At 36.8% G+C, this 1030756-nt stretch overlaps 4 protein-coding genes, 2 long non-coding RNA genes, 1 other non-coding gene and 1 pseudogene across 13 annotated transcripts; 3 read left to right on the top strand and 5 right to left on the bottom strand.

The window, feature by feature from the left end:
* The first annotated feature begins 25865 nt into the window (after positions 1-25865).
* RNF20 (ring finger protein 20) lies at positions 25866-126638 on the top strand. Of its 5 annotated transcripts, XM_045373540.2 has the most exons (21): positions 98150-98199; positions 98428-98583; positions 99671-99825; positions 104462-104629; positions 104749-104896; positions 105051-105233; positions 108356-108474; positions 110437-110583; positions 110754-110831; positions 111016-111135; positions 113264-113443; positions 114405-114540; positions 114854-114975; positions 115096-115466; positions 116733-116850; positions 117437-117586; positions 120383-120595; positions 124085-124210; positions 124374-124514; positions 125201-125302; positions 125537-126638. In XM_045373540.2, exons 3-21 carry the CDS (start codon positions 99697-99699, stop codon positions 125711-125713), a joined length of 2928 nt encoding a protein of 975 aa, XP_045229475.1. In that variant the 5' UTR covers positions 98150-98199; positions 98428-98583; positions 99671-99696; the 3' UTR covers positions 125714-126638. The 5 variants fall into 5 exon arrangements, with proteins under 5 accessions (XP_065386350.1, XP_045229475.1, XP_005581219.1 ...); XM_065530278.1 differs by lacking the exons at positions 98150-98199; positions 98428-98583 and adding an exon at positions 25866-26158; XM_005581162.5 differs by lacking the exon at positions 98428-98583 and having other exon boundaries at positions 105100-105233.
* PGAP4 (post-GPI attachment to proteins GalNAc transferase 4) lies at positions 29714-43618 on the bottom strand. Of its 2 annotated transcripts, none has more exons than XM_005581163.4 (2): positions 43456-43618; positions 29714-33703 (listed from the first exon to the last, which is right to left on the bottom strand). In XM_005581163.4, the coding sequence occupies exon 2, from the start codon at positions 33624-33626 to the stop codon at positions 32415-32417; it is 1212 nt and encodes a 403-aa protein (XP_005581220.1). In that variant the 5' UTR covers positions 33627-33703; positions 43456-43618; the 3' UTR covers positions 29714-32414. The 2 variants fall into 2 exon arrangements, with proteins under 2 accessions (XP_005581220.1, XP_005581221.1); XM_005581164.4 differs by lacking the exon at positions 43456-43618 and adding an exon at positions 42484-42634.
* On the bottom strand, positions 66034-66417 carry LOC135967554 (cytochrome c oxidase subunit NDUFA4 pseudogene; annotated as a pseudogene).
* On the bottom strand, positions 90141-92890 carry LOC141408624 (uncharacterized). Its single transcript, XR_012424503.1, has 2 exons — positions 92760-92890; positions 90141-91762 (listed from the first exon to the last, which is right to left on the bottom strand). It is a non-coding gene; the product is annotated as an uncharacterized lncRNA (long non-coding RNA).
* Positions 126639-133207: 6569 nt separating the features above from the next.
* Positions 133208-299175, bottom strand: GRIN3A (glutamate ionotropic receptor NMDA type subunit 3A). Of its 2 annotated transcripts, XM_005581158.5 has the most exons (9): positions 297802-299175; positions 248580-249184; positions 232735-233782; positions 191278-191423; positions 187056-187171; positions 177749-177900; positions 143243-143407; positions 141822-141898; positions 133208-137478 (listed from the first exon to the last, which is right to left on the bottom strand). In XM_005581158.5, exons 1-9 carry the CDS (start codon positions 298498-298500, stop codon positions 137139-137141), a joined length of 3348 nt encoding a protein of 1115 aa, XP_005581215.3. In that variant the 5' UTR covers positions 298501-299175; the 3' UTR covers positions 133208-137138. The 2 variants fall into 2 exon arrangements, with proteins under 2 accessions (XP_005581215.3, XP_073873056.1); XM_074016955.1 differs by lacking the exon at positions 248580-249184.
* Positions 158458-159766, bottom strand: PPP3R2 (protein phosphatase 3 regulatory subunit B, beta). The gene has a single exon (XM_074016956.1). The coding sequence runs from the start codon at positions 159452-159454 to the stop codon at positions 158933-158935; it is 522 nt and encodes a 173-aa protein (XP_073873057.1). The 5' UTR covers positions 159455-159766; the 3' UTR covers positions 158458-158932.
* Positions 297804-801260, top strand: LOC135967401 (uncharacterized). Its single transcript, XR_010581490.2, has 4 exons — positions 297804-297940; positions 443255-443347; positions 732314-732406; positions 801108-801260. It is a non-coding gene; the product is annotated as an uncharacterized lncRNA (long non-coding RNA).
* An 18132-nt stretch (positions 801261-819392) lies between these two features.
* On the top strand, positions 819393-819497 carry LOC123569327 (U6 spliceosomal RNA). Its single transcript, XR_006692954.1, has one exon. It is a non-coding gene; the product is annotated as a U6 spliceosomal RNA (small nuclear RNA).
* Positions 819498-1030756: the final 211259 nt, after the last annotated feature.

The raw sequence follows: 1030756 nt of genomic DNA, 5'->3' as shown, positions 1-1030756 counted from the left end.
ACAAAAACTCACATATTGCATGATTCCATTTATATACAATATCTAAAATATACAAATCCACAGAGGCAAAAAATATATTAGTATTGCCTAGATCCGTTAGGGCACAGGAAATGGGGAGTAACCGCTAATGTACCCTGGGTTTCTTTTGGAATGACAACATTTTTCTAAAATTAGATAGTGGAGATGCTTGCTCAACTTTGTAAATCTGCTGAAGACCATTGGATTTTGCACTTTAAATAGATGAATTTTATGATACGGCAATTATGTCTTATACAGCTGTTAAATAAATGAATAAGTGAAAATACAATAATTATATCCTGGGATGTTGTAGTCAGAGGAAACAAGCAGCTACCTCTTGCTCACAGTGTGTGACGCTGAATTTGCCAGTCATTTCTCCAGTGCCCTCTCCCCTCCTCCAAGCCCAAAGGCATGGTCTCTGACATCTTCTTTCTCAAGATGCATGTACTCCCTTATCCATCCTGGACCTAGGAGGGAAGCTGCCTATAGAGATTCTGCAAAAGTGAGGGTCCCTTTTGACTCAGGTGTAATAGGGAAGAGAAGGCAGGATCACACACAGGTATGTATAGCTCAGATCTCAGCTGGGTTCTCCTTGCCTTTTTAGATCCAGAAAGGGCTGGCTCCAATCTTCATTCTACAACTTCCAGAAAGTTCAATGCCTTCCCCTAATTTGGGGGAACTTCCCAAGAGAGTTATGATATTAAAGTCACTTTGGCTCAGAGCTTCTCATTTCACTGACTCAGTTCAGTCAAGTACCTGGCTCATCACAGCAGGCCCTTGTACCAGCCCTGCCAGTGCCATGATGGGAAACTTGGTTCCCTTTATTTGATTTCCATAAAACCTCAAAACAAACAAACAAACAAACAAACAAATTTCACTTTCAATAAGCCTTTATGTAGACATAACTAAAAGTTTACAAAGAGAAATGGGAATTACATGGTGGCAATAGATCCATTTAAAATTGAGCCTTAATCCTGTCAACTGATCACAGGAAGAGAAAAAGAAGAAAGAAAATAAATAAAATTGAGCATTAGTCATCCTTATTTGTAGAAGTCCTTTGAAATACCCCACCATATATGAGACACCATGTATGGTGTGTTTCATTCACTGCTTCAAACTCTGCTTCTCTTCTCTCCTTTCTCATCTCTCCTCCTCACCTATTTCACTCAGAGATCTGAGTTACTTCTTCTCCCCTGGGCAGCAGTCTTCAACTCATCTTTATACTTTATATTTCCAAACAGATCAATGTACTGGCCTATCGGACAGGGCTATCTGTTCTGCTAGCAACAAGTTGACTCACAAAAACATTTTTCTTCCTTTAACACATTCCATATTCCTTAAAAGGCACTTTTGGTACTGCATCACAATTTTAGTTTCTCTTTTAAGTATATTCCAAAGTTGTGTTGTGAGGCTACAGGAGAGGCAAAAGGGAGTGCTACAAATGAGTTCAGAGAAAAGGCAGTCTCTTTTCCTCTGAGACTGCAGGAAAGAATCAAAATAAGGAAACTGCAAACAGGTTGGGAATGTGTAGAGGGTTTCCGCTCCGAGATAGAACTCACAGGTGTGTTTGTTGGTAAGAAATGGAGGATGGAGTTGGATGCTGAGCTGTGATGAGGAGCAGTCCTTCTATGTATCTGTTTTCTCCCCTGCCCCTTTGCTCTGTGACTGTGGGGATGAAATAGACAAGAAAACACCAGAGAAGAATTAACAAAGGACAAGCGTTCCTTTATACCCAGATGATGTAATTTCATTTTCTTGAGCTAGACATAACCAGAACAGACACTGGCCTTGTTAGCTAATCATTGCCAGGAAGAAAGGCAAGGGAAGACACAGGTGATTTAGAACCTGAAGCCATGTTTTAAATAGACATCCACCCTCTTTAAACTGGGTTGTAAAACTCAAAGTCCACACAAGAAAAGACACACATTTGCTTGCTAAAACCAAGAATAACACTGCATAAAATTAGGTATGTATCAATGTTTTTATCGTAGGCATGTAGGAAATCTAGCCAAGACTAGAGCTACTTGGTTAGTAATATACAGACAATAAATATCTGGTGTTTTAGGCACTCATTTGAAATAAAGTAAAGACAATTTTTGAAATGGAGTAAACTTGTATCGGCTTCCACACGTGTGTGGTTATCTGCTGAGTAGAGGCTGAATGGTCTGGCTCCTTAACTTTCATCAGACCAATGCTAGGGGAGAGTCTGAGCTTCACATTCAAGAAAGCTTTGTGTTAATCTGTTTGGGTTGTCTATTAGTCTGTTCTCACGCTGTTAATAAAGACGCACCCAAGACTGGGTAATTTATAAAGAAAAGAGGTTTAATTGACTTAGAGTTCAGCATGGCTGAGGAGGCCTCAGGAAACTTACAATCATGGCAGAAGGAAGAGCAAACACGTCCTTCTTCACATGGCGGCAGCAAGGACAAGTGCCAAGCATAAGGGAGAAAAGCTCCTTATAAAACCATCAGATCTCATGGGAATGCACTCACTACCATGAGAACATCAGCATGGGGGTAACCACCATCAATTGCCTCCCACCAGGTCCCTCCCATGACACGTGGGGATTATGGGAACTACAGTTCAAGATGAGATTTGGGTGGGGACACAGCTAAAAGGGATTGCTACAAAGGAATATCTGAGACTGGCTAATTTATAAAGAAAAGAGGTTTATTTCAGCTGACGGTTCTGCAGGCTGTACAGGCATGGCACCAACATCAGCTCAGCTTCTGGTGAAGGCCTCAGGAAGCTTTTTAGTCATAATAGAAGGCAAAGTGGGAGCCAGCATATCACATGTCAAGAGGGAGCAAGAGAGAGCAGAGGGAGGTCCCAGACTGAAATAACCAGATCTTGAGGGAACTAACCAAAAGAGAACTTACTCATTACCAAGGGAGTGGTGCTAAGCTATTCATGAGGGATCTACCCCATGATTTAATATGTCCCACCTGGCCCCACCTTCAGCATCGCAGATCACATTTCAACATGAAATTTGGAGGGGTCACACATCCAAATCATATCAGGCCTAAAATTCATTTTGGATGTTATCATCAAATGAGTGTTACACACAGTTATTGCTTTATGCATGGATTTAAAGCATTACTTTACTAAATGTGTAAATCCAATTTATACCACAAGTTTCGGTAACTGTGGTTTTGCCATTTCTTCGCTTTTATTATATTTGCTGGAAACTTAAAAGTATGGAAGTAGCCTGTGTGTCCCTTGGTCTTTGAAAGGACCTGTCTTTCACCTATCTTGATTGTTTATATACATATGTATCTTATATATGAATCACACATATATATAGGTATATACACATGTATCTTTATTCCACAGCAAAGGATTATAAACTTGGCCTCCAGTTCCCTAATGATTTAGCAAACAATCACTGCAAAGAAATATTAGGGGAGGATTGCTTGAAGAAGATGCAGTCCATCTAGTTTGAATGATCTCAGAGGTATCAAGAATGAGAACCTTGTATACTTGTGCCTACACTTTTCCTACTGGAATAACTTTGAAGGAACAGCACTTGTGTGCTTTTGGTATGACACCATCTGATTTGTCTGAAGGTCATCATCAGAAAAAGGTCTATTCAACTTACTCTCGGGCTATTGTCCAATAATCTCTATAGGCTATGCTCTTTATGAAGTGCTCAGAGATCCCCATCTGATTGGAAAATTAGGAATAGTTGTGCTATTCTTAACACTGTTTTATTGATTGTAGCTTTATGATGCATTTAGACATCTGAAAGAATAGATTCCTCACAATCTCCTTCCAACATTTATTGCTCTCACTACCTCTTAATTTTCTAAACACAGTTCAGAATGATTTCATGAAGTTCCCAATTTGATATTTTGATTGAAATTATGCTAAACTTATAAACAAATTAGGAAACAATTGATATGTTAGTGAAACTTACCATCAAGAAAAATAATATGCTTCTCTATTCACATCTTAATTTTTATAATTCATTAAATGTTTCTAGTTCTTTTGACAAGTGGCCCTGTGCACGTCTTAAGTTTGTTTTAAAAAGATTTATGTTATGTTAAACTGGACATTTTCTTATTATATTTTTAATCTATTAATGCTGTTGGAAAATCTATTTTTTTTTTATTATAGGAAAGCTTGAGCCTAGAAGTTTGAGACAAGTCTGGGCAATATGATGAAACCCTATCTCTACTGCAAATGCAAAAATTAGCCAGGCGTGGTGGCACATGCCTGTAGCCCCAGCTACTCGGAGGCTGAGGCAGGAGAATCGCTTGAGCCTGGGAGGTGTGGCTGCAGTGAGCTGGGCTCACGCCACTGCACTCCAGTCTAGGCAATGGAGTGAGACTCTGTCTCAAAACAAACAGAGAGAGAAAGAGGAAAGAACCAAAAAAGAAAGAAAGAAAACAGAGAGGAAGGAAGGAAGGAAGGAGAGAGGGAGGGAGAGAAAGAAAGGGCAAGCAAAGAATAAAGAAAGAGAGAAAAAAAGAAAGAAAGGAAGTAAGGAAGGGAAGAGAGAAAGAAAGGAGAAAGAAAGTTGAAAGAAAGAAAGTAAAACGGGAAGGAAGGAAGGAAAGAAAGAGGAAGGGAGGGAGGAAGGAAGACAGGAAGGAAGGAAGGAAAAAAGAAAAAGAAAGAAAGAGAAAGAAAGAAAAGCAAGAAAAGCAAGAAAGGAAGAAAGAACGAAAGAAAGAGAAAGAAGAGAGAAAGAAAGAGAGAAAGGAAGAGAGAAAGAAAGAAAGAAAGAAAGAAAGAAAGAAAGAAAGAAAGAAAGAAAGAAAGAAAAGAAGAAAGAAAGAAAAGAAGAAAGAAAGAAAAGAAGAAAGAAAGAAAACGAAAGAAAGAAACAGGAAAGAAAGAAAGGGGGCGGGCAGGCAGGCAGGCAGGCAGGCAGGCGGGCAGGCGACTGACAATCTTAATCATTAATAACAGCAGAACCGCTGCGTAGGCAGCCGCTCCGGCCGGTGCGAGGCAGCGGCGCCGGGCTCCTGCAGGAGGTGCTGGCGGTCCAGGTTGGAGGCGGGGACACCGTCAGAGCCGGGTCGGTCATGCAGGGCGGAGGTGGGCTGTCTATTTAGGGCTGGAGGTGCAGGGCTAGGGCGGGGATCCTATCCCGACCAGGTCTCTCTCGTGGAAAGACGGCGGCCGCTGTGTCCGGCTGTCAGGAACAAGCGGCTGCGAAGGAGAAACAAAGCGCTCAGAACCGAGAGCTCCACAGGGAGCGGACTGACCCTTTTCTAGTCCCGGACGCCGCACTAAACCCGTCACAAGGCGGCGCACAGGTACCTGGTGGATGAAGAGGCAGCGATGTCCAGTGAGTTGGGTCCTGGAGGCGGCGGGAGCCAACAGTTGCTGCACATCAGTGAGCAGAGCTACAGTCAAATCCATGTGACCTTCCAAGAGCAAGCACAATTGTCCTGTGCAAATCCCAGGCGGATGTTCCAGAAAAGAGAAATAGCAACATAAAAACCATATGTCTCCAGGCAGCTTACTAAAAAGTATAGTTCATAAGTAACCATAATTCTGGGCAACAGCACAGTCTGCTGAACTAACCTTACAAGTACGATAAAATGTGTCACCTTAGTGTATTAAAGCAACATATTACCAGGCAAAGAACAGGTGCTCAGACATATATAAATATCTCCAACGACAAACGGAAAATGTATCTTTATAAAAATCATTTCCAAAATCATCAAACAGCATAAAATATTTAGACATAAACCTGGCAAATAGGTAAGATCTCTATGGAGAAAATTAGACAACCATTTTAATTTTAAAACTTAAATATAATTTAAAAATGTGTACCGTATTCACTCTAATCTCATTTCAAGTACTTACTAGCCATGTGTTGCCAGTGGCAAGAGTGTTGAACTGTGCAGTGTTAGACCTCTAAGGTTATAGAAAACTAAGGAAGTTTTCTAGTTTGTTGCAGAGAAGTATGATATGTTTATCAATAAAACTTCCAAGCCTAAAAATATATTACATTTATATAAAGTTCTGTGAGGGATGTGGAACCGAATAATGTAAATGTTTTGAACTTTAACATGTAATTTTCTTTAATGGGTATTTAATCATTATCTTGTTTAAGATTCCATGATTTGTACTTAAAAGGGTGACCATTGTTAAAACATACTGGATATGACATCCTTTGGAATTATTTACATTTGTAATGAAACATAGATACTCATTTAAAATGCAAAAGTGTATATAGTCTCTCAAAATTATTTTTGAAAAGAATGCAGGTTGTAGGTTTTTATTTTTATTTTTATTTTTTTAGAGATGGAGGCTTTCTATGTTGCCCAGGTTGGAGTGCAGTGGCTATTCACAGACACATTAATTGTGCACTACAGCCCCAAACTCCTGGGCTCAGGAGTGATCCTGAGTGTTCCTCTTGCGTCAGGCTCGGGAGTAGCTAAGACTACAGGCTTGGGCCACCACTCCCAGCTTGAATGGATATATATCTTAAATGTTTCATCTGTCAAAAAGAAAAAAAAAAAAGAATAGATGTTGAGTATTATCAAAGTCTTTGGGGCCATTACAAATAATTTTTTTTGTTTTTTTTACTGTTAATATTAAGATTTTGATATCATTAATTACTTTATATCATTTGTATCCTTGGAATATTACTTGATTATAAACCAAAGTCCCATGGAATTCAGTCCTGCCATGAACACATGTAATCAGAAGTAATGAAAAAATAATTTAAAAGTATATTCGTGTTTCTCAAGGGACGTTAACAAAGATCAGATTCATAAGCACAGTAACACTTCTTTATACCCACTTTTCTTTGATTTTTCACTCCATAAATACTCCAGAGTCTCTCACTATCTCACACCCTCCCTTTCCTCTCTTCCAAAGGTCTCCCAGACAAGTCTTTAGAACAGATTAATTTCGGTACTCCTTCCTTGGGCCACACCACATCTCTTCTCCACAGGAGATGGAAGCCAACACTAGTATTTCTGCTCACCAGCTGCACCAGGAGTCCTGAAAACAGCTGGAGGGCATAGAAGCTCTATGCCTCCATTTGTCTGTAATTCTTTACAGAGAGAAGTTAAGACCCTCTAAGAAATGTAGTTGTTGTCTCACTCTGGCTGCTTTTCTCAAAAAACCCTCTCGGATAATTCCTTAAGAATAAAACCGTCTATCTTTTTGTGTGACTGAAATTTCCTTGGCCATGCTGTATTATCATCTCTCTATATTTATATCATATATATGGGATGATATATATAATTATATATACATAGATATGCACACACACACACACACAGATAGGGTTTGGCTGTGTCCCCACCCAAATCTCCTCTTGAATTCCCACATGTGGGAAGGACCTGGTGGGAGGTAATTGAACCAAGGGGACAGGTGTTTCCCATACTGTTCTCATAGTAGTGAATAAGTCTCATGATATCTGACGGTTATCTAACAGGGAGTTTTCCTGCACAAGCTCTTTCTTTGCCTTCTGCCATCCATGTAAGATGTGACTTGCTCCTCCTTGCCTTCTGCCATGATTGTGAGGCCTCTCCAGCCACATGGAACTGTAAGTCTATTAAACCTCTTTCTTGTATAAATTACCCACTCTTGGGTATGTCTTTCTCAGCAGTGTGAAAATGGACTAATACAGCAAATTGATACCAGTAGAGTGGGATGCTGCTGAAAACATACCCAAAAATGTGAAAATGACTTTGGAACTGGGTAACAGGCAGACATTGGAACACTTTGGAGGGCTCAGAAGAAGACAGGAAAATGTGGGAAAGTGTGGAACTCCCTAGAGACTTGTTGAATGGCTTTGACAAAAATGCTGGTAATGATATGGATAATGAAATCCAGGCTAAGTTGGTCTCAGATGGAGATGAAGAACTTTTTGAGCACTGGAGCAAAGGTGACTCTTGTTATGTTTTAGCAAAGTGACCAGCGGCATTTTGCCCCTGCCCTAGAGATTTGTGGAACTTTGAACTTGAGAGAGATGATTTAGGGTATCTGGCAGAAGAAATTTATAAGCAGCAAAGCATTCAAGAGGTGACTTGGGTAATGTTAAAGGCATTCAGTTTTAAAAGGGAAACAGAGCATAGAAGTTCAGAAAATTTGTAGCCTGATGATGTGATAGAAAAGAAAATCCCATTTTCTGAGGAGAAATTCAAGTCAGCTGCAGAAATTTGCATAAGTAAAGAGGAGCCAAATGTTAATCACCAAGACAAAGGGAAAATGTCTCCAGGGCATGTCAGAGGTCTTCATGGCAGCCCCTCCCATCACAGGTCAGGAGGCCTAGGAAGAAAAGATGGTTTCATGGGCTGGGTCCAGCGCCCTCCTGCCCTGTGCAGCCTAGGGACTTGGTACCCTGCATTCTAGCCACTCCATCCATGGTTAAAAGGGGCCAATGTACAGCTTGGGTTGTTGCCTCAGACTGTGGAAGCCACAAGCCTTGGCAGCTTCCATGTGGTGTTGAGCCTGCAGGTGCACAGAAGTGAAGAATTGGGGTTTGGGAACCTCTGCCTAGATTTCAAAAGATGTATAGAAATGCCTGGATTCCTAGGCAGAAGTTTGCTGCAGGGGTGGGGCCCTCATGGAAAACTTCTGCTAGGGCAGTGCAGAAGGGAAATGTGGGGGTCAGAGTCTCTAACCAGAGTCCCTACTGGGGCGCCACCTAGTGGAGCTGTGAGAAAGATGGCCACCGTCCTCCAGACCCCAGAATTGTAGATCACTGACAGCTTGCACAGTGTGCCTGGAAAAGCTGCAGACATTCAATACCAGCCCATGAAGGCAGCCGGGAGGGAGCCTGTACCCTGCAAAGCTACAGGGCCAGAGCTGCCCAAGACCATAGGAACCCATCTCTTACATTAGTGTGACCCAGATGTGAGACATGATGTCAAAGGAGATCATTTTGGAACTTTAAGATTTGACTGACCTGCTGGATTTTGGACTTGCATGGGGCCTGTAGCCCCATTGTTTTGGCCAATTTGGAATGGCTATATTTACCCAATGCCTGTACCCCCATTGTGTCTAGGAAGTAACTAACTTGGTTTTGATTTTACAGGCTCATAGGCAGAAGGGACTCACCTTGTTTCAGATGAGACTTTGAACTGTGGACTTTCGAGTTAATGCTGAAGTGAGTTAAGACTTTGTGGGACTGTTAGGAAGGCATGATTGGTTTTGAAATGTGAGGACATGAGATTTGGGAGGGGCCATGGTGGAATGATATGGTTTGGCTGCATCCCCACCCAAGTCTCATGTTGAATTCCCATGTGTTGTGGGAAGGACCTGGTAGGAGGTAATTGAATCATGGGGGCAAGTCTTTCCTATGCTGTTCTTGTGATAGTGAATAAGTCTCACAAGATCTGATGGTTTTAAAAAGGGGAATTTCCCTGCACAAGTTCTCTCTTCTCTTGTCTGCTGCCATGTGAGACGTCCTTTTACCTTCTGCCATAATTGTGAGGCCTCCCCAGCCATGTGGAAATATAAGTCCAATAATCTTCTTTCTTCTGTAAATTTCCCAGTTTGGGGTATGTCTTTATCAGCAGTGTGAAAATGGACTAATACACACACACACATATACACACACACACACACACAGTTTATGTCACTATTACACCTTATTGTAAATGAATAACTAGTCTTCTGGATCTATGTTTTTATCTTATGATCCTGGTTAAGATGTTCACTTTGAGAAATGTATCTGTTCTGAGCCTATAAATAAAATCCAGCTTCTGATGCTGCAGGGCTATAGTTCAAACCATATGCCATGAGAAATTTACCCTGTGAGGCCTGTAGTCTTGTCCTTTTGATCCCTGGATAAACCCAGACACCACCCCCATAGTTGAAAAAGTGCCACTAAATTGCATTATATGTAGGGTTTTGCATTCTGCTTTTTCATATTCCATTACATCTTGAGCATTTTCCTATGACATAATCACAGAAAAACCGTCTCTGAGAATGTAATTTTTAATAGGTCTATAATATTCTAAGATATAGATATGCCTTTATTTATTTGACTGGTAGTGTGACAAGCCCCCACCAGGTTACTTGAGGGTATATGTCTGCTGCCTGAACCCTGAAGGCTGGGCAGTGACTCACAGTCATGATGCTCAGCAGAGAACCAAATAAGTGTTCCTGAAAACCCAAATACCCTGGAGAGTATCTGAGAACCTACCAAGAAAAACAGTCTCATTGCTCAAACACAGCAGGCAAAGAGCCAGAAATTAGCTTAAAAGTGGTGTAGAGATGGGAGGTGGTGCGGATCTCTAGAGCTGTCCTGTCACCATCCAGGAGTGCCCTGTGCATAAGTCCTAATAAACTCAGCTACTCGTTAAGCTGGACTTGTTCAAGTCATTCTTTGGTGTCTTCGTTCCTTCTCAGTTTGGAGGGGACATTAAAGTCCCAAGTTTTTCTTGTAACAAACCAACTTCTGTTATTGGAAGTCTGCTTATTTCTAATTGTTTGCTGTTATTATACATAAAGATGCAATGAATAACCTTATAGGTAAAGCTTTTTATACACCACTGCTTTTCTCATTCATACACTTCAAAGACTAGAAATATTAGATCAAATTGAATTAATTCTGTGGCCAACTGCAAATTGTTCCCCAATATCCATTTTCCCCTTCTAAAGTAGAGTTTTAGCTGGGTCTATAGCTACTTCATTAATGATATTTCTATATAGCCAGCCTGGCAACTAGATGTGCCTGTGTGACTGAAGTCTGGTTAGTGAGATGTGAGTGTAATGATGTGGGCCCATTAAAGAATTATGCTTTGCCAGGCACAGTGGCTCACACCTGTAATCCCAGCACTTTGGGAGGCCGAGGTGGGAGGATCACGAGGTCAGGAGTTCAAGACCAGCCTGAACAACATGGTGAAACCTCGCCTCTCCTAAAAATACAAAAATTAGCCCGGTGTGATGGTGCGCACCTATAATCCCAGCTACTCAGGAGGCTAAGGCAGGAGAATCACTTGAACCCAGGAGACGAGGTTGCAGTGAGTAGAGATCGTGCCACTGCACTCCAGCCTGGGCGACAGAGCAAGACTCTGTCTCAAAAAACAAAAACAAACAAACAAACAGAAAGAATTATGCTTCAATTGCCTGTCATTGTTGTTTTTTCCCCGCTCTTTACTGGTGAGAAGATAGCAAAAGCTGAAGCAGACACAGAACCCACAAGTGGAAAATATAGCAGGGCTGGCTACATAATTTGTGGGGCTCAGTGCAATATGGAAATATAAGCCCTCTTGTTCAAAAAAGAGGGGGAAGTGCCATTAAAGGTAATAAAATACGAAGTTTATCTTTCTTCCAAGTTCTTTTCATTTCTTACAGGATTTTTGTTACTTTTTAATGTCATTTTAAGTAAAGAAAACTAAAAGTTTGAATCAGTATAAATTTTCATTTTTATATTGTGCCACACCCATTTTAAATGCAGATATAAGAACATTTAACTCATGTAGAATCATAAAAATTGTAATTTGTATTTTGTGGTTCATACATGAATATGTAGTTCATTCTTACCAGAAGAATAGGAACAATGCACACACAAAAAATTCAACTGTTTCTATTTCACTGCTTGATAAAATACATTATATCAACATTCTCTGCCTTCCACCTACTGATGAGTAAGGAAGGACTGACAGGAAAAGGAACTACAGGTTACCCTATTGTTCCCTTTCTGTGTCATCATTTTCAAAGAAGTGGCTGGCTGATACAGGCAAGTAGCACAAGTAGTAAAGGATGTGATGGAGTTTCTTGGTTGTTCATGTTTTTTACAATGCCATTGCTTTCTTTCTGGAACAGAAGCAAGTCTAGTTTGAATGGAAAGCTTGGCCTTTTGGGATCTGTCAGTACTCTCTCCCAGATCCTTCTTTAGTCATAGACATAACACACTTAACTTGTGCTCACTTGGAGTCTCCCTAAACTCCCATGCATCGTGGATCCACTGGGATTCTGCGGTCAGAGAGCATCGCCGTTACTACATTCAAACATGGTGGCATGACATGATATACCTACTGTGAATGACAGGTGTCACACAAAGGAAGGACAGGTGCACCTAGTGTGTATTCCTCTGTTTATGTTCATGCTTCATTGTCCCATTGGATTTGACTTACAAAATACAAATTCAAAGAAGAAATTATGAAGAATTTCAAGATGGCAGCAGCAGAGCATCAAGCTACACGTCAGACCCTTCTGATTGTAGGGCTCTGTGTGACTACACAAGAGAAACCCTCATAAAGTCAGCTCTGGATGGCGGAAGCCCTGGACTGCCTGTCTACTGGATGTTAAATGAGATTGAAATAAATTTTGACCTAGTTTAAGCTGTGGTATTTTGGGGTCCCTTTTATATACTTTGTATCCTGACTAACGAAAACACTTTTAGTTCTCAAAACGTACTGCTAATTGTATAACAAAGAGAGTATGTCACCATGTTTAGTTAACACCCTCATGAGCAGTATATGACCACAAATGTTTCCCTCTGCTCTTGCTATTGTCTCTATTTTGATATTTCAACAGCATGTTCAATTCAAAATGCCCCAAACCAAACTCATCTCCCCTCCAATATCAAACACAGACACAAATCCAACTAATATTTATTTAGCTTTTAACATGTACCTAGCATTTTGCAGGCTTATTTCATTTATTAGGTATCATCATTCATTGTGCACATTTTCCAGATGAGGAAACGGAGGCTCATGCAACTTACTGAAGGTAATACTGAAATGAGATATGATTTCAGTATTTATGGCTCCAAAGCCTATGAGCATAATCACTTCTCTCTCCTTTTCTATGATGGCAAGATAACTCCTAAAACAACGCTGGTGTGATTCGGAAAAGAAATGTTTTTCTTTACATCTTTCAGCAAATCAATGTCTACAATAAATTCAGAATTCTAGTATCCTGTCAGATCACTCTGTTCCTATCATTTCTACCATTGCCAACACATCCCGAAAACTAGTGTGTTCACCTGGGAGAGTTTGCTCAGAGAAGCAGAGGGTTTTGTTAATCCCCCTAGTGACCTCTTGTGGCTGATGAACACCCTGCTGAGACCCTGCCTCTCGAATATATACCTGGTGTGCTGCTGCTGCTGCTGCTGCTGCTGCTGCTGCTGCTGCTGCTGCTTCTTCTTCTTCTTCTTCTTCTTCTTCTTCTTCTTCTTCTTCTTCTTCTTCTTCTTCTTCTTCTTCTTCTTCTTCTTCTTCTTTTTTTATACTTTAAGTTCTAGGGTACATGTGCACAAAGTGCAGGTTTGTTACATATGTATACTTGTGCCATGTTGGTGTGCTGCATCCATCAACTCATCAGCACCCATCAACTCATCAGCACCCATCAACTCATCATTTACATCAGGTATAAATCCCAATGCCATCCCTCCCCCCTCCCCCCTCCCCATAATAGGCCCCAGTGTGTGATGTTCCCCTTCCAGAGTCCAAGTGATCTCATTGTTCAGTTCCCACCTATGAGTGAGAACATGCGGTGTTTGGTTTTCTGTTCTTGCGATAGTTTGCTGAGAATGATGGTTTCCAGCTGCATCCATGTCCCTACAAAGGACACAAACTCATCCTTTTTTATGGTGTGCTGCTTCTTGTTCACCCCTCCCTGGGCTACAGAAAAAGGGCTCCAAGGAAATCAGGGTTGGGAAATGGGTCGTCCCTGGTTTCAAACAAAGGGCATAATTCTAATATGTGTCCAAAATAAGCCCAGAAAATATGTAAGAGAGATGGGTTTTCTGTTTCCTGGACTTGCCTTTCATATCTTTTTTTTTTTTTCCTCCTTGCATCCTCTCTCACTTTTCTTAATTTATTGGTGAGGACAAAATGTTGTAATAACTTGTAAATCAGATTAGATAAATAATGATGCTATAACAAGCCTGGTGGCTTAATAGTATATACAAAGGGTGTTTACTGAAGTAATTATTTTAACAGAAAATCTATCTATCATCTATCTATATATCTGGAGGAGATTTTAAGTGATTGTATTACCTTTATACAGTGAAATACTATAAGGCCATTAAAGTGTACATATAAGTACGCACTACAGACATACAGACATACACACACATACAGGTGAGGAGAAGGGTGCAGGTAAAGAAACTAAGTTACAAAACCACATGTATGTTATCCCTGTTTTGTAACACTGGATGTATGCTTCTATGCAAAGAGAAGAGAAATTACCAAAATATTAACTATAGTGGTCAGCATCTCAGAGTGGTGGAATTATATATATATATATATTTTTTTTTTTTTTTGAGACTGAGTCTTGCTCTATTGCCCAGGCTGGAATGCAGTGGCATGATCTCGGCTCACTGCAACCTCCGTCTCCTGGGTTCAAGCAATTCTCCTGCCTCAGCCTCCTGAGCAGCTGGGATTACAGGCGCGCGCTACCACGCCCAGCTAATTTTTGTATTTTTTAGTAGAGACAGGGTTTTACGATGTTGGCTGGGCTGGTCTTGAACTCCTGACCTCAAGTGATCCACTGGCCTCGGCCTCCCAAAGTGCTGGAATTACAGGCATGAGCCACTGTGCCTGGCCAAGGAATTACAGATTTAAAAAAAAAATTATTTACAGTTTTCTGTATTGCAGTGGTTCTCAACTTAGTACATTAACAACATATGAAAAATCTGAATGCTTAGCCCACTCTAGACTAATTAGGTCAGAACTACTGGAAGTGAACCCAGGTTCTAGTAATTTTTAAAATCACCCAGATGATTCAATGTGCAATCAAGCTTGAGAATGAGTATATTGTTTGAATGCTTTACAATCAGTGATCGTTTTATAAAAGCAGGAAGAAGGGAGAGCCAGAAGTTGTTATCTTCATTTCGCTAATTTATGTGCAGTGTGCCTGTGCGTATAGTGTGTATGCAGTGTGCATGTGTGGCTGCTGCAGACAAACTAAGGCTAAAGCTGGTAAAAATCCAAAGGAACACAGTAAAGTCACCTAGTCGATCATGAAATCTGGTCAGAAAAACCTGGCTTTGTTTCTTTGTTCTAATACTTCCTGGCTATGTGACCTTAAGCAGCTCACTTCATCTGTTTGAGTATCAATTTTCTTTCTTAGTAAGGGCAAAAGGGAAATTCTATTCCCATAGAATTGCAGGATTCAGTGTCATATTGCATGAACAAGGGCTATGTAAGTTGCTAGTTATAATATGTGATGGAGTAAAGAAGTAGAAAAGACAGCAGGAGAAATAACTGAGCACTGAAAGATAAAATATTAACATTCCAGGAATGCTAATATTTTTTGTTTCTTGTGAATGCTTTCATTTCCCTAACAAACACAGTTGCTGAGGGCCCGCTTTGCACCAGACACCATTTTAAGAGATAGACGAGAAAACCTAATGACAGTCTGATTGCCGTCAAGAGGTTCACATGTGTAAGGGAATGATGAGCTGTAACAAATAACACAGCGCGGTAAGTGCTGTAAAGAGGTGTTCCCAAGGCAGTAAGAGGGGCGCCCGTGCCTCTTCCAGAGAAGGGGAGGCAAGACTTGTGAAGCCTACAGAGAGCTCGGATCGGGAAATACTGACTACATGCTTCGTCCTCTAGGGGGAGCTCAAGGCTTTCTGCTTTGGTATCTCAATGAAGTCAGTACTTCCAGTGAGAAGGGTGTAGATACAGATGTAGAACCGGGTTAGGATAAATGCTTCAGTGCCACTTGGTCTTGGAGTTCTCTCTTTTTAGGTATGTCTTTTCTATTGAATGGCTTCTTCCTTTGCTCCCGTGAAGCTGGTGCTATGGAAAGACATTGGGTTATCCCTCCCAGTTAAAAACTTTGCTCTCACCACTTAGAGGACTAAGGAAGAACCAGAGTGAAGGAAGCCCCATGGGCAGGAAGAGGACTCATTTGGGCTCAAGACATTCAGTCCAGCCTAGCTCACAAGGATAGATGAGATCATGATTCGGGACCATAACTTGTCACTTGTGCACATACTCTCAACGGTGGCATTTTTCAAGGTATTGAAAGGAGGTGGCAGGATAGGATTAAGAAATTTGACCCAGACAGGCTTATCATACTCACTACAACCAACAGATGGTTCTAGATTTTTTTTTTTAATTAATGTTTCATGACTATGTACTCTCGATTTGAAGTTTTGAGGTCCTCTTGAAGTTTGTTTTTTGTTTTTTTAGACAAGGTCTTGCTCTGTCACCCAGTGCAGTGGTGTGATCATGGCTCACTGCAGCCTCTTACTCCTGGGCTCAAGCGATCCTCCAACTTCAGCCTCCCAAAGCATTGGGATTACAAGCATGAGCCACACACCTGGCTCAAAGTCCTCTTGAATCTGGCAAAAACACTTGATTTGGAATTTTCTAAAATTTCTCTTGTTGTAGCAACTGTATTTCATGGGAAGATATTTCTCTGATAGATCGATGCTCTTCTTTTTTATCTCTGTATCACCTATAAATGCTCCCATTTGCACACTCTTAAAGAAGTAAGCTTAGGATAGTTTCTGATTGCCTCACATGGAAAGTTACAATGTAATCTCTCAGAGTTTTTGTGATGTCTAAATGAAAGATATATAGACAATTTTGATTTTTAAGTTGTTTTTCTTTGCTACTTTGGGCATCAAACTGGGGATAGTGTGGAAACCACCAGTTCCTGAGGTACTTGTGGCTAGGAAATTCACTTGTATACTAAAGAGCTTCATTTTTTGTTTGCTGTGTTATTAGAAAGTAGCTGGGTCTATGCCTTTATTCTTTGCATAGCAAGGTTTGCCTTGTTAGATACCAGCCAAGGTAGCACCCTGGATATTTGCCAGTCATATTTATCCTTGTTGAAGGCAAGTTGGCAGTAAATAACACTGAAGAATCCTGCTTGGTATGACTTCCGGTATCAAGTAAACTGTTCCAGAGTTGTTGGGGGGATCCAGATATACCCCGAGATCATCTCTTGCTTCACCCTCATCTCTGACCCTAGCCCCTGAGTAAACAGGTGAGTTCTGCTAGGGTCCACTTCTTGGTTAGCTGTTCCTTCTTGTGACTGTGTTGTAATAGATAGAACTGGCCATTTTTTTCAAACTAATCCCATTTGTATTGCATCCTGCAAAAATTCCTGTCTGTAGCATGTGACTGATCCTTTTCATTGATTTCTAGCACGGTATAGTGTTCTTTGTACTTTTATCTTTTGTGGTCAATAGAGGGAATCTAACGGCTTGCAGTAGAGGAGATTAGATAAGACTACTGATGTCAATATTGTGCTCAGAAGATGTTTCTTCTGCATCTCAGTGGGGGGTTCAGAAACTTGTCACCTCTCCAATAACTTCCCATCACACTGAGAATAAAATGCCAGCTCCTGTGACCTAAAAGAGCTTCCTTCTCCCACTTCATCTCTGATCACTCCCTCTTTCTCTTTGTACCCCAGCCATACTGACCTTATTGCTCCTTAAACAGGCCAAGCTATGTCCACCTCAGGAACTTATGCTACTTGCTGTGCTTTCTGCCTGGAATGCTACACTCGATTTTTACATAGTTTACTCATTCATATCCCTGCCTAAATGTCATTTCACAGAAGTCTTTATAACATCTTATCAGAAATAACCCACACAACTTCTACATCCTTAAGCAGCTTTGCTTTTCCTTATAGCATTTATCACAATCTGAAATCATGTTGTGTTTTTTGTTTTGGTTTTGTTTGAGGTGGAGTCTCACTCTGTCGCCTACACTGGAGAACAATGGCAAGGTCTCAGATTACTGCAACCTCCACTTCCTGGGTTCAAGTGATTCTCCTGCCTCAGTCTCCCAAGTAGCTGGGATTACAGGTGGTTGCCACCATGCCCAGCTAATTTTTGTATTTTTAGTACAGACAGGGTTTCACCATGTTGGATGGGCTGGTCTCGAACTCCTGACCTCAGGTGATCCACCTGCCTTTGCCTTCCAAAGTGCTGGGATTATAGGCGTGAGCCACCATGCCCAACACATATTGTGGTTTTTTTGTATACTTTTTAAACATTTGTTTTCTTGCTAGAATATAAGTTCTATGGGGTCAGGGACTCTCATCTGTCTTGTTTCTTACTCTGTCCCCAGACTCTAGAATAGTGCCAGGTGCCCAATAAGTTTTTGTTGATTGAATAAATAAATGAATGAAAATTAGCTTAAATTTTTAAGAGTTAAGCGGGATTTTGGCTATAACCTCACCATCTACAAAGCCTGGGAACAGAAACAACAACAACAACAACAACAACAACAACAAAACAAAAACTAGTGCTGAACACATTGTTTAGGGTTGTAGTGTATTGCTTCTTCTTTAAAGGAAGGAGACGGTGCCTGAGACTAGCCCAGGTGCTGAGACCACAACTCAGGCAATTTAAGTTTATGAAGGCCAATCCCACCCACCCCTTTCCAAAACTCTAGGACTACTTGCTGGAATGTGTGTCCTAAAACCATACTTCTGAACATTTTTGAAATTGAAGTGCATCTCATAATAAGTATACTCTTATTTATTTTGCTTTTCTCCCCTAAAAAGCTGTTAAGGAAAGGGATATGGTGTGTCTTTTATAATTGAAGGCATCTTCGGTTAAAGAAGATAGTATTTTACAAAATTCCTTATTTATAGAATCTTAGATTGATAAAAGGTTACAGCTAGCGGGCATTAAAGATCCAGTGAATTTTAAAGACTTTCCTTTTTTTTTTTTCTTAACCTGGTCTTTTTGGAAAGAAATCTTTAGAGAAACTATAAACAAACCAGTGGATAAAACACAGTGGGGTGATAGGTGACTCAGCATGCTCACCCCTCCTCTGTGCTGACCTACACTTTCAAGGGAGCTTCCAGAGAGTAATTTGAAACTTAATGGAAAGATACAAGCCAGTTCCTTCATCTTTGGCTGGTGCAAAAACCACTGTTAAAAGTCTTTTACTGCTGGGTGCGGTGGCTCACGTCTGTAACCCAGCACTTTGGGAGGCCGAGGCGGGCGGATCACGAGGTCAGGAGATGGAGACCATCCTGGCTAACACAGTGAAACCCCGTCTCTACTAAAAATACAAAAAAAAAAAAAAAAAAAAAAAGAATTAACTGGGCATGCTGGTGGTGCCTGTAGTCCCAGATAGTGGGGAGGCTGAGGCAGGAGAATGGTGTGAACCAGAGAGGCGGAGCTTGCAGTGAGCTGAGATTGCGCCACTGCACTCCAGCCTGGGTGACAGAGCCAGCCTCCGTCTCAAAAAAAAAAAAAAAGTCCTTTGTTAAACAACAACTTTATGAGATATAATTGACATAATAAAGTGCATATGTGTAAAGTATAACATTTGATAAGTTTCAACATGTGTATACACTCACGCAGCCATCACTGCAATCAAGACATTGAACATATTCATCATCCTTAAAAGTTTTTTTATGCACTTTTGTAAATTCTTCCTCCCTACCTCACCTCACCTCATACCCATCTCCAGGCCACCCTTATTTGCTTCATGTCACTATAATGATTAGTTTGCATTTTCTACAATTTTACATGAATTACATTATACACACTTTTTTTTTTTGATCTGGCTTCTTTCAATCGGCATAATTATTTTGAGATTTATCCATATTGCTGCACATATCAATAGTTTTCATTGCTGAGTAGTATTCCATGGTATGGATATTCTCAGTCTGTTTCTCCATTTGCTGCAGATGGACATTTGAATGGTTTCCAGTTTTGGGCTATTACAAATGAAGCTCTATGAATATTCCTGTACGAGTCTTAATATGGACACATGTTTTCTTTATTGTTTTTGTGTTAATACCTAGACGTTGAATGGCTGGATCTGATCAAATGGTAGGTGTATGTTTAACTTTTCAAGGAACTGCCTACTTGTCTTTCAAAGTGGCTGTACTGTACAATAGTTTCAGTGGCTACATAACCTCACCAACACTCAGCATGTTCAGTTTCCTAAAAGTTTAGCCATTCTAATGAATGTGTGGTAGTATCTCATTGTGGTTTTAATTTTCATTTCCCTTATGACTAATGACGTTAAGCATCCTTTAATGTACTTATTTGCCATTGTTACTGAGCAAAAGAGGCTTGTTTCCCAATGTGCTAGAAGCCAATGCTATGATACTGGGTTTTTGAGAAAAGAATAACTTTTTTTTTTTTTTTTTTGAGACAGAGTTTCGCTCTTACAACCCAGACTGGAGTGCAATGGTACGATCTCGGCTCACTGCAACCTCCGCCTCCCGGGTTCAAGCGATTCTCCTGCCTCAGCCTCCCTAGTGGCTGGGATTACAAGCATCCACTACCACGGCCAGCTAATTTTTTGCATTTTTAGTAGAGACGGGGTTTCACTATATTGGCCAGGCTGGTCTCAAACTCCTAGCCTCAGGTGATCCACCCGCCTCAGTCTCTCAAAGTACAGGGATTACAGTACTTTGTAATTCTTAGCCACCATGCCTGGCTAAGAATAACTTCCAATTGCAGGTCGACCAACAAGGAGGCAGGAGTCCAACTCAAATCTATTGCCACATGCTGGCTATAAGGCAATACTTTTATTAAGGTTTAGGGGATGGATTCTGGGATTTACTCCTGATTGGTAGAAGGAAAGGGGAGGTCTGGAAAGTCCTGTGTCATGCACGGTTATCTCTTCATGCTACCTCATGGAATACATGTGCAAATTTGGGGCAAGTGAGTACGAAACATGCAGTGGAAATTCAGGCTGTGATGTCAGCAAGCTTGTTGTGTGCAGATTCCAGTTGGCCATAATGATTCCAACTGATTTCAGCCAGTTGTTATCCCACAAGCAGCGAGAGTTTTCATGTTTCAGCAAGTTGTTCTGTTGTTCCTTTTCTTATCTACCATCCTGAAAACTGAAGAATTTCCGTGTCATTTCTTTCTTTAATCATTGGGGCACTGTTCCACAATCTTCTCTGGTGGCATGTTTGTAATCACTACTTATGTTTTTTAATTGCCCCCATTTTTGTTTTCGTTTTTAAGATTCTGCAGTAATGACAATATTTTTGAAGCACTGTCTACACTATTTGTCTATTCTGAAATTTTGTTGACAGAACTACTAAATAAATAGTACTGTTAATGGGAAACAAAGGAGAACTGTGTTAATCTAACAGAGAACTATCACAATAGGTTGATATTTATGGCACAGAGACTGTTTACACTTATTCAGGCTGGCAGAAGTGACGATGAATGGGGGAAATGATGGCATATAATTGGGAGGCAATGGGAGATAGTGAAAGAAGCCAGAAAGGGGAATATTGATTTTTGCCCCAACCAAAGTCTCCCCTCCCACACTGTCTATATCATGCCATAGTTTTTCCCTGTCTCCCCAAATTTTTCATTATTATGGATTTTTTTTTTTTATTTTATAGCAAATATGTTAAGGAGATGAAGACTAGCTCAGCAGCAGAATCTAGCAATTGGCTCTTCACTGTGATAAGCTTGCCAAGAATTTTTAATAGTGGGCCACATGACCAGAAATCCGTGTGTTGGCAAAAGAAAGTTTTTTTTTTTTTGAGACAGAGTCTTGCTTTGTCGCCCAGGCTGGAGTGCAGTGGTGCATCTCGGCTCACTGCAAGCTCCGCCTCCCGGGTTCACACCATTCTCCTGCCTCAGCCTCCCAATAGCTGGGACTACAGGCGCCCGCCACCACGCCCGGCTAATTTTTTGTATTTTTAGTAGAAACAGAGTTTCACCGTGTTAGCCAGGATGGTCTCGATCCCCTGACCTCGTGATCTGCCCGCCTCGGCCTCCCAAAGTGCTGGGATCAAAAGAAAGTTTATATTGATTTCAGTATTAGTGCATAGCAAGTTTTATATTAAAAATAAGAAGAACTTTATACAAAAGTGCAGTTATAAACCTTGAGTTTGAACTTGTCTCTCTAGGAAGCACGTAGTAGAGTGAGGACGCTGACCTAGATTGGGGACAAAACTGTCATTTTGTCATGGAGTAGAATGAATGTGATCCTGGGGAAAGGAGAAGGGCGTGGGCAAAGGAGAAATGAAGATTACATTCAAGATGTATAAGAAGAGCAGAAGCCAGCTCTCCTCCCATTTCCACTTTGGTCTAGAGAGGAAGAGGCGTTTCTGCCACCCCCATCCCCTCTGTCTTCCTTACTTTTTAGCTTCTTCCAGAGGGAGGAAGAATTACTCAAGTACTCAAAGCACAAGGCAATTACCAAACCACATTTCATTAGAGAGCACGGTCTTTAAGCTGATGTTCCCTTAAGCTGATGCCCCAATAAGGGGCAGTTACAGGCCCCTTATTGCAGCACACTGGGAAAGGACATGGCCGTTCTCTGTCCTGTGCGTAGGTACTATGTGCATAAAGTGTATCTGGTCTGTTCCAGACCTTTTCATCATCCAGGGTGGAAGTGATGGAAAACTTCCTTAGGTTTGCAAACCTACATGGTATAATCGGATTTGGTTTAACAAAGATCTCTGCCCTGGGAGAGAAGTGGGCGCTTAGTTAATAAAAAGGTATTTTATTTTTTATTTGGTATTATTCTCATGTGGATATTCCTTAATTAGGAATCCCTGAATGGTAGAATTTCAGCTCCTAAACTGAACCCCTGACACTAACATAATTAATGTTAAACAAAATTTCTATCCAAAGGGAGCCCCCAAAAGAGGCAAAAATTGTATCTAAGCCAGAAGGACTACAACTAGGGTCAAGGTAACAGGACAAGTTCATAGGGTAGACAGTGAAACCAGGTTCCCTTTGTTGCATCATCTATGGATAGAGAGGACTATCATTTATCCATTCACCCACTCATCAACCAATCCTTCCTTTCATCCATTCAGTCGTTAACACATTTCTGAATTCCAAGCACTGGTCTGACTTCATAATACAGTAATAAACAAGTTGGTTATTGTTTGAAGGAGGATGGGAAAAAATGCGAAAAGAGGGTGTATGTAAATTTGTCATGAAATATATGTATATATATATGTATATATGAGTCAGAAGGAATGGCTCATGGCTCATACATATATATATATATTATATATAATGACTCATATAATCTCTCTCTCACACACACACACACACACTCGAGTCAGAGAGAATGGGAAAGATGGCATAGCATTTTCTTCCACCCTTGACCTATGTTGAAGCCTACAATAGAGTGTACTCATGAGAAAGTTTTTGAGATTCTGGACATAAGCCGTACTGATTGGAAGATCAAGTGACAAAACAAAGCAACAGTTAGAAAGAGGGTCATTGTTTCCACTTTCCCCCAGGACCAAGTACTGACCCGTAAAGTAGATATCACTAGTATTCACCAAAATCTGTTCTCCTCCCTTTTCATATACATGAAGCTCTCTGCACTTTTTAGCCCTCTTGCAGTTAAAGTAGAGCCATATTGATTAGTTCCAGCATTTGCAGCCTGAAGCAAAGAGCTAGTGAGTAACCACGATTAAGTTATCAATTTAAACCTGCTTAGTTGACCAGGGAGGCTTTATGGAAAACAGCTGCCCTAAAGAGTTGCCCAGATCTCAGTTAGATTTTGTGTCAGCGAGAAACAAACTTTTGTCCTGGCAAGCCACTGAGAAGACACTGGGTCTTGCTGCACCAGTCTACCCTAGCCTGGAGAACTGATATTTGGGGAAGCATTAAAAAAAAGTACTCCTGGCACAGGCACTGGTGGTTTCAAAATAGCCACTATAAGCGAAGGTAAAAGGCCTTTCCAGTTACTTTGCAAGGCAGTGTGGAGCCAGAACTGGAAAGGAAAGATAAAGTAGATGCTCTGTGATGATTGTAGCTAGAAGACTTTTTTGTGAGTACATACATGTAAGGTACCTTTTTGCAGACTCCCAGAAATATTTAGTAGGACTTTTGGGGCTTGAGAAAGAGCGTTATCAACAAAGGAAATTGCATTATTTAATCTTAACATGACTGCTTACATCCAAAGACTGGTGACACATGATGTCTTTAGGTGCTAACTGAGCTGTGGGATCTGTTAGGGAGAGGTCACAATTCTGTTTCTGGTTGGTAGGAATGACTTTAGTTCCTATCTTCATCCTTACTCCTTTCTTGAAGAGTAAAGTGTCATACATTGCTCAAATCTCTAGGAATTTCAGGATCTCCTGGGATTCATGTCAGACTCCTCTATATCTTTTCTGGGATACTGTGTTTTTTTGGAGAACATAATTTAATTTCATTATCGTAGTTTTTTTTTCTTGAAACTGAATACAGACAGGAAAATACTTTCTGACACAGATGTATTAATATTTGCATGACAAAAAGAGCTTCAGAAATTTACAGCATGATTTATACTACACCTCAAAATCCATATGACTACTTTCTGAAATTGTGAATTTATTTTCAAAAAAATAAAAGGCTCTTCATGGGCCCCAAATCAACAATTCAAAACAATTCCACAATAGTTGAAAATAAGCACAAGCTTACATTGCCATCTGGTCAATCCCATGTCCAATTTGAATTTGATTATCTGTACTTCCTTGAAAGTAGCAACAATGATCTTATTGTTTCCATGATGTTTCATGTTCAATTGTTCAGATGTCCTATCATATGAGAAAGAAAATGCAATCTTATGGGCCACCAGGAATCTAAGAAGCTATGCCTCTCAAAGTGCTTTGATATCTTCAATTAATCTTGTAGCAGCTAGAATATGTTTTCAATGATGTGCCTAACTTAACCGTATGACCATATTAAAATAAATTTCCATGTTACTTCAATTTCTAAATAAAATGGCATGAGCAGAAAGGATATTAAAAGTCTTGATCACTTCCCCCAGCAACAGGGCAGTTACCGTTCACATTTTACCAAAGAGCTATCCATGTGCCTCTTCTTCCTGGCCAGAAAAAAGTCCCATCTTGTTTAGGTGGTGGGTAGGGAGCCACTGAGATCATAGAAGATGGGCCCCTATCCAAACCCCAAGGGAATGAATTGCAACTGGGCTTGTCCTGTTTTCCTTTGCCTGTGATTGGTCTAGGAGTGGGCATGTGGCCTATTTCTGGCCCTATGAAGCAAAAGGAGAGGTCTGCTGGGAGACTTCTTGAAATTGCTCTTCCTGGAAGGAGGAAAATAAACAAAACAACCACCAAAGGACTTTACAAGAGGAAGCTTTTTATCGCAGCCCCTTCCTACTCTCATTGAATGCAGCTCTGTGAGGACATGATATTTGAAGCTGCAGAAGCTGATGTGGCAAAAGATGGCAGAACAGAAAAGTAGCCAGAATCTGAGTCCTAGATGACATCACTGCACTGCTGCAACTGCCTTCTCCAGACCTCTTGCCAGGTGAGAAAATTAAATGTCATTATTGCTTAAGCCCCTGGGAGACTAGATTCTGTTACTTGCCAGTGAACGCATCCTAATGCTGCGACCATCTCTTGCACTGAAGTCAACTTGCAAAATTTACAGCACAAACTCTGCCCATGTATGAAGAGAATGTAAAAAAGCATTCCAAACATCTCTTTTGGGAAAATAAATGGATAACACCATTTTTTCTTTTCATTTGAGTTGTCCTGTCTTTGGCAAGTGAAAGCTGAAAAGCAGAATTTTCACATATAAATCAAATTTCTCCATCTCCCTCCTGGCAAGGGATAAGAAACTCTTAGCTCATACATGCTTTCTAATTAGTTAAGAATTGGATTTCAAGCCCTACTTTTACTGTTCGGTTTATTCTGCTTAGTTCATTCAGATGAGCGAATCCTTGAAGGTAAGGTTTAGGGTGTTTAGGGTAGTCAAATGGTTATGAACAATGGTTGTGAATGATGACATATTCCAGCATTTTGGAGCAGCAGCTTAGTCAGCTATCCTCAGAGCCAGTCTGAGGACTCTGGCCAATACAAGTGTGGGTTGTCTAAACCAATTAATTTTTAAAAGTAAGAATGTGTCTTTTCAGGTCTCTGGGTCCCTATGGAAACACTGACAAGAACAGGTGGAAGAAATATGTGGTCATTGGTTAAAAACTCTGCAGGGTTCAAAGAAGGGCACTCTTACATCATGTGATGGGTGAGCTGTAGTCATTCTGTGAGGGGAACTCCAGGAGACCGGATCCAACTCACAACCAGCTACAGTGAAGTTATGATATGAGAAGCACTGACTTGGCACAAGACTTGGGAAAGGCAATGAGGCAGCAGGCAAGCTTTACGGGATGACACTTACCTTGAGGGAGCAAGGACAAGTTGTGACCTTCCCAGTTCTCTCTCCATTTGCAGATCAGCAAGCTTCTGTCAGAAAGGAGGGGTGGACAATGAAACTCTTTGGGTTCAGCTTGATTGTTTTTTGAGACAGGTGTGGCAAGGGACTGCCAACAAGGTAAGTCATCTTTGGACAAGCCAAGTGCTTTGGGAGACAACCGTTTCTGAAAATAAGTGTTTGTGTCAAACATTCTCTTTGTCGGTAGGAGACTTTTTTGTTGGATCATGTCATCCTCAGAAAAGAGGTTGCAGAGAAGTTAAGGGAGATGGGATGACTTAGAGTCTCAGTGCTTTGGGGCAATTTATAGACAGCACCGTGTGATCCTGCCATCTCAGGACTTACCCCACGTTGCTAACTCCCTCACTGGGGCCAAGGTTCTGAAAGGAAGAAGGCATGTCTTATTCACTCACCTTTGAGTCTCCAGCACTGATCACAGCACCTGTCACTCAGTAGGCACTCAATAACTGTAAATTGATATGAAACATGACACGAGGTGCCTTTCACAGAACAAAAATTAATTTGTCCTAAAGGCCTCCTGGGATGCAATTTTGAATTTTAGTATGTGTCTACGTTGGGGTTAAGGTTAACGTTTAAGTGTGACAAGAAGGGGTTAGTTTGGCTGAAATAGTTCTTCCTGTGGTGTTAACTGGTAAAATGAAATATAATGTTATTCTAATCTCTTCCAAGCCTTTCCTGATTCAAACACGGAAATGTGTTTCTGCAGATTGCGGCATTTCAGCTAAAAGTTCAACGAGATTAAAAAGGAGAAAGCTTGAGTCATTTGAGTGAATATCGCAAACAGGATTTAGGTATTCATTAAGATAAGGATAAACTGCTAAATTTAGGTTTACTCATGATTAATTTGTTTGATGTATTTCCTTGCAGAATAGTACATGAACTAGATTTTGAATGTGATACAGACACACACCATTTTTTACATACATAGCTTTTAAAATTTAGATGTATTCTATGTGTACAATCCAGAAAGGAGATGAAAGCCTGCCTCCTCTTTTATAAACTTATTTGGAGGGGGAGCTACATGGAAGCCAAACTTTTGCTGAACTCCAGTTGGAAATGGATTCTGGATACACTAGGGCTGGAGAAGGTTAGGGTTGAGAAGGACTAGAGGCATTGCACAAACACATTCCTGGAAATAAATCTACACAGACTGGTTGACTTGAAAACTGGTTAACCAGAAATTTTGCCCTGTTTGGGGTAAAGCTAGAAACATTGAATCCCAAAATCTGTGAATAACATGCCTAATAGGAAAACTGAAAATTCTGTGTATTTCTTTTCCAAAATTAAATGGCAGCCAATGTTTGCAGGTAAAAAACCAAAACAAACAAACAAAAAACCACAACGGGGAATTAGATTACAGCTGTTTGCTTAAAAATTGTTAACTGATTTTGTTGTTTGTTTAATGGAAACATTTGCATTGTGCATTCCTGTTATTTGAAGAAAAATGGTGAGAATATCACAGTGCAAATGAAGAATACAAGTTTGATAGAACTAATCTAATCTACCTTAGATACACTCCTCATTTGGGAGAACTTATTTAACTGGTAATTTAATTTAGGTGGAGAGGCACTTTAATTGGAGTTGATTACTGTGGGATTTTTATATACTGTACGATGCACTGTTGAGTTACAGCACCACATGACGTAAAGTTGGGTAATTTTAAGTCACTGGATATTTTTATCCCAACTATAATAGAATTTGCTGAAAAATGCTTATTAACTGAAACTGTTTTCTAGGTTGGATACTATTTGGAAAATCTTTGGGACTATGTCAAAGATGATTGGAAATTTAATAGAGCTAGCAGACCAAAAAACAAAACAAAACAAAACAAAAAGACTTAATTTATTAGGACTGCAGTGGTGATGTGCTGTCACTTCAGGACACCCCATTGCCTGAATCGCAGCAGTGTTGCGAATCATCACTCTGCAGTGAATGGGAATTTTTGGTTTAGAATTTAACAGATTTTCCTGGTCTTTCTCCTAGCGACCGACACAGAAATATGAAAGAATATAATGATTTCAAAAAAAGCACTTACGTTAACCATTTGGGGGTGAAAATGATGAAAATGTAAAGGCAAATGATGAATTTATCAGAGAATGAAGGAACAGATAGCATATGTATGTAGGAACACAGTAGCTTTAAAATATCAGAAAGATGAGGAAAAGGACAGAGATGCCAAGTGAAGCAGAGGGTTTCTACATTTGTCATCGGCTCTTGCATGTCCCACGTTCCCTTATGTAATAGATCTTTAATGGATGCCCTACTGTCACAGAACCTTTGTAAGACCAGCCTATGCAGAATGCAAAGGAACTAAATAATGGACAGTTAATGTTCTGGCAAAGCAATTTATTATCTTGCTAGGAGCTGGTTTCTCATTGCATTTAGAATAAACTTTAAACAGCTATATCACCTTCCAGGCCTGATATGATCTGGCCCCTGCAAACTTACCTTCATGTCTTCCCACTCCCATCCTCCTTCTTCAAGCTCTAGCTACACTGGCTTTCTTTCATCCTTGGACTTTTAACACTGGTTCTTTCTGCAAGGCCTTTGCACTGCCGTGCTCTCTCTCTCTGGAATGCTTTTCCTTTGGCTGAATTTTTCCATGTAATTCAGGTCTTAGTTCAATTTTAATATCCCCCAACAGATTTCCCATGCTATCTAAAGCAGTCCATGCCCTTCCCTATCCCTAGGTCCTGCTATCACATTACCTAGTTAGATTTCCTTGAAACCTCTTGAAATTCCCTTATTTATTCTTTTGAGTTTTTTTCCCCTTCACCTTCCCCATAGAACATGAGCTCCTCAGTGTCACGGATCTTCTGTTTCGTTCATTGCTATATCCCCAACACCTAGAATAGAACATGACACATAGTGAGCAATGAATGAATGAGAAAGAGTATAAGACTCACAGTGGAACTGCCTATGAACAAAAGGAACACTGGACACAAAGAAATGGTCTAGGGAAGAAAATCAGGAAGAAGAGGAACAAAGAATGGGGTCTAGGGACTGAGAATTGGTTATAGTGCACAATTTTAGCCCCTATACAATGTTTTTTACATGCATTCCAAGCAGAGGGAATGGCACGTGCTAAGAGGAGGTCTTTCCATCATCACACACAGCTGTTTTTTACTTTGTTGTTGCTAGTGGTTTTGTTTTCAGTGTGTGTTGGGAGTTGGGGGAGGACGGGTGTGAGGGATCCCTGTGTGTTTCTCTCAGGGGAAGGCTGGGTTTTTTCTTTCAGGCTATAGGTGTTGCTGCATGTTCTTGGGTTTGTCAATGGAGCACAGACAGGAATACCACACATGGCAGCTCTGCAACTTATTCTAAGACTTTTAGACCAAGAGGCAGGAAAGAGTGAAGGAATGATCACCACATTGTACCAGGGGTATACTGGTGAGGGGTAAGATGATTTGGGTGGCAGGGGTGACCACCAATTTTTTTAACCCAGAAAAAGATGGATAAATGCTCTGACATTGCTGTGATCCAGGGATCTGTGGCCACGGTTGCTTGTGCAGGCAGCAGCCAATACTTCTGAATGGCCCTCTTGGGACTACAAAATTGTGTGGTGGGGCAGGGAGCCCATACTATTTGCTACATCAGAAAAATCCATTCATGAAAAAGAAAGACAGAGAAGAATAAAAGTCTTCTCAGAAAGCCTTAGTAAAATGGGTGCTTTTATTTTCACAGACATGTCTATGCAAATACACTCAGTCACAAGAGAGAGCTTCTTAAGCCTGATCATAATTTAAACTCTGAAAGGTGAGTGAGCCTGTTAAGAGACCTCCACCCTTCTAGTAACCTATGCCCCTTGATATGGGAGGGATATCTTAGTTCTCTCTAGCCCCTTGCTTAGGATTAAATGAGAGACTTCAGCTTTGGTGTAAAGCTGTCAGCTGCCCTAATCAAGGACAATACACAAAAATTAGACTCCTTATAAGAATAAGGGATTAAATGGAGGAAGATTTAGAAGTGGGTAGGAACAAAAGAGCAGAACTAAGCCTGCATCTGCAGAAAATGTCCAAGGACAGCTGACAGAGTTCAGCTCCATGGGGAAAGGCATGTTAGTGTGTAGGTAGAGAAACTGGACAAGTAAGGATGGCCTTAGCCTTCCATAATGGAGAAGTCAAGGGAAGGGATGACTGCATGCAATAGACAACTGAATTAGAAAGAGCAGAAATGTAAACCAGCAGTGCTTCCCTATCTTGGGCCTGGCTAGCTTAAAGTGGCTCCACTGTCATTGGTCAAAAAACTTTCATGAGGAGATCCAATCACTAATGCAACAAACTCTAATGAGTTCTAAGTTGGAGATGGTTCAGTTCTAAAGCTTGGGGGTACACAGGTCACTGGGAGAGAAGGAATGAAGGAGTGGGATCTGAACATTATAATAAGTCATCTAGTAGCTCTGATCACTTTGGACATTGCTGGGGGATACATAACAGCTCACTATAACATTACAACACATACTTATATCTGTTTGTTCCCCCAAACTAACATGACAATGTATTTCTGCCATCTTAGCTTACAGAGACATGATTTAGTCCAGGTTATACTCAGATTTTACAAAAGAGACTTTGACCACATACATATTCATAAAATTAATCTGGTTAAGAAAAAAGTGCAGGGGCTTGAAGTCAGAAGAGCTCTGTTCCCATTCTGGCTATGCTGCTGTCAGGTTTGTGAACTGGAGAGCAGTTTAGCATCTCTGGGTCTCAAATTGTTCATCTGTAGAGTGTGGGTGATCAACCTTTATGTAATCCCTCTGTGTTGAGTGGGTCTCCAGATGCGAGTTCCCTGTGGGAATTTAAAAGCAAACTGTGGCATCGAAACAAACTGGACAATTGCTTGAACTCTTTGTCATCATCCATCCTCATAAAGAAACTTGTTGGTCACTAGTCTGATAGTACTGTTAAAATACCTTTATTTGTAACTTTGGAGAAAAGTAATTTTCAGACTCTGATCTTAGAATAAGCTCATGAGGAGTCTCATTTCCAAGCTGGAGATCATTTCCAGTTTGAATGAACAATTCTTCTTTTTGGCTTGGCTGAAGGTGGCACTAGGTGAAAGCTGAGCTGCACATCCTTCAGAGGTCACAATGAAAAGTCAGTCTTTATTCTAGCATGGCTTGGTCTGGAATAGCTGGTACATAGGTGGCAGCCCCGTGCCCTATCTCATACTTTAAACAACATCACCAATATCTTTTTCTGAAATAAGCTTGAGTTGTATATGTTTATTATAGGAGAGAAAAGTTTGCCAAATGTCTTCTGTGGACTAAGCACTTGCTAGGCGTTTTACATATATTCTGCCATTTAATCCTCAAGGCAACTTTAACAGGTAAGTATTACTGCCCTCATTTTACAGGTGAAGAAATTGAGACCCAGAGTGACTATATGACCTGCCCAAGGTGGTCACATCATTAGGGCATGGCAGAGATCTGAAATAAAAGTTCAGGTCTTCTGACTTCAGTCCATGCTTTTTTTTTTTCCTATAACATCATGCTACCTAGAAGAAAAAGAAATGAGGGTAAGCAGTCAGCCAGCAAAGTCAGGAAAAATGATATGCCACTTGTAAAGAGCTCATCCACACTATATCATTCTGAAATGTCCAGTTTTCAAAGAGTCAGAGTAGTACAGAAATGTTCAATGTTAAATCACTACTCAACATAAGCAATCTGACTGTGATGGTTCAGAAGCTCTTCCAGATTTTGTCGTGCCTTAAAGTTCTCATTAACAATATCAACTATCAGTGCACTACAGATATATAGGAAATGAAAATGCCAGGTAACAGAAAAGCCAGATCACCTGCCTCCAAGATGCTGGGTACTGCACGGCTTTTATCAGTTTTTATTATACCAGGTCAAGGAAACAAATGGAATCTATCTACATGGTCCTGCCTCGTGAGGCATATATTCTAAATATACATCCATTTTCATACCCAATGAGAAAGAACTCAATTCCAAAGGATCTCACCTTTCATAAAATCCTACCCTTAAGATCCTAAAACAGTCATATCATTGTGCACAAGATTTTTGGCAGTCACAAGCTCTATCACAAAGCAGAGCTTAAAAACAGATGGAGAATATAACCAGGGTTCAAATGCACCCTCACTGGGTGGGTCAGACTGCATGAGGCAGTGTGGCTGTGTGGAGGGAGAGGTCCGGACCTGTGGCAAATTGCTGCTCCTGCCAGGAGGCTACCAAAGCCAACGCTCTTGACTTATTCATGTTCCTCAGCTGCCCCAGTGCCTATATCTCTAACAACAGCAAACAGTGAAATACCTGCAGGCAACCACGTCTAAATAAAGAGATCAATATTTGAATCTTCAAGAAGTGGCCAACTTCAGAAAGGCATTTCTTGGCACCCTAGAGGAGACTGGGATGAAAGTTGTACCGGAGACTGGAGAAGAGCCCAATGTGTTTCACGAGGTTCGGCTCCACTACATAGGCCCTCTCTCCCTTGGCCCTCAACAGCGAGTACAGTGCCATGTCCTTGCCAAAGCCCTTGTGGCAGTACACTTGGGACAGGTAGGTGAGGGTCCGGCGGGCCGCAGGTGCAGGGAAGAGCATGGCTGGGGTGCAACACTGAGAGGCAGGAACCACGCTGTACAGGGAAGGACTCAGCCGCCGCAGTTCCAGGAAATAGTGCCGACCCACCAGCTCCACCAGACCCATGCTATACAGGGAGAAGAAGAGCATTACAGGCCAGCTAAACCCTGGGCGGCTGGCAAACCTCATGTATATCCAGGTTAGTAAGGGCCCCAGCAACATGCCTACACCAACCCACTCCAGGATCCGCATGGGCTCTGGGTTGATGTAGTGCTGGAGCCTCTCGGGGTGATAGAGCTTGAGATAAAGGGCATCTCTGAGATGTGGCTCAGAGAAGCGAGCCCGCAGAAGATGCTCCAAGACTGGGAAGATCTGCTCTTCTGGAACAGCATCGTCTTCCACCATCAGGACGTAGTCTGGGTTGTAGGTCTGCAGGGATGACTCCAGGCAATAGACATAGTCCTGCTTCTCTTTCTCAAATGAGTTGGTTGAAGGGTCATCACCATAATCATCCTCAGTGCCCTCATAGCGATTGGCCACAGGGACGTACTTGGAGAGCAACTTGGCATCAAAATGGCTCACACTGCGCTCCACGTTGCACAGGAAGAGCTGGTGCCCCTCGCACTGGGGGCCACATTGCTGAAGAAGCCGGTGGAACTGGGACACCACCTGCAGGACGTAGTGGAAGCCAGGCTGTCTGTCCACGGTGATGATGGTGATCACCAGCCAGGGCCGGGGGGTGGCCTGCCAGACAATGGGCACTGAGCCATTGGCAGAGGGAAGCTCCTCAAAATAGTGGAGGGCAGCCTCGCCCTCTTTCAAGCTTTGCTGCAGGAACTCTTGGCTCATTTGGTTCAGATGCCAATGGCGCAGATAGAAGTAAGAGTGTAGAAGTCGGTGACAGGCCAGGGGGGCCAGCAGGCCAAATGTCACCACTGTTAGGATGAAGAGCTGGACAGCGGTGCTGCCCCAGGAGAGTCGCCGCAGCCTCCGGAGGAGCATGGCAGCTGGAGAGGTTGAAGTGCTCATGAGGTCAACTTTTGTTCATGTCTGGTCCCAAGAAAAAACCATTCTGGAACTCAGGCCAGAGTCATCAGAAATCAAACCTAAAGAGAGAGGAAGTAGGGAATGGTAAGGGTAAGCATTTTTTTTTTTAAACAAAAAACAAACAAACAAAAAAAACAAAGGGCCAAGAACTGAACTCAGCACATATCAAATCAGAAATTATAATTCAGGGCTCTGTGGCTTCTAGAGACTTTAAAGTATTTTCTGCAGTAAACCATTCTTTGGTCGTGTCTGCTAACAGCCTCTGGGATGTGTTTATTATTTCTATGAGTAACAAGATCTCAGTGCATCCAACCAAGTCTCCATGCCTAAAGATACTTAGTTAGGTTTACAATGTGCCAGAAAAATCTCCAGGTAGGCTGTTAGGATCATTATTCACCAGGTACACAGACAACAGGTTCTTAAAACAGGGGCAAAAAAGCAAGGCTTGGCACAAAGGAAATATACAGATTTAGAGCAAGTTCCAGCATAAGGACCCAGAAAATACTTGTTGATTAACTGTGCATATAGCAATTTCCAAAAAAAAAAAAAACTTGTCCAACAAGAGAAGGACTACTTAGGATTCTCTGAAATATCTTTGTTATTTAATGTCATTTTCCATTCATGTGTTTCTAATCTCACGCAACTATACTTAACATTGCATATTAATTTAATCCTGATTGTTCTCCCATTTTATTTTTGTAGATCATGGGAACTGATGAGAGGAAGTATCTCCCATAAGCAAGCAAACTCTAGAGCCCTAGGCTTGGGGAGGGAGGAAACATCTGGAGGAAGATCCATGAGTAGCTGTTCAATGAAGGGGGATTGGGGTAGGGAAAGGCAGAGGTGAATATGGAAGAGGCAGTTGCCCTCAGTTTGGTCCAGGAAAAAATGCTGTGTGATGTAATGATTCAGAGCATGGGCCCGAGGCCAGGCTCATGTTGGTATGAATCCTAGCTCTACCTCTCACTTGTTGGGAAGTCAGTTTACCTCTCTATATCTTATATTTCTCAGCTCTAAAATGGAAATAATAATATCTGTCTCTTAGGGTTACTGTGAATATAAAATACGTTAGAAAGCAAAATAATGCAGAGTAAAAATGCCATTAAAATCTATCCATATGTTCAAACTCATAATAATATTTCAGAAGTAAGCAGGTCTAATGTTCTGATGGAAAACAGACTACTGCCAAAAAACAGAATTAAAAGGACAAAGCCAGTCCTTTGCTAGTAGGGTCAATGCAAAACTAAATGGTGTCTGCAGTACAGAAAGTAAATCTCTTGCCTCAGAAGCATAATAAGGTTTATACACATTTGGAGGAAAACTGTGTAGTTTGTGAGTTATTGCAAAGGGAGGATTGCCCAGGAATCATATGAGGTTGCTATGGAGCAGACTCAGCCAGTGCTCTCATATCCATGTTCTCCCCTTGGGCACACAGAAAGACCTCATTTCCTAGCTTTCCTTCTCCAGGTGGAGTCACGTGACTAGGGCTTATCAGCAAAGTGACAGGGGTGACACCTGGGACAAGGTAGTTGAGAACAGATGTGCCATTTCAACTTTCTCTTTCCCTGTCTGCCAGCTGAATGGAGAGCCCTGGTGGATCTAGAGGAGGGTACAGTCACCAGATGGCAGAAGCCTGGGTCCTTGAATCCTGTACATACATATCCCAGTTTTGGGACTGCATGGAACAGATGTCCCTCCCACTGCCCATCTCCCAGTACCCTCCCAAACTAGAGTGGACTGTGTTGTGAGCAATACATAAACCACTGTGTCTAGACACCAATAATTTTTGGACTTTATTACAGCAGTTAGCCTCTACAGTTGTGTAGAATATCAAATGTCTATAGTACAGTGACATGGTAATTTCTCAAGTAGAGAAACAAGTTTCATTTCAGCCACAGAAGCAGATTGTACTATGGGACTCAAAGGTAAGACAGACAATCCTAGTACTAAGAGATCAGGATAGTACCCAAAGAGGGAACAAAGCAAAGAGAGGTTTGAATAGTATGCAACCCCAGTCTTGCTGGTTTGTGAACGTCCAGTATATTGCAGACTGGTTGCTTCTTCCTCTGCTCTGCTCAGGGCAATGGAGTTAACAAATCATGTGGTTGCACATCCACGTGGTCTCACCAGTTCCACATCACTACTAATGGAAGCCAATACAAGAATTGGGCTGAGCTCACACTCCTGCAGTATTGGCTTTGGAAAAGGAGGCATTCAAGTGGCTTTCTGCTCAGACTATTTATTATCCCTGCCTTTGCTATTACCACAAGGGAGCTGGATCAATCTAGAGGAGGGAACTAGAGACAATGAGATAGGGCAGGCAGTTTGGAAAATGCCAGGCACATAGTAAGGACTATCACTTACTATGATATGTCACAGAGGAAAGAAATGGGAACACCTAGTACTAACATCAAGATAACCTTGGGTCCCAGGGAATTTATGCTACTGGGGACAATAAAATCATTAACATCTCACATAGTCCTTCACTTTAAAATTATGTCTGTGAGACTGCTGTTCCACTGACAATAAGGAAAAGAGAGGGATTCGGTTCAGAGGACACATGGTCCCTGCCTATATTAATCAGCTTTGCTGGGGTGATTAACAGTGTCAAATCTTCATAACTTAAAGTAATAACATGTATTTCTTGCATACGGGTTTGTGGATAGCTGTGGCTCAGTTGGGGTCAGCTCCAGAATGTAGGTCAGAATTAGTTCATGCCACATGCCCCTCCTTCTAGATTTAGCTGCAGAAGAAACAGTCACCTGGGGTGTGTTCCTGTGTTGCCTGGAAGCTGCACAAGAGGCCAAGTCAAAACATGCAGGTACATTTACATCCTGGTTTCAGTGTGTCACAAATCAAGTCTACTCATCATCCATTGGCCAAAACAATGGGACAGGAAGATTTACTCCTCCCACAGAGCAGAAGGAGGGGAAAGTGAAGATTCAATAGAAAAAAAAAGCAACAGGCCGATTTCTAAATCCTGAGGAGAAAAGAAAGCATCTAGCAATCTGCTCAGAGAGTATGGAAATTTTTTTAGAATGCTCACAGGGCTTAAGACCCAGCCCCCAACCCCAATCATTACACACTGCACGAATAAGGACAGGCTTCAGTAATGATCCCAAAAATCTCAGTGGGTTATAAGAACGAGGATTTAATTCTTGCTCATATTACTTGTCCTTTATAGGTCAATTGTGCCTCTGTTGCCTGCTGTTTGTACTCTAGGACCCAGGCAGATAGAACTGTTTTTTTTGTTTTGTTTTGTTTTAACATTGCTGGTTTTGTGGTAGAGAGAAAAAAGGGGAATAGTGCACCACAAGCGGGCTCTCAAAGCTACTTCTCAAAAGTGACACAGATCACTTCCACCCACATTTCACTGACTGGAACAAGTCACATAATAACTTAAGTTCAACAGAGCAGTTATGTCATTTTCCTGCAAGAAGGGAGTGCCAAAAGATACATGGCCACACCTGAAGCCAATGACTGGAGAAATCTATGTATTCCAGGGAGAGGCAGAAAATCTACTCCAGGGAGGGGCATTTTGAACAATAATGCAATCTACCACACCCACCTAGGACACAGGAGCTGGGATCAGATCCTTTATTCAAGATTAGATGACTGCTTTGCTGAAAATCCAACCACATTGAGTTATAGAGTCATTCAGGAGTATGTTCTTGTTTATTTTTTTAAAATATTTTCTTAGAAGATTTAACCAATTGTTGCACAGTAGGCTGTGGTGTCCAATGGCACCTATAATGTATTTCACCTTACTGATCTGGTTTTAAGAAGAATGAATAGCTGGATGTGGTGGCTCAAGCCTGTAATCCCAGCACTTTAGGAGGCTGAGGCAGGTGGATGGCTTGAACCTAGGAGATTCAGACCAGCCTGGGCAACATGGCCAAACCCAGTCTCAACAAAAGATACAAAAATCAGCCAGGCATGGTAGCATGTTCCTGTAGTCCTAGCTACTCAGGAGGCTGAGGCAGAAGGATTGCCTGAGCCCCAGCAGGTTGAGGCTACAGTGAGCCACGATCGTACGACTGCACTCCAGCCTGGGTGACAGAGAAAAACCCTGTCTCAAACAAAGCAAACAAACAAACAAACAAAAAGATAAAAGATAAATAGCCTTAGGGGAACAGATATAAAAACATAGGACTTTTCACTGCTAGTTTGGGGAAGGAGTTTTTTTTTTTTTACTCCCAGCCCAGTCATAAGGGTGAGACAAGAGGGCTATGTCTATGTTACCACTCTGATTGTCTTTTTCCGGAATTCCAGTTGCCCATGATGTCACAGGCTGAGGCCCACGCTCTAGAGACACTGTGGACTGATGGCACCTCTGAGCTGACCTAATAATGACTGCACTATTACAGCTCTGATTCTACAGAACAATACATACCCAGTTCTTACCTATGCTTTGCATGTGCTCTTTGAAACACAGCCCTTCCCTAAACAGAATTCTTTACCTGTTACCATGTCTAGAGTGTAGGGCTCAGAGAAGACAGTAAAGGACACAGACTCTGAGAAATGAACATGAAGTAGGGCTTAGATGAATAAATGGAGCAACAACAACAGTTACATTCTAGTGCAACTTCTGAAAATTAAACTAAAGGATCCACGGGTGTGGGAGACACAATACCAGGGTGTGAGTCAGGGGGTAAGTGCTCAAGAATGTTCTATGTTTCCCAAATCCACTATATGAATGGCACCACCACTTTCCCAGGCAACTTAGTCTAAAACACTAGTTAGTTCTAACTTCTCACCTCCATGCACTCACTTCCTAATCCCACCTCTACAGCCTCTTTTATTATGCCTCTCTTTTCCCTTCCCCTTCCCCTTGTCAAGCCTTCCTGCCTGCCACACTCTACTTCCTCCTCAGCACCTCCAAGCCAGCTGATTGCAATAGGCTCCTAACACAGCTTCTGACCTCCAGAATGAGCAACACAAGCCAAAATATCTGGGTCCAGTTCTCGTCCTAACGCTCACTAATTCGATCAATTTGTATTAAAAAAAATCATTTATCTCTCTGAGCCTATTTTATTTCTCTGTGAAATAGGAAAATAAAAGATACTTCAGCTGGGCACAGTGGCTCACGCTGGTAATCCCAGCACTTTGGGAGGCCGATGCGGGCGGATCATGAGGTCAGGTGATTGTGACCATCCTGGCCAACATGGTGAAACCCCGTCTCTACTAAAAATACAAAAATTAGCTGGGCGTGGTGGCACGTGCCTGTAATCCCAGCTACTCAGGAGACTGAGGCAGAAGAATTGCTTGAACCAGGCAGTCAGAGGTTGCAGTGAGCCGAGATTGTGCTACTGCATTCCAGCTTGGCAACACAGTGAGACTGTGTCTCAAAAAAAAAAAAAAAAAAAAGCCATTGTGACGATGAAGAGACAATAGCTATGATAGCCCTTCGTCAGCGTAGGACACTGTGCAGATGATGGTGATGTTTTACCTGATCAGCATCCATCTGATACTCTGAAGCATAAGTCAGAACATGGCACTCTTTTCTGTAAAACTATTCAATGATTCCCCCATGACTATAGAATAAAGTTCAAATTATTTGCCAACATTCTTCACAATCCAGTTCCAACTTATCTTTCCAGCTGCATTTCTGCTCCTCACACTGTCTAACTCAACCAAGAATCAGCTCAAAAGGTACCTCTTCCAAAAGCCAACCCTGACCTCTCCAACCAGAAAGAATCTCTTTTTTCCCCTTAAGTACTGGGGCCCTTTCTATGAACTTTTCCTCCAGGGCATTCATTTGTCACTTTCTACTTCAGACTCATCTATTTATAGCTACCGCTTATTAAGGCCATACTACATATAGCATGGAATTAATCCCATTTAGTTGAAAAAACTGATGCTACCGAGTTGCAAGCAGGAAATTCAAGCACAAGGATAAATTTCAAAGCTCATGTTTTTCCATGATGCCTGTTGTCTTCCATGGCCTTGTTTATGGCCCTTGACTTATGATCTGATTGGACTTTTAAATCTCTTTTGAGTAGATTTAGGCTGATTTATCTTTGGTATCCCTCACAGACCCAGCATAGAACTATGCATAAAAGACACTTAATGCTTGTTGAGCAAATAAATAGCCTCTTTGACCTCTATGGGTCTCAGGTCCTCAGCTATAAAATTGGTAGTATCAAAGAGCTGGTCATATACTGTGTAGAGATGGACTTATTTGTAAATGTTTGTGGAGCACTTACGTGCCAGGCACTGTTCTAAGCATTTCATCTATCGATCCTCATAAAAAGCCTATGAGAAGTATGACTACTAAGCCCATTTTATACTTTAAAAAACTAAGCTTTTAAGCAGGTGGCAAAACTTGAACCCAGGCAGACTGTGTCCGGAACCCATGTTCTCAACCAATATGCACGACTGCCTGCACAAATTTGGAGCCCAGGAAAATCAACTGAAAAACCATTAGAAATGGCAATAGACTTTCAAAACATGGTTGGTACCAGAATTAATATGTAAAAATAATATATAATATACATAGCAAGTATATATACACAGGTACTATATATATGCATTACATGTTCATATCTGTACCTATATTATAATAATTGCTTTCATGTAAACAATCACCAGTGAACTAAAGGAATAAAAAATCCCAATCAAAAGGGAAAAAATAACCCAAATACCTAGAAATAAATTTCAGAAATATGCAGAATATATACATATACTACAAAATTCTACCAAAGGGTATTTAAAAAGTCATTACTAAACAGAAAAATAATGCTCAGGTGAAAAGACTTGGTACTAGAGATCCCTTTCTCCATAATTAATCTCTATATTTAACATCTGAATTTAATTTACTTCAAGAGGGAGTGGCACAGTTCAACAACTAGGCACTTTCATATAAATTGGTGCAGTTTTTGGAGGAAATGTTGGGGTGTTGGGGCAGTATCTATAAACATTTTATATGTACATCCCCTTTGACATAACGATCCTACTTCTAGGAATCTACTCAGCAGAAATGCCAACACATGCTACCAAAGATGGATGAGAAATGTTCATTGCTGTTTTGTTTGTAGTATAAAGAAAAAGACAGAAAGAGGGGGAGAGGAATGGAGGGAGAAAGGGAAGAAAGGAAGGAAGGAAGAGAAAGGAAAGAAAGAAAGAGAGAGAGAGAGAGTGAGGAAGAGGGTGGGAGGGAGAAAGGAAGAAAGGAAGAACTGCAGGCAAATGAAATACCTAGCAAAGGGAACAGATTTTTAGAGAATCATAAAAGGGTATGCTGTGAACATGTTAAGAAGAACGAGAAAGGTTTAAATATGTTGACATAAAAGAAATCCTAGCTAGGGTTGTGCTTTGGACTGAAAGTTTGTCCTCCTCCTCCCCAGCCACAATCCGTGTTATAAATCCTAATCTCCAATGTGATGGTATTCAAAGACAGGGTCTTTGGAAGGTAATCAGGTCATAAGGGTGCAGACCTCAGTAATGCATGCTCTTTATTAGTGCCCTTATAAGAAAAGACAGGAGAGATCACTTCTTTTCTCTGCTCTCTCACATGTAAACCAGGAAGAGGGCCCTCACCAAAACTTGACCACACTGGCACCCTGATCTGGAACTTCCAGCTTCCAGAAGTTTGAGAAATAAATGTGTCTGTTGTTTAAGCCACCTACTCTTTGAGAATGTGTTACAGCAGCTCAAGTAGACTAAGACCAGAAGGGAGAAATGCGAACTATATCAGTGCAAATTACAGAAAAATGTGCAGAGATATGACCATTTTATTTTTAATGTGGAGTATAATTTAGTGAAGGAGAAACGAAGGGTATGGGGACGGCAATTTCCTGTTTTGATATCTACACTTCTGCAAAGAGCATTACTTTTATAATCATAATTAAGCATTCCATTGAACACTGAGTCTTGTGTTAGACACTGGGAAGGTGAACATGACAGGGCACCTGTTAAGTCCATTTTTTTATTCGTGATTTAAATTGCTATAGCTATAACAAATTAAATTACATATGTATATCTGTTTGTGGATTTTGGCAGCTGTCTCTCCCTGCATTGTGGTGCCAGTGCCATGTCATTTTCATTATGAAAGCTTTATAACAGGTTTTACTATCTGACTAGGCAGATTCTCTCTCATTACCCAGCATCATAATTTTCTAGGCCTTTACAAATTAATTTTATTGAGGTACAGTTTACATACAATACAAGGCACCGCTTAAATATATATTTTGATGAGTTTTGTCAAATTTATATTCCCCTATAACCATCAAAATAAAAAATAGACCAAAATATCCAAAAGATCATTTGGAATTAGAACTAGTAAAAATTAACAGAAAATACTCCCTATAGTGCAACATGTGACAAAGAATTACTACTTTAATATGTAATACACATAAAGTGCTTAAAAACCAGGAAGAGAAAGATACTCCAACTGAAAAATGGGAAGAATTAACAATCAACTCACCTACAGAAATGCAAAAGGCTACTACACAGAGGAAAAAGTGTTAATTCCTACCGGTAATCAAAGACGTGCAAATTAAGACAAGATACCATTTCTTGGTCCACACTTTTGATTCAAAACTTCAAATGTGTATACATAGAGAAAATTTTAAGATATGCAGAAAATCTAAACCATCTAGAAGTTGAAGTTTTAAGTTATTTTTATTTTGTTTCTCCTTTGGAGTTTTGTTTCCAGGATGTTTTCTAATAAGGGTATCCTTACAACATTCTGATAATTCTAATAATGTTAATTTTCTCTTCTCACCTCATAAAGTACCTAGTGCAGTGCATTCTAGAAATTCAACCCTAAAGAAAAGCTATTTCCCCTTAAAAGGATTAGTTTTCTTGGAGAAACACACACAAGCACGCGCACACACACCTGCATGTATTGCTAATGGTCCGCATGGTGAGATCATCATTGGAGCCGCCCTGCGGTCCCCCGGAGAGAGCGTGGGTCCAGCAGGGGATGCGGGTCACAACGACCCTGCAGGAGCTCATGCCCCAAGACACCGTGAGCGCAGTGCGACACTGGCGACGCCCGAGCCAAGGGCCAAAAAGAGGGTGAGACACGCCCAGGTGGACCTAATTAACCCTCCCTCTTGGAAAAAGAATGGGGGACGATGTCCAGGGCACTGGATCTAGTGTCTGTCGCTGACCTTGGGCAGTCCCCGCCACGCTTAAGCCTCAGTTTCCCACCCGTAGGCCGAGCTGACGGTCTCCATCGCTGCGCTTCTTCCCTTCTGCTGTTTTTTCCCGGTGCTGGGAAGGACGCCTTCCTCTGCCCAGTCGCCCTCCCCCAGCCCTTGGCTGCGAGGTCGCCCGCAGAAACCCAACACTGCCGCCGCGCTCTCGGCGCGCCAGGCGAACCTAAGGTGTGGACGCGCTGCGAGGGTCCTCTGCTTGCGGGCGGCCATTAGGCGCCAGGCCCCTTGGCGCTTCGGCCCTGCTAGGCTCGGCGAGGGTCTTACCCAGACTGGCACGCGCCCCGCTCGCGTCCTTCTGTTGGCCTGTTGGCGCAGCTGGTGCAGGCGAGGGCCAGGGAGGCGCCCCTGCTGCACTCAACCATCCCCGCACTGACGCGGGCGCCTGCCGCGCGAGGGACCCTGCGGGACCTCGCAATCCTCCGGCAGGAAGCGGTCGGAGCTCCCGGCAGGGCCGCTAGGCAACCCGCCTGCCCGAGGCGCACTGCCAGGGGCACAGGCCCTCTGCGACGCCTCTCCCCAACCCCCAGCTGCCCTGCTTGTGCCAGCTGTGGCCACCCCTAATCCTTGTCCCCGCGCTCTGGTGTCTCTCCAGGGCTCCGACCACCGCGCCAAAAGGGCTGAGCAGATCGTGCGCAACAGAAACCTACCGGGTTGGGGCGATCAGTTCGGTCCCCTGCGCGCGCCGAGGGCCGCCTCTGGTATCGCCCAGGCTGGCTAGCTCATCCCGGTGGAGGCGCCATCGCCGGGGCCCGGAAGGAGCGGGCGCAGCGCGGTTTGGGTGTGCGCCCGAGCCTCACCTCCTCCCGCCTCGCAGCTCGGGCGCAGGGCTCCCCTTGCTCAGGCGGGCCATGTGACCCGCGAGCTGCGGAGCGATCGCGGCCCCCAAAGCCGGCTTGGGGAAAAAGGACGGCAAAAGGCGCCAACTGATGGGCAGCCAGGGAAAAGCAGGAGTCGCCCCCAAGTCACGCAAACAGGAAGCCTGTTTCTTTTGTGAGGGAACTAGAAGCCAGCATTATATTTCATCAGGTGGGTACACAGAGACTTATTCACACCAATGGAACGACATCTCTCAATGCGTGAGAAAGCTATTACTTTGGGTCTTGAATTTTTTTAGTCTTCTCAAAACCCTCAACTTAAACACAAATGGCCACGAGAGACAAAACGCCTGAGGTATGGGAAGGTATGCACATTGAGAACAATCCCGGCAAAGCAAACAGGAAAAAGATATAGAATGATCCGGGGGAGGAAAAATGTGGAGGACAAAAGAAAACGAACAGCTTCCTGCATTCCACCCTGGACTTTCCCTTCTGAATGGGTTTTCACCACACAGCTGTACGGCCTTACCCAGTGCTTCTAATCTTAGGTTTGCCTGTCTAGGCCACAGGTTAGCAACTGCAGCTTGCTGCCTGTTCTTGTACAGCCCACAAGCTAAGAATGTTTTTTTGTGACATTTCAGGGTTAAAAATGGAAGAATATTTCAGAGATATGAAAATTATATGAATTCAAAATTTGGTGATCATAAACAAAGTTTTATTGCAACATGGTCATCATTTACATATTGTCTATGGCTGCTACCATGCAAGAACAGCAGAGCTGGACAGTTGTGACAGAGACCTTATGACCCACAAAGCCTAAAATATTTACTGCCTCATTTGCCAACACTTGTTCTAAAAGGTCTGTTCAGTGGTCACAAGATAAAGCATTAAAGCCAGTAAATGCTCATATGATTTCTTCTTGTGTGAGTAAAATTGATACTAGATATTAACTTCCTTTAGAACCTTACAAACATCCACCTGAGCATCCATTCGTCTTCTACTCTTTCAGCCAGCATTTACTGAAGAATGGTTCTGACATAGTGCCAACACTATAGATGACAATGAAGTAAGAATGAGGTGTGGATCCTGCACTCAAGGAATTTGTCATTAGGAATGTCAGAAAGTCTATATGTGAGGCTGGGTAGTATGAGAGCTGGATATAGCACAGGGAAGGTAGTTTCATTTCCTGAGAGAAAAACTGGGAGTCTGATACTCCGAAATTGGAGAATTGTAACCAACCTGAGTCGAATTCAATTCATGTCATTAATTCAATTCATGTCATTGGCTCAGTTCTGGAATCTAATCTATTTACTGGCTCTGACAAATTAACTCCTCTGTGCCTCAATGTTCTCATCTATGTATTGGGAACAGTAATATTTCCCTCATAGGTTTGTTGAGAGGTTTGCATGACATAATGTATATAAAGTGCTTAGCATTCTACCTGCCAAAATATCTAGCTTTCTCTAAATGGTTGGTAGTTATTCACTTGTTTAACAAAAATTCGTTGAGTACCTATTATAATGTTCCAGGCAATGTCTGTGCTGTCCAATCTCATGGTCACTAGTCACATATAACTACTTAAATTTTAATTAATTAAAAATTAAATAAAATGTAACAATCAGTCCCTCAGTAGCACTAGCCACATTTGAAATGCTCAATATCTACATGTGGTTAGTGCTACTGTATTGTAGTACAGCTATAGAACATCCCATCATCACCGAAAGTTCTATGAGATAGTGCCTTTCTAGAGAGTAGGGATTCAGCTATGAATAAAATGAAATCTCTGCCTTTAGGGAGCTTACATTTGGGTGGACAATAGATAATAAACAAATAAATGCATACTGTATCAGGTATTGATAAATATTTTAAATAGTAAAATCAAACACTTTTGTAGTACTTTCTATGGCTGATACTGTCCTGAGTGCTTTTTATTAACTCTTAATCACTGCAATAACCCCATGAGACAGGTAAGCTAAGTAACTTACCCAAAGTCAAACTGCTAGATAGAGGAAAAGCCAAAATCCAAACCCATGAAATCTGGCTTCAGAGTTCCTTCTCTTAATCAACATATTATATTTCTTCTCAAAGCAAAGCAAAAATAGAAAAAAAAAAAAAAAGAAGAAAATAAGAGGTTAGAGACTAGTAAAGGGCACTATTACAATTATTATAGTAAACATCTTAACCTCCATGCAAGTAGGGTGTTTTATCGGTTAGGCTTGGGTCAGAAATAACACACTACAACAGGATAATGAAAAAAATCTATTCTCAAAGGTGTGGGTGAAATCAAAGAAAACCAATAAGGCACAGTGCAGTGCATACCCTAGGCTTGATACCAAGGAACTATTAGGAATCCTGGGTCTGATAAGCAAAGTAAGGAAACAGTTATTAAAACAACAAAAGAATAATTGTGAAAAGGGAGACATCCTATGGGACCTGTCACTAATAGAATGAGGCAGTGAACCTATGGTGACCCATCAGGGAAGGAGCCAGGAGAATAAATAACATAACTCTACTTTCTTCCTGCCATCTTATCTCCTGCTAGTGTCTTCCATTGGCTGAACCCAACCAGAAATCAGAGGGCAAGAGAGTCCTTGATGTAATCCATATAGCTCAAATTCACAGGACACAGAGCTGATTGGATGATCAGGAGGCATAAACAGAAGATATGCAGTAAAGTCTATTCCTTCTTGCTCTGAACATCTTCTCTTGTACTTTTTTTCATATAAAAATTGAACACACCTTTTGGGACACACAAAAAGTTCCAGTAACTGTGGTATTGAACATATCCCTGAGACGTAAAATATTAATCATTACTATTACCCTTCCTAATGGGAAGAGTGGGGATGGAGGACAAACAATATGAAATGTAACTGTTAGAATCCCTACTTCTATGGTTGGTCATGAAATTTAAGTTGGGAATCATGGCTTTCTTCTTCCACTACCCATTGCGTGTTCCCTTTCTCTCTGCCAGCACTTCACTGTATGAGCCTCTTTACAGAGTGACCCAAACTTTTTTATTTTATTTTATTATTTCTTTTTTGAGACACAGTCTCAGTCTTTCACCCAGGCTGGAGTGCAGTGACTCAATCTCAGCTCACTGCAACCTTCGCCTCCCAAGTTCCAGCAATTCTCCTGCCTCAGCCTCCCCAGTAGCTGAGATTACAGGCACGTACCACCACGCCCAGTTAATTTTTGTTTGTTTGTTTGTTTGTTTTTGAGACGGAGTCTCGCTCTGTCGCCCAGGCTGGAGTGCAGTGGCCGGATCTCGGCTCACTGCAAGCTCTGCCTCCCGGGTTCACGGCATTCTCCTGCCTCAGCCTCCCGAGTAACTGGGACTACAGGCGCCCGCCACCTCGCCCGGCTAGTTTTTTTGTATTTTTTAGTAGAGACGGGGTTTCACCATTTTGGCCAGGCTGGTCTCAAACTCCTGACCCCAAGTGAACTGCCCGCCTCAGCCTCCCAAAGTGCTGGGATTACAGGCGTGAGCCACCGCGCTCGGACCAAACTTTTGATCTTACAAGATTTAGGTTCTTGGTGCACCTCTGGTTACTGAGTTGCCTCGGTTTTCCACTGATCAGGACCATCGGGTATGAGTGTACTCACATGGACTTGTTAATGAACTTCTAGGTTCTAGATACAGTCCTCCTCGACTTGAGTGTTTAGGAGCAACCGATTTCCCATTGGTATGGTAATCAATTACCTAGGGCTGTACAGTGGTGCCTTTCTTTTCTTGTTCCAATTTCCAGCTCAACAGGCTGTGAATTCTCTGGTGGAAGTACTTCTTCTTTGGATATTAGAGTTTCCAAGTCTACTAAGTTTGTGGGGCTTGGAAGAAGAAAAATATCCCTGTGGTAAGTTTTTTTGCTGTAATAGTGAGAGGAATATGTCTTTGCTTTCTGGACGTCTGAATTCTGGCTATAGGCAAATTATGCCACACATTGGCTATTGGTTTAAGGAATATATTGCATTCTTGAGGATAGCATCTCAACCTCTCATGGTGTTGTCTCACAACTGGTGTCATAACTGAGCCTTCAGGAGACCATTAAACCATTTAGTAATACCAGCTTCTTCTGTTTAATGGGATCCATGGTAAGATCACTGAATTCCAAAGATATTAGTTAATTGTCATACTTCCTTTGCTGTAAAATGGGTCCCCTGGGCAAAGGTAATATGTGGTAGAGCAAGGCAATAGTACAGTTATTCTGTAAGTCCATGAGTAGTGGTATTAGCAGAAGTGCTGTGGCCTGGGAAGGAAAATTCATACCCAGAAATCTCTACAGAGGACAAATGGTTATTCCCCCCATGATAACAGATGTGCCATATAACCAACTTGGCACCAGATAGCCAGTTGGTTCTTCTAGGAAATAATGCCATATCACAGAACCAGTATTTGATCATTGCTGTTGACAGTTTGAGCACTTAACATGAACGGTAGCAAAATCAGCATATTACTGAAATTGATCAGTATAATTATTGAAATCATTCAGAATCTGTTCCTACTGACATGGCCATTTTGCACATAGGCCCATTAAACAAGCACTACTTGACTAAAGAAGCTGATTAACATCTACAAGACAGGTCATATTGACTACCTGATTCAGATAAAAATATTTTCAATTTTTCCTTGTAATTTATTCTTTATGCATGTTACCCAGACATGTATTTTTAAATTTTCAAATACTTGGGGCTTCTCTAGATATTTTTGTTGATTTCTAATTTTATTCTTTTAATATACGTAAAATACATTACATATATAAACTAAAAGAATATTAAAAAATTCTTTTTAATATTAAAAAATTATAAAAAAAATTAAAAAATATTAAATATTAAAGCATATATAAATATTTTTAAAGACTGAAATCTTACAGGATGTGTGTGTATATATATATATATTCTTTTAAAATCTGTTGGGAAATTTTTTTAGTGGCCCAGAATATAGCCTGTCTTGGGGAATGTTTCATAGGCACTTAAAAAGATAGTGCATTCTGCAATTGCTGGATGTAGTGTTCTTTGATCATCAACTAAGATCTGTGTAGGAAATAGTGTCATTTACGCCTTCTTCTGTACTGATTTTTTTCAGTTCTATCAATTATAGGAAAAGTCTGTTAAACACATAATTATGAATTTGTCTATTTCTCTTTTTAATTGTATAAGTTTTTGTCTCACATATTTTTTGCTTTGGTACATATATGTTTATGATTGTGATATCTTTTATCATTATGAAATAACTGTTTCTGGCAGTAATTTTTTTTTTTTTTTTTTTGAGACAGAGTCTCACTCTGTTGCCCAGGCTGGAGTGCAGTGGCACGATTTTGGCTCACTGCAACCTCTGCCTTCTGGATTCAAGCTATTCTCCTACCTCAGCCTCCTGGGTAGCTGGGACTAGAGGCGCATACCACCATACCCAGCTAATTTTTTGTATTTTTAGTAGAGATGGGGTTTCACTGTGTTAGCCAGGATGGTCTCAATATCCTGACCTCATGATCCACCCACCCGTCTGGCAGTAATGTTTGTCTTAAAGTCTCTGATATTAAAATAGCGTCTCTAGCATTCCCATGCTTCTTTTTCTTTGCGTGTCTAATAAATTTTGGTTAAGACTGGACATTGTAATGTATTGTAGCAACTCTGAATTCTGTTACATTTTTCTGAAGATTGTTGGGTTTTTGTTCTAGTAGGCAGTTGACTTGCCTGGTCTCAAATTTCAGTTTTCAAACCATATGTCTCCTGTAGCTGCTACTGTCACTGTTGATTTTTCTTTCTTCCCTCAGTTTCTGATTTTTTAGACTGTCCCCCTAAGTATCTTTCCTGGGACTGAGTAGATTAGTCATTAGTCAAGCATTTGGGCAGAAATTATGCTCTGATTCTGGGCTTATTCTCTCTGTCTTTTTGCTTCTGGAGTTTTCTCCCTAAACTCCCCCTTAAACTGCTCTTCCAGTTTTAATCTGCCCCCTGATATCTCAAGCAAGTAAGGCTTCTGCTTTCTGCTGCATGAGCTGTGCACATTTAGTTTAGAAAAATAGTAAACTTATAAATCTCACTAAGTGCAGTCTTATCTTTCAAAGAGACTCTCTTCTGATTTTTCTCTGCTTTTTTTTGTTGGCCTCCCTGGGATGTTACCCACAGGTGAGTAGTTTAGCAGTCATCCATGGATTTGCGCAGAGTTTATACTCAGATTGTGGGTCTCCATCATTCTGCTGCTCTCTTGCTTCTAACGTTTTCCCCCTAATTTTCCAGCTGCTGTGCCAGCACTGAACTGTGTCCCCTGCCACCTTGTGTTTTTAAAGCTGCGGTTTTCTGCTTCAGGAGCTATGGAGATTGAATAATACACTCAGTCAGAAAAGTCACATTTTATCAAAAGTAAACTCTCCTCTACTCTTTGCTTGCTTTAGATTGCTTTTCAGTGCCCTTTTATATTTCATCCAGGTTTTATAAAAGTCATCTGCCAAGCAGTTTGATCAACCAGTTCACTCCCCCATTACTGGAAGCTGGAACTCTAATTAGTTAGGTATTTTGTAAGAAATTCTCTTTTACTCTGCATGTCATGTAGGCAAAAGGATAGACAGATAATGGTCTGAAGTAACATGTTTAGTTACTAATAAAATTACCAGCTACTAAATGTCAATGGTAATTGACATTTTATGTCTACTTTTCTTGTTCTTCTACAAACCCAAAGATTTTCCCAAAATATATGACTTACTTTTGATTACCCAAATTTACATGTCAAGGGAGGATTTTAAAAATTGATACATAATATTTTACATATTCATGGGGTACACATGATATTTTGTTGCATGCATAGAATGTGTAATAATCAAGCCAGGGTATTTGGAGTATACATCACCTTGAGTATTTATCATTTCTATGTGTTGGGAACATTTCAAGGTCTCTCTTCTAGCCACCAGAAGTTTCAAATAATTCAAATTTTCATTTAGTGGAAGTGAAGACATCAAACTTTCACAGCATCACACTGAAAATTTTAGTATATCAATTAGTTTAATGACAAGTGGTGGGAGACATACTGAAACATGCATAGCTATCAATGACTAGGAAGCAAAAATTTCCAAGGATGATAATGAAAATAGGGCAGAGTTTCTGTTAATAAAATTTCAGGTAGACCATGTGGAAAATAAATAAACAAATCAGTAGTTCTTCACTTAGATTACAATCTCCTGTGGCTCCTAATCTCATACCTCTAGGATTTCTTTCTAGATATAAAATAGTAGCTACTCAATACTCTTCCAAAGAGGGGGGCGGGGGAAGGCAGTGCTTAAAATAAAACCTTCTTTTTTTTTTCTCAGCAGATTGCCCTAATGACCCACAAAATACAATGAAGGATCAATCTCTGGGGTGCTAGATTTACAAATTTGAGACCTTAGAATAATGACAATTATTATTGATGCTGTTTGTTGAAAATAGAAAAGACTTAGGTAATGGTAGCAACATCCAATTGCTCTGAGCCTTCCTTTATAAACTCTCAAAGAGGAGGATAATGTCCTCAACTCTCTTCATCTCCCAGGTTCACTTTACTTTCAGAGGCAGATAAGAAACAATTTACCTTTACAGGCCTGCAAGACTGGGTCTGAAGGGAAAGAGGAGAGGGAAACCATCCTATAATGCTGATGGGTGCAGAGCAGAGCGGGAAGGGGTATTACATAAAATTTTATGGACAGAATGCAAATAGTGGCTACTGTCCCTCCTATGGTCCTATAAGGCCTCAGTAAAAGTTGCCAAAATTACAAAAATGCTTGTTGCAATCATATTTTTGGTGAAATCACAGGTCTGGTTCCACATTAGGATGATATACCTTTTTGTTTTTATTTAACTTCAGACTTCAAGAAAAATTGTGACAAAAACTGTAAAGATTTCCAAAATTCTCTAAAAGTAATGCTTTATCCTGTTTGCTTTATTTTTACATATGTATTATTTATATGTCAACCTAAATAACAAACAGATTTTCTAAAAGAAAAGATACATATTTGGGAATAGAACATTGCAATGGGAATATGCATGCTATAAAACTATGGGTATATTCAGGGAGGTAATGGGAGACGAAGGGTTTTTTTAAAAAAAAAATAAAAGAGAAGATTACATAATTATTTTGAAATAATTATCCTTGGCTACTAAGACCAATGACAAGGATGACTCTAGTTTAAATTTGGACAGGCAATTGCTGGGCAGATGTCCTTTTAGAAGTATATGTTTTTTTAAGATTATAATGATCGTGGTCCATGGTTGTGGGTTTTGTAGTCTTTTTTGCTATACATGCAAGCATGAGAGCCCTCTCTTTTTGGCCTTCTTTGGCTCTATTTGTCAAGGTTTCCTTAATATGAGTTACTCCATTTTGATTCTGACAACTTTCACATTTACCCCTTTAGATTAAGATCTTTCTATAAAAGTACCATTGATTAATTAATCATCTTGGAGTTAGGTTTTGTTGTCCCTCAGTGCTGGGATAGACCTGTTCCAGTTGTTGGTCTCGTTCCACTATGAGAGGAGTCATTGGCGACTATGAGTCAGTGTTAAAACCATTTAGTCATATTTCAGCAACAAGGGATGTTTTAGGCTTTCAGGCTAAGTATACATGGAGTTCATCATTACATTTAATTTTGTCTGTTTTGTAGTCATTTGTTATCATCTAAAAGTGCTGGGCCACCATTATTTTGTTATGAATTGTACTTTTGTAAAAATTTTAACAAGTAACAAATACAAAGTTTAAAAAGGGAAAATTGAAAAGTAAATTTTTAATTAAAAAGGCCAAAAAGTTTAAAAAGTAAAATTAATAGCAATATGACAATTTGAGTTTATACAATGGTTTTGAGGCATGAGTTGAGGCTTGAAGATAACTAATTGAATAAATAAAATGACTACAGGGAATTAGGTGAGCCCTGTTTTAACTATGCAGCCCATTTTAAAATTTTGTGTATATGGGTCTCAACTTTTTTAGATAAATTTATTTAGGTAGAGTATGTAGTAGTAGCAATGGTGCTGACTTTTCTTTTCAGTTTAGCTAATGGATACTAAATGGTTTCTTAGGTTAGGTTTTGTGAAGTTAGTGGCAGAAGCAATTTGATTGTGAAATTTTAATTAAACTATGATCTTGCCAAGTGAAAAAGGTAGCATAAAGGGGATATAAGTTTCATTATGATATGGAATCTTATTTTAACATCTTGGGAAAAGCTGTTTATAGCATGAAAACATTAACTTTTCTTTTTGATTTGTAGTTTGAATGTCTCTGATCATGACATTGGGCAGTTTGGTGAACTTTTGTGTGGTCCATATCTTAGGCATGAGGCTTGTTTCTTAAAATCCATGCAGTTTTAGTTTATAGGACTTTAGGAATAAAGCGGTTTTTTTTGAGTTGGAGAGTTGTAGCCAAATATTGGGGGAGATTAGGATAATGTAGGATCTAGTTCAGTCTATAGGTAGATAACAAGATTTGAAAACAAGGTACAGGGATATAATCTAGTAACAGGTGTATCATAGGGTATTTTTTAGAAATAAAACTTTATTTTTTAAAATATTGATCACATATGAATTTTAGATTTAAAAACTGTTTGAGGCTCAGAAGCCAAATGAAGGCTAACTGTAGATTTTACTTACAGTCTGAAGTTCTTGAGCCTGACGGGAAGTGACAATTTTTATTTACTCATTTTAAGTCTGAGAATTCTTGAAGGCAGGCTTTTTAAAAATTATTATTATTATTATTATACTTTAAGTTCTAGGGTACATGTGCACAACGTGCAGGTTTGTTACATGTGTATACATATGCCATGTTGGTGGGCGGCACCCATTAACTTGTCATGTACATTAGGTATATCTCCTAAGGCTATCCCTCCCCACTCCCCACACCCCACAACAGGCCCTGGTGTGTGATGTTCCCCACCCTGTGTCCAAGTGTTCTCATTGTTCAATTCCTACCTATGAGTGAGAACATGCGGTGTTTGGTTTTCTGTCCTTGGGATAGTTTGCTTAGAATGATGGTTTCCAGCTTCATCCATGTCCCTACAAAGGACATGAACTCATCCTTTTTTATGGCTGCATAGTATTCCACAGTGTATATGTGCCACATTTTCTTACTCCGGTCTATTGTCAATGGACATTTGGGTTGGTTCCAAGTCTTTGTTATTGTGAATAGTGCTGCAATAAACATATGTGTGCATGTGTCTTTATAGCAGCATGATTTATAATCCTTTGGGTATATACCCAGTAATGGGATGGCTGGGTCAAATGGTATTTCTAGTTCTAGATCCTTGATGAATCACTACACTGTCTTTCACAATGGTTGAACTAGTTTACAATCCCACCAACAGTGTAAAAGTGTTTCTATTTCTCCACATCCTCTTCAGCACCTGTTGTTTCATGACTCTTTAATGATCGCCATTCTAACTGGTGTGAGATGGTATCTCATTGTGGTTTTGATTTCCATTTCTCTGATGGCCAGTAATGATGAACATTTTTTCATGTGTCTATTGGCTGCATAAATGTCTTCTTTTGAGAAGTGTCTGTTCATATCCTTTGCCCACTTTTTGATGGGGTTGTTTGATCTTTTCTTATAAATTTGTTTAAGTTCTTTGTAGATTCTGGATATTAGCCCTTTGTTAGATGGGTACATTGTAAAAATTTTCTCCCATTTTGTAGGTTGCCTGTTCACTCTGATGGTAGTTTCTTTTGCTGTGCATAAGCTCTTTAGTTTAATTAGATCCCATTTGTCAATTTTGGCTTTTGTTGCCATTGCTTTTGGTGTTTTCGTCATGAAGTCCTTGCCCATGCCTATGTCCTGAATGGTATTGCCTAGGTTTTCTTCTAGGGTTTTTATGGTTTTATGTCTAACATTTAAGTCTTTAATCCATCTTGAATTAATTTTTATAAGGTGTAAGGAAACGATCCAGTTTCAGTTTTCTATATATGGCTAGTCAGTTTTCCCAGCACCATTTATTAAATAGATAATTCTTTTCCCATTTCTTGTTTTTGTCAGGTTTGTCAAAGTTCAGATGGTTGTAGATGTGTGGTATTATTTCTGAGGGCTCTGTTGTGTTCCATTGGTCTATGTATCTGTTTTGGTACCAGTACCATGCTGTTTTGGTTACTGTAACCTTGTAGTATAGTTTGAAGTCAGACAGCATGATGCCTCCAGCTTTGTTCTTTTTGCTTAGGATTGTCTTGGCTATATGGGCTCTTTTTTGGTACCATGTGAACTTTAAAGTAGTTTTTTCCAATTCTGTGAAGAAAGTCATTGGTAGCTTGATGGGGGTGGCATTGAATCTATAAATTACCTTGGGCAGTATGGCCATTTTCACAATATTGATTCTTTCTATCCATGAGCATGGAAGGTTCTTCCATTTGTTTGTGTCCTCTTTTATTTCCTTGAGCAGTGGTTTGTAATTCTCCTTGAAGAGGTCCTTTACATCCCTTGTAAGTTGGATTCCTAGGTATTTTATTCTCCTTGAAGCAATTGTGAATAGGAGTTCACTTATGATTTGGCTCTCTGTTTGTCTGTTATTGGTGTATAGGAATGCTTGTGAGTTTTGCAGATTGATTTTGTATCCTGAGACTTTGCTGAAGTTGCTTATCAGCTTAAGGAGATTTTGGGCTCAGAAGATGGGGTTTTCTAAATATACAATCATGTCATCTGCAAACAGGGACAATTTGACTTCCTCTTTTCTGAATTGAATACCATTTATTTCTTTCCCCTGCCTGATTGCCCTGGCCAGAACTTCCAACACTATGTTGAATAGGAGTGGCAAGAGAGGGCATCCCTGCCTTGTGCCAGTTTTCAAAGGGAATGCTTCCAGCTTTTGCTGATTCAGTATGATATTGGCTGTGGGTTTGTCATAAATAGCTCTTATTATTTTGAGGTACGTCCCATCAATACCTAGTTTATTGAAAGTTTTTAGCATGAAGGGCTGTTGAATTTTGTCAAAGGCCTTTTCTGCAACTATTGAGATAATCATGTGGTTTTTGTCTTTGGTTCTGTTTATGTGATGGATTACATTTATTGATTTACATATGTTGAACCAGCCTTGCATCCCAGGGATGAAGCCAACTTGATCATGGTGGGTAAGCTTTTTGATGTGCTGCTGGATTTGGTTTGCCAGTATTTTATTGAGGATTTTTGCATCGATGTTCATCAGGGATATTGGTCTAAAATTTTCTTTTTTTGTTGTGTCTCTACCAGGCTTTGGTATCAGGATGATGCTGGCCTCATAAAATGAGTTAGGGAGGATTCCTTCTTTTTCTATTGATTGGAATAGTTTCAGAAGGAATGGTACCAGCTCCTCTTTGTACCTCTGGTAGAATTCAGCTGTGAATCCATCTGGTCCTGGACTTTTTTTGGTTGGTAGGCTATTAATGATTGCCTCAATTTCAGAGCCTGCTATTGGTCTATTCAGGGATTCAACTTCTTCCTGGTTTATTCTTGGGAGGGTGTATGTGTCCAGGAATTTATCCATTTCTTCTAGATTTTCTAGTTTATTTGCATAGAGGTGTTTATAGTATTCTCTGTTGGTAGTTTGTATTTCTGTGGGATCAGTGGTGATGTCCCCTTTATCATTTTTTATTGTGTCTATTTGATTCTTCTCTCTTTTCTTCTTTATTAGTCTTGCTAGCAGTCTATCATTTTGTTGATCTTTTCAAAAAACCGGCTCCTGGATTCATTGATTTTTTGAAGGGTTTTTTGTGTCTCTATCTCCTTCAGTTCTGCTCTGATCTTAGTTATTTCTTGCCTTCTGCTAGCTTTTGAATGTGTTTGCTCTTGCTTCTCTAGTTCTTTTAATTGTGATGTTAGGGTGTCAATCTTAGATCGTTCCTGCTTCCTCTTGTGGGCATTTAATGCTGTAAATTTCCCTGCTTTAAATGTGTCCCAGAGATTCTGGTATGCTGTGTCTTTGTTCTCACTGGTTTCAAAGAACATCTTAATTTCTGCCTCCTTTTCATTAGGTACCCAGGAGTCACTCAGGAGCAGGTTGTTCTGTTTCCATGTAATTGAGTGATTTTGAGTGAGTTTCTTAATCCTGAGTTCTAGTTTGATTGCATTGTGGTCTGAGACACAGTTTGTTATAATTTCTGTTCTTTTACATTTGCTGAGGAGTGCTTTACTTCCAACTATGTGGTCAGTTTTGGAACAAGTGCGATATGGTGCTGAGAAGAATGTATTTTCTGTTGATTTGGGGTGGAGAGTTCTGTTGATGTCTATTAGGTCTGCTTGGTGCAGAACTGAGTTCAATTCCTGGATATCCTTGTTAACTTTCTGTCTCGTTGATCTGTCTAATGTTGACAGTAGAGTGTTAAAATCTCCCATTATTATTGTGTGGGAGTCTCAGTCTCTGTATGTCTCTAAGGACTTGCTTTATGGATCTGGGTGCTCCTGTGTTGGGTGCATATATATTTAGGATAGTTAACTCTTCTTGTTGAATTCATCCCTTTACCATTATGTAATGGCCTTCTTTGTCTCTTTTGATCTTTGATGGTTTAAAGTCTGTTTTATCAGAGACTAGGATCGCGACCCCTGTCTTTTTTTTCATTTTCCATTTGCTTGGTAGATCTTCCTCCATCCCTTTATTTTGAGCCTATGTGTGTCCCTGCATGTGAGATGGGTCTCCTGAATACAGCACACTGATGGGTCTTGACTATCCAATTTGCCAGTCTGTGTCTTTTAATTGGAGCATTTAGCCCATTTACATTTAAGGTTAATATTGTTATGTGTGAATTTGATCCTGTCATTATGATATTAGCTGATTATTTTGCTCGTTAGTTTATGCAGTTTCTTCCTAGCATTGATGGTCTTTACAATTTGGCATGTTTTTGCAGTGGCTGGTACCAGTTGTTCCTTTCCATGTTTAGTGCTTCCTTCAGGTGCTCTTGTAAGGCAAGCCTGGGGGTGACAAAATCTCTCAGCATTTGTTTTTCTGTAAAGGATTTTATTTCTCCTTCACTTATGAAGCTTAGTTTGGCTGGATATGAAATTCTGGGTTTAAAATTCTTTTCTTTACGAATGTTGAATATTGGCCCCCACTTTCTTCTGGCTTGTAGAGTTTCTGCCGAGAGATCTGCTGTTAGTCTGATGGGCTTCCCTTTGTGGGTAACCCAACCTTTCTCTCTGACTGCCCTTAACATTTTTTCCTTCATTTCAACCTTGGTGAATCTGACAATTATGTGTTTTGGAGTTGCTCTTCTTGAGGAGTAGCTTTGTGGCATTCTCTGTATTTCCTGAATTTGAATGTTGGCCTACCTTGCCAGGTTGGGGAAGTTCTCCTGGATAATATCCTGAAGAGTGTTTTGAAACTGGTTCCTTTCTCCCTGTCACTTTCAGGTACATCAATCAGACATAGATTTGGTGTTTTTACATAGTGCCATATTTCTTGGAGGCTTTGTTCATTTCTTTTTACTCTTTTTTCTCTAAACTTCTCTTCTCGCATCATTTCATTCATTTGATCTTCAATCACTGATACCCTTTCTTCCACTTGATCGAATTGGCTACTGAAGCTTGTGCATGTGTCACATAGTTCTCGTGCCATGGTTATCAGCTCCATGAGGTCATTTAAGGTCTTCTCTATGCTGTTTATTCTAGTTAGCCATTTGTCTAATCTTTTTTCAAGGTTTTTAGTTTCTTTGTGATGGGTTCGAACATCCTCCCTTAGCTGGGAGAAGTTTGTTATTGCCGATCGTCTGAAGCCTTCTTCTCTCAATTCATCAAAGTCATTCTCTGTTCAGCTTTGTTCCATTGCTGGTGAGTTGCTGTGTTCCTTTGGAGGAGAAGAGGCACTCTGGTTTTTCAATTTTCGGCTTTTCTCCTCTGGTTTCTCCCCATCTTTGTGGTTTTATCTACCTTTGGTCTTTGATGATGGTGACGTACAGATGGGGTTTTGGTGTGGATATCCTTTCTGTTTTTCAGTTTTCCTTCTAACAGTCAGGACCCTCAGCTGCAGGCCTGTTGGAATTTGCTGGAGGTCCACTTCAGACCCTGTTTGCCTGGGTATCACCAGTGGAGGCTGCAGAACAACAAATACTGCAGAATGGCAAATGTTGCTGCCTGATCCTTCCTCTGGAATCTTCCTCTCAGAGGGGCACCTGGCTATATGAGGTGTCAGTTGACCCCTACTGGGAAGTGTCTCCCAGTTAGGCTACTTGGGGTTCAGGGACCCACTTGAGGAGACAGTCTGTCCATCCTCAGATCTCCAACTCCATGCTGGGAGAAGCACTACTCTCTTCAAAGCTGTCAGACAGAGTTAAGTCTGCATAAGTTTCTGCCCCCTTGGTTCAGCCATGCCCTGCCCCCAGAGGTGGAGTCTACAGAGGCAGGCAGGCCTCCTTGAGCTGCAGTGTGCTCCACCCAGTTTGAGCTTCCTGGCTGCTTTGTTTACCTAGTCAAGAAGGTAGGCATTTTATGTGCATTTAAAAATATGACATTTTAGTTAAAGCCTTGTTAATATAACCAAAGTTTTGAAGTGTATTTTGTTTATAAAGAGAGAGCAGATTTTAATTGAAATTATGTAAATAAAAATAAAAATACTTATGAATGGGTTTTAAATTTTTGGAGAATCAACTAGGGAGAAAAAGCAAAATGTTTTCATCTTTGTTTACAAAAGTATACTTTCCCAAGTTTTTGTAAACTACAGATAGGTTATGAGAGAAAATTTTCTTAAATCTGGAAATCAAAACATTTAAGTAAAAAGCCAACAATGCTTTAAATAAAAGTTGTAAGAACATTTTTTATCAATTATTCAATTTCATGTAATTAATTTTTTGTTTTGTTTAATCCTGAATAGTAGTTTTATAAGCCCATTAGTTTTTTATTAGAGTTATGGATGTTTTTATTTAGTTCATTGCTTTAAAACTTATCAGTAATCTGTGTGAGTACTTATTAGAGTTCACTGCTTTTCCATGAAAAGCAATTTTAGACTGTAGCTGATTACAAAAACTTTTAAAGGATTTAAAGTAATAACTGTGGATAACAAGGACTTAGAATAGCCGTGGTTAAAATTTGGTGAAAGTTTTCAGTTGACAAGGAAACTTAGTTATTTTTACTCTATGTAGCATTTTAAGATAACCAGAATCAGGACTGACAGTATTACACCAGGACCATTAGACTTTTATAAATTTTTTATGTTTTTTCAATTAGTTACCTGAATAGCTTCTTTATATAAATGTAACTTTAGGAAAGATTAATATAACAATCAAATGATCACTGATAACATTAGATATTTATGAATTTATATAATTTTTAGAACATTTATATCATACCATATCCCTAAATGTAACTGAAAGATTTAATATCATTTATTATTTGACAATGTCTTTTCTGCAATTCATCAAATGCCTAATTATTTACTATTTCTCTAAGATTTTTTTAATATATATGTAGAGAGAGTGAGGCTTTCTGTAGCTCAAGTGGAAAATTTTAATGTTAATTTATTTAGGATTTTGAACCTGGGAAAACCTACCAAAGATGTCAAAAGGTTTAAAACACTTGTTTAAAACAGAATTGCAGGTCATGGCTAAATAAAATTTATGTGTTTAACCGGAGTGATAATCAAAGGACTTTAAAAAAATTGAGCTTTAAAGGGGCTAAAAGGGTTATTTTTTTTACATCCACGTAGCTTTCATTACTTTTAAAGTAATCCAAAATCTAGTAAATTCAATGCAGCAATTATCTTAATAAAACATAAAATCTTTGAGTTTTTTTTTTAAGGCCAGTTACAAAAAGGTGAAAAACCAAAACAAAACAAAACAAAAAAATCCTCCCATAGTGTGATTATGTTTCCTTATGTGAAGCTCATTTAAATAACTGGGAAGTCAGATCTGAGGAAATGGGTACTTGAATTTAATCAGACACCAGAAAAGTGAGTGAACTATATTATAGAGGAATGTAAACAGGAAAATGCCTTGAGCAGTGAAGTACATTGGCTCTTACTAACAGCATGGAAAGTTTTGGTTACATGGAACAATTTAGGCATGTCAAGAAAAGTCAAAAGTAAAGAATCAAGTTACACTGGAGGAAAGCAATGTTTTTTTCGAACTTTGTGGCAACATCTCAGCATTAGACTAGAATAGCAGTGTTAAAACCAGAGAAAGAGAAGTTACAGGAGTTGTCAAAGGTTGAGAGAGAGAGTTATCACCTCAATTAAGAAAAAAGATAAGTCTTTTTTTAAAGGGAGAAAGAACAGAAGGCAATGATGTGTAATCTGCAAATCATGTGCAGCAAAGGACAGCAAAAGATGAACTTTTGAGATGTGAATCTGAGAAATTTAAAAAAAAATTTTAGAATTAAAAATCAAAACTTATAATTTTATTAAGAGCAAATTAATATTTTAAGAAAACCTATTGTTTCAACATAGAGGACCATAATTTTTAGTTTTGTATTAATATATTTTTAATATCAAAGCTTAATTTTTAGAGAGACTTTTAAATAATTTCTCAAAAATTATAATATCACTTGATCAACCACACACAAAAATTTTTAAATAAATTTTTTATGAACTTTATTACAACTTGTATAGGCCATTGATTACATGTTTACACATTTTGCTTTGTCTTATACTTTCTTTAAAAAAAAACAAAAACAGTTATTTTAGTTTAGGACAAAAATTGACCATACAAGATTTTTTTAATACAAAGTTATTGCTTTAGCTTTTATTTTTGCCAAAAATACATTTTTATAACGTGTTTTACATTCTTTGAATTTATTGGTTTGTTTTTATTTTTGTTTTTAATCTATATTTTGAAACAAATTTAAAATGACCTTCAAATCAGACAAAATTATTTTTTCAATAAAGAATGTTTTTTCATACTTTTTTAATATTAAAAACATTTTATTTTTTGTACACTATATGTACAGAATTACATATTAGTTAGATTTTTTAACTGTTAGTAACCTTAAATTTGAGTGAAAACTTAGGAAGCAAGAAATCTGGAATCATCTCTCTCACTTACAGATGAGACCCATTTTATAATTTTTAGAAACATATTTTTCTATAACAATTTTTAAATTTTATTTGGAAATAACTCAGACATTTAATGAGTATCTATTATTTAATTTAACAGAACTTTAAGATTTTAAGTTCTACGAAAAGTTTATTTGTAATCATTTATTTCATTTATATTATTTTTAACAGTTTACCAAGATTATTTATAAGAACTGAGATATTAGACAAAGATAGTCACTACTTTAAGTTATTTCTTTTGTTAACAATTTTTATAACATGTAAACATTAGGTGTTCACCCAAGTGAGAACCTTAAAGTTAAATATATAAGTATTATCCCAATAACATGGAAGAGTTAGCTGTTGTTATTAAACCAACACTATTAATTTAGCTTTATTTATCAAAATATCACACAAAGGTCATTTTGTTTTAGGCTGGGTTAATAGTTTCATAACTTTCACGCCAAACCCTGACACCTTAGTATATATGAACATATATTTGTTTGTGTGTATCTATCTATATAAGAGAAAAATATAAAGCTGTCTGACCAGTAAATCCAGCCGAAAATGAATGTTGACAATTTTGAAGACATTTTTATTTTTACTTTATCAATAATTTAAAAACGAGCTTATTTATTAAAGATTTACTTACGTCATGTGAATTAAGAAACATTTGGGTTAATAACTATATGTTTTATATTTTATATGAGTGCCTATTTATCTAAATAAAAATTTTTAAGGGAATTTGGGTCAACTAAGCCAGATTTTGCCATGTAGACAAAACATACAATGCAATACATATACATATGTGTAAATATATTTAAACACATACATACACAAACAAAGAGCTTATAGTTTTTATTTTAGAATTTTAGTTAGGGGATAGTAATATAAATTCATCAGTTTATAAAAGATAGTTGGATCCAAATTATATTTTTCACAAAATTGGAACCTGTTCATATGGCTAAACTTTATTTGCCCCAGTAGGTAAGGCTGTGAACCAAAATTTTGAGTAAAGCATTTTTCAGGGCAGTTTGATTTTTAAAAACCTCTTTTACTCCTTTTTGCCCAGTTTTAGATGAGTTTAGGTTTAAACTTTTAATGTTTGCATTGTGGTGAGGACTAGCTGAATTGTATAAGAAAAACATCCCCCAAGTTGCTTTGAATTAGTAACAAATTTGTCTTTTGTTTGCCAGGCTGATTTGTTTGATTAGCACATGAGGGCAGGGAAGCATTTTAATAGTTTTTTTTTAGATTATTAATTTTTGATTTAAATGTTTTATCATTGTACACAATTGTTAATCAGGGAAACCTAAATTTATATTTTTGGAAGGTGTCTGTGTTGTTAGTTACTGTGGAGCTGTTGTAATTTGTAAAGCCATTCATATGAAAGCCCTTTAAGAATTTTTTTTTTGTTTTAAAATCCTGGCTGGAATGCCAGAGCAGTGAGATAGCGGTGAGTTTTATTTCACCACTAGTAGAAAAGCCAACATATTTAAAGTAGGAAAAAAAATTAGAGAGAGATAGAACTTAAAAGACTACATGTTAACTGCATAGTTGCAGGTTTTTAAAATAATGGCCATAATGCATAGCCAGCTGGAGGCCCAGGAAACCTGGCATGCCTTAATATTTGAGAATTCCATTCTGTTTCTTATTAATCCCTTAGAGCAACAAAACTATAAATCCTGTAAATCCAGAGAATATCAGGTTTAAATTGGTGTTTTAGTTGGTGGTGACTGCTTTAGTGGCTTTTAATTAGCCATCTTGTGTCTACTGTTTAGAATGTTTATTTTTTTCCTCCCAGGAGATTTTCAGAAATATTAAGAGAAAGGAGTCCAACGTAATCAAAAGAAACCAAGGTAAGAGTGTTCACAAAATTTTAACCCAGGTGTGCAGATAAAATGAAATACTAAACTAGGCATGAAACCCAGAGAAGACGTGCCTCACAAATCGAATGTAAATTCTCTAGAAAGCAAGAGTATTCAGTTGAAAAAGACTCGTCTTTATACTAGGACTTACTAGAAAAGACTGAGAATAAAAAGTATTTTATAGCCCAGAAGGGATGTAAGATTTCATATTAAAGTGGCCTTATTTAAACTAGATCCCACATAAAGTAAAAAAGCTCCTGCCAAAAGGAGAGAGGCTTAGCTCATAAGGGCCAAAAAGGTGAACTGTGGAAGTGGAGGGATCAAAGGGCTCGAGTGAGTACTGCACACTGGTTCCAAAAGCCACCAGTTTCTTCCAGTAGTGATCTTTTTCAGATCCCACGTCTGATATTATATATGTCAACCTAAATAACAGAGTCTCTCAAAAAGAAAAAAAAATTGTGTATTTGGGAACAGAACATTGCAGTGGGAATATGCATGTCATAGTAAACTATGTTTGTATTCAAGGAGGTAAAGGAAGGCTAAGGTTTTTAAAGAAAAAAAAAGGAGGCTTTCATAATTGTTTTGAAGTAATTATTCTTGACTACTAAGATCTGTAACAAGCACACCCATTTTGAGGTTGGACAGGCAGTTGCTGGACAGATGTCTGTGCAGAAATAATTTTTGCGTAGGGTTGCAATGGCCTTTGTGCAAAGTTGTGGTTTTTGTAGTCTTTTGTGTTATAAGGCACACAAATGTGAGAACTCTCTTCATGGCCTTCTGTGGCTTTATTTGTTGGAATTTTCTTGATATTAGTGACTCCATTTTGATTCTGACAACTTTCACAATATTTGTGTGTGCATGAGGGGGTGACTACTTGAGATTAAGTTGCAGACATAATGTTCCTTTATCTCTAACTACCTCCATGTCTATTTTCTAAGCACAAAGACATTCTAGACATTGTATACAACCCTAATTTAATTTTCAAAATTGGGAAATTAATATTAATAAAATATATTATCTAATATATAGCCCTTGTTTAAATTTCATCATTTGTCTCACTAATACACTTTTTAGCTGAAGAAAAGAGTTTAGTTCAAGATCAAATCCAGAATTATGTTTTGTATTTATTTGGTTGCCTCTTTAATCTCCTTTAATCTGGAACTGTTTCTTGGTCTTTTTACTGGTTTCCTACTTCAGCTATAAAAATTATCGCAACTTTAGTGTCTTAAAAACATACAAATTTATTGTCTTAGAAGTCCAAAATCAGTCCCAGTAATCCAAAGTCATGGTGTCAGCAGAGCTGGTTCCTTCCTGAGGCTCTGAGGAGAGAATCCATTTTCTTGTCTTTTTTAGTTTTTAGGGCTGTCACACATTTCTTGGTTCATCGAGCCTCTTCCTCACATTATTGTAACCTTTTATGTACATCACCACATCTGTGACTACTAACTCTGACTCTCCTGTCTCCTTATAAGGCTACTTGTGACTATAATGGGCCTACCCAGATAATCCAGATAATCTCTGCATGTCAAGATTCTTAATTTAATCACATTTGCAAAGACTTTTTGTTACTATGTATGGTAACATATTCTCAGGTTTTAGGGATTAGGAAATAGATATCTTTGGGGGGCATTAGTCAGCCTACCAGAGTGCTCATGATACAGTATGTTTTTGAAAGTCATTGTGAGTCCTTTTGAAACAAAGGGAGATGGAAATGAAGACAGAAAAGCAGGGAGAAGAAGATAATGAGTGGGAAGTTAAAAGAAACTCAGGAAAGGGAGGAGACAGGAGGATACACCTATTAGTTTGCATTTCTGGTTTGCCAAACTGATGAAGATCTGGATCCCTTTCTTTATAGAAGTGGGGGAAAAGGCAACATGCCCTTTTCTAGACCTATTTTTTAAGTGCTTAAAGTTTGGGAAAAAGTTGATGTCTGATGTCTGTGGTGGGTACTGTCATGAGAAGAAGTGATTTCTGGTTCCTTAAATTCTATCCCAGTATAGACTAAATTTCAAAAAATATACACAGCTATACACCTGTGGAATTGTTTTTCTGCAAGTAGATACATTTCATGACTTCACAACTCATTGTAAAAAGGTAGTTGATTTACTTTATGTGAAATATAAGTTGGAGCTTAAAAAGAAAGTCAACCTTTTCTCTCTCCAGGATATCCAGCATGAAGCAACGTTACCTTTCCTCCCTTTTGCACATACACATCTGACATTCTCCTGGGCCTACAGAATGCAGTTTGATTCTTCTTTGCATTTCCCAATCTATGCTATAACTGCTACCATAGTGACACTTAGCCACAACAGAAAAACTTACCCTTAGAATTAGCAATGATTCAGAATATGAGCTGAGCTGGATCTGATGGCTGAACATCATGGTACCACGGGAAGTGAATTCCATTGACAAGCAGGAAGAAGAGTCACGTGAAAAGAGGAAGGTGATTTTTCAGATTTCCAGATTCCAGTTTTCTAAGCATCAAGTTGGATAATAACTTCTTTTTTCAAGTTTCAGTTATTTATTAATCAGTGTAATCTCCAGTAGACTACATCAACATGATTTCATGCATTTAGAGGAGAAATATTTCCTGGTTAAGTGGAAAATTGTGTGGATGGCTTCTGGAAGACCTTCATTCTAAAGCAGCTTTATAGTGAAACATTTCATTTAGAAATCTGGACTTTCTTTATTCAGTTCGATGTAATCCACATTCACTGAGTAGAACTTGTATAGATCACTGGGACCCAGTTTGTTCCACGGCTCTGGGTTATTCTTTCTGTCCCAACTAACATCTAGATTGAACAATGCCAGACACAAGAGATACAGTGCTCCTCTAGTACCTCCAGCTACAATAAATATTACAAAAAGGGGATCAAGCTCAGATATATCTTGGCCCGACTGATGATCTGGTGGAGCATGTTTGTGGCAGAGGCCTCCGATTGGAAAGGAGAGAACCAGCCTAGCCACAAGGCCCTGGGCTTAGTAGTATCTGCTGGATAAAGTTTTAAGATCACACAAGACACCGACACAGATAAAACAAGGTTTTCCTTTCTCTATCCTCTCTCGTTACCAAATGTCCAGCTTAAAGTTGCCCTCTTTCAAAAATATCAAACACATCTCAGGGTAGGTTATTTTCTGCGGTCCCCAGTGTGGGTACAATCCTTGGCTCTACAGATAAATTCCAAATGGGTTTGTTTTGGAGGCGTCTTCCTCTCTAAATCCTAATTGCTATGCTGATACTCTTAATCTGGAATTTTTTGAGGGGTAGAAAAGGGCAGTGCGATCTGAAATGTCATCCCAGTTTCATGTTTGAACTTGTTTAGAGAATACCTCTGTCCTCAGTGAAGTACTCTTTTGGGTTTGGATGTGGTATCCTAGAAGTTACCACAAGTTACAAAGTTTTAATGATGAAAACTTTAAATGGATGAGTTCTCATGGAGATAATTTCTAAATACTTAAGCAGTTAAAACTAAAGCTATGCCTCTGTGATTCCAGTGATAAGACTCTTCCCCCTCACCCAGGCTAATACCTCCAATGACAGACATTGAGAGTTATACTATAAAACAAAATGTCACCCCACCATCCTGATATCAAAAATCTGATCTTATAGTAGAGGATTAGGAAAACCATGAGGAGCCCAGAAGAAGAATACGTTGTGTTCCTTTACATTTCCTGTTAGGGCATCCTTCCATCCCCAGATAACTAGCTTTGGATGTCCCTTGCTCTGGTCTCTGTGCTATCTCCTAGAAGCCTGGCCACACCTGCAGCATTTTGCAGGTCAGAGACCAGAAGAACATGAATCCTGGCTCTGTCAGATTCTTCAGAAAAGAACATCTATAAGAAAGACATCTTTTTCTTGCCACTTGTCATAATCATAGCTTGATGCACCTTGGGCTAAAAGTTCCTTTTCCTTCATGAGGAACAGAGGTGAGTGAGGGAAGAATAAAGATGTGGGTTGATAAAAATATTTTTCAGTGTTGAGCAGCATTTGTGCATGAAGCACGTGGCACAAGATTGCCAGGTGCCAATCCAGTAGCAAGTACTCCTTTTCATCCTTTGTGATAGATTCTAGAGCAATGTGCCCAAATGAAAAATTACATTTCTCTCTCACTTCTCAGGGTTGGGGTGTGAATGAGATATAAGCTGAAGTTGTTGGGTGAGTTTTCCAGGAAAGTTTCTCCTGCTGTCTGGAATGCAGACGTGAAGCTTGGAACTCTTACAGCCATCTTGGACTAAAAAGGGATCTTGCAAAAAAAAGTTTCAAGTTAAAGATGGCAAAGCAAATGAAGGAATTCTCAGATTCTTGATCACCATGGAGCCTCAATCCTGGTCCTCCTTCTTCCAGACTTCTTTCACTTGAGAAGGTTAACTACTTTTTTTCAAGTTATTGTTACTTTGTCTTATTATATGCTATTAAACAATCCGATATGGGTTATGAAGAGGAATACCCCGTTATTTGAAGTTGTTTCATACTCAGTTTGTTAAAATCATAAGGTTATAATTTTCATGTTGGGTGGTAGTTTCAAGGATGTTTATTATTATAATTTTATATAATTATTGTTATGCATAGATAATAATAATTACATGCTCTACCACAGGGAGCCATTTTTTTTTTCAGATTAGGACCCCAAATTGAAAAGCCATCAAGGTCTTTTATAAAAGAAAATGAATTGAAAAGTTCTGGGGTGGGAGGTGGAGGTAAGAGAGGTGGTAACTTGGGAAAGCCTGGAAAAAGTCCTGGGAAGACAAGTTTATAGGATCCTGGTTCTCCTCTGGAAATCTCCCTTTTTGGTTCTACCCTAACCTTCTCCCCTCCCCAAATCATTCTCTGGGTACCAATTGTGGTAGGAAGAGTTTGCTATTTTTCCCCATTCTTTTGTTCTGTTCTGCTTAAAAAAAAAAATGGACTTTCGGGGTTGTTAAATAAAATTTATAGGAGGCCATTGTTTTGGATTGAACTCCTGCACTAGACCCGAACAGACCAAACCAAAACGTAGTCCATGCTAAGTACCACATAATCAAAGTGAAACTCAAAAGAAGGAAGATAATCCCCCAAAAGGACAGTTTTTTTCTAAAAAAGTGGGAGATTCACAGCAAACAATCAGAAAGGGACCAATCAACCTGAGCCAGCATGATACGGAAGTCCTCTCTATTTTATCCCTTACTACGAAAGTAACCTGATATTAACCATTCTGCTTTTTGTTTTTTATTTGTGTGTGTGTGTGTGTGTGTGTGTGTGTGTGTGTGTGTTTTGGTTGGTTTCTTGGTTCTTGTATTACTCTCTTTTCTTTTTCCTGCTTAATCTACCTTACAAAAAACCACTGCTCTGTTATAATCAATGGAGCTTCCCTGTATTTGTAGGTGGGATGCTGCTTGGTTCATGAATAACTAATAAAAGCCAATTACATCTTTAAATTAAATTTGTTGAAATTTTATTTTTAAAAATTCTGGCAACCACAAAGGGACCCAAAGGAAAGACTGCTGATACCTTTAAAGTCTACTGTCTTCCTCATAGAGCCTGGAAGTCATGAGCAACTTTCTCTCTCTTTCTGTCTCTCTCTGTTTCTCTCAGGTCCAAATTCTGCTGTCTTTTACATTTGAGCACCCTGATCTCTTTGGCTTTTTTGTCCCAAGAGTTTGTTTGTACTATGGCAGGGCATATGATTTTGGGTGTTAACAGTGATCAGCAGGCTTTAGTTTTAAAGGTAACTGAGAGCAATTGCAGTAAATGGCAATTACTTCCAGAAGGTGTCTCCATCTTTCACAAGTTTTCAGAAATTTGGGTTTCCTTCCCTTCATTGCTTTTATTCGTATGGGCTAAGGTAAGGAAAAATCATTGGCTAAGCTGGTCAAGGGAATCTCAGAGCCAAGCCACAACTTGACTGGTGGGCATTGGGTTGGGCACCAAAAAGCTGCCAGTGGACCCTGTCACCTACAAAAAGACTCCTATGTTAGAATAAGTTGGTCATAGATGGGTTAGATGATACTAGGTCACCTGCCAACCTCAAGAATATGTCTATGCAATGAAGAACATGATGAAAATAGCACACAACTGAACCCTTTCACATTTCTTCCTTAAGTTTTTATCTCAGCTCCGAGAGACCCAAGATGCAATGTAAAAATGGGATCCTATTATCTAAAGGACTGAGTACTTCACTATGTGAAAAGTACTATCTTTTTCACATATGAAAATTATGGCTCCAGAAGCTGTGAATACTTACAAAAGTGGCAACTTTTTACCAAAGATAATTCAGAATTACAATAGTCATAGGTGGAACATTCCAAATGGAGACGATTGTTCATCAGAAAGGGGTACTTGAAACCCAGGTTTCCTGAATGACGAAGACAGAATGGGATGCATATTTTAATTGACATATAAAAGCTTCTAAGATATTACAAGAACCTAAAATAGATATTTTAGATTTATTGCAAAAAGCTAAGGAAAAATTGAAAATACAAACTATCTCCCATACCAAGGATGGTATGATTGATGGGAGTCCTACCACCCCTCTCTATTCTCCTTTCCTGGGTATTTCCAGCCTACTAACCCTCTGTCTGAATCACTTTTCTTCTCTGAAAAAAAAAATGGTTATATAGTTTCCTTATAAGAAACAACCACCTGAGAATTCAGGAGATAGTCCTCGAGTGACTTATGATCTTTGGACAAAAAATGAGCTTAGGGCTATAGTTAAAGAATTTTCTAAACCTAGGGAAGCTCTCTTCTTTAGCATTCTGCCTTCTACGCAGTGGATAATACAACCCAACCAACCCTAGCCACCCGCTTTGTAAATGAACTCTCCCCTGAAATTATCTGGTTCATAAAAACACAAAAGATAGGGTAGGAGGCTACAGGTGCTGAATTAGTGATTATAGCTGAATATTTTGAAAGGTCTTTAGAATAAGATAAGAAACAAAGAGCTTCCAAATATTGGTTTTTCAATTTCAGCAACTCCATAGCATCAACCATTTAAATGACCTTTGGACCTACCACGGTGCTTTCTTAAGAATTTACCCTTAAAGGGCCGGGCGCGGTGGCTCACGCCTGTAATCCCAGCACTTTGGGAGGCCGAGGCGGGTGGATCACGAGGTCAGGAGATCGAGACCATCCTGGCTAACACGGTGAAACCCCGTCTCTACTAAAAAATACAAAAAATTAGCTGGGCGTGGTGGCGGGCACCTGTAGTCCCAGCTACTCGGGAGGCTGAGGCAGGAGAATGGCGTGAACCCGGAGGCGGAGCTTGCAGTGAGCGGAGATCGCGCCACTGCACTCCAGCCTGGGCGACAGAGCCAGATTCCACCTCAAAAAAAAAAAAAAAAAAAAAAAAGAATTTACCCTTAAAAAAGCAGTTTCCAAGAAAATGTTGCCATTTGTGCAAGCAACTGGAACATTGGAATAGGAACTGCCCTCAAAGATTTCAAAGGAGGCCTCTAAACACAGACTGCCCACCCTCCAGTAGTAATCTCCATGTTACCCACCAGGACTGATGGGCCTCTGTGGAAAACTATGGTAAGCCACTACCAGTTATGCATTTAAATAGTCAGGAGGAGACAAAGATAAAAATCCATTGGAGGTCTTACCCAATTTTGGTAGACAGTCGAGGCACTCTTTCTACTTTACACCCCACTTTTACAAGATAGCCTTTTTCTTGGAACAAAAAGGAAATGTTAGCTGTGGAGGTATGAAATCAAATTCAAGAAGAATTTGCTTCTCAACCTATACAAGTGACTCGAGGCCCTTTTCTGAAAAACATTCTATTTTGCTGTGTAACACAACCCTGGTCAAGTTATTGGGCAAAGACCTTCTGTCTGAGCTAAAAGGCCTGATATGGTTTGCCTGTAATGGAGACTTGACTCTGAAATTTCTTGACTCACCTGAGTCAGATCTCCTGTACACTTGACCATCTGTCCTAGATACAGAGGAAAAGGACAGCCCACAAAATGCTCCTTACTTAACTGAGAAACTCAGTGGCATATTGGTCATGTCTAATACTAGTATTGAAAGAATAAAAAGTGCAGAGCCTATTAAAATTTAAATAGACCCCACTAAGCCTCTTCCCAAATTCCCTTAACCTCCACTAAAGCTGGAGGTCATACAAAGTCTTGAGCCAATAATAGAAGACCCAGTTGCTCAGAGATTGATTATATCATGTACCGATCCTTGTAACTCACCAATCTTCCCTGTAAAAACCTAACAGGCAAAGGTAGCAATTTGTTCAGGATCTACCAACCATTAACAGGGTAGTTATTTCCCATTTTCCAGTAGTTCCAAACCCTACTCTTTTGTCACAGGTTCTCCCAAATTCTAAATCGTTTACAGTGGTATACCTATGATTAACCTTCTTTAGCATTCCAGTTGACCCCACAGTCAATATCTGTTTGCTTTCACCTGGAATAATCAATAATATACCTGGATGGCCATGCCTCAGGAGTTCACTGAAGGCCATTCCTATTCCTCGCAAGTGCTTGAGACTTGAGTGCCCTCCAGTTCCTAGAGGCTTGACTCTCTTTTGCAATATGTGAATGGCCTCTTAGTGTGTTTACTGACTGAGGAGGTATCCCAACAGGAGTCTATCTATCTGTCATAATGGTTAGTAGAGAAGGGACATAAGGTTTCCCAAGACAAATTATAGTTATCATCAGATACTGTTCACTATTTGGGACATGATCTAAGTGCTGCAAATCTCCAACTGTCTCCTAATAAAGTTAGGCTTATCCAAGATTTGCCCAGACCTGTAAATAGGAGACAGCTTTGCAGGTGTTTAGATTTACTTGGATATTGCTGTCTGTGAGTCCCTAATATTTTTCTATTAACATTTATGAAGTCTAAAAGCTCAGTTCTTTTACCCCTTCCTTGGGAAGAAAGAACATGAGACAACCTTTGTAGGATAATAAGGGCATTACAAAATAACAAAGCTCCCCTGCCTTAGAATTGCTCAATTATTCAAAACCTTCCACCCTGTTTGTGCAAGAGAGTAATAACCAGACCTTGGGTATGGTCACACAGTTACATGGTGGAAAGCTTGGGCCATGGATTATTATAGTGCTTAATTAAACTCAGTCACTAGGGCATACCCAAATTGCCTTAAAGCTAAATGCAGTGGAAAAACTGGTTGTAGCTTCTGGAAATCTGATCTTAGGTAATGCTTTGTATCCTCACACACCACATGCAGTACAGTCTTCTCAATTCTAGCTGTATCCAACATCTTTTTGTGAGCAGACTAATCTCTTATGAAATCCTTTTACTCTCACTGTTTAATCTTCATTTGAAATGCATAATGCTCCCAATCCTACTTTGTTGCACTTATCTGATGAAGGTAAACCACATGACTGTAAAATGGTAACCTCTCAATTAGTCATTATTTTCCATCTTGATTTGCAGGAAATTCCTTTTCAAAAATCTTTTTGAGCGTTTTTTTTGTTTGTTTTTTTTTTTTGGTTTTTTTTTGTTTTTTTTGGATGGATCTTCATGTTAAAGATCAGGAAGAAAACTTTGGTGCTGGATATGCATTCACTATCCAATATGAGCTCATTGAAAGTGGCAAACTGCACCTCTTGAAGTCTGCTCAACAGGCAGAGCTTTGTGCACTTGCCTATGCCTATATTTTATCTAAAAACCAGTCTGAGTGACAGTTGCTGTGCCTTTGCAGTGGTTCATAACTTCAGAATGCTTTGGAAACAAAAAGATTTCTTCACATCTACAGGCACGTCAATAAAAAATGACCCACAAGTTGATGAGTTCCTTACTGCTATACTGCTGTCTAAAGAGATTGCTATCATAAAAAAGACACCTACAAAGAAGCCTGAATATCAGGGAGATGCTCTACCCAGCTTTCATGCCAAAACTATTACTCCACCCTGTGAGGTCTGTTATCTAAATCCTTCAGCTAAAAAGAAAAACTATAAAGCAACGGTCCCCAAACTTTTTGGTGACTGGCTTCAGAGAAGACAGTTTTTCCACAGACGGTTGGGGGATGGTTTCAGAATGATTCAAGTGCATTACATTTATTGCTGTATCCATTCAATTCCAGCTGTATCCAACATCTTTTTGTGAGCAGACTAATCTCTTACGAAATCCTTTTACTCTCACTGTTTAATCTTCATTTGAAATGCTATAATGCTCCCAATCCTACTTTGTTGCCCTTATCTGATGAAGGTAAACCACATGACTGTAAAATGGTAACCTCTCAATTAGTCATTATTTATTTATTACACTTTATTTCTATTACTATTACATTATAAAATATAATGAAATAATTATAGAACTCACCATAATGCAGAATCTATGGGAGCCCTGAGCTTGTTTTCCTGCAATTAGATGGCCCTATCTGGGGGTGATGAGAGACCATGACACCTGAAATGTGTTGCTTACATTCAGTCTACTCTGTTACCTCGTTTTGTTTGCTGTCACTGCAGAAAACCCTGCTTCACAAAGATAGGATGTTAGAAATGGAAGCAGGCTTTTCAGTGCTTTTGTGGCAATTGCCGGATACTCCACCTTGACAATTAGGATTTGAAGTTGTCTTAAACACACTTTTAAGGCCACTGTCATTTGCGGTGTCAAGCAGTTGATCCTCTACTAGCATGGACAAAGTCAATTCACCTGGCTTATTCACAAATGGATCGTGGATCCATTCCTTTCCAGTTTGGGCGTCTTTTGTGGTTGGGAAGTGATGCTCAGACTTTTTTGAAAGCTGAGATAGGTGATCATCCACCAGCTGAAGAAAGAAGGCCCTAGCTCAGTCTCTCTCAAAATTTTTCCTAATGTTTGAAACATGTCAGAATTCCCATGTTCACTCATGGCCCCCATAATTTTAGTTTGGCTTTGAATGCTGCCACTTTAGCTGCCAACTTGAACCCAGTTGTCATTCTCCCCCGAAGTGACAGATTGAATTTGTTGAGCAGGTTGAATATGTCACACAAGTAAGCAAGTTTTGTGACCCATACTGTGTCATTGAAATGTGCTGCCAGTGGTGACTGTTTTTCTAAAAGAAGTCTTTGGGGTGGTTCTTGTAATTCAAAAACTCTGGCAGCAATCTACCTTTAGAAAGCTATCTCATTTCTGTGTATAAGAGAAGGCCTGTGTGCTCTGCATCCATCTCCTCACGGAGCTGCACAAACAGGCATGAGTTAAGGGCATGTACTTTGATGTGGTTGATCATTTTAATCACATGCTGCCAAATGTTATTAAGTGCAGGTGACGTTTCTCAGCTAGCCAGCATTTCTCTATGGATGACACAGTGCATAGACTCACATTCAGAAGCAACCTCTTGGACCCTAGTAGTGAAACCAGAAAGTCGTCCAGTCATGGCAGCCACTCCATCTGTGGATATACCACACAAGATGACCATTTCAGTTTTCCTGATATGTAATCATTCAAAGACTTAATTACTTCTTTAGCCATTGTGTTGGTTGACAACAAAAAGTGCACATAACACATCCTCACACACATCCTCCTGAAATATATAGTGCTCAAAAACAAGCACTGTTGCCTTGTCAACATTGGTAGACTCATCAACCTGGATTGTGCACCACAGAGACTCATTAATCCTCTCAATCAGTTGTGCTTCAGTATCCTCTGCTGATTCATCAGTTCATCTAGTTATGGTGCTAGCTGAAAGAGGAACACATGCCACCTCTTGAACTGCGGTCTGTCCTAAAGTTCATGGTATATGTCCTTAGCAGCAGGCAGGATCAATTCTTCACCAATAGTAAAGGGCTTCTTAGCTTTAGCAATGCAGTTAGCCACTAAGAATTATTCTGTGAGTGCAGACACATTTGATGAAGTGGTGTCCTTCAATAATTGCTTCTGTTATGTTCATGTTTTTTTTTTTTTTTTTTCCTTTGAAAAACTCCGGAGGCTTACCTTTTAATGCAGGGTGCTTTGTCTCTATGTGGTGAAGCAGTTTTGAAAGTTTCATGGCTTTGTTGGATAGTCAGTTGCCATATATTAAACATAGTGGGCTTGGAGAATGTGACTCACCTGTTGCAATAAACCTGTAATTTAAGTAGGACTCTTGGTATTTTCTTTTAAATGCAGCTTTTTGCTCACAGTCTTAGTCTTCTGCTGTTTCATCATTGGGTATTTCCCCTTTTGCAGAGAAGCTCTCCAGTGACGTTTGTTTTTTACTCATTTTGGCTATGGTTAGCATGTGGGCTTACCAAAACTGTGACTGTGGTAAGTGCGCAATGCGGGAAAGAGTCACGGACAGCAGTGGTGAATAAAATAATGGGCAGGCCACATGTGGACTAAAATAAGTCTCAGATTCTGACTTAAAGCCTGCCACCAGAGGCAGCTATACAATTGAAGTACCTCAACTCACTTTCCACTATAAAGCCTGCCACCAGATGCAGCTTAATTGTCACTTGCCACTCACTGATAGGGTTTTGATATATGAGTGTGCAAGCAATTGATTTATTATGGTCTCTGTGTAGTCAAACCTCTCTGCTAATGTTAATCTGTATTTGAAGCTGCTCCCCAGCACTAGCATCACTGCCTCAGCTCCACCTTAGATCATCAGGCATTAGATTCTCATAAGGAGCGCACAACCTAGATCCCTCACATGTGCAGTTCACAATAGTGTTCTTATTCCTATGAGAATCTAAGGCTGCTGCTGATCTGACAGGAGACAGAGCTCAAGTGGTAATGTGAGTGATGGTGAGTGGCTTTAAATACAGATAAATCTTCACTTGCTCACCTGCCACTCACCTCCTGCTGTGCGGCCCAGTTCCTAACAGGCCAAGGACCAGTTACCGGTCCAGGTAGCAGGAACCATGCTTTATAGCAGGGGTCTCCAAACCCCAGGCTACAGACCGGTTAAACAAGGGTTGGGGATCCCTGCTACAAAGCACGTTCCCTGCTACCTGACTTTGCCTCCTTACACCCAGACACTATTGCCTATGGACAACAAAATGCTTCTAAGGATGAAAAAGAATATTGGCAATGAGTGGGATGCTATTTTAATTTCCTTTCCTAACTGTGGGAAAACGAAGAGGGTTACATGATGTTCACAGGCTTCCTTAAGGACCTTTGTTAGGCTCCTTACATTTCTTTACCCGTAATGGTATTGGTAACATGATACAAAAAATCGGTAAGTATTGGTGAGGAAACCGTTATAAAATTGCAAACGTTATTTATAATCAGTGCTTAATCTGTCAACCTCTGAAACCAGGAAAGTCCCTTTCTGTTCTTCCTGGGATGACTCCTGTCCATCAGGCCCATTTGAGCATTTATAATTAGATTTCAATTAACTCCTGTCAAGTATGGGTTATCAATATGTACTTGCTGTAGTCTGCATGTTTCCTAGAGGGGTTAGGCCTAGGATAGGATAGTTTTCCTGGTGTAAGCTCTCAAAAGTCTTAAATTCCTGCATGCAGTCATCCACCCAATGCCAAATAGTCTCTCTCCAGCTAGAATGACAAAAACTCAAAGAAATGTGTAATAACAAGGACACTCTAACCTCTGAATAATGTGTTGAGACTGAAAATCCAGAATGATGATCACTGAGTGTAGCACTGATGCCCTAAGTCTCACCTGGGTGAGAGCCTGACCAAAAGCAGGGGTTTGTTAAATAAAATTTATAGGAGACCATTGTTTTGGATTGAGCTCCTCTGCTAGACCCCAACAGACCAAACCAAAATGCAGTCACTCATGCTGATTGCCACATAATCAAACTGCAACGCTGAGGAAGCAAGATAATCCACATCCCACCCCACCCGCCCCCAAAGGCTAGTTTTTCCTAAAAATAGGAGACTCACAGCAGCCAAGCAGAAAGGGCCCAGTTACCCTGAGCCAACATGCCTCTCTGCTTTAACCTTTACAAGAAAGTGACCTGCAGTAACCCGATGTTAACCAATCCACATTTATTTTTGTGTTTTTGTTTCTTTGTTCTTGCTCAAGCTGTCTCACAAAACTGACTGTTCTGCCATGTCCAGTGGAGCTTCCTTCTATTTTTACATGGGAGGCTGACTGATTCATGAGTCACTAGTAAAAGCCAATTAGACATTTAAACTAAATTGGTTGGAATTTTGTTTTTTAACAGGGTACATGAAGAGATTAATCATGATTCTCAATTCATTATATGTTTTTATCAAATGTCTATATAAGGACTTCTATCTATTAACAATAACAATAACAACAATAATACACATTATTAAAACCACCACCTAACATGAAATTAGAACCATGACAATAACTTTCATCAATGTGGTTTTTACTCATTTCCTCTCCTTGGATGGAAGGGGAAAATATTTTTAAAGGAGCAAAGAAAGTAAAAGCATCTCAGTGGATTTTCCATGTTCAAAGAGTTTGAGTATTTCCGTGATTCTCTAAGGTTTTACAAATTGACTCACCTTTTTAGGAAGCTGACTCTTTGACACTTTGGGAACTGAATTTTATAGTAGAATTAACCATGCAAATTTCCTAGAAACCTCAGTGTCATTGAACAAGTAAATCCTATTGCTGCATTTGTCACTAGTCATAGGCAGAAACATTTTTTTTTTTAAAGAAATTTTAACCCTTACTTTGTTAAAACTATTACTTTACCAAAATACCACAAACATTTCATCAAAGACACATACAGACTCTTGCTGAACAGTGGCTATAACTTGCCTGACCACCTTTGATTTTCTTCATTGTCCACAATGAAGTATCTGCAATTGCTCATAAACCTGAAGGTGAGACAACACTGGAAATGGTGTGTTATGGTCTTCTCTGCCCTCTAACCATCACCTAATCTTGTGATTCTTCCAACCTTACAAAAGAGAAAAAAAGGAAAAGCAGCCACCATTTTGGGTAAGTTCAAAAGATGTTCTAATCTATTTTTATCACAATAAAACTTTGATTAGCCTAAACTAACATTCTGAATCTAGGAACAGTCAGACCCCTCACTCCACACACTTGAATTTTTAACAAAAGAACATGATGAAACAAGGACATCACCTCTCACAGATATGCTAAGTACCCTGTTGTAGCTACAGTGCCACTATGTTGATTGAGGATTGCAATGTACATGCCTCTTAGCAACAATTTTAGTTACCTAGTTTGAGTTGGCAGTTGTATTAGGATTTTCAGAGGAACAGAAACAATAGGATGGATGGATGGACAGATAGGTAGGTAGATAGACAGACAGATAGATAAGAGATTTATGGGCTCACATAATTATGGAGACAGGGAAGTCTCACAACAGGCTCTCTGCAAGCTCAAGACCCTGGGATGGCAATAGTGTGACTCGTTCCAAGTCCAAAAACCTCAGAATCAGGAAAACCGATAGTGTAATTCTCAGTCCAAAGCTGAAGCCCTGAGCACCTGGGAGGCCACTGTTGTGGGTCCTAGAGTTCCAAGTCTGGAGAGCCTGGAGTTCTGATGTCTAAGGGCAGGAGGAGGCTGTCTCAGCTCTAGGAGAGAGTAAGAGAAAGTTCTTTTCTCTTCATTTTTTGTCTGTTCTATTCAGGCCCCCAGTTGATTGGAAGGTGCCTGCCCACATTGAAGGTGAATCTTCTCCACTCAGTCCACTGATTCACATGCCAGTCACCGCTGGAAACACCCTCACAGATAGCCAGAGGTAATGCTATACCAGTTCTCTAGGCATTCCTTAATTCAGCCAAGGTGGCACATAAAATTAGCCATTACATTAGCTAACTTCCATCACTCTGTATTCAGCCTCTTTGCTGCAATGATTGGAATCTACATTCCTCTCGTGTCTCTCATGTTTTTGTCTAGCTCTTGGCAGCAACTCCATAGTCCTTCTAAAAATAGGTTTAACTGATTAAAATATTTTGCTTTAACGTTTTATTCACTTATATTACAAATGATTTATACTCACTGTGGAAAAATGACAATATAGTCAAGCAAAAAGAAAATCAAAATTGTATAAGTCAGATTAAACATCATTGTGGTCCTTTCTCTGTCTCTCATTCTGTATGTTTACATGTGCATGTGGGTATGTGTGCCCATGTGCGTGTGTGTGTGTGTGCCTGTGTGTGTGTGTAAAAGGACAGTTTGGGCTGTTTGAAGTTAGCAATTACCTCACCAAAATTTCCCACCAATGTGTGTTTACATCTATTGAAATGCCGGGGCTTTTATTTTGCAAGTAGAGGAGAAGAGAGGAGTTGGGTTGGGGGCAGGGTGTAAGAAGAGAAGGAGGAAACTAAAGGGAATAGGTGGCACCTCTCTCATCCTACCCACTCAACTAGGTTTGAGTCACTGATCAGAGCCAAAAATGGAACAAACTGAATTATAGTTGATCAGGTCTGCACCACTCCCCTCATCATGACTTTATACTGATGTGGTATGTATATAGCATCTGCTGGAAATTCCTCAAGAGAACCAGGGGACACTTCAATTGTCTAAGTTTCTGCTTTGAGGAGGGGAAGCTGAGAGGTGTTATATTTGGATGTACATATATGTGATGCTATTTTACATTCATTCAACTTTCCAGTCAATCTTTGTTGAGTGCTATGTTAGTTTTCTATTGCTGTTGTAACAAATCACCACAGATTCAAAACAACACAAATGTATTCTCCTAAAATTCTTGGGGTCAGAAGTCCAAAATGAGTATTATGGATTAAAATCAAGTTGTTAGCAGAGTTGCTGCTTTTGAAATCTGTGAAGAAGAATCCTTTCCTTACTTATTTTACATTCTAGAGGCTGCTGCATCCTTGGGCATCATCTCACTCATGTCACCTTTTATTCCCCTTCCTCTGTCATCACATCACCTCTTGTTTCTTTGGTCTTTTTGCCTTTCTCTCATAAATTCCCTTGTGATGACATTAGTGCCCACCCAGATAATTCAGGATAATTCCCCTTCTCAAGATTACATCTGCAAAGTCCCTTTCGCCATATAAGGTTTTCAAATTATTAAAGAAAGAAAACTTGGAATCCAAAATTTTATATCCAGCAAACTTATTCAGATGTGTGGGCATGGTAAAAATGTTTCCAAGTATAGGCACTCCTCAGTTTACATGGTAATGCAGGACTAAAAAGGTTTTGCTATGTTAATAACTAACCGGAAAACTGGGAAGTGTTCCATGCCCTTCAGAAATTTTTGTCAAAATATTAAAAACTTTCTTACTCATACATGTATTAGGAAATGAAAAAATAGTAAAGCTAGTATTTATTTAATATATTACAATTTACATCTTAGAAATATTGAGAATTAACATATTTCTTTGTGAAAAATATCAAGAATATGATATTTTCATATCTTGGAATTGTTTGATTAAAGGATACAAAGTTTCAGATAGACGGGAGGAATAAATTTTGAGTTCTATTGCATTGACTAGTTAATAATAGTGTATAATATATTTCAAAATAACTCATAAAGTAAATTTCAAGTGTCTCACCAAAAAAAAAAAAAATGGGTGAGGTGATGAATGTGTTAATTATCTTGATTTAGTGGTTCTATATTATAAAATTTATTAAAACATCACATTGTCTCTTATAAATACAATTATGATTTTCAATTAAAAATCATAATTTAAAAGTATCAAGAGTAGTTTCAATAATGCTTGCTTTCTTTCCTTCATATAAATTATGATGTATAAATTACCTCCTAATTAAAGAAGTTAATCTATTTTACTCCTTATTGGCCACTTTGTGATTCTTTCTTTTTTTGTCTAAATTCTTGATGATATTCCCTTCCAAAAAAAGTCTGTCTCATCATTATAAATATTTGCTGATCATTATAACCATCTGCCTTAACTATTTCTCAGAATCTGAGTGCAGATTTTACAGCAACATTTTTATTTGCAATAGTAGCTTCACCAGGCAGTTTAACATTAATCAATTCATGCTAATTTCTGAAATGGTGAAATCAGACTTTATCCTCATTCTCCTTGTAATTATTGTTGGTTTTCCATGTGATAACTAATTTCACATTTCGCCTTGAATGCTTGCCAAATGATTGGAATTGTTTGTTAAATCTTTAAAGTAGAAGTAAATGCTCAGTTTCAATGATAAGTGGCTTTCTGTTCCCAGTGCAATTTAAACTAAAATATGTTGATATGACTTTATCGTGTTTTTTGTATTTATTAGACATTTTCAACATGGTTCATACTGTACCATCCTGCAGACCTAGTTCTCATCTTTTGCTTTGCTGTTGCCATTTTCAAATCTTATGATTACATCCAATTTCACTTTCAGACTTAACACTTTTTTTCTTTTGCAATTTCGTCTTTGTTAGCCAGTTCCCTCATTTGATTATCCATTTTTGCAAAAACATCACATGAGGTTGCTTATCACTGGGAAACAGTGAGGCAACACAGCTACATGCTTTGCTGTTTTCACTTGACCTGATTAACAGATGCACAGTGACTGATCACCAACAGACTTTGAAAGAGTGGTGTGGATGTTCACTGCTCTTGACATATCTCTTATTTACATGATGATCAAAGACTAAAGAGCAAAATTTTTATTTTATGTAATTAATCACAGTTATAATAACTATATTGTGTTAACTGAAATTGAACCATTGTTGTTGGAGTCTGCTGTTATTTAACTAAATTGCAGTAACTGAAATTTGCACATATCAGAATTACGCATAATGAGGACTGCTTGTATATAAGATTTCAGAAGCTTTACCTCACCAAGTTCCAAAGTGAAGACAAATTTTGGATGAGCTACTGAAATGAGAAAAGCAATGACTTGGGGAAAAAAAGAAAGAAAATCAATGACAAAGAAAAGGTTGTGTTCTAAGAAATTTATGAAGTAAAGGTGATCAAACAGTGTTTGTTGCTGCTTGGAAAAGTATTTGAGACCAAAGAAAAGTGGAAACTATATCTATATCACATAAAATTAAATGTCTAGATTATAAGAAGCTAATGGGGTGGGGGAGAAGAGAGGAAGAAAGAGAGGATATGAGAACATGCTAAACTTTGTGTTTCATTAGCAGGAAAATTAGATACCAATTTTTAAAAGGACAAAGTTAAAAGCAACTGAAATCAAATATGTGCTTTTAGAGGGGTACATCTAGATACAAGAAAACTACATAAAAATAAAAGCAAAGGAATGACAAACATGTGATTCAAAATGATGGTGGTTGGGGTTGGGGAGACAATGAGTGGGACAGGAGAGACTATATAGTTAGTGTAAGTTGTTGGAGCCCTAGCTTTTGTTTTGGAGGTGTGGTATACAGCTCAGTGACTGCTGTGAGCTGTATGTTTCCCAGGATTTGTGACTTCAACGAAAGCTTAACCCAGAGTCTATTTAGCTTCCCTTTTGTAAGGGGTTGGGATGTCTTTTAATAGTGGCAATAAAGCCCACTATTTTATGTATCTATTTTTAAAATAATTTTAACTTTTATTTTAGATTCAGGAGATATATGTGCATGTCTGTCACATGGGAACTCTGTGTGACACTGAGATTTGAGGTACGGATCATCCCATCACCCAGGCAGTGAGCACAGCACCCAATAGGTCATCCCTTAGACCTTCCTCCCTCCCTTCCTCCTCTAGCTGTCTTCATTGTCTATTATTCCCATCTTTGTGTCCATGTGTACTCAGTGTTTAGATCCCACTTATAAGTGAGAATATGCAGTATTTGGTTTTCTGTTCCTGTGTTAATTTGCTTAGGATAATGGCCTCCAGCTGCACCCATATTGCTGCAAAGGATATGATTTCATTCTTTTTTATGGCTTCATCATATTCCATAGTTTATATGTAGCACATTTTCTTTATCCAGTCCATCGATTTTTTTCCCCTAAGTTATTGGGGGTACAGGTGGTATTTGGTTACATGAGTAAGTTCTTTAGTGGTGATTTGTGAGATTTTAGTTCTTTAAGGAATCTCCACACTGTTTTCCACAGTGGCTGTACTAGTTTGCATTCCCACCAGCAGTGTAGAAGTGTTCCCCGTTCACTGCATTCATGCCAACATCTACTGTTTGTTGATTTTTTTATTACAGTCATTCTTGCAGGAGTAAGGTGGTATCACATTGTGGTTTTGATTTGCATTTCCCTGATCATTAGTGATGTTAAACACTTTTTCATATGTTTGTTGGCCATTTGTATATCTTCTTTTGAGAATTGCCTATTCATGTCCTTGGCCCACTTTTTTTTTTTTTTTTGTCTTTTTGTGGGGCGGGGGGATGGAGTCTTGCTCTGTCACCCAGGCTAGAGTGCAATGGTGCGATCTCCGCTCACTGCAACCTCCACCTCCTGGGTTCAAGCTATTCTCCTGCCTCAGCTTCCTGAGTAGCTGGGATTACAGGTGCATGCCATGACGCCCAGCTAATTTTTTTGTATTTTAGTCGAGATGGGGTTTCACTGTGTTGCCCAAACTGGTCTCAAACTCTTGAGCTCAAGCAATCCACCTGCCTCCCCCTCCTAAAGTGCTAGGATTATAGGTGTGAGCCACCAAGCCTGGCCATGTTTGTTTGTTTCTTACTGGTTTGAGTTCATTGTAGATTCTGGATATTAGTCCTTTGTCAGATGTACATATTGTGAAGATTTTCTCCCCCTCTGTGGGTTGCCTGTTTACTCTGATGACTGTTCCTTTTGCTGTGCAAAAGCTCTTTAGTTTAATTAGGTCCCAGCTATTTGTCTTTCTTTTTATTGCATTTGCTTTTGGGTTCTTGGTCATGAAATCCTTCCCTAAGCCAATGTCTAGAAGGGTTTTTCCAATGTTATCTTCTAGAATTTTTATAGTTTCAGGTCTTAGGTTTAAGTGCTTAATCCATCTTGAGTTGATTTTGTATAGGGGAGAGATGAGGATCCAGTGTCATTCTCCTACATGTGGCTAGCCAATTATCCCAGTACCATTTGTTGAAAAGGGTGTCCTTTCCTTACTTTATGTTTCGTTTGCTTTGTTGAAGGTAAGTTGACTGTATTTGGCTTTATTTCTGGGTTCTTTATTCTGTTCCACTGGTTTCTGTGCCTATTTTTGTACCAGTGCCATGCTGTTTTGGTGACTATGGCCTTATAGTATAGTTTGAAATCAGGTAGTGTGATGCCTCCAGATGTGCTCTTTTTGCTTAGTCTTGCTTTGGCTATATGAGCTCTTTTTTGGTTCCATATGAATTTTAGAATGTTTTTTTCTAATTATGTGAAGAATGATGGTGGTATTTTGATGGGGATTGCATTGAATTGGTAGATTGCTTTTGACAATATGGCCACTTTCACAATATTGATTCTACCCATATGAGCATAGGATGTGTTTCTATTTGTTCATGTAATCTATGACTTCTTTCAGCAGTGTTTCATAGTTTTCCTTATAGCGGTCTTTTGACTCCTTGGTTAGGTATATTCCTAAATATTTTATTTTATTTTTATTTTTGCAGCTATTGTAAAAGTGGTTGAGTCCTTGATTTGATTCTCCACTTGGTCACTGTTGCTGTATAGAAGAGCTACTTATTTGTGTACATTAACGTTGTATCCAGAAACTTTGCTGAATACCTTTATCAGTTCTAGGAGCTTTCTGGAGGAGTCCTTGGGGTTTTCAAGGTAAACGATCATATTGTCAGCAAACAGTGTCAGTTTGACTTTCTCTTTACTGATTCGGATGCCCCTTATTTCTTTCTTGTGTCTGATTTCTGTAGCTAGGACTTCCAGTACTGTGTTGAAGAAGAGTGGTGAGAGTGGACATCCTTGACATGTTCCAGTTCTCAGAGGGAATGCTTTCAACTTTTCCCCATTCAGTATTATGTTGGCTGTGGGTTTGTCACAGATGCCTTTTATTACATTAAGGTATGTCCCTTGTGTGCTGATTTTGCTTAGGGTTTTGATCATAAAGGATCCTGAATTTTGTCGAATACTTTTTTTGCATCTATTGAGATGATCATGTGATTTTTGTTTTTAATTCTGTTTATGTTGTGTATCACATTTATTGACTTCCATATGTTAAACCATCCCTGCAGCCCTGGTATGAAACCCACTCGATCATGGTGGATTATCTTTTGGGTATGTTGTTGGATTTGGTTAGCTAGTATTTTGTTGTTAAGGATTTTAGTGTCTGTGTTATTCAAGGATATCAGCCTGCAGTTTTCTTTTTTGATTGTGTCCTTTCCTAGTTTTGGTATTAGGGTGATGTGGGCTTCATAGAATGAATTAGGGAAGGTTCCTTCTATCTCTGTCTTGTGGAATAGTGTCAAAAGGATTGGTGCCAATTCTTCTTTGCATGCCTGGTAGAATTCTGCTGTGAATCCATCTGGTCCTGGACTTTTTTTTGTTGGTAATTTTTATATTACCATTTCAATCTTGCTGCTTGTTATTGGTCTGTTCAGGGTGTCTAATTCTTTCTGATTTAAGCTAGGAGGGTTGTATTTTTCCAGGAATCTATCCATCTCTTCTAGGTTTTTTAGTTTATGTGTGTAAAGGTGTTCATAGTAGCCTTGAATGATCTTTTGTATTTCAGTGGTGTCAGTTGTAATATCTCCTGTTTCATTTCTTAGTGAGGCTATTTGGATCTTCCCTCTTCTTTTCTTGGTTTATCTTGCCAGTGATCTATCAATTTTATTTATCTTTTCAAAGAACTAGCTTTTCGTTTCATTTATCTTTTGTATTTTTTGTTTGTTTCTATTTCATTTAGTTCTGCTCTGATCTTGGTTATTTCCTTTCTTCTGATGGGTTTGGGTTTGGTTTGTTCTTGTTTCTTAGCTCCTTGAGGTGTGACCTCAGAGTGTCTGTTTGCACTCTTTCAGTCTTTTTGACGTAGGTGTTGAGAGCTATGAACTTTCCTCTTACCACTTTCTTTGCTGGATCTCAGTAGTTTTGATAGGTTGTGTCATTATTGTCCTTCATTTCAAATAATTTTTAAATTTCCATCTTGATTTCATTTTTGACCCAAAGCTCATTCAGGGGTAGGTGATTTAATTTCCATGTATTTGCATGGTTTCGAAGGTTCCTTTTGGAGTTGATGTCCAGTTTTATTCCACTGTGGCCTGAGAGAGTGCTTGATATAATTTCAATTTTCTTAAATTTATTGAGTCTCTGAGAGAGTGCTTGATATAATTTCAATATTTTTAAATTTATCGAGGCTCATTTTGTGGTCTATCATATAGTCTATCTTGGAGAAAATTCCGTGCACTGTTGAATAGAATGTGTATTCTCCGGTTGTTGGATGAAATGCTCTGTATATATCTGTTAAGTCCATTTGTTCCTAGGCATAGTTTGAATCCATTGTTTCTTTGTTGACTTTCTGTCTTGATGACCTGTCTAGTGCTGTCAGTGGAGTATTGAAGTCCCCTACTATTATTATGTTGCTGTGTATTTCATTTCTTAGGTCTATTAGTAATTTTTTAATAAATTTGGGAGCTCCATTGTTAGGTGCATGCATGTTTAGGACTGTGATATTTTCCTGTTGGACAAGGCCTTTCACCATTATATAATGTCCCTCATTGTTTCTTTTAACTGCTGTTGCTTTAAAGTTTGTTTTGTCTGATGTAAGAATAGCTACCCCTGCTCGCTTTTGCTGTCCATTTGCATGAAATGCCTTTTTCCACCCTTTTACTTTAAGTTTATCTGAGTCCTTATGTCTAAGTTGAGTCTCCTAAGGCAGCAGATAGTGGGTTGGTGAGTTCTTATCCATTCTGCAGTTCTGTATCTTTTAAGTGGAGCATTATTTACATTCAATAATAGTATTGAAATGTGAGGTACCGTTGCATTTATCATGTTCTTTGTTGCCTCTGTACTTTGTTTTTGCGTGTGCTTTATTTTTGCTTTTCAACTTGTATTTTTGTTTTATAGGTCCTGTGTAATTTATGCTTTAAAGAGGTTCTGTTTTGATGTGTTTCCAGAAGTTTTTCAAGATTTAGAGCTCCTTTTAGCAGTTCTTGCAGTGGTGGCTTGGTAATGGCAAATTCTCTCAGCATTTTTTTGTCTGAAAAAGACTGTATCTTTCCTTCATATATGATGCTTAGTTTCACCCAATACAAAATTCTTGGCTGAAAAGTATTTTGTTTGAGGAGGCTGAAGATAAGGCCCCAGATCCTTCTAGCTTTGTAGGATTTCTGCTGAGAAATCTGCTGTTAATTTGATAGGTTTTCCTTTATAGGTTACCTGGTGCTACTGCCTCACAGCTCTTAAGATTTTTTCCTTTGTCTTAACTTTGGATAACCTGATGACAATGTGCCTAGGTGAAGATCTTCTTGCAACGAATTTCTTGGGTGCTCTTGTGCTTCTTGTATTTGGATGTCTGGGTCTCTAGCAAGGCCAGGAAAGTTTTCCTTGATACTCCCAAATATATTTTCCAAGCTTTTAAAATTCTCTTCTTCCTCAGGAACACTGATTATTCATTCTGAGTTTTGGCCATTTGACATAATTCCAGACTTCTTGGAGGCTTTCTTCATATTTTCTTTTTCTTTTTTCTTTGTCTTTGTTGGATTGGGTTAATTTGAACACCTCGTCTTTGAGTTCTAAGTTTCTTTCTTCTACTTGGTTCAATTCTATTGATGAGACTTTCCAGAGTATTTCGCATTTCTAAAAATGTGTCCAAAGTTTCCTGAATTTTTCATTGCTTTTTTTCTTTAAGCTATCTATTTCCTTGAATATTTCTCCCTTCACTTCTTGTATAATTTTTTTGAATTTCCTTGCATTGGGCTTCGCCTTTCTCTGGTCCCTCCCTGATAAGCTTAATAACTAACCTCCTGAATTCTTTTTTAGGTAAATCAGGAATTTCTTGGTTTGGATCCACTGCTGGTGAACTAGTGTGATTTTTTGGGGGGGAGTGTTGAAGAGCCTTGTTCTGTCATATTACCAGGGTTGGTTTTCTGGTTCCTTCTCACTTGGGTAGGCTCTGTCAGAGGCAAGGTCTAGGGTGGAAGGCTGTCGTTCAGATTCTTTTGTCTCATGGAGTGTTCCCTTGATGTAGTACTCTCCCCCTTTTCCTATGGATGTGGCTTCCTGTGAGCTGAACTGCAGTGATTGTTATCTCTCTTCTGGGTCTAGGCACCTAGCAAGTCTACCCGGCTCCCGGCTGGTAGAACTTGGAGTTGTCTGCACAGAGTGCTGTGATGTGAACCGTCTATGGGTCTCTCATCTATGGATGTTAGTGCCTTTTCTGGTAGAGGTTGGGGGGGGGGGCGGGTGTGCAGTGGACTCCGTGAGGGTCCTTAGCACACTAGATCAGTGGAGTTATGTACCTATGAGGATTATGGATGCCTCTGCTGAGTCATGCAGGTTGTCAGGGAAGTGGGGGTAAGCCAGCAGTCACAGGCCTCACCCAGTTCCCATGCAAACCGAAGGACAGGTCTCACTCCCACCGTGTCCCCTGCCAACAGCCCCAGTCTGTTTCCAGGTGGAGGGCTAGATGGCTTGAAAACCTGCCCCAGGCTATCTACTTCCCAGCTGTGAAAGAAAAGGGCTTGGTTCCTTCCCAGCCTGTGGAGTCTGCACACCAGATTTGCCCTCCCCTGAGTTCTGGCCAGGAGGCTTCTCACCCCATTCAAATTGTTACAAAGTTCAGCTAGAGATTTCCTTCTCCCTGTGCAGTTTTACTCCTTGCTCCTCTGTCTACCCTCCCGATGGATCCCTGTGGTACCAGGCAGGAATGGGCTGCTTAGGGACCCAGTGAGCTCCCAGGGCCTTACTGCTGCTTCCTCTACCCCTGTATTTCACTCGGCTAGCTTGACTCAGCTCCAGGTAAAGTCAGAAACTTCTTCCACGAACAGACTTTCAGCTTCTCCAGTGGGGGTGTGTGTTCGGGAGAAGAGGGTCTCCCTTTCTCACCTCCACTGTTGGGGCACTCACAGTTTTAGGGGGCTCTCCTGGGTCCTGCAGGAGTAGCCCGCTTCCTTCAGAGGGTCTGTGGGTCCTCTTGGGATTGCTGGTTTGTTCTTATAGTCGATCTGGAGCTAAAATTCATAATGCGAGCCCCCACACGCTGCTCCGCCCGGAGCTGCAATCTAGTCCTGCCTCCCATCTGCCATGATGATTGCTGTCTCCAGTCCTTCATTCATGATCACCTGGGTTGATTCCATGTCTTTGCTATTGTGAATTGTGCACCAGTGAACATACGAGTGCATGTCTTTTTGGGAGAACAATTTGTTTTCCTTTGGGTATATTCCCAGTAATGGGAGTGCTGGGTGAAACAGTTGTTTTTCAAGTTCTTTGAGAAATCTCCAAACTGCTTTCTGCAGTAAGCCCTCTCTTTAAATAGCTAGGTTTGTGATTGCTATTTAGTTTACATATTAAACCCCCTTCATATTTATTTACATGTAAATAGTTGATGAAATATTTCATTTAGAGAATAGAGTGAATAGGAGATGAGGAAGCAAAGATTACAAGTCGAGACAATTTTCGTACGTCTAAAATTGGTAATACATTGGTTTGAAATGTTTTTTATTTCTTATGAAAATAAATGTTGGCCGGCGCAGTGGCTCACGCCTGTAATCCCAGCACTTGGGGAGGCGGAGGTGGGCAGATGGCCTGAGGTCAGGAGTTCAAGACCAGCCTGGCCAACATGGTGAAACCCCGTCTCTACTAAAAATACAAAAATTAGCTGGGTGTGGTGGCAGGCACCTGTAATCTCAGCTACTCAGGAAGCTGAGGTAGGGAGACTCACTTGAACCCGGGAGGTGGAGCTTGCAGTGCGCCAAGATTACACCATTGCACTCCAGCCTGGGCAACAGAGCAAGACTCCGTCTCAAAAAAAAAAAAAAAAGAGAGAGAGAGAAAGAGAGAAAATAAATGTTATGCATATATTCCTGAAACCTACTTATCCCATTCAACAACATATTTTTATATTTCAATGTTAAGAAATACAAATCTATATCACAACTTTAATGACTACATAGAATTCTATATTTGAGGACATTTCATGATTTATTTAAATTGATTCTAAAAATTTTAAGCAATAAATAATGCTATGATAAATATTTTTGTATGGTGATATTTAAACAAGTATGTGATTCTATTTTTTTCAAGCATATAATCAAACCTGGAAGAGCTGAATCATTGGGTATGACATATTTTAGGCTTCTGGTACAAATTGACATTTATTTATAAAAGGACATTTTTCATAAGAAGAAAAAAATACAAAACAAGATGTTCAGTACTTCACATATTTTAGCATTTAACAGCTTGAAACAACACATCTCTTTGCTGTTCTTCTAAATGTTAAGATCACATTTCAAACACACTCATCTCGTTAGGCTTGGCCAACACTCTGTTGTAACTGGCTACCCACCTAATTATTAGATTATTAATAAAAGCAAGCACAAATAAGAAAAAGAGAAAGGGAATAGTCTTCAAGGTTAACTGAATATTTGAAATGTCAATGCAGTGTCAAAATTTGCTGCATGGTTTGGACGTAGTCAATTAAAAGTGTCTTCTCTCTATACTTTTGAAATCCCTATTACCCTGGCATCCAGTACTTTTATTTTTTTTAATTAATTTTTATTATTTATTTATGAGATGGCATCTGACTCCCTCGCCCACGCTGGAGAGCCGTGGCATGATCTTGGCTCACTGCAACCTCTGCCTCCTGGGTTCAAGTGATTCTCCTGCCTCAGCCTCCCAAGTAGCTGAGACTACAGGTGTGCACCACCATGCCTGGCTAATCTTGTATTTTTAGTAGAGAAGGGGTTTCACCATGTTGGCCAGGCTGGTCTTGAACTCCTGACCTCAGGTGATCACCCACCTTGACCTTCCGAAGTCCTGGAATTATAGGCATGAGCCACTGCGCCCGGCCCCAGTTACTTTTAAAACCTTATTCATGTTGCAAATGAATCCAGCTTCTAGGCTAGTGCATAAATTGTAATTTGAAGTTTTAGTTCAATAAGTGAAGCATAATGACTTATTCCATTTTTCCAACATAAATGTTACCAACCAGAACTATGCTTGGGAGGAAGAACAGGGAAGGGATGTCAGGAAACCCTGAACTTCTTTCCACTTGTTCCAGATTAACTCATGTGTCTCCTGTTTTATAAATGCCTTTGGGAGGAGATACTACCGTCATTCTGCAATAAAGATGAAGCTTGAATTCACTATATATCAGCATGTGCATATTTAAGATCAAAGTGTTTCCTGAAGTTGTGACAGTGAGAAGAGAGTTGGCTGAGTGCTAGAAGTATCGCAGGGTTGACGAGGATGGCAGCCCCACCTGGAAGGGCTTTACAAGAGCTGAGAGGCTGGAGGCAGTCTCTGGAGAATTCATAACTCTCTAGGTAACTGCATTAGTCATCAATGTAATCAGGCTTATTCTTTCTTCTGAGGCGGGAAAGGGGTGCTGATGAGGCAAGATTCTGAACATTTGTGGATTCCTGGTTGTATACTACTGCTGTAAGACCTCCTTTTAACTGAATTTGGCCACATGCCTTTGGGCACCGGAAATTCGTATCTTGATACATGTAGTTGCTGGAGTCAATACATGTTTAAATTGATATGCTGTATCCGTTATATTGATATCAATTCTCTCTTATTGATCCTGGAATAATTTAAAAGAAAAGACTTGACATAATTATGAACCACAAAAGACAGTAGATACACAAGTAAGTAATAAATACTTTACAAACTTAATATACAGACCCCTCTTTAAAGGAAAATGATTTTCTCATGGGCCACTTAGTGTTTACTTAAAATATTTTAATTGTAATGTTAAAATGTATAAATATAAACTTGGTATGCATGCCTTATGCTTATACAGCTTACAAACAAAAATATACTTACAAATTAAATATAAACAAGGCTACAGAGCTGAGTAAACTTTAAGTTAACAACATTTATTTAGTGTGACACTTGATGTTGTTTTGCTAATATTAAGGCCCTCCTTGCTATGTGTATACGGCATGACATAGATTCTTTGGAATTTAGTGATCCATCTCATTGCTCTTGATTGCCCATTGGGAAAGACGCTCAATCTCTATCCATGTGGATTTTCTTGGAACTCCTATAAGCTCCAGGAGTAAGTCAGGATGTGCCTGGGTGTGCCTAATTAGGTACCGTTGCCCCAAAATCTGTACTCAGATTTGTACTAAATAAACACAAGTACCCAGGGTTAGTATAAGATTTATTGCATTTTTTAAGTTTTAAAAGTAAAAGTGAGATCATAGGCACCGCCCTGGCCTCTTTGTGCCCTTCGTCTATTTCTCCACATTTCTGGAAACTCTTTTTAAGTGCCTTCTAGAATTCTGTATCAGTCATCAAAAATATTTATACCAAAGTTTGAGACAGGCAATTTTCTGTCAGTTGGAAGTAGTTGTTTCTACCTTGCTTGTATGGGGAGGGGTCTCTAATATGCACCCAATAGTAATAGTCCTTGGGCTTTGTCTCCTGTCCTGCTTGCCTACCAAGGCCATGAAAACCTAAATTCTCCTTTACCTAGTTTGACAAATGCCCTCAGTTGAAATCCAGTTTTACTCCTCAGCTTGTTTTCTGAAAGATGGTCATGCCCTGCTTCTGGAAATGGAAATTCCATATCTTACCTTTGTAATTACTTGCTGTACTCCCATCCCCAATGCCTGATGTAAGCATTTCAGTGATGCTGTTCTTTCTCCTCCAAGGTCAGGTGGGTTTCTAGTTGCACAGTAACAGTAATATGGAAGAGTAGACCTACCTGTGAAAATTCACAAAGACAACCTGGTTTCTGCTTTCCAAATTCTCATCCTCTAATGAAGGAATCATAGCCAGCACAAAAGCATAATAGAAATACAAATGATAAAAATATCAGAAACCCAAACATAGACTGTCACATGGCTGGGCATAAGGACATAAAAGACCAATTCTATGATTGTAACGTAGATACTTCTCAGCTTTTTTTTTTTTTTTTAAGTTCGGAGGCACATGTGCTGTTTGTTACATAGGTAAATTTGTCATGGGGGTTTGTTGTACAGACTATTTGATCATCCAGATATTAAGCCTAGTACTCATTAGTTGTTTTTCTGATTCTCTCCCTCCTCCCACCCTTCACTAGGCCCTGGTTTGTGTTGTTCCTCTCTCTGTGTCCATGTGTTCTCATCATTTAGTTCCTATTTATAAGGGAGAACATGTGGTTTTCTGTTCCTGTGTTAGTTTACTAAGGATAATGGCCTCCACTTGCATCCATGTCCCTGCAAATGACATGCTCTCATTCTTTTTTATAGCTGCATGGTGTCTCTCAGCTTTTTTTTTGCTGTTTTGTTTTCTTGAGATGGAGTTTCACTCCTTTTGCCCAGGTTGGAGTGCAATGGTGCGATCTCGGCTCACTGCAACCTCCGCCTCCCAGGTTCAAGTGATTCTCCTGCCTCAGCCTCCTGAGTAGCTGGAATTGCAGCCAACCACCACCATGCCCAGCTAATTTTGTATTTTTAGTAGAGACGGGGTTTCACCACGTTGGCCAGGCTGGTCTTGAACTCCTGACCTCAGGTGATCCACCCACCTTGGCCTCCTAAAGTGCTGGGATTACAGGCATGAGCCACCGCGTCTGGCCTTCTCTCAGCTTTTTAAGAGAGCATTAAACTAAATGGGGCTCCTCTGACAATCTGTGACTACCAATTAGCTCTTATGTTTCCATAGACTGCTAGGACATCTTGTCCTCACTCTTTAAAAAAGAGAGACCTGGCTCTAGCTCCCCTGAGTAAGCCACCTCCCTGGTCTCCAGAAATTGCAAAGTAAGAGGGCTGAGCATGATGTAGCATAGTGGGCCAGGTGATCTGGGGAGAAGGAGGCAGGGGTATGGAAATGAAGGAGAAAGGTGTGGTGGGGGTGAATGGTAGGAGAAGGGAAAGCTGAGGACAAGAGGAGGGGGCTCGGTTTTGTAGAACACTCTCAGGTGGACCTGGACATCACTACCTAGAGCAGCGTTCCTTAAACGTGCCCAGATAGGAAGTATAATTACAAAAGTAAGAACTTGCATTTTCAGAGAGCTTTCCCCTGGAAATTCTCATTCAGCAAGTCTAAAGCAAGGGCTATGGTATCTAAATGTTTCTGTTAAACAAGTGATATCATGCTAAATAAAATACAACTTGTTTAAAATAAGGGAGTCCCTAAATTATGTCTGGCACACAATCCAATCCAGAGTTCATGGAATATTGGAATGCATGGAGATATAACAATCTTAGAACAAAACATTTTTAACGAGTGTAGAAAAAAAATAAACAAAAATCCAAAATATCTGAATTTTGTTCATTTTGAGAGCATTAAGCCTACCCTCAGGAGTTGTCCAGGTTTCTAAGAGTTAAGGTGAAGACAGGGCATGACTGATGCGTAGTACTCTGCAACCAAAGCTTTAGGAGGGGAACTGGGGAAGGAGGCGTGTTGCCTTATGCCACCTGGTGGCAGAACTGGGTAGTTAATGAAGACCGGCTGGAAGTCAAATGACTTAGGTCCTTCAACAACCACTCATTAAATCATTTGAAAAAAAAATCACTTAAAATCTGAGTCTGTTTTCTCATTTTAGAAAAGATTACTATTTGCTTAAATTGTGTTTTTGATACAATCAATGAGACTTTAAAAGTGAAATAAAATATTAAGTATTCTTTTTATCATTGCTAATGCTGTTTTCCCATTTATAAGTGAGGGAAAAACTTATTTTTCCAGGGATATTCCTTTTTCTCTTGATTAAGATGGTGAACAGAAGTGAATGGTCAGAAGTGGTCAGTCAGAAGTGGCTGGTCAGAAATGAATGGGGAATGTGTTCAATGAGAGAGATCTCTGCTATCCTCCTCTTCATCTATTTTCCCAATTCTCTAGAATGAGACAGGCTACTGTGAAGATGTCAGATGGCTGACTGAGGCTTTCAGAAAAGACAGATCTCACCAGTAGCTGCAGAATATGGTTACCTACTATGATGGTTAATTTTATGTGGCAACTTTGCTGGGCCACTGTGCCCAAATAGTTGGTGAAACATTATTCTGGATGATTCTGTGAATGTGGATTTTTTTGGATGAGATTGATATTTAAATTGGTAGACTAAAGCAGATTACTCTCCAAAATGTAGGTAGACCTCATCCAATCAGTTGAGGGCCTTGACAGAACAAAGACTAACCTCCCCTGAGCAAGAAGGAATTCTGCCAGCAGACTGCCTTTAGACTCAAACTGCAAATCTTTCCTGGGGCTCCAGGTTGCAACCCTGCTTTGTGGATTTTGGTTTATCCAGCCACCACAATCTTGTGAGCCAATTCCTTATAGTGTCTCTCTCTCTCTTTCTCAAATCTCTCTCTCTCTCTCTCTCCACACACACACACACACACACACACACACACACACACACACACAGAGTTGATTTTATTTTCTAGAGAGCTGTGACACTTGTGAAGGTGTTACATAATTGGAACTTTTGAGAAAGACATATATCCCAGTTGCTAGAGAATATGGTTACCTGCATGGTAAGAATTGAAAGGTACTAGAAAAGTCTGCTTTCTTTATAGAATCTTCTCTAACACTCTTAAGTGTGGGTTGAAGTTAGGGGTGACCTAACTCAGTTGATGTGGCTCCATTTCCCTGAGATTCTCTTTGTTCTGCTCACCCCTGTGTGGTCGCTCCATTCTCAAGAATGGTAGCAGGAAGCCTCCAACAGTTTCAGCCTCACACAAAAAATCTGGAAGATAAGGAACTGCTTCAGTTCTACTATTCAAAGAAATTCACCCTGATTAAACTGTCAATTGCTGACTAGGACTTTGGCTTGGGAAACGGAACTTAGTATTTAAGATAATCCTGGGAGATTGGGGTGAAATCAGTTTTCCTTAAGACTTATGGAATCAAAGTGCTACATGGATACATGAAAAAAATCCTGGTTCTGCTAAGGTGAGGGAAGGTGAATGGATGTTGGGTAGATCACCAATAATGTCCACCAGCACTTACCTAGTACCAGCAATTGATTTATCACAATATAACACACAAGTGATGATACTCAAACTATACTAGTGCTAAGGAACCAGTAAAGAATAGTGGGGATTATGGTAAACAAGAATAACACGATCTATTAATAAAAGAGAAGCCACGCCAAGCGCGATGGCTCATTGCCAGTAGCAGTGGCTCACGCCTGTAATCCCAGCACTTTAGGAGGCTGAGGTGGGTGGATCGCCCGAGGTCAGGAGTTTGAGACCAGCCTGGCCAACATGGTGAAACCCCATCTCTACTAAAAACACAAAAATTAGCCAGGTGTGGTGGCGTGTGCCTGTAGTCCCAGCCACTTGGGAGGCTGAGGCGTGGGAATTGCTGGAACCTGTGAGGTGGAGTTTGCAGTGAGCCGAGATCGTGCCACTGCACTATCAGCCTGGGCAACCGAGTAAGACTCTGTCTCGAGGAAAAAAAAAAAAAAAAAAAAAAGCCACTACTCTGCTCTAAGCAATGTGATCATGCAAAAATATAACCCTTCTGTTGCAAGATCGTCAACATTTTCCAGAGAAACTGATAATTTGTATTTTTATGTAAAATAGCCATATTTTAAATGTTGGCAACTAAGTTCATTTTTGTTCTTGTTTTTAACCACCCAGGACAGCCAATACTGTCTAAAATAAACAAAGCATAACTGTTGGCTAAATGCAGTCTGTGAACCTCTAGTTTACAAGCTCTGGGCTACAGAAACCATTCCTTGCCATTCAGTAGTTCTATGAATGAAAGGCTTGCTAAGAGTAGAGGAACCAAGGAAGATGAGAGAATGAGTGTCATTGTCTCATACAATGCTTTTCGGCAGGTGGGTCCCCACTCACATGCTCTCAGGCTCCCGCTTCACGGAATGAAATGTGAAGTCCACTTGGGGCCAGTTAATTCTTTCCAACATAGTCAAGGTGTTTTCCTGGTGTTGACCATCTTACTTCATTTACAGGTAAGCCTCAACAGGTACAGGGACAAAAGTCTTCACACTACCAGAAATCCAGTGTAGATTAGGTTCTTTTTCCCCAAGATGCCTAAATTCTATTTTTAAAAAAAGATATAGCAATCATTCTTCCATTTCTGGACCCTTAGCTGACGTCATTAGGTAGTTTATCACAGTTCTGCGAGGCATACAGCTTTTCATTAATAGGTTAGATTAATTACCGTCCTATCATTAAAGCACATTTAGCTTAACTGAATGGAAAATAGCAGTTTGTCATAAACTTAAAAAAAAAAAATCAATGCTTAATTAGCTTAAAATAGACTAGTACTGAGATCAGAGACTAATTGGCGTTTATCTTTTTCCTGGACCATTTCTTGTTCCCAAAAAAGCACAAGAGCAGTAGTTGTCAATCCTGTTTACGCATTAGAATCTAGCGGGTGGAAATGTGGGGTTTGGGAGGAGGAAATGAAGGGAACGCTTTTTTAAAAAAGCTTTTGTCCAGGCCCTACCCTAGAGGGACCAAAACTCCCTAAAGCGATTCTAATGTGTAGACAGGGCAGAATACCGTTCCCTGTGCGGGGGAAAAATCCCCAAGATCTGAAATTCCTCAAATCCCTCAGATTCTCTCCAGAACTCTTCATTTCAGCACGAAGGGGCACCAACGAACAATTTTCTGAGTTGTCTGAGGCTAGTAATTTCCCTGGAGATTGACGGGACCATCAGCCAATCGGCCGTCTGAACGAGTGATAGTAACCCCAATGACAAGCAACAGAATGAGCAACTTTATCCCAGCAGAAAAAACAGATCGCAGTAGCAAAGGTCAACAAGTCACAAAAGTCAAGGGCTCGCCGTCGGGTATCAGCGAGGCCCTGGTATACTCTTGGAGGTAGTAGCCAAGAGATGGTCCTGCGCTTGCCCAGCGTTGTTAGAGAGGCGGGGCTTGCTCAAGCTTCTCGAGCCCTCTTACGTCCCTTCCGCCCGGCGGGGTCTCATAGTCCTGTGGGCTGGGTTGAAGCGACTTCCTTTTTTCTTTCCCTTTTTCCTCTCCGTGGCCCCGCCTCCCGGAAGTTCTGCCCCGTCTCCGCCGCGGGTCAAGGGTGAGCGCTGGAATCGCTGCACGGGCCTTGGTGAGTAACTGCTGTGAGTTTTATTCCTGCGCAGCGCCAGTTCAAAGAACTTAGGTTAGATTCCGCTTGGGGCCCAACATGCTGTGCCGGGCCTCAGGAGTCTCCACCCTCTCCGGTTCTGGGGCGGTCAGTCTCCTGGCCTGCAATTATCCACGCGGAGGCCGAGGTCTTTGGCTTTTCGCGAGTTGGATTGCAGCCTTGTTCTGCTTCTGTCTCTTCTCTCTCCAGGCGAGGTCCTACTCAGGTTGTTGCCAGCGATAGTCCTCTTCTGGAGCTTGAATTGAAAGCAGAGTAGTCTTGTTAGTCTCGGTGATGGCTGGGTTGCCTCCTGAAGTAGCCAAAGTGCTTTAGCATCCATTCCGCCTCCTTTGAGCACCCTGGGAGGTAGGCAGGGCAAACGAAAAATATATTCGTTAATATTGTGCAGTTGAGGAAACTGAAATTCTTGGCGAATTCACTGTTTCAAAGCAACATGGCCTCTAAGAGGCAGAACTGGGATTCACACCCAGGTCTGACTTCGGTAGGGTTGCACAAAACAGTGGAGAGAGCGTTTGGAAATAGGGGAGACATTGCAAAGGTTAAAAGAAGAGCTGGGGTTTCTGAGTGCTTACTTTGTGTTCGGCATTGTGCCAAGTTCTTTCTATAATTATATCATCCTTTTTTTTAAAAAAAAAATAAGCATAGGAAGTGTATACTGTGGTTATTTATTCCTAGGTTAGGAAACTGAGGCTCAGAGATGATAACTGACTTGTCTAATATTAATGACTTGAGTAGGCGTTTCACAGATCTCTTTTAGCTCTGTGATTCTTCCAACACTGTAGTGTTAACTTCTGGCATATCAAACTGCCCTTTTCTGATTTTGGCATTACAGGAAGGGAGATTCCAGAACTTTAGTTTTGGTCTCTTCACCCTTTGCCCATTGTCTCATTTCTTATCACCATCCTATTTAGAAATTTATTTTCATGTAAATTTAGCCTTGACTTTTTTTTTTTTTTTTTTTTTTTTTTTGAGATGGAATCTCGCTCTGTCGCCCAGGCTGGAGTGCAGTGGCGCGATCTCGGCTCATTGCAAGCTCTGACTCCCGGGTTAACGCCATTCTCCTGCCTCAGCCTCCCGAGTAGCTGGGACTACAGGCGCCCGCCACCACGCCCGGCTAATCTTTGGTATTTTTATTAGAGACGGGGTTTCACCGTGTTAGCCAGGATGATCTCGATCTCCTGACCTCGTGATCCGCTCACCTTGGCCTTCCGAAGTGCTGGAATTACAGGCGTGAGCCACCGCGCCCGACCCGCCTTGATTTTTACTCTACAATTTAATTTTTTTTTCCTCCAAGAGGAATATGGAGATAGTTGTGGAATTAATGGATCCAGGTTAAAGGGTTGGTCAGAAAAATTTCTAGTTTTTACTCTATTGTTGCTTTCCTTACTTATATTATGTCAGTTTCTGCCTTTTTTTTTTTTTTCTCTGTCAGGATAACCGCTGTCATCTGCTGCCAAAATGTCAGGAATTGGAAATAAAAGAGCAGCTGGAGAACCTGGCACCTCCATGCCTCCTGAGAAGAAGGCAGCTGTTGAAGATTCAGGGACCACAGTGGAAACAATTAAGCTAGGAGGTGTCTCTTCAACGGTATGAGGAAACAGTGCTATGAAAGTGTGTTTTTCTTCTGTCAGTTGCAACTTGAAACTAAAAATTCACGGAAGCTTTCTGGAGTGTGGGGAAGCTGTTTGAAAAGAAGAGGGAGATAAAACAGGCTGAAAGTAGGCAAAATGATGTGGTAGTCAGTTCTGGAGGAGAGGTAGATTGACAGTTGTTGTTTGTTTTCAAGGTGTACTTACATTCTTTTGAGAATCTGGGAATGTGCCTGATACAACGTTAAGTATAGGTATTTAGCAGTAGGAAGATACACATTTATTTTGCATTCACTGAGAAAGTCAGTACCAGATTCTAAGAGACAGTTTAGCAATCATTGAGAGTGTGGTGAAGAGTGAGAGTCTGAGACCAGACTGCCTGGGGTTGACTCTGAGCTGTACCACTTCCTAGCTGGCTGACCTTGTGTTATCCTTCCTTTGCCTGTTTTCTTGTCTGTAAAATATAATTAAAGTATCTGCTACGTTAGATTTTTATGCAGATAAAATGAGAGTCCCTGTTAAGGGCTAAGACTTTGCATTTAATATAGTAAATAGTCAATAAATGTGAGCCATTCATAGCTAGTATTGGGCTAGATAATATAATGGTGCATAACATAGATATTATCCTTGCTCTTATGGAGCTGACAAAATGAGTATTATATACCAAAAATCTCCTAGTAATGTTATGTATCTGTTAGACATCAGAAGTTTACAGGTTTTGATCTACATCAAGATTTTGCTTTTGAAAATCAGACATGGGGATGTGATGTTAAAATGCCTTACGTTTGTATGGCTTGCAAAACCACATCTATTACTTATTTGATTTTGAGACTGAGGTTTATTTTAGAGAGGTTGATTTTTTTTTTTGGAGTCAGAATAATAGGAACATACATAGTGAGTTGTTGATGGAGTGTCATTCCTGAAGCTTCCTGGGGTTCTGGTACTTAATATTGCTGGCAGGAGGTGATTTTTGTCTTAGCATTGCCTTACATCATGCATTCCAAAGGCATTTGTTCACTCAATATATAAATATTTGTTGAGTATTTGTTATTTGCCAGACACTGTGCTTTATATTGAAAACATCCCCTAGACTTTAATTTGTAGGGTAGCACTGACAAGGGAATAGACTGTTTAGAGTGGCATATGTGCTGTTCATAGGGATAACAGCATACTTATGGGAAGCACATAGCACACACCCCACTGTGGACTTTATCCAGAGGCAACGAGGAGGCATTGGATAGTCTTAAGTAGGGGAGTAATATGCTCTGACTTGTGTTTGGAGACTATAGAAGAGCAAGGGTTATAAACAAGAGGCCAGTTAGCAGAGTTTTTTCTTCACTCCTTCTGACTCTCTTTCCCTATAACTCCATTTCTCCAGAGGTAGGGATCTGAGGCATGTATCCACTGATCCCTGCTCCAATTGCTTGAAGGTTGCCATTGAAAGCAGTACCTCCTGTGCATTTTGAGATTGCTGTTATGAGCCAGCTGTGATTGTGGGACAGAAAAACTGAGTCTCCAAAGTGTACTTGAAGTGGGAACACTGGCAGCGTCAATGGAGCTGTCCACCACAGCTGTGCTGAATCTGGCAGGCTGATAGGACTTAGCACAGAGTTTTTGCTATAGGAGGCCTTTGTAGTAATCTTAATGAGAAATCACGGTGGCTTGGACCACTGTGGAGGTAGCATGGATAAGATCTGCTGATGGATTGGATAACTCACATGAAAGATAGGAGGGAGGATCGCCCCAGGATTTTGGAAGTAATGGAGTTTTTACTTACTGAGCTAGAGAAATGTATGAGAGGAGCAGATTTTTGGGAGTCATGGAGGATGAATTGTGTTTGGTTTGATTTGGGACATATAAGTTTGAGATATTGACCTCTGAATGGATAAGTAGTTAATAAGCTGGATGCTGGAGAGAGGTCTGAGCTAAAGCTGTACATTTGGGAATCATCATTTTGTAAGTTGTGTTTAAATCTATGAGACTACAGATTTCTTTAAGGAATAAGCATAAATAAAGAGGTCTGTTGGGGCACTACAATATTTTCATGTCAAGGAGATAAGAAAGGACTGATCAAAGATACAAATAAAGAGGGACCAATGAGGTAAGAGGATAGTAAGAGAGATTGGATTCCTAGAAGCCCAATGAAGAAAGTATTTCAAGAAGGAGCTGATTAGGTGCTGCTGATGTGTTCTCATTCAGGTTTCAGTTGGAACAAAGGGAGTAAAGGGAGGAATGAGATATTATATTTAATAATAAAGAGTTCATTGGAGATACCAAAACACCTGTGTTGGTGGAATAGTGGGGATAGCAGCCTGTTTTCAGTGAGCTTAAGAGAATATGAGAGGAGAGGAATTAGGGAAAAGAGAGTAGAGACAATGCTTTAAAGGAGTATCGCTGTAAAGTAGATTACTATATAATGACTAATCATGGAATTTAAGTTCAGTAAAGAAGGAAGTGAGAGGAGTGAAAGGTATAGGACCAATGGATGGTAGATCCTGGAGAGTTTGAGGAATTTTTGGAGTAAGGAAACTGGAGAGAGTAAGCTGGAAAAATAGTGGTAGTTGTGAAGAATGAGGTGTTTGAAATTGAACTTATAGACGACATGTAGGTACAAGTAAGACTAAATGTGGGAGTTGGTGGCTGAAGGAGGTAGAGGACAAGATCACTGGTGAAGAGGAGGTCAATGACTTGATGATTCAAGTACAGGAAAGATGATTTGTGTGGGTATTGAAATCATTTAAGAATGATGACAGGAAAAGTATTGGAGAGTGATAATAAGCTAGGTGCTGAATCTTTGAGAAATGTGAGGAAACGACGTGGGCATTTATAGATGAATTCAACAGAGCATGGCAGCAGGTGGTATAGGCTAGTGGCATGAGCTGCAGAGGTAGGAGGTTTAGGGAGGAAGGTGGGGTAATGGCCTGGAAGTGGCAATGGAAAATAAGGAGGATATTCATCCCTCTCTGGCTTCAAGGGGTGTGGAAGAGAAACAGCCACCACTGGAGAAGCCTGCAGGGAAACAGTTTCTCATCCAGGTTTCGGTTAGAGCAAGAAGGGAAAGGCAACGTTCAGAGAAAAGTTTAAGGATATAGTTTATTAATAGTGTTAATAAACTGGTACAGTGGGAAAACTGTGTACTACTTTGGCATATTAGGAATGTTTTAACTAAAATGGAAAAGAGAAAAATGAAACAAAAATGGGTGGTTTAATAAACAATTGTTACTTTAAAATATTGATTTCATTAATTCCTCAGAAAAGTAAGAATATTTTTCCACATGCTGGTTCTTTGCTTGTTATATCTCCCTGTCCCACCTCCCACCAACCCCTCCCTGGCTTGTCCTAGGGAAGGAGCTGGAGAGAGAAAAATACTGAGAGGGATGTGAAATTACTAATGGAGTGAGGGTTTTGTAGAGACAGAAGAGAACAGGATCCTGAGCACAAGCTGAGGTTTTAAGAATGTGTGCATAATTGTGTGAATGGGTCAAAGAGATGGGGAATTGAGGTGTTTCCCATCTGATGGCTTCTGTTTTCTCATTAAAATAGGAAGTAAAGCCGTCTGTTTTGTATGATGTAAAAGGAGGCAAGGTTTGGTAGACGTTGATGTTGCCTTGATGGAGAATGGGAGATAGCTCACTTGATAAAGATTTCTGGACAAATTGTAAGATCTGGTTAGGTTCAGAATTCATTTTGTAAAGGCACTGGTTTCTGTGGTTTGATGAAATTCTCTAGAAGTCTCAGCATACTGGGTACAGGAATGGAATAGCCAAATATCTGGATTAATTCAGATTGGGGTTTGTTCACAGAGGTAGAATAAAAGGATTAAGGGCAGAGAACCGAGGAGGCTGTTAGGCAGGTGTTTGAAGGAATGTACGATATAGCATATGATTAAGATATGGAAGGTAGCGGAGATAGAAGGAGACCAAAAAGGAGAAAGAAAAGAATTCAACATTCTGGAGATCTAAATGAGGTAAAGGGATTGGTATATTGGGTTAAGGGCGTGAGATACGTGCAAAGATGTGGTATTACTCAGGGAATGGGAAGTTGGAATTTAAGATTTTGGATGTGGTACAGTTCTAGATAAGGACAAAAGTCTGAGATGTGTATTTTGAAATGCATGGCTGAAGCACGGTGGAGGAGATAATCATTGGAGTGGAGGAACTGGAAAAACTGACAGCCTAGATGCTAGAGGATTAGATGGTTTGTCCACATGTATGGTGAAGTCACCAGATATATTAGCAGGAACTGGGATAGACAAGGACCCAGGTGCTGGAGTCTTTAATGAAGGAAAGATGGTGCTTAGGAGATAGATGACAGTGTTGATTGGAGTAAAGGGTGATCTAGCTGGGTGGTGGCCTTAAAGTAGCATTACTTTGTAGATATTCATGTGACTAGAACAGCGAGATGGGTGTGGTTGAGGTTCTGGTGCATTTGTGTGTGTTATTCTTTCCTCACACCATCGTATACCTGTTGTTTATCTCTTCGGCTTCTACTTATTTAATTACTTGTAAGATTTTTCAAAAGTCAGTAGTTTTATTCATAGGAAATAACTAATGAATTATTGTGACCTTGTTGAGTTTAATGGCTCATTTTTCTAATTTCTTTGTGGAGACTAATACGATTGGTTTATTGGGCAGGAGGAGCTAGACATTCGAACACTGCAAACCAAAAATCGCAAGCTGGCAGAAATGTTGGATCAGCGGCAGGCCATTGAAGATGAACTTCGTGAGCACATTGAAAAACTGGAACGACGACAGGCCACTGATGATGCCTCACTATTGATTGTCAACCGATACTGGAGTCAGGTAGCTAACTTGTTTATTTGCCCAGATTTTTATTTGACCAATTTAGTTCTCCTTACTGTTCTCTTCATTTCCAAAGTTGTGTTCTTTGTTTCTTCATAATTGTACCTGCCCTTCTCCAGTTTGATGAAAACATCCGTATCATCCTTAAACGTTATGATCTGGAGCAGGGCTTGGGAGACCTACTCACAGAACGGAAAGCCCTTGTTGTGCCTGAACCAGAACCAGACTCTGATAGCAATCAGGAACGTAAAGATGACCGAGAGAGAGGCAAGTATTTGTGGTGGATTCTATCACTGCATGCTATCTGGGTTTTTGAAGTAGAGCTCGGCTTTGAGGCTTTCCATTTGAGGGAAAAAAATGGATTTTGTTATTTCCAATTTATAATTTTGGGGGGCTTCTTTTTTTCCCCCTGTGTCCTCAGGGGAAGGGCAAGAGCCAGCTTTCTCTTTCCTTGCTACTTTGGCCAGCAGTTCCAGTGAAGAGATGGAGTCTCAGCTGCAGGAACGTGTGGAGTCTTCCCGCCGAGCCGTGTCCCAGATTGTGACTGTCTATGATAAATTGCAAGAAAAAGTGGAACTCTTATCCCGGAAGCTAAACAGTGGAGGTGAGGCAAGACCCTGGAGGCCAGGAGTAGTGGAGGAGGAATAAGAACTCATTTTTGCATGCTAATTTGTAGTTTGCAAGCTTGCGTGTTTATTTTTATTTATTTATTATTTACTTTTTAAGAGATAAAGTTTCACTCTGTCACCCAGGCTGGAGCACTATGGCACCATCATACCCCATTGCATCCTCAAACTCAAGCAATCTTTCTGCCTCAGCTTCCGAGTAGCTAGGACTGTAGGCATGTTCTACCACACCTGGCTAATATTTTAACCTTTTTGTAGAGAGGAATTCTTGGTATGCTGCCAGATGGTCTCAAACTTGGCCTCAAGAGATCCTCCCTTCTGGCCTCCCAAAGTGTTGGGATTACAGACATGAGCCACTGTACCTGGACGACATATTTTAATTAAATTTCTTAAAATTCTAACCTTCAATGTTACTGGTAATGTCTTCTTTATGGCATATTAATCTTTTATCAATGCTTCTCATTTTGAGCCAATGGCAGTCCTTTAATAAGCTGAGGAAAGAGTTTATCAGTTCTATACTGATTATTAATCACAGTTTTGTAAATAGCAGAATTAACTTAATTATTTAATAAACAGTTCTGATGTCTGGATATTTTTATAGTGTATGTAGGCTGTTGATTTATAGTGATAATTTATTTTAAATAACAATTATTTAGTGATTTCTTATTAGATACTGAATTTTGACTTGAAAAAGTTAATTTCTACTTAACTTTTTTATTTTTCATTATCTCTAATGTTTTTAAAAAGAGTTCGTGCAGGTTTTAGAGTTCACAGATGATCTGCATGGTTAAAAAGATGGTTAGAAAATATTCTATGGATGAAAGAGTGTCTATTTGAAATAAAATAATTATTTGGAATAATTGTGTTACTCAGAGTTAATGCAAAAATTTATGTTTGTACAGTAAAGTATTTGTGTAGCTAGATTACATCTTTAGTCATTTGTGGCATAAATACATTGCTCAAATGCAAAAAAATGCCTTGATTTCATGTTTTCAATAATAATCATGGTCTAGTTGTAATATCTTAATTTCCCTGCTTATCATTAAGATGTTTAATCTTTCATTTCTGAAGGAAATAAGTTGGATGTAATGGAGGTTAAACCATTGGATGAGCATATAAGAATTGTATTATTCTGTAATTTTGCTTTTAAGGGTAATTGGGCTAAGTTGTCAACAGAATTAAGCAGCTTGTAGAAGGTCTGTGAAAAATTGGTCAAGGGTTTCTTTTGCTTTTCCATTAGATTATGTATTTCTGTTTTATAAGGAAAACAGATACTTGTTTAAAAATATACAAGTCAGAAATACAAATAAGTAGACTAGAAAAGTTTCCCCATTCTCATTTCTCAGAGATAACCATTCTAAACCGTGTGTTTTATATCCTGTCAGACTTTTGTACTATTGTGGTCATATATTACATCTACTTGCATATCCCCAGCTAAACTATGTCTTGGTTCAGTGGTTTGGCTCACCCTTCTTTGTTTCTCTAGTTTCTGGCACTGCATCTGGCATCTAGTAGATGTTTGGTCAATGGGGAATGAATGGATGTGAACCTCCCTCTCACCTAATATAAAATAATGGTGCTTTGTGTATGCACATATGCTTCTTTCTCCTTTAGCTCTAATTGAATAGTTAGAAGGTATTGTTAAATTTTAGTAATGTGGATAATTAATATGCCATGTGCATAGACTGTGTGAAACTTGATTTCATAAATGAATATCAAGTTAAATAATTGTTTTATTTAAAAAGGGAATAAAATGAGTAGTATATCAAACGACTTTAAAATTACTATTTGATGGCATGCATTTTAAGGTCAGGTTTAAGTTAAATGTAGAAACATTACAAATAGCCATGCCATTATTTGTAAAACAAAAGGCAATTGCCATTGGTAAGCTGAGCTTTCTAATAGATAAAGACGTATAAAGTATGAATTATAGCATCAATTGTAGCTTGTTTGAAAGTTCATCCCCCCTCACATGTTTGTTTGTTCTTTGATTAAAAATAATTGCATTTATGGGCTTGTTTATAAATTCACTAAATACTTATTGAGCTTTTATTGTATTCTAGGCCCTGTCCTCAGTGCTTAGGATATTGAGAGGACTAAAATTCAGTCTCTACTTCTTAACTCAGGTTATGAATCAGAATCATCTTGTGAGTTTTCTGAGCATTTTCTTATTTTTGGCTCTGCCCGTGGAGGTTCTTATTAGGTGTGAGGTAGGTCCTAGGGAAATGTTTATTTTCAGAGTTCCACAAGTGATTCTGATGGGCAATCCTAGATTGAAAGCCATGAAAACCACCCTATGACCAGCCTGTTCTGTATTGATACTAAGAGTAATGCCAAGAGGTGATATGAGAGAGCTGTTTTTCTTCCTGATAACTCCCTCTGATGGGTGGTATATATCCTGAGGGTATCTGGTTTCATTTAATAACATTTGGATTTCAGCTATAGTGTTTGCAACTCTAATTTTAAACATACTAACTTAGTGTAATAAGTTATATGGATTTACCTACCTGCTTTGTAAATAGTAGTGTACATTTTGGTTTTTGAGCTTCAGAAGTGCTCCTAACATAGTATTTCAGAGTATATGATATGAGAATATGTGATAAGAGCATATGATTCTTGCTTTGTTATTCAGGCTGGTCTCAAACTCCTGGCCTCAAGTGATAGGCCTGCCTTGGCTTCCCAAGGTGCTAGGATTACAGCGTGAACTGCTATACCTGGCCAAGGATACACAGTTTTAAAATTTGACACTATAGGCTAGGCATGGTGGCTCACACTTGTAATCCCAGCACTTTGGGAGGCTGAGGCGGGTGGATCACCTGAGGTCAGAAGTTCGAGACCAGCCTGTCCAACATGGTGAACCCCTATCTCTACTAAAAATACAAAAATCAGCCAGGTGTGGTGGCACCGGCTTGTAATCCCAGCCACTCTGGAGGCTGAGGCAGGAGAATCGGCTTGAACCCAGGAGGCAGAGGTTGCAGTGAGCCGAGACTGCGCCACTGTACTCCAGCCTGGGAGATAGAGTGAGACTCCATCTCAAAAAATAAAAATAAGAAAAAAGACACTGTAGATGCTAAACTAAAGTATAGTTCTTCTTCCCCAGATAATCTGATAGTGGAGGAAGCAGTGCAGGAGCTGAACTCTTTCCTCGCACAGGAGAATATGAGGCTACAGGAATTGACAGATCTTCTTCAGGAAAAGCATCGCACCATGTCTCAGGAGGTACTTAACCAAAAAAGAGAGATGGCTGTGTCTAGTGGGCTGTGGCAGACGTTGACTTAGAATTCTGAGCACCTCAAAGATCACCTTACTCTAGAAGGCCTACCATAGGGGATTTTGCAAAACACAACACAACTCCACACCTCCAAATAATGAATTACCCTAAATATAAAAGACTGTATAATGTTATTGAGGAATGGCGTGGTAGAAATTCAACAGCGAATGGGGAAGTAGAACCTACTGTATTGATGATGTCCTAGGAATTTGAGGAATGTGAATTTTCAGTCTAAACTTGGGCACAAATAATGCCATGGTTAAACCACGCCAAGATTTGGACATTTATTTGTTTACACAAAATGATCAAGATAAAGTGATGATAGGCCTTAAATGACTTTTCTGATACTCCTGATTATCATTTTGATTTAGTTCAAAATATATTCTACTGGAATTTGCCCTACCTTAGTTTAGCCACTGAATTCTCATGCTAATTAGTAATTTAGTAGTTACACTTACTCAGTGCCTAGAATATAAGCACTTTATGATTGTTATCTCTAATGGCAAAACAACTCCCATTTTATTGCCGAAGAAATAAATTCAAAGAGGTTAGTGATTATTCTGAGGGCACATAGCTAGAAAGTGATTGAGCTGTGTTGTGACTATAGGTCTGTTTGACTTCAAAGCTCTTGTTCTTCATATGCCTTTGTTTACTAAACTCCAGTGTTGAGGTCTAGGCTGGGCTGGTTGCATGAGTATCATCTGGGGAATTTATTAATTCATATGGATTATCCTGGACCTTCAAAGGGGTTAGAATATAGCAGCCCTTATAAATAAACTGGAGTCTAGTAAGAAAATAGAATATTTTTGTCATGTTTTAAGACACTGACTAGGTGCTACCAAGATGGAGAGGTCTTCCTTTTCTAGGCCTTTGGCAAATCTCAGATTGTATTACTAACCTGGAGGGCAGTTGTTTGCTAAACTGTGTGATGTCCATGTTGACTCTCATGGCTGGCTGTTGATGCTGCCTGTCAGCTGGGTTAATTGTCCACTGGGATACCTACAGGTTGCTTCTTCATCATGGTAGTCTCAGGATGGTTGGAATTTTTACATGTTGGCTGCCTTCTTCCAGTGAGCATCCCAAGATCACCAGGTAGAACCTTCATAGCCTTTCTGATATAGCCTCAAAATTATGTAGTGCCGTTTCCATTGGGTCTCTAAAGTTGACCCAGATTCAAGAGGAGGGAACAAAGATCCCACTTCTTGTTGGGAGGACTTTCAAAGGATTTTTGTGTCATACTTTAAAAGCTAGCACAAAGGGTATATATAGATTAATGTGAACATGTAATAGTTTAGTAGTTAAAATACTAAATAGTGCTAGCTGGTGTATAGCTCCTAGAGTATCTGACTCTAGATTATAGTATAATGTATACCGTATTGTATCTGACTCCAGATTGCTCTGGGGAGAGCTTGAAAAAATGTATGGAAGTTTTCCTTTTGCTGAATGGATTACCTTTTGTGGGAATGTGGAGAGAGAAATTTGGGGGTAAAAATGGTTTTTTTGAAAAAAATATTTATCTAACAAAACAAAAGATACTATCTTTTATCTCTTAAAAAATGCAAAATTTTTATAAGTTTGTAGTCTGTCCAGGGAAATGGTGCTTTTCAGAGGTAGAAAAATTGTTGAATCTTTGGTGGTCTTTTCTTTGGGAGTTCTTACAGGCTTTAGACTTAAAGTTTTCATGATTATGACTGACCCAGAATTGTTGGAGGAATCCATCATTTCATTTTTATAATCATGCATTGGGAAGAGGGTGAAGCATCTTCTATTTGTCTCTTTTCTATATAATTCCACATAAGCAAGGGTTAATATTGTGGAATTTGGAACTTAAGCTACATATGTTAGGCAGTCCTTTTCTAACTTGGTCTTTTTTTGCTATATGTTTCTAAATGTCTGTCTTTGGGATGTAGTTCTCCAAGTTGCAGAGTAAAGTGGAGACAGCTGAATCACGAGTGTCTGTCCTGGAGTCCATGATTGACGACCTGCAGTGGGATATTGACAAAATTCGAAAGAGGGAACAGCGACTCAACCGACACTTAGCAGAAGTCCTAGAACGGGTCAGTGCTGTTTTATGGCTTGGAGACTAGAATCATTTTAAGGAGTGTTCGCAGGAAGACTCACCTTGGGACATGGTACTTGAGGAAAAAAAACTCATCCTTTGAAGGTACATTGGTTATAGACTAAAATCTTAGAGTCTCTCACTAAAGAATCTTTGTCTTCTCTGTAGGTAAATTCCAAAGGTTATAAGGTGTATGGAGCAGGGAGCAGTCTGTATGGCGGCACAATCACTATCAATGCTCGGAAGGTAAAATCAGTGACTCAGGACATGTTTTGGACTTTATGTCAGCCTTCGTGCTTAGGTACTTAGGATTGTATTCACACGTGACATCGTGGGGTTTTGCTGAAAGAGAGAATCAGTGAAGATAGGAAGCTTAGAAATGATTTAAGAAGAATACTTATTTATTCTCTATTTTTCTGTTTCTCTCCAGTTTGAGGAAATGAATGCAGAGCTTGAAGAGAACAAAGAGTTGGCTCAGAACCGTCTCTGTGAGCTGGAGAAACTTCGGCAAGACTTTGAGGAGGTCACTACACAAAATGAAAAGCTGAAGGTAGGAACGCATGCCTGAAGGGCAGTCAAATCAGATGTTTTGCTGATCAACTCATGTATATACATAGCTGTGAATCTGCGTATTTATGAGGGATAAGAAAAATGTAGACAAAATCCAACATCCTTTTATGATAAAACTCTAAACAAATTAGGTGTAGAAGAAGTGTACCTCAGCATAATAAAGACCATATAAAACAAGCCCACAGCCAACATTATACCCAATGGCGAAAAGTTGAAAGCTTTTCCTTTGAGATCAGGAATAGGATAAAGATGCCCGCTCTCATTACGTTTGTGCTAGCCAGGGTAATTAGGCAAGGATAAGAAATAAAGGCCTCTTAATCAGAAAGGAAGAAGTAAAGTTGTTTCTGTTTATAGATGACATGACTTTATATATAGAAAACCTTACAGGCTCCACGAAAAAACTGTTAGAACTATAAATGAATTCAGTAAAGTTGCAGGCTACAAAATCAACATACAAAAACAATTGTGTGTCTATATACTAACAACAAACTATACAAAAAAGAAATTAAGAAAACAATCCCATTTACAATAGCATTAAAAAGAAAATTGTGAGTAACCTTAACCAGGGAAATGAAAGAACTGTACACTGAATGGATAAAGAAACGTAGTGTGTGTATATTTGTGTGTGTGTTTGTGTGTGTGTGTGTATGTGTGTATGTGCAACAGCATGGATATACCTAGAGGACATTATGCTAACTGAAATAAACCAAGCACGGAAAGGCAGATACTGCATGATCTCACTTACATGTGGGATCTAAAAAAGTCAAACTCTTGGAAGCAGAGTATAGAATGGTGGTTACCGGGGTTGGGGAAATGGGGAGATGTTGGGGAAAAGGTACAATTTTAGTTAGGCAGGATGAATAAGGTCTGGCGATGTGTAGCATGGTGACTGTAATTAATACTGTATTGTGTACTTGAAATATGCTAAGAGCAGATCTTAAATGTTCTTGCCACACACAAAAAGGTAACTGTGGTGATGGATTTGTTGATTAGCTGGATTGTGGTAATGATTTCACAGTGTATATGTATAGCAAAACATCATGCTGTATACCCTAAATATGTATAATTTTTTGTTGTTGTTGATTATACCTTAATAAAGCTGGGAGGAACAAGAAAAAAATGTTAAGTTTTGTTGATATATCTACTTCTTTATTTACATATTTACTTACTATATATCCCCTGCCTTGTCCTGAAAAGGATTTAAAGCAACATATAAAGATATGTAGACTAAATCAGGGTGCTCTAATATAGGAGTTGTTGAGAAAAATGAGAAGTAGGGTAAACTAGGGTGAGGATCCAAAATGCATGAAAAAAGTGGGGCTTGTATACAAGATGTTTGCAGGAGGTGTATATATACTGTGGGAGGGAGGCCATTCACATGTCACTACTTGCCAAAGTGGTTCCACAGATTTGGCTCTGCAGTTTTTTGCTACCAAAACAGAGAAAGAAACATGATCGGTGATCCTGTTGGTCTTCAAACCTGCCCAGAAGAATTTTCCTCTTAGGTTCTTAGGAGAAGAAAAGAGATTCTGGAAGTTTTCCTCACTCCTCTTTTGATCATAGTCATCTCTATTTTATAATTTGTTTCTAGGTTAAATGATATGAATAAAGATGTTTGAACTAAAAAATAGCAAAACAAAAGCAACCTAAGTTAAATCAGTTAAAAGTGTTTGAGTAATTAAAGCAGATAGTTGCTTAGGAGAGGCATAACTATTTTTGATAACCTGTCCATTTTTTTCTCTGTCACTGTTATTAAAGAGAACAAGTTAGTGACTGGGGTCCTCAGCTATGTTTTTAAAATAAGTGTCCTGACAAATTTCACTCTTCTGGTGGCTCATTCGACACAGAATGTAAAACACATATCAAAACAATTCTAGGAGGAGAGAATACAGTATATCCAGGTACCATCTTCTAGTTAGTCTAATTTAATTTGGGGGTAGATTTTGTATAACTAGAGCAATGGGTAGATAACTTAATAATCTTTATAAAATTGTCTGTATTTTATGTAGGACATCAGTGAGTTCAAAATTTTACTTCCTGTCTCGCCTCTGGGGCTTCTTCATGCTAGATTCTGCTTCTGACTTTCCTTTGCTTTGGCCCCTCCTAAGGTGGAATTGCGGAGTGCAGTGGAGCAAGTCGTTAAGGAAACTCCAGAATATCGTTGCATGCAGTCACAGTTCTCCGTCCTGTATAATGAGAGCCTACAGTTGAAAGCACACTTGGATGAGGCTCGGACCCTGCTTCATGGCACCAGGGGAACCCACCAGCACCAGGTTGAGCTCATTGAGGTAACAGCCTTGCCTTGTCTTTTGTATGTAAGCTTTCCTGCCTCCTAAATTTTACAGTTTTACTCACTCACGTGTAATTAATCTCTCGTTCATTCAGCTGTCATTCATAGAGTGGCTGTAGGTCTTTACTCTGGTAGGTATTGGGCATATAAAGATGAGACAACAGAATTCTTGCCCTCACAGATCTTGTAGTCTGTGGTAGTGGGAGAATAGTATCCATTAGAATGCAATGTGGTTCAATGGCAGCATAGCCAAAAGATGTGATAGATGAGAACAGAGTGTCTGATTTGACTATGGAAGTTTCCTGATTCCACTTGAAAAAGTAAGGTATGAATGTTAAGGATAAATACAAGTCTATTGGTAGTTGAAAGTAGGAGAGGAGGAATTCCCAGCATGAGAACAGCATATATAAAGGTATGAGAGAGCATGAGAAATAGTTTAATATGGCTAGAGCTTGCGTGTATGGGAGAACATAGTGGGTAGAAGCTGCAAAATTACTTACATGCCGTTATAGCATATAATGGCACCAGTAGATGATTTTTTTAAAAGATAGAAACTTTAATTCATATGTTCATTTCTGTATCTTCCATAGTTTTTAAGGTAATGGTTATAATAGTTGGTCTTTTAATATATGCATGACAAATGAATTGAATACTATTTTACATATGTTTATATACTGTTTTATAGTTTAGTTCTCCAATTAAATTCTAATATTCTCAGAATTGGGGGCCATTTTCTTCAGTTTTTCAGTATCCTGTCAGTTTCCAAATTAGTCTTTTGTAGATATCTGGTTTCATTATGTATAGATTGAACTGGAAATTTTCAGAGTAATCCATTATTGATACAGTTTTTTCTCTTTTTAGATTCTTCCAGATCAAATTTAGGAGACAGAATAATAGAATATGATGGTATTTCTACATTTTAATAAGAATTTTTTATTGGTTCCTTTATCTGTGTGTAGCGAGATGAGGTTAGTCTTCATAAGAAGCTGAGGACTGAAGTAATTCAGCTAGAAGATACATTGGCCCAGGTCCGCAAGGAGTATGAAATGCTGAGGATAGAATTTGAGCAGACCCTTGCTGCCAATGAACAAGCAGGTATAATGATTCTCACTCCATGCTGTAGTTTGCTGTAAATAACTTGAAAGATACAACACAGACCCCAGGGTTTGTAAATGCTGACTTTAACTCAGAAGTCCTGAGTACCTTAAATCCTATAATTCATTTCGGTTCACAGCCTGGGTGTTTGTTTTTTAACTCAAGTTGACCAGTTTTGTTTCCATCTTCTGAGAGGGAATCTTTTCTTTGCTAATTCTCCCTATTTCTGTGCCTCCTGAGGTGTTCTGCTGTCTCTCCTTGTGCCTTTGCCCTTACCACGGTTCCTCATAACATTGCTGTTCCTGTGTTTAAGGCCCTATAAACCGGGAGATGCGCCACCTCATCAGTAGCCTCCAGAATCACAATCACCAGCTGAAAGGGGAGGTCCTGAGATATAAGCGGAAATTGAGAGAAGCGCAGTCTGACCTGAACAAGGTAACCAGAAGGAATAGAATAAATATTGTTTGCTATTAATGTCGTAAAGCTGTTTTTGAATGAGGTGGGCAATGTGGTTATCGTAAGAGATGTGCATCTTTCTTTTCTTTGTTCTCCCAGACACGTCTGCGTAGTGGTAGTGCCCTCCTCCAGTCCCAGTCTAGTACTGAGGACCCTAAGGATGAGCCTGCAGAGCTAAAACCAGATTCTGAGGACTTATCCTCCCAGTCCTCAGCTTCAAAGGCATCTCAGGAGGATGCCAATGAAATCAAATCTAAACGGGATGAAGAAGAGCGAGAACGAGAAAGGAGGGAGAAGGAGAGGGAACGAGAAAGAGAACGGGAGAAGGAGAAGGAGAGAGAACGAGAGAAGCAGAAGCTAAAAGAGTCAGAAAAAGAGAGAGATTCTGCTAAGGATAAAGAGAAAGGCAAACATGATGATGGAAGGAAAAAGGAAGCAGAAATTATCAAACAGTTGAAGATTGAACTCAAGTAAGAGCCATATTTAGAGTAACAGTTTCTGACTGAAAAGCTAAGAGAAAAGCTAAGGTTAAGACATCATGCATGAAATGTTTGGTTGATGGCATGGCTTATCTGATCATTGTAATGGTTTAGATTGTACAATTAATTTGGTTTCAAGTCTTGTTCAAGTGCACAGCCAAAATGGCCTTCATGGCTGTTTAGTACTTTGGTTCAGTGATCAAGTATCAGTAAACTGATGATTGTAGCCTTATTTTCCATGAATCCAAATTAAGGAAAAGGATGTCATGACTGAGGTTACACATCTGAGAATTACTAGAAATTAACTACTGTTCTTCACTGGATTTGAGCAGATTGCTGGTGTTAATCGTAATTTAAATGATACTAAGTGGAGTATTTATGTATCACTGTAACTTGAGTAATATCTGATCGTTTGCCTGAGAGTTAACTGGTTTGTGAATATACCAGATCTTTCTTAGGAGATTTACCCCTATAGACATTGAAACACTGACAGACCTTTAACTCGGTGAATTTATCTGTGTCATAACCTTATGCCATTGGCCCTTCTCCTGTATAACCAATAACTTCTCTGGCAGAATGGCTTACTTCTTGCTCCTTATTTTCTATGGTTGACCCTTTGTTGATATTTGGGTTTGAGGGACCACTGTGCTCAAAATGCTTGAACTCCTTTGGCATATAAAAGTATAGTTAAGAGGTTTAGTAATTTAATAAGAGGTGAAGTTTTAGTCTTCAGCTGATGGTTAATCATTCAGCTGTCAAATCTAGGATTAACAGTATAGCTCAGACTTTCAAATTTTTCCTTTTTCTTTTTTCTCCCTCTTGAACTCCTTAAGGCAATTTTTTTTTTCTTTTCTTTTCTTTTTTTTTCTGATGTGGTATCAGAACCATCTGAGTGACTTGTTTAAATACATTTTTGGGCTCCATCCCCAGACCTACTACTGAATCTCAGTTACTCAGGATTGGGGGCCACAGAAATTTGCCTATATAACAAGTGTACAAATGTCTGTTTTATAACTTTGTTAGAGGACTTCGTCTCAAGGGAGAAATGATTCATTTTTATACAGCTTACTTTTCTGTACTTTCTTAGCTTATCCAAAAGTCTTTTGATAGTCTGTGCAAAATTTTTTCTGTTAGGTGTGATATGAAATGTAAAATGAAACTGTTTTTAAAATGTTCTGCTCAATCAAAATTCCCTTACTCTGATGACCTTTATTTTCTTATTACATTGTTCCCCTCCTTGTACTACGCCTGTCATAGGAAGGCACAAGAGAGCCAAAAGGAGATGAAACTATTGCTGGATATGTACCGCTCTGCCCCAAAGGAACAGAGAGACAAAGTTCAGCTGATGGCAGCTGAGAAGAAGTCTAAGGCAGAGGTATTCTAGTCTGCTATTACCTGTCCTTCTGGTTAAAATCTTCATTTGTGGGATTTTCCTTCATACTTGCCAAGGATATAATTTATTTCTTTATCTTTAAAATTAGTGTTTAAGTGCAACATTTCCTGCCTTTTGAAAGACCATCTAAAGTAGAGATTTTAAAACTCTCCATAGGATGGTAAATATATCTGAATTACTGGGGTTATCAGTAGGCTTTTCAAAGTATTTATTCCTTGTTTTTCCTATGTAATTCATTGCTGCAGAGATAATCTTTTTCATTACTTTTGGGAGGAATGTCTTATGCTCTTAAAATTTTGAGGCCTAAAAAAAGAATGAGAACCACTATTCTAAAGAAAGGTACCTGTGCACTTCTCAAAAATGTTGCTTATAGAAGCATGTCATAGTGGAATGGAGTGATGTTAAAACATACGTTGCTATGTGATGCTTTAGTATATTATGTATCTTGTTCTGTAATTCTGTAAAGATTCTTTTGGTATTACGGACCCTCCATCTTTGCACAGTATTAATTGATTTTTGAAAATGTATTACAACTTTTTATTTTTATGCAATTTTTTTCCTCCTATAGTTGGAAGATCTAAGGCAAAGACTCAAGGATCTGGAAGATAAAGAGAAGAAAGAGAACAAGAAAATGGCTGATGAGGATGCCTTGAGGAAGATCCGGGCAGTGGAGGAGCAGATAGAATACCTACAGAAGAAGCTAGCCATGGCCAAGCAGGTGGACACACTTTCTTTATTTAATTGACTTTTTGAGTAAATGTTACTTGACAATAAGTTACTGCCAGTAAAATTTGCTTTTTTATTTTGGTCTTTTTTTGATTAATATGTGTTTTTCCTTTTTGTGTGTGTGTTTTAATTCTTACCTTCAAGTCTTCAATATTTCTGTTGTTTTGTGTGTTTGCAAGGCAGGAAATTTACTGTTATTTAAATGGACATTTATTGAAGATCTAGTCTTTCTTTGCTGACCTGGAATTAAGGGTTATAGTGAATATAAAATGAAAAATAAGATGTAAGGTTTTATATACATTATGATTACAAATATGTGAAACTAAGAAAACTATGCTTATAAATATATATTATATATTTCTATGTAGTACATATACTACATAGAAAAACTGTGCTTATAAATATGTGATTTATATATAATAAGGATATAATATATTAACCAATATAGTACATATTGATTAAGCAGTATGTTAACTATGGCTATTGCGGTCATAGAACTACAGAGATTGTTCTCTTCCTCATAATGAATATGTATTTATTTTTAAATCCCAGTGAATTTTTATTAACATTCAGTAATAAAGATACTGAAAATACTTGGAAAAACCATATGTGTTCTCTGTTAGTACACCTTCATTGTTTCTAAGAAATAGCAATATAACAGTGAGATGGAGTAGGTTTAATGGTAAGTTGATCATGAAGTGCCTTGAAAAGAACTTCATTAGATCCTATACACATTAGTTTTGTTAAAAAGTATAATTTTGGGCCAGGTGTGGTGGTTCCTGCCTGTAATCCCAGCACTTTGGGAGGCTGAGGTGGGTGGATCACCTGAGGTCGGGGGTTCAAGACCAGCCTGACCAACATGGAGAAACCCTGTCTCTTTTTAAAAAAATACAAAATTAGCTGGGTGTGGTGGCACATGCCTGTAATCTCAACTACTTGGGAGGCTGAGGCAGGAGAATCGCTGGAACCTGGGAGCAGAGGTTGCAGTGAGCCGAGATCACACCATTGCACTCCAGCCCGGGCAACAAGAGCGAAACTCCGTTTCAAAGAAAAAGTATAATTTTGACTTTTCTTAAATCTGGTAATTGCCACTTTTTTTTTCTTCCTTTTCTCAAGGTAATTATCAGGAAATTGTACTATTATGGGTTCTAGAACAAGTAAAAAGAAAGACACTGTTCTTGTATAGGACGACTCACTGTCTTAAAAATGTTCAGTCTTTCTAAGTTTATGTGTTAATGTAATGTGATCTCATGCAAGTGCTTTTTTTAAGTTATGGTTTTGTTTATTTTGGTACTAGATAAACTGGTTTTAAAGTACATGTGGAAAAGTAAACAAGAGTAATAAGAGAAATTGAAAAAGAACAGCTCTGGGGTCTCTTCCATATTTTAAAACATAGAGTTTCTGTAGGTAAAATGGCTTGGGACTACTAGACAGACTATTAGAACTGAATAGAAACTTGAGAAATAGATGAAAGTACACATGATATTTATTATATGCTAAATACATAGTTTTAAATCAGTGGGGAAAAGAAAAACTGACGTGATGGGACAAAAGTAAAAAAAATAATATTAGAAAAAAGTTAGATACATATTTGAATGCTCTACACTAGGATGATTTCCAAATGGATCATAGATATGGTATTTTAAAAAATGCATCCATCAAAAAGCTAGAAGAACACCTTTAAATTCTTTTCTAATTTGGAGTAGAGACCTTTCTATGAATAAAAGGCTAGAAAATGTGAACAAAAAATTGGTAATTTTGAGTTATTTTTTAAAATGCTACAAAACTTCTACATTGCAAAAAACACTGTTAGCAAAGCCAAAAGATTAAATGACAAAAAGTAAAAAATATTTTTAACTCTTATTACAAAGAAGGCTTACCTGATACAAAAAAAAACCTCTCCAAAATAGGGGGAAAAAACTCAAGAATCCAATGAAAGAATAGGCAAAAGAAATGAATAGGTTATAGAAAGAATGCCAGATGGTCTTAACCATATGAAAAGATGCTCAGTCTCACTTATAATGAGATAGATATAAAGTAAAGCTATTATTAGATACCAGTCTTCACCTATCAGATTGTTACAAGGCTTTAGATGTTTGCACCTGCTGGAAATCCTGTAGATCCAGTATTCTAATTGCGGAAAAGCATGAGAAAATGTGAGAGGTTACGATGGAAATACTCTTTTTTTTTTTTTTTTTTTTGAGACAGAGTCTTGCTCTGTTGCCCAGGCTGGAGCGCAGTGGCCAGATCTCGGCTCACTGCAAGCTCCGCCTACCGGGTTTACGCCATTCTCCTACCTCAGCCTCCCGAGTAGCTGGGACTACAGGCGCCCGCCACCTCGCCCGGCTAGTTTTTTTTTTTTGTATTTTTTAGTAGAGACGGGGTTTCACTGTGTTAGCCAGGATGGTCTCGATCTCCTGACCTCGTGATCCGCCCGTCTCGGCCTCCCAAAGTGCTGGGATTACAGGCTTGAGCCACCGCGCCCGGCCGGAAATACTCTTAACCAATTACTGCTTGATCTGTTTGTCTAGATTAAGGTAAATACAATTATTGTCTGCTTTAACTGACTTTGAATACAGGTCAACTAATAAGTATCAGACCAACAATTGGTGCCAGTGACTTCAGATAATAGAGCTTTTGTATGCCTAATGACAAAACACAGCTTCTTAAAACTCTGTCACTAAATTAATTTATATGTAAGTGAACGGTGGGAAAGTTTAGTTTCCGGTGCTCATCCATTGAAGTTGGAAGATTCTTCTAAAATGAAATCTCTTCCTCCATCCTTTAGGAAGAAGAAGCACTCCTCTCTGAGATGGATGTCACAGGCCAGGCCTTTGAAGACATGCAGGAGCAAAATATCCGTTTGATGCAGCAATTGCGGGAGAAGGATGATGCAAATTTCAAGCTCATGTCAGAGCGTATCAAGTCCAATCAGATCCATAAATTGCTTAAAGAAGAGAAGGAGGAGCTGGCAGACCAGGTTTTGACTCTGAAGACTCAGGTAATTAAGATGAGTAGAGCTTTCTATTCTATTGAAATAGGGCGCTTGCTACATGACGATACAAATTAAAGAATGATTATTGTGGCATTTTTTTGTGATGGAAAAAAATTTGAAAACTAAATGTTCATCATTAGGGTATTGGTGAGTAAATTATACATCTCTACTGTTATTCCTACAAAAGAGTACAGTGTAGCTGTCAAATATGGATCTGCTAATATGGAAACATGTCTGAAATAAAATCAACTGACTTATTTTGTTACCCTTTTTGCATTAAAGTGTATGTTTACTTGTGTGCCTGTGCTGTGTATTTTAAAAATTTCTGGAAGGCTGCATGAGTAACTGTTAGAATCATTACCTCTGGATATTGGGATGAGTTGTGGGTGAGGTTAGGAGGTATGTGTGATTTTACTTTTTTTTTTTTTTTTTAAATTTCCATAGTTTTGGGGAACAGGTGGTGTTTGGTTACATGAGTAAGTTCTTTAGTGGTGATACCAAGATTTTGGTGCACCCACAACCCAAGCAGTGTACATTGTACCCAATGTGTAGTCTTTTGTCCCTTGCCTCCCTCTGCCAAGTCCCCACAGTTTATTGTATAATTCTCATGCCTTTGCATCCTCATAGCTTAGCTCCTACTTACGAGTAAGGACATACAATGTTTGGTTTTCCATTCCTGAGTTACTTCACTTAGAATATTGGTCTCCAATTCCATCCATATTGCTGCAAATGGCATTATTTTGTTCCTTCTTATGACTGAGTAGTATTCCATGGTGTGACTTTTCCTCTAGGTAGATACCTGGAAGTGGGATTGCTGAATCAAGTGGTAGATCTACTTTTAGTTCATTAAGGCATCTCCATGCTGTTTTCCATAGTAGTTGTACTAGTTTACATTCCCACCAATAGTGTAAAAGTGTTCCCTTTTCATCATATCCATGCCAACACCTATTATTTTTTGATTATGGCCATTCCTGCAAAGTGAGGTGGTATTGCACTGTGGTTTTGATGTACAGTTCCCTGATAGTTAATGATGTTGAGCATTTTTCTTATGTTTGTTGGCCATTTGTATATTTTCTTTTGAGAATTGTATATTCATATCCTTAGCCACTTTTTGGTGGGATTGTTTGTTTTGTTCTTGCTGATTTGTTTGAGTTCCTTGTAGATACTGGATGTTAGTCCTTTGTTGGATGTATAGATTTTTTTCTGCCACTCTATGGGTTGTCTGTTTACTCTGCTGATTATTTCTTTTGCTGTGCAGAAGCTTTTTCGTTTAATTAAGTTTCATCTATTTATTGTTTCTTTTGTTGCATTTGCTTTTGGGTTCTTGGTCATGAAGTCTTTGCCTGAGCCAGTGTCTAGAAAGGTTTTTCCAATGTTGCCTTCTAGAATTTTTATGGTTTCAGGTCTTAGATTTAAGTCTTTGACCCATCTTGAGTTGATTTTTGTATAAGGTGAGAGATGAGGATCCAGTTCCATTCTTCTATATGTGGCTTGCCAATTATCACACCACCATTTGTTGAATAGGGTGTCCCTTCCCACTTTATGTTTTTGTTTGGTTTGTCAAAAATCAGTTGCCTGTATGTATTTGGCTTTATTTCTGGGTTCTCTATTCTGTTTCATTGGTTTATATGCCTATTTTTATACTAGTACCATGCTGTTTTTGTGACTGTGGGTTTTTTTGTTTTGTTTTGTTTTTTGTTTTTTTGAGACAGTCTTGCCCTGTTGCCCAGACTGGAGTGCAGTGGCGCGATTTTGGCTCCCTGCAAGCTCTGCCTCCCGGGTTCACAACATTCTCCTGCCCCAGCCTCCCGAGTAGCTGGGACTGCAGGCACCCGCCACCATGCCCGGCTAATTTTTTGTATTTTTAGCAGAGATGGGGTTTTGCTGTGTTAGCCAGGATGGTCTCAATCTCCTGACCTCGTGATCTGCTCGCCTCGGCCTCCCAATGTGCTGGGATTACAGGTGTGAGCCACTGCGCCTGGCTGTGACTATTTCTTTATAGTATAGTTTGAAGTCAGGTAATGTGATGCCTCCAGATTTGTTCATTTTACTTAGTCTTGCTTTGGCTATACGTGCTCTTTTTTGGTTCCATATGCATTTTAGGATTGTTTTTTCTAGTTCCTTGAAGAACGATGTTGGTATTTTGATGGGAATTGCATTTAATTTGTAGATTGGTTTTGGCAGTATGGTAATTTTCACAATATTGATTCTATTATCCATGAGCATGGGATGTATTTCCATTTGTTTGTGTCATCTGTGATTTCTTTCAGCAGTGTTTTGTAATTTTTCTTGTCGAGGTCTTTTACGTTCTTGGTTAAGTATATTCCTAAATATTTTATTTTATTTTTTTTGCAGCTATTGTCAAAGCGGTTGAGTTCTTGATATGATTCTCAGTTTGGCTGCTGTTGGTGTTTAGCAGAGCTCTGATTTGTGCACATTAATTTTGTATGCTGAAGCTTCGCTGAATGCATTTACCAGTTCTCGCAGCTTTTTGGATGAGTCTTTAGGGTTCTCTAGGTATATGATAATGTGATCAGCAAACAGTGACAGTTTGACTTCCTCATTACCAATTTGGATGCCTTTTATTTCTTTCTCTTGTCTGATTGCTGTGGCTAGGACTTCCAGTACCATGTTGAATGGAAGTGGTGAGAGTGGCATCTGTGTCTTGTTCCGGTTCTCAGGGGGAATGCTTTCAACTTTCCCTTGTTCAGTATAATGTTGGCTGTGGGACTGTCATAGATGGCTTTTATTACCTTAAGATATGTCCCTTCTATGCTGATTTTGCTGAGGGTTTTAATCATAAAAGGATGCTGGATTTTGTCAAATGCTTTTTCTGCATCTATTGAGATGATCATGTGATTTTTGTTTTTAATTCTGTTTATATGGTGTATCACATTTATTGACTTGCGGATGTCAAACCACCCCTGCATCCCTGGTATGAGACCCATTTGATCATGGTGGACTATCTTTTTGATATGCTTTTTGAAGGTGGCATGAGAAACTGTTAGAATGGTTACCTCCACATATTGGGATGAGTTGTGGGTGAGGTTAGGAGGTGGGTGTTTGTGATTTTACTTTTTACACTGTAATATTGTTTGATTCTCCTTTGTGCATTAATTTCAAAAAAGACTCTTTTAGAATGGCTAGCTGTTCTGAAGGGAATACTCTTGGACTTTTGTTTGAGTTCAATTTATATGCTGTAGTATGAATTACCGGGTTTTAAGCTTTAGCATGTGATATTCTCTGTTTTTGGCAATTTGGAAAAGAATCTTTTCAGTCATTTTTCAGACTCTTATTTGAATCTTCCACAATATTTTATATTAAAAGCAAAGCTTTCAGTTATCATAGTCTTGATGTATTTTGAAGGGTTCCTGGGCAAAATCGGTAATAGTTTGAGATTTCTAACATTGCATTTTGTGGGCTTATAGATTAACAGAATAGTTTTTTTTTTTTTTAACTTTTCATTTTTGTTAAAATTTGATTTTCTGTTCAAAGGTTGATGCCCAGCTACAGGTAGTAAGGAAACTGGAAGAGAAGGAGCATCTGTTACAGAGCAACATTGGCACAGGGGAGAAAGAGCTGGGTCTTAGGACCCAAGCCTTAGAGATGAATAAGCGCAAGGTATGATTGATTAATCTGATGATGGTTAGTCTCAGCGGAACAAATAAGTATAACACTGTTGAAATTATAAGTTTGCTTTATTCCTTCAACTTTGGCTAACATTTTGCCTCACTGGGAATAAGAGACGATACAATGGTGTTACTTATTTGTACATCCTACATAGGCAATGGAGGCAGCCCAGCTTGCAGATGACCTCAAAGCACAACTGGAGTTGGCTCAGAAGAAGCTACATGATTTTCAGGATGAGATCGTGGAGAACAGTGTTACCAAAGAAAAGGACATGTTCAATTTCAAACGAGCCCAGGTAAAAGCAGTTGTCTTTTCTTGTCACCTTTCAGGTGTTTTCTGAGGTCAGAAGTGACCCATATCATGAAAGAATCATTAGTCCAGTGTATGCCATTTCCTGCTAGACTTGAGGGAGTTTGTTGAGGGAAGAGAGTAAGTGTTTTCTTCACTGCCATATCATCAGACCCTTTTATGGTGCCTTGTACCTAGTAGGCACAAAATAAATATTTGTTAAATTAATGAATTAGTAAATTGTTAAAGAAGTAGTAGCATAGCAGCAGTAGAGGATTTTCAAGTTCTCCTATAATGTCTCTATTTTTGTCATGCCAGCTGTTTCTTATGATGTCTTTCTGTCCTTATCCATAAATCTGAGTTATTTTAAACCAGTCTACCTTCAGCTTAAAACTAGTTACCATAAAACAAAGTGGACTATCCTCTAAACTCTTCTTGGATGTGTTTTCACAGGTCTGAATTGGTAATAGTTAGATGCAGTTCTAATTTGAGGATATGGTATGGTTGCCTGTTCTGAAACAAAAGAAAATAGTCTGCCATTTGCAGTTCTCTACATTTTTACAAGATAATTGGACATAAAAGGACAGAAAGTCCTCTCTTTTCACAACAGAAAACTCAAGTTAGAGCTATTGTTTTTCTCAAAAATGGCAGACTTGGGTAAGTGTGTCTAATAGGTATGCTATCCTACCCCAGGAGGACATCTCTAGACTTCGCAGGAAGCTGGAGACCACAAAGAAACCAGACAATGTACCCAAGTGTGATGAGATTCTGATGGAAGAGATTAAGGATTACAAGGTCAGAAAAAATGCCTCAGTGATTTGTTTTTTGTCAAGGCTTTAAGTGGCGTAATAGAATGGGAGAATAATTTACATGATGGTAACCAGAGAATGGTTTATTTTGGCAGGTTGGGGGAAATGATGCTCTTTTTTTAGTGCCTTGTGGGTTCTCTTCTTGGTTGTGTACTATATGAGAGCCATTTGGATCATAAACTTTCATGATTGCTCAAACTCTGACATCTTTTCTTTTTAGGCACGCTTGACCTGTCCGTGCTGTAACATGCGTAAAAAGGATGCTGTTCTTACTAAGTGTTTTCATGTCTTCTGCTTTGAGTGTGTGAAGACACGCTATGACACTCGCCAGCGCAAATGTCCCAAGTGTAATGCTGCTTTTGGTGCCAATGATTTTCATCGCATCTACATTGGTTGATCTAAGTCAAGAGAAGAAGAGGAGCTGGCTAGTCAGGAACTTATTCATTAACCACCAAACCTCTACCTCTTCTCTCCTTGACTGTCACCTGTAGGACAGTTTATCAGTCAACTGCCTTTCCTCCACAGACTTTACTTCCAGGCTCTCCTCTTCAATAGCTGGATGACTTTAGCAGAAAGGACTGGTAAATACAAGCCTTGGGTTTCAGAATGAATTAGAAACAAACAACTCTTATTGTCTTCCCTCCCAGCTTTGTTTGTTTCCTGCTTTTAGACTTTTCAGTGTTTTCTTTTTCCAGCCCACTGTATAAACTTGGATTGTCCATTCCTCCTGAAGAAATCAAGTTGGTATTTTTGATATGGAGAAGGGAACGAAAGTGGAAACATGGCTACTTTTGGGGAGTGATATTTTAAAAAATAAGTTGTCTATGGGCACAAAGTTTTCTTCATTTGTGTAGCAAACTTTTTGTGAATGTGGATTACAAAATAGTGTAATTGTGCTACTCTCCCCTGGGTGGTTTGCAGCCCTGATGAAATTATGTCTAGGATGATTCAGTTCATTTCCCATTTACTAGCAGAGTAACTTGTTAAGACCAGCTGACTTTCCTGTTAAAGTTATTTAAGTTTTGAATGCTCTACTACTTCAAGTCTGTAAATTTCTGGAGGCTAGAATAATTTTAAATAATATGACCCTTTGTCTTCTGATGAAATAAAGATTGAAGAGGGTGAGTCAGGACTGAGCTGGTGAAGAAATCTTCTGGGTATTCTGGGAATTTGATACAGAGAGAACTTGGTGAGCTATGAATTACTCTCAGTCTCCTTTTTACAGGGGTGGTTGTGATCCCTCTTTTCCAGAAAATTCCGTGGAATGTTTCTGTAGGACTTTTTTCTCCACAAGCTTGAATTAAAGCAGGATTCAGTTTGCATTTGTGTTTATGATTTTTCTTTGAAACTTTTGTCTTTATTGTTACAAGTTGATTTTATACCTGCAGTTCTAGAATTGAATTCTCTTGCATGGAAATAATCAGCTTAGATCAAGAGGTTGGCCTTGTTTAGAGTATTTAGATCTTTGCTTAATTGAAGCACTTTTCTCCTAGTTCTTTTATTGAGTCTATTCTGTGGAAAAATAATACCTAAAAGATTAATTTATTTGACTACTCAGTTATCTTTCATAGTTCATTATGTGGGGTAAGAGACTATAATTTGTTTTTAGGGGGAGCATATTGCCGCCTGTAGCTTTAGGGTGAGAGTTCTTGCATTATGTGGTGGTGGTTTTTTCTTTTTTTTTTTTTTTGAGATGGAATTTTGCTCTTGTTGCCCAGGCTGGAGTGCAGTGGCACAATCTTGGCTCACTGCAACCTCTGCCTCCTGGGTCCAAGTGATTCTCCTGCCTCAGCCTCCTGAGTAGCTGGGATTACAGGTGCTCACCACTATGTCTGGCTGTTTGTATTTTTAGCAGAGATGGGGTTTTACCATGTTAGCCAGGCTGGTCTCAAACTCCTGACCTCAGGTGATCCGCTTTCCTCGGCCTCCCAGTGTTGGGATTATAGGTGTGAGCCACCATGCCCAGCTGCATTATGTTTTATAGTAACCAGCAAACCAGAGGTTTTATAAATCTCTGGCAAGGGGTTGTGTAAAGTGGATCCCTCTTGATCACCACCTGTCCTAGAAGACAGGTAAAAGCAAATTCTGTGTCCTTTTGTGGTCACCAGCTATAATCAGCAAGATTTGCACTGAATTCCGCAAAGTCATGTGGTAGGAATTAAGCAATGAATCTAACTAGAGAATCTTACTAGGTCATCAAGAGAGGTCATGGGTCCCTTGACCCCCTGCTCAGCAAACACCCCCACCCCACAGAACCATCATGACAGGATTAACTCCTGCTTCTGGACACAGTGAGTTTTCATTTATTAATAGGACACTTTCACCTTGCTTCTTGCTCTTCTTATAGGGTAAGCTTGAGCATAACTTGGTTGGTTGGGTGCAGATATACTGCTTGGTCAACAGGTGGTTTGGGCTTGGCTGTTGGCTCTTTGCGACAATTGACTGAGAAAGTCAGCTGCCCAGCGCCAGGGGACCATATATCCTGTGGAATGTTGTGGAGGAAACCACTAGCCCCATGGGAAGTTGGATTTAGAGGAATTTCCTCTAGTTGAGATGAGCAGGGCGCCCCTGATCCCAACCGGCTTGAGGTCACGGCAACACAAAGTCAATTTCAGATAATAACCAAAAATGATGGTGATTTTTTGGCAGTTGGCTTCTCTCACTACAGAGGAAGTCAATGAATGGGCTTCAGGAATACTTCCAAACTGCATACCAAATTTTATTTGTATTGTATGTACATTATTCATAGCTTTTTTAGATCCTAGTTAGCAATCACAACCCTTGATCCATACGAACTTTAAAGGGTAATTTCTTTAAGGTAATGCTCATAAATGCCAATTTCAAAGATTATTGTAGAAGTCCTAGAGACTTCTCATTTCTTAAAAACACTTCAGGCTGGGTGCAGTGGCTCATGCCTATAATCCCAGCAGTTTGGGAGTCTGAGACAGGAGGATCGCTTGAGCCCTGGAGTTTGAGACCAGCCCAGGCAACATAGAGAGACCCCGTCTCTACAAAAAAATTTCAAAAATTAGCTGGCTGTGGTGGTGCACACCTGTAGTCCCCGCTACTTGAAAGACTGCAGCAGGAGGGTAGCTTGAGCACTGGAGGCTAAGTCTGCTGTGAGCTGTGATTATGCCATGTACTCCAGCCTGGGTGACACAGTGAGACCGTGTCTCAAAAACAAAAACCATTTCAGATTTTGTAGGGATGGTCTCTCTGTCTCTTTTTTTCTTTCTTTCATTGTTACCTTGGAAATTTCTTAGTGATTTTGACCAAAGTCAGGTGTGCTCTGAGGCATGCATCTTAACTACATGGCTTGGATCTTACCTTCTTAATTACTATAGGGATCTTTTTCAAAGGTATTGAACTATTTCTGCAATTGTATTCTTACATGAATTTCCATTGCGATTCCTTTTCCTTTTTCTCTGTCGAGATCCATAGGCTTCCTTGTTCTTCAAGGGCCGGAATTCAATGCACATAGTTTAATGTACATGCCACTAGAGTGATGAGTGTGATTTGATTTTATGAAGGTTCTAGACAGTAAATGATCATCAGTCTTCTAAACCTACTGGGATGGTGATGCTTATTCTTGCAGGAAGCATATGCTGCTCTCGTCTTTATTCCCATTGTCATTTGCTAGGGTGTGGAATGCCTTTACATTTTGTTCTTTGAGGGTTTATCTGAGGACTGCCAGATAAACCCCAGTCCCAGTGGATCTGCAGAAAAGTTTTGATTACTCATTATTGGAGAAGTCTGCTTGACTGATGATAAGACAGATACACTGAGATTAGTAGAAAAATGGTGGATTATGTGTAGGTTGGATTGGGTTTGCACAATAGGAAACCCCTGGCATAGAAATACTTAACAAATTTTCTAGATCTTAAAGTTTGGGGGCCGGGCGCGGTGGCTCAAGCCTGTAATCCCAGCACTTTGGGAGGCCGAGACGGGCGGATCACAAGGCAGGAGATCGAGACCATCCTGGCTAACACGGTGAAACCCCGTCTCTACTAAAAATACAAAAAACTAGCCGGGCGAGGTGGCGGGCACCTGTAGTCCCAGCTACTCAGGAGGCTGAGGCAGGAGAATGGCGTAAACCCAGGAGGCGGAGCTTGCAGTGAGCCGAGATCGCGCCACTGCACTCCAGCCTGGGTGACAGAGCAAGACTCCGTCTCAAAAAAAAAAAAAAAAAAAGTTTGGAAATACTTAAAAAGTTGTCCTATCAGAAAGAATGAGCTTTACCTTCTGGGATTCCTGCCCATGTTTGGTCTGTTCCAAACGTTAGCTATTAAGGTCTTATTTATAGCCTACTTCTCAATTACTAAAGGACATGGAAAGGACAATGTCTTAACAGTCTAATCCTTAAATATCTAGCAGAGGCACATAATAGTCAGTAAAGGTTTTCATGATTAAGTTAATTCTGCTTCATGCTTCTGCTGCGAGATCTTCAGAAGTCTGTTTTACTGGGCCAATGTGTGATTCAAACCTTATTACTCTTTCTTTTTTTCACCCCCTAAGTAGAAACAATCTTTTCTCATATATTGAAGTAACCCTTCAAATTTGTATTATCCAAAAATATATGACTACAGTTTTAATTTACTTTGTGGTAATAAAAGGAATTATTATGAATTCTAAAACTAACACTTCTGTAGTGGCAACCCATGATAGCTGAGACTTCGCTTACAGCAAGGCACACATGTTAACCACTACACTACGGAAACCTGCGTAAAGGCTTCATTTATTGTAAGTTAACCTTTTTTTTTTTTTTTTTTTTTGCGGGAAGCTATATTCACATTAATATAATAATAATATACTCTGAGGATATTAGAGCTGAAAGGGAACTCAGACCATGTCCTTATTCTAGAAGTGAGGAAATAGGTTCCAGGGCCACTCAGTTTAGCCACAGGATTGACATGCTACTATGAGAGCTCCATTGTTCTTTTATCCTAATTGGAGACCTGTACTAATAGAGTACTTGTCATCAGGTAGATAATAAGTGAAAATACTTTCTGAGTCATTTTGAAGTCTCCTAAAGACTTACATATACCCACTGTACTTATCCTTGATCATTCTAATCTAACTAGACTCTTTGCCTGGATTAGAACTACATTTTGTTTCTGAATTCACTGAGTTCCTTTAGCACCTTGTTGTAGAGTAGGATTGAATCAAGGGATCTTAGATTTCTTCCTGCTCTCCCAATCATATGCATTTGCTGAGTGCTTATTGTGACTCCAGGCATTGTGTTAAATATATTTCTCATGAAGTCCGACTTGCCTGGGTATGGTGCTGCTACTTACTAGCAAGTTACTTCATGTCCCTATGCTTCAGTTTCTTCATCTATAAAATAACTACCTCGTAGGGTTGTATGGAGGATGAAATGAGTCATTATACAGGAGACATTCAGCACAGTGCCTGGCACCTAGTAAATGCTCAGCAAATACTAACTTTTATTATTGTTGAGCAAATAAATTGATAGATCAACTTTTGTTACCATCTACATTTTCTTCCTATTTCTGGGGAGCGGGGGAAACACTGACATCCTCCCTGAAATCTAAGACACATGTTTATCCATGTCTGTCTATCTCTAGTCTGCCTGTCCTGGTAAATGATGTCATGGCCAACTCGTTCCAAAACTTCAAAAAGTTAACTTAATGTGTTCACTGTCCTACAACTAAAATGCATGTGAGTGACATCCAGCTCCACCTAGTGGTGAGGATCCTGTTCTTTTACTAGTTTTCTCTTCACCTTAAAATCCTTTAGTGGTTCCTGTAGTCTTCGGGACACAAATCCAATTTAGCACAAGTGATCTTGCCTCTGCTTTTCTCTTTCCAGTCCATATAGTTTGTCATCCACCTGAAACTGTGTGTTTCTGTTATATGAAATGATTTGAAGGTCCCAGTTTCTTGATTGCCAGGTTTCCCAAATTTGGAATTTTGTACATGCTTTGCTTTTACTTCAGTTGCCTGTTACCCTCCACCCTGTCTCTTCACCTCACACACCTACACCTACATGCACACACACACACAGTGTCGTCTTTGCTCCAATAGCACCCGATGTGCATTTCTTTATTAGAGTATACACCATAATATGTTGTCAGCTTGTGTCCTTTCATTACACTGAGCTCTGTGGGATCAGAACCTGCTCTTTTTATCTGTCTATTTCCAGCAACTAGCCCCAATGCCTAGGTACAAATAGGCATCCAGAATCTGAATGATTGGGTAATGCAGAAACATCCTTAGGTAAGTAGGTAGTTGAATTAAGTTATAGTGGGTTTACATTTTCATGAGATTTGATTGTTTCTATTCTGAAAGAATATGTGTGAAGAAGGCAACAGGCTAGCAGATTCATGAAGGCAAATTTGCCTGCAGCTAAAACTGCTTGGGTCATCAGAAACTGCCAGTTTGTCTGGGACTGCAGGCCTGCTGATGATTTGTAACTGTGAACTGTGTTTGCATCAGTTCTTGGTTGGGCTACAAAGCCGAAAGAAAAGATGCTGAAATGCTATTTTTATGAGATACAGGTATTACAGTGTTGAGTTAAGTGGACCAATGAAGGTGCAGTTATACTATCCACTTCCCTCTCTGTTCTGTGGAGCTAGGGGCCGTACTGAGGCATGGGAAAGAAGCAATAAGGCAGAAAGACTAAAAGGGGATTCAAGGAAGAATAGAAAATTGTGAGGCAGTGACCAGAATCCTGCATGGTTGTACTAATCTGTTACTATTACTAGTTCGGCAACCTTGGGCAAGTTACATAGTTTCTCTGACTCTGGTTTTTTTTTTTGTTTTTTTTTTTTTGAGACAGAGTCTCGCTCTGTTGCCCAGGCTGGAGTGCAGTGGCGCCATGTCGGCTCACTGCAAGCTCCTCCTCCTGGGTTCATGCCATTCTTCTGCCTCAGCCTCCTGAGTAGCTGGGACCACAGGCGCCCACCACCTCGCCCGGCTAATTTTTTTGTACTTTTAGTAGAGACGGGGTTTCACCATGTTAGCCAGATGGTCTCGATCTCCTGACCTCGTGATCCGCCCGTCTCGGCCTCCCAAAGTGCTGGGATTACAGGCGTGAGCCACCGTGCCCAGCCCAACTCTTATGTTTTTATCTGTAAACTGGAGGTCCCACTTACCTACTTAAGACTACATCTATAGTGTCTGTCTTGTGGGGTTGTTAAGATCATGGTTTATAGTAAGTACCCAATATATGTTAGTTTTAAAGTATTACCTGTTTATAGGTTGTAAAAAGGTCAGACTGAGGGCAGGCACCGCGGCTCGCGCCTGTAATCCCAACACTTTGGGAGGCCGAGGTGGGTGGATCACGAGGTAAAGAGATCGATATCATCCTGGCCAACATGGTGAAACCCCGTCTCTACTAAAAAAAAAAATACAAAAAAACTAGCCGGGCGAGGTGGCGGGCGCTTGTAGTCCCAGCTACTCGGGAGGCTGAGGCAGGAGAATTGCTTGAACCCGGGAGGCAGAGGTTGCAGTGAGCCGAGATCGCACCACTGCACTCCAGCCTGGCAACAGAGCAAGACTCCATCTCAAAAAAAAAAAAAAAAAGTCAGAAGTTGGGGACCATACCTATCTTCTTCACTGTTGTGTCTCCAGCACTTGGCACCTACATGGAAGCTGTTTAGCGGATGTTTGTCGAATTACTAATGAGGGTGATCAGTACAGGATTTTCGAGACCTCTGAACTTGTGCTTTTTCCTAGAAGGTCTATCTCAGATGAAGCCATTTCATGATGCCTGAGCTCTGAGTTTTCTCAGTATATCTTGTGTTTCTTCTTTGAACTATAGCAAGGAAACAAACATAAATCATAGCATTAACGGGTCTCCTGTTAAGAAGGAACTGGTATCATGTCAACATTTGAATCTCCAAAGACAAAGCCAGCAGTACATCCAATAGTGAAGTTTCTATCTGAACATTTATTCCACAGTCATAGAAACTGAAGATGGAAAAGACCTGAGGACATCTAATCCATCCATGTGGTTGCACAAGAAAAGTGGCTGGAGCAAAACAGCCTGTTCACTTCATGCTCACAAGACAGCATTTCCGTTCTTCCTGGAGCGGAGTGATTGCAAACACATTAAAATGAAGACACAATGCAAATACTCTTCACAAACCTTAAGAAAATACTTATAAGTACATTATTTTCATAAAATGATTAGTAACTAAACTAAAAAAGAGTGAGGGAATCCTGGATTAGATGGGTAGTTTAGGTGGGTTAAGAAAGGAATAACTAAACAGTATAGATACTAAAGTAGTGTTAATGCCTAGAAAGCAATTTCTGAAGAACTGGATGGGTTTTCTGGTTTTCCTATCAAAAGTATGAGTTGGGAGAAAAAGGCTCTAAAGTAGTTTCTTTCCCCTTTTTTCTTTACCCACACCAAGGAAGTACTTAACTTGCTCTAAGGCTCTAACAGACACAGCACCAACACTGAGAAGTCTGTTACCCAGATGATAAGGTCTGTTCTGCTTGGCACCTGCTCCACTTACCACTTCTCTGGCTGGAAGGGAAGCAGCGGCTCCTGATAGGGTTTGTGCAATAGCAAGATTCGTGAATGACGGAGAGTCATCTCCAGGCACATTAAAGACCTCTACTGCTTGGGTCCCTGTGGCTGCCTCACTTGGCTGTCCTGGTTATTCTTCCAACTTGTTTTTAAATTTTGGGAGATTCCCCTTTCTCCTCCACCTGGAAGCATACACACTCTGGGGCCTTTATTCTTATTTACACGAACCAGGTAGCTGTATCTGTTTCAGCTCATTCGAGCCTGCTTTACTATGTGCTTCCTGTGCCAGAAATTCCCCTTGGAAAACAGGGTTGGGGTGTGTGACACAATGTGTCATATTCCAGGTTTCCCAGCAAGAGCGCTTGGAAGAGAATGGAGGCCTTCTTGATCTCATGAAAAGGGAAGACCAGTAGAGGAAGCAAGGTAGCATCCCTTATCTCTTTCTTCTTTACCAGAATACAACCCTCCATGTGAAGGCTTCTGATGTTTGTTTTTGTTTTTTGAGCCTGAAAGGAGTTGAAAGAACAGAGGTGGAGCTGAACAGAAAGGAGGTTTCCAAGGACCCACCATTTCATGACATTTTACAAAACACAATACACCGTTTCACAAATTGCAAAACACTGTTCAATTACTACCAGTAAAAATAACCATTGCTACTTAACATGAAGACTGCTTCGTTTCACCACAAGCAATTATGGTTTTTCTTTATTCAGAACATAGAGGCATTTCAAGCAATGTTGAGGGCAGTAAGCCTGCCTTCAGCCCCTGCTGCTGCTTGCTGCATCCTGGCCAGTGTTTTGGCCAGGTAGTTCCTCCAAAGATGTTTGAGGAGCGTGCATTGGTCATCTACTTCGTGGATATGCAGGACGATCTGGCATGTGATCACCACTGCTCAGAATGCCTCACTAGAGAAGCTTAAGGTAAACCCGATATACAAAAATTCAGACTTACAAAACAGATACATTAAGGGATAATTAATTGCATTACAAAAGGGTGCTTTACTTTACAAAAGGATTCACCTCTGGGTTCCCTTAAAGAGCCAGCTTCTCAAATACAGTCAGAATATGAGCTGAGTTACAAAAATGTCCATGTACATTAGGAGCATGGCTGTAATGTGGATTGAGGTACACCTGTACATCAGCCTTCCGGGCAGCACAGAGGTTCAGGGGCACGCAGAGCATGGTGGCAGAGTCTCCAGCATCCTTAGCTGTTGCAAGTGGGTGGGGATGGCTAAGGGGCAAAATCTTCCAAAGGCAGCTGCAAACCTACTTCTGGGCCTGGGGTGAGAACGTCAGGGGATGGGTGTTTCAACACAGAATTGTCCTTTTCTGTGTTCAGGGCTCACCTGTTTCCTCATTATTGAACTGTTTCCTCTGTGGGATTGGTGACCTCTAACTTTGGAGCCCTCCCACATCCGTATCAGTATCTCCGAGCCTCCCTCCACTCCAGGGTTTTCTTAGCCAATTAATCACTAGGTGTTATCTAACTACAGCTTAAGTTGTTATTCCCTGGGCGACTGGGTAGATTTTGGTGGAAATGCAGACATTTCATCCAGTAGTAGAGGGAGAAGTTTTGTGATCGAGACACCTTTCCAGTGATCTGCAGCTGTAAAAGAGGAAAGTTCTTGGCACAGCTCCTGAACTTATTGTAGGCATTCAAATTGATTGGGAGTGGAACAATGAGTCCTGGGAAGATAAAGCAAGTAACTGATAAATAAGGAAGTCTTGTCCTAAATGGTGCCCAGGGGTGGGGGTGAGGATGTTGAAGGAGAATCAGCAGATGTGTGCTAAAGTTATTAAAAAACAAAACAAACTTCTCAAACAGGTTTTCTCTTCATGCTTCTCCTCATGCCTGGGGGCAGCCAAACTTCCAGAATGGTGTTTCTAGAAGAGTAATTCTTAGACCACCCGTGTCAGTCACCTGGGGATGTTGGCTAACAGTAGGTTTCTGAGCTCACCTCTAGACCTCCACCCCCCACCGCATAATCTCTGGAGAAGGGTCTTGGCAATCTGCACTCTGATGAGTTCTCCACTAGATGACTCTTATCTCCATTGACATTTGAGAACTGACCCATATTCCTTTCTCTAGCTGCCTAAACATTATATGCTAAGAAAGCGGCGCCTAAGCAGAGGGGAGGTTACTTGTATCAGTCTTTGGGGGGCATTAGATGAGGCTGGAGGATCATTAGAGGGACCAAAACCTGTTCATAGCTCCTCAGAGATGAGTGAGTATGAGGATGGGGAATTGACTTAATTTTCTATACAGATATGCAAAGCGCACGGCAAAGTCTTGAATGGTCAAAGCTGGTGGTGTTCCCAGGCTGGAGGTTTTGGGATTTCTATGCCAAGCGATGGGTGACTGCTGATCTGAAAATGGCCTAGTGTGTGGTGTGTAGAGCATTTCACCCACAGTGTCACTTATTCCATTATAGGCAATAAGCAGGGATATTCCAGGTCCAACCTAAGGCCACAACCTTGCTTTGCCTTTTTCTCTCTTCTTTATAAAAGGCACACACCATAGTGGAGATGCTTAATTACATTAGAAGTAGTCTTATTCATTTTTTAGCCAAATTGCCTTTCTGGCCCAGAGCTTTTGTTCTAAAAGCATGATATGCATTTTTAATGCCTCTTCTGCCTGTCTTCTGTTTCCGCTTACCACATCCCCTTCCCCTTTCACAGTGGCGTGTTAATAAGCCTGTTCTTACTAAACAGGATGGAGTCAGAGATCCGGAACCTTCTCAAAAACATGGCTCTTGCCTAGCCAATCAATCCTTGACCTTTATGATACGAATGAGTTAATTTTTAAGTACCCCACCCCCAGTGGGAGGTGCTCTGCTCTTACCTGCTCCCCATTCAGAATGTAGAAATCAATCTAGATTGGGGAGTTGTATCAAAAGCTACAACCCTTGATAACCTCGTTCTGCATTATGATGAAAACCAACAACCCAGTAAGACATAAGTATGAGTAACAATTTTATCTCTTGTTGGTAGTGCAGAGAAAGGGCTAAAAACCAGAAATATTACTGTGGCACCTGGTGAAAAGGTTAACAGGAGCTGGGGTTATCTGATTATTCACAGATCTCTCACACAGAGCTTACTCCTGACTAAGATTCTTGCTAGAAAAACACTCCTACCCTGGAGACCTAGGGAGTGAGCTTGAGAGGAGCTGCTGCTGCATTTTAGGCTAGGGAGAGCAGACTTGACCTCTAAGAAGACCTAGGCCTCAGCTTCCCCATACCTTTGTCGGTAGTTACAAAAGAGCATTACAAAGTGTCTCAAGGGCTCAGAGAAAGGTCAGGAACTGAGAAAGGGGAGCAGTGTGGTCACCTAGGACTCACAAGTCCGACTTGTCCTTTGATACTCCTCTAGCTCCGTTTTCCTGCTCACAGCCAGCTGCAGCTCCTGACGGATCACCTGAATCTGCTTCTCGAGCTCTGAGAGTTCCTGCATCACTGAGTTCCGAGATACATTTAGGGAGTCTGCTTTCCCATTGGTGGTCAGCGAGGCAGGGAGCTCTTTTCTCCTTGGAGGGAGGGGGATGTCCTGGTGGATCCGGATGCCCAGCTGGTTTTGTCCTTCCTCATCACTAAACATGTATTTTCGTCGGTTGTCATGACTCAAATTGGAAGTATTCCATACGGTGAGCTGACGGGGTCCCACATTGGACCTAGGAAACAGAGAAATTTTAGACTTACTTTCCGTTCTGCAGCTCTTAAAGTGCTGTTGTTCATCTGTTAGCCGTTTCCTGTGTCAATAATATGGAGCTGGGTGTGCATTTAGAGACGAAGTAACAAAGCTGTGGACAGACTCCCTGCTAGGGTGTCGTGGGGCAATAAGGAGTCATGAACATTCAAAAGTTCAAGTCCGATGCTGCTCTGAAATTGGAATCGGGTGTCATCTGAAGGGCTGATAGGATGGGGTATGGCACTTTTTTTGTGTGTGTGTGTGAACAACCTCAGGTTGCTTTTAATTTCCTTTCTGCAAGGGAAGCTCAGAAACTAGCCACACCTTGAAACATTTTATGGTTTGAAAGATGATGCTTTAATAAAAGCGAAATCTGTTTATTCACTTGTTGGGTTCTGAGCATCAGCCTGCTGACAGATCTCATAACATGGCTCATCCTTAGTCCCACAGGACCATCCTGATATTTACTACTTGATTTTGGGGAGAATAAAAGCATATAAGCCACAGGTCTCAGCAAAGTGTTTCTTGCTATAGGGATGTTTTTTATGTGAGTTGAGAATGACAGTTCAGGTCTGATGCTTAAAAAATTCCAAGAAAGCCCTCAGTTTCTTGCTGGGATAATGAAAGTCGTATAGAAAGCAATTTGCAATCCTGTTTTAGGCTTGCATCCTATCACCTACTACCATCGTGGAGAGATGGCTATAGACAGCATGAGAATTATTGCCAAATAGTCACAGGGGGAGACAGCCTGTTTCTGGAACACACTTTGACACTTATGCAATAAGAAGAGTTTCTTACTACAAGAACAGATTACAGCCCTAAGCAGCATAGCTGCTGATTTTTTCTACCATAGGAGAAGCAGAAGGAGGAGTAGGAGGGTTATGACAACTTTTGCAATCAACCACAGGACAAAACTAAATAGAAACACCCTACCAAACCATTGTGTTTTTGTTCTCATTCATGTAACTGAATTTACTTTTTTCCTGGACTCTTACTTGCCAGGAGAAGGGGGACAATCTGGAGGGAGAAGGGGAAAGAGAAGAATAATAAAGTCTCTATGTAAAAGTGGCCATAAACCTTCTTTTCTCCTTTCATTTATGCCCTCTGTAATGTGACTTTGCAGCGTGTACCTATGCTGAATCTGCTTTCCTCCCCGCTTCAGTTAGGACTGTTCTCGCACTTGTTTTGGCCAACAGAAAGTGGCAGACATATCAGAGTGGCAGTTCCAAGCCTAAACTTTTAAGAAGTCTTGCACATTTCCACTCTCTTGGAACCCTGCTGCTGCAATGTGAACAAGTCCAGAATGGCCTGCTGCATGATGGCAGACCATATGGAGAGAATCCTCAGGCTTCCCAGTTGACCCAGCTGAGGCCATCATAGATCAGACAGCCCTTAGCTGCTTTCCTCCTCCCCAAAGTTGGCTACAGACATATGAGCAAACCCAGCCAAAATCAGCAAAGTCTGGCTCAGATCAGCAGACTGCACAGCTGATCCATTAATTAGTAAGCAACTTGCTATTTAAAACATTAAGTATTGGGATGATTTATCACAGAGCGAAGACCAACTTATACATGCCCCAAGCCATTGAAACACATACTCCAAACCACGCTGTGGTTCTTTAACATGCCTCATAGTCTAAGTTTTATATAAATGAGCAGAGGGCACCAGAACTCAGTTTTCATGCATCCTGGGCTGGGTAAAAGTTCTGTAATGAACCCACTTATAGCTCCATTGACTTTAGACCTGAATCAGAGAGGAGATATAATTTTCCTTCTAGCTTGATAATTCCCTTTAATATTTTTCTTCAAATCTTTTCCTATTGAATTTGAATAATCTCAAAGTAATTGTGGTTGTGCTGTTATAGTGTATAATTTTTGTGTTTCTTAGGGTGAGAGGAAAGTGAAAAGGGGAGTGGCGTGTATTGATTGGGAACCCAGTGAGATGAAGGATAGACGAAAAATTTATGTGAAATCACATGTTGAATAAACCCAGGGCTATATCTAAATAGTCTCCTGTAATATGTACCTTATTTTCTCTGCATTAAATGAATAAGGGGTAATACCTACTTCCATATCATGGCCCAAAATTTCTCCAAGCGTTTCCTCAAACTCGTGTTAGTAATCCATTCATTTATCTATTTGCTCTTTTATTTGTTCAGTGAATATGGAGCACAGGGGAGGGATGTCAAGTTGTAGCAGGCATGAGCATTTACATAGATATTCTTCCAAGAGAAGAGGGAGAGAGCGTTCTAATGCCATACAATGGTTCATAGCAGGGAAAACCTGAGAGTAGAGCATCTATACATTTTCTTCGACTGTCTAGATAGCCACAGTGATAAGGTAAGTAAAGATAGCTGGACTGGTCTTCTCCAGAGCTTTGTATATCTATCTGGTAATATAATATAGAGGAATAAACAAATGCTGGACTTTGTGCCAAATTCTAGTTGCTAGTATCACCAGTTGTCTGGTATTTGATGTGGGTACCTATGAGTGCAAGGCGACAAATGCTGAGTGTAAGACTCAGTGTCTGCTTGGAAAAAAATAACCCACGGCGCGTGTTATACTCCTAGCTTCAGTAACATTTAGGCTTTGCTTTGATTCAAGCCTTCTTCAGTCTTAGAGTGTTATGTGACCAGCGAGAGAGCTGTATTTAATGCTAAAAATGGGTATTTAACACTAAAAATAGGTTTCCCTGGAGCATTTATGTAACACTGAGGTTTAATACTCCACTGGACTATTCCAAAGAGACATGACAGCCATGGGATGCCAAACACTCGTTGGGTTTGACAGGCTGCTAATGTTGGGCTGTATAGAGGTAGGCACAGGAAATGTGAGCCCAAGCTAAACCATGAGCTCCTGTTCTCCTTAGCTCCTCAAAATAAGGGGTTCAGGAAGGGAATCTGCCAAGAAAAGTGGGTAAGTTGCGTCAAAAGACACAAATGGCTTTCAATTTATGTGAGAAAGACGTGAATATGAATCATATCACAGTTGGAGATGGGATTATTGGGCTTCCTGTTTCTGTTAACAGGAAGCTGGAAAACAAATATTTTGTCATTGTAAGATGATATATTTGCTGCTATGTCTTCTTGTGTTACTGTTATTAAAAATGTATGTTAAAAATAGAAAAAATAGATGTAACATGACATGGAACAGCTGTGGCTGGACTAGTATATAGCTTGTCACTAACAGACTTGCAATACGATGCAGGAATACCACAGACTGAGAGAGGTGGGAGGAGTGCTCACTGACTGGAAAGAGATACTTCAAGAGATAAAGGAAATGATTCTGACAAGCTAGATGGAGACTGGATAGAAGGGTACTGCAGCAGTCCCAGAGGAGATACTAACAATGAAAAAGAATCCTGTTTTCCATCCCTTTTTCTTCTGTTATGATGAGAGGTGTGTCAGATTTCAAAACTAGAAAGCCAAGCTTTGAGCTGAGGATATGTAACAGATGACACAGTTGCTTGGAGCTGATGCCCTCATCCGAGGCCTCTGGGTGTATGAAAGAATCAGGAGGGTTGCCTTAGGCAGCAGGCAGCAGAAACTTCCAGCCAGGAACCAGACCCAAGTGCTTCTGACATCTTTAGTCACCATGAACTAGGGAACAGTCATCCACAGCCTGGTGTGGTGAGAGTGAAGAGCTTCGATTTTCAGATGTCATCAATGCATTTAATGTTTGTTATTTCCTATTAATAAGATGCTCTTTGCTAGGGAGTTTGTAGAAAAGTGCCAGGAAATGAATTAGGCAGGACATGTCTGTTTCATATTTCCAATACTCTGTTCCTAAGAGTGCTAGAAAGGAGTAGGGAGTGGAAATATGCCAAAAGACAGTAAACCATGAAATTAATTGCCTGCAGTATTCATTAATTCTTACATGTATTTTGTACATAATAATAGTTAATATTTATTAGGCATTTCCTTTCGTTCAGAGATTTACATGTATGATCTCATTTAATCTTTACAACTACTCTAGGAAATAGGTACTGTTTTTATCTCAACTTTACAAATGAGGAACTTGAGGTGCAGAGAGATTAGATCAATGACTTACACAAAGTAACACATATCATAAGTCTTGGGGACAGGATTTGGATCAAGAGGGTTGATCCTAGAGTCCATGGCTACACTTCTAACCATGACAGTATATTGTGTATACTGCATTTTAGTGTCCATATACATTTTTTATTCTATGTTTTATTTCCCTGTATTTATACTGATTCTGTTGTTAAACAAATTGTCCTGATTTGATCTGAATAATTATTTATACAGTTAGATCTCTAAATATTATTTTACAAATATAAAGACAGTTGCCATTGGCCCCTTCTTACCTCTTTTCCACACGTTTGGTCTTGAAATGCTGTTGCTTTTCCTCTACAAATGATGTGTTTAGTGCTCTGTGTAATCTCTGGTGGAGAGAACAGATTCACATGTAGAAATTATGAGAAACACATAGGTCAGGGGATGAAGAACCACTTGACATTTAATGGTATATGTAGTCATTACAAACCTTGGCCTCTTTAAACAAATTCCAGGAATGCCTAAAAATAGATCAACATTCAGCCTCAAATCTAAGGGAACAAAAATTCTAATTAGAGGTTATTATTCCACCTGGATAAACAAAGTGTTCTGATGGAAAGCTCAGTATTATAAGACAGTATGTGATATAAGGAGGCACAATCATAACTAATATGTAGCAAAAGGCCTTCAACAATTGCTAAAGATGAGTAAAAAGTACAAAATTATTGACAACCAAAACAAAGAAGGGAAGGAGGACTCTTGAGAATTAAATTAATAGTATTAGGATACAATAAGGAAGATACGTGGAGTTCTCCTAGAGGACCAAATACTTCCCAGGATGAAAGTAGGAAGAACAGGGTTCAACTGTAACCAAACCAATGATAGTAACCTATCTAGGAAAAAGAAAAGTGTTACCAAAGCGAGGAGGTTAGCGTGAGGGTATATGAATACATGAGTGGGGTAAATGCAGAAGAAGCGACAGCTTCCCTGCTGGGAGGTAATCCATGGTACACTGAGGGGCAGGAGGCAGTCTCACCACAGGAGAGGCCAGGATGGCTCATCCAGCCTTGCTGTGGTCAAGTGAAACCACTCCCTTTGTTAGAGATCTTCCATCATTATGAAGCCTTCTGACTACATTTTGGGTCTCCATGCCAATTTCATTCAGGGAGAGATGTGCAGATGAGTGTGCTTGAATCGCCAGTCTGCTTGACAGTTTCTGTTCTCCCTGTAAATCAGTGTGTTGATGTCTAGATTACAGCAGAGAACTGCGACCTTGTGAAGTTTGGCCTTGGCCCCAGTGGATCTCAAACTTCTCTGGACCAGGGAAGAAGCAGAGAGAACAGGGGCAAGTGGGATTGCTTAAAGGGGACCAGGGACTTTAAACTCATGTAATAGGTTTCAATTATGGCAAGAAAAGAACCTAGGAAATCTTTCACACCATCTCTTCAGACTGTCACTATTAAGTGAAACCTGGTTAAAAAAAGTTCTATTGCTTCTATTATGAGCAACAGTGAAGGGTTATAGGAAAGGAAGGAGCACTGTGGGATAGCAATATAAGGGAAATGTGAATTAATGGGATAGAGATAATTCCTTCTGCTCTAATGAGAGTGCCTACCCCACCCTCGTTATTGTGGTAACATGACTTATCAGTCTGACATAGGGCTCTGGATCCTCCCATCACTAGGAATTCTACAGTTTAAGAATATTGGAGCAAGACACCTGTGGCACTCACCTGGCTGGTGTGGAGCCAGTATTGCAGCTTGGATTTGTTTTTGATTCGTGGTAGCAGCAGCCTGTATACTATGTGCTCACCAATGGTGGTCAAGATGGACAGACCAAATCCAATGCACAGCAGCACGAAGAGTCCAGAGAAGTGTTTGATGCCCATTTGCAAAGTCTGTGACAGAACAGGAAAGAAAAGGCCGTGAATACAATGATATACCTGGCCCAATGCTCGTGCACTCTTTGGTTTTCAGATGGATATTCATTTTTTCTGGACTCGAGGAAAGCTGGAGACTATTTCTCCCTGTGTGTTCTGTGACTTTTATTCTACATCATGAAAGGAATTCAGCCAGGGTTGGACTAAGGGCTGCCGAGGAGCTCCCAATGCCTAGAGTGTGAGAAATAAAAATAAAATTCAAAGCTTTCCAACTGACTGAACGAACTTTATCTTGTTCATGGGGACCCCAGAGAAACCTTAAAAACTGAATTGCTGGCCTTGATAGAATGGGAGGTCTACCATGCCTCACTATGTCCCTTCCTTATTAATTTTAGCTATAATTCTTTCTTAAGAAGTAAGCAGAAGCTAGCTCTGGAAAACAAGAAACTGATAATTCATTGCTTTATCACCTTTAGCTAATCATCTGAGGCCATAACCAGATTCTCCCTCCCTCTTTGCAGTTTCAGTGTGACAGCTCACCAGTTTCACAATGCACCCTTCCTAAAAGATGACCACCATCTCCAGATGGTTTTGACCAACTTGTAGGGGATGCACAGTGAGGGTTTTCATGTCCTCAGCTTCACGTTTGGACATCAGAAGACCAAAAACTCCACCCTTGGGTCACGCTAACACCACCATTTTTTGAACATGGGGCCTATGAAGAGGCATGAAGCTCAACTGCACATGTGCATGTATCTCTTTTCATAAATATTTATGACTCCTCCTATAGGTTATTCAATATGTATACTCAGCCACCCCACTCAGCATAAATTCCTGTTCCCTTTTACCCCTCCCTTGAAGTGCTTGCTGTCAGCTTCTGCTGAGGCTATGCTTCCCATTCTGCAGGATGGCTGGCCCGCTGGCCACAACCCTTTATGAGAAATAAAGATCTCCTGTCCGAATTTATGAAGCTCATGATTCTTCAGTTGACAGGTGCTATTCGTATGTTAATCCCACTGTGCAAATGGCCCATGGAGTTGTGCCAAGGCCCTGGGTCTGGACCACTTTATGGTCTCTTAGAGAGAGATTGAGAGAGATAGAGATAGAGAATTGAAACAATTTAATATACTGGGTAGCTATCAGGGAAAGAACCTCCCTCAGGGACAGAGAATGAGTAGATTCAAGGGGAAAATGATGGTGAGTTCAGTAACTTTGAAATTTGGATCTGGTAGGGAACATGGAAATCATCTAGTTCATTTTTACAGAGGAGGAAAGTGAGACCAGAGAAGTGTAGTAAACTGAGCCAAGCCACAAAAATAGGCATAGAAGAGAAAGAGAAGGAACCTAATGATATTTATTGGTTGCTTACTTTCTGCCAAGTGTTTTACGTTCAAATAGATATTATAACCTCAATTTTATAACTAAGGAAATTGGAGTTCCTGCAGCTTTTAAGTGGCAAAGTTGGTCTTTCATTCCATTTCTCTTCAGCTCCAAAGCTTGAGCTCTTTCTGCTATACTGCTATACACCAAAACAGCAGCAGTTATAGCAACAGTGCTAGTCACAATAAATATATGTGGCCAGCACTTTGCTAAGTGATTTGTGTAGATTATCTAAGAAAACCCTCACATGTACTCTAAAACAGCCATTATTTAGCCATTGACATCAATGACAAGAGTCAATCCTGTAGAATTAAAAACACTTAATATATTGAGTTAATACTATGTGCTAGGCACTCTTCTGTGTATCATGGGATGGCGATAGAAGGACTTTGTGTCTTTCCTTTTAAACAGCTTGAGTCTAGGGAGAAAACAAACATATACCTCCATGATACATTTGATCCACGCTTCCTGGGATTTGTGGGGAAGCTGGTGCATGAAATAACGTTTGAATAAGAGAGGCAGGATGGGGAAGTTAGGTGGGGAAAGTGAACGCACTAACCTGAGAGTAGCATAAACAAAGGAAAACATGATCTTTCCTGGACAGTGGTATAGTGTTGTGAAACTGACTGCTGTGGCTGAAGGAAGCGTATACAAGGCATGAATAGTGCCGTAGTTTGAATGTATTTGTCCCTCTCAAACTCATATGTTTAAACTTAAACTCCAAGGGTTGGTATTAAGAGCCCTTATGAAGGGATGAGTGCCCTTATAAAAGGGCTTGAGGAAGATAGCTAGTCCCTTTCGTTGCCCTTCCACCCTTTCACCATGTGAGGAGACAACATTTGTCCCCTGTGGAGGTCAAGCAACAAGGTGCCATCTTGGAAGCAGAGACCAGGCCCCTACTAAGGCAATAAACTTGCTGGTGCTTTGAGCTGGAACTTCCAACCTCCAGAACTGTGGGGAATATAGTTCTCTTCTTTAAAAGGACCCAGTCTCAGGTATTTTTTTTTATAATGGCACACATGGACAAAGATATGCAGTGAGAGAGAAACAGGGCCACACTAGGCAAATCTTCAGATGCCGTACTAAGGAGCCTGGGTGTTACCCCTTTGCTGGAAGCTTGTGGTCATCATTATCATTGATAATTATTTAACATTTAATATGTGTAAGGCACAATTCTGAGCACTTTATCAATGTAGCAACTTGCCTCATCTTTATGACAATTTATAAGGTAAATAACTGGTATAATCTCCATTTTATAAGTGAGGAAACTGAGCAACAAAGAATTTCAATAACTTGTCCAAGGTCACATAGCTCGTGAAGGTGAAGCTGGGATTTGAACCCATGCAGTCTGTTTTCAGAGCCCACAGTCTTCACTGACTCATTTGTCCGGTGTAAATGACCCTCCCATTCTCTTTAAAGGGTTTTCCTTTCATTCTTCCCACCTCTCCCCACCTCAATTCTGGAGAAACAGCCAGCCAGACATGATTCAGGCATAGGCATAGAGTGCATAGGGAAGTCTATCTGGGGGTCAGGACTCAGAAGCGAAGCTCGGTGATTTCAGGCTGTGTTGGAGCCTAGCTCAGGAAATCTCTCTCCCTCCATGCCAGTACTGCAGACTGTGAATCAAAGACCAGTGTTACAGTCCCTAGAAAAGAAAAGACTAGAGCTGAGTGGGGGCTCTGAGACTGGCACAAGGCAGGAAAACTGGGCAGATGATTTGGGAATGCAGGCAGAAGCCCAGCCCTAGGAAACAAGGAATGCTGGTCTGGGAAAGGGTTTGGTAGGGAAGCACATTGGACCCCTAGGGCTTCAGAGGTACTAGGGATTTTCCTGGGACATCTCTGCGTGCAAACGGCGACCAGTTATATAAACCTGACATGCAGAAAGTACCTACAAATGTGTCTGAAAATAGTCCTTGACCTAGACCTATTTTAGTGTATACAGGCTATGGCTATAATATGAAAGATTCAGTGAGTTATTGCTGTGGATTAAGAACAGACTGGGAGAATTTAGTTTGGACTTTACCATCATCAAACATTCAGTTAGACTCTGAGAAGATGGGCACTGCTTTTTTATAAGACACTGCCAAGATGAGGAGGAAAAATGTAACTCGCAGTGAGTCATCTTGCCTTTTTGGACATGGCTGCCTCTGTTTTCTTGTGCATAACAATAATTAGTCTTTTAAAAACAATAATTTTTCTCTTAGTACCTCAATAACAAATAGGCCATATTCAGTTTATATTATACATTTTTTTTTTCTTTAAACTTCTGTTGTTTATACCCACATGCTAATAGACTAACAGAAGTAGTTATTGTTTTTAAATTGAGCATTTAATACATATGCCAGATAAAATATACGTGTATTATGGTCTTATAATTACCCTGTAAATTAAGTGTTATTATCTGTATTTCACATTTGAGCAAGCAGAGGTTCATAGGGGTTAATAACCTTACTTACCCAAGATCATGCAAGCTACTAAGTCGGGATCCAGGCTGCGGATCCAGGACTGTCTGATGCCAAAGCCTGCAATGCTTGTCAAGCGATCGCCATTTATAGGTATCCTTTTCTAGTTGAATTCTCACAATTCACTATAACGACTATCAAATTTTTTTATTTAAAACTCCCATTGGAATGGCAAATCCACTATCATCTGCCTGTGAACACCAGAGAAAATGTTTCAATTGTGTCTGAGTCTGAGTGACAAGATGTACAGCTGCCTTTGTAATTCAGGGGTTCCTCCCCTAGGATCACATTGTTTAAATGTGCTATGAATATGTGCATCTCCCCCATATTATCAAGTGAAAACTTTCTAGTAAAAAACTGCTCAACTTGATACTCATTACTGGTCAGAGGAAGAAAAGAAGGAGTTATGAATATTCAATATCAAATGTTTAAAATACATTCAGGTGATGCAGACAAAATGATAATTGCAGCTGCCAAGTGACTTGAGTGGTAGCACATTCAGAAATGCAAGCAGAAGTCCAGTCTCATGCTGTCAAAAGCCATGTAAATGAATGCAAAAGGAATGCAAACAAACATAAGTTTCGAGGTTGTTTTTTTTTCCCCCTTTATCCCATTGCTTCAGCTGCAGCTTCATTTGCTAGCTCATAGCCACACACTTCCAGAGACTCAAGGGCCAAGGAGAGAAGACTGTCACAGGATTGATTGATTTGATTTGATTTTTTGAGACAGAGTCTCACTCTGAGGCTCAGACTAGAGTGCAGTGGCACAATCTCGGCTCACTACGACCCCCGCCTCCGGGGTTCAAGTGATTCTCATACCTCAGCCTCCCAAGTTGCTGGGATTACAGGCATGCGTTACCACACCCAGATAATTTTTGTATTTTTAGTAGAGCCAGGGTTTCACCATATTAGCCAGGCTTGAACTCCTGACTTTAGGTAATCTGCCCGCCTCCGCTTCCCAAATTGCTGGGAATATAGGTGTGAGTCACTGCACCCAGCTTGTCCCAGGATTTAGCCAGGGACAAATCTCAGGCATTTATTGCTCCACTTGGTCCTTCACAAACTTACTCTAGCCCACCCCATCTCACTTAGGCAACTCTTTAACTAGTAAGTAATCATTCGAAAAATTGCCTTGCTTATGTATTTCATTTTTCTAAATGTTATTTAATTCATTATGTTTCGTTAGCATTTTATTATTAATTTACGTTAGTATATATTTACTACACTGTAAAGAAAAAACATAGTTTGTATCTGATACTGTACTCTGCATATTGCATTCAGGAATACCAACTAATTATGCATTATACAACTAATGTTTTAAATGTTTTATATTATGCAGAAATTCTTGGTAGATTGTCACATATCTATACATTGTGCATTAGATATTAAATACCTATAGGTGCCTAAGAGTGTTTTAGTGAATTTAGGGAAACTGCTTGAGATTTTTGGATGAGATGTGAATACTTTTTTTCCATTTAAAATAATGGAAAGGGCTTCCACCATCTATAAATTTACTAGTCAACACATTTCTAGGAACGGACCAAATTCAGATAAAAGGAGATGTTTGTACTATCACAGGTGTGGTCTCTGACCAGATCAGTAACATGTAGAGGATAAGATTATAAACTTTGTTGTTGCCCAAACCCTGCTTTGTATTTTGTTCAGATGTGGTCACTTGAAACATCTGACAGCTAGATTAGTGACTAGTTCTCAAGTCTCCAGCAAGGGAGTTTCACTCATCATTTATTTTTGATGTTACTAATCAAGATCTATGCAGCTATTCCTTCCTTGTGCCCATTCCACACCTCCCAACACATAGCAACCACCTGATTTCTCTGGTTTTCTAGAGTGTTGTCTATACTCATTGCTTCTAATTCCTTTTCTCCCATTCTCCCTGAGACCCACTTCAATCAGACTTTTGTCCCCTCCCATTACCTGTCAAACAATTCCTGTAAAAGTCAAAAATGGCCTCCATATTGCCAAATCTAATGGTCGGTTTTCACGTTATTCATGTATTGGCAGCTTGGACGCCATTGATTACTCCATCCTCTTTGGTATAGTTTCTCAACTTTGTTTTTGTGATACTTCTTTCTCTTTGTTTTTTTTTTTTTTTTTTTTTTTTTTTTTTTTTTTTTTGAGACGGAGTCTCGCTCTGTCGCCCAGGCTGGAGTGCAGTGGTGCGATCTCGGCTCACTGCAAGCTCCGCCTCCCGGGTTCACGCCATTCTCCTGCCTCAGCCTCCCGAGTAGCTGGGACTACAGGCGCCCGCCACCTCGCCCGGCTAATTTTTTGTATTTTTAGTAGAGACGGGGTTTCACTGTAGTCTCCATCTCCTGACCTTGTGATCCGCCCGCCTCGGCCTCCCAAAGTGCTGGGGTTACAGGCGTGAGCCACCGCGCCCGGCCATCTTTCTCTTTGTTGTACCTTCGTCTCTTTTGCTTTTCTTCTTCATCTTTCTGACTGTAAACATAGGCATGCTTTCAGTTTTTCAACTACACTCATGTTCTCATCCAGAGTCAGCTTTAAATCCCACCAAGATGTCAATGACTCCCAAGAGTTGGGGGCTTTTCTTTCCTAAGTCCCTACTCTGCCTCTTTACTTAGGTAATGAATAGACATTTCAAAGATAACACATTAAAAGCAAACCCCTCATTTTACCCCTGAAACCTGCTGCTGGGACCGTCTTTCTCATCTCAATGAACCTCTATCCTTGCCATGACACAGGGAGAAAACCTTAGAACCATCTTTGATTCCTGTCTTTCTCTACCATCCCATTACCCTGTGTATCTGCAAATACGGTGGAACTGACCTTCAAAGTATATCCAGAATTCAACAACATCCCACCACCTCCACCAACCACGCTGATCCAAGCCACCATCACCTTTCACCTCACCTAGATTATTGAGACAGCCTCCTAGTTGTTTTCCCTAACGACTTCTGTCTTCTTCACAGCAGTAAGAATGGCTGTCATGTCACCCCTGTGCTCAACGCCTTGTGATGGTTTTCTACCTCTTGCAGAGTAAATTCAGAGTTCTTGCAATGGTCCATGAGACCTTACAAGATCTATTTCCTCTTCTTCTCTCTTACTGGTTCACTTTGCAGCTTGAGCAACTTGCAGCTTGAGGGTCTTTTCATTTTCTGTTCTGTGCCTGTAAACTCTTCTGCCAGGAATCAATATTGCTCCTTCCCTCACTTTCTTTAGGTTTCTTCTCAAATGTCACCTATCTGTGAAGTTTACTAATCACTGTGCTTAAAAAGGCAAATTCTGTTCCCCCTTCCATCCTCTTTCAGACACAATCTATCTCTCTTACTTTGCTTTATTTCTCTCCTGATATAATACGTGATTATTTGTTTATTGCCTATTTCCCTACCAAAGTAGAATGTAAGCTACAGGAGGGCAGCATTTTTGTCCATTTTGCTCGGTACATATTCTAATTGCTTAGAACAGTGCCCAGCACTGTTAATGTTTTTTAAACAAATGAATGAAAGCATATGAAAACTAGGATTTTTTTGTATAAAATAAATTTGTATAATTCCCCCCACCCCTGATCCAAACAGTCTCATTATATCACAAAAGCTTCCTAGAGCAATTCTTTAAGAGAGAAGGGTGGAGGTGGACATTCTCAATTAAAAAGAGAGGAAACAAGGCCCAGTTTTGCTAGCTTGACCTGATCATGCTAATATTCACCAATCTAGGGATCTACTGTTGAAACTGGGACAAAAAATATTTAAAATTACTGAAGTAAAACGTTGGAAACTGAATGCAAAAATTTCATGTAGAATGTGCCGATTTTGTTTTCTTAGAATCCTTTCTTTGGGGAACTGCCCTCTTCCTGCTTCACGTGGTTTTGGTGTGTCTACCAATCACAGACTCCCTACTCCCTGTTCACCAGGCAAAACATGGGACTCAAGGCAGGCCAAGGTGGATCTAAAGCAGAAACACTGGGCATCAAAAGTGCTGGGAGCTAGTCATTTCCAATGTCAGTGCCCCAAAGACATAGTTCCCTAGTTCCTGCATTAGCATCCTTGGAGTGCTGTGGTTCGAGGCTTCATCTGTTACTCTCCTTCTTACTTCAAAACATCGAGCTTTCCCATTATTCTTTTGATAGGTTTTTGCTTAAGTTTAAAAAATCTGTTGCAACTAGGTGCAATGACTCACGCCTGGAATCCCAGCACTTTCGGAGGCTGAGGCAAGTGGATCACCTGAGGTCAGGAGTTTGAGACCAGCCTGACCAACATGGTCTCTACTAAAAATACAAAAATTAGCCAGGCATGGTGGCACATGCCTGTAGTCCCAGCTACTCGGGAGGCTGAGGCAGGAGAATTGCTTGAACTTGGGAGGCAGAGGCTGCAGTGAGCTGAAATTGCACCACTGCAATCCAGCCTGGGCAACAGAGCAAGACTCCATCTCAAAAAAAAAAAAAAAAAAAAAAAAAAAAATCTGTTGCTTGCAACCGTATAATCTGATTCAATATATGTACTGTTTAAATGATTAAGGTCTTCTAGCTCCAAGGTGTGAATATAACTTCTTTTGAGATAGACTGTATCCTGATGCAGATCTCAGAAATGAACGGGTGGAGACTGTTTTAGGAAGTCTTCTCTGACAGGGTAAGGCTGTGCTGCTTTTGCCTGTCTCCAACAGCCTAGTATATAGTAAGTGTTCAATACATTTACTCTGAAGATTTCCTATTAAATATTTTTCCCCAGAGCAAAACGACTTCAAGAACCTGGGAGAATAATTGTATTTTTCCGTGACCTAATGCACTAAGCTTTGTATCATCTCCTCTCTGGATCTGCACAGCCAAATGCTGATGTTCAAAAATTTTTTTCCTTAATAAGAGAGCTGGTGACAGGGGGAGGAACAATAATTTTAATGAGAGGTAAGGAAAAGAAAAAGGCTATGGTGCTTCTGAAATATGGATGACTCATAGATGCTTGGAAGCAGGACAAGGAAGAAGCAAATGCTATTTCTAATTTTGAAGACCTGGTATCTATTTTATCTATCTATCTATCTATCTATCTATCTATCTATCTATCTATCTATCTATCTATCTATCTATTTATTTTTTGCCTCCTGATTATTTTGCCCAGAAGAGTAGTTAGTTGCTCAGAAGAACTTGGCAGATTCCTTGCTGTGTCTATACATATGGCCCCTTGTTGGGGAGTTGAAGGGTTGGCCTGCCCCTCCAGACCTGTGGGTGTTTCTCATTAGGTGGAACGAGAGACTTGAGAAAAGAAATGAGACACAGAGACAAAGTATAGAGAAAGAAAAAGCTGGCATGGGTCCTCTGTATGCTGAGCGCCAGTCCCCTGGGCCCACTTTTTCTTTCTCTATACTTTGTCTCTGTGTCTTATTTCTTTTCTTGAAGTAGGAGAATCATATCCACATAAAATGTAGTCTCCAAATATACCAAAGACAGAGTTTCCCAGAGGAGAAAGTCCGGTTGAAGAGAGTTAGGTAAGATTATGCAGTGCACTCATTCGGAATTAAAACATGTATATTTAACAAGAATCATGAAGATGGAGAAAAAAGAGATTCATTCAGAGAACCTGGAATTTTCTCATTTACCAAGACATAGTGAAAGATCACACTTAACAAAAGAAACAGAAGAGGAGATAATTTATTAACACAAAATCCAGGGAGACACTGCATGAGCCTAAGTGAGTAGTGTTCACACATTTGGATTAAACAAGGATTTTGACAGCACTCTCTGCATTCCTCTAACCTGGAAACTGCTTAGTGGCTCATCAACATGGCGCTGCCCATGTTGCTGTGAAGATTCTTCTCTCTCCCTGTTTCTTGCGATTCTTGAGCCCCCATCTCTTCTAAGCTTGGGCGACCATCTTTTAGGGTTGAAATGGCACTTAATTTGCCACATTAGCTCTGTTGTGCAGTTTTTTTGAAAAATTTATTATTAAAACGACTCAGAAAAATATTTTTAAAAACTAAATGTGAGATTACCCATAATCCTTGTACTATAAAACAATTACTTTCAATTCTCCATTTTCTCTGCTGAACAATGACCATATATATTAGGCACACATATTTTTCAGAGTTCTAAATATAGGATATAACAAGTTTGCATTATGCTTTTAAAAGAATTTATTTTCTAACATAATAAACTATTTTAATATTAATTTCTAAAAATATTATTTTCTAACTATTATTTTATTAACTTCAGTGGCCTAATACTATCCCTATTGTTTTTGTTATAATTGACTACTCCCAAACTGTAGGTATTTAAGTTTTTAAATATTATTTATTGTATATATGACAAATATTGCTACAATAAAACATTTTGTGTATAGCATTTTTTTTTTCTTTTTTTGAGATGGAGCTTCACTCTGTCTCCCAGGGCAGAATGTAGTGGAGTGATCTTGACTCACTGCAACCTCCACCTTTTGGTTTCAAGTGATTCTCCTGCCTCAGCCTCCCAAGTAGCTGGGACTAAAGGCATGTGCCACCACGTCCAGCTGATTTTTGTATTTTTTAATAGAGATGGGGTTTCAGCATGTTGGCCAGGCTGGTCTTGAACTCCTGACCTCAAGTGATCCGCCTGCCTCGGCCTCCCAAAGTGCTGGGATTAAAGACGTGAGCCACCGCGCCTGGCCGTGTGTAGCATTTTAAAATATTTTTATTTCTTTGAGATACATATTGCAATGAGCAAGATTACCCGGTCAAAGGATACAACTGTTCTGATGACTTGGGATGTGTAAAATGTCCCGTAAAAAGGGTGGAAGCCATTCCCAGTGCCACCAAAGATACCGCAATGCCTAGAAAGCTTCTATTTTTGCCAATTCTTTTATAATTAATCATTTTTCCTGTTTTAAATATTGTAAGTTGTATTTATTGAATTAACAAGGCTATTTTTCCATGTTTGTTTTACCTATCTCCTTTTGTATGAATCAATAATGACTTTTTTGCATATTTATTTATGCACATCAGACACAGTGAGGCTTTTTGTTGAAAAACTGCTAACCCTTTTGCTAACATGTTTCCCCTTTTTATGTTTTCTTGTTATCTTTGTTATATTTTATTATATGAAAGTTTGAAATTTTACACAGCTATACTTATTTTGATTATTGTACATTCTTCTACTGTTTCAGGCATTAGAAAATATTGATTGTGGGGATATTTTGTATCCATTGTTATATTTTTGAAAAATAGTGAACACTTCAGTCCATTTTAAACTTCTGTGCCAAAGAGTGTAACTGTGTTAATTTTTCTTCACTGAAACTCTTAATTTCATCTCAATATTTCAGAGACTCCTTAGTCAATAAAAGGCTACCTCCATGTGAGAGCGACCTGCATTTCTTTGTAGTAATTTAGGTTTTTATTTCAAATCTTCAGATTTTTAAAATATTGGCAATTTTTAAAAAGCATTGTGAGAACAAACACCATGTAAAACCAGTCACAACAAAAGCAAACATTTGTAGGTCAGAGTTAGCCTGTGAGTGCTCAGACTGTCTTCTGATCTACACAGCTTTATTGCTACTATTGTGACCCTTCAGTGTTATAATTTTTCATTATGAATCAGCTAATTCTTGATGATTCATGATTTATAGTTCACAGTCATTGGCTACTGGGATAGGTATGGTAGTTGACACAGCAGCAGAGGAGTCCAGTCTGATTCTCAGTCTAGTGGCCTTGTTCCTCTACCATAGTGACATTCTGTTTTTTTTTTTTTTTTTTTTTTTGAGATGGAGTCTTCCTCTGTCACCCAGGCTGGAGTGCAGTGGTGCGATCTCAGCTCACTGCAACCTCTTTCTCTTTGGTTCAAGCAATTCTCCTGCCTCAGCCGTCTGAGTAGCTGGGATTACAGGCATGTGCCACCACGCCCAGTTAATTTTTGTATTTTCAGTAGAGACAGGGTTTCACAATGTTGGCCAGGATGGTCTCGATCTCCTGACCTCATGATCTGCCCATCTTGGCCTCCCAAAGTGCTGGGATTACAGGCATGAGCCACCGCGCCCCGCCGACACTCTGTTTTTAAAAACACCCGAGCCTCCCCCGTTCACAGTATTCAAAATAGATATAACACCACAGCAGACTAACTACCTACTCTCTCTTTTAACAGACAGAAAGAATCAGTAGTGTAAGTGGAGAATGGAATTTGTAATTTTTTAAAATAAAAATTGTCTTCATTTAAAAACTTCACACTGTTCCTCAGACAGTGGCTTAGGAATTTGTAATTAACAAAAATGTTTGGAAGATATTTTTTCCTTGAGAATGTTTCTAAAGCATGATAGAATATACACCAAAGCTAAATTGAATTTGCTGAAGCCGTATTTTTTTCTGTTTCAAAAAGAGTGTCTAGTGGTCTGGGGATAGCAGCATATGGTAGAGAGCAGACACAATCCATTAACATAGGATTCATAACAACATATTGTGACTGATCTCTATAGCCTCAGAGCATATTGGTTTGTGTTATCGGTTTAATCTAAATACTGTCACCTGTTTCTCAAGATGAGCCAACGGTGGAACATGGTTTAAAACTGTTTTGCCTAACATATCTGTTTCATTGCAATGCATAGAACCAAAGAGGTGGAGGCTGCTTGTTCTTTGACAAGCAGTTTACCTCTTTGGGCTTCAGTTTCATCATTTATGAAAACTGAGGCTTGATTTGATTACATACATGGTTAAGACTATAATAAATAATTTGTGACAGGTAGATACAGGCACTATAAAAATAAGATAAATGCAGAGAGGTAGAAATAAAGCTCAGGATTTGGGGTCAGAAAGCCTGGTTCAAATCCTTGCTTTGCCACTTACCAGCTGCGTGACTTTGGAGAAGATTCTAGATCTCTACATGGCTCATCTGTAATGCTGAAATAATGGCACCAGACTCACAGTGTTGTTATGATGATTAAATTATATGTATAACAAAGGTTCTATCAAAAGTTATGGGACAATTGCTCAATAAATGTTTATTATCATCATCCCAAGAAACTGTATAGAACTAGATTTGTTGGCAACTGGCAATTAACTGACAGGAAAAACAAAGTATTCTGATTTGGGAATAAATGTGATTCTTTTAACCCAAATTTCCAGTTAGATCTTTCCAGTGCTAAATCCGGATACAGGCTCTCAGTTCAAGGTCATTGCCACAAAGCCTTGGGTAATTATCTTGAGTAGATTTATTGGACAATTAGCTTGTAAATTCCAGCCACTCCAGAAACTGAAATACATTTCCTCTCTTTGTTAAATGTGAGCATGTAATCCAATATGTTTCAAACCCTTAGTCATAATTTTAAAATTTCCATACTTTAATGTGCACATTGCAGGGTATATAAATAATGTCTCTCTTTAATGACAATAATGTCCTCTTGGCTAGCATGACATGTGCACACTTTCTCCATGTAAAATTCCTCCACAAAAAGTTAAATAGGTTGGGCTGGAATGAGAGATTTTCTTTTAAAATTTCTCCAGCTCTCAAGTCAGAAAGTCTGTTGTCCCCTCTGCAAATGAAGGAGTGGGGAGGACCTTGAAATTGTTCCCATTGTTTTCTCTGTAGGCTTGGATATGGGCTGTACACAAATGTCCAGTTAATTTTAGAGTGGGTGTAGCTAAGAACTAAGTAAGTGTTCAAAAGCAACCAGTGAGCCTCATGTCTCCTTTACATATTGATCTTGTAGAAGGGGAAGAAGGGGGAAGGGAAGGGAATTAGTTGAATGAAATGGAATCGTGCTCCAGCTGTGTTGCATGCCTTTTTGAATCCTCAAAATAACCCTGGGAAGGATCCTCTTTTTAATTAGGTGGAAAGACACAGACAGGCTAAGTAAATTATTCATGCTTACACAGCTAAAAAGAAGTCAGTGTGATAACAACCTAGTTGCAACTGAATCCAAACCCAGGTGTGTCTGAATCTTTGAACATTGCATAACCCTGATCACCACAGGGTTGGGAGCGTTATCACAATTTTTAGGGTTGAACAGGAATTGAAGGGGCAAGGATTCCTATTTTTGTGGTTTCTAAGTAATCTATTAAATAAAAACGTATATGGTAGGGTGCCTTGATAGATAGGTTCCCTGCAAGTGATTAAATTTGTGAACTTTTTTTTTTCTATTTTTGGTCAAGACCAGTTGCCAGCTTCTTCCAAATAAAATAGCAGTAAATCTCCTTGAAATAGATCTTCCATGTCCTGAAAAAAGTTACCTGAGTGGTATCCCTTAGCTAAGCAAGTGTAGGGAGAGTATGTTTCATTTGTTCTGCTGTTTTGAGAGCCTTAAGCATCTTATATGGGAAGTGGTTCTCTGTGAGAAAGGGGATTGGTGTGGAGCCACAGATGCTGGGACAAGTCCTAGCCCTGCTCTTCTGAGAACAGTTTGTGCTCTGAGCACTGACAATAGTATGTGGGACCTCAGGGAGCTGGTAACATTTGGCGTACAGGCAGTGATGTATTTACTGGCAAACCGATTTTCCAAAACAAAACAAAACAAAACAAAACAAAAACAACTAAAAGCTTTTGTTCTCTCCTCACCATGGCTGATCTAAAGCTACCAACATGGCATAAATGAGTGGGAAGAGACACTTGCATTCTGAATCTCCCCCGGAACCACAGGCTCCCAGTGGTGGAAATCTATTAGGGTGTGAGGACTTCTGCGCTGAATGTTCCACTAGGGAAAAGGCTTCCTGGAATGAGAGAGCTCTCAGCTTCTCTGCTATGCCCCAGATCTGATTTTCAAAATCAGCATAGCTAGTGTAGCTAGCATCCACCTCTGCTGTGGAGACACAATTGTCATCTCTGCATCTCTGAGCACAGACATAATGCCACTTCAGCATCCTAGGGAGATTCCACTGCAGCCTGAATCTTTACTGCCTCTCCTCCGTGGGACAACTAACTAAATGTCCCATTCTCTCCACCTGAGGGGTAGGGACCAGTGTTCGAGGTGAGAGCACTTTCTGGGAGAACACTTTCCTTGCCCTATTTAGCTGGAGGTCCCCTTCATTGAACTTAATGCTGGTGTGGGCTGCCAACCCTGGAAACCCACTGCCAATGAGGATGATGACTGAGCTGGGCACTTAGTCCAGGCTTAGCATTTCCTATAAGAGCCCTGAAGCTAGTTTCTGTTCAGGAGCTGGAGCAACGAGTCAGGAGGAGGCCAAATGAACTCCTACTCCTCAAACATGCACAGCGATTTCTGGATGCATTGTGGGGAATGGGGCTGCAATCCGCTGAAGGAAAAGATAGGATTTTGTCCCCCAAGAAAAGTGATTACAAGATGCCCAGCAAAGATAAATATATTTGTCCCTGTTGCTACAATAGGAAGTTAACAATCTGACAAGATATCTGAACACAAGCAAATGAAAACAGTTCACCTAACACCCATGCAAATTATAAATTTCCTCCCATAAACAAAATGATGAGAAATAACAGCAAAAATGTATATTTTCTTATTTTTGAACTTTCAAAGTTCTAGTTTGGTCTTTGGATCAAAACAAAGATGTTTATAAAAGGCATTTCCTTTTCTTTCCCCACTATGCTCAATTGACTTGCTCTTCCCCTCATAGGGTACCCTGAGTCATTCAGAGAAGAATTAATAGCACTGAGCTGGTGATGAAGCTCCTGTTGGGACATATGGCTTCACAAAGAGAAATACTTTCAGCTAAGTCAGAGAGACAGTTGGACATCTTGAGCAAATCTTGAAAGAGGTAGGGAAGAAAGCAAAAGTTGTTGGGTGGTGCTTGTAAGAAAAAGGCTCACACGATGAGGACCAGCTTCTTGTGGATCTCCAGGTCTCTGACCACAGCACTGAATTCCTCAAAGGATATCTTCCCATCGCCATCCTTGTCCAGGATGAGGATGGTTTTGTCGACCAGCTGCTGGAGCTGCCAGTCCGGCAGGTTGTTGCCCACCATCATCTTCAGCACCTGGAAGAGCTCCCCGTTGGAAATGTAGCCATCTTTATCCATGTCGTAAATGCTAAACGCAAACCTCAACTTCTGCTCCTCGTCGCCCTTGACGCTGAACTGAGAGGTCCCCAGGATGAATTCCTTGAAGTCCACTTCTCCATCGTCGTTGGTGTCGAAGACGTCGATCACTCGCCGCACCAACGGGTTGTGGCGCAGCTCCGGCAGGGACATGAACTCCTCCACGCTCAGAGAGCCTGATTTGTCCAAGTCCAACTTCCGAAACCTCCTGCCCAGCCTTTTAATTTCATCATTGTCAAAGTGGGCGCACATCTCCGCCGGGTAACTGGCCTCGTTTCCCATTGTGGACATCTGGCAACGGCCACGGCTCACAGGGTGGGAGGAGGGCGCAGGGGCGGTGGGCTCGGGCGGGGCGCGTGCCTGGACGGTTGGGCCATGGGGTGAGGGTAGAGGGCTCCTGGGGGCCTTGGTAGAGCAGAAGGGCAGGGGAGCGGAGGGAGGGGCGGCAGGTCAGAGAGGGAGCGGAGAGAGGAGGGAAAGAAGGAGGGAAAAGGGGGCGGAAGGGGAGGTGGGTGCTGTCTGGGCAGGGGTATAGGGAGGAGAGAATGGAGCCTGGGGGTGCCTGGGAGAGGCGGAGGTGGAAAGCTGGGCTGCCCCTTCTCTTTATCCTTCTCTCAAACTCTTGTACCTTTCCATGATAACCCCAATTCCCCTGGCAATTATTTTATCTACTTAATGTCCCCTCCCCCCTTTTTTTATCTGAGAAAGTAAGCGCCGAAGGAGAAGGGGTCACATCTGTATTATTCGCTGCAGTATCCCAGAAGCAGAGTGCTTCACAGGCAATATGTGCTTAGTAAATATATGCCGAATGACTGAACTACAACCAAGGACACTGTATATTTGCTTTACAGACCTAGTGTAAGGACGAAACAAGGTGGCACATCAAGGCACTGATATAGTATGTTTTCCATGATTCCGTGGGAGGGGAAGCCAGGCTTGACATCCTTCTGTAACTTTTTCAGGACATAGGATTCAGAGTGTTTGTAAGAGACCAGACCAGAATTTCTCACATGGATCACCTACAGGCACTAACATATTCCGGAGGAATATAAACAATGCTGAATTCAGGGCATTTTTCAACATGACACAGTTCTCAAGAACACAACTTCTGTTACTCTGTTCCCTCGAATCTATCATCTCATGCCCAAGTCACATCTTTGTTGTTGGTGCCTGGCGGCTATTCTGCAGAATACTTTGGGAGAACGTCTGCAGTCTGCCCAAAGAAACCTTTGTGTGTGTTGAGAGTGACAGTAACCTCTGGATGATCTCACTTTTCTCCTTTTGTTTCAACTAGATTTGTTATTTCTGTTGAAGACTAATCTCACATGCTCCCTCCTATTCCTTCTTCCTTAGGAGCACATCAATCACTCCAAATGCATAAGAAACAAATGCGGTTCAAGAGCAAACAGTTCAAAGGGACTTGGGGAAACCTCAGGCCACTAAATCAAACTGAAAGAGGCAAACACTCCTTCACTTTAAAAAATGTTGGCAAGTTCTGTGTTCTATGGTTCAGCCAAAATATCAGTCTAAAGATAACCATGCTGGAATTAGCAAAACTAAGCCACTGATCACCTCATCATTAGGTCTGGCCATTTTACTTTCCTCTGTAAACAAACGATAATCCATGGATATGTTTTAAAGCTGATTATGGGCATTACACAAATGAAACCCCTTTTCCCAATTAGACTGTGATATTGGAACATGTTTTATTTTACTTATTTGCTTGCTTTTCAGTTATTCAGAGAAATGAGCATGGTACAGTTTGGATATAAACCTATTGAATTTGCAATATTAAGGATACCACCTTAAATTATATTACAAGATGCCTAAAACCAGTGTTAGTCTCTAAATGCTACCAACCACTGTAGCCTGTGTTCTTTCTAAAGCACAAAGACCTTTCTGGACTCTCTGGGGAGATATCCAGGCCCTGCAGGTGTAGTTCTGAAAAAATCAGAAACCTGAGGGGCAAGGACAGAACTGTATCTTTTGGGAATGCAATGGGGCTGGGAGCCTCTAGAATTGTGTTATTGGTCTCATCCTGTGTCTTTGACCACAGTGTAGTCCAGTTTCTTGGCTGCAAGTAAAAGAATCTACCTCTAAGAAGTTTAGCACAAAAGATAATTTGTTGGAAGAATCTCACATAATCTAAAGAAGAGCTGAATGATTCAGTCTTAGGAAGGATGAGGATCCCACTGGGTTTAAGGAAAAATTGGAACCAACGCCTCAGGACCAGTTATGTAATTTGCGGTGTCCTTTGTTTGAAAATGATTAAGAGCTTCAAGATGGCCACAGAAGAACATAAACCAAGTACGGGACCTTAAGTGACTGCATGGGCCACATGCCCATGAAGCTGGCCCTGCAAGGAGTTAGGCCCATTGACCTCTCTGTGCCTTTCACCTCTGCTTCTCTTTCCTTCACTCTCTCCTATGATAAAGCAATTCTTCTACATTGGAGAGGACGCAACTAGTGACAGATTCCAAGTTAAGACTTTGGGGATTTTATTATCAGAAAAGACGGACTTTTCCCTGTTCTAGTTAGATGCCCACAAATCCCAGGAGTAGGCTCTGAGTGGTTTCACTTGGGTTGGGTTCCCACCTATGAGCCATCAGACATGGTTTATAACATATGGGAGTTTCCATTTGAACCTCACGGGTGGAGCTGGGGCGGGGGAGTGGGGAAGTGGGGGCTGGGTAGGAAGAGCAGGTACCAAAAGAAGCACATGCTCTTCCTTATAAGAACAGGGGTAATGCTGAGCAGACAGAACAACAGATGGGCATTAGACAGGTCCATTCGTGCTGACTCTATAGGAGAGAGGAAGCGTTTTGAACTCCCTTCAGTTTTGCCAACTGAATGGGCCACAGATCTTGCTATAGCTATAGGCCTCCACCAGCTCATTCATTACTGCCAGGTCCATCTTATTATTTGCTAAAATATCCCTTCACCTCTGTGTAGACAGAATCAGTATCTCACTTGCACACTCTTGTGAGTTTTACAAACTGTGGGTTACAACACACTAGTGAGTGATGAAGTTGGTTTAGTGAGTTACAAGCAACATCAAAAAAATAGAATAGCAGATAATTGAAGAGAAAGTATCATCAGTAAGGGGAAGTACTATTACTTCATAAAGTTGTTTATAAAGTTGTAAAAAGTTTACTTCATAAAGTTGTAAAACTAAATATAGTATATGTATATATGATAAAGGAATACCAGATCATTCTGGGTTTGCAATATGACATATTTTCTTGCTTGGATTATGGTAAAAAATAAAGACAGTCTGACATATACTACAGAACACAGTGTTTTGATATCTTATGTTATAGGCTCATGCCATGAGAATAATTCAACAGCAAAAGCATTTTCATACGGGTTTTTCATTCTCTGTGAGATCAGTATGTGGGGATAAAATAGATGAATCTTGAAATAATAATCTATAGCAGTGCTGTCTAATTATATATGTAGTTTAAAATTTTTAGTGACATTAAAAAGCAAAAAAGTGAATTTTAATAATATATTTATATTAACCCAACATATCCAAAGCGTTACCATTTCAACATGTAATCAATATTATCATTTATGAATGAGTTGTTTTACACATTTTTTTACTGTATTTTATTTTTTTGTACATGTCAATTAGAGCTCATAACATTCCCAGTGCTCAGTAACTACATGTGGCCATCATATTGGACATCACAGATCTAGACAGTTTAATGGAAATGGAAAGATTTGGAAGCTAAAATATTTGATGGTTGAATTATTACCCCAATTGACTGAATTAATTAGGTTAACAAGAGGTATTATTAGGTAATATTAATTAGGTATTATAAGGTAGAAAGGATTTAAAATGGGACAACATCAAATCTTAACTGTCCACTTAGGAGCAGTAAGACCTTGGACAAGTCGCTTGATATTAGCTTTCCCATATGAAAAATGGGGCTAATAATATATATTTTGTACAGTTTATGAGTATTAAAGCTAATGTTAGTCAATATAATAAGTCATTATCATTATTGCTATTATTACTAATTTTATTGTTACTTACCTTGCTAGTAGAGATGAAGTCTTAAAGGATACCAGCCTGCCCTGGACACTTAAGTGTACATGTGGCCACTTAACAACACTCCTCATGTATTGGTTACAGTATGCCACAGGCTGCTCACACACTATACCAGCATAAAAGTTGGCTCCTCCTGTTCAGAACTCTTTAAGGACTGATTACAGACCTTCCATTGCAGTCTTGAGAAACAAAGTAACCAACATCACTGGCCCATCAGGCACTCTTAAGGATTCCTCACTTACATTCTTCTGAGTAATTCCTTGATAGTCATTTAGAAAGAAGGTTCCAGGGTGAAAACTCTTAGTCAGCTGTATTTCCCTATGTGAGTGTGTGGTTAGGAGGTAGCAAAGGGTAAAGGAGAGAGCGTAGGAGGTAAATAGTTGGTTCCAGCCTCAGCTCTTTACCTTGTTAGCTGTGAGCCTTTGAGTGAAGCTATTGCTGTACCAGCCTCAACATACTCAACTGTGAAATGGTGATAATACTTACACCTGCTTTATCTACTGATGTGTTATTGTAAGAATCAGATGAGGTAGTGTATATAGAAATGTTACATAAGAAGGTGAAATCTTGTCACAGGAATATAGAATGGTTACACAGACAGTACTGGGAAGGTGGTAACACTTCACTGAAATAATTCAGGTGTACAAGCAGAACCATTCTACTCCGTGCTGTAGAGGATGTAACATTATGCTAGATCTGGACTTTTAGTCAATGTGAAGTTGAGTTCTTATTGTTCTACGTTTCACAAACTATGTAGTTCAGCATTATTATGGGACACATTTGTTTCAATTTTCTCTGTAAATTATTCTTAGTAATTTCTATAGAAAACACTATTTGTTACTTTTCTGTTCATCACTGTGGATTGATGTGTACTGTAGGGCATTCACTGAAGCAAGTAAATTAAAAGGGTTGACTAACTGTTTTGGGAGAAACCAGGAGGCTTGATGGCTCTTCTATTTCAGTAAGTCATTTTTTTTCCCCTCAAAAGTTTTCAGATAAAGAAAGATGAGTAGGTCACATGTAAAAATAACTGACATTGGAAAATCAAACTAACGGAAATGGAAATGAGACTTGAGGTTCACATAAGGTTTCATTTTTTCAAGCTAGTCAGGAGACCAGATCACACAGCTGTTCTAGAACCTATATCCTTGACATTTGGTTGGAAGCTCTCACCTTTCTGTAGCATTGCCAGTCACCATATTTAATATCTAAGTGTACTGACGTTCGCCACAGTGTAGACTGTAGAACCACATAGCCTGAGTTTAAACTGTTCCTGAGCATCAGGTTTGTCATCTGTTTGGTTTTCTTTTGTAATACTGAGATGGTGCTTAATGAGTTTTTGGCATGTATGGTTTTAAATCACAGTTTTGCTATTTAACAACTTTGTGACCTTGGGCAGAGTTAACTTATCTGAATCTTTTCACTCATCTGTAAAACAAGGATGATGATTACTAACTCAGAGTATCACTTTCAGGATTAAATGAGATAGATTATAAGAAAAGTAGGCTCAATGCCTATCACATAGTAGGCACAGGAATGGTAGAGATTATAATTATTGCCTACTTTAGGCTTGCCTAAAAACTCAAATAGACTGTATGCATACATACACAGAGATATACTCAGCTATTTATTCGTTTTCTCAGCAAATAATTATTGAGGATCTACTCTGTGAGAAGAATATAATACTGACCTAAAGTGGATGCTTTTCCTGTTGTCCCTGTTCTCCTGGAGCTTACAGTTTTGGTGGGAATATGGACATTAACCAAATTATCATGTCCATAGATGTAAAGGAGCACCTGCCTTGAGTATTACAGATGAGAAGTACATGGTGCTAGGAGAGTTTCGACAACAGGAAACTTTTATTGGGGAAATGATGATTGATCTACAGTCTCAAGAAACAGAAGTTAACTAGATGTTCTGGGAAGGAATGAGTGTTCCAAGTAGAAGAAACTCCATGTGTAAGAGGAACAAAACATGTAGGAGGAACTGAAAGAATGCCAGTGTGACTGGAGTAGGGAGGCCAAGGGAGAGCATGGTATTGGATGAAGTGATAAGATGGTTTGACCGTTCCCCATACACTGAAGAAAAGACAACATTTACTCAATTATTCTTCATAGGGCATCGTTTATTCAATCATGTTTTAACATGTAAAGCATTGGGACATTCAGAGATGGTCTTTGCTCAGAAAACTTGCTGATCACTGAGTGAATTGAGGCATTAAAGAGTTATAATTAATAACACAAGATGGACAACAAAACATGTCAGCAGAGAGGTAAGGGAAAAGAACTACAAGAACTCAGAGAATTGAGAAATTACTTCTTTCTGGGAACAATACAGGAAGACTTTTTTTCTTTTTTCATGAAGTATTTGATCCTGAGAGAGACAAAGGGAACAAGTACCATAATCACAGAAGTGGGAAAGAGTGCAGTTGTAGATATTAGCAAGTTGCTTATAATGGCTGAAGTATTTGAGCAAAGTAGCAGAAGATGAGCTAGACAGAACCAGATGAAGCAGGGTTTTGAATGTTTGGCTAAGACATTCAGTTTCTATCCAGTAGGGAAAGCAGAAGTTTTATCAAAAGAACAACTTAATCAGAATTATATTTTGCAGAGATTAATCTGGCATTGTGGGTAGATTGAACGGGACAAGAGACCAGTATTTGGGAGAGCAGCTAGGAAACAATGACAACTACAAATTCTTGTCTAGAAGAGCCTGAGCTGGGATGAAAGAGGCACTAGAAGTAAAATGTGGAGGGTATTAATTATTTTGCAAGAGCTGTTGTAATGAAGCGGCACAAATGGGGTGGCTTAAACAACAGAAATTTATTGTCCCCTAGTTCTGGAGGCTAGAAGTCTGAAATCAAGGAGTTGGCAGGGTCATGCTCCCTTTGAAACCTATAGAGCAACCCTTTCTTGCCTCTTCCTAGCTCCTGGTGGTTTGTGGTCATCTTTGGCCTTCCTGACTTGCAGACGCATAAATCCAGTCTCTGCCTTCGTCATCACATGGTGCTCTCCCTGAGTGTCTCTGTCTTCGTAGATGGCTTCTTATAAGGATACCAGTCATACTGGATTCGGGCTTCACTCTTGCTGCAATATGACTGAATCTCAGCTCAACCAATCCTGTCTGCAATGACCCTATTTCCAAACCAGAACACATTCTAAGGTATTGAGAATTAGGACCTCAGAACCTCAATATCTTTTTTTAGGGGACACAGTTCAACCCATAACACTAGGCTGAAGTCTTATTGTATAGAAGGACAGAGGGAAGGAGCTCAGAAGAGGCCCCACATGGGTATGCATTGGCTTCCCTGGCCAGCAAGCCCTAAGCTTTCATGTTGCAGGAAGCCACCTATATTGCATAAGAAGAGGGGCATCTCTATAAAGGCTCCAGGACTCTCCCATGATGTTGCCTTCTCATCCAACACGTCCTGAAATTCTACCAACTCCCACAGCCGCATGGGGAGGAATTGTCCTCAGATACGCTGGAGGAAGTGTCAGGGCAATTTCTCACATATTTAGACTTGGTTGTTGCCTTATGTGAGAAAGAAAAAAGATGGTTTTTCCAGTATTTTGTAATAACTTGCATCAGGAGCCACTAGATGGCAATCTTCACACATTTCCATGCTTTCTCTGCTTTCTTCGAGCCGGAATCCTCGGAGCCCAGAAACAACTCCTCTCTGCACAGGGAATAGAGGTGAGGGAAGAGTCCCATTTCCTGTGATCCCCCACAGACTTTAGTGCATGGAAGTCTAAAAAAATGGAAGGAAGACTGTCTCTCACAATAGTCCTAATCAGTTTGAGCACTGTTCATACCTTTTAGTTGCATAGTAAATAGCATTTCATCAATATTCATGAGTTCGCTGAATTTAACCAGGGAAAAGCAAGATCTCTTAACAGTATGTGGTCTTGGGTATAATTTATGGCCAAGAATCTCTGGTATATAAAAAAGGGGACTCATTCCAAGAGATCTGTTTACTTGGTCATTAGCAAGGGTGAAGGAGACATTTGCTGAAATTAGTTTTCCTTCTCTCAAAATCCAAACTTCTGTCATTTACAGTAGCCAGAGAGCAACAGAGAAGCAGCCCTAATGTTGTGATGATATGGAGGGAGGGGAAAACAAGATTAGAGAATTGTAGGTCTGGGAGCCTAATTTTGAAATACCATTGACTACATGCGAAGACCAAGTTACCACTGTTTCTGTAAAGATCTGTTTTAAGTGCCGCCTAATGGTTTGTATAAAGCATCTTCATATTTTCCCACTCATACTTAGACACTGAGCTGGAGGAAAGAAAGAACACAACGCTACAAAAGTTAGTTAAACCAGCACTTTGAAAAGTAGAAAATTCCAGAATCATGCATTTCTCATTTTGCAATAAAAAATTATTTGATTCTGTAACATACGTAAGCAATAAATAAAAGAGTGTTTATCTTGGAGTTAGAAGATGCTTGTAATGATAAGATGCTTCTGCTTTTTTCGAGATGGGGCCAAGATGGGCCTAGGAGGGTGGGTGCACCAACTGTAATTTCTTGTCTATGCTTATTATTCACCAAATATATATATTTTTTCTGCGTGCATGATTCTGTAATCAGGGAAGGAGGAGGGCACATTTGTCAAGCCAGATGTTTTCCATAAACTATCTCATTAAATGTATTTCACACTTTCAGGCAGGCCCTATTATTATTCCCAGGTTTGGAGGAAGATCTGAAGTTTTGGAAGTTGCACAGCTTGCATAGACACACAGTGATGGAGCTGGGAGTCAAATCCTGGTATGTTGCTTCCAGAGCTGAAATTCTTCTGTATTCTAGACTGCCTTCCATATAAGACTGGAAAAGATGTCCCTGCCTTTGAGGAGGTAATAGGGAAGCTACAAGGCCGAGCGCAGGAAAAGTAAAGGCCCATAATTTACTTGTGGGTCCACCTGTGACTGCATAACAAGTGGGCCAAAGAAAGCAGCCACCTGTAATTTTAGAATTCCTGGGGAAGGGGCACTATTAAGAGGGCATACAATTCTGTCAATCCAGTATGATTGGGTGCAGTATCTTTGAAGGGCAAGGCCAAATTGCATTGCTTATAATTTCATGCCTCAGTGTTTTACTCTGGTTTTTGTCTGGAGGGTTCTCCCGCTACAGGGGTTACCTCCTCCAGGAAGCCTGCTCTGTTTCCTCTAGCTCTTCCATGTGTGAATTATGGCCTTGTTTGTGCCACTGCTTACCTTGTATCTTCATCTATTGCTGCCCCTGTGGCGGTGTGGAATTGGGTTTTTTTTCCACAAGTCTCTCTTGAGCTCCTATGAGCTCCCTGCCTTTGAGCTCTGTATTCATCTCTGCATTGGCTGCACCCAGCATGGGACACGCTACATGGGAATTAAACACATGTTTGCTAATGGATGGATAGGAGAAAGGAAGAGAAAGAAAGAAAAGGAAGGAAGGGAAGTGGGGAGAAAGAGAAAGAAAGGGAAGGAAGGGAAGGAATGAAGGAAAGGAAGGAAAGGAAAGACAGGAAACAAAAAGGAAAGGAAGAAAAGAAGCGAAAGAAAGAACGAATGGATTTGGAAATTGTTCTTGTAGCCAGACAGATGAAAATGAGGTCTTTCCGAGACTGGCTTCCCTTTCTTCAGGCCCAGTTTTACTCCACATCATAAAAGAATACACGTACAACTTTGTGCTTCTTCAGGTTTTCAGAACACACTACCTGGATAGGTTCCATCTGACCTTATGCTTGGCTTAAATTACTTAGGCTATTCTAAGGAAAGCACTCAGCTGTCAAGGTGGCTCTTGATATACACGAGTTTTCAATTTAAAGCAATCTACACTCATTAACTCTCCTTGCCTCCCCATAACTTTCATCAGGTTGAATGGCAGACAGTGACATTTTAAATGGAAAAGAGAAGGGGTAGGAATGAGAAAGGGGCAGGAGGGTGTTGAGATGTGGGCTAGCTGTCAAGAGCAGAAAAGACTGCATTAAAACTCTGCCCTCCCCCACTGCCCTAACCATTCCCTTTGAGTTTTTAATATGAATTAAAGATAAACTGGACAGAAAAAACTGACTGGTATTGAAGCTTCTCAATTTGACTTGTGGGATTCCCTTTGGCTTTCAATATATAGCTGACTAACCTTTCCCTTTCCCCTTCCAAGAAGTTAACAGAGGGAAGAATGGATCTGCTATGAGAGAACTCCATTTTCTCAATAAATATTAATAGGTAAACACATATTAATATATCATATATGCATTTTGGTGGTCCTTGGGAATCAAGTCTGGGTCCCTGGTCGGGGATAGGGAGCCCAGGCTGGAGGCCGGTCGTCCACTGTCCTCCTCTGTGCCCCAGGATCCATATCTTCTATTAGTTAGGCCAGGAATCCTCTTAAAAAACCTTAGTTGAGAATCACAGCGTCTATTTGCTGGCCATGGTACATGGTCCTTTATTTTAAGGCAAAGAAACAAGTTTAGAGAAGTGAAGTGATTTGTCAAAGGTCATGGAACAGGTTCATAGCAGTGTCAGGACAAATATGATTAACACCATCCATTCAGCACCTACTATGTGTCAGGCACTTTGATGTATGTTATCTCTATTCTTTATACCAAGCCAGAAACATAAAATATCTCAGTTTTGCAGTGTAGGGAAGTCAGGGAGGCTAAGCAATTTGTGTTCATGACATTTTGATGTGGATGTTTTGATACCATGGTTATTTTTACTTTTGCTCCTACACCATGCTCCTTAAAAACAAACCATTTGAACTTCCATTTTTAAAACTACCTCATAACGAGGTTAATAGACATCTTCACTCCATCCATGCCCTATGGATCCATCTTTTGGTGGGTGAAGGTAAAGGCTGGGGGAGAATAGGAAGGGTCAAGAATGGACTGAAGGTCAGTTGGAGGCTGGTGGTGTCAGGAATAGGGTGAGGTAAAAGATGGGGAAAGTTCAGATATGGGGCACTGTTTCCTGCTGTGCGCTTCCCATTATACTAAAATCACTGGAGAGTTTAATGATTTCCTTTTGAACAGTTTCACAATATGCTTCTCCTTTTCCCTATCCCATGTAATCAAGGCCTCTGGGTTCCCAGGTTAGAGCTTTCACTCTAGTGTTTGGTTTCTTGCTTAGTATGTATTTGTTTCCCACAGTACTCAATAACAGCAGAGGAGATCCCTGGATTCAGCAAGAAAATCTTGTAGCAATCAAGCAAGATATGCATTAAACTGAGGCTCAGAAAGGTTAAGCAATTTTCTCAAGGACATAGAGCTGCCTCCTCATAGTGACGGGAGAGCCAGGGTGGTCTGACTCTCAAGACCAAGGTCATTTAAGTGGACTTGATTGTACTTTTCTGTCCTTCCCAACAAGTGCAAGGCATGGTCTCTCTCCCTGCAGGCTGGACCCCTGTCTGGAGGTGCAGAGGCTGCACACTCTCAGATGGTTGGGTTGCGGCCACTTTTCTGTGGCTGACCCCATCCCACATTCATCTGCCACGAGGGACAGTGCTGGATATTCTTCTGCCCTTCCACATCTACTTTCCACCTTTCTTCATCCTGCTTTGTGCCCTGGGAAGCGGACCTCTCCGCACCATATTGACAGGCTCCCTTGACCTGAGGTAGAAGATGCAAGGGTGGGAGGAGACCAAACTCTGGTATTTATTCTCTGGGTGTCTTCCAGCAGGTCACTGTGGGATGGCTGTACCCCTGGTCAAATGGCCACGGCTCTTAGAAAGCCCTCTGCCATTTCTCCCTGGGTTCTAGAAATGGCTCTCTTAATTCTTCCCTTTGAATCTAGATGTGGTCATGGCTCCCTCACTTCACCTGCCCTGGGAGACTGTAGTATCTTCACTGGTTTCCTTAAGTCATACTTTTGCAAACAGTTTCTTTAAAATTCTCCTTTGATCATTGGAGTGTTCTATCTGCTCCCCACCAAGATCACTGTTTCCTCTTTCTTCCTGACCAGTCCCACTTGGTAAAAAGTGCGTTATTCAAACTATTATTTAAAGGAGGCTTGCAAAAAGAAGTTATCATCTGGATATGTTAGTAATCCCTTGAAGAATTTTAGAGGTTGCTAAACTGTGGTCTGCTGCCTTGCTTTCCTGGTTTGCGAATAACTGATGTCATAAAACTCTTGCCCTGGAGCTCTTAAATTCACTTGGGGAGTTGAAAAAAGTTAATTTTTTTTTTTTTTTGCTGAGTCAAAGGAAAATGAAGGAAATTTACACCCTACCATATGTTTTCCCTAATGGCATTGATTGACAATGAGTCCACTGTGGGCAGAGGCACAGGTGTGCAGGGAGGACTATGGGGAAACACCTGAGGTCAATTTAAAATTCCTCTTTGAAAATTGCCAGAGTCTGGTCGGCAGAATTGGACCTGCAATTTCCTAAGTGACTCTGGGGAGCAGATAAAGCCCTGAAATTCAGGAAAAAAAAGTGAGTTTATCTTCCAGAGAAACTGCGGCTAGATAGCTCTGGGGCTGCAAAGAGATGGAAGGTGAATAGGTCAAGCTTCTCACATTGGGCCAAGTATTAATGTGCAACTGCCAGAAATGGGGGAAAAAGGCACCTAGTAATTTTATTACTAGGTCACCATATAATTTGTTATGTAAACTAGAATTTTTTTTCAGAGTGAAAGACGGTGTTTAATTGCTCTATAGCAACAGACTTACGCAGGAACTGTAACTGGCAAAATGGTATGTAAGGTAAAAAGTAAACCGAAGAATGGAATCCTCAGGGGTCAGGGGCACCTGTTGGGAGGGGAACCAGCCAGAGTATATACCTGGTTCTTCTGCACTGTGCCCTGCACTCCTCCCCCTGGGCAGGGGGAAGGAGGAGGGCCGTGTGTATGAGACCATCATTTTATTTACTCCACGCAACAGTCACTGATGAGATGAAGAAGCTAAAGCTGAGTTGGATTAAGGCACTCGCCAAAAGTAAGTTGGTGGTTGAAGTAGGCTTCAAGGATAGCTTGTCTGATTTCAAAGTTAATCCTGGTTCTCCACAGTAACAGAGCCCGGCAGTGTATGACATTTGAGGCAAAAGGGATGACAAGCGAAACATTAATAAGTATGCTTTCTTCTTCTGACCTTTCCTGGGAGAAAGTTAAGAAAAAAATCGCAGTTGGAGACTTAGTGTATTGAGCAATGGGAAATCCAGCAGGCAGAGGGTCTTTGTGCAGAGGAGACCAAACTCAGTCAATGAACTGAAGACTGGTTTCATTTAATTACGTTCTATCTTTAGGTTCTGTGAGGAAAATCCTGAAATTCTGTCTTAGGTTGTTCAAAATAAAAATGTCACACAAGAATACGCATTGCTGTTTAAATGTACCCAGGTAAGCATTATTACAAAAAAGTTTCCTATTCCATAGACCAGGATACGCCATACAGCAGACCAGCATCCCTGAGGAAGAAGAGCTCTGTGTGTGTGTGGCCCTCCTATCTCTACACAAACTGATGTTACCAGAACTCTGTTATTTCTGTCCCTGAAGGTAAGGACACAACTTTCCTCCATTCTTCTCATTCCTAGCTCTCTTTCAAATTTAGCTGACCTGGAATGTGGGCCCAACATTGCCTTGACAAGCACAAGTTGATCCTGATATTAGCCTCTTATTCAATGCTTCCAGCTGACTACATCTAGAATTTCCCATCTGCCATTCCCCTGAATCTAGCCTGTGAAAAACTGCAATGGAAAACATTTTGCTGTACTTTAGATGCATCATCTCAACAGTTTATGGCTTTCACTGATAGTTGTTTTTCAAAACATCTTTTTTTTTTTTGGTCTACACTTAATTTGATTTTGTTTGAAATTGCTGATAAATCCATATAGCCCTGTAACATATATGAGGTGAAACCTCATAATCCTTAAGAACATGGGTAACTTCGTGGTTATCATATTCAGGAATATGCCCAATATTTGAAGAGCACTATTGAATTTCATTTTTGCCACAATCCTATAAAGTATATACGACTATCTCCCCAGTTTGTAGAAGCTGAGTCTCAGAATGCTTAAATAACATGTCCTGGTATCACAGTTGGTAGGCCTGGGATTCAAATCTAGAATTGCCTTCAAAGCCCATGTTTCTAACCATTATACTATACTGTATAGAATACTGAATATTCATATTTTAGGACAATATTAAGGGAAGCCAGAATCACTGTATCAAAGCTGGGAGGACTTGCTTTGCAGATGATTAAATCAAAATACCTCATTGTGCAGATGGCTGGTGGTAGGTGGGATGAGAGAAGAAGCAGCTTTCAAAGTCTACAGAGTGAGAGTAGAAGTGGTTGGATGCTTATTCAACATCTATGCTTCTGTCTCCTCCTTCCTAAGGGAATCCTGCTTTTGTTTAGGCCTTCACACTTCTCAATGTGACCCTGTGTTTCAAGGGAGGCTGTGCAATCGCCAGTGCTAGGGGATCAGTCATGACTGGCCTAATCCATCATGGTGAACCCATTCCCTTACCAATGATAGGCTTACACATAGGCAGAAGATATAATTTTGGCCAATGAAATATGAGGAAATCTAATGGAGGGTTTCTGGGAATATTTCTTCACTTTAAAAAGAGCCATAGACACCTGAAGAGTAGGGAGAGGAAGAATTAGTACTTCTATTATTTACTATTCACCATTCTGAGCTTCCATAAATGACCTCTTATTCTTAGAACAAAATGGGATGGCAGGTTTTATCATACCCATTCATAGATGAGGAGACTCAGACTTGAGAGTAGTTAAGTAATTCAGCTGTTAATTGGTAGAGATGGGATTCAAATCCAGAAATGTATGGATTCAAATGTATCTTGTTTTAGGTTAGTTACTTTTCCTTTGGAATAAATTTGACATAGGTTTATGTTAATAATTGTGTTGGTAAGTCTCCGATAGTGTGTTCCCTTCTGTGTGTCCAGGTAGAGTTAGGTTCTGAGTCTGCAGAGCTGTGTGTCCTTAGGTCTTCCTCTACCTGGGAATCATATGGTCCCTCCAGCTGAAGGCTTGGTCAGATGATCCTCTGAAATGACAATAGCCTAGAGGCTTGCATGTGATCAGGGAGGTTAAAATCATTCAGGAATGCTGGCTTTGGGGACAGGATTGGGAGGCTCCTTTTCTCTTAATACTTTGCTCTCAAATTTTTTAAATTAAAAATCTGTTTTGTAAAGATAGAGTCTCACTGCATTGCCCCGTCTGGTCTTGAATTCCTGGGCTCAAATGAGCTGCCTGCCTTGGCCTCCCAAAGTGCTGGAATTACAGGCATGAGCCACTGCACCCAGCCTTGCCTTGCTGTCAATTCTGAATCACTTGAAGATGTTGACTTGAGTCAGCTATGGTCACAACAAATGATAGAAAATACCAAGTAATTGTTACTTGGCACAGGTTAGGCAACTGGTTTGTTTCCTTCCTTGGTTGACTTAACTCAATTGACTGGTATAGGCCCAAGTTCATTTCTTTTAGGACAAGCCAGGGAAATCTCTCCAAATAAAGATAAAAATGTCTACTTTACAGGGTTGTAGAGAGAACCAAGTTAATGTTCCTTATATAGTTTCTATCACATGGTAGGAAACAGAATGTGCTAGCTCCCTAAGTCCCCATTTTCCTCTTGCTTCCTTCAAACGTTTGATCAATACAAAAGTTATCCAGACGAGAAATGTTTTTGTTTCTTGCAATCACTGCTAACTCTGTTATTCAATGTAATTTTTCAAAAAGAATTATTTTAGAATCCAGCACTAAAGATAGGTTAACTTCTTCTTTTTCCAATTAAAAAAATGTCCAACCCATCTTATATTCCTTTTTGTCATGGCTTCCAGGATAATCAGAAGTAAACTTAATTACCAAGGGCATTGACCAGCTTGCATCTATCTATCTATCTATCTATCTATCTATCTATCTATCTATCAATCAACCAATCAATCATCTATCTATCTACATTTTTATCCTTATCATCTAGATGTCTATCATCTATCTGTATTAGTTCCCTAGGGCTGATGTAACAAATTACCACAAACTTGGTGACTTAAAACAACTGAGATTTTGCCAGGTGTGGTGGCTCATGCTTGTAATCTCAGCACTTTAGGAGGCCGAGGCGGGCGGATCATGAGGTCAGGAGATCAAGACCATCCTGGCTAACACGGTGAAACCCCATCTCTACTGAAAATACAAAAAATTAGCTGGGCGTGGTGGCGGTTGCCTGTAGTCCCAGCTACTCGGGAGGATGAGGCAGGAGAATGGCATGAACCTGGGAGGTGGAGCTGGCAGTGAGCTGAGATGGCATGCACTCCAGCCTGGGTGACAGAGCAAGACTCCGTCTCAAAAAACAAAACAAAACAAAACAAAAACAACAAAAAACCGCACAAAAAACCCCAGAAATTTATTCCCTCACAGTTTAGGAGGCCAAAAGTCTGAAATCAAGGTGTCAGCAGGGTTAGTTGCCTCTGGAAGCTCTGAGGGACATGTTTTATACTTCTTTCCTAGCTTCTGAGGGTTGCTGGCAATTTTTAGCATTTCCTTGGCTTGTAGCTGCACATTCCAGTGTCTACCTTTGTTGTCACATGGACTTTTTCCCTGTGTGTCTCTCCACAGGGTTTCCTTATAAGGATATCCATAATTGAGTTTAGGACCCACTTGAATACAGTATGGCCTCATTTTAACTTCATTAACTACCTTTTCAAAGACCTTATTTCCAAATAAGGTCACATTCTGAAGTTCTAGGTAGACACTAATTTTGGGGGGACACTATTTGTACCCCCAAATAGTGCACTACAAATTTCACTCCCAATGTATGCTTTTACTTTCTGCTCCCTAACATTTTCTCAGGTACGCTGTCCAATTTCTCTGATTCTTTATTCCACAATCACTGGGTGCTACTATATATGAGACACTGACAATACAATTGCAAACAAAATCTTTGCCACTCACCAAGCTCTTACAGTTTAATGAAGGGATACACTAAAACAAAAACTCAGTTAAGTATTTGTTTAGAAATAGTATAATTTATAAATTACGACAAGTGCTATGAAATAATGTGAGATATATGAGATTATAAAGGGAGATATGCTTCATATTGGTCTGGGATTATCAGAGACTGAAGAAGGGAGATTTCAGCTAGGAGTTAATAATGTAAAGGATTTAGCTGAGCGAGTGTCAGAGGATAGAGTATTTGAGGAAGAGGAGGCAACAGCCTGGGCAGGGAAGCCAGGAGGAAAGTGGCGTGGGATGAGGCTGGGAGGTGGGCAGGGCCAGGTCCCACAGGGCATTGTGGGCCATGCCAACATTTCAGATTTTTGTCCCATTAACGTGGGAGGCCACTGCAGGCTTCTGAGCGAAGAATGATCTGCCACATGGAAAAATTTGAGGAGGCAGGAGTGAAAGCAGAGAGCCAGTTAGGAGACTTTTATAGTGGTCCAGGTGAAGAATGATGGCTTGGACTCGAGCGACAACAGTGGAGATGACAATAAATGGGCATATTTGAGGCATATTTTATAGAAGGAAAAGACATGGCTTGTTGATGAATGGGGAAGATGAGATGTGGGAGGCATTAAGGATCCCTGCCAGTTTCCAGAATGAGTAACTAGATGGCCAGAGGTGCCATTACCAAGATGTGAGGCACAGGGGGAAAAATAGATTTAGGAGGGACGATCAAGGGTTCAGCTTTTGACAAGTTAAATTTGAGATGCCTGGAGGATATTCAAGTGGAGATGTCAAATAGGAAGGTGGATATATGGTCTGGAGCTCACAATAAGGGTCTGTGTTGAAATACAAATTCGAGAGTTCTTGGCAAAGAGACTACTTGAAGCCATTATTATTCGCTTTAGGTGTTTTTTGTTTTGTTTTGTTTTTAATTGTCAGGCTGACCTTGTTCAGGTATATTTGGCTCCTCTTTTAAATATCTGAGCCTGTGGCTCTGGTTATACCTTCCAGTCTCCAATTTTAATCATCCAATTTCTGCCTTATTTTATAGGTTTCTTTCTAATTACATTGTAAAGTCAGAGTACTGCAATAGAAAGAAACAGATTCTGATTATTTGTGTGCCTTGGGGAAACCACTGAGTATCTCTGGGTACTCTTTTCTAACTATAAAAGAAGAGAATTGATTGTTTTCAGTTTTAAAAATCTATGGCTCTATAATCTACATCCACGAAGGCTTTATCTTTAGGTGGTAACCATTGGTAATTTAGCAATGTTTTGATTAGATTTTGGAGGATATTTTGAAGTACACATCATGTCCATCAATTAACGATTAAATCAAACAGTGTTCATGTCAGTCTCAGATACTATTGCTGTAATTCAGAACAGCATTTCTTCTGTACTTGTGGATATAGGTCATGGGGAAAAGTAGAAATTTAGATATTTACTCATCAAAATAGCATCGCATTTAAATCTAAGACAAACATGCTTCCCTGTAAATTCCTTTAGGAATGGACGCTTTTTGGGCAAAGTGAAAAGTAATCCAAATATTACGTAAGAGTCTAGTAAATGCAATAACCTAGATGATGAAGCACAAGTAATAGCATTTCCTTATGTTCTCTGAGGTACAGCTATACAACGTGTCACCATTTTCAGCCATCTTTCCATACCTCCGTGACAGCAAAACTTCTCTTGCCACAGGGAACCACCTTGTACCACTTGTCATGGAGCACATCCATAAACCCATGTGACTTGTATTGACTGATTAGCTCGGATATGTTGGAGGTCAATGGAGAGTTGGGTGGGAGGCCAATGCCGTATCCTAGGAGAAAATACAATCTCAGATGAATTTTTTACACCCTTCCTGAGAGATTGCCACCACAGTACACACTTGTGTGATACTGCCGTCAGACCTAAAAAAGGGCGTGATGAGTTTTCATCAACTTTCTTTCAAAGCACTCAAGGACATTCCTAGTAATGATTACCCTTGAATCAGCTGCATCTCTGAGTAGATGAATTGAGTTGGAAAAGGAGAGGAATGGGCTGGGCACAGTGTGTTAGTGAAACATTTTAAGATCTTCTGCCTTTCCCTTTAAGACATTCCTTAGAGGTAATCTTTGGGGTCTTTATCAGGGCTTGGATTCCCTATCTACTTCTTCCAGAACCCCTCCTCTGAACGTTAAATACACAAAATTGGATTAATTTGAGTCTGTGGTTGGTGACATTCTCTTATCAGTGTTAATGCATGACCCTCTCTTACTTTTTAAAATTTATTTTTAATTTTTGAATAAGATAATAAGACCATGTAAATAAACAATACAGTATGAGAACTAAAACATTAACAGGAACTTATAAAAACCATCTTAAACTGTCCATAGATAAATAAATAAATACATAAGAGATAATACTAAGTGTTAGAGAAGATGAGGATTAATAAGATTATTTATATATTGCTTGCTGTAATACAAACTGAAAATTTCCACAACCATTTTGGAAAGCAGTTTGGTATTACTTTGTATGGTTGAACATTTACATATTTTAAGAACAGCAGTTCTGCTCCTGAGTCCATTCCCAAAGATCTCTACCACAAGCATACCAGAAGATACGTACAAAACTGTTCTTAGAGGAACTGTTTGTAATAGCAAAAACTGGAAACAACCCAAATGTTCTTTGACAAGAGAATGGGTAATGAAACTGTGGACTATTTGCACAGATGGAATATTACATAATAAAAACTGTATGAACTAGAACTAGAGGCAACAATATGGATGACCCTTAGTAATATGCCATTGAGTGAAAAAGGTCAGTTCCAGAAGATTACTTGCAGCATGAATTCATTGTGTAAATACTAAAACATTCAAAACCAAACAATATAGTTTTAGTAATACCTATATATGCATATGTATGTGATAATACTTTTTTTTTTTTTTTTTTTTTTTTGAGACAGGGTCTTGCTCTGTTGCTTAGGCTGGAGTACAGTGGTGCCATCATGGCTCACTGCAGGCTTGACCTCCTGGGCTCAAGTGATCCTCCTGGCTCAGCCCCCCAAGTATCTGGAACCACTGGCACACACCACCACCCTGGCTAATTTTTGTATTTTTTTGTTGAGATAGGGTCTCACTGTATTGTCCAGGCTGGTCTTGAACTCCTGGGCTCAACCAGTCCACTCACCTCAGTCTCTCAAAGTGATGGGATTACAGGTGTGAGCCATGTGCCCAGCTTGTCATAATACTTATTATTATTTTTTAAACAAAACCAAGGATGTGATAAGTGAAAGGGTGGTGGTAATGCAGGGCAAGGGAGGCAGGGGAAGGAATGAGGGACAAACATAAAGATGGAGTTAATTTGTTGTCAGAGTTTTATTAGTCAGCTTAGACTCTGTATCCTCACACTGTGTGGCTTTACTTGGTTTCCAAAATGTTACTATACTGTTAACCTCTTTGATGAGCCATGTCAAAGAAGCTAATTAGCTACATTTTGTTTTAGCTATTGGACAGAATAGTAAAAAAAACCCAAACACTTTTTTTTGCCTTCAACATGATTGAGGAAGAGAGATTAAAAATATAGTTAGTTCCTTTTTTGTGGATAAAGACTAAAAGACTGTCAAGCATCCAAAGATACTTAATAGAAACAAATATCTCCTATAATTATTCTATCTTACAATTCAATTTCAAGAGCACTGATTTTTGTTTCTTTATTAATTCAGATACACAATCTTTTTCTTTAAAAAAAGGCTTGAGATGTGTGTATAACCAATAAAAGAGATGAAATAATGCATAAAAAACTGAGTTTTAATGGACTGTATTTTTTTTTCTGATAATAATATTATTTGTTCCTTAACAATAGGGAGTCAAGAAAATGATGACAATGTCAAAAGCATGATTAGAATTTTCCATTCAAAGAGCTATTTTGAGTGCCTGTTTTATGCCTAGTCATTTTGGTTTGAAAGGCAGGACTGAAAACAAAAGAGTTTGGATGGGTAGCTTTTGATTCTGCTGATGTTATTATTAAATAACATTTAAAAATATAATGGGTAATTTATTAGAAGGAAGTAATCAGTTTTCTTTAGAAACATAATGAATGTTGTTTCCAATTCAACTGCACAAACATTATTCAGGACTTATTTGCACATCAGGCACAATACTAGGCACAAGCATATCATAATATTCACTGATTCACTGACTCACTCACACATTCGTTTATTCATTCACTCATTCATTCAGGCAACAAATCTTCCCTGAGTAAATAGGCACCATGTTAAGTGGTCAGGACTTAGCGGTGACCAAGGTGGATGTGGTCTCTGCTGTGATGGAATGTACACTCTACAGGAGAGACAGATATTAAACAAGACATAGCATAGTTATTATTTCATTACAATTGAGATAGGTGCCATAAGGGAAAACTGGGCCATATAAGAACAAAGTGTAGGAGGACTTGCTACTGTCTGGTAGGAGTGGGTTGATGGTTAGGATAATTAGCCAGGTTTGCCGAATATCAATGTGTTTTTCCTCCCTGGGTCAATAGTTTTCAACAACATCAACAGTGACAACCACCACAACAGCAACAACAACAACAGATTGTGACACACAGCTCGGTTAAATCATCCTTGGATTCTAATAATAAGTACTAGGACATACTGGGCTCCACTGTGCACCAAGCATTATTCCACATGTATCCCTACATGAACCCACACCAGAATGTGTAGAATGTGTATTACTTGGAGACTTAAGATTGAATAAATAGGCCGGGCATGGTGGCTCATGCCTGTAATCCTAGCACTTTGGGAGGCCGAGGTGGGCAGATCACGAGGTCAGGAGATCGAGACCATCCTGGCTAACATGGTGAAACCCCGTCTCTACTAAAAATACAAAAAATTAGCTGGGCGTGGTAGCAGGCAGCTGTAGTCCCAGCTACTCGGGAGGCTGAGGCAGGAGAATGGCGTGAATCTGGGAGGCAGAGCTTGCAGTGAGCAGAGATTGCGCCACTGCACTCCAGCCTGGGTGACAGAGCAAGACTCCATCTCAAAAAAAAAAAAAAAAAAAAAGATTGAATAAATAAACTGCCAAGGTCACATAGCTGGTAGTCGGCAAAGCCAGCATTTTAAAATAGGTCTGTTTGATTCTAAAACCAACGCTCTTCCCACCATGTCCATTACAACATGTGACCATGTCAAGGAAACACTTATCTCTTTCCCTTTAATGCAGGCCTCAACACTATATGCACATTGATGTAATGCCTTAAACCATGTAATTCATTTAAAAAACACAATATTCAAAACTGTTGGTTTGTTTCTAGTAAACATAAATATACATTATTCACAGGCAGATTTTACTTATAAACTTTTCAATAAGTTTTGTAGAAACAGTGTGAGAACAGCTTTAACTTGTATATGATTATATATATGAGAAAATTCACTAGCAAGGACACTCACTAATTGTTTCTCCTAAAACCCTCTTAAAGCTAATCATTCCAACCCACATTAGTGTAATCATGGCAGAATTGTTTTGCATTTGATAAGTATTTATTGCTCACCTATTCATCTATTGATTAATTCCATAAACATGTGTTAAGTGCTTATTCTGTGTCAGGCACTCTTTCATATGCTATGGAGGTTATCAAGTTAAAGCAGACACAGAGTCTTTCCATAAGGAGCTTATGGTGGCATGAGTGAAATGAGGTATACATTGAAAAAAAAAACTACACAAATTGGTAGAAAGTTACTTGACTTTTCTTGGTAAAAAAAGATGAGTGAGGCATAAATTCAAAAAAAGGTAAAATATAATGCCTAGGACACAATGAGGACAGGTAAAGCTCTGTGAAAATTCAGAGGAATAAGAGATTGGTTCTAGAGGAGAGGATGAGAGATGGCATCTTGAAGTCGTTCTTGATCACGATATTTTTGGTAGATAAGACAAAAGTATATGATAAGAAAGTTTTAAATTCTTACCTTCACACTTATGATAAATCTACATATTCTAAGAATAGAATTTTGACACTACAACAAAAGTGTTAAGGTTCCCTAATGATAAAGCTATCTTGAAGTTTCACAGACATTTATAAAAATTGTTACATAAGAAATAATAAATATTAAATCACTCCACTCGATCATGTCTGGGTTAATTTGCAATCAGTTGCTAAAAACAGATTACTAACCCTTTAAAATTTCTGTTTTAACACATGTATTGAATACTGATATTTTAATGATTTCTAGCAATAATAATCATTTTTAGCTAATGAAAACAAACTATGCATGTGGAATGATGGGAAAAATAAGAAAATAAATTATGTGATGATAAGAAGAGTTATTTGTTAAAAGAGATAAAAATCCATTTTGTTCAAAAACATAAAATAATAAAACCTTGAGGGTTTTATTTCTGTCCCCATTTATCAGTTGCTTTTCAGATTTGCTTGTGTTCGTTGGTCAAAGAATTCTCATTTTAAATTGCTGACTCAACTTAGCAGCCTGGGTTGCTTTCATTATTATTAGAAACGTGGCTTTGCAATAAAGACAGGGTTGACTATTTTGCGGTTGATGGATGAAGCAAAATGGAATCCTTCAACCCTAAAGATGAAGGCATCAGGCATCCTGGAAATTGGATACAGCTTAATAGCCCAAGAGGACAATTTTCAGAATAGAATCCTGATCTCTTCACCATGGATAAATCAGCTTTATTCAGCTACGAGTGATGGAAATATATTTTGGCTAGCAAATGTATAGTTAGAAATTCGTAAACTGAAAGAATCTTCCGAAATGTGGTTGGAAAAGAGATGTTTTGAAAATAGCATCTCAGATAGGGTTAAAAAGACTTCAGGGAGAAAGATTTTTTCAGTTTTGCAGTCTGTCCTTGGAATGCTATATTTAGCTACTCTGGGACAATGGTTGAGAACATATCGTAATGGTCCCAACTATAAAGGGACTATAAAATGGGTTTCCCTTAGCCTCAGCACATCAAAGTGGGGAGAGAAATGTGTGGGAGAAGTTGAGACTTATGAAGACTATCTTGGAAGAATTTTATAGTTAATTGGTCTCAATGTATTAATCAATATACTATATAATGATAATTTGTTGAGCACTTCTTATGGGCCAAACAAGTTCCTACAGTACATGCTTCATATGCATTACTTAATCCTCACAACAATTCTATCATAAATTTCCTATTCATCTCCCCATTATGCAGGTGAGGAACTTGAGGAGTAGGTTAGATAACTTGCCAGTTAATAACAGCAATTTTATCCTAACCCAAGCACTCAGACTCCAGAGCCAGTGTTCCAAGCACTGTATTAAATAATTATTGGAAAGCAAGTAAAAGAACAAACTCAAAAGCAGGCAAAGGTATTTGGCAGAAAGGTCACACATCATTATTTTGCAGTTACATTACTCTTTCTCCTTATTTGAGCTTTATTGTCAGCTAACTGCAACGCACAAATTGGAGACATGTATTCATTTATCTCAACAGTTTTATTTTCTTCCCTGCACACAATATGTATTTGTGCCCCTGGTTTATGGTATTTAATTCAACCAAAGGCTTTCCACATGCTTTTGAATCCTTAACAGTTTTGGTTTGCTTTGCTATATACTCTGTACCAATGAGGACTCGTGAAAGGGTTGCAAACTCAGTGTGGAGCCACTGTTTCTTATTTGCCTTATTTTCCCTTTTAAGTCAAGATAAATGCAGAATGCTGAAGTTGGGAGGGATAGTTAATAGTTATCTTAGTCTGTTCAGGCTTCTATAACAAAATATCATAGCCTGGGTGACTTAAAAACAAAAGAAATTTGTTTCTTATAGTTCTGGAGGCTGGGAAGTCCAAGATCAGGGCACTGGTAGATTTGGTGTCTGGTGAGGTCCTGCTTTCTGATTCATAGATGGTGCTGTGTAGCTAGGTCCTCACATGCTGAAAAGGGTGAATGAGCTTCATTGAGCCTATTTCATAGGGACACTAATTCCATTTTATTAGGGTGGAAACTTCATAACCTAATGTCATCACCTTGGGGATTAGGTTTCAACATATGAATTTTGGGGAGGCACAAACATTCAGACCACAGCAGTAGTTACACTGAGTGTCACACATAGAGTACTGAGTGTGTTACTACTATATACAGTGACGGTACATTCAGCATGAAGGAATCATTGCACTCTGTTTTCTCTCCTAAGAACATTTAAACATTTGGGAAAGTATAAGTACAAGCTATTAACTACCTAAGTGAGTGAATTAGGTACTTATTTCAAACCTAATTCATTATTTAATAGGTAATACCTCATTTATTACATTAATGTTATATGCCTAGCATTGTACTAGACGCTGTGAAAGGATATGGGTAGGCATATAAAACATTCCTATAACCTAAATGACCAAGTATTGCTCATAAACTACTTTGATGATTTTTTTATGCCTATACAGTCTAACTTAATAATAAAGTTCACATTTTAATAAGTTCAAGAAACTTAAATGTTGTCAAAGGATAGCATATATTTTTAACAATTTAATTGAGAGAAATATTTTCTTAAAAATTCATGAAATTATTTCTCTCAATTAAATTGTTAAAAATATATGCTATCCTCTAATAACATTTAAGTTTCTTGAATTTATTAGAATGTGAGCTTTATTATTTAGACTGTAGGTGGCTCACGCCTGTAATCCCAGTACTTTGGGAGGCCGAGGTGGGTGGATCACTTGAGGCCAGGAGTTTGAGACCAGCCTGGCCAACATGGTGAAACCCTGTCTCTACTAAAAATACAAAAATTAGCCAGGTGTGGTGGCCGGCACCTGTAATCTCAGCTACCTGGGAGGCTGAGGCATGAGAATTGCTTGAACCTGGGAGGCGGAGGTTGCAGTGAGCTGAGATCGCGCCACTGCACTCCAGCATGGACGATAGAGTGAGACTTAGTCTCAAAATAAAAAAATTGTGAAATTCATATGTTTAAGAAAAGTAGCAATCAAGGCTTTGACTAGTATTTCTACCACATTGTTTTGTGTAATTTATACGTATCTTCCTTTTGTATTTTACTGAGTTATGTTTTTGGGCTATAAACTTATTGGCAGAAGCAGAATTGAATTAAATTTTCTGAGGTGTACCCCATCCATTTTGAGAATAACCTCACAATTATAACAATATTGAGAATAACCTCACAATTATAACAATATTCTCTCAATTAAAACCTGCAGTATTTCTGCTCTCTTGAAGGGAGGGCTTTTCCATGCACCATTTTGTGCCCATCTCCTTTGAAAACAATGTGATGCCTAGAGATGATGGGAACTGCAAGACACTAAGTCTCAGGAACACAGATGGAAATGTAAACAGGAAACCAGTGGGGAGTTAATTGTGTGACATCTGGCACTAGGGTCCAGCAGAGGCAAACAAGCCATCTTACCACTGTCTTTTGACAAGATAGAGTTGTCCCCTGAAGATAAAGGTGGAAGATGGAGCCCCTCATTCTTATGTCCTCTACACATGATTCATTCTTAGTAGCTCCTAATGGCAGAAGGGACCTCAGTTACCCAGTGCAACTAGGACGGAAATAAAATGTAACATCCCCAGATGCCATAAAAAATGAGAAATTTTTCATTGTTACATAAAAATGGGATTATATACTGAATGTTGTTTATTTTTCTAGCTTTTTATTTTTCTCCCTTTGCTATCTTAGATGGTAGTCTTAATGAAAGACCACTATTGCTAATTGCCTCTCTTTCTGAGTCCTATCCCTGCTTCAGGTGGGGGTCACTTTGCCTGGAGAGGGGACTGATTTCTGCTAGGAGAAGATGTGGAGAAATAGCATCAGCTGTAACATTCTCATTTATCATGAAAACAAAGACAGAGGTAAAAAGTCTGCTGATACATTTAGAGGAGACAGAGACCAACTGTGGTTGGGAAATTGAAATCAGAATAGTCTCGATATCCTAGTTAACATACAGGAAAGTACAGATTTCTGGAAATAGCAGTTGGGCACCCCCATGGGATTGTTTTAAGCCAAAGTGTTTTCTGAAAAGTAAGCATAGCTGTCTTGAGAGCCAGCATGGGCTGTCTTGAGAGCCAGCATGTACTGTCAGGGAAGGGAAGCTGGAAATTGGGAAAAGTGAAATTTGCTGGTTCAAACTATCAGGTCCATATATCAACCATCATTCAGAATGAAAGGAGCTACTGACAAAGCAGTCTTTCTTTGGTTCTGAAGTTTGATTGATTGGGTGTTCACATTAGAAGGAAAAATTTGCTGCCAGTGGAGAAAAAGACCTGAGATCCCAAACAAGGATCCCAAGGTTTTGTTTGGGACCCTAAAGGGTATTAAACTATAGAATGAGTTTTTTTTTCCTACTTATTTTCCAACTAGTGGAGGAATACTGATTTAAGAACCATGAGCTTTAGATTTCAGTCCCAGTATTATCATCTAATTGTACAATTGTGAAAATGTTATGTAATGTTCCTGGGTTTTCTTGTTTATCAAATAAGTAGACTGGATTAGATCAATATTGGGGCCCTGCCCGCTGTAAAAGGTAATCATTTTAGTTTTTCCATCAGATTTGCTACAGTATTTGGCTGTTAGAAAATACAGATTTCTCTGAATTTTGGGAGGCAGACGTGGAAGGATCACTTGAGGCCAGGAGTTGGAGACAAGCTTGGGCAACATAGCACATAGCAACACCCTGCCACTACACACACACACACACATACACACAATACAGATTAAATTAAATTAATTCCCCATTTATTACACTGTGCCACCACTCCCAGATATCTGAAGCAACATCATTTGGGTAACAATAATTTTTTCCCCCTAACAATTGGGTAAATAAATATTTGTTGAATAGGTGAAAAATAAATTCCTAACTTCAGCAACTTCATAGCTAAGTGCTTATGAGTTGAAAATGAAAACAAGGGAAGATGAATAGCTCTTTGCTTCTGACTTTGGCATTTGTGACTTGCTAGGTTGGCAAACTGAGCACGTCTTGAATAAAGGTGAATCAAGAGTGACTGATTAATACCTTCTATGGCAAATGGCTTCCCCACAGTGAGAAGTTTGCAGTCAGCATCTATTGACACTTCATAATCCAGAAGGGCTTTGTCCATGATGAAGGCGTCTAGTTTCTCTGGATCATTCCTATATTTAAGACCAGAGGAGAAAAGTGAACATGATTCATTAATGGGAAGGAAGCATGAAGGCTGACAGCCGGCTTTTGTTTAGGGGACAGAAACCTGGACACTAAGGGCCGCACAAGCTACCTAGGTGCTGACTTAGCGGTCTTGGCTTCTCACTGACCTCTAGACTACAGACCAGGGGAAACAGACACTCTTATAAGAGAGCGTGACATCTTTCCAATGGGTTTATCTACCAGCTCCTTTCATTACTTCTAAATCCATCAGTAAAGCCAGAGCCACTCTGAATTGAATAGGAAGTGCGTAGAGAAGGTTTACTCTTATTACACTATTAGAGTGACTTCTTGTTGTTAGGCATTGCATTCATTGGTCTCTATACATTTTATCACTCAGAATGACTGTGATATAACAGATGAGGAAATTGAGGCTCAGAGGGTTGAAGTAACTTAAACCAGGTTACACAGCTAGTAAGTATTGGGACCAGGTTCAAATGAAAGGTGAGTCTGAGCACAGGCTGAGCTTCCACCTACAAAGAGGGCAAGGAAGGAGAAGTTTTAAAAGGAAATAACTGTCTAAAATACATGCAACGATTTCTTTGTTTTCAGCCACTTCCAATTCTTTTTGGAAAGGTGAAAGACATACATCCATTTAAGAAAGGATTTTCTATCAGGAAAAGTTTCAAAAAAATTCTTAGTCCAATTTGCTTTTATTGTGACTATGTCCTGAGCCCATCCCTGGATATTGTTACCATGGAAATGGACTATTATTCTTATTGGCTAGGCAGTGTAACCTCGAGCCAGGAGTGGGGTTCACTGCACATAAATCAGTGAGAGTAGAAGAGGGATGAAGAAATGCAAGATGCTGTGACCAAAAAGAGGGAATGGATTCTTTGAAGACCAGAAAAGCAGCCATTTTGTGCACCATATTATCTCCCCAGTTAAAGTGTAAGTTTCTTGAGAATAAGCACTCTGTATTACACTTCTTGCCCCTATCTCACGCAACAACGACCTCAGTTCCTTTTTATTGTGTAGGTGTAGGTATTTATTTTTTGAAAATAAAAACATTTATTAATTTGAAAAAAAAGAAAGGATTTTCTACCCTTAGAGTTGTTCAAACAGCTTTGCAAAAAGAATAACTCTTTTCTATCCCTTCTGGACTCAGTCCTTCCTCTCTTAGATCCAGTGGAGAGGCTGTTCTAATTTAACACAGTATGGCTTCTAAACAGAGGAGAATATGACTAGAATTCATAGAAAATCAAAAAGAGAAAGATATCCTTAGACACCCAGAAGATTCATCAGTGGGCGGGAAACACATCTTTACACGAATGACTTTGTCTGGGTCATGTATAGACACATAGTAGGTTGGTCATCTTACCTTTTTGGTACCAATGACCATTGCTTTCTTATCCTACTCTTCAAATAAGTGAAACAGCCAATTTAAAATGCACCCCCTTTTCCAAGACGTATTGGATTTAAGTTACAATGAGGCCCACATTTAACTTTAACCAAAATGAAGTACCTTCCAGCTCTACAGTAATGGGAAGCTTCAGAAAGGGTTGGCGATGTGGATTATCTCCTAGGAGGTGATAAGGAATCTTAATGGAATCCTGGCAATAAAATAAAAACTGAGCTGAGAGCTGTTTCTCCAATCAAAGTTCGACTGTCACAGTACCATAATGTACCTTGACAGCTACCTAGCAACAAGTTATCATTTGCCAATATTCCACAAATATTTGTGGTAGCAATATGACAATAAAAAAGATGAGGTTCATTTCAGTTTTTTTAAACCAGTAATTCATAAAGCCTAATGTCTCTGGTATCCTTCCTTAAATAACTACTCTTGATTTTGGACTGCAAAGTGCAGATAGCTATAATAAATTTCAATCACATGAAAAGACAAGAAGTAGTCAGTTCTCAGACTCCCATAGGACCCTTAGTCACCGGTGAGGAAATGGCCAAGTGGGATCCAGGTACAAGTAGCTTCAAGACTGGCTGAATCACTGTTGTGGTTTGCAGGGCCCCCAGTGGTTATTTCTATTATAGAATCATGCCCTGTCTTTTCTTAAGCATTGTTTAAAAATACATATCACACATCACGAGAAAACCAGTCACATATTAACATAATAAAAAGAATAAGCATTTTATTGGGAGTTAATTTTTTTAGAACACTGTTAATGAGAAAGCAGGGCCCTGAGAGAGTAGAATTAAGTAGAAGAGAATTTTGATGGGAGAGGGAAAGGACAGGTTCAATACGTAGAAATCTTCCTTGCACAGGCAATGCTAGGGGTTGCGCCTTGTAGGTCAGTGCTCTGGGATGCCAGGGAGGTAACATGAAGACTGTGGTTGTGGGAAGTGGTGGCTAAGGGCACAGGAAATGATTAGGCTGAAAGTGGAGAGTTAAGGCCCAGAGAGAAGTGGTGAGAGGGCATTAATGGTAAACTCTGCATATATTCCAATTTCACCTCAATCAGTGAATTGCTTGGGGAGCTTGTTAAAATGCAGATTCTGATGCAGTAAGTTTGGGATGAGGCTGGAGTTGCTGCATTTCTAACTAGCTTTCAGATACCAACTGGAGCATAGATGTTGCTGGAACATGGACTATTCCACAAACATCAAGGGCCTACTCTTCCACCATGGTTCCTAGACTAGTCTGAAGTAGTGGTTGGATTCCAGAGACCTGGTCCTAGTCCTGACTCTGCCACTCACTAGTTGTATTACCAAGGAAAATGGACTTGTTTTGGGCCTTCATCTGTGGCTGCTTTCCTGAAGATTGCTTCTCTTCAGGCTAGGGTGGCACCAGTGCTGGGCATGTGGGCCTTCTCAGGTAGAGCTCCTGAGATACATAAATTTCTTGAGTGGCGTGGAAGTTCTGGGGACTGCAGCAGTAGCTCATCTCATCCTTTTTCACACTGTCAGCAGAGCCCAGTTTGTCTGCCATTTGCTGGAAACCATTGCTACCCTGACATCTTATTCTTTCTTTCAACTATAAATTTGCCCGAAGAAGAGAATACACGAGAAGATCTGGGAGGCAAAGGGACTCTAAACTTCATGTCAGAGAGAGACTGTAATGTGTTGATGTTCTTGCAAAATTAAAAGTGACATTTCATAATACACGTCATATATAATCTTGCAAATATGAGAGAACGAGGCTTTTTCTCTAAGCTATAGTTAAAAGTCCATAAAACATTTTAAGTGGCCTGTTTCTAAAGTTGTTGAGAAAGACAAAACCCTTATGTTCCATGAAATTATTTATTTATTTCTATTCTTTCTTAAAAAAGAATTTGAGGTGGCAGGTCCTACTGTCCATGGGGGAGATTATTGACGCTGACCATGGAGAAATTAGTTTCCTGATGCTGCACAATTCTAGGAATTGGAGGTGTGGATGTCTGTTATTAACTTGATTCCATCAAGCAGGAGGGAGAAGACTGCTTACCCTCATGCCTTCCTGTTTTTCAGGAACTATTCTTTCCCTTTTCTCAGGAAGACTAGACAGAGCAGAGCCATCACTGCACCGTCTGCCTTTGTATTCAACTTCATTGAATTACAGGCTCTGATAATCTGCCATGGCAGTGTGATTTCTTGTGATTGCTTCTCATAAATTCTGATGAGAAGAATGCAGGCATGGGAATCATTGTCGTCTATCTTATTTCCTTTCTATAGAAAATCTCTAAGATAAATTCCATTTCCTCATGGCAAGAGGAGGCATTCCCTGGATTTAGAGATATATTCACTGTGAAGGAAAAGGTTGCCTTGGGACACTTTATCCTCTGGCCATATTCCCTGTGTGTTTGACTGTTTCAGCACCATTGTTTTCTCAAGTGATGTAAAGCCAGCATTTACTTCTTCCACCATCTGCTATGCTAATGGCCCCACTGGTTCTTTGAACAAAGCTACTACCAACTTGAGACTATGCAGGTCACAAGTAATCTAGGTCACACAATTAAAACTATTTCACACTGTCTCCTGGGATCTCACACAGTGTAAAGTATTACTAAACACAATGTGGGTATATTTATCTGTCATTTTCAGAAACTAACATATACTACGTCAGTAGCTAAATTACTTCTCTTCAGTGAGAATTTTTCTTTGGATCCAAGAGGTTGACACTCACTTCAGATACTGCACTCCATCAGGGGTGGCTGGAACATTGTACCTTCTCATATATTCATGCATCTCTGGGAAACTTTGTCTCACATAATCTTCAGCACTGCTTTCTCGGACAGTTCCAAAGCGGAATCCTTGGGAGGGATGATGTAACTATGAGGCAGAAAAAGAAATGGCTTAAATAAAAATTATTCTTAGAATTGTTTTTAAACATTTTTTACATAATTGTTTGAAACTTAATAACAATTCGGAACTTTTTTAACCCCCGCAGGCAGAAACATGTACATAGAAATGTACAGACATGGCTACATGCTTTTTACATAAAAAATTGTTCTATCTTTAGAAGCAAATAGATGGAAACAACAACAAAAAAATACAAAACAATTTTTTTGCATGTTGAGAACATATTAGAATTCTTTAGAAGCTGTGCAAATTGGCATGTAGAATCAGTCTCATTATTGTAAATTGCATATCAGACAAAGTGTATGTTCATAATAAAGATTAAGATACTCCTTGGTTAAAATGACATAAAACCCAAGTTAAAACCTTGCATCCTGAGATGACAATAAACCTGCCCTAATGCTGTAACTTCATCACTTTTGTGTTTAGCCACCTTTATACTATATTACATTTTGTTTATTAAATTTATTTTTGGTGTTATTATAAAATGCTGTCTTTCCTTCAAATAACTGTATTATCCAATGCTGAGTTATGCTGTACATTTGCTCAAATGGAATGGTATTTAAGATAATTTGGAGTGACAGAGGGGAGGGTGGCAGGAGTAGATCTAACAATTTCATAGGTTTCCAGGATGCAAGACCTCACCGTGTGTATTAGTCGGTTCTCACGCTGCTATGAAGGAATATCTGAGACTGGATAATTTAAAAAGAAAAGAGGTTTAATTGACTCACAGTTCTGCATGGCTGGGGAGGCCTCAGGAAACTTAAAATCATGGCAGAAGGCACCTTTTCACAGGGCAGCAGGAGAGAGAATGAGTGCCGAGTGAAGTGAGAAGCTCCTTATAAAATCATCAGATCTCATGAGCACTCACTATCATGAGAACAGGTAACCTAAATCATGAGGGTAACCGCCCCATGATTCAATTGTCTCCAGCTGGTCCCTCCCACAACACGTAGGAATTATGGGAACTACAATTAAAGATGATATTTGGGTGGGGACACAGCCAAACCATGTCACCACGAGAAAAGACTGTGCATTGGGAGTCCTGCAGAGACTTTCTGTTATTAAGGAGAATAAAGATATATCACACGAAAACTTACTATTCAATGAAAGTTGTAGAGAAGCATTAATGTGTAAAGCATGGACTATTTAAAACATAAGAATGAACTGAGATTGGGCCACATTACTGTAGTCAGCAATATTTTAGAGATTATACATCTCCACAATAATTATAGTCAAGTCTTTGCACATTTTTGTTTTGCTTGATATTAACATTTTGCGTAATTAGTTCTGATGTGAATCCCTGGGGACAGAAATCTATGGATGGGCTTCATGGAGTTTATAAACCTCCTGAAGTAGTAGGCCATAGTTTTTGTAAATGTGTTTGTAATTTTCATCTAGGAGGGAGATAATATAGAGTATTTTGTTAAGAATTAGGTTTTTAAGTTGTTTACCCTAAAAATGATTAAGAACTCACCGAATATGGTGACAAATAACATATATTTGAAGATGAATTAGTTTTGACACACAGTAAACATCTAACAATATGGTAATAGTTAAATAAATTATATGGCATATTCTTTTTTTGATTTTGTTTTGAGGCAGAGTCTCGCTCTGTTGCCCAGGCTGGAGTGCAGTGGCGTGATCTCAGCTCACTGCAAGCTCTGCCTCCCAGGCTCATGCCATTCTCCTGATATGGCATATTCTTATAGAGTGTAATGCAACATATAAATCACGTTTGTAAAGTATGTTTCATAAAACAAGGTGAATGCTCATATGACAAGTGGAAAAAACTTTCATATGGTATGATAAAAATATGTATACATTTATTTAAATGCTATGATTTCCCATATATATTATACACACACACACACACACACACACACACATGCACATACACACACAACTTGGAAGAAAACCCATTGGTGTTGAATTTACAGATGTATTTTTTAATTTACAGATTATCTGCAGAAACACTTGTCATGTTTGTAGGTAGAAAAATATTTTAAAATCAGCAAAATCATTCATTTATTCAACATTTATTGGAGGTCTACTGTGTACAGCTCTCAAAGTTACTAGGGTGACAAAGATAAATACCTGCAACCACTGCCATATAGGAACTCTTAAAACCTGGTTGTTCATTGTATTTCTTTGGCATTCCACTGTTAAGTAAGTAATATAGCTTACTCTGCGTTTAATGTAACTGTTCCATGCAGTGAACAAATTCTAATGTTTTATGTCAGCATAACCTTAATGCCACATCAACAATAATAAGAATATTTAACATTTATTAAACTCTTATTATGTGCCAAACATGATACTTAGAGCTTTACATGCATTATCGTGCTGAATCCTCATAATAGCTTCATGAAGAGGGCACTGTTGTTACTTCCTCTTAGGGATGAGTAAACTGAAGCTCAGTAACATCACGCAGTTGTAAGTAGCAGGGACTGGCTCAGAATCCATGTCTATCTCATTTCAAAGCATATGCTATTACCTACTACATCATCTTGCATTCTAGCTCATGACAACAACTGAAGTGATGATGTTTATTAGGAGGAGCTCACCAGGCTTTAAAAAATATTATCCTTATGCCTTGAACCCCCTGGGCTGTTCTCATAGTAGCAAATTGCAGTCATATGGCTTGAGCAAGGCACATTTATCAGCATTGTCTGCCCAACATCTATTCATTTTTCAAGACCTAGGTCAAAATTTTCTATGTGAAGTTTTTTGTCTTGTGTAGCTTCACCCTCCTACCCAGAAAAACAACAATAACAAAACTACTTATTTATCTGTGCTGACATAGTAGCTTGTACATATAAAATATGTAGGCAAAGACCTAGGTCAAAATTTTCTATGGGAAGCCTCTGGTCTAGCCTAGCTTCTACCTCCTACCCAAAACAACAACAATAGAAAAACGTAACTACTTATTTATCTGCATTGATACAGTAGCTTGCACATATAAAATATGTAGGCAAATATTTATTTAAGCAATCTTTGACCTTTCCGTGCATTATCTCCTTTGATCCTACCAAGAAATGTGAGGTATCATCTATTTACATAAAGAAACTGAAGATTAGAAAGTGTGTCATTTGTCCAAGGTCACAGAGCTAGTAACTGTACCTGGGATTTGAATTCAGCCTGATCAAAGACATTCAGCTTTAGACAACCCTAGAACACTGCTTCTGATACTGTATCATACTGACTGCCTCCATCTGGTCATTACAAAATTTGCTACTTGTATGCCAGGCAGTAAGCTAAGGGCTTTTAATATTTTCACAATAATCTTATATGATAGATGTTATTTTCTTATTTTGCAGATTAAAACACTGAGGCTTGGATAGTTAAAGTAACACCAACTTCTCACAACTAGGAATTAATAAGCTTCAGCCCATCCTATTTTCTGTAACTTGCAGACTAAGTTTCATTTGTTTGTGTAGTACGGTTACCTATCACGACCCTTGGCACCTTGCAGGTAATCTACATCTGTTTGTCAAGTTAATTCATTTTATCGAGTCTATTTTTCTATCCTGCTTTATCCATTTAACTTATATGCATTCTTCTGCTCTCAGTTCAGTAATTACTTCCCTAACTTATTGTGTAGGCCAGATTCTTTTTTCGTAAGCCCAGTACATATGCCTATCTTTTGTAGAATCTATCACAGTTACAGTTTTAAATTTAATTATGTAATCATGTGATTAGTGTCTAGACTCTCAGTTTCTTCACTAACTGGAAGCTCCATGTAAACAAGAATAATGTTAATTTTAATTTATCCTTGTATTTCTAATGCCTTTCATTGTGTAGTTGCTCAAGAAAATACTTGATGAGTAATTAGTTGATAACTATTATTTGAACTTAGAGGAAGGTGACAGCTTTGTCATCTCACTTAGCACAAACTATGCTAACGGTATAGCTTGCAACTCAAGCTTTCTAAATAAACCCTCTCTTTAAGGTAAAAGGGCTGTAGAATCATTAATTAAAATACCTTTCTCTCATATAGGAACAGAATTCCTTCCAGAAGTACATTCTTCACATTATGTTGTGATAATACTTTTATGGCCTATGACTTGTTTTTAGGGAAATCCTGCTTTTCTGGGTCTCATTTTCTTTTCTGAATGCACCAGCACATTATTCCTTTCCAAAGCATGGCAGGAATCAGGGAACCAGCAGACCCAGTCTCAGAATTCTGGTGGAGGACTGTCTCTTTGCGTTTTTCCTTTGCATGACTTTCTGTTGTATATGTTCATCAGCTCCCATATCTGCCTTATTGGCTCTGTGAAGGCAAAGGTTCTGAGGTTCTGAGAATGGAAAGCTCCTGTAAGGGTTAGCAAATAACCAGACTGCAGGAGAGAAGGCATCTTATTAGCCTGACACTCTAACATGGAGATGTCTTGTAAACACTGCCACTGCTCTTATTCGAGTCACTGTCATTTCTGTCATCCACATATTCCCTTTCTTCCTTTCTAATCCACTCAGAGAAACTGTAGAATTCAGATCTGATCATGTCCCTCACTTGCTTAATACCCATCAATGGTTCCCCATGGCCCTTGGGATGAAGTCCAAACTCCTCATATGGCCTCCAGGTTTCAGCATGTTTGGCTCCTGCCTTCCTTTTCCTAGCCTTGTCATTCTACTCTCCTCCTGGCCTTCCAAGCTTTGGCCAGTTCTCTTATTTCCAAAACAAACATTTTGCTTGATCAGAGCTCTTGCACATAGTCTTCAGTCTGCCTGGGACACTTTTTCCTCATCCCTGCTTCTTTGTCTAGCTAACTCTTAAACGTCACTTCCTGAGGAAAGCCTTCACTGACCCCTAGACCTGTAACACCCTCCCATTATACCTACAGTTTCACATAGCACTGACAACACTTGGAATTATTTTTGTAATTTGCCTTCCCTGCTAGATTGTAAGTTTCCATGAGGATGGTGCCCATAGTGATCTCATTCATGTGGTTGTAAGTCTTCAACAAATGTTAACTGCTATTATTATTATCATTGTTATGCAACAAACACATAGTGTATACTTGATAAACATTGGCATAATACATGAATTATCATCATTATTAAGAGAATTAATGAAATTAGGTTAGATACATTAAAAATTTGATGCTTTTTGTCACACCTCCTGCTGTCTTTTTTCTCCTTAAAATTAATTTTTTCCTTTGTTACTTTAATTCTTTCAAAAAGATATATTCTTCTTTCTGTGTGTGAGATTATATTGAAAAATAACCATGGGCTACTCAGCAGTCACAGAATAATAGAATCAGAAAAGGGATCTAAGAAGCTATTGATGCAACCCAGTGGGGCAGGATAGTCTACACTGTGTGTAATTCAGACAGCCAGAGATGTCAGAAAGCCTGCATCAAGGAAAAAGGATAAAAGTGTACAAAGAGCTTAAGCATTTGAGCTGCATTACAACCATTACCAAGAAGTCCCAGTGAGAGAAGCATTTCTTTAAAGTTTCAGCTAAATACCTCACCAGCTCTTCCGATTCTGTTTATATTTGCATCAACCTCTTTAGGCCTCGGGGAAATATCTAAGGTTAAACTGTCTATTTGTATGTGAATTGTTCAGTATTAATGGAATACTGAACTCTACGCAGAGTACCTACATGGAGAATAATCAAACAGACATTCCCCAGAAAGCAGAGAAATGGCTCAAAACAAAATGAGGCAAACTTGGGAAATAATCAAGTTGCTATGTCTAAGGTAGATGTAATGCTGCAGATTAAAAAATAATCCCAATGCTGAGTATACTCACTTAAGGTCTACATCTGTACCCATCTGAGATTAATACTTAATTCATCAGTGAAATGTAGTCACTGGACCTGGTATTACGTTCTTTGGAGTTGGGTGGAAAGGACTATTCCTAACCTGCCTAATGGAATAGGATATAGTATGTATTGAATTCACAGCTCCCTTCCACGGCATTCCTTTATCCATTTATAACCTGTGGATGCTATAGTATCAAGTGGTCTCAGGGATGGAAGGGGCTTTGTAAGTTTAATCATCCACTAATGTCTGAGTCATCAGTGGACAATTAGCAGGGCTCCATACCCCCGGGCCATGGACAGGTAATGGTCCATGGTCTGTTAGGAACCAGGCAACATAGCCATGGGCAAGCGAGCATCATGGCCTGAGCTCTGCCTCCTGTCAGGTCAGCAGCGGCCTGAGATTCTCACAGGAACATGAACCCTATTGTGACCTGCAAATGTGAGAGATTTAGGCTGCACTTCCTTAAGAGAATCTAATGATAAATGTAATATACTTGGATTATCCCAAAACCATCACCCCCACCCCCCACCTATCCATGAAAAAATTGTCCACAAAACTGGTCCCTGGTGCCAAAAAGGTTGGAGACTGCTGCTTTATGGCAAGGTTAAATGTACTGCCTGAGGTTTCTTCAAAATGTAGATTCCGATTCAGTAGGTCTAGGTGGGAGCTCGAGATTCTGCAACAACAAGCTGCTAATTGATGCAAATGTCATGGTTTATGGACCAGGCTTTGAGTAGCAAGATTTTACTTATAATATTCCCATGAAGTGCCTGTTACACCTCTGCTTGATTGTCTCCAGTGACAAGAAAATTACTCCACTTGAGGGATATCTTCTGTAAATAAGGGTGACTTTTGTCTCCACACAACCAATTGATTCTATCTGAATGTATAATAATAAAATAACAGCTAATATGTTATAATATTTATTATATGCTAATAAATTTATATCTAATGAGATTACTACTTTTATTATTTATTGTTACATATGAGGAGCTGTGATTCAGGGAGATTAAACAGCTTGTCTAACATGATCAGAAAGTGATAAAGTTGGATTGAAAACCAACTCCAACTTGAAGTTCTTAACATACCCTTATCTAGCCCTACATTCTGCGTTTATAGACTTGTATTATTGTACAAGTCTTGTGAAAATCCAACTAATACATACCTATTTGTGCTGCAACTTCAAAATCATTTTGGTTATTATAGTTGTGATCATATAATTTATAGTGAAAACTAGGACAGTTCTCTAAAAGGGGACACAATTGATGATTACATAAGGACAAAAGACACACCAGGACTGTTCTGGAAAACAAGTATGTATGTTTACCCTAGTTATTACTCATGCTCTGAATATTAGAATACAGAAAAATAATGCTGAAAAGAATGTTGCTGAGGTCCACCCTGTATTTTTTCTAATGTGAATTAGTAAGTACATCTTATGCTGCAGTTACTTTTTGTGTTATTCCTATTTTCTTGCACAGAAGCTGCTTCCTCCATTTAAATTTAAACAGTTTGCTGCCTCTCCCTTCTTCATTCTGAAGCCCTCTATGTTAGGTCAGCTAATCTCTAGTCAACAACATTCTTCGACATCATGTTTGATTTATATGAGCCTTAGCCCAGGTTCTTCTGACAACTTGAGTCATTGCATCAAGTCTCTTGTAGGGACTAGGGGTCAGCAAATTATGGTCTATGGGCCAAATCTAGCCTGCTACCAGTTTTTGTCAATCAAATTTTATGGGAACACAGCCATGCCCATTCGTTTATGTATTGTCTATGGCTGTTTTTGCACTACAACAGTAGAGGTGAGTAAGTTCAAAAGAAGCCATATGGCCCACCTGGCCCAAACAGGAAATGTTTGCTGTCCCCTGATAAAGACATTTTGAATCTAACTAGCTTCTTGACTCCCATACTTCAATTTTTTCTCTCTATTCTAAAATCCTAATGGTTACTTAGAAAGAGTCATCTTTGCAGGTAAATAAACTGAGGTAGGTTTAATCTCAGCAGGCTTCCTGGCGCTATCCAGATTTAGGCTGTAGTGTGATGACACCTTATTTCTAGCTGCACTGGAGTATCAGTCTCCTTACTGGAGGTCTTGACTACTGCAGCTCTCTGCTTCCTTTTAGGACTAGTAACAGGAAGGCTCTGGTCACAAAATTTCAAACTGAAGCAACAGTATGACATTTGGACTGATTTTAGATTCTCTCCCAGGGACAGATGATTTCAGAGCAGACCCCATAAGGCTGAGGTTATAAAAATTGGCCACTGGCCCACCTACTCACTTTATTTATTTATCTTTGAGATGGAGTCTCACTCTGTCGCCCAGGCTGGAGTGCACTATCTTGGCTCAGTGCAACCTCCGTCTCTTGGATTCAAGTGATTATCATGCCCCAGCCTCCCAAGTAGCTGTGATTACAGGCATGCATCACCATGCCCAGCTATTTTTTGTGTGCATGTTTTTAGAAGAGAAGATATTTCACCATGTTGGCCAAGCTGGTCTCAAACTCCTGACCTCAAATGATCTGCCTGCTTCATCCTCCCTAAGTGTTGGGGTTACAGGCGTGAGCCACCGCACTCACTTTTGTTCATTCCAACTTCTTCTTTGCCACTTTCCTCCATTCCACATCCTTTTCATCCAGACTTTGTGTATCTGCCATATCATTAAAGTGGAGATATTTATTATCTCCATATTATGTCTTCAATTATTTTAATAATGATAATAGCTAACCTTTATTGGGTGCCTCCCTCATTCCAGGCACTGTGCCAGGATCTTAAATTCATTGCTTTGTTGAATGCTCGTGGCATCCTTTTGTGGTACATACAGTTGTTTTCCATGTTTTAAAGATGGAGGAACAGAAGCTTGGAGCAAGTAAGCAACTTGCTCAAGGCACACAACCGGAATGTGGCAGATCAAGGACATGAATCCAGAAACCTGAGAACTTGCACTATTAATCTCTAGTTTACTTATCTCTAGTATATATTATTATCTCGAATGTATTATTTTAAATTTTCTCTAATATATAACTGCCTCCAGGAAAGGTTTCTCTTCTTTGAGAAGCTGTAGATAAGATAGGCATTACTCAAACCTAATGATAATTTAATCCAAAAAACTAGTGCCAGTTTATAGAAATATGACAAATAGCCCATAACCTTTGGGTTTACAAACAATATGCATATCACAGTTAGAGCAACAGCAGGAACAACAGCATCATTTGAACAGTGCTGTTTACAAAATGCATCCATGCATATTATTTCATTCACAAGTCACAAACAGTCTGATGGCTTCTGTATCCTATTCATTCGTAAAAGGTAAAAAGCAAGCTAAATCTATCAGCCAAATTTTCTAAAACAAGACATTCCTGTGTGCCCTGTGGGGTTCAAACATTTGTATTCAACTTCTAGCAATCTTAGTGGTGGCTGTAGGAGGACTGAGACCTGCTCCTTCTTCCCTCATACACATTTCTGCTTCTGCACTGGACATCTTAACATTTCTTTTTTCCACTCGGTTTACAGGTGGGAGCTAGGGAATAAACTAGAAGAGAGATGTCTAAGTTGGGAGGCTGTAAAAATATGGAGCATGGGCTAGAGAAAACAATGAATAACTAGAGGAGACGTTAGAGATTTTTAGTCCATTCTTTTATTTTTATAGATAACAATACAGGTAGTTTCCATCTATTAAGTATTTCCCATTTATTAAGTACTTCCCATATTTCAAGCATTTTGCTAACACCTTAACATGAATTATATGATTTAAACCTCTAACAACAATACTAAATAAGCAATATTTGTTACAATCTCCAACTTTCACATGAGAAACTAGGGCTTAAATTTAACTAATGTGTCGCAGATAACTCAGGAAATAGGCATAAAGGAGAGTTCTGAACTTAATCTAGTTCCAGAGCCTTTGTATCTAAACGTTATACTTCCTGATCTAGGCAAGAAGGTGATTTAGGCCCATAATAAGAAGTGTGAAGAAGGGACTTGCTCCAGGTCACAAAAAGTAATGTAAGAGTGAGACTGAAAAATCCTAACTCAGGGCCAAATAACATCGGTCCCCTTCCCACATGAATATGGCTAATAAAAATAACTGTTCCTTGTTTCTCTCTGGTATCCTATGTTCAACTTTCCTCATCTACTATTTATGAAAGTATAAGTTTCTAGTCTTTATTTTCTTTTCTAAGGAATGATTTTCTGAATTATATTTGCTCAGCAACATCCATGAAAGAAAACTGCAGTACTCATTTCCTGAGCCTCTGGATGTACCTCGGTATTTTTCTGTCTCATTTATTGTAATAAAAGAGTAGAGCCTATTGTCCTGGTCTCCAAGTGAAGTATCTGTCTACTTTTAGATACCACGGAGACCAAGCCAATGAATTATAGAATTTCAACAAAGGAATCATTACTATTCTGCTGCAAATGTTCTATCTCTTTGTTTCTTGTCTTTCCCTTTCTTTCATGCAAGTCATTTTGTTTTGCCTCTTCTATGACCCTGGCCTCCATGTCTTCTCACTTTATTCATCTGGAGCAGTCTGTCCTTTTTAGTTCAGAGTCTCTTCCAATTGTCTTATTGAAAATCCCCTTCAAATCCTATTTTATGTTGAGTAATCTTGTGGAGTTAAGTCCATTTCTCCCCTATGTGTAAGACAAATTATTTCACCACTGGTGCTGCCAACACTATTGGTGTTTCCACACAAAGCATGGGATAATAATAACCATAATGGTGATGATGTTTATGATTTAGTTCATCGTGTGCCAGGCCCTGTTGAATGGTTTATATGTATGAACTTTTAAAATCCTTAGAATAGCTAATCAACTTCTATAAGTTTATGGAAACAGTAAATGACAAAACTGGGCAGAGCTGGCTTTATCGTATATGATCTGGATTACTACAGTACACAGTAAACAAGTTTTTGGCATTACTAGCTATCCCCTTAACTGCTCGGCATTAGACTCACTCAGTTCCCTTATCTGAAAAATGGCTAATTGAAAGAGTTTAGCCATTGTACATGTAGCCAACAACCCACTGTAGGAGTTGAACTAGCCCATAACAATCTTTCATAGTAGTAGCTATCATTGATTGTGCTGGTTTATGTGCTTGGCCCTCCACATTCATCATTGCATTTCGCCTCCCTATGCCCTACGAGATAGGCTCTGTTAATAACTCCAGTTCATGCATGAATGAAATGAAGCTTAGAGACATGAGATAACTTTCTCCAGGCTCTTCAGCCTATGTTGTTGGAATCAGTTGTTATGCATACTTATAAGCTGATTCTAGAATCCAACTACCAAGTATGATACTGTCTTACATGGGACTTTTAAAGGTAATTATGATCACAATATAATTACCTTAGACCCATTATTCACCTTAAGATGTGATTTCACTGTAATTGTCAGGACTGGGACTAAACTAGGTCAGCTGAGGCCAGAACTGAAGCTATAGAGCTTCTTACAGAAAAAAAGGAGGATTCCTTTAAGCCCATGGTGTCAGAATAACCCTGGCTTTTTGTTTATATAATTGACTTGCTACACAGCCAAACTTCAAGGTGAAAAATGACCTGTGGACTGTGGAACTCAAACTTCTCTCTTGAGTCATTGCCCATCACCAGCAGTGTACTGTACCCCACAGATGGAGCAGGCAGTAAGGTCCTTGCTGAACCTAGAGTCAGCAATTCTGGGCTGATGAAATGCAAATGAATAAAAACAGCTATAAATTTACCTCCAGTCTAGTGATGTAAGCCTTTTGGCACAGCTACTCAAATCCTCATGACATAAGAACTTTTAAAATGCCAGTTTTTACTTAATTAGATAACTCAGAAGGATTAAATATTAAAGCATGTCCAATTTGGCCTTCATTCAAGATGAGCTGGGAACAAAAATATCAGTAGAAGGTTTAGCCTAAAGGTAAGCAATTATACAGCACAGACTCCAGGAAACCAGCTTCACAGACTCCTAAAAGCAAATCATCAGACAAACAGAAAGATAAACTACTGAATAAAAATAAAAATAAAAAATAAAAATCATTTCCTCTTGCTTTATTTTTCTCATAGGCTAGCTCTTTGGGGTGACTTGGCTGTATCTCATAATTTTGTTTGTCATGGCTAAATAGTCGATTTGTCTTTGTTCTGGAATTCTGAGAGAATCAGTGAGTGAGCCATTATTATGGAGGAACCCTCAAAGATTCAGGCATCTATTCTGAATAACTACATTTAGGAATAGTGGATGCCTCTCTTCTTCCCTGCCTCCTTCAGGGCAGCATGCCTGTAGCTTTCTACCTGGCATTTCCAGTTGAGACCATCTCCCAATTTATGACTAATGTAGTGTTTACTTATCTTTCTTTTCTGTTCAGCACATTTTCTTCTGCTACATGAATCACAAGAGCAGCACAACTGAAGTAGCATTTTGCTTTGTGAGCCAAGCATCTGAAGGCAACTGAGTAAAAAAGACACTTTCTTTCTTCTTTCTTTGCAAATTTGAGAAAATTTTCATGCATCAGTAACAAAAAACACATGCAATGATTTGTAAAGTTTGGAATTGAGATAAATGAGGATTAGTGAGATTAAGCAATTTGGCCAAGATTCGACAGTAAAGTGGAGCTATGGCATACATACATTTGACATATTGCACTTGTATCCTGCCTCTGGAACTTAAATGGAATGTTAGTTCTGTTTCCACTACCTTGTGTAATCCTCACAGCAAACAGACAGATATGGTTTGGCCTTGTCCCCACACAAATCTTGAGTTGTAACTCCCACAATTCCCATGTGTTGTGGGAGGGACCCAGTAGGAGGTAATTGAATCATGGGGCAGGTTTTTCTCATGCTGTTCTTGTGATAGTGAATGAGTCTCATGAGATCTGATGATTTTATAAAGAGGAGTTCCCCTGCACAGCCTCTCTCTCTCTGCCTGCTGCCATCCACGTAAGACATGACTTACTCCTCCTTGCCTTCCACCATGACTGTGAGGCCTTCCCAGCCATGTTGAACTGTAAGTCCATTAAACCTCTTTTTCTTTCCAGTCTCTGGTATGTCTTTATCAGCCGTATGAAAACAGGCTAATACACAGACTAAACATGAAATGTGGAGATTACAATTCATGGGGAGAAATAGGCTAAGTGAAAACTGAAAGAGCAGACCAGCTTTATGAACTGTCTCTCTGGTGACTAGATAGTATCAGTAAATTCTTACTAAGTGTTGGATGCATGAATATGCCAAAAGCATAGAAAAAGAAAAAAAATAAAAAGTTGACTTAGAACCTAAAACTTCATGATGTTAATTAGTTTATGCAATTGCACTTAAATGTATTTCATCTGTTTAAAAAAGTAACTGTGGGTGGTAGCTATTTGATTGTTTGATAATCATCATATGTTACACCAGTATTCATTTAAAAAGTAACTAAAAATTGATGATTTTGTAACTGCAACAGAACCCAAATAACCAAAACAATCTTGAGAAAAAAGAGCAAAGCTAGAGACATCATAATACTTGATTTCAAAATATATTATAAAGCTATAGTAATCAAAATGGTATGGTATTGGCATAAAAACAAACACATCGACCAATGGAACAGAACAGAGAACCCCAAAATAAATCCATGCATATATGGCTAACTAATCTTCAATGAAGGTCCCAGGAACACACAATAGTGAAAGGATAGTCTCTTCAATAAATGATATTAGAGAAACTGAATATCCACATGCAAATGAATAATATTGGTCCCTTGCAGTATACATTAAAACCAACTCAAAGTAGATTAGAGAGTTAAATGCAAGACCTGAAAACATAAAAATCTTACCAGAAAACACAGAGGAAAAGATTCTTTTCACAACACAAAAGACATTGGTGTTGGTAATGACTTTATGAATATGACTCTAAAAACACAGGCAAAAAAAGTAAAATTAAACAAATGGGATTCCATCAAACTAAAGAGTTTCTGCCTAGCAAAGTAAATAATCAACAAAATGAAAGGGCAACCTATGAAATGAGATAAAGTATTTGCAAGCCATATACCCAAGCCATATCCCCAGCCCCTAGGCCAGCTGGTCCATGGCCTGTTAAGAACTGGCCACACAGCAAGAGGTGAGTGGTGGGTGAGCAAATGGAGCTTCATCTGTATTTACAGCCACTCCCCATCACTCACATTACAGCCTAAGCTCTGCCTCCTGCCAGCAGCAGCATTAGATTCTCATAGGAGCATAAACCCTATTGTGAACTCTGCATGTGAGGAATCCAGGTGGCATGCATTAGATTCTTATGAGAATCTAATGATTCTGTTATGAGAATCTAATGCCTGATGATCTGTCACTGTCTTTTATCACCCCCACATGGGACCATCTAGTTGCTGGAAAATAAGCTCAGGGCTCCCACTGATTCTACATTATGATGAGTTGTGTATCATAATGTAGAAATTATTTCATTATATATTACAATGTAATAATATAGAAATAAAGTGCACAATAAATGTAACGCACTTGAATCATCCCCAAACCATCCTTCCCCACCGTCTGTGGAAAAATTGCCTTTCATGAAACTGGTCCCTGGTGCCAAAAGGTTGGGGACCACTGATATATGTGATATGGGGCTAATATCGAAAATATATAAGAAACTTATTCAGCTCAATAGAAAACAAACAGATAAAAGCAAATAATACAATTAAAATGTGCTAAGGATCTTGAATAGATATTTTTCTGAAGAAGATATACGAATAGCCACAAAGTATATGAAGAAGTGCTCAAGATCACTAATCATCAGGGAAACGCAAGTCAAAACCACAATGGCTTATCATCTTATACCTATTAAAATGACTCTTATCAAAAAGTTAAATAATAACAAGTGTTTGTGAGGATATGGAGAAAAGGTAACCCTTGTACACTGACAGTGGTATTGTAAAATGATACAGCCATTATGGGTAACAGCATGGAGTTTCCTCAAAAAACTAAAAATAGAACTGCTATATGATCCATCACTTCCACTCCTGGGTATATATTCAAAGGAACTGAAATCAGTACTTGAAAAAAAATATCTCCACTTTCATGTTTATTGCAGCACTATTCACAATAGCCAAATCATGTAAGCAACCTAAATCTCTCTCTCTCTCTCTGTGTCTCTCTCTCTTTCTCTCTCTCTCGCTCTCTCTCACACACACGCACATACACACACACAAATATTCAGCTTTAACATGGAAGTAAATAATGCTGTTTATGACAACATGGGTGAACTTAGAGGACATTATGTTAAATGAAATAAGCCAGACACATGAAGACAAATACTGTATAATTCCACTTCTATGTGGAATAAAAAAAAAATTCAAACTTGTAGAAGCAGAGTAGAATGGTGGTTGCCAGGGACTGGGTGTGGAGAGGATGGCGAGATATTGGTCAAAGAGTACAAGCTTTCAGTTATAAGATGAATGAGTTCCGGGAATTTAATGTACACTATGGTGACTGTAGTTAATAATAGTATATGGTATATGTAAAATTTGGTTAGACAGTAGATTTAAATATTCTTACTATACCAAAACAAAAGTAGCTATATAAGGTTATAAATATGCAAATTGTTAAAAATCACTTCACAATGTACACATATATAAAACATGTTAGCCAACTTAAACGTATATAATTTTCATTTTTTAAATGGATAAAAATGGATTTCAACTCTTCCTTTTTCTTTTTTTCTTTTCTTCATTTTCTGATAATTTTCAGATAAACTGGCTCATTTCCAGGTGGACTATTTCTTCTCAGAATTACAGAATGTTAGACCTAAGGTGATGTTACAACTTAATTAAAAATCCTTCGTTTACAGATGAAGAAACCAGAATTGACCAATGTTAGGACTTGTTTAAGATCAAAGACTTGATTATTGAAAATGTGGGACCAAACTTAGTTCCTGGCCCTTTGGCATTACATTAGTCACTCAAACAAAAACAGTGTGAATACCTAGATATGTATGTGGTAAAGGTAAAATGGAATAAAAACAACCCAGAACATTTGTATCAATGTTTGAACTGTTCTAATGGGAAATTATGGAAGAACTTACCTAGTCCTACTTCATAAAAATTCTTCAAAATCATACTCATTTATTTAATCTGACAAGTAATACATGACTCCATTCTCACTGTAAAACTCAAACAGAAGTTTTATAGCATAAAAAAACATATTATCTCTTTTTTCCTCTCTAATTCTATTGCCTTCCTCAGAAGTAGCCATTGTTGATTTTTTAGTGATCATCATGAGTATTTTTGAGTTCATCTCACTTTCTCTATGCCCCCATTTTCTGGGGCAGAGCTTGTTATTTAGATGTCCCGTTCCCTCTATTTTTTATTAATACACAATAATTGCACGTATCTATGGGTTACATGTGATATTTTGAGACATGCATACAATGTGTAATGATCAATTCAGGATGATAAGGATATTAATAATCTCAAATGTTTATCATTTTTTGTGTTATGAGCATCCCTAATTTTTTCTTCTAGCTGTTTTGAAATATAATATATTGTTAGCTACAGTCACCCTACTGTGTTACCAAACCCTATAACTTATTTCTTCTGTGTTTCTGTACCTATTAAGCAACCTCTTCTCATCACCCCTCCCCCCATGCTTCCTAACCTCTGGTAACCACCATTCTACTCTCTGTCTCCGTGAGATCGATTTTTTTAACTCCCATGTTGGAGTAAGAACATGTGATATTTGTCTTTCTGTGCTTGGCTTATTTTACTTAAACTAGTGACCTCCATTTCCATCAATTTTGCTGCGAATGACAAGTTTTTTTTTAATGGCTCTATAGTGTTCCATTGCGTATACCACATTTTCTTTATCCATTCATTTGTTGATAGACCCTTAGGTTAGTCACATATCTTTGCTGCTGTGAACAGCACTACAACAAACATGCAGATGCAGATACATTTCTTTGATATACTGATTTCCTTTCTTTTGGATATACACCCAGCAGTGGGATTGCTGGATCTTATGGTATGATTGCTGGACCAGTAGCGAGATTGCTAGATCTACTTCTAGTTTTCTGAGAGGCCCCAATAATGTTTTTCATAGTGGCTGTACTAATTTATATTCCTACCAAGAGTGTACTAGAATTCCAATTTCTCTGCATACTTGATGGCATATATATATTATATATATATTATATATAACGTGTATTATATATATTATATATTTTTTATAAAAGCCATTTAACTGGGTGAAACGATACCTCATTGTGGTTTCAATTTGCATTTCCCTTATGATTAGTGATGCTGAGCATTTTTTCATATACCTGCTGGTCATTTCTATGTCTTCTTTTGAAAAATGTATATTCAGATCATTTGCCCATTTAAAAATTAGATTATTTGCTTTTTTTTTTGCTACAGAATTATTTTAGATCCTTTTATAACTTGGTTATTAATCCCCTGTTGAATGAATAGTTTGCAGATATTTTCTCTTATTTTGTCTCTTTGCTATATTGGATTATTTTTATTTTTTTGTAGTACAGAAGCCTTTTAGCTTGATGTATTCCTGTTTGTTTATTTTTCCTCATGTTGCTTGTGCTTTTGAGCTCTTACCCAAAAAATCTGCCAAGACCAACGTCCTGAAGCATTTCCCAATATTTTCTTCTAGTAGTTTCATAGTTTCAGGTCTTATATGTAAGTCTTTAAACCATTTTAACTTTTGTATAACGTGAGAGATGGGGGTCTAGTTTTATTCTTCTCCATATGGAGATCCAGTTTTCCTAGCACCAATTATTGACGAGACTGTCTCTTCAATATGCATTGAAACAACATACATTGTTTACCCAAGGTTTATGTGTCCATTTCTATGTCAGTATTGTGCTTCCACTTACTATAGCTTTGTAGTATATTTTGAAGTCAGGCAGTGTGCTGATGCCAGTATTATTCTTTTTGCTTAAGATTGCTTTAGCTATTTGGAGTCTTTTGGGGTTACATTACAATTTTAGAATTGTTTTCTCTATTTCTTTGAAGAATATCATTTGTATTTCCATAGGGATTGTATTGAATCTGTAGATCACTTTGGGTAGTATGAACATTTTAACAATGTTAATTATTCCAATCCATGAACATGGGATATCTTTCCATTTTTTTCTGTCCTCTTCAATGTCTTTAATCAGTGTTTTATAGTTTTCATTCTAGAGATCTTTCTTTGGTTAAATTTATTTATTTTATTCTTTTGGTAGCTATTCCACATGGGATTGCTTTATCAATTTCCTTTTTAGATTGTTTACTGTTGGTACATAGAAATGCTATTAATTTTTGTATCCTGCAACTTTACCGAATTAATTTATTAGATGTAACAGTTTTTTTTTGTAGAGTCTTTAGGGCTTTCTAAATATAAAAAAATCTGTGAACAAGGATAATTTGACTTTTTCCTTTCCAATTTGGATGCTTTTTATTTCTTTCTCTTGCCTAATTGCTCTTACTAGGACTTCTGGTACTATGTTGAATAAAAGTGGTAAAAGTGTGCATCCCTATCTTGTTCCAGATCTTATAGTAAGGGGTTTCAGGTTTTCCCCATTCAGTGTGATATTAGCTGCGAGTCTGTCATATATGACTTTTGTTGTTTTAAGGCATGTTCATGCTATAGCCAGGTTGTTGAGAGCTTTTTCATAAAGGGATGCTGAAATTTATGAATGCTTTTTCAGTATCTCTTGAAATGATCGTATGTTTTTTGTTCTTGATCCTGTTAATGTGATGTATCATATTTATCGAGTTGTGTGTGTTGAACCATCCTTCTGTCCATGAGATTAATCCTACTTGATCATGGTGAATGATATTCTTCAGGAGTTGTTGAATTTGGTTTGCTAGCACTTTGTTGAGGATTTTTGTAACTAGATTCATCAGTGAAATATTGGCCTGTAATTTTCGCTTTTTTGTTGTGTCCTTGTTTGGTTTTGGTACTAGCATGCTGTTGATCTTGTAGAATGAGTTTGGAATTCTTTCCTCCTCTTTAATTTTTTCAAAATAGTTGGAGTAGAATTGGTATCAGTTCTTTAAAAGTTTGGTTGAATTCTGCAGGGAAATTGTCAGCTCCTGGGCTTTTCTTTGATGGGAGACTTTTTGTTACTGCTTCAGTCTTGTTACTCATTGTTAGTCTGTTCAGGTTTTCTATTTCTTCATCATTTGATCTTGGTAGGTTGTATACATCCAAGAATTTCTTCTAGGTTTTCCAATTTGCTGGAGTATAGTTGTTCATAATGGCCTCTGTTGATCCTTTGTAGTTCTGCGGTATCAGTTATAATGTCTCCTTTTTTGTTTTTGATTTTATTTATTTGCATCTTCTTTCTTTTTTCTTAGTCTAGTTAAAGGTTTGTCAATTTTGTTTACCTTTTCAAAAATCCAACTACTCATTTTGTTGATCTTTTGTATTTTAGTCTCAATTTTATTTATTTCTGCTCTGATATTTATAATTTTTCTCTTCTATTAATTTTGGGTTTTGTTTATTCTTGCTTTTCTAGTTCGTTGAGGTGCATTATTTGGAAGTCTCGCTTTTTTTGTGTATTTATTGCCACACATTTTCCTCTTAGAACTGCTTTTGCTGTATCCCATAGGTTTTGATGTGTTGTGTCTCCATTTTTGTTAGTCTCAAGGAATTTTTAAGTTTCCTTTTTAGTTTCTTTATTGACTCATTCATAGTTCAGGAACATGTTGTTCAATTTCCATATTCTGTACAGTTTCCAACATTCCTTCTGCTATTGATTTCTAGTTTTATTCCATCATGGTAAGAAAAGATACGTGATATGATTTTGATTTCTAAAAATTTGTTGACTTGTTTTGTGACCTTACATGTGGTCTGTATTGGAGAATGTTCCATGTGCTATCAAGGAAAATGTGTATTCTTCAGCTGCTGGATGGAATGTTCTGTAAATATTTATCAGGTTCATTTGGTCTAGAGTGTAATTTAACTCCAATTTTTCCTTGTTAATATTCTGTTGTATGATCTGTTCATTGGTGAAAGTGGGATCCTGAAGTCTCTACTATTAAAGTATTGCCATTAATCTCTCCCTTTAGTTCTATTAATATTTGTTTTATATATTTAGTTGCTCCAGTGTTGGGTACATATATATTGACAATTGTTATATCCTCTTGCTGAATTGACACGTTTATCATTATGTAATGATCTTTTTTGTCACTGCTGGAGCTTTGTTAGTTTCTTTTAGTGATGTAATATTTCCCCAAGTTTCACAATCTTTGAATCTTTACTTCGATGCCTGTACATTTGAGGAAGCAGACATCTCTTCCAGTTTTTGTGGTGTTGTTTGGTGGTGTTAGAACTTTACTTCTAATGTCAGACTTAAACACTGGACTGTTGTTTCTTCCCACGATGGGAAGAACTTACAGTGAACACCGGAACTAAAACATTGCATTGAACTGAAATCACTGCCCTGTCATTGTTTTCCCATCAGAGGAAGACTTATAATGGACACCAGAACTTAAATAGTACTCTTGAACTAAATTGATGCCTTTCTATTGTTCTTAATTCTGAGGAAGAATTTATCAAGAGCACCAGAGCTCAAAAGCTGCCATAAAATTATATTGCTGCCCTGCCATTGTTTTATAGTCTGGTGAAGACTAAAATGAGCACTGGAACTTAATCCTTGCCTTATAGTTGTTTCCAGGCCAGGAGAGTTCTCCATGTGAGCACATGGAATTTGTGGAAAATCTGGCTAGGGATTCAGGCCTCTCTGCCTGTTGTTTCCCCTGCAGCACTGTAGCATCAGCCAGTCTTGTCAACATGGTGTCTTTCCTGATTAGAGTGACGAGTAGCCTCCAAGATCTGTTCATCAGTTGCTGCAAACAGCGCCCTGCTTTTTGAATCCAACTCACTCCGGGTGGTTCAGTCATATTAGCACTCCCAGTAGTTCCCAGAGTGGGCTTTTCATGAAGATTCCAGACCGGTGGGGAGAATGAACCTCTACCTCCAATTCTCTCCTGTCATATCGGCAACTGTGGATCTAGGGAAATTCTCTGAGTGGTGTTTTGCTGGCTTGAGGGAAGAGTGGTGCAGTCTGAAATAACTGTTTCTCTTATTGGTTGCAGCTTGTCTCAATTCTGTGGACCTAGGGGATTTCTGTGCTTCTCTTCTGAGTTCTGGTATATTCAGGGAGGTATTCTTGTTTTTGAATAGTTTTTAGCTGTATTTTTATTGGGAGAGTTTTGCTGGGGAACTTTCTATTCTGCCATTTTGCTGATGTCACTGATGCATACCAGGGCTTAACCTAGATGTCTTTTATTGACTGCAGTCTAGAAAATGTTCTACCCTTGTCTCTGGAACAAAACACAGTCTCAAACAAGTGTAGTGCATTTTGTCTGTTCTGTCTCTGAGAGTGCTAATACGGCCGAACCACCGGGAGTGAGTTGGATTCAAAGAGCGGAGCACTGTTTGCAGCAATGGAATAGGGGTTGAAATTTAAATGTGTGGCTAGCTGACGTGCAAACCATGAACAGAGTAACACCAATCTTTTAGATTTCCATGACAACTTCTTGGCTACTTACCTGTTTATTTTCGGCTACAGTACTTCTAAAACACCTTCTATACATTTCCTCCCAACAACCATGGGATGTCAGGAGGGAAGAATTGTTGTGTTCTTCATTTACAGAAAAGGAACCCAAACTCTAGAGATTAAGTAGGTGCAGTTGACTGATTATGTTAGTGGCTCCAACTCTTCTCTCCTTTCTGTTTCACACCCTTTCTCATTTCACTATTAGGCTTCTCCCCTCTAGCTCTGGTCCTAGCCTTGTGACTTGCCAGTAGTCATTGGAGTGTTAGCAGACATGTTCTAAGCACAGTCTTAGAAAAGTGCTTGCATCTTTGCTTGTGCCATAGCCCTCTGTTATCACCATGAGAAGGACATGCCTGAATGAGTGTGTTGGAGGATAAGACATGTGGAACAGAGCCACATCACTGCAGCAAATTATTGAAGCCACTGTGTATCATCCAACAGCCAGCTGATCCCAAAATAGGTAAGTTAAGTTTGGACCAGCTCAACCAAACCTGGCAAAATTTGTGAGCTATATATATGCTTTTTTTTTTTTTTTTTTTTTTTTGAGACGGAGTCTCGCTCTGTCCCCCAAGCTGGAGTGCAGTGGCGCGATCTCGGCTCACTGCAAGCTCCGCCTCCTGGGTTCACGCCATTCTCCTGCCTCAGCCTCCCGAGTAGCTGGGACTACAGGCGCCCGCCACCACGCCTGGCTAATTTTTTGTATTTTTAGTAGAGACGGGGTTTCACCGTGGTCTCGATCTCCTGATCTTGTGATCCGCCCGCCTCGGCCTCCCAAAGTGCTGGGATTACAGGCGTGAGCCACCGCGCCCGGCCTATATGCTTTTTGTTTTATGCCAATATCTTATGGTTGTTTTGCAATATCATTGTAGAAATAGGTGACTGATACAGTGGTAACAACTATACGTGAGGATCCAGAAACTAAACCAAGATCTTCTGTCACTAATCCCAGCACTCATGTCATTTGGTCCAGTCTTACCTTTTAGCATTTGCACTTGCTGTTACCGCTGCCTGGAATTCCCAACCTCCTCCTGCTTTTTTTTTCCCCTCAAAGTTTGGTTCCTGGGTAAACTGCTATTATTTCTTTAAAACTCAGTAAGTACTATCTTTTTTTCAAACCTTCTCTAATCTTCCTAAGAGAGAGTTAGCCGTCCTTGTGGGTACTATGTTTCCCTTTTATCTATTTTTTATTATTTCACGAATCACAATGTAGTATAAATATTTGTTTACTTGTATGTATTTCTCAAGGAAATATGTTTCTCTGAAGTCTTTTAGAATCCATCATAGTGCCTTATTAATATCTTTGGAATTATATTAATTGATATAAAAATAACATGCAAGAAGAAATGAATGATTTCTTAATGAAATGTTTCAGGCATATTTCTGATTTGGTCTTAACTGCCACCTTAGTTAGGGTCCTTGGGTCAGGTGATAGGTTCAAGAACAAAGACCCCATTAATGTGTAATCTATATCAGTTGATAATCCCTATGAATAATGCAGAAAATGTCTCTACTCCTATGGAGAAAAACAGCACAAAGCAAACCAGATAATTACAGATAATAAGAAATTAAAGAAAGGAAGGGAAAATGATATGATGTGATAGAAAGTCAGGTGGGAAGGCTACTTTTGATAAACAGTGGTCAGGGATACTGACATACTTATTTGATACTTTGGTGAACACATTTATTTTCCTAGTTTTATTGCAGTATTTTAATCTTAACTTGATTACATGTTTTTTGTGTGCATTATTCTTTGTATCCTCCACAGACCCTATGCACAGAGAGTAGCTTGCTGGTTGATTTGTTAATCTGAAGATGTATGCAATAAGTCCATTGTGTGTGTGTGTGTGTGTGTGTGTGTGTGTGTGTGTGTATGTGGTCATCCTTTCAGATTTTAAAATTTATGCTACTTGCTTGGAGGGTTATTATAAGTCTGTAAATTTTATAAATAAATTTTGTATTCCTTGCTAATATTTCTGAGCTTCTTCTGAGATTTCCCATTTAAAAATGGCAACAGGCTTTATTTTAAAGATGTATATCAAAGCATAAATCCTGAATGCTATAAATGTTGACTGTAATTCTTCCTAGAGAAGTCAAGGATGCATTTAGTTTTGGCCTACTACAAGTATCAGAAAAAATCACTCGAGTGGGTTCTGAGTCCTTAAACTTGATATAATCTGTCTTTTTCATTCATTTAGTCTCCTACAACTCTGGAATTATAGGCAAAATGAAGAATTTGGATTTAACAAATAATCACAGAGCATTTATGCAGGTCAGCTACTGTGCTAACAGATTTTACATACAGTATTTCATAATTGTCTGGGGACGGTGCTATGAGAAGACATAATTTTCATTTCTATTTTTTAGGTGAGGAGACTGAGGTCCAGAGTATAAATAACTTTCCCAGTGTCACAAAACCCAGTTATGGAACACAGACAAAATTCAAACCCAAGGTTTCTGATTTGAAACAGGATTTAGAAAGTTTTGATTCTTTTTTTTCCAGCAAATGTTTATCAAGTGCCAGTCTCTGTACTAGATTTTGGAAATAGGAAGGTCATCAAAATGGCATGGGCGGTTCTCATGTGGTGCTTTCCATGACACCCTATGAAAGTCAGAAGAAACAGGGAAGAAGAAAAAAGGAATGAAGAAAAAAGAGTGTGTTTGAGGTACTCTCCTGGGACTCTCCTTTTAAAAGAGCAGATTTGCATTAAATTCCCAAGAGAGCCAGTAGTAGGTCCCAACATCCTCCTTCCACCAAAGGTGCTAGCCTCTAGTGATGGAGTTGACTGCCAATGGGTTGACAAGGAATCCCAGGCAGTAAGCCCTGTATAATGCCCTGCATCTGTAGTTTTCATGCTTTCTCCAACTCCCTTGAACTAGGGACACCTTGGACTGGGGCAGCCTAGTTAGCTTTCACATTTTCCTTCAGGGAAAACTAATGGAGTAAATACATCTTTTATGAGGCTTGCTTTTCTATCCGCATTTGGTTTTTTTGTATTCAAACTTTCCTCTAATATGCATAATTGCTGAAAGAAAAGGGCTGTGGAGCAGCCATGAATTATGGCTTTTACAAGAATGAACACTGCAGTTAATGTTGCAAGACAGCTTCCATTATAATCCTCTGTTTTCACATCCTTGTGATTTTTTTCAGGGGGGCTGGGAAAGAGGAAGAATTTTCCTTTGAGCTAAAATTTTCCATGGTTTGACTCAGCCCAAGGAGATTTTTCAAAAATGAAACATTTTCACAAATGTTTCCATTTATTTTTGAGTTATTGTATTTGGAAAACACTGTTCATTTTTACTACAACTATTATTAATGCATAAAATGTTCCAAGTATGAATGGTGATTAAAACTTCAGTCATCACATGCCACTTGTGTCAGGAATTTCATCTGAGCAAGATTTAAAATAATTATAATTGCCAAGGACTAGCTTCTTTCTTTTTATAACTATATTAAAGCATTTGGTGTAAAAATGCCTAAAATTTTTCATTATTTTCGTAATATCATTGTGATTCTTTCTTAGCACAGAGCTTTTCAGAGAGAAAATAAATATTTAGGTTATTTTTACTATTTTTGAATTTATGATGAACTCTAAAGTGACAAAATATATTTCAAAATAATTTCTATACTTATTGAGCTATGTTAATTAAGCTTTTAATTTTTTAGCTTACGTCAGTTTTAAGTGACTCCATTGTAAATTGCACATTGATGAAACTTCAAAAATCATATTATTTTTTACTTTCTCTGTCCTGTGACAGATAAAATACTTTAAAAAAAATAATGTTGCTTTCTTAGTAAAACCAACTTTTAGGGAGTAGAATGATTAATAATTACCCTAACACCAAAAACCAATTTTTCCTATGTCTAAGAACTGCTATTTAGAACTTTAGGCACATATTTAAGTATTTTGTTCTATTGGTTGGTGTCTCTACTTTGTTTTCGCCTTCCACCTATTATTGATACAGTTTGATATTCTGAAGCATAATCTTTCTTGTATCTATTTTTCATTTTATATGTATGATTGAAAATTTATTTATATTTAACTATGCTAAAACTCTATTGTATGTGTACCTCATCACTAAGCTGAAAAAATATGGTCAAGTGTAATACAAATGAAAATTGTATTATCACTGAAAATAATAATATAATTTAATTGTTCGAAATGATATTGAAATATTATTTAGAGATGACTTGTGTGGTTAGGAGCTCTTTCTAGGCTTTTCCATTTGGTGGCAATCTTTGTATTCACCGAAGTGAATTACATCTTTAGCAGGTAAATATTTCACATTGAATAACCTCTTGGTCTCTTTTAAAATTGTGTACCTATTTTTTCATTCAATACAGTGTTTTATTATCTTATCTGATTTGGTCATCTTAATTAGTTACCTTTTGAATATTATCTTACAGTCTTTGAATCTTAAGTTATTTTTTTTCTTATGACTGAAGATGAGGCATTTTATAGCAAATGGCTTGATGTTTTATCATTACAAATTCAGTTCTGGTACATACACATGCACATATATATATCTATGCACACACACATCAAATATATATAGGTACTATATTATACATGCTTTATATTTTCCATTATATATATTATACATAATATATACATGTATGATATACAAATACTCTGTTATATATCATATATAACATATGCATATCATATATATATCTAACATAATGTGAAATTTATGTACCTATTTCTTATTGATGTCTAGTCTATGTTATTTTATACAAATTATTTTCTGATTGTTTCCCACTTTTTCCTCTCACGTACCCACACAACTCTTCCTGTCATTCAGAGGGAGACTGATTCCCTGTGTACTCCCTTCAACGTCTCTTTTTTTTTCTCATTTACTTTGTCTGCCTATTAAGAAAGAGATTTCCTCTCCTCTTTTCCTTCATAATTTTAATTCGTCATTCAGAATGCATGTTTTCTTCCTCAAGGAGGCCTTCTCTGACTGTGTTCCTCACATCCACCCCAGTTGGCCAGGTTCCTGTTAATATATTTGGGATAATATTCCATTCATCATCGTAACACTCGTCTCATGGCTATGGTCATTTAAGGTCTAATTTTCTTGCTAAAATGGAAGATTTTGGAAATGGTAGGTAGAGATCTGACTTCTCTGCTATTGTGTTCCTAGCCTTTATCTTAATGGCAAACATACAAAATATATATGGTGACATATATATTTATGGAATTGATGGGTGAATGAATTTTCTGCCTGTCATTCTCATTTAAAAAGTAATTTGTATACTTACAGTCATTAGTCAATATGACTAGGCATTCAATGTAGTTTTTCCTGTAATTGCTATAGAGGACAGGTTAATTACAGTACTCACTGGCTGAAAGCATTTCAACAACTTTTGCCCATGGGGAGCTATAATTTCACCTTAAGATATCATAAACCACTCAAAGATTTCATGTAGTTACCAGAACCTTGGGCTAAAATTATAATCCTGAAAACCTTCGCTGCCTGTTAGTCATTTGGTACATGACATAAAGCAAAATATATTTTGCAGTTTTGGACTTCAGTTTGGCTCTCAGTAGATTGACTACTTGATTTCATATTTGACCTGCAAGATATTCAGCTCCTTCAAAGTTAAACCGTCTAAAAACTTGTGGTAATTCACAAGTACTAGATGTGCTTTGAGCAGTAATTAAGTGAGCATATTATGAATTTCTTATTCTGATAATTATTCTTCTCAAACTACACTCTCAAAATGCTGAGCAAAGCTTTGAGAGCTGTGAGCATTCCTATCATTGTATGCTTAATATGTTTTTGAATGTAGTTTAATATGAGGCAGCACATTGTCTCCAAAATTATGATGAATCTGAAATTAAAACTTGGGTTTAAGTACCAGCTTGATCTTTGGAAAAATCACTTAACTCCTCTGAGCCTCAGTCTCCTCCAACAGCAAGTGCATTTTCTGCTTCACAAAGATGTAGGGAATGAATTGAGGTGATGAACTGAAAGTGTTTAGGAGGCAATGAAGGACTTTACAAATGATGTGTGTCATAATTCTTTGTCATATTAGTGAAGCAAAATAGTCATTTTCTAAAAGGATGTAAAAATGAAAAGAAAATATTGGGATTAGGATAAAACTTGTATTTTCAATATGTAACACTTTTTCCACTTACAGCATTCAATTGCAGATGAGAGGCCTGTGTAAAAGTGTGCAGATGATAAAATTATGTGAATACAGAGGCAGCACCTTTCATTTCTTCAGAGAAGCTGGGAAGAGTGATTTGCGAACTGATTTACAAAATGTGAAGAGCAGAGTGAGAAATGGGTTAATAATGGTTCAACAAAGAAGCTGATAAAGCTGCTTGCTATCTCCACAGGGTAAAGAACAAGGGTAAAAAGACTTGCAAAAGGAATCTTTTCTGAAATTATTTAGAGGATAGACTGATTTGTGCTGTTTTGGCACAGAGGTAGCATAGATCAGTTTAGCAGTGGGGTGGGAGAATTCTGGGTGAACAATGGAAAAGATAATTGTGTAAGTCCATTATCCAAGATGTCAACCAGCTGAGCTAAAATTGTAGCTGGCAAAGAAGACCCTAAGTCAAAGCATCTCCCAGATGCTGGAAGAAGGCCAGAGCTAAGCAGGATCACAGTATGGAAGTGAATGGAACACTAAGCTTGTTAAGAGGGAATAGAACCAATTATTAGATGTAGTCCTAGAATGTCGCAGATTCAAGAGTAAAAGATAGGAGTGGGGCCAGTAGCAGTAGTGATCTGATGTTGGGTCATGTGGAAACGGACCTGTAGCTTTGCTTCTCTGGTTGTATTGTGCAGAATACACCTAGGGATCTTGTTAAAATGCAGATTCTGGTTTGGTAGGTCTAGGGTAGAGCCTGAGATTGGGTCTGAGATTCTACATTTCTAACAAGCTCCTGGAGATGCCAGAACTGCTTGTCCTTGAACCAAACTTCTGAAGAGAAAGGATCCAGACATAGCATCTTAAATTCTCCCTAAGATGGAACAGGATTGGTTCCTGAGCCTTGTTGGGGAAAGACAAGGAAAAGGTCGGTGCTTGAAAATGGGAGAGAAGCAGCCTCACCTATGAGGAGTAGAGAGCGACAGGGATTTGAATCTTGGCAGGAAGCTGTTCCAGCTGCCTTATTTTTTTTCTGGTTTCTTCTTCTATAGATCTGATAATTTGTGTCTTCCCCCTGAAATTCATCAAACCACCCAGTGGTATATATTCCCCTTGTTCTCTGTGTAAGCAAAATCATATTGTCTAAATTAGTAACTCATATAGAATATTAAGAGGAGTATCATCTCTTTCAGATAACGTTTGTCTTATGTTGAAATGTAAGCAGTATATGTAGGGGCTTTCTGGAGAAAAATTTCTTAATTCCAAGAAATGACTGTTGGGGGTATTTCCAGAATATGTGGCAGGAATAAGATTTGAGATGCCTCTGATATCTTTATATTCTAGTGGTGAGCAACCCTTTTTCATGAGTGCCAATTCAGTAAAACAAAAAAGTTAGTATAATGGTTTTATATGGAATTTTATTATAGATTTATATTTTGTGTAATCTACTTTTTAATTTGATAATTCACAACCTGCTCAATTTCTTTCCTTAATAGTAATACCATATTCCAATGAAGAAATGTACTTTGCTTTGTTTAACCCAGCTACTCTTGACGACTATAGATTATTTCTAGCCTTTCAATAATGTAAACAGTATTTCAATGAACAGGGAAGGACTTAATGCTTTGAGCAAAATTTATGTGAGTTGAGCATTAGCAGTGCTGAAGGTAGAGTGGAGTAACAATGAAGAGATTTAACAGTGGGAACATTAATTGGCATCAGAGTTCATACTGAGACACTACAGCTTCATTTGGAGATGTCTAACTGCAGGGGAGAAAGAGAAGGAAGGGAAGCTGCCATTTCACAGGAGGCGGTGGCAGGAGAGTGGGGCAGCATCTGAGACTGACAGCATGCCACAGTGGTGGTGGATGGAAGACACTATGCAGATAAGCAGCTCCTCCTTCTTAGTTTATGAAGTATCCAGAGGATATATTCTTGCCACAGTACTTTCTTGGGAGAGGGAGTAGTGATGATAATGGTGGTGGGGGTGTAGAAGTTATTCCTCCCTGCATCTGTGTCTCTTTCGCTTCTTCATCCCAGACTGAATCCTGTACCATTTGTGCAAAGATTCAAATATCACAGCCTTAGCAGCAGTCTCTGCCCTTCGATCATCTTTGTGGTGTGAGCAGCTTTTGCAGCCTAAGTCCAGAGGTGAGGAAAGGACTCGTTGGAATAAATCAGGTCGGGGAGAACATTTTTACTGCATGTGTTAATGAAATACTGAGTAGGAATAATTTATCATCAGTTATTGCTGGGTATGAATCCTGCCTTTACCTTTTATTAGCTATATGGCTTTGGACAACTCATCTACCTTCTTTTAGCCCAATTTCCTCATCTGTATGGATGTAGTAAAGTTTAAGTGAGGAAAATTCAATTTAAAGCAGATAGCATAGTCCCTAGACTATAGCAGGTATATAATACATGTTAACATTATTATTTGTTGACATTGACATTTTTATTTTCTGTTCCTGGAATTATATCTATGGTCTTACCATGAAGTAAAATACGTCATTTATCACCTTTAGGTTGATAGTTAATCATCATTTAAAACACAAACCATAGGAGATAAATATATACCCATATTCACTTACATTCTTATTTGCCAATTGATTTACCTCTATTAATTATACCCCTTCAGATCATGCACAGAAAAAAATCTAGTTGAAATATAATTTAAGGAAACATTGATAGGTTTTGTTTGGTTGGTATTGTTAAAATTTTCTGTTTTTTGGCATTTTTTAGGCAGCAGCTTTCTGATAAAATATCAAACTCACTTATTGAGCTTGAAAATATTAATGGATTCTGACAAAATATTCTGAAAGTAAGCTATGAATAACATCATATATTTTATATACATGTTATTTGCATATCTATCTATCTATCTATCTGTCTGTCTGTCTGTCTATCTATCTGTGCAATAGGCTGGAGTAGGCTTGTATTCAGTTGCAATTGAGAAAATTGAGTCCTAACTGGCTGAATTTCCCATATTGAGTTCACAGCAGACCTGAACTATGTTAAGATTCTTGGCTTGCCACTGCATACACCAGTGGTTGAATCACACTAGCTTCTGATCTAATTAGTGATCAAAATATCAAGTTGAGGCTTAATCATAAAAATCCAACATTCAACTTAACTTATTTACCCTGTGCCTGTGGAACTAAAGTACATATATTTTAGACACAAAAGGAGCCCTCTTGGGGGACTGCTTGCAACTTCTTCGCACACAGATAAATATTTATTGAGCATGAAAATAAGGTTCTTCACAGAGCAAATCATCATTAACTTAGTTCTCTCTATTCCAAATGTGAGTCCATTTAACCTACATGAACTTTTAAAATAATACTAATGTGTCTATGTGAACACAGAATTAATAGACATGTATGCTGATAATTGTTTATATTTACCCAAGATACATATGTATATAAATATACACATAAATATTTATAGATATTCTATGACATATTCATTGGCATAGAAAGTATGTATCTATGTATTTATTTATACATAGAAAGTATCTATGTATTGGTATAGCAAATATCTTAATACTTGCTAAGAAGGTTAATAATGTAAACAAGGGTATAAGTCAATTTTCCCTTAATTTAAGAGAAAGGTTGGCAAAAATTTGACCTATTCTCTGCTAGTATTAAAATAAAGGAAATGATCTTAGACATACATTAAGGCAAACTCAGCAGGGTATCTAATTGAAAACACTTTGCTGTATTTAATATGAATTACTGTATCTATTTAAAAGTAATACAACTGCAGTTATTTTAAACGTTCTGCAAAGATGCCACCTCAAAATTATTTTAGAAGTATGTAAGAAAATAAATAAATAAGTTACATGTATATTTGTTCAGTTTTTGACTTATCTATCTGAATTAGCAAAGCCTTGATGATTTTCCTATAGTTCCTTGAATTGGAGAACATTCGGGAAGGAAAAAAATATACCATTTTCCCTCCCCCAGTTTCCACTAATTGTCATGTAGTATGTGTCTGATCCATGTAAGACCTACTGAATGATTCTAATCCAACTCCATAATATACCACCAGGGATCCAGAACCACCCAGGCTGGGGCAGCATCATCTGTCTCGTGTTCCCTCACAGTGCCTTCCTACTCAAGGATCCTACATCTCTGAGACTTGGCTCCACTATGGGCATCATGGTCTTAGGTGTTATTTGCTTTAATGAAAGCAAATTATATGCAGTGATATATGCAAAATACATATAATAATTATATACAATGTCCTGGCTGAAACACTCTGGGTCACCTTTGGACATAATTTCAACTGCAAATGAGAGGTGCTCCTACCCTCTACCTCTATCCTACTGGTCTCATGTTGGCTACCTCTGCTTCAATAGGTGTCACAATCAAGTCCATTTACTTACTCAGTAGTTATCTAAATTTGGAGTTGCCATTTGCTTAGGCCCTAGGAACATGGGTGTGTAAGGAAGATTTAGTCTCTACTCTCATGGAGTTTATAGTCTAGTGGTAGATGGAATCAGAACTTCAGCTGGATATTTCACATCCATTAACTTCTTTAATCTTCTCACATGAGAAGACACAAGCCATGAGAAGCTGAGTAACTTGCAGAGCTTCGCAAAACTATATGTAATGGAATCAGACATCAAACAGACCTGTCCAATGCCAGATTGTCCTTTATATCATACTACATTGCCCCCAAAAGGGGTTTTTCTCCTATTTGTTCCATAGCATCTAGTATGAGAATAATTTTGAAAGGTCACATCAAAAACATTGATTTCAAAGTAATCATGGCAGATCACTATACTCTTATTCCAATGAGGCTGCCATTTTTCATTCATTAATCGAACAACATTTACTGAGTATTTATTGTTCACCCAGCGCTCTGCTAGGTTCTGAGGATACAGCATTAAGCAAGATAAAGTGGGACGGTTAACAAACAGATTGCATGACAATTACAGATTGTGTTAAGTCCTAGGAAGGGAATAAACTGGGTAGAAGTGAAAATTTGCTTCTGAAAGCCTCTGTGGACAGTATAAGTGCCTTTAAAATATAAAAATTTTTGCTGTGGGAGTGTTACTCATTGAGGTACTCATCTCATTTGAGGCCACAGACAGCAGCAGCACATGTGGAGCAAATATTGCTATTGTGATATTGTCACCACTATTGTCTCATGTCTGAATTATTCTCATTCTTACTTGGGTTATTAAGTATTTTCCCATTACATAAATAATACATGAATGTTGTAAAAAATATGAGGTAGAAATAATACAATAAATAAATATTTCCTTAATTATACTGCCCAGATATCAGTGCTGTGATATTTTATATACATTGCATTATATGCATTGCATATTTCCTTCCAGTCATGTCCCTTTATAGCATGTACATATGTATATTACAAAATTGAAAATGTAGTATGTGGTTTTATATCCTGACTTTTCACTTAACATTACATTTTGGTTTTTTGACACCTTAAAAGACTCTTCAATATCATTTCTTCTGGCTGCATTTTATAACATATGGAATATTATAATTTAGTAATTGTGCTACATATTGGATGCTTACATGGTTTCCAAGTTTTTGCTATTTTAAGTAAGGTTGTAGTGAATCTTTGCAATAAGTTGTTGTCCACATACTATATTATTTCCTTTGGACAGATTCCTAGAAGTGAAAGTCAAGGGTGAAAGGGCATAAACCCTTTTAAGGCTCTTGATCCAAACGGCCAAAATGATTTATGAACCCAGCTTCCCAGTAGTAGTGTTTGCTGGCGTTCATCTTAATGTGCTTCCACTGAGGTTGAGAAATATCAATAAAAAATTTCTAATGTGATGGGCAAAAATATCTCATTTCTGTTTTAATTTAGTATTTCTTTAATTACAAGTATGATTTAAATTTCTTTATTTATTGTTCCATTTGTCTATTTCCTGAATTACTGTTACTATTCTTTATTTTTTGATTTTAACATTACTTATACATACCTTGCTATCTTCCCGAAAAGATTTAAGGCAGCTTAAAGGTCGCATAAGATACAAGGTAGCAAAAATTAAAACAGAGTGAACTAAGAAAGAAAATACAAAGTCAGGAATGATGCTTAAAATGCATACCACAATGACAATTAATCTGTTTTTAGTAGGCAAGAAATTTGTCTCCAAACTCCTTCCTATAAGTTAGCTCAGTAAGGGAATCTTGTCACCGCGTTCACCTTGACGATGGGGAGGGAATGATTGTTCAAGATAAATATAATTATTGGTATTAAAATATGACAAGATTTTAACTATTGTTACTGTTATTTTGTGGCCCTTAGGTGTCAGACACTATGCAAGGTGCTTTACTTGAATTATTTCATTTAATCTCTATAACTATTTAATGAAGGTAGGAATACTACATTAACTTCATTTAAAATAGTGCTTGGCATGTGGGAAATGGTCAATGAATATTAGCTTTTCTTTTATTATTACCAGTATTAAGCATTTCAATATCTAGAAAAGTAAATACCTTGAGCCTTTTTGAAAAGATTAATGTTAATATATTATATGTAAATATATTAATATATGTTTTAAAAATATTAATCAAAGAAACAATAAAGTCCTTTGGGATTTTGATTGGAGTTGCTTCAAACCTATAAACTAATCAAGGAATTTTGACATCTTTACGTATTCAGTCTCCCAACTTGGTAATATGGTAGTTATTTTATCCCAACTATCTTTTATGTGTTGGTACATTAGCAAAATTTTTCTTTTAACCCAATTTTTATAGAGGACATTTCCATGATCTATCATGAACTTTTGTTGCTACAGTGAATAGGATATTTCTCCTATTATGTTTTCTATTTGGAAGTACATGGAGCCTGTAGGAAGTACAGCTCTTCCTACAATATGACATTCTTTGGATTTTTCTTCTTCTGAGAAATGGTTTCTCTAGAATGTCTAGTGATCAAAACCTTCTATCTTGTTACTTGTCTGACTCTCATTCCCATTTTCCTGGCTTTCCAATGTCATAGTTGATGAGACAGTTGCACTCCCCTCTCTCTAGCCTTGGGGGATCTGCACATGCAGCTCCATCATCCTAAAATGCTCTTCTCTAACGTCCTCATCAACTCCCCTTTAACTCATTTATCTCATTCAGATCTTAGCCAGACCTTCTTTCCCCATTCAGATCAGGTTGCCCTGCCAGGCTCCTAGATTATGCTGTATTTTACTTCTCAGTAATTTAGCATGGCTTAAATCAATCATTGACTAATTTATGTGCTCCCTTGATTAATGTCTTTCTTTCCTACTAAATTCCATGTTGCAAGGACAGTGTCTATTTTGCTTACTCTTAAATTCCCAGGCACCTCGCATGGTGCTTGGGCTAGAAGTTGCTGTTATTGGATGAATTAAGAAAGAGTGAATGAGTGGTTTGGTGTAATTCAGTTTCTTTCCCCTCACCTCAAATTCCATTTTCAGTGTCTTGTTTGCCTCGGAGTTATGGCATCCTTCCCTTCTTCATGGCCAGGTTTTATTATATGAATTCATATGTTTTATTGGGCAGCCACAAGCTGTTATATGAGGATCAATAAAGGTGTTTTTTCTTATTTTGGGAAATGCTTCTTATTTCCTACTAGGCTATGCCAATGTCCTTTGCTTTAATATTTTTGGTTAAAGTTTGTCCTTGCCCTCACAGCATGTCTATTTAATTTTTAATATTTGAATGTTCGCCAGGACAGTGTTCCTAAAACAGTACTGTCATTTGCCTGTACAACAATGACACTAGCTTCCTATTCCCTCTACAGAGCTGAATTTTTCTTTTTCTTTTATTTTTTTATTAGATACTTCTCAGGGCTAAAGGGGGAGAAGCTGGAAAAGAAGTACTAGAAAGTCCACTAAAATCGGCAAATAGCTACTTTTGAGTGCTCATGTATCCTTTCAGCTGGGCCAGTTCAACTCCATATGGAGAAGTGGAGCTTCATTTTCCAGTGAACTTTATGTTCTGTTATTTTCTCATCCCATCTTAGATGCCAGCAGAACAGATGCCAATGGCTGAAAGGTCCTATGAGTGCCCGGATTCACTCCTTAGACCGCAGACTCAAAGAGAGACCTCACTGGATAAAAATATGGCTGCAGTTTCTATCCACTTGTCAATCATCCCCAAATGCTAAAATGACATGATTTGGATGATGAGATAGTAGATGCTTGCTTCCGTCTGCCTACTTTATTTTCTGCATTCCCTATAATGAATAGTGCTATTTTACATTGAGGAAATATCCAAACAAGTTCTATTAAATGTATCACTCATAAATTCTCGCTTTCACGGACTCATGCTTCAAGAGCCCACCTACTCTGAAGCATGGAGTTTGCTTCCCAGATGAGTTGATATGAGACCGTGAGAAGCAACATATATTACTTTTAGTGTAAAATAAATTTTTCTAGCAAAAAGAGTTAAGTGAGGATAGAATCATCTTCTTGAACCTCATTTGCACAGCAGGCCAGTTCCTCTCCCTTGGGGTTATCTGCAAGAGCAGCCAGCACCAAGATTATTTTTTTCTTCCGACCCCCTATCAGGAAAAAAAAATTTCAACCTCCTGTGGCTGCTGCAACATGCAGTGAATCATAAATTTGTCTTTCTTGCACAGGCTTTTGCTTTTAATTTTATTTCTGATTCAAAGCAGTTGGTTAAAGCCAATGAATCTCAGCCCTAAAATGGTGATAAAATATTCACCCTCTTAATTTTTAACAGTTTTATTAATTGTGTTAAATGTATAGCTAACATTGTAAACAATTATGATCAAGAAGAAAAATGGAGCTATTACATCCATTGTAAGTTATCTGCTTTCAGGGTTACAGATACGTAGCCAGGACTCAACTTGCAGACAGATGGTGTATAAATACAGAGGATCACAAATCTTACCTTTTAAGTCAATAGGTTTTTCATCTGAACATATTTTCCCATAGAAATATTTTATAAGTGGTGTTTAGATTCCAAGACTAATACCAAAAATAAGCCTAAATTTTAAACTAGAAATATATACTATTTACACAAAAGTAAGAAAACACTTATTATAATTTAAAATATTATATGCAACAGAAATGTAGGTTTAAGAAAATAGTAGATAGAACTTTGGGGAGTTTAATTTTTAGATTTGGGGTGCCTAGATAGCCTCTAAGAGGTAAAAGCATCAATTCCTTGGAACACATTTCTTAGTAAAATTCTTCTACTATTTTCGAAGTTTTAGGGCACACAATTATAACAGAAAGACTTGGAGAGATTATCTCAAAATAACCAAAGAAGAGTTAAAGGAGGAAAGGAGGCAGGTGTTCAAGAGCATTAATGGGGAGGCACAGAAAGATTTTCCTGAGATGAATTAACTGAGGTGAGTTTCGTGTAGTGAAAACGGGATGGAAATGGCAACATAGTATAAGGGGAACCTTCCTAATATCCAGCAGATAAAAGGATATGAAGAGAAATAAAGCAGATAGTAAGTCAGTGGTGGAAGAATCTTTGGAGTGTGGCCATTACTCCATATAAAATGTCACCTCCCATTGAGATTGGGGGAATTTTCAGCTTACAGCAGAAAAACAAATGTCCTAAGAGGACCAAAGAGATCTGTGACTTCTCCATAAGAACTACATTCTCCCTGATTAAAACTAAAATGCTATGAAAGTGAATTTGAAAAGTGAAAATGGAATTTTGAAAAATACTCAAAAAATTAAATCACATAAACCTATTACTTTCAATGGCAAAAACTGCAATTACTTTTGCACCAGTTTCATCAGACATTAAGACACACGCATGTGTGCATGCATGCTAATTCTCATGGTTTGTTCTGGGCATGAATCTGCCTCTATTTTTTTCTGATAACCACTGACAAGAAGGTAGGCATAGCAGGTAAGATGATTCCCACATTCACCTCAAAAAATTAAAATTCAAACTATAGAGTGGTGTTTGGGGACCTGCATGAATTTATGAGTCACCTTTCCTCTTTATCTTTCACCTCATCTCTCCACAAATTCTATACACCAACGTCCTGGGACTCCTTATTCATGGTGCATTCCTTCAAACAGAAAGTTTTCTCCCCATCACCTTCTCCCCTGGGGATCTCATACTCCCTTGGGCTTTAATAAACAGCATTGCCTCCCTCTGCCAAGATTCTTACTAGCTTCAATCTCTCTCTTGAACTCTGGCTCCATGTTTCCAAATGTCTGTTGGATTTAACATAAATATTCAAAACCGATTTAAAAATGCCATGTATGCTATAGAGCTGGAGGCCATTATCCTTAGCAAACTAACACAGGAAGGGAAAACCAAATACTACATGTTCTTTCTTGTAAGTGGGAGCTAAGTGATTAGAACTCACAGACACATAGAGGGGAACAACACACACTGGGGCCTATAGGAGGGTAGAGGGTGGGAGGAGGGAGAGATTCAGGAAAAACAACTAACGGGTACTAGTCTTAATACCTGGGCAAGGAAATAATCTGTACGACAAACCCCCATGACAGAAGTTTACCTATGTAACAAACCTGCACATGTACCCCTAAACTTAAATGAAAAGTTTAAAAAGTGCCATGCATGAAACTGAACCGACTGCCATATTTTCTAGCCCGTGAACTGTTGTTTCTCTGCTTCCTTGAATGTACCAGCATCTTCTCAGACACTCAGGCCTGCAGCTCTGAAGGTGTGACTCTTGGTTGCCTCTCCCAACCAATTAATTGCCAAGTCCTGCTGATTGGCAATATTTCTCACATCCTTTCTTCAGTGACCAAATCTGTATCAGTGACCAAAGCTATAATTTCAGCTCTGTTCATTTTCTTTTTCTTGTAATCTTGTGTACCTGCTGCTGAAGCAGCCATCCTAAATGAATACCACTATACTGTGCTATTCTATTGTTCAAAAATGGTCATGGATCTATATTGAAGTTCACTCTTCTTAGCCTGACATCAAAGATCCTCTGTTATCTCAATTAAGCTTACTTTTTCCAGACTTGGATCTTACCTCCTTTCTCTCCTTAGCCTATGTTGTAGCTAAATTGGATTCCTCATATCTTGCCTGTGCTTTATACTTCATATTACCTATATACTTTATACTATATACCCATATACTTTATATTATAAGGAGCAGAATGAATTACTTGGAGGTAATACATTATATTATAAAATAGGTAATATATACTTTATAGGTAATATAAAGAATTACCTCCAAGCAATTCATTCTGCTCCTTCACTTAGGATGTCCATTTCTCCTCCCTGAACACACATTCTGAATTCTTACTATTCTTTAAGAATAGGCACAAATATTACCTTATTAATTAAACTTTCTTCTATTGTGATGAGTTGAAGGTGATCATTCTTTCCTTGAACTTGGACAGTATTTCATCTGTTGCTAAACTTTGACATATTTTTAACCTTCTACATTGCTTCTCCTTTTGTTTATATCTTTTCTTCCTGAATTGAAGTCAAACAATTTGACTCATTTACCTCTGAATTGCTCTATATCATTTAGTGTAAGAAATGGTATAGGCCCTCCTCAAGGAATTTAGCATTAATGGGAGAGAAGAGCACTCATGTGAGTAACTACCATATAATAAGAGTACATTCTGAGTGACTGAGGGATGGAAATAATTTTTATCTTATATCTCTGAGAGTGAGGACATTCTGTAGTCCACATAATACGACGTATTTGGATGAAAACTAAAGAATTCTGCCACAACAATTATTCCTCCTAAGTCCCAGGGTCAAGCGTTGCTTAGCTAACTAATCTGGGTGTCTTTTTATGGAAAAAAGTGAACCTACAAAAGAGATATTTTAACATAGAAGCAACACTAGTGCACACATATACATTTTTAGGAAACCGTGGAAATTCATTTATTATCTCAAATTGAAAATAGTTGAGATTTAGGTTTGTCTCATTTCATTAAGAACTCACTAGTTGTAATGCAAAGGTGACTTTGTCCAGTTCTGCTGGCTTTGTCTTGTGGACTGGGTTAGACTTATAAAAAATTTCACCTCTTTATTTTGGTGGAGTTAGAGATGAAATGATTATTTCTTTTTGCTTAAAAATAATTTTACTGCTGCATATAGCTTGTCTTTATATTTTTAGTTTTTAATACTTTAGCATAATCACTGTTACAGCTTTTTCATGCATAGCATCCCTGGCTTAATTTTGGCTATCACTGGTTCTGATAAATGAAACTCTAGTTAGTATTGTGTTCATCTTTTTACATAAGATAATGGCCTGCAATCTCCACAACAGGCATATATTAGATTTTTTTTTTTTTACTAGATCAGACTAAATACTTTTAATTTTGAGCTAATAATTTAGGAGTCACTTTGTTGAGATTCTCACAAATAATCTAAGTTTCTAGTGAGGCTGAAAACCTTCAGAAGATTTACAGGACTCCTGGGGCAAAGAATAAACAAAGGCTGCTGATGCTAGTGCGGGATGTGAATGCAGAAGCATCACCAACATCTCCCTTTAGGGTGATGCGTTTATTTATGCTAATGATTTTATTTGTGTTCACTGAATTCCAGCTCCTAACATAAAGCCCTGAGTATTCATTGAGAAGTTACAAAATTTCTTGCCTAGTCAGTGAGGCATTGTTGGCTGAATCCTCTCATGAGGTTCATGTCACTTATCAGGAGGTTTGCAATAAAAGGGTCAAATTTCTTACATTCTTTTGGTTGCAAAACAGGACTTACATCCAATTGAAACCATCTATGAAAAACCTTTAAAGCTGCCACCAGCCCTCTGGGGGCATTCTATCGTTTAGTAAAGATAACTACAAATGTCCTACTTGTTGATGCCCTATGAAATTAATTTTAAAAGTTTAATAGTAACATAGTAAATAGTTCAATACATTGACACTTGGTGTGACAAAGGGCATTTGGAAAAGCATGTGAATGTTCTATAATTTGAAAGGCTCAGCTTAGCTCCAGTTGCTTTAAACATGGTATGACCTGAGTGTACCTGCTGAATTGAACTTTTCTCCAATCTCTGCTAAATGTATCCTATATATTGGAATGCACTGCAGCTTCAGATCTGCATTCTGTTTTCCTTCAGGACGGCAGTACTCCCTCGAGCTCTGTTTTAATTGCCTTGGTCCTTGACAGTCCCCTCCTCTCTAGTCCTATTGGGCTGGACTAATTTTCTCTACCCCGGGTCACTTAGAGGGGCCCTGGTTCAATACAGAGAGAACATGGACATGACTGTCCTTACCTAAGTATTACCTGCTTTGGCTGTTTACCTGCACTCTACACTTCTGCTTTCTTCTACCCTTAGGGTCAGATGTCTAGGATATCAAGGGTACCCTGGATAGACAAAATCTTCTTGAATGTCCTTGGACTGCTGGCACTCTCCCTTCTGTGCAAGGTAGTCAGCTGAACAGCTCTCATTATTCTATAGACCTTAGCTAATTCTGCCATCTCAGTTAGTCCGATACTGCTTGTTCTATATTCAGTGAGTTCCCTAGCAGTTGACTTTGGTGCTTATAATAAAATTTAATTATTTCCATTGTATCATGTTTTAGTGATGAAAAAGATTCTTTGCTATTTAAAATATGGATCTTGTAATTTATTAATTCTCAAGATAAGTAATTAATCAGTTTTTAAGGTGTGCTTTGGGTGAAAATACCTTATAAGACCATTCCCTGATAGGTGTGCTATCAGATGGTCAAATAATACAAGGAAAAGATGCATTAACAGATATTTCTATCAGAAAGACCTACTCTAGAAAAGACATCCCCTGAAACTTCTCAGTCTTTTTGTTTCATTTATGAAACAAACAATGAAATATTTAGTTCAACCAGGCAACAGACTTTTGAACTAGCCTCTATACTTGGCTGAGAGAATATTCTTGTGTTAGATGGAAGAACATAAGCATACTACAGCAGAAGATACAACATATGGAATTATAATGGACAATCAAGAAAGCTAAAGTAAAAGGAAGTATTACCTTGGGATCATGTATTCCAGAAAGCTCTTCATAGATCTTCTCACCTACCATGACAGCAGCCAAGTTTGCCGTGTATGTGGAAAGGCAAAACATACAGAAAATGGCCCAAAGGTTCATTAGAAACCTTCCAGTCCAACATTTTGGAGGTTTGATGGCCACCGTTCTGCCAAACAAGAGGGCATAACAGACGTTCAAGGCTGAAGAAAAGGAGAAGACTTTACTTCTATTTCGCCCTTTGGGAGTCAAACCAAATGGACTCTTCCATTCATACAGAGTGAGGAAGATGGCAGTGATGTGCAGAGCCACAAAAATCCCCAGCCACATTGTCCAGTGGAGTGGCCACATGAAGGCTCCAATGGGAGCTGCTGTATCTCGGGTCCTCACTAAGATGCCCAAGCTGGTAGAGAAGAAAGGGCTGGTGAAATCTATCACCTGGCTCCGTGCAGTATTAATGCTAAAGGAAGTGACTGCCATGTGGGCAGTCCCACTCAGGAGATCACCCACTAGCCCAGTCCAGTGCCCATTTTTCCAGGCTCCATACTTTCCATCCCCTACAATATAGAGGTCGAAGTCAAAGTTCATGTCTTCTGCTATCTTTTCCAGCAGATCAATGCAATATCCATAGCAGCACTTCTTGAATTTAATGGGCACTGTGTCATTACTGCTATGGAGGCTGCTAAAAAGGCTGTCCAATGTGGAAGCGTCATTAGTCATGGGGTCAAGACAGAGTTGGCCAGCAGGGCACAAGCCTTCATCATCCACTTCCCTTGTGAAGACAAAAGGATGCTCGATCAGGGTAACCACTCTCAAGTGCAGCTTACTTGGATGTTGGAAGTGGGTTTTGTGTCTCTGGGCCTGCTCTGGCCATATTCCATAGTCCATGACAATCTTTCCCCCCTGCCAGCTGCCCAAGCGCATCCACATTGGCTTTCCCATGGGGTCATGTTGAAGATTCCAGATGAAAAAGTTGTTTTCTGAGCTGATGATGGTGGAACCTTTTACTCTGATGGAACCACTGAGGCCTCTGAAAGTGGTATTGGCTAGAAACCTGGGAAAGAGGAACAAAGGCAAAAACTAAGAAACAGAAGTGAGGACAAAGATAGGAAGCAGTGTTCATCTTTGCTTCCCTGTCTTAATAAAAATAAATTTGAATTTTTATTTAAAAAGACAGTGCCTATAATTTCTTTTGATGTTAATAAGCTGGACTCATTCTCTATTATAGGAGTAAAGTCCTACTGCATTAAGTAAATGAGATTTCACTCTCAGGTTCTAATGTTCTAGCCAGGTGCTTGACTCTTATTCTTACTCCAAATGTTTTAATTCCTAGTTAAGAGATGTGTTAACCATTTTCTGTTGTAAACTGTTAACTGCATATTCTCACAACTTTTCAAGCTATGGAGGTTTTCAGCACCTTTAAGGTATCCTAATTCTATTGTTGACTATGTTCAATTGTAACTACATCTTCTATGTATCTATGTATCTATCTATCTAGATATTTGGCACAGGGAATCAGATTAAAAAGTGTGCATATACTTTAATAATTGCTTAAACACTGCGTTCCTAACATCAGAAAATAGCCAAATCTTGTTACCAATGTTTCTTCTTGTAGAATGAAATCAAGTAACGTATATGTCCCCATGAGGCTAGTTGAAGCTGCATGTTGAATCTCATCCATGGAACAAAGAAAAAGATGATAAATCAACTGCAGTTTTAAGGATAGCCTCAGGCTAGCCTCCTTCCAAGTCATTAGAGAGAAACAATTGACCCTGGCTCTAGAGAGAGCTTATGCCAGAAGCCAAAGAAAGGAAAATTACCAACTAAATAATATACTGATTCCTAGCCCTGTGAACTAGGGCACTTACAGTGTATGTTCTGATATGGACTAGACAGAAAACTAGACTAATATGGCTTGGTCATAGCCTCTGTCTTTCTTGAGTCTGGGAAGATTAGACAATAAGTGGTAACATATAAGCTTGTGGCATCTTAATGACAGCCTTGTGTTGGAATAAAAGCCCAGGCTTTGGCATCAGATCCACCCCCATTTGAATATTGGCCTAGCCACCTGCTAACATTGCCCTTGAACAATTTACTTAACTCTATACTTTAGTTTTGTCACCAGCAAAATAGAGAAAAGAAAATCCTTCCTTCATTACAAGAGTTGGAAATAATTTATGTAAAGCACATACTACATCTAACATGAAACAAATATTCCAGATATGATAGCTCTGACTTAATGTCATTCAAGTTTTTTTCAGTCAAGGCTGTCTCCAGGTTACTTTCTCCAAGAATTTTAATAAAATTTTAAAAGTTGGAAACACAAAGTATTGCATTATGATAAATCCATGGCAGTTATTCAAGATACATTTCAAATTAAAAGAAATTAAATTGAAATGTAGAGTGGAACACAGTATTTTGAAAAATCAGATGATATAAGTGTAGGCTCTTAGCAAAACATTCACCCATTGCCTGTCACAAATATTACTCCATAATTTACAAATGCAAATAGAAGTAATAAGACATTATGTTACCACAGAAGGGACATAGCAAAATCAGAAAGTGTGAAGTACATACTAATTTTCATTAGAGATATAAACGTAAATCACATTTGAAGATGCTACTATCAATGAATGCAGTGAAACTGTTCATTTTGGAAGATTGTGTGTAATGGTAATTATTAGTAATTATTCATGCTAGTACTCCCCAGTGGGACTCTACCACTTAAATTCTATTTTGCAACAAGTAATGAAGTCTCAGCTATCTTAGACTTTGAAATAGTTTTCTGCTTCTTTAGAGAAGGAGCCAAATCTTTAAACTATACAGATTAATCAATGGATAATTACCTAGGTACTATAAGGGAAAGCTGATACACTTGTTTATAAGAAATCTACTTTTAGATTTGTTAAAACACACACATACACACACTTGCTGATATAGGAAATAGACTGTTAGTAGTAAGTAGGTTAATTTCTTCTGGTCAATTTACTGATCAGGAAAGTAAAGAGGAAGTTGTGGAAAGAGGAATACTTGGTTATTTTAAGAATGTTTGAGGCTTAATGATTATAGATTCTTAACTGGATGGACCCTTGAGAGCCTACTTTGACTAAATATATACTTAAACCATCTCAGAAAAAGGCACTAGAAATCTCCAGAAAATTTCCAGAGATTACACAACTCCATCATTCCAGTAAAACCTACTCCTGATTATTGGTATTAAATAACATTTAAGATGTCCATGATAGAGGGACAAGGCCTAGTTGTCTTCGAGCCATTTTCCAAAGAAGGCAAATCAATAGGGACCTGAATGTCTCCAGCTTTCCCAGCCCAGAAAACCCAATGCTTGTTTCACTATTGGCTCCAAAAAATTGGGTCCCAGAGAATCACCATTTATGACAGATTATTTGTGCCTGTTTCATTTTTAGTCTTATGATAAGGATGAATCAAAATAATCTCATGAAAGCTTTAGTTATAGTCACCTGTCATAATGGAGTGACAATGCATAGCAACATTTAATTGCTCACTATATTAGTTAAATATCAAAAGGCTGAAATCCTGATTTTGCTTAAATTGAATTCTATCACATTCCTTTTTTATCTTGCCCTTTACTCTTCTTGGATAAACAAGAAGAAAAATCAGGAATAGTTTTACTGGCACCATAAACTGACAAACTCCTAGGCACTGTTCCAACACTAGAGTTGCAGGGATGAAAGACAAACTCATTGGTCTCAAGGAGCCCAAGAAGCTCAAAGTCTAATTCTGGGGAGAGATAAAGTAAACAGGCAATTCAGACCCGCATAACGAGCATCATGATAGAGGTAAATCTGGTGCCACTGGAACAGAGAGCAAGTGCACCTGCACATTCTACTATAGGGTGCCAAGGAAAGCTTCATAGAGGAGGAAGTGCCAGAGCTGAGTCTTGAAGAAGGAATTACAGTTAGCCAGGAAGAAAAGCTAGGAAATGATGTTATCATCTCAAGGAGATACAAATACAAAGGCCAGAGACAGAGAGTGCGAACTGTTTGATGATAAGAGATGAAAAATAAGGAGGAGGAAGGGGAACATCACACACTGGGGCCTATTGTGGGCAGGGGGGAGAGGGGAGGGATGGCACTGGGAGTTATGTCTGATGTAAATGACGAGTTGATGGGTGCTGACGAGTTGATGGGCGCAGCACACCAACATGGCACAAGTATACATATGTAACAAACCTACACGTTGTGCACATGTACCCTAGAACTTAAAGTATAATAAAAAAAAAAAGAAAAAAAAAGAAAAATAAGGAGGAAGATGAGGATGGGAAATGAATTACATCAGATCTGAGGCTACGGTGAGACAATGGGGTGCCACTGAGGGGAATTCGCCTAGGGCGAGACATGGTCATTAGATTTAATTTTAGAATGATTTTTTTCCTTGCTAGTTATACAGGACATAGTTTGGAAGGAGGAGGGGACTGAACATAATTCCACATGTGAGGAACGATGTTTTTTCCTTCTTTCTTTTGCTTTTTCTCTTACTCTCTCTCTGCTAGTTTCATAAAGGGCTTAAGGTGGTAAGGGCTAAGGCAGTAGCAGAAATGGAGAGGAGCTGGTATAATCAAGAGATATTTTGTCTTCAAAAAGGAAAGCAGTGATTTAAGAGGGCCAAATGCATAGGGTTGCAAACTTTACTAAGAATGTGTGAAACTCCGCTTGACAGAAGGTCATATAAATAAGACCTGTTAGTATTTAGCTGAATATAAACTCAATGTAAGCCCATAGAGCAATATGGGTATAAAATAGTAACCTTAAGTTCCTTTAATAAAAATTTAGAGCCTGGATCAAAGGGAACAATAATACTGCCATTCTCTGTGCTGATCAGATAACTGTTCCAGCCGGGATATGAACTCTAAACAAATCTTCCAGAGTTAGGAATGTTATGAAGAAAGGTAAGGAGGTGGAAAATGTAAGAGGAGGTGGTAAGCATAATAATCTGATTGGAGAGTGGGTAGAAAAATATTAGAAAATAACATAGGGAAAGCAGGTTCAAATTAGACTATAGAGGCCTCATGTACCTGTTTTATGAGATTGGATTTTATTTTAGTAGGAAAAGGGGAACCATGAAGATTACTGAGTAGCATCATGACTTTAACAGAGATCTACATTAGTTAATATTGGTCTGGAGGCAAGTAAAATGCACATATAGGAAAGAGAAATGGTGACTAAGAGACCACTTACAATATCTTTGCCATGGTTTGATAAGAGCCTGGATCTAACTCTATAAGTGAGAACCTTGTTTAGTGAGTGTTTAACAAAGTAGTTCAGGTATTCATCTTTTTTATCAACAAACCTCCCAAGATACCATTCTCCTTAAAAGAATGAGGCTCACTAATGAATTTTTCTTTATTAAAATCTCCCAATATGTCACTAATTAAGAATATGTATTGATTTGCATAACAGCTGAGATAAAATCTGCACTTTGCAAATTACTTAGAAAATGTTTTTGAGACAGTTCACAGTATAAGCAAGATCAATATTTAATATATTTAAGATATATTTTAGAAGCCATATTTACATGCAAAATGTTGACATCCTAATTAAAGTATTTTCTTATTTATTCGTCATAAAATGAGCAACACATCACACATTCAATCATCTATTTATTCCACAATACTCACTATGTGCCAGGCACTGTCCTAGGTGCTGGGGATGTAGTAGTGAAGTAAGACCACAATCTATGCAGCTTATATTCTATTGAAGGAGACAGAATACATATGATAAATAGATAATACGTGTAGGAATTAGACCGGACACAATGTTTACATAGGAGGGTTTTTTTTTTTTTTTTAATTTTAAATGGTTTGAGCTTTGATTTATTGTATTTTTCACGTATAAAAATCTGCTGCTTAAGTTTATAGCCTGTTTTGGATGCTGAAATACTGTCATTTTGGGTAAATATTCTATGTACCAATCAAAATGGGTTTACATTATCTGCGAAATGTTAACTGCAGTTAATACATTAATTATCTTAATGTATTAATTACATTAGTCATGTGCTATTTTTACTTTTTGTAACTTGCTCTAAAATTTGCTAAAGTTAAATTAAAATCTTCCACTACAAATAATGTTACCCTTTTCTTAGAGATTTTAAGAATTGTTGCCCCGCTGATTTTTCTTGTCTTATTTGACACATTACGTTTTATTAGTATTATGTTTTTATGTTTATTCTGAATTTGTATTTTTTCTTGCTGTGGAAATAGCTCTGAAATAATTCCATTGTTTTCAGCCTTCATTTCTGGCTACATATTAATCTACTTTTGTGTTGTTTAAATGCCTCACCATCCTCATGTGTCTTCTTTCATGACTTAGTTATTTATAGATCATATATTATTTCTACTTCAATCATTTTTCACTCATCAACTTGTCTCTTTGTATATCTACCTCTCTTTTTCTGTTTCTCTTAAATTGCCCTATTACATTTTCTTTTTCCCCCTATTCGTTGCCTTCCATTAATCATATATGTCTATGTGAATATCTATTTTGTGCTCCAAGGCCTTAAAATTAATTTTCCCCCTGGGAACTGTCTTTGTATCATTAAACATATCAATATCCTCTTTCTCTTATATCTTGAAAACTAAGCTGAATTTCTTTTCCCATGATCATCTCATCATATTTGATATTTTTCCCCTGAGGAATAAGGGATTTGCTCATGTTGCATAAAGCTCTATCAATTTTTTTTTTTCTGTGAGAACTTCTTTTGATTTTTTGCTTTTGCCTGATTAGGAATCCTTAAGAATATTATTACTAGTAACAGTCCCTCAAACTCCCTTCCTACCAGCATCACCTAATTCTTGTTAGGTTTACCGAGTTTACTTGTCAGAATTACTTGCTCCTATACATGGAATTTAAATATTTGCTTCTTGGTTACTTTTAATTTAGCTTTAGATCTACCAACTATTGCCATGTAGTAGAAAATCCAGCTCAGTAAAGTCCTTTTCATATGAGACAAAGGAATATTCTTAAACCTTCCCCTTTTCCTTTTTTTTTTTTTTTTCTGGGAGAAGGAGAAACTTGAGATGGATGTTCAGTAATCCTATCTTTTCTTAATGTGATTCATGTCTATGATGAATCTTCTAATTAAAAACTCACATTCTCCAGAGTTCTGCACTTTTGCATTTGTCACAAGTTCACACTTATGTAGTCTTTTTTTTCTGCTGTTTTTCATTCAAGAGCCCCAAGCTATTCTCTCTTTGGATTGTCTTTTAGAACTCTTACAGCCAATTTTGATATTTCATAATGTCCACAGACCTCCATTTATCTGAATTATTTACTATATATAGTCTACATTTGCATTTTTCCATGTGTATATTTCTTAATTTTTCAGGGCTTTCCCCTAAACTCTCTGATTTCCTAAATTATTCTCATTGTGTATCTCTTCCTTTGGCTCCCCTCCCTCCAGTATTCTCACTGTTTCTGGCATGTGGGTTAATCTACAGTTAGCTCATTATTTCTTTAATACTCTTTCTCTTATTTTATTTTTTCTGAATTTTATGTTTTTCTCTCTCCCTCCTTCTCCCACTTTTCTTTATAGTGGTCTTTGTATAGTGTAAATACAAATACTCTGTCCTGTTAGTGGGAGATCTTGTCTTAAACAGCTCTTTGACCATCGTTAGTTAATTTACTGTTTGTCGCCCTTCCAGCTCCCTTCCCGCTGCCTTCTGAGATCCATCTGTTTACTTTCCTTTATTTTTTTATGTCTCTTTTACCATTTTTCCCTTTTCTTACGGCCCTAGGGAACCTTTCTGTACTTGATGGCGAATTGTTACTAGTTCAGCTTTCATTTTGTGGCTTGTTTTACCAAGTCGAGCCCTGTGGTATCTGCCTTCCTTTTATGATAACATGAGTTTGTCTATTTAAGCCGCAGAGCTTATCTGTGGTCCAGTTCTGTTTGATTTTCTTCTCCATATATGGGACAGATCTCCAAATTAAACATTAAATGTGGGTGATTTCTTGAGCTTACATGTAAAATGACTCCTTGACTGTCCTCTTACTATCCTAAAGTATAAGAATTTGGCAGTTTATTTATCTCATCTTTGACATTTTAGATTATTAGGTCCTCAAAGGCATGGATTTGGACCTCCAGATTTGGAGAGCAGTATCTTCTACAGAATTGCTGTTCTCCCTTCCCCACTGCTCTGCTTTATAACACTGCAGGCTGTCAAGCTAAAAGAGGCTTCAGTGTTAGATTATCTAAGTACCTACCACACTGAGTCATCTTTGAGTCTTAGGCACAACACAGTGCTTGGCCAGGGTAACTGCTCAGTAATGTTTTGGGGTAAATGCAATTAAACACATGTCTTCTGCTCAAATCAGACATGTATCTCTTAGAGTGGTCTTCATCACTTTGCCAGAAGAATGGGGCTCACTAAGTCAGGAAACATTTGCATTTGTAATTTACAAATTGTTTGAAGGATTAAACTTTCAATACATTTTCTTCCTGAATAATGGAGAGTATAAAAAATTGAAGTTAGTTAAATGGGGAACCTCTCTGATGAGAAGGAGTTTAATAGTGTTTGGAAATTGCTAAATTTCCACCCTCAGAACAGAAGGCCCTGCACACTATAATCCCTGATTATGTCATCTTTTAAAATTGCATACAAGGCTCATCTTTTAAAAATGATTTCTATCAGTTAATGGTCAACAGCAATTTAGTAATATATTAAACATATATGTACACATATCTGAATCATTTGGGTCTATGTTCTATCAATATCTGCAAAATTCAATTACTTATAGGTGAAACTGTACAGTGGAAGGAGAGTTCCTACCTTTCTTGAAGTTTTCACCAAGAAGAGAACAATACTAATCTATGTGGTGGGGTCATCATTTAATACATGTTTTGTGCTGTGTTACTATTGGTGTGTATGAGGGACTTGCTACATCAAGAAGTCATACGCAGAGACACGGTAATCTCTTTTTCTTGCTTCCATGTGTTGTAACTGGCAAGCTGGCACTTTTTTCTCTCTGTGTTTTCTTCTCTGATATGTTACCTAACAGTTTGACTTGTTCCATACACCTACATCATTGTCCTTAACTTTTGCTTTTTGGTATGAACCTTGACTCTTCTATACAATTATGATCTCTGCCTAGCCCTTGAACTGTTCCTGGTCACATTGTGTAACATCACAACTCAATTCATTCTGGCTCTTTGGATCTGGCCCCAGGGCTAGCCAAGGTGTTGATGTCCCTTCAAGTATTGCCTTGGCATAGCCCTGGCAGTAAGACATTATGCAGTATTTACCAGTCAAACATCTATCCTAAGGGTTGTAGGGTATGCAGATTGAAGTGGTCTTGAGAGATAAATCTGAAAATCAGAGTAGAGCTTCAGTATTGCTCTGCATAGTTTCATGCTTTTTGGCAGATTTCCAGATTTTACAGTAGATGCATATAAAGTGAAAAAGTCAACAAAGAATACAGTTCTTTCTTAGGCACATAAAAGCTTGGAAGCTCTCCTAATTAGGAAACATTCCACAGTTTAAAATCTGCTGAATCCTAGATTAAGTAAATTTGACCTGTATTCACCAAAATAGAGTCTTGAGAGAATACACATTTTCCAGAGTCCCTTATGTGAGCACCCCCGCCCCCGCCCCCTGGTGACTTAGGGAAAATTTTAGACTCATCTCTTGTCATGACTTAAGTGGCCCGGAGGCAGAGGCAATTTCAAAGGTTTTCAGCCAAATGATTCCACTCACAAGGGTTCCTATTGAAAACATCTGAACATACAGACCTTAAGTGTTGATCCCTGAGATTCATGAACCAAAACATGTCTTCTCTAGAAGTATCAACACCTTAGTAGGTCTAGCAGAGAAAGTTAACCTAGGAGTAATAGTTGGATATACTGGATCAGCCATAAGCAATGTGTTCTTCTCGGGCTTCCAGGGAGCTAGTGTTTAGCAGCCTCCAACCCCTGGCTTCCATGTTTAATGCAACTGCATTTCTTTTAAGTACATGTTGAAACATGTGGGTTAACCAGTTTGTCTTGGTAGAGGTCCTTAGGACAAGAATGCTTATACAAATTTAAGAATAATTAAGAAAATTACTGTATGCAAATGTGATTTACATAGCTTCAGGCTGAAAGAACATAAATTTAAAAGTGATAGGATCCCAATTAAGGAAGGCTTATACTAATTCTGAAAGAGCCTGGAATATGGACTTAGATAAACTGGTTTAAATCTTCCCCTACAAAGTACTAGCTGAATGACCTTAGGCATACTACTTAACTTTTTGATATAGGTATCCTTTTAGTTAAGGAAATTAAAGTTTATGGCATTTAAATAACTTTAACATGGTCACAATGCCACTAAGTTATAGTGACAGTGGACAGAATATCCAAAATTAGAATTATAGCATTCAGCCTCAGGTTCTTCTGGAACTCTGCTAATGTTCAGGAATAAATTGTGATGATTATTAATTTATACATTGGGTTTTTTGAATGGACATTTGTTTGAATCATTTTTTTGAAGATTTTCTAATTCTTCACAATGCCTGGCACATAACAGGTTCTTAACAATATATGCAGAATCAATAATTAAAACATTTATTATTAATAAAAGGCCAGTGAGTATTGATATTGCTTGACTGTGTAAGCATAAAGATAAACATAGTTTGGAGGGAAAAGAGTGTCTAGTGTGTTGAATCATAATTCAGGGTCAACTGAGGAGAGAGGCCTAGAAATGCCAGCACCAGCAGAGTATAATCACTGGTATAAAGGGTGTTATCCCAGTGAAGAGTAATAACCAAACAGCCAGGTCAAGGAAAATGGATAAAACTGTGAATAATTAGATGAGTATGTCTTCTCCTGATGGAAGAACAGAAGGGGGTTGCTAGCTTCCTGACAGCATGGCCTCCTGCCTTCTATTCCTTGTGTCTCCAGACAAGGGTTTGACCTCATATTAGTTAACTTCAGCAAATATATGTGAAGAAAGCAATGAATTAATCACTGCCTACTTGATTCAATTCTCACGGGATACAGAACAGAACTGCAGAAGCTGTTCAAAGAAGAAAGGGAGGATTCTACATCCCAATTAGAAGCTAGAATAAACTATCAGAACTATGACTAATTAGTCAAAGAGTCAGGGACTTCTTAGGCCAAGAGGAACAAGGGGTCTGTCAGTGTCCAGACTCTTGGAATTCTTAAAGAAAAGATAAGTGCTCGTGACCAGATTATGACCAACCCATGGAGCTTTCTCTGCAGGAACAATGAATTTATTAGCACTTAGGGCCTTTAGGCAAGCATGGGCAAATCGTAATCCTGGGAACAGCAGATAAATTCTCAAAACTCCTATTCACTTTCCCCAGAGTCCGATGTTCGGAATGCAGCAAGGGAGTAAATGTGGGCAAGGCTGAAACCAATTTTGAGAAATAAAAACAATGCTTATATCCTAAGGTTTTAAAAAAAATTACTTGCAAGGCTTTTATACTATATTACTTTATTTGGTTCATTTGTTACAGGATTATGATTTTTATAAATATGTCAGGGCGAATGTTCTGCCATTCAGCTGACATCGCTCTGCATACAAAATGCAAATGCCTTAGCTTGGCATACAAGCTCTGTGTGGTATATTATAAAGTTCACTACTTTTCCAGAATCATCTTGAATCCTTTTCATATGCAAATAATGCTCCAGCCATACTAAATTTATCTTTCAGGTTTTGGTGAATTTGCGTATGTAATTTCCTTTGTCTGTGAATTTGTTCCAAACCTACAGGATCCAATTCCAGTGTTTTTCCCTCATCACCAAATCTCTGAGAAGAGTTAATTATTTCCTCTGTATTTCCAAATATATCTCTATTCTTATAAATCACACATCGCATTGTTTTATAACCATTTACTTACATTTCGACCTCATTCACTAGACTGTCAGCTCCTAAACATCAGAATTCAAGTCTTCATTTTGTCTACCCCACCGTAGTTCAACACGTGGTCATTGGCTGGGCAAAAACATCCATTCATATGTGTTCATAAAGGTATTCTCAAAATAATATTCCACCAATAATTGCTCCAAATAACATTTAAAAAACAACTTGTAGCCAGGCGTGGTGGTTCATGCCTCTCCCAGCACTTTGGGAGACCAGGGCGGGGTGGATCACGAGGTCAGGAGATCGAGACCATCCTGGCTAACATGGTGAAACCCTATCTCTATTAAAAATACAAAAAATTAGCCGGGCCTGGTGGCAGGCGCCTGTAGTCCCAGCTACTCGGGAGGCTGAGGCAGGAGAACGGTGTGAACCAGGGAGATGGAGCTTGCAGTGAGCTGAGATTGCATGCCACTGCACTCCAGCCTGGGCAACAGAGCAAGACTCCGTCTCAAAAAAAAAAAAACAAAAACTTGTAAATATATTGTTGAAGATTGTTGAAGATCATGCTATGAACTTGGTCCCTGAATGTTTTGTCTGCATTTAGTTATGATGGACATTTGCTCTGGCATGTGGAGACCTAGGAAGAATAAAATCTCTAATACCTGTAATTACGTGTATGTAGTCTGCCATGAGAAACGACTTTTCTAATCTAAAAGCCTAGCTGAAAATGCCATGTTTTTGGTGATTTCATTAACATTTCAAGATGTTAACAGTTCTGTCAGCCCAAACTGAAAGTGACTGTGTGAGAAATGAAAACTTGCATAACTCTGACATCCGCTATTCATGGCTCATTATCCTCCCAACTTTTATTATGCAGTGAAGAAGTGGGGTCAGCCTTACAAAATTTAAGAACAATTAAGAAAATTACTGTATGCAGATGTGAATTATGGACTGAGAATAACTAACTTTCTAAAAGACTGTATTAAACAAAATAAATAAGGATGATGGAAAATCCACAGATGTTTTATGACTTAAGGCAGCTTTTCAGTTATTCATTATAAAGTCTCCTTCTTGGGTTTTGCTCATTTTCGTTGACTTGTTCCTGAACACTTTTCAAACTTTCTCTTTGCTTGTATCCCTCAGGAGTTTAAAAAGTCTCAGGCATACTTCCTGAAGTTCTTTGGGTTCATTTCTCAAACACATTCATCTTGATGAAAATATTGTCACTGACCCGTTGTAAATTACTGCTGGGCTTCAAACCTCACAATCTTCTTTTATAGCTTCGAAGTTTGTGGAATAAATAGCCACGAGGGCAGAGGTTATATAGTAACCTAACCTAATATCACACCATAAGGAGAGAGAGAGAAAGAGAGAGAGAGAGAGTGAGAAAGAGAGAGAGAGAGAGGAGAGAGAGTGAGAGTGAGCAAGTGAGAGAGAAAGAAAACCAAACAGAAATCATCCAGTAAGTATTTATGTACATTAAAAAAGTACTTAATTTAGACAATATCTACCAACTACCCATTTTCTTCTACAGCAACAGATGATGTAGGATGTAAATATAACAGAAAGTTACTTTTCTTTCTTTCTATGTCAATCCCCTCCCCTTCCTTTTTCTTTTTTTTTTGATAGAGTCTTGCCAGGCTGGAGTGCAGTGACGTGATCTCGGCTCACTGCAACCTCTGCCTCCCAGGTTGAAGCAATTCTCCTACTGACACTACAGCCACGCGCCAGCATGCCCAGCTAATAGATATATATATTTGTATTTTTAGTAGAGACGGGGTTTCACCATGTTGGCCAGGATGGTCTCATCTCTTGACCTCATGATCTGCCCACCTCAGCCTCCCAAAGTGCTGGGATTACAGGCGTGAGCCACCGCGCCCGGCCTCTATGTCAATTTCAATAAATATCTATTAAGTGCCTACTATATGCTAGGCATTGGATAAGGCTGAATAACAGCGTCTCCACTTAACAGAACTTATATTCTAGCTCAGAAGTCAGATACACAGACAAATAATGATGATAGAATGGGCCAAGTGCCATTATATAGTTTTATATACAAAATGCCATGGGATCCTTGTGGAAGGAAGAACGTAATTTTAATATAAATTAAATCTTGAGGAGCCAGAAAGATCAGTTTGATCTGGTAAAATGAGACCCTAAGGTATATACAACTTAAGTCAACAAATAGTCTTCTCTGTAGTTTCTAAATGTTTTTAGGATTCAAAAGAATCATTTTTCTTGCATTCTCGTTTTTACCTGAGACAGAAAGATGCTAAGCAACTCAATGTAGTTTTCATAAGTGGTTTGTCCTGGCTGCTGTTTATGACTGTCCTTCCAAAACAATGACTATTTGAAATTATAAATCAAAGCTTTGCTTGTATGTTTGTTGTAAAGGAGAATGTTTCTTGTCTTAGATACAATTCTGAACCTTAATTATGTGCTAGCATACAAACAGTAGATTAAATCTGGAGAGTGGCTATAAAATAAAACATGCATGTATTTTAATCTTGTGGAAATTAAAATATAATGTTGGAAAAGTAGAAAGTTCCCATGATGATAGAACATCCAATTTTTTTATTAATAGATTTGTAGTAAATATATTTGAATAATTTTATTTTATTAACAACATTCTTTAAGGAGTTTACAGGTTCTGTTCAGTCTTTCACTTTTCCCTTACATATGGCATTTGACATATTGCCTTGTACATAGTAGGTGCTCAATTTATACACATATATGATTAAATGTACAATTATTCGTACCCCTTGACCTTTTATCATGTCTTTTTTAAAGGTAAGATGCTACGAAGTTGCCTTATAGTCCCCAACATAGTCAGATGCCACTGTTCCAGGATGGCCTAAAAACAGGGCCTAGTCTACAGGGAAAACTTCATCTTTGAAGAAATAATAATCTTCTGATTTGGCCTCTCTGACCATAGGTGATCCTTTTTCAGAAGAAAGTCTAAGCCCTAATGAAATATTCTTTAAGGATATTCCCCTTTTCCCAGGGATCACCAAAACCATTTCCATATGATGTGTTATTCTCTAATTTAAATGGACATTTTCATTCTAGTTTCTGAATCATATGAGGAACTGGCGCAGAAAGGTATTTAATTTAAAAATAAACAAATATAATTATGAATGTATAAATAAATAAATAATATTATACAAATGTATATATATAATACTCTCATGGAACTCTTAGTTCTGCTAATGTATCCTGTTTGTCTACTACCTATCTATTATCTATTATCTCTATCTATCTATCAATCATCAATCACAATGATTCTATGGGTAATAGGATCTACTGTTATATCCATTTTACATAAGTGAACATAGAACACAGGAAATTAAGGCTCAGAGAAGTTAAGTAACTTGTTGAAGTCACTCAAGCAGTAAGTGGCAGAGCTAAACTTCAAGTTCAGAGAATCTGAACTTGAGTTCAAGAGTGTTTGCCTTTACTACTCTACACTGCCTTAAGCATCAAGGCCAGGGAGGAGAGGGAAAAGTCCATTTCTTGCTTGACTAATTTTTTTTGTATAGATTTAGAGAAATTTGATTAATTTTATTGATATGGAAAAGAGTGGGCAGGAAAAGAAACATCTATTTTGCATCTACTATAAGCTAAGCATGGTATTAGGTACTTTTCATATATAAATTTCATGGTATCTTTATTATACTATACCAAGCTCTTCATTATTCTATTTTGCTAGTTAGAAAACTGAGGCTTGGAACTTTTAAATAACTTTCCAAGAACACAGCAGCTAGTAAGACGCTACACCAATGTTTTAAAGCAGAATTGAGCACTCCCACTGTACCATGTACTTACAAGTTTGTAGATCAAATTACAGATAGCATATCATGAAATGCCAGCCTATATAACCAGAAATCCTCTAAGAAATATTATTAAAGTTTAAAGCTACTCAGAGTCAAGATTTCTGCAAAGGGGTCAGATAGGGGAATTTTACTCTCTGTCACAGCCCTATGAATAGGGATATAACCGAGACTTTGCATCCTACCTTGATAAATATTGTCCTGAAGTAAGATTTGTAGTTTCCACCTCCATGCAGTTCATTGTGCTGGGAATGAGAGCAAGTTCTGGCTGGATCATGGTGGCTGTGGCTACAGCTCTTGCGACCAGCTCCATAGCATCTTGTACGTAGTACTCAAAGACAGATTGTGTTGTTTTTCCATGAGCAATGAGCCCTAAGGGCAGACCCTCTGTCCTCAGTTCCTCCACATTCTGGGAATCTCCCAGCACCCAACGAAGTTCGGGGGGCATGACCCCAAACTGGGTTGTAATTTCGAAAATCCGCCGGATACTTTCCATGTCACAGCCAAACATCACCACTGTGGGTGTGCTGTTCTTAATACTCTCAAGCTGGATCTGGAGGAAGCTCAAGAGGTCCTGGGTGGAGGGGAGGTTAGCAGTGATGTTGATGATAGAACCAAGGTGGAACTTGGAATTATTCTGGGTAAGGAGGAGGAAGTCGGTGATGTTCCAGTCTTCCTGGCACAGCAACAAACTAAAATTGTACCAGTTGTTCATGGTCAGGATTGAGACAGTGACATCAGCATCAGAACTTAATGAATTTTCTAAACTCAGTTGTAGGTGAAGGGGATTCTGTATTTAAAGATATGAAAAAGAAGAATTAGAAAGCATTGACCAAAGACTTTAACATAGGGTACTTTTGCTTTCTTATGAGGCTTAATCCTTTAATTTCACTGTGATATTCACATACTTCTGGGATAAAATTCCCATACTTTGGAAAACTATGATTCCTGCCTAATGGAACAATTAATTCCTTACAACTGTTTTCCTAATAATTTTTGCTAAGAGTACCAGAGGGCAGATGGTTCTTGGTGTAAATATCAGAAGTAACACAATCATACATTTGGTTTAGGATTTTTGTCAAGTGTGTCTACTACCTTATAGGCAGTCTCCTTTATGGCTTCCCATTTCTTGGTATTGCTATTAAGATCTCATTTGTTAAACTTTCATCTCATATGCAGTAATGAGAATAAATTACTTTTGCTTCCTTTTAAAATTAATGATAGAGAAATCTTAGCAGAGTGCAGGTGTTTTTATAAGGGTGATGTGAAAGATGGATGCGTCATAGTTTCCTAAACTTCCAGCCCCTTGAGGAAGACACTTCTAATAAGTACAGAATAATTTTCAATACATACATCAAGACTAAGTGTGTAGTGCAATGTTAAAGGCTTGATTACTTTTTGGTATCTTCTGAACATGGATTCGTGCAGTGAAGAGTGAAATCTGTGCCATTAAACACACTTATGTAACTTCTATCACAATTTTCCTACTTTTGGAATTCACAAACTTCATGAAAGAAGAGAATCTTATTTGAAAAGTCACAAATTATTAATCATATAATTGAAGTGGAAATAAGTCTTCCAATGAATACATTTGTTAATTGTTGTTCTCAAGAGCAAGCATCTGACATCCAGACAATGTGTAGCACAATGTCTTATATACGTTAGGGGCACAATAAATATTGGTGGAGTTGAACTAACTATGTTTCTTTTGGGAACTATTGGATTGTTTTTAAGAGCTTGCTAAACATTCAATAATATGCATTGAGAAATGAGGAAGGCTTTCTCAGTAAAATCTCAAGTCCTTGTATGAAACAAAGAAGTGTGGCCTGTCCCTACCTTCCAAAAAATGTGTAACAGGAAATAGAATTTATGCTGTACTTTCAACTCTGAAAGATTTAGAGGACTTTGATATGTGTAGAATAAAAAATGAGGATTCCACAGAGGTTTACAGGAGGAAAACGATGACCATAGGTACTCATGATGGTAGGTAGGATGGAGTCTTAAGATTTATTCTTAAAATTTGTTCTGAGAATTTGTCTTTTGTCTTTCCAAATTAAGCTTCTGAGCAAAGCTTGTTATGATAAAAACAGAGAGTTGGAAAAATCGTCATTGGGAAGCATTCAACAGGGATGGGGAATTAGAAGCCCCTCAGGATCTTGATTACATGCTAAGGGTTCTACTGCTGTTCATGGCAGGGAGGGTAATGAAAAATTGTCTTTTTAAAATTAAAAAGGATTGGCCAGGCGCAGTGGCTTGTGCCTGTACTCCTAGCACTTTGGGAGGCCAAGGCAGGATCACTTGAGGTCAGGAGTTCGAGACCAGCCTGGCTGGTATGGTGAAACCCTGTCTCTACTAAAAATACAAAAATTAGCTGTAAATTGCTTGAACCTGGGAGATGGAGGTTGCACTGAGCCAAAACTGCACCACTGTACTCCAGCCGGGGCAACAGAGTGAGACTCTGTCTCAAAAATAGAATAGAATAACATTAAATTAAAAAGGATTTAGTGACAAGATCAGATGTGAGAGGCAAAAGAGAGAAAGGTCTGAAAAACCAGGAGACAGGATCCGATAGGTAGCTCCGGGTGTCCAGGCTTGAGCTGCCAGCAGGATCTTGAGGTGAGAGAAATGGAAGCTTCATTTCCTTACTCCTCATTTTGATTCATATAAATTGTTCCCATGTTTTCTTTTGCCCTCCTCTTTTAGCTTTCTTCCTTTCCTTCTTCCTTTTTTATTTCCTCATCTGTCTTAATCCTCTTCTAGAAGCAAAAAGCAATGGCAGGCAAGCTCTATATTTAGCTAGCAGGAACAAATTATTCCCAACTGTTTTCTTGGCTTCAGCTCCCTATTCTGTGGCCAGTTTTCTTCCTAAAATACAAATATGACCATATCATTCTCCTGCACCATAAACTCCGAATCACTCATAGGACAGATTTAAAAATCAATAGCATGGTTTTAGAGGCAGAGATGAAATTGTTGCTTTCTTATTAAATAGGAAGTTGAATTAGCTAATCATATTGAGCATTTAGTATTAGACAGAGAAACAAATCCAGTTGGCATGAGAAAGGGAGACATGTGAGTGAACCGAAGACCCCCACAATGCATAATGATTAATTCATATAATCACACTCACCCCTGCAAACAACTCTACTGAGAAATTCCAGATGTTGAAGTTAATCCTTACACAAACTTGAGACATATTTCTTCAGAAAAGTATTAAATACTAGTTTAGAAGCATCTAATGATATATTTTTTATTTAGCAGCCTCAGATGCAGTGTTTTCCAATTTCTCTCCATATAAGGACAAAGGCACACACATACGCACATGCATGCACGTGCGCGCACATACACACACAAGAGTATGAAAACTTAAAACCCAAAAATTCAAGCCCGATAGTACAATTTTTGTCAAAAATCCAGGACAAAAATTAAACAAGACCTATTGAGTCAAATTGAGAAGGAAAATCTGTGTCTTACATATGGTTTGTTGTTTTTGTTGTTTGCAAAAGAGCAAACTTGTGGCCTGAAAGAAGATATAAAGATTTAAAAAGTAGTTTCCACATTGTTTGTCTCCTAAATCAGAGATCCAGAAACAGAATAACTCAAGAAGCAGGAAGCCTGTCTCTACCATGCAGATAGAGTGAAACTGCCTTGCATTCAATTTATATACATTAAAATAAACAGGTTTAGAAGAGAGAGGTGGGAGGGAGAAAATATGAATTTAAGTAGTACCGATAATTCTCATTCCCTTAAATAAGTGTGCTATTTATTATATTATGGCATATTATTTATATTATCACATACTTTAATGTAGCTATAATATTATTCATGTTGTATACACAAAACCATATATGTCAAGCTAAGTAGGTAATTTGAAAGATTTTCAAATGTAATTTTTCTATACTTTGAATTGAATCTTCATTTCTAGTGGAGATGACACTCCACTCTACTCCATTGATTTTGGGGGTTTTGTTCCATTGTAATCTGCTTAGATGTTGTTTCAGAGCCTGAAATTTCTGAAAGCATACGGCAGGAAATATGGCTGGGGAATGTCCATGCTGCCATGCACTCATGGAGTGAATCCCAAGTAAGTGCAGAGCTGCAGGGAGAGAGGAGTCACCAAGAAGTTGGTTCAGAGTATCAGAGAATCATTCAGTGGAGAAGATTGCTTAACCTGCTATGGATCAGACTGTAAAATATTAAAGTTCCATATACAGAAAATTCAGGCAAGAGTGGTAAAAAAATATTTGGAAAAAGAAAATGATAGGCCTTGCTTTGGAGGATATTAGAACACATTAGAAAATGTAATTTTTATAAAGCAATAATAATTAAAACAGGGAAGCACTAATAGGTAAATAAATGGAGCAAATGCTAATGTATAAGCCAATTAAATATATTAAATTACTATGTGATAAATTAACATCATAAAGATATAGGGAAGGAAATAGGAGATATAGGAGATCAGAATTTGAGAAAATAGATTAGTTAGAAAAATAACAATTAAATTTCTCATTACATCACATATTAAAAATATATTCCAGGCCATTAAACGGCTAAAGGTACATATCAAATCATTAAAAGGTACACCAAATAGGTAAATATGTATCAGAAATTACAATAATAAAAGGAAACATTAAATTATCACAGCACACCTTACTTTTAGTTTTAAACACCTATCATAAAACATAAAGGAACATGAAAAACAAGAGAATATTAGTAATAAATTGGGTAGACAAGGAGTTAATGCTTGCCAAATGTATAAAACATTTACTAGTCAATAAGGAAACAGAATCCTTTACAGAACACTTATTCAATCAGGAGAAATAATTTTAAGCTCCTACTGTGAGCCATGACCTCTGCATGGCATTTCCTGTTGTCTCTATAGTGGATGAGAGATAGACAATGTGTAACTAACTAGATGAATAAACACTTCCTATAACTAGAAGTCATGAAAATTACTGTAAATGAAATAATAGGGTCTGGCAAAACTAGGAGATGGAGAAGAAACTAGGAAATATTAATTTAGTAATTATGATTGATAGAGGTTGGGAGAGACGAGTATTTGTACTATACAAGCATTCTCTAATTGGGACTTAAAAAAATGAGATGTATTTGAAAACAATTGATCTCTAAATAGGCAAATATATATAATGATTTATAAAAGTAAACACATTTAACTAAAAATGTAGTCTCATTGACCATCCATTCTTCTTTGACTTGGGTACTATCTTCCTAGTCTCAGATAAATGATTGGAGCCGCCACCTGCTTCTATATATCCTTTGTGATTCTGCATTGTCCTCTTCAGCAGGTTCCACGGTGTCCTTAAGTTCCAAGTTCTCCTTGCTGGTGGGGCCACTGTCTTCTTCAGCAGTTGGGCTTTTCTATTCTCTTATGAGAAGCAGTATAGTGGTTAGGACTTAGTAGTCAGGGTAACCTATGCTTAAGTTCTGTCTCCATGATTTATGCACGATGTGGCCTTCTGTAAGTCATTTAGCATCTCTGAGTCATACCTCCCTCATCTCTCAAATGAGGACAATGCTACTTCCTACCTTATGGATTCATTTTGAGAATTAAATGTAAGAATGTGAGAATGCATGGCAAGTGCCTGGCGCAGAGTGAGGGCCCATAAGTAGTAGCTGTTACAATTGACTTAGAGTTGAGTCACTGTTGGAAGTGACTGAGTGCAATACCATATTTTTCTTTGTTTTTGCTCCTTCTCTTTTCTCATGTCTATTTTCATACAATGGTCTCAGCAATAGATATCTTCTACAAACATAAATTACACCAACTTCTTAGCAGGCAAACAGAAGTGCTCTGTATCATGTTGGGAGGGGCTGTTTATTTGGGAGATACTATGTTCACAGTAGAGTCTTCCCCATGCCCCCAACTCCTCTTTCTCTGGTAACAAGCTCCAGTGCCACTCAGCGTGCAAGTTAAGGAATTCTTGGTGCCAACTCCCGGAGATCCCTCATCAATCTGTTCTCTCAGAAAGCACAGATTCTGCTATTTTGTGGGTTAGTAAGAGTTTCAAAAACAGGATTGCCTGCAGTAAAGACTTTGCCAGAGAGCTTTGAGATATTCCCTGACAGAATAAAAGAGGTGACGGGACTGGGTTTAAGAGAAGAGAAAAGACGCAATTCTCTCAGCATTTTCCTGGGCAAGGGGAACCAAATGAGCTAGGTCAAAGCCCAGAAAGCTCAAGTGAGTATAATGTTTCCACTACTTTTACCAGAGATGAGATTTCCTTCCTTTCATCCATCTGCTGATTACTAAATACATTGGAGAGGCTCAGAACAGGCTTTCTACACAGCTATCACTTCTCCTCAGCCAAAGAGGCTGCGGGACGGTTTCTGTTTCTCATTATTGCACATCTCATTTGACCTATATTATACGGAAGACTTTTTCTTCTGAAAATTAAAGATGATTCCTTTAGAAGCCCAGGCTTTTAAGAAATTAACTGTTTTTATGGTTACATTAAGGACACAGACAAGCATAAGGTGTAGTCCCTGCCCAGAAATTGTAATTTAATAATAATTATACAAATGAAGAGCTAATACCTACTGATGTCCCCAGTGCATTATGCATATTATTTTATTGCATCCTCACAATGGCCTCATGGGGTGACTGCAATGATCATCCTCCTTTAATAGATGACAAAATCAAGGTTTAGAAAAAGTGAGTAATTTTCCCAAGGTGGCACAGCTACAAAGAAATAGAGCTTGGGCTGGGTGTAGTGGCTCATGCCTTTAATTCCAGTGCTTTGGGAGGCTGAGGTGGCAGATCACTTGAGGTCATGAGTTCGAGACCAGCCTGGCTAACATGGTGAAACCCCGTCTCTGCCAAAAAAAAAAAAAAAAAAAAAAAATGCCCGAGTGGTCACGCATGCCTGTAATCCCAGCTGCTTGGGACACTGAGGAATGAGAGTCACTTGAGTCTGGAGGCAGAGGTTGCAGTGAGTCAAGATCGCGCCACTGCACTCCAGCCTGGATGACAAGAGTGAGACTCTGTCTAAAGAAAAAAAGAAAAAATAGAGCCTGGATTCAAACCCCCAATTTGTTGAACTCAAAAGCCTGTGCTTTTAACCATTATTCTATACTGTTCCCTCTACTTGATAAGAGGAACATATGAAGTAGATCCTTGACATTTGTAGATTTAATAATTTCCAATGATTTGCCAGTAAACCCAAAGGCCCACAGAATAAAGCCATTTTTAAGATGTCCGAGGCATGAGTTAGAATGACGTTCCCTGTGTGTCTGGGCCATGGGAGTCAGGGAGGGGCTCCAGCCTGCTGCCCAATGTGCACGTGGCTTCCCAACTGTTTTCTTCACTCATCCTCCCATGTGTAGCAATTCTTGTGAAATGATAAAACTTGTATTTATTCATGAACAGCACTTTAAAAAAGAATGATAGTTGCATAATTAATGACATCAGTTTTGTGTTTGGTAGAGTAAGCAAGTTTGGAAAAGCTCACCTAAAGTTTTCATTTCAATTCTACTGAATTTCATGGTCGAAACCATAATCTAGACTATGTTCAACCACCATGTATGAGGATGTCAACAAAGATCTTAGCACATATCCCTCAGGATTTTTGAGTGGCTGATATATTAAAGAATATATAACAGAGTGGTACAATATAATGAATGCTTCAGAAGGCAGGATTATTACTGCATGACAGTGATAATCTGCAATGCAGTTGACATAATATTGCTGGCAATGCTAGGTATGGTCTATTTCATTGCAGCAGTGTTGGAAAGGCTGAGAGGTTTGGTGATCTGAAACAGGGCTCACTTCTTAAAATAGAGTAGACACAATTAGAAGAAAGTACTGGCATGCACAACACTACTGTCTTCAAAGACAACCAGCTTATTTAATCATACAACAAATTATTTTAAAGTCTGTTACATACCAGGCCATGGGTAAAGAATTGCATGTCTTCAGGCAGAAGAAATAGCAGAAGCATGCATGTTACATTCTTTGAGCTAACCAATCCTTCTGAGCCCCAGAATGATTTACAGAAAGGAGTGTCAGGGCATAACAGGTTGGTGGGTGATAATCACTCAAGCTACCTGCACCAAGCTTCTAATCATAGATTTTTTCCCCATAATAATTCCACCTAATTATTAATACCCGACTCATTCATCTATACATTATCCCATTTCTACCTTTTCTGTATGGTTACACTTTCTCTCACCCAACCCTTGGTAATCTTGAAAGCCTTTGACTCACTCATTCTCTGGGTCCTATTCTTCCAACCCACTCATATACATTATGCCCCACACAAATACAACTTTTGGGGCTTAAAAAATGCCACCAACATACTTGGGAATGAGAGAGCTTTGATCAAAGGGCATGGCTACAGAAGATATTTAGTCATATGGTGACTTAGGAGGGCAGTCTGTTTAGGCAAGATGTTTCAACATGGGAAAGGGTAATCCAAGAACAGGTAATCCTTAGAAATGTGGGCATTTGACATAAAGAAAGACTATTAGTAATCAGTGAAGTCCAAAACCTCGGTCAGAACTTCGGAAATTCACCGCAATCTTGAGGAGCGTCTAGAAGGAGGTGGCTTTATTTGGAGTCACTCACATCTTCATTTAAATTATTGTTCTTCGATTTACCAATTATGTATGTGAGACCTTGTGAAAACCATTTTCCTCTTTTGTGGGATGAAAATGAGACTGTTTACCTTATAAGTTTTACAAAGATTGAATAGCATCATGTATGCAAAGCATCAGCACAGTCCTACCCAGAAAGTGGTAGTTTATAATGATGGTGACCATGCTGAGATGAGGAAGTTTACACTGACAGACCTGATGTGCAAGAGCTAGAGTAGTGGTGCGTTCAGTTTATTTAACAAGCACTTGAGCACCTATTTTGTGTCAGGCACTGGCTACTTATTGCTGAGACTACAGTAGTGAAAGTAATCAACACGGTCTTTTCTTTCAGGATTTTAAAATCTAGAGGGCAGTATTATCAGCACCAGGAAACAAATTGAGGAACAGATTAGGAGTGAGACAGTAGTAGACAAGAAATAAGGCCCCCAGTTTGAGCCAGTCTAAAAGGAATGGTGATGCACTTTTTGAGTTTTAGATTTGAGACAAATATCTTCATTCCAGCTTACATTTTAGACTAGCCCTGGTTACTGGAGCAAGACCAAGTTTGCAGGTGGAGGTCAAAGGACCATAGATGAGTGGAAAGAGAGGAGGTGGTTGGAAATGTGACAGCAGAACCTGACAATTAAGGAAGCTTCATCACATGCCTGACATGTAGTAGGTGCTTGGTAAATATTAGCCTTATTGTTACTATTGTTAATCATCATTAGCAAACTTTTTTGTGCTGGTGTAATTGATCCTTTCCCAATGACTCATAGTATTCTGATGGCAACACCAGTCATTATGCCTGGAAGCCAGACCATAATGTGCTCAGGGGTTAGAGAGACAACTGGTTTCCAGGTCGTCGGAACCAAGTGGAGCCAAGCTTGTGGAAATGCTGGAGCTCTCGAGCCTCTTTAGAAAATGCATTTTCTCTCTTTCTTGCCAGTGTTAGGTACTTGCTATCCCTTTTGCTAGGTCACTGTACCTACCTTCATTACTCCCTTGCAGTCTCTTTTAATATGCTTTGAGCTAAAGAGAAAGCATACCTAGCATGTTACAATTTCATTTCATGAGAGTAAAATACATCAGAGACTATCCCATAGTGAGATAGACCAGCTTTAGCAGCATTGAGGAGGGTGAGGACTAGATTAGAGATCCAGACTCTTGTGGGGAACTTGGACTTGCATTTTTTAACTGTGAAAGGAGAATAATATTAATTGTCAAACAACTACTTCAGAGCAATGTGCGGACCACATGATATAATGCATGTGAAAGTGCTTTATGAAGCGGAGAATATTATAAAAATAGAAGATATAATGCATATCTGTTTCCTGGACAGTAGGAATGGTGGAATCAATAACCCAGTCAGGGATAAAAGAGGCATTTCTGCAGTAGGATATTAAAGTTAGATATAATTTTCAAAACTGATGCCAACTTCTTAATCTGTATATTATAAAGAGTAAGATTATTTGTTGAATTTTAAGAACTTTTAGAATGAAGATGTTGCTCTAGGACTGATTTTAGTTCCTAATTCACTACCTAGATTTTGGTCAAATTAAGTAACATCTGAAGGAACATACACAGGCAGATGATTTACAAGATAATTAAAATTTATTGAATATTAAAATCATTGTTATAGACATTCTCTGTGACAAACTTGGGCATATTTTCTTATAATGGGAACTATTGAAATATGCACCAGATAATTAAACTGTCTAGCATGCAAGTTAAATTCTCTATAGAAATTTGATTACTTTATGTCAATGCAGCCTGAAACTATTATTAAGACATGGCATATGTCACATGCTAATTTGCTTTATTGCATTAATAATGAAAACTCAGCTAAATGCGATTACTTTTATTTTAAAGACCCTCTAGAACTGATACCACAGTTGACATAAACTTTTTCTCTCAATTCCATACTCTCAAGACATTTAAAACATTGATATAAGGACATTTTGTATGTCAAAATCATGGTTCAACTAATTGTGATGTAATATGCCTTTTACATATATTGGTTTATCACTCCAGAATAATTTCACAATTATTAAATCAACTTTATTGTATAATGGCTTCTTATTTCATTTGAGAATTCAAACATTTTTTATTGATTCACATTCATTGCTTGCTACCTGACACTGACCAGTTTAACACTAGAAATAGTATTAGCAAGACATTAAGCAGTATCTCAATACATTTCTATTTTAACACTTTATCTCAAAACTTGTGATCTACCAATTATGATTATGCTTTGCTGCTGTGACATTTTATTTCACTTTAATTGTGGAGTATATCACTATAGTTAACTCTTTGTGCCTTTCAAATCATGGTTGAAAGTAAAGAGACATTGGGAATGTTGAATTTAGTTCTTAAAATCTTTGGTCACAAAGGCAGTACTTTCCCATGAATTAGTAATCAAACTCAAAAGTTCTTCAAGCAGCTCTGATGACCTCAGGCCCAGGATGATGAATCCTGAATGAACAGGTCTGTTGTCTTTCAGGAAGGTCTATGTGAGCATTGTTATGGAATAAGAAATGAAAAAATGCCTGGTTGGCTAGTTTTCAAATAAAACATTTGGGTTGCATCTGGCCCTTGTTGTGAACTCACTTGTCAAATCACTCATTGCCTGCATCCACTGAAGCCCAGTATAATCACACAGGGCAGAAATATTTAGTTTCAACAATCCACCAGAAACCAATTAGTGCACTTATGACTTTGCCATTTGGTTTGGAAGGGAACTCAAAGCTCGCCTATCTCAAACTCTGGTACAGTTTATAGAATGCCACAGATAAAGGGGCAGGAGTGAATTAGAGGTATTTCTCTTTCTATTATAAAGGTTAATAATTTGTTGAATTGAGATGGTCTGTCTTCAATATAATATTTAATGAGTATGACTTAATTTTAATATGTATAAATGATACCTGTGGTTAATTTTACCTCCTGAATTTTAAAGGAAAGATTCTGGCTTAGCTAAAACATGCACCCTCTAACACCTCTCTGTAATGCTTAAGCCACAAATAATTGCCCTTTTTAAGAGAGGAATAAAGAACACACTGATTTATGAAGTTAATCATTTTTCTTCTCCACTGTGAGAAACATACAATCACATGTCTTGTGAGGACAGAAACATTAATTACTAATCTAGTTAAAGCAAAAAGAGTCCAAATCTAGTCAAATACATTTTCTGGGTTTATGTAAGATTTACTGTAAGAATCCTGGAATTATTTCTGTCTGAAATTGTTTGCTATTTAATATGCTCATTTTGTTAGCATTACTTAGCATCTATTGGTGTTATTTTCTTCGAGACACTTGCATATTACACCAAAAGCTTTCAGGCTTTAAAATGGAAATAATTTCCAAAGACCATTATGTTTCCTAGAGTAGTCCAGTGAGCACAGACTGACAAAGAAAGCAGGAATCTTGAGAGATCCTTATTACAGTCATGTGTTACTGAATGATGAGGGTACTGTCATTAGGTAATTTCATCATATGAACATTATAGTGTGCACTTACACAAGCCTAGATGGTATAATCTACTACACCCCAGGCTACATAGTATAACCTATTGCTCCTAGGCTGCAGATTTGAACAGCATGTTACTATACTGAATACTGTAGTCAATTACAACATAATGGTATCTAAACATATCTGAACACTGTACATTTAAGCTACACGATATTTATTTATTTATTTATTTATTTATTTATTTATTTATTTGACAGAGTCTTGCTCTGTCACCCAGGCTGGGGTGCAGTGGTGGGATCTTTGACTCATTATAACCTCCGGCTCCCGGGTTCAAGTGATTCTTCTGCCTCAGCCTCCCAAATAGCTGGGACTACAGGTGTGTGCCACCATGCCTTGCTAATTTTTTGTATTTTTAGTAGAGATGGGGTTTCACCATGTTAGCCAGGATGGTCTCAATCTCCTGACCTCATGATCCGCCCACGTCGGCCTCCCAAAGTGCTGGGATTACAGGTGTAAGCCACCATGCCTGGCCTACACTAAATTTTTTAGAAAGTTTTCTTTCTTCAATAGTAAATTAGTTTAATGTAACTTTTAATTTTTTAAAAAACTTTTTGACTCTTGAAATAAAACAGTATAAAACACATTATGGAGCTGTACAAAAATGTTTTCTTCCTTTATATCTTTATTCTATAAGCTTTTTTATATTAAATTTTTTTTAATTTTTTAAACCTTTTTGTTAAAAATAAAGATACAAACAGACATTAGCCTAGGCCTACACAGGTTCAGGATCATCCATGTCACTGACTTCCACCTCTACCTCTTCTCCCACTGGAAGGTCTTCAATGACAATGCATGGTGCTGTCATTGCCCATGATAACAACGCTGCCTTCTGGAATACCTCCTGAAGGACCTGCCTGAGGTTGTTTTACAATTAACTTAAAAAAAAAAGTAGAAGGAATAAACTCTAAAATAACAATAAACAGTAAAGTATAGTAAATACTTGGTGATAGGTTTTCTTCAGCTTCATTATAATTTATAGAATCACTGTTGTATATGTGGTCCATGAATGTTATGCAGCACGTGACTGTATTTCCAGATAAAGAGAGAATTGCTAACCAGCCTTTATATCATAGTCTAGCATCTCAAAATGCTAAATTCATAACACTGATGATTTATTTTATATCTTTCTTGTCTGGGTCATGGATGAGCCTGAAGACTCATGATCTCTTGCCTCCCTTCCCAGACTATGCATGAGCCATCAGAGCAGACTGTTAATATATCCCCCTGTATTCTAGCTCTCGTGCTTCTCTTCTTCAAAGCACAACAATAGTGTTTCTTGTCCTGTTTGTTCAATTGCTAAATATATCTTAGTTTCTGATGATCTTCAAAGCCATTCCAAAAAAACTTGGAATTCCCCAAGCTCTCTTGTCTCTACATCCACATGTTAAGTCATTTTCTCTGCCCAGAACTTGCCTTGCCTCTTTTTTTGCATTGCAAACTCCCAGTCAACTTTTAAGGCTGTGTGCAGGTTTCTTATGCAATTAAATATCCCTTTCCTGCCTCACTCCCAAGGTGTATTACCTGTCTCTCTTCATCTTCTGCCCCATCACCCTCTGTACAACCCCCAATAACTTATTACATGGTATAGTCATTATTAGTTTACTCATGTCTCTCCTTCCCTGGACTGTTCAGAAGACAGAGATGCTGTTTTGTATAGTAAAATTCCAAATAACAGTGTCTGGAAAATAACAGACTCACAAAAGAGATTTCTTGAGTGAATGAATAAATGAATAAGTGGTGATGTGTAGTTTAGATTTACAGGAAGAAGGCTGACCCTTGGCTGAAGAGTATGTCTATTTTTTATGAGTCATTTTCCTTCCAAGTTGACTAATACGGTTTCTACCTAGAGACAAGAGTAATTATGGTTTGTTTTCCCATAAAATCTTATTCTATCAGATGGCACAGATCTTCTCTGATGTCAATCAGAAAAGTGGAACCTGAATGCTGAGAGAATTCACAAAATTGCTCAAGTGTATACGTGTCTGAGGCACTGGCTGGAAATACAGGCAAATCATGATGTGTGCAAACTCAATGTGTGTCCCTTCATTTACTTTATACTAAAGATGGTTGTGTGGAAAATATTTATTGTGCTTTATAAATTATTCATAATATAATTTGTTTAAATGCTCAAAACTGATGTATATTTAAAATAATTCAATATAGGACTGTATCAATATTGTGTCAACCTTTCAGTTATTTGTCTGCTGCCTAAAGTGAGGTACCATTATAGAACTGGATACATGACTTGGAAATTTCAGTGCTCCACATAGAATGGTATCATAATCAAGTAAAAATGGAAATGACAGTAAATAAAGAAGAAAATGTTAAGAGAAAGAAGAAGACAAAGAAAGATGTCAGAAGCTTTATCAAGATTTTAAATGCTGAAATAACACATCTATTATCGTTATGCATCCTAGAAAGTACCTTAGTATTTTGCATAAAAGAGAAAGCAATTAGGTTTCTGTTTACTTGAAGTTAGAGACACAATTACTCATGGCATGGAGGATGGGAGAAGGAAACATGGACAACTAAAGCAAAACTTCTCCCCTCTCCTTGCCCCAGATTCTCCACTAAGGGTATATGTTAGAAATGTGGAAATGCTTATTTTTTTTAACAGGGAAATAAAGGTCAGATTACTATGAATGTAAGTGAGTTGGGCCCAGAATTAGTTTCTGAAGTGCCTGGCAACTTTCTTTCTTCTTCTTCTTTTTTTAACTTTTAGGTTCAGGGGTACATGTGCAGGATGTGCAGGTTTGTTACATAGGTAAACATGTGTCATGGGGATTTATTGTACAGATTATTTCATCACCCACGTATTAAGTCTAGTACCCATTGGTTGTTTATCCTGATCCTCTCCCTCCTCCTGCCGTTCAGTAGGCTGCTGTGTGTGTTGTTCCCCTCTATGTGTTCATGTAGTCTCATCATTTAGCTCCCACTTGTAAGTGAGAACATGCCTAGCCATATGCAGAAAATTGAAACTGGGCCCCTACCTTTCACCATATACAAAAATCAACTCAAGATGGATTAAAGACCTCAGTGTAAAACCCCAAACTACAAAAACCCTAGAAAAAAGAAAACCTTGGCAGTACCATTCAGGACATAGGCATGGGCAAAGATTTCATGATGAAGATACCGAAAACAATTGCAACAAAAGCAAAAATTGACAAATGGGATCTAATTAAGCCAAAGAGCTTCTGCACAGCAAAAGAAACTATCAACGGAGTAAACAGACAACATACGGAATAGGAGAAGTTGTTTGCAAAGTTGCAACATTTCAATTATATAGATGATCAGGAGTTTTTCATCCTCTTTCTTCCCTCCCCAATGACCTTGTTCTGGAATCTGTATCAGCAGTCTCTATCCTGAGACCTCCCATCAGCTTACAGATATTCTTAGTATCATCTACTTTCCTCCTTCAGCTTGTATTCAATACAGAATTTTTTTTTTTTTTTTCAGTACAAGCCTGGGATTTACCTATACTTAAAATCTTCATTTCTTGGCCGAGTGTGGTGGCTAACACCTGTAATCTCAGCACCTTGGGAGGCCAAGTTGGGCGAATCACTTGAGGCCAGGAGTTCAAGACCAGCCTGGCCAACATGTGAAACTCTGTCTCTACCAAAAATACAAAAATTAGCCAGGCGTGGTGGCGTATGCCTGTAATGTCAGCTACTCAGGTGGCTGAGGCATGAGAATTGCTTGAACCTGGGAGGCAGAGTTTGCAGTGAGCCAAGGTCCCCCCACTGCACTTCAGCCTGGGCGACAAAGTGAGACTCTGAACTTAAAAAAAAAAAAAATTATTCACTTTACATTTTCTTATCCAATCAGGCCTTGAAGCTCACCATCTATCCAAACAACTTTTATAACAATCATCAATGATGAACTCTTGCTGAAAAGTTTGATTTTCAGTGTATATATGACTCACCTCTACATACCTTTCAGAACAGTTGTTCACCCCATCTTGAAATACCTCATCCTCTAGGCTTAGTCTCATAGGCCTTGTTTTCTGATCTTAGCAGTTGATTCTTCCCAGTCTGTCACTTCTCTAAGTTTGGTGTGCCACAGGCCACTGTCTTTGCCTCTCTTCTTATCTGCACCCTCACTAAATTTAGATGTCATCTATACCCCTTATTTTTCAACATAGAGACCTTATATATTGGACTCTGTTCTTGATATCTCCTTTAGGATTGCTGTTAGGCATCTGAAACTTAACAAGTTCAAACAGATGTATTACTTTCCTTTCTCTATCCCCACTCTAGATACCCCTGCCAAATTCACTTCTCTCAAAGTCCTTCTCAAGTCACCACGACTGCACCATCACTCACACCAACTGCTCAGGCCAAAAACTAAGAAATCAGTTTTTAATCTCTCTTTTTCTTCTTGTCACTCCTTAATCCATCAGTTAGTCCCATTCACTCCAAAATATATCCTGAATTCAATCACTTTCATCATCTCCCTGCTTGTAGAGGAAGCCTCCATGTCTATCACCTGGTCTACGGTGACAGACTATTGTGACAGACCCACTGGTATCCGTGCCTCCACCACTGCCTATCCAGTAATTAGTTTGACACACAGACAGCAGGCAGAGGGAATTTTAGAAAAAAATCTAAATTCACATATTTCCTTTGCTTAAAACACTTCAATAGCTTCCCCATTGCAACTAAAGCAAAATGCAAGCTCTTTACTTTCTGCCCTAAATGATCTGGCCTTGCCTACTGTTCTCACCTCACATATTCCACCCACATGTTCCAAAGCCTTGAGGTTCAAGCTAGTTCCTATCTTAGAGCCTGGTAGTTCCTGCTCCATCTGATTGGAACCCTCTTCCTCTAGATCACTATGTGGCTGATTCTTTCTTCACATTCAGGTCTCAGCTCAAATTTCAGAGTTGTCCACCCTGACATTAGCAATCTCCTCACAGCACCACACACCATCAAATGCATATTTGCTTTTTATGACACTATTTTATCTTCCTCAGAGCACGGTCAATAGCTGAAATTATCTTACTTAGTTCTTTATGAGTTTGTTAGACAATTCCTCATTACTAAACTGTAAGTCCCTAGAGGGCCCAGATACTTGTTCTTCACTATAATCTCAGGGCCTAGAAAAACATTCGGTGGCATTTGGTGGCTGACTTACTCACTGACTCAGGATGTCTCTGTATCAGGCATTAAAATCTATCTTTCTATGAGGAGCTCACATTTTGATTGATAACGCATTTCTCAGAAATTGTCCTGGCGGAATTATTTTGGGGGCTTATTATTTATTATTGTTACTCTGGGGTTTATTATTAATCCATTTTGACTGACCTGTAGAAATCTTTTTTTGCTGCCTCTGTCTCCAGCCATCCCACTCTGATACTCCCTCTGCCTCCACTACTGTCTCTTTCTCTGTCAATATCTCCATCTTGATCTTATCTCTGGTTTGGTCTCTAACATCTTTATCTAAACATTTAGTTCCTTTGAGGCTTTATTTTTGTATTTCTCTTTTGTTTAAAAACAAGCGAAAGGGCTTCCTTTAAAATGAGCCAAGCGAAAGGGCTTCCTTTAAAATGAGCATAATAATGGCAAACAACTGTATTTACTAAGCATTAGAAACCATTATCATCATATCCAAATAGCTTGCTGCTTTAGTTAATGTCTTCAAAAGATGAGACGTTTTAGCTGTTATTAAAAAAAATTTATGGGACAGTTCTTTACTGCAAAATTGGATATCCTATAGATCAAATCATGTTTCCTAACATAGTCTTACTTAGGATTTCCTGGTAAGATAGGGCTAGTCCATTCCATGTCTTCATGTCATGTTTTACAGAGGCCCAACTCAAGCCTTTGATGTTTGAGGTCATATTCACTTCCAGGGTAACTCATGTTTCTAGGCAATATATTTTAGATGTATTGATTTGTTCTGAAAATACACATTGAATCCCCACTATGTGCTAGGCACTGTGACATATACAGACAATTCTCAACTTAGAATGATTTGACTTAATGATTGTTTGATTTTACCATGTTGCAAAAGCAATACACATTCAGTCGAAACCATACTTCGAATTTTGAATTTTGATCTTTTCCCACAATAGTGATATGAGGTGTAATACTCTCCACTCTTTCGCCATGCTGGGCAGCAGCAGTGAGCTCTGCAGCACCCAGTCAGCCACATGATCAGGAGGGTAAACAACTGATACTCTGCAATGTTTAAAGAGGATTTTGCCTAATTATAGGCTGATAGAAGTGTTCTGAGCATGTTTAACGTGGGCTGGGCTAGGCTATGATGTTTCGTAGGTTAGGTGTATTGAATGCATTTGTAATTTAATTTAAGATATTTTAATTTAATTTAAGATATTTTATGGTGTGTGTATGTTATGTGTGTATTTTTATGGTGTGTGTATTTTATCGTGTGTGTATTGGGTTGTAACCTCTTTGTATGTTGAGGAGCATCTGTATTGGGGATGCAGCAGGAATGAGCAAAACAGCTACGCTCTCTGCCTTCCTGGAGTCTCAAAAGGGAGGCAGATATTAATAAAATAATACATTTGATAAGGAAGGGGGCAGGGAAATGCTGCGTAGAGAAGGGCTAGGTCCCTGGCGAGGGTTCCACCCTTGGGCCTGTGCCCATAGACCTAAGTGAGAACAGGCACTCCTGTTTTTGTGCCCAAAAGTTGCATTTCCAAGACCACTCTAGCCTACCACGCCTTCCCACCCCCATCCTGTGCCCGTATAAACTGAGACCTTAGCGGGCATAAACACAAGCGGCTGAATGTTGAGAAGAGCAGAGGAACAGAGCTGCAGAGAACAGCAGAGAGAGGCAGAGAGCACAGAGAACAGTAGGACAGCACCGCAGAGAAGGAGGAAGAGGTGTCTGAACGACGCCGACCGCCAAGAAGAACAGCGGAGCTCCAGGCAAAGATTATCTCTCCCGCCTCCACCCTCGCTCCAGCTCCCCATCCTGCTGAAAGCCACATCCACTGCTCAATAAAGTTTCCGCATTCATCACCTTTTAAACAGTTCGTGTGACCTGATTGGTCCAGGATGCCGGACAAGAAGCCGGGGGGTTGACAGCCATCCCTAGATGGCAAGGCTAAAGGAGCACACTGTAACACATGCTCACTTGGGCTCCGGCACCTGTTGGTCTGGGTGCTCCCCCTCAACTCAGAGGTTTGAGCCACCGAACAGACAAGCCACACCCCTGTCACACGTCCTGCAAGGGGGATCAGAGAGTGAAAAAATTAGCTAACATTTCTCTCTCGTTTCACATTAATAGAGTGAAAAAATGGCTAACATTTATTTGATGTGTGTTTATGGTGTGCCAGGCACTATCCTAAGTGCTTTACAATGATTTATTCATTTAATCCTCACAATAACTCTATGATGTAGTAACTGCTAGTTGCTCCATTGAACAGAGGAAGAAACTAAAACCACACCATTGGTAAGAAGCGAAGATGGAATTCAAAATCAACCTCTACAGGCCATATTTTCAATCACTACATTTTACTGTCTGGTGAGACTGTTATAAAACAGAAACGAGAAGCAAGAATCATTTCAAGTAAATTCATAATTATAAGTTCCATGGACCTAAAGTAAGAAATATAAGAAGTGACCTAGTCTAGGGAATCAGGGAAGATTTTCTTAGATGTCAGAAGTGAGATGGAAATGACTTAATTAATTTATATTTTATTCCCTTTAGCCTTGTTCTGCCCTACCAAATACTACTTGAACCTCCTTTTCAAAGAAATACAGATAGGGGTGCCTCATTGACAATTTGGTAGTTAATTCATTCTTCTGACCTTTCCACTTCCTGCAATGTAATCAATCTCTGCTGTTGCTTAACATAATGTGAAGCCAGAACAAATGAATATGGGTCAGATGCATTTAAATGATTCCCAAGGGTGGCCGTGGTCTGTCTTCAGGAGGAACATGAATTTCTGACAGCTTCAATAGTAACCTTAAGATGTGAGCCATGTTAGTATTGATTCTTTTGTGACCCATTCTAGTCACTTGCAAATAAAGCCATTGTTTAGAGAGGGATTGAAGTTATTTAAGAATATCAGAATCAGATTATGCAATCAGGGTGCTGGAAAGACTGACATTACTGCATTTGATTTATGACAATTATATAGCAAACCATTTCAGGGAAATAGTGCCTCCTCTTTTAAAGCTGGTCATTAGGAGAAACTTCCTCATTGTCCAGGTGGCAGAGCACTGGAGCGTGCTACCAGAGAAAGTCATCACAGGTTCTTTTCAAGCAACCACTCATTTAATTCCCAGATGGACCAGGAAGCTTCAATTTGTTCCTTGGACACAGATTTCTTTCTTCACCCCAGCGCTTACCTAAAAATGTGGAACGTTGCACACAAGGGAGACGGAGAGAAATAATGAGAGTGAATGTGTTGTCAAATGACCAAGTTTTATAGTCTCTCAAGTCAAGGAGATTGATCTCCTTTTTTTCCCTTTTCACTTGCAGATGAAACTCACAGATTTCAGAAAAGAAATCACAGACTTGCAATGAGGTGGTGAGACTAAATCAGCAAATGAGAAGCAAAAAACATCCTAACAGCAATTATTCAACAGCCGCTAAAATTTGCAAAAGATGCCAGTAGCTCCCAGGAGAGTAAACAATCATGATGTTGAAATGTCAACTGTGCAAACAGCAGGTTAAAAATGCAGTACGAAATTTCTCAGCAGTAAGTCTTTTCTCTTAAGGAGTGTAGCAGTATGCACAATAGTCTGTAAGTAGCCCCAGGGTTGTAGCTACATCAGCAGAAATGTCTGTACTTCTTTGTCCATGATAATGGTGTAATGAACTGACCTGCGGACATGCCGGCTAGATACATTTACTATCACCAATTATTGTTTATATCTAATAAGCTTAAATGATAGAATCCAAATCCAACTCTGAAAAGCATCCATTTGACAGCTCTTCTTTATGGCTACTTTATTATCTGATTCTGTATACATTTGGCACAGTCAAGAAAAACCTCTCTTTTGGTTGCCCTGGTAATGCCTTCTTCATATGTCCTCTGAAGTATTCCAGATTGGCAGCTTCTAAGAAGCAAGAAATGAACATAGAGGGGGATCATATTCTTTTAAAGGTAAACTATTTTTAATACACTAATCTCTATAGTTTAAGCAACATTGATTTTGTTTTGATTTAGCCTTTTATAATTGCTCCCAGTAATAACAGAGACATTTCTAACACTATATATGCCTAACATTTTAGGACAATATTAAGAAAATTATTTGTACTCTTAATTGTGGCAAGCAACCACAGTTAAGGAATTAGGATTTGGGATTAGTGCATAGCGAAGTTTGGCTTCCTTTTTGGAATACTCCCTTTCAGAATTCTCCTGGGAAAGGCCATTGCTACAATTCTTCAAGCTTAATGTTTCCACTAGGGAGGGGAGTGGAAAGGAGCATGAAGACTGAAGTTGCTCACTTCTCTCTTGATAGTTCTTTGGCGAGGCTTTCCTTTTAATGTTGACTCATTGCACCCTGCTGATTATGAAGTGGGTAAAAAGAGAACTCCTCATTGCAAAAAGGTCCCTGGGGGGTGAGGGCCAGTCTATGAAAGTGCCACATATGTAATAGACTTAGATAAAAGGAGAACGAGAACAATGCTACAACTTAGATGGAGAGTGCAAAATGAGTTAGTTGCTGAGAATAAAATGTTTTTCAATCCAAAGGGTCCTGAGGCCATGTCAGTGAATGAACGCTAATAGTAGTCAATGAATCACTAAGTAACTAATGTGATCTTGATTTTAAGACTTGAATAGCAAATTAGACTTTATGATTCTCAGAAATTTAACATTATTTATTCGGAGCAATGTGTTGTCCAGTGTTGAGGAGACTGGAATTATATGTCTTTTATATATCTTTTCGAATAAGATAATGTGGTTTTCGTGATAACTTTATACATAAAGCCAATTAGAGCATATTTTCTTCCATTGGCACTAGGGGATTATTTTGTAACATTGCTAAGCCATAGTAGTAGAAAGCTCTATATGAAAGGAGAGATGGTGTCTTGTGGCCAACCCTCCAAATGAGATCAAGGTCATAGACATGAATGTAGTCTAGGAAATACGTATATGATCCCTACCATGATAGGGTTCTGTTTATATTATAGATATAATAGAAGTATGGTAATGGGTCATTTTGGCTAAGAGATCCAGAATTAAATTTATCATCTCTGTTCAAAGTACACATCTTCAGAAATAATGGAGTAGTGATTTGTCTTATGCATTTCTATGGCTAGCCTGACATTTTTATTCTAGATGAGTGAGCATCTACCTTTCACATTATAAGGTCTATGCTAACATCTCCCAGATGTTTATTAAAAGTCCTCAAAGTAACTTTGCAGACTGTCACATAAAATTTTGCAGTAAATCTCCAACATATGAATATGTCATAGGACATATTTTATAAATTCCACATAATCGTAGAAAGCTCAAGATTGAATCTCTAACTCTTGTAAATGTTTTCAGAAACCTTTGGAAAGGATTCTAAATGATCAAAACACACAGGCAATTTCAAAATATTCCTATGACCCTTGGCAATGGACTCACTCTTTAAACAGCCTGCTCATATTTTCCCAGCCATAACTTGTATTATAACTCAAGTTTTTTTTTTTCCTTCTCTTTCAAAATTGATTTTTTTCTAAGAAGATGAGATGCTTACCCATTTCTAGAGGCCGGACATGATAAAGAAAGCTAATGATAAATATGTTAATATGTATTTGAGGTCAAATAGGTCTCAGAAAATTCAAATGATCTTTTCTGGTAAGAAATAAGGTTCATTATTTATCTATGTCACCAGCTTCAGATGATAATAAATAAAGTTTCAAGGTGCTAAGAGGGTAATCTAAAGACAGCTTTAAAAAAATAGACCATTTATTGAAACAGAGTACAACTTTCTGCTTATGGGACCTTTGGTAGAATCTACCTGGTTTTGTGGAGGCAGCAGAGCCTGGTTATTCATGTGTCAGGAGAGAAGTTAGGACCTATGGATTCTGAAGTTAAAGTGGTAGCAGCTCACACTGCCGTCCAAGGTCTCAGAAGGACCTCTGCATCTGTAGTGATTTAGAGGAGAGAGAACTGGACTTAAAATCAGAAAATTTTATTTTAATACTTGCTCGGTAAAATAAATTACCCGAGGCTCAGTTTCTTCATTTGTAATTTGGGAGAATAATATCTTCCTCTCAAAGTTGTTTTAGGTTTTTACGTATATGCAAGGTTAAGTGACTGAAATTACTTTGCAAATTGTAAAATACATATCAAGGTGAGTGATTATTTTTATTATATAAATACAAAAATGTTTAAAAAATTATTATACAAGTACCCAAGGCCCCAAGGAAGTGAAACACTCTAGCCTGACTCTACACTGCATTTATTCCTTTTTCAGTTATGAAAGAGTCAGAGAATGATAGATGTCATTTTATGATCTGTCAACATGATGGCTTAAAGAGCATTTCAAAAAGTGTTGCTTGGATACCTTGAACTTAAATCTATTCTACATAAAATTGGTCTCTTTTACTGTTATTCTCTAAATTGTTTTTCCTGGAAATCCTGTTTTAGAGAACTCTGGGTGAATCTCAGTGACTTTGGGGTCTGGGAGAAGAAAATACAGAGGTTAGATTTGAAGTATGGGCAGTATCAGTTCAGTCTTTAAGAACAGGAGAGTAATTATAGGTAAATGATCATTGGGAGTCTAGGCAGAGTAGAGATGGGTGGGTGGAAACTAGGGAGCTAAGATAATTAAGGCTCTAAGTCTCAACTATCAAAAGATCTTAAACGACAGATAGTAGCTATTTGGTATTCCAATAAATCTTTCTATTGCAGAGAATTCTTATTGAGTGTCAGGCATAAATACAAATTAAGATAAAAATTCATATTGTTGTATAGAGAATGTCAAGTATATGCAAATACTGGTAATCTATTGCAGACATCAGTGGCATCAATGTATAAATTAAGGTTTGGCAGATGGCTGATGCCCCAAATCTTATTCAAGGGTAATAATTTAGTTTTTGGATGGAGATCTCCTCTAGCCTAGAGATCTGCAATAGGCTGATACTTTCCAATTTCCACTCTGTTCTGTGGATCCAAATTGTAACTCAGGGATTTCTATTTATGGCAAAATTATATAATCAGTTTACTCAAGTTGCTTTCCTAAGGGAGGGACTACTGAGAAAAGTCAACCTCTGGTGATGAGGTACTCCAGGTAGAAATTTTGGCGAACAATTACAGTGACATTACATGGTACAGAGTTGATTGGCAACCAGGCATTGTTTTAGGCACTCTGAAAGATAAAGCAGATGGCTAAAGCAAATCATTCACATGAACAGATTTCTTCTAAAGTTTGAATTGTCTGATTTTGACTGTTTAGTTCAGATGAATTGGAAACTTGCACAGCCTCCACAGCTCTGAGCAGTTATGCTATGTTTTCTCATATACATACCTATAATAAAATTCAATTTATAAATTAATTGAAGAGATTAATAACAATAACTAATAATAAAATAGGACAATATAACAATATACTGTAATAAAAGTTTTGTCAATGTGGTCTCTCTCTCTTAAAATATCTTATTGTACTGTACTCACCCTAGTTCTTCTTGTGATACTGTAAGATGATAAAATGTCTATGTGATGAGATGAAGTGAGGTGAATGGCACAGGCATTGTCACGTAGCATTAGGCTTCTAATGAACTTCTGATCATATGTCAGAAAGGGGACCATCTGCTTTGGGAGATCCTGGATCATAAAGCCTTGATTACTTCTATGGTTGGATGTCAGGGACAGACGATGCTGATACCTAACAGGCAGGTAGTGCATTCAGGCTGGATTCACTGACCGAAAGGATGATTCACATCCCGATAGGTCAGGGTGAGACGGTGGGAGATTTCATCATGATACTCAGAATAGCATCCAATGGAAAACTTAAGAATTGTTTATTTTCGGTTGACTATGGGTAACTGAAACCTTGGAAACCAAAACTTTGAATAGAGGAGACTATTGTACTCTACACATCACGTTTCTGATTCTGGTGGGTTCTGACAATAGAGGCCCCCGGGGGGAGACTGCAAGACTGAAGGAAGAGAAAGGGTTTGCTGCTTTCGGTCTGTCTTTGGTTTGCTTTCTGTGGGTTATCTGACTGCTCTAGGTTCCTGTAAGCATCACCCCAGCAATACTTCTTTATCTCATTAGTGGTTCTTTTCCAGGGCAGTGGCTGAATCCAGTGCTGTCTTTAAAAACTGGAGATCATTGATAGCTAAGTGATCATTGGAAGGCTGGACAGAGTAGGGGTGGGTGAATGGAAACTAGAGAGCTAAGATAATTAAGACTCTAAGTCTCGATTTTCAAAAAACCTTAAATAAGAGACAGTAGCTATTTTTCAACATTTGTAGAACTACTTTATTCCATACCCTTGGAAATACCAACCTCAACTAGCAGGGTAAAGGTCTGAACCTGAGCTCTTTAGGGTCCCTTCTTGGAGCTCAAAGATTCCATCACCAGCTGAGTAACACCCCTTTTCCTCAGATGCCTGAATTTCAGCTTTATGGGGCTACCCCTCTAAGCCTCTAAGTATTTCTATTTCCAGTCTCTTGTTTTCTCAGCTCAATGAATGGCAACTGCTTTGAGAATTAAATTCATGGTATCATAAAGTTCTCCTATTATCCTTCCAACTACCTAATTAACAACTTTGTGCTTAATTAACAATTATTTTCATTAAAATTTCCCTCTTCAAATAACTAAGTCTCACCAATACACTTACTATCTAATGGTTTAATTAATTACTTGGAAAACCTAGAAAGATCTTGGTTTTGAGCTAAATTTCTCTCTTAATGACTATCACCTATAAGGGTCTTTTGGACTACAGGGTGCAACTTCTTCCTGGACTTCACCAGCTTCAAACCAGGTCATGGGTTTCACTGTACTTCAGAGCTGCTTCAAAGTCACAGAACTAAGTGGAAGAACAAATGAGGTAGACAAGGCAGTGAGTAGGAAATGGCAGGAAAGCATGGATGGAAATGAAATGACTGACTTCTTGTTCAACCCCAAATTACAGTGATGGATCACCATTCTAGAACTCATCCATAAGATTCCAATAAAATGCAGGAACTGATGTGATGAAGTGTCTCCCAAGTTCCCAGTAAAATATCAAATAAGACACAAAAATGCGAAAGGTCACCACTCTAAAAATATCTACTAATAATCAACCTTATTGCTAGAACAGAAGGATATTGCACAAACTACCAGGCAGTGGAAACAGAATAAAAAATATGAGATTGTTATTCCATGCAACAATGATATAACTAATATTCCTGGAAACACTTATTATGGACCAGGCAATTCTTAACACTTTCTAGAAATTATTTCATTTAATCCCTATTAAAACTCAATGAAATAGATCCTATTATTTCTATCTTATGGGATGAGAAAAGATTAAGATTAGGATTCCTATCTTTATGGACGAGGAAACTAAGACATAGAGAGGTTAAGTGACTTACCCATTGCATTCAGCTAGTAATTGGCAGAGATGGGATTCAAACCCAGGTAATCTGGGCCCTCTGACTCTTAATTCCTTTAAAAACTTCCATCTCTTTCCTTCTGCCATTTAGTTCCATTGGAAAAGTCACTACAGCTCCTCTACTGCATGGGCTCTGCTTTTGGGGGCAGTCAGAATGACATTCAATCACTTCCCCAAGCTGATAAGCATTTTATTCTTAAAAATAGGCATCTCCAAGAAGAATGTGTATGGGAGAGGTTTAATTCCCACAGGAAAAAAACCATAGGAGGTAGCAGAATTAGACATTCACCCCAGCAGACATGGAACTGATAGCTGTGGTATTTTTAAATGTACTTAATTGGTTCAGATCAGTGATTCCCAACAAAAAGGGCATATCAGAAACACCTGGGAAATTTGTTACATACACAAGCTGATGTCTTCTAAGATTTTGAACCAGGAGGTCTGGGATAGAGCCTAGGTATGTATTCTGTAAAAGCTGACGAGGTAGAGGAACTGCGTATCAGAAAGCAATGCAGCAGAGGATAAGCAAATTCCAGCTTGGGTTACCAGAATCACACCACATATCTGATGGCTGCTGACAGCTAGGATTTGGTTTAGGCAATGTGCATGGTAACTTAGCGTCTCTCTGTATTTATTAGAAGGGGATTTAGCTAGCACATAAGTGAATCCAAAGTTAGACAGTGCAGTCCAAGTAGCCTATTGGTTGGTAAACGGAGAGTATGGATGGATTCCTTATTGTTTTTAGAATAAGAATTCTTCCTGCCAATTAAAAAAAAAAACAAAACCAAGACTGGGTATGGTGCCTCACACCTGTAATCCCAGCACTTTGGGAGGCAGAGGTGGGAGAATTGCCTGATGCCAAGAGTTCAAGACCAGACTGGGCAACAGAGTGGAACCCCCATCTCTACAAAATAAAAATAAAAAGTAAAAACAAACAAAAATTAGCCCTTGAGCCCAGGAGTTTCAGTGAATTATGATCATGGCACTGCACTCCAGTCTGTACAACAGAGTAAGATCCTGTCTCTGAAAAATAAAAATTAAAAACAAAACAAGGAAGCAACATGGGCCCTTTACAAATGCTATAGAACAAGGCAAAGAAACTACATGCTGTAGAACAAGGCAAAGAAAATAAAGGACATATTATGAAAACGATTTACTTTAGAAGCCAAAAGAAAATTGGAAAAGAAAAACCCTGACATTTACGTAACAGTCAGGATAATTTGATTTTTATGAAACATGAAAAATTCACAAGAGAACATGCTGAGACAGACAATAATAGGATGGAATGAAAAGAAATAGTGTGATATGGAAAGAAACAGGAAAAGTAAATCCAATAATAGATTTCAAATTATGCTTTGGAAACATAAAAAGCGTGGTAAATAATGCAAACATTGAATTAGTGAAGTGGAAGACAAAAATTAACAAAATCTTCCAGGATATAGAACAAAAGAATCAACAACTATAAATAGAGAAAAGAGAGGAAGGTGGTTGTGTGTGTTAGTTAGAAATCAGACAGCTCCTGCTTTATTCCTACTATCCCCTGTAATTATTAGCACTTCTCCCTTTTAATTTTCAACATTTTTCCGTCTGGATATAAACTATTTGGCCACCCGATGTATAGCGGATAAACAAGACAGCCCCAACCTAAGAATTATGCCCCTAAGAAAGAAGCCATTACAAAAACAGAAGCGCTAATGAAAAATACATCAAGATAACTTTTTTTTTCTGGGATTAAAAAAATGTGAATTTGATGGACCCAAATTAATCTTGACAAAATCAATGCAAATGAACTATTCATAGACATGTCTGACAAAATGTTTTAATTAGAAAAACCGTCAAATATTTAAGAAGAAAAACTAAAAAGGTAACCTTCAAAGGGATAAATGTAAATATCATGGGCTTCTCAGTTCTGCTACATTACATGTCCAATGATTGTAAAGTGATACCTAACTGAGTTTATTTGGGAAAGAATTTTATGCCCTGTCAATCTGTCTTTTATTTGTAAGAAAGATAACAAAGACAGGCTGGGATACATAAGGATGTAGAAAATATGCCATTCATATACTCAATATGAAAAGGATCCTTGGACATTCTTCAACCAGCTGGTATTATTTTCCTCTTCCAGGAATGTATGATAAGGAAATAAGAGCCTGTGAATAAAGACCTTTATCATGGGACATTTTGTGACAAAAATGGTAAAAAAAAAAAAAAAAAAGAAAGTGTCAAGCTTCTATGCATATCCAAGAGCCTGGAATTAAATAATGGTGTGGATAATGGACACCCCATTACATGGGAAATATTGGCAATACCATATTAAATGAAATAATCTAAATAGAAATTCTCCATGTTTAAGGCTGGGCATGGTGGCTCATGCCTATAAACCTAGCACTTTGGGAGGCTGAAATGGGAGGATCTTAAGGCTAGGAGTTCAAAATTCTCCATGTTTAAAGAAAAAGTTTTATATAACAAATGCTAGGATAAAATATCTCAACAAATTAAGAGTGATTGCCTCTGGATAGTGGGATTAAAATTTCTTTTCTAAAGTTTCATTTTTAAAATTTTTACCCTTAGAAAAAAAATCAGCAAAACAGGTAGAGAGATATGATTCATTTGAAGTCTGTGGAGACTCATAAAAGTTTCATGACATAATGAAAGTGAGCAAGCAGAAAACAAAGTCAATTGTACATGATGACTTCAAGAGTTCATTCATTCCTTCCTTAACAAATATCTGAGTGATTACTATGAGCGAAACAGTATAATAGACCCTTGAATTACAACGGCAAATAAAACAGAAAACAGTAACCTCCCAGAAAAACAAAAATTGGAAGGAAATGTATGTTAAGGAAAGGAAATTGTGAGTCTTTTGCCTTGTAAATACATTTTTAACATCACCATCACATTGTTTTTATATACAAATTATTATATTTTAAAAAGTCGATATATCAAGAATGCAATAAAATGAAAGCAATCCTTCTAGACTAATCTAGCCCAGACTCTTATCCACTTTTTCCGAATCATCCACAAGAATTCTCAAGACCATTTATTTAGCAACTTCCTTCACATAGAATTTGGAAACACAGACGAGTGGAAGGAAGAAGCAGAATGACAAGAGGAAAGGACAATGAGGGGACTGAATGGCTTTGTCATCACAATCTTGTTAATTATCACATCATAGAAGTGTTGTCAGTTTTTTTTAAAACACACACATGAAAATTAAGAAAGCATGTTAGCTTTTTGCCATGAGACTGCTTTTCTTTAGTGCCTCTTGAATTTTAGTGTGAGGGAACAGAAGCCTGAGGAAAGAGAAACTAAAAGAACTCACATTTTAAAAAATTAAATACATATTACATGTCAGCTGCTGTCATTAATCCACTTGATATAAGCTATTCTATTTAATTAATACTTCAAACACTATGAGTAGTTATCATTATCTCATTATTTCTATTTTATGAGTAAGGTTTTCTAAGATTCATTTATGGGCACATTATGAATAGAATGGATTACATTCATTATGTTTTAGAGCCTTTTTTCTTTCTTGTCTCTTGCTTCCACATGAGGGTGTCCACCTGTCCTTTACATTATATACTTATTCTAGCTCTTTCTAGCTGTACCTTAAAGGAACTGTGCTTGTTATGATTACAGGCCTATCCTAGGCCATCTCCCATTACTCAACCAGGCAGTGAGGCATTTCTGGCCAATACTTGTCTGCTTTACAAATCCCTCGATATTTCCTAGTCCAGAAGGTGTTGAACTGGTGACTCTCCAGCACCAGCGGGCCTGAAGTTTGTTTTTTAAAAAGTGAGTAAGTTGTCAACATTTAAGGAGATTTTTACAATTTAAAAATTCAGTCTGGTTTCTCTTGGAAAGTCAGAATATCTGGCACTGTTCCCTGTGAGTAACAGCTGGTTGCAGCTGAGTAGTGGCTGGCTGCTGTAGAAAGGTCAGGCACTCTTCGGTGACATACGATATCGCTACTCCCTACTGTATTATTTGGGACTGTTTTGGACATTTCCATTACCTTCATGGCCTCTAGAAGACATCTGAGTTTGAGACCTCTGCCCCAGGTCATTGATTCTCAAACTATACTGTGCATATATGAATAACCTGGAGGAGTTTGTTAAAAAGAAAACAGAGATATGAGGTCATAGCATACAATTTAGTGGAATTCAGTGAGGCTAAAATTCTATACTTTAAAAACTACCAAATGTGAATTTTTTTTTTTTCCACGTGGTTTCTGGTCACATTTTGAAAATCACGTTGGATGACACTCTTAGGACAATGTGGTCCAAAAAACAAATGATACTCAGATCACGTGTGAAGTTGTTTGTTTGCTTTTTAAATAGATTTCTGTGCTCCAACCTCAGCAATTCTGATTTGATAAACCTGGGAATCTATATTTTGAAATTATCTGGGTGCTGCTAACAAACAGATGGCTACCACACCTGGCGGCTGAAACCTAAAGAATCATCCTTAATGACAGATAAGCAGTGACTATAACGGGAAGTTAGGAATAGAGTTGGCTAATCTTGGCAAGATCTGAACTCTTGTCTGATTTCCTGATACTTTGTTTGACAGGAGATAACAAGGTAAAATATAATTCCAGGCTTTTCCTTTCTCACTGATGATTATTTCCAATAAATTTACTTTTCATTGACTTTGACTTTCTCTAATTTTAAATGTCAAGAATCTTTGGCTACAAAATGTAGAGAAATTGGCAGAAAAGGGAACGAGGAGTTGGGAAAGCAGTGGTTCAAAGATATGAGAACAATGTCACTTTCTATCATTTGTGGTCTGCGGCAAATTGAAAAATGATTTGGGGAGAATGAAGGAAGTATGAAAAGTTTAATAGGGTAGTAGAAACAGGTTTTCTATTTATTACAAAATCAATTTCCCCAAGGCCTTACTTTTCCAGCTTTGTTCTACATCTTATGGTAAATTCTAGGTGGTCAGGAATTCTGTCCACCGCAGTGAATGAGGACCCTCTTTCATAGGGCATTGCACTCTCTTAGGTTCACATCGCCATACCTTGACAGATGGTGGCTTTTCCACAGGTGTGATTTAGCGATTACACTAGAATGAATGAAAGTGGGCCATTAATTCAGTGTATCCAACAGTCATTGAGCATCTATTATGAACCAGACATTGTGTGAGGAGCACAGGGTTTAGTCTAGTGAGAGAGGAGGAGAGAGACACATGTTAACAAATAATTACATAACTGTGTGATAGATCTAGAAAGACGACCGTAGAAAAGTCACATAGAAGTGAAAGTTGTTAATCGTGGTAGGGAGAGAGTGGCCAGTGTACCATGCACGGAAGAGCAAAAGATGAAGACTGAATTTCAGGCAGACACAAGGGGAAATGATATGCCATGCAGTGAGAACAACATGTGCATACGCATGGAATAGTATTGCACATTTAGGCATTACTGGAGCACAAAGTATAAAGGGCAAGGGTTAGTATGAAGAATAAATGAGAGAGGAGTGATGTGAGGATCAGATAATGAAGGGTCTTGAATGCTCCCCTAAGCTGCTTAGAATTCACGTTATAGGTTACTGTTTGGCAGAGTGTAGGTTGATTCATGAGATGATTTTAGGTTGTTCAGAAACTTTACATTAATATAACACTGAATCACACTGTGAGAAACTTAATCCCTTTTCAATTAGCATTTAATCCATCTGTTTAGTCAAACAGAGAGCCTCAATTTGGTGTCAGTGTGTCTTTAACACTTTTATAACACCTGGAAATTTCTTCTTTTAAAAAAGGACTCAGATTCAGACCTCAGGCAGGCAAGGGTACCTAGCTAGAATTCTTTAGTTGTTCTTGTGTATTTATTTTTATAGTTAATTTCTATTTACGGCAAGTGGCACTGATATTTCATTAATGTTGTCATGAAAAGATTTTTAAAAGTGAATTTATTTAGGTAAAACAACAAGTTAATTTAAAACATTAATAGCAGTAGATGATGCAGAGGTATGGCAAAAATTATGAGGGCAGTACGTGAATGCCTGAAGTTTGGGACATACTGCTGCCCTTTAGGGGAGTAGTGCGAGGGTTTAAGCAGGTTAGTACACTGATTCTTTTTCTGAGAGAAGCTGGGACAAGAGAATAGAAGTGGTGGGCCAGGTGCGGTGGCTCACGCCTGAAATCCCAGCACTTTGGGAGGCTGAAGCGGGCGGATTGTGAGGTCAGGAGTTTGAGACCAGCCTGGCCAACATAGTCAAACTTCGTCTCTACTGAAAATACAAAAAAATTAGCCAGGCATGGTGGTGGGCGCCTATAATCCAGCTACTCAGGAGGCTGAGGCAGGAGAATCACTTGAGCCTGGGAGACAGAAGTTGCAGTGAGCTGAGAGCACTCTAGCCTGGGCAACAGCGTGAGACTCCGTCTCAGAAAAAAACAAAACAAAACAAAACAAAACAAAACAAAATAAAACAAAACAAAAGGTGGTGAAGGATGAAGGCAGAGAAGTCAGTTAGGAGGCCATTTAAATTTCAGTGTTTCAATGGCCTTTTAAGTCAGTTAAGAGCCATTGAAATACTGTAGGCAGAGATGGTATGGCCATGGTTAAGCTTCTTGATTTATTACTGATCTCTTCTAGTGTTACTTCCCTCTCTCCTTCTGCAAGGAGAACCTAATGGTTCCCCTGGCTTGAGCTCAGGGCTAAATCCTGAAGTAGTTCTGAAACATGGAGATGCAAAGGACTTTAAGTGGCTGCTGCCCTGCAAGTGTTAAAGGCAGAGTTGGAATGAAGTAACCTTCATAGGTTATGAATAGGAAATGATCATTTCCAGTATTTCAACCCATTACACAGTACCATTTAGAAACTGATACAATCTTAAATCTTAACTAATATAGTTTTATGAATATAAACTAGCAATCCTAGCTTTAATACTTGACTTCTCAAGTGTATCTTATTCTAACCTGTGTTCTGGCTATAGTCCTCCTATCCTGACGGCTCCCCAACCTCCCTTCTTCCTCCTCACCTTCCTCCTCACCTTCCTGCCTATGGTGAGGTGCAGCCGAGCACCCAGGGTTCTTCTCCCTGACTATGGGAGCATCCAAGATAAACACATTTTTAGGTCCCTGTTTGGGAATTATGAAACCCTGCTCTTTTTTCCTCCTGTTCCAGCTGCTGCTGACCATTTAGAAGTTACAGTTTGACTGTGTTGGTCCATTGCAGGAGGATGAAACAAGGGTGGGCTGTTCCTATTGCCAAATTAGTACCAAGGAAGATAGGTCCTAACTTTCCAGAATTGAAGCTAGGAGTGTGTTTTCCTGAAGAAGATGTTTCAATAACAATGCCTCTCATCTATTTTTAACATTTGAATTTATAAATTGCTTTTATGTATATTAATTCACTGAAGTCTATATTAATTTTTTAAATGGCATAGTAGGCTGTCAATAAAAACCTGTTTAATGAATAACTATTTATAAACGGAGGCTCAGAGAGGAAAGTTTCCCAAAGCTCTACAGATGATTCTAAAACCAAACTTGAAGCCAGGTCTCTGGTTCTCCTCCCCACTCCATATCCCCTTGGTCTCAAACAGAAAGAGTCTGTTACAGATGGTGTTTAGTGTCTACAGAATTATTAATACCAGAACTCTGCTATATAATGGGTCAAATAGGTTTTGAGGCCTGGCCTGAGGTCTTAACAGGCACAGATAACATTGTTTCAATGGAAAAATCAATTTTGAATTAGAGCATAATTCATGTGCAAACTGTGACAACTTGGGTATATATCTGTCTTTCCATATAGATATATAATAGGAAAATACTTTTTAATATAATGATTTAAATTTATTGATTAAAAATCATACACACATTTCTGTTTCTAGAAATTTTGTGCTTTCTCATGGAAACACAGAGGGGAACAATAGACTCTGGAGCCTACTGGAGGGTGTAGGGTGGGAAGAGGGAGAGGATCAGGAAAAATAGCTAATGAAAACTAGGCTCAATACATGGGTGATAAAATAATCTGTACAACAGACTCCCGTGACACAAGTTTACCTATGTAACAAACCTGCACGTGTGCCTCTGAACTTAAAATAGAAGTAAAACAAAGGGAATTCTGGGCTTTCTGTGTACCTATATCTCAACAGAATGCCATGAATTGGAAAGAGTACATGATACGGTTTGGCTGTGTCCCCACCCAAATCTCAACTTGAACTGTATCTCCCTGGATTCCCATGTGTTGTGGAAGGTACCTAGAAGGAGGTAATTGAATCATGGGGCCAGTTTTCCTGTTCTATTCTTGTGATAGTGAATGAGTCTTACAAGATCTGATGAGTTTATTAGGGGTTTCCACTTTTGCTTCTTCCTCATTTTCTCTTTCTGCCACCGTGTAAGAAGTGCCTTTTGCCTTCCGCCATGATTCTGAGGCCTCAGAATCACGGCGGTTCAATTAAAACTCTTTTTCTTCCTCGTCTGGGGTATGTCTTTATCAGCAGCATGAAAACTAGCTAATATAGTAAATTGGTAACAGCAGAGTGGTGTGTTGCTGAAAAGGTACCCAAAAAAACTTTGGAACTTGGTAATGGGCAGAGACTGGAACAGTTTGGAGGGCTCAGAAGAAGATAGGAAAATGTGGGAAAGTTTGTAACCTCCTAGAGACTTACTTGTTCAATGGCTTTGACAAAAATTCTGATAGTGATATGAACAATGAGGTCGAGGCTGAGGTGGTGTCAGATGGAGATGAGCAATGTGTTGGGAACTGAAGCAAAGGTGACTCTTGTTATGTTTTAGCAAAGAGATTGGCGGCATTTTGCCCCTGCCCTAGAGATCTGTGGAACTTTGAACTTGAGAGAGACGATTTAGGGTATCTAGCAGAAGAAATTTCTAAGTAGCAAAGCATTCAAAGGTGACTTGGGTGCTGTCAAAAGCATTCCATTTTAAAAGGGAAACAGAACATAAAAGTTCAGAAAATTTGCAGCCTGATGATGCAGTGGAAAAGAAAAACCCATTTTTTGAGGAGAAATTCAAGCTGGCTGCAGAAATTTGAATAAGTAGCAAGGAGCCTAATGTTAATCCCCAAGACCATGGGGAAAATGTTTCCAGGCCATGTCAGAAACCTTCATGGCAGCCCCTCCCATTTCAGGCCCAGAGGCCCAAGAGGAAAATGCCAGGGTCCCTGTGCTGTGTTCAGCCTAGGGACTTGGTGCTCTGTGTCCTAAGTGCTCCAGCTGTGGCTGAAAGGGGCCAATGTAGAGCTCAGGCTGTGGCTTCAGAGCATGGAAGCCTCAAGCCTTGGCAGCTTCCATGTGGTGTTGAGCCTGCAGGTGCACTGAAGTCAAGAATTGAGGTTTGGGAACCTCTGCCTAGATTTCAGAAGATGTATAGAAATGCCTGGATGCCCAGGCAAAAGTTTGCTGCAGGGGTGGGGCCCTCATGGAGGACCTCTGCTAGGGCAGTTCAGAAGGGAAATGTGGGGTAGGAGCTCCCACATAGCGTCCCTACTGAGGCACTGCCTAGTGGAGCTGTGAGAAGAGGGCCACTGTCCTCCAGACCCCAGAATGGCAGCTCCACCAACAGCTTGCACTGTGCACCTGGAAAAGCCACAGACACTCAACACCAGCCTGTAAAAGCAGCTGGGAGGGAGTCTGTACCCAGCAAAGCCACAGGGGTAGAGCTGCCCAAGACCATGAGAACACACCTTTTGCATCAGTGGTACCTAGATGTGAAACCTGGGGTCAAAGGAGATTATTTTGTAGCTTTAAAATTTGACTGCCCTGCTGGATTTTGGACTTGTATAGGCCCTGTACCCCCTTTTGTTTTGGACAATTTCTCCCATTTAGAATGGCTGTATTTACCTAATACCTGTATCCCCATTGTGTCTAGGAAGCAACTAGCTTGCTTTTGATTTTACATGTTCACAAGCAAAAGGAACTTGCCTTGTCTCAGATGAGACTTTGGATTATGGACTTTTGGGTTAATGCTGAAATGAGTTAAGATTTTGGGGGACTATAGGGAAGGCATAATTGGTTTTGAAATGTGAGGACATGAGATTTGGAGGAGCCGGGGAAGAATGATATGGTTTGGCTGTGTCCCCACCCAAATCTCAACTTGAATCATATCTTCCTGGATTCCCATGTGTTGTGGGAGGGACCGGGGGGAGGTAATTGAATCATGGGGGTCAGTTTTTCCCTTGCTATTCTCATGATAGTGAATGAGTCTCATGCAATGTGATGGGTTTATCGGGGGTTTCTGATTTTGTTTTCTCCTCATTTTCTCTTGCCGCCACCATGTAAGAAGTGCCTCCTGCTATGATTCTGAGGCCACCCCAGCCATGTGGAACTGTAAGTCCAATTAAACTTCTTTCTCTTCCCAGTCTTGTGTATGTCTTTATCAGCATGTGAAAATGAACTAATACAGTACATGTTTGGGGAAGGCCTTGAAGGCCAGATTCTGTAAACTCACTGATGATTATTAACCTATATTTCTCTGGCTTTAGGAGAAGCATATCTGAATCTTGGCATGTCAGTAGGAGATGGAATGCTTTATTGAATTATACTCTCAAAATCTAGATAATTTGATACAGTTTCTTAAGTGTGGCACACCTCACTCCAATTTTGTGAATTAATACTGTAGTGAGTCATTGTTGTTAACTTGTGTATTTCACCTCACAGAAGTGTTGGGTCATGGAAAAAGAAAGGGAATATTGTCATAGTAAAATGGTTTTTGAGCAAGGAAATGGCACGAAGCTCAGGGCATTATATTTGATAAGTGTTTATTGAATAAATGAATGAATGAATGAATAATTGTTTTAAGAAAATTTATCTAGCAACAGTGTACAGAATTGTCTGGTGGAAAGAAGCTAGATATTAAAAGAATTGATGCAAGAAGGTAATGTGACAATAAGAAGGAAGAATGGGGCTATGAGAAATATATGAAGGAAAGCAACAGAACCTTGTAAGAAGGGGAGAAGTCAAAGATGTTATGAAAAGTCTTGTTATAGGTGAGAGAAAAACACTTTTTCAAGACATCTTTAAGTATTTTTAATTTAAGGTGGGAATTGGAGATATAGCCACAAATTCAAGTTAGAAATTCCTGGCCTTGCTACACTCAAAGAGATAAATTCAGTAGTTAACACTATGGAAAAGGCCTGTATGAAAGGGTGTACTAGATCTGGTTATTGGTTCACTATTGATACCTCCTTTGAAATAGTGCCCACTAAAAATTGTGTTATGGATGTTACTAAGAATAGTCCAGTTATTCAACAATTATTTATTGCTGTGCTCATTCCTATCTCAGGGTCTTTGTATTTTTTATTGGCCTGGCTTGCAATGCTCCTTCCTTAGAGACTTCTGTGGGTCACTCCTTACTTCATTTTGTGCTCAAATGCCATGCTCAGACAGACCATACTCGACCAACTATAGTCATTCTCTAGTCTTATATTCTGCTTTATTTTTCTCTATTGCACTTGTTTCTGTCTAATAATAGTATATTACATATTTATTTGTTTGCATGTCTTGTTTTCTATCTTCCTTGCTAGAATGGGAATTCTTTGAGATCCTGGGCTTTGCTGTTTTATTTACTGCTATATTCTAAGTCAGTCTCATACTAAGCATGCAGCCTAAGAATCTGGGCATTTCTGACTGGATTGAGGGAGGACGTATAATTTGGAACGGAGGGGAAACCAATGTGGGTTAAGCCAATTGGATGTCTGGATAATTTGAACTAAGAGATATAAGAAATGTAGTCAGATAAATTGATTAGAGTTGTAAAGTCATATAGAGCCAGGCTTAGTCCTATCATAAGAACCACATCCACGGAGAAGTAGTGGCAAGGCAGAAGAATCAGCTGGTATCCCGAGAGGAGTTTGTAGCAGATGTGAAGTGAGAAACTGAGAGAAGAGCCATTGGGCTCCAGAGCAAGGGAAAAAGAGAGGTGCTACCCAAACACCTTCTGGTAGTACAGCTCAGCTATATTTCATGCATTTCTATTTCATGTCATTTTCCTGTAAGATTTCAGCACAAATTCCCTGCTTTTGAGCTTCATGGTGGGAGTTTCTCTTCCTTTGCAACAGAACGTCCTTTGACAGAACAATCCAATAGAACTTCCTATGGCAATGATAATGTTCTATATTTGTGTTGTCTAATATAGTAGTCACTACCCATATGTGCCCATTTAAAAATTTTTACTTAAAATTAAAAAAAATTTTATTTTAAATTTTTTTTAAAATTAAATTTTTATTTTAAAAAATTAAAAATTAAATGTTTTATTTAATTAAAAAAATTTTTTTTGTGGGTACATAGTAGGCATATATATTTATGTGGTACATAAGATGTTTTAAACACTTGAAATGTGATTCATGTGCTTGAGCAACTGACTCAAATTTTATATAATCTTAATTTAAATTCAAGTATCCATATTTGGGTAGAAGCTATAATATTAGACAGCACAGTACAATGGTGATTATTATAAGGGATCAAGGACAAGAAGCATAATCAGTAAAAGACAATGAAAAGGACGGGAAAAAAAACAAGGAAAACAATGACGGTGTCACAAAACTCAAGTAGAGGGTGTTCCGCGGCACAAGTAACTACAAAAATGTTAAGGAAGATGAGTGTAGTAAAATCCCTTCGGTAGCAGTGTTTGTTTTTGTTTTTTTTTTTTGAAGCAAATCTGATTTTAAACAGCAAGGGCTACATAAACAAATCAAGAAATAACCCATTCAAAAGCAAACTATCTAGCCATTACAAATAGTGGAGAAAAATACTTGTGATATGGGAAGACATTTATGTGTGGATATGTTAGGAAAATCCATAAAGTAGGATGGCCCCAATTTTATAAAACACATATATGTGTAGATCTTTTGGTTGTGTATTTATAGGTGATTTGAATTCTCTGGCATTTTATTAACTCTTAGAATTATCCACAAAGAGCATAGATTTTTTTGTAATCAGAAATAAAGGAATAAATGATGTGCTTAGCACAATAAAATGGTTGCGTCTCTTTATCTTGCCTTATGAATGAAAGTGACAGCAAATATAGCTACTAAGAATTAATGACTCTACATTTCTAAAGTTAGTAAGATTTTATCTCATTTTTCTCCCAACCCCACTGGACACACACTTTGAGATATCTTACTTTATAGTGTTGTTAACTGCAATTATAGATAGGCTGGCAGTACAGCAGAAGTTGATGAAGCTTCTTCTTAGTAGAAGGCAGAAGAAATCTTCTCTTTGGTGAGTTAACCTACGTTTCCCAAAGTCAAAAGACCAGGAATGAACTAACAGCTGCTTGGAATCCTTTCTTGTCTCGTGAGAGTGGATTCCTAGGATGCTTCAGCCTAAACCTATATTTTGGAGACCACTAGATGGCTCTCTCTGTCTGTGACCAGGTGAAGGCACACTAGATAAATGATTTATCATTTATGTTCATGTACACATTGAAGCATTTCTTTAGGTGTATAACACAATGTGTGATAAGACTCAAATTAACTCTTCCTGTATCAGCAACGCAGTAATATCTCCCTGTGTGTGGATCCGTGTATATATCTGCTCCTATTATTACATTCACAAAATATAGAAGCAAATTATTTGTTTAAAGGAATCTCTGTTTAACAATGTCTGGTTGGGACTGAAAAAATAGCACTCCACAACTAAGCCAGATTGTGATTCTGTTAGACAAAGACATGCTGAATGTTTAACTTTATGAAAATAAAAACTTTTCTTTTTAATCTGGAGAGTATTAACACAACTTGTTTGGCTTCTAGTTGAGGCTTTCTATCCAAAAACACCAATAGATTGCATGCAGGTTGTACTGCTACCAAAGTGCTTGCTACTGCCCCAAATGTTCAGCAAGTTCAGCTAATGGCCACCCCTAGCGGTGGGGAGAGGAGTGACAACCCATTTCTAAGTCATTTCTAAGAAGGTTATTGAAAGGTACTAGTTGAGCTATTGTTTGGAACCATAGAGACTCAGCCGCTTGCAGTGTGATGAAAATATAGACTACAAACACAAAGGAAAATCCTGCCTTTTAAATAGAAATAGCATAATGCTCAAGTTTCAAGAGCCATGTCAAGTCTGCATTTTCAGAAAATTAAAAAAAAAATTACTTTTTATTTCTCCTGTTCTTTGATGCCAGTGCCCAGTTAGAGTGATAACAGGGTTTTTCTTAAATGTACTCCACTGTTACTAAAATTTAAACCATTATCCTTGAAAGAATAAAACACATTAAATGCGACTCAGGGTTAATCTGTGGAAATGCACAGGTAGTAGTGCATGGGCGCTGCTTTTATAATCAGAAAAGCAATATGCATCCAAAAAGTCCCACGAAGTTGTGTACATCAGTTTTGATATTGTCTGCATCCAATAAAACATGAAGATTTTGCTTCATGAGGTGTACCATTTCTAAAAGCCTTGGCCTATAGCAGTGCTACTTTCCCTTAATCTTTGGGTTAATGTAAGCCATATTGTTACTTTGATACAGATAAAGCCCATATGAAAAAGGGCAGACTGCTGAACCTTCAATCCTTGTCCAGGTAGACTCTGCCCTTTTTAACAAGAATCCCCAAATATCAATTGGGTTGTAGTTGCCAGTGGGTGGAGTCACCAAGCTTAAACTTTCTCGACATTTTTCTCCAGATGCAAAGTATATAAGCTGAAATGGAACCTGCCTTCCAAGGATAAGGTGGGCCAGATCCCTTTCTATCTTTTTGTCATCTCCTCCTTGCATAAGTCTGCATGGGCAATTATATCATTTCTTGTTGTTGCTGTAACAAATTACCAAGAACTTAGTGATTTAAAACAACACACACTTATTCTCTTATTACTTGTGACTAGAGGTCACAGTCTGAAATCCGTTTTGCTGGGCTCAAGTCAAGGGTGGCATTCTTTCTGGAGCCTCTAAGGGAGAATCATTTTCTTGCCTTTGAGTTTCTAGCGACTGCCTGTATTCCTTGACTTATGGCCTCTTCTCCATCTTCAATGTGTGTCACTCCAGTCTCCACTTCCTTTATCACATTGTCACATTGCCTTGTCCTCAGACCTTGACTTCTTCTGCCTCCTTCTTATAAGAACCCTTGTGATGACATGGAGTATACCTGGATAATCCAAGATGTCCTTTCTATCTCAAGATGCTTAACATAACCACATCTTCAAAGTCCTTTTGGCCATAAAAAATAACATATTCACAGGTTTTGAGGATTCAGATTTGGAACTCTTTCAGGGACTCAGCCCTACCACACCAAAATAAGCTCACTCCTGTTTCCTAAGCTCATATCTGTTGTCCTCCATCTCTTCTGCCACTTCTTTCTTTTATTGGCTTAGATGGAAGATCAAGATTGGGAATTATGAAATGCCACACAAACCTGAAGCCCAAGTCATGTGTCCCAACCCAATCCTTTTCTAAAGACCTATGCACCAGGGCACTGGGCATTAATGCATTTATTAATAAAATGAAACTGTCATTTCTGTTCTATTGTTCCCTGAGTTTAGTTCCTCAGAGGCTCCTATGAAAAGTTATAGCAATAAATAGGAAAGACTTATGAGTTCCTCACTAAAACTGTCTAATAGACCAAAACATGCTTCTTCTTAACCTTTATGTAACTGCTACAACACTCTAACCACCCTGAACCCATATAAAGGAGCAACTAGGTAAAACTGGACTTCAAAGTTCACTTCTTTGCTGATCTACTTTGCACACACTTAAATTGCGGGTACTCTTCGGTGAACTAGAACTCTAAGTGGGATTCAAAACAGCAGATTTCTTCATTTTTCTCAGGGTTAGTTTGCTGGAGCTGGAAGTCTTAAGTCTGAATATTATAGATACTCTGAGAATGCATATAGAAGTTCCCTGGAGAATAAGGGAGAATATTTGAGTTCTTTTCCTGATTAGTTTTTATGAATCTTGCCATATCAACACTTTATGCTAAAAGAACAATTTTCAACATCATAAGAACACACTGCTCTAGGTATACATGATGCAGTCCTCACCATAAACTTATAAGATAATCACATTTTATGACTTAATAAATTGAAACATGGAGACATCAGGTATGTTTCCCAAGGTAGAATGTCTAAAAAGTCGTACAGCCAAGATTCTAACATAACTCTGAGCTTCTCAAAAATGTAATCTCTTAACTCCCACCTTATATTTCCTCCATCGTATGTTATAATTATCTCATTTACATTATAACAGTAATAATATTTGTCCTGCTCTCCTCACAAAGTAACTGTGAGGATAAAATGATAAAAGAGATGAGAGAGGGTTTTGATAAATTTAAACATACACTACAATTTATTCTTTCTAAAATATGTATTTTTATACTGAAGTATTGAAAGTTTAGATGAGAAAGTGTAAAGACAACTTATCTTTTTTCTCTTATTATTTTTTAATTCAGTAGGTAAAAATGCTTATTTTTAGAAAAATAGAAGCATGAATGAGAAAAATGTAGACTTTCACCCTCTATAATCACTGTTAAGATTTTTATAAATAAAGTTCTAGACTTCATATTTTACAGGAACAAGGTCACACTTTACATACATTTTTGTAAAAATTTTCTGTCTTTCTGTGTCAATAAATATATCCTCATTTTGAATGAGTATATTGTACTCCATTAAAAAATTATGATTCAATTAATTAAATTCCCATTGTTTTGAACATTTATTGTATAATATGCTTTTAATAGTCCAACCTGGAAGTAGATACTTCTCTCTTTTATCCTTTTATTTTTCTGGGATATTACCAAAGCTGTGATGGATCCAATCTGTTCTTTGGTTGAAGGCTGACAAATAGACTAAGTTAAGAAGGTGCTATTAGTCTGTTTTTCTTCTGGATGGCTTCTCACTTCCTACAATGCATAGCTCTTTCTATTTCTCCATATTTTGTCTATACATAGTCATTTACTTTAGAGGGCTGTTAGGAGATTATTTAAACACATTTGCGAAAAAGCCTTAAAAAACATATATGCTACAAAAATATATATGATTAAAATTCTTCCTAAATCTATGCTTCAAATGAATAATGATGAGGTATAATTTATCCTGACTAAAAAAGGAGTCAACCTGCTTAATTCTCTACCACATGTACTCTTGCAGGCTCATCTCCATTACCAAACCAGCCCTGGCCAATCAGACACCAGCCTTTCAATGTCAGTGTTTACTCCTCATGACATAATACCAGCCAGGTCAAGGATCAACCTATTCCTTCAAGGTAGGAGATCAAACACAGTTGACAGTCTCCCTGAAAGTGCATGAATCTTACACAGTTATATAAAACATATGAGAATTTGGCTGAGGTGTCAGATTGAGGAAAGGAGAAGGAAAGGGAGAGAGTTGGCTTACTCTTAGCTCATCTCTTCCCCAATGCTCTTTTCTCCTGTGATCTCATAGCGAAAATATCAGCAAAAGACAACTGAGAGGTTAAAGATTTCAACATTCACTCAAAAAGTAATATGGCAGATGCTAAGAGATGTTCTTTCTTCTTGCCTAGTTTTATGGATTTGGCATCATATTTCTGGTGCTCCATAGATCCTCTACTCTTGTGTATATGTGGCAGTAGACAGAGCTAGTCGAAAAAAAGACAATGAGATTTATCGTCTCTACATTTACTGTTGCCACTAAAATGAGCAATACTTTCCTAAGAGAGTATACGGTCGTCTAGGGCAATGGGACTCAAAGTAGCTGGTTTGTAAATTATTATATATCCACGATGAGATAAGGAGCTTGGGTCAGTATGAGTCAACAAACTGCTTTCCTTATCAAGAAAGCTTGCTATGAAAAAATTTGGATGTTTGCTTTGTGGTGTAGTTGGCAGAATAGGAGTGGGAGTGGGGTAGACTCTGTATGGTCATAGTTTCCTGAATGATAGTTTGCCTATAGAAAAAACTTGTGAACAATATGGAGGACCAACATTTCTCAAATATCTTGGGCATCGTAATGATATTTCTATGGCAGGACTTAAGGCTCTAGAAGTTGTGTTAGATGTGCCATAGGTTAAAAGTTGCTGTTAATACAGAAACAGTACTGTGACATGCCTTCTTTTTCCAGGCAAGTGTGCAACCTACTTAGGAACCTGTTTTTTTTTTGTTGTTGTTTGTTTCTAAACCCACTTTGTTTTTAAGAGAAACAAAATGAGGGAGAGGGTAAAGAGGAAGGTGTGAGGGTGAATGGAAACATTTTACATGTGAATCATATCTCATTTTGATTAGTCATTGCTAATAGAAAATTAGTTGAACTTTAACACTTAAGTGATTCTTATCAGATAATGACCAACACCTCTCCACTAGTTATTTGGCTAACACTATAAATTTTCCAAGTACTTTTACTTTTTCATTTGGTTCATAAAATATCTTTGTCAGATTGGTGAAGTACCTTCTTTTGATTGATAAGTGTAGATTCTCATTGATAAGTGTAGATTCTCAGAGATAAGTGTGGATTCTCAGAGATAGTCACATGTCCAAAATTACATGGCTAGTAAGAGACAGATTGGGAACACCTGCAATGAAAGAGGCAGATTGGGAACATTTTGGCCACTATTTCATATGCTTTTCATTACATTGCGCTCTTTTAACTAATGTGGTTGGAGTTTGACTGGGGGGTTATTTATAAAATAAAATCTAATGGTACAAAATCCATGGTGCCTTCTGCAGCACCAGAGGATAAAACACGAGGAATTAGAAATTGGCATCAGTCTTCAGACAGCTCAGCTGATTCGATCATAAATTAACTCTAAGATATAATGGTCAGGCAAAATCAAGAGCAAATATATTTTTCATGGATTAAGTGATACTCTTCAGGCAAGCACAAAGAAAAGTGGGAGAGACAAACTAATTGCTCAATAAATAGCATCTGCTAGTCTCCTTTGCTCTACTTACCTAGAAAAACTAATACATATTGTAAGTAAATTACTAAATTAAAAAATACTTCCAAGTTAATGCCAGGTCTCTGTTCTTCAAGAGGAACCTGTAAAAGATCACTGCTTTAAAAAAATCATTTGACATTTAATTTGAAATTGTTTATCTTAAAGTCAGCAACAATTAGATGTGACTGTCAGCTATTCATCATGAATTGCAGAATACATTTCTCCCAGAGGAGAAAGAGCTGTGCTTTGCATAGAGCAAGTCAAAGAAAACCAACGCAGTTGAGAGCAGATGTTTTAAAAATAAATATCCCTTACTGGTCCCCTCATGAGGTACCCCTGTGCCATGCAAAAATAGTGCTATATTAGCCAAATTCTAATAAATAGGCTTCAGTGCTTAGTCCTGTACTGTCAGAGAAAATGGACAATCTAAAACACTTGTATTTCCATGAAAGAAGCATATATTAATTTGTTAGTACATATCACTTATGAAGCAGGCAAAGTTGTGGTTGGTGTATTCAACAAGAGTGTTGAAAATAGTAGTGTGATCACTTTGTTTTTTTTAATAAAAAAAAATTTAAGAGTCGGGGTCTTACTATGTTGCCCAGGGTGGCATGGAACTCCTGGGCTCAAGCAGTCCTTCTGCCTCAGCATCCCAGGTAGCTGAGACTACACATAGGCACCACCATGCCTGGCTGAGCAGTCACTTTTGAATTGCATGGATTTGGATCTAAGCCAATCATATTACATCATTAACTCTGCCTAATAGAACCAATGTGAAGTTAACGTGAGATGTATATTATTTTAAAAAATGTGTACTTGTCACTACTTCAGCAGGTAAACTTTAAGGAGCCAACTTTGAAGAAACTACACAAACCCTGTAGAAGAAAAAGTCATATGGGAAGGAAAGAGGAAGAAAGTATAACTGCAGGAACTTAAAGTGTAAATGGAATTAGGTTCATATTCAGCATCATTATTTGAAGGTCATAAGGATAGAATTTAGAACAAAGAAGTAATCACTTTAATAAAACAGGTTAGCCTCAAGTGGGGTTTGAGTGTTGTAGTGAAGTCAGAATTCTTTTGATGGAAAACTGCTTTGACTCCATCCTATGTTTAATGTTATATTAAGCTTTTATTATGCAGTTATAATATGCATATGTTTTCCAAAAGTAGTTAATTAACTTACTTTTAATGAATTTCCCTACCTGAAAGAAGTTGATCCCCTAGAAAGTGATGATCTTATGTGATGATCTTATTTTGAATACATAGTATGTTGAAATAAAACTATTATGCTTTTGTCAGGGGTTTGTTCATCTCAGTAGTAGCTCTTTCTATTTAAGAGTTGTGGCAGGATGTTAACAAAACTATTGCTCATTATTTAAAACCTTCAGATGAATGTAATCAGCAGCCCAAAAGAAAGTGAGAAAAAGCAGCTATTGCTGCTCTTGCTCTGAAAGCAATTTTGATTTAAGTAAGGGACACAATTTTATTTTACTTGGTTGTGTGAAAAAGTCCACTTTCTTCTAGAATCGTTTATTCAGGCAGTGGCACACAACCAACAAATTAGGTCACTGGGCAGTAGACTCCAAGGATGGTGGCTAGATTAAGTCAATTTTATTTAATGTGTAAAATGAGTTTGACATCCTTTTATATGTAGAAAGTTTTAAAAAATCACATCACTGCATTAGAGGAAGGTCCACTTTTCCAGAGAAGCAAGGGAAAGATCAGTTATTATTTTCACTGAAAGCGGATTACGGTCATCTTAAAATTACATATTACAGTGACTTGACATTTACCAGAACATTCTTAATACAGAGTATTATAGAATGACATTTAAATGATACAGGAAAAGTAAGACAAGTTAGATATGTTTGAATTTAAAATACAAAGGGAGATGAAAGAAAATGTAGTCAGTTGAACAAGCTAGATCTGAGTTAATATAATAATCTCTCCCTTTCAAGATGTGTGCCGTGAAAGTAACAGTGACAACAGTGATTTAAAATATGTTTCTGAGTTGAAATACAGAAGCAAATGTGCTTGACAGAGTATTTATTTTATTGTTGGCTTGTCCCTGGAGGACTTTATTACCCCCCAAACCCCTGGTCTTAGAGCTTTGAAGTTTACAGATTCTGGATTTTGCTTCATGGTTTTTCTGGTCTCCTTGTAATGTGCTGTAGGCTGCACACATTCATTCTAGAACACAACTTGCCTTCTAACTAAGGAACACGAATTTTTGTGAAAAATTCTTGCTACTTAAGACTCTTGCCAAACAATCTACAAATGAAAAGGAGTCTGGAGACTGTGACCGCTACTGGCAACTTATGAAGTAGTAGGTAATAGAGAAGCAATGATGAGAAGCAAGTGATGCTGACTCCTGCATTTTGTTAGATCTGATTCTGCATATATATTAATAATGGTGCACCCTATGGATGCAATTTCATGTTTATAACACTTTGGTCATTGGCAGCATTGTGCACCTGTGTTTTCCATGCCTTCCCATCTGCTGTCTACACCATTCAGATTCAGGTGACAGAAATATTTTATATAAAAGTTAATTAACCTACACTCTACAGATGAAATCTCTGTAGTTCAGCTAGGAATCTTCTGGGCAACTGCTGAAAATGGCTTACACTCACCCTTCCTAAGATTAAAAATGTAAGATTTATTTTTTTCCAGAAAAAGAAATCTTTAGTACTCCCTTGACAATTTATGCTTAGATTCTATCAAACTTTTCATTGTATATTGCCCTTACTCATTTTAGTTTTTATCTCGGCACATATATCAAAAGTGGAAGAAGATTGGAAATACTTATTTTTCCAGCTGCAAGAGTTGAGTGAAAATGATGTAAAGTCAGAAATCCTCCATGGTGTGGACTTTTTTACTAGTACATTGACCAATGTTGATCAAGTTCTCGGACTTTTCTCAGTTTCTCAGTCTTTGAAATGGGCGCATGCCAATTACCTATGTGCTTCATAAATACTTTGTGCAAGCCTTAACACAGCTTGAGATTATGATAAGAGTAACATATAAAAGGCAGAAAACTCATTACTAAAAGGACTCTGTCTTGTCCTTAAATATTCATCTCCTCATTATTACTTGTCAACGTTAAGTTCACAAATAGCTCTTTCATTGAAAATATATTTAGCTTTTTTAATCAATAAGAAACTAAATCATTTAATTCCTTTTTAAAACTTCTTAGATGATGGGGACAGGAATGGGCTGAACACAGCAACTGAATACCAGCCTCCGAGTCCACATTACATAGAAGGAAAGTAGGGACAAAGAAACAATCCCCAAATAAATCTCCCCGTCCATCTTTACGCTTTTATATATTTCTAATGCTTTCCAATATCCAAGACTAATTGACCACTCTTCTTTACCTATGGCTTCTGTACTAGGTGCAGATTTTTCTATTTACCCGAAGGAATTCAGAGCGATGTGCTTTCTTCCTTACACCCTTGCCTAAGGCTCAGGCACACCTTCCGAAGAAGTCAGAGAGAGCAGATGCTGCTTTTCCGCCACATGCTTTTCCGCCACATGTCAGAGCTCCTCTTGGGAGTGTGACACCTAGCAGGGAGTCAGGGATACCCCACCCCCATACCCTGCTCTTGTGGGTCTTCAGCACCTTGACCGCTCTCCACAGTCCTGAACCTCGACTTCTACTTCCCGCTGGGCATCCACTAGATTTCTCCCAGCCGGTCAAAACATGATTTTCTCTTATATTCTCCCCACTTCTTTCCTTCCAGCCGCGACATCACTGCGTGTTTTATTTCCACCCGCGCTTAAAATGTTTTATTCTACTTCTACTAAGGTCCTTCTACCTATCAACTACGAACGTGGCCCAATCGTTAAACAATATCAAAGTTATAAAGCAACAACTCCCCTCAGACTTTACCCAGCCGTTTTCTCTCCCCTCATGCAATGGCCTCGGCCCCCCGCAGCGCCCATCTCCACTCACGCACCAGACTCCTCTCACCTGACTCTCCCGCGGAAACTCGTGGCGGACGATGCTGATTACTGGAATGTGCAGGACTAAGCTGACCAAGTCGAGCTCCATCATCTCGCCCTGGCTCTGGGGGAAGGCGAGCAGCGCCGACACTCCTTGTACCACCACGGTATGGCACACACTTTGCAGGAAGGAGAAAGGGTCACTGCTCCACGGCGAGCTAGGGGAGGAGAAGGGCAAAAGCGGCAGATCGCCCAGGCCTGCCTCAATGGCCATCACTACTTCCAAAGACAGGTTGTAGGGCAGCAGCCCTTCCACGCGGTTCAGGTTGTCCACGGCGAATAGGAGGGCGTCCCGTGGCCACAGGGTCTCCGCCCCGGTGCCCTCGCCGGGCTTACGGGAGCCTGGCGGCCCCCGGCCATGCAGGGTGCTCCCCAACCAGCGTGCGCCCGACGAGGGCGCCGGGGACCGCCTCGTCCCTGGCTCCGGCTCATCCCTCTGGGCTCCTGCCCGGCTGCCGTCCGGAGCGCGGCTGGCCGCGCGGGGGGCCGTGGTCCAGGGCTGCAAGTGCACCGCGCCCACCCTCACCGCGTGCCCGATGCGCTTGAGGATCTGGCAGGGCTGCGGGTGCGAGGACGAGCCCGGCACCCCAGCCAGCACCAGTGCGCAGGGCGGCGGCAACAGCAGACAGACCCTGCTCAGCAGCCACCACAAAGTCAGTCTCCTCATTACTGTGACCCGCAGGGAGAAAGCGCGCCCCCTCCTGCGCCGGGCTCTCCCCTCTGCAGCCGCTGCCTGAGGTCTCCGCCTCCAGGTCCCGCGCGCAGCTTCACTCCACTCGGTGAAGCGGTCCCAGGAGCTGGAGCGGTCTCTAGGCCATCCAAGTTGGAGCCTAGCACACCCCCGGCAGTCTCAGATCCCGCTCCCAGGTCCCTCCGCCTGGCATCCTCTGCCCGTCCGGTCACTGCGCGGAGCAGGCAGGCGGGCAGGCCAGTGCCTGTCACCCGCGGTTGGAGCGTCCGTTCCCTGCCCTCCCCATCTACAGGGCGCCTCGGGCACTGCGTCCGGCCCCGCGAGGCGGCGGGGCTGAGAAGCAGCCGGAGTTCCTCCGGGGCAGCGGTGACAGAGGAGCAACGCGCTCTCGGTTGGATTCTTTTCCTTTTCTGCCCGGGCGAGACCCACTTATTTCCTGAGGTCGCGTTGGAGAGGGCGTTCACGCCCGGGGTGTGGAAAAGAAGCCAAATCCACCTTGTTCCACTGTCGGCCACCCTCCTGCAGGCTCCCCCAGCGCTGACTTCATTTTCTCTCTTCTCTCGCTACTTCCTCTCTGCCTTTCTTTCGTTATTTTTCCGCGGAGTCGCCACCACCGCTCGCTTCCTAGGAGGAGCAACGCGACTGGCCAGCAAAGGGTGGCTCTGCTCTGAGCGCCAAAGTTCTCCCCGCCTCAGCCGGCGCCTCCCTGTTGCTGAGCCCTGGCGCCTGCCTGTCGCTTGGCTGCGCTAAACGCCCACTGTTGGTGAGATTCCCGAGTGGCACATCCCGCGCCCCTGGAAAGTCCTCTCCCCTCAAAGGCTGGGAGTTGTAATTTGCAAAATTCCCTAACACCTAAGAAGGAAAAAAGGACTCTGAGCCGGTGAGAATTCTGAATTCGGAGTCGCACCTGAGGGATCTGAAATTCGGTGGTTCACTGAAATAGGTTCAAAGAGGCTGTGATTTAACGAGCTTCTGGATGTGTCGCTTTTAAGGTTTTTCTAGCTAAGGGTATTAAAGTAAGAATTATTTACACATTTTTATCTCCTCAGCTTCTTTCTCTCTGGCATGTGCACCTTTGCATTTTTTTTTTTTTAAAGAATCCCTGTGTTTTTAGGTTCTCAGAATTAAAACAAAGTGAATTCAAAGCAATTCTTTTAGTTCAATAAATTAAAGAGTTTCAAAGTACTTTGAGTTTCATATGCAGTCAACAGCAGTTCCCAGTTTAGATCAAGAGTCCCCATATCACAGTTTCTACTAAGTTACTTCATTTATATAGTAATGCAGTGAAGTCAGTGTGTTGTGATCTAATCTTTTCCTCCATGATTTGAATAATCTGAAACTAGAAGGTAAGGAAAGAGTTAAGGGCAGGCCTGTGGTTTGCACATATACAGTAGATTAATTTTATTTTATTCCACAGTATCGTTTAGTAGGAGGGAGAGATCCATGGGGTGGAGCAAGCATTGGGGATCAGCATTTCTAAGTCTAATACCACTTCAGGAGAACCATGACCTTGGCAATTTATTTCACCCGACCTTGCCCTGCTGTTTGGATCTGCTAAATTGTTATGCAAATACAGCTGGCTTTTAGCTCTGGAGGGTTGATTTGATTCATGAGCTAAAGTTTCCATCATGCTTTAAATCCTGGGATGAAGAGACTCGAGTTAAGTGAAAATCCCAAGAAGGTTGCAAAGTGAATACTGTTTTCCCCAGGCCAGATCTTTTAAAGATATCTCAGAACAAATTTACCAGACATTCAACATCGTTTTTGCAAGACTGGATTGCTAGAGAAGAAAAGTCTCCCGTGAGAGAAAAGTGGAAATCATAGTAGGGGGCTGAATGAGGAGGGAAAGAAACCCTCCTGAAGCCTGAGAGAACATCCCATGAATGGAGATAAGCTGCCTCTAGTGTGCTGGAAATTCCCCCTTGTTCCAGAGGATTCCATTGATTGAGATCTGAATAAGAAAAGTGTAGAAGTCTGGGGTCCTTGCATTGCAGGAAGATTGGGTATCTACTAATTGTATAGTAAGGAGGTATATTTGTCTGTACTCGAGTGTGTGTTTTGAAGAGTATAACGTATAACATTATAGGTCATGACCATGCTTCAGAGTGGTACTCTTAGTCATTGGCATTACACTTATGTTCAGATCAGGTTCCCAAGAAAGCACATGATGATGGAGAATAGTTTGATCTTATCATTAATAGCATCCTAGAATCACTGTATATGCATTAGGTTTTTCGCAAGTTCATGACTGCCTCAAGGGAATAACTGAACTGCTCTTACACAGAAGACTTTCCCAAGTTTCTGAGGATAATACTGCACCAGGTTGTGATAAAACTCTAGTTAAACCTGGTGAATACTGAGTGAACAATGAAGAATGGCTCTCCCTTCTCACGCTTCCTTTTGTTTCTTTCGGGGCTTTTCAATTATAATTGACTGGTTTCCTTCCTGTTTTCCTTTTGCTGCTTGGTTTTCTTTGTTCGTATCATGGTGGTCTGAGCGTATCTAACAAAGTTGTTCTCTCTCCTTTCCCCGAATCTTCTTTTTCCTTTTCCCTTTCTCCTTCTTGTCCACCTTTTTCATGTGTCAAGGGTCATCATTTTCAAAGTTCCTTTAAATTCAACAACCAGTGATTAAGCTCCTAGTATGTGTCAAGCATTGTTGTCGGACCATCCTGGAAACAGATGAATAAACTCTAGAAAAGTGGAGTTTTCCCCTTTCCACAGGATCACAGTCAATAAGTGAACAAAATGCTAACATAGAGCTTATATTCTAGTGTGAAAGAGACAATAAAATATACAAATAAATAAATAAATAAATGTAGGGTATGTTAATTGGTGCTAAGTAGAAAAAGAAAGCAGTGTAGAAGAAGTATTAGGAGGAGGATGGGTTGTAATTTTAGATGGGAAAGCCAGGAAAGACCTCTTTGAGAAGACAGCTTTTGAATAAAGATGTAAAGGGAGGTAAGGGAGTGATTCATGTGAATACTCTAGGCAAGAATTTCCAAGCAGGGTAAACTACATGCCAAGGCCCCGAGTGTTTCTGGAAGGTTTAAAGAATAAAGAGGGGTCTGGAGTGACTGGAGCAAAATGATCCAGGGTGAAGGCTGTGGCAGGTCAGGTCAGAAAGGCAATAAAGAGATGGCAGACAATGTAAGCCAATGAAGAGCTCTGGCTTCTACTCTGAATGAGATGAGAAGCCATGAGGGCAGGGACACTGGGCAGAAGAGTGATAGAACTAATACTTTAACGGGATCACTACAGTTGTTTTGTTACTAATAGACGAAAGGTGGTTAAGAGTGGAAGCCAGAGGAGGAGAAAAGGAGATGAGGCTATTGCAATAAGCCACGTGAAAATTAACATTGCTGTCAAATCGTAAAAATCAACCTCGGTAGGTTTGTGTGATCATCCCCATTCTAAAGAAGAGGACATTGAATTTGAGAAAAGTTGAGTTATTTGCACAAAATCGTTATATAGTGAGTGGCATTGTGGCTTCAATATTTTAAGTTCATCCCAGCTGTGTGGTTGGTAGCAAAAATCAGTTGAATTTCAAAACTGGCTCACTCAGAGATTAAGCTTTTTAAAAATTATTATCTGATTCAAAATGAGAACTACTGATCTAAGAACCCATGTTGGAGAGTCAAACAAGCCAGAACAAATCCAAATGTAACGTGTGCTTTTGTTCACATCTGTGTTTTCTGGTACCAGTAACGGATGGACTAAAAGCTGAGATATATTGCTGTGGTGGTAGCCAAGGAAAGGCTACAGTAAAGGATGCTGTGGGAATTAGGAGTTAGATTCTCTTCTCAGTATTGTTTCTCCTATGGATATGACATTTAACCTCTCACAGCTGAAGCTTCCTCCTCTGTACTGCGGTTGTGGTGACAGATCTTGGCAGTTGTCTATATAGATGCAACAGTATACATTCTCCTGTGAACCTTTTCAAGTTCCATGGGAATGGGAGGCTTCTGGTGAGTCTGGAAAACTATCTTGTGTTTTTTCCTATACCTTGACTTATTACAAGTTGTATTCACATCTATCTTTGTTTTGGTAAATGGCCATAATATTAAATGGCATGTCCTTAATTCTGGGTCAGCCTTTTCTTTTCAATGGTAATTATGTAGATTTTTATCAATATTCAGATGAAAAATGTGTTCTCCCCTAGCTAGTGCATACCCATGGTCTCAAATTGTGCTGTCTTCCACATTGGCTCCTTTGTTTCTATTGCCAAGGACCTTGTTGTCATATGAATCTTCCTGGATAAAAGCAAAAAGCAAACAAACAAAAATATGTGGAACTCTTAGAGAATCTGTGGTAGCAGAATTTTAGGAGGGAATGAATCTAGAAAAAAATTAGGCCAGTTTAGAGGAGCAGACCCTGAGGGCTCATCTATCCAAAGCCTAAGTATTTTTTCTCATTCCCCCAATTAAAAACAAGCCTATATTCACTCAATACTTTGTAACACTGTTCTACATTCTACTAATTAGGCATTAATTTTGGCAACAATCATTCTCTTTTAAAAATGCAATTAACTCTCATTTGGGGACTATCAGTCAATCACAGATTAGTATAAATTATTTTATCCTGATTGGTGTAAAATTAATATCCTCTTGGGATTTTGGGGGGAAAAGAAGGGAAATAAGTTTATTTTGCATTATAAAGGATTTTGGGAACATAAGAGATCTTAAGGAAGAATTTCAGAAGATGTGCAACAAATATTCATTACTCTAGAGCTTTTATCTTGAGTAACTTCTACATGCCAGGAATATTGTATACAGGATTCTGGTAGAACTTTCCTCAATAATTTTTAGGCAGACTGAGAAACTGCAAACAGGAAAAAAGGGACCTTAGAAACTAAGAAAATGGGGTGACAAAGAGGAAGCAAAAATCTAGTCTATCTTGTCCAATGCAAAATATTGCCTATGCTTTGACCTCATGCTGGAAAACACAAAGGATACTGTCTTTTCTTTTGCGTCACATAATCCCCTACACCCAAGAAACCAAATTCAGGCCAGGGCTATTACCTATCTGTAAATTAGGAATTGCCAATAGTTGCTGTTTACCTTTTAGCTATGTAAAAGCACATTATGGTATCCTTAATCAGGGGAGTCAGTCATCAGCTGTGACAAGTGCTTGGCCTTTTCAACATCCGCCAGGATTATTAGCTGAGTGTTTGGATTTCCTGATTTCTTTTGTAAACCTCACACTAAAGAGAACTCAAATAGGGATTGGAGAAGCTAATACGGCAGTCTCTCTCAATCACTCTCTTTTTGTGTGTGTGATAATCATTTCAATTTAGTGTTTATCCAAATGAGCTATGGAATAAAACTTGGCCCATCACAGACTGGGACATTTTTAAGGACTTTTTTGTGCTTAATTTGCAGAACTAGTTTTATAACTGCAGCCAAAAGAATTTGGAAATTTTCTAAAAGCTTATTTGCCTTCATGGATCTTATGCCTTGCATCTGTAAAAACATTTAGCCTACAGAAACATAGTTTTTATTCCTTTAGAAAGAGACTTTAAGAAAGACTTTCAGATGATGCTCAAGAATTATGCAGTCTTCATTATTCTAGAGCTTTTATCTTGAGTGACATCTGCATGCCAGGTAGTTGGCATGTATGATTTCTTAATTTCATGACTAGACAGCTCTCCTTATTTTATAGACGATGAAACTGAGGGTTGGTGAGGTCGAGTCATTTACTGAGAAATGGGATGCAAACCCGGATTTGATATTCTTTCTTCAAAGTTCATGCTTTTTTCATCTCTACTTCAAGTATGAATGGAACCATTATTACTGGTCTTGACCTTCTGTAGAACCATTATTTGACTAGTGTATAGGGATAAATATAATTACAAAGTTATTTGATTATTTATTACTTATCAGAGGATACAAATGAAAACTCACAGTTATAATATTTAAGATGATCTCAGAAAATGTTTTCCTTACTGTTTAATAGTACAAAGAGTCATGAATCATTATCATTTTCTATTTTCTTATTGGGCCACAAAACATAGAGCCAGATGTCATTTGTTCATTTCATCTGTGATGACTCCTACCTTGGCTGCAGTTTAATGTCATTGACAATATGATCTCATAATTTATTACTTTCCTTAGGGTCTCTGTGCAGCAACCACATACTCAGGATACGAAGAAATATTTTAATATGTGAAAATCTGTATGATTTGTGATAGTGCTTCTGGAATGTTCTCATTGGAAAAAGTTCAATTCTAGGGGAGCCCTTACTCTCTATAAGGTAGACTGAAGCCTCTTATTTACATACTCTAATTGACAGACTTTAATCTGTATCAAAGGATTGAAGAGTTTGCATGGTATAAGCTAGTTTGCTCAAAAATGAGCTTGGACATACTTTATGTCATGATGTGTGAGCTTTGGCTAAACAGAGTTGCCATTTCTAGGTGCTGGAGAAAAATCTCATGGGTATGCTGTATCTTCTGGGAGCTAAGCCACTCTGAAATGAGGGCTAGTCATCTAGTCATTTTTGTTGAAGGAGAAATGACCTCTTTCTGAATTTGAAATCCCTTCAAAAAACCCTGTACCTTTTTCATTTGGGGTGCTATCATTGGATTAAAAAACCCATAACCCCAACAGTACTATCATTGCAGCTTACACAATGGTGAGCAGATTGAATAAGACTGAAACAACAGCAGCAGTGATTAGCTTATGACCACATGGAACTCAACCAAGAACTCAATGGGAAAACGTTTTCATCCATTAAAAAAGTACTGGTGTAATGAGACAGATTTGGAAGAGGCAGGATGTAAGTAATAATAATTACTGTCTTCTGAGATGGGCTGACACCTCTCTTTTGAAGAGCTTAATACATTTTTGCAGATTTCTTTCTTATTCTCTCTCAGGTGGGAAGAGGGTAGACATATTAATCTATTTATATGGTTTTGAATCAATTATAAACAGATGGTACCTGAGACAGAGTCAGTAAGTGGATAGCCCAAGTTTCCACAGATGCAGAACTTAAATTTCATTTCTTTTATAGCAGCCAAAATTGGGAGGCAACTTTTACTATTGCTGCTGCTACTACTACTACTGCTACTATTACTACTACTACTGGAGAAGTGGGCACATGTAGGCTGATGTTTCTTCTTTGATCTGCTCACAGGCAAGGTCCTAGTCTGGATCTGACATTTAATGCTGTTAAGTTGATGGCTGAACTTTTCTGGTAATGAAAACACTGACTGTCCATTTGTTTATAATGGCCATATCTGCTTGAATCTTGGTTCATGCTTTCTAACTGGGATATTTGCAATTTCCTCCTGCCTTGGTATTTTTTTTTTTCTTGAAGTTCTTCATCTGGTTGGTGACACAGTCATGTTTCTGCAGAGTTTCAAAAATGGTCTTTAGCAAAAGCAATCTTCTTTTTCTATTGTACCAGCAATTCAATCTTTCTCTTTAAGTCTCCCTACTAGCTCCCTGCTGCTTTCTAAATCAAGCTGTGATTTTCTGGGTTTATCAGCCTCTCTATCATGGGGTTTAAATTTGCTATTAAAGATTTTTTTAAAAAAACTGATGCCAAAAGTCACCTTCACTCCAAAAGTGGGGGACCAGAAATAAGTATAAAGCAACATCCACAGTTGGTGGTACAGGCACAGACAGGTGTATGGGATAGGCAGGGGAAGTTGTCTACAGTGTTTTTTCTTTTACATACAATTTTTAAGTGGCTAGCAATGTCTATAGGCTCTGTAGATATCATTTTATACCGATGATGTTAATGCTAACAAGTCTTTTTTTTTTTTTAAATAACCAGAGAATATGGTTTTAGCAAATATGACCTGGGGCCATATTTTTCACAAGAGCAGAAATTATGATGATAATGGTAAGATTACGTGGAATCCTATGAGTATATTAGGAAAGGCATTAGCAATGTTTTCACTTTAAGATAATGAAAAATATGCCATATGTATAATAAAATGTAATTTAGCAAAATGTATATGTTGAATTATTAGCCTCACATCTTCATTCCTCTGTGGTAGTAGTATAATCTTATGCTAGGTGGGGTGTATGTCCCCTGTTTTTGAGTTGAAGATTGGTCAATGAATATTACTTTGACCAATAAGACTTTAGTGGACATGAGGCAAACAAAGACTTGAAACATACTTGCACAGCTGGGCTTCATTTCTTGAGCCCCTGCCTTGCGTTCAAAGAACATTCTTTGGATAGCTGCTAGTCCAAGAACCCTGAGAGACATGTAAATAGACCTGTACCCAACTGCAGCTTCAAGCCAAGTCAAACTGATCTTAATGGACAATGGGCTGGTAAGCAAGAAATAAATGCTGTTTTATGTCCCCAATATTTTGTGGTTCTCTATTATGCAGCAAAGTGACTGATCTACGTGTATAAATCTACGGGGGAAAAACTTTAATTAGATGCATTCTGTTCACTTTTAGGAGAAATAGTCCAAAGATAAATCAGAGACTTGGGGGTTAAGAAAAAATCCTCAAATCATTCTATGACATATTCTAGATGGCCCATGTATAGTCCAAGTACTTATATTTACATCTATAACCTCATACAGTGCAGATTCATTATCTTTGTATGACCCAACACAATGAAGATCTTGAACCTTCAAGAAATGAACATACTCAGCATGTAGTATTTATTAAGAATAATTCCATACATTCGTATAGTGCCTAGTGGAAGTGGTATTTAGCTTAGAATAAACACATCCCGTTGCAAGATAATCTTAAAAATTCTTTATTTGTATCTTTCAAATAGCACAAAGAAAATACATGTATCACAGCAATTTAAAAATATATTTCTTCTTTCTCTCATGCATTATCTTTACTCATTACAACTGCTTTTGCATTTTTTTTTTTTATTCTAAACTTTCCTTATAATCTTCAAACCTTTCCCTGTTTAAAGATTTCCCCAGCCATAGCCTGTGGCCTCCCAGTCTTTCTCTGTCTCTAGCTTTCTTCTTGATTCTGCATAACAAACCTCAGGAGAATGTATTGAATTCAATTGACAGGAGACTGAGGACTTCAAGCCAGAATCTTCTTTAGTATCCTGGGTTAGGATGAAGGCTGAGAACACGCATAATTTAATAACTGTTGACACATCACTTGTGGAGACTAAATCAGCTCTGTGTTAGGAAGATGATAGATGTTTGGCATAGAACTCAGAAATAAATAAAAAGGTCCCTGCATGGAAGCCTCCGTAGTGCTGGAAAATTTTATCATTCCAACAGGAATAAAGGAATAAGGCTTGAAATAAAAGAAACATTCTTAATTGCAATTGCGTTCTTTGTATGGATGTCAAACATAAAAGAATCAACGAAAAAAATGGTGGATAGTGGAAATTTACAGCATAGGCCAGAAATCATAAATTGGAATAATAGGATAAAATAGAGCCAAAATGTACCATTAATAAAATTATGCATACATAAATAGATATTTTCTATTTGTCATAGTAAATATAGTGGTTTCCAAATTATATAGTCCCCAAGTGGATAGCCTTTTTGGTTTCAACTATGTCACTTTACTTCTCTGTAACTAAAATTTGATTTACCTTTCAAATGTCCATTTCTACTGATGGTGGAAAACTGAAATAGATAAATGTAAAGACATTTAGTCTGTTTGGATTAAACAAATTCCCTCAGGGTTCTTTCACTCTTATTTTCTTTCATCTATTCTGCAGTAGTATGGAAGTGGGTTTATGAATTGTCCTTGTGTGGAAGGAAGGGAGTTGACTTTGTTGAGGTTTCTTTTTCTGCTATGGTGACTCCTGATGTGGGTCTGTACCTTCTGTTGAAACCTTAAGGACTACATCCTCCCTATTCCAACTCCTGACTTCTCTGGGCCATTGGCTCTTTCAGCCACTTTTGCATCTCTCTTACGGAGTGATGAGAATTTTCTGAGACTCATCCATTCAACACTGGGTAGTGTGAAATTTGAGGAGGTTGGCCTTGGACCTCTATCTAGGTGCTTCCTTGGGCCACTGTTCTAATGCTTAGGGGACTTGTGGACTTGAGGCTTCTCTACAAGGTTTTCAATCTTGTAAGCTGTGCTCTAAGTTGCTGGAGAATAGTTCTTTCTGATGTGGGATTCTCTTAGCCTAATTGAGTATTTATGTAGTCCATCTGTTTCCCCCTTGAAAATTTCAACCCTGTATTAGTTTTCTATTAATGGTAATAAAAAATTACTATAAATTTAGCAGCTTAAATTAACACACATATATTTTCTTATAGTTTCCATGGGTCAGGAGTCCAGGTTCAGTTTACTTGGGTACTCTTCTCAGGGTCTTACCAATCAATCGGTTGGCTAGGATGTATTCTCACCTGGAGGCTCAATTGGGGAAGAATCTACTTTTAAGTTCATTCAGGTTGTTGGCAGGATGAAGTTCCTTGGTACTGTAAAAATGAGGGCCTTGGATTTTTGTTGACTGTTGGTTGCTGGCTGTTCTCAGGACCTAGAGCAGTAGTTTCTAGAAACCACCTGGAGTTCCTTTCCATGTGGACTTCTCCAATACGGCCACTTATTTCATTAATCCCTCAAGGATAGTCTCTGTTAAGACACAGTCCTTATGTAATACATAATATAACCTAATCACAGGAGAGACATCTCACCACCTTTGCTGTAAAATGTTACCTAATCACAGGAGTGACATCCTGTTAACTTGCTGTATTCTATTGGCTAGAACCAAGTCACAGGACCTGCCTTCTCTCAAGGAGAGGGAGTATTCAAGAACATGCCCACAAGACATGGGGATTATGGGAGCCACCCTGATGCCTATTCAGCACAAAAGCCAAAATGAGTTGGAGAGCTGAGCACAGTTGGAGGCCCAGAAAATGTATAGTCATACCCCCTCTAATTCTCCCTTTCCTGTTAGCTGGTAATGCTTTTCTTCTCTCAGCTAACTCCTAAATCATCATGTATAGTTTTTTCAATCCATCTATGAACAAAATTTACAACCTTTCCAGGGGTTGGGTTCTAGATCTTTTAAGGTTTGCAGAATTCCAAAGCAAACACAACAACAAAACTTTTCTGTGACAAGCCTGGCTCTTTAAAATATGGGCTTCAAGAGTGATCACTTCTGCTGTAGTTTTGCGAAAGTATACTCAGAAGCTAAAACGTTGATAGTATGATTTTATCCTCTTTGTTCTGTCTTAAATTAAATAATAAACCTTATCTCCATCTAGTTTTAATGGTGGAATAGTGGCATAACTAAAAACAAATTGATTATCAAGAGGGGAAAATATATCAGGTGTTATTTGAAAGTATAATTCTTGCCCATTAGGCATAACGACAGTGGGGAAAGTTATTATCATTTAATGACTGCTTCTTGGAAGCTTACATGTCAACAATGAGAAAACTCACTTTTTAACTAATATGCTTCAGTGAGATTAAAGAGCTGTGTATAATCACACAAAACATTAAAATATATAGCTCAGAGTTACATTGTTGGTGCTTTGAAAAAATAGGAATACTCCCATGCTGATAATAAAATCAAGCTATCAACCCGTGTGAACGGCCCCACGACTATTGATCCTTTTTGATAAAATTATCCAATTCATGATAATTAATACAAAAAAAAGAAGAACAAAAGAAAAACTAAAATGTGTATATAGAAAGATGTTTATAACAGCCCAATTCAAACATTGTAAAAAACTGGAAAACAATATAAATATTTAATAATAGGGGAATAATTATTTATGGCATATCAGTTCTATGTAATTTCACCCAGTCAGTTAAAATGAAGAGTATTCAAATTTTAGGTTTTTGTAAATCACCTTGGAAAAAAATCAAGTATGAATTGCATGTACTTTGATTATAATTCTGTATGTCAACTCTTCATTTACACATGGAGGTCAGAAAAATATTAATATAAAAATAATGGTTACCATTTTTAAAAATTAGTAGTACCACATTTACACAATTTAAAATGAAACTGACAAGCAAATTAAAGTGTAGCTAATCTAACAAATAGTTACCCAGCTACTTCTCATATTTAAAACATATTTAAGAACTAGAAAATAAACAAATATATATCAAACGAGCCAAAACATACATTGGAGTGTCGATGCTCTGAAGTTCACACATTTCATTTGTAGAACACATCCAACTTTCACTCGGAGCATTCTAACAAACATGATTCCTATACCATAGGAGATTAAAAGAGATAATCAAAAGAGACGGAACAAACCTCAGAAATTTAATAATAAGATCTATACATTATCTTATACTACATAAAGTGCATTCATATGCAGTATTTCCTTTCATTCATACAAAAACTTTGAGTTGTTTTTATTGTGTTTATCTCACAGAAGAATACATGTGGTTAAGTATCTTTGCCCCAGATCATACAACTTAAATTCAGGTGTTCTAAGTTTGAGTTAATCTCTTTGCCTTCACTGCATCTTCTAGCTTGCAAATTGAATAAACGGCTTATTATATGTTCACTTTGGGATTTGAAATTGTTTTAGGAAAAAATAACTGTAATGAACATTTGTATAGAAGTTGATTTCTTTCTTTTAGAATATCTTTGCCACTCTGTGTCTTCACAGTTCTTTTAGTTTACGTGGTTCTCATTCCAATCATGGAATAAAAAATTTGGCAAAACAGATTTTTCACATAAAAGTGCCAGTTTTCATGCCAGAAAAGGTCAATAAGTGGAAACATCTGGAATTTTACTTGGTGCTGCTTTATATCATGGATTTTATAAAGAAGACAAGGCTTGCAAAAATGGACATCAAAAGCTTCCATCAGGAGAAAAGACTTCTGTGATCTATATTAACTTGGGTCAAATGGCACTCCTTTGAAATGAGCTTGAGGCATCGCATTATTCTTTCTCATGCTGTCTTTTGGCTTCACGGGGTACTTAATGTTTTCCAAGGTTCTTTTGGCCAGGTTAATTGGTATTTTCTAGGTTATCTAGGACCCGCAAAACGTCTGCTTAGGGAAATAATTTGGTGCTGTTAATTTTTTTCAGCACAAAAAAGTGCACATGGTCACACACACCACACATCCTTGGCATTTACTATCTTAATGCATTGTACTGCATTTCTGATATGTCTCTGTTTTAATAAGCTAAACTTTAATTCCAGGAAAGCAGGTCTAATTGTATGCCTAAAGAGATAAGGGGATCCACTCTTCCTTAGATGATAAGTAAAGCTTAACTCTTTGGTACCTCTCCAAACTGATGTATGATAGTAAACAGATGTGCAATAACTAGTGGCAAATTCAGACCTTCTTACTTGCAGAAGACTATGTGATAACTGAATATGCCATATTTTACTTTCTGGCAATTAGAAAAATAGATATATCACATACTTGGAATGATGAATGAATGAGTACAGGTACTACTAGGGGTTACAATTATGGCCTTTTTTCCCACCCGTCATCCCGATCCGCAAGAATATAAAACTGATTCATAACAAAAACAAAACAATAAGAACAACAACAAAACAAGAATCCACACCAACAAACAAACAAACAAGCACCTGGTAAAAACTACTGGGGTCAGGGCCTACAGATGTTGAAAAGCTCTCATCCTTGTCTTCTCTTTTGTGATACACTGATGATCTTAAGACTATGGCCAAATAGACAACTAAGCCACAGCTGGGACCCAAACTTAGGTTGAAATGTTCTAATACATATGTATTTCTTTGTGTTAAGGTGACAACTGCTAGGGAATGTTACTGGTGCTTTTGGCAAATTTAGAGCAAGAATGTTTCACTCATGTGATGTGCAGAGGGAAAGGAATGGGTCATATATCAACATTAGACCCTACCCCTAGCATATGGGTAAGAGAGAAGTCTCACATTTTTGAATGGATCAAACTTCTGAACTCCTGAATTGTCAAATTGGCACTTAGCGTGCACTTAATTAATATTAGCTATTATTATTACTAACTGAAAATAGAAACTTAATACCATTAAATCTCCTTAGCCCAAAGAGAACTCTGAAAAGTAAAGAGCTTCAGTGTATAGGTAAATTGTATTATACAACTCAAAAGTCTTTGAGATCATCGCTGCATTTCAATAGAGTGTGATAGAGGGCAAAGACCAGTTTACTTTCCCTTTCAATTAGATTGAATCAGTACAAGTCTGCACATTTGGATTTCATTAGTTCATTCTCCTGAAGAATTGCACGTCATAAATTATAGTTAAGATTACACACGTCTTATGACAAAATATGCTAAAGCATTTGCTGGAAATGAGGTTAAAGATTTTCTCTATTATCTAACTTAGCCTGCTAATACAAAATTTTCTGTGAGCGATTCTCTTAGAAATAATTTATTAAAAAACCTCGGTTTCCTTTTAAGAACTATAATACTCCCTCCTTTCTGAAAAAAAAAATGAGCAATATAATTGGTTCTGATTACCATTTTACTATCTTTACTAGGAAGCTCAGGGCCAACTTAGAAATTCAGGTAAATCAAATATATTGACACTATTTTTTTTTCTTTTTTCTCTTTGGTATTAATTTCTTGATTTTGTGTTTTATATTCATGTATATTCTGTTACTGCATTTCATGCGTCACCGCCCCCTCCCCCTTTTTCTAACTGCCAGCTGCCTCAAGTCCTTTATGGAAAAGAGCAAACAGAAATTCAATCAATCAATGTATCAATTCCATACCGTGTATTCTGTTAGAATTAAGAAGTGTGCAAATAACACATTATGCATTTATCTAAATTTATTAAATCTGATGAGGAAAATAATCAGAATGCAAACAAAGAACTTCTAGATGTTAAACTGCTAGGATTGAAAGGATTTTGGAGGTCACCTAGTTACATTTTCAGTGTGACTCAGCTTTTGCATTCTCATTGGCATCGTATTTTCTAAAGATTTTGTAGAGCTTAGAGTATAATTCCATTTTTATATCTTGTGATAAATAAGCATATTAAAAACAGGCTCACTGAAATTAAGATAGAAATGTTCGGCCGGGCGCGGTGGCTCAAGCCTGTAATCCCAGCACTTTGGGAGGCGGAGACGGGCGGATCACGAGGTCAGGAGATCAAGACCATCCTGGCTAACACAGTGAAACCCCGTCTCTACTAAAATACGAAAAAAATTAGCCGGGCGAGGTGGCGGGCGCCTGTACTCCCAGCTACTCGGGAGGCTGAGGCAGGAGAATGGCGTGAACCCGGGAGGCAGGGCTTGCAGTGAGCTGAGATCCGGCCACTGCACTCCAGCCTGGGAAACAGAGCCAGGCTCCGTCTTAAAAAAAAAAAAAAAAAAAAAAAAAAAAAAAAGAAATGTTCAATAATGATAATGTGCATCACAGCAAATCAAATCATTTTAACTAAAAGTATTTTAATCTCTTTTATTTTTCCCATAATTTATACATTTGTAAATATCCTAAGGTTCATTTAAACCACTTGTTTCTAAATACTCTTTATTTGTCTAAGTGCTGGTAGATAAGAGTTATTTACTGTCTAAAAATAACATATAATTTGTGCCTTTGTAAGCTTTTCTAAGATCATCAACTCTGAAAAAATGTACAGCAATTTATTTCATTATTATTTGAATTTGGGCTGGAGTTCAAAATATAGTAAGCTTAAAAACTTATAAACTTGGCAAACAATCCCAAGAAAAATGACCTGTACGTGCTTAATTGAAAAGGATAGCAAAAACTCCTGGTGGTTTTTAAGTTACTTACATCCCACCTCCCCTGCTACCCAGTCAGGTTTCAGACAATATAGGAAGATTGTTTAGCAACCCTGGAAAACCTAACTGAGAAACTGGGGACATCTGAATCATAAAGGTAGCTGCCAGTGAAAATAAAACTGCTAGTTATGGTTGATTCTGTGTAGAAACGGGCAGTCATCACAGCTGGGTTTACTGGACTGTGTTGAGACTGTTAGTGGCTGTTGTAGAATCTTGCCCTTTGAATCATCCAATTCCTGATTTGTTGAGCCTCATCAGAGGAATTGCCTTGTGGAAAGAGTTCATTCTAAGAAATCTTGAGTCGTATGTAAATGGTTGTGACATTCCCTTCCTCATAAAGAAATGCAGAAAGGCTTCACTTATTTATTTTAGGTAGACTTAAACTACTACTTCAGAGAGCTTCTGGGGACACTTAGAGAAGAGATCTTTAGATGTGAGAACTCTCTGCAAAATGTTCCTTGTATCTCCTAACTTAAATTTATAACAGCACCAAAAATAGGCTGAGGGATACCCCAAGTGGAAGAACCTGGACGTTTCTTCATGGACAAATGTCTGCTGCATTTTCTCTGAAAGTGCATCTTGAGACGACAGCTTGTGTTTGCTCTTTTCTTTCTCTTGGTTTGTTATTTGTTAGTCTCACTTTAGTACATCACATGTTCAGTTAGCCAATTAATGTAAAATTACTTTATTATCATATGAGGAGGTGTTTGGATACAGAAAAAAATACACAGGCTTTTTATTTTTGAATAACATCAATACAAGATCAGTCAAAAATTAATATTCCAATCAGACTTGACCAATTTTCAGGTGAAACTATATCACTTGCCAGAGCATGTGTTGACCCACATAAATCTTCAGCCATAATTAAAAGTAGATCATTGTGTTTTATACTCAGGCATTGAAGAATGATGATTTTTTAAATTTCTTCTTTGTGTTAATTCCACTAGCCTATATTTAACTCTTTGTATAACCTGCAACAATTGTAGCAGGTTACAAATGTTCTATGACCTGCTAAACACGGGTCATAGAGGCTCAACTTGGCCAACCCAGATTATATAAAATTCCAGCCTAAATTGGGCTCCATCAAGGAGTAATCTGTTATGGTGATTCTGTTTTTACAGTACAATTTAGGAAAATTACATGATCTACTAACTGTGTTAATAACACAAAGTTGAGTTTTTAAGTTATGAGAGCTAATATTTGTGCATACATCAAATCAAGATTACTTTGAAGACAATACTCCAATTTAGGCACCAAACTTAGTAAACAAATGTAAAGACACATTAAATTGCATAAAATTTTATACTACCTTGGAAACTCTAATGTTTGCATTTATTTATTTATTTATTCATTTATTTTTATTATAGCAGATGAATTGATACTATATGTGTTAGTCCACTTTGTGTTGTTACAAAGGAATATTTGAAGCTAGGTAACTTATAAAGAAAAGAGGTTTATTTGGCTAATAATTCTGCAGGCTGTACAAGGAGGGCACCAGCATCTGCTTGGCTGCTGGTGAGGCCTCAGCAAACTTACAATCATGGTGGGAGGCAAAGGGGGAACCGGTGTATCCCATGATGAGAGAGGGAGCAAGAGAGAGGGAGGAGGTGCCTGGCATTTTAAACAACTAGTTCTCACATGAACTAACAGAGTGAAAAATGCACTGATCACCAAGAGGAATGGCACCAAGCCATTCATGAAGGATCTAACCCCATGATCCAAACACCTCCCACTAAGCCCCATCTCCAACACTGGGGATCACATTTCAACACGAGATTTGGAGGGGACAAACATCCCAACTATATCATTATACTTTCAAAGTAATTTGTATACTTTTGTTTTCAGCTTTTCAATGAAAAAGTTTATGATCACATCAATATTGGAATATGAGGGTAGAGAGGCATATGTGTTAGGGTAGAAATGTAACAGGCTGGATATAAAAGATGAGGTCAGTAAGAGAGTTGGTCTATCACAGAAAAGTCCCACTCTCCTTAGAAGAGTCTCACTCTCCTTAGTCTGTAAGAGATCTGGAATACAATTCTCTGTGAGAAACCATGCATTTATGAAGTTCCTTATGGCTTCAGGAAGCTGTGAGACACTGTATGTTCTTCTGTTACAGTTTTAGATCAGGTTCTCTAGAAATAGACTCTGATACAGGGATTTGCCTACAGGAAGTTTACTGGGAAATGTGCTCAGAAGCAGCACCTGTTGGGGTTGAGGGAAGCAGGATTAGGCAGAGGGAGAAGCTGATGCAGGTGCAACAGAAACCTCAGCAGATCCCACAGGGAGCTCTGCAACAGGACAGACCATTAAGAGTTAGTCCAAATTAAGGCAAGCAGGTAGGCCCTTTGCTCCTCCCCACAACCATTCCTATCAAGCAGACATTGGAAGAGGGCTGTCTTGTGAGAGAGGTCGTGAGCCTTGGGCAACTTTGATCCCTTTATCAGAGGCAATTTCTCAGAGTGTGACTTGGTTATGAGTTACCAGCCATAAACATTCCTGATAGCAGGTGTAGTGATGAATTATATGTATCAACTTGACTGGATCATTGGGTGCCCAGATATTTGGCTAAGCATTACTTCTTGGTGTGTCTGTGAGAGTGTTTCTGAATTATAATAGCATCAAATCTGTAGACTGAGTAAGGCAGATTGCCCTCCCTAGTATAGGGGGGCATCATCCAATGTGTTGAGGACCTGAACAGAACAAAAAGGCAGAGGAAGGGAGAATTTGCTCTCTGACTAGTTGAGCTTCTCCTGCCCTCAGACTGAGACCTTTGTTCTTCTGATACTTAGGACTTTGAACTTGGGCTGGACTACACCACTGACTTTCCTGGGTCTCCAGTTTGCAGACAGCAAATTGTGAGACTACTCAGCCTCCATAGTTATGTGAATCAATTCCTCATAACAAATACAGATGCTCCTAAACTTACAGTGGGGTTGTGTCCTCATAAACTCATCATAAGTTGAAATTATTGTAAGTTGAAAATGCATTTTATACACCCAAGGTACCAAACATCATAGCTTAGCCTAGCCGATCTTAAACATCCTCAGAGCACCTACATTAGCTTATAGTTTGGCAAAATCATCTAACACAAAGCCTGTTTTATGCGAAAGTGTTGAATATCGAATTCAATTTATTGAATACTATACTAAAAGTAAAAAACAGAATTGTTCTGTGGGTACTCCAAGTATGGTTTCTGCTGAATGCATATCACTTTCACACCATAAAGCTGAAAAATCATGAAGTTGAACCATGGTAAGTTGGGACTGTCTATGTATCCTATTAGTTCTGTTTCTTTGGAGACTAGTACACTGGGATCATGAGGTCTCTGTTTTGAAGGAGGACTAGGATGGCCTGACCACAGCATTCCCTGTGGTTACCATGTCCTGTAGAATACAGAGCACACAATTATTATATTATTATTGCTGTTTATTAATGATCAGAGCTAACACTGAGACCTATTTATGCATTTAATTGAGACATATTTATGCATGGAGCACTTTTCCTAATGCCCTATGAAGCTAGCCACTTTAAACATGATCACCGTGTTAGGCAATAGAAAGAACTGGTTATAAACTCAGGATTTGGAGTCAAAGCGCCTGGGTAAAAAACAGTAGCATAGCTTCCTGATTCTTAGGTATGCAACCCTGAACAAGATCCTTAAACTTAGAGGCACTGTCTCACAGAGTATCTGGAAATGTTAAATGAGCTTAATAGTAAAAAGCATTTATGATGGAATAACACACAAACTATCATATAATTTATACTTAAATACTCGTTATAATTATTGTCTCATCCACCTTACAGATAAGGAAACTGAGGCTTGCAGAGGTCAGTTAAATGCTGAGACACATTGACTCAGGCAAATTGACTATCGAGTTCATTGCCTTTTTTGAACATTATCTATAATAAAGTCCTATGCATATTTGACATATAGAGGTCCAGAAAATCAAATAGATTGTGTTCTCCATGTCTTCTCAATGAGATAATCAAACTGAGTGAAGATAACTCCATAAAATATTATGGGTTCTTCTGACATTGCAGCATGATTCTAACTTTAAAGAGAACATGATCATTTACTTGTATATTCATTCATTATCCAGTGAAAACTTTTGAGTTGGACTATTGTGTTCCATCTATTCTCTTGGACTTTGAAATAAAGTGATTATCAGGACAGTCATTGTTCCTGCATTTGTAAACTTATGATCAAATAAGAAAAGTGTGTTGCATGTTATAAAAGAGAAACATAAACTATGTGAATATAAGAGGAAAAGTGAGTTTCAAATTTAGGTAATACTTAAGTACCTACTAAAGTTATGGCAAAACTGCCACTCCAGCACTCATAACCTACATGAATCATTAATGGTGATCCTATTTCCCCTGACTCTTAATGTGGCCTCACAGAATGTAGTAGAAACATTAAAATGTAAAAATTTAGTAATACAAGCAAGCCATCTCACTCAATGGCTATATGCCCTGAAGAGAGCATGAAATGGGAGATATTACTTTGCTGTTCAGTCAGTTGACTTCAGTTTCCATTTACTTCTTACGATATGTACACTTTATTGAGCTAGGTATAATTCTTATGTTAAAGACACTTACTTTTCCAAAACATGGCCTCTCAACATGAACTATTTTTATCTGTGGTGAAATGAAGAAATAGCAATCTTTCCAAATCCTGGAGGAAGATTGCTGGTGTTGATCTTATTGGTCTCCAATGAAGCATAGAATACAACCACGCATGGTAGTTCATCCATGATTAAAGGGATTTTTAGTTTTAGTTTTGATTATATGCAATTTTTGCTTTACGTGCTCACTTTAGAACTTAACCTCCAAATAAGATGTAACTTCATATAGTATTTTCCTTATCTGAATGGACCCCAGGGCCAGGTAAACTTGGGCTCAAATCACAGTACCCTCATAACTGGCTGTGTGATTGGGAGAATTCAATTAACTTTTCCATGCTTCATTTTCCTCCTCTGTAAAATGGGGATAATCTTACAATACAGAGTTGTTGAGGATTAAATGAAAACACATGCAATGCCCTTAGCACAGAATTTTATTGAGCAATAGTAGTCTATTAAGAAAAGTCCTTGCCAAACGTAGAACTCTAGAGAGTCAGAGTTGGCACAGCAGCTAAAACTTAGTTTGTGCTGACATGTGTATTAGGAGTCAGTAAAACATTGAAGGAACTAGTATATAAAACAGTGATTAAGTTTAGTTTTGGAGTTAATGCTGAGCTTGAAACTCCCCTTACTACACTTACAAGCTTTGTAACTTTGGGCAAGTTATTTAACTTCTCTAAGCTGTTCATCTGTAAAATGATGCAACTAATAATTCCTACTTCACAGGGTTGTTGTGAGGATTAAATGAAATGATCCATGTAATGCACTTAGCTGAGTTCCTGGCACACAGTGTGCACTCTGAAGTGTTAGCTTTTATTATGGGAAAATTTCACACACTTGAGCATTTTAATCCCTTTCACAGTTCTTCATTTTATAAGAAAAGAGACTCAATGATTTGTCTAGCTGGTAAGTGGTGATACTTGTCTCAATCATAGATCTTTTGACCCCAGATTTCCTGCACCCTGCTTCCTGTCTGTCCCTCCTTTCCTTCCCCTCACAAAATATAGGCAAGTTCCTGTTAAAACTTTTGCTGTTGATGTAATTTTACAATTGCATAGACTTGATACTCAAAATTAATTCCACAACGAAAATTAAACCCATGGAAACCCCCTGGAAGGTTGCAATCACACACAAATATGTCAAAATGTGAAAGGTCACAATACCAGAATGAGTCTCCAGAAATAATTCAGGGGATATGTCAATCCGAAATATTAAGACAGAATTTTAAAAGAAAACAAAAAGAATGCCTTTCTGCGCATACAAAGCACAGACTAGAAGTGACAGGAGAAGGGCATAAATGCACACTTTTCACTGTGGTTGTCTTACTTTAGGGAGAATTCACAATTATTTCATTTCATGGCCTAGGGAAACCACAATCTCTTGCTCACTCATTAGTATCCATTTTTTTTCTAGTTGTAGAAGCCTCTTATTATTTACAGCTTTAAAATAATTTTAGTATTCACATTTTTCAACTGGGGGTGGAGTATTTCCTTTGAGCAGAAGAAATAAGTTAATGTAGGATTTCCATTGGTTAGATGCCTGATAAAATTGGTCCATGTCTTGAACCCTAGACTCTAATGTGATGAAGAGATATTTACTGCCATATTCAGAGTCATTAGAGCCCTGAATTCAGAGTGCTTGCTGCATATCATACCTTTTGCACAAAGGAACCATGTACAAATTCAAGGTAGTAGTGGTTTTAATTTAGTCCATCTATGTCATGGTCATTCATTCTCCATTCGGTTTAGGCGAACCCTTCTATCTTTTGCTTTTAAGCCTCCCTAACAGCCACTGACCCAGAAAAGTGAAGCACATAGTTCCAACAAATTTGTAATGGTCCTGCTTCCTCTTCTATCACTGTCTGTTCTCATTCTGACTCAACTCCTGTCCAATTTCTGGCACTGAACTGATTCTCTCCTACTCTTTACATTGTGTCTGAGGAGCTCCTAGCTTTCACATCACCCTCAAGGATATTGGTTTTGATGGCTTGGACGTATTATTGGTTCTCCCTGGGATATCCAGTGCTAATTGGTGTTCCTGCCCTCCCACTGACTTACCTACCTGCAGCCCAGGAAGACAAGTACAGCAACATCAGGCAGACTTCTTATATATCTGTTCCTGTCTCAGGAATTTTCATAATCATTGCTAACTATCCCATTCCCCACTAGCATAATGAGAATTTTGTCTATGTATATATAATATACATATTATTATTATATTATTCTTACATTACTTTTTTCTTTCTTTTTAAAATTATTTTCTTTTAAAAATATGTATTTTTAATTGACAATAGTTGTGTATATTTATGGGGGAGTACAATGTGATGTTTTGATCTATGTGGAAAGATTCATCATTACAGGAAGATTCAGTCAAGCTAATTAACATATCCCTCACCTCGCCAACTTAGTTTTTTCTGGTAAGAAAAAGTCAATCTCATAGAAACAGAGCATAGAAAGGTGGTTCCCAGAGGCTGTGGGAAAGAGGGAGGGATGGGGGAGAGATGCAGCTCAAAGCATCCACAGTTTCATTTGGACTGAAGGAATAAGTTATTGCACTGCACGGTGATCATTGTTAATAATAATAATGAATAGTGCATTTCAAAATTGCTAAAAGAACACATTTTTAACATTCATGCACTGCTGTTTTTCACTTTTACATTTTATTTATTTATTTTAAGGTGGATGCTAGGGTGTTACTTTGTATGAAGGCAAACCAGCCTATGAAAAGGAGGAGGGATGCTGTGAGTCTAAAACGACTTTGTGGTTCTGCTTTGTTTTATTTGTATGTTCATTATTAATACTTCATTAACTTTATTTTTCTGTTTTCGGAAACTTTTGAGTTCGGAGTACATGTGCAGGTTTGTGTAAATTATGTGTCATAGGGATTTGTTGTACAGATTATTTTGTCACCTAGGAAATAAGCATAGTACCTGATAAGCAGGTTTTTGATCCTCATCCACCACCCTCAAGTAGGCCCTGGTGTCTGTTGTTCCCTTCTTTGTGTCTATGTGTACTCAATATTTAGCTCCCACTTACAAGTGAGAACATGTGGTATTTGTCTTTATGTTCCTACATTACTTTGCTTAGGATAATGACCTTCAGCTCCAGCTATGTTGCTGCAAAGGACATGATTTCATGTATTTTTTGTAGCTGCATAGTATTCTATGATGCATGTGTACCACATTTTCTTTATCCAGTATATTGTTGATGGGCCTTTAGGTTGATTCCATATCTTTGCTATTGTGAATAGTGCTGCGATGAACATAGGCATGCATGTGTCTTTGTGGTGAAACAATTTATATTCCTTTGGTTATATACCCAAAGATAAGATTGCTAGGTTAACTGGTAGTTCCATTTTAAGTTCTTCGAGAAATTGTCAAACTTCTTGTCATAATGGTTGAACTAATTTAAATTCCTACTAGCAGTGTGTAAGCATTCCCTTTTCTCTGCAACCTCACTGGCATCTGTAACTTTTTCATTTAAAAAAACAGCCATTCTGACTTGTATGAGATGAGTATCTCATTGTAGTTTTGATTTGCATTTCTGTAATAAGTAGTGATGCTGAATATTTTTCATATACTTGTTGACTGCCATTGCTTTTTTAAAATCACCTTTTTAAAAACATAAAATCTGTATGTGCTGTGAATCATGTATACATTTTTCATTATGAAATTATAACAATATAATAATGAATACTTCTATAGATTTACCATGTGCCAAGTACTATTTCAAGCACTTTATACACATCAAACTCATTTAATATTTAAAATTACCTTATCAGGTAGGTAATATAATCTTCATTTTACAGATGAGATAACTGAACTATGGAGAAATTAAGTAATTTGTCAAAGGTTACCAAATACTATTAAGTGAAACTCACATAGCATTCTAACTATTGTATATTAGTGCATTAAATCTTCTCAATCATTGATGACATTGACTTTCCTTGGTTGAAGTGGTTCTGGGTACAGAATTCAGTAACAATGAAGGATGTGTTTGTCTATAGTTTCTTTTTCATTTCTCTGAATGCATTTCCCCATTGAAATATCATTCTTCCCCTCAAAGCCCAGTTCTTTTATTGTCTTCTCAGGAGAAAAATAATGCTAATAGAGAATGTATAATAAAAAGTATTATGAGTCAGAAGAAGAAATGCAAATGCCCCATAAACATATAAAACAATGCTCAATCTTAATAATAATCAGGAAAATGCAAAAAAGGGAAGACAACATTTTTCACCTAAAAATTGGCAAAATTTTGAAGGATTGATAACCATGAAGTTCTAGAGTGAAATGTTCCATACATGGTCTGCTGCTGGAGGTACACATTGGTACAGCCTTTTTGGATGACAATTTGGCAGCATCTAATAAAAACTTACATATGGATAATCTTCAAAGCACCAATCCCACTTCTAGGTATCTATCTTAGAGAAGTAATCAGAAGTAGAAGGTAAATAGAAAGATGTGTGCCAAAGCATTAATAGTAAAAGAAAAATCCATCAATTGGTAATTGGTTGAATAAATTATGGTGCTCACATCAGTAGAACACCATGTGTTTCACAATTTCAAACAATCAGGTAAATATACACATCTGCTGACATTTGAAAATCTACACGATACACTGTAATTTGAAAAAACAAATTTTAGAAAGATAAATAAAGGCATCAGGTTAGCTAAAAAAGAAACACAACATTACGAACTTCTACATGGACATGTATGCCATACACGTAGACATCAAATGGAGTAGTAGCTGAAACTTGCTTTATCAAATTATAATTTTCCAAGCCCTAAGTCCCACTGTTCTTATCTATATTGCTCTGCTGCCTGGCTTGGCCTTCTAAATGTTGAATCTACTATTTTCCCTTAACCTGGCTATTTTATCTGAATGCCAAATAGGCTGAGCCTTGGACCTCCGGATGTTCCAGTGCTCTCTTTAATAGTTTTCAGTGTTCCTGTAGAGAGCTCATTGATAGCCACTTTGATTGTCCATGATATTGTGTTTCTGACCTCAGGACAAACCATGATTCTAAAGTAGACCAGGCAGACTTCTTAATACTGTGAGCTTCCAAAAACTATTACAAAGGAGTTCAAGTACTTGGGAAAGGAAGAAGCAGTCAACTGAAATGGACAGGTATGGGAACTAAATAGCTGAGAAAAAGCCAATGTGGAAATAACGTGAGATGTGTTTCCCAGGTTCCAGGCCAGACATTTCCTGGGAAAAAGCTGGAAACACAGTGAAAGTGATGCTGGAGACATCGACGAGAAAAACACAAGAAATATTGATGGTAATTAAAAACCAGAATATAGGACATGGTTGCTAAAGTGACCTAAGTAATTCTTCTAAATGACATACGTGTTTCCCAGACCAAGTATGATCATAACACACTATTTTATAGGCATTGTCATAATTTTATTGTTGCCATTAAGTCCTCCGTTAAATGTTCTCCTTTTTCTCCCCTTCTCTCAATATGACGACCAGTTTTGGCTTTGTAGCAGTAGGATTGTTGTACCGAAGGCCTCATAGCCCACAGGCCTCGTTTTTATTCTGTAGACACTGGAATCTGTCCAGTTGCTCCTGGGAATCCATTATTAGGGAAGCAGAAGGAAGACGTGACAGCATCATTTTATTGGGCTTGGTATAAAAGGAGCAGGAAGAGCACTGACTGTAAAAAAGATGTAGACTGCAACCTTTGTACACTCTTTGCACTTATCCTGTACACTAGGGAGTATTTTTAAATCCTCATACTGCTCAGCTGTCCTAGAGAGATTGTAGGGAAAGATTGTCATCCATTCCTGAGTTGCATGGATCTAAATAGATCCAATTGTATTTCTCCAGAGAGAGAGAGTAGTATGATCTCCACCAGCTGATACGATGGTGGCTGCAGCAGTACAAAGGTGAGATCCAAGAGGGAAAGGTAGAACTTAAGGAGAACCTAGTTGTAATCATTGATCCTGTTTGGACATTTTTTTTTTCCATAGGTAAGCTCTGGAGGTTCTGGACTTAGTTTAGGAGACAGTTTTCAGATATAGGTATCTTTAGCAGTAGTAATTACCTCACTTTGGGGGCTGTTGAAACTGGCAGGATGACTGACCCTCAAGGTGTTATGGGGAAGATTCAAGAATCAGATAAAATAGAAACCCTATATGATGCCACAGGACGACTTGCAATCTCAGAATTTAGAATCATCAAGTTCTCAGTGTTAGTCAAAAATCATATGGAGTTATCAAATATAGTATAGTATATTTTGAATTTTTGGAGAAAGCAATGCAATATACCATTAACTTGGGTAGTAGATCCTAGGCTAATCATTAATTGAGTGCTATTACCCTAAAATCTCCCAAGCAACCAAATTCAATAGTGGCAAAGGATTATTCATATGATGTCTTCCTAAATTGTGAGGATCTTATTCTTATAAAATAATTTTAAAAAATCAGTATAAATGCCAATGTCCAATAAAGATATTCTTTGTACTCTTCAGAACCAGTAATTTGAGAACAATTATGTATAAAATATCTTCACATTTTTCTGTATGATCTTTAAAATAACCAAAAATTTTTAAAACCAGGGCACTCATAATATTTGTTTTTCAAGCTATAGTCATTGAACTTTGCTTTCTTCTTTGTTTAAATTTATAAGACTTGGCCCAAAACCCAAGTGTCTGGGTGCATATGTTAACACGATTTGGAGGCAATAGAGTGTTTAGAAACCATAGTGATGTGTGTTGTTAAAACAGATTTTTAAAGTAATAACAACCCTTGAACTTGAGCTCTACTGTTGCAAAAGCTTGATTAAAAAGAAAGCATTTATGGTTTGAAAATCAACTTATTATTTGTGCTCTAAGGATAATAGGGAGAAGCATTCAGCATAACCAACCAAAAATCTTCCAAACTTAATGGAATTCAATGAGAGCAAAACAACAGGATGCAATGTATAACATTCTTGGAAATTTAAAAACAATGAACGTTCATTGTCTTTACAAAATAGAACTCATTTGGTCATTCCCTCTTTGTCCTAATTGTTTCTATCATACATTTACAGTATCATTTTCAAAGGCAATCAGGGAAATAAAAATGATTTTGTAGCCCCCACTAGGAAACATCTCATTTTAGCCTTGATTCAATTATAATGTGAGTCAAATAATTTGCTTTTTTTCATAGTTTATGTTGCAGCTTTCATAATATAATGTAAAAAGCCTCTAAATGCTTGGCTTGGTTCTTCACTATGATGTCATATTTGTAGTCCAGAGACAATACTACTACTAATAACAATGATAGTTAATATTTATTGAGTGCTTACTATATGCCTATTACTCTCCATAAAATATATATATACAGACACACACACACACACACACACATTGTGTCAGAAAAACGCTATTGAAGAAATGTAGTGTTGACTGTTTTGAGTTAGTATTGAGTTAGTAATCTGAAAAATGCCCTCTATTTACCATTATCTCCATTTTTTTTTTTTTTTTTTTTTTTTTTTTTTTGGTGGTGGTTTGACCTTTACTTCATCACTTCTACATCCTTTCTGCTCAGTGTTTCCAAAATGGCTACCTAGTTGATCACTTCTTTGATTTGAGCAATTGATTATCTGGTAGTGGCCTCTACCTTGACTAAGGTTTTCTCCTTGAGATTTCTTTCTCTCAATTCCAGACTGGACTCTCCTTTTCCAGGCTGGGTTCCAGAAGGATGAACTTATTAAACTTATTATCCTCTAGTAGGTGACAGGATGATGCTATCTACTGGAAGGGATGATGATAGGAATTAACATGGTCACCACCTTCCATGAACAGGTGATCTCTATTCATGAGGACATACAAAGCTATCATGTGCTTATCACTGTCTGTAGGTATGGCTTTTCAGTTCTCTTTCTGGCTAGACAATAACCAACTTGAGTTCAGACTATTCTATGTTTTCTGTTGTTGCATGCTGATTTCCTAGCATAGTGTCTGATTCAATAAGAAATATTTGCCAAGTTAAGGATCTAGTGGAGAAAAGTAAGGATATAAACATATATTATAGTAAATGATATACAAACAATGATATAAAAACCAGGTGTGGTGGCTCACGCTTGTAATCCCAGCACTTTGGGAGGCTGTGGTGGGTGGATCACTTGAGGCCAGGAGTTGGAGACCAGCCTGGCCAACATGGTGAAACCCTGTCTCTGCTAAAAACACAAAAATTAGATGAGCATGGTGGTATACACCTGTAGTCCCATCTACTTGGGAGACTGAGGCACAAAAATCACTTGAACCCAGAAGGTGGAGGTTGCAACAAGGCCAGATCTTGCCACTGTACTTCAACCTGGGCAACAGAGAGAGACTCTGTAAAAAAAAAAAAAAGGAGAGATGACGCTGAAAGTAGATATTGAAGGCCACAAATATCTTTCCCTTTAATATATCATAGCAATATGATGGAATTCTGTTGTTATATCTTAAATTTGATAATGATAATAATATTTTAGGTATAATACCTGAATTACAGTTTGTGAGTTTTAACTTCTTAAGATGATTTTACAACCTGTATCACATTTTTAAAAATTATTTCTTATTTTTTAAAGACAGAGTCTAGCTCTGTCATCCAGGCTGGAGTGCGGCGGTGTGATCATAGCTCACTGTAACCTCCAACTCCTGGGCTCAAGCACTCCTGCCTCAGCCTCCCTAGTAGCCAGGAGTATAGGAGTTTTATAATCATAATATGTTTTTGAAGGAGATAAAGATGGCAATGCTCTCATTTTGCAAATAAGGAAATTGAGGTAAAAAATGTTTAATCAGTATAGATCTTTCTAAGCAACCATGCTATCAATACAATCTATGTTGAATAGACAACCCCTTGGCAGCAATGTTTTTGACATCAGGCTCTACGCCCTGGGGACATAGTCAATGGGATTGAGGGATAAGACTAATCCAAAAATCAACCAATCAATAAACTGGCCTGAATGCAAAAGATAAATTGAGTGTATTAGATTCTATCTCTGGAGAATGCTGAGAGGAAATGGCAGACTTGTGTAGAGCTGCAGTTATGAGAGAGCAGAAGCCATGGATAATAAGCACAAGGAGGTATAGAAAAGCTGTGGACTGGGGGACAACAAAGCTGGTGGAGAAGCAGGGAGATGCAGGCGGGAGAGAAGGTAGTCGAGTCTTGAAAAAGGCATGAGATTCATACAGCTGCCACAGACCAAGAAACAAGTCTCTAGTTTCTGCTGTTCCTGAAGCCTGTATGTCTAGGTTTTCATGTGCCATTTCCATTGCCTGCAGGAACTTGAATGAATTGCTGTTTCTGATAACAGAAACAGTGGAAGAATGCTCAACCATGGTAGAAGGTTTGATAACCAGCTGAGGGGCATTGCCAGAGCTGGGATGACCTCATGGCAAGCAGGGCTGGGTACCTTGATGAGAATCCTAACTATAAAACTCCATCAAGGAAAAAGTGACAGGTGAGCTATTATTCAGGCTGGGATGTAAGGCTGGACTTGTGACCATGGGCACATGAATAATGTGAGTCCAGCAGTGAGGCCATACCACTACTCAGTGGGCCAGAGATTCTCTTCTCTGGGTCTCTTCATTCTCCCAGACCAAAAACAACTGTGAGTTTGGAACCTAGGGCATGATTGAGACTGTTGCTGGGATCTATGTGGATCCAGTTGTATTTCTCCAGTCTCATCTCATCTTCCCTGCCCTTACTCATTATGCTTTTTGGATGCATTGCATTTTTTAAAAAAAATTTCTTAAGTATTGCTCTAATCTTTTTCTTCTGATGATTTTACTCTTTCCTAATTATTAACGTCTACTTATTCTTCAGGTTTTGGGTTAAGCATCCTTCTCTTTGAATGTCTTCCTTAACTAATCATTCTAAAATACACTACCCTCTTTAATTTATCTCAGAATAATTTGCAGTTTTTATTCAACGCCCATAACAGAGTTTTAAGTTGTGTATTTACTTGTATGTGAAGTGTATGTTTTCCTCTCTGGACCTTACATTCAGAGCCTAAGTTTTGGCTTATTAACTTCTATATCCCTAATACCTAACCTTGCAGTGGAGAATTAGTTTTTAATAACATCTGATGAATGAATAAATATACATGGGAATTAAAGAGATGTAGGAGTAGGGAGTTGGGCGTATCACTATTAAACCAAGTGTTTGTTTTCCTTCAATAGAAGATCATTATGGTTACCTAATGATAATTTTCTTCTTACTATACAACTGTACTCCATTTTAAGTGATTTTAGTCTCTCTAAATGTCCTTTTTAAAAGATTATAATCAAGGAAATTTCTTTCCTTGAGTGAATTTTCTTGATGTTATGTGAATAACATATACTGAGTGATACTGTTAATGACAGTCTTAAATTGCTGCCTTTAAAATAACTTTTCAAAAAGCTTTCCAAAAGCAAGCCCCAGAACACACAATGTCATCTGTAAATTATGTCACTGTTTTCTTTAAAAAATTGCATTTGTTGATTTCAGTTGGAAATCTGAGTGTCATGAGCAAGAGTGACTCAGAAGATCTTATTCCTTTAGAATGACAGTCTAATTCTGATTGCCTAGTTTATGCTGGCCCTGTAGAATCTAGCATATCATGAACAATTTTATCCATTTTTCATATCAGGTTCTATACCAAATTCACAGTTGGATTAGCAGAAGAGAAGGCAGAGATGTCAAAGAAACAGATGCTGGCATTGTAAAAGCAGATGCTCTATGCTTAATTTTACATGCCAAAAATTCTATTATTAAAATTCAACATCTGTCTTTTTTAGAGGAATTATATACTCTCAATCAGGTTGAAAGTAAGTCTTGGTCCTCTATTGAGGGCTTTTTAAAAAAAAAAAAAAAAAACTCAGAGTGTTATTCATTTGAAAATCAAGTGAATAAACCAGATGTAAACCTCTTCCAATATTTAGAAGGCCTTCACAGTGATGTATGTGAGTAGATTTAGACATAAAAATTTCTTATATGAATTGCATCTAATTTTTGCTTCCTGAACACTTCCTTCTCCCTTGAAGAGTCTGGCAATGACAGGGAAGCTGGTGTAAGACTACTATTTAGAAGAAAGCACAAAAAGGCAGCCTTGGTTTCTGAGGAACTGAAGTCTGAGCCCAGGAGGGTTCCTAGGGAGACTTTTGATCAGTAATGAAGGGAGACCTATCTAAGCCTGTGCTTTGAAATCTTGCATCCTTGATAAGGTCAAAGATACAGAGCTAGCTGCCCTAGGAACCTAATTAAAGCCCTCATTCTCTCAGAGAAATTAAACGTTGGCAGGAAGGAAGGCACCAGCAGCTGTCAGGAAGCCATTTCTCCAAGGACAGCCGCACCTTGACAGCACTTTAAAAGTGTTTTCCTCATCTGCTCTGTGAACTTCTAAAAATCAGTTCTTTCATCTCTGATTTGACAGCTGGCCCTGAACAACTTGGTGAGTCTGTGCTGCTTTTCTTACTTAGGGAACTGTGTTTACACAAAGGATTTCTCATTTGTGGCAACTCAAAGTTGCAATGATTGGATAATGAAGTAATGGATGACCCAGTCATTAGAAGGCAGGTGAAGAGGAAGCATCATGTTAATCAAGGAACTTGAGTTCCCGCTGTAATGCATTTATCAGTTAGACAGAGAGAGTTTCAGTGCAGCTCTTCACTTGTTTTTTGTAGGGAGTGGGTTGGAGAATCCTTTTAATCCCAAAGAAACTGGCTGGCAGGAAGGCATTTAGACACTCAACATGTATTGATTTGTTTTTAGACTTTCTGTGGACTTGGAGGAAAGAATGTAATGCCTCGTTGGTTTCCATAATACTTCCCAATGTGGGTTCTTGTGAGTCCACTGTGATTCCCATCAGGAAACTTCAGGAAGAAATTGCTTTTTATCTATGAGTTTGGCATATAGATATTGAAACCTGTAAGAAGGATTAGGGTTTGACAATGGCTAGAAGATGAGAAAATCCTCAAGGCAGTATTCCGAGGACAAGGGAGTGAAATAGAAAACTTGTTAAAATGTCAGAGGAAAAATATTTCTACTACAAGGAGCTATCAAGGATATACTTTAGTTCTTGCTAAAGACTGAGTTTGAAAATTGGGAAGCATTAATTTTATAAATATGTCAAGATTGTGATGCATTTGGAAGAAATCAACTTGGTAATGACTACAGAGGGCAGACTTCTCTCTCAGGACTATTGGAAAAGTTTTATAAAATAATGCCTGTAGATGCCCAAGATCGCATCTGTTATATAATGCTGAAATCAATATTAAAAGCTGCAAACAAACAAACAAAAAATCAAAATTAGTTATTGCGTAGGCATTTCTTTTAGCATTTACCATTAGTAAGTTCTCCTTTTAACTTGTATATGTTGGTTTTAATAGAAATTATTATGATCTCTTTAAAAGGCCAACTAATTCTTTTTTTTTTTTTTTTTTTTTTTGAGATGGAGTCTCACTCTGTCTCCAGGCTGGAGTGCAGTGGTGCGATCTCGGCTCACTGCAATCTCTGCCTCCCAGGTTCAAGTGATCCTGCTGTTTCAGCCTCCTGAATAACTGGGACTACAGGTGCACACCACCACGCTCAGCTAATTTTTGTGTTTTTAGTACAGATGGGGTTTCACCATGTTGGCCAGGATGGTCTTGACCTCTTGATCTTGTGATCTGCTTGCTTCGGCCTCCCAAAGTGCTGGGATTACAGGCATGAGCCACCATGACCGGCCAAGGCTGTCTAATTGTTTCATCCAACTACATCTGGGGAGCCAGAGGTAACTGGTGCACAGTGACAGTACCAGCATTTTCTCTAGTATATAAAGAAAAATAATACAAATGCCAGAAGTCTACATGATTCTCTGGTCTCTCCAAAGGATAATGGGTTCTAGCAGTTTGCTAGAACTCCTCTTGATGCAATGGAATTCTGGAAGAAGAAGTACTTAGATCTTCCTGGATGAATGAGAGAAGGTTTCACAGAGATGCTAATATTTTGGCTGATATTTCAAGTATGAGTAAAAATTTTCTGCAGGTGTAATAGAGATGAGTAAGCAAACGTGGTATGCCCTGGAACCTACAAATTTGGCTCCTGTATTTGTTCCCTATAATTCACTCTTGACCCAGCAACCAAAGTGCTCCTTTTAAAACATAAAAGTCTTGTTATGTCATTCCTCTGCATGGTACCTCTTTTGGCTTCACAGTGTCAAGCCCTCTTGTCTCACCTGGTCCACTCTCCCCCTGCTTACTGCCCTTCTGACACACTAGCCTTCTTTCTGTTCCGTGAAGGTGCTGACCTCCTTCCTCTTCAGAGTCTTTATCCTCATCCCCTCTCCTAGAAACTTCTCCCTCCAAATGATCATGCAGCCCTTTCTGGACCATCTTTCCAATCTTGTTACTCCTATAAAGTTTTTTTTTTTTCTGATTCATTTGATTCATAGCATTTATCCTTCTCTGAATTTATTAATTTTGCTACTTATGATCTCACTGAAGAGAATAGGGGCATCATCTAACTTTGAGAAATTTCTTGTTGTTAAAACAGACTTGTCACATATGATAGGTACTCCACATATGTTTATTGAGTGGATGAGTGAAGAATGAAGAGGTGAATATTTTTGTAGAGCTGAAAAACAGTAGAAGTTTCAGAAAATAAGACTTGAGTAGACAGAAACCAGATCATTAGGGATGTATGCTGTGTTAGAAACTTTCGATTTTATTCTGAGAGTGTGGAAGGCATTAAATAATTTTGAGAAGGTGGGTAGCATTCATAATAATTATTTAGCTTCTGTGTGGAGGGATGGATTAAGGACAAGTCTTGAAGTAGGGAAATGAATTAGATGAGTGTTCCAACATCCTCTGAAGTGGGGGTGATGGAAGGAGATTTGCATGGTAGTCGGTTGTTTGAGTTGTGAAGTCACACCGCATGGGGTAGAATATTGGCTTTATATATTTTTTAACTGTGAAATCTTGGCAAATTATTTACACTCTTCAAGGTGGTTACAGAATGTGCTTGCCATATCTCTGACTTGCCGGGACTGTGGCAGCCCCAGCCACTGTGCTCTGAATCCATCATGCATTCCCTCTGAGGCCACATTTCCCTGGGTTTTCACTGGCTGTTGACTGAGCATGGGAGGGATACTAAAACAGGCCCTTTCCTGAAGATGTGAGCCCCTCTGGACAGTGAATTTAGGTTGGGAAGTCTCCATCTGCTTTTCAAAACCTTCTTTTAACTGCACCAAAGTATTAAGAATTTCCTACGCAATTTTCCTTTCTTCTCTCCCTCATTTGCAGAAGTGACATCTTCATCTGACTCCTGTGTCTCCCATCCTATTTTCCCCCTCACAGGTGATTTTCCCAAGCAATCCTTTGCTAATCTTGTCTTGATGCCAGCTTGTGGGGGACCTGAATTGACACAGTCTTTCGGTCTTAATTTTTTCAATTAATCCCCATATCATAAGATTCTATGATAATTCAGTGAAATAATATGTTAAAATACTTAACATGTCATTGACCTAGAGCTCAATAAATATATTGCTGGTTTTGTTTTTACTATCTGAAAGGCAATTAGAGAGAGAATAGATAAAACTTTGTGATTGCATGGACATTTGTGATGAGTAGAAAAAAGTGTTTTCCCAGTTTTTTGATCACTCTCGAGTGACTGAAGCAAAGGTGCTACCTTCCACAGAAAAGAAAATATATGAAAAAATATGTTTGCAGAAAAAGAAGGAAAACAGATTTTGTTTGAACATGTTACTCTTGGGGCTCCTCCAGCATATCTTGAAGAAATGCCCAGTAGGTCATTTGATCCATGAATATGAAGCTCAGAAAAAGATTTAGGCTACAGATTCTAATGTCAGTGTCCTCAAGATATGATTGACAGTATGAGAATGCACGGGGTGAATAAGTGGGATGAGAAGAAAGCTGTAGTGAACAGCACATTTTAAAGTGCAAAAAGGAAGAAGTGTTAGGAAAGGGGAGAGAACAGAGAGCGGGTATCAGATAATCTATTGGAAAGTTACAATTAAGTTCAAAAATAAAGATGTGGATCAATGCAATAACACAGAAAACTAAGAAAATGGTGTTGATTTTTATATAATAATTTATTGTCTGGCAATATAGAAGAATTGGGGAAAGCTTGGAAGTCTGGGAAAAAAATTCAGATTCACACCTTATATTGTAAACCTAAGTTTATGTGTAAGTACGTAGATAAAATAAGTATAAAGGCCAAACAAAGACTATCTAGATTCTTACCCACTCAGTTTTGATTAGAGTTGAGTAGAATTAAATTTTGGAGAGCTAATACTTTTCTATGTATTACTTGGAAAAATATAATGAGGTTCAACTATATAAACATTTTAAACATTTGTAAGACTAAAATTAGTATAACAAATCATAAATTTATTGATTTAATGAAAGTCAATAAATGTAGGGAAATTTAGGAAAATCAATAAATTAATAAAAATCAATAAATTTAGGGATTTTGCATAAAATGGAAGACAAAGCATTTACATCAATATTATCATACATAATATAAATTCAATAAATAAATTGACAGACAACATAAAAAGATAATTCATAGGAAAGAGGGAAACAATATAAACAAACATAAGGGAGATTTCTACTTCATTGGCTATGAAACTTATGGAATAGTGTTCAACCTGTTAATTTATTCAGGTACAAAAATTAAAACCAAAAGGTATGGAGGTAAAATTTTATACCCATAAAAGTAACAAAATTAAAAATAAGTTGACATTACTATGTATCCTTTTGGTTATTTCACTTCTTATATTTCTTGTATCATATAAATCATTACATTTATTTACTATTTTAGCAAATATCCATTAAATGTCTACTGTGTTTTAGTTACTACTCTAGTTACTGGGGATAAATGATGAATAAGAGAGGTAACATCTTCCTTAATATCACTCACTGACATATCTCCTCCTTTTTCTCTCATTAGTATTGTCTTAAGAGTTTAGTCAGTCATTTTTTCTTGCTTAGGGTAGTAATATTGTGAATCTATTGGCTTACCCTTTCTGCAGCCAATTGTTTACCTTCTGCTAGAGTGACTTAAAAAATAAGCTTTTCTGAACTTCATCGTACGTATCAAATAATATATTAAACATAAAGCCTAGATTTGTTATTTTAATTTACGTTTAATTATGACTAATGAAGTAGAGCATCTTTTTATGTGATTATCATCCATTTGTGCTTTCTTTTTTATTAAACACCTGTTCATGTTTTCGTTGCATTCCCTTCTGCCCCCAGTTTAGCTGTCTTTTACATAACAGTTTGGAGAGCTTTATATTCTATGCCTACTAATCCTTTAATATTTTTGTTTGTTATGTGTATCCACACATATATTCATATTTTTCTCTCTGATCAGCAGAAGTTCTTAATTTTAATTTTAAAATGGTCAAATTTATTTATATCTTTTATTTTTAAAGTTTGCATTTTTTGACTCTTTTATGAAATATTATCTTATCATACATTCATAAAAAATTATCCTGTATTGTCTTCTAAATATTTTATGAGTTTGTTTTTCACATTTATTTTTAATCCTCTAGAAATTGATTTTTATATATTATATGCAATAGGGATCCGATTTCATTTTTTCCGTATGAATAAGCAATTGTTCCAGCACCATTTATTAATAGTCTATCCTTTTTCTACTGCTTTGCAATACTATCTCTGTGTGGGTCTGTTTTGGGGCTCTTTCTCCTATTCTGTTGGTCTATTTCTCTAGCCATACTGAAGCATACACTGTATTAATACCTATAGCTTTGTGACAAAGTATTGTTAGTGTGTAGCCTTGCCTTCTTCTATAGGAATGTCTTATGTAATTTTGGCTTCTGGCTCTCTCATATGAATTTTACAGTCAGCTGCCAAGTTCCATGAGAGAGAAAAAAAGCCTGTTGGGATTCTAGTTGGAATTGCATTGAATCTATAGATGAACCTGAGGGAATTGATATCTTTATGACTTTTGAGTTTTTTAATCCAATAACATGGTTTATTACTCCATTTGTTTGGGTTGCTTTTAATAGCTTTCAATAAAGTTTTACAGTTATATTTATAACTATTTTGTTAGCTTTATTCCTAGATTTATTCCTATTTATATTTTTGTTGCTAGAATAATGGTTGTATTTCAAAGCCACATTTTAGAAACTGTTGTTGGTATTAAAAAATGCAATTGATTGTTGTGTATTGATTTTATATTGGGCAACATTATTAAAATCTTTTAGTATTTACAAAAATTTGTCTGTAGATTCATTCCAGGTTTTCTACAGAGCTATTAATAATTATAGCATTTGCAAGTATGGCAATTTGGTTGTTTTTTATTTTTATAACTTTCATTTACTTTCTCTTAAACTGCACTGCAGGACTTCTAATATAAAACTGCATAGAATTATTGATTTTGTAGATTTTGTTGCTGATCTTACAGTACAGCAAATGTTTCTAACATTCCACCATTATGTATGGCAGATTTTTGGTAACTACCCTTGATTAGGTTAAAGATGATTACTTCTAGTCTTGTTCTATCTCTCTCTCTCTCTCTCTCTCTCTCTGTGTGCGCGCGTGCGCATGCCACATGCGTGTATGTGTTTGAATGTCTTGAAAAGATAATAAAGTTTTCAAAAGTAATTTTCTCATCTATTGAGATGATCATAATTTTCTGCTTTAATTCATTCCTGGGTGTTACATTATTTGATTTCTAATATTAGACTAGCTTGTAGAACTGAGATAAACCAATTTGGTCATGAGTAGTTATCTTTTTATCTTTTTTAAGTGTTATTAATTTGTTTCACTAAAGTTTAAACTTTTTTATGTGTATGTTCATAATGAAATTGCGATTTTGTCTTCTGGTTCCGTCTTTGTTAGGTTTTGGTATCGAGGTTATACTAGCTTCATAAAGTGAGTTGGGGAATTCCCCCTTTCTTCCTCTTCTCTGGCTTTATTCCTATTCTCTGGAGTAGTTTGTGTAACACTGGAAAGCCTGTCTTTGAATGTTTGCTAGAAGTCACCTGAATTTCTATCTAAAATTCTTGTTTTCTTCATAGAAAGATTTTCTCCATAGAAAGATTTTTAGCTGGTTCCATTTCTTTAATGGTTATAGGACTCTTAGGATGGTCTATTTCTTCTTAAATCAGTTTTGGCCAGTTAATATTTGAAAATAGTTTGTCTCTTTCATCTATGTTTTAAAAAAGAATTGTTCCTAATACCTTCTTATTATATATTTATTCCTTATGGCATCTGTGTTATGTCTCCTATTTCATTCTTAAAAATTTTGTTGTTGTTGTTGTTTTTGCACATTTTCACTTTCTCAGGTTATTTTGTTTCTTAGTTTTATTCATCTTTCCCTAAAACCAACATTTTTGCCTTAGTGATCTCATTATTCCATGTTTGGTTGCTATTGTGTGATTTTCTGTTCTAACTTATTTCTTTCAGTCTGCTTTCTTTGGCCTTATTTTGATGCTCTTTTTCTAATGTGTTACTGTGTATGCTTAGATCATTAACTCTGAAATTTTTTTTCCGACTTAAAATGATTAAGGCTCTATATTTCTCCCAAAGAACTCTTTTAGTTGTATCCAAGTTGTAATAGATCATATTTGAATTTTTGTTCGACCTATGAATGTTTTAAGGTTCCCATTATGATTTCTCCTTTTACCTATGAGTCATTTAAAGGAATGCTTTTGAATTTTCATGACTGTGTAAGATTGCCTAGTCATATTTTTATAATTAATCTTCTAATTTGTTGCACTGTGTTCAGCAAATGTAATCTGTTTGATACAATTATCTGAATTTTATTAAAGCTATATTTATGGCCTAGTAGTTGGTCAATCTTTATAAATATTTCTGTCATGCTTGGAAATGTGTAAAGGGTGCAATTGTTTGTGGTGATATTCTATATATGTCCACTAGATCAAGCTCCCCTATTACACTGTTCACATCTTCTATATTCTTACTGACTTTTATCCTTTTTCTTTTCCAATTATTGAGAGAGATATATGAAATTCTCCCACTATGCTTGGATATATGGCTGAGTCTAAGAATGGAAAAAGAAAATGCGACACTGGAGCATCTTATAGTTCTAGAGAGTAAGGAACAAATGGATAGGGGCATGTTATCAAGTCATAGAGACTGTCTTAGTCAATAAGGGCTGTTAGAATAGAATATAGTATAGAATGCTATAGACTGGGTAGCTTGAACAACAAACATTTACTTCTCACAGTTTTGGAAGCTGGAAGTCCAGGATCAAGGTGCCAAAAGATTTGGTGTCTAGTGAGGACCACTTCTTTGTTTACTGATGACTCACTTCTCACTGTGTCATCACAGGGAGGAAAGGAGGTGAGACAGGTCTCTAGGGTCCCTTTTAAAAAGGCACTAATCCTATTCATGAGGGCTCCGTCTTCATGACCTAATTACCTATCAAAGGCTCCACCACCTAATACCATCACATTGGGGGATAGGGCTTTGACATATAAACATTAGAGGAATGCAAACAATGTAGTCCATCACATATGCCATCCTGAAAGAGCTTCTGATGGCTCAAACCAGAACATTTTGAGTGACAAGATAAACAATGTAGTATTGGATTATGACTCAGAGTATAAAATATATCTACATGAGTACAAGCTGATGCAAATAAATGATTGAAATAAATAAATGGTGGAGGCTTCCTTAGAGAAAAATTCCAGATAATTTATCTAAATACATTACCTCCAGGAGGTGAAACTTAACTTCTCTCCCTTCCCACCACCATCCCCCAACAGTGTGGACTGTGTTTAGTAACTGGCTTCCAAAGAATAGATAATGAAAAGGAGTAAAAATAACTTTAAGTGGAAAAACAGAGAAAACACTACCTTAGCCACGTGGTTAAGATTAGTATCATCAGTGATAAGTATCATAGATAGTCTGTACGTGTTACTGTGTACCACTCACAGTTATAAACATTGGGGGCATGTGAATGAACAAACTAGACAAAAATCCCTGCACTCATTGTGTCTATATTGTGATAAAAGGAGATAGACAATTTTAGAAATAACTAAACTACATAGAGTCTTGGGAGGTGAAAGCTTTTAGGTTGATAAATAAAGGTGGGGAGAGGGAAGGGAGTGCTGTAGCAGTTTTAAATATATCAGATATCAGGCAAAGGTAAGTTTTTTTTTGTTTTTGTTTTTGAGACAGAATCTCACTCTGTCACCCAGTCTGGAGTACAGTGGTGTGATCTCGGTTCACTGCAACCTCCACCTCCGGGGTTCAAGCGATTCTTCTGCCTCAGCCTCCTGAGTAGCTGGGACTACAGGCATGCACCACCACACCTGGCTAATTTTCATATTTTTAGTAGAGATGGGATTTCACCATATTGGCCAGGCTGTTCTTGAACTCTTGACCTCATGATCTGCCTGCCTTGGCCTCCCAAAGTGCTGGGATTACAGGCGTGAGCCACTGCGCCCGGCCAGGCAAAGGTAACTTTTAAGTGGACACAAGAAAGGAATGGAGGAACTATGCAAGCATCTGGGGGAAAAGTGTTCCAGGCAGAGGAAACACAAGATACAAAGGCTTTGGGATGTAGGCATGCCTAGGTATTTAAAGACTAGCACGTAGGTTGCAGCTGAAGTCGAATGAGTGAGCAAGGGAAAGAGGAGAAAATAAAAAGATAAAAGAAATGTATTATTTTCTCAAGCCTGCCATAACAAAGTACCAAGGACCATAAATTTATTCTGTCACAGTCTTGGCAGCTAGAAGTTTGAAGTACAGGTTTTAGCAAGATTAATTCCTTAACTGGAGGTTCTGAGCAAGATTTTGTTTCATGCCTCCTTCCTAGTTTCTGGTGGGGCTAGCAATTTGTAGTGTTTCCTGGCTTGTAGGCTCCTCACTCAGTCTCTGCTTCTATCTTTACATGGCATTCCCAGCTTCCTCTCCCACCCACACACCCTGTATATCTATTTCTCTTTTTGTTTCTCTTTTTTCTAATATAATCAGTCATAGGTTAGGACCCATTCTAATCCAGTATGATCTCATCTTAACTAATTATATATGCAAAGGCTACTTCCAAATAAAGTCAGTTCCTGAAGTTCTAGGTGAACATGAATTTTTTGGAAACGCTCTACAATCCAGTACAAGAAGAAACAAGGAGCTACATCATTTAGGACTCTGTAGGCTATAGTAACACATTTGGCCTTTGCTCTGAAGGAGATGGGATGCCACAGGAGGGTTTTGAACAAAGAAGTGGCAAGATTTGAGTTAAGTTTTATTTATTTTATTTATTTTTTTTTGAGACGGAGTCTCGCTCTGTAGCCCAGGCTGGAGTGCAGTGGCCGGATCTCAGCTCACTGCAAGCTCCGCCTCCGGGGTTCACGCCATTCTCCGGCCTCAGCCTCCCGAGTAGCTGGGACTACAGGCGCTGCCACCTCGCCCGGCTATTTTTTGTATTTCTTAGTAGAGACGGGGTTTCACCGTGTTAGCCAGGATGGTCTCGATCTCCTGACCTCGTGATCCGCCCATCTCGGCCTCCCAAAGTGCTGGGATTACAGGCTTGAGCCACCGCGCCCGGCCGAGTTAAGTTTTAAAAGATTTCCTCTGGCTGGTACATTTAGAACAGACTGTGTGGTGCAGAGGTAGAGAGAGGGGCGATTCATTGGGAAACTATTGCCTACTGTTATTACTAAAATAATTCAGATTCCAGAAGATGATGTGTTGGATTGAGAGTAGACACAAGAGAAGTGGAGATTTGTTATTGATATGGTGTAGTTCTGCGTCCAGACCCAAATCTCACTTTGAATTGTAATAATCTCCATGCATGGGAGGGACCCGGTGGGAGGTAATTGAAAAATGGGGGTGGGATTTTTGCTGTGCTGTTTTCATGATAGTGAATAAGTCTCACGAGATCTGATGGTTTTATAAAGGGGAAATCCCCTGCACATATTCTCTCTTGCCTCAGCCATGTAAGATCAGCCTTTTGCCTTCCACCATGATTGGGAAGCCTTCCCAGCCATGCGGAACTGAGTCTATTAAACTTCTTTTTCCTTATAAATTACCCAGTCTTGGGTATGTCTTTATCAGTGGCAGAAAAAGGGACTAATACCATTATATTAGAGATGTTTTGAAATTAAAGTCAACAGAATGTTCCGATGGATTGGAGGTGGCATGGAAGAATAGAGGAGTAAAGAAGACTCAAGACTTTTGACCAGAGCCACTGAAAGACAGGGGTTGCCATTAACTGTGATGAAAAAGGCTGTCAGTGAGACAAGTTTGAGGTAAATATTGGATAATTGATTTTTGACATAATTTCACATACCAATTAAATATGAAAGTGAGTATGCCACTTAGGTAACTGGCTGTATGTCTCTGTGCTGTAAAGAAGACTTGGATAGAGGCCTAAGACTGGGTGTCATCAATATATAGGTGATAACATCTATGAGATTGGAAGAGCTCACCAAAAAGTGAGACTAGAAAAGAGAATGAACACAAAAGATCGCATCTTAGGCACACCAACAAGTTTAGGTTTGAGAAAGAATGTAAAAGGGAGAAGCTGCTGAGGGGGAATGAAAATCGAGTGAGTGAAGTATACTGTTATCAAGTGCAGAAAGCGTTTCAAGGAAAAGGGAATGGTCAGCTCTGTCAAATGCTTGGAGGAATGTAAGGGAGATCAAATACTGAACATTGAAGTTAGCATAAAAGCACAGTTAGTGGAGTGGTGGAAGTAAACGACAGATAAGAAAACTGTGAGAAAGTAGCAAGAGAAGAATTGAAGTGAGCAAACATGGTGAATTTGGTGTGAAGTTTTCCTATAGAGCAATTGAGGCAATTTTCCTCTTCAAGGGATATTTGTCAATGTTTGAAGAAATTTTTGATGGTCACAACTGGGAAAAGGTGGTGCGCTTGGCAACTAGGCGATAGAGAATAGGAATGCTGCTAAACATCTTAAAATGCACAGAACACCCTTCACTGATACATACAGACCATTCTCCATTCCTCCTCACTAAAATTCAGCTTTGAAACTGTTGTCAACTATTTCTGACATCCACTGTCTTTTCATGCTGTAGTCACCTAAGATCTCTTAGGTCATTTCCTCTCATTTTTTTTAGGACATTTACTTCTTGGTTCACTGTCATTCTCTCCTAAAATTTCCATCTTAGTTCTTGTTGCTTTCAATATCCACATAGAAAATCTTCCCAACATTCTTGGTCTCTCAGTTCTTCCCATCAGCAAACTTGCCCTCCAGCTCATCAACTCCACAGTCTTCTTCTAGAAGTTTTTTGTTATGAATGCTAATTATAAGCCCCTCATAAACTGTTCTGAGTAGGCCCCTTTCTGGCCACTGCCTTCTATCTTTCCAAGCTCTTTCCTCTTCTGATTCCAATTATGTGACTCTATGAAGACATACAATTTACAGTTTTGGTCATATTTTAATTACCTCTCACCCATTTCCTGTTCTTACTTTTCTCTTTATCTAGCCAAATCATTATAATCACTCCATTGTAAACATCTTTGTCCTCCTTATTCCTATCTTAATTCATTTTATTCACATTGTCAAAACCCAGCCGTTGTTAAATCCAGTTCTTTACCTACTTTTTTCCTGTAGTTCTGAAGCTACATGATATTACTTAAAATTAATGACTACAAGCCTCAGGAAGATTATTAATGCTGCCAGCAAAATAATACAGTTTCCAATTCTATTCACTCTTAAACTCTTTTAACAATTCCATACTTTTTTAACCCCCTCCCTAATTCTTCCACCAATCTATACCGACCTTGCTTCCAACTTTATGGAGAGAGTGGTTCTCAGAATAGAACTTCTACAAGTTCCCTCTTCCACATCTCCCCACCTGCCAACATGTATACCCATATACTTGGCTTTTCCTTCTGGTGCTAGAGTTGAATTTTTTGAACCCTTAAATCAAAGAACAATCTGGATACTAGATTCCATCTATCTTTTATTTCTAGTTTTATATTTTGTCTTTTAGGAAAGTTTTCATTTTTTATCTGTTTGTGAATTTAAAAGTTTATCTTTCTTCAGATTTACTGGGCTTCTTGAACCTATGAATGATATCTTTGAATAATTCTGAGAAAACTCACTTTTATTATCTTTTGGATACGTATATAAAAGGGATAAAATCTATTATCCAGACAGCCTGGGTCTTTGGCTAGATAATTATTAGAATTGATTCCTCCTTTCTTCATGTTACCTAAAGCACTCTGATATTTTTCAATTATTTTTTCTCTGTACTACATTCTGGACAATTTCTTAAAATCTGCCTTACTGTTCACTAATTCTCTTTGCCTATATCTTATTCCTTCATTGAGTTTTAAATTTCAGTTTATTAAAATTTTTGTTTTTTAAAATTCTGTTTTGTTCATTTTTAAAAACTTCCTGGTCATTTTTTGAGACTCTTTTCACTGATTGATCCTGCTTTGAATTCCTTCTTTGTTTGCTTTAAACCTACTAACATTATCTTTTATTATCTGATAATTTCTAGGAATATAGGAATTATTTACATATTATATATATCTATGATATTTTATTTCTCTTTTTCTTGCTTATTGTGACTTGTTCCCGTGTGCATTTTGTGAATCATTTTTTATCATGAGAAACTACTATAATTGCAATTATTTATTGAAGTTCTGTGTATGATAATTCTGTGAACTCTCAATATGGGTTCTACTACCAAGATTTGTGTTTGCCTCTGCCAGTTACCTAATTCAAACTTGCGAGTTACAATTATTAGCTTGCGATTTTTGGAACCATCAGATAGTCTATATTTAGTCCCCAAATCCACCCATGTCCAGGCTGGTGTCTGTAAGTTGCTGGTGAAAATATTTTCTCGTTTTCACACAGGGATAGGCTGGAAAGTCAATCTTTCTTGCTGACTGCCTCTTTCTCTCTTTTCTATTTCCCCTTTCCTGAAGGTGAAACACTTGTGAGCTTTGTGTGGCTTGGTTCAAGTTTCTATAGCCTGAAGCATTGTGCCCAGTCTCTCTCATATTTTAAAGTTCTGTATACCCAGGGATCTGTATTTTTCTTCAGGATATTCCGGTGGCTTCTGTGCTTGCTTTTTCCTTGATTAAGGTTTCCACTGTGATCCTGACTTTGTCAGGTTTCCTTACTTTCTTGTAGGCTCACTTAATTATTTAAGATATTTCTTTCTCTCATTCTATCATTTAAAATTCTGCCTACACATTTTTAGGTGTCAGTGTCAGGATATTTTTAGCATCTCTATAATACTCCTATGCCAGAAGTGGAAGTCCCATAAGTGCTTTCCAACAACTTTTAATAAACATTTCAAAAATTCAATAATGGTAAATAAATACCGCAAGATAGGGGTCAGCAAGCTAGGGCCCATGGGCCAAAGAGTCTGCTACCACTTTTTGCATGGCCTGCAAGCTAAGAATGATTTTAACATTTTAAAAGGGTGGAAAAAAATCAAGGAAGAATAATATTTCATGATGTGTGAAAATTAGATGAAATTCAAAATTCAGTATCTGTAAATAAAGTTTTACTGCAACATGTTCAAAGTTTTATTGGAATGCATTCCAGTCCATTTGTTTATGGGTTGTCTGTACCTGCTTTAATACCACAGTGGCAGAGTTGAGTTGTTTTGACAGAGACAGTGCGTCCTGAAAACTTAAAATATTTATTATTTGGTCCTTTACAGAAAATACCTGCTGTAATCTTTCAGGTTCACCCAATTCAAAGAACTTAGAGATAAAATTGCTAAGAAAAGGATAGTTCCTTTGTAATTCATGAGTGTGGGTGTTTATTTACTCCAAGTTATTTCTTGTTCAAACACTCAGTTTCTCTTTGGCATTGTTGATCAATATTTTTATGCTACAAATCACATTATTTTTAATGCTGTATTCTCCTCATTATGTGTTACTGAGATTACCTTAGCTGCATGGCAACCAACAGAATTCTGAAATTTCTAACTATGTTACTTCTCCCATTTACATTTACCATTTTTTAAAATAGAAAACATCTAAGTTCCATATAGTGTAGGAGTTTTCTATTTACTCAGCAGAAGCATGTGACATGAGAAGGCAGTAAAGTCTACAGCTGATATGCATTAAGGTATCTTGTCTTATTTCTAGGAGTTAAAACCATTTTGTCAAATAGCTCAGCATAACCTTCCTTCTTTGGCAGAAATTGGACTTCCAGCAGCCGATGGCGAAGGTGTTATCCAGAGGAAGGAATGACCTGTATATTTATTGTATACAAGCATCAACCCTATTACAGATGTGCCTGAAATCATCTTCCATAATATATTTTTAAATCTTTCACTCAGCCTGGGTGAGATTTCTAAGTCAATCTGTGTGGATGAACTGAAATTAGAGAAATTAAATAACCTCTTAATCTATACCTTTTGCCTTTCCATTAAACAATAACTGTGGCAATTTAATAAGGTACTTTTGGTACACAGAGGAGACCCTATAGAGATTCTGAACCACTGATATTTAATTTAACGGGGACCTCACATTCTCCTGAACTTTGATTTAGGATCCCATGAGAAAATCTAGCTGGAAGAGGTTTGTTTCCACGATGAGCAGGAGATAATGAAGCAGTGGGTCAAACAGAGCCTGGAAAGAAAGCGCCAAGGACAGAATGAATTTGCAGAAGGACAGTAACATTGCAGATCCAAGTTAAGAGAGGTAAACAAAAACTTTTTTTGAGACAAAAATTAACCTCATGGCTGTTCACAGGAAGGATTGTGCACAAAAGCCGTATACGTGGTGCTGTCAGTAGTGGGGTATTTTGTATGTGAGTGGGGTCTAGTTTCCTGCTTTTGTTTTTTTGAGTCTGGTTCTTTAAAAATAAGATTTATTTTTATTAGTCAGAATGCTGTTTTGGAAAATGCTGCAACAAAAAGTGAATTTAGTAGGATCTCTGAAAAAATTGAGGGCTTTCCTGGTAATTTAGAGAGGGAGAAAGGCAGGAATCCTTCTGGCAAAATCCCAGTAAGGATTTCCTCTCATTGTAACCATCTTTTCCATTTCCTTATTAAAACTAGTTAGCTTTATTTACACCAGTGCTTCACCATCCTGGTTGCACCGTACATTAGAATCACCTGGGGAACTAGGGCAGCTACATGTATGCAAGGTCCACCACAGACCACTTAAGTTCAAATTTCTGGGTGTGGGGTTACCCAAGAATTGTCGTTAAAAAGTTCCCCAGGTAATTCTCATGTGCTGCCACGGTTTAGAACTACTGATCTAGACCGGGGTTTCTCAGCCTCAGAACTATTGACATTTCAGGCTGGATAGTTTTTTGTTATGGGTGCTGACCTGTGTGCTAGAGGATGCGTAGCAGCATTCCTGGCCTCTACCCACTAGGTGCCTGTAGCACTTTCCATCTCCCAAGTTGTGTCAACCAAAAATTTCTCCAGGAATTGTCAAATTCCCCTGAGGGATACAGTTACCCCCAGTTGAGAACCACTGATCTATATCAAATCAAACAAAACAAACAAGAGAAAAAAAACCCAGATTTGTGCTCTGAGATGCATTTCAATGCCTAATATCTTAACAAATTCAGATACATTGAATATTGTGGATGGTATGGACCCTTTCTCTATTTTTATCCTCATATTTTTATATTAATCTATATAATCTAGTGACTCCTTTACTTCGAGATATTCCCACAGGCTTGGCTCATTTGAAGTAACAGGATAATCTGAGGTATGTGTATATCTGGGAAAAGATAAGGAAATACTAAAGTAGTATCATCTCTTTTACTTATGATATTATATACTGCATGGTATTTAAAACAGATTGAGAATTTCTAGTTATCTACCTTATGGGTCAGGTGAGTAACTTTGATATCCTTCAAAAAATAGCTTAGCAGAGACTGATCAATTTTGAGTATGAAAGACAGAATTCCGTTCTCCACAAGGGTTTTAGAAAGCAAAATGGGACATTGTGATGACGATGGTGATGATGAGTGCTTTTTTGTGTTGAGTACTAGTCTAAACCTTTTAGATTTTTTATCTTTTTAAAACAATCACAAATAACCCTATAAAGGCAAGAAGCCCACATTCACAACTAGGTTGTCCTGCTTGGGAGACACTGTAGTATAATGAGACAGAAACCTTTTGAGTTAGAAAATTTGGGTTTGAATCCTAACTATACCAATTGCTATATGTGTGCACTTCAATGAGTAATCAATTCTGAACTCCTGGCTTGCAACCTTTGAGCTGAAAGTATCATGCCTACCACGTGTGATGATTAGAAGCCATGTAGGGAAGAAACATACCTAATATCTGGCAATAGTTGTTGACATACAATCAACATTAGATTTCTATATTTCTTTCTTTTTCCTTTTCACTAAATGCTTACTGTGAATTTTCTCATTTAATTTTTACAACTGTGTGAGGAAATTATTAACTTTATTTTATGTTCAAAGAAACCAAAATTTAGAAGAATTAAATAATATTTTCAAAGACAAATGCTAAATCACAACATCAGGATTTGAACCTAGGCAATCACTTGGATTAGAAAACCATCTACCTAGTAGGGCAGTATCACTAAGTCCTCATTCAACAAGCACATGAATACTTTTTGTCTGGACATTCTACTGATTACTACAGGATGTTATACAGAGAAAAATGAAAAAAGTATAGAAATTAAAGACATTTACAAATTATATCTCTTAATCAGATATAGACTTCAAATAATACCAGAACTGAGTTTTTCATAGCCTGTTTCCTGAAATACTTTTCAGATTATTCACTGAAAATCCTCCATATCCACATTCTTGTAATTTTATTCTTGAAGAGAGTGAAAGGAATATTTCAATTTGTCCCCCTTTTTCCCCTTTCTCTTCTCAGAATCTCTTACTGGTTTTCAAAGGAGAGAATGATAAGTGTAAAATCATGGCAATTATAGGATCCATGCCCAAAGTCTTATTTTTTCTTTATTTTTGCAAAATATGTAAAATATGTATTCAGGTGTGTAAATAAGTTTCAGATCAGTGATCAAGTTAATCCAAGTCTTGAGAATGTTGTCTAAAGAGAAATTCCTAAATAATCATATATCATTATGATGTTATTTAATGTCAGGGTTCATTAATTGAATATCACAAAACAAAATGCAAGACAGTTAAAGATTCCCACAAAAATCTCAAACAGACCCTAAATGAGAGCATGTTGCTAGAAACCACAAGTAAAAGACTGAAAGCAAGCAAATACAAAGAAAAAAGGGAAAAGATAAAATATGTCATTTTTTCATAGGTTGTCTAATTACAATTTTTCAACTACAAGGTGTTGGTACTGCATGTGTATTTTTTTAAATGATCTGAAAAATTTATTCAGTTACCATAGAACTTCACCATACGTCCTTGCTTGCTTAGTAGGTGCAAACTGCAGTGATTACTACTGAACCACATGTATCTTCAACTTTTGCACTTTACAAACAAAGCCCAAATTTCAACAAAAGCTCAGATATTTGTTTTTGGTTTTCTGGGATGATACGTGTGGCCTTCACATTTAGAAAATAATACCATGGAATATTTTATAACTTGTAGTTGAAATAGACTGAATTAGTGGTAGAAGCAAGAATGTATGTGGTAATATAATATCTTCAAAAATGTCTTAAAATAATGAGGGTATTTTCAATAGACTTTTAATAAGGCAGTTTCTGTATATGTTTATCTACAAAGCTGTCTATATTTTTTTCAGAAAATGAGCACAACAAATATTAATCATAATTACCTTTTAGGAAAAGAACTGAAAAGAATGGAGGTTTTTTGAGGGGAAGGATAGAGAAATAATGCTTAAATTTTTTGAATATTTCTTTAACGTTTGAAGTTTTAAGCCACATATGCAGATTAGTTTTTTTAAGTCAACAAAGCAGAATTATGGGTACTTTTTTTGCTTTAAAATGCTCTCTATTAATATTGAAATAACTAATAAGTGTTATGTTGGTATTGTTTCATGGTTAAGGCATAGGCTTTGGAAATCTTACATTTGCATGTAACAAAATTGACTGAACATTATTTAGATAAATTCACAGAATGTCTTAATTTATTTTTTCATATGAGTTTTCTATGGAAACGATGATATATTTTATAATATAACAGCTACCATATCAACTGGAGAAACATCTGATGAGTTATTTGGCATGATGATTACACACATGGCCCTTGTCTCTTAGCCCTAATCCTGTTCTGTTGCAGTTAACTGAAAGTTTCATGAAACTATTCTTATTACCTTTATATTTTGCACTACTGAAACTGGAACCTGTATTATCTGTTGACGTGCTAACAGCCTCATTAACAAATCTGACACTTGAGATTTGCTGATGAGCATACCTCAGCAAATCTGAGAAGAGTAAATATCATCATTACATTTGTTATTTGCCCCATGTGGCAAGACTCCAAGCTCAGGAATGCCAAGCTAAAATCCACACTTTTATAACATGTTTTGGGAAATTACTTTCTGATATCAGTAGTTAGTAAAACCTATGATAACACTAAGACAGAATTTTCAATTCTTTTCCAAAGTCTTTGGGTCTATGAGGCAAAGATGTTTCTCAAGTGTTGCTTAGGAATGATCTGGCAATGATGTATAAAGGAATTGGGTTTTGGGGTTAGATAGACCTTGGCTTTGTTTTCTATCTACCACTTGGGAGATGCTTAACCTTGAACAATATGTTTAACCTCTTTTATCCTCAGATTCCTCATCTGTAAAATGCACATAATATTACTTTATAGTGTTGGACTGAAAATAAATGGGCAATTAATTTAAAGCAGTTAGCACTCAGTTATTATTGGCTATTAATATTTTCATTGCTCTACACTTTCCTCATATTTATGAAAATTGAGTTAATAGAATGAGAGGGTTGTGTAAAAGTACACTTTAAATGGCTCAAACCTCTGATGATGATAATAGTAGCTAATATTCAATGGGATCCTCCCAAGTACCCTTCTTTCATTAGAATTTTTTATTATTTATTTATTTATTTATTATTATTATACTTTAAGTTCTAGGGTACACGTGCATAACGTGCAGGTTTGTTACCTATGTATACTTGTGCCATGTTGCTGTGCTGCACCCATCAACTCGTCAGCACCCATCAACTCGTCATTTACATCAGGTATAACTCCCAATGCAATCCCTCCACCCTCCCCCCACCCCATGATAGGCCCCAGTGTGTGATGTTCCCCTTCCCGAGTTCAAGTGATCTCATTGTTCAGTTGCCACCTATGAGTGAGAACATGCTGTGTTTGGTTTTCTGTTCTTGTGATAGTTTGCTAAGAATGATGGTTTCCAGCTGCATGCATGTCCCTACAAAGGACACAAACTCATCCTTTTTTATGGCTGCATAGTATTCCATGGTGTATATGTGCCACATTTTCTTAATCCAGTCTGTCACTGATGGACATTTGGGTTGATTCCAAGTCTTTGTTATTGTGAATAGTGCTGCAATAAACATATGTGTGCATGTGTCTTTATAGCAGCATGATTTATAATCCTTTGGGTATATACCCAGTAATGGGATGGCTGGGTCATATGGTACATCTAGTTCTAGATCCTTGAGGAATCGCCATACTGTTTTCCATAATGGTTGAACTAGTTTACAATCCCACCAACAGTGTAAAAGTGTTCCTATTTCTCCACATCCTCTCCAGCACCTGTTGTTTCCTGACTTTTTAATGATCGCCATTCTAACTGGTGTGAGATGGTATCTCATTGTGGTTTTGATTTGCATTTCTCTGATGGCCAGTGATGATGAGCATTTTTTCATGTGTCTGTTGGCTATATGAATGTCTTCTTTTGAGAAATGTCTGTTCATATCCTTTGCCCACTTTTTGATGGGGTTGTTTGTTTTTTTCTTGTAAATTTGTTTGAGTTCTTTGTAGGTTCTGGATATTAGCCCTTTGTCAGATGAGTAGATTGCAAAAATGTTCTCCCATTCTGTAGGTTGCCTGTTCACTCTGATGGTAGTTTCTTTTGCTGTGCAGAAGCTTTTTAGTTTAATTAGATCGCATTTGTCAATTTTGGCTTTTGCTGCCGTTGCTTTTGGTGTTTTAGACATGAAGTCTTTGCCCATGCCTATGTCCTGAATGGTACTACCTAGGTTTTCCTCTAGGGTTTTTATGGTATTAGGTCTAACATCTAAGTCTCTAATCCATCTTGAATTAATTTTCATGTAAGGAGTAAGGAAAGGATCCAGTTTCAGCTTTCTACTTATGGCTAGCCAATTTTCCCAGCACCATTTATTAAATAGGGAATCCTTTCCCCATTTCTTGTTTCTCTCAGGTTTGTCAAAGATCAGATGGCTGTAGATGTGTGGTATTATTTCTGAGGACTCGGTTCTGTTCCATTGGTCTATATCTCTGTAAAATATTGGACTTCTTCTGGCAAAGTGGACTAGCAAAATGAGATTTACCCTTCTGCTTGAAATAACTAAAAAATAGCAGACATAATATATGATCAGTTTTTATGACATTGTACAATTGGTGGAGAAATACCCCTGAGAGCTAGGAAACAATTGAGGTAACCCCTATCATTTCCCTAGCTTACTGAGAGTGTTTCCATGCCATGGTACAGGAAGAGAAGAATCTAGATATAGCCCATGATAATTCTTGAGTTGAAAAGCCACAGAGGAACATTTGGTGAGTCCACAGTAGCTGGAGTTCACAGCACAGAGTACCAGAGAGGAGGGAGCTGCACAGAAAATTCTGGAGATCTGCAAAGATTCCTTCTTGAGTATTCAACAGGGTACTGATCAGCACATGCATATGAAGAAAACTACTGAGGCAGAGTGAAAAGAACAACTTGAAAGGATTAGAGGGAATCAAAACTGACACCACTCACACAAAGCCAGCAGTAGTTACTGTTTCCACTAGTTGGACTAGAAGACCTCATAATACACGAGGCATTGGATAGAGTAATTAGAAGGGTTTGGCCTCAGTAGTGAGAAATCATTAATCCTAGACTACATGTTACTCTAATTTCGCCCTATAAATCTTAAAAGCAAGGCTCAAAGGACTAAACTAAGTTTAGAACAACTTAGAGCATCCTGGAATGAAGTTCAAGAATATTTATTAACATAGAAATATGTAGCAACAAACAAGAATAAGTTTACAAGTCTGGCATCCAATAAAAAAACTATAAGGCATTCAAATAGCAGAAAAAATACATTCTGTAATAAGGAGAAAAATGCACTGACACAGATATTAGACTTAGCAGACAATGACATCAAAACAGTTATTATAACTACATTCTATATGTTCAAAAGCTAAAATGCTAATATTTTAAATAGAGACATAAATGATATTTACAAAAATTAAATTTAACTTCCATAGAGATATGAAAGATATTTTTAAAAATCTAAATTTTATTTCTATACAATGAGATAAAAAATATACTAGGTGGGATTAATGACAGGCTAGACATGGCAGAAAAAATAGTAAACTTCAAGACAGAAAAGTTGGGAAAAAAAGATAATAATTGTAATAAAAAATAAACAGCATTAATGAGCTGTGGGACTACTTTAAGTCATCTAATATGTATGTAATTGGAGTTTCTGAAAGAAGAGACGGAGAAAAGTATTTGAAGAAATAATGGCTGAAAAGTTTTCAAATTGAATGAACTCACAGATCTAAGAAATTCAGGGAATCCAGGCACAGGAAACATTGAAGAAAATCACACCAAAGTATGTCATAAATAAATAATCACAACCAAAGATAAAAATAAAAACTGAAAAAGAAAAAGCTATACAATATACAGAGGAACAGGGATAAGAATAACAGCATATTTCTCATTGGAACAAATACATGTGAGAAGATAGTGGAGTAACGTCTTTAATGTTTTGAAAGAAAAAATATGCCAACCTAGAATTATACTCAATGAAATCTCTTTAAAAAATAAAAGTAGGGGAGAAGGGGAGAGAGAACATTAGGAAAAACAGCTAATGCATGCTGGGCTTAATATTTAGGTGATGGGTTGATAGGTGCGGCAAACCACCATGGCACACGTTTACCTATGTAACAAACCTGCACGCCCTGCACATGTACCCTGGAACTTAAAATAAAATAAATGGTAAAATAAAGACCATTGTATTCCAAGAATATGAAAGAAAATCCTTCAAATAGGAGGAAAACGAACCCATACGGAAATATGGAGCTGGACAAAATAATATTTGAAACACCCCAATTAAGAGCATAAATTGTTTGATTCGAAAAAGCAAGACCTAAGAATATATTGCCAAAATAAAACATAATTTAAATATAAAGACAGAAATAGTATAAAAGTGAAAGGATAGAAAATGAGAAATATGCTAACAATAATCACAGGAAAGCTGAGATTTCAAAGCAGATTTTCACAGCACTCCAATAAGCAGAAGGGTAGGGTTCTCCAGGTTCTCTGGTGAAACAAAGCAATACAGTGTGTGTGTGTGTGTGTGTGTGTGTGTGTGTGTGTGTGTGTGTGCTCAGAGAGACAGAGAGACAGAGAAAGAGAGAGAAATTTAAGGAATTGATTCCCATGATTGTGGTCACTGGCAAGTCTGAAATCTGCAGGTCAGGTCAGGCCAGTGGCTGGAGACCAGAGAAGATCTGATTTTCAGTCTTGAGACCAAAGACCGTCAGAAGCCAGAAAATTCCTTCCTCGAGAGATCTGTCTTTTCTCTTAAGGTTTTCAATTGACTGGATGAGCCCCACCTATATTATGAAAAGCTGCCTTATTCAAAGTCTACTGATTTAAATGCTAATCACATCTTAAAAATACCTTACAGAAGCATCTAGGCTGGTGTTTGACCAAACAAATGGGAACCATAGCATAGTCAGGTTGATACATAAAATTGACTAATACAGGTAGGCAATATTTTTAGCTGATGAAATAAACTTAGGCTCAGAGAGATTAGTAACTTTCTCAGGGACATTTGTAAGTAAGTAGCAGAATTGAGATTCAAACTCAAGGAGGCTACCTCTGATAAATGTGCTCCTTCTCAACATGCAAAGCTGATAAACATAAATGTTACAATACAGAAGTATCTTTTTTTTTGTGGTACAAACTCCATTAGACCAAAATCATCTTTAGATAGTGTGTGTATATACAAAACTTCACTGAGCCTCTGTATATTACACATTTCAGGGCTTACTAGTATTTCTTAGATTATATATGTCAAGTGAGATCAAATTCAACTATAAAGTTTACTTTAGTATTATTCTGCGCTTAGCCCATGGATGAATGCAGAGTAAAGGTGAATCCATGGGGATAATAATATCTTATATACATTATGGGTTCATTATGAACAGACACACTTTACATGCATTATATCATTTATTCTTAGAACATATTAGGTGCTTTGTAAACTTTATTTCCATCATAACTCTGTATATTATGTCAAATGTGATAAAAATGGATATACTATTTAGAAAAAGTATACCTTTTCACGTATTGTATTAGAAGATTTCTCTTATGTATTTCTGCTCACTTTTTTGTATTGTGCAATACAATAATGAAATATTTTGAAACATACTTGATAAAAATTTGAACTGCAGGAATGTAATTTTGTGTTTTCTCCAATGCCGGTTACTTAGCTTTTTATGTGCTGTAGAATTCACAGAGCTTAACTGGCATATTGTACATTTATGTTTTATGGTACTGGTCTCAAAATAGTTAAACACTAAAATTCCTGAGCTAATTCATGCAAAGAAAATATTTAATAGCGAGTTACGCAAGAGGAATAGTGGTGACCTTATTTTTTCTAGTGTGTTATTCATTTTCAGCTCAGATCCAAACTTGAAGTCCCTCTTCCTGCCAAAAAGAAGTGGGATAACCCCCTGTCCATCACACAGCAGAGCAGAATACTGATTCTGCAGAACATAGGCAGTCAGCCAAAGAATAAAGAAACAGAGAACAGAATCTGCTCAGCCATGCTAGGAGAAACCAAAATGAACTCCCATGGAAAAATTCTGTAGCAGACATTTATTAGATGGTATTGGAAGGTTTATAAGCACTCTCATACTTAAGGTGAAGTTCTATCAGGTAGAGAATGAAGCTATGGATTTTCTGCAATTAGTAATAGGTATGCTGATGCAAGGGAATATCACTCAGTTACAGGCTAGTATGAGTCAATAATGGAGCTGGACACAAAGACCAGAATCAGCCACAAGTGAAGAATGAGCAAAATCTAGAATAGACTGGAATAGACAATATCTTAGTCAAATCAGGTGAAAAGTTTTCGTAGTTCATTAGAAAAACGTGCAAATTAATCTCCTTCATTTATTTAATCATTTGGTATATATCTATATTTTCTGAGCATTCTTGGTCTAGATGCTAAGAGCAAATTGAACAAAGCAAATGTGGTTCTTACCTTTTTTGGAGATACTGTTTAAGAAAGGAGGCAGATTAATACAATGATCAAAATACAAATGTGAAATCACAAGTGTGAAAAATCCTTTCATCCTAGAGCATTTGCTCCAGCTGTCCCCTCTGCCTGGAACATGCTTCCCCAGCTGTCTGTTTAATTCTTTCACCTTTTTCAAGCAGTTGCTCAAATTTTATCTTCTAAATAAAGCTTACCTTGATCACTCTATTAATACTACAGCCTTACACTTTTCTCTTAATGGCACTCTGAATTCCTTTGCCCTACACTACTTTTTTTTGCATAAAATTTATCACCTTTTAACATCTGATGTGATTTACTAATTTACAAGCCTATTGGTATCATCTGTCCACTGCTAGAATATAAGCTTCTTGAAGACAGTGACCTGTATTGTTTCATTAGGTTCATATTCCGAGTACCTAGGGCATTGTCCAACACAGAGGAGACGCTCAATATTCATTAAAGAAGTGAACAAGTGAGGTCACAAGACTCTATCAAAATATCTTACAGTGGTCAAAATAGTAAAAGTTGTAATAAATTACTATACATAACTTCACAGTAAAATGTATATTGTTTTCTTTTCATGTAATTCACTGTTTTCAGTTTTCTCATGAAGTTCTAAGAATCATAAAACAAACAAACAAACAAACAAAAAAACAATAAAACAAGACAATACCTATCTGACTCTTCATTTCAATTCTGATCCTCACATTGTGCCAACCAGGAAAGTGGCTTCCTTACAGAATGTCCCTTTAACATGATTTATTTTTATGTGAGGGTGCCACATGTTACACACATTTAACATGACATACGTAGATGTATATGACATAGGATAGTATACTTTGTTTTCATGATATGTCACAATGCTTCCTTGGCCTCTGATGTCTCAGTTCTTTTGTGGTATTCATCTTGTCACATCTAAAATTTTACTTCAATACTTAACTTTCTTGGTCTTCTCCATTATTGTTTTCACAAAATTGTAATTTATGAAACATTTCCATGGTTTACAGAGGAGAATATTTGAAATCACAATTGTCCTGGAAAATGTAGGTTATATGAGCACAATCCCTGCAAAGGATCTGCAACATAGAGTTAAGCATTGATTATGTGCTAGCATCTGGGGATTTAAAAAATGAGAGGACATAGAGGATCCTCAAAGAGTTGCTTGGCTCTATTAGCCTTGGAATTGAGCCATTAGAAATGCTTCACTGCAGCCTAAATTCTGGGCCAGTCATGTGTAAGTGTTGTCATAATTTAAGGAGCCTGGTGAAGCTAACATTTTTTTTTCCCCTTCTTCTCTAGTGGTCCCCTTGGGAATTACCTATATTCTGTAGAAATCAAACCTACATGTAACTGGTTATCTTTATGCACACAAATGGGGTTTATTGACATAGGTTTCCTTAGAAACCCCATCCTTCACCCCAAGACACTTATTAAGAAAGTCCTTTAACCTTAGATACAAGTAGAATTGTAACTATTTCATGACATTTGTCAGTCATTGGTCCCTCAGTGGTTTGGCATGAATGGAGCATACTGGTGTTGAGAGGATGAGAGATGAGGTTGGAGAGTTAATGAGGAACCAAATCAGAAGAGTATGTTATGCTACACTGAGGCATGTGAACTTTATCCTGAGGGTAGAAGAGTTCCACCAAGCATTTTATTTCAATGTTTTAAAAAATCAGGGTAATGATATAAGCAGGTACATATTTGGACAGTCAGGATGGATGCGGTGTGAAGAATGGATTGCAGGGGTGGCAGGAGGAGGTGCAGGACAATGAACTTGAGGAATAAAATGGTGACAAGTTAGAAAAAGGGCAAATGGAGAAGGAAATATAGAAATTGCCTTGAGGCGGGTGTGCAGAGAAACTGGAGAAGGGGGAATAAGAGAAGAAACCTGTATTTCTGGCTTGAGCATTTAGGTGTCACTCTCAAAGCAAATAACTCATTTGGGGAAAAATAATGAATTCATCTGTGGACAGATTGAATTTAGATGTCTGTGTGTCATCAAAAAATATCTATTTAGACGGTTAATTATTCATCTCTGGAGTTCATGAGAGATATTTGGATGAGATAAGGATTCGGTATTTGTTAGCACATAGATGTTAATTGAAGCCACAGTTAACTGAGACAGTATTTACGAAGGAGAGGGTGTGAAGTGAGGGGAAAAGAAGTCAACATGTGATTTGCTAATACAGGGATATATAGAGAAGAAAATCTTGTAATGAGGTTGAGATGGAGATGCCAGAGAGTAGGAGGAAACCCAGAAGAGTTCATATTCATAACCAATGAACTCACTGGAGCTCCCATCATCTGTATGGATCTTGAGTTTCCCAGGCAAGAACAGAGTGCAGAGGTGGATAGTTCTTGCCAAGGTCTTTAAAGAAGTAGGAGAAGTAGATTATGTTGACTCATAGAGACTAGAAGAAGAGAGTGTGCTATGACTTGATGGCACATTCTTCATGGTGGTAATAATGAAGAGTTTGCAGCATGAGCAGATGAGAAACCTTTTGAGAGAACTGCAGAAAAAACAATATTTTGAGAAGAGAAACAAACTTAAAGGCATGAAACAGATGAAGAAAATAGAAGACTGGATATAAAGGATTTTTTTTTTTCCACTCAGGATTTGACATAGGGAAAAGTTTGGGATAGAGGGTAGCAATAGGTGACTGTGTTAAGCAAAAAGCAGCACAGAATATTGTGGGTGCTGATATGGGAGATGATAGCAAACCAGAAAGTTTTCCTTGGGTACTGTCTAAAGATAGCAGGGATTTGGAGTGGGTGGGTTTATCTGTTGGTAAAGCTGATAGATAATCAGTTTTGACACTACCCTGTATGTGGCTAGAGTTCCTGTGTTTCTTATGGCATTATGTTTGCCCAATAGTCCTAGCCTTTGATAGATGAGTAGGTCTAGAAGTAAGATAAATGACCCAAGGTCTGGTTTGGTGGCGTGAGCTACATGAGGGACACAATTTTCTCCAGAGTGGCAAAGAAATGTTGGGTTCTATGTGCCAACCCTTGAACTACATGGAACACCTTTCATCTCAATTTTCAGATCACAATCTGAGGTCTGAAGCTTTCCTTGTCCCTTAAGTCATAGTTAACGTAACCCTTTTAAGTGCTTCTATAGTATCATAAAATTTCCTCATCACAGCACTTGTCAAGATATATTATTTCCAGTTCATATAGATATATCCTCCACTAAGTCATACTATTTAATGGACATGAATTTTCTCATCCACTGATCTATTTCAAAAAATCGGCAGAGTGACTGACATATTTCCACACACACACATACCCACACATGTATATACATATATATTTTTGAAGTATGTGGGTGGAACTGGAATATCCTGCAGGGAATGCACCTTCTATCTGAGGAACTGTTATGTGCCTGTGCTCGGGGCACGTGTTTTACAGTAAGGTGAAAGTTTGCTGGGCTCAGGGTCTAGGGAGATGCATGGAGCAGAGGAGTTGAGTGTCTTGTCAGCAGCTCACATGGATTATGGTCAAAAGAGGGCAGCAGAGGGTCACAGACAAGAGGCGATTTGATGTGATGCAGAAGAGTGGGTGGAAGAAAATACAAAATCAGAAGTGAGAGTTTTGGGTGCCAGGGACAAGGGTGGTGCTCTTTATAGAAGCTAATCCTGTTGGAGGGAGGTTTAGTAAGGAGAGAGCTGAGGACTCTCCAGGTGTAAAGAGGATGCTTAAAGGAAAACTAGAATCTTAAAACCAGGGAATGAACCACCCCTCCCCTCTGCTTGTTATGTAGCAGATATCAGAGTTTGACTCTGAAAGTGTGGTCTGCCAGTCATAGGAAGGAGATATAAAAGGATGAGGAAGTATAGTGGAGTGATATACAAGAGAGATGTGTCCAGGAAATCTTGGGAAGTTTGCCTCTTAGAAGTAGATCGAATCTGTCTGTTCTGAATGGTCCAAAGGGGGACAAACGGCCTCATAAGTGGGGAGGCAGGGAGAGCAATTTCAATTCTAAACAAGAACTCTTTACTTCTCTAGTCTTGTCTCATGCTACTGTCCTCCTTTTTGAACTCTGCTGTAGTCACACTGGCTTCCTTTCAGTTCCTTAAACAATTTTCTGCTACTTCACTATTAGCATGGTTGGATTTTTGTCATCCTTCAGATCTTGACACAAATGCTATTTCTGAAGAGAGTTTTCTCAAACTATCCTTTGCTTTTCACTATAACAGCATCATGCTCACTTCCTCTAAACATTCATTATCGTTTTTATTTACGAATTCATTTATTTTTCTCATGTTTATTGTCTGCTTCCTCATGGAGAGCAAGTACCATGTGTGTTGTACTCTCCAAGGCATACCCAGCATCTAGTATAATATCCAACTTGTGATAGTGGTTTAATAAATATTTTCTGGACAAATATACTGAATAAGTTGCCTTTGGAGGGAGGAAGTTGACCATGATGGAAGGTATTTAATATGGACTCGACATACAGTTGTCAAGATATTGTATAATGATTCAAGGATCAGATAGATTGTTACTGAAATGACATTTAAAGTTGCTTTCTGTCATTCCAGTCTATTATTCCAAGAAATGAAGAACATAAAATTAATGACTCTAAAATGGAGGCAATAATAACTCCATTGCTCATCAATATGAACAGGAAAGAGAATAAATGTGGCTAATTAGAAGGTAATGAAGATCCTACCAACTCATTAATAAAAGTAGAAAGTGTAATTTATAAAGAATCTGGACCTTAAATAAGTCAGTAGTCTTGGGTAACTTTCTAGGTAAATATTTAGGTGCTAATCCAAAAGCAGATTTGAAAATAGTTACCTTATTCTCTTTGTATTTTTAATAACTAGCACAGTATCTGGCACATAATAAATTAACCTAGGATTAGAATGGTAACTAATATAAGGGCTGTGCTTATTATTAGTGTCAGGTTGGTTGTTCGAAGGGCTCATGGCAGGGGTAGTAGTAGAGTGATCTCTAAGTCAAACAAGAGGAATATGATGGCTACTAGGAAGAATTTTATGGAAAAGGGGAGGTGGGCAGAAGTTATTGGGTCAAATCCGCATTCATAGGGGTCAGATTTTTCCATATAAACATTAAGTTGTGGGAGCCAAAATGCTATTATTAGTAGTAAGAGGGCCAGTAAGGTGTCAGTTACTAGGGTTAGTGTCAGGTTGATTACTCTCTTTTGAATATTATCAAAACTAATTGATTGGAAGTCAATGGTACTGTTTATACTAAAAAAGAAAGATCCTCTTCAGTAGATAGAGAAGTATAAGAACAGTCATACTACATCTACAAATAACTATTTGCTCAATAAATAAATAAATAAGTGAACTTTTGGAAACGACATCCCTACACTTTCATAAACCTTTTCAGGTATTCCCTCTGCTCAGTATCATTTGCTCTTTTTATAGCTTAACACCTTCCTATAGACAATATATTTACAATGTTACCAAAGGGAAGGGAAAATGAAGCAGGAATGAAGATAGTCGTGCTCCTCATTGCTGCATAGACCATTGTTGCAGGACCAGCTCATTGCTGAAAACATTTTTAGTTTTTTGAAATTGTTTATGAGGTGCTGTTATGCTTTGTTGAAACTGATGTTTAAATAAATGCAATAAAAACTAATGCTCATTGAGATGGTAGACATGATTTGGATAAGTAACTTTCCTTCAAGTTTTTTTAGCATACGTATATCACTAAATATGAAATATTATTAATAATAAAATTTGTATTTATTTTAGTATTATCTATTGAGATAGAGTTTAAGGTGGCCCCCATGATTCCCATCTCCTGGTGTTCATAAGTTTGCATAATCCTCTCCTGAGTATGAGTAGGATCTGTGACTTTCTTCTCACTCATAGCATGTGGTAAAAGTGATGGAATACACCCCTGTTATTATGTTGTTATATAAGAATTCATCTTGCTAATAGACTTGCTATACAGTCTGTCCCTTGTTTACTAGCTTTGAAAAAGCAAGTTTCCGTAAATCCTGCAGGCACAAGTAAATGAATTCTGTCAACAACCTGAGGGAGCACAGAAGAAGATCATCCCCAGTCAAGCCTCCAGATGAGAACCACATTTTGGCTGACATCCTGTTTGCAGCCTTGCTGAGAACTCAAGTGAAAAATACTCAGACTCTTGATTCACAGAAATTGTGAGATAATAAATGTGTGTTATTTTAAGTCACCAGGTTTGTGGTATTTTGCTATAAAGCATTGACAACTAATATAGCTATGAGCACATAGAGCAAAATATACAGCAAAACCCTAAAAGAGCTATTTAGTTATGCTTCATAGCAATAAAGAAACAGTACTGTAAACCATTTTAATACCTGAAATATATTATTTCTACACCTCTGTTCCATGTTAAATCATTACTAAAGTTGTTTGATGGTCTGTTTTCTAGGATCATTCACACCTGATGGCTATGTCTTTCCCTAAATTTCTTACTGTCTGACCGTTGTCTCAGATTGCTACACAAACAGATACGGAGTTATTAGCATTTGCCATGAGTCAGACTATGTGATAGGCATTGCAATTTGTTAATTTTTGCAATAGACCTATAAAACTGCAGTTTTCAAAGTCCCAGGGCACTGTGAAAAACTATTAGGGGCACAATTAGATATTTAAAATTTTTGAGGGGAAACACAGTAATAACCAAAATCTTCCAGAAACAATATGAACTACTTGTTCAATATAGTTCATTTTCCCCATTAGATTGTGCAACATTTCTTCAATGACATCATATCTTTAAGAAGCAGGAATTTGAGGGGTATTTCTGTGATTAAATGTTAAATACTGCAGAAACATCAATATAGACCAAAAAATGAGGGTGGGAGTTTTCAAGCTGTTTCCAAAATTTGAGAATTATTGCAATGTCCAATAAGCACATTGGATAGTAATAAAATGAACAATATTGTTTGTCTTTCAGTATATATATATATATATCCCAAACGGCTACTGAATAGGATACAAATACTCATTAAGTTATTTGTACTTAACGATTTAATAAACAGAACTGATAGGCGTTTCTTTTGGCTTAGACATGTCATAAAAAAATTAGGACACTGAGGGTTGTAAGCGAAGGAAGGTTTAAAAACTTCAAAGCTACAATATTTCTTCCCATCCATTAGAATGGCTACTGTTAGAAAACAAAAACAAACAAACAAAAAAAACAGAAAATAACAAGCATTGGTGAGGATGTGGAAAAATTGGGTAGTTTTTGCACTGCTGGAGGGAGTGTAAGATGGTATAACTGCTATGAAAAACAGTATGGATTTTCCTAAAAAGTTAAAATAGAACCACTGGCCTACCATAGTGCTCATGCCTGTAATCCCAGCAATCTGGGAGGCTGAGGCGGGCAGATCACTGGAGCCTAGGAGTTCGAGACCAGCCTGGCCACCATGGAGAAACCTCGTTTCTACTAAAAATACAAAAATTAGCTGGGTGTCGTGGTGCATGCCTGTAATCCCAGCTACTCAGGAGGCTGAGACGGGAGAATCCCTTGAACCTGGGGGGTGGAGGCTTCAGTGAGCCGAGGTCACGCCACTGCACTCCAGCCTGGGCAACAGAGCAAAACTCTATCTAAAAAAACAAAACAAAACAAAAACAAACAAACAAACTTCAGGAAGTGTATCCCACAGAACTGAAAGCAGAGACTTAAAGAGATACTTGCCTCCACATATTTATAGCAGCACCTATTCACAAAAGCCAAGTGGTAGAAGCAACCTAAATGTCCATCAGTGGATAAGTATGTAAAATGCAGCATATACATACACTGAAATAATATTTGGCATTAACAAGGAAGGAAATCCTGTCATGTGCTACAACATCGATGAATCTTGAAGACATTATGCTAAGTGAAATAAGCCGGGCACAAAAAGACAAATAGTGTAGGATTCTATTTATATGAGATGTCTACAGTAGTCAAATTCATAGAAACAGAAAGTAGAATAATATCAGAGGCTAGAGAGAGGAGGAAAATAGTTGTTGTTGTGTAATGGACACAGAGCTTCAGATTTGCAAGATGAAATGTTCTGAAGATCTGTTTTCCAACAATGTGAATATACTTAACACTACTAAACTGTGCACTTAAAAGTAGCTAAGATGGTAAATTTTATATTATATGATTTTTTTTACCACAATAAAAAAGTCATCACTTAAATGTCTATTCAGAGAGGCTGATTTCAGATTCCAGATTCACAATATGGAACATTTTAATTTATGAAACTTTTGGACGATGCTTCTTTGCTCACCTATCATTACTGTGCTATGGGAATAATGCAACGGAAGGTCAGGCTTGTTTATGTAGCAATAGTTTTAAGAATACCCACTGTTTCTTCCATGAATGTGGTCAAAACCAAAGAGAAAAAGAGAAGTATTCTGTATTTGAGGTTTCTTGTTTGAGTTACATTAAGATAAGCAAGATTTTTTATAACTGCAGGACTTAACCCAATGTCTATGGTCATGCTACTATAACTCCCAATTTTAACTTTAATTTAGTTTTAAAATGTAAGTTTTCATTTATTTATTTATCTTTGAGACACAGTCTCAGCTCTGTCACCCAGGTTGGAGTGCAGTGGCGTGATCATGGCCCACTGCAGCTTTGACATCCTGGGCTCGTGATCCTCCTACCTGAAACTCACCAAGTAGTTGGGATGACAGGCACAAGCCATCATGCCTGGCTAATTTTTTCTTTCTAGTTTTCGTAGAGACTGGGTCTCCCTTTGCTGCCCAGGTTGATCTCAAACTCCTGGGCTCAGGCAATCCTCTTGCCTTGGCCTCCCAAAATGCTGGGATTACAGGCATAAGCCACTACACCCAGCCTAAAATTTAAGTTTTTAGAAAAGTTTTAGAAAATGCATTTATGCTATAAAAGGTTAAAGCAAAACTTAAGAGTGTGGAATGAAATGTGAAAACTATGCTTTACTTCTACCCATCCATGCCACTCCACTGTGTTTAATATATATCTTTCTAGGCATTTACCTGTATATTTCATATATACATATGTACATACAGGAATTTGTCTTTCTTTAAAACAGAGAAGACATAATACACTCATAATTCTGAGCTTAATTTTACACTTCACATAATTATTTGAGGCTTTACTATGTTTCTGCATAAGAGTTACCTAATTCTTGCTTAAAATGGCATTGTATCCAATTCAATAAGTATATCATAATTTAATTGATTACTGCTCCATTGATGGGGTTTTCTGGATGTTTAAAAGAAGACTCTATCTCAGTGCAGCATAGTGGAATAGACATACATTTTCTAGAAACTGGAAATTGCGTTGAAAATTGCTGGTCTGTCTGCCAGCTGTAGGTTCCAAGAATGGAACCAGACTGTCATGTAAGTGACAAAGGGATCAAAGCCAAAGGCAAAACCCAAACTTTCTCTAATGACATGAATTGAAATTCACTAATCTTATTTTCTTTGAATATGAATACAGAGAAAAAGTAAGTCTATTAATTAATGAAATAAATCACAAGAAAGGAAGCATTCTAAATACTCAGAGAAGAAGCATGCTTTTGAAAATTTGTGCTGTAGCACACGGATGATTGGTCTGCCAAATATGATGATATATTAATACACATATGATCCAAAAAGGGCAGAAAATCACAAATAGAACATTTTAGTTAAAAATAGAGATTAGTGAAATAAGAAATCATTATTTGTGATCTAAAACCACAATGTATTTTTGATAGGAAAAAGCAAAATGAATAATTTGAAAAAAAATATATCAATGATAGGAGAATAAACTGAGAAATTCTACCTGAATCTAGAGGGGAATTAAAAAGAGTTAAAAACAATTAGAGCCAATGGATTTGATTGGATTAGAGCCAAGTTTTATACTTGAAGATGGGGGCCATATAGCTTTTTACTCACATTTAACTCAGCACTTTGCAGAGTTCAATAACCATTCGTTGAAGAAAAAGAAATAACTTGGACAAATAATTTTTTGAAAAATATTTAAAGCAAAAGTTTCTGTAGTAATTTAACAGCTAGCTAGCAATCTTTGTGTGCATAAAGGATCTGTTTTCTTTTTCAAATCCCATAGACAGTTGCAAAAATTTCCCTAATTAGGGTAAAAAAGCATCAATTAATTTTTCAAACTAGGAATTTTAAGGCCATATTCTTTAACCATATGTATTACCATTCGAATTTTCCATACATACAACTGGGAAATTTTATAAAGGCATTCTCAATAAGTATTGAGCCAGAATAAATATCAAATGATTATTTGTAAAGTAAATAAGTTAAAGTTATAAGTAAAGACTATTTATAACGAGAATGCTTGCAGAGAAATTTTTAAATGAGATATAAAGTTATAATAGTTAAAAAGTATGTTATTGGCCTGAAGATAATCAGAAGGTCAGTGGATTCAAATAAAGACTAGGTATAGATCACATAATATGTAAACGTTGTATGTCACAGAAAAGGAAACATAATAGGCAGATCTGATGAATGGACAAATCAATAGCTTTTCAAATTAGTGGGATTATTAAACAAATATTATCTCAATAATTGATAAAAATTTTGGAACTAATATGAAGTTAATTCTCTTCATTTCAGATTCTATATCAGAATAAATTCAATGTAGCAGAGTTAAATTAAAAAAATGAAGGAAATAATGCTGAATATGTTTCTGGTCTTAAGGTTAGAAAGTACTTTCCAAACATCAAGTCAAAGACAAAAACATGTGAAAAATAATGAGATTTTACTGAAAATGTCTGAAAAATAAAAAATACTTACTAAAGAGCACGTGGCACACTGGTCTAACTATTTGCTTTGCGATATTTAATGGTATGAGAGTTTAACATCCTTAATATAAAATCAGTGCTAGCAATTGATACATAGCACAGGAATATCCCAACAGAGAAATAGGTTAAGAACATGAGCAAGGCTGGGCGCGGTGGCTCATGCCTGTAATCCCACCACTTTGGGAGGTCGAGGTGGGCAGATCACGAGGTCAGGAGATCGAGACCATCCTGGCTAACACGGTGAAACCCCATCTCTACTAAAAAATACAAAAAAATTAGCCGGGAGTGGTGGCGGGAGCCTGTAGTCCCAGCTACTCGGGAGGCTGAGGCAGTAGAATGGCGTGAACCCAGGAGGCGGAGCTTGCAATGAGCCGAGATCTCACCACTGCACTCCAGCCTGGGCAATAGTGCAAGACTCCATCTCAAAAAAAAAAAAAAAAAAAAAAAAAAAAAAAAAAAAAAAACCCACGAGCAAATAATCTACAAGAAGAAAACTAGCCAATAAAATATGGAAAAAAAGTTCAACTCCAGTAGTAATCAAAGTAAAATAAATAGAAACATATTACCAGTTCTAAATTTTCAAATTTGCAGGCTTTGAAAAACGGTAATACCCAGTTTGGGCTAGGGTGTAATTATGACCATTTTGGAAGAAAATTTTGCAATATTTCATAGGAGACTTACAATCTTTGCACTTTTTGAGTGGGTAATTTTTCCTCTAGGAACATATTTTTAGATCTAAAGAAATCCATGCAGACTTATGTACAATAATCTTCATTGAGGCATTATTTATAATATTGAAATACTCAAAGTAAACTAAATGTCTTAACATAAGAATTGGATAAAGTATTGCACAATGATCAAAATCATGTTAATAATAGAATTTAACAACATATTTAAATGCTTAAGATATATTGTTAAATGAAAAAGTAAAAGTTATAAAAGAATATTTATAGAACGCTCAATTTTAAATAACAAATGTATACTATTTTTGTAGAAAATGTCTGAATGATGTTCTTAGTTAATATCTCTAATCTTTGTAGAGTCACCTGAAAGATTGTGAAAAATTTTAGTAAAATATTATAAACATATTATTTACATAGAAAAACAGGAAATATACATTAAAAAGCCTAATGTCTTTCAGATAAAACCTTTAGGTTGAAAAATGAAATTCTAAGAGATAATGAGGGTATTTGTGAAGACGTTAATGAAAATATTTTAAATTTATTATTCTTGGCTGCACTGTGAAAATTCAAACTGCTACAGGCAGGATAATTTTATCACAGAATCACATTTGGTGAATTATGAATTGAGAATGTTCATAAATTTCAGTTACAAAACTTTCAGTTACCACAATTATATAATGTCTTTTCAGTATTTTTTTGGAAGGCCCTATGGTTATTCGTCAACTAATCTTGGAAATGTCCCAGTTTTGGAGTCCTAGAGGATCTTAGAGCTAGAAGGAACCTTGGATCATTTGGTTCAATTCTTTTCATTCCACAGCTGAGAACTCAGGTCCATTATATGACCCCTTTACTGAAACAAAGCCAGAAGGCAATGATAGACTTTTATTCTTCCCTTGTTCTATAATGTGCTATGTACATATACCTGAAGATGATTCTGCAAGCCTGTTTAATAGCTCTTGTAGTTGAACTTCTTTTTAGGTAGGGAGGTACATTTCTCATGATTAGAAAGAAATACTAGACCTATTTTTGCCTAATAGTCTATGTGAAAACCAAAGTGTTACTCTATAACATACGGTAACCCATTTACTCAAAACTTTTACATAAGATGTGCTGATCTACCTGGGCATACACATTTTTTTTTGAGGGAGTATTAAATCTTTAATATTGTACTAATTGCAGAGAATTCCCAATCTTTAGCGGTAAGTTCTCAACTATAAGGCTTGAGGTAGTCCTCATCAATTCTTTATTTAACTCTTACCTTTTTAAATTAGAAATTGAGGTGGTTAATTTTCCTTTGATACAACCTTTGAACAATTCTTGCAGCAGCTACCTTTGATCCAAAGTGTTTCTGTCTCCTATATAGTGGTATAACAGGACTTAATAAGCTGAGATAGCTTTTGATTAAATGAGAATGACTTCCAGATTGAGTAGCGGAAAAGGTTTTGCATATGATTTGCAAAAGGTATTGGTTTCATGTTCTTCCCTATTTTTATTATTAAATATTGCCCTCAACCTTAGATTAAGAATACTTGGAATTTAACTTAAATTATGCGTGTGTATAGATTATTCTTTTACTTAAATTCTTCACTATATATAAACTACGTATGCTTCTTAATTGCTAATGTGATGAACATCTTTGGTAAATGCATGAACTTAAAAATATTACGAGAACAAATAAGATGCACATGAAATTCAGAGGGCAAGATGTGTTAATTTCCCAGCTTTGTAATGCTGCAATGTCCATTAGAGATCTTGGAGCCATTTAGTGATAGAACCTGGGGACTGAGTCATCACACTTCAGGCTTTAGTCCTCCGCCTTGCAAGGCCAGAAATTTGGTCTTGTCAGAAATCAGAGATAATTAGGCCATAGAAAATTGCTTCATTTCGATAAAAGAAAGAAATATATAAACTAGAATTTCAGTTTACTCATTTGTAATGAGAAATATATCTTAGCTAAAACTGAATAATTACTCTTTACAGGTCAGCATATTCTTTCCCTATAGTCTATAGACAAAGTCTACAACATTTAATCAGAAGTCTCATCTGCTGAAAATGGATATGTTCAGTTTTAGGGAGTGCCTTTTCTGGATTAAGGATAGATTAGATTAAATTAAGACTTCAAAACTGGTTTTACCCACTAGAATACAGAGAGCATTATCTATTGAATCTATTGGCCTGCAATTTCCATCTCCTGGCTATGTATGCACTGACTGTATTTTTATCACTAGTCTTTCTCTTTCTGTAGGCATCCGTGTTTATCTTTCATAATTTCATATCATATTTTTGACTTTTTATAAACATTTCAAATATCAGTTCAGTGATTCATATGCTAGCACTAGATAAACTTGCACAATCTGATTTCCTCACTGGTCATAGCTGTGTTAAGTTGTTGCCTAAACAAATGATTTTTAGCTCAGTATTTTAGGATATTTCACTATATACTTTATATAACCTTCATACAAAAACATAATTTATATTTTGTAGGTCAAACCAGTTTATGGGTCAAACCAGGTTCCCAAATGTGGTCACACCTACGTTTTTAGATTTATCTTCACTCACTATGTTGAGTTCTCCATTCTTATTTACATTAAATATCTGTGCTACTATTTCCAGATGTCTCTGGAAGTTTTGCACTCCCAAGGGCTCAGATGCCCATGAAAGAAGTGTTGCATTTATGGAGATGTCCATCAATCTGGACACTGCGGCTGACCCCATCTGATGGCACTGGCACTGGTTCCTGCCCTCAAGATGGATGCAGTCTTCTGCCTGCTGCCTGTCTTACCATTCACTGCAAGCAGAACTGTGCCTATTGCTGCAAGAGCTGTGGCAAAAGCAGCTGGCTAGGCAGATGCAAAAATAGTGGGGTTAAAATATGTCGTTAAAGTGGTCAACACCAAAATAAGAAACTTCTGGGGAAAGTCAGACCCTGAGGAAATGGGTCAGCAGGATCCAAAGAGAGAGGTCGACAACTCAGAGTTTGCCTTGGAATAAAAGAGGATTTTGGACGTGGATAGATGAAAAGGAGAGCGAAGAAAGAGAGAGGAGATTTAGTTATCATTGTGAGCGACTGGTGCAGGTCTGACGTCTATAGGTGAATTAGAAAGACTTCCCTCCTTCCTGGCAGAGGCAGCTCCTCCTGAGGGCATGTGACTTGAAAAGGAGAAAGGGATGGATTTGTTTATATTTGCACCTCCTTGGCCAAGTGCATTTATGCAGGGCACAAACTGTACAGTTGTTTAAAGACTTAAACAATTCATTTAGCAAGAATATTAAAGAATGATATAGTTAAAGAAGATGAAGTACTATTAAGAATGTAAAGTTTTTGGTGTTACCATTCATTTTTCTTACTTCCTTATAAAAATAAGAAGGGAAGAGAGTTTTAAATGTTAAATGTAAATTTGATTAGTTTAGTTATCTAGTTTATGTTGTACTAATCTTGTAATTCCTGGTACCAAAGGAATCTTAATAGGAAGTTTATTGGTTCACTTCCCTCAGGAAATATAATCTTACAGAATTTCACATTCTGTTGTGCTCTGTTTTCACAATTGTAATTTTTCCTCTTCTTTGTAACTTGAGGTGTGCTTGTCAACTACATCCAAGATGCTACTCTTATTCAGAGTCAGCAATGCCTGGCTTCTGGGCAGTATTCCTGGATAGTATTACTTTTCAAATGTTTGAGGTTAGTGCTATGTTTATTTAGGTCAGGATGAAACTATTTATTCCCCTGAAACCCATTTGAAATGGAGCTTCTGGATTATTTATTTCTAGTTTTACCTAGAGGCAGAAAAGTAAGTGGTTTGGATTTAATCATATCTAAAGGAAATAGAAAAATACTTCAAACCTTTTGATTCTGTAACTTCTTTGAAATTTTCTAGCATGTGTGTGTGTGTGCACAGTTAGATGTGTGTGTATCCATGTATATCTGAGTGTGTTTGTATACACACACGCGCACCAGATTTGCTGTATAGATTTTAGACATTTAAAAATTATAAAGAATCTTATTGCTTCTCCATAGGTAGTTAGTGCCCTAAGATAAATTAGTATTACTGCTTTGCAAATTTAAACTGTGAACCTTTTCATTTGAGGTGAATTCAGAATTGACTTTCAGCAGTGTGTGCTGGAGGTGTGACACAATGGAGAGTCTTTGGAGAGAACATGGCAATAGAATTTTAAAGCAGATGCATGCCAGTGGTCAAGTTGTAAACCTTGGCAGAAAACAACTACTTCACCTTTCTAGAAAACTGATTTTCCGGACTCATTTCGAATCAATTTCTAAAATGTCTATGCCCATTTTTAGGCTGCCAGGACTCCCCTAGATGCCCCACCCCCAACTTTTCTCCATCTAAGTCTACCTTTTAGATTGAGACCCTTATCTCCTATCATCCATCCTAACCACTGGATATCTGCTTCCGCAGGAATTGGCTATGAAGTAAACAGTCTCCCTAGCCTTCCCTAGCTAGTTGAAGATGACAACCAGTACTTTATGGTTTTAATATCTTAGCTGCTGATCATAGAGGAAAAGGTAAAATAAAACAGTAGTATGTATGAAGAAAACATAATGTTTCTTACAATCTTAAAAGTTCCCACAGGCATAGTGCTTTATCCAGAGGTGGTATCTGGTGACCTAGGGGAGCAACTGATGTCTTATTCCTAAGTATTGGGCTACTAACAGCATCCCTACCTCCCTGTCACCAATTATAATATTTTTTTTGGCCAATTCTCCTCTTAACAACAAAAACAGCAATAATGACAACAAAATATAAGGTTAGAAGCCATTATTTTTCAATGTAATCAAATAAATTTTATTGCAGAACAATTGCCGCAATGGTTAATTTTAGGTGTCAACCTGATTGCATTAAGGGAGACCCAGATAGCTGATAAAACATTATATGTATCAGAGAGCTGGTACATTTGTGAGGGTTTTACAGAAGACATTAGCGCTGAGTTAGTAGACTGAGTAAGGAAGGTGGATCCTTTTATGTGTCTTTAAACATTTCTTTTACCATATACAAAGGAATGAAACTAGAACCCTCTCTCTCTCCATATAAAAAATTCAACTCAAAATGGATTAAAGACTTAAATCTAAGACCCAAAACTATGAAACTACTACAAGAAAATAATAATGGAAACTCTCTGGGACATAAATCTGGGCAAAGAGTTTCTGAGTAAGAAACCCAAAGCTTAGGCAACCAAAAGAAAAATGGACAAATGGGATCACATGAAGCTAAGAAAACTTTTGGACAGAAGAAAAAGTGAAGAGACAACTCACTGAATGAAAGAAAATATTTGCAAACAAGAAAAACAAATAATCTTATTTAAAAATTGGCAGAATACCTGAATAGACATTTCTGAAAAGAAGACATACAAATGGACAACAGGTATATAAAAAATGCTCAACATCACTATCATCAGATAAATACAAATAGAAACTTCAATGAGATATCACCTCACCCCGGTTGAAATGACTTTATCCAAAAGATAGGCAATAATAAATGCTGATGAGTGCATAGGGAAAGGGGAACACTCATACACTGTTGATAGGAATGGAAATTAGTACAGTCACTACAGAGGACAGTAGAGAGGTTCCTCAGAAAACTAAAACTGGAACTATCATATGATCCAGCAATCCCTCTGCTGGTTATATACATCCAAAAAAGAGAAAAAATAGTATGTTAAAGAGATATATGGATTCCTATGTTTATGATGGCACTACTAACAATAACCAAGATATAGAGTCAACCTAAGTGTCCATCAAAGGATAAATAAATAAAGAAAATGTGGCACATATACCCAATAAAATATTATTTAGGCATAAAAAGAATGAAATCCTGTAATTTACAACAAAATGGATAAACTGAAGGACATATGTTAAGCAAAATAAGCCAGGCCAGAAAGACAAATATCAGATGTTCTTACTCATATGTGGGAGCTAAAAAATATCGAATCATGGAAATAAAGAGTAAAATGATGGTTACCGGATGCAGGGAGAGTAATGTGGTGGGGCGGGGGGAGGGCAGGAGGAGGGATAAAGTGGAGTTTATAATGTGAGGATGATGAATGGGTACAAAAATATAATTAGAATGAATAAGACATAGTATTCAGTAGCACAATAGGAAGACTATAGTTAACACTAATTTATTGTATATTTTAAAGTAACTAAAAGATGGGAAATGACATGTTCTTAACACAAAGATATGATAAATGTTGAGGTGATGGATACCCCAATTACTCTAACTTGACCATTACACACTGTATGTTTGTATCAAAACATCATATGTACCCTATAAATGTGTACAAGTATTATGTATCTGATATGGTTTGGCTGTGCCCCCACCCAAATATTAACTTGAATGATATCTCCCTGAATTCCCACATGTTGTGGAAGTGACCCAGGGGGAGGTAATTGAATTTCTCATTGTATCTGGAAAGTAACTAGCTTGCTTTTGATTTAACAGGCTCATAGGTGGAAGGGACTTACCTTGTCTTAGATGAAACTTTGAACTGTGGACTTCTGAGTTAATGCTGAAATGAGTTAAGACTTTGAGGGACTGTTGAGAAGGCATGATTGGTTTTGAAATGTGAGAACATGAGATTTGGAGGGGCAAGGGGCAGAATGCCCCCAACCAAATCTTAACTTGAATTGTATTTCCCAGGATTTCCATGTGTTGTGGGAGAGACCCAGGGAGAGGTAATTGAATCATGGGGGCCGGTCTTTCTTGTGCTATTCTTATGATAGTGAATACATCTCACGAGATCTGATGGGTTTATCAAGGGGTTCTGCATTTGCTTCCTCCTCATTCTCTTTCACTGCCACCATGTAAGAAGTGCCTTTTGCCCTCTGCCATGATTATGAGACCTCCCCATCCGTGTGGAACTGTAAGTCAAATTAAACCTCCTTTTTCTTCCCAGTCTTGGGTATGTCTTTATCAGCAGCATAAAAAATGGACTAATACAGTATACATAATAATTCAAAATAGGCCAGGCACGGTGGCTCATGCCTGTAATCCTAGCATTTTGGAAGGTCAAGGTAGATGGATCACCTGAGGTCAGGGGTTCAAGACCAGCCTGGACAACATGGTGAAACCCTGTCTCAACTAAAAATACAAAAATTAGCTGGGCATAGTGACACATGCTGGTAATCCTAGCTACTTGGGAGGCTAAGGCAGGAAAATTGCTTGAACTCAGGAGGCGGAGATTGCAGTGAGATGAGATTATGCCACTGCACTCCAGCCTGGGTAACAAAGTGAGACTTTGTCTCAATAAATGTTTTTTTAATTAAAAAAATTTTTTACAAATTAAAATTAAGAAGAAGATGAGCCCTCACCAATGTGGGCATTATACAATCTGTTGAAGGCCTGGACAGAACAAAGAGCAGGAGGAAGGGTAAATTTCCTTTATCTTATGGAGCTGGAACATCCATCACCTTCTCCTGCCCATGGACATCAGAACTCCACTGTGATGGTTAATACTGCGTGTCGATTTGATTGGATTGAAGGATGCAATATTGATCCTGGGTGTGTCTGTGAGGGTGTTGCCAAAGGAGGTTAACATTAGAGTCAGTGGGCTGGGCAAGGCAGATCCACCCTTAATTGGGTGGGCACCATCTAATCAGCTGCCAGCAAATATAAAGCAGGCAGAAGAATGTGAAGTGACAAGATGGGCCTAGCCTCCCAGCCTACATGTTTCTCCCATGCTGGATACTTCCTGCCCTCAAACATCAGATTCCAAGTTCTTCAGTTTTGGGACTGGACTGGCTCTCCTTGCACCTCAGCCTGCAGACAGCCTATTGTGGGACCTTGTGATCATGTAAGTTAATACTGTGTGTGTGTGTGTGTGTGTGTGTATATATGTGTGTGTGTGTGTGTGTGTGTGTGTGTGTGTGTGTGTGTGTATATATGTATCTCCTATTAGTTCTGACCCTCTAAGGGAACCCTGATTAATACATCCACATTCTCAGGCTTTTGGATTCCCAGACTTATTCCAGTGGACTCACAGTTTCTCAGGACTTCAGCCTCCGACTGAATTACACCATTGGCTTCCCTGGTTCTCCAACTGGTAGATAGCATATTGTGAGACTTCTTAGCTTCTGTAATCATGTGAGCCAATTCCTATAATAAAATAGCTTATTGCTTCTCTTTTCCTGGATAACCCTAATATAATTGGTATCTTATTTCTTTAGATGTAGGCTGATATGGTTTGGATCTGTGTTCCCACCCAAATCTCATGTTGAGTTGTAATCCTCAGTGTTGGAGGTGGGTCCTGATAGGAGGTGATTGGATCATGGGGATGGAGTTCTCATAAATGGTTTAACACCATCCCCTCAGTGCTGTTCTCATGATAGTGAGTAAGTAAGTTATCATAAAATCTGGTTGTTTTAAAAGTATGTAGCTTCTCCTCCCTCTCTCTTCCTTCTGCTCCAGCTATGTAAGATGCCTGCTTTCCCTTCATCTTCCACCATAATTGTAAGTCTCCTGAGGCATTCCTAGTAAGGGAAGCTGCTTTGCTTCCTTTACAGCCTGCAGAATTGTGAGCCAATTAAACCTGTTTTCTTTATAAATTGTCCAGTCTTAGTTATTTCTTTATAGCAGCAAGAGAATGGACTAATACATTGGCAATAATAGATGTTCTTTTTTATGTACTCAACTATTCTTATTCCTTCCTTTTTTCCCTTCCAGTTACTTCTGTAACTGGACTTCAGGTGTGGTGACTTGTTTTGAATAGAATAATTGAAACAACTTGAGCTCCTGGATCTGCAACCCAGGAAAACATCTTTTCATATCCATGAGCCAATGTGCCAAGTTTGAAATTTCCTGCTGCTTCTGTTTTTGTTCTTTTCAACACACTTATCTGTGTGACAAAATAATCTGTACCCTAAATCCCCATGACACTCATTTCTTTTGTCTTTCAGTCTTAAAATGGTTTATTAAATCATGCTGGTTGTAATTATTATCCCACCAAATTTTTATTTGTTTCAGGGACATAAACATTTATTTCAGGCTAGAATCGATATTAAAATAGATCTAGCTTCAGCTTCATTACTCCCTAAGTTGCTGCTTATCTGCAGAAAGCTCAGTATTTAATAAGTGTTAAGAGGTACTTCTAATAGCTGCTCACTTTTTGAGTTGCAGAAAGAGCAAAAGGTTTTGAAAGGAGTTGGAGGGGACATTGTTTGCTTATCTATCTGTTTTTTCTTTCCAACTTTTATTTTAGGTTATCAGGGGTACATGTGCAGTTTGTTACATAGGTAAATTGTGTATCATGGGAGTTTAGTGTACAGATTATTTCATCACCCAGGTAATGAGCATAGTGACAAGTGACTAATAGATATTTTTTTGGATGTCAAGTAGACCCTGATGTCTATTGTTCCCTTCATTGTGTCCATATGTACTCAATTGTTTAACTCCCACTTACAAGTGAGAACAGGCGGTATTTGGTTTTCCATTCTCACATTAATTTGCTTAGGATAATGGCCTCCAGTTGCATCAATGTTGTTGAAAAGGACATGATTTTGTTATTTTTCATGACTGTATAGTATTTCATGGTGCATAAATACTACATTTTATTTTTCTAGTCCACTGTTCTTGGGCATCCAGGTTGATTCCATATCTTTGCTATTGTAAGTAGTGCTGCAATAAACATATGTGTGCGTATCTTTGTCATAGGACAATTTATGTTCCTCTGAGTATTATCAGGGGAATCAGTCCCCAATATTTCAGTGTAGGTCCTTTCCATTTTCCCTATGTGTTAGCCAGTCTAAGAAATAAAGAGAAAGAGTACAAAGAGAGAAATTTTGCACCTGGGCCTCCGGGGTGTCATCACATATTGGTAGGACTGTGATGGTGACCCCAAGCTGCAAAACCAGCAAGTTTTTATTAGGGATTTTAAAAGGGGAGGGGGTGTATGAACATGGAGTAGGTCACAAGGATCACATGCTTCAAAGGCAATAAAGATCACAAGGCAAGGCAAAATTAGAATTACTGATGAGGGTCTGTGTCCCATTGTGCATGCATTGTCTTGATAAACATCTTAACAGGAAGCCAGGTTTGAGATCAGACAACCAGTCTGACTAGAATTTACCAGGCTGGAATTTCCCAATCCTAGTAAGCCTGAGGGTATTGCAGGAGACCAGGGTGTATTTCAGTCCTTATCTCAACCGCATAAGACAAACACTCCCAGAGTGGCTGTCTATAGACCTACCCCCAGGAATGCATTCCTTCCCCAGGGTATCAATTATTAATATTTCTTTCTGGGAAAAGAATTCAGTGATATTTCTCCTACTCACACATCTGTTTATGGGCTCCCTGCAAGAAGAAAAATATGGCTCTATTATGCCTCACCCTGCAGGCAGTTAGACCTTAGGGTTATCTTCCCTTGTTCCCTGAAAATCGCTGTTATTCTGTTCTTTTTCAGGGTACACTGATTTAATATTGTTCAAACACACATGATTTACAATCCATTTGTACAATAGTGGTCCTGAGGTGACGTACATTTTCAGTTTACAAAGATAATGTGATTAAGAGATTAAAGTAAAGACAGGCATAAGAAATTATGAGTATTGATTGGGGAAGTGATAAATGTCCATGAAATCTTCACAATTTATGTTCAGAGATTGCAGTAAGGACAGGCGTAAGAAATTATAAAAGTATAAATTTTGGGAACTGATAAATGTCCATGAAATCTTCACAATCTGTGTTATTCTGACTTGGCTCCAGCTGGTCCTTCCATTTGGGGTCCCTGATTTCCCACAACAGGATATATACCTAGTAATGGAATTGCTGGGTCAAATGATAGTTCTAAGTTATTTGAGAATTTACCAAACTGCCTTCCACAGTGGCTGAACTAATTTACATTCCCACCAGCAGTGTATACACATTTCCTTTTCTCCCAAACCTCACTTTGACTTTTTAATAACAGCCATTCTTACTGGTGTGAGATGGTATCTCATTCTTGACACCAGTTTCAACCTCATTATTACCATAAAATATTTCTGATGGTGATGAAGTGTAATCACCTAAAATATACTTCATTATTATACATTTAAAACATTTATACAGGAAATCTCCTTTTCTTAGTCTTTTTCTAATTTTTGTATACACAAATCCTTGTTGTTACAACTTATGAAGTCTCAAAGAAAAATATCCTAGCACTATGCTGTTGCCACTATTATTCCATAATGATACTATCTGCTTATGCATTTCATTTGGTCCCTGCTGTTGAAGAGAGGAAGTCTGTTATTTTTCAATCTGCACTTTGGAAAGATTATTCTTAGTTGTTATGCTCTTTGTTTTCAGGCACTTGAATTGATTGAGGCTAACTCTGAACTCAAAATTATAGTGTATACATTGTCCTATTGTTGAAAATAATCTACTATTGAAGCCACCCTTTGCTCATATTTTGTATAGCAGTCTGGTTTGTCTGTCACTATCAATCAAGGTTTCCATATCTGCAACAATTCAGCCCATGTCATTTTGAGTCAGAGGGAAATAGCATTATCTACAGACATTATTGCAATATGTTTCAGAAATTATACAACTATTTCAGGTAATTTGAAGCATTCTTCACCTGTATAGCCACTTAATTGTTTTATAATAGAGAAGTTAGTCTTGACTATGAATTGGATCCTTCTAAGATGCTTATTTATGAGGAAGACAAGTTCCCCTTTTTAAGGATTTGGAGGTACCAATAAACTTTGTCTTAATTTTGAGTTGTCCCCAACTGAAGATCTAAAAATCAATATTAAATAATTTGTTTCAATTGAAACTTATGAATTGATGACTACCTCTTTTGCCACTATAGTTTTTCCTTTGCCTATACATGTATTATCTGGTATTTTCCTTTAGTACTTACACTGCTAAAAGAGAATGATGTTCAGGGTTTTCACAGAAATTTATTACATTAGCTTCTTGTTCTCTTTTTCCATTTTCTGAGGGTGACTCGAACATGATAAAAGGGCAAACTGACTTAACCAGAAACAAAAATATTGACAAAATTTTACATATCTTTAAAGCTTTACCTCCTCCAGGTATGATAAAGTTATTAAATAAAAATTCTTTATAGAGAATGACATTAACCCAGCTATCATTCAAAGTACAGTAAAAAAAATCTGAATTCAATTTTTGTAATGGAAAAGTGAGTACCTCATTAAATCCAACATTTGTGATGGTTATTACAATGAATAAAACAATTAGTTCACTGATTAGCACTTGGCAGTTCACCACAGCTGATTTTCGACTCTGAGTCAGAGCAAATAAATGAAAGGGAAGTATTCATATATGTTAGCTGGCATGAAGATTTTGAAAATAAAACATAAATGTATTCCTTTTTTCTTTTCTTATATATATAGGCACAGTTGGAATTCTCCCTTATCCTTTATTCAATCCAATATCAATTTAGCTGTTTCCTTTTAATTTTTGCTTCTCCAACAGGAAACTTTATCAAGGTGACATTTTGTTCTTTTAGTTTTATCAACCAAGTGGCACATCTACCACTTGAATAGCATTATGTTAGGCAGTGGGAAGAATACAAAGACAAAGAACTTGAGGTTTCTGTCTTGGAGGAGGTGATAATTTAGCTGGAAGGACAAGCAAGGCACACCCAAAGGTTCCATAACGTTCAATAATAAAGAGCAGTGTGAACTAAAAAGATTTGCATTTATCCAGTTTATAAAAAGGATAAATAATCTGATGGGCATTCCAACTTTTGTTTTTGGAATTTCTGAGGTATCATAGTAATAAATGGTTCTGTTTTTTAGAAACAATAAACTCAGCATCTGTGAATATGAATCAACAGGCCAGACACGGTTGGAGGAAAGAACATGTTTAGAGTCAGAATACCCGAGCTTCTGGTGCATTCACTAGATTCTTCCTCTCTGGGCAGGGCATCTCTGAAAGATGATGCAGCCCCAATCAGGAGCTTATAGATAAAAATACCATCTCCCTGGGACAGAGCACCTGGAAGAAGGGGAGGCTGTGGGCACAGCTTCAGCAGACTTAAAAACATTCCTGCCTGCTGGCTCTGAAGAGAGCAGTGGATCTCCCGGCACAGTGCCCAAACTGTGCTAGGTGACAGACTGCCTCCTCAAGTGGGTCCCTGACCCCCATGCCTCCTGATTGGGAGACATCTCCCAGCAGTGGTTGACAGACACCTCATACAGGAGAGCTCTGGCTGACATTCGGCAAGTGCCCCTCTGGGATGAAGCTTCCAGAGGAAGGAGAAGGCAGCAATCTTTCCTGTTCCACAGCCTACCCTGGTGACACCCAGGCAAACAGGGTCTGGATCCCCCAGCAAACTCCAGCAGACCTGCAGAAGAGGGGCATTACTGTTGGAAGGAAAACCAACAAACAGAAAGCAATAGTGTCAACATCAACAAAAAGGATGACCACACAAAAACTCCATCCAAAAGTCACCAACAGCAAAGACTAAAGGTAAATAATCCACAAAGATGAGGAAAAACCAACACAAAAAGTCTGAAAATTCCAAAAACCAGAATGCCTCGTCTCCTCCAAAGGATCACTCCTTTGGAGTGAACTCTCCACCCCAAATCAACAGAATATACCTTCTTCTCAGCACCACATAGCACTTATTCTAAAATTGACGACATAATTGGAAAAAAACACTCCTCAGCAAATGCAAAAGAACGGAAATCATAACAGTGTCTCAAACCGCAGTGCAATCAAATTAGAACTCAGGATTAAGAAGCTCACTCAAAAGCAAACAACTACATGGAAACCAAACAGCCTGCTTCTGAATGACTACTGGGTAAATAGCAAAATAAGGGTAGAAATAAATAATTTATTTGAAACTAATGATAACAAAGACACATCATATCAGAATCCCTAGGACACAGCTAAAGCAGTGTTTAGAGGGAAATTTATAGCGCTAAATGCCTACAGCAGAAAGCTAGAAAGATCTAAAATCGACACACTAATATCACAATGAAAAGAACTAGAGAAGCAAGAGCAAAAAGTTCAAATGCTAGCAGAAGACAAGAAGTAACGATCAAAGCAGAACTGAAGGAGATAGAGACACGAAAAACCCTTCAAAAAATTGATGAATCCAGGAGCTGGTGTTTTGAAAAGACTGATAAAATAGATAGACTGCTAGCCAGACTAATGAAGAAAAGAGAGAAGAACAGAATAGACACAATAAAAAATGATAAAGGGGAGATCACCAATGATCCCACAGAAATACAAACTACCATCAGAGAATACTATAAACACCTCTATGCAAATAAACTAGAATATCTAGAAGAAATGGATAAATTCCTGAACACATATACCCTCCCAAGACTAAACCAAGAAGTCAAATTCCTGAATAGACCAGTAACAAGTCTGAAATTGAGGCAGCAATTAATAGCCTATCAACCAAAAAAAGCCCAGGACCAGATGGATTCACAGCTGAATTCTACCAGAGGTACAAGGAGGAGCTGGTACCATTCCTTCTGAAACTATTCCAATCAATAGAAAAAGAGGGAATCCTCCCTAACTCATTTTATGAGGCCAACATCATCCTGATACCAAAGCCTGGCAGAGACACACACAAAAAAGAAAATTTCAGGCCAATATCCCTGATGAACATCAATGCAAAAATCCTCAATAAAATACTGGCAAACCAAATCCAGCAGCACACAAAAAAGATTATTCACCACGATCTAGTCAGCTTCATCCCGGGGATGCAAGGCTGATTCAACATATGCAAATCAATAAATGTAATCCATCACATAAACAGAACCAATGACAAAAACCACATGATTTTCTCAATAGATGCAGAAAAGGTCTTCAATAAAATTCAACACTTCTTCATGGTAAATACACTCAATAAACTAGGTATTGATGGACCATATCTCAAAACAATAAGAGCTATTTATGACAAACCCACAGCCAATATCATACTGAATGGGCAAAAGCTGGAAGCATTCCCTTTGAAAACCAGCACAAGACAAGGATGCCCCCTCTCACCACTCCAATTCAAATAGTATTGGAAATTCTGGCCAGGGCAATCAGGCAAGAGTAAGGAATAAAGGGTATTGAAATAGGAAGAGAGGAAGTCAAATTATCTCTGTTTGCAGATGACAGGATTGTATATTTAGAAAACCCTACCTTCTCAGCCCCAAAACTCCTTAAGCTGATAAGCAACTTCAGCAAAGTCTCAGGATAGAAAATCAATGTGCAAAAATCACAAGCATTGCTACATACCAATAATAGACAGAGAGCCAAATCATGAGCAAACTCCCATTCACAATTGCTACAAAGACAATAAAATACCTAGGAATGTAACTTACAAGGGATGTGAAGGACTTCTTCAAGGAGAACTACATACCACTGCTCAAGGAAATAGAGGACACAAACAAATATTCCATGCTTATGGACAGGAAGAATCAATATCGTGAAAATGACCATACTGCCCAAGGTAATTTTTAGATTCAATGCTATTCCCATCAAGCTACCATTGACTTTCTTCACAGAATTAGAAAAAAACTACTTTAAATTTCACATGGAGCTAAAGAAGAGCTCATATACCCAAGACAATCCTAAGGAAAAAGAACAAAGCTGGAGGCATAATGCTACCTGACTTCAAACTATACTACAAGGTTACAGTAACCAAAACAGCATGGTACTAGTATCAAAACAGATATATAGACCAATGGAACAGAACAGAGGCCTCAAAAATTATACCACACATCCACAACCATATGATCTTTGACAAATCTGACAAAAACAAGCAATGGGCATATGATTCCCTCCATAATAAATGGTGTATGGTCATATGACTAGCCATATGCAGAAAACTGAAACTGGACCCCTTCCTTACACCTTACAAAAAATTAACTCAAGATGGATTAAAGATTTAAACATTAGACCTAAAACCATAAACGTCCTACAGGAAAACCTAGGCAATACCATTCAGGACATAGGCATGGGCAAAGACTTCATGACTAAAACACCAAAAGTAATTGCAACAAAAGCCAAAATTGACAAATGGGACCTAATTAAACTAAAGAGCTTCTGCACAGCAGAAGAAACTATCATCAGAGTGAACAGATAACCTACAGAATGGGAGAAAATTTTTGCAATCTATCCATCTGACAAAGGGCTAATATCCAGACTCTACAAGGAACTTAAACAAATTTACAAGAAAAAACAACCCCATCAAAAATGGGTGAAGGATATGAACAGACACTTTTCAAAATATGACATTTATGCAGCCAACGAGCATATGAAAAAAAGCTCATAATCACTGGTCATTACAGAAATGCAAATCAAAACCACAATGAGATATCATCTCATGGCAGTTAGAATGATGATCACTAAAATGTCAGGAAACAATAGATGCTAGGGAGGATGTAGAAGAATAGGAACGCTTTTACACTGTTGGTGGGAGTGTAAATTAGTTCAACCATTGTGGAAGGCAGTGTCGCAATTTCTCAAGGATCTAGAAGTAGAAATACCGTTTGACCCAGCAGTCCCATTACTGGGTATATACCCAAAGGATTGTAAATCATTCTACTATAAAGACACATGCACATGTATGTTTACTGCAGCACTATTCACAATAGCAAAGACTTGGAACCAACTCAAATGCCCATAAATGTTAGATGAGATAAAGAAAATGTGGCACATGTACAACATGGAATACTATGCAGCCATGAAAAAGAATGAGTTTATGTCCTTTGCAGGGACATGGATGAAGCTGGAAACCATCATTCTCAGCAAGGTAGCACAGGAACAGAAAACCAAACACCACATGTTCTCACTCATAAGTGGGAATTGAACAGTGAGAACATATGGGCACAGGGAGGGAAACATCACACTCTGGGGCTTGTCAGTGGTTGGGCAGCAAGGGAAGGGATAGCATTAGGAGAAATACCTAATGTAGATGATGGGTGCAGCAAACCACAATGACATATGTATACCTATGTAATAAACCTGCATGTTCTGCACATGTATCCCAGAACTTAAAGTATAATAAAATATATGGAGAGGTGGTGGGAATAGGTGGGGAGGCCACAGTGGTATGCACAAGACTGCAAAGGGAGAAGTAGGTGAAAGATGAGTGGGAGATATGAAGTGATGACAACTAGTCCCCTTTTTGGAGATGGTTGCTCACATCAAGGTAAATGACAGGAAATGACGCATAGAGTTTTCTGTCTTATAATGTGCTTTTGTATCTCAATGCCTTTTTCTCCTTTCAGAACATACATTACTGAAAGGCAGGAAATATGTGTTTGCTTGGAGATAAAATACAGGGGCTTCCTAGTGAGCTGGACTAAATTACTCAAAATGTCTTGAGGATGTTATCTCATATGAGATGACAGCTTTTTATAGTGGGTGGCTGTTGCCTGTGAAAATACCCCAAAAGATAATGTCTTAAGAGAACAATTTTATTTTGCTCATGATTTTGTAGGTCAAGATCTAGGCTTTTCTGGATCCAGAGAAGTCGTTTACATGATAGCTCACTCTCTTAAAAGGCAAATTGGTACTGACTGTTGTCTGGGAACACAGCAGGACTTCAGTCTGGAACTCCCAGTTCTTCTCAATGTGGGCTTCCCCACGGGATGCTTGGTCTTCCTCACAGCATAGTGGCTGGGTTTCAAGAGCGATTATTCTAAGAGACAGGTAGCAGAAGCTGTCAGTTTCATAAGGCCTAGGCACAGAAACAGGTACAGTGTCACTTCTGTAGTTTTGTATTGATTAAAGCAATTGCAGAACATACACACAATCTAAAGGGAAAGGGCATAAATCCCCTACACCTCCATGGTTAGGTTGAAATGCTAAATGAAAAAAAGTGTGTTATTCCTACTCGATTGTCAATAATTTTTATATTTTAAGACTCTCTTGGGTTTACTCCACCTAACACAGTACCTTAAGTTGTCATTGTTAAAGTTAATTCAAAGTTAAATTGAACAATGATTTTATATGGCTCGATATTTGAGGGAAAGTGTGAAAGATGTTTTTCTAAAATTGACAGAGAATAAACTGGATAGGATCTTTCCTATCTTGATTGTTTTACTCCAAGAAGTCCATGTTACTTCCCCAAACACATTTTCCTTTCATTGCAGCCATGGTTGACTGGCCAACTAGACATTTGCTGTAAAAATCAGAGAGGAAGAAATTGCTTTAATAGATTCAAAGTCAGGCAAGAATATTTCCTGCATCGTGAGCCACTAAGCTGCAGGTATTCCAGACTGCTGCCTGTTGGAGATCCCCAAACAAATCTGATGGCCCATAAAGGCAAGACAGGCTTCAGGCCAACCTACAAGGTAGAACTGTCAGAAGAGTTTTAAAAATGAGTCATGCAGTGTTGATTTTAACTCAATGTTGTGCTTAGGTATGGAAAAACCACTCATCATTATTTCACTGATAAAACCGTGCTCAGTGCTCAGCTGGTGTACAGCCTTCTGAGGCTCATGGGACATCTATCATTCATTTTTGTCTGTACTGGTTAATGCTGTTCAGAGAAGAGTATTCTAAGATAAAAATTTTGTTTTAGAAAACAGAGGTTGATAAACAACTCTGAAAGCAAAGTAGGACTAACAGTTTATGGCTACCTAGAGACAGGGCTTAGTAATCCCTGCATAGTGTGGCAATTCTTCCTTTATCCAGAGGGTCAGGAACACTTTTCAGAGTGAAATGGGTCTCTGAATTTGGGCAAGATTAGGAAAGCCCTGTCCCCGGGAACGAAAGGGATATTTGCATTTAAACATATTTTTAATTTTTGTGGGTACATAATAGGTGTATATGTTTTATGGGTTACACAAGATATTTTCATGCAGGTGTGCAATACAATAATCGTCACATAAGGGTAAATAGGGTATCCATCACCTCGAGCATTTATCCTTTGTGTTTTACAATTCAATTATGCCCTTTTAGTTATTTTAATTGGATCAGAAATGAGATGAGGAAAAAGGCATTAATTATGAGGCCTGTGATACTATCTTTCGGATGGCCTCAGTTAAAAGTTGGAAACTTAACCTTATGAGAAATGAAACCTAAAAAGATGAAATGCAAAGAAAGGAAGAACTGACATCTAACTTCAGCTGGAGATATTTCTTCCCTGCCTGCAGCCTTTCCTACTGATAATGAACTGTTTATCTCCCAGCCTTGGCGTTATAGGACTGTGTTTGGAATTCTGAAAACTACTGTCTCCCTTCACCAGCTGGCTCCTGTTGGGCGCTATTATTATGGGCAACTAGAGAAAAACTGAAAGGCTGAAGGAGGAAAAGGAGATCGTGGTTTCTTTTTGTTTCTTGATCCTTTCAGGACTACAATAGCAATGGAGCTTCACTCTGAACGCAGTAATTGCTTCCAATAGCACCAGGTGGCTCCAGTTTCCATTTGCTTTTTTATATTCTCGCACCAGCCTTGTTGCATCTCCCCGGATTACCAGCAGTAAACGGATGGTCCTCTCCTCGTAAGTCTCAGTCCTAGCTCTGCAGGGGCCCTCCTCTGAGCTCTGGAGGTACTAGGCCAGCTAGCAGCTCCCCTTCCTCAAAGGTTTATGTCCAGGTGGTCAGTATTTTTCTTCCAAGCTTCTAAGTTCTTAGGACCTTTGGATGAGTAGCTGCTTTTGAAGTACCATTTCTTGGTGTCTCACTGTTTGCTTTTTGCCTTATTCCTTTTATCCTATTCACAAATTCTTTATATTAAACCTCCATTAAGATCACTGATGCGTATGACTGTGACTGATATCTCTATTTTGTAGGAATGTTTACAGTAGGCCCTAGTGCTACACTGATTTTGCTACAGAGGTGCAGAGCCTGAAGCTTTCCTTTTTCACTAAGATACAATGGTAATGTTAACCCGTAAGTATTGCCATAGTACAGTTACTAATCAACCAGCTAAGCATGCTGAAGGAGGGAAACAGGTTGAATTATTTAGAGGGGTCATTATTTAATTGTTTTGAATTTCTGGACAGACCTGGCACTCTAAGGGCCAGCATTTTTCCCATGAAATTCTCTTTATAAACATTTTACTCCTGCTTCCACTCCCCCGCTGTAGGTGCCACCCCATGGTTGCTGGCTTATGTGTATGACTCTAGGACTCCATTTTGTCCTTGAGTCCTATTGGTACTCTTCCTTGTATTTAAGAGATGGATGAAGAGAAGTGTAATAGGGAAGGAGAATGGGCATAGATTTCCTGAGTCATTAGGGTGTGGCACCATTAGGAAGACAAAGTTTCCAGACCACAGATCCATAGTGTGTACATCAAGAAATTCACAGGAGGTACATCTGAGTTAAATCTTGAATGATGAACTGGAGTTTACAAGATAAAAAGGGAGGAGGAGATAGCTTGGTTCAACTAGAAAATATATATCCAAATATCTGGATAGAAGGAGCAAGACTGTAACATTTCGGCAAATTGTTGCATAGCAGAGGGGAAGGACAAAATTAAATTGAATTTCTGTCACATCTGTTTTCCAAACACAGAAGACATGCTGGGAACTGACTATTGTTTGTATAAAATGTACTTTTAAGTAGGCTTCAGGATATATAAAATTTTAATTGACTTCCATCACAGTATATATATTTCCCTGTTTACTAATTATTTTGGGTAGATATGTCTTACTTTCCCACTTAGATTTCAATTAGAGACAGTATTAAATACTATTTTGTATCCATCTAGCAAAACTTTACAGAGTGACACATAAATGACTTAGTAGATGCATATGAATTTAATAAATAAAAAAATTAATGAAACTTTAAAAACCCCATATTGTGTCATGAAAATGGCCTGTTGAGACTAGTATTGTAGTTTGGAAAAAAAGGATTCTGTTTTATTTTGTGGTACAGGTCTCAAAAGGTAAGGAATATACCACTTCATCCAAAGTTCTCGAGAGTTCTCTGAAATACATCCTTACCACAATGTGAACATACACGTAGTTAATGATTGAATCAGGAATGATTTTCAAAATATAATTGGAAGACAGTTTTTTTTTTTAACTTGTCATAGAGGGGTTTGAATATAGTAAAATCATTTAGTTAATCTTTGCCACTTTGGGGGTGTTCAGCTTCCACATCTGCTTCATAATGTTATCTTCATCTTAACTTGGAGATCACTTACTTGAAGGCAGCGTCCATCTCCAGGTGTGGAAGCCAAAGATATTTCCTCTTTCTTCATCTTGATGGAATCAGGTGGTAAAACTATGACATACACTTGGACAACAGGTATTCTTTTGTAAGATTTTAGATCTTGAGCAAGTGATATCACAATACAGAGTCTGTTAGAGTTGTCTGACATCCCCTGGTTATCTTCTGCATAGCTGTCCAGAGCTTACTTGGGACCTGTCAGATTTTCAAGCTGGTCTTCTAGTAGTGCAATATAATTCCAATCAATTCTCTCTCTCTTGTTACTTCGGATGATTTTGTCATGTTCTGTTGTTTACAATCAGATGCCTAGATGATATAGATGGTGTTTAAAATATAAGAGAACATACAGGTCTATGTTCTTTTATAATTTTATCCTTATTTAAACCTGATTGTTTTAAAGAAGTATAAATACTTCAAAGTAGAATTTTGACCCACAAAAAGAGTATTTCTGTCTTTAATTTCAACCATCTGTGACAAGTTTCCCACTGGATGCAAAGGTTGTTGAGGGGTATTGTAAATGTCTGCAAGTGACACACACATTTTTGGATGGAGATTTCGGGATTTCCCCAGTGAATGTCATGAGCTGTCCAGATGGTACCTTGATAGCCACTCAGCAGAGTCCTCTAACGATAACAATTAACAGCTAATTACATTTAATGCCTTGAAAGGAGTCCAGTCACATTTGTTTGATCGGCAATCAATCCCTGGGTAGATCCAGAAGAGAGAAAAGAGTTCCAGCACAGCCATCTGGATACTCTTTTCCCTGCCACTTTTGCCACTGAAGAGGGTTTAGGGATGTCCATGACTCCTCTTGGAATATATATGCTGCTTCTGGAAGCTGTTTAAAGAATGGGACTTGCTGAATTAAAAAGAGAAAAATTGGTTTTTGTCCCATCAAAGGCAAGAGTCAAGTTGGATAAAAATTCTGTTTAGATGGAGAGGACAAGAGAAAAAGCTTAGAAAACCTGCCCTAGACATTTGTGGTGATTCTAGGAGTTACGGCATACAAAACTATGCCGAAACAAAGTTGGAGCATAATTACTGCAAATGATGAATTCAAAGAAACATATGTTTCTTCTTCCCATATCATAAGCACAATCTCTCTTTACATAGCATATACATGGGAAGTGAGCATTATAATGAAACTTAATCAAGTTATAGACTCATAGTTTAATTCTCATAGAAGCTAGTATGGAACATACAGCTTTCAATATATGTCATTTACTTCCCATTCAGAGTGCTAACTCTGCCTACTTGACCCGCATAACTAAGGCCAAGCTCTTCCTCACTGGGAAACAACTGACCATGTAGAGATCATCCATCCAGGAACCATGTCTTGGTGTACCTCATAACTGAGTCCAGAATCTAGATAGTTGAATCATTGTAGGCAGCATATGACTGAGGGGTGAGATGCAATCAAATTATAGTTATTCCCCTCTGGAAATGGCCTCAAAACACAGTGGAGGGCCCTCAAACCCTAAGAGGCCATGTCTGTGTTGCTGAACCCCATGCTTTTGGTCACATAACTAATTCAAGCTGGACCAATTAGATGTTATTTCCTGGAAATCTGAATCTTAGAGAAGGGAGGCAGAGAGACTTAGGGGTTTTGGAGCTGGGTCACCAAAATGGCAATACTTTAGAAGAAAAGTTCTTCCTGTATATTTTTATGTGTACTTCAAGCATAGCTTTTTAAAAAGTGTATTTTCATGGGTACTGATGTTTTTATCTTTTTGAGGGGGCTAGAGTTCTACAATTTCAATTTCAATTTTCAAAAATTATTAAGGTTTATAGCAGTCAATTCAGGATAGGTTAACACTAACTTCATAGTACATATCCATTAGGGTCAGTTGGGAGCTGTGCTCTATTGGTCCTCAAACAGAACCATCTGGAATGATGCCAGCCACTGCAGCACACCCTTAAATACTTCTGTTCAGGTTTTATTAGTTAATGCAAGTCCCATAAGCATGAATTCAAGAGTGTTAGGGAACACAGTCCTATTACGTCCTGTAATGACAAAAAATAGAAATACTGGAAATATTGATTAATGGCACTAATGTAATGTATCAGTAGCAGGATTTTTTGTTTCCTGGTTTATCTATGGTCAGAGGATATTTCCTGTAATCTTTAAACTTTGTAAATTTGGAATTTATTGGAGTTTGCTAAGTGGTTGAATATATAGTCAATTTTTGTGACTGTTTCATGGACAGGAGGGCATGTTACCTCCTGTTCATGAAACAATGCCTCCTAAAAAAAAGCATATTTCCTATATTTGGGGTATAGAATTATATCTATATATCAATTACGTCTACTTTTTATATATGATACTTAGTTTTAAAAAAATGTTTTCTGTCCATTTGATTTGCTGTGAATTAATAGAGGAAATGTAAATCTGTGATTTCATTATTATTTTTTAAGAGATGGGGTCTCATTCTGTTACGCAGGCTGGTGCTATCATAGCTCAATACAGCCTTGAACTCCTGGGCTCAAACTAAGTGATTATAGTCGCTTGCCACCACATGCAGCTAATTTATTTTATTTTTTGTAAAAGCAGTGTCTTACTTTGTTGCCCAGACTGGTCTCAAACTCCTGACTTTGAAGCAGTCTTCCCACCTTGGCCTCTAAAAGTGCTGAAATTACAGGCATGAGGCACCACGCCCAGCTTCAATCTGTTATTTTAAATTATTTTCATTTATTGATCTTTGTATCTTCTTTGATTGCTGCTTTATAAATATTATTTAGAGCATATATTTGTAACTCGTATATCTTCATTATAAATTGTGCATTTTATAATTATAAAGCACTCTATTTTTATAATTTTATGCATTTTCCCTTGAATTCACTTATTTGATACTAAGATCATAATCTCTAATCTCTTTTAAATACATGCTTGCCAAGTGTTCTCCCCCACTACTGATAGGTTACCTATAATTTCCATCTTGATCCATTGATTATTCTCTCTTCCTTGACATATCATTTTTTTGTTTTCTAGAGTATAATATTAGGTAGTTTTTCTTCTACCTTACTAGTTGCTAATTTTTTCCCGTCTTATTTTTACAATTTTCTTATCATCTCCCTAACCCATTAGATTAGTTGGCGTGCGTGAAGGCTCAGTTCCTGAAACTCTTGCCTTCTCTATTTTTACTAATTCTTTTGGTTGATGCCTTTTAACCTCTGACTTGAATGCCAGCTATCTTCTATCAGTCAAGGGTTCAATCAGAAGACAGATATCATAGCAGTTATTTCGACAGAAGGAATTTAATATAAAGAATTATTAATTAGGCATAGATTTATTGACTATATCACCAGTGACTATTATTTTGAGATATTGGGCCACATTTTCAGCAAGTATTGCTTTCAAAGAAAGGGCTAAGTTTGAGCAATTTAAGGTGTTATTTCCCAATGTAATTTTTATTTTCTCACATGTGAGCTATATTGATGCCTGAGAAAGCACTGAGTGTGTTTGAGTATGTAGATTATAACAGCTATCCTCTATGCACTGGCACAAACTCTCTTGCTCCTTTTTTTTTTCTTTCATCATGCTATTTCATCACCAGTGTCTTCTTTTTAAGAAGATGAAGTCCAAAAGTTACATATTCTTCAGCTATTTTTATAGATACACAAATCATAACTGGGTTTGACTTTAGTGACATCTGTAGTCAATAATCTAATGTTCAGAGTGGGAAAAGTAGAACAGAAGCTTCTCTTACAAAATTGTAACTTAAGACTGGCTTCTATCTGGGCATGCTAAGGGGTGATATTCAAAATATGTAATAACTGATATGATAATATAAATTAATGTGTAAATAAAATGCATTTAAAATTCTTTCTATTCTCTAAATTAGACGTGTGTGACACACATCTATAATTATACAACTGCATACTTAGTTATATAAATCATTCATCAAATTTAATAATTTCAAATCTGTTATTATTTGTTTAGAAGGCAATAGCATAATCTTTTGTTTGTCATGATTTCACTGAGTTGCTCCTGTCTGAGTCCAGATTTAATATTGTGAGCCACATAGCAGTGTTCCAATGACTTCTCTGATAGGTAGTTCCCCTTATCTGTCTGAAAATATTAAATGGAAAATTCCAGAAATAAATGATTCATATGTTTTAAATTGCACACTATTCTGGTTAGTGTGATGAAATCTTGTGCCATCCTGGTCTGCCCTGACAGGGATGGGAATCATCCGTTTTTCCAGCATGTCCACACTATATAAACTACCTGCTCATTTGTTATCAATACCATCTGCTCCAGACATCCAACCATCGACCCTATCATGACTCCTTCAACCAGACTCACCCAAAGCAGATGCTCCTACTTCTGATGTATCATCACAGGGTCAGTAGTAGCCTAACACTATGTCACAATGCCTACATCATTCACCTAACTTCATAGCATCACACAGGCATTTTATCATCTCACATCACCACAAAAAAAATGAGTACAGTAAAATAAGATATCCTGAGAGAGAAAAAGAGAAAGACCGCATTCACATAATTTGTATTATAGTATGCTGTTATAATTGTTCCATTTTAGTATTAGTTACTGTTGTTAATCTCTTACCATGCCTAATTTATACATTAAACTTTTTTCTTTTTCTTTTTCTTTTTTTTGAAACGGAGTTTTGCTCTTGTCACCCCGACTGGAGTGCAATGGTGTGATCTCGGCTCACTGCAACCTCTGCCTCCCGGATTCAAGCGAATCTCCTGCCTCAGCCACTCAAGTAGCTGGGACTACAAGTGCCTGGCACCATGCCTGGCTAATTTTTGTATTTTTAGTAGTGACGGGGTTTCACCATGTTGGCCAGGCTGGTCTTGAACTCCTGACCTCAGGTGATCCACCTGCCGTGGTCTCCCAAAGTGCTGGGATTACAGATGTGAGCCACCACACCCAGCCAAATTTATAAATTAAACTTTACCATAGGTATGTGTGTAGGTATAAGAAAAAAACATAGCATATGTAAGTTTCAATACTATCCACATTGCAGACATCCACTGGAGGCTTAAAACATATCCCCCACAGATAAGGGGGATAAGAGCTACAGTAAATGGAAGGTGAGTAGGTACCTGGCACCTGTTACTTTTGTATCTTTTGTGCTGGCTGCCTTGCCTTCATGTGCATATCTGGAGAGCCTGAGTTTCAATCAGACTCTGGCTATCACTGTCATCAACTAGTGACGACAATGTTGCTGCCAGTGTGTGTTTCTGCCATCTGCTCTGCTACCTTGTCCTTGCAAATCTTGAACTACTTTAAAATAGCAGGTGGGACCAGAAAATGCTACTGGCACTATTGCTGCCACCAGCTCAGCAGCCACCAGGAGCATCCCATGTCTATACTGGCAAGACTTGCAGGCTCAATTTCCTGCCTTTGTTGATGCTATGCGAGATTATTAGATGGAGTTTTTCCTCAGTAACCTATGTGGCAGAATTTTAGATTTCAGTATAGCATGACTTTACTGGTATAAACTGGTTGAATAGCAGTTGTAGGTATATTGCCTGTGTCAATTAGAAGGAAGTTCAGCTGCATGTAACAGATACATAAACAAGCTAGACATTTACTTTTTGTTGTTGTTGTTGAGAAAGTCTAGAGATAGGGAGTTTGGGGCTAGTATAGTGGCCTGAATAGTTTATACAAATCTCAAGTTTTTTCTTTTGATGTTCTTTCATCCATGGCATTCTGTTCATGGTTCAAAATAGCTGCTCAAGCTCAAGTCCTCATGTCATATTCCAGGCTTCAGGAAAGAGGAAAATGGAGAGGAGACAGATATGATGTCTCCTTTAAGAAGACTTCACAGGAGCCTCACACAATATACGTCACAGATAGGAGCAAGGTAGGCTGGAAAATGGAGTCTTTAGGATGCCAAGTTTCTAGCTCATAATCAAGGTGATAGCTAAAGACTAAGTTTGGAGACAATTTGCATCCTGTTACATTGCTCTTTAAATCATGCCCCTGTTTCCTTAAGGTTGATATAAAAAGCACAAGGGAATGAAGATGCAGATGGAAAACATGGAATGCTCATTTAAGCTACAGTTTCAAGGCATTTTGATTCTGGGTCATGAACTTTTGAAAACATTTTTTCCAATGCCCATATCAGAAAGCTAGAAAGATCTCAAACTGACACTATAACTTCACAATTAAAAGAGCTAGAGAAGCAAGAGCAAACAAATCCAAAAGCTAGCAGAAGAGAAGAAATAACTAAGATCAGAACAGAGCTGAAGGAGCTAGAGACATGAAAAACCCTTTAAAAAAATCAATAAATCCAGGAGCTAGTTTTTTGAAAATATTAACAAAATAGACCACTAGCTAGACAAATAAAGAAGAAAAGAGAAGAATCAAATAGACACAATAAAAAATGATAAAGGGGGTATCACCACTGACCCCACAGAAATACAAACTACCATCAGAGAAAACTATAAACATCTCTCTGAAAATAAACTAGAAAATCTAGAAGAAAAGTATAAATTCCTGGACACATACACCCTCCCAAGACTAAACCGGGAAGAAGTCGAATCCCTGAATAGACCAATAACAATTTCTGAAATTGAGGCAGTAATTAATAGCCTACCAACCAAAAACAAACAGCAACAACAACAACAAAAACAAACAAAGAAACAAACAAACCCCAGGACCAGGTGAATTCACAGCCGAATTCTACCAGAGGTACAAAGATGAGTTGGTGCCATTCCTTCTGAAACTATTCCAAACAATTGAAAAGGAGGGATTCCTTCGTAACCCATCTTATGAGGCCAGAATCATCCTGATACCAAAACCTGGCAGAGATACAACAAAAAAATAAAACTTCAGGCCAATATCCCTGATGAACATTGATGCAAAAATCCTCAATAAAATACTGGAAAACTAAATCCAGCAGCACATCAAAAAGCTTATCTACCACGATGAAGTCAGCTTCATCCTTGGGATGCAAGGCTAGTTGAACATACGCAAATCAATATAACGTAATCCATTACATAAACAGAACCAAAGACAAAAACCACATGATCATCTCAATAAATGTAGAAAAGGCCTTCAATAAAATCCAACATCCTTCATGTTAAGAACTCTCAATAAATTAGGTATCGATGAAATATATCTCAAAATAATAAGAGCTATTTATGACACACCCACAGTCAATATCATACTGAATAGGCAAAAGCTGGAAGCATTCCCTTTGAAAACCTGCACAAGAGAAGAATGCCCTCTGTCACCACTTCTATTCAAGATAGTATTGGAAGTTCTGGCCAGGGCAATCAGGCAAGAGAAAGAAATAAATGTTATTCAAATAGGAAGAGAGGAAGTCAAATAGTCTCTGTTTGCAGATGACATGATTCTATATTTAGAAAACCCTATCATCTCAGCCCCAAATCTCCTTAAGCTGATAAGCAAATTCAGCAGTCTCAGGATACAAAATCAATGTGGAAAAATCAATTCCTCTACACCAACAATAGACAGCATAGAGCCAAATCATGAATGAACTCCCATTCACAGTTGCTACAAAGATAATAAAATACCTAGGAATATAGCTAACAAGGGATGTAAAGGACCTCTTCAAGAAGAACTACAAGCCACTGCTCAAGGAAATAAGAGAGAACACAAAGAAATGGAAAAACATTCTATCCTCACAGATAGGCAGAGTCAATATCGTGAAAATTGCCATCCTGCCCGAAGTAATATAGAGATTCAATGCGATTCTTATTAAACTACCATTGACATTCTTCACAGATTCAGGTAAAACTACTTTAAATTTCATTTGGAACCAAAAAAAAGACCCTGTGTAGCCAAAACAGTCCTAAGCAAAAAGAACAAAGCTGGGGGCATCATGCTACCTGACTTCAAACTATCTACAATGCTACAGTAACAAAAACAGCATGGTACTTGTACCAAAGCAGACATATAGACCAGTGGAACAAAACAGAGACCTCAGAAATAACACCACACATCTACAACCATCTGATCTTTGACAAATTGGACAAAAACAAGCAATTGGGAAAGGATTCCCTATTTAATAAATGGTCCTGGGAAAACTGGGCTAGCCACATGCAGAAAACAGAAATTGGGCCCTTTCTTTACACCTTATACAAAAATTAACTCAAGATGGATTAAAGACTTAAATGTAAAATCCAAAACCATAAAAGCCCTAGAAGAAAACCCAGGCAATACCATTCATGACATAGGCATGGGCAAAGACTTCATCACTAAAATGCTGAAGCAATTGCAACAATAGCCAAAATTGATAAATGGAATCTAACTAAACTAAAGAGCTTCTGCACAGCCAAAGAAACTATCATCAGAGTGAACAGGCAACTTACAGAATGGGAGAAAATTTTTGCAATTTACTCATCTGACAAAGATCTAATATCCAGTATCTACAAGGAACTTAAACAAATTTATAAGAAAAAACCAGACAACTCCATCAAAAAGCGGGCAAAGGATATGAACAGACACTTCTCAAAAGAAGACATTTATGTGGCCAAAAAACATGAAAAAAGCTCACCATCACTGGTCATTAGAGAAATGGAAATCAAATCCACAAGGAGATATTACCTCATACCAGTCAGAATGGCAGTTATTAAAAAGTCAGGAAACAATAGATGCTGACAAGGCTGTGAAAAAATAGGAATGCTTTTACACTGTTGATGGGAATGTAAATTAGTTCAACCATTGTGGAAGACAGTGTGGTGATTCCTTTAGGATATAGAACCAGAAATACCATTTGACCCAGGAATAGCATTACTGGATATATAGCCAAAGGAATATAAATCATTCTACTATAAAAACACATGCACATTTATGTTTATTGCAGCACTATTTACAATAGCAAAGACATAGAACCAACCAAAATACCCATCAATGATAGAATGTATAAAAAAAAATGTGGTACATATACACCATGGAACACTATGCAGCCATAAAAAGGAATGAGATCATGTCCTTTGTCGAGACATGGATGAAGCTGGAAGCCATCATCCTCAGCAAACTAACACAGGGACAGAAAACCAATCACCACATTTTCTCACTCACAAGTGGGAGGTGAACAATGAGAACACCTGGATACAGGGAGGGGAACAATGTACACTGGGGTCAGTCGGGGCATGGCGATCAAGGGGAGGGAAAACATTAGGAAAAATGGTTAATGCCTGAGGGGCTTAAAACCTAGATGAAGGGTTGATAGGTGCAGCAAACCACCATGGCACACGTATACCTGTCTAACAAACCTACACGTTCGGCACTTGGATCAGGGAACTTAAAGTGAAATAACAAACAAAAAGAAAATATATTTTAGGAGCAACTTTCTTCCATCAGTGCTCTAAAAGATCTTCATTCTCTAGTCCTTCCCTCACAGAAAGCCTTGCCCTGGACTTGAATGCTAATTATAATCATTACAATATTTTCAGTGTATGTACTTTGAAGGCTTTATGGAAAGGAAATGGAGACTTGCAGTTCTGGATATGGCTGAGTGTGTCTGGTGTGCTGGAGAGAGTCACAATGAGAGTAATATTGAATATACAGTTGTTGACCCATACCCATCATTCTAGACATATCAAATTGTGAAGTTTTTTTTTTTTTTTTTTTTTTAAATTTGAGATGAAGTTTCTCTCTTGTTTCCCACACTGGAGTGCAATGGCACTATCTCTGCTCACCACAACGTATGCCTCCCGGGTTCAAGCAATTCTCCTGCCTTAGCCTCCCAGTCGGTGGGATTACAGGCTTGCGCCATCACTCTGGCTAATTTTGTATTTTTAGTAGAGGTGGGGTTTCTCCATGTTGGTCAGGCTGGTCTTGAACTCCTGACCTCAGGTGATCCACCCGCTTTGGCCTCCCAAAGTGCTGGGATTACAGGTGTGAGACACAGCGTCCAGTCGAGATTTTACAAGAAACTACATTTTCCAAAGATTATCATTCTGAAGAAGAAAAATGATGAGAATAAATTTATATACATAAGCATGTCAGACATTTTCAAGAAGCTCTCTTACTGATGTGTTTTAATCGCCTCCTATTCACTCAGTTGGTGAGAGAGGAATTACCACCCTAAGGTTATGGGGATGGCTGAAGATGTCACTTGACACTAAATGATGAAATGGACAGCATTTATTAATCACATACGTTCCCAGCTTGCGGGGAGGAGGACACCGTATGTCATGCAGGGTCACACAGGGGTTGAACTCAGAAACAGAGTGAACAGCCAGGGGCTGCAGAAGGCAGATTTTGTAGAATTAAAAGGGTGATGTGTCCCCTGGTTCCTGTGGAAGATGTGATCAGCTTATTTGAATAACTCTACAAGTTGGCAGGAAATTGAAACCCAATACTCAGGAATAAGCAGAAACTGTGTCTGGTGCCTTTGATAAGGAGGGCCATTTGGCTAGGAAATCTTATCTGTGGGAGCAGGTTTGGGAGGAGACATAGCAGTTAGGCTATTCAAAGCCCTTCTGATTTCACCAGATGTCAAGGCAGTACATAATATTGAGCCTCAAGTTTAGACCTTGCATCACATACTGAAGATTTATTGGGCAGGGGTTTTCCTTCTGCTTCTCATTGGAGATATATTTAAACAGGGAGACTAGATCTTTGTAATTTTTCCCTTTGTTTAAGTACAGTGGCCATTCAGTGCTTGACTAAATTTCCTTTTCTATGAAAAGTATATTAATATTTACAAAAATCCAAATTGATATTGTATCAGGTAAAGAGAAAACATTATGTCACTATTTTTTTTTTCGCTCTCAAAGGACAGGTCAGCAACAGGACAACTATCACCATGAAGCATGTAGGGACTTTTGTAGTATGTGTCTCTGGCAAAGGAAAGAAAGCTGGACTGGGGTAGGGAAATTGACATAGCTCTAGAATTGACCCACAATGAATATGACTGAACAATTCAACTGCAATATCCAAAAAGGTATGACAGGGGCACATATATTTTAGGATTGACATTTATATCCTTGGGAGTAAACATCAATGGTAGTTTCCATCATGGGTGATTTCCAAACTCAGGCAGGTGGTAGTACTTTGACATGGGTAATTAATCCAACAGTTCAGGTCAAGGGGAAAAGTTCAGTCCTTGTTGATCTGAAAGGTATTTGGTATAGCATCACAGTTAGTGCTTCTTACCTAACAGGAAACACTGGCAATACTCAGCCACTAAGGATTGGATGATCCCAGCAGATTATGGACCAAAAAGCTTAGCGAGAGTTTTGGGTGTCCAGGTTTTATTAGAAACTTTTCTTCTTTTAAAAAGTGTTGAATGGGATCCCCCTCCTGATTTTCTGGTTTTCTTTTATTATATTAGTGATACAAAATGTAATTAAACATATTTTCTTCTTTTAGAATTTTACTTTTTAAAAATATCTGTCAATCGTACAGGGAAAAAATATCTATGTTTGTTTGGAACATAGAACCTGTTCTGAAATGAGTTAGGCTTATTTGACAAAAAACATTAATTGATCACCTACTATAATTTAGATATTGAACTACATGTTAAAAGTCCTATAAAGAAATATACATGACTGTCCCCTTTGCTATGCTCATAAAAAATTGAAAGTAAAGTAGCATGTTCAAAGTTCTGTGAGAATTGTTGTGCAGTGCTTTAGAAGTGAAAGAGCAATATATAATGTTGGTCTGATAAAAGAAAGAAAAATCATAGGGGAACCAGTATTAAGGTGAGACCTGAAAGATGATTAGAATATATATATATATATATATATATATATATATATATATATATATATATAAAATAGCTTATTTTTACACAAGATAAATATGTACTCCAAATAAAATATTTCTAAACTCTGAAAAGAAAAAATAAAATAGAAAAATAATGTCATCACTTCTGATCACTACTGATAACATTTTTATGTGTTTACTGTTGTCTTGTACATTACCTATAATTCTCTAATTTGCATTTTCCAAATTCTTAAAAGGCTCTAGGATACATAGATTTCATAAAATATATGTGCCATAATTTAAATCACTACCCACTCAGACAATCTGAACTTTATATAAATATATACAAATTTAAATGGATAAGTTAATCAAATGGCAAATGGCAGATTACTTTTTTTTTTCTTTTTTTAGACAGAGTCTCCCTCTGTCGTCCAGGCTGGAGTGCAGCCGCCCAATCTTGGATCATTGCAACCTCTGCCTTCTGAGTTCAAGCGATTCTCATGCCTCAGCCTACCGAGTAGCTGGAACTACAGGCATGTGCCACCACACCCGGCTAATTTTTGTATTTTTTTCAGTAGAGACGGGATTTTACCATGTTGGCCAGGCTAGTCTCGAACTCCTGACCTCAAGTGATCTGCTCGCCTTGGCCTCCCAAACTGCCACTGAGCCCAGCGGGAAGATTACATTTTCAGTGCTCTTAGTATGTACTGCCAAAATGCTCTATAGTAGAACTGTCACTTTTTAAAGTCATTGTTAAGGAAAGTGTTCCACTGCGTACTTGACATTATTATTATAATTTTAAATATTTACTAATTTATAGGTTAAAATAATGTATCATTATTTAAATTGAATTTACTTAGTTGAATATTTATCCTTATTTTTTTCAGTTAAATTTTCTTTTTAGATCATTTGTACATTTATCCAAAGTCGTCTATGTGTTTGTCATTTATATTAATTTTATAATTAGACATTAACCTTGTAAAAATATTCTTTTGTTGTGCTTGTCTTATGCATCTCTCCCCATTACTTTTAAGCATTCAGACAGTTGAATATTTTATATATGTAAATCTGTCTATTTATTTTTTATTAATGTTTAGAAACCCTCTCAGATAAGAGAATTTTATTATGCATGGTTGTATTGGAGATATTAACTTTCAAGAAAAACGTAGCAATGTAAACTAGGCAAAAACTCAGTCTAGTTGGAATAAATATCTGTGTGATCAGTACTAATGTCTAAGCTTGGGAAGGTGACTGGGGATAACGTTAATAAGTTATAATTTCTAGCTCAAGAATAGATTTTTCCATTTGAGGATTGAGGGACCACTGTAAGTTTTAGACAAGAAGTGCTAGGATAAAACTGACTTTTTAGAGAGGTTAATTAGACCTGATGTACTAGGTCAACTGGGGGCTGAAATGAATGAATGGGTGGGGACACAAGGTGGATGAGTTTTCTATGGCTGCTATAACAAATTACTGCAAAGTTAGTAGCTTAAAACAACACAAACGTATTATCTTACAATTCTGAAGGTCAAAGGTATGAAATGGATTCCACTGGTCTGAAATTAAGGTGCAGGCAGGGCTGTGTTTTTTCTGGAGGCTCTGGGGAGAATAGATTTTCATGCCTTTCCTTTCTTCTAGAGGCCACCTGAATTCCTTGGCCAGAGACCCCTTTCCTCTAGCTTCAAAGCTAGTAGCAAAATACACTGCATTTTTTCTGACTCTGACCCTACTACCATCATCACATCTCCTTCTCTGACTTTGACCCTTCTACCTCCTTCTTAGGAGGACTCCTGTGATCACACCGGACACAACGGGATAATCCAGGATTATCCCTGCATGTCAAGATGCTGAACTTAATCACATCTGTAATCTTCCTGTAATATAGTTGTAGGTTCTGGAGATTAGGATATGAATTTCTTGGGGGGTGGCATTATTCTGACTGTCATACAATGATGCAATATAAATTCATATATGAATTAGTAAAGAAAAGATCTATAGTGATATCCATGAGATTGGAACCCCTCTGCACCTCTCTCTATAGCTAATCAGACATAAAAATCTATTGTCTCTTCTTATGTGAGATTCCTTGAAGATGCTTATTTTTTCCTTTTCGTTCTTGTGGAACTATTCGTGAATTTACCATTTGTGCTTAAACTGTTCACTTCATCTAACAATTACTTTCTACATTCTCTTCTGCTGTCCAGATTATTCATTATTAAATTGCATTTCATTGTGTAGTTAAACTGCAATGAACCATATTTAGGCTGTTGTCTTCCCTGTTCTATGAGAATTTTGTAGAATTTTTATTGTTTTGTCATTTTTCAGAGTATGAGGCTTTTCCACACACATGGCAGGTGATCAGACTGAGTTAATTCATTACAAATCACATAGGAAATTAATCCAAATGGCCAATTTTATCTTAAAAAATAAAATGAGCAAATATATTTCCAAATCATACTTGTATGCAAAATCCAAGCTCGGAATCATTTTTTTTCACTGCCCTCTAGTCAACAAACCATTTCCATTAAAATAAAAACAAAGAATCCGAAAAGACAGCTAGCTATATTTCCTCATTTTAGAAAGGAAAATCTGAAGAGTGGAGATTTCATGATGAAGTCACTGAATTATTAGGCGACAGTGTAACATTAAAACAAAGACTCCTGACTCATTTTTGTAACAAAGAGCTTGCTGTTTTTCTACACTGCCTCATGTCTGAATCACTGAAATTAAACCCTCATATACCTATCAAAGAATTCCTTTCTTCAAAGCTTTGTGAAGAGAAGTGAATTTATGATAATCTTTATTTGTTACTTTTCAATCAGTTGTGCTGGGATTTTGTACACATAAGATGTAGTATTTAAAAATGTCGAGAGAAAACATTATTAAATTCCCTTACTTTATCGTGAGCATGTACCACTAGGATGAGGCTTGTTGAAAGCAGCAATTTGATGCCATCCTTCTTCCCACTGACAAAAATCAAGTAACAAATCCAATATTTGCCACTGAAATAGGAAGAAGTTTCTTGGACTTATCATAGCAGATGTTTAGAGTTAGTAACACTTTTTGGCTTTCCGTATCTGTCCCTGACATCCAATAGTACCCGGTCTATGAATCAGCCTGGTCCATTCCACAGAGCGCAGCCAGGTAAACAATGTGATAGGGAGTCTTTGCTGGTTTGTGGACAAATGGATATTATTCCTCTCACTCATTTACCAGATCTAGCTTCAGAGTCCTGCACATTTGCCAGTGGACTTCTAAAACTGCTAGTCTGAGATTGGGATGGAATCAAACCTTTCATCACAAAAGGTATAAGAAGGAGGTGATAAAGTGAAGGGTGAAAAGCGGCATCTTGTAAAGTCTAATGTTGGTTTCATTCTCATTGAAAAACAAGGCAGTAAACAACTTAGAGAGATAGGCAAAATAGAACATCCACAATTTGTTACTGATGAATGTCTTCCAGAACATCTATGTGGTCATGAAAGGATCATCAATTGACTAGTGAGGTACTTAGAAATAAGGTTACATCTGATATCTCTCTATCGTTATCTCTTTATACACACTGCTTCATTTTTCTCTTGTCTGGAATATGGGCAGTTCCTGGTGATTGGGTTTTAGCTATAAAGGAAAAAGGAAAAGTACGCACTGTTAAGTGCCCTAACAGATATTCAGAGTAGTGTGTGTGTATGTGTGTGTGTGTAAGCCCTGAAGTGTGACTCTTAAATAACTATAGCATGCTCCACTCTTCCCAGGAAAGACAAATTTACAGTGTGTCACTTACTGTCGATGTACCAACACTACAGAGTTCAAAAGTATAAATATTATGGCCAGAAACAACAGGTTACTGGGAAGTGTGTTTGAGAAATCTTTTAAGATAGTGGCTGTCTAAAACTTTGCCTACAAAGAATTTTCACATTGGTTATGTCATATACCATAAAAGACCAGTTCATTGTAAATGGGGGAACAATTGTTCTGATATAGAATGATTGTATTTTAGTACCCAGTGTGAGAGGCAAGAAACAAGTAAATCTTCCAGAGGACAGTGCTTTATTGCTCCAAATACCTGCCCTAGGCTAACTTCACCCTAAATCACTATAGTAAATTACCACAGAAAGTCAAAAGGAACAAAAACTTGCTGAACATTTCGACACCTATAGCTAACACAGTACTTTAACTGACAGGAGGCCTAAGCATGATGAAGTATAATTGTGACAGCTCCGACAACTTTGCGGTCCACAAATTCTACTCAGGTAAATGCAGACCAACTGTATGAAATGAAAATATGTGGCAATTCAACTGTGGCAAATATAGCAAGACAACAAAGTGATAAACTGTGGTGATGGATAGGAAGCTGAAGGACTGTTGGAAATCCAACTGGTGCTAAGAAGTGACTCTGGGGAGTCAAGAAAATCTTCGAAGGAAAGAAGAAAAATTATGTGGTGATTCCATAAAGTAATCAAGTTATCTTTCTGGGTCCATTGGAAAGGGGTTACCAAGTTTGGCCCTCACATGGAGAGGAAGCTAGTTAGGCATCAGTTAGGTATGGTCCGTGCCTCCCAGGATATAAGCCTATCACAATCCCTGTGGAAATAAGAAGGTGGTTTCAGTCCTTGCAGAAACAGGAAGTGATACTCATTTGAAATCAAGGTGAGAAAAAAATTGTGATCACTTTAAAGATTCAGTGCATGTGAGCAAGTTCTAAAATGTTGCAAGGTTAAAGAAGCAAGCAGATGCAACCAATGTCTTGCCTGTTCGTTAAGAAAAAGGAATTAAATCAATAGTCATGTGCAAGGGACTGTTTCTGTCTTATGCTTGTCTATACTTCAAGAATCACGCAGAAAATATTTTTTGAATAAACATAGGTAAAGGAATTTGGTGTTCAAACTAAAGTTGATTAGAAATTTGTATTGTTTGCATTAGACATACTTGAAACTGTATCTGTGCAATGTATGTAATTCTCTTTTAATAGGTATGTGTATATATATGCACACATTTGATATGATTGATAGGAGTTCTAAGTAGTTGTGCTTATTAAAAAGGCATTACCTAAGGAAAGATAAAAAGGTGCATACATAAATCTACTATTTGAATAGCTAAGACAAAATGTGATAATACTAGCGGAAGTTTCAGGTGGCATTTGGAGAATTTAGTACCACTTCGTTAATAAAAACATATTTTCTTTTAAGATCCAAGCAGTGAAAAAACGAATAAAAATCAGCTGATTTTGTTACCTATGATAGTGTACTCCTTACACAAGTTATCTATAAACAGATTTTGTGGCATAAAAAAGAACATTTAAGCTGGGTGCGGTGGCTCACGCCTGTAATCCCAGCACTTTGGGATGCTGAGGCGGGCGGATCACTTGAGGTCAGGAGTTTGAGACCAGCCTGGCCAACATGGTGAAATCCCGTTTCTACTAAAAATACAAAAATTAGCTGGGCGTGGTGGCAGGTGCGTGTAATCCCAGCTACTAGGGAGGCTGAGGCATGAGACTCCGTTGAACCCGGGAGGCAGAGGTTGCAGTGAGCTGAGACTGTGCCACTGCACTCCAGTCTGGGCAATGGAGTGAGACTCTGTCTTGGAAAAAAAAAAAAAGTACATTGAAATGCAGGCGCATACATGATAATAACAGATTGTAGTACATGGAAGGAAATTTGAAAACGCCTTGTTTTATAATTTTAATAACTCAAAATGTGGACAATGGAAAAAGAGAACAAAGAGGAAGTAAGGCATTAAGGCAAAAGACTGAGATGAAAACAGAGCCAGACAAGGTAAGTAAATATTAGAATGATGCTAAAATTGCCATTTGAGAATTTTAAAATGCATTAGAAATAATAAAGATTAAAGACTGACACCACAAAAAAGGGAATCAGTGATGTGAGGCACACATTAGAGAAGCTATTCTGGGATATAAGGCAAAAGGATTGAGATACGGAGATGACAGTGAAGATGAAACATGAAAGATTAAGGAGAATCAACATAACAGATAAATGAACAGAGATCAGAACAAATGGTAAAAAATCAGTAACTGAAGTCGTAGCTACACAAAACTTTCCTAAACTGAAGAAAGCATTGAGTCTGCAGAATAAGGGGTCTCATTGAGATTCTCATTGAGAATCAGGCAGCATAAATGAAATGAAACCAGTATTTAGACATATCATGCTGAGGTATCTGAATTTCACAGGATAAATAAAAAAAAAAAATCCACAAACATCCAAGTAAGAAAAATCAGATCATTTGTATAAGAAAAAAAAATTAAGTAAGTCTAGGATGTCTTTGTTGCTAGATGGCAATGCTAGAAGCAACACTGATGGTGGTGAGGGAGAGGATGACAATGTTATGACTAAAGATCCCACCTGTGGGCATATTGCCTCTCTTATACGGTGGCAACAAAAGCACATTCTACAATATGCAAAACTCAGAAAATGTACTACACAAGCTTCATACCTGATATTACTCAGAGATCGCCTCTAACTGACAAAAAGTTATATCACCATTAAAAAACCCTTTGAGAACACTGGAGTTGTATTGTAGAAACACTGGTAGTAAGTAGTAAAACCAGTTAAATGATAAATACAATAAATTATGCTGATTACCAACATAACCAAAAGACAAATTTTAAAACAAATTTTAAAGATAAGATGAATGAAGTATTAAAATGTAATATTAAAATTCTAGGTTTAAAATTTTAGGTCAGCGAGTGAAATAGAAGCATAAACGGTTGAGTAGTATTGATTTTATATGCATTTTTATATGTAACCGCCCTGATGATTAGCTTATTAAGTTCACTTATTTGTGTTTTTCAGTACACGATTACTTCAGCTATAGTTGTTCATGATACTGTATATTCCTTTACAGTGGTTTTATCTCTTAGTTCTGATGCTATTTTTTAAAAACAGTTTTTGCAGAAACAAACACAAATGCCACTGGAACAGATCAACAAGCTCTGCTTTCCAAAACTCCTGGTTACCAAGATTGGCTCACTCTTTTCTTTGTTGTTAGGCCCAGTCGGTCTCATAATTATCACCGGTAAGGCTGTTTCTGGCCTGGAGGATCCAGAATACATTCCTAATGCTTGATTTCCTAGGACTTTGAAGGTATTCAGAGGCAGTCCGCTCACAGACTGCTCTGTGGTGAAAATACTCCCTTTGATTGTTAATTAGTTCTTTGACTGCATTAACAAGGTCAGTCTAGCAAATGTCAATGCCATATTGAGAACACAACCCGGTTTTTTCACTTATGCGCTTGTTGGCAATTTTAGAAGCATATAATGGTCACTGCTGTCCTGGTCTGTGAGTGAAATGCTGTCCTCATTAGGAACCGGGCAATGCATTTAAAACAGCAGGAAGAAAACCAAGATTGGTCCCCCAAGCAATTTTGTGGTGGAGGCAAGTTGCCTTCCTTGTTCTGATCACAGGGTCTCATAGGGCTTGCCCACGTGGGTTTGCACTGTGCAGCTTCTCCACCAGCATCCCTCCATTGAGCTCTCTCTTGTTCAATTATGGTCACTGTTGTCTCCTCTGAACTCAGACTTAGAGTCACCAAGCTTTCTCCTTTCACTGATTGTTTGATTCTCCATCTTCCTTTACTATTGATCTAAGTGATCCGTGTAGTCGGGACCACTTAGCTTTTAAATGCAGTGTCTGTCCTGTTCCTAATTTCTAGAGCTGACTCTGACTGGAGACGGGAGGTACTGAAACAGTTCTACCTCCAAAATTTTTCCATTTGCAGTTAGTCTGAACCTTACATGTGCCCAGCTTCTCTTACCTGGAGTCCTGATCTCATAACAAGGGTTTTGGGTTTTGATAATCTGGCATGTTTCTCAGGTACTGTAATGCTGCCATGCTCTCTCAGGAGCCCTGCCCTAAACCCTGTGTTGGTGGCTGGGCCCTGACTTCCCTGACACCAAATGATTCCAGGCTTCTCAGGAAGTCCTGCCTCTGTGCTCTGCCAACCTATTGTGATACTCTGCTGCTTCCCTTTGAAGATTTTCTGTTTAATACACACGTGGATCGGGGCCTGATATTATCATATCCTTCTTCTCCACTTGATTGTTTTGTTCTTTGTTGTATAGCATGGCTCTTCTCATGTGTTAGCTTTTTGGGGGTCTCAGCTGAGTGACTGTGGTGCTTAGCAAGGCCTCTCCATTCTGTTTGGGCCAGAATTCCAAAATTCCCAGTACTGTATACCATCTGCCATCTCAGTTCAGCGTTAGGTCCCAGAGTCACTATTTCTCTTAGGCCTTACAGAATTTTGCTTTGCACATGTGCAGTCCAGCTTCCCCTAAGGACCCTTGGGGGAAACTCGTGCTTACTTCTTTATGCAGCTCCATCCTTTCTAAAGCCCTGCTCAGGAAATTCCAGCCACTTCAGCATCCTAACCTCCAAATTCTGCTTCCTCAGCTCAGCAAGTCCATTGCTTTCTGCTGGGGGTTTAACTCCCTGCTTCACGACTGGGAAATTTTTCCTGAAGGAGAAAGCCAGGAAAAATGTGGAATTCTCCACATGTGCCTTTCTTCTCTCAAGAATCAAAGTCCTGTTTGTAGTTTAATGCCCCAAAATAGTTATGTAATATATTTGGCACATTAATAAGGTTGCTTTTTATGGGAGGGTAAAGTCTGAACCCAGTTATTCTGCCAAGGATGGAAGTACCAAATTTTGTGGGTTTTAAAAAATTGATAGTGTAGAAAAGCTTCTGGTAGTTTCACAAATTGATATTGGTTATGTCAGGTGCATTTTTAGGAATTGTCAAATTTGGGAACTTCTATATGATTCATATATTCATATATATTTCATATATGAGGTAAATGTAACTCCAACTAAAATTCCCCTCACCCAGGGCCACAACTACTCTAGTATCTCTAGACAGGAAGCAGAATGGGATAGAAGGAATCAGAGGGTATACAGAAGTCTTCACTGACTATTTTAAAAATATTTTACTTTTGAAAGTTTTACAGAAATTGAGGATCATGTAAATACAGTGTTGGTTTCTTGTCCAGACTTTGGAAGGGATTTGTGCAAAAGATGGGCCCTTAAATTGATTGCATTAGCTTCATGACTGGGGAACTGGGTGCATGTTTCTTTTGTCATCTCCTGACCAAGGATTTCTGCCTTTGCTACTTGCTATATTTGTGGAGTCTTCTACCCTTTGTCCAGATTCTGAATCTGGAACTTTCTTGGTTCCAAACAAGTGAATATTTTCTCACATATTTTTGACACATCCTTTTTAGTCATTTTCTTCCCCCAAATGACCAAACCCAGCTTCTGACATCTTTTTAAGACAGTAATTCAGGTAGATGATAAACTATCACACAAATCCTTTGACTCACTTTTCCAAACAGATCTCTGAGAGTTCAGCAACCTCAGAATAGAAGAGCCTTGTGCTGTTGCTGGGAACCCAAAGATTTTGACAGTGAAGTAAATTTTGTTGGGCCCCTCAGGGTATTTTTATTAAAATAAGATTATAGGATACATTGTAAGAGCAGAGATTATACATCCTGAAAAACAGTCTTTTACAAATATAATTATATTATTTTGGCATGCTTTTGACACCCATTTGTGAAACTGAAGTTAGTTACTTAAACTTATTTGATTTGAGAAATTTTACATTGTCTCTGGGATTAAAAAAGATGACAAACATTGAATTTAAAAAGCGTTGTGTTAATTCATCATTTAGTTCAAAGACTGTCATATGGAGACATTTTTTCAAGTTGAGAAGCCATTATTTATACACATACATAAACGTTTTCTTCTATAACGTAAGTTTGATATGGTATGATAGTCTGATAGATTTAAATTTCCTTGGATTAGTTAATGTAGGCTTTCCTAGATAAAGAAGCAAATATAATTTGTGTTGTAATCTGCTTGAAATAACATGGATTTAGAAATTCTTCCTTTGATAGTGGGAAAACCCTGAAATATCACTTAATTAAAAAGTTACAAATTAGTAGATAACCCATTGCTCATATAGGAAAGGTAGGTTGGGGGTTTATATACAGTTTTAGTTCTCTGATTTGATTATTCTACAATGTATGCCTATATTAAAAGATCACATTGCACCCCATAAATACATACAATTATTATTTTTCAATTAGAAATAAAGCCTAAAGAAATTCAGATTTATAGTGACTATTTCTAAATTTATTGGTGAACTTCTCATGTATCAGATTTGTTTATATATCAGAAAGTATCTTTGGGAAGGTGTGTGAAAATATTACCTTTCTTAATTAAAAAAGTAAAAAAAAATCACTATTTCATCAAAGATATGTAAAATAAATTTTTTAAAAATTAAAATTTGGCATTCCCAGAGTAGTGAAATTAGATGACTTATGTTAGAGCAGTAGTTTACAACTCTGTTGAAGTGATACTTTTTATTCTTTATACCTTTCCAACGTATGAAAGTTTTTAGAAAAGTTATTCAATAACCTGGCTTTGACTCTGTTTGGCTGCAATTGACCTCTCTGTTTTTTTTTTTTTTTTTTTTTTTTTTTTTTTTTTGAGACAGAGTCTCGCTCAGTCGCCCAGGCTGGAGTGCAGTGGCGCGATCTCGGCTCACTGCAAGCTCCGCCTCCTGGGTTCTCGCCATTCTTCTGCCTCGGCCTCGTATGGCATAATATCCATTTGTTTCACTCCACAGAACTCACAGCTGGTATCACCCCAAAAGCAATAGCAGGAGGGGAGTTTCCACAAGGGAGTATCCCAAGCCATCCCTGGATGAGGCCAGTTAGGATTCTAAAGAAAGAAGCACTAAAGGCCAGGGTGATCAGTCCAAAACCTTTATTAGGGTAACTTACTTACAGAATGTTGCAGCAATACTCCTGACATACAGTAAGAGAAAAGGAGTGTTCTGCCTGCATATAAACTCCATTCCCCGACCCCCTCGCATGTCCACAGTGAAGGGGTCAGAGTATGCGAGTTTCTATGCAGGTTTAAGGAACCATATTGCTTATTCCATATTCCTTAAGGAAATATATTCCTGGCTCAGGGCCATGGCTAGTTTCTTTTAGTGTTTTGTGCCACAATCTAGGTACCATTATCAGTCCCTGGGAATGTTCAAGGCCCCAATCGGGGTTCAAGCCTGCTGGAAAAAAACTTGCAGCTGGCTGGGTCACAGACCAGTCAAGACACTCTGTGATTTTCAGTCAGGACACAAACAGAAAGCAGGGGGCTTTGGGGACCCTACACCATTCTTCACCTTTCTGGGATTTCTTTGGAAAGACTCATCTCTTATTTTCATTGTGCGATTCAGGGAAGATTACCTCTACCACTGGCTCCCTGGTGGATGCTTAGAGGCTTTAGTCAACCAACATATTTTCCTCTTGCTTCCTAACCACACAATGTGGTCAAGACATTTCTGTGCCTTGAGAGAGAAGCCGATTCCTCTTACCCTGGATGGTGTGGTGTGAAGTTGCAAGATCTGGAACTGCTGTAGCCATTTTACTCCTATGAGGAGAGAGCCTGAAACTGCCAGCTGAACAGAGCAGGGATTACTGTGTGGAGACTAGGCATGGAGCCAACATCGTAAAAGTCAAAAGTAAAAGATGAAGAGAAGTTGAGCCCTTGATGACAAGTCTGTGGTGTTGTCTCAAGCTTTTCTTGAAGCCAGAAATATCTCTGAACTTTGAAGCACTTAAGCCAGTGCTTTTGTTTATTATTAAAGCCAGTTGAAGTTGGTTTTCTGACATTTGCTAACAGATGATTCATCACAAATACAAAGTTTGTTGCTCAGAATAGGGAGATATAAGTGATAGACTCCCATATATGCATTTGATGGAGCTAAAGTTAAGTGAAAGTCAGAAAAAAAAAATGAGTAGATTTGATAGTGGGAAACCAAACAACAAGTTAAATTGTCATTTAATTGTACTCCGAACTCGTAATACATACTGACTAGGTTATAGTTTTAGGTAATCTGAAAGATAAAAGTTCAGAATATTGGAAAGAGTTCTCCACTTATTGAAATATGGTCCCATAAAACAAGAGCCAAACTTAGGGTGAAGCTGGTTTGTTGTAGTACAGAAAAGGGACAGAGGTCCTTTCTGCCTGCAGCCTGTAATCCAAGGTGATAAATGAGTAATAACCACAAGGTAGAGAGGAGGGAAATATAGCAGGAAACATAATGGGACTGGAAAATGCCTAGTCTCCTGGGTGCCTCTGAAGCATTTCTGATGAACAAAGAGGTCATTATTCCCATGGAGAACATGTGGACAGAGCGCAGTAAGAGTGTATGCTTTGGAACCAGGCTTACTCAGTTTGAATCCCAGCTTGGCCATCTATCAGCTGAGTGACTTTTCCAAGGTCAGTCAGGGAAAGTCACCTAACTTTTCTGTGCCTCAATTTTCTTATCAGTAAAATGGGAATAATAATAACTTCAAAAGCTTTTGTGAAAAGTAGTTAACTTATATGAAGTGCTTAGAACAGTGCCTTATATATAGTAAGTGCTATGCAGCCTGTGGACAATATAAAAATGATGCCTCCCACTTACTCTAGTCTGTCATTTGGAATTGCCCTAAGTCAGGGACCAATATAGAGCCTATTTCCCTGAGGTGTAGGTAAAGTTCAAAGAACTGAGACCTGTAGTATTAGACCTTTGTGGTAGGTTCTTGTCTTTGGATTTGGTTAATTAGTTCATGAACTTTTCCAGACTTTACAAATTGGAGTCCAAAATCTAAGGGGTTTTTTATCACCAGACAGATTTCAAGCCTGGCTTATGGTTGGCGATTGCTCAACCCTTCAGGCTATTTCCAGGATCCATTTCTGCACCAGTAGGAAATAGGCTGCTAAAGAGCTACAACCTCAGAAGGGAGGTTCCTCACCTAAGCCCTGCCAAAGTGGCTGTGGAAGACCATGGATAAAGGAGATTCAGAGATAGAACTTGGGGCAGACAATTGGTTGACCAAGAACTCTCTTCACTGTTATGTCTGATATTTGTTGTTATTCCAGTCTAGAAGAATGTGGTGGCCGGGCGCGGTGGCTCAAGCCTGTAATCCCAGCACTTTGGGAGGCCGAGACGGGTGGATCACGAGGTCAGGAGATCGAGACCATCCTGGCGAACACGGTGAAACCCCGTCTCTACTAAAAAAATACAAAAAACTAGCTGGGCGAGGTGGCGGGCACCTGTAGTCCCAGCTACTCGGGAGGCTGAGGCAGGAAAATGGCGTGAACCTGGGAGGCGGAGCTTGCAGTGAGCTGGGATCCGGCCACTGCACTACAGCCTGGGCGACAGAGCGAGACTCCATCTCAAAAAAAAAAAAAAAAAAAAAGAAAAAAGAATGTGGTATGTACTCTTAACAAATGACCACTATTCATTCTCAAAACCAAAGTGTCCCAAAATTTTCAGTGGTGTAATAACCACTGACAGTTGGAATATTAACAGTGGTTACACTTTCTACTTAGCTTTAGGTTTCCAGGCTGTGAAGAGTTATATTGTGACCTGAGAGAACTGTATTTTTTACCTGCCTTGGAGCTGAATATAGAAAATGGATATGACTTTCAGTGTTTCTCCCTTAAAACAGATACAGACATTTGAAAAATAGGAAGGTGTGCCTATGGCACACTGGATTGATGTTTGCAGTCCAAGCCACATTTTTCTTCATCCCAGGAATAGTGTCCCCCTTTTGTTTTGGGAAATTGTTTGTTTCCCATTTTCAGTCATAGGTGGGCTCCAATTAGCTCAAGCTCATTGGTATATCCCACTTCCTCATATATAGTAATTATTTCTCAGATACTCAGGCACATAATCCAATCATAACCAACACAACACAAGGAGTGGTTTGTGGGGACTTTCCATAAAAGGAGCTTTTTTTTTTTTTTCTTATTCCTCTAGAAGGTGTGTTGTGAGCATTTGAAGTCTGCAATGGCTACAGTCATTTTACTCTGAATAAAAGCAACTGAAACTAGGAGGGTAGTTGGAAGAAGCATAATGTTGGGTTTGAGAATGGAGTAAATGCCATGCAAGGCAGAACAAGACTGACTCCTCGGCAACATCATTTTTAACCACTAGATCAAGTTTCCCTTGAAACTAGCATTAACTTCAGATTTTTCAAATAGGTGAGCCAATAAATTCTTCATGGTAGAGTATGGTGGTTAAGAGAAAGTTCCTGGAGGTAGACTATTCAAATTATAGCTCCATACTCACTAATTGTGAGACCTTGGAAGTAATGCCTTCATTCCTTAATTTTTTCACCTGTACTATATAGGTTAGAATATATTGACCTCACAGGATTGTTATAGAATTAGATTAATAAATAGGAATATATGTATGTATGTATTTATCTATCTATCACATTGCTCAAAACATAATACACACTAACCAAGAGTTATTTTATTTTGTTATTATACATAATAATACAAGCCATTACAAGCCATTTTGAGTTATGTCATCTGTCATTTGGAACTGAAAGAGGATAGCAACTGTTATAAATGTTAATTTTTTTCCCTCATATATGATAACGTCCACAACAAATGTATCTGGATAAAAAAGAAAATATTGAAAAGCACTACATCAACAAGCTTCTGAAAGGCATAACCTTGCAGGAAAATTACATTTTTTATGAGGTTGAGGTTTTATTATCCATACTATATTCCTGGCCCAGTGAAGAATGTATTTTACTAATAGTCTACAATTTTGCCAGGCACTTATATAAAAACTCACATACATAAAAGCTAATTATTTAACATGTAAGTGCAATTAAAACATGTAAGGGGCCTACCTTCATGCTGCTTCAATTTTTCACAGCTCTCATCAATTCTATCATTCATGCTGATGCTTTATAATTTAAAAATGCTCTTGATGTTTTCATTGTGAAGTCTTTGCCCATGTCTATGTCCTGAATGGTATTGCCTAAGTTTTCTTCTAGGGTTTTTATTGTTTTGGGTTTTATATTTAAATCTTTTTTTTTTTTTTAAAGACAGAGTTTTGCTCTTGTTGCCTAGGATGGAGGGCAATGACACGATCTCAGCTCACTGCAACCTTCTGGATTCAAGTGATTCTCCTGTCTCAGCCTCCCAAGTACAGGTGCCTGCCACCCCGTCTGGCTAATTTTTGTATTTTTAGTAGAGATGGAATTTCACCATGTTGGCCAGGCTGGTGTTGAATTCCTGACCTCAGGTGATCCACCTGCCTCAGCCTCCCAAAGTGCTGGGATTATAGGCATGACCCACTGTGCCCAGTCCTTAAGTCTGTAATCCATCTTGAGTTAATTTTTGTATAAGATGTAAGGAAGGGGTTTAGTTTCGGTTTTCTGCATAGGGCTAGCAAGTTTTCCTAGCACCATTTATTGAATAGGAGATCCTTTCCCCATTGCTTGTTTTTGATCAGATGGTTGCAGATGTGTGGTGTTAATTATGATGTCTCTATTCTGTTTATTGTTCTGTATGTCTGTTTTGGTATTAGTACCATGCTCTTTTGGTTACAGTAGCCTTGTAGTATAGTTTGAAGTCAGATAGCATGATGCCTCCAGCTTTGTTCTTTTTGCTTAGGATTGTAGTTCTCCTTGAAGAGGTCCTTCACATCCCTTGTTAGCTGTATCCCTAGGTATTCTCTTTGTAGCAGTTGTGAGTGGGAGTTCATTCATGATTTGGCTCTCTGCTTGTCTATTGTTGGTGGGATCTAATTAAACTAAAGAGCTTCTGCACAGCAGAGAAAAACTGTCATCAGAATAAGCAGGCAAACTACAGAAGGGGAGAAAAGTTTGCAATCTACCCATCTGACAAAGGTCTAATATCCAGAATCTACAAGGAACTTAAGCAAATTTACAAGAAACAAACAAACAAACAAAAAAACCCCAACCCCATTAAAAAGTGAGCAAAGGATATGAACAGACACTTCTCAAAAGAAGACGTTTACATGACCAGGAAACATGAAAAAAAAAACCCTCAACATTACTGATCATTAGAGAAATGCAAATGAAAACCACAATGAGATACCATCTCACACCAGTCAGAATGGTGATTATTAAAAAGTCGAGAAACAATAGATGCTGGCAAGGTTGTGGAGTGCTAGGAATACTTTTACATTTTTTTTAGGAATATAAATTAGTTCAACCATTGTGGATGACAATATGGTGATTCCTCAAAGATCTAGAGGCAGAAATACCATCTGACTCAGCAATCCCATTTATATACCCAAAGGAATAAAAATCATTCTACTATAAATACACTTGCACACATATGTTTATTGCAGCGCTATTTACAATAGCAAAGGACATGGAACCAACCAAAATGCTTGTCAGTGGTAGAGTGGATAAAGAAAATGTGGTATATATACACCATGGAATACTATGAAGCCATAAAAAGGAATGAGATTTTTGCCAGGACATGGATGAAGCTGGAAGCCATCATCCTCAGCACACTAACACAGGAACAGAAAACCAAACACTGCATGTTCTCACTCGTAAGCGGGAGGTGAACAATGAGAACACATGGACACAGGGAGGGGAACAACACACACTGAGGCCTGTTGAGTGGTGGGGATTGAGGGGAGGAAAGTTAGAGGGTGGGTCAATAGGTGCAGCAAACTACATATGCCTGTGTAAAAACTTGCATGTTCTGCACATGTAGCCCAGAACTTAAAGTACAGTTTTTTAAAAAATGCTCAGGTATGCCTTAATTTAAGCATCTTGAGAGTAAAGATTTAAACTTAGCACCTCCTGTGCTCCTCAGTGACCCCAAACAACTTATAGTTGGTTTTATGTATGCTCCCTATTAAACAGATAAGAAAGGTACATATACTTTTATCTTTTTATATTATTTCATCATATGCTTCAATAGGCATTTAGTCCTGCCTTTTAATTACTGCCAGAAAAATGGCTTAATAGCAAATGTTTTAAAACTAAAGTCATTTGGTTTTATACCAAACGCCATTTTTTTGGACATACATTCTTTCACAATTATTTGGCTAACAGTCAACAATTCTATATATGAGACCAAGTCTTTCCATTATTTGCAAGTACACTTTGCAACTCAGCTACCTTGAAGGAATAACCAGGAAATTTTATTGCTAAAATTAGATATTTTTTTGTTTAGTAAATTGTATAAGAAATATGAATAAAAGAGTCAGATGAATGAATGGTCCTTCTGCTGTCAACATTCTCCAAATAGTTCTAAGTGCTCCGTCAGCTGTTTTGCATTTTTCATCCCTGCTCCACTTTTGCTTCTGCATCCGATATTTCCCCCAAATCATTCTTATTAAGATCTCTGACACATCCACATTGCTGAATCGAGTATATGCTTTCTGTTTTCCTTGTACTTGACCTCTCAGCATATTTGACATTAAGGATATCCACATAACATCTTTCTTGTTTTTGTAACCTCTCTCTTTTCTAATGTTCTTCCCATCCATGTAGCCCATTCTTCTAAACCTCTGTTGTTGATTTTCCCTCCTCTACACTGACCTCTGTTTGAGTTCTTCAATGTTTGGTAATAGGCTTTTCTTTATGCCCTCTAAAGTCTTTATACAGTAGAGCTCCTGTGTTTCTACAGATTTAAATACCATCTACATGTTGGTGACATTCACCTAATATCCATTTTTTTTAGATTTCCAATTTTATGTACCTATTTTCCCATTTGACATCTTTATTTGGATATTTTATGGACACCCCAGATGTAACATCAATCTTGCGAATCCCATTCCATTCATAATCTTCCTCATGTTAGTAAATGGCACTTTCTTTCTCTCCAGCTGCATTATCCAGAAACTTGGGAAAGATCCTTTATTCTTTCCTCTCCCAATCCCCCTGCTTCCAACGTGTTAGTATGGCCTGAAGGTTTTATCTACAAATTACATTTTATACGCTTCTATTCTCCACATACATTACCAGCACTCCAAGTCAAGCCATATACATAGCAGGTCATAAAACTACTTTAATAGTATTCTGAGTTTCTTTACACCCTTTCTCACTCCATGCTCCTGTAATCTATTCTCTCTATAGCATCCAGAATGATCTTTTAAAAATAGATTTTGCTACTCGCCTACTTAAAAATAGTTCAATAGATTTCTATTGCAATTTGAATTAAACATTGGCCTGAAAGACTTGGTATGGAATGACCCTAGCTTATCTCCAGTCTCTTAACTTACATCTTGAATGTGCTCTGGCCATATTGCCTTTTACCTTCCCTCCCAAGATTTTACCGATTTTAGAACCATTGTGCATTGTATTAGGTTGATGCAAAAATAATTTTGGTATTTGCCATTACTTTTAATATTTAATATTATTTCTTAATGAAATGCTCTTTCTTTAGCATTACACATGGATGGCTCCTTCTCAGCTTAGTTATCACCTCCTGAGGGAGACATGAGGGTTTTCTTCCAAATAGGTTATTTTCCTATCTTGTTCTCTATCATATTACTAAATTTGATTTTTTCCCTTGTATTTTGCATTTAAAATTTTTTTTTTTTTTTTTTTTTTTTTGAGACGGAGTCTCGCTCTGTCGCCCAGGCTGGAGTGCAGTGGCCGGGTCTCAGCTCACTGCAAGCTCCGCCTCCCGGGTTCACGCCATTCTCCTGCCTCAGCCTCCGGAGTAGCTGGGACTACAGGTGCCCGCCACCTCGCCCGGCTAGTTTTTTGTATTTTTAGTAGAGACGGGGTTTCACCATGTTAGCCAGGATGGTCTCGATCTCCTGACCTTGTGATCCGCCCGTCTCGGCCTCCCAAAGTGCTGGGATTACAGGCTTGAGCCACCGCGCCCGGCCTTAAAATTTTTATTTATTATTGGGGTTCACTTGTCTGTTATTTTTATCTCCCTATTACAACATACAGATCTGGTTGTTTGAATAAATATTTAAGTAGAATTGTTTGACGTGTGAACAGTGATGTGAGGTTTTTTCTCCCTCTATAATCTCCTAGATAACCAACATAGAGAGAGGCTGAAATAATAATACTGGATTTACTCATCTTCTAGGTCTCTGGTGGAAATAAATGAAATATACATAGTTCTTTGAGGAAAGGTACTGATAATTATAAGTATTTTCTAGTATAAAAATAAGTATATGAAAGTTTACCATCTGCCTGCTCTATATTTATTATTGAAGGTATGTTTTATGGAAATTTAAATTATATATACCTTTGTACTTTTAACAAATTTATTTCATCAAACACATATTGAACATCTGCTATATAGTAGGTAACATATCAGGACCAAAGAAGCATGACATGCTTTGCATTTTAAACTGTACTAGACTGTTTACAGTCTAGTATAGGGACTAATACATGCAAAAATCATGATACTAAAAAATGTGATAAGTACTACTAAAAAATTAGAAAATACTGTAGGAAGCCAGAAGAAAGATGAAAGTGGGTGTTGAAAAGTTTCCAACAATATAACTTTCCCCATCTCCAATGGAGACAATAAAGCCATCCATCATTTTATACTGAACCTAGAATAGCTTGGCACATCATAGAGCCCTAATAAATATTTGTTGAAGGAATAATGTGTTGAAATAGTAAACTGGACTTTCCAACAGAGAGAAACCTTGGTTCCTTGGAAAGCCTTACACTTTATTATATTCTATACTCCTTCAAGTCTTGTTTCTTGGTTTAGCCCCTTTTCTTTTTTTAGTTTATAATCCCAATTGAACAAGATCTATGAAAAACCCTGGCTGTGATGAGCCAAAATCAATGTTGAAAAATATAGCATTTCCCACTTCAAATATCTGAACCAAAGCCTAAAGTGCAAGCATATTTTTGTGCTTTTTTTTCCTCCAGAATTGTAGCTTTAAAGTTCTTTTATGCTTTTCTTTCTTCTTTATTTGCCTCACTATCCTCTTCTACTTTCTCTCTGTTCCTGAGTGTATTAGATGACATAAACATCCAATTGTCTTCCTTTTGGTCCCTGTTAAGCTCTTTCAATTTCTAGATTGGTTTAAGTCACCAGTTAAGTCTGTACTGAGGCTATGTTTTGTCTAGAATGCCAAAAGCAATAAAAAAGAGAAAAGTGACTGACTTGACCTGTTCTATAACATCTTCATTACATTGTAGCAATACTTTTACCAGTGGAACCAACATCTCCCATGTACCTCCCAAAAATAAATTTTAGATGGAAAGCAAATCTATAAAACAGCCAAAATTGGTGCTGCTCTGGTGGACAGGGGTGGGAGAATTGGAGTCCCTGATTCCTTGGCCTCTTTATGCTGCAGAGGTTGGGGACATAACTCCATAGAGCCCTATATGGTCTCCCAATACAATTTGAGAACTGCTGTATTTATTTATGGCCAGCTCTTCCGATGCTCTATGGGCCTTTCAGTAGGAAACCACCTGAGTGTAGGGTTAGAGAAGGACAGAAAATTTCTGGAGAATTTTATTCCAGAGAATAGGCCTCAAGTGATTTAATTATTTCTACAATTGACTCTTCTTTTTTCTATTTTCTATAGAATCAAATTTTAAATTTAGATCATAACACATTATTAATCTTGTTCTATAGATTATAAAAATTGTAGAACTCAGAAAATGACCTAATAGTAATTTTAATAGCTTGAAACTTACTTTCCGTATTGACCATAAACATTGATGTTTTTATCTTTGGAAGTTGTCATGGCATATTTCTATTTCTTACCTTCCAGCTGGTTATAGCCCATATTCAGCTGCTAAGTAGAATATAATTATGAAATAAGCAAATTTAAAGTTCATAATTAAATCTTTAAACTGTTCAAAGTGGCAATGACAAATATGGACCTAAGATACAGGTTTTCTCAAGAGCATTGCTCATATTTTGCATGTAGTAAAGGACAGTTCCTGATTGTAGACAAGATAGGGGAATATCCCTACTTTAACTCCAACTTCTTTAAATAATTTATTGTGAAAGAAGAAATTATGTGACCTTATATTATTTCTAAGTCAGAGTGCTTTCTGGAAAAAAAGAAAACCTGAGAAGAATTTATAATAAAGCTTTGCAAAATTTCTTTCTCAAATCTATTTATGTAGTAAGATTAGATTAATTAAAAATAATTATTTTATCAATGTATTAAACATATTAAATGTTAGCCATCACTTTTTCAAGGTGACTTTTATTTTTAAAAATCAATATTTCACTCAGTGAAAATGTTATGGAATGAGACATGATAATTAGCATAAATAAATTACTTCTATGATGGAATCTAAACTACACAAACTCTCCCTTATAACCATCAATCTTTCATTTTAGTGAAAATAGTTGTTTGACTGAACTGACTACAAAGCATAAGGCACACCCATCACTTTAATATATGAGGAAATTAATTAAAACCTGAGCCTCAGCAGCTGAGTATCGAGCACACATTGTGACCGAACAAAGATAGTTTCTGCTCTCAAGGAATTTGTATTCGAGGCAACCACAGATGCCCAGTAATTAGCTGGGCAACAGTTGTAAGAATTTACTTTATCTTAGTAACAATACTAAGAGAGACGCTCAACTATTTACTGGGTATCTGGTCTTAAGCCTAACTGGGAAGGCACAGTGCAGGTAGGTGTCAGGGGGTTGGACAGGTGTCAGGGGTACTTAAATAAATACATTCCTGTTCCCACAAAGATGGCAAAAATGTAAAGCCCAACCTTGACAATGATTTTTTGAGATTCAGGCGTGGGTCTCTGCATGCAGCAGCCATAAGAAAGAACCAACAGAAGGCAGAAGACCATGTTCCGGCTAATGAGCACTCTGCCGGCAAGTGGATAGCACAGCTCGATTTGCTGAATGCCTCTGAAGCTGTCACAGAACAGAAAGCTTCAGGTCTCTGTAGGCAGCTCACATGTAGGGGCTGCTGGGGAAGGTCTGTTGCTCTTGATGTTGCTGCCCATAAGGAGATGATGCTGTTTTCTGTATGAGGTCAAATCATTGTTGGAAAACCAAACAAAATGAGTGATGCTATAAATAATCATCCCTGAAGAAATGCTTAAAACAAAAAACAACATTGGACAGATGTCTTTATTGTGACATTATTTATAATAGCAGAAAATATACTAAAAGAAAATAAAAAAACCCAACAGAATGTTTAAGTACATTTTGATTTATCATGCAAGGGTACTATCGGGCTGCCAATATAATGATAATTATAAAAACTACCTAGTAACAAAGGAAGGTATTTGTGAATTACATTAAATGCATAAAGTAGAAAACTACACATTGTATGTTTTGTTTAAACTATATTGAAAAAAATGGACTATTAATAGAGACAAATTAAAAATATTATAAACAAACGAGTACCAAATTTGGAGACAGAAGATCTGGATTTATAATCTATATTTTTCATTTATGATTTGCACTTGAGCAAATTAATCAGTTCTCTTCAACCTCAGAATTGCAAAATGGTCATAGTGCCATCAACCTTATTCTGAGAATGTGCATATCAACTAGACTAACATGCCTATCATCTATACAGTGCCGTCAAGAGGGTGGGCTTAGGACCCAGGCAGCCTGCTTAAACTCTGGTCCAGGCACATATTATTCATGGATCTGTGGACAAGATAATTAACTAAGGATGCCTCAGTTTCCTTACTGGTAACTGGGACGTTTGAGTCAGGGGTTAAACGCATGAATGTTGGAGCTAAATGCTTGCATTTGAATCAGTCATTTCCTGGTTTTAGCAAATTACTTAACTTCTCTGGGTCTCTATACCCTTGTCTATAAAATAAGGATAAAAATAGTACCTGCTACATGAGCTGTTGTTAAAATGTTATGATTTAATTTGTTTAAGAGTTTCTAGGACAGTCTAGCACACATAATAAGCACTTAAGCACCTAATAAATGTTAGCCGTTATTATTCAGAAAAAAAGGAAAAACACTGGTGTTGGCTGAGCTGGTTCTGAATTTGGATAGGAGCTGAAAAGAAACCCAGACAAATAAAACATGTTACTGCAGTAGGACTGTGGGGTGGGGGTTGGTGGATGGGTGGGGTTTGGGGGCACTTTGTCCTTGTTTTAGATTTCTTTATTGCTGCAGCAATATTTTCTTTGAACAATGGATCACAATTTAGGATAGGAAAAATGAATAAATCTATCATATGTACCATTCCCTGAGGCAATGCCTGCTCCAGTGACTGACTGATAAACTAATGTGTGCTGTAGTATTAATAACTTATAACAGATTAATATGTTACCCACTACCACCAAGGTAATATATTTGCATTTTAAGCAGGTACCTTATGCTGGAGGTAGGTACAGATTGGTGTTAGGAAGTTTTTGGATTCAAGGGAAACTTTGAGCACTGCTGCAGTTGCTGAGTCTTGGTATTTGAGTATTACACAAAAGAGAGCTGAATTCTGAAGTCTCCCAGGCTGCCACAGCCATTCTTTGTCTGATCAATGAGGCTAGCAGAGCCAGGGAAGCAGCAGCCTCCTTCTACATGCAAAAACAGAAGCACTACACAGACCCACTGGATTTACCACTGCAGAAATATCCATCCTTAACCCCCACTGTCACCGTCTCACTCATCCCTGCTGAAAAAAGAAAAGCCACTTTTAAAGAGCAAGACAAACCAAATTGGTCTGCCTTTAAAATAGATATAAGCCATTGATTTTTGCCTACAAAATTATGTCACAAATATTTTAATGATCAAATTATACTAGCTCAAGTACTCATTGAATGAATTGTTGGGAATCAGCCTCCATAAAAACATCCTGATTTTATTCCACAAATATTTATTGAGCATCCACCAAATGCCAGACACAGGAGACTGAGTAGAGAACCAAACGCAAGTTCTTGCCCACATGGAATTTACATTCTGATAGAAGTTACTTTTGAGAGTTTGTAAAGGTAGACTTATCTGTGCCTGTAATGTGTCAGCTGCAGTCACCTCCACCCAGCAAACATGTTGTTTGTCCCCTCCAGCTCGGGATCCCCTTTCCCCTCAGCTGTCACCCACTAAGTCAATTGGCTCAGAGGACCCACAAGGTTGCCGTTGCCTCCTCTGAAATCTCCAATGGCCTTGCTAAGGACACTGACTCCAGATGCTCTTAAGATTTCCAGTATTTAAGGGACCAGACTTGTTGAGTTCCAAGAAAACTCATGAAGGAAAAAGACCTACTCCTTAACTACAAATCCACTGTGTTACCAGTGTCCTAAAAGCAGCTCTTCTTGTACCAAAAATCTCCTTTGAGTGAATGAATCAGATTCTGGCCAGCCCTGTTGATCAAAACCTCATGAAGATAGGCTCGTGACTTTCAGTCCATCATCCCTTTAACGACAGATCTCAACACAGGCCTGGGAGCCAGATGGGGACTTGCTGTTGTCCTTACTATTCTCTGCTCAGTGCTTCCCTATGGCCCAAACTCCTCCATTCCCCAGTTACACAGCAAACATTTCCCATACACCTTAGTAAGAAATGATACACACCCTGATGATATCTTGATCGCATTTCAGTCATCCCCAAATGCCCTGTTACATCCTTAAGAGAAAGACAAAATCATGGAGGACTAGAGATGACAAAACTAAAGTCAATATGACTAGGAGATCATCAACTCTGGGCACGAAGTCAAAACCTAAGCCTAAGGCTAGGTGTGAACTCAACAGCTGCCTCTTTATTCCTCTTCAGTGTCTTTTCTTCATTGCCCACAAAGGTGCTTCCCAGTCTATTTTCTGTTGGGTAGAGCACAACATAGCAGAAAGAGGAACTTGGGTCTTCTGATATCATGAGATCTGAAACAGATCTTAGAGTGGAGTCACCATCTTTGAGTGCACTATGGTTTCTAATGTCCCAGTCAAATGTTATATTCGGAACTTACATATTTTTCATGGAGAAGGAATTGGAAACTTAATTAGTCCTCTGATTTTTCATATTGTTTTCTGGGAATCAGTTCAACATAAGGCAAGGAGACAGTGAGCTGCTGAAGGGTTAATGGATCACACAGCAGGTAAATCCACATCTCCGAAACCTGATTGAATGCAGGAAACTTAAACAGAAGGAAACTTACAATGTGATTCTTATTTCTCAGCCCACATCAGCCTGAGAGTAAAAGAGTAAAACTGTGTATAGCAGTCTTGTAATAAAAACGGCACTTCTCTGGATCTTTCTGCAACAACAACTATAACTTCAACCCCAGTTCAAGACTCCCTTTCCTTTAAGTTCTTCTTGGTAGAGCCGTTGTCACTGGGCATGCAGCGTGGTATATGTTGTCTATCATTTTCTCGGTTCGTGTTCCATGTCCAGATTTCTAAAGTAGTGACAGCTGATGAGACATTGGGTCCTGATGCCATGCTGAGGCTATCAATGCAAGTGAGACTTCTTTCTGCAAGGTGTCTGTCAAACAAACAAAATCTCTAGCACAGTCATATAAGTACTGCCTTTTTATTTTCAATATTTTAGAGAGAATAGTGTTTCTGACTCTTTCATTTTTTGCTCTATCCCCAGAACTCATGTATTGGCCTATCAGATTGGTACAGAAAATCTCCGGGACACTGCTTTAGGTTTACAATCTTCTCTCTTCTTCACTCAAGCTCCAGCACTGGCCCATAACTCCTGGGTCCAACCTGGGTATGATTGCAACTCCTTATTTTGAGGATAAAGCCCGATGAGGGAGACTCGTAAGTCTTTCATATAAACTGATTTCTTGACACCAGCCCTACCAATCTTTAAGAACAACTGAGTCTATTCTGTGCCTAGATTTCTGCAGTAATATTGTTGAAGTAACTACATCAGTGCTTAGTTAGTGAAACTCTGACTTCACAGTCTTGGCTTAATCTCTATGTCCTCCTTTCTCACCTCCACACTCCAAACTAATTCTGTTAGAAGGGATGTCTCATGGATTTAAGTCCCAAAGTAAACCGCATCTAAATTACATCTTAACATGAAGAATGACCTGTTAAATCCATTGGTTGGAAGAAACAGATGAACTATAAGATATTGAGGGCAAAGGGCATAGGGTGGGGTTGTTTTTTCTTTGTCTAAAACATAGAAATGCTAATAATTTCTTGTGGAGATAAATATTTATTAGTTTAAGCAGGCTGGGAGAAACCCAGGATTTCAAATTTAACATTTTCACATGCCACTTTTTCCGATGGGCTCTCTTGACTAATTAAAATGATATTTAACATATGTTTTGATAAATTTGTTCATTTTCCCTCTAAATATTTTCTCCCAACTGCCGTGAATAGATAGATAACCTTGGTAGTTCCAGTGAGCCAAATAAACATTTGTACTTCTAAAGTTTAGAGGTAAACTTCAATTATTCCAAAGAAAATCGTTCCGATTAGCATAATTTCCTAGGGATTTTACTTTAGGAATATACTCAACCTTTACTGCTTGATCATCCTTTCAACATCTTTCTCTGCTACACTCAGGTTACTCCTCTATGCTGGTATCATTCTTTTTTATTTATATTATTTATTTCTATATACTGTAAATAAATGTGGAATGTGCACATTTTAAAGAATTCTCATTTATATAAAAGTAGGAACAAAGACAGATAGTCTACTATAGCAAAAATATTCAATGCTTTTTTTTTTCAAATCATTTTTTAGTTTAAACAAGACATTTTTAGGTAGATAGCCTTGTAACTATGACATTTATGAATGCTGGAATTTTCCTGTGTGATTTACCTTCCCCATTACTCTGTAATTGGTGGAGAATATTAAAAGAAATTCTTTTAGAAAAAAAAGAAAAGAAACCAACAACAATAGCCAATTATTCTGCTGTTTGAAACCAAGAGGCAGCCTGAAGTCTTCAGAAGCAAAATCATATTATTTTAAATAATATTATAAAATGTTTCTGCTTTCATCTCCAAAAGGTATACATCTACACGTTTTCATTTCACATGATCCTGTTCATTTCTGCTTTGCATTTAAACCTTTGTTCATAGCCGTGGGAAATCAAGTCAAAATCAAAGCGTCTCAGGAGGGAAAAGGAACGATGAATGTATAATATGTGCAGGGAAGTCATACCAAAGAACTTGGCAGTTCTCCTAATCAGCCATACTCTCTTCTACCTCCCTGTCCTGCTGCGGTGCTGCTTCCTCCCATGAAACGTTCTTGCTGTCATTTCCTGGATAGGTTCTGTTTCTTTTTCAGGACTCATGACTGGTATTGGTTCACTGGGCAGCCTTCCCTGGCTATCCCAGCCTGGTTATTCGTCCTCCTCTGTGCTTCTCTGCTTGTGCTGTGCCTTCTCCATCACAGCAGATCTCTCTGTGTTGTGGCTGCGTCTGCTCCTCTGTCTTCTCTGGGGGAGAAGTAACCTCTGATGGCCCGGCTGTTTTCCATCTCTGAGATGCCAGGCCTGTTCCAGTGCTCGTCATGCATGATTTGAGTAAATGAAATGAATGTGGGTGAGTGCCTCCTTGCTCTTGAAAGGGAGGAAGGGACACTCTGTGGTGTCAAGACTGAATATCTGAATCCTGAAACATTTTTCTGTGATGGGAAAATGGTTTTCTTTCTCTTTAGTCATTATTTGAATCTTTCCATTGTGTTTAAAATATGGATAGTAGGAGAGAGAGGTCTCCTGATTTCCTTTTTCTCAGGCTAAGACTCAGGCATCGGGGAAGTGTTTTAGATAGCTGAGAGTAACATAGGGCGAAGGGCACAATGGTGTCAGATGGGGGACTGGTGGGGTGCGGGTGTGGGCTTCAAGACCTCTGATGTTCTTGTGTGGTACTGATGCTAGGTTGAGGGGCAGTGGGCCTGGCATGGGACTTGAATGACAGGGGAGTGGAGGAACACTGCAGTAAAGGCTGCCATGGTCTGCAGACTGGCTGGGTAGATGAAAGTGACATAGGCTAAGCCATTCAGTGATTGACACCAGGCCCTGACCAAGTTCAGAGAATCTAGGTCAAGAGTTATACCAACAGCTGCAAACACGAGAAGTTAAGTCCCTGTCAGAAGATGTGAGCCAGTGCAAGCCCAAGGACAAGCATGAGGTCAAGTGTCCCCTTTGCCACTCTCCCCAACCCTGGCAGCCTTGTCATATCATACCTCTTCACTAAATACCTGAAGCTATCTTGGGAAGAGTAACTGGGAAATAAAAGCTAGCAAAAGATTAGACACACTTTATTTAGAAAACACTGAAAGTTACCCAAAGAGACTATTCATATTGTTAGCCATTTTGAAGTTTAAGATGAATAGGAACAAAAGTCATAATTACAACTGTTATTTTCACTCAGTTTGGGGCCTTAGATAAACAAGGAATTAGTTAAAAATTTCATATTTCTATGTATTCAAGTTGAAATATGAGTTATTATTGCAGATGTATTACACATTTATCCCCAATTTAATTTTAAGTTGGTACAACATAGAACTTCTCTTCGGCCATCCAAAGCCTAACAGGTGCCTGTCCTGTCCCATAAATTTATTTTTGCTTTTGATATTTTATCTAGTGTAATATTGACTGTACATGTAACAAGCCATCTATAGATGCATTATTTTATTAATATTTTATTAATCTGCTTGCAAATCCCTCTGAACTTTGTACGTTTACCAACAGCTCCCTTTAACACATGAATGTCAGAGAAGTATAATAGCATCTTTAAGGACCATAATACTCCCACTTATACCAAAAAAGTGAAAAGGAGAATTGTGTCAATTATCTCAGTTATTTAGGAAAGTCATCATTTTGGTCAATTTATACACAATTTCCTTTTAAAAACATACACGTTTGCCTAAACAGGCAACAGCTGTCTTCCTACTACCTGTGCCCCACTGAAAATTGCATGGACTTATGCCAGTGCAGTTTCTTCAGACAATGCATATTCCTATTATTTCACTGAAATTATCAAAAAATGAAATGGTGAGTATATGAGGAAAGGGAGAATAAATGTGTTTTCAGTGGACCTTAAATAAATTATTCTGCTAACCATTTTCAGCCTGATTGACAAAAGCAAAGTGAAATAGAAAATTGAAGCAATTATCTGAATCATTCCCGTTCCCTGTCTCAGGCACCACATCTTTTCCCAAAGAGGATGGTTCAAAGATCTTTATTTAGGATCCTTTAGGCCTGTTAGGTTTCTCTAACCTTCTGTCAGAACACAGGCTTGGCTTCTCTCGCTAGATGAATGAACTAGAGTGAACAACAGTGTTTCATTTGAAATCGTGGCTAAGGAGTAAGGAGTCATGGTTTCATCGTCTCACATGACTCTGGAGCTGCGCCCCAGGAATAAACTTTTCAGAGCTTTTGTCACGTTTAAAGGACTCTTGCATTCTAAGATAGTCCAGAGCTGTGTATGTGCTGGCATTCTCTTTTTTCTTCCCGGCTTTTGTGAGGTGTAATTGACGAATAAAAATTGAATGTGCGGATATTCTTCAACTCTGGAAAACGTTGGGCCTTTGGAAATGACTCCTGTACTTCTGAATTATCATCTTATATAACATTGTCTATTTACATAGTGCTTTGGAATTTATAAAATGCTCTGTTGTGTCATTCAGTCCCCATCCTTAGAACTCTCTATATGATCCAATCTCCTTTCCCACTAACTGCTCGGGATGGTCTTCTACATTTTAGAAGTGCTTTGAAATGAGAACATATCTTTTCCTTTTGTATCTTCATGCTTTTACATATTTTGTTTTCCCATCGTATGTGTCCTGATCTTTCAAGCCTTATTTCCAGAATCACCTTTTCCGTAATATTTTTCTGACTTTGCCTTCCTCTCCTCCTACCCCAGAAAAATGTGACACATTTCTTCCTCTCCACTACTCTAGAATTTGGTAACTCCTATAGTATAAACCTATCACTTTGTATGTAAATATGGTTCCTATCCTGCACCTCCATCCTAGATTTGGAATTCCCTCAGGGAAATGGTTTCATCGCATTTGTCTTTGCATGCCAAGATCTAACAACAATATCTGGTGCATATTAGGTTGTGCCATGAAGGATTTTTTTTTTAAAGTAATTACTGAAGTAGACAGGATAAACCATTTTTAAAAAATAATAAACCTTAACATTCTTTTTTTTTTTTTTCTTTTTTTTTTTTTTTTTTGAGATGGAGTCTTGCTCTGTCACCCAGGCTGGAGTGCAGTGGCTCGATCTCAGCTCACTGCAAGCTCCGCCTCCCGGGTTCATGCCATTCTCCTGCCTCAGCCTCTCAGGTAGCTGCGACTACAGGCGCCCTCCACTGCGCCTGGCTAATTTGTTGTATTTTTAGTAGAGGTGGGGTTTCACCGTGTTAGCCAGGATGGTCTCGATCTCCTGACTTTGTGATCTGCTCGCCTCGGCCTCCCAAAGTGCTGGGATTACAGGTGTGAGCCACTGTGCCCGGTCAAAATAATAAACCTTAACATTCTTATTTTTACATTAAAAATGGAAGACTTTGGAATTGAAAAGATCTACTGAAAGGTTTAATGCTGACAAAGGAAGGGGTGGGAACTTGCAGTCTAATAACCTCACTGTAGGGAGAAGAATGGTTTTTCCACCTGGGGTGTCTGCGCATTGGTGGAAGCCATACCTTTACTCGGTCCAGCTTTCTGAAATTAAAAGAGCCACATGTTTTCACTGATCTCTGTGAACTGGATGTTACAAATGGGAAACAGCCCAGGTACAGGTTATCAGTATTGACTGGAGCTAAACTGCCTGTGCTCAAATCTCAGCTCTTACCTGCTGCCTGTTGCCTAATTTTCTGCGCCTCAAATGTAAAATGAAGATAAAAACTTCATTTCCTATGGTGTAAAGGAGTTTATGTAAGTCATTAGGATAGTGCCCAGCGCATTAAGTGCTCTATGTGTTTCCTATTCTTATATGTGTGCTGTTGCTAACAATGGGAGAGTGAAGAATTCCTTAGTCAACCTGAAGCTTGGCAGATGAAATATTTCAAATCGAGGAGTGAAATGATGAAAGTGTCCTTAGTGACAAAAAGGTTGAGAATCATTGGTTGTACTGTTTGTCCTTCTGGCTGAACTTTAAAGATCATCAAATAAAGTCAAATACTCAGGCAGCACACAACCAGAAAACGTCTCCTTTCCGGGGAGGATACTGATGGAGAGGTACAAGCAGATTTTCTAGTTGCTGGGAACAATTTGGCAAAGAAATAATATAAGCAGACATCATTTTGAGCAAATCCTCCCTTTACAATAGTCACTAGAAAGCTATTAAACATGTCTGCAGATCAGAATTTATGCAGAACCCACAGATAAGAATCACAGCTTTTTGGTTTGGAAGGGGCCTCCTGTGGTTGCCCAAGGAATCTTTGGAGAAATCTTACTTTGCAGAACTATGTCTTATTTAAGTGATATTATGCATGGTGAGGATTGCTTTGAAATTCAATAGAAAGAAAGGATAAGGGTGGTAAAATAAAATTCAAATAAACTGAAACAACAAGCCAGTTTGGAGACTCAACAGAGCATTTTGGAGTCCCATTGGTAAAATAACATGTCCAGATTAGGCAATTAAGTCAGAGTCCTCATTAGAGAATGTGGAAATACATAAACAGAGTGCTAGAATTGAACAATACTAAATGGGGTGTTGCTAAATCCTGTTGTGTGTTTGTGGGATCCCTGAGTTAGAAAAAAAGTAAATATCCCCAGGATCAAGAAAGAAATTGAGACTGCCTATTGCTGATAGTTAAAAGGCAGCATGGAAGAGGAGACACATTTGACAAAAGTCAGAGATTCTGGTTCTTGTTTCATGATTTAAGAAGTTGGATAATCTCTGAACTCTATTTTTTAAATTGAGGGTTGTAACACCTGTCTACTTTCTTTGCAGGCTCGTGATGAGAATCAAATAAAACAATGGTCGTGAAAGCACTTTTGAAACTTTAAAGTGTCAAAAAATTTCAAGTTGTTCCTAAAGATAATTTTTAAAGCAAACTCCAAAAGCACATATTTCCCATATACAAAGTCTACGTTTCTTATTTCAAGAGAGATTGAAAATGGGCTGCTTATTTGCATAAAAGGGATAGAGTAAGGAAAAGTAATGGAGCTAGGAACAAAATGGTTTGTGTTTAATAAGTGAGCAAAACCAATTGTATTCTGTTTTTCTCCGAAATGTATCCTGGGAGGCTATATAATTGAAATTTTTCTGACTCTCAAATGAGCACAGAACATAATTTTTGAAGAGGCTTTGCCTAGCATGAATTCTTGGGATGGTACCCTTCAGGCCTTGAGGGAAAATTGAATGGAGAGCTTCAAGTTCCATTAGAAAACAATTTTCCTCTGGCTGAGTAAGTCAGGATAATCCTGCTGTGACAGTAGGAACCTTGCCAGCCACCCCAGTGGCACCATGAAAAGATAACCCAAGCTGTTGGGCTTCTTTTTTGGATGCTGTACCCCTGACTAAATTAGGAAGGGGGGCAGAGAGCCCACAATCTTTGTTAGACAGCATTATGTTTCATCCTGAAGCAGAAGCTTAAATCCCAAACTCAGGAGGTCTGTGCGATGAACTGCTTCTTAAGAGTGGGGTGGAGTAAGAGATGGATTATATATTCTAAGTGTAAATTACAGACTTTACTTCAGAAATAAGCTAATTCACAGTATTACCAATGTAGAGGCATAAATAATCAACTGTCCTTTCATAAACCTGGACACTTTGGGGAAAGATGGAGTGAAAGCATATCTGTAAACTTTCATATGTTAACTAAATAAAATTATCAAAAAGAACGAATGCTATGAAAGAAAACACACATAGCAGTGAAACTAGAGATTTCTCCAATTAAAAATATTTTAAGACTGTCAGATACAACATACCTTAGAACATTCTCAAAGATGACAATAGGAAGCACAACACTTACCTTTTTTGGCAGATGCTGTTGGTGCCTGACGCAGATACCCTTCACTGAGCAGGTGCAATCTTCCCCCAGTTGGCGGCTAAGGACTCCCAGCCTTTATCTTCAACCAAATCCTCTCCCAGCCCCAGACCCCCCACCAGAATAGCTAGGGATCATGACTGATTGACCCAGGAGATAACAGACTGGCCCCCTTGCTTAAAGATACAATCAATTGGGCGGAGCAGGTTTTGCTGCAGAGATTCCAAAGGGACCAGGATGGAAGTTACTCTCCAGCTGAGAGAGTGTCTTGCTTAGCTTTCTTGCTGTCCTTTCTTCTGCCTTACGGACTTCCCTTCAGAACTCTCTCAACACTTTCAAGAGAATCCCCTCCTCAGTCTCTGCTTCTAGGGAACTAGATGTTTTAAAGATATAACAATGATACATTGTTGTGGATTGCAGGTGAAAACAATTCTGAAAATTTTATCAATATCTTCCAATTGGGAGGGTCCAGGGATTGGAGGTATGGATAGGCTATGGTAAGGATGGGGAAAATTCGTTTTGGATTTCCTTTCCATGACATGGATCTGTTATATTCCAAGACAACAGTTGTTCAGTCAGAACTACTTATTTTTATCTGAGATGGTTTTCTAATAGCAAAACTGATCTGGGAAGAAAACCTAGTGTAGTATATTTATCCATTGCTGAAAAACAAATTACCACAAAACTAACACCTTAAAACAGCACACATTCTGTGGGACAGGAATCCAAGCATGGATCAGCTGGGTCTTCTGCTTCAGGGTCTCTTACAGACATCAATCAAGGTTTTATCCGGGCCTGGGGTCCCATTTGAGGCTCAACTGGGGAAGGATCCATTCCAAGCTCATGTGGTTGTTGGCAGTATTGAGTTCTGTAGGCTGTCAGATTGAGAGTTCAGCTTCTTGCTGGCTGTTGGCTGGAGGCTGTCCTCAGTTTCTTGCCACATGGACCTCTCCAGATGGCAGTGTACTTCATCAAAGACAGTGAGGGAGAGCATCAACAAAAGGGCTGCTAGCAAGAGAAAAGTCAGCATCGAATGCAACATAATCATGTGGGTGACATTCCTTCACTTTTGCTGTATTCTATTCGAAGCAAGTCACAGGTCCTGCCCACACTCAAGAGGAGGAGATTATACTGGGACAAAACCACCAGGAGATAGGGGCCTTAGGGGGCCCTCTTGGAGTCTGCTGCCTCATCAAATAATTTAGAACAAGAAGGTCTGGAAATGAAGGATGGGGGACCATCTATTTAGAGCTATTTAACAATTGTAGGTCATTAGCAGTAAGAGGATTAAGGAGGACATGTGTAGTTTTGTCCCACGGAAATCTGATGGAGCTTTTTTTTTCTCACACAAGTTCTTGTCTATATGGCCAGCTGAATTAGAGGTGGGAGAGAACTAAGGGCCCTGATGATGGGAAAATATTTTCTCCAAATGTAGCTGAGTTGGTCTCTGTGCAGTTGATTTCAACAAAAGTACAGAAAATGCCTTCAGGGAAAATGTGCTTTGGCTGTAGCATTCTATAGTACCAACTAGCTCCCCGCACTCTCGAAGCCACTGAATAACGGAGGTGATGGTATCAACCTACATCATCACCCTCAGCTTACCTCTCAGAAACACTATTCACAAAATGTCAGGAAATAATCAGGAAAGTCGAGAGTTAATGGAAAACCTCTGACAATCAATTAAAGATGAGTAAAATGGAGTCCATTATACTTAACCATCCTCACTACCTGAGGTGAGGATGGTCCAATACCCACCATCCTCACATCCTGGTAACAAATGAGATTAACGCATTCTACAACAATAGTGTGAAAAACCTAGTGGAAAAGCATATATTTAAAGAATATTTATTCACGGAAACAAAATAAAATTTTACGCACTATTTCAGACCAGTATTAAAGATAATGTAGTGTCTGAAATGAACATGAATGCAATATTAAATAACGAGCCATAGAGATTTTTGTTAAGGAACTAAATAAATGAATCAAATAAAAGAAAAAATGCTATTAAAGCAATTAAAGTAGTAAAGAGAAAACTTACTGCTAAAAATTGAGTCATTAAGATGTAGTTGAGAAAATTACCTAAAAAAAGCTGTAAAATATTTTTCATTTTATATATATAATAGATAGATAGATAGATAGATAGATAGATAGATAGATAGATAGATGGATATAGATATATACTTTTATTTTAGGTTCTGGGATACATGTGCAGGATATGCAGGTTTGTTAGATAGGTAACCTGTGCCATGGTGGTTTGCGGCACCTATCAACCCATCACCTAGGTATTAAACCCGGCATCCATTAGCTATTTTTCCTGATGCTCTCCCACCACCCCTGACTCCTGCAGGCCCCACTGTGTGTTGTTCCCCTCCCTATGTCCACGTGTTCTCATTGTTCATCTCCCACTTATAAGTGAGAACATTCGGTGTTTGGTTTTCTGTTCCTGCATTAGTTTCCTGAGGATAATGGCTTCCAGCTCCATCAATGTCCCTGCAAAAGACATGATCTTGTTCCTCTTTATGGCTGCATAGTATTTCCATGGTGTATATATACTGCGTTTTCTTTATTCAGTAAATTATTAGTAGGGATTTGGGTTGATTCCATGTCTTTGCTATTGTGAATAGTGGTGCAGTGAATATATGCGTGCATGTATCTTTATAATAGAATGATTTATATTCCTTTGGGTATATACCCAGTAACAGGATTGCATTTTCTGTACTTTTGTTGAAATCAACTGCACAGAGACCAACTCAGCTACATTTGGAGAAAATATTTTCCCATAATCAGGGCCCTTAGTTCTCTCCCACCTCTAATTCAGCTGACCACATAGACAAGAACTGGTGTGAGAAAAAATATCAGTAACATGATATTTCTGGTTCTAGGTCTTTGAGGAATCATCACACTGTCTTCCACAATGGTTGAACTAATTTACATTCCCACCAAGAGTGTAAAAGCATTCCTATTTCTCAACAACCTCACCAGCATCTGTTTCTTGCCTTTTTATAATGCCATTCTGACTGACATGAGATGGTATCTTATTGTGGTTTTGATTTGTGTTTTGCTAATGATCAGTGATGTTGAGCTTTTCTTCATATGTTTGTTGGCCGCATAAATGTCTTTCTTTGAGAAGTGTCCATTCATGTCCTTTGCCCACTTTTTAATGGGGTTATTTGTTTTTTTCTTATAAATTTGTTTAAGCTCCTTGTAGATTCTTGATATTAGACCTTTGTCAGATGGAGAGCTTGCAAAACTTTTCTCTCATTCTGTAGGATGCAAGGTTGATTCAACATATGCAAATAAATAAATGTGATTCATCACATAAACAGTACTAAAGACAAAAACCACATGATTATCTCAGTAGACACAGAGAAGGCCTGCAAAAAATTCAATGTCTCTTCATGTTAAAAACTTTCAATAAACTCGATATTAATGGAACATATCTCAAAATCATAAGAGCCATGTATGACAAACCCACAGCCAATTTCATACTGAATGGGCAAAAACTGGAAGCATTCCCCTTGAAAACCGGCACAAGACAAGGATGCCCCTCTCACCACTCCTATTCAACATAGTATTGGAAGTTCTGGCCAGGGAAATCGGGCAAGAGAAAGAAATAAAGGGTGTTCATATGGGAAGGGCGGAAGCCAAACTGTCTCTGTTTGCAGATGACATGATCCTATGTCTAGAAGAACCGATAGTCTCAGTGCAAAAGCTTCTTAAGCTGATAGACAACATCAGGAAAGCTTTAGGATACAAAATCAATGTGCTAAATCACTAACATTTCTATACACTAACAATAGACAAAGAGCCAAATCATGAATAAACTCGCATTTACGATTGCTACAAAGATAATAAAATACCTAGGAATACAGCTAACAAAGGAAGTGAAGAGCCTCTTCAAGGAGAACTATTTTATAACTTTAATTTTTTATTGTTGTAGGTACATAGTAGATGTATATATTTATGGGGTACATGAGATGCTTTAATACAGGCATGCAGTATGAAATAAGCACATCATGAAGAATGGGATACCCATCCCCTCAAGCATTTACCCATTGAGTTGCAAATAATCCAATTACACTTAGTAATTTTTAAATATATAGTTATTATTGACTATAGTCACCATTAGTTACACAAATGATTAGAAAGAACAGATAATGGTGATTCAACATACCATTGTGTTCCCAGGGAAGGGAATAGAACAGAAAAAAATTTAAAAATGGAATAAAATATAAATATAAATATAAAATATTTCTGAATTGAAGATGGGTCTTGATCTGTCTATCTATACGACTCTCCATGTATCAGACAAAATTAATGGAAATCCACCAACACTGAGGCCTATTCTGATGGGGTTATTGTATTTCAAAGGCTAAAAAGAGCTGTAGAAGCCTGTAGCGGGTCAGGGACACATTCCCTAAAAGGGGAAATAGACTTACGGTTTCTCAGTCATAAGATATGTTAGAGAAGGGTGGAACAGTGTTTTGGAGAAAAATAAGTTCTCCCTCAGTAAGAACTTTTTTTTCAGTTTAAAAGTTGATCACCTCTGCAACCTCAAGGAGCAAAAAACCAAAAACTTTTGTAGACATATTCCAAATAATCGAGAAAATGAAAATAATAAATTCATAAAATGGGGAAATTGAGATATAAAAGGACTAAATTGTTACTTATTTTAAATCCATTTTAGCAAGAAATTACATCTAAAAGGAATGGCCTTACAGAAGTATACAAAGCTATGCATACCGGGAGGTTCATATGTGACTATTTTAAATAAAAACAACCTATTTAGCACTATTTCTCATTCTGTTATTATTCATTGAGATTTAACTATGTATTTTATAAGAACAATTACACCATCATATTGTCTTGTTTTCATATTTATCTTAAAGTCTCTCTTATTCTGAATTGTTGCAAGTTTGGATATGGTCTGTTCTCCATTGTTTTCCGCAGGTGTGATTCTTCACATATAGGGGTTTATTTTCTTCATTGATTCATTTACACAGGTGAATAATATCTTACCTAGGTAGAAAATTCTTACATTGCAATCTTTTCTCTTAAAAGTCTGTAGAAGTTGTTAGTTCACTAAATTCTATCTTCTAGTTTTTCAGATGAGACATCTAGTGCTTTTATTCCTTGCTAGAAATTTCTCCTTTCTGCTGGCATTGAGTAGAGGTTTATCTTTGGAGACTTTTTTTTTCTTCTTTTTAACCAGGATATTTATGCTGTAGTGCATGTCTATCTTAGTCAATACTGAAAATTCAGTGATGCCTTTCAATCTGAAGCCTCAAAAACTTCTTAAACTCCAATTTTTGTTTACTAGTTTTTTAATTATTTTTTTCTTCTGTTTGTATATAAGGTCTTCTGAATTTGTTATCAGTATTAGTTTCCAAAGGCTGCTATAACATATTACCATAAACTGGGGGCATAAACAACGGAGATTTATTCTATAACAGTTGTTGAGGCTTGAAGCCTGAAGTTAGAGTGTCAGTAGGGCTGTACTCTCGCTTTAGAACCTGGGGAAGAATCCTCCTTGCCTCTTCTAGATTCTGATGGTTGCCAGCAATTCTTGGTGTTGCTTTGTGGCAACATAACTCTAATCTGCCTCCTTCTTCACATAGCCTTCTTCCCTGGGTCTTCTCTGTGTCTTCAAATTTCTACAAGGACACCAGTCATTGGATTTATGGCCCACCTTAATCCCTAAGGATGTCATCTTAACTTGATTACATCTGCAAAGACCCTATTTCTAAAGTTGTATTAACAGGTACTAGAGGTTAAGACTTTAACATACCTTTTTGAGGGACATGATTCAACCCATGTCAGCCGAATCTCTAACCTCATGATATCTGTCTCTTTGTGAGATACTTCTTATACTTAATCTATTACCTTTTAACATTAGAAAGGTTTTTATTTGATAAAAATACTTTTATTTAGTGCTGTGATTGAATCTCCTCAGGTGTTCTTAATACTTTTGCTAAAAGCTGCCTGTTCTCAATGTTCTGCTTGTTCTGCTTCTCTGTGGATGGCCAGAGCTCCCTAGCTGTGTTGTTTTTCTTCATCCACTCGTGTCTCATTTTGGGGGCATGGGGTTGTTGCTGTACCTTACCTGGAATCTACCTTATGTGGAGGTGGAAATTGAACCAGTTTCATTCCCTGAGAGCCAGTGATGTAGCAGATGGTGACTTGTAAATCTCCTATTTGGGTCCTAAAGAGAGAGGTTCTCTGCTGCACTTGTCTCAATAGCAATATGCAGGTCAGGGGTCTCCCACGGACCCCTGCACATGACTGCACTTAGATTTTAGGAGTTACCTTAAAGTCCTCTTTAGAAATGCCTAAAAAGTACCAATGCCTAGTCTCTATCCTTGGTTTAATTGGCCTGGATTCCGAGTCTTTGGATTAGATGCAGAACTTCTTATACTTTCACGTACACGTGATTCCCTAGGCATCTTGTGGAAATACAGATTCTGATTCAGGATGTCTGAAGTAGGGTGTGATTCAGCATTTCTACCAAATTTCCACATGTTGCTTCTGCTGCTGCTGCAGGTAATTAGAGCGCTGATTCTCACACTTGGCCATGCCTTGGGAACACCTGGTGAACTTTCACACCACTAAGGGTTCTACCCCACCCTCTGAGATTCTCATTTAATTGATATGGGGTGTTGCCTGGGTAATAGGAATTGTAAAAGCTCCTCAGGTGTTTCTTTTTTTTGGAGACAGAGTGTCGCTCTGTCGCCCAGGCTGGAGTGCAGTGGTGCGATCTCCGCTCACTGCAAGCTCCGCCTCCCGGGTTCACGACATTTTCCTGACTCAGCCTCCCGAGTAGCTGGGACTACAGGCGCCCGCCACCACGCCCGGCTAATGTTTTGTATATTTTAGTAGAGACTGGGTTTCACCGTGTTAGCCAGGATGGTCTTGGTCTCCTGACCTCCTGATCCGCCCGCCTCGGCCTCCCAAAGTGCTGGGATTCCAGGCGTGAGCCAGCGCGCCCGGCCTCAGGTGTTTCTAATTTGGAGAAACACTGTGATAGAGCTTTGCCAGCCTCAGGACTAGGGTTGACTCAGCTGCTGTATTTAGTTTCCCTGAAGTTCTTCAAGAATTTCCGTTTCTCTCCGGGATCCTTTGCCGTCAGAGGACCAACATCTCTCCAAGTTGCCAGGTATTATAATTCACATCCTTGGGCTTCTTGCTGCCATCCCAGTGTTGTCTCCATGGAGAGGGGAAAACCTTGCAGGTTTGTTCTTTTCATCCAGACATCAACAGAGCCCAAGACTTGACTTATAATCTTCAAACCCTGACTGGTGGCGTCTGCGCTCCGGAGGGTGGTTGTCAGATTGAAAGCGGGTTGACAGGGCACTAAGGATGTGTTTAAGTGATTCTTTTCTCCAAATTGAAATGTTTCATTTTGAAGAGTTTTGTCTTATTCTCTGATTTGTTTTTTGCTTTTCTAATACAGTGTTTTGCTTTATAGAAGGGATATCTTCGTAAATGTCACTGAGGACTCGAAGTTTTTTTTTTGGTCATTTCCTTATTACTGCTTCTAAAGGTTATTATAATTTTTAAATGTTGATATTAATCTTGCAGGCTGCAGTCTTTCCTTAAATGTCTCATTTGCTCATATGTAGAATTGGGTGATGGTAAATCTGACTGCATTATCTATGGTGGTAGTTCAGATTTATTGACTTCAGGCTTGCTTTAGGGTAAGGGGAAGAAACTGGCTATTTGGTCAGGGAACACCTGTGTAACAGAATGAGGAGGTATGTGCTCTGTGGAACCAGCATCCAGCTTTAGTTGCCTCAGTTCTTTCCAGGTTTGTCTGTGGTTAATATAAAGCTTTAGGCCACTAGAGCCAGTCAGAGGAGAGGGACAAATTATTTCACAAATTTCTGTACGTAGACCTTTGTGTGCTGTCCATTTTTAGCCTTTTAAATAGTTTTCTCCTTTCGTCATATTGCCTTTTACTTGCTGCACTGCTGAGTGGATCAGCTTTTTCCTTCACGGAAGCTCTTACCGCATGTGCTCCAGACTGGCTTTTTTTTGCTATGCCTCATCTGCCGAGATTCTTCCGTTTACCTCCCATTGCTTATTGCCGGCTACTCTCTTATTCCTTCATTTGCTGTAGGCGTATACTTTTTTTTAACATTCTGCTACTATCATGGAGTATGAAGAGGAAGACCTGCTGTCTCATCTCAGAAACATTTTAGCATCATTGTTAATGGCTATACAGTAATTAATTTTGCTGATGTAACATATTTATCTAATGAATGCTCTGTTGGAATTCAATTTCTCCCCAGTTTTTACAGCTATAAACAATTGTACAATAAACAACCTTAGGTTAAAATCTTGTTACAAGCAATTCAGACAAAAGCTTACAAATATAACTGTTAGGTCAATTTAGGTATACTTTTAAAATACGTTAAATAAATTGTGCCCACATCTTTTCAGTATGGATTGCATCAATTTACAGCTCCCATTCTCCAGTGTTGCCTCCGACAGTGGATAAAATAATTATTTCCTTAATATTTCACTGTCCTTTAAGTTAATAATTTGATCTCATTTTAATATTATCATTTCAAAAAGACCAACCACCCTATGTAAATAGCATTGCCCTTTGCAAGCCAGTTACTCTTTGTAATTTTAAATTATTTTAGGCTCCTTATAACACTGATCAGGTCTAAATGTATTGATCTCTCCCACTTCTCAAACTCCATGAGATCAGAGTCATTATCTTTATAGTTTTATTCCTTAAATTTAGGAAAAGTATTTGTAGGTGCACAGTAAGTATTTTCTGAATAAAAAATATGGGATAAAGCATATTTATGAAAGCATTTTTAAAGAGACACTTCAGTTCATTACAAATGACTCAATATTTAAGTATTTCATTTTCACTCTAATTTTTTTAACCCAAACTACTCTTCAATCTGGACCTTTCATTTGTATACAGTTACAAATACAACCCAAGCACCAGAAGGTTTGTAAAATAAAGAACCCTTTTTGGTAAAGAGATTTATATCTACGGAAGTATAGAGGACCTCTGGTAATTATTGGATGTATCCCAGAAGTCCTCCCTGTAGCACTGATTCTATTGTAAGAATATGCATGCTTAACTATTTTTTGTCTTTATTTGGAACTCTTTAGTCCCACACTGATCCTAGGACTTCTTTTCCTGTGATTTTTTAATGGTAGGAAATGGAACTACCAGCTCTCTACAGATGTCAGAGAGCCAGCCTTACAGACAGCTGGAAAAAACAGGTGTACAGAAATCCAGGGACTATTAACATATCTAATCGAATAAGTGTCGGTAGTTACAAAAGTAATTAAGAATAAAAGAAAGTCATGTGAAGCGCCTAACAAAAACATTGCTGGTAATCACTGCCAACTTAAACCTCATTTTGTGAAGCTTTCTAAAAAATGTGATCATTTGATATTGAATATTACCTTTTGTCTTATAATTTACATGGTTATCTTTAATGAACAGCTCGTTCATAGTTCCCCTGAGTTTTTACTGTGTGTGTTGCAGGCATCTTTGAAACAGCTGTATCAGCAATTTAGAGTCAGCAGGCTTCCTCCTGAATATTTATAGAAAGATTTCAAAAGTACGCTTACCAATTTTCTTTAAGTTGTCTTTATGAAATTACCATGTTTCATCCTATACTAGAAACATTCTTCTTTTATAATAAAAAAATGGAAGTTTTTCCACCATGGCTCCTTTGTTAGAATATTGAATCCCGTGAATGATTCCATATAACATTTTATGACTATTTTTCTAGTTATAAAAGTAGATAATTACTGTAAAACAAAGGAAATCTTTAGATAAAAAATATATCACACACACTACAGCCACATGGAGAGCATGTATTTTATATATATGTGTATATATATATATATGTGTGTGCACTTGTGTGCATGTGTGTATATATGTATATATGTGTATATAAGTATATATGTGTGTGTTTATATATGTATGTGTATATGTGTGTGTGTATATATATATGGTACTTATCAGTATATTAGTTTGCTAGAGCTGGGATAACAGAGTACCACACACTGGATAGCTGAAGCAACACACATTAATTTTCTCACAGTTCTGGAGTCTACTTGTTTGAGTCTAGGTGTTGGAAGGGTGGCTTATTTTGAGACTTCTAGATTTGCAGATAGTCATCTTTCCCTGTGTTTTCACCACATCATTGTCCCACTATATATTTGCCTGCCTGTGTCCTCATCTCCTCTTTTTAAAGAGTACCAGTCATAATGGATTGGATTTCAATCTAAAGACCGCATTTTAACTTAACTACTTCTTTAAATACTTTGTCTTCAGATACACATTCTGAGGTACTGGGGGTAAGAACTTCAACATATGCATTTTGGAGGGACACAATTCACCTCCTAACATGAGGCTTTTAAATGTTTGTCTTAATAGCTTTATTGAGATGTAATTGACCTATAGTAAGTTGCACATGGGAATTGTATAAAATTATACACATTTTCCATGTGCAATTTAATGTAATTTTTGAAATATGTATTTAACCATGAAACTATTACCATAGTCAACATAATAAACATACACATCCCCTTCAGAAGTTACCTTATATCCCTGTAATCGCTCTATCCTTCTCTTTCCTGCTCTGTTCCCATCCTCAGAAAACCACTAATCTACTATATGTTAATTTGCATTTCCTAGAATTTTATAAAATGGAATCATATACATATAGCATGTGCTTTTTTTTTTGGTCTGGCTTTTTTCAGGATAATTATTCTGAGATTCTATCATGTTATATTGTGTATTACAGCATCTAGCACAATACCTGGCACATGACAGGTACCCTCATTATTAACTCAATGAATAAATAAAATATAAATTAATGGCTATTTTAGGAGGTTAAGGAGATTGGACATTACAACATATGCAGTTAAATGACACTCATAGTTTTGGTGTTCTCTCTGAAGCTTTTGATACAAGTGAATGAATGAACCAGGTCTATAGTTTAGAAAACATCTCTGATGGCAGCTTGGAGGATGGATTTGTGGCAGGGAGAGGCTAAAAGGGGGCCAATTATTAAAAATTCTGACATAACGGTTCCTATACGTGGAATTTGCATATTGGTGTCCATGTTAAAATATCCAGTAGGCAATTGAAAATGGAAACAAGTAGGAAGATTGATTTGTTGTTGTTGTTGTTGTTGTGGGCAGTGATGGGGAGGTAGGAGATGGAAAAGTGAGTGAGAAAATTAGGATGGGATTTCCTAAATCTATTTGTAAAGTTGCCAGATAACTTTATCCCTGTATGACAATACAGAGGAAAGAAAATGGGTATCAGAAAAAAGCAGTTACGGTCTCAAATATTACCTTTCTCACTAACCTTAAGTAACAGTGCCTTTGTACCTGTTTCCTCATGTTTTTTAGGATTTATTGTCCCTGGTGTTTTCAGACCTCACAGTGATGAACTCAGATGTGGATCTTTATTTCCTGTGCCAGGACCTTTCATCTTGAAGACTGGTGAGATTGGGAAATTCCTTTTGATTTTTTATTTTGTAAATTTTTTCTTCTCTATGTTCTCTCTAAACTGTTTTTTGAAATCTCATTACTTGGCTAGTGATACTGATATTTTTGGCTTGATGTGTCTTTATATTTGCTCTCATATTTTTCATTTCTTTTCACTCTGGGTGAGGTTTTCTTAATTTTATTTCCCAACTTGACTGTTGAAATTTTTATTTTGTTAATCTTATTTTGTAATTTCCCAAGAGCTCTTTCTGGTTTCCTTTGTTATTACTTTTTTACATAGTGGCCTATTCATGATTTATGAATATTATATTGTCTGGACCATTTCTTAGAATACTAATTAGAGTGTTTTAAACTTCTTTTTTGTTCCTTATTTTATCGCTGCTTACTTTGGGGTTACCTCCTCCCGTTTTGTTTGTTTGGGTCTTTCTTTCACATGTTGTATTTTTTTCTCAAATGTTGATTCTTAGCGGCAAATTAACTTTTAATAACAAAGTTCTTCCTGAACACCTAATTTATTTCAAAATAATTCTGCTTCTATCCCCTTTTCTTAACTTGGGGTAAATGCCTGGCTGAAAGCTGTTATCTATGAAGGTGTTGAGTGGGAATTTAAAATGGTGGAAATGGCAGTTGTGTATTTGAAGTGTCAGCTAATCTTTTCAGCCTCACTTCTAATTCATGATCTACGTTGTGTTGAGAATTACAGGATATTCTCTCTGGGGATTTGCTGGTTGAATAAATGCCTTCTTTGCTGCATTCTCTCCATACTTTTTTTGTTGTTGTTGCAACACTCCTTCCTCTGCTTCATTAAAGTTTTAACATCCATCTTCCAAAAGTTTGTTGATATCTATATTTATCTCTATTGTGCTGATAGAGCCCTTTTTTTTTTTTTTTTTTTTTTTTTTTTACTTCTTAAAAAAAGATACATAATATTTATACAAATGGATGGGGTACATGTGATATTTTGTTACATGCATAGACAACATAAATGGTAAGTCAGAGTATTTCGGGTGTTCATCACTTTGAGTGTTAATCATTTCTATGCGTAGGGAACATTTCAAGTCCTCCAATCTAGCTATATTGAAATATACATTGTTGTTAACTATAGTCATCGTATTCTGCTATGAAATATTATAACTTATTTCTTCTAATTGTATGTTTGTATCCTAACCAACCTCTCTTTATCCCTTCTCCCTCCCACACCCTTTTCAGCCTCTCATATCTATCATTCTACTTTCTACTTTCATGAGATCAAGTATTTTAGCTCTTACATGTGAGAACTTGCGATATTTGTCTTTCTGTGCATGGCTTTTTAATGTAACAGAATGACCTCTAGTTCCGTTCATGTTGCTGCAGATGACATAATTTCATTCTTTTTTACAGTTGAATAGTATTCAATTATATACATACACCACCTTTTCTTTATCCATTCATCTGTTGATGGATACTTAGGTTGATTGCATGTATTTGCTTTGTGAACAGGACTGCAGTAACCCTTTCTTGTTTTATTTTTGTGTTGTGGGTTTATACTTTTTATGTTTTAGTCTCCTTTTATCATTTTACGGTCTTGGCTTGATCAAAGTTTGACATCTTGAAGCCTGTAAGAGAAGTAATACTGCCCAACTTAAAAATATTCTGAAGATTAAATAATATAATATATGCAATATTTTAAATTAACATATTAAATATTAGTCTAAGTTTTCCATCATGTAAGAATATTTTCTAACATGTTCTGCCAGCTAACCCCAAAGTATATGTAATAAAATTATAGCCTATATAATACTTTATTTTCAACATCCTTGTCACAGAAAGAAGACACACTAACTACTCAGAGGAAGATTCTATGGGTTGTATATATTTTAGAAAACTTATCCTAGTTCTACTTTGCTTTCTGATGCAGTTTTGATCTGTGAGATCCTAAGCAGAGAGATCCAGTTGAGCCCACTGATATGCTTCATATTTGTGTCCCTATCCAGATCTCATGTTGAATTGTCATCTCCAGTGTTGCAGGAGGGGCATGGCAGGAGGTGATTGAATCATGGGGGCAGATTTCCCTCTTGCTATTGTGATAGCGAGTTCTCATGAGACATGGTTGTTTGAAAGTGTGCAGCACCTTTCCCTTCATTCTCTCTTCACATGTAAGACATGCCTCCTTCCTCTTTGCTTTCTGTCATATTTTAAGTTTCTTAAGGTCTCTCCGTGCTTCCTATATAGCCTGTAGAACTGTGAGACAATTAAACCTCTTTCTTTATAAATTACCCACCTTCAGGTAATTCTTTATAGCAATGTGAGAATGGACTAATACACTCAGACGTCTGCACTACAAAACTGTGAGATAGTAAATGGGTATTGTGTTGAGTTACTTAAAGTTGTGGTAATTTGTTATGTGATAATAAAAAAATGTATAAAGATAGATTGGAGGAGGGAGGGACAGAGTCAGGCAAAGTTATCCCTGTATCTCCTGTCTAATTGTTTACCTATAAGCAAAGCTGGTGTGCCTTGGAAGTCCTTAGTAATTAAAAAAGGATAGTTGCATGTTTTATTGTATCTTCAACAACCCATAATATACACAGTCAATAGCCAGTGATTAAGTAAATATGCATTAGATCCATAGATAATCATATGGTAAATTTTGTTATTTTTCAGGGTATTTACTGCCTCTCCCTTTGGCAGATTTACCCTATCTTGCTCCACTGATATAAGGCTAGGTCTATGTTATTGTCTGAATATTTGTGTCCTTCTCAAATTTGTATGTGGAAAACCTAATCACCAATGTGATGGTATTTAGAAGTGAAACTTTTGGTAGGTAATGAGATCCTGAAAGCAGAGCCTCACAAATGAGATTAGTGCCCTTATAAAAGAGGCCCCAGAAGCTACCTTGTCCCTTCTACCATTTGAGGACACAACTAGAAGGCAACATGTATGTTGAGGGTCCTCAATCAGACACTGAATCTGCCAGTGCCTTGATATTGGATTTCTCAACCTCTAGAACAGCAAGAAATATATTTCTGTTGTTCATAAACTATCTAGTTTGTGGTACGTTGTGATAGCAGCCTAAATAGACTAAGACAGTAATATAACTGACAATGGAATATGAATGGAAGTGGTATTTGCCATGAGGCCTGGGTGTGTGGATGGGAATACCCCTTTAGACTGGGTCCTAGCATGAAGGTGCCATGAAACAGAGCTGAAACTAACCTGTAATAGATGTGAAGAATGAACAAGATTTCATGTCTATTATAAGTCTGTGAGAATCATGGATCACTTTTTACCATAGCATGACTTGCCTAAGCTGACTGAGTCAATTCTTGGTACATCCAGTAGAGACCTGCTATAACAAAAACTGAAAATAAATGATACTGGCTCTAAGGTAAGAAATAGATGATGAAGAATCGATTATTAGAAACTAGAAAGATGGTAGCTCAAGTTATATAATAGTGTGATATTTCATATGAGGATTACTATAATAACTTGGAACTCACGGCTTTAGGCAGAGATGTGGGAAACAGAGTATCAGCAGTGCTTCCTGGTTACTATGACAGAATTTAACAGACCATTTAACAGTAGTTTTCAACCTTGGCTATAAAGTAGAATCAACTGTGAATAAAAAAGGTGATTAAAACTCAGCCTTTTGATAAAGACCTAAGCAAGGGTATGGCTTTCCTGTCCTTTGTTAAAACCTCTGAATGCATTGTGATTGTGCTCAGTAAATCATTTTAGTTGGATAAAAAGCTTTAAAAAAGGATGTAGTCTTCTCATAGGAACTCGTTTAACTCAGGAAATGGAAAATTAAGTCTGCTATCGACACATATTTCTGACTGGAATAAAACAAATTTTTAAAAATCAAAATTTTGAGGGTATTGAGTTACACCACTAAAAACTTCACCAACTTGGCCTAAAAGAGACTAAGACTTAAAACAACTATTGAGTGTACCCAACCTTTTCTATGCAGGAAGAAGACGGAGAAAGCAGCTCAGTCTTTTATGCCTATGTCCACTGTGGCCAAGGAGGGTAATAGAAATGTAGAACCTTCCAGAAGGTGAAGCAAAGAGTCAAGGAAAACAACAGTATGCAGTTTACTATTAGGAAGCAGAACTGGGGTCTTATCAAGTAGTATTTCCACTCTAGAATAGTAGACTCTCTGACATCCACCTCACAGGATTTCAGAATTGCTGTGAACAGGTATTAAGTAAGGCTCTTTTCCAAATGGAAATGCTTACTGTGGTTTCTTGGACTTTTACCTATCATCTTATTAATATATTGAGTTTTTAGAATGCAAATAGTTTTTCTTTTAAGTGCATAGGTATCTGAATCAAGGAGTCAACAAATGGTTCTAATGAAGAGACGATCTTGAAGTCTTGAACTTTGAGTATGATGCTATTATTGGGTGGGACTTTGGAGTTTTATCTGTTGAGTAGGCTTAGCCTCATGACTTGGTTTGGTCCACTGAATGTTGAGTGGAAGTGATACAGGCAACTTCCAAGCAGAATCTTTAAGAGTTATTGCATGATCCCACTGTCTTTTCTATTTACCATAAAAGCTGGCAGGGTCCCAGATGGAGCAGGGATGACCTTTTAATCTGGGCCCCAGAATGAAGATGATGTAAAGCAGAGGTAAATCTCTCTCACAGTGAACATGTAAAATGAGCAAGAAATAAATATATCTCTGAAATTTCCTCTTTTTAGTCATCATCATTTTGTCATATTCTTGCTGCAGCAACCTAAGCTGATTGATATAAATGGTGATCCTTTTAGATGAATATAATCAAATACCACCACACAAATAATGCAAAAATATAAAAATTCTGCTGAGTAATAGGAGGCTGTTTTATTTAAAAAGGTCAATTTTTTATAAGAGCTGATGAAATTGACCTCAGACATATCTCCTAGCAAAGAATTGTTAATGGATGTAACAACTTCTGGGGTACCTAGAAAATAGGTTGGAAGATAAATAATATTATTACAATAGGTCAGGAAGATGAGATAATTGAGAGAATGAGGCAGCAGCTAGGAAGTGAACTGTCAGTTTTATTACTGTTTAACACTTTTCATATATTTCTGTTTGAGGGAGATTACTGAACAATCACAATTGCCCACTACGGATGGAACTTAACCGAAGTTAGAGTTCTATTCTTAATGCTAAAACAGGATAATCTCAAAGATCCGGGTGAACTGTAATAAGACATAAAGAACTTTCAACTTTTCGAAGGAAAAATACAAACAGAAATCATTTTTTTTCTTATAGGAAGTACGTCCTCTTATTAGCATAGTGAACTTGGTTTTTGCATAAAATAGTGTAAGCCAACCCTCATACTTAAGTAGCGCTTTGGGCAGGCATATGGTTGATGGCCATATTAACTAGTAGATATGTACGCATTACTACCCAGAGTTAGTCAAACTACAAGGTTTGAAGACACAGCCCACAAGAATCCTCATTTATTTTTATTTTTTTGAGATAAGGTCTCTCTCTGTCACCCAGGCTGAAGTGCAGTGACGTGATCATAACTCACTGCAACCTTGAATTCTTAAGCTCAAGGGATCATCTCACCTCAGCCTCCTGAGTAGCTGGGACTAGAGGCACATGCTATCACACCCGGCTATTTTTTTTTCTTTTAATTAAAGTGTTTTTTTGTTTTGTTTTGGTTTTTTAGAGACAGGGTCTCAGTTTTTTGCCCAGGCTTGAACTCCTAGACTCAAGCAGTCCTCCTGCTTCGACCTCCCAAAGTATTGGAATTATAGGCGTGAGCCACTGCACCCAGCTAAGACTCCTCATTTCTTATGCCAGCTGCAATTTTGGAGGATTTCCAAAACCACCGTTAGGTTAGATAATTTTCTAATAGAACTTGCAGAACTCACAAAATCTATTATACTCATGGTTAAGGTTGATTACAGGAAAAGAATACAGATTAAAATGAGCAAAAAGAAGAGATGCATACATAGGGTGGACTCTGGGAGATTTATAAATGTGAAGCTTCCATTGTCCTCTTCTGTGGAGTTGGGAGGGGTTACTCTCTGGGACTTAATGTGATAATATGCGAGTATTGTCAACAAGAGAAATTCACAACTTTGGTCCAGAGTTTTTATTTGGAAGTCATTATCTAGACATGATTGTTTAAGTGTCCACATGTTGAATTCAGTGCCCAGGTGGACTGATACCCCATGAAGCCTCTACCTTAAATCTTATGGTTGGTCTTTCTGGCATGGCTGGAAGGATCCCTCAAAACTACTAGGTATGCCTGCCTAATCTAAGATCTAATGTGGCCACTCCCACCTAAACAATGACACTCTCATCAGGTATGACATAAAGTATCTCCCAGATACCAAAGGAAAAAGCCAGATATCTCTTTAAACAGGACCAAATTATTTGCTACAAACGTGCCCATAAGAAAAGACAGTGTAATTCTTCCAGCAGGCAGATGATAACTTGTAATGCTCCCTAAGTGCCTGAGAGAAAGCAAGCAAAAAGGAGTGTTGAAGATGAGTTTGATTTAGCCCTGTTCCATGACTTGAAATCAATAAAGAGAAGCCTATGCCCTATGGCTAGCATACAACAGAAGGATACCTTGGGATCCTTTGCCTCATACTGTTTGTTACATCCACCATTTCACAGCTTTCTTCTGTACTAGATGTCTGACCTCTGACCTCATATTTCCTCTTTGTAGTCCAAATGTACCCCTTTTGGATTGGACTCGGTCATCCAGTACATCTGCTATTCTTCCAAGTTTTTTGTCCCACACATTTATGAGTGTGCTTTCTATTAGGTTGGTGCAAATGTAATTGCAGATTTTGCAATTAATAGTAATGGCAAAAACCACAATTACATTTGTACCAACCTAATAGTTTGTTTAATAGATCAAACTTTGGAGAGAACAGACCAAGGACATCCTTGTGGTGTTGCATTCCAATTTATTTACATGCAAACTTTGGTGATATTTATTCAACCAGTTCTTATTTTGCCTTCTTTGAAATTACAATAGGATAGGAGAGAGGATTTGACAAGTGTTTGTATTTCCAGGAACTGTTGCAGGTCTGGCCCAGCCAATTACCTGAGTCATAGCCATGGGTATATGACCCTGAAATTTTTCATAGTTCTATTTTATATGGAAAGACCCTGGGGCTACATTGTTCTGTTCCCTTCAGATTTTAGAGATATCCAAAGACATACACAACATTTCTGTATAACTCTACCCTGGTCTCATTTATTGTTTGCCCTAGAGGAATGATAAAAATAGCTTTAAATAGATTTATTAAACCCACTTGACTTTCTAAAAATTGTCTTAGTTTGCGCAATTGTAAAGCCTTCTTGCTAGTCATCAGAGATCATCAAAGTTGAAAGATAACTGATGTGTTTGATTTTTCCTAATTTGCTATCATCATAATAAAGAATGTTGACAAAAAGTAATTCCTAATATAACCCAAATAATCCCTTTATATTCATTGCATGTTCATTGAGCAACTATGTCCTAGAAAAGAATGACCTCTATTTATCACAAGACCGCATCAGCAAATATATTAGGCTAGGTGGTATTTAGCTTGAGGTATCTTGCCTAGTTTTTTGGATCTGAAGACTTTCAGAAGGCTTCCCTCACAGAAGCTTACAGGGCAATCATAGCAATGCAAATTAAAACAGCTTGGCTATATTGTTATATACAAAATTGCACTAGCAAAAAAAAAGAAATAGTGATCATGATGAAATTCAATGTTGATGGAACTTTAGGCAGTCCATTCACTGCTGGTGGCAGTATAAGAGGATTTAGTGTTTCTATTAATCAATTGGATCTTCTTCAAAAAGAGTTAAAATTTGTGTCACTTGACCAATAATTTACCCAAAAGTAAAAAGATAATCAATTTTAAGTTATTTGCTGAATTAGAGTGTTTTTATATTGAAATATTTGAAATAATCCCAATCTCACAGGGAAAAAATTCCATAAACATCATGGGATTCTGAACATTGGGAAGGTAGTTTAAGGGTGTCTTGCATTGATTTCCTAATTTGGCTGCATATCACAATCTTCAAGGGAGCTTTTTATTTCCTTGTTTGATGTTCCTTCTCCAAAGATGATGCATTTATCTGGAATTCATGGAATAGATGTAGCAAATGGGACAGGGAATATAAATGAAGCCACTGACAATGTTTTTCCTTATGAGTTTTATGGAGAACTGAACTTAAATGCTAATTGTTTGGTTTATAAAGCTGCTTACCACACTTGAGTCCATAATTACTCTCCCATGAATATATGTCCCTACTATTCTTCAACAGAATGAAGATAATTCTTTCATTAATCTTCATGGTATGATGATGAAAGGGAGTGGGCCTCTCTGTAGAACCAAAGAATTGAACATACTGGATATCTCCTCTATACAGACAGTTGTGCTACCCCCAAACTAGTTGGTTTAATAGCATTTAGCCCAGCAAGTGTGAACATGGTGTCTTTTTTGTCTTTATCTTTGAAGGTGGTAAAATCACAAAGGGAGAGGTACTATGTGAGTGTTTTCCAGAACTGAGGTCACAGAGCTAAACCATTCTATCTCAGACTCTCTGCAAGAAGCCACAACAACATGACAGTTGGAGCTACAGACCCTTTATTCTCTCAATGTCTGTGGCTAATGGTAGTGGTATTGTTGATGAGACAGTTTACCTAGTACTATTTGGCAGAATGGTTGGTCTTTGATCAGTGGACTGGCCAGTTGGAAGAAAGAGCCAGACTAGTGCTTTGCTGTCTGACCCTTATTTCATGTATCCATATATCTGTGTGAGACAAAGAACTAGAAAGTGTTAAGGTCAGAGGTAAATATCTCTGGGAGAATCTGTAAGCCCTGAATAGATTCTGAATTAAGCTAACTCTTTATGGTGTACGATTCTTCATTTGAGCTTTCTTAATTGCACTGGAATCACTTGCCGTAGGAGGAATCTACTAGAATAGCTGTGGGAAGAGACAGCTTGGAAGAAAACATTAGCTATTAATGGTAATTGGGCAAAAGTTGGGGTTGGGGTAGGGATAGAGGGTTAGGATGGGGCAGATTTGGGGGATGGGGAAGAACTAGAGAATGAGAATCTTGGCATTGAAGGCCTGGAGCACATTTGTTTCTCTGGTTAGTGAAGTTTGCAGGTTTTCTACAATACACTGAACCCAAGTGACAGTGAAATTGAGCCACATTCTCTTCAAAGGAGCTGCTATGTGTGCATAACAGCACACTGGAGCATCACAGTACACTGGAGCATCACAGTGGAGTTCTTGAAATCCTAATCCATTTGAGGATAATAGCTGCAACTTACCAATCAGGAAATACTGGATGCTGGGATGGTGGATGAACAGAATTCTGGGCTAGGGTCTCAGAAGCTGGGTCTCCTCGTGGGAGTAGGCAGGGATGTCCATGTCAAGGGGGCACTGCTCTAAGAGCCAGGTAGGGCAGCTTTCCCTGGGGTGCAAAACCAATTCTAACAGGTGGCTTAAATGCAAGAACTTAAATCAAAGTGATGGGTCTGCAGAAATGGTCAGGCAAAAGAGAGTGGCATGAAGTTGAAGAGGATCCTTGAGGCAAGCATTAAAAGAAGGAAGCTGTTTTACTGCTGTGACTTCTAGTTAAAACAAGCATATATTCTGAATAAGAAAAGGTCAAATGTAGGAGGATTTTTTGTTTTTTGTTTTTTTTTTTTTTTTTTTGCATTTTTTAAGCTAGTAAGAAAGACAACTACATGTATTTTTTTTAGGCTTTAAGAATTTTTCTCTTTCATTAAGGTTAGGGAATTAAATTTTCCCTTGATGCTGATTATACCTTTGTTTTAAAGAAGCCAAAGTCATTTTTTTATTATGTAAAAGTAAAATGGAGACATACTGCAGACTTGAAGATTTCTGAGGCTCTGTGAGTTGGTCTATGTGACAGACAGAATTGCAAAGCTGTGACTGTATCCTTGAGAGAATTATGTCTATTATAAATACTGATCTAGAATAAACCATGCCTGAAACCAGCTGCTTCATCGTATGGATAAAGATCCTGTAGGAAGGAGTGTAGCAAGCCTGGTCTCTACCTTGAATTATAGAAAAGAATGATACTTGGTTTGGATAAGCTCAAATTGGGCTGGTAGGTTAATATCCCAAAAACTTGCATGAGTTCAGCCTTTGTTGATGTTGGAATGCTGAATTCTAGTATATCTCAGGATCACAGGGGTGGCCCTAATCCATGTGAGTGAGAAGACATTGGGGGCTGTTTTCCTTTGAAGGTGAGGATTTAAAATCCTAAGCCTCCCAACAGGCTGAACAGACACCCTCTTGGCAAAGTGGACCTCAGAGAAACCTTAAAATCTGTGTTGCCACTCACGATGGAATGGGTGTTATACACCCTTTCTCACGAATTGCCATTAGACTTTTGTATTAGGCTGTTCCTGCATTGCTACAAAAAAAAAAATACCTGAGACTGGATAATTGCCAAACAAAAAAGGTTTAATTGGTTCATGGCTCTGCAGGCTGTACAAGAAGCACAGTGGCATCTGCTTCTCGGGAGACCTCAGGAAGCTTCCAATCATGGCAGAAGGCAAAGAAGGAGCAGTCACATCACGTGGTGAAAGCAGGAGCAAGAGAGAGCAGGGGGAGGTGCCAGAGGGAGAGGTGCCATACACTTTTAAACAACTAGATCTCGAGAGAACTCACTCACTATCCAGAGAGCTGCCTCAAGGAAATAGTGCCAAACCATTCATGAGAAATCCATCCCCATGATCCAATCACTTCCCACTAGGTTCCACCACCAACACTGGGGATTACATTTCAACAATGGACACATTTCCAAACTATATCAACTTTATTTCCTAGAGGTTAAACAGAAAGCAGCACTTTTGAAAGACTTGCCAGATTCACCTCCATTTTTGTGGTTTCTACACAACTAACCAGCATTCCTTCTTCCTAAGAGATCACCGACCATGGACTGGCTCTGGCCAGTTTACAGAGGCTGTGCACGGTATCTGTACAGATCCAAGTATTTGGGATATTAACCTGCCAGCCTTATTTGAGCTTATGCAAACCAACAAAGAAGGCTCCCTTTGCCTTCTCTGTTCCACCTTTTGATGTACAGAGCCTAATTTTAATGCATTTGAATGTTAAGTCTCCACCCCAGGTTGAACATGAAACATTTGTAATATACATACTTGCTTATTATGCTTGTGTGCATGCTCTTTGGTGAATATTCATAGCTCCTCCTTTAACCTGTTGAGTAGGTACACTTAGCTGACTCATTCGCCATCAATTCCTGTCTTGCCCTGTCCTACCTTGAAGTGCCCACTTGGTTCATACTGGAGGCTAAGCTTCCCAACCTGCAGGATGGCCAGCTTGCAGCTACCACCCTTTATAAGAAATGAAGCTCTCATTTCCCAATTTATGAACTACATCATTCTTCAGTTGACAAGGGATACATTGCCAATCATCCTTGGAAGAGTCTGATCCTGGGATAGGAAATGAGAAGTGGATAAGGGTGGGACAGAATCAAGATCATCCTACCTTTCTGTGTCATGGACACTATCCAAGATGGTCTGGGCCAGACATTTTTGGGCAGGGAACTGTCCAAACCAAAGGATGGGTCTACTCTAAGAAGAGATATATCTAATAATGGTAATAAGTTACTCTCTGTGTTGCACTTCCTTTTAATTTCCCTCAAAGTTAAAGTAAAATTCTGTTAAAATAATTTCCCTCAAAGTTAAAGTAAAATTCTGTTAAAATTGCAGTAGTGCTGTTCATGTGTGGGGAAGAGCAATGTAGAGAGAACCATAGACACTGACGGGAGATGGCAATCCCAGCCTTTCAGGCAGTAGTCTATAGCAGGACAGGGGTTGGGGCAGCAGGTGACAATAACACCTATTTGTGAAACATTTAATTATTCTCTAGGGATTCTTGTTCATAAGGGGAGGTGGGGGAAGCAACCTGTTAAAAGGAGACTTCCTGAAGTTAAGCAGAATGGGGGCTTTAAGCCATCACAACTGAAATAGTGAAACCCTTCAAAGACCTCACATTGGAGAGTTAAAATAAAATTCAAATCATAATCAAAGCCACGAGGCCCTCTCCATCTTCATCTCAGGCCATTATTTATGTATTATGTTTCAGCCACCATGGCTTCTTTCAGTTTCTTGATCAAGCCACTCTCTCCAGCTTTGGGGACTTAGCCATGCTGTCACCTCTGTGTAGGAGGCTTTTCTTTTCTGAACCAGCTCAGATTCATCAAGGCTGGTTTTCTTTTTTCACACTTAAAATCTCAGCTTAACTGACAATTCCTCAAAGTGTTGTCTCTCTTAAATTCAACAGTATTTAAGTATATTCTCCCTTCTCCTTCTCAGCTTTTTTCCGTCTCATAGCACACTGTTTATTGGATTCATAGCACTTCATAATTATACATATATATGTGTTAATTATCTGTATTTACTCCAAGAATGCAAGATCCATGAAGGCAGGAAATATGACCATTTAAATAAGTATTCCATAATGAGGTCCTAACTGCAGTTATTTTGTCATAGTAGGCTTTTAGTACAAAATTTTGAATAAATGAATAGTGTGCTTATTAAGAAAATGTGACTTCATTTTGGTTATCAAACTGGCATGGCCAAGGGACAATTCACTTACATAAAAGTTATTTCCAGAAGCTTTTATAAGCTTTATATTTCCATACATTTCTTCTATCTGCCATTATGTCGCACTTTTAAGGGAGACCTGCCTGCCCACTTGCCACATGCCTAATGGCATATAAAGGTAAATGCCATCTTTTCAGCCCTTTAAAACAATTGAGTGAGATTCTTTGTACTTCGCTTCTGTTCTACTCTGGCTCCACTTTTGTTTCTTCCTGCTTTCAGTCTTGGGCTTTGCCTATCAACTTTGAATTCACCCATGACCCCAGTCTTTGTGTTTGCTTTTGACTTTCTCAACTTCAACTTTTAGTACCCTCTAAGGACTTTGGTTTGCACTCAACCTCTGACTGTTTCTATTTCTGTCTCTCTCAGGTTTCTTACCTGAGTCAGGACCTGAACTGTGCATCTTGTCTGATTTCTGTTTGATTCCTCATTATATTTATTGCCTAGGCATGGAAGGTCAGACAGGATTTTTGCTCAAGAGTTGTGGTGTTTTCGGAAAGTAGCTATATGTCATGATATGTTTCTAGGAGAGTCTGTATTATGATCATAACATTATGTTCCTCCTCACTCTGCCTCTTTCTTCCTTTCCCTCTTGATCAATGCTCCCGTTACACTAGCTTGTCCCTGCATTTCAGGACTTTGATAAATCACCACACTATGGGGGAGGGATTCTGGTGTACTCAGATGTCTCAGGGGACTGGATAATGAAGCCTGAAAGTACAGCAGAGGTAGCTCTCCATGGTAAGATCAATGTGAAATGTGAGACAGAAAGAAGCTAGGCAAAATTCCCCAACTTTCTCACTCCTGGAAGTTACCCAAGATTCACTTCCTCTTTGCAATCCTGGAGAAATCCTGCCTGATGAGTGGGCATGTCTGCTGAATGATCTGCTGTGTCTGTTTGTGAAGAAAAAGCATGTGTAATAACACATCATAGCACATGGCATAATATTCTACACCCCATTTTCCTTGCTTGACTTCCTCTTCTCTCCTACCCACGTTATGCTATGCTTCTACCTCCTGAATAAAGTGGAGACAGTCCTCAGCTTATATGGGGGCAGGCAGTGTGTCTACTTACAATTTTTCTACCTTACTATGATGTCAAAGTGATGCATGTTAAGTAGAAAAAATATTTCAGATGCCGATCCAATTATTCTCTTTTCACTTGCCGTACAGTATTCAATAAAACTGTTGAATGAGACATCCCACACTTTATTATAAAATTGGCTTTGTGTTAGATATTTTTGTCCAACTGCAGGCTAATGTAAGTATTCTGAGCACTTCTAAGGTGAGTGACGCTAACCTATGATGTTGAATAGGTTAGATGTAACAAATGCATTTTGGACATGCGATGTGGTCAGCTTATGATGGGCTTATCAGGACCTAACCCCATTGTAAGTCAAAGAGTATCTGCATTAGCAACTTAATCTTTTTTTTTTTTTTTCCTTCAAGCTTAAATTGTGTCATATGTCCAAAATGGGTCAGCAGAGCAGAAATTCTGTTGAAGAGTAACTAGAACCAATTTATGAAGCTAAATGGGGGAATAGCAGATCCTGAGTGTGACTTCAAGGAGAATGATTCAGATATATATCAAGTAAAGGCTTTTAAATACTGCCATATATATTCCAGTGGGAACTGTGATAAAAGTGTATGATTTAGATATCAACTTCTTAAATAAAACTGAATATTTTAAATGAAGTATGCAAATAAATTCTGGGCAATAGAATTGTCTCATAATTTGGATAGCCAATAACTGAAAGGTTTTTTAAATGAAAGTAAACCTATTTTTTTTGTTAAACAGGATTTATTTAAAATAAAGCTGTCATACAAGTGCTGGCTATCAACTGTCGATGTTCAGAGACTTCACATTGTACTTTTTGTGAGGGGGAGCCTCTAATTCTTAAAATGTGTTTCTTAAACAGTGCAACTCCAGTTTACTAATGAGAATATCAAACTCTGTGGGTTTTTCTGTATTAGGTAGCAGAAGGATAATAAAAGATTGTTTTTGAAGTCCTAGTCGTGTCATCTAAATAGGTCTCCCCCGAATATGAGTAGATCTATGTCTATTTCTGGTGCAAGCAATGACTGACCACCATTATTCTACTCACTGTGCCTAAAATACCTATCTATAGATGCATAATCAAAATAATTACCCATGTCCCTAGAGTTCTATGGAAATTAGATAATGTCAGCAAAAGTGCTTTTAGCTGCTACAGTGGTATTATGACCTTTATTCTCCACTTATAACTAGTCTGAAAATAGTTCCATAATAACCTCTCATTAAAGTTCTTGAGTCTGTATAAAGCCAGTGATATGGAAAGACAGTAGCCATAGACCTATTAAATGACTAATAGGTAGGGTTTATGGACAGGAAGAACAAAGAGTACTACAGAAGAAAGTTAAACTTTTGACACAAAAGTTGGGTAGGCTGTAGTAAAAGTGACTTTTCAAATATATTAGTCTTTCTTTTTTCTTCCTTCCCTTCCTCTGCTCCTTCTTTTCTTCCATTCTTCCTTCCCTCCTTTCTTCCATTTGACAAATATTTGTTATGGGAGAAAAGTATATGATTGTTACCGGTCATTTCCCTTTCTTTGCAGTTGAAAGAAAATTCTCGGTTGGCCTACTCAGTCTCCTACTCTCTTCGCTCTCTGAGAAGCTTCCTTTCTTGTCAGTTCAGTGCTTTGAGGGTTGAGAATTTAGAATTCGATCAAAAGGGTAAAGGGGAGAATGAGAAGTTCTCTGAGCAAGGTGCTGAGAGAGAACTTTTTTCTAGGGTAGTTTAGAAGTATTAGAAAGAAGAAAGTACCTGAGACGAGTGAAGGAAGTGCTAGGAGAGTAAACTATTTTTAAAATATAAATTATTCACATGTATCTATTTTAATGGATAAAAAAGTCATGTAAAGGATTTCAGCTATTATAAAATTATATTTTAGAGGATCTGTGTTTCTTGAATTCTTGTAGGTTATTTATTTATTTTTTAACCTAATGTTCTTAAAATGAATTACATGCCAGGGAAACAAAGGAAAACTAGGAAAAAGAAAGATGAACAGGCATCTGAAAAAGGAGGTACAGACATTGTTGAAGTTGCTGTGATGGAGGCATACGGGGTCCTTTGGAGGCAGTAAGGAAGGAATCACTCTTTCTATAGTGATGGGGATAATTAAGGGACCATCACAAGTCTAGTTTTTAAAGTAAAACACAAAAAAGATTTTTTCCTTGTCAAAAAATGTCACATACAAACACTTCAATAATCTTAATTATTATGATTAAATTGTTTTATTCCTCTTGCTAATTCAGGGGTTTAGAAAGCAATATATATGAGGCTAAAGTGTAATTTAAAAAATAGTTTGCTTTAAGAATGTTTAATTTTTTCCAGGGTCTCACAGCATTTGCATAGTGTGAAATTACTTAAAAAGTAAGTTAACTGATTCTGGCCAAAGTCATTTCTATTGAAATGCAGAGGAGATGATATCTCTCAGTTCATGGGTGGACTCGACAGTTTCTTGAGGTGCATTTTAATAAGCAGTTATCAATGGAGGCTGACCTAGAGGAGGTTGGAAATCTGGAAATTTGTCAGGTATATTGTAGTGGAGAGCAAGTTAGACTGGAGAAGTGCTTAGGTAAATTTCTAAGGCAGGTATTTATTATTTTATGTATGTTTTATACCAGAAGTTATTTATTTTAAATTATATTTTTTCCAAAGCTTTTTTTGCTTATTATAAAATGCATTTCACGCACAGTTTTTGGACAATAGAGGAAAAATAAATCACTCATAATCCCTACACCACTATATAGCTCTCCTTTTTTATTCTTATCTTTGCTACCACATAAAAGGAGCATAGAGAGCAATTAACAGCAGAAAGAATGCCAGGGTTCAGAGTCTCATTCTGCCGCTTACTAAACACATGACAAATTACCTTAACTTCTCTATGTCCCCATTTTCTCATCTATAAAATACAGATAGTAATAGTGCCTATCTGTTAGGTTTTGTTTATGAGGTTTGCTATGAGACTGCAATGGGTCAATACATGTAAAACATTTAGAGTAATACCTGGCTTATTGTACATGCTGTATAAGTGTTAGCTATTATTATTAGTGTTTAGAACACAAGCTGTTGAACTAAACTGCCCAAGTGTGAATCCCTGCTCTGCTATATATTAGCAATGTCACAAACTTTGAGTTGTTCAATTTGTCAGGGCCATAGCCTTATCATTCTTAAAATGGGGGTCAGCACAGGACCCACCTTTTGGGTTATTGTCAAGGTTAAATGAATGAATACATGTGGGTCATTTAGAAAATGTAAGCACCTAACTAGCTACATTATTCATTTAAATAAATTTTGAGTACTTACAATGTATGAAAAGTTATGCTATATATAAAGAAACAAGATAAAATCTCTCCTATGATATGTACAGACCATTGACTGTCATACCTTCAACAAATAAATATTGTGCATGTGTGTGTTGTAATGAGTTTTTATTATTAGGGCTTTAAAAAAAGTTTTATTAATGCAATGGAAGCATACTGAAAGTATAATAGTATTACGATTCCTCATGTAATTGTTACTGAAATTGTTTTATTTTTATCATTTTTATTTTATTATTATTATTATTTTAAAATAGTGATGGTGGCCTCACTATGTTCCCCTAAATGTAAAGAGATGTGAATGAGAAGGATGGAGAGCTATGATAATATATATTAGAGAAACCTGCTATAGTTGTCAGGGAGTATTTCTTTGAATATGTGAAGATTTCACCTGAACTCTGTGTGTGAATGCCATTCACAAGGTGAAGGGTGGTGTGTGTGTGAATTTGTGTGTGTGTGAATTTGTGCGTGTGGCAAAAGAAGATGAGGTTGGAAAGCCATTCCAGGCAACCTGAGCGTCAAGGATTATGGAGCATTTGAGGCACTGAAGAAAGTTTCTGGTGCTTGAAGGGAGAGGGATACAGGCTGCTGATTTAAGCAGAGGACTTGTCAAGGAGGGCCTTGAGGGCCTGACTGAGAATGTTAACCTTTTCCTAAGTGTAATAGGGCCATAGTGAAACATTTTAAGCAGAGGGATGATGTGACCAATGGTGACCTTTTACTGCTAATAATTCTAGCTTTAGCTTTAAGTATATACACATTTATTTACACATGTATTTTAAATAAAGCTATGATCATTGTGCAAACAATACTTTTAATCAGATTTTTAAAATTAAAAATAAAACATCTGTTAAAATATAGTTAATGAAGTTTCATCAACTGTAACATACCACTCTCATGGGAGATGTTGATAATGGGAGAGGCTATGCATGTGTCAGGGCAGGAGATATATGAGAAGTCTCTAACTTCCTGGCAATTTTGCTGTGAGCCTAAAACTGCCATAAAAATTAAAGTATTTAAAAATATGTGTGTACATATATACACACACACACATTTAGCATCAGCATTTTTTCCTTTTGCTGATTATTCTTTTAAAATACTTTTAATTACTGCATTGAATTGTGCTGTATAGATGAACCATAATTTATTTTAAAAATATTCTGTTAGGCCGGCACGGTGGCTCACACGTGTAATCCCAGCACTTTGAGAGGCTGAGGCAGGCAAACTGCTTGAGTTCAGGAGTTCACAATCAGCCTGGGCAACACACTGAAACCCTGTCTCTACCAAAATACAAGAAAAAAAAATTAGCTGGGCATGGCGGCATACACCTGTAGTCCCAGCTACCCAGGAGGCTGAGGCAGGAGTATTGTTTGAACCCAGACAGAGGTTACAATGAGCCGAGATCACACTACTGCACTCCAGCCTGGGTGACAGAGTGAGACTTCATCTCAAAAAAAAAAAAAAAAAATCTGTTGGTAAACATTAGGCTGATTCTACTTTTTTGATATAAAAATGCAGTAATGAATGTAATTTGCCCTCTATCTAGGCCTAGTGTCAGATCTTAAACAAAGTATATAGAGTTACCTAAATTTTCCTTACTGAGCAATTATATGAGACTAGAATTATCTCTTTAAGTTAATTATAATTTGAAGAACTGATTGGTATAAATATATTGTATCAGTTGAATATTTGAAACCTCAGTGTCAGTTTAATATTTGAAGGATTTGGGCCTGGGACATCATACCAGGGCATGCTTAGTTCTGCGCTATTACTTCAAGCTGCTGTACCAGGCCTATATTCTATTTTCAGCTTTCTGTTGGTCACGTTCCAGCCCAAGTTTAACCTGCTATCCAATCTCCTATTTTGTGTTACTATCACTTTTGAGGCAAGACTACTCTTTATCTGTTTTGGATAGCTGCTATAGAAACCCTATGTCCTTCTACCATCCTTACTTTAACATTTTATTGACCCACAGAAACAAAATAAGAGTCCACAAGCATTTGATCTCTCTCTGGAGCATGGCATTGGCTTTATATGCATAATACCAGGCAGAATTTATTCAAAGGGGGCGTCACTTAGATGACAATCTTCCTTAATTTCAGTGGTTAACTAGGCCTTTTTCTATTTTCATTGCTAGTCCTTTCAATAGGGATCTGAGAGAATTTTGTGCTCCAAAATCCATCTTCCCCCATTCCCCTACCATAATATTTAAATGTGGCATATAAGAGTTTTAGTGATGGCAATTCAAAATAAACTCCTTAGTTTTGATGTGACATCCTTGATTATTGTGTGATTATTAGTTAATAAATTGTGAGTTCATTGCTCAATGCAAAAGGGCTGTGTGACCTTGGGCAAATCATGTGTCATTACTGTACTCAAATCTCCTATCAGTTGAAGTGTATGATGTCAAGATCACTAATACTGTAAGATAATCTAGAAATCTATACATGTTTCATGCTATAAAACCCCTATCTATCTGAGAATTCTCCCTGTTAGATACAGCCTGATTTTTTTATTTTCCTTCGAAAAGCAAATATGACCTTGATCCTCAAACCATTCTTTTTATTTTATTTTATTTTTTTAAACAAACATGTACTTAAACATTGTGGAAGCTCTTGGCTAGAAAGAATAATTCATTACCCTTGAGGGGGTTTCAGAATTAGGGAGGAGGCATCCAGGTAACAAGACCCAGTATAATTCAGCATGAAAAACTCTGTAACAAATGAAGACCAAATCATCAAGGGAGATTGTTTTCTTTTCATACAAATATGTACAGTACAGAGGAGGTAATTGCTCCTTGATGGTCAACTAACAGACTATATTTAAACATAGACTTTAATGGCGACAGAAAGGCCTTTGAATCACTGGGTCCATCATTAACTGGTATTGGTAAAGCCAGTATCAATCTCTCTAAGCCTCATTTTTCGTTTTTGGAAAATCAAGGTACTTACCTGCTTAGCAGTGATCTTGTAAGGATTACACATAAATTGAAAGTGCTTAGCTAAGTACCAGCAGACTTACAAATATAGATTTGAATTCATGCTTATTTGTTCATTCAGTAAATATTTGTTGATTGACCACTAGGTGTTAGAAATAGGGGGATATGATACATAATGTCCTCTTTACAGAGTTTGCATTCTGATGAGATAATCAGATAATTTACAAATAAACGAATGAATAATCCAAACAATTGCAGGCTGTAATAAGAACCGTAAAGTAAATAAATAAGTTTACATGACAGAATGTAAGAGTGAGCAAGGTAGGGTGGATAACTTTAGATAGGTTGGCCAAGGAAGGCCTGTAAGAAGATATGGAATTTAAACCAGCACATGAAAGATGAGAAGAAACAATGCATAGTAGGAACAAAGGAAAGAATGTTGTAGGCAGAGAATAGAAAGTTACATATCTTCTCTCTCATCCTCCTCTTTTTTTGGTCATCTTTAGGGAGGCGGTCATCATTAGTATTTGAGGACTGCTTATTCCTGGGGTGTTTTGCTGTATATAACAGACTCAAATACCAAGTGTTTTCAGTTGTTAAAAGTAAAATTAACGTTTAATGGGTGTTCTTTAGAAGTTTGTTATTGAGATATATTTTTCAAAAAATGGTTTTACAGATTCTGCCATTTTGAGAAAAAGTGAAGCAAACATACTGTAGTGTTTCCCAATCATTGTTATCATTTAAAATTCATGTTTTATAAGGTACTATCTAACTAGAAATTGCATTTATTAAGTAATAATGATCTTATTTTTCTATTTCTTGTAAATAAAAAGAACCAATGCCAATCAGAGTTTCTGGTTAAATCTCACTTCTAGTTGAGGAAATTTTAATTGAAGGGAGGATTTTATTTATTCTCTGTACTACTGAGAATAAGCACATAGTTTCATAAGGCTTTTTGTCGTATAAAACATAGCTCAAGGACATGATGAGTACACCTGAGGACTTTTAAAGGTCTGGAGATTCCACGAGATGACTCGCTAGTGTTAGAGAACTAGTTAGGCATCTAGAATTAAACTACTGTGATTTTGGCTTTTAACTTTCCCTCAAGATGATCTCGACATATGATTTTAAATAATTCCTTCAAACTACCCTGCATATCAATTATTCATGCTAGACATTCAAGTTTGGTTGTTGCGGGCAGTTTGGCATTTGGCCTAAGATCAGGTCCTATATCACACATTTTCAGCTGCTGATCTAAATTTGCCTTCTCCCTCCACTAAATTATAAATCATTGAGAGTGCAGATAGTGTCTATTTTCCTTATCAGTGTTTCCCAAATGAACTTAATAGGCATTCAAATGTTTTATGGCACATAAAAGTATATCAGCCTCTGGCCTGGTCCTTTGTGGTAAACTCGAGTCTATTCTTGAGGTCTTCCCAGGACTCACCCTTTTTAAATTTCACTTTCTGAAGGATTTTTTTAAGCACCCTGATGCAAAACAGGTCACATTGCCTATGCTCTCTGACTCCATTTATCTTGAAGCTTTTCACCACTTTCAGTTGAGAAGTCTCGCTTTCCTCGACCTTCAATGAAACATTTATTATGTGAGCATCTTAGTATTTAATATTTTATCTCTCAGTTTTTTTTTCATGATGCTTTACACTTTATTGGAGTTTTATGGGGCAATGAAAAGGTCAAAACAAAGGAGCAGTCTGGTTGATAGCATGTGCCTTAAATAAGATGTTTCTTTTTCCTTATCAGCTCCTTAGAAATCCTCTTAACTTCTTAAAGTAGACATCCCTCTCAAGGCTAAGGAACCCACTTGATCAAATGAGCTGTAATATGGGAAAAGCAGAAACATATACTGGTCACTTAACCAAACTGACCTCCACTTAACCAAACTGCTAGATTTAACACAACCTATTCATTCGTCTGTAAAATGCACTGATGGCTGCCCCGATGTGGTAGGCTAATATTCCCATTACTGCTCTCTCGTCAGTTCAGTTATTTGCTAATCAAGCTTCATTTGTGTTTGCTCTCAAATCTATATATTCCATTTGTATTTGTTACTGTAATTTTATGATATAATTAATATTATATAAACCAATGATAAATGAGTGCAAAATAAAAACTATAGATTTGATTGAAATCACATTAAAAGGCTTGGAAAGATTCAATAAAGTCAACTCTAAAAAATCAAGCATCTACAACATGGTTATAAAACATGGGAAACTATCATAGGAACCTAAAAACTGTTTGCTTAGGTTGCTTTGAAAATATCTCACTCTCTTTAAACCATGTAGAAATTGTAGATGATGAATTATTGGTGTAATTTAGCAAAAATTGGCAATGGAATGTCACCATTGGACCAAAGAAACAAATTATAAAACAAAACAAACTTTGATTTTACATTTAAAAAATATTAAGGAACAAATGAGTATATTTGTGGTTTGAGTTAAAATATGTGCATAGCTTTAAAAAATTATTTTAAGTGATTGTTAAATTAACTTGTCTGGGTGAAATAAGAGGGTTCTAGTGTGCCAGTTTCTAGGAATCCAGAGGAGTCCTGGCTTAAAAAGAGAATAATAACCTTTAATTGGAACTGGTGCTACTAGAACAGTGTTTTTTCTCATTTAGATTTAGCTAATTTTTTAAACTGGATTCCTTAGTTTGTAGTGTGGTAAAAATACCAGAAAATTTGTGCTTAGAATATTTAGATTGAAATAATAGCTTTCAGCATGTGTAAGTGATATATTAGTCAGGTTTCTTAACTAGATAAAAATCTCGAGTTGTATCAGCTATAAACTGTAAATAATGACTGTATAAAACTCACAGAATTATTGAGAGAATTAAATGAGATTATATATATGCAAGATGTTTCTGAAAATATGATCCATCACAAAAATTTATTACAATATATTTTATATTTTGAAATAATATTTAGTGCTTACTTAAAATCACTCAGATCTAACTTATCTACTCTCAGCAGTAAGAAGGAAATGAGAAATTAGCTAAAGTAAAAGGATCACGCAATGTGATCTCTCCATAAATTTAACTAAGAAATGGAATAACAAAGGCCAACCCAGTGATTCTAAATATCTTTCTGCAAATTATGAAAGTCCTATTTTTACTGTGTTGCTCTAGACTATGCCTGAATTCCCATCTTGGATGGTTATTTCAATTATTGTCTTTGTATTTAGCAAATCTCAGTTCTCTTCTTTTAAGCTGGCCTTCCTAGGCCATTTCTGAATAGTGTCTCTATCATGGGTAGAATCATACCTTTGCTGGGTAATTAACTGACCACATTAGTTAGCTAGATAAATCCCAAACCTTTGCTGCCAATCCCTGAGTCAGATCAAAGTCAGGGCATCTGTACCACAGTCTGACTAAGCCAATAATTAGTCTTATATTAGGTTACTTCTGATGACCAAGAAGCTATTGAAGGCAATCTTTTGAATCCTTTTTATTTTTTTCTCTGGAAACAAACTGAAGGTTATTTGCTATTTAAAGACTCTGTATCTAATAAATTTTGATTGTATAGTCAAGTGATTTATATGTATTTAATCTTGGAGTGTCATATTTAAAGAAGACAATATGAAGTTTGTTTTCATTGTAATTTTAAGTGTATGGGTTTTAGTAGTAATGTTGTGTTTTGGTACTATGTTAATGAAACAAATAAATACAAAGGACACTCTTAAAATGGAAATCTTTTAAAATTCAGGAGTAATTTTACTCATCAGGCATTTGTGTCACGTACAAAAGCCTTTGATCCTGGATAATAGCACAATATTTTTATAATCAAGTCAGTAATCCTTTCAAGATGAAAATAGACCTTCTGGCTGGACAAATATGAAAGATAAATATCCTTTAGAATTTATTGGAATTTTGAAAGCCTTGCCAAGGAAATGTAATTGACAGTACAAGGTTGCTTGTTTCACAAGGTCCTATCACTTTTTATTATATTAGAAATTTATGCATATCCTAGACTTGCCATCGTATATAATGTATACAATTCTGTTATTTCAATTTGTCTTCTATCTAGAGTACGGATATGGATATATGTCACCCAGTTCTAGCCCTGGCCATTGGATAATAACGGTTCAAATCAGGGATCAAGATACCTTGTAGATTTTCATCCTTAAATCAGCATAGAGACCGTACATGGTCTAGTCAAACCACACTCTTAAAATTTGGGATCAAGATAAAAAGTTCACTCTCTAAAATACCACAGAGAGGATGTATTTTTGGATCTGGAGATATGGCCCATTCTAAAAAGGGTAATTTCCTGCTAAGTAAACACTAGCACAGTTGTTTTAGAGCACAGCAGTTCATCTCTAATTTCTAACCTGAGTATCAGTTACAGAGGCCTGCTTTCTTTTCTTTTAGAACCCAACTACTTCCTTGGGTAAAGATCTCTACTCCTGAGAGTCTGTTAACCACAAAACCTGGAGTGAAGAGTTCCCATCTTACCAGCAGCCTAAATACTCGGTGTTGAAAATATTTATTACCTGAAAAAAATTATTTACCGGCTGATGGGAAGTGGTCCTAACTTGTGGCCTGTCAGCAGAATTATCCCCAAAGAAAACAATGTAACTGATATGTTTTCCAAATTTTGAGTTACTTAGACTAAAACAGATCATACTTTTTTTTTTTTTACTGTTTTCTCCAGGAGAGTTAGAGGCAAGGCCTGACATTTTTTTTTCTGCAGCACTGCAGGTCTCTATTCCAGAACATCTACGGGCAATTTGTATTTCTTTAAGAACATTCGATGGTCTGCAGAGACAGCACAAAATTAAGATCCTGCTGTTTCTCCAAAGATAGGTCAATACAGCCTGTGTTCCTAAAGTCCAGGTAGTGAGGTACCAGGCTGGCTTCAGAAGAACAGAGGAAAACTTACTAAAACAGATTCGTGGGTTTCACAGACAGAAATTCTAGTTTGGTAGGTTTTCTGTGGGACTCAGGAATATGGAGGATGTGTATTTTAAGGTGCTACAAGTGGGTTTAAAGCTAGCCAAGTCTGGGAAAAACTGAGATGACCTTTTACATTGTCATACAGAGCCAGTTTCACAAATACACTATTTCAGAAGACTTTCACTGGGGATTTTCCTATTACAAATGATTAGGCAGCATCCAAATTGAATTCAAAATTCCTCTGTAAAATACAGCATTTCTCAGTTTGAACTTTGAATTGATTTTGAGGATGGGTGCTTTTATACTTCTTATCCAATTTTTAAATTTTCCAACACTCTGACTCTCGCATCCCTGTGCTTCTCCTCTTCTCACTTCCCTCTGATTCTCTTAAGAAAATTGTCTTCCAATCACACAGACTAAGAAAAGCAGCTCAGACCTGAGATAACAGTACTTCCTTCCATGTCTTGAATCATGTTATTAGATGTACATTCTTATAAGAAATAACTGACTTAAACATCAATGCAATGCACATTTTATTTTCCCCATTGTCACTTTTTAAAACTCTGCCAAAATTCAAGATTTTATCCTGGTTTTAGCTAATTAAAATTAATGGAATTCAAAAGGTAGGAAATATGCATTTAATAATAAACAAATAGGAAAAAATTATGAAAATTAAATCAGATAAGTTCTGTGTATTGTTAGTAAGCTGAGACATAGATTACTGTTTTAAACACCACTTTTAGCTTTAAGAAATGTTATAAGACTAGAAAATTCATGGCCAATATTTACATATACAAGTATTTTCTTTGGATTATTTCAGTATACAAATATGATACTTTTGTTTTCATAAATGGATTGCAATCTGGAATTGGAAAATCTACATTCTAATTTTTGTTCTGCCACAGACTTGCATAGTCTTAGAAACGTCATGAACTTCATTTATTCACTGAACAAACTTTTCAAGTGACTACCTTGCATGCCAGGCTCTATTCTAGGTATATGAGATAATTATTATTTTTTCCTTTGTAATATATAGGGATATAATCAGCTTGTATTCAATGTCTCCTTCAGCTTTAAAACAATGAATCTAGGATAAAATATATCCTTTCTCGTCATAAGAATTAACGAGGCAGCTTGAATTTTCTCCGGAGAGCTGAATTGCAATCAGATATTTGAGAAAAGATGTGAAAGCAAGCAATAACTCCCTTAGAATTGCTAAAGGTCCTCTGATGATTGTGATGGAAAATGAGTCAAATGGCATTTGGAGCCTTAGGGAGAGGTTTAGAGAGGAAGGTGCACCCCAGGGCTCACTCTCACACAGAACAACAGCAAATTGCTACGAGTTGTCACAGCAACAAGAGCAGAGCGGCAGCTGCCCTGAAGCACTGAAAATACCTGATACAACGCAGTACCTGGAGAAGTAGAGCCAGACTGAGTGAAGCCACACACACACATGCACACACACAGACACACATACGTACACACACATACACACACACATACTCATGCACACACATATGAAGTCTGTAAAGTGGGCAAGCCAGGCCAGTGTGATTCTTCTCTTTGGATAATGCCTAGGGCTTCTAGAGGGGACCCCTTCTCAAGTGTGGCGGTCTCTCACTTGTCAGTAGCAACCACTTCTTCAGCTCTACTATACTTTTCAGGACTGCAGTGACTGTCCTTCCAGGATGGACTGTCATTCAGGAATATGCCATGTAGTCAGAGAACGCTTTGATTCTCATCTGAGGGTGGGTCCAAGGCTCTCTTACTGACGAGAGAGGCCCTATTTATATACTTGGAGCTGTGACATTTCAGAAGGCACTGGAGCCACATTTTCATGAGTCTTGGGTAGTAATCAGTGCATGATCAAGGTCAGTGCTACAGATGTGCAGCTTATGAATCATGCATATTTAACCCCTGGGCGAACTATTTCATAGTTACTTCAAACTCAAACTAACAATAGGAGTATTATAGTAAAGGGGGATTTACATATATTTCAAATATCTGAGTCATTATCATTTAACCAGAGACCTGAAAGAGTCAAAAGAGATAGGCATAGCATTTGAAGGGAGATTATCTCAAGGAACATCAAGGGCAAATGTCATGAGGCAGGACCAGACTTGGATGGTCAAAGAGCAGAAAGACTGCCTTGTGGATAGTCAGTGAGCATGGAGGAGTGAAGTACAAGATGAGTGTGGGAGGATGGATGTGTCTGTTAGCAATGAGGATGGAGTAAAGTGGACACATTTATAATACATAGGAGGAATACTGATGGGTTATAGTTGCTGAGGAAAAGAGAAAAAATTGCTGGTACCTAGGTTATTGGCTTGACCAGCTGGATAGATGGCAGTAAAAGTTAATGAAATAAGGAAAAATAGAAAAAAAAACAGGTTAAGGAGGTGGAAACCAAGGTTTTCTTTTGGACTATTATCAGAAAATTTATCTGTGGAAGAGACTAAAGTCTCAAAATTGTTACACATATTAATAGGAAATTAAGAAATAACAAATACATGATTTCAATAATGTAGAAAGGTGATGACTTAGATAATAGAAAATATCCATATAATTGATTAATCATTAAAAAATTAGCCAGAATCCTGCCTCATGTCACATACAAATTAACTCCAGTTGAATTAACAACTTAATTAGTTTTGGGACGACTAGATATCTGTATGGAGAAAGAGAATCTTAATCCTTACCTCATACCATATACAATAATCAACTCAAAATGGATCAAAGACCTAAACATAATATCTAAAACTATTAAATATTTAGAAGAAAACATAACATAAAATCTTTTTGACATTGGGAATAGACAAAGGTTTCTTATACATGACGTAAAAGGCAAAAACAGAAAATTGATAAAATGCCTTCATGAGAATTAAAAGTCTTTAACAGTTGAAAAACAGTTAAGAAAATGAAAAGACTAGCTGCAAATTGCAAAAAAAAAAAAAAAAAATTATTTGCAAAGCATACTTCCGACAGATAACTTGCATCCAAAATATACAGAGCAGCAGTCCCTGACCTTTTCGGCACCAGGCATCAAGGACTGGTTTCATGGAAGACAGTTTTTCCATGGACTGAGGGTTGGGGAGATGGTTTTGGGATGATTCAAGTGAATTACAGTTATTGTGCATTTTATTTCTATCATTAAAAGTAACGACAAAAACCGAAATTACTTTTGGACCAACCTAATATTACATTGTAATATATAATGAAATAATTATACAATTCACCATAATGTAGAATCAGTGGGAGCCCTGAGCTTGCTTTCCTACAACTAGAAGATCCCATCTGAGGGTGATGGGAGACAGTGACAGATCATCAGGCATTAGGTTTATGAGGAGCACACAATCTAGATCCCTTGCATGTGCAGTTCACAATAGGGTTCATGATCCTATGAGACTCTAATGCTGCTACTGAGCTGACAGGAGATGAAGCTCAGACGTTAATGCTCGCTAACCCATTGCCGCTCACCTCCTGCTGTGTGGCCTGGTTTCTAAAGGGCCACAGACTGGTACCAATTCATGGCCTGGGGTTAGGGCACCGCAATTTAGAGTATGTGCAACTTAATAAGAAAAACAACCACGTTTTTAAAAAGGGAAATAAATATTTCACCTATGAATGGCAAATATAAGCACATGAAGAGATGCTTAAGATCACTAGCTATCATGTAAATTCAAATCAAAACCACAATGACAAAACACTGTACACCATTTAAGTGGCTAAAATTAAAAAGTATGATAATACCAAGTCCTGGAGAGAATATTGAGTAACTGGAAATTCTATAATTTCTGTTTGAAATGCAAAATGTCACAACCATTTTCAAAGACAGTATGACAGTGTTCTATAAAGTTAAACATACTCTTACCACACAACCTAGAAATCCCATTTCTAGATATTTACTCAAGAGAAATAAAAACTATAGGTTCATACAAAGACTTTTATTCCAGTGTTCATAATATTATGCATAACAACCAAAAACTAGAAGCAACTGTAGTATTTATTAACTAATAGATGAATAATCAGATTGTAGGTTTTCCACACTATGGAATACTACTTGACAATAAAAATAAATTAAATGTTAAGATATTTGAAACTACAGATGCATCTCAAATATGTAAATTAAAGAAGACAAACACATAAGACTACACTTTCTATGAATCCATTAATATAACATTCTAGGAAAGGCAAAGCTAGAGTGAAAGACAGCAGCAGATCAGTAGTTGCCTGGGATCAAGGGTCAACAGAGGTCATCGACAGTGAAGTGGTAGAAGAAAACATTTTAGGATGATGGATTTGTTCAATATCTTGAGTTTTGTTGAGGTTATGTGACCATGTACCGTACAAAATTCATCAAACTGTATGCTTAAAATGAGTGAATTATATTGTATGTAAATTATACCCTGACAAAGCTAAAAACTGAACAAAAACAAAACACTAAAAACAGGAGAAAATTTAGGGGACTCTGTAACCTCAGGAAGGGAGCAGCTTTCAAAACAAAAAAATAAAAGACAGGCATATTTGACTTCATAAAAGTTTTAAAAATATATCGCAGTATAAAGGTTTACAGGAAATAATAAGCTACAAAAGGATGCGTGTGGCTGGGTGCAGTGGTTCATGCCTGTAATCCCAGCACTTTGGGAGGCTGAGGTGGGCGGATCACTTGAGATCAGGAGTTTGAGACTAGCCTGGCCATCATGGTGAAACCCCATCTCTACTAAAAATACAAAAATTAGCTGGCCATGGTAGCACATACCTGTAGACCCAGCTACTTGAGAGGCTGAGGCAGGAGAATCACTTGAACCTGGGAGGCGGAGGTTGCAGTGAGCTGAGATTGTGCCAGTGCACTCAAGCCTGGGTGAGAGAGCGAGACTCTGTCTCAAAAAATAAGTGCTTGTTGCAACACATATAAGTTGGCAAAGGATAAATATCCCTAATTAGTAATAAGGTCTTTTATATTGTTTTACATGGGAAAAAAAAAACAATCTTTTAAAAAAATATAGAGTGTCCAAAGGCTAGGGAGAGAAGATAATGCCCAAATGGCCCATAAATATGGGGAAAAAACTCCCATCTTACTAGTCATGAGGAAAATGAATATTAAAGTACGAGATCATTTTTATTCATTAGACCAGTAAAAATTAAAAAGAGCAATTATAGCAGCATCAATGAGAACGCAGGAAAATGGACCATTTTATAACACTGCTGGTGGCAGTGTGAATTCCTAAAACCTCTGGGGAAATTCATCTGGAAATATTTGATAAAATTGGAATGTACATATCAGTCAATTCAGCAATCTCACTTTTGGGACTCTAGCTTCTAGAAATAAAAGCACCAATACATGAGAATATATTAACATGTACAATAATAGGTACGGAAAAATTGCTGGAAGGTGAAAAAAGAAAAACTAGAAACTATTTGAGTGATGAAATGGTTGAATAAATTGTGATACATATATACTATAAATTACCATATAGGTATGTAAAAATAAGTTACAGATTTATTAACTACAAGTGATCCCATGATGTATTTTGAATAAGAAAATCAAGTAGAATAATATGGTTTTATCTTTGTAAAGCCTACGCAACCAAAAAACCTACACAGATATGTCTATTATGTCTGAGCTCTGCCTGTTTTGTGAAAAGATATGAGCAGATTGTTAATGTTGCTAACCTCAGGGGATGGGGACAAGGGTGGGGAAAGATGATTAACTTTTTATTTATACATCTTTGTATGTCATTATGTTTGCATTTGTATCAGTGAGTCGAATAGGGAAGTATTGCTTTTGAAAAATTATATTTCAAAAAGTAATAAAGAAAATTCTTAAAAAATGCATAACATGTTCAATTTTAAGACACCACATATGTGAGATGACTACCAATTTGGATAAGAGTTTTGCAAAAAAATAAGGCAGCACCACCATACATATACATTTTGATTGTAAGGTACATTTCTATTTCATAAATATTACAGAAATGAAAGCAAAGTTCAGCTTAGTGTGACAAGAGGTTTTCAGAAAAAAAAAAAAATTAGTTCTATCTCCTTTACCCCACCTCTCTTTCCCTTCCTGAGAAGGTGGGTAGATCTCTTAACTACTTTGTGTTTTCTCACTTGGGGACACACACACACACACACACACACACACACACACACACACACACAGCATCACCCCCAATCCTCAGCTTAATGACTTTTTGCATAGTTAAAACAATGTTAAATGTGATTGTGGGAAAGCAAATTTGGAGTTTCAGACACAGATATGTTTCTCTGGTGAAGAAAGGGAGTAGTGGGGCTGGGTGCGTGGCTCACGCCTGTGATCTCAGCATTTTGGGAGACCGAGGCTGGTGAATCACCTGAGGTCAGGAGTTTGAGACCAGCATGGCCAACATAGTGAAACTCTGTCTCTACTAAAAATACAAAAATTAGCCAGGCATGGTGGTAGGCGCCTGTAATCCCAGCTACTTGGGAGGCTGAAGCAGAAGAATCACTTGAACCCAGGAGGTGGAGGTTACAGTGGGCCAAGACCATGCCATTGCATTACTTCTAACCTGGGTGACAAGAGCAAAACTTGGTCTCTAAATAAGTAAATAAATAAAAGAAAAGAAAGGGAGTAATGGAGAGGGAAGAACAGTCAGGGAGGGTGGAGGAGGACTGGGAAAGACAGGAGGTTGAAGAGAACAAGATTTGGAAGTCAGTGGGAAAGAAAACAGTCTTGGTAAAAGATGTCTAATGAAGGTTACTTACATTGAGGCAAAAATGCTGTTTTGTCACATATTCCTCCACATCCCTGTCTTCTATGTAATCTCTAGTAAAGCTTAGGTAGCTCACTAATGATTTGGGAAGCAATCTGCTTTTTAGAAATGAGTCTTGTGTAGGGTGAAATCTGAGGCTGGCCATGGGAGCCTGGGCACATCTAGGTTATAAGAGAATTCAGGAGACACTGGTCTTACTGCTCATATATATATATATATATATATATATATATTTAATTGAGGTAATGGGACGTCTCAGAGAAATCCTGGATCCTTAGTCTACAAAGTCATACAAATTCAATGCCCAAATAATTATAACATGAAGAATTATATGCAGAATTTAAATAGTGGATTAAGGCAGGAAGTGGGAGGAAGAAATTACAAACACTCAAATACAGTAATCAGTCTTGGCTCCCAAATTGAATTTCAAAGGCTAAAAATGTAATTGAGTAATTTAAGGAGTTTCTGTTTCCACTGATATCTCTCATTTAATGAGGCAATGACCATAGTTACTAAACAAAACCCATCTGAAGCTAGTTAGACCACATTTCCTAAGACTCCAGTAATAAACATTGGCCAAAATAATGATAAACTTGACTATTCCTGATTATGTTTTCAGTGATCTAAATTGGTAATTAAATTATTGCTTTCATTTTATTTTTCAAATAACATTTTTGTTGTTTATTCCTCTAATCATTAAAGCAATATACATCCATTGTAGAAGATAAGAAATTGCAAAATATGCCAGAATGCCAAAAAGAAGAAAAAATTTTGGGTCTGTTTTATTCATCTTTTTTTTTTTGTATGCATAAAAATATTCCATTTAAAGTTATAATGAAAAATATTAAGTGTAATCTTTTTTACTAAATAGAAATATATTCATTTTATAAATGCTTATTAAGTGCTTACTATGGTAACAGAAGAAAATTCAAGATCAGAAATATGTGTTCAGATGAGGAGAAACTTTGTCAATGCACATCACTCCAATCAAAGGGTAAAATTATTTATGCTTATTCATTCTCCATGCACCACTGAATAAAAATTATTGTATTTATGGACAGCTAATTATTTTCATTTGCATTTGATATTTCCTTATAGTGGAGGTGAGGATAGGAAAGGAATGTATTATAAAATCCTTAATGTTTAGAGAAGCTATAACTTTCCATTTATTTTATTTTGTATATTTAGCCCTGCATTACTACCTTCTAAATTCAGTCTGGCGTTATTCACCAAAACCAAAAAAAATCTGGCAATTTTTAAATTTCATTTTTTAAGCTTGCAACATTTTATTATACTTAGTTGTGCAAATACATTTTCAGATTGGCAGATTGACATTGATTATAATGCAAATGCATGTGTGATCACCTCTCGATCAAGAAATAGAATGCAAGGGATATGCTAAGACATGCTAAGAACCTTTGCTTCCCATACTACCCAACTCCCCGCTCTATGTATAAACACTGTATCGACTTGTAAGGTCGTCTTTTTTTTTTTTTTTCTGTCTTTTCATGTGAGCATAGCACCTGTGTAACTCTTCTTCAATAAGGTAGCTGCTTCCAAATTTTATATTAATAGAATATATAAATATAGCAATTATTTTGCTTCCTATATATTTAGCTTAATATAGTTTTTATATTCTATATAAAATTATGTTCTCTATTAAGCTAAATATTGTATATTTGTAATATATAGCATATAGTATATAATTTTATATCGAATACAATTTTATATAGAATAGAAAATATAGTATATAATTTTATATAGAATATTTAGCTTAATGTAGAATATAGCAATTGTATTGATATATGCCAACTTATTTATCCATCCTTGTAAATGGACATGAATTGTTATCAGTTTTTGTCCAAAACAAACTATGTAGCTATGAACATTCTTATGAGCACATATCCTTGGCACATATGTACATTTCTCTGATACCTAGACTTGGAATTTCTGGGTCTAAAGAATGCACATCTTTCATCTTTTGGAATATGACACAAATGGTTTTCCAGAGTCATTATATTTGTTTATACTCCCACTAACAGTATATCTGATTTATGATCCAATGTTAGTAACATTTAGTTTTATCAGATGTTCTTATTTTTAGCCAGTCTGCATAATAGTATATAATTGTAATTTTATTTTGCATTTATCTGATTGCCAAGGGGTCTGATTACTTTTCATAGATTTATTTTTCTTTTTTTTTTTCTTCTTCTGTGCCTGCTCAAGTCTTTGATTCATTTTTCTAATGGATTGTCTGTACTTTCCTTATTGATTTTTGTAATTAATTTTTTTATTGAGAGTATCGTAGATTCACATGCACTTGTAAGAAATAATACAGAATGATCCCATTTACACTTTAGTCCAGGGGTCCCCGATGTTTTGGCACCAGGGACTGGTTACATGGAAGACAGTTTTTTCATGGGGGTTGGCAGAAGGGGGTTAGTTTTGGGATGAAACTGTTGCACTTTAGATTATCAGGCATTAGAATCTCATAAAGAGCTTGTAACCTAGGCCCTTTGCATGCCCAGTTCACAATAGGGTTCCCGTTCCTGTGAAAATCTAATGCTGCTGCTAATCTGACAGGAGGTGGAGCTCAGTGGGTAATGCTGGCTCCTCTGCCACTCATCTACTGTGTGGCCTGGTCCCTAACAGGCCACAGACGAGTACCATTCGGCAGCTCCGGGCATTGGAAGACTGAGATTCCGATTTGGCTTTAGTGAATTTTCTTTAAGGCAAGGTCATTCAGGTATTCTTTGGAAATAATGTTTGAAAAAAAAAATCCCTCAAAATGAGATAAGGCTACATGACTAAAATAACCACTATTCTAAAATATGTTTTTTAAAAAACTTTCTCTCAAATATTTCAATTGATTTAACTATAGTTTTCAATCCATTGTCTTGCTTTGAACATAGATTTCTGATTTTTATTTTTATTTTCTTCCTCAATTGCTATCTTATTTCTTTAGAATACCTATGAGTAAAACAGTAGTAATAGTACACATTTATTCCCAAAATTATCTAGTTCTTAAGTTCTGCATGAATGGCAGAAGTATTATGTTTCCATTGATTTTATTTTTTAGCTCACCAAGATATCTCCAACTTGTTTTTCAGTTTCTGGAATAAGCACAATGCCTGACATTCCGTTAAGGTTAGTTGATAAAGTGAATACAATTTTCAGATTTTGTGCATATTGTTTAACTAGAAGCCGGAGTTGCAAAAACAAAGTGTGTATTAGCACAAGGGCTGCTTCTTGTTATTGATGGGTTAACATTCATCTGCAGATCTCTAAAACCAATGATTGGAAATTGAAATGGAACATAAACAACCCAAAATCCTCTAAAGCAAACATAAATACTCGCTTTTAAAACTTCAGGAGAACAAAAGTAATTATTAGCGTCCTGATTTAAAAGTCTAATTTCCCTTTTATCATATCTATGCACTTACACGTAAATACACCATTCGAAACAGGGTCCTCAAAGTTACTTTGGGAAGTTAGTTAGGGAATTGGAGAAAAAATTCCTTTAGTGCATTCTAATGAGCTAACAGCTGTGACACATAGATTATTGACTGCCAGAGCTTGAAGGTACCCTAGAAATCATCTTCTTAATCCCTTTAATCGTAAAGATGAGAAAAAAGATTGAGGAAAAGTTGTTGACTTACCCAAAGATACTCTGCTTGGTAGTGGCAGGATCAAGTTCAGATCCCAGATGGATTAAGCCATGTTGGGATTAGTCTATTCGACACAAATTATGAAATGTTAATCTAAAAAATAGTTTGCCTTCTAACTCAGCCAATTAGTGTTGGTCACCCACCCCGCATCAGGCAATGCACTGAGCACTGCGTGCAGACGTCAATAATGCACTGTTTATGAAGATGTGAATAAGACAAGGTCTCACTCGCTGTGAAACTTGGCAGTTTCTGGGGATTTAGACAAGTACAAGATGCATTACCATAGACTGTGTTAAGCGCTACAAAAGAGACATGCACAAAATGCTGAGAAATCACTCTGGAGGGACTCACAAAGGGTTTATTGTAATGCATTTGTCATGTTTCTCCAAGTCACTGAACATATCTTTCAAGAAAGCTGTGGTGAGAAGGGATATGTCACATGACCTGCTCTGAACTTGACAGAAATGACCTGATTCTCTAAGGTATTTGTAGTTCCATTGTGGTATATAGACCTATGAGTTAGTGATTCCTTTTGGTTTTATTGTTTGAAAACCACTGAAATAATAGTCTTCTAAAAATAAGCCTTGGTGTGGATCCAGAGATGCACAACTATTCGGATGTTTGACAGAAGAAAAATTACAGAAAAAAGTACATTTTGTCTTTATAGGATGGGAAGAAGAGGATTCTCATATACATCTGGGAGTTGTTTTTCAGTTTACCTCCCCTATCGGTAATGTCTCATACCTTTAACCTGTCCGTGACATTTTTGCCAGGGCACAGCTCACGTAAGAGAACTGTGGCCCTACTTTGTTAGCCTCCTTTCCCTGTCTCCTCTTTCTCTCCACTAAAAATGCAAACAAATAGAATCAGGCATACTCCTTTTCAATTTTCTTTATCCATCACATTGCAAGACATTCACTCTTGCGCTTTCACTTTTCTTCCTTTGATTTCCCAAATGTAGCTGTGTTTAGAGCCTCACATCACATGCCTTCAGCCCACCTCTCATACCAGCGCCAACAGTTCCTAGCACCCTGACAGCATACAGTCTCAGTCTTCTGCTTCATCTCTCTTCATAGCCAAGGAAGCTTGCACGTTCCTATGCAGGCAGTCATAAAGTGCAGGGAAGTCCATGCCTCCAGGCAAATCCTTAACTAATGGGAGAATTTAATACCTCAGCTTCTTAGTTTTGTTGAGAAGATTCCAAGAGGCATTCCACTACCACTTCAGATTTATTGAGCACTCATTGCCCATAGGAATAAGCAGTTCAATAATGGTCCTACCATTGCCTTCTTTTTAACTACCGATAACTCTTGCTCACTCATTCCTGGTGATCTGTGTCATCACCTCCCAAATTAACTAACTATGCCCACATCCTTATTTCAGCTTTGTTGTTAAGGGCTCAAGATGCTTCAAAATTCTAAACTTTTTTTTCCCTAAATATCATCTATACTCTTGTTCAATATGTGATCATGATTGTGTTGATAATAGGATGATCTTTGTTCTGGGACTAAGCCATTAAAATGTGCTGTATATAAAACCATTTAAAATAGTTTCATGTCCATCATTTGTTAACCTGTACATTAAAAATAGCAGCACTAAATCATTCAGTGATGTAAATGGAACAAGCTGGTAGGGCATGTTGACCAAGAAAATTGTGTAAACTGAGCTAGAACACCGATTTCTGCACTAAATTTTGCTTTTCTAAGATGTAACCGAAGGCAGCCCCCTCTATTTGTTACTTGCAGAGTCCAATGACAATAGCAAGCTATGGTAGAAAGAAAGTGACTTTATTGACCAAAACTAGTAGTGCAGAAATGGCCAGATTCCCATCCAAAGTAACCACTTTGAATTTCTGGGGAGATGGTAAGGGTGTGAACTTGAAAAGTGGAACTTGATCTAAGTTGCATGCAGCAATTGTGCTGAGTACAAGGTCTGTGTCTCCTTTCGGTGCCTGTTGGGTCTCAGTCCATCTGGAACACAGGCTGGTATCATCTCAACAATGACTAGGTTGTAACTAGCCACTTTGAGGTAATTTCTGGAATTTTGCAGCTGGATCTCAAGACTTGTTCTGTCTGCCTCAAGATTAGCCCCTGGAACTTCTAAGGAAGTGCATGCTTAGCTACTAGCATACAGTTAGATAAATGTAAAGGTAGGATATGATGGGAAAGGGAGGGACATGGAGTCTATTTTAAGTTTAAGGGAAAAAAGCTTCTGCAGTTGGCTTCAAAGTTTTTTCTTGTGACTAGGGAGCAAAAAGAAAAAAAAGGTTTAGAAATGAATTTTGAAGTCAAGCTGCTTGGTTACAAAAGGACTATGCTAGAGAGAGCATGTGCCATGTTTGCAGCAGGTCTACTTGTATTACTGCTCAGTTTTTGCTTCCATGTATTTGTTAAGGAACTATCAGTTTTAGGTGAAAACTTTATTATTATTTTCCCCCTAATTGTAAAGGTAATACACGTCCGTTGTAGAAAATATAGGATAGCCAAAGAAAATCACAAAGAAGAAAGTTATACCTATATATAATTCCATATCCCAGAGTTAACCACTATGATATTTTACTAAATGCCTTTTCAGTTTTAAGAATATATATGGAGAAAAATAGCAAATGTGGGGAAAAGGTGAGAGAAGGAACAGGCTTTATTTCTAGTTTTCTGCCCTACTTTTTCTCATCTTCGGCATTTTATGTCATTAAGAAAGCATGGTTTACTAAGAACCTTTAAAAAGCCCACAATTTATTCTTAATATTCAATTGTCTAATTTTCTGTTATTACAATAACACTGGGACAAATTTATTTTGTATATTAATATTAAAAGCTATGGTATATCCCCTATATAGAGCCCTGGAAATAGGATAAATGGTTAAAAATCATGTGTATATGTCTTGGTCTCAATGCTTATTATCAGATTGTTGTATATGTTTTATAATTTACATTTCCTTGCAGGACCCCCTACATGGGTGTGTGATGCACAGTTGCATAGGGACCCGTGCTTAGAGGGTTCCATGCTTAGTTTAATGCTTCTTGTTCTTGCTATTCTGAAATTCTTAATTATTTTTGAAAAAGAGACCCCTCATATTAATTTTGCACTGGACCCCATAAATGATTTAGCTGGCCCTGATTCCATGAGAAAACCAGAAGAATAAAATAACATCACGTTAAGAGTATTTTGTAATGGGAGATATGGAAAGATACGTGAAAGCAATGATTCAAATGGAAATCTCCTTTTTTCTAGTATCTTTTCCTTTATTCTCTATTTCTCATTGGATATTGTATATATAAATCTAGGCAATATTTTCTGGTTTCATATTCCATAGGGAAGGTGAAACTGTTTTGGCTAAGGAGATTTATTCAATAGCTGAAGTGGGTATGACTCTGACCACATAAAATTCAGCCATTTCTTGCCTTGGCTGCTTTTGCCTTTATATGGGACTATGTCACTAGTTCAACTGGTTGAGTGTCACAGGTTGTTCCTGGGCTAACAGTTAATTCAGTTTTGTTGGATGGGAAATAATACCCATACCCATATGTACCACTTTGTCTTGAAAAGTAATATTGAGAATGGCAAATTTAGAACAAAAAAGGTCGGGTGGGGGGGTAATAAGACAGCAATATGGCCAAAACATCATTATAATAAGAACAAATTGAGAAATAGTTATATAACTATATTCATCTGTATCCATATTTATGTCTTTTTTGTTATTTTAATGTACTAATAATTTTAGAGTAGTTTTCATAAGCTTTGTTCATCTTTAAGCCTATTTGTCTGTTTTATCGGAAACACTTGAAGCTGTTTTCCTAATTTTACTGTAGCTAGTAAAGCCTGCTCTGATTATTGGCAATGTTTTTGAATTTTAATAATTTATGTGAAGGGCAAATTGGTCACATTTTAATCTAGCACTTCAGTTGAATTGATTATTGGTTCTCTTCAATCATTTCATATTTTTTTTTCACCACTCCATGCCCTACACAAAACAAGCTACATAGCAGTCCTTTTTTGGTTGGTATTTTATAATTAGTATTTATCAGGATTTTACACTGCAAGTTCTAGAACCTAAATTATAATCCTCAACTGAAAGCAGGTAACGTAATGGCTAATGGAAAGACTTGAACTTGTCCCTTGTATCTTATATGTTCATATATTGTAAGGGTTACTGTGTGTTCACGCAAGGACAACCCCACTAAGGAAGGGATGCTGGCAGATAAAACATCATGCCTACTTTACTGAGCAATCCAAGGACAGTGCTGTTCTTTTCTGGGAATCTGCACCAGTGTTATATTTGCTTTTTACTGTCGGTCCAAGTCTTAACAGCACAAAGATATCAAATAGTGATGCTATCCTGTCTTGGAGTAACAACAATTGTTTCATGTAAAAACTGCTTAAATATAAAGTAAATATAAAATAAAAAATAACTTAAAATATGTCTCAATGTTTAAAGTTGGCCTTGGCATTTGTAAATGAATTTAAAATTCATAAAATTGAATGAACTTAGAAAATGGCCAATATTTACTGATTTGACAAAATTACTTCAGAGCACGTAAAGTTTAAAGATATTACTGTTTTCTGAGAAAACGTCAACCAACTTATTTAAGGATAATTGACACAGAAAATCAACAAATTCATTTAAAAACTTACAATCAAATAACGAAAACAATTATGACTAAAATATATTCAATATTATTTAGAAATGTAAAGCAAGTAGAAACCTCCTAAAATTATAAAAATGGGGAAAATGTTTAAAATTAGAGAAGCTATTGCACAACTGTCTCATGTTACTTTAAAAGTGTAGTTATATAAAAACCAGTGATGGGGAAAATTTATTTTTAACCAACTCAACATTTTGACCAATTTTGTTTTAACTACTCTATTTGCAGTCATTGAACAGAAGCACAAAGCTTAAAATTGGAGAATGATAGTGATAATGTACATTAAAAATTTCTGGAGTAACAAAAACCTTCATCTGCATTAGTTTTTCTCTACCACGTTTTGATGATATAATACAATTCTTCTCTACTTACTACGAACTTTCTTTTTATTCACCCTGTATATGGTTATTGTAATTATGGTTCTCTTTGTCTCTGTAATTCTTCTTAGAAATTTCATGTACGTATCATTCCAGGTTATTTGTGTTGAGATACATATATATATGGACTATAATCCAAATACAGTCTTCTCTTGGGTAAAGAAGTTGAGCATAGTCTATATCATTCTATCTTGGTATAGTGTATTTCTCTCTGTACCCTCCAACTTCATTATAGTCTTCAGATAAAAATTTTTAAAGAGTGTGTCAAAATAAAGTTGACTCCTACATAATTTCAAAGACTGGCATAGATTTTTCAAATTTCTTAAGCTCATATTATTTTAAAAACACCCAAATTGTAATCCAAAACTAAAAGTGGGTAATGTAATGGCTAATAGAAAGATTTATGCTTGGCCCTGAAATTGATTTCAGGACCCCTGCAGATACCAAAATCTGAAGTTGTTAGATGATAACCACTGTATTCTAGCTAAACAACAAACAAACAAAAAATTGAAAAAGAAAAAAAGAAATCAGAAAAAAACCAACCCATCTTTACTTAGAGAACCCATTACAACAAAGTAGGAGCTTAGACTTATACCCTTGTGCAGTATAATGAAGTGCCCCGATATACCCTGCCTGGGTGATGTCAGAGAAGACCAAAGAGCGAGTTGAGACTTTCATCCCATTCAGTTGGTAATGAGCTCCCCAAGCCTTGTGATACCAGTGGAGACTGCAGGGTGAGCCTGGGCTTCCATCCCTGCCTGGCAGTTATGAAGGCCCCCCTCTTACACCCTGTTAAGATGATGTCAGAGGAGGCTTGATGGACAGTCATGGCTTTCACCATTGCCAGCTGTAATGAAGCCACCCTTGTCATACTGTCATTGGAGATCACCTGAGGGGCTAGAACTCCCACCGCTGCCCGCTATAATGAGAAGGAGTGTCAACAGAAGGTGAGTGAGTGAGGAACCTGAATTTCTACCTCCACCCAGCAGTAACAGGTCTGAGTCCATATGCCCCTTCCTCCTCTACCTGAGTTCCCCTACCAGCCAAAACAAAACAAAACAACAACAAAAATCTAGCTGAAACAGAAAGTTTAAATAATACCTAGAGTCTTATAACATAAAATAAAAATGTTCAGGTTTCAATCAAAAGCCACTCATCAAATTCTCAAAATGAATGGAAAAAGACAATCAGTAGAAGCCAATGCTGGGATGACATCTGTAATGATTTTTAAAGCAGCCATGCTAAAAAGATAAAAATGCTTTGGTGAGCAATTATAAATGCACTTGAAAACAAATAAAAAATAAAAAGCCTCAGCAAAGGCTCAGACAAGAAATAAAAGATATAATGAAGAACCAAATAAAAGTTTAGAACTGAAAAATGCAGATAACTGAAATGTAAAGCTCAGTGGGCTCAACAGAAGAATGAAGGGACAGAGGAAAGAATCATCGAACTGGGAGTCAGAACAGTAGAAGTTAATCTGAACAATAGAGAGGAAAAAGAATAAAAAGTTTACAGAGCATTCGATCTGTGGAACTATAACAAAAAACTAACATTTGTGTCATCAAAGTTGCAAAAGAAGGGAAGAAAGACGATAGGGCTGAAAAAGTATTCAAAGAAATAATGACTGAAATATCCTCAAATTTGGCAATACACATAAACCTACAGAATCAAGAAGTGGGGCAAATGACACAGGATGAATCTAAGGAAATCCTTGCTAAGACACATAATAATTACACTTCTGAAAACTAAAGACAAAGAAAAAAATTTTGATGTCTAAAGACTTATATCTCTATGAAGATTAAATTTTGGGAGATTAGTTTATAATCTTAGGCAAGATACGAAGGAAAGGGCATAGGATTCAAGAAGTCATAATAGGAGGAATGTTTCATTGGTTGGTTAAAATATTGGTTGTACCAGAGACTGCCAGCAAACCACCAGCAACCGCGGGAGATGCATGGATCAGATTCTTCCTTGCTGCCCCAGAAGGAACCAATCCCATCATAACCTTGATCTTGATCTCAGACTTCTGGCTGCCAGAAGTGAAACAATAAATTTCTGCTCTTTAAGTCACAAAAATAAAAATAAAATATAAAATAAAAGGACTCTGCCCTTTTTATGAGTTTCAGACATGTGGATCATTTGCCTTCAGAGAACCACTGAAACCACAGGGCAGGGCAAAAGGTAGCTGAACTTATTGCATTAGCAGACTGCTTGTACCCTGATTAACCAGTCCTTTCAAAGGTGGCTCAACTGTACATATAAAAAATGGTATATGTAAAACATAAATGTTCTTTGGAGATAATAGACAATGATTTGATATACTCACATATCTCTTTTTCATAGAAAGACTGACCTCTTACGTTGTTAATCTCTCTTGGTAGCAATAGTTTCACTAGATTGTTAGTGTTTGAAAGACAATAGTGTCCAGTTTCTTAGAGGAGAAGGGAATGTGTGGATCATAGTAATACTCAATTAATGTTTGCAGAAAGCATACACGCAGGATAAAAACTGCAATATGTGAATGACTATCTGTGTAAATGGATAGGCATTTGTCCAAGAAACAAAACAAAGCCCTTGTAAAAATAAAGCCTTTTTTGTGCTTAAAAAACTTGAGAAATGGTAGCTATATTTTTGTAGTTTTGCTTTTCTAGACATTTTTGCTTTTCTAGCAATTCCTGGCATTCTGTATAACCAGTAAATATACATTCATTCAAATAGATTAGAGAAACTATAGAAGCACGTAAAAGTGAAAGAGGCATTTTATAATTTGGCAAACAGTGAATATTAGCAGTTTTAAGTTTTAAAACAAAAGACACTAGTGCATGATTACATAGACATTAGCATAACTATCATATCTAAAGCATGTGACCTAACTTTAACTGCAGTATTTGTCAATTTTATTTTTTATTAAATTATATAATTATAATGAAATTATAAATTCATAAATTATAACAAATGATAAATTGTTATTAGTTTTTACTAGTTAATGACAGATAGATTGATTTCAAAAGAGTTTAAAAATTCTTTAAAACTTTTAGTGTCAGAACCTAGAATTACCAATTTGAATTAATATAATTTAAAAACTTGTTTTTAATGCATCAGTGTATGTTATTGTATGTGTGTGTGCATGCATACATTTTAACAGCATTACAGAAGTATAATTCATGAACCATACAATTCACTCATTTAAAGTGCACAATTCAACAGTTTTTAGTATATTCCCAGAGTTGTGCAATCATCACCACCATCTAGTTCCAATGTATTTTCATCACCCCAAAAATAAACTTCATGCCCATTAGTGATCTCTCTTCATTCCTCCTTTCCCCCAGCTCTTGGTAACCACTAATCTACTTTCTGTCTCAATGGATTTGCCTATTCTGGATATTACATACAAAAGGGATCATGCAATAAGTGGTCTTCTGTGACTGATTTTTGTCAACATAACATAATATTTTAAAGGTTCATCCAAGTTGCAGCTTATTTCAGAACTTTATTTTGAACTAAGCCTATTGGAGCAATGTATTTTATAATGACTAAGTAAATTGAAGGATAAGGATAAAATTTTCAAGAAATTATCACTGTCAGCTGGAATTACCATGCTATTACGATTTTGTAGATAAAATTGTGATCCATGCACACAAGTACTTAATCTATTTGCCAAAATAGTTTGTTTGCTACTTATATTGCTTAAATCATTTTAAGTATCTATTTTAAGTATACTATATCTACCTGTAACAAATATCTATGTCTATTTCTCCATTATCTATATCCAACTGTGACTCCTAACACTGCACTTGGAAAATAATGTTGCTTCATAAATAATAAATGAGTGAACGAATGTATACAAAAATGGAGTCAACTCGAAAGTTGTCCAGTGTCAGTTTCTACTAGATTATACATTAGACAGAGACGTAAGCCAAAGAGTTTCTTGGAATATGTACTCAATGATAAACTATATTAATGAGTTAAAAACATAATCAGCAACATTAGGGAAATAAAGTTTTAATTAAATAGTTTATAGACCAAAGGTGGCTAAAATCATGTATGGCCAGTGAACAAAATTGATAGAACTTGCCAATCAAAGAGGAGTCAAAACAGATGAGAATATATGTAAAATTACCTAAACACACCAGCAACTATACTAATGTCTACTTTTAAGAATGACCTGCGAGAAAATCAATTTGTCTTGATGAATACTGTGGGAAGAACTAGAATTTTCACAGCCAGGCTCCTGTACCTGGATGGCCATTACATTTTTCCATTTTCACACTCTAAGGGAATGGAGAAGGGAAAGCCAACTGTGTGAAATAACGGAACCACTGGGAGGTCAGTGAAATACAATTCAGACAAAGCGAACAGCCTTCCAAATAGTTCCAAGCATCTTCTTAAGCAGACATCTGCTATAACAATGATGCTTTCAAAGGTGAATAAAGGCTGATGTATGTTTTTAAGAAATCAGAAGTCACTAAAAAATGAAAGTCTTGACAGACAGCCCTGCTAGTTTCAAATATTCTGCAATTTTACCCAGATGTATTTTTGGTTTTCTAAGTAGTACTTGTACTGAAATGTCAGATGGGCCAGAGAATATTTCATGTTAGCTTTGTGGATAATTCGGCTGCCTTTTGTTATTTACTTGGAGAGCAAAAGCTGAGAGCTGCAGTTAAGCTTAAAGGCAACATTAATTTGCATGTAGAGTCAGTGATCTTTGTCAAAAGTGCTTTTCAAATCCAATTTACCAACAAAAGTATCAAGAAACAGTGAAGGAATATTACATCGCATAACTACCTCCTTGGCAGAATGGTTATTAGTTGAGAACTATTAAAATGTAATTCTTTAAGATAACCTGTATTTTAATGTCTACTTTCAGATTAGTTATTAATACTTCAGAATTATCCAAATTTAGAGAATATAAATCCATAAGTTTAACATTATTTTTTAAAGTAGTAAATATGAATGGATTCAAAATATTTAAAATATTAAATTCTTTATTATAATAGTTATCCCTTGAACAAATCAGGTTTGAACTGTGCAGGCGCACTCTTTCTTCTTTTTTCTTCCTTTTTCTTTCTTTCTTTCTTTCTTTCTTTTTTTTTTTTTTTTTTGATACAGGATCTTGCTCTGTCACCCAGGCTGGAATGCAGTGGCATGATCTCAGCTCACTACAACCTCCAGCTCCCAGGTTTAAGTGGTTTTCTTGTCTCAGCCGAGTAGCTGGGATTACAGGGGGACACCATCACACCTGGGCCAAGCTCTCTTATATGCAGATTTTCTTCTGCCTCTGCTCAGAGCCCTGAGACAGAAGGACCAACCTCTTCTCTTCCTCTTCCTCCTCAGTCTTCTCAATATAAATACGAGGAGGAGGATGACCTTTATGATGATTCACTTCAGCTTAATAAGTAGTAAATGTATTTTCTCTTCCTTTTGATTTTCTGAATATTTTCTTTTTTTCTAGCTTCATAAAGGTGTGGAATAAAGAATGGAATATAAAATATAATAAGAATAGAGTATAAAATACAATAATATACAAAATATGTGTTAACTATTTATGCTATTAGTGTAAGGCTTCCAGTCAACAGTAGTTGACTTAGTAGTTAAGTACGAAAACTTAGTAGTTAAGTTTTTGGAGAGTCAAGCCACATGCGAATTTTCAACTGCACGAAGATCTGCATCCCTGATTTGCAAATTGTCACCTATATTTTAATTTGTAAATGGCTAATTTTAAACATAAGGATTCAAATGTAAAGTGAAAATTGTAACTAGATAATCTGTATCTATATACCTTCCTGAAAACTTAAGATATAATCACTATAAAAGACAAGAAGGTATTAATAAATTTATATTGATTCTATTATATCATAATTATCTCATAATTTATATCTCACAATCTATATCTCATTAGGAATATCTGAATGTGAACACTAATGAATATTTCATAATTCATACCTCATAATGTCACAATATCAATATTTTATAATTTCATCAAGGAATTATATATTTTTAATTAATCCTAAATAAAATGTTAATTTTGTAGTTTCTGTCTAATTCAATTCATAAAATTACCAGTCACCTCCTGTGTGCCTAGGTACTTCTAAATGTGGTGCTCAAAATGACTAAGACATGGTACCTGTGCTTAATAAGTTCCTAGTCTAGCATGGAAGACAGACACAGTAATAAATTATTCTACTGTATGGTAACTGCAACGTAAAGTTGTACAAGAAACAAGATATTTCCCAGAAAATAGAATAATTAGTAATGCAGGGGTGTTGCCCGGGGAAATTTTTCTGGAAGAAGCTATATCTGAACTGAGGCTTAAAATGGTCACAGTCGGTTTGCCAGCCGGGTAAGGAGGGAAGGATAGAAGATATTCCAGGCAATGGCTCTTCCATGTTCACAGGCAAGAAATATGAAATATTACTATATGATCTGGGATCCAGGGAATTACAGCCACTGCTATCTGAACTGTATCATTGTAAATAAAAAAGAAAATCTTCTTTTTATTTTGACTACAGTCATTAATTTGACATGTTTCAAAACAGTCTGGGCTAGAATGCCACTAGAATTATATCTTATAAAAATACATAGATTTTCTTTAATGGATTTTTTTACATATGGATAAATATATTTTTTACTGTAGTTCCAAACAAGACTGTAGGAGTGTAGCTACATTATTTTAAACCTGTAGTTTAATAAGCAACAAACGCAGAAGTAGACTAATGGGATTATGTCAAACTAAGAAGCTTTTGAACAACAAAGAAAACAACAGAGTGAAGAGACAACCTACAGAACAGGAGAAAATATTTGCAAACTGTGTATTTGGTGAGGGGTTAATACCCGAAGTATGTAAGAAACTCAACTCAATAGCAAGACAAATAACTTGATTAAAATATGGGCAAAGCACACGAATAGACATTCCTCAAAAGAAGACATACAGATGGTCCCCAAGTATACAAAAATATTCACATCACTAATCATCAGAGAAATGCAAATCAAAACCATCATAAGCTATCACCACCTGCCAGTTATAATGGCTTTTATCAAAAAGATGAAAGATCACAAGTGTTGGTGAAGATGTGGAGAAAAGGGAAATATTCTCACCACAGAAACGATAACTATGTGTGGTAATGCATATGTTAATTAGCTAGATTTAGCCATTCTACAATGTATCTATACTTCAATACACCACATTGTACACAGTAAATACATAGAATTTTACCTGTCACTGTAAAAAATAAACCTGTATCTTTGAATGCAAGATACATTATACCTTTTAAATCCTCGTTTTATCGCTTAACAGCTTCATGACCATGGGTAAGTCATTAACCTCTAGGCATCTGTGAACTAAATACAACAGTCACGGTTTTGACCTGTCCATATTCCTTCTAAGGGAAACTATCTGCTCACAGCGCCTGTGACATTTAGGTGGACTTTTAAAAAAAAAATTCTACTATATGACATTTCAATTTCATTCATCTATTACCTCCCCTTCTCTTCATGAAAGACTCCAATTATTCCTGTGAAATATGGATGGTAAGGACAGTACATACCTGCGTAATTTACCTTAGACATAACAATTGCACAGCCTTTTCTCAAATAGAATTAAGACATTTCTTTTGATTTTTCATGTCAAAAATTTGTGTAATGATTCTTAGAGGAATCCTGTAATTGAAGACTACGGACTTTGGAGGCTTCAGAGATGAAAATTAAACTATAGCCTCATTACTATCTACCATTGTGGTGTGGACAAGTTACTTCACTTCTGAGCCTCGCTTTTTGATTCTGTAAAATGAACAATAGTACTGACTTTTAATTTTGCTCCCATATATTGAATATTTGCTATGCGCATATCACTTTGCTAAGAATTTCATTATCATGATCTATTTCAGTACTCAAAACAGCATTTTGACGTATTTTCAATGCCATTTGCTAAGGAGGAAACTGAGACTCAGAGAAGCTAAGTAATTTGACTGTCACTTGGCTAGTGAGTGAATATGAACCCAAGTGAAGCTGATTCTAAATCTTGATTCCTAACCACTATACTCTACTGCCTCCATATTTTTCAAGATTGTGGTGAAGAGTGAAAGAAATAATGTATATAATGAATTATGATCTTCCTGGCAAAGCATCAGTACCTGACAAATGTTATAATAGTTCCTTTTTCCTACTTCATTCTTTACTGCTCTTTTATTTAAGGGACCTAAAGAGTGGAAATGTATTCATAAGCAATGTATTTCACTATTAAAAATCGTATAACAGCAAGAGATTTTAATGGACCATGGAACTCATTTATATGAGATTTTAAAAAGATGATTTCCCTTTTGGTCTTTAAAAATTGAATTTAAAGAAAGTCTTTAAAGATTTCAAAAATTAATTTTCTTTCTGCCAAATTTTTGATGAGCTGCTAGACTGAGTTTCTGGAACATATCAGTGACTTTACTATTCTCTCAGAGGACTTGACTGCTGCTTGGAGACACCCACAGACATTGGTAAGGCTAAGTTTTGTGGCTGCTGCCAGATTCTCGGGGGGAAAAAAAGAGCATTGCTACGTGAGATGCATTTAGTATAAAATAGTTATGATAGAAGAAGAAAAGAATGTGTTGCTTTACTGACAGTTCGACTTTTCAGATTTTAAGCTTCTGTAGTAACTAAAAAGAAATGAAATATTAAAGCCCAGCAACCTATGTGAATTAGCCATCTTTATATTCCTTTTAGATAAAAATAGCACTATGTCCATGTAATAAAACATGGTTAGCCCTTATTGCGGTGTGAGGGATTGCTGTATTTCTCATTTGACTCAGATGTGCAGTCACATATTAAATAAAGGAGCCACCATATTTTTTGGTTACTTGTGAGCATGCAGTATAATATGAGTTATAACAGAGAATGACTTCTTCTCTTTGTTCTACCAGGGTTCATCAAGTCCATGGTTTAGCTGTAACTAAGATCAAAGTTTGGACATAAAAATATATTTAAATATGCCACCAAAGCAGTTTTTCTTAAATAACATATTAGAAATCTCAGTAGCACAGGGAAACTTGTAAGGTGACTTTGGACAATGGTTTTGTGTAGTTTTGCCCATGCCTGGTAGTGAAATATGGGTGGATAAATTGGCTAAGCTAGACTTACACCCTTTATACACCTCTTGCTGCCAAAGCCTTAGCCAATGAGAGCAAATATTACATAGCAAGGCCAACTGAAGCTGCAGAGACTTACATTTTTGTTCCACGTAAGTAACACCTACAAGTTAAATTAAATGTAATCATATCATCCTGTTTAACATCTGTATAGGAAATAGAAGACAGGGGCAATTCTTATGGTGTGTGCAGTTTGAATTATTTGAAAACGTAGCTTCTCTAAAGAAAGCCAGGCAATCCGGTTTTCTCCAAGAAGACTTTGGTGTCTGTCCAGTAGCCTGCAGGGATGTGTTAGTATTAGCTTTGGACTTTGGGTAGTGTGCAACTTAATATAATGGTTTGGCTAATGCTGTGGTAATTAAAATATATTGCTGAGAAATTGATATTTTCTTAAGAATGGTAGAGGACTAAGATATGCAACATTTATTGTTTTTTAACTATGTGCTAGGCACTGGACTAAGCCAACCTAGAATTTGGATTATTTCTCTGTGAGAAACACTATTGTGTAAGGTAGCATAAAATAGTTTTCTTTGTGCATCTCATTTAATGCTTGCTAAAAACCCAAAGAGGTAAGTATTATTTCAACTTAACAGGTGAGCTTAATGATTTAAAGTATACATTCGTGGTCACATGGGTAATCATAGTTGATGCAGGCTTCTAGTTCTGGGGCTAGTTTCTAAAATAACTAGACTTTCTGATTAAGAGTAGCCTCAGAATTTCACAAGAACAGAAGTGTCTACATATTTCTCAAAATAGATTCTTGGATTTAAGCTTAGTACTTCTCATACTACAGGGCATTATCATGTCTTACTAAATACTAGTGTTGTCTATTTTTGTCACCCATTCCTCTCCAAGGGAGAAACATTTCTTAATATATCTACTCAGAGTTTGTCATTCATCAGACTACAATGAATCATTGGTAAGATTATGCTTGTCTTGCAAGCATAGAGACCCATGCTCCCTTCTCTTTTTAAAACTCTTAGTTTTAGACACTGAGGCCAAGATAGTCAATTTTGTTGCCACTTCTGCTTGAATTCCACGTAGGAGAATTGATCAACCAAGTTAGGGATACTATTAAAGTTTGGTTGCTGCTTCTATGTAGTAATTCCTGAGAATGTGCTTCATAATTTATGTAGGAAAGGAGGTGGTGTTAAAAGGTGAGGATAGGAACTGGGAGTGGTGGCTCGCACCTGTAATCCCAGCACGTTAGGAGGATGAGGAGTGCAGATCACTTGAGGTAGGGAGTTTGAGACAAACCTGTCCAACATGGAGAAACCCCATTTCTACTAAAAATACAAAATTAGCCAGGCGTGGTGGTGCATGCCTGTAATTCCAGCTGCTTGGGAGGCTGAGGCAGGAGAATTGCTTGAACACGGGAGGCAGAGGTTGCATTGAGCCAAGATCATGCCATTGCACTCCAGCCTGGACAACAAGAGCAAAACTCCTTCTCAAAAAAATAAAAATAAAAATAAAAACAAAAACAAAAAGGTGAGGATAGGAAGAGTAAGAGGCTCTGATGAGACCCTGAGACCAGAGCTTGTGTTCTAAATCGAATTTAGTGCAGCTGGATTATTAATTACTTGCATAAGTGTTAGGGGTTAATAAATGGTAGCTTGCTTTAAATTCTCTTTGGTTCCTTGTGTAAGGGTTCCTTAGAAATTCTGTGTGGAAATAGGAGTGGTTTGGTTAGCATTGAATTAGAATATCTAGGAGTTCATGGAAGTGATGTCTTCCAAATGCTGTGACAACCTTTTGCACAATGATACTGACTTTTTGTTTGGTACTTGAAACATATTCTTAAAATTTGTCATTTAGCCTTTTAAATTTTCTTGAGAGTAACTTCTACTATAGAGTAATTTTATTTATAATGGTAGTCAAATATGGTAGTCTCATTCTATATTATTTGATTTTGGTAATATGTTAAGGAAGGACTTTCCCATTGTAAAACTTAAAATTATACTTCTTTTTATTTTTAGTCTTTTTTCCCCTTTAAAAAGCATTTAAATCATTGATCCACATGAAATATCCTTTTGTGTGGTATATGGTGGGAACTTAATAATTATTAAGGTCTCAACCCAAATATTTAGGCATTTGCTCCAACATTATTGATTACTTTTACTAGTTTTGAAATTCTAATGGTAATAAATCCACTATTTGCCCTTTACATGCTTATCTACAACCCTAATACACTCCAGTATGATTTGTGTGATTTAAAATCTTATTACTTTGTAGAAAAATGTACAAAATGTGAATATCCTCTTTTGAAGCCATCATAATACTAATGTTTGATGAATAATTGAGCATATTTATCTTTTCCCTATGATTCTTAAATGTGAATGCCTTTTACGGTCACACTGACCATTGCAGCCTTTTTAATTAGAGATATTCTAAGAGATGAAATAAGGAGCGTCCCTGTGAACTCAGGGAAGCAGTACCCCAACGCTGCCTTCACAGAACACAGAAAAGCTGAAGTCACAGTTTTTTGCAAAAAAAAAAAAAAAAAAAATGACCTCTGTCTTACCGAGTTTTAATAATAGAAAAATGTCATTGATTCAAGGAATGTCAATGCTGACTAGAACCATGATTATACCTCTAAATCAACCTGGCATTTGATATATGAGCAAACTGAGGCCTGGTGAGGCAAAAATGCAGAGATATGCCTAAAATACTAATAAACATAGTGGTATCAGCAATTATTTTAATATGCCCAATATTGTGGGTTCCATATTAGACATCACTTAAATTCTTTAACCACAATATTATTTTTATTTTTTTTAATTGAGAAAACTGAAGTTCAGAAGACTCAAGTAACTTACTCATACACATATAAGCTGGGATCTACACTCAGATTGGTCCAATCCAAAGTTAGAGCTAATTTTTCAGTTTGCTAATTTCCCTCGGTTTTTCTTTTTACATTTATGCTCAGTGACAAAGGATAGCCAGCTAAATATGATAATTGAAGAAATGCCTTCTACTAAGAATATCTATATTCAGTGACTGCCAATGCTGTCAATTAAGCTTTGTATTTCTGCAATGCTGCAGGAAACTCATAGAGAAGGGTTATTTCCTGAGTGACTATTTCTGTTGAACAAAGATGGAGTTATGGATGAAAGATTTCTGCAATTATTTTGAAGGCATTTTTACACAAACTTTTATACTTACCTATAATTAGGACTGTCTTGACGACTTTACCGTATACTTTAAGTTAGTAAACCGTGTCAGGATATGTTCGTTTTCTGCAAGGTAGACATCATCCTTTATAATTTAATAAAATAGAAATATTTTATAGTAAGAACTTCATTTAAAGTAACAGTTTGAAATGTGCTGGGTATAGCTTCTGGGCTCGCTTAATTTATAGATAGCCTATTTCAGTTTTCTAGCTTGCACCCTCATGGTTCAGCTAAATTAAATAGCTTTAAAATTGAAAAGAAGGAAGGGGGCCTGTTTACCAGGGAAAAATGGGAAAAAGTAGAAATAGCCCCAGTTGCTTCCACCCTAATTTGACCCTTCATATCCCAAAGGCATATGATGTGGTTGGAGAAGGAGGTGATGTTAACTGTCTTTGTCGAACTTACGCTGCTTCTGGGTCCCCATATTAGGTTGCTTGGTTTGATTTTATTAAGGCAGTGGAGGGGCATTAAGTTGCATCTCGAATCATCATCTGGACAAGAAAACTGTACGCTGTGGCCACTCTCCTTTCGTTGATCTTGTTTATTCTCCTGCTAGATGCTCTCCATCCAAGTAGGGCTAGAATTTCACTGCTCTCTTCCCCAAGGTTATTATATCAGAAACAGCAAGTGAGGTGGAGCGGCTTGATGTTATGTCTCAACCTATGGATTTAATATTTGGAAATTTTATAAATTAAAAACATGCCTTTGGCCAGCTTACAATAACTAGTAAAAAGTTATTACTACTACATTATTAGTAATATTACAAATACATTAATCAGGTAAAAATATACACATAATTATTATTCAAGTCCTGTATAAAATCTGTTTGTATTTCTATTTTTTAAAGAAAACACATATTATTTGAATATTAATGAAAAAACAATATATTTTAAAATGACCAATACTTTACTCTTTATTATAATTTAAACATTCACAAGCAGAGCTTTAAGAAACAACTCCAAAATGAAAGACATATTTCCATGCAGGAGGGACTAATGTGTTTTATTGGGAGAGGATGGTGCTTCAGAAAAACCAGGCAAATCCAGTGGGCATCTCAACAAGAAGGTAAAATGATGGTACTATCCTATGCTACATGAAAAATTGAAATGAGAAATGTTGTGTCATTTGTTGCAAACTGTTCTCAATACTTGGCTTTTCAGACAAATACAAAACACAGCCCAGAGCCAACACATTTCATCATTTAGATTTCATTATAAAAATGACAAAAACTTACTGGCTTGGAAATATTAAAGGCAGCAAGATGGGATATAGGATTCTGTGAATAGTTGTCAAATCTAGAGAAATTTCAAGCAAGATAGGAGGAGAGGTGGCAAATAAGAAATTTCTGAGCCTCTTAAAAATAAAGTCTTTACAAAGCTGTTTCTCAAGTGGTTCTCTCTGGGGTGAAACTTATTCTACATTTGGAACATCTTCCCACTTACCTCGTGAGGTCATGCAATTACTACACTTTAAGCCAGGCTTGCTGCCCTAATAATGGCAGTTAGACAGGGTTCAGTTGCTAAGGAACACTTAGAACCCAAAATGACAATGCTTATAAATTTACAGTTTGTTTCCAAAAAAGATACAATATAGCAACATTATTAAAATAAGGATATGCGTGACAGCCAAAGGCTATCTCCCAGCAAGGGGTCCAGGAAGGCCAGATGTAAACTCCAATTGCTCTTCCTCTGTAAGGTCCCTATCAGGAACACATTTTCCCTCAGATCAGGAAGCAGACCTGAGCACAGAACACCTTGAAATCAGGGAGCCCAAAATAATGTCTCGCCCAGAGTTTCTCACAGCCACTTGGTCAATTGCTTAATCAGCTTGTTACTTGTTAGTTAACTACCTCTGACATCAAAGTACCGTATTTCTCCACCCTTGTCCCCAGGGGTTTCACCGAGATCAGGTTTAAATCATCAGTCTATAGCCAATAAACAATGCTGACAAAATAGTATGAATGACACTGAAACTCCATAAACTCATGGTTAAAAAGCAATACTATTTTATTTTTTATTTTTATATTTATTTATTTTTTATTTTTTACTTTTTGTGAGATGGAGTCTCACTTTGTGGCCCAGGCTGGAGTGCAGTCGCGTGATCTCAGCTCATTGCAAGCTCCGCCTCCCGAGTTCAGGCCTTTCTCCTGCCTCAGTCTCCCGAGTAGCTGGGACTACAGGTGCCCACCAACACGCCCGGCTTATTTTTTGTATTTTTAGTAAAGACGGGGTTTCACCATGTTAGCTAGGATGGTCTCGATCTCCTGACCTCATGATCCACCCGCCTCGGCCTCCCAAAGTGCTGGGATTACAGGCATGAGCCACCGCAGCTGGCCATAAAGCAATACTCTTAATTGGTATGTTTCATGGCCAAAGATCAGTGCCTTGCAGGTGCTTTGTTGAAACAGTCCTGGTGAATTCCAGACTTCGCTGATGTTAATCCTCATTGCACACTTGTAAATAGCTATAGACTTACTGGCCCACAAAAACTGTTCAGAAGATGTTGATTTTTTGCCAGATAATTAGAATATTGTTTTTTGAGTAGATATATATAGTGATGCTTTAGGATGTCTAATATGCTGATTGTATAAAACAACAAATGTTTTAAGAGTTGTGTTGTGAAAAGAGCATTATTTTCATCTTTTACTTTTACCTAATGGTAAATTAAGTGTCATGGTTCTTCCAGAAAATGGTCTCATTTAAATGCTGTGAAATGTATACATTATTATTCTCTAGGAGGCTTATACTCTTTCAGACAGTACATAGTTGAATCTTGACACCGTAAGTGAAGGTGAATGTATGACTAGTTTGTTCATTTGGGTACTGGTGTATGAAATTGTCCCAGTTATAAATTTATTGCCTCTTAGCTCCAAATCTACCCTTCATTGCCCTGTTTGTGATAGTGGAACATTTTTTCCTTGTCAGCTAGCATGGCGCTAACCTTGTCAGTAAAGGGCTCTAGAGGGACTTAGAAAGAGGAAGGGGCTTCTCTTCCTGCGTCTTGTGTGCTGTGCTGCTTCTTGCTTGTGTGGGTCTAGGGTGGCATGTAGGACATACAGTGGACCTCATTTTTGATGAATTCAGCAGATCGCTTTGGTTTTATTAGTTTCATAAATAATACCCATGGCTTTCTAGAAGCAAGTTCAGAGGCATGTCAGCTGCTGGTTGAATTCGTGTGGGCACCACAGCTGTCGTCTACAGGGCAAATTCCAAGGGCACTCCATCTACTTTCCTGGAGCCTTCCCAGTGATGACCTTTTGTTGAGTTTCCTGCGAGCAGCTCTCGGGTAGCTCCCCGGTAAGGCTAGCTAGTGCCTGACCTAGCTGGAAGTTCAACAGCAACCCTAGTGTATAGTTCTGTGGTAAATTTTGTGGGCACCCCAGCAGGTGAGTTTCTGTTTTTATCCTTAAGCTGATAACTTTGCACAAACTGTGGCCCAGGAAAACCCAGAAATCTCTGTCATGCAATGGGCTGCAATATTGCCTTCTCCAAAGAAATCTGAATCCCCACCCTGGGGAGGAAGCCCCTCCCTCCACTTCTAAGTTTGTTCCTTCCTTGGGTATATAGCCTAGAATATTTGGGGCTTTTCTTTTATCCCTTCTTAGTTAATTTATTATAGAAAGTTAATAATTATTTATATTAAATCTTCCCTGTTCAAATTACTTTGTGATGTTTAGTGCACGAATGTATCCACAACTGACACACGGACACAAAGAGGGAAACAACAGACACTGGAGCCTGCCAGAGATGGAAGGGTGGGAGGAGGGAGAGGGGCAGAAAAAATTACTATTGGGTACTAGGTTTAGTGCCTGGGTGATGAAATAATCTGTACATGAAACCCTGGTGACACAAGTTTACCTACATAACAAATGGGCAGGAGTACACATTTGTTAAACTAACCTAAACCTAAAATAAAAATTTAGAAAAAGTTTCCTTTTGATTCTTCTTTCAAAATAACAAACAAAAGAAATAAAGAAAAAAAAAAGCGAATATGACTGCTAGTAGCTTGGGAGATTTTATTGTTCTCATGAGTTCCATTAAAACTGGCCATGAGATACTTAACGTTAAACTCAACTCAAAGAGACATATGTATGTATATGTTCAGAGATTGTCTTCTATGTTCTCCTATTTGTGAAGCCTTAAAATTCTTTCAATCTTAAAGTCCCTCATAAGAGTTTTACTAGACATTTAACTTCCAGGAATATGAAGTCTGGCTTATCTTTTATTTCCACATCACTAGATCAGGTGCGTATCAAAATTATAGAGAACTTTAATATAATCTAGAGGAAGGGTGAGCAGGCTTATAAGAAAATAAAGGAAACCAGTTTATCACTGGTAATGCAGTTTGAAAAGGAAACAGGTGGCTATAGCATTACTTAGTACAAATTAATGGAGATTGAAAACTTTTTCCTGAATAGCAATAGAAGATAAAATTTTAATAAGATCAGTTTGACAGTTTTAGTCCAATTGATGAATCCCCCTTCAAAGTTCCATGCACCATAATGAAATGTAATTACGAGAAAGGAAGAAATAGATACAAATACTTGATCATTGTTCCAAATAGTCAGAAAAGAAGCAATAGCCTGAAAGTATGAGACTGACTGATACCTAATAGCCTCTCTGGTGAGGATAGCCATTATAGTGATGCTTCATCACTATGATTATAGTAACACTTCTTTCTGCAGGTGAAACATATATTCTTTACCTAGAAGTTCTCTGTGATTTACACTACAGAACAGTGTAAGTAACACTCAGGCTGCAGCCTCTGGCAACCAGAAGGGCAGGATTCTCAGGCCAAAACTATGCAGAAATAATTACTGCTAATTATTGGAACATTAAAGTGTAGTTCTGATGCATCATTAGGGTTTTCCCAAGAGCCTAATTTTACTCATTTATTTTTTCTCTTTAGAGAAAGGGCAATCAGGGAGTGAACCATCAGCAAACCATTAAGTACATGCAGTCCCCAAAGAAACTGGACTGGAGCAGAGGAAAAAGATCTTGTTTTGTACTCCTCACAAAATGAGACATCTATTTTTAAGATAGTTTGCTTCCCTCTTTTCTTCCTCTTTTATTCTTACCTTCATTTCACAGACTGAGATGAAATGCCATCTTTCTCTTCTCTGAGGAATCCTGGACCTTGGATTTTACCATTCCCCAGTTCTATGATTATTTGGTAGTTATGCTTTTCTTTACTGCCTTCATTATTTTCACATTGCCTAGTTTTAAAATGTTCATGTTTATCCTTATATGGGCTCCATATTTAAGAAAATAGTTTCTTTGATCTTGCAATTTCCTCTCTTGTCTTCCATGAGTAGAATTTTCCAACAAGGAGGCTACATCCATTGTTTCCACGTTCGCACTCAATTTTCTGCCTTCCTCAACCATTATCATAATGAAACTTCCTCTTTCAGGTTTTCCAGTGACACCTTTCTTGGTAATTCAGTGGCCACTTTACTTATTTTTTTCAGTTTTGTTGGTTTTATTAGCTAAGGAAGCCAAGATTCGGAAAGGTAAAAGTACCCAAGTAATACAGGAAATACATGACAAAGATAGGAATTAAATTCAGGAATCTCTAGGCTAGAATACCTTTGCTTACTCTCCTATCATATCTCAGTATGTGATCTTTCTATTTTGCACTTTTCCTGTTGCTTCTTTCTGCTGTCTCTAAATATAAAGAGTTGATGAATTCTCAATTCTTAGCTCTCTATGCTTCATGGTTGTAACCAACGTTTATTGAGTGCTGACTATAGACAGGTTTATGTACTATACCATGTGATATGGTTTGGCTGTGTTACCAACCAAATCTCATCTTGAATTGTAGCTCCCATCATCCCCACGTGTCAAGGGAGGGACCCAGTGGGAGGTAATTAAATCATGAAGGCAAGTTTTTCTCTTGCTGTTCTTGTGTTAGTGAATAAGCCTCATGACAACTGATGGTTTTATAAAAGGGCATTTCTCCTGCACACACTTTCTTGCCTGCCACCATGTAAGATGTGCCTTTGCTCTTTCTTCGCCTTTGCCATGATTGTGAGGCCTCCCCAGTCATGTGGAACTATGAGTCCATTAAACCTCTTTTACATTATAAATTACCCAGTTGTGGGTATTTCTTTGTAGCAGTATGAAAATGGACTAATACACCATGTTATTTCATTAAATTTCTTCAACAATATAATGGAATATTTTTTTACCCCAGTTGTACAGACGAGCAAGTTAAGGCTAAAGAAATTAAAGGACAACTTAAAGTTATCCCAAAGTCCTTTCTTAAATGCTTGTTTATTGGATTTAATTTAATGTTTGTGATTATAAAGTAGTTTGTGTTCTTTTTGACAAGGAAAACAGTCCAAGATTCCCAAGTTAATGGCCTGGTGTGTCTTCTTTCCATATCTTCCTCCATGCAAGCAAACATATACATGCATATACCGACATATTTAGGGTGTTTATATTTAATTTTATAAAAATATGTTTAACAATGTTGAATACAGTGCCCTGTAACTTGCCTACCAAACTTAAAAATAAATTACACACTTCATTTCTGATCAATTGTCTTAACTCTTTCTGTTTTTTATTTTTTTATTTTTATTTTTATTTTTATTATTTTTTTTTTAAATTTATTTATTATTATTATACTTTAAGTTGTAGGGTACATGTGCATAACGTGCAGGTTTGTTATATATGTATACTTGTGCCATGTTGGTGTGCTGCACCCATCAACTCATCATTTACATCAGGTATAACTCCCAATGCAATCCCTCCCCCCTCCCCCCTCCCCATGATAGGCCCCTGTGTGTGATGTTCCCCTTCCTGAGTCCAAGTGATCTCATTGTTCAGTTCCCACCTATGAGTGAGAACATGCGGTGTTTGGTTTTCTGTTCTTGTGATAGTTTGCTAAGAATGGTGGTTTCCAGCTGCATCCATGTCCCTACAAAGGACGCAAACTCATCCTTTTTGATGGCTGCATAGTATTCCATGGTGTATATGTGCCACATTTTCTTAATCCAATCTGTCACTGATGGACATTTGGGTTGATTCCAAGTCTTTGCTATTGTGAATAGTGCTGCAATAAACATACGTGTGCATGTGTCTTTATAGCAGCATAATTTATAATCCTTTGGGTATATACCCAGTAATGGGATGGCTGGGTCATATGGTACATCTAGTTCTAGATCCTTGAGGAATCGCCATACTGTTTTCCATAATGGTTGAACTAGTTTACAATCCCACCAACAGTGTAAAAGTGTTCCTATTTCTCCACATCCTCTCCAGCACCTGTTGTTTCCTGACTTTTTAATGATCGCCATTCTAACTGGTGTGAGATGGTATCTCATTGTGGTTTTGATTTGCATTTCTCTGATGGCCAGTGATGATGAGCATTTTTTCATGTGTCTGTTGGCTGTATGAATGTCTTCTTTTGAGAAATGTCTGTTCATTCTCCCATTCTGTAGGTTGCCTGTTCACTCTGATGGTAGTTTCTTTTGCTGTGCAGAAGCTCTTTAATTTAATGAGATCCCATTTGTCAATTTTGGCTTTTGCTGCCGTTGCTTTTGGTGTTTTAGACATGAAGTCTTTGCCCATGCCTATGTCCTGTATGGTACTACCTAGGTTTTCCTCTAGGATTTTTATGGTATTAGGTCTAACATTTAAGTCTCTAATCCATCTTGAATTAATTTTCGTATAAGGAGTAAGGAAAGGATCCAGTTTCAGCTTTCTACTTATGGCTAGCCAATTTTCCCAGCACCATTTATTAAATAGGGAATCCTTTCCCCATTTCTTGTTTCTCTCAGGTTTGTCAAAGATCAGATGGCTGTAGATGTGTGGTATTATTTCTGAGGACTCGGTTCTGTTCCATTGGTCTATATCTCTGTTTCGGTACCAGTACCATGCTGTTTTGGTTACTGTAGCCTTGTAGTATAGTTTGAAGTCAGGTAGCGTGATGCCTCCAGCTTTGTTCTTTTGACTTAGGATTGTCTTGGAGATGCGGGCTCTTTTTTGGTTCCATATGAACTTTAAAGCAGTTTTTTCCAATTCTGTGAAGAAACTCATTGGTAGCTTGATGGGGATGGCATTGAATCTATAAATTACCTTGGGCAGTATGGCCATTTTCACGATATTGATTCTTCCTATCCATGAGCATGGTATGTTCTTCCATTTGTTTGTGTCCTCTTTTATTTCACTGAGCAGTGGTTTGTAGTTCTCCTTGAAGAGGTCCTTTACATCCCTTGTAAGTTGGATTCCTAGGTATTTGATTCTCTTTGAAGCAATTGTGAATGGAAGTTCATTCCTGATTTGGCTCTCTGTTTGTCTGTTACTGGTGTATAAGAATGCTTGTGATTTTTGCACATTAATTTTGTATCCTGAGACTTTGCTGAAGTTGCTTATCAGCTTAAGGAGATTTTGGGCTGAGACAATGGGGTTTTCTAAATATACAATCATGTCATCTGCAAACAGGGACAGTTTGACTTCTTCTTTTCCTAACTGAATACCCTTGATTTCTTTCTCTTGCCTAATTGCCCTAGCCAGAACTTCCAACACTATGTTGAATAGGAGTGGTGAGAGAGGGCATCCCTGTCTTGTGCCAGTTTTCAAAGGGAATTTTTCCAGTTTTTGCCCATTCAGTATGATATTGGCTGTGGGTTTGTCATAAATAGCTCTTATTATTTTGAGGTACGTTCCATCAATACCGAATTTCTTGAGCGTTTTTAGCATGAAGGGCTGTTGAATTTTGTCAAAAGCCTTTTCTGCATCTATTGAGATAATCATGTGGTTCTTGTCTTTGGTTCTGTTTATATGCTGGATTATGTTTATTGATTTGCGAATGTTGAACCAGCCTTGCATCCCAGGGATGAAGCCCACTTGATCATGGTGGATAAGCTTTTTGATGTGTTGCTGAATCCGGTTTGCCAGTATTTTATTGAGGATTTTTGCATCGATGTTCATCAGGGATATTGGTCTAAAATTCTCTTTTTTAGTTGTGTCTCTGCCAGGCTTTGGTATCAGGATGATGTTGGCCTCGTAAAATGAGTTAGGGAGGATTCCCTCTTTTTCTATTGATTGGAATAGTTTCAGAAGGAATGGTACCAACTCCTCCTTGTACCTCTGGTAGAATTCAGCTGTGAATCCATCTGGTCCTGGACTTTTTTTGGTTGGTAGGCTATTAATTATTGCCTCAATTTCAGAGCCTGCTATTGGTCTATTCAGGGATTCAACTTCTTCCTGGTTTAGTCTTGGAAGAGTGTAAGTGTCCAGGAAATTATCCATTTCTTCTAGATTTTCCAGTTTATTTGCGTAGAGGTGTTTATAGTATTCTCTGATGGTAGTTTGTATTTCTGTGGGGTCGGTGGTGATATCCCAACTCTTTCTGTTTTTTAATAGTTGGGTATTAGTTCACAATGTGACTATCAAAAATTTATCTCCATTAGTATTCAAGTAGTTTCTAGATTTTTCTACTTCAAGCTGCCTCCAATAACCTTATTAAACATAAATTTAGCATTTAGGTATAATAAATTTATATGTATGTATAAATTTATTTGTGTATTTTTAAAGGATGTACTCCTAAAATACAGATTACTGGGATACTCCATTGTGGCTACATGTGTTCTCAAAAAATTTGTGACTACACATAATTTTATTAATAAAGTATGAAATTATCTGTTTCATTGTGTTCCTGCTGATACTGGATGTTATCATTCTTTTGATTTTTGCCTAGACTATGTGAAAATTGGCACATCATGCTTGCTTTAATTTTCTTTTGACTATATTCCTGATATTAATGATTTGCGTGTTCTCTCTTTTATCTTTGCCAGTCTTGCTAGAAATTAATCAAATGTATATTTGTGAGAACCAGTTTTTAAAAATAAATTTTCTCTATTCCCTGTTTTTAATGTTCTGATCTTTATTATCTCCTTTCTTCTTCCTGCTTTATCTTCTCTTATTTTTCCAGTTTTTTTCATGAGAACAGTGTTGTAATATCATTTTTCTAGTTTCTTGAGGCAAAAACTTAGATTATTGATTTGAGAGCTTTCTTCTTTTCTAATGTAAGCATTTAGTACTATAAATTTCCCTTAGCACTGCTTTGACTGTGCCCCATAGATTTTGATATGTTATCTTTTCATTTTTATTCAGTTCTGTGTTTTTAAAATTTTTTCTTTGAGGTGTTCTCTTTGATCCACTGATTATTTGGTAGTATGTTGTTTAATCCTCAAGTGTTTGGAGATGTTTTAGTTGCTCTTTTGTTACTGATTTTCAGTCGTATTCATGATGATCAGAGAACATACTTGGTGTGATTTTAATTCTTTTAAATGTACTGAGACTTGTTTTATGACTCAAGATATGGGCTATTTTGGTGAATGTTTCATCAGTGGTTGAAAAAAGCGTGTATACTACTCTTGTTGGTTGGAATGTTCTATGTATATTTTATTCTACTGGTTGATTTATATTGGTTAGTTTTATATATTTGTTGATTTCATATGTTGCTCTATTAATTGCTAGTTCTACTAATTTTTGAGTAGGAGTGTGAAGATTCCATGCCATGATTATGAATTTTTCTATTTCTTATTTCGGCTTTATCCATTTTAGCTTCATATATGTTGTAGCTCTGCTGATTGGTATGTAACCTTCAGAACCGTTATGTACTATTGGAGATTTCTGCCTCTTGTTGTGTAATGTGTTTCTTTGTCTCTAGTAATATTTCTGTTCTGAAGTCTACTTTATCTGATACTACTATAAATATGCCTTTTATTTTTTATTTGGTATTAATGTTTACATGTTCTTGTTTTTATTCCTTTACTTTTATCCATCCTATATCATTGTCTTTGAAGAGTTTCACATAGGTCATATATTGCTGGAACATATTCTTTGTTTTTCAATCCTATCTGTCAGTCTCAATATTTTAGTCCCTTTTTATTTAAAGTATTTATTATGAGAGGACATACGTCTGCTATTTGTGATATCTTCACTTCTATTTCAGGTTTCTCTATTTATGTTTTATTTCATTCCTGTAGGTAATTAAACAATTTTTAGGATTCCATCATAATTTATTTGTAATATTCTTTACAAATAAATATTCTTTAGTACTGAGGTAGGAGGCAGGTGGGACTTGATCCAGACCAGATTGAAGACTGGCCAAAACCAGGAAGAGATACCAAAAGCACTTCTCTATAAGCCATGTCCACCAGTGCCATGATATTTTACCATTGCCATAGCAACCTCCAGAAGTTACTGCCCTTTGGCACAGCTCCATGTGGAAGTTAATGCCCATTTCTAGTTATTCTGAATGACCCACCCCTTAGTTAGCATGATATTAAAAGTGAATATCAATATGACTACGAAGCTGCTCTAGGCTGCTGCTCTCAGCGTACTGCCTATGGCGTAGCCCTGCTCTGCAGGAGCAGTCACAGAACTCTAACACTGCCGGCCCCTCAACAAAGCTGTTTTTTCCTACCACCAGCTTGTTGAATTCCTTCCCAGGCAAAGCCAAGAATTTGTCCTGCATCAGTGGCAAGGCAGCCAGGGGGGAAGAGGAGATGGCAAGAGAGACAGCAAGAGACAGAGAGAAAGATGGTGAGGCAGCTATCGGTGCTACTGCAATTGAAATTAGCAGAGCAGCTAATACTGTAGAGCTGTAATGCCATTTTGGCTCCTGCAAATGAGTGACTGTCCCCCACTGTCCACAATCCCATGATATTGGGAGAGCCAAAGAATAAGACCTCTGGCTCCAAAGTACATCTTGTGACCTCTTTCCTGAGTCCTTTCTCCTCTGATTCCATTGTATTGCTCTGCCAGCCATTTTATTTTTAGGCCTAAAATATGCGTTTTGTTTGTAGCTGCTGTTTTTGTTGTTGTTGTTTTTGGTCCTTTGAGATGGAGTCTTGCTCTGTGGTCCAGGCTGGAGTGCAGTGGCACAATTTTGGCTCACTGCAACTTCCATCTTCCGAGTTTAAGTGATTCTCGTGCCTTAGTCTCCCTAGTAGCTGGAACTACAGGCGCACACTACCATGCTTGCCTAATTTTTTGTGTTTTTAGTAGAGATGGGGTTTCAACCTGTGAGCCATCCTGGCCTCAAACTCCTGACCTCAGGTGATCTGCCCGCCTTGGCCTCCCAAACTGCTGGGATTACAGGTATGAGCCACGGTGCCTGGCCTGTTTGTCACTTTTTTTTTTTTTTTTTTTTTTTTTTTTTGCTTTGACTTTCTGTTAACTGTATTAGGCCAACTGTTTAAGGCAGGACACGTGATTATGAGAGGTCCACTTTTGTATTGACTCTGGGATGCCAGAGTCACATTGTTCTGTGACTCCAACTTGGCCTTGGGTTCACTGTTGGCTGGCCCCCAGGTTCCCTGGGGTTTTATTACTTGGTGAGGGGATGGTTGTTTGTTGATACAAGGATATTCTGGATTTTTCAGCGTTGGTACTGTTGGCTACCTCCCAGATGCTCTGGGGTTTTCAGCACTGACATTCCTTCTAAGATTGTGAGTTATAGCCTGCAATCTTGGTCTCATGTTTTCTGCCCTGAAGTTAGAAGTTATTATTTTTTTTTCTTTTCCTTTTTTTTTTTTTTTTTTTGTTTTTTTGAGATGGAATCTTGCTCTGTCGCCCAGGCTGGAGTGCAGTGGCATGATCTTGGCTCATTGCAAGCTCCGCCTCCTGGGTTCACGCCATTCTCCCGCCTCAGCCTCCCAATTAGCTGGGACTACAGGCGCCTACCACCATGTCTGGCTAATTTTTTTGTATTTTTAGTAGAGACGGGGTTTCACCATGTTATCCAGGATGGTCTCAATCTCCTGACCTCGTGATCTGCCTGTCTTGGCCTCCCAGAGTGCTGGGATTACAGGTGTGAGCCGCCGCACTCGCCAGAAGTTCTTATTTTTCTGACAGCCATGTGTGGGCCTCTTCCCATGTGATGTCTTCCTTTCTGCCTTGCTCAAGCCCATCTTAGTCAAAGGGACCAGGATTGTCAAACACTGGCCTGCTTGATGAACAACTACCTGGTGGTAGAAAAGCAGCTTCCTGAACATTTGTTGTGTGTTTCTGCCGCTGGGTAAGTTCTCTGGTGAGTCAGGGTCTCTGAGGTCTCCCCTTGGGCAGAACTTCTCACCCCTTTCCTTCATCCTTTTCACATTCACCTTCTGTTTACCTCTTCTCTGCCCAAATTAAGATGCTTTCCTCTTTCTTTGTGGAATTCAGACTCATCGTTCTACTATCCATTCATTGGCCATAGTCCCCTTTCATAATTCCTTGCTATTTATATTTTTCTTTGCAGAAAGTGAGAATTTAAAAAGGGAAAAGTAACTAGGCATTCACTAGACTTAGGCTAACTCAAACCTTCCTGTAGATGTCCTTACTAGACATGGGAACAATAGCGAGCATCCTGAAGGACTCACCACTAGGGTGTCTTTTAGGCAATTGGAGAAAATTCAAAGTAGAGAGTATGAAGAAGAAAACACTCATTTTCTGTTGCAACACTATTGGGTCCAATACAAATTGGTGAACCAACAGATTTGGCCTGGATGTGGTTGTTTATCTTATAATGTTACTTTACAATTAGGCTTGTTCTATAAAAAGGAAGGAAAATAGGGAGATGTTCCTTATGTGTAAGGCCCTTTTATAACCCTCTACCAGGATACTGACCTCAGGGACAGTTGTAGAATGTGTCTGGCTCATGATACTCCTAGGCACCAAAAAACTGTGCCAGATATCCTAGATGACCCCTCCTAGCTGCTACCTGTAGAAGGCCTGCACCCCCTTCAGAGCCTCCTTAGTCCCCTGGTTCTGAGTAGGCCCCTGCTAGTTTTATAGTGCAAGATTCCACCCCAAGGTCACCAGGCATCCCTCCCCTTTATCCAACAAACTCTAGCCTACATCCCTCATTGCCAAAAGAAGAAAGCCCAACCAGTGCCACTAGGAGTAGGGCCCCATATCAGCCCCCAAAATCAAACCTGTATCCATTGTGGGAGGTAACTGACAGAGATGGAGGAACAATCAGAGTAGATATATGCCCTTTTCCATGTCCAATTTGACTTTATGCAAGAGAAAGTTTCGCTGCTTTATGGAGGCTCCAGGGAAGTTTGTAGAGGAATTTGTCAAGTTGACCATGTCTTTTGATTTAAATTGGCATGACATGCAAATATGATTACACTTGCTGTACCAAACAAGTTATAGCAAGTGGATAATAATATACAAGGAAGAACAAAGGATTCTAGGAGCTGCTCGTGACCATGCAGATGGAGTGGCTGCTCATAATCAAGGCCACACCATTTATTGTGTAGAAGGGGATACAGTTCCATATCTGGACACTCAATGAGATTATTAGAGGAGTTCCCAAGATCTTGAACACAGAAATCATATGCTAATTTGTTTAACAGAAGGTATGAAAAAATGTGCAGTTAAGCCAGTTAATTATGACAAGGTGAGATAAATAACTCAGAGGAAAGATGAAAATCCCACTCTATTCCAGGTCTGCTTGGTTGAGGCCCTTGGAAAATATTCTGATCTAGACCCAGGCTCCCCAGAAGGGTGAGCTCTCCTGGGTGTGCATTTTATTACTCTGTCTCCCCTGATGTTAGAAGGCAGTTATAAGAGCAGCAATGAGACCTCAAATCTCCATCAGCTAACTCTTAAACATGAACTTTGGGGTTTATAACAACAGAGAAAGCACAAAAATAGAGGTGAAAACCAAAAGAATTGGCCAAAAAGCACAATTGCTAGCAGCTGCTTTAAGTCGCCTGCCGCCTCAGGGTTACCCATCCTGAGAAAATGCAGTAAGATCAGCATCTGTGATGCCCAGATGAGAACCCATGACTTGCCAGCCCTTAGGACAAAATTAGTATGTCTTCTATAAACAAGAGGGCCACTGGAAGAAGAATTCCCTCAGGCTTAAAAGGGAGTCTGAGCCACCCAGATCCATGATGGCCAAGAGAATAGAGGACTCATGGGGCCTGAGGTTCTCTACAACTTCCACTGGACACTGTACCATCTCCAGAGGGACCTCGGGCAACCTTTGATGTGACAGGCAAAAATACTGAGTTCTTATTCAGTATGAGTGCAAGCTACTCTGTTCTGACCCATTTCTTAGGGCTACTGTCTTCCTGCTCTTGTACCATAACAAGGATTGATGACCAGACAAAAGTGAGGAGATTCACTCACCCTCTTGGTTATACCATCAGGTACCATATGTTTTCCAACAGATTTTTGCTTATGCCTGAGTACCGTATCCCTTTACGGGGAAGATACTTAACTTTCCCAATTACAGGCTGCAGTTCAATTTGGAGAGCCTCATGAGAAGGCAACAGGCCAGAAGGGAACATTTCTCCTAGCTCTAAGTACAGGCCTTATCAAAAATAAGGGAAAGTGGCCAGGCACAGTGGCTCATGGCTATAATTCTAGCACTTTATGAAATTGAGATAGGTGAATTGCTTGGGTCTCAGAGTTTAAGACCAGCCTTGGCAACTTGATGAAACACTGTCTCTACAAAAACTACACACAAAATATTAGCTTGGCTTGGTGGCACGCACCTGTACTACTAGCTACTAAGGAGGCTGAGGTGGGATGATCACCTGAGCCTGGGAAGTTGAGGCTGCCATGAGCCAAGATCGTGCCACTGCACCCCAGCCTGAGTGACTGGAGTGATACTCTGTCTCAAAGGAAAAAAAAAAAAAAAGGCTGGGCGCGGTGGCTCAAGCCTGTAATCCCAGCACTTTGGGAGGTTGAGGCGGGCAGATCACAAGGTCAGGAGATCAAGACCATCCTGGGCAACATGGTGAAACCTCATCTCTACTAAAATACAAAAAAAATTAGCCAGGCGTGGTGATGAACTCCTGTAGTCCCAGCTACTCAGGAGGCTGAGTCAGGGGAATTGCTTGAGCCAAGATTGCACCACTGCACTCCAGCCTGAGACAGAGCGAGACTCCATCTCAAAAAAAAAAAAAAAAAAGGTAAGGAGAAGACCTCCCTTTCATGACATAGTGCTTCTCAAGCAGACCCCTCTGTTTGGGGCATGGAACTTCCTGGTAGAGCTATTAATGTGCCTCCAGTCCAGGTTATTTTAAAATCTATTGTTAATTAGACATGGTAAAAGCAGTATCATTGAGACCTGAGGCTCAGAGGAGCATCCAGCCCCTGATAACAAAGTTCTTAAAGTATAGGTTACTATAATCCTGTCAGTCCCCATGAATACCCTTATTTTGCCTGTAAAGAAACCAAATGAGGAATATAGATTTGTTCAGAATCTAAGGGCAATTAATGAGGCAGTAGTCTCAGTCTACCCAATAGTTCCTAATCATTACACAATATTGACTGAAGTCCCTGAAGATGTTGATTGGTTCGTATGATATACTTAAAAGGTGCTTTCTTTTGTACACCTTTACTCCCAGAATCCCAGTGTATTTTTGCTTTTGAATGGACTGATTCAGACACTCATACTGCATTTCAGCTTACCTGGACAGACCTTCCTCAAGATTTTAGGGACAATCTCCATCTCTTTCACAATGCATTAGCAAAAGATTTAAGGGAATTATAGTTAACCAATGGATCTCTCTTGCAATACATGGATTACCTATTAATTTCCACCCCTATTAGGGAAGATTGATAGGAACACAATCCAGATCCTGATTTTTCTAGGTAAGCAAGAATATCAGGTATTTCCTTACAAGGCTACGATCTGTTTACAGAAATTTGTGTATTTGGGGTATGTGCTCACCTCTGGGACAAGGACCTTGGCCCAAGAATAGCAGAGACCATCCTGGCACTCTAGGCTCCCCAGACCAAAAAACAGTTAAGAACATTTTTGGGAATGGCTGGATTCTGCTGGATTTGAATTCCTGCATTTGGGTTTCATAGCAAAACCACTAGATGAAAATCTAAAAGGGAGTGATCAAAAGCCTTTGAATTGACATAATCTGTTAGAAGACATTCTTAACCCTAAAAGAAAAGGTTGCAACAGCTCCTGCTTTGGGGTTCCCAAACATAGAAAAACAAGGGATGGCTTTGGATGTCCTAACTCAAACACTCGGGGATAATCCTAGACCAGTGGTTTACTTTTCTAAACAGCTAGAACAGGTGGCAGCTGAGTGGCCAGAATGCTTGCAAACTGTGTCTGTCACCACTGTATATTAGTAGAAGAATCCAGTAAGTTTACCTTGGGTCAACAATTAGATGTCATAAGCCCCCATCAAGTACAGGGGGTCTAGAGGCAAAGGGACACCAACGGCTGACAAGGGGCTAGTTGTTTACATATCAGGCCCTTTTGCTTGACACTAAGACATTACCCTTAAAGTATGTCAAGTTTTAAACTCTTACACTGTTGCCAGACTTCACAAGTCCCAAGAATCAGATCCCCAACTTATTCATTCCTGTGTAGAATCCATGAAACATACTTACGATATCAGGCCTGACCTCAAAGGTGAGCCCTTGCATAATCCCGACATTGAGGGGTTTAGAGATGGAGTTAGTTTAATTCATGAGGGAGTCAGAAAAGCAGGTTATTCTGTGGTTAGTCAATAAGAAGTCATTGAGGCCAAAGCTTTACCTCCATAGAGTTCTGCTCAAAAAGTGGAATTAATTGCTCTAATTAGGACCTTTCAATTGGGAAAAGACTCAAGAGTCAATATATTTACTGATTCCAAATATGGGTTTCTGGTGCTCCATGCTCAGGCTGCCACATGGAAAGAAAGGGGACTATTAATAGCCAAGTGCTCCCGCATACAAGATGCTCTGAGATCTTGGAACTTTTTGATGGTGTTCAGCTCCAAAGGACATAGCAGTTATTCATTGCAGGGGACACCAAGAAGGAGACACTTCAATCAGAGAAAATGTCCTGGCAGACAGAGTAACCAACACTACAGCTAAAGAAACACCAATACTGAAAGCTGCTGCACTAATACCTAGTGCTCCTCCCATGTCAATGGCACCGTACTATACTCCTGAGGAAGTTAAATGGGCCGAACAGAGAGGCTTACAAAACGACGCTTCAGAGTGGTTTCTAGAAAGCAGCAAACTCTTTCTACCCAAGGCTGAGCAATGGGAAATAATTAAGGATGTCTGTGACTCCTCATATTTGGGAGAGAATTCTCTATTCAAATTGGTTTCTCAGATCTTCTTGGGAAAGAAACTATTCCAGACTCTAAAGAGGGTCACCAGGGCCTGTGAACTTTGTGCCTTTAGTGACCCAGGGTGTCACTCCATACCCCCACCCCTACTCAAACCTGTACAATACCAAGCAACATACCCTGGGGAACACTGGAAAACGGATTTCACCTGGATGCCACCTTACTGAGGACTAAAATACTTGCTGGTATATTTATAGACACTTTCACAGGGTGGATAGAAGCTTTCCCCACAAGGATGGAAAAGGTGTTAAAAGTGTCCAAATCCTTACTTAGATCATCTGAAGGTTTGGATTATCAAAAAGTCTGCAAAGTGATAACAGAACCTCCTCCATCAGGTTTCCTCAGCCTTAGGCATTACCTACCATCTTCACTCCTCCTGGAGACCTCAATTCTCGGGTAAGGTAGAAAGTCAATCATGTTCTAAAAAGGACATTAGTAAAACTCTCAAGAAACCTCAGAGGGCTAGGTTTTTCTCTTACTCATAGACCTTTTGCACATGAGGATGGCTGCAATGGGAAGCTCAAGGCTTAGCCCATGTGAAATGACTTATGGAAGTCTCTTTTTAACTTTAGACCTCCTCTTTGATGAGATACACGAATGCTCACTCATATCATCAACTTATGCCAGGTTCAAAAGGCCCTTCAATTATATGGAAATAAAATATTGCTTCCTCCCACAAGGGAAGATATTGACACACCCACTAAACCAGGAGACTTGGTCTTACTTAAACTTGGAAAGAAGGATTCCCCCAAAATCAATCATAACCAAAATGGAAGGGTCTGTATCAGGTGTGGTTGATTACTGCTTCCACTCTGCTGTCAAACTTCAGGGAATAACTATTTAGTTACATATGTCCTGGATAAAACCTGTTTTGAGTTGCAGGCACAAAGGGAGGTCACCACCACTTACATCTGTGAACCTTTGGAAGACCTCTGCTACCTATTTAAAAGAATTAACACTTAGCTAGAAGTGGTAACCAGATGCTCTGGGTGGGAATGCTTTTCTCTTCCTAATTGTAGGACTTTTTTTTTTTTTTTTTTCAATTGTTTGTATCAACCATCTCCTCCTAGGAAACACCTTTTTTGTCCTTGTTGGGCACTCTAAATACCAACTGGACACTGCGCTGCCACTGTTACTCCTGTTTGCTCTCCCAGTTAACCCAATCCAGTGTGGTAGGTAGGAACAAAATCGTATAGTAAATATTTCAAAAATATAGCATCAGGGAATTCTCATAGTCGCTAGATTTGTCACCAACATCCCCAGATAGAAAGTTCCACCTTCTGGCTCATTCAGCAAATCTCATGGCCATTTCTCCAGACCTCCTAACTAACCATAGTGTTGCCAAGGTACTGAGACCTCTATTTGTTAGCTGGAACTCTTCCCTGCTTAATGGATTCCACATTAAGTACATTTCCACTATTCCACATTGCTACTATTACCTGCACCTAGGAAGGTGAGTATATATATCTCCAGTGCACTAATGATTCTATCTTTTGCACCCCATGTTGTGTTAATGACACAAAAGCAGAAGTTTCTCTGCAATGCTCTGCTCCAATTCTAGTTGCCAAGTTCTCAAGGCTATAGCAAGGTGGATGGGATTTCACTTGTGAGAAAGGAAATTGCTTTCTCCTGGATCAGAACATACAGGGGGAAAAACAACTGCCTAATCTGGGAAACTGGGAGTACCACCCCCATCTGGAAACAAGGGTTGTTCAACTACCCCCATTGGAGCATGGGAAGAATATCTCTGTAGACCCAACTTGGCAGCAAAGGATAGACATCACACCCCCTAGGGCCTCTATTTGTGCCTCAACTGGGCCCATTTCTGTTTGTGGCCATGAGTGGCAAGATGTTACACCCGTAACTACTTCTAATTCCCAAGGAAGCCAACTATTCTTTGGGGAATAGCTTTCCTTTGCATATAAAAATCTTGGAATGGGGTGAATGTACATTGGCTACACTTACCCTTCCAGGGGTAACCGTCTATAACCACATAAGAATCAGGAATACCAGACATAAATGAGCAATAGGATTAATTCTGGTGGGAATCAGGGAGGCAATAGGATTAGCAGCCCCCAGGGTTGGCTTTGCCTACCATGAGTGAACTCTAAAGAACTTGACTCAAAGCCTAGAATTGTTAGCTTAGCTACCAACACAGGTCAGGCATTGAAGTGAATTCAAGAATCCCTAGACTGGCAAATGTAGTCCTCGAGAACAGACTAGCATTGGATTGTTTACTAGCTGAACGAGGTGGAGTCTGTGCAATTATTGATAAAACCTGCGTACATATATTGACAACTCTGGACAGGCTGAGGTTAATAGTCAAAAGATCTATGAGCGAGCTACCTGGTTAGACAGATAGAACCAGGAAATGATTCCAACTATATCTGCTTGACTATCAAAAATGCCCTCCCAAGTCTCACCTGCTTTTTCCCTCTCCTAGGACCTTTCATAGCTGTCTCGTTATTACTATTTTTCACCCTTGCTTGCTTTACCTCTTAGCAAAATTTGTGTATTCTAGATTACAACAGTTGTATGTAAAGACAATGCTGGCACAAGGCTTCCAACCCAATCCATCTTCTGACCCAAAGAATGAAAGCATCCTGCCTTTGGGCACCTTAGATCTAGTATCCAGAGATTTTACTCCTCCAGTGCTGGGCAGGGCCTACACCCAAAAAGTCTTCAGGAAGGAGTTATAGAAGATGGAGCTCTGCCCTTCTCAGCCCCCTTAAGATTAAGGAGTATCTAATCTCTGAGGAGGCAATGAAGTGGGAGGCAGGGGGGACTTGACGCCAGACCAGACGGAAAACTGGCCTGAACCAGGAAGAGGCACCAAAAGCACCTCTCCATAAGACATGCCCACCAGTGCCATGACAGTTTACTATTGCCATGGCAACACTCAGACGTTACCACTCATTGCCATTCCAAAACCTGAAAGTTACCAGTTTCTAGCTATTTCTGAATATCCCACCCCTTAATTAGCATGTCATTAAAAGTGAGTGTAAATATGGGCAAATACCTACCCCCAGCTGCTGCTCCAAGTGTACTAACTATGGGGTAGCCCTGTTCTGTAGGAGCAGCCATGGAGCTGTAACACTGCTGCCGCCTCAATCAAAATCTTCTTCTACTACTGGCTTACTCTTGAGTTCCTTCCTGGGTGAAGCCAGTGACTTATCTGGCATCAGTACCACTTTGTATAATTTTCACAGTGGTTGTTATGGAACACATATACACATAGCAGATAAGTTGTAAGTATATAACCTAAGAAAGTCTCCTGGTATCAAGAGTTTACCACTTCAAGTGAAATGTAGAATTCTTACTTTTGAATATCATACTTTTGAGTACCCGATTGTGTTACTACTTTGCTTCAGTCATTAACTATGACTTGTAAACTCATGACGTCAGGGAGGGAGGGAAAATAGAATGCAGAAGATTTACAATTCATACTGCCTCATTCACTCTTGTGGATTCGGAGTGAGTCCTTGCTGATGTTTGCCTCTTTGCCAGGCCTTAAGCTGAGTGTGTGGGAAGAGTGAAGCCAGCGGTGACTAACTTCAGATCATAGTGTCTCCTTACATTTGGATGCTTCCAGATGGGTATGTAGGCACACCATGCTGCTGGACCCCACTGCCACTAACCTGGCAGGAAAATCATACCACTGCCTACTTTGGATGGATGAGGGTTGGAAGATGAGCTTCCAGCTCAGACCATGACTATTTTCCTGGCAGAGGAATAAGAGAATTTCCTGCATCCACTAAGCAGAGAACAGAAGATCAATTCCCTGTTTAGTCAGTGACTACCATCCATCTAGAGAATGGGAGCACAGCCTGGTTCTTCTAGGCAGGGGATGGAACATTAGTTTCCAGCTTGGACATTGGGTTGGAGAATCAGAGCAGGTTGTTTACAAATTGTGGGGCAGGAGAATTGCAGGGAAGATCAGTTCCCTGGTCACACTACTGACACTGTGATTTTTCCATTGGTGTTTGGCAGGAGTTGGGCTGGTATTGACAAAAAGGTTTTCTGTTATTAGATTATCATTTCTCAGGTCTTTGGCTAGGGGAACAGGCTTTTCTAATACCATTTATTTATTATTTATTTATTATTTTGTTTGTGTCTATGGCAGTTTCAGCTTAGCTTGGAGGCTTCTGGAGTGTGCTTTCAAGGATACATTTGAAGTAACAAGAAAACCCAGGGGCTTACTGTTATTTAATTTCCTCAAAATCTTGAGGTTACTGGGCATTCTGCTGTCTTCTTTCCACCTTCCAGAGTTTCCTAGGCTTGTTTGTTCTGTTATGTGCAAGGGTTTTTAGGTGTTAGAGGGAAGACGTGAAAGGAATGGGGCAATTCTCTCTTTGCTGGAACCAGATCTCATCACTCACTTTAATTCTAAGATCTTTAGAATTACTATATGTTCCAGTTTGTAAGGGACACTCAGATTTACTTTTTCCTGGGATAGTTTTTGAGTGTCTCACTTTAATCTCAACAGTATCCCAGTATGAAAACAATTTATACAGTCTCCATAACATACTGCTCTTCTCTCTCTACATTTTATATAGCAAATCTAGACATATTCTTTACCTCAAATATCACTTCAAATATACATCCTCATAAATGACTTTCAACAAAGCTCAAATGCTAAACTTGTATCTCCCATGTAGATATTTTCAATAAGACATTCCATAGTTTTATTATAGTTTGCCTTCCCCTAATGTGTCTTCCTTTGACCTCCCTATTTTTATGAATGTTCTAATATTCTCTCAGTTATGAAATCTTGCAATCATTTTTTGCTCCTCTGTCTCCTCCATTCCCTGTTCCAGCAAGTCTGCAAGTCCTACTGTTTGTTCGTTCTTGGAAATAGTTGATTCGTTCTTGGAAATCACTGATGTGACTTCTTCTCCATCAATTATTTTTACACACCCTTATTAAATTCCATTATTAAAATGATCCTCTCATTTAGGTAAAGAAATATAAGTATTGTTGAGTTACTTATACAAATATTATAGTATAAAAACCATAATGAAAAATCAAAAATAACAAAAATGTAGAAATGCAAATTGACTGTTAGAAGCTTAAACATTTTCTGTTAAAGTTTCATGTAAATTTTTATATACTAATAAAATTGTTTCGTTGATAAATTTCTAGTACTTTCCTGGCGTATAGTATATTTTTCTTTTCATTGCTTGTGAAATTGCTGTTATATCTGTGACTCTGGTGTATTTATATGGTGTCTTTTTTAGGAACACTTATCTTTATGTCAGATCACCTTTCTCTGATTTCCATATCTGTTATCGTATTAGTCTGTTTTCACACTGCTGATAAAAACATACCAGAGACTGGGAAGAAAAAGAGGTTTAATAGATTCACAGTTCCACGTGGCTAGGGAGGTCTCACAATCATGGTGGAAGGCAAAAGCCACTTCTTACTTGGCTGTGGCAAGAGAGAATGAGAGAAGTGAAAGAGGAAGCCCCTGATAAAACCGTCAGATCTCATGAGACTTATTCACTACCACAAGAACAGTAAGGGGAAAACCACCTCCGTGATTCAATTATCTCCCACCGGATCCCTCCCAAAACATGTGGAATTATGGGAGCTACAATTCAAGATGAGATTTGGGTGGGGAGGCAACCAAACCATATCAGTTATCTTTTGCATAATTTCTTAAATTGTGTTCTTAACAATTAATACAGTATGTTTTTATTTTTATTTATTTATTTACTTATTTATTATTATACTTTAAGTTTTAGGGTACATGTGCATAACATGCAGGTTTGTTACATATGTATACTTGTGCCATGTTGCTGTGCTGCACCCATCAACTTGTCAGCACCCATCAACTCGTCATTTACATCAGGTATAACTCCCAATGCAATCCCTCCCCCCTCCCTCCTCCCCAAGAGAGGCCCCAGTGTGTGATGTTCCCCTTCCAGAGTCCAAGTGGTCTCATTGTTCAGTTCCCACCTATGAGTGAGAACATGCGGTGTTTGGTTTTCTGTTCTTGTGATAGTTTGCTAAGAATGATGGTTTCCAGCTGCATCCATGTCCCTACAAAGGACACAAACTCATCCTTTTTTATGGCTGCATAGTATTCCATGGTGTATATGTGCCACATTTTCTTAATCCAGTCTGTCACTGATGGACATTTGGGTTGATTCCAAGTCTTTGCTATTGTGAATAGTGCCACAATAAACATACGTGTGCATGTGTCTTTACAGCAGCATGAATTATAATCTTTTGGGTATATACCCAGTAATGGGATGGCTGGGTCATATGGTACATCTAGTTCTAGATCCTTGAGGAATCGCCATACTGTTTTCCATAATGGTTGAACTAGTTTAAAATCCCACCAATGGTGTAAAAGTGTTCCTATTTCTCCACATCCACTCCAGCACCTGTTGTTTCCTGACTTTTTAATGATCGCCATTCTAACTGGTGTGAGATGGTATCTCATTGTGGTTTTGATTTGCATTTCTCTGATGGCCAGTGATGATGAGCATTTTTTCATGTGTCTGTTGGCTGTATGAATGTCTTCTTTTGAGAAATGTCTGTTCATATCCTTTGCCCACTTTTTGATGGGGTTGTTTGTTTTTTTCTTGTAAATTTGTTTGAGTTCTGTGTAGGTTCTGGATATTAGCCCTTTGTCAGATGAGTAGATTGCAAAAATGTTCTCCCATTCTGTAGGTTGCCTGTTCACTCTGATGGTAGTTTCTTTTGCTGTGCAGAAGCTTTTTAGTTTAATTAGATCCCATTTGTCAATTTTGGCTTTTGTTGCCATTGCTTTTGGTGTTTTAGACATGAAGTCTTTGCCCATGCCTATGTCCTGAGTGGTACTACCTAGGTTTTCCTCTAGGGTTTTTATGGTATTAGGTCTAACATTTAAGTCTCTAATCCATCTTGAATTAATTTTTGTATAAGGAGTAAGGAAAGGATCCAGTTTCAGCTTTCTACTTATGGCTAGCCAATTTTCCCAGCACCATTTATTAAATAGGGAATCCTTTCCCCATTTCTTGTTTCTCTCAGGTTTGTCAAAGATCAGATGGCTGTAGATGTGTGGTATTATTTCTGAGGACTCTGTTCTGTTCCATTGGTCTATATCTCTGTTTTGGTACCAGTACCATGCTGTTTTGGTTACTGTAGCCTTGTAGTATAGTTTGAAGTTAGGTAGCATGATGCCTCCAGCTTTGTTCTTTTGACTTAGGATTGTCTTGGCAATGCGGGGTCTTTTTTGGTTCCATATGAACTTTAAAGCAGTTTTTTCCAATTCTGTGAAGAAAGTCATTGGTAGCTTAATGGGGATGGCATTGAATCTATAAATTACCTTGGGCAGTATGGCCATTTTCACTATATTGATTCTTCCTATCCATGAGCATGGTATGTTCTTCCGTTTGTTTGTGTCCTCTTTTATTTCACTGAGCAGTGGTTTGTAGTTCTCCTTGAAGAGGTCCTTTACATCCCTTGTAAGTTGGATTCCTAGGTATTTGATTCTCTTTGAAGCAATTGTGGATGGAAGTTCATTCATGATTTGGCTCTGTGTTTGTCTGTTACTGGTGTATAAGAATGCTTGTGATTTTTGCACATTGATTTTGTATCCTGAGACTTTGCTGAAGTTGCTTATCAGCTTAAGGAGATTTGGGGCTGAGACGATGGGGTTTTCTAAATATACAATCATGTCATCTGCAAAGAGGGACATTTTGACTTCTTCTTTTCCTAACTGAATACCCTTGATTTCTTTCTCTTGCCTGATTGCCCTAGACAGAACTTCCAACACTATGTTGAATAGGAGTGGTGAGAGAAGGCATCCCTGTCTTGTGCCAGTTTTCAAAGGGAATTTTTCCAGTTTTTGCCCATTCAGTATGATATTGGCTGTGGGTTTGTCATAAATAGCTCTTATTATTTTGAGGTACGTTCCATCAATACCGAATTTATTGAGCGTTTTTAGCATGAAGGGCTGTTGAATTTTGTCAAAAGCCTTTTCTGCATCTATTGAGATAACCATGTGGTTCTTGTCTTTGGTTCTGTTTATATGCTGGATTATGTTATTTGATTTGGGAATGTTGAACCAGTCTTGCATGCCAGGGATGAAGCCCACTTGATCATAGTGGATAAGCTTTTTGATGTGCTGCTGAATCCGGTTTGCCAGTATTTTATTGAGGATTTTTGCATCGATGTTCATCAGGGATATTGGTCTAAAATTCTCTTTTTTTGTTGTGTCTCTGCCAGGCTTTGGTATCAGGATGATGTTGGCCTCATAAAATGAATTAGGGAGGATTCCCCCTTTTTCTATTGATTGGAAGAGTTTCAGAAGGAATGGTACCAGCTCCTCCTTATACCTCTGGTAGAATTCAGCTGTGAGTCCATCCGGTCCTGGACTTTTTTTGATTGGTAGGCTATTAATTATTGCCTCAATTTCAGAGCCTGTTATTGGTCTATTCAGGGATTCAACTTCTTCCTGGTTTAGTCTTGGAAGAGTGTAAGTGTCCAGGAAATTATCCATTTCTTCTAGATTTTCTAGTTTATTTACGTAGAAGTGTTTATAGTATTCTCTGGGAAGCTTGAACTGGGTGGAGCTCACAGCAGCTCAAGGAAACCTGCCTGTCTCTGTAGACTCCACCTCTGGGGACAGGGCACAGATAAGCAACAACAAAAGCGGCAGAAACCTCTGCAGACGCAAACGACTCTGTCTGACAGCTTTGAAGAGAGCGGTGGATCTCCCAACACGGAGGTTGAGATCTGAGAAGGGACAGACTGCCTGCTCAAGTGGGTCCCTGACCCCTGAGTAGCCTAACTGGGAGACATCCCTCGCTAGGGGCAGTCTGACACCCCACACCTCACAGGGTGGAGTACACCCCTGAGAGGAAGCCTCCAAAGCAAGAATCAGACAGGTACACTCACTGTTCAGCAATATTCTATCTTCTGCAGCCTCTGCTGCTGACACCCAGGTAAACAGGAGTGGACCTCAAGCAATCTCCAACAGACCTACACCTGAGGGTCCTGACTGTTTGAAGGAAAAATATCAAACAGGAAGGACATCTACACCAAAACCCCATCAGTACGTCACCATCATCAGCAAAGACCAGAGGCAGATAAAACCACAAAGATGGGGAAAAAGCAGGGCAGAAAAGCTGGAAATTCAAAAAATAAGAGCCCATCTCCCCCGGCAAAGGAGCGCAGCTCATCGCCAGCAACGGATCAAAGCTTGACGGAGAATGACTTTGATGAGATGAGAGAAGAAGGCTTCAGTCCATCAAACTTCTCAGAACTAAAGGAGGAATTACGTACCCAGCACAAAGAAAGTAAAAATCTTGAAAAAAAAGTGGAAGAATTGATGGCTAGAGTAATTAATGCAGAGAAGGTCATAAACGAAATGAAAGAGATGAAAACCATGACACGAGAAATACGTGACAAATGCACAAGCTTCAGTAACCGACTCGATCAACTGGAAGAAAGAGTATCAGCGATTGAGGATCAAATGAATGAAATGAAGCGAGAAGAGAAACCAAAAGAAAAAAGAAGAAAAAGAAATGAACAAAGCCTGCAAGAAGTATGGGATTATCTAAAAAGACCAAATCTACGTCTGATTGGGGTGCCTGAAAGTGAGGGGGAAAATGGAACCAAGTTGGAAAACACTCTTCAGGATATCATCCAGGAGAACTTCCCCAACCTAGTAGGGCAGGCCAACATTCAAATCCAGGAAATACAGAGAACGCCACAAAGATACTCCTCGAGAAGAGCAACTCCAAGACACATAATTGCCAGATTCACCAAAGTTGAAATGAAGGAAAAAATCTTAAGGGCAGCCAGAGAGAAAGGTCGGGTTACCCACAAAGGGAAGCCCATCAGACTAACAGCAGATCTCTTGGCAGAAACTCTCCAAGCCAGAAGAGAGTGGGGGCCAATATTCAACATTCTTAAAGAAAAGAATTTTCAACCCAGAATTTCATATCCAGCCAAACTACGTTTCATAAGTGAAGGAGAAATAAAATCCTTTACAGACAAGCAAATGCTTAGAAATTTTGTCACCACTAGGCCTGCCTTATAATAGATCCTGAAGGAAGCACTAAACATGGCAAGGAACAACCGGTACCAGCCATTGCAAAAACATGCCAAAATGTAAAGACCATCGAGGCTAGGAAGAAGCTGCATCAACTAACGAGCAAAATAACCAGTTAATATCATAATGGCAGGATCAAGTTCACACATAACAATATTAACCTTAAATGTAAATGGACTAAATGCTCCAATTAAAAAACACAGACTGGCAAACTGGATAAAGAGTCAAGACCCATCAGTCTGCTGTATTCAGGAGACCCATCTCACACACAGAGACATACATAGGCTCAAAATAAAGGGATGGAGGAAGATTTACCAAGCAAATGGAAAACAAAAAAAAGCGGGGGTTGCAATACTAGTCTCTGATAAAACAGAGTTTAAACCATCAAAGATCAAAAGAGACAAAGAAGGCCTTTACATAGTGGTAAAGGGATCAATTCAACAAGAAGAGCTAACTATCCTAAATATATATGCACCCAATACAGGAGCACCCAGATTCATAAAGCAAGTCCTTAGAGACTCACAAAGAGACTTAGACTCCCATACAATAATAATGGGAGACTTCAACACTCCACTGTCAACATTACACAGACCAACGAGACAGAAAGTTAACAAGGATATCCAGGAATTGAACTCATCTCTGCAGCAAGCAGACCTAATAGGCATCTATAGAACTCTCCACCCCAAATCAACAGAATATACATTCTTCTCAGCACCACATCGCACTTATTCCAAAATTGACAACATAGTTGGAAGTAAAGCACTCCTCAGCAAATGTACAAGAATAGAAATTATAACAAACTGTCTCTCAGACCACAGTGCAATCAAACTAGAACTCAGGACTAAGAAACTCAATCAAAACCGCTCAAGTACATGGAAACTGAACAACCTGTTCCTGAATGACTACTGGGTACATAACGAAATGAAGGCAGAAATAAAGATGTTCTTTGAAACCAATGAGAACAAAGATACAACATACCAGAATCTCTGGGACACATTTAAAGCAGTATGTAGAGGGAAATTTATAGCACTAAATGCCCACAAGAGAAAGCAGGAAAGATCTAAAATTGACACTCTAACATCACAATTAAAAGAACTAGAGAAGCAAGAGCAAACACATTCAAAAGCTAGCAGAAGGCAAGAAATAACTAAGATCAGAGCAGAATTGAAGGAGATAGAGACACAAAAAACCCTCCAAAAAGTCAGTGAATCCAGGAGTTGGTTTTTTGAAAAGATCAACAAAATTGACAGACCGCTAGCAAGACTAATAAAGAAGAAAAGAGAGAAGAATCAAATAGACACAATAAAAAATGATAAAGGGGATATCACCACCGACCCCACAGAAATACAAACTACCTACAGTATGTTTTTATAATGGAAATTCCTGAACTGTAGGTTTGAACACACAAGCAAGAGTAGCACAATGTAAAATGAATTAAGATTATGTAGTTTTTTTCTCTTAAATCTTGGGATTGCTGTCTTGGCATACAAATTTGTCATTATGGACATTTATACTGTATGTTTAAATATGTATATATGAAAGTGCATACTTACCCATCGTTGCTGTAGTCTTTATTACGTTAGTGCTTTATGCTGGCCAGTCATGGCCAAACTATTTAAACAAGCAATATTTTCTACTGGTGGTTGATGACAGAGGAAAGAACATAGATAAAAGCAGCCATAAAGAGACCTCTAGGAGTTACTCTGTTCCTAGAATGTATATGTTGTTTCACATACACCTCCTTGAATACTGAACATATGCTCCTTAAATGCAAATATTCATTAGTTTTTAGGAGAAGTATAATCATTTTAGTAAAAAGAGTATTCAAATACACTTTCACAATCACATTTGCCTTCAGAAACTTAAACCTTGGTTTTTTAAAGAGTGCTGAATTTGGCCTGTGTTTTAGGCTGAAGTTCATTTACCTTTTAATTAACTGTGCTTCAATTCATCGCATGTTTTTATGTCCATAGGGAACTGACAAAATCTGGAATAATGTTTTATTCTTCCACTTCTCTAATTCTAATTAGAATGTCCTCATTCTTCACTTTTCTGAGGGAATGTAGCATATAAACTTGAAGTTACAGACTATTAATAAACTGTGTTTAGCTGTTATTCTCATACCCCATATGCATACATTGGAGAAAATCAGGAGCTTTGCTGAACTTGGATTTTTTAATTAGTTTTCTCTTTGTTCTATTGGTCTGTTTAAAACTGCAAGTTGACTCAGTCCTCTACCCCATTGCTCAGGGGTTGCCTTCAGTTCTTTAAGTTTATGGAGCATCCTTGACCATGTAACTATGAGCTGAGATAGCTCTATAGAGTTTCTGTCTTGGTTCTGATATATTTTCCCCAGAGACCACTTCAAAAGTACTTTCTTAAAGTAAGATCTCAAAGACTAATCCAAAGCACCCCTTCGACAATATTTTAAAGAACCAGCATCTAGAGAATGAAATAGGAAAATATTCAAATTTTATTATTGTTTTGGCTTAAACTACTGCATTAGATATTCACTTTCACAGTTTAACCAAAAATAAATCAGCCAAGAGCTCTATTGTTTAGGCTTTTAAATCTCAGTAGGGAAGTCCAAACGTGATAACAATGTACAGACTTGCAATCTGGTCAAGCTTGTTCATAAGTGTTCCTAAATGGCAAACCAACAGATTTATTTGGGGATTTTTAATGACTTTTTTTTCTATCATGTCTCTCATCCATACAATTATGCCTAAGTTTCAATCAGTAGATTCTTGTTTCAACTTTTTAATTGATGTATACTAAATAGCAAAGCTAGAAAAAGCACAATTTAGGAAGGCATTACTAAATGTATATTAGAATGAGAGATACTTTATTTCTTTAGAACAATTAATACTACTTTTTTATGGGACAGTTTGCATTCTACCAAAAATACTGATTCAATGATTTGTAAATATTAAACATCTATTACAGCAAGGAACAATACTAATGCCAGCAATAAAATTTTCACAAGATAATAGCCTTTATTTATTTTTCCAGGCTTTGTTAATTCTCCAGTTACAATAAACACAGTTTAATAAAAGAAAACTAAAGGATATGCTGACTAACTAATTCTGAGTCAGTAGTTTGCCACTACCAGTCCAGGGAAATTTACCATATAGTGAAATTATTTTATTTGTTCTAAAAAATAATTGAGAAAATAAATACAAAGGCATAAGTTTAAAATAAACATGTTAATTGTATTTGAAGGATGATCATTTAGTATTATGAGATTAATTTTACATATCTTTTATTTATGAAATAACAGTGATGTCATTAAATTGTTTTATTTTCATGCATTTATTTAGTAAAAAAAAAAAAAAAAAAGTTGGTAACCTTACACTATGTTTCTAATTTACTTTTAACAGTTTTATTGAGATAAGTTGATATACAACAAATGTAGACCCATGTAACTTTGAAGTCAAATTTATATATTTTTAAAATTAATACTGCCTTTTCTGTCATATCTATGAAATATTTGTGAAAGGCAAGGTAACAAAGATTTTTCTCCTATAATTTCTTTTTTTTTTAAATTATACTTTAAGTTCTAGGGTACATGTGCACAACATGTAGGTTTGTTCCATATGTATACATGTGCCATGTTGGTGTGCTGCACCCATTAACTCGTCATTTACATTAAGTATATCTCCTAATGCTATCCCTCCCCCCACCCCCCCCCCCCAACAATAGGACCCAGTGTGTGATGTTCCCCTTCCTGTGTCCAAGTGATCTCATTGTTCAGTTCCCAACTATGAGTGAGAACATGCGGTATTTGGTTTTCTGTTCTTGCGATAGTTTGTTCTGAATGATGGTTTCCAGTTGCATCCATGTCTGTACAAAGGACAAAAACTCATCCTTTCTTATGGCTGCATAGTACTCCATGGTGTATATGTGCCACGTTTTCTTAATCCAGTCTGTCACTGATGGACATTTGGGTTGATTCCAAGTCTTTGTTATTGTGAATAGTGCCACAATAAACATATGTGTGCATGTGTCTTTATAGCAGCATGATTTATAATCCTTTGGGTATATCCCCAGTAATGGGATGGCTGGGTCAAATGGTATTTCTAGTTCTAGATCCTTGAGGAATCACCACACTGTCTTCCACAATGGTTGAACTAGTTTACAGTCCCACCAAGAGTGTAAAAGTGTTCCTATTTCTCTACATCCTGTTCAGCACCTGTTGTTTCCTGATTTTTTAATGATTATCATTCTAACTGGTGTGAGATGATATCTCATTGTGGTTTTGATTTGCATTTCTCTGATGGCCAGTGATGATGAGCATTTTTTCATGTGTCTGTTGGCTGTATGAATGTCTTCTTTTGAGAAGTGTCTGTTCATATGCTTTGTCCACTTTTTGATGGGGTTGTTTCTTTCTTTCTTGTAAATTTGATTGAGTTCTTTATAGGTTCTGGATATTAGCCCTTTGTCAGATGAGTAGATTGCAAACATTTTCTCCCATTCTGTTGGTTGCCTGTTCACTCTGATGGGAGTTTCTTTTGCTGTGCAGAAGCTCTTTAGTTTAATTAGATGTCATTTGTCAATTTTGGCTTTTGTTGCCATTGCTTTTGGTGTTTTAGAAATGAAGTCCTTGCCCATGCCTATGTCCTGAATAGTATTACCTAGGATTTTTTCTAGGGTTTTTATGGTTTTATGTCTAACATTTAAGTCTTTAATCCATCTTGAATTAATTTTCGTATAAGGAGTAAGGAAAGGATCCAGTTTCAGCCTTCCACTTATGGCCAGCCAATTTTCCCAGCACCATTTATTAAATAGGGAATCCTTTCCTCATTTCTTGTTTTTCTCAGGTTTGTCAAAGATCAGATGGCTGTAGATGTGTGGTATTATTTCTGAGGGCTCTGTTCTGTTCCATTGGTCTATATCTCTGTTTTGGTACCAGTACCATGCTGTTTTGGTTACTGTAGCCTTGTAGTATAGTTTGAAGTTAGGTAGCATGATGCCTCCAGCTTTGTTCTTTTGGCTTAGGATTGTCTTGGCAATGCGGGGTCTTTTTTGGTTCCATATGAACTTTAAAGCAGTTTTTTCCAATTCTGTGAAGAAAGTCATTGGTAGCTTAATGGGGATGGCATTGAATCTATAAATTACCTTGGGCAGTATGGCCATTTTCACAATATTGATTCTTCCTATCCATGAGCATGGTATATTCTTTCATTTGTTTGTGTCCTCTTTTATTTCACTGAGCAGTGGTTTGTAGTTCTCCTTGAAGAGGTCCTTCACATCCCTTGTAAGCTGGATTCCTAGGTATTTTATTCTCTTTGAAGCTATTGTGAATGGGAGTTCATTCATGATTTGGCTCTGTGTTTGTCTGTTACTGGTGTATAAGAATGCTTGTGATTTTTGCACATTGATTTTGTATCCTGAGACTTTGCTGAAGTTGCTTATCAGCTTAAGGAGATTTGGGGCTGAGATGATGGGGTTTTCTAAATATACAATCATGTCATCTGCAAACAGGGACAATTTGACTTCTTTTCCTAACTGAATACCCTTGATTTCTTTCTCTTGCCTGATTGCCCTAGCCAGAACTTCCAACACTATGTTGAATAGGAGTGGTGAGAGAGGGCATCCCTGTCTTGTGCCAGTTATCAAAGGGAATGCCTCCAGGTTTTGCCCATTCAGTATGATATTGGCTGTGGGTTCGTCATAAATAGCTCTTATTATTTTGAGATACCTTCCATCAATACCATTTATTGAGAGTTTTTAGCATGAAGGTCTGTTGAATTTTGTCAAAGGCCTTTTCTGCATCTATGGAGATAATCATGTGGTTTTTGTCTTTGGTTCTGTTTATATGCTGGATTATGTTTATTGATTTATGTATGTTGAACCAGCCTTGCATCCTAGGGATGAAGCCCACTTGATCATGGTGGATAAGCTTTATGATGTGCTGCTGGATTTGGTTTGCCAGTATTTTATTGAGGATGTTTCATCGTTGTTCATCAGGTATAGTGGTCTAAAATTCTCTCTCTTTTTTTTTTTTTTTTTTTTTTGTATCTCTGTCAGGCTTTGTTATCAGGATGATGTTGGCCTCATAAAATGAGTTAGGGAGGATTCACTCTTTTTCTATTGATTGGAATAGTTTCAGAAGGAATGGTACCAACTCCTCCTTATACCTCTGGTAGAATTCAGCTGTGAGTCCATCCGGTCCTGGACTTTTTTTGATTGGTAGGCTATTAATTATTGCCTCAATTTCAGAGCCTGCTATTGGTCTCTTCAGAGATTCAACTTCTTCCTGGTTTAGTCTTGGGAGAGTGTAAGTGTCCAGGAAATTATCCACTTCTTCTAGGTTTTTTAGTTTATTTGCATAGAGGAGTTTATAGTATTCTCTGATGGTAGTTTGTATTTCTGTGGGTTGGTGGTGATATCCCCTTTATCATTTTTTATTGTGTCTATTAGATTCTTCTCTCTTTTCTTCTTTATTAGTCTTGCTATCAGTCTGTCAATTTTGTTGATCATTTCAAAAAACCAGCTCCTGGATTCATTGATTTTTTGGAGGGTTTGTTGTGTCTCTATCTCCTTCCGTTCTGCCCTGATCTTAGTTATTTCTTGCCTTCTGCTAGCTTTTGAATGTGTTTGCTCTTGCTTCTTTGGTTCTTTTAATTGTGATGTTAGGGTGTCAATTTTAGATTTTTCCTGCTTTCTCTTGTGTGCATTTAGTGCTATAAATTTCCCTCTACATACTGCTTTAAATGTGTCCCAGAGATTCTGGTATGTTGTATCTTTGTTCTCATTGGTTTCAAAGAACATCTTTATTTCTGCCTTCCTTTCGTTATGTACCCAGTAGTCATTCAGGAGCAGGTTGTTCAGTTTCCATGTAGTTGAGCGGTTTTGATTGAGTTTCTTAGTCCTGAGTTCTAGTTTGATTGCACTGTGGTCTGAGAGACAGTTTGTTATAATTTCTGTTCTTGTACATTTGCTGAGGAGTGCTTTACTTCCAACTATGTTGTCAATTTTGGAATAAGTGCGAAGTGGTGCTGAGAAGAATGTATATTCTGTTGATTTGGGGTGGAGAGTTCTATAGATGTCTATTAGGTCTGCTTGCTGCAGAGATGAGTTCAATTCCTGGCTATCCTTGTTAACTTTCTGTCTCGTTGATCTGTGTAATGTTGACAGTGGAGTGTTGAAGTCTCCCATTATTATTGTATGGGAGTCTAAGTCTCTTTGTGAGTCTCTAAGGACTTGCTTTATGAATCTGGGTGCTCCTGTATTGGGTGCATATATATTTTGGATAGTTAGCTCTTCCTGATGAATCGATCACTTTACCATTATGTAATGGCATTCTTTGTCTCCTTTGATCTTTGATGGTTTAAAGTCTGTTTTATCAGAGACTAGGATTGCAACCCCTGCTTTTTTTTTGTTTTCCATTTGCTTGGTAGATCTTCCTCCATCCCTTTATTTTGAGCCTATGCGTGTCTCTGCATGTGAGATGGGTCTCCTTAATACAGCAAATTGATGGTCTTGACTCTTTATCCAATTTGCCAGTCTGTGTCTTTTAATTGGAGCATTTAGTCCATTTACATTAAGGTTAATATTGTTGTGCATGAACTTGATCCTGTCATTATGATATTAGCTGGTTATTTTGCTCGCTAGTTGATGCAGTGTCTTCCTGGCACTTATTGTCCAGCACTCCCCATTGAGATGAACCCGGTACCTCAGTTGAAAATGCAGAAATCCCCTGTTTTCTGTGTCGCTCACGCTGGGAGCTGGAGGCTGGACGTGTTTCTATTCGGCCATCTTGGCTCCTGTAATTTCTTCTAGAAATGTTATAGTTTTACTTTTTAGGTGTATGTTCTACTTTGTGTTAATTTTATATTGTATGATGTGAAGTAAGGATCAAAGTTCATGTATTTGCCTGTGGATAGCCAATTGTTCAAGCAACATTTGTTTACAAAGATCATTCTCTATTGAATTGCCTTTGTACCCTTGTTGAAAATCAGTTGTTTACACATGTGTGATTATATTTCTGAACTCTATATTTTGTTTCATTGATCAGTGTTTTGCATTTTTTGCTCATGCCACATTGTCTTATTGGCTGTACTTTTTTTTTGAGATGGAGTATGTGAATAATAATAGGCTAAGTTTTTTAAAGCCTGCTTAGATTTGGATTTGGAATATATTGATTCTGTAGATTGATTTGGGAAGAACTGACATCTTAACAGTTTTCATTCTTTTGATCCATAAGCCCAGTATATCTCTTAATTTATTTGTCTTCCTTAATATTTCTGAACTTCTTGTAATTTTTATTATACACATATTTTGTCAGATTTATCCTTAACAATTTTTTGATGCTATTGAAAATGGTACTGTATTGTTGATTAAAATTTTGTCATTCTTTGTTGCTACAATATATAAGTACAATTTTTACATTTTAATGCCATATCCTGTAACTTTTCTGAACTCACTTATTAGTTCTGGTCATTTATTTGTAGACATTATCAGATTTTGTAGATAGATGATCATTTTTTCAATAATTAAAGATGGGTGTGATCTGGATGGGTTTTATTTCATTGTCCTGCTTTATTGAATCTGCTAGTGTATCCATTATAATATTGAATAGAAACAGTTATAATGAACACTCCTACTTGTTCCTTACCTTGGTGGGAAACAGTTAGTCTTGCAAGTTTAGCATCATGTTAGCTGTATGGTTTTTTGCAGATCCGTTTCATCAACTTGAAAACTGTCACTTCTATTTCTAGTTTCTTGAAGATTTTTTTTTTAAATCAGGAACGTATATTAAAAATTATTAATTGCTTTGTCTGCAACTATTGAGATAATCATATGCTTTGTCTTGATTTTTAGGTTGTTAATATAACAAATGATATCATCTAATTGTAAAATGTCAAACCAATTTATATACTCCACTTTGTCATGACATGCCATGTTTTAAAAATATTGGATTCAGTTTTCTAAAATTATATTTATGATTTTTGCATATATGTTTATAAAAATAATGATCTTATGTCTTCTTTTAACATCTTCATCAGGTATTAGAATCAAGTTACTACTGGCTTCATAGGATGAGTTGAGAGATATTTTCCCCTCTTTAGTTTTATAAAGGATTCGTGTAGAATTTGTATTATTTCTTTATTAAATGTTAGGTATAACTTGTTAGCACAGCTATTTGGGTCTGGAAGGGGAGATTTTTAACAACAAGTTAGATAACAACAAAATACCTTTAATAGGTATAGGGCTATTTAGATTATCAGTTCTTCTTGTATGAGTTTGATAATTTGCGTCTTGTAACAAATGTGCCATTATATCTAAGTTAAAATGGCATAAAGTAGTTCAAAGTATTTATTTATCTTAATTTTTGAAGAGCCTGTAGTGATGCAACCTCTGTTATTGGTAATTTGTCTTATGCCATTTTTTTTTCATCTGTGTGTCTTCAGGTTATCAGTTTTATTGATATTCTCAAACAGCCAGCTTTTTTTTCTCTATTGTTTTCTTGTTTTCTCCTTTATTTATATTCAATCTGAAATTTTCAACTACTTTTCTTCTGCTTCTGTGTGTTTAATTTGCTCTTCATTTCTTGGTCCTTAATGTAAAAGCTGAGCTTTCTTTTTATTTGGAACTTTTCATATTTCCTAATTTAGGCATTTATTGCTATAAGTTTTCCTATTTTACTACTTTAGTGGCATCTCACAAATTTTGATATGCATTTTTATTTTATTTAGTTCAAAATACTTTATAATTTTGTCCTTGCTTTCTCCTTTGACTCATGAGTTTTTGAGTATATAATTTAATTTTCAAATATTTGTAAATCTTCAGAAATCTTTTCATAATTGATATTCTATTTAATTTCATTGCAATCAGAGAACATAATTTATGTTACTTGAATAACTTTAATTTTATTGAGACTTGTTTTATGACTCTAAATGTGACTTATGTTATCTGTCATTTATTGGGCAACAACTGTTTGCCTGACATTGTGCTAGGTAGTGGGATTGTACTGATAGGAAAATAAACAAAACCCTACTGTATTTTTTAGTCTAATAATAGAAAGAAATGCAGTTTTTCCTCCTTTCTAATAATGGGTACTTTGTTATATAATGTTAATATCTACCTGTGTATAGATATAGATATGTTTTTGTCAAGTTGTTGGAATTCTGAAAATAAATTAAAATACTGCATTTTAACAGCCACAGTGCTAGCATATTTACTTCTTCTCCTTTCTTTGACATGAATTAGTAATGTGTTTTAAAATATGTTAATTCATATGCAACTTTGTAGTTAGTTTCATCAGCTATCTTTTATGTGTGTGTTTGGTAAGATAAAAAATAATATTTCAGGAGCTCAGGTGGGAAGAGCTTGACACAAAAACAAATATATTTTTTAAAATTTTTCATCTTAGAATTCAAAGTACATAGCATATATAGATACAATTCAAGACTAATTAATGATTATTATTAGATATCTACTAAATGTGCTATAAGAGATAGAGAAAGATCAGAGAAGGTTTTATAATCAAGATAACAATTGCCTTTGACCCAGTGAGCAAAAGATGCTAATAAATGCTTTTTAAAACAGAGAGTTGTTTAAATCATAGATGTAATGAGCAGAGTCTTAGAATAAAATGTATTTATGGTCCTGGTTCCATTAATTAATAACTATGTGATATTGGACAAAGCTTTAACTTCCCTGAGTCTCATTTTGCACACTTCAAAAATTGGGAAATAACATCCATCTTTCAGAAGTGTTGTGAAATGTAATAATGCTATATTTAAAGCATTTGAAATAATGTTTGTCTTATATGCATTCAATAAAAATTAGCATTTGTGTGGGTATGATGTCAGAGTTGTATTCTAGTAAGCTTAATCTTCATGCAACATATTAGATTGCTTGGTGGTGGAGTAGGTAGGAGAAGTCAGGCTAGGGGAAAATTAAAAAGCTTACCAAAAAAAAATTATGACATAAAAATGGATAATAAATAGAAAACAAGTGGATAGACAGAATCCCCAGAGGCAGTGTTAGCCTGTCGCTGAGGCCCTACTATATTCCAAGCATACTACATGTCACAGTCTGGGTTCAATCAGAAGACAGAAACCATATAGTAAGTTAGACAGGAAAGTTTAATATAACAATTTTTAGCTATGATAAAAGAGTAACTATGAGATATAAGAAAACTCTATGCAATACACCATAAGACTGCAGGAGAGTACCTGGGGAAGTACAAACTTGGAAGAGGCTCAGACTTTGCTGGAAAAGGTGTGGTTTAGTCTACCAGTTAGCAGAGAAGTTGACTGATTTGGCTGGGCTGGTCTGGAGCTGTTGGGTGGAAAATAGGCAATACTCCAGAATGCAGGTGGTGTTGGAGATGACCAGAAATTGGTGGTATAGGTGTGCAATGGAAACCTAGGTGTTAGTGGAGGCAAGAGGCCATTATAGCATATGGGTCATGTGGGAGTATGTAGGTGCCAGCTGAGCCAGGAGGCCTTGAGATTATGTCTTCTGCCTGGGAGCTCTGCTTTCTATGTTATCAAAAAGCTGAGGCTGCCAGGTTGCGGAGGATTGTGTTTTGGGTGTATGGCTGAGCAGTGCTCCATAAGATGTCCTCACATTCACACCACTTAGTCTCTGCCCACATTGGAAAACACAGAACAGGCTCTTCCTTCTGGTATGTCCCTCAAGCAGCCTCTGCATGAGCTTATCATCATGTTCACTTTAAAGGGGAGATGCTTAAGGAATTCCAGTGCTTATCACAGTGTATATATTAAAGAGGGCATGTGGAGTGGAGAGGCAATAAGTTGCTAATTGACACCCTACCACACGATGATACAATGTTCAATAAGATAGGATTTTGGATTAGACTTTATGGTTGAGGAAAGTCAGCCTATACTGAGAATGCTTTCGAGTGACTGGTCATCCATATGAGTTCCTGCATTTTTTTTTACCACTATGAGGAAAAGGAAAAGCAAATGAAAATAATATCAAAGATAAATTTCTTGGTAGGACATTTCTTAATTTTAGAAAGTCAGGAGGTTTTTGAAGCCAAGATTTTTTAAAAGATGTCTTTTTTTTCTCTTCTTCAGAAAACTTTCTTAATCATGGTAAAAAAAAAAAATTCTTACTCTGGGAGAAAAAAATAAATTCTCCTCACACTAAAATTCCATGTTGCTCAAAGGGCATGATCCTGATTAGATTTTAAAAGGAGTAGGACTGTTTTCTCCCTGGGTGAATTTTGTACTCTCCACCTCCACATCATAAATATAGGACTGCATTTTAATGTTCAGGTCATATCCTATTTTAAAATGTGAAAGTAAAAATGGTACTTTAAAATTGTTAAGAAATTTGCTTGTTTAGATAAGAGGTATCTTTTGGGGTATGAAAATGAGGCTTTAAAACATTTCTGAGAAAGGTGGCAGTTCAAGGCTTTTTAAGTCATCCATAGACAGAACGAGTTTACAATCAGACTCGAAGTCTGAGCAAAGGTTTTGCTATTTTTAGGGTCTTTTACTCCATTTAGTGGCAGGAATGGAAGCTGTGGGGAGCACTATGGGTGGATCATGAGTTGCTCCACACAGAGATTAGCTCCCAGAAGGCTGCCTTGACTGGAGCAATTTTGTTATAAGTGTAAGGACATGTTTGAGAGAATGCTAGAGAGCAATGTATTCCCATTTGGGCCTCATATCTTACATCGTGAAAAATGAGTTCCTTTTGCTGGCATCCATTATGAATGATTTACAAATGTTAGCCATGACATAATGTTGCTAATAAAGTAGAGCATCTTTTTAGGCTGTGGTTCACATTTCTGTGTCCTTAAGATATTGTTTCAACAAAGAGATGCAGGGTGTTATTTTATCCTGCCAAAAATATTGCAGCTGATGGAGAAAACTGTAGGCTTTTACCCTTGCAAACTCCAAAACCCAAATTAGATTAAGTCTTGATGATATAATATACATGCAACTAAAATGAATCTAGGGACAACCATGAGACATGGAGCAGGCAGATTCTGACCCTTCCAATTCAAGAAAAAGTCAACCTGGATAGCAGACCTTTTATGTTTCTTTTATGTTTTCCTCCCAACATGATGAGACTCCAAGAGTGCAGGAACAAATACACTGGTGCAATTGGCTCTCTTACTGCTGGCATTTTCATTCCTGAGTGCAAGTTTCCAAATCTTCATTTTCTCATAAAACTAAACTGTAGTTTTCTGAGAAACTCTTCATAAACCCTTGCTCAAATGTTCTTTCAGTCCTGGTCTTGTGCCTTTTGACCTACTGATATTCTTTATTATAGTGGGCATAGTGTCATTGCCTGCATTTCTCCCGGCCAGTCACATCCCCAAGCACCTCAGCAGATAACCTAGTATTCTGCATATACCCAAACATCAGCAGAAGCTCTATTTTGGTGCTAGACTCAAGAGAATAAATGGCAATAAATGGGATTTTTATCACTGGCCCATTATCAAGGCATAAACTCTCCTGGGCTATCATTTTAAACCTCAGGAAAAAAAAGTCTCTCCTTTTCAAAAGAAAAAAATAGGTAGATAATAGAAAGTATAGATAAAAGAAAATTCCTAACTTCAGGCTTCTGAGATTTGACCTCCTCTTCAACTGTTGCTTTAATAGCTGGTTACATTGTTAGAGCTATCTCTCCTTGAATATGAAATCCACTACTCAAGGACATGTTCTGGCTCAAGCAAAGCATCAAGGACAGAACAGTCACTGAACAAATTCAAAAATGCACTTGGTGCTAGTATTCATTTATTTATATATATGTATATATATATATATGTGTGTGTGTATGTATATTTGTTACATTTATATATATATATAAATGAATACTAGCACCAAGTCCACATGTATGTGCATATATATGTTTATATTATGTGTGTGTGTGTGTGTGTGTGTATATATATCTATCTTAAGTTTTGCCTTAGATTATACAATAATGAGTTACCTAATAGCTTCCCAGGCAGGGTTGATGGCTCAGTCCTCACTAGCCATGTATTTTCAGTTCATGTACTGCCATTAAGCTCCAGATAGATATTAAATAGGTCTTTACATCAGATTTTTGGAGAAAGACTTAGTTTCTGCCTAATGAGCCTTTCCTGTAGTTCCTAAAGGTGGAAAACTTTGGGGCCTGCTTAGAAGCTGAAAAGTATCCCTGATAATTGACAAATGTTAGTTTCTTTAGTAAATATTTGAACTAAATCCTTTATGGAAAACAATTTATTCTTTTCAACTTACAACTTATGTTCAGAAAACTTCTGCCTGTCCATCAAAAGTTGAATACAGATTTGTAAGTAGTGAATGCTTAGCATTTTCCTGTCAGGTAAATCATAATAGAAAAATGCCTTTTCTTACTGGCGAATCTACAGATTTATTAAATAACAAATTGATAACAAGGATGTATTTACAAATAATATCCAAATGATAGCCAGTTGCAGTTTAGCACCTCCAGTTTCAGTGGGAAGTGATGTGTCAGCAGAATCTCCAAGTGCTTTTAGTCCGTGTTGACATGAAGTCTGTGGTTGTTTCTTCACACATTTGTATTTATGTGTATTTCAGTAATGACTTTCCCCATATGTCTAGCAATATGCTCATATTTTTTCCCTCCTAAAATGTTTGTTAACAATTCATTTCTCTCCTCTTTGTTTTAAACATTTTTATTTTTTGTAGAGACAGGTCTCACCATGGCTGGTCTTGACTAGTGACCTCAAAGGATTCTCTTCCTCCTGCCTCCCAAAGTGCTCAGTTAGCAAGCATGAATCACTGTGCTTGACCCATTTCTCTCTTTTAATATTAGCCTATCTTCCTTCTTCATATCATAGGAAAACTTCCCTAAAGGGTGGACTCTAATGCATTGTCTTCATTTTATCCTAGTTGTTTCATTAAATAAGGTTTCCTGTAAATATTTTGATGTTATATTTGATGCATATACAAGAATATATGAGACGTAGATACGAATTATAAATCCATTATCTACACAAGAAGTAGAACATTACCAATATCACTGCATTTTAAAATGTCTCTCCCCTCTGCCCTGCCTTTGTTTTTCCCTGGAAGGTGACCATGATCCTGAATTCTGTTTGCCATTTTGTGGCTTTTTTTGCTATAAACACACATGCCTAAATTCATACATATGTACACACATACATACATGTGATATATTTTATTTTGTATAATCCTTAGGTTTACACAGATTACACTATGTATCACCTTCTGAGACTTGCTTATGTACCTGAGATTCACCCATGATGTTGCATGTGGCTAAAGTTACTTGATTTTACTGCTGAATATAAAAAGTTATGTATCTATTCTTCTGTCAGTGAACATTTGAGCATTTGAGTTGTGTGTTTTTCCACTACTACATACATTTTTATAGGTAGAAATTTTGTCTGTGGTACATACTTAGAAATGGAGGATGGAATGGAATTGCTGTGCTGCTGTGTTTTTATTCACTCTTCAGCTTACTGCTATTCCTCTACTGAAACCATTCTCATTAAAGTTGCAAGTGAGTTTCTAATTACTACATGTAATAAACTTCATTTTATATCTCATATTATCGATATTATTGACCTCTTGCTCCTTCATTATATGCTCTCCTGTTTTGAAATTGATACCATTTATTCTGGATTTTCCTCTTGGCTCTCTTCTCTGCTTTATCCCAGATATCTTAGAAGGACTCTCATAATTTACCTGCTGTTTAGTGGTTGGGATCTATGCTGGTTATTTATAATTGTTTAACAAACTACTTCAGAAACTGAACAGATAGATAGATAGATAGATAGATAGATAGATAGATAGGTAGGTAGGTAGGTAGAAAGAAAGAAAGAAAGAAAGAGAGAGAGAGAGTCACTGTTTTCTTGGCCAAAAATTCAGGCAGTGCTTGGCTGGGCAATTTTTTTTTACTGGGATCACCTGCTGGTATTCAGCTGATAGCTGGTTGGGTCTGGAGAATCCACGGATTTTTTCACTCAAATATCTGACATCTTGGTGGGAAAGATGAAAGGCTGGCTCAGGTGAGCCATTCTCCTTCAGGCCCTCTCCATGTGATCTTTTCAGCAGAGGGATGGACTTCTTACATGATGGCTCAGTGTTCAGAGAGACTAATGTATAACCGGCCCATTCTCTTAAAGACTAGGCCAGAAATTAGCTTGGTGTTACTTCTGCTATACTCTATTGTCAAAATTATCTAATGGGTAAAACATTTTTCAATTATTTAAATGTGTATGTCCTTGACTATTATTATTATGGTTGAGTTTCTTTTAATATAGTTATTTACCTATTGCTTTGCTTCTTCAGAGATTTAGTTGTTTGAATACTTTGTCCAATTTTGATTGAGTATTGTTTAAAAAGTAATTTGTCAGCTATTCTTGCCCATTGGGGACATTAATTCTTTGTGTACTATATGTTTTACAAGTATTGTCTTCCTACTGATGAAACTTTCATTTGTTTTATGAAGCGTATTTTGACATACAGAATATCAAAAATGTTACTATAGTCAAATTTGTTCATTTTCTCCCTTTATAGCTTTTGAGTCCCCTGTCTTGCTTAGAAAGAATTATCTTAAGATTTGTGGCCATACAGTTTGCTAATAGCAGCACAAAATAAACACACCTTCCATAACATTCCTTAAACTAAATAAAATAATCATAAACATGTCACTATATTGAATTCAGTTTAGAATAGCTCTATTATAATGATATATGGACACTAACTTGGAGGATTGATTAGCACAACAAGCAGCAGAAGCCTTTACACAAACTGAGCTTTGAAAGAGAAGTTGTTATTCCTTGGGATTTTAAAGCAGAGAATTTCTGGCAGCCATATGTCTTTTTGCCTTGTGTTTAGGTGATGTGTGTGTGTCCAGGAGGAAAAGGGCCTTTCCTCTCTTCTCAGTTTATTTATCATAGGCAGAACCTTGTCTTCTGTGCTCTAGGAGTAGCAGTATTTGTGTGGAGACATCCATTCAAAAATCTAGATTCCCCTTCCGTAATTTCACACTAGCTTTGGGTATTTTTGATTTCATCTCTATTAAAGTCTCCTTCACCCAGCCACTCCCTCCCCCAACTTGATCCTGGTCAGCAGTTGTAGCCTTCTGTTTGTCCCGCTGCGGAGCTTATACTCTGGGCTAGAGTCAGTATTTTTGCCTCTAAACTGAAGCCCCTGTAGGTGGTCACTGCTGGCAGTTTGAGGCTTTTGGCTTCCTTCAAGTTCTGTCTGATCCAGGAAACTTTATCCAAAGGAGTACAAAAAGTGAATGAGAAAGTTGTTTTGAAATATCCACTTAAGTTATTATTGATTATAGTCATCCTATTGCACCATTAAATATAGGCATTATTGATTCTTTCTATTTTTTATACCCATTAACCATCCCCAGCTCCCCTGCAACCCCCAAAAACTTAAAGAATTTAATTGGATTACTTGTAACTCAAAGGATAAATGCTTGAGGGGATGCATATCCCTATTTTCCATGTTGTGCTTATTTTACATGGCATACCTGTATCAAAAATATATGTATTTTTACATATCCCAAAAATATATACCTACTGTGTACCCACAGAAAAATATTTTTTTTTAAAGTCAATGAGAAAGGCCATCTTAGGGTTATTGACAAGTAAAATTAACCAAACACAATTTCCTTTTTTATGTTAAGAAACTAGGGTGGTTCTCAGAAGTCTGAAATTAAGACTAATTCACTAGGAAGTGACACTTGGGTAATTTTCCAAAATTCTTCTCCTGACCACACCCTAGTGAACATCTTCACTGATCATCTCGTTTCTGAAACTACTATCCCTGTCTTGGACACAATTCACAATATATTCTTTTTTACCCCCCACTTTCATGGGATTCCAATAAGGCCAGCAATAGAGAACCATCGTGGTATAATAGCTGGAGTCTAGTCGATGTAAGACCAACTTTCAGATGTACTATTTGTGAAGTCAGGCCACTTACCCTGTTTCTCACTTAACCTGGAAACCTGTTCCCACTTAACACAAGAAATATTAACATAAATCTTAACTTGCCGGATTGTCATCAGGATTACTGATAATGTATAAAAATCATCTATAATAGTATTTGACCCATTGTCAAGTCCTCAAGAATATGATAAATTAATGTATTATATTTCTTTAGAATGTTGTAATCAATATATAGGTACCTGGCTATAAGAGACCTCCAGGGTATATCGGTGCCATCCCAGGACTCCTAGAGAGGAAATCTGTGGAGTAAGTTTCAAATTGTGTTTCAGGGCTACATTTTTATATTATGTGTCTTATTCTCACTGGTCTGCATCACCAAAAGTGTACATCCTCTCAATTAATGAAGAGAAATTAATTTTGACTTGTTCTACTATAGAACTTATACATTTACCTGAATCTAGAAATCAGAGAAAGGAGTGTGCTAGAGTTTTTGTAAGCTCCCTTGTGACTTTAATCCTATATTTATAAGTGGGATTTTAGGAGGGAAAAATTATCACTTGAACTTCAAATTATAAGTCTTGGACTTCAGTGCTAAATTCTGAAATTTAGTAGAAATTTTCAATCAAATTTCAGTGCAGAGTCCTTTGCCCAAACTAGCATCAGGCCAAATGTAAAAAGGGAAAGAAAATAAGGTATCAAGAATAATTATTCAGACATAGATGACTCATTTCCTGAAAAGATCCATATGTTCTCTTGTCCAAGATCAATTCCCAAATTTTGCACCCCTAAAAAAATTCAGAAATCAAATAAACAATATTCTTTCAACACTTCTGTGAGTCCTCAACAGAAGCCTAGATCCCATTCCTGTTCTTCCCAGAAAAGACCTCCCGAATGTTATATTAAAGATACTTTGCCGGTGTTATCCTTATACTTTGGCCTCTAGTAGACTGACAATTTTATTTTAATTGCTTGATCCTTAGCTGTAATTAGTACTACCAGCTGTGCCCTCTCCTGGGCTTTCTTGACATAGCTAAGCCCATATGAACACTAATTAGAGACACTGGGATTGATCACATTATCTCTCCTACATAGTTTCTGCTCTTGCAACGTTCAGTTATTGCATATAAATACCCCATTACAGCGATGGAGTAGAGAGAGAGAACAGATGAATATGGTGTCCTTCACTATTTCTTGTTACAGGATGCAAATTTCTAGATTAAATGATCTGACAAGTCTAACATGCTCAATAGAGGACATGACCTAGGACTAGTCTGTCTCACTTTACATTTTCAGCGTTTATTGGTAGTTGATACTATTATTTAATCTCAGTATTTCATATTCTTACTAGTTTTTAAAATGTTTAGGGATAATACCACAATTTTTTTACCAGAGGTTTTCCAATCTCCAAGATAGCTTAGTGCTTTAATGTTGAAGGCTTTCAAATAGATTAATATAGATTTATATGTACCAATATTCTCTTGTAATTCTAAATTATTTGTTTTCTGTTACTGTTTTTGCCATTCTCAGCTCAAGTTTATAGTTTATAATTCCTTACTTCCATTTTCAAAGTTTTCTTTTGTTTTGGTTGTAACTTTTAACTTAGTAATTAACTCATATTCATCCCTGGTCAGCAAGTAATATGTTTAAGGTAGGCTTCTTCTCTGAGTGTGTATATCAAAAGATTTTGTGTTCTAACCCTTTTTCATTTTATTAGAAGATGTAGTCCTTGTTGTTGTTTGTTTGGAATTCACTCAGGTTTTCCTTATGGCTTAACATATTATAATTTTTATAAACATCCAATATGTAATTGAAAAAATAAACATATATTCTCCTTCTGCATTTGCATATTTAATATTTTCCTTTATATAAACAACTAATTATACTTGTCTATTTAATCTGTAAAATATGAACATTCCCATTATAGATATGCCTCTCTTTTCTAGTGTAGGACATTTTATTTTATAACTTTGAAAACTTAGTTCTGATGGCAAATTGCCAGAATGTTCCCACTGTAACTTTACTGTATTTATGTTTGAAGTTAATTAACAATTTGTGGAGAGACTCTTTGAGACTCTCATGCTTCTCATCAAACTTCTTACTGTTACTTTTTTCTCAACATTGATAATTTCCTCTTTCCATTATTTGTTTTATATTTATTACCTGACATTCTACTATAAGAAAGAACTTTTTCTTCCTTCGTTAATTAATATTTCTGTAGATTCATGGGTTATTTTATTCAATAGGTTATAATCTATTGTTATCATTATTTGTTTTGCTACTCTGTATTTGGCCAGTGAAAGCCTCTGGGAAATATAGGTGGCTCTTGTATGTTTTTGATATTTCTTCATCATTCTACGAGTACCTCTTTATATCTGACACTTCAAGATGTGAAACTATTTTTTTGGTACGTAAAGGCTCAGGAAAATGTATCTTTATGTGGATGTAATTTCTCTTTTAACTTTATAACATCTATATACTTTTGGTAAACAGAGATTTTTGTTGTTGACAATAGCCATACTCCTTCTTAACATTGTGGTTTCTTTGGTTTTTAGAGTAATATTCAAAAAGTAAGCACTAGTCAGGGTAGCAGAATCTTAGGAAATGTTAATGTCTTGTGACATTATGAAAAATGGTTCTATTGAAGACAATTCAGTGAAGGAAACTTTCAATGCTATTTTAAAATGAAAACTTAAGGCACAAAAAGTTTCTAAAAAATCAAAATAATCAATTGATTCAGCTGGTAATGGAATCACTTGAATTGATTCAGAGGATTATGTATGTAAAGTAAATAAGTATATAGGTGTTCAAATAAAATGGATCTGAATTTGAGTCCCAGCTCCACCACTTACTAGCTGATAATCCTCCAGATTTTATTTAAAAAATTTCTAAACTTCAGCATTCTCATTTGTGTAATTACCATAGTATGTTATCAAACTCATAGATCTGTTGAGATGATTAAATAATACGATGTAAATAAAGTGCTTAAACCAATGTCTAGCACATGGTGAGTGTTCCATAAATATTAACTCTTATAATCACTTTTATTATTGTTAATAGATTTAAAAACTTAAAGTAATTGATAGTTTACTTAGCTTTGCTTTCATTCATTCATTCATTTAGTCATCAAACTTATGTTGAGCTCCTTTGTTCCAGCCTGTGTGCTCAGTCCTAGAAAGAACATCAGTGAACAAAACAGACATGACTCCCATTTTCACAGAGTTCAGAGTGAGGTATTGAGGAAAAATAGTGGAATCCTTAAGTTCTTAAAAAGTAAATTAAAACATTTATAAAAACGCACAAAATATGAACATACTATAATTATTATAACAATCCTCATGTAAACACCTTCTATGTCAAGAAATAGCATAGTATTTGGACCCAGAAGTCCTGTGAATCCCTTGATCTATCTCATTTCTTTCCTCCCTTCTGGATACAACCACTATCCTGAATTTTATGAGAAAAATGTATTGGCTGTTTGGTTTGTATTATCACTTATATGTGCCCTCTTAAATGATAATGTTAGTTTTGCTTGCTTTTGAATTTTACCTAAATGTAGGCATACTATATATACTCTTCTCTGCCTTATTTTATGTATGTGCATGTATAATCATTTCCCTCCAAACATTTTGTCTGTTAAGGTGATCTATATTATTGCTTCTGTTTTGATTGCTCCAGTTGATGGACATTTGGAATGTTTCTCATTGTTGGCTACTGTGTTAGAGCTCTCTAGCAGGACAGAACTAATAGGATAGATGTGTATATGAAGGGGAATTTATTAAAGAGTATTGATTCACATGATCACAAGGTTAAGTCCCACAATAGGCCACCTGCAAGCTGAGGAGCAAGGAAGCCAGTCCTAACTTCCAAACCACAAAAGTAGGGAAGCCAACAGTGCAGCCTTCAGTTTGTGGCCAAAGGCGGGAGAACCCCTGGCAACCCACTGGTGTAAGTCCAAGAGTCCAAAAGCTGAAGAACTTGCAAGAACTCTGATGTTCGAGGGCAGGAAGCAATTCAGCATAGGGGAAAGATGAAGGCTGGAGGACACAGCAAGTCTTCTCTTTCAACCTTCTGCCTGCTCTCTGTAGCTCCGCTGGCAGCTGAGAAAGAGGCAGACACACGCAGATTAAGGGTGAGTTTGCATCTCCCAGTCCACTGATTCAAATGTTAATCTCCTTTGGCAACACCCTCACAGAAACACCCAGAAACAATACTTTGCATCCTTTAATTCAATCAAGTTGATACTTAATATTAACCATCACAGCTACTATAAACTATGCTGCTCCGAACTTTTGGGTACACGTCTCTTGGACATAATTATGCTTACTTCCTTTGGGTATACCCAGAAGTGGAATTGTTGGGGTCATATGACAGACATATCCTCATACTTTGTAGATAATGGCAAACACATTTTTGAAGTAGTTGTTGCAATATATACTAACATTAGTGGTTTATCATGCTTTATTTAAGAAAATAAAGAATCAGAGAAGAAGCCTACCAAATAAATCAATCAGGGAATTAAGTGGTGTCTTTTATGGTTTATGTTTATACTTGCTCCCTTTTCTTTTTTTTTTTTTTAATAATGTGACCTAGAGATATAATGTGCTTTTGTCCAGATTTAACTTTGACATAAACATGTCAGTGCTCTTTGTATTTCCTGAGGCTTCTTTCTTTGCTAGATTGGCTGTGACATAGAAAGCCATTTACTCAGTGCCTTAGCTCTCTGTTGTGCTACTTGCTCACCTACCTTAATTCTTTGAATAAAGTATAGAGAAGGGAAGATGAAGGGGTGTTAAAGAGGGAAGAGAAGAGAAAGAAGAGACAAGGAGATGATTCTTTTCAGTTTTAAAGTTTTTATGCTAATCAAAACTAGGTAATAACAGTGTTTACAAAGTGTCCAAAGATTTGAGAGTTGTCATAACCAGACTATAGGGTCTTACCCTTCCCACTGTAGTATTAACATGGAGCCCTTTTGGACTTTTAATCTCCCTGTTTATTCCTGAGAGTAATGCTAACTTCTATAACAAATCAGCCTGAACATTTCAGTTGTCTCAATTAGGCGGCTTGCACATCTGGGTGACACTTGTGTAACTAGGTTTTTACCTCACTTGAGAAAGGTTTCCAATTTTAATTTCTCACAACTTTCTTCAGTATTTTGAGCTCTCTTTACTTATGCTGTAGTAGGAAGAGCTGCAGACAAAACTCCTCAGACACCAAGTTAAAGAAGGAAGGGGTTTATTTGGCTGGGGGCATTGGCAAGACTCCTGTCTCAAGAGCCGAGCTCCCCGCATGAGCAATTCTTGTCCCTTTTAAAGGCTCACATCTCTAACGGGGTGCATATGAGAGGGTCATCATCAATTGAGCAAATGGGGTATGTGACTAGGGGCTGCATGCACTGGTAATTAGATTGGAACAAAACAGGATAGGGATTTTCACAGTGCTTTTCTATACAATGTCTGTAATCTACAGATAACATAACCAATTAGGTCAGGGGTCAATCTTTAACTACCAGGCACAGGGTGTGGCGCCGGGCTGGCTGCTTGTGGATTTCATGTCTGCCTTTGAGTTTTTACTTTTTCTTTCTTTGGAAGCAGAAATTGGGCATAAGACAATATGAGAGGTGGTCTCCTCCCTTATTCCCCACCTTTGAGACTCTCACTCGATAGTGGGAGTTTTCACTTTCATTTTTCTACCCATGTCTTCTTGAAAGACAGATCGATAGTGATTCATATAGTACACTTGTGCTGAAGCATTTTGGTGAACTAAGGTAGTGATGAAGCTTTTTATCATTTGAAGAAGTACAGGTAGCAAACAAGGGAGCAGTAAGCAGGATCCTATTACTATTATAACTCTTATTATAAGAGTTTTAAATCCTCCTAGCACTGGGAACCATTTTCTAAACATGGCCCCAGGATCAAATCCATGCCACACTTGCACAGGCACATGTGCCAGTTTTGACGTATCTCTATGTCTTCAACTACTTGCCCTTGATGATCTATGTGTAGGCAGCAATTAGTAAGGTTAAATTTCCTACAGACCTCTCCTTCAGCTGCTAGCAAGTAGTCGAGAGCTAATCTATTTTGATGGATAGCATTTCTCATCTGAGTTTCTTGCCAGATCAGAATAGTCAAGGCTCTGCCAGTTTTATTAGTGATTATTTCTAAAACAGCTTGTAACCTTATGATTTGGTTGATCATGTAAATGGGGGTCCGGTATCCCCGTGAGACATCTTGTGCCTGAGTAGCAGGCCCATAATATTATATGATTCTCTCAGGGGGCCATTTATCATTTTTTCAATTTCCTATAGCTATGCTTCTCTTTTCGCGGGAAGCATAGACAGACAAGCCCAGGAGTTTGCCTGTTTTTATGAGCAGTAGGAAGAAAGATGGTTTAATAGTGCCAATAACACAACTACCTGCCCACTGGTCAGGTAATATGGTATAAGCTCTATGCCCGCATATCCAGTATAATCCAGTGGGTGCTGTCCAGTCCTGGTGGGACTCTGGGTGGGTCCACATGGTTTGCAACTTTGGGAATTTACTAAATGGATTTCTCTCTGTGTGCTTTGAACTCCACCAAGTGACTGTTTTTGTGATACCATTATACAGTTTCTGTCTCAGACAACTAAGTCATCCTATGGGGTGAGTGAATTCTTTTCCTTCTTTAGCTATGCAATATTGTCCAATAACTGGGGCTTTTAGGACCTAGAAATTATCAGGGTGATTCTTTTGAGCCAGGAATTCATCAGGAACTGGGTCTGTAGGTACTAATTCTCGGGCTTCTTATGGCCATTGATCTCCTATTACAGTTCTTCCACATACATAACATGAAGTGACACTGAGAGACTGGGCTACATGCTCAGCTAATTGCAAAAACAAATTTCTTGTTTTTCCTGGAATTTCTGGTGCTAGAACATTTAGTTCATCATAGAAAGTTTGAAACACTGGCTCAGGAGAGCATTTGTAAACTCTCCTCGAACCAAGATATTTACTCGAGGATCCAGTCAGGCCCTGTTGATTCTTAAGGTCACATGCTTCTCTTTTTTCCAGCGAGGATCAAGGGGCTTGGTTATTACTAGCTCTAAGGGGTTACATTGTCCCTTAGTACAGGAAGGGCCATTTTTTGTTTCCTGAAGGTGGACTGGATCCTTTTCATTTTTCTTTTTCTTTTTCTTTTTTTTTTTCTTTTTTTATCTAAGTGGCCTAAATGACACAAGACCAGTATTTACATTTATTTCCACACAGTCCTAATTTAAAACAGATGTACTTATTTTCTGCCATATAGCCTCTTTTTTAATTAAGAGAACCATACCTTATTCCTCACTTATTACTATTAAGGACAGCACAGGCATCAAAGTTTAAGGTGACTTGTTTGGGCATCCCTCTTTCTTCTGTTTTGGCTAACACTTTACTTGTATCATTTATGAGCCCCCACCAGTCCTCAGTCCTTCATCCTATTTTAAAAACTGTGGTCATGGGAGACTCAGATGGGTCATAACACACATCAGGTTGGTCATTTCCTGGGCTACATCCTTGTATAGAATAACGTTGTACAAACAAGTTGTTTTTAGAGTTCCAGTACACTTAAAATAACCATAAAATAATATAGGACCATAGCAACCTTTTGTCTTACATCAGTGACTTGATGTATACACTGGGAACAGCCCTCAGTCTGAGGAAGGTCAGTTGAAGTCCTTACTGTACAAGTCCAAATTTTAAGGAAAATGAGTCCCATGATGAGTTTCCTCATGCTTCGGCCATGTGTGGACCAGTCAGCTTCTGGGTGTGACTGGAGCAGGGCTTGTCGTCTTCTTCAGAGTCACTTTGCAGGGGTTGGTGAAGCTGCTCCCGTCCACGTACCTCTTACAGTCTACTGATGGAATAAACTGGTTGGGCCTGCTAGAATAAACTCACTCCAACACCTCTACACAGTTATGTTCAATTGGGCTCTCTGATACCGGGAGCAAGGTAGCAGGGTTTAGGTTGTTGCAAACTTCAATGGTTATGTGGGGACTTTCACATAGCAAGCTTTGGTACTTGTTTAGTCTAGCATTTGTTAACCAATGATGTCCTTTAGTAGTCATTAAAGTTACCACAGCTTGGGGGGCCTTTATATTCAGGTTTTGCTTGAGGGTTAGTTTATCTGCTTCTTGTGCTAACAGGGCCATTGCTGCTAGGGCCCTTAGACCTGGGGGCCAGTCTTTGGAAACCCTGTCTAGTTGTTTTGAGAGATAGGCCACTGGCCTTGGCCAGGGCCCCACAGTCTGGGTTAAAACTCCAACTGCCATTTTTTCATTTTTTCTCTTTCTGACACATAGAGGTAAAAGGTTTTGTCAGGTTAGGTAGCCCCAGGGCTGGGGCCGACATGAGTTTTTCTTTTAATTCATGAAAAGCTCATTGCTGTTGGTTGAAATACATGTAGTTTATCTAATCTACATTTTTATTAACTGCCACCTACCAAAATATTGACTTAAATCCTGCAGCTATTTGATTTCAGGCTCTAAATTGATCTAGTATTCCTCACGGGACTCCAATTCCATCTAAATAGACATGAGAGTCGAAAGACCCATAAGAGGTTTCTCTTGCTTTACAGTGTCTTATTTTTTATCCTTCTGTTGATGAAATGCCAGGGTGAAAGGGATAGCCAATTGGACTAAAGTACAAGTGCCACTGCAGTTATTCGGCAGAGTGCTCAGTAAAGGTCCACCACAATACCACCACACATCCGCTTGGGGATGAACAAGGACTGACTGATTGATAAGCTCTTGAAAATTCTTAAGCTCACTGCATCCTTTCAGGTCTCCAAGGAATGCTAAGTTTCCTCCCTGTCGTGAAAGACACAAAGTGAACTTAGTGATGGGAGACGGAGGCTGGATGCCCCTCAGGGACTGACCAGGGTGCCGGACTTTGGGATATTGCAGAGAGAGCTTGGCATGACTTATTACTCCAGACTGTAGAATGTGGGCTACCATACAGCCCACACCTGGTCGACTGGAGGACCACCTTAGTGGAAAGGGGACAATCTGGGCCTCTGGCCTGCCATGTGCATAGGCATAACAATTGCTTTTGTTTAATGTGCAGATGGAATATTTGATCCATTTTAACCAGGCATTTGCATCTTGGTATCCTGTCTTAATTGCTAAAGTTTAAGTCTTTAACTTCTATGATCCTCTAGTAAAATGAATGTATGCTTTTAGGAAATTACAAAAACTGGTTGGAGCAACCCATCCTTGCTCTTTAGTGGTCCACAGAACACTGGACCAACTATGACATGAAAGCTCTACATCAGGGGGCAAGACTCCTGGTTGGCCCTGGGGTCTTTATCAAAATTTCCCCTGATTAAATGGTCCTAGTTTACTAATGCCTAGTTTGAGGAGAGTCAGGAGGGAGAGAAGTACTTTTCTGAAGTAGAAAGCTGTCTTTGACTTGGCAAGTCCTCACAGGGTATAACAAAGCAAGCATTAAATGCAATAGTTTGAGGTGAAATTGACTTGATTATGTTAATAACTAGATGGTCAGCAATAGAACAAGGAAAGAAGAAAGAGCAATAGGATAGATGAAAAGAGTTAAATTTTTCTTACCATTAGTTCTGTAGGGTTTTCCCCTGGGACTATGGCCCACGACTCTGGAGGGTTGGTGCTTTCCTGACTCGGATGTGATGAGTCCATCCTTTTTTTTTTTTTTTCCTTTAGGATACTTCTGAACTGGTGAGGTGTGTTCACAATGAGGTTTCCTCTAAAAGTTATTTTTTTTAAAAACTTTTTTCTTTTTTGTTAGCAAAGCAGTTGCTGCTACAACTTGAATGTATTTGGGCCATCCGCAGGTTACTGGGTTAAGGATTTTTGATAGGAAGGCCTCAGTACCTTCGGGATACACCTTTGTTTACACTGACAACAAAGTGGTATTGGAGTATTATAGGGTTACAGAGAATACTGTCAATTATCAATTATAGGTTTTAAATTTACCTTGGCTTTTAAAGGAATAGGGTACACTTTTTTTTTCTTAACTACATGTATATCTCTCTCTTTCTCTTTTTCTTTTTCTCTTTGACTTTGTCTCTGTCTCTTTGACTTTCCCTTTGCCTCTGTCTCTTCTCTCTCTCTGCCTCTTTTCCTCTCTATCTCTTTCCTTTCTGTCTCTCTGCTGGTCTTTCCTTGTCTCTCCAACCTCTTATGCTGCTGTTCTCTCAACCACTGTGTGTTGGGGGTGGGGATTCTAAAACCAGTTGTAACCAAGTGTCTATGTACGGGAACTGGTCTGGGTTCCCTGGCTTACAGGTTACCTTATGCCATACCTTTGGAACAAGGGATCTGTCCAGGCTTCCTTCTAATGGCCAACCTACCTCTAATGCTGGCCAGTCTATCTTACCCAAAGTTTTAAGTTTTCCTAGTGTCATAGTACTCCATAGTCTCCTTTAAATTCCTTTTTGAAATTTTTCAACATAGTTCCTAGTAGGGTAGGTTTATTTGTGCCTGACCTATGCTTCTTTGAGACAGAACACCACGCTCATACCACAGGCACACCACAAAACAAAGAACGGGTAAAAAGGGCACACACACACTTTTGCGGTTTGCACCAAACCAAAATCAAAACAAAAATCAGAGTATCCAGAAATCCAAGCCAGGTCAAAACCAAAACCAAAGTATCAAACAATCCAAGTCAAGTCAAAAACAAAAACCGAGTGCCTATATAGGCAGACCATGGGTGATTAGGCCACACTTCCACTCAAATGAAGTAGGCAAGTTCCCAAAACCAATCCTGTCAAGCAATTCAAACCAATTCAAAACCAAAACCAAAGTGCTGATAAAGGCATGCCATGGGTGATCAGGCCACGTTTCCACTCAAATGGAGTGGGCAAGTTCCCAAGACCGTCCTGTCAAGCAATTCAAACCAAGTCAAAACCAAAACCACAACCAAAGTGCTGATAAAGGCATGCCATGGGTGATCAGGCCACACTTCCACTCAAACGGGGTGGGCAAGTTTCAAAGACTAGTCTTACCAAGTTTTAGATGTCTGGACTCCAAGTGCCCGTTCCTTCCAGGTGTTCAGCCACTGTGTTGAACCTCCAAGGGGGCCTGCCCCACACTGCTTTGGCGAGGTGTCCCACTGGGGCAAATGCCTACCCGGGAGTGCTCTCAGGATCCGCACAGCTTGGGCTGGTTGGGTCCCCTGCAGGGATATTCCACAGGGCAGGCTTAAGCCGCCTAAGGAGCTGTCTCATTAATCCGCCAATCACCATGCTTCCCAGTCAGGGAACCAAGAAATGTAGCAGGATGAGCCACAGACAAAACTCCTCAGACACCGACTTAAAGAAGGAAGAGGTTTATTTGGCCAGGGACATTGGCCAGACTCCTGTCTCAAGAGCCGAGCTCCCCGAGTGAGCAATTTCTGTCCCTTTTAAGGGCTCAAAACTCTAAGGGGGTGCGTGTGAGAGGGTTGTCATCAACTGAGCAAGCAGGGGGTACATGACTGGGGGCTGCATGCCCTGGTAATTAGATTGGAACAAAACAAGATGGGAATTTTCACAGTGCTTTTCTATACAATGTCTGTAATCTATAGATAACATAACCAATTAGGTCAGGGGTCGATCATTAACTACCAGGCCCAGGGAGTGGCACCAGGCTGTCTGCTTGTGGATTTCATTTCTGCCTTTTAGTTTTTACTTTTTCTTTCTTTGGAGGCAGAAATTGGGCATAAGACAATATGAGGGGTGGTCTCCTCCCTTAATGACTGCTTTTGGAAATTTTAGGAAATTTTCAGTTTGAGATCTAGGCTACAGGGGCTGTTGATTTTATTCACTATCATGGTGCTCTTTGTATACTGAGCAACTTAACTCCTGTGCTAATCAAAATATGATCGTGTAGCTCCTTCAGATGTGTGTCATCAAGTCCCAGTCGCTTGGTGTACAGAGGGCAAATTATAATTGGAATCAACATCCTATATTGGCTGGAAGCTCCCACCCCAAGCTATAGAAATAGAGTGTGTGTGTGTGTGTGTGTGTGTATATTGGTGTGTGTGTGTTTTCAGAGGAAGAAAGTATACAAAAAAAGGCAATAAAAGGTTACTAAAATACAATTAAATAATTAAATATTATAAATGTAACCATAGTGTCATCGTATTCCTAAAGTGACATCAAAATCTAAATACACATAAATAAATGTCAAAAAAGATTGATTTTGCCATTATGGTATAATTTATTTATTAGAGACTGATCTTTATTACCTATTAATGTTCAAGTTGTTCTTTCCTCCTTAAGTCAACAGATTTGTAGTTTTGATTTAGGATGCTTAGGATACGTGGAAGCGAAATGCTTCTGTGTGTCTCTGTGTGTGTGTGTATTTAAGTGCTCAGGCACAGCCTACATATGAGTGATTATACACAGTGAGATATTTAAAAATTATTTTAGATGTTGATTTGAAGAATAATAACCAAAATAACCTTGAAAAATATTTCTCATACAATGGGACTATGAACATAATTCATTTATGTACCTCAGAACTTAGTTTCTATTATAATTAATATTCAGCAATTATGAGATAAGGGAAATGAATTTCTAAACAATTGGCACAAAAACAAAATATTGTTTGTTTTTTTCATAAAATGGTAAAAACGTATAAAATTTTGCTTTTACAGTTAAATGTTATAGCAACGTGGTGTCAACTATAAATTTAAGCCTTCTGCTTGTAGTTTTCATTTGATTCCAGTAGATGGCAGATTTATTTCCTTTATAGGACAGCTGTATTCCTGTTCTATTACAGTGAACAGGGAGTGAAAAAATCTTAGATTTATCATCTATTGAATGTTTTGTTGACAAATTATAGCTGTATTTAGTATATAAAATTTACTCACAGTAGTTATCATAAACAGATACTTGAGATATGGTGGTTAGGTTCTGCTTGGGAAGTTGAAACAGATCAGGTATGTGCTTACACGATACCTGTAGGGGTATCTTAGGTAAGGGTGTTTTTGGAGGCCAGGTCAAGCTGAAAGGGATTTTTTTTTAAACCAGGTAGTAATTTGTATAAGTTTCCAGGCAAGAAAAGGAATGAAATTGAAGTCAACAGAACAGTCAAATTCAAAGGCTGAGAAAAATTTGACCGTGTCCAATGAGTGACCAAGTTGTGAACAGTTAGCCAGATGGTTGAAAGTCAAGAACATTATGGACTGAAGCCCGATCGAGGTAAATCGGGGGTCAAGATGGTTTAGGTCTCATGTGTATGCACACTATATTATTTTTCTATTGCTACTGTAACAAATCACCAAACTGTTGTGGCTTAAAACAACACAAATATATTATCTTGTAGTTCTGGAGATTAGAAGTTCAAAATGAGTCTCACTAGGATAAAATCAATGTCAGCAGTACTGTGTTTCTTTCTGGTGGCTCTAAGAGAGAGTTCATTTCCTTGCTTGTTTCTAGTTTCTCATGCCTGGGATTACAGATCCCTTCTGTCTTCAAAGCCAGCAGTGGTTCATTGACTCCTTCTCACACTGCACCACTCTTGACTCATGCCTCCTGCTTTCCTTTTCGACTTAAAAAGTTCCTTGTGATGCCCTTGCACCCACATGGATATCTCAAGACAATCTCCCTGTCTCAGGCCGTCTGATTAGTAACCTTAATTACCTTAACACATTTGCAACTTTAGTTTCCATTTGCTATGTAATGAAACATAACCACAGGTTCTGGAGACTAGGGCATGGCCATCTGTGAGGTTTTTCCTCTGCTCACCATAGACACTGAGCATATTTCACACTTAGACGGCTGGCGGGGATAAATGTTTTTCTCAAAATAGTAAGACTAAACCAGGCTGGCCCAAATAAACATATAATTCTATAACTACAGCTTGTTTATATAATCTGCAGGTTCATTCTCTGCACAGTGATAAAACTACAGGTGAAAAAGAACAGGTTTGGGCCACTAATTCTCTTTCATTTTCTTTCAAAGACAAAGCTTCATTTCTATAAAAGTCAACATCCCTGCATGTTAAAAACCCTCAACAAACTGGGCATTGAAGGAATATACCTCAAAATAATGAGAGCCATCTATGACAAACCCACAGCCAACATCATACTAAAGGGGCAAAAGCTGGAAGCATTCATCTTAAGAACTGGAACAAAATAAGGATGTCCACTTTCACCACTCCTATTCAACATAGTACTGGGAGTCTTAGCAAGAGCAATCAGGCAGGAGAAAGAAAGAAAGGGCATCCAAACTGGTAATGAGGAAGTCAAACTATCTCTGTTTGCAGAAATTATCATTCTATACCTAGAAAACTCCAAAGTCTCTGTCCAAAGACTCCTAGAACTCATAAACAACTTCAGCAAAGTTTCAGAATACAAAAATAAATGTACAAAAATCACTAGCATTCTATACACCAATAACATCCAAGCTGACAGTCAAATCAAGAACGCAGTAACATTAACAATTGGCACAAAAAGAATAAAATACCTAGAAATACAGGTAACCAGGGAGGTGAAATATCTTTATATGGAGATTCACATTTCATCAGTTTCTCTTATGTTTCTTTATTCTGTGTCATAGTTTCCCTTGGAGCAAAGCAGATTAAGAATCACAGACTTGCCTGTAGTTTACCTATTATTTACTTATTACTTTACTTAATTATTTTACTTAACTAGCTCATTAATGTCATTAATATATACTTAATATATAATTTTTTAAAAAAAATTTTTGAGACAGAGTCTCACTCTCTCTCCCACGCTGGAGTGTGGTGGTGCAATCTCAGCTCACTGCAACCTTTGCCTCCCGTGTTCAAGCGATTCTCCTGTCTCAGCCTCCCAGGTGGCTGGGACCACAGGCACATGCCACCATGCTCAGCTAATTTTTTTGGAATTTTAGTAGAGATGGGGTTTCACCATATTGGTCAGCCTGGTCTCGAATTCCTGACCTTAGGTGATGCACCCACCTCAGCCTCCCAAAGAGCTGGGATTACAGGCGTGAGCCACCGTATTCAAATTAGGTAACTGAGAGAAGCACTGTCATTGTTGGTGTTGACACTGAAAGCCTCAGTTCTGATTTTGCTTATAGATTCTTTCAGGTTACAGTGACATTCATAAGATTTCACTAGCTAAGAAATCTTAGCAAGTAATATTCCTGTAAATTAATAGAAAGTCAAGCAAGTATTAGCTCATCGCTCATGAACATCTTCCATTTCAGTAGTTCTCAAAACTACTTCTACATTAAAAATTATCTGGTGAGTTTTAAGAACTATGACACACAAAGTCCACCCTAAACCAATTAATTTCAAATCCCTGAGGATAAGGCCTGAACATTGGTATTATATGAAAGCTCCCTGGGTGTTTTGGATGTGCAGCCACAGTGAAGGACTGTGTAGTTTTCTCCCCTCTATTTTTCATTCTTTTCTTGTCTGCCTTTTTCTCCTCTTAGTCCGGGTTTTGCTGAAAGATTACCTTTCTCAGTAATAGACAGAGTTAATTGGAAGCCTCTGTTTTTATTGAAGCTGCCAGGCTGTATTTCCTGTGGAAAAGCAAATCGGCTTGTTCCTGACAGCCACTGCCTTACCTGTTTCTCTAAATCAACAGATAAATTAAGGTACAAATATATTCAAACAGATAACAATAGGGTTTACTCTGCAGGCTCAAAGTGGTTTTAAGTTACTCAAGTGTTTCATATTTATTGATGATAATGTTTTAACAAAGAGGTGCTGAGTTATGATTACCATAAACCACTAGCAAATTTGCCATTTCAAGTCCAAAGTATGATGCAATGCAAGTCATTTGCGTTTATCTCTTTATCACCAGCCAGACTTAAACTACTTAAAACTGACTTCATAACAGATTACTATTAGAAACAATGTTTGGACATGAATAATGTTGAAGGCACCATGAGGTGTCACAAGAATTAAGTGCCTCTCGGGTCATGGCATCTCTGAATGCCATTTTATTTGCAGAGCTTTATGTTCCACAAATATTTGGTAGATACAGTACAGAGGTGCTATAATATTTTTACAGATAATTCTGAATGAGTATAATATCATGTTACAGATTGGAGGAGAAAGACGTTTATTTATCTCACATGTGTGCAGCCAACTATGTAAGTTTGTCTTTTCATGCCAGTAGATTTTTTTCTGTCCCTTCCTTGTATAATAATGGATTTATTCAATATTAAACAAAATTTAGACTATATTATTATATAAAATTATAGGTTATTTGCAATTCTTCCTCTGTTGAGGCTTCCTGAATTTCCTGCTAATTCAGAGCTTCTTTCTACTTTTATAGCAATGTTCCCAGAGTGGGAGCCTAAGCTGCATTCATATGATAAATTTGTCACTGTTTAGGCTTGCCTTGAATGTTCACACTGTGTGCTAACTAGAAACTGATTGGAATGTTGAACTACATACAGGCATACTTCATTTTATTGTGCTTCACTTAATTGTGCTTCACAGATATTGCATTTTTAAAATTAAATAAAGGCCATGGCAACCCTGGCATGGCATCCAGCCAGTTTCTCAGGACCATTTTTCCAATAGCATGTACCCACTTCATATCTCTGTGTCACATTTTCATAATTCATGCAATATTTCAGACTGTTAAAAATATTCTATCTGTCATGGTGATGTGTGGTAAGTGATCTTCAATGTTACTGTTGTAATTGTTTTGGAGTTCCATGAACGGTGCCTGTATAAGATGGAGAACTTAATCAATAAATGTTATGTATGTTCTGACAGCTCCACTGACCGGCTGTTACCCCATGTCTCTCTGTCTCCTTGGTCCTCCCTGTTTCCTGAGGCACAAGAATGATGAAATTGGGTCAGTGAATAACCCTACAATGGCCTCTAAGTGTTCACAGGAAAAGAATTGTCACACATCTCTCACATACAATCAAAAGCTAGACATGATTAAGCTTAGTGAGAAAAGCATGTCAAAAGTTGAGATAGGCCAAAAGCTAGGCCTCTTGTCCCATCCTGTTAGTAAGTAAAATTGTGATTGCAAAGGAAATCTTCTTAAAGAAAATTAAAAGTGCTACTCCAGTGAACGCACAAATGATAAGAAAGCGAAACAGCTTTTGCTGTTTCAGTGAAATTGCTAATAGGAGAATATTTTAATGGTCTGGATAGAAGATCAAACCAGCCACTACACTCCCTTAAGCCAAAGCCTAATCTGGAGCAAGGCACCAACTCTTCAATTCTATCAAGGCTGCAAGAGGTGAGGAAGCCGCAGAAGAAAAGTTTGAAGGTAGCAAATATTAGTTCATGAGGTTTAAGAAAACAACCCGTTTTCATAACATAAAAGTACAAGATGATGGAGCAAGTGTGAAGTAGAAGCTTCAGCTAGTTATTCAAAAGATCTAGCTAAGATAATTGATGAAGATAGCTACATAAAACAGCAGATTTTTCATGTAGACAAAACAGCTTTATAATGAAAGAAGGTGCTAGCTAGGACTAGCAAGAGAACTAGATTTAGAAGTGGAGCCTGAAGATGTGACTGGATTGCTGCAATCTCATGATAAAACTTAAATGGATGAATTGCTTCTTATCAATTAGCAAAGAAAGCAGTTTCTTCAGATGGAGCCTACTCCTAGTGAAGATGCTGTATACATTGATGAAGTGACAACAAAGGACTTAGGATAATATATAAATTTAGTTGATAGAGCAGCAATGGAATTTGAGAGAAATGAATTCAATTTTGAAAGAATTTTAACTGCAGTAAAATGCTTTTAACAGCATTGCATGCTCCAGAGAAATCTTTCCTAAAAGGAAGAGTGAATCAGTGTGGCAAACTCTATTGTCTTATTTTTAAAAATTGCCACAATCACCCCAACCTTCAACAACCACCAGCCTGATCAGTCAGCAGCCATCCCATCAATCCTCCAACAACAAAAAGATAATGACTTGTTGAAGGCTGAGATGGTAATTAGCACTTTTAGTAAGAAAGTATTTTTAAATTAAGTTATATGCATTGCTCATTAAGATAGATATAATGTTATTGCACACTTAATAGACTGTAGTTAAATGTAATTTTTATATGCAATAGGAAACCAAAAAACTTGTGTGACCTTCTTTATTGTGATACTCACTTCATTGTGGTGGCCTCAAACTGAGCTCACAATATTTCCAAGATATGCTTGTTGTTTCCCAGGAAATACATCTGACTGGAGTCCATAATGCCTGTGGACCTCCAGAGCTAAAACATCAAAGCTACAGTGGAAGAGTGGTCTTCTCTTCACTGCTATGCCCTCAAAGGAGAAGGGACTTATTCTGAGGAAAGGGAGGTCTGAGGTGCACAATTCTAGATAGAGACATCCTGTTGCTGAGACAACGGGAGTGTCATCCAGCCTCCACACTGGTGTTGAAGCCAAAACTGCACCGACAAATTTAAAGGCAAAGAAGACTTTATTTATTTATTTATTTATATATTTTTTGAGACAGAGCCTTAGTCTGTCACCTAGGTTGGAGTGCAGTGGTGAGATCTCCGGTCACTGCAACCTCCTCCTCCCAGGTTCAATCAATTCTCCTGCCTCAGCATCTTGAGTAGCTGGGACTACAGGAATGCGCCACTGTGCCCAGCTCCTTTTTGTATTTTTGGCAGAGATGGGGTTTCACCATGTTGACCAGGCTGGTCTTGATCTCCTGACATCAGGTAATTTGCCCGCCTCAGCCTCCCGAAGTATCAGGATTACAGGCATGGGCCACTGCACCCAGCCAAAGAAGACTGTATTCAAGACTATTGAAATAAGAGAAAGAGACTGAACTCTTCTTCACTGAAACAAAAGTTAGAAGGGTTTTTAAGCACTGGGATGAGCTAGTGGAAAAGTACGGGTTGACATTAGGGGATAGATGGATCAATGAGATAGTTGGATCACATGTAGTTATTCCTGAGTTTGAAAATGTTTTTCTCTGCATATAGGCCATCTATGTTTGCTAATTGTTATCCATCAAAGTTAGGTTCCTACCTTCTCAAAGAGACTGAAATACAGTGATGCCATCTCCTTCGATGTTTGCATTTCTAAGAGATGGTTCCCAGGTTCTTGAGAAAGACATTTGCTTGACTGTAAAACTGGCAAATAGCTGGGAAGAGACTGACATGCATTTCAAAAGGGAAGAGAAAGAATTTACAATTGCAAATTTTCTAAAGCAAATGCTCTAAAAAAAATGGAGGTCAGGGGCCCATTGTCTGGTAGAAATATGTCTAAAGCTTAGTCAAGCTGAGGGGAACTGTTTTCACCATTGGAGTAGTGCTGATGTCTCAAGGAGAGATGACCTCAATAAAGAGTGACTCCTAAAAAGTAGTGTCATGAAAGTTTCTTTAATAAAGCAAAGACCTGTGGCAGTGCTGAGAGAAGAAGGGCATTTCTTCATACCACGTCTGCACAGTAATCATTGAAGCAGATAGGAGCAAAGTCTCTGCCAGAGCCAATGAAGAACAAAGTCAATGAAAGATCAATAGGCAGTAACAGCAGAACTGACACAAAAAGCATTCCTGTAATAGCATCTTTCTGGGAAGTAGATGGGAAGTTTAATTCTCCATTTGGCCAGTGTGGCAGCTGTGGTGCCAAGCACAGGAAAGTCAGTGGGTGTAATGGAAGGTGGCAACTACTCATAGGCACATGTGAGCACCCCATGAACCACTCTGGAGTGAAAGGGAAATATGCATTGCCTAACAACAGGCATGTGTCATTACACAATTCTGAGCTATGTGTCATTTCACAATTTCATCATTGTGCAAACATCACAGGATATACTTACACAAACCCAGATGATAAAGCCTACTATGCACTTAGGTTATGGTGTAGCCTACTGCTCCTAGGCTACCAACCTGTACAACATGTCACTGTACTGAATACTACAGGCAATTGAACTGTTACATCAGTGTAGCCTAAAACTGCCTCCTTACATAGTTAAGTTTGGCCTAAAGTTTTTCCCGTACATCATGAACTATATAATATGTGGAAGGGTAAACCGACCACAGCCCACACCGGTGCCAATCACTGAGTTTTGGGCAATCAAATGTAGCCAACTGTTCAAACCGTGTTCAAATAAGGCAAACACCAAGCTGTAATCAATCTAGTTGTTTCTGTACCTCATTTCTGATTTCTATATGTCACTCCCCTTGTTTTTGTCTATAAATCTTTTTCCACAATGTGGATGCATGGGAGTCTTCCTGAATCTGCAGTGTTTCTGGGGGATGCCTGGTTAGCGAATTGTTCATTGCTCAATTAAACTTCCTTAAATTTAATTTGGCTGAAGTTTTTCTTCTAACAGAACACAATGGTAAATATTTGTATATCTAAACATAGAGAAGGTAGAAGGATGGTAACCGTAGGCTGGGAAGCATGGTTAGGGGGTTGGCAGGGAGGTGGGGATGGTTAATGGGTACAAAAAGAAATAGAGAAAATGAATAAGACTCACTATTTCATAGCATAACAAGGTGAGTACAGTCAATGATAACTTAATTGTACTTTTTTTTTGGAGCCAAGTTTCACTCTTGTCACCCAGACTGGAGTGCAGTGGCGTCATCTTGCCTCATTATGGCCTCTGCCTCTCGGGTTCAAGTGATTCTCCTGCCTCAGCCTCCTGAGTAGCCTGCCACCATGCCTGGGTAATTTTTATATTTTTTATTTTTAGTAGAGATGGGATTTCATCATGTTGGCCAGGCTGGTCTCAAACTCCTGACCTCAAGTGATCCACTGGTTTTAAAGTAACGTAGAATGTAATTAGATTGTTTGTAACTCAAGGGATAAAAGCTTGAGGGAATGAATACCCTGTCCTCTATTATGTGCTTATTTCACATTGCATGCATGTATCCAAACACCTCACGTATCCCATAAATATACACACCCATTATGTACCCACTGCATTTTTAAAAAATGAAAATAAATTAAAAAAGAAAAGGTACAGTAAAAATGTGGTATTTTAATCTTATTAGATAACCATTGTACATGTAGTCTGGCCTTAACAGAAATACCCTTATGTGGGATATGACTGTATTTGGAAGTGGTTATGGTTTTAGTGACATTGTAGGGGAAATGATCCTAGGAATTTGTCTTTTTTAAATTTCTGATTCTGTAGTATCTTTCCAACTGATATAGTTTTGGAGGTAGCATACTTAATTAAAAATAATACAGTTGTCTTCATTATTCAAATGGAAATTTCAGTTTGTTTTGCTGCTTACTACCTATGTTATCTTGAGCAAGTTCCTTAAATTCCTTATGCTTGAATGTTTGCTTCTGAAAAAATAAAAATAGAAATCCTGTGTAAGGTTGGTATAATGTTTAAATATATAAAAAGCACAAAGCATGTGCCTGGTACATGACACCCCCCTACAAAGGTAAATCCCCATCCTCCATTATATTCCTATACATGATAGTCTCCAACTTATTAAATTATCTCAATACTCAAGACTAACTGATGTTAAAAACTTGACTAAGCCATTTGCTTTCTTTACATAGTCTCTGTGCAAAGAAAGTTTAGAAAGTCAAGAAATTCTTTTTATTATTGAGATGACTGAAACATCTGGCCTCAATTACTTGGATAATTCAATTGAAAAAGATATAGTATTTTCTTAGCATAATGACCTCAATTCTCTAATCTATTTTGCATGTTTAGGCATACCTAGTGAGCCAAGAGAACTGGAACAAAATGATCACAATTTGCAACTAGAATATCACAAAATTAGTTCTAGTAACACTTTTTGACAAGGCGAAATTTTTTGTAATAAAACACTAATACACTTGTAAGAAATCTCTAACTTTTCTCATGCTTTACTAAAAATATAAGGATGCTATGGTTTATAGATTGAACACCACCTTTAAATTTATGACTTCCATCCTATGGAACACATCAAGATATATCATCTAAAATAATGATTTACAAAGATGTCATGTATTAAATTAACATTAATACAAATTTATAATGTAATCATACTTGTTTATTTTTGATTTATTGCCTGGGCTTTCAGAATCTTATCCAAAAAATTATTGCCCAGAACAACATAATGGAGCTCTTCTCCTGTTCTTTTTCTTTCTTTCCTTCTAGTAACTTAGAGTTTTTGGTCTTATGTTAATAAGTCTTTTATTTATCTTAAGTTGATTTTTGTATATGGTATGAGATGAGATCATTTCATTTCTCTGCATGTGGATATCTAATTTTTTTTTTAAATTTTATTTTAAGCCCAGGGGAACATGGGAAAATTTGTAATCTAGGCAAACTTGTGTCATGGGGGTTTGTTGTACAGATTATTTCTTCACCCAGGTATTAAGTCTAGTACCCATTAGTGTTTTTTGTTTTTTTTTTAACCCTCTCCATCCTCCTACCCTCAGCCCTCTGATAGGCCCCAGTGTGTGTTGTTCCCCTCTTTATGTCCATATGTTCTCATCATTTACTTCCCATTTATAACTGAGAACATGCAGTATTTGGTGTTCTGTTACTGTGTTACTTTGCTAAGGAAAACAACCTCCAGCTCCATCCGTGTTCCTGCAAAGGACATGATCTCATTCTTTTTTATGGCTGCATAGTATTTAATGGTGTATATGTACCATGTTTTCATTATCCAATCTATCATTGATGGGCATTTAGGGTGATTTCATGTCTTTGCTATTGAGAATAGAGCCACAGTGAACGTATGTGTACATGTGTCTTTATAATAGAATGGTTTATATTTTTTGGGTATATACCTAGTGGTGAGTTTGCTGAGTCAAATGGTATTTCTCTTTTTAGGTATTGGAGAAATTGCCACATTGTCTTCCACAATGGTTGAATTAATTTACACTCCCACCAGTGGTGTATAAGGGTTCCTTTTTCTCTGCAACCTTGCCAGCATCTGGTAATTTTTGACTTTTTAATAAATAGCCATTCTTACTTGTGTGAGATGGCATCTCATTTTGATGTGGATTTGCATTTCTGTAATGATCAGGGATGTTGAGCTGTTTTTGATATGATTGTTGGCTGCATATATGTCTTCTTTTGAAAGCTGCCTGTGTCCTATGCCTACTTTTTAATGGAGTTGTTTGCTTTTTCTTGTAAATTTGCATGCCCTTATAGATTTTAGATATTAGATATTTGTCAGATGCATAGTTTGCAAAAACTTTCTCCCATTCTCTAGGTTGTCTGTTTACTCTGTTGATAGTGTCCTTTGCTGTGAAGAAGCTCTTTAATTAGATCCCATATGTCAATTTTTGCTTTTGTTGCCATTGTTTTTTGTGACTTTTCTTATGAAATCTTTGTTCATTCCTATGTCCAGAGTGATATTGCCTTGGTTATCTGCCAGGGTTTTTATAGTAAATAATCTGTAAAACAAACCCCTATGACACAAGTTTACCTATGTAACAAACCTACACTTTTACCTCTGAACTTAAAAGTTAAAAAGAAAAGTTTTGGGTTTTATATTTAAGTCTTAAATCATTCTCGAGTTAATTTTTATATATGGTATAAGAAAGGAGTCCAGTTTCAATTTTCTGCATATGGCTAGCCGGTTATCTCAACACTGTTTATTGAATAGGAAATCTTTTTCCTATTGCTTAATTTTGTCTGGTTTTCAAAAATTAGATAGTTGTAGGTATTCAGCCTTATTTCTAGGTTCTCTATTCTGTTCTGTTGGCTTATGTGTCTATTTTTGTATTAGTACCATGATGGTTTGGTACCTCCAGCTTTGTTCTGTTTGTTTAGGATTGCCTTGGCTATTCAGGCTTGTTTTTGGTTCCATATGAATTTTAAGACAGTTTTTTCCTAGTTCTATGAAGAATGAGGCCAGCATCTTCCTGATACAAAAACCTGGCAGAGACACACAATAAAAGAAAACTTAAGGCCAATATCCTTGATGAGCATCAATGCAAAAGTTCTCAACAAAATACCAGCAAACTGAATCTAGCAGCACATCAAAACACTTATTTACCACAATGAAGTCAGCTTTATCCCTAGGATGCAAGGTTGATTGAACATATGTAAATCAATAAATGTGATTCATCACATCAACAGAACCAAAGACAAAAACCACATGATTATCTCAATAGATACAGAAAATGTTTTTTAATAAAATTCAACACCCTTCATGTTAAAAACTCTTGATTAGGTATCGAAGGAACATACCTCAACATATAACAATAAGAGCTGTCTATGACAAACCCACAGCCAACATCATCCTGAATGGGCAAAAGCTGGAAGCATTCCTTTTGAAGACCAGCGCAAAACAACAATGCCCTCTCTCACCACTCCTATTCAACACAGTATTGGAAGTCCTGGCAAGGGCAGTTAGGCAAGAGAAAGAAATAAGTGTATTCAAATGGGAAGAGAGGAAGTCAAACTATCCATTTTTGTGGATAATGTGATTCTATATCTAGAAAACCTCATAGTCTCAGCCCAAAAGTTTCTTAAGCTGCTAAACAACTTCAGCAATGTCTTAGGATACAAAATCATTGTTCAAAAGTCACTAACACTTCTATACAGCAATAGTCAAATCAAGAGCCACATCAGAAATGCAATCCCATTCACAATTGCCACAAAAATAATAAAATATCTAGCAATATAACTCATTTGGGAGGTGAAAGATCTCTACAAAGATAACTACAAAACACTACTCGAAGAAATTAGAGATGACAGAAACAAATGGAAAAACATTCCATGCTCATGGATAGGAAGAATCAATATTGTTAAAATGGCCATACTGCCAAAGCAATTTTTAGGTCAATATTATTCCTATTAAACTACCATGGATATCTAGATTACCAGCTTCATTTGTTTAAAAGACTGTCCTTTCCCCATTTTGTGTTTTTATCACTCTTGTCAAAGGCCAGTTAACCAATACTTACATTTATTTCTGGACTTTCTGTCCCATTACACTGATCAACATGTCTGTTTTCATGCCAGTTTCATGCTGTTTTGATTACAATAGCTTTGTAATATATCAAACTAAAAAGCTTCTGCACAGTGAAGGAAACAATTAAGAGAATAAAGATATAACACACAGATTGGGAGAAAATATTTACAACCCATACATCTAACAAGAGGCTAATATCCAAAATATGTAAGGAACTCAAGCAACTCAATAGCAACAAAATAATAAACCAATTGTAAAATAAGCAAAAGACATGAATAGACATTTCTCAAAAAAAGATATACAAATGGCTGACAAATGCTCAACATCTCTAATCATCATGAAAATGCAAATTAAAACTGCAATGAGATACTGCCGCATACCTTTAAAAATGGCTGTTATCAAAAAGACAAAAGGTAAAAAGTGTTGGTGAGGATGTGGAGGAAATAAAATCTTTGTATGCTGTTGATGGGAATGTAAATTAGTACAGCCATTTCAGTAAATAGAATGGAAAACAAAACAATAGTATGGAAAACAAAAAAAACAAAAAATAGAATTATCATTTAACCCAGTAATCATACTTCTGGGCTTATATTTAAGGGCATTGAAATCAGTATGATGAAGAACGATCTGTACTCCCACTTGCAGCATTATTCATAATAGCAAAGGAGTGAAAGCAACATAAGTGTCCATCAGTAGATGAATGGATAAAAAAATGTTGTATGTACATACTCAATGGAATGCTATTTAGCCTAAAAAGGAAGAAAATTTTGTCACTTATGACAACATAGATGGAACTGGAGAACATTATGCTAAGTGAAATCTGGGCACAGAAAGACAAAAATACTGTAGGATCTCACTTATATGTGGAATATAAAAAAGTTGATCTTATAGAAACAGAGAGTAGAAATGTGGTAGCCAGAGGCTGGGAGGCAAGGAAAGAAATGAGATAAGGTAAGTTGATTAAAGGGTACAAAATCTTAGATAGACTGGAGCAATAAGTTGTAGTAATCTATCACATTGCATGGTATCCACAGTTAACGATAATGTGTTATATATCTCAAAATTGCTATCTTTTTTTGTTTTTGTTTTTGATAAGAAGTCTGGCTCTGTCACCCAGGCTGGACTGCAGTGGCGTGATCTTGGCTCAGTACAACCTCCACCTCCCAGGTTCAAGTGATTCTCCTGCCTCAGCCTCCCGAGTAGCTGGGATTACAGGAGCCTGCCAGCACGCCTGGCTAATTTTTGTATTTTTAGTGGAGATGAGGTTTCACCATGTTGGTCAGGCTGGTCTTGAACTCCTGACCTCAAGCCATTCACTCACCTGAGCCTCCTGAAGTGCTGGGATTACAGATGTGAGCCACCGTGCCCCGCCAAAACTGCTAAAAATTTTGTTCTCACCACAAAAAGTGATAAATTGGTGAAACAACAGATATGTTAATTAGCTGGATTGAACCTTTCTACAATATATTTATAGATCAAAACATCACATTTTATCCATAAGTATACCCAATTATTTGTCAATTTAAAATAATTTGACAAATAAATATATATCCTAAATATGTTATATGAAAAAAGAGTGGTAGGTTTTGTGTCTCTCTGCAGGTATGTATGTATGTATATGTGAGGCTCTGGAATATGAATTGAGTTAATCTTACTTTCTTGGATCTCTGTAAGTAGATATTTGAAAGTATTTCTCCTTTTCTCTTGCTTTGTGTAGCATCTGCTTCAGTGCAAATATTTTAAGGAATTTATATGGGTAATTAGTTTCATGTGATTATACTTTCCTCCAGCATTTCTAGAAACATCTTAAATACCAATATTTCCTATCTTTTATCACACGGATAAAGGAAGGCTGACAATCAGCAAATGACTATGTTAAACTCTGCATAGGTGTGCTACTGTGCCTTGAGCATTTTTTCTCACCCCTGTCTCTGAAAGTCCATTTGCTTCATTTATACTGATACTCCATATTCTTGTGTTATAGGAGGAATAATAGCCCCCAAAGATGTCCACATTTGTATCCCTGGAAACTGTGATAATGTTACCTTACATGGCAAAAGAATTTTACAGATGTAATTAAGATGAAAAACCTTTAGTTACGGAGATGATTCTGGATTACCCAGTTGGAGCCAATCTGATCCCATTCATCTTTAAGAATAGAGAGCCTTTCCAGGCTGTGATCAGAGAGAAGTGACCACCAAAGAAGGGTCAGGGAGATGGAGATTGCTGGCTTTGAAGACAAAGGAAAGGGATGTGAACAATAGGGCCAAGGAATATACAGATCCTCTAGAAGTAGAAAAAGGAGGAAATGAATTTACCTTTAGAGCCTCCAGAAAGTAATGCAGATCTGCTGACATCTTGATTTTAGCTCAGTGAGATCACATTGGACTTTCGACCCACAGAACTATAGAACAGTAAATTTGCATCGTTTTAGGCCATGCCATTTGTAGTAATTTTGACAGTAGCAATAGAAAATGAATACACCTTGAGTCCAAATATAGAAGCCTGGTATAAGCTGAATGATGGGAATGGGTTGTGGGGAGGCATTCAGCTTTACAATTCAAGTATGAGTCCTGTCTCTTTCCTGAAATTCCACTGAAAACACTAACTTGAACAGGTTTCAAGACCAGTACTGGCCACATCTTCAACATGGTATGTTGATTACTTGTTTCCCAGAACTAGTCTTTGTGCACATTTTGGGGCTGTGTATAAAACCTTTTCAAACAGAACCACTTTAGCCCCACTGATGTCTCTACACATTTCTAATAATCCACAGACCATGTGATTATCACCAGCCACTTAACCTGTTCACTCAACCTGTGATTTCTCATTGCTGAACTCTTACTAATTTAGCTGAGGGAGAGGGAAACCTGATTTGTTCTTTTCTCTTTACTCTTATGGAGTTTAATGTTTCTCTTCTTATTGCCTCTTAAAGGTATTTCCTCCAAATCAGACTTATAAAACCTTTCTCTTATATACCTCCTCCCACAAGGGTGTATTGTACATGTGTGTGTGTATGTGTCTGTTACAAGTTTACTATAGAAGGGCATATTTCTCATTTACTTTCAGTCTACATTTCAATCTGTAATGTGTTTTTTTTTTCTTCCCCACCCACACCCAGTTTACCTATCCCATGAATCTTTGACTTTATATGTTCACAATACAAAACCAAATAGTGAATTTAAGTTTATGCCTATGTGTGCATGTATATGTGTGCCAACAGGTGCTTATTATCTTTTTACTTATAAATTGCTACTCAACTGTGTATATGCACATATGTTAACATGAAATAAATCGAATTAAAATTGAAATAATTAATATTAGGTAGCTTTTGCTTTTGATTGATTTTCTCTCCAGGCCTATAAGTCTTGATGGGAAAATGAGTATGTAAACCATTAACATTCTGAAGGTTTTTTGTTAAGGTTGTAGTTATTGCTCCTTACTGAGATTATACCATATACTCTGATTGCCAGTGCTTGTTTTGGCTCATATTAAGAGTGATGATGAAAGTTTTTATTTTACCGAAGCATGCTTTATCTTCTGCCCACTAAATAATTCACTGGATAAATATGTATAAATTTATATGTATAATATCTGTAAATTATATGTCACACATCATTTAAAGAGAATGCAGACACACATTTATTATCCTACTCAAAATTACATTAAAAATAGCAGGGTATGAAATTGAGTCAAGGATGTGATAAAGTTAGTCATGGATTTATCAAATATTTTAGCTATTTAAAAAAGTACTGGAACTTCCCTAGTCTTCACCATCTCTCACTGTTGTTCCCAGTGTCCCAATGTTCCTACTTTATTATTTTTCTTACACATATCCTAAAACAAATAAAATGTGTATTATAAACTCAAAGATTAGAACAAAAGCTAAATATGATGGTAGTCATAACCCTGCATGTAACCTAGAGAAAATGTTTTTCCACCACTTAGGGAACTGAAAGATTGCTTGTAGCAGGCCGGATGCCGATACATTCTTATAGAAGTTACTTTGGGGACAAAAAATAGACTACCAAAAGAAATTTGGAGCAAGTAAAAGGAAATTAGAAAGAGTTGTTGCAAAGTGCAGATGGCAGTCCAGGGGATTTTGTGACTTTCTAACATAAATAGTTCTGTGAGGCAAGCATCCAACATACCAGCTCAATTTTGTTTGAACTGCACTCCAGGAACAGAAAAATATAGGAGTGATAATAATGCATATCAACTAGATACAATTGAGAAATAGCAATTCTCTTCTGTTTTCATTTGGTTGGAAGATGAACATACGATGGGAGAAAACAAAACATGATCATTAAAATCTCTTTTTGTGGTATTCATGTTTGTGTTTTTGTATATTATGATCCCATGGTACCAGCTGCATATAACTGCTTGCTATCTATTCCAGTTAAGTAAATTGTGCTTTCTTGAATGTTAACTACTCATGGACCTGTTATGATGACTCTGGGGTAAATTTACCCACTTCAGTGAACACAGTAATAAGGCAGACTCTCTGTATCATGTGCTAACGGAATTAAGACACTAAGAGCATGGCATTCCAAATCTTTGGAAGCAGAAAAAGATAGTCAACCAAATGCTATCCTCTAATTGGAAGTTAACCCAAAAATGTGAGGGTTTACTTTAGAATCGTTATACACATGCACACACAAAATCATTATATATACACACATATATATAGATCATTATACGTATTTATATACATATGTGTATATACATGCATATATACATATACATATACATATATACCTACATATATATGTACACACACCCATTTTATGGGTGTATGTATGGATATAACCATTTATATGTTTTTAAAATGATACATTTACATATATATATTATCCATATAGCTATGTAGTCCTGTTTCTCTTTCTATCTGCACACTCTGTGTCCTATAAATATTTTATATTCCTTTAGCTTTGCTTTCACACTTACTTTCTCAGAGAATAATTAAAATTTCAGAAAGCAGAGGAAAATTAGATATTAAAGTCTTGGTCTCAGGAACCTGGATGTACTCATGGCACAAACTATACATTTGAAAGAGTATTTGATAAGTAAGGGAAAAGTTTCCAGATTATACCCCCACTGTATTTGAGACTAAACTGCATTTCTAAAGGATTGGGAAATAAATGAGGAAAAGATGTAGGGATTTGGATAAGAGCACTCTGCTTTTCTAACTCTGGGATGAATCTGGAGGAAGAGGGACAACAGAAACTCAGGTGGGTTTAGAGGCTCCTAAATGCTGAGAGTACCTGTGCCCCTTTCCTAAGAAAAGTACAGGAAGATAGCAAGACCTAGATTAGTAATGGCTGTATGGAATATCTAAGCAAATGGTCTGAGTCAGCCACATAGAGCTCTCCTGGGTCTCAGCATGGAAGTAGTCTAATAAATTCCATGTTCTTGAGAGTGAAATGAAATAGCTAGTCTTTCTGAGTTTTCTATGAATCAGCCTTGGCATAGGAATAGAAAAATGATGCCCCATGCACAAGAAGGACAAAGAATTGACCGGAGAGTTAGACACAAATTAATCTGCCTACGAATGGTGATCAGTGTGACTCATGAGTATAGTCTAGACATGGAATAGGGAGCTCTCAACTGCTGTAGGCATGAGTCAACGATGACCTAGTTCAGATGACTTCCTTACCATGTCTTTGCATTATATAAAACCCCAGAATTTTAATGCAACTGAGGGAAGTGGAGAAAACACTAAATTGGCTTAAATTAATTATTCTGCCTACACTGAGTAAGAAAATATCATTGCAGAAATTAAGATTTATTACATAGAAATATATTTCATAGACATTGAGTTTGTATACTTAGATTTATTTCCCTAATTTATAGATACCACATTAGAGATGCATAAATTAGCTATCATGACAATGAAAGGTTTCACTGGGGTTAGAGTTGTCAGATAAAACCAGGATGCCCAGTTAAATCTGAATTTCAAATAAACAGTGGATTTTGTAATATATATACCAAATACCACACGTGACATAATTGTACTAAAAATATTGTTTCTTGAAATTTAAACTTAACTGGTAGTTCTGTTTTTCATTTGCTGAACTGACAACCCTAACTTGGGTAAGTTGTTCAGGCATTGGAAAACTAATCTTTAAAAGGCCAAAAGCTCTTTAGAAATGAATTGCAACTTCTTGATGCAAATCTTTTAAAAATGTTTTATGTAATTTCATTACTTTAAAAATATACCATAGATAAGCTTATGTTGAATTTTAATACTATAATTATGCAATTATGGGTTATATATTTCTTTTAAAAATATTGATTGATTATAATAGCACATTAAGGAAATAGAGTCTTAGAAAATGGAGAATAATTAGAAATAGAAAGGAAGTCTGTTCTTCCTCCCCATTTCTAATATACCCTCTCTAGTTCAGACAAAAACAGTATTAGTTATTAAAAAGTACTGAAGCAATGTTGGCAATATTTAGTTTCTTATTAAATTTAGGGAGTGACAAATGAAGTAAAAGATGGCTCATGTTTATTGTGTCATTTGGGATGATAGTGCCACTAAATAAGCTAAATTTCAGGAGGGAGAATAGTTGTTGGTAAGAAAATGAATTTATTTTTAGACATTTGAAGTTGATATGCCTTTGGGACATTAGAGAGAGATTCCTAGACTACAGTTTGTGAGGAAGTTGTGACTTCTGGAGAAAGGTGGGTAGATGAGAGGGAGAGGGAGAGAGAGAGAGAGACAGAGAGAGAGAGAGGTGATAGATAGGGAGGGAAATGTATAAATATTCTTTATTCTTCAACATTTATGTAGCAGTTGGAAACATGGTTTCATAAGATCATCAAGGGATACTATTTAGAGTGAGCTTAGAAGAAGGCTGAGCAAGTTTACGCCATAAAGGAGATAAAAGAAAATAAGGGAAAAATAAAAGGAGAAGTAGAGTGGATTTTCACTGTGACTAAGGGAGTTTCAAGAAAGAAGGTATGATCAGCAAGGTCAAATGGCAATATTCAAATATTTTAAACTATAAGATGACAGTTTTATGTGGTTCGCCCCAGTAAGCCTAATAAGTTAGGACCACATTGGTTTTGATAATTAGATAGATCACTGGGGACAGTTTTCTTGAGCATGGGGGATAAGACCAGATTGCTCTAGGTTGAAAAAAAATGAAAGTGATAATGTGGTAAAAGCAAAAATTTTCAGAAGACGGTAATATACAAGAATGGATTGTAATATATGCTCTATCCTTTAGCATGAATGTGGGTCCTGGGATTCTGAGTCTTAGGTTTCAGACAATAGAGTCGCAACTGGGAAGCAAAAGCACTAATTCATTTGTGCAGAATATGTGGATTATAAAACCCAAAGCTCAACTTATCAGTTTGGGATATATGAAATATTAAGTTTAAGAAAACAGGCAAAGTTTAAGAGCCAGAACCTAAGAAAATATTTGCAGAAGTCAATGAGAAGTACAAGTAGGTAGGAAAACTCAACCTTCTTATGATGCTGAGGACTTAGTGGCAAGAAGCCTTTATCCTGGGTAAAGGGTGAGTGTTTCAAGAGGCTTATCCAGTCAAGAAAGTTTGACACAAATAGAAGCAAGATCAAATGAGGGATTATGTTTTTACTTTTTAATGGAAAACCATTGAACGTTCGTATAGGGTAAAGTGAATGAATTATATAAAAGAGAAGAGAATATCAATAGATATCAATCCTAGGGGAAGCAGGTGAAAATGAGGTCAAGGACAATGATTAAGTGATTACTTTAATAAAAGGGAATAGATACTTCTTCTTCCAAGACAAGAAACTATGTAATGATTGGGTATCAAAATACAATTGAGGTTTTGGAGATAGAATATTGTTATAGATTATACTTGTCAACGTATGTCTTTTCATAAAGTCAGAATCCATATTACTGTTGAGAAACGGTCTCCTTTTGTTGAGTAAGAGGCTTGAATAGAGTTGTAAAGTTTTGGAATAGAACTGCAGTCTGTAGGACACACTGATGAACAGGTAAAAAATAAATGATTAGTGGCATTTCTGAGTTCTCAGCTAGAGGTTGGTCACCATGAATTTGTAATCACACAAGCCTTCATAGCTGTGTAGATTTTCATCTTTACTAAGTATTACAACTGGAGGAGGTAGGCTTTAGAATTATTTCTGTGTTGTGGTTTTGCTAGGCTGATGCAAAAGAGTATGAGAGTATCTGAGTTTATAATTTTTTTTAACAGAAGATCAAGTATCAAATCTAGGTTATGAAAGGTGGCCCATGATGGACATAATATAAAGGTGAAAGATAATAGGAACAATGAAGTAGAAATTTCAATAAAGTCAAAGTTTAAGAGTGAAAGTGACAGGATGGAGAAAGTACCAAAAGATTCAATGAAATTGGAGTAATTATTAAAGGTCAATATTACAAAGATAGAACCATTTTAGTTGACGCCAGGAATGGATGACCAAACTGAAGAGGGACTTGAATGGAGATCATTAGAGTTGAGGTCAAACAATTATCAAGTCAGTGTATGTTCTTATGGGCTTTGAAATCACTCATATTGATGGGAGGATTAAGATGGATACATGGAATGAATCATGGTATGTAAGTGTTTAAAGAATATGGAGGAGTGATCACAAGTTTGTAAATATCAACTAAGGAGGCACCAGTATTGCTCAATGAAACTATAAAAATCTCATATTTAAAGGAGGGTAGAAGAAGAGTCATAGAAGCAGGTCTAGAGAATGAGGAGAACTCTATTTCATTTTCTGATTTGGAGGTTCATGGACAGTGAGAGAGTTGTTACATTTTATTGGAGATATCTCATGGGGGAGCTGAGTTTTCCAGAGAATGCCTGGTTTTAGTTAAGGGCAACAAATGAATAAATAATTTAGGGAGGAGCTAGGATTCCGCAGTGCACAGAATAAAGGATGGATAGCATTGGGCAGAGTGGGGATAAGAATATAGGAGATTATTACAGTTTGGGAGGTTATTACAGTTGATAGAGATGTAAAGAATTGGGCTCTTAATTGCCTTGCTGTTTTAAACATATCTCTAAATAAGAATTTTGGTGTTGATGAGAACTGAGGCTTCAGAAGTCTGTTGAAAAAATTGGCAGCAGCTAAGTCTGAATTGCAGGTGGAGTAGGGCAGAGCTGGAATAGATATCAGTGGCGAAAGACTGTCTCTAGGTGCTGAAGCTGCCATAGGACCAAGTCAAGTGGCCAGAGGGGCAATAAGAAACAACCCCAGGAACAACTCTAGATGGTGAGAGGCCTTATATGCTTCACTGAATGCATACACTTTGCAAATACACACAGAAGTATCTTTTTATTTATAAACTAAATTTTAATTATTACTTCATTAAATACACATTTATATATGTTCATTTCAGTCATTTTTCAACTTATAAAAAGTGTTTTTATGTCTCAGAGACTGTGCATAACTAAAACAAAAATGGGAAAAATAAAAATATACACCAGTGGCTTTATCCACATCACATAAAGAGCCTGATTTGCTTGAATTTTTTTTACATTGAATGGGCTATCTTGATTTTTTAAAAATTATTTTGGCTTTTGTATATAACCAAGAACACCTAAGTGAAATTAACACACACAGCATGGGGAATTTTGCTGAGTCATTCAAGTGGGAAACTGACCTGCCCTGACTTTTTGAATAGGGCATGGTGATAATTGGTAAAGTGGTGTGGTGGCAGGTTTACCCAGCTGGTCACCTGCATGGAGAACAGCTTTCCTATTAAAGTTAATCCATCCATGAAGGATCTTTGAATGTGTTGTTTCTGCAGGTTGGGTGCTCTGCTGATGCATTCCGCTCAAACCCCAAATAAAGAAACGCTTGAGTTATTTTTGATTCAAACCAAGCAAAGGGGTGATAAGCAACTGCCTGTGCAATTGGAGCATATGCTTGCTGAGTTCTAATTCTCTTTTTGCTTTGAGACCAGATGCTATATCCTAGTAATTCCCAAACCTGGCCGATCTTCAGAATCATCTAGGGAGCTTTTAAAAATACCAGTATCTGGGCATTTCACTCAGAGATTTTGATTGATTATATTTTGGCTGGAATATAGAAATTGGATTTTGGAATATGCTCCAGATAAATATTTCATGTTTGGGGAACACTGCTCAATATCAGGGTCTTACAACCTTGATATGAGGTTTGTGGTGTGGAGGGGAACTCTTCTTATAATTCAGACACATCACCCATTGCCAAGCCCCTAGTTCCCAAAATGACAATTATTGCCCTAGACCACTTATTAGACATAGATATTTATGCACAAGATGGGCATGCTTTAGGATTGGATTGCCTACAAAAGTGTAAAAGGATAAATGGGAAATGCTTGACTTTTTGATAAGATACAGAACTGGGACCTCTATCTACCCCTACCAGACTTAAACTTCAGTCCGCTTGGCCAAGAAATTACCTTAGATACTTTAACACAAGGGCCTAATGTTTCCCCATCAGTAGAATGTTGTGTAAAAATCACGAATGGGCCATTTACCAGTAGGGATGATTGTAATAGCAATATTCATGTATGAGACGCTGGTGCCATGACTAGGTGTTAGTTCTTTCATAAGTGATTAGCTCAAGAGCATGCTGTATCACGAGAGAGAATACACACTGGAATATGGGGAGAAAACACAGGTTCAGTAACTTGAGCAAAAGTGAAGAATGAAGTCACTGGGTTTTGGCCCAATAATTGGTAGCAAATGTGCCAACGGTGAAAGAAAGCCAGTAACAGGATGATCAGAAATGAACCAGGATACCATAGAGTGAGAAGGGCATTTCAAGAACTAATTCTGCTTACCTGTATAACAGCACTATTATTAAACACTGCTCAGCAGATTTCTTTGATTAGGCTGATTATTCATGAATGAATCATTATAGATGTTGAAGAGTACTGCCATGCAGTCTGATTATATATTTTACCATTCATTTCCTTCCCCTATGAAGCAGTTACATGGAGATACCAAGTATATTCTACAGTGAATATATGCTGTTTTTGCCACCTAGCATTGATCTCCCTCATTTAGTAACGACATTCTGATATTCTCTGAAGAATTACCTTTTCCTAGGAAGACACATGAATCAGTCTCTGCCCATTAGGTTATTATACTTTTATGGTTACAGTGATTGTCCTGTTACCAGTTAGAGTGATGAGACTCAATTCTTAGCCAATTGTTAGAATATTAATGAAGGAGACACATGCTTTCCATAGGAGCTTCCAGGAGGATTGGATAAAAGCCTGGAACATCTGGCAGTCATCTTGTTGTAAGAAAACAAACAAACAAACAAACAAACAAACAAAAAACTACCCATAAATGAAGCCACCATGAAGAAAACAGAACCAGGAATTTTAGCTCCTGAATCCAGCCTTTGTACTCACTAATATAACCTGGACTTTCCAGAGATGTGAGACAATAATCTCAATCTCTCTTACTCTCTCTCCATCATTATTAATTAAGTCAATTTGAATTGGGTTTTCTTTCCTTTTCTTTTCTTTTCTGTTCTCTTTTCTTTGCTTTTCTGTTTTCCTTCCCTTCCCTTCCCTCCCCTCCCCTCCCCTCCCCTCTCTTCTCCTCCCCTCCCCTTCCCTCTCTTCTCCTCCCCTCTCTTCTCCTCCCCTCCCCTCCCCTCCCCTCCCCTCTCTTCTCCTCCCCTCCCTTCCCCTCCCCTCCCTTCCCCTCCCTTCCCCCCGCCTCCATTTCTTTTTCTTTTTCTTTTTTTGGAGATAGAGTCTGGCTGTGTTGCCCAGGCTGGAGTGCAGTGGCACAATCTTGGCTCATTGCAACCTCCACCTCCCAGGTTCAAGTGATTGTCCTGCCTCAGCCTCTTGAGTAGCTGGGACTACAGACGCCTACCACCAAGCCCGCCTCATTTTTAAATTTTTAGTAGTGGTGAGGTTTCACCATGTTGGTCAGGCTAGTCTCGAACTTGCGACTTCAAATGATCCACCCACCTTGGCCTCCCAAAGTGCTGGGATTACAGGCATGAGTCACTGCACCTGGCTGGAATTGGGTTTTCTAATACCTTAAAACAAAAGAGTAATGATTAATATTTCCTGATGGAGAAAGTTATTTACTTATTCAAAACTAGGTTTGCTTATGATTTAAATTTAGTGTATAAGAAAAGTAAGCCTTTAGAAGACTGCTGATAATAATTATTTGTTGAAAAAACTGGATCCAAGTAAAAGTATTTGAAATAGTTGGGAGATATATCTGCCAAAATACACTTAAAATTTATAAGTAGCAAAGGAACAGAGAGAAAGAGTAGGATTAGAAATAGAGAAGAAGATAAGCGGGAGAGTCTTACGGAGACTTGAAATTTCCTGACAGGAAAATGCTAATGACGCCTATGGCAACTTGAAACCATGTAACCAAGGGATCACTTATTTTTCTAAATTTAATAGCTATTTGTCCTAGTTCCTGCCTTTCAGATTGAAAGACAGAAAAGAGTCAGGAAAACATATAATATACTTTCTAATTAGTAACTGGCTATTAAGTAAAAAGAACAGGTAAATGAGAAAAAGTCAATATGTCTTGGAGGTATTGGTAGGTAGCAAATTTTCTAAAGTTGTTGAAATAGCATGAAAAAATATTTTATTCATTTGGTTATTTGTTCAAACTGGTAATAGTTGTTTAAATTCTTCTCCAAGACTGGAGCAAGCTCTCTACAATCACTAAGTGTGAAAATGTCAGATCTAGTCTGAACTTGGAGAGGTGTTTGCACAGGGCCAAGACAACATTGTGGAAAGGAGAGACTGGCTGGTGGGCGATGAGAAAGGTGACTTAGCTAAGCTCAGTTAATCCATTCCTTACCCTACTCGAGCTGTTGCTAAATTTATTAATAACTTGTAGCAGAACTCTCAGCTTGAGGCTATGCCATGTTCATTTCTGCAGATCAGGCCTATCTGTACCTGTCTGAATAATTGGTAAGAAGCCAAAAGATGCTTATTTATATGCAACATTGATAACCCACTTGGGAGAGAAATCATTTTATAGTGTGCGTCAATGAATTTGATGATTTGGGGAAGAGAGATTCTGAGTCAACTCTGGTAGGGTCACTGCATCTACTCTTCACTTTCCAACAGTGGCTGTATGTTAGAAGAATAAAGGCATGCAGGTACAAACTAGAAAGTCTGTTATATAAAAAACTCAATAAAAGAGTAAGCTATGAGCAGAATGGCTTCAGTAACCTTCTTAAGTGTGTTACAAATAGAGGTGTTCTTACCCATTTCACCACAATTTACAGAGCACCAGGAAATGTCAGTACTGCAAGAAGTACATCTATGGCAATAATGCTTTACAGAAGGCAGCATGGTATCAAGCAGAGGCATCCTGACATGGCAGAGAGTGGCACTCAGCAGCAGTAGTAGTAGTGTGTTCAGCAAAATTAGAGTTACTGATCAGAAGAGGTATCTGTGGCCAGAATAGTGGTACTGTCTAGTGTACATGGCTGAACTTGGCAGGAGACAAAGCAACATCTACAACACACTCATGCTGAAGAGGAACAGCAGGACATGGTAAAGGTGGAGGTGTTGTCCTGTGGATGGAGTAGAATCCAACTGAAATAATAGTAATACGATTGTCAGAGCTGTTCTGCCTGAGGTTTACGGGCAGAAACAGACACACGTACACCACCCTCCCCCACCACACACTGGTATTTAAAGGGTTAATTTCTACTGTGCTTCTAACTTGCAGTCCTATTACAAAGTAAAATTTAGTTTCTAAGAGTATTGAAAGGCAAAGTTGCCCCTGACCCATAAAAATTAAGTGCTGATTTAAAAACCATTTAGACAAACAGTTGCCAGCAATATGGGTATTAGGCTCCAGGAACAATGAAAAAAAGCTGTTTCTCTCATTCCCTATTTTCCTGGAGCAATGCATTCACATAATGCCATTTTGACATCGTAGAGACAAGTCTATTAAAATATGAATTATGGTTGCTTTGTCTCTTATGTTGGTCCATTTAGCATAATAGTTGCAATTGACCTAAATAGCAGATAGTACATTTTATTCTAAGTATTTGAAATTAAAATAGATTGAATGATTTTCTTGTATATATCATTGTTGAAGTTTTTGTTACACTCTGAATTAATACAAATAGCAGTAATAACACAACTGGATGTGCCTAACATGTATTATTGGATTTATCCCAAGCTGCTTTTTCATAAATGGGCATTTCTATCCATGTAACTGAAACTTAGTAAGGTTTTTAATGTTTTAAAATTAGAATGTTTTAAGAATCAAACTTGCAGAAATATAATCAAGATAGCAGGCGAGGTGAGAGGATGTGGTAGCCTGTAAAATAAGAATTTACCATTTTTCTGAAGGATATTTTGACTGTGTATATCAAAAGCCGTAAAATCTACACACCATCTGATCTAGCAATTCGCTTTCTAGGATTTATTCTAAAGACAATGTTAAGGTTGTGCACAAAGATTTAACTAAATTTTGTTTATTACAACATTATATAGCAAAAAGTAGAAATAATATAAATGTATAATACGGATTTGGAGTGATAAAACATACAATCATAGTAAAAGATTAGGTCAATTTTAAATTAGTTTGATTATTCTTTTTAATTTTATACTAAATTGCAAATATGGAAATATCACACAGAACATGTATAATGGAATCAGTTATTTTAAGTTGAAGACCCTTATAAAGGGGCACCCCAGGAAACCTTGTGATCCTTCCCAATCATACCCCTCAATTTTCATGAATAGCAACTATTTGGGATTTTGTAGCAATCATTTCTTTTGTCTTTATTGATTTTATATCGCAAGTCTTCATTCCCAGACACTAGTTCAGTCTTGTTCATTAATATAAATAAAAATACAAAGCCATTTCCATATCTTTTAAGTCTCTTGCAATATGTAAGTTTCTCTGGTGTCTTGCATTTCTTTTAAAAAAAAAAATGCTGAAGACCCCAAAACATTTTGACCTGCAGAGTTTTCCATGGTCTGGATTTTGTAGACTGAATATTCTTGGTGCACTTCTATTTGTTATTCTGCCCTCTGTATTTCCTGCAAACTAACAGTTAGGCCCAGAGGCATATCAAGTTCATGTCTGATCCCTTTGGCAGGACTAAAGGAAGTAGTGTGTTCTTTCATTAATAGGTCAAGTAGTTCCATATTTTATGATTCCAAAACTGTTGGTGATTACTCTTAGAACTGTTAATTAGTGGGAGTTGTAAATTAGTCACATTCTAATTATATAAATTCTTTTTAAATTTAGTAATTGTAAAACTATTATAAATACATGATTTACCTTATCTACTATTTGGTTACCAAGTAATACTACTCCTATAAGAAAAGTGGGATTATTTCTCTTATTTGCCAGTTTTTAAGATTATCATCCAGTACACATTTTGCCTATATTTAGTCTTAGTTCAGAAAGAAATTATGTATTTGATAATCAACATTAGTGCTTATTTCAATGTCTGTCTAATTATTTTGGTGATCCGAAGCTCTTTCTCAAATAGATTCCTCAGAAAGTTCTTGTGAGAAAAATAATTATTCTTTGCTTGTTGATAACAGTTTGTCTGTATCCTTTATAATTCAAAGTTAGTTTTGATGGATAAAGTCTTGCTTACATTTTCTTTTCTTCAGCCTTTTCTTCAGTCAGCATTTCCATTTTCTTTTGCCATAAATCATAGTGCTGAAAAAATCAGATGATAATGTGTGGCTCTCTAATATGTCATGCACTCTTTTTTCCTAGATAACCAAAGATTTTTGTTTGTTTGTTTTTTAACTCTAGGATTTGTACTGGAATATGTCTTGCTGATATTCTCAAGTACATGGTATGCTTATAAAATCATTTTTAATTTTAGAAAACTTCTGGAATGATAGTTTTTTATGTTTTGCCATTTCTTTGCATTGTATTGGCTTTCATCTTTAGGGACTCTTAAATATTTACCATTATTAAGCCATTTCTGTTTTTCTTTGCAACTTAAAAAAAAGTCCCCTTTTTCACCTTATACTTTTTTCTTAAATTAACGTGTATTTATTCAATTTTGTGTTCTTCCTTTTGAAGTCATTTTATGAATTCTTTTTCTTTTTATTTCTAATTCTTAAATTCTGAACATTTCTGAGATTTAATTTTATTTACTGCTTATTTTTTAAATTGACAGATAAAGTTGTATGTGTTTTCTGCATATAAATGATGTTTTGAAGTATATAGATACACTGTAGAATGACTAAATCTAGCTAATTAACATATGCATTACTTCACATAATTATCATTTTTGTGGTAAGAACACTTTAAAACCACTCAACATTTTCCAAGAACAATATATTAACTGTAGCCAACCTATTGTACAATACATTTCTTGAACTTATTTCTCCTATTTAACAGAAATTTTATATCCTGTGACAAACATCCCTCTAACCTCCCCCATCTCCAGCCATTTCTGGTAATCACCATTCTACTCTTCTATGAGATCAACTTTTTTAGATTCCACATATAAATGAGATTATGTGGTATTTGTCTTTCTGTGCCTGGTTTGGTTTATTTCACTTAACATAATGTCCTCCAGGTTCTTCTGTGTAGTCAAAAAGTATAGCATATTCTTTTCCTTAATAACTTAATGGTATTTCATTTTGTATACATTCCATATTTTCTTTATCCATTCACCTGTTGATGGATACTTAGGTTGTTTCCATTGTCTTGGCTGTTGTGAATAGTGCTGCAATAAATATGGGAATGCAGATATCTCTGCAACTTACTGATCATTTCCTTTAGATATAATAGTAGAATTGCTGGATCCTATGATAATTCTACTTTTACATTTTTGAGAAACCTCTACACTGTTTTCTATAATGGTTTTACTAATTTACGTTCCCACCAACAGTGTGCAAAGGTTCCCTTTTCTTCACATCATCAACACTTGTCATCTTTTGGTTTTTTGAAACAGCCATTCTAACAGATATGAGGTGATAACTCATTGTTGTTTTAATTTTCATTTCCCCGTGGTGGTCAGTTATGTTGAGTTTTTGTGTTTCTTGGTCATTTGTATGTCTTTCTTTTGAGAGCTGTGTATACAGGTCCTTTGCCTATCTTTTAACTAGGTTATGCTTACTAACTATTGAATTGTTTGAGTTCCTTATATATTTTAGATATTAACCCCTTATCAGATGCAGAGTTTGTATATATTTTTGACACTAGATTTTTCTCAGTCACTTTACCAACTGGGAACCTCTAGCTGACAACACCCCCACCTGGGCCTTGATTGGGCATGTTACCTGCCACAAGAGGTGGCCTGCTCACCTGGCCCACCCAGGCCACACCTAGCTTGTGCAGCAGCCCAGCTTGCCTGTGTTATAGCTCATACCCATGTTCAGTGGTTCCTGAGTTCTTGTCCCACATCCAAGAAGAATGAGAACATGCTGACAATTGAAGAGTGAGGAGGGCGGAGAAGAGTTTTATTGAGCGATGGAATAGCTGTCAACCAAGAAAGGGATGTGACGGTGTCCCCCATCCACAGTCAGGTGATTTATTTCACAGTGTTCCTGAGTCCAGGGCTTTTATGGTCTCAGAATAGGGGAGTGGCAGGCCATAGATAGCATTGGAAAAGGTAACATTTGAATGGTTAAAAAGCATTATTCAGAAAGAACCAATCAGGAATGAATGGGCAAATGGGAATAGAAGTTCTCGCTGAGGTTGTGGGTTTCAGGATGTTTTTGGCTTGAAGGTGGGGTTTCACTGGGGGGCCACCACTGTCTGCCTAGGATTTGTCTGACTCCTGTCACTATCATTTTATTCCATTTTGTTAGTTGTCTCTTCATTCCCACATTTTCCAATGTTTATTTCTGTTGGTCTTTTATATTTTGTATCATTTTCTTAATGTGAACATTATGCTATATTTGCAATTACTGATAAGTCAGTAGATAGATTTTAGCTGCTCTTGGCCCCCACCCACACATGTAGGTAACTATATGAGCTGATGGGTATGCTAATTTGCTTCACTATAGCAATTATTGTACTATCCATATATATCCCATAATATGTTGTATACCTTAAGTATACACAACAAAATTGATTTTTTAAAAAGTACTAAGATTATGTACATCACAAAAGAAAAGGGAGGACATGTCACGTTTATGGCTTAGGATAAATTTTACGTTGGCAACAGCATCATACATGAACTTACAAATATGTCAAGTTACTTATAAAGAAGTGAAAATAATGTGCCCTGGAAAATTGTATAGGTACTCTTGATTTTGGTGAAGTTATGGGTATAGAAGATAAGTGTGAAAACTAGGATGAAAGTATTTCATGTAAATTAATTGTAAAAATTGATACTTTTTAATATATCTCATGTACTAAGTGATTTCAAGTATGTATGTAAATTAAATCACATGCTGTATGTATTTTCTATATCTCTTCAAGTTTTTACATTCAAGTTGACCTAAACAAAAGTTATTTGACCCTAGTTATTGGTAAAATGAGGATGTGTTATAAGTAGTCACAGATACTCTTTATAATTTTTAGATTGCCTATATTTTTATTTATTTATAGATAAGTTTTCTAAGGATGAATAGCCTTCATAGACTTCCATGTCTTATTTATCTTCATCATTCTCCTAACACATAAATACGTAATCAGGAATTCAATAACATGAGTTGATATAAATTACATTGTGATATCTGCATAAAACTGTTGCTTTCATTTGTTTATTTTTTTTACTCCCTTCAGGAACATATTGCTCATACCTTTTTATAACTTTTTACTCATTTCAGGCTCTTCTGTAACATCCCTCCTTACTATAATCTTCTCTTTTCAGGTTGTGTTAATATTTCTTATTTAAATTTGGGTTTTACACCTTATAGTTGTTTGGGAAATAGCTTTCATGAAAGCACAATAAAACAGAAGGTTTTTTTTTTTTTTTTTTTTTTTTTTTTTTTTTTTTTTACAAGGAAAGTTTATATATAGACAATGGTCTTAAACTATAGTATTACAATTTACATTTTAATCATTTAAAAAATACCCAACATACTATTTGTTTGGAAACAAGAAGGTTAATTTGGTGAGTTAATTTATTACATATCCTGAGATATACTGGATAAATTCTTATTCTCTAAATTCCCAATACACTGAGTTTATTTTAAAAAATGAAATATAAAAGCAATGGTTTCTGTTTAAGAATTCAGATGTATAGTGTATCTGGGCAATTATGGGGTATGAAATAGATCAGGATGATCTTGCAAAAGCAATATAAGGCTATGTATTTTACTTTATAGGGAAATTTCCTTCTCCCAGATAAAGAGAGGCATAGAGACAACAGAAATTAACTGCTTTATCTGCCTTATATCTATACTTTGTAGCTGGTGAACAAAGAGGACAAACTTGAGTGTGGTACATGCTCTACTGTAAGAAGTGAGAGATTGTTTTAGAAACCAAATAATATTTAACATGGAAAAATATACAGGAGGCTAGGGTCAATTAGAAATCAGTTGAAGGAGATAATGAGACAACAATTAACCAAGAGTACATATCATATAACTAATCTCTAGTCATATATTGCATTCTTGAGATCACAGAGTGTAAGTATGTGAGGTAATAGATATATTAACTAGTTTGATTTAATTGTTCCACATTGTACTTGCAAATTATAACATTACTTGATAGCCCATACATTTATACAATTATAAATTGTCAGTTTATAATACAAATTATTTGCAATTTTTTATGTAAAGAGTTATGATCTTTCTGCAACCCCTATATGTCTAAAACTTTTATTCTTGTGATATCTGCATACTAAATGTTATAAGCCTCTGGCATAAAGTATCTGTTTTTTTTCTGACTAAATTTGAAATCAAAGAATATATTATACTGATGTATTTAAAATGTTCCGTCCTCATGCCAACATTAAGCTCATAGAATGTATTTTTTTCTGTTTCTCTTACCATAGGCAATTGATTTTTGAGAATGAATAAGAGAACATTTGCCTCATTACACACATTGTATTCTCGCTTTGTTGTTATTGTTTTTGTTGTTGTTGTTGTTTATCAGGACCAACTGAAGTGCCTGAAACATATTAATCTTCTGCTAACTGCAGCATATCAAGTTTGCATTTTCTTAGCTGTTTTCTGGTCATCTTACATTAGGACCATCAGTATTAAGAACTTATCTACCTATTGATTGCAATAACACTAGATAGACATATGAGAAATATGAAATCCAAAATAAGATGAAATGAAATACCCACACAAAATTCAACGGTAAGAAAACATATCTGATTTTTAAAAATATGTAAAAGACTTAGACACTTCTGTAAAGGATGATATATGGTAGACAATTAAGCCCATGAAAATATTTCACCATCATCAGACATTAGCGAGATGAAAAATAAAATTATGCTATGATGAGATAATACTATATATCTATTAAAATGGCTAAGGTAAGAAAATATTGACTCTTCCAAGTGCAAGCAAGTTTGTAGAGCAAGTGGAACACCCATGCATTGTTAGTAGGAATACAAAATGTTGGGACAAAGATGGCAGACTAGAAGCAGCTTATATACATCGCTCTCATGAAGAGGAAATGAGAGGGCTGGTGAACACTGACCCTGCAGGCCAATTATCTGAGAAACCATGTAAGGATCCATCAAGAAAGCAAGAGGACACAGAGAAAAGAGAGGAGTGAAACTGGACAACATCATTTCTGGGCTCAGCATGAATCCAGGAGAACCTCTCCAACACGGTAAAGTGTGAGCGAGTGAGAGACTCCTGGGTATTCACACTCTCCACAGAGACCTGTGCGAGACTGGGAACAGGAGAATTCACCTGGCCCCAGGACACCCCCATACCACCCATCTAGACTGAAGCAGAGAGCCATCTGGATGTTTTTCAGGGGCAACTCTTGAGTCCAAGGGGCCCTCTACAAGCCTTGGGCCTCAGAAAGGAATAGCATCAGTGACATAGCCATACTAAAGGACACAGTCATGGTACTGGGAGAAGTAAATTTGCTCCATCCCCCTCGTCTGATGGGACTTGGTGCTAGCTTCCAGTCTAGTGGTCCTGCTTCAGCCTCAAATCAGCTGACAGCTGCAGCCTCCTGTTGTCTTGGGAAGCATCTGGATGGCAGGGCAGGTGATCTAACCTACCCCACCATTGGTGGCCAAGCAGGCAACACATGCTTGAGCTTCCAGCTCAGCAGTCCCACTTCTGTGTGAACTCAGCCAGAGGACACAGCTTCCTGTTGTCACCGGAAACACCTGAGCTCTAGTAAGTCTAGCCTGCCTGGCTACTACTGGTGACCCAGCCACTCCCACCACTAGTAGCCAGGCAGGCTAGGCTTACTACTAGAGCTTCCAGCCCTGTGGTCCTAATTCTATATGAACTCAGCCAGTGATTGCAGCTTTCTGTTGTCCTAGGAAATGCCCAGACAGCAGGGCAGGTGACCCTATTTACCCCAATGATTGGTAGCCAGGCAGGCAACATTTGCTAGAGCCTCTAGCTCAGCGTTCCCACTTTAGCCTGAACTTCATGGGCAGGTATAATCCAGTGTCTCCCTGGTAAGCACTCAAACAGAGGATTAGGGCCAACCTGGCAAAAATATGGCCCGTCTGCCAATTGCAGCTTCTACCTGAGGGAGCCCTGGGGACCAAAACACTCAACAAAAGAAATGTGGGCATTGACACGGCCAAAACCCAGGAGCAAACCAGAATCAAAGCCAGTGCCTCAACCTACCTTATACCAGAATCAAAACCCCAAGGGCATCAAAGAAGATTAAAGCAAGAAACAAACATACAAACAAATAAAAACACACATTTAAAAAACTCCAAAATATAAAAACATCCAAACAGCAACTTCAAATATAGAAGAAAAATCAGTCAGGACAGGTGAGAAAGAACCAGTGTAAGAACTCTGGCAACTCAAAAACCAGAATATCTTCTTACCTCCAAATAACCACACCAGTTCCCTAGCAATGGTTCCTAACAAGGCTGAAATGGCTAAAATGTCAGAAATGGAATTCATAATATTGATAGGAATGAAGATCGTTGACACTCAGGAGAAAGTCAAAATTCAATCCAAGAAATTAAAAAATCCCATAAAAGGATATAACAGATGAAAGGTGAAATGGTCATTTTAAAATAGAACCAAGCTGATCTGATAGAACTGAGAAACTCAATGTCAGCATTCCATAATACAATCGCAAGTATTAACAGCAGAGTAGGCCAAGTCAAGAAAAGAATCTCTGAACTCGAAGGCTGGGTCTCCAAAATAACCCAGTCAGACAAAAATAAAGAAAAAACAATAAAGAATAATCAACAAAACTTCCAAGAATATGGGATTATGTGAAGATGCCAAATGTATGATACACTGACTTCCCTGAAAGAGAGGCTGAGAAATAAACAACTTGGAAAATGTATTTGAGAATATCATCAATGAAAATTTCCCCAATCTTTCTAGAGAGGCCAACATTCAAATCCTGGAAATGCAGAGAGCCCCTGTGAGATACTACACAAGATGACCATTTCCCAAGACACATAGCAGATTCTCCAAGGTCAAAATGAAAGAGAAAATGTTAAAAGCAGCTAGAGAGAAGGGGCATATCCCTTACAAAAAGAATCCTATCAGGCTAAAAGTGGGCCTTTCAACAGAAACCCTACAAGCCAGAAGAGATTGGAGCCCTTATTAAGCATTCTTAAAGAACTGAAATTCCAACCAAGAATTTCATATCCATCCAAACTAAGCTTCATAAGTGAAGAAGAAATAAGATTCTTTTCAGATAAGCACATGCTAAAGGAATTCATTACCACTAGACCTGTCTTATAAGAGGTCAGTGAGGGAGTGCTAAATTTGAAAAAGACTATTACCAGCCACTACCAAACACACTTAAGTATATAGACAAGTAATACTATAAAGCAACCACACCATCAAGTCTGCATAGTAACTAGCTGACAACATCATGACTGCATCAAACCGGCACATATGAATATTAACTTTGAATGTAAATGAGCTAAATGTCCCAATTAAAAGTCACAGATTGGCAAGTTTTATAAAGAAGTAAGACCCAACTGTATGCTCTCTACAAGGGACCCATCTCACTTGAAAATGACACTCATAGGTTCAAAGTACAGGGATGGAGAAAAATCTACCAAGTAAATGCAAAACAGAAAAAAAGTAGGAGTTGCTATTCTAATTTAAGACAAAACAGACTTGAAACCAACAATGATTGCAAAAGACAAAGAAGGGCATTACATAATGAAAAAGGTTCAATTCAACAAGAAGACTTAACTATTCTAAATATATATATGCACCTAACAGAGGAGCATCAAGATCTATAAAGCAAGTTACTTACAAAAAGACTTAGATAACCATGCAATAGTAGTGGGAGATTTCAACACACTACTGACAGTATTAAACAGATCATCAAGGCAGAAAACTAACAAGGATATTCAGGACCCAAACTCGACATTTGACCAAATGGGCCTAACAGACATCTACCGAAATCTCCTCTCAAAACCAACAGAATATATATTTTTCTTGTCTGCACATGGCACATACTTTAAAATTGACCACAAATCACCCATAAAATACTCCTCCAAAAATTAAAAACTGAAATCATGCCAACCACACTCTCAGACTACCGCACAATTAAAATAGGAATCAATATTAATAAAATTGCTGAAAACCTTATGATTACATGGAAATTAAACAACATGCTCCTGAATAATTTTGGGGTAAATAATGAAATTAAGACAGAAATCAAAAAGTTATTTGAAACTAATGAGAAGAAAAATACAACATACCAGAATCATTGGAACACAGCTAAATCAGTAGTAAGGAGGAAGTATACAGCGCTAAACACACACATTGAAAGTTAGAAAGATCTCAAGCTAACAACCTAACATCACACACCTAGGGGAACTATAGAAACAACAGAACCAACCTCAAAGCTATCAGAAGATGAGATATAATCAAAATCAAAACTGAACTTATTAAAATTGAGGTGCCAAAAATACAAAAGATCAACAATTTCAAAAGTTTGTTCTTTGAAACTATATATATATAAATATATATATAAATATATAAAACATATATATAAATATATAAAAATACATATAAATAAATATATATAAAGATATATATATTATATATATATATAAAAATCGATGGACTGATAGGTAGAATAATAAAAAAAGAGAGAAGATCCAAATAAACACAATCAGAAATGACAAGGGGCCATTAAAACTAACCCCAGAGAAATTTTAAAAATCCTCAGAGACTACTAAAATCACGTCTATGTATGCAAACTAGAAAACCTAGAAAAAAATGGATAAATTACTGGAAACATACAACCTCTTAAGACTGAGCCAGGAAGAAATTGGATCCCTGAACAGACCAATAATGAGTTCCAAAATTGAATCAATAATAAAAAGCTTACCAACTAGAAAAATCCCAGGACTAGATGGATTCACAGCCAAATTCTATCAGATGTATAAAGAAGAGCTGGTAACATTCCTACTACTGTAATTATTCCAAAACACTGAGGAGGAGGAACTTCTCTCTAACTCATTCTAGGAATCCAACATCATCCTGATATCAAAACCTGGCAGAGATACAATAAAAAAGAAAAACTTCAGGCTAATATCTTCAATGAACATAGATGCAAAAGTCCTCAAGAAAATATTAGCAAACTAAATTCAGAAGCATATCAAAAAGTTGATCCAGTATGATCAAGTAGACTTTATCCCTGGGATGGAAGGTTGGTTCCACATATATAAATCAATAAACGTGATTCATTGCATAAACAGAACTAAAGACAAAAACCCCACATGTTCATCTTAATATATGCAGAAAAGACTTACAGTAAAATTCAATATCACTTCAGTTAAAGACCCTATACACAGTAGGCTTTGAAGAAACATATTTTAGAATAGTAAGAGCCATCTATGACAAATTCTTAGCCAATATCATACAGAATGGGCAAAAGCTAGAAGCATTCCCATTGTAAACCGGAATAAGACAAGGATGCCCTCTCTTACTACTCCTATTCTACATAGTACTGGAAGTCCTAGTCGGAGCAATTACACAAGAGAACGAAATAAAAGACATCCAAATAAGAGAGAAAGTAAAACTACCTCTGTTTGCAGGTGATATAATTCTATACATAGAAAAGCCCATAGTCTGTGCCCCAAAGCTTCAGAAATGTTTCAGGATACAAAATTAATGTACACAAATCAGTAGCATTCCTATATGTCAACACTCAAGCTAAAAGCCAAATCAAGAACTGAAACCCATTCACAATAGCCACAAAAATGAGTAAAATACCTAGGAATTCAGATAATCGGGGAGATGAAAGATCTCTAGAACAAGAATTATAAAACACTGCTCAAAGAAATGAGAATTGACACAAATGGACAAATATTTCATGCTCATGGATACAAAGAATCAATGTTGTTAAAATGGCCATATTGCTCACAGTTATTTACATATTTAATGCTATTTCTATCAAACTACCAGTGACATTCTTCACATTGTTAGAAAAAACTATTTTGAAATTCATATAGAACCAAAAACAGCTCAGATAGCCAAGGCAATTCTAAGCAAACAGAACAAAGCTGGAGGCATCACATTACTTGACTTCAAATTAAACCACAAGGCTAGAGTAACCCAAACAGCATGGTACTGGTACAAAAGCATACACGTAGACCAATGGAACAGAATAGAGAGCCCAGAAATAATGCTCCATACCTACAATCACCTGATTTTTGACAAAGTTGACAAAAACAAGCAATGAAAAAAGAAAGCCCTATTCAATAAATGGTTCTAGGATAACTGGTTAGCCATATGTAGCAGATTGAAACTGGACCCCTTCTCTATACCATATACAAAAATAAACTCAAGATGGATTAAATACTGAACTATAAAACCCCTAGAAGAAAACCTAGGAAATACTATTCTGGACATAGGCCCTGGCAAAGTTTTCCTGATGAAGATGAAAAAGCAACTTTGACAGAAACAAATAGTGACAAATTGGACCTAATTGAAGAGCTTCTCCTCACGGCAAAAGAATCTATCAACAGAGTGAAAGGACAGCCTTCAGAAAGGAAGAAAATATTTGCAAACTATGCATCTGACAATGTCTAGTATCTAGAATGTATGAAGAAATTAAATTTACAAGAAAAAAAGCCATTAAAAGGTGGGCAAAGGACATGAACAGACAATTTTCAAAAGAAGACATACAATGGCCAACAAGCATATGAAATAGTGCTCAACACCACGAATCATTAGAGAAATGTAAGTCAAAATGACAACAAGATACCATCGTACACCGGTCAGAATGGCTGTTATTGAAAAGTCCAAAAAATACACAGATACTGGCAAGATTTCAGAGAAAAGAAAACACTTAAACACTGCTGCTGGGAATATAAATTAGTTCAGTCATTGTGGAAAGCAGTTTGTCAGTGTCTCAAAGAACTTGAAACAGAATTATCACTTCATCCAGCAATCCCATTATTGGGTATATTTCCAAAGGAGCATAAACATATCTACCATAAAGAAACATGCATGTGTATGTTTATTGCAGCATTATCCACAATATCAAGGAGATGAAATTAATCTAAAAGCCTATCAATGGTAGACTGGGTAAAGAAAATGTGGTACATATGCAGCCATAAAAAAATAAGACCATGTCCTTTGCAACAACATGGTTAAAGCTGGAGGCCATTATTCTAAGTGAACTAACACAGGAACAGAAAACCTAATACTACATATTCTCACTTATAAGTAGGAGCTAAACATTGAGTAGACATGGACAAAAGAAGTAAACAATAGTCACTGGGTCTACTTGAGGGTGGCGGGTGGGAAAAGGGTAAGGATCCAAAAACTACCTATCAAGTACTATGCTTATTACCTGAGTGACAATAATCTCTACACAAAATTCCTGCAACACGTAACTTATCTATAAAGCAAACCTGTATATGTATATGTAGTCCTGAACTCAAAAATAAAATTTAAAAAATAAGTAAAAATAGAAACAACACCAAAAAAAAGAAAGAAAGAAAATAAAAGCCCAAACAAACTCAAAATATTACAACCAACCTAAAAATAATTTGGCGCTTTCTCATAAAATTGAATACGTAATTACCATACATCCTAGAAATCGTATTCCTAGGTATTTACCCTAGAGAAATAAAAAGTTATTTTCACACACAATCTGTGTAAAGTGTTTATAAAAGTTTCATTAATAATTTCCAAAAACTGGATATAACCCAAATGTGCTTCAGTAGGTGAATGGATAAACAAATTGTCACATATCTACATAATTGAATGCTAATCAGCACTAAAAAGGAATGAAATATTGATACACATAAAACTTGGATGAATTTCAAAATCTTTAAACTATATAAAACAAACAAGTCTTGAAAAGTTACATGCTATATGATTCCATTTACAAAATATCCTGGGAAAGGCAATATTATAGTAAAAAAGAGAGTATCAGTGACTGCTCCAGATAGGGAGTGGGCATGAGTATAAAATGATGGTATGGGAGTCTCTTGGGCTGTTAGAACAGTTCTTTATCTTGATTGTAACTGTAATTACATGAATCTATAAATGTATTAAAATTCATAGAACTGTACATACAAAGATGATTTCATTGTATGATAAAAACTAAAATTTTCTCCTATGTTATCTTTCAGGAATTTTATAATTCTGTGTTTCACATTTAGATCTGTCATCCATTATTTATTAATTGATTTTAGTTGAGAAAAATACTGTATATATTTATCATTTATAATGTGATTCTTTGAAATATACATATATTGTAGCATAGCTCAATTGAGCTATTTAACAAATGCCTGACCTCAAATACTTATTTTTTTGTGGTGGTAACACTTTAAACATCTCCCATTTTCAAAATACAATACATTTTTATTAACTGTACTCCATTTTGACTTAATTTTTGTGAAAAATGTAATATGTCTAGAATCTCGATGATCTTGAGTTTGGTAATGACTTTTTAGATACAACACATGAAATAAGGAATTGATAAGCTGGGTTTTATTAAAACTAAAAATTTCTGACCTGTGAAAGACACTGCCAAAAGAATGAAAAGACAGGCTATGCACTGGGAGAACATATTTGCAAAAGGCCTATCTAATAAGACTGTTATCCAGCATATACAAGAAACTCTTAAAACACGACATTTAAAAACTAAACAATCCAATTAAAAAATGAGCCAAAGATACCTCACCAAAAAAACTATATAGGATGACAAGGATATGAGAAGATGCTGCACATCATATTTCATCAGGGAAATGTAAATTAAAATGACGGTTGGATACCACTGTATCCAATTGAATGACTAAAATTCAGAGCACTGACAACATTGAAAACTGACAAGGATGTGGAGTAACAGGAATTCTCATTCTTTACTGGTGGGAATTTCAAAATGATATGGCCACTATAATCACTATTAACATTTAACAAATTAAACAAGTAATAAAATACAAACCCTAAGGCCTCAAGATATGTGAATGAACTATATTCTTTGAACAAGTAGGAATCTTAAAGTGTACTATAATGATTTACCAGGATGACTTTATATTGGAGAAAGCTAAAGACCCATACCTTCTGGAGATTACTGGATACCAACTCTTAATGTACTTTAATCGCTAGAAATCAGAATTTCTCTATGCTTCACCAGTTACAGTAGGATCCTGTGGAGATCAGTGGATGGATTAAGTTTTGGCCCAATTTTGTTTCATGGGATTTTGTGGGACTAACTACAACACTCTAGTTGTTTCTCCACTTTGAAAATTTATAATGGAAACAGATGTACTTAGTTAACTGCGAATTCTTACATTAATTTTTGAGTGATGGAGGGAGGGCTTCTTCACAATGTCATTATCTTCACTGATCATTACTATATCACAGAGTAACAAAGGTCAACCTCTTTGGTGGCCCTTCAACTCTAATTGTTATCTCCTCAGGCATATGATACAGCTGCAAGCTCCAGTTCTTTGCTTTTCTGTGGGGAACAGTGCCTTGTATCTGGTTGCTATAGGGCCATATGGGAAATATTGATAAAGTCAAGCTCACTTCAATGTGTTTTCATTTAGTATCCTTCTAAAATGTTGAATCATCAAGTTCTGAAGGTCGTGGTCATAGTCCAATGCTGTGACTTTAAAGAACTTAGGTATTTTCTTTAAAAGTCAACTTTTGTAACTGTTCCTGAAAGGTCGTTTGAGGAATTTTTAAATGCCAAGAAAATTTACTTTTTGTTATAAAAGTAAGTAGAACAGTGCATCTGTTCTTATCTGTTGATTAGCAGAAGTTGCTGTACGGATGTCACATGGATGCCCTCGATCCACTGAGTATTGGCTGAATAGCCTCCCCACACTGTGACTGCCATCACACTAGCTCTGTAGGCTCTCCCATCTCTTGCCAGTCTTTGCCTGCAAGCTGCCAGTTGTGAGGAGTTGTGAGGGGGGTGCAGCACTATGAAATACAGCCAGGTTCAGGCTGTAGTGCAAGCTGCCCAGCCACTTGGGTCCTTATGACTCACCACATCCAAATATATTGGAAAGATCTTCAGCAAACAGAGTTGCTGTATGGAGTCTCTGACAATTACTAATAAAATCTCTAGGGTTTTGGACTAAGTCATGTCTTCTTCTGAAAACAACATACTCTTAATTTGAAAGCAGCTGAATGTTTAGAGCAGCTGAAAGACTGCATACACAATTACTGGACACCAAATAACTATTTGAGTCAAACTAATCATGAAATGTATCTTAGTAATTTATTGAACCTTACAATTGGACACGTACTTTAGCATTTCATTGTAAAATAGAAATATCATACAGGAGTCAGTGCCCTAGCAAGTGCAGAAGTTTCCAGGAAATAGCACAAGGAGGCACAGCTTTCCATGGCACCTGCTCCCATTTCATTACAGCCTCACCACGATCCTCATCCCATGAGGAATTACTTACCATGTGTCAATGGATAGCAAAAGTAAAAAATTGAATTACAGATGGATTTATATGCTTTGCAGGCACCTGCCAAAGTGGATGGTTGCTGCCTTATGTCTATATTCAAGTATGGCCCCCCAAATTGTTGATTTCCAGTTAGCATATCTCTGGGTGTCACATTTGTTTGTCTACTTCATGTGGAAAGAACGACTGACTAAGATGTGTATTATAGTGCCTCACGGAAAGAGGCAACCCTTTCTGACTGTTGAGTAATTATCAAGATCAAGATTTTTTTAAAAAATGGTGACAATGAGGTCTAAAGAAGAAGTATGTGGATGGGCCTCTCCTATTGGGTATATTTGTATTCTACATAAATGCTACAAGAGGGCATTTATTACTAGAGGAGAATCTAAAGAACCAGGTAAATATGATAAATTGTTATGTGGATGTCATCTTCCCATGCCCTCAGTCTTCTGATGCTTTCTCTATGTGTCTGTCTAGAAGGTGGCCATAGTGGCAGAGATTAAGGCTGTGGAAGATGCTGCCTGTGTGCTCTGCCAATATGCCTTGAACGCTACATTTTCAGAATGTTTAGATGACTTCAAACTGCCAACATATATATCTGTGTCTAAGCATTTTTTTCTGCCTCTGCATCTGTGCCTAAGCATTTTATCCTGGCCATTATTTTCCACACATGCATCACACCCAGATTTCCTGGGAATTAATACCACTAGGATCAGACTTCAACCAATGACTGATTGGAGATTTAATGCATAAATACCTCAGCTTCCTCACATTGATATGTGTCCGTTCTGAGATACATGTTTTACACTTTTCCTCAGAGTTTCTCCTTGAATTAAGCCCACTTGTCCACTGTGGTAACTGGCATAGTAACTCAGCACTTATTGGCTGTCCCCTTTTCCCTGTATCACTTTATAATTCCACTGCTTGTTTTCACTGGAGTCCCAAATAAACCTTCTGCATTACAACCATTTTATTACTATGCATTTCCAGTGCAATTGAAGCTGTTTTGGCTACTTCTACTTCTGTGTGCCCAACATTCCAACAACAGAGGCCAAAGCTGAATCTGTAACATGTCACCATTTCCTGTAGATTCCAGTAAGTTCCCTCATAATGATGATTACATTAGACGCTGTCCATCATAGAGGTCATGACAATATGTCCTTACGGAGTGAAAAGATATTTCTGGTAAGTATTTGCAGTCTAAACAAAAAGCTCTTCCACCAGCATCATACTTAGGATTTTATGGAATATGTTGTCCATTGCATGGTATCTCGTAAAACAACATCTCTGACCAAGGTCATACTATGGAATGATGGCAGTGGCTCACAGCCATTGAATTCACTAGTCTTTATCTGTGCTCCACTAATAATAAGAAGTTAGAGTGATATTACAATGAAATGTTGTTGAAGAGTTAATTAATGGCATTAGTTGGGAGATAATATCATGAGATAGAGATACTAACCTAAAAGGTTCAGTAATATGTCTTAGACCCGTGCCAGGTTACCTCATACCCAGAATGTACAGGTTGGATAAGAGGATGAAAATATGTGTGACTACTTTAAATAATGTATTTTATAACATTTGAATATGATTGTTGCCTGCTTTGACATTTTTAGTCATTGATCAGTTTGCAGGTCCTTGTGTACTATGGAGGATTTTTTTTTCCCCACTAGAGGACACAATCATGGTTCTACTTAATTAGATGCTGACAATACCACCTGCAATTTTAGATTCCTCATTCTTCTGTACCAATGGTTAAAGAAGGAAGGACTCAGTGTTCTTGACTCCTATAACAAAGTAGAAATGTGGTTTCTTGTATACAATGAGGGTAAGGAAGACTATTTCTAAAACATAGGAGATTCATTGAGACACCTTTTAGTATTCTCTTGACAAAATGTTCTTGTCAATGAAAAACTAAAGCAAAGTGCTGAGAGTGATTAAAGATTACATGAATTGGGTGGTAGAAACAGATAGGTGTGATTAATTGAGGCTTGATGATCAGCAACAGAAGCAGTACTGAAAAACATTTGTTTTATGTTAATTTTTTTTGTTATTTTTGTTATTTTTGTTATTTGTTAACATAAAAAAGATAACTTTGGTTATCATCTGCATTGTCCCTAAACTACCCATGCATTTGTAATAATATTTTTAAAACTCTTCTCATATACTCAGTTTGAGTGTACATCTGCCATCTATTTCTTGCTTAAACCTTGATGAATGCACTTTTGAAGTCATACTTTCAGAAGAAGAGTATGTTTAGGTTACAAAAAATGTTAAACTGCCACTAAGATACAACATAGTTTATTGCAGTAGTCCAGCATTTAAAAAAATTTTTCTCACCATGTTTTATACTCCCTTTTTCCACAGAAAATTACTTATTGAACTCTATCACAGATCTTTTTGTTTGGTTTTTAGTTTGTACAGGTTCCTTATATGTGTTTTATCTTCTAGATTGTAGATAATAAAGGCAGGTTTTACATCTTTACATGGATGTTCATAAAATAATATACTCCAGTATTATATACTGGTATGTACTAAAGATTTATGATATAAATTACATTATTCTTAAAAACATAGTAAATAGAATGAAGTGTATTAGGAGGAATAAATACTAAAATAATGAGCTCAACAGTTTCTCCCTTCAATATACAATGCTTTGGTTTTGAACAAAAGAAACAATTCAGGAAACATCTCTCTTGTTTAGGAACACTGCCACACTAACTTAGAATATTATTATCAAAGTGATGTGAACATTTACAACTTTCAGTAGTCACTAAGAAATGTGAAAGATGATTAGTATATTTTACTAGTAAAGCTTATTTAAAAATTCAGCAAAAGACTGAAGAGTTCAGTATAAAAAGAATTTTACATTGTTTGATGAGTTTATCCTTATTTGGTCATTTTTTTCTTCCAGGCCCTAGAGTATAATACATACATCCTGATAGAATAAACTATCACAAGCCATTTCAAGCTTTCTTTCATTTTGTTTTGATATAATCCCACTAGTCTTCAAGTTCTTCCTTACTTTCTGAAACAAAACTATATACTAAGTTAGTATTATACTCTCACTGTCCCGGACCTACAATCAACCTTTCTCCAAGGAATTTTTAAGTGGAGAATGGTGCTATTTGAACATCATTGCTTCTAAACCTCCCAGTGAGTATATATACATGTACATATAATATTATATGGAATATATGTCTTCATATATAGTATATATAATGAATTTGTAATATTATGTTATAATATTATACCATTCATGTCTAATACTACTAATATTACAGCTTCCTCCCAACTTGCATTTCTTTATCTTTTAAAAAACATTTTTCCAGCTTTTAAGTTCAGGGATACACGTGCAGGATGTGCAAGTTTGTTTCATAGGTAAACACGTGCCATGGTTTTGTGCTGCACAGATCATCATTACCCATCACCTGACATCCTATCCCATCACCCAGATCATCCCATTCCTGCTTTTTTACTCTTCCACCCTTTTTTCACTCATTCCCTACAGGTAACCATTTTCTTGTTTCTTATTCTTCATATGTTGCTTTTGGTTAAAAGAAATAAATGGGTATATACAGCCTTATTTTTTCTTACACAAAATGTAAGAAACAAAATATTATTTACTAGTTTTAAAATCTGTGCTGCAGTGATATTCATATATCTTTTTTATTTTTAAAGTTCTCCATATGTGATTTTTTCTCCTCTCCCAAAACTATCTTTTGCTTTTTTGATCCTATTCATACTTTTAATTTTTTCCTTCACTTATATTCTTCATTAAAGAAGTTATGCAGATATTATGCATCTATAGGGATGATAATGTCATTTTCTTAATTTTTGGGTTTATTGAAAACATTAACGTATGCTATAATGGAAAACAATTCCTAGATTATTGAAATAAGCCATATTTTGTTATAAGTAACTTTAAAAAACATTTCTGAATTGTCGGTTTATTACAAACCTTCAAAAATGAAATTAATCTATATTTGCTTTGCATTGTCTCAGTTTTTAATTTTGATTTTTTATGGATACATAAACTATTTTATAGTCATATGTATTTATGGGGTACACATGATGTTGTAAAACAATCATGTAATGTGGAATGATCAGATAAAGGTAATTGGGATATTTATCACTGCATGCATTTATCATTTCTTTGTGTTAGGAACATTCCAATTTAACTCTTTTAGTTATTTGAAATATATATCAATTATCATTAATTATAGTCACCCTATTCTGCTACCAACAACTAGGTCTTATTCTTTCAGTCTAACTGTATTATCTCATTTGGCTACAAAATCAAGGCAACATTAGCCTCAAATTAATTTGGCACCCTCCCCATCTCTATAGTGTGGAGAACATTTGGTTTAACAAATACATTATCTGTAATTTGATGGTTTGGTGGAGCAGGTGCTTTTTATGTGGGTAGATTTTGGACTTTCTTTTAAAATACTTTAATCATTATAGGTTTCTTTATATTTTAATTGTTTCTTGAGGTAAAATTTTACATAAATTACTTATTATATCTGATGTCAAATTTATTAGAAAACAGTTTAAATACTATTGTCATGTAACATTTACTATATTCATAGTTAGGTTCTGTTTTTCTCGTCCTTCAATTGTGGCATCCCTACTTGTACTTAATTGGTTTTGCTTAAGTTTTGTCTATTTCATTTGACTTTAAAAAAAAATTCCCTAATATTTCTTTATTTTCTGTTTCATTAGTTTCCGCTATTAACTTTATAGTTTTCTACCTTCTTTTTCCTTGGTGGTTTATCCATTGTTATTTTTCTAACTTTCCAAGTGAATAACTCACTTATTTCTAGTATTTGTTTGTAACATTGGAATCGTGGGCTGTTGATTTTCCTTGACTAGATATTTTACTTGCATCTTCAAGTTATAATATGTATTGATGTTACTGTTATTTTAGTCTAAATATTGTTTCCACTATGATTTTTCTTCTGACACTTGAATTACATGTGTGTATGCATCTGTGCATATATATGTGTGTGTGTTTTCCAATGTAATCCTTATTTTTTCCCACAACATTTTTATTGATTTGTATTTTATTGCACTGTGGTAAAAAATATTCTGTATTTCAGCTCTCACATTCTCATTTTAATTTTTAGTTTACATTTTATGTGATGATTGTCTTTATTTTAGTGTTAGCTTTGTATTAGCAATTAATTGTATAATTTTTATAGAATATCTATGTTAAGGGAATGAGTGTATTTGCCACTTTAGCTTGTAGTGTCTCAATAACCCCAATATTTTGTAAGAGAAAACCAAATAGTCTTTTGTATTTGTTATAGAGCTAAAGTTGGGAGTGTAGAATTTTCTGATATGGTTGATTGCTTACTACATTTCAAATGCTTTACATATGTTGCCTCATTAATTAATGCTCTACATATGTTGCCTCTATCTATTAGGTAAATATTACTTTTTCAAGAATAAAAAAATTGTTCCATGGTCACTTAATTAGGAGACCTAATAGTTAAGGCGTGATCTACTCTTTTTGCAATTACTCCAACTTGGTCCCTTGATTCCTAGCCCATCACGATGGACTTTCTTTGTGGTTTTCTAAACAATTCAAAACACATAGAAATGCAAATATGACTTAGAAAAGACCAAAATAGTGAGACTGTTGCATGGGTGGAGAACTATTTTTCCTAATGAGTAAATAAGCATGGAGGAATCATTCTCAAAGAATAAGATTGAGACTTGAGAGAATAGAGATGTTACAAAATAGTGAAAAATCAGCCTATATTGTAACATATTTTTAAATTAACATTTTAGGATTAAATATAATTGGTAAAATTTCAAAGCAATATTAAAATTCCTGAAAAATAATTGCTTGCATTGTAACTGTACTGTCTGCAGTGATGGAGAAGAGGATGTGGGTCAAAAGGGCAGCATATTGAGAGAATTTTACTTAAATTTTCACTGTTACTGTACTGATTTTATATATTACAAAACAATTAGAAAGTTGGTTATACATAAATGTATTCCTTGGAAGTGTTTAGTTTGAAGCTGGTATTTCATCTTATAGAGTTATACTCCCTCATTGAAAAATAAACATTGTTGTGTTCCGTCTTTTTTTTTTTTTTTGCTATTTATGTAAAATGTTATGGATTTTTCATGTGAGAGTACAATATTTGTTAATATGCTATAATGAAAATATAAAAGACATGAGGAAAGCATTTATTGTAAGTCAGAAATTCTGTTTCATGGGTCATGAATTAAAAGATGATTTTAAAAATTACTCAGCCACATTTAAATTGTGCCCAATCATACATCATATTTTAGAATGATATTAAGCTAACTTCCCTGCAATTGTAATTTATTAATATGAGCTAAAATGTTTCTTTTCATTTTATTCTCCAGGAAATATCTGAAGTAAATTGAAATGAAACTAGATTGTTAACATATAACTTGAGTTCTAGAACAAAGGGTGTAATATATATTATATGTCTCTACCTGACATACTGGCCACCTGATCATATTCTATGCTAGTCTGTTCATTTTCAAAACTGAGAAAAATTGAAATATTTTAAGGGGATTTTACTGTAGTTGGAGGCTAAATTCAGAGTATTTAAAAATGTAAGTTAGAAATCTTCCTCATTAAAGCCTGCTTTTATTTAAGTGTATGGATAGTCTTTCCAAACTAGTTGTAAATCATATTATAAGAATATTGAAAAAAAAATGAGCTTCAATCAGATCTTACAAATGGAATTAAACTCTGAATAGCTAATCTAGTTAAACACAAAATCTATGAATAAGATTAACCATATGCTAATGTTTTCAGATCCATGGAACATTCAACAAATAGTTGGATGAATGGGTTTAAGAAACATACTGTGTATATGTATTGAAAATTCTTTTCCTGAGATCCAAAATAATGAATGCAAAAAGATAATCAGTGGATAGAAAATGTTTACAACATTTGCTAAATATAGAAAGTGATAATTGATAAGTCACGATAGAGAAAGCCACTATCTAAAGTTCTAATAAAGATGATTGCAACCAGAGGGATTCTATTTTCTTCAATGAATTGAAAATAAGCTCCAGATAAAATAGAGAATGAAAGATAAATCATGAGATGAAAATGGAAAGATTAATTTCATTTCTCTATAAGCAGGATTATTACCACCCTTCATTAGAGTAGAATTACCTAAATCCAGAAAATTTAATCACAGGTGATCAGGTATTGCCTAGAGGATGGTGGAAAGTGAGGAATCCAATTAGATATTGAGGGGGGTGATCAGGTATTGAGACTGGGAGGTTCTTGTTAAGCTGACATAGCAAGGTTCCTAGCTAAAACTAGATTGTACAGGAACATGCATAAATAGGCCTAGGAAAAGATGGAGAGACTGACTAAAGTTTGATCAATTTCAATTGCAATTATTAAAGTTTTGAATCTAGCTATTAAAGACCCCAAATCTTTAATAACTGAAATTGAAAACATACAACAGTTTTTTCACTGTAGAACATATTCAGTTGAAGAAAAGATTAGTGATTTAGAATACTGATTACTATATTAAAAGATATGTATTCTCATCAACAATGAGGAAAGGAGTGATGGAAAATAAAGAAAAATTTTAGGAACCATATGGCTTTCAGTGAAAAATCTAACATATTTGTGTTTATAGAGTCCCACTAAGGTAGTGGAGAGGGGAGAGAGAGAGAGAGAGAGAGGAGAGAGAGAGAGAGGAATCACAGAATAGAAGCAATATTTTTGAATGTATAATAGCTGATAATATTTCCAAACTTATGAAAGTAATGCTAATCACTGAAAGTAAAGTGAATAAAAGAAAAATACATATTGGTACACTATAATAAACTTTCTCAAAATAAAAATTTGCAAGCTAAAGTATTTCTAAAGCATTCAAATTACAACTGGGGCATTAGCTTCAAAGGGAAAGTGAAGCTGGTAACTGACTTCTCATTAGTGCAGTGGAAACTGAATGGAAATGCAGTGACATCTTTAAAATGGTGAAAGTGTATAGTTTGAAGTCGGGTAGTGTGATGCCTCCAGCTTTGTTCTCTTGGCTTAGGATTGTCTTGGCAATACAGGCTCTTTTTGGTTCCATATGAACTTTAAAGTAGTTTTCTCCAATTCTGTGAAGAAAGTCATTTATAGCTTAATGGGGATGGCATTGAATCTATAAATTACCTTAGGCAGTATGGCCATTTTCATGATATTGATTCTTCCTATCCATGAGCATGGAATGTTCTTCCATTTGTTTGTGTCCTCCTTTATTTCATTGAGCACTGGTTTGTACTCCTTGAAGAGGTCCTTCACATCCCTTGTAAGTTGGATTCCTAGGTATTTTATTCTCTTTGATGCTATTGTGAATGGGATTTCACTCATGGTTTGGCTCTCTTTGTCTGTTATTGGTGTATAAGAATGCTTGTGATTTTTGAACATTGGTGTTGTATCCTGAGACTTTGCTGAAGTTGCTTATCAGCTTAAGGAGATTTTGGGCTGAGACAATGGTGTTTTCTAAATATACAATCATGTCATCTTCAAACAGGGACAATTTGACTTCCTCTTTTGCTAATAGAATACCCTTTATTTCTTTCCCCTGCCTGATTGCCCTGGCCAGAACTTCCAACACTGTGTTGAATAGGAGTGATGAGAAAGGGCATCCCTGCCTTGTGCCAGTTTTCAAAGGGAATGCTTCCAGTTTTTGCCCATTCAGTATGATATCGGCTGTGTGTTTGTCAAAAATAGCTCTTATTATTTTGAGATACGTTCCGTGAGAGTTTTTAGCATGAAGGGCTGTTGAATTTTGTCAAAGGCCTTTTCTGCACCTGTTGAGATAATCATGTGGTTTTTGTCTTTGGTTCTGTTTATATGCTGGATTACATTTATTGATTTGCATATGTTGAACCAGCCTTGCATCCCAGGGATGAAGCCCACTTGATCATGGTGGATAAGCTTTTTGATGTGCTGCTGGATTTGCTTCCTGACTTCAAACTATACTACAAGGCTACAGTAACGAAAAGAGCATGGTACTGGTACCAAAACAGAGGTATAGACCGATGGAACAGAACAGAGCCCTCAGAAATAATACCCATCTACAACCATATGATCTTTAACAAACCTGACAAAAACAAGAAATGGGGATAGGATTCCCAATTTAATAAATGGTGCTGGAAAAACTGGCTAGTCATATGTAGAAAGCTAAAACTGGATCCCTTCCTTACACCTTATACAAAAATTAATTCAAGATGGATTAGAGACTTAAATGTTAGACCTAAAACCATAACAACCCTAGAAGAAAACCTAGGCAATACCATTCATGACATAGGCGTGGGCAGGGACTTCATGTCTAAAACACTAAAAGCAATGGCAACAAAAGCCAAAATTTACAAATGGGATCTAATTAAACTAAAGAACTTTTGCACAGCAAAATAAATTACAGTGAACAGGCAACCTACAGAATAGAAGAAAATTTTTGCTATCTACTCATCTAACAAAGGGTTAATATCCAGACCCTACAAAGAACTCAAACAAATTTACAAGAAGAAAACAAACAACCCCATCAAAAAGTGGGCAAAGGATATGAACAGACACTTCTCAAAAGAAGACAATTATGCAGCCAACAGACACACGGAAAAATGCTCATCATCACTGGTCATCAGAGAAATGCAAACCAAAACCACAATGAGATACCATCTCACACCAGTAAGAATGGTGATCATTAAAAAGTCAGGAAACAACAGATACTGGAGAGGATGTGGAGAAATAGGAACAGTTTTACACTGTTGATGGGATTGTAAACTAGTTCAACCATTGTGGAAGACAGTGTGGTGTTTCCTCAAGGATGTAGAACTGGAAATACCATTTGACCCAGCCATCCCATTACTGGGTATATACCCAAAGGATTATAAATCATGCTGATATAAAGACACATGCACACGTATGTTTATTGCGGCACTATTCACAATAGCAAAGGCTTGAAACCAACCCAACTGTCCATCAATGACAGATTGGGTTAAGAAACTGTGGCACATATCCACCATGGAATACTATGCAGGCATAATAAAGGATGAGTTCATGTCCTTTGTAGGGACATGGATGAAGCTGGAAACCATCATTCTCAGCAAACTATCGCAAAGGCAGAAAACCAGACGCCGCATGTTCTCACTCATAGGTGGGAACTGAATAATGACATCACTTGGACTCTGGAAGGGGAACATCACACACCAGGGCCTGTTGTGGGGTGGGGTGAGGGGGAAGGGATAGCATTAGGAGATATACCTAATGTAAATGACGAGTTAATGGGTGCAGCACACCAACATGGCACATGTATACATATGTAATAAACCTTCATGTTGTACACATGTACCCTAGAACTTAAAGTACAATAAAAATAAAATAAAATGGAGAAGGAGCCCAATGCCAGTGGCCTATAACCAGAAACAAAACAAAGCAAAACAAAACAAAAACAAAAACAGAAAAACTAAGAAATATAAACAGAATAATTCTAAATAATAAGAATTAAAAGGATTTGTAGCCAGCAGAACTACCTCAAAAGACACACTTTATGTAAATGAAATATGATCCTTAATGGAAGCACAAAAAGCAAAGAAAGAATGAAGGGTATAGAAAGGGTGAATTTGTTGGTAAATCAAAACAAATATTGACTATAAAACAATGATAATTTATTTTGAAATTTAAACAAATATAAAATAAAACAGACAATAACTATAACAGAAAAGGCAGAAGGGGCTAAATTGAGATAACCTCTTCGAAATTTCTTGCTTTCTCAAGGAAGTGGTAATAGTATTCATGTACAAACAATAAAATGTACTCAAAGATCTATGTTGAAACCGCTAGGGCAAACACAGAAGAATAGTAGAAGATTTTATAACCTACCAGCTGATAGAAGGAAGGATAAACTGGTTAAAATACGTAATTTTTTTTTAAAAAAGGGCTGGGCACGTTGGCTCACACCTGTAATCTCAGCACTTTGGGAGACTGAGGCAGGCGGATCACATGAGGCCAGGAGTTAGAGACCAGCCTGGCCAACAGGGCCAAACCTCGTCTCTACTAAAAATAAAAAATTAACCAGACATGGTGGTGGGTACCTGTAGTCCCAGCTACCCCGGAGGCTTAGGAAGGAGAATCGCTTGAACCCAGGAGGCAGAGGTTGCAGTGAGCAGAGATCACGCCACTGCAGTCCAGCCTGAATGACAGAGCAAGACTCCATCCCCCCCAAAAAGTAAAACTATGTGGTTCATACTTGTTTTGCTCATATCATATACAATTTGTATGTAATAACACAGGAAGTGTGAAAATAGAAGTATGAAGAAAGATATACGCAAATGCTATACAAAAAAAGATATAACTATATGGATCTCAGACAAAGGTGAAGAGGGCTTTAAACATCACCTGTTTGTTTCTCCTGTATCATAGTCTCCACTGTCAGGGTAGCCAATCTCATGTTCATGGTCTCTTTATTGGAAAAGGTCTCTATGATCTTAATCTTCCACTATTTTTTTTTTTTTACATACACAGGTATATATGAAATTTAGGAAATTCTCTGACACTCTCCTCTGTGTGTTGTTTTATTTTGTATGTCAGAATATTTTTACTACTGTATTTATTTTTCTCTCTTTGAATTGCTGCTGTACCAACTCTGATCTCTTATCACAAGAAAATATGTGCTTTTTTTCTTATTAGAAGGAGGATTATAAACATCAAAATGAGTAGGAGAAAAGTGCAATGATATGTTTAATACTATAACAGTTTATAATCTTTTTTATGTTGTATATAGGATATTGATAATATTATTTCATTTAATATTCACATGTTCATGAATATTCCAAAGTCTTATTAAAGCAAAAATTTATTCTTTCTTGAGGGAAAAAAGTTATGTAATTGTATCATTTCTCTTGTACTGTCAGATACCAAATAAAACAAAGACTTAACTTTAAGTTCAACCTCAACAGAGGTTTGAAGAAGCCAATTTGACTACTTTTGACATACAGTCAAACTATTTTGTCACTACAACTCTGGAAACTGAGAAAATTTCAGTTAATCATATTTGTGTCAGAAGGAAATCTCTTCTGAAAATCAAGTTGACTTCTCATCTTTTTATACATTCTCACACTTCACCTCATGCCCTCACATGAACCATTAACATTAAATGAGGTTGGGTGAAAGAACTCATGACCTGAAACTAGACCCAGGCAAGCCATGCAGTTGAGTGTAAAGAGATAGTTCCACTATTAAGTGGTATCCTGCAGTGAACATCATTTGCTACTCCTTGTGTAACTGACCATTCCTATCATGTGACCTTGGGTAAGACTGCAAATCTGCCTAGGCCAAAATTGATTTGTAAAAATTGAGCATTATTATAATACTACCATTTTTGGAGCAAAGGATAAAATAGCTAATGTTTATAAAAGCCTTTCCTAAAATTTCAAAGACATATTTATTAGTTTTCATGTGGTTATTTATGTGAAAAATAATAAATAAATTGGGCTTTTATTTTACATTCTAATAACAATCTTTTACTTCCTCATTTCTTTCTTCCTCAGACACTGTCATTTCCTTATGTTTTCACAAACTAACAAACTCTTAATCCAATCACCCCTCAGATCATTTAAACTATCCAAACAACCTAAGCACTGTACAGAGAGAAAAATTAACATGAGGATATATGCCTAATACCTCCTTGTTTTCTCTGTTCAGTGCTAATTGTGTATTATACACAATGGGGGATATTTTATGTGCATTTTCTTAATCCTTGCAGTAACTTGTGGAGTTAAGCATACAATCTCCATTTTTAGAAGTGACATAAAATTATGGCTCAAATAGGTCAAAGAATGGCCAAGGTCATTCAATTAATAACTGCCAGAGCAATACATTTCCTATAGGTCTGGTGACTAAGATCTGGCATGTGGGATGTCAACAAAAGTGTCATGTGTACTTCAATATTGCTGACTGGAAAAGAAAGGCTGTTCCCTACTTACGATCTTTACTCTAGCTGGCTAGAATGTGGGCATTATGACTACAACTGAAACAATGATCATATTCATGATGTAAATGCTGAATTAAACATGGTGGTATAACGCTGGTGGTTATTGAAATCACCTTATCATTCTTGAAATACTTACTGGATTTTTCATGACGGGGAATGAAAAATCTGTTTTAGATGGCTTCTATTTTATTTATTCTGTTCATGTCCCCTGCCTACTTTTTAATGGAATTGTTTGTTCTTTTCTTGTTTCATTCAAGTTCCTTATAGATTCTGGACACTAGTCGTGTTTTGGATGTGCAGTTTGCAAATATTTTCTCCTGTACTGTAGGTTGTCTGTCTGTTCTGTTGAATTTCCTTTTCTGTGTAGTAGTTTGTTAGTTTCATTAGTCCCATTTCTATATACCAACAATGTTCAAGCTGAGAATCAAATCAATAACACACTCCCATTCACAGTAGCCGCAAAAAGATAAAATACCTAGGAATAGACCTACCCAAGGAGGTAAAAGATCTGTACAAGGAAAACTACAAAGCACAGCTGAAAGAAATCATAGATGACACAAACAAATGGAAAAGCATTCCAAGCTCATGGGTTGAAAGAATCAATATCGTTAAAATGTCCATATTGCCTAAAACAATCTACAGATTCAATTCTATTCCTATCAAACTACCAATGTCATTTTCATGGAAACACAAAAAACTATTCCAAAATTCATATGGCATTAAAAAAAAGAGCCCAAATAGCCAAAGCAATCCTAAGCAAAAAGAGCACGGGTAGAGGCATCACATTATCTGACCTCAAACTATACTGTAAGGCTACAGTAACCAATCAGCATCCTATTGGTAAAAAACAGATACACAAATTAATGGAACACTATAGAGATCTCTGAAATAAAACTGCACACCTATAACCAACTCCTCCTTGACAAAGTAAACAAAAATAAACAATGAGGAAAGAACACCATATTCAATAAATAGTGCTGGAAAAACTGGCCAGCCGTATGCAGAAGAATGAAAAGAATGAAACTGGATCCCTACCTTTCACCATATACAAAAATGTACTTAAGATGGATTAATGACATCCATGTAAAACCTCAAACTATAAAAATTATAGGAGAAAACCTAGGAAATGCTTTTCTAGACATTGGCTGGGACAAATAATTTATGATGAACACCCCCAAAGCAACTGCAACACAATTTTTAAAAAGTATGCTTTATTATGTCTCAGAATGCTTCACTGATTCTCATTCCACTATGCCAGTATGTAAAGAGCAGAACAATAGATGTTGTAAGAGTTTTAAGGAAAATCATATAGGCTACCGAGGTTTTGTGAGTTGGAATTAAGCCAGAGCAGAAGCAATAACACGTGGGCAAATATCCAAAACAACAGAAGAACTCCCTCAAAGGAGGAAGCTCTTCCTTTGAAATGTAACTTGAGAGGTGCTGTCAGACACTGCAATTCTTTGAAGATTATTAAGACAAGCTCTGTTGTTTATCCATGTTCATAAGAATTGTTGTTCAAATTTTTTAGGGAGAAATATGCATTGCTGAAAATATAATTGGAGACTTAATATAATAGAAAGAACATTAGTTTGGAACCAGATCGACTTAGGTTTGAAAGTCAGCCTTCCTAATTGTTAACTGCAGCACAAATATACCTGCAAAACAAGATCATAATGATCTCTCAGATTTGTTGTAAGCATTGATTGAAATATTTTAGTTATAATTATGTACATATGGTTTGTATTTAAGAAATAGTAGTGGTCTAAAGATATTAATTCTTTCATGGAAGTCCCTGAATCCTTGGAGCACATAAAGGCAGTTATTTTGGTTTGAGTTGCCTCACAATCAAAGTCTGTAATCAGCATTTGTGTGTAAATTACTTGGAACACAGTCCAAGGAAGGGGAAGTGAGGGAATGGGGAAAGTGAGGCAAGAAATGGAAAAAAGACTATTTGTGATAATGAGCTAACTGCTACTGTGAACACTGGGACTCAGCACCTCTGGGGATCCACTGATAAATCAAATAGAATATGCATCCAAATGAATAGAATCAAAAATAGGGAGGATCAGAATCTATCTGCTGACTCTCATTCCTCATTGGTTGCTGCTTGCTCTTGAAGGCACTAATTCTTCCACATTCTGAGCCATAACTACATAATGGCTGAGTGGCTTTTTATGACTTTGGAGAAAGTTCCAAGGCAGATAAGCAGAGAGATACTGTGAGGCGTTCCTGAAGTCAGATCATGGTCCTGTGTGCGGGATTCCTCATCACAGCTGCACTGAAATCTAATGAGCCAAGGGTATGTGGCCAAGGCATCTCAAGAGTCTGGGGAGTGTGTGTGTGTGTGTGTGTGTGTGTGTCTGTCTGTCTGTCTGTCTGTCTATTGGGGGGTGGAGGTGTCTGTGCATTACGCTTAACTGTTGCAAAGCCTAAATGTGACATTGTACAGAAAAGTGGTGGGAAGGCCGAGAAAAAGATCTTTTTTTTTTTTTTTTCCAGTTTGGTTGCACTTATATCACCTCAGTGTGTTAACCCTGTTTTTTTTTTTTATGCTGATTAAAAAGAAGTTCTGATTATTAGTAATGTCAAGGAATGTCTAGCCTATGAGAAAGAAAATAACAAAAGGACTCTTAGGTACAAAATATTTTTGAATTATTATCTTAATGCTATGTGATAATAATTATTTTTTGGTAAACTGGCTGACCTGTTTGGTCTTTTTGTAAAGTAACACTTTTGAAAAAAATTATTGTGGTGAGAATATTTCTTATATCATTAATAATGAAATAGAAGTGAAAGCCAATATAATTTTATTTTGCCAAAAGTAGTAACAAATAACAGTATATTTAAGTTTATATTGCTTTAAAGATACTCTTTATCCTAGCAGACCATGTGAGCTATTTTAATCATGTTCAGTAAGTAATATGGTTTTAAAAATTTAAAAGCTTATTGGGACTAATAAAAACATAAAGTGACAACATTCAATCCATTCTATGTACCTGCAGTTTCAGTCAGACTTATTTTTGGTTGTTGTATTTTTCATTAGACACTTGATAAATTGTGTTTTATTATTTACATTCAACTTGCTTTAGAAAGAAATTTGAAGTCATTTATAGAATAGGTATGTTCCTTTAAGAATACCTCAGTAAACAAAACAAACCTTAGAAAATGTCAATTAAAAGGAGATGAAGAGGAAAGTAAGAAATAAATACAGCAGGATACCTAAGTTCAAAGAAAATAATTGACCTATGCTTCCTTACAATCAAGGCAATAAAGAAAGTCATGAGTTATATATTAATAAATAATCATCTCTTTTTTCTATACTTATATTTTCTTGCTCAATATATATTTAAATTGAATAACCACGAAGCTAGATTTTCCAACAAACTAGAATTTATTCTTAAATTGGGCAAGTATCCTAAAATGAAAATGGCTGATTTTACAAAATTTATGGAAGTTAAATTTTGGACATTTAGTTTGGACAGCTTAGATATATGTTTTTAAGACATGCAAAATAACTATAATTCCTTCAAAAAATGACAGCAAAGTTGAAGAAAATGGCCTTTTTTGCATATAAGATTGCATTGTTATTTGTTTTCACTAAAATGAAAATCTAAGCAAGTGAGAAAGAAATGTCTGTTTGATTTGGATATATCTATTTTCTTTGTTTTCAATCGACATGTAATTATGCATATCTATAGGGAACATGATATTTTGATAAATATATACAATGTGCAGTGATCTTCAAATCAGAGCAATTAGCATATAAATTACCTCAAACATTTGTCATTTCTTTGCGTTGAGGACATTCAAAATCCTCTTTTAGCTATTTGAAAATATACAAAAAATATCGTTAATCATTGTCATCCTACAGTGCTATAGAACATTATAATTTATTTATTAATTCTAGCTGTAATTTTGTATTCTTTAAACAATCTCTCCCTATCTCCTTCCTATACCACCTTTCCCAGCTTCTAGTCATCATAATTATACTCTCTACTAGTTGCTCACCTTTTTTGCTGCACAGATGAGTGAGAACATGCAGTATTTATCTTTTTGTGCCTGACTTACTTCACTTAACATAATGTTCTTCAGGCTCATCTATATTGCTGCTAGTGACGGGACCTCATTATTTTGTATGACTAAATAGCATTCCAAGTATGTATAGTACATTTTCCTTATTCATCCGTTGATGGACACGTAGGTTGCTTCCGTATCTTGTTTATTGTGAATAGTGCTGCAGTAAACATGGGGATACAGATAGCTTTTTGATATGATTTACTTTTCATTGGACAACTACCCAGTAGTGAGATGGCTGGATCACATGACAGATCTATTTGTATTTTTAAAAAGAACTTCAATACTATTTTCACAGTGGTTGTACTAATTTGCCTTTTCACTTACCGTGTATGAGTTATTTTTTTCTCCACATTCTCATCAGCATTTGTTATTTTTTGAAATGTCTGCTGCTGGCCTGATAGAATTGCCTTTGTAGGTGACCTGCTCCTTGTTTCTAGCTGCCTTTATCATTTTTTTTTTTCCATTCACATTGACATTGAATCACTTGATAACTGTGTCTTGGGGATGGTCATCTTGTATAATAATTCACAGGGGTTCTCTGAATTTCTTGAATTTGAATATTGACCTCTCTAGTGAGGTTGGGGAGATCTTTATGGATACTATCCTAAATTATTTTTTCCATGTTGCTAGTTCTCTTTTTCCTTCTCTTTCAGGGACACTATTGAATCATAAGTTTGGTCTCTTTACATAATCCTATATTTCTTGAAGGTTTTGTTTATTCTTTTTTATTCTTTGTTCTTTATGTCAGATTGAGTTGGCCTTCGAGCTCTGAGATTCATTTCTCAGCTTGGTCTCTTCTGTTTTTAATACTTCTGATTGTGCTACAGATTTCTTGTAGTGATCTTTTCAGCTGTCTCAGACCAGTTTTTCTCTTTCTTAAAATTTCTATTTTGTTGTTCAGCTCTTCTATCATTTTATTAAGTTCCTTAGATTCATTAGAGTGGGTTTCAACTTTGTCCTGAATATGGATGATCTCTATTGCTATCTGGATTCTGAATTCTAAGTCTGTCATTTCAGCCATTTCAGTCTAGTTAAGAACTATTGCTGGAGAGCTAGTGTGGTCATTTAGAGGTAAGAAGACACTGGTTTTTTGAGTTGCCAGAGTTCTTGTGCTGCTTCTTTCTCATCTCTGTGGGATAATGTTCCTTTGAACTTTGCAGTTGGTTTGGTTTGGATTTATTTTTTATTTTTATTTTATATACTTTGATGCCCTTGAGGATTTGACTGTGGTATAAGTTGAGTTCAGATGAATGGCTTCATGCTGGATAATTTCTGGTTGTCAAACCTGAGCTTAGCACTGCTGACTGCATGTCTTCACCCTAGGCGGCAGGTATCAGGGCATTGTTTTATTCTCTGGCCCCTCAAGATTAAGAACCTGCTGTGCTGGAAGGGCTGAGTGCTCCCAGTCCACTGGCAACCAACACTCTTATGGGTGTTGCTAACAAAAGCACTTGATCAGGGTGGTGGAAGTGGGGCCAGCATGCACATGTACTCCAGTGTGGGAGTGTCTTCATGCACATGTGTGGTGATTCATGTCTGCATGCACATGTGTGGTGGTGGAGCATCATCATCCATGCATGCTAGTAGCAGCAGTGCAGCAGTTTCCACACATGTGCCTATGCTCAGAGGTAGTGGCATGTTTTTTGTCTTTTCGATAATAGCTATTCTCACAATGTTGATGTGATATCTCATCATCATTTTAATTTACATTTATTTAATGATTAGTGATGTTGAGCATTTCTTTGTATACTTGGTGGCCATTTTATGTCTTATTTTGAGAAACATCTATTCATATTATTAGCCCATTTGTTAATCAGATTTTTAGATTTTTTTGCTGTTAAGCTGTTTGGTTTCCTAGTATGTTCTCAGTATTAATTCCTTGTTCTATAAATGGTCTGCAAATATTTTCTCCCATTTTGCAGGTCCTCTCTTCACTCTTCTGATTCTTTCTTTTGAGGTGAAGAAACTTTTTAGCTTGATGCAATCCCATTTGTCTGTTTTTGCTTTTGTTGCCTGTGCTTTTAGTCTCATTCATATTTTCTTTGCCTAGACCCATGTCCCGAAGTGTCTCCCTTATATTTTCTTTAAGTAGTTTCATGAATCTTATATTTATGAAATATTAATCTTATATTTAAATATTTTGTAGTTTGGGTTTTATTTTTGCATATGGTGAAAGGTAGGGGTTTAGTTTCATTCTTCTGCATGGAGATATTTAGTTTTCCCAGCACCAGTGATTTATACAACTGTCCTTTCCCCAATGTAGGTTATTGGTGCCTTTGTTAAAAGTCAGTTGTCTGTGAATACGTAGATTTATTTCTGTGTATTCTTTATTTATCTCTATTTTGTTCCATTGGTCTACATCAGTCTTTATGCCAGCACCATGGATGTTTTGATTGCTATGGCTTTGAAGTATATTTTCAAGTCATGTTGTATGATTCCTTGAGCGCATTTTGTTTCTTTGGCTCAGTATTGTTTTTGCTATTCATAGTTTTTTTGTGTGGCTTCACATAAGTTTCAAGATTGTTTTCTCTGTTTTCATAAATAATGCCATTGATATCTTCATAGGTTTTGCATTAAATCTGTAGATTTCTTTGGGTCATATGGTCATGTTTTCAATATTAATTTTCTCAATCTGATATGGTTTGTCTCTGTGTCCCCAGACAAGTCTTATCTTGAATTGTAACCCCCACATGTCAGGGGAGGGACAAGGTCGGAGGTGACTGGATCATGGGGGCAGGTTTTATGTGCTGTTCTCATGATAGTGAGTTCTCAAGACAGCTGATGGTTTTAAAGTATGGCACTTCCTCATTCTCACACATACTCCCTCCTGCCACCTTGTGAAAAAGGTGCCTACTTTTCCTTTTGCTTCTGCCATGATTGTAAGCTTCCTGAGGCTTCCTAGCCATGCTTTCTGTTAAGCCTGCAGAATTATGAATTAATTAACCTGTTTTCCTTTATAATTACCCAGTCTTAGGTGGTATTCTTTATAGTGGTGTGAGAACAGACTAATACACAATCCATGAACATGGATGTCTTCCCGTTTTTAAGAAAAGAAAAGGAGAGAAGACCTAAATTTGCAAAACCAGAAACAATAAAGGAGACATTACAACTGATACTACAGAAATACGAAGTGTCATTGGAGGCTATTTTGGTCAAGTATCTGCCAACAAATTAGAAAAGTTAGAGGAAATAAATAAATTCTTCAACCCGTATAACCTACCATGATTAAACCAAGAAGAAACAGAAAACCTGAACAGAATAATCAGAAGCATTGAGATTGAATTAGTAGTATAAAATCTCTCCCAACAAAGAAAAGCCTCACAGAGGATCATGTCAAAGCCCTATTTCACAACATTTTAAAGAAGAACTAACACATATTCTTCTGAAACTATTCAAAAAAATTGAAGAGGTAGTAATTTATACAAACCCATTCTACGAAGCCAACATCACCCTGATACTGAAATCAGACAAAGACCCACAAAAAAAGAAAACTACAGGCCATTAGCTCTGATGCAGTTTTGCATAGCTTTATAAATCCTTAACAAAATACTAGCAAACCAAATCCAACAGCACATCAAAAAGATTGTATACCACAATCAAGTGAGATTTATCCTAGGAAGGCAAGAATGTTTCAACATACACACATCAGTAAATATGACAAATCACATTAACAGAATGAGAAACAAAAGACTTTAATCATCTCAGTAAAAGTACAAAAAGCATTTGACAAAATTCAGCATGCCTTCATGATAAAAACTCGACAAATGAGATATAGAAAGAATGTTCCTTAACACAGCAAGGGCCATATATGATAAACCCACAGCTACCATCATGTTGAATGAGAAAACATTAAAAGCTTTTCCTCTAAGGACGAGAACAAGGAAAAGATGTTTACTTTTACTATGGTTATTCAATATAGTAGTGGAATTTCTAGCCACAGCAATTAAGGGAAGAGAAAGAAAGAGAGAGACGAGACCATCCTGGCTAACACGGTGAAACCCCGTCACTACTAAAAAAATACAAAAAACTAGCTGGGTGAGGTGGCAGGCGCCTGTAGTCCCAGCTACTCAGGAGGCTGAGGCAGGAGAATGGCGTAAACCAGGAGGCAGAGCTTGCAGTGAGCTGAGATCCGGTCACTGCACTCCAGCCTGGGCCACAGAGCGAGACGCCGTCTCAAAAAAAAAAAAAAAAAAAAAAAAAGAGGGAGGAAGGAAGGAAGGAAGGAAGGAAGGAATGGAGGGGAGACAGAAAGAGATAGAAAGAGAAAGAAAGAAAAGAAAAGAGAAAAATAAAGAAGAAAAGAAAAAGAAAGAAATACAGTGAATCAGAATTGGAAAGGAGAAAGTCAGAGTGTCCCTGTTTGCAGACAACATAATCTTACCTATTGAAAAACCTAAAGACTATATCAAAAACCTATTAGAAGTGATAAAATAATTTGATAAAGTTGAAAGACACAAAATCAACATACAAAAATCAGTAGTACTTCTGTACACCAACAACAAATTAGCTCTAAATGTAAGAAAGAAATTCCATTTACAATAGCTGCAAAAAATAATGAAGGACCTAGGAATAAATTTAAGCAAGGAGGTGAAAACTCTTTTTTTTTTTTTTTTTTTTTTTTTTTTTTTTTTTTTGAGACAGTGTCTCGCTCTGTCGCCCAGACTGGAGTGCAGTGACCGGATCTCAGCTCACTGCAAGCTCCGCCTCCCGGGTTTATGCCATTCTCCTGCCTCAGCCTCCCGAGTAGCTGGGACTACCGGCGCCCGCCACCTCGCCCAGCTAGCTTTTTGTATTTTTTAGTAGAGACGGGGTTTCACCGTGTTAGCCAGGATGGTCTCGATCTCCTGACCTCGTGATCCGCCCGTCTCGGCCTCCGACAATGAAATCTACAAAACATTGATGAAAGAAACAGAAAAACATTTTTGAAGAAGCAGACAATTAGCAGACATAATGCTTTTTTTCTGCAATTTCAATTAAAGTCAACTGAGTGGTAATACAGTGCCAGATAAATTTAGCCCAAATCCACAGAGAATGTGCAATATAAGAGGCTCCTTCTGCACTGAACTGGTTAGTCTTTTTTGGATTACATTGACAGGAAGTTGAACAAAACTGAAAGCTTTGATAGATAAACGACAGGAAGAGAATGGTTGTGAAAACCAAGTCAAGAAAACTCCTCTCTTTGTTTCATATTCCATTTTCAATCCATTTGAAAAAACGGTTGGCTTTACCTTCAAAACACAGGCAGAATCTAATTAGTTCCTACATGCTCCAGTGTTGCCATCCTGTCTCAAACTATATCATTTCTTCTCTGAATTTTTGTAATAGCCTCCTGATTGGCCTCTCTACTTTCACTTTTGTCCCCTTAAAGATTATACTTAACACAACAGCCAGAGAAATTTTTTAAAAATCTAACTAGATAGTGTCATCCTCTGCATAACAACTTCAGTAGCTATACATCTTACTTATAGTAAGAGATAAAAATTTTAAAATGCATAGAGGTGATTTGTGGCCTCTCTTACTTTACCTCCTAGTACACTAGACCTTTCTCACTGTGCTTCCGGCACATTGGCCCCATTGCCAACCATACACTTTCCCTAGGGTCTTTGCCTTGCTGTTGCCTCTGTAGTGTAACTAACTTCCTTTCCCTTTTAAAGCCTTTTTCAAATCTCACCTTCCCAGTGGGGCCTGCTCCTGACTTTCTCCTCCTTGTTAACTCCTAATCTTCCTACTCCTTCTCTCTCTCTCTCTCTAACAGCTATGCTAAGGTATAATTGACAAAATAGTCATGTTCATTTAACATGAACAATTTGATAAGTTTTGACAAATTAATATGACTAGAAAAGTGTCATAACTATCAAGAAAATGTACATATCAACAGTACCAAAAGTTTCACTTTACCCCCTTATAATCTTCGCTCCTGCCCCATCCTGCCATTTAAACCCACCCACAGGAAACCACTGATGTTACTTTCTATTGCTAGAAGTTCTTTTTTGTCTCTTAGAATTTTAAATGAAAAGAATCATATTGTATAATTTTTTTTGGTGGGAGGTCTGGCTTCTTTTTGTCTGGATTCTTTCACTCAGTTTAACTGTTTTGAAATTTATCATACTGGCCTATATTAATAGTCCATTTTTAATTTTTACTGATGAGTTGTATTCCATTGAATGGATAGATCACTATTGTTACATTTACTTACATTTTGACAAAAACTAAAATTGTTTACCGTTTGGGACTATTACAAATAGAGCTGCTTTGAGTATTTGTGTGCAAATCTTTTTTGATGAACATACACTTTTATTTCTCTTGGGGAAATACTTAGAAGTGGGATGGTGGGAGCATAAAGTAGATCTATGTTTAACTTCTCAGGAAACTTCCCCAACACTTTTTCAAAATCAATTGTATCATTTTTTTATTCCCACTGGAAGCATATGCCAGTGTTTGAGTTTCTCCACATCCTCAAAAACGTTTTCACCATGGACAATCATTTTAATTGTAGCATCTTCAAATGTGTTTATTTGCTATCTTTGTATTTCTTTTGGTGAAGTGTTTGCCTAAATATTTTGCCATTTTTTTAACTGTATGATTTGTTTTCTATTATTTGAATTTTGAGAGTCCTTTGTATGTTCTATATACAAGTACCTTATCAGGTATGTAATTTCCAAATATATTTTTCCAGTCTATGGTTTGTCTTTTTTTCCTTTAACTCTATCTTTCAAATAGAAGTTTCTATTTTGATGAACTCCAACTTACTTGTTTTCTTTTAATAAATTGAATATTTCTTGTCATATGTAATTAAATCTTTGCTTTATGCAACACACAAAGATTATCTCATTTATTTTCTTCTAGCGGTTTTATACATTTTATATTTAAAGTCATAATCCATTTTGAGTTAATTTTTATAATTGGCTTAAGGTATGGTTTAAAGTTCTTTTCGTTTATTTAACTTTAGATATGAATATCGAATTGTTTCAGCATAATTTATTGAAAGAAAAATATGTACTTTCTCCACTCAGTTGCCTTTATGTCTGTGTTAAATAACAGCTGTGTGTGTGTAAGTGTATTTCTAGACTGTATTCAGTTTGGTTGATGCATTTTTAATCTTGAAAATACTACTACATTATTTTGATTGTTGTAGATTTCTAGTAAGATCCAGAATCGGCCATTGTCATGCTTCTTTATTTCTACCATTTCTGGTTTTTTTTTTCATTGTTCTAGTTCTTTGCATTTTATGCAAAGTAATGAATTTTAGAATCAACTTTTGAGTTTCCCCAAAATAGCTGGCTGAATTTTGGTTGGAATTGTATTAACTTTATAAATGCAATTTTTACAGACTTGACATCTTAACAATATTGAGTCTTCTGAGCTATGAAAAAAATTATCTAGTTTTTGGGTCTCTTAATTTTTCTCAGCAGTGTTTCATAGTTTTTAATGTACAGTTGTTTTACATATTTGTCATATTTAACCCTAAGTATTTCATATTTTTACACTATTTAGAATATTTTGATTAATTTCAATTTATGACTGTTGCTAGTATGTAGAGATATAATTGATTTTAGTGTATTGATTTTATGTCTTGCAACCTTGCTAAACTCAACAGCTTTGTTGATGATTCCATCATAGTTCCACAAATATGATTATGTCATCTGCCTTTTAAGCCAATATTCTTCCTTTCCAACATGGCTGCTTTTAGTTTCTTTCCCTTGTCTTACTGTAATGGCTAGAAGCTCCTGTGAAACATAGAAAATCAGTTTTTGGAGTGGACATTCATATATTTTCCCTGATTTGAGAGGCAAACAAAAAAAAATTAATCTTTTATGTTTAGTATGATGTTGGCTATAGGTTTTTCTAAAATTGTATGGACTCCTGTACTTAAATTTTAATAATCTTTTCTTCTGTATTTCTCACTACTTGTTTCTCAGCAGCCACTACTCTGTGTTCTCAATGCCAGCAGCTCTTTTTTCCTAGCCTCCCAATTTTCTACTTCTAATGTACTATGAGTTAAGAACTAGAAGCTATAGATATGTACCATGTGCTAAGCATTGTGCTGGATGATTTTAAATCTCAGTGAGAAAGGCTCACAGGGATGACATGACAAACGCAATGTTCCATGTTGCATGTTGTGCAGGTTGTGTGCCTCTGTCGGATTGTGTTTTCATCATTTTGCAACTGAGAAAGGCTCACAGGGGTGACATGACAAATGAAAAGTTCCCTATTGCATGTTGTGCAGATATTGTTCAGCGTATATTAACAATGTTGAGAATATATAGTGCAAGATACATGGCATATACTAGATTTCCTTTCTTGAGACATTCACAAACTAATACATGAATCTGAAGACTTTGCTCTTTCCACTATGCCTCATTGCCTCCAAGGTTTGTTAGGAAAACTAGATCACCATACTTATTAGAATGATGTAAAATGATGTGATCCAAAAAGTGCTGAGTGAGGGCTTGAGTATTGCTTCATTGAGAAAGATATATAAATTTTGGTACTTGGATTCTTTTTGACCAGCTTCACTGCTTTGTTATTTCCTTACTTTTATCCTAGTTCTCATTTACATTTCAAATGAGAAAATATATCTGATCCCAATTTTGGAATAAGTAGGTTGTTGCTATGCTTGCTTTTTCATTCTGTTTCCAAAAGAATTATTTATAGAATTATAATAGAAGAAGAAGAAATACATCCTTAGGGCAAATATCATCAAAAGGATGGGGATGACTCACTCAGCTTTGACACAGCTAGATTATTCTCTATGCTTATCTCTCATTTTTATAGTGTTATTGTTGTTCTTACAATTTTAGAAATAGACTAAAACTGCAGCCATCTAGCAATTTCTGTCAACTACATCTAGAAGCTGAACTCTTTTATCTCTCTTCTCTTTAAATTCTTTGCACTTTGTTTTTTTTTGTTTTTGTTTTTTTTCATTTGAGTAGCTGGATGATGGAATGAGTTTTCTGTTTAAATGAAATTATAAGGTCTTGGAGGAAGTGATTGTGTTTTTTAACTATGGTTTAATTTAAGATCCTGCAGCTGCTACTCAGCAAATAAGATATGTGTATGTTCTAATAATCAACCAATATAATGTTCTGCTATCAGGGTGATGCCAAGTTGATTATGAATATTTGCATAGCAAATTCTAACCATTATTTAAATTATATGCTTCATCTGCAGAAGCTACTGCAAAGGTCTGTTGGACTGCAAGTTTTCCGTTATTCTCTCTGTCCAACTCTGCTCTTTCTCCTGGTTCCTCACTGTCAGACATGAAGTCATAATTCACCTAACAACCAGAGCTAAAATTTATCCAAGATTCTTGACCGCCTCTTACCTTTGATTCCTTATGAATTGGTCTCTAATTACTAGAAGTATTTTTAAACTATTATTTTATATTTCTTGAAAAACACCTCAAATTTTATGGATGGTGTAAAACTAGTTAATAAGTGACATATCAGGACAGAAAAACACATAATTTGTAACTCATCCTTTAAAACCAGAATAGCTAAGTGAAAGTTAGTACAGATTCTCATTTTACTTAAAAAATCAAAGGTACACATTGGGAGTTGAACTACTATGTTTTTTTCTTCTTTCTAGAGATATGACATACATGTTTCCTGGTAAGTAATAGTCTACCATACATTGCACTAAACCAAAGCAGACAGAGAACTTAGTAAAGCTGTTTACTACATCCTACCCAGGCTGAGCTAAATCAGCAGAATATCATCTCAGTAAAAGAGATTTTGACAGGAAGAAGAAATTGCAGAGTCACTATCTACTACGTAGAAGCTAACTGGTTTATACAGAAAGAATTTTCAGCAAGTATGCACAAACACATTTAACATGCTTTAAGAACAGCATACCTTTTAGTACATTTCTAGCACAAAACATATATTCATTGGTGTCCAGTAAAATAGAAATGAATGCCAACAAAAAAAGTATTTTTGACTTCATAGCGCTAAGAACTAAAAACATCACACAGCATATATTACTTTCATCTCCATGTGGGTAATCATGGAAGTTCCAACATCATATCCTCTAGGTTAGCCTGAGTATTCATCTATAAGAATATTTTTTCAAAAAGAATGCTTGAAAGAGACTTCTAGGTATAGTGGGGCCCATCAGGACTAGAAGACAGTGACACAAAGACTGCAAATGGAGTTGATTTTCACTTGTGGCTTTAAGGTAAAGTATGTCTATTTTCATTGATTTCTACAGCCAAGATAACCTGTGATCACAGGAGATTCAGAAATCTCAAGACAGACAGCTGGCTTGAGTAATACCCTAAATAAATATCAAAAACCCTATTGAGGCTTAAGGACAGAAACTCTGATTCATATTAAAAAGAGCTGTGAGTATACAAAAATATTTGCAAAGCCTGCTGAAACAAAGAGGATTTGTGATGGTGGGTTATTCCACACTGTTAACATACCGACATGTATGCTGGCGGAAGAGTTCCTCTAGGTAGAATCCTTGACATGGGCTTGCTCCAGAAAAGTCTGACTCAGAAGCACATGAGAGAGGTATCTACTTGGGGAGGGCAGGCATACTAGGGTTACTAAGCACCAAGGTTAATGAATACTTGAAGGTGTTTCAAGAGAAATGGGTCCAGAAGGGTTAAGTCATATTGGTTTTGACCTATCAATACTTAACATGAACAAACTATTGTAGAACAGAGTCAGTCTTTTCAAGATGTATTCTTTTGTCATCACTAGCTGAGACTATTGTCCTATGTGTCAGTGACATCCAGAATGATCCTATTCATTGGTTGGAGGTAGGACCTAGTGCTGTAGATTGTTCTAGGAAGCTGGCCTCAAGGATAATTTGCACAAGTCACCACTAAACCACCATGTACGTCTTGTCTCCAGCCCTCTTTTGCTGTTCTGTATTCTACAAACATTTCTTTAAAAGCTAGAAAATCTGTAAATGGGAGTAACATGTTGAATATGTCACCAGCCACTTCATCTTCACTTTGCTGTAACATTGTTGTAAAAGCTGCCATGTTAAATCGAGGAATCTGCTCCAGAAGCTGTCTTTCAATATACTTTTCCACCAAATAAATATATTCGCTAAAAACAGGCAAACAGTTGAGTTTATTCTCTTCCCTGTCTTCAAACTCCTGGTAGCACTTGTCCATGAAATTTCTCTATAATAACTGGAACTCATCATCTACGATAATGTACTCTGAATATGCAACCACACAGCACCAAGCTGTGCATCAGTCAGAGGAGAAGGAATGTATGAAGCTCTCTTCTTCTAAGGCATTAATTGTGACCATCGCCCCTACACCCATGCAAGCAGGCTAGTGGCCTAATGTGCATGGAGGCACGTTGTTCAGCCGGGAAGCAGGCCTTACCAACCAACCCTCCACTCTGCCGCAGCAGGCCCAGACATCAGTTATGGACTGTGAACTATTTTTTAAATATGTTTTCAGGGTATCTTCTATAACCACAGTATAATGAAATTATTTTCTAATATCTCTAGGATGAATACCCATCCCATCCCAATCATCCAGATTGAGCTTCCTAAAAACCAAATCCATCAGGTTGTTTTAAACAGCTATTCAATTATTTTCCATGACCTGTTTTTATGAAAATAAAAACATTTCTTGGTTTTCTTAAGTATCCCTCTAAATTTTATGATCATACTTTCTAGCTTGATATCAGCTGGTAACCAATTCACTCTTTGGACACCACTACAATCACATCAACTCTAAATCACCTATTTACCTTTTATATGCTGCCTGGAAACATCTATATTTTCCTTCACCATTCACTAATTCAAATGTTATATGACTTGTGAAGCTCATATTACTTAACTCACCCTTCCCAGTAACTACTCAAGACTGGTTACTTGAATAATGTGTTTTGGAATCTAAAAAATTCAAATCAGTCCAAGGTTAGTTATATATTTTTGAGCAAAACATTTGTCTCTCTGAAACTCGCTCCCTCTTACTGTAAAAAATTGAGTGTGATTATGAATGTTAGAATCTTCTTGCTCAAGGTGTTCCTAAATAGAATCAGAATTGGCATTACCTGGGAACATGTTAGAAATGAGAAATCTCAGGCCTTACTCAAAACGTTTTAATCAGAGTGTGCATTTTAACATAATCTCCAGGTTACTTGTATGGATATTCATTAAAATCAGAGAAGTACTGACACATGGTCACTGCATCTAGCATTGTCCTCGTCAACTGGAATATACATTCAGCAAATATTTATTTTTCTTCCCATTAAGCTGTTCATCTGGAATACTTTGAATATTATATTCATTTGTCACAATTATTTTCTTATTTGTATAACACATCTATTTAGATTGTCAAGTCCTCAGTGACAGACACCTTTGTATCCCAAACATTTGGCCTTATGCTGATACATAGTAAATGCTCAATAAATGTTTACCAACAAGGTGATCAACTCATGTGCAACATTTTAAAGTGTATAATAAAGGCAAAATGGTGTTTGTAAACACTGAAATTCTAAATACCACATTAAAAAAAATCCACATTGATTTCAGTGGTCACGTGAAGCTTTCGGATGGTGTATATGAGTTCACTTGTTGATCATCACTTTAGAAATTACTCATCTCTGGAGATAAATTACATTTCATTCATTAGTGTGTTTATGAGTCTCACAATCTAATGCAGTGGCTTTTAACTTTCACTTTTAATTAGTTAATTAATTATATTTCCCTGCATTGAACAAAGAAAATGCTACAAAAGATTAAAAATAGAAATGAAAATAAGGGGCGAAATTCTTGTCATATATATTAGAAGGTTACTGTAATTTTGGAGATTTTACATGTAGATCAAGAGGGACCTCAGCAACTCAGGGTGGCCTAATAAGGACTGGAATATAAACTCCCTGAAGGCAATAAGATATCATAATGTGAGATATTCAAGGGCCCCTGTGACCTCAAGATGAGAACCTTGGGAGAATTTCAGATAAGTATTATTCCCAAGAACAATGGCTAGCATGTCAAATTGAAGTTGTTAAAAAACATTTATTAAATGGATGAATCATGGATTCATAAATCCATAAATCCATGAATCCATGATTCATAAGGAATCATAAAGAAATTGAGCAGGAAGCATTACTGCAGAAGAGTTTCACAATGAGTAAAGAATATTCAAAGTTGGAAAATTAGATTAAAGATTATTTTTAAATGTTTTGGAGTTATCTCAAATGTGCTTGCAGACAATTTTCTCAGTTACCACACAACACTCAATAATTTCTGTTGCCACTTTACTTAGTTCTATCCCTGTGAAAGAGAACTGACCCTTTTATGGGTACAACTAGTCTTTTCTTCCGTGCAGTGCCACCTCTATCACACATTGGAGTTGCTTGGACTGGCAAGCATTATTCCAAGAGTTGTCTTAGATCCCTAAACTAACCGAGTCACTGGGTACAAAAGTGATTACTTGAGGTTTCGTTGTTGTGGTTGTTTTTCTTTTTCTTTTTTCCCTAGCAATTGCCCCTGCCTCTACTAGACACTGCTTATTATCTTTCTTTAAGCACCAAAGCCTTTTGCACTGGATTCAAGAGGATCTGTATCAGTTAAAGTCCTGGCAAGAAATAAATTACATACTTAAATTGCATAATTTAAATAAAGTTAAATAAAAGGGATAATTTACAAAGGTCAGGACAGGGAGCAAAGTCAAGAGAGTAAGAGTGGGATTGGGGAGCACATAGATAATATTTAATATAGGTGTCAGACTGTAGGTGACACTATGTATGACGAGGGGGGAGGAAAATGTTTTTCCCATATTATGGCATTCTTTTATCAGAGTTTCTCAACTATGGTACAATGTCTCCAGATATTGCTAAATGTCCTCAGAGGAACTAAATCATGCCTGGTTGAGAACCATTGTATTGGATGAAAGAACAGCACAGTTGAACATACTCTGATTAATTTGTTAAAAATTAATTGCTAGTAATCTCACCCCTTATTTCAGTCAGTTTATGTCCTGGAGGGAGCATGGCATGAAAGTTATTGATAGATCATTATTTGCTCTATTTTCATACATATGCCCCCTCATTGTTCAGTCTCTTTCCTATGATACTAATACATTTTTAAATGTATTTTTTTCATGAAAAATGGCCTTTAAGCCTAATCTAATTCATTTAATGCTTAACCAAAATAGTAATCTATTGAAACACTGGAGGAAGAACTGGGCTTATTGCCCTTATTGAGTGATAGTACTTTCTGAAGTTATTTGTAAACTCTGTTAAATTTTTACTTTACACATCTGTCCCCTACATAAGATATGAATCCATGTTTTTGATGTTGATGTCCCAGTGTACCGTGAAATGCTTAACGTATGACTTCTTTGATTTCAAATTATGCGGCTTCTAATAAAAATCCATAACAACTATTCTCCTCCAATAACTGAAGAGTTCACATGGCATTGACGGGTGCGTGGTTTGGATTTTCATTGATAAATATTTCCAGAAAACTCTTTAGTTCCGTATACAAATAGGCTTGTACACCACTTGAAATATACCAGTTCAAATATATGGTTAAACTCTAGCAGAGGACATAATTCAGACTCACAATATATTCCCTACCTATATAGCTATCTTAGGTATATTTATAGTATACATAATCATATATTCCTTGATAAGAAAAGGAAAAATTTTGCCCTTGATAGTTCCAGCAAAGAAATCAGTCCCACTAATGACTGACTTTCCTACAACACAGAAGTGGAGACATTTGCCCAAACTCATACTCTAGTGCAGCATCCTGATTTTGGATATTGGTATTGTATATATTTGACTTTATAATACATAAAGTATTTCTTTTGTGAGTTTCTATGTTATAACTCCCGGTGTCCTGACTCCCTCAAAGAGATATTTTTGAAGTTCTAGCCATGTTAAAAAGAATCAATGATATGTGAACATCTGCCACTGTATACTGAATTACCAGGTGAAATATTGACCCTAATATTAACTTTCATGGTTTGTTTCTTTATATACAATAATATATGTTGTAAGGCTCTTTCCGGATACTAATTTTATAATTATAATTATCACCATTATTATTAATAAGCTAAAGGGATAATCACATGATAATGAGATGTCCTGTCAGTACCAACTAAATCAGTTATTTGTTATCATCGAACCTTAGACTTGTCACAGTACAGGTAGAATAATGTCTTAAATGTTTCAGAAAAATTCCCAGTGAAGTTGAATTCTCTAGACTCAAAAGATTAAGCTTGTTCTGAACCTGAATGTGTTAAGCTGTATGGATTTCTAATGGTAATGCAAACACAGTTTTACCAGAGATTGGCACAAAATCCTCTTTTGGATATTCAAATCTTATAAATTGTATTTCTACTTATGTTTGCTATCTCTTCAGGAAATATGAGCCTGTTTTAATTTTGCCATCCAGGTAGTTGATAGTGTGGAAATGACCTTCCCAGTACACAAAGCTAGTCAGAAACAAAACTTGAATATAAATCTCATAAATCTGAGAATTGTGTGCTTTACAGAATAACAAGAGTGAAATGGATAAACTCAAGACAACATACCCAAATCACTCATTAATGCAAGATTAGGGGAAAAAAACCAGTTCATTGCTCATTTAAAAAATGCTTTTGGTAGGATGTGTTTATGTACAATTTGCTCCAAGATATTAAGAATTAGGGCATTGCCTCAAAGGCTTATGAGAGCATTGAAACTTTAAAAATGTAAGAAACTGTCATAAGAATGTCCATAGGTTTTTTAAATAGAATAAAGTCATCTTTGGCTGATTTTTGAATATCATGCAGATCCTTAATTCTACATGTGGTAACTGTCATTGAAATATGCATTGACACATTTTGACCCTTAAGACCGTTAAGTTTTATCCACTTTTATCTCCATTTGTACTATGACAGATTATAAAATATTCCTAATTTCACGGAATAGTTCACTAAAAACTATTTGGAAACGGAATTATCTAATGAAACATTTCATCCTAAAAAGTAGCAAACTTTTTTTTTTTTTTTCATATGGAGTCTTGCTCTGTCACTCAGGCTGGAGTGCAGTGGTGCAATCTTGGCTCACTGCAACCTCTGCCTCCCGGGATTAAGTGATTCTCCTGCCTCAGCCTCCCAAGTAGCTGAAACTACGGGTGTATACCACTGCACCCAGCTAATATTTGTATTTTTAGTAGAGATACAGTTTCACCATGCTGACCAGGCTGGTCTGAAACTCCTGACCTCATTATCCTCCTGCCTCAGCCTCTCAAAATGCTGGGATTATGGGTGTGAGCTACAGCGCCCGACCAACTTTTTTTGTTGCTGTTTAAACAGTCAAACAACACTGCTTTTCAATATTTTAAAAATAGTGAGACAACACTGTTTTTTGGTATCAAGACACTCATGTACTAGTTTTAGCACTATCAATAGACACTTCTTAGAACTCTCAAAAACTATGTAGTTCATTGTGCCTCCTTTTCTTTTTCTTTTTTCTTTTTTTTTTTTTTAAATTATACTTTCAAGTTCTTGGGTACATGTGCACAATGTACAGGTTTGATACATAGGTATACATGTGCCACGTTGGTTTGCTGCACCCATCAACTCATTTACATTAGGAATTTCTCCTAATGCTATCCCTTCCTCAGCCCCCACCCCCCAACAGGCCCCAGTGTGTGATGTTCCCCGCCCTGTGTCCAAGGGATCTCATTGTTCAATTCCCACCTATGAGTGAAAACATGCAGTGTTTGGGTTTCTGTCCTTGTGATAGGTTGCTGAGAATGATGGTTTCCAGCTTCATCCATGTCCCTGCAAAGGACATGAACTCATTAATTTTTATGGCAGTACATTTTCTTAATCCAGTCTATCATTGATAGACATTTGGGTTGGTTCCAAGTCTTTGCTATTGTGAATAGTGCCACAATAAACATACGTGTGCATGTGTCTTTATAGTAGCATAATTTATATTCCTTTGGGTATATATCCATAATGGGATGGCTGGGTCAAATGGTAATTCTAGTTCTAGATCTTTGAGGAATCGCCACACTGTCTTCCACAGTGGTTGAACTAATTCACATTCCAACCAACAGTATAAAAGCTTTTCTATTTCTCCACATTCTCTCCACCATCTGTTGTTTCCTGACTTTTTAATGATTGCCATTCTAACTGGTGTGAGATGTTATCTCATTGTGGTTTTGATTTGCATTTCTCTGATGACCAGTGATGATGACCATTTTTTCATGTGTCTGTTGGCTGCATAGATGTCTTCTGTTCATGTACTTTGCCCACTTTTTGATGGGGTTGCTGTTTTTTTCTTGTAAATTTGTATGAGTTCTTTGTAGATTCAGGATATTAGCCCTTTGTCAGATGGGTAAATTGCAAAAATTTTCTCCCATTCTGTATGTTGCCTGTTCACTCTAATGGCGGTTTCTTTTGCTGTGCAGAAGCTTTTTAGTTTAATTAGATCCCATTTGTCTATTTTGGCTTTTGTTGCCATTGTTTTTGGTGTTTTAGTTATGAAGTCCTTGCTCATGCCTATGTCCTGAATGGTATTGCCTAGGTTTTCTTCAAGGGTTTTTATGGTTTTAGGTCTAACATTTAAGTCTTTAATCCATCTTGAATTAATTTTTGTGTAAGGTGCAAGGAAGGGATCCAGTTTCTGCCTTCTACATATGGCTAGCCAGTTTTCCCAGCACCATTTATTAAATAGGGAATCCTTTCCCCATTTTTTGATTTTGTCAGGTTTGTCAAATATCAGATGGTTGTAAATGTGTGGTGTTATTTGTGAGGCCTCTGTTCTATTCCACTGGTCTATGTATCTGTTTTGGTACCAGTACCATGCTGTTTTGGTTACTATAGCCTTGTAGTATAGTTTGAAGTCAGGTAGCGTGATGCCTCCAGCTTTGTTCTTTCTGCTTAGGATTATCTTGGCAATATGGGCTCTTTTTGGGTTCCAGATGAACTTTAAATTAGTTTTTTCCAATTCTGTGAAGAAAGTCATTGGTAGCTTAATGGGGATGACATTGAATCTATAAATTACCTTGGGCAGTATGGCCATTTTCATGACATTGATTCTTCCTATCCATGAGTATGGAATGTTCTTCCATTTGTTTCAGTCCTCTTTTATTTCATTGAGCAGTGGTTTGTAGTTCTCCTTGAGGGGTCCTTCACACCCCTTGTAAGTTGCATTCCTAGGTATTTTATTCTCTTTGAAGCAATTGTGAATGGGAGTTCACTCATGGTTTGGCTCTCTGTTTGTCTGTTACTGGTGTATAGGAATGCTTGTGATTTTTGCACATTGATTTTGTATCCTGAGACTTTGCTGAAGTTGCTTATCAGTTTAAGAAGATTTGGGGCATGAGATGATGGGGTTTTCTAAATATACAGTCATGTCATCTGCAAACAAGGACAATTTGGACTTCCTTTTTTCCTAATTGAATACCCTTTATTTCTTTCTCTTGCCTGACTGCCCTGGCCAGAACTTCCAACACTATGTTGAATAGGAGTCGTGAGAGAGGGCATCCCTGTCTTGTGCCAGTTTTCAAAGGGAATGCTTCCAGTTTTTTCCCATTCAGTATGATATTGGCTGTGGGTTTGTCATAAATAGCTCTTATTATTTTGAGATATGTTCCATCAACACTGAATTTATTGAGCGTTTTTAGCATGAAGGGCTGTTGAATTTTGTCAAAGGCTTTTTCTGCATTTATTGAGATAATCATGTGGGTTTTTTTCGTTGATTCTGTTTATATGATGGATTACATTTATTGATTTGCATATATTGAACCAGCCTTGCATCCCAGGGATGAAGCCGACTTGATCATGGTGGATAGCTTTTTGATGTGCTGCTGGATTCGGTTTGCCAGTATTTTATTGAGGATTTTTGCATCGATGTTCATCAGGGATATTGGTCTAAAATCCTCTTTGTTTTGTTGTGTCTCTGCCAGCCTTTAATATCAGGATGATGTTGGCCTCATAAAATGACTTAGGGAGTATTCCCTCTTTTTCTATTGATTGGAAGAGTTTCAGAAGGAATGGTTCCAGCTCCTCTTTGTACCTCTGGTAGATTCTGGCTGTGAATCTGTTGGTCCTGGACTTTTTTTTAGTTGGTAGGCTATTAATTATTGCCTCAATTTCAGAGGCAATAATTGTTTGCGCTTCCTTCTCTAGTTCTTTTAATTGTGATGTTAAGGTGTTGATTTTAGATCTTTCCTGCTTTCTCTTGTGGGCATTTAGTGCTATAAATTTCCCTCTACACAGTGCTTTAAATGTGCCCCAGAGATTCTGGTACATTGTGTCTTTGTTCTCATTGGTTTCAAAGAACATCTTTATTTCTGCCTTCATTTCATTATTTACCCAGTAGTCATTCAGTAGCAAGTTGTTCAGTTTCCATGTAGTTGTGCGATTTTGAGTGAGTTTCTTAATCCTGAGTTCTAATTTGCTTGCACTGTGGTCTGAGAGACAGTTTGTTGTGATTTCCAACATTCTTTTGCATTTGCTGAGGAGTGCTTTACTTTCAGTTATGTGGTCAGTTTTAGAATAAGTGTGATGTGGTGCTGAGAAGAATGTATATTCTGTTGATCTGGGGTGGAGAGTTCTGTAGATGTCTATTATTTCTGCTTGGTGCAGAGCTGAGTTCAGGTCCTGGATATCCCAGTTGACCTTCTGTCTCATTGATCTGTCTAATATTGACAGTGGGGTATTACAGTCTTCCATTATTATTGTGTGGCAGTCGAGTCTCTTTGTAGGTCTCTAAGGACTTGCTTTATGAATCTGGGTGCTCCTGTATGGGGTTTATATATATTTAGGATAGTTAGCTCTTCTTGATGAATTGATCCCTTTACCATTATGCAATGGCCTTCTTTGTCTCTTTTGATCTTTGTTGGTTTAAAATCTGTTTTATCAGAGACTAGGATTGCACCCCCTGCCTTTTTTTGCTTTGCATTTGCTCGGTAGATCTTCCTCCATCCCTTTATTTGGAGCCTGTGTGTGTCTCTGCACATGAGATGGGTCTCCTGAATACAGGACACTGATGGGTCTTGACTGTTTATCCAATTTGCCAGTCTGCGTCTTTTAATTGGGACATTTAGTCCATTTACATTTAAGATTAGTATTGTTATGTGTGAATTTGATCCTGTCATTATGATGTTCGCTGGTTATTTTGCCCATTAATTGATTTGATGCAATTTCTTCATAGGATCAATGGCCTTTAAAATTTGGCATGTGTTTGCTGTGGTTGGTACTGGTTGTTCCTTTCCATGTTTAGTGCTTCCTTCAGGAGCTCTTGTAAGGCAGGCCTGATGTTAACAAAATCTCTCAGTGTTTGTTTGTCTGTAAAGGATTTTATTTCTTCTTCACTTATGAAGCTTAGTTTGACTGGATATGAAATTCTGGGTTGAAAATTCTTTGTGTTAAGAATGTTGAATATTGGCCCCCACTCTCTTCTGATTTGAAGGGTTTCTGATGAGAGATCTGCTGTTAGTCTGATGGGCTTCCTTTGGGGGTAAGTCGACCTTTCTCTCTGTTTTCCCTTAACACTTTTTCCTTCATTTCAACCTTGGTGAATTTGACAATTATGTGTCTTGGGGTTGCTTTTCTTGAGGAGTATCTTTGTGGTGTTCTCTGTATTTCCTGAATTTGAATGTTCACCTGCCTTGGTATGTTTGGGAAGTTCTCCTGGATAATATCCCCAAGAATGTTTTCCAACTTGGTTCCATTCTCCCCATCACTTTTAGGTACACCAATCAAACATAGGTGTGGTCTTTTTACATAGTCCCATATTTCTTGGAGGCTTTGTTCATTTCTTTTTACTCTTTTTTCTCTAACATTGTCTTCTCACTTCATTTCATTAATTTGGTCTTCAATCACTGATACCTTTTCTTCCACTTGATCAAATCAGCTATTGAAGCTTTTGCATCTGTCACGAAGTTTTCATGCCATGGTCTTCAGCTCCATCAGGTCTTTTAAGGTCTTCTCTACACTGTTTATTTTAGTTAACCATTCATCTAATCTTTTTTCAAGGTTTTTAGCTTCCTTGTGGTGGGTTCAAACATCCTCCTTTAGCTCAGAGAAGCTTGTTATTACCAACCTTCTGAAGCCTACTTCTGTCAACTCGTCAAAGGCATTCTCTCTCCAGCTTTGTTCCATTGCTGGCGAGGAGCTGCAATCCTTAGCAGGAGAAGAGGCACTCTGATTTTTAGAACTTTCAGCTTTTCTGCTCTGGTTTGTCCCCATCTTTGTGGTTTTAGCCACCTTTGTTCTTTGATGTTGGTGACCTACAGATGGGGTTTTGGTGTAGATGACCTTTTGGTTGATGTTGATGCTATTCCTTTCTGTTGGTTAGTTTTCCTTCTAACAGTCAGGTCCCTCAGCTGCGGGTCTGTTGGAGTTTGCTGGAGGTCCACTCCAGACCCTGTTTCTCTGGGTATCACCAGTGGAGGCCACAGAACAGCAAATATTGCTGAACCGAAAATATTGCTGTCTGATCCTTCCTCTGGAAGCTTCATCCCAGAGGGGCAGCTGCCTATATGAGGTGTCTGTTGGCCCCTGCTGGGAGATGTCTCCCAGTTAGGCTATATGGGGGTCAGTGACCCACTGGAGGAGGCAGTTTGTCCATTCTCAGAGCTCAAATGCTGTGCTGGGAGAACCACTGCTCTCTTCAGAGCTGTCAGACAAGGACGTTTAAGTCTGCAGAAGTTGCCTCCTGCCTTTTGTTTAGCTATGCCCTGCCCACAGAGATGGAGTCCAGAGGCAGTAGACCTTGTTGAGCTGAGGTGGGCTCCACCTAGTTTGAGCTTCCTGCCACTTTGTTTACATACTCAAGCCTCAGCAATGGCAGATGCCCCTCTCCCAGTCAGCCTGCTGTCTCACAGATCAATCTCAGACTGCTGCGCTAGCAGTGAGCAAGGCTCTGTGGGCATGGGAGCCACTGAGCCAGGCACGGCAGAGAATCACCTTGTCTGCTGGTTGCTAAGACCTTGGGAAAAGCACAGTATTTGGGCAGTAGTGTCCCGTTTTTCCAGGTAGTCTGTCTTGGCTTCCCTTGGCTAGGAAAGGGAAATCTCCTGACCACTTAGGCTTCCCAGGTGAGGTGATGCCCCACCCTGCTTTGGCTCACCCTCAGTGGGCTGCACCCACTGTCCAACCAGTCCCAATGAGACGAACCAGGTACCTCAGTTGGAAACACAGAAATCACCTTCTTCTGTGTCAATCACTCTAGGAGCTGCAGACCAGAGATGTTCCTATTCGGCCATCTTGGAACGCCCTCTACCTCCTTTTCTTAAGTGATTAAAATGATTATAAGAATCAGATTCATTCAACAACAATTCACTATCCCTACTTAGGTCCCAATTGCTGTGCTCCACACTGGAGCTCTAAAGATGTGTAATAAATCATCTTTTCCCCGAAGCAACTCACAGTCTATCATGAGTGGTACAAGTCAAATAAAATAACTTTTTCAAATGTATCCCAGTATTGACAATGCTTGAGGAAGAAGAGTAGTATTGAGTAGGAGAGAAGATATGTAGAAAAAAGCCAGAGCCAAAAAGAGCAATAGGTAAATGTGGGAAATTTTTCCTGATCCACAGTCAGACTTTGCCCCAGGGTAAAACTGTTCCTAGAAAAAAAAAGAAAAAAGAAAAGAACAATTCAATTTAAAAAATTCCTATTTGTGTGATGAAATGACTACAAAACAGAGATTTATAATTTATGACATAAGATCAATTTGTCAGGACATAAAGATAAGCATTTGCATTTATCCCTCAGGCAACCCATAGGTGATATTTCTTTCTCGGTAATCATAATTTTTCCCAGCTTAGCTCGCTGGTCTACAAATGTCTGTCTTTGCCCTTTTACTATGAATAATTTCCACTGGAAATTTTCATTCTGAAGAGGGCATCATTTACTTGCCAAAACAAATAAAATGATTAAAAATGAAAGATATTCTAAAAAATTCTTCTTTGTGGAGAATAATCCTACATTCAAAGCATATTTATTGTTGAACCACTGTTCAGGAATTACATCCAAATCTGGGAGCTAGAGCTCAGTGATACCTGCTCTGAGAGTCATATAATCTACTTGAAATGTTCTTCCTCCAGGAACCAACTTGACCCTTCCCTCTCATCATTTCTTTCAAGTAATTACTTAGATGTCATTTTCTTAGTAAAGACAATACTTGTCTCCCCCATCTAAAGTTTCAACCATCCTCATGCACATGTGACCCACTTTGTTGTTTTTTTTCCTATCTCAGCAATAATTACCATGCACCCTACTTCACTAACTTGTCTTCTTGTCTCTGTGACTAGAATATGATATCCCAAAAAGAGATACTTGTCTTTTTTATTAGTTTTATAGTCTAAGCACTTAGAATAGTACCTAACACAAATTGGTTTTGAATGAATAATTGTTGAAGAATGGAAGAATGCTAGAGCTAGCATTCTAATCCTTATCTGTACACAAAAATGTTCCTTTGTTCTGGGTGTGAATGTGATTTACTCTTTAGTTGACCTTTAGGATGTATTTTTTAATGTATCAATGATCGTTTGCGATCCTAGAAAAGAGATTCTGCCCCATTTTAATTCTAGAGTTTAACACAGCAGCCAAAATAAAAATAAAGTGGCAAAAGGAATGTGTTTATGGGAAATTAAGGAAATCTTTTCTTCGTTTGTTTTTTCTGAAAGAGGCTGGGTGGCAAAGCCAATCTCACTAGTATTTCCTATGGATTAGGTCTCTAAATCTATTAGATAAAACATCTCAGGGAACTGGCTTTGGGAAATTGAGCAAATGAAGTGTTTGTGCTATGATGTAAAAATTAGGTTATTTATAAACTGCCTGTTCCCTTGACCTAGAATTTGTCTACTATCCACAAGTGTTGCTGTATCATTACATTCGCAGTCTCAACTTTTAATTGTACTTTGGAAATAATCATGGTCCTAATCAGGGGGATTAGAGAATGCTTGGAGTGATTATGCACATTTTCAGCATCACCCCATTTTGACCTCAGGTCTAAGTAATATTTATAACCTTGTTTAGTGTCTTGGATCATTTTTTATTTTATTTTTTCGGACAAACAGATACTCCTATCCCCACTTCCTAGTTTTTCACTATTCTTTGCATTTGAATTTCTCACTATGTAATAGAGTAACCTAATTCTGGATCCATTTTACTCACTTCAAAACCTACCCCTACAACTTCATCACAATATGTTTAAAACTCTAGTTTAAATAAATATGTTTCTAATATAATATATATCAAAAATGGGCTCCAGATGGAGTAATATAAACAGACTAATATATCTTAAGAATGTATCTTATTAATATATTTTAAAATAGAGTTAAAATTCTCCTCACTTAGGAATTCCAAGCATAGGCATTTTAAGAATATTGTGGTAGGCAGCTTTCAAGATACCTAGCCCCCATCCCTCCAAGTAATTCTTGCCTCCTAGAATTCACACATTTGGATAGAATTTATTCAGACTCTTGCTGAATAGGGCTAACTTTTGTAACCATAAGATATTGTGGAAATGATGCATTATGTGTGACCTCTGAGGCTATGTCATAAAATACCTCATACCTTTCTTCTGTTTAGCTCTTTTATGATTACTCAATCTAAGGAAAGCCAGCTACCATGTCACGAGGATGCTGGTTTAGTTTATTTGGGCGACTGTAGCAAAACACCAAAAACTGGGTAGATTATAAACAGCAGAAATTTATTTCTCACAGTTCTAGATGTTGGGAAGTTCAAGATCAGGGTGTTGGCAGATTTGATGTCTCCTAGGGCCCTCTTCCTCTTAGACGGCTTTTTGCTGGAACATCACAGGGCAGAAAACGTGAGAGTTCTCTATGGGTTCTCTTTTATAACGGCACTAATTCTACTCATGAGGGTTCTGCCCTTGTGATCTAGTCAACTTTTCCCACCTTTTGATTTCACTATGCTGGCGGTTAGTATTTCAACACGTGAATTTTGAGGAGATATAAATGTTCACTCTATTGCAACTGCTTAGACAGTCCAGTCATAGGGTTCATGTGGTGAGGAACTGAGGCTTCCTGCCAACATCCAGCACAAAATTGCCATCCTGGTGAATGCATCATCTTAGAAGTAGATCTTTGTGTCTCAGTGAAACCTTCAAATATCTCCAGTCCCAGCCAACAAATTGATTGCAACCGATTAGGACACTGCAAGCCAGAACCACCATGTCAGCTATTCCCGAATCCCCGACTCAAAGTTGCTGCGTGAAATCATATTTATTGTTGGTTTTAAACAACTCGATATTAGAGCAATTTGTTGCCTAGTAAGAGATAACCAATACAAATATGTTCTAAGGTGCTTTCACAGAACACAGCGTGTCTCAGTAGCATCCCTTATACTAGTGAGTTGATCCTCACAGCTATTCTTAGAAAAAAAATATATATTTTACCAAATTAAAAGAAAAAAAACAAATGCTCAAAGGCATAAGCTGACTTGCGCAAGGCTATGCAATTAGAGACTGGTAACGTTGAGTTGATCCAGGTCTAATGACTCCATAGGCAATGCTCTTTTAACAAACCACATCTGTCTTTTCAGTATGATGCCAAAGTTTTAGTTTTATAAACCCCTTAAGAAATGTCTCGGCCTCCTTTACAAATCATAGCTTCTCTGATCCCACAATAATTTATTTTTCTTTTTTTTTCTTTCTTTTCTATTCTCTCATTCTCTTTCTGTGTTTCTCTGTCTCTCTTTTTCTTTTTAAAAATTCTGAGCAAAAATTGCACTAACATGTATCAGTGGCATAAAATAATTGTTAATTTTGCATCTAGAGAAGGAAGAGGATTTCTTCTACCCAATGTGCTGCCACTATTCCCATCCTCCATTTCCCCAGTCACTTTCTTTAGCCACACTGCCATATTGGTAGCTCCATGTTTGGAACTGAGCAAAAGAAAAGAAAAAGGAGTATAAAATTCTACTTATTCATTATGTCTTCCACCTCAATGCCCAGTTACCCTAGACACTGAATTAGGAGAGTAGAGTAGAATCATTCACACATATATAGAGCTTTGGACAACTATCATTCTGAATTACACTATGCCGAGAAACTAGGGAAGCATATCCCAGCACTTATTCAAATAGATATATAAAGAAACATCTAAATTTCCTCCAAAATTCATAATATGTGAACAGAGACCTATAAAGAGTCTATAGTGACTCAGTTGGCATACACTGAGTATGATGTGAGGCTAAAGGAAAAAAAAATGGACCCAATTGAGAAAACAGAAAACACATAATTCATAAAAACACAAACCACGACCTGTGAATTTTTACTGTGTTCCTACATGAAAAAATGTAGGAAACATACATATTTGTTTTTCTAGACATCTAGGGTAACTGAACTGATCATTATCTACAATTTTAATTGTATTGAAATATCAGTAAGGACGTTACTGTCAAATAATTACTTTCATGAAATCACTATGTATATTATCTTGAATTTACCTCATTTTGTTTCTATAAACTCATAAGGTTATTCATGACAAAAATAATAAGAGCCTTTTTGTTATTAGTGAAAAATCATCAAATACACAAAAGATATTTTCTTCATTTTTTTAGGATAAAAAAATTAAATATTTTCTTTTCAAAATGTTTAATTCCATGAAAGTTCTGTAATCCTATTTTCCAGGGAAATATCTATTCTTAAAACTTCTGATTTTGGGTTCCAGATTTTTCCTTAATGGGCTGAATTGTCACCAAGTATTCCAAGCCAACAATTTCAACAGTCACTCCTGTGGGGTTATATTTCAAACTTTCAATCGTGATAATAATAATGACAGTAATAAATCATTACAATTCAAGAAAGGCTAGCTGTAAGGTAAAGACATAGCGATGGTCTTAGGGAAGTCAGTTGGCTGCTTTTTGCACTTTCCGTTTAATCTTAGGGGTGAACTTCGGGCTCCTTTTCCTCTATTGACTGCCTCGGCAATTTCCAGCAATTCCCCTTCTTAGTGTAAAGGGTTAAGAATTTTCTACAACCTTTACATAACAAAGAATTCAGAAACCAGAGAATAAATACTTTTTTTCTGAACTGGCCAAAGTGTCCTGTTTGTTTTAATTTTATAAAAACCTGAATTTGCAGAATGTATTTGCCTGGACTGGACTTGCTTACCCTTAAGCCATCTGTTTCCAGAAAGCAAAGGTTGTTAATTAATCTTTGCTCAAGCTCCTTTCTTGTTTCCCTTTTCTCCTGACGTACTGAAGTGCCTGTAACATTAAAAACAAAACAAAACAGAACAAAACACACAGTTAATGGCCAGAAGTCACTCTTGGTTTTAGATGGACTCCCCTGCTGCAAACAAATGAAGCTTTTTTTTTTTTTTTTCCTCTTACCTGAAAATTTTCACTCTTATCTGAGAGTTTCAATCTAGGTCGCACAAAAATAGCCTTCCTCGCCAAAGTGACAGGGCTCTGTTTTATGACCGCGTCCTTTGCACATTTCACATTCTCTTCTCGGGGCCTTTCCACCCACCCCTTTACTCCATTGCCCTTTGTCCATGTATGGCATGACGACATTGATTGTTTCATTGCCATGGATCACTTTTGTAGCTCTTCTTGAAATGACGGATAAATAATTCGGACTTCAATCAATAGCCAAACCCTCCACATGTGTCCAGATCTAAACTCTTAATTTCTCAAAGACTTTACCCTGTGATGATCCCCCTTTCTTCCATGCCATCATTTTTTTTTTCCTGTCAACTGAACCTTTCCTGTCTACAGCCAATTAAACTTTAATAATCTGGTCTTAAATAACAATGAGTAACAAAAACACAAAAACTGCAATCAAACAAAATATCATCTAACCTTGGCCTGAATTCCTTTTCAAGTACTACCTTGTCTCTCTGCTGCACTTCCTGAAAAAAAAGTTGAAATAATTAGTTCTAGTCACCATCACTACTTCCATTCTTTTTCTTCTGTTTGTTTGTTTTTTGAGATGGAGTCTTGCTCTGTTGCCCAGGCTAGAGTGCAATGGCGTGATCTCAGCTCACTTCAACCTGCGCCTCCTGGATTCAAGTGATTCTCTGGCCTCAGCCTCCCGAGTAGTTGGAATCACAGGCATGCACCACCACGCCCAGCTAGTTTTTGTATTTTGAGTAGAGACGGGGTTTCACCATGCTGGCCAGGCGGGTCTCAAACTCCTGAACTCAGGTCATCTGCTCACCTCAGCCTCCCAAAGTGCTGGGATTACAGGTGTGAGCCTCCTCACCCAGCCTTCAACTTGATGCAGTAAAGATTTGATCAAGACTACTCTACTGAGACTGCTGTTGTCAAGGGCTCCCATGACCTTCCTAGTACCAAATCCAATGTTCATTTTCCACTTATATCTTTTGTTGTTGTTGTTTTGGAGATGGAGTCTCGCTCTGTCACCCAGGCTGGAGTGTAGTGGTGCCATCTCCACTGACTGCAACCTCCACCTCCCGAGTAGCTGGGATTACAGGCACCCACCACCATGCCCAGCTAATTTTTGTATTTTTAGTAGACACGGGGTTTCACCATGTTGGCCAGGCTGGTCTCAAGCTACTGACCTCAAGTGGTCCACCCTCCTCAGCCTTCCAACATTTTGGGGATTACAGCTGTGAGCCACCATGCCCTGTCTCCTTTGATATCTTAATCAAGTTCCAGCCATATAGACATGTTTGTTTATTCCATCTTCTTAAAACATCTTTTCTCTTGATTCCGATTACCTCTCACTCTTTTAGTTTTCTTCCTTCCTCAGAGGCCACTCCCCATTTTAATTTTGGGCTGTCATTCTCTCCTAAACACATAAAATAATTGAGGGATTCATTCAGATCGTTTTTCACTATTTCTATTTTTTTAATCTGCAAAATCTCCTCAGGAGATTTCTCCAAGTCCCAAAAATTCAAAGAGCATCTATAGTCAAATTATTTCCAGATATGTATCTCCAGCATTGACCACTTCTTGGGAACTTCAGACTCCTACATCCAACTTCTTGCTTGACCTTTCACTTAAGATGTTAAGCATCACACAATTAGCATGGTCAAAACACAACACTTGATATAACTCAGTTCAACCTGTGTATCACCTATTCTTTCCTCTTATGGTGAATTCTATAAGCATATACTCACTTGCTTCAGAAAAAAAATCTGTGTCTTTTTTCTTTATCTAAACTTTACAACCATTTCATCTGCAAGTCCTGTGGACTGTCTGCTGTAATTTCATCCACTTCTTTCCAGCCTCACTTGTATGCTTTGGGACTGGTCTACCATATCTTTCACAGAAGACTACAATAGCTTTCTAATTGATATCTCTCTTTAATTTCCAAACAAACTTTCATAGAGCAACCAGAGCATCCTGTAAAGAAGTAAATCAGTAATTTCGTGGCCTCTCATTCCCTTTAAAATTCTATTCAAACAACTTCTTAACTCTGGTTGACAAAGCTCCTACCTTTTCTTGCAATCTCGTTTCATAGATTTCTGCCCCTCGCTCAATGTGCTTCACAAACACTGGTCTTCTTTGTATATCTGAGCTTGTTTCTGATACAAGTTTTTCACTAAATATTCTCTCTGCCTGGAATACTGTTTCCTGTTCCTTGACTGGCGTCCTTCCTACCATTAAAACACTACCTCCTCGGAGAAAACAATCCAATCATTATTACATGACGGTATTTTCGGTATATGCCTAGCAATTATTCAGTATCTACATAGCATTTATATCACTATCGGATCCCCTTATAATCACTACATCACAAAAAGGATGAGTGATTGTCATTCATTAAAAAGTATTGTATTTTCGACTGGGCGCAGTGGCCCACACTTGCAATCCCAGCGCTTTCGGAGGCTGAGTCGGGTAGATCATGAGTCAGGAGACTGAGACCATCCTGGCTAACACAGTGAAACCCCGTCTCTACTAAAAATACTAAAAATTAGCCGGGCGCGGTGGCGGGCGCCTGTAGTGACAGCTACGCCGGAGGCTGAGGCAGGAGAATTGCATGAACCCAGGAGGCGGAGCTTGCAGTGAGCCGAGATCGCGTCACTGCACTCCAGCCTGGGTGACAGAGCGAGACTCTATCTCAAAAATAAAAAAAAATAAAGTGTGGTATTTTCTTTATTGCATGCATTGCTTATATTTCCATGAGAGGTCTAACAACCTTGAGAGAACAATGTCTGGCCCACAGTGAGTGATTAGTAAGTGCTTGTTGAATAAGTGAACCTGGACTTCTCTGTTACTCAGGCAAACAATGTGAGCTAGGTAAATAATATGCTTGCAGCCTCTGTACATCAGGACTATGGGATTATTTTGTCTTAATGAGCCCGAAGCTCCTGGAAGAAAAAATGTCTGAGTCAGATTCTGAAGAATAATATTTTAAAAAGTAGTATTCTAAATTCATCTTTTTGAATTTGAATGCATTTTAAGAATTGGAAAAGTTAAAGATTGGTAAGAAAATGCCACAGTTTATAAGTGTAATTTATTTTTAAAGACCTGCTGTGCTGGTTAAAGCTACTTAATTTTCACTTTTTAAAATAAAGACTTGCATCTTTAAAAATAAAAACAAAATAACAAAATGTATGACAATCACTCCCTTATCTACACCTTAGTGATTTTTTCACTACAGTGACTATTCTTCATTCAATTGCATGATTTGAACCCTCTTTGTCTCTTTTTTGAAAAGTTAATAATGCTGCAACAATACCTTGGCTATTGTGAATTCGGATGTTTTAAAAAACCAAAGTTCCTGAACTTAAAACAAATGACACCTATTTACAACTGATTTATTGGAATGTTAGCTAGATAGGGTAAATGGTACTGTTTGCAGTATTACATTTTACTGTTGTGTGTGCTCTGGGGAACCAGAGCTTTTGTCACAGGTGGAAAGCATAGAAGGATTTAAACAAAACACAGTGTCCAGAACAGGATGATGGTAATGTATTAGGTAATATAAACAAACAAACAAACAAATTTTCATTTAACCTGTGCTAAAGTGTACTTTCAAAAATGTATACATCTTTTTCCAAAGGAATACTAGTTTTATAAAAGTGAAATCAAATTTAGTGTAATTCAACACACTAAGTTTTATCATGCACTTACTATGTTCTAAACATTTGCTTTCTTCAGTCAGATGTGAGATTATAATAGCAAATGAAATCCAGTAGTAGGCCCAGGGGTAGAATACAGGAGAACACATGAATGCCAAAACTGCCTGATTCTGTATAACATAATTTAAAAGGCTTTTTGAAGTTATCTTAATTATAAAGAACAATCATACTTTTAGTTACAGCAACATTTTATTTTATAACAAACTGCAATTATGAGAAAGCACAACACATGGACATATAGAGGGAAATAATAGTCACTGGGAATTCCAAAAAGGGGGTAGGTGAGAGAAGAGTGAAGACTGAAAGATTCACTATTGGGTACAGTGTTCACTATTTGGGTGATGGGTACACTAGAAGCCCAAATCTCACCATTATGTAGTACAGACATGTAACAAATCTGCACATGTACCCCATGAATCTATAAAACTAAAAAATTAAATTTAAAAAAGAAAGCAGTTAAACCTAGTCAAATCTCTCAAAAACTCGAAGGATTCAAATTAAGGAGGAAAAAACCCTAACTAAGGGTTGGTAAAATATCACGACTCAGAGAAAACAATACACATTAAAATGTACATTTTACTGCTTCAGATCTATTTTTTTGGTGTTCTGAAAAAAATAATATTTTTTTGGGAAAATTGTTTCTCCTATGATGATTGTATTGTGATATTCAATACTATAATATACACGAAAACATATTATTTTGGTGAATTAATGCTCCGTTAGGTCAAGAGTTCTAAAATGCTCCAAAACATAAGAGCGCAGCTCCTCTGCAAATCTAGAAAGGAATCTAGAGGGATTTTTACATTCAGGGAATGAAATCCTGAGTAAACGAGAAAGAAACAGTCTCAGCATTGTTATTTTTATCTCTTTGCCAAAGCATTTCGGAGTCACTTGGTGGAAAGATTACAAAAATAAAGCAAGCAATACAAATGTGTGTGTACGTGTATGTGCATATGTGTGTACATAATACATGTATGTACATTTGATGCATGCATTACTTTTCTAGGGCCGCTGTGACAAATTACCACAAACCATGTGTCTTAAAACAACTGATATTTGTTCTCTGACAGTTCTGGAGGCCAGAAATATGAAATTAAGGAGCTGGCAGGGCCATGCTTCCTTTGAAGGCTCTGGGGGAAATTCCATCTTTGCTTTTGATGATTGCCAACAGGCCTTGGCGTTCCTTGGCTTATAGGTGCATTACTGCAATCCCCGCCTCTGTTATCACATGGCTTTCTTCCCTCTGTATGTTTGTGTGTCCTGTATGTTTGTGCCTCCGTGTCCAAATCTGTTTTTCCTTTCTTATATAAAACCACCAGCCACTGCATTTAGGGTCTACCCTATCCTAGTATGTCATCATCTTAACCTTATTATTTCTGCACAGACTGCATTCCTACATAAGGTCACACTCACACGTACTGGGGATTAGGACTAGAACGTATGTTTATAGGGGAAATAAGTCAATCCACCACAAAATACAATGCCACAAATCCTCTGTGCATTTATATAACCATATTGTCACCCTAGAATTCTCAGGAAAATCAGCTTTAGTGTCATTTTACTTAAAGTTAGTAAGCTGAAAAATAGTATCTGAAGAAAGGAGTTTGAGACATGAATCTATATTCCTTTATATTGGTTTATAATTTTAACAAATGTATCCCATTACTGAAGTCCCTGGGCATGTCCTTATAAACAAAATATCATAATACAAAATTTTCAGAGACTAATAATTCTCCTCTTGCAGATGACTGAATGATGATTTTTTTTTTTTTTTTTTTTTTTTTGCTTAGCTGAGGAACACTGGATGTAATTAGTCTTTACTGGTTATTCCATTAATTGAACACATTTCCTAAACTTAATTTTATGGTATATTTTCAGTAATTTTATTACCATGGATTGAGTTGGGCTCTTTGTCCTAAAAGGGTTTAGAATGTTTACACATGTTAAAATAGGTGAAACACATTTTAGGAAAGTAATGCAGTATGTGAATGGATTATTGACATCATTTAAAAGATACATAAACTGAGATCTGAAACTCGAATGGCTTTTCAAATATTATGGGGCTATCACAGGTACGGAACTCATAATATATGCATTCATGTGGTGAGGTGGAGGTAGAAACGTTAATGAATTAATGATGTAATCTAATGAAATAAGTGTAACAAAATTAGACATCAAAATAATATAATCAAATGATATAAACAACTGCTATTGGGTCACATGAAAAGAAGAGAACCTTTTGGACAATATATTATCACTTTGGCTGAAGGCTTTTGGATTCTTGGACAAATTGTTGTTCAGGAAAAAAGAAATTATTCTTTCAACACACAGTTCCTGAGTGTCCTATGTAGCAGGCTCTGTATTTGCTGTATGTATTTTCTCTGATGAATTTTGTATCTCTTTAGGACAGGGATTGTACTTATTTTCCTTCAGCACCACTGTAGTGAACAGTGTGGTGTTGGAGAGGGAGGGACCAAGGTCTATATTAGGGAATATGGACTCACAGATTATGACTAATAATCAGAAGTCTTCCTATTCATAGAATGCTTTAAAATTTTTACTTAAATTGTTAATTCAAACATTAATACTGCCTAAAAAATAATCAGAAGACACATACAATTTAAAAAGATGAAATATAAAAAGTAATAAATGATGTGATAGGATGTTAATTCTCCAGGCAGATCATGAGGTCAGGAGTTCGAGACCAGCCTGGCCAGCATGGTGAAACCCTGTGTCTACTAAAAATACAAAAATCAGTTGGGCACGGTGGCACATGCCTGTAATCCTAACTACTTGGGAGAATGAGGCAGGAGAATTGCTTGAACCCGGGAGGCAGAGGTTTCAGTGAGCCGAGATCATGCCTGGGTGACAGAGCGAGACTCCATCTCCAAAAAAAAAAAAAAAAAGAAAAACTGAAGAATTACTCAATTACAAACAAACCTTTTTTCCCCCTTTTAATATAAACTCTGACTGGTGGCTACTGATGCTAGATCAACTAGCACTCTGAAAAATATTATTAATTAATATTATTAATTTAAAGGGAATTTGGCAATATCTCCCAATAACGTTTCCAGTACCTTTTTATACTTTGCATTTTATAAAACTGTCACAAAATCTGACTTACATAACTAATAACAAAAATTATGGATGACAGATTCTTAACCATCTTTTGATTCATACATTTATTTGAGAATCATATGAAAAATATAAATATTCTCACCAGAAAAATATGCAGTCACACTAAAATGTACATTAAATTTCAAGTATTCATTGATTCCCTGAAGCATATGTCTTTACCAATTATCTTTTTTCTCTTTTCCCTCTGTATTTATCCCTCTCTCTCTCTCAGTGCTGTAGGTTGGGAACAATGAAAAATTTAAAAGTAAAATGCTGATAAATATTTATTAAGTTTTTGTTAAAATTACATTAACAATTGTTAAATTTATTTAAAAATAAATTTATTAAAAACTAAAATAAATTATTTTATTTTATTTTATTATAGTCATTAGGCATGTCCTTCATAGGAGGCTGAACGTTAGAAATTTTGTTAATGTGTTGCATTGCATCCAAAGGACCAAGAACAAAAACAACCAATCAAATCAACAAGTACCTGTCACAAATACCTGTTCTGAGAGTGAGAAGAAACATTTTCAGTCATCTGATTTAAAGTAGCACACTTTAAATCAAGGCCAGTGACTCAGGATTAAATTTGTGATTTAATCACTCAGTGATTAAATTTGTATACACTTTAACAAAAGTATACGGATGGAGATTTTCAGGTAATCAAATTCTAAATGAGCAACTCCAAGTGATATTCAAGCATTTGGACAGGCAAATAAGTAATATACATTTTTGATTCTTAAAATGCATATACCAAAGAAATTAAAGAATAAAAACTGAGCACCTCTGATATTTAAACAAAAAATGATACTTTTTTTTAAAACAGAAATTGTCAAATAATGGTGGTACTGAAAGAAAATAAGCACATTCCCTTCCCTAAAGAGGTACAAAATTCATCAGAGAAAATACGTAGAGCAAATACAGAGCCTGTCATAGAACACTCAGGATATATGTATTGAAAGAACGATTTCTTTTTTCCTGAACAACATGAATCCGTGAATCCAAAAGCCTCCAGCCAAAGTGACAATATATTGTTCAAAAGGTTCTCTTGACATTTTTTTCCCAGAAATCACATTGCTAAAATTAATAATACTACACAGTAAAACAAAATCATAGAGATCTGTAACTGTCTACTGGACTTCTAAAACATTTATACCCATATATGTATGTAAATACATATATAAGTATGCATATATATATAATTTTAAATGCAGTGTAGTCAAAACTATGTTTTTTTTTTTTAAATGTGACTTTGTTTTATGGCTGCTGTGCTTGCAAAGTAATTCCCTATTTCTATACCATGCAATATATATTCAATTTTTCATCATATTTGTATGCTTTGTTTTTTGTTTTTAATTTATTATTTCTTTTGCCATATTTTTGATTTTGCAACATATTCTGAAGCAATGCTTTTAACATATTTTATATAATCTGTAAAAAGTTGCTATCTTTCACAGTTTGAATTTGGTGGGGATACAGACGAGAATTTTATTTTTTTCTCTAGTTACTGCTTTCAAACAGACTCTCTTATAGTTCCTTTTTCTTTAACCTCTTGACAGTCTTGGGCATATCTTTTTCGGTCATTTTCGGTCATTTTCCGACATTAACTCTATTTCTATCTAAGTCACTTTAAAACTTCATTCTCATGTCAAATCTAATTTCCCCCGTACCATTTGTTCTCATTCTAGACCCAATCTGCAGCCCCAGATACCTGCACTGAAGGAAAAGACTTTCTTCTGCCTTATTGCTCCAGCTAAACTTTCTCCCTTTCTTTTCCATATACTTTTTTGTTGTTGTTTTGATTTTATTTTTGGCTTTTGCAGGCTCAGGTAAAGGGAATAGAGAATTACACAAAAGAGACCAAAATCGTGCTACCTGGTTGTGCACTGTTGGAGTGTGTATCCATGTGTTCTGAGATATAGGCATCCAAGTGCTAGCCCACACAAGTATATTCTTCAGGAAACCCTGTTCGAATTCTTCCCCACCAACCACTGCAACTCTCATTGCTTCATTACTCAATATTTCTAGAATGTCTTTTCACAAATTGTCTTTCAGTTACCCTATTTTTTGACTTGTTATTGTTCGTAGTAGTTGTTTATAATCTTTTTTATTTCTTTGGCATCAGTTTTAATATCTTCTCTTTTCATTTCTGATTGTATTTGTTTTCTGTTTTATTCCTTAATCTAGTTAAAATTTTGTCAATTTTGCTTTTTTCTTTAAACTCTTAGTTTATTTGGTATTTTTCTATTCTCTATTTTGGTAATTTCTGCTTTAATCTTTGTGATTCCCTTTCTTCTGCTAATTCTGGACTTATTTGTTAAGAAGATTAAAATAATAGCAAGTATCATTTCCAACCACAATAGATTGAAACTATAAATTAATAAGAGAAGAAAAACTGGAAAATGTATAGATGTGGAAATTAAACAATACACTCCTTAACTAACATGTCAAAGGTGAAATTAAAAAAGGAATGTGAAAATCATTTGAGACAAGTGAAAACAAAAACATAACATACCAAAACTTATGGGATGCCGCAAAGTGGTTCTAAGGAAGAAGTTAATAGCAATAAATGCCTATTTTAAAAAGGAAGAAATATCTCAAATACACAACCCACGTTTATGCCTCAAGAAAGATGAATTGTCTTAGTCGTCGTAATTTAGTCCATAGTGTCTTCTATAGGGTTTTGTATCCCAGCACTTAGCTTTCTGGGCAGGACCCTGACATGATGGCCTGTGCTCAGTTGTTATTATTTGTTCACTTATTTCATAGAAAACTCATCTGTCCATTGTTACCATTCATATTGTGACAATGCAAGCTCTGTCTTTCTAGCCTGATGTTTCCCTGATTGTCTTTCCTATCCCTCAATTCAAATAGAAACAGTGCAGATCAGCCGTTCTTCTGATAAGCAGTTTTCTCTGCATAACGGCTACACATCTCTTCTTCTACAGAACCTTATTCTGTACTAGTGGTTCTCTTGCTTTGCCATCTCTCGGCCTAAGAGAACAGCAACAGTTTCTCTAGGCTGACACAGCTGATGGGTGATGGAGTCATGGACTCAGTACTTAGTAAATCCTGTAAAATATAGCATTTAAGTTTTTGCCACCAAGAACATGAGAAAAGACAGAGTTTCTTTATCTCAGTTTTAGAAATGTTCTTACAACTCTAAAACAATACAGAAGATCCTCTCAACACCTTTTTATGTTAATTTTATAAAAAACATACTTTGGTCTTTTTTAGAAGTTTAAATTACTCAGAACAAATTTTTCGAGCTGTCCATCCTTCTGTACATAAGATGGTCGTCATTTACTTTTGCAATCTAAACAACCTATGGAGTACTGATTTTCTTATGCTCTGGAAGGGATAGCCACAGGCCATGGGACAGTGTTCACCTGAAAGCTACAACTGATTGAAGCAAGGTGAATTAATCCATAGGATAGACTGAGACCATCAGATTCTTTCTATCTGGTAATTTAAATTGAAACAATGAGACAGTCTGATATGTATTGAGCACATGAGAAAAAAGCTTCAGGTAGAATTGGTGCCACAGGTAATGCTAGGATTTTGGATGAGAAAACACTTATAGAAAAAGAGAGCTTATAATTCACCCAAGGAAGTTATACAAACAATGGAGCTGCCTGATGAGTTTTTAGCTATTGGGAGACCATGCTTTACTTTGTGTGGTTTGTTTTTGTGAGTTCTTTATTCTCACAAAACAGAAAAGTCTCTCTTTATTTATATTATTTTTAAAGTGTTCATGTTCCTTGCAAGAAAATGAGGTCTAACAGAATACCTTTGTGAACCTATCTTATCTGATCTATCACTGTAGAAATAGAGTTTAGTATTGCTTTAAAAAATAAATTTAACTAAGCAAAGAAACAGGCTATCAGAATCAAATGTAGGATAGTCAATATTTTCCTAATTTGACAATATCATGCAAGCTCTGTTCATGCTGACATGTCCACATTTTCCATATTCTTTTCTGCCTGCTCAGTTGCTATTGCAGGGGCCTTTGAAAACAGTATGCTGAGAATAGAGAGGGCTCAAGGACAGTATCTCCAATTGAACTTTTAATGAACTCCCGTAGACGCCAAGAAGGCGGGCAGATAAGAAAGAGCATAGAAACAAGGAACTGAGTAGAAGGTTACATGTGGGAAAAGAAAGTTTGTTTTGCATTGCATTCTTTCTGCTGACGTGGGGTTTATAGAGTATAAATAAAGTGAGGCGGAGGCTCTGGGTGCGGCCGCCATATTCTGTGTGTCTTTGTCTTTTGTGTGTTCTTTCATTCTCCACCACCCCCGGCACGGACCCCAACAGCTATAAGTAAGGGAATCCTCCATCTCTCATCAGATTATAGATCTTGTAGTGCCACTCTTTCCCTTGTTCTACTGTGTGATCAGCTTGTTCCCCCAAGGTACTTGCTATTTCTGGTGGGACAGGAGTAGTGCCTGAATACCACAGAATCCCTCTAGTAAGTTTTGTTTTTGATGCCTGCTGGAGGCATGGCTTATGTCAATAAGCTCTAAGAGAAATGTCCATGTTTACCTAAGGCTATGGATGTCTCAGTCAAAATATTCCCCATTTGTAAATTCTGCCTCTTTCTAATTATATAAACCCTGAGACTGGCAGTGGCCTTAGAAGTGGCAGAGATTTTGTAAGTACAGACCATAGAAAGAGATCAAAATTGGAGAGGAGAGAAGATTTAATTTTGTATAAATAGACACATATACACACTTACATATTTAGGAGCAAACACTGGTCTTCCTAAAAGTTGCTAAGCGTGTGGCTAAATTATATCATTTTAATCTTTTCCTGAAAATCCACAGGCTATGTTCTTCCTCCCTCTTACTAAGTGCCTGAGACATGGAACTCTAAGATTCCTATCCGCCTCAGAATTTTTGAGTATGTGTCTGATTTGCTTAAAAACTTAGCCTCCATAGAAAAGGTTGAAAAAGGACATGGGAAAATTTAGACAATATTTCAGACATTCTGACAAGGAAGGGGGTATGAACAGAGGATCAAATTTCATCTCAAACGTGGTGGGAGTGTATTTGGTTGAGCAAAGAAAATATTTTGAGGAAAGTATGCTTTGAAAGTGACTAGTGTATGTGTCAAACTCTGGTTTCCTTTCAAATGAGCAAGTCATTTGGAGTCAACGTAAAGGGAGGTAAGCAGAGGTAATCGCACTCTGTGACCCATTCTCAGGTGACATATTTAAAGTTTTTTGAGAGAGAAGTCTCTGTAACCACTGGAATGGCGGCTGAGTTCAGTAAACCCTTAAACATTTGCTACCTGTCATACTGCTGTGCGAGGCTTTGTGTATATCAATCTAAATAGAACGTTGAAAACTTAAGCATTAACACCTGTCAGCGGAAGGCACACAGATCAAACACTATGAATAGGGCAATGATAGAAAAATATACTAGATTTTAGGATGATGGAATTAGAGGGGAACTTGACCCTGTCTGCAAATCTGGAAAGCATCTGGAGAAGAGAAGATGTATTAATTTTCTTTTGTTTCTTTAACACATTACTGCAAACTTAGTGGCTTAAACAACACAAATACCTTATCTGACAATTGCGTAGGTCATAGGTCTGACATGGGTCTCAATGAGCTATAATTAAGATATAGGCAGAGCTGCCTTTTTTTCTGTATGTTCTGAGTAGTAGTCACTTGCTTGACCTTTCCAGGTTTAGAGGTTACTTGTATTTCTTGCCGTGTGCTCCACTTCTTCATCTTTAAAGGCAGCACCAATAGGTCAATTTCTAACATATCATTATCTTACCCTAATATTCTCGCTCCCTTTTCCACTTTTAAGGAACTTTATGATTAGATTTGAGCTCACCTGAATAATCCAGGACAATCTCCGATCACAAGTTTAACTATGCCTGCAAAACCCCTTTGGCATTTCAGGTAACATATTTACAGGGGGACCAGGATGTGGACATCTTCAGGAACCCATTATTCTGCTTAACACAGTAGATACTGACTTGAGCTGAATTTCAAAGCATGAAAGGGTTAATCAGATCAACAGCATGGCAAAAGGTGATCCAGGAAGAGAGAACTGCATGAAAAAAACCATCTTAATGTGTACAGAGAACTATCAGTAGTTTACTTCTGCTGTGGCATTATGCTCCAGGCAGAGATTCTGGCACAGCAAACTAGAAGTCCAGTTGTCTTCAGAACACGTTGGCTTAATGATAACAATGACAACCAATAGTATATGTTTATCACTTACTGTATTCTAATGTTGTGTACTGTATTCTAGGCATTGTGGTAATCACTTTACATGTATCAACTGCTTTAATCCTGTAAACAATCCTATAAGGAAAGAGGTTTCATATGCAATACACACACACACACACACACACACATATATTTAGAGAGAGAGAGAGAGATTATTGCAAGGAATTGGTTTACACCATTGGGAAGTGTGCTAGGCTAGTTCAAACGGCAGAAAAGCTTATCAGGAAGGGCAGGCTCAGTTGTGGGCTAAAGCTATTGTTCATGGAAGAATTTGTTCTTCTTTAGAGAGGTCTCTATTCTTCTTTTAAACCCTTTCAATAGATTGAGTCAGGCCCACTCAGGTTGTCTAGGATAATCTTCTTTACTGAAAGTCAACTGATTATGGGCTATATTAATTTGTGTAATTACGGAAGTATTTTACAGAAGTATTACACAATACCGCCTTAGCAACATTTAGGTTAATGTTTGATTGAATTACTGGGGACCTTAGCCTAGCCAAATTGAGACATCAAAAAACCCCAAAAACTTGAAATTATTCTCCCTACTCTGGTTAATCAAATCTATATGAATATTTATATTTGAATGAATATATCTTAAAAATTGCTAAGTACATTATCTCATTCTGTTTCAAATAAATGTAGAACATTATGCATTTTCAAATATGCTACAAACCAAGGAATGATGATGATGTATTATAAATAATGTGAAATCATAACTTTATGTAGAAATTAGCACTAAATGCCAGACTTTTCTCCTATAATGACAACAACAACAAAACCCAAGTAGCTACCCCCGACCTACAAACAGACGGAAATATTAAGTCTGTGTTTTAGGAGAACACGTATGTTATCAAACATGCTGTAATTTTCGGTTTGATATTCAGCTTAGCGTGACACTACAAATTTAGGCTTGATTTCAACTCTTACATCCTCAAGAAAGACCACTGGAAATTCCCAAAGCAAAATGTATAATCTGAAAAAAAAAAAAAAAGAAAGAAAGAAAAGAAATCAACAAACCTAGGAAGGCAACACTGTGATTATAATGCAATGCAATTACTCTCCTATTCGCCATCTTTGCTATCACAAATTGCGTTTTGGAGGACATTTTGATAAGGGAGTAAAGGTTTTGTTTTCTTTCTCTTTTTTTCTTTGAGACAGCATCTCAGTCTGTCATCTAGCTGGAGTGCAGTAGCATGATCTCAGTTCACTGCAACCTCTGCCTCCCAGGTTCAAGTGATTCTCCTGTCTCAGCCTCCTTAGTACCTGGGATTACATGTGCGCCACCATACCTGGCTAGTTTTGTATTTTTAGTAGAGATGGGATCTCACCATGTTGGCCGGGCTGGTCTCGAACTCTTGGCCTCAAGTGATCCAACTGCCTCAACCTCCCAAAGTGTTGGTATTACAGGCGTGAGCCACCATCATGCCCAGTCTGATAAGCAAGTAAAAGCCTTTTCAAACCTGGGAGAAAACATTCCCAGAATCTCTTATTGGAGGATGCTTTAGTTTGGGAATGTTTGGGGATGAAGTGTTCTTGGATTATGTTCGGTCTCAAAGCACACATCACTTAGTGAATTTGATTGCAAGTAATAAAAACAATCTGGCTAACTTAAGCAAGGGGGACATTTATTGAAAGTATTTTGAGTAATTTTAGGAGAGTGAGCCTTAGGAAGGATTGGAGTCAAAAGACTTCAGGGACGCTGGATAGCAAAAACCAATAAACAAGCTCTGTAGACCTTCTTCGATTTCACATACTGGGCTGTGTTCCCTGTTTTGCCATCATAATATGTATCTATTATTTCTCAAAGCCCAGTTCACACTGTACTGCCATCTTCTGTCTTCATCTCTGCATTTGAACTGAATTAGCTCCAACCATTTTCCTTCTTTATTCATTTGCTATTGGTGTTTACAAGATGACCACAAATTTACCATCTTAAACCAGCATTCATTTAATGTATCACAGGTTTCTAGGTCAAAAGTCTAGGCATGGTGTAAAGAATTCTCTGCTCTTGGTTTCCTTGCTGGCTGTCAGCTGGGGACTGCTCTCAGCTCCTAGAGACCACCTGCATTTTTTGCCACATGGCCACTTCTACTTCAGATTAGCAATGACAAATTTATCCTGTGTCATATCCCTTTCATGCTTTAAATATTTCTGTTAAGAGAAAGCCCAGTCCCCTTTAAGGGTGCATTTAATTAGGTAAGGTCCATTGAGTTAAGAAAAGGAGTAATCTTTCTTAATTCAACTGACTTGGGCCTTAATTCTATCTACTATATCTCTTGTTAGCAGCACCAAGTCAGTGTTTTATGAATAACTAGGAAAAGATGTGGGTACAGGAGGGAGTGGGGACTTTGGGAGACTTTCTTTGAACTCTATCTACCATACGTTTTTGCTCCACTTTGCTTAAGCTTCATATTTCAAAGACAGACTCATTTCACGTAGTCTGGTCACAGATTTACCTTTTGGCTTAGGGAAATTGGAGCACCTTGATTACAGTCCTCAACCAACTGATTGCAAAGGTGGCAGTTTTTCCTTAATGGATAATTAACATTTTCTTATGGTAAAAATGAAATAAGGATGCCAGAGAGGAAAGAAGAAATGACTTTAGAGGTCTCCTAGACTTTGCTCTATATAGAGATAAACTGAAAAGCTTAGTTATTTGAGGTAGGAAAGAAGACCAGGGGCCCAAGGCAGAAGTTCCATTTATTAAGAATGCCTATGGCATCTTCTCTGTTGTCCCTCTTAGGTCAGAATCTTAGGATGACAGAATCATAAAATAGATGAAGAAGGAAATAACCAACCAAAGCACAGGAAAGCTCTAAAGAGTTACTGTTTCTGTAGAAGTATGCAGGAGATTTATTTACTGAGATGAATGCAAAAATGGGTTATCAGGATAAGTAAAATTTTAAAAATGCAGAATGTGAAAAATGCATTCAGCCAGTGTTACAGAAATGTTCCCTAGAGAAAGGATTATTAGGTTAATTAGAAAAACTGAACATGCACAGATACAAAATTTGAACAACTTTAATTTAAAACATCATTTAAAATAAAGGTGGCTACTTCCCCTTTGATCTTTGTGCTGCTTGAACAATTATGAAGCACAATTCTGGAGTGCTTTTAAGGCAGTCTTAGCTAATAAGATTCACAGTTTATTAAGATTTCTTAATGCCAATGGAAATAGTGGGAGCAACAACCTAATAACTGATTTTTCAAAATTACTGATAATTTTCTATACTAAATTCCAATTCTAAGTGCTAGACTGTTTATCCACTCTTTCCTCTGGCTAAATCATCAGCCATTTGGAAATAAGAGTATTACTATTAAATTTATTGAAGAAAATGTGACATTAGGGCCTTTGAAGAATTATATAATGAGAGACTATAATCTCTCCCTTTTTGGTGCTGAATAACTTAGAAACATGCATAAAAAGCAATAAGTGAACATTTTATCTTGATTTAATTCACCATAATTCAATAAACTTTTAAATTAAATAACAAAACTATCTAATTTTATATAAGATATAAAATCTACACAAAAATAAGTTGAGGATTAAGGTAAATTGGCCATTATTGCATTGTAAAAACAGCCTGGTAGGTTAGAAACCAACCTCTAGAATTCATTTCAGTGTATCATTTTGTAGGGAATGTTTGATTGAGTAAAATCAAAGTACAAAGAAAAAAACATAAAAGACTTAGGAAAAAACCTTACCTACTTAAGAGGAGAAGGACAAGAATTATAGTAAATTCTCATCAGAATTCATAAAAGCAAAAAGGGAAGAAGTGAAATAAAGTATTAAAAGAAACAAAATGCCTATCTAGAATTTCCTTCTAGTGAAATTATCCTTCAAAAATGAAGGAGAAATATACTCTCAAATTCAAGAAAAGTGAAGAAATTCAACATTAGCTGACCTGTGGTGCAAAGAAAAAAAAAAGCTAAAAATAAATTTTCTAGTATCTTAACAAATCTCCTCCTATCCTCCATTACCCCTCACCTCCAGAGCCAATCCTGTTCTACTTTTTACTTCTGTGAGATCAACCCCCTTTTTTTTTTTTTTTTAAGTTTCCACATATGGATGAGAATATACCACATTTAACTTTCTGTTCCTAACTTGTTTAACTTAACATAATGTTCTTTAATTCTGTTCATGTTGCCACACATGACATAATTTTATTCTTTTTTTAATGAGTGAATAGTATTCTATTGTGTATATATTCCACATTTTCTGTATTCAATTTTTGTTGGATATATAAGTTGATTCCATATCTTGGGTATTGTGAATAGTGCTGCAGTAAACATGGGGATGCAGATGTCTCTTTGATATACTGATTTCCTTTCCTTTGGATAAATGCCCAGTAGTAGGATTGCTGAATCATATGGTAGTTCTATTTGTAATTCTTTGAGGAACCTCTATAGTGTTCTCCATAGTGGCTGCTCTAGTTTATGTTAACAGCAACAGAGTATGAGAGTTGCCTTTTCTCCTCATCCTTTATCTTTTTGCATTTTTGATAATACCCATCTGAACTAGGGTGAGATGACACCTCACTGCTGTTTTGATTCGCATTTCTCTGATGATAAGTGATGGTGAGCATTTTAAAAAATATATATACTTGTTGGCCATTTGTATGTCTTCTTTTGGGAAATGTCTGTTCAGATCGTTTCCTCATTGTTTAGTTGGATTGTTTTTTACTGTTGAGATATTTGAGTTACTTGTATATTCCAGATATTAATCCCCCATTAGATGAATCATTTGTAAATATTTTCTCCCAATCTGTAGATAGGAGGAATAAGTTCAAATATTCTACAGCACCGTGGATAACTCTAGTTGACAATAATATATTATATACCTTCAAATAGCTAGAAGAAAGATACTGAATGTTCCCAACACAAAGAAATAATAAATGTTTGAAATGATGGATATTCTAATCATTCTCCTCTGATCACTATACATTATATGTGTTGAAACATCACAATGTACCCCATAAATATGCATAATTATATGCCAACTTTAAAAAGTTGTAAAAAATTAAAAAGAATTATTTAGGATGAAGAAATATGGTATATATCAGAAACTATTATCTACGAAAAGAAAGTGCACTAGAGAGAGAATCAATGAATGTAAAATAATATCTTTATTTTTCTTATTCCTAATTTATCTAAATATAACTACCTCAATACATAACAAAAGTAGCAAGGAATTGGGTGACTTTAGCACTTTGGTAAGTGAAGTGAGTGACAGCAATCTCACAAAGAATGGAAGTGAGAAAATGAGAGTATTCTATAATAAGGCACCTGCACCACTATGGACTGGTAGAGTGTTATTTGATGGTGGAGATAGATCAGTTAAAAAATGTTTAATGTAAATTCAAGTCACAGTGTACCAGCAACAACGACAAAACAATTTTTAAGAAGACTGAATTATATGTTGTTTATAAGATCTCACTTTAAATATAAAGACAGATATGTTGTAGTTACAGGAATGGGAAAAGATACATCATGTTAACACCAATCAATTGAAAATTTGAATGCCTATATTAATTTCAGACAAAGCAGTCTTCAGAATGTTGGAGCTCAGAAACCAGTACCCCAAAATATGCTGCTTTGACATGCTGAATTGAAGAAACCTCAAGTTTTCTCTAACCTGTACTACTCACCTCCTGTCTCTTAATCCTCTGTCTCTCCCAAAGTATAGAATGAAGTTGATTTCTGAAGTTCCATCTCTGACTAAAGTTTGGAACTGTCAAAGAAGAAAACAATTACTTCTAGCTGTTTCCCTCTTTAGTTAGTTTGCCTTAACTAAACTCACCGGAAGAAAGACTGAAGTCTGCCAACAAACAGGGTCATACTTTTGTCACAAACCATTATGTGCTTTCTGGGTCCAACAAACTTTGTCCCAGGGCATTGTATGTTCTTCAAGCCTATTGAATTCTCCTAAAAATCATTCATATCCTCCCTAAAATAATCCACACTTCCCTATCTCCCTTTTCCCTAAGAAGAAGGATGTGTAACCATCTGTACTCCATTGTATGCTGGAGCAATCACTCTATGATTCTCCTCCATGCCTGCTAACAAATTTGTATGCTATTTCTCCTATTAATCTGCCTTTTATAAGTTTATTTTTTGGTGAATTTTCTGAGGGTTAAAGGGAAGCTTTCATCTTTGCCCCTATAGGAACGAGCAAAATTTTCAGGGATAAAGAAGGGATTCATTTCTTTAAGAAAGAAAGCATTCATTTCTTCAAGAAGACGTAACAATCCTAAACTTGAATGCATCCAACATCTGTGTGAAAATACATTAAGGCAAAAATGATAAAACTGAAGGAAGAAAGAGACAAACTTCTCTTACATTTAAATGCTTTAACATTCCTCTGCCAGTAATTGATACATCAAATAAGAAGAAACTCAATAAGAGTATAGATATCTCAAATAGCACAATCAATAAACTTTATCTAATTGACATAAAATATTCTATTGAACAAAAGCAGAATGCATACTCTTTTGAAGTTCCCAGGATATTCCCAGAAAAAATTCCCCAGAATATTCCCTACTCTGTGCCATTAAACATATAACACATTAAAATAATAGATATTACATAAAGTATATTATCAGACTGTAATAGATTCAATCTAGAAATCAATAATAGAAAGATAATTGGAAAATATTAAACCATTTTGAAATTATACAACACATTTCTAAATACATTGAATATCAAAGAAGAGGTTTAAAGAATATTTTTAATGAAACTAAAAGAAGAGAAACACAACATCAATGTTTATAAAATGAATATCAAGCAGTGCTTAGAGGAAAATTTATAGCATTAAATATAAATGTTATCTTTAAAAAAACATCTAGTATAAATCTCAGTTTTTACTATAGGAAACTAAAGAAAAAGCAGAAACTTAATATGAGGCTAGCAGAAGAAAGAAATAATAAAAGTAGAGCAAAAAAGAAAGCATGAGGTATGTATGTGTTCCCTGGTAAATCCCCCATTTAAGGAAGAAATCATAGGAATTCTCAATAACCTTTTCCAGAAAATAGAAAGAGAACCTACCTAATTTAATTGGGCCAGAAGTATCCTAATTCCAAATACAGATACAAATACTGTACAGAAAGAAAATTATGGTGCAATATCTCTCATGAATATAGAAGCAAATGTCTTTAACAAAATATTCACAAGTCAAACTTACCATTATGTAAAATAATATATCATAATTAACTGGGGTTTGTTGTAAAAATGCAAGAGTGCTTAAAAATCATAAATATAATTAATTAACAAAAGAATAAAATCATATCAATAGATACAGAAAAGCATTCAATAAAATATGATTCATGATAAAACTATAAAAAATTAGAAACATGAGAACTTCCTTATCCTAATGAAAGCAATGCCAAAAATCTATAGCCAATTATCATCCTCAACTGTGAAACGATTACCACCTACCTTTACAATTGTGAGCATAACAAGGATATTCACTTTTACCAAGCCTACTCAAAACTATCCTTGAAGATCTAATCACTTCAATACAATAAGAAAAAAATAGTAACAACTACCCAGATTAGAAAAATCCCAGATTCCTAAAATATTTCTCAAACTAATAAGCAAGTATACCAATATTGCAGGATAAGTTGTCACTTGATTTCCTAAAAACCAGCAATGAACAATTAGAAATTGAAATTAAAAAAAAAGTTATTATAATGGTAGCATCCCAAAATAACTTATGTGTATCTCAAATAAATGTGTATAGAATCTGTATGCAAAAAATGACAAAATAATGGAAAAATCAAAGAAGAACAAAATAAATGAAGAGATATTCCAAGTTTGGGAATTAAAGGTTCAATACTGCTTATATATATATTTTTCCAACTTGACCTACAGATTGAACACAGTCTCAACCAAAATTCCAGCATGCTATTTTTGTAGATACAGTCAGACTGATTCTAACATTTAGACGAAAAAACAAACATCCTGTAATAGGCAACTTGGTCATAAAAAAGGACAAACTTGGAATATTCATAATAACTGATTTCAAATCTTACTAAAATGCTATAGTGATTAAGGCATTGTGTTATTGGTGAAATAGCAGAAACACAGACTAATGAAACACAATAGACACCCTAGAAATAAAGTCATACTAAATAATAAACTAGTTTCTGATGGGTGCACAATGGCAGAGAAATGGTAGTCTTCATAAACAATTGATGCTGGAACAATTGGAGATCCGTATGCATAACAAAAGACCTAGACATAGACCTTACATCTTACACAAATCTTGGCTTAATGTGGATCGTAGACTTAAATATAAAATGTGAAAATGTTAAACTTCAAGAACAACAAACTAGGAGAAAATCTAAGTAACTTGGGATTAATAAGTGTTTAGATATAGTATCAAATGCATGATATTGAAATAAATGATAAATTGAATGTTATCAAATTTATAAACTTCTGCTCAGCAAAAGCCACTGTTAAGAGAAAGAAAAGAAAAACCACAGACTTTTGTCTTTTGCAATTTGTCATTAGGAAAATACAGATTAACCCAACAATGAGATAATAATACTCCTAATTGAAGGACTAAATTTTTTAGAAACCTGATATTAAGTGCTAATGAGGATGTGGAAAAACAGGAACTCTGTGCTGGTGGGAAAGCAAATTGGCACAGCCATTTTGTAAGACAGTTTGGTAACTTCTTACCAAGCTAAAGGTAGTCTTACCATGTAGATCTGTTATAGCACTCCTGGACATTTACTCTCTGATTTAAAAACCTGCATGTGAAAGTTTATAACAGTTGTGAACTATATTCACAATCGGCAAAAACTGTAAGCAACCAAAGTCGAACTCAATAGGTGAATGGAAACATTGTGTATAAAATAATACTATATGATAAAAGGGAATTTGTTACCAAACCGCAGAAAATATTGATGAACGCATATTGCTAAGTGAAAACAAAACCTAGTCTAAAAATACTATACATTGCATTATTCCATTTATATGATGTTCTGAACAGACAAAACTATAGAGAAAGGAAGTAAATCAGTAATTAAAAAGCATTTGGGATATAGGAGTCAAATGAAAGGATACCTGGGAGTAAGAGTGAAACAATTTCAGCAACTGTTCTGTTGGATTTTAACAATCCCATGCATAAAATAGATAGAATCAGCTAATTTCTTAAACAATGCCTTCACCAAAGCCTACAAAACTGTCAGTCTCTCAAATAACTGTCCATCACAAGAGGTCATGCTAGGACCAGTTTCCAGGACTTTCTAGTCTGTCTCAAACTGCTGTAAATAATGAGATATGCCTGGTTGAATCTAGAGACATAATCACACAGTCGTTATTGTTGTTTTATGGTTTTGCCACATCTTGTTTTCAGAGAAACACTGACACAAATTTGAGATGTTTTTATTCCAGTTGACAGATTTTATAAAAATAAAAATTCTACACATGGACTAACTCCGACGATTCATCTTCCCAAAATTATGAAGTGAATCATTATGTTTTCAGGCAAGTAAATTGAGAGATGCAGTTTCCTTCTTGTCGATCTCATTTTTCAGAGCAATATTAGATGAAAAACATTCGCCATTTTCTAAAATGTCTAATGTTGATATAAATTTTAAAATCAATACCGAAAAGATATGGCTATGCAAGTGGAGAGATAAAGGAGATATCTTATAATGTGTCAGTATATTAGTATTTACTTCTCATTAAAAGACAGTGGAACATATTAAGGAGAAAGAGTGAAGATGAAAGAAAAGGAGGGAGACACTGTAGAGCTTTTTGTTTAAATACTATCACTCGTGAATGCTGTTTATACAATTCTTTCCATTACTGTGAGCATCCCTAGGCTGAAAGGCTAAAATTGCCATTTTTTTCTAGATTACCTTGAGTCTCCTTAAGATTTTGTTTGCTATGTTTCATCAGAGTATAATATACATGTAATCACACACTTAAATTTTTTTTGCAATTCATCCTATTCGAGAAGAAAATAATGGTATACCTGAAGTTAATTAATTATAATAATATACTTTATATATGCATATATATAATAGTCTATTATTATAGACATTATATAAGGGAGACACCCATGTATAATCTTATTATTTGTGTAATTTAATAAAAACTATGTGAGCAATATATATCTATGTGCTTCATTAGTGTTGTTTGGTGAGCAAATGTGGTAGAATAGATTATTATTCAGCTGATGATTATTTCCTCCTCTTAGCCTTCATGGGAGATTTATACTTCTGTGCCCCATTAATGTTTGTAGTTGGCCATATTATTTTCTTTGGCCAATGAAATATGAACTTTAAGAGCTTTTTTTTTTAATTTGATCCTCTGGGAATTTTTGACTTCTGTTACGAGAATAACATGCCACAGATAGCTGTTTCCCCTCTTGCCTGAACCCCAGAATGAGATGTGCAACACAGTGGACCCCGAAACCCATAGATTAGTAGCCTAAAGTGGAGCCACCACAGCCGAATTGTAGACCTACAGCTAAACCAAAACAGCCTCAGTTGATCCACAGGCCTGTGTATGTTAGAATAAATGTTGTTTGTTGTATGTCATTGAATTTTGAGATGGCTTTTAATGAAACATTATTATGGCCATAACTGACTAACAGAAATTAGTACCTAGAATTGGGGTGCTGCCATAACATAATCCGAAAATATGTGGCAAAACTTGGTAAACAGTAGGGGCACTATCATAAGAGATGAAGAAATAGTGGTGAATTTTTATAATAGGCTAGAAGAATGGAAAAATACTTTGTGAAATTTCTACTCCTAAACATCGTGAAAGGCAGATAAAATGTATGCATTAAGGCCTATGGGTGAAGAAATTTCAAAGGAAAGGCTAAAAAGGTGAGTTGGTACCATAAAAGACAGATGAGCCTGAGGATGAACTGCCTGGAGTACAAGCTAAATGGAGAGGGAAAGTAGAAAGTCCTGAAATTCTGGGACTTTTAAGATGGGGAAAAGAAAATCTCAACAAATTTAAGGTGGTCATTTCAATACAGCCTCAGGAAAAGACCACATCTAGGACACCACCAATAAGACAAGGACTCAGGAAACAGAACAATTTAAGTTGTCACTCAGTCAGGAGAAAAAGTAACCTTAAAATGTTTAGGGGTGTGATCCTACAGGAGGATGATGGAAAAGTAAGGACATAGCAGACTACAGAGCCATATCCACGAGGAACTATGAACTAAGGTGAAAGAATTTTTTTTTTTTTTTTCCAGAGTAGGGGAATGTGGAAGCTTGTGCCCAGAGAAACTTCAGAGTTGCTATGAACCACAGATTGCTATGGGCTTCTTCCCCTTTTTGAATGCAAGAGTTTATCGTATTGTTTTCCGACTCTGTTGCACCATTGTGTGTTGAATATGTGTCTTTTAGTTTTTGATTTCTTGTTCAAGAGGATCTACCTCCAGACTCAGTGTACTTTGAACATTATATAATGTACTTTGATCCTGAACTTTAAATCTGAAAAAAAAATTGGGTGAAACTTTCAGAGATCTTATAACGAGAGAATATTTTTTGTATGTAGCAGAGATGTGAATGTGTGACCAATAGAGAATAGTAAAGTTTTATTATTGGCTTTACTTTTTTATTCTGCTGTACTACTATTATATATTCATATTTTTTTTAGATTTGGCCATTTGTCTTGACTTAGCCAATGTGATGATAGCAGACATAACGAAAGCAGAGCCTCGGAACATGTTTGCATGGTTGAATGAGAGACACATATAACAGGCCTGAAACCAGCATATGGACTGTATTCATGATCAGCTAACCCAGTTAGATTAGCTGACCTACATATGTGTGAGCAAGAAAAAATACTTAGTATTATATGCCAGAGTTTGAAAATGATTCGTTATGCAGCATTATCATGACAATAGATGACTGAGACAATAATCAGGATCAGTTATTTCAAAACCACTTGATAAGTCTTTGACATCTAAACCTGTATGGAAAGTACTATAATGATTTGTGGTAATTACCACATTGGCTATTAATTTTTAAAAATACATGGCTAAATACAATTATGAAATAAAGATGGTGAAGTAGCATAAATCAGAGAGCATTTGTGTTATATCAGATTTCAGAAGATTTGAAAAGAAGATATATGTACAGTATTCAGTGTATTCTGATCAAGAGAATAAGGACCCAATTGAGTATGTTGTGGATTCATTATAGGAAATATAGAAAACAAATCAATATCAAAAAAGAAAAAAGAGAAATAATTTTTATTTTTTTCTGGATAAAATATTCTTGGTGCATCTATAGTAGTCTTACAAACACTGCTGATAATTTAACTGTATTTCTTGAGAAATGATTATGTTTCAATTAGAACAATTTCATTTGTTTGACTATTGATAACTCACTTCATTATTTAATGTCTGTCTATAAATACCACAAAGAGTAATGACTTCTTTTCATAACACAGAAACATGGCTCCTTTCTTTGGTTAGGTTGGATATAACTTATCAAATTTGAAATAAATGCCTCCTGATGTGGTCAGTTCTCTGTCATTGGATATGACCAAATAGTGTTTAGGTGACTTTTTATTGTGAATATTGTAGAGTTGTGTTTTGCATTATTACATATAAGTGTTTATGAGTCTTTTCAACACCAAGCTCATAAAAAAAATCAATGAACTCAATCCATGAATGTTTCAGAAAGTATTTAAATTAATTTTGGCAGTATTATATTGCATGATCTAGAGCTCCACCATAGAGAATCTGAAAGATTTTTTTCTTAAAAATTTATCTAGAGATGAAGTGCCATTTTGCAAAAATTACCTGATAAGCCAAATTACAAAGCTATTTTATTTTTTGTTTAGTATTTATCGGGTAATTAAGCTGAGCATGGAGGCTACAAAATAAGGAATACCTCTTCTACTTCAAGGATCTCACAGTTTAATGGAAAAAGAGATATAGATGAATAACCAGTGGTGAGAACCAGATGGCTGGGAGACAAATTCTGCTTACCCTTTTGTGCCTTTTGAACTGTACATTTTGTTTATCCACATTTTGGGTGGAAAAGGACCCAATCAACAGGATAGATATTGGGTATCCTCCTGTACCAACTTGTATCAGAGACTTATAATCTGACTTGTGATATGTTTTCCCTATTTCAGATCTCACCCTTGTTTGCTCTTTTTGAGTAGAGATTCTGTTTCTCTAGTTGGCTTATGTCCATGGCTCCCACACTCCACTTTCCCATTTTCTCATTCACTGGCTAGTAAACTGATTTCACAATTTATCTTTCTATGGTGTATACTAACCCTGGCTGAAGTGGATGCTATAGTATGTCACCCATGTTCACTCTTCAGAGGAAGGCAGTCTACCACCTGCCATAATGTTCTGAGTCTCCTTTCTACGACTAAATCTTGGATTAAGGGTGAGCCTTTTCCAAGGCTTTTTCTCTTCTCTCGGGGCAAGCTGAATACAAATATTAATCAGGGGATGGTGATAAAAGCCTGATTTCTGTGCCATAATTTGGGAGAATTCTAAAAGATCATCCCACGTCAAAAAAATTGCTGATGATTTTGTTGCAACTTCATTCCAGTTCAACTTCTTCCTCTGCCCAACCCTGCTTGCTCCATTCTCTCACAAGCTTGATTGCCATAAGTATGCTCCACTTAGCTTTCTGTGCATGAATCTCCATCTTAGCACCTATTTCCTGGGGAACCTGAGCTGTGGAAATTGTCAACAGAGGGGCCCAGGAAAGTTGACTCCCAACTTTGGGGTGGGATTGGGGTGGATTAACCACCTGTGAGCTGTCAGTAAAGATGATGGCTGGTGGAGTTTCGATAGCACCTGGAATTCTAAAGCAGAGTAAATGTTAAAACTTTCACTGGTGATGAACTAGAATGGAATACCAATGGAAAAGACTGCCTTGTGTATGCAGTTATCTTAGGTATTTGAGCAGTTCAGGAAACGTAGAAATTGAAAAAAATTTTAATTTCTTTAATTGGAAACATTAAAACATTAATGGAAGCATTAAAGAGACTCTCATCTCCTACAGCTAGAGGTCAGAAAAATCTTTGGATTGGTCCATGTACTTAATTATAGGAGTAGGGGAACTTCAGAGAAAGTGGAAAGGTAAGTTTTCAGATCAGCAGGTCTGCTATGCCATAGTAAAAGCCCTGGTTAGGAAGGAGTGGAAGCTTAAGAGTGGGAATAGGGACTGCTGGGTCAACACAATTGAGAACCATAAAACTCTGAATTCTTCTGAGTTATCTGGGTCTGCAGAAGTATACCGCTCCTACCTGCAAAGGCTAGCATTTTTCCCTTGTTTGAAAAGGATGTGAGAACCTTTGCCTCTGCAGTTAACAGGGCCTCTTACTCCAGGACCTATTTTCATCTCCCCTCTTGGCCAGCAGACCAAAAAATAGGATCAAGTTACAACATAACCTAGCTGGTTAAAACATTCTTTTTGTTTCAAATAAGTTTGATGATCTTTGTTCTAAGTACTGGATCTGCTTTGAGAGAAGAAGGAGTGGTCAGTTCTGCCAATATATACCAATAGAAACCCCTAGACTGAATGTATGCATGAAATGGAATCCTAAGCGTGATAGATTGGAGGAGGGTGAGCAGAGAACCTTAAGATAATATGGATGTTAGCATGCTGACACAGGTCCTAGGAAATGGTGTTTAATTCTGCTAGTATGGCTGGTGGAAGCTTGGAAAAAGTGATGGCTTATATTTTGCCAAGTAAAAATACCAGCTCGGCTATGGCAGATGGCAGATGAAGGGAAACTAAACATACTAAAGCAAATATACCTCAAAAAACTGTAAGATTCATCAGCTAATTAATTACATTCTGTAGAAATGACCAGGAATTCCTCAGTGTACCAAATCACTAAGGAATGCACTGGTTAAAGGGGCACTAGCCTCAATAAGAAACTCAGAATGACTATATTCTTTAGGCAAGGGCTGATAGTGGGCATTCATAGAACTAGCTTCCAGAGGTAACTGGTTCTTGAGGAGTGGTAAATGATTTGGCTTATTGGCTAGGGTCTTGTTAGATAAAGACTGGAAGATTGATGAGAAAGTAGTTTGGGGGAAGATCATGTGGATCCACCCATAGGAGTGAAAGCAAAGTGGAAGAAATATTTTTAAATCATGTTTATACCCATCAGAGACTTTACTACATAAGAGGCACTAAATAACCCAGTAGAGAGCATGTGATGTCAGCCAGACTCTATCATCAGCCATCACAGGGCTGGTGCAATGGTCCATGAATCTTGGAGGCCAGGCCTCCTACTCACTAAGTCTGATACAGCTACTACTGATGCTGAATATACAACTTGCTGTTAGTAGAGACCAGTGCTGTTCCCCACTATAGCACCATTTTTCTTTTAGAGAAGAGCATCCACTTTGAAGCAAATTGATTTCATTGTATTTGTCCCATCTTGGAAGCAGAAGTCATCCATCTTGACTGTGATTTACACACATTCTAGGTATAGGTTTTTCTTTATGCCTGCAGGGCCTTGGTCACCCAATTTTCCAAGGGCTTACAAAGAGTGTGATCCATCAACATAGTATCCTACATAACTTGGAATTAGCCCAACATACCCAATTTACTTCTAAGGAGGTGTGGCTGTCAACATATGACCATATCTTATACATGACTGTATCTGATATCACACCACCTAGAATTGCTGACCTAATAAATATTTGGAATGGCTTTTTGATGATACATCAAATTCACCCTCTTGGAGACGATAGTCTGTGAGAATTGAGTATTGTCCTCTAGAATGCAATGCCTATTATGTGGCTCTGTGTCCTGATTGGGTAAAATGCTTCAGTCTGACAACTAAAGGGTAAGAGGAGTGGCCCAATTTTAGATTCAATAGTATTTGTAAGTTATTATACTAAAAATCATTCACTGTGTCTTGAAAATTCAAATTTAACTGGAATCCTGTATTTTTATTTGCTAAATCTGAAAATCCTGTGATGCCTCTGTTGTCTGCAACAGCTTTGCAATTCAACTTTACCCTCGGCGTAATCCTGCTTTATTCACTCTCTCATAGGTGTCATTCCCATGAGCTCTCCTAAACAACTTTCTTACTACAGATCGTCACATCAGAGTCTGTTTTCCTGAAAGTTTGACATTAACTTTCCCTAATGTTTTTATACTTCTGCCAACCTACTTTTGATTCACTGACTACCTCCCCAGGAGAATGCCAATGCACAATTAACTTCTTTTGTCTATTTTATAATCCCACACCAAGAAGCAATGTTTTTTTTCCTTTTACATTATAATCACACAGACACTTTTATAAGCAAAGAGCTGCCCAGCTTGTGCATAACCACAAATAAGCATAAGGCAGACAGGATTTAAGGAAAATATAAGCTATTAGAGCTTATATTTAATATTTATTGGTAAAGTTTTATTGTAATTCTAACCAGTGTGGACTGTACACATTGTCACAGAATTTCAGAGCTGAAAGAAATATCTTTGTTACTTAATATAAATCTCTTGTTTTGTATATCTCTTGAAGGATTATCTTGGCAACCTATTTTCAAGGCAATGCAAATGCTTTTATTGAAAATGAAAGTATTAAACCCTGACTAAGCAAAGAAGTGTATTATTTTGATCATTTAAAAAACCTTTGAAAGCAAGAATCTTCAAACTTATTTGAAATAAAAAGAGTATTTTTAAAATCAAGGCAGTTTGAAATAGTGAAATAGCCAAATTCAGGCTGCTGTGTAAAAGATGCTTTTTGTAGTGAGCCACAGGCTGTATAACAGCATCCATAATCACTGCTACGTAAAGAACATTTGGGTATTTACATTTATAGTTTGGATTCAATTTTTCTACTTAGCTAAAGGTTAAACAATATACAGAGGTCACTTCACCAAAATGTCTCAGGCATATTGAGAAATAATAATAAGTGAAGAAACGGGTAGAAGGTTTTTATACTGTGATGAAATAAAAAGTTCATTATCTACAGCATATATTTTGTAACATTAATGTGTTTGGTTCACTGGATTTCCTTAAAGTACTGCATCTGTCTCCCAAGTCCAGTGTGGATGTGTTTGGGTCTATTTCATGTAAAAGAAATGCCTTGCTTCATACCTAATGTTTATAGTTTGGGCTTTTGAATGAGTAAAATTAATCACTTTATAATTTACACCATACTCCTCACTGTGCTCTGCTGATATTCTTAGCACACTCTTCCCCAGTTATATACCAGTTTCACTCTTCATTTCTATGTGCAGTTAAGTCTCATCTTCTGACTGTGACTTCTTTCCAACTCTTCTTTGGGTCTTTATTCTCATTTCCATTGATGTCACTCAGCATAACAGTTCTAGCTCATCTGAACACCACTGGGAGATTTTTCTTTGTCTAGTTCCTTCATAAAACCCACCACCTCTTTGGTTCTGCCCTTATTGTGAAGGCGAAGTTAGTTTAAGTTTCTGACAATTAAGTGGCAAATTAACTACAGGTATGCTACTTAGCATGTATGAGTTGTTCAATAATATCTTTCCAGAATGATTATAGATGGACATAATTAATTTTTTTTTGCAATTTGAATTACCATTTCAGCACAGGCTGGAATTGTGTTAAGTATAGTGTGACAAGAACAAAAGTAGAATGACAAAAAATCAGAATGGAAGACATACATTTTCCTTAACCATATGGCTTTCCTTAACAAAGCCCCGCCACTCCCCCACACACACTTAAATTAAAAATCAGTGAATTTCTGACAACATGACAGACTAGATAAAAAAAAAGTAATAGATACAATATTAAAACATCTCTTTAAATTTATTGCTGAGAATATACCTTAACCTAATAAAGGGTATATGTGACAAACCTTCAGCTATCATACTCAATGGAAGAAAACTAAAAGCTTTTCCTCTAAGATCCAAAACTAGACAAGGATGTTCACTCTTACTACTTCTGTTGACCACAGTATTGGCAGTCCTAGCCAGAGCAATTGCACAAGAAAAATAAATAAAAAGACATCTGAATCAGAAAGGATGAAGTTAAATTGTCTATGATTGCAAATGACGTACTTTTATACATGGAAATCCCTAAAACTTCACTGAAACCCTCTGAGAACTAATTAAGAAATTCAGTTAAGTTGCAGAATAAAAATCAATATACAAAATTTAGTGGTGTTTCTATACACGAACATCAAACTATATAAAAATGAAATGAAAATAATTTCACTTAAAATAGGGAAACAATCCCATTTATAATAAGTATACAATCCCATTTATACTACAAAAAATACTTAGGAATAAATGTAACCAAGGTTAATCATCTGTACACTGAAAACTAGAAAGCACTTATGAAAGAAATTAGATACAAATAAATCAAAAGATATTCTGTTTCTGAATTAGAAGAATTGATATTGTTAAAATGATTGTACTATTCAGAGAAATCTACAGATTTAATGCGATGCCTATTAAAATACCAATGACATTTTTCACAGAAATAGAAAAATGTCCTAAAATTTGTATGGAACCACAAAAGACTTGAAAAGGCAAAAGCAATTTTGAATGAGAATAACAAAGCTAGAGGCATCACATTACCTAACTTCAAAATATACTATAAAGCACTAGTAAGCAAAACAGCATGGTACTATCATAAAAATAGACATGTAGACCAATGGAACAAAATAGAGAGTCCAGAAATAAACCTATACTTTTATAGCCATATAATTTTTAACAACGATGCCAAGAACACAAAGTAGAGAAAGAATGGTCTCTTCAATAAATGGTGCTGGGAGAACTGAACATCTACCTACAGAAGAATGAAATTAGACCCATATCTTATATACAAAAATCAACTCAATGTACATTAAAGACTTAAGTGCAGAACCTGAAACTATAAAACTACTAGAAGAAAACATATAGGAAAAGCTTCATGACATAAGTCTAAGCAATTTTTTTTATATGACCACAAAAACACAGGTGACAAAACCAACAGTGGGTGAATGGAATTACATCAAATTTAAAACTTCTGCACAGCAAAAGAAACAACAGACTGAATAGAGAAACTACAGAATGGGAGAAAATATCTGCCAACTATACGTTAGATAAAGGGTTAATATACAAACTATACAATCAACTCAAACAACTCAATAGCAAGAAAACAGATAACCTGATTTAAAAACGGGCAAAGACCTGAATAGGTGTTTCCAAAAATAACACAGGCAAATGGCTAACTTTTTCAATGGTATATGAAAAATATGTTCAACGTTATTATTCATCAGGGAATTGCAAATCAAAATAATGAGACATCACCATATACTTGTCAGAATGGTTATTATAAAAAAAGACAAAAGATAGGTGTTGGTGAGGACGCAGAAGAAAGTTAATCCTAGCACACTGTTGGTAGGAGCGCAAATTAGTACAGCCATCATGGAAAACAATATAAAGTTCCTTAAAAAATAGATTTATATGATTCAGCAATTCCACTACTGGATATATAGCCAAGAAAAATGAAATCAGTATGTTAAAGAAATATCTACACTTCCATATTTATTGCAGCACTATTCATAACAGGCATGATATTGAATCAATCTAAGCATCCATCAGTGGAAGAATGAATACAGAAAATGCAGTGCATTTCTTTATACAGGCACACAATGGGATACTATTCAGCCATGAAGAATGAAATCTTGTAATTTGCAACAACATCCACTAACCAGGAGGGCATTATCTTAAATGAAACAAACCAGGAACAGAAAGACAAATACTACATGATCTCAATTAAGTTAAATCTAAAAAATGTTGATCTCATAGAAATGGACTACAATGGTCATTACCCTGGGCTGAGGTAGCTGACAGAGAATGAGGAGCTATTGATTAAAAGGTACACAATAACAGTTATGTAGGAAAAATAAGTTCAAGAGATCTCACTAATACAACATAATTACTATAGTTAACGATGACATATTATATTCTTAAAAATGCTGAGAAAGTGGATGTGTTCTCACCGCAAAATATTAACTATGTGAGGTAATGCATATATTAGCTAAATTAAACCAATCTACAATTGATATATACCTCAAAACATCATGTAATACATACATACATACAATTATATGAGTCTGTTTAAGTAAAATTGAAAAAATTAAAAGTACAAAAATATAATACAAATAAGTTGGTAGAAAAAAATAAATTTATAACTGAACTATAAAGAGGACCAAAAAAGTCAAAAACCACAAAAAGTACAAACTTGAAAAATTTACTAATTGTTGATATCAACATCTGCCCTAAGAGTATCTGCCTACAGTTCTGAGCCTTTGGCTTTTAATAGGCCTTGTGAGAGGTAGAGTTGGCAATGCCCAGAGCCTGCGCAATATGGGAAGTCAGAAAAAACTTGATTACATGAAACTGAGACTCTGAAAGATAACAAATTTGGAGAAGAGATGAGCTAGTAAAACACTCTCCTGCCCAGAGTGACACAGTATGGAAACTTCCCTGTCACAGCCTTTGCTCTACATAGAAATGGAAAAAAAACTACTATAGAAATTCTCTATGAAAAACTGGCATACACATTTTTTTTTTTGTCTGGGATTTACATTACCTAGGCAACCCAAAAATAAATTTAAAGTAGTTCATGTCAGTTGTATCCCAGGCACTTGAAAGAAGTAAATAAATAGTCTCTGCAGAAGGACATCTTAAATATGTCTCAAAGGATTTCTTTCAATATGTTTCCAAAAATCATGAGTTAATTTTAATTTACTCTGCTAGCCACAGTGAAGTAATCAGTGTTGAATCTACCCTTCCACACTAAACAATTATAAAGCTGGCACTTATCAAGATTTTTATAGTTCATAGAGTATATGAATTAAATAGGTTTCTTTGCATAATGAAGTCTAAACAAGATACATTCTTATTTAGATGTGGCTTATGTCACATTAGCAGTATTATATAGTAAAAAATTAATAGAAAGAGTGAAATAATAGGATATTTAAGCCATTATTTCAAAACACATTTAATAATTGTATCCCATTAGATTATGACATCCATACATGTATATGAGGGATTTTTTAAATTTTTTATTTTTTTATTTTTTTGAGATGGAGTCTCACTCTGTCGCCCAGGCTGCAGTGCAGTGGCGCAATCTTGGCTCACTGCAAGCTCTGCCGCCCGAGTTCACACCATTCTCTTGCCTCAGCCTCCCAAGTAGCTGGGACTAGAGGCACCCGCCACCTTGCCCGGCTAATTTTTTTTTTTTTTTTGTATTTTTTTGTATTTTTTTTTTTGTATTTTTAGTAGATACGGGGTTCACCATGTTAGCTATTCTCTATGATATCAACATAGATATCTCTATGATATCAACATATCTCTATGTTGATATAGAGATAGAGATATCAACCATAGAGAGGGTCTGAATCTCCTTACCTTTTGATCTGCCTGCCTCAGCTTCCCAAAGTACTGGGGTTACAGGCATGAGCCACCGTGCCCGGCCATATGAGGGATTTTTTATCACTAAATTTTCAGAACCTAGCATGTGGCAAGGTATTCAGTAATATTTGTTGAATGAGTGAACATAATATGTGTATTTGTCAGCAGAAATTTGACTGAGGTGTGGTAGCACAGTCTCCAAACCTCAATGACTTAGAAAGAAAACTTTATTTGTTTTTGCATGATGAGTCCACTGATGGTTTGTGTCACTCTCAGGGACAGTTTTCCTTCATGCACTAATTCAGAAATCCACGTTGTTTAGGTATTACAGATCTATCAACTCAAATTTGAGATCTTCCCTCGATTAATATAGCAGGGGAAATGAAAAACAGAATTGTGTGATGGCTTTTTATTGCCATAGTCCAGAAGAAACACATGCTACTTCATGTTATATTTAATTAGAACTAGTCACATGATTCTTTTTAATTGCAAGGAGGTGGAGAAATATAGGCATAGAAATTAATAGCTAGTTGGCATGATTACTTCTTTCTCCATATTTATTCAATAAAAGTGAACCAAATGAACAAGTGAATGAATGAATAAAGATAGACTAATTGAAACATATGTTTATAACTCAGCCTAGTCTCTGGCGACCAATGTCTACTAACTCCAGCTCTTCTATTTAATTAGTATAATTAAATAGAATTTTTAAGGTTAGTTTCTAGGTAATGCAATCTTACATTTTTCTAGGTTCTAAAGTTTTAATTCCTCTTCACTTTACAACTACATAACCATGCTGACATCTTTCATCAGTAGGTAAGTGTCTGTAAAGACACTTAATCATCTGCTTTAGTGATGCTCATTTCTATCCTTACTCATTCAAAGTCCACTATGAAATGTAACTTCGGAACCAAACAGCATATCGGCTTCTTTGATGGCCACATTTATAAGAGAAAGTCTACTCTATAATTTCATTCTTCATCTTTCAGAACAATTTAAAAGGAGACTTTGAAACTTCACTTTTTAAAGTCTTTAATTATAAGCCAATTTGCTTTCCTAGATAGAAAGTGCCTGAAATATATATCCCTTTAATAATTATATTTTAATGAAATGAAGCTTGTTTCATAAGAAGAAATAAAAGAAATATTATAGAAAAGGGAAAAGAGCAGGTAAGAATTGTGTGTGTAAAATTAAAAAAAAAATGTTAATTGGGCTGCTAGAACCAAAGTTAAGTCAGACCTTTATATATTAATGAAAAAGCAATTAAAATTTTTTTGCTATTATACTTGGCATATTAGGAAAGATATATCCAGTATTGTATTTCCAACTCTGGGGTCTCTGAATGTTCATAATTTCTTAAAGGTAATAATGGTTATAATCAATATTTTTTAAAATAATGGATATTATCATTGTTTCCCAAAGTTATTCAAGCTACATAAGTAAAGTTACTTGATTTGGAATGTATTTAGTCAGTGTAATGATACTGGTCATTTTATGCTGAGGCAAACAGGGTAGCGGATGAACCATACTGATTAGATTTCATATCCTGGTTCAATTACTTATTGAATTATAATTAGGGTACTTGAGCAAATTAATTTTTCCTATTTCCAATTTTCTCATCTATAAAATGAAAGGCCTAACAATCATATACCATAGACTGGGGATTAATAAGATAACTTAATTAAGGTAGACCAAAATAGAGCTTTTTCAAAACAAAAAGTGTGAAACTGGAGAATACAAGAAGGCAGAACATAAAATATTCCATACTCCTGTGGTCTTCCAGAAAAGACCCTTTAAGAAAAACAATAATAAAAGCAAGAGAAATTTTGCCTTGTTTGTTGAGGTGTTTAGATGTCATTGGGCATATCATGTACAAGGAAATATTATGTTAATAACCTTGAAAAGAATTACTTGTAGGGGTAGCCTGACACATAGTGAGTGCTCAATAGTCTTTTTATTTTCTGAACAATTTGATTAATGGTTGGTTTTATGATTTATGGTGCTGTACTTAATAGATGTATTTTGTTTAATTATATATGTAAGAGGTGTGTGATGTAACTCAGTTCATAAACAACGAAACTGACTGTAGATGGACCTCGTTTTTGTTTCACTCCTCTGGATGCCTAAGGAGGACATGGTGACGAGCACAGTGCTCGTAGAGGAAAGAATCTTCATTTAGTGGATCTATGACAAAGGTCAGGAAAAGGAACTTCAAAGGTGGGTATATCGTATCCTAGGCCTGACATAAGAAAATTTCAAACTGGACGGCTTACAAAAACAGAAATTTTCAATTTTTCAAGAAATCTCCATACTGATTTCCATAGAGGTTGTACTAATTTACATTCCTGCCTCCCAGAAATGCTTACTGTAGCTACAGTAAGCATTCCCATTTCTCCACTTCTTCACTAAAATCTGTTGTTTTGGTTTTACCTTTAAGTAATAGCCATTCTGACTGATATGTCTCATAGTGGTTTTAATTTGCGTTTCTGTGATATTAGTAATTAGTGATGTTGAGCGTTTTTTTCATATGTTGGCCACTTGTATGTCTTCTTTTGAAAAATGTCTGTTCTTGTTGCACTCACACTTTTTAATAGGGTTATTTGTTATCTTCTCGTTGCATTGTTTGAGTTCCTCATAGATTCTGGATATTAGGCCTTTGTTGGATGCGCAGTTTGCAAATATTGTCTCCCACTCTGTACATGGCCTGTTTACTCTGTTGATTATTTCTTTTTCTGTGCAGAAGCTTTTTAGTTTATTTAAGTCTCATTTGTCTAGTTGTGGTTGTGTTGTGTTTGCTTTTGAAGAATTAGTTATAAATTTCTTTTTGCCTGGGCCAATGTCTAGAAGAGTTTTCCTAAGATTTTGTTTTAAGACTTTTATAGTTTCAGGCCTTCACATTTTAAATTCATCTTGAATTAATTTTTGTATATGGTAAGAGATATGGGTTCATTTTCACTCTTCTGTTTATGGCTATCCAATTTTCCCAACATCATCTATTAAGTAAAGTGTCCTTTCCCCAGTGTATATTTTTGTTGACTTTGTTAAAAATCAGTTGGTGGTAGGTATGTGACTTTATTTCTGGGTCCTCTATTCTATTCCATCGATCTGTGTGTCTATTTTTACACCAGTGCCATACTGTTTTGATTACTATAGCCTCAGAGTATAATTTGAGGTCAGGTAATGTGATATTTCCAGCTCTGTTCTTTTTGCTTAGGGTTACTCTGATTATTCAGGCTCTTTTTTGGCTCCATAACAGTTTTAAGATTGTTTTTATCTAATCATGTGAAGATTGATATTGGAAATTTCATAAGAATTGCATTGAATATGTAGATTGCTCTGGGATGTAAAGTCATTTTTATGATATTGATTTTTCCAGTCCACGAGCATGGAATACTTATTCATCTGTTTGTGTCATCTACAATTTGTTTCATCAGTGAAAATTAATCATTACATTGAAAAGACATCTGGACTCATATGTTTATCACAGTACCATTCACAATAGCAAAGTAATGCAGTCAACTGAAGTGTCCGTCAATGAATGACTGGATAAAGAAAATATATAGGGCTATATACATATCTGTGTAAATGAATACTACTCATCCATAAAAAAGAATAAAATCTTGTCTTTTGAAGAAACCTGGAGGGACGTGGTGACCATTATCCTAAGTAAAATAAAAATAACTCAGAAACAAAGTCAAATTCCATATGTTCTCACTTATAACTTATAGCTAAACAATGGTTACACATGAATATACAGAGTGTAATAATAGATACTGGGGACTCCAGTGTGTATTAGAGTGTGTGTGGGGGTGTGAAGGTTGAAAAATTGCCTATTGATTACAAACTTTACTATTCAGGTAATGTTCACATTGAAAGCCCAGACTTCCCCATTACCTAACATATATATGTGACAAAACTTTATTTGTACCCCCAAATCTATAAATATTGTAAAATACGTTAAAGCATACTTTTAAAAGCGGAAATTTATTATCTTGCAATTCTGGAGGCCAGAAGTCCAAAATCAAGTTATTGATGGGATCACGCTCTTCTTGAAGGCACTAGAGAGGTACCATTTTCAGGCTTTTCTCATAGCTTCTGGTAACTACAGGTATTCATGGCTTGTAGAGGCCTTCTCTTCCCTGGTCTCTTCATATTTTCCTCCCTCTCTGTCTAACTCTTCACATGACATATGTTAAAAAAATAAGCACACTAGTCCTATTAAAGGCCCACTCTATTCCAGTATGATACCATATTTACCTAACTAATTCCATTTACAACAATTCTATTTCTATAGAAAGATAGGTCTGAGGTCCTGGGGGTTGGGGTTTCGACATAAGAATTTTGGGGCCACATGATTCAATTCACTGTGTTTATAGTGAGAGGGTTAAATATTACAGCAATAATTTAGAGCTCAAAGCATATTTATCAATCATATAAGACAGCTCTCTTACTTTCCCCATGAGACCAATGAGATGAGGAAACTTGCTTGAAGTCATTTGTTAATCACAAAATCAGACCAAATTTAAGCCACTCTTAATCCACAGTCTTTTCTATCATAGCACATTAAACTAAACTTTGGCTCTTAGGAATGTGCATGTGTATGTGTAAGTCTTGCACAGGGAGACCATTAGTGATTTCCAGTAAGGTTATCATTTATTAGGGAATTCTGTAAGGTTATTGTTCAGCAGAAAGCAAGAAACTCAATACTAATAACTATGCTAGGTCACAAAACAGAGGGGTTGAAATAAATAAAACTCATGATTTTCGGCCTTTACCATCCTTCATACCATGGGGTATGATGAAGAAGAAGCATTAATTATGGGACAGAGAAGAAATAAATTGATAATGCTATATAGCCAAAGAAATTGCTTTTCACATGCTATCAAGTGTATTCTCACATTGTCTTCTATTTAGAGGTCAGAAACTTCAGGACTCCTTCTAATGGTAATTAGAACTTAAGTTTTAGATCCATCATTCCCTTCAAGAACATCTGTTGTAAGTGTACTTATTCTTCTACTGTTAATTGAATTACTTAATTTTTCCAATGAAAATATCAAAGTTTTTTAACCCTAATACTACCATTATCATTGTGTTTTATTGTAAATATTTATAAAGAGATACCTTAAATCTCATTCTTCTCATCTAGGACGTATGGCAGTGAAAAGAATACACCCAGGATGGGGATCTTTGAATGAGTAAATTGTCCATCTGACATAAGAAACACTTTCTTCTTAAATCTATAATTGCAGTTATATTTATTATTTTATCTATCAAGATATCCTTGAATATTTGAACTTTCAGGCCAGGTGTGACACCTAATAGAGTCTGGCAATCCTTCTTTCATCTGTGAAATGGAGTTATTTGTCATATTTATTTACATTTGTCACCTCCTTCATGAGTATATTGTGTGATACTGAGGTTTGGAGTTGGGATGATACCATTACTCAGGTACTAATCATGGTATCCAGTAAGGAGTTTTTCAATCCATGTTCCCCTCCCTCTTTTCCTTCCTCTACTAGTCCCCAGTGTCCACTGTTCCCATTTTTATGTCTCTGTGTACTCAATGTTTAGCTCCCACTTGTAAGTTAGAATATGTGATATTTGGTTTTCTGTTTCTCCATTAATTTGCTTAGGATAATGCCCTCCAGTTGTGTTTATGAAGCTGCAAAGGACATGATTTTATTCCTTTTTATGGCTATGTAGTATTCTATTTTATATATGTACCACTTTTCTTATTCATTTCACCAGTGATGAACACCTATGTTGATTCTATGTCTTTACTATTGTTAATAGTGCTGTAATGAACATACGAATGTGTGTGTCTTTTTGGTAGAACAATTTTTCTTCTTTGGATATATACCCAGTAATGGGATAGTTGGGTCAAGTGGTGGTTCTGTTGTAAGTTTTATTTAAGAAATCTCCCAACTGCTCTTTACAGTGGCCACCAACAGTGTTTACGCATTCCCTTTTCTCTTCAGTCTAACCAGCATGTTTTTTTTTTCTTTTACTTTTTAATAATTACCCTTCTGAATTGTGTGAAATGGTGTCTCGTTGTGGTTTTGACTTGCATTTCTCTGACAATTAGCGATGATGAGCATTATTTCACATGTTTTTTGGCCACTTATATGTCTTCTTTTGAGGAGTATCTGTTCAGTCTTATGTCCATTTAAAAAAAAATTTTTTATTGATTTGTTTACATTCCTTGTAGATTCTGGATGTTAGACTTTTGTTAGATGCATAGCTTGCAAATATTTTCTCCCATTACGTAGATTGTCTTTTTATTTTGCTGATACTTTCTTTTGCTGGGCAGAAGCTCTTTAGTTTAATTAAGTTCCATTTGTCAATTTTTGTTGCAATTACTTTTGAGGACTTAGCCATAAATTATATACCAAAACCAATGTCAAAAAGGATTATTTCTAGGTTTTCTTCTAGAAATGTTATAATTTGAGGTCCTACATTTAAATTATTGGTCTATTTTGAGTTAATATTTGTATATGTTGAAAAGGTAGGGGTCCATTTTTATTTTTTTGCATATGGTTCATCAGTTTTCCAGCATTACTTATTAAATTGAGTGTTTTTATCAATTTTTAAAAATATTAGATGGTTATAGGTAAGCAGATTTATTTCTGGGTTCCCTATTCGGTTCCATTGATCTATGTGTTTGTTTTTGTACTAGTACTATACTGTTTTGGTTACTGTAGCCTTATAATATAGTTTAAAGTTGGGTAATGTGATGCCTCCAGCTTTGTTATTTTTTCATAGGATTGGTTTGGCCATTCACGTTCTTTCTGGGTTCCGTATGAATTTTAGAACTTTTTCTATTTTGTTGAAAACATGACATTAGTATTTTGATAGAAATAGTGTTGAATTTATAAAGTGCTTTGAGCAGTATAGCGATATTAACAATATTGATTCTTCTAGGTCATGATTTACTTTTGCATTTGTTTGTGTCATCTCTGATTTCCTTCAGCAGTGTTTTGTAGTTCTCCTTGAAGAGATTTTTCACCTCCTTGGTTAGATGTATTCCTTGATATTTCGTGTGTGTGTGTGTGTGTGTGTGTGTGTGTATCATAAATGGGATTGCATTCTTGATTTGGTTCTCAGTTAGAATATTATTGGTATATAGAAATGTTACTTATTTGTATACATTGATTTTATATCCTGAAATTTTACCAAAGTCATTTATCAATTCTAGGAGCCTTTTGTCAGAATCTTTAGGGTTGTCTAGGTTTAGAATAATATAGCCAGCAAAAAGAGACGGGTTTGACTTTTTCTTTTCTTATTTGGATTACTTTTATTTCTTTCTCTTGCCTGATTGCTCTGACTAGATCTTCTGGTACTATGTTGAATGGGAGGGATGAGAGTGGGCATTCTTCTTTTGTTCCAGTTCTCAAGAGGAATGCTTCTAGCTTTTAACCATTCAGTATGATGTTGGCTATAGGTTTGTCATAGATGGCTCTTACTATTTTGAAGTATGTTCTCTTGATGCCTAGTGTGTTTAAATTTTTAATCAGGAAGGGATGTTGAATTTTATTGAAGGCTTTTTCTGCATATATTGAGAGGATCATATGGTTATTGTCTGTGATTTTGTTTATATGGTAAATCACACTTATTGATGCTCACGTTGAGCAAACCTTACATCCTAGGAATAGAGCCTAATTGATCATGATGAATTAACATTTTATGTGCTGCTAGATTATGTTTGCTAGTATTTTATTCAGGATTTTTGTGTCTATGTTCAGCAGGAATATTGCTATGAAGTTCTCTCTTTACATTGTGCCCCTGCCAGATTTTTGTATCAGAATTACTCTGGCTTCATAGAATAAGTTAAGGAGGATCCCTCCTTCCTCTATTATTTGTAGAACTGGTAACAGTAAAATTGGTCCCAGTTATTCCTTGTAAGTCCAGTAAAATTCAGCTGTGAATTCACATGGTTCAGAGATTTTTTTAGTTGGTAGGTATTTTATTTCTGATTTAATTTTGGAACTTGTTATTGGTCTGTTTGAATTTTCACTTTTTTTGCTGGTTCTATCTTGGGAGCTTGTGCGTTTCCAGGAATTTATCAATTTCCTTACATTTTCTAATTTGTGTGCATATAGCCATTCATACTAGTCTTGAAGGATCTTTTGTATGTCTATGGGATCTCTTATAATATCAACTTTGTCGTTTCTGATTGCATTTACTTAAATCTTTTTTTTTTTCTTTGTTTTTCTAGTTAGTAGTCCATCTTGCTTATTACTTTGCAGAACCAACTGTTGGTTTTATTGTTTCCTTTTTTTAAATTTTTTTTATATACTTTAAGTTCTAGGGTACATGTGTTTTCTTTAATTGATTTTTACATCCCACAATTTCATTCAGTTCTCTGATTTTAGTTCTTTTCTCCTGCTAGCTTTCAGATTTGTTTGCTTTCTTTCTTTCTTTTCTTTTTTTTTCTTTCAGTTCCTCTAGGTGTGATATTAGGTGGTTAATCTGAGATCTTTCTAACTTCTAGATGTGAGTATTTAGTGTTATAAACGTTCCTCTTAACACTACTTTAGCTGCATTGCAAAGATATTGGTTAGTTGTATCTCTGTTTTCATTAACTTTTATTTTTTAAAAATTCTGTCTTAATTTCATTGTTTACCCAACAGTTACTCATTAACAAGTTGTTCAATTTCCATGTTTTAGTTTAATGTTGAAAGATTTTCTTTGTATTGATTTCTATTTTTATTGCACTGCGGTCAAAGTATGTGTTTGGTATGATTTTATTTTTTTTTGAGTTTATTGAGACTTGCTTTATGACCAAGCATGTGGCTGATCTTAGAATATGTTCCCTGTGTGGATGAGAAGAATGTATATTCTGTGGTTGTTGGGTGGAGTATTCTGTAGATGTCTATTAGGTCCAATTGGTTGAGTTCTAGTGTAAGTTCAGAATTTCTTTGTTAGTTTTCTGCCTTGATGATCTGTTTAACACTGTCAGTGGGGTGTTGAAATCCTCCATTATTGTGTGGTTTTCTAAATCTTTTTGTAGGTCAATAAAACCTTGTTTTACGAATCTGAGTGCTCAAATGTTTGGTGTGTATATATTTAGAATAGTTAAGTCTTTTTGTTCAATTGACCCCTTTATAATTATGAAACATCTTTCTTTGTCTTTCCTGATTGTTACTGGTTTAAAGTCTGTTTTATCTGATATAAGAATAGTGACTCCTGCTCTTTTTTGTTTTCTATTTGCATGGCAGATCTTTGTCAGTCCCTTTACTTTGAGCCTGTAGGTGTTATCACACATGAGATGGATCTCTTGAAGACAGAGAAAAATGTGGCCTTCTGTTTTTATGCAGCTTGCCACCCTATGCCTTTCATGTGGGAACATTTAGGCCATGTATACTCAGGTTTATTATTAAGCTGTAAGATTTTTATTCTATTGTCATGTTATTAGCTGATTGTTTTGTAGACCTGATTGTATAGTTCCTTTATATTATCTGTGGGTTATGTGTTTAAATGCCTTTTATGGTAACAGTTATTAATCTTCATTGTAATCTCTAGCATTCACTTAAGGGCCTCTTGTAAGGCTGATGTAGTGTTAACAAATTCCTTTAGTGTTTGCTTTATTGTTTGCTTGTCTGAGAAAGATTTAATATCTCTATCACTTATGAACTTAATTTGGTGGATTATGAAATTCTTGGTTGGAATTTCTTTTCTTGAGCATGCTGGAAATAGTCCCATAATCCCTTCTGACTTGTAAGGTTTCTGATGAGAGATCTGCTACCAGCCTGATGGAATTATCTTTGTAAGTAATCTGATCTTTCTCTCTAGCTGCCATTAAGATTTTTTTCTTTCATGATGACCTTGGTCAGTTTCATGACTATGTGCCTTGAAGATGACCATTTTTTAATAGTATTCAAAAAAGTTATCTGCATTTCTTGAATTTACATGTCAACCTCTATAGTGAGATTGGGGAAATTTTCATGGACTATGTCCTCAAATATGTTTTCCAAGTTGCTTATTCTCTCTCCTCTCTCAGGAATGCCAATGAGTTATAGATTTGGTCTCTTTACATAATCACATATTCTCAGAGGTTTTGTCTATTTTTTAAAAACTTTTAGGTTTTTTTTTTTTATTTTTTTCTGACTGAGTTGATTTGAATAACCAATCAGTGAGCTCTGAGATTTTTTTTTTCTTCAGCTTGGTCTATTCTTCTGTTAGTGCTTCAAACTGCGTTATGAAATTCTTGTAGTGACATTTTCAATTCCAGAGTTTCAGTTTGGTTCTTTCTTAAAATAGCTATTTTATTTTTCAGCTCTTGGATTATTTTACTGGATTCCTTAGATTCCTTAAATTGGGTTTTGACATTTTCTGGGATCCTTATGAACTCTTTTGCTATCTAGGTTATAAATTCTGTCATTTCAGTAATTTTACTCTGGTTAAGAACCATTGCTTAGGGGTTAGTGTGCTTGTCTGAAGGTAAGGGAACTCTCTGGCTTCTTAAATTGCCAGAGTTCTTGCACAGATTCTTTCTCATTAGAGAGGACTGAATATATCTATCATATATATATCTATCATATATATATAATATATATCTATCATATATATAATATATATCTATCATATATATCATATATCTATCATATATATCATATATCTATTCATATATATGATATATATATTCAGCCCTCTCAAATGAGAAAGAAAGAAACCGTGTGTGTGTGTGTGTGTGTGTGTGTGTGTGTGTGTGTATGAGAGAGATAGGGTCTCGCTATGTTACTCATGTCACCCAGGCTTCAGTACAGTGGCATGATCATGATTCAGTGTAGCCTTGACCTCCTAGGCTCAAGCAATCCTCCCACCTTAGTCTACCAAGTAGCTGGGACTTTAGGCATGTGGGACTATTCCTGACTAATTTTATTTTTTTATTTTTTTTCTTTGTAAAGACCAGGCTTTACCATGTTGCTCAGGCTGGTCTCGAACTCCTGGGCTAGAGCAATCCACCTTTCTCAGCCTCTGAAAGTTCTGGGGTTACAAGCATAAGCCACCACACCTGGCTTGTGGCATATATTAAGTATAGTCATTTTGCCTAGTTTCTGGGTGCTTTTAGAGGCCAGGGCTCTGTACAGAATCTTTATTTGTGGCTGGTTTCTTACCTTAGGGCTCACTGGCACTTTACTCTGGCAAAATATTTTTGGTGTTGTAATTTGGGCTGCAATCCAGTAGATATTACTTAAGAGTGATTGACTGCAGATAGGCTTGTAGCCACACAGCTCTTGTATTTTAGTACATTTATAGTAGTGCTCTTTGGTGGTGGAAGTAGGGAGCACTGAAGTGGGGAAGAGATGAATCCCTCACCAGGTGTTATTCTGGGACTTAGAGGAACTGCCTCTGATCACTGGTGCCATGCCTGCATTTTCTTTTTCATGTGTTTTGGGCTATGGGGTTCCCTCGAACAGAGACCATGGCTGGCATGTATGTCATACTCTTCCCGGATCAACACTGCAGAGGGAGGCATGCCATGTTACTGTGCTGGTCGACAAACCCAGACGTCTTACCCCTCTCAATGTTCAGAAAGCAGCACTCTTCCCCCAGTCAGATACCAACAAGCCAGCTAGTCTTCCCTGGCAAGAGGTCAGGGCAAGAGGTCAGGGTCAGAGTGTCACATGATCTCGCATCCAGACAGTTCCCTGGGGAATTCAAAGCTGTGGCCACTCACAGAGTTTAGCAGAAATGAAGTCACTGTGGAAGAAACCCAAGCCAGTGATTCTAGAAGAAATAACAATCTAAAATGTCTTTTCACCAGTAAACAGAACTGAGAATGTGAAGTAAAACCTGCAAAATTCTCGTAAGTTCACTCTGTCCCTTTCTACTGGCCTCAGGGACTATTGCTTGCTCTGCTGAAGGAAGCTGGTATCCAGACAGGAACAAAGACCAGACTAGCAAGAATTCTGAACACTTTGAATCCTCAATATGCTTATATTTTTAAAACTAAAAAAAAAACTCTAAATGATAAATTATTTTGAAATTAGATACCAATAAATAATAAATGCATAGAAGTAAATAATAAATATATAGTTCAGGATGTTGATTACTTTTGGGAAGATTACACAGGGAAGTTGAAAGAATTAAATAGGGTAAGGGTACTTAAAGTGAACATACTTTAGAATTCTAATAATATTCTACTCATTGGTTTGGATTATTGATTCATTGAATGTTCACTATATTATTAAACAAATGAATAATTTAGATAAGTAAATGGGTGCAGTAAATCAAAAGGGCCATAAAAAGCAAAAAGATAATAAAATGTGTCACAAAACAAGGCTTATGATTAATCCAATTCTATGTAGCTAGGTTCAATGGAGAAAAGATAATTTAGCTACAAAGGATGTATATGAAAGTCATTGAAAACATGGGGTAAAACGGAGATGATCTAAATGTGCAAAAATAGAAGATTGTTTAAATAAATTGGTATGCAACAGTTAGGGTCACAGAAGGGAACAGATGGCGCTCTCAAATGGGGTAATTGAGGAGTTTAATAAAGAGACTATTTTTTAAAAATGTGACAAAGTTAAAGGAAAATAACTAGGATGGTAAAGTCCCTTGGAGTTAGCAACAGTGGGAAAACTGGGATCCTTTGTTATCCAAGTTCAAATATAATAATCACAGCTTAGTTATTTTACTTCTCATTGATGTTCCATTTAAACTCTGAAATTATCTTGACTATAAAGTTTTAACCTTTTGGGGTTCCCAAAACAATTTTGCATGATTTGAGTCTATGGAAGCTCTGTCTTCAATAGATCTTTGCAATTTCTCATTGACCATTATTACTGAACATACCAAGAGAGACCTTAGAGAATTTTTTGGTTCCAGATATAGTTCTTACTTGCCTGCACTATGTGGCAGAAAACGCAATTTCCCTTGGTAATCTTCTTCTCTGCCTACTGGCTTCCAGTATGAGGACCCCTGTATGGTCAGGAAGCAGTCTTGGTCTCCCACTTCTCAAAACAATGACTATGTTCTCTGACAAGTAGGTTTCACTGAGACCAAAGTGACAAAGAAGGAAAATAATATTTCCTTCAGTGGACTATTTGATACAATAATGAGAACATTCATTCTTTTCATACCTTTGTTCCTCAGCATGAGGCTGGCTAGGACAGAGCTCTAAATTAGGTCTGTAAATACGTTTGGTCCTGATCTAGACACTTAGCGATATCTTCTCTGGGACGACAGGAGATAAGCAAATTCTTCAGAGCTTCCAATGAAGCTTTCTGATTTTCCATTTGCAATTTCAGTTGGGAATTAAGTGATTTCAGCTTCTCTCTCTTTCTCTCTGTTTTTTACTTCTGTCCTTTTCTCCTTTCCTCTCACACTCCCTTCATTATTTTGTCTCTCTCTCTTTCTTTTTTTTACTGTATATAATCCTTAGTGCCATGAGAAGCTACTAGATGACCCTACACACTTTATAATTACTATTAGTACCGTAGCAGTTAAGTGTCATAGCCACTTCATCTCCCAACAGCTTGCCTTCCAGCTGTAATTTATCCCATGTCACTAGTAATACTAACTGGTAATTATAGTACAATTTAATGCAAGAAATTACTAATATTCCTTTCTTTTCCCTCAAGAAGGTAGATATTTTCCGAGTTTGCCTTCTGTTTTCTGGAGTGGTTTCTGGTAACATTTATTGCATCAATAAGATTTTCAGCAAGAAAAAAAATACAAGCAGAACTTTTGGAGCATATATTAATAAAGAAATAATTTAACTGGCATGGTCAGGTTCAGGTGACCACGAGTCAGGTCAGGTTCAGGTGACCATTTCAAAGAGAAATGAGCAATCACCCTCAGGCTAGCAAAAAGTAGAGAACCATTACCACTCTCAGGCTTGAATGCGAGGATATAGTTACCGGAACTCAGAGAGAGTGGCTATAGTACAGGGAGAAGCCCAAGCAATATAATTTCTGGCTTTAGTTTGAGGGATTCAGCCAATATTGAGACCTTGTAGAGAGGGAGACCAAGATCAGATCTCACTATGAGCACTTCAATCTACTGGAGGCTCCAATTGGCAAAAGTCAATTGGGAGCCAGAAGGCAAGTTCCCAGTGGATGCAGCCCATATAGGTCTGATTCTAGGGACTAGAGCAGAGTGGAGAATGATTACATATCTTCTGAAGGAGCAACTGAAAAAAATCCATCACACAACTGAAAGAAGTATTCAATCACTAGGAATGATGCTAAAGAAAAAATATTCATAGATATGACACAATGTGTACATCATGTTTATAATTTTTATAAAGTGGGTAATAAATTCACATTTCATAATTAAGATGAATATAGATAAATAGACTAGAGAGACGTGGAGAACAAATAATAATATTAGAATGGGAAATAAATGATTTTACAGACAGTATCTCCAAAGGAGAAAAAAAATGAAAGAAAATTCGAGGGATAGACTATCTGTGTTTGTATGCACTGAACAGTGATTTTCATTTTGTAAAGGGAGATCTGAGATGAATTAGAGAAAGGTACCTTAAAAAACACAAAAGGAAAATAAGCATATTTCTGACTGTAGTTCATTTCTTGATACCCTAAGCTGTTCACGAAGAGCATTACACACATGTGCGTGTGCGCGCACACACACACACACAGAGAGAGAGAGAGAGAGAGAGAGAGAGAGAGAGAGAGAGAGAGAGAGAGAGATACAGGGAGAGAACAAATAAAATGATTTTCAGGGTAGACAAAGAGTGAAATGGGAAAAGTCCCCTTTTCCCCCTTGCAGGGCATGTGATGGGGGTGTGACTGGCTTCCTGGGTACTCAAAACCCCTAGGCAATCAGACAGAGGGGGCAGGTTGTGGGGCTTTGACCCCTGACCCCACGGCAGTGTCTAGGGATAAATGTTTACAGCTCCTGAGGCCCCAGTGGGCTTGTGTTACCATGTGCTCTTTTAGTTGAGCCATCCGCAGGTCGCTAAACACAGCACAATCATATCCCCCGTCTTATCACAGGGACAGGGGGCTTTCTGTATCTCGGGGTTTCTTGCCTTGGTGTACCAGAAGAATCAGATAACACATGGACTTGGAGAATGAGTGCAATGTTTTATTGAATATAAGTAGTTCTCAGCAGATGGGGGAGCCAGAAGGGAATGGAAGTAGGAAGGTGGTTTTCCCCTGGAGTTGGGCTGCTTAGCGGCCTAGGCTCTCCTCTGGCTGCCCCAGCCAAACTCCCCTTCATTCCACCCGGCGATGGCCTTCCAGCCTGCTGATGTCTGTCAGTGTGCTGTTACACAGTGCATTCCCCTGGACATCCAGCCGCTTGTATCTCTGCCCTCTAGGGTCTCAGCTTTTGTTGTTGTTTGTTTGTTTGTTTTTCTATACTTTAAGTTCTGGGATACACTGCACATGTGCAGAATGTGCAGGTTTGTTACATAGGTATACATGTGCCATGGTGATTTGCTGCACCCATCAACCCGTCCTCTACAGTAGGTATTTCTCCTAATGCTATCCCTTCCGTAGACACCCACAGCCCAACAGGCCCCAGCATGTGATGTTCCCTTTCCTGCGTCCATGTGCTCTCATTGTTCAACTACTACTTATGAGTGAGAATATGGGGTGCTTGGTTTTCTGTTCTTGTGTTAGTTTGCTGACAACGATGGTTTCCAGCTTCACCCATGTCCCTGCAATGACATGAACTCATCTTCCTTTATGGCTGCATAGTATCCCATGGTGTATATGTGCCACATTTTCTTTATCCAGTCTATCATTGATGGACATTTGGGTTGGTTCCAAGTCTTTGCTATTGTGAATAGTGCCACAATAAACATACACGTGCATGTGTCTTTAGAGTAGAATGATTTACAATCCTTTGGGTATATACCCAGTAATGGACTGCTGCGTCAAACAGTATTTCTGGTTCTAGATCCTTGAGAAATCACTACACTGTCTTCCACAATGGTTGAACTAATTTACACCCCCCACCAACAGTGCAAAAGCATTCCTATTTCTCCACATCCTCTCCAGCATCTGTTGTTTCTTGACTTTTTTTTTTTTTAATAGGATAAAAGCATTTATTTTATTTATTTATTTATTTTTAATTTATTTATTATTATTATACTTTAAGTTGTAGGGTACATGTGCATAACGTGCAGGTTTGTTACATATGTATACTTGTGCCATGTTGGTGTGCTGCACCCATCAACTCGTCATTTACATCAGGTATAACTCCCAATGCAATCCCTCCCCCCTCCCCCCTCCCCATGATAGGCCCCGGTGTGTGATGTTCCCCTTCCTGAGTCCGAGTGATCTCATTGTTCAGTTCCCACCTATGAGTGAGAACATGCGGTGTTTGGTTTTCTGTTCTTGTGATAGTTTGCTAAGAATGATGGATTCCAGCTGCATCCAAGTCCCTACAAAGGACTCAAACTCATCCTTTTTTATGGCTGCATAGTATCCCATGGTGTATATGTGCCACATTTTCAAATTTACAAGAAAAAAACAAACAACCCCATCAAAAAGTGGGCAAAGGATATGAACAGACATTTCTCAAAAGAAGACATTCATACAGCCAACAGACACATGAAAAAATGCTCATCATCACTGGCCATCAGAGAAATGCAAATCAAAACCACAATGAGATACCATCTCACACCAGTTAGAATGGCAATCATTAAAAAGTCAGGAAACAACAGGTGCTGGAGAGGATGTGGAGAAATAGGAACACTTTTACACTGTTGGTGGGATTGTAAACTAGTTCAACCATTATGGAAAACAGTATGGCGATTCCTCAAGGATCTAGAACTAGATGTACCATATGACCCAGCCATCCCATTACTGGGTATATACCCAAAGGATTATAAATTATGTTTCTTGACTTTTTAATGATCGCTATTCTAACTGGCGTGAGATGGCATCTCATTGTGGTTTTGATTTGCATTTCTCTAATGACCAGTGATGATGAGCTTTTTTTTTTAATATATATGTTTATTGGCTACATAAATGTCTTCTTTTGAGAAGTGTCTGTTCACATCCTTTGCCCAATTTTTGATGTTTTTTTTTTTTTTCTTGTAAATTTGTTTAAGTTCTTTGTAGATTCTGGATATTAGCCCTTTGTCAGACGACTAAATTGAAAAAAATTTTTCCCATTCTGTAGGTTGCCTGTTCACTCTGATGATAGTTTATTTTGCTGTGCAGGGTCTCAGGGTTTTTATAGACACAGGGTGGGGGCATGGTGGGCCGGGGTGGTCTTGGGAAATGAAATATTTGGGCAAGAAGGCAGGAGTGCCTCTCCTCTCCAAGTCCATAGGCACAGTCTTGGGTGTGGAGCCCTCGCCAGAGACCCACCCTTCTCTATTCAGCACTTCCCTGCAGTCCTCTAGTATCAACAGGAAGAGAAGATTGCTAAAAAGTCTCCTATAAAACTTGATTTACTCTACAGGTTAGAGGTTGAGTATATGAAGAAGGATCTCCATCACAGATAAAGAGAAATTCCTATGGAACTGGGGAGAGTAAGTCCTAAATTTAACTAAAATTGTGCATGGCATCTTATCAGGCTCCTTTAAATATGATATACTAAGAATTATATGCGATATACCAGATAACCAGATTTGTTGTTTGCATAAGTCTGAGTTTTTCCATAATGAATGAGTTTTAATTCCAGATAAAGAACAAAACACACACGCACACAAGCAAAAAGGTTAGTGTTCATATTTAGGAGCCAGAAAAAAATGAGACATTTTGAAGACTGCATTTCACTATGCAAGCCCCTTTGGAAATTTCAGAATGATAAAGGATAAAATGGTGGTGGGAGCTGGTGAAAGAAAGGTAATCAGACAAAGATCTAGTCTTTGTAACCCATTTTTTGTTTACTAATGTTTTCTGGGAGTTACTTGAATATTTCTTTAAGTTGAACTTTATTTCCTGAAGCCCTTTAGTGACACAGTTTTTCCTTTCTCTTCTAAAGCTTGATCATTCTTAGATTAAGAAGTTTTTCTCATTCCCCAGTACTTATTTCATATTTTAACTAGTTTATACAAAATATGCGCTCTTATTTATTTCCCTAGCACTGTTTGCACCTCCATTATTTCATTGATTTTCAGAAGAGAAGTTATATGTGAGTCAAAACATTAATTTTCTTCCTTTTGGCAGTAAGCCTTAAGAACTGTTTTTGCATTAATCTGAAAGAGAAGCTTCACACTTCATTTAGTAACTACACATTAAAAAGAAGTTTTCCTTTTCTACTGCTGAATATAGATCAGCACAAATCCTCCATTAAGGATGAAAATCTTTTCCTTAATTCCTAGGCACATCTATAAAGCTTTGTATATCCTTGCTTTAATATTAAACACACAGGCATTTTATTTTGAAAATAAAGGTTTTTTTATTTTCTGTTTATTTTTTAAATCAGGTAGATATATCTCCTTGCTTGCCTGCTATTTGCACTCATCCAGTTTCAGACATAGGCAGGTACTTGAAAAATGTCTCTGAACTTTATTCAATTTTTATACATTTTTTATTGCTAATAGTCTTATTCTGTCTAAGATACTGAGCATACAGTGACAAAAGAAATAGATATGGCGTCTGTCCTTAAGAAGTTTGCAGTGTTTATGCTATTAATACAATATCCCATACTATTATTTTTCCAACATGAAATTGTTTACTTATAACTTTATCTTACTTGAAATCATTGCTGCTTTCCTTTATATCTAATCATAAATGAGGCAAAGAAGTTTTTGACAGCTATAATATATACTTTGGGTGGCTCTTCTAACAGAGCAATTTCACAAAGCTAAGGGCATGTGCAAAGATATTAGTCTGAACCACTTTCCTATAATATTCATGTTTTTCAGCCTTGATTTTGCTCAGGATACTGGCATATGCGCTCCGGCAAGATGTTTTGCCTTGCTTTCTCCACTTCATCTCCCATTTCAGAGAATAGCTTTCTATCTTTGCAAAAGCTGCTGTCCACAAAACAATGCTGTCTGTTTTGCTATTCACTGTGCCTCATTTCTTCTTTCAATCCTAAAATCTCTTCTATTATTTTTAATAGAGGTATCTCATAGCCTTCATCTTTCAAATTAAAAGAATTCTAAATGGAATAAAACGTGAGAAAATTGTCCCAGTTTGCTCCAAACTTTCAAAAGTTCCACATGCTGGAAAGGCCCTTGGTTCCGGGCAAATCAATATGGTTTATCAATTTAATTATGTACTTGTTATTTTGCTAGAGGCCAAGATGGGAAAATCCAAAGTTGAATAACAATACTCTCTGCTGTGGAAGAACTTACAGTAACAAAAGGCCTAATACAATTACTAGGGACAAATTGTTCCAAGATAATCAGAACATTAGAAATGTCACTTTTCCTTATTTTTATAAACCATAGTATATCTGGCTACAGGACAACTCACTATGGTTGGCCAGACATTTAATACATGTTATTTTGAATCCTTTCTCCTTTTCTCTTGGATTGTACCCTGGGCCCTGTGTGAGCCAGGACATAGGGGAAGGGCTCTACTGCTCAGTGCTTTGCAGTCACTTCTGCTGCCGATTCTTCCTTCTACCTGAATGACATTTGGGGGACAACTATGATACACTCCAAGGTCACATTACTCAGTGCTCAGGCTTCACAAATGCCCAAATAGACACCATCATCTGAAGTCCTATTACTTGAAAAGTGCTGTTGACTTACATTTATATACTTTTTAATAATATTATTATACTTTAAGTTCTGGGGCACATGAACAGAATGTGCAGGTTTGTTACATAAGTATACATGTGCCATGGTGGTTTGCTGTACCCATCAACCCGTTATCTACATTAGGTATTTCTACTAATGCTATCCTTTTAACTTCCACCCCACAACAGGTCCTGGTGTGTGATATTCCCCTCCCTGTGTCCATGTATTCTCAACAAACTAACACAAGAACAGAAAACCAAACACCAGGTTCTCACTCATAAGTGGGAGTTGAACATTTATACACTATTAAAGATACAAATTCTATAGTGTTAATAATGTGACTGTATTAAATTGGGTAAATTTCTAGAAACAAAATGAAATGGTTAAATGATAGGATTACCTTAAATTTCCTTGAAGGAGATTATCAAGTTAATATCCAGAAACTATTTTCTCCAATTTATAGTACCACCCTGAATATAATAAAATGTTTAATTTTTAGTAGCAAACACTAAATATTGGGATAAAATTGTCTACTTTTGCACTCATAGAGATAAAACGATACTTTGGTTAAATTAAAAACAATTAACATTGAAGTTGAATATCTGCATTTGTTATGCATTTTTTAGAATTTTTTGTGTCTTTAGGAATACTAATTGGAAAGAGCTTTTCTGTAACAAATAGATTAAATGTCTATCAGATAGACTGACCATAGTTTTCTCAACTTGAAATTTGCCTTCTTACTTTTTTATATTTAATAAAGAACTTTTTTGAGGAATACATTTTAGAAATAATTAGAAATAATTCTAATTAACTTTTCCTACATTGTTTCTCTCTATGGATTTTTGATTATAAGACCTATTATACTACTAGATCTATGTGCTCTGTTCTTCACATATTTTTATGGTTATTTATTTTTACATGTGAATATTTCACTTATCTGGGATGTATTGTAAATACGATAAATAGATGCAATTCTCCTTCCTAAATAGCCAAGTGCCAAACCACCAATTTTTTTTCTTCTTTTAATCAATTAAGTTCCACTAAATTTTCTAATATACTAAAATTTGCTTTTGCCATCCTTAGATTTTCCATCCTGTGTCATAAATGTATGAAAAGCTAACACTGTATCATGCTGTTTTAATTGCATATTTTCAGTATATTCTAATATCTGTTATCATAAACCTATTTTAGGCTTCCAAATCCATCCTCACTCTAATTGCTGCTCTTTCTTCAAAATGTCTCAAGCTATGTAATTTTCTTTATAGTTCCAATATAAATAATAAAATAGAAAAGACAATCTACAATAGAACTAGAAAAGCTTAGGCAAACAAGTATAATTTCCGGAGCCACTTCTGAAAACAAATTATCTAAGACAGACTTGTGGGGACAGCATTGTTATTAGAATTTATTGGATATATTTTTCAGTTGATATGTACAATTTAATATTGAAACTTACTTTAATTTATGATGAAAGTTAATCACTCAATTTTTTGGCTTCACACTAACATTTAATATCTGAATGAGGGAAAATAATAACATATTATGCACCGAGGAAACGAATGGGTGCTTGTGAGTGAGTAAAGCTTTCTAAACCGTAACAAGTAACAATACTCAAACTGCAAACAGGGAAAGCCATTCAAATATGTCTCTCGGAGAGTGCCTTGTTAGACACGGGGTAAGGCCAATGTGACATTATGTTTAGAATGTTACAGAAAATAACAAAGAAACAAATGACTCTGAATAAAACTGACTTTTAATATAACTTCTCTCAATTTAATATTGAAATAATCTTGAAATATAACCAATTGTGAACCGTACTTTTGGAAGTGTTATATATTTAACACTTAAATAATACATTTAAGATAATCTCTTCAAACAAAAAGCCTTTATACTTATATGTTAATTTCTAGAGAAGATTATAATTCTGAATTTTGCCACATAGGAGTATTTTTATCTCTCCAACTGTTTAATACTTCATTTACAATCTTTAAAAATATTTGTAATTTGCTTTTTCATATAAGTACATCACATTTCTTCACAAGGTTCATGTATTTTAATTCTATGTTTAACAAGAAGATCCTTCCTTTTCATATTTTCCCCCTTTGTTTATTGTTAGTACATAAGAAGGTTATTGGTTTTTATAAGTATATTGTAACTGGCAAATTTACTGAGCACCATTCATATTGAAATATTATAAAATTTATGAGTGTCATAATATATTTTCCTGGGTTTCGAGATCAACAGTAATAAAATCCATCAAATGACGATTTTGTCTTTGTCTCAGTATTTATGCAGTTTATTTCAATACCTAGTATTAGTAGTCGACTGCTTACAAACCATCATAAATATCAATGGTGATAGTGAGTAAATATTTCACGATCTCACTTTAATGAGAATTAAACTTGTGTTTCATTTTTCAGTTTGATGGTAGCTGTTAGTTTGATATATACACAAAATCATTTTTAAAGATACTACGGAATTCTCTGTCCTATTGTTACCGTATTTCCTTAGTTTGGCTAAAGATGTGGTCCTTATCACATGGCCGTGAAAGATTAGGCTGGCAGACAATTTGAAAAGTGAGTAAGGCAGGGTTTTATTGGGATTAAAGGACAAAAAGAGGAAACAGAGACCTTCTGCAAAGTCAGAGTCCCTGCTGGTACGCTTCCAGCCTCACAGTTTGAATCCCAGGTTCCACAGAGGAAAAGGCGGGGCCAGGCTCCTCCCTGCTGCAAATGGGGACTAACTTCTGTGGCTCTACCCCAGTGTGCACTCCACCCAGTGTGCAGGCTCGTTGGAGTTTTGCCAGGGAGCCCTTCCCACCTGACTGTCTCACTATCTTTGCAGCTTCCTGTAAATCTATAATTACTACCAAATAAAATATATATAAATTTAAAAAGATAGGAATATCTTTTGTTTTTACTTATCTACCACTTATTCTTTCTTCCTCTGATAAGTGACCTATTTTTATTTTCTTTGGAGCTACTCTTTCTTTTTTTGAATACAATCTCAGTGACGCTGTCAACCGAGTTATCCTCATTTTTATTTATTTATTTATTTATTTATTTATTTATTTATTTATTTGAGATAAATTCTTGCTGTGTTACCCAGGCGGGGTATCCTCATTTTTAGAGCCAGAGACAGAGGATGAGTAACAAAGAGAGACAGATGAGAAGTCACAGGGAGGAAATTTTGACATCCTTGAAATTAGGGAGAGGGAGTCTAGAAAGAGAAATGGTCCATAGTGTTGAAAACTACAGTACGTTTTAGTAGAATGAGAACTGTGAACCTGTTTTTTTACTGGCCATCAGGACATTGGGGACTGTTACAAGAATCACATGAGCCAAGCACCGTGGCTCCTACCTGTAATCCCAGCATTTGGGGAGGACAAAGCAGGTGGATTGTTTGAGCCTAGGAGTTTGAGACCAACATAATGAAATCCCATCTCTACAAATAAACAAAAAACACAAAATACAAAAAATTAGTTTGGTTTGGTGGCAAATGACTGCAGTCGCAGCTACTCAGTAGGCTGGGGTAAGAAGATTGCTAGAGTCTGGGAGGTTGAGGCTGTAGTGAGCTGTGAGCCATGATCGCATGACTGCACTCCAGCTTGGGTGACAGAGTGATACTGTTCAAAAAAAGAAAATTAAAAAGAAAGACAGAAAAAAAAAAGAATCTCTTGGGGAATTTGTTAATATTTAAATTTCTCAAGTATTCTAAAATAATCTAGGAAGGAAAACCTGCAATCTGTTTTTAGCAAGCACTACTGATAATTTTGTTACAAGAAGCACTGAGACAACAGTTTTCTGAAACACTAGATGGGTGTAATTTTTCTTTATAAGATAAAAATCATGAAATCACTTAATTCAGTACAAATTAAATGACCAAACCAAATCAATATTCTGATTGATTTGATTTAGTTTGTAGAAACTAGTCATTACCATGACAAAGGGCAGTGGAGGAATATTCAATAAAATGATTTTTATATACATAAAATAAACAATATACTATTATTCCTTGATTCTTTTGTGTAACTTCTGATACTATTTTCAGTTGAACAAAAAATTTAATTTAAAAATGCCCTCTCTTATTTCCTTGAGCAGTGGTTTGTAGTTCTCCTTGAAGGGGTCCTTCAGATGCCTTGTTAGCTGTATTCCTAAGTATTTTATTCTCCTTGTAGCAATTATGAATGAGAGTCCATTCATTCATGATTTGGTTCTCTGCTTGTCTATTGTTGGTGTATAGGAATGCCTGTGATTTTTGCACATTGATTTTTGTATCCTGAGACTTTGTTGAAGCTGCTTATCACCTTCAGAAGTTTTTGGGCTGAGATGATGGTGCTTTCTAAATGTAGAATCATGTCATCTGTAAACAGAGACAATTTTATTTCCTCTCTTCGCATTTTAGTACCCTTTATTTCTTTCTCTTGCTTGACTGTCCTAGTCAGAACTTTGAATACTATGTTGAACAGGAGTGTGAGAGAGGGCATCCTTGTCTTGTGCTAGTTTTCAAAGGGAATGCTTCCAGCTTTGCTCATTCAGTATGATATTGACTATGGGTTTGTCATAAATAGCTCTTATTATTTTGAGATATGTTCCATCAATACCTAGGTTACTGAGTGTTCTTAACATAAAAGGATGTTGAATTTTATCGAAGGCGTTTTCTCGGTCTATTGAGATGATCAGGCGGTTTTTGTCATAGTTCTGTTTATGTGATGGATTACGTTTATTGATTTGCATGTGCTGAAGCAGCCTCGCATTTCAGGGATGAAGCCTTGATTGTGGTGGATAAACTTTTTGATGCGTTGCTGGATTCAGTTAGCTTGTATTTTATTAAGGATTTTCACATCAGTGTTCATCAGGAATATTGGCCAGAAGTTTTCTTTCTTTATTATGTGTCCACCAGGATTTCAAAAAACATTCCATCCTCATGGATAGGAAGAATCAAGATTGTGAAAATGGCCATAATACCGAAAGTAATTTATAGATTCAATATTATTCCCATCAAACGACCATTGACATTCTTCACAGAATTAGAAAAAAACTACTTTAGATTTCATATAGAACCAAAAAAGAGCCCGTATAGCCAAGACAATCCTAAGCAAAAAGAATAAAGTTGGAGGCATCATGCTACCTGACTTCAAACGACACTACAAGGCTACAGTAACCAAAACAGTAAGATACTGGTACCAAAACAGACATGTAGACTAATGGAACAAAATAGAGACTTCAGAAATAACACCACACATCTACAACCATTTGATCTTTGACAAACTGGACAAAAAGCAATGGGGAAAATATCTCCTACACAATAAATGGTTCTGGGAAAACTGGCTAGCTATGTGCAGAAAACTGAAACTGGACCCCTTCCTTATACCTTACACAAAAATTAACTCAAAATGGATTAAAGACTTAAATGTAAAACCCAAACTATAAAAACCCTAGAAAAAAACCTAGGCAATACCATCAGGACATAGGTATGGGGAAAGACTTCATGACAAAAGTGCCAAAAGCAATTGCAACAAAAGCCAAAATTGACAAATGAAATATAATTAAACTAAAGAGTTTCTGCATACAAAAAGAAACTATCATCAGAGTGAACAGGCAACCTACAGAACTGGAGAAAAGTTTTGCAATCTACCCATCTGACAAAGATCTAATGTCCAGAATCTACAAGGAATCTAAACAAAATTACAAGCAAAAAACAACCTCATCAAAAAGTAAGCAAAGGATATGAATGGACACTTTGCAAAAGAAGACATTTATGCAGTCAACAAACGTGAAGAGAAGTTCAACATCACTTATTAGAGAAATGCAAATCAAAAGCACAATGAGGTACCATCTCATGCCAGTCAGAATGGCTATTATAAAAAGTCAAGAAACAATAGATACTGGTGAGGCCGTGGAGAAATAGGAACACTTTTACACTGTTGATGGGAATGTAAATTAGTTCAACCATTGTGGAAGAGAGCGTGGCAATTCCTCAAGTATCTAGGACCAGAAATACCATTTGCCCCAGCAATCCCATTACTGGAAATATACCCAAAGTAATATAAATCATTCTACTCTAAAGACACATGCACATATATGTTTATTGCAGCACTACATAAAATAACAAAGACTTGGAAACAACCCAAATGTCCATCAATGATAGACTGGATAAAGAAAATGTGGTACATATACATCATGGAATACTATGCAGCCATAAAAAGGAATGAAATCATGTCCATTGCAGGGACATGGATGAAGCTGGAAGCTGTCATCCTTAGCAAACTAATGCAGGAACAGAAAACCAAGGTAGAAGGGACTTGCCTTGGACTTGGGCATGTTCTCACTCATAAGTGAGAGTTGAACAATGAGAACACATGGGCACAGGGAGAGGAACAATACACACCAGGGCCAGTAGGGGGATGGGGGCCAAGGGGAGGGACAGCATTAGGACAAATAGCTAATACATGTTGGGCTTAAAACCTAGATGACAGGTGAATAGGTTCAGCAAACTATCATGGCACACATATACCTTTGTAAAAAACCTACACATTCTGTACTTGTATCCTGGAACATGAAGTAAAACTATTTTTTTAATGCTAAAACATTAAAAAAAAATCACTGCTTTATGAAATTGGAATACCAGAGACATAGAGCACTTCAGTCTCGTTCAGTTCCAGTGGCCTAGAATCTTTTCATGTGCTTATCTGCCATTGTTGGCTGGCCTCAAACTTTTGATCTCAAGCCATCAGCCTGCTTCGGCCTCCAAAGTGCCGGTATTACAGGCATTAGCCACTGCACGTGGTCTCATTTTTTAATTAAGGCTTCCAAAAGTGACCTTCTTTTTATTTGGATATGAATGAGAAAGCATAAAGTGTGAAGAGTTGTTGGCAGTTATCTTGCTACCATGAGAAGGAGCCCAACTTACTGTTCTCGTGATGGTGAGTGAATTATCACAAGATCTGATGATTTAAAGGTGTGTGACACTTCCCCCTTTTTTTCTCTCTCTCTTCTGCTCCACCATGGTAAGATGTGGTTGCTTCCTCTTCGCTTTCCACCATAGTTATAAGTTTCCTGAGACCTCCCAGTCATGCTTCCTGTTAAGTCTGTGAAACTGTGAGTTAATCAAACCTCTTTTCTTCATAAATTACCTAGTCTGAGGTAGTTATTTATAGCAGTGACAGAAAGAACTAATACAGAAAATTGGTACCAGGAGAGCAGGCACTGCCATAAAGACACCTGAAAATGTGGAAGTGGCTTTGGAGCTGGGTAATGGGCAGAGTTTGGAATAGTTTGTAGGGCTCAGAAGAAGACAGGGAGATGTGGGAAAGTTTACAATTTCCTAGGGACTTTTAAATGGTTTTGACCAAAATGCTGATGGTAATATGGACAAGGAAGTCCAGACTGAAGAGGTCTCAGATGGAGATAAGGAACTTACTGGGAACTGGAATAAAGGTAACTCTTGCTATGCTTTAGCAAAGAGACTGGTGGCATTGAGCCCCTACCCTAGACATCTGTGGATCATGAAAGTAGATGTGGGGGCAGTACCCTGCAGAGCCACAGGTTAGTGCTACCTAAGGCCATTGAAACCCACCCTTTGTATCAACATGCCCTAGAGGTGAGACATGGAGTCAAAGGAGATTATTTTGGAGCTTTAAGATTTAATGACTGCCCTGCTGGGTTTGAAATTTGCATAGTACTTGTAGGCCTTTTGTTTTAGCCAATTTATCCCTTTTGGAATGGGAGCATTTACCCAGTGCCTGTACCCCCATTGTATTTTGGAAGTAACTAGTTTTTTGTTTTTTATTTTACATGTTCATAGGTGGAAGGGACTTTTTTTTTTTTTTTTTCCTTTTAGTCTTGCTCTGTCACCAAACTGGAATGCAGTAGTGCAATCTTGGCTCATTGAAGCCTCCACCTCCTGGGTTCAAGTGATTCTCCTACCTCAGCCTCCAGAGTAGCTAGTAGCTGGGATTACAGGCATGTGCCACCATGCCCAGCTACTTTTTGTATTTTTAGTAGAGACTGGATTTCACTATGTTGGCCAGTATGGTCTCGAACTCTTGACCTATGGATCAGACTGCCAGCCTTGGCCTCCCAAAGTACTGGGATTACAGGCGTAAGCCACCATGCCAGGCCGGAAGGGACTTTCTTTGGACTTGGACTTTTGAGTTAATACTGGAATCAGTTAAGACTTTAGGAGACTGTTGGGAAGGCATAATTTGTTTAGAAATGTGAGAAGAACGTGCAATTTGGGAGGGGTCGGGGCAGAATGATATGATTTGGCTCTGTGTTCCCACCGAAATCTCTCATTGAAATGTAATCCCCACATGTCAGAGGAGGGGCCTGGTGGGAGGTGATTGGATCATGGGGGAGACTTCTCCTTTGCTGTTCTCATAACAGTGAGTGAGTTCTCTGATGGTTGAAAAGTGTGTGGAACTTCCCCCTTTGCTCTTTCTCTCTCCTGCTCTGCCATAGGAAGATGTGTTTGCTTCCCTTTCATCTTCTGCCATCATCATAAGTTTCCTGAGGCCTGCCAATCATGCTTCTTGTTAAGCCTATACAAGTGTGAATCCATTCTACCTATTTTTTTTCATAAATTACCCAGTCTCAGGTAGTTCTTTATGACAGTGTAAGAATGGACTAATACAAACCTCTTCTCACCTTATCTTTGTATGAAAAGTAGAAATAATAATAGAACTTCCTCAAATAAATATTGTGACAATTAAATGAGTTAATCAATATAAGTTTGCTTAGAAAATGCCTAGTACATAGTAACTGCTACAAGTGTTGTAGTTATTTTTGTTGTTGTTATTATATTATTTAGGTTAAGAAACTCAGAAAACCTCATCTAGATAGACTACTAGATTTAAAAAATTATTTAAAATGTAGGTATAGCAAAATTGAGGTTTTGTAAGTATACAGTTTTATGAGTTTTACCACTTTACAGATACGTGTAACCACCAACACAAAAAGGACATAGAACAGTTCCCACATGTCCTGCCCCTTTATGGTGAGATAGACCCTGTAACCAGTGATTGGTTTCCTGTCCCTGAAGTGTAGCCTTTTTTAGAATGTTATATAAATGGAATCATATAATATACAGGATTTGGGACTAGCTTCTTTCACTCAGTCTAATGCCTTTGAGATACATTAATCTGTTCCATGTATCAATAATTTGTTCATTTTAATTTTTGAATAGTGTTCATTGTAAGGATGTAAAAAACAGTTTGTTTATCCGTTTGTCCTTTGACATACATGAAAGTTATTTCTAGATTTTTGGCAGTTTCTAGATTTTAATTTGTATATAGTTTGTGAAAAACATTATTTGTCTAGAGAAATGAAGCTACACTAGTACAATCATTTAGTATATTGTACTTATATGGAAGTAGTCCTAGGAGTGGGATGACTAGGTCAAATGGCAAATGTATGTTTACCTGAATGAGAAACTTCTACCCTATATTCGTTGTGTTACACCATTTCGTATTGGATCAGCGATGAATCGATATGCCAGTTGTTTTATATTTTGTCTAGCAATTTTTAAAAAAATATTAGCCATTCTAATAGGTGCAGAGTACTATGTAATTGTGGTTTTAGTTTACATTTATGGATGTGATAGCTAATGACATTGAGAATCTTTTCATGTACTTATTTGCCATTGTTATGTCTTTGGTGAAGTGTCTGTTCACCCATTTTTGGGAGAGGGTTGTTTGTTTTCTTACTGTAGAGTTTTGGGGGTTCCTCATGTATTCTGGATACAAGATCTTAGTCATACATATGATTTACAAATATTTTCTTCCAGTCTGTAGTTCGTGAGATAATTTCTGCTCTCTCTTCAGTTTCCATGATCTATATGTCATTCACTTTATCAGTACCATTCTGTCTTGATTAGCTTTAAGTGTTAAAATTGTTTACTGAGAGTCCTCTAGTTTTATTCTTTTTTTTCTCAGAATTGTATCCTATGTTTAGTTTCATTGCCTTTTCATATACAGTTTAGAATCTACTTGTGTATATCTACAAAAGAATCCCTGTTGGATTTTGAATGAAATTGCATTAAGTCTATTAACTAATTGGTACTGAAATGATGCCTTTATTATGCTGAGTCTTGAAATTCATGAAAATGGAGTATCTTTCCAAGTATGTAGGTTTTAAAAATGTCTTTATCAGCATTTTCTAGTTTCAGAAGATTATACAAGAATTTTGTTAACTTAATTGCTAAGTATTTTCTTCAAGTTATGGTAAAAGAGATTTACATGCCTTCTTTTTAAACCATTCATTTCAATATTATTCACTTTTACATCTTGGAAGGTGTTTCCAGTAGCTATTTTAAAGTCTTTGCTTTGAGTAATTCCAACATGTTTGTCATATTGGTGTCTGTTGATCATCTTTTTCCTTGAAAATTATTTTTAATACTATTAGTTCTGGTTTATAATTTAAGCCAATTTAGGTATCAGTGCTGTTCAGATTATCCTGAAAGAGTATTTCCTTTGGTTATCTCTTTGTCTTATTTGCTTTTCTCTCTAAGATGCCAAAGAATACATGAAGGCAGCAGTGAGGCATTTATGGGATTTGTAAAGGAATTGACTTAGGATCTTGAAGAATGTATTCAGGTCTCTTGAGCAATGTTCCTTTCCCCACCCCCAATTGCTGATTGTCCTGCGTGCAATTGCCTCTGAAGGTAGTGGTGAGAAAAGCTCAGAAGATCAGAGTGTAAGATCTCTTGGCTTGATAAGAAACCAGGAATTACCTTTATTTGTTCCAACCTCATCTCCACTCTAGCTGGTTGTAGGCATTTGAGTCTGTGACATCCTTCATGTAGCTGTCTGTCCTGGCTGTCCATCCCAGCGTCTTCTGTGAGGTCCACTTGCTGTGCCTTGGTAGATTCTATGGCAGGCTTTCTGGCTCTCAGATTAAGGCTTATACCTCCTGGCTAAAAATGTTTAATTTCAAAGTCTTCCCCTGCCTAGTTTTATTGTTCCATCAACTTAATGTGGTCCTGTCCTAGGCCAGTGCAGAAAGAAGCTAAACTGTGATGTCTTTACGGAATATTAAATAGGAAAGTAAAGTCTTGTGGTCTAAGTTATACCCTATTTACATAAGGTACAGCCCCTTTTTTTGGCTGAAGGTATAAGCCAGACACATAAGCATGACTATTTCATTTTCCAATCTCTTGCTATTTTTCCTTCCTATATTCTTTCAGGGCTGAGAATCGGGCCAGTTTCCTCCCTTGCTCAGAGTATTTGGTCCTAACTTATGCAAAATTCTGTGTATCTTAGATATGTGTATTGGTTACCTATTGCAGCATAGTACTATTATCACAAATTTAGCAGCTTAAAACAACACATATTTATTACCTCACAGCTTCTTTGGGTCAATATTTTAGGCACAGCTTCCCCGGATTCTCTGAATTGCTGTAACCACAGTGTCAGCTGAAGCTATAGTCTCATCTGAGGTTTGGCTGGGGAAGGATCCACTCCAAAACTCACTCAGGTTGTTAGCACAACTCAGTTGATTTCATATGTACAACTCGGGGCTTTAGTGTTTTACTGTGAACTAGAGGGTGCCTTCAACTCCTAGCGATCACCCCCAGTTTCTTTTGAGGTAGATTTCCAATATGGTTGCTTGCTTCCTAAAAGCCAATAAAAGAGAGAGACTCCAGCAAGTGTGGTGCTATAATCTTTGCAATGTAATTATATAATTATATACAACGAAATGCATACATCTTACTGTATTCACCACATTCTGTTTTCTAGAAGTAAGTCACAAGTCCTATTACACTCAAGGAGAGGCGCTCACACAGGGCAGAATGGTGGGAGGCGGGAATTATGGGGGTCACCTGATGAGTCCATCATGATATGAAAAATAACTTAGACAATTATTTTTCAAGACAAATGCTGGAATCTAGAGATTATCTTCTTTCTAGAAAATATATTTTTGAATATTATAAACTCAATATTATCTCATTTTTCCTCTCTACCTTTATAGTTTAATATTCATACTTCTAGGCAGACTCCCTAGGTCCCATAGGTCAGAAATCATGTACTCACACCATCAAGATTGAAAAGAATGGTAATAATACATTGAAAATTATTTATAGATCCACAAATATACTCAAAATTTCTACACCTAACTGGACATGAGACAGCACAGTTTCAAATTATTTCTTTCTCATCCAAAATGCCTTTTCTATCTTTATATTCTGGTGAAATCTTACTCATATTTAAAGGCCAGGCCATTGTATCATTTCCAAGTAAAGACATACCTGTGCACTCCCAGGTCACATGGCCACCCTTGGCAGAATTAACACATCTTCTAGGTTTCCATAGCACTTGTTTCTATTTCTAATAGGGCACTTACCATGTTGTTAAAATGTAAGATCTAACATTTAGTCTTACATGCTAGATTCTTAAAATCTTGAATCTTGGTTTTGGGTCATCTTTTTATTCACTGATTTAAGACAGTGCATTTAGTAACTATTAGAATATTTTAATAAAAGGATAATCTCCATATTTTGTGATTTTAAGTTAAAAATATCACTAGAAGTTCAAGTTCTTATTTACTGTGTGCATTGAATTAAATTTAGTCCATTTTATTTGTAAAGTAGAGAAATGGGCTCCAAAACTGCAAATTGAGGACTTACGATTTATTGATAAAATGTTTGTTTTCCTTTGCCATTAGTGTGAATTCTTACTAGTGGGAGAATTTCTCCTTAAAAAATCTTTTATAATTTTGTGTGTGCATTTTTGGTAATACATATCTTAGTCCAATTCTATGTATGTCAGCCCATGGTAATTGTTCAAGTCAATGGAATGTGGACAGAAGAAAGGTATGCCACTTACAGGTCATTAGGAGAAAAAACCTTCCACATTTTTATTGACTTTATTTTCTTCTATACATAATGGTATCAAAAGATTAACAGTCTGGGTCCTGAATAACTACAATAAAGCAAATCATTCCTTCTCATTTACCGCTCATGCACACCATACTGTATTGAGGAAGCAGTAGACCTTCATTTTGTTAAGTCACTGTGATTTGAGTACTGTGTGTTAAAGTACTTAGCCTACATTGACTAATGTACAAATAAAAATAATTATTTCTTAAATATGTGAGAAGATAATCTAACAGTATTTCAGATGACAAAGAGTCTGATTAATGATGGGTGACATATGTCATGTATTAGGTTAGGCAATTATTAATATTACTTATACTATAGAATTTTAAAATGTTGACTTATTTGTATTTAATCTTACCCCCTTTGGCTAAATCCAGCATAGTAAAAGTTAAAACTTTGCAGAAATGGCAAAGAAGAAAAATATATTCGCTGTGTCCTAGGTTTGAGAAGTAAGATCCAGAAGTATTTCTTCATGTTTGCAAAGGGTAACCAGGGATAAATAAATATACTAAGGTAAGTGCACTGTGTTACTCAGATGAATGTTTCAAGTCTTTTTTTTTTTCCTGTGGGGTCCTAAAGAGGTAATAAAATTGAAAGTAGAACTTTTTTCATGATTCCCATTTATATGGCCTATCAGCAAGATCACACTACCATTAATTATCTAGAAGATACTGTTCCCATTATGTCCACAGAGACTTACTCAACAACATGATAGATTTCACAGTCAGTGCATTATTTCTCCTGTAATAGACTGTATTTCTTTTTCTTTAATTTTATCCTATTAGTGCTGGTTCCTTCACTTTCCCAGCTTCCTTTCCTCCTTAAACAAAGATAAAACAATTTTCTTTTTTTTTTTTTAAAGGAACTGGCAAAGCTTAACTAGAACATACTCTCAAATATTCCTCATCTTAAGTAAATACAATATATTGTAGACTGGTCTTTGTGAATTATGTGAAGTATAAGTATATGATTTATTAGTCAATTTTTTATAGGGATGGAACATTCTATAAAGTTTAAATTTGGGGACTAAAAAGCAACACTTCTAAACTACGTGAAGCAATGGTAGCTTTCTGAAGGAATGATGTACACTTTGAGAACTGTTGTCTTTTTTGTCTGTTCTATGCATGAGGTGTAGAGGGCATTGCATTTCTCATCTTTGTTGGCAAAAGGTGAGAAATTCCTCAGAGCATTAAGAGAGCCCTTAAGAGAATTATTCATAAAGTTTGGAGTTACCTCTGGAAAAAGAGGCAACTGACATATCACTCATTTTACTTCAGAATGGTGGCCTCTGTGCTGTATGGAACCTGAGTGATGCAGTATGAAAACTGTTAAGAGAAGCTGAAAATGTGATGTGTGCCCTGGGATATGTCATATAGATTTGCTTTCCATGTGGATAATTTTGAAAACAGAAGCCTCATTGCATCATCTTTCAATGACAAGGCAATAGGAAGAGAATAGTTTAAGGTCAAGTTCCAGCTTTTGTAATAGCAAAGATACACAATCTTTACCTCCATAAAATAAACTGTAAAATGAAATAATAATAAATCTTGTTTTCATTATTATAATTATCAGGTAAGGAATAAGGATTAGATGGGAATGACAGAATATTGATAATTATTGAAGCTGACTGATGAATACTTGGTTTTCATTATACCATTTTTGGTTGTATATAGTTGAAATCTTTTCTTTTCTTTTCTTTTCTTTTCCTTTCCTTTCCTTTCCTTTCCTTTCCTTTTCTTTTCTTTTCCTTTCTTTTCTTTTCTTTTCTTTTCTTTTCTTTTCTTTTCTTTTCTTTTCTTTCCTTCCTTCCTTCCTTCCTTCCTTCCTTCCTCCCTCCCTCCCTCCCTCCCTCCCTCCCTTCCTTCCCTCCCTCCCTCTCTCTCTTTCTCTCTCTCTTTCTCCCTTCCTTTCCTTCCTTTCCTCCCTTCCCTTCCCTTCCCTTCCCTTTCTTTCCTTTTTGAGATAGGGTCTCACTCTATTGCCCAGGCTGGAGTAGAGTGGCATTATCTTGGCTCACTGCAACCTCTGCCTCCCAGGCTCAAGCGATTCTTCCACCTCAGCCTCCTGGGTAGCTAGAACCACAGGCTTGGCTTGTGCCACCACATCCGGCTGAATTTTTGTATTTTTGGTAGAGATGGGGTTTCACTATGTTGACCAGGCTGGTCTCAAACTCCTGACCTCAGGTGATCCACCCACCTTGGCCTCCCAAAATGCTGGGATTACAGGCATGAACCACCATGCTTGGCCTAGAATTTTTTTAATAAAACAGTTTTTATGAAAGAGTAAAACATCAGCTGTATGAGAAGTTGAGTATAAGGAACTAAACGTGGCTAAAAGGAGTCCAGTAGATGATCAAAGTTAGATGCTAGGTGATGGTGAATAGATGTGTGGAAATAGTGGAGGAGGTAGTAAGAAATTAATGGAATTGTGATACATTGGGAAGTTAGAGTCAATGTTATTTCAAAATGAAGTCTATGTAATGTGACTGAAAGAGAAAGTTTGACCCTCCAGCTATACTTTTCTTATAGTTTTTTTGTACTTAAAATTGAACTGATTAGTTTAGCAATATTTTCTCTCAAACTGTGGTATTTCCTATGACTTATGGCTAGAGGAATGAGCATTTACAAAAAGACATTTAAGCCTACCTTAAAGACTGAAAATGGTTCACCAGTGTTGGAGTTGCTCAACTTTGAAAAGTGACCTTTTAATACAAACTGGCTCTGCTGCTGTCTTTAGGATTGTTGTGATCACCTTTAGATAATTATTAAGTATTATACTTTACTTCACTGTTTCTAAGGATTTATAAACATTTGATAGACTAATTGATATATTTGTTTGCTATAATTCAAGATAATAGAACTTCAATTTCAAATAATTATAATTGTGACCTTAATAACTTTGAACAGTTTAGTAAATGTGGAGGAGAAAACTGGGAGCCTGCTGTGGCTATTTTCCCCAAAATGAGTGGGCATAAGTTCAGTGTGTGATATGTAAAAGGGCTTTATAAACTCCAGTTTCATCTGAAGAGCTTAGCCTATTGTTTGGGATTCAGTAGAAGTGGAGATATTAGACAGTTCTTGAATTAAGTTGGACTTGCAGTTCAGTGATTTTTGCAATAAAATATTGGAAGAAGGATGATGGTCAGTGGCTAGGGTACTTATAAATAGAAGCAAGCTTTGTTTGGATAAAAGCTACTGGTTTATTTGAATTTTAAAGGCAGGCCTCCAATTTATGCATGAATTATATAAACAAACATTCAAGTATTAAGTCAACTCCTTAGTGAGGCATTCATTCCACCCTGTTTCTCAAAAATCATTATATTTTATTTTATTGATAGAATGTTCCATAGTTCGCTATTATTGCACATTTATAGCATGTACCATAAGTTGCAATTTGCAATTATTTTCTTATTGTATGTCTCTTTCTCTTAGATATAAGCCCAAAAGAGAAAAGCCTTACTCACTGTGTTAGTCCGTTCTCACACTGCTGTGAGGAAATACTCAAGACTGGGTATTTTATAAAGGAAAGAGCCTTAATTGACTCACAGTTCCACATTGCTGGGAAGGCCTCAGGAAACCTAGTCATGGTGGAAAGCAAAGGAGAAGCAAGCACCGTCTCCATAGGGTGGCAGGACAGAGTGAGTGCAAGCAAGGGAAATGCCAGACACTCATAAAATTATCAGATCTCCTGAGGCTCACTCATTATCAGAAGAACAGCATAGGGGAAACTGCCACCATTTTCCAGTCACCTTCACCTGGTCCCACCCTTGACATGTGGGGATTATAAGGATTACAATTCAAGATGAGTTGTTGGATGGGGAAGCAGCCAAACCATATCATTCACCTTGTTTATACTTATATCACAGTCATGTAGAAAAATGTCTGGTGCAGAGTAAGTATTCTATAAATAATCACTGAAGTAATGGTGATTCGAACCTAGACCCTAGTGGGCAGAAAAGGGTTAGCAGCAGGAAAATTATGCATGTTTTCCCTTTATTAGCACACACCGAGTTAAAAAAAATTCTCGCTGGTCAAATCTCCTTGAAAACATGCTATTGATAGACCTCTTGACACAAGAATGTAATTTGCTTGTGAGAGAACATGTATCTATGAATTTCTTTTAGCAGGATGTACTTGTTCTATCAAGTTTTACTTATGTTATACAATCCTTGAATCTGTACTTATGGGACATAGCTTTGTGAAATATTTCATATAAATCTCAAAGTATTGGAGAGAGATGTTTCAAGACCAAAATAGCTTCCTTTTATGTAAGCAATATGGCTATATATGTTACTTAGAAAACTAATATGCTACTTCTGAGTCAGAGAGCATCCTAATGTGGAAAGAAAAACCTGGGAGTGCATCACTGGCAATCCTGCATCTCTCTCTGCTTTGCCCATGCCTCATGATTATACTTGAAATACTTGGAATTACTGGATAAGATCCACGGTTCTTCCGAGTCTAATTTAAAAGTCAATTTCTGTTATCTTTCTTAGGGAGGTAGTCAATATAGTAAAAGTGATGGAAGGCTGTTAATCTGAGGCTGTTATAAATATAGTACACACGAAGTTTAGAGGATGGCTGGGCTAAATTTGCTGGTTCAAGATAGAACCTTCATGTGAGAGGGCCCCAGAAATCTCCTAATAGTCATTTAAGATAATTCCTGCATATCTATTCTTGTACAGTCCAGTTGAATTTCAAAATACTATTCAGGTAGCTTTATAATTATATTTTAATTGGGGATTGTTGAATTCAAACTTATGTAATTATTTGACATCAAAAGCAAAGAGAGCAGGTAATAAACTCATGAATAGGAATATCTTATGTAAGCAAGACTTCCACTCTTTTTAGGAAAACAAACTTACACATTTTCAGCATTAAATTTCACACCTGAAGCACAGAACTGTATACTCTCATAGTACATATTTGTCTTCAAATAAATGATTTGCCCTAAGCCTTCCTTGGCGGATGATAACTTAGCTGGTAGCTACTGTTCTCAGCAGCCAACAGAGGCCAGATAGAAGAGCCGCCACAGAGGATTTACCTGTAAGGGTTTTTCCACGTGGCCTTGCATTCAGGGTTCAGATTGTAGCTTTAGTGACACAACCACAATGTGAAAGCTCAAGAGTGTTTAGTACTTACAGATCCTGGGAGATACAAGGCATGCCCAGAGGCCACAGAGGGAGGTCAGGAATCACGTGGAAGAGAGAAGACATGTGGCAACTAGCAGTATGCATTGCGTAATAGGTGTAGGTCACTTTAAGTTTATGGGTGAATGCCTATAAGGAACCTTTAAAGGAAGCAACAGAGAAGTGGGGAGTCTGCTAGGCAGAAGAAATGCCTAAGTTTTTATCTCTGACCACCAGTTTGAACCATTTGGGTGTGGTGTAAAACTGGAAATTGTGTCAAGGGTGACTAAGCCTTGCCAGGAGCAAGCTAAACCTACATTCAAAATGGATGCTGATGCAACATGAAATTATTAGCATCCACTTCAATTGGTCGATAAAACTACATATTTAATTGTTGCAAATAATAATCAGAACTGTTATAGATATTTATAGGTCACAATGTACATTCACAAACACAGCCTCATTTGCTTCTTACAAAAATTTTAATACCGTAACTCTTGTCCCAATTACATCAGTTAAAAACATTGAATTGGTGTGTCCAGTTATTTTAGTTCAAAGTAAAAGACTATTTCTAGTTTATCATTGTTCTAAGTCAACCCTTCTTAACTTCAGAATGAGTGCACACGAATGCCTTCTGAGTCTACATACTTTGGTTCAGAAAAAATTCTAAATACACAAATGTTTTATGTAATAATTTACTCATTTATGTATGATTTATAATAAAAATTAAAACATCTTAATACAAGAATGGCAAATGGATATGTATTGACTTAAAATAGTCTACAAATATTGTACAGCATAGTATAAATTTCACTAATGTAATAATGATAAAACTAAGTAGAAAGCCACATTCATGCACATATATGTGTAATTAATTAAGTTAAAATAGACATAGAAAAAAGTATAGCAGAGAGTATAACACAATATTAAAAAAAATTGTCTCTTAGTAGTGAGATTATGGGTAATCTAAATATATATCCTCATAGTTTTGGATTGTTAAATTTTCTTTTATTTTTAATTTAAATAAATAGTTTAATGTTTTATATTTAAGTTTTACAGATTTATTGAGGTATAAGTGGACAAATAATAATTGTATATATTTAAGGTATACAATATGATGTTCTGATATACATTGTGAAGTGATTACCGCTATCAAGCTAATTACAATATTCATCATCTCACTTTTTGGTGTTTAGAATACTTACAATCTATTGTGTTAGCAACTTTTAAGTAGACAATATATTATTATTATTATCTGTAGTCACCATGATATATACTAGGTACCCAGAACTTACTCATATTGTAACTTAAAGTTGGCACCCTTTAATCAAAATCTTCCCATTTCTCCCATCCCTTAACTCCTGGTAACCACATTTATACTCTCTGTGATTTTGAATATTTCATTTCCACATATCAGTGAGATCATGCAGTATTTGTCTTTCTGTGTTTGCTTATTTCAGTTAGTGTAATGTCCTCCAAATTCACTCATGTGTTCACAGGTGACAAAATTTCCTTCTTTTTAAGGCTGAATGATATTCCATTGCATTTTTCTATATCCATTCATCCATCAGTGGACACTTTGTTTATTTCTGTATCTCAGCAATGGTGAATAGTGCTGCAATGAACATGGGAGTGCAGGTATCTCTTCAATATACTGATTTCATTTCCTTTGGGTAAATACCCATAAAGTGGAATTGCTGGGTCATATGGTGGTTCTATTTTTAATTTTTTGAGAAAACTCCATACCTTTTTCCATAATGGCTCTATCAATTTATATTCCCACCAACAGTGCCCAGTTCTCTTTTCTCCACATGCTTGTCAACACTTGTTATTTTTCATCTTTTTCATCATAGCCATCCTCACAGGTGTGAGTTGATACCTCATTGTGGTTTTAATTGTGTTTTTCTGATTATTAGTGATATTGAGGAGCCTTTCATGTCTCTGTTGTCATTTGTATGTCTTCTTTGGAAAAATGTCTGTTCAGGTCTTTTGCCCTTTTTAAAATCAAGTTATTTGCTTTTTGGCTCTTGAGTTGTATGAATTTCTTATTTATTTTGGATATTATTTCCTTGCCAGTTATATAGTTGGGAAATATTTTCCATTCTGTGGGTTGCCTTTTCATTTTATTACTTATATCCTTTGCTGTGCAGAAATTTTTTAGTTTGATGTAGTCTCAGTTGTTTATTTTTTATTTTTCACTGTGCTTTTGATGACATATCCATGAAATCACTTCCAAGATTTATGTCATGGAGATTTTCTTCTGTGCTTTCTTCTAGAAGTTTTATAGTTTCAGGTCTTACGTTTAAACCTTTAATTCTTTAATTCATTTTAAGTTGCCTTTTTTTTTTTGATATGGTGTGAGATAAATATCTAATTTATCCTTTTTTTTCTTTTTTCTTTTTTTTTTTTTTTTTTTTTTTTTTTTTTTGAGTGTGGATATCCAGTTTTCCCAAAACTGTTAAAAATTCCTTTATCCATTGTGTATTCTTGGTGCCTTTCTTGAGAATTAGTTGACTCTAAATGTGTAGGTAATCTTACGACTTTGTATCCTGTTCTATTAGTCTATGTGTTTTTATGCCAATGCCATAATGTTTGATTGCTATAGTTTTGTAATATAATTTTAAATCAGTACACGTAATGCTTTCAGCTTTGTTTGTTCTTCTTAAGATTGCTTCAGCTATTTGGAGTCTTTTATAGTTCCATATACATTTTAGAATTTTTTTCTATTTCTTGAAAATTTCCATTGGGATTTTGATAGGAATTGCAACAAATCTGTAGATTCCTTTGGTTAGTATTGCTATTTTGACAATATTAATTCTTCCAATCCATGAATGGGATATTTTTCTCTTTTGTTATGTCAGGGTTTTGCTCTCACGTGCACACACTCAGGCTGGAGTGCAGTTCAGCAATCATATTTTTCTATTTATTTGTGTCTTCCTTAATTTCTTTCACCACTGTTTTCTAGTTTTCAGTGTACAGATCTTTCACCTCATTGGTCAAACTTATTCCTAAGTACTGGAGTTTTTAAAATGCTATTGTAGAGCTACACATGGTGGCTTGTTTCTGTAATTCTGCCTAGTAGGGAAGCTGAGACTGGAGGATTGCTTCAGGCCAGGAGTTTGAGACCAGTCAGAGTAATGTAGCAAGACTCCATCTCAAAAAATATGTATTTTTAAAATTAGCAGGGTATGGTTGCCCATGCCTGTAATCCCAGCTGTTTGGAAGGCTAGGCGGGAGGATCTCTTGGGCCCAAGAGATGGAGGCTGCAGTGAGCTATGATTGTGCCTCTGTGCCCCAGCCTGGTCAACAGTGCTAGACCCATCTCTAGTATATATCATATATATATATATATATGTTATTATATATATCTTAATTTTTGCTTTTTAGTGCATAGAAAAGCAATTGATTTTTGTAAAATTAACGAATTGACTTTTGTAGTTTGATTTTGTATCCTGAAAATTTACTGAATATCTTTTTTTTTTAATTAATTTATTATTATTATTATACTTTAAGTTCTAGGGTACATGTGCATAACGTGCAGGTTTGTTACATATGTATACTTGTGCCATGTTGCTGTGCTGCACCCATCAACTCGTCAGAACCCATCAACTCGTCATTTACATCAGGTATAACTCCCAATGCAATCCCTCCCCCCTCCCCCCTCCCCATGATAGGCCCCGGTGTGTGATGTTCCCCTTCCCGAGTCCAAGTGATCTCATTGTTCAGTTCCCACCTATGAGTGAGAACATGCGGTGTTTGGTTTTCTGTTCTTGTGATAGTTTGCTAAGAATGATGGTTTCCAGCTGCATCCATGTCCCTACAAAGGACACAAACTCATCCTTTTGATGGCTGCATAGTATTCCATGGTGTATATGTGCCACATTTTCTTAATCCAGTCTGTCACTGATGGACATTTGGGTTGATTCCAAGTCTTTGCTATTGTGAATAGTGCCGCAATAAACATACGTGTGCATGTGTCTTTATAGCAGCATGATTTATAATCCTTTGGGTATATACCCAGTAATGGGATGGCTGGGTCATATGGTACATCTAGTTCTAGATCCTTGAGGAATCGCCATACTGTTTTCCATAATGGTTGAACTAGTTTACAATCCCACCAACAGTGTAAAAGTGTTCCTATTTCTCCACATCCTCTCCAGCACCTGTTGTTTCCTGACTTTTTAATGATTGCCATTCTAACTGGTGTGAGATGGTATCTCATTGTGGTTTTGATTTGCATTTCTCTGATGGCCAGCGATGATGAGCATTTTTTCATGTGTCTGTTGGCTGTATGAATGTCTTCTTTTGAGAAATGTCTGTTCATATCCTTTGCCCACTTTTTGATGGGGTTGTTTGTTTGTTTTCTTGTAAATTTGTTTGAGTTCTTTGTAGGTTCTGGATATTAGCCCTTTGTCAGATGAGTAGATTTCAAAAATGTTCTCCCATTCTGTAGGTTGCCTGTTCGCTCTGATGGTAGTTTCTTTTGCTGTGCAGAAGCTGTTTAGTTTAATGAGATCCCATTTGTCAATTTTGGCTTTTGTTGCCGTTGCTTTTGGTGTTTTAGACATGAAGTCTTTGCCCATGCCTATGTCCTGAATGGTACTACTGGTCTTACCAATTTTGGGTGGAGTATTTAAGGTTTTATATACATAAGATCATGTTATCTGGAAACATAGTTTAACTTCAGCCTTTCTGATTTGGATGACTTTTTTTTTTTTTCTTTCTTATACCTAATTGCAATGGCTAGGATTTACAATACCATACTGAGTAAAAGTGGTGACAGTGGGCACTCCTTTCTTTTTCATGATCTTAGAGGAAAAGAGTTCAGCTTTTCACCACTGAATATGAAGTTAGCTGGGGGCTTTTCATATATGTCTTTTATTATATTAAGGTATAACTTAATAACTTAGTTGACTTCTACAACTAATTTGTTGACAGGTTTTTTTTTTTTATCACAAAATGACGTTGAATATTGTTAAATGATTTTCTGCCTCTACTGAGATGATATGATTTTTATGTTTTATTCTGTTATGTAGTATATCACATTTATTGATTTTTACATGTTGAACCATCTTTGCATTATAGGAATAAATCCCACTGTATGATCTTTCTAACGTGCTGTTGAATTTGATTTGCTAATATCTTGTTGAAGGTTTTTGCATCTATGTTCATTGGGAAAATTGGCCTGTCAGTTTCTTTTCTTGTAATGTCCTTGTCTAACTTTGGTATAAGGTTAATATTGGCTTTTAAAATGAGTTTGGAAGCATTTGCTTTGCTTTGATTTCTTGAAAGAGTTTGAGAAAATTTGGTATTAAATCTTTAATGTTTGATAGAATTTATCAGTGAAGCCATCAGACACTGGGCTTTACTTTGGTGGGAGATTTTGTTTTTATTACAAATTCAATCTCCTTGCTTATTATTGGTCTATTCAGATTTTTTATTTCTTCATGGTTCAGTTTTGGTAGGTTGTTTGTGTCTAGGAATTTATGCATTTATTCTAAATTGTCCAATTTGTTGGTTTATAATTATTCATAGTAGTCCTTTATAACCCTTTGTATTTCTGTGGTATCAGTTGTAATTTCTTCTCTTTCACATCTGATTTTGATTATTTCAGTCTTGTATCATTTTAATCTAGTTAAAATTTTGTCAGTTTTGTTCATCTTAAAAACTCTTAGTTTATTTCTCTTGCTTTCTATTGTCTCTATTTTATTTATTTCTGCTCTAATCATTATTATTTCCTTTTTTTCTTTTACTACCTTTGGGCTAAGTTTGCTATTCTTTTTCGAGTTCATTGAAGTGTATAGTGAAATTGCTTACTTTAGAATTTTCTTTTTTTGTCACAGAGATGCTTATTGCTATGCACTTCCCTCTTGGAACTGCTTTTGCTACAACACATGAACTTTGGTATATTGTGTTTCCATTTCTATCTGTCTCAATACAGTTTTTGACTTGTTTTTACTGTTTGATCCATTGGTTGTTCAGGTGTAGGTTGCTTAATTTTCCATATATTTGTAAGTTTTCCTTACGTTATTGATTTTTAGCTTAATGCCATTGTGGTCAAAAGAGACACTTGACGTAATTTTGATTTTCCTAAATTCATGTAGGATTGTTTTATGGCCTAATATATAATCTATTCTGGAGAATGTTTCCTGAATGCTTGAGAAGAATGTATGTTCTGCTGCTACTATTGAAAGAAACATTCTGTATATGCCTGTTAAGTTCATTTGGTCTAAAGTGTATTTCAAGTTAAATGTTTCCTTATTGATTTTCTGTCTTAACGATCTATCTATTATTGAAAGTAGGGTACTAAAATCTCCTACTATTATTGCATTGATATTTCTCTCTTCATTTCCGTTCGTATTTGCTTTATATATTTAGGTGACTCAATATTGGATGCATAGACATATTTATAATTGTTATATCCTTTTGGTAAATTGACCCCTTTAACATTACATAATGACCTTCTGTGTCTCCAGTTTTGAAGTAGTTTATTTTGTCTAACATAAGTATAGACATCATTGCTTTTTGGGGGTTTTCATTTGAAATACCATTTTCCATTCTTTCACTTTCAGTCTATGCAAAGCTAAAGTGAGTCTTGCAGGCAGCATATATTTGGGATAATTTTCTGTAATGAGTATATTACCTTATAATTAGGAAATATACTTTTAAAAATATGTAGGAATGTTACATTAATATGTACACTATGTATTGTAGAAATTTTCATCCTATCATCTTAATCAGATAATGGGTTATCAACTGAATGAAGTACAGAGAAATACATACTCATATTATCACTATGATCTCATAATAGGTACTTTTTGCAGTGGGACAAAATAAGGGTCATAAATTTTTACTTTAAAAGAAGCTATTGAATTGTACTCAGAATAACCACTAGTACTGTTATAAAACAACATAAAAGTATGTTGAGTCTGGCATCTTTGAAAAATGGTTTATTAGCAATAAAACAACAGATCGATGGAGGAAACAAGCATATGCCCATAGGCAGCAAGGTTAAGCCAAATGCATAAATCCTTATGAAGACTTAACAGAGAGTAATAGAAAAGGGCTGAGGGAAAATAAACATAATAGATGAGACTGGCATAATATGTCTCAAGTCTATTGCAATATAGTACACGAAGAATGAAAAAAGAGAGCCAAGTGAAAAAGAAAATTAAAACCAGACAAAGGAAGAAGACAGAAAGAAGAAATAAGTTGGTAAACGGTTATAGAATCTTAAAAACAGAGTTCACACCCTTCTGGGATTTACTTCTACAACATTTTCTGTAAGTGGCTTTCCCACCTCTTTATTAATGATTACAGTGACAAAGATCTCACCAGTCAAAGGCAGCCCTTTCCATATATGAATGGTTCTAATTATTTCATGAGCTTTCCATATTATCTTTGGTAATTTCAAACATCTTGTAAATTTTACCCATAGGTTCTTATTCTCCAGTAAGTTAAATAGAATACATGTAAGTATTGTTTCCACCTGTCGCTCTCCTAAGTAGTAAATAAAACAAATATTGATTTTTCACTTTTTTATTTTATAAATTTCCCTCTCACTTAAGTAGTTATTATATATACTTTTGAAGTGCTCCACTAAAGTGGGCTCCACCTTTAGTGGTGCCACTGATTTAGTGAGGTGCCCCTCTGTCCTTTTCCGTTTGCATGTTCTCGGGTTTATCAAAGTACTTCTGAAAATGCAGTTCATTATCATGAGCAAAAAAAATTTCACCTGTGGTTTTAGCAACTTGAGGTTGAAAGGTACTATAATTTCACCCAATCCTTATGGTACATTTTTATGATATTGGAGTCATAAGCTTGTTAGCATTTTTGACAACCATATAACATATTTTACTTATATGTTTTCTGACATTTAGCATTTCTAATTAAGTCTTTTCACACTTGTGTAGTTAATGTTTTAGTATTGTGATGACCATACACTTCCTTTTTATTGATTCGGTCTTCTGTTCTACATGTGAGAATTTTGTGGCTCCTCATTCTATTTTTCAAGAAAGTTGCCTCCTATATATTTAAGCTTTTATATTAATTTATCCTTTGGTACATATGTGTTCTCTGCATTCAAATAACTGACAGATAAATCTTTTGATAGCAAGAAATAATAGCAATGCTCTGTAACAGTAATTAGCTTTTGCCATTGGTGAGGTGACTTTCGTGTATATATCCCTGACCACACCTAGTAAATAGGTAAAGCTTTTCATCTTCTCTACAAGAATAATTTGAAAGATTGTTTGAAATTATTTCCTGAGTTTTAGAGTTCCTAAATTTACTATACATCTTGACTCCTTATTCTACTGTTTATTTTAATAGACGAAATGAGGCTAGTATCTTATGACTTGTTTTGGTGAATTCATGTTGGTTCGCATTTATCAAGATTTATCTTTCTAAAACTTCCATTATCTTTCATTTGAAGATGTGTTTCATACATCTCTGAGGATGGTACATTAATCTCAATTTCCACTGCTTTTAAAAAAATTAGGATTACTGTTGAAGGCCATTATTTTTACAGTTATCTTATGCTTAAAGTTTGTTAGTAGTAATGACTATTATTTATAAAAGGTATACTCTTTGATTCTCAAAATAATTCTTTGCAATAGGACATTTCCTTCTTTTCTCCTTCAAATTTTGTTGTATGAACATGGAGATAATCTTAGAAAATTTGCTTGGAAAAAGTCATCCAGTAAATAAGTAGGACTCATTAAAAACTTTCACCTGGTCCTTCAATCCCAGATTTAGGCAATTTTTCGCCTTGCAATAGCTATCAATTGTAATTGGATGTCCTTATTTATAAGTTTCTAAATAATCTGGAAAAGTACAAATAGTATTTTTACTTATAATGAACTTTAGGTTTTTAGATCTTTTAGCTGAAGACTGCTTCCCTGAAAAAAAAAAAAAGAAGAAGTAAACATAGAGATTAGGTATTATTTTCTAATATTATTTTTACTTGTTAGCCCTGACCTTAGGATTATTCTTTTGAGATCTGTGCCTCAAACATAATTATAAATGTCCTTTTTTATGTTTAGTGCTTTCTACATGTCTTTCACTAATAGATCTTTAAAAATATGGTATAATTTGTGTCGATTTTTGTTCCTATGTATCTGTTGTCAGGCCATTATTCAATAAATGGCAATTTTTTACTATTCGAACTAGTAATTCAACCTTTAAAAATATATCCTAAGTACATATTTGCACCTTCATATTAAGAAGAAATTGGAATGTTACTGCAGTATTGGTCATTATACTGTCCATCAACGTAAGAGTGAAAAAATACTATGAAGCTATTAGAAAGAATAATATTGATCTGTATATTAGTCCATGTTCATGCTGCTACAAGGACAAACCCAAGACTGGGTAATTTATAAAGAAAATAGGTTTAATTTACTCGCAGTTCCACATAACTTGGGAGGCCTCAAGAAACTTACATTCATGGCACAAGAGGAAGCAAACATGTCCTTCTTCAATGGTGGCAGGAAGAAGTACCAAGTGAAGTGGGGAAAAGCACATTATAAAACCATCTGATCTCATGAGAACTCACTCACTATCACGAAAACAGCATGGGGGAATCACCCATGATTCAGTTCCCTCTCACCAGGTCCCTCCCATGATACCTGGGGATTATGGAATTATAATTCAAGATGAGATTTGAGAGGGAACACAGAGCCAAACCACATCATTCCACCCCAGCCCCTGCCAAATCTCAGGTCCTCACATTTCAAAACACAATCATGCTTTCCAACAGTCCCCCAAAATCTTAGCTCATTCCAACATTAACCCAAAAGTTCAAATCCAAAGTCGCATCTGAGACAAGGCAAGTCCTTTCTGCCTATGAGCCTGTAAAATTGAAATCATATTAGTTACTTCCTGGATACAGTGAGGGTACAGGCATTGGGTAAATAAACCCACTACAAATGGGAGAAATTAGCCAAAACAAAGGGACTACAGGCCCCATGCCAGTCCAAAATCCAACAGGGCAGTCACCAAACGTTAAAGTTCCAAAATGATCTCCTTTGACTCCACGTCTCAGATCCAGGTTACACTGATGCAAGAGGTAGACTCACATGGTTTTGGGCAGCTCTGCTTTTGTGGCTTTGCAGGGTATAGCCCCACTCCTGGCTGCTTTCACAGGCTAATATTGAGTGTCTGTGGCCTTTCCTGGTGCACAGTACAAGCTATTGGTGGATCCACCATTCTGGGGTCTGGAGGATGGTGGTCCTCCTCTGACAGCTCCACTAGGAAGTACACCAATTGGGACGCTGTGTGGGAGCTTCGACCCCACATTTTCCTTTTGTACTGCTGTAGCAGAGGTTCTCCATGAGGGCCCTGCCCCTGCAGCAAACCTCTCCCTGGACGTACAGGTGTTTCCATACATCCTCTGAAATCTAGGCAGAGGTCCCTAAACCTCAATTCTTGCCTTCTGCACACCCGGTGGCCCAACACCACATAGGAGCTGCCAAGGGTTGGGGCTTGCACCCTCTGAAACAAAAGCCTGAGCTGTACCTTGGCCCGTTTTAGCCAGAGCTAGAGTGGCTGGAACTCAGGGTACCAAGTCCCAAGGCTGCAAATAGCAGGTGGGTCCTGGACTGGGCCCAGGAAAGCTTTTTTCTCTCCCTCATGATTCTATTACTGCCCACCAGGTCCATCCCATGACATGTGGAAATTATGGGATTATAATTCAAGATGAGATTTGGGTGGAGACACAGAGACAAACTCTATCAATTTGTGTATGTGAAAATAGGAGTATATCTCTAAAATAAATTAGTAAGTGAAGGAAGTAGAATAATATTATGACAGTAGCTAAACTTTGTTGATTTTTTTTAACCATGTAGCATGGTTCTAAGTACTTCATATGAATTTATGAATTTCATCTTCATGACTGCCCCCGAAGGAGATATTATTATCATCTATATTTTTATACATAATGAAACAGAAACAAAGAAATAATGTAATTTTCTGATGGCTGCATAGCTAGCAAGTGGCAGAGTTTGGATATCTATCCAAGATAACCATATTGGTCTGAGTCAGTACTTACAATCATGTGCATATTGCCCACAAACAGCTAATGAATGATGCATTTGATGAACTTCTATTCATGAAAACATGAAGTGTCAAATATTTATTTGTGTGTGTGTGTATATATATATACATGTATAAACACATACCCTTTTTTTCTTATAAGAAAGCACAGGAAACTTGTTAAACTCTGGAGTTGAATCTGACAATCTAGAAAATCACTGAGATTTATTTTTTCAGTTTGAAAAAAACGAGAGACTCAATTTTATAATGTTTGAATATTTTACTATGTTTATTAAGTCATTTCAATAATAAAGGAGAATTTGAAAACATTGCTTTAAAAATTTCAATGTTTCTAGTAACTAATGTGTAAAAATTGAGAATACTTCCTGATGAAACAGATCTCTACAAGCTTCTTATGGAATCTAGCTTAGGTTTCTTTAGGATGTTTATTAGTAGTTTTCTTATAATCACAGATGCATATGTGAATGTCTCTGGCCATTCTTAATCAAAGTCTCAAAGTTAAATATTCACTTTCTCCAAAGTCTTTACTTACACTTCACTAACCAAAAAAGGTTGGTTTTTTTTTTTTTCAAAATTGAATAATAAGAATTTTCCATTTGTTCGTTTAGCTACTTTTCCTTAGGACAATAAATTGTAAAAATAAAAAATGAAGAAATTATGAGGTATTCTTCTTAAATAGAATACGACTTTGAGATATTTAGAATTTTCACAAATTATCATAGTATTTCAGTTTTTAACTGATATTAAGAATACATCACACATTTTCCCATTTTGTCAGATTTTCTAAAGAACAAGCTTTTGGTAATCTTACTCTTGTCTCGCTCATCTTTCCGCTTTAATCATATTCTCCTCATGTATGTATGATTAGAGGATTATTAATTTCCTTACAAGTTTATTGCATCTTTATATTCAGTGGTACTCTGCCTCACTCCTTAAAACTCCATTTTCTTTCACTAAGACATTGTCTTTCTATTCTATTTTCTATGTCTCGTTTCATCAAGTCACAGTGATAATCAGATTAACATATACATATATATGTATATACACACACAAATTAGAATGCTGTATATCATTTCTAGTGTTTGCAAAGGTACAGTGAATAGATGTGCATTGCTAATGGAAATGAAAATAGGTAAAAATTTTGGAATGTGATTTTTTGTGAGATAATCTATCATCAATGAATTAATAGTCTCCTTCTTATATTTCTTGAGAGAAATTCTGTTCCCAGTCTCAAGCCCATCATTTTACTACTTTAACAAATGGGTCATAAATCTGAATCATGTTCTTCCACACAAACCAATTCATCTTTTTCCTTTTCCAAGTTTCTGGAATTGGAAGAAGTATTAAAAGAGTCATTGATCCTCAATTCTTCCTATTTTTTTGAAAAGTTGTTTTATCATCTTTCTCTCCATAGGTGGAGCAGATCCTGAAAACCCGAAAACTTACCAACTATTGAGCAATTTCAGAGAAACTAAAAATTCACTGGATTGCTGAATTATCCCTGGATGCACTAAATTATCCATGTTGATAAAAGCCATCATATTAAAGTAGACCAATTTGAAGAAAATACATCATTAACTGGCAAACCAGGGGAGAAAATAGTCTTCCTAGGGCCAAATGAATCAATACATGTTCATTCACCACAGTTGTTTCATGTTATTTCTTCAATATTTTAGAAAACTCAGAAGTTAAATAAACATACAAATGATTAAGTTTTAATTGGATACACACACACACACACACACACACATACATACACACACTACTAAAGGTATAAATTTGCCTATCTCTCTCTCTCTCTAACATATCAGTATTTCTATGCCTGTGTCCTAACCATTTAGTAAACTGTATCTAGTTTACTCCTAATATGATTTAAGTGAGTCTTACCTAGTTCTCCAATCTTTACAAATTCCCAAATTCCAGAATACCTTCTTGTATTGTTACAGTTAAACCTTAAAATACAGCACGAATATGACTACCAAGATTATTTAATATAATATGAACAGACCAAGATAGTGCCCTACAGAAAAAATATTTCCTGTTCTCCAAAATAATGACTTTCTTAGGCATAGTCCCAGGCCATGAATAAATAACTACTAGAAATAGTTTCAAACCCATCTTAACCAATCAGAGATAGATACCATGCTCTTGGCAGCCAGTCAGCAGCAAACACTCCAGAAACAAAGTTTCTACAACTGAAAGCCATCCAGGTTTAGAATATGTGATTCTCAAAATCCCCTAATGCCTGAGCTTCTTCCTACTTCCAACCCTATGTAAGATCACTGTGTGCATTATTTGGAGAGACTCACTTTGCAAATGCTACTCTTTCTTGCTGAATAAGCAATAAATTCAGGTTTTCTTTGTTTCAGATATTTGAAACAAAGAAAGATGGTTTCTTTAACATTTCTATTACAAATAAGATCTAAATAAGAATAGTTTGTAACAACGTAAACTATACGCATTTTCTTTAAGTAGAAAAGGTAGAAATTAGTAAGACATTTTAACTAATGCTTATTTGTGGGAAATATAAAAATTAGAAAAATATGTTAGAACTAAATGATAAAAATAATATTAAACATTTGTACACAAGTAGATACTAGAGGTGATGAATAGCCATCAAATATAGATCCGCAAAAATAAAGATTAAAAGTTAATGAGAATTCAGGAAAGTAAAAATATACGTAAATAATAAAATATGAAAAAGTAGAAATAATTGAAAATAGAAGAAAATATTAAAAATGCAAGCTAAGAAATAATGTAGAATAGAAAAAAGACAATGAATATGGACAAACTTGTAGACATATTGAACAGGAAAACAAGATGATAAAAACAACAAATATTAATCATGAAAATGGAGTCCTCTATAAAAAATGGTGAAGGGGTATTTTGAATAACTTTATGCCAATGAATTTAAAATGTGGCTAAAGTCAATTAAAGAGACTAGGCCTAAGGAATCTCTGAGCAGACAAAGCCAGTTAGATCTCATAAATCACTTTAACCTTGCTTGCTTGCAAACATGAATAAAATTTAAATGGAACTATTTATTTTAAATGCCTATATTAAATGACCTATGGATAACCAATTAGAAGCTGCCTACTAACTTACATGACTAGAGCTTTTACATCAAGTTAAATCACGTAAGGCTACTTGTACAACTATAACTAATCAAATATTTTCTTCGTTTTTCTTCCGTGTTTGTCCTATAAAAAGCCTTCGCTTCATTGATAGAGAACTCAGACCTCTTCAAATTTGGAGGCATGTGACTCATTAATCACTATTTACTCAAATAAACTCTTTAACATTTATTGTGCCCCAGTTTACTTTTTAACAATGTAGATTAAAAGACAAATTTTATCAAATTGATGTAATAAAAACAGAAGGCCTTTAAAATAGATTACAATTAAATAAATATAATGTTGTATGTTTATATAAGCCTCCAAAATGTTAAATAATTGTAAAATATCACCTACATTGTTTTAACAGGTAATAGTTTATAAATCTAATAAAATTTGATGAATTAAGGTAGAGTAGCATAAAAAATTAAATTTGTGAGTAAATAAAATGCTAATGCACATAATCTATTAATGTATATAAAGAATATATTCTAGTAGAATATATTATATTCCAATAGAATTTATCCTAGAAATGCAAGGTATGCTTAATATTAGAAAGCTATTAATATAATTCACTACATTAACAAATTAAAGGTGATAGCTCTATATTGTCTTAATATAGATGCAGGGAAAAGTCAAAATTTAGTACCAATTTTTCCTTATAATCATTATCATTATAATCATAACTCTTTGAAAACTTAGAAACAATGAACCTTCCTGACTTTATGAAAGGAATTTTTCAAACACGTAGAGAAAATATGGCTGAGTTGTGACATGATAGTTCTCCTTGCTGTTAGGAGAAATGGATGACTGCCATTACCACTATTAAACTTTATAATAGTAGAAAAAATTTTACTATGATAATGAAAAAAATTTCATTATTTTTATCGAAATAACTACTATGAAGTTATTATATCATAGCAATAAAATAGAAAAGATAGAGAAGTAATTAGGGCTGAACTCAAGGACCAGTTGTAATTATTTGCAGTTGAGCCAATACTCTGCTTCTAAACTCCAAGACATTCTATAAAACATTGGGATTAATAAGAGTTAGGAAGGTTTCTGGGTACAAGATTACTACTCCCAAATCAATAACATTCCTGTATTCCAAATATAAATTAGACAGTGAAATTAAAATATATCATCCATGAAAGCCAAAAATGATAATGTTCCTAGGGATAAATCTATCAGGCTGTGCAGAAGTTTTATAGAGGAAGCAATAATATTTACTGAAGGGCATAAAAAGACCTAAAGTAACGGAGAACTATACCAGATTTATAAGAAAACATGTATGACTTGAAGTAACAAATACAACCATAAACTATGAAGCAAAAGATTGATACATTTGACTACATTAAAATTTGAAAATCATATAAAATAAGGTAATAAAATACTAAAGGCATTCATAATACATAGGACAAATAAAAGACTGATGTTTAGAATACACGAAGATTTTCTACAGATCAGTGTAAATAGAAACAAAAAAGAAAAACAAAGTTCATAAAAAGGCCATTAGAAAGAAGAATTTTTAATGTCAAGAAATATATGTTAATATGCTTGAAGTCAGTAATAAGCAAGGTTGTGCAGACCAAAACAACAAGATACTATTTTACTTTCTTAAGATTGGAGAATTGTTAAAGATCTGTTAATACAAAGTTTAGCTAAAAGGATCAGGGAATTGCAAACTTGTATATGCTGATGATGGACTGAAAAATTGGTATTGCCATGTAAGAGAGCAATTTGTTACTATTATGGTGTAACTTTGAAAATAAGCACACCTTACAATCCAGCATTTATCTTCTCTGTGTAATAGAATGTCGAATAAAAAAGTATTAAATACCCCGCATTCTAAAGGCAATCATCAATACTAGAGATATTGGTAAGACATGAGTGAGCCAACGGTGTTCACCCCGAGTTGTCACACCACGTCACTCCATTCTCCAATGTTCGTGCCCAGGTCTCCAGAAAATAGAGTTAAAGGGAGGAGAGAGATCCTTCCAGGGAACTTGTGCATGGTGATTTTGGGAAGAGCGAAGAAAATATCTTAAATATGCACTCAGCATATTGTGAACTACTTTAAAAAAGGGGAACAGTCACTTTATTCTACAGTTAGGTGATTAGTTCCTCAGTCCTGTGGATAGGAGAAGTTAGAAAAATTTGCAAATTTACAGAAATAAGGCAGGGGAGAAACAGAGGGAAAGCAAATTAAGAGAGACAAAGCAGGTCAGAAAAAGAGAATGAGAGTAGAGCCCGCTACACTCCCACATTCCTTTTAGTGAGGAATAAGGTTTCTTGTGAGTCAAAAGGAAAAAGTAGGCAGTTGTGTCTGAACTATCTTAAGATACCCCACATTAGAGTTTTCTGCCCCAAGGAGTAAGAGAATTCCCAGGGGTAATGCTTCTTGGCTGTGGCTGGAGGTTAGATGGGTAAAAGACTTGAGTTTGATCTACAATATATAAATCAAGAAATTACAAAATGCTTCCTTGAAGGGCACCATCAAACCTTCCCAAAGACATTCAGATTTGTCAGGCTGCCACACAGAAGAGTTGAAGGTCACTCAGCGTAAGCCAGAGAGCAGCAACAAGCAATGGAGAGAGAAAATAAACCAAAAAAAATGGATGATTAAACTAGAAACAAAACAAATAACAACAATATAATAAAACACTTAAAGTCAAACTTCTTCATGTTCCTTATCTCAAAACTCTGGAAATACAGAATGCAGGGTGATGTATCTCAGAGCCAGGCCTTGCCACCTACATTTTCTTCTCCTAGAAGTCAATGTCCCAGCTCTAGCCTGGGTTGAGGAGAGGAGGTGAGATGTAAATGGAGGTTTCAATTAATGCTTTAAAACAAAAAGTTTATCTAAAATGAAAATGTTTAGAATTCATACAAGATATTATGAAGAAACTAGAAGGGGCAATTCAGCAGAATATTGGTACAGAGAGTAACTACAAGAAAATGCAACTCTTTCATGTTTTATGTACATCTGAATTGAGACTGATGGTTAAACATGCACATGGAAGAACATTCCATGCTCATGGATAGGAACAATCAATATCATGAAAATGGCCATACTGCCCAAAGTAATTTATAGATTCAATGCCATCCCCATCAAGCTACCAATGACTTTCTTCACAGAACTGGAAAAAACTACGCTAAAGTTCATATGGAACCAAAAAAGAACCCGCATCTCCAAGACAATCCTAATCCAAAAGAACAAAGCTGGAGGCATCACGCTACCTGATTTCAAACTATACTACAAGGCTACAGGAACCAAAACAGCATGATACTGGTACAGAGATATAGACCAATGGAACAGAACAAAGCCCTAAGATATAATACCACATATCTACAACCATCTGATCTTTGACAAATCTGACAAAAACAAGAAATGGGGAAAGGATTCCCTGTTTAATAAATGGTGCTGGGGAAACTGGCTAGCCATATGTAGAAAGCTGAAACTGGATCCCTTCCTTACACCTTATAAAAAAATAATTCAAGATGGATTAAAGACTTAAATGTTAGACCTAAAACCATAAAAACTCTGTAAGAAAACCTAGGTAATACCATTCAGGACATAGTCATGGGCAAGGACTTCATGACTAAAACACCAAAAGCAATGGCAACAAAAGCCAAAATTGATAAATGGGATCTAATTAAACTAAAGAGCTTCTGCACAGCAAAAGAAACTACCATCAGAGTGAACAGGCAACCTATAGAATGGGAAAAATTTTTTTTCAGTCTACTCATCTGACAAAGGGCTAATATCCAGAATCTACAAAAAAACTTAAACAAATTTACAAGAAAAAACAACTCCATCAAAAAGTGGGTGAGGGATATGAACAGACACTTCTCAAAAGAAGAGATTTATGCAGCCAACAGACACATGAAAAAATGCTCATCACTGGCCATCAGAGAAATGCAAATCAAAACCACAATGAGATACCATCTCACACCAGTTAGAATGGTGATCATTAAAAAGTCAGGAAACAACAGGTGCTGGAGAGGATGTGGAGAAATAGGAACACTTTTACACTGTTGGTAGGACTGTAAAGTAGTTCAACCACTGTGGAAGACAGTGTGGTGATTCGTCAAGGATCTAGGACTAGAAATGCAATTTGACCCAGCCATCCCATTACTGGGTATTTACCCAAAGGATTATAAATCATGCTGCTATAAAGACACATGCACACATATGTTTATTGCAGCACTATTCACAATAGCAAAGACTTGGAACCAACTCGAATATCCATCAATGATAGACTAGATTAAGAAAATGTGGCACATATACATCATGGAATACTATGCAGCCATAAAAAATGGTGAGTTTATGTCCTTTGTAGGGACATGGATGAAGCTGGAAACCATCATCCTCAGCAAACTATCGCAAGGACAAAAAACCAAACACCGCATGTTCTCACTCATAGGTGGGAATTGAACAATGAGAACACTAGTACACAGGAAGAGGAACATCACACACCGGGTCCTGTGATGGGGTGGGGGGAAGGGGAAGGGATAGCATTAGGAGATATACCTAATGTAAATGATGAGTTAATAGGTGCAGCACACAAACATGGCACATGTACCCTAGAACATAAAGTATAATAATAATAAAATACACATTTAAAAAGTCATGATGTAGGGATATTCATTGCAGTGTTGAAATGGTGAAAATTGGAACAATGTATATGCTCATTAATTGGGATATTAACATGGATTTGAGTCAACAAACATGGCCACTAAGTTGTATAAGACTGCATACAGTATAACATTTGAAACATCCATTTAAAAAGTATATAGTACTATGTTCTTAAGTAAATATATGCTTTTTTTGTTTGCTTGTTTAATGAGGTAGAGTCTCTCTCTGTCACCCGGACTGGAGTATAGTGGTGTGATCTTGGCTCACTGCAACCTCCACCTGCTGGATTCATGCAGTCCTCCCACCTTAGCCACCAGATTAGCTGGGACTACAGGTATGTGTCAGCAAGCTTGACTAATTTTTATTTATTTATTTATTTTATTTTTATAGATGGGATTTCAACATGCTGTCCAGCCTGGTCTCAAACTTCTGGGCTCAAGCAACCTGCCTGCCTTGGCCTCCCAAACTGCTGGGATTATAAGTGTAAGTCACTGTGCCCAGCTTACACATATGTATTAATACTGTATATGTGATAATATAAAATAGGCATAGGGAGGATATTTATTACTAGTAGAATGGGGTAGGGGCAGTATTCATAGAAATGAAGAATCTCAGCAATATATAATGTACTATTTCTTTCAAGAAAGAAAGATTTGATTCAAAGTTTGTTTAGTATTAACTTGATTTTTTAAGATAGTGAGTATCCTGTTATCTAGCATATTATTTTGTGTAATTAAATATTTAAAAATTTAGAATAAAAATAATACAAATAAATTCTGAAACACTTTACTATAAAATTTAGTTGGAATTGTAATGTAGATAATGCTATTTTTTTAGACTTTTACTTTATTTTTAATCGACATAATATCATACGCATTTATTGGGTAGTTTTGTGGTATTATGTAAATACTTTGTAATGAGAAAAAATAACAAATCCATCACCTCAAATATTTATCATTTATTTGCAGTGAGAACATTAAGAATCCCTTTTAGCTAGAGTCATGCATTGCTTAACAATGGAGATACGTTCTGAGAAATGCGTTGTTAGGCAATTTTGTCATTGCATGTGCACCATAGAGGGTACTTAACAAACCTGCTTGGTAGAGCTTACTACACACCTAGGCTATATGGTATAGCTTATTATTTTTAATCTACAAACCTGTACATCATGTTACTATAGTGAATACTATAGGTAATTGTAACAGAAATTGTAAGCATCTGTGTATCTAAATATAAAGGTACAGAAAAATACACTATTATAATCTTACAGGACCACTGTCCTATATGTGGTCTTTCATTGACTACAATATTCTTATGTGGTGCGTGACTGTATTTTGAAACACGCAATACGTGATTGTTAATTATAATCACCCCACTGTGCAATGGAACACCAGTGCTTTACTACTCCTATCCAACTGTCACATTGTATCCATTGGCCAAATTATCCCCATGTTTTCCTCCTTTCTAACCTCCCTCACTTCTGGTAACCACTTTTCTGTTCTCTGCTTCTATGAAATCAATGCTTTTAGATTCCAAATATAAGTGAGATCATGTGGTATTTGTCTTTCTGTGTCTGGCTTGCTTCACTTAATGTAATGTCCTCCAGGTTCATCCAAGTTGATACAAATGACAGAATTTCATTCTTTTTTTTTGTGGCCAAGTAGTATTCCATTGCTTATATATGACGTTTTCCTTATCCATTCTTTTGTTGATGGATATTTAGGTTGATTTCATATTTTGGCTATTGCAAATAGTGCTGCAATAAACAGAATAGTGCAGATATCTCTTCTCCTTACTGATTTCATTTCCTTTGAATATATATCCAAAATGAGATTGCTGGATCATATGGTAGTTCTATTTTAATTTTTTATAGAAACTTTCACACTGTTTGCCATAATATCTGTACTAACTTACATTCCCACCAACAGTGGGCAAACTCTCCCCTTTTCTCCACATCCTTGCCATCACTTGTTATAGTTTGTCATTTTGGTAGTGGTCATTCTAAAGAGAGTGAAGCAGCATCTCATTGTGGTTTTGATTTGTATTTCCCTGGTGATTAGTGATGTTAAGCATTTTTTTTTTTCATATGCCTGTTGACCATTTGTATGTCTTCTTTTGAGAAATGTCCATTTAGGTCTGTTGCCCATTTTTAATTGAATTATTTTTCTATTGAGATGTTTGAATTTTGTATATATACGAATATTTACCCTCGTCAGGTATCTAATTTGAAAATGTTTTCTATTCTGTAGATTTCTTTTCATTCTGATTGTTGTTTCCCTTGCTGTGCAGGTTTTTAGTTTGATTTAATCTGATTTGTCTATTTTTGCTCTTGTTGCCCATGCATTTTGAGGTCTTATTCATAAAAGCCTTATACAGACCAATATCAGAATCATTTCTTGTGTGTCTTCTTGTGGTAATTTTATAGTTTCAAATCTTATACTTAAATATTTTTAATGCATTGTGAGTTGACTTTTGAATATGGTGAGAAATAGGGCCTATTTTTATTCTTCTTCATGTGGATATCTAATTTTTCCAGCATTGTAATGAAAAGATTGTCCTTACTCCAATATGTACTTTTGATGACTTTCTCTAAAGTCAGTTTGTTGTACATGTATGGATATATTTCTGGGCTGTCTTTTCTGTTTTATTGGTCTACATGTCTGTTCATATGCCAGTTCCATGCTGTTTTGGTTACTAGAGCTTTGCAGTATATTTTGAAGTCAGGTACTGTGATGCCTCCAGCTTTATTCTTTTGCTCAAGATTGCTTTGGCTATTTGGGGTATTTTGTGGTTTCATACAAATTTTAAGACTGTTTTATCTCTTTCTGCAAAGAATGTTATTGGTATTCTGAAAGGGATGTCATTGAATCCTATTGATCACTTTGGGTAGTATGGATATTTAAACAATAGTAAATCTTTTAATCCATAAACACTAAGTATATTTCCATCTAATTGTGTACTTTTGAATTCATTTCATCAGTGTTTTTTTTAAATTTATAGTATAGATAACTTTTATTTCTTTGGTTAAATTATTCCTAGGCATTTTTTTAGATATTATAAATGGACTAGTTTTTTTTTTTTCAGATAGTTCACTGTAAGTATATAGAAAAAGTACTAATTTTGTGTGTTGATGTTGTATCCTTCAACTTTACTGAATTTGTTTACTAGTTATAACAGTTTTTTTTTGTTTGAATGTTTAAAGCATTCTATATAGTAGGTCACATTGTCTTCAAACAGGCAGTTTGACTTTCTCTTTTCCTATTTGGATGCCTTTTAATTTTTTTCTCTTATCTATAGTAGATGTGGAAAAAGTGGGCATCCTTCTCTTGTTTCAGATAGTAGAGAGAAAGCTTTCAAATTTTCCCCATTCAGTATGCTGTTATCTGTGGCTTTGTCATTTATGGTTTTTGTTGTGTTAAAGTATGCACCTTCTATGTCTAGTTTTTTGAGAGTTTTTATCATGACAGGATATTAAATTCTGTCAAATGCCTCTTCTGCAGCTGTTGAAATGGTCCTATGATTTTTGTCCTTCAATTTTTTAACGTGGTGAATCACATTTATTGATTTGCATACGTTGAACTGTCCTTGCATCCCTGGGATAAATCTCAGAGATTCTTTCAATTGCTGAATCTGGTTTGTTGTGGAAACTCTCTATTATATTTTAGATGCAGTGTGTGTAGCCTTCACACAGCTTCTTCAGGGACAAACAATATCAGCGATAACTGTGGGTGTGTTGGTGACTTAGGTTAGAGAAGTTTGTGGCCATGATGGTGGTAACAACAGTTGTTAGGGTGCTTGGTGGCAAGGGATTGAGAGGCTTTTCTATTCTTTTTTCCCCCACAATAGGGAGACTTAGCAGAGGGGATCCTTCTTGGTTTTGCATCTGACACAGCCTATAAGCAGCTTCAGTGGCACTAGGATCCATGGCCAAGGTGCTCAGAATAGCTGTGGAGCTGGGTTTCTGATCTCAAGATGTCATAAACTTATTGTGGCACTTGGTGACAGGGCACATCACTGACCCAGCTCCCGAGAAGAAGGTATACTATAAAGGATTGGGCCCCGGAAGTGGGGTATACATACTATTTGGGAATCAGAGCAATACGGTTCACTGGCAACTCAAGTTCCTGGTAATGAGGCATTGGCTAGTGGTGACTCTGGAATCTGAAACTTGGCAGTACCCCAGACTCTGTGCGGCCAGGTTCGGCAGCAGCAAGGACCCCATAATGTTGGAGCACAACTGTGGTTTCATTTTTGGGGAGCAGGGAACAGTATAGTGATGACTCTATTCTATGGGGTGGAGGTTACCTCAGCAACTTGTACTCTAATGGGCTACTCCAGCATCAGGGAAACATGGTACTAGAGTTGTTTGGCCTGTAGGCTGGGTGTTTCAGCCTAGCCACTGCTCTGTCTCCCTGGGACATGTAATACCATTGCAGCTCAGCCATAGGATGTGCAACTGCTCAGTTTGGCCAAAGTATCAATTCTTCAGGTGGCTTTATGTGCTGCTTTAGTTTGGGCCAGGAGGATGGTGATTGCTTTGAGTGGCCCAGGCACCATTTATCTGGGAAGCTGGGTGCCACTTCAGTTTAAGGACAGGGGTGCATAGCCACTCTGGGCAACAAAGTTACCTTTTCCAATGAGGCAGGTTGCTGCTTCAACTTAGGCACTAAGGAGGTGATTGTGACAGCTGTGGGACACCAGGGTACTATTTTCCCAGGAGAAAGGGGGCATCCTTTCGGCTTTGGCACAGTGGGACAGGGTTCAGCAGCTACTGGGTGGGGTATATGGAGTAGCTTTGCCAAGGTACCATTTCCCCAGCATGGAGTGAGCAGCTTCAACTTGGGCCTGAGAGAGGGACACACAGCTCTGACTGGGAGGAATAGGTGGGGCACCTCCACTGCCTTTTGGCCCCATAAGGTAGAGTATAACAGCAGCTCCCAGCTTGGCTGGGGGATGTGGAGCCATTAAGCGAGGGTGGCTTGGCAGGAGCAGGGCTAAACCTCAAGGATGACAGGGTGTGGCCACTTGCTCCCTGACCAGGACACACTCCAGTAGTAGTTGCATCTCCACAGTGGTGTAGTGTAGCTGCCTTGCAGGCCACAACAGCTAGGGTACAATGTTTGCTACTTCTCTTGGGGAGCACAGCTTTGTTGACTCCAGACAGCTCTCTCAGGTGTGCTTAGTGCATGCAAGGTGTTGATGAGGGCTGCTGGGGCCTTCTTGATGATCTTTTCCCTAAAGGGAGAGGTTTCTCCTGGTTCCTATCTGATCCTGGGCTGGGTGATGGGGTGATAGAGGTCGGGTGTTTCCTTCTGTTCTCGAAGTGACTTTCCTAAGTTTCTGTGCTCATCAGTTTCTGCTACCCCTTCGATGTACCTCTGTGCTCCCCTTAAGTTATCTTCACTAAAATGTAGTTGCTTATTTGTTTTGGCTGTTTTTGTATTGGAGATCAGGACCAAGGGCTTCTGGTGGACCATCTTACTGACATCACCCTCTTTAGATTTCATTAGTTCTTTACTTCCATGGGCAGAGAATCACTTTGAGGTTACTTCAGATATTTTCTTGTCATTTGCATCTTCATGAGTCATTGAAAATTTTATTTCTTTGTATTTCCTTTGAGAGGGTTACGTGACATTTTACTTTTCCCCAAGAAGTTCTTCATTAAAACAGAATCAAACAAACATGAATCACCTTTTGAAATTTATTTTTTATCCTAACCTGAAATAAAATTGAATATCTGAAAAAAGACAATTAGGGCCTCCTCTGTATACTCAACTAAGCTTATCTAATTTTGATCTGCTGTTTAGAGCAGGGACTTATTCCAAGGTTTTGAAGGTGGGGTCGTTATAAAAATATGTTTTCTTGTAAATAGTTGATGGACATCTTTAGACCATAAGTCGATCTTTCAAGTCCTCCTTTCCTTGTAAAGCTCTGAGCATGTTTGTTATTACTAAGTAGTGATTCAAAGGAACGTAGGACCCACCATCTATTTTCTTATGACTGTTACCAAAAATATCACATATGTGGCTAAATATCATATGAGATAAAATATTTTTCAAAGACCTTTGCCCTATACATTATACTTAAAAATATAAAATTCATCAGGCCAGTAAAATTTTCCCTATTTGGCATGAAGATTTTAAAAGTTAAAATATCTGTTTCTGACTCTTATAATATTCAGGGAGCAGTAGATGCCCCTAACTGTATTATACCAAAGCAAGACATCAACAACTGGCATGATACTTTATATTGGGGAAAGCCAATGCCTTTACAAATGATTTCTACCAATATGAGAAGAAAATGGAGAAATAAGATAATAATCAAGGAGGTAATTTTCATTAGCACAGTTATTGCCTGTGTCATTATTGAATCATATGTGCCTATTTGTGTAAGTGTTTGAAATGATCTGCTCTACTTTTATTTCTCTTGTGCCTACTTACTTTAGTTATTTCTAAATGTAAAAGGGATCCTTAACAGCTGTCAAGCAAGGCTTAAGAAAATTGTTTTGTTCATGTAATCATACTTAAATATATATTAGAATATATATATATATATATATATATATATATATATGCACACACAGAATTCTACATATATATTATGGTCACAAAACTTAACTAGGCTATATATTTATATTTGTTATATATATGTATATTATACATTTATGTTTAATTATCAGCAGTCTCCTTCTGCTAGCATATAATTGCATTTTTTCACTCACATTTGTGGTTACACTTCACTTAAAATTATATTGAATTTTGCTATTTCTGGTTTTTATCTCTTATTCATCATCCCCCTGCTGTGGTTATGGGTGCTTGACAGTGAAAATAAGATTCTTAGGTTCATGGAATCTTTATTATACAAAATGTGCGTTAATGTCATTTTTATCTACTAATAGTCTCCATAAGCAGGAAAAGCAACGAAAGGGAATGAAAATTATTATTTATTCACCAGCTTGGTAGGGCATGTCACTAATGAACCATGACTACAGATTGTCTGAACAAATTTCCAGGGTCAGGGAGGGTCCTATCTTTTGATTTTCTTGAAACTATGCATAATAAATATTTACATTTTCTATCCACATTTATTTTAGTAAATTGGAAATATGGTAGGCATATACAGCAGATATGATGCTTGATAAGTGAAAATGCTATTAAATTTCTTGTGATTCACTATAGCATTATACATTTTCCACTTGCTATGGAGTGGCAAATTTAGACTCTCTTAAATTCTTCCATATTTCAGTTATTAAATAGAGAAAAATGTCTTCATGTAATTTAGATTCTTAGAACTTGAAATTAAATAAATATTGATTCAGTATGCCTGTGTTCATGCCAGTTGTGTGGAAGAGAGATATTAGTAAGACACTCGATATCATCAAGAATTCATTGCAGAAGAAACAGCGTGCCAATGAATGCGTAGACTTTTTTTTTTTTTTTCTTTTTTTTTGAGACGGAGTCTCGCTCTGTTGCCCAGGCTGGAATGCAGTGGCCGGATCTCAGCTCACTGCAAGCTCTGCCTCCCGGGTTCACACCATTCTCCTACCTCAGCCTCCCGAGTAGCTGGGATTACAGGCGCCCGCCACCTCGCCCGGCTAATTTTTTTTTTGTATTTTTAGTAGAGACGGGATTTCACCATGTTAGCCAGGGTGGTCTTGATCTCCTGACCTCGTGATCTGCCCGTCTCGGCCTCCCAAAGTGCTGGGATTACAGGCTTGAGCCACCGCACCCGGCCAGAATGTGTAGACTTTTTGAAAAAGTCTCTCTGATTACCTTGTCTTTATTGCTGGGATTACCACCAATTAACATATAGCAGCTAAAATTCCACTTGCTCTAAAAACTTTTTGTATTTATGTCATGTTGTGAGATTTTTCTAGTTAGTGGTCTGATACTTCCGTGGTGTGTTTGTGTGTGTCTGTGTGTGTGTGTCTATGTGTGTTGTGTGTGTGTTTATGTGCATGACTTTGGTTATAGTGCTTTATAACAATTATCACGTTTAGTCCATGTGACAGTTCTAAAATCAACATATATGTGTTTTCTCTTTCCTCATTCTAAACCATAGCTTATTTGATGCCCATATAGTTCTGCTAAATTATTGCCATTGTAGATTTAGATCTTAAAGTCACCTTGTTTCACTCACTAAATGAATATTTTCTTTGCTCAGGGTTTTACTCTCAATTAGTGCTACTGTGTTATCAGTGATATAGCCAAGAAGACCCATCCATCACCCCCAGTTCTGTTTCTTGACTTCCTTACTTCCAACAAACTTTTAAAAAATCTCCTATATTTAACATTCTGATAATTAACACTAGACCTGTTCATATCCAGAACCATAACTATATCAGTCTGACCCCTTCCATTTGCCACTGACTCTAATTGGTCAACTCCAAGTTACTTTTTACCTAATTTAGACCTCCAGTCCATCAATCCATCAAACTTTTCCACTATCCAGTCTCCATATGCTATCTTCATTTCTCTTTGTACACACTTAGGCTCATAACCCATTATTCAGTTTTTTGCAAGCAATCTCTTGGACTCCCTTTTTTATTCTCTCTCCCTTTACTCTCTCTCTGAGAACAGCCTAATTTGGGTTGTAATATTCTTAAGTATTTTATCTTGCAGCTATCCCTTATTTCTCTGAAACATTATTCTCCATTTCTACTGAGTTATCCCCATCAGTTTGTCAATACATGCCATGTAAAGCCAATAAAATAAAAAAATATATATATACTGACCCCTCCATTCACACTCAGCCATTGCTCCACTTCTCTGCTTCTTTTTACAAAAATACTCCAAAAATGAGTTGTTTCTCTTTCTTTTCTCTATTTCCTTGCTACTTTTTCACTCTTCAACCTACTGCATCTCCCTCAAGTTTTCACATCTCTGCTACTACTGTTGAGGTCAGCAAGGATATCTCTTAGTGCCAAATTTAACTTTTTGTTCTGTGGTCCTTTACATGCCTCACCAGTACCCTTGCACACAAATAGCTGCTCCTTTCTTCTTGAAATACCTCCCTCCCCTTGCATACCTTTTGGTCCGTATGGTAAATTGACTCTTTTGATATGTGTTCCAATATTTTATATGTAATTTATTATTTGAAAATTACATATGCAGGGATTTTAGTAATGACCGTGGCAAAGTATAGAGATTGAAACATTCTTTTTGTGTAGCATGATTATAAAGCAAATCAATCTGGTGGTGACTTCTTGTCTTTACATTGTGGCCAAGGAAGTGTGATCCTGTAGCCAGCACTTGAGACAATGCTAATATTTTTCATCAGATGTATGACTATAACATACAAAACTATTCCCTTGATAGGCAACCTCAGTTACCTTGCTCTGGGAGTAAATTTTATGGAACAAGCCCAGCCACCAAATTTGTAAGCACCTAATTTCCTGTGTCTATATTCTCTTATTCTCTTATCTGCAACTAAATTCTGTATGATGCAATTTCTGTAACATTCTCTTGTTCTCTTTATTTCTCTTGTTGCCACTTTGGAGTCTTCTCAGCTAACAACTTTTCTTCTGCTCAGCCTCAAACAGTAAACATCAGGTATCCTGAAAGCATTTCTCTTCTTTAATTAAAAGAAGATTTGATTTACTTTCTGAGATAATCTCATTCAGTCTCATGCTGTATATACAATACCATCTATGTGCTGATGGCTGCCAACCCATTTTCATCTTTTAGTTTAAATGTCTTATGAGCTCTATATTTTTATATCAAACTTCTTCCTTCATATCACCACTTGTATCTCTTTGACACATTCTAAAATACTCATTTTTTCAAAACAGTATACTTGTTCCTCAAGTAGTACCTTTTCTTCCCCATGAAATTTATTGTCTTTCTAGGATTATATATTTTGATAAATTGCTCAGCAATCAACCTGAATATCTCAAAAATTTCCAAAGATTAGTTTAGTTAATTCTTACAAAGAATCTTATGTTGGAGGTGCTATCATTATTTTCATTTTACATATAAGATTTCAGAGATGTTATATTACTTGTGACATATTACATAGTAAAATGTAGAGCAAGGATTCAAAATGAAACCTATACTTTTAGAAAATTCTACTTTTAATGACTAAACTATACAGCATTCTAATGAAAATGAGTGGTTTTAAACTTAAAAGAGCTCTAACATTTGTCAAATGTTCTGTACTGGGCCACGGGGCTGTGGTTAGATCCCCATGGAATTCTCACAACAACCTCATGTAATAAGCATGTTTATTGCTTTGTAAAAATGATAAACTATATATTCAAAGAGATTCATAAGTTTATCAAGTAAACCTTCACTAAGGAAGGACAAAGACTAATGGCAGACAAGATATACACAGAAAAGGTATTTAGTACCCAGATATTTATAGGACATCTCCTTTGTTATTGGGCTGAGGTTTCCAAGATAAGTAAGCAGGATTCAGATTTAGTATCTGGAACTCAGTGAAAGGGAGTAAAATTAGCAGAACTATAATCAGCAGTTGTCATGTAGCAGGTCTTTATCTTTACCTTCCTCAGACAATGGTCCCCATGGAGATCAGTTGCTTTGCATGAACATGACAGACCTGCAGGATCCGAAACTGTGGTCTATCCACAGAAGTACAGTGTGTAAAGAGAGAAGAGTCTCTGAATTAGGGGAACCCTAAGGGGAGGGATGAGTTTCTCTCATGATTTCTCCTCTCCTCCTCTTGCTGCTGCTTCTCCCCCTCCTCTATTTCTTCCTTTCCTCCTCCTTCTCTTCCTCTTTACCTTTTTGTCCCTCTCTGTCTCCCACTTTTCCCCCTCTTTCTTCCAATTGTGTCCTTTATTTTGAAAGACATTTTCCTAAAAGTAAATAAAGAAAATGTCAGGGTTGGAACTCTAAAGTCCAGAAGCAAGAAATGGCTGTTCAGAGTTGGTTAGTGAAATCTGAGTTTCTTTTCTTGTCATTTTCAAGAGTGCAGGGATGAGTAAAATTTTGGAGCACATCTTGTCCTGTAAGCCATTCATTCCTTCATCCATCCGTTTATCATTTTCTTAAACACATGTCAAATACTGGTAAGTGTGAGCTACTTGACTATCCTGAAGGTAGAAACAAAACAATCTGAAATTTTCCTGTCCTTGAGTGTTGACAACTCAGTAGATATACAGATCTAAAAAGAGGTAGAAATAATATTAAGTAAATTTTTAGCACCATGCCATGTGCCTTGTACAGATTTAACACCTAAATCACACTGTGAATTAGGCATTATTCTTATTTTACAGATGAGGAAATTGAGACCTGAGAAACATTTCTAAGATGGCTTAGTTACTGAGTAGAAAAGCTATGATTATAACCCATTTTATTCAGACCCTGAAATCTATACCTCCTTTACTACACTATAGTGAATGTTCTGATAGCAATACTACATATTAAGTGTTAAAACTTATTTGACATTTAAGATGCTGTGAAACTTTAGAAAGGGGCAAGTGACTTTGCATGTAGTTATTATAAAGAGCTTCAATGGAGTCTATAATGATGCGTTTGGATAGCATGTACCATTTTATTACATTTTAAAAAATCGGATTCCTTGAAAAGTGCTGACTAATTGGATTACTAACCTGAAAAAAAAAAGGAGTTTTTAAAATTCGGTTTGTTCAGGATTTTTTTTATTTTGTGTTTTTGTAACCACTATTTATGTGGTTAATTTGCATCTGTGGAAACAACACATAGCCAAAGCTCAGAGGACGTAAGTATGGTGTGTTAGTTACCTGTGATTGCTGTAGCAAATTACTACAAACTTGGTAGCTTAAAACAACAGAAATTTTATTCTCTCCCACTTCTGGAGGCCAAAAGTCTGAAATCATTTCACTGATATGAAACCAAGGTCTCAGCAAGACCACACTCCCTCTGGAGGCTCTGGGAGAGTTCATTTCTTACTTCTCTGAGCTTGTCGTGGTAGTTGGCGTTCTTTGGTTTATGGCCACTTCATTTCAATCTTTAAGGGCACCAACTTCGTATCTCTCTCTGCTCTGTCTTCACCTTGTCTTCTCCTCTATGTGAGTCCCATCCCTCTGCCCATCTTTTATAATGATGCTTCTAATTGCATTTAGGGCCCACTGGATAATTCAGTATAATATCCCCATCTCTCAAGATCCTTAATGCAATCACATCTGCAAAGAACCTCTCCCCCTGGTAAGGTAACGTAAGTTCTAGGAATTAGTACCTAGTATCTGCAGGGGCAATTATTCAGTCTACCACGTATGGTTAGCCAGGATGAAAATGTTTCCAGTCTTGACAATTTAAAAATGAAATAATGCTGGCATAAAGTGGACAATAAAATACAGCAAAGAGAGGCGGAGAATAGTATGGGCTATTATATCTTTCTGGAAAGGCCTCAGAGTCTTTACCTCATGAAATAAAGATTAGCACATGCATCAGTCAAGATGAACTTGGTTATGCTGCAGGAAAAAAAATGGCAAAACCATATTAAAGCTGATAAAACATCTTATACCAACAAAGGTTTCAACTGACTCCTATCACTTGTCTTTCATGGGTCAGCTGTGGTTCAGTTTCATGTTTCCTTCACTCTGGAACCCAGGATTATGAAGTAGCCTCTATGTGGATAAGTGTGTGTTGTTCTGGAAGAGGAAAATAAAATCATGACATAGACGGACTCTTAAAATTTATTCCAGGCCAAGTGTAGTGCCTCATGCCTGTAATCCCAGCACTCTGGAAGGCCTAAGCAGGAAGATCCCTTGAGTCAAGGAGTTTGAGACTCCTGGGCAACAAAGTGAGACTTTGTCTCTACAAAAAATAAAAAATTTGGCTGGGTGTAGTGGTGCATGTCTATGGTCCCAGCTACGCAGGAAGCTGAGATGTGAGGATCACTTGAGCCTGGGAAATCAGGATTGCTGTGAGTCATGATCATGCCCTTGCACTCCAGCTTGAGCAACAGAGTGAGACACTGTGTCAAAGGGAGAAAAAATTTTAAGTTTTATTTTAGAAATGACATACTGTTCTCACATATGTGATTTGAACAAGATTGGGGGTTTAATCCTTCTCCAGGAAGAGGTACCAAATATTTGATAATTAAGGCTAATTATTAATATAATATAAATTAAATATATTGTTAATATATAAATACATTGCACAAGCAGCCAATAAATAGGGTAACAATAGGTAGGTAGATAGATAGATAGAGCAAGAGAAAGAGAGAACAATAAAATATAAGGTAATCCTCCATTGTTGTGAATGAGAAAGTCTTTAAAAATTTTTTGGCCAAATTTCTATGAATAAATTTAAAGATTTAGGTGAATATGTCAAATTCTACTTTTTGTAATGTTTAGTTTTGTAACTTAGTTGCATATTTAAAATCATATGTGTAAAAATACACACATACAGATTTAACTTTCTTTCCTCCAATTTTGTGAACAATTTTATTCAAACTCCTCTCATGCATCTTCTATATCATTCGTTGTGACCATTAGAACCACTTTTCAAATAATCTAGCATGGAATTTTAAAACCCATCATCCTCAATTCCATTTACATTATTTGAAATGTAGCAACTTTTAAATTCAAGTATGATCTCACTGGAAAAGTTAAGCCAAGTTCCAAGTAGCATTAACCAATACTGATACCGAATTCTAGTACCAGTATAAATACTATTGTCTTTTAACAGATTTGTTGTTGTAAAGAAGTATTTTCTTCATAACAAAATTTTTTATTACCTTTAAAAATGAGTTTTAAAGACACATCTGTGAAGACAGCTAACAGCTGACTGTGATATCATATAAAGTGTTAGTGACTAAATATTTGTTGCATCTCTTTGCCTTCTGTTTTCACTCATAGCACCAGATTTTCTTGAGCATCTCAGACAACTGAGGTCATATTGTGCCTTCCTCAAAATATTTTATTTTGTTTAGAACAAGTTAATGGGGAAATGGCCTATGAGATGGAAGCATTTTTTTTTTTTAAATACTTTAAGTTCTGGGATACATGGGCATAATGTACAGGTTTGTTACACAGATATGCATGTACCATGGTGGTTTGCTGCACCCATCAACCCATCATGTACATTAGGTATTTCTCCTAATGCTATCCTTCGTGTTGCCTCCTACCCCCAAACAATCCCCAGTGTGTGATATTCCCCTCCCTTTGCCCATATATGCTCATTGTTCAACTCCCACTTATGAGTGAGAACATGTGGTGTTTGATCTTCTGTTCCTGTGTTAGTTTGCTGAGAATGGTTTCCAGCTTCATCCTTATCCCTGCAAAGGACAAGAACTCATCCTTTTTTATGGCTACATAGTATTCCTTGGTGTATATGTGCCACATTTTCTTTATTCAATCTATCATTGATGGGCATTTGGGCTGGATGCAAGTGTTTGCTATTGTGAATAGTGCCACAATAAACATACGAGTGCTTGTGTCTTAGGTGCAGAATGATTTATAATCCTTGGGGTATATACCCAGTAATGGGATTGCTGGGTCAAATGGTATTTCTGGTTCTAGATCCTTGAGGAGTCTCCACACTGTCTTCTACAATGGTGGAAATAATTTACACTCCCACCAACAGTCTAAAAGCGTTCCTGTATCTCTACATCCTCTCCAGTATCTGCTGTTTCCTGACTTTAATGATTGCTATTCTAACTGGCGTGAGATGGTATCTCATTGTGGTTTTGATTTGCACTTCTCTAATGTCCAGTAATAATTAGCTGCTTTTCATATGTTTGTTGGCCACATAAATGTCTTCTTTTGAGAAGTGTCTGTTCATATCCTTCGCCCACTTTTTGATGTTTTTTTTTTTTTTTTTTTTTCTTGTGAATTTGTTTAAATTCCGTATAGATTCTGGATATTAGTCCTTTGTCAGATGCATAGATTGCAAAAATTTTCTTCCATTCTGTAGGTTCACTCTGGTGATAGTTTATTTTGCTGTGCAGAAGCTCTATAGTTTAGTTAGATCCTATTTGTCAATTTTGGCTTTTGTTGCAGTTGCTTTTGATGTTTTAGTCATGAAGTGTTTGCCCATGCCTGTGTCCTGAATGGTATTGGCTAGGTTTTCCTCTAGGGTTTTTATGGTTTTAGGTCTAACATTTAATTCTTTAATCCATCTTGAGTTAATTTTTGTATAAGGCATAAGGAAGGGGTCCAGTTTCAGTTTTCTGTGTTTGGCTAGCCTGTTTTTGCAACACTATTTATTAAATAGGGAATAATTTTCCCATTGCTTGTTTTTGTCAGGTTTGTCAAAGATCAGATGGCTGTAGATGGCTGGTGTCATTTCTGAGGTCTCTGTTTGTTCTATTGGTCTATATATCTGTTTTGGTACCAGTACCATGCTGTTTTGGTTACTGTAGCTTTGTAATATAGTTTGAAGTCAGGTAGCGTGATGCCTCCAGCTTTGTTCTTTTGGCTTAGGATTGTCTTGGCTCTACGGGTTCTTTTTTAGTTCCATATGAAATTTAAAGTAATTTTCTTCTAATTCTGTGAAGAAAGTCAATGGTAGCTTGATTGGAATAGCATTGAATCTATAAATTACTTTGGGCAGTATGGCCATGTTCACAATATTGATTCTTTTTAAACATGAGCATGGAGTGTTTTTCCAATTTTGTGTTCTCTCTTACTGAGAAGGAAGCATTTTTAAAACCCATACATAAGATGACTCATTTCAGAAGAAAGATTTTAGGGAGCAATCTTCTCTTATATCTGGGCATATATGGTTTATGAGAGAAAAGCAGGCTAAGGAAGAAAGGGAGAGTATAATTAAGCAAAATTCTCAGTTATCTCAGTAGGAAACCAATAAAACCGCTGTACAATCAGTAATTTACTAAGGAGCTGTATGCATGTATGATACAAAGAGATTAAAGTAACAACTGGAAAACATAAAACGTTAAATGTAGTTTTTGACATTAAAGGGAGGTATTTGAGGATGGAGCAAAATGATTTTTAATTAAGAGATCTTTATTATTTTATTTTAAAATTATATACATTATACTTTTAACAATTATAACACAGTTAAATGTCAACAAAAGAAATTTAACCCATTAGGCAATACTGTGGGCCTCATAATCCATAACATCTAAAACAAATCTCTATGAGCATATGATAAACCTTAGGTAGCTTGCTCCTATAATCATGTTATGAATTACTTCACTTCAATTAGGAGATACACCACCAAAACATATGCTGCCACTACAGTACTCCTCTGCATGAATTAATGAAAATGCTGCTTTATGCTCTTTTTGTCCTTTTTGGCTGTAATTTGGAAATGCTTGGCTATAGTGCTGTTTAGAAATAGTTATAGGTAGTTGCTAACATTTGTTACGCATCATGTCCTATGGATCCCCTTGGATACAAATGTTTTAATTACTCCAGTGGAATGAAGTGAAACACTTCACTGTATTGATTTGTCAGGTATAAGACATTCCTTGCTCTGCTAATTCTTGGCTCTGGCTGTTAAAGAGCCATGGCATCTTGGTTTGCAGCCCAGAATAAGTTACATAAATAACTTCCTTGTGGCTGGTCCACCTCCAAACTTGATGTGGTGCTACTGTTTGTTAATATCATATCAGTGCGCAGACCTGCTCGGAATATGCAATGGCTTTCTTCATCTAGAAATTGCAGGAACAGTGACAGGTTAAGCACATGAATACAGGTGAAATAGCATTACAGCCCATGGCATCACCCAGAATTCATTTACATAAAAAAGCTATTTTCACAATCAGGTGGACCATATATGTCTACTCTGCTCTTTTTGGCCCAGCTTTTAAAACATTACATAACTTAAAACTTTTCTAAAATAAATTCTTTCCTGTTGATTTAACAGTGACAATTATCTACAGTATACAGGATATAATTATGGATTAATATTAGATGGATTTATATGCATTGTGTTACATCAAAGAGAAATTATATTTCCTTACCACTCCACTTATCACCATAGAAATGACATGAAAACTCAAATAACCTGCATCTCCATGTGATTATTTTCTCTGCTTAATCTCGGGTGTCTCATACTGTGAGTAGGAGGAATACATTTGTTCCTGACTACAACTTAGATGACTGTCCAACATGTGAGGTGATGGTTACTGTGTATAAGAAGCAACTATGACAATAAGAAGTCCAAGCATTTTTCAAATAACTTCATGCACAACTCTGCCCAGTAGCAGAACTCTCTTTGGAACAGGAGCAACCTGCTCTAATGGAAGTATTTTGATGATACATGCAAATGTTAGGAAGAAAAAAAAAAAAAAAAAAAAAAAGCAGAGAAACTGCTCTTGGTCTCTGGGAGAATTCTTTCAGCTCTCAGTGTGATCTGTTTATCTTAGACTTAGAAGCATGTAGTCATGCTGTGGTTTAAAAAAAATACTGTTCTATACTCATACATGTGCAAGTATCATTTTAATAAATTGTTTATCAAACAGTTGTTATATTTCCCCTATTGCAATCCCAACTATGTATTTAGGAAAGATATCTGCACTGTTAAATCTTTCACAAAATTAAAGCAGTAGTTACAAAGATTTTAGGCTGTAGCTGAGGAAAGGGGGAAGGATAATATGCTCTCCCTTTGCCTTTACATTCTACTAGATTAAAGGTATTCCTGGACTGTAAATATGATTTTGAGAAATGTAATACAATTCTGTCACTCCAGAATATTTTGAAAGCCTCATAAAGCTATAAGATTGCTATTGGTTTTAAAATTTTTATACAGTGCTACTTTTATTTATGAATACTAAATCATTCAAATAACAGCGAGTAAATGGTATTCCAAAAACTTTAACAGTCCCAAATATATAGGAAAGAATTATTTACTCAAAGAAGCCATTTTATGCAAATATGCAGTCGTAGAGTGATGTTTTGTCACATGTAGAAATAGATGATAATAAAGGAATAACAGAGAAGGTATTCGTTTTATAAAATCCAATTTATTGTTGTTGTTGCTTTAGGTTTAATTGTTATCAATTTATTTTGGTAAGAGCATTTTACAAAATAAAAATGTCATGCCCAAATCAGAAGAAACAAAAGCAATTTTTAGCAATACTTATACTAGTAAGGTTCAGAAAAATTGAAGAGTGACAATCTCATCCTCAAGATTCTGTTTCTATGTAGACTCCAGAAATAATAGAGAAGTATCACCTCGATCAAACCGGTTTTGCTCTCATGGACTGAGTTTATTTATACACCTATATAAAAAGGTATACTGGATTAAATAATAATATATGTTCCACATTTCTTTTTGTCTAAAATATAATTCTGTCTACATATTCACATGTAAATGTTTAAACTTTTTTTTTTTTTTTTTTTTTTTTAACTCAAATCTCTTTCTTCACCATCAGTCATTCTTGGGTATATTTTTCAAAAGGTTTGTAATGAATTTTTAAAATGTTTAGAATAGATTTAGATATAGAGATTAGTGGCGAAGGTAGTACAGAGTTTCTCTATATCCATTACTCTTTGACTTGTTAAATCTTGCCTTATTATGGTCCATTTGTCACAATAAGTGAAACAGTAGTGATACATTCTTATGAACTTAAAGTTCATACTGTTTTCAGATTTTCTCACCTTTTAACTATGTCCACTTTCTCTTTCATGATAACACATTCAATATTCATGTTTACGCAGGCTCCTGTTTACTGTGACAGTTTCTCAGATTTCCCTTGTTTCTGGTGACCTTGACATTTTTGAAGAGTACTATTCTGGCATTTTTACAGCGCCCTGTAATTGGAATGTGCCAGATTTTTGTCTCATGATTAGGCTGAAGTTATCCTTTTTTGTGAGGAAGACCACAGAGGTAAAGTGGCATTCTGGATACATCATATCTAGTAGGGTGCACACTGTTAACATGAATTATCACTATTGATGTTAACAATAATCACTTGGCTGTGATAGTGTTTGTCGTATTTTTCCACTGTAGCAGAAACTGCTTTTCCCCCTCTTTCCATACTCCTTGGAAATATTTCACTATGTGCAACATACACATAAGGAGTGGAAAGTTAGACTCCACTTCTTTGAGGGCAAAAACATCCTAATAAGCCATTTGGCACTTTTTCTGTGTGAAATATTTGTCTACTCTTTCCAGTTGTTTATTTATTAAATCATTTGTTTATATTAACATAGACTGATGGACATTTATTTATACTTTGGACTAGGAGCCAATACTATGTTTATGTGTTGCATAATGTTACAGATTTGACCACTGGTAGTTCTTTCATTTTGCTCCCATATTGCATTCAGATACCCCCATAATTATGATTTTTGTTTTTTGTTTAAAGCATTTCTTTATCTTCAGCCACTACAAAATGCTCCAGGACCATGTTGTACATTTCCTGCTCCAGTTCTAGAATCAGTCATTCCTCCCAGAATCCCTGGTTTCTTTGATTAGAGAATGGTATTAGAAAATAAGATCTGAGCGTTAGAAGCACTCTTTACTACCAGAGTGTCATTGCCTAAGCCCTCTCAGCTGACTGAGCAAGGAAATAACTGTGTGTATACAAATGCATATATATGTGAATATCTGAACATATTTATAGCACATCCATCTGTATCTATATTAAACTAAACATGAGGTCATGTTGATGCCTCCAACTCTAAACCATTAGCATATGGATCATTCTAATATTCTCCTCTTGCTTATCTGTAACCTCCCACTCCAATAGTTTGAAACCTGGCTTCCGCCGTCTACCATCTATTTAACTATCTGATACTAGTATATACATGTATTGTGGTTTTAGGACTGTTAACCTTTACTTTAGTGGGAAGCAATGTTATCAGTTAGAAGTGAAGGTTTATTATGTGCAGTCCCTTTTGCCTTTAGTCATATAGTCCCCATTCTTTTCCAAAGATACTTAAGGTCACTGTATTTCCCCACCCCCCACTATCCTCTTCAGTGAGGTTGTTTCATAATTTGTAATGCAGATAGACTATTTTCTTACAGTTCCCATTCCATGCTGGGATTCCTGGAAATTCCAAATTCTTCAATTTCTATACGTTAAGGTTCACTCTTTATGTGGAGAAGTTCTACGGGTTTTGACAAATGCACAATAGCATGCTATTTTGCATTACAAAATCAAACAGTATAGTCTAACTACCATTAAAAATAATCCCCTCTGGATATTCAGGCGACTCTCCTACCACCCTCCCAAATCTCTGGTAAGCATTGATGGATTTGTTATCTCTGTAACTTTGCCTTTACAAAATTGTATATAAATAGAATGATACTATATGTATCATTGTTTGACTTCTCTCTCTTAGCAAAATATAGATAAGGTTCATCTATCTTTTCACATGGCTTGATAGTTCATAGTGTTTTATCACTGAAAGATAGTGTTCCACTTTATGGATGTTCTTCTGCTTGCTTATCCATTCATTTATTGAAAGACATTTGGTTGCTTCCCATGTTTAGTGATTTTGAATAGAAGTGTAAATCTTTGTGTGCATATGTTAGTATGAACATAAATTCTCAAATTGATGGGAAATACTAAGGAATGCTATGTCTGCACCACATAGCAAGGGTTTATTTAGCTTTATAAGAGGCTACCATACTGTATTCTAAAGTGGCTATCTCCTTTGGCATTTTGACCATTAATAATTGAGATTTCTTATTGCTTTGCGTCTCCACCAATAATTTGTATTGTCAGTTTCTAGATTTGTAAACATTAGACTGGGTCAGCACTGGTATCTCATTTTTAAAATTTTCATTTCCTTAATGGATAATGAAGTAGAGTGTGTTTACAGATTTATTTTCCATTTACATATTTTCTTGGTAAAATGTCTGCTCAGATTTTTTGCTCATTTTTATTTGGGTTCTCTGTTTTTCTTGTTGGGTTTTATGACTTGTGTATGTTGGCTAAATTATTTATCAAATATATGCTTTGAAAATATTTTCCCGTAGTCTGACTTATTTTTTGATTATCTTAAGAGTGTTTTTGATGAAACAGAAATTTAGCATTTTTCTCTCTGCTTTTTGCATGTGGATGTCCAATTGCCCCAGCATCAATTATTAAAAAGTTTATTCCTTCTCAAATGTATCTCCTTGGTAGTTTTGCTAAAAATCAATTGACAATATTTGTGTAGGTCCACTTCTGTGATCCATATTTTATTCCAGTTTTCTATATGTCTATTATTTCATCAATACCATACTTAATTATTAATTGTAGCTTATATTAAGTTTTCAAATGAAGCTGTGTAAGTCCTGCAACTTTGTTCTCCTTTAGGTTTTGTTGGCTATTCTTATTCTTTTATCTTTCCATATAAACTTTTGAATTAGTTTGTTAATATTTACAAAATTGTTTCCTATGATTTCGATTTACTTGGATTGAATCTATAGATCTACATTTTTTTTTGCTTAAGAATGAGAGTGACAATTTCCAACCCTACATTTTGAAGTTGAAATTGAAAGTCAGTATCCTTTGATTAAAAATGATATGTTATTGGTGTCTACTAGCGAGATAATAGGATGAGTATGGTATTCTTTTGTCATGGTGGATAGTGTTTCAATAATTTGTTTTCAAATAAGATTCAAAATTAGAATATATTTTGTATGAGCATGACATATATGGCTGTCTTAGTGAAAATAGTAATTATTACCTTGATTTTTCTGTCACAAAACAACTCCCCTCCTTGAAAAATCTCAGAGTTACATTTGATAGCAGATACCCTAATCAAAATGAATTTTCTTTGATTTCATCTGATTTACTAGTACTTAAAAGTTACTGACAAAATTGTCATAAGCCAAAATTTTAATGTTCGTTTGTTATATCAATGTAAGTTAGTAGAAAATCAGAGATGGCTAAAAATACCTCCAGCTGTTAAAGGGTCCCAGCCTAAGTTATCCGAGTAAATGCCACATTCCCTTATAGGCTTGTCTGATGTAATGATATATTCAGTGTTAATTAACCATAGAGAACCCATCTGGGAAAACTTAGACAAGGTTGCATAGGAGTGAGACAATAGTTAAGAATCAAAAATTGTAAATCTGGAAATCCTGATGCCCCATGAAATCTTAGCTAGACAATAATTAAAATTATGTAGATATTTTTAAATGTTAAAAGCAGTTAACACAAATAGCATTTTTATTACATGCAGAATTAAATTGTATTAAATGCTTGAACTGGAGAATATGTATATTTAGTTACTTGGTCGGAAAATTGGAAGAAATTTACTTATATCCAGTATCTTCTCATCACGCATAAAACGAAGACCTAAGCAATCATTTGATTCTGGGAAATATTTACTATTTCAAAAAGATTCTCATTGTTATAAACAATTAAGTAGATGTCATAACTGCTTTTAAATAACACACACACACACACACACACACACACACACACACACACACACACACACAAAACATTCTGAAACTGTGTCTAAGTTACAAAGTCCTGGGCTAACAGTAACCACAAAAAATGTTTAATAGTATGTTGTATTATGTCATGGTAGATTATTTATGGGCAATGGAGCAAGATATTCTTAAAGAGAATTCTCAACATATGACAGCATTCCAGCAAGGAAGTCCATAAACCATATCTTCTCTACGTTTTTGTCACATAGAAGGGAGAAGCAACTTTCTCCAATAAGGTGCAATAAGAATATTCGCAGAATAGACATCTTTAACTGTCCCAAACTGCCTAAAGCCTAATATTTGCATGGATTAGTGATTATAAAATATTAGTAAAGCAAAGGACAAGGGCAAATAAATATTGATGATGAAATTTACACAAACTCTTGAGTAAATTACACAGAGAAATGAACTATCTAAACTAAAATTTGTCTTCAATTAGTGTAGCAATCCTAAATGGAGATGGTGATTATATTGATGAGTGTTAACACACAATACCGACCAGAGTGTTAGCTCACAATACAGACCAGAGTGGGTTACAGTAATGGATCAGAGGGTGATATGGAACCAGCAACAGGCCAGAAAGAATGATGAAAAAATATTTTTTTCTCTAGAATATTATGAATAAATTAGAAGTTAATGTTAGTTTAAAACTAAAAGTTATGTATGTGAATTCCAGTTTTGCATGTGTGGTTATGAAGGCAGTTCATTGTGGACAAATTGCTCAGATTTGATTTCTGGTCCTAATACTTAACAGTGGTATAATATTGGAGAAAGATTCATTTTCCTCATCATCTGAGATAATAAATATAGCAGTACCTCAAAACCATAGGATCATTATGAGGATTAGATAATATAATAAATGCAGTGTGCTTAAAAGAGTGTCTTGCATTTAACAATTGCTCATACAATTAGTTTCTTCATTATATGTTATATAAACAGCATATAAAATGCTGATATGTAAAATACATATGTGTATCATAAATTATGTATGTAATAGATCAGCAAAATTATGACTACTATAGAAATATATGTTAATCACATGTATAAAGTAAGTTTTGCATATTTTTATTTAACATTTTTGTTCAAATATTTGAGAGTGGGGCATTTTATAAAGTTGATTCTATACAGTAAATTAAATTATTTTCAATTTATATTTTTATCCTTCTATCCATAAAATCAAAAAGAGGAAAACATTCTATATGGAGTAACCTGACATTAGAGTATCACATTATGGAGAAAAATCTCTATTATTTTTGGAATGAGCAATCTTTAGTAGGCCTCATATTAGTGAGTGTAAAATGCACTTGATTGATATAGGAACGTTAATCTACCTTTTGTGAAAGAATATTTATAAATTCCATTAAGGGCATCTTTTATAGTCAAATGACTAAATTTTTCTTGTAATTATTTAATTTAATTATACTTGCAATCTAGATTCACCATATAATTATATACTTTCTATTTTATGTTTTATTAAGTTCCTTGAAAATGAGGAATACAACGTCAAATCTATAAATGACTTGTCATATTACAATCCCTTACCTGACTTAGCAAACCACACACTCACAGACACACATATGCAAATGCAGCACTCATGCAGACACACACACACACACACACACACACACACATATCTACATACTGTTTGAAACTTTGAAGTAGAAATAGCTTGATTCCAGCAATATGGAGTATAATTAAATGACCACATAATTTATCATCTAAAGCAGAACATCTTGAAAGTGAAAGGTGGCTTTACTTATAATTACTCAGGAATGACAGATGTGAAGGAGATTGTCATAGGCAAGCCAAAATGCATGGTGACCCTAACTGGAATATGGGAAAGAGAGCATATACAGTGTTCATCAGCTTGCATGATAGCAAACACTCTTGATTTGATTTGAATCCAGGTGCTAACCTTTTACAGTTGGATAAGTTAATTAATAATCTCCTTAGTCACGAGTTTTCTCATCCCAAGACAGGGGTTAATATTACCTTTCATAGAATTGCTGTGATAATCTGATGTGAAAATGTATATAAAGGAATAGTTCTGTTATGTAAACACAAGATAGGTTAACCGCTGTGTTACTACCTCCATAGTTTTAATGATAAAACAATTTGTTTCCTGGTGATAAACAACATACATTAGTTTATCTGTTCTGTTGATAAATATGGTGAATTAAAAATAATTGCATTTTAGGATGTGCTTTGAAAGGAAACGACTTAGATCTTATATATTTGTGAGCCTTCTGCTTTCGTTCTTACCTATATTAATCTCTACATATACTTTCTTCATAGTTTGCAATTTTCCTGAATATAGGGACCGTGTCAGTAATTTACTTTAAAATATTTAGAGTTTCTCTAAATATTGCTTATATTTTGGAACAAAAATAGTTTTACCTAACTTTAAGTTCTATTTCTGTAACAAATTAGGTAACTCTTGAAGCTGCTTTAAAACTTTAACATGTAGTATTTTCCTGTGTTCCAATGTAAAATATATTGCATAAATACAAACAAAATTGGGGATTTTTTTTTAGATTCCATGTAACTTTTAATCTGTTCTGGATATATTACTCAATACTGAAATGCATAAATCTTGTTCTAAAATATGCACAAACTTTTATATACAGAACACAAAACTGTACCCTTAATATGGTTAAATGGTAAATTTTATGTTACATCTTTTACCACAAAGAAAATTTTTGAAAAAATGAAATACCAGCTAATGTATTCTCTTTGGATAGTTAACACAATTTGAGAAGATACAGGCCTCTAAAACATTATATTCGTAATCTTCAATGTGCCAGCAAAAATGAATCATTTAGTTTATTAATGAAATGCAGTGAGGCTTATGAGTAAATTTAAATATATTACTGTATGTATACACAGAATTTGTACATGGTAGAATCTTGAATATAAGTGTCTAGCACAAAAGCTTAGAGTTACAAGGGATCACCCTACAAATAATCCTCCTCCAATACAGATACCCTTTTAAATGACATTTGCAGCAAAAAATGCCCTCCCCATTGTACAGTCTCATTAACAAAGAATTTATTACTTTACAAAAAATCTCACTCTGTGGTTAAAAAACAATGGGTAAGAAAATTCAATGTTGCCGTAACAGTAACTTGTACTTATTAGTTCAGCTTCTAGATTTTGTACTCTAATAGGTAAGTCTAATCTCTTCTTTGATATTCCTTTAAATCTGTGGAAAGAGCTATTAAATCCTCCATTTAGTTGTTAGTTTGTTTTGTTTCATTTTAGGATGAAAGGAAATTATCCCACTTTTAAAAATTATCCTGGTAATTCAAAACTTTTATTCACAGAAGTGATTATGGGAGATGTAGTATAATTTATGCCAGTTACAATGGGTTTGCTATACCGTTTTTTCTGCATATTATATTCCAATTAATACATCCTGAACGTAATGCTACTTTGTACAGTTAGTTTTAGACTGCAACTGCATTTATTTAAAAGTGTGTGAAAGTAGCGTATTTGTATTTGATATGTAGTGTATTTGTGGAGTGTGTGTTCCAAAGACTGGGATCTTGTATACTTATTTACCAAAATTGTCATGCTTATTTTTGGAAAATAAATGTTTTACTCATTACTTTGTCAGTCTGCCCTGTCCCCATTCGTTATACCACTTGTGCTCATATTCCCTTATAGTTAATTATCAAGCAAAACTCTCAGGGACAAAATACATGGTGATCAGGACAAATATAACAACATGAGAAGCTTTTTAGCATCAGTAGCACAAAAAAATCCACAAATAACCAAAATGCTCATTAAACTCTCAAGTTGAAAACACTGAACATGATAAAGGAAGGGCTGATTATCTGTTGCATAGGATTATAAGGCAATGAGAAAGGGACATGCGAATAAATTTTGAAAAGAGGACATTGATATAAGAGTAGTCTTAGTCCAGAAGTCATATTTGGTACTCTATTGTATTATTTGTATTTTATTTAAACACACCTATATTACATTGATTAATAGACTAATTTACGTTATACTTTGATATCTATAAAATAAAATATTTGATACATCAAAATCAGATTTCATAACCGAAACATCTCAATCACTAAAAGGACACATTATTCAAAAGACTTTGGCTGTCTTTAAACTTCTCTTGGCTGTTTTCTCACTTTAAATTGGGCAATACAAACTAATCTTCAACTTACCTTCAAATCTGAATAATCTATGATCGAATAATATATAAGAGATCTTAAAGAGAAGTTACAAAATTTACCAAAGGCCAAGATATATAAAGTTCTGAGGCTATTACCATCCTGTCAACTTTCCTGAAAGTGCAGCCTCTTTAGTTCAGAGAACCTTTGTATGGGATTCCGTCTTCAAGTGGAACCTTTTAGACTAAGGTCTATGATTCATATTTATATCTCCTTCCTTAAACCTTCTCATTCACAAATACATGTGTATCTCTAATACCCCCACATAAATAATCAGTATCCATATCTCCCTCTATTCCCACATCCCTTCCCAAATGGAAAGCAAATACTATAGTTACCTTATAACTACTTTTGCTGCCAGAGTCCTGAGAAGAGTTCCATCTTCTATCTAAACCATTGTACTGCCTGACCAAGAAATGGCAGAGGTCTCTTCTACAGATTTCCAATCCAACCCAAGCAGGTTTGTTAGAGATACTCATTATCAAGTTTAAAATGTTGTCCTCTCTTCCTAGTTTACTGAGAAGCTTTATCACAAGTTGGTTTTGGATTTTGTCAAATGCTTTTTCTGCATGTGTTGGTAAGATAATAGAATTGTTCTATTTTAGCTTGTTAATGTGATAGATTGTTTTTCCTTCATTCAACAAATATTTATTAATACATTTTTAAATTATGTGAACTGACAGATAATGGAGACAGTTATTAGATGCAATATGATGTTTTGATTTGTATTTACAATGTAGATTGATTAAATCAGACTAAAAGACATAAACTAAAACATATAAAAATATGGAGAGATGCGTCTCTATTCTGGGAATGGCTGGGTCTTTCCTCATTCCTTACATACCTGGGAATACTCCCACTTCTTTGGAAGATCAAACCTAACATAACACTATAGTTGGTTTTTCACATAAGGCCCAAATCAGTGTTATGGAAAAAATACTGATGTTTAGTTTTCATTTCATTTCATTCTCATTCATTTTTTTTCTAAACTTTTCATTTTAGAACAATACCATTTTTACAAAATTATTGCAAACTAGTACAAAATTTTCCCATTCTTTCCTATTATTAACATTTTACTTAGTGCTCTGTGTTTGTCATAATTAATGAACCAATAGTGATACATTATTAGGGAGAACAGTTCTACCATTTTCTTTGTAAGTCAGCTATCAAAGTTATTCTGCCTACCCGTTATTTTTTAAGATTTTTCCGTGCCACAGTCACACACCGGTTTACTGTGTCTCCCAAAATACAAGAGATTGTAAAAACTCTATGACTTGTCCTGTCAGAATCTTTTGCCTAAGCTTGAAGTGATGTTAGTGTGAGGGGTTGTTAATCCCTCTATGGAGAGCTAAAAGCTCTCCAAAAATCTTCTCTTATAATACCCACACTCCCTCCCCACTTACATGCTGATATTGTTGAGGGCGTTAAGTCTCCCATAGTAAGTTTTACCCTTCCTCTGCAATTTCCCCATCTTACCCAAGAATATAGTGTCTATTATTTGTTTTCTGTAGCTGAGATTCTCCAATACTTTCGTTATTATATCAGAACAATGCAAATCAAAATCACAAAATGATATACTGCACACATACCACAATGGTTAAAAAGGAAAAGAGAAAATACGAAGTGTTATCTAAGCTGTAAACCAACAGACTGTCATACCCTGGTGATGAGACAGTATGTACTTGTAGGATCATTTTGGAAACTATTTGACAGTATCTCCAAAATTTGAATATATTCTTCTTATGATCCAGACATTGTATAGCCAACAAAAATGTGTATGGATGTTTACCAAAAGATAATCACTAGAATGTTTGTAGCAGCATTGTCTAAAATAGATTCAATCTGGAAACTACCCAAAGGCCATCAATTATAGAATGGACAGATAATAAATAATGACATGGTCAAATCAGGGAAATTATGCCAAAATAAGAATAAATAATCTTTAAAAATCCACAGTTAGGGTTCCGTTTTCTCTACATCCACTCTAATAAAAGGTAACACTATGGTTTATTGACTCCCTGTCAAATACCTCAATAGTAAAAATTATGAGCCTTAATTATCTGGTTTGCATTACATCTGACTTCTATAATTATATAGAAACTTACTGACATTCATCTTTTCATTAATAGCCGTTCTAACAGGCATGGATGATATCTAATTGTGGCTTTAATTTACATTTCCCTGATAATTAGAGATACTGAACATTTTCTTTTATGTCTGTACACTGTTGGTGGAAATGTAAATTAATATAGTGAATTTGGAAAATAGTATGGAAATTTATTAAAAACTAAAAATAAAATTAACATATGATCCAGTTATCCTACTTCTGGGGTAAATATCCAAAAGAACTGAAGTTGGTATGTCAAAAGGATAGCTGCATTCATTTCATATGTTCATTTTAGCATTATTAATAATAGCCAAGAGATGGAAGCAATGTAAGTGTCCATCAACAGATGGATAAAGATAATGTGGTATGTATACTGAATGGAATACTATACAGCCTCTAAAAAGTAGGAGATTTTGTCTTCTGTGACAACACAGATGAAATTGGAGGACACTATGCTAAGTGAAATAAACCAGGTGCAGAAAGACAAGTATGGTATGATCTCACTTATATGTGGTATCTAAAACAGTTATTCTCATCCAAACAGAAGCTAGAAAGGTACTTATTAGAGGCTAGAGTAGGAAAGGGGGAAAAAAGGCTGGAAAAAAAGGAGATGTTAATCAAAAGTGTACAAAGTTTCAGTTAGACTAGAGGAATAAGTTTTGGTGATCTTTTGCACCATATAGATGCTACAGTTAATAATAGTGAGTTCTATATCTCAGAATTTCTAAAATAATGCATTTTCAATGTCCTCACAACAAAAAATGCTAAATTGGTGAGGTAATGGATTTATTAATTACCTTGATTGCATCTTTCTACAATGTATTCATCATATTGTACCCCATAAATATATAAAATTATTTGTCAATTAAAAATACATTTTAAAAAATAGGCCAGGTGCAGTGGCTCATGCCTGTAATCCCAGCACTTTGGGAGGCTCAGGTGGGCAGATCACAAGGTCAGGAGTTCGAGACTGGCCTGACCAACATGGTGAAACACTGACTCAAAAAAAAATACAAAAGTTAGCTGAGCATGGAGGCGTGCACCTGTAATCCCAGCTACTCAGGAGGCTGAGGCAGAAGAATTGTTTGAACCCAGGAGAAAGAGGTTGCAGTGAGCCGAGATCGGCCACTGTACTCCAGCCTGGGTGACAGAGTGACACTCTGTCTCAAAAAAAAAAAAAAAAAAAAAAAAAATCAGTGAACTTCAAAAACAAAATATCTGTTGGAGAATTGCTTTATGGCTGAGCATGTCATGTGGTTGATCTTAGAGTATATATTGGTGTGCAGGTGAGAAAAATGTATTTTTTTATTGTGTTGGGTGGTGTAGGTATCTGTTAGGTCCAGAGACCATTATCCTAAACAACACAGTAACAGAAAATCACATATTACATGTTCTCACTTATAAGTGGGAGGTAAACATTGAGAACACATAGACACAAAGCTGGGAACAATAAATACTGAGGCCTACTTGGGGGAGTAGAGCAAGAATTGAAAAACTATCTACGAGGTACTATGTTCACTACCTGGGTGATGAAATCATTTGCACACCAAACCTCAGTGACTTGCAATCTACTCATGTAACAGACCTGCACAGGTAGCCCTGAATCTAAAATAAAAGTTGAAAAAACGGTAAAAATAAAAACATAATGTTCAATAAGTAAATTCTGACACAAAATAATACACGTTGTATTATCTCATTTACCTAAAGTGTGTGTTGGAAGAGAAAATCAAAATTGTTATAAATCGAGCTAGTGGGCCTCCTCTGGGGGAGATAAGGACTAGAAAAGAGTGTGATAGGGGTTCTGTGGCAGTTGCTTGCTCTTTTTCTGAATTTGAATGCTGGTTTCACAGATATGTTTAGTTTGTGGAAATAAGTCCAGCTATTTATTTATGTTACGGCATTTTACTGCATGTCCATTAGGATCTTAAATTAAATTTAATCCTTTGTGCTGAAGCTGCAAAGTAAGTAAAAAAAAGATTTAAAATTTTTTTTTATAAAAATAAGGAAAAATTATACCATTAAATTAATATGTTATAATCACTGTTTCTCCAGGTTTCTCTTAAGTTAGACTTTTTCCATGCAAATGACAGAGGCTCCCTTGTTATTTGATTCTTTCTGATTGTAGCAATTTCTGTTCTAATAAGAGCTAGTACTACCACTCACTGACTTCCTATCGAGTTCTTCACAAAGCAAAAGCTTTGAGCCTTAATTCTCTGGTTCCATTATACCTAACTTTTGTAATTACACAAGAATAGTCAAAAATGTATGTTCTAACACAGCTTATCACTTAGACTTTCCATTTTCTCACGACACCAACAATTAACAACTCCATCATTCTTGTGACTATCCTTTAAAACTTGTTATCTCAGTATATTTCCACATCATGAATTTTATTTTCTCATAATTCATGCCCTTAACTTGAAGACAGAGTCTCACTCTGTCACCCGGGCTGGAGAGCAGTGGGGTGATTTCCGCTCAGTGCAAGCTCTGCCTCCCGGGTTCACGCCATTCTCCTCCCTAAGCCTCCCGAGTAGCTGGGACTACAGGCGCCCGCCACCTCGCCTGGCTAATTTTTTCGTTTTTTTTTTTTTTTTTTTTTTTCAGTAGAGATGGGGTTTCACCGTGTTAGCCAGGATGGTCTTGATCTCCTGACCTCGTGATCCCTCCCAAAGTGCTGGGATTATAGGCATGAGCCACCTCACCCAGCCAATAATCTTATTTCTTTATTCTCTACATCTGTTCACGCCAAGAACTTCTGGTGGTCGTGGTACCGTCTGGACTCTCTTGGATTTATTCCCTTCTTATCAATCTTAATTTTTTTCATATATCACTTCAGTTTCTGCCATTATCTGCAATTGCTTTATCTTTTTATAATTGGACTTTTTTGTCAATTCAATAATGCCCAGTTCTATATCTGTACCTAGACTTTCAAATTCTACTGGAGAAAATGGTATAACTTATATGTTGTGGCTATTAGACTTGTGTGTTCTATAAATGTGACTAGATCTTTGACACATGCATCAGGACATACTGCTTAGTAATGTGTAAGAAACTACCTCAAAATTTTGTGACTTAAAACAACAATTAATTTATTCTCACAGATTTTTGGGTCAGATGGGGTGACTCCACTTTATATTTGATATCTATGGGTCTAGGTTGGTTCCACAAGTTAGCTCATTCTTGGTTAAGTAGGCCAGCTGGAGAATTCGTCTCACAGCTATGACAGAGGATCAAAGAATGATGTCTAATAATGCAAATGATTTCTACGTATCTGCTCGCAACACATCTAAAATCCTTTGACCAAAGCACTCACAATCCTGAGCTCAAAGTCAAAAGTGGAGAGTTGTGTGGAAATTTAAATGGCAAAAGACAGTACACAGTGTCCGTTAACAAACCAATACTACGGTATGTTTCTGTTTGGCTCCAAATATAATTCCCTCATTGTAACAGACCCTTTGTCTCCTACTTCACAGGGAAAAAGTCTGTTCAGCATGAATTTCTACAATTTTCTATCTTCTCATTTCCATCTTTGGATTTACCTGTATTTCTTTTTATGCTTTCCTATATCTTTCCATTCTCAAAGTGAAAGAAAAATTTGTTCGTTTTTAGTATATTCTCAAGCTACTTCTTAAAAATTTAGATTCCTGTTTCTCAATTGAGCACATCTGTCTTTCTAATATCTGTGCATGTACGTGCGTGTGTGTGTGTGTGTGTGCAGGTACACATCCTCTAACTTCTCCTGCCTTGTTTATATAAGGTGCTGTAAAAAAGTCTATGTCCTGGAGGCATTTTGTTTAAAACATAATATTCAAAATCAATTATTGGGGAAGGCAAATGTAAAAAATATGTATTTCATCTTTTAAAGCTAATTGCTTTAAGATCCTTCAGGGAGATTACGGGAAAGAAAAATGTTTGCCTGATTTCTAAGAATCCCTTAGACAGGCCGGGCGCGGTGGCTCAAGCCTGTAATCCCAGCACTTTGGGAGTCCGAGACGGGCGGATCACGAGGTCAGGAGATCGAGACCATCCTGGCTAATACGGTGAAACCCCGTCTCTACTAAAAAATACAAAAAACTAGCCGAGCGAGGTGGCGGGCGCCTGTAGTCCCAGCTACTCGGGAGGCTGAGGCAGAAGAATGGCATAAACCCGGGAGGTGGAGCTTGCAGTGAGCTGAGATCCGGCCACTGCACTCCAGCCTGGGTGACAGAGCAAGACTCCGTCTCAAAAAAAAAAAAAAAAAAAAAAAGAATCCCTTAGACAGTAGTGGCAAATTAGCAAGGTCAATGCAAACTTCTCAGTATGTACCTTCCTCGACTCCACTGGAAGTGGTTCCTTTTGCAGCCATGGTCTTATCCTTTGGGATGAACCATGTATCCTCTGTCACCTGGGAGAATGGTCTTCTCCAGTATCATATTTCTCTACTTGCTCCTTGTATGTCTTTTTTAAGGTGATTTTGAATATCTGTGATGTAATCTGTTATGTCAAGGTTTATAACATAACTACCCAGGAGAAACCATATTTTTTCTCAATTTGATTTCCTTGAGGACACCACATTGTCAACCCAAGGCATCCTGTTCGTCTCTTTTACCCACTTCTCTTAGTTCCCATCTTGCTCTTTTGAATTACATCCTTCCTCATGAATGCCTCTGGTATTTTACCTGGATAAAAATGTTCCTGTAGTGAGGTGAGTAATGCTGCACAATGTGATTTATTTGGCTCCCATGTTCTCCAGGGGATTGTCCTACTACTGTGTTTTGGATTATTTTGAATTCCACTGTGAGTTATAATAACAATTTATCTATGAAATAAGCCATCTCTCACCACAAAAGATTGACAGAATTGAAAAATGTTTGCCTACAAAAGAAGAAAAAACATCCAAAACTATTGAAAAATGCATGAGGAATTCCTACTGACTTATTTAGAAATTCTAGCTACTGTGGGGATAGACAACAAAATTTCAGTTACTTTTTTTTTTTTTCCAAAGTAAATCTTTCCATCAAGTGGGTTGATTTGGATCATGATTTCAGAATGTTTATAAATTCATATGTATCCTCTTGAGAAATATCAAGCTCTTAAAATAGTTTTAAGAATGTCTGTCTGTTGTCAGTGATAAGAACTTTATTTTTAATAATAAATTCAGTACTATAAAATCCAGGTGAAGGAAAAAAAAAAAAAAAAGAAAAAGAACTGGGATGATTCAATAGCTAGCTAAAAAAGCATGTCTTCAGGAGATAGATGTTTCTGGTTTGGCTAACTCTCCTCCCACTTTTCTTGTAAACAATGGTCATTTATTTAAAAGGCAACAGAACAGGAAAATAAAATAGTATAAAACAAAACTAAACTAAAATGACAAACACAAAAATATTGAAAAGAGAGAACTTGAGGTTATCATCAGAGAAGGAAAGACTGGGTCTATGAGTTAGCCCTGTTCTTGGCCTGGCCTGAACCTACTCATAAGAACCTAGATTCCTCAGATTTTGATTCTTCCTTTTTCCACTGGCTTTTCTCATGGTCAAGCAAGAATTATTGAAAGTCTCTGCCTTATTTGGAAGTATTCTCCATGTTCCATGCCTCTGAGCAGAGGTTAAAACACTATGTGAGAGGCTGGGTTACATGTGAACTGGTCAGATGCTTCACTGAGTTCTGCATTCACTAAGTCTAGAATTGTGCCCTCAGTTCTCAGACCTATTTTCTTCTTGCATCTCTCAGTCCTAATCACTGCAGACAGGGAAAGGGCAGTAGTGAGCGTAGGAGAAAGGAGCTGGAAGAGAGGCAATTAGTTCTCCCTCTGTTTTTTACTCAACAGATAGGACTGTTGGAACCCTTGATTCTGATTATAGCATTTCTACCATCTACCCAGCGACTCTGCTTCTAGAACTATCTCTACCACCATGCATCTTTCCTCTAACAGGCTGAACTCTTAATCACAGCATTCCCATTCTGAATTGACTGTGTCTTTTTTGGAACTTGAACTTAGGTATCACATTTTCTAGTAGCCGGAAGAGAGAAACTTTTATAAGGATCTGATTAGTAAATCCTTATTCTCGCTCACCCTAAAATCCTTTAATTAGGCTTGATTTTTCTCTTTTTCTACAAACCTGTGACTCTCATAATGCATGTGTAACCAGAGTATTCAGTAAGCAGTTTAGCAGTGATATTCTCAACAAGTGGAGTGTTAACCTGTATTGTTTTTCTTTGCTTCTGTTTCAAATTCTATCTTAGACAAAAAGAGCACAGGAACACGAAGACATCATGTGAGTAGAAAAGGCTCACCTGTGAGTTTGAAAGCATGAGTGTCAGAGTAACCTGAAAGCGATGTAGAATCCAAATGAGCTCTGAACCCAACTGTGAGCTCTTATGTTTCCTGCAGTTTTCACATTAATCTTAATCACTTTTAAAATCATTTTCTTTTTATCAGTGTTTTATCAGTTCCTTCTCTTTTTCTTCCTAAAGGGGGTTTTCACTCACAGAAAAATCAAGAAACCTTAGACATGATTTTTTTCCACCTTAATTTTCCTGGGGACTTCCTGGATCAGGGATGCCAGTAATCACCAAGGATGTCATATTATCCACCCAAAGTTGTCTGCTCTCTTATCCAGTTTCTTTGTAAGGCCCTGAAGGGAAAACTGGACAGAACACACCTGTCCATCTGTTTACTACTCTGAACTCAATTCTGCACTACATTGAGACAATCTCTCTCTCTACATAGATAATCCCACAGGTTGAACATGTACAGAAGAATAAAGGTTGGCGTTTTAGTGAATTTATGCATCTCCCTCATTGCCTCCTCTTATTCCATAGAGCCAGAGGATGTAAATAACTCTGACAGGGGAACTATCTAACAGTTGGATAGTGTGTTTCTCTGAAAAAAAAAATCAGCATGCTGTTATCATGCTGAGTATGATATTAGAAGCTGGGAAAACAAATACATAAAATCTTAAAGGAAAGAACGTCCAGACTCAGCTATAACAAACAGGATCCTCTGTACAGACTCTTTCTGCTTCTGATCTGAGTTTTCTTCCTTGAGTACCCCTCTCTTTTTCCATTATACTACCTTCTCAGGTATCTACCCGATTCCCTCTCTTAGAAAAAAAAAAAAAAAAAACTACATCTTCTATGGGAATAGGCTTCTTTTTGTTCGTTTGTTTCCTCCTATTTTCTGGAAAGGAAATTTATTCTTTGGGTTTCATTTGAGTGAAGATTGACATTCCCCTCTTTCACTATTAACAGGTTCCTGAGAACAGAGGACTGTAATCTTCCTGGATCCTACAATTCTAGATCAATAGTGCTACCACTTAGTTACCTACAGGGAGATATATTTTCATATTATATCAAATATGCGGTAAGCATATTACATGGAAACTACTGACAATTATCACTGGAAACCATACAGTTTAATTGTACATTTGGGAAATAACATTTCCCCTACTAATTCCTATCACCCAGCCTTCAATTACTGACTTTAAGAGCTTATGGTTGTTTCTTTTCACACTTGAGAACTCGGCATCACTGAAACTGTCACTAAGCTGCTCCTCAGAAGCTGCTCCTCTATTTTCATTCTGGTCCTACTGTTCTAGAATGAGAAGGAGTTAGCTCATCCATCTTAACAATTAACTATTTCTATTCTCTGCTTGTCTGTTGCTATGAACTGAACTACGTCACTCCCCACCCCAAAAGTCATATGCTGATGCCCTAATCCCCAGTGAGGTGGTATTTAGACATGGGGCCTTTGGGAGACCATTAGGTTTAGATGATGTCATAAGGGTAAGGTCCTCATGATGAGATTAGTGCATTTCAAAGAAGAGATAAAAGAGTGCTTATTTGTTCTCTCCTCTCCACCATCAGCAAATCAGAAAGAGAACATTCACCAAAAATCAGCCATGCTGGCACCCTCATCTCAAACTTCCAACCTACAGAAATATGAGAAAATAAATTTCTGTTGTTTAAACTACTCAGTCTACAGTATATTGTTATGACTGTCCAAGCCAACGAAGACATCCATGAACTTAATAAAGTCAGGGATTGCGTATAGCTTCTTTATAAGTACCTGATTTGTTTTATGCAACCACCAGAGCAGGCGCCAGAGAAAAGGCAAGTAGGCAAGATAAAAAGAAACTTTATTAGCTAGCCAATGTGAAAGAAGAAAGGGCAAAGTTCACCGGTCTCCCGCCTCGGAGGCGGAGGCCGAGGAAGTCACTCCAGCGTTCTGGGGCGAAGTTCCTAGATCAGCATATGAGGAGGGGCCGAGAAAGTTCGCGCCGCCTGTCTGCCCGGAGCCGCTTTATGTCTTGGGCCTGGGAGTGGGAGGGCAGTAGGCCGGACATGGGCGGGGTTGGGGGCCATGCGGTAGGCGCAGCCAGGTAGGTTTCGGTTTCCTGGGTCGGACGTCAGGTTGCGCCTGCGCAGTTGACCTGTGTCGTCCCCCGGGCGCGGGAAAGTTGGTGATGAAGAACCCTGAAATACGCCATCTTAGTCCCTTTTGTTCTTTGTCCCTCTCCTCCCTCCGTCCAGACAGTACCCACAGGTACTTTACATGTGCTTTATAACTACAGGTGTTCTTCTGCTTATGTTCCAATAAATCCATGGTAAGTTAAAAATACTATAAGTCAAAAATTCATTTAATACATCTAACCTATCAAACATCATAGCTTAGCCTAACCTACTTTAAACTTTCTCGGAACACTTACATTAGCCTGCAGTTGGTTAAAATCACCCAACACAGAGCCTATTTTATGATAAAGTGTTGAATGTCTGATGTAATTCATCGAGTACTGAGTATGGCTTCTACTGAACACGTAGATTTTATACTGTCATAAAGTTGAAAAATCATAAGTTGAACCGTCATAAACTGGGTAGTGTCTGTACCTTCTAAATACTTTATTAAGTACTCAATAAATATTTGTTTACTTAATAAACATAGGTCATAGGCCAGAGAGAAAAAAATCTGTTTCATAACTCAAATAATCCAATCCAACTTATCATGGCCAGAAAGTCTACATAAGGGATGGTACCTAATACCTGTAGTAATAAACTTTATTGATTTGGGAGAAGAATATTCTTGCATTATGGATGAGCCTTGCAGTGGCAGCAGAAAGCTGACTAAGGAGTAGGACTCTGGCCATCTCTCAATCTCTCTTTATATCAGAAAGAACACTTACGTAATTGAAAGCCTGACATATCTGAGCCATCTTCAAGAATTCAAAATGTAAAAGAAAGGAAGCAATTAAGTTGGTTACTTTCAAGTAAATCAAACAATCTCCATTTTCCTGTAAGAGTGAAGTCAGAAGATCCCATTAAAAATCACCTGTGCTTATGTCCAACGCCACAGAAAATATCGCCAGTCTCCTTCCATTGCCTTAATTCCAACACCTTAAACATTGGCTTCATGCATGTGATTTTCTCCCAGTTTCTTTACTGCTAATTTCTGCCTCACTGCACAGAACTTTCAAATTATTCAGCAGCAATTTATTTTCTTTAATCCAGTTTTTTCCACTAGATGATAGTGGTTCTATGCTATATTGCTCATGGACCAATCTCATTCCTTTTCCACATATCAGTTCCTTAATTACCCTGGAGGGTGTTCAGAATTCATTGCTATTGTTCAGAATCCATTACCTGAATTGATAGTTTTTAGGGATACTCACTTGTTTTTAGGGATACCCCTTGCCTTTGGGCCATGAGTTGAAATGCAGTTCCAACAAGGGTGGAATAAAAACCAAAACAAAACCAAAACAAAAACCTCTTTAGATCTGAACTTGTTTTACTACCATGGCTTGGGGCCGTAAGTTGAAATACAGTTCAAACAAGGGTGGAATAAAAACCAAAACAAAACCAAAACAAAACCCCTTTAGATCTGAGCCTGTTTTACCAATGTGGCACTTGTCCTACTGGAGTTGAGGCTTTCATCTCTGCAGTTCCTGGATAAAATCTTGGGAGGTCATGTACATTTTAAGGAAATGCTAAGATCTCTGTTATAGAGGAAAGGAAGTTATAGGTAGGAAAAGGATGATAGGGCCTCTTGACACTATGTTTTCTTCTGGTTTGTTTTGTTTTGTAATGGCAGCACAATGGCAAATCATTTCTCTCCTACTACAGGACTTCACAAGACACTCCAACTCTTCTAGCAGTAGCATATTATAACTATGAATGTCCAAATCCAGAAAGACATGCTGCCATTGCTATTCACAGGCCCGGAAGAAGTAATTAAATAGGGAAAATATGCAAACATATGATGCTGCAAATAGTTTTGTTGGCAAGAAAATATGACATTGCACAAAATGTACTCAAATATTAATTTAACAAGAGGTCAGGACATTCTGAGCGTGTAAGGAACTAGAGAAGCAGTTTGAAGAAAGTTTGAGAAGTTTGACGATATCTCTGAGGAAAATGGTGGTTGGAAATTACTAAGTGCAGTCAAGAAAAAAAGAAAATTTTCAAGAAGTATCAAAGGATTTAATTGAAGTATCATGGATTTAATACCATAAATGTAAAGAAACACCTATCCAAACAATTATGTGAATTTCTATGACAGTGACCAGAATTGTAAAGTAAAGTAGAAGAGGAGCTGAGGTGTTCATTGGTTATGTATACAGGGTATGTGGCAAGAGAGTTAAGGGTGCTGACAGGACTGCTTTGAAGTGATATCTCATGGGATATGGGATGGATGAGGGGGAAAGGAAAACTGATAGGTTTTAATCTCTTCCATTTTCTGACTGTAACTTTTATCCCCAAACTTAATGTTTATTCTGGTTTAGATTTCTGATTATTTTCTGAAATGTATTATTCATGGCCCCAGAATATTTAAAGTTTATGCACTCACCAACACATACTTGGTGAGCATTAAAATAATTTTCCCAAAGTATATAACTTTTTTTACTTTTTATTAGTGTTGCAAATACATTGTAAACTATGCATCTGGTCTTCATGCACAATAAGCAAACAAAGTATAAGAATGACAATCCGTAAAAGAAACAAATGGCAGAAGAAAAATTCGCTTTTAAAAAAATTCTAAATTCTGCTACTGGAGAGAGATAATCGCTATCTCTATATGATTTTGTCAAAGGAAATGTATTCATTAGGCTCTGAGACAAGAAAAAATATATTTCTACAGCCTGGTTTCATTGGTTCAATGTCAATAGGTGGAGTTTAGTTTTGTTTTTTATTCTCCCAGATATGTATCATCTTCATATTCTTAGGACCTTCTATACATTTTTACTGGTTTTAAAACTTTAATTTTTGTATTGTTGTGAGAAGTATTGAATCTATATCTACAAAGAAGTAAGCTACATTGAGCAAGCAACTTTCTTATGTTTATTATTACAAAAGAACTATTTTGATTCTAAAAGCAAGTCAGAATAGGCAATTAATCCATTTTTTCATTGAAGACATTCTTTAATTTGTAATTAAAATTGTTTTGAATAGAAAAATTATGGAATGTTAATTTTATATAGATAAATCTCCGTAGACACTTCATCATGTAAAGTAATGTGATCAAAAGCAATACTGTTCCAGGGAAACAAACAGTAGCTGTAAGAATTTCTTTTTTCCCCTTTGCTGGAATTAGTATCAATCAATTGAGAACTAACAAATGGAAATACTAATGTAGGCACCATAAATATTAACCTGTGGAATTTTGATCACTTCAGGTTATCAAGTCAAACACTCTGTCCTGATAATTTTACGTCTGTTAGTAACAGCCCACAGTTAGGCATACCATGACAAATCTGATAAATTTTCAAGTTTCAGAGTAATAATTGATTTGTTAAGGGGGAAAAGAAATTATTTCCCATGAAAAAATTCACCTATCCAAACAATTGCTAGCTTTTAATTTTTCCCAACTTAGTAAATTACTTTATTTTAGAAACCTGAAATAGGTCACCACAGATACAAAGTGAGCTGATCCCAAGTTTTTCCTTATCTTAGCCTCTGAAAACAGAGACTTGAGTTTAAATCATAGCTCTAACACTTAGCTAAGATACTTTGGACAGCTATTCAGACCTTCTAAGTCTCAGATTTTTTCCTTTTAAAACATAGATAGTGATAGTATCTATCTTATGTGGTTATTGTGAGAATGAGATGAGATGAGAAATATATGCTTAGTATTAGGCCTAGCAACAGTAACCATTTAATAAATGTTAGCAATAATTAGTAGCATTTTTATAATTATTGAAGGATGTCATACATATTGTTCTTTTTGTTAGGGAATAGCTACAAATCTAAGACAATCAGCATAATTAAAATAATATATTCAAATATAACTTGCTTGCAGGATTTTATTAATGATTTGGCTCATGGAAATTCAATTGCTTTTATTTGCATTTCCCATTTGTAGTACATAAAATTATTATTTTCCATCTGGAATGGTTTGATAACATGTCTTGCAATATTAAATATTTTTAAATGTCGCCATTATTTTAATGAATAAATTTAAGACACTGAACTGAATAACAGAGATTATTATTATTATTTTTTATTATACTTTAAGTTCTAGGGTACATGCGCACAACATGCAAGTTTGTTACATATGTATACATGTGCCATGTTGGTGTGCTGCATCCATTAACTCGTCATTTACATTAGGTATATCTCCTAATGCTATCCCTCCCCACTCTCTCCACCCCACAACAGGTCCCAGTGTGTGATGTTCCCCTTCCTGTGTTCAAACGTTCTCATTGTTCAATTCCCACCTATGGGTGAGAACACATGGTGCCTCTATTGAGATAATCATATGGTTTTTGTTTTTGGTTCTGTTTATATGCTGAATTATGTTTATTGATTTGCATATGTTGAACCAGCCTTGCATCCCAGGGATGAAGCCCACTTCATCATGGTGGATAAGCTTTTTGATGTGCTGCTGGATTCAGTTTGCCAGAATTTTATTGAGGATTTTCGCATCGATGTACATCAGGGATATTGGTCTAAAATTCTTTTTTTCTTATGTCTCTGCCAGGCTTTAGTATCAGGATGATACTGGCCTCATAAAATGAGTTAGTGAGGATTCCCTCTTTTTCTATTGATTGGAACAGTTTCAGAAGGAATGGTACCAGCTCCTCCTTGTACCTCTGGTAGAATTCGGCTGTGAATCTGTCTGGTCCTGGACTTTTTTTGTTGGTATGCTATTAATTATTGCCTCAATTTCAGAGCCTGTTATTGGTCTATTCAGAGATTCAACTTCTTCCTGGTTTAGTCTTGGGAGGGTGTATGTGTCCAGGAATTTATCCATTTCTTCTAGATTTTCTAGTTTATTTGCGTAGAGGTGTTTATAGTATTCTCTGATAGTAGTTTGTATTTCTGTGGGGTCGGTGGTGATATCCCCTTTATCATTTTTTATTGCGTCTATTTGATTCTTCTCTCTTTTCTTCTGTATTAGTCTTGCTAGCGGTCTATCAATTTTGTTGATCTTTTCAAAAAAAGCAGCTCCTGGATTCACTGATTTTTTGAAGGGATTTTTGTGTCTCTATCTCCTTCAGTTCTGCTCTGATCTTAGTGATTTCTTGCCTTCTGCTAGCTTTTGAATGTGTTTGCTCTTGCTTCTCTAGTTCTTTTAATTGTGATGTTAGGGTGTCAATTGTAGATCTTTCCTGCTTTCTCTTGTGGGCATTTAGTGCTATAAATTTCCCTCTACACCCTGCTTTAAATGTGTCCCAGAGATCCTGGTATGTTGTATCTTTGTTCTCATTGGTTTCAAAGGACATCTTTATTTCTGCCTTCATTTCGTTATATATCCTATAATCATTCAGGCACAGGTTGTTCAGTTTCCATGTAGTTGAGCAGTTGTGATTGAGTTTCTTAACCCTGAATTCTAGTTTGATTGCACTGTGGTCTGAGAGACAGTTTGTTACAATTTCTGTTCTTGTACATTTGCTGAGGAGTGCTTTACTTCCAACTATATGGTCAATTTTGGAATAAGTGTGATGTGTTGCTGAGAAGAATGTATATTCTGTTGATTTGGGGTGGAGAGTTCTGTAGATGTCTATTAGGTCTGCTTGGTGCAGACTTGAGTTCAATTACTGGATATCTTTGTTAACTTTCTGTCTCATTGATCTGTCTAATGTTGACAATGGGCGTTAAAGTCTCCCATTATTATTGTGTGGGAGTCTAAGTCTCTTTGTAGGTCTCTAAGGACTTGCTTTATGAATCTGGGTGTTCCTATATTGGGTGTATATATATTTAGGATAGTTAGCTCTTCTTGTTGAATTGATCCCTTTACCATTATGTACTGGCCTTCTTTGTCTCTTTTGATCTTTGTTGCTTTAAAGTCTGTTTTATCAGAGACTAGGATTCCAACCCCTGCCTTTTTGTATTTTCCATTTGCTTGGTAGATCTTCCTCCATCCCTTTATTTTGAGCCTATGTGTGTCTCTGCACGTGAGATGGGTCTCCTGAATACAGCACATTGATGGGTCTTGACTTTTTATCCAATTTGCCAGTCTGTGTCTTTTAATTGGAGCATTTGGCTCATTTACATTTAAGGTTAATATTGTTATATGTGAATTTGATCATGTCATTATGATGTTAGCTGGTTATTTTGCTTGCTGATGCAGTTTCTTCCTAGCATCAATGGTCTTTACAGTTTGGAATGTTTTTGCAGAGGCTGGTACCAGTTGTTCCTTTCCATGTTTAGTACTTCCTTCAGGAGCTCTTGTAGGGCAGGCCTGGTGGTGACAAAATCTCTCAGCATTTGCTTGTCTATAAAGGATTTTATTTCTCCTTCACTTATGAAGCTTAGTTTGGCTGGATATGAAATTCTGGGTTGAAAATTCTTTTCTTTAAGAATGTTGAATATTGGCCTCCACTCTCTTCTGGCTTATAGAGTTTCTGCTGAGAGATCCGCTGTTAGTCTGATGGGCTTCTCTTTGTCAGTAACCCAATCTTTCTCTCTGGCTGCTGTTAACATTTTTTCCTTCATTTCCACTTTGGTGAATCTGACAATTATGTGTCTTGGAGTTGCTCTTCTCAAAGAGTATCTTTGTGGCATTCTCTGTATTTCCTGAATTTGAATGTTGGCCTGTCTTGCTAGGTTGGAGAAGTTCTCCTGGATCATATCCTGCAGAGTGTTTTCCAACTTGGTTCCATTCTCCCCGTCACTTTCAGGTAAACCAATCAGATATAGATTTCGTCTTTTCACATAGTCCCATATTTCTTGGGACTTTGTTGGTTTCTTTTTACTCTTTTTTCTCTAAACTTCTCTTCTCGTTTCATTTCATTCATTTGATCTTCAATCAGATACCCTTTATTCAAGTTGATTGAATTGGCTACTGAAGCTTGTGCATTCGTCGTGTAGTTCTCGTGGCATGGTTTTCAGCTCCATCAGGTCATTTAAGGACTTCTCTACACTGGTTATTCTAGTTAGCCATTCATCTAATCTTTTCTCAAGGTTTTTAGCTTCTTTGCGATGGGTTCGAACTTCCTCCTTTAGCTCAGAGAAGTTTGATCATCTCAAACCTAGTCTCTCAGCTCGTCAAAGTCATTCTCCATCCAGCTTAGTTCCATTGCTGGTGAGGAGCTGCGTTCCTTTGGAGGGGGAGAGGTGCTCTGATTTTTAGAATTTTCAGCTTTCTGCTCTGTTTTTTCCTCATCTTTGTGGTTTTATCTACCTTTGGTCTTTGATCATGGTGACGTACAGATGGGGTTTTGGTGTGGATGTCCTTTCTGTTTGTTAGTTTTCCTTCTAACAGTCAGGACCCTTAGCTGCAGTTCTGTTGGAATTTGCTGGAGGTCCCCTCCAGACCCTATTTCCCTGCATATCAGCAGCAGAGGCTGTAGAACAACAAATATTGCTGAATAGCAAATGTTGCTGCCTGATTGTTCCTCTGGAAGTTTGTCTCAGAGGGGTATCTAGCCGTGTGAAGTGTCAGTCTGCCCCTACTGGAGGTTGCCTCCCAGTTAGGTTCCTTGGGGGTCAGGGACCCACTTGAGGAGGCAGTCTGTCCGTTCTCAGATCTCAAACTCTGTGCTGGGAGAACCACTACTCTCCTCAAAGCTGTCAGACAGGGACATTTAAGTCTGCAGAGGTTTCTGCTGCCTTTTATTCAGCTATGCCCTGCCCCCAGAGGTGTAGTCTACAGAGGCAGGCAGGCCTCCTTGAGCTGCAGTGGGCTCCACCCAGTTCAACCTTCCCCAGTTTAACCTTCCCAGCTGCTTTGTTTTCCTACTCAGCAATAGCAGGCGCCCCTCCCCCAAACTTGCTGCTGCCTTGCAGTTCAGTCTCAGACTGCTGGGCCAGCAATGAGTGAGGCTCGGTGGGCATGGGACCCTCCGAGCCAGGAGTGGGATATAGTCTCCTGGTGTGCCGTTTGCTAAGACATTTGGAAAAGTGCAGTATTAGGGTGGGAGTGACCCGATTTTCTAGGTGCCATCTGTCACAGCTTCGCTTGGCTAGGAAAGGGAAATCCCTGACCCCTTGCACTTCCTGTGGAAGGCAATGACTCGCCCTGCTTCAGCACACGCTCGGTGTGCTGCACCCACTGTCCTGCACCCACTGTCCGACAAGCCCCTGTGAGATGAACCCAGTACCTCAGTTGGAAACACAGAAATCACCTGTCTTCTGTGTCGCTCATGCTGGGAGCTGTAGACTGGAGCTTTCCTATTCAGCCATCTTGGAACAAAAACTAAACATTAGATTTGTCAAATTATAGAGATATTTTAGAATTTGTCCTATTTGAATATGATTCAACTGAGATTATCCCAGTTGTGTTATTTAATGATGTTATGAAGAAGCTATTTTTATTATAGAATGTAATATTAAATATAATTTTAATGTGTATATATAATGGTAAATAATTTATAAAGTTTAAAGGTTTAATATTAATAACATACAGGATTTTTCATGATTCACTTTCCTGCCTCTATTTCAAGTTTTATAGCATGTCACTCTATAGGTTTACTTATGCTCCAGTGCTTACAAGTTACATCCTGGCTGCAACCTTCAGTTTTTCAAATGTTAATTCTAAGAAATTCACTACCCTCTGCTTTCCCCCTTTCCATGTTTGATACTTTTTATGTCATCCTTCATAATTCAATTAATCCTTTATTTTCAAGGTGAATCCTTCCTTGAGCAGCATCTGTTCTCTGTCACGTCTTTCTAGGCCAACTAGAGATATCATCTGTGTGTTAATTACATATGAAGCAAATCTCTACTAAAGATTTGTGTTTGTGTCTCTTTATAAGTCTGCCTGTTCCAGTATTCTAAGATCTTGAGGGGAAGGAATATGTTTTACTCATTCCAATACACATCTCAGTACTTGACAAAAAGTAAAAACATAATGAGTGGTTGTTCCATAAGCAAATATATGAATAAAGAGATAAATAAGGCCGGGCGCGGTGGCTCAAGCCTGTAATCCCAGCACTTTGGGAGGCCGAGACGGGCGGATCACGAGGTCAGGAGATTGAGACCATCCTGGAGAACACGGTAAAACCCCGTCTCTACTAAAAAAATACAAAAAACTAGCTGGACAAGGTGGCGGGTGTCTGTAGTCCCAGCTACTCGGGAGGCTGAGGCAGGAGAATGGCATAAACCTGGGAGGCGGAGCTTGCAGTGAGCTGAGATCCGGCCACTGCACTCCAGCCTGGGGGACACAGCAAGCCTCCGTCTCAAAAAAAAAAAAAAAAAAAAAAAAAAAAAACCAAGAGATAAATAATGGATACTATATTTGGCTCTTGAATTACTTCAAGTTGCATTTGGCAGGTCTCTACAGCAATACTGAATTCTTCAAATAAAGTAGATATCATCACTTTCTAAATTGAAGTTTCTGCTATGACTGTAATTCTCAGTTAAATTTGAGGTTTGAATATAACAGTCTAGAGCGTAATAGATTTTACTTCGCTAAAATGGTTTTATTTTTAAATAAAAACCAAAAGTAGGTTAAAATAGATGTTTTGATTATACAATCAACATTATAATATTTATAGAACCCTAAAAAAAGATACAATTTTAGCCACAATCTATATTCCCAACAAATAAAAAAAAAATTCAATTTTTCTTCCAGTTTGTATTCATCTTGAGACTTAAATTTACATTTGTAGCCATGCCGTAGAAGCAACTTTATATACTGCTTTTTCAACTTTTTGTTGCATATTTTATGCAAATTGTTCATGTGTCTTTATATTCACATTACCTTTTTGAAAATGTCTGTATAATAATATTTTGCATGAGTATATCAATTTAGATATTTAGCTTGGATTCTTTTTTTACAGTATAGATAAAGATACAGTGGGTATTTTGTCATTTATTTCTTTCACTTTCTTGTACCTTATCACTTAACATTATTTTAAAATATATTTTATATGTATTCACTAAATAACACAGTGTCATCTCATTCTAAAAAATGCAATCGGTCTATCAGAAGTTTGTAAGTGCTTTCCTCCTAACCTTCCTCTTCCCTACAAGCTATTTTGTTAACTTTAAATAAAAGCAATCCAGTCTATCCAAAGGTAGAACATACTTTTTCTGTTATACTTCAGAATTCAATGAATCTTTTATTTTCAAAGTGAATTCTTTCATGAACAGTATCTGTTCTCCGTCAATTCTATCAGAAGTTTAAACATACTCTTCTAACCATCCTCTTCCCTTAAAAGCTACCTTTGTTAACTTTAACTAAAAGTGATCTAAATTATTCTATTTAATAAACAATAGTAAAATCAGAAATATATCCAAATTCTGCTATTAGCCATATTAGCCATGCATTAATTTTTTTTTTTTTTTGAGATGGAGTCTCGCTCTGTCGCCCAGGCTGGCGTGCAGTGGTGCGATCTCGACTCACTGCAAGCTCCGCCTCCCGAGTTCACCCCATTCTCCTGCCTGAACCTCCCGAGTAGCTGGGACTACAGGCGCCCGCCACCAAGCCCGGCTAATTTTTTGTATTTTTAGTAGAGACAGGGTTTCACTGTGTTAGCCAGGATGGTCTCGATCTCCTGACCTTGTGATCGATCCACCCTCCTGGGCCTCCAAAGTGCTGGGATTACAGGCTTGAGCCACCGCACCCGGTCGTATTCAAAATTTTTTAAAAAGTGGGTAACGTTTACCTTTTATCTAGTTTGCCAACAGTTTTAATATTTAAAAAATAAAATTTATGGCAATACTTAATTTTGGCAAAGCAGTCAAAAGAGCTTAGTAGGAAGAAAAAAAAGTCCTCATAATGAATAAAAGAGTAAGAAATCTCAGCAAACGGATGGAATATATAAATATATAAAAATAAAACATACAAATTTCAAAACCAAAAAATTCAATATGTGTGATAAAAAACATTGTTGGGCAGTCTTAACAGCAGAACGGCAACAATGGCAGTAAGTCAGCAAACTTAAACAATAAAACAACACATATTCTCCAATCTGAGAGAGAGGAAAAATTCACTGTAGACATTGAATAAAGCCTCAGTAAACTCTGAGACAATTTCTGGAGAGCTAATATGTGCGTATTAGAGTTATTACTGTATTATAATGTAAACACTGAGTTTTTAATGGTGTGGTATGGCTCATAACTATGATAGTATAATTATAGTATTTATTATACATTTAATTTTTTACAAATTTGCATTGTACTTGAGATGACTGGTCGATATCCATTTTCTTTTTCCTTCCTGATCTTCTCAGTCCTCTTCTTTGCCTTGGAAGAATAGATTTGTAGTGACTACATCAACTTTTGCTTTAGCTTCTAGTTGGGTCTGGCTAGCAAGGAGAATGGGAGGTTGAAGGGGAAAAGGGAATGTGAAATCTGGGTTTTTTTTCTTCCTGATCCTCTCTCTGTTAGTCTTAGGCTGTTGGTCTTGCCTACCTCTGCAGTCCTTTCTCCAAGACTGTTCTAAGATCCACCTTTCCTTATCTCTTAGACCTAGGAGTGGTAACAACCACACTGTCCCTAATTGCATTAGTGGCTTCAGTATACCTTGAGCTTACACTTCGTCTTCCTTAGAACTTTTTAATTAATCCCTTTATTATATCCTCCTGAATTATCATGGTTTAAGTATGTGTCAATTGTTTTCTGATTACACTGACACAATGACAAATTGAACAAGTTCTCTGTGTTCTGTTTTTGAATGTTATCCATATTGGACTTAACGTGGTTCGCATACATTATCAACCAAATACTTGGCTACATTATCACACTTCATCTATCTATCTATTAATAGTATTTTGTGAATATTTGTTTTGAGTTAACTTGAGCCTTACTTTTTTTTCTTAAATACATTTCTACGTTTAGATGTAAAGAGTTTTAGAGTAATAAGATTCTTTTTCTCAGAAATTTTCCTTCCAAACCGTATCAGTGTTTAGAACACATTGGGAACACTGTAAATATTTGTTGAGTGTGTGAAGAAATAAATGTGAATGAGTGAGCATGTAAATAAATAAATAGCATAAATAAAAGTTTCAATTAGTTTTAAGTAGTTATTTGTTGCCTTCTATGTTTACGATATGTATTTATCTCCAGCTCTCCCATTTGCTATTGACAGTAAATAAGAAGGAAGAAACTTTAAGTAGAACAATCCAAAAACACTATTGCCTTGTCTGTGTAAGTACCCTAAGGTAATTAATCCTTTGTGGAGAAGCTTGGGGGCTATTAAACTGAGAGTCATTTAGACTGACGATCACTGAGATACAAATTACTCACTGGAGACCTGAATTGGGAAAATTTGAGTGAAAAGTAGTTGGATCTCATTGTTCTATTCTAACTGCCTTATTAGGCAAACATTTTGGGAAGAAATTACTAGAACAAAACCTTTGGTAAACCTCCTCATAGGAGAAAGGGGTAAGAGGTGATGTGATTTATCCTCTCTTTGACTCTCGTATGTAATTATCATATTAGAGATTTTATAATTTTTAAATCACATTTTTGAATTAGATACTAATCATTGTACATTATTATTTTAAGTTTCTTTGGAGTCTAATTTGCTAATATAAATTTAGACTTTTTCAGGTAACTCTACCTTAAATTTATCGCCTAAGGGTTTTTTGTTTTTTTTTTTTTCTCATTTGGGTACTTTCTTAAATTTTGTTATCAGCATTATAATATCTTTGTAAAATATATTTGGCCCTGGTTACTGTAAACAGCATAGGTGTTGTATATTCCTTAATGCTTTCGAAGACATAGGTAGTTGCATCTTCTCCTGGCACATTTTCTGTGGTAATTGTGGAAAGCATTTCATTTCATAGTGAAATGGGGAAGTGAATTATATTTCCTAGATCCTGTGTTTTCTCGGGTTAATGTTGATCATAGTTGGTGAAGTAAAAATTTAGGAGTCATCTTGGAGTTAACCCTTTCCTTAATCCTCCACATCTAATGCATCAACAAGTCATGTTGATTTTCCCACCAAAACATTTCCCAAAATGCGTTAAATTCTCTCCACCTCCAGCTGCCCTACAGAAGCTAAGGTTGTATCTTGCATTGACTTCTGAAATAATTTACTAACTGATTTCCATACTTGTCTCTCTGCAATCCATTCCCTGCTATAAATAAGATGATGCCATTCTCCTGTTTAAAGTACTATGTCTATATCATCGTTCTCCAATATTTGCTGCTTGTCCTTGGTGAAAGTGTATTTTATGCAACAAATTAAGGCTACGCATATGACTTGCTCTGGTCAATAAAATATAGGTTAATAAAATATAAGTGTGAGGAATGTGTGCCTTTCTGTACAAAAGCTTTAAGAATCACTTCGGGGACACTTCTCAGTGATCCCTTATCCCTACATAATATCACGTATGGTCCTTTGTTTGGTAGAAACTGGCTGCATGTAGAACATGAGCTGTAAGAAAGAGTAGAAAAGGAAAGGGAGATTTAGTTTCTATCCTCTAATATGCAGAAGAGAAGATGGCAAGAGGGTTGGAAATGAGATGGATAAGCCATCCTTGAGTTTCTTCCACAGTCACTCAAAAAAAGAGGCAAGATACAGCAGAATGATTTGTGGAGCTATACAAGATTAGGCTGAGGTGAAGTAAAATGAGGAAAATAATGTTTTCTCACACCTTAAATTCTACCTAAGTATTTCTAGAATAATTTGTTTATCTTATTTTCTCAAACTCATCAGTTATCTCCTAGTATAAGAAAAAAGACAAACTTCACTTAAAGCATGTTTTTCATTCTCACTTATTTCTAAATGACATGATTGATATATTTCTTCCTGGCTTTACTTATGTCTTCTTTAACAATCAGATAAACACTTGAGATTGAAAATTCATTAAAAATTACTTGCCAGAGGAGAATAATTGCCAATGCTAGGCAGAACAGGACAAATAAGACACTCTTAGATAATTTGCATGGTCCAAACTGTTTTTGATTGTGTTTTAAGCTGGAAGGAAATTCATAAAGAAAGAACTATGCTACTCTAAGTAATTGAGTGGAAATGGTATTTGATTTTGTTTTATTTTCAATGCTGCAATAAAATAATAAAATTGTATTTGATAATACTTTACTTTTTCCCCTGAAAGATTACTATACAAAACTGTATTACTTATAGTGGCATTTTATTTTTCTTTTAGTTTTTGTTTAAATTATTATGTAAACATAATAGTTGTACATATGTATGGGGTACATATAATAAATAATAAATGCTTGATGTGATGGAGTTACCCTTATTTGTTCACTACACACTGTATGCCTGTATAGTATAGTGAGTTTTAAATACAAGAAACCTATGCTGACATTCTTTTTTAGAACCAGAAAAGAAAGAAATATAGTCAGGCCTATATGGTCAGGCCTATATGACAAATAAGATCACATGGGGAAAATCAAACCACATAAATTAAGACCTTACTAACGTTTCCCAGTTTAAAGGAATCCTGCCCCTAGAGAAAATTTTACATATATCATAAGTAGAAGATATGGTACAACTGCAAAATCTCATCTGTAGTTGCCTCTATGATATGCACAGTATATTTTGTATGTGGTTTTGTTTTGGACACTCAGTTGTGGAATGAATGCTAAAGATGGCTAGAGCTTTAGATATCCCGAGAAATAACATTTTAAGCGATAAAAAGATGTATAACACTTGGAAGTTTTATGTTATTGAAAGTGACAGTGATTTCAGAGATTATTTAGACCACCTAACGTAGACGTGATTCTTATATGAAAAACCTAGGCTCTGCTTTTCCTTAAATTTATGTTATTTAAATCATGCGCGGACGATGCATTTTTAATTTTTGTTATCAACATAAAGTAGTAATTTTACATTTCTTCTTTTGTGGTTTCTATTTGGAGCAGTGGTATTCAAATATTAATTATTTCTGGTTCTTAGGGTTAGAGAATTTGAAACTAAGATGAAAGGTGGCATCCAGAGTTGCTCTTCCAAAGCTGGATAACTGGATGAGGTTTCCTGGAGTTGCTGGCCCATCACTTTGGTATACATATATACACATTTGCACATATATACTTGGCTTGAGGTCAGAGGATAGAGTTTGTGCCTAAAAGAAGAGACAAAAAGCTTGGCGGGAAATTCTGGAAAGGACGAAGTCACAGAAAGGACAGGCCCCAAAGTCTACATTTGAAATTTACTCAACTATGTGGTTATCTGTCAATGTATTAATGCTTGGGAGAACACAGAGATTTAGGTAAATGTAGTAACTAGAAGCTGAGAAAGAAAATGGAGTATGTTTAAGCTTCTGCCTAACAAACAGGAGGTATAGATTAGAGTTTGGGTTCAGTCAAGTCAACTGTCTGATGGAACAGAATTCACTTTTCATAGGAACATTATAGAATGCAGAGTATTCACAAATATCGTTTGTAATATTCACTATCTTTAAACATTTTGTACTTTCTAAATTTTCTGGGATGAAAATGAAAACATTTGTTGTGAAATCATTATTTGTGAAATTAATATATTTATATTATTTGTGTAAAATACTATGTATGTGAATTACATTATTTAATTTTATAGTGTTTGTCAGGTTTTTTATTCTGTTCTTTCTGTGTCTGAAACACTTTCTAAAGGTTAATAGTCACAGACATATTAATTTAAATAATACTGGTTTTAAAATGTCAGTATTGTTCAATTTCATTAATCATTAATTTAAGATAAACATATTATTTTTGGAATTATGGTGCTTGGTAAAATCCTGAAATCTACTTTAAAAGCATCAAAACAATTTGATTTTCTGAAATATATATTTTTGGCTCTCATAACTTTGTTTCAGTATGAAGGAATTGACCTCTAGCAGACAAATGCAATCCATTTATAATTCAGCAAATTAAAGCTTAATTACTAGCTTTAACAAAAGAACTATACAAAGCTTAATCATTAGCTTTACTTAAAGATTTATATTGTCAAAGCTATATAAAATTAATAAAAAGTGTTTTGCCTGAAAAGTGGCTGTGGCAGTTCTAAGATCTTTTCTAGGAAAACGACTATATGACTGACCAGAAATGTGTACATTTTACTATATGAATATGGTGCCCCATGGAGTCATGGACATATTCAGTGACTTTGATTCTATGCTAAAGTCAATGAATCTTTAACACAAAACAAAATCAAATTTAGTGACTGTTATTGGCTAAATTGTGCCGCCCACCATTTCATTTGTTGAAGTCCTAACCCCTACTACCTCAGAAAGTGACTTTATTTGAAGATAATCTTTTTTATTTTTATTTTTATTATTATTTTTTTTGAGACAGAGTCTCGGTGCATTGCCCAGACTGGAGTGCAGTGCATGATCTCTCCTCACCATAACCTCTGCCTCCTGGGTTCAAGCGATTCTCATGCCTCAGCCTCCTGAGTAACTGGGATTACAGGTAAGCACCATCATGACCAGCTAATTTTTGTACTTTTAGTAGAGATGGGTTTTCACCATGTTGGCCAGGCTGTTCTTGAACTCCTCTGGCCTCAAGTGATCTGCCCATCTCGCTACCCCAAAGTGCTGGGACTATAGGCATGAGCCACCCCACCTGGCCAGAAGATAGAGTCTTTAAGGAGGTGATTAAGGTTTGGTTCTAGTCCAATATGGCGAGTGTCCCTAAAAGAAGAGATTAAGACACCAACATTCACAGAAATCACATGAATAAGGGAAAAGATGACAGCCACCTACACACCAAGGAAAGAAACCTCTTAAGAAATCAACTCTGCTGGCACCTTCGTGTTGGACTTCTAGCCCCCCGAATTGTGAGATAATGAACTTCTCGTATTCAATTTGTAACCTCCCAAGTACACCTTGCCCACTGCCTAGACAGAGCCGACTTAACAAGAAAGGGGAGTTGCAGTAGAGAAAGAATAATTCACACGGAGTTGACTGTGCAGAAGACTGAAGTTTTGTTATTACTCAAATCAGTCTCTCCAAGTATTTGGGGATCAGAATTTTTAAGAACAACTTGGTGGGTGGAAGGAAGCCGGTGAGCCAGGTGTCCTCATTGGTTAGGTAGGAGATGAAGTCATAAGGAATCGAAGCTGTCCTCTTGCACTGAGTCAATTCTTGGGTGGGGGCTACAAGATTAGATGAGCCAGTTAATACATGTGGGTGGGGCTGATCCATCAAGTGTAGGGTTTGCAAAATATCTCAGGTACTGATTTTAGGAGCAGTTTAGGGAGGGTGAGAATCTTGTGGCCTCTAGCTGCATGACACCTAAATCTTAAGTTCTAGTCTTGTGGCTAATGTTAGTCCTACAAAGGCAGTCTAGTCTCTGGGCAAGAAGGAGGGTTGTTTTGGGAAAGGGTTGTTAACATCTTTGTTTTAAACTACAAACTAAGTTCCTCCCAAAGTTAGTTCAGACTATGCCCAGGAATGAACAGGGACAGCTTAAAGGTTAGAAGCAAGATGGAGTTGGTTAGGTTAACTCTCTTTCACCGTTTAAGTCATAATTTTGCAAAGGTGGTTTTAAAGCTACCTGGTTTGTGGTATTTTGTTACAGCAGCTCTAACAAACGAATACAGTGACTGTTTAAGTAAAGATGCTATTGTGTTTCTATATTCTCATACTTGTGTCTACTAAGGAGCTAGAGATTAGAAAAATTTAAAAATTTGGCCAGGTGCAGTGGGTCACGCCTGTAATCCCAGTACATTGGGAGGCCAAGGCAGGTGGATCATCTGAGATCAGGAGTTCAAGACCAGCCTGGTCAACATAATGAAACGTCATCTCTACTAAAAATTAGCTGAATTTGCTGGGCATGGTGGTGGGTGTCTATAATCTCAGGTACTCTGGAGGCTGAGGCAGGAGAATCACTTGAACCTGGAAGGCAGAGGTTGAAGTGAGCCGAGATTGTGACATTGCACTCCAGCCTGGGTGACAAGCAAAACTCCGTCTGAAAATCAATCAATCAATCAATAAATAAATAAATAGAAGAGAGAGAAAAAGAAAAGTTTAAAAACTGAAAGTCCTTGCAAAGTAGTCATCTATCAAAAGCATAAAAGTGAAATTTTAATATACAAGATGAAAAATATAGCTTAATGTATAAATGTTTACTTAGGGATAAAGTTAAGAGTTAGTATAACCTATATAACACATTAGGAAAGCAATATAACCCATTATTTATGAGTACTTAACGTTGCCACTTGTTATAGTCATGTCCAAAGGCAAGTGAATTACTTTTCTGTGTCATGAATTTCCAGGGATATTGATGAGAACTTACCTTATTTATTATAGAACTAAAACGACAACATATTTACATATTAAGCAACACAGTGTCTGTTGTATATTATTGCTTAAACAATGTTAGTTATTTTTTATCATTTATTCATTTATGAAAGGAAGTATATTAACAGTTATCAGGTTGTTTACTTATAAGATTTGACCAAAGATATATATGAAAAGCCATTATCACTTTTCCAAAATGAATTCTATCTGTTAGCTTTTCATCAAACAGATAAAACATATCACTATCATGTTCCTCTTCAAAGATACCGTATTAGGTTTCTTTGTTGTTGTTGTTGTTGTTTTGCTTTTGTTTTGTTTTTGCAGTGTGAAGCTGATTAGATTACTTCCAGATCTATTTTATGTGTTATTATAATTCTACAAATAATGGGTTTGATTTAAAATATTGTACTAACCACATAATTTTTACTTTCTTCAAGTTCAATTTATTTTCCTAAAAGTTAAAAAAAAGACTTAAAAAAAAAATCCAAAGCCTCTAGTAGCTTACAATTTTACCAGTCTACTTAGTATGATATTTTAAGCATAATTTAGGACATTATTGGAAGATATGCAAAAACATGGGGCAAGTATATCAAAATAAAATAAATATTCAGTAGTTACAAAATTGAGGTTCACTGTTGTGGAACTTGATGAGACCCCAATGTGTAACCAGTTCCAGGAGGGTTATTTTGTTTTGTCTTTATTAATGAAAATAATGGAAAGAATAACAGTTATAGTACAGTAAAAGTTTCATGGGTTTTATAGAGAAGAAGGGATAATTAGGCTCTGAGCTCTTTGGAGCCAATAAGCCATTATCTGGGTTTTGTCTTCAAAAGCAAATTTAGAAAATTTATACAGCAGCAAGTTTAGTCTAAAATATATATATATTTTTAAAAAACTACAAAGAAACCTCTTTTTTTTGAAGCTTTGATAGGGTAAAATAAACCTAGAAGCTGTTTACTATAAAGTTAGTTCCTCTAAAATTTGATAGAGATGGTGGAATACAAATGTAGGCGAGGATATTTTTGTGCCTGAAAGTCTGCAAAAAGTGCAAAAGATACAACAGAGTATTATTTTAGACAGTAATTGATGCTGATATAATAGCAGTATGTCATTAACTTGTCCTCGGGTAATCTAATTCCTGAAATTTTACTCCTTATATGATGTCTCTTGCTTATTCTTAATAAGATTTCCTAATATGAAATCTATCAAGTACTTTAATTTCTGGAACTTAATTTTAACCTATTACTTGTCTTTCTAGTTTCAGTTCAGTCATCATCTCCTTTAAGACATCCTACTTTATTCCTTTAGTCTGGGTCAAGGGCAATTTTTATTTGGTAAAAATTACCATGTGTGTGCCACTGTTGTAGCATTTATCATATTCTAATTTGTGTTGCTTATTAGGCTGTATAACTTGCATGTTTTCATTATCTATGTCTTCTAGCACCATGAGGACAATGTCTGCTTATTTTTCTTCTTTATTAATCTTTATTTGCAATCTTAGCACCTAGAATAGTATTCGCAAGAGAAGGTGCTCAAAATAACTTCAATTAATACATGAACAATTGTGTAGGAATTAGTCCCATTTAGAAAGTACATTTATACATTTCAGAGTTCCACTTCCACCTTATGGAAAATATTAGAATTCAAAGAATAAAAATGTAAGGGAAAATAACCTCCTCTTTCTTAGCAAATCCAAGTATATTATAACACCACAGGGAAGGTCAGAAAGTTCTTCTGTTCTATGTTACTGGACTATTATAGAGTTTACTCTTCAAGTTAATATCAGGCCCTATGATATATCAGAGCAATTTCTGGACTTTGCTACTTGGTATCTTCTTGCAGAGCTTATTATGAAAAGAATGCAGTGTTAGCACAAAGTTCCCCCACAGTGCCAGACTGGGAACCATGGGTTTTATTTTTCAGTGGCACCATGTGAGCAATTCCCCTATGTTGGGAGGTCCCTCTGGACATACACCCTGAAGAGTCTAAGACAGTAGCTAAGTATATGACTGAATATTTCACAATTTTTCTTTCCAAAATAAAACTATGGGAATTTTATGGAGCCTAAAGGGGTTACTAGAGATAAAAATGGCTTTTCCCGTATGAGTCAGAGTGACAAAAATAGCTGACACAAGCAAATGCGGCAGTTGCAAACTGCATGCAAAAGATATTTGATAACACTAAGGATTCTCCACAAGGTAGAAAACTCTGCATACTAGAACATAAGGTAGTTAGATTTGAAACTGAAAACAAAACACAAAAAATAGAAAGTGCTGACAAGACCTATGTTATAAAATGCATAACACAACACAATACTACAACATTATACACTAGACTTCAGTTAACTCCTGTGTAAATGCTGCTTTTAAATCCTGATCTGGCTGCCTTAGAAGGTTCATACGAGGACTAAATAAAATGACAAACGTGCGAACGTAATTTGGAAATGCAAATGACTGTATAAATATGACTTGCCCATGAAGTGGTTAATCATAGACAATAGGTGGGGAAATTAGGGAGGTAATGATAGCTTCATATAAGCCTGGGGAAAGAGGAAGAAACTGGTGTTCTACAGAAACTACTCATGCCCATGCGAATTCTCTACCTCTTTGGGTGATTATCTCTCCCCTGCTTACTACTGTTCAAATGCACTGGACATCAGTAGGTCGTCAAATATGCCTGAGACTTTCCCTCCTCAAGCCTGTAACTCAAGCCCTTCCCACTGCTCATATCACCCTTCACCCAATTATTTACAGGGCTCTATTGTTCTCAGCCCCACCTAAAAGCACTTTGTCAGGGAGAGGTCCTCTCTGACCAATCTGTAGAAAGAAAGATTTCCTTCCCAATTGCTCCTAATTTTCTATGTCAATATCCATTCACTGATTTTTCTTCACTTACCAATATTGATTATAAATACAGAAAATTTAAGAGAAATTTAGCTTGAGTCTCCCTCAGTCCACTATAAGCTTTATAGTGAACATTTCTCTTTTGTTGGTCTTAAGTATCCAGAAAAATTCATAGTGCCTGTCACATAGTAAGTGCGATTAAATAAATGAATACTGTGGTTTCTGGGTAAATTTTTATGATTTCAATTTACCTGTAAATTTGGATGATATAAACTACCTCCATGTTTCTTTCTAAAAATCAACACTCTTAAATACATTGACTATGGAAAGAAATCCTTGTATCCCATTTGTCTCTTAAGATACCTATTTTTGCTACACATTTCACTGTGTAAACAGTAAAGAGCAAATAAAGGAGGCTGGAAAGAATGGAACATGTGCAGAAAAAGAAAGACTGAAAGATCACCAGGTATTGTAACATGGGATTGGTCAGTTGATTAGTATGCAATATTGGGTAAATCATTTAACTCTTTTGAATTATGGTTTATTCAATTATAAAACATAATTGTTGGAATAGATAATTTTAACTTTCTTCGTATCAAAGCCATCCTAGGGGAGTATTTCATTTTATTATATATATATGTGTGTGTGTGTGTGTGTGTGTGTATATATATATATATATATATATATATTTTTTTTTTTTTTTTTTTGAGACAGAGTTTCACTCGTCACCCAGGATAGAGTGCAATAGTGCAATCTCGGCTCACTGCAACCTCTGCCTCCCAGTTTCAAGCTATTCTCCTGCCTCAGCCTCCCAAGTAGCTGAGATTACAGGCACCCACCACAACACGTGGCTAATTTTTGTATTTTTAGTAGAGATGTTTTCACCATAATCGCCAGGCTGATCTCGAACTCCTGATCTCAGGTGATCCACCAGCCTCAGCCTCCCAAAGTGCTGGGATTACAGGCATGAGCCACCACGCCTGGCCCAGTAGGGGAATATTTTTAAAAACTGAGCAAAAAATATTAATTTTGAATTATAGATTTAGACTTGTGTGTTTGAAAGTAATATGATTTATATCTATAATGCATCTTACAATTTCTATGTTATAAAATATATATGAATATATACCTAATATATATAATTACTTATGTATGTGAAAACATCTGTTTAAGAAAAATATACTTAAGAAGTACATATTCTTCAAGTATTCTATAGGCTTGGAGTGGTGCTATAAAATTGCAATAAATACATAACATTAAAATAGCTCGTGATACACTAGGAAAAATGTGTTAATAAAAGTCACATGGTAAAGCACACAAGTTAATGCTACAAAAAAGTGATATTTCAAAAGAATAACAGTTGTTTCGAGATGTTTTACGTCCTTTTTCTGTTTCGTTGCCTTCTAGTGGTTGGTTTGCCAATTCCAACCAAGGAAACATACTTAATGGACTGCTTTGAAATGGATTTTATTAGTTCAGCCCTCTGTAAGCATTCTCATGCATCATTAATATTAGACATTTCAAAGAACTGCTTTCCTTAAACTGTAGATCTTTGGATATAAATTGAAGGCTGTAGTAAATAATTGTCTGACTGTGAAATGAATGCTTGAAGTATATGCGCTCATGAGTTAGCTGAAGTGTATAATTAGGATACACATTTTAGTATGGCTTATTAAATTACAAAACACAAAAAGGCCATTGGAATTTGAATGATTGTAAGGAGTAATGAGATTTGAAAGAGGTTACAATGACAGATAGCATTTATGTTTGATATTTCATGTTCGTAAAATTATACTTGAATTGAGAATTCTGACTGCTTTATGTATATATCAGGCGATATCTATAATAAGGCAAATAAAAGTTTAATTAACTAAGACGTTCTAAACTATTGCAATACCTTTTAGAGTAGCAAAGTATGTGATTGACCAAGTTGAATGAGCATTTCCATTTACATATAAAGTGCAAGAGATTTAAAAATATGCTTTATTGCTTGTATTTGTAAACCTTAAATTTTCGAAAATAATCCTCTGCACCCCAAAATTTATGTTCCTTGACTGTTCTACTCACCTCCCAATTCTGATTTATCACCAGATCAGACTGATGCCATATTTCACAAGAGGCAACTGATCTGTCCACTTTTTTTTTAACCACACCACGACCTCCCTATTCCAAGCCATAAGCATCTCATACTTAGATCATTGTTGTACCCTGCTCACTGGTCTCAAAGGTTTTATTCCTCCACTTCTTCATTCTGCTATTTAATCAGCTGTCAGAGTGATCTTAAAATGTAACTTGGAATGGCTCTTCCTAGCTGTTCTTGTATGGGACTTAAGTTCACATCACTTTATTGCGCTCTTGTAAGCAACTTATACAGCATTTGCAGTACTCCTCTAGCTCCATAGTAAATGACTTCTAAGCACCATGCAGAATAACAGTTCTTTAACTGTTCTTCCTTATGTAATTTGCACAGAAACCCTGAGAGGTAGATGTTATTAGATCCACTATGTGTATGAGGAAATTGAGGTTTGTAAGTCACATGACAGGTCTCATCTGAGTAGTGACAAAAGCTAGAATCCATGTATAGAGAGTTGTGACCCCAAAACCCATTAACTTTCTATTGTATCATTAGAAACATAAGGATCCCAGTAAATCAGGTGAGCCTCCCTTTGAATTTATGTTTCTCCTTCCCCAACCATCAACATTGATCCAATATTTACTCATATCAGCTTGTCTGAATATGTTATGCTCGATAGTAGGTAGAAAATAACAGGTGAAGTGCTAGCCCAAAAAAGCAGTCAAATGGATCTTTCTCTTCTCTTCTCACCCCTGATTACTATCCTGTGATGACTCGTTATTGCGTGATAAGCCTCCAAGCTTCTCATGCCATTAAATCACTACATTGCTGCCAGGTTTTGCTCAAAAGAATGAATATCCATTTCTCTTTGTCATTTGGTGCCATGTGTCATTGTCTCAGACTTGACTGGAAGAGAGTTGGACTTGTGCACTTTTAATACTTCTGCCCTGCTGTGGAATCTTGAGAGCTCATATCAAGTTTCTAATAGCTACATTATGTCTTGAAAATAATAGTTGGTCTCATAAAAAATCCTCTCTCCTCATTACGTTTTTAAGTTACAAAGGCTGTAAGGATATTATATTAGTAATATTGTTCTTGGACAGTTATGACTACTGAGGGGAACTCAGCCAAAATATACCCAGCCTCTCCCATGTACCTGGCAAGAATAGTATATAAAAAGCAAGACTGTATCTGCTTGTCAAATATCTATGACTTTGAGATTATCAAGAATATGAGATATTTGTAGTTCATTACTTGGCTTGTGTCCCAAGTCTATCTCTTTGTGGCCTCTATAGCCAGTAAGTACTGGATCACACTGTCTTCTGTAGTCTTGCCCATTCTGTGGATTGGAACATGGTCACTCTACACACTGCGTCTTTCCCGGTTTGTTTTCCAGGTCCATCCTCTGGGGCTTTTGTGTATGCTACAGCCAGTCATATCATAGAACAAAGATCACCTAGTTTACCCTGTGGAATGAACTGGGGAAAAATTTGCTGATAGGACACATTATAGTAAAAGCTCTAGAAGGGCACAAAGGCCTAAGTATATAGTGGCAACTCTGTTTTTCCAAAGGAGTCTCTTTTAGTTTAAATAAGATTCTAAAGTCTGGGGCATAACTTCTACAAAACCTATGATGATAATGGACTCCACAATTCATGTCTTGTTCGTGAAATAGCTTCTGAGGAACCATCCCATGGGTGTAACATTCAGCTCTGCCAAATCACATTCTCCCAGAGGGAATGATTGGACTCTGAGGCTACCTGTCAAGTTTTTCCAAACTTAAAGTTTTCCCACTACCCTTCATCATGTTCAAACTTTCCACCTTCCTTCCAGTTTCTGTCCTCTACTCCAAATTAAGTCTTCTAATCTTCACTCAGGGATGGACTTTGGGGAGGTGCTAAGCCTTTGTTACCCTTGAGAAGGGTCTACTATGATGCCATAGGCAATAGGCTTAGCTCCTTTATCTATTGTAAATTATTAAAGAAATTATCCCCATCACACTTACTAAAAGCAATAAGAGACATTCTAATATAGCTAGGGTATTTCATTCTAGTTTAAATATATTTATTCTTCTTCTTCCCAGTGTAATTATGAGTAATGCCTCCTTTCGGTTTCAAAAAAAAAATTGACAAAGTATGATCACATTTTCTACATCTACAATCTCTACTTCAAGGTACTAGACCATTTCTTACAACTCTCTGAACCTGATGAATTCTGTAACAACATATGCCACTACCCCACCATTCTCCTTGCATATAACTTTCTCGTCTCCTCCAGCTGTATTGGCACCTTTCATACACCATCGGTATATAAATTATGGTTGTTGATTTGTTTCCTTCTAACAACAACAACAAAAAACCAAACATGTATGTGTTTGAAATGTTTTATATATTTATATGAAATGTTATGTGTGTATATAAAATGTTATATATGATATATATATGCATACATATCATAAATTTTGTTTTTTAAAATATCTATAGAGAGAGAAAGAAAAGGAGTGAAAATTGACTGTATTGTATTGTGATATAGACTTCATCAATAGACTGGTCCTCCCTCCTTCCCTCCTGTTTCCTTTCTTACTTTTAAAAATGGTGAACTTTGAATTTAAGTTTTATATTGGTAAAAAGTAACTTGGATCAAATCAGTTCCTTTGCTCAAAGACCTTCACGCCTGACCATCCCAATGCAGTCCATGAGGTTCTGTGTAATATGACTCATTACATAAATTCTCTTTTATGTTTGATTACATGGAATTCATGTCCTTTTTATGCTCCAGCAGAGGGAGGTTCTTTCAGTTCCTTGGTACACCAAGCTACTCTATGTCCCAGAACTGATTATTTCTCTCATGTTCTAGACTTTACTTTTGTAAATCTTATACCTGAAAGGCCATTCAGGTAAGCCTTATCAGCCTCCTTTATCATCAATGATTCTTGCTTTCACTTTCCATGTTTTCAAAGCTTAATTTTCCCCGACACTTAATTGGATTGCATGGAGATAAACACAGAAATGTTTATTCAACATCTTTGTCACATTTTGAATCCCGAGCACTTAGGTATGGTAGAGATTTCTGCCCAAAGTCTCAGAAGGTGGAGCTTTTAAGTAGTTTTAATAATTTTTTCCCCTCAATTAGGAAGGCTCAAACTCAGTCCATACTGAAACAGGAGAATTCCCTGATTCCCCTCTCAGGCATGTGACAGGGGTGTGGCTCACCTGCTCCATCACCCAGCAACTCAAACCCGTGCTGGGAAAAAGCAGGTGGGCAGGTGCAGAGGCCAGTCTTCTGGGCTCTAGTCTTGTGGTAATGTGTAGGGAAGGGTGCCTGCAACCCCAGTGTTACAAAGCTCTTTCAGCTCTGCCATCTGCAGATGGTGTGAGTGTTAATTAGCTCAATGAACCCTCTTCCTTATCGATAGCAAGGGCAGAGGGACAGTGTGACTGCTTTCTGTATCCTGAGCTGTTGCCCAGCATACTGAAAGAATCGGATCACTCGTGGGCTCCAAGAATGAGTGCAAGGTTTTATTGAGTGGTGGAGGTGGCTCTCAGTGAAATGGATGGGGAGCCAGAAGGTGGGAATGGAGTGCGAAGGTGATCTTCCTCTGGAGTCTGACTGTTCTCGGCTTATGTTCAGATGCCTCTTCCCTCCTTCTCTGCCATGACACCCCACCATTCTCCGCTGCTCGGTTCCTCTGCTGCTCGGTTCCTCTGCTGCTTTTGATGTTCAGCTGTTTGTGTGTGTGTCCACTAAGGTCTAGGGTTTTCCCCCTCTTTGATCTTGAAATTACATATGTTTTTATTTCTCCTCGATAGGAGTTGATGTCTTTTGATACCTCACCACCGACCTCATTTTTACCTCATTTGCTAGGTCTTAGCACTTTGCTAGTACTCTTAAAAAGTAATTCAATTGACTCATTTCACTGCTAATATCTTGTTATAGACACAGTCTATATATGTGGTAACTATACTGAAATCTAATATACAATTTTACCTATCTTTAATAAACTATTAGGTTATTTTTTTGTAATGCTATCATCTTAGTATTAGCTGCTAAGCATCTTATGTGACCAGATATCAATAAATTATTTCTCTTCTCTGCTTGAAGTTTCAAATTAGAAACACATTTGAGTGATGAAGCTAGAGCTATTTTACAAAGTTGACTGCTATTATTGGATTGATGAATTTTAAGATGTGGATATATGTGAGAAACTCACCCAACAGATTTCACTGGTTTCTAGGTAAAAAATTGATGTCAAATAAGGAAAGGAGGTAGGAGTAGTAGTAATTGAATATTATAAGGAATTTTCTCTGTCTCTCATTTTGTTTCCAGATAGCCTTTATCTTTTAAATTAAACTCATGTATAAAATCATATATTAGCTCCAGAATTATTGAAATATACACTCATAATTTCCATGAGTTGTCAAAATTTTTGTGATTTCTAAGCCTTAGCCTTTTCAATTTGTATTTTAAATTCTAGGATAATGATTGGTGAATATATTTGTATCTTGTTAAAAAAAAAAACCAGATACTCTACAAAGAACAACTGTTAGATATGTTGATGAAAACTATTATGTCTTTAGAAGGCATTGGTTAAATATGAAAAACAACCTGGAAAGAAAAAAGACATCTTTCATTTTAGAAATCAGCTTTTATTTAACGAAACAAAATATTGTATTTTAACATCACTTCTATTGGCACACCTTGGGATAAAAAAACCAAACATGACATATGTTTGTTTTCATTTACTTCATTTATTCAAATAATCTTTCATATTCCACAAAAATATATAGTATATTTCTTCAAAAGATTCTATGTTAGGTAGAATTGTCTCCTAGAATTTTGATTTTTTTTTTTCTGTTATGATTGTCTGTTAAATATCCTAACAGATTTTCATCGGTGTATAAGGAAGTTTTAAATTTGTGTTACAATTTACCTTGAATAAAACTTTGTGAGTGAAATCCCTAAGTTTATCAACAAAGGGACCACTTAAAGATCTCTGAACCTCCTCTCTTCAGTCTTCCCCTCTCTGAATCCTCAGCAACTCCTCCCAAACTCAATTGTCTGTCCCTTTCTCTGTCTTTAATGTATTGGTGTCTGAAAAGGGCTTCCAGCAGGGCGAGGTGGCTCACGCCTGTAATTCCACCACTTTGGGAGGCCTAGGCAGGTGAATCGCTCGAGGTCAGGAGTTTGAGACCAGCCTGGCCAAGAGTGTGAAACTCAGTCTGTCTCTACTAAAAATACACACACACAAAATACAAAAATTAGCCAGGAGCGGTGGTACACCACTGGGGAGGCTGAGGTACGAGAGAATCGCTTGAACCTGGGAGGCAGAGGTTGCAGTGAGCAGAGATCATGCCACTGCTCTCCAGCCTGGGCGACAAAGTGAGACTCAGTTTCAACAAAACAAAGACCTCAATAAACAAAGAAAAAAAGGGCTTCCAGGTGCAAAGCCTCCAATATCATAAAGGATAATTTTGTTTGTTTTCTTTCTTAGGCACTACAGTTGTACTGCTATCCAGTATCTGAAAATAAATGTTTCATATATTTTATTCAGTTTTCTAGTTGTTTATGATGGGAAGGTTAGTCTGATAATTAGTTTTTCTCATGACAAGCTGTAAAACACCATGAACGTTAATACTGGAAAATTTAATTTGTATAAAACTGTTTTATTACTTCTAAGAAAAAAATCAAAATGATTTTTAATTGGATTAATTTCTTTTTTAAAGTATACTGCACCATAAAAAGTGAGTTTTACTTTTTTCTTTAAAAGTTAAATATTGTAGTGCTAATAAATTACAGAATCATGTGAACTAACAATGTATTTTTATCTTGTTCTGCACTTTAAAGTGAATGGCTTTAATAATTCTGGTTTTATATGATTGTTGGAATGTTAGTTTGAGATTAGAATTTATTTTTCTTAAGAAAATATTTTAGGAATATTAAGAGAAATTTCATTTTTTCTAATGTCCTCTCAGCATCATTTTTCTCTATTACACTACTGCTTTACTAAACCATTCTGGTATTCCTGAAATAAATTCTGCTTGATAAAAAGTCACTTACTATTTTTTAATAACTAAGAGCTAGTATTTTATTTTGGAATATTTGCAACTATATTCACAACTGAAATGAGCTCATATTTTTATAATGATACATGGTTGTGGAATAGAGTTACATTGTTTTGCAAAATGGGTAGTGGAATTGTCCATTTGTCTATCCTTTACTTTTACAAAATTTATATGGAAATAATAGAATAATTTATTTCTTTGGAAGAGTTTTGCCTGGGTGTGTTAACTCATGCTTGTAATCCCAGCAGATTGCTTGAGCCCAGGAGTTCAAAACGAACCTGGGAAACATAGCAAAACCCCATCTCTACAAAAAGTACAAGATTTATACTGGCATGGTGGAGTATGACTGTAGTTCCAACTACTTGGCAGGCTGAGGTAGGGGTATCGCTTTAGCTGGGAAGGCTGAGGTTGAGGTTGCAGTGAGCCGAGATTGTGCCACTGCATTCCATCCTGGGTGACAGAACAAGACCCTGTCTCAAAAACAAAATGCATTTTGACACACATATACACTTGTGAAATCATCACCACAATTAAGATAGCATCCACACATCATCTTGTTCATTTGCAATCCCTCACTTTCTCTCTTCCTCCTTCTCTGCAGGCAACCCTTGGTCTCCTTTCTGTTACTATGGATTAGCTTGTGCTTTCTAAAGTTTTACATAAATATTACTATGCATTTTAAATTACTTTTAACACAACATAGTTATTTTGAGATTTATCCATGTTGTCCATATTTTATTATTTTCATTGCTGATTAGTAGTATTTCATTCCATAGATATATTACAATTAGTACTACTGAAAGAATTTTGTTTTGTTGAGTTTTTGGCTATTTATTATGAAAAAGCTTCTGTGAATATATGTATGCAAGTTGGTGTGTGGGCATATGCTGTCATTTCTCTCCGGTGAATACTTAAGAGTAGAGTGCTGGGTCATAGCATAGGTGTATGTTTAACTTTTACATTGACTTCTAACCTGTTTTTACAAAGTGGTTGTATTGATTTAGATTTCCATCAGCAGCGTATAAGAATTGCAGTTGTTCCAGGTCCTTGCTAACACTTGCAAGGGTGTGTGTGGGATGTTTGTGGTAGCATCTGATTGTGGTTTTCATTTGCATTTACTGGATAATTTTTTATAGGTGTGTTGCTCACTCCTATTCCTCTTTTGTTGAAGCATTTGTTAGATGTTTTGAAAACTTTTATTTTTTTTCTAATAATTGAGTTGAAGAGTTTATGTTTTTTAAATGAAAGTTATTTGTTGGATATATGTTTAGCAAAGATTGTTTCCCAGTCTGTGACTTGTCTTATCATTTTTGTAATAGTTATCTTTGAGAATTGTTTTTTGATGAAGTTTAATGTGTTGATTTTTTATAGTTTGTTTTAGATTTTTTTTCCTTTTTTTTTTTAATTTTAGATGAAGTTGAAGGACAACTCTTGTTGTCCAGGCTGGAGTACAATGGCACAATCTTGGCTCACTGCAACCTTCGCCTCCCAGGTTCAAGCAGTTCTCCTGCATCAGCCTCCCAAATAGCTGTGATTACAATCATGTGCCATGACACTCGAGTAATTTTGTATTTTTTAGTAGAAATGGGATTTCTCCATGTTGGTCAGGCTGGTCTCGAACTCCTGATCTCAGGTGATCCATAGGCCTTGACCTCCCAAAGTGCTAAGATTACAGGTGTGAGTTTTAGTTTTTTTAATAATTTTTTTTTAGCTGCCTCCTGGGCTCAAGCGATTCTCCTGCCTCACCTGCCAGACTAGCTCAGACTACAGGTGTACACCACCATGCTCAGCCAATTTTTTGTGTTTTTTTTTTTTTTGTATTTTAAAGACAGGGTTTCACCATGTTGCCCAGGCTAGTCTCAAACTCCTGAGCTCAGACAATCTGAATTCCTTGGCCTCCCAAAGTGCTAGGATTACAGGAATGAGCCACTGCCTCTGGCTGTTTGTTTGTTTTTTACATATAGTTGTTAAAATGATTATCTTTACCCATTAAAACAGCCTTTTAGGGTTTATTTTTTCCTGGATTTTGGCAAGTTTCCTTAAGTACTCAAGCTCAGTACTCAGCTTGAGACTAATGGGGAACTCTCCTGGGTGCTCTCTCCCTCTTCATTTGAGCTAGATCTATAGATTTCTCATTTCTGGTACTCTGCTCAGCAAACTGAGGCCATTTTGGCCAACCCAAATTCTTAACACTTTTTTTAAATTTTCAGTCTCTGTTTGGGTTTCCTTTGCCTGCACCCCATCCTGGAAATGCTCCAGGAAGTGAGCTGAAACCATGATGGGACTCACCACGTTTGTTTTCTTCTCATACGAGTTACACTTCTGCATTTCCTCTTGTCCAGTATCTGCAAATTATTGCTTCACATATTTTGTTTAGTTTGCTTTTAGTAGTTTAGTTGGGAAGGGTCAGTGTTACTCCATCGTGGCAGAAAACAGAATTGACCTAAAAAACAAAATTCATTATCAAATTGGTTTTATACCTAATGTTAAGACAATAACTTTACTAGATAATTTATAGATAATAACACTTCTAAATTCTTCCATGATTACTTGTGTTAAAGTGTGTCCTCAGCCAAAAGACAAAATGGACTCCCTATGGCTAACTGAAGTGCTCAAAGTTCAAACAGAAGTAGGCAGCCATAGCGAGGTGAGGGACTTCTCATGTACTCTGTTCTCAGAAAGATGTAAAAGTGTTACAGGATCTCCCTTTGCACAGTCAAGCCAAACCACTTCCTTTTGTCTGCAGCAAGATAAACTACAGCCAGAAACACCTCCTCACTCCCACACACAGGACCTTTGACAGAAACATCTTATACTGACTTATGGTTTGGGGCTTAGAAACCAGGTTATCAGAGCCTGACTATTTAGAAAAATTTGAGCAGAACACATTTGAATTCTTCGTTTGTATGAATGCACCTGGTTGGGAATGAAGGCAAGAACTTCCCTTATTTAACCCAGACCTTTCCTTTGTTCTTTGGAGAGCACACTTTCACTTGTACTGAAGACTGTTTCTTCCCAATCTGCAGATTAGTTTTTATAGAAACTAAAGCTCTACCTTTTTCCTCCACAGATCTCATGGTCTTTTCTTAACATTTCTTGGTGATGAGGATGGGATTTGAAGTGGCACCCTAGCTTCTTCCCAACACTCCTGGACCAATGCATTTGCACCTGCAAGAACCTCTTGAGCTCACTTATCTTCCTGGCTGCACTGGGGAGAAAAGAGGTAAGGCCCCTTGGACCCAAGATCTTCTGATCTTAGGATGAGGTTTCTGGCACTTTATTTTTTTAGTGATTCTTCCCACCCGGTCCCACAGGTTACCCATTGGTGGAGTATACCCATACTTTGTTGTGTACACTCACACCCTGGGGTACTCTCATGCTTTCTAGGGTATGCTCACACTTCAGTTTTGCGAGGACACTTGCTCTTCAGTTGCACTCAAAGGGTGAGTGCATAAGGTGAGTCTATTCCTGGGAGTACATTTTTTTTTTTTCAGGGGATTTTTGGGATTGCCTCTTCCAACTCTCTTCAGGAAACATCTGTAAACATTTATTCTAAACCTAGAAAATTATACTCTTCGCTTTCCATGAAGAGGCAGCTGGATCAAGTTGCAATTAAAATAAATCTCAAATTGTCTGCTTTGAGTGCCCTGAAGGACTGACAAAATAGCAATCCATCCTGTGGTCTATTGGCTAAAATTCTGTGCTTTCCTGGCTGTGGCACAGGTTGGATTTCTGATCAAGCAATCAAACCCATTTTTTAAAACTGTTTGTATGACTCTTGACCTTTTGGTGTACCCTTTTGTTATTGATCCTTTCCCTTTCCAGTGGAAACTTTTGACTTCCAGTCTTCTCCATCTGAGGTGCATGTGGGGTTTTGGGGTCTTTAAGTATAGGTGCTCTGCTAAGAAGCAGCTGGGCCCTAAACAATATGGCTGGACAGTCGTGAGTTATATCCCTTTGAAACTACTAAGACTTTTTTCTCTTTGAACTCCCTTTGGGTGGTTCTAGATCTTGTAAGGACTACTTTATACATCTTTGGAGATGCCTAGTTCATCTTTAGTTTTGTCATAATGTTGGTTAAGATGATTCACTTGAAAAGATACTTTTGTTTTTTTAAAAAAAACTAGATAAAGTATTTATAAAATATAGGGCCAGGCATGATGGCTTGTGCCTGTAATCCCAGCACTTTGGGAGGCCGAGGCAGGTGGATCACGAGGTCAGGAGCTCTTGGACAGCCTGGCCAACATGGTGAAACCTCGTTTCTACTAAAAATATAAAAATCAGCCAGGTGTGGTGGCAGGCGCTTGTAGTCCCAGCTACTCAGGAGGTTGAGGCAGGAGAATCACTTGAACCCGGAAGGCGGAGGTTGCAGTGAGCCGAGATTGTGACACTGCACTCCAGCCTAGGCATCAGAGTGAGACTCCATCTCAGATATTTATATACATATTTATTTATATATATAAACACACACACATATATACATATGTATATATTTATATATAAATACGTGTGTGTATATATATGTGTGTTGTGTGTGTATATATATGTATATATAGGCCCGCAGCTAAAATAGGCTTACTTCTTTTGCAGAGCTATCCATGCTAAGTCCAGACATAAAAAATTCTTTCTTCACCCTGTTAAAGGGCCACACCCTGAAATCAGTAATATAATCAAGAAATAAACCAAGTTTAAAACACCTGCTATCTGACTAAATTGGTCTCCCGTACTTTCTGGAATTTAGCTGGCTGTTTGGAAAATCTTGGTAAGAAACATTTTCATCCATAAAAGTAATCCCCATCTGCAAGGACGTCTCCCTCCCTGCACCTAAAGAACTAGAAACTTTTAACATGGAGAATATATTGTTTTCATGTTTACATAAAATGCCTTAACTTTGTTTAAGATAGTTTTTCTGGCAATCTTGTCTTGATTTGACCTTTCCCTTGATTGTCTCAGCAAATAATGTGTTTGGATCTAAGGTTTGTACCTTTGAAATGTAAAATTTCACTTAAGAAATCATGTTTTTGGAAATACAATTTTTGGGTTACCTTGCTCCACAAGGAGAAAAAAAGCTACATGAAAACTGACAAATGAAAAATCTTGTAAAGCTATATGATCTGCTTCTTTGTACCTGCATGTCTATATATTTATATGTGTTTTGTGTATGTGATATTTCACTATTGAAATATATGAAAGAACTCTAATTGGCTTAAAGATAATGTAAACACTTAAATATTTCATCAGAAAAATAGAAACTAACTCAAATGCCTTTAAGCTCAAATGACTTTAGTGATCTTTGATAAAAAGAACTACTTTAAATGAGAATGTTCTCAAAATTGTCACGATTATTCAGGCATTTTTGCCTGGACTTACTTGTTATACAAGTTTAGGCTGTTTTTGATAGATGTTTTAAGGTCATAAAACAGTTGTTCCTGTACTATTTTTGGTACTTCCTTATCTGTGAATTAAAGCTACAAAGGATAGCTGCTAGGCTCCTACTGAGTTTGTCTTTGAATAAGCCCATGAACTTGGGGGCCTAGACAAGTGGCCATGTTAGGACCTGGGGACATGTCCGATGTGCCTGGACAACCAGCGTCAAGCCAAATATGGCCCAATCATCCCTGACCCAGCTTTACTTCCTGAGCATGCTAAGAGGGGTTGGGTCCTACAGGTATCATCTTCATAGATGATAGATCTGTCCTCTATCCTAAGCTCTAAGCCTGGTATGTAAATTCAGGATGCTGACTGGACCTGCCCTTCATTATCATCTGTGGGTGCCAGGTGGTACATGAGTCTCAGGACAATTGGAGATGGAATTAGAAAAATTACTCATGTCATAGTTTCAAAATTATTTTTAGTAATTTAAAATCTTAAAGTATGTTATATCAAATTTTAAATATTGGAACACTAATTATTAAATATAACATTAAGTTTATTTTGACATCTTATTCTTATATGGTATAGAAAAGTTAAATATATTTATAACTGTTAATATTTATAACTGTTAATAAAAAGTTGAAGCTAAAATTCATGCAATGGTTTTAAAATTGCATTTCATATAAGTAACAAAAAACAGTTCACTTTACACAGCATATTAAGGAAAGTAGGAGCCATTTTTGGTAAACCAAGTTAAAAAGAGAGAGTCATTTTTTTCTTTTACATGAGGGAGAACTTTGTGTGGTCAAAATGATGAGAGGAAAGTAAAGTACATTTTTGTCCTAAGGTAGGATGCCAAACACACACACAGAAACAACAACACAGAAGTATAAGACAAAACTAAAGGTTTGAACAAGTTGTAGAAGGTTTGTGAAAAATTAAATTTTTTGTGTGGTCAAGTTGGCTAAAATGGAAAGAAAATTATTTATAAGTTTTTCTAAAAATTGAACATTAATATCAAAAGCACACTGATGCAGGGTTAGGGTGTGTGCCCCTGTGTCAAAACAAAAGGGTTTTCTTGAAGCATTAATTTGCTCTCTAATAGAAAATTGTGAAAACTTTTTCTTTACCTTTGAGGTAACTGGCCTCAAAAACAGATTCCATTTTGTGTTTCGTCAAGATAATTTATTGTGTTTTGTACCTATTTTGTCACTTTGGTTTTAATTCATAGTGATCTGTGATCCTATTGCCATCAAACACTTTAAATTTGTGATGTCTGACAAGCTTCCCAAAACTAAATTCCAAAATCAAGTCTTTGGGACATTAACTTAGTCATAACAGAAATACCCCAAAATCCAGAAGAGACATACTAAGCTTATTCATTGTGTTTAAATCATACAGGAAACACTGTCAAATAGCAAAAAGATATGTACCTTTCTTCAAGTTATATTAATTTTTTTTTTTTTTTTTTTCCAGACAGAATCTTGCTCTGTCACCAGGCTGGAGTACAGTAGCATAATCTCGGCTCACTGCAACCTCCGCCTCCCAGGTTCAAGCGATTCTCCTGCCTCAGCCTCTTGAGTAGCTGGGACTACAGGTGCGTGCCACCACGCCCAGCTAATTTTTATATTTTTAGTAGAGACGGGGTTTCACCATGTTGGCCAGGATGATCTCGATCTCCTGACCTTGTGACCCGCCCACCTCGGCCTCCCAAAGTGCTGGGATTACAGGCATGAGCCACTGAGCGTGACCCTAAATGTATTATTAATATGGGTTCCAAAATTGTATGCTATTCCTAAATTCGAATTTATCTTGATATGTGTTATTTACCATAATCACAGTTATTATGTTAATGTCATATGCCACAAAAATAACCACTTATTTTTACTAATTGCATCTTTAACCATGGCTACTTTAAAATTTTTCTCGACCACAGTTATTTTCTTAAATCCTTTTCATACTAAGCCTAAGCACCTAGCTCCTCTTTAAAATTGTTTTATCTGCTTGAATAAATGTTTTACTAGTTTGCCAACATCAATTTGACTGCATACTTCCAGGTCTTATCCATAGACTTACCAGATGCCACTGAATAGCAATAAGATACACTGAATTAAATCTAGTAGGTGCCTGCCCATCTTCTCACCTTTACTTGACCAAGTTGTTCAAATTGGCCACAAATCTCTCAGCCACATGAGTCCCAACAAGGGAACAGGTGGACTCAGTGCAGGTAGCCAGATCATTCTGGCAAGAGTATGGAACAAAAACATAAGCTGATTATCAACACTACCTATGACAGGTTTCCACTAAAAAGGAAGAAAGCTTACTCTGGCCAGGGGACAAAATGGACTCCCCGTGGCTAACTGAAACGCGCAAAGTTAAAACAGAACCTGGTTGCCATAGCTGGTAAAGGAGTGGTCATATACTCTCATGTTCCTGGAAAGATGTCGTAACAGGACCTCTCTTTCTACAATCAAGCCAAGCCATTTCTGTTGTCAGTGCTAAGACAAACTGTACTGCACCTGGAACCCATCTCCCCTCAATGACAGAAGGAAAGAAACATCTAACAGAGAAACAAACACTTGTCAGAGATTTCTAGTTTTTCACTTGGAAACCACGCAATCAAGGCTTGACTGTTTCTACCAATCAGAATGAAATAAGGTTGAATTCTTTAGCTACATAAACTGACCTGACTGAGAACTACCTATTTCAGCCAAATCTTCCCTTTGTTCTTCAGAGAACACACTTTCTGTGACTCTGAAGGTTGTGCCTCTCCAATGGGCAGATTTTTTTAAATAGAAAATAAAGCTTTACCTTTTTTCTTTATGTATCTCATGGTCCTTCATTATCAGTTTTGTTTTTTAACTTATGAGGCTGGTTTGGTAATCAATTTCTTTTCCTAAAAAGAAAATTAAATATGTTAATGTTCATTCACATAAAAGTGTTTATATTATGTTGTTTTTTTAGGTAATTTTATCTAATTGACAGTTCTTTTTTGTTTTTTTTTTTTTCAGTTTCTGCCTTTATCTTTATTGAGTGTTCCTCCAAAGTACTTTTTGCTTGTTTTATTGTCCCCTTCTTTATTCCTTAAATGGTATGCTGAAATTGTTATTGCTTTTTCTTATAGTGCCACCTATAGCTACAACATTTCTGATTTGATATTAATTATTGTCATTCATTATGACTGCTTTCTAATAATCTGTATGGGTACTTTTGCTGTCTAATGAGAAAGTAATTTGCAAGTGGTATACTTTTGTTTTTTTTCAGTTTTTATCAATGTTTTCTCAATTCTCAAATGTCAATAATTTTAAGATGAACCATCAATTTAATTATGGTTCTTTTGGAGGGAAATAATTATAATAAATGTGATTCATACTCCATGTTTGACTGTAATTTTTCTTTACATTCTCTGATTAAAGAATCTTTTGAATCCTTTGACCATCAAAGTTATATATATTATCACATAAACATCAGACTTCCTTAAATCATGGCATTTAACAGGCATCCTTTTTTATAAAAAATATACTTTTTAAATTTCAGTGCTGTATTACTAGAATATTTCAAAAGGCATTTTAAAGTAAAAATTAGCTGTCAAAATTTGGGTTTAAATTCACATGCATGTATTGTTAATTCACTATCACAAATATGACTACACTGGAAAAGTCAGACTTAAAAAGTACAAGCAAATACTCTAAAAAGTACAATCAACTTTATTGTTATGCCTCTCCTTTCACCTATTCAAATAATTTTCTGGGAGCTATTTGTATTCTTCCTTTTATGTGAAATGTAGAGCAAGTCTCATGTCTTTTTTTTTACCTCCTTTTAGGCAATAAAAACCACTTCTGTTAACAGTTAAGAAAAATAAGCATTCTAATGTCATAGTCTACATTTAAAATTCATTCGATGCTTCTCTTCTCCCCATCCTTGTATCTACTTAAAACAAGTCTCTTGGAGTGAAAACATACAGTATTCAAATTCCCCATTCTCTAGTATTTCGGTTTCTCTCATAAGGTTAAAACTGGAAAAGTGGAGGCTGTGTCAGTGGGTAGGATCTTACTTCATGGTTTTGTTGGGGTGTTCAAGCATTGACTTCTTTGGGTTTGGCAGATGTTGAAAGTTTATGTTGGCTGATGGTTTCTTTATCAACCTCTTTCTCTTCCTCTGACTATTAAGTAAATGTATCTCCTCCAACTGGTAGCTCAAGCAGTTTTCTTGCCATCTACGCATTGGCAGTTCACCTCTAGCTTCTTTCTGCTGAGGCAGCTTCATCCCTTCAAGAAATTCTAATGGGCACCATCTAAGTCAATTCCAGGATTATTCATTCTCAGACTCAAATGAGAAATCTGTTCCTTAAGATCTTACCTCTACCCGAAGCTGCAGAGTCAGCATGTGAAATTCTGAGTGTGATTTTTTAACATCGTTTTTCCCCTCCTAAAGTAGAAGAAATACATTCCTCATCTTAGACCATGGGAATTCTATGCACTCTGAAAGTTCTTTAAAATTTCCATCCCATCTTCTCCATCAATTTCATAAGCTAGATATCTGTGGTTAGTTAAGAATCTCCACAGTAGTGTTAAGAACCTCCATGATCATGTCCTGCTTTATTGACCATCAACTTCAGTTTGAAATTCTGAGAGAAGCTGGTACATTTTTTCTTGGAGGCACAACTGAAACAGAGATAGAGTCACATTTTAGCATTTTATTATTAATATATTACTATTAGAAATATTTAAATTGAATAGATGACTATGTTAAGAGTTATTTTAAAACCATGTATAGTTCACAGATGTATGGGAATTGATCATTATCTCATGACTTGTGCTTGTGTGGCAGTTACAAGTTTAAGACTCACCTTAATTTTAGAAAATCTAAAATACAAAAATTTGTAGAATTCAGGATTGAAAAAAGATGGCCATTTTAATTTCTATAATACTACAGTTAGACAATACAACCTAAACAATTACTCTTTTGAAATTTATTGAGGCTCTCCATATATTGCTTTCCAATAATTTTTACATTGTGACATACAAAGTAAATTGCAATGATTATATGCTACACCAAGATTAACAGAGATGAGAGTGTTCACCTACCTGCCTAGAGAGCTCAGGGAATCAATATTTGAACACATCTGTAACTCATAAGTATTAGTTAGCAAGCTCTATTTTAATGTGTGATCAGTTTCTGGAATACATTATATTGGAAATGTTCATAATTTAATATATATGTCTTAACTTTCTAAACATTCTCCAGCAGTACTTCTTTTGCCTATTTGACCCTTCAAAGAAGGAAATATGTGAAAGATTCCCATAGCTACTGAATGTAGGCCAATTTATTTATGTGTGCTAAAGGTATTTTGCTTTCTGCTTTTCAAAGCTATAGTATTTCTTAATACTGATTCTTGATTCCTAGAATTTCCCTGTAAATTTTAACATTCAGCTATAAGCTATTGCATTCTCAGGGATAGCCCTTGAAACTGATTAGGAGAAATATCCATCAACTAGAGTTCCTTAACTTGGAAGTGCTGCAATAAGCGGATGATATGTGAATTGCCTACTTTGACAAAGGCAGTGTGTTTTGAGAAGTAATTTGAGAACTAGTAGAGATTTTGATATTTTTATGAATTAGTATAGTAGTTTCTTAGGGCTGCCATAATGAAATACCATGGCTTAAATAACATAATTTTATTTTCTCCCTGTGCTAGAGGCTGAAAATCCAAGATCAAGGTGTCAGTGGGTTTGGTTTCTCCTTAATTCTCTTTTTTTTTTTTGCTTGCAGGTGACTGCCTTTTCACTGTGTCTTCACATGACTTTTCATCTGTGTAAGCAAATCCCTGTATGTGTTTGTGTGTTCAGATTTTCTTTTCTTATAAGGACAGCTGTCCTTAGATTGGATTAGGGTCCACTCTAATCGGCCTCATTTTAACTTAATTACCCTTTATAGGTCCTATTTCCAAATATAGTCACATTCTGAGGTACTGGGGATTAGAGATTTAATATGAATTTTTGGGAACACAATTCATCCCGTAACTGTGAGAAAAACATTTTAGGAGAAATAAAGTAGTCATTTGCTATTATTATCAACCATTACTAATTTTCCATCTAATAACAAGACCTTTCTCTCCTCGGAGGACCGCATTTCAAGCTTTATTTAGAGATTACCTCTATTTTCGCAAGAGTGGGCACATATCAAATATCTGGCCTATCAGAGTACCAAATCTCTCTGGCTACAATGATTTGTTCTAGGTTAACACATTATTCAAGCTAAAATAGTGTGTGTCTTCATTGTGCCTTGTTAACTAGAACCATCAGGAAAGACAGTTCATTTAGAGAAATAAGTTTAGATTGTACATTGGCAATCAATATGTACACACAAAGCATTATAGATGTAACACGAAAAAATTTTACTTTTTGCTCAAGCTATAGGTTCAAAAAAGTGAGATATTCTCTAGAGAATATTTTTTATGTGATCACTCAGCAATCTACATAGGTTTCCTTCATCACCATGAAGCTACCATGCTTCCCACAACAAGGAAAATGAAAGTTAGAGGGATGTGTACTGAATTCTCCCTGCTTTAAACTGTAATTATTTCTCCTCACAGTTCATTGGATAGAAATAGTCATATGGCCCCACTGGAACTAGAGGGTTGAGGATGTTGGGGGAGCACATGACTTTTTGGTGAGAAATAAACATTTTTTTTCCACAAAGTTTATGAATAACATAAGGTAAAACTGCTATATTTCATGGTTGAATGAATAAAGCAATTTTCATTAGGACACAATGAGGTCAACATGCAAAGAAGCAAAAATATGTAGAAAGGAAAGACTGAGGCTAAAGACACTGGACCTTAGTTACTTTCTTTTAGTCTCTTAATTAGTGTTACCTTCTGAATAGAGCAGTTTTGCGAGCCAATACAAAATAATAATTATTATTATCAATATTATTTTATTGTTAGTTTAGTTTACCTCCAAAAGCAACTGGTAGAGGTCTACCTTATACAGTATATTGATATATTATTATTGTTATATTTTTAATACATTATAATTATGTTTTATGTTTTTCTGTTAAGTTTAGTTTGTGACATTTGCTTTGAATGTTTTATTCGTATATTGCAATGTTTTAAATTCAATATTTATCTTGTTTCAGGGCTTATCACCCTTTTTTTTTTTTTTGAACATTCTCAATTTGTTATCTATCTTTTGATTTGGTGAAACTTTCCTCATTTTCCATTTTGTGCTTCTGGTTTGGAAACAATGCTTTTATTTTTATTAATGTAGTGAACACTATAAAGTCATTTTTAAAATTAAATAACTCTACAAAGAAGAAAACCAATTTCTTGATTTTTATATCTGGAAATGAAATGGCTCTAGAGTGTTTTAATCATTTTTCAGTTTCTACATTAATTTTGTAAGGTATTTTACTCATTTAAAGTTTTGTCATTATTTTAATTTACCTCATGTTTAGCATTTATTCAGAGTGACCATATTTGCAAATAACTCTACCCAGTTGTTTTTGTTTTTACTTTTTCACATCACTCCTTTTCTTGATTCATGTTCCTAAATTCAACTGTAGTGTTGTAAACTACTTCAGTATGAAAAATCTTATTTCACCTATACTCATTTAAGAAGTTTAAGGTTAAGATTTTAGGTTGGACCAGGCGCAGTGGCTCACGCCTATAATCCCAGTACTTTGGGAGGCAGAGGCAGGCAGTTCACGAGGTCAAGAGATCGAGACCAGCCTGGCCATCATGGTGAAACTCTGTCTTTACTAAAAATAGAAAAATTAGCTGGGCATGGTGGTGCGCACCTGTAGTCCCAGCTACTTGGGAGGCTGAGACAAGAGAATCGTTTGAACCGGGGAAGTGGAGGTTGCTGTGAGCTGAGATCACGCCACTGCATTCCAGCCTGATGACAGAGCAAGACTGTCTCAAAAAATAAAATAAAATAAATAAATAAATTAAAGATTTTAGGCTAATGGGTATTTTTACATCATTACTTTGTGATATTTATAGTTTTCTGCTTTTTTCTAACCTTTCTCAGGTGCTAATGGGAGATTGTTATATACTATATAGCTACTCAAAGTGGTAGAATTGGAAGCCACATGAATAATGTCACAATACCATCCTGTACAGGTTAAGCACATGAGACATTCAGAGAATCCTAAGGATTTTTGGCCAAAAAGATCTAGATAGAAATTGAAGTCTGTGCAGAAAAGTTAATAAAGCAAGCCTAAGACTGCTATGTTTAGAAATGCCAGCTTGCAAGGTTAACCCTTGGGTGGCATCTGGGAACTTGGCTGGTAAACAGTTTCATACATTGATATAAAACGTACCCTAACTAATAAGAGTGGCTTACTGTGCCTAAACTATTTGTACAATGTGGTTTATGGTAAAAATGTGCTTTATTTCTGGGAGTCTAGAACTTTGGTACATGCTAGGCAGATAATACCTACAAGAGCAGACCCCAGTAAAAGCCTTGGTCACCGAGTCTCTAATGGGCTTCCTTGGGCAGAAAATTCCCACAGCTGTTGCTACATTTTTATTGCTGGTTGAAGTGTGTGCTGTCTGTGACTGCTCATGGGAGGAAGAAAACATGAGACCTTAAATGGACTCTTGCACATGTCTTTTTCTCTTATGATTCAGCTGTGTATCTTTACCATAGCACATTGCTGTAATAAATGTAAGAGTGTAACTATATGTAAAGGTATCACATTGTAACTCAGTATAATAACAATAATTATTTCTTATGTAAGTATTGTGCTAAACAAGCAAACAAAAAATTTCTAATTTTAATGAGGATAGTATCTTTTATCTAATAAGTTTATCATGAAGTCTACATAACATATGAACATGTTCAGTCATTTAAATAGCTATAAGTGAATTTTCTCTTCCTTTTATTTCTCACAAGCAAGTCTATGAGACTAAATAAAAAAGTAAATAAAAATGAATTGTAGGAAAAAGTTCACCTGAAATACATGGAATTTCAATCAAGTGTTACAGGTATGAAAGTGACTTTGGTGAAAAAGAAAAAAAAGTGTGTTATACACTGAGTAAGGAGGAATTCTATTTAAACAAAATATTCTTCAAAATATAAGGTTATAGTGATACAATGGAAATAGAAAAAGAGATCATATTTATTGAATCTAGGGATACAAAGGAGATAGAAATGTAATAAAGTGGCGCTCATTCTAATCCCCAATGGTCTCTTTCTACAGGGGAAAGGCACATGAAATCACCAAAAACCAAATCAGCCTCTGTCTCTAATTTCAAGGGAATTTATTGGTATTAATGGGCACAGCATACCCTCAGTAAAACAAAAATAAATTGTACACTGTGAGAATTAGGATCGCCTTAAAGATAAGTCAATATACTTTCTCATTTATCATGTAAATGATGCTATATTTCTTCAAAGATGTACAACCTATATAAACAAACTACTGATGCTATATTTGTCTTCCTTATTTATACCTACACTGAACTAGCAAGCATTTTTTTAAGGCATCTGTGGGGCTGAGTATTAACATTTGCTTAAACCAGTAAATGGATTAATTATGTAGTTTTTGTTGCCTAATGGTTGGCTGCTGTCAATATATTCTTCTGTCTCTATTGCTTGAGTATTGAAGATAGACTTATTTTGGATTCCTGACTTAATGTGGGGAGGTCTCACATTAGTTTCTCCAATTTTGCTAAGTTGAAATCCTACTCCGTAGTGGGATTGCTATCCAGGGAACTGTTAGGACTAAGGATTCAGAACACTTCCAGAGCAGCTCTGGCTTTGGTGTGCCCTTTTCCATTCGAGTTCAAATTGCCAGGTTTTTAGTACCATTTTTGTTTTGCTTTAGGTTTGTTGAAAATTTTTGTTGTGGTGGTTGCTGTTGTTCATTGAAGACTTGCTTTATTTTTGTGAGAGCTCAACAATAGTTTTAGAAATGCATTCCTTCTAACTAAAATAGTATTTGCATGTTTTACGGTAGGGGATTGTATCAGAGTATCTACCCTTTGTAAATTGGATTTGAATAGTCAGTAGAACTTTAAAAAACTTGATTATGTTGTAGTCAAACTTATTTTTAAAAAAATTTACAATAAAATCTCCATTAAATACTGATGAAGCCCACCTTACTTTTAAATTTAATTTTCAGATTTTCAGAATAATATATGAACGGTTTTAGAATCAAACGTTTCTATTAAACTGATAAAAATAAAAAGTAAAGCATTAAAAACAGTGTCTCATCACCACTTATTTCTCAACTCATGCTTCTCAGAGGTAACCAAACTATTTAAACTTTTAGCTTTTCCATTCATTATTAACCTCCACACCTTAAAATACTATTTGTATCATTATTTCATGATTTATTAATTGCATAAATTAAACTTGACCTCTTACTATGGATGGTAAGGAATAGACTTGCACAATAAGCTCTATTTTCAACAATCAGGTTAAAGTTTTACTTTTAATTAAAACTATGTTCTGTATTTTCATTATTCTGATTTTATAACTATTTTTTTGAGTACCTTAGATTTTATAAGTGTGTTTGCTGCCCTGGCACTTTAAATAAATAATTGTTTTTATCATTGGTGTTCTGAATTGTTATACTGAAGCACAAGAGGTGATCAGGTTTGTGGATGGATTTTTAAAACAGATAATTCTGCTAAAGTTAAAGGAGAAAAAAAAGAAGGATGTGGCTTGACATGTAAATTCCATAGGGAAGGAAGATGATGAAGCAGCTCTTGATGCAGGAGAAAGCAAGAAAAGAAAGAAGGTGTCATTTTGATAAAGGTTCACCATTTGGATAGGCGAGAATTAGATCTCATGAGCCAAGGCTAATCGATTAGAATGAGCACTAGAATGGGTGAAAATAAAAAAATGATAGAATGCTTAATTTCAACATTTTATATTCTTTATAAAGAACCTGTTAGAATAACTGTTGTATGCCTATCTAATATGGTGATATAATACACACAAATATGTGTGTGTTGTGTGTATAAACATATACTATCAACAATATAATCTTACTGTTTTTAAAACCGATGAAAGGCCAATACAATTTTAATAACAAGTTCAAAAATAGATGAAGAAAATCAGGAAACTCTTCATTAATGGAAATACCTTTGGAGTGATTGAAAGAAATTTTTTTTTGTTTCATTTTTTTTGTTTGTTTTCTCCAGTTTCATTGGGTGTTTTGTGTGTGTTTGTTTTTATTTTTGTTTTGTGGCATATAACTCGAAATGCTGCCCAAACAGGTTCAATTATGTTGAACAGAGGATATTTTCATCTGCCAATAATGGAATTGCCTGCACATCAAGATGGGAAATGGGGAAACCCAAATTGCTTTGTATGATAAAGTGAGAAGAATCTAAACCGTTAAATAAGGACAGGGATCTAGGGGAGAGAGGAGGTGGGAGTCAGGGAGGTGAGGAATGGAAGGAGGACAGATAATAGCCCTCAGAGATACAGCAGTGCTAAACAAGTCAAGAGAAAACAAACACAAAGATATTTGTAAAATATTTGTGCGGAGATACACTATTCACTAATCACTCTCATTGTCACTCCTAAGGTATCTTTAGAAAAGCAACAATTTTTCTTTAATAAACATTGGATCTTCTAGACAAACTGTAGGGAAGCAGGGGTCTGTATCTGAGTGGTTCTGAAACACTTCAATATTTTTACATTTCAACCACAAACATATTTGTCTGCCCTTATATTTTTTGTCATAAATATACATGTAGCATAAAATTTCCCATTATCACAATTTTTCAGTGGCATTAATTATATTCAGAATGTTGTGCAACCATCACCACTATCTGTTTCCAAAGATTTTTATCACCCCAAACAGAAACTCTGCACACATTAAGCAATAATTCCTCAATCCCTTCCTCCACCATCTCCTGGTAACTTCTGATCTATTGCCAAAACAGTGTGATTTTGCTCCCCAGAAAATATTTGACAATGTCTTGAGACTCTGTTCATTGTCACAGTGAGGGAATAGGGAGATGCTACTGTTATCTTATTCCTGCAGGTACCAGTATGCTCCATCTAATAGGATGCTGCTTCCTGAGGTCAAACCTTGAACTCTAACATTCAATCAGAGCCTTCCAAAGCTCCATCGTCATTCTCCCTATCAGCCCCAACAGAAAGAACATGACCCAGAGTCACCTCATAAAAGGGGATCAGTGGAAAAACTGTGTATACACTCTCTTATCCTACAGGCATACTGAATTTCCTAAATATTATCATCCCTAACTAGTAGATCACTGTGGGTGAGATTTAATCTGGAGCCTTCTGCCACACCCACATGGATGGTTTGTGAGATGAGTAAGATTCTGTGCCCTGTTGAAAAAAGGACTGATGACCAAGAATCAGTTGATAATCCCTTCCAGCAAACCATTAAAATATTTTTGCATTATTCAAAGATTAAAACAGTGGAAATTATGTTATCCTTTTAAAAATAAGTAGGCATTTATTTATAGTTATTGTTATATATCCATTTATCCATTTAACTGTAATCTATTTCAATTCCACTGAGGTTCGCCAAAAATCACCTTTCCTGGCTGGCCTCCTCTTTGTCATCCATCTCACTGAGTGCTTTGGCTTGTCCATTTCAGCCTCATCAAAGAAGGGAGACATCTTCAACTTCAGCTTGCCTATCAAGGAGTTGATAGAAATGGCTTTAGGTGTTCCTACTATAGTCAAAGTATCCTTGGAAAATTTTAAGGACAAACACTCAACTTCTCCTTAATAATTAGTAACCTGGAAAATCGCAATAAGGTCTTGTGTGTGGTCTAGGGACTTCAGTGAGCAAAGAATGCAATGCCACACACCACTCACATGCTGATTGAGCTAGATACAGGACCCTCATGCTTTAAAAAACAGCCTCTTGATGGCATAATTCTTCATTTGGACACAGAGCCCCAGCTGCAGGCCTACCCATTACATTACCTCTAGCCCTAGAATGCTTGGCTGCTAGTCTCCGCGTCTCATCCCCAGAGTAAGTTTACCTGGGCTGTGGAAGCTTCCCTGGTGTTGGGTGCTGATAGGAAAGCCAGAAAGAATAGGCTGTGCCAGTAGGAGCATCGTAAGCTTCAGGCTACAACGAAATCTAGAAAAGGCTTGTAGGTGGTTTTTTTTGTTTTTCGTTTTTTGTTTTTGTTTTTTTTTTTTTTTTTTTTGAGACAGAGTCTTGCTCTGTTGCCCAGGCTGGAGTGCAGTGGCCGGATCTCGGCTCACTGCAAGCTCTGCCTCTTGGGTTCAGGCCATTCTCCTACCTCAGCCTCCCGAGTAGCTGGGGCTACAGGCGCCCACCACCATGCCCAGCTAATTTTTTGTATTTTTTTTTTTTTAAGTAAAGACGGGGTTTCACCGTGTTAGCCAGGATGGTCTCGATCTCCTGACCTCGTGATCCACCCGCCTCGGCCTCCCAAAGTGCTGGGATTACAGGCATGATCCACCGTGCCTGGCCGGCTTGTAGTTTTAATAGCTGAGAAAGAGGTTGCTAGGTATCTCAAGGCAGGAAAGCATATCCGTGGACAGAAAGGACTGTAGAATAGCCACATCAGAGGGAAGGGTCACTGTGCCTAGTTCAGTGAATGGCCTGAGACAATTGGAAGCAAGACCTCGTTAGTCCTGCCACAGTACACACAGGTTCCTTTTCAAAAGGAAAAAGGGAAGCAAAGAAAAGGAGGTGTTTTCAGTGGCTTTGTCCTCAGAACAAAGGCAAGAGGCAGGAAGGTCTGTTGTAAACAGACGAATCAGTACCAGCCCCTGTGCTAAGTCCAGGCCCAGAGGAAATTGGGGCTGATATTGTAGACTCAGGATCCCGCAGCTCAGGGGCACATGCAAGGCTCTGACCTGATTTTAGAAGAATCATAGAGGCTTAGGCAGAGATACCTACCATGCCTGAACAGACGCAAGGAAAAACTCCATCTCCAGGCAGAGATTTTAAATGAGAATTCCTGATTTGACATGGTTCCCTCCTATCCAGATGAAAGAAAAGTTCAGAAAAGTACAGCATCACATTACCATCAACGATCAGAATACAGGTTCTGAGGGCTAGAGTAATCTCAGCAGGGACAAGGGCTTCTGAAACCATAAGATATGTTCCGTATGTAAATCACCAGATGCAATGATCAGCCCATCTGTCAGATTTACTCCTCTCCCACAATCTCCTGGTTTGCTTCTGCAGGAGCCAAGATCTCCAACCTTGGACTGGAGAAGCTGGGTTACTCAGGCTACTTTTCCCACTCGGCCAGGTTTTGTTTTGGGAGGTATTTTGCAAGTAAGTCTGAAATTCAGTAAGGAAAATCTCTAGCATCAAGATTTTTTTTTTTTTTTTTTCTAGAAAATGTAGAGATGACTCTGGAAGTTAACAGTGGTTGACTATTGTTTTTCATAGTTTTAAAGTCATTGAGATTTGTGCTAATTTGTTATACAGCAAACAGCTATTACACCAAACACCCAAACAATTAAAACAAAACAAAACAACAGCTCATCCTTCTTCATTCCACAACTCCTCTACATTTTGTATTTGTTAGTATAATGGGAGATGCTTACTCAATTTATAATTCTTAAATAGTACTTTTTGAGTGGGCTATGAGTCAGCCTTCATTCATTCTGTTAAATTGTGTCCAGCATGAACCACATTTGACAGCTGATTTGATTTGGCTGTGTCATCCAAATCTCATCTTGCATTGTAGTTCCCATAATCCCTACATAACCTAGGAGGGACCTGATGGGAGGTAATTGAATCATGGGGTGGTTACCCTCATGCTGTTCTCGTGATAGTGATAGTAAGTGTGTTCTTACAAGATCCGATGATTTTTTTTTTTTTTTTTTTTTTTTGAGACGGAGTCTCGCTCTGTCGCCCAGGCTGGAGTGCAGTGGCGGGATCTAAGCTCACTGCAAGCTCCGCCTCCCGGGTTCACGCCATTCTCCTGCCTCAGCCTCAGGAGTAGCTGAGACTACAGGCACCCACCACCTCGCCCGGCTAGCTTTTTGTATTTTTTAGTAGAGACGGGGTTTCACCGTGTTAGCCAGGATGGTCTCGATCTCCTGACCTCGTGATCCGCCCGTCTTGGCCTCCCAAAGTGCTGGGATTACAGGCTTAAGCCACCGCACCCGGCTGATCCAATGGTTTTATAAGGGGCTTTTCCCTCTTTGCTTGGCACTTCTTGCTGCCACCATGTAAAGAAGAACGTGTTTGTTTCCCCTTCTACCATGATTGTAAGTTTTCTGAGACCTCCCCAGACATGTTGAATTGTGAGTCAATTAAACTTCTTTCCTTTATAAATTACCCAGTCTCACGTATGTCTTTATTTGCAGCATGAGAACAGACTAATACAGCACCAATGCCTCAAAGTATTGACAGATTATTAATAGTTTTATATAGTAACTGTGAAATTCTTAGTTTTTCTCATTTTGCTCAAATTTGTATGAATAGATTATTGAAGGTTTTAGGCTTTTAAGATGAACAGATGGTTGGACAATGTGCTAGAAGGTATTTGTCCCTGAGTAAAGGAAGAGTCATTCTTAAAGAACTTCAATTAATCCTGATATAACATTCATTTGTGTGTGTGTGTGTGTGTGTGTGTGTTTAGTGATAACACTTGAGGCCTACTGTCAGCAAATTTCACATGCCCAATACATTATTATTAACTGCAGTCACCATGCTGTTCATTAAGTCTCTAGTACTTATTCGTCTTATAATTAAAGCATTGCAGTATTTTACCAATATATTCCCTTTTCCTGAAGCCCAGACCCTGGTAACTATCACTCTACTCTCTGTTGCTATGAGCTTAGCATTTTGGTTTTTAGATTCTACATAAAAGTGAGATCTTGCAGTATTTGTCTTCCTGTTTCTGGCGTATTTTCACTTAGCATAATGTCTTCAAGGTTCATGCTAAGTTTGCAAATAGTGAAACTTCTTCTTTTTAAGGCTGAATAATTATGTACTTTCATTGTATGTGTATACACACACATGTACACACACATTTATAGTGCTTACTTCGGCAGCACATGTACTAAAATTGGAAAAATACAGAGAAGATTAGCATGGCTCCTGAGCAAGAATGACACTAATTAGTGAAGCATTCCATATTTCTTTTTAAAAAATCTATTTAAAAAATTTTAAAGTATATGCAAAGCACATTTTCTTTATCCACCCATCTGTCGGCAGATAAGCACTTAGATTGTTCTCCTATCTTGGCCATTGTGAATAATGTTGCAATAAACATGGGAGTGCAGATTTTTCCTCTAGATCCTGACTTTAATTTTTTTGGAATATATACCCAGAAGTGAGATTACTGGATCATATGGCACTTCTATTTTAATTTTTTGAAAACTTCCGTACTGTTATTTTTTTTTATTTTAATTTCAATAGGTTTTTGGGGAACAAAGTAGGGTTTTTTTCTCTTCCTGGTACTGGCTGCCAGAATTATCACTTATAGAGAGGCAATGTAATGATTGTCAAACTATCACCCAATCGCCTGACATTCCTGGTAGGTGGTGGAGTAGGGAGCCCTCTTTTGCCCTGCTCATGCCTGACTACCTGTAACAGTTACATGGATAAGTTCTTCAGTGGTGATTTCTGAGACTTTGGTGTACCCATCACCTGAACAGTGTATGCTGTACCCAGCGTATAGTCTTTTAGCCCTCATACCCCTTCCCACTGTTTCCCCTAAGTCCCCAAAGTCCATTATATCATTCTTATGCCTTTGTGTCCTTATAGCTTAGCTCCCACTTATGAGTGAGAACATAAGATGTTTGGTTTTTCATCCCTGAGTTACTTCATTTAGAATAATGGTCTCAATTCAGTCCAGGTTGCTGCAAATATCATTATTTTATTCCTTTTCATGGCTGAGTAGTATTCCATGGTGTGCGTGTGTGTGTGTGTGTGTGTGTGTGTGTGTGTGTGTGTGGCATTTTCTTTATCTACTCATTGATGGGCATTTGGGCTGGTTCTATATTTTTGCAATTGCAAATTGTGCTGCTATAAACATGCATGTGCCAGTACCTTTTTTGTATAATGACTTCTTTTCCACCTAGTAGTGGAATGGCTGGATCAAATGTTAACTCTACTTTTAGTTCTTTAAGGAATCTCCACACTGTTTTCCAGAGTGGTTGTACTAGTTTACATCCCCGCCAGCAATGTAAAAGTGTTCCCTTTTCACCACATCCATGCCAACATCTACTATTTTTTTTATTATGGCCACTCTTGCAGGAGTAACGTGGTATCACATTGTGGTTTTGATTTGCATTGCCCTGATAATTAGTATACGTTTTTTAAATAATGGCTATACCGATTTACATTCCCACCAATAGTATATTAATACAAATGTTTCCTTTTTTCCATATCCTTACCAACAGGGATCTTTTATCCTTTTGATGATAGCCATCTTAGTAAGTGTGAGGTGATAACTCATTGTGTATTTTTGCATTTGCATTCTCATGATGATTAATGATATTGAGCATCTTTACATATGCCTGCTGGCCATTTGTATGTCTTCTTCTTTTTCTTTTTTTTTACCCTGATACAGAGTCTCATGCTGTCACCCAGCTAGAGTGCAGTGGCATGATCTCAGCTCACTGCAACCTCTTTCTTGTGGTAGAGGTTCTCCTGTCTCAGCCTCCCGAGTAGCTGGGATAACAGGTTTGCACCACCATACCTGGCTAATTTTTGTATTTTTAGTAGAGATTAGATTTTACCATGTTGGCAAGGCTGGTCTCAAACTCCTGGCCTCAAGGGATCTGCCTGCCTCAGCCTCCCAGTGTGCTGGGATTACAGACATGAGCCATCATGCCCGGCCTGTATGTTTTCTTTTGAGAAAGGTCTATTTAAGTCCTTTGCCCATTTATAATCAGTTTGTTTTCCTGTTCTTGAGTTGTGTAAGTTCCTTATTAACTCCTTATTGGAATCATGGCTTACAAATATTTTCTTTTGTTCTGTAGGTAACATTTTCATTTTGTTAACTGCTACTTTTGCTATGCAGAAACTTTTTAGTTTGATGTTTTCCCACTTACTTATTTTTGTTTGTGTTGTCTGATATTTTACTTTGGTATTCAAAATATTGCCAAAGACAATGTCAAGGAGCTTTTCTCCTATGTTTTCTTCTAGGAGTTTTAAGGTTTTAGACCTTATGTTTAATTCTTTAATCCATTTTGGGTTGATATTTGTATATAGTGTAAGAGAAGCATCCAATTTTATTTTATTTTTACATGTGGATTTATAGTTTCCTCAACAATCATTTATTAAAAAGTTTCCTTTCCCTGTTGTATATTCTTGATGCCTTTATAAAAAGTTAGCTGACTGTATTTGCAGGATTTTATTTCTGGGCTATCTATTCTGTTTTGTTGGCCAAGGTGCCTGATTTCATGCCAGTACCATACTATTTTGATGACTACAACTTTGTAGCAGATTTTAAAAATAATGTAGTGTGATACCTCATGCTTTGTTCTTTTTGCTTAAGATTGATTTGGCTATTTGGAGTCTTGTGGTTTATAGGAATTCTAGGATTGTATTTTCTATTTCTGTGTATTTTCATCAGGTAAAAAAAACAAAACAAAACAAAACAAAAAAAAAAAACCTTTTAATGGTTTACTGACTGAGGACAATCTACCCCTTCACAATCAGGAACCTGAAGACTGACTCATCTGAGAACAACAGAGATACTGTCCAGATATATAACCTTATATCTGGACAGATGAAAGATGAAGGTCCAATGTAGGTGAGAAACCTTAATGGTATCTACATTGTCACATAATTAGAAACAGAACATTGATTCACTCCTCCTAGCCCACATCATGGTTAAAGAGAACATTGCCAGGGGGCCTTCACTCTTCTAGAAAGGCATCTAGAAGATGTTAGGTCCTTTTGTTAGGTCCTTTTCTTTCATGGTTTGGAGTTTAAAAAAAAAAAAAAAAGCAATGATTAGAAATGTATCCCTCATTATATACTCTATTGCAGACTCTACTGTAAAGGCTGTGGTTACACAATAGACTTTAAATTCTCTTTTGAAATAGAATTGCTATAGATTACATACTAGCTAAACAGAGAAGTATCCGAGGAGCTGCTGGCACTTGTGGCCTATGGAGAAATACATCAAATGTAGATTATAAAGATTCAGTTATAGATTAACAAAAAGACTGCTGAGTTAATTGAGTGGCCTCTTATCTAGTTCATTCTTTGATTTCTTTAATTTTAGGTGGTTTGGTTTATGGGGACCCTGGGTAAGAAGCATACACCAAACTCTTGGTATTATTCTCCTGATAGTCATAATAGTTTTCCTGGTACACTGTATTCTCTGAAACGTTTTAAATGTTTGCATGTAGCCATCTCTAGAATGTCAAATGGTATCTCTTCAACTGGAATGACAAGAGCTGACAGACGTGTGTGACCGTGGGCACACCATAAACTATGCATGATATGCTGAGACTGGAAACCCAAAATGGTGGTAAATGAAAGTGGCGTTAAGGCCTTAAGTTTTGGTCACAATCTCACCTAAGTGAGATCGTAACCAACAGTGGGGAATTTTTAAACAAAATGATGGGAGACCATTGTTTTGTACTGAGCTCATGTACTAGGTCCTAACAGACCAGAGCAAATCAAAGTGGAGTCACTCATGCTAAATGTGGCATAATCAAGCTATGACTTTAACGAAACAAATAGATCCTAGAACAGACCTGGTGTTTTTTCTCCCGCAAAGAGGACATTACAGCATAAAGAAGTACCCTCTACTTTAATCCTTCCAAAAACAAAAAAATGAAATAACCTGAAGTCCTTACTTCTACCTTACAAAACCCACTGTTTTGCTATTTTCCAATGAGTTTCAAGGCCAAATAAGTACATTTATGATAGTGATAGTAACATCAATGTCTGAAGTTTTGGTCAATCTATCAAAATTGAGAAGATAACCAAAATGGGGGGAATTGTTAAATCAGGTTTAGCCTAAACGTGCCTCCTTACGTGTTTAAATTAGGCCTAAAGGTTTTTCTGTACATCATGAACTATAACAAGGAAAGTGTAACCAGACCCGTAGCCGACACTTGTGTCAATCACCAAGTTTTGGCCAGTCAAATGTAGCCAACTGTGTTCAAATAAGAAACATCAATCCATAACAAATCCAGATGTTTCTGTGCCTCACTTGCATTTTCTGTATATCACCTTCCTTCTACTTTCCATAAATCATCTACCACATGGCTGTGTGGGGTCTCAGAGCCTATTCTGGCCCAGGAGGCTGCCCAATTTGCAAATCCTTCAAAGTTCAATTAAACTCCTTTAAATTTAATTTGGCTGAAGTTTTTCTTTTAACACCCCAAAATATTTCAATGGAAATAATTTAAATAATTTTTTAGAGACATAAAAATTATGTTATTGGGAAGACTTAACCAAATAAGACATCACTCAAAAAGGGACACAAGTTTAGGTTTTTCAACCTTTTCATCTCTATTGAGAGTGGTTTAGAATAATGAAGTGAAAGGGCTTGAAAAAAATAAAAACCTTATCAGTGCTATATTTTTTTCTTTGTGGGTTTCAAATTTCTGTTCTCAGGTATGGAGAAATTATATTGTTAAGTGCTAACATTTTCATTGGGAAAGCAGAAGTAAGGCCACATAACTTTTTCCCTTAGGGCCATTTGTATATACGCTAATGGGTGCATTTAGGAACAGAGTAATCATTGATTAAAAAAATAGCTGGTATTGATCTATGCCATAAATGTTCTCAAAGTTCATTTAAATAATCCATTACCTATTCTGGTTTATTCACATTTAGGGAATTCTATTTTAAATGGAACATTGGCCAATCATCTGATTTGATGCAGTTGCTTGTACCTCCCCAGAGAGGACATGGAACAATTGTCCTTTAGTCATGGTACAGATTTTTCCCTGTAGTTTTTACACCCTCTGCAATAGCTCATGGGCTGGACCTACTGGCAATCAGCTTTTGATAAAAATGAGACTCATACAACCCCAAATACTTGGCTTCCACGACTACTACCTGTTTGCTTTGAACATGACAACTGAGCAGGCCCTAATGCCTTCCCTTTAACATTAAAGCCATATAATCTGAACGTGTTTTTTTTTTTTTTAACTTTCATAATAACTTCAGGGGTACAAGTACAGGTTTGTAACATAGGTAAACTTGTTGTCTAGATTATTTCATCACCCAGGTAGTAAGCCCACTACCCATTAGTTGTTTTTCTAGATTCTCTCCCTCCTCCCACCATCCACCCTCCAAAAGGCCCCAGCATGTGTTGTTCCCCTCTATGTGTCCATGTGTTCTCCCATAACAATCTGCTTTACATCCCACTCCCACAGAGTTCTGTTTTAAGATCTCTGGGAATCTCTTCTTTTTAAATGTATGTGCTATCTACAAACCTTTTTCACATGCAATGTCTCATTTATTTTATTTAAAAAGATCTTGCTGTCTGGGAGGTATCATGTATAGCTTACCGATCATCATGCCTCAGCTTACAGATATCTAGTGCCATGCCTGAAGACACAAAGCTAGTTGTTTTACAATTGGAAGACAAATCTGACTCAAAGCTTAATGAGTGTGTGTGTGCACATACGTGTGCATTTGTTTCCTGCGATAGCCAAGATTCTTGACCCTTTTATGTTGGCAGCACTCCTTGAACACTGGAGCATTACTTCCCATTCTTAATGGAATTTAAAAAAGAACTCAAAGAAACACTAAAGCATGTCAGCATAATTGCCAAGAGATAACAACCACAGTAAAACAGTATTTCACATTGTCTTTAAAAGCATCTCTACTTACTACTCGCTCTGCGGCCTTTTAGCACCATATTGCATTTGAGCAGAACTGTTAACTGCCCTTATATATTCACAAGGCAGTGTTCTTGCCTGCTCTTAAAACAACAACAACAAAAACAGTTTTGCAACAGGCTTGTTAGTGTTTTAGCACACTAACAACTCTTAATACCAGCAAATTGTACCCTCCACCTCCACTCTGTGCCTGATATTTCCATCACACACACACACACACACACACACACACACACAAAATTTATTGTCATCTCCATTTATTTTTTAAATTGATAAAAATTTGATAGTTCACCTTTAAGAGGACTATGGAACAACAGGGGAGCAGGAACACCGGTTTAAAACCTCTATGGTAGGACATGGTTCAATTAAATATCCTGTCAAAAAGCAATCTGGAAATTAAGGCATTTGATCTTGCTCATTAAATAGATAAATTCTGATGGTAGGTTTAATGTAATGCCTATACAGCTAAGATGTTCTGAGAGAATGAAATTAGTGATTTACTAAATCACTTCTTCCTTGGCTGTGAAAATGCTTTTTCTGCATATTTTTTTTCTTCAGCTCAGGCCTGCAATGGATTTGTACTTTAGGAGAAAGTACCCTTTTAAAATAATATTTCTTCCAAAACTATCTTCATGACCAGCATTTCAGGGACTAGAAGTAGTTTCATAAGTTGATTCTTATTATACTCTCCAGTGCTAAATAAAGGGAAAGCCACAAATGGAACTTTACTGAAAATGCTATGTAACAATAATAGCATTAGTTATGTTGCATGATATGTGCCAGACACTGTTTTAAGTTATTTGCATATATTAACTCAAAACAATTCCGTGAAGTCAATGTATTTATTGTGTCCCTTTCCAGATGGGAAAACTAAGGTATAGAGGAAATGTGCAGTTGACTAAATAGCAGTGCCACCGAGTTTGAATCCAGACATTAGGAATCTAAGGCCTTGATATTTAGGCTTTACGTAAAAACAATTCAAAAGGGCGGCTGGGTGCAGTGGCTCACGCCCATAATTCCAGCACTTTGGGAGGCCAAGGTGGGGTGGATCACTTGAGACCAGCAGTTCAAAACCAGCCTGGCCAACATGGTGAAACTCAGTCTCTACTAAAACTACAAAAATTAGCTGGGTGTGGTGGTACATGTCTGTAATCCCAGTTATTTGGGAGGTTGAGGCAGGATAATCATTTGAACCAGGGAGGCAGAGGATACAGTGAGTTGAGATCATACCATTGTACTCTAGCCTGGGCAACAGAGCAAGACTTGGTCACAAACAAAACAAAACAAAACAAAAATTCAAAAGAGGAAAGAGAGAGACAGATGAAAAAAAAAATTTAAGAAATGAAAAAGTTTGTCATCTAAGCTATAGGATGATTCTATTTTGTTCTCACTGATACTAGCCTTGATTCTATTCCCCTTTCATCATGAGGAACTGACCCAGAAAATTCATAATTTGCGAGTGTGTGTTTGTAGACTTTTGATACAGAAGTGAAAACATGTCAGTGACAGCTCAAATATTCTTTGAAGATTCAAAGTGAAAATTCAAGCACCAAAGCATCTTTTGCTTCATTCTCACCCACAACACCATGGGGAGGACCCAGGGCTATTTTTTCAAAGGTGAATCACAATGTCTACCTACTCAAGAATATTCACCTTCCTACTCAGCTTGTAGTAGGAGGCTGGTTCCTGATTGGAAAAAGCAGGTATCACTGTTTTATAGTCCATTTTAAAGTCAAAGAGGACTTACACAATGCGAAATGTGTGCTACTATAATAAATCTGCCATTTATTTCTGGAAGCACTGAAATTTAAGCTCATTACTGACATGTACCAGAGCTTGATTAGCTACCTTAGATGAGCTTTTGCACTGAAGTTTTTATTCTGTAATTACTTAGAAAATAGCTTTCACATTTATGCCAAGATACTAAGTTCTATGTCAGCTGTTAAATTTCAGCCAGCAGTGTGGGAGGTAACACTAGCTGTAATCTTAATGGCTGTTGAAAGTTAATGTTTAATAGCTTTGAAAATATAAATTAAACTTGAAAAGTCTATGCAGATACCTGGAATGTGTATGGGTTCTCAAGCTTCAAGTGAAGAAAAATATTGACAATTATTCAGTGAATTTATAATGATGGAAAGGGAAATCATTCATTTGAGTCAGGTATCATCCCTGATGAGTGATCATCTCCTTCATGAATAGTCATAAAATAACTATCTATATTGATCAAGTATAGCAAAATATTTCAGAAGTTTGCACCTCATCATTGTGAATTTTGTGGACAGAGTTATAATTTATATAACCCCAAATAATCTTTAGTTCAGTAGACAACGAAGACCTTCTTTAATATTGATGCAATTTATGACCTGACTCTATACTTTACAATTGTTCCCATGTTAATTAGAAGGAAGATAACTGAATTACATTTTTAAAAATTTACTGTACTTGATCATCCTAAGTTTTCCATTGGGACCCTTGTTTCAGTAGCCTATATATTGGGCTGCTTTTAAAATGTCACATTATCTTCATGTAAAGTAATGGCTGCTTTTTCACAGAAGTCATTTTTCATAATTAAATCTCTTAGTTATTACAGTGTTTCTCCCCAAATGCCAAAATAAATGAGAATATATTTTTATTTCATAGTTCTTATTAAAAGCTCATTTTCTTGGATAAATAATCAGCGCTAAGTCATTGGGTCAGTAGACAGTTATTGTGGATTTAGAATATTTAATTCAAAAGATTGGTTAATATGAACTCATGCATTGAAATATAGCAGTTCTCTTAAGAATTGCTACAAGATCTAAATAAACATTATTTTCTTTGAAAAGGCTAGTACTTCTGAAAATACTCAGAAAATAATTTATAAAATATGCATCTTGAGCAAAGTGTAAATGGCAAAAAAAAGGTTCACATTTGCCATGTTACTAGACGGATTAGATTGTTGTGTTATCCAGTATCCATGATACTGTTGTATCATGCCACTTGTTTTATACTAAAAACATTCTAAAAGAGTATTTAAAATACTCTGAAGGAAAAAAAGGTTTCTGCACATAAAGATGTTTATTGAAGGACACCTGGTTGCCACTTCTTCACTGTCATTTAATTACATATGCCAAGAGGGTGCAAGTTAAGCTTATTAAGGAAATATTTAAAATGGAATATTGTATGACCAATAAAATAGACACATATTGAGGTGATATTGAAACACAAAATAGACTGAAAAAGAAATACTTAAAATGACATTAAAATTATATTTACACTAAAATAATTTTTAAAGTTATGTATTCATATGAACACTAAGAGAACACCACCAAATGAAAGCTTTTGAAAAGACAGGTAAGTTTTATCACCTTTCTTGATGAAGAATTTCATTACTGCTATTGCAGTTCTCATTACATCCTATAATATAAAGAAAATATATGGAAATAATAGAAATCTTTCAATTATTCTCTCTCCTCTTTATTATTTGTTGCCCTGGTGGCATGTTAGAGTAATGAACAAAGAGATAAGAAGGAACATCTTATTGAAATTATCAAGTTACAAATACATGTATATAGAAACATTTATCTAGAGATATATAGACAGATACAAAGCTACATAGATGATAGAGAGACAGAGAGAGAGAGAGAGAGAGAGAGAGTGCTGGGAAATGCAATGGAAATCTTCCCAAATACCCCTTAACTCTAATTTTCTTGTCCACTGAATGCTATCAGGAAATATTAAAATAATTTAGAGAAAAATTTTTTAAAATAACTGACTTTTATTGTTTTTTAATTTTTAATTTCTATGGGTACGTAGTAGGTGTATATATTTATGGGATATATAAAATAGTTTGATATGGCACACACTGTGTAATAATTACATCAGGGTAAATAAAGTATCCATCATCTCAAGCATTTATCCTTTCTTTGTGTTAAAAACAATCTAATTATACTCTTTTAGTTATTTTTAAATGTACCATAAATTATTGTTGACTGTTCTCACTCTGTTGTGCTATCAAATACTAGATATTATTCATTCTATCTAACTATATTTTTTGTACCCATTAAGCATCCCCACTTCCCCCACCCCTTGCCACTACCCTTCCTGGCCTCTGGTAGCCTTCATTCTACTCTCCATCTTCGTAAGTTCAATTCTTTAATTTTCAACTCCCACAAATAAGGAGATCATGCAAAGTTTGTCTTCAGTTCTATCCATGTTGTTATAAGTGAGAGAATCTCATTTTCTTATGACATTGTGTGTATGTCATATTTTCTTTACCCATTTGTCTGTAGATGGACATATAGCTTGCTTCCTAATCTTGTTTATTGTGAATAGTGTTGCAATAAACATGCAAGGCAGCTATCTCTCTCTTCGATACACTGACTTCCTTCCTTTTTGGTATATAGTTAGCAGTGGGGTTGCTGGATTACATGGTAGCTCTATTTTTAGTTTTCTAGGGAACTTCCAAACTGTTCTCTATAGTGGTTGTACTAACTTACATTCCCACCTACCGTGTAGACAGGCTTCCTTTTCTCCACATTCTCTTCAGCATTTATTATTGCTTGCCATTTGGATAAAAGCCATTTTAACTGGGGTGAGATATCACATTGTAGATTTGATTTGCATTCCTCTGATGGTCAATGATGTTACGTACCTTTTCATATACCTGTTTACTATTTGTATGTCTTTTTTTTCCAGAAGTATCTATTCAGATCTTTAGACAATTTTTCAAGGAGATTATTAGTTTTTTTCCTATAGAGTAGTTTGAGCTCTTTATCTAATCTGGTTATAAATCCCTTGTTAGAAGAGTGGGTTGCAAATATTTTCTCCCATTCTCTGGGTTGTTTCTTCAGTTTATTTATTGTTTCTTTTGCTATGCAGAGCTTTTAAACTTGATGTGATCCCATTTGTAAATTTTTGCTTTGGTTGTCTATGCTTGTGAGATATTACTCAAGAAATCTTTGCCCAGTTCAGTGTTTTAGAGCTTCCCTAATGTTTTCTCATAGTAGTTTTATAGTTTGAGGTCCTACATTTAAATCTTTCATTCATTCTTAGTTGACTTTTGCATATGGTGAGACATAGGGGTTAGTTTCATTCTGCTGCCTTATGGATATCTAATTTTCTCAGCAACATTTATTGAAGACACTGTCCATTTCTCAATATATGTCTTGACATCTTTGTTGAAAATTAGTTCACAGTAAATGCATAGATTAGTTTCTGGGTTCTGTATTCTGTTTCTTTGGCCTATGTGTCTATTTTTATGCCAGTATCATGCTATTTTTGTTACTATAGCTCTGTAGTATATTGTGAAGTCAGGTAATATGATTCCTCCAGTTTTGTTCAGGATAGCTTTGGCTTTCTGTGTCTTTTGTAGTTCCATATAAATTTTGTATTGTTTTCTTCTATTTCTGTGAAGAATGTCATTGGTATTCATTGGTATTTTATTAGAGATTGCATTGAATCTGAAGATTTCTTTCAGTAGAATGGACATTTTAACAATATTGATTCTTCCAATCCATAAACATGGAATTTTTCCATTTTTTGTGTCCTTTTGAATTTCTCATATCAGTGTTTTATAATTTTTATTCTGGAGCTCTTTCAATTCTACAAAGTAGATTTCTTTTGCAGACTGTTTGCTGTTGGTATATAGAAATGTTACTGATTTTTTATTTTGTAAACTTACTGAATTTGTTCATTAGTTTGAATATTTTTTGGTGGAGTCTTTAGGGTTATCCAAACATAAGATTATGTATTCTGCAAAGAAGGCTAAGTTGACTTTTTTCTTTCTAATTTGGATGCCCTTCATTTAATTCACTTGTCTGATTGCTCTACCTAAGACTTTCAGGACTCCGTCGAGTAATAGTTGTTAAGGTGGTTATCCTTATTGTGTTCCAGATATTAAAGAATCACTTCTTCCCATTTCAGTATGATACTAGCTGTGGGACTGTCATATATGGCTTTTATTGTGTTGATGTATGTTCCTTCTACACCTATTTGTTGAGGGTTTTTATAAACAGATGGATTTTATCAAATGGTTTTTCAGCACTTCATTTCATTGAAGTAATCATATCGTTTTTGTTCTTCATTTTCTTGATATGGTATACCAGATTGATTGAACTGCATATGTTGAACCATCCTTTCATCTTTGGCATGAATCCCAATTGGTAACAATGAATAACTTTTAAAAAATGTGTTGCTGAATTTGGTTTGCTATTATTTTGTTGAGGATTTTTGCATCGTGAATATTGGCCTATTGTTTTCACTTTTTGATGTGTCTTTGTGTGGTTTTGGTATCAGAGTAATACTGGCCTCATAGAATGTTTGGAAGTATTCACTCCTCTTTTTTTTTTTTTCTTTTTATGGAATAGTTTATGTAGGATTGGTGTTAATTCTTCTTTAAATGTTTTGTAGAATTCAGCATTGAAGCCTTCAGGTCCTGTGTTTTTGCAGGGGGAGAGTTTTATTATGGCTTCAATCTCATTACTTGTTATTGGTCTGTATAGGTTTTGGATTTCTTCACGGTTCAATGTTGGTAGGCTTCACGTGTCTAGGAATTTTTTCTAGGTTTTCTAATTTACTGGCAAATAGTTCCTCATAGTGGCCTCTAATGATCCTTTGAATTTCTGCACTATCAGTTATAATGTCTCATTTTTCATTAATGATTTTATTTCTTTGAGTCTTCTCTCTTTTTCTCTTAATCTGGCTTAAGGTTTGTCAATTTTGTCTATCTCTTCAAAAACCCCAATTTTTGTTTCATTTATCTTTTGTACTGTTTTATTTCAATTTTATTTATTTCTGCTCCGATATTTATTATTTATTTTCTTCTACTAATGTGGGGTTTGGTTTGCTCTTGCTTTTCTAGCTCTTTAAGGTGCATTGTTAGGTTGCTTATTAGAAGTTTTTCTACTTTTCTGAGGTGGGTATATTTAGCTATAATAATTCCTCTGAGTACTGCTTTTGCTGTATCCCATAGTTTTTGGTATGTTTTGTTTCCATTACCAGGCAGAAGCCTGAATGGTCTGTCCAGTGCTAGAAATTCCAGCTGCTATCGTATTGGAATTTATGTGTCTCTTAAGATCTAACATGCTTTATCTTTCTCTTTAGCTCTAATATGCTTTGTATATTGCGTGCTCCAGTGTTGGGTGCATATATATTTAAATTGTTATATCCTCTTGCTGAATTGACCCCCTTATTATATAATGATGTTCTGTGTCATTTTTTATAGTTTTTGTCTTGAAATCTGTTTTCTGATATAAGTATAGTGATTCCTTCTTTTCTGGTTTCCATTGACATGGAATATTTTTTCCATCCCTTAATTTTCAGTCTCTATGTGTCTTTACAGGTAAAATGTATTTCTTGTAGGCAACAGATCATTTAGTTATTTTTTTTTTAATTCATTCAGTCATGCTATGTCTTTTGAGGACAGTTTAGTCCATTTATATTCAGTATTACTATTCATGAGTAAGAATTTACTCTTGCCATTTTGCTATTTGTTTTGTGGTCTTTTTCTTCTTTTCTTTTTTCATGTTTTCCTTTTGGTGAATAATATTTTCTCTGGTGGTATGTTCTAATTGCTTGCTTTTTGTTTTTGTGAATCTATTCTGTTTTTAAAATTGATGTTACCATGAGGCTTGCAAATAATATAACCCCTTACTTTAAATTGATGCCAACTTAACACTGATTGCAGAAACAAATGCTACAACAAAGAGAAAACTAATAAAAACTATACACTTTAACTCTGTTCTTCCACTTACTAACTTTTTCTTGTTTCTATTTATATCGTATTGCACTGTCTATGTCAGTTCAGCTTTTAGTCTTTCTACTCAATATATGAGTAGTTTCCCACCACAATCACAGTGCTATAGTATCCTATGTTTTCCTGTGTACTTACTATAACCAGCAAGTTTTTAACCTTCAGATTATTTCTTACTGCTCATTAACATCCTTCTGTTTCAGACTGACAAACTCCCTTTAGTCATGTAGAACAGATATGGTGTTGACAAAATCTCTCAGATTTTGTTTGTCTGGTCTTTATTTCTCCTTCATGTTTGAAGGATATTTCTCCTAGATAGACTATGATAAGATAAAATATTTTTATTCTTCAGCACTTTAAATATGTCATGTCACTCTCTCTTGGTCTGTAAAGTTTCCACTGAAAAGTCTGCTGTCAGACATATTGGAGCTTCATCATGTATTACTTGTTTCTTTTTTCTTGCTGCTTTTAGTATTCTCTCTTTATCCTTGACCCTTGGGAGTTTGATAAATATATTTCTTGAGGTAGTTTTATTTGGGTTAAATCTTTTTGGTGTTCTATAACCTTCTTGTATTTGAGTATTGATATATTTCTCTAGGTTTTGGAAGTTCTCTGTTATCACTTTGAATAAGTTTTCTACCCTTATCTTTCTCTGTATCTCCTCTTTAAGGCTGATAACTTCTAGATTTGCCTGTTTGAGGCTATTTTCTAGGCCTTGTAGGCATCCTTCCTTATTTTTTATGCTTCTTGCTTTTGTCTTCACTGACTGTATTTTCACAAGACCTATCTTTAAGCTCACTGAATCTTTACTCTTCCTGACCAATTCTGCTGCTAAGAGATTGATACATTTTTTCAGTATGTCAATTGCACTTTTCAACTTCAGAAGTTTTGCTTGATTCTTAAAGTTATTTCAATTTCTTTGTTAAATTTATCTGATAGGATTCTGAATTCCTTCTCTTGTTATTTTGAATTTCATCATGGTTCTTCAAAACAGCTATTTTGAATTCTGTTTTTGTAAAGTCACATATCTGTCTCTCCAGAGCCCTGGTCCCTGGTGACTTATTTAGTTCATTTAATGAGGTCATTTTCCCTGGATGGTCTTGATGCTTATACATATGTGTTCATCATTCTTTTGGCATTGAAGAATTAGGTAATTATTGTAGCCTTACAGTCTAGGATCATTTGTACCCATGCTTTTTGGGAAGACTTTCCAGATATTTGAAGGGACTTGGGTGTTGCAATCTATCAGTTTTTATTTTAGATTCCTGATGTATATGTGCAGGATTGTTTCATGGGTATATTGTGTGATGCTCGGGTTTCAGATATGGATCCTGTTGTCCCCCAGGTAGTGAGCAAGATACTCAATAGGTAGTTTTTCAGCCCATGCCTACCTTCCCCTCTCCCTATCTTGTAGCCCCCAGTGTCTATTTCCCCTTCTTCATGTCCATATGTACTCAATATATAGCTCCCACTTACAAGTGTGAACATGCAGTATTTGGTTTTCTGTTTCTGTGTTAATTTTGCTTAGGATCATGGCCTTCACCTGCATTAATAATGCTTCAAAGGATATGATTTTATTTTTTCTCAGGGCTGCATAGTATTACATGGTGTATATGTACAGCATTTTGTTTATCCTGTTCACCATCGATGGTCACCTACGTTGATTCCATGTCTTTATTATTGTGAGTAGTGCAGCCATGAACATATGAATGTATATATCTTTTTTGTGGAGCAATTTATTCTTTTTTGGGTATGTAATAACCAATAATGGAATTGGTGCATCAAATAATTGTCTTTTATGCTTTTTGAGATCTCTCCACATTCCTTTCCACAGTGGCTGGACTAATCTACATCCCCATCAACATTTTAAAAGCATCTCCTTTTCTCTACAGCCTCCCAGCATTTTCTTTCTCTAATTCACCATTGTTGAGTATGTAGGTTGATTCCATGTCTTTGTTGTTGTGAATAGTGCAGCAATAAATATATTAATGTATGTGTCTTTTTGTGGAACATTTATTTTCCTTTGGGTATGTAACCAATAATGGGATTGCTGCATCAAATGATAATTGTCTTTTGTGCTTTTTGAGATCTCTCCACATTGCTTTCCACAAATGCTGAACTAATTTTCATTCCCATCAACAGTTTAAAGGTATCCCTTTTCTTCACAGCCTCACCAGCATCTGTTACTTTTTGCATAGAGAAAACATTTGAAAAACATCCCAATGTCTTACATAATGTTTCAGAAGACTTCTTTCATAAATCTAGAGATTTGGAGACAATATGTTTTATCTCCTCTCATCAGTCTTGTGACTATTAAGTCATGTCTCATTACTAGTTGAGTAAAGGTATGCTAATTTAAACAGTGATTAACAAAATATAAAGCTTATAAAAAGTTAGAAATAATCTCCAAGTGCCCACCCCAGAATAAATCTATAATATACTATAGAATAGTGTTGAAACTTTTGTTGCCAGGATACAATGGCATGGCTTTGATTTAAAGCTCTCAGCTCTGGCAAAAATTAAATTTAAGTTCATTAAACTAAGCACAGTGTGGTGAATACAGATCAGCTCATTACTGAGCATCAACTCAATCATTGATGAGAGCTCTTTGAAAGGCCCATCGTTATAACATAAAATGTCATTTTATTACCAGACAGTAACTGCCTGATTAAAATCTTAAATGGATGGGTATCATTGAGAAGCCATATTGAAAGTATCTTCCAGCTGATTATTAAAGTAAAGTCTGCACTAAAGGGAAATATTAGTGAAAATAACTAATTTTCTCACCTTAATATCTATCATGTGTGTCCTCTCCTTTCCATTTCTACTGGCATAAACTTAATCCAATACCTCATTTTCACTCTTTGATTATTGCAGTAGCTTTCTTAAAATCTGGCCTTATTGCTTTTACATCCCAACTCCCTTCAAGTACATGCTAAGTAAACTGTTACAGAAACATTTTTAAAGTCTATTTTTAAAAATATGTCAAATATTTGCTTAAAACCTTTTGATAGATGTATAATGACAAATAAAATTCACCAAAATAGAACATTCAAGGCTCCCTTTAATCTGAATACTATTTATTTTTCTATTTTTAATTCTGTAGACTTTTGCTAGAAAATAATCAGGTATACCTATAATGGACTACTTACTTTTCATGTTATTGCCTTTTCTATTCATTAGTCACATACTTTCCACTGCTTAAAATATTCTTCTTTTTCATTGCTAAATGTTGACATCTTAGCCATCTTTTGGACATGTGTTTGCCTATTAAAACATGTCCTTTTTTCTCTCTAGAATTTGTCATTTTCTGTATTTTTCCCAGAGCATTTTGCTTTCGTCTTTGCTATCACAATTGTTACACTGTAGCTTTCTGATAGTTTAGAAATAAGCCTATATATTATATAATGTCATGTTTTTGTTTTATTTACCAGATTGTAACTGATGGAAGACAATGTCCATGTGCTATTCATTTCGTATCTTCTCAAACTCCTTGAAGGATTCCTAACAGTAGTAAAACTGTAATATCAGTTTATTCAGTAAGGTAGAGAATTAATATTTTGAAATAGTATTTTGAGTCACCTTAGTGCCATTAAGATCTTTGTAATTAACTACCATTGTGTTGGTTACAAAGCTATACATGGTTATAATCCCGTGAGCACAGTAATAATCCAGGCTTGAATTCAAATTTCAGTTTTATTTTATACTGCTTACAGGATTTATGGTAACTTACTAATCTGTTGAAAATTTTTTATCTTTCATGTGGAATACAAATATTCTAGTTGTATGGATTCAACAAGATGTTACATGTAACGTGTTTACAACATCAAAGCCAGTTAAAAGCTAATTATCCTCTTTCACTTTCCTTCCCCTTTTCACTTTTACACAGAGAAGAGTGATATTTCATGGCAAAGCTAAAGTTGCCAAAACTCCCCTTGGATTGTGAAGTTCATTGTTTTGTAGCTCACGGACATTACTGTGAGTCACAGTGTGCTCACAGCTTCATGATAGAACCAGCAATGTGTCTCACGAAATAAAGAAGATGTTAGATTATTTCTAGTGAATGCCTTTCTAAGTTTACTAAAGACTGGGTCCTGTCTTTGTTGATATCAATCATAGAATCATTTTATGCACTGCCTAAACTAAACTCTTGTTAAATTTCTTTTATACTGTCATATGATTTGAGAGAATGAAACAACAAAATGATTAGGGGGTAGTTAAAATCAGAATTAAATCCTTATTCTACCTCTCTGAACCCTTCCATCACCATGGGGCTGCCAAAATTTCATAGTTCTAAGAATAAGCTATTATCCCTATGGTTATGGGAAAACAGTTCTTAGCAGAAAGCAAATGGATAGAATGCAGAATATGTCTAAACAATTTAAAAATAAGTCTTTAAAAATTTCTTTTTTGAGGGAGTTAAATATAGACTGTAACTTAGTAGGTAAGGGAGTTGATATTCAAGGGGAGGTAGAAAAGGATTCAACTATGGGGATAAATGAAATTGCCAAGAGCAAGAGAGAAGGATGGCTGATTCAGTCAGTGGGGGAACACATAACAACTACTTCTATCCAGAGGCCCTAATGATTCAAGGTTATGTGAAGTGACAACTCTTTGGGGATTTGGAGATTGAGTTCCCTGCCATTGGATAATTAAGAAAAATCCCCTTGGGCAGTATGGCCATTTTCACGATATCGATTCTTCCTATCCATGAGCATGGTATGTTCTTCCATTTGTTTGTGTCCTCTTTTAATGCCATCCCCATCAAGCTACCAATGAGTTTCCTCACAGAATTGGAAAAAACTGCTTTAAAGTTCATATGGAACCAAAAAAGAGCCCGCATCTCCAAGACAATCCTAAGTCAAAAGAACAAAGCTGGAGGCATCACGCTACCTGACTTCAAACTATACTACAAGGCTACAGTAACCAAAACAGCATGGTACTGGTACCAAAACAGAGATATAGACCAATGGAACAGAACAGAGTCCTCAGAAATAATACCACACATCTACAGCCATCTGATCTTTGACAAACCTGAGAGAAACAAGAAATGGGGAAAGGATTCCCTATTTAATAAATGGTGCTGGGAAAATTGGCTAGCCATAAGTAGAAAGCTGAAACTGGATCCTTTCATTACTCCTTATACGAAAATTAATTCAAGATGGATTAGAGACTTAAATGTTAGACCTAATACCATAAAAATCCTAGAGGAAAACCTAAGTAGTACCATTCAGGACATAGGCATGGGCAAAGACTTCATGTCTAAAACACCAAAAGCAACGGCAGCAAAAGCCAAAATTGACAAATGGGATCTCATTAAACTAAAGAGCTTCTGCACAGCAAAAGAAACTACCATCAGAGTGAACAAGCAACCTACAGAATGGGAGAAAATTTTTGCAATCTACTCATCTGACAAAGGGCTAATATCCAGAACCTACAAAGAACTCAAACAAATTTACAAGAGAAAAACAAACAACCCCATCAAAAAGTGGGCAAAGGACATGAACAGACATTTCTCAAAAGAAGACATTCATACAGCCAACAGACACATGAAAAAATGCTCATCATCACTGGCCATCAGAGAAATGCAAATCAAAACCACAATGAGATACCATCTCACACCAGTTAGAATGGCAATCATTAAAAAGTCAGGAAATAACAGGTGCTGGAGAGGATGTGGAGAAATAGGAACACTTTTACACTGTTGGTGGGATTGTAAACTAGTTCAACCATTATGGAAAACAGTATGGCGATTCCTCAAGGATCTAGAACTAGATGTACCATATGACCCAGCCATCCCATTACTGGGTATATACCCAAAGGTTTATAAATTATGCTGCTATAAAGACACATGCACTCGTATGTTTATTGCAGCACTATTCACAATAGCAAAGACTTGGAATCAACCCAAATGTCCATCAGTGACAGATTGGATTAAGAAAATGTGGCACATATACACCATGGAATACTATGCAGCCATAAAAAAGGATGAGTTTGTGTCCTTTGTAGAGACATGGATGCAGCTGGAAACCATCATTCTTAGCAAACTATCACAAGAACAGAAAACCAAACACCGCATGTTCTCACTCATAGGTGGGAACTGAACAATGAGATCACTTGGACTCAGAAAGGGGAACATCACACACCGGGGCCTATCATGGGGAGGGGGCCGGGGGGAGGGAATGCACTGGGAGTTATACCTGATGTAAATGACGAGTTGATGGGTGCAGCACACCAACATGGCACAAGTATACATATGTAACAAACCTGCACGTTATGCACATGTACCCTACAACTTAAAGTATAATAATAATAAATAAAAAAAAAAAAAAAAGAAAATGTGGCACATATACACCATGGAATACTATGCAGCCATCAAAAAGGATGAGTTTGCGTCCTTTATAGGGACATGGATGCAGCTGGAAACCATCATTCTTAGCAAACTATCACAAGAACAGAAAACCAAACACCGCATGTTCTCACTCATAGGTGGGAACTGAACAATAAGATCACTTGGACTCAGGAAGGGGAACATCACACACAGGGGCCTATCATGGGGAGGGGGGAGGGGGGAGGGATTGCACTGGGAGTTATACCTGATGTAAATGATGAGTTGATGGGTGCAGCACACCAACATGGCACAAGTATACATATGTAACAAACCTGCACGTTATGCACATGTACCCTACAACTTAAAGTATAATAATAATAAATAAATTAAAAAAAAAAAAAAAGAAAAATCCCCTTTTCCCATCCACTTAGTCCTCTATCTTAAAACTAAGTAATCCCTGGCAGCTCACTTCCAATGGCAAGATTCAGTCATGAGGTCTTGTACTGAGATTTCTAAAGCAAAAGCTATTACCTTTTCTCTAGCAGACCGGAGGCAACCTTCTATTTGAAGCTTACAATGGCTGCTAAAGGATGTGCATTTATAAGAACTGCATGCATTGTTGAACAAACATTTGTTAAATATTGTTAATATTATCCACATGATATGTACAACAAGAAATATTAGCCTGCTTAAGATATTTCAAGTTTAATGTAATACTTAGCTAAGTTTGATTAATGTATGAACTTCTGTGATATATGCCTGATGGCATCAACTTAGAACTTCCAAGACCCATAATGGATTTGGGGGCAACTTTATAGTGCTTTCTTAAGAATTAATAATTAAAGATTGACAGGGAGCATTAATTATTGTATCTGAGAATAATGAGATTATTTGTTTTAACTATAAAACATAAATACATAATAAGTATAAAATATTGAATTGTTGATGTGATTTTTCTCTTTTGAATTTTGCAGCACCTTATCTTTGCCTTATTTATATTATTCATGTCTTGGCGGTTAGGGTAGACATAACATCATGACACGTATAACAAGAAAAAATGTAGAAAGAACTATGGAGTTTTAGGTATTTCTCATTCTATCCTATGTAGATTAATAAGGGCCAGGTCTATGGTTTTATTCAAAAGTTTGAAGAAGGTTAAAAGAATAAAAAAGGAGGAGGAGGAATCAGTGTCCATGGTATCAGCTGGAAAACCCATTATTTTGCAAAAGTTTGAAAAGGGTTAAGAGAAGAAAAAGGAGAAGGAATCAATGTCTGTGGCATCAGCTGGAAAGCCCATTATTTTGCATTTCTAAGGAAAAAATAGGAGAGCAAAGACAAGTCTTGTTCTTTTGATAAGTTAAGGTAATATCTAGAACAGAGATATTATGTTGTTTCTACCCCAAATTTAGTTGTCTAGAATGTGTTCCTTTCTACACTAACCAAAAGAGGATGGGCTATACACAGCTGGGTCTGGTTGAATTTGGCATTTCCAAAAGATTATCTTGATATAAGAGGAACAGAGATGGAAACAAGAATTTGCTGAGAGTATGGCCGGACTATCTTGGAAAAGTGATGGAAGGTGGTGCCACCAGTGAGGTACCAGCTAGTGGCTTCATAGGAAGAACTGTAAAGAACCCCTAAAGAAAATAGAAGGCACAGCCAGAACCGAGATGATTCTATGAGCCCAACAGTCAACCATGGATAACTACTGGTTTCTGACCAAAGTTTAATATACCCAATTACATGGTATATGCTGTAGACTCAGAGATGAAAGCAAAGTGGATCGGTAACATCATCCTAAAAGCATGAGGAAAATACAGTGCCTAAGCCTAATGCCATGAAGCCTTAAAAGCCATACTCCTGAATATGTGAGCCTGATATCATATGAAGAAAGAGTGCTGGAATGCAAAAGGCTGTTTTTCAGACAAGAGTAAACATTACTTCAAAAGGCTGCTTGTACCATAGGTTTGTTCTCAGCTTTAATTGTCATAGAAAAGTTACTGATTTTTTATCACAACAAATTACATTTTTTTCATGCCTGGTATTTATTCTGAGTTAAATCTGTGATCCCAATGAACATGAGTAAAACATGTGGATATTTTAATAAAACTAAGTTCCACTGGAAGGGCATATGACACACTAGATACTGTTTTTGCTTTAACTTTTTAATATTAAAGCTTTTATTTTTAGTGTTCCTATGAAAGTATTTTTAATACCTTTATGCAGTATTCTTGCAACAAATCTACATAACTGCATATTAACTGGACTAAAGTAATGGGTACTTCCATAGAAAAATAAAAGTAGATAAAATGGGTAAGTAATCAACCAACAGGCAATACAAATAGAAAAATATATTAAACTTTATATAATTTATTATTTAAAAAAGAAATTCAATTTAAAATTAATTACTAAATTACAATATGCAATATTGTAAGCATAAAAAAATAATATTCAGTCTCCTATCAAAAAATATGGTATAAACTCATACAGCATTTCTAAAGAGCAATTTTGGAATACATCTCAAAAGCATTTTAAAAGTTCTTATACTTTCATTTAGAAAGTGCACTTTTAACAATGTATTCTTAGAAAGTAATAGAGATTTAGTAAATAATGGTCATTTTAATGTTACTTTTACATAGCAATATAATTATCTGATAGAAGGAGTCAGGTATATTGATAGTTCATATTTCTACACAAAATTATTCAGCAATTCAAATCCTGTTTAAGAAAAATACAGTGTTTGGAAAGTGATATATGACAGTAGGTTAAAAAAACTATGTGTTCCATGGTATTTTGTGCACTTAAATGAGATCAAAATTATAGAGTTGCAAAACAAAATGTGGAAGGGGTAAAGGGCCTAAATTGTTGTAAGATACCTGTGTTAGATGGTAAGTAGTAAAAGTACTAATTCAAGGTAGACCCTAATATGCCAAGGATACATATTATAATTCCTTCAGCAAATGAGACAAATAATTGAAGGTATAATTAGTAAACTAATCAGGAAGAAATATAGTCATGCAATTAAAATTGGTTGCAAATATAAGGCAAATTGTTTGTATCCCAATATTTGAATTGTATAATATGGAGTTCTGGTAATCCCATCATGTGGCACCATATTTTCCAAGGTTGTCTCCCATTATGCTCTCTCTTTCCTTGTGTGTATGTGGATATATTCTTCCCATTTAAAGTGCTTCTTTCCTATTTTACCTTTTATAATTTCAAATCATCTTACAATTTTCAAATATTTTAAATTATATCACATAGGTGACTTTCAAATCTACTTTTCTTCCATTATCAATGTGGTAAATTATTTCAGATTTTCTCTATCACGCATATTATTAATCTGAGCTAAATGTGTGGGAAATACAAATTTAAATTTAAAAAAAACAAAAAAACTTAAAAAGCCACAAATAATTGTAATACAATGTCACAAGAAGGCTGCTAAATAGTCCAGTATGTACACAATGTGGAATATAATGTTTTGAATGAGACATTTTGTTTTGAAGAAGGTGAAAGTTGAGAACAACAGTTAGTTAGTACTAACATTTTTTATTAATGAGTGTGAAATAGAATTTGCTTGTTTATTTTAATAGGAGAAAATAGTTTGGTTAATTCTGATTTACCAGTAGAATTAATTTAACTTGGTTGATGTGTTCATCACTGGACTACTGCATACAAGTGATGAAATTATCTTCTAGGCAGAAGATAGTTTCTGGTTAGGCTTCCTGTCTCCTTTTGCCTCCTTTCATCAATCACCTGGATTCCCTGATTTTTATGTTATTGTTGCATATATGAATTAATTTTGTGATATGACTGAATAGTCAAATAGTTCTGATTGTAGCTTTATCCAGAAATATATCTCTTGAATCTTTATTCTTAGATATATGCAATGCAGCCATTCAAGCAAGATATTACCCATGCCCTTGTTTAGTCTAGGATCACGAGAAATATATACATATGGTACCTGTTTCTTCAAAAACATCCATATCTGTTATCCTAAAATCCCTGGCCAGGAGATATCCCATAGTAGGCTTTGATTTATTATTTACTGAATAAATGAATAAGCAAAACAATAAATTGGTTCTTAGGAACATGAGTTTTCAATGTATGTTTGTTGCTTTGTTGCTTCCAAGGGCACCATCCTAGTCTATCTGTTTCATGAAGGTCTCATAACATAAACTTTGTAGATAATGCCCTGGGGATTATGCAGTTTATCAATCCTGTGACTTTCTGGTAGAAAAAAAAGGGACATTGCTCTCTGAAATGACACTTTATCAACCCTGTGTGCTTCTGGTAGAAGAGAAGGGATAGCATGATCAAAGTTGGAGCCTGGAAATGTATAGCATCTTTGAATAGCGTGAGTAGTATTGTGAGCTAAAATGTGTCGCATGGTAGGACAGGGTTAGAAGGATGATTTAGTTTTATTGATATGGTCTACAGATTCCATACTAAAACACTTGAACTTTATCCTTTGGCCTATTGGGAATTATCAAAGTTGTTAAAGTATGAAAATTACATAATAATATTGATTTAATTTAAAAAACAGTGGAATGATAGATGAATGGTGAAAGAAGGAAGGAGCACTAGGGTCAATCTGGGAAGATGACCTTAAAATTTCAAGTGAAATATGGTGAAGCTTTGAATTTGAAAGTGGAAATGAAAATAGAGAAAGAATTATGTCAAGAATGATTTCATCTTTGCAAAAAATCTTGGGTGAGATTTTAGGTAAAAAGGATAAGGGAGTTCCTTCAGTGGTGGGGGGAAGATTTTAAACATGTTATAGTGCTGTTCTCTGTCACTAGGAACAAAAAAATGAAGGATGCACAGAAGAATATAAGGAATTCTGTTTTGTGATTTTTGAGCTTGTAGAGAAGACAGTAAAAAATTAGTATCTAGGGAGAAAGTGGTTTAAAATAGAGATTTTTGAGTCTCCAGTATTATTCATTCAAAAGAATCATCACCTCATAAAACCAAATCAGTGTTTCAAGTCAGAGTCTATATTCTACTCAAAGAAATTCCACACTTATCCGACATAATTTAATATGAACATGAATGTCTTTTAAATTTATCTAGTTTTTTCACACATTTATATGTTTATCTACAAATACTGCTTATAATCTGAAGTACTAGAATAGCCAATCACACATTTACTGTTACATTGAGGAAACATAAAGTATGTGTAAACTGGAATCATGTCCAAAACCCCAAGTTTGTGTATGTGTATGTTGAAGGGAAACAGGTTAAGAGCTACCACTTTGCTTTGTCCAAGCTTTTTTCAATAGCTGAGCAGCCCTTCCAAAGAGGAATTTTCAGATCTACTTTTCCAACATAGTGTTTACTGGTGGGATTAAATCAGTTTCTTGGACAATTTCTAGATACACATAGGCATCTGATCTCAGTAAGAGTGGGGGACATGGGAACATTTGAAATTATGCAGAGAAAAAGTGAATTCTAAACTTTACTAAGTTATCCTCTTTACTTTCAAATCCTTTTCCTGCTGCCAAAATTTTTGACATTTTGAAGTGTCACAGTCATAAAAGGTTAAGAAACACTGATTTTAAAATGTGATGTTAGCATATTCATTATAACACAATTCATACATACAAAATAACAGAATCACACGTAGAAAGGATGGGGGGAATAACATTAAAGAGAATCTCTTTTGTGCTGAAAACTATGGTCCACTCAATTTTGACAGCAATCTCTAATGCATATATATGAGTGTCTCTATTTTACACAAGAAAGGAGATCACACAACTATATAAAGGAACTCAACTTTTATCTACTCCTGAATTAAGGTACTATGGTGCTCATAGGCACTTGTGTAGATTGAAGGAGTTCTGGACATACCGCCCCAAAATATGTAAATGTGACATGTTCATTATTTTGAACTTAAGGCACTTGACAAATAGCAGATACAGGAAGGACACTCTGACCTCCCTTTTTCTTCCTGAAAGCAGGAAATGAAACTCTTATGTGAAAGATGCTCTCCCTAAACCAGGAGAATAGAACATTCTTATCACTAGAGATGCAAACTGGGCACTGGGAAAATCTGTATAAACAGAGCTTATTAAAATAACTTTTGTCTATTTAGTCACATTTATTTTAACTAATTTTCCAGAGTTGCCAAACTTTATTCAAACTAACATATAAGCCTTAGCCTTAGCCAGTTCTTTGGGTCTTCATTTTTCTTTTGAAGGCTCTCATGTACACGTAAAAATTGCCAAATAAAGATTGTATGCTTTTTTTTTTCTTTTTAATCTGTCTTATGTTAGTCCCTGCCAGAAACCTTAAAAAGGTAGAGGGTACATTTAACCTCCTCTACAAGATAATTATGACCTATACAGGAAATTTGGAGTGTAGAAATATGCTAATTCAAATATCTATATTTTAGAATAATGACTTATAAGATTAAGTTGCTATGACTATGATTAATTTACTTGCGTTATAGATTTAGAATCAAAACATATGTCTTAAGCTGTTTCAATCTATTATATAAGCACAATGAATTCTGTAATGCAAATTACCTTAATAGATTTTCATCTGCATTCATGTACAGAATGCTATAATTTCAGGGGAAAAAAAAAAGAGCTTTTCAAATGGGAAATGGCAATAGAAATAGAATTGTCATTTCCTGACTTTTTAATGATTGCCATTCGAACTGGTGTGAGACGGTATCTCATTGTGGTTTTGATTTGCATTCCTCTGATGACGAGTGATGATGAGCATTTTTTCATGTGTCTGTTGGGTGTATAAATGTCTTCTTTTGAGAAGTGTCTGTTCATATCCTTTGCCCACTTTTTGATGGGGTTGTTTTTTTCTTGTAAATTTGTCTGAGTTCTTTGTAGGTTCTGGATATTAGCCCTTTGTCAGATGAGTAGATTGCAAAACCTTTCTCCCATTCTGCAGGTTGCCTGTTCACTATGATGGTAGTTTCTTTTACTGTGCAGAAGCTCTAGTTTTATTAGATCCCATTTGTCAATTTTAGCTTTTGTTGCCATTGCTTTTGGTGTTTTAGATACGAAGTCCTTGTCCATGCCTATGTCCTGAATGGTATTACCTAGGTTTTCTTCTAGGGATTTTATGGTTTTAGGTCGAATATTTAAGACTCTAATCCATCTTGAATTAATTTTCGTATAAGGAGTAAAGAAAGGATCCAGTTTCAGCTTTCTACCTATGACTACCCAGTTTTCTCAGCACCATTTATTAAATAGGGAATCCTTTCCCCATTTCTTGTTTTTGTCAGGTCTGTCAAAGATCAGATGGCTGTAGATGTGTGGTATTATTTCTGAGGGCTCTGTTCTGTTCCATTGGTCTATATCTCTGTTTTGGTACCAGTACCATGCTGTTTTGGTTACTGTAACCTTGTAGTATAGTTTGAAGTCAGGTAGCATGATGCCTCCAGCTTTGTTCTTTTGGCTTAGGATTGTCTTGGAAATGCAGGGTCTTTTTGGTTCCATATGAACTTTAAAGCAGTTTTTTCCAATTCTGTGAAGAAAGTCATTGGTAGCTTAATGGGGATAGCATTGAATCTATAAATTACCTTGGGCAGTATGGCCATTTTCACAATATTGATTCTTCCTATCCATGAGCATGGTATGTTCTTCCATTTGTTTGTGTCCTCTTTTATTTCACTGAGCAGTGGTTTGTAGTTCTCCTTGAAGAGGTCCTTTACATCCCTTGTAAGTTGGATTCCTAGGTATTTTATTCCCTTAGAAGCAATTCGGAATGGGAGTTCATTCATGATTTGGCTCTCTGTTTGTCTGTTATTGGTATATAAGAATGCTTGTGATTTTTGCACATTGATTTTGTGTCCTGAGACTTTGCTGAAGTTGCTTATCAGCTTAAGGAGATTTTGGGCTGAGAAGATGGGGTTTTCAAATTACACAATCATGTCATCTGCAAACAGGGACAATTTGACTTCTTCTTTTCCTAACTGTATATACTTTATTTCTTTCTCTTGCCTGATTGCCCTAGTCACAACTTCCAACACTGTGTTAAATAGGAGTGGTGAGAGAGGGCATCCCTGTCTTGTGCCACTTTTTAAAGGGAATGCTTCCAGTTTTTGCCCACTCAGTATGATATTGGCTGTGGGTTTGTAATAAATAGCTCTTATTATTTTGAGATACGTTCCATCAATACCAAATTTCTTGAGAGTTTTTAGGATGAAGGGATGTTGAATTTTGCCAAAGGCCTTTTCTGCATCTATTGAGATAATCACGTGGTTTTTGTCTTTGGTTCTGTTTATATTCTGGATTACGTTTATTGATTTGCGAATGTTGAACCAGCCTTGCATCCCAGGGATAAAGCCCACTTGATCATGGTGGATAAGCTTTTTGATGTGCTGCTGGATTCGGTTTGCCAGTATTTTATTGAAGATTTTTGCATCAATGTTCATCAGGGATATTGGTCTAAAATTCTCTCTTTTTGTTGTGTCTCTGCCAGGCTTTGGTATTAGGATGATGTTGGCCTCGTAAAATGAATTAGGGAGGATTCCCTCTTTTTCTGTTGATTGGAATAGTTTCTGAAGGAATTACGGTAGCAGCTCCTCCTTGTACCTCTGGTAGAATTTGGCTATGAATCCATCTGGTCCTGGACTTTTTTTGGTTGGTAGGCTATTAATTATTGTCTCAATTTCAGAGCCTGCTATTTGTGTATTCAGGGATTCAATTTCTTCCTGGTTTAGTCTTGGGAGAGTGTATGTGTCCAGCAATTTGTCCATTTCTTCTAGGTTTTCTAGTTTATTTGCATAGAAGTTTTTATAGTATTCTTTGATGGTAGTTTGTACTTCTGTGGCATTGTCGGTGATATACCCTTTATCACTTTTTATTGCATCTATTTGATTCTTCTCTCTTTTCTTCTTTATTAGTCTGGCTAGCTGTCTATCAATTTTGTTGATTTTTTGAGGATGTGGAGAAATAGGAACACTTTTACACTGTTGGTGGAACTGTAAACTAGTTCAACCATTGTGGAAAACAGTGTGGCGATTCCTTAAGGATCTAGAACTAGAAATACCATTTGACCCAGCCATCCCATTACTGGGTATATACCCCAAGGATTATAAATCATGCTGCTATAAAGACACATGCACATGTATTTTTATTGTGGCACTATTCACAATAGCAAAGATGTGTAATGAACCCAAATGTCCATCAGTGACAGACTGGATTAAGAAAATGTGGCACATATACACCATGGAATATGATGCAGCCATAAAAAAGGATGAGTTCTTGTCTTTTGTAGGGACATGGATGCAGCTAGAAACCATCATTCTCAGCAAACTAACACAGGAACCGAAGACCAAACACCACATGTTCTCACTCATAAGTGGGAGTTGAATAATGAGCATATATAGGCAAAGGGAGGGGGACATCACACACCGGGGATTGTTGAGGGGTAGGAGGCAGCATGAAGGATAGCATTAGGAGAAATACCTAATGTAGATGACGGGTTGATGGGTGTAACACACCAACATGGCACATATATACATATGTAACAAACTTGCATGTTGTGCACATGTACCCTAGAACTTAAAGTATAATTAAAAAAAAAAAAGAGGGGGGTACACTCCCAAGATGGCTGAATAGAAACAGCTCCAGTCTCCAGCACCCAGCGTGAGTGACACAGAAGATGGGAGATTTCTGCATTTTCAACTGAGGTACTGAGTTCATCTCACTGGGGTGTGTCAGACAGTTAGCGCTGGTCTGCCGATGCAGCCCTACCAGTGAGAGCTGAAGCAGGGCAAGGCATCACCTCACCTGCGAAGCACAAGGGGGAAGAGAATTCCTTTTCCTATCCAAAGGAAATTGAGACACACAAAACCTGCAAAATCAGGTAACTCGCACTCTAATAAACACTTTACCAAGGGTCTTAGCGAACGGCATATCAAGAGATTGTATCCCACACCTGGCCCAGAGGGTCCCACGCCCACAGAGCCTCCCTCATTGCTAGCACAGGAGTCTGAGATCTAACTGCAAGGCAGCAGCGAGGCTGGGGAAGGGGCGCCCACCATTGCTGAGACTTAAATAGGTAAACAAAGCCGTCAGGAAGTTCAAATTGGATGGAGCCCACCACAGGTCAAGGAGGCCGGGTTGCCCCTGTAGATTTCTCCTCTGCGTACAGGGCATAACTAAAAAAAAAAGCAACAGAAACCTCGGCAAAGGTAAACGCCCCGTCTGACGGCTTTGAAGAGAGCAGTGGATCTCCCAACACGGAGGTTGAGATCTGAGAACGGACAGACTGCCTGCTCAAGTGGGTCCCTGACCTGAGTAGCCTAACTGGGAGACATCCCCCACTAGGGGCAGACTGACACCTCACACCTCACATGGCAGGATACACCCCTGAGACGAAGTTTCCAGAGCAAGAATCAGACAGCAACACTCTCTGTTCAGCAATATTCTGTCTTCTGCAGCCTCTACTGCCAATACCCAGGCAAACAGAGTCTGGAGTGGACCTCAAGCAAACTCCAACAGACCTATGACTGAGGGTCCTGACTGTTAGAAGGAAAACTAACAAACAGAAAGGACACCCACGCCAAAACCCCATCAGTACATCAACATCATCAAAGACCAAAGGCAGTTAAAACCACAAAGATGGGGGAAAAGCAGTGCAGAAAAGCTGGAAATTCAAAAAATCAGAGGGCATCTCCCCCTCCAAAGGAACACAGCTCATCGCCAGCAACAGAACAAAGCTGGACAGAGAATGACTTTGACAAGTTGAGAGAAGAAGTCTTCAGTGGATCAAACTTCTGAGAGCTAAAGGGGGAACTACATAACAAGTGCAAAGAAATTAAAACCTTGAAAAAAGAATGGATGAATGGATAACTAGAATAATAAATGCAGAGAAGACCTTAAAAGAACTGATAGAGATGAAAACCATAACACAAGAACTACGTGACAAATGCACAAGCTTTGGTAACTGACTCAATCAACTGGAAGAAAGAGTATCAGCAAATGAAGATCGAATGAATGAAATGAAGCAAGAAGAGAAGTGCAGAGAGAAAAGAGTCAAAAGAAATGAACAAAGTCTCCAAGAAATATGGGATTATGTGAAACGACCAAATCTACGTCAGATTGGGGTGCCTGAAAGTAATGGGGAAAATGGATCCAAGTTGGAAAACACTCTGCAGGGTATCATAGAGGAGAACTTCCCCAACCTAGTAAGGCAGGCCAACATTCAAATTCAGGAAATAGAGAATGCCACAAAGGTACTCCTCGAGAAGAGCTACTCCAAGACACATAATTGTCAGATTCACCAAAATGGAAATGAAGGAAAAAATGTTAAGGGCAGCCAGAGAGAAAAGCTGGGTTACACACAAAGGAAAGCCCATAACATTAACAGCAGCTATCTCGGCAGAAACTCTCCAAGTCAGAACAGAGTGGGGGCCAATATTCAACATTCTTAAAGAAAAGAATTTTAAACCCAGAATTTCATATCCAGCCAAACTAAGTTTCATAAGTGAAGGAGAAATAAAATCCTTTACAGACAAGCAAATGCTTAGAGATTTTGTCACCACCAGGCCTGCCCTACAAGAGATCCTGAAGGAAGCACTAAACATAGAGAGGAAAAACAGGTACCCACCATTGCAAAAACATGTCAAAATGTAACGTCTATCAATACTTGGAACAAACTGCATCAACTAGGGAGCTAAATAACCAGCTAATATCATAATGACAGAATCAAGTTCACACATAACAATATTAACCTTAAATGTAAATAGACTAAGTGGTCCAATTAAAAGACACAGACTGGCAAATTGGATAAAGAGTCAAGACCCATCAGTTTGCTATATTGAAGAGACTCATCTCGCACGCAGAGACACACATAGGCTCAAAATAAAGAGATGGAGGAAGATCTACCAAGCAAATGGAAAACCATAAAAAAAAGCAGGGGTTGCAATCCTAGTCTCTGATAAAACAGACTTTAAACCATCAAAGATCAAAAGAGACAAAGAAGGCCATTACATAATGGTAAAGGGATCAATTCATCAGGAAGAGCTAACCATCTTAAATATACATGCACCCAATACAGGAGCACCCAGATTCATAAAGCAAGTCCTTAGAGACTTACAAAGAGACTTAGATTCCCATACAATAATAATGGGAGACTTTAACACCCCACTGTCAACATTAGACAGATCAACGAGACAGAAAGTTAACAAGGATATCCAGGAATTGAACTCAATTCTGCACCAAGTGGGCCTAATGGACATCTACAGAACTCTCCACTCCATATCAACAGAATATACATTCTTCTCAGCAACACATCACACTTATTCCAAAACTGACCACATAGTTGGAAGTATAGCACTCCTCAGCAAATGTAGAAGAACAGAAATTATAACAAACTGTCTCTCAGACCACAGTGCAATCAAACTAGAACTCAGGACTAAGAAACTCAATCCAAACTGCTCAACTACATGGAAACTGAACAACCTGCTCCTGAATGACTACTGGGTACATAACAAAATGAAGGCAGAAATAAAGATGTTCTTTGAAACCAATGAGAACAAAGATACAACATACCAGAATATCTGGGACACATTAAAAGCAGTGTGTAGAGGGAAATTTATAGCACTAAATTCCCACAAGAGAAAGCTGGAAAGATCTACAATTGACACCCTAACATCACAATTAAAAGAACTAGAGAAGCAAGAGCAAACACATTCAAAAGCTGGCAGAAGGCAAGAAATCACTAAGATCAGAGCAGAACTGAAGGAGATAGAGACACAAAAATCCCTTCAAAAAATCAATGAATCCAGGAGCTGCTTTTTTTGAAAAGATCAACAAAATTGATAGACTGCTAGCAAGACTAATACAGAAGAAAAGAGAGAAGAATCAAAGAGACGCAATAAAAAATGATAAAGGGGATATCACCACCGACCCCACAGAAATACAAACTACTATCAGAGAATACTATAAACACCTCTACGCAAATAAACTAGAAAATCTAGAAGAAATGGATAAATTCCTGGACACATACACCCTCCCAAGACTAAAACAGGAAGAAGTTGAATCTCTGAATAGACCAATAACAGGCTCTGAAATTGAGGCAATAATTAATAGCATACCAACAAAAAAAGTCCAGGACCAGACAGATTCACAGCCGAATTCTACCAGAGGTACAAGGAGGAGCTGGTACCATTCCTTCTGAAACTATTCCAATCAATAGAAAAAGAGGGAATCCTCACTAACTCATTTTATGAGGCCAGTATCATCCTGATACTAAAGCCTGGCAGCGACATAAGAAAAAAAGAATTTTAGACCAATATCCCTGATGAACATCGATGCAAAAATCCTCAATAAAATACTGGCAAACTGAATCCAGCAGCACATCAAAAAGCTTATCCACCATGATGAAGTGGGCTTCATCCCTGGGATGCAAGGCTGGTTCAACATACGCAAATCAGTAAATGTAACTCACCATATGAACAGAACCAAAGACAAAAATCACGTGATTATCTCAATAGATGCAGAAAAGGCCTTTGACAAAATTCAGCAGCCCTACATGTTAAAAACTCAATAAATTCTGTATTGATGGAACATCTCTCAAAATAATAAGAGCTATTTATGACAAACCCACAGCCAATATCATACTGAATGGGCAAAAACTAGAAGCATTCCCTTTGAAAACTGGCACAAGACAGGGATGCCCTCTCTCACCACTCCTATTCAACATAGTGTTGGAAGTGGTGACTAGGGCAATCAGGCAAGAGAAAGAAATAAAGGGTATTCAGTTAGGAAAAGAAGAAGTCAAATTGTCCCTGTTTGCAGATGACATGATTGTGTAATTTGAAAACCCCATCTTCTCAGCCCCAAATCTCCTTAAGCTGATAAGCAACTTCAGCAAAGTCTCAGGATACAAAATCAATATGCAAAAATCACAAGCATTCTTATACACCAGTAACAGACAAACAGAGAGCGAAATCATGAATGAACTCCTATTTACAATAGCTTCAAAGAGAATAAAATACCTAGGAATCCAATTTACAAAGGATGTAAAGGACCTCTTCAAGGAGAACTACAAACCACTGCTCAGTGAAATAAAAGAGGACACAAACAAATGGAAGAACATACCATGCTCATGGATAGGAAGAATCAATATTGTGAAAATGGCCATACTGCCCAAGGTAATTTATAGATTCAATGCCATCTCCATTAAGCTATCAATGACTTTCTTCACAGAATTGGAAAAAACTGCTTAAAGTTCATATGGAATCAAAAAAGACCCTGCATTGCGAAGACAATCCTAAGCCAAAAGAACAAAGCTGGAGGCATCATGCTACCTGACTTCAAACTATATTACAAGGCTACAGTAACCAAAACAGCATGGTACTGGTACCAAAACAGAGATATAGACCAAAGGAACAGAACAGAGCCCTCAGAAATAATACCACACATCTACAGCCATCTGATCTTTGACAGGCCTGAGAAAAACAAGAAATGGGAAAGGACTCCTTATTTAATAAATGGTGCTGGGAAAATTCGCTAACCATAAGTAGAAAGTGGAAACTGGATCCTTTCCTTACTCCTTATATGAAAATTAATTCAAGATGGATTAGGACTTAAATGTTTGACCTAAAACCATAAAAACTCGAGAAGAAAACCTAGGTAATACCATTCAGGACATCGGCACGGGCAAGGACTTCATGTCTAAAACACCAAAAGCAATGGCAACAAAAGCCAAAATTGACAAATGGGATCTAATTAAACTAAAAAGCTTCTGCACAGTAAAAGAAACTACCATCATAGTGAACAGGCAACCTACAGAATGGGAGAAAATTTTTGCATTCTACTCCTCTGACAAAGGGCTAATATCCAGAACCTATAAAAAACTCAATCATATTTACAAGAAAAAACCAAACAACCCCATCAAAAAGTGGGCAAAGGATATGAACAGACACTTCTCAAAAGAAGACATTTATACAGCCAACAGACACATGAAAAAATATTCATCATCACTTGCCATCAGAGGAATGCAAATCAAAACCACAATGAGATACCATCTCACACTAGTTAGAATGGCAATCATAAAAAAGTCATGAAATAACAGGTGCTGGAGAGGATGTGGAGAAATAGGAACACTTTTACACTGTTGGTGGGACTGTAAAGTAGTTCAACCATTATGGAAAACAGTGTGGCGATTCCTCAAGGATCTAGAACTAGAAATACCGTTTGACCCAGCTATCACCTTACTGGGGATATACCCAAAGGACTATAAGTCATGCTGCTATAAAGGCACATGCAAATGTATGTTTATTGCAGCACTATTCACAATAGCAAAGACTTGGAATCAACCCAAATGTCCACTGGTGACAGACTGGATTAAGAAAATGTGGCACATATACACCATGGAATACTATGCAGCCATAAAAAAGGGTGAGTTTGTGTCCTTTGTAGGGACATGGATGCAGCTGGAAACCATCATTCTCAGCAAACTATTGCAAGAACAGAAAACCAAATACTGCATGTTCTTTCTCATAGGTGGGAAACGAACAATGAGATCACTTGGACACAGGAAGGGGATCATCACACACTGGTCCTATTGTGGGGAGGGGAGGGGGAGGGATAGCATTATGAGACATACCTAATGTAAATGATGAGTTAATGGCTGCAGCACACCAACATAGCACATGTATACATATGTAACAAACCTACATGTTGTGCACATGTACTCCAGAACTTAAAAAAAAAAAGAAATAGAATTGTCAGTTGTATGTCTAGTGTGAAAATCTAGAAAAATATGTTCCAAATAAATATAGTGTCTAAGTTATATCCTTATTTTCCTAGATTTTTCTCTAAGTGCTAAGTCATTTAAGTAGAGTACACTGATTCCTAGAAGCACGTCTCTTTTGCATCTCTCATTAATGAATAATTAGTCCAACATTCTTGTCATTTGTACCTCTGCTTAGTCAACAGCAATTTTCTTAGCAACCAGCCAACAAAGGTCAGGTGGAATATATTTAGCTGTGATATGGCCTACATGGTCAACAGATTCCAGGATACACTAGAAAAATTTACTTTCTCCCATAATTAATGCAAATAATAATCAGATATTGTGTTGAATATTTATGATGCCCAGAAGACAATCTTTCCATTTGAAACGTTATAAAATCCAATAAGTAACTTTAGGATTTGGAAGACTAAAATTGTAACATTCTCTGAATCTTTGTCTTTTTAGCCCACTGTTTCCTATTCTACAGAGGCAGGATTAGGGGTTCCTTTGAGATTGATCAAGGCTATGGATCTATATTCCAGAAAAAATGTTCATGGCCAAAAATATCTCCAAATAATTTGAGGGAATTATCAAGACATATTGGAGCCTTTGGTTTCAGAATAATTAACACTTTCTTACCTTATCAAGAAATAATGTGTTTCTCCTTTAATTCCTTCATTCAGAAAATATGTATTGAGTCCTAGTATTAAGTATTAAGGAAACTATCATGCATAAGGCAAATTGCATAGCTTTGAAAAGCTCATATTCTGATAAAAGAGACCGAAATGAGAATAATTTCAGCACAGTGTAAAGAATTATGTAGTGAAACCCCGTCTCTACTAAAAAATACAAAAAAATTAGCCGGGCGAGGTGGCGGGCGCCTGTAGTCCCAGCTACTCGGGAGGCTGAGGCAGGAGAATGGCGTGAACCTGGGAGGCGGAGCTTGCAGTGAGCTGAGATCCGGCCACTGTACTCCAGCCTGGGCGACAGAGCGAGACTCTGTCTCAAAAAAAAAAAAAAAAAAAAAAAAAAAAAGAATTATGTAAAAGGGGAAAACATTCTTTGTGGGCAGAGAGAAACAAGAAACTGATTCCTGGGGAAGATCAAAAAGAAAGTGGTGTTTGAACTGATTTCTGAAGAATAGCTTATGTTGTTGAGGGAGAATAGATTTCTAAGGGTGACAGCATAAACAAAGCTATGGGTTTGTGAAAGGAGAGGGTATATCTAAGGCAGGAGTTCTTTGATAATACTTTTTCTACAAAATAGATAAACAATATATAATTGCAAAGTAAACCCTTAATTAGATATATGAAATTAACACACAAACACACACATAAATATACATATATATACAGTTAATTCTATCATTGAGTCATTAAAAACCAATAATAGAATTGGGTCATTACTAAATGCTTTGACTATATTTCATTGATTCCTTGTATAACTGCCTTTATTAAGTTGCATTTCAATATTATTCATTGGGCTTTGAAATGGAGGTTGTGTAAAATGAAGCAGTTAAATCTGTTGCTATTATAGAAATATTGTTTGTTGTAGAAATATTATTATAGACATTGTTTACCGTATTATTCCCATTATGCAACTCTACATGGGAGATTCCATCTACAATTTAATTCTATGTGCAACTTTTTGGATTTCTCTTACAAATTTTTGTTTCCTCCTCTTGAAAACATGTATTTACTGATCATGTTTTCATTATTATTTGGCTGTTTGGAGACTCAGAAAATGCAAAGTTTACATATACTTCTACCTTATTTATATTTTAAATAATTTGGATTCCTTATTTGTGTTTAAATTTTACTATTAATTTGTTGTATGTCTTTTTTCTGTGAGCTGTCATGATCCTTTAAGATCAGGGATAGAGTATAGCAAACTAGCTAACAAGCAAAGCAAATATTGTGAAGACATTTTACAGTTCATGAGCTTCCTGAGTTCTCCATCTCTAATCTTGCAAGTCCTTTAAAATTCTATCCTATGTCTGTATGATATAGAGATAACAAGCATTTATCTTATATAAATGTTACCTTTGAAAACAGAGTGTGACATCTCTCTCTAGAGGTTTAATAGTAAAATTAGGTTAATTTAAATATGGATATTTTAGTGGTTTATATTTTTATTCTATATTTTATCTTTTTAAATTTTACATGCTGCAAGTTAGATGAATACTTCACAATAATTTCTGAATAATCTATTGCAATGCATGTCGGCACTCAACAAGAATTCTCCCTGGTCTGGTCTCTCATGTCACTTTGCAAATAAACCATTGTCTACTCGTGGGGTAAAAACACATACTTCTGGTTCTTACAGTGAAAATAGTAATTGAAAAGAAATCACTTCTGGGGTTTGAATTATTTAGAATGGCAAGACACGTGCTCAAAGTCTGTTTGGTTGCTTGACAGAGTTACATGTACATCATGGTATGTATTGTGAAACCCAGATTGGAGAAGTAAAGTAGGAAATTAAATTAGAAAAGAAGTGATGAGCAATCACTTCTTATTGTGCCAGATAAAGGTAACAGCATTGAAGAGAAGCACCGAACTATTAAAAAGAATTTTATTTTTCTTCTTTCACTTAGCTCCTGGGACTTTTACCACTCATTGGTTTTGGCAACCTGCTCACTCCACTGTATTTATAACTCTTCATATAGTTTTTTTTTTTTTTTTTTTTTTTTTTTTTTTTTTTTTTCAGTGAGACTGCTTATAGTTTAGTGCCTATGATAAACAGATGTCTTTCACAATGTCACTTTTGGAAAATTTAGATTCTTGTTCTGAAGTTTTCTATAAATCGCTTCTGCCAAACCTATGGGGATTTAAGAAAATCTTGATTTCTCCTAAAGTTAGATATCACCATGTATGATGGAAATTATACACAAAATTCATGACTTGCTGTGATAATGTTGTAAGATGCTACTGTGGCTGATAGTCACATAAATGTTTGCTAAACCTAAAAAGGTTAAACATTACCATTATTTCTAACTTAACATTTGTCCTTTGGGAAATGATCATCTGTTGTAGGAAAAGAATGAGCAGGTCCAGGGACCATCTGCTCATTTTCAATTTGCTAACATAGAAAGACTCAGGGGTAAAAACTCACAATTTCCGATTTAGTCACCAGAAAATAAAAGGCAACATTTTTGTTCCTTTTTGGGATTTTATTTACCTTATTAGTAAAATTGTATTCTTCTAACTTTCAGCCGCCTTATGCCTTTTTTCTCCTTGATATCATCTTAATTATTCCCTTGCCATTATACTAAAGTGACTTATCCTGTTTTCCTGTTTTAATTCTTGTTGAGTGAAACCAAACCCCGGGCGAATCTGTTTATCTTTATCATCTCTATATGATGAATATGGAGCCATGCTAATACAGCAATATACCAATACAAATATTGATATTATAAAGTCTGTAACCTTACCATTCCCTAGCAATTATTCAGTATTTTATTCAGTCAACACCTCTCCAGTTATCCAAACATGTTAATCAGAAGGATACCTCTTTACTATCACTCTAAAAAATGAATACAACATATGTTCTTCCTAACTATTTAAGTGATAATAGTTAAGGCATCTATCCTTTTTAGGAAGATAGTCCTTTTAGATGTGCTTATGATCCTATAACTTTCTACCCTCTTGGATACCTTGCTCTTTTAAAAAATTATCTTAGTCTCCACTATGATTCTAAGTGAAGTAACTCAGGAATGGAATACCAAACATTGCATGTTCTCACTTATAAGTGGGAGCTAAGCTATCAGGATGCAAAGGTATAGGAATGACACAATGGACTTTGAGGATTGAGGGGAAAAGGGTGGTAAGGGGGTGAGGGATAAAAGACTACAAATTAGGCTCAGTGTATACTGCTTGGGTGATGGGTGCACCAAAATCTCACAAATCACCACTAAAAAAACTTACTCATGTAAGCAAACACCACCTGTTCCCCAATAACCTATGGAAATAAAAAAATAATAATAAAGAAAAAAAGAAAAAAGCAATTTAATTCTGACAAACACTACAAATATAGCCCAGAAAACATGAATGAATAAATAAATAAATATTATCTTAGCCTCCATATTTTTTATTCCTCCCTTACTAACAGTTTTCTTCCTCTCACTGAATAGTTTTAACCCTTAACTAAAACAAACAGACAAACAAACAAACAAACAAAAAAACTCACTTTACTTGACTTCAGATCTCTTTCCAAATGCTTTTCCATTGTTTCCTCACTCAGCAAAAATGCTTACAATGAGTCTGCACTTGCTGTGTCCACTTTATATTCCACACATCCTTAAACTGACTTTGGTTTGTTATAACCCACTCACAGTATTCTCACAGGAACTCCAACAACCTTCTTGTTGCTACAGTCAATGGACACTTCTCAGGCCTTTTGATGATTGTAATGATTAATTTTGGATTATTTGCAATTTCCTGTGATCTGTACCCTGATAGTTGTAAGGAATAGCATCAGTTCTGGCTCTTCACTTACTATATCCACAATTGTATTATGTGGTCCTGAAAAGTATTAATGCATAAATAAATACATAAATAAGTATGCAGGGTAAGCATAGCTTTGGACTGATGTACAGCAATGCTAAATTTAAACTATATTGCACAAAAGCATATCTAATTTCTGCTGGGTCTAAATATACAACAAATTTAGACACAAACAATACAAACCAGTAACAGGATGGATAAAGTAAAATTCCAAATGTATGATATTAGGAAGTGAGGACTAAGGAATTAATATAAGATGAATGCAATTAATGTTTAAGTAGTTTGTTCTTTAATTCTTTTTCATAATAACTTTTATAGAGTTATAATTTACCTGTAGTAAAATACAGGGTTCTATGAGCTTTCATAAATGAATATACTCAAATAAACACCACCACAATTAAGATACAGAATTTCCATCATTTCAGATGGTTTCTTCATGTCCGATTAAAACCAATTCCCTTGTAGCAGAGGCAATTACTGTTCTGACTTGTTTTTTTTTTTGTTTTTTTTTGTTTTTTTCGAGACAGGGTCACCCAGACTGGAGGGCAGTGGCGCAATCTCAGCTCACCCCAACCTCTGCCTCCCAGGCTCAAGCGATTCTCCTGCCTCAGTCTCCCAAGTAGCTGGGATTACAGGGGTATGCCACTACTGCCTGGCTAATTTTTGTATTTTTGGTAGAGACAGACTTTCACCATGTTGTCCGGGATGGTCTTGAACTCCTGACCTCTAATGATCCACCCACCTTGGCCTCCCAAACTGCTGGGATTACAGGCGTGAGCCACCATGCCCGGCCCTGTTCTGAGTTTTATCACCCAAGATTGGTTTTGTAAGTTCTTGAACTTCTTAAAAATGGACTCACAAAGCATGTGTTTGTGTTTGACTTCTTTCACTTAGCATATTTTTTTGCTTTGTTTCTATTTAATCCATTATAAGAATAAGACAATCATCTCTTTATGAATGCTTAGTTTTGATCTTTCAGTGATTATAAATTAAGCTTCCATGAATACTTTACAGAAGTCTTTATCTGTATGTATATTTTCATTTCTCTTGGAATAAATACCCAAGGATGAAATTGGTAGGCCATATGCCACACACATATATATATGCAAAAAAGCATTCCAAATATGTTTTGTCACTTTACAATGTTATGAGACCTATTAATAGATGCCAACATTCCCACCAATATTTGAAATCACCAAATTTTGAAATCTTAGTCACTCCAGTAGATGCAATGTAATAGCCCACTCTGTTTTTATTACATTTCATTGATGATTAATATCATTTAGCACCTTAACATTTTAGTGTTGAAATTTTTAACTCATTTTGTCTTTTAATTACTTTACACATTGTATTGAGTTTGTCCCTTTTTAAAAGTTTTTAACTGTCAAATAAAAACTGTATATGTTGTCTTGCTTCAAACTCTACAGCTAGTTCACACTGAGCCACCAGAAATGTGTCAATTAGAGCCGTAAGCGATTTTACAGATATTGACTTCATCTCTGAGGGTTTGTTCTTAGAAAGCTATGATTATATATATCCACCTATCTGTTTCTGTAGATTTTGGCCAACAGTTTGCCCTGTAACCTCAATTCTCTGTTGCATCTAAGAAAGGTTATTGATTTTCAGTATATTCTTATTCTTTTTGTGAGGATACAAAAAATGACTTCAAAGATATTTATATATTGGACTGGAAACTGAGAGTCCATAAATTATATTTTAAAATTTTATTTTCCAAATGGTTTTTGCTAGTATTCAAAATAGTATTTACTTATTTATATTGACTTTTTATTCTGCATCCATACTGTAAGCACTTACATTTTTCTAGTATTGCTTTGGTACATTCTTTAGTAGTTTCTATATACAAAATATAAACAAGGGCCAATTTACCATTTCCTTTCCAATATTTACATAATTTCCCCCCATTGCTTTGTCTTATTGTATTAGCTTAGATCTCCTGTACAATAGTAAAAAGAGTGAAAAAAACAAATATCTTTGCCTTATTTCTGACCCCAAACTGGGACTATTCAATATTTCACTTAGTATGATGTTTGTCATAGATTTTTCATATATGCCTTTTAGTAGATAGGGGAAGTTTCCTTCTGTTTCTGACTTTCTGAGAATTTGTTGTTGGTGTCGCACTTTAAGTTTTAATTATGATGGGTACTCAACTTTGTGAAGTTGTTTTTTTCCTTATATTGAGACAATCATGCAACTTTATCCTTTATCCAGTTAATGGAGTAGATTGCAACAATAGATTATATGCATGTTGCTTAATTAAAAAAATGTGTAAGCATTTACCAGATTGTTACTGCTTTCCTGTGTAATTCCATTGTGATGACAGAATATGTTCTGGATGATTTAATGCTTAAAATTTACTTTTAAATGTGTTCATAGTCTAGAATATGGTCGATCTTGGAGAATGTTCCATATTTACTCAATGCGTATTGTGCTGTTCTTGGTTGTTTGAAGTTCTATAAATGCAAAATAAGTCTAGTTGAATTACAAACTTTCTCCATTATTCTATCTTTTTCAGTGTTTTGTCAATGGTTTTGCTAATTACTGAGAGATAAGTGCTAAAATCTCCAACTTTGTATTGTTTATTAAATCATTGCGATGCATGCAATTTGAATTAACTGCAACACATTTTAAATTGTTTATGTATCTTGCTGAAATGATGCTTTTGCCATTATGAAATATTCCTTCTTTATGAGACTACTACTTTTCTTGAAGTCTTCATTGTTTGATATTCATATTATAATTCCACTTTCATATATTTAATGTTTCATGGCTTTATGTAATTAAAGTATATGCCCTGTAGATATAGTTGAGTCTTGCTTTGTAATGTAGCTTGATGAGCTCTGCCTTTTAATTGTACGTTTGAATCCTGCTACATTTAATATAATTGTTTGTGATTAGATTTAAGTCTACCCACTTGAGCTTTGTTTACTTCTTGCCCTTTTGCCCTTTCTCTCTGCCTCTTACTTCTTGCCTTCTTTTGATTTAATCAAGTATTTATTAGAATTATATTTTTTGTATTTGTATTTTTAGCTAAATTGTCCCATTTATATAGCAGTTACTCAAGGGATTAAAATATATACTTAAATTGATGAAAGCTTATCTTAACTTCATATTACGTTGCTTCACGTATAAGAACCTTATAGTAGTAGTATCTACATTTACATTTTTAAATGGATTTTTAAAGAATTTCAGAAACTAATCCTTTATATTTATTCGTATTTCCAGTGTTTTTTTTTTTTTTTTCTTGAAATGGAGTCTTGCTCCATCCCCCAGACTGAAGTGCAATGGTGTGATCTTAGCACACTGCAACCAGCCCCTCCCAGGTTCAAGCCATTCTTCTGCCTCAGCTTCCCAAGTAGCTGAGACTACAGGCCCATGCCACCATGCCAGGCTAATTTTGTATTTTTAGTAGAGATGAGGTTTAGCCATGTTGGCCAGGCTGGTCTCGAAGTCCTGACCTCATGTGATCCACCCGCCTCAGCCTCTCAGATTGCTGGGATTATAGGCATGAACCACTGCAGCTGCTATTTCCAGTGTTCTTTATTCGTTCCCATAGAATCGTATTTTTGACTGACATAAACTTTCCCTCATTAAAAATCTCATACAGAATGTCAGGTGAACGTGCAGGTGATAAATTTTCTTAGCTTTTTCAAAATACAGGTTTAGTATATTCCCTATATGAAATGCTTGGGGCCATAAGTTTTTCATATTCTACATTTTTTTGGATTTTGTAATATTTGCATTATACTTACTGGTTCAGCATCCCTGATCTGAAAATTTGAAATCCAAAATGCACCAGTGAGCATTTCCTTTAATCATAATGTCAGCACTCAAAAATCTCTGATTTTAGAGCATTGTGGATTTCAGATTTTTATGTTAGGGGTACTCAATCTGTATTAAAACACATCTGTACCATCATTATTTTGGGAGAATTTTTGGTTTTGCTGATACAAATTATAGGTTTGTAGGTTTTTAATTTTTTTCAGCATCTTGAAAGTGTCATTCCCTTGCTCTTTCAGCTAATATTGTTTCTGAAAAAAACTGCCTAGATATGTTTTTTTGTTGTTGTTGTTCATCCTGTTCATAGTACACAAAGCACCACAGACCTATAAGGTCTGTGGTGTCAAGTTGGGGAGATTTTAAAATAGTACATATGGATACATACTTTCTGTTCATTCTTCCCTTTCTTCCCCCCCCCCCCCCCCACAGGTCACTGGAACCTTGTTGCTGTTAGTTTTATTATTCTCTATAGTTTTCACTATAAAAATTGCTATTGACTCCTGTTCAGATTTATTTATTCTACCTTTGGCAATGACTAATACTGCTGCTTAGCCAGTCCAATGATTTCATGTATTATATTTTTTAATTTTAGAACTAAATTTTTTCTTTTGAAATTTTCCATGCCTGTCATATTTATACTCTCCTTTATATTATTTTATATATTCATGATAATTATTTTAAAGTTCTATTCTGTTAAGTCCAAAGTGCCAGTCATTCATATAATTATTTCTACTATTTTTGCTTGATCAAAAATCAAATTTTCTTACCTTTTCAAATGTCTAGTTGTTTCTTATTGAAGACTGGTCATTGTGGATTTCATTCTATGTTGGAGCAAAGATCAACGGTCTTTGAACTGTTCAAATATTCATATTAGGATTAGGTTTGGTTTAGGTGGACCTATTTCAGATTTTCTTTCAGGCGTATGATGCATTCTTCAGTCTAGCTATATGGTTCTAATTCCTAAACCAAGACCCTAATGTGCTTTCAAGTAGATAAAGCTCAATATTGTATTCACTTCGCCAAGGTGGTAGAATCTGGACTTCAAACTCCCCTCCCTAGTCCTACATACAAATCTCTGCCCAGTTCTTAAGTTTACCCAATATTTCTCAGTTTTTTAAAGAGGACTTAACAGTCAAATTTTGACCTCATACTTTTATGTTCCCTTCCCTCTCAACTTACAGATGTTCTGGAAGCACTGAATTATAACCTGAGACTCCTAAGCCCAGGAAAGTTGCCACATTGGGCTTGAGCCCTCTCTTTGGTGTGGTGTGTCAAGAAGCTAAAGAAACTATGGACAAAGAGCTAACAAGAACAAGAAGAATGATATTTCATTAAATAGAGATATCAATAAAAAGAAAGAAATGATCCAAAGGTATAATGAGAGCTCTGTGTCTCTGTTTGTTTGTTTGCTTTTTTTTTTTTTTTTTTTTTGAGATGGAGTCTTGCTCTGTTGCCCAGGCTGGAGTGCAGTGGCACAATTTTGACTCACTGTAACCTCTGCCTCCTAGGTTCAAGCAATTCTCCTGCCTCAGCCTCCCGAGTAGCTGGAATTACAGGCAAGAGCCACCATGCCCAGCTAAATTTTGTATTTTTAGTAGAGATAGGGTTTCACCATGTTGGACAGGCTAGTCTCAAACTCCTGATTGCATGATCTGCCTGCCTCTGCCTCCCAAAGTGCTGGGATTACCAGCGTGAGCCACCGTGTCTGGCCCTCTCTATTTGACGGCAAAGATTATCTTTAGCAGCAACATGTTACATGATGCTTGGTGCATTTTAGATTTTTAATTGACCCTGATTTCATCATGCCAACTCTTTTGTCAGTCTACCCTTGTGGTAGAGAATTGGGCTCGTGTAATTGACAGCCCCATCAGATGGAAGAAGAAATCTTCTGATAAGAAGAAAATTATATTATTATCAGAAAAAGGAAGAAGTGTTCCAAGATAATTTAAAAAAATAAATAAAATATAAATTATTGCCTAGTACTAGGTTTTTATTCTATGTATATTATTTAATTATTCTCCTCCCTAACAGTGAATCTACCCCCTTGGACCTAAGATCTGTCTCTTCCATAGAGGGAGAAAACTCACTCCTTGTATCTAGTTCTGAGTCTAGAATCTCCAGATTATATTCATTTTTCTTGGTCAACTGCAGTTCAGCAGATTTGCGGTTGTGTAGTTGTTAGTCATTTTACCTGTTCCAAATTCTGTTATCAGGGAACATCATCCCTATCCCTTGTTTTTATTGGCATCAGGGAAGAAAGACTGTCTTGTTTTGACTGCACTTTAGTCTACCATTTTTATTTAGCATGATTGCAGGGACGCAGGTTTTTGTTTGTTAGGGCTCTCTTTGGAAATATTTTTTTAAACTTGCATATGAGGCAATTTGCATACTTTTTTTTCCAAGGTCTAGTAACCAAACCTAAAGAGGCAGTTTAGTTGTGGTCTTTAAATGTAGACCCTGCCTTAAGGCTTTCTGTTTTGGCAGCACTTTTGAGCGGTCTGCTTATCCCTTAGCCCTCAGTTAAAATGCTTCCATTATTCATTTACCTCAGAAATGAAAGATTGTAGTTATGAAATCCAACTAATCTGATTCTACTCCCACACCACATTTTAGGGATATAAATATTATCTTTGTCAGTACATGAAGCAAAGTCTTTAGACAGAGCTTAAGGCATTTGTCTGTACTCTGGCTGTTCCTAGGTTGTAATATTTTATTCCCATTGTTGTCTCCAATTTCTTACCTTTCATGTACTAATATTAATTTGAGGACAGGTAGTTGGCTTTCCCAACTGAACAGCGTACATACTTATTTGACTCTGAATCATTTGGATTGCTGACTCGAAGCAGAAAATTCTTTTCAAACAAAGCTGTATTTTCTTTCATCTTTTACATGAGCAGCTTGAATAAAAGCTTCACTTTTTCTACTGTATCTTATTGAAAAAGGCATGAGAAGCAAATATTACCAATATCCCAACTTTTTTCTACCAAGTCCCGTAAAGACCTGTCTCAGGTAGACAAATGGGTAGTAGCCAAAGATACAACAGACAAAAATGTGTCCAAGAGCTTAATATCCTCAAACATGAAGATGGAAAAGTATTCATTCTTTAGTACATTTTATTATATTTTTTGCTAATGTAGGGTTTGTTTAATGCATGCATTACTTTCATACTTCTAGAGATTTTTCTATTATAATGGCAGAAAACAAATTCAAAACAGTTTCAGCACAAAGGGAAATGTATTGGCTTCCTGTTTAGCTAGTACCTATGGGAGTGATACTTTCATATTATATTTTACATGGTAATACACTATGCTATAGAAAAAAAAGTGATGTATAAATGAGCCAAAACAATCAAATGATAGAGATCATTTATCACATATGGATCAGGGATTAAAATAGTATAATATAATGATCAATAATCTAAAGCATTTACTCCTATCCAGACACTTTTACATATACCTATGTAGAAATATAAAGGAAAGTTATTAGGGAGTGAAGCAAACACTTTGATGAGAGAGAGCAGTTATCCATTTATATGGGGAGAAAATGAGTTGTGGATGGAAGGCTAATTGTTGGGCATTATCTGTGAAGAGTAACAAAAGTAGATTGATTTTCATGTTGAAAGCCAAATGACAGAAATCAATGTGGTCAATGAAGAATTTTTGAAGAAAGCTACTCGTAACTGACTTTTGGTTCCCCTATATACTCTCTGTAACATACTAACCTCAGGTCAATCTCAGCAGAAGCTTTAGCATTATTATATTTTTATTTTTGTTTATTTAATTTATATTTTATTTCATTCAATTAAAGAATATAAAAGATCACAGAGTTATTAGGATTTCATCTAGCTCAGCATTTTAACAGATGTTTAAATAGATTTAAAAAGGAAACTTTATAGATTTCTTTAAAAAATAATGGTAATGTGTTTTGTTAGGTTAAAAACACCACCAAAAACTCACCCATACAAAATAAAGAGTTGCTTTATGGGCCAAGGCAAGAAGGAATAATTCTACACAGTAATGCCTATAAAAGTGTTCACAGGCTCTTGTAAGTCTAACAATATTATCGTATTTTATCTTCTAAGTCACCCTGGGATGAAAGAAAACACACTTTTCATTTCTAGGAAATGATAATTTCATTTTGAGAGTAGTATCACTTAAGTAAAAGAAAGCCAGCAATTAACCTGATTTCAAAATAAACGTTTGATAACTATTGTTTTTTTTTAAACAAAGTAACGGTTAACTAAATTAAGTTAATCTAACCAGACCGATATATGTTCTGATAGGAAATAGATGATTATACATAGAGTTGATTGCACTTATATGTGCTCATGTCTCAGGCAACTTACAAAATTATGAAAATCTAAAAATCATACTGAACCAATGAAAATTTTTACCACCATTTTTCAGAGTTCTGTAATAAAGCAAGTCATAAAGTCAGAATGTGAAGCAATGACTTCATAGCATTTATGAAAAATAAAGAATATATCGTTAACAACTTTGAAGAAAGATCACTTTAAAGCTTTAACTTTAGCCGAAAAACGGCCTTATATAAAAGATTCATGACCTTGACTTGATTAATTCAATATGTTTCATTGCCTTATATTTGGTTTAATTTGTTAGATTAGCTGCTATTAAAAAAGTTTTACCTTCAGAGCATCTTCCTTATTATCTAGAAGTCAATTTAGCATCAATAAGGTCACTTTATCTATAATATCATCTATTTAATCTTTACTGTTACAATTCCAATATTTGGGCAACAAATATCACTGATTTCCATCTGTATTTTCAGTGGTTGATGCTTAACCATAATAAAAAGAATAATTTTATAGTAATTATGAACAGTTTTGAAAGATTTTTATCTTCTGCTCAATACTCGATCATTGTATTGATTAGCCTTCCTAAAAACCAATAGTTTTATAAAATCAACTTCATAAATAATATGGGGAATATTATTAAAATAAAAATGTTCAAGTGTCATCTCTTACCAGGAGAATACTATGTGAAGGGAACTGACCTTTGAGATAAAAATTGGTGGAGGAGGCATTGAAATGGTAGTTTTTATGAGCATTTGTAGTTAAATTATTATCAGCTTAAATTAGACTGTTAGTATTATGATGGTTAATTTTAGATGTCAGCTTTACTGGATTAAGGGATACCTAAAGAACTGGTAAATAATCATTTCTGAATTTGGCTGTGAAACACACAGAGGAGACTGGCCTGTCAGACAGTGAACTGAGGGGACAGATTTGCCCTTAATGTGGATGGGTACCACCTAACATCTATCAAGGCTGGGTTCCTAGATAGAACAAAAAGGAGGACAAAAGGTGAATTATTTTATCCTTCTGTCCCTGGAGCTAGGACACTCATCTCCTGCTCTTGAAGATCAGAAATTCAGGCTGTCTGGCCTTTGTTCTCTTTGACTTACACCAGTGCCCCCATTTTCTCATGCCTTCAGCCTTGTACTAAGAGTGACACCATTGATTTCCCTGGTTCTGATGCTTTCAGACTTGGACTGAGTTACATTACTGGCATCTTTCAGTTTTCAACTTGCAGAAGACCTGTTGTGACACTTCTCAGCCTCAATAATTATGTGAGCCAATACCCATAATAAATTCTCTCTTATCTACCTATTTTTCTATCTACCCACCTACCAACCAACCAACTAATCAACCATCTGTCTGTCTGTCTATCCAATCTATCTATTATATTGGTCAGTCTCTCTGGAGAACCATGACTAATACAGATTCTAAATGTTTCAGCATATTATTTCATTTAAAACTTGCAAGATATCTATTTGCTTGTTTTTATAGTTGAGGAAAGAGGACTAGAACACATCTATTTATGTCAAACCATCTCAAATTACTGATTACCACCACTTCCATTAGAATATTGCAATAAAATATTCATTGTAGTATTGAATGCTGGAAATGATGATTTTGCTTCACCTCAGAATATCAGAGAATTAGACTAGATAAAACAATTAGTTTGGTGCAAAAGTAATTACAGTTTTTTTTTTGTTTTTTTTTTTTTTTTTGGAGACGGAGTCTCGCTCTGTCGCCCAGCCCAGGCAAACTGCAATTACTTTTGCACCAATCCAGTAATTCTCAAGACTAGTTCCTATTACACTTTTAAACCTTGCTGTAAAACTGTCTTAGAAAAAGATGCCCATGATATAGAAGTCTAATTGGAAGGAGGGGAGAGAAAAAAATAGGGGGAATAAATACTTTAACACTTAGTAATTTGTCAGGCCACTCAAGTGTTATAATTATTTTTTAAATTAATAATATATTTTCCATATCAGGATGAAGAGATATGAAGTCTTGGGAAATCTATACAGCAGGGTGTTTAGGGAGGGAAATTTGGGAGGGATTTGAAAGAGTAGAAGGAAGATTATTTAAGTAAGTGTTTTAGTCAGAAGCTTCTTCTACTATAATCTAGGTCCTCTGTGGATTATAGTAAGCTGTGGACCAGGTAAGGGTTGCCTTTGCTGGTTGGAGTATCATCAGGAGCAACGAGGCTGCTTTGGCTCTGATTTATGAGATCTTTTCTTCTCAGGTTATCTTGAACATTTTCACATAGTGGTTCCAAGATTCCACAGAGTAAGCAAAAGTGTGCAATAATTCTTGAGGCCTTAGCTTTAAACTGGCACACACCATTACTTCTGATTTCTTTAACCGAGGAAAACCACAAAGCCATCCAGATTTGAGGCAAAAAATCAAAGACAGAATATTTTTAAACACAGTAGGGAAAATAAATTTTTCATATACAAGAGAACCTCCATACGGCTATCAACAGACTGAAATCTTGTTGGTTATAAAAGAGTAGGATGATATATTCAAAGTACTGGAAGAAAACAAAATCCAGTCAATAATATTTTGGTGGACAAAGCTGCCCTTCAGATATTAAAGAGAGATAAACACTTTTACAGACAGATAAAAGCTCAGGGAGTTCATCAACAGTAGATCTGCCTTACAAGAAATGCTTCAGGGAGTTCTTCAAACTGACACAAAATTATGCTGATTAGTAACAAGGAAACATACAATGGTAGAATATCACTGGTATGGTAAACATATAGTCAAGTTCAGAAGACTGCACCTCCACATGGAAGTTGCTGCAGAAAACCTTATGTAATGTAAAATGTTTGGATAAAGAGAGGTGTCTATTTTTTATTACTGAGAAGCAGAAAATTTAAAAACAGATTCTGGCAAAGAAAGACAGCAGAAGCCTATTCCCAAATCTTTATTATGTAAGTGGTTTAGTAATCTAGAGTTTGGATCCTTTAAGACTTATGTTTGGTAGCAGCAACTGTGATCAGAGGAAATTAGGGTGATGAGAAATTTCAAATGATCTGCTACAGATAATAAATTAAAACATGGAATCAAAATAATCTAAAATGTAAATAATTCATATTCCATTGGCTTGTAAGCATATCGACCTCCTCAGCAAATATCAAAGTTTACAACACTTTTGCAGACTATTACTTGTTATGAGTTGAATGTGTACTAATCAAATTTCCAAATCCAATGTGTAGTATGTTTTGTGTAACTTACACAGTCTGAAAAATACAAATGATACTTCACTATTCATTTAAAATAAGAGGATGTTAAAAAGGCAATGATTCCAAATTTATGTTTAAGAAATTAAAATAAAACATATTCAAACAGTCAAGATCCATATATATATATATATGCCTTATGGTTTTGTGAAACTAGAATCATTCTAGTTATTTGCTTCATTCTTCGTGCAACATACAATAGTAATAAGGGGAAACTAGAAAGTACTTCTCTAAGAAGATACACACAGCACTCTTAACCTTATTAGAACAATTCTTGACATTGTTTGGGTCATCACAGTGAAGTATGAAATGGAGTTCTTTCAGATGAAAACAATCAGATGTGATGAAAAGTTTGGGCAATAGCCCCTCTGAGATAAAGCAAATGAAACTGTTCTCCTTTGACCTAAACGAAGAAAGAATGATTCTGGATTTACTAAGAGACTCCAGTGTATGAAATGGCCCTGCACAATAGATGAGAAGAAGTTTTCCTTTTCGTAGACACAAGAGGAAAAGGGCTCTAATTAGATTATAAATCAGTGAGACAGTCTATCCTATAACAGTTACAAGATCCTGGAAAGAATTATTTTAAGAATAAGAGTAGAATCCGCTACTCTGAATGAGAAGAGTCAATATTAATGGTACTCTGAAGAGCTTGGGCTGAGAGATGGCTTAGTTGACCTCTCCGTGAACACTTTAGCCCTGTGACTTGGTAAAAGGAGGCCTTAGTACAATCTTTCAAAGAAAAATTCAAAATGGATCGCTACATTTCTGAATGGAAATGGAATGTGTATAAAAGATTCAAAATAAATCACTCCTCATTAACAACCATTTAAGTCGATGAAAAAAATAAACACTAAAAAAAATCCATAATTGTCTACCAAGTCACTAAAGTATCAAATGCTAATATCTTACAATAATTTGAATGCTAACATCTTACAAAAATGTTAAAAACAAAAGGGCATGAAAGAGCAGGGGTTACCAGCAGTTTCCTGCATTTTGGGAGGTGTCATCTGAACAATAACTTACAAGGATCAAAATAAACCAAGAAAATCTGCTAATAATTCATATGGCAGAATATAAGTTCAATAAAATTTCTTAAAGTACTCTGTAGCAGAAGAATTGCTTGAACCTGGAAGGCAGAGTTTGCAGTGAGCCGAGATGGCGCCATTGCACTCCAGCCTGGGTGACAAGAGCGAAACTCCGTCTCAAAAAAAAAAATTCCAAAATACAGAAGAAAATAATAAAACATAAATCTACCAGTCTAAAGAATAGAATAATACAGAAAAAAATAATGTATGGTATTATAAGCATAATCCTAAAAATAGATAATTGAAATAAATATGTAATTCAAAAATAGGGAAACAATCATGAACACAATGGAAGAGAGAAAAAAAAGACTGAAATAGGTCACGACTTCTAGAAAACTCAGAGAAAAAAATTCCTCAAAAAATACATTCTGACTTACTTTTTCCTATTTCAAAAAAGAAAAAAATTCTGAATTTCAAAAAGAAAAACAATATAAGAAAACAGTCTTCTAAGGAACAAAAATTATTCTAATTTCAGAATTTCCTTTGCAATAACAAACACTAGAAGACAGTAAAGTTCTGTTGTGAGAATTTTGAAGAAAAACAACATACGTCATGTATTTTACTCTCAACTTAAAGAAATATATGTAATGTATGATAGTGAACAAAAATACAATCTTATATATGCAAGGGTCCTAAAAATAGCATATGGGCCAGGACAAAATGAAAATATTTAAATATAAGAATTAACTAATGAGAGAAATAGGAAAATGAAAATCTTAGGAATAGAGAATTCATGGTATAAATATTTGAGAATAAGTAGAGAAAAACAAAAATATATTTTATAATTGTAGCTATTCTTATGAATACTGAAACAGATATAAATATATACTTAAAACCAGTGAAAATATATATGTTGACCATATATCAAGCATGCCAAAAGAATAGCTTGGGGAGCTCCCAATGACAAATACAAAACAATTTTAACATAAAAATGAATAATGCCATACGTTAATTATATATACCAAATGAACAAATAACAAATGAGGAGGAAGGTAAAAGCCCTTTACCAAAATATTGCAACTAAATCATGAAGGAGATAGATGTTTTGAAATCAACATTCTAAAAAAAGTTTAATATTTTCATTTAACTTAATGTAATTTTTTAAAATTTGGGGGGTCCATTAAAAACATTTAATTTTTAATGTTGTGGGTACATAGTAGGTGTGTATATTTATAAGGTACATGAGATGTTTTGATACAAGCATGCAATATGAAATAATCACATCATGGAGAATGGGGTATCCATCCCCTCAAGCATTTATCAGTTTGGAAGCACATATTTGTACTTATTTGGGGGGGCGCATTGTGATGTTTTGATATACTATATAACTGTAATAATCAAATCAGGGTAATTGGCATATCTGCATTTCAAATACCATTTCTTTGTGGCAAGATCATTAAAAATCTTCTCTTCTAGTGACTTTGAAATATACATTGCATTACTATTGACTGTATCATCCTACTGTGCAATGTCACACCAGAATTTATTTCTCCTAAATAACTATAACATAGTTCATTTAAAAATGAACATAATAATAATTGATTCAGGCAAAGATCATCAATAGATGTTAAAACCATGGGGAGAAAGACTGTTAAATATTTACACGGGTTCATAGAATTGGCCCAAAGAATGGTTGTTAACTGCAAAAAAATATATATATATATATTTTTACCATGTAGAAATCTGGGAGATACCACCTTAACACAGTGATCAAATTTGTAACACAGAAGTAACAGAGTTTGACCTGTATTTTGACTTCATTGTTATCTGGTATGTTGCATAGAGAAGGGAAAGATATCACTATGTATTAATAGTATCTGGAAAGAAAAAAAAATTGACTCAACCTAATCATGAGGAAACAATGAAATAAACTCAAACTAACAGAAATTCTGCAAAACTACCGGGTTGCATGCATAAAGTATTTTGTGGCACAAAATATAAAGTTTTGGGGAACTGCATTTTGTTTGTTTCTTTGTTGCTTTAATTTGTTAAAGAAGACTAGAGGATTATGACAACTTAATAAAATGTTTACTGAATCATTGCTTCCTGGATGAAAACAAGCAAACCAAAAGCAATAAAGGATAATATTGAAACAAGCAGAATAATTTCAATATGGACAGTCATTTAGCTATCAATATTACACTGATGTTAAATTACATCCGTGTTTGCATCTGTGTGTGTGATTTTGTAAGAGAAAAATAATGTACATGATCTGAAGTATTTAGAGAAGTGTCATATTATCTGCAAACTGTCATACACATGCACACACATATAAATGCACATATATATGAGTAAATGTAGATAAAATATTTGTGTGTATGTGTATGGGAGAGAGAGAGAAATGGTGCATCTGGGTATATACAGGTTTTTGTGTTGTTCTTAGAATTTTTCTATAGATTTGAAATTCTTAAAATAAAAAGTTGGGGGGCGGAGCAAGATGGCCGAATAGGAGCAGCTCCAGTCTCCAACTCCCAGCGCGAGCGACAGAAGACCGGTGATTTCTGCATTTTCAACTGAGGTACTGGGTTCATCTCACTGGGGAGTGCCGGACGATCGGTGCTGGTCAGCTGCTGCAGCCCGACCAGCGAGAGCTGAAGCAGGGCGAGGCATTGCCTCACCTGGGAAGCGCAAGGGGGAAGGGAATCCCTTTTCCTAGCCAGGGGAACTGAGACACACAACACCTGGAAAATCAGGTAACTCCCACCCCAATACTGCACTTTAAGCAAACAGGCACACCAGGAGATCATATCCCACACCTGGCCGGGAGGGTCCCACACCCACGGAGCCTCCCTCATTGCTAGCGCAGCAGTCTGTGATCTACCGGCAAGGCAGCAGCGAGGCTGGGGGAGGGGCGCCCGCCATTGCTGAGGCTTAAGTAGGTAAACAAAGCTGCTGGGAAGCTCGAACTGGGTGGAGCTCACAGCAGCTCAAGGAAACTTGCCTGTCTCTGTAGACTCCACCTCTGGGGACAGGGCACAGTAAACTAAACAAACGCAGCAGACACCTCTGCAGACGCAAATGACTCTGACAGATTTGAAGAGAGCAGTGGATCTCCCAACACAGAGGTTGAGATCTGAGAAGGGACAGACTCCCTGCTCAAGTGGGTCCCTGACCCCTGAGTAGCCTAACTGGGAGACATCCCCCACTAGGGGCAGTCTGATACCCCACACCTCACAGGGAGGAGTACACCCCTGAGAGGAAGCTTCCAAAGCAAGAATCAGACAGGTACACTCGCTGTTCAGAAATATTCTATCTTCTGCAGCCTCTGCTGCTGATACCCAGGCATACAGGGTCTGGAGTGGACCTCAAGCAATCTCCAACAGACCTACAGCTGAGGGTCCTGACTGTTAGAAGGAAAACTATCAAACAGGAAGGACACCTACACCAAAACCCCATCAGTACATCACCATCATCAAAGACCAGAGGCAGATAAAACCACAAAGATGGGGAAAAAGCAGGGCAGAAAAGCTGGAAATTCAAAAAATAAGAGCGCATCTCCCCCGGCAAAGGAGCGCAGCTCATCGCCAGCAACGGATCAAAGCTGGACGGAGAATGACTTTGACGAGATGAGAGAAGAAGGCTTCAGTCCATCAAATTTCTCAGAGCTAAAGGAGGAATTACGTACCCAGCGCAAAGAAACTAAAAATCTTGAAAAAAAAGTGGAAGAATTGATGGCTAGAGTAATTAATGCAGAGAAGGTCCTAAACGAAATGAAAGAGATGAAAACCATGACACGAGAAATACGTGACAAATGCACAAGCTTCAGTAACCGACTCGATCAACTGGAAGAAAGAGTATCAGCGATTGAGGATCAAATGAATGAAATGAAGCGAGAAGAGAAACCAAAAGAAAAAAGAAGAAAAAGAAATGAACAAAGCCTGCATGAAGTATGGGATTATGTAAAAAGACCAAATCTACGTCTGATTGGGGTGCCTGAAAGTGAGGGGGAAAATGGAACCAAGTTGGAAAACACTCTTCAGGATATCATCCAGGAGAACTTCCCCAACCTAGTAGGCCAGGCCAACATTCAAATCCAGGAAATACAGAGAATGCCACAAAGATACTCCTCAAGAAGAGCAACTCCAAGACACATAATTGCCAGATTCACCAAAGTTGAAATGAAGGAAAAAATCTTAAGGGCAGCCAGAGAGAAAGGTCGGGTTACCCACAAAGGGAAGCCCATCAGACTAACAGCAGATCTCTCAGCAGAAACTCTACAAGCCAGAAGAGAGTGGGGGCCAATATTCAACATTCTTAAAGAAAAGAAATTTAAACCCAGAATTTCATATCCAGCCAAACTAAGTTTCATAAGTGAAGGAGAAATAAAATCCTTTACAGATAAGCAAATGCTTAGAGATTTTGTCACCACTAGGCCTGCCTTACAAGAGACCCTGAAGGAAGCACTAAACATGGAAAGGAACAACCGGTACCAGCCATTGCAAAAACATGCCAAAATGTAAAGACCATCGAGGCTAGGAAGAAACTGCATCAACTAACGAGCAAAATAACCAGTTAATATCATAATAGCAGGATCAAGTTCACACATAACAATCTTAACCTTAAATGTAAATGGACTAAATGCTCCAATTAAAAGACACAGACTGGCAAACTGGATAAAGAGTCAAGACCCATCAGTCTGCTGTATTCAGGAGACCCATCTCACACGCAGAGACATACATAGGCTCAAAATAAAGGGTTGGAGGAAGATTTACCAAGCAAAGGAGAACAAAAAAAAGCAGGGGTTGCAATACTAGTCTCTGATAAAACAGACTTTAAACCATCAAAGATCAAAAGAGACAAAGAAGGCCATTACATAATGGTAAAGGGATCAATTCAACAGGAAGAGCTAACTATCCTAAATATATATGCACCCAATACAGGAGCACCCATTTTCATAAAGCAAGTCCTTAGAGACTTACAAAGAGACTTAGACTACCATACAATAATAATGGGAGACTTCAACACTCCACTGTCAACATTAGACAGATCAACGAGACAGAAAGTTAACAAGGATATCCAGGAATTGAACTCATCTCTGCAGCAAGCAGACCTAATAGACATCTATAGAACTCTCCACCCCAAATCAACAGAATATACATTCTTCTCAGCACCACATTGTACTTACTCCAAAATTGACCATGTAATTGGAAGTAAAGCACTCCTCAGCAAATGTACAAGAACAGAAATTATAACAAACTGTCTCTCAGACCACAGTGCAATCAAACTAGAACTCAGGACTAAGAAACTCAATCAAAACCGCTCAACTATATGGAAACTGAACAACCTGCTCCTGAATGACTACTGGGTACATAACGAAATGAAGGCAGAAATAAAGATGTTCTTTGAAACCAATGAGAACAAAGATACAACATACCAGAATCTCTGGGACACATTTAAAGCAGTGTGTAGAGGGAAATTTATAGCACTAAATGCCCACAAGAGAAAGCAGGAAAGATCTAAAATTGACACTCTAACATCACAATTAAAAGAACTAGAGAAGCAAGAGCAAACACATTCAAAAGCTAGCAGAAGGCAAGAAATCACTAAGATCAGAGCAGAACTGAAGGAGATAGAGACACAAAAAACCCTCCAAAAAATCAATGAATCCAGGAGTTGGTTTTTTGAAACGATCAACAAAATTGAAAGACCACTAGCCAGACTAATAAAGAAGAAAAGAGAGAAGAATCAAATAGACGCAATAAAAAATGATAAAGGGGATATCACCACCGACCCCACAGAAATACAAACTACCATCAGAGAATACTATAAACACCTCTACGCAAATAAACTGGAAAATCTAGAAGAAATGGATAATTTCCTGGACACTTACACTCTTCCAAGACTAAACCAGGAAGAAGTTGAATCCCTGAATAGACCAATAGCAGGCTCTGAAATTGAGGCAACAATTAATAGCCTACCAACCAAAAAAAGTCCAGGACCAGATGGATTCACAGCTGAATTCTACCAGAGGTACAAGGAGGAGCTGGTACCATTCCTTCTGAAACTATTCCAATCAATAGAAAAAGAAGGAATCCTCCCTAACTCATTTTATGAGGCCAACATCATCCTGATACCAAAGCCTGGCAGAGACACAACAAAAAAAGAGAATTTTAGACCAATATCCCTGATGAACATCGATGCAAAAATCCTCAATAAAATACTGGCAAACCGGATTCAGCAACACATCAAAAAGCTTATCCACCATGATCAAGTGGGCTTCATCCCTGGGATGCAAGGCTGGTTCAACATTTGCAAATCAATAAACATAATCCAGCATATAAACAGAACCAAAGACAAGAACCACATGATTATCTCAATAGATGCAGAAAAGGCTTTTGACAAAATTCAACAGCCCTTCATGCTAAAAACGCTCAATAAATTCGGTATTGATGGAACGTATCTCAAAATAATAAGAGCTATTTATGACAAACCCACAGCCAATATCATACTGAATGGGCAAAAACTGGAAAAATTCCCTTTGAAAACTGGCACAAGACAGGGATGCCCTCTCTCACCACTCCTATTTAACATAGTGTTGGAAGTTCTGGCTAGGGCAATCAGGCAAGAGAAAGAAATCAAGGGTATTCAGTTAGGAAAACAAGAAGTCAAATTGTCCCTGTTTGCAGATGACATGATTGTATATTTAGAAAACCCCATCGTCTCAGCCCAAAATCTCCTTAAGCTGATAAGCAACTTCAGCAAAGTCTCAGGATACAAAATTAATGTGCAAAAATCAGAAGCATTCTTATACACCAGTAACAGACAAACAGAGAGCCAAATCAGGAATGAATTTCCATTCACAATTGCTTCAAAGAGAATAAAATACCTAGGAATCCAACTTACAAGGGATGTAAAGGACCTCTTTAAGGAGAACTACAAACCACTGTTCAGTGAAATAAAAGAGGACATAAACAAATGGAAGAACATACCATGCTCATGAATAGGAAGCATCAATATCGTGAAAATGGCCATACTGCCCAAGGTAATTTATAGATTCAATGCCATCCCCATCAAGCTACCAATGACTTTCTTCACAGAATTGGAAAAAACTGCTTTAAAGTTCATATGGAACCAAAAAAGAGCCCGCATCTCCAAGACAATCCTAAGTCAAAAGAACAAAGCTGGAGGCATCATGCTACCTGACTTCATACTATACTACAAGGCTACAGTAACCAAAACAGCATGGTACTGGTATACCAAAACAGAGATATAGACCAATGGAACAGAACAGAGTCCTCAGAAATAATACCACACATCTACAGCCATTTGATCTTTGACAAACCTGAGAGAAACAAGAAATGGGGAAAGGATTCCCTATTTAATAAATGGTGTTGGGAAAATTGGCTAGCCATAAGTAGAAAGCTGAAACTGGATCCTTTCCTTACTCCTTATACGAAAATTAATTCAAGATGGATTAGAGACTTAAATGTTAGACCTAATACCATAAAAATCCTAGAGGAAAACCTAGGTAGTACCATTCAGGACATAGGCATGGGCAAAGACTTCATGTCTAAAACACCAAAAGCAACGGCAGCAAAAGCCAAAATTGACAAATGGGATGTCATTAAACTAAAGAGCTTCTGCACAGCAAAGTAAACTACCATCAGAGTGAACAGGCAACCTACAGAATGGGAGAAAATTTTTGCAATCTACTCATCTGACAAAGGGCTAATATCCAGAACCTACAAAGAACTCAAACAAATTTACAAGAAAAAAACAAACAACCCCATCAAAAAGTGGGCAAAGGATATGAACAGACATTTCTCAAAAGAAGACATTCATACATCAACAGACACATGAAAAAATGCTCATCATCACTGGCCATCAGAGAAATGCAAATCAAAACCACAATGAGATACCATCTCATACCAGTTAGAATGGCAATCATTAAAAAGTCAGGAAACAACAGGTGCTGGAGAGGATGTGGAGAAATAGGAACACTTTTACACTGTTGGTGGGATTGTAAACTAGTTCAACCATTATGGAAAACAGTATGGCGATTCCTCAAGGGTCTAGAACTAGATGTACCATATGACCCAGCCATCCCATTACTGGGTATATACCCAAAGGATTATAAATTATGCTGCTATAAAGACACATACACACGTATGTTTATTGCAGCACTATTCACAATAGCAAAGACTTGGAATCAACCCAAATGTCCATCAGTGACAGACTGGATTAAGAAAATGTGGCACATATACACCATGGAATACTATGCAGCCATAAAAAAGGATGAGTTTGAGTCCTTTGTAGGGACTTGGATGCAGCTGGAATCCATCATTCTTAGCAAACTATCACAAGAACAGAAAACCAAACACCGCATGTTCTCACTCATAGGTGGGAACTGAACAATGAGATCACTCGGACTCAGGAAGGGGAACATCACACACCGGGGCCTATCATGGAGAGGGGGAAGGGGGGAGGGATTGCATTGGGAGTTATACCTGATGTAAATGACGAGTTGATGGGTGCAGCACACCAACATGGCACAAGTATACATATGTAACAAACCTGCACATTATGCACATATACCCTACAACTTAAGGTATAATAATAATAAATAAATTAAAAAAAACCAAAAAAACATATGAATAGCTGTTTAATGCAGCCAATTAAAATAATAGGTAAAATAAAAATAAATAAATAAATAAATAAATAAAATAAATAAAAAGTTTGGGGGGAATTTCTCTATTCTTGAATATTAAAACTATAATTCTAATATGGATATATCCATATGTCTATATGGATATATGCACATAAATAAGTTGGAAGTTATATATCACCACACTACTGGTAGTTATTCCTGGAGAATCAAAATATCAATATTTTTTATCATTAATGATTTTCTATGTTTTCCAAACATTTTATTGTGGACAAATTCACTCTTATTAACTGATAAGAAACAACAGAAATAACATTTCAACATAATTTAAAAGTATATGTGCTTTTGAATGATTTTCTCCAAAAGTTATGAAACTTTTCCCATTTGTAATATTAATATCCTCTACTAAGTAATTTGTTTCTCTTGTTACTTGCCATTGCAAAGATGTATTCATAGTTTTTCAGTTCTTCCCTGTCAGCTGTAAATACACACTCCTTCATTTCTCTTAAGGACATCAGTTCTGTCCTTTCAACATTTACATTGCTCATCTTGGAATACCTTCTAATGTGTTTATGCATTTCTAGGACACATGTCCAGGAAAAAAAAAATAGAAAATAACTAAATGCATAAAATAATAAACACCTAAAATGGTGTTAATTGTGGTGCTTACGAGGACTGTCTCTGGGGTCAGACAAGCTTATCTGAATTACATATTAATCAATTAGTAACTTTTGTATCTTGCCAGTTGCTTAGCTTCTCAGATACTTTGTCTTGTCATTAATTTCATGGTCCACTAAAAAAAGCAAATGAGAAATTTGATAATGCAAAGGGCATGCGATCTATACTTAATAATTGTCAACTTTTTCCCCTTTCTGAAACATGCCCATTATCAATACAGGAGAGCTGGTGCTCCTTTCATTTTAAAACATTCAGTATTATTAGAAAAAGAATAAGACCTACAATCCTTCTAAGAATGTTAAATTATCACGCTAAGCAAGATAGTAAATTATTGGCTTAGTTATTTACTATTCACCATTGAAAATCCAGTGAACGGAGAAAATCACTAAAGAGTAATAATCATGTTTCATTAAAATAAAATGCTTCATTTGCAAAATTTATGTTGTAAGAAACCCTAACTTAGGAGAAGCTCTTTTTTTTTCTCAACAAAACCTTTATAAATTTAGAAATTTTTAGAAAACATTTATGTTATTTTGTAAGATTTTGAAAAGCATCTCAGTATGTATGTATATATGTATGTATGTATGTATTCTTTTAGACAAAGTCTTGCTCTGTTGCACAGGATGGAGTGCAGTAGTCTGACCTCTGCTCAGTGCAGCCTTGATCTTCTGGGCTCTAGCGATCCTCCCACCTCAGGCTCTCAAGTAACTGGGATTACAGACACGCCACCACAGCAGGCTAGTTTTGTTTTGCATTTTTTAGAGATAGGGTGTTACTCTGTTGACCAGACTGGTGTTGAATTCCTGGACTCAAGCCAATCTCCAACCTCGGCCTCCCAAAGTGCTGGGATTACAGGCATAAGCTACCATGTCCGGCCTTGGAAAGGTTCTCTTTAGGATGAAGAAGACAATTTATACACAATTTTCTTTGAAAATTTGTGTCTTCCTCCCAAACCACTTAAACCTTGTACCTTTATCTTTTTGCTTCAATAATTTATTTCTTTTACTTCTTCTACTATATAATTTTGGAACATTATATTTTTCTTTAAATTTACTATTGAGAGTTTTTCACAAATCAACCCAGAAGAGAACTTGTTAAAATATTCTCCTATAATAATATTGCATACTGCTTATATGCATTCTTTTGCTCATTTCTTCTGATACGGATATTAAATTTGATTCTGTTGCATGATTTTGAATTACAGAACCAGAATACATATAAAACAAGAGATATTAATGAAGAAAAGGAAATGATGAAATAACCTTTTTTTTCACATCAAAAATGTTCTGGGAATTTGAGAAGTTTCTAGCTTGTTTAGAGCACCGAGCTTAGGTTTCGATTGTTCTCTGTCTTGTAACAAAACTCATGTTACTTCTTGCTTCCTAATATATTCCTGACTTAAAATTTTAGAGATAATTTTTGACTGAAATTCTGTTATAGTTTGTTGAAAGTCTCAGTTTTTAGTACTGTGGCAAAATTTATATTCTGAGCTTTCACAGTAATGCTTAGTAAAAAACAGATTTTTTTTTTCCAAAAAAATTAGAGGTAAAGCTTGTGCAATCCAAATAAATCTGGAGCTTAATTAATAGAAATGTAGCCATGCTGGTTTTTTAGCTGTCATAAATATCATGATTATGTAAAATGTCAAAATTAGGAAAAACTAAGTAAAGGGTATATGATAATGCTGTACTAACTACAATTTTTCTGAACAAATAAACTTATTTTAAATAAAAATGTTTATTTAAAAATATAGAGAGAGATATTTTAATTTCAACATTTATGTCACCTACAAGGATATAAGTGCAGGTTATATATTGGAATATTGTATGATGCTGAGGTTTGGGGTACAGATCCCATCACCCAGATAATCAGGATAGTACCTGAAAGGCGGTTTTTCAACCTGCTCTGCTATTCCCACCCCATCTTGCAGTAGTCCAGTGTCTATTTTCCCATGTTTATATCCATGTGTGCTCAATGTTTAGCTTTTATTTATAAGGGAGAACCTCTGGTATTTGGTTTTCTGTTCCTGCATTAATTCCATTAATACTGTGTCCACCAACTGCATCCATGTTACTGCAAAGGACATTATTTTATTCATTTTTGCAGGTCTGTAATATTTTATGGTGTATATGTACCACATTTTCTTTATCCAATCTGCCATTGATGGGCACCTAAGTTGATTTTATGTCTTTGCTATGGTGATTAATACAGCAATGCACACATGAGTGCATGTGTCTTTTTAGCAGAATGATTGATTTTCCTTTAGTTATATACCTAGTAACAGGATTTCTGGGTCAATAGTATCTCCAGACTTCTTTCTATGGTGACTGGACTAAATTACATTCCCACCAACAGTGTATAACTGTTCTATGTTCTCCAAAGCCTTGCCAGAATCTTTTTTTCCCCTTTTGATAACAGCCATTCTGACTGGTGGGAGATGGTATCTGTATTAGTCCAATTTCACACTGCTATAAAAATTGCCAAGATGGGGTAATTTATAATGAAACAAGGTCTAATTGACTTGAATTTTAGCATGGCTGTGGAGGCCTTTGAAAATTACAATTATGGAGGAGGGAAAAGAGGAAGTAAGGCACCTTCTTCACAAGACAGCAGGAAGAAGAGTCAAGCAAAGGGGGAGTAGTCCCTTATAAAAACCATCAGATTCCATGAGAACTCACTCACTATCATGAGAACAGCATGGGGGAAAACATCCCCATGATTCAGTTACCTCCACCTGGTCTTTCCCTTGACATGTAAGGATTATGAGGATTACAATTCAAGATAAGATTTGGGTGGGGACACAAAGCCTAACAAAATCAGTATCTCATCATATTTTTCATTGCATTTCTCTGTTGATTGGTAATGCTGAGTGTTTTTCATGTTTGTTGGTTGTTTGTGTATCTTATTTTGAGAAGTGTCTGTTCACGCCATTTGCCCATTTTAATGGGATTATTTTTTTCCTTGTTGCTTTAAGTTCCTTATAGATTCTTGATATTAAGCCTTGTCAGATGCATAATTTGCAAATATCTTCTCCCATTCTGTAGGTTGTCTTTTTAATCTGTTGAGTTTCTTTTGCTATGCAGAAGCTCTTTAGTTTAATTACGTTCAATTTGTCTACTTTTGTTTTTGTTGCAATTGCTTTTGGGGACTTAGTCAAAAATTATTTTGCCAAGGTTCATGTCAAGAAGAGTATTTCCTAGATCGTCTTCTAGAATTTTTACAGTTTGAGGTCTTGTATTTAAATTTTTCATTCATTTTGAGTTAATTTTTGCATATGGTAAAAAAGTATGGGTACAGCTTCAATCTTCTGCCTGTGGCTAGCCTTTATTCTGACACCATTTATTTAATAGGGAGTGTTTTCACTATTTCTTGTTTTTCTTGACCATGACAAAGATCAGATGGTTGTGGGTGTGCAGATTTGTTTCTCAGCTTTATATTATTTCCATTGGACTATGAATCTTTTTCTGCACCAGTACCATGCTATTTTGTTTACTGTATATTTATAGTATACTTCAAAATCAGGTAGTATGATGCCTCTTGCTTTGTTCTTTTTTGTTTAGGATTGCTCTATTTGGGTTCTTTTATAGTTCCATGAATTTTAGAATAATTGTTTCTAGTTCTGTCAAGAATGGCATTAGTAGTTTGATAGGAATAGCCCTGAATATATGGATTGCTTTAGGTAGTATGGACATTTTTAGAAAATTGATTCTTCCAACACATGAGCATGGAGTATTTTTCCATTTCTTTGTGTAATCTCTGATTTCTTTCAGCAGTGTTTTATAGTTCTCTTTATCAACATCTTTCACTTCCTTTGTTATCTGTATTCCTAGGTATTTCATTTTCATTGTGGCTACTGTAAGTGTGCTTGGGTTCTTTATTTCACTCTCAGCTTGGTTATTGTTGGTGTGTAGAAATGCTCCTGATTTTTGTGCATTGATTTTGTATTCTGAAACTTTACTAAAGTGTTTATTAGTTCTATACACTTTTTGGCAGAGTCTTTAGGATTTTCTAGGTATAAAGCCATGTTGCAAGCAAACAGAGATAGTTTGACTTCTTATTTTCCTACTTGTATGTCTTTTATTTGTTTCTCTTGCCTGATTGCTCTGGCTAGGATGTCCAGTACTATGTTGAATAGGACTGCTGAGAGTGAGAATTCTTGTCTTGTTCCAGTTCTCAAGGGGAAAGGTTCCAACTTTTGCCCATTTGGTATGATGTTGGCTGTGAGTTTATCATAGTTGGTTAATATTATTTTGAAGTATGATCTTTCAATGACTAATTTGTTGAGGATTTTATCATAAAGTTACGTTAGATTTCTTTGCAAATCTTTTCTCTGTCTATTGAGATGATCATATGGTTTTTGCTTTTAATTCTGTTTATGTGGTAAATTGCAATTATTAATTTTCATATGCTGAATCAACCTTGCACCCCTCAAATAATGCCTATTTGATTGTAGTGTATTATCTTTTTGATGTGCTGCTGGATTTGGTTTGCTAATATTTTGTTGAGAATATTTGCCTGTATGCCTGTATTTTCATCAAGGATGTTAGCCTGAAGGTTTTTTTTTTTTTTTTTTTTTTTAATTTCATTGTTTCTCTGCCTTATTTCAGTATCAGGCTGATGCTGGCTTCATAAAATGAATTAGGGAGGAGACCTTCCTTCTTATTTTTTGAGGAATAGTTTCAATAGGATTGCTATCATCTTTTCTTTGTATATCAGGTAAAATTTAGTTGTGAATCCCTTTGATCCAGGGCTTTTTTTCAGTTGGTAAGTTCTTCATTACTCATTCAATTTCAGAAGTTGATATTATTCTTTTCATGGTGCAAGTCTCTTTATTATTCAATCTTGGGAGATTGGGGGCTTCCAGATATGTATTTATTTACTCTAGAAATTCTAATGTGTGTGTATAGTAGTCTGGAGGATCTTCTGTATTTCTCTGTGGTCAGGTGTAATATCATCTTTATTGTTTCTGACTGTGCTTATGTGGATCTTCTCATTTTAATCTAGCTAATGGTCTATCACTTTTATTTATTCTTTCAAATAACAAACTCTTGGTTTCATTGATTATTTGTATGGATTATTTTGTCTCCATTTCATTCAGTTTTTCTCTAATTTTAGTTATTTATTTTCTTCTTCTAGCTTTGTGGTTGAATTGTTCTTTTTTTCTAGTTCCTTTTGGTGCAAAGTTAGACTGTAAATTTGAGATATTTCACACATCTTGATGAAGGCATTTAGTGCTATGAACTCTCCTCTTAAGATTGCTTAGCTGTATCTTGGAGCTTTTGGTAAGTTGTATCACTATTTTCATTAATTTCAAAGCATTTTAAAAATATCTGCCTGATTTTCACTGCTCACTTGAGTTATTCAGAAGTAACTTGTTTAATTTCTTTGTAATTGTGTAATTTTGAGTATTCTTTTTGATATTTTTTCTTCTATTTTTATTCACTGTGGTCTGACAGTGTGCCTGGTATGATTTTAATTGTTTTGAATGCATTGAGACTTGCTTTATAACCTGGTGTGGGGTCAGTGTTGGCATATGTGACCTTGGCATATGTGAGGTCAGTCTTGGCATATGTTCTTAAGCAATCTTAAGAGGAGATTTGAATGTGTAGTTGCTTTATGTAGACTTGATTGTGTAGTTGCTTTATAGTGTCTGTGGGCTATGTCCTTAAGTGAGTGTTTGTGGTAGCAGGTGCATTCATTTGATTCCATGTTTAGCATTCCTGTAAGGGCCTCTTATAAATCTGGTCTAGTTGAAATAAACTCTCTCAGCATTTGCTTGTCTGAGAAGGATTTTATTTCTCCTTCACTTAAGAGTTTTAGTTTGGCAGAATATGAAACTCTTGCTTGGATTTTTTTTTAAGGATGCTAAAAATAGGTCCCCAATCTCTTCTGGATTATAACATTTCTGCTGAGTGGTCCACTGCCAGCCTGATAGGGGTCCCTCTTTATGTGACCTGACCTTACTTTCTAGCTGCCTTTAAGTTTTTTCTTTTATACTGACCTTAGTGAATTTGATGACTATGTGTCTTGGGATGGTGACCTTAAATAGTATCTAGCCAGGGTTCTCTATATTTCATAAATTTACATGTCAAATTCTCTAGTGAGACTAGGAAATTTTTCATGAACTATATTCTTAAATACCTTCCAAAAGTTGCTTATTCTCTGTCTTTCACTCTCAGGGATGCCAATGAGTCATAGATTTGGTCTATTTACATAATCCCTTATTATTGAAGGTTTTATTCATTTATTTAAATTATTTTTTCTTTATTTTTGCTGACTGAGTTGACTCAAAGAATTTGAGCTCTGAGATTCTTTTCTTAGCTTGCTCTCCTTTTCTGTTAATGCTTCTGATTGTATTATGAAATTCCATGGTTTCAACTCAAGAAGTTCAGTTTGGGTCTTGAAATGGCTGTTTCCACTTTCAAATCTTGAATTGTTTTACTGAAATATTTGGCTTCCTTGGATTGGGTTTCCACTTTCTCCTCAATGTTGATGAGCTCTCTTGCTATCTAGATTTTGAGTTGCATGTCGGTCCTTTTGGTAATTTTAGATTGATTAAGAACCATTGCTAAGGAGCTAGTGGACTCATTTTGAGGTGAGAAAAAACTCTGGCTTTCTTAATTGCCAGAGTTCTTGTGCTGTTTCTTTCTTGTCTGTGAGGGCTGGCTTTCCTTTAACTGTGGTGTGAGTTGAGTAGAGTCCATTAGATTTATTTCTGGATGTTTTCAGAGGGCTAAGGCTCTATATTGGGTCTTTATTGTTGAATTATTGCCCTTGGTTTTGCAGAAGGGAGAATTAGCAGTGGTTTTTATGTCGTAGTGTGGGCTGTGATCCAGTAGAAGGCTCTTGAGAGCAATGGGTGGTAGATATACTCTTAGCCTCCAGGCCACCTTTGTGTATCCTAGCTTTTATAGCTGTGCTCTGTGATGGGAGGAGAACAGAAGTGGCTCCCTCACCACATCTGCTCCTGGGTCTTGGGATAGAAACTTCCCATCACTGACACTGTGTCCACAATTTGTTGTTGCTGTTGTTAGATGTTTTGGACCATAGAGCTCCCTTGGGCAAAGGTCCAGCAGTGATACAGGCCCACTTTTACTGTAACAGCCCTGTGGAGGAAGGTATTCAGGCTGTGCAACTCACTGTTCTGTTTACCTGTATGACCTGCCCCTCGTTTTCTGAGAGTGTGGGTTCTTTCCCGGCTTGAGAGCCAGGCACAGATGCCAGTTCTGCACTCCCAAGTCATGGGCCACAGCCCTGCAGCACTAGGACTTGCTCAGAACTCCCTTTTCCAGATTCTTGGGATTGGATCCCAAGTGCATTGGGAGATCTGAAGGACAAGCATGCCCCAGCCCTTCAGGTAAGCTGACTCTGCCTCTCCCAGTCTGCTGGTTAGCTGGGACCAGAGCCTCTCAGATGGAGATGGGGAGCCCTGGGGATGGGCACCTATGTCTGGGCTTTGCCAGAGCTATCCCATGTACCTGCTAAAGCCTGTATCCATCTAATCTCTGGGGAGATTCCCCTGTCAGCTCAAACATCTGTGGAATGTATGGGGTCCCCTGCAGCTAAGATCCCAAAAGTCTATGGCAAGAATGAGCAGTACCCCAGTCCCGTCACTCAGCTTTTCCCCAGGAGCCATTTGGGGCCAGGAGCCAGCCTTAGTATTCAGGCACACCAAATGGAGTTCCCAGCTTCCTCTCTCTTCAGCCTCAGTATCTGCATCTTTTCTCCATCCACATGTGGAATATTGTCTCCAATGATATGTTCAAATTATGTTAGTTTAGTTGAAATCTTGGTCCCTCTCAGCAGGAGCAGTACTTCCTGGAAGCACCTACTCAGCCATATTTTCCTTCACTTCCTATTGTTTTTTCTTATAACCATAAACTTTAAAGATTGATGATAGTATCTCCTAAATCTATAACCTGGCCTTCTATGAGTTAACATAGAATGTTTTCAAAGTTTTATTCCAATGCTTTACTATGAGCTTCAGGCTTCTTTTTAGTACATTCATATTCCATATATACTCTACTTTTTTGTATTATTATAACAAAGCTTTGAGCAAAAGTTCTAAAGTACACATTATAATTTTCTCATACTTGACTTAAGAACTGATGATGAGGTGTCTTCAAATTCATCAGCTTCAATATAGATTAGAATTTTGTAGTTGCCAAGAGATTCATAAAATTGTCAGTCTTTATCTTTAGGCAAGTATAGACACAAAATATACATAGTTTTCTCTGGCTCTAACCAGTGAGTAGATTTTCTCATGATAAAAGAACTTAGTTTGTAACTAACAGTAAAATCTTATAGAACATGACTAACCCCTGGAAGTAATTCACTGAGAGTTGGTTCTTGCATCAAAGTTATGCATAGTCAAGTTAAATAGCTGGTACACAAGTAGAATTTCCTAGAGTAGTTTCATGTGCATAATACTATTAATTATCTCAATAACACTAACAATTGATTTTATTGTTATTATTGACATTAAAGAGAAGGCTCAGAGAAATTACATAACTTGTCTGAAATCACATAGTGGAGATTTGACTATCAGATCTTTGCTATCTCCGAAGTCCTTGTACTTTCCATTATACTCTGTTGGTTGTCTAATTAAGATAATGCATCATATCTAGTTTTATTTCCTACTCCCTTTTGGGAGAAAAAATAGGCCAAACGTTTATGTTTCTTGCTGACTAGAGTTTCCTCAATGTGTCAGAGTTTAAGTGCTTTGGCTTTAATGAAGAGTGACATATAGTTTCTCTAATCTGAGTTATTACAAATTTAACCAGTTTAAAGCAGATTTTATTCATCATGCCCTTCTACCTATGAATTTTGGCTTACTGGGCTTCAACTATAAATGTCACCTTGACTCTCTGTAACAAGAGAACTTTTCTAAGAATCCCATATTCTACACTCCATACCCACATTTACTGTTCAGACCTCTCATGAAGTTGATTTAGCCCTACAAGTCTCGCTGTGCTTGTCAGTCAACACACAAGAGTTTCCTGGTCTCTGGCTCTTGCCAATTACATGAATCCTTCTTTCACATATCTCCACTCCCCACTTCCCCTACCCTTGCATTGTGCCATATTTCAGCTATCAAGAACAACTATCGTTTGGTTATTTTTTTCCCAAAATGTTTTCCCTTTGTCCATTTGATATGGTACTCTTTATGTCTTCTCTGAGTATTCCACACTTTTGGCTCAGGACCTCAGCTCCCTGTATATCTCCTAAGTCTTCTTTTTTGATAAATTTTTTTTTTTTTGGTTGTTATCATCAAACTTTCAACTCCAGCATTATTTTATATTTAACAAGCACAATTTGGCATTTGTGCAAGATGTTCCAGTTTTCTACCTAGCCCTGCTATACCAGCATGGCCAGTGTAATCTGAATCCAACTAGGCTCCAGTGGTATGATATTAAGTATCTCCTTCCTGAGGTTCAGACTTAGATATTTTCAGCAGTATTACTTACCAAATACATGTTAATTAGAAATAAATATGATGAAACAGCCAATAAAACTGGTTATTTTCCATCAAAGAGTATAAGCATTTTAAGGTTCTTGCTATATATTGTTTCCCAGAGGTTACTAACAGTTTTCATTACTCCCAGTAGTATATGAGTGAATTCACTTTACTGGACCAGACAGGCAATGTAAATTAACTTTTAAACATTTCCTTATGCCAACAGTGTTTCCCTTATGATGCAAAAACAGTTATATGTTCTGAACTATCTGGGAAGAGATGATAAGAGGTTGTTTAACATTAGATCTGCATTTTACTTCTGTGGATGGCTGAAAGTGCCTTGGTGTCTCATTGTTAGAATCTCCCTTTCTGGAAACATTTTTTGATGATTACATTTATTGCACCATCTGGTTTTATATCTTAGTTTTTGTTCTCTATGCCATCTTAGATAACCCTTATCTTCTCATGGTACTCCCGATCAAACTATTCTGATTAATTCCTAATATGGTTTGGTTGTGTCCTAACTCAAATCTCACCTTGAATTGTACCTCCCACATGGGGTGGGAGGTTATTTAATCATGGGAGAGGGTTTCTACTGTGCTGTCCTCATGATAGTAAACAAGTCTCATAAGATCTATGATTTTACAAAGGGAAGTTCCCCTGCACATGCTCTCTTGCTTGCCAACATGTAAGACGCGCCTTGCTCTTCCTTCACCTTCTGCCATGATTGTGAGACCCCCTCCCTGTGATGTGAAACTGTGAGTCCATTAAACTTTTATAAATTACCCAGTCTCAGGTATTTCTTCACAGAAGCATGAAAATGGGATAATACAGTTAATTGGTATCAGTAGAGTGGGGTACTGGTATAAGGATACCCAAAAATGTGAAAGCAACTCTGGAACTGAGTAAGAAGCAGAGGTTGAAACAGTTTGGAAGGCTCAGAAGAAGACAGGAAAATGAGGGAAAGTTTGTAACTTCCTACAGACTTGTTGAATGTCTTTGACCAAAATGCTAATAGGGATATGGATGATAAAGTCCAGGGTGAGGTGGTCTCAGATGGACATGGGGAACTTTTTGGGAACTGGAGTAAAGGTTACTCTTGCTATGCAATGAGACTGGGAGCATTTTGCCCCTGCCCTAGAGATTTGTGGTTATTTAAACTTGAGAGAGATGATTTAGGGTATCTGGCAGAAGAAATTTCTAAGTGGTCAAGTATTCAAGAGGAAGCAGAGCATAAAAGTTTGGAAAAATTGCAGCCTGACAATGCAAGAAAAAAAGAAAAACCAATTTTCTGGAGAGAAATTCAAACCTGCCGCAGAAATTTGCATAAGTAACAAAGAGTCAAATGTTAATCACCAAGACCATGGGAAAAATGTCTCCAGGGCATGTCATAGACCTTCAATGGAAGCCCTCCCCATCATAGGCCTAGGGGTCTAGAAAGAAAAATAGTTTAATAGGCTGGGTCCAGGGCCTCCCCTGCTGTGTTTAGCCTAAGGACTTGGTGCCCTGCATCCCACTTTCCCTAGCTGTGGCTAAAAGAGACCAAGATACAGTTAGGGCTGTGGCTTCAGAGGGTGCAAGCTCCACACCTCAGCTGCTTTCACATTGTGTTGAGCCTGCAGATGCACAGAAGTCAACAATTGAGGTTAGGAAACTTCTACCTAGATTTCGGAGGATGCATGGAAATGCCTGGATGTCCAGGCAGAATTTTGCTGCTGGGGCAGGGCCCTCATGATGAACTTCTGCTAGGGTAGTGTGGAAGGGAAATGTGAGGTTGGAGCCCCACACAGAGTCTGCATGGGGCTATGAGAAGAGGGCCACTCTTCCACACCCCAGAATGATAGATCCACTTACGGCTTGTACTGTGTGCCTGGAAAAGCCTCAGACACTCACTGTCAGTCCGTGAAAGAAGCCAGAATGGGGGCTGTATCCTGCATAGCCACAGAGGTGAAGCTGCCCAAGGCCATGGGAGCCCATTTCTTGCATCACTGTGACCTGGATGTTAGCCATGGCATCAAAAGAGATCATTTTGGAGCTAGAAGGGGAATATCACACACCGGGGCCTATCACAGGGAGGGGGGAAGTGGGAGGGATTGCATTGGGAGTTATACCTGATGTAAATGACGAGTTGATGGGTGCTGATGAGTTGATGGGTGCAGCACGCCAACATGGCACAAGTATACATATGTAACAAACCTGCATGTTATCCACATGTACCCTAGAACTTAAAGTATAATATTAAAAAAAAAAAAAAAAAAAAAAAAGATTTCATTGCCCCACTGGATTTCAGACTTGCATGGGGCCTGTAGCCTCATCATTTTGGCCAATTTCCCCATATGAAATGAGTTTATTTACCCATTGCCTGAACCCCTATTCTATCTAGGAAGTAACCAGCTTGCTTTTGATTTTACAGGATCATAAGTGGAAGGGATTTGCCTTGTTTCAGATGAGACTTTGGACTTTGACTTTTCTATTAAGTGCTGAATGAGTAAAGACTTTTGGGGACTGTTAGAAGGTATGATTGCGTTTTGAAATGTGAGGACATGAGTTTTGGGAGGGCCATAGGCAGAATGATATAGTTTGGCTCTGTCCCCATGAAAATCTAATCTTGAATTGTGGCTCTCATAATCTCCATGTGTTGTGGGAGGGACATAGTGGGAGTTAATTCAGTCATGAGGGTGGTTACCTTCATGCTGTTCTCATGATAGTGAGTTCTCACAAGATCTGATGGATCTATGAAGGGCAGTTCCCCTGAACACGCTTTCTTGTCTGCTACCATGTAAAATGTAGCTTTGCTCCTCCTTTGCCTTCTCTCATGATTGTGAGACCTCCCTAGCCATTTGAAACTATGAGTCCATTAAACCTCTTTTTCTTTATATATTACCCAGTCTCAGATATTTCTTCATATCAGTATGTAAATGGGCTAATACAATTTCTATAGTTGTCATGTTGACTTGCATCCTGAGCTTGGTAGCCCACACTGAAGCTTGTCTTTTGAAATGGAAAAAATCACTTTTTGCCCTCTCTACCCTTTTTCACTTTGCTCCATGTCTAGAAAAGCTAATTTCTTTGCAATGATTTAACAAATTATCTTGCTTTCTAACTTTCAGTTAGATGTAGGCAAGAGGGCACATTGACAGACTGTACTAAAGACTTATTATCTTTAGTACCTTACCAATTTGTGGTGTCTGATGTCTTTTCTTGGGGGTTTCACTGAACCCAGGGTTTTGTATTTCAGGGTAAGATTAGAATATTGATTTTCTAAGATTTAAGCTGAGTAAGGGTTATTAGTGTATATCTAGGGTTTTGTTGACTAGCTCTATGACCACGTGGAGCTAGATAACACCATCAAGTACATGAGTTTAGATTTTTCTTTTTCTTGTTTTTTTGAGATGGAGTCTCTCTCTGTCACTCAGGCTGGAGTGCAGTGGTGTAATCTCAGCTCACTGCAACCACCTCCTGGGTTCAAGAAATTCTGCCTCAGCCTCCTGAGTAGCTGGGACGACAGGTGTGTGCCACCACGCCCGGCAATTTTTTTTTTTTTTTGTATTTTTAGTAGAGACGGGGTTTCACCATGTTGGTCAGGCTGGTCTCAAACTCCTGACCTCGTGATTCACCTGCCTCAGCCTCCCAAAGTGCTGGGATTAAAGATGTGAGCCATTGCACCCAGCCTGGGTCTAGATTTTTGTAAGCAGTTTTGGATACAGGGCCAGTTCCAAGAGAAAAATGAATCTAAGAAGTTCTGATCTTTCTCTTTCTCCTCTTCCATCCTTACACACACACAGACACACATACACACACACACACGCATACAGACACAGTTATATTTTTATGTCAAGTACCTGAATAGCAAAAGCAGTATATGCAACATAGGGCATAAACATAAAATACAAAAAGAAGGAAAAAAATGCCAGTAATTATAACTAAATAGTCAACATCAGCATAACCAACATAATAAAAATAAAATTATAGATATAGAATTTTTCACATAGCAAAATGAGACAGATAAAAAGATAACATAACATCCCATATTTGCCAAGAAACAGCTTTTCTCAAGATCCAGTAGTAGAGAAGAAAGCTTAGACAAACTTTGCCGAAGCAATTTGACAATATATATCAAATGCATTAACTCTACTCTTTATGACTCAATAATTTTATCTGTAGAGATTTATCTTAGAATTATCATCATGGTGTGCACAATAATTTATGACAGAGCTATGAATAAGAGCAGCAAACATATGAAAACAAATTATATGTTCATTAACAGGGATTTGAAATACATTTCATAATATGCCTGGGTCATATACCATTAAAATTATGTTTTAAGAATAATATTTATACTTCAATTTTTAGTTATATTTATATTCTATAAATATTATTTATAATATTTACCCATGAGAGAACCAAGTCTCAAAGTAAACCACTATCCTGCAATCTGATAAGACAGGTGAATTCCGCACCACAGTGAAGACTGCTTTACCTGGGGCAAACTCAGCTAGAGCAGAAACTGGTAAGAACATTTATTTGGCAATTTTGGTGAATTATTGGAGGCTGAATGTGGACTAGCTTATGTGTGAGAAGGTCTTTGGAGATACAGTTTGGGAAGTTCACCACATTTTTACTGGTTTTGCCTCCAGTATTCTCATCGAGCGCTCATAGTGAAAAGCCTAAAAAGCTTCTATCCAGGGCCTGGCAGATGATCTGGAAGAAATATGCCCAGAGTTTTCTACGTAACAAAGCCTGGCTCTCCAGAGGAAAAGACTACCACCTTGGGGAGGGACATTTCTTCAAATTTAGCTTTCCCATCTCACTTAAGAGGCTAAAAACAAGGAAAACACACTTGTAAAGCCCATGTCCCAAGGACATAGGTTCCATAAAGGACTTTGGTTAATTCATAAAGTTATTTTATTACAAAGTTCATCACAAAGTTATTTTAGCCCATACCTTAATACAACAGGGATATAGCATAATATCAAAGAGATACAAGTCATATAGACTACTGAAGAAGGACTTCTTAGGGAAACACAAAAATAAATAGGAAGACAAAAACAGACACTAGAGTAAATTGCATCTACGGCTATAACAAACATAATACAGCCCAATTCCTAGAGAGATTAATACGTAAACCCACACAAAAGATCTATTTACTTCCTATTACCCAATATATTATGTCTAGTTGAACAAAATTTACAAGACATCTTAAAATACAAGAAAAATTACTAGGCTTAAAGGACAAATCAAACATCAAAATCAGAATCAAAATAAAATACATTTTATCAGAGAAGAAATTTAAGAACACTATGTTGATATACTAAGGAATTCTATTGTAAAAGTGGACAATGTACAGAGTAAATGGCTAATACAAGCAGAGAGAAGAAATTCTAAAAATCAAAAGGAAATATTAGAAATAAAAACACTGTAAAGGTAATAAAGAATACTTTTGATGGGTTCATTAGTATGTAGAACTTGAAAATATATCAATATACATTTCCAAAAATAAAATGCAAAGAAAAATAAGAAAGAAAAAGAGAAAGACCAGAAAAGAGGGTCCAAGAAGTGTAGCAATTTTACAAGTTGTAACATATGTACAATTGAATGATCAGCAAGATAGAGCAAAGCAGAAGAAATATTTGAATGATTAGAATTTTCCAAAATTAGTGACAAACCAAACTGTGGACTCAGAAAGCTTAGTGAACAACAGTCAAAATAAATACTGAGGCTGGCAGTGGTGGCTTATGTCTGTAATCCCAGGACTTTGGCAGGATGAGGCAGGAGGATCACTTGAGGTCCAGAGTTTGAGAACTGCCTAGCTAACATTGTGAAACCTTATCTTTACTTTAAAAAAATAATTAGCTGGGCATGGTGATGCATGAGTGTAATCCCAGCTACTCAGGAGGCTAAAGCAGGAGAATCACTTGAACCTGGGTGGCGGACGTTGCAGTGAGCTGAGATTATGACACTGCACTCCAGCCTGGGTGACAGAATGAGAGACTCTCTCAAAATAAAATAAAATAAAATTCTACATATAGGCATATTATTTTCAAACTGCAGTGGTAATAATAAAACCAAAGAAGAAATTTTTACAAAGCTAGAGAAAACATCTTACCTAGAGAAGAACAAGTATAATCAAACTTCTCACAGAAACATTGATGCCAGCAAGAAGACAATGTAGTAAAATACTTAAAAGTGTTGGGGGAAAAAATACCAGGAATTCTATATCTAATGAAATTAGCCTTCAAAAGTAAATCAGAAATAAAGACTTTTCAGATAAATAAAAATGAAAGCAATTTATCAGCAGCCTTGTTCTGTAAGGAATGTTATAAAAATTTAGACGGAAAAAAATATTATATAGGTCAGAAACCTGGAAACAAAAAAAGAAAACAATGTCAGTGAAGGAAAAAATAAAATCTTTTATTTTTGTTATTCTTAATTTAACTAAAATGTAGTTGTATTTAAAGTAGTAATGGTAAAAATGTATTAGGTGATTATATCATATGGATAAATGACATAAATAATATCATAACAAGTAGAAAACAGGATATGAAAATATTATAAGACACTTTCACTATATATGAATAGATATTGTCTTATTTGAATGTAGACTCAGATTAGTTATAAATGTATTTTCCAAAATCTAGGGCAACTACTAACTTTTAAGTACAATTTATATAGAACAAAGGAGGTATAATAAAATAAAATGCCTAATTAAAATCAAAGAACACAGAAAAATAGCAGGCACAAGAAAGACAATAAAAAATGCAATGAATAGAAAACTGTTACAAACATGTAGATATTAATCTAATGTTATTGGCATTTAATGTGAATTGTCTAAATATGCTAATTAAGAGGTTTTCAAATTGAATATAAAAAACAAGATTGAACCTTATGATTGTATAAGAAAACTACTTTAAATATAAAGACTGAGGTAGGTTTAAAGCAAAGGGATGGAGAAAGATATACCATGCTGACACTAATCAAAAGAAAGCTACTATGGAATATTAATTTCAGACAAAGCAGAGTTTAGAACAATGATAATTATCAGAAATAAAGAGGCATTACATATTGATAGATGGGTAAATTCTTAAAAAAAAAATGACTATTCTAACCATGTATGCACCTAATAAGAGAACATCAAAACAGGTGCATCATGAACTGATAGGATTGCAATGAAAAATAGACAAATCCACTATTTTAGTTGAAAACTGCAACAACCCCTTTATAGTAATTTATACATGAAGCAGAAACAATATCAGAAAGAATATCCCGACTTGGAAAGCAACACCAATCAACTTGATTTGATTGCTCTTTTTAGAACACTCAATCCACAACAGCAAGAGTACATATTGTCTTTGTTCACATGAAGCATTTGCCAATACAAAATAATAAAAAAACACTGTGGACCTTAAAATAACTTTCTATAAATTTAAAGTAACAGAAATCATAGAAAATACATTTTCTTACTTAGATTACATATGGATCAGTAAAGAAGTCTCAAGAGAAAATTTTAAATATTTTGAAGTATATGAAAATGAAAATACTGTTTATCTAAATTTGTTGGATATTGGGAAAGCAGTGCTGAATAAAATGTACAGCAGTGATTGCATATAGAAATGCATGTAGATGAGAAGAAAGATCTAAACTCAACATTCAAATCTTCTATTTTAGGAAAGTAGGTATACAAAGGACATTTAAGTATAAAACACCAGTAAACACCAGATCTAGTGGTTTCACTGGATCTGAAATGATGAGATCCAGGTGGTTTTATTGGTGAAGTTTACCAAACATTTGGGATAGAAATGATACCAATTCTTGAAAATGTATTCCAGAAAATGGAAGCAGAGGGAGCCAGCCCATTTCATAAAGCCAGCATTACCCTAATTGCAAAACCTGATAAAGAAATTGTTAAGCAGAACTGTTAAGCAGAAAACTTTACAACAGTTATAAATTTCAGGGAAACACTCTAAACTTTCTTCCCATTGTGTCTTGGCATTGAAGTCACCAAAGAAAACACAATGCAATCAAGTACTAAATGGAGGAACACTTTACTTACACAGGGAAGAGGCAGAGCAAAATCAGCTTCAATAATGTGCATGACTCCTTCATAGACAGTGGGTCCCTCTCCAGCAGCCAACACAAGGACTTGGCTACATGCATCACTCTTGTGCCTCATTAGAAAAGCCTTGTCCCTTCCCCACTGAGGACAGATATATAGTGCAGTTGGTCAGGTGCCATATGACCCATGTACTTAAGCAGAATAGAAGAGTATACCTTAAGCTTGCAATAGAGAAATACATTTCCGCACAAGGTGATAAACCCAGCACGGGCTATGTGAGCTCTTTATCTTCTTGTAAGAAAATGATCTAGGTTCAAGGTCCATTTGCATGTAGCCAAGAGGGGATAGAAAGATTGTGCATATGAAAATGCCTTTTGGAACAGTTATCATAAAATGGAAGTAAAAAAGATAAGCCGAAAAATGTTCCTTCCACCCTCTAAAAAATATCTTCATCCTAATCCCTGGAACCTGTAGTGTTACCTCATATGGAGTGTAAAAAAAAAAAGGTCTTTGCAAATATAGTTAAATATCTTGAGATGGGGAGACAATTTATTATCTTGCATTATCTAGATTGGTTCTAACTGCAGTCACATATATTTTAACAAGTGGAAGAAAGAGGGGGATTTGATGCACACAGAAGGGAAAGCAATGTAAAGATGCAGCAAAGATTGCAGTGATGCAGCTATAATCTAAGGAATGAAGTCAGGCACTATAAACAGAAAAGAGTGAGCTGAGATACTTCCCTAGAGCCTCTGGAGAAGGTGCAGCCCCACCATCGCATTGGTTTCAGCCCATTGGTTTCAGTTTTTGATTTTGGATTTCTGGCTTCTAAAATTGTGAGAGAATAATTTTGTGTTGTTTAAGCCACAAAGTTTATGGTATTTGATACATCAGCCATGCGAAATTAATATAGGATGCCACAGACCAATGTCTCCCATTAATATAAATGCAGAAGTCCTCATCAACATATTAACAGCTGAATTCATCAACATATAAAAATAATTACTGATATGGTTTGGCTGTGTCACCACCCAAACCTCATCTTGAATTGTAGTTTCCATAATCCTAACCATGTCATGAGAGGGACCCACTGGGAGGTAATTGAATCAAAGGGGCAGTTCCCCCATGCTGCTGTTCTCATGACAGTGAGTGAGTTCTCGTGAGATCTGATGGTTTTTTAAGGGGCTTTCTGCCCTCACCCCCTTCACTCATTCTTCTTTCTGCCACCATGTGAAGAAGGATGTGTTTGCCTCCCTTCTGACATGGCTGTAAGTTTTCGGAGGCCTTCCCAGCTCTGTGGAACTGGGAGTCAATTAAAACTTCCCTTTATAAATTACCCAGTCTCAAATATGTCCTTATAGCAGCCTGAGAATGAGCTAATACAATAAATGTGTTCCAAAGAGAGTGGGGTGCTGCTATTAGGATACCCGAAAATGTGGAAGTGACTTTGGAACTGGGTGACTGGCAGAAGTTGGAACAGTTTGGAGAGTTCAGAAGACAGGAAAATAGGAGAAAATTTGGCATTTCCCCTAGAGACTTAGAGGGCAAGGAAGACAGGAAGATCTGGGAAAGTTTGGAACTTCCAAGAAACTTATTGAATGGCTTTGACCAAAATGTTGATAGTAATATGGACAATGAAATCCAGGCTAGGGTGATCTCAGACAGAGATGAGGAACCTGTTGGGAACTGGACTGAAGGTCATGCTTGCTATGCGTTAGCAAAGAGACTGGCAACATTTTGGCCCTGCCCTAGAGATTTGTGGAACTTTGAAGTTGAAAGAGATGATTTAGGGATATGGTGGAAGGAATTTCTAAAAGGCAAAGCAATCCAGAGGAAGCAGAGCATAAAAGTTTGAATAAAACAGTCTGACAATAAGTTAGAACAGAAAATCCCATTTTTTCTGGGGAGAAATTCAAGTCTGCTGCAAAAATTTGCATAAGTAGCAAGGAGCAGAATGTTAATCACAAGACAATGGGGAAAAACATCTCCAGGGCATGCCAGAGACCTTCATGGCAGCCCCTCCAATCACAGGCCTGGAAGCTTACAAGGGAAAAGTAGTTTCATGGTCCAGATCCAGGGCCTCACTACTGTGTGCAGCCTCCGGACTGTGTCCCAGCCACTCTAGCCTTGACTAAAAGGGGTCAAGATACAGCTCAGGTCATTGCTTCAGAGAGTGCAAGCTCCAGCTCTTGGCAGCTTCCACACTGTGTTGAGCCTGCAGGTGCACAGAAGTCACAAATTGAGGTTGGGGAACCTCCAACGAGATTTCAGAGGATGTATGGAAATGCCTGGATGTACAGGCACAAGTTTTCTTCAGGGGTAGAGCCCTCATGGATAACTTCTGCTAGGGCAGTGTGGAAGGGAAATGTGGGGTTGGAGCCCCCACACAGAGTCCCCACTGGGTAATTGCCCAGTGGAGCTGTGAGAAGAGGGCCACCGTCCTCCAGACCCCAGAATTCAAGATCCACTGACAGCTTGTACTGTGCACCTGGAAAAACTGCAAACATTAACACCAGCCCATGAAAACAGCTGTGAGGGGGCTGTACCCTGCAAAGTCATAGGCGTGCAGCTGCCCAAGGCTGTAGGAGTCCACTTCTTGCATCAGCATGACCTAGATGTGAGACATGCTGTCAAAAGAGATTATTTTAGAGCTTTAAGGTTTAATGATTGCTCTATTGAATTTCAGACTTGGATGGGGACTGTAGCCCCTTTGTTTTAGCCAATTTTTCCCATTTGGAATGGGGGTATTTACCCAATTCCTGTACCCACATTCTATATAGAAGGTAACTAACTTGCTTTCATTTTACAGGATCATAGGTGGAAGAGACTTGCCTTGTCTCAGATAAGACTTTGGACTTGGGCTTTTTGTTTAACGCTGGAATGATTAAAGACTTTGGGGGACTTTTGGGAAGGTATGATTGTGTTTTGAAACGTGAGGACATGGGATTTGGAAGGGGCCAGGAGTGGAATGAAATGGTTTGGCTGTGCCCCCACCCAAATCTAATCTTGAATTGTAGTTTTCATAATCCCCACATGTCATGGGAGGGACCTGGTGGGATGTAATTGGATCATGTGAGCCTGTATCTCCATGCTGCTGTTCTCATGATAGTGAGTGAGTTCTCCCAAGATCTGATGGTTTTATAAGGGGCTTCCACTCCTCTCCTTCACTCATTCTTCTTCTTCCTGCCACCATGTGAAGAAGAACATTTTTGCTTTCCCGTCTGCCATGATTGTAAGTTTTCTGAGGCCTTCCCTTACCTGGGGAATTGTGAATCAATTAAACCTCTTTCCTTTATAAATCACCCAGTCCCTAGCATATCCTTGTAGCAGCATGAGAATGAACTAACACAATTAGTCAACACTGTCAAATGGAATTTATTCTATGTATTTAAGGCTGATAACCATTTGAAAACCAATTAATGTACTCCATTGTATCAACAGGCCAAATAATTATATTAATTGATGCAGAACTAGCATTTGACAAATTTCAATAACCATTTATACTTAAAAATTTCAGCAAACTAGAATAGAAGGAAACTTTCTTAATTTGCTAAAGAATGCCTCTGCAAACCTACAGTTAGCATCATATTTAATGATGAAAAACTGGATAATTTCCACCAGAGAGTGGGAATAAGTGTAAGACACGTTATCTCACCATTTCTCTGCTACATTGCACTGAAAGCCAAAACTAGTACAGTAAGACAAGAAAAATAAGGAAAACATACAAATTAAAAAGCAAGACACTAAACTATCTTTGTTTAGAAAAAGAAAACATGATTGTCTATCAAGAGCATTCTAAAGAATCAATTTTAAAACCTTGGATTTTGTTAATCAGTACAGCAAGTTTTCTAAATATTAAAAAAAAAAAGTAATACTGCTTGTGTCCTTTGGCCACTTTTTAATGTTTTTTGTTGTTGTTGTTGTTGTTGCTGTAGTTAATTTAAGTTCTTTCTATATTCTGGATATTGGGCCTTTGATGCACAGTTTGTAAATATTTCTTCTTGTTCTGTAGGTTTTCTATACACTCTGTTGTTGGTTTCTTCTCCTGGGCAGACACCAAAAGCAATTGGAACAAAACCACAAATTGACAAATGGGACCAAATTAAACTAAGCGCTTAAGGGGAGTATTTCCAGCTTTTACCCATGCAGTATGATGCTGGCTGTGAGTTTGTCATAGATGGCTCTTCTTGTTCTGAGGTCTGTTCCTTCAATGCCTAGTTTGTTGAGGTTTTTTTTTTTTTTTTAACATGAAGGGATGTTGAATTCTATCAAATGCATTCTTGAATATATTAAGATGATCATGTGTTCTTTTTTGTTTTTAGCTATGTTTATGTGATGAATTACATCTCTTGACTTGCATATTTTGAATCAATCCTGAATCCCCAGAATAAAGCCTACAAACATATATTAAAAAAATACTCAGCATCACTAATCATTAGAGAAACACAAATCAAAGTCCAATGAACTATCATGTCACACCATCAGAGTGGCTATTAAAAAATCAAAAAATGACAGATGCTGTCAAGGTTATGGAGAAAAGGGCATGCTTATACACTTCTGGTGGGAATACAAATTAGTTCAGCCATTGTGGAAAGTAGTTTGTTTATTTCTCAAAGAAATTAAAACAGAACTACCATTTGACCCAGCAATCTTCTTACTGAGTATATACTCAAAGGAATATAAATAATTTTGCCATAAAGAAACAGGCATGCAGATGTTCATCACAGCACTATTCACAATAGCAAAGACATGGAATTTACCTAGATTCCTATCATTTGTAGACTGAGTAAAGAGAATGTGGTACATATACAACATGAAATACTATGCAGCCAAAGAAAAGAACAATATTATGTCCTGTGCAGTAACATGGATGCAGCTGGAGGCTATTACTTTAAAGGAACTAATGCAAAAACAGTAAACCAAACACCGCATGTCCTCACTTATAAGTGAGAGCTAAACATTGAGCACATAAAGACACAAAGAAGGGCAAAACAAACAACAAGGCCTGCTTCAGGGTGGAGGGTAGTTGGAGAGTGAGAAATTAGAAACTACCTATGGGGGACAATGCTTATTGCCTGAGTGATGACATAATCTATGCACTCAACAACTGTGACACAAAACGTATTGATTTAATGAACCTACACATGTCCCCCTGAACCTAAAATAAAAGTTAACTGTAATCCTAGCACTTTGGGAGGCCAGTGAGGGTGGATTGCTTGAGCCTGAGTTGCTTGAGCTTGAGTCGAAGACCAGACTGGGAAACATGGAAAAACCTGGTCTCTACAAAAAGAAAAATTTTTTTAATTAACTGGGCATGGTGGCACGTGCCTATGGTTCCAGCCACTTGGGAGGCTGAAGTGGGAGAATAGTTTGATTCTAGGAGGTTGAGGCTGCAATAAGCCATGATCATGCCACTTCATTCTAGCCTAGGCAACAAAGCAAGATCCTGTCTCAATAAACAAATAAATAAATAAATAAAAGCTATTAGAAAAAGAAATGCTTAGGTATAAATCTAATGAAATATGTACAGGCTCTTTATAAGGTAACTACAAAATTCAGATGAAAGGAATCAAAGAAAATATAAATAAATATAGAGGGACTTCATGTCCATGTATTGAAAGACACAATATGGTTAACATATCAGTTCTTCCCAAATTGATCTACAGATTCAATCAAAACCCAGTCAAACTATCATCAGCAAGATATTTTGTAGATATTGACAAGTGTATTCTAAAATTTATATGGAGAGAAAAAAGACCTAGAATGGCCAAAAATAGTGAAGAAGAATTACAAATTTGTGTGACACACATTACACAATTTCAAAACTTGATATAAAGCTACAGTAACCGAAAGAACATAGTTTTGGCGTAAGAAAAGACAAAAAGCTGACTAGAACAGGATACAGGTCCCAGGAATAACAAATACAGTTAACTGATCTTTGAAAAAGAGTGAGGGCAACTTATTGAAGACAGAAGAGTAGGGTTTTTTGTTTGTTTGTTTGTTTGTTTTTTACCAAATCATATCAGAACAAGTGTATGTTCATCAGCAAAACAAAAACAAAGCAATACAAAACCTAGACACACACCTTACACATTTCACTAAAATGAACTCATAATAGATCATACAAAACACAAAACTGTAAAACTTCTAATTAGTAAATACAGGGGAAAATCAAGATGACCATAATTTGGCAATGAGTTTTAAAACAAAACTCCAAAAACATGATCCTTGAAAGAAAAAAAAAGACAATATGAACTTAATTAAAATTGAAAACACTGGCTCTGCGAAATGCAGCATTTAGAGACTGAAGAGACCAGACAAGGTCATAGCTGATCAAGGGTATCAAAAAAAATTCAAAAAAAATCTTAAAACTTAAATGCAAAAAAATCTATTAGAAAATGTGTGAAAGATCTGAACATCTACATTACCAGAGTATATACAGAGAGAAAATAGGATATCAAAATATACTTACATTTACATTAAAAAATTACAAATTAAAGCAAAAATGATATAGCACTACACACCTGTAGAAGGGATAAAATCCCCCTTAAAAACCCACAATATCAATTGCCAATAAGAATACAAAGCAACAGGAGCTCTCATTCGTTGCTGGTAGCAATGTAAAATTATATAGTTGCTTTGGAGGACATTTTGCAGTTTCTTGGAAAGTGAAATACAGATTTATCATATGACCCAGAAATTACATTCCTGAATATTAGTCAAACTTATTTGAAAACTTGTATCTACACAAAAATATGCACTCAGATTTTTATGTTGACCTTATTCATTCCAATTGATTTTAATTATATAGTAGTTTGGAAAAGACCAAGCTATAGAAGTAGTAAAATATCAGTGGTTGTAAGGGGTTCTATGAAAAGCAGGAAGTATTGAAGAGGAGACGCCTAGGAGAATTTTTAGAGTAGTGAAACTATTATGTTTAATAATTATGGCTACATGACACTATTTGCCAAACCACATAGAACTTTACAGGATAAAGAGAAAACTTTAATACCCTCATATTTTTAAAAAGTATATATTTAGGAGGTTGAGGAATCCCAGAAGTTGATGCAGAATGTGCCAAAACATTCTAGCTGTGGTATAAACAAATGAAACAATGTCATCGAATAGGGTGAAAAGAAAAATGTTGTTCAATTAAGTAACTTTGGAAGTGAATGACTTCTATAAGGCATAAGGTAAGGGAATTATATGTAAGTTCTATCTTCTATTTGACAAAGTAGTTTCCACAAGGGTAAAGGTTAATAATTCTAAAAGAGGCATACCTAACAGGTATTTTGGATTCAGTTCCAGACCACCAAAATAAGCAAATATTGCATTAAAGAGAATCACATTACCTCCTTGATTTCCTAGGGAATATAAAAGTTATGCTTACACTATACCATAGTCTATTAAGTGTGCAATAGCATTAAGTCTAAAAAACAATGTATATACCCTAATGAAATATGCTTTATTGCTAAAAAAATACTAAGAATCCTCTGAGCCTTTAGTGAGTAAAAATGTTTTTGCTGGAAGAGGGTCTTGTCTTGATGTTGATGGCTGCTGACTGATAAGAGTGGCAATCGTGGCAGGTTGGGGTGACTGGCAATTTCTGAAAATAAACAATAAAGTTGGCTGCATTGATTGACTTTTCCTTTCACAAAGACTTCTCTGTAGCATGTAATGTTATTTGAGAGTATTTCACCCACAGTAAAACTTCTTTCAAAATTGAAGTCAGTCCTCTTAGACTTTGCTGTTACTTTACCAAATAACTTGTGTACTATTCTAAATATTTTATGTCATTTCAACACTGTTCACGGTTATTTATCAGTAGTAGATTTCATCTCAAGAAATCACTTTTCATGCTCATCCATAAGAAGCAACTCATCTGTAAATTTTTTCATAAGGTTGCTGAAATTCAGTCACATCTTCAGGATCCCCTTCTAATTCTAGTTCTCTTCGCATTTCTACCACATGGGCAGTTACTTCCACCACTGAAGTCTTGAACCCCTCAAAGACATCCATGAGGGTTGGAATTAACTTCTTTAAATTCAACTTCTGTTTTGGATTCCAGGGTTACATGTGCAGGTTTGTTACCTGGTTATATTGCCCCCAGTATTGAGCATAGTACCCAATAGGTAGTTTCTCAACTCACACCCTTCTATTCCTCTTCCCCCTCTAGCAGTCCACAGTGTCTATTGTCCCCATGTTTATGTCCATGTGTGCTTAATGTTTGGCTTTCATTTATAAGTGAGAACATGTGGTATTTGGTTTACTGTTTCTGCATTACTTCACTTAGGATTGTGGCTTCTAGCTCCATCCATGTTGCTGCAAAATACATGATTTCATTCTTTTTTATGGCTGCATAGTATTTCATGGTGCATATGTACATTTTTTAATGCAAGCCACCATTGACAGGCACCTAACTTGATTTTGTATCTTTGCTATTGGGATTGGCATGGCACTGATGAACACAAATACAGAAATCCTGAATAAAATAGTAGCAAACCAAATCAAGCAGCACTTCAATAAGTTAACCCAGCATGATAAGGTAGGCTTTATTTCTTGGATGCAAAGCTGGTTCAACAAATGCAAATTATAAACGTGATTCACCACCTAAATATAATTAAAAGCAAAAAACATGTTATTATCTCTATAAACACAAATAAAAGCTTTCAATACAATCCAACATCCCTTCATGATAAAAAACACTCAATGGACTAGGCACTGAAGTAACATGCCTCAAAATAACGAGACATCTATGACAAATTCAGTCAACATCATACTAAATGGCAAAAGGTGGAACCATTCCCTTTGAAAACCAGAACAAGACAAAGATGCCCACTCTCCCTATTTCTATTAAATGTAGCACTAGAACTCCTAGCCAGAACAATCAGGAAAGAGAAATAAATAAAAGTCATCCAAATATAAAAAGAGGAAGTCAAACTGTTTATCTCTATGGGTGATATGACTCTATACCTAGAAACCCCTGAAGACTCCAAAAAAGGCTATTAGAAATAAGTGCTTAAAGAAAGAAGTGTACAAAAATCAGTAGCATTTCTATACACCAGTAATGTCCAGGGTGACAGGGAAATCAAGAAAACTATCCCATTTACAGTAGCCACAAAGAAAAGCAAACACAGCTAGTCAAGGAAGTAAAAGGTTTCTATAAGAACTGCAAAACACTGCTGAAAGAAATCAGAGAAAACACAAATAAATATAAAAATATTCTATGTTCAATTTCTTCTAAATTCCTTTTAATGTTGATATTTTACCTCTTCCTATTATCATGAATGTTCTTAATTACATCTAGAATGGTAAATCTTTTTTAGAAGATTTTCCATTTATTTTGCCCAGTTCCATCAGAGGAATTGCTATCTACAGCAGTTAGGACCTTACAAAATGTATTTCTTATGTAATAAGACTCTTAAGTCAAAATTACTCCTGGATCCATGGGCTACAGAATGGATGTTGTGTTAGCAGGTGTAAAACCATTAATCACCAGAGCTCTCAATTTACCAACTACATTTTCAATGGGAAGTAAGAATTATGAATTGACCTAATATCAATATTCTTGTGTCTCAGGGAATAGGGAGGTCCAAAGGTAAGGGAGAGAGACAGGAGAACGACCAATCAGTGGAGCAGTTAGAACTCACATAACATTTATCAAATAAGTTCACATCTTATATGGGAGTGTATGGAGCCATAGAATGATTAAAACAGTAACATTAAAGGTCAGTGATCATAGATTTCCATAATAGATATAATAAATACCTTTGAAATATTACAAGAATTAGCAAAATGTGACAAAGAGACGTGAAATGAGCACACATTGTTGGAAAAATGATATTGCCACAAACACTCTATTTATAAAAAACAGTATCTGCAAAGAGCAATAAAGCAAAGCACACTAAAACCAGGTATGTTTGTAGAAAACAGTTATTTGTGAGTATCCACTGATATAAATTGAATAAATAAATTATGAAGATACAAATATCCATTGCAAAAGTGTTCCAAATATTTATGTAAATACTTTCTCTTAAGAGGAGGTGGACGTAATTGCCCACTCTTTAAGTATGAACTTCAAGTAGTGTTTCTGTGCTAAAGAATACAGCATGAAATGTGGCAAGTGAGGAAGTAGAGAGTAACTTTAAAGTGGATAAATTTGATAAATAGTACCACAGCCAGGTGATCAAGGTCTATATCAATAAAGTTGAGTCATGTTGATCATAAAAACTTTGGATTCCATGTAATTAAATGACATTTTATTTCTGTGGTTTTCTTTTCCAAAACCTATAGCCCCAGTCTAGTCACAAGAAAAACGTTCCAGTTGAGGGGCATCCTACAAAATACTTGGCTAGAAGTCCTTAAACCTGTCAGGGTCTACAGGAACAACAAAAATCTGAGAACCTGTCCCATCCAAGAGCAGCCAAAGGAGATATGATGACTAAATGTAATGTAGTATCCTGGAAAGGATCCTAGAGTTGAAAAAGGAAGCCAACACAGACTTTAGTTAATGATAAAACAATATTGGTTCATCAATTATAACATATGTACCATAATTTAAAATGTTAATCAAAGGAGAAACTGCATTGCAGGTTTATGGGAATGCTTAATATTATTTTTGTAATTTTTGTAAATATAAAACTCTTTCATATTAAAGTTCTTTAAAATTATATTAAAATATTTTATTTATATAATAAATAATATTTGATATGGGGAAGAGAATTTCTAAGTATAACAAAATGGCATATACGTATATTTGGAACTTTTCATTGTGAAGATATTAATATTAGTTTTTAAAGTCTGATTAGAAAAATATATGAAATTAGATGATGAACACAAAATATTAACAATGATTATCTCTAGGTGGTTGAATTTCGGGGAAAAATATGTATTAAAAATTTCTCATTTCATAAAATAAGCATAAAGTATCTGCACAATCATTAAATCACAAACACAAATTTATTTCAAGGAAGAAGAAAAATAATGCATCTATCAAAATCAGCTTATTCCTGGGAATTATTTTGTGTCTAGCAATAACACAGTAGTTCTTTAGATTAACTATACTTCCCTCCTTCCTTTAGCTTATCCAGCTTTATTGCTACACTCTAGTATCTCTAAGAATGACCTTTTATTTTGCAGAATTTTCAATTATATACTACCTCTGATAATATCTCTGAAGATATATTTTCCCTCGGAGCTGTTTACAGAGTTTTCTACCCTTCCCTTTAATCCCAAGGCATGCAGATTGTCTCTTTCCTCCCCTAGAACAAACACTCATACAGATATGTGCAAGGGTTTGCATGAATGCATACACACACACTCACAGACATAGTGTTTTGTCTGCTCTTCAACCGGTGCCAGAAAATCGTAATGGTCTTTTACAAATGATTCTCTTACAGTTCAACGGGAAGATATTCAGGATGAGAGGAGATAAGACAAGCATCCTATCTAACAACTGACTGGCTACCAGCAGATAGGTGAAAGCCTGAAAACCTCAAAGCTCCAAGTTAGGGACTGGCAATCCCAAGTATAGTGACTGCCAGGAGCAACTCATCTTTGGAAGAAGCATTTTACTGGCAACAAACTCAATTTCAGTTACTGGATAAGTCAAATTTGATGATTTATATATTTGTCTGTTTTCCTGACAGTTATTATTTTTCATTGCTTTTCCATGTTATTTGATACTACTTTTAAATCATATTTTTAAAATTTCGGCTGCTCGACTACAAATAATAAATCTTTAATAATCATATTATTTCAGAATCACATTTTATATTTTGAAACAATGGAAATTCTGATCATTCCCTCAAGGCATATTCAGTTAATGTCAATTTATCTAACTTAACATTTTCAATAGTAGAAAAATACTAACTTTATGAGAATCCATTCCGTTCCAAATATTCAATATTTATTAATAATTATCCATGAGGATCTGTAAGAAGTTTATTCTGTAAAAGTCAGACTAAAACAGAGGAGAAGGACATTGGGAATTCACTGCATAATCATCATTCTTTTAGCTCTCACGTATTGAGTGCTTACTATGCACCAGCACTGTGCTCAGTGCTTTATATGGTATATATCATTTTACAAGCATCCCATAAACTATTAATTTCATTTCACAAGCAAGGAAACCATGAAATATAGAGATTGCATAATTTGACTCAAATCATACAAATGGAAGAACCAGGATTTGGATGTGGGCACGTTTTTTACCTACTTTATAGAGGTAAGACTTACATGCAAAAAGCTGTACATATTTAATATGCACAACCTGAACAGTCTGGAGTGAAACCATCACCACAATGTTTCCATTAATATATCCATTACCTCAAAAAGTTTCCCCCTGCTGTTTTTATTTTTTTTACTACATTTTTGTGATAAGAACCCTTAACATAAGATCTACCCTCTATGCAAACTTTTAAGGGTATAATACAATTTTGTTAACTGTAGGCACTATGCTGTAGAGTACGAAACTTTATACTCTTTAACTCATGCCTCCCCATTTCCCTTCTCCCCAGCCCCTAGTAATCACCATTCTACTCTTTGTTTCTTAGAGTTTGACTATTCTAGATTCCTCATATAAATGAGATCATGTAGTATTTGTCTTTCTATGTCTGGTTTATTTAACTTAGCATAATTTCCTCCACGTTCATTCTCGTTGTCTCAAATAGCAGGACTCCCTCTATATGTGTTATAGTAGCTTTAGGTTTACAGCCAAATTGCAAAATTGGGAGGAAGGTACACAGATGGCCCATATTCTCTCTGTCCCCACAAATACTTGGCTGCTTCCATTATTAAAAATTTCTTATCAGGGTGGTACATTTGTTACAAATGATGAACCCACATTGACAAAACATCATCTAAAGCCCATTATGTACATTCAAACTCACTCTTGGTGTTATATACTCTATGGGTTTGGACAAATTCATAATAACATGTATCCACCATTATAGATTCATATTGCGTTGTTTTACTGCCCTAAAAATGTACTGTACTCTGCCTATTCATTCTCCCCTCCCAACTCAACTGCTGGCAAAAACTAATGTTTTCCTTTTTAGTTTTCTCTCTTCCTGGATATCATATAGGTGGAGTCATACACCTTCTCAGATTGGCTTCTTTCATTTAGTAATACACATTTAAGGTTCCTTTCTATCTTTTCATGGCTTGAAAGCTCATTTTTTAAGCCCTGAATAATATTTCCTTGTCTGAAATATTTATACATTTTATACATTCACCCACTGAAGGACATCTTTGTTGCTTACAACTATGGAATTTAAGAATCAAGCTGTTACATACATCAATTTGCACATGTCTGTGTGGACATGTTTTGAATTCCTTTGTATAAATACTAAGAATAACTGCTAGATAGTTCCATAAGAATATATTTAATTTTGTAAGAACTCACCAAACTGTCTACCAAAGTGACTGTACCATTTTGCATTCTGACCAGCAATGAATGAATTTCTTTTGTTCTACCTCCTTCCAGCATTTGGTGCTGTCAGAGTTCTGTATTTTGACTATTCAAATAGTATGTAAAAGTATCTTGCTTTCATTTTAATTTGCATTTCTCTGCTGACATAAGATGTAGGGCTTTTTATATGCTTATTTTTTCCATTTGTATATATCTGCTGTATCCATTAGGTTCTTGACCCTTTTAAAATAGAGTTTGCTTTTTGTCTTACTGTTGAATTTTAAGATGTATTTGTATATTTGGAACAGTAATCCTTTACCACATAGGTCTCTTACAAATATTTTTTCCCCAGTCTGTGGCTTGTCTTCTCATTCTCTTAACAGTGATTTTTGCAGAGCAGACATTTTTAACTTTAATGAAGCCCAACTTATCAATTACTTATTTCCTGAATCATGCATTTGGTATTGTATCTAAAAATTCATCTCCAAACCCAAGGGAATCTAGATTTTCTGCTATGTTACCTTTTGGGCTTGTGTGATCATGGGGGCTGGCAATCGTCAGCTTTGGCTGGAAATTCACATGCGTCACTGCAGTACTGAATTCAAATTCTGCAGGGCAGCAGGTTGCAAACTCTGGTAGGGTTTCTATGATGCAGTCTGTAAGAGACTTCCTTTTCCTCAATCTTTGTCCCTAAGACTTTTAACTGATTGGATATGGCCTACTCATTTTATGGAATACAATCTGTTTACTCGAAGTCTACTGATTTAAATTTTAAATACATTAAAAAGCACATTCACAGAAACATGTAGAATAGTATTTGACCAAGCAACTTCACACTATAGCTCTGCCAAGTTGATCAATAAAATTTACCATTCCAGCAGCATTTTAAATCTGAAAAATGTTTCCAAGCCAAAAATCTGTAGCAAATCGTCAGGCGGTACTTAAGCATAATTTAGAAAATATACCTTCAACAAAATCGTAGTATTTTACATTGTGATAATATTAAGAGTTCTAAATAATTAAGGCCATATATCAACTTGGGTCTCCAAAAGTATAATTCTTCAGTCTTTTAAATTTAGAGATCATTTTCTTCTCCCCCATGTAGTCTTGTGAACTTGGTACCAGGATCATTGCAGCAGTTGTCAGAAGAAATCTTGCCCATCTTTCTCTGTCTGATAGAGTGACGCCTGGTCTTCTCCAGTCATACCCAGTCTGTATTATGGACATGCACATTCCTTTTTAGCTTACATTAATTGTCATCTGCTGTCCAACAAAATGCCTTTGCAATGGCAATGGATACAAGTCTGACATATTTGAGAGTATATATAGTGCTATGAACACATCGATGCTCATCTGGACAGTAAATGTCAAATTATTATTGTAATTATAGGCTGCATCTAGGAAACAGAGGTTGGTGGAAGTTTTAAATGATTCCCCTTTGTTCTCATTACTAGTTGACATATCACTGTAAAAGGAAGTTTTGTAACAAATTCTGTCAAAAGAGCAGGATAAATACTTCTACAGTTTGTTCTTGCAAGTTCAGGACAGTGCTCATTATTTCTTTAGAAATTATTACAAGTCCCTTGTAGAAAGGGTTCAGTTTGTGGAGGTACAAGAATAAATGTCAGATTAAGAGGAAGAACCCTCCATGAATGGAGAAGAAAGTAGAAGAAAGGCCATCCAGAATTCTGTACGTAGAGACTGATCCAAAAAGTGTTGGGCTGTCATACCAAGGTATTTGCACCCTCATTGTAGCAAATAACATAGCTTGAAGAACACTAATTTTTCCACTAGAATATTTCTGGTGGTTATTTATAAAATGATATTTGTAGTGCTTAGTTGTTATCTTTCTATTGTGAATTTCTGCTTTGGTCTTTCCAAATGCTATCTAAATGCCATGATGTCTGATGAAAATATTATACACCCACATAAATGACATTATTTGTATTAAAATATTTTGAAGTACATTACCAAGAAAGGAAATTTGAATACATGGATGACCCTGAACACATAATGCTAAGTGAAACAGCCCAGTCACATAAAGGCAAATATTGTCCAATTTCACTGTGTAAAGTATCTAGAATAGTAAAATTTAAAGAGATATACAGTAGAGTTATGGTTGCCAGAAGCTAAAAAAAAAAGAATAGAGAATGTTTACTTGAAAAATTCTGGAGAGATATATAGTGATTATTTACAGAACAATGTCAATATAACTAATGCTACAGAACTGTAACACCTAAAAATGGTTAATGTGGTAAACTTCATGTTGTGCATTTTGTACTACAATAAAAAAGAAAGGTCATTGCCACACAATATATACAATATGCTATAATCTAATGATAGGTTTCAGCACTGTGCAGTCCTTCCCAGTTACACATGCTGAGGCTTTCTTTTCCATGGTATCACCAGAACTCTGAGTGTCAAGGATATCATTTTCTGCTTCAGAGAAATATGAGCAGCCAGAACTTCAGGCAAAGTGAAAGGGTATAACTGCCCCTAGAAGGACACGCTAGAAACTGCTGGAGACAATTAACTGACAGCAACCAGAGAAAAAGCTAAACTGAATCCTCAGAATGAGGAATTTTCTGCAATTCTTTTAATGATAAACGATGGTGTTCCATCTTGTATGTGGTTCATGACAATGCAGTTGGGTGACTTTATTCTTCTGTCCTTGGTTTCCTATGAGTCTTTCTGACTTTAAGATCACACTGGTCTCTCTCTAATACCTCTCTTCCAGGTTGGGTGAACCTCATGTACAGCATAATAGATAAACAAAATAAATGGAGAGTTGGTGGTTATGAGTACTCAGAAATATACTCAACATTGAAGAAACCCACAAATATAAAGATGGATGCATGCTACCTGTGCTAGGCAGCAAGTATTTGTGTGAAGATAAAAAGAAGAAATGGGTGACAATCAACAGAGTTGAAATATTGTCTGGTCTATCGGATCAGATGAAGAAAATAAACATGATAATAATGATAGATAAAGGAATATTTAGTGTAATAATTGTAAATATTATTTCTGGACTCTTGCTGGAAATGTCAATCCACTAAAGTCTGAGCATTCTGGGTTTTTTTGTCTGTTGGTTTTTATTTTTATTTATTTTTTATTTTTATTTATTTTTTGTTTTTATTATTATCATTTTTTTTGAGATGGAATCTTGCTCTGTCGCCCAGGCTGGAGTACAGTGGTGCAATCTCAGCTCACTGCAAGCTCCGCCTCCCAGGTTCACGACATTCTCCTGCCTCAGCCTCCTGAGTAGCTGGGACTACAGGCGCCCGCCACCATGCCTGGCTATTTTTTTGTACTTTTAGTAGAGACGGGGTTTCACAGTGTTAGCCAGGATAGTCTTGATCTCCTGACTTCATGATTCGCCCGCCTCAGGCTTCCAAAGTGCTGGGATTACAGGCATGAGCCACTGCGCCTGGCAAAGTTTTCTTAAATTAACCGTGCTTTCATATGCATATCAAATTCAATATAACTTAATTTGCTATAATTACATTAGTTTGATTTACATTTAAAAATTAGTCAACAGAAAGACAAATTGGATATATACATACATTTGTTTTATTAAGTCTTATGATATTTGTATAACTCAGTTGACAATGGTCTGGGGATGAAAACAGGATCACAACAACAATAAAAATAACACTAAATACCCAGACTCATGTATGCTTATATCTTAAGAACAGATATCATTTACAATCACACAGTTTATTTTCTATATTAATGTTACTTTTCTATATCACAAAGTTTTTGCCCAGGAAAACAATAGATGTAAAGAACATCATTGTTTCTTTCAGGAACTTCCCAGAAAGTCTTATTTGAATAAATATCAAACTGTTAGACTTCATAATTGATGGCAATAAGCAACTGTTCACACTCTACAACTCTTCCAAATCTTCGCCTCCATTTATTCTGGAATAACGTTAGGAATTGGCCAACAGGAAAAGTCAGGTCAGCATTTCCAGAGAAATGGATAAGACTAATAACCTAGAGTTTTAATCTTTTTGATGTCTTCAAAACACATCTTTCAGGAGCTGTATCCAGAGTCCACAACATGTCAATGGTCCAATGACTGGATCTGACAATTTAGCTGACTCAGAGATATCCCAGCATCAAGGGTGCCTGCTATTGGTTAGTATATAAATATCATAACAATTTGTAATATGCTAGAGAAAACTAGCCAATAAAATTTATAACTTTATACAAGGATAGTGCTAGTAAAAATTTTATGTATATGTATGTGTGATAGCCACTTCAAAATCAGACGTAGGCTTGATGAGCAAGACCCCAGGTTCTATTGAGAGGAAGAATAAAGTAAGACTTCAGATTAAAAACAAGGCAAAGTCTTCACTCCAACATAATACAAAATCCACAGAAACAGTGAGCCATTTTAATCTTTGTGCACAGGCTATTTAACATATTAGTTTCTTCGGTTTCTGTTTTGCTTTGTTTTTATTTGTATTCTTATGCATTTTCACTTTAATCCTTCATATTCTGTAATTTTGTTTTCTTCATGGCTTATTGTTGTTCTTTATTCCCTCTAAAGCACCTTCTTACCTCACCCACTTGCATATTAATTTAATTTTGTGACTTCCTTTAAAAATGTCAGCAAAATGGGCCAAGACTTCATAACTAAAACACCAAAAACAATGGCAACAAAAGCCAAACTTGACAAATGAGATCTAATTGAACTAAAGAGCTTCTGCACAGCAAAAGAAACTATCATCAGAGTGAACAGGCAACCTAAAGAATGGCAGAACATTTTTGCAATCTCTCAATCTGACAAACGGTTAATATCCAGAATCTACAAAAACTTAAACAAATTTACAAGAAGAAAACAAACCAACCCATCAAAAAGTGGGCAAAGGATATGAACAGGCACTTCTCAAAAGAAGACATTTACATGGCCAACAAGTGTACGAAAAAATGCTCATCATCAGTGGTCATTAGAGAAATGCAAATCAAAACCACAATGAGATACCATCTCACACCAGTTATAATGGTGATCATTAAAAAGTCAGGAAACAACAAATGCTTGAGACGGTGTGGAGAAATAGGAATTTTTACACTATTGGTGGGAGTGTAAATTAGTTCAACCGTTGTGGAAGACAGTGTGGCAATTCCTCAAGGATCTAGAACTAGAAATACCATTTGACTCAGGAATCCCATTACTGGGTATATACCCAAAGGACAATAAATCATTCTACTATAAAGACACATGCACATGTATGTTTATTGAACAACTATTCACAACAGCAAAGACTTGGAACTAATACAAATGTCCATCAATGATAGACTGGATAAAGAAAATGTGGCACATATACACCATGGAATACTATATAGCCGTAAAAAAGGATAGGTTCATGTCCTTTGCAGGGACATGGATGAAGCTGGAAACCATCATTCTCAGCAAACTAACACAAGAGCGGAAAACCAAACACCACATGTTCTCACTCATAAGTGGGACTTGAACAATGAGAACACATGGACACAGGGAGGGGAACATCCCACACCAGGGTCTGTCAGGGGCTGGGGGGTGAGGGGAGGGATAGCATTAGGAGAAATACCTAATGTAGATGACGGGTTGATGGGTGCAGCAAACTACCATGCTATGTGTATACCTATATAACAAACCTGCATGTTCTGCACATGTACCCTAGAACTTAAAGTATAATAATTTAAAAAGAGTCATTCTCAGCAAACTATGGCAAGGACAGAAAACCAAACACCGCATGTTCTCACTCGTAGGTGGGAATTGAACAATGAGAACACTTGGACACAGGAAGGGGAACATCACACACCAGGACCTCTCATGGGCTCGGGGGAGGGGAGAGGGATAGCATTAGGGGATATACCTAATGTAAATGAGTTAATGGGTGCAGTACATCATCATGGCACACGTATACATATGTAACAAACCTGCGTGTTGTTCACATATACCCTAGAACTTAAAGTATAACAAAAAAAAAAAAAAAAAAGAAAGAAAGAAAAGTCAGCCAATTCAACCCTGATACTTTCTTTCACTGAGGTGGTGCAACTTTGCTTGAAGTTTAACATGAACCTCATAATAGTTCATTTTAGGGAATGGCTTTACCTTCAAGCACTTAGCATGAAGGTCATTATTCCTTTGAACTGAATATTTTCATAATTCCTATAATGTTATTTGTTTTATAGTACCCAATTAATGAAGTATTTGGGTATCCAGATCTGTCTACTGTCTTTGGTTCCTTTCACTGGGTATGTGTTAAAGTCTTATTTAGCGTTTGATGAAGCCTTTTCCTCAGATGAGCAGCTAAAGAACAGGTTAGTGTTTACAGTTTCCAGACCAATTTTGATTTCCAACCCAGAACAGATTCTCCTCCTGCCTTCATTTCTAACTGACATTGTAAATAATGGGACTAATTAGAACCTGTAATTCCCAAGATTTCCTGCTCCAATCCTCTTTCTGACTCTGCTCTCACAAATTGCAGTGAAAACCACCCTTTCTGGGAAATACTGTTTAATTACCACTTTCCTTTTTTTATCTGGTAACTTTTAAAGACATGAATGGTCCTATTAATTCATGCCATCAATAGTTTCTGTGAGAGTGGACTACATACAAAGACAGTAGACACAATCTGAATACAAAATTAAACAGTTTTATTTATCAGTATAAGGAGCAAAGGCAGGAGTCTTTTATAGAAAGATTATAAATGTGGATGGTTATGTGGAAGAAGGATGCTTCTCTATTACCTTACATCGATGTCTTAGAAATTAAACTGACTTGATGTGCCCAGCTGATCTTAGTCTCTGGCCAATAAGCAAAGATGAGAGTAGGATATACCCTTTTGTGATTCCCCCTGGGCTGGAAAAGAGAAAGCAGCCAGCTTTGATTTTGTTGTTTAGATACAGTGGATTCCCTAATGGTAAGATAGAACTCTTTGATTTGTAACATGGTTAAGCCATCTAAACATAAATTCAGAACACAAACATTTACACTAACAACTATGTCCTACATCACACACACACACACACACACACACGCACACACAATCAGTAGTTGAGGTGGAAATTCTAAGCAATAGTTCCAAGGCAACTTAAAAAGAAGGAGTTTGTATTGGACAAGAGATGAAGGAAGCCCTGGGAGTTTTGCTGCTGCTTCTCAATTATCTTATTTGATTCTATCTCCAAACATTGGAAGACTGTACAGTAATAAAAAATTAATGTGTACACTCCAAGAGGAATCACTGTTTTATTTTTCTGTAAAGAAAGTTGGCATATTTTCTAGAGTTTAGGGAGAAGAAGATATGACAATACTTCAGCTATTTTTTTTTTTTTCAGGAAAAGCTGTTTGGTAATGAACAGCATAATGCGCCAGGAGCATACCTTAGATATGCTTTGCTAAACTCAAAAACAACAATTTTATAGGTACCGAAAACCTGAGATTTTCATAAGAAGTTGCCCTTAAACCCACTTTTTAATAATAATAACTTGTTTTATTTTTATTGTCATTTAGTTGGTATTATATGGGATAGTTGGAAGAGGTCACATTGTATGACGCTAGTCAAATGCTTTTTTTTTTTTTTTTTTTAAAGCAAATTATTCTTTGAAAAAAAGAATAGATACATCTAAGTAGCTTCAGAAGAAATATAATTTTCATTTCTAGTAATAGAATTTTTTATACATTTGCTTTAAAATCATATTCTACACATTGAGAGATTGGCTAGAACATCAACAGTCTATACAGGGCACACTTGCGTGTATATGCATCTGTGTGTGTATGCATCTGTGTGTCCATGTGTATAAAAATGAAATGTTTGTGTGAACAAAAGGAATGCACTTGCCTTTGTATCAGCACTTTCACAATTTTTTTATTTTTATTTTTATTTTTATTTTTATTTTGCGTCGGAGTGTCGCTCTGTAGCCCAGGCTGGAGTGCAGTGCCACGATCTCGGCTGACTGCAAGCTCAGCCTCCCGGGTTCTCGCCATTCTCCTGCCTCAGCCTCCCGAGTATCTGGGACTACAGGCGCCCGCCACCACACCGGGCTGATTTTTTGTATTTTTAGTAGAGACGGGGTTTCAACGTGTTAGCCGTATGGTCTTGATATCCTGACCCTGTGATCCGCCCGCCTTGGTCTCCCAAAGTGTTGGGATTACAGGCGTGAGCCACCGCACCCGGCCCACAATATTTTTATATAACAGAACAAATAACTACCAATTAAGTAGAATAAACTATACACTCTATGAGCTTACATTTATGTGTTTTGTTATAACAAAAAGCTTGGAATATACAAAGAACTCAGTAAGTGCTTGCTAAATGACAAATTACAGATTAGCATATTGTCTGAAAATGTCTTTCCATAGTAGACTATGTATTAACATAAAAGAAGATAGTACTAGCAGGAAAAGAGAAGCTAAATTTTATTTATTTCATGTTTGGTCTCTGAAGAGCATCTGAACAAGAACTGCAATTAGCAGTCAAATGAGTAATGTGTTGTGTAGGTGTGCCACAGACATATGTTCATTTAACAAAGAAAAGCAATGCCTAGACCTTAGGAAGACTTTATGTTTACCTCTTCTCCCCTCCACTTCCCTCTCAATCTGTAGTCAGGGGATAAACAAGGTACCAACTGAAGCTAGAAGGGCTATTAGTAGAATAACATTTAAAACAAGAAGAATAAAACTAAAATCATATGCTGTGACCCAGAACAGTGTTATAATTAAATTTACTGGGGCAGAAAATTTACTTTGGAGATTAATATCACCTTTAGGCAGTTTAATGTCTTTTGGTGTAAATAAACTCGATAGTACCTTTCCATATGTTTTAAATATAGTAAGTTTACTACAAGTGCCTTCTTAAAAAAAAAAAAAAAAAAAAAAAAAGAAATCACTACTTATAAAACTGAAGTGTATCTAACCCCAACTTTACTTCACAGTTATTTTAGCTCTATTTTCTTTCTGAAACTTTATCAAAAAAAAGTCAAAGCAAGATTAATAATAGCATAACAGCATGAAAAGAATAAAATTTGGTCCATCATTAGTAACTGTCTCTTCATACAGGACACTATCGAGATACATGGTAAGGAAAACAATGTATTCTCCCCATTCTGTGAGAGACTGTAACTCACTTGACTTCTGTCTATACTCTCATTATTCCTGCTAAAAGGAGGAGGAGTGAAGTGTCTGGCTGGTGATTGTGCAGTGCTGCCCCTTCCCTTCAGCTGTGCCTTTGGGATTTTTGTGCCCTGCTCTTGACCTTGCTTCAAGGTCAGTGAAGGTCTGCTTTAGAGCAAGGTCTGCAGTTGTCTATCAGGACCTGTTGAAGGGTAAGCCTGCCTAATCCTGGACAGGAGTGTTGTTCCCCCATATCTAATTATCCCATACCCTGGCACTTCAGTTTATGATTGTAAGGTCAGTGTGTTGTTGTTGTTTTAAAGTCAGTAACAAACCTAAGATTTTTCCATCCAATGGACTGATTTCACATTTTCAACTGGCTCAGAAATCAGTAGCAAAAAAAAGAGGTTTATTTATTGCGCTCTCTGCAATTCCAGCATTGCAGAAAATGCAATAAACATTTATGCCAAAACCTATCGTTAGGAATAAATTAAAATATTGAATAATGCAATTACTCAAAGTCATTAATACCTAAGAAACATTATTTTTTAAATTTTTCTCTTGAATAAAAATGTTATTCTTCCATTTTCTTCAATAGTCAAAGAAATGAGTATTCTAACCCTTTACCAAGCACATCCATTGCAAGTATTATGATACTAATGCTAAAGTATGATACTAATGCTAAAGTATTGTCTGTGTTTCTGTGATGATGTAATCATTTGTTAACATTGAGTCAGTTCACTGCACTCAGAATTTTCTTCATTGCTACGAAGTATATGCTCTAGTTCTATGTATGAGCAACCAATTTGTTTGTAAAAATTATCTCACAGGAAAGAAAAATTATACACTAGCAAAATGGAGGTCTTTCCTTATTTTATTGTCTTCCTAAGACATTTCCATTTCTAGTAATAGAATTTTTTATACATTTGCTTTAAAATCATATTCTACACTAATCATGACAATCAATAAAAAACACTTAAAAATCCGGCCGGGCGCGGTGGCTCACGCCTGTAATCCCAGCACTTTGGGAGGCCGAGGCGGGCGGATCACAAGGTCAGGAGATCGAGACCACAGTGAAACCCCGTCTCTACTAAAAAAAATACAAAAAATTAGCCGGGCGTGGTTGTGGGCGCCTGTAGTCCCAGCTACTCGGGAGGCTGAGGCAGGAGAATGGCGTGAACCCGGGAGGCGGAGCTTGCAGTGAGCTGAGATCCGGCCACTGCACTCCAGCCTGGGCGACAGAGCAAGACTCCGTCTCAAAAAAAAAAAAAAAAAAAAAAAAAACAAAAAAACACTTAAAAATCCAAATGATGCATGATTTTGCTTAATTTTAGAGTGCAGATTATATTTACATCCTTTATAAAGTGATTAAAATATTCTTTTATAACTACACATTTAGTTTTAGTCTTATTTATTCATTCTTTAAGAAATGTTTACTGACGCCTACTCAAAGTGCCTGAAATAAGGTGTACAATAGTGAATGAACGGCACACATTCACTAGTCACCTGCTCTCATGGGGCTTAGTTTCTACATTTTACAAAATTGAGATCATAATGCTTATGCTATTTTACAACTTATTTTTGATATGATAGAATATATTTAATTTATATTGCAAAATATTATTTTAATATATCATTGCATAATATATGATGTTACACATACAGATGAATTACCTTACACTAAACCAAATTCTTATTTTTAGATGATTTGGCTATTATCCATTTTTCACAAATTACAGAAATGGTGTTACAATAACAGACTATATACTATAATTTTAAAAGTATGCTTATATGTTTTAAGGGTAAATTTCAGATCCAAATTTTAAATATTTTAAAACCATTCATAAACATTGCCAACATACTTACTTGTCTAGTTCAGTTGTTATATATATATATTTCCTGGTTGACTTAGTAGAAAAAATGTTGTATATGTCATACTAGATATATGCAATTTTAATAATAAAATTGTATATGGACAATTAAAATAATTCCTGTATTCTAATCATTTTGTTTCTAGATTTTAAAAACATTTTTATTCTCTCAGCCGAAAAAGATATTTAGATGAGCCAACCTTAAGTGAACATTAATATGTGTAATTAGATTTTAGTCTACCTCCATATACAAGTAGTTCCTGAAGGTATGGTAGCTACTAAAGCACAGTCATCAGTTTCATTAAAAAATGCCTTGTTGAATGGTAATATCATTTTCAATTTATTTGATATTAGTTTATATAGATTATCTCAAAACTGATTACTTATATTAGAAGACTATTAAGTGTTTTCTGAATGTTTATAAAAAATTATTCTAATTCAAGACAGCTTGCTGACATCTCCACAGTATCTCACGGATTGGGAGTACATGTGGTTATACTTTTCTGAATGTAATTTTTTTGCCTAACTCACATGGATCAGAGTCTTCAATGTCTTCAAAAGACTCAGAAGATGAGCAGATGTGAAACAGTGAAACAAAATGAGAATATATCTCTAACATCTGGAATATTACCTTGTTGCAGGAAGTCAGGGATCCCGAACGAAGGGACCGGCTGGAGCCATGGCAGAGGAACATACATTGTGAAGATTTTATGGAAATTTATCAGTTCCCAAAATTAATACTTCTATAATTGCTTACTCCCGTCTTTACTGCAATCTCTGAACATAAATTGTGAAGATTTCATGGACTTTTATCACTTACCTAATAATACTCTTATAATTTCTTATGCCTGTCTTTAATCTCTTAATCCTGTTATCTTCATAAGCTGAGAATGTACATCACCTCAGGACCACTATTGTACAAATTGATTGTAAAACATGTGCGTTTGAACAATATAAAATCCGTGCACCTTGAAAAAGAACAGAATAACAGCGATTTTCAGGGAACAAGGGAAGATAACCATAAGGTCTGACTGCCTGTGGCGTCAGGCAGAATACAGCCATATTTTTCTTCTTGCAGAGAGCCTATAAATGGACATGAAAGTAGGACAGATATTGCTGAATTCTTTTCCCAGCAAGGAATTCCTGGGGAAGGAATGCATTCCTCGGGGGAGGTCTATAAACAGCTGCTCTGGGAGTGTCTGTCTTATGGCTGTTGAGATAAGGACTGAAATACACCCTGGTCTCCTGCAGTACCCTCAGGCTTACTAGGATTGGGAAATTGCAGCCTGGTAAATTTTGGTCAGACTGGTTCTCTGCTCTCGAATCCTGTTTTCTGTTGAGATGTTTATCAAGACAATACGTGCACAGCAGGACATAGACCCTCCTCAGTAATTCTGATTTTGTCCTTGCCTTGTGACCTTTATTGCCCTTTAATGCATGTGATCTTTGTGATCCCTGTTCATACACCCCCTTCCCTTTTAAAATCCCTAATAAAAACTTGCTGGTTTTGTGGCTCAGGGAACATCACAGACTTACCAATATGTGATATTATCCCCGGATTCCCAGCTGTAAAATTCCTCTCTTTGTACTCTTTCTCTTTATTTCTCAGACTGGCCAACACTTAGGGAAAATAGAAAGAATCTACATTGAAATACTCAAGGCTGGTTCCCCCGATATTACCTAAAGTTACTGAAAGATCATTTTTATCTTTTTACTCATGGACGAGTAAACTAATCTTAATAACTACCTGAATTACACTGCCAGCTCAGGTCAGATCAATGACAAATTCAAATGGAACATTTTTATATCTGTTTCTCTATCGGATGGTTTTGTATTATTATCCAGAAATTTTCATGGTAGACTACCTGTAAATATTAAAAGTGATACTAGGAAAAAACTATTAGTTCTAAAAATTTAAAAAGCTCACTCTATTTAGTAATTACAAGTTTAAAGAGTTCACTAATGGTGCTTCAAGTAATATAACTTTTTAGATGGGTAATCATAGATTTAGAAATTTAGGTGATATAGCCCCAGATTAACAGAATTATGTGAATTATCTGGCTCTTTATATTTGTATAACATCTAATCTCAAATATTAATTACAATATTTAAATATGTGAAATACTTTTTATCAGATAGACTAATAAATTATTTAACTTTTATTTATTGTTCTTATAGATTAAACCCACTCTTAATTAGACTGTATCTCTATACTTTTAAAATTATCAAATACTTACAAAATGCTTTGGCCATTATACATTTTATTCTTTAAGGATAAGATGCTATCTGGGTAATTAGATGGGTAATTGATTGAATAGATTTTTGCACTAATAGAATTAAATAACTTTGGTGTTCTTAATATATTTAAAGATTACAAATACATAAAATGGAAAGTAGCACCCCTGTGTGAAAAATGTGCACCAATTCTCAAATAGTAATGACAGTTAATTCTTTAGTTCTTATTATGTACTGGGTACCATATTATTTATATTGAAGCTTCAAATCATACCTCCCCTTTGTGCAAATATGTTCGTCATGTTGTGCTTGAGGAAAATAAACACTGAAAATGTACAAACTTAAGTAAGTTCTTACATCTTGCAAGTGGCAGAGTCAGGGTTCAAGTCCAGGCCATATGACTTAAAAATCCATGTTACTGAACATTGTGCTAAATAAAATATTATATTATAAAATACATTTCGCATCACACGAGGGAATAGTAACAGAATTTTTTAAGAGAAGAAATTCAGGACTCTAATTTAAATTTTTCCAAACAAACTGGAGCTTTAACAAACATGCATTGCATATTATCCAGGTGGTGGGACAACTTTAAATTCATTATCTCATATCAGTTTCAAATAGTCTTATAATAATTATTTCTCCAAAATGGTACAACTAACAACTAAGACTTGAACCCAGCTGTTTCCACAATGATAAAGCATCTTCTTTCTATTACAAATGTTCTTCTTATTAAACATAGTAGAGAAAGTGACTGGACTGATTTTTTTTTCATGTGAGTCCTTCAAAAAAATCCCCTAAATTCTTAATAAAAGAAAAGAAAAATCATTGAGAATTAAGGATTCACTGTTTAAAAATCAGTTTTTTTCATATACATATTTTACTGAATAAAATCAAATAGTATTATTAAGCACTGGCTGAATTTTATGGGTTTTTTTTTTTTTTTTTGTAGTATCAGTGAAAGTTGTAAATGTAACATATGGGAATAGCTATTCTCCTACTTTATAAAAGTTAGAATATTATTTATAGAACAATTAACACTTCTGTAAATAAAGATGATTTATGACTGTGAAGCAGTATTTAACTGCTTAAGTGCTTAACTTTTTTATAAAAATAGTGCTTAACTTCTTTTTAAAAAGCGTTTAACTTCTTTATAAAAATTAAGCCTGAATTACTTTCTTATATTATTACAGTATATCAATATGTCAAATGAACATAAAGTGGGGACAAAAATAATACGAAATATTATCATTGATTAGTAAAAGCAAATAGGAAATTTTTGATTTTAAGAATTTCAGGCTATTAATAATATTATGAGTAGTACAATTTTAAGCATTTAGTTATCATAAGTGACTCTAGTGTAATACTCATTAATTCACCTAAAAATAATTTTTGAAGGGAATTTTGTGCATAATCAATCTACTTTTTGATTTTTGGGGTTACTTTTGAGATGGAGTCTCACTCTGTTGCCCAAGCTGGAGTGCACTAGTGTGATCTCGGCTCACTGCAAACTCTGCCTCCCAGGTTCCAGCGATTCTCCTGCCTCAGTCTCCTGAGTAGCAGGGATTAAAGGCACCCACCACCATGTTTGGCTTATTTTTATTTTTAGTAGAGACTGAGTTTCACCCTGTTGCCCAGGCTGGTCTTGAACTCCTGACCTCAGCTGATCCACCAGACTTGGCCTCCCAAAGTGCTGGGATTATAGGCATGAGCCACTGCACCAGGCCTTCATTTTAATTTTAATGGTAAGATTTTAGACAGTTTAAACTTATAATGACTAGTAATATAATCACAATACCTTCTACCAGTCTCTATCATAATTGTGCAAGTTGATCAATAGAAATGGGAAACTAAGGAAGGGTACAGTTACTATCAAGCATGCTTGTAATACTTATGATATTTGAAATGCAAAAAAAGTCCAGCCTAGATACAAGTATTATCTAGGGCATATGATATTTTTTTCTAAAACTTTATGGAAGGAAATATTCATTTAATTAAAATTGTTTACACTTTTATTGAATGTCAGTGGTGTCCAGAACTTTCTTCAGTGTCCAGGTAAGACTATGGGCATTTAAATAACATCCAAAAAAACAGAAGAGCTCAAATTCAAGCCAGGTCTACCTGACTGTAGAACCAAAGCTCATCAACTTTACTAGGAACACTAGCTCAATAGATTCTACTATGAATTTTAAAACTGAGTTTTAGTCAGTATCTGCAAAATCTGGAAGATTGCATTTAGTTTTTATTTCATTTATTTTTAAACTTTACCCCAAGAGCTTTATACTCAAGCCAGAAAGATCTTACCTCTTATCTTTCCTTTTTCTCTCCCTCCCACCCTCACTCTATTTTTTATTTTCTCTTATATTTCTAAGAATTTATTTACACTAGAAGAAATACAAGTTTTACTGTTATAATTTTGTCAAAGTTAATGACTATTCATGAAAATAATTTAAAGAAAAACACAAGAACTAAATGACCCAAGTTAGAGCTATAATAAAACCAGTGTTAAAATAATTTCTAACCTTTTTATTTTTGTCATCTAGTTAAATTTCAACTCTAAAGTTGCTTTGGCATTATGCAACTACTTGCAACACAAAATTACTACTGATGAATACTCCTTTCACTCTGAAAGCAGGAAAAAAGTGGTTTTTAAAAAAGAAATAACTAGAGAGAGGACATAGGAGAAAGAATACTGAGAAAATGAAAATAGCAGACCTGGTAATTGGAAGTTAATTTGAAAACCTCACTGTTTGATGCTTCATACAATCATGTGCAATTATATACTGTGTGTTATTATGCATCAACCAATCGTAATTACTCTACTATGCCCAAATAGCTGAAGAAATAAGAAAAAAAATAATAAAAGTCATGTGAGACAGATATATATCACATATTTTATGTCATATGTATTACATATATATCATTTATCATGTATATCACACTATTTTATTGATCATGTTACAGAAAGCAGAAGAAAAAGTTGTTATAGCAAGATTAAACATTTGAATAATGTTATGTCAGTACTACCATATGTCATACATGAGCACTGGCATAACATTATCCAAATGTATTACAACTATATGATGATTGACATATACTGTCACTCTTGCTATAACAACTTTTCTTCTGCTTTCTGCAACATCATCAGTAAAACAGTGTGATGTCTATACTTTTGATGCTTTGAATATTGAAGAATAGTTCAGTCATAAATTATAAAGTTTAGCATTGTGATTTGAATGTAGCATGATGTAACAGTATTAACAATTAACATCTTCAATAACTATTGACCTAATCACCATGTCTGCCAAGGGAAATGTTTGATGGGAGTTGAACTCTCAAGAATGATTCCAAAACTTGAGATTCTGTGGGACTATCCTTAGAGTGTATTTTGTTTATTCCAAAAGGAACTATTGAGCAGATTTGACAAGTCATACATCATGCAAAGACAAACCAAAAACATAATAATTTTCTACATCAATAAGCACAGCTTATTCTGTACAATATGCATGTTTTAGGTTATGACAATGAAAATACATCCATATCAATATATTGCAAGTGAATAGCTAATGCAACTATGTAAAAGAATGCAATGCATTATTCATAATATAATTATAATTTATAATACAATTATTTGCAATAATATACTGTATTTTATATAAATATGTTACAAATGAATAGCTAATAAAATTATTCCAATTTAGGGTAACCTTGATGTTCTACATTGCACACTATGGATTCTGTAATAAGCTACTGAAACTAAAACAGATTATCTTCTTTAGAAATAAATGAACAAGAAAATGAGATATACAACTGTCCTGCAGTGCTGCTGCATCTCAAAATTTTCATTATTTTATAAGATTGAGCAAAATTCACTAATTGTTAACATTATATTGGTACTCACAGACCATAAAAAAATGGCTATCTAGTTGACAAAGTTTTTACTTACTCTCAAATGTAGTGTCTGCCTTAGTTTTCAATAGTAAAAATGAAAGACACTTCCACAATTTGCTTAAGATGAAGAAAATCAGAAAGAGACTCTTGTCCTAGCAATCTATCCCTAGCAACAAGAGAAAGCTGTATTATTTACAAAGTCATAATTTATTGAACCCAACAGAAGGCTGAGGTCACAGGGCATCCAACTTGTTTGAAATCTAAGCCAGGCATCTTCAAATAGAGACAGAAAGTGAGCTCTAGCTAACCTGAAATAGAGCCCCACAGGAAGACACAGTTACCATATAAGCTAAAATGAATAATTCAGATAAATTTGTGAAGAAATGCTAAAGGGAGAGTGTAAGCTACTGTGATACTATAGAACTCCTAGGAGCTGCAGACACAGGACATTTTGCAACCATTAGCAGGCTCTTTGGACCTCATAAGAAAGACTGGGGAAAAGGCTGGAGAGGGAGGACAGCTTTGCTTACGGTGTGGGTTAGAGGAGCGAGCAGCTAGTGGTCACAAAAGTGCATAGCTTCCCAGGGATTACACTCTCCCATGGAACAGAAGCTATAAGCCATTGAGGAAAGACAGAAGACACTGCCACACAAGGGTGTCTGGTGAGGGTCTGACTATGAAAAGAGCAAGAGAGAAGTTTTACAGCGGTGACTGATTTAACTCTTCTGATTGTGGTGGTGGTTACATTACTGTATACACCTGTCAAAACTCTGAAAATATAAATAAAACATTCTGCAGGTAGTAGAAAGGGTGAATTTTAGTAAATGTAAATTATACTGCAGTGTTGACTAAAAAGACTCATATAGTCTCCATCAAATAAATAAGAAAGGAAACAAAGCAGGAGGGAAGGAGGAAAAGATGAAGGAAAGGAAGAAAAAAAGGAAAAAGGAGAAAGTTCCTTGTAGCTGAAGAACTCTGTAGCGTCATCATTTGGGTACTTGTCTTCAGTTTTGTGAACCTCAGTTTTATTAGCTCGAAAGTAGGAATAATATTATGAAACACTGAGGGCCGCTGTAAAGATTAAATAATGTAAATAATGGAAGTACCTGGCCCAGTATGATTATCAATGTTAGAGCATATGGGAACTTCACTGTGAAATAATTGAAGCAGTTCACTCACTCCTGATGTGGCAGCTGAATTTCTGAAAAGGCCAATGTTGTAACGTGTTGCTTTGAAGGTATGTGCATACTCCTCAACAAACACAGGAAGGGGGAAAAATATATATATATATATATATATATATATAAAATATATATATATTTGAAACTATTATACACACACACGCACATACACACACACTAGCTTCAGGAAGAAATTGTAAAATTAGGTGTCAGAAGACTGAAGATGCTGTAGCTTTTGGTCTTGTCAAGTTATAGTTTTGGCACAGAGTTAGATGCACATGCTTTTGCAATTTTAGAACCATTATGGAAGAAAAATTCCTGGTTAAAATGTTGAAGGGAAATAAATTATTTCTTTCTCTTCAGATTATTCCTGTTCACTGACAGTTTTTGAGCTCCATGCATATTATTATGCACGCAGTTATGCTTTTGTATCTCTTCTATCTACTCATGTTGACACTTTTTTGGGGGAGACTCTGAACCCTAACAACTAGATTTGTTCTTATAGCACCCGACACCTTACCTATAATCAAAGAAGACACTGTGTTTTAATTTCTGGTTTACTTGCTTATCTCCTTATTATAATCTGGGCTACAAGGGAAAGGGTTATAGTGTCATTGCTTTATCCTAACACTTAGGACACCACCCTCAATCAGAGTGCTGCACAGTGCACATGTAGCATAAATGTATAAATAAACAACAAAAGAAAATGGATTCTGTCTGTGTGATCATAGTCCACAAAGAGTCACTGAAGGGAAAAATGTGAAAAACATTTTTTCAGTGAGAATCCAGTCAGGGGCTAGAAATCATGTCATTCACTTTAACAGACAGAATTCGATACAAGTAAGTGTTAACTATGTAAGCAAGTGTCAAGGCCAAAAAGGGAACATGAAAGTATAGAGATAGTCCTAACAGCTACCACTCTTAGAACTGGGTGACTAAAGAGAAATTTGAAATTAAGATAATAAACTCAAGGCTTGGAGGGGAGGCCCTGTGGGTCTGCAGCCAGACGTTTGCGGAGCAGGCAACAATTGCCTGGTGCCATTGTCTCTGAGGGGCAAAATGAGGGTTGTTTGGCAGGAGTTGGGAAAAACTGCAAACAGGATGCCCTTGCTGCTACCGGAATAAATCCTTGCTCATGAGATGAAGAAAGGGAGCTGGAGCACACCTGATAGGAAATGGAAGAGACTAGAAAACGGAGGAGATGAAGTAAGGGAGCTGGAGCACACCTGATAGGAAATGGAAGTGAATAGAAAACGGAGGAGATGAAGTAAGGGAGCTGGAGCACACCTGATAGGAAATGGAAGTGAATAGAAAATGGAGGAGATGAAGTAAGGGAGCTGGAGCACACCTGATAGGAAATGGAAGTGAATAGAAAACCAACAGGAAGGAGGAAGGAGGAAGTTCCCGCCTGCTCCACCAGTCTTGCATTCTCCATCTCCTGCCTCCTATTGGCACGACCAGGAGGAAGTCAGCTATCAAATAACAAATGTGGTTTTCAGGGTCCATTCTCAGTATCATTTATTTTTATTTTTTATTAATTTTAAGTTCTGGGATACATGTGCAGAACATGCAGGCTTGTTACATAGGTATACATCTACCATGGTGGTTCGCTTCACCTATCAACCCATCACCTAGGTTTTAAACCCCACATGTATTAGGTATTTGTCCTAATGTTCTCCCTCCCCTTGCTCTCCACCGCTCCCCCCGCCACCCCAACAGGCCCCAGTGTGTGATGTTCCCCTCCCTGGGTCAATGTGTTGGTGGGAGTGTAAATTAGTTCAACCATTTTGGAAGACAGTGTGACGATTCCTTAAGGATCTAGGACCAGAAATACCATTTAACCCATCAATCCCATTACTGGGTATACACCCAAAGGATTATAAATCATTCTACTATAAAGACACATGCACATGTATGTTTATTGCAGCACTATTTATAATAGCAAAGACTTGGAACCAACCAAAATGACCATCAATGATAGACTGGATAAAGAAAATGTGCACATATACACCACGGAATACTATGCAGCCATAAAAAAGAATGAGTTCATTCTCAGTATCTTAAAGCAGGATATACAAGGATGGATTTGAAGCTGAGAAGCAGTAGGTTAACTATCATGGACTTATAAAAGGCTCTTCTTAGAACACAGGAAACAGAAAGAGGGCAAAATTCCTTTCTTCTCTTATCCTTTAGTTTAGAAATAAAACTACTGCTATTTTACCATGAAACAAGACAGAGTGTCATGTGCTCACACAATAAACAAATATGGTAGTAAAAACTGGTGTATGTCAGCTCTTCTCTGTTCTCAAAGGGCCACGAATTAGCCAAACTAGCTAGTTTGCTTTGGAAAAACAGTTATAAAAGAGGAAAATATCAGACAATTAAGACTACACATACAAGCAAAAATACTACAGAAGAAAAGTAAGACTAAACATACAAAGATACTACAGAGGAAAAACAGAAAAGAATATTTGCCACCTCTAGATTCCTACATTTCTATCCTTCTTTGTCATCACTCAGTTGCTTTTGCTTCATGTCTCCTAGCAGTGCTATATCCTCTTCTCTTGGGTGAAAATCTTACATAAAGTTTTGGCTCACACTTTTTTTCAGTTTTTATAGCTAGTCTCCTTCCTCTTTTGGAAGCAAACACATCCTTGCAGGCAAAGCTGAACCAAATAAATGCTGCTGTACTGTAGTGCTTTTTTAATTAATTAATTAATTTTTTTGCTCTAAGACTGTGATTATTTGTTCAATTATTCTTAAAAAGTCTTTACAACACTCTAATATTTTTGCCAATATTTACTTTTAGATTTTTTATAACATTGGTTTTGTTTTGATCATTTTGACTGGAGTCTATTTTGTATACTATGTAATTAAAGCTGAACATTTCCTCAAAATATTTGTCAGTTATTCCTACATAATATACTGAATTATATATCATTGGCTTCTCCAATAATTTAATATTCCATTCCTTTCATGTACAAAATTATCTTTGGGGGGTATTTTTAGCCTACCACACAATGCTAAAAACAATTTATTTTTGTTCATTATTATTATTTCCAAATATATTTTGACTATTTTTATGCATTTTTCTAGTAGACGAATTTGGCATTAATATTACTTATTTTTTTTTATGGTTAACATTTGCATAGCAAATCTTGAACCATCCTTATATTTTGTTAATCTGATAATTTAGTTTTTATTTTTATAATTAATTTTTAGTTTTAGAATATGCACAAGAGAAATAAGTGGCTTTCTTTAAAAAACTGATATTCTATTGCAGCAATAAGAAAAATGTATTCCAATTTTTAGCAAGTACTACAGTTTATTTTTATTTTAGACATTTTGATAAATATATACTATACACAAAAACATATATTTACAAATAATTATTGTTTTATATTTGTTTAATGTATGGCTGTTATGTTAAAAATAAAAGCAGTATGTAATTGTACCCTACAAATGCAATGCTGAAAAAATTCCTCCTCATTCATTTAAAAATTGAAAGTAGATTACTATAGTACATAGATAATAGAGAACATGTAAATGAAATTTCTTGTTGCAATAACATAGAATTTGAGAAAAAAACTAATCTGACATATATTAATGATGCAGATAATAGTGTTGTGTGTATAGTAATATTTTATAAATGAAAGGTGAAGCTCATAAAGTTTGTATTTCTTTTATATGAACAAGTCATTTTCTTTTTCTATGTGAAAGTGAGTTTCTAACTGTGTATAAACCAATATGTAGCTTGATAGGTTTCCCTAATATTATAGACAATTAAATCTTTATTCTGCCTGTCTCTGCCTTTATTTCTCTCTATCCCTCTTTCACTCTCTCTCCCTCTTTCACTCTCACACACACTCACACATACACACAGTGAATAATTCATATATTACTAAGTTGCAAAGCAACTAATTTTACAAGGTTAGAGGAGGGATTATGAAAATGTAGTATCTTTTCGAAAACAGATAGCAAAATTGAGGAATCACACACAAGCTTTTTGCAAATGTAGATTTTCAAACACAGGTAGCCACTAGAAAAGTGTGTTTTTTGTATCGAAATTCTCAACTCAAATGGCGCATCAGAACCAGGATTTTGGCTGCTAAAATATATGAGGTATGAAGGGTATCTTCAGGCTGAGACACTCAGACCTTGAGGGTGAACATAATGAAAACTGCAAAGTAATTCTTTAATTGAGCATATACATGAGACTTTAAAAAATACACAAGACCACATGCAGAGAGTCTGATAAAGTGGTCTGGTGTGAATCTATAAGTATGATTTAAAGTTCTCCCGGGACTTCTGATACCAGAAAGATAAAGTAGAAGTATTTTCTGTATTTATTCTGCTAGTTAAATCTAAAATTCCTGAGCATATTATGTAATACATACATGAAAGGACCCTGGAGAGTTGGGAGAAGGCAGACCAGCTAAGTACATCATGACCTGAGGAACAATACAGACTCTTTCCTGTTTTGTTTTGCTTTGTTTCTGTTGTTTGCTTTTTATTTGCTTTTGTTTTCGCTTTATTTTTCCTTTTGCTTCATATATCCTAGATTTAGTACTGGATAAACCAGGAACCCAGAAACACAAATGATATAAACAGAAAGCTACAATAAAAGCCTGATCTCTGCAGCCAAAGACCAATGAAAGAGCAGCCTAGCAAGACAAAATACTTTTAAAATGTAATTGCCTTTCTTCAGTCATATACCAGAGAACATGTGGCTCCAGCTCTCCCTTGCCAGCAAAGACCAAATGGGAACCAACACTTCCTCCCTCATCAGGCTGTAACTTGGTGCCACTATCTTACCTGAGTGATATGGCTGTTATCTAAAAGACAAAAAATACCAAGTGTTGGTGAAAGTGTGGAGAAAAGGGAAACTTTGTGCACTGTTGGTGGGAATATAAATTAGTACAGCCATTATGAAAAACAGGTTGGAATTGCCCCCAAAAAACTAAAAATAGAATTACCATGTGATTTGGTAATCCCACCTCTGGGCATATATCCAAAAGGTTTGAAATCAGTATAGAGATGTCAGCACTCTCATGTTATTTGCAGCATTTTTTTTTTTTTTTGAGACGGAGTCTGGTGCTGTCGCCCAGGCTGGAGTGCAGTGGCCGGATCTCAGCTCACTGCAAGTTCCTCCTCCCGGGTTTGTGCCATTCTCCTGCCTCAGCCTCCCCAGTAGCTGGGACTACAGGCACCCACCACCTCGCCCGGCTATTTTTTTTTTTTTTTTTTTTTTTGTATTTTTTAGTAGAGACGGGGTTTCACTGTGTTAGCCAGGATGGTCTCGATCTTCTGACCTCGTGATTCGCCCGTCTTGGCCTCCCAAAGTGCTGGGATTACAGGCTTGAGCCACCACGCCTGGCCATATTTGCAGCATTATTCTTAATAGTTAAGTTATGAAAGCAACCTAGGTGTCCATCATGGAATAAATGAATAAATAAAATGTGATACACACAAGAAAATAATATTTGGCCTTAAAACAAATTGTCATTTGTAAAAACGTGGATGAACCTGGAGAACATAATGCTAAGTGCAAGCCAGCACAGACAAATATCACATGATCTCACTTACATGTGGAATCTAAAATGTTTAACTCACAGAAGTAGAAAGTAAATAGTGGTTGTCAGAGGCTGGGGAAGGATGGTGGATGGGAAAAGGAGAGAGTGATCAAAATTTCAATTAGACAGGAAGAATAAGTTTTGTGGATATATTACACATCATGGTGATTATAATAAATATTAATGCATTATATATTTCAAAATTACTGAAAGGGTAGATTTTAAATGTTTTAATCATAGACAAAAAATAAGTATGTGAGATGATGGATTTGTTAACTAGTTGGATTTATTGATTCCACAATGTAAACATATCAAAACATCACATTGTATCCCATAACTCTACAATCAAATATAATTATTATCTGTCAATTAAAATAAAATGAATAAATATAACAATAAATTTTTAAATGAGACAGCTGAGTACGGACCTGGTTCTCTGATCACGATCTTGTGGAAACAAGGCCACTCATCTGTGGTGTCAGTGGAGACCAACTAAAAAGACTGATTTTCCACTTTCATGTGGTAGTAATGGAAGTCTTTTTTCAGTGTCTAGATTGGTTATGGTGGCTATATCAGTTTCAGATTAAGTCAATGTCGGAGCAAAGAAAACTATCAGGGATGAAGAAGTACACTGCATAATGATAAAAAGGGTGATCCACCCAGAATATTTAGCAATTTTAAATTCACTACACAACAGAGCTTCAAAATACGTGAAGCAAATGTTAATACAATTGAAAGGAGAAACCGACAAATTCCCAGTGATAATTGGGGGACTTCAACATATCTCATTTAAAAGTTAATAGAGTAGCTAGACAGAAAATTAGCAAGGATAGAGAACTGAACATCATCAATCAACAGGATCTACTCAACACTCGCTGAGCATACCACCCAACAATAACACAGATTTTCTTTCAAACACCCAGGGAATATATTAGTAAACCACAGCCAGGGCCATAAAAGATGATTAAATCATTGAAATAATTACAGAGTGTGTTCTTGAACAACAGTGGAATCCAAGTAAAAATCAGTAACGCAGGATAACAAGAAAATCTACAAACACCTGGAAACTAACACACTTCTAACAGTCCTTAGGTCAAATGAACAGACATCTCAAGGGAAGCCAAAACATGCATTGAGCTGAGTCATAAAGAATATTCAATATATAAAAACATATACGACCTTGCTAAAGCAATGTGAAGAGGGAAATTAATAGCACTAAATACATACATTAAAAAGAATTATAAATTATCCAAACTTTTATCTCAATAACTTAGTAAAAGAGAAGCAAAGGTCCCAAAGCAAATATCAAATGGAAAGAATTGATAAAAACAAAAGAAGAAATCAATAAAATAGAAAACAGACAGTAGAGAAAATCAATGAAAAGAAGTTGGTTCTTTGTGAAGAAACTGAATTCATGTTTAAAGTGCTCCTCAGCTGTAAGGGCAGTGGGCTTCCCCCTGGCCCAGGGCAGGTCCAAGAGTCAAGCCCTATGATCGCAGACCCCCAAAAGCCGGCATTTTGCTCTACCCCACTGTGGCCATGCTGGTACCTAAGATGCAAGACAAAGTCCCCCTTACTTTTCCCTCTGCTTCTCTCAAGTAAGAGTTTTGCCCCTTAGCCACCACAGTTGATAATATGCTGAGTCTCACCTGAAGCCAGCAAGTCTCAGAGGCTCAGCCAAGGTCCTTGATGTAGTACTTGAGTATTGCTGCTGGTTATTCAGGGCTCAAGGGTTCTTCAGTCAGCAGGTGATGAATGCTGCCAGGTCAGCTCCTTTCCTTCAAGGAAGTGGAATCCCTTCTGTTCCAGAGTGTATCTAGAAATGTTGTTTGGGAGCTACGGCCCGCACTCTGTCTGCTGCCTTATTCTGCTGTAGTTGAGCTAGTATTCAAGATGCAAAAGACAGTCCTCCCCGCTCTTTTCCCTCTTCTCCTTAAATTGAAAGAAGGTGTGTCTTTTGAAGCCAGGCGCTATGAATCCTGGGGTTAGGGGGAGGAGTGATGCGAGCGTTCCATTGGCTGTGCTAGCCCTTTTCCCAGTATGTCACCTGCCAATCTGGTCCACTGTCTCTGGGCCTAGTTCAACACTAGGACTTGCCTAAGAATTGCAGTCCTTAGGGCCTAGACTGCCTTTCATGTTTTCTTAGGTACACAGAATGCTGTAGCCCTTGGTAGTGAGGTTAGCAAGCACTCAAGTTCAGACCACTGAGATCAGTGATTCCCCTCTTGCAAGGGCTAGTTTAAATGTGCCCTCCATGGGCAGGTGTCAGTGATTTGGGTCTGGTTTTAATTTCGCTCTAACAGGACAGCTCTGAGTTCAATCGCTCACAATTGCTGTGTTCTTCCTCCTCTAGTGCCGGACAATGCTCTCTGCACCAGGCTGCCACCGTCAGGGATGGGGAAGGGGTGGTGTTGGCAATTAAAGACTGTTTTTTCTATCTCCTTGGTGCCTCTTTTGATGATACAAAGTTAAAATCAGGTGCTATGAGTGCGCACCTGATTTTTGGTTCTTATGAAGGTGTTTTTTCTGCTTATATTAACTTTAACTTGGTGTCCTTGGGCAGGGAGGGGTTGCTGAAGTTTTCAATTTCACCATCTTGCTCCCCGTTGCCTGTTGTTCTCAGTTGAATAGTTTTTTGCATATTAGACAGCAGCCAGAAAGTATCAGGTCAAGATTTGAACTCAGATAGAATCCAGACCCTGCTCTCTTAATCTTTATATTGTATTGTCTTGCCACAAAACTGGCACAGCATCGTAATAAATTATTTACTCCTTTACTTGTAAGTAATATATTCTTGCATTTTTCTTTATGTTTTTGTCCTTTCATTTAATAATAATTATTAATTACATGTTATGTTAGTTGGGCCATCCAACTAACTAAGCATACACTAAGGCCAAGATGACCAAGATAGAAAAGCAAGATGTTTACTGCCAGTAAAATTTAAAAAAAAAAAAAAAAAAAAAAAAAAAAAAAAAAAAAAAAAAAGGAGGGGTGGGGAGAGGGGAGAAAGCAGGATTGGGAAAGCAGCATCTTTAGGCACTGTAATAACAGAGTAATGTATTACATTACTTGGTTGAAATCTTTTCCTCAGGTGCTTTCTCTCTCTCTTTCTCTCTCTCCTTCTCCATTTTTACACAACCTGGTCTTTAAACAGAAAAATGTCCTATTTCATTTCAATGTTTTCCTATATCTTAAGGTAAAGTTCTGCTGTGCCAAGTAGTCTTCAGCATATTTGAAGAAGTATCATTTTTTAAACATATAAGTCTTAGAGCAATATGAAACAGGTTAATATAAGTGAAGAGATTTTTAATGTAAATCTTGGCAGAAAGTTTCCAAATGATACAAATAGTCGATGTCAGCTATAGAAACTTTGTGACTCTTCAAACAACAGGTCTTAACCTAGATTTCCTAGCTTAAGCAGAGGTCAAGACAAAAGCTTGTAATGCAGAGTTTATTTGGGAAGTAATCCCAGGGATGAGGAAGTGAACAGGGAAGGAGAGAAAATCAAATACAAAAATGTATTATCAAATTGGTCATTGCTATGGGTAACCAGTACTCCAACCTACAGTAACTTCTGAGGAATCTTGAAAAATGTATCTCAGAACTATTTCTCCAGGAATTCAGAGAGAGAAACAATTATTACTTTTATTATGTCCCCATTATTTAAAGGTAGCCCACTGGGCATTTGGCTCCTCCTACTTCTGGGCTACACGTGTATGAATTCCACGTAGGTTTACAAAGTGAGTTTAATTCTGGATGTGCCTGTATTAAGGTATTTGAAGCCTGCAAATAACTGATTGACACAAATGGACTTAAGAAGTAAAGCCAAGACGATTAAACATGGCATACAAGGGTGCTTAATCCATTATATTAGACCACCAATTACACTTTAAAAAGTTAATTGGCGGATTAAAATAGGAAATTTTCTCAGTGCTGTCCTAACAACTCCAATCTCTTATGATGTTGTGTGGGGTAGGTAAAAAGAGAATGAGTTTTCAGTCAGACAGATTGGATTCTTCCAGTTACTAGATGGGTTATAGTAAGAGAGTTATTGATTTACACTAACATCACCTTTTTCTTTTCTAAAATAAAGACTAACAGAAGTTCATGAGATAATACATGCTGTATTAGTCCATTTTTATACTGTGATGAAGAAATATCCAAGATGGGGTAATTTATAAAGAAAAAGAGGTTTAATGGACTCACAGTTCCACATGGCTGGGGAGGCTTCACAATCATGGTGGAAGGCAAAGGAGGAGCAATGGCAAATTTTACATGGTGGCAATCAAGAGAGTGTGTGCAGGGGAACTGCCCTTTATAAACCCACTAAATCTTATGAGACTTATTCACTATCAGGACAACAGCACGGGAAAAACCTGCCCCCATGATTCAATCACCTCTCACTGGGTCCCTCCTAAAACACGTGGAGATTACAGGAGCTACAATTCAAGATGTGATTCGGGAAAGCCAAACAATATCATATATTGCTTAACAATATGCTAACTGCTTAATACCATGTAAATACTCTGAAAATTTTTATTTTATTCACACTACCTTTATTAATTTAGTAGCCAGTAATACTCAGATATTGTATTCCATAGTCCTTCTCAGTTTACAAAAATTAAACACATTATTTCATTTGACAACCCTAACAATTCTGTGACAATGTCTGCTTCCAGAATAGACATTGAGTTTTATAAATGAAGGCACAATGTAACTAATGAGTGAACAATTTGTAACTCAAATTCACACAGTTTCTCTTCAAATAGTGTTCTTTCTACTACATGATGCTGCCTCCTAAGAATATATATCTTAGTTAATTTCAAATTGTCTTTATTTAAATTAACATTTTAAAAGTCTCTGAAATTGTTAGTGTATACTGGTACAAGTCCCTGACCTTATTCTCAGAGTGTTAAAGAGTTAGAAATAATCTCAGCGACTATAGGACTATTTTGCTCCTCTAGTAAGAATTGTGCTGACATTTAGATATAAATATAATAGCTAATTGCCATAATGTTTATATTCCACAAGGGAACAAACTCTTGCCACACCCTTCTTTGGAAATTTTTGTTAGAGTTCTAAAAGATCCACCAAGTATATAGTGTCTGGCTATTTATGAATGTCATAAATACAATTCTGTCTAAGATCAATGATACAAACTATCTTCTATTCTGTCTCTACATCTCACAGAGAGAATATCATACATATTTCATAAAGATGTTGGTAAGTACTTTTTAAAACACCACATTTTCTTCAAAGATGAGGGATGAAAAAAGATCATCCCTCTACTCCATTTGTAACGTATTATAAGGTGGATTTTTGCTTTTATTTGTTCTCTTTCCTTTTTCATCTGAGCAAATAGACCTTACTTTGAGACGTTCATCAAAGATTTTCTTCATTCTCCCTCACCAGTTATAAAATTGCCTTGTCTTCTGCTTTCTTAAAGAGTCATATTTTATAATATTGTTGTCAAAGCCATCCTGTTTGAGATGAGGAAGGCTCTCCTGTCCCTCCCTTTGAAAATTTTGCATTGAAATTTTCTTCCCAGTTCTCTATTAATAGGTTCAGCAGAATTCCACCCACGCTGTCAACTGCACATTTTGCCTATCCTAAAATACATATGGATATGAAAACATAATTTTTATATTTTTATTTTGATTTTATTATTTTTTAAAAAACTATGGCAGTATTTTTATTAATATATTGGAATATAATATTACCTGCATTTGAAATGGTTACATATTTCTTTGAAAAGCTTAAATTATTGAAACATTAATCAATTTCTGAACATGATTTTAATTTTAGGACCTGGTAATTTCAACAATTAAAAGTTAAGTAAAACAAGTATCTGTCCCCCTACATATAATATGTTTAAAAACACAGTGCAAATAATCATACAATACTATCACAATTATCCAGGAGCTGAGATATTTATTTTTAAACTAATTATTCTCTCAGTTAATTTCTAGCAACATTGGACTATGACATGCCTTACATGATAGTATTTCTGGTGTCAAAAAGCATTTATTTATAAACTTATAAATATCACTGTGCCTAAAGCAGTAATTTGGAAAACTTATTCCAAGGTAATCCTTATGACTCTTAAAAACAATCATTGAAATTTCTTTTTTAAAAAGTCAATTTCTATGTGTTTTTTTATTAATAATTTATTTTATAAAATCGCTATTACTCCAGGTATACTACATTGAACTTTTCATGTGAAAAGAATGGTGATAGTGCTATATTCTTCTTATTTAGGATCAAAACTTGTTTCTTTTCCCCTCCCTTCTGTTCCTTTTCTCTTTCTACTCTTTTTTTTATTACTATATTTTAAATTCTAGGGTACATGTTTAGAACATGCAGTTTTGTTACACAGTTACACATGTGCCATAGTGGTTTGCTATACCCATCAACCCGCCACTTAGTATCCCTACCCTATGCCCCCACCCCCTGACAGGCCCCAGTTTGTGATGTTCCCCTCTCTGTGCCCATGTGTTCTCATTGTTCAACTGCCACTTACGAGTGAGAACATGCAGTGTTTGGTTTTCTGTTCTTGTGTTAGTTTGCTGAGAACGATGGTTTCCAGCTTCATCCATGTCCCTGCAAAGGACATGAACTCATCCTTTTTTATGACTACATAGTATTCCATGGTGTATAGGTGCCACATTTTCTTTATCCAATCTCTCACTGATGGACATTTGGGTTGGTTCCAAGTCTTTGCTATTGTGAATAGTGACACAATAAACTTAGGTGTGCGTGTGTCTTTACAGTAGAATGATTTATAATCCTTTGGGTATATACCCAGTAATGGGATTACTGGGACAATTGGTGTTTCTGGTTCTAGATCCTTGAGGAATTGCCACAGTGTCTTGCACAATGGATGAATTAATTTACACTCCCACCAACAGTGTAAAAGCGTTCCTATTTCTCCACATCCTCTCCAGCATTTGTTTCCTGATTTTTAATGATTGCCATTCTAACTGGTGTGAGATGGTATCTTATTGTGGTTTTGATTTGCATTTGTTTAATGACAACTGATGATGAGATTTTTTTCATATGTTTGTTGGCCACATAAATGTCTTCTTTTGAGAAGTGTCTGTTCATATCCTTTGCCCACTTTTTGATGGGGTTGTTTTCTTCTTGTAAATTTGTTTAAGTTCTTTGTAGATTCTGTATATTAGCCCTTTTTCAGGTGGATAGGTTGCAAAAATTTTCTCCCATTCTGTAGGTTACCTGTCCGTTCTAATGATAGTTTCTTTTGCTGCACAGAAGCTCCTTAGTTTAATTAGCTCTCATTTGCCAATTTTGTCTTCTGTTGTCATTGCTTTTGGTGTCTTAGTCATGAAGTCTTTGCCCGTGCCTATGTCCTGAATGGTATCTTCTAGAGTTTTTAGGGCATTAAGTCTTACATTTAAGTCTTTAATCCATCTTGAGTTAAGTTTTGTAGAAGGTGTAAGGTTTCTGTTTTCTGCATATGGCTAGCCGGTTTTCCCAACATCATTTATTAAATAGGGTATCCTTTCCCCATTGCTTGTTTGTGTCAGATTTTTCAAAGGTCAGGTAGTTGTAGATGTGCAGTGTTATTTCTGAGGCCTCTGTTCTGTTCATTTGGTCTATATATCTGTTTTGATAACAGTACCATGCTGTTTTGGTTACTCTCACCTTGTAGTATAGTTTGAAGTCAGGCAGCTTGATGCCTCCAGCTTGTTTCTTTTTGCTTAGGATTGTCTTGGGTATGCGGACTCTTTTCTGATTCCCTGTGAAGTTTAAAGTAGTTTTTTCGATTCTGTGAAGAAAGTCAATGGTAGCTTGATGGGGATAGCATTGAATCTGTAAATTACTTTGGGGAGTATAGCTATTTTCACAATATTGATTCTTCCTCTCCATAAGCATGGAATGTTTTTCCATTTGTTTGTGTCTTCTCTTCTTTCCTTGAGTAGTGGTTTGTAGTTCTCCTTGAAGATGTCCTTCATATCTCTTGTAAGTTGTATTGCTGGGTATTTTATTCTCTTAATAGCAATTATGAATGGGAGATCACTCATGATTTGGCTTTCTGTTTGTCTGTTATTGGTGCATAGGAATGCTTGTGATTTTTTCACATTGATTTTGTATCCTGAGACTTTGCTGACGTTTCTTATCAAGTTACTATTTTGTGGGTAAAATCCTCCCCATATAGATACAGGTGAAAACTCTAAAGTGTCTGTTATCACGTCTATTTTACTCTGGGTGATTTTGTTTTGTTATTTTCTGTTTTACAGATTTTCTGTTTATCAGACTGGTTGGATTGATCCAGGATTAATATATTGTATTTTGGTGAGATAAAAAAAAACGCGAAGAAAGATTCTTGAGGATACTGCTGCAAAAATAGTATAAATGAGGAAGTCTATGACAATTAATACATGTAGAAGAGTTTAAAGACAGAAGGAACTTGGAAATCCAGGAGGAAATTCTGTGGTAAAAAGTTTGGAGGAAGATTTAATGACGCTGGAGAATAGTTTTTGCTATAATGAAGGAGAGAGCTGGAATGGGAAGCTGTAAAAAGAAGATAAGACTGTTTTAATTATAACTTTTATAACTAGAGTAGTTCTGGAGGACAACAAAGTCCTCGTTGCTTGGAGTAGAAATGGTTGACATGCAATGAGTGGTTATTTATTGGAAGTGTATAAACCTTGAGTCTACTTGATTGCTGGATAGGGCATGCATATGATTATAGACATTCCCCAGAAAAGAATTAGAGAAATGGAGAGGGAAATCAAAAGAAGGTGTAGTCATGGTGAGGGATGGGCTGAAGAGAGTGGAAAGGAGTTCATAGAGTGGAAATGAAGCATTTGTATTATTTAGCTTTGTTGTGTGATACTGATAGGAATGGGGAAATATTAGATAAAATAGTACTGGTTTAGAATGAAATTGGAAAATTCTGAGAATTTTACAGACCCCTAGATTTTCCTCCCTATATCTACAGGAGATAAGATGCCCTGTTATATTGGAACTGACCTAACAGGAATCAGTATTCTGTCCCAACTGAACTCATGATGAGTTACCCCAAAAGCGGGAACAAGGACATTTCTAAATGGAAGTGCCCCAAAATGTATTGAGAAAGGGCTTGTCAGGATTCTGAAAAAAGAACCATTAAATGCCAGGGTTTTAAGTCCAAAGCATTTATTAGGGGAGCATTGGTACAGGGACAGCTGTAGCATATCCTTGTGGTGAACAGGGAGACAAGGGTTGTTCTACCTAGGAATATCCCTGTTGAGTGGGTCGAGTTATGAAGTTTATATGAGGGTTTAAGAAATGTGGCTAAAGGCCAGGGCTAATGTATTTCAGGGCTAGTGCTTTGGACCATAACTTAAATACCTTCATCCGTACCTGAAAGTGTCCATATATCCATCTTGGGTTCAAGCCTTTAAGGAAAAACATGTAGCTGACTAGGTCACAAAGTGGTAAAGCCATTCCGTATTTCTGGATTAGTACAATGGAAAATTACAGGGAACTAGAGGACCCTGCATAGGAGGAGCCAAGATTCAACTTTATAACAATCAAGAGTGTTCCACTGAAGTTTTGAAGACATACTACAACATAGGGTACTGTGGAAAGGTTTGTAAAGGAAAAGCACATTTTTTTTTTTTTCCTGAAGAGAATAAATAGAGCAGTAATAGGATGTAAAATTGGGAGAGCAGAGATGAAGACAGAAACATTTATTTTACAGTTATAGAAGATGTCTAGGCATTCTGTAACTATGCAATTATCTTATTTCCAATATTATATATCTGAAGAGTAATGTTTTGAATGAGATTCTATCCTGATTGTTTAAGCCAGAATATTTATTTCTGTGGTTGACATTCTTTTTTTTCTTAGAAAATACAGTATTCATCCTACTCTACAAAATAATGCAATTTCTTTTGATAGAAGACCTACATTATAAGATATCAGGCCTTCATAGCAAATTCTATCAAAGGTATGTACAAAAAATGATAACAAAAACAACACCAGCAACAATTGTAGGTGATAGTCATTGGATACTGATTATATTACAAATACTGTGATACACACTTAAAACACTATGTAATTCTTGGAGATATTGTGCATGTTAAGAAAATTTTCCTCACTTTTTAATTGAGAAAACTGAGACCACAAACCTTTCTATGACATACCAAAGCCCCATAACCTATAAAACCATCATTTTAATCTACCGTCTTCTCAGCTTCTCTCAAGTTTCATTGGTTGAGCCTTTTTTCGTTTTCTTTTTAACAGATGTTTCATATGTTTCTGGTGTGTGGATTTATTGGTTCACCTTTCAAGACCTATCTCAATATCTTCTGTCTGGGCTACTCTTAAAAATTAGCATAGACCGGTTGGTTTATAAACAACAGAAATTTATTTCTCACATTTCCGTAGGCTGGAAAGCCCTGATCAAGGTGCCGGGAGATCTGGTGTCTGGTGAAACCCACTCTCTTGCACAAAAAAAAAAAAAAAAAAAAAAAAGGAAATTCGTATTGCAGAAGGGGAGGAGAGGGAAATCTCTTTCGTAAGGCACTAATCCTATTCACAAGGGCTCTGCCCCAATGACTTAATCATCTCCCAAACATGGAGGGGAAAAGACCTGTGTCTTATTAGAAGATCCAAACTTTCTTTTATCTGGTTGCACTAAGAATAAGTGATATTATTCCTTTGCCTGCACCTGAAAGTTGAGATGGAGATTTTACTTTCTTATTTTTTTTTCTTATGTGGAGATTATCTACGCTTACAAGACTGGCAATCTTTCATAAATTGAAAAAATGACATTTCTGATTTCGTTCACATCATATTGTGTATATATTAATGTCAATATTTTTTATTACTTTACTCAATAGCTTTGTTTCCTGTTTTGAAAACAGCAGTACTTTAGGAAAATTGACAAGTATTTAATACATTTAATAACTCTCTTCAAATGTTGGTTGTGGTTGATCAGTAGAATTATCTACTTTAAACATATTTGTATACCAACTCAAGTGGAATACCATAACAAAAGCTAAAGGCCCACAGATCAGATTATAAAGGAGTGAAAAGGAAGAATTCTGATAAACAAAGTGACACTGTAAATGGAGCATCCATATTCATTATTCCTAGAAGAAACTAGCCTTTGAATTACAAAATGGTAAGTAAAAATTTGCTAGGACACAATGTCATAAAAAGCCACTTGGTATTGTCAGAAGTGGTTATTATTATTGATGACCTGCCACCTGTCAGCAATATCAATGTGTTTGATTAAATTTACACTGGTATAATGAATTGCTGCCCTTAAACTTTGGCTTTTCTAGCATAAATTACAAGGTAGCAATACAGACTTGTCAAAATAAAAGTAAAATTACAGCTACACACATAAAATATAGAATCAACAGACTGCTGGAAACATATTAAATGACCTTAAAAAATTCACATGAAGTAGAATCATCCTGACCACATAATAGGATATTTGAAAACAGAAATAGTTCATTGAATTATCAACAATATAAGGTGAGAAATGTATTCCCAAATGCCTAAAGCATCATAATACATTTTCTTCTAAAGTAAGGCCTGGGGATGCCAACTCAGGTGCAGTGATACTGAAATTTTCACAAGGAATACTGTAAATTGAAATACACTCTAGTCAAGCTAATGCAAATACAATGACTAAAACCTCTCATGGATCAAGAAAGTGATTTAAAGGCCATTTCATGATAGAAATATATAAAAATAATCATGTTGTTTAGCAACAGGTTATCACATTTCTTTCAAAGAGGAAAATGGTCTGCTTAACATGGCACAAGTATACATATGTAACAAACCTGCACGTTATGCACATGTACCCTAGAACTTAAAGTATAATAATAATAAAAAATAAAAAAAGAAAGAAAAGAAAAAAAAAAGAAAAACTTGCAACCATGTGCATGATTTTAACCCTTTAAATCACTTAAAATCTCAAACTTAAATAGCAATAGATGTTCACTTAGCAAGTAAGCATAGACCTATGCTAGAGAATAGTTTCTGTTTTCTCTTAAACATGAGAGAATGTAAGCATGCCATTTCTCATGAGAGTGGAATTGCTGACTGGTTTGTGTAGAGGAGAGAGAAAGTGATAGGAAGGAAAGGGAGGTGATTTATGAGAAGTGTTATTATTATTTTCTTGGTATTTTTAAAACAACTTAATTTACAAGTAGTAATTGTGTCTATTTATGGGATTGGTGCTGTCTTGATATATGTATGTTTTGTAGAAAGATGATTGTTTTAGTGACAGGATTCTGTCTACCTCACACTCTGATTATATTTGTAAGAGTTGTCCATCCCTTCCTCCCAGCTCTTGCTCTTAGTTTATATAAATAGAGAAAAATAAGAAGGAAAAAGTAGGCGGAAAGGAATGACTAAGACTCTTTATATTTAATGCGATCACAAGTGTCATTTGGATGGCCTTAGCTTCCATTTCTTTGTATGTAAGATTAAAAAATATATATAAAAATAGTGATATATGCCTACTTGGATTTTATAATAATTCAATAAATTATTAATGTAAAATGTATTTGTAATTTGTAAGTGCTATGTAAGCATCAGGTTTTAAGTTATTAAATGTGTTAACATGGAATTTTGCACATTACATGCTTTTCTAAGGCAGATCATTTTCTTCTGAAGATATGTAATATTCCATTTCTAAGCAATATCATTTTTATATATTTCTATCATTAATTATGCTGAAAAATAGGAAAGTAAATTTTTTTCAATAGATAGGCAATATTTTTAAAATTCTGTGTGAATTATCTCAGACATCATATATGAATTGTGCCATAAGTTGTACAAAATTGATTCTTCCAAACAACAATTATTTCTTAGTAACCTTTTAAATTTTTTTTTCTTTATCATGCTATCATTAGTGAGAGGGCCTTAGTCCCTAACTGTTCCAATTCACTAAGTTGCTTTAAGCTAGAATACAAAGCCAATGCCAAAATTTGAACTATTTCCTTTGTCAGTACTGAATTTGTCTTTAGTTTGATTGCAATTCTCAGAAAAAGAATATTAGCTAAAGCAGATTCAATTAAAAGATAATTTAAATATTGATTAAAGCAGTGATTCCTGTTCTTACGCAAGCCATTCTAGCTTTATGTAACATATTACACAGAGTCAAAATAATATTTAAATAGAATAATTTCAGAAAATTGTGAAGATGTAAGTATTCATTATTCAGATGTCCACTATTACTTCACTAGTTGTCTCCTTGTAATATGCTAAAAAATATAAAAGCATATTTTGAAATACTGTGATAAATACCATACAGATGGTTATTGTAGTACTATATCATTTGCTTTTAAAATTATCTTGTAGGTGTTATGCAGTTATTTTTCTACTATCATGGGTTAAGAGGACAGAGCAGAGAAAAACTTAACTTTAAATGATGCAAAAAGTTAAAATAATACACAAATGATGTCACTATGTAATAGCTATACAAAAAATCACAGTTGTTCAAACTGAGAAAATTATTGAACATTACATAAAACATGTAAAGAAATGCTAGACTTATCAAAGAGCAGTCCGAAAATAATCTAAAACAAAACAAAAAAACAGAAAAATCACCTGTGTTCAAAACGTAAGTATAAATATAGTATAGAACAATGGTTTTCAAAGTGTGACTTGTGTACCTAATCTGACTCACTGCTTATTATTTTATCAACCATGAGTTAAGAATTTTTTAATGTTTAAAAATTATAATATTTTATGACCCATGAGCATTATATTAAATGAAATTTGAATTTCAGTTTTTATAAATACACTTTATTGGAACACAGGTAGGCTTATTCATTTATGGCTATTTTAATGACAAAATGGCAGAGTTAAGTTGATGCCACAGAGATTTTATAAACTGCAATACGTAAACTATTTACTGTCTGGCCTTTTATGAAAAAATTGCTGACTCCTGGTGCAAAAGATATGTACATGAGCTTTAGAGTTAGAACGTCTCCATTTAAATTCTCATAAGCAGTTTGTCATTGGACAAATCACTAAACAAGTCTATGCCTGTTTATATTTTCTTAAGATGGGGAAAAACACACAACACTGGGTAGGAAAACATATATATTGTTTTTGTTATCACCATTGTCATTGTTGCTGTTGTTCAAATTTAGGACTCTGTAACCTGTCTCAGCCAGACTCTATCTGGATTATAGTTTATTGCATTGTGAAATAAATTTTAGTATAAAAGGAAATGGAGAGTAAAAGATAATAATTCCCTTTATTCTTTATCAATATCAATGCCACATGGTACCCAAGTATTATACACATGCATCTTATCTCACTGTCAAAGATAGAATTCTTTAATGGCATATACAGCTTGGGCCCTAGTATGTTCTGGTATATACAGTTTGGCTCAGCCCTTTAGGGAATGGATGCAGAGGGGAGATACAGAAAAATTTCATCAGCATCTTATAATCAAATTGTACCTTATACACACATACAATTAGTATTTGCCAATTAAAAATAAAATAAAACTTAAAAATATCTGTCAAGGACCATCTTGGAGCATCTTCCCGCATGGATGGTCAGATTAAGCTGACCCATTGTATTACTTTGTTCAGGACAGGAATATGGGTCTTTGATGACATTCAATCACATTTTCTTTTGCCTAATTTGGAACACAAAGGTGCAAGTTTCTTCCTATACCTCTCCTTATTTGTATTCAGATATATTTATATGAAATGCACACACATGTACACTCATTATGTTAAAACATAGAGACTTTAATCAGAGGAAACAAAGTAGCAGATATGCAGAAATAACAAGTTTAGAGATCTAATGTACAATGTGAGGACCATAGCTAAAAAAGTTGTACTACACTTGGAATTCATGCTACACAAGTAGATTTTGGCTGCTCTTGCTACAAAAATAAAAAAAAAATGGATAAATATTTGAAATGATGGTTATGTTCATAGGCTTCAATACAGTAACCGTTTCACTATTTATCTCTATCCTGTAACATCATGTGGTATGCCTTAAATATACACAATTAAATTTATTTTTTTTAAAGAGTGTATAGGCAGGGAGTGGTGGCTCACACCTGTAATCCTAGCACTTTGAGAGGCCAAGGTGGGCAGATCACCTGAGGTCAGGAGTTGGAGACCAGCATCACAAACATGGTGAAACCCCATATCTACTAAAAATACAAAAATTACCCTGGTGTGGTGGTTCATGCCTGTGGTCCAAGCTACTTGGGAGGCTGAGGCAGGAGAACTGTTTGAACCCAGGAGGCAGAGGTTGCAGGGAGCCAAGATGATGCCACCGCACTCCAGCCTGTGAGACAGAGTGAGACTGTTTCAATAAATAAATAAATAAATAAATAAATAAATAAATACAATGATAAATAAATACCATACAAAGTTGCAGGAGGCTTCATGCTTCCAGGTAGGGACTTTTTCCTTTGATATACCGTAATAATAATAATAATAATAATAATAATAATAATAATATTAAATTGAATTTCATAAATTGAAATTTATTGGGTTTTACATTTGATCTACATGTAATTTATAATTATTTCAGTTGTTCAACCATTTAAGAGCTGTCATGGGCTGAAATGTGTAACCAAAAATTTATATGTTGAAGACCTAACCCCCAGTATCTTAGACAGAAATGTATCTCTGTATTTGGACATAGGTATTTAAAGAAACAAATCCGTTAAAATGAGGTCTTTAGGGTGGACCCTAATCTCATATACCCAGTGTCTTATAAGAAGCAGAGATTATGACACAGACAACAGATGCAGAGGAAAGGCCAAGTGAAGACAAAAAGAGAAAATGACCATCTACAAATCAAGAAGAGAGGTTTCAGAATGAAACCAAACCTGCTGCCATCTTGATCTTGGACTTCTGGCCTCCATAATTATGATGAAGTTGTTTATGTCATCCATCTATAGCATTTTGTAACAGCAGCACCAGCAAACTAGTAATACAAGAGCTATATGCACAAGGTAATTATAACTAGTCTTATTTTTGTACTTAAGAACATTATAATGAAAAGGATTAATTGTTTTGCTGGCTCACACAATTTTATGTTGAATATATTTCTCAAAACAGACAACTATTTCTTTAGAGATTTGAAATACCTGGCATAGGAGCTTCTATTTCCTTAACCATAGTAGTTTTTCCAGCTAGGCCCAAATATAATTTTAAAATTCTTCTTAAAAACCACCAATCAATCTCAGTTGACACAAGTCATAAAAACCTTTTTTTATAGAACTTATGGATAAATAAGAGGATGTGGTATTTAAATTTAAATTGATGAATAATGGGTACTTGATATTCCTTTATATATTTTTATCTCTATATGTCAATAACAAATTTCAGGTAAAAATAGTAAATATTAAATTTTATTTAAAATATTCAATACTTGCATTAAAAATGGTTAAGTGAATCAATTTATTTAGCTTTAACTTTTTCATTATTTATTATATAATTGTCTTTTTTGTATTTATTTTTTAATCTTTCTGTGAGCTGTTATGACATATATATAATTATCAAGAACTGTGAAAGTTGTATATTTTTACTCCATTTGCAAGCTGATAAGTTAGTCTCTCACTGTCTTAAGAATGCTGACAAGTGACCTGAGATTCCTAGGTGAGTGATAAAGTATACTCTGTTCTTTCCTTTTGTCTTATACTTTATCACTCATAGCATTAATAATAACCAGTTCTTCGAAGTCCTAGTTCTACAGGATGCTGAGACCAGAGCCAGATGATGTTAACACACTCAGTGGGATGCATTACAAAAGAAAAATCCAGAGCCTAGAAAACTCAAATCTTGTAAAATGTGCAATGAGCATTCCTGCCCTTGCTCCAGAAAGAGACATTATCTGTATGATACTTCACAAAAAGCTTCTCTGATGTTTGTTTCAGAGGAAAACACTACGTCTGGCTGTTTGCTTTACAAATATCCTTGAAAAGATTGTCTGGAACAGATGCCAGCCTGTGCCTTTGCTTATAAGACATGCAATAATATCTATCCCTCTTTTTTATACCGTCTTGACTTCCGGCAAATTTTCCCATTAGTACACCATTCCTTTGGCCACTTTAATTAAATACAGTGACAGAGGCGGGGCAAAATGTATTCACACTGTCTCATACAACACTTGATTAGGACTACTGCCAACAGTAATCCAAGAAACAAGATGAGGTCAACCTGCAGTAACGACCTCAAGCTTACTCCTGATCCTACATTCCCACTCCTGAAACTACGCAGCTGAACAAATCCTCCACCACCATAAACAGTTAGGACATACTATAGAAAACCAAATAACTTAGCATTACGACTCTGTTCTCACCTTTCTTTTTGTTTTGAGACATTAGTCTTGGTATAGCAGGACACCTTAGCAATTGCACAGCCTCAGTTGACCCACAAAAAAGAAATCTCTTTTTCAGAATATGTCTGGCCAGTGAGAAATTTTATTTTCCAGAGCACATCTGGCCAGTGAGTTGAGGTTAGCCTGAATGCCTTCTAGGGCCAAGATAATGCCAAATGAATTCAGCTAACATGAGGGACAAATTTAATATCACCTTCCTAACTAAATGCCATTTACTGTTTGTAGTTTTTGTCTTTCACCGCCCTGGTTAGGTAAATTCCTATGTATTTTATTTTCTTTTTGCAGCTACTGTGAAAGGAATTGAGTTTTTTATTTGATTCTCAGCTTGGTCTCTGTTGGTGTATAACAGAGCTACTGATTTGTGTACATTAATTTTGTATCCTGAAACTTTGCTGAGAGTTCATTGATCAGTTCTAGAAGCTTTTTGGAAGAGCCTTTACGGTTTTCTAGGGATACAATCATATCATCAGCAAACAGTGACAGTTTGACTTCGTCTTTACCAATTTGGATGCCCTTTATGTCTTTCTCTTGTCTGATTGCTCTGGCTAGGACTTCCCATACCATGTGGAATAGAAGTGGTGAGAGTGGGCATCCTTGTCTTGGTCCAGTTCTCACAGGGAACAATGACTTTTCCTCATTCAGTATTATGTTGGCTGTGGGTTCATCATAGATGGCTTTTATTACATTGAGGTATGTCCCTTGTATGCAATTTTGCTTAGGGTCTTAATCATAAATGGATGCAGGCTTTTGTCAAATGCTTTTTCTGACTCTATTGAGATGATCTTGTGATTTTTGTTTTAATTTTCTTTATGTGGTGTATCACATTTATTGACTCGCATATGTTAAACCATCCCTGCATCCCTGGAATGAAACACAGTTGCTCATGGTGATTATCTTTTTGACACACTGTTGATATGGTTAGCTACTATTGTGTTAAGAGTTTTTGCATCTATGTTTATCAGGGATATTGGTCTGTAGTTTTCTTTTTTGGTTATGTCTTTTCCTGGTTTTTGTATTAAGACTGATAATGGCTTCACAGAATCATTTAGTAAGGATTCCCTCTTTCTCTATGTTGTGGAATAGTGTCAACAGGATTGGTACCAATTCTTCTTTGAATATCTGGTAAGAATTCAACTGTGAATCCATCTGGTCCTGAACTTTTTTTAGTTGGTAATTTCTTTTACTGCCATTCGATCTTGCTCCTTGTTATTGGTTCGTTCAGGAAAAAGGAATCATTATATAAAAAGTTACTTGCACATGCTTGTTATAGCAGCACAATTGCAAAACTATGGAACCAGCCCAAATGCCTATCAATCAACAAGTGGATAAAGAAGTTGTGGTATATATACATTATGGAATACTACTCAGCCATAAAAAGGAACAAAATAATGTCATTCACTGCAGCCTGTGTGGAACTGGAGACTATTATTCTAAGAGAAGCAACTCAAGAATGGAAAGCCAAACATCGTATGTTCTCACTTATAGAGAAGCTATGAGAATGCAAAGGCATAAGAATGATATAATGGACTTTGGGGACTCACGGGAAAGGGTGGGAGGGGAATGAGGGATAAAAGCCTACAAATTGGGTCCAGTGTATACCGCTCAGGTGATGGGTGCACCAAAATCTCACAAATAACCACAAAAGAAGTCACTCATGTAACCAAATATCCCCTGTTTCCCAAAAACCTGCAGAAATAAACATTTTTCAAATGTCATTTATTATAAAGATAGCTGCCCACAGTGTGCATATAAATAAGCCAGTTATCCCTCCAGAAATCTCTAGGCACTGCTTCATTGTGGAGAGCCTTTCCAGTCACCTAAGGGCTACATGTTCTATTACTGGTGTTTCCTTCAACATTTGAAGTGCTTTTATGACCACACTTGAGATATAAGTCACCATATTTTTAGAAGAAAAGAAAATTAATGCTTAATTCTACACAAAAAGTACAGTTCGGGAGGCATGTGGTACTTCTGAAAAGAAAGTATTTACACTTATGAAAACACATAAGTGGAGCCTAAATAAGTTGGGCTATCACAGATTGACACTCCTGGACAATTGGTAGAGTTGAACTGGGTTCCCAGTTGAGTCTGAATATTTGAGTATAGTTCTTGTTTTGGAGGGATTGCTTAGAGCAGTCAATCCAATCTGTCCTGTTTTTATATACCACTCGTTGGGTGTTATTTGTTTATCCCACTAAAATATTGCTAATGGTGTTGAAAAGTTTTTGTAGTAGAAAATGTAGGAGCTAGAGTCATCTTTGGCAGTTACACAAAGACTTCTTGGTATGGTTAAGGGGAATGACCATTAAATCATAGTCACAATTGTCTTGTGAAGAATGGCGGACCCAGCAAACAGTTAGAGTTTGCAATTGTTTTAGGGTGCCCCACTGGGGTGTATTTCTTCATGAGGAAATCTCCCGAGGTTTTCCTAATGATGAAGATAATTAATATCCTTGTTTCCCTGTATCTTCCAGAATCTGAGGTTTCTGTCCCCCAAGCTCCAGAATTGCTGCTTTTCTTTCACTTTTAAAAATATTAATGGGCCTTATTCTATTAGTTGTAATTTTACTTTTTCTCCAATCATCACTACCTTCACCACTCTTTTAATCCAGGGAGGTAGGTGCGAGTGAGATGAAGGCGTTTTTATAAGATGTACAGAGAACTATTAGATTTTACATTGCCTCACATAAAACACTGTAGGGGAAATCAGCAAGCAGTGCACTCAACCAAGCAATCACTAAGATCGAGGACTATGTCAATCAAACAAATAATCCAAGTGGCTAAAGCAGACTTAGGTTTGAATTTCTCAGCCCTTCTTTTTGGCTGTGCTATTACCTGGCGAATGTTCCAAGTAGACTTACCTAAGATTGCTATTGAGGTTAAAAATAACAAGCATCATGTCCAGGAATGGTCAGAGGAAAATTATCAATTTTTAAAGTTAGTCTACAGAAAAACTATTCCTTTTACCTTGATCATAACCCAAGAAATGAACTCAAGGGGATTATACTTTTTTGGGGGCAGCCATATTCAATGGCCAAACTGCCTTACTAACATGTATAAACTATGAGGAGGCAAGTGACCTGGAATTGTTAATTTTTTCAGGAAATTTTTGAGGTAGCAATTCCAATGCTAAACAATACCAGATGTCTGTGAATGATAAGGAATAGTAAAGGTCCATTGAAAAGCTTGACTATTAATCTATTATCAGTGCTTTTACTCACTATTATCAGAACACAAATGGTCTGGAAGGCCAAAGAAATATCACAGATTAGTTTGAAGCACCACAAGAATGTGGCTGTAGTCAGCTGATCAAATTGGAGTGTGTCACATCTTATCCAGAAAAAGTGTCAACAAAGTTATCAAAGCAAAAATTGCAATGGACAAAATTAAACAGGTAAAGAATATTTGATTCAAAATTATTGCAATAATGGGAAGAGACACAGAACAGTCTGAATCAACTCCAACAAAACAAAAGGCAAGAGCGTTTTTGAAAGTTGGAGTTGGGAGATCCTAGGCTGTTTGTATTTGTCAGTTGGTCTTACCCAAGGGAAAATAAAGTTTGTCTTATATTCATGTCAAAAGGTAGTTTTTCAACTTGGAGCACGATACCTGTGGAAATTAGGGTCATAGCTTCTCAAAGAGACTGGGAGACAGAGACCTATTTTCTTAATGATTGTATTTCAAATGGTTAGTTCCTAGGTCTTTGAGAAAGATAGTCCTGCATTGTAAAACTGACACGTTGCATAGTCTACCAAGAAGGGCCCGGAGTTGTACCTATGCAATGTGCCCTCCTTCAAAGTGATATAAATGACTCAACTTTTGGCAAGAGTCATAAGTTTGGCAATGCAGTGGTATCCTCTGAAAAACAGAGTTTTTTTTTTTTTTTTTCTTTTGTGTTCAGTCTATAATGGGGAAATATGTTTCCACAACTGGTATGATGACGTATGCAGCAATAGTGATGATCTGAATGGTGTGGCCCCATGAGAAACTTGATTCTGCTGGATTCAATCAGTGAACACAGCCTTACTGTGGACCTCTCTACATGAGTGGTATAGACAGTTCAATCAGCACCATGATTCATTTCAACCATTCATGGCCCCAAAAGGATTGCTTTATTCTGCCAGTAAGTAATTTTTCAAGTGGTAGAACAAATAGCTAAGCCATTGCCAACAGTCCAAGAGTCAGTAAAAATAAAAGGAAGGTCCATTAATGTGACTATCAGATTGTTCTATGAGAAAAACCTTGAGCTATTCCCACTGAGTAGAACAAGCAGGTCCATTGTCAATACTAAATAGCTTGCATTAGGTTGAACTACAGCAGTCTTGTAGACACCACTGAGTTTCATCTTAGCTGAATAGCAACCAAATGATCTAGGCATTTAGAGGAACTGCTGAACTGAGAACCTCGCTGAGCTAGTTTCTTTGTTTGTTTAGTGGGTGGACAGGAAATAAAGTTTGTCCCAGAGTGAGAGCTGATTATATATATATTTTAATATAATGACAAGGCGCTGCCAGGGCCAGGTTGACTGTATTCTAATTTACCATTTCCATTCGACAATTGTATCTTGTTAGTCAGTTAGTCTAAGTTGACCTATGTGCATAGAATGTCAAGTTAGAGATTCACAAGTCTCTATGTATCAGGCATAAAGTTTCAACTAAAACATAGTAGCAAGCTAACAGTCACATTTTAAATGGGTTTAGCTGGCAGATGGGTCTGGTAGGAAACAAGTCCAAAACCCTAAGAGGCTTCACTGGGTGAAGACTGTCTCCCTTTCCCAGAAGCTCCAATCAGCCAAATCATCTATCTCAGAGGCTGGTAGTTTTAAGGGGCTATAGAGTATACTACAGCTTACTGGACAGCTTCTGTTGTAGCCTGCTGGTTTGTTCCCCACCCAGCGGATGCTGGTTTGAATGTTAGTTGACACAAAGGAGCAAGTACACTCTCCAAGTGAGGGACATGATTTTTTCAGTATTGCAAGAGTCCAATAAGACGCTTTACCTTTTAGTGGTTATAGCAGAAGAGACAGCAAGTTTTCCTGTACTTAAGATATATTGAGTATAATGAATCTGACCACATGGTTCCAATAAATTATTTTTGGCTCCTTGTCCCTGCTTTTTGTTGGGATTTATCAGCTACTCTTGCTGGTAGATGTTAGATAACATTGTTGTCATGGCTGCTGAGACTCATGCTTCTGACTTACCAATCAACAGGATATTGTTGATACACTAAAGCAGGATATTTCTATGCAAGAAAGTTTTGAGTGACTAAATGTAGAGCCACTTGCACTGAATTTTTACCTATCAACTGATGGCAATCGCAGGAGAGTTTGTTACAATAACACTTTCTCTATATTTAGCTCTTTTTGATGAGGAGAATCCCCTTTGACACTTGTGGCATTGGGAAACACAAACATAGAGCACGTCAATTTCTTGGATATATTCAGTTGCAGAAGAATCAACCTAAAGTGCTCCACCTATAAGATTATTTAATTTTCCTTTATACACTGCAAATTTTACTCCGAACATATAGTTGAAATTAGGTGATTCCTCCTCCCATGGTTTAGGATCGTGACTAGGGTGGCTATATCCAATAAAGTCATAACAATTTGAGTCCCTCCATCTCCTGAAGTTACCCAGCATACTTGAGCGGACGTACATGGCCATTAGTCCCATCTGGGGACAGGGCAACTACTGCTCAACTCCAGTCGTCTTTTTCTCCCCATAATCATTGCTTTTCTTAACCCCTTTCTAGTTTGCCCCAGGAATATTTGCCAGCAGTGCTTGCAGCTGCAGCATTCACCCCAAGAAAACTTTGCCATGAAATGTCTCGCTTTCATTATCTTTTTTCGCTTTGCTCTAGTATATCGACTTCGGAAACAAAAGACATCATTCTATTTATATGATTCTGTTTTTAGTAATGGTATTTACATTTACAAAATATAGTAATTCTGGATCGCTGAGAATGTCAAATCCTAGAAAACGCAGCATTGCTACGCATGATGTTAACATCGTTCTTGAACAGTTGTTGGCTGAAGATTCATTTGATGAGTCTGATTTTTCCAAAATAGATAATTCTGATGATTCAGATGATTCTGATGTTAGTTCTGTTTGGAAATAACTCCAAGAACAGTTTTTATATTTTATTTTCACATTGAAAATCAATCATATTTGCTTCAGTCTCAAATAGCATGTTTATGTAAAATTAAATGAGCAATGGCAGTGAGCTGCGTTTTTTTTTTTTGGGTTGTTTTTTTTTTTTTTTCCCAAACAGGAGCAGCTGAGGTCCAGGCAGAGGGTAAGGGAAATGTTGAGAAAGCGGGAGGACGATGTGGAAGGAGAGTGACACTGCATGAGTAATGCACATACACCTTTATTACCAGCAACCATTCATTCGCCTGGAAATAAAACCTAATGCTTTTGGTCTGTATAAAGCTTTGTACTGTATAGTAAGGTCCTTATTGCTGACCCCATTTATTTCTGGTTAAAGGACTCCTTGGCCCAGAGCCATAATCCCATTGTCTTTGGCTGATGCTGCCTGCTGCATCATTGTCATGCTAACAGTCCTTTATCCACATGCCCAGGGGAGAGTGGGTGGCAACCAAAACACTGGTTTGGCTGCTTATTTCAGTTCTACCTCTCACTGCTCAGCCTTTACACCTGAGTGAACAGCTATGAGATTGAGAGAGTCTTACTCTCAGTCCTCACTTTTGCTTCCCACTTGGGTGAGTACATACCAGATGCCAAGGAGTCTTTCTTATCCTTCTCATAGTCTTTGAACGCTTGTCTTTTAATTTTTTTTCCAGAAAGCCATATTTCTGACAGCATCCTATGCTCATATCACTGCCATTATTGTTAAGAATCATGAAGCATCTGAGACTTTACCCTACTTTCAAACTAATGAGCTAGCATACCCCAGTTTCAGGGATGTTGCTAGAAGACACAAGACTACTGGGTCAGAGATATTCACAGAAGTAATACAAATGAGCTCAGATGGATGCCTGTACATATAGTGGGTTGTATTACATAGGAGAAAACGTGACCATAGGTACCTGAAGTTATTATACTGGATAGTAAACATGCCTCCCTTTTCTCTGGAAAAATATACTATTATGATTTCCCAAGGAAGTTTACTTTACAGTTCACCTTGAACAAGGCAGAGGTTAGGGACACGGACCCTCCACACAGTTGAAAATTCACTTATTACTTCAAAATACTCCAAAACTTAACTAGCCTAATGTTGCCTGAAAGCCTTAGTGAAAACTGAAACAGTAAACTAACACATATTTTATATGTTTTATATATATATATATAAAAGAAACATACTGTTTATATATATATATAATGAACTGTTTTATATATATATAATGAACTGTTTTATATATATATATATTTTATGTACTGTTTTCTTAGAATAAAGCAAGCTGGAGAAACAAAAAAGGTTATTAAGAAAATCATAAGAAAGAAAAAATGTATTTACTATTCATTAAAAGGAAGTGGATCATTATGAAGGTCTGCATCCTCACCAACTTCACGTGGAATAGGCTGAAGAGGAGGAGAGGGGAAGGGGTTGGCCTTGACATTGGGAGTGGCAGAGGAGGAGGGAGTGGAGGAGCTAGAAGGAGGGCAGGAGAGGCAAGAACACTTGGTGTAAATCTGCAGAAATACATCATTATTTCTGTCTCACTGTTTGCTTTTTTTATTTTGCTAAAAATATTTCTATACAGTACCAATTTTTCTTCCACTATTTGTTTTAGTTTTTGTGCTGTTATCATAGAAGGATCCATTTTGTAAAATAGGTCAATAGCAGTCATGAATAATCTGAACCCTTTTCCTTCTGCCAGCTGGTTCAATGTCATCTGCTTTTTGGCACCGCTTCTTCTTCATCTTCCTTCTCATCACCTGGGACTGATTTGGAAGCCCTCATCTCTGTCAGGTTATGTTCTGTTGCTTCCTTTTGTGTGATGTCTATTACTTCTTGAATTTCTCCAAGACACATATCTTGAAACATTTCACCTCTCGCCTTTTTTTCCATATCCACAATCTCTTTCATGATTTTCTTGATTGACTCTGTCATTCATCCTACGTAGTCATGTAGAACATCTGGACACGATTTCTTCAGCAAGAATTTATTGTTTCATGCTTTCACAACTTTTTATTAGTAACAACAATGGCATCTTAAATGGTGTCATCCTCCCAAGCATTCATAATGTTCTCTCTATTGGGGTTCTCTTCCATAGCACTCATAATTCTTTTCATAGAGTACTATGTTTAATGAGCCTTAAAGGTTCTTATGAACCCCAATCAAGAGGACGAATTACGGATGTTATGTTTAGGTGCAATTACACCACATCAACACTTTCGGTGTTGTGTGTATAGTCCTCTGGGTGGCCAGAAGCATTGTTCCAATATCAAGAGAACTTGGAAAGACAGTCTCTTCCTGGCAAAGAATTTCTGGACTTTGAAAACAAAGCCTTGATGAAACCAATCCGGAAAAAAGATTCTTGTTTTTTGCCTAGGCCTTCTTGTTATAAAACCCAAAGGACTGCGGTTAGTGTTTATCTTACCCTATCAAAATTGAAGATCAGCATATAGATAAGGGCAGTCCTGATTGTAAACCTGCCTCCATTTGCACAGAAGATTAGAGCTAGCCTATCCCTTCCTGCCTTAAACCTTTGTGCTCACTTCTCTTCTTTACTAATAAATACTCTTTGTGGCAATTTCTTTTCCAGAGTAAGATAGTTTTGTCTGCATTAAAAGCCTTTTCAGGTAGGTATCCTTTTTCCTCAATGATTTTCTCAATGGAAACCTAGGCATTTTTTCTACTGCCTCTAGATTGGCAGAAGATGCTTCTTCCGTTATCCTGACATTTTTCTAACCCAAACGTCTTTGCAAAATTATTAAACTATCTATTCTTTGCTAGCATTAAGTGCTCCAGCTTTAGATCCTTTACCTTCCTTTGGCTTTAAGTTGTCATATGATGACTTTTCTTTTACTCAAATTATATTTGAACCTATAGGTATGCCTTTTTTTTTTTTTTTTAACTTTTGAGACAGATTATCTCTCAGTTTTCCAGACCAGAGTGCAGTGTCATGATCATGGCTCATTGCAGGCTTAAGCTACAGGCACTTATCACCAGTCCAGGCAATTAAAAAAAAAAAAAAAAAACTTTTGTAAAAATGAGATCTAGTCATGTTTCCCAAGCTAGTCTCAAGTTCCTGGCCTTAAGAGATCTTCCCACTTCGGCCTCTCAAAGCACTGGGATTACAGGCATGAGCCACTGCACTTGTCCTGGTTATGCCTTTCTAATAGTAATCTTGCACCTACCTAAAAGTTATTTTCAATGCAAAAGAAAAAAGATGTTTTCATGTGTCATGGCATAACTGTAGTGATCACTTCACTAATTTTCCTTTTTGTGTTTTTACAATGGTCCGTAACCTAAATTCATTTATCATGTAATGGTGGCTAACCAGAGTTGTAGACCCAAATCTATAGTACTTATCAAGCAATTCAACTTTTTCTTGTAATGCCGTGACTTCTTTCTCCTTCTTAGGAACACTTCCAGCATCACTACTGGCACGTTGATGGGTTACTTGATGTACTTACTAAACATAATGAAATATAAGTTAGAACTGTGAGAGACCACTTTATACTTCAATATACAATTTACTGGAGAGATAAACTTCTCATGTGCAGATGATTAGTGTCACATGGCATTTTAAGTGGATGCAACACTTGAGTTTACTGCAATAGCAACAGGTGGTGGATACAAAATTATTGCAAAGGTACAGTATTACTGCAGCTGATTTTATGCAATTATGATTTTAAACTGCATCTTTGGGTTTGTTTACATTTCTCTTGATTACAAATGGTGCCATGTACAATCTGTAAGCGTAGGCACAAGTTTTGATAAATTTTAACTTTTTATAATAGATCAGCATGTATTTGATGATAGCAAATAATGAAATAGACTAGTAGGTATACATATTTTATACATTCATGGCATAACTTTGTCTTAATTTTTTGATATTTCTAGGTTATGTCAGTCATTTGTGAGTTTTTTCAGATTTGTCACAAATCTCAAAAAACTCTTCCAATATATTTATTGAAAAAAATTCACATAAAAGTCGACCTGCATAACTGTAAAAAGATTCTCAGAAAGCGAATCTAGAACAAAGGGGAGTCAGTGCCTCTGCTTGCAGGATGTGTAGAAATGTGAGAGAGCTATGGAAATGGCTTCCCAGCAATATTGTAATAATTATAATCAACGTAATACAAGAGTTTGAAATAACCTTAAAAATGAGACCTGTAAATTTCAATGGTCTTTTCCTTTCAATCCTTATTTCCAGATTACAAAATATATGACAATTTCTCCATTAGTTATTCAGGATTAATTTTTATTGGCTCATTATAGCCATGATTGTATATACTTAAAAAATCTCTTAAAGGATCCTGCGATGTTTTAGAAATGTTCATGTTAAATTAAATGTTCGGTTTTTTACTCAAATTACACTGCTGAATCTTAACATATATTATAAATTAATACAGGCATATTTTCTTTCATAAATTAGTTGATGCTATTTAAGTCCCCATATGGGTTTCATAAATATTCATCAGTGGCTCTGCTATATTTTAATCCCTATTGTCTTACTTTGAGGTAACTATTGTTTTTGTCTGAGTCTTTAATCAATTCTTACTTGATTTAATTTACATCGAGTTTAGTGTGATTATAACATAAAAGGGAATAGTTATCAGTATTTGAGGCTTAGTTATTACCATTGTATCTACACTGTCTATGATTACTTTAGAAAAGACTGTGGGATAGTAATAATATGCAATAATCTCAGTTATGGTAGTCTCTCATTATTTTTAAAAGATGGTGATTATCAGTACTTTCTTAGAAAGGCAGGCACTTTGATCATTTTCCTGGGCTTGAAAATGGATTCTCAGAGACAGCTAAGTTTGGTACAACGTCATCCCATGTCAATCTGGATGGCCAGGCCCAGGGTTTCAACTGATAATTATGAAATAAAGTGTAGAAAAGAACAAAGCTTCATAGCTGTCTTGAGGAGACAACTGGAAAGCATTTTAGACTGGGAAAGAAGCCACTTTTGTGACATTTATCAATATTTTCCCAATAAAAATTTAGCATATTAACAGACATATACAAGTTGTATTAAAAATGGTAAAAAACTATGTCTCTCAGATAAGGAGCAGGGATATAAAATTTACTTTATTTGTATACTTGATCCAAATGCTTTTGTAAATTAACCTCCATTCTCTACTGCGATTTTATCATGTTCATGTATCCATCAATGCCTGGATATCCAGGCAGGTAGACACTGACTTCAAAGAATTCTGTCAGAAGGAAATAGAGTTGTACCTGTTTATTAAAATACAGTACCTAGCATGAGAAATAAGTGGAAGAACCTTTTGAATCCTAATATTTTAAACAGCAGGAGAGCTATAAGGTTATATGTTAGTCTCAATATGCTACAAAAGCAATTTAATATTGGTCTAAAATGTTTTCACTGTTTGGCACTTGAAAGTATTCCTTCTGAAATTAAGATAGACTCTAGAAATCAAAGTAGAACTACAACTGTATTTGGTTGAGCTAAATGTCCAAAATAACTAGAAAAGAAATACAGGCACCAGTCAGGGATGACAACTATTATGCAGTGTGCCATGACATGTGACTTTGGTTAATATCCCTTAAGCAGGTAAGAGACAGTCAATTAGAAAAGCCCAATACAGGGAATGAAAATGATGATCAGGGCTGCTCTGAAACCACTGACTGAGAAAGTCCCCAATCCTCTGCACCCTCTCTCTATAACAGGGATCAGCAACCACCAGGTCATGGACCATTAATGGAACCGGGCCACACAGCAGGAGGTGGACAGCAGGCAAGCAAGTGAAGTTCAACTGTATTTACAGGCACTCCCCATCACTCACACTACCACCTGAGCTCCACCTCCTGCCAGGGTAGTGGCAGCATTTGATTCTCATAGGAGTGCACATTCTATTGGGAACTGTACATACTAGGATTCTAGATTGTGTGCTTCTTATGAGAATCTAATGCCTGATGATCTGAGGTAGAGCTGAGGCAGTGATGCTAGTGCTGGGGAGAGGCAGTAAATACAGATTAACATGAGCAGAGAGGTTGACTGCACAAAGACCATAATAAAGCAATTCCTTGCAGACTCTTATCAAAACCCTATCAGTGAGTGTCAAGTGACAATTAAGCTACATCTGACGACAGGCTTTATAGTGGCAACTGAGGGGATGTGCTTCACTTGTACGGCTGCATCTGTTGCAGGCTTTAAGTCAGAATCTGACACTATTTTCGTCCACGTATAGCCCACCTATGATTTTATTTACTGTCTGCAGCTCTTTCCTGCGTGGTGCATTTGTCTCAATCACAGTTTTGGTAAGCTCACAGGCTAACCCTAGCCAAAATGAGTAAAAACCAAACCTCACTTAGGAGCTTACCTGAAAAGGGGAAAGACTTAATGATGAGAAAACAGAAGACTAAGACCATCAACAAAAGAAAGCTACATTTAAAAGAAAATATAATGTGTGCATAATGTGTGGTGACCGGCTATCCAATATAGTCATGAAACCTTCAAAACTGCTTCACTATATGGAGACCAAGTGCTCTGTATGAAAAGACAAACCTCTGGAGTTTTTCAAAAGAAAAAAAAATTAACATAAAGAACAGAAGCAATTACTGAAGGCCACCACTTCATCAAACGTGTCTGCACCGAGAGCATCACTCTTAGAGGTTAACTGCATTGCGAAAGCTAAGAAGCCCTTTACTATTGGTGAAGAGTTGACCCTGCCTCCTGCTAAGGACATTTGTCCTGAACATTTAGCAAAGGCTACAGTTCAAAAGGTGGCATGTGTTCCTCTTTTGGCTAGCAGCATAACTAGACAAATTGATTAAATAGCAAATATTGAGGCACAATTGTTAGAAAGGATTAATGAGTCACTGTGGTAAGCAATCCAGGTTAACAAGTCTACTAATGTTGACAACAAGGCAATAATTCTTGTTTATTTGAGATATATTTTTAGGACATTGTGGCCAGGCATGTGGCTCATGCCTGTAATCCCAGCACTTTGAGAGGCAGAGGCAGTCAGATCATTTGAGGTCCAGAGTTTGAGACCAGTCTGACCAACATGGTAAAACCCTGTCTCTACTAAACTACAAATATTAGCTGGGCATGGTGGTGGCTGCCTGTAATCTCAGCTACTCGGGAGGTTGAGGCAGGAAAATCACTTGAACCAAGGAGACAGATGTTGTAGTGAGCCAAGATTGTGCCACTGTACTCCAGACTGGGCAACAGAGCAAGACTCCCTATCTAAATAAATAAATAAACACATAAATACATAAATAATATTTTTGGAGGATGTGCATGAGGATAAGTTATGTGCACTTGTGTTGCCAATCAACACCACAGCTGCACAACTATTCAAGTCTTTGAATGATTACATATCAGGAAAACTGAAGTGGTCATTTTGTGTTGTATATGCACAGATGGAGTGGCTGCCATGACTGGACGGTTTTCTGGTTTCACTACTCGGCTCAGTCGAAGAGGTCGCTTCTGAATGTGAGTCTGTGCACTGTGTCATCCACAGAGAAATGCTGGCTGGCCAAAAAATGTCATCTGAACTTAACAAAGTTTTGCAGGGTGTGATTAAAATTATCAACCACATTAAAGTACATGCCCTTAACTCTTGTCTGTTCATACAGCTCAGAGGAGATGGATGCAGAGCACATGTCTTCTCTTCTACACAGAAGTCAGATGGCTTTCTAAAGATAGATCACTGACAAGAGTTTTTGACTGATGAAGCCCACTCCAGGGATTCCTTTTAAAAACAGTCACTACTGGCAGCACATTTCAGTGGCATAGAATGGGTCGCAAAACTTGCTTATTCGTGTAATGTATTCAACCTGCTCAACAAACTCAATCTATCAGTTTGGGGGAGATTGACAACTGTGGTCCAGCCAGCAGATAAAGTGCCTGCTTTCAAAACCAAATTGGAATTATGGGGCCAACAAGGGAACATTGGGGTTTTTGACATGTTTCAAACATTGGCAGATATTTTGAAAGAGACAGAGCCAGGGCCTTCTTTCTCCCAGCAGGTGCATGATCACCATTCTTAGGTTTCAAAAGAGTCTGAGCTTTACTTTCCGTGATAGTTAATACTGAGTGTAAATTTGATTGGACTGAAGAATGCAAAGTATTGATCTTGGATGTGTCTGTGAGGGTGTTGCCAAAGGAGATTAACATTTGAGTCAGTGGGCTGGGAAAGGCAGACCCACCCTTAATCTGGGTGGGCACCATCTAATCAGCTGCCAATGTGGCTAGAATATAAAGCAGGCAGAAAAACGTGAAAAGACTAGGTTGGTGTAGCCTCCCAGCCTACATCTTTCTCCCATGCTGGATGCGTCCTGCCCTGGAACATCAGACTACAAGTTCTTCAGTATTGGGACTCAGACTGGCTCTCCTTGCTCCTCAGCTGGCAGACAGCCTATTGTGGGACCTTGTGATCATATGAGTTAATATTTAATAAACTCCATATATATCCCATTAATATATATATAATATATACATCCTATTATACACACACACACACACACACACACACACACACACACACACACACACACATCCTATCAGTTCTGTCCCTCTAGAGAACCTGACTCATACAGTTTCCAGCCACAAAAGACCCCTGAGCTGGGAAGGAATGGATTTGTGATTCATTTTGTGAATAACCCAAGTGAATCCACTTAGTCTGTGCTAGAAGAGGATTAACTGCTTGAGATCACAAATGATGGTGGCCTTAAAAGTAAGTTTGACACAAATTCAAACCTCCATACATTTTGGATTGAAGTCAAGGCGGAATATCCTGAGATTGCCACAGAAGCACTGGAAAGTCTGCTTCCATTTCCAGCATCCAATCTTTGTGAAGCAGAGTTTTCTGCAGTGACAGCAGCCAAAATGAGATTATGAAGTAGATTGGACATAAGCAGCACACTTCAGGTGTCACCGACTCCCCGCACTTCCAGATGGGACCATTTAGTTGCAGGAAAGCAAGCTCAGGGTTCCAACTGATTTTACATTATGGTGAGTTGTATAATTTTTATTATGTATTACAATGTAATAATTATAGAAATCAAGTGCACGACAAACGTAACGCACATGTTTTCATCCTGAAAACATGCCCCTTTCTCTGGTCTGTAGAAAAATTGTCTTCCCTGAAACTGGTCCCTGGTGGCAAAAAGGTTGAGGACCACTTTACTATAGGATAAGGGTTGTTCGTAAGGGACATGTGGGACAATTTAAGTACAATTAAGTATGACATCAAGGTCTTTTGACCTAAGGGCAAGATTTATGTTAAGTACCTCCTCCTAAACAAAGAGCAATAGATGAACTGGAAATCTTAGAGGACCTCCTAGAACAGGGGTTAATCATAAGCCAACATTGACAGATTAGCTTCCCAGATGGAGTTGCTTTAGCCTCCACCTGTCACCATCAATCCAACTTTTACAATCTCACGTATCCTCCGTTTTCCTCAATGGTTCCTGAGCCTTTAGGGAGAGTGCCTGATTATTATACAGCTTTAGCAGCAGCATTGGCAATGCAAAACAGACAGTTCCCACTGGGATTCCAAATGAGGGAGATTCACAGGTTCTGTTGAATCATCTCTAGTCTCCAGAATACCATGACTTTGGTTTTCTTGGAAGAAGTAAAACAATGAAAGGTACATAACATGAATAATTTTTATAGTAGAAATATAATGCATACGAGGATTATAATCAAAAGAGAATTTGTATGCCAGCATATCACCAACAGAAAAGGAATGTATTCCATTAGGTAGTCAATTAAAATTATCTTGAAGAAAGTTAAAATCCAGTTATTATTAAATATGTCTTATAGCCAGTAAATAATTCATGATTAAGCCCAAATTGTAGGCAAGTAATAAAAACTCAAAAACAATGGTCAGGGCTAGAATCCAATTATTTCTCTCTTTAGGTTTCCCATTTCTACCAAGAGTAAATCATAGTAGGAATAATTTGTTAGCAAAATAAATTTTGGTCTCACTGTGCTTGGCCTGATTATTTGCATGAAGTATAGCAATAATAGTGATTAGCTTTATGGGTTCCTTTTAAGTCAGCTTTCCTGGAACTTTGTTGTTGTTGTTGTTGTTGTTGTTGTTGTTGTTGTTGGAGTCTCCCTCTGTTGCCCAGGCTGGAGTGCAGTGGCGTGATCTCGGCTCACTGTAGCCTCCATCTCCTGGGTTCAAGCAATTCTGCCTCAGCATCCAGAGCAGCCGGGACTACAGGCACGTGCCACCATGCACAGCTAATTTTTGTATTTTTAGTAGAAACAGGGTTTTACCATATTGGCCAGGCTGGTCTCGAACTCGTGATCCACTCGCCTCAGCCTCCCTAAGTGCTGGGATTACAGGTGTGAGCTACCGCACGTGACCACTAGAACTTTTATAAATAATTTCATGTTTGACTTCTTAAAAGCCTCAAGGCTAGAAACCAAGCCAAAGATTTATCATTAGACTGTTTATATTCCCTGTACAAATCCATCTCTTCTCAAGGTCACAAAATGTCTTGAGGTTCCTGGGCCTGTTAGAAAGTGACATTCTTTAATTACCACTGGTCAGCACCCATATAAGTCACCCATTTAGACAACATGGTAGGCCAGTCTTTCCAAGGGGCTTTTTATTGACTCTATAAAGCTGACTTCAATTTCTCACAGCAATATGGTCATATCGCAAAAGATATTATTCCAGTTTACAATATTCCAGACAAAGCCTTGGTAAATCAACCAATATTTCCAATTGTATCCTGTTACAAAAGGAAACAGATTCTTACTGAACTTAGGCAAATAACCATATTGTCATAAAATAAGAATACTCATAAATAGTTTACAAATTTTGGAGAACTGAGAGGGAAAGGTAAATTTTGCTCACACATACAAAAAAATACTTTACCCATCTTCTCTATACTATAAATAGCTAGAAAGGAAAAGAGGTTTTATTGACTCTTCTTCAATCAGAGTAGCAGCCTTCTAAACAAGATGTTGTCCATTTACTATGGAACTGCCATCCATTAAACAAGAAGTACTTTGTAAGTCAAAGAACTGTTGATAAGCCACTGTGGAATCCAGAAGCTCCCCATACAGTTCCAGAGTTAGTTCTGGGGGAAAAAGTGGCTCCCTGCTTGTGAGTATCTCCACTTCATGATCTCCAGGTAGCATGATCCTATATAAACCATTTCTATCAGCATGGAACTCTTGGGCACTGCTATCCCCATTAGCATAGGAGTGCTTCAGTTAATGTCCCACAGCAAGGCAGTAAATACCCCTCAAAGGAAAATTCTCTAATCCACAGTCCCAGCAGGCATCATTGTGAGGTGGTCATAGGCTTTTGCCATAAATCCCAGTAAATGTTTTACAAAAGGCTATTAGGTGAAGAATTTGTCCAGACCAGCACTTTAGCTTCTATTCTATACTCTGTGGGCTCCAGTAATCTTACTAGTTCTCATTAGTGGGTCCAACCAACATTGCTGAAAGGTGCATGTATCTACATTTGGTCTGATAGTACTAGGTAGAGGAAATGCCTCCAGTTAGATACAATATTCATTTTTATAGACATTTAAAGGAATCACAATTACTTCAAATAAAGCCTATAGAAATATTTTAATTTTCATAATCTTATCGACCTTTACATTTTTATGTTATGGTCTCAGGAACTTCTTTTTTCCACACTCAGACCATTTTACCCTCTCCTGTGGAAAAGGATTTGGGTTTCCAGCAGGAGGGTGAGCCATGGAACTCTAGTACTTCTGTTTATCTTTATCTGGACTAACCTGCTTCAACATTGCCTTAAGCAATTGTTGGCTGGTTTTCTCATTGAAACTTTTGCCTTGTATTTTATTTGTATAAATTTTTCTAATCTAGGGTAAATATAGAAAACTGTTTTGTGTCCATTAATGTTAGGGGGCCAGCAGGGGCTCCCTTTCGAACAACAACTTTCAATAGTTTTAAAACTATTATTTTAATGCCATCAATTTCCATTTTATTCATTCCATTTCTTAATAACCATTTAAAGATTTCTAGTATTTAATTACATATATTGACTACTATGTTAACTCTTATTAACTCCAATTTCCAGTGAGAAACCTAGGATTACTTAATTTAATATAACGTGACTTTAAGGTTTTAAATTACTAAATCTAATTTGAAACTACTTTTATTTACCAATGAGCATTAAAGTCCTGTGAACTAAAAGGCATTTGAGTTAACATATGTTTTTCTGAAAAATGGTTGATTTAAGCACTTACTTTCCTTTAAGCCAATTGATTAAAGCTCTTTCATATATTTTAGTAGTGACATATAACTTACACATGATATATAAACATACAGACACACACCCAGGTGGAGACAGATCTTGTAGATTTATAAGATTCTTTGCTTGCCAGTTTTTAAACAGTTTCTCCCTCCATCCTATACTGTTAATCGTTTTCAAAGACATGATGTTTAGGTGGAACAAGGTAGAACGTTTCCCTCTCAAAGGCACTGAACTTAGACCTAAACACATTTATCTACAAAGAAGATTACCAGGAAAAGTGTCTTCTTTTCAACCTATCTTGTTTCTTCAGTAGATTACTGGCTTCATTGTGGAGCCCCTTCAAGAACAGAGCCAAGAAAGCACCATGTTTTTCTTATCCAAACACCCAAAGAAACAAGCAGCCCACCGCAGTAATAATCATTTACTGCAAACCACCATTAGCCACCTTTAACACTATAGCTCTCACCATGACTTACCAAAACACACCAAAGTCAAGTTCTCTCACAGTACCAAGCAGTTTCTGGTATTCCCCCAGTACACACCAAAGTCAAGTTCTCTCACAGTACCAAGCAGTTTCTGGTATTCCCCCCAAAGTTCAAAAGATCAAGTAATACAGTACAAAAGAGAGCACAGTCTTAGACCTGAGAGGAGTCTCTTTGCTTAAAGCTCTTGGGATTTCATGAAGAAAAACAGATTCCTCCCAAAACACAGTGTCTTTGGCACCTTTCTGTTTTCCACAAGGAATCCCAGCCTGTCAGACATTTCCTCTATTAGGGCCCTCATTTGTCATCAGAGGTAGCAAGGGAAAATAGGGATAGAGAGAAGCAAATGGAGAAACAGACAAGAATCAGTCAACTGAAAAGTTTTACAGCGAGAGAACAGAGGATTTAAAATAACATGTATAGGTACATATATAGTCCAAATATCAGTTCTAAGTTAACTTTTCACAATAGAGTTCTTAAAAATTATTTTTCTAATTGTAATTCCTACTGAAATCATTTTACTTTGCTTCTGCTGCTAGCTGGGCTCCCATTGTCAAACAGGCAGCCCACAGAAGAGGCCATCTTACTACAGCCGCGGCTGGCTGCTGTTCCTTACGCCATGTAGTGTGATGCACAGCTCTCTGCTTTCAATTGCTCTAAACATACTGATGTTTTCAAGGCATCCCTGGACTCATGCACAAGCATCTAAAAGGTGAGCCATACTATGCCACATGGAAGTGGGTGCCACCTGGGATTTCCACAGATGCTTCATTCTTTTTGTCCATGTCTTGGGTTGTCAGCTCCTGGCCTGGCTCACCTTTTGATGTAGGCAGGTCTATGCAAACCTATCTCAAAGCCTGAGGAAGCTAAAAGGCCAAAGAAAGAGGTAGACAAATCCAGTTTCTTAGAAAGAAATATTTAATAGTGTCTTATGAACCGAAGCTATGTCTGTGTCTCTGGTGGCAGTGAGAAAAGATGGTGGATCCTCACCAGACTTCTGTCTTTATCTTAACCAGTGACTGTACTGCATGTGTTTTTACTATCTAATTTGCTAGCTGTGTTTAGTTAGAGATTTCTAGTGGGACAGAACTAATAGGTTAGATGTACATATAAAAAGGAGTTTATTAAGTATTAACTCACATGATCACAGGGTCCCACAATAGGCCATTTGCAAGCTGAAGAACAAGGAAGCCAGTTCAAGTGCCAAAGCTGAAGAACTTTGAGTCCAATGTTTGAGGGCCAGAAGCATCCAGCATGGGAGAAAGATGTAGGCTGAGGGGCTAAGCCAGTCTATTCTCTCCACTTTCTTCTGCCTGCTTTTTATTCTAGCTGTGCTGTCAGCTGATTAGATAGTGCTCACCTGGATTGAGCATGGGTCTGCCTTTCCCAGTCTACTGACTCAAATGTTAATCTCCTTTGGCAACACACTCACCGACACACCCAGGAACAATACTTTGCATCTGCAATTCAATGAATTTGCCATTCAGTATTAACCCTCACACTATCATTTCTACGATGATTATTTTTTGCTTCACTGAAAATACAAAAACTTTTTTTAGCATTTCATTTGTTTTCTGTGATGTCTTGTTTTTCAAATGTAATTAGTTTGTCTAAAATACAAATGTTCAGTTTTTCTTCTTTAAATTGCATACTAATATTATCCCAGGACCTATGAATCACTGCTTACTTCTAAATATAGATACAGTGTTTGCTTGTGTTAAGAGTAAATCTGTTATTGCTGTTCAGTTTCTTAATAGTAAAGCTTTTTTTACAGATCATTCTTGTAGATGCTTCTTACAGAGCTATAAGAGACTAATATTTATAAGCCTTATAAAAGTTCTGAGGTTTTGTTAACATTTATTCACGCGTGTATTTACCAAATATTTATTTTGTGTAGTCCATATGGTAGGTAACATGCTATGAGTTGGCAATAAAGAAGTGAGCAATTCTGTAAGCCCTGGTGGATTTTTCAGTCTAGCAGTCATATGTTTAAGATGGCCTAGTAAGGGCTTAAGGTCTCATTATCTTGAACATCTTGCTATGCAAAGAAACTTGATTCTTCATTATTTGCATAAGGCTTTGGGAGCCAGACGTTAATTGTTTGCTTAATTAACCTCCCTTGTAAAGCACTCACACTGCCCTTTCAGACTCAATGTCATCATCAATTAAAATTTAATCTCTAAAATATAAGTAGAGAAATTTTAGTAAGAGACAGTTAGACCACTAATAGTCATTTCTAATGTTGAATGTGTACTTACTGGGAGCAACAACAGGTATAAGTATTTCACCTGAATTGTCTCATTTAATATCTAAAACAGCATGACATGATAATAACAACTAATAACAAAAAATTTATATTAATCGATTTTATATGCTATGTGTAAGTTACTATTTTAGGAACACAGTGTTAATTCATTTAATCCTCACCAAAATTCTCTGATGTAGGCACTATTACCACCCTGTTTTAGTCCGTTCGGGCCGCTATATAAAAATACCATCAGCTGGGTGACTTAATGGAAATTGGCTGGGCATAGTGGCTCATGCCTGTAATCCCAGCACTTTGGGAGGCTGAGACAGGCCAATCACAAGGTCAGAAGATCAAGACCATTCTGGCTAACATGCTAAATCCTCATGTCTACAAAAAATACAAAAAATTAGCCAGGCGTGATGGCCCATGACTGTAGTCTTAGCTACTCAGGAGGCTGAGGCAGGAGAATAGCTTGAACCTGGGAGGTGGAGGTTACAGTGAGCCATGATCACACCACTGTACTCCAGCCTGGGCGATAGAGTGAGACTCCATCTCAAAAAAAAAAAAAGAACCAAAATGTATTTTTTACAGTTTTGGAGGCTTGGAAGTAAGTCTAAGATCAAGACACTGTCAGATTTGATGTCTGGTGTAGACCCATTTCCTGGTTCACCTATCTATGAACTTCTAGCTGTGACCTCATATAAAAGAAGAGGCATGAAGCTCTCTGGGCTTTTATTTATTTATTTTTTAATGGGCCCTAATCTCATTCATGAGGACACCACTTTTATTGTCTAATTACTTCCTAAAAGTACACTTTTTAATTCCATCACATTAGTGATGATACAAATTGTCAGCAAGGACAGAAACATTCAGACCATAGCACATCATTATTAGGAACAAAAAGTGGAAGTAATAACCCAGTGTCACACGGCTAGTACGTGGTAACAGCAGAATTTGAGACTACGCAGTATAAAACCAAAGTCTGCTGTCTTAGCCACTGTGCTATATTGCTCCTCAAGTGGTTACTGATCACCATTGTCATTTTACAGATAAGAAGAAAAGAGCAGAGAAAGTTTGAGTAAACTTGATAGTCTTGTAAATTGTGCAGCCCTAAATTTCAGTCTGACTTTAAAGTCTGGACTATGGAACAGGTAATATAATATTCTTCTTTATCTATTCGAAAAACAGAAAACATTTAGAAGTCATCTTGTTTAGGGTACAGAGACCTTTTTCCTCTCTCATAGGAAAATAATCTGTATCCTTGTGTCAACTGTATATGATAGAAGTTAGAAGACAAATTCTTCTTATTTGTTTGCATTGACACCTTGATATGGTTTGGTAGTGTCCCAACCCAAATCTTATCTTGAATTGTAACTCCCACAATTCCCACATGTCTTGGGAGGAACCTGGTGGGAAGTGATTAAATTATGGGGACAGGTCTTTCCTGTGCTGTTCTAGTGATAGTGAATGAGTCTCACAAGATCTGATGGTTTTAAAAAATGGAAGTTTCCCTGTGCAAATGCTTTTGTCGGCTGTCATGTGAGACATACCTTTAACCTTTTGCCATGGTTGTGAAGCCTCCCCAGCCACATGGAACTATAAGTCCAATAACTCTTTTTCCTGTATAAATTTCCCAGTCTTGGGTATGTCTTTATCAACAGCATGAAAATGGACTAATATAATAAATTGGTACCAGAAGTGGGGTGTTGCTGAAAAGATACCTGAAAATGTGGAAGCAACTTTGGGACTGGGTAACAGGCATAGGTTGAAACAGTTTGGAGGGCTCCAGAAAGACAGGAAAATGTAGAAAAGTTTGGAACTTCCTAGAGACTTGTTGAATGGCTTTGACAAAATGCTGGTAGTGATATGAACTATAAGGTCCAGGATGAGGTGGTCTAAGATAAAGATGAGGAAATTTTGGGGAACTGGAGCAAAAGTGATGCTTGTTAGGTTTCAGCGAAGAGACTGGTGGGTTTTTGCCCCTGCCCTAGAGATTTGTTGAACTTTGAACTTGAGGGAGATTTACAGTATCTGGAAGAATAAATTTCTAACCAGCAAAGCATTGAAGATGTGACTTGGGTGCTGTTAAAGGCATTTAGTTTTATAACGAAAGTAGAGCATAAAAGTTTGGAAAATGTGCAGCCTGACAATGCAATAGAAAAGAAAATTCCATTTTGTGAGAACCAATTCAAGCCAGCTACAGAAATTTGTATAAGTAATGAGGAGCCAAATGTGAATTCCAAAGATAATGGGGAAAATGTCTCTAGGACACCTCAGAGATCTTCACAGCAGTCCCTCTCATCACAGGCCCGGAGGCCTAGAAGGAAAACATGGTTTATTGGGTCAGGCCCAGGGTCCCTGTGCTGTGTTCAGCCTAGGAACTTGGTGCCCTGCATCCAATCCACTCCAGCCGTGGCTGAAAGGGGCCAATGTGGAGTTCAAGCCATGGCTTCAGAGGGTGCAAACCTCAAGCCTTGGCAGCTTCCATGTGGTGCTGAGCCTGCAAGTGCACAGATGTCAAGAATTGAGGTTTAGGACCCTCTGCCTAGATTTCAGAAGATGTATGGACGCCTGGATGCCCAGGCAGAAGTTTGGTGAGGGGTAGGGTTCTCATGGAGAACCTCTGCCAGGGAAGTATGAAAGGGAAATGTGAGGTCAGAGCCCCCACACAGAGTCCCTACTGGGGCACTGCCTAGTGGAGCTGTGAGAAGAGGACACCATCCTCCAGACCCAGAATGGTAGATCCATCAACAGCTTGCACCATGCACCTGGAAAAGCTGCAGACACTCATTGATAGCCTGTGAAAACAGCCAAGAGGTAGACTATCCTGCAAAGTCACAGGGGCAATGCCACCCAAGACCATGGGAACCCACCTCTTGCATCAGCGTGACCTGGATGGGAGACATGAAGTCAAAGATCATTTTGGACCTTTAAGATTTGACTGATGGATTTCAGACTTGCTTGGGGCCTGTAGCCCCTTTGTTTTGGCCAATTTATCCCATTTAGAATGACTGTATTTACCTAATACCTGTACCCCCATTGTATCTAGGAAGTAACTAACTTGCTTTTGATTTTACAGGTGGAAGGGACTTGTCTCAGATGAGATGTTGGACTGTGGACTTTTAAGTTAATGCTGAAATGAGTTAAGACTGTTTGGGGGACTGTTGGAAAGGCATGATTTGTTTTGAAATATGAGGGCATGAGATTTGGGAGGGGCCAGAGGTGGAATGATGTTGTTTGGCTGTGTCTCCACCCAAATCTCATCTTGAGTTGTAACTCCCACAATTCCTACATGTTGTGGGAGGAACCCAGTGGGAGGTGATTAAATTGTGGGTGTGGGTCTTTCCAGTGCTGTTCTCATGGTAGTGAATGAGTCTCACAAGCTCTGATGATTTTAAAAAATGGGAAGTTTCCCTGCACAAATTCTTTTCTCTTGTCTGCTGCCATATGAGACATGCCTTTCACCTACTGCCATAATTGTGATGCCTCCCCAGCCATGTGGAACTGTAAGTGCAATAAATCTTTTGCCTATGTAAGTTTCCCAGTCTGGGGTATGTCTTTATCAGCAGCATGAAAACGGACTAATACACACCTCCTCTGCATTTTGGTCCTTGGAAATCCTTTTTTAAAGAAGTCATATTATTATAAAATATTTTTGCTTTCTTTATGGTTGATGCATTGACTTTCTTTCTTTTTTTTTTTTTTTTTTGCATTTCAATGAGAAATTAGAGGGGTTGAATCAGGAGCTGCTATTTCTCCAACACACTCTCAACTCCATAATTCCACGTTTTAAAGTTAATTAAAATAAATTTTGTTTTTGTAATTTTAAAAGATTTTTGTAGCCTTTGAGAGTGCCTTTTCCTGACGCCACAAAAAGAGGGTTAGGATATCATTGTGCTAAAATAAGATGCCACAAGCATCTGCCATGAGCTGACACATTTAAGTTTCCAAATGAATTCAGGTTTCCATGGAAACAGCCTTAAGGTCTATAGACTAGATACATTAAATGTACATGAAACTTTGCCCCAATTTTTATGTTGATATCTACTGGGGCAGAGGCAAACCCGACACAGGAATTTGTTCAAGGTCACTCCTCCATAGGAACGAGAAATGGGATTTGTAATTTTGGTCCCTTGCTCCCCAGCCTGCTGTTCCGCTTGCCGAGTCACAGTGTCTTCCAGCTGTTCTTCTGTTAGTGTACCCCCCAAGAACAGCCAGTAGTTCCCCAAGGTTCTTTGCTGTACATATAGAACAATTAAAGACAAATCTATCTACAGAGAAAAACGAATTTTGACTCCCTGTAGAATATTGCCTAGCTCCCAATTCCTTAGGTCATATATTACATAGAAAAATGTCTCAAACACGAAGTGCACTGGCGCACTGGTGGCATTTGCCATTGAATAGAATTTGTACATTTAAAAACCATCATCGCCAGATTCAGACCACAAGCCCTGACTTGAATTTTGGTATGCCACTCAAATCTGTGTGCATTTAAACAAATCAGTTATTCCCTGAACCCTAGTTTTCCTGTTCTATAATAAGGGTAATCTGATGTTATGCATACATATACATTATAAAAGTACAATTAATTCAATAAATAAATTTTTGTTTACTCTCTAAACCATATATTCTAACAATGTTGAGGTCATCAATTATAGGTTTTTTGTATGATTATTATTGCATTTACTCAAAAGATAATGACACAGTGTTCAAAGCAATTAGAACATTGGCTGTGGCAAAGAAAAATATTAATTCGGAGTGGCTTTAAATTTAATACATTTATGTCACAAAATGTGATGGCTAATTTCATACCTGAATGCAGTTGTCAAAATCCTAAGTTCATAGTAATTTCCTAATGCTATCATTTTTGTATTCCTTTTCTATCAATGCAAGTTAGATTCAGCAGTTGTAGGATCACACCCACACCTGATAATATCTGATAAAAAGGATTGAGAAAACCTTTTCTAAAGGGCTTTCATTGATTTCCCCTTATGTCACATTTACCAGACTTAGTCACAAGCTTGTACCTAAAATAATAATTGACAAGGGAAAGAACTACCATATTTGTTGGCTAGCCCCATCTATACTTCTTATTTTCTCACAGGCTGGGGATAGAATCTGCTTCAGTATAGCACATGCACCTGAAGAAGAGAGAAAATACCTGAATATTGTAATCCCAGGATTCTGCAAGGTCAAAACAGGAGGATCACTTGAGGCTAGAAGACCATGACAAGCCTGGATAACATAGGGAGACTCCATCCCTATTATAAGCAAAAGCAAAACCAAAAAAACCCTGAACAAAATGAAGTACTGTTGGAAAAAAATAATGGGAAGTTAAATACTTGAATATAATCAAGAGAGTTTGCTATAGCTAAAAAAAAAATAACAATAGTTCAGCAGTTGATTAAAACAGGAGGAGTTAAGGTTGGAGGTGGGATTTGAATGAAGAAGCTTAACATTTTTAAAAATATGAAAGTAATGTTAGAGTAAATTAATTTCCTTCTATTCCCCTGTTAAGTACAACTAAAAATGCAGGCCATTGCACTGAGTTTTCTGGGTTTTATCTTTGCCTCATATATCCCAGACTTGGAGATAAACACCGGCAACCCAGAAACACCAATGGGTTCAGATAAATACAAACAAACAAACAAACAGCCTTTTCTTTCCAGGCAAAGGACTAGGAAATGGGCAGGCTGGCAAGACAGAAATGTGTTAGATAATTACCACTGTACTCCAGTCAAATATACACACATACACACAAACTATGGCATCATTTCCACCCACAGCAGCAGTGGCCAAGTAGGATGCCTAGATGTCCAGTCTTGCAAGGCCCCAACACCTATACCAGTGTGGTATCAGAGGAGACCAAGTTTGGAGCTGGGACTTTAGTACCTTCTGGCAGGTAAGAAGCTTATTCCTTCCTGTGGCAACAGTGAACACCAAGTGGGGATACAGGACTTTCATTCCCACTGAACAGTAGCAAGATACCCCTCCCCCTTATCCAGGGATGCTGTCAGCTGCAGATTTGGAATGTTTACAGTTTCCAAACAATAGCAAAAGAAACCTCACCCTGGTGTCAGCAGAGATTATGTGCGGAGCCAGATTGTCACCCTAACCTTATTTAAGGAGCGAAAACCCTTGGATCTCAATGGAGGCCAAATGGGCAAATGGGGAATCTAAACTTTTACTTCTACCTGGCAGTAATGAGGCAGAGCTGTGATAGGAAAAAAAAAAAAAAAAAAAAAAAAAAAAAAAAAAGTGAACATCAAGTTTAAATGCAATCCAAACAAAAAAAATGAACGTAGAAATAAATCTCACCTTTTGCAAAAATTAACACAAGTCCTTGACTTAACTGTAAAACAGAACTGTAAAACTTTTAGAAAAAATAGCAGAAAACATTTTGATTTAGGACTACACAAAGTGTTTTTACACTTGACATCAAAAGAACAACCCATAAAAGGAAATGCTGATGTATAGTACTTCATCAAAATTTTAAAATTTTGCTTTCTGAAAGACCCAGTTAAAAAGATGAAAAGATAAGCTCAGAATGATAGATGATATTCAAACATCACACATCAAAAGTAGACTCATTTCTAAGATATTTAAAGAAATCTCAATACTCAACAATGAAAGAAAGCAAACAATCCAAAATAATCCAATGAGAACATGAGAGAAAGAGACAAACAGTTCACTAAAGAATATACACAAACAGCAAATAAGCAAATAAATATATATTTGTAATCATTAGCAATTAGGTCAATGCAAAGTAAAACCATACTGAGATATCACTATATGTATACCAAAATGCTTATTTATTTTTTTTAAGTAACAACAACAGATGATGGCTAGAATGTGGAAAAGTAGATCAGTCGTATATGTTACTGATGGGAATGCCAAATGCTCCAGTCACTCTGGAAAATTAAACATGTTAATCTTAAAATATGAAACATCAAATTGCCATATTTACGACAATCATTGCAGATAACTGAAGGCTCTTGTTCAAATAAAAACCAATGTGCGGATATTTATAGCAGCTTTTTAAAATTTGTAATAGCTCAAAATTAAAAACAACCCAGATGTCCCTCAACAGAAAAATGGTTAAAAAAACTGTGGTACATCCGCACCGTGGAGCACTATTCATCAGTAAAAATTAATGAGTTATTGGCACAGGCAACAACTGGATGAATCTCCAGATAACTATGCTGATTGAAAACTTCAATCCATAAAGATTATATGTTGTTTGACTTTATTTACATAATGTCCTTGAATTACAAAATTATAAAATCTGAGAACAATGTGGTGGTTTTCAGGGATTATGGATAAAGACACTTACTTTAGAAGAATCATGAAATTAGTAGAAAGTATTAAAATATATTGATGAAATAGCTAATGAGAATTATTAGACTATAGTGCTTTGGGATCTAAAATTTTCAGGGATTATAGATAAAGAAACTTACTTTAGAAGAATCACGAAATTAGTAGAAAGTATTAGAATATATTGACGAAATAGCTAATGAGAATTATTAGACTATAGTGCTTTGGGATCTAAAATTGAGGTCAATAATCTGTAAGAATAAAGGAGATAGGATTAATTTAAGAAAACATAGGAATAAAGCATGAATATTATCTTACAACACTATCAAAACTGAGACTAATTGCTCATGCATATCATTGGTATCTGGATAGAAGCTCCTAACAATGAATGGTAGCTAGAGCTGAATAAAATGAACCACACAACTATCACCATTAAGAATTGAAATGATGTTGGATTAAACTCATACAAGAGACCCTGATGGGAAAAAATCTATCATTTATTTATTTTTATTTCTATAACTAGGCATTCATGTCTCAAAGACTCAAAATTTATCTCACCCATCATCCATCCATCCATCCATCCAGGCATCCTTCTATTTTGTTGATAATCGTTAGTGACGTATATACCTACCCACCTCTTCTGGAAGAGTACCTTTATGGATGATAACTGATAGAAATTATATGAGAGAGAGAAAACGTGTGTGTGTGTGTGTGTGTGTGTGTGTGTGTGTGTGTGTACTAAATGGGAAGAAGCTGGCAGTGGAACAACAAAAGAACAAAATGTTGGGAATAGACAAAAGAAGAGCCATGTTAGCAATATATCATTGTAATTTTAGTTCTTCTTGAGTAGAATTGGTACTGCATTACAGAATAGGTGAAAAGATGTTTGCTATTCTACTCCAGAGCTACACTAAAGAAATGACTGTTAAAAATTAAATGTGGCTTCAAACACCTTTTGCTGATCTCTGACTTGAAGTTGAAGACAAATATCAGTGATCATTCCAGAGAAAAGTGAATTGAACCAAAAGAAACTCATATACCTCAATCCCCAAACATTGAGTCTGGATACAAATGTATTTATTTAATATAACAGAAAGAAAATTGACCATTGAGCCTAAGTCTGGGCATTCAGGGTAATTGCAGAAAAATGGGAATATACATCACACAGAAGACTCAGAATAAGAGATAAACAGCTCAAACATAAGGCCTTATAAGATCTAGAATTTTTAAGAATGAGATTGATTTTTAAATAAGTATGGAGATATATAGGACTTTTCTAGAATAAAAGCAGAGAATTACAAAGATGAAGTAGAATGAATTAAATAGACTACAAAATGTATAAAATAAGATGAATGAAAATAAAACTAAATTATAAAACTAAAATAAATGAATTAAAATCCATGATATATAAAATAGGCACTGTTGAATGTTGGATCATTGATGTACAATACAAACTGAGAAAATTTCCTTACAGAAAAAGGACAAAGTGACATACATTCTAAGATGGAAAACAACATATTTAGAAGAGAGATTCATGTACTTAAAGTACATAATAAACTGTAGGCATGTTTTAGTAGCAATAAATATAAACTTTCTAGAAAATCTAAGCTAATATGTTTTCAAGGCCACAGACTTAAATGGCTTATTGGGTTCCAGAACAATGAATATGAAAACAATTGTGAAAAGATATATTTTAAAATGTTTAAAGTAAAAAGATGTGCAAATGAAATTTATACAAATGTTGAAAATTAAAGGTTTAGGAAGAAACAGTGAATCGACAGAAGAATGGATACAAGGAAATGGTTAAAATTTATTCACTTTTAATGCTATAGAGCATAATAACAGGCTTCTTATGGTAGTCAGCACCCAAGGTGTCTTTTAATAAGCCCCATCTGTTGATATTGACACTCTTTTATAGCCTCCTTCCACATTTCACCAGGGTTTATTTATATGATCAATAATATATGATAGATATGATGATCAGTCACTTGTGAGATTAGTTAATAAAAAGACTTTAGCTTCCATTTTGGGCTTGCTATCTCTCAATCTCTCATGAAAGATGAGCTCTTTGATCTTTCTCTGCATTTGTCTTTCAAGGCTCTCTTCCTCTCTCACTCTCTGTCACTCTCATTGGCTTTTGTTCTCTCTCTTGGATCTGTCAGTAAGCTGCTGTGTTTTAAGCAATCCAATAAAGAGGTCACTGTAGTGACAGATTAAACCATCTGGCCAATAGCCATAGAGGAACTGAAGACTACCAACAACCATTAAACTGAGCTTGGAAGCCCTTATTCCAGCTCAAGTTGAATCTTAGAAGAATATAAGCGCTAGCTGACAACTTTACAGCAATTTCATGGGAGAGTCTGCCCCAAAACTAATCAGCTAAGCCAATCCCGAATTCTTGACCCTCAGAAACCATGTGAGATAAGTAATGTGTATTTATTTCAGATGACAAATGTTGAGGTGATTCGATATTTTGCAACAGATATGTAATTCACCTCCCAATAGTTTTTATTAAAATAGCCAATCACTAAAATAAAAACATAACAAAGATTTTTTAAGCAACCAAGTTCAATTATGTAAAGTATTAACCAAGTATTATACAAATATATCATTTGAAAGTCTAGTAAAATACAAGAATATAGAATAACGAAAGGATCTTCAGAATTACAGCTTTTTCTTAATGTTAATTTTATAGTTTTAGGAAAAATGATTATCTTCATAAATGTCAAAATATATTTGCTTCAATTTGACAATCATGTCTGATTTAAAAGAGGCTCATTATAAATTGAATAATTTTTAATAGAATAATATATATTTATTTTGAAGCAACATCAGCATCAAATCTTCTGAAAACTCAATGGAAGCATTTCCACAAGAGTTGAGGAAAAGAAGAGCAACTTTATCATTATCATTTGAGAAAGTATTTCTGATATTCTATTTAATGTTATGAGGGAATAATATATTTTAAAATCTATTCAATAAATTCTTATGTGAAAAATATTGCCGTGCCACATACTCCTTTAAGTATATGTATTAGCATACTTAATTCTCATTACAACCATATGAAATGGTATTGCTAAAAACTAGAAACCCCCTTTTACATACCAAAAAAAAAGAGAGAAAATTGTTTATGGTCATATAGCTAGTAAGTGTTGTATAGCCTTCTTTCAGAGTATATATTTTCAACTAATGTGGCAATAATGGAAGTCAATTCAAAATAAATGACAGAATTAAGATATATATATAAAATATATATCTTAATGTATATATATTTTTAAACGAGAAAGATACACAATTTAGGAAAAAGTGGACATAATTTGAAAAAGCAGTGAAGGAAGTACTCCTAACAGCAGCATTATAGTAGGTCTAAAGAACAATTAGTTTAAATTGCATCCAATAATGGAAAGCTATTCCAGAGAAGTCATTAAGAAAGAACTTATTCAACACAGTATATGTTATGACTGATAAGACAGAAATAACACATCAGATATTTCAAAAACGTCTAATTCTTTAACTTAAAAACAATATAAATGCTAGGAAACACAAATGTCTATATGAAAAGTTATGACACAAATTTAAACAAACAAATTTTTTTTTTAAGAAGCATAGCTTTCAGCAAGTAAAATCATGACCTTGACACTGCTAATCTTCTGTATCCAGAAGTATCCAGGATGAAGGAAATGTTCTTAGCACAATGTTTGGCTGGGCATTGTAGGTTTTCAATTATGCTTATCCATAGGTAAAATAATACGGATGCTGCTTATTGGTTTCCATGGAGGCATGGAAGATACAATTGTGATTGTAAAATACAAGATTAAACAACACATGGGTAGGCCAACATTCTTGATAAATTTGTGAAAGTAAGAATGTAGTTGTCAGAAGGTAAGAGATAAAAGGGGCAGTAATAAATGGAATAAAGTATGAGATTCCTAATATTCTCATTTGACCTGGAGGGGAGTTTAGATAGTGAATAAAACGGATGGAAATATAAATAGAAGTAGAAAGGTGATTATTTGAAGGAACAAAGGTCAACAATGGAGGAAACAAAAATAGTAATATAATAATAATTAAGAAGAGGAAGGCAGAAGAAAAGAGAAAATATGTGATCTAGACTGTCACAAAGCATAGTGGGAAAACATTAGTTATCATCTAAACTTGATAAATAAATAAAGGAATGATTAGTTTATGTAGTGCTAGGGAGGTAAAAATCAGAATCAAAATCATGTTTAATCATTACATTTTATCCAATTACTTGACTTGTTACCACTTTTATGAATTACTTATACTAAAATAGTATAAATAAAAGCGCCATAAATAGAAATAACACATAAGCAATAAATTGAAAATAATGTACAGCATATGAGAAAAAACATATTAATATTCTCAACCTATGAAAAAATTCTTACCAACCAATAAGGAAAATAGCAAAGGTATACTTAGGGAATTCTGAAAACAAATACAAGTTACACATAAACATAAAATTTTTCATCCTCACAAATAATCAAACATTTGAAATTACAATGAATACATTTTGCCATAAACTATCAACAAAGATGAAATGGAAAGTTAAAAAACCAGCTTTGCAGGCATTGGGGATAAATAGATATCCTCATTTTAAATTAGGTAAAAAACTCTTAGAAGTTAATATGGAATATGAATCAAAACCTTAAATTATGTATGCCCATAGACAAAGCTATTGAATTTCTTTGTGTTGGTCCTTATGATATAATTATGCACACGAAAAGCGTTTCTTTACAAGAATATCTTTAGCTAATTAGCTTATTTCATTAACTTGGCAACTCTGTAAATGTCCTGCAGTGTGAAATGCTATAGTTTCTCCACAAAATGGAAATCAGCCACTAAGAAGCACATTGTAGAAAACACATACATATAGGAAACATACTCATAATTCTTTGTTAAGTGCAAAAGCAGGCTGTAAAATGACATGCACTTTATATTCTCATTAGTTTTGTGTTTTTTTTTTTAACATAGAATAAATATAATAAAATAGTTACCTCTGGAAGTTGAAAATGTGCTGATTTTTGTTCTCTCAAATTGTCTAGAGTGAACAAAAACCAAATATTCCCAATCAAAATTGAGAAATACCAAAGGAAGTTTTCTGAAGAAATTCACTTAAGAATCTGCTTTTATATCAAAAAGAGAGAAAACAAACAAACAAAAATACCCCAGATAAAGAAATATTGGATATCCTGATAGTTTCCCTGGTAACAAAATAACAAAACACATTTACCTTTTACAGAATATGGAGAAATTGATATGCTCATACCTGGGGTAAATATATACAAATAATGAATTAGGTCTTTGTCCTTTCTTTCAATAAATTACTTGGGAAATTCTGAGACTTAATGACAAGTATTTTCTTTCTTCCTTTTATATAAAAAAATACAATCACTTCTGTGCACTGAGTTTAGATGTATACAGATGGGTACACTGAGGGCAAAACAGTGGGGGTGGGAAAATGGAACACATGATTCTCTTTTAGGGAGAAAATAACTTTTGGTTTTGCTTCCTTTGATTTGGACCTACAACAAGAGTTAAGACAGCACCGGCCAAGATTCTGGAGTAAGACAGATAGTTGTATACATACCTAGCAGTTTTTGATACAAAACTCTTTCTAAGTTCTAATATGCATAGATGCATAATAGGCTACCACTATCGACCATCACAATTTTGTTTTTTTTTTTTTTTTTTTTTTTTTTTTAGAGGGAGTCAGGCTGGAGTACAGTGGAGCAATCTTGACTCACTGCAGCCTCTACCACCTGGGTTCAAGCGATTCTCGTGACTCAGCTTACTGAGTAGCTGGGATTACAGGCGTGTACCACGAGGCCCGGCTAATTTTTGTATTTTTAGTAGAGAGGGGGTTTCACCATGTTGACCAGGCTGGTCTCAAACTTCTGCCGTCAAGTGATCCACCTGTCTTGGCCTCTGAAAATGCTGGGATTACAGGCATGGGCCACTGCACCCAGCCAACCATCAAAATTTTGAAAAACACTATAATTTAGTATAAGTTTTCAGGACCGGGTGATGGAATTTAGTAATCACTAAGAATCTGTCTGAGACTCTAAGAACTTCTTATTTCACATTTTAAAAAATATCTGCAATATTTTGCTAAAGTCTTAAATATTTCTCCCCACTGGAGTGTGCTGTTTACTTTTGCAGAAGGAAGAAATAATTTATTGTGGGTGGAAGAAATGAAAAATGCTGTCTCTATTAAATGGGAAAAACATATCAGAGGCCAAAGTGCTCCATGTGTCAGATATACAGCAGGATCTTTGCTTCTCAGATACATGCAAAGCAGTTAAATGAAATCATATTTTAAAATTCTTTAGTGTCAGAAATACAAAATAATACAAGTGAGGATCAGATGCCATTGTTTGTCTTGCATGTTTGAAATCTATAGGCATGAGATATGGTATTAACAGATTAGAGCATTGAACTTAATCAAATACTGGTAGTTTTAGTTGTTTCTTTTGGGTGAGCAATTTTTTTCTATCAATTCAGTATATACTTAAGCTATACTTGGGCAAGGTCCGGACTTGGTGATCTTTCTCTTTATTCTATCTGAAGCTATTGTTGTTGCTACTATTTTTTGTGAATCCTATTTCCATCCCCGGAAGACCTGAATGATTCTCAGTGACTTTTTTTTCAGTATCCATTTGTCATCCACAGATTAGAAATATCATTTCTTCCATCTGCAAAGCCGTTATTTTTACTGAAATGGAAGCCCATAGGCACCTTCTGAGAAGTAAAAGGCATGGGACTTTCCATTTTTTTTCCATTTAATAGAAAACTTTAAATTACATTTTCAAACGATGAGCAAGGATTTTATATGAATTTGTAAGAAAAGTAATCAGCTACACACACACACAATTTAGTAACTCATGAAGAAAGACAAACTAACAGAGCAATGTATTTAGTAAAATAGACTAGGTAAAATACAACAGCCTAAATCTCAATGGCTGAACTCAATACATACATTTATTTATTTATTTTTACAAAATCTACATGTATGGGGATGAGGGTGAGATTAGAAGGATAGTTATCAGATAAAAGATAGGACCTGTAGCTAAATTTGAATTTCAGATAAATAATGAGTATATTTTTGGCTTCAGTTTGTCCCAGGTATTGCATAGGAAATATTTATAATAAAACATATTATTTTGTTTCCATGAAATTTAAATATAACTGGGTATGTTAGACGTATGCTACATCTGGCAACCCCAGGCATGTTTCTCTGCTAATCATAGTCATAGAGGAATTGAGGCTGATGGAGGCTCCTTCTTGACGTACATCCCTACAGTTTACAAGGCGAAAACAGACAGAGCAATGAATTGTGCACGGTGAATTTATGATAGGCATAAATTCCTCTTATATTTCATTGGCCAAAGCAAGTTATATAATCACATTTAACTTCAAGAAGAGAAGACCACCAGGCTGGGCAACACGGAGAACTCTATCTCTTCAAAAATACAAAAAATTAACCTGGCACTGTGGCATGTGCCTGTAGTCCCAGCTCGTCGGGCTGCTGAGGTGGGAGGATTGCTTGAGCCTGGGAGGCGGAGGTTGCAGTGAGCAGAGATCCAGTCACTGCACTCAAGTCTGGGCAACAGAGCAAGACCCTGTCTCACAAACAAATGAAACATACAATCCTACTATGTCTCTGTAAGCAGAACACCCAAAGAGTACTACTGACTTCCTAATGTGCTCTGTTTTCCCCATCTCAGTGTTGAGTTCTCCTTCCTATTTCATTGGCTAGAGATTTCCGAAATGACTTTGAAATACAGGAATGTGTGTTAGTTTAAACCACGGATCTCACTGAATTTCAGCATGAACATTTTGCCTTTTTGATTTTTAAACCCTTAATAGGAATTGTAGATACTGAAGACCGATATCATTGAAGAGCAGATGGAAACTTTGATTTGCAGAAAGTGAAATCCTCAATATATTTTTGTGGAGAATATTTTAGTTTTTCTAGGAAATGAAACACAATTGTTTTGCCTTTGAAGTATAAAATGAAATTATAATTAGAATTAAAATTTTGAGAAATTTATGTTTGTCTACACAGTAGGTTGCTAACTAATATTATTTTCAATTAAATATTTTAGTAGTTACTGGTTTAGATGATAAATTTTAATATGTTGATATTTTATCTTGAAATTTCTGAATTATTTGATTATTCCAAATAGTTTGTTAGCTATTTTGAGAGGGGAATATTCTGAATTTTTCTATAAGCATTCGTAGACATTGTATTAGTAGCCCACAGGCAAGTCACATCAAGGAGTATTGAATCTTTCTTATCTATTAAGAAAAGGAATATCACGTTGGTAGAATGTTCTCACTGATGTTAGATCAATGGTTTTGCCTCAGCCTCCTGAGTAGCTGAGACTACAGGCACACACTATAACATCTGTCTGATTTTTGCATTTTTAGGAGAAATGGGGTTTTACCATGTTGGTCAGGCTGGTCTCGAACTCCTGGCCTCAAGAGATCCACCCGCCTTGGTCTTCCAAAATTGCTAGGATTACAGGTGTAAGCCGCTGCACTCAGCCAAGAGTGATTTTTTTTTTTTTAATGAACCTACATTATTAAACTTAATATACAATAGTGGGCTTTTGCTTTTTTTGACAGTCCTGAGGGCTACTTTTGCTATACTTTTTATGAAATGAAGTGCTTTTTGCTCTTTGAACTATTATTTAAAGCAAGTCTTACATTTGACAAGGAGGATGAGCACAAGTGGCTAGACCATTATCTAGAAGACTAGATAAGCAATTATAGTTATTGACAGGGCATTTGGACCCCTTCATGGGAGCATGTAATTCATTGCTATGAAATAAAACAGTGGTGCAAGGATATTAACTCTGTGGCTTCATTATACGTTCGTCTGTAGCAGTCAGTGGAAGATGAAGACTAGATGTCTTCAGAAACCAATGCCTGGTTCACAGTCAAGAAATGTCCACCAACACCAATGTCATGGAGCCTTTTCCCTGTATGTAAGACCTGAAACTGTAAAACTACTAGAAGTTTACAGGAGCCTTTCATCTGTATGTAAAACCTGAAACTGTAAAACTACTAGAAGTTTTACAGTTCCAAGTCATACAGTTAAATCTTTAATTCATTTTGAGTTGATTCTTATATAAGAGTTAAGACAAGGCTCCATTTTTATTCTTCTGTTTGTGAATTTCCAGTTTTCCCAACTTCGTTTATTGAAGGCACTGTTCTTTTCTCAGTGGGTATTCTTGGCACCTTCATCCAAAATAATTTGACTATATACGTATATTTTTTTTCTGAGCTCTCTATCTTATTTCATTGGTTGATACTGTGGCTTGAATATTTTTCTCCTCCAAAATTCATGTTGAAATGTAATCCTCAATGTGTCAAAATTGAGAAGAAGAGGCCTTTAAGAGATAATAGGATCATGTGGGCTCCACCTTCATGAATGAATTGATCCATTCATGGATTAATGGAATAATGGATTATCATGGAAGTGAAACTGATGTCTTTATAGGAAGAAGAGATCTGAGGATAGCACATTAGCATACTCAGCCTCCCTGCCATGAGATACTCTGCACCACCTCTGGACCGTGTAGACAATCCCCACTAGCAAAAAATGCTCTCATTAGACAATGTTATTTAACCTTATACTTCTAAGCTTCCAGAACTGTAAGAAATAACTTCCTTTTTTAATAAATTTCTGTTAATAGTATTCTGATATAAGCAACATAAAATTAACTAATATAGTTGATGTGTCTGTTTTTATGCCAGTGTCATGTTTTGATTACTATAGCTTCATAATGTATTTTGAAATCTGGTAGTGTAATGCCTCCAGCTTTGTTCTTTTTGGTCAAAGTTTCTTTGGATATTCTGGGGGAATTGTTTTAGAATATAAATTTTAGAATTTTTTTTCCTATTTCTGGGAAGAATGATGTTGAAATTTTTATAGGCATTGCATGAAATCTATATATTGCTTTACGTATTGTGGAACTTTTAACAATATTAATTCTTCTAGTCCATGAACACATGATGTTTTCCTAATTCATGTCCTCTTGCTCCTAAGTATCTTTTGATGCTATGTAAATTAGAGAAATGCAAATTAAAATGACAAAACAATATCACCTCATACCTATTAGATTGACTATTATCAAAAAGATAAAATAATCAGATTAGCAGTATTAAACTTTTGTGGAGAACGTGCCATGGTTTGCTTAGAGAAAAAGTTAGAGAGAGATGTAGTTTTCCAATTCAGCTGAGTATTTATGCATTCAATGTATGTACATTCATGTATATGCAATGACATTTCTATCAACAATGGACCCCATATATGACAGTAGTCCCATGAAATTATGATTCTATATTTTTTCTGTATCTTTTCTATATTTAGACACACAAATACACATATACACAAATACCTGGTGTAATTGTGTTATAACTGCATACTATATTCAGTACAGTGACATGCTACACATACTTAGAATCTAGAGGCACTAGGCTTTACCATATAGCTGGGTGTGTAGTAGGCTACACATAGGTTTGAGTAAATATCCTTTATGATCTTTGCAAAACAATGAAATCACCAACACATTTATCAGATAATATGCCAGTTGTTAAGTGAGGCTTAGCTCTATCTAGCTCATATTCAATGTGCAATAGAAACTTTAATACTGTTAAGAAGGGTAAGATACTTTTTATTAGTATATTTTTTGAAAGGCAAAAATATGTTTCTGTTGCCCACCTAAAGAAGTTAGACTGATTTGCCAAGTTTCCTTTTAAAACCACCAGGCAACAGTTATAATAATTATTGACCATTTTCTTGACCATAAAGCTCCTGTTTTGCTTTTTAACTTAACCTTAAGTATAGGTGGTACCGTATATTAAGAGAATATATACAATAAAAATTTCCCTTAAAGGAGTAATAACTCCTAAGAAGGTAATAAGTCTAAAGACCTGATTAAAATCTTCAACATATCAGAGTGACTGTACCTCCAGAGTTACTAATATCTCTGGCTCTATTAAGTCATTCTCTAATTTTGGAAGGACTATGAAAGATGAGTGACCTCAGAGAATTACACGGCATGACACATCCCGTCCCATTCTATTTGCAGAGATGAGTTTCATTAAATGTGACCAACAAGTAATATATGGGACTTGCCAATGGAGATCCCAGGGAGGAAATTTAGGTCGCTTGTTGAGAGCACCAGACATCCCTGAGGCTGAATGACAGATGTCCTACCAGTTCAGAGTGAACTGCCACTGTTGCTGCAGTTGTCTGATTCCTTGGCACTTTTCAGCAGGTTTTATCATGTAGTCAACAATCCCCAGTCTTATGCTTGCAGGTTTGCCTAAGCATAAACACAGTTAACAAGTTCTTAATTAGCCTTTAGCACTCTTGGTAAGCCTAATGCCTTCTCCCTTGCTAGGATCTTAGGGGTTACAAATGAAAATTAGGGTCTTTTTCTTATTAAGCACAAAATTATTAAAGGTGGCGTACTGAATTTGGATTAAAACTGTCCAGAAAGGGATGGTGACATCAGCAGAGAATCTGGCATAAAGAATTCCAGGTGTTCCCTCTGTCACCATAGCTGAGGTATTTGTATTGTTTTGCATTGGTAGGTCTGTTCCCCTGAGTTCTTAAATTGGAGTCTACGAATAGTTTCTTTCAGAAAGAGATAAACCTTCACTGACTGGCTTTGAGCTGAGTATTAGTAACACAGAGTCAGGTTACTCCAGGTCAAAGTCAAGAAGGATTCTATACTATGTGCAACTAGTAGAGGATGGACTCACCCACGTTCTGCCAGTGGGTAGGTGAAGTTGGTTAGAGTTCCATATGTGTAATGTATCCTTCTTTTAGTGGTTTTATTACCATTAAGCCCACAGAAGCTCTTCACTAGCAATGGAAGAAATGGAAATTTAAAAGAGGCTCAATATAAGCCCACACTGCAGGTGAGTCACCAACTAAGAATAAAAATGTTTTGTATTGGCAGTAGCCTCTGATATTGTCCACCTAAAAGATCCAGAAACCCTCTCAGACCCACATGAGGAATGCAAGTTCCCTGAACTAAGACATTCTCAGCTTGAATAAACTTCATACATGCTTTTTCCTGCCTCTAGGGTCCTGCCCTTCCTTTTCTTAGAACACATACTTTAGAAAACTTTTCATTGTGAAAAAAGATTTGTATCTTTTTCCCTCTGAGATGCAAGTCTTTTTTAAAAAGCTTCTTACATTTTACAAGGCAGGAATAGCTTTCTCAAGGACCTGGCATCTGTTCCTTTCAAATGCAATCATTAAGGAAGATAGTTCCTCTATGTCTCAGTTTCTATAGAAAGGTAGGAGTCTTAACTTCTATCTTGGGCAGGTGCCTTGCTGCAATGTGTAAAACTGTCTCCTGCCAAGAAGATCAGAGAAAGTTTACTTTTCCTTTGGGCAAAGACAGTTAGCAAACACAGGTGGCCTAATGTTCATCTACCCTACTCTTAAAGAAATCCCCTTTAAACTTTTGTTTCAGTGGAGTTGAGCTCAGATTGAATCTGGCTTCTTTCTTCATTGCAATGGCCATGAATAAAGTCTCCTTTGCCTGTTTAACTGGCTTAGTGCAATCTTTGCTTTGACAGACCCCTTCACATTAGTGGAGCATTGTGATTTGGTTTAGAGAATGCAATTTGAGCAGAATTAATCTGGTTCTCTTCTGTATAAAAATTTTAGATTTTTCATTCTTTCCCTCTGAATTAACATTGTTCTAGCTGATGACAATTCCATCAGCCTGGGTCATACGGTGAGAATGATGTACAACAGAATCCTTAGGTGATGACAAAGAACAGGTGTTTTAAGTGAGGCATAAATTATATGTTAAGGCACTGAGATTTAAGGGTTGTGATACCATACCATGTACCTTTTCATATCATAATTGCTGTAGTTTTGTGTAACTCTTTGCTATGGTTCAGATTGTACCCCTTCAAACCTCATGTTGAAATTTGATCCCTGATGTTGGAGGTGGGGCATAATGAGATGTATTTGGGTCATTGGGGCAGATCCCTCATAAATAGATTAATGCCCTCTCTTGGGGGTGAGTGAGTTCTTGCTCTATTAGTTCCTGCAAGAGCCGATTTTAAAAAATAGCCTGGCATCTCCCTCTCTCTTGCTTCCTCTCTTGCCATGTGATCTCTGCATACTAGCTCCCCTTAACCTTCCATCAGGAGTGGAAACAGCCTGAAGCCCTCTCCAGATGCGGATGCCAGTGTCTTGCTTCTTGCGAAGTCTTCAGAACTGTGAGACAAAAAAAACCTCTTTTCTTTATAAATTTCCCAGCCTCAGGTATTCTTATAGCAGCACAAAAATAGACTAAGGTGCCCTTGTCATGGAGAAAGTTGAGCCATTTGGATCCTATACGGACTATATCAGAGTAATTAGCCTAGTATGTGTTTTAAATGTGCCTCACCTGGTTTTTTTGAAACATCTATTGAAGGCTGAGTGTTGTTTTTAAAAAAGAAACACTTCATATGACATTATTTTGCAGGCAAATTTGCTTGAGAAGTTTGATCAGAAAGCAAGAAATAGAACCAGACACATATTGGAATAGGTACTCAAGCTATTTAACAACACCAAAGGAATCAGAAATGTAATGGAGGTGACTTCAGTAAAGAGGAAATAGCCTCAGTCTAACATTTTGAAGTTACTCCCCAGTGTAAAGATATTTTACTTCCCCCTAAGATTCAGTATGATCTTGTTAAATGTTTCAGTATATTTAGATCCATAGAAATAAATTGGGACAAAGTTCTGTGTTTGTCACAAGTGGTCACGATGGTACCAATAGATTGGAAAGTTTAATTGTAGTTTCACAAATGTGGGACCAAAACTGGGAGTGTTCTGGTCAATAATCCATAGAAAAGCAGGGTGACATGCAGAGTCAGGGGACTCTGGGTCAAAATCACAGTAGAGACTCATGTATTTACTTGATTACCTCTCTGTAATTCCTTTGAAATATTACACAGGAATAGAAATTTAGAAATTGGCACTAAATTGTGCTATCCTATTGGAGAGATTAATGCTATAGATTTGAAATGTAAATGATAACAAGACTTATACCTCTTAGTCGAGTTCTGGCTATATTTGCATCTATGCATTGTAGTTGTGAGTTGGGCTATGAATGCAGTTGATATTAATTGATTCCCTATACTACTAGTGCTGAATTAAGAAAAACACCTATTTTGACCAAAATCATCCAGATTAGCTATTGTCACTGCCACCAATTTACAGGTTCTTCCTTTGTATGACTATGTTTATAAGGCTTAACAATGTGTAATTTCAGTTAAGTCCTGTACTTTGGGCAAAGAGTGATAGTTAAGACATCTCTCCACCTTTTCATGCTCCAGAACCAACTGGACTCTATGAAAACCCTCTTTCACCCTTTACCTTCTGACTTACATAAGACTGCATCCGGTCTTCCTCTGATTACCCCCTTTTTTTGAGTTGTCACTTAGTAATGAACATATTCCCTATTGCAATTGCCTTAATAAAAACATCTTATTCTTTGGGATATCTTGTCTTGACAATCTTTTACTTGAGTAATACAAACAATTTTTTTAAAAAAAATTCAGTTTCCCCAAACTGATACTAATTGTCAACCACAGCTAATATTCATTCTGGTAGGTAAGGGAATATGAGTATTTTCCAACCTGGAATCAGATTATCTTCAAGAAACTTGTTTAAACTCCACATATTTTATAATATTCAGCTGGTTACATGGAAACATATTAGTCATGTATTAATAGCAGATAACAGAACATACTCTATGTAATCCAAAATGTATGTATATTTACAGAGATAGGTGCATGCAGGTACATATACATGATGTATGCATGTACATACACACATAGACACATACAAAGAAAAGGCAAACGTGGAATTATCTATGCTTAAATGTAAATAGTGATGGTTTTAAATGTATATGTCTACCTTTTTGAACTCCATGCAAGTGAACAAATACATAAATGATGTGAAAATATATTTGAAAATGTGTTATCTATACCATTATATCTATTATGGGTCAGTATCAATTATTGCAATTTCTTATCATTTATATGAATATTATGTGTTATTTCTATGCACTATTAGTCATGATAATTTTTCAAAAATAATTTGGTATAAATGTAGTATTTTTGTGAATGGGTAGACTAAGAACCTATTTCAATTGAATTGTGTGGAAAAAGGTATGTTTCTAAGAGGATACGTAATTATAATAGGTAGAGGAAAGCTACAGTATTTCTATCATTGCTGAAGCAAGTCTCTGTGAAATCTTTTACATTTAATATCTATGTAATATTCATAATTCTAGTTTTGTTTTTACAAATAATAAAACTGAGTTTTAGAGCAGGAAAGAAATTATTTATCAAAATGCTAATATTTGATGCTGGAATTCTGACTCAGAACTATTTGATCAATGACTATATTTTTTCTACTATATCATGCTGTTCGTATTACATACTGTGGAGCTAATCAAGATAATTACCTTAAGAATTACCAGATTATCTATAGTTCTTTATTAAAAATTGATGAATTTTTCTCATTTTTCCTTTTATTACCCAACATGATTTACATTTAAATACTACAAAAATATTTCTGACTATATTATCGCAGATATTTCTTAAAGAGATCTTTGTTCTAATTAGTCTGAAATAGATTAAGGGGTTTAATAATGTTGAACCAATTTAGAAGAATTCACTTGGAGTAATATATATAGTACATAAATAACAAATATTTTAACTAGGTGTCACATTATTATATAGCAATTAGCATAATGCATACATTGTAAGGTAAAACATTGACTTTATGTAGAGCTTTACATTAAAAAAGGCGAACAACAGAAAAAGTCTATTTCATTTTGTTATCTACCCTTTATTTCATTTCTCTATGGAAAAGAGTAGCTTTGGGGAAGTTTCAAGTCAATTATCTGTTTTTAATCATGCTGGTTTTCTAATCAAATCTAGCACATATACATATATAAAATTATATCTGTATAATTTTTTGTTTGTATATAATATTTAGTGACAAATCTGAATAAATCAAGACTTGTAAGCATTTTTCCCATTTTGGTAATTTTTTAAAATTAAGCTTGACTAAAATGAATTTTGAAAACAATATAATTTTTATTTTTTTTATTCTGGCTAGCTTATTAAGCCAATTTTGAAAAAATAAATTACTTTCTGAAGTATCAATTTCAATTTTACTGAATGTTTTTCTTACATAGGTATTGATTTTCTTTATCCTGTTTGATAAAGAAATAGATATTATCTTACAGAATTTTTTCAACTTCTGGCTTAATGTTTTTATTAAACTTTGAAAAATTTTTATGCAAAGATCTGATAATATTACTTTTGTCTCATATTCTCTCTTCACCTTTTGGGTTGTCTACTACAAACCCAATTTCATCTGAAGGGTGTGGCTTCTCTTCCACTGTGTAAAGGTTATGAGCACGCTGTCTTGGATGAGTTTTTAGATATGCCGATCTTTCTCATGTATATTTTGTGTCTCTCACCCACTTTTCTATACTTTGCCATCTTATCACAACTCCTTTTAAAAATTCTGTATATTACTTCTGCTTTATCATCTAGTTCACTAATTTAGTCTTCAGCTGAATAGATATATTCAGTTGGGGGCAGGAGGATAAAGCAGGTCCTGGCTGCTGCAATTTGTTTTCTTTCTTTTTTTTTTTTTTTATTATACTTTAAGTTCTAGGGTACATGTGCACAACATGCAGGTTTCTTACATATGTCTACATGTGCCATGTTGGTGTGCCACACCCATCTACTCGTCAGCACCCATCAACTCGTCATTTACATCAGGTATAACTCCCAAGCCATCCCTCCCCACTTCCCCCTCCCCATAATAGACCCCGGTGTGTGATGTTCCCCTTCCCATGTCCAAGTGATCTCATTGTTCAGTTCCCACCTATGAGTGAGAACATGTGGTGTTTGGTTTTCTGTTCTTGTGATAGGTTGCTGAGAATGATGGTTTCCAGCTGCATCCATGTCCCTACAAAGAACACAAACTCATCCTTTTTTTATGGCTGCATAGTATTCCATGGTGTATATGTGCCACATTTTCTTAATCCAGTCTGTCACTGATGGACATTTGGGTTGATTCCAAGTCTTTGCTATTGTGAATAGTGCCGCAATAAACATACGTGTGCATGTGTCTTTATAGCAGCATGATTTATAATCCTTTGGATATATACCCAGTAAAGGGATGGCTGGATCATATGGTATTTCTAGTTCTAGACCCTTGAGGAATCGCCACACTGTTTTCCACAATGGTTGAACGAGTTTACAGTCCCACCAACAGTGTAAAAGTGTTCCTATTTCTCCACATCCTCTCCAGCACCTGTTGTTTCCTGACTTTTTAATGATTGCCATTCTAACTGGTGTGAGATGGTATCTCATTGTGGTTTTGATTTGTGTTTCTCTGATGGAAAGTGATGATGAGCATTTTTTCATGTGTCTGTTGGCTGTATGAATGTCTTCTTTTGAGAAATGTCTGTTCATATCCTTTGCCTACTTTTTGATGGGGTTGTTTTTTTCTTGTGAATTTGTTTGAGTTCTTTGTAGGTTCTGGGTATTAGCCCTTTGTCAGATGAGTAGATTGCAAAAATGTTCTCCCATTCTGTAGGTTGCCTGTTCACTCTGATGGCAGTTTCTTTTGCTGTGCAGAAGCTCTTTAGTTTAATGAGATCCCATTTGTCAATTTTGGCTTTTGTTGCCATTGCTTTTGGTGTTTTAGACATGAAGTCCTTGCGATACCTATGTTCTGAATGGTATTACCTAAGTTTTCTTCTAGGGTTCTTATGGTATTAGGTCTAACATTTAAGTCTCTAATCCATCTTGAATTAATTTTCGTATAAGGAGTAAGGAAAGGATCCAGTTTCAGCTTTCTACTTATGGCTAGCCAATTTTCCCAGCACCATTTATTAAATAGGGAATCCTTTCCCCGTTTCTCATTTTTGTCAGGTTTGTCAAAGATCAGATGGCTGTAGATGTGTGGTATTATTTCTGAGGGCTCTGTTCTGTTCCATTGGTCTATATCTCTGTTTTGGTACCAGTACCATGCTGTTTTGGTTACTGTAGCCTTGTAGTATAGTTTGAAGTCAGGTAGCGTAATGCCTCCAGCTTTGTTCTTTTGGTTTAGGATTGTCTTGGCAATGCGGGGTCTTTTTTGGTTCCATATGAACTTTAAAGCAGTTTTTTCCAATTCTGTGAAGAAACTCATTGGTAGCTTAATGGGGATGGCATTGAATCTATAAATTACCTTGGGCAGTATGGCCATTTTCACACCATTGATTCTTCCTATCCAAGAGCATGGTATGTTCTTCCATTTGTTTGTGTCCTCTTTTATTTCATTGAGCAGTGGTTTGTAGTTCTCCTTGAAGAAGTCCTTTACATCCCTTGTAAGTTGGATTCCTAGGTATTTTATTCTCTTTGAAGCTATTGTGAATGGGAGTTCATTCATGATTTGGCTCTCTGTTTGTCTGTTACTGGTGTCTAAGAATGCTTGTGATTTTTGCACATTAATTTTGTATCCTGAGACTTTGCTGCAGTTGCTTATCAGCTTAAGGAGATTTGGGGCTGAGACAATGGGGTTTTCTAAATATACAATCATGTCATCTGCAAACAGGGATAATTTGACTTCTTTTCCTAACTGAATTCCCTTTATTTCTTTCTCTTGCCTGATTGCCCTAGCCAGAACTTCCAACACTATGTTGAATAGGAGTGGTGAGAGAGTGCATCCCTGTCTTGTGCTAGTTTTCAACGGGAATGCTTCCGGTTTTCTCTCATTCAGTATGATATTGGCTGTGGGTTTGTCATAAATAGCTCTTATTATTTTGAGATACATTCCATCAACACAGAATTTATTTAGAGTTTTCATCATGAAGGGCTGTTGAATTTTGTCAAAGGCATTTTCTGCATCCATTGAGATAATCATGTGGTTTTTGTCTTTAGTTCTGTTTATATGCTGGATTACGTTTATTGATTTGCTTATGTTGAACCAGCCTTGCATCCCAGGGATGAAGCCCACTTGATCATGGTGGATAAGCTTTTTGATGTGCTGCTGGATTCGGTTTGCTAGTATTTTATTGAGGATTTTTACATCGATGTTCATCAGGGATATTGGTCTAAAATTCTCTTTTTTTGTTGTGTCTCTGCCAGGCTTTGGTATCAGGATGATGTTGGCCTCATAAAAGGAGTTAGGGAGGATTCCTTCTTTTTCTATTGATTGGAAGAGTTTCAGAAGGAATGGTACCAGCTCCTCCTTGTACCTCTGGTAGAATTCGAAAAACAATGTAATTTTTAGAAATGCCTTTGCAAATGAAACCTATATCTAAACTATCTGTAGAAAGCAATATGCTTGGTTGTGTTTAGGATTATCCTTTTAGATCTAATCAGTCAAGTGTTATTACTATATAAAATGCACATCTGGAATTAATGAGATGTAGACTGGCAGAAGGTGGCCAAAGCAGTAAAGTATTCAGCATGCAACATATTTTAGACTTTTTTTTTTTTTTAACTGAATGTCTCTTCTTCACTTCCTAAAATGCAATCTAATAACCTTTCACATTTAAGATAAAAGTGTCAGCATTTGAGGAGTGAGCAGAAGAAAATTCTGCTATTTGTCTGTGACCGGATGAATTAGCCTTGCTGAGGATCATTTCTGGGTGCTAACTAGGTTATGGTTCATCTTCATTTGTCATTCTGTGACTATGTTGTGACCTATTCAAAGACATCATGTAAACCTTATTTATTGCTTTGCTATAGATCACTCATGGGCTTAAGAGCTACATCAGGAGTTTTAAAACATATCTGTGTCAGTATCATATGCCAATGGCCTCATTTAACCCAAACTTAACATTTGCACACCCCATCAATTGAGGGGAAAGATTAAATAATTCTTTTAATACAAAGAGATTACAAGTTTCTGGGACAGCATACCTCATTAATAAATCAACTCTTCACCAACTATGTGAAGGAAATGTGAAGGCCAGGGACAGAGGCCACAACTGAAGGACGCTTTTTAAGATCATATACTTTTGCCTATAACTTGTTTGAAGATCCGCTACTACAGATATGTGAGGCTCAGACAACAGCGCATCATGATGCATGGCAAAGTCTTCATGCTGCTGACTTTTAGGCAAAAAACCATTCATTTTATTTTTCTATGGAGAACGGTCTCTCAATGACTACTTTTCTGTCCTTTAGTGCTTGAGAAGAGTATGCACTACATGAGTATCAAAGAAAAACAAGAATCTAGGAGCTTTACGTTTTCCAGTCCAAACCACCCAGGACTCTTAACTAGATGGAAAGTTGGGCTAGGGTGTCTTCTATTGTCTTTTTCACTTGTTGTTAAGTGCTGTCCAATATTTAAACTCAAAAGCATGAAAAGTCTTCTGGTTTCTGAATTGGAAAGATTTCCAACACAGCAATAAAGACTAACCTACAGCTACCATTTATTTATTTCTGAAAAGAGAATTTTCACAATTTCTGAGTAGGTTTTGACATAGAGGTAGTAAGTGTTAGATAGGAGGAACACAGAGAAGAGAAATGGAGGAAGAATAGTGGGGTTTTTTTTCAATGTATAATGTCATTATGAGGAGATTCATGCAGGTAGCTTTTGCAGCTTGGCTCAAGGCTAAGTAAAATCTCTCCTGGTAATTAATGAGAAACTGATCCAGACTTGCATGCCTAATTTCTTATATCTATATATGAAGTTTCATATATAGATATATGAAAGTTCATATATGAAGTTTCATATATAGATATATGAAATTAGGCATGCAAGTCTGGATCAGTTTCTCATCGATTATCTCATGTCTAATTTTCTCATGCCTAATTTCATTTATATATACCCTAGCTTTGACTTTTTGGATATTATTTCTTTCTTCCTCTATTTACTAAGCCCCTTTCCACCACCACTACCTTTACACCATTTTTGGGTTTTGAGAATTAGCTATTCTCTCTCTCTCTCTCTCTCTCTCTCTCTCTCTCTCTCTCTCCCCATATATATAGCTTTGTATTACAGAAAAAAAATCGGTGCCCCTGTCGTACTCTTATCCAAAATGAAGATCTATGAAAACTGAAGCTAGCACACTCCTGTTCTTTTTCCACCTTTCTCTGGTTTTTAAATTCATTTCAGTTCAATTTCTTTTTCCTTATTGTGTTAGCCTATTAATACTATTCTCTGATTTGTATTTCAATGTCATAGCACCATAGTTTTATGCATTTAAGATGGTCCAGGAGCTAGGGGAAAATTTTTGAGAAACTCAGATTTAGGAATGAAACTGCTATGTCTCATAACGAAATCATCCAAATTATTGAGGTATCAACTAAAGAGTAAGGGGAAAAATCAAATGCAACATGAGGTAATCAATCATATGGTCAGAATCTTTGTTAGATTTTATTTTTCCACGTAATTGAGCCTATGAGGGAAGGAGTGTGCACTGGTAAGTATCATCATCTTGCAGAGCTTCAAACTTCAGTAAGTTAACTAACATACATTTAATGGTCTATTTCTTTGCAGGGAAGAATAATAGCTAATTCTCAAAACCCAGAAATGGTGTAAAGGTATTGGTGGTGGAGAGGGGCTTTATAAATAGAGAAAGAAATAATAGTCCAAATAGTCTAAGCTAGAGAATATGTAGGATACGTGGACGGTTCACTTCAATTCAAAAACTTTTATGCTTTCACTGGGAGATCATATGAGGAGATTATTAGCTGAGAAAAACTCAACCCAATTAACTTTTGAATAAAAACATATATATAACTAAAAACCGTATTAGAAATATACATTCAGCCTTCTGTGTCTGTGAGTTACATATTCATGGATTCAATCAATGGGGGATTGAAAATATGCAAGTCAAAAAATGAGAAAAATATCAATACAACAATAAAAAATAACAAATAAAATGATACAGTATAACAACAATTTCTATAACATTTACATTGTATTAGATATAGGAAGTACCCTAGATATAACTTGAAATATACAGAAATATGTGAATAGATTACATCCAAATACTCTTTCATTTTGGGTAAAGGACTTGAATATCACAGATTTTTGTGCCCACAGGGGTCCTGGAACCAATCCCCTGCAGATACCAAGAGACAACTATATACTGTATAGCTTTTCTGTGACTATGATAGAATGTGTTATAAGTACATATTGATATATACATAAGTACATATGTTGATGTGTTCATTTTGCAGTTTGAGTCTTTCCATAGATCATTTCAATTGCTTAGATATAATATTTGAAGACTCTGGAATTTTTGTTCAGGTATAAACATTTGATAAAAACTTGGTTCATAACAAAAAATAAACAACATAGCACATAGAGCCAAATAGATGAGTTCCAACTTACTAGAATTGTGTGAGATGTAGTGTGTGAAACCCATTCTACACTGTAGATATTAATGAATGAATTATAGGTTTTACAGATGTTTGGTTTTCTTAGTTGTAAATTTTCTCACATTATTTGCTTCCACATTGCAGATCAGCTGATTAAACAATTGTGTGTGTGTGCATTATACATCTGAGTTTCTCCCACTCTTATGTTCAGTCATAGCACAACAAAATGAGAGTTTATTAACATAAGTAAACTAAATGATCACACATTATTTCCTGTAATAGCAGTCAATTTATAAGGAAATAAAACTTACAATTTTACTCTTTAAAATATCCATTTTCATGTCTCTGGATACACTGGAATAATTTTAATCTTGTAGCCTATCTGAAGCTTCTGCTATATGCTCTGCTAATATCTAATGTCCCAGTTCTTTGATAAATGAAATGTCATTAGTCATGAAGTACTCTGTTCTGAAAATCAACCCTTAGCTGGAATCTGAACTCTTTTATTTTATTTGGAACTCAGCATAATATCCATATCAAAGCTTTACCTCAGCACCTTCTTCAGTATCATGAACATATATTTTTAAAAATCTTACTATTTTATTCTCCAAGCAAAAAAAAATGTATCCTAGAAAATCATTGTTTCCTTTTAAAAACAGTTTATTGATATATCATTGACATATAAAAGGAAATCATTACCTCTTGTTCTCTTCCATCAAAGAAAAACCAGATGAAAAACAATTGGCTGCTACTATTAAAAGCTGAGAGCAAGCTCTGTTTTCTGGAATTCTTAACAACGACAAAAAATCATGATATTACACTAGCTGTGACTTCATAGCCATTACATGAATGATATAATGTAATGGAAGTCGACACTTCTAATTCTTTTTCTCTTGCTTAGATCATTTGTTTATCCCAGTGTTATTGATATAAAGAATAACTCATCTTAATTTTCCTAAACTTGGGCAAACTCCTGCCAACACGTACACAAGCATATGTATCTTCGGCATTCCAATTCACCCCTCGTTCCACTTTCAGTACTTCTCTCATTATTTGCCCCCTTAACTCACACTTACTTTGTTTGTCATCATCGTGATTTCATGGAGCTTACAAACTCTGATGCACTTTCTAATGGTCTCATATTCACCAATCCTTATTTCCATAATTTCAGGTCAAAATTTTTCCTTCTGCAACCTTGAGCATTGCATCCATTTGTTATTCATTTAATATTTATTGTACCTATTACAATCTGAATAATGTTTAACTTCCTGCAGCAAATTCAATGTATTTGGTAAATTTGATCTTTGGGGGAATATATAATAGCATAGAAAATAAAACAGGCTAATATGACCTTTATTTGAATCTCCTATACCATTGATTTTTAACTTTATTAGAGAGACAACACCTTTTTTAAAATTTTACATCTTGAGATAAAATCCATAGACAATACAGCTTTCCTGTCTCATAAAAAAATTAATATAGTATTTTAACTTTAATGCAGAAGAGAAATATAAGGAAATAAAGATAGAATAAAACAATTTGTATTTTAATACATAAATGCTCAACATTACTATTCTGGAAAAGACAGTGGAGCAGTCAGATGCTCATATATAAGCAGACTCACTTGGAATTGAACAATTATGAATGCAGACTGATATTGGTGTTTATATTAAATTGGCAGCTCTAATGTACAAGTAAATAGTTCACAAGTATACTAATAAACAGGTAACACTATCATCGATGATATTTTCTACAATAGTGAACAACTCCCAAAAAAGCCCTGAATAACATTATCTAAAATAGTACAACTTTTAATTTATTTGTTTGAAAAGCTCAGTGTGTATTAAAACTGGGCTACTTCTGTTGAAGGTGGCTGTAAGAGTCTAGGGAAAGGGTAGCAACAGAAATTGTATTGATCGGCAATCTCTAAGTCTCTAGAAACAAAAATGTACTTAGCATTCTTTCTGAAATTTTGTTGATTCTTATTTATTCTAATAGGGAGCCTATTCTAGAGCTTTTAAACTGAGTAATATAATATTTCATACTTCCTTTTTGTGTTTTTAGGAGAACGTCTTTATTTTTGACATTACAAACAAAATTTCAGTTATAACATAATAAACATGCATTCAGTCAATGTATTCACAATCTAAAAAATTAGACCTCTGAATTAAAATCTACATTTTGCCTTAAATATTTCAAAACCCATCATTGTCAACTTTGTAATTTTACTCTTGCTTGATACTGTGGTATTTCTCTTAAGGGTAAACTTGGATCCGTAGCCAGATTCCTAAGTTTTGCTGTTCAACCATTTTTCTTGATCCTTGCTCTCCAATTCCACACACTCTAGACTGCTCAATGGATTTCTAATAAACTTCCAAAATGATGGGAAATTTCTTGCTCATTGTTTGCCTGAAATCTTGGCTTGTGTTCATCTTATTAAACACAAAATATGCTCCCCAAATGCCAAGTTCAGCTACTAAAACTCCTTTAAAGCTATTTCCCAGTGGTTTATAGTATGGGTGATACTAAAGATGCATATGCTGGACTACACATGATATCTATTTCCTTTTTGAATACAGAATACAAAATGTAAAAGAAAATATAAGTAATTAATGTATATATTTGCCACATTCTAAATAAAATTAATATACATTATAATTTGAAACAGTAATTTAACATTTGCTTTTTGAATGTCTACTGTATTTTGAACTGATCTAGAATCCTCTTAAAGGGAAAAGCCATATAACTATATTTGGAGCCAACAGTGGATCACGCAAGGTCAGAAACTAGTGTTTTCTCAAGAAAACAGTGCAAATTTACTTCTTTTTCGGGACAACATATCTATCAAACACTAGAAAGCATAGATAATAATTTCAATGTTTTAATTATTACAAGTTAGTTCCATTATTCTAAGTACATAATTGTCAACATTTTAAAAATATATTTAAATAACAAGAACTTCATTTCCAAGATAATGTAGGCACACAGAGTTATACAGCCACAGTATTTACAGTAAATGCTTTAATAGTGGAATGCATACTGGAGAGTTTCTATTGAACTCCTGTAACCATCCTCTTAATAGATTCAAGGTTGTTATATGCCAAGGAAGCTCTTGTAATATAATTTAAACAAAACAAAACACTTTCAAAATTTACTTTTTAAAGAACATTCAGCTTACTAAGTTGCATCAGTTTTTTGTGTTATAAATAGATGCTGCTTTCAATTCACATCTGACAAACATTTTCAATACTATTCATAATGAAATTCACACAATCTTTTCTGAACTGAAGGTCAGCAGCTTTGCTGAAGTTTGCAGTTGAGCTCCTCAAGAAAAATGTAACTGCAATGAGGACTGCATATTTAATTACATAGTTATAATTAATAAAATTACTGAAGGTTAAAATAATATTTCTTCTGTCATATATGCCAGTGCAGTGTTAGATTCTATTAGAGCACATCTTGAAAATCAATGTCATTGCTTTGCTAATTTAGTTAAATTCTTATTTGCATTAGGCTCACCATGAAGACTGCTCCTCACCGCACAACTTTTCATCAAACTTTTGGCATTCAGAGGAAACACTGATTCACAGGCATTCACTCTTCCATTGTGGTTTCCTTAGGGTATGAATCCCAGCATGTATCTATCTTGGCTCTTATCTAAGATTTAGTTTTACAAATGGCAAAAAAATTCTCCTTTCCTTAGACATATGGCCTCAAAGCATACACAAGGAAATGAAATAGCAAGTCATTCTGAACAAGAACTTGTGTCTGAGGAATTCAGTCACTGAATCTTCAAGATCTAGACCCTGAAAAAGCAAGTCAGATGTTCAAAACCAAGAACTTTCATCTTTTAATCCCACAAGCTGTTTGAGAACTCTAAGAAGGCTATTTTCAATACGATAAGATGAAACTGTTTTTACAAAAACAAAAATGGAAAGAAAAACATTTAATTATATGATTAGGTTAGAATGATACGGAAATAAATTGTTTAGAAATGCAAACCTCCATTTAAATGCAACAACTATTCAGTAAATATGCTGCTTGATAGGCAGCTCTGCTCTGGGTACTGACAGAGTTATTACATATTTTATTTAGGAACAGAAGACCACAAGTGATAATTTTTATAAGTGGGGTTAATTTTTAACTTGGAGTGAGAAGAACTGAACTGCTGCAATAAATACATTCCATATGCTTTAATAAGACATTACTTTAACTTTGCTATAGAGAGGTCAGGGTTTAATGAGCATATATTATTTTAAAGGATGAAGCAGAAACAATGATGGACATGTATCTGTTCTCGAGGTATTTCCATTGTAAAGAGAAAGAGACATAGATACATATTTTCAGCTCAAGGAATTACAGAAGTTCTGAATAGGAAGATAATGTTCCTGTCAGGAGTGTTATAAAAAAATGCATTTTTACCAAAAACAGATTTCATAATATGATATGAAGAATAGATCACAACAATCAGAAGTAAAAGTGGGTGCAAAGGAATGAACCATTGTCCCATTCATAATTGGAAAATATAATCTGATGTAAATATGATTATAGTGGAAATTGAATTATGTAATAAAGTTGACATTTTGAAAGAACAGTAGGACAGGTGGTTATTATATACTTTTTTGAAGACTGGTAAAGAGTCCAGTCAAGGTAAAAAGAACTTTAAAGGGGCAGAGCAAGATGGCTGAATAGAAGGATCCACTGATTGCCCGCCCCTGTAAGTACACCAATTTAACAACTATCTATATAAAACAATCAAATTTATATGAATCAAAAATCAAGTGAGCACTTATAGCACCTAGTTTTGACTTCATCACTAAAAAAGGCATTGAAGAAGACAGAAAAGACAGTCTTGAATGGCTGACACCACTCCTCCACTATCTCTTGGCAGTGGACCCATGGCACAGAGAGAGAATCAGTGCTTTGGGGAGAGGGAGAGTGCAGTAATTGTGAGACACTGGATTAAAACCAGTGCTCCCCATCACAGCAGAAAGCAAAATTGGACTGAACTCAGCTAATGCTCAACCATGGAGACAGAGTATTTAAACCAGCTCTAGCCAGAGAGAAATTGCACATTCTAGTGGTCAGACCCTGAGTTCCAGCAATTCTCACCATCATGGGCTAAAGTGCTCTGGGGAACTAAATAAGCTTGAAAGGTATTCTGGGCCACAAGGATTTCAACTCTTAGGCAAGTCTCAGTGCTGAAATGAGCTCAGATCCAGTGGATTTAGGGATCACATCACCTACTGAGAGACCAGAGGGTATAGTTAAAGAAGTGCTTTCATCCCCCTCCCTCAACCCCAGGCTGCACAGCTGAAGACTCCAAAAGAGACTCCTTCTTTCCACTTGAGGGGAAGAGAGTGACAAATAAAGAGGAATTTGCCTTGCATCTTGGATACTAGCTCAGCCGCATTTGGATAGGGTATGAGTCAAAGTCATGAGGACCTCTTTCCAGGTCCTACCTCCTGGTCAATATTTCTAGACATATCCTGTACCAGAAAAGAACCCATTGCTTTGAAGGGAAGAACCTAGTCCTGGCAGGACCCATCACCTCCTGACAAAAGAGCCCTTGGGCCCTGAATAACCAACAACAATTCTGAGGTAGTACACTGTGGGCCTTAGGTGAGGTTCTGAGACTTGCTGGCTTCTGATGAGACTCAGCATATTACCAGCTGGTGACAGTGGGGCAAAACTCCTTCTACTTGAGAAAAGCAGAGAGAAAAGTAAAGGGGACTTTGTCTTGCACCTTAAGCACCAGCTTAGCCACAGGGTGATAGAGCACCACCAGGAAGGCCCTTGGTATCCTCAATTACAAGCCTTGGCACTTGAATGGCATTTCTGGACCTGCTCTGGGGCAGAGAGGAGCTCACTGCCCCGAAAGGTGAGTCCTAGGCTAGGTAGCATTCACCACAAGCTGAATAAAGGGCAATTGGTGGTAGCCTGGCAGTACTCCCAATGAGCCTATGGTGATGCTGGCAACAGAGTAAGCCTCCTCTGCTTGTGGAAAGTGGGGGCGGGGGTGGGTGAGAGAGAAATGGCAAGGACTGCCTCTTGTGGTTTGAGTGCCAGCTCAGTTACAATACAACAGAATATCAGGCAAACATCTAAGGTTTTTGACTCTAGTCCTTGCTTTCCAGATGGTACTTCTGGATTCACCAGGAGTCTGGGGTAATTTGCCACCATGAAGGGAAAGACACAAGCTTGGCTAGCACTGCCACCTACTAAATGTAGAACCTCAGTACTTTGAGCAAACATAGGTGGTAGCCAGGCAGCGGTTGCAGTGAGCATTTGATGAGACCCAGTGCTCTGCCAGCTTCAGGTCTGACCTGGCACAGACTCAATGATGGTGGCCACAGAAGTGCTTGTGTCACCACAAATCCAGATTCAGATGGCTTAAAACAAAGACTTCATTTATTTGGGAGAAAGTCAGGGAGGAGAACAAGAGTTTCTGCCTGGTAATTCAGATATTTCTTCTGGATCTTGTCGAAGACCATCAAGGCAGTACCTCTATGAATCTGCAAAGCCCAGCATTACTGAGCTTGGGGTGCCCCCTAAAGCAGACTTAGATGACAACACCTAAGTCCTTTTGAATACCTAAAAAGCCTTCCCAAGAAGGATGGGTAAAAACAAGCTCAGACTGAGAAGATTACAATAAATACCTAACTCTTCAATGGTCAGTTACAGACGAACATTCATAAGTACCAAGACTATCCAGGAAAATATGACCTCATCAGATGAAATAAATGAGGCACCAGGGACCAATCCTGGAGAAACAGAGATATGTGACGTTTCAGATAGATAATTTAAAATAGCTATTTTAAGGAAACTAAAAGAAATTCAAGATTACACAGAGAAGGAATTCAGAATTATATCAGAAAAATTTAACAGTCATTGAAATAAGGTTTTAAAATCAAGCAAAAATTCTGGAGTTGAAAAATGCAATTGGCATACTGAAGAATGCATCAAAGTCCTTTAATAGCAGAATTGATCAAGCAAAAGAATGAATTAGCGAGCTTGAAGACAGGCTATAGAGGAATATACAGTTGGAGGACACAAAAGAAATAAGAATAAAAAAAATGAAGTAAGCTGTAGACACCTAAATGATCTAAAAAAATAGCATAAAATGGGAGAAAAAAAAAGTTATTGGCCCTAAAGAACAGGTAGAGAAAGAGATAGGTGTAGAAAATCCATTCAAAGGGATAATAACAAAGAGCTTCCCAAACCTACAGAAAGATATCAATATCCATGTATAGGAAGGTTATAGAACACTAAGCAGATAACCCCCAAAAAAGTACCTCAAGGCATTTAATAATTAAATTCCCAAAGGTCAAGGATAAAGAAAGGATCCTAAAAGCAGCAAGACAAAAGAAACAAATAACATGCAAAGGAGCTCCAATACATCTGGAATCAGATTTTCAGTGGAAATCTTGTAGGCCAAAATAGAGTTGCATGACATATTTAAAGTGCTAAAATAAAATACATGAAAACTTTTACCCTAGAATAGATCCAGTAAAAACATCCTTCAAACATGAAGCAGAAATAAAGACTTCCCCAGACAAAAGAAAAAAAAAAGAAATCTGAGGGATTTCATCAACACCAGACAAGTCCTACAAGAAATGCTAAAGGGAGTACTTCAATCAGAAAGAAACTATAGGCCAATATCATCAATGAATATTCATGTAAAATTCCTCAATAAAATACTAGCAAACCAAAGTTGGCAATACATTAAAAGGATTATTCATTATGATCAGGTGTGATTTATTCCAGAGATGCAAAGGTTGTTCAACATATGCAAATCAATCAATGTAGTACACCATATTGACAAAATGAAGGACAAAACCATATGATCTTTTCAATCGATCTTAAAAAAGCATTTGATAAATCAACATTCTTTCATGATAAAAACCTTTAAAAATTTTGGTATAAAAGGAACATACCTCAACATAACATAAGCCATATACAACAGACTCCTAGCTAGTATCATACTGAGAAAAAACAGAAAGCCTTACCTCTAACTTCCGGAACACAAAAAGGATAGCTACTTTCCCCATCATTGCTCAGCATAGTACTGGAAGTCCTAGCTAGAGCAATCAGAAAAGAGAAAGAAAAAAAGGTCATCCAAATTGGGAAGGAATTAGTCAAATTATTCTTGTTTGTAGATTATATGATCTTATATTTGTAAAACCATAAATACTTCACAAAATAAGTATTACAACTGAAAAACAAATTTAGTAAAATTGCAGCATACATAATCAACATACAAAAATCAGTAGCATCTGTATGTGCCAATAGTGAACAAACTGAAAAATATGTCAAGAAAACAATTCCATTTACAATAGTTACAAATAAAATAAAATACTTAGGAATTAACTGATTCAAAAAGTGAAAGATCTCTACAGTGAAAACTATAAAACAGTGATGAAATTAAAAAGGATACCAAAATATGAAATGATATTTCATATTTTAGACTACTTTATCAACATTGGAAACACCTTAACAGTTGAATGGTTTCAGTAGTCAATAGGCTTCTTAGTCCAAAGTGAAAAATTGCCTTGACTACTTTGTCTGAGTAACCTAAAAATATAAGGTGTATATTAGTAATTAGTTACAGGTTAAAATCTAACTCTAGTTTCATCCATTGTCATTATTTTATTTGACAGACCTATGGATGGTTGTATTAGAGATTAAAATTTTTTAACAGTTAAATTGATTTCAGAAGTAAGAAAATGAAATTGTCAAGCTTGTTTGGACACATTATATGCCTGTTAAGAGATGTGCAGGATGAGGTCAGTTGTAGTAGCTCATGGCTGTAATCTCAGCACATTGAGAGGCTGAAGTGGGAGGATTGTTTGAGGCTAGGAATTAGAGACCATCCTGGACAACATAGCAAGACTGTCTCTACAAAAAAATAAAATTTAAAAAAAGTTAGCTGAGGGTAGTGGTGCACACTTATAGTCCCAGCTACCTGGGAAGCTGAGGTGGGAGCATTACTTGAGTCCAAGAGTTCAAGGTTACAGCGAACTATGATTGTACCACTGCACTCCAGCCTAGATGAGAGAGCAAGACTTTGTCTCTAAAAAAAAAAAAAAAAAGAAAAAAGAAAAGGAAGTAAGGTGAAACTGAAAAAGCCTGAGTAAAGGCTTTTAATCAAAATGTTGTGAGATTAAGGGAGACTTTTAATTGCTTTTATTGTATGCATGCTTGTGCATTTTCAGCAATAAAAACGTAAAATTTAGTTTGCATTTATTAATATACACACTGCATAGTTTATTAATTTCTAGCTTTTCTAAATTGTTAGGGAGGCTTACACATGTAATCTTGCAAGGGACGTGCTGAAAATTGAAAAGAAATAATCAAGGAATATTATTTAGCACAGTAGGCAAGAACATAGGACACATGCACAAGACTGAAGCATTGTGTCCTAAACAAATTCTCTAAACAAATTCTCAAGTCCCTTTTAAACCTGAAAGTCTATAATTATTTTCTGTCAGAAGCAATATTTGTCTTTTAATACACTAACCAAGTGTTGATTTTTTTTTTTTTTTTCATTCTAAGTGGCTTGCATCTAAGGCTGCCTGAATCCAGTTGGAAGGACCTATTTGTTTCAATATTGTATCATAGACTGGGCCTAATCAGGCTCTTAATCTAGTGATAAGTGAGAAACCTTTATTCAATGGACTATAATTGGACTCAGATTAATTTTGGTTAGTATTTTTCCCATAAGACATAGGTAGCACCTTCATAATCTCAATCGATGATGCTTATTGGGCAACTAATTTAAGCACTGTATTGATCTTTATACTAATGTGCCCCAAAAAGGAAAACTTATGTGCATTCAATAATGAATAAGAAAGCAGACTCCTTCTAATGCATTATTTCCTAGTGAACAAGGTGACTCAGGTATTACTGAATAGCAAGTAGAGAAACATAATACAGAGTTTGGGGAACTAAAATGAATTAAAGGCATAACACTGACTTTCTAAGAATTATGTTATTATTATATTTTTAGGGAAAACCAAATGGAATAAAATATTTTTAAAAACTTCTAAATAAATTCATTAACTTTTCTTAGCAAGCCATAGGAAATGATAAAAATATGATTTATTGAGAATATTTTTCCAAGTGAATGTGGATTCCCAGTTTTTTAACTAAAATTTATACATAAAACCTTAAAATTAGCATATTCTCATCTAAAGATGCTTGTGTTGCTTTTGTACCAATGACATGTAAATCATATAGACTGTTTACTATAAAGTTGATATTCTATCCCTTTAAATCTGTTCAACCTCTTTTCACTCACCCTGTGCCTTAAAAGAATAACATAAATGAAATTATGTCCATTAACTTGAGAACAATAAGATATTATAACAAAAGACCATGAGATAGGTAAATAGAAGGCTGAAGGTTTACTGAGAAGTGAGTTTTGTCTTGATTTGGGTTCATAATTAAAGACCATTACTTAGTAATCAGCTGTGTGACCATGGAAAATTTCCTGTTCATCTGCAAAATGAACATTTTGAATTAGATAGATGTTTTCAAAGTTCCTTTCTAGTTTTAACATTGCATGAAATATTTTTTTCATAAAATTGTAGAAGACAGATCAAATTCATTGTGTTAAATTTTACACTTCTGCCTTTAACTCACTTTTTGTGCCCAAACGTTGACCACTTCTTATTCCATTTAATAAATATCTGCCATAATTGTACGTTCTTCTCTTTCTCTCATTCCATCACCTTAGATTATGGTTAACTTCTTTCCAGCTGAACTGGCTATCTTTAGTTTGAGCTGCTGTAAATGATAAAAACTGTATTTTCTAAGATCATGTATATAAAATGGAAATCACTTTAGATTTCTGATGTTAGCAAGTTTGTGTCTGAGCCACAATCTATTTATAGGTAGAAATTTGGCTTATTTTATTTCATTCTGATCCAGGATTGTTTTTTAGATCAAATCAGATATTGTCCAATTCAAAGCCTGTCTGTAAGCCTAAGTAGCAGTTATGGCCAATTGTACTTCTAAAGCTGTTGAGGGTAAGGGAGGAATGAGCAGGCAAAGCATAGGAGATTTTTAGGGCTGTGAAACTCCTCTGTTGGAATCTATTAAAATAATGATGGATATATGTCATTATACATTATACATTACCCTTACCTCTTAGCAACCACTCATCCTTTTACTATTTCCACAGTTTTGACTTTCCCAGAATGTCATAGTTAGAATTCTGCAGTATCTAGCATCCTCAGATTGGTGTCTATCACTTAGTAATATACATTTACGTTTTCTTCTTGTCTTTTCATGGCTTGATAGCCACTTCTTTTTAACAATAAATAACATTCTATTGTGTGGATATACTGTAATTTATTTACCCATTTGCCTACTGAAGTCTACCTTGCATATTTCCAAGTTTTGTCAATTATGAAAAAGGTGCTATAAGCATCCATTTTCAGGTTTTCATGTGGACATAGGTTTTCAACAAATCTGGGAAGATACTGAGGGGCATAACTGCCATATGTTTAGTTTTATAAGCAACTGCTAAACTAACTTTCAAAGTGGCTGTTCCATTTTGGATTCTTACCAGCAAGGGATGAGAATTTTTGTTGTTCCTTATCCCTGCCAGCATTAGACATTGTCAGTCTTCCAAATTTTGTCCATTCTAATAGACATGTAAGAGTATCTCATTATTGTTTAAATTTGCATTTCTTAGATGTACATTTTTCACTTTTGATATTGAGTCTCCTTTCTGCATGTTCTGGGACAGTACAAAAAATTCCCAGAACCAATGTGTGAGTGCCAGCATTTGGGACTTTGGGAGGTACAAAGAATTAATAACAAAAACTGCCCTTCAAAAATCATGTACTGTCTTTTATTGTTATTTGGGGGAAAAAACGTCATTTTTTTTTTTTTTTTTTTTTTGGTCCTTGTTAATGGTTGGGTATTGTAGCACACTTCTCTCTCATATAGGAGCCATGTTGACTTTTAAAATTGATACAATTATAATTAAGATAATTAAGAAAACTTCGATCATACAGAAAATGTGTTGGCTTCATAATATTTGATAAAAAGATTTAGCAACAGCTGACATAGCTATAATGGAGTCTGAAGACTGAATATGTCTTGAAAAAGTACAAACTCATATGCAGCTTTAAGAAAAGCAAGGCTTCTGATCTCCCAGAAGATAAATTCCAGTGAAAGATATTGCACAGTGGAATTTACCCTCTAGTTGTAATTCTTTCAATGATTCAATGATTATTCATGGGACACATGCTGTGAAAAGCACTCTGCTAATTGGTGGGAACAGATAATTAAAAAGCTATGGTTCTTGCCTTCCGAAATCTCAGGGTTGAGTAGACCATACAAGCTAAGTGCAGTATAGTATAGTGATTGTTATTTTAGTGATCTCCTGTACATATAAATTGCATATAAAACAAATTTTCAGAAGTTTTTTATTTAATCAGAGATTTTGAGGCCAGATTCCATCTGAAATATTTCTTGCAGTAATTCTGAAAAATGTAGATACATTGAAAATATGGGTAATTATAAATCTATATTTTCACTAATAGGGAAAATGGACCTAAATTACATGTAAAAAAGCTTAAAGATTTCAAATCATACATTTAAAACTTTAATTGTCAGCTATGTATGTTACCTAAAAAAAACATGCTTACTGTGATGTTTTATTGTCTTTACTGAATTTAAAATATTATCCATTCCTACTTGTTCCTCCAGGGATGAACAGTGGAAAGTTTTATTGTTCTGTATGGTGTGATAAACTAAATATGCTTATTTCTACAGGAAGATAAGCTCCTTTGCATTATAAGCTTTGCAATAAACAAGCACATCTGCTGACAAAAGGCATTTTCTATAAAAATAAAATTGAAGGAGGTGTCTGCTCCAGATTCGTGAATAAAAGAATTATTCTCTGGAAATTAACTGAAATTTATATTGTTAGAAGTGTTTTTTCAAGGCATTCTCTTTACTCTTTCCCATGGTTTAAAAAATATTATTTTTTTGTTATATGGCAATATGCAGTCTAATAAAATCAATAGTAATTAGTTTAATAAATAGTAAACAGAGAAAGTGATATGATGTTGTCAGAAAACAGTAAAGCAATTTTTACAGAATGACTTTATTTTTTGATTATAAGCATAATTCATGTACAAAAATATGAAAATTAAAAATAGCTTCAGAAATAATCGTACGATTCAATCATTTAAATATGAAATTTTTTTGAATACAGTTTTTAATAAAATTTAAACCTAAAAATGTTCATGTTATTAAATCAATAAATATTTAGCAGTTTAGCAGCAAATGTGAGATTTTTGAATAAAAAATTATAAACTACTGGTGGCATTGTAATTCTGAAAACCATTTTTGAAAAACCATATGGAAATATTATAAAGTATAAAATATTTATGCCTATTAAATGAGTTATGCTTCCTCTAATAATTTACCATAAAGAAATAAGTTTGTTTTCTTATGTTAAATTGTTAGGGAACACATAGCTGGGTCAACGGGTATGAATATTTATACATCATGGTGATTGCAGTTGATAACCATATATTGTATACTTAAAAATAGCTAAGACAATGGATTTTAAGTATTCACATACAAAAAAAAAATAAGTTTGTGAGGTAATGTTTATGCTAAATAGTTTGATTTAGTCATTCTTCAATGTATTCGTATACCAAAACTTTATGTTTTCCACCACAAATATACATAAATTTTACTGATCAATTAAAATAAATGAATGAATTTTAAAATAAGGAAAACATAATTCAACCTAAAGAAAAAGTTATTTGAATGGATATTCATTTTTAAATTAAATATAACAACAACAATGTGGAAAATTCAAATGTTAATAAGTATATTATGCTATGGATACTGAGAATCAAAATTATGAAGGTTGTATCAAAACACTAAATTCTAAAAACAAAATATATGGGCTGGGCACAGTGGCTCACACCTGTAATCCTGGTCCTTTGGGATGCTGAGTGGGGAGGATGGCTTTAGCTGAAGAGTTTGAGACCAGCCTGGGCAAAATAATGAGAGACCTTGCCTCTACGAAAATTTAAAAATGTAGCTGGACATGGCAACACGTTATGCCATAGTCCTACCTACTTGGGAGGCTGAAACTGCAGGATGGTTTGAACCCAGGAATTTGAGGCTGCAGTCAGCTATAATTGCCCTACTGCACTCCAGCTTGTGCATCAGAGTGAGACCCTGTCTCTAAAAATGAAAAATGTCTATTCAGGATATTTGCCCATTTTATAATTTCATTATTTGCTATTGTTTGAGGTCCTTAAATATTTTTGGATATTAACCTCTTATTAGATGTCTGATTTGCAAATATTTTCTCCAGTTCCAATTCTCAACATCACTAACCAAAAGGAAATTTTAAATTGAAACATCAATAAAATCACCTCACTCCTGTTCAAATGGCTACCACCAAAAAGACAAATGATAAGTGTTGACAGTGATGTGGAGAAAGGGGATATTAGAAGGATATAAGACCTTTGCCAGATGCATACTTTGCAAACATTTTCCTCCATTCTGTAGATTGTCTGTTTACTCTGTTGATAGTTTATTTTGCTGTGAAGAAGTTTAATTAGTTTAATTAGATCTCACTTGCCAATTTTTGCTTTTGTTGCAATTGCATTTAGCATCTTCACCATTAAATCTTTGCCCATGCCTATGTCCTGAATGGTATTGTCTATGTTGTCTTCCAGGGATTTTATAGTTTTGGGTTTTATATTTAAGTCTTTAATTCATGTTGAGTTAATTTTTGTATATGTGTAAGAAATGGGTCCCATTTTAATCTTCAGGATATGTCTAGCTAGCTATCCCAGCACTATTTATTGAATAGGGAATCCTTTCCCCGTTGCTTGTTTTTGTCAGGTTTGTCAAAGATTAAATAGTTGTAGGTGAGTGGTCTCATTTCTGGATCCTCTATTCTGTTCCATTGGTCTATGTGTTTGTTTTTGTACCAGTACCATGCTGGTTTGGTTATTGTATCCTTGTAGTATAGTTTTAAGTCAGGTAATATGGCTATTTGGGCTCTGACTAAACTAAGTATTGAAAGAACATACCCCAAAATAGTATGAGTCATCTACGACAAACCCACAGACAACATTATACTGAAAGGGCAAAAGATGGAAGCATTCCCCTTGATAACTGGCACAAGACAAAAATGCCCTCTCTCACCACTCCTGTTCAACATAGTATTGGAAGTTCTGGCCAGGGCAATCAGGCATCAGAAAGAAATAAAGGTCATTTACATAGGAAAAGAGGAAGTCAGATTGTCTCTGTTTGCAGATGACATGATTGTATATTTAGAAAACCTTATCGTCTCAGCCCAAAAGCTTCTTAAGCTGATAAACAACTTCAGCAAAGTATCAGAATACAAAATCAATGTGCAAAAATTGCTAGCAATCCTGTATGCCAACAACAGTCAAGCTGAGAGTCAAATCATAAATGAATTCCTATTCACAACTGCCACAAAAAGAATAAAATACCTGGGGATACAGCTAACAAAGGAAGTGAAGGACCACTACAAAGAGAACTACAAACTACTGCTCATAGAAATCAGAGATCATGCAAACAAATGGAAAAACATTCCATACACATGGATAGGAAGAATCAATATCATTAAAATGGCCATACTGCCCAAAGCAATATATAGATTCAATGGTGTTCCCATTAAACAACCATTGACATTTTTCACAGAACTAGAAAAAACTATTTTAAATTTCATATGGAACCAAAAATGAGCCCAAATAACCAAGGCAATACTAAGCAAAAAGAATAAAACTGGAGGCATAATGTTACCCAACTTCAAAGTATGCTACAGGGCTACAGTAACCCAAACAGCATTGCACTGGTAAAAGAACAGACACATGTACAAATGGAACAGCATTGAAAACCTAGAAATAAGACTGTACACCTACAACTATCTGATCTTTGACAACCCTGACAAAAACAAACAATGGGTAAATGATCCTCTAATAGGTGGTGCTGAGATAACTGGCAAGCCATATGCAGAAAATTGAAAGTGGAACCCTTCCTTACACCATATACAAAAATCAACTCAACATGGATTAAAGACTTAAATGTAAAACCCAAAATTATAAAAAACCCTAGAAGAAAACCTGGGCAATATTATTCAGGACATAGGCACTGGCAAAGATTTCATGACGAAGATTCCAAAAACAAATGAAACAAAAGCAGAACTTGACGAATGGAATCTAATTGAACTAAAGAGCTTCTGCACAGCAAAAGAAACTATCATCATGGTTAAGATGGCAGATAGGAGGCAGGACTAGCTTGCAGCTCCTGCTCAAACAGACACAGCAGTGTTTGGCGACTAATATCATGAATTTTTGCTCCAAGAACTACCACAGGAACATACCAGGAAAGTCAAAAGAATCCATAGCCCCTTTGAAGGAACTGGATCATCCCAGCAGGCTCCCTGAGATGCCAAAACACTGTGGGTTCTCAGCCCTGGTCATCGCTGCCTGGAAATACACTTGTTGCTGTTGCTGGAGGAGGGTGAGAGGTGGGGACGTGGAATGGTGGGAGTGAGACCAGTCTTTAGGACTGCTGGCTGTGTGGGAGTGGGGTGAGGCCTGTGACTGACAGCTTTCCCCCACTTTCCTGGCAACTTGTGTGACTCCGCAGAGGCAAGCTAATTCCCCTGGGAATAAAACTCCACTGGACTGGAAACCACAGCCACGGCAAGCCCCACCCAAGGAGAGGCTGAGCTCAGACACACCTATTTTTGCCGCCACAAGGTTGTCTTTATCAGTCCTGGAAGCCAAGACAGAGGTCACAATCCCTTGGGAGCTCTATGGCCCTTCCCACTGCCTGAGAAATCTGAATACTTAACCAAGTGTCCCTAGGGCAAGTACGCATCCTCCATATAAGACCATAGCTGATGCATTCTTGAAAGCACCACCTCCTGGCTGGAGGCCAACCAATACAAAACCAGCACACTAAACAAAAATACAACCAAGGACCCTCACAGAGCCCACTTCACTCCCCTGCTACCTCAACTGGAGCAGGTGCTGGTAGCCACAGCTGCAAGACCTGAAGACAGATCACATCACAGGACTCTTTGCAGACACTCCCCAGCACCAGCCTGAAGCCCGGTAGCTCCACTGGGTGGCTAGACCCAGAAGAGAAAAAACAATCACTACAGTTCAGCTCTCAGAAAGCCCAGTTCCTAGAGGGAAGGGAGAAAACACCATATTAAGGGATCACTCTGTGGGACCAAAGATGAACAGCAGCCCTTGAATCCCAGATCTTCCCTCTGATAGAGTCTACCCAAATGAGAAGCAACCAGAAACACAATTCTGGTAACATGACTAAACAAGATTCTTTAACACCCCCCAAAAGATCATCCCAGCTTACCAGCAATGGAGGCAAACGAAGAAGAAATTTCTGAATTGGCAGAAAAAGAAGTCATATGGTCGATTATTAAGCTAATAATCAAGGAGGCACAAGAGAAAGATAAAGTCCTACTTAAAGAAATAAAAAACATGATGTAGAATATGAAAGGAAAATTATTCAGTGAAATAGCCTAAATACAAACAGTCATAATTTCCATATATCAAGGACACACTTGGGGAAATTCAAAATCGCCTGGAAAGTCTCAGGAATAGAATCGAACAAGCAGAAGAACTTCAGAGCCCAAAGACAAGGATTTTGAATTAACCCAATACATCAAAGGCAAAGAAAAAGAGAATTTAAAAAATGAACAAAGCTTCTAAGAACTTTGGGACTGTGTTAAACCTCCAAACCTAAGAAAAATTGTTCCCAAAGAAGAAGAGAAATATGAAGTTTAGAAACCATACTTGAGGGAATAATCAAATAAAACTTCCCTGGCCTTGCTAGAGATCTAGACATCCACACACATGAGGTTCAAATGACACCCGGAAAATTAATCAAAAAAAGATCATCACCTAGGCACACAGTTATCAGGTTATCTAAAGTCAAGACAAAGGAAAGAATCTTAAAGAGCTGCGAGGCAAAAGCACCAGATAACCTATAAACCAAAACCAATCATATTAACAGCAGATTTCTCTGCAGAAACCCTACAAGCTAGAAGGGATTGGGGGCCTATTTTTAGCTTCCTTAAACGAAAGAATTATCAGCTAAGAATTTTGTACCCAGTGAAATTAAGCTTCATATATGAAGTAAAAATAGTCTTTTACAAACAAAAAAATGCTGAGAGAGTTTGTCACTACCAAGACTACACTTAAAAGATATAGAATGGCAGAATGAATAATAATTCATCAGCCAAGTTTCTGCTGTTTTCAGGAGACTCACTTAACACATAAAGACTCACAAAAACCTACGGTAAAGGTGTGGAAAAAATATTCCTTGCAAATGGACACCAAAAGTGAGCAGGAGTAGTTATTCTTATTTCAGACAAAACAAACTTTAAAGCAACAATAGTTGAAAAAGACAAAGAGGGGCATTATATAAAGATAAAAGGACTAGTCCAACAGGAAACTACCACAAGCCTAGATATATATGTATCTAACATTGGAGTTCCCAAATTTATAAAACAGTTAGTACTAGACTTACGAAATATGATAGACAGCAACACAATAATAGTGGGGAACTTGAATACTACACTGACAGCACTAGACAGGTCATCAAGACAGAAAGTCAACGAAGAAACAATGAACTTAAACTATACCCTGCAACAAATGGACTTAACAGAAATTTACAGAACATTCTACCCAACAAGTACAGAATATACATGAGCACATGGAACGTTCTCTGAAGTAGACCATATGATAGGTCACACAACAAATCTCAGTCAATCTAAGAAAATCCAAAGTATAGCAAGTAGTCTCTCAGACCAGAGTGGAATAAAATTGAAAATCAACTGCAAAAGAAACCCTCAAAACCACGCAAACACATAGAAATTAAATAATCTGCTTCTGAATGATTGTTGAGTTAACAATAAAATCAAGATGAAAATTAAAAAGTTATTTGAACTGAACAGTAATACTAGCACAACATATCAAAACCTCTGAAATACAGCAAAAGCAGTGCTGATGGGAAAGTTGATAGCATTAAATGCTTACATTAAAAAGTCTGAGGCTGGAAGCAGCAGCTCATGCCTGTAATCCTAGCACTTTGGGAAGTAGAGGAGGGTGGGTCACCTAAGGCCAGGAGTTAGAGAGCAGCCTGGCCAACATGGCAAAACCATGTCTCTACTAAAAGTACAAAAATTAGCTGGGTATGGTGGTAGGCACTGGTTATCCCAGCTACTTGGGAGCCTGAGGCAGGAGAATTGTTTGAACCTGGGAGACAGAGGCTACAGTGAACCAAGATCGCATCATTGCACCCCAGTCTGGGAACAAAAGTGAAACTCTATCTAAAAAAACAAAACAAAACAAAACAAAACAAAAAAACAAAAAACTAACAAACAAAAAAAGTCTGAAAGAGCACAAATAGACAATCTAAGGACACACTTCACAGAATTGTAGAAACAAGGACAACCCAAACCCAGTAGAAGAAAATAAATAATGAAGATCAGAGCAGAACTAAATGAAATTGAAACTAACAAACAAAAAATACAAAAGATAAATAAAACAAAAATTTGGTTATATGAAAAGATAAATAAAATTGATAGACCATTAGAGAGACTAACCAAGAAAAGAAGAAAGAAGATACAAATAAGCTCAGTTAGAAATGAAATGGGAGATATTACAACCAATACCACAGAAATGCAAACAATTATCCAAGGCTACTATGAACACCTTTACATACATAGATGAGGAAACCTAGAGGAGATGGATAAATTCATGAAAATATACAACTCTCCTAGACTAAACCAGGAAAAGATAGAATCTCCCAACAGACCAATAACAAGCAGTGAGATTGAAATAGTAATTTAAAAACTGCCAACAAATTAAGTCCAGGAGCAGATAGATTCACAACTGTATTCTATCAGACGTTCAAAGAAGAATTGGTACCAATCCTATTGACACTATTCTACAAGATACAGAAAGATGGAATCCTCCTTAAATCATTCCACGAAGCCAGTATCACCCTAATGCCACAACCAAGAAAGGACATAACAAAAAAAGAAAGAAAAAAAAAATACAGACCAATATCCCTGATGAACATAGATACAAAAATCCTCAACAAAATACTAACAGCTTATCAAACTTAACAGCATATCAAAAAGAAAATCCATCATGATCAAGTGGGTTTCATGTCAGGGATGCAGGGATGGTATGATATGTATCTACAAATCAATAAATAAAATTCACCACATAAACAGAACTAGAAACAAAAATCACAAGATCATCTCAATACATGAAGAAAAAGCATTTTACAAAATCTGGCATTCCTTTATCATAAAAACTCTGAGCAAAATCAACATAAAAAGACATACTTAAAGTAATAAAAGTCATCTAGGACAAACCCACACTCAATATTGTACTGAATGGGGAAAAGCTGAAAGCATTTCCCCTGAGAACTAGAACAAGACAAGGATGCCCACTTTCACCACTTCTATTCAACATAGTACTGGACGTCCTAGCCAGAGCAATCGGACAAGAGAAAGAAATAAAGGGCATCCAAACTGGTAAAAAGTTCAAACTGTCACTGCTGATGAGATGATTGTATACTTAGAAATCCCTAAAACCTCATCCAAAAAGCTCCTAGAACTGGCAAATGAATTCAGTAAAGTTTCAGGATACAAAACTAGTGTGCACAAGTCAGTAGCTCCACTATATACCAACAGCAACCAAGATGAGAATCAAATCAATAATTTAACCCCTTTCACAATAGATGCAAAAAATGAATAAATAAAATACTTAGGAACATACCTAACCAAGGACATGAAAGACCTCAACAAGAAAAGCTACAAAACACTGCTGAAAGGAATCATAGATGACACACAAAATTGAAACACATTCCATACTCACGGATGGGTAGAATCAATATTGTGAAAATGACCATATTGCCAAAAACAATCTATAAATTCAATGCAATTCCCATCAAAATACTACTATTCTTTTTCATATAATTAGAAAAAAAAATTCTAAAATTCATATTGAACCAAGAAGGACCCTGCATAGACAAAGCCAGACTAAGCAAAAATAATAAATAATAAATCTGGAGGCATCACATCACCTGACTTCAAACTATAACAGAAGGCCATAGTCACCAATACAGCATGGTACTGGTATAAAAAATAGGTGCATAAACCAGTGGAACACAACAGATAACCCAGAAATAAAGCCAAATACCTGCAGCCAACTGATTTTTTGACACAGCAAACAAAAACATAAAGTAAGGAAAGGACACCCTATTCAACAAATGATGCTGGGATAATCGGAAAGCCACTTGTAGAAGAATAAATTGGATCCTCATCTTTCACATTATACAAATGTCAACTCAAGATGGGTCTAAGATTTAAATCTAAGACCTGAAGTCATACAAATTCTAGAAGATAACATTGGAAAAACCCTTCTAGACATTGGCTTAGGCAAAGACTTCATGACCAAGAGCCCAGAAGCAAATGCAACAAAGATGAAGATAAATAGGTGAGACTCAATTAAACTGAAAAGCTTTTGCACAGAAAAAGAAATAATGAGCAGAGTTAACAGACAACCCAGAGAGTGGAAGAAAATCTTCACAATCTATACATCCAACATAGGAATAATATCCAGAATCTACAAAGAACTCATGCAAATCATCAAGAAAAAAACAAATAATCTCATCAAAATCGGGCTAAGGACATGAACAGATAATTCTCAAAAGAAAAAATATATATGGCCAACAAAGATTTGGAAAAATATTCAACATCACTTATTATCAGGGAAATGCAAATCAAAACCACAATGGGATATCACCTTATTCCTGCAAGAATGGCCATAATCAAAAAATCAAAAATATAATACATATTGGTGGGGATATGTTGACAAGGAAACACTTTTACACTATTGATGGGAATGCAAACTAGTACAACCACTATGGAAAGCAATGTGGGAAGTCCCTAAAGAACTAAAAGTAGATCTACTGTTTGATCCAGCAGTCCCACTACTAGGTATCTACCCAGAAGAAAAAAAGTCATTATACGAGACACTTGCACAAACATGTTTATAGCAACACAATTTGCAATTGCAGAAGTATGAAACTAGCCCAAACGCTCATCAATCAATGAGTGGATAAAGAAAAAATACACGCGCACACACACACACACACACACACACACACACACACAGACACACACACACCCTGTAGAATACTACTCGCCAAAAAAAGAAATGAAATAATGGCATTCACTGAAACCTGAGTGGAACTGAAGACTATTATTCTAAGTGAAGTAACTCAGGAATGAAAAACCAAACATCATATGTTCTCACTTATAAGTGGAAGTTGAGCTGTGAGGATGCCAAGGCATAAGAATGATGCATTGGACTTTGGGGACTCGGGGAAAAGGGTGCGGGTTGACAAGGGGTAAAACACTACACATTGGGTAAAGTGTACATTGCTCAGGTGATGGGGGCAACAACATCTCAGAAATCACCATTAAAGAACTTATTCATGTAACCCTCCTGGCACAGTGGCTCCTGCCTCTAAACCCAGCACTTTGGGAGGCTGAGGTGTGTGGATCACTTGAGGTCAGGAGTTCAAGACCAGCCTGGCAAACATGACGAAACCCTGTCTTTACTAAAAATACAAAAAAAATTTGTTGGGCATGGTGGCTTCTGCCCGCAATCCCACCTACTCGGGAGGCTGTAGCAGGAGAATCACTTGAATCCGGGACATGGAGTTTGCAGTGAGCCAAGATCATACCACTGCAGTCCAGCCTGGGTTATGGAATGAGACTCTATCTCAAGGAGAAAACGAACAAACAAACAAAAACAACTTTTTCATGCAACCAAACACCAGCTGTTTTCCGAAAACCAATTGAAATAAAAAATTAATTTAAAAAAATAAAAAGGAAACCATCAACATCAATAGAGTAAACAGGCAACCTACAAAATGGGAGAAAATTTTTGCAAAGTATGCATCTGGATAAAAGTCTAATATCCAGCATCTATAAGGACCTTAAAAAATTTACAAGAAAAAACAAACAACCTCATTAAAAAGTGTGCAAAAGACATGAGAAGATACTTATCAAAAAATACATACATGCAGCCAACAATCATTTTAAAAAGCTCAACACCACCGATTATTAGAGAAATGCAAATCAAAACCACAGTGATACAGCATCTCACAACAGTCAGCATGATTATTATTAAAAAGTCAAAAATAACTGATGCTAGCAAGGTTATGGAAAAGAAATACTTTTAATCTCTTGGTAGGATAGTGAATTAGTTCAACTATTATGGAAGACAGTGCAGTGATTCCTCAAAGACCTAGAGACGCAAATACCATTTGACCCAGCAATTCCTTACTTGATATATATCCAAAAGAATATAAATCATTCTAGTTTAAAGACACATGCATGCATATGTTCACTGCAGCACTACACACAATAGCAAAAACATGGAATCAACCTAAATGTCCGTCAGTGACAGATTGGATAAAGAAAATCTGGTACATGTATATGATGTAATGTTATGCAGCCATAAAAAAGAATGAGATCATGTCCTTTGAGGGATGCGGATGGAGCTGGAGACCATCATCCTTAGCAAACTAACACAGGAACAGAAAACCAAATACCACATGTTCTTACTATAAGTGGAAACTAAATGATAGGAACTGATGGACACATAGAGGGGAACAATGAACGCATACTGGGACTACCGCAGGGTGGAAGGTTGAGGGAGGGAGAGGATCAGGAAAAATAACTAGTGGGTACTAGGCTTAATTCCTGAATAATGAAATAATCTGTACAACAAACCCCCATGACACATGTTTACCTATGTAACAGACCTGCACATCCTGCATATGTACCTCAGAACTTAAAATAAAAGTAAAAGAAAAGACAGGGTGGCATTAACATAATAGATCAATGAAAAAAAGTTGAATCCAGAAATAAAGCTGTATATGTATGTAGTCAATTGATTTTCACCAAGGGTGTCAAGACAATTCAATAGAATAATAAATAATCTTTTAAACAAATAGTGGTGGAACAACTGGATATCCATATACAAATGAATAAATTTGGACTCCTCTGCACTACACACAAAAACAAACTTTAAATGAAACACATAAACTATAGTTACCAATATACAATACTCTTAAGAAATGCTAAGAGAGTGGATGTAAAATGTTCTCACCACAAAAAAATAGAGCCATGTGAGGTAATGCATATATGAATTAGCTAGATTTAGTCATTGCACAATGTATATATACTTCAAAACAATATGTAGTCTACAGTGAAGAAATACAATTTTATCTTTTAATTTAAGAAAATAAATAATAAAATAAAATATAACAAAAAAGGGATACAAATTTAATACTCTCGGAAGAAAATAAAGGACTAAATCTTTGAGATTCTGGGTTAAGCAAAGCCCTCCCAGCTATGAAAACAAATTTTGAAATGACCAAAAAAAAAAAGATAGATTAAAATTAATATAAAACAAAAAAAACCTTTGTGTTTTAAAGGATACCATCAAGATATATAAAATCATTGCATAGATTGAGATAAAATATTTATAAATTATCTGTCTGATAAGAACTTGTATCTAGAATATATAAAGAACTGTTACAACTCAATAATAAAAGGACAAATTCCCCAACTAAAACGTGGACAAAGGATCTTAATAGATCCTTTTCCTAAGAATTACAAATGATCAATAAGAACATCAAAATATGCTAGAAATCATTAGTTAGTGGTGAAAAACAAATAGAAATAAGAATGAGACATCACTGCATACTCACTATGATGACTATAATACAAGAGAAAGATGATATCAAGTGTTTGTAAAGATGTGGAGAAATGGAACAATTGCTACATATACTGCTGGCATGGGTGTGAAATAGTGAAGATATTTTGAAAAATAGTCTGGGAGTTCCTTCAAAGGCCTAAACCTGGAGCAGTTCAATTTCTAGATGAATACGCAAGATAAATAAAAACTTATAACCACATTGTAGATGTGTATATCAAAATATCACATTGTTCCCCATAAATGTAAACAGTTATAAATTGTCAATTTAAAATAATATTAATAAAAAATAAAATGAATAAAACTCAACTCCAAGGAGACTATCAATGACAAAAAAAACATATCTACACCAAAACTTGTATATGAATGTTCATATTGGAATTATTCATAATAGTTTATAGTAAAAATAACCAATTGTCGCTATATTAACCCATTGTTTTATCTCTGTAAGAAAACACTTGAGGCTGGGTAATTTTTTAAAGAAAAGAGGCTTAATTGGCTCATGTTTCTGCAAGCAGCGTAAGCACGGCACCGGCATCTACTCGGCTTCTAGTGAGGCCTCAGGGAACTTTGACTCATGGCAAAAGGTGAAGTGGGACTAGGCATATTACACAGAGAGAGAAGGAGCAAGAGAGATATGCAGAGTAGCCAGGCTCCTTTAAACAGCCAGCCCTCTGGTGAACTCAGAGCAATAACTCACTCAGTGCCATGAGGAGGGCACCAAGCCATTCATTCATGGGGGAACCACCTCCATGACTCAAACATTTCCCACCAGGCCTCACCTTCAACACTGAGGATTACCTCCCTCCCTCCCTCCCTTCCTCCCTCCCTCCCTCCCTCTCTTCTTCCCTTCCCTTCCCTTCCCTTCCCTTCCCTTCCCTTCCCTTCCCTTCCCTTCCCTTCCCCTCCCTTCCCCTCCCCTCCCTTCCCCTCCCTTCCCCTCCCCTCCCCTCCCCTCCCTTCCCTTCCTTTCCCTTTCCTTTTCCTATTTTATTTTATTTTATTTTATTTTATTTTATTTTGTTTTATTTTATTTTATTTTGACGGAGTCTCACTCTGTTGCCCAGGCTGCAGTACAGTGGCATGATCTCAGCTCACTGCAGCCTCCACTTCCTAGGTTCAAGCAGCTCTCCTGCCTCAGCCTCCCAAGTAACTGAGATTACAGGTGCCTGTCACCACGCCTGGCTAATTTTTGTATTTTCAGTAGAGATGGTGTCTTATCATGTGGTCAGGCTGGTCTCAAATTCGCGACCTCATGATCCCCCCACCTCGGCCTCTCAAAGTGCTGGGATTAGAGGCATGAGCCACTGTGCCCAGCTGGGGATTACATTTCAACACAAGATTTTGAGGGGGAAAGCATTCAAACCAGATGAGTCTCCAAACTGACCCAGTGGGTAAATAAAATCTGTTATATACAATGGGACAGTATTCACTCATAAAATGGAATGTAGTCTAGATACACGCTATTATGCAGATAAACTTTGAAAACACTGTGCTGAAGAATATGGAAGTAGGCTTTATAGTTATTCCTGTTGCAGACAAACCCAGTGCTCTGCCAGTCTAATCAGCTTCCTCAAAATACACAATTAGCAAGGAGCAGAGCTGTCTTCTGATTCATATCCCTTGCACTTTCCTACACGTCTCATTGTGAAACCACACCTTCCTTCTAAAAATTTTAAGAAAAATTCACTGAGTGTCCTGATTTTCGAATGTCGTACCTAAAGCTGGTGAAGATAATAAGACAGTATATTAAATGGGTGAGTTGTAGAACACT

The sequence above is a fragment of the Macaca fascicularis genome, chromosome 15 (assembly GCF_037993035.2).
Source record: "Macaca fascicularis isolate 582-1 chromosome 15, T2T-MFA8v1.1".
NCBI classification, from domain to species: domain Eukaryota; kingdom Metazoa; phylum Chordata; class Mammalia; order Primates; family Cercopithecidae; genus Macaca; species Macaca fascicularis.
This window is presented reverse-complemented; position numbering and strand designations above follow the sequence as displayed.

Coding starts and splice junctions, on each gene's coding strand:
- PPP3R2 (XM_074016956.1), bottom strand. CDS start 159,454: ATGTCCACAATGGGAAACGAGGCCAGTTACCCGGCGGAGATGTGCGCC.
- RNF20 (XM_065530278.1), top strand. CDS start 99,697: ATGTCAGGAATTGGAAATAAAAGAGCAGCTGGAGAACCTGGCACCTCC. Junction 113,444..114,404: donor ACCAGGTTGAGCTCATTGAG/GTAACAGCCTTG, acceptor ATCTGTGTGTAG/CGAGATGAGGTTAGTCTTCA. Junction 124,515..125,200: donor TCAATTTCAAACGAGCCCAG/GTAAAAGCAGTT, acceptor ATCCTACCCCAG/GAGGACATCTCTAGACTTCG.
- GRIN3A (XM_005581158.5), bottom strand. CDS start 298,500: ATGAGGAGACTGACTTTGTGGTGGCTGCTGAGCAGGGTCTGTCTGCTG. Junction 249,185..297,801: donor AGTTTCCGCGGGAGAGTCAG/GTGAGAGGAGTC, acceptor CTTTAAATACAG/AATCCCCTTCACCTACAACT. Junction 141,899..143,242: donor ACTGGCTCCACACCAGCCAG/GTGAGTGCCACA, acceptor TCTCTCCACCAG/AGATTACACAGAGCACTAAA.
- PGAP4 (XM_005581163.4), bottom strand. CDS start 33,626: ATGAGCACTTCAACCTCTCCAGCTGCCATGCTCCTCCGGAGGCTGCGG.